General features: G+C 44.3%; 1 protein-coding gene across 1 annotated transcript; it reads left to right on the top strand.

Moving 5' to 3' along the window:
- Positions 1 to 232673: 232673 nt before the first annotated feature.
- Positions 232674 to 848774, top strand: LOC147707516 (vomeronasal type-2 receptor 26-like). The gene is made up of 4 exons (XM_086925224.1): positions 232674 to 232943; positions 336345 to 337157; positions 690424 to 690547; positions 847879 to 848774. Exons 1-4 carry the CDS (start codon positions 232674 to 232676, stop codon positions 848772 to 848774), a joined length of 2103 nt encoding a protein of 700 aa, XP_086781350.1.
- Positions 848775 to 1153433: the final 304659 nt, after the last annotated feature.

The raw sequence follows: 1153433 nt of genomic DNA, 5'->3' as shown, positions 1-1153433 counted from the left end.
CTTATTTCACCTTGGTTAGAGTTCTGGTTCGGTCTAGGTGTATTTTTCCTCCTGCTTTGGCTCATCATGGTACTTTGTTTGGGAAAATTCATTGAGGGAAAATACAGTACAATGGACACAGCAAGTCAGAACATCAACTTAGTCCTCAAACCACACATATCATCCCACGTGAAGAAAAGAGAACTGTCAACAGTAAATGTCACAGCAATTCCAGTACCTGGTGGGGTAGTATGGGAGAAAACAGACTATGAGATCTATGGCCCGGTCGAAATCCTGAAGTATCCTCATCAACTGAAGGTCTCCTTACGTGACTTTGTAAAACCTAGTACATTCTCTGATGATTGGGACTTTAACAGTATTAATGACATGATGTCTGATTTAGTAATGTCAGCTAGATTCACAGATCATGATTATTTACAAGGTTCATCTAGTTATGAGCAAACATTCTGCTACACACATTATGGTGATCATTACTTGCATAAATCTGCACAGCCTAGAAATATTTTTAAGTATAATCAATGGGAACATTGTGCTACACCACCTAAAAGCAGTTCTAAAGCATTCTTTGAGAAATTCAAATACTTCTCAGGGTTTAACACCAGTGATGCAGAAACGTTTTATTACAAACTGTTAGATAAAACAGGAATGAAAACAATGCTGACAAATTCTAAATTGATATATTCAGAAGCATTTTATGACAAAATTATGACATTTGGTTTTGATTATTGGAAAAATAACATTGAAACGAAAACCATTTGGGGTACAAAAGATTGGCAGGTACAAGGCCTTGAAGCACTATTCAGAACCTGCATGATACCAGAACCAATGATGTTTTTAAATGACACAATACACCAAACATCCTGTCTTGGCCTAGCTAAGATCAAAGACCTTAAAACACCGTCTATTCCGAAGCCAATACCTGAAAATACAACTACAGATATTGAGTTAGACGTTTCACATATTTTACATTTTAACAGAACACATCCTGATTGGAAAAAGTGGTTAATCTGGCCTACTGACACAAACAGCTGTCAAGATAGACACAGGGGTTAAAAATGACCAGACAAGACCCTAGATACTCCCAGAGACAACATCCAGGGATAGTAACAACATACAGTGTAGGGAAACTCTGCCTCGAATGGCTAGGATCATCCACACTGGCTGAAATTAAGCAACACTTGTCTTTGCTAAAAGATGGTGCTGATTTGCGCGATTTCATTCTTGGACCACGCAAACAGCGTCAAAAGCGTTTCATAGCAACCAGTATCTATGCTGCGTACAACGAGGCTTGGAAAGTCACACAAATTGAAACAGCAGAAAAAATACGAGAAATTGATCGTATTAATTTGGAAAAAATCACTTTCTGTAGTGGACAATGGGTTAATGACTCTGTCCTCCAGAATATATTTGTTGGACAATATTGTATCATCTGCCTTTGATGTGATAGACAGAGACTTGCTAATGTTACAACATGGCCAATCTCAATTACGTTCTATTATACAATTAGGCTGGACGCTGCAAAATCTTCGTTCAGGCTATGTGCCTTGGCGTTTAATCAACACAACGTCATTATTTTCCATTTTTAACCTTACTGATAAACAAATCAGTTTGGCACAGAAAGGAGCAGACTATACAATCCTGAGCATCGAAAAACTTGAGAGATTACCATTGACAATGTCAGAAAGTCCTGTCATTGAATGGATAATACACGGAATTATCACCATTCCGATAAAAACTTTCCGATTTAAAAAGTGCCTTGAATACATACCTACTGTCCAGTATGAACGATTGGGTAAAGGTTATGTAAAATCTGAATGGAAATTACCATACACACATTCATGCTACAGTGACAGCGACAAAAATGTATTTCTTAGTGGTGAAAATTGTAAACATTCACTAAGCGGTATACTTTTGTGCCAGGGTATTAATTTACACGGAGCTTTTGATGGAAATTCTAACAACCTTTCATGCCATCAGCTTGTCACACCTGCAACTCAGATAGAGCCCTTCTTTATGCAACTTGCAAACGGGAGTTACATTCTTAGAACGGATCACAGATGTTGTGGCCTAGTGCCAGGGAAAAGTTATCTAGTAAGAGTGACATCCATGGTCAAATGCTGTATGCAGGCATTGTTTCCGAGCGGGCCTGCAGACACAGTGACTCCCATCTGGCCTCGTCTGAATCTCTATTCTATACAAATTGATACTTTAAGCAAAATGAAGTCTGTGCTTTTACAGACAACAGTGCCCATAACGTCATCAAAAGAGACGTATGATCTTCTAGTTGCAAGGACAGCTACTGAAGTTCATGAACTTTTATCAACAAATTACCCCGTGCATTTCGTAGAAATGCTTAGCCAACTCCTTAACATGTCTAGTGCCACAGGCATCCCAGGCATATTTAAGACGATTTTTACGGGACTGCTAACACCTTTTCAAGCAATTTTGGGAATCGTTCCTAATTTTGTCCACTCTGTTTTTGGCGGCATACCCTTATTTTTGGGACTTGTAGCAGGGATTTTATTTTTGACCGTCCTGCTTTGTTATGGCAAGCCAAAGCTCAGACATAGCTCCCATGGGAATGGAAGAGACAATCCTAGCAATGCGCTACCGGGACAGGATAACTAACGTCCTTGGATTGGCCAGGCTGAGAGATCTAAACATGACCTGGTTCCTTTCATTCAGACCTATATGGCAGAACTGTATCTTACCGGTACTTCGATGTATGCTATGCGGAGATGAGTGCGTGTTGGACATCTGTCTTTCACTTCCATCAGCAGTACCAATGGACGTCGATACTTTGCTCAGTCCGATAACGGCTCATGCATTGTGTTGTCCCCAGCGGCTACCAATCCTGATGACGGCATTCGTTGAGACTCCTGTGCTACGACTAGGTGGTAACAGTGGAGCAAGTGACAAAAGCAGCATCACCCAGGTACGACCTTCTGTGAGCATTGCTGATCCCGACTATGATGACAGCAATCATTCTCACACCTGCCAAGTTACAGCACTATCGAATTTGGTTGAACTGTCACCTGATTTTGTAGACCAATTCTTTGAGAGCCTGTCTGATATGATGTTCCCACCCGAACAGAAACAATAACTTTGGAGAAGCTTTCCGACACACAGCGTTCCCATGAACTCTGAATTCGGCCTTCAATTTTGATCAACAAAAACTGCTAAAAGCGTTGGAACTCTATTTCCCCGTTCAAGCATTAATTCTTTTGAATTGAACACTTTTTAATATTCACCCTTTTTGGCACGAAAAATTATTTGCTGAAGGTAAAAACTATTCTTAGAGAACAGAAGCTTCAAACTTCTATTTCTACACACATCTAGAGACATAATAACTTTACACCAGCCTCTAGCACATTGATTGCAATGCATTTATATGTGATGATTTATCTCGCCCTTCTTCTGTTTCAGAGATATTTCATGTGTAATTCTTTTTGCATAATCATTCATTGATTTCATATGCAATAATTTTTGAATGATTTCTATGCTTCAAAAACGTACAGTACCTAAATTTCACGGATTACATTATACGCCTATTTCGAATGCATTTATGTATTTTGGGGTGGGCAATGTTACACACGCATCTTATTGCTCTAGTTTTAGTAATTTGATGGACATGAACCCGTGGAGTGGGTGTTGCGTGCTTATCTAGGATCCTGATCGATACTGTGACCTTATGCCCCTATTCGGCTATAAATCCATTTATTCCCTATATTGACATAACTGTTCAAGTACAATATTCAGAAAGTCATCTCTGGCCTCACACGAACAGAGCCCCATTCCAGAATAATTTTCTCTGCTACTTCCTTTGCAACCAATTAGTGCAATGACAGAGCAGAAGTCACTATCTGAGATTCCTAGATTAACACTCCGAGTTCTTCAACAAGATAAAAACTCAGCAAACCTGGAAATCCCCGCTTGCTGTGTTTTGATTAGTAATGGAACTCTAATGAGCAACTGATAGCTATCACTTCCTAGTGACATCTTTAATTGACGTCTTATGTCCAGCAAACTTACGTCAAACCAGGCACCTGTCAGGTATAAATATTACCAACGTTGCCTTAAGCAATGGTCCTGTTGCTAGCTGTCTGCAGTACGCTGATGCTGCTGCTGTCCCGAAGCTGCTGATACCATTATCGCTGCTAAAGCGCGAACGATGGTGTGGTGAAACTAGGAGTTGAACAGCCGTCCCTCTGCGAAGAGCCCAGCAGATGCCAGCTGCCCACGGACGCTGTCCCCCCTCCTCCTCCTCGACGCGCTGAAGAGAGGCTCTGCCTTTCTCCTGCAGAGAAATCCAGCTCCAGCGTTTCTGGTCTACCCTTGCGGGTGACTGGGATACCGAGTTTCCCTGAAGGAGATACCAGACCTCCATCATTCTATTCAGAGGTATGGTGTTGACTAAACCCTTAGTGAGAATTCTTGAAGCAAACCTTGGCAAAACCAACTTAACTTAGAGCTACTTACTTACTCCCCTCCCAAGTATTAGGCTTAGGTCAGGTACACTGGGGTAGGCGTAGTTAGAAGCACCAGTTGAGTATTTTAGCCTAATGTATATATGAATGTATATATGTTTTATTACTTTTAAACCATTGTATGGTTAAGAAACCATATCAATGCTTTTACAGTATTATCTTGCAATACTTATCTTACTGTACGTACTTTTTATAATAACAAGTCTTGCAATTGTGGCAATACATTTCTCTTGTACGAGAAGAAAGGCTGTTCAATAAATGTTAACCCTTTATTGACAAACGCCCGTCTCTCTATTCTCTACATATCGTGAAAGTAAACTGCACTAACCTGACTGAGTAAAATAAATGTCTATTGTTTCACACGACCCTAGAGATTGACTCTTGATCTGAGGAGCAAAGTTGTCATGTTGCACGGTTGTTGGAAAACTGAATCCCTTCTTGTCTGTGCCAGGGAAGCTGATCACTTCCTATTTCAGTCAAGAAAGTTTCCAGTGACCTCTGAGCTAGTTGGTAACAAACCCAATTAAGTTTAGCATAGTCAGTAGAGGCCTGGAAGATCCGCACTTCTACGTCGATACTACTGTTTATGTTATTCCAATGCGCAGGGCCTAGTGGGAAACTAGGAACTACACTACAAGATCGTCGCATCTGGTTTTATTCACCATTTTATACAACATGGAGATAGTTGATTCACCTCCCTGGATCTCATCAACCAGTGGAATATGGACCCAGCTAACCCTTTTACGGCTTAAAAAATCAGGTATCTGCAAAAATTTAAAGAAATACTGGTTGCTTATGCCAAATTTCTGTCTAATACACTCAAAGGACATAACCCCTGTTTCCATAGTAATGTCCCTTATTGCCAAGACTCCTTGCAAGTTCCATTCTCTAAAATAACCATCCCTGAAAATTTCCGGTAAAAGAGTATTACCAATGACAGGAGTATATATATGTAATCTTCCGATTTTAAATAATTTTCTCACGGGTGTCCAAACCTTGAAGGTTGCCAACAGGGTCTTGAACCTTACCCGTTTAAAATACGCAAAATCAATAGGTCTGAAAGCAGCCCTTTAGCTTCTTCGCCGTAAATCAAACGATAAATAGAAATGTCAGTACCGGCAGGTTCCTCACCATCTAATAATAAACCTAAATGCCTCAACGTAATTGCCCAATAGTAGCATTGAAAGTTCGGTAACGCCCATCCTCCCCTCTCCCTAGGTAGCGTCATATATTTCATAGCCCGTCTGGGTCTTTTACCGGCCCATACAAACCAGGAAATAATACACTCAATTTTCCTAAACCATATCAAGTCAACTAACAAAGGAATAGCTCTAAAAAAATACAAAATCTTTGGTAAAAAATCATTTTAACCACATTACATCTCCCCATCAGGGTTAAATGTAAATTATTAATCCGACGCGCCTCAGAATCAATTTTACTTAATAGAGGGGCAAAATTGATCTCTACAATCTCCTCAGGTTTGGGGCTTAGCTCAATCCCCAAGTATTTTGCATTGCCAATCAACGTGAGTCTATCAAGCTGATTTTCTCGTTACAGATTATTTGTGTTTTGGGGTCATTAAGATGGTATCCTGAGATTTTACCAAACTTAGTTGTCAAACTCTGAATTTCTGCCAAAGCAATCTGTGGGGAGTCGGTCAATATGGCAAGGTCATCCGCGTACCCAAGGATTTTATAATCTCCTCCTTTGGCTCAAACCGGTTGAATCAAAATATTAGATAGCGTTTTTTTAATTAAAGGATCGATATAAATGGCACATAATAAGGGGGAACAGGGGTAACCCTGCCGAGTACCTCTTAGAATGGTAATTGTGATGGACTGATTTACCATGACCAAGATTTGAGCGGTAGGCTGTTGATACATGCTCCGAATAGCACAAATATACCTATCACCTAGACCATAATGTCGCAAAACGGCCCATAAAAAAGACCAGGAGACCCTGTCAAAAGCTTTATCCACATCCAGCAGAATTAAAGCCATAGGGTCTCCTGAAACCTTGGTGAAATCAAAAAGAGCAATAGTGCGGCGTATATGGTCAATCGTTTCTCTTCCGGGGACAAATCCGTGTTGTTGTGGAGATACTAGCTTCTTAATCACCCCGGAGAGCCGATTAGCGAGAATCTTGGCATACATTTTAATATCACTGTTTATGAGCGTGATAGGCCGATAAGATCCCGTATCAGTAGGGTTCTCGCCCTTCTTTAAAAAGGCAACAATTCTGGCTCTTCACCATGATTCCGGAGGCATCTCCCCCCTTTGGACCCTGCGAAACAGCTCCAACATAACAGGAGTAAGCTGTTGCCGAAAAGTTTTGTACAATTCGCCTGGTATAAAATCCGGGCCTACCGCATTGCCCGCCGGAAGAGTCTATTGCATGCCAAAACTCATAGATTCTAATTTCGGCATCCAAAATTCCCAACTCCTCAGTGGACAGGGCATCAACCTCTACTTCTTTTAAATATTCCTGTATCTCAGCATGCAGAATCTCATTATCAAGAATATCCTCATAATATAATTTTTGATAGTATTTTTGAAAAGCTAGAGTGAGGGCCCCCTCCTCTGTCACCAGACCTGCATCCGGATCCAGGATAGCATTAATCTGAGTGGCAGACTCTCATTCTGGAACGCCATGCCATAAATTTCCCTGCCGCTTTAGCCTGTGACACTTCTGTAATAGCTGACTTGGCTATAATGGTCTGAGTTTGAGCCATATCGCTATCTCCACCCCGTAATATTGCTTGGGCCAATGATATCTCAGCTTCTTCTATGTCTTTATACAATCTCTGCATTTTCACCTTCTCTTCTCTCTGGCTTTCCCACCCATACCGAGTTGTCTCCCCCCTAATTCCAGCCTTAAGCGTATCCCATACATTTTGGATCCCAGTGCTATTTAAAATTTCATCTAAAAATGTCGAGATCCAAGGAGCCATAACTTCAGTGTATTTAATGTCTGTAAAGAAACCTCGATTAAAGGTCCAAGCATCCGGTTTATTTCTACAGATTTGCACCATGACCTCGAGCACAAGCGGATTATGATCCAACATGACCCTTGGGAACCTGATGATACTCGAGCCAGCCATAAGAGCAGGGGAAATAAAAAAATAATCGAGCCTGGAACAAGTCTTATGTGGTGCCGAAAAAAAAGTAAACCCCGGGTCCTTCTGCTTCAATGCTGCCCATACATCAATCAGCCCATGTAGCTCCATAAAATATCTCAGGGCCTGATAAACTTTGGGTTTTCTCCCTACGTAAGATACCCTAGATTTATTCAGCCAATCACAACCCAAATTTATATTAAAATCCCCACAGATAATGAATGGTGATGGACAGCCGACCAGCTCCAAACTCAACCACTTGTATAATTCTAGGTCATTAAGTATAGGGCCATAGATAGAACATAAAGTAAAATTTTTATCTAAAAATCTACCATGTACTATAACCCAAGGGCCAAGGCTATCCACCGAAGATCGAATAACACTCATCTTCCCCCTCTGTGCCAAAATTGCCACTCCTTTGGTTTTAGCCTCCAATCTAGTCCAAGAAACTAATTGATACCCCTCAAAGTCCGGAACTTTTTGCCGGCTAGCCTCGATGTGCGTTTCCTGAAGGCAGATGATATCTGCCCGCAGGAAACGCAGATCTTCTCTAACCCGTCACCGTTTAACAGGGTCATTTAGTCCACATATGTTAATGGTGGCTATTCGGATATTAGCCATACTTCCTAACACATGTACCTACGAAAAAAGACAAATAGAAAAAGGAAGGGAAAGCAAAAAAAAAACAGCCAGTCCCCTACATCAATCTAACTTCATTTTGGTTGTTTCCAAAGAAAACCTCAAACCCTGTACATGCCTCCTCCCGCAGCTCCTCCCCCACCCTAGATCGCCCTCCCCCAGCCCACCCTGAACCCATCCCCAACCCCAAAAGTAGGCAAAATAGGTCAGGAGACCCATATGATGCCTCCCACTTCCCGAGTGCCCCAAGGTCACTCCCTGTCTATATGTCCTTCCTAGAAAAAAAGGAGCGAAAAGGAGAGCCCAAAGGAGAAAATGAGCAATTAAACATCAGCATATAGTGTATAAGCCATACCAAATACTCAAAACCCAATCCTAGAACACACTTGCAACCCTAACCCAAGTCCGAAAACCCCAGGCCATCAAATATCAGCCATCAGGAAGTTCCTTAAGGTACTCCTCGGCCTGTATTTCTGAAGTGAACACTCGGATCTTGCCCTTAAAGTTGACCTTTAGCCGTGCAGGATTCATTAGGAACACCTCGCAGCCCTTCTTTTGGAATGGAGTTATCAGGAGGCGCAATCGCCACCTGTGTTCCACAGTTGCGTGGCAAAAATCCAGGCAGACGAAAAATACGTGTCCCTCTGCCGATCGCTTAGCCTCAGGACGGGCTTTCTCGAAGATGGCTTGCCGTAGCAAAAAATTGCCCAAAAAAATCAGAATGGCCCTTGGTTTGGCTCCGGGGTCCGGGTTTTTTTTCAACATAAGAGGAAAGCGATGGACTCTTTGGATCTCGCTTTCCCAAAACCAATGAGAGAGCTCAGGGAATGCGGCTTGAAACAGCTTAATAACAAAACCTCTAATATCCTGGCCCTCTACTTTTTCCTCGATCCCAAGGAGGCGAAGGTTATTCCGATGTAGCCTATTTTTGGAGTCCTCGAGCTTCCACATTATATCAGCTAACTTATCATCATTACTCATTAGCTGTTGTTTTGTTGACAGTACTCTGAAGCCCAGACTCAAGCTCGACAATCCTCTCTTCAAAGGCCGCAGTTCTGGCAATGACTTCTGAGCAAGCCTTCGTGTTCTTCCTTATGGCCCCCTGTATCTTCATAGTCGCCAGTTGTGCCCTCTTGTGCTCTTGTCTTGCCTCGCTTTGGATAGATTTGAGTATATCGTATATCAGGATATTAGATGGGGTGAATGAGATTCGCCCCTAGATCCCTTCCGTTTGTGTCCTCGCGGCCTTGAGCCTCCTGAGCCAGTTAGACTTATCGCAGCCTGTGTGTAGTCCCACTGCAGGTTATTGCTGGTCTCAGACCCATCACTGTGCGAGGGAGTTAGCCTAGCCTTACTGCGGCTATGTCGAGGTGTTTTTTTTTAAAGTGTCAGCTGTTTTAGGGGGGCTACCATCCTCCTCATCTGAAGTGAGGCTACCTCTCTAGGAATTTGCCGTAAAGTCGATATCTGACTCCTCAGCCAGAGAAAAAAAACTATCCCCATCTAGGGGGTCCGCTGAGCTGGAAGCTCCTTTACCATTAATCTCCTCCACTAGCGTGATGCGGGAGGGAGTAGTGCTCTGGTGTGGTTGCCCACCGAGCAGGTTTATAGACACAGCCCCATTACTGGACCCCTCCCTCTCTTCCGCATTCACGATCTCTTTTCCCTCACCTCCGAAATTCAAGTTACCCCCGGCCTCTGTTTTCTGCTGCCCGGATGCACGCTGGTCCCTGGCGAAATCCTTAGAGCTCCCTCTGCCCGAGGAATTTAGCGCCAGCGCTGATGTAGGGTGTTTACCAACAACGATCTTCCCCTCGATCTTTCCAGAAAACATAGCAGGGACAGTAACTACTTTCACCAGTCCTGCCCCCTCCGGTGCAACTGTAATAGCCCCTGGTTCTACTGCAATAATCCCCGGTTTCCCATGGTCTTTTATGCCTGCAATGTCATTCTCCTTGGAGCCTGAGGTGAGAGGAGGTTTCCCTTTAGTTAGCCCTGCTTTCTTTGCACTCACCGCCATAGCTCGGGAACCAGTCTTTTCCAATTTGTCCAATTTGTCCTGTTTCCCCAGCCTCTCCGTTTTCTCTCCCGCGGGCTGCTGTTTCTTCGATCTGATGGCTGGTGCTTTCCCCTCAGGTTTTACCACAGTTGCGGGGCCGTTCCCATTTCCATTTTTCCTCGGTGGCATTGGACCGTGCTGGATGCCGGCCAACTCGATACAACTCCTTTGAGCTTTCACCGCTAACCACGCCAACCAGGCTCCCAGGTGTGCGCGGCTCCGAAGGATGGTGAAAGCGAGCCGCGCGTACCGCAACCACAGCCTCTGGATCTCCCACTCCCTCAGCATTCATTTAATTTAGCCTCCTTTTGCAGACCGTCTCTTTGTAAGTCCTGGGTCTCGTTTTCCAACTACCGCTACTACCGCAGCAGCCTCTTTCCACCAGTGGCTCCTTCGGCGGCTCCTTAACAGTTCCAAACTATCTGCACTCACAGGTGAGACAGGGAGTGACACTCACTCGATTCAAGCGGCCGCCATCTAAACCCTCAGTTTCTTTAGAGGAGCCTCTGTGGGTGAAGATCCTCTAATGGCATCAAGAAGGTCCTCCTGCCATGGAAGCGGAGTACATCCCTCCACTGCCCTGGAGTTTCTAATTTCCTTTATTCATGGCTGTTTTTGGGCCAGGTTTACATAGGTATTTACACATGCAAAGAATATATATCTGTAGACATTATGGTTAAGACCTATGATAATTGGACAGCCAGGGCTTTAAACAGGGTCACTGTCAATGAAGCTAGCAAACCCATGGATTTATCCGTTTGCATCCTGGTATAATGAGGACTTAAGATAAGGTAAGATTGAATGTGAGAAAGTAGTTAAGCGCTGGAGATTTAACTACACTTTTCATGTGAAGGTGTAACTAAATAGAGCATTACATTATATGCATTTGTAAAGATTTTAGTAACAATCGTGCCAAAACGCACAAATGCCAACTATATATATCTTGTCGCACTGGACCAGGTCAAAGTCACTAGTTCAGGCAAACCATAATGGTGCGCAGGCTGTGAGGAACAGAGAGAACATTGCAGGAGGCTGCCAGCATTGCGCGAAGAGCAGGCCATGCTTTGTGGCATGATGTTGGCCAGCCTTTTATGTCCCGGGGATAAGATCAGGAGGCTAGCAGACTAGTCCTTAGAGTTACTCTGGTTTCCTGGTAAAGTGGCAGATCTAGTTCTCTTCTCACCTAGGGCACGAGGACAGCAGGTCAGAACAGCAGGGCAGCAGTTCCCTAAGAGCAGCAATCCAGCAGACTGGCCGTTCTTCTTCTTGCCATAGTATCCACAGGTCCAGAAGTTTACTCAAGAGTTTGTGTCTGAGGTCCCCTTTTTTGATACCCTAGTGCCCTATTTATGAGATTTGGGAGAAGCTTCTAGACAGTGGATTTGAAGTGCATGACATTTTTGTGCTTCCCCTGTCCTGGCACCAACCTGGCCACCGTGACAATGTGAGGACCTCAGGCCCTTTGTGTGAAGGCAGAAAATAGGCTATTGACGGGTAAATGGGGCTGTGTTCAGCTCCACCCTCCATCCTGTCAGCAGATGGCCCATTCAGATACACCTAATCTCACTATTGTGTAAATGTCTTGGAGAAATTCACAAAGTCTAACTGTCAGTTACACCCAGTCATGTGTCCCAGGCCAGGCTACAGGCACAAAAGGGCTAAGGGCAGAAAAATTGCAATTTCTTTAAATTGTGATGAAGACCTGACTACAGTTCCAAAGACACCAAACATGACATTGCTGACACTTCCCAATCAGAAATGACAGTCTATTAAATGTAATAGGGATTATCCAATGTTATCTTAAGGGGGTGTAGTACTATCAGTAGTGAAAAATGAATTTGGGAGTTTTTCAGTACCAGGGAATGTAAAACTGTAATATTCTGCAGTTCCTAAGAATCTGAACAATTTCTTTTTGTTAGAAGGGCTCTGCATTTCCTTTATCACCTGCACAAGTTTGCCCTTGGGTTTGATACCTTCCCCAATAACCTTGTGACCTAGAAATTCTATCCCTAAGACACAAAATTAGCATTTTTCACGTTTCAATCGTAATCCACATGCCCAATGTTTCTCTTAATCTTATGCCATGATCCTCTTCTGATTTACCAAAGACAAGAACATCATCCTGGTATATTTATATGCCTTTGACCAAATACATCTCCACTTCCTTTTGGTTCCTTCAGCTGATATCTCCCAAGCAGGATACATATAACTTTCCAGATGTTATTCTTTGTTTGAGCTCAATGATACTTACAAAACATCCATTGCAATTTTATTGGCCTCCCATCACACCCTTCAGAATGGATGTCAGTTTTTTTAGTTTCAAACTCGTTTTGAGATTCCCTAAAAAGTAAATCCTAGGTATTAATGTAACTGGCGCTCCTGAGTCAAGGAGCATTTTAACAGAATGACCATCAATTAAAACCATGTTGAAAGGGCCTTTATCAGATGTTCCTTAAACCTGTAACACAAACTCATCACTATCTTGACAAAGTCTAGAAACACTGCCCTGACTTTCTTGCTTCCCCTTGTGGTCAAGCAACATGAAGAGAAATGCCCCTTTCTTCCACACATTTTACAGGTAGCTTTCCAGCAGGGGCGGCTCATCTACTGAGGCAGAGGAGCGTCAGCCCACTGCTTTTCAGTACTGCAAAAAAAGAAAAAGAAAATGAAATTAACACAATGTTATCATTTTATTTTTCCGTGCTGAGGCAGTTTTGTGGGGCTGGGAGAGATCGGGCTGCTCACACAGCAGGCGGGGGAGTGGTTGTTTGACTTTCTAAGTGTGCATGATGGTTTGGCAAACCATCTTGGGCTGGCCAAACAGTCATGCCATTTAGTATGTTCTCCCCCAGGCTGTAATGCACAGCCTGGTTGGAGAAAATGCCCAGGCTCCCAGTCCCTGTCTGAGCACCGAACCACAGCACTCCGACCAATCACAATGCTGCTGTCATGGTGACAGCAGCAACGTGATTGGCTTAGGAGAGCCTGGGGATTCTTGCTTCCGGTTTACACAGAAGGAAGAGGACGGAGGAGAGGCGGCGCAGTTAAGTGATCTTTTTTTTCAAACCCACACCTCTCCCCACCTCACTACTACTTCCCAGGATCAGCCGCTAGTGCTTTCCAGTCCGGACACTCTTTGCAGTTAGCCATATGACCCACACTATCACCAGGGCCAGACTAGGAACCGAAACCGGCCCTGGCAAACTGCTTAGCCGGCCCCCCTGAGGGGGAAGAGAGGAGTGTGACCGAGCTGTTTGTTAGGGCCAATTTCGGATGATTTTGTTACAGGGGGCCGATATTGCCGGCCCGGTAATAAAAATGGACCCCCAGATGCCTCAAACCACCACCCACCATGGCAGCCCACTACAGAAATGCCCAGTGCCCACTAGGGTCAGTCAAGCCCTGACTACCACACCTGAATCACTTTCCCACAAATTGTTTCTTACTCTTTATGACTTTCACATCACTCTTTCCACATAAGCCCTAATCATTTTACAGCCTTTTCCACTACTTTTTGCTATGTGTACATTATCCTTTATTCTTCAACAGGATTAGTCTTCCCAATCACAGCCATGTAAGCTAGTTCATGTTCAGTAGTTTTTGCAATAGTCACCACTGTCGTCAACAAAGGATTAGCTTTCCATCTCATTGTTTCCCTAGCTTTATCCTGCTTGCAGCCCAACAGGAACTGGTCAAGCGACCTCTTTTTAAGTGTTGCTGCAAAATTTCAGGTCGAGCCAAGTTTACTCATAACAGAAATATACTCCTCAATTCAATTTCAATTTATTTATGATTTGGGACTCCAATGAGTCCCACATAAAGATATACAAAAATGAAAAACAATTCTAATATATCATATCATACTGTTTTTAATAACAGAATAAAATACATTCGGTAACAGCAATAGAAAGTTCACTATACAATTAAAGTTAAAAAACATGATTTAAGAAAAGGCAAACATGCCTCAATTTATTCAGACTACCTGGGGTCAGATTTACAAGGAAGTGCTGCAGCGAGGCAACACAAGCCCTTTGGCTGCGCCACGCTGCATCACTTCCAAAGCAGAAGAATGTGACATATTTACAATAATATGTTGCATTCCTGTGCTCTCTCCTGCACAAAAACAATCACTTCAGGCATTTTCCTCTTTCAATGCGTGCTGTAGAATGCAGCATGCATTGAAAGAGGAAAAAAGAGGAGAAATGAAAAAACTTCTCCTTGTTGCACCTCGCTATGCCACCCCTAGGGTGGCGTAGCCTTCAGACGCATTTCCAGATTGTACGATTCCTCTCAAATCTGGAAATGTGTCTTGTTCCATGGGTGTTGTGTGTGAACACCCACAGCAACACCAAAGGAACGCACCTTTCACGCAAAGTGCTGCGTGTAAAGGGGCCATATTTACAAGGACAGGAATAGCCACACGGGGTTGCTTTTCCTCTCCTTGTAAATATAGAGCAGTAATATGCGCCACCAGTATGTCACATAAAGTGACGTACTGGTGGTGCAGGGGGACTTGTAAATCTGCCCCCTAGTGTATAAAGTGCAAGTGCGCCTAAATAGAAACCTTTACACAACCAATTATGAAATGGTGCAGAACTGCATAATACTTTGTCCCAGTTAATATTCTGACATACTCCTTTATTCAAATCAATCTCCCAAGTATCAATTTATAATGCAAAAATTATGCTACACAGCTGGGACCAAGTTTGGCTTATCAGAACTAAACATGTAGTGAGGGGGCACAACAAATAGCACTTGTTTATACATCTTGCACATTATAATGTGCAAAATATGCTACCCATCAGGGACAGTGTTTGATATACTGCAGCTAAGCACTCTCTAATAAATGTTTAAGAATTGTTTAAAAACGCAAAAAACTTGAGAACATACTAATTCGGAGAGGGGGGAAGCCTAAAAGACAATTCAGGGCCTCCTCTGCAGTAGTGATGTTATACTTTAGCAATACAGGTCTTAATAAATGATGCCATAGTGGTTGTAATTGGGGACAATCACATAACAGATTATTTTAATCTTGCACCCAATCTCCTCATAGATCACAAAGTCTATTCTCCCTAGGTAAACCCTCCCAGGCCCCTGTTATAATTCGCAAAGGGAGCAGATTAATTCTTAACAACAAAATGGTTCTGCGCACTCCATGGGGGAGATTCCATACAACATTTGGTTAGGGTTTTTTATACATATAACTCCACACTATTATGTCATTTCTAGAGTGCCTTGAACACAAAGATATATCTCTCTAGCGACTGACTTTGTATATTATTTATTTGATTAGGGTTTTCAATACAGAACTTGGGTGAGGGCATATACCACTCACCCAATTCCAAATAAATCTAAGGATTTCTCACTAATTCTAAAAACAACGCTTTTTCCCTTTAAGCTGAAAAGATTTTTGTGCCTTAGCTCAATACAACTTACATAATCTTCCAGTAAAGCATTATCCCACCTTAAACATGCTGCCATGGTGAATACATAAGTTGAGAGAAGCCCAAATTCCAGCCGAAGGGCCGCTGTACTGGCTTCACAGTTCCACTAATTTGCATCCACCGATTCACACGCACAACACAATAATTGTGGGATTTAGATTTTATAGACAGATAAAACATGTGCAAAGTGTCTTTGCCCACAACATTTGTATAGCCTACCAAGTGCAGAGGCCTGGGATATTGCTTTATTTCTGCAATGGTCAATGTTATAACTGCTTGAGCACTTGCTCAAGAAACTTTTTCCCAGATATGGGTACTGCTTAATGACCTCAAGTTTACTTTTCCTTAAAAAACAATGACTATTTTCTCTAACCCTGCATCCCCAAGATCTACAAAACATGATTTTACTTTTAAAAATATTTATTTTTAAAAGTGATCACTAGAGTAATGACCTAGCTTATTAAGTCGCCTTTGCAAACCTATTGGAGTTAGATCCAATAGGATAGCGTTATCGGCATCAAGTAGACAACACAATTCCAAAGGACCTAATTTAGGCAAATCTCCTTTACAATGCCCCACCCAGTGTGGCAGATCATTGAGGAATAAAGAAATCAGGAGAGGGGCTAATAGGCACCTTTGCTACAGGCCCTCACTGCCTCCCATCAGCACCTGTGTCCATGTAGAGGAATGTAATACATTGATCGATATTAACAGATGCCCCGGAATCCCCATTTTGACAAGTTTCCTCCACAGCGTCCTCCCGTCGAAGGCCATAGAGAAATTTATAAAGGCGGCACATAAGGCCATTCCCGTACCTATTGGATATTTTTCAATTAAAGTTTGTAAAACAGGAGATGTTATCCAAAGTGCCACTATGCTTTTGGAATGCCGCTTGTTCTACGAGTACAAGATCATTACCAAAAGCCCACAACAGTTTTCCGGTTGCATTCAATACAGAATTCTGCCTAAAACTGGCAAGAGAAGTCTTAGGGCCCTTTGTATATAGTGGAACCACTCTGCGTCCTCACCAAGAGGGTAGAATAATCCCGTAAACATAGCAGTAGGAAATTAGCCAATGCCAGGCTATCTTGTTAAATGATGGCTATCGGGAGATCATCAAGGCCCATCGTACCACAGTATTTGCCCCTGTAATGAAACTCTGTATTTATTTACAGGAAGGATGGCCATAAATATTCATCAGAGAGGGCTCAGGAATTGACTCCAAATTGAAACTGTTCCTAGTGTTTAGTACATATAGCAGTGAAATAAATTGGGTCCATTCTGCATCAGATATTAGAATGGCTTCTGCCTTAGTTCTACCATCACAGAATTCAGGAATTGGGGCCCAATATTTGCGACAAGTCACTAGAATGTGCAACCTCTCTCAGTTTGATCCATTTGGAATCCTCCACTTCCCTACGTTCGGCAGCCTTAAGCCTAGTTCTTGCTTTAATCTATTATTTCCCTTTGCCTAAAGAATGATACCTGCTTAATTGGTCTCTTACTAAAGCATTCAATTCCCGATTTAGCTTTTATACCTTTCCCAAAGTAACAACCAGGTGGTCAATACCATTGCCTAGTTTTTTATTTCCACATAAACTAAATAGAGCCAAATACTTCTCAAGCCAACTTATGGGATTTTCGTGACCAGGACCAGAGCTCACATTTTTAACATATCTCCCTAAGCATGTCGGATTTTTATTAGCCCAAAAGGTAAGTTAATTTGCTCTATTGCACATAATAGTATAATTTCTCAAGTTCCAACGATCAATCAACTTGAACTCCAAATTAACATCCACTACTAAAATACTGTGGTCATTCAAATCAGTCCCTAATATCTCAAACTGAGTGCATGGTCAAAAGAGTTGATATGATACCACCATATAGTCAATAAATGACTTCCCCGGGCCACATGTAAAGTATGGGATGCAGGGGAGCCCTATGGAACTCTCCCATTTAATATAACCTAGTAATTGGTACTCAAACAACACAGGAGACTCAACCCTCTCCTTTCTGATCTGGTATAGGCTGGCAACAAAATTTCAGGGATAGACCATACATCTTCCAAATCTCGGTTGCTAAAGGCCAGCGAAGAACAGTTTGAGATTTTAGCATTAAATCACCTACCACAATTATCAATGTGCAATCTTCAGAGATACTGATTCTTTGCAAAAAAGACTAAAAGGAATCAATGACAAAATTGGATGCACTAGACACTGGAGTCTGAATTGACCATTGCAGATATGCAACACACTAGAGACCCAACCCCTGACATAGCACAGAACTTACACCTTACACAGCGACATAAAGAACACCTGAAAGAACTGACCAAGCAGCAGCTAACGAACACGCAACACAAAATATACGAGATTAGCGACAAGGCAGGGAAACTGCTGGCGTGGCTAGATAAACGAGAGAGGAGTGACAGGTGGATAGCGCAGCTCAGCACAGGGAGGGACCGTCCCTCAACAGACCAGCACAAAATAGTACAAATACTGGCAAGGCAAGGCACTTTCAGACATTATATTCCTCAAACTCCGACATTTCAGCGGATGAGGCGCTGACTTACATAAAAGACCTTGACATGCCCAAATTGACCCCAGAAGAAGCGCAGGAACTAGAGGCTGATCTAACAGCAGAGGAGATACAAGCAGCTATCCGGACACTGCAATCGGGCAAGGCCGTAGGGCCAAATAGTATACAGATCGAATGATATAAAAGGATGACAGATTCCGTTACGCCCCATTTGCTGAATATGTTCAATGACAGTCTGCAGGCGGGAGAGTTGCCGCCGGACCAACGCACGGCCACCATAATGGCTATCTTAAAACCCAGGAAACCGACGGATGTCTGTGCCTCGTATTGGCCTATTTCCCTCATAAATGCTGAGGCTAAAATCCTCGCAAAACTGCTGGCGCTCCAACTGACGCCACACCTGACGAAACTCATACATCAAGACCAGTCGGGCTTTATGCCTGGCAGGAACACGGCGCTTAACCTATGAAGGTTACATGGGGTGCTTGCACGCTCAGTGTATTTGCAAGAGCCGGCGGTGGTGCTGTCATTGGACGCACATATGGCATTCGACATGGTCCACTGACCCTTTCTCTTTGCAACACTACGCCATTTAGGATTCGGTCCAAAGTTCTGTTCGTGGGTTCAGTTGCTCTATACCAAGCCAATGGCACATGTAGCCGCAAACGGCCACATCTCTGCTGACTTCCCCTTGGCAAGAGGCACACGCCAGGGCTGCCCTTTGTCACCACTCCTGTTCGCACTAGTACTAGAATCACTGGTCGCATGGATACGCTGGGAATCAACAATACGAGGTCTCAAATGGACAGACGGATAGGAGGATCGAATCTCCCTATATGCCGACGACATCCTGTTGTATCTGACCTCCCCTAGGCGCTCCATTATCACCATTCTAGATGTTTGCACAGCTTATGGTCGGGCATCAGGATACACCATAAACTGGTCTAAGTCCATTATGTATGTGTTACACGGCCCACCACCGCATCTTCCTGAAAATTGCCCGTTAGCGGAGCAAACGTTCAAATACTTAGGGGTATACATCACAACTGACCCAGGAGATTTTTACAATAAAAATTAGCAGCCACCACTAGACCGTCTCAAAAGAGATATACGTCACTGGGAAACACCACCGATGACCTTGCTGGGGAGAGCAGCACTTTTTAAAATGATGGCCTTGCCAGGATTTCTATACATTTTGGAAAACACGCCACATCCGGTAACAACCTCTTACTTTACTTTTTAAGTTATTGCAGCGCAGGTCTCTAATCTGCTGTTGGGTAGTAAACCGGCGCGTATTGCGCAGGCCAAGCTAGTGCGCGGGTGGTATGATGGCGGAATAGCGCTTCCTGATATACAAATTTATTATTGGGCAGCACAACTGAAGGTGATTAACCAATGGGTTCATCTCCCACGATCAGAACCGGCATATAAGGCAGATAGTGCGCAATTGGGAGTGGGGGATATGTTGGCTCCACTTTATGAGAAACAACTGGCAATGGAGCGGTTTGGGCCACTGCGACATACCCTTGGACTATGGCATACGGCTCAGGCGAGACTAGGGTGGCGGGGGGTACTAACCCAGCTCACTCCATTGTGGGATACGAAGCAACTGGGGAAACTCAGACAAAGTAAGGGATTTGATCGGTGGAACAACATCAGAATATCAACTATTGGAGATATGTGGCAGAAGGGAGAAGTAGTTTCCTTCAAGACTTTAAGACAACAATATGAATTGGCCCCCTCGGGACGGTTCAGATACACGCAGATACGACATGCCCTGATGGCAGCACTGCCGGTAGAGTCAGAAGTCCCAGAGGCATCCCCTATGCAGGATAGATTATTAACTGACTACATGCTAAAGAAGGCAACCTCTCTCACCTACTGCAAACTTGTAAATAACTTGCCTGACCCAATGGGACCCCTGAGGGATAAATGGGCCCATGATATTGGCGAAATGGATGATACAGATTGGCAGGATGCACTGGCATCCCCAAGGGAGGTGGGTATACCCTCACGACTCAGGTTGGTGCAATTACGCATTTTACATCGCTCTTATTACACTAGGCACACCTTACATAAGATAGGGAGTGTGAGAAGTTGGCCTGGTATATAATGCTCACTAATTCTAGTGATCACTTTGTACCATGCCAAGCAACCCTTATGATGATGGTTGTAATTCAACCTTGTAGACCAGTTATCCTAGTGGTAACGTGGACAAAGCAGTCTTAGGCTAAACTCTGAAAGGCATGTGAAGCCAGCTGTTATACCATACACAACCCCCTTGAATACCAAATGAAAGGGACACCACACAGATATATATTGAAAATATATATTGATTTATTAACTATTAAAATCCTCTGGACTCTTTATGAGCACAGAAGCACAAGCGTTAAATCACAAGACAGTTTAAAATACACAAAAGTTGCACAATGTGGATGAGCCCTAGGGGCCACCTAAACCATATACTAAATAAGTGGTATAAGGGATACCAGGAGGAAAGTGAAGAGGCCTAGGGCCTTGGGAATCGCTGGAGCTATTCGAGACTGGAGTTAGCTAAGTCGGGAAAGGCCCACGGGACTCGGGTGCAGTGTCCAAAGTGCACGCACTTCTCAATACAAAGTCTATGGTGCGTAAAAAGCACAAAGTTAGAAAGTTAGGAACCTTCCGAGTGACCTACGGAGCTGAAACTTAAAACACAGGCCCTTGGGATGTGTACCAGTGCAGGAGCACCGGCGGAGCTGAGTTACCTCACCCACAGGAAGCGGGTGCACAGGGTCGAAGATGTGTCGGGTTTCGTCACGCTGGTCGATGGTGCTTGGAGCTGAAGATGCTGCAGGCGGCTCGATGAGAAGAGTTCCGGTGGATCCAAGGGTGGATCTGAAGAGTTGAAGACCTGAAAGCAGAGGGGACAGTGTTCAAAGTCACTAGCCAGTGACTGCCGTGGAACCAGAGTGGAACCAGGTGATGTCGGGTGCAAACAGGCGTTGTCGGGTAGCTTCTTTCAGCAGCCACGTGGATACCCGGGGTCGAGGACGTCCAGGAGTCGGTCACGAGCTGTCCCACGTAGGCTTCTCGCTGTTGGCGGTGTCGGCGACCTGATCGGAGCAAACAGGCCTTGGCAAATGCAAGCCACGCAGAAGTCGAAAGATGCTGTTCACTCGGACCAGCAAGGTCAGAGCGGGTGCTCCTTTTCACAGGAGCTTGGGTAGGTCTGGAGCAACCAGACCTGCTGTTTAAATCTTCGGGTTCGTCGCCAAGATGGCCGCTGGCCGCGTGGCTAGTGGCCGGGATGGCGCGTCGAGTGGCACAATGCAAAAGGGCCCCACGCAGATCGTGGAGATGCTGGAGGGCTGATCTTCGGTGCAAGGGCTGCTCGGTGGTGGGGGTTCTCAGTCCCCAAAGCACAACGTCGAGGATGCCTCAGAAGCTGCGCAGTCAGCTTTACGAGTGTCTTCCAAGAGGTCCGGTCCCACGTCACTCGATGCCTCCACGGGTCCCTTCTTTGCAGGGACTGTGGATCGGGCTCTGAGAGGTCTGGGAATCTGGTTCTTGTCGGGCTCTGGGCTCGGGCTCCGGCGGGAGGCGGCGGCAAAGCAGACGTCGAGTTGCTGGTTGGTGCCTGTGTTCACAGGGTGGTCACTCCTTGGCCACAAGGGAGATTCTTCTTCAGTCTTCTGTGCAGCAGAATGTCGAAGTCCAGTCTTCTTCTTAGTTTAAGTTGATTTCGGGATGATCTGCTGTGCAATGGCACTGCTCCCCCTCTTATTCCAATCTAGGGGGTGGATCACCTACTAGGTCCCTCCTCTGGGAGGAACCAGGAAGGGGGGCGGTTACACCCCCTTTCCTTTGTCCAGCTCCGCGCCAGGACTGGGGCTGGAAGGCCCCAGAACCGGTTTGGGCTGGCCTATGCACGGGGACACCTTGTGTGCCCCGGGCATGTCTGATTCTATTCAGCCCTGTCCTACCCAATACACAAAATCCTGTCTGGGGTGGTGCTCGCACCTCCCAAGGCAGGAAACCCTTTGTCCAGGCCACCATCTGCCGAGTTTCGGTCAGCAGCAGGAGGCCAGACTTGTGTCTGTGGTGGCAGCATCCATTTTGTGATGCTGAGGCTCTGTTTAACTTTAACCGGGGTTAAGGCTACACACATGTCGTGTCCCTCTAGAAGGGTGGAATGCTATCCCCGTCGCCAGAACTGGCGAGGGGATAGTATTCCAATTCGTATGACACCTTACTCGACATGTTTTGATAAAGCCAAACCAAAGATAGCATTTAACCGCGAGGATTATAATGCACTTAAGAGTATATGGTATGGCAATATCCCGGAACAGCTTAGGGAGTGGTTCCCGACAGCTGCAGACAGGCTCAGCTCATGCTAGAGCACCATCTCACATATTTCCAAGCACTCTGCCTCCAGGATTGATGAGGCCTTCCATAGGAGTGGCTGATAGGAACATATGTGTCCAGTTTAGGGTTAGGCACAGACATACTGTACCTAAGTAAGAGGTGGTTACACCGACTTACCCCAGCTGAGTGATCAGCCAGTTGTGTCACAGATGGAGGCCAGGCCAGGGGTGGCACAATACGTGCTGCAGCCCCTGGTAGGCCTTGGATACACCTATGCCCTGGGCACCTAGGGTGCACTATTACAGGGGCTCATAAGGTGAACCAGTTCCAATTCGTAATGCACCTAGAGTGCATGGGCATCAATTTAGAGAGAGAACAGCAGGCTGTGGGTCTGATTAGCAGGCCCACAGCCACATTAAGTCAGAAACCAGTGAAGCAAAAAGCAAAAATTTGGGGTGACCATAGGATAGCAGACCCTACTCTCCTACATAACCCCCCCCCAAACGCAGGGACATTAGACTAACCTTGACCAGTTGTGTCTTCATGTTCTAAGTGGAAGTACCTGGAGAGACCATCTGCGTTGCCATGGTCAGTCCCTGGGCGGTGTTCCACTGTAAAGTCCATCCCCTGTAGGGAAATGGACCACCTGAGTAGTTTGGGGTTTTCACCCTTCATCTGATTAAGCCATAGGAGGGGCTTATGGTCGGTCTGAATCTTGAAGTGAGTGCCAAATAAGTATGGTCTCAACTTCTTCAGGGCCCACACCACAGCAAAGGCCTCCCTCTCTATAGCTGACCAACGTTTCTCTCTGGGGGTCAGCCTTCTGCTAATGAAAGCAATGGGCTGGTCCTGGCCATCTACATTAAGCTGTGAAAGCACTGCTCCCACTCCCAACTCAGAAGCATCTGTTTGGACAATGAACTCTCTTGAGTAGTCAGGACTCTTCAGGATAGGTGCAGAGCACATGGCCTTCTTCAGGTCATCAAATGCCTTTTGACAGATTTCTGTCCACTGAACCTTTTTGGGCATCTTCTTGGATGTCAGATCATTAAGAGGAGTCACAATGGACCCATAGTTCTTAACAAACTTCCTGTAGTACCCAGTCAGGCCCAAGAAAGCTCTGACCTGAGTCTGGGTAGTTGGAGGGGACCAGTCCTTGATGGTCTGGATCTTACTCTCCAGTGGTTGAACTTGGCCTCCACCTACAAGGTGGCCCAGGTATACAACCTTGCTCTGCCCTATCTGGCACTTTGTTGCCTTGATAGTGAGGCCTGCTTTCTGCAGAGCCTCAAGCACTTCCTTCAGGTGGATCAGGTGATCCTCCCAGGTGGAGCTAAAGACAGCAATATCGTCCAGATAAGCTGCACAAAAGTCATCCAACCCAGTGAGGACTTGGTTCACCAACCTTTGGAAGGTGGCAGGTGCATTTTTCAAACCAAAGGGCATCACCACAAACTGATAATGCCCACTAGGGGTAGAAAATGCTGTCTTGGCTTTAGACTCCTCAGCTAACCTGATTTGCCAGTAGCCAGCTGTCAAGTCAAATGTGCTCAAATATTTGGCAGAAGCCAACTTGTCAATGAGCTCATCTGCCCTTGGAATAGGGTGTGCATCTGTCCTGGTGACAGCATTGAGTCCTCTGTAATCCACACAGAACCTCATCTCTCTCTTGCCATCTTTGGTGTGAGGTTTGGGGACCAGAACCACTGGGCTAGCCCAGGGGCTCTCTGAAGGCTCAATGACACCTAATTCCAGCATCTTTTGCACCTCAGTCTTTATACAGTCCCTGACGTGGTCAGGTTGCCTGTAAATTTTGCTCTTTACAGGAAGACTGTCACCAGTGTCCACCACATGTGTACACCAGTTAGTCTGACTGGGTGTCAAGGAGAACATATGCCCATATGCCTGTAGAACTTGTCTGCAGTCATGTTGCTGATGCTCAGTGAGGTTGTCACCTAAGGCCACACCATCAACTGAACCATCCTCAGGGTTCTGAGTGAGCAGGTCTGGGAGAGGGTCACTCTCTTCCTCCTGTCCCTCATCTGTAGCCATGAGCAAGCCCATGTCTGCCCTGCTGACATATGCCTTCAATCTGTTCACATGGAGCACCCTGTGGGGGCTCCTGGGAGTTCCTAGGTCCACCAAGTAGGTAACCTCTCCCTTCTTTTCCAGAACTGTATGGGGTCCAGACCATTTGTCTTGGAGTGCTGCTGGGGCCACTGGCTCCAACACCCATACCTTCTGTCCAGGCTGAAACTCAACAAGGACAGCCTTTTGGTCATGCCAAGCTTTTTGTAATTCTTGGCTAGCCTCAAGGTTTTTGGATGCCTTTTCCATGTACTCTGCCATCCTGGAGCGGAGACCAAGTACATAGTCCACTATGTCCTGTTTAGGCTTTTTGAGAGGTAACTCCCATCCTTCCTTCACAAGACACAGGGGTCCTCTTACAGGGTGCCCAAACAACAATTCAAAGGGGCTGAATCCAACCCCCTTTTGAGGGACCTCTCTGTAAGCGAACAAAAGGCAGGGCAGAAGGATGTCCCATCTTCGCCTGAGCTTTTCAGGTAATCCTTTAATCATGCCCTTTAGGGTCTTGTTAAATCTCTCAACAAGCCCATTGCATTGTGGGTGATAAGGAGTGGTGAACTTGTAGTTTACACCACATTCCTTCCACATAGCTGTCAAATATCCAGACATGAAGTTGGTACCTCTATCTGATATTACCTCCTTAGGAAACCCCACTCTGGAGAAAACTCCAAGTAAGGCCCTGGCCACAACAGGAGCTGTTGTGGTCCTAAGGGGAATTGCCTCTGGGTACCTGGTGGCATGATCCACTACCACCAGTATGAATCTGTGCCCAGATGCTGTAGGGGGATCCATTGGTCCAACAATATCAATCCCCACTCTTTCAAAGGGAACCCCCACCACAGGTAGTGGTATCAGGGGGGCCTTTGTTGTTCCACCTGCTTTACCACTGGCTTGGCAGGTTTCACAGGAGCGACAAAACTCCTTGGTGTCTTCAGACATGTGAGGCCAGTGAAAGTGAGGGACAAGCCTGTCCCAAGTCTTGTTCTGGCCTAGGTGTCCTGCTAAAGGAATATCATGGGCCAAGGTGAGTAGGAAGCCCCTAAATTGCAGAGGTATAACCAACCTCCTGGTAGCACCAGGCTTGGGGTCTCTAGCCTCTGAATAAAGGAGTCCATCGTCCCAATATACTTTATGGGCACCTTGAGCATTCCCAGCAGCCTCAGCAGCAGCCTGCTGTCTGAGGGGTTCAAGAGAAGGACAGGTTAACTGAGCCTGCCCCAAGTCGGCCCTAGAAGGTCCCCCTGTCCCCAGAAACTCAACCTGATCAGGTTCAAGTTCTTCAGGGACAGTTCCTTCAGGGGTCTCTAGATCAGTTTCCTGTGAAGCCTGATCCTCACTTGTAGGCAGTTGGGAAGGCACAGCCTTAACCCTCCTGTTCTTCTTCTTGGGAGGTACTTGGTCCATTGTTCCAGGATCCAAGACCTGAGGTTCAGAGAGGCACTTTTTGGCCTGTGACCTGGTCACAGCAAGGACATGTGATGATATCCCTAACATCTCTGCATGAGTCCTGTACTCAACTTCTGACCATAGAGAGTTCTCCAGGTCATTGCCCAACAAACATTCTACTGGGAGATCAGCACTAACCACAACTTTCTTTAGGCCAGTTACCCCTCCCCAGGAAAAGTTAACAAGTGCCACACTATGTGTAGTAGTGACATTGCTGGCATTGGTCACCAGGTAATCATCGCCTGGCATGTATTGTCCAGGGTCCACAAAGTTAGGTGTCACCATAGTGACACTGGCACATGTGTCCCTGTAAGCTTGAGCCACTTTGTTGTTAATCAAAGGTGTCTGTCTGTATTTGCCCAGGTTACTGGGACTTATGTCAGGGGTCAAATCTATGTCCCCTTCACAAACCAGAACAGCCTGTGTAAGGGTTCTGACTAGGTCAGAATCTCCTTCAGTTCCCAAAGTGATTCCCACTAAACCCTTGGCTTGAGGACCAACACTGCTAACTGTACTAGTGGGTGCAGGTGCCTTAGGGGCTGCAGTGCTGGGGGCTCCACCCTTTTTACACTCACTTGTCCAGTGAGAGGTGTTCTTACAAGTTTTACACCAGGGTTTCTTCTGACCTTCTTTCTTCTTCTTCTTGGAAGTTTGGGACCCACCCTCTGTCTCAGTTTGGGGCCCTGTTGAAGACTTCTGGTCTTTAGCTTTCTGCTCCCCACCCTTCTGGTCTGTTTTCTTCTGGTCACCACCCTGGTTCTGGTTCTGGTTCTTTTGCTTAACTCTGGTTCTTACCCATTTATCTGCCCTCTTTCCCAATTCTTGGGGAGAGGTCAAATCTGAGTCAACCAAATGTTGATGCAACTGCTGGTTCTGACAATTATTTAAAATTTGTTCTCTCATCAGCAAATTGTACAATCCTTCATAGTCTGTAACCTTGCTTCCCAGCAACCATCCCTCCAGAGCCTTAGTGGCACACTCAACAAATTCAGACCAGTCCTGAGTCTGTGTCTTCTGGGTATCTCTGAACATTAACCTGTACTGTTCAGTGGTTAAGCCTAACCCATCAATCAGAGCACTCTTCAGGACCAGGTAGTTTCTAGAATCCCCATCACTAACTGTGAGGAGTCTGTCTCGGCCTCTACCTTCAAAGGAGAGCCACAAGATTGCTGCCCACTGCTCCTGAGGGATCTGCTGTACTCTGCAGGCTCTCTCCATTGCAGTAATCCATTTATGGATGTCATCCCCAGCTTTGTAGGGGGGCACAATCTTACTCAGGTTTCTATTATCAAAAGACCTGTCTTTATCCTTGTGGATATTGCTGCCACCAGTGGGTTCTATTACCCCACTCTCTCTAGGCTGTCTTGCTCTAGCAAGTTTCTCCTTAGCCAGGGCAACCTCTAATTCTTGCCTCTGGATCCTAAGCTCAGCCTCTCTCATCTTGGCCTCATGTTCCCTTCTCTGAGGGCTAGTCATCTCCTTTCTGGAGTGACCATGAGAGCCTCTAGAGACATGGGAGGTATTGGATTCACCTGAGTGATGCCTCCTCCTCCTATGGCTCTGGTTAAGTCCACCTGAGGGTCTGAATGGGTTGTTACCTGATTCATTCCCAAGTTGACTTAAGTTAGCCTGGTTCAGTCTACTGACCAGTACCTGACTATCTCTGTCATCATCTGACTCACTGCTTTCCACCTCCTCCTCCTCTTCTTCTTCCTCTTCCTCTACATCTACTTGAGGAGCTCCAGTGGTGGAGGCTTCCTCATCTACTAGGATGATAGGGGTAGGGGTGTCTACAGTGTCATCCTCTGAAGGATGGCCTCCTTCAGCATTCCCTGTGGGGTTTGCTTTAGAGGTCTTTAGAGCCTCAGACTGATCCAAGAGCTCTCTTAGGTGGTCTGTAGTAGGGGTAGGCCCTGTCTTCAGACCCCTTAAGACACAAAGCTGTCTTAGTTCCTTAAAAGGAAAAATAGCAAACTGGGATGGTGCCCTTGGAGGGTCACTCTCAACAGGAGTAAGTCCACTGGACCCCTCTGTTCCAGACATTGCTCTAGTGTGGGTGGATGTGTTGCAATCTACCTACACTGGTGTTTACCTACTAAACCTATCTAGTAGTTGTAGCTAGGGTGTGCTACTCCCTTTGCTCTACAACAACTAAGTTCAGTAGAACTTAAGTATACTAGTCTTGTTTTATATGTACCTAGCAGGTACCTGTATGATCTTTCAAATGATAATCTCAAAGATTGTAATGGTAAAACAACAGCAAGCTCAGATCCCAATCCGCTGCTCACCAATGTGAGAAGTTGGCCTGGTATATAATGCTCACTAATTCTAGTGATCACTTTGTACCATGCCAAGCAACCCTTATGATGATGGTTGTAATTCAACCTTGTAGACCAGTTATCCTAGTGGTAACGTGGACAAAGCAGTCTTAGGCTAAACTCTGAAAGGCATGTGAAGCCAGCTGTTATACCATACACAACCCCCTTGAATACCAAATGAAAGGGACACCACACAGATATATATTGAAAATATATATTGATTTATTAACTATTAAAATCCTCTGGACTCTTTATGAGCACAGAAGCACAAGCGTTAAATCACAAGACAGTTTAAAATACACAAAAGTTGCACAATGTGGATGAGCCCTAGGGGCCACCTAAACCATATACTAAATAAGTGGTATAAGGGATACCAGGAGGAAAGTGAAGAGGCCTAGGGCCTTGGGAATCGCTGGAGCTATTCGAGACTGGAGTTAGCTAAGTCGGGAAAGGCCCACGGGACTCGGGTGCAGTGTCCAAAGTGCACGCACTTCTCAATACAAAGTCTATGGTGCGTAAAAAGCACAAAGTTAGAAAGTTAGGAACCTTCCGAGTGACCTACGGAGCTGAAACTTAAAACACAGGCCCTTGGGATGTGTACCAGTGCAGGAGCACCGGCGGAGCTGAGTTACCTCACCCACAGGAAGCGGGTGCACAGGGTCGAAGATGTGTCGGGTTTCGTCACGCTGGTCGATGGTGCTTGGAGCTGAAGATGCTGCAGGCGGCTCGATGAGAAGAGTTCCGGTGGATCCAAGGGTGGATCTGAAGAGTTGAAGACCTGAAAGCAGAGGGGACAGTGTTCAAAGTCACTAGCCAGTGACTGCCGTGGAACCAGAGTGGAACCAGGTGATGTCGGGTGCAAACAGGCGTTGTCGGGTAGCTTCTTTCAGCAGCCACGTGGATACCCGGGGTCGAGGACGTCCAGGAGTCGGTCACGAGCTGTCCCACGTAGGCTTCTCGCTGTTGGCGGTGTCGGCGACCTGATCGGAGCAAACAGGCCTTGGCAAATGCAAGCCACGCAGAAGTCGAAAGATGCTGTTCACTCGGACCAGCAAGGTCAGAGCGGGTGCTCCTTTTCACAGGAGCTTGGGTAGGTCTGGAGCAACCAGACCTGCTGTTTAAATCTTCGGGTTCGTCGCCAAGATGGCCGCTGGCCGCGTGGCTAGTGGCCGGGATGGCGCGTCGAGTGGCACAATGCAAAAGGGCCCCACGCAGATCGTGGAGATGCTGGAGGGCTGATCTTCGGTGCAAGGGCTGCTCGGTGGTGGGGGTTCTCAGTCCCCAAAGCACAACGTCGAGGATGCCTCAGAAGCTGCGCAGTCAGCTTTACGAGTGTCTTCCAAGAGGTCCGGTCCCACGTCACTCGATGCCTCCACGGGTCCCTTCTTTGCAGGGACTGTGGATCGGGCTCTGAGAGGTCTGGGAATCTGGTTCTTGTCGGGCTCTGGGCTCGGGCTCCGGCGGGAGGCGGCGGCAAAGCAGACGTCGAGTTGCTGGTTGGTGCCTGTGTTCACAGGGTGGTCACTCCTTGGCCACAAGGGAGATTCTTCTTCAGTCTTCTGTGCAGCAGAATGTCGAAGTCCAGTCTTCTTCTTAGTTTAAGTTGATTTCGGGATGATCTGCTGTGCAATGGCACTGCTCCCCCTCTTATTCCAATCTAGGGGGTGGATCACCTACTAGGTCCCTCCTCTGGGAGGAACCAGGAAGGGGGGCGGTTACACCCCCTTTCCTTTGTCCAGCTCCGCGCCAGGACTGGGGCTGGAAGGCCCCAGAACCGGTTTGGGCTGGCCTATGCACGGGGACACCTTGTGTGCCCCGGGCATGTCTGATTCTATTCAGCCCTGTCCTACCCAATACACAAAATCCTGTCTGGGGTGGTGCTCGCACCTCCCAAGGCAGGAAACCCTTTGTCCAGGCCACCATCTGCCGAGTTTCGGTCAGCAGCAGGAGGCCAGACTTGTGTCTGTGGTGGCAGCATCCATTTTGTGATGCTGAGGCTCTGTTTAACTTTAACCGGGGTTAAGGCTACACACATGTCGTGTCCCTCTAGAAGGGTGGAATGCTATCCCCGTCGCCAGAACTGGCGAGGGGATAGTATTCCAATTCGTATGACACCTTACTCGACATGTTTTGATAAAGCCAAACCAAAGATAGCATTTAACCGCGAGGATTATAATGCACTTAAGAGTATATGGTATGGCAATATCCCGGAACAGCTTAGGGAGTGGTTCCCGACAGCTGCAGACAGGCTCAGCTCATGCTAGAGCACCATCTCACATATTTCCAAGCACTCTGCCTCCAGGATTGATGAGGCCTTCCATAGGAGTGGCTGATAGGAACATATGTGTCCAGTTTAGGGTTAGGCACAGACATACTGTACCTAAGTAAGAGGTGGTTACACCGACTTACCCCAGCTGAGTGATCAGCCAGTTGTGTCACAGATGGAGGCCAGGCCAGGGGTGGCACAATACGTGCTGCAGCCCCTGGTAGGCCTTGGATACACCTATGCCCTGGGCACCTAGGGTGCACTATTACAGGGGCTCATAAGGTGAACCAGTTCCAATTCGTAATGCACCTAGAGTGCATGGGCATCAATTTAGAGAGAGAACAGCAGGCTGTGGGTCTGATTAGCAGGCCCACAGCCACATTAAGTCAGAAACCAGTGAAGCAAAAAGCAAAAATTTGGGGTGACCATAGGATAGCAGACCCTACTCTCCTACAGGGAGGGTGGAACATCCCTACTGCCTGAGAGGCTGCGGAGAGGAAGGAACCTTATACCACACCATATGGGATTGTCCCAGAATAGCGGAATATTGGGCACAAGTGCTAAGAATTATTTCACAGGCGGAGAGGGTCTCGCCACTACCTGAGCCCAGACGCTGTTTACTAAATATATGGGAGCCAAGCAACCTCATACGCACCGGACAAAGCTGGGTTATGTTGGGCATGATGGATGCCAGGAGAAATATAGCGCAGAAGTGGGGAGGGGCGGAGGTGCCGACCCTAGTGACATGGAGTAAAGATATGGATGCAGCCATTTTAGCTGAGAGGGCGGTGTATCGTAATGGGGCTGCCCTAAAAAATGGAATAAAATGTGGGGGGCGTGGAATACATACAGGGGCGAGCTTTGTGATCCACTAACGGACCAAGATGAAAGTACTCATACTCAGAGGAGATCTGATGGCCCAGGAATGAATAAAGGGCGTGGATTCTCCGGTGTTATAAGACTGCATGCTTATGACTTTGGAAAAATTACAAATGTGTATAATAATGCTGTGATGTGCTGTACTGCATGTTTATGCCTCAGTTTCTTTAATTGTGGTACCAACATGAAAATGAATAAAAAGATGATTTTTTTTTTTTTTAAATTGGATGCACTACCAGGAGGAATGTATACGTTTACCAATAAAAGATATGAATGCTGATCTTGTGGTACATTACCCAGGTCAATTTTAAACACATACAGAGGTTTGATGTGTGAATAAAAATCATAGGGTTCCAAATAATACTGTTATTAAGTAGGATAGCTAAATCCCCACTTGCGTGACCTTTTGCTGAAGCTTTTGCCGCACAACAAAAGACAAAAAAATCTCAAAACTAAAATCTACACAACTCCATCTTTCCTGAAGGCAGGTTATCTTTTGATCATAAATCATTAGAGGACTTAATTTAAAAGTTGGGTTTACCACACCTGCAACATTCTCGGACTGGATCTTTACCAGAGGGCTACCTCTGCAACTTCGTTTTTTTAACCTCTTGCATGCTCATGACGAGCTCAGTCAAGAAACAAAAGAGGGTCCCTGAAGACTGAATACTAGGAGGGGAGGCAGGGAAATACAATCCAAAAAACACAAAAGAGAACCTCTCCTAGAACATTATATAACAATAGGTAATATATCCATCCATTTTTAATAACATCATTGTCCCACACACAAGGAATTATAAGAAAAACATGTAAATTTATTATTTCGAATCCATCAGAAAACACAAATTCATAAAAGACATAAATATATATAAATATACAATGCAAATTAATCAAATAAACACAGCATATAGCCCCCAATCAAGTTCACATATTCGGACATCCTCTCAGCCATGCACAATCACAACGTCATACACTATAAGACAAAAGACAATATAATCATAAGACCAAAGACCTAAAGAAAAAGGTACAAACAAAAACAATGCGCCGACGCGCGTTTCAGAAAGGACAATATTTCCAAACGTTCCTTCGTCAGGGTGCAAGGAAGGCCAAAATATGTAAATAAGTTCTTCCAGGTTAAGGATTACTTTACTTTTTTCAAAAACATAATTCCTTTAGAACAACTTTTCAAGGGCTATATCTTGATGATGATGAGCAATATATAATACAATGTCCAAATTTTAGGTAGATCACGCCAGTTCAAAAATAGCCCATCGCTATACGAAGTCCAGAGATCATATTTTCCAAAGAACGGTTTAAATGAATATACGCAAAAAAGGGTGCTGCAGATCATGATCAACCAAATGTTTTACTTGTGCACACTTAAGAAAACACCAAAACTCTACCGATAATCCTAGGGGCCTCTCGGATGTATCGGGCACACTATACGCGGTTCCCCCACCACTTTACATCATCCTAGGTAGTGGGGCGCCCAGGAGTGAGTTGCCGTCAGATACATGGGCTGAACAAAGTACATAAACACCTGTCTCTCAATCTTCCGCCGACGTGTGCTGAAGCTTTTGCTGCAAAACAAAAAAAAAAAAAATCTCAAAACTAAAATCTACACAACTCCATCTTTCCTGAAGGCAGGTTATCTTTTGATCATAAAACATTAGAAGACTTCATTTAAAAGTTGGGTTACCACACCTGCAACATTCTCGGACTGGATCTTTACCAGAAGGCTACCTCTGCAACTTCGTTTTTTTTAACCTCTTGCATGCTCATGACGAGCCCAGCTCCTCATGAGCTACAGTGCTCCTGACGAGCTGAGCTCGTCATGGCCTTTAGAACGCTCGCACGCTGGGCTATTTCCCCTGCTGTGCGAATGTTCTAAAGAAATGGGTGTGGCCGTGACGAGCTGAGCTCATCATGAGCACAGGAGCACTGTACTGCATGACGAGCTGAGCTCGTCATGAGCATGGGGACGCTGTGCGCCCCCCGCCCCCCAGCACAGCAGGGGAATGTGCGCAGTAGGGAAGGGGTTAAATTTCCTTCAGGAGCATTCAATGAACCCGCTACCCAACTCCATTTTGCCAATTCAGCTTCCTTGCTAGATTTGGTAGCCCTTTGCTAGTTGGCAATGCTTCCAAAGTGTTGGACTCTTGTGCCATTGACAAAAGACATGCAACCTTAGAATGTTGGCCACCGCTAAATGCCAACATGGTTGTCAATTTACTAAATACGATCAAATCCGGCTCACCAAAGGACCCCTTACCCTGCTCCGTCCTAAAACAATTGAATAGAAATGTATTGACGTCCATTACAGATCTACTTAATGCCTCTCTTCAGGAAGCATACGTTCCAGCAGAATGGAAGCATGCTATGGTCCACCGATTGTTGAAGAAGGCTGGAGCAGATCCAAATATGCCCTCCAACTTTAGACCAATATCTCTTCTGCCTATCTTTTCAAAAATCTTGGAAAAGCACGTGCATCAGGTGCTGTCGGAATTCATAAAAACACACGATCTCCTTCCTTTACAACAATCTGGATTCCGTGTAGGTTTTTCTACGGAAACTGTGGCACTCATATTATTAGACCTGAGTGCCGCGTTCGACACTGTTTCACATGTGGTGCTGTTACGAACACTCTCCTCCATAGGTATTCATGGCGCAGCCATAAATTGGATTGAGTCACTGTTAAGCAATCGTACGTTTCAAGTTTCTTCTCAGTCTGCCTGCTCTGAGACTTTCAGCCTGATTCATGAAGTAAAATTGCGCCCGCAATTGCTGCGAAAATGCAAATGCGGGCGCAATTTCCGTAATCGGCATTCAACACCAAAATAGCGAATTCGCAAACACATATTTGCGAATTCGCTAATATATTCGTAGAATCCCGGCAGGTGAGCATTAGCGAATCGGAAATAGCGACACACCACGGATTCTGCGAAAATAATTGCGAAATCGCAATATAATCGCAATCGGTATTCAAGAAAAATCGCTATTAGCGGAAAACCCAAAAATCGCTATTTGCACCGCGCAAAATAAGGACAACTCAAAGCAGGTGGTAACCATGAAAGCCATGGAAAAAAAAACATTCAAAAAACCGTTGTCCTATCACCAACAGGTACTGGCCTGACCAATCACACATAAGGACCATCATCAGCAGCAGCATTAGGAGTCCCACAATGCCAGGAATGTACATGGTGGTGAGGCGTCGCAGGCTAGAGCGATTAGCACGGAGGAGACGCAGGATCCAGGACAGGATATTACGCCAGCGGGTCACCTTGCTGGGCCAAACCAGAGAGCAGATATATGCTAAATACAGGCTGAATGGGGAAATGATAATGCAGCTAATACAGGACCTTGACCCCCTGATGCAGCACCCAACAAGCCGTACCAATGCTGTGCCTACACATGTGCAGGTATTGTGTAGCCTGCACCTCCTGGCCTCCGGGAGTTTCCAGGGGATAGTAGCGGCTGCTGGGGGGATATCCCAGCCCACCATGTCACGCTGCCTCCACACTTTTGTTGACGCCATGCTCACCCAGCTACACCGTCACATCAAATTCCCCGCCAGCCAACAGGAATTGGACATGACCAAGCTACAATTCTACAATGTAGCCCATTTTCCACATGTGCTCGGATGTATAGACTGTACCCACGTCGCCATCTGCCCACCAGCTGGCATGGAGTATATGTTCCGCAATAGAAAGTCCTACCACTCCCTCAACATCCAGATGGTCTGCAATGCTAAGACATACATCACTGACATTGTCGCACAGTACCCAGGGAGTACCCATGACTCCTTCATTTTCCGGCACAGCGGACTCCACACACGACTGGTCAGGGGAGAGTTTGGGGAAGGACACCTACTTGGTAAGTACACTTTGATTGAAATGTCACATTGCAAAGATGTAACAGCGCAGCACAGGCAATCACCATCTGCTCCTCTCATTCAGGTGACAGTGGCTACCCCCCCTGTGAATACCTCCTGACCCCATACCTCAACCCTGCTACACCCCAGCAACGGCGCTACAATATTGCACACATACGGACAAGGAATTGCATAGAAAGGACATTTGGCCTGCTCAAGAGCAGGTTCCGCATACTGCACAAGACAGGTGGGGCCATGTATTACAGTCCTGAGAAGTGCTGCCGCATTGTGGCTGTCTGCGCAATACTACATAACATTGCAACCAAGCGCCGGATACCTGTTGACATCTCTGGCAGTGAATCTGAGGGGGACAACCGGCCACCTGCACATGCGCGCCATGCACATGGGGAGAACCCAGCAGAAGGGCACAGACGTCGCAACCACATCACAGTGAACAGTTTCTAGTACAACCACTTCCATCACCCCACAAATCAACAATGCATGCAAAATGTAATGATGACACAACGCTAATGTGTGTAGCAAAATAAATGTATTTGTTAAATTCACAAAAATAAAAATAAGGTTCCTGTCCAAATAAGTCCAACAAACAGTATTACGCCATACTGCTGTGCATCACTACATGGCAGGCTTAACCTCAGCCTGTGCCATTGATTGACTGCAGTTCTCAGGAGCGCCTAGTGCGCGTTCCGCCATAGCGCCTCTGAGGGGCATCCTCCTCCGGGGCTTCAGGCAATGGGGGGGGCCTGGTGCTGCGGGTGTGTGGTGGGGCCTGTGAGGCAGATTGAGAGCTGACGCTGGACGCCCCCTCACTCGCATCATCACCCCCCACAACAGATGGAATAGCTGGAGGGTGAAGAGCAATGACGGCCGTGGTGAGGGTCTCCAGCACCCTTGTCATGTCCTCGCTGCACTGTATGATTTGGTGCTGCTGGGTCAGGGAGCGCCGCGCCAACAGAGATGTAGCATTCGCTGACACGTAACTTGCCCTGCTGTAAGTGGCAAGCCGGGTCATTAGTTGGCGGTGGCGCCGGCGTGCTCCACTGCGCTCTCTCGACATGGCCGCGGTGTTGGCCTCCATGGCTGCAGCCATGCGGGCCATTCCATCTCCCACACCTGCCATGGCTGCAGTCATGTTCTCCAATTGTTCTCCCACACCTGCCATGTCTGCCCTCATGCCTTCCATGTGGCCTGCAACAGAGGCCACATTGCGCCCTATCATGTGCAGTTGCAGCTGTATAGCTCCCTGCTGCTGAGCCTGGCGCTGGTGAATGCGGAGCATGCGTCTCTCCACGCTGAGCCGCGCCAGTCCATGAGCATTGGCCTGCCTGCTAGCTGCTGTGGAGTGCTGGCGTGACCTGCCACGCCTGCCCTGCTGGCCTGAGTGTGAGGCTGGCCGCTGTGTGGACACTGGCGCAGCCCCGGATGTAGAGGCGACAGCTGCTGGGGGTATGACCGCCGGTGTTGCACGTGCGCCAGACGCAGGGGGTGTGACTGCTGGTGTGGCTGTTGTAGTAGATGCAGGGGGCACAGGAGTGACTGCCCTGGCTGCGGCTCTGGGAGGAGCAGCGGTGGCAGGAGGCACAATAGGGCTGGCCTGCCAGCGGATGTGGGTGCTGCACCAGTCGCAGGGGGGACGCTGCAGGTGGTTCTTGCTGCTGGTGTTGATGCAGTGGCAGGGGCTGGTGCCTGGGTTGGTGTTGGCACCTCCACCTCCGGGACGCCCTCATCGATCTCCAGCCTATCGCTGTCGCTGGTATCGCCACCTGTGGGGGTAAGTGGTGGATCATTAGTTGCATGTATCTGGCAGACGTGCAGTTGCTACATGCATGCTGGGTGACATTCCCTGAATGGCAGTGGCTTTGTGTGCTTTGGGACCTGTCTGGCTGCATTGTGGTACTACAACATTGTGGCCAGACTTCATCTCCCACAATGCTTCAGGACATTCCTTGATGTGCAACTATGGCATGCCTATGGGACATTGGGGGAACCTATTTGGTCATGGACATCCATAGGGGGCAGGGTCGCAGTCGCATGCCACTTACCTTGGGTGTCTTGGGTGGTGCGGGATGAGTCCAGTGTTGTAAATCTGACACAGGCCTCCTTCTCCAGGGTGTTCTCGACCTGGTCCTCCATGGGAGTGTTGGGTGGTACAGTTGGTCCTCCTCCTCCAGTGCCCGAGGACTCCCCAAGGCGCGCCGCCACCTTCTCCTTGGCACGGCCTCGGAGGTCGTACCACCGCTTTTTTAATTCCTCCAGGGACCTGTCCGCCACTCCCACGGAGTTCACAGCCGAGGCTATCCCCTGCCATATGCGCCGCTTCTCCTGTTCAGGGACCCTCCGAGAATTTGCCCCAAACAGTCTGTCATGGTTGGCCACAACCCCCTCAATGAGGTGTTCCAGCTCCTGCTCTGAGAATTTCAATTTTCTCTTGCGCCCAGACGAGCTGCTGGTGCCAGGTGCAGGTTCCTCAGCCATGGTACCAGGGTTGTGGATCAGTGTTATTTTTCCAGATTAGCTGCAGCTCTCCAAAATGCTCCCTCTCTCTCTGCCTCAATGTGGAAAATGGTGGTGGGAACCAGCAGCTTCCTGGTTGTGATGTCATCACTGGGCTCGAAATGCGACTTACCGTTTTCCCGATCTCGCGAGTTTGCGATCTCGCAAATAGCGATATCGCAAATAGCGATATCGCTATTTGCGAGCTCGCAGTCCAGGCGTGGGTAGCCAGAAATAGCGATTATTCTGCGATTATCGGTCATCGCTAACGGAATTTGCGATCGCGTGCGAATGGCTTTTTTTTATCGCAATTCTTCATGAATTCGGATTTGCGATTTCTGAATTCGCTATTACAAAATCGCAAATGCCGATTTTCATGAATATGGCGGTTTACTTCTTAAACATGGAGTACCACAGGGCTCAATTTTAAGTCCACTGCTTTTTAATTTGTATATGAGTCCTCTTGCGAGATTAGTTGAGGAGACAGGTTTGAATATGTTTTCATATGCTGACGACTCACAGCTCCTTTTCTCTCTTTCTTCAGCCGAAAGTAACCATCCTTCCATGCTAAAATTAGGGTTAGGTAAGATCGCTGGATGGATGCAGGATAATTTTCTTAAGCTTAACGGCGAGCAAATGGAGCTAATTATTCTTGGAAAAAATAGAGAGGCCTGGGGACCACAACACTGGCCATCTGAAATGGGCCCTCTTCCTATACCTGTCATCATTTTTTTTTTTTAAAACCTTTATTTGGAGACAAGCAGGGAAAAGGGAAGTGCATACACAATACATACAGTCACATATGGCCATTACAGTAGTACGTCAGAACCAAAAAATGAGATACAAGCAAGGGCAGGACCGCAGACCAGCCAATACACGGAGCAAAAACGGAATGTACAGTGCAAATTAGAGAGCAATGATCCAGCATGTACAGGCAAGCTAATTAGACAATACAGTATGGACACATTCTGTTAGCGTACAGCATATAAAACAAAGGAGACTCAGACAAAAGGGACACATAGAATAAAGATACCTTACAGGGATACGATCTCATTTCCTGGCCACACATTTGTCGTAAAGGGAACCACAGCCCCCAAGAGCTCGCATGTAGAGGAGACAACCCAGCCTCTCCCCCGATACTAGGAGATCAGCAGGTGTAACATAAAATCCCAGCCCACAATGTTGCCATTAACCAATCCCTTCACGGTCCCCAAGTTCAGAATCAGAGTCCTGCACAGCTCTGGTCAGGAGGTACACCTGGAGCGGACTCCAAAAGTCCTTCGGTCTGCATCGGACAGGCATCAAGTCAGCGTAGACATTGTATTGATCCTGACAGTATATGAGGTCAGCCACCCAATCCTGAAAGCGCGGCACTCTGCCACGACCCCAGCAACAAGCAACCCTACGCTTAGCCAGCAGCAAGGCCACATCAACAAATCTACGGTGAGAGGCAGGCACGTCCTTAGAGTAGCCCAGCAACATCACTAAGGGGCCAAATGCCACCCCATCCTCCGCCATAATCTGCAGGGCTTCATGAACCTGAGTCCAATATTCCAGCACCCCCGCGCAGCTCCAAGCCAAGTGCAGGAAGTCAGCGCCTTCCGCACGACACCTAGCACACCTGTCATCCTCCGCTAAATGAAACCGTAGTTTCCTCGCCGGGGTATAATAGTACCTCTGAACAAACTTGTAATGGATAATTTTAAGGCGACAACTAGAGGAAACATTGGCCGTGAGCCCACAGCAGTACTTCCATTGCTCATCGGTAATAGGGGCTCCCAACTCAGCAACCCATTGCTCGCGCGCCCGATTGGCTGGGACCGAACGCTGTCTGCGAATAGCCCCGTATAATTTCGACACCAGGTGTCGCCCATCTGAAACCAAAAGCACGTGGAGGGGGAGGGTAACCCCAGGCTCCGAAGGGAAATCCGGTAGCAGAGCACGCATGCCCTGCCGTAAGCGGATAAAGTAGAACAGCTCCAGAGGGGAGCAAGCAGCCACTCCGAAGAAATGAGCCTGCGTGCGGAAGGCACCTTCATGAAACAAGTCGCCCCACGTGAGGATACCGAGCTGTCGACACATTCGTTGAAACCCCGTTTCCAACAACAGCGACAAATCAGGATGATAAGACAGAGGCAAGGTCGGCGAATAGAGAAAAGAAACGCCCAGTAATTGAGCCATCCGTTTCCAAGCATCCACCGTGCACGTCACCGTCGTGCGAGGCGTTTCCACATCTGACACCTTGCCCAAAACCATCCCCTCCAGAGGGAGCGGGTGGGCAACCCAATGTTCAGCAGCAATTTGGGGCATAAACGGCGTGGGGCGCATCCAGTGATAAGCGTAATGCGCCTGAGCGCTAAGATAATAAAGCTCAAAGTCAGGGACGTCGAAACCGCCATCAGCATAGGGCAACGTAAGGGTAGCCCAAGCCACCCGCGGCTGCTTGCCCCCCCCAGAACAATCGTATGAGCTCGGAGCGAAGTCTGCGAAAAAAATAAGCACCAGGATGATACGGAAGGTTTTGAAAGAGGTAAAGAAAGCGGGGCAAAACTACCATCTTGATAAGGGACGCCCTACCGGCCATGGAGAGAGGCAAGGACATCCACCTAGTGACGTCATCTGCAAGCTTGGTAATAGCCACTCCATAATTAAGCCGAACCGATTCTTCTCTATCCAAGGACACGACAATGTCGAGATATCGCAACTCTGAATCACACCATTCCAGAGGATAGTCAAGGGGAAACCTAGCTACAGCAGCAGTGAGGGGGAAAAGCTGAGACTTCCGCCAGTTGATATGGACACCGGAGACACCTCCAAAAGCGACCAGCTCCCGTAAGAGCGAATTAAGGTTGTTCTCAGGGTCTTTAACATAGAGCGTTACATCGTCGGCGTATAAAGAAATGCCGACCTGCCGCTGAAGACAATTAAAGGCGCTCTGCTGGTGAAATTGACGAATCCTGCAGGCCAGCGGCTCAATGGCTATCGCAAACAAGAGGGGCGAGAGGGGGCATCCCTGTTGGGTCCCTCTCGTGAGAGGGAACGAGGGGGACAACACCCCATTCACCACTACCCTCGCCATTGGATCAGTATATAAGAGCCTAACCCAGGAGATGAAGATCCTGGGGAAGCCCATCCGACAGAGAACGTCAATAAGATAGCCCCACTCAACAGAGTCAAATGCCTTAGTGGCATCAAGAAAGATAGCGGCAACCGGGACAGTAGGAGCAATGGTCGACACAAGCGAAAACAAGGTGCGAAGATTGTGGGAGGTAGCACGGCCGGGCACAAATCCCGACTGATCGGGCAAGACAATAACGGGCATGAGCTCGGCTAGTCTGACTGCCAAGACCTTCGCGAGAATTTTAACATCACAATTGAGCAAGGAGAGGGGCCTATAGGAGCCCACATCCAGCGGATCCTTACCCGGCTTGAGCAGCGACGTAATGGCGACCTCACGCATGGAGCCCGGCAGACGCCCCCCCTCCAGGGACTCCTCAAAAACCTCACGGAGAACAGGGGCCATGGTGTCCACGTAACACTTGTAAAATTCAGCAGGAAGGCCATCCAGACCGGCGGCCTTCCCATTAGACAGAGACATGATGGCATTCCTGACCTCCTCCACCTCCAGGGGCCTGCCTAAGAACTCTCGATGGCCATCCGATAACCAACAAAGTGCCAGCTCGTCAAGAAATCCACCATACCGAGTCTCACCCGTCTGCTGTGTCATGTAAAGGTGCGCATAATGGTCAATAAAAGTACGCTGAATCTCCGAAGTGTCCCGACAGCGAGTGCCATCCGGTGACACCAATTCCAACACGTCCGACCCATGCCTTGGATGTCTAGTAAGGGCAGCGAGGACCTTACCGGGCCTCTCCCCTTCACAGTATCGCCTCGCCGTCCAGTATTTCCCCCTATGCTTAGCCTCTCTAGCAGCCTCCTCCTCGTACTCGGAGAGTTTAGTACGGAACTGCACCAGAAGATCGGGATCAGAGTCAACCTGCATCCTGCGTTCTAAATCCCGCAAGTCAGCTTCCAAGTTCTCGAGGGTCCGAACAATCAGTCGAAGTACTCCACAGCTTTTAGAAACAGTGACACCCCGGATCGTAACCTTGAACGCCTCCCATATAACCTCGACGCTGTCCACAGAGCCCTTGTTTCTAGGGAAGAACGCCTCTACCTCCACACCAAGCTCCTCCTTGAACACCGGATCAAGCAAAGCAGTTGGAAATAGACGCCAAGGTGGGCGCGGCCTATGCAGCCCGGGGACGGATAGAACAACCTTCACCGGACAGTGATCAGAATACGTCCTAGCCAGATGTGTAGCCTCCCGTAGGCCAGCTACCAACCCTCTAGAGAGAAACACATAGTCCAGTCTCGCCCATGAACGAGCATGTGTGGTATAATGAGTGCCCTCCTTAGTGGCAGGGTGGGTGTACCTCCAGCTGTCGACCAACCCAGCCTCCTCCACAATTCCACGCAACACTTCTCTAGCCTGTACATTATACTGAGGACTCCCCTCCGATCTGTCCGACTGGGCATGGAATGCAAAATTGAAATCCCCCCCCCCCACACAATGTAAGTGCCATCCACAGCAAGAACATGACCCCACAAAGTGACAAAAAAGATTGGCGTATCGACATTAGGAGCATAGCAATTAACAAACAATACAGTGTTCTGCCCAAGCCGCCCCCACAATAGCACATAGCGCCCCTCAGGGTCCCCCACAAATCCCAGTTCCTGAAATGCGAGCGATCTTTTAACAAGGATGACAACCCCTCGAGCATAAGAAGAATAGGAAGCAAACCTCCTGGCCGCAGCCCACCGCCCGCCAAAGTTGGGGGAAGGAGCGGGACGCAGATGCGTCTCCTGGAGGAGAGCAACATGAATAGCATGCCTGTCCAGATATTGGATCACACTGCAACATTTCCTGGCATCATTAAGTCCCCGTACATTCCAGGACAGAATCGATATCTGATCTATAACAGCAGTCGACATTACCCAGTGTCAGGGCCCCACGGGACCCGCTAAGCAAATACAGGACATCCAACTACCAGCAACAGCCAGCGACAGGTCCACACCCCAGGGCGCGGACACCCCCCCACATACACTCCACACATTCCCCAGCCATCTCCGAACCGATCAACCAAAACCTCAACAACCCCCCCCCAGCCAAACCATCCATGCAACAAGCACTCAGAACATACTGCGCGCCGCACGCTGCCAATCCAGCTTACGCGACCCTGAGCTCGCATACGCGCTACTCTTGCAAAGCGCTCTACGTCACGTGGCAGCCTAAGATGGCGGCCGGTGCACTCGGGCCCACAGCGGACGGGAGCACAGGCCCCAGGATCAGTTCCGCCAGATAAAGAAGTGGAGCATCCTAAACAGCGGGCACGATACCACACCTGTGCACACAGACAACAACAGCACCTCTCATACCGACCCACGAGTCCCGGGCAAGCAAACATGGACAGCTTCATTCCCGCCCCACCCACCCACCTGATACCACCCCAACTATCAGGCCATACGCACCCCCGCCCCCCCCCGTTCCCCAACACACATCCAGTCAAACAACAAAGGACCAGAATCCAAACCAAAGGTACAAATGGGGCACACCCTCCGGGGAACCTTCCAGAGGTGCACAATACCACTCCCTCACGCCACGCCAGTGTCCGAGCCAACGAGCGTCAAACGGCCCCAGGCGCAGCGCGGGGGGGTGGGTGCCCAGAGCGCGACACCAGATAGCACCAACCTGCAGTGCCATACCGACCCCAAGAAACAAAAAACGCACTCACTCATCTCAATAAGGACATGACCTCAGCCCCAACAAAAGTAAAAGCGGGCAATAGGTAGGCCGCAAATGCGGAGAAGAAGGCAGTAGAAGTCAATATAAAAGGTAACCGTCCAGAATACTCCAAAAATAATAAAAGGAGAGACAAAGACCAAAGTCACCACAATCAGGCGACCTCCTCCTCAGCCGCCGAATGCTCATCCTCAGGATCTTGATCGCCTCCACGATCCGCAGCTGCTCGCTCGCGCTGGAGGCGCTTCGCAAAGTCCTCAGCATGCTGTGGGTTGGTGAAAAAATGTTGTTTAGCCTGGTGCGTCACCCTAAGTTTGGCAGGATACAGCAAGGCGTAGTCCACTTGTAGATCCCGAAGTTTCTTTTTCACCCCCAGGAACTTACGACGCTGGTCCTGTACCATCGGCGTGAAGTCGGGGTACATGGTGAAAGACACCCCTTCGAAGGAAAGGGCCCTATTAGTGCGGGCAGCCTGCAGGGCGGCGTCGCGGTCACGATAGTTCAAAAGGCGCGCAATGATGGGGCGCGGTGCAGCCCCAGAGGCCGGCCGAGGTCCCAGTGTCCGATGCGCTCTCTCAACGATGAACTGAGATGAGAACGCTGCCGCCCCAATGGCGCCCACCAGTAGCCTCTCCACATAAGTCTCCATTTTGCCCACATTTGTGGACTCCGGCACACCTACGATGTGGACGTTGTTGCGCCTACTCCTCGCCTCCAACTCCTCATTCTTAGCGGCAATGACGCGCAAGATATTGTCCATTCTCGCCAGTCGGGTGGTATGGGTGGCCGCCGTGTCGTCGTGGTCCGAAATGCGCTGTTCCGCCGCAGTCAATCGCTCCTCATGCACGTCCAGCTTCTGGACGACCGCATCCATGCGCGACGATATTTTTTCCACCTTGTCCACTATCGTGGCAAACCCCTGCCTCATCTCCTGCATCATTTGGGTAAAGTCCGGTGGTGGTGGTTGCGGGACACTATCAGCGGCATTCGGGGGAGGGGGACCGCGAAGTCCCGGCTTCCTGGAGCAAACGCGTCCCCCGCCTAGCCCCTCCAGAATCAAAGGATAATTTGGATTGTTTAGTGTCCCGCTTCCCCATAATGGTGCGCTAGCGATGCAATGGGGGACCAAAGCAAATAGGAGTCAGGATATAGTTCGGACAAAGGGTACGGCCAAAAAAGCCCAAATCGTGGGGGCACGAGCAGGCCAGCGCGCCCCGCCACTCCCAACGACGAGAAAATGGCCGTCTCCGCTTCCAGATCAAGGGGGCGAGCCCCCAGAAGGCAAGAAGAGGATCCGCTGCGGCTCCGTGAGCAATGGTACCCGGGCAGGCAGATGTAGGATCCAAGGGAGCAGTTCGACAGCAAGGGAAAACCAAAAGGTCTGCCCGGCTAGCGAGCAGGCCCGGTGGAGAGGGGCGGAGCAAGGCCTACACCCCACGTGCAGAGCCCCGGACTGGCATGAACGATGATACCGGGCCAAGGGGCATCAGACCTCCAGAGCGCAAGTCGGGGAAACTTGGGATCCTCGTAGCTCCGGCCAGCAACCTCCGAATGGCCCAGGAGTTGGACCGTGGGTGGTCAGTCGATATCCCAGTAGATCTGTGGGGTCAGATCAGGGCGCAGCGATGGTAATCAGGATCCCTAGGCGGATAATAGCTCCGGGCAGCGGGAGCCTCACGACAGTGCGGCCATTCCGCAGTGCGCCCTCTAGCGCCCCCCCCCTATACCTGTCATCATTGACGAATCTTTAGATATGCACCAGCAAGCCGTTAAGACTTCTGCTACATGTTTTGCAGTCTTAAAATGGCTAAAGAAGATCTGCTGGATGCTCCCTGATGGCACCAAGCAAACTGTCATCAATGCCTTGATTACTTCAAGGCTAGATTATAGTAATGTGCTGTACCTAGGGGCAAAGAAAGCTACAATCAGAAGGCTGCAATTAGTACAACTTGCAGCGGCGAGACTTCTTTTCAAAATCCCTATGTCCTGCCCCACTATAAATACATCCGTGACCTCCATTGGTTGAAAATTGAAAATAGGATTAGGTTCAAATCCTTATGCTTTATGCACAAAATTTCAACTGGAACTGCTCCTAAATATCTGCGGAACCTTGTGCATCCTTACTTACCTTCGAGAGTCCTTAGATCAGCAACCGCTAACAATTTCATTATTCCCAAAATCAAATTATCACGGATGGGGGGAAGATCCTTTGCCTTTTTAGGCCCATCCCTCTGGAACAAGATGCCTCATTCCTTACGTTCGGAAGTCAGCCATGTGAAGTTTAGGAAAGCATTAAAAACGTGGCTTTTTAACATCTGATATTGACTGGCAAAATACGCATTTCTGAACTACTAGCGCCGGGAAACCCCTTGGTGGGTAGCTGTAGCGCTATACAAATTAAATAAATAAAAATAAATAAATAAATTTGCTCCTCATGTCCCGCAATATTAAGCACTCTCTACCCTGCATTGCTACCAACCGAGATTGTGATAATATCTTTCATGTTTACGAACCACATGCTAATTGTTGTTGTTTTACATAAGGCCTGGTGATCTCTTCTGAAAGAATCGACCTGAGCAGCTACTAGCTCCTCATGCAAAAATACACAAATCCCATTATTCCTAAAAGGATCAACATTCGCCGTACTCCTCAATGGACTCCCCCTCCTGCTGCATACTTCTACCAAAGTGAGACCTCTCTATCACAGTACATGACTTAGGTAAATAATGTTTATCTAACTTTTTTAAACATATTTCATCCTCTTTCAAATTGTTTATATATTCATGAGACTATTCCAGTAAATACTCAAAAATCTCCTGCCCCTCAGACCTTAAACAATGCATGAGGAAAGGAGTTATTCTTTCGGCACCTAATGAAGTGCCACACACCCTGGCATAATGGGTGAAAACCTTTTTCCATTTTTAGTTGGACAATGCAGGTTCACCAAGAGAGGATAAAAAGAATGGTGGTAGCTGAATATTCAGAATTTTGAATGAATATAAATACACACATAGAGCCTTGAACACACCACTTCAACGCAAAATACACACCAACACACTAATATCCGACCTGATACCCAGAAGTCCGTAGGATCTAGAAAAAAATATCCACTTGCCAAAGTCAAAGTCAGGAAAAGTTACTGCCAGCTGCATTCTGCGTCACATTGCGTGAGTCTCCCTTGCACTGCTGCTTCTGTGACTGAAAAACATCTTTACGCAAATGCAAGCAGGAAACAATATGCAAAAACTAAAAATAGGGACCCTCTCCTCTAGTCAGGACAATGAATGAATGAATGAAATTAGTTTTATATAGCGCAGAACTTTGCCCAGAGGCATCAAGGCGCATAGGATGGAAAAGCTGGGAGCAGTGCATGGATTAGAAGGGGGAAAACTACTGGTAAGCTTTGGTAAAAAGCCAGGTCTTTAAGGCTTTGCGAAATTGATCAGGTGGTGCAAGGCCCTTGAGCTTATCAGGGAAAAGGTTCCAGAGCTTCAGGGCAAGAGCAGAGAAAGCCTTCCCTCCCTGTAGTGTAGTTCCTAGTTTCCCACTAGGCCCTGCGCATTGGAATAACATAAACAGTAGTATCGACGTAGAAGTGCGGATCTTCCAGACCTCTACTGACTATTCTAAACTTAATTGGGTTTGTTACCAACTAGCTCAGAGGTCACTGGAAACTTTCTTGACTGAATAGGAAGTGATCAGCTTCCCTGGCACAGACAAGAAGGGATTCAGCTTTCCAACAACCGTGCAACATGACAACTTTGCTCCTTAGATCAAGAGTCAATCTCTAGGGTCGTGTGAAACAATAGACATGTATTTCACTCAGTCAGGTTAGTGCAGTTTACTTTCACGAGATGTAGAGAATAGAGAGACGGGCGTTTGTCAATAAAGGGTTAATATTTATTGAACAGTCTTTCTTCTCGTACAAGAGAAATGTATTGCCACAATTGCAAGACTTGTTATTATAAAAAGTACGTACAGTAAGATAAGTATTGCAAGATAATACTGTAAAAGCATTGATATGGTTTCTTAGCCATACAATGATTTAAAAGTAATAAAACATATATACATTCATATATACATTAGGCTAAATTACTCAACTGGTGCTTCTAACTACGCCTACCACAGTGTACCTGACCTAAGCCTAATACGTGGGAGGGGAGTAAGTAAGTAGCTTCAGTTTAAGTTGGTTTTGCCAAGGTTTGCTTCAAGAATTCTCAATAAGGGTTTAGTCAACACCATACCTCTGAATAGAATGATGGAGGTCTGGTATCTCCTTCAGGGGGAACTAGGTATCCCAGTCACCCGCGAGGGCAGACTAGAAACGCTGGAGCTGGATTTCTCTGCACGAGAAAGGCAGCGTCTCTCTTCAGCGCGTCGAGGAGGAGGAGGGGGGACAGGGTCCGCGGGCAGCTTGGCATCTGCTGGGCTCTTCGCAGAGGGACGACTGTTCAGCTCCTAGTTACACCACACCATCGTTCGCGCTTTAGCAGCGATAATGGTATCAGCAGCTTCAGGCGACGGGCAGCAGGCTGCAGCAACAGGAACGCGCTTTGCTTAAGGCAACGTTGGTAATATTTATACCTGACAGGTGCCTGGTTTGACGTAAGTTTGCTGGACATAAGACGTCAATTAAAGATGTCACTAGGAAGTGATAGCTATCAGTTGCTCGTTAGAGTTCCATTACTAATCAAAACACAGCAAGCGGGGATTTCCAGGTTTGCTGAGTTTTTATCTTGTTGAAGAACTCGGAGTGTTAATCTAGGAATCTTCAGATAGTGACTTCTGCTCTGTCATTGCACTAATTGGTTGCAAAGGAAGTGGCAGAGAACTATTCTGGAATGTGGCTCTGTTCGTGTGAGGCCAGAGATGACTTTCTGAATATCGCACTTGAACGGTTATGCCAATATAGGGAATAAATGGATTTATAGCCGAATAGGGGCATAAGGTCACAGTATCGATCAGGATCCTAGATAAGCACGCAACACCCACTCCACGGGTTCATGTCCATCAAATTACTAAAACTAGAGCAATAAGATGCATGTGTAACATTGCCCACCCCAAAATACATAAATGCATTCGAAATAGGCGTATATTGTAATACGTGAAATTTAGGTACTGTACGTTTTTGAAGCATAGAAATCATTCAAAAATTATTGCATATGAAATCAATGAACGATTATGCAAAAAGAATTACACATGAAATATCTCTGAAACAGAAGAAGGGCGAGATAAATCATCGCATAAAATGCATTGCAAATAAATGTGCTAGAGGCTGGTGTAAGCTTGTTTTGTCTCTAAATGTGTTTAGAAATAGAAGTTGAAGCTTCTGTTCTCTAAGAATAGTCTTTACGTTAAGCAAAGAATTGTTCGTGCCAAAAAAGGTCAATATTAAAAAATGTCCAATTCAAAAGAATTAATGCTTGAACGGGGAAATAGAGTTCCAACGCTTTTAGCAGTTTTTGTTGATCAAAACTGAAGGCCGAATTCAGAGTTCATGGGAACGCTGTGTGTCGGAAAGCTTCTCCAAAAGTTATTGTTTCTGTTCGGGTGAGAACATCATATCAGACAGGCTCTCAAAGAATTGGTCTACAAAATCAGGTGACAGTTCAACCAAATTCGATAGTGCTGCAACTTGGCAGGTGTGAGAATGATTGCTGTCATCATAGGCAGGATCAGCAATGCTCACAGAAGGTCGTACCTGGGTGATGTTGCTTTTGTCACTTGCTCCACTGTTACCACCTAGTCGTAGCACAGGAGTCTCAACGAATGCCGTCATCAGGATTGGTAGTCGCTGGGGACAACACAATGCGTGAGCCGTTATTGGACTGAGCAAAGTATCGACGTCCATTGGTACTGCTGATGGAAGTGAAAGACAGATGTCCAACACGCACTCATCTCCGCATAGCATACATCGAAGTACCGGTAAGATACAGTTCTGCCATATAGGTCTGAATGAAAGGAACCAGGTCATGTTTAGATCTCTCAGCCTGGCCAATCCAAGGACGTTAGTTATCCTGTCCCGGTAGCGCACTGCTAGGATTGTCTCTTCCATTCCCATGGGAGCTATGTCCGAGCTTTGGCTTGCCATAACAAAGCAGGATGGTCAAAAATAAAATACCTGCTACAAGTCCCAAAAATAAGGGTATGCCGCCAAAAACAGAGTGGACAAAATTAGGAACGATTCCCAAAATTGCTTGAAAGGGTGTTAGCAGTCCCGTAAAAATCGTCTTAAATATGCCTGGGATGCCTGTGGCACTAGACATGTTAAGGAGTTGGCTAAGCATTTCTACGAAATGCACCGGGCAATTTGTTGATAAAAGTTCAGGAACTTCAGTAGCTGTCCTTGCAACTAGAAGATCATACGTCTCTTTTGATGACGTTATGGGCACTGTTGTCTGCAAAAGCACAGACTTAATTTTGCTTAAAGTATCAATTTGTATAGAATAGAGATTCAGACGAGGCCAGATGGGAGTCTCTGTGTCTACAGGCCCGCTCGGGAACAATGCCTGCATACAGCATTTGACCATGGATGTTACACTTACTAGATAAATTTTCCCTGGCACTAGGCCACAACATCTGTGATCCGTTCTAAGAATGTAACTCCCGTTAGCAAGTTGCATAAAGAAGGGCTCTATCTGAGTTGCAGGTGTGACTAGCTGGTGGCATGAAAGGTTGTTAGAATTTCCATCATATGCTCTGTGTAAATTAATACCCTGACACAAAAGTATACCGCTTAGTGAATGTTTACAATTTTCACCACTGAGAAATACATTTTTGTCGCTGTCACTATAGCAAGAATGTGTGTATGGTAATTTCCATTCAGATTTTACATATCCTTTACCCAATTGTTCATACTGGCCAGTAGGTATGTATTCAAGGCACTTTTTAAATCGGAAAGTTGTTATCGGAATAGTGATAATTCCGTGTATTATCCATTCAATGACAGGACTCTCTGACATTGTCAATGGTAATCTCTCAAGTTTTTCGATGCTCAGGATTGTATAGTCTGCTCCTTTCTGTGCCAAACTGATCTGTTTATCAGTAAGGTTAAAAATGGAAAATAGTGACGTTGTGTTGATTAAACGCCAAGGCACATAGCCTGAACGAAGATTTTGCAGCGTCCAGCCTAACTGTATAATAGAACGTAATTGAGATTGGCCATGTTGTAACATTAGCAAGTCTCTGTCTATCACATCAAAGGCAGAGGATACAATATTGTCCAACGAATATATTCTGGAAGACAGAGTCATTAACCCATTGTCCACTACAGAAAGTGATTTTTCCAAATTGATACGATCAATTTCTCGTATTTTTTCAGCTGTTTCAATTTGTTTGACTTTCCAAGCCTCGTTGTAAGCAGCATAGATACTGGTCGCTATGAAACGCTTTTGACGCTGTTTGCGTGGTCCAAGAATGAAATCGCGGAAATCAGCACCATCTTTTAGTAAAGACAAGTGTTGCTTAATTTCAGCAAGTGTGGATGATGTTAGCCATTCAAGGCAGAGTTTCCCTACACTGTATGTTGTTATTATCCCTGGATGTTGTCTCTGGGAGTATCTCGGGTCTAGTCTGGTCATTTTTAACCCCTGTGTTTTATTCAGGAATCTATCTTGACAGCTGTTTGTGCCAGTAGGCCAGATTAACCACTTTTTCCAATCAGGATGTGTTCTGTTAAAATGCAAAATTTGTGACACGTGTAACTCAATATCTGTTGTTGCATTCTCATGTATTGGCTTTGGAATAGACGGTGTTTTAAGGTCTTTGATCTTAGCTAGGCCAAGACAGGATGTTTGGTGTATTGTGTCATTTAAAAACATCATTTGTTCTGGTATCATCCAGGTTCTGAATAGTGCTTCAATGCCTTGTACCTGCCAATCTTTTGTACCCCAAATGGTTTTCGTTTCAATGTTATTTTTCCAATAATCAAAACCAAATGTCATCATTTTGTCATAAAATGCTTCTGAATATATCAATTTAGAATTTGTCAGCATTGTTTTCATCCCTGTTTTATCTAACAGTTTGTAATAAAACGTTTCTGCATCACTGGTGTTAAACCCTGAGTAGTATTTGAATTTCTCAAAAAATGCTTTAGAACTGCTTTTAGGTGGTGTAGCACAATGTTCCCATTGATTATACATAAAAACATTTCTAGGCTGTGCGAATTTATGCAAGTAATGATCGCCATAACGTGTGTAGCAGAATAATTGCTCATAACTAGATGAACCTTGTAAATAATCATGATCTGTGAATCTAGCTGACATTACTAAATCAGACATCATGTCATTAATACTGTTAAAGTCCCAATCATCAGAGAATGTACTAGGTTTTACGAAGTCACTTAAGGAAACCTTCAGTTGATGAGGATACTTCAGGATTTCGACCGGACCATAGATCTCATAGTCTGTTTTCTCCCATACTACCCCACCAGGTATTGGAATTGCTGTGACATTTACTGTTGACAGTTCTCTTTTCTTCACGTGGGATGATCTGTGTGGTTTCAGGACTAGGTTGATGTTCTGACTTGCTGTGTCCATTGTACTATATTTTCCCTCAATGAATTTTCCCAAACAAAGTACCATGATGAGCCAAAGCAGGAGGAAAAATACACCTAGACCGAACCAGAACTCTAACCAGGGGGAAATAAGGTAGATTTCCTTCAGTTGATGAAAGAGTTCCGTTGCTTTTTCTTTGAAAGTCTTTTTTGTTTCTGGCATCACTTCGGGGTCGTTTTGATCTTCAGAGAAGTTGTCGAAGTTGATGAAATAACCAGAGGAAGTTCTGTCAATTGTTGGGATTGTTCTTTCAATCTGTCTCTCGGTAGCATTTTCTGATGCCACATTATTGTAGACTGGTGTTGTTTCTTGACGAACTGTTTCAATCTGCGTCTCAAGAGGCACGAGTTCCATGGCATTATTGCATAGTCCTTCACTGTGCACTGCAGGCTGATCGAATGTGATTAGTCTTTCAGTTTGAACCTCTTGGATTGTTGCAAGTTTGGGTATTCTGTTGTTTCTTGGGAGTCCACTGGGCCTACTGTTGATTATAGGCCACATGCTTGTGGTTTTACCAGGTCGATGGACACGACTCTGTTCTCCTTTTTACCAGCAAGGGGCGGTAGTACAACTGATCTTGTTCCGGTGACTGCCAAGACAGGTACTGCTTTTCTGTAAGAAGGCCCAAATTCTTTCTTCACCGCAATCTTTTCTCTGACTAGATCCCCAATCTTTGGAATCCAGACAGGCCTTGCTGGGGCTGTTGCTTGTGGTGCCTCGTCAGTGGTATCTGGCTGTTGCTTTAACTTTATGTTGCTTAAGGATTTTCTTGTTTCATTCAGTTCCTGTAAAACAGCCAAACGATCTTTGATGTCAAAGTCTGTTGTTTTTTCTTGTACCACTGACATCTGACTATCGAGGTCCTGAATGTTCATTCTAATTCCGAACAATAGTTTGTATGGTCTGAAACCTTTTAGAGAATTTCTTGGCAAGTTATTAAGACTAGTTTGGACACTTATTAAATGTTTGACCCACCCAGCGCCTGAACCTAATACCTTCGCTGTTATAGATCGCTTTATGTCCCGGTTTTTTCTTTCAACCACACTATTCCCTTCGGGGTGCGACGGACAAGAATACCGCAACCCAATTCCCATGCTGGCCATGGCCTCCTTATAAGCTCGAGAGCTGAAAGCAGGACCCTGGTCAGAATGGAACGTGGTAATTGCGTATGTGCCGATAAAGACTCGCAAATCTTTTATAACCGTTCTAGCGTCAGCCGAGCGCTGGAGGCCACATCATTTAAGTGTGTTTAGCCTTAACTGTGTACAATGGGACGCGCTTCTCTTCTTTGATTGCGCAGATAGACCACCTTATGCTGTCTAGCAGGGATCCTGAAACTACACTGGCCTGTTCATTACTGCGATCTCTGTTGCAGTCTTCACAATTTTCAGCAAAACATTGAATATCTATGCTCATTCCTGGCCACCGGTACTCTGATTGTAATTCTTTCAGAGAATCCTTGATTGTTTGATGTCTCAGACCCAACCCCATGTGTGCTTCCAGTAAGAGGAAGCCCCTCCTGCTCCAGTTTGGAATTACTCTGTCCCCCACTCCAGGGATTCGAGCAAAAGGAAAGGAGTTTGCATCGATTACGTATGCATAATTGAGTGGATAGTTCACGGGTAGTGCTGCACAGTCGCCTTTTACGGTCGTTTTTACTGCCAGCATGGTTTCCCCGTCTATGTATTTTTCTGTACGCTTTTTTGTGGCTACGGAAGCCGTTTTAGTTGCTTCCGCTGTGGCTGTATTAGCCAATGAATTCCCTGCTACCTGTTTCTAGAGCAATTTATGCTTTATTGTGGCACCTGTGTCATCTTTGTAGTCGTTTTCAATCCACCTCTGCAGTTTATTGTTGTAAGAGTTGACGCAAAAATGAGAATCGCACACGATAAGTGTTGGGAATTCACGTTCTGCATTTTCGAGCGCCATCTTCAAACATCTGATTTCAGTTCTCTGAACCGAACAGTTTCTTACAGATTCAGTTTTTGTTACTTTCGGTCTGAATTTACCGCACAGCCAATGACCTTTAATGATCGCACATGCTGCATCGTAGGATTTTCTCTCTACACTGAAATGCTGTACAAATCCATCTGTATAGATTATTCAGGCGTATTGTGGGAGAGGCAGAATTTCGATTGGCAGAGGATATTCTTCTTCATATTCTAAATCATTCAGTTCTTCGAATTGCGGGGCGAAATAGTATTTCACATCTTCCGCACCTAGAGAATCTATACACTGTATCCATTTCGGATCCAGTGACACTGTAGGCAGGTTTACTGGGCTGACTAGCGCCTCGAAGGCGGATTCCGCTGTGAGGATATTAATCCTTTTGCCGTGTGCTAGTTCTCTTTCATTTGCTAATGCGATTTGCACTGCTTTCACAGTTCTTTCTGTGTGACTGAATGTTTTTTCTACTTGTGTGTACAAGTGAGATTTAATTGAAATTGGTACCTTTTCTCCCTCATTAGAGGTTAGGTACGTGAATCCGCATTTTCCTGGGTTGACTCGGATTACAAGATCTCGTGTGTTGTCACGTGTATCTAATTTAGTTTTAGCTAACATGTCTGTTTGCAGTGATCTCAAAATTTCTGTGTGTTTTTGAGTCCAATTGATTTGTTTAAAATCAGGTTTAATTAGTTCGTAGAGAGGTTTAACCCTCTCTGCGTAATTTAGAATGTAAGTTCTTCCGAAATTCAGAAAACCTAGTATGGATTGTAGATTCTTCAGCGTTTTTGGAGCTTGGAGTACAGCGCACTTCTCTAAGAAGTTGTCCGCTAGGCTTTTCCCTTCACTTGATAATTCGTACCCTAAAAATAGTACTGTCAGATGGGCAATTCGGACTTTTTAAAGTTGAATTTGTAACCCTCTGCTGCGAACCCAAGTATAATGGTGTTCACTCTTTTCAAGTGAGTATCCAAGTCGTCGTCTATGAGATAGATATCATCTACGTAAGATAATGCCTCATCATCATAGATTTGTAGTAACTCTGTTACCCTAGCTGAGAATAGTCCTGGGCTGTTCTTGAACCCCTGTGGGAGTCGACAGAATTTTTTCTGCGACCCAAATGCTGAGAAAGCGGTCAAATATCTGCTTTCCGGTGCAATGTTTTGACAAAAGAAACCATTAGATATGTCCAATGTCGTTTTATATTTTTTCCTAACTATGTTATTCATTAGGGCTGCACTATGCGAGTTTTGTACTGCAAATGTTTTACAACATGTATTAAGGTGTCTGTAGTCCAAAACTAGACGATATGAATTGTCTGGCTTGGAGACAGGAAACAAAGGATTGTTCATTTGAGAGGTGCATGTTTCAATCACCCCCTGGTATTCAAGTTGATCTAAGATCTCCCTGACTTGTTTTTTAGCTTCTTTCTTAATGGGATACTGCCGTTGGGCAGCTGGTTCACTTTTTAATTGGATTTTGTGAGGAGGAGAGTCCTCATCCCATCCTACATGATTTTTATATAATGCCGGTGCCTGGGCTACTGCCCATTTCCTTGCATATGTATATTTTTGGTGAATCGGAATGTGATTCGAGAAGGCAGGCATAATCACTTCTTCGCCACGAGGGCACTCCCTGACAAACTCTGGGGGCCAATCTTTTTCAGCTAACAGAATATCGTAGGCTTTTGAGAGTTTATCCCAAAATAGACCTCTTATTTTCCTAGTCTTATCACCCTCTATACGCAATGTTATTTCGTATATTTTATGGGGCTCGCTAAGTCTGGTGTCGGCAGTTTCAACCTGAATGTATTAATTCGTGTCCACTGTCTCCAGATGACTCATCAAGATCTTGCGCGCTATACTGATTTCTGCTGCACTGTTCAACATTGTCAATGCCCACTCCCCGTTTTTCAACTGTGTCCTCAGTATTCTCAGCATGGTTGATTACTCTAATACTGGCTACCTTCTTTTTTGAAAATTTAGATTTTTTACTCTGAGCAGGTTCTTTGTCTTTGGACTTGGTGTGCTCTCCTGGGTCTGACCGTCCTCTTCTTTCCGATTTCTGTGGAAAAGATCGAGAGGGACGTGTATCAATACTTTGATATCTATCACGTTTTTTCAAATTATCCCTATTTCTAAGGTTATATCTTTTCTCAGAGGGCTCCCTCTGGGGAGACTGGTGTTCTCGAGTCGGAGTTCTTTCCCTCCGTCGAGGAGACCTTCCTCTGGACTGGAAAACTTTTTCCTTGGGACTGGATTGTTTATTTCCATCCCAGCTCTTTTTAGGAGTGTTTGAATTATTTTTAATAAATAATTTTACTAACTCTCTATATGCGTTTGTTAATTCTCCTATGTTAACTAAGAGTTCTTCTTTTGACATTTTTTCAATGTCTGGATGTGGTGTGTAGCTGGCTAGAACCGGCCACGTTGCTCCTGGTCTACCTAGTGGACCGAGCCTGGTAATATGATCATTATGTTTTAGGGCGCCATTAAACCAGAGCAGGTGCTCTTGGAATTTTAGTGGGATTTCAGTCTCCTCGAAAGGAGCGTACTCTTCTGGAGGTTTCTCTATTTTTTAATAGTGAAACTTTTTTGTTCTAGCGTTTGCTGCTGGAAAGTTTATCCATGAATAGAATACCTCTGTCTGCCGATATTCGTGAGCCTCTATCACGAAAATTACTGTACCACCTTGTGGTGTCAGTCCGTTCTCTATAAGTTTTAAAGTTATAGACTTTCTTAAGTGGACCGGGATGATAATTGCATCCGGGTCTGTGTATTCGGGACCTTGCTGAGTCGCATCTGCTGCGGCCCCAGTGGTTCCGTTTTCTCCTGGCATTGTATAAATGCAAGGTTTGCAGAGTAGGTCTCCAAGGAGACAAAGATTAGGTGCACAATATTTTGGAACACTGTATCCTTCAAAGTTGAATAAACCAGAGCTTTACATAGGAATCTCTTCCTACTGAGTTCGGGCAGATTTTAACCTTTCACCCACTCCAGACGTCTATTGGAGTATTTACGGGAGAAAGGGGTCTGTGTGAAATATGCACGACTGAGTTACTCTAACGTCTTGCGTTAGTTTATCGCCTTACCAAACGTTGGGCGCCATGTAGTGTAGTTCCTAGTTTCCCACTAGGCCCTGCGCATTGGAATAACATAAACAGTAGTATCAACGTAGAAGTGCGGATCTTCCAGGCCTCTACTGACTATGCTAAACTTAATTGGGTTTGTTACCAACTAGCTCAGAGGTCACTGGAAACTTTCTTGACTGAATAGGAAGTGATCAGCTTCCCTGGCACAGACAAGAAGGGATTCAGCTTTCCAACAACCGTGCAACATGACAACTTTGCTCCTCAGATCAAGAGTCAATCTCTAGGGTCGTGTGAAACAATAGACATGTATTTCACTCAGTCAGGTTAGTGCAGTTTACTTTCACGAGATGTAGAGAATAGAGAGACGGGCGTTTGTCAATAAAGGGTTAACATTTATTGAACAGTCTTTCTTCTCGTACAAGAGAAATGTATTGCCACAATTGCAAGACTTGTTATTATAAAAAGTACGTACAGTAAGATAAGTATTGCAAGATAATACTGTAAAAGCATTGATATGGTTTCTTAGCCATACAATGATTTAAAAGTAATAAAACATATATACATTCATATATACATTAGGCTAAATTACTCAACTGGTGCTTCTAACTACGCCTACCCCAGTGTACCTGACCTAAGCCTAATACGTGGGAGGGGAGTAAGTAAGTAGCTTCAGTTTAAGTTGGTTTCGCCAAGGTTTGCTTCAAGAATTCTCAATAAGGGTTTAGTCAACACCATACCTCTGAATAGAATGATGGAGGTCTGGTATCTCCTTCAGGGGGAACTCGGTATCCCAGTCACCCGCGAGGGCAGACTAGAAACGCTGGAGCTGGATTTCTCTGCACCAGAAAGGCAGCGTCTCTCTTCAGCGCGTCGAGGAGGAGGAGGTGGGACAGCGTCCGCGGGCAGCTTGGCATCTGCTGGGCTCTTCGCAGAGGGACGACTGTTCAGCTCCTAGTTACACCACACCATCGTTCGCGCTTTAGCAGCGATAATGGTATCAGCAGCTTCAGGCGACGGGCAGCAGGCTGCAGCAACAGGAACGCGCTTTGCTTAAGGCAACGTTGGTAATATTTATACCTGACAGGTGCCTGGTTTGACGTAAGTTTGCTGGACATAAGACGTCAATTAAAGATGTCACTAGGAAGTGATAGCTATCAGTTGCTCGTTAGAGTTCCATTACTAATCAAAACACAGCAAGCGGGGATTTCCAGGTTTGCTGAGTTTTTATCTTGTTGAAGAACTCGGAGTGTTAATCTAGGAGTCTTCAGATAGTGACTTCTGCTCTGTCATTGCACTAATTGGTTGCAAAGGAAGTGGCAGAGAACTATTCTGGAATGTGGCTCTGTTCGTGTGAGGCCAGAGATGACTTTCTGAATATCGCACTTGAACGGTTATGCCAATATAGGGAATAAATGGATTTATAGCCGAATAGGGGCATAAGGTCACAGTATCGATCAGGATCCTAGATAAGCACGCAACATCCCCATCTGGTCTTCTTCGTCCGCGGAGTGGACAGAAGGTTCTTGTTGGCAGAGCGCAAGACCCTGCCAGGGGTATAGAAGGATACCAGGGACCTGATGTCCTCTGCGCCGGATTCATGAAGGGCACCGTGGGTTAGATATTAAACCTTAAAATCTATCCTGGACAGCATCAGAAGCCAGTGGAGATGTTTTCTTATGGCCGAGCCAGAGGACCGTCTAGGGGCGTTGACAACAAACCTGGCTGCAGCGTTCTGCACAACCTGCAGGTGTTGAACCAGACTCTTATTTATGCCCAGATAAAGTGCATTGCAATAATCTAGGCCTGAAGAGATAAGGGCCACCGCAAGTTGTTTTCTGGAATCCAAGGAAAGATAGTTGAAGAGTTTGCGGAGGATCCTTAGAACCCCACAGCAGGTAGAAACGGTTCTATTCACTTGTCTATCGAGGGAAAGTGTGGTGTCAAGAATAACTCCTAGATTACGAGCTGCAAGGGTGGGTGTGGGGCATACTCCAAGGGCCGATGGCCATCAGTCAGCCGACCAGATCTCATGTTTGCCTCCGAAGACCAAGACCTCCGTCTTTTCCCCATTAAGTTTTAGGAAATTTTTGGTCATCCATCCTGCTACTGCTTCCATACAGTTCCTGAAGTTGGATGCCTCGGTCTCCACAGATTGATTGAGGGAGACCATAATCTGGGTGTCGTCGGCATATGATAATACTTCCAAACCAAATGATCTTACAAGCCTGGCAAGGGGGGCCACATAAAGGTTGAAAAGGGTGGGGCTCAAGGATGAGCCATGTGGGACCCCACATTGCACAGGCTTGGCAGGAGAGAGGAAGTCACCCAGTTTAACCTTCTGCATGCGTTGGTTGAGGAACGAGGCCAGGAGACTCAAGGCAGGCCCATCCATTCCCATCTCACTGAGACGAGCAATCAGAATAGCGGGGGACAGGGTGTCGAATGCAGCTGTAAGGTCGAGCAGGTTCAGAAGGGTAGTCTGACCACTGTCGACCTTAGTGCGGATGTTGTTTACCACCACTGTGAGAGCTGACTCTGTGCTGTGCGCCTTCCGGAAGCCATGCTGAGCAGAATCTAGCAGGCAGAATTTATCCAGGAAGGCGCTGAGATGAGAGTTAAGGTGGGCCTCTAATAGCTTGGCAGGAGCAGGTAGCAGGGATATCGGGCGGAGGTTTTTTAGGATGGTGGGGTCTAGGGAGGGTTTTTTGAGGAGTGGCTTGACTATGGCCATTTTCCAAGATGCTGGGAAGGCGCCCTTGGAGATAGCTTGGTTCATGATGTAAAGGAGTGGGGGCAGCTGAACCTCTTTGCACTCCTTCAGGATTTTTAGGGGACAGGGATCAAGGGGGGAACCAGACTTAAGTTTATCAAGGAGTTGGTGGAGGAGCACCAAAGTTAGAGGGGGAAATTTTTCATCTTGCCACGAGGTAGAGACATTGAGTCTTGCGGGGGGAGAGTTGTCGGAAGGTGGGCGATATTGGTGTTAAGGTTGCAATCTTCTAGAGCTGTATATATTACACTCCTAAAACAACCCCTACTCACCCTCTAGGTTGCGTGGTGCGAGCAGTCAAGGCTTATTTTCAGAGGCATTGTAAGTTAAGCAGTTGTGACCACATACAGTAACCCAGTGACAACACTACAAATGGACACCACACAGGTTTTATATAAAAAATAAGTAGACTTTATTTAGAGTTACCACAAGACCATAAATGACAAAAATACACACTATGATTACTTTAAGATGGTAGATATAAGCTTAGTTCAGTTCAGTTCTTAGATGCAACACTCTGCATCAATGTACCTTAAGTTGCATTGCGCTTCCACGACAAGCAATGTCTCAGCGATGGGAAATGCGGCCAAGTTCAGATACAAAGAAATAAAGACGGGAAGATCTTCCAGATGCGGCACACTTCTCGGGGAAGGGAGAAGTCCTCGGTTTGATGCGTGGACTGCAGCGGCGACACCCTTACGATGCGACGGCAACAGCTCCAGCGGCGATGCTCTTCTCCACGATGCATGAAGCTTCCGCTCAATGCGACAACTACAGCGGCAACATCCAAGATGCGACGGCAGCAGCTCTGACGGTGGCACGCTTCTCGGGGATGCGAGGTACTCTTGATCGATGCGTTGCAGTGCTACAGTTCCAGTGGTGACACCCTCCTTCGGAGTTGTAACGGCAGGCACAGAGACGGTGACAAGCTCCGACCTCATTGTGAGATTCTCCTCCTGATGCGGTGCAGTGCGACAACTACAGCGGCGACACTTTCCTTCGGAGTTGCAACGGCAGCAGCAGCAACGGTGACACGCTTCCTCTTCGTTGCGGCACGCTTCTTTCCGATGCGGTGTAGTGCGACAGTTCCAGCGGCGACACCCTCCTTCGGGGTTGCGACGGCAGGCACAGCGACCGCGATACGCTTCTTCTCGTTGAGTCGCGCTTCCAGCTCCTTGCAACACGCAGTTCCTCAGAAGGCCCAAAACAGGAGCAGGCTCTTCCACAAGAACTCTGGGGAGCTGGGGAGTGAAGTCTGTTGTCCCTAAGACTTCAGCAGGAGGCAAGCTCTTTTCCAAGCCCTTGGAGATCCTTCACAAGTTGAAAGCAAAGTACACAAAGTTCCTTTCTCCTTCCGTTGGCAGTAAGGCAACCACTGCAGGCCAATCCCCCAAGCAGCACTTGAGCTTTGGAATAGTCTCTCCTCAGTTTCTTCAGGTTCCTTTCCTCAGTAAAGGTTTCTTCTTGTAGTCCAAAAATGATCTAATTTCATGGGATCAGGGTCCCAATATTTTTTTTGCCCAGTCAAAACCAGTTCTGAAGCACTCTGTTTATCAGACTTCTCCTTTCCTTTCACAGTGCAGGGCAGGCACATCAGCCACCCCACAGGAGGTGGAGACAGCATTGTGGAAGGCAAGTACTGTCCTGGAGCACTTTGTTTACAGGACTCCTGCTCTTCGTTCAGTGTGCAGGGCAGAGACATCAGCCACTCCACAGATGGTGGAGCCAGCATTGTGGAAGGCAGGCACAGCCCTATTCAAGGTTCAAGTTCAACTCCTCTCTCCCATCTAAATGCATATCTCTATTAATCACTGGGTGACTCAGACTGTCTCCTGGAATTCCCCAGCCCTGTCACTTCCAAAACCAGACAAAGGAATACACAACCTAGCAGAGGCGGGTTTGAATGGTTAGACAAACAAATACCTACTTTCTAAAAGTGGTATTTGCAAACACAGAATATTAAAATAATCTTTACTAAAAGATGTATTTTATTATTCTGAGTTCAGGCATACTAAACTCGAGTTTCTACCATGTTCTCTGAGACCGTTAGGATTATAAAATGTAATATCTCTAACAGCACATTCTGGCCTATGGAGAACTGGTAGCCTTGCAATAGTGAAAACCGAAAATGGCTGTAATTCACTATTAGGACATGCCACACACATCAGGGCTTGTCCTACCTTATACTTACAATGCACCCTGCCCTTGGGTCTACCATAGGGGCGACTGATATGAAGTAAAGGGAAGGTTTAGGGACTGGGAAGTGGGTGCACTTGCCCAGTCAGCATGACAGTACCAGACTGCAAGCAGGCTCTGCAATGGCAGACCTTAGACACATTTTACAAGGCTGCTTCTGTGGGTGGCACAACCAGTGCTGCAGCCCACCAGCAGCATTTGGATTTACACGCCCTGGGAACACTCAGTGCACTAGACGAGGGTCTGACAAGTAAACCAAATAGCCAAACATGGAACCACTGATTAATACATCAATGTACAATAGGGAGCACTTGCACTGTGGCACTGGATAGCAGTGGCTCAGTGCCCAAAGCATCTAACACCAGCAAAAATACATGAGGCAACAGCAAAAATGGAAGGCAGACCCATGCCAATGGTGCCAGGTCTAACAATTATTTATATGGCTGCTACATGGGGCCACACAACATGACCGTACACTCCGTCCCGGCAGCACTGCAGTTTCAACGTAGCTGAGAACGTGAGGATGAGAATCTCGCTGCCGGTATACTCACCACTTGATACTCGTACCTCAGGACTTCCACTTTATGCATGCAAGTGGCTGAGACTGTAAAGCGTGCTGAGAATCCGTCGTAGGTATGCGCACCACCTGATCCTCAAGGCTGTCTCTCAGCAGCTGTTTATGTTCAAATGAACCTTTGATACCAATGTATAACCAACTTGATCCACATGATGTGCATGCACTGTACACATCCAACTGAAAGTTGCTGGATAATGGCTTTACCGAGACCAATATTGCGCCAATGTAATAATAATGCAAAAACAACAGAACAGTGATGGATTAAAACCAGATCTTTTGACTCAGTGTGAGTGTTTGATTGGTTCAGATGCTCCGTCCATTACCACCCCCTTTTGTACAGAATGTAATAATAATGGCAGCACATCAGGCACAACACTACAACAAGGAACTTTAGCCAGCTCAAAGCTGTTACCTGTAGTATCGCCTGTTGCGATTACATCACCCCCAGCATCATTCACTCGTTCATCTGAGCCGAGTATGTTTTCAATGATATACCTCATGCAAGTAGTCTGTCCACATGATGTGGGACGGAATGAATAAATGCCGTGGCTGCTGGGTGTGGCCTCAGAGTGGGATCCCGCGCAGTTAGCGGGAACCATAATTGCCTGTGCCTGAGTTGTCTTTACTTAACAATTTAGACCTCACCTTGGATCTCCTAGGCGTTGATCTTGCACACATTTCAAACAATATCCAGCGTATCGCTCACCTTATCTGGCGATACCAGACTGGCAACAAGGGTGCTCCGTGCTCTCTGCTTCCTGTGGTGGCCGCATACCTAGTGTGAGGGTGCATGGTGCTCATGCTGCAGAGTCAGCCACACCCCGGCTGCTCTGAGCATCTGCCTGACGGCCACCGGCATCCCAACTGCGGCACACTGCCAAGTCAACATGCGCAGCAGGGAGATCCAGCACGTGTTAGTCATCCAGGGGGGAGCCCCACCCAATGGCTGCCACGCTCGATCTGAAGAGGAGCACTGATAAGACCTGGCTCGCGGTGGTGACACGTGCAGGGAGCGCAAAGGGACGGACACACCCTGCAGGCGTTTTATTGACATGTAAGTGGAGGAAAGTTGCTGCAAATGGCTGAAAAAAGTAATAATAAACACAGAAAGAAATCATAAAAAGCACAGCATATTAACCGCATCGCTGCGGCAGCTTTTCCCGCTGTGTGCAGCAAATTACGAAAAGCAACTTTACATGACGAGCTCAGCTCGTCATCCGCACATGACCACAGTGGCTGATGACGAGCTCAGCTCGTCATCAGCAGCGAAGGGGTTAATAAAAGTACAGTGGCTATTCATAGCAAGTAACAGACATTGCTGTATGAGGGGGCAATATCACAAGAAAGCCCGGTCAGGAAGGAAACCATTGACACTCACCCCTGCCATGAAAATTGCAATCAGCAATTGATCACAGCACAGAAATATAACAAAAAATAGGAAAAATGACACAGCCAATATTCTGGCAGTGGAACCTTTTATCGTGGAAGGTGCCCCATCACCACAAGCCCCTAAGTGGAAGGAAGGGTTGAGAGAGTCATGCTGTTTTTTGAAGCCACTAAAATAAACAATGACCAAAAATGTGCCATGCTACTACATTTGAGTAGGAGAGACATTTATCAAATATCCAAATCAGTCAATTAAGCTGCGCCAAAGACACACCTCAGCCTCATAGCAGCCTTGACAGCCCATTTTGAACCCATGGCCAACCAATACTACAAATGATTCGTATTAAGACATGTGAGATAACAGCCCGAAGAATCCATTGATGTATTCCATGCCCACCTCAAGGAATTAGCAAGTATGTGTGAATTCAATATTGAGACTCAAGCAATAGGGGGGCAAATTATTCAGGGGTGTGCCTCTGCAAAATTGCCTAAGTAGATTCTGGAGGCATCTGGCAAATCCTTGACATTAGGCCAGACCAAAGAATTGTGCAGAGCTCTGGTGGCACACATGGAAGCCGTGTTACAAAAGCCAATCAAAACAGAGACAGTTAACGTTATAACACCAGGCACCCCCACCCAACAAGACAGAAGGATGAACCTGAGAACTCAGTCCTGTGGCTACTGTGGTGGGCCCACTCACCGGCCCTCAGAGTGTCCAGCAAGAGGGAAAAGTGCTCTGGGTGAGGTAAGCTCCACGACTTTGTGAGAGTCTGCCGCTAAAGCAAAGGAGGAGCTGTGCACAACGATGTCAATGCTATCCCGGAGGGGCAGGAAAAGAGCAGTGACATGGATGATGATGACAGTGAAGAACATATGATCTACTCAGTATTCACAATTGACACTGCATCCCAAACCATGAGGCTGTTACCAATGTCAAATATTGGTAAGCGAACATCCCTCCACAGCGGTGGTTGACACAGGCGCGTCGATCAACATTATGTTGACAGAAGCATATGGGACCATGCGCTCAGTCCCACGACTAAGTCCTTCCAAGATTAAAGACTTTGCAGATGGGCAGGAAAGACTGCTGTTAATGCGAGGCAAGGTCCAGGCCACCCTGACCTTGGGACCTCACTCCATAGACTCTCAAGTATATGTGACTGAACAGGGTCATGGCATGCTCCTGGGCTGCCGGGCCGCCAAAGATCTGGGATTGTAACCTTTGCCTTTGAGGTACATCAAAAGACCATTAACCACATCTTGGATGATTTTCCCCAGGTGTTTGAAGGCAGCGGGAGCCTCAAAGACAAAGAAAATCACCTACACATAGACTTCTCAGCGCAGCCAGTGGCTCTTTGACACAGGCGCATTGTGTTCCACTTGAGGGCTCTTGTGAAGAAAGAATTGAACAAGCTGGAAGCTGCAGGAATAATCAAGATGGTGAAAGGGACCACCCCATGCGTGTCACCCATAGTTGTCGCAAGAAAACCCAAGGATCAGGGGGAAGGGAGGATATGTGTAGATATGTGCCTCCCAAATTCTGCAATAAAAAGAGAAAGGCATCTCACTCCAACAATTGATGAGCTAATTGGCTAACTCAGCGGAGCGGGCTGGTTCTCTATGTTGGACTTATGCTCAGGATACCACAAGTTAGTTCTTGCTGAGGAGTCAGTTACATGATGACTTTTTTGACACAGGTGGGACGTAGGCGATATAGGCCGTTGAGTTTCAAGTGCCGCTGAAGAATTTGAGAGCATTATCCAAGAACTACGCACAGACCTTCGAGGGGTGGTCAATGTCAGGGATGACATTTGGATTCATGTGAGATCTATACCTGAGCGCAATGTCAGACTACACAAAGTGCTACAAAGAATTCAGGACGCGGGGCTCACCCTACACCGCAACAAATAGGGGTCTCTTCAGAGAAGGCACCATTTCATGGGGTAAATAATCGCATCTGAGGGGTTTGCACCGGATACAAGAAAGTGAAAGCTATCAAGGTTGCACCTGCACCCACCACCGTGACCGAGATGTGCAGTTTGCTGGTCAATTACTGTGGTCACTTCATAAGAGACTTCCCCTTGCTAACACTCCCCCTAAGATAGTTAACCAAAGGATCAGTGCCCTGGTCATGGGGGCCAGAACAAGAAGTGGCTTTTCAAGCTACCAAGGATGCACTATCGTCCTCCACTACATTGAGGTACTTTCACCCACAACAAAATAACTTGATTGTAGTTGATGCAGGCCCACAAGGATTAGGCGCGGTTCTGATGCAGAGGTCGAATGCTGAGGATGACTGGGCACCTGCAGCATTTGCGAGCAGGTCCCTGACCAACACAGAAAAACGATATTCACAAATAAAGAAAGAGGCTATTGCTGTACACTATGGCAGTCACCATTTCCACCTCTAAGTATATGGGAAATCATTCCTGATCACCATGGACCACGAGCTGCTAATTCCCCTGTTCATGGGACCTGCATTGAAGCCAGCACCCAGAATCGAAAAATTGATGCTTCAGTACAACTGCAGGGTAGAATATTGCCCTGGGACAAACAACCCAACAGACTACTTATCCCAGCATCCTTGGGCTGCCACAGCTAGGGAAGAAGAGGAGGTGGAAGAAACGAAGGAGCATGTGCTATACGTCGTGGACAGATCTAGCAGCATATCTCTATCCCTTGAAGATCTGAGACAAGCAACCTCCGTGGATGAGTGTTTACATAGGACTCTGGAAACGATGAAAATGAACCAGTGTCACAACTTCAAAAACCAGTAGGTTCTCCTCACCCCTGAAGCATGGCAGGTGCTGGAAAGTCTGTACCATGTGCGCAAAGAGTTGAGAACTGATCCCAATGGTTGTTTTCTACGAGGTCATTGTTTAGTCATCCCGGCGTTGCACGCTGACAGGGTGATTCAACTGGCTCATGCTGGTCATCAGGGAAACAGGGCATGGTGAAAACCATGGGTCGCCTCTGGACCAAGGTATTTTTTCCCCTGATGGATGAGACCGTGGAAGAAGCAGTCAGAAAAGCTAATCCTTTAGCACCCATCCTGACTGAGAAAGGTCTGAGTGGGCTGTGGATATGTACCAGCCTGGATTATGGAAGTCTCCCCAATAGAAAGCACCCACTGGTGATGATCAATTACTATTTTAAGTATCTAGAGGTAGAAATCCTGTCTTTTCTGAGTGCTTCCGAAGTCATCCCCAAATTAGAGAAGATAATGGTGACACATGGATTGATCAAGGAAATCTGAACTGGCAATGGTCCTCCTTTTCAGGGGCAGGAAATTGCCTTGTACCTCAGCTCACTGGGGATTGTCCACAAGAAGATAACTTCAAGGTGGCCACAAGCCAATGGAGAGGCTGAGCGATTTATGAGGACATTGAATAAAGTAATTTGGGTTGCCTCGGCTAGTCAAGAATCCCCTGAACAAGCCATAAATACATTCTTGTGAGATAACAGATAGACCCCACACTCTACCACATGTCGAGCACCTGGACACCTCTCAAAGGGACGAGTTATTGTGTATTCCATCCCCCACCATTCAAAATGGGTTCCAGATCCACTGAATGCTCAGGTGGTATATAAGAGGAGGAAGAAGTTCAACAAGAAGACCAGCCATCAACGAAGAGCCAAGACCCCTAGTCTAAACGTTAAGGAATTAATTCTTGTGCAAGATCAGCATCCAGACAGCAAGTTTCATTTGCCGTTTGAGAGTGAACCCTGGCACATTACATCTCTGTGTGGCACTCAGGTTAAGGCAAGTCATGGGCAAGAAACCGTTACTCAAAATGTCTAGGTTTTTAAAAAGTGCCATCTCTGCCAAGGGCGAGGCTCCGCCTGTCGACAATCCTGAGAGTGGTGCCACGGATCTCAACGATTGGTCAGAAAAGGAACCAGTTGAAGCCAGACACAGTGAGGAGGGAGATCCGAAAATCCCAAGTCCTGATGCAGGTCGGATAACTCCGCAACTCCTGTGAGACCCAAGACAGTTTTACTACCGGGTTGTGAGTCTAGGCCAAGGTATGGCCTAAGAAACAGTCCTCAGCCTTCGATCAGACTTAAGGAAGACGTGTCTTAATGGAGCGTGTTTGCGAATGGATTGAAGGGACTTACTCCTTAGGGGCATGTCTGAGGAAAGCTGAAGTGGATATGTGGGTGGTGTGAAATTGGAGACTGAGTTCCATAAAAAAGTTGTATCCAGTTATTGTGTAGTTTGATTATAGGTGTTCAAACGCTGGGACATGATTTTTGTTTTAGGGGAGGATAGTAGTATCTCCTGTTGCGATGACGTCACCCGGCATCGATAACGAGTTGATCGGAACCGGGGGTGTTTCCAATTATATATCCTATATTGAAGCACACAAGCGGTCTGTCCCACACCACGTGGGATGGAATGCATAAATGCAGTGGCTGCCGGGTGTGGCCTCAGAGAGGGACACACACAGTTAGCTGTAACCACAATTGCCTATGTTCAAGTTGTCTTTACTTAATAATATAGGCCTCACCTTGGTTACCCTAGGCGTTAATCTGGCAAACACTTCAGAGAATATCCAATGTATCTCTCCCCTTATCCGGTGATATGACATTACCCAAAAAGAGTTACATGTGTCTAAGAGTCACAAGCTTCACAATGTATCTTACAGCAAGAGATTGTTTCAGTCTGCTACACGATGTACCTTCCAGCAAAAAACCGTCTATAGTTTAGATGTTGAGGCTTATAGCACTTAAGACGTGAAGTTCAATTCTGTATCGTCACCAACATAAAAGTCACTCCATAAGACAGAAGAAAGTCCAAAGTAGTTTATTACTATCCTTTATACAAGCCTCATCCATCAGTGGTCCCTCACAATGCCTTCTCAGGATCAAATCTTCTTCTCCACTTATTCAAGTGCCATCATCCCCCACACACACAAGGCACCACTGGGTATACTAGAACAAGGGGCCCTCCTGTTGTCAATTTATAAGCTATTATGAATACCACAGTTTCCCCATGTCAGACACTATTTTCCCTTTTGAGGAAAAAAGTTAGTAAGTGCATCTACTGTGCTGATTTTCTCGTAAAATAATTAACAAGTATACTTCTACATGAGAAAATGGAAGTCACATTTTTCTAGGCTGTCACAAGTTTCCACATGTTAAGTAGAAATCATTTGTGAACTATAAAAGTTGAAAATCCAGACCTGTGTGAAGTCAGATACCTGTGGATTTCTGACTTTTTTATGCATCATACCCTCTGTGTTGCTTTGTTCATGCAGTAGCACTGTAAATATATAATTTCTCAGCTATTCAGAATCAAAGATCAAATTCTATGACATGGAGGTGAGAATTAGGCATCATCTTTGAACTCCGGAACTATTCCTGGGATAATAATAGCCATGTTTGACATGTGTAGGGAATTAGCACAAGGTTAAAAGGCAATCACAATCTTTCACAACACGGATGGAATCTCAGAGGAAAACATCCCCTTCTTTTGCTTGAAGTCATCCTGCATGAACGTCTATCCTTAAATAATCAAATTGCTATTCTTTTTGTTTAAAATCTAGGAAAAATATAAATAATAAAACTACTACACCAACATCTAACGAAATCAAACATGTATATAGAAGTCATTAAATCGTAACAAATGCCATATCATTAGGCCAGCATAAACATGAATAATGCAATACATTCACCTCAACATCAAAGATGATGGTTCATATTAAAAAATATTCTACTTACACACTAGCGTATGGCAATCAAATCAGGTGGAAATATATTGGTATCATTCATATTGAAGGGTAGATAATCCTCTTCTATGTTTTGTTAAAGGGCTCCTTCTTGAATAATGTCTTGCATGTCTCAAAACCCAGTTAACAACAAAAGAACATTCTAGAATGCCGTTTTTGAGTGATTATTCGAGATGCAGGAATGGGATACGAGGGGGGCGTAGCTTGAACGCCGCTCAGGATGGCAGCCTAGCAGCGGAGCTCTGCTGCCGGATTTCTGAGAGGGGCAGTTTCACGCGGTTTTCCTTGGCGGAGAACTCTTCCTGACATAGTACTGCCAGTCGAAACATGAGGTGAGCAGAATGTGACGCTCTACAACCTTGAAATATACTGCAACACCCGGAATTACTCCGAAATTCGGCCCATTTTGTCGCGGCCGCCATTTTGTTTTTTGTTCCCTCAAGTAACACTCGTTTTTCGGCACACAATGCCTCTGAATTGCCCAAATACCTGCTTTTTTGCAAATATTTTCTCTTGCTACATATGAGTCTCTTCAGCAGTTGCTGCTTGCTGTCTTTTCTCAATTTTTCTTGCACTCTTCTCTCTTTTTGATTTGAGGTGCTGCCATTTTCTCCCAGGAGCAAGGTAGAACTCCCCTTTCTCACAAATATTTTGGGACTTTCTAACAAATGGCGCTTTTAGCCTTTGCTTGTCATGCATCTCTGTATACACTATGGTGCCACCTTTTTGTCTCAGGAATTGCCTAGAGCATTTTTCTCCTCATAACTGTTCTCCTGAAGACTTTTGACATACTTTTGCTTCATTATTGTGGATACAAATGCTTGGTGTGTACACTGGCCATCAGATTTTTCGGTTGTGTTGTGCTTTTTATGGATGAACTGCTATTTTTCAAATAATCTACGTTCTCTTTATGGGGAAACTGCACAACCTTAAGCTTTCCTCCTCCACCCAACGTCGCAACTGTTCAAGCTCTGATTCTACTCCTCCTGACATGGAGGACCCTGCTTCACAAACGACAGATGCAATCTCTGGGGCTATTCCAAAATCACAACCTTTAAGCAAGCTCCCGCAATCGTCGTCCACCAAAAGGCTCAAGAAGGACCCGCCTTCTCCAGGAAACTCCTCAAATTCTGCTGCCATGGATCTCATCCTGGAAGAAATCCGTGCACTAAAACCATTTATGGCCGAAACTACCAAAACTTTGCAATTTTTACACGACAAATTGTCTTCATTGGAATACCGTGTTCTTCTCGTGGAACAATCTACGGAATCTCTTCAGACTTCCTGCTCTCGTATTTCAACCCTGGAAAAGGATATATCCCTCCTCAAGAGGCAGGCAGAGGATTTGGAAAACCGAAATCGCAGGAACAACCTCCGCTTTTATGGTTTGCCGGAACATACAGAGGGCTCGAATCCAACAGTGTTTTTCCAATCATTTCTACCAAAGATTTTGGGCCTTCTAACTTCCTCTATTTTCAATATCCAGCGAGCTCATAGACTGGGTCCGAAAATCTCCACTAAACCTCGAGGTATCATTATGCTGTTCCCTCAATATACTGACCTTCTTCAAGTTTTATCTGCTGCCAAGTCTAAGAAGCAGATTATTTTGGAAGGTAATCGTTTATATCTTTACCAAGATGTGGCTAAAGTAACGGCTAACCGATGCAAGCAATTCTCGGAGATGCATCCACAACTGCGTGCCCTCAATGCCAGATATGACCTACTCGATCCATGCCTCTTCAAGGTTACCTACAAAGAAAAAAACACGACTTTTGAAGATCCTCTTGCTCTGCTGGAATTTCTCCGTCGACATGGAGCTGATGTTATGGACACCTCCAGAGTTGTTTCATTGTTTTTTCATTTATTATGTAATCTATTTTGTCCACTTCTCCATTGTTGTGTCACATCCTTCTTGTGTTCTCCCTTAATTTACACATGTAGTAATGTGTTCTTATCCCTTTCTCTTTGTATTGTTACTTATTGAGTCTCTCTTTCCTCCCGTCAACTTATCGCCGTCTTTCTCTATCTTTGCAGATTTCCTACACTTTATCATCATCCCAATCTTCCTTTTAGTCAGATATCCTGTTGCCCTTTCCCGGATGTCCGTTGGTGTTTTTGCTCTTGTTGTTGTAGTCGTCATCCTGGCGTTGTCACTCCCGCTCTTCAATTTGTATTTGTAAGTATGTTTTTCATTATTTCTCTTTGTCATTTATTGTCTACTATTCTTCTCTCTCTCCTTCTTTTCTTCTCTCTCTTTCCTTTTCTTTCCTTTCCTCTACCGCTGCACTTGTATATTTCTATATTTGGTCTTTTTTCCCATTTTTTGCTCTTCTATTCTTCACTTTTACTTAAACTCATTCTTCCTCTCTCTTCTAATTCAATGATTTTTCCACACATATGTTACTTGCTTTCAATTCCGAGTTGTTACATGGAACGTTAAAGGGTTAAATAACCCTATTAAGAGGCAATGGGTTCTCTCCCATCTGGCTAGACTCAAGGCCGATATAGCTCTTTTACAAGAGTCCCACCTCTCTGATGCCGAAGCCTCGAAGCTTAAACGTTGCTGGGTGGGTCATGTTTTTCATTCACCAGCTTTGGGTAAGAAAAATGGAGTTGTATTGCTTTGTCACAAAAAGTTAGATGTTTCTCTTGTTTTTCAAGAATGTGATGTCAAGTTATCTATAGATAAGATTCCTGTAGTTATATATAATGTTTATGCACCTACTGGTATCGATAAATTGTTTTGGCCTGCTATATCAGACAAACTTGCTACAATTAATGATGATTATATTATTTTTGGTGGGGACTGCAATCAAGTCTTAGATCCAATTTTAGACAGAAATTCTAAAGTAAAATTTTCTGCTTCCAAAATGCATTCTCAATTCACTGCTTCTATTCGCAATAATGCTCTTGTTGATATTTGGCGTTTATGTAACCCTGACCTGAGAATACAGTTTCTATTCCCCTTCCCACCAGTCCCAATCCCGCATCGATTATTTATTTTTGAGTAAATCCCTAGCCCAACTTACCCTTCATTCAGACATTGGATCCATTTTGATTTCAGACCACGCTCCTGTTTTTGTAGATATTGTTCTCCTTCCCTTTTCCCCCCATACCGGATGGTGGAGATTTAATAATTCTCTTCTCCTTGATCCCTCTTTTTGTAACAAATTTAGAACTTTTGCTGAAGAGTTTTTTGTTCTTAACCAAATCCCTGACTCCCCTTTTGTGATGATTTGGGACTCCTTTAAGGCGGCTGCTAGAGGTTTTATTATCAATTTTGTATCTCACAAAAAGAAACAAGCCCAAACTAAGTCGGCTCAACTTTTAGATAATATTAAAAAACTTGAATATACCTATTATCAGTCCTCAACTGAATTGTCCCTCAAAGAACTTATCGATGCTAAATTCGCTTTTTATAAATTTACTACTAATGCTGCTTCTAATTCTTTGTTGAAATGCAATTCACGTTATTATGGTGGTCAAAACAAAATGGGGAAACTGCTAGCCAATTATCTTAAAATACGAAAGAACAGACAAAAGGTTGAATCTATTCAAAGCCCCACCGGTTTGTCTTTGTTTAAAGACAAAGATATTTTAAACAAAATTGTTTCTTTTTGTAGAACTCTTTATACCCCTGAACATTCTCCCGATTCGGCTGATCTTCTTTCTTATTTCCAAGATATTCCCTCCCCTCCTTCTTTACACATTGATTTTCATTCCCTGGATTCTGATATCACTCTCACAGAACTCTCTCACGCAGTCTCGTCATTGGGACTTAGTAAAGCATCTGGCCCTGACGGTTTTACTATTGAATTCTATAATTCTTTTGCCTCCCTTCTTCTTCCAAAATTACTCACGCTGTTTCATTCTTTTACTGCTTTCGGTTCCTCTCGTGGTTCTTTCCAAGAAGCTCTGATTTGTTTGATACCGAAGGACGATAAGGACCATACTTTATGCAAAAATTATCATCCCATTTCATTGGTGAACACTGATTATAAAATATTCGCTAAAATCTTGGCCCTCAGAATGGACCCTCTTCTCCCTGACTTAATTGGCCCGAAACAATCAGGCTTTGTAAAGGGTCGCCTCTCGTCTGATAACTCCAGTGTATTTTTTAACATTTTGAGTAAGGCTTCCTCACTCTCTCTTCGATTGGCAGCCATCTCCTTAGATGCTGAGAAGGCATTCGACAGGATAGGGTGGGATTTTATGTTCCAGGCACTCAACTGGGCGGGCTTTCCTCCCAAATGTATCTCCCTTATCTCATTACTTTATTCAAGTCCTCATGCTTCGATATTTGTAAATGGTATGGTCTCAGATTATTTTCCGCTTCAGCGAGGTGTGAGGCAAGGCTGTCTTTTATCTCCCTTATTGTTTGTTTTAGCTCTGGAACCCTTTCTCACAAAAATTAGGACTGATACTAATATTTCTGGTTTTAACTTTGGCTCTCAGCAAGTTAAACTCTCGGTTTACGCTGATGATATTCTTCTATATTGCTCGCATCCTCAATCTTCTCTTCCATTTTTTCTACGGCAAGTTTCCTCCTTTTCTGCAGTTTCTGGGTACTGACTAAATGTCGATAAGTGTGAAATTTTGCCCCTGAACCCTCTTTGCCAAAAACATCTTTTTGAACATTCCGGTTTTTCTTGGCAACCTCTAAAAATTAAATACCTAGGCGTTTGGTTTGCTCCTCGCCTTTCTGATACTCTTAAAAATAATTTTGATTGTATTTCCAAAAAACTAACCACTACTATTACTAGATGGAATCCCATTTTTTTCTTTCCTGGTGGGGTTGTCTCGATTCTATTAAAATTATGCTAGCGCCAATTATTTTATACACTATTTCTATGATACCCATTCACATTCACTTTTATTATTTTAAGACGATCGATTCCATTCTTCTTAAATTTTTATGGAAGGGTAGGCGCTCGTGCATTGCCATTGCTGCCTTGAAGAAAGAGAAATCTATTGGCGGTCTTAAATTTCCTGACTTTAAGTCTTACCACAACGCCTTCTCTTTGAAACAGGCTATTAGGTGGCTTTCCTCTGATTTTCCTTTTTTATCCCCCTCTCTGGCTTTAAATAGAATCCTCCTTTCTTTTTCCTTTTGATTTTCACGAAATCCTAGTCTTTACTTCTAATGTAACCTCTTTACGCAATCTCATCATCTCTCATTCACGTAAACTTCTTACTCCGTATTTACCCTCTTCCTACTACTTCTACTCATTTACAACCTATTTGGCATAATAAATTCCTTAGAATTCGAAACCGCTCAATTTTTTTGAAATCCTGGCACTTTTGTGGTCTCAAGTGGATATCCCAACTCACTTCTTCTAACTTGCCCCTTTCTTTCCCTGATCTACAATCACGTTTTTCTCTTCCCTCCTCCTCTCGCTCTTAATACCTTTCGCTTTGCCCTGTTCTCAGCCCCAATATCTTCATCCACTTCCTCCTACCAATGACGTTCCTAATTCTTTTCCTTCCATTTCCTCTGCGTTAGTCACGGTTCCATCTGCCTCCTTCTTGTATAAATCCTTCCAGTGTGTGCTGGATAGAGCAAAATCCAAGGTTGAATTGGCTTGGAAAAAGACTTGTTACAAGATTGGTCCATTCCCTTATGGGATAAAATTTGGTCAAAAATACATAGAACCTCTAGAGCTGCAAACACTACCCAAACTCTATACTTTATCTATAATCGCACTTTGTTTACACGACTAACTTTATCGACTTTTACCTCTGGTACTCCTGCCACTTGTTGGTCCTGCTCTTGCCCATCTGCAGATTTGAAACACATGCTATTCGACTGCCCGCCCATTTTCCGTTTTTGGACTCTGGTATGGAATCAGATTCAGAAGATTTTTAAATTCCACTTCCCTTTCTCCATTATCAATATTTTTCTAGGTTCCTTGTCCCCTATTTATCCTCAATCCCCACAACATTATGCCTTATTGGACCTCTTGATAGCTATTGCTTTTCACCTCATTACCTCTAATTGGAAACAGGCTGCTGATGTCACCTTTCGTGCTTGGTGGAAAGCGGTTTGTTTCCATCACAGACTTGACACCAATTTTGTTACTGCCATCTCCCTTGCAGTCAAACGAGATCTTCTATGGCTCCCTCTGACCACTTATTTATCCTCAGTTGCTTCCTCATCACATCCTTCCCCTTTGACTATGTTGAAGTTCGTAAACCACCTTGATTTTCTTCCAATGCCTTTTAACATTACCTTTAATATTGATCTTGTTATTGCCTTTATATTTTTCCATGCTTTCAATCATTCTGTTTTTCTACTGTTTCTCTATTTACTGTATGATTTTTTATCTCCGATTTAATCCTAATGCTTCATAATGTTTTATTTAATTTTTCATTCCGTAAGATGCTTATTAATTGATTGTAAATTTTGATTGTTTTTTCACTTTCGGTCTTTGCTTCTTTAATTTTTCAATAAACTCAAACTTAAAAAAAGGAATGGGATACGAGAATTGCTTTTTTTTGGCTTTATAATAGACGGCCCCTTTGATTGCGTAACACTTGAGCAGCCATTGACCTGTTTCCTTTTGCTTGTGCGATCTTGTAGGAGCGAGATGTGCACCAAGAAGCAAATTACCGGTGCCACCCTAACACTGTCTCAACCTGAACATTGTTATCGGAGTCGAGCCAGTCTTTGGAGAAAGGGGAAGTGGACTGAGAAAAGAAAATAACTCCCTCTGGTCGGCTGGTCCTTTTCTGTGTAAGCCCATCTTTGTGTTGATTCGCTCCCTAGGCACTAATGGAAATGTATACACATGGACATACCAAGTCAAACCAGATATGGTTGATGGGTACTAACATGGGCGTTCAATTATCCGTAACAAACAAGGATAGAAGTATTGTGACCATGTGAGTCTTTTCTAACACAGTATTTGGTTTCAAATATTGTCTTTAGGAGTTCCCTCAATTACTTGATGTACCAGGGAGTTGCATACCATAATCCGTTTGAGAATTGCAAATGAATCCCAGTAAGATGTCCAACTTATCTGATGATGAATAGCAGTAAGCAGGCCAGAATCACAGGCACCAATCTCCAGTAACACAGGAAGAGGAAATTTGAGTAACAAACATACGTTAATTGAGGATTTTACTTGAACTCTATTAGCAGGCGTCATGGCTTTTTCAAAATGTACTATTGCAATCTGCCTCGTCCGAGAAACATGACCATGATGTTCTCAAAGTTCTGGGTGTGGCGCACTGATTCACAGGTAATGGCCAGAAAAAATCTAGATCACATCCCCTGCACTGGAGCCAATTCCCTGAGATATGGCTGCATCTGCATTGCTCTTTTGTGAGGCAGCAAGTGCATTTTATGTTCTATGTACAGAGTGAAAGCGAGGATTATGCATCTACAAAGCTTACTAGATATTGAAGCAGCTACACCTTGCTCTGGCTTAATGTAAAATGATCGACCAATCTCCTACATTCCCAAAATCCTCCAAGTGGCCTTCCAGGAAAAAAGACTTGAATGCCCTGGCACCTCCAGTTGAATGGGCCCTTGAAGATGGCAGTACCAGTGCAAGCCATCGAACGAATAACCCATTCAGCCATGAACAGAGACAAAAGCACTTCAATAGTTTTCCAGACCGAAATATGCAGGTCATTCATGATTTTAAAAGTCTTAATACTACACTCAACCTTGGAAGATTAGGAAAAGCACAATATGAGGTTCAACAAGTGTTGTATTTCACCTGCTGGCAAAGCAACAACGTAACCCATCAGGCATAAAGATTCTACCAAGACATGCAGTGCCTGCACATCCTACATCATTTTACTCTATAGAAGGCAAAATACCATTGCCAGTTTTGGTGGAAGGTTTTTCCAGGAAGGAGATTCGTTTTAAGACTTAAGACCTTCTTCATGTCCTCTAGCTGGACATATCTTTGTTCTGGGTTATTAGTAAGTCACACAAACCTGAAAAGGCTGTTTATTATAAGGTGTTCTCAAATCAAGATATATTTGATAGCCTTGTGCAGCTCAAAAATCACAGAAAACAGCCTGTAGGGGGCGCTTGAATTTGATAGAGCTGAAGGAAAATTCGGAACCTTGTGGTGCTGAGGCAAGATGGCTGCTATGCTACTGTAGAGAGCAGTCGCACCTACTCCTTCTCCTGACCCATGGAATATGAGGCTGGAAGTTCGTGTAAGATATGCTGATTTTCCAAGGAGCATTCAGCAATGAAGGAGGTATTGGGGTGTTACAGAAGGCGCTGACAGCCCTGCGACTTTACTTTGGAGAACATTTAAGGAAAGCGCTCATTCAAGGCATCACTACAATCATAGGGATGTCACAGCGCGCTGGAGCAATCCCGAAAACTACAGCCATGAACAAACGAGCTACTGCAGCGAATACCGCCGCCCAAAAGACTCAGCCTAAAAAAGGAGAGAAGCCAGACAAAGTCATTAAAGAAAAAGAAAAGGCTGAACCCAAGGTAATGGCGCAAGCGGGAACCCCTGGAACGAAAGGACAGCAGCAACAACAGAGGCGCCTTCAATCTGACAGCGGAGCGCCGAAGCACGCGATCACCATACCTGCCCCTGGTAAAGATTTAAGGCAATCTACCGTCACGGAGGCTTTTGCGGGGAAAATCCAGCCGGTGATCTTGGTCTCCAAAAGCATTGCAGTCACAAACATGGAGGCAAACACGGAAGCTGCTTTCGCCGATCGCGAGGACGCAAGCACAGCGGTTGCTAGGCAACTGGGGTTCCAGGCATGCACGCCTCACGCGGGAGCCGCGCTGAGAGAGAAGAACGCCGAGAAGGCAGGCGAAGATACAGATGCAGATGCAGACACAACTACGGAGAGCAGAACTGGCAAGCTAAGTAATGGACAGCTGAAGAAGACAGAAGAGCCGGTGAACGTTAATAATGCCCAAATGCTTGAAGCTTTGATGGAGGTAAACCTCGCTCCCACACCTGGGGACAGTAATACCCTAGCTCAATCTAATTGGGGGAGCATGAAAAGTCTAGAAAGTTGTACATCAAGGGGGGTTAAAGGAAGGAGAGTACGTTCCCCCGAGGTGGAAAAATTCTATTCTGTGACTGAGGGTTCTGATTCCTCTTTACTGGGCTCAGAGGAGGAGGACACTACCACAGATCTCTCGTTAGGGACAGAGTCAGAAGGGTCCCACTCTAGTGAGCACAGAAGTAAAGAAACACAGAGGAAGAAAAGAAGAACTATGATAAGACGAGACAGAGATATAGATAGAGCAGCATCAAGTACAAATAGGAAATTGCTCTGGGACTATGGTAGTACTTCTAAAATGTACCAGGAACATGACTTAGGCGATGCACCTGATAATCACCCTACAAATGCCTCTCAAGATACAGCCGAAACACCACCTCAAGCGACTCTGGATGGAATGTTTACTATGTTGAAACAAATGCATATAGAGGCCCAATTAGAGAGTAGGAGAGCTAGACAAGACACTAAAAAAGATACAAGCAAGTATTAGGAAAATGAATAAAAAATATGAAGAGGTGGAAGAAAGAGTGGTACAGGTTGAAGAGAGAACTGGCAGATTGGAGGATGAAGTCACAGACTGGCAGACTTCTAGAATGGAGCAAGGAAAGGTGATCGAGGACTTACAGTGGAAGCTGGAGGATTTTGAGAATCGCCAGCGGCGGAACAACCTGAGATTTCTGGGTCTGGAGGAAGGAGTGAAAGGGAAGGACCCAAGGGGCTTTATGATCAAACTATTGAAAGGCGCATATCCAGAGGCACAGTGGCAATGGGAATTAGAAATCCAGAGAGCGCACATTTGAAAGGGTTACATTTTTTACTAGGCCAGATTTCTGCCACACGACCGTAGAAAGGAGATGGAAACTCAGGCAGTTAATTACTCCATTTCAGCGCCAGGGTTCTGAAGCATACCTGATGTATCCATCGAAGCTGAAAGTTGTTACAGGGGGTCGCATCAGAATGTTTTTCTCAGAAATAAAGGCAGGCGAGTACCTTGCAGAAATCACAGAGAATCAAAAAGGCAAGAAGAGTAGGGATTTTGATCCAGCATAAGTTCCATATTACAATACTAAGGAAGTATTGAATATGGCAATATTCGGGTAGGATGGGTAGGAAAAGGAGGCAACACTACAGCAGTGAGCAGCCACACATAGGTCAAGATTGACCTATTTGCCTGTAACAGGGGGGGGTCAGTAAGGGGAGGGGGGGTGACGGGGGGATGGGGGAGGGAGGCGGGTGGGAAGGGGGTGGTGAAGAATTAAGGTTATGTACAACACAAGTTAAGAAGATGTGTAGGTATAAACAGGTGACAGTAAATATTTTGAGGAGGATGACTCTTGGCTCAACTTTAAAGATTAGATGGCGTTAAGATTTGCTACCATTAATATTTGCGGTTTGAATGACGGCGGGAAAAGACAGAAAGTCGCGGCTATGTGTAGACTATTAAAATTGGATGTTATATGCCTTCAGGAGACACATGTGAGAGGAAAGGATAAATATCTTATGGATCAGCTAGGGTATGAAGTCTTAGCACACACACAGCAAGATTTAAAAACAAAAGGAGTGGCTATTTTTGCAAAAAAAGGAATTATGGTGGTAAAGAGAAAGAAGGAAGACGATGGAGGGAGATGGGTGATGGTAGAAGGGGAGACAGCTGGAGGTCGATACACAATTGTGTCTGTATACGGCTCTAATGAAGACGAACCTGAACTATTTGACTTTTTAGATGTCGAGTTGGCATTATGGTCAGAACCAGTAATCTTCTGTGGGGACTTCAATATTAATGGGTTATCAGGGTTGGGTATGTTGGGAGGGGGGATGAAGGGCGACCGCAAGAAGAAAACACGAAGGGCTATTGCTAATTTAATGGGTAATAATGCACTGGTTGATGTTTGGTCAGCACACAATCCCACTGGAACAGGTAGCACCTTTTACTCTGCTCCCCACAAAGTTATTGCTAGATTGGATTACTTTTTAGTCTCTAGCTCCTTAGTACCAGACTTAAAAATAGAAAGGCTACCTCGGGTTTTCTCAGACCACAATCCACTAGTTTTGACTATCCCTCAGAATTTTAATGCTATTTATAAAGAATATAATTGGACATTTGAAAGAGGGTTACTTAAAGAAGAAGATTATGTAAATAGAATGAAGGTGTGGATCAGACAATTCTGGGAGGTAAATAGAGGTACGGCATCTGCAGGAGTGGTCTGGGATACCTTCAAAGCAGGGATAAGAGGGGAAACATTGGCTTATACTCTTCATAGGAGCAAAAAAGAAAAACTTGAATTAACTAATAGGCTACAGGATCTAACGGAGCTAGAACAACAGCTTATTCAGGCGGTCATTAAACAAGAACCTCTTGAGGAGATCCTATTAGAGATAGAGCTGAAAAGGGCAGAGACCAGCGAAAAATTGGCAAATAAAGCGGCAAGTAACTATTTAACAAAAAAGGAAAAATGTTATGAATTGAGAGAGTAGGTCATTTGTTAGCAGTCTGCATTAGACAAGATTTGGCAGCAGGAGAAATTAAAGAAATTAAGGATAAAGGGGGAAATGTTGTGACTAAGGTAGAAGATGTGAGGGAGGTGTTTAGGGAGTTCTACTCTGATCTATATGACCAAGATTTGGGAATTGTTGAAGATGAGATAGAGGACTACTTAACAGGCATTTCTCATAAGGAACTGAGTGAGGAGAACAAGGAGACACTGGAATTACCATTAACATTGGGAGAAATCGATAAGGCAGTAACTAAACTCCCCTCAGGGAAGGCAGCAGGGCCCGACCAAATTCCGGCGGAACTCTATAGAACCTTTTGGGACACTCTGGGGATTGATATGCTGGAAATCTTAAGTCACGCACAGAGGGGGGAAAATGTACCACAATCATGGGCCGAAGCAAATATTACTGCTATTTTGAAAAAAAACAAATCACATTTGGATCCCGGTTCATATAGGCCAATAACACTCATGAATGCTGACGCAAAAATCTACTCCAAAGCTCTCTCACAAAGACTAAGTAGGGTAATTGAGGGGTTGGTATACACAACACAGCACAGATTCATACCTGATAAAGGGACTACTCAGCACACAAGGCAGATGGTTACCATATTGGATGCTGCAGGCGCCACAGGAGACCCTGCCTCGGCCATCTTCTTGGATGCAGAGAAGGCCTTTGACAGGGTCTCCTGGGGGTATTTGTGGAAGGCCTTGGAGTGGTTTGGGATAGGAGCAGGCTATATAAAGGCTATACAGGCATTATATTAAGAACCCACAGCCAAGGTGAGGATAAACAGAGGGTATACTGAGGGTATACGTATAAGGAGCGGTACACGACAGGGCTGCCCGGCTTCACCACTGTTATTTGCCTTATACCTTGACCCTCTTTTGCGAAGATTGGAAGGGAACCCCAACATTCTCCCAATCAAATTGCATTCTCATGAATATAAAACACTTGCTTACGCGGATGACGTGGCGGTGGTTACCCCAGAACCAGGGTCGGCTATTCTAGAAATTGAACAAGAGGCTGTACTTTTTGGTACAATCTCAGGCTACTCACTGAATAAAGGAAAAACACAAATTATACAAAACAACTGGGTGAACTTTCAGGGCATAAGAGTAGCTCCTGAAGTGACGTATTTAGGTGTGAAGATCACAGCTGACTTAGATAGGTTAGTTGAAATTAATATGAGCCCGCTATTGGCAAAAATAAAAACAAATATGGAAGGAATTAATAATTTACACTTGACCTTAATGGGTCGAATCAATGTAATTAAAATGGTAACATTCCCAAAAGTTTTGTATTTGTTTAGGTCTATTCCATTATTTTTTGACAACATATGGTTTAATAAGCTGGAAGCGATCTTGAATAAATTCATTTGGGCCAAAGGGAAGACAAGGAGAGCCTATAGACACCTAACAGTAGATAGAGAAAAAGGTGGCTGGGGGGCACCGGATTTCAGGCTCTATTATTGGGCCGCTGTAATGCAGTATTGTCGGGGGTTAATAGGTGGGGTTAATAGGTGGGGGAGGTACAGAACATACAACGGAAACCGAGGCAGGATTTACTAATGTCTATACTACACTACTGGGTGAGGAGGCTGAGAATGGGTTTTTAAACACAACCGACTTCACTTATTTTAAACATACACGGTTAAAGACTCTGAAGGCAGCCTATAGGGTGTGGAAAGGAGTGGCAAAAACATTTGGACTAGGCAGGTTTAATAACTATACGCGACTGTACACAAATTGCTCACTACCGAGGGAGATTTTCAGGGATGCCACTATGAGAGACTGGTATAACAAGGGCATAGTGAAAATAGGGAATCTGCTGGACAGCCAGGGGAACATGCTACAGTTTGAGGCGTTAAAAACGAAATTTGGGTTAGAGCATAATAGTTTTTATAAATATCTCCAAACTAGAAGTTTCTTAATGCAAAAACAAGGCGGCCCGGCAGGGCTGGGACAATGTAAAGTTATGGAATATATAGAAATAGCCAATAAGTGTACAATAAGACAACTATATGCGGAACTGAAAGACAATAAAACAGATGAAAGGGCGAAATACTCACACAAATGGTTAGAAAAACTGGGGTCAGGGTTAGAAACCTTTCAGTTATCTTTGGATCGGGGCAGAACGGTGTTATGCTCTGCAACCCTCCAATCACAGCACTTTAAGACAGTGTTCTCACTTTATCATACCCCGGCCAGAATAGCCCAGTGGGGCAGCACGTCTGGAATAACATGCCCCCGTTGCAACTCAAATGAAGCAGATATTGTACATATGTTTTCGCAGTGCCCACAATTGTTTACCCTGAAAATGGCCGTCGAAGAGTTTTTTGATAAATCACCTAGGATTAAGATTAAACTTACAGATGAATTAATTATATTGGTGGTGGTTGATACGGCAGAGGCTATGCCAGTAGAGTTTATTTTTGTTTCACTTGCAGTTTATCGTATATGCATAGCAAGAAATTGGTTGAACAAGGCTCCCCCCCCATTTCAAGATTGGATTGCAAGCCTTCTCTCTATATACAATCTAGAAAAAGCAATTTATGAGAGGAAAGGTAGGAGAGCTAAGGTACTAGGCAATAGAATATGGCAACCTATTATGAGGTGGAAAAATAGTAGGTTAAACCCAGGATAGTGAAAGAAAGACCGTCATAATTTTTACAGTTGCTTTTCTTTTGCTTTTTCTTAGTTGTTGTATTAGAATGGGTAGTACATATCACACATATGTTTGTTTGGTGAATCTTCTACGTCATAATGTAGCAGAATAATATTGTAATGTATATAATCACCTGTGAAACTGGTATGTGCTGTAAACATATACAGGAATATGTGGAAAAATGTCTTGGAAATGCTTAATAAAAATACTTTAAAAAAAAAAAAGGAAAATTCGGAACCTGGACATCTCCTCCCTCCACAGGTTCCAAATCCCATTTCAAATACCAACATGTCTGATGTCAACAAAGTGATCTGTATTTTTTTACCATTCCATCTGCCAGGCTTGTTAGACGAGCAATGCAGCCTGGATTGAATACCTAGGAACCGTACAATGTCCCCTGTGATCCTCCATTATATTAATAGTTCAAATGATCCATGAGGTTTTGGAAACTAAGGAAGAAGAATTGTACCAAAGGCAAGAAACTTGTAGACCAGCTGGAAACCAAACCTCCACTTTAAATGGCCAACATCAGGCTTGTTGATTGCACCAATGGTCATAGTGAAAGGGGGAAGAAGTATATTTATTTTTCATCCCCCACTCATGCAAAAAGATACTAATGCAAGCAGGTGTTACAGGCTCCCTTTGAAAGGAGCAAAGGAGCCTTGGGTGGGCGGAGGTGTGCCCTCCTCCCTAACAGGATGGCCTGGGGTAGGTGCCCACAACTGATCACACTTCAAAGGGGCATACTCTATCACTAGCAGATGTTACTTACACATAGATCTGAGCTTTCTAAGATCTAGGTAGTCATGCTGATACCAATACTAGTGGGGGGTGAGAGGCGTTTCAGAACTGGCTTGCAAGGAAGTTTTGTCACTTCCCTAAACAAACACAGTGTGCCCAAAGTTCTGCAGAGGGGAAAAAAGTCTTCCCTGTTTGAATTTTGGCACAACAGTGCATTATGGAATTGTTAAGAATATTCCCCCACCCCCAGGATATGATGTCAAATTGATCAGGGTTGCCCAAGGGAACTTTTTTCATAATGGTCAGGGAGTTTCCCCCCACACACAAGCATCAGGCAAGGGCCCAAAACCTATTGAGACATCAAAATTACCTATCACAAAACAACCTGGGCACCAAGGGGAGTCTCCTGGGTTTTTGGTCCTGGGCTTGGTGGCCATCTTGGAAAACTTACAAAACCCATGCATTCCTGAAAACTAGACACCCTGGGGAATCCAGCTAGGTATGGCATGCGTGGGTCCCCTAACGTTTTAATACCCACAATCCCTTGCAAACCTCAAATGTTGATGAAAAAATCACTTTTTTTAACATTTCTGTGTAGGAAAGTTCTGCAATCTACGTGGATCCACAACTTTCCTTCCACCCAGCGTTCCCTCAGGTCTCCCAATAAAAATGGTACCTCACTCGCGAGGGTGGGTCAAGTACCTACTACAGGCAAGGGCCCAAAACGTATTGAGGAGACATAAAAATTACCTATCACAAAACAACCTGGTCTTGCAAGGGGAGTTACCTGGATTTTTGGCCCTGGGCTCGGTGGCCATCTTCTGAAACCTACCAAACCCACACATTTCTGAAAACTATACACCCGCGGGAGTCCAGCGAGGTAATGGCACGCATGGGTCCCCCTACGTTTTCTTACCCAGGAATATGCCCATAGGAAAAGCCCATAGGAATGAATGGGCATTACCGATTCAGTATTTACTGAATCGGTAAATACCGAATTTCACAAGGGTGCAGGGGGTGTCACTTTGATACCCTCTGGCACCCCCAAAACAGGCTCGGGTGTCATGTGGCAGGCATATATGCCCTAAGGGCAGGTCTTCCTGTCACATGGTATAGGTGTGCATGCACACATGTGCATGCACACCGGAATCAGTATTTTACCATCAAATTGGATTTAGACGTAGGACTTAGGTCGACTAGGTCTCTATTGAATATGTTAGACTTAATTATGAATGCCAGCTAGCTCTGAGGTCACTAAAAACTTTCTCGAATTCACAAGAAGGGACTAGTTTCTGACAACCGCATAAACATGACAACTTTGCTCCCCCAAGAATAAGGAGTATATCTCCAGAGTCGTGGAAACAATAGATAGCTATTTTACTCAGTCACTTGTGCATGCTTAGTTTCACAAGAAGCGCAGAGAAACAGAGAGACAGGCTTTTTCAATAAAAGAGGTTATTTATTGAGGAGTCTTCTTTCTCATGCAAGAGAAGTGAATTGCTACAATCGCAATACTTGTCATAAAGTAAAGTGCGTACAGTAAAAAGAGTATTATGAAATAATACTGTAACATCATGGTATGGTTTCTAAGCCATACGGTACTTAAAAATGGATAAAAAGCATACAATGATAAAATAATGACTAAACGTACTAAACTGGTGCTTCTAAGATACGCCTACCCCGGTGTACCTAACCTAAGCCTAGTACATGGGAAGAAGTACGGGAGAAGCAGTTTAAAGTTAAATAGTTTCGGCCAAGAATCTAAACCAATAATTCTCTAAGGGTCCAATCAGCTCCGTACCTGGTTTAGAATGTGGGAAGTCTCTCAGGACTCGATCTCCCGGCAACCCACAAGGGTAGCAGGGAAACACTGGAGCTGGATTTCTCAGCAAGAGAAAAGACAGCGTCTCTCTCAGTGCGTCAGCAGGAGGGTCGGCTACCTTTGGCACGTGCTACTACAGCAGGGCATCGGGCAAGTAGATAGTCGATCTGCTCCAAACCACTGTGTGTTTTGCTAGGGCAGATGCTGGTATATTTATACCTGGAAGGTGCCAAGTTTGACGTAAAGGTTGGACATAGACGTCACTAAGAACTCGCAGTTCTTTCAGGACTCCAGGAGTTCTAGGACAAATCAATACAGAAGCAGGGGGAAGTCCCGTACTGCTGGAGGCTTGGTTTCTCTAAGAACACGTTGTGCTTTCTAGGAGTCTATGGGAGTAGCCTTGCCGTATTTGGACTGCATTGGCTATGTCTTAATATGGGTATGATTCTTATGCCTACATAAGGACATGATCTGATATAACCACCTGAGGGCATAAATCAGGAATATTAAACTAGAGCCTTAGATTCGTCCACAACAGGGGAGGATGTTCCAGGTCTTTGTGGCGAGGTAGGAGAACGATCTGCCGCTGATGGCCGCTCTTCGGATGCGGGGGACGGTAGCGAGGGCAAGGTCGGCTAATCGGAGTTGGCGGTTTGGGTTGTAGAAGGTTAGTCGTCTGTTGAGGTATGCCCGTCCCGTGTTGTGGAGTGCCTTGTGTGCGTGTGTGAGGAGCTTGTAGGTGATCCTTTTGTTGATGGGGAGCCAGGGCATGTTTCTTAGATGGGGTGTGATTTGGCTGTGGCGAGGGATGTTGAGGATCAGGTGTGCAGAGGCGTTCTGTATGCATTGTAGTCATTTCAGGAGTTTGGCTGAAGTTCCTGAGTAGTGGGTTTTTCCGTAGTCCAGTCTACTTATGACGAGGACTTGTGAACCTCAGGTTGCATGCGTGGTCGGTGGGTGTCAGTGCTGCCCCCAGAGAGGTTAGCCACCAGGAGTCGTCGCAGACTGAGGGGGTGGAGCCGAGGATGTGGACCTCTGTCTTGTCAGAGTTCAGCTTTAAACGGCTGCTCTTCATCCATTCGGCGTCGGCCTTCATTTCTTTGTGGAGGTTGGTTTTGGCGGTGACGGGGTCCTTGGTGAGGGAGAGGATCAGCTTGGTGCCGTCAGCGTAGGAGATGATGTTGAAGTTGTGGAGTCGGGCTACATGGGCCAGGGGTGCCATGTAGACGTTGAACAGTGTTGGGCTGGGGGAGGATCCTTGCGGTACACCGCAGCTGATCTCAGAGGCTTTGGATCGGAAAGGCGGGAGGTGGACACTCTGGGTTCTGTCAGAGAGGAAGAAGGTGGTCCATTCCAGAGCCTTGTTTCGGATCCCTGTGTTGTGGAGGCGGGTGCGGTGGCAAACTGTGTCGAAGGTGGCTGAGAGGTCCAGGAGGATGAGGGCCGCAGTTTCTTCGTTGTCCAGCAGAGCCCTGATGTTGTCAGTGGCGGCGATGAGGGCGGTTTCGGTACTGTGGTGCCTGCGGAACCTGGTCTGGGATAGGTCCAGGATGTTATTCTCCTCGAGGTGGGGGATCAGTTGTCCATTGACGATCTTCTCGATGACCTTCGCCGGGAATGGGAGCAGGGAGATGGGCCGCAAGTTCTTGAGGTGTCTCGGATCACCCTAGGGTTTCTTGAGTAGGGCGTTGATCTCGGCGTGCTTTCAGTTTTCTGGGAAGGTTGCAGTCTTGAAGGAGGTGTTAATAACCTTGCAGAGATGAGGTGAGATGGTGGTGCTGACTTTGTTGAAGATATGGTGCGGGCAAGGATCTGATGGGGGAGCCGGAGTGGATGGTGCTCATGATTTTGATGGTGTCGTCGTCATTCACGTCAGTCCAGGTGAGCATGGGGTTGATGTGGATGTTGGCTGGAGGGTCTTAGGTGTCGATGGCTGTCAGGGAAGTCTCGTTGTTGAAGCTGCTGTGGATGTCCAAGCAGATTCCAGAACTTTCCACCACTGAAATTTGAGGAAAATGTGTTTCTTTGGAAACATTTTGAGGTTTGCAAGGGATTCTGAGTAGCAGAACCTGATGAGAGCTAGACAAGTCACCCTATCCTGGATTGCCCTGGGTGTCTAATTTCAAAAAATTTATAGGTTTTTTAGGTTTCCTTAGGTCCCAGCAGAGCTAAGGTTCAAATTCTACAGCCAGGCACTTTGCAAAAAAAGCGTACGTTTTCACTGTGAACATGTGGTGTGTTCACGTTGGGTTTTTGGCCGTTTCCTGTCACTGGCACTAAGCCTAACCACACAAGTGAGGCACCATTTTTCTTGGAAGACTTTGGGAAATGTGGGGTGGATGAAATGTTGAGGATCTACGCAGATTCCAGAACTTTCCACCACAGAAATGTGAGGAAAATGTTTTTTGGACACATTTTGAGGTTTGCAAGGGATTCTGGATAACAGCACCTGGTGAGAGCCAGACAAGTCACCCCATCCTAGATTTCCCTGGGTGTTTAGTTTTCAAAAATGTATAGGTTTGCTAGGTTTTCCCTAGGTGCCGGCAGAGCTAGGGTTAAAAATATACAGCCAGGCACTTTGCAAAAAAAGGTTCTGTTTTCACTGTGAAAATGTGATGTGGTGTGTCTACATTGCTTTTTGGGCCATTTCCTGTCATGGGCACTAGCCCAACCACACAAGTGAGATACTATTTTTATCAGAAGACTTTGGAGAATGTGCGGTGGGTGGAATTTTGTGGATCCACGCAGATTCCAGAACTTTCCATAACAGAAATGTGAGGAAAATTGTTTTTTTGGGACAAATGTTGAGGTTTGCAAGGGATTCTGGGTAACATAACCTGGTGTGAGGCACGCAAGTCACCCCAACATGGATTCCACTTGGTGTCCAGGTTTAAAAAATGTACAGGTTTGCTAGGTTTCCCTATGTGTCGGCTGCGCTAGGGCCCAAAATCCACAGGTAGGCACATTGCTAAAAACAAGGCTGTGCTTAGTGGGCTTTCTGCTGCCCTGGAGGGAAAAATTGGGGGGGAAGGGTTTGCTCCAATATGCCCCGAAGGGGAGCAGAAAGACTGTGGCTATTAGTTTGGGGGGTGGGCGCATTTGTATGCCCATTCTGGGGAGACCCAACACCCACGCATAAAAAAAGCCAGTGTAATTGCTGGCGCCTAGTGTGCTCTGATAAGGGACTACTGCCTCAATCTACTCCTGGGGGGGGCAGAAACACTGTGCCATTTTTGGGGGCATGGTGGGGGCATTGGCATGCCCATTCTGGGCAGCCCACACCCCTGAATTAAAAAAAAAAATATTCCCTGATGCCTATTGGTCTTTATGCCCCCCCTGGGAGGCAGATAAGGGGCTTTTGCTGCTATCTGCCTCGGGCGGCAAAAAGACTGTGGCAATTTTCTGTTTTCTTGTATAGTTTAAAGCGTGCTGCACAAGGAACCCCAGTGGAAAACTATATAAAGATTGGATCAGATTGCCAGAATGAGTATCAGGCGAGATAGGGATAAGATAGCGGAAGACCTGTTTAAAGACTTGAGTGCAGGCGTGGCAATCAATAAAACTGTCACACAAGGTAATATTAAGGTTAAGGAAGGGTTGAAGCAGTCGTTTATACGGTTAGAAAGGCTTAAGAAGAATGAGGCATCAAAGTGGTGGGACGGGCCACTCTGAGGCAATACCAAAGACTGGAGAGGGTGCCTCGTGGTCTCAACGTTCACAACTATTTCCAACATACGATGATCTTGAACCTGATCTTCTAATACAGTGGGAAAAAGAATTGAACAGCAGTTCTATTAACGTAATGAACATCCTCATAGAGAATGCCAGTAGGAAGGTTGGTAAAATAGCAGAAGAAATTGACAAATAAGAGAAAGAAATAATTGATCTTAAACTTGATGAAGCAACCAAAAAGAACTATGAGATTTTAGAGGTAATCCTCAACAAACATGAGGAGGACACAAAACAACGTAAAGCTCGCAAACTAAAGAGAGATGAGGCGGATTATTTGGGAGGAAGAGTTTTTACATCCGCTAAACGTTTTGATTATTTGGTGAATCAAGATAATATGTCAAGTGCCAGTAGAGCTTCTACCATTAGTGGTAAAAGTGCAACATATACCAGCAGTATCTCACTTAGTGAGAATGAGGATTTTGGGGAGGGAACTTCCAATCAATCTAGTGCTTTTTTAAAAGAAGTTTGGCGTAGAAGAATGGGAAACAAAGAACAAAACTTAAGGCCAAAAGGTGGAGAGGTTACAAAACCAGGAGAGGGTGCAGAGGGGGGCAGCGCACCAGGGGAGAAAAGAGGTATGCAAACCAGATCCTGGAGCAAACAGAAGTAGATAGAGTGACAGGTTTTGAGATGAAGGTTATTAATCTTTCTGATAAGGAGATGTCAGAAGAAATGGAGAAAGTATTATGTAAAGGTATGAGATTTTGCCCAGTAAAATTGTATGATTTTGTTGATACTAAGATTGACTTGTATTGGTTTGTTAGGCAGTAAAACATTTAAAAAAATACTTTGCAAACACTGAACACTCTAGTCTGAGTCATGTGCATGAGAACCCAGAAGTTTCTTGCAGTATATCAGATGTAAAGAATACAGTTATGCTATTATCGATCACTGAAAATTAGGAAGATCCTATGACAATACACAAACTATTGCAGGAATTAGATTTACAATATGATTACAGTGAAAATAGTGGCCTTAAGACAAAATCACGGTGGACCCCCCAACTGTCAAATGATAATAATGTAGATATCTTCTATAAGGCTGTTTTGGCAGATATGGATCAATGGAAAACAAATAGAAGGGATCATAGAAGTTATCGTTTTAAAGACAACCTAACCAAGCATGAGAGGGAGGCTCTGGATGATTTAGCACATGATCGAAGTATTATTGTCCGGGAAGTGGATATAGGGGGATGTATGATTGTAATGAATCGAAAGGATTATGATAATGAAATCTTGGAGCAACTAAGTGATAGGAAGTGTTACATGGAACTGTCTAGTTACCCGATATTTGAGATTACACGAAATATAAATGACCATTTGAAGCAATAGCGTGAGCAGGAATTGATCAATGAGAATGAATTTAAGTTTTTATTAGTGGACAGACCTAGGTTTCCATGTCTGTACACATTGCCAAAGGTGCATAAGCAATTGCCCTTTACTCCTGGAAGACCAATAATATCGGGTATAGGGGGGCCCCACAGAGAAGCTCTCACAATTTGTTGATGTCTTTTTGCGTCCATATGTCTCTAATTTACCATCATATATTTGTGATACGAAACACCTTTTGAATATGTTATCTGATGTGAAGTGGGAACAGGGTATGATCCTGGTATCTTTTGATGTAGTAGTGCTCTATACTAATATCGAACACGAGAAGGGACTGCGTGCTATTGAATATTTTCTAGATAGACGATCATTAGAATACATGTTTCACACTGCCATGCTCATAGAGATGTCCAGAATAATACTGAAGAACAATGTTTATCCATTCAATAACAACTGGTATAAACAGCTGTGTTGTACCGCGATGGGTTCCAGATTTGCACCGTCTTTTGCCAACCTATTTATGGGTTGGTTTGAGGCGGTGCATATCTGGGTCCCACGTGGCCAGCAGTGGGTGGGAGACATCCACTACTGGGGTCATTTTATTGATGACTGTGTGATGATCTGGACTGGCTCTGCAGTAAGATCAGATGCCTTTTTCAAATATTTGAATGATAGTTCAGATAATATGAGTTTTACAATACTAAGAGTGAGCATGAGTTGGTTTTCTTAGATGTTTAACTGTACATAGAAGGCGAGAGAATCCACAGCGGAATGCACTGTAAATCAACCTCATGCAACTCAGTGTTGCATGCAGGAGTGCACACCCCAGGAGCCAGATCAACGCAATTCCGTATGGTAAAATGCTACGGGCACGTAGAAACTGTAGTCAGGAAGATACATTTAATCACAACATATGTGACATCAAAGCACGTTTTTTTTCACGGGGATATGATGAGGTTGTGGTGAATAAAGCTGAGAACAGAGTACGTAACCTTAGACACTCTGATACACTGAGGGAAAAGGCTGCGACCAACAAGAAGGATGATACTGTGCGGCTGATTGCCAATTATCATCCAGAATCACACAAACTATACAGTACACTTAAGAAACACTGGTCGCTGTTGAGAAATGACAAGGATCTTAACAAATTTGTGAAGGAATATCCTAGTATCACGTACAAGAAAGGCACATCATTACGAGGGATTGTGAGTCCCAGCTCTCCACCAACAGAGAGAACAGAAACATGGCTCCATAACTTGAGTAATGGTTCATACAAGTGTGGTAGATGTAGTATGTGTAAAATGGCTTTGGACAGTATCAAAGAGTTTGAATACAATGGGTCAAGAAGGTTTGAAATTCGGAATCACATAGATTGTATGACCAAAAATGTGGTGTACATTCTGATTTGCAATTGTAAAATGATCTATGTAGGAAGCACCATCCGACCCATGAGAGAGAGGATAATAGAACACTTCAGAGCCATAAAACAGAATGATTTGAGATACCCGTTGGCCCAACATATGAACATCTGCAGTTAAGATTTCATGGAGTACAGACAACCCCTATTGATAGGAGAGGTGGCAATAGGGAGCTACTGTTGCGCCAGAATGAGGCACGTTGGATCATGATTCTAGATGCAGTCAAACAGGGCCTCAATTTGGACCATGAGATGCAGTATTTTCTAGCAATATGAATTGTCTCGATTAACTGTTAAATCTTATTAGAAATTATGAGCTGCACTTTAGTGTTTGAAATACTCTTATTTTGAAATACGTATGAGTCTTGGGTGAGCCATAAAGAATACACTTGTTCTGTTTATTTACCTGACCCGTTTTTTTGAGAAATACCATGTTACATTGGGTTGCTTGAATGCTGGAACTACATGCTGCCTTATGATGTTAAGAATGTAATCGTTAACTAGGGTGTAAAAACAGACATACATTACTATATTTACAATCTCAATCTGGTTGGGACTGTAATGATTAATTCCATGTATAAACCTCAAATGTGGAGGTAATGATGTAAGATTTGAGGTGAATGTATGGACGTTGGGACTAGCAGCACTTATGTGATGTTGACGTTGCTAACTATTTCTTATTCCATGTACATAGGAATTTTGTTATTAATTTCTTCTTTGGATAACTCCGGCCGATGTTCCATTTTAGCAGTTAACGTATTACTTATAGGGAAGCACTTTGGAATATGGATCTGAATTAAGTACGTTTGAAATAACACAATACATTTTTATGGCAGATGATACCTTTGAAATAGGTGTAAAAACCTACTTTAGCATAGTAAGCAGGTGTTTTTAAAATATTTGCGGCATTTGATTGCACCTATATACGGGTTGAATAAAGCTTTACGTTTTACGAAAAACGAGTGAAGTGATTTCACTCCGATCATGTAGTGAAGTTTGCGCCGGCCATATTGGATAAGGCTTGTTCGGTCAGTACGTTTTAGTCATGCACGTATTGATGTTTAATATGTTGAATTAATTGGTGGAATTAGACTATATATGTTAAGTTTTAAGTTTATATGTGGTAATACGGTGCGGTTGGTGATTACCATCATGGGCATCATTTCTGTGGCTTCGAGAATATAAAAAGTGTCTCGAGATCCAAGATGGCGCTTACTCTGAGCGCCAGTCGGATGTTGAGAGGAGTACTCTCCGTGTCTCGGAAAGTGACTATATTGGCGAGGGGGCCTAATCTTTAGTTGCGAGTCAAAAATGGTGCAATATCATATCATTATTACTAGAGGGCTAATATGAGGCTTGTATACAGGGGGTGTGATTCACTATACTTTTTCACGTTGAGTGTTTATTTGGGTAGACGCACTGCGAACGATTTGACCTGTGAGGTTAAATATGCGAGATTGAGATCCATTGGATAACACGGATGGATGGTTCTCATGATATTTAGATATGATGGAGCTTGTGAAACGGCGTGGCTAACTTTATGAAGATTGGTGGTCTTAAAAATATATGAAGGAACGAAGCCTTACGCTCTATATTTATAATTCACAGGGCTTTTGACAACAGATCGTGTGAATGTCAAATTTTTTTGACTTGAACGGTAAATGGAATATTGAGCGGTAAGAATCGTATTAACTGCTATATATCATGATTTATGAAATGGGCATCCTATATGGCTGGTGACACCAGTTTACTATTTTTGGCAGAGCTGAATACAATTTGGAAAAAGCGTGATTTCTACCTGTACTGTGGAGTGGCTGGTATTATTGGATTTGGATAAATATCCTGATAGGTGAGCAGACTTTGGAACATCGGCATGGGGTCTTGACTAGAGGAATTTTTATCTTGACTTTCTTGTATCTCTTAGATAAAGGTGTTGCACTGTGTACTTGTAAATTCTAGTTGAATTTAGCTTAAGCAATCTAGACCCTTCACTACATAATTTAACTCCAGTAGCTGAATGTAATGTGATCCCTTACGAGAACTGATTACCTTATCCATGAGTCACTGTGTGATTATCTGTTTTTCACATGGGTGATGTGGTGGTGGTTTTCTGATATATATACATGTTTGACATAGCATGATTTTTAAAATAATTTAATTGTAGCCCTGAAGAAGTCAGAAATGCAGAGGCATCGTTACTGACGAAACACGTGTTGGCTTTGGATGATTTGGCTTAGGATGATTTGAAGATCTCCATATGTGACTGACAAGAAGATTTTATCTGATTTGAAGAATAAAATCATCATAAGAGAAGATTGACTGGACTTCTTTATACTCGTGGTGAAGTTGTGCTCAGGACATTTTTGTTCTAGCAATTCTTTGGGGGATGGGGGCATTGGCATACCCATTCTGGGCTGCCCTCACCACTATGTACATTAAATAAAAAATCCCTAGTGCCTTGTGGGCTTTCTGCCTGCCTCCTGGGCGGGCACAAAGACTGTGGTATTTTTTGGGGGGAGTGAGGGCATTGGCATGCCCATTGTGGGCAGCCTTCACCCCAAAGTATATATAAAATAAAAAATCCCTGGTGCCTAGAGGGCTTTCTACCCCCCGGGGGGGCAGATCAGGGGCTATTGCCCCCATCTGCCTCCTTGGGGGCACCTAAAGTCTTATGCCTTTTTAGGAGGTAGGGTGGGGGCATTGGTATGCCCATTCTGGACAGCCCCCACCCCTGGCATTGCAAAAAAATCCCAGGAGCCTAGATTGCTTTTTGCCCCCCAGGGGGATCAGAAAGGCTAACTGGCATAATTTTATAAGGGGAGCAAAGGCCGTTGCCCAAGGGGCCACTAGTGGGGGGATCCTTGCTTGGGGATCGCCCTTGTGGGCCGATCCTCTTGAAGGGATCCACTAGGGAAAAGCACCATTGAAAAAGGGAGATTATCCCCTTTCCAACGATACCTCTCCCATGTTTTTCAGTGCTCGGGCGGAGATAGCCCCAAAAGCATGGAAGCTGTAAAACTGGAGCTAAGTTTGTGCGCGATCGTCATTACAATGAAAACAGCCAGTATGCTTTGGGAGGTTGGGGAAGCTCTTTACCACCTCCCAAAGCAAAAAGAATGTGGAATCCCTCTGCTGTTTACAGCAGAGGGATTTTTTTAATGTGTGCTCATGACAGAATGGTCCAGTCATGAGCACACTGGCACTCATGCTCATGAGAGAACCATTCCGTCATGAGCATAGAAGGGGTTAGCTGCACCTGGAAGGACTGCTTTGCTGCCTGGAGCCTGCATAGAACAATCGAAGGCGCTCCCTGCTCCTTGAGCTGCTTCTTATACTGAACCCTGGACTACCAGAGTGACTCCGATGGCTAGTCTTCTTGCCTCGAGGTCCTGGCCCCAAAGTGGTGCCGCTCAGGTGCTGGACCCTTGGTATGACCTCTGTAGTGATCTCATTAAGTTTTTGAGCTTCTCTGGAACTTGAACGGGTGGGCCCGTATGCACCAAGACCTTGCTACCCACTTCACGTGAAAATGCGAATGTCCGGCAAACCAACTCTTCGTGCTACAGCATTGACCACTCAATGTGACTGCAAATGGGACTGGGAAGATAACTCTTTCAGCTAGACTAACTTGGTCCCTGTATCCATTCCCTCTCTATTGAAGTCTGCCTGAACTTGTGAATTTCACCCGGTCTTTCAGGACCAGATAATTGTGAGCTGCTGTTTGTGCTCTTTGGCTCTATTTTCATTTAAATCTCTAAGAATTAATAACTCTGGTTCTACTGATTGGATTGTTGTCATTTTGGTATCAATTTTTTTAATAAAATGTATTCTTGTCTAAATTAGTGTGAGATTTTTCTTGTGTTGTGTTTTTACTTTATTACTGTTTATGTGATGCATAAATACTTAAGCGTTGCCTCTAATCCCAAGGTTGCCTGCCTTTTGTGCCAAGCTACCCACGATTAAGCAAAAAATTAATTTTAGTGACTTTTGTGACTCAATCTGCTACTTATTGTGGCTATCAGGCCCGGACAGGCCGTTGCGGGCACTGGGCATTCTCCCGGCGCCGCAAGGGTGGGGGCCGGTTTTGGGCCAGGGGGCCGTTTTTGTTACAGGGCCGTTTTTTGCAGCATAGCTGCAAAAGCGGCCCTGTAACAAAATCGTCCGAAAACCGGCCCGACAAAGAGCTTGGTCACACCACTAGGCACTTTGCCAGGGCCGGTTTTGGTTCTCAGTCCGGCCCTGGCGGCTATTTCTTGACCAGGGCTCACCCCCAGCCCAGGCCACGAACAGCCCATTTCTCACAATAGATCACCTTGAGAGCCAAATGGATTCTTGTGCTCGACGTTACACCCTTAGGACATTATAATGGCTGATGTAAAAAAGGCAATTGTCCTGTATTCTCAAACTAATTATTCCACAGATGTGAAACCTCCGTATGCTGCTGGTGCAGAACGCTGGCCTGGCCATTCCCATATGTCTAAAGGCCCCTAATTGTTGGTAAGGCTATTGTCTTAAAATACATCGCACAGTGAGGTCATTGATCACAAACATGTTTGTTCCATTTTCTTTATCATGAGAATAACTAAATTTTTTATATTCCCTACAGCTGACATGATGACAGTCCTGCGTTGTTTCCAAGGAGCTCGTCAGTGAAAACATGCACCTGTGGTCTTCCATGTGCGGGTTTGACTCTCTAAAGACTTGCAGTTGCACGTGATTCCCGCCCACGCAGGTGCTCGGCCCCTAGACAATCTCCTCAATTAGAGGGCAGAACCCTCGATTTTCAATAAAAAGCCTAATTTACGAATGCCCCCCAAATCTACCATTTGTCTCACCATGGAGGTTTGTAAGGTAGCACGTCTCTGAAGGGGCCTGCTCGTGCTGCCCTTTTGCTGAGACACTAGAAGTGAGAACAGAGTTGTTTCTTTTCTATCTGGGTACACAGCTTGACCTTCTCTTCAGAAGAATCTCACCCACAGATACACATTTCAAGACTATGGGATCGTTCAAGAAACATAAAAGCCCACTGTTCAGTTTTCCGGTTCTAGTGTTGACTTTGTTGTTGTTGTTACCCAGCAGCACCGCGGAAGCCGCCAGCTCCAGAAAGGGCTGCGCCATTAGTTTGAAAAAAGGATATTTTTCTCAGTACCGAAGGGAAGGGGACCTGATCCTCGGAGGCATTTTACAGGTCGATATTGTCTTTGGACAAGACCTGCCGACATTCAGGAATTTTCCACTCTCATGGAGCTGCAGAGTGTGAGTACTGATATCGTTTGGTAGATGCCATCTTTGTACATGTCACATGACACTCAAAGAATGAGCAGCATCATAGTTTGTGTGTATAGAGAATTAGGGGCACATATACAAGCCGCTATTGCCACCACAACATAACTTTTAGTGAGGTAGTTGTGGCGATAGGAGCTTCACCTTATTTACATGGCACCGTTCAGCCACTTAACATGGCTTAACGCTGCCTTGTAAATAAGGCCCCCTTTCATGCTACACAGCGTGAAAGGGGCGGGCAATGGGTGTTGCGTTGGACGTTCCACTGCAACACCCATTGATTTTGATGCTGCCCCCTATTTACAAGGGCAGCGTGAATAGGATGCAGCGGCAAAATTAAGACCAGGCAAAACCTGGTTTTAAACAGGCAAAACGAGGAGAAATGCTTTATTTCTCCTTGTTTTTTGCTGTTTCAATGTGTGCTACATTCTGCAGTCAACATAGAAACAGCAAAACGCCAATTATTGTTTATGTGCAGGAAGGTCCCCCTTCCTGCACATAAGCAATCATTTAAAAAAAATGCTGCTTTGCAATTTCTATGTGTGCAGCGTTAAGCAGCACACATAGAAGTTACAAAATGGCATTTAAAGATTGTTTCTGTGCAGAAAGGGGGACCTTCCATCCATCTGTCTGTCTTTCTGTCTGTCTGTCTGTCTGTCTGTCTGTCTGCCTGTCTGTCTGTCTATCTTGTCCTAGGGACAACTGCCTGCTCTTAAAAAATAAAAAGTCAACATTTCATTATTGTCTTTTTAAACACACCCATTTTTCTTTAAGGAAAACAGCTTGCATTTAAAAAAAAAAAGATTGTTTTAGTTAAAAGCAATAACGGACCTGGTGATCTGCTGACCCCAGAAGGTCCCCATTCCTGTTATGTCCGCGAATCCCAGTGGGTCACAGATGACAACCTACCTCATTAATATTCATAAGGTAGGTTTATTTGCGACCCACTATGAGTCTCCAATGAAACTCAAAACCGTTTCATACATTAGGAATAGTGATTCCCTAATTCCAATTTGTAAAAAAACATAATTCGGTAATCACTGTTCCTATTTTATACATCTGGTCAATTGTGTTTAAGATGAAACAAGTGATTTCAGAGTATATATTTTAATAATTCGTAATCAGATTTTACCTCATGCATACTTTTTTATACTCGTTTATTATTAGGATTTACTCAAGAACTCAGGAGATAATACCCTTGCATTGCCTCTCACAAAAAATAAATCAAAGTCAATCAATCAATAAGTTGATTATTAGAACACAGCTCGTCACCCATGAGGGTATACAGTTGCTGGCAGGGTACACTGGCACATTTCAAGTGGTGGTACGGGGATGTAGGGGGAGTTTGTTCCAAATCTTTACTGCTAGGTAGGAGAATGAGCATCCTATGCTCTCGCTGCGTCAGATTCGGGGGTGGGTGAGCGATATGGAGGCAGAATGAAGGTGTCTGCTGGGCTTCTGAGAGTTCAGGCGGTGGTTCACGTAGTTGAGTCTGCAGTTGTGTGTAGGGCATTGTATGGATGGGTGAGTTGTTTGAACTGGGATCGCTTCTGAACTGGGAGCTAGTGGAGATCTCTGAGGTGAGGGATGATGTGGGTTTGTTGCAGTAGATCAAGGACGAATCCGGCCATGGCAATATATATAGTGGTAGCTTTCCGAGGGGGCGAGCTGCAATCCCTGCATAGAGAGCGTTGCCGAAGTCTAGTTGGCTGGAGATGAGGGCTTGAGTTATGGTGCGTCTTGAGCTCTGGAATAACCATTTGAAGACCTTGTGCAGCATTCATAAGAGGAAGAAGCAGGATGATGAGACAGAGTTGACCTAGGCCATCATGGGTAGTTTGTTGTCCAAGATGATGTCTAGAATTCTAGCATGGTCGGTCCGGGTTGGTGTTGGTCGGAAATCTGTGGGCCACCAGGAAGCATCCTAGGGGGAGTAATTGTTACCACAGATCAGAACCTCTGTCTTGTCTGTGTTGAGCCCCAGGCAGTTGTACTTCATCCAGCTGGTGATGCTGGCCATGCAGTTGTGGAAGTTGGTTTTGCTGTTGCTTGAGTTTTCGGAGAGGGAGAGAACGAGTTGTGTGTCGTTGGCATTGGATATGAATGCAAGTCTTTGGGCCCTGGTGGTGATAGCCAGAGGTGATATGAACATGTTTAAGAGGGTGGGACTGAGTGATGATCCATGAGGTTCTCCACAGATTATTTTTTTGGGTTCGGAGGATAATGGTGGTAGGCAAACTTATGTTTTCTTCCGATGAAGAAGGAGGTGTTCCATCTGAGAGTGGCTCCTTGGATGCCGATATACAGTCTTGCGATGAGTGTGTGTTGAAAGACTCGGTTGAACACTGCTATGAGGTCTAGGAGGATCAGTGCCGTTGTCTCTCTTCGGTCAAGGAGGGTATGGATGTCATTGGTGGCTGCAATTACTGCAGGTTAGGTTCTGTGGTTGCTCTGGAATACAGATTTTTTTTATTTTTACTGTGTTTTATATAGCGCAAACGTGACCCTTAGGTATCGGGTATCAGAGCACTTTACATAACACCAGTTGCATTAAATGAGAACACATTCATTTTTGTTAGGCACGGGGAGATAAAGTGATTTGCCCAGAATCACAGGATGTTCAGCGTCATTGCCGGAACACGAACCCAGTTCCCCAGATTCGAGGTTAACCGCACTAGCCGGTAGGGCAACTCCTCTCCCGATTGGGAAGAGATGAGTTGATGGTTCCATTCCAGATGCAAGATGAGTTGTTAGGTTGATGGCTTTTTCTATGAGTGTGGCTAGGAATGGGATCAGAGAAATAGGTCAGTAGTTGCTGAGTTCGCTGGTGTTGACTGATGGTTTCTTTAGTAGGGCGTTGACCTCTGCATGCTTCCATTCCTCAGGGAAATTGGCTGTGGCTAACAGTTCATGATGGAGGTGGTGTCCCTTGGGGGGGGGGGGGGGGGATCTGGTTCCACGTGGTAAGTCAGTCATGTGCAGTGGTTGCAGGGCAGAAGGGTTGGGTGAAGAAGTCATTGGGCTTGGGCTGGGGTTCGAAGTTTCTGTCGATTTTGGTGATCTTGTTGTGGAAGACGTATGCAAGGTTGTCGCTAAGTTCCTGTGAGGGTGTGATGTTGTTTGTTGCTAATGATGGGTTTGAGAATTCCTTGATGATGTTGAAGAGTTCTTTGCAGTTGTCGGAGTTTGATTTGAGGTGTAAAGATAGGGCTTTTTTGGGACTCTTTCAGCTGTCAGTGGCTGGCTTTAGGGCTGTCTTGAGGGAGGGTCATGCAAGTGGTGTACTTCCTAGTGTGCCATCACTTTTTAGGTTGTTTACAGTGATGTTTAGCAGTTCTGAGGTCTTCAATATACTAGCTTCCCCACTTGATGGACCTTTTGTGTGTGTTGCCAACAGGGGAGATGCTGGCAGCACAGTTAGTGATCCAGATGGTGAAAGATCTAACAATTTTGACCAGATTGCCGGAGGAGTCGAAGTGGCTGATCCGTTTAGCCCCTGATCCTTTGCTCTCGCTGTGATGGGGCACTGCACTGGTCATAATGGTGAGGAGGTCCATGGGCATCAGAAGGGGCAGAAGCAAATTACTCTGCTTTAGTATACATATATTATGTTCCAAATCTCCATTGTGCGGACGTTTGAGCATTTCCTAATTCCGAATGTTTCACAATCATTGTACTTGCACGTAGCACGTCATTGATATAGACAGAACCGATGAGGAAATTAACCTAGCCCTTTCTTTATAAAAAATACTTTCAGTCCACATATCCTCCACCTGCATTTTCAAAAATAGCAGGCATGCAAATTTACACACAGTACACTTTAAAGTCTTCACATTTTCGTAACGTAGAAAGAAAACAAGCGATGTGCATGCATAACGTGTACTTCTCCCCAATGCATGTCAGCCATGACTGAAAGTATAGCTCTTCCTTTGTGTCTTACTTTGAGGGGAAACGGTCCTACTTCTGTTTCTGCTTTATCTCGAATTGAGCCAGTGCAGGTAATGAGCATAGGAAACACTCCCTAATTCCCTTACAGCACAAACAAGAAGACTGGGACAGACTGCGTGAGGCTTTCAGTGCGACCTGTCAATGTGTTTGTGCCCTGAATTTACTGAATATGCTGATAAATGTCTGTCATTCCAGTATGATCCTCAAAGTATAGCGCATTTGCAGGTAATATGTTTGCCGTATTCCTTTGTCAAAAACAAAGCAACTGTGATTAATTTTAGATACTGTTTCATAACTTAGGAGACCACTTCTTTGTTTACCTTATAAAATATTTACTTTGTAAGAAGTACGACAAATCCCTGGCATGCTAAAGTTGAGACATATGTCTGCAGTTTGTACCAAAATAAAGGCAGCAAGAGGTTGGTAAGCCTTTAAATATATCTGGCAGATTTATTAAACTTTCACAATGCGCAGCTCAGCAAGCCACCTTACTGCACTATGTAGCATAAAAGGGCAGGAAAGCGTTGTATTTAGTATTATAATTCGCATTCCTGTCCTTTCCTTGTGCTGGCGCCCACTGGCTGCCTAGTGCCAACACAGGCAGTCTTGCACCGGGGTGCAAGGATGCCTGCATTGTAGGCAGGTATTTTTTGGTGCAGGAAGGGGCACCTTCCTGCACAAAAAAACATTCCTAAGAGGCATTTCCCCGTTCTAAGTGTGCTGCATTCTGCAAATGCTAGGCCTCCGTAGCATTTTGACACATTCCCAGGTTTACCATTATTGGTAAATCTGGCACTGCACCAACACCCATGGGTGCATGCTTGGGAACACTATGGTCCACCCATGGAACGCCTCCCTGCGTCAGAGTAATTCAAGGCAGCGATTTGCGCTGCATTGTGTTACTCCAGAATTATCAAGTCATGCAGGGCCATGGAAGGCGGCCTTGCATGGCTTGATAAAGCATGCTTTAGCGTTGCATCACCATCCACCTCCCTTGTGTGGCGCAAGGCTGACACAACCCATTGATAAATATGCCCCATATATCTTTCTGGTTGTGTTTTTTCAAAGATGTTTTTCAGGGATTCCTTTCCTTACTAAAAGCTTCAAACACGTGTGTGGGAGAGGAAACGTCATCTTTTTCTCTTTATCCCGTGTTTCATGTGATCTTATCTATCTTTCTTCTGCACACTGAAATGTTAAATTGAAGACACAACAAAGTTAAAATTAAATGATATTAATGCCAATATTGGCAGCGGAGTAATTAAAGTATTTTTACAGTCATCGCTCTAATGCTTTGAACATGGGTTTCTGGCAACTAGTGGATTTGGTGCTAAATCTCGTAATACCAGTATGTTGACAACTAATGACGTATCATCTTTTAGTAATGTATTATTCGCCCTCTCAGAGTTTGTACGTTTTTTTACTGAAGCATGCTGACGTTTTCCTAAGTTGTACCTAGGCAACGTATTCTTGTTACACTGCTGCTGTCCAGTGTTACTGCCGTTATCTCTTTATAATGTGTTTACACCAACTCTTTCCGGATTTACTGCTAAGAAGTGCACAGCTCTCTTATACAGGGTCAGCTATATTAGACCTTGAAACCTGAGCATTTCATCGTGAACAGATTCGTGTCTAAGATAAACAAGGCAAAAGGGTGTGACAGAGACATGCTAATTCCAAACGGAATATGAGCTCCTCACAAGGCCAATGTTTAGTAGTATGTGAGGATTCATGCCATAATGCCGTCTTGATATGACACTGGAGGAAAATAGGCTCAAGAGAAACATTTGGAAATATTTCTTTTATTTGAAGGAAATGAAAGAATGCGCAACATTTTCTCTCTCAGCAGCTGTTTCCAGTTAGTGAGAGGGCATCTCCATTAATTGTCTAATGTGCCCTTGTGTGAGGGTTAATGGGTGAAATCTAGAATGAATGCTTTGAAGAACGGATGGACCAGTCAGTTCATGGATGAGAGTATGAACAGGAGGCTGCATTAAAGGATGAACACACGCATTGAAGACAATATTATTTCCATTAACGACCACAACCATCCACTGAATCTTTCTTCTATCCATCCACTCAGCTATCCACACAAACTCATCAGTTACTCAAGAAACATTTCCCCTTATTAACCTTCAACATGTAGTACTTGAACGTTTTGTCAAGATTTGACACAGAGTTTGCCGCAAGAAACCTTAGTTCTGGTCTGAGTCAGATGTGGGATACTATGGGACTTTGTCTTCATGGATTAAGGTGGCGAATTTGCCCATCAAATTCATATTGTATTCCACATTTTGTGTGTTAACACACCTAGGTCACCAGCATAGATGTAAACCACTTGTCAAAGGATATTTATTAGATATTTCATCGGCCTTAAAAATGTGCTCCTTCATTGGACCAGCTACCGAAAATAAATGCTCTAATATGTAGTGGCCTTACATGAACCCTGCCATCTTAACCACTCTCTCTTCATCCGTATTTAACATATGTTGAACTTTTCATTGTAGAACTCTCATATTTAAATTCGAACCCATCTATGCACATTCTCAACATTTCTGGTACACGTGTTTGACATGGCTCACACAAAAGATTTAGGGGCATATAAAACAAATATTCACGCAACACAGCTAACCCCCTTGATTTGCTGCTTCAACGGGATAGGGCAGGAATGCGAAGAATTAAATATTTTAAGGCACATTTTTGCTGTCTGCCTGTGCTGGTGTACAAACTGCTGCCTAGCACCAACAGACACCCTTGCACCAATGCCTGCTTTGAAGGCAGGATTGTTTTTTGTGCAGGAATGGGGACGTATATGGTTGGCAAATATCTTTTTAGGTTTTGCATCACACTGCGACCCTTGTTGTGGCACAGGGTGACAAAAAACCTTTCATTCATTTGGCCCTTAATGTGTTTGTCAGGTGGGCTTGATGTACCTGCTTTTGACCTTGACCTCCTGACTGCCTGTAACCAGTATGTGCTTGCAGGTTGCCATCTATGGTCCTTGGTAAACTCCATAGAGCATTCACAATGGCAGCATTTCATCTGTGTGAAACTGTAGAATATGCTCCTGAACAAACTGTTTAGTGATTTACAATGGTTGCCTTTATGTATTGTGTGCTGTGGGCCTCAGCTGCTGCTGGATAGACTCTATTGAGCATTTATGCTGACTCCTCAGGGTATGCCAGGGAATTGTTTATTTCCCTCTCCCAAGGAAACCCTATAAAGCTATGCTTGGGCTACCTGCTCCTAAAAGAACCCCCCTTTAGTTGCTTCTCAGTTACTCATGGTTAAAGAGCTTTTACCTTTGGGCTTGCCTGGGAATTATTTATCATCACTTTTGCATCAACGTATCAGATCATTTATCATGATGGCTGTATGTAGTCTAAGTCTGGGACTCTCTCCTCTTTCTCTAGGTGTATTATATAGAGCATCTGTTGTGGCTGCCAGTATCCAGTGCACATAATTGACTGCTTTTCTGTCTTTTTAGGACTGATTCCACATACGAACGTGGTCAAGGACGTACATACATGTCTGAGGTTGCAAGCGTAGCACATGTTGATAATCCCATGTACACCCTCTCCCATGTACACTTGAGCTGGAAATTGTAATACATTTCCCTCTATTCGAGCAGCATTCGTGCCTGCTATGAGCAGTCATTTGTTCCTGATGTCCCTCCAACATTAAGCTGTGTGGCTGTATTGGACGGGATCATGTCCCAAAGAGAGCCCTGCATGGGAAATATTTTCATAACTAAACACATTACTTTTCTTTGTATTTGTTCATCACTATCCTCGACCACCCTCGTGGAATCAAGTTTGTGTTGACATTCTACATTTCCCTTTCTGACATTGAAGTCCTTGAATCGTTTCCCTCCAGTATCATTAGTATCACATTTTTAAACATTGATCACTCCTACGTACATGCTACTATTCCATTGGAGCTCGGTGTCTCAATTGCTTCATGATGCACCCTTTTAAATGTCAATCCTTTATGGACAGTTATCATGATCATCTTGATCTAGTATTTCACTCTAATTCAAATTATCTTCGTTCCTGAGACTTGGTTTACTCCAGGATAATTTTGCCACAAAAAATTCACGTTGATTCTTCCTTGATAATCTTAAATAACGCAACAGGATGGCCATTGTTTTCACAAACCCCTTCTGTTTCTAAATGCAGTTTGATACCCAATGTGCAAGAACCACTTGGTATAAACCTCCTCACCTGTTCCATAGTCTCATCATTACATAATTGTACAGTCTATCGCGTGCAATAAAGATGCATGTTTTTGGCTTTATCTATTTTTTTATCCTTTCTTTAAATACTTGAAAGGTAAAATGGGTTATTACATGCAGGGCAACATGAAGTTTCTTTACTGATGTGCATATCACTTTGATCTTTACACTGAGTGTTGTCAATCGTCTCCCTTTTGTCCACTTTGAGTCTATTGGAGTAGAGCAGAGGAGGTGTCAAGTTCCAGCTGTTCATCACTACCTCTTGAGACAGCCATTTATTTTTTAGGTCTGACCTAGAGACAGCTTTAGCTTTCTCATCATCTCATATTTAAAATAAAATAGACAGATAAAAATGTACATGGAGGGGTGTTCAGTCAGCCTTCTACATCCATTGTTCTGTTCAAGTGTCATCCATATTTGCCTTCCCCCACTATGGAACATGGGTAAGCCCACTTTAGTTAGTCACCACTGTGAGTGATGAAATGTTTACCTTCCTATGCGCGCCTCTGCCTAGAAAGGAGTCCACGTCCATGAAAGTGCTGGTAGGCAATTCTGAACTTTCATTGCTACTATAATTTCAAGTTTCTTCAGTTTGTTATTGCGATGGGCTAGTTGTACTTATGCTTTTGTGCAACTATGCATACCACTTTTAAAAGACATGACCTTTAATTTTTATTTATTCTTTTATTGTATATTGCACATGTTCACAAAAAAGTATGAAAAAATCCCGAGATGCCAAGTCCAGACCTATTGGCTTTGCCAGTGCTTATTAAAATTGCTGTGATTAAGTGTTTATGTAGCATTGTGAATTCCTGCAATTTGAGCGCTTGGTTGGCTAATGATTTCTTCTTGTTCCCTTCACAAAAAAATAAAGTCCAATGAATGCTTCAACTGAAAGGCTTTCTTTAAATTTCACTAGTAAAGCAGCCACTTAAGTAAATAGTTAGCTCGTGCTCATTCTCCCATTGTCTTTAAATTGCTTTTTATTGCCCCTCCTTCTTCTTTTGAACTTTCTTTATCTCCTTTCTCTTTATTTATTTGCTCCCTTCTTTTCAGTTATTGCCTGCAGACAACTTTTAACTAGCTTCTTGTGAAAAACCACAGCTGGCTTTGTACCAGCCCATCGCTCGTCATTGGTTACTCTGCTGTCACTCTCATTTGTTTGCTTCATATTCAGTGGCTTTTCTACCTCTTCTTGTGCTTGTCCCGTCCCTAGAGCATAGCTTCTTTACCATCTTTTTGGTTACATGTTTTTAATGTTTTATTGATTTCTCAATGAAGCATCTTAAAGGCATGTTTTGCATATTAGAGATAAGTGGTTGTGTCTCGTTCCTGTTTGGTCACTACAACTGCAACTGAGCGCCCTGGTGGGACTCGCTGCCCCAGGGTCAATCTGCTTGATTGCCTACAGCTGCTGACAGGGGGAGGCACTCAACATTGCGCTATTAGTGCTGCCTCTCCCCCTGCAGCGTGGGCCATGTCTCTTTCGTCTTTGGCCACTAGAATTGCAACTGAGCACCCTCGTGGGACTTTTTGTCCGAGGGTCCATCTGCCTGATTGGCCACAGCTGCTGACAGGGGTAGGTGCTAAACATCACGCTTATAGTGCTGCCTCTCCTCCTGCAGCGCAGGACGCACAGCACCTGGGCAAAACCCGAGCCAAGAGCAGGCCCATTTTGTGCCTATCAGCACCAGGATTAGGAAGGGCAGAGCTACCCTCCTTGGTGTTCCGCGCTGTGGTCAAATCTTCTTCCTAACAAAGGTACTTTTCTTTACTGCAGCCTCCTTCAGGGTCTACTTTGTTAGATTTGTTTGACATTTCATTAGAGAGTAGCCTGGCTGACCGTCTTCCCATGCGGGGTATTGCTGCTTGACACTGGTGGAAACCCCGTCATGGACTGCCCGAATCCCCTCCATTTTGTGCATCCCAGGGTGGCGATGTTTGGGGGGGAGTGGCTTTTTGTGAGTCCTACCTATACTGGTGCAGTCCATGAATTGAGGGAAGACCAGTCTTCGTTGAGTGCATGTATTGGCCCCATGCTTACATGAAGCTACCCTTTACAGGGGGTAGAAAAGTCTGATGTAGCTGCTGTCTACCATTCCTGTATTATTGTTTGTGTGATACTGTTGGCCTCCACTCCTCAGTTATAAAATGGTCAAAAGGAAGGCAGCGGAAGGGATCCCGGTGTCCGGAAAAGCAAAAAAGACCTTTTCCTCTGCAGCTGGTAGCTGCGTAATGGAAACAATTGATAATGTACATATATAAAGCGAGAGGGGTCAGTGCCGCCTTATATGGGGCAGAGTTGTGGGGTACCTGCAACTTGGATCCAATAGTCAAATCAGAGAACAAGTTTTTGAAAGATCTCATGGCTTTGCGACAAAGCATTCCAACTGTGCCAGTGCTATTGGATCTAGGCTGTAGACCTATTGGGGACCAAGCCAAACTTCGCCCACTGCTTCTTTGGACAAGGTTGTGGAGGGTGCCAGAATTGGCCTCCTACGCGGGAGCTTTGTCTGAGGTTATGGATACCGCAGGGTGGTCTAGGATCAAATGGTTGAGGGATGTCAAAAGATTATTAACGGAGATAGGGTTACCTGGTGCTTGGCTTACAAAATCTGCCCCACCTAAGGCCACCATTAAAAAGTTGCATTGGAATTGGGTTACTGCGAAATTACACCAAGACTCACGCCATCCAAACACAACAGTAGCCTTTGTGAGAATTAAGGACGTGGTGGCATACGAACCCTATTTAGACATTATTACCATCCCGTTTGATCGCACTCTGTATTTTAAGTTTCGTGTGGGGACCTTACCAGTAGGGGAGGTAGTAGCCTGTTGGAAGGGGCCTCAGCAACTTTCACCTTTTTGTGCATCATGCCCAACGTGCGTAGAATCAGTTGTTCATATTTTCTTTGAATGCCCGGATTATCGTGCTCCGCGAATCCGTTGGCTTAAACCACTTTGTAGAGTGCTGGGCATACGCCAATGTATAGTATCAATGCGTATTTTAATGACTGACACATCCCCTGTGATTGTATGTGCTGTGTCAAAAATTTTGAATTGGGCTTGGTTGATTCGTAATAGAAGGCTTTCTGTCTCAATTTAATCCTTGTTTTAACTTGTTAAACTAACTATTGTGTTTCAATTTAATCCTTGTTTTAACCTTTAAATTAACTATCGTATCTGTTTTATGCCACTATGTATTAATAGATTGTATGATATTATTTTTTATAAACTGTATGTTTTTACTGCTTTTATGGTATTTGTATACCGAAATAAAGCCTATCAATCAATCAATCACTATTTGAATGTGAGGATATCATCAATCCAATTCCTTCCTCTAGCAACAATATTGCTGGACCCACTATAGAGGCGTCTAGAAAACGTATTGCCCAAATGTATAGGCAACCTCAGGTGTGTGCTGGAATGCTGTCTGGGGAGAAAACATTGCACCTATCTGTATGTAACAAATAAGTAACAGACGGGCATATTAACTAGAGAAGTGGAGGAGTGTGGAGTTAGTCTCTCTGGCTTAACGCCACGCTCCGCCACTTCTGAAACGCATATTTATTGCCCTTGTAAATATGGGGCTGTGTCAAAATCAATGGGTGTTGTGGTGGAACGCCCAGCGTAACACCCATTGCCCACCCCTTTCACCCTAGGAATAGGGTGAAAGGGGACCTTATTTACAAGGTAGTGTTAAGCCACGTTAAGTGGCTTAATGCTGACTTGTAAATGAGGCGAAGCACATATCTCCACAGGATTTTCACTAAAAGTAACGTTCCGGTGGTGATAGGGGCTCGTAAATATGTCCCAGAGTGTCAAAACCACTTTTCAATCCACTGCCCTGACATTGACCTAAATGAGGGTCCTTGTGTTGGTGTGACTAGGCCTATAGTCTGGAGTGTTACTCAATCCTTTGTTGTTTGATGGGTGTAATTTGGTATTTGAGGGACATGGTCGCAGCTTTAAAGAAGGTCGTGGAGAGCTTTGGGGAGAGGGATTGTAGGAAGAAAATATTTAAATATATCGCAATGGAGGGTGGTGAAAATGTGGGAAACCAAATGAATACCAGTAATGGGGATCACAGCTTTAAGCTGCATAATGCCACTACTCACCAGCCCCCAATGTGAAATACTGCCCAATCTTCCCAGATTCTCCCAATCCCACTTCCCTACCTAAGTACCAGCCATAGGCATGTGGGATACCAGTCTGGCTTTCCTGGTTTGGGACCTCCAGGGAGGGATTTGAGAGAGGGTCATAAGTGGAGACCAAAGGCCCTGAGTTTGTGTTGACCCCCCCGGAGAGTTCCCATACCATACAACCTAGAAGGGTGGTGCAAAGTGGGTTTTATATACCTAGACAGGTAGGGCACCACCAGGCCACAATCTACCTTACCCAAATACCCAAGTTGAGAGTGGGAGTCAGGAGAGATTGTGAATCCCTCACCAACAAAATCATAGATTGGCTTCAGGATTTTTGCCACCGCTATTTCATTATTAGAAGTGATATAGTAGGTGTTCAAAGGTTCTCTAGCCCAAACGAACAACTCAATAAAGTGAAGGATTGCTTCTCCAATAAGAACATAGTTGATGGTATTATGGCCATTGATTCACAAACTATTCCCCAAGTTGATACCTTCATCTTGATCAAATATCGTGCCCCGGCAGGTGAAGTCAGTTTGGACATAGGTAGCTCTGTTCACGCAGCAGGGGATGCAATTTGTGGCATCCCTATAGCTTTTCCTTGACTGAATTCTGAAGCCCAGGAACATTGGGTAAGGGTAGAGAGACATTTTGATGATGGCTGGTCCAACCAAACTATCGACCCCCAGTTGTTAGATAATTTTCACTCTAAAGCAGGAGCTGGACCCACAAACTCAAATGTTAATTGTATAAGGCCTCCTGGGTGGCCCAGTGTGAGTAGTGGGCAGAGTATGTCCATGATTAATAACCCAGGTGGTGATCCTCTTACAGCAACTTTGTTCTAGCAGCATCATTTAAAATGTTGTTGCGGAGTGTAGCAGGGATTTCTAATTTGCTCTTTGAGATGGAATTGGGCAAATTTGTCAACTCCTGCAATATCTGCCTCTTCCAAGATACATGGTGCCTGTCCACAATTTATAGGAGTGGGTTCACTTCCAACAGTGTTAATGCAGTACAGAGTGGAAAAGGCAGATTCTGGGAGGCTGGGTGGCTAGGTCAAAACATCCCTACAGTGGAAGATCAGGGAAGTTTTCATTGATTCTCTTGATGTTATAGCAGTTTGGCTTGAGCACCCATCAGGTCTGATCTTACATTTTTTTATTGTTTATAACAGAGTAGCAACAATCACTGTGGACAACAGGGTTTTAAACGTTGTTGGGGTAATCTCAAACTGAGCTCACAGGGAATGGTCTCCTGCTGGTGGCTGGAGATTTTACCACCACACTTTAACCCTTGACAGGCACCCCTTGTGACTTAACAGCAGACTAGGAAAACAAATGGTGCATAATGCAACTAGACTTTCCAAGTGTGAGATGGACCCCAAAAGAAGCCCAGGTATTAGCACTGACGCTTAACTTTGACCTTAAAGCCACACATGATAGGGATCCCTCGGACCGACAAGTTAAAATGACATTTGGTAGTGATGGACTGATCAGACAGTGACCAGGAAGCATTAACTCTGACACTTTCAGATAATTCAGATACAAAATCAATATTCCAGGGTCTCACAGATTTGGGTGGCCTTTCTCCAACCAGCAGTAGGAAGACCATCAGGTGGAAATGGGTAGGAAAAAATCCTTTAGCCTTAGATGCATCCAAAGTCAGAGCGGAGAAAAATGTTGATTACCTACCCCATCTCTCAGTGGAGCAAAGGAGGGTGGTGTGAGCTCCAGTCACTTTTCCCTGTTTTTTCAACTCATGGATTTGCTAGGCTAAACCATACGAGTGGGAAAGAAGGACCCAAAGACCACTTCTTGGTACACCTGTGAATGCAGATGAGCCAAAAGCGAGCTACTAACTGCAGTCAAGACTAACTCCCGTTCAGAAACAATGAGATGTTGGGCCAGGTATAGGCAGGTTTTGGCAGTAGCTAAACAGAAGTGGGAAAATTCCTTGTGATCTTCTCTAAATAAAGCCCTGATTGTTGAAGTTAATAAATCTTTCTGGAGGACTGCAGCAGTCCGCCTAAATGGCCCCAAAACTCACTCAGATGTTTGTGTACTACCAGACAAATGGGTGGCCCATTGTAGTAAGTTGTACACAAATGGGAGTGTTATCAAGGAGGGTGTTAGAGTGTCCCTAAACTAGGATGCCATAGATGATTCATGTACCCTTGACTTCTCATTAAATGAGACTTTGGCTTCAATTAATTCCTGAATTCCTACCTGGCCGCTGGGACCAGACAGGATATCAAATGACCTATACAAGACGAACCCAGAAGTGTGGGGCCCATATATAAACATCTTATCCAATGCCATACTTTCTGTACTGGAAATTTCCACTTCATGGAGACTAGTGGAAATCCTGCCAATTTATAAGAAGGGTGACTGGGCAAACCCAGGGAACTACAGACCAATAAGTCTGATTGATTCCATACTAAAAACGTTTTGCAAGCAAGTGTTGGTACATCTGCGCAGGATTGGATTTCAGAAGAACGGGTTCTGTTTGATTTGCAGGTAGGCTTTAGAGCAAATGTTAACACTGTGGATCAGGTCTTCTGGTTCTCTCGCATTTTTTAGAGAGAGGTGCTAATCAACAATAGCAAGCTTTTGGTTGCCTTTGTTGATTTACACATGACTTTTGACCTGGTCTTGAGGGGGAAGGTCTGGAAGGTGTTGGAGAATATGGGCATTCTGGATCCCCTATTGAACATCTTGGTAAGGCTGCATACTGATAATATGGCCCAGATCATATGGGGAGAAGATGGAGGGGTGACCAAACCTTTTAAGGTAGACTTGGGTTGTGTCCTTGCTCCAACCCTGTTGTCCCTGTATATCAACGAGGTGAAAGAGTACTTAAGCAGGGATGGGTGTGATGTGCCAAAACATGGGGGGAGGAGGGTCCCGGCTTTCCTTTTCACAGGCAATACCCTTCTTATTTTTAAGCCTCTGAAGGGGCCTCAGTTATTGCTCGACTTCTTTCATTCCTTTTGTGTTGAGCAGGGTTTCAACACAAAAGCGCCAAGACCAAAATATATGTTCTTCTCCAATCACAATGTAAGCCGTTGCTATAAACTGTGGCTAGTAGGTAACACCCTTTTAGATTGGGTAGCTGCTTTTGATTATCTAGGCATCAGATTCACACCCAACCTAAGCTGGCCACCTGAATTGGAGAAGGCCCACATGTCCCTTATCCAGCAGACCGCAAATATAGACAAGATCCTGCGTAGGACTACATCTAGAATGGTTGCCCCTGTCCTCGAAATTTATAATGTACTGAAATTGGTTCCATTCTGTATGGTGCCACAACTATGGGGCAGTTCAAATACTAACAGTTTAGATATTGTGGAACACAGGTTTTTGAGGTCTATATTAACCCTTCCCCCAAGTACCCCACTTATGCCATTATTGCTAGATCTAGCACAGAGAAAGATGTTGCACAAAATATAATGCAGACTTCTTACATTCTGGCACCACGTGTGAACTTCCCAGCCCTGGGACCCTTTTGAGAAGGTATAAGGGACCTTGGGCCATATGTATCATCAAACTATTTTGCATTTCCTAAGTAGCGAATTTTAAGGAATCGCTATTTAGGGAATGCAAAATGGTATGTATGAACAAAATCGCTTTTTATTTGCAATTCCTTAAGCTTCCTTATTTGCGAATTCGCATTTTGCGAATTCGCAATTAAGGAATAATTTCCAATGCATTCCTATGGGCCATGAGGCCCATAGGAATGAATGCAAAATAATTCTCAAATTGCGAATTCGTAATTTGCTAATAGCACTTTGAGAATTATTGCAAGGGTGCAGGGGTGTCTCAAAGACACCCTGCTGCACCCCTGAAAAGAACATGTGTGTGCATATGGCGCACATACATGCCCTATGGGCATGTGTGTGCATCATATGCCACCTTTAAAAATGCCAATTTGTGCATTTCTGAAAGTTGGTGGTAATTTGCGAATTCTTAAACAAAATTTGCAAGCTAAAATTGCTACATACATAGCATTTAAGGAATCGCAAATGTGCGACTCCCTAAATGCTATGGAAAAATAAGGAATCGCACAAGTTTGCAATTCCTTATTTTGGGAATGTTTCATACATTCCAAAACGTGCAAAACGGCCGTTTGCGAGTTGCAAAGGCCGAAATTCTGCGAATTTTGGCCTTTGCGATTCAAAAACGGCTTCATACATATGACCCCTTATGGCTACATAGTGCTGATTTCAAACTTTAAAGTCACTCTTGAAGAAACTGGGGCTTGACAGCTATTGGTCCTCCCCAGAGTTATTGAGCCTGTTCCCACAAGATAGGATCAAAAACCATTATTAGGAGTCTGCAGCTGTTGAAATTGTGACACAGATCAAAGGTAGATTAAAATTAGATTTCATTGATGCAAAACCTTGTGCGCACTACTAACCTACGATATATGAAATGATTCCACCTAGAGCACTCAAGTCGTATCTCCAATTTAGATACAGCACTCTACCTATTAAAGTGTTTAGCTCTAAATGGTAGGAAAAGAGTGAGGTGGGTGACCAGTGCCCAGCATGCCACGGGAAAATGGAATCATTGGAAAATATATTATTCTTTTGTCCTTGCTACTACAACCTCTGGGTGAAGTGGTTTGTGTCCCTTTCTAAGAACCTGGTCACTAGGAGGTATTTAGACTCCTTTAAAATCTTGAGATCCAGCACAAGCAGCGTTTGGTTTGGCAAAATATTTAATGCCACTATGGTTAAGGTGTAGCTTGGACCATATAGTCAAGTCAAGTCAAGTCAAGAAATTTATATAGCGCGCTACATACCCATAGGGTCTCAAGGCGCTTAGGAAGGGTGGGGAATTACTTGTTGAATATCCAAGTTCTAAGTTGTTTTCTGAATGCTAGGTGGTTCTGGGTAAGGCGAAGGTGAGTGGGAAGTGAGTTCCAGGTTTTAGCTGCCAGGTAGGAGAAGGATCTACCTCCCATGGTGGTTTTGTTGATGCGAGGTACAGTTGCAAGGGCTTGGTTGGAGGATCGTAGTTGACGGGAGGGGGTGTAGAAGGACAGTCGTGTGTTGAGGCATTCGGGTCCAAGTTCGTAAAGTGCTTTGTGTGCGTGGGTTAGGAGGCGGAAGGTAATCCTCTTATTTACGGGGAGCCAGTGGAGGTTTTTCAGGTGACCAGAGATGTGTTCTTTACGCGGGATGTCTAGTATGAGTCTGGCTGAAGCGTTCTGGATGCGTTGGAGTTTTTTCTGGAGTTTTGCGGTGGTACCGGCGTATAGTGTGTTTCCGTAGTCCAGGCGGCTCGTAACCAGTGCGTGGGTGACCGTTTTTCTAGTTTCGGTGGGGATCCAGCGAAATGTTTTTTTGAGCATGCGAAGAATGTTGAAGCAAGATGATGAAACGGCGTTGACTTGTCTGGTCATCGAGAGTGAGGAGTCCAAGATGACGCCCAGGTTCCGTGCGTGGTCCGTCGGGATGGGTGCTTTTCCAAGGGCTTCTGGCCACCAAGAGTCATCCCAGGCGGAGGGGGAGGTGCCTAAGATGAGGACTTCTGTTTTGTCTGAGTTCAGTTTCAGATGGCTGTGCTTCATCCACTCGGCTACTTCTTTCATTCCTTCGTGTAAGTTGGTTTTGGCGGTGTTAGGGTCTTTGGTGAGTGATAGGATCAGTTGAGTGTCATCCGCGTAGGAGATGATGTTGAGATTGTGTTGGCGAGCGATGGCCGCAAGGGGGCTCATGTATACGTTGAAGAGGGTGGGGCTGAGTGACGATCCTTGTGGTACGCCGCAGATGACTTCAGAGGCCCCTGACTTGAATGGTGGGAGGCGGACTCTCTGGGTTCTTCCGGTGAGGAACGAGGTGATCCATTCCAGTGCTTTTCCTTGGATACCTATGTTTCTGAGGCGCTGTAGAAGGGTGCTATGGCAGACTGTGTCGAAGGCAGCGGAGAGGTCGAGGAGGATGAGGGCGACTGTGTCTCCATTGTCCAGTAGAGTTCGAATGTCGTCTGTTGCTGCTATAAGTGCGGTCTCAGTGCTGTGTTTGGCTCGGAAGCCGGACTGTGAGGGTTCGAGGGATTTGTTGGCTTCGAGGAAGGAGGCGAGTTGGTTATTGACAGCTTTCTCGATGACTTTGGCCGGGAATGGAAGAAGCGAGATGGGGCGGTAGTTTTTGAGTTCGGTGGGGTCAGCTGTGGGTTTTTTCAGAAGGGCGCTGAGTTCTGCGTGTTTCCAGCTTTCCGGGAAGTTGGCGGAGTTGAGGGAGCAGTTGATGACATCTCGGAGGTGTGGTGCTATGATGTAGTCTGCTTTGTTGAAGATGTGGTGAGGGCATGGGTCAGTTGGGGATCCTGAGTGGATGGAGTTCATCAGGCGGATGGTGTCTTCAGTGGAGATTGGGTTCCAGTCATTAAGGATGTTCAAGGGGGATGAAGGTCCTGCAGAAGGTTGGGTGGGTTGGTCTTCGGGTCGATTGTCGAAGCTGTTGTGGATGTCTGCGATTTTGTTGTGGAAGAAGGAGGCTAGGGAGTCGCAGAGGGCTTGAGAGGGAGTGATGTTGTTGGAGTTGGCTGATGGGTTGGTAAATTCTTTGACGATGTTGAATAATTCCTTGCTGTTGTGGGCGTTGTTATCTAGACGGTCTTTGAATGCGGCTTTCTTGGCAGACCGGATTAGTTGGTGGTGTATGCGGGTGGCGTTTTTGAAGGCGTCCCTTGTGCTGGTGTTTGGGTCTTTTTTCCAGGCCTTCTCGAGGGAGCGGCAGTGTTTCTTCGATTTCATCGTTGAACCAGGAGGTTTTTGCTGCCTGGTTTACTTTGACGTTTTTTCAACGGTGCTAGGATGTCGGCGCTGTTGGATATCCATTGGGTGAGGTTGATGGCTGCTTGGTCGGGGTCTGAGGAGTGGACAGGGAGGTTTTGAAGAAGCGATGAGGAGATCTGGTCGATGGTGATTTTGTTCCAGTTTCTTCGCATGGTGGGTTGAGGATGGTTGTGGATTATGGTCTTATTGTATGTGAAGGGAACGCAGCTGTGGTCCGTCCAGTGAAGAGCTGTGGTGTGACTGAAGGAGACATGTTTGCTGGAATTGAAGATAGGGTCGAGTGTGTGTCCTGCAATGTGGGTGGGGGTAGTGACCAGTTGTTTGAGTCCGAGGTTGGCAAGATTGTCCAGAAGGGTGGTGGTGCTGCGGTCGTTGTTCTTTTCCAGGTGAAAGTTGAGGTCTCCCAATAGAATGTAGTCCTCGGATGGGAGGGCGTGTGGGGTGATAAAGTCAGTGATGTCGTCACAGAATTGTGCACGGGGTCCTGGAGGCCGGTAGAGTGTGGTCTTGGGGTCGGTGTGGATCTGGAAGTGGAGGTGTTCGGTGCTGGCAAGGTTGACGTCAGAGCTGGTTGAGATGCGGATGGAGTTCTTATGGACGATAGCGATGCCTCCTCCTGTTTGCTCGATGCGGTCCTTACAGATGATCTTGTATCCTTCCGGGATGGCAATGGTGATGTCTGGAGCTGATGAGGCGTTCATCCATGTTTCTGTTAGGAAGGCGACGTCCGGTGAGATGGTGACGAGTAGATTCCAGAGGTCGATGACGTGTCTGTGGACCGAGCGGGTGTTGAGCAGGATGCATTTAAGGTGGTTGGTGTCAGGTCTCTGATTGGTGTTGGTGGCTGAGGAGCTGAGGAGTCCCCCGGGGGCGAAATAGGAGTTTTTCGCATGCTTTGCGGACGGGGCAATTTGCTATTACAGAAGGGGGTGCAGACGCTTGTGCATCCCCTTCATTAATACCGATAGCGCTAGCGCACTTAAGGGGCCAGTGTTAACTTCTGGGGGCGTTTCCTCATTTGTATTGGGCATGCCAATGCAAATGAGGGAATTCCTTTGCCTCTGCGCCCGGGCCATATTACAAACACTGGCGCAGAGGCAAAAAAGCTGAGAGTGCCCCCTGAAACCATCCCTCTGGAGGGGCAAAAGGGGTCCCTATGGATACCCCAGACATCCCCTTGCAGGCAGGTGCAGTCACTGACAGCACCCGCCTGCAAGGGGATCTCCAATCGCCTTCTAAAGTGAATGTGGTTTGCTGCCTGAACTGTGAAAACATGGAGTGACTGCAAGCAGCTGCTCCATGTTTTCACATGAACTCACTGCCCCCAGGGCAGCGTGAGTTAGCGGGACGCATTAATGGTAATAGAGTGCATTTTCCTTGTTTGCGCCGGCTCACCTTTTAAAAGGTGCGGCCCGCACAAACAATGAAAATAGATAATTCGGCCCCAGGTGTCTAGAAAGTGAGGGTCAAATGATGGTAGGAAGTTGAGTACCTACTTTGTGTCCATGTGCTACACCCTAATGATAACCCAGAGCGGCTAGAGGGGTGTGATGCTCCTATATAGCCAGGGCTTTAAGTGGGATGAAAAAACTGGAGGGTCTCTCAAGGGGGTGTGGCCAATGTCCTTAAGGGCGTGGCTTAAAAACACATAAGCTAAAAATCTGTGCTTAGCTTAGTGTGCTGCCCAACTTGTATTTTGTTGTTTCTGTCATTGCATCTAGCTATATGATACAACAAGTAACATCATACCTAGTTGCGTAAGAAAAATAATCAAATAAGCAGCAACTATGGCTTGTATATAATATTGAAAAAGCTTCCACTTAAAGCCCTGGTGACACCATAACAATGTTGCTGCTCCTGAGTTTCAAAAAGAGAAGGGAAATCCGGAGAGAAAATGACTCTCTTTAAAGGATTTCCATTCCCTTACAACGCTCACTAGGCATGATGTCATGCAGTAACTTCTCCACTAGTGAGAAGTGAGCAGTGTGAGCATGTGCACATCGATGTGCCTTCTGTCACTGCAGTCAAGAAGAAACGGACGGTCTGTGCCAGGGCACAAAACAGAGCCCGATGGAGATCCGTTTCGAGCCCCCTTTAGAAAACTGCTGGTGCTCAGACTCGGTGAGACCCGGCCCACTTAAAGCCCTTTATAAAGCTGCAATTGAATGTATGTATCGGCCGAAAAGTAATGCAATATGTATGACTGTGCTTTACATGTCTTTAGTTTTTTTCCGTGTTATGGAATAATCACAGAGTTGGAATTTGCTACTAGTAATCTCAACATTTTGGGACACCAGAAGCTTTGTTCCAACATGGTCCTTGATGTTAGGTTTAATGGCACTGCTCTGGTCACTTTGGGCCATATGTATGAACACATTTCCCCATAGACACAGAATGGGTAAATCCCTTTGATACATCTGGCCCTAAATTTCAAACAAAAATTGCGATCTTTTGTTTATGTATGGTAAGCAAGGTATAAAAAATGGTCAAGAAGCCTAAGATTTTGTATGTTGCTGATTTGAGTTGCTGGATGCCCTGATCATTTATGATTTTATAATTGTGTGTTTATAATATTTATTTTTACCCGTTTGATTGTCCGACTTTTATAAATATGTGCTATTTATGTTTGAAGCATGCATTTTTATGATCTTAGTAATCAAAATAAGATTGATCGATAATCCACATGTATGATTCTTTAATTTTAATAATTGAAGTTGTCTGTTAAAAAGTAGAATATACAAGATGCAGCATAGGTTATTATACTAATAAAAGAAGAAAGTAGCTGTAAAGCAGGCCTGGTGATGCCATATAAATGAGTAGGTATGGTTGCAAGAGAGAAAGAACTGATGTGCAGGGAGGGAACAATGGCAGCGAGCTAAAGATCTATGGGACATGTGTGATGATCATATTGGACGCAATAGTTATCAATAACTTAGCTAGCGGAAGTGAGAGAGTAACGCATGCACTCATGGAGGTGTGGGATGTTTCCATAAGGCCCCAGCCTCTTCTTGTCATGTTTGGATTAATTGGATCCTACCAGAACTAGGATCGTTTTCTTTTCCTTTTCTACACCTGTGCATTTGTATTCTTGCTCTCTTACCATGTGCCGCTGCCCCTCAAATCTTCATCCTCTCACTTTTCAATGTTGCCCCTCCACATACCCATTACTCCTCCTGCCACCTACCACTCTAATCCACTTATTTGTGATGCAGTTCGAGGTCAGGAAGGTCAGGGTTGTATTGTGATGTCATTTTCTGCCCTGCACCAACACAGAAGAGGGCAGCTTGCTTGCTTATGGTGTCTTCTCTACATACATTAACTTGAAAAATCACAATAATATGCACTCCACTTTAGGGGTGTAACCGACACCACCGAAGCTCCAGCAGTGAGGGGGGGGGGGGGAGCAGGCTTCTCCACATGAATTAGGCCCCATCAGTATACCTGCGTAGCATGTCTCTCCAAAGTAGCTGCATCGTGCAGTTTGCTCTGAGCTGACACCACACCGACCCAAAACTGAAAGAAACAAAATAGCTTATGTGTTTCTCATCCAGCAGAGCCTGCCTGGCACATAACGTGAGTGAATTGAGCTCCCTGGAGGGGACCATCCTCACATCCTCAACAGAGCACTGCTCCGCTTAGAGGGGAAGAGGCAGCACAGAAATGACTGGAGCAGAGGTGGGGTTGCCACCTTTCAAAAAGGTCAGATCTTCTCTTCATGTTTTAAGATTCTGCAAATTCTTAAGTAGAACTTTATAAGAAGCGTGGCTCAATGGTTAGAGCGGCAGACCCTGATGCAGAGGTCTGGCCTGGGACCAGGGTTCAATTTCCACCTCGGCAGCTCTTGGACTCAATCTCCCCGGACCTGATAATTCTCGCCTCGGTGCCTATTCTAATCATGGGTCCCACTCTGTGACTCTGGGCAATAGCTTGCTTAATCTCCACAACGGCCCCAGCAGCGCTTGGATGCCTGGCTTCACCTTGGGGGTGCCCAGGAGTTGACATCTCACAGGAAAGCCAGGAAGGGTTCCACAGCGGTATGAATACAGCGCTACGAGACCTCTGGGTAGAAGGCGCTATATAAATACAAACACATTTACAACACATTTAAGTAATAATCTGTATTCATTTTAACACTGCTTTTCCGTCTTCATTATCTTAAGTTACGTGAGTTATCAGTCAGGGGCCATTAGAGCAACTGACCACATTTTAAAGCGTTTTGATCTTACATTAACTGCTAAAGGTATGTATTGCCAGTCTAGTAATTTCACAGTGTTTCTATTAAAGGATCTATATGTAATCCGAGAGTTCTTGTTTTATATCAGGCAAGCTTTGAATTAGGTGTCAGTAAAGAGTTAGAAGCAACATGCAATGCATATAGTTTTAAAATAATTGGCAAATATATACCAATCAAAGAACAACATTAAAAAAAGAAAATGACTAGCTTTTCTTAAATATTTCCTGCTGTGTTTTTTTTAAAGCAGAGTAGTCTAGAAAGCAAATTACCTTTGTGTTAGATGCAAAGAAACAGTGACTTCAATATTTAAATAGCCATTTTAAGTTGCAGTACTGTAAAGCAGAGGTCTCAACGAGGGCTGGACTGGCTACCGGGTGTTTTGGTGTGCTGCCGTGCTGGGGGCTAATTTCACTGCAGTGGGGTCTGATTTCGTTGATGGGGACCTGCGTGTGGTGTGAAAATAAACAATGATTCAGAAAAGGGGGTGGTGATGAACAGAGTGTCTGAATTAAGCAGACCACTCTTACCCAGTCCAAAGATCAGGGCTTGATCCATCACCGTTTTTTAGCTCACTGCACCATCCCAGCTCAGAACTTGGCTATATGCAAATTAGTCTGACCCTGGCCCAGTGCATCATGGGAACAGGGCAGACCAAACTACCAAGCCAATTCTTATACTGGGAAGGAAACAAGCTACTGGGGACCGGTTTCTGGCATTTCAGCCGTCTTCGGCCCGGCTTGCTTGAATCCTGATGGTGCAATGAGCTAGGGACTCACATCTGAGTATACCCTTCCACGCTTATGGTGGACAAAAATGATTCAGAAAAGGGGATGGTGATGAACAGAGTGTCTGAATTAAGCAGACCACTCTTACCCAGTCCAAAGATCAGGGCTTGATCCATCACCGCTTTTTAGCTCACTGCACCATCCCAGCTCAGAACTTGGCTGTATGCAAATTAGTCTGACCCTGGCCCAGTGCATCATGGGAACAGGGCAGACCAAACTACCAAGCCAATTCTTATACTGGGAAGGAAACAAGCTACCGGGGACCGGTTTCTGGCATTTCAGCCGTCTTCGGCCAGGCTTGCTTGAATCCTGATGGTGCAATGAGCTAGGGACTCACATCTGAGTATACCCTTTCATGCTTATGGTGGACAAAAATGATTCAGAAAAGGGGGTGGTGATGAACAGAGTGTCTGAATTAAGCAGACCACTCTTACCCAGTCCAAAGATCAGGGCTTGATCCATCACCGTTTTTTAGCTCACTGCACCATCCCAGCTCAGAACTTGGCTATATGCAAATTAGTCTGACCCTGGCCCAGTGCATCATGGGAACAGGGCAGACCAAACTACCAAGCCAATTCTTATACTGGGAAGGAAACAAGCTACCGGGGACCGGTTTCTGGCATTTCAGCCGTCTTCGGCCCGGCTTGCTTGAATCCTGATGGTGCAATGAGCTAGGGACTCACATCTGAGTATACCCTTCCACGCTTATGGTGGACAAAAATGATTCAGAAAAGGGGATGGTGATGAACAGAGTGTCTGAATTAAGCAGACCACTCTTACCCAGTCCAAAGATCAGGGCTTGATCCATCACCGCTTTTTAGCTCACTGCACCATCCCAGCTCAGAACTTGGCTGTATGCAAATTAGTCTGACCCTGGCCCAGTGCATCATGGGAACAGGGCAGACCAAACTACCAAGCCAATTCTTATACTGGGAAGGAAACAAGCTACCGGGGACCGGTTTCTGGCATTTCAGCCGTCTTCGGCCCGGCTTGCTTGAATCCTGATGGTGCAATGAGCTAGGGACTCACATCTGAGTATACCCTTTCATGCTTATGGTGGACAAAAATGATTCAGAAAAGGGGGTGGTGATGAACAGAGTGTCTGAATTAAGCAGACCACTCTTACCCAGTCCAAAGATCAGGGCTTGATCCATCACCGTTTTTTAGCTCACTGCACCATCCCAGCTCAGAACTTGGCTATATGCAAATTAGTCTGACCCTGGCCCAGTGCATCATGGGAACAGGGCAGACCAAACTACCAAGCCAATTCTTATACTGGGAAGGAAACAAGCTACCGGGGACCGGTTTCTGGCATTTCAGCCGTCTTCGGCCCGGCTTGCTTGAATCCTGATGGTGCAATGAGCTAGGGACTCACATCTGAGTATACCCTTCCACGCTTATGGTGGACAAAAATGATTCAGAAAAGGGGGTGGTGATGAACAGAGTGTCTGAATTAAGCAGACCACTCTTACCCAGTCCAAAGATCAGGGCTTGATCCATCACCGTTTTTTAGCTCACTGCTCAGAACTTGGCTATATGCAAATTAGTCTGACCCTGGCCCAGTGCATCATGGGAACAGGGCAGACCAAACTACCAAGCCAATTCTTATACTGGGAAGGAAACAAGCTACCGGGGACCGGTTTCTGGCATTTCAGCCATCTTCGGCCGGGCTTGCTTGAATCCTGATGGTGCAATGAGCTAGGGACTCACATCTGAGTATACCCTTTCACGCTTACGGTGGACAAAAATGATTCAGAAAAGGGGGTGGTGATGAACAGAGTGTCTGAATTAAGCAGACCACTCTTACCCAGTCCAAAGATCAGGGCTTGATCCATCACCGTTTTTTAGCTCACTGCACCATCCCAGCTCAGAACTTGGCTATATGCAAATTAGTCTGACCCTGGCCCAGTGCATCATGGGAACAGGGCAGACCAAACTACCAAGCCAATTCTTATACTGGGAAGGAAACAAGCTACCGGGGACCGGTTTCTGGCATTTCAGCCGTCTTCGGCCCGGCTTGCTTGAATCCTGATGGTGCAATGAGCTAGGGACTCACATCTGAGTATACCCTTCCACGCTTATGGTGGACAAAAATGATTCAGAAAAGGGGGTGGTGATGAACAGAGTGTCTGAATTAAGCAGACCACTCTTACCCAGTCTAAAGATCAGGGCTTGATCCATCACCGTTTTTTAGCTCACTGCACCATCCCAGCTGTGTGGAGTTCCTTTTGTGTGCCTAGGATGTTGTTGCTGTTGTGTGAGTGCGAAAATGCTTTACACATTGCCTCCGGGATAAGCCTGTCTGCTCGTGCCAAGCTACTAATGGGGTGAGAAGGGGTTATCTTGGCGTGTGACTCCCTTGCCCTGACAAGAATGGTGGTTTCTGCCTGGCTTTGGCGTAAGCCTTAGCCAACCAGAAAATCCCAGTTCTAACAGTCCCCATCAACAAAATCAGCCCCCAGCTCGGCATCACACCAATATGCCCGATAGCCAGTCTGGCCCTGGTCTCAACCTCTCTCAGCAGATGTATCTTGTTATTTTGCTTTTCCCATTCTAAAAAGGACTACAAGTACCAGAATGCAATGCATCAGCTACTCACACATGAAATGGAAAAATACAAGGTCACTGTTTAGAGTCTACTGGATGACTTCTGGTACACAGCCATCTATTAAGAGTTTCTTCTTCAAGTATCATCAAAAACAGTCTCAAAAACAAAAAATAAATAAAAATAAAAATAATGAGTCTGCTAGTGACTGTGTAACATCTTCATTATCAACATCACCATTATGTGGAAAAAGTGTTTACCCCTGTGCACTAATAGAGTCTAAGGTGTCTTCAGAAATAGAACATTCGAATGATGTAGCTGGTTCTCATGATAGGATTGAAAATTTTGTAAAGGTTGAAAAGGATGAAGTGACGCTAACGTCTAAATCTTTATTATCATCTCCCAGTCAGTTACAGACAAAAGCTCAAATTCATTTTCATGACTCTGTTGTACATCCTACAGAGTTAATTTTGGCTGATGATTCTCATGATAAAAGACAGGAGGAGCTCTGTAAAATGACAGCTGATAGCCGAAAAGAGTCTGGATCAGTAATTGATGTCTCCTCATGTTTGGTTCAGAATGTAAGTGAGGAGGTTTTTGGGTCAGATTTAATTGCTGAAGAGTCAAATCTCAAGAGGGGGGTTGTAATACCAATACCAGCTTCAGTTGAATTAGTATCCAGCCCAAACGGCCAATTTGACAAATTTGGTAATGCAAGACCTTTTAATTTGGACCAGTCGAGCATAATCCTGCAGAATAGTTTCACCATTAATAAATCAGTATTGGTTCCAGGTGTGGTTAGCGGTGATAACGTTCCCAACTCAAATGAGCAAAGTTAATCCACTAATATAGTTTTCAATAATCAGTTTAATTCAGTTGATTTATCTTTATTAACTAAATTTGATCTGGACTTTCAGGCCAGATCTGGTGATTTAGAAAATAAAGTTTCTAGACCTGAGCGTGGTATATGGGATTGCCTACTACATACTATGAACTCAATCACTAATGCTGTTAATTTTCATTCGGACAAGTTAGATATTCAGGTAGACATCCTAAAAACATTGGCATCACATGTAGTAGGAATCGATGCAAAGCTTCTTCAATTAACCAAACTGATTACTAAGGTGCAAGCAGACAAAGAGAGTCAGTTGATAACCTGAACTTGTGCACAACTGATAGATAAAATCGCTGATCTACCGTCAATTGTTAGCTCTATGGTGGAGGAAGTAAAACTGTTGTCAGGTAGAAAAGTTCAAGGTAATGAAGAATCTAGTAATCTATTTGGTATAAAAAATTATTTAAATGGTCCTGTTATATTTGGGTCGTTGACTAAAGATAAACCTACTATATTACAAGAAGATGCGAATAGCAGAAATAGTACAGATATCGATAGGAATGACCAAGCTGTAAATGATGCCAATAAATTGAAAACACCGAAGGTATCCCATGTTAGCTTTAAAAGTATTAAAAACAAGGACCATTTGGCAGTTGAGGAAATAATTAGCGATTTCCTGAACCAATTTAATCTTTAAGTGTTAATAAAAACTCTGAGACGAAAATGATTTGTACTGACGCAAGCCATGTAATAGGCGTTACTACAAACCCTGAGATTCTGTCCAAACAGGCAAGAAAAAGGTTAAGGAAAACCCATAATAAAATATCACAAGATTAAAAACTCCCCAGTGAGGAAGTAAGCAATAATCTTAATGAGCTTGAAATGAAAGCCTTCTTCCTGATTTTTAGATCAATGAAAGATACTCTAGTTAACATAAAGGATAAACAAATCAGTCAATATGTTAATAATTCTAAACAGGAGGAGGCTAAACCCAGAATAGGGCCCAAATTCCCTCCTCCAGTAAAGTCAGGGGCTACTGTGCCTGATCAGACTAGTAATGAATCGGCCGCCCAACATGGAGAACAAAACACTTTTAATCAGAAAATTCTTAAATCCTATTAATCACCAATGTAGCAGGAACGATCAGGCAGATCAACCCTGTATTCAGGACCAAAAGCCCTTAGAGCCTAATGAATCAAATCATTTGACAGTTTCTGTCTTGGCTCCTTTTATTGGGAAGAGGGCATCAGTTGACTCTAGAGATAAGGATGAAATAGAGGCTTCTGATTTTCGGTCTGAAAAGAGGAAAGTAGTCTTTTGTCCCCAATATACTACAAGAGGCACTTATGATATTTCGAAATTATTAAATGCAATTTCAGATCTGTAGGATGTAATATCAGATGATTTGGAATTTGTAGAGTTTAAGAAAGATTGTGATACCACCTACAGGGAAATAACTATTACAACTTGGCTAAGTGATGAAATTGTTAGTAAAATATCTGCAGATTCTAAGTCGCTAGCACACAGCACTTTCATTTTTCTGATGGTGTTTCGTATATTACGTGCCCTCAATAATTTAAAAAGTTGATGTGTAATTTTTGCTGCTCGCACAAGTCACTTTAATTTATGATGGAGTTTACCCCCTGTAATGCTCTGCTCTAAATGTAATTTTATAATGGCGGATGGCACTTTATGTATACTTTTCTCAAGTTTAAAGCTTACTTGACAACTTTAAATTGTTAGCACAAGGCACTTTAATTACTGTTGGTGTGTTGTTTATCATGTAGCATTACCAACTCAAAGAGTCTACCTGTAAATTTTGCTGCTACCATAAGGCACTTTAGTTCTGTTGCTGTAAGCACAATGCACTTTATCTTCTGCTGCTAACTTTTTATTGGCAAATTGTTAAATTACTGTTTATCAATTCATGTTAGGGCTTGGCTGTGGATCTCACCTTGGTTATAAAAAGTTACTGTATCTGTATATTTTCAATCAGATTCTGCTCTGGATATGTACTTTTTCGTTTGTAATGATTTTAATTAATCAACAAATAAACTTTTTAAACTCTTAGACTTCTGGCACACATAGACAGCATGCAAGCTATTTTCTTCATTGTACCCACAAAGTACGTTTGTGTTTTTATATTGGAATAACAGCAATGTTCATCAGCATTGCAATTTTGGTTTCCAAACTAAAATCCTTCCCTTATACATAACAAGGGAGTCTGTGATACCAAAACATTGTCCATAGGCCTGCATGGAAGGGGACCAAGCACATGATTTTATTGGGCAGATGGTGAGATGGGCGGAGGCCGGGCGGCTGTAAAGGAATTATTGCTGAAAGGGGTGTCTGAAAGGTTTTACTGAATTGCAAAATGGGTTTAGTACCATATTTAAAATTCAATTTGTGGTTGCAAACCATAGGACTTTGTGAATCGGAGGAACTGGGAATCCAAAATTGTTTGGTTTCTATGTTAGGTAAAGAATCAATTTATATTCAAGTGGTATGTTGCGTTCAAGTATTTAATGTGTTTTAAATCGGACTTTTTTTATCGTTCTTCAATAAAATATTTACTTTTCTGTTTTGTGTCCTTGAAAATAAAATACAAATATGATAAATAGAAGTCAGGTCTGTTGCTTTCACCATGAGCAAGCCCATATCTAGACTAAAATTCATCCCATAAATATATGAATTTACTGGATTTCTTGGAGTGGGGAGGCATTTGGTGGGGGCCCCATCAGCATATCTTGCAGGGGGGGGGCCTCAAGTTTTGTTAAGTCACTGCTCCACTTCACCCACAAAGAATACTCTGTGGCATCTGGTCAATGTGTTTAGCTACCAGGGTAGTTAAATCTTATCGAAAATGATGCCAGACCTTCTGAAAGTTCCAATGTTCCCCTTTCTCTAACGTTTTTGGTCTTTTTAATCATTCTTTTATATTGTACCCTATCCTTATCTTTATTCTTACTCACATTCCTTTATAATTACCTACTACCTCTAATTTATGGCCTGTAATATTTTTCCATATGATATTATTATACTAAGAAAAGCACTTTGCCAGTTTAATCATATCTATCGGTTTGCTATTCTCATACAAGGCAGAACCCCCCCTACGTGTATACCCGTGGGGAAATATGGCTGCATTTAGGGGTCCAAACCCTCTTTCCTCATTAAGGAAATTTGGTTTTGCACATGTAAATGGATTTACTCATACATAGATGTTTGTGTAACGATAGCAATGTGCAGGATCGTAAAGTGGGTGTTAGAGAGGAATCTGCGAGTCTGTGAACACCCACAAGCATGAATGTTTATGGGTATTAACAAAGGTTGTAGATTTACTCTTGACAAGGAAAGCAGTCATTTCCAGGTTTCGGCTGGGGAAGGGAGCACACCAAGACTGGTGGGGGTGCAAATAAATGTTCTTTCACTCGGAGAAAACATTTTCCATCTAGAAAGCTAACACACAAGTTAGGAATTGCATTTGTATTTGTGCTGCTGATTCTGTCCTTTGAAAATATATACTTCTCAGTGTGCACTGCAAAATCACTTCATTAAAAGTGCATGCAATAACCTTTGCATTAAGTCAGCATTTCACGCCTTGTTTAAGCTACAAACTCAAAGCTGTTAGGTAAAAATCTTTTTGTGAGTTTAAGAGGTCTGCATAACTGATGCATTGCCCCTTGACGAATTCTACTGTGTGGAAAATGTATTAATCAATGAATATTGTATTTATTTTTGTTTTTATAAGGTGCCTCCGCTTAATTAATTTATCCCAGGGATGAAGTCCTTCAGCCATTCACTCATTCTTACAACATAATATTGCTTAAGACACTTTAAGTTGGGTCTAGGCATCCCAGAAAGTTGTCATATTTATAAATATTAAATACTGCAGTAAGTAAGTAAATTAAACATCATTAAGAGTATCTCTCCCCCAAATTCATGTCATATATGAATGTACATAGGCACACAAAAGTTTCATATAAAGTCCTTAGTTTGCTTTAAAACTTAACATCGTCAAACTCAGAGGGTAAGACTGGATCAGAAAATAGGCCCAGGCACCAAAATAAAAGTGGACACCATAACTGAATCAGAAAACGGGTGCAGTTTTGAGATTTTAAAGACATGCGTAAATTTTGGGATATTAGCTGTGAATTAATCACAAGTAATGCGTCTGCAATTGTCTTTTTATTGGGAACCAAGTACCCTTTGTAGCACTTTACACTCTCAGCGTAGCGAGGCAGAACAGTCCAAGGCCTCCTCAGGGGAGAAAATACCTTTGGTGACACTCTTATATCATGTTACACCATTGTGGGTCCTGAACCCTAACCACAATACCCCCACCAGTACCAGATGCAACATCACAATGTAAGGGCATCTCATTCTTAATAGGACAAGCTTACTGGCTTTGTCAGGGTGTCACCACATCAGTAGAAGCACCCACATGTTATAATGTACCAAGTTGCTAGTTTTTATTACAGTTGCTATACTCCGTATCTTGATTTCTGCAGGGTGGAAGGACGTTGTTGCCCCGTCCTTCCAGATGTGGCTCTCCAGATTGCTGGGGATTCATAATATTGAATCATGTCTTTATGAATTCAAAGGAATTAGGAAACGTGAGATGGGTGAACGTCTCTGGGTCCCGGTAACAAACTGGAGGTTGGCTAGAGTATGATGTGTATGATTTGTTTTGAATTTAATTATAGTACTTCTGGCCACCCAGTTCGTTGTGACCTAATGCTGGTTTTTATTCTCCCCCCGATCAGAACTTTTATTGTTGAATATTTATCGCAGATTATTTGTAATTATATGAACTTGTTGTGTGAGCTATTAACATTCTGTAATTTTGTATGAATTCTATATGTCCTTTTATTGTACCTCAATCCCAATAAAAACATATTTAAAAAAACAGATGTTATAATGTACCAATGTCATCCACTGAAATCAGTCTACAGGTGGAACCTCACTTAAATTCAGAAAAGGAGTGTTTCATTTTGCATATTCCAGCAATTTCCAAATGCATGTTAGATGAAGTGAAAATTGCTGCCACAATGTACCAAAGGTTACCAAAACAATGACAACTTTACTAAAGGTGATTATGTTTTTTCAAAAGTTGGCATAGAGAAAAAACTATTAGATCTAGTGGCTGGACAATGGAGGGTGAGCAGACTATTAGGGGTAAACTTGGTGCCGGATCACTGACAGAATATCGACCTCCAAAATATCGACCTACAGGAATATCGAGTCAAAAATATCGAGGGCAAGAATATCGACATCCTATCTACAACATGGTAAGTACAAAAATATCGAAAAAATAATATAGATGTTAAAAATATCGATGTTAAAAATATCGTTTTTTTTTCTTTTAAAATTTAAATGTAAAATAAAGTATATTACACTAATAAATAAAATCTACATAGTTAAAAGTATCTAATAATGTTTAAAATTAATAAATAATACATATATAATAATAATACATTAATTAAATATATACAGTAAATATATAATATATATGTACTTAACAATAAGTTCTAATAATTATTTTTCTAATTTATAAATTAATAAAGTATATTCTAAATTACAAATACATTTACAAACATAAAACAATAACATAAATAAAATGTAAAAAATATAAAAATTAAATATACTTTTAATATTTTTACAATTAATTATATAAAACGTTGGATAGCGTAAGGGTAAAAATTACTATTTCCACTCCAGAGAGTGCAACAGTAGGGAAAGCGTTGGATAGCGTAGGAGTAAAGATTACTATTCCCACTCCAGAGAGTGCAACGGTAGGGAAAGCGTTGGATAGCGTTGGGGTAAAAATTAATATTCCCACTCCAGCGAGTGCAACAGTAGGGAAAGCGTTAGATAGCGTAGGAGTATAAATTACTATTCCCACTCCAGAGAGTGCAACAGTAGGGAAAGCGTTGGATAGCGTTGGAGTATAAATTACTATTCCCACTCCAGAGAGTGCAACAGTAGGGAAAGCGTTGGATAGCGTAGGAGTATAAATTACTATTCCCACTCCAGAGACTGCAACAGTAGGAAAAGCTTTGAATAGCGTACGGGTAAAAATTACTATTTCCACTCCAGAGAGTGCAACAGTAGGGAAAGCGTTGGATAGCGTAGGAGTAAAGATTACTATTCCCACTCCAGAGAGTGCAACAGTAGGGAAAGCGTTGGATAGCGTTGGGGTAAAAATTAATATTCCCACTCCAGCGAGTGCAACAGTAGGGAAAGCGTTAGATAGCGTAGGAGTATAAATTACTATTCCCACTCCAGAGAGTGCAACAGTAGGGAAAGCGTTGGATAGCGTAGGAGTATAAATTACTATTCCCACTCCAGAGAGTGCAACAGTAGGGAAAGCATTGGATAGCGTAGGAGTATAAATTACTATTCCCACTCCAGAGACTGCAACAGTAGGGAAAGCGTTGGATAGCGTAGGAGTAAAAATTACTATTCCCACTCCAGAGAGTGCAACAGTAGGGAAAGCGTTGGATAGCGTAGGGGTAAAAATTACTATTCCCACTCCAGAGAGTGCAACAGTAGGGAAAGCGTTGGATAGCATAGGGGTAAAAATTACTATTCCCACTCCAGAGAGTGCAACAGTAGGGAAAGCGTTGGATAGCATAGGGGTTAAAAATTACTATTCCCACTCCAGAGAGTGCAACAGTAGGGAAAGCGTTGGATAGCGTAGGGGTAAAAATTACTATTCCCACTCCAGAGAGTGCAACAGTAGGGAAAACGTTGGATAGCGTAGGAGTAAAAATTACTATACCCACTCCAGAGAGTGCAACAATAGAGAAATCGTTGGATAGCGTAGGGGTAAAAATTACTATTCCCACTCCTGAGAGTGCAACAGTAGGGAAAGTGTTGGATAGCGTAGGAGTAAAAATTACTATTCCCACTCCAGAGAGTGCAACAGTAGGGAAAGCGTTGGATAGCGTAGGAGTAAAAATTACTATTCCCACTCCAGAGAGTGCAACAGTAGGGAAAGCGTTGGATAGCGTAGGAGTAAAAATTACTATTCCCACTCCGGAGAGTGCAACAGTAGGAAAAGCGTTGGATAGCGTAGGGGTAAAAATTACTATTCCCACTCCTGCGAGTGCAACAGTAGGGAAAGTGTTGGATAGCGTAGGGGTAACAATTACTATTCCAACTCCAGAGAGTGCAACAGTAGGGAAAGCGTTGGATAGCGTAGGGGTAAAAATTACTATTCCCACTCCAGAGAGTGTAACAGTAGGGAAAGCTTTGGATAGCGTAGGGGTAAAAATTACTATTCCCACTCCAGAGAGTGCAACAGTAGGGAAAGCGTTGGATAGCGTAGGAGTAAAAATTACTATTCCCACTCCAGAGAGTGCAACAGTAGGGAAAGCGTTGGATAGAGTAGGGGTAAAAATTACTATTCCCACTCCTGAGAGTGCAACAGTAGGGAAAGTGTTGGATAGCGTAGGGGTAACAATTACTATTCCCACTCCTGAGAGTGCAACGGTAGGGAAAATGTTGGATAGCGTAGGGGTAACAATTACTATTCTAACTCCAGAGAGTGCAACAGTAGGGAAAGTGTTGGATAGCGTAGGGGTAACAATTACTATTCCAACTCCAGAGAGTGCAACAGTAGGGAAAGTGTTGGATAGCGTAGGGGCTAAAATAACATACTTATAAATAAAAGCTTTTTTTAATTATAAAAATATAAACTATTAAATAAATATAAACCATATACAATACCTATACATAATTATAAAAAACATGATTAGCTAAATATATTTAACCAAAAATAAATATAAAAATTTACCATTTTATAATATTTAATTACCAATTAATAATTTATTAACAATTATATTATTAACAAAAAAAATTAATTTAAAAACATTATTACTTAATTAAATTAAAATTACTTCCCACCCTATTCCCCTATAAACCCACTACCCACAGCAGAACACATTTATCTATTTATGAATTAATTAAAATTATTTACCAATCAATTAAAATTAATTACCAATTAATTAAAATGAATTACCAATTAATTAAAATTAATTTATAATTCCTACTAATTAATAATTAATTAAACATAATTATGTAACTTCCCACCCTATTCCCCTATAAACCCACAACCCGCTACAGAACATATATATCAATTAATCAATTTATGAAAATGAAATACCAATTAATTAAATTTATTGACCAATTATTTAAAATTATTTAATAATAACTACTAATTAATTTTTAATTTAACATAATTAAATTACTTCCCACCCTATTCCCCTATAAACCCACAACCTGCTACAGAACATATTTATCAATTAATCAATTAATTAAAATGAATTACCAATTAATTAAATGTAATTACCAATTATTTAAAATTAATTAATATTAACTACTAATTATTAATTAATTTAACCTAATTATATTACTTCCCACCCTATTTCCCTATAAACCCATAACCCGCTACAGAACATATTTATCAATTAATCAATTAATTAAAATACATTTCCATTTAATTAAAAACAATTACCAATTAATTACAATTTATTAATAAATCCTACTAATTAATAATCAATTTAACATAATTAAATTACTTCCCACCCTATTCCCCTATAAACCCACAACCCGCTCCGGTACTAAAACATATAATTTGCTTATAAATAAATGTATTAATATATAAAATGAATACACATATAATAATATTTATTTTAAATACTTACCTAAAACATATAACACATACATAATAAAAAACAAAAAAATAATACAAATATCGATATTAGTGTCATCGAAATTAGTAACATCGATATATATGCTATCGATATTACTAACTTCAATATTACTTACATCGATATAAAGAATTTCGATATTACTTACCTTAGGGTCGATATTCTGTCCAACGATATTCTTGACATCGATATTCTGCACCTTCGAAATTTCTAACACGATATTTTGGTAGGTCGATATTTAATACTCGATATTTTGACTGTGTACCCTGGTACATAGTGTCCCAAGCAGTCTTTCACCAAAAACTGCAGACAATACTACTTGTACAGTAAATAATAGGTCCTGCAAATCTCTGTTGCATGAGCTCATTTGGGGCTGTGTGAGGCGTTCCTCTGTGATGGATAAGGTTTTGAATAAAATGATACTCCAGTTCAAGATGGATGCTTAAGGTGCCCCACACAAGCATTGTGGGCCACTGGTGAATCATGTCCAAAGTAAAATGGCTGCTTCAACCATATCCTAATGTCATGCACACAAAGGCAGACAGAAGTGTAATGGAGAACATTTGTAGGCAATGGACGTTCATGAGATCGCATAAGCTATAGAAAATAAGGGCTGTTGAATGTGAAGAGAATTACAGTAGGTCACCACAGAGCTGTGCCTACAACTTGAGCTCGTGCCCAGAAAAGCAGTTCAAAGGAGGAAGAACTGGGGGCTCAGGAATGCAGGGTCAAGAGTTCTAAACACACAAAGCTATTGAGGCTTTCATCAAGTTACAGGAACCCCCATCCATACACCACTGCCAAGCACAGAAAAGCAGCTAATAGAAGGTAGAACTGGTGGCAGATGGATTATGGGTCAAGAGCTCGGACAGGGCTTTCAGTGAGGCAATTCTGGTGCATTCATATCCCATCAAGCATAGGAAAGCAGCTGAGCGCAGGTGAAGCCCGGCGACAGGTGACGAAACCCTTTGCAAACTTGGAAGAACAGGGCTTACAGCAGATCTCCACAGCTTTCTTGACGCCCACACACAGAAGAGTTGTTAAAAGCACATGGGCCTCAAGAGCTTATGACACCTCTGGTTATAAGCTTTTCAACAGATCACAGGCGTTCCAATTCAAACAGGTGGATTTCATGGTAAAGAGATATACACTCCAGCGCTCTTGACAGATTAAAAGGGCGAGGCCTACTGTGTACGGACTGGCCAACTATTCACCAGAGGGCTGCATATGTGTTCTGATGAAATGCTGCAAGCATGTATAGCCCAGGCTGGCTGAAGGATGCCATCTCAGGAGCTGCAGATACCTAGGAAGGCTGAGTTTAGAGTGCATACGCACCTAAAAAGAGCCTAAAAACTGGCAAGTCAGTCCCAAAGCTTTAATCACCTAGAACAAATAAGAATCCATCTTGTCACTCAACAGATTTTCCCATGCTCTCCCTACCTACACAGAGTGCCACTATAGCACAGAACCGGTGGCTCAGACTGAGGGGCGATCAACACCTAGAGGGTGGGACTTACAACTGGTCACTAGACTGTTTTTACAAAGTCACGCACAGAAGAGTAAACAGAAACACTGGCGCATATAATCAGTTTCTGGGACTACTTGTCTTCCAGTCAACACAGCATGAGACCCAGTAATTAAGGCTTTGCTCTTCCCATCATAGCACGACCAAATCCGATTTGCAAATAGTTGTTTTCAGTCTGGAGTGGCATAGTAAACAATAAATGATTAACTGGGATGTGGACACAGTAAATGACCAGTAGCTGAGATCAAAGCATTCGACCCATCACTTTTTTCGATTTACTATATGAGACACCATAAGTGTGACTGGTCTGACCAGGAGAGGGGCGCATGCTCCATGTGCCACAGGACTCAAACTAAACACCATTGAAGAGAGCCAGTGCTGCAGCAGTCTGGGATTGCTGGTGACCACGTATTTGGGGGTGGGTGGGACTTGGCCTGGCAGTTCAGGTCGGACTGTTTTTACTAGAATAAGACCACGTTAGACCTGTGCATGGCCAGCCTCTGTTTGGAGCAATAGATGGTAAAAACACAATTAATTAGAAATGGTAATTGCCAGTGGCTAGTTTTAATTCTAGTGTGCCAGCAACCGGTTTTTTGTTTTTCTGTGGCATGTTAGCTCCTCTCCAGTGATTACCTTTCTTGGAGCTAGCACATTCTGTTTATTTTATTCGCACTGTAACCCAAAACCGAAAAGCCACTACCCCGAGATCCAGCCGACCAATCTGCGCCATGCAGGAGTTTTACTCCAGGAAATATTATACTTTTCTCAGATAAATACGAACGTAACCCACATCACCAACAATCTCACACCTCGGATGCCAGACTCCCGCTCCTACTTTAGTGCAGCCGATAACTATGTAACGACTTTTTTATGAGAAGTGCTCGATGGAGGTTTGGGTGAGAGGCATTTCAAAATTGTTTAATATAGCCGAGCGATGCTTTCTGAGCCTGGCTATTAGCGCTGCGCTCTGCTGACTCTTCTATTTAAAGGCAGCCTTGCGTGAGCGGTCTCCTTACGATTCTGCATTCCTCACTCAGAAAGGATTGCAACAGTGAAACAATGGCATTTAAAACAGCTTACAGCAATATTTTGATGCACAAAACGCAAATATCACAAAGTTGATTTTGGGAAACGTAAGAGCCTACACATTTAACCATATTGCATAGAAAATGCACGCCTTACATAGCATCAGTTTGGGGGGCAGAGGGAGGGGGGGGAGTCGAAAGACAATTAGATACTATTGTACTAGATAAAGCAGTATTTCTAAGCTTCCCTTCCTTTTGAGCAGAAATGTGGGCACCGGTACTCATTGCATCACAAATTGAACTCTGTTTGGGGTATTAATGCAGGATTCTGCATGGGGCTCTAAGTAAACCAGCCACTATTTATCATTACTATTACATATTTTAAAGTTAAACATTTTATCGTCGTCGGGCGGATGAATGTACGAGTAGGGTCTGCACAAAGAGGTAGCAGTAGAAAACTGAAACAGAGTGCTTTTGCCACTTTTTCTTTAATCCCAACGGAGCGGCAAGGGTAAATTAAAACTTTGCTCGGCTTGGTTGCTTAAAACAAAGTAAAGTGGGAGTGAGGAAGAAAGGCGAGGATCGGTTGAAAATAGAAGCTGGAAGTGCTTGTGTTTTAAGCTGATCCTTGTTAGCTTGCAAGTACTTAGCCGCTGAAAACACAAACACAATTTAAAATAAATAAACACATACCTTTTCCCCTGCGAGACTGAAAGTGGTGACGGCAGGTCTGGGGCAGTTGCAGGAGCAATGAGTATCAGCGCAACCGGAGGAGAAGCAGCGCCATGTGTGCTGCAGAGGCGGGGACGGGCTAAGTAATAATTTGGCCAACACAGGAAATAGAAGGGCGGGGCTAAAACAGCACAGAAAAAGACACTCTCAAGCCTAAAACTACTGCGGCCACATTAATAAATGCAAATAAAAGGCACGCCATGAGAAGTGAAGGGCGGGGCCAAAGCAAAAGGGACACAGAAACCGTTGATCCCAAAATCACTGCGGTGAATTTAAGAAATGCAAATAAAAGGCACGGCAAGGGGCGGGAAGGGCAGCAAAGCAGCTTCAGAAAGTAGAAGGGGAGTTATGGTAAGAGAGTGCGCGAGGGCTGGTGCACACTTATGATGATGGCCGCCATTGTCCCTGCTTTGAAAGTGAAAGCGGGCATGGCATGTTGAGCGCGTGAATGGGAGAAGCTACTCATAAAGCAAAGCGGTTTCACAAGGAACAAGCATTTACAAGTGGGGCCGGAACGTAATGTGTAGGAAAATTTAAAAACTTGCCTATGGGAGTCGGCTCGGAGTAGGGAGCGGGTCGGGTCTGCGTCCTCACAGGGAGAGCCGTCCGGCTGGTGTAACGAAGGATGCCGAAGAAAAAAAAACAAAAAACCCCGCCCACCGCCGCATGACGTGGGCAAAAAGAGAAAAATTCAACGGAACGCCCACCAATCGCCACGAACAATGACGGACGCCTCTCTGTTCCAATGGCTAACCTCCATTTATGGAGCTAGCCAATGGAACAGAGAGGCCGGACAAAGCCCCATACTAATAAGCAAAAGTTTTCGCCTGCGCGAAACGCTGCTGCGCAGCTGTTCGCCAGGCGAAACCTAAAAAAGTCAGGCACACTCCAAGCGGGTTGACGGTTTGGGCTTGCTCGTTTTAACTAGAGTAAGAGTTTAAAGCCAACATGTGCATATCAATGGAGGCACCTGCGGCTTGCTGATTGAGTATGTAGATTAAGTTGGCACGCGCTTTATGATGTAGGCCAGTGCAGTTTGGCTAAAATAGTTTGATTACTCACAGTTTGGCAGTGTCTCGTGCTTGGAGGACACAAGACCTTTTTGTAACAGACAGCCAGAGAACAGTTTGGCCTTGAGTCAAACTGTAGTGGTCTTTTGATGTAATCGCTGCTTACATCAAAACAGCACTACTTCAACAGGGGTTGAAGTAGTGGTCTTTTGATGTAAGCAGCGATTTTGAATTGGGCACAGTGTAGGAGGTGTTGTTAATTATTCGGTGCCCATATTTTGGGAAGAAAAAGATTGTTTTTCTTGTCAGTTTCATCGCAACGTTGACTGAGGATGGTGCAGGTGGTGAATTCTGGTTACTGAGTTTTAAATGAGAGCTGATTTAGAAATTTTATTAGAGGGGCGCCGGAATTTTATTAGAGGGCCGCCGGAACGTGAGGCGGCACACTTCACATCTTAGCTGGGAACACCCTTGTGACAGATATGGCATTCTACAGCAATGCTTTCACATGTGGCAGAATTTCCAGAATCAAACAACCCTTTTTAGGGTTAATTCTGAGTAGAATTATTTTTGGTCCGGCAAGTGTGCCCTGAGCCTCACACCACGACAAAGCCTCGGCTCTTGCGTAAGCAGAGCTCTTCTCTCTCTGCATTCCTGAGAGGGCTTTATTACCGTGCATAGCGGAAATAGGCTTACTTCATTCAGTGCTTCAGTCATTTTAAGCCGGTAAGAAGTACCTTTGCCTTATTCATCTGTGATTGCTTTCTGCGACTAAATGACCCTTTTCAAGGTCAATTCTGACTGAAACAAATATAATTTTGCCAAGTATTATTTATTTTTTTGAAAACCTTTATTATGTAAAGAAAGAGACAATTACAGACCTACAACCACGGAGGCTGATCAGTCGCACACAACAATATCCACATCAAAGTACACAGCTCTTCAGCCGACAACCCGAGGGTCCGGCAGCGATATCTTGTTTACTTATAAAAGCATGTGGTATAGGATTAGTGAAAGGTTTCGCATTTTATATTTTATACAAATAAACAACAAACAAAGAAGATCGAGGCATTACTGTATGATAAATTGGCTGTCCCTCATGGCAGTGGGAGACGGGTGGAAGACATGCTGCAGTAAAAAAAGGAGGAAAAATCCTGGGGAGGGTAGGGGGGGGGACTCAGGGGCAAAACAATGCAGTATAGTCAACGAAGGCTAAGTAGTGGGAACGCACAGTCAAGGGAGAAGAAGCGGATCTGGAGTGTCGGTGAATGGGGGGGTGCAGATCTCTCCTCCATACTTGTTCCATTGACCCCAGATCCTACCTCATTTCTTAGGTCTGCCACGGGAGACATATACAGTTTTTTCCCTGAACATGGACCAATCCATGTGGTCTTTCCACGCTAGGAGTGATGGCGGCCTCTGAGAACCCCTCAACTGGGCTATGTCTCGTTTAGCAACCATATTACCCAATGTGACCCATTGAGTTTGAGCAACAGTACAGTCATTCGGCTCCCAAACATTCAACAGACAGCGTCTAGCCTCAGGCAATAACACAACACCCGCCACCTCACCCCTAACTGCATGCACACAGCGCCAAAACGTCGCCACCTCCGGACATTCCCAGAGATATGCAAAAATGTACCCAACATACCACATCCACGCCTACACAACCCATCCACAGAAAAACCCATATGTACCAATCGTGGGCCTGTGACATACACCCGATGTAAAATTTTAAGTTGCACCAGCCTAAGACGTGCCGGAATCGCGACCTCTTTGGGGGAAGATATCGCAGCCTGCCTGTCTTCATCATCCAGTTCTAACCCGTCACTGGTCCAAGCATTCCGCAATTGTAGAAGGAAATCCGAGCGATCGTTGATCAGCTTCTTGTAGATAAGAGATATAGTGCTGTCGGGGACATATCCATCAAGCACTCTATCCTCAAGAGGAGAGGACTCCGGGACCGTAGTACCAGCCGGGAAAACCTAATTAAGCGCATGGTTGACTTGAAGGTACCGGTAGTATTCCCTGTCACTCAGTTTATATTCCCGCTGGAGTACCTCAAAGGTCTTAACTTTGCCCTTGGCCCAAAGGTCGCCCACCCTGCTGATACCGATGAGATCCCATCTGTCAAAACCCTTCGACGTCCATAGGCCACCCAGCGCTTCCGCGGCGTACAATGGGGTCGATTTCGTCAGTTTATCTGTCCATCCCGTGGCGGTCGCACTTCCCCAGACTTGCACCGCGACTGCAGTAGGGCCCGTGAGATACTTCCGGTCGGCTCTAGAATAGAGCGCTCGATTGTAATCCCCCCCAGGCAGTTGCCATCTGTCCATCTCAAACGCGAAGTTCGGGACAGGGCCATACATGGCGTGGTTCACAGCACTCAACTGGGAGGCCCAGTAATAGCGCTTGATGTCGGGCAACGCGATACCTCCATCATACCATGGCAAATTCAATTTTGCCAATGCGATATGCGGTCGCCCACCCCACATCAACTTCCTCTGCAAGCCCTCGATCTCTTGAAAATAGCTAGCAGGTGCCAAATCAAGTGTGTTTTGAATAGCGTGCAGGAAGCGGGGGAGAGACATCATTTGAAAAGGGGAAAGTGGCAAGCCACACCACGCTGCAACATCCGACCGAAGCCGGGAAAGCGGAGGCAAGAAATTCCGCTCGTAGTGGGCTTTGGGGTCCAGTGAAATGTAGATCCCCAAGTATTTAAAGCCAACTCTAGAAACCGGTATCGGACAAATGCGCGGAAGAAGAGGCACACCGTCCGTGAGCGAATAAATACAGGACTTGGCCCAATTAATGATCAAACCAGAATTCCTCCCAAATGAGCGTAACACATCAAACAGGACACCCAACGACTTACGAGGAGAGGTAAGATACAACAAGATATCATCAGCATAGAGCGATATCCGATCCTTGAAGTCAGGCGACCATCGGATGCCCTTAAGCAATGGTTCCCAACGTAGCCATGCAGCCAGGGGCTCAAGGGCAAGCGCAAAGAGGAGCGGTGACAAAGGGCACCCTTGTCTCGTTCCGCGTCCGAGGGTGAAGGGCTCTGAAGCCCTGCCATTAACCACCACCTGTGCCAGCGGCTGCTCATACAATAGCTTAATCCACCCAATGAATTTAGGGCCAAAACCAAACTTAGCAAGGGCAGCCCACAAATATGGCCACTCCACCGTGTCAAAGGCCATCGAGGCATCCAGGGAAACCAAGATGGCCGGCTCACCAAGAGACCCCGCCCTTGCTAAGACGCCATGGAGGCGACGTAGATTGTGCGCGGTATTATGGTGGGGTATAAATCCAGACTGGTCCGGATGGATCAAGTCAGCAATTACCGTAATCAGCCAACTTGGCAAAAGTTTGGCGAGAATTTTGGGCTCAACATTTAAGAGCGAAATCGGCCGATACGACGAGCAATGATCACGGGGCTTGCCATCTTTATAGATGACCACAATAGATGCTAATCTCTGATCTCGAGGAAGAGATACGAGATCTCGCGAGGACAGGAACATCCAACGAAGATGCGGCGCCATTTTGTCAGGGCATAGTTTGTACAATTCCACCGGTATCCCATTCGGGCCCGAGGCCTTCCCGGAACGAAGTGAACGGATAGCGAGCGCTACTTCATCGGTGGAAAAATCCGCCCCCATAAGCTCTTTGTCCGAATCCGACAGGCTAGGCAGGGCAATATCCTGAAGCAATAAATGCGAGTCCTCTTCCGGCCTGTCAGAGACTGGCGCATACACCGCCTGGAAGTGCTGGACAAAACCTCGGACTATATCAATCGGGTCCACGACACGCGTACCATCCATCCGTTCAACAACAGGCACCACCCGGTTCAATCTATCTTTTTTGTCTAACCATGCAATCAGTTTTCCCGCCTTATCACCCACATCATAAAAACGCCCCTGCTGCTCACGGTGCATCGCCTTGGCCGCATCAGTGACCAGCGCCTTGTAGTCAGATTGTTTCAGGGCCAGAGAATGCACCACCTCCGGAGTGACCACGGACTCCATCTGCCTTTCCAAGTCAGTGATTTCATTTTCCAGATCCACCACCGCAGCATTCTTACGTCTCCTTTCGCTGGCAATGAGGGACAGCACTTGACCACGAATCACTGGTTTATAGGCCTCCCACAATGTAACAGGGGAGGATACTGATCCCTCATTCTCAGCGAAGTAGCAGTCCATACACTTCACCACCTCCGACCTGATCTTAGGATTACGAAGGTGCCAGGGGTTGATCGGAGCGATCCGGCCCTCGGCACCCAACTTTATGTCGACTGTAAGCCAAAGCGGAGAGTGATCAGAGATCCCCCTGGCCAAATGCCTAATTTCCCGTACCGAGACCATCTGTGCTGCTGGTACAAGAATATAATCCAATCTCGATAGACTCCCATGGGCTCCCGAATAGAAAGTATATTGGAGCTGTCCAGGGTGCAGTTGCCTCCAACAATCGACTAGACCAAGCGTGTCCAGGAGCTTCCCGAGCCAAAGCTGTGCCGCAGGCAGAGCTCTTGGGGGGCTACGGTCGTCATCCCCACTAACTACAGAATTAAAATCGCCACCCACTACCAATATGCCATCAGGAAGCCCCAGGATCACATCACCCAAGTCAGCAAATGTGGTGGCCTGCAAGCCAGGGGGGACATACACAGACAAAATGGAAATCGTTTTCCCTTCCCACCGACCCGTAATAGCCGCATAGCGGCCCCTGTCATCTAACACTATATCATCTATCTCCAGGGGGAGAGAAGTTCTTACCAGGACCCCCACCCCTCTTGACCCGGAGGTAAACCCTGAATCGGCCACCAGACGGAAGCCCCGTCTATTCAGTGTGTGGCATGTATTGCCAACCAAGTGCGTCTCCTGGAGTAAAATCACATCTGGGGCACAGCGTTTCAAATATTGCAATACAATTCCCCGCTTTATTCTATCACCAAGACCGTTAACGTTCCAACTCAGCACCCTAAGCTCCCCCCCCATCCCGGCACTGGGCACCCAGCCCCCCCCCCCGCCCGGGAACAAGCACACAGGATAAAAGACAGAACATAGCGCAGCCTCGAACAAAACAAAAAGGAAAAGACCCCCCCGCCACCCCCAAGGAACCCTGAAAAACACCCCCCCACCCTGCACCCCTGAGTTAGATAAAAAAAAACACCCCAACTTGCAGTGTGCCTGTCGCCCCATTAAACTAACCTACAAGAAGAGAGAAAAAGTCCCCAGAGGAGGAAGAAGAGGCCCGATTCCCCCCACCCCCGGGCATCTACAGTATAAAGCATGTCTATTATACAGCCACTGCTAGAAGTCCATAGTAACCGGCTCGTCGATGCAGACTCACTACTCCTGTTCAGCCAGGCCCCCCTCGGCACCTCTCGAGCTCTCGCTGCTGGTGCGGTTTGATGGCAATGTGTCCAGCCAGTCACTGACCACCTCGGGGCGATCGAAGAAAAACGCCTGCTCCTCATACTCGATCCTCAGTCGGGCTGGAAAAAGCATGGCATATTTAAGTCCCATATCCCTAAGCCGTCTCTTCACACCGGTGAAACCCATGCATTGTTTCTGCACCGTCTGGGTGAAGTCTGGGTAGAAACTGACTGAGGCATTGTCATAATTAGTGAGACCCATGGTACGTGAGGCCTGCAGGATAGCGTCCCGGACTCGAAAATTAAAAATCCTGGCGATGATAGGCCTTGGTGCGACCCCCAGCTTGGGCTTCCCACCGGGAACTCTATGTGCTCGCTCCACAGTAAAAAAGTTGCTAAGGCCCTTAGGTACAAGATCACAAAACATGAAACAATAAGTGCAAATGGTGTTTAAGCACAATGAGGAGATATTTCTCAAAGATGTTGAAGTTCTTCTTTTAATCTTTATTTTCAATAAGCAGTAAAACACACGACGTCGCTGCGGGTGTTTCGTCGGGACGAGGGCTGTGGATGGGCGCCGGCCGCTTTACCTTGAACGGCCTACTGGAACACAGTGCCTACACCCTCCTCCCTTGGACTAATAGGACCTTCAGTCCACCACAAGCTCTATATTTGACTCAGTATACGGTCGGAGACAGTCATACTATTAAGGTGGGAAGATCTTCTACACCACCGAGGAACTCCGAGAAATCATTACCTTCGTTGCCCATTAGCATGCTTATAGTCCATGCTTGCAAATTCAACATTTGAATGAACCAATACATAACAGGATTACAGTAGCCGGGAAGGTGACCTTTGGACCCCGGTTCCTTTCACACTCTTCCCCATAAGCGACGTCCCATAAATTGAAAGCCCTGAAGAAGTCCCAGCTTGGGACGAAACGCGTCGGCTGTATGTGTTTTACTGCTTATTGAAAATAAAGATTAAAAGAAGAACTTCAACATCTTTGAGAAATATCTCCTCATTGTGCTTAAACACCATTTGCACTTATTGTTTCATGTTTTGTGGTGCACCTTTGCGGTTGTTTAATTTGCATTAAAATTCCCTAGGGAATAGGCACGGTTATGATGGGTGCCATTCAGTGTGCACACAACCCCCTTGATTAATGTAAGGGTTAAGGAACTTTACGGGGGGAAAACTAGTCAGGTGCTGACTCTAGGAAGGGTCCATCATTTATTCTGTCCTTCCCTTAGGTACAAGATGTTTTAGGACCAAATCCTCCACCAGAAGTTCCGTGGATACATCCGCAGAGTTCTCCGGAACCCCCACGATGCGGACGTTATTGCGCCTGGCCCGGCTCTCGAAATCCTCCAGCCGGCGAGCAAACTGGTCATTGGAGGCACGGAGAGTGCCAACCTCAGCCTGGAGGTCCGAGACATCAGTGGCCGAGCTTGCAGTTTTAATGTCAAGGGACTTGACCCGTTCATTCGTCTTACCCAGGTCAGCCTTCGCGGCGAGAGTCTCATATTGTTGGCCCATATCCGTCCGAACACTGGTGATGGCGCCCATGATGTCCTTCAATGTCGGCTCCTCTGTCGAAGGAGTACCATCTCCTGTCCCCTCGAGAGTCTTGCTCGCTCTACCTGGGGACCCTTTTGGGCGAGTGTAGCGCTCTATGGTCTGAGTTTGAATAACAGCACTGCTTCTCGGCATCCGCTTTGCCCAGCATAGTGGGCGTCGAACTCCCACGGAACCGGTGGGATCTGGTCAAAATGATCCCGCTCTCGATGGTCCTCAAGGGCAAAAAGGGCTAAGATCTGACGTAAATAATTAATTTACTCTCTTAATTTCTATGCAGGTAAGTACTTAATCAATAATAACTCAGATCGGAAAGAAAAAACCAGAGTCCGTGGTGTTAGAGTTCTTAGGGGTTTTATTCCTTTAAGGAATGGTCATGACCAAGATATCTGATTCTGACCACCACAGGGGTGTCAGAAGGGATAGAGCGCGCTACATTTTATTGACAATACATAGCTTATATACTTAATTCATATCATAAGCAACAGTGCAGGAGGCGTAACAGTTGAGAGAAGACAAGATAACAGTATACACGTGGTACTAGTACGTAATCAAGAGGCGTGAACTGGAGGTGTGTGCTAGAAACGTCACTGAAAGGTGTCACAAGGGGGTGGCACCAAGCAGAAATGTGGCAATGTCAGCAGAAATCGGAAGCTTGGATGCGCGCGCAGCTGCATGACGTGTGATTGACGGGGTGCAGGGGATTTGACATTTACACTGACGGAAAGAGACAGAAGTCTGGCATGTCAGATCAACTTGTGCTTCTATCATATCTGATATCTGATGTTTAGGAACCATATTATCTGGGCGGAAAGGTCTCTAGGGCAGAAGCTATTCTATGCTAACTGTGGATGCGTGTATAAGCGCCTAAGTGTCTGCATTAGAAGCGTGGGGCACGGGGCCTTCCATGGAAGCATGGTAACAGAGGCTATGAATTACTTGCACTGAGACAGGTCGGCCCTTTGGCTCTGCAGCTGGAGAGGATGTTTACTGAAGCTAGTAGGCAGGAATGCATTTTCGAGGAGTGGAACAGATAACTCGAAGGTTATAGTCAGTCTTGGCAGAAAGCAGGCTGAGCTGAGCGCGAGGGGCCGCGCTGGAAGTAAGTCAGAGTTCACGGGTACAGAGGCAGCCTGGGCAGAGGCTGTCAGAGTCAGAAGCCAGAAAAGAGGCTCGATAGCAGAAATTCAGGGCCTACTCCGCCAGAGCAGGAAAACATGTAAAGTACACTACAAAAAGACGGTGGCATAACATACTTAGGAACGGACCATTTAATCCATTCAGGGTGGATCTGAAAGAGGACAAGTTAACGTTGGACGCAAATGTATTTGCGTCTTCATGACTGACACAGGAGGGAAATTACATGCACTTTAAGCTGGTACATGGAGTCGGTGGGGTACGCGCTAGGGAACATAACATGACCAAAAATTTATATTTCCTCATTCCCTCCTTGTTCCCTACGGACCCTTCATGAAATCTCGATCCTCATGAATCGATCAGTTTGTTCTTGTAACATCATTTGTTCTTCTTTCTTTTGTTTACGTTTTGAGAGAAAACTGGAATGTTCAATACAAGAGGTGGCACATAGTCCACAAATCGCTGGCCCACACTGCAGGCACAGGCAGCAACTGAATACTAGGACTAGGCCAATGCCTAGGAAGGATAGGATCTTCCATCCCCAAGCGGTTAACGTTGTCCAGAACCAACCGGACCAAGTCCAGGTGCCTGGATCCTGATGTATCTGATTTGCAATTTTATGGAGACGTGTAATAGCTTGATATACAGATGGTGCGTTTTGTGGTATGAAAACACAGCAACTTGACCCGATGACCTTACAAGCTCCACCTCTATCTGCCAAGATGACGTCAATAACAAGACGATTCTGAAGGACAACAACCCGCATGGCGGACTGTTCTTCTGTTAAGTTACCTAAGGCGGAGGCAGTTTCATTCACTACTGCTTCAAGCGTTCTAGTTAATCTACGTATTAATTTACTATTCTGAACAGGTCCTAAAAAGAAAAAGAATCCTTTATTAAAATCGGTATACTGTTCCCATGCCGTTTCTGTGTAGTCGACAAGTGGGATATCTCTTCTGGGTCTATTCTTTACTAGATTGGTATTTCTATGGTAATCAGGGGGAGCTAGGAAAACAGGTGGCAGAAGGAATGCTATATAACAGGTACCATCCCAATCTGGAGGTAGACGTATGTATGCGGTATGACCACAAACAAAGTAAGAATGACTAATAGCTTTAAAGGACGATTTTCCATGATCGCTGAATTCGACCACAGTAGTGCATTTACTACGACCTAAGTGTACTGAACCTTTCTTCCTGATACATAATTCGCCAGTAACTGGCAATACTGACATAGTAGGTATAACAGGTGCGGCTTCGGATTCAACAGTAAGAATCATAAGGCTAATTGTATAGTTACCTAATCCATACACTTCATTTTCTAGATCAGTTCCTATTCTAGTGGGGAGTCCCTCCTTATCAGGGTAACAGACGTCGAGCAGGACTAAGTTCAGGTTTCCCCAAACCCAGCCCCCATCGAAAACAGCAATATCAGGATCTAAGGAATTAATTATTTTAAACCATGCTCCGCAAGAGCCATTGTGAGTGAACGGGTATGGAAAGAGGGGCAGAGCTCCCTTGTAATTCTGATAGGGAGGGAGTCGGCCACATATCCAGCAATCTGTAGCATTGTTAGTTTGATGAGAATGGTGTAGCATACTAATAAAAGTGTTGTTGCGCAGCGCAAGTCTGTAGGAAAGTTCGTGTGGAGGTAACTCACTAAAAGTGTGTTCAGCAGATACATTGTAAGCAGATTGTTCACGCTTGAAAATAGGGTAATATATAGGTAGTAAGATGCTAGCAACAATAGTTAAAATACTCAGAATAAACATGATTAATAGTGTCACTATACAGTGACTACGAAGTGATTTACAATATGTACGTTTCTTATATTCTCTCTCTCTATCTCGATCTAGGGGATACATGTCAGAAACTATTTAACCGATTCACCTAGGGGAGGACTTAAACAATTAAACTGTCTGACTTGCTAGATCGGAGTTTCATACGGTACTCTTCTTGGGGAGTTTTTTCTCGTTCAGATTCTGTAAAGTCTTTTGGCTCAACACAGTCTTTGGTGGGGGTGGACGAGTCTCGATCAGGTTTCAGTTCAAAAAATTTTTTCACATGACTCGTGTGAACCCACCCCTTTCTCCCTTCGATCTTCACGGCGGTCCTCGTGGTGAGAAGGACGGTCTTCGGCGATTTCCAGCGGGGCTCCAACGGACTCTTTCTATCAAAGTTGCGCACTAATACGAGGTCCCCAGGACGGACATCATGTGGCTTTACATCAGTGTTGTCAGGGAAGGCTGCGGCAACCTGTGAACGACATGATTGGAGTGCAGACATCAAGGAGGCAAGGTAATCTGTCAACATGTTACAATCAACATCAGTAATCTTTTTCGGAATGGGCGTCCCCCACATATTCGGTGGTCTGCCAAAGACCACCTCGTACGGGGATAGCCCTGATCTCGAATGGGCAACCATTCTCATGTAGAATAGTGCCACTGGCAGGGCGACTATCCAGTCGACCCCTTTCTCCTGACATATTTTTGCAAGGCGTATCTTTAGTGTCTGATTATGTCTTTCTACAAGGCCTGCGGCTTCAGGATGTCGGACACAATGGAATTTCCACTGGTATCCCAGTAATAAAGAAACTTCTTTCATTAATGCAGATGAGAATGGCTGACCGTTATCTGAATACACGACACGAGGCAAGCCGTATCGTGGGAAGAATTCACGAACCAGCTGCTTGGCAGTGGTCGGAGCAGTGTAATCTGGGACTGGGTATGCTTCGGTCCAGCGGGACAGAGCACAGACAACTACGAGAACATATTTAAATCCTCGACAACGGTCCATCTGGATATAATCCATCTGGAGGACTTCAAAAGGGTGATCGGGAGGATGAAATCCACCTTGCTCTACAGGGACGCTTTTACCTGGATTGAACTGACAACAGATCATGCAAGTACGCACTTTCTGTTTCGCTGCTGCTCGTAAGTGTTTATTGTTCCAAAGATTTTGTAAACTGTCTAACATCGCTTTCTCTCCTAGGTGTGCTGGGCTATGTGCTGTATTTATCATGACTTGAACCATAGAGTCAGGGAGAAACCATGTAGATTTTCCCTTCGTCACCCAACCTTGATCTGTTTGGATCCCTCCTAGTTCAATCCATTTCTTTATTTCTTCTGGAGTAGCATGTGTCTGAATGTCGATAACATCTAGTGTGGGATCCCTGACTGTCATGCAGTGTGTCGGTCCTGTTGTCTTTGTCGTATCAATTGTCTGAGTGTGAGTCGATGCTGTATGTTTTGCTGTCTGGTCTGCCAGGTCGTTACCCTGGGACACAGAATCTGTGACTTTAGTATGTGCTTTACACTTCATGACGGATATGCCCGAAGGCAGATGTATTGCTTCTAACAGTGCTTGAATGAGGGGACCATGTTGGATCTTGGCACTGTGAGAGGTCAGGAAACCTCGTTCTTGCCATAACATGCCGAAGTCGTGTACAACTCCGAACGCATAACGGGAATCAGTGTATATGTTGACATTTCTGTTCTTGGCTAGTATACAGGCTCGGGTCAGAGCAATGAGCTCTGCCGCTTGAGCAGACAGTGTATCAATACGATGTGTTTCTTTAACTTCAGTTTCAGTGGTCACTGCATACGCGGCCACTAATTCTCCTGTGCTTGTTCTCATACATGAACCATCCACATAAAGTGTCAGGTCAGGATTTGTCAATGGAACATCTGTTAAGTCTCGTCGGGGCTTTGTTACTGCATTAATGATCTCTATGCAATCATGCGGAGCTGGATCTGTCATAATGGTAGGTAACAGTGTTGCTGGGTTCAGGATGCTGCAGCGTCTGATTTCTATGTGTGGCTGGAATAGTGTTAATTCGTAACCTGTCAGTCGTGCTATAGTCAGGTGCTGAGTCTGGGTTCTATTTAAAAGAACCTCTACAGAGTGCGGTACTTGTACTGTTAACTGATGTCCTAAAACAATTGAATCACTTTGTCTTATTGCTAACGCTGTTGCAGCTACTGACTTTAAGCATGCAGGGAGTGCCTGCGCTACGGAATCCAATGTACTTGAAAAATAAGCGCAAGGCTTATGTGAACCTGCCTGATCTTGAGTGAGGACAGACAATGCTGTACCGTCACATTCTGTAACAAAAAGTGTAAACGGTTTGTTGTAACATGGTGTCGCTAAAACTGGTGCTTGGCATAATGCTTTCTTTAATTCCTCAAAGGCTTGTGTGTGTTCCTGAGTCCAAGGGAGGGCAGTCGAAGATGCTGCCTCCTGCGTCGTTAACTGGATGAGTGGTTTAGCTAGAAATGCATATTGAGGAATCCATTGTCTGCAGTACGAGGTGAGGCCTATGAAGGCCCGCACTTCCTTTTGTGTCTGGGGTCGTGGCATGTTTACAATTAACTGAATGCGATCGGGAGTGAGCTGTCTCCCCACTTTGGACAGCAAGTGACCCAAGTATACAACTTGCTGAACACAGAATTGTAGCTTCGAAGGAGACACCTTGTGTCCCTTGTCTGCCAGGAAATGTAAAACTGTCAGTGATGCTTGTTCACATTCGGGCTCACTTCGTGCAGTGATCAGTAGATCATCGACGTATTGCAGTAAAGCGGTGTTAACTGGCATTTGAATACAATCTAGTTGTCTTTTCAGTGCTTGACTATAGATGCTGGGGCTTTCTGTGAATCCTTGAGGTGCGCGGGAAAATTTGAAACTTCGTCCATTTAAACTGAACCCGAAGAGATATTGGCTCTCCGGATCAATGGGTACACTGAAGAAAGCGTTCTTGAGATCAATTACAGTAAAGAACGTTGCTTCTGAATCAATAGCAGTCAATAGGGAAGAGATATCGGGGACCACAGGGTACTGTGGTACAATGCATTTGTTCAGTCCTCGAAGATCAATCACCAGCCGATATACTGGCGGTGCATTGGGGTCAGTACGTTTAAGAATTGGGATGATAGGTGAATTACAGATATTGGAGTCGGTCTCTACGACCACTCCCTGGGCAATAAGCTCTTCAACAATTTTCAGTAAAGCCACTACAGCATCAGGCGGTAACTTGTATTGTCTGATTCGGGGTAGGACAACTCCTGTCTTGAGTGTAACACGGTATGGTGTGATATGCATACAACCTACGTCAGCTGGGCCTTTTGCCCATAGGTGATCTGGTACATTTTTCAATCTGACATCAAATTCTCGTAAAACATAATGACCCTTGAAATCCCGTAGAAAGAGTCTAACTCCCTCCGGGGAACAGCATATTATAGCTCCTAGAGCCTTCAGTGTTTTGATTCCTAACAGATTTTCTGGGCATGAGTTCGTAAGTAACAAATCTGTAACTCGTGATAATGGACCCACAGCCAAGGGTACTGGTTCCGATACTTCATTTACAATAGGCTGTCCTGAAAATCCAAGGGAAACATTCTGTGAGCCTGAGAGGGGTGCCCCTGGGACTTCATTATGACTGATTGTGGTGCGGCTTGCCCCTGTGTCAATTAAAAACTTTCTGTCTTTTCCCAATACGTGACTGTGTACATAAGGACCTTCTTGATCTACAGGAATTTCAATAAGAGGCAAGCCAAATTCCCTCTCTAGGCTATTTCATGTATATCGGGGGTAATCTGGATATGCAGATTGGGCATACTGGTACATTTGTTGTGAAACTTGCTGAGTCGCGGCAATGGGCTGTGGTCCTGCTACTGTCTGTGCTATATGAGATGGAGCATGCATAGGCTGTGTATTCTGCATTGGCTGTACATTTTGTGAGGTCTGTTGCTGGACCTGGTCTTGTCTAGGCGGATGTGGTCTTTCTTTAGTTTTACCTGTTGCTATGTTATGTTTCAGGACTGGGCATTCATGTACGTAATGACCTGGCTGTTTACAGTAATTACATGTCCCCTTAACGGGAGCTGTAGTGTGACTTGTCTGGGTCCCACCTTTTCTCTGACCGTCGGCTGGGACCGTCTGAGCTACTAACATTTTCATCTTGGTGTCTTTCATACGTTTCTGTTCCTGATCTTGTTCTTCTCTAATTCTGTTCTGATGATATTGTAACATTTGTAACATCTGGGATGGCGTATTTGCCTGCCAAGTACTTTCAACTTTGTACACTCTATTTTTAACTAATGGTAGGGAGTTCTCGACTAGTTTTGATACAAAAAGGTGTGGATATGATTCGCTGCTTGGTTGCAGGCCACTATTTATAATGAAACATTTCTCGAATCTTGAATAGAAGTCACTAGTATCTTCATCATGTTTCTGTTTACAGGACGAGATGGCGTCCCAATCTTCCTTTCTAGTTGTCAATAATCTTGGCAGAACCTGTACTATTAATCCGGGTAATGCTTTAGTCTTGTCCCCAAGGCCTACCCCTGGGACCCGTTTGCTTTCTTCGTCTTCTATTTCTGCCCATGCAATCTTTGTGTCCCCCACCTCCCATTCTTTTTCCTTTAATTTCTCGTAAATGCCCGTGGGCAACAGCACCTTTAACATTTTCATAATATCATCATACGTGTAATCCCCCATTAGTAACATGTCTTTAAGCTCTCTGTGAAAACCTGCAGGGTCTTTATCATGACACGGAACTAGTTTCTTCATTTCTAACAGTTCTAACTTAGTCAGTGGCGTGTGTACATATACACGTTTCAAGGCGTGATCCGCACCCATAACTGGGTGTACTTCTCGTAAGGGGTTCTGACTTTCAATGCCACCCCCGCATTGCATGTGGTACGTTTTCCTTTCTGGAGGTGGGGCGGGAACATATTCAGAGCTTATGAAAGTGTTATATCTGTGTCGTTGTTCTAGAATTATTTGTATTAACTTGGTACTGAAACCTCTCCATCTATCCATGAGTAGTGCTTCTAATGTTTCGTGTAAGGGACCTGGATCGGAATGTTTATTTCTGTATTTCGTGAGGAGGTGCTGAATCATGTATACACCTGCTAATTTCTGTTCGTCTGGGGAAAGGTTCAGAAACGTCTGTGCTAAGGTATCATCATTATATATGTCTGGATTTTCGGCCCATAAGATGGCTGACCGGGCTAGTTCTTGTTCATCCATCGAATTGAGTACATGGTACCCCATTCTTTCTCGTAGTCTTTTATCAGTCTCCTGGAACTGGTGTTCAGAAGAATTCGGGTTTGTTAAAGCAGAGAGAAAAACTCTCTTGTTTTCCGGACGGATGCCCTTCCTAAGGTAAGTTCCCTTACCTACATACGCTATAGTATCTGTAGCTTGTTCTGATTCTTCAAGTTCTTCTTCCTCCTCGGAGGAAGCTTTTTCTTTCTGGTGTACTGTTATCACTGCTTTTCTAATTTTCTTGTACATACTGGCTATGCAAGTCCCCTTGTCATGTTTTCCATCGGCTATATTTTGACCCCACTTGTTTAGTGCATCTAATTCACTCTGATCTGTCCCAGGCCTGTCTCGTTCTCTTATTAGACAATTTATGAAAAATCGTAGTATCTGTGCTTGAATGTCAACCTTCTGTTTCTCCATGGCATCCTTGATACTGTCAGGGTCTTTCCCTGTCTGGACAAATTCATATATTCTATCTAGGCGGTCCTTCATTCCTACATAGCATAGCAAGATATCAGTGGCAGATCTCAACCGTAGTGATGCCAATATCATAAGATCGTTTTTACCGGGTACTGGATCATATCTACAAACGGAAATGTTTTCTCTGAGTGCGTCAAGACGAGGTGACCTGAACGTGAGAGGACTCTGCATGTCCCTGAGATTGAATCTGGGTGTTAATGGCGGGGTCCGAAGACCCGCGGTCGCACCTCCTGAAGCGGATGCTTGGGCATTATCTCCCTGCGGAGTCTGTATCTGAACTTGAATTTGTCGTTTAGTAGGATCAGATAGGCCTTGCTTCGGTAGGTCAATTTTGGGTGCGGGGAGTGGCGGAGCTGGCGGAGCGGGGGAGGTCTGTCGCGGTACCGGCGGAACATGATCTGGGGGCGGAGTGCCACCCCCGTCCCTGTCAGGAGGCAGGGCACGAACAGGCAAATTGGTGTAAGCTGGTGCTACATCCTCTAGATAAGAGTTTAGGAATATGTCTTTAGTAGTCTTATGCATTACTTTAGTTGGAACTAATGGTGGTGGTAAGTTTTTCGGTATTTCTGATAGGGCCTCAGATGTGCCTTCGGCCGCGAGATACATACCGTTTACGAGATTGTTTCGGGCACGGTCTATTTGTTCTGTTTTTACTCGGATCCCTTCAATAACTAATTCGTTTTCTTGGGCTTTTTCTGATTCTTTAAGTCTGTCTTCTCTACGGAGTGCTTTCTCAGCACGCTTATGTGATTCCTTACGCCAAAATTCTATGGCGTCTTTCTGAGATTGTCTAGCTTTCTTTTTCCATAATGCTTCTTCTACCTTCATGATGCACTCGGCATCCCATGTTCCGGTAACAGGCCATCTGTGTCTTTCGTCTAGGTGTTTAGTATAGTCGGCCCATAAGTCTAGATACAATATGGCATCTATGCCATGTTTATGATACATAAAGTTACCTGGAGTGTCCCTAGGGGGAATAGGAATTTCTTCCTCCAGTATCCCTTTCCTAGTTCCTATCTGCTTTAACTTGTTGAAAAACGGCATCTTGTTTACTTATTACTGAATACTCAATCCTTACTACCTTAATACTGGTTATAGCTAGTTTATACAAGAAACACAATAATGCACATTGAACGGTCACATTCATACCACGACATTAATCACATAAGAAAACATTTGAGACATAGATGACTACCCCCTATACTGGATGTACTGCTCAACAGTACAGATACACTGGTGTAACAGTGCAGAAATTCAGAATACTAGATATACTGCTAAACAGTACAGATACACTGCCTAAAAACAGTGCAGACCGGACTTGTGTACCCAAACCCGTCTAGATACATCCCAGCAATGGTACTCACCGGGAAGCACGGAAACAGAAGGCCTCGGAAAACTCGACTGGACTCGACTCGGTACTTCGGAAAACTTCGGAAAACTTCGGAAAACCTCGGAAACCTGGTGGGCCTCTTGACACCTCGGACCTTGATTCTTTCGGCTAGGCTCTGGTCGGGATCCTCCGCACTCCTCACCGCCTCGTATGGGCACTGATCGCAGTCTTCGTCACCTCCGTGGGTCAGAGGGAGATGCAGGAAATCCTGCCAGTACGCGTAGGTTCCATCTAACTGATGGCAGGGGACAGAGCTTGCAATGCGCCAACCGGCGCGTGAGGTGGGGGAGGGGTCCCTGTTCGGGCGCCAAAATGACGTAAATAATTAATTTACTCTCTTAATTTCTATGCAGGTAAGTACTTAATCAATAATAACTCAGATCGGAAAGAAAAAACCAGAGTCCGTGGTGTTAGAGTTCTTAGGGGTTTTATTCCTTTAAGGAATGGTCATGACCAAGATATCTGATTCTGACCACCACAGGGGTGTCAGAAGGGATAGAGCGCGCTACATTTTATTGACAATACATAGCTTATATACTTAATTCATATCATAAGCAACAGTGCAGGAGGCGTAACAGTTGAGAGAAGACAAGATAACAGTATACACGTGGTACTAGTACGTAATCAAGAGGCGTGAACTGGAGGTGTGTGCTAGAAACGTCACTGAAAGGTGTCACAAGGGGGTGGCACCAAGCAGAAATGTGGCAATGTCAGCAGAAATCGGAAGCTTGGATGCGCGCGCAGCTGCATGACGTGTGATTGACGGGGTGCAGGGGATTTGACATTTACACTGACGGAAAGAGACAGAAGTCTGGCATGTCAGATCAACTTGTGCTTCTATCATATCTGATATCTGATGTTTAGGAACCATATTATCTGGGCGGAAAGGTCTCTAGGGCAGAAGCTATTCTATGCTAACTGTGGATGCGTGTATAAGCGCCTAAGTGTCTGCATTAGAAGCGTGGGGCACGGGGCCTTCCATGGAAGCATAGTAACAGAGGCTATGAATTACTTGCACTGAGACAGGTCGGCCCTTTGGCTCTGCAGCTGGAGAGGATGTTTACTGAAGCTAGTAGGCAGGAATGCATTTTCGAGGAGTGGAACAGATAACTCGAAGGTTATAGTCAGTCTTGGCAGAAAGCAGGCTGAGCTGAGCGCGAGGGGCCGCGCTGGAAGTAAGTCAGAGTTCACGGGTACAGAGGCAGCCTGGGCAGAGGCTGTCAGAGTCAGAAGCCAGAAAAGAGGCTCGATAGCAGAAATTCAGGGCCTACTCCGCCAGAGCAGGAAAACATGTAAAGTACACTACAAAAAGACGGTGGCATAACATACTTAGGAACGGACCATTTAATCCATTCAGGGTGGATCTGAAAGAGGACAAGTTAACGTTGGACGCAAATGTATTTGCGTCTTCATGACTGACACAGGAGGGAAATTACATGCACTTTAAGCTGGTACATGGAGTCGGTGGGGTACGCGCTAGGGAACATAACATGACCAAAAATTTATATTTCCTCAGATCCAAAATTAGCGTAGGATCTGTCGCAAGAACGAGAAGTCGGATGGGGCGACTGTAGAGCGCCATCAACAATGACCCAAAGCGAAACCGAAAGTACCACAGGGGCTGTGGGCGTGGCACACTGGCCGTTGTTGTTGAGTTGCCACCTGGGTACCTCGTGGACTCAAGTCCGGGGATGGTCTACGATGTAGGCCGCAAACTTCAGGATGCAGCAAGTCCGGTTCTCGGCATCCGATTTGATTCCGGAAAAAAGTTTTCAGAATCAGCAGGGCATAAACAAGAAATACCCGTCGTTCAAATCAGGATTTGTGGCAGGATAGATGCGGGAGGCGAAGATGGTCTCAGGAGCTCTTTGCTCACGCGGCCATCTTGGAACCGCGCGAAGCTCCTCCCTCGCCAAGTATTTTTTAAATATGAGAGCTCAGCTGTTCAACGGAAGCACCTCACGCGCTGCCTTTCTGGGCTCCAATTAACATGTGAATTGTCAGAGCTCTTAACTGTAATTTTCTAAACTCTCCAGCTCCTATCTGATAACATTTATAGAGAGAAAATTAGGGAATAGAGTTTTCAGGTCAGCCAATACTTCCTATACTTCTGTGGCATATTTATTCCCAGAATGCCTCCAGATAGCTTGATATTATTCATTAAAGGCACCCTTTCATGATGGCACAGCATTATGACTTCAGCAACTGCCACTACGTGGTCTAGTGAAAATGTTTTTCCGCCTTTGAAATATGGTGTGTGAGGAAATGTCGTGACTCATTACGCGCTTTCCGCCCAATGCCTTGAACATCCTGTCAGCCTCATACTGTATTTTCGGTATTTACGGTTCAATGATTTTATGCACAATGTAGTAAAACATTGATCTTTTTCTTCTCATAATTTATAAATTACTAGTTGCTTATACTGATATTGTTTTAAGTGACAAACGCTAAATATTTTGTGTTATGAGATACTGTACATCGTCATCTGTGATAGATTATTCTTGTAATTCTTATTGTTAAGAGACTAAAATACTTATTTTGCAAGAGCCTTCTGGATTAAGTGTGGTAAATAAAATTTCCCATTCTCATACTAAACACTAGGTACTCTGATTATTGACATCTGATTGACAATCGCTCCATATGTGCCTGGTTTTCGCAACACTTTGAAGAAAACATTTTACAGATGTCTAATCACAAAGAAACTGCAACAAAAATTCCTAATTGGCTCCTTTTGCAGACGTGCATAAGCAGTCGTGTATTATGCCTACTAAAGGTTCACCTCCATCACCAACTAATCCATCTTTGGTCATCTCATCCGCAGAGTCAGGAGCAACTATGAACCATATTTTACAGGAAATTTCAACTATCAGTTGCCGTCTGACGGAGATGGATAATAACATTTCTTCCCTCACAACAGAAGCAAAATCCATTAGAGCGGATATTGTGCAATTTCATCAAAAAACAGAAGGGTTGGACCGACGATTAACAGTAATAGAAAATAGACTTGTCTCAGTACATAGCAGGGACCAAGATCTTCTACTTCTTCGCAGTAAGCTTGTTGACTTGGGAGATCGCAATAGAAGAGATAATGCTCGGTTCCTTGGATTTCCAGAGCAAATTAAAGGCCAGAATGTCCAGTTATTTCTATGTAACATCCTTCCCAAGTTACTCGGTACCACTTTTGACCCACCATTGGAAATCCAACGTGCTCATCGTATTGGACACCCGCGAAAAAACCTGGGCTCTCGACCAAGGCCCCTAATTGCTTGTTTCTTCAGACTCGAGCAAGTCAGACAGACACTAATGTTAGCTCGCATGCAAAGATCCTACATTTATAATGGACATCAAATACAAATGGCAGCTGACTTCTCGAGAGAAACCAACGAAAGAAGAAAGTTATTCTTAGCTAGGAGGCCACAACTACACAAGTAGGATATTAAGTATGGTTTTTTGATCCAGCTCGTTTCCGTATCACGAAAAATGGTGCATCAAAAGATTACTACAATCCTGAAGGCTTACAGCATTTCCCAGACAGTTTATCAATTCAGGACATGGATGTACAACATATTTCTCATTACCAGGCTGGTCAAAGCTCTACACAACCTCAAGTTGACAGATAGCAGACGTCGCAACCTTGGTGAAGCTCGCCATCAAGGTAAAGACATGGAACAATCTTTTCGTGCACACGAGGATCAAACATCTGCCTTGCAGTCTGTAGTTACTTTCACGCAAGATCAATGTAGAGATAAGTCCAGATCTCCCTTAAAGTCTGCCTCAGATGGAGAATAAGTATAGTTGCTATATACTATCCTCTTAGTTACGGCCTCAGTTAATATCCTTTTATCAACGTACTTGGCTTCTTAAGTTAAGCTAATACATAACTCTTATGCTTTACTTGTACCTTGCTTTTCAGTCAGGGGAAACATTAGTATTACTTATATTTATTATACATGATTATAATATATTACTGAGTGTTTAGCTTTATAAATGTATTTAATATGCATCTTATTTGAAACCTTTTAATAGAAGAACTCCATTCTATATTATGTCTACAATTATGTACTACACCGGTCATCTGTTCCATATTGTGATGTGTGCTTTGAATATTTTGCTGTTTTCACTTTTTATGAATAGGTTCTTTATCCATCACTACCTTGCTGATATTCTCTCTTAGACAATACTAATGTTTATGTTTATAGGTATTTATAAATGTATCTTATCAAATGTTGTTTTCTATATGAACATTATGAAAATTTTATTTATGAATGATAACTTTAATAGTTCACTTTAATTTCTGGAATTAATTTTCATTCACTCATTGCTTTTAGGTATGTTTTAATGTTTATTTATGCTTCTTAATGCAATGAACTTTTCCTCCTAACGCATGCTACTATATGTACTCGGGCCTCAGAGGTTTTTTACTCTCTTTTTAGCTGTTCTAATTTACTGTCCTGGCTAATATTCATATTAATATTCTGCCCTCTTGAGGGTGCTAGTACTCGTGGTGGTGCTCTAGTGAGCCCAGACCCGGGGTTAAAAGTTGTAGGCAACGAACATATCAATTTTGATTCTCCTTTTATATTTTTGACAGTTAGGGGTATTCTGATTGCATAGTATAGTTTGATCTTCTTAATATATTTCTACAGGAACTTTCTTTTACTTTTTCTTATATCATCTCCTATACGATATTTTGTAGATGTTATATTGTTTCTTTTCTTCTACTTCTCTATCACGTTTCTCATCCACAAGTCTATAATCTTTGTTTTAGATGCTAAACTTTTTTCAACTTATAAAATTCTTATTCTCTTACACTTTTCGATTACTTATCAGCCAGAGTACCCTCCCTTCCCATCCTGCCCTATTCCCTCTCATTGTATTCCCACTAATTTATCATTTCTCTCACTTTGAACAATACAATGAATCCTAATTCCTTCTGACTATCCCATCATGGCTAATACTCATCCTCTATCTACCGTTATGTGGAATGTCCATGGCCTCACCCATTACATTAAAAGGAAGAAGGTACATTCTTATTTACATTCCAAACATGTAGAAGTAGCTTTTCTACAGGAAACACACCTTGATGAGATTGAATCTGACCAACTCTGCAGAGATTGAATGGGGAATGTCATTCACAGCAGCATTCACAAAAATGACCCTACAGATGTTAGCCCTGTCTGCAAATGTGCAGTTGCAATCCTTATTCAGAGATCACTTCCAGTCACGATCCCAAGTACCTGGTTGGATCCTGATGGTCGATATGTATTTGCCAAATTACATATTGGGGATTCTTACTTTTGTCTGGGATCAATCTATGCTCCGATTGGCACTTAAAAGTCTTTTTTCCTTCAATTGAATCATCTTCTCACAGAGATTAAATCCTCGCAATACCTCATTGGTGGGGATTGGAATCTGGTACAAGATCCTATTCTAGACCAAACTGGTCCGTTTGATCAAGCCAATGCAGCGGATACAGCTATTTTAAATGATATTCTCTCGGATAATCGTTTGGTTGACCATTGGCGTCTTAGTCATCCACAAGATAAAGAGTATTAGTTCTTTTCATCCTCGCATGGCACATTTTCCCGCTTAGACTACTTTCTGGTATCACACAAAGCGGTCTAATTGGTCACAGATTCTCATATCCTAGAAGTGGCCTTGTCTGATCACTCCCCTTTCCTTTTATCTCTAGATTTAAGTATATCCCGACCAGGGCGTAAACCGTGGCGCATGAGCATTCAGAAACACAGGACCCCCAAGGGTAAACTTCAATTACAATCCCATCTACAAGATTATCTCTGTATTAATCAGGGTTCTGTCACTTCCAGAAGGACACTAAGACCACTATTAGGGGGCAGGTAATGCGTAATGCAGCACTCGCCAATAAGAATAATATTGCAAAGCAAGCAGAATTAGAATGAGACATTCATTCTTACTCTCTTCAATATACTTCAGATCTTACCTTGCAAATTCGCAAATTATTGGAGCAAGCACGCATGTCCGTTAATAGTCTCTTCACATCCAAAGCTCAATATGATTTACAAAGAATGAAGGGGAGACATTACGAGGAAGGGGAGAAGGCCTGGCGGTTGTTAGCGGCACAATTACGTCAAAGAGAAACTGCAATGGCTATTCCAGCTATCCGATCGACTCAAGGTGACATACTTACAAGGCCCCAAGAGATAGTTAATGAATTTGCCTCCTTTTATCAATCCCTGTAAACTCCCGGCAATCAAATAAACCTAGATAAGATGTCCTCTTTTCTAGTGAAGGTGAATCTTCCGCATCTTTCTGATGATGGTAGAGCTCTACTTGATGGTGAAATCACAGGAGATGAGATCACTAAAGCTATTGCTGCTCTACCTTATCATAAAGCTCCTGGGGAAGACGGTTTCCCTGCTGAATTTTATAGATGGGCAGGTCATAATATGACTGATACTTTGCATGCTGCATTTCTTGAGGCTGATAAAGTATCATCATTGGGACCTCTTTCTAAGAAGGCAGTTATAGCCGTACTACCTAAACCTGGCAAAGACCCTCTTTTATGCAGTAACTATCGTCCCATTTCTTTATTGAAATGTGATATTAAAATCCTGGACAGCATATTGGCATCTCGACTCCACAAAGTACTGCCCTCCTTAATACATTATACTCAAGTGGGTTTTGTCCAGGGGCGTTCCTTTTTGAATCGGCTCCATACACTGGTCCATACGTTGTGGTCTGCTAAACATCTTTCAGAAGATGCCTTGGCCCGATTGCTTGATGCAGAAAAAGCGGTTGACCGCATTGAGTGGGAATACCTTTTTACTATAATGCACAGATTTGGGTTGGGTGATCAATTCATCACTAACGTGCATTTATTGTATGATAACCCACCAGCTCAGGTAAATTGTGGTGGTTTTTTGTTTAGTGCATTCCAATTCGGAGAGGAATGCACCAGGAATGTCCGTTATCCTTCCCTTCTTTTTCTTTTAACAATGGAACCACTTGCTGCAGCAATCCGTCAATCTGATGATATTACTCTTACTAATCTTCCCCGATCTCCCCTGTCCCTCCTTAAAATTAATAAGGATTTCTCCTCCTTTTCGGGTTATAAAATAAATTGGGACAAAAGTGAAGCATTACCCATCTCTGATGGCACTACAAAGGCAGCGATTCACGGATTTCCTTTTCATTGGCAGTCTTCACATCTTAAATACCTAGGAATTTTAGTCAATAAAGGTTTGGAAAATATGGCTGCTGACAACTTAGCTCCTCTATTTTCTCAAATGCAGAGGGATTTTGATAAGTGGAAAGCTCTAGGACTATCTCTTTGGCGTAGAGTTCAAGCTATCAAAATGGCCACCCTTCCGGGTTTCATTTCTATTTTAGGTATGCTTCCCCTCCAGATTCCTTTAGCTACCCTTAGATCAATCGATTCCAAGACTGAGATCTTCATATGGGGCTCAGCTAAACCACGTCTTGCTTTGGCAAAATGAAAGGCCCACCAATTATATGGAGGTATGGGTCTGACATCCATCGAACACTATTCCCTTGCTCTACACATTTCCCAAATCTCTTATTTTTGCCAGAAACTAAAGATATTCCGCAATGGGTTTCCATTGAACGTCATTTTTTATCCAAGGATTCAGGTCTTTCTCTTTTATATGGTAGTGGAACTAGTTCTTCTGACCCCAAAAATCCGATCTTATCAGTCATGCACAACTTGGCAGAGGGGACATCGTATACTAGGCTCAAACGCGCGTATTCATGTTAAGGCTCCCCTGTGGAATAATTCGGCTATCCGTATCAATGGTCGCACTTTATTTTGGCCTTTATGGCAAGCCACTGGCATTTACTCCCCAGATCAACTTCTTCATAATGGAAATTTCAAAACCTTCTCTCAACTATGGGGGGAATGTAATCTTCCTATACAACACTCCTCTAAATATTCTCTACTTCAACAAAGTTTGAAAGTACACTTGGGATCTCCCCCTTGGTTGCCAATACTATCTTACCTAAATTTGTGGGGGAAGCTTAAAGGAGTGACTTCTGACCTTTTAAAAACCTTTATGCTTCCTATATTTTCACAGTCTCTCTCCCATACTCTTCAAAATAAATGGCAATCCCGTTTATCTATTTCATATACGGCTTTTGAATGGGACCAGATATTGGAGCGATTACATAAAGGAGTTTGTGAAGCAAGGCTCACATTTTGTATATTTAAAATCCTCCATGACTGGCACTGGTCACCGATTAAATTACATGAAGCTGGACTACTCTCACACGCTAAGTGCTGGAGATGTTCCAACTCTGGTTGGAACATCTCCAACTCCAACTCCAGCACTCCTATCATTTACGAATGCCCAGAAACCAGGTCTTTTTGGACCTTCGTTAGCAAAACTTTGCATTCCACAATGTCATTATCTTTACCATTTCCATCTGCCACCATCCTTTTGCATGATTTTTGCCATTTTCCAAATCTTTTCACACCACAAATTTGTCTCCTACATACTGCGCTAGCTCCAGCTAAAATGTTTATTTTGCGCCATTGGAAGTCTCCATCTCCAGCCTCTCAGGAAGAATGGCTTTGTTGCAATGATACAGACGGCCTTGCATGAGCGCACAGTCTATAACCTCCAGGACCAAGTTGATATTTTTCTCCAAACTTGGGCCCCCATTAGGATGGCGGGCGGATTGCCCCCGCCAGGCCGGCAGTAGCCACCGCCGGCCTGGCAGGGGCGATCCGCCCGCCATCCTACCCGGAACAACCCCCTGCCATATTAGGTCGGCCCCGACGGATGGAAAGACCGTCCGCCGCTTTTCCGCCCCTGTCGCCTTGCGACCAGGGCGGAAAAGGGTTCATATGGCAGGCGGTGTGGCAATGCCGCCACAGAAAGGCATGCAGAGTCTGCTGTGGGGGCCCGATGCCGGCCCCCATGGACTCTGAGGGGTGCACATGGGGGGTACCTATGGTACCCCGCAGCAGTTCTATGCACAGCATGGCAGGCACCGTGCGGTGCCTGCCATGCTGTGCATGGAAGTGCACAGCATGCCTTCCTGCCATTGTGGTGGGCGATGCTGATTGCACCGCCCGCCACAATGGTAGGACTGCTGGATGCGCCCACCACTGTGGCGGGTGCATCCTAATCCCACCAACGGAACCCCCGCCCTTATGGCGGGTGGTCCCTTTCACCGGTAGGATGTCCGCCCGTCATCCTAATGGACCCCCTGGTCTCCTTTTTTAGAAGCTAAAATTGACGATGTTACAAACTCTACTCTCTCGCCTAATGCAAAAAATCAAATCAATCAATTCATTATCTTACATCCTCTCTTTTTTCCTTCTCACTTTACCATTTAATTTTCCTAACTCCTGTCTTCCTTCCGTCTCCTCCCTTACTCTGGCTCTATTCTTTCTTATTCTTTCTCACTGTTCTTTCGTTCTATTGTTCAACGTTTATCTCCTTTCTCTTATTTTCTTCTTCCTTCCACTTTCCATATCAACTTTCTACTCTTCTTTAAACTTTTTTGCTCTGATCTTATTAATATAATTATCTCGTACAAAGGTATTGTTTCTTATTTACATTTGGATTTATTCATATTTTATATATTTTAATATATATAGAATATCAATTTCTTATTCATGTTACTTCTGCTATTTATCTATTCACTTATTTATTTAAATACTCGAACTTAATATGATTCCTTATTTACTCTATTTATTCGTCCATATTTATCATCAAAATATGTATTTAATATTTATCAATAATCCATTGTTTTACTAACCCTGTGCTACTATGTATTTTATTGTAAAATTCAATAAAAAATGTCAACAAAGACATTATATTAGGGCACTGTTAGTTTTGAGTAACATTGTTTTAGGTCTGTGTTGGAAGTAATAGAGGCCATTATCGAATGAATTGCCCCAGTTGAACAGACTTTGGATGACAAGATACAAGAATGTGTTAAAAAGAGAATTTCTTCTTTGGCTAGTCGTTTGGGGAAAATATTGGATGATTGTTTGGAGAATTTAAGAAGGGAGATTTATTAAGAATGAAGATGAACAGTTTTGGTCTTTGGATGGGATGAATGACAGAATATCAACCACCACAATATCGACCTACACAAATATCGGGACATAAATAGCGTTGTCAAAAATATCGACCTCCTAGCTTCATAATGGTAAGAATAAAAATAGCGGAAAAAATATTGTTGTAAAAAATATCGATGTACAAAATATTGTTTCTGTTATATGTATAAAAAATAATGTTAAATACATTGAATAATAAATATAACTTAAAACAATTATTTAGATTTATTAGTAAATTATAACAAATATAAGTAATAAATTAATTGTCCAAAAATTAAACAAACATACATAAAATATAATATATATTTACTTAATACCAATGAATAAATAATAATTAAAATTATTTATAAAATGTTATAAATATATAAAACAATATAGATAAATATATATACATACACCTGTAACATAAAAAGTAATACAAAATTGTATTTTATAAAATAAAATATAACAATATCTAATATTTTTTAAACCTACATTTTGCACTACATTAAGTGCAACAGTAGGGAAAGTGTTGGATAGCGGAGGGGAATAATTTACTATTCCCACTCTAGTGAATGCAACAGTGAGTAAAAAAGTAGGGAAAGTGTTGGATTGCAAAGGGTTACAAATTACTATTCCAACTCCAGTGAGTGGAACAGTAGGGAAAGTTTAGGATAGCAGAGAGGTAAAAATTGGAGGTAGAGTATATATATTGAAAGAGGTATACACTAAGACATAGGGGCCGATTACGATGGCGGGCGAACATCGCTGCTGCAAAAGGGACCGCCCGCCATAGGTGTGGTGGTCCCGCAAAACGAAGTAGGATGCGCCGGCAACACTGGTGGGCGCATCCTGTATGTTTACATTGTGGCTGGTGTCAGCACCCGCCACAATGTAAAAATACAAGTTTTGCATGTGTATGTACAACGTATGTAGTTTTGCATGTGTATGTACAACGTGGCAGGATCCGTGCTGTGCCTGCCACCTTGTACATGCACATGCAGGGGGGTACCATAGTGCAGCACCCAACCCCGGGGGCCCGCAACGGACCCCCGAAGGAATTCTCCGCCTGTCATAATGCCCACGGCAGTGCCTGCACAGCACCACCTCCATTACCCCATGGTACCTGGACCCACTAGGCGGGCAGAAAAGGCCCGCCTTGCGGGACCATGGCGGACGGTCTTTCCGTCCACCGCGGTACCTTTCCCATTCCCACCGCCATCCTAATTTGGCGGTGGGAATATTCAGGGTGATGGCAGGAAGTCTGCCACCGCTGGGCCGGCAGTCCTCACTGCTGCCCAGCGGTGGTGGACTTCCCGCCATCATGATGACCTCCATAGAGTCGTGAATTGGAGAGAGTTGATATAAAAAGTGTATCTACAGTGGGAGTAAAGTAATAAACATATAGATAAATAACTACATAAAAGGCTGGAAGTGGCTACCGCCAGCTTGGCGGGGGCAATCCGTCCCGCCATCCTAATGGGCCCCTAGGGCTACAACCTACCCTGAAACTTAAAAATCCTTACTATTCTTTTACCTTACTCATCAGTAAAACCTCAAAAAAAACTTTTAAAAAAACCTTACTACCCATTTCTCCCATGCATCCCTGAAACCTAAAATCTCCTTACTACCTTCTTAATGCACCCATCTCTGGAAGCAAAAACCTCTTATTACTCATTACCCCTATAGTGCATCCATCCCTGAAACCTGAAAAAAAACTTACTGCCTCTGTAGCCACCCACACACCTTTAAATGTTTGTGACTGTAATGCATTGTTTCTCACCATATTATTATGATAAATGTGTTTTTGTAAATGTATTATAGTGGTCCCTTGTAGTAGATGTGTGGTAATGCTGCAAAACAACTCGAAGGCCTGGTGCTGAGGCTGCATAACTGTATATACTTCATTCTTTGACATTTAGCATCATCAGCATCAGCTGCTACACCTGATCCATTAGTCCTGGGACACTATGCAATACCTCTTTTTAATTACATCTTCAAAACCGGGAGAATACCAAAGTCCTGGCAGGGGAGTATCATAATTCCCATCTACAAAAAGGGGAGCAAAACTATTCCTGGCAACTACCGCCAAATAGCGTTGATGGACGCCACAGGGAAAATCTTCGCTGCAGAGGTCCTGGACAGACTAAAAGAATGGGCCTTTTCGCAGAGATTAATACCAATGTACCAATCAGGATTCTGACCAAACCATTCAGTTACTGATAACATCTCACTTCTGCAGACTATCTTAGACAAATACACCTCACAAAATTCACAGACAGTGTACGCGGCGTTCATTGACTATTCTACTGCTTTCGATCATGTAGATAGACCTACACTGTGGAAAAAGCTAAGGAGATTGGGAATTCCGGAATACTTGCTGCATATCATAATCAATCTCCATACTAATACTTGGTCACAGGTGAAAATGGGGAGTAAAAAAGGACTAACCAAATCAATCGGAACGGCTAACGGGCTTAAACAGGGGTGCCTTTTAGCACCGATATTATTTTCACTATACCTTAGTGATCTACCAAATCATCTGCAACAATGCTCTAGTCTGCCTCCTAAGGTTGCCTCGCATAGAGTACACGCTCTGCTCTATACAGACGACATTGTTATGTTGGACCTAACCCCCTTTGGTTTACAAATGCTCCTGGATTCTCTAAACGATTATTCAAAAGACCACTACTTAATTCCAAACCTAACAAAAACCAAAGTGGTGGCATTTACTGGTAGGAAAAAAAGTGTCAAATATTGTTGGAACCTTGGCGGGATAAAAGTTGAAGAACGTGACGAATATACCTACCTTGGCAAAATTTTTACAAAGAACTTGAAAAATACAAAACAGATAAATAATTTAACGAGAAAATCAGAAATACATGCCGGGGCTCTTTCTAGACTGTACTCTGCCACAGGAAATAGACACTTCTCTTCATTGTTAAAAGTGTACAGAGCAAAAATTCCTCCTGTTCTATCTTACGCTACCGAGCATATACCAATAAAGCAATGGTCTTATATGGATTTAAACAAAGGGAACATTTTGAAAAAAATCTTAAAAGTCTAAATCAACACCGGTCCAAGCCCTAAGATTAGAGTTTTCAATAACAAGTTCTTACGCTACAGCTGTCGCCAATGTCATCAGATGGGCTCATAACATCTTGCACGGGAAGGAAGGAACATTGCGCTCCCTATTAAAAATTGAGACTTTTTCATCAGACGCATCAAAACTCAACTTCTACAGGAATATGACAGTGGCATTTGAAATCGCTAAACTTACGAAAGATATTTTGTTATCCTGGTCAAATTCCAAACTGAAACTCTTTCTAAAAAACTTTACACCTAGATTGAGCTTCAACCTTGACTTTGCACATTGTAATAAGTTACCATCATACAAACTTTTTGCTGAGACACTGGAATACAAACAAGTACAGCCATATATAGGGTTCTCCCTTACGCACGGCGCAAGAAGGGCAATAACAATGTTACATTTAGGAATTTTACCTGTGTCAACCTTCACCTCTAGATGGACACTAGATGGATCTCCTACATGTAAATTGTGTCAAGGAGGCGATCAGAATATTGAGCACATTTTATTTGTATGCCCCTATCCAAATATAGTTACAGCACGGTTAAGATATTTAGTTCCGATATATAATAAATGTAGAATAACCACAGTAAAAAATCTGATATTAGTGTGTAAACACCCTCCCAATGAATGGGTCTGTTACAACTTTTACAAATTTCTAAAGTCTTTTCTAACATTATATTAGTTTTTGTGATCTAATAGTGGATGTGTCTGTCAAAATCTTTATGATTTTTTAAAAGTCTTTTCAAATATTATATTAATTTTCCTGATTTATCGATGTAAAATGTTTTTAAATATTTGTGGTCCTCAGTAGAGTACCAAAACAAATAAAAAACTTTTTGACTTTGACTATGCAATACCTCTAAAGTTGCTTATTAATCTTTTGTTCAGCTGCTGCATCAAAGCAGACACGTTCACAGCCAATTTTAACACATATGTTTCGTAATCTTCTTATCGCTTCCTCAGGGCACAAATTATTAGTTTTATTTGATTAGATCACTACAGTTAACTCCTTCTATGCTGGTGACGAACCCCAGCCGTCATGCACTACGGTGCTCGTGTGCTGATGACGGCTGGGGTTCGTCATGGCCCGCCCCTGTTCGTTTGTTTACCGCACTGGGGCGGAATCGGGCCAGCAGGGAAGGGGTTAAAATGAAATTTATATAACCAATTAAGCACTGGACAAATAACACAATTTTATCTTTTCTGACCAATGTGGTGGATACACTCTTAGAGGAAATTTGGAGTGTGGAGGAACAACTCGTTCAACTCAACAGGTTTCGAGCACCTCCCCATTACTGGCAAATCATATTCCTAATGCCCCAGAAGTTGTTATGCCGACTCAGTTGCTCACCCCTGTTATATGTCACCCACATCTCGACCCGATGATTCAGGCCAAACTCCCCACTGTCGACCAATTAGTCTGTCAATGCCCCCAGAAAAATAGTGAGAGCCACTGTGGTGGGAGGGATGCGAGGCTAAACAACTACTAGGGGGATATCCCCATCAGATCATGGTCCAATCAAACAAAGGAGGACAGGGGGGAAAAGGGGTAGCCCACCAGTAGTATTAGAAACATGTATCTGTCTGGAATCTTTTTTTAAAAATGGAAGGTAATATCATAGAGCTACTATATGCCCTTGTATTAAGAGTTTCTAAAGTAGAAGGAATTGTGGATATCCTTGATAAAGAGGTTGGGTCAATGCACGCCCAGTTGGCACCTGCCATTTCAAATGGACCCCCTTAGTAACCCCATCCTCAGTCCCTACCTCGCTCTCCAGTGCATCTAGCCAGACTGTAGCTAGCCCTCAGCCTGTACTACCCCCGGGGGAGGGGTTAGTTCAGGGGTTAATAGTAATATTGATCCCAAGCACCTGGAGCCAACTGACACTCCTTATCAGGTTCTTGGTTCAGGGTGTTCTCTCGGGAAGAAAGGGGCAATCCCTGTTCGAATGTCCATGTAAGACATCAGTATTTTGGCAGGCAGGTGATTATCCAACTTCCTCTAGCATGTACACCTTGCTTATCAATTCTGGCCAATGTACTATCATTGAAACAGGCTGAAAGAGAATCTTACATCAAGCTAAAAACAAAGTGGTCCATTGGCTAGTAGGGAGATTTTCAAATCTGTTCAGCCAGCAGCTGTTTGAAGGAATAATCATGATTAGGAGGAAACATTGGATTGGGAAAAGTCCTAAGGCTATAGGTGGTGATGGGAAACATCCTTTACAACAAAATTTTTTCCACGCAGTACCTTTACAATGCAGGATTTACAACGCAAATCGTTACAACGACTTGCGCTGGAGGATGCTGTAGGATAGGGAATAGTTTAATTTACTATCCAAAACCTTAACTACTATCCACGGGGACTGGGGTTGGAATAGTAAATTAAACTATTCACTATCTAGCGCCCCCCAACACAAGTCGTTGTAACGACTTGCGTTGTAAAACCAGCGTTGTAAAGGCATGCGTGGACAAAGCATGCGTTGTAACGACATACATCCGATGGTGACTGTATTGTGGTGAATGTTGTCAATTCTTTTAGGGTGGGCTCCATTCTGAGGGAATTTCAGTCCCACCCTTACTCCACCAGTTCAATCACTTTGCTTCCCCCTTGGCTTTCTTTTATAAAAATCCTAGGGGTGAGGGAGGGGTTAGCCATAAGGAAAGAGTTCTTGCTTCCAGAAGCATGGTAAGATCTAATACCGCTGAAATGCATCCTCCAGCATAATTGTTCTGAAGCTCTGAGTGGATTGAATGAGCCAGTTTGACTAGGACCTGAACTGATTAACCCCACTCCGCCTAACGTGAATGCTAGCAGTACCTCTAGTATGATAAGGGTCCTGAGCTGGAAAATAGGGTACACAGTCAAAATATCGGGTAGGAAATATCGACCTACCATAATATCGAGTCTGAAATATCGAAGGTGCATAATATCGAAGGCAAGAATATCGTTGGACAGAATATCGACCCAAGGTAAGTAATATCGAAATACTTAATATCGATGTAAGTAATATCGAAGTTAGTAATATCGATAGCATATATATCGATGTTACTAATATCGATATTTGTATTATTGTATAGTTTTTTATTATGTATGTGCTATATGTCTAATTTAAGTATTTAAAATAATTACTATTATATGTGTATAAATGTTATATAATAATAAATACATTTATAAGTAAATTTTATGTTTTTGTACTGGAGCGGGTTGTGGGTTTATAGGGGAATGGGTGGGAAGTAATTTAATTATGGTAAATTGATTAGTAATTAGTAGGATTTATTAATAAATTATAATTAATTGGTAATTATGTGAAAATAATAGGAAAATAATTTTAATTTATTTATTAATTGATATATATGTTCTGTATCGGGTTGTGGGTTTATAGGGGAATAGGGTGGGAAGTAATTTAATTCGTTGATTAATAATTAGTATGATTAATTAATTATAATTAATTGCTAATTAATATTGATTAATTGGGAAAAAAATAATTGATTAATTGATATATATTTTCTGTAGCGGGATGTGGGTTTATAGGGGAATGGGGTGGGGAGTAATTTAATAATAATTAATTAATTAATATATGTTTTTAAAAATTTATATTTAATTTATTGGGAAATAATTAATATTAATTAGTTAATTAATTATTATAATTTTGTACATATTTAAAATTATTAATTAATTGGTAATTAAATAATATTAATTAGTTACATTAATTAGAGTAATTTATTTATATATAATTTTTAGTTACTGTTAATTAATTAATTGGGGAAAAATAATATTAATTATTAAATTATATTAATTACAGCTAATGTGCTAATATATTTACTTTATTTGTTATTGTTCATTAATAATTAATTGCTAATTAAATAATATTAATTAAGTTTGGGTAAAGGAGTATTTTTAGTGTTCAGGGTCAGTTTTCAGTTTTTGGGTAAAGGGGTATTTTTAGTGTTCAGGGTCAGTTTTCAGTTCTTGGGTAAAGGGGTATTTTTAGGGTTCAGGGTCAGTTTTCAGTTCTTGGGTAAAGGGGTATTTTTAGGGTTCTGGGTCAGTTTTCAGTTTTTGGGTAAAGGGGTATTTTGAGGGTTTAGGGTCAGTTTTCAGTTTTTGGGTAAAGGGTTATTTTTAGGGTTCAGGGTCAGTTTTCAGTTTTTGGGTAAAGGGGTATTTTTAGGGTTCAGGGTCAGTTTTCAGTTCTTGGGTAAAGGGGTATTTTTTGGGTTCAGGGTCAGTTTCCAGTTTTTGGGTAAAGGGGTATTTTTTGGGTTCAGGGTCAGTTTTCAGTTTTTGGGTAAAGGGGTATTTTTAGGGTTCAGGGTCAGTTTTCAGTTCTTGGGTAAAGGGGTATTTTTAGGGTTCAGGGTCAGTTTTCAGTTCTTGGGTAAAGGGGTATTTTTAGGGTTCAGGGTCAGTTTTCAGTTTTTGGGTAAAGGGGTATTTTTAGGGTTCTGGGTCAGTTTTCAGTTTTTGGGTAAAGGGGTATTTTTAGGGTTCAGGGTCAGTTTTCAGTTCTTGGGTAAAGGGGTATTTTTAGGGTTCAGGGTCAGTTTTCAGTTCTTGGGTAAAGGGGTATTTTTTGGGTTCAGGGTCAGTTTTTCAGTTTTTGGGTAAAGGGGTATTTTTTGGGTTCAGGGTCAGTTTTCAGTTTTTGGGTAAAGGGGTATTTTTAGGGTTCAGGGTCAGTTTCAGTTCTTGGGTAAAGGGGTGTTTTTTGAGTTCAGGGTCAGTTTTCCCTACTGTTGCACTCTCTGGAGTAGGAATAGAAATTTTTACCCTTACGCTATCCAACGTTTTATTTAATTAATTGTTAAAATATCAAATGTTTATTTTATTTTTTATATTACTTACATTTTATTTATGTTACTCTTTTATGTTTGTAAATGTGTTCGTAAATTAAAATATATTTCATTAATTTATACATTCGTACAATAATTATTAATACTTATTGTTCAGTGCATATATATTACATATTTACTGTATATATTTAATTAATGTATTCTTAATATATATGTATTATTTATTACTTTGAAACATTATTAGATACTTTTAAATATGTTTATTTTATTTATTAGTCTTATAGACTTAATTTTACATTTATATATAAAAAAAAAAAACGATATTTTTAACATCGATATTTTTGACATCGATATTTTTTTCTCGATATTTTTGTACTTACCATGTTGTAGATAGGATGTCGATATTTTTGCCCTCGATATTGTTGACTCGATATTCTTGTAGGTCGATATTTCTGTAGTTGAAATTCCGTCAGTGATTCGGAAAATAGCACAGGTTCAGGGTAATTCAGAGAACCCAGAACTAATGCGTTTTTTAAAATCACACTGCATTATTAATCTACTGGAGACGTGGGACGTTAAAGGGGAACTTGTTTTAGAAGGCTATGTGTCCTTTACTATTTAGGATATTCCAACCCGAGTGGCCGAGCTAGAGGGGGCCTGATTACACTCTTGAAATTGGGTTTGGTGTTTAATCGCAAGATGACTCCCACCAATTCCCCTCATATTCTATGTGTTTTATTGAATTATGAACATCAGCTAACCAGTCTTAGTAACACATCTACAATCCTCTTCATGGGGAAGAACATTTAGAGGTTTTGGAGGAAGTGTGTAGGTTTTTAAAAGTTTTGTTCCTTACTTTCCTCAACCAACAGATTAAATTGATCTTAACTGGGACTCTAATTTACACCTGTGTAGGGATTCTGTTTTATATGATCCCAAGGACTTTCCTATGAAACAGGTCCATGTTAAGCATTCCATCCAAGGAAACGTCTTAATTGGTCTGGCTGCTAATTTTAACCTATTTAACCTGCTTTCTATACGAGAACTCAAGCGGGGCGGAGGATGCCCCCACTTTTAAGGGCCCTGGAGTGGGCTCTTCTAGTTACTATATTTTTGCATCCAGGGGTCATTTTTCTTCTGTGTTAATTTTCTCTCAAGATGGAAAACGGAGAGTGATCATAATCCCCTGATCACAATTTTGACTGGGAGAACAAGTCCTGGGACGCAAGCAAACTCTATAAACCCTAGCCAACTCCAAAGACAGAGGATGTAGGATTAAATGGGGTAATGTCATTTATGGGGAATTTAGTGCTAATATGTTGGTATCATACCAGGGGGAATTTAGAATCTGTCTTAATGATGAGGGCTTAGATGTTCACATTCTTTTTTTTTAATTTCTTTTTTTACTTTCCTCATTTTATTGTCCAAATAAGAAATCCAAGTTACAATCCAGTTACAGCAATATATGTCAACATTATAGCATTTGCTCAATAGTCACAGTGTTTTCCTATTCGAAACACTTATTGCATCAGAGACATACTGAGGAAACTGTTCATAATAGCGAAAGTGGGTCACAACTTTCATGAATGACAAAAAGAAAAAGAAAAGAAAACAAACCAAAGCTAGAACAAGAAGCAGTGTGAAACCAAATGCTGTGCAGGATTATACATCAAGTGCATCGTTATTGTCAGAAATGCAAAATCACAATCGAGATACACTTTATACACTCCAGCGTCATACAAATGGAAACTAGGATTCTATGGCATATTTGGATTTTCTAGCAGATAACGTGTGAACGGTGTCCAAAAGTCTTTCGGCCTAAAGGCCTCGGGTAGTTCTTCAGCATAGGTGGCTAATTGCTCTTTACAGTAAAACAAGATCTTTCAACCATTGATTCATTTTTGGTGTCATCTTCCCACCCCAACTAAATGTTTTGCCAAGAGCATTGTGATGGCAACTATCCACCTATTACAGGGCTTTAATTTTTTCACTAATCCATACAGACAAATCTCAGGGGAGCATGCCACAGTTTCACCCACCATCTTCGTAAGGGCACGAGTAACATATACCCAAATTGTTGATTGGGCCACAGGTCCAGGCAAGGTGCACGAAATCTGCCTCACCCCACATCTTGCACACTTAGGATCTTCACGCAACCCAAATCTCTTCAATCATATCGGAGTCTAATACATTTGATGCAAAAACTTGAAATGAATTATACGCAAATTGCAGTTTGCTGTGAGGCCACCAGTCAGCGTTCAACATTCTACCCAGTCATCCCAGGTTAATGGCCTGTCCAGCCGCTCGTTCCAATTAGAGAACGAGATGGGGCTCTGTGCCTGCCTTGCCCTTTGAGATGCATTATACAGCTGAGTAATAAGACCAGTTGAATCGTGTAATATTGCATTAAAACACTGGGCACTAGGACCTCCTTGGCTGAGGAGGCGGGATGAGGGTGGGATAAGAGAAGAGGAGGAGCCATGCCCTGGGAAGGGCAGTTGTAGGGAGACATCGATTAAAGAAGGAAGCAATAAAGAAAGCTGAGTAAATCCTGACCCTGAGTCTGTGTCCTCTGTGGCCCAGGACACTACAAATCGCTCACAGATATCGCTATTTATAAGGCTTTAAGCATTTGTGGCTCGTCTGGGAATCCCGAGTCAAGCGCTCTCACAGCCATGCGCAGCCTAGTGTAGATAAAACCCTGCATGGTTGTTCACTGAGTTCCAGCGGTGAATGCATTAATGATAGAATTTTACCATCAGGTTATATATCCCCCATTTTGGTAGTATATCGGTTCAGCCAGTATTCTTAATGCCACCTTCTCGCACGTCACTGAGATGGTCTGGGTGTGCAGCAATCTGTAAGGCTGGCGCGTATAAGTTCTCAACTCCAGCACGAGTCCAACAGAGCTTTCCACACCTTAACAGTGCATGCAACAGTGTTAAACTCATTCTTGTGTCTCACTATTTTATGATGCAACACCATGGCGGTTAGTGGGGTTGGGTGAGCATTATCAGCTTCAATTGCAAGATGTGGAAGTACCAACAATTCACAAATTGAGTTTGTGCGCAAAGGTAGTATAGGCGCATGGCTGGAGCTTCAAAACCCCTATGTTCAAATGTCAGCACTAGGGTCTCCCAGCTGCATCTAGGTTTCTTTCCTGCCCACATCAACTATAGTACACAAGATTGTATTGCCTGAAAGGTATCCTTGTTAAGCAACAAAGGAATGTTCACAAATAAATATAGCAATTTGGGAAGATCTTGGTGATAGCTGGTATACATTCAAAATATTGAGTTTGTAATATTGATTTGCATTAATATCGATACAAAAATATAGAATGGACACAATATGGACTGTACAGAATATAGACTACAAAAATATCGAATAGGATAGCATTAATATTGAATCAAAAATATAGAATGGGCATAATATAGAATGGACAGAATATAGACAGCAAAAATATAGAATGGACAGAATATAGACAACAAAAATATAGAATGGACAGAATATAGACTACAAAAATATAGTGTAGTATAGTATAGTATAGTGTTTTTTATGTTAGTATATGTTTGAAAAGTGTATATTTATTTTATTATTTATATTAATTATTTTTTTAATGGTATTTAATTTTTGCGTAATATAATTCTGTAGCGGGTTGTGGGTTTATAGGGGAATAGGTTGGAAAGTAATTTAATTATAATTAATTAAATATGTCAATTTATTTATTGGTATTTATTTTGAATTAATTGTTAATTAATTATTAATTGTTAAATAATTAAAATATAATTGGTAATTAATTTTAATTAATTGATTATTATATTAATTTTAGTAATTTATTTTCTGTAGCGGGATGTGGGTTTATAGGGGAAAAGGATGGGAAGTAATTTAATTGTAAGTAATTCAATTTTTAAATTCATTTTTTAAATCTAATTTTTAATTAATTTTGTATTGTTAATTCATTTATTGTTAATTGGTGAATAATTTGTATTAGTAGGTAATTATTTTTAATAATTAATTTGTATTTGTATTTTTAATTGATTAATTAATATATTATATAAAAGTGTTAATTATTTTAATTAATTTGTAATTGGTATTAATATTTAGTTTATTTTTATTTATATATGAAGTATTTACTTTCCCTACTGTTGCACTCACTGGAGTGGGAATAGTAGTTTTTACCCTCCTGCTATCCAACGCTTTCCCTACAGTTGCACTCACTGGAGTGGGAATAGTAATTTTTACCCCTACGCTATCCAACGCTTTCCCTACTGTTGCACTTTCTGGAGTGGGAATAGTAATTTTTACCCTCCCGCTATCCAATGCTTTCCTTACTGTTGCACTCTCTGGCGTGGGAATAGTAATTTTTACCCCTACGCTATCCAACGCTTTCCTTACTGTTGCACTCACTGGAGTGGGAATAGTAATTTTTACCCCTACGCTATCCAACGCTTTCCCTACTGTTGCCCTCTCCGGAGTGGGAATAGTAATTTTTACCCTCCCGCTATCCAACACTTTCCCTACTGTTGCACTCACTGGAGTGGGAATAGTAATTTTTAACCCTACGCTATCCAACGCTTTCCCTACTGTTGCACTCACTGGAGTGGGAATAGTAGTTTTTACCCTCCTGCTATCCAACGCTTTCCTTACTGTTGCACTCACTGGAGTGGGAATAGTAATTTTTACCCCTACGCTATCCAACGCTTTCCCTACTGTTGCCCTCTCCGGAGTGGGAATAGTAATTTTTACCCTCCCGCTATCCAACACTTTCCTTACTGTTGCACTCTCTGGCGTGGGAATAGTAATTTTTACCCCTACGCTATCCAACGCTTTCCTTACTGTTGCACTCACTGGAGTGGGAATAGTAATTTTTACCCCTACGCTATCCAACGCTTTCCCTACTGTTGCCCTCTCCGGAGTGGGAATAGTAATTTTTACCCTCCCGCTATCCAACACTTTCCCTACTGTTGCACTCACTGGAGTGGGAATAGTAATTTTTAACCCTACGCTATCCAACGCTTTCCCTACTGTTGCACTCACTGGAGTGGGAATAGTTATTTTTACCCCTACGCTATCCAACGCTTTCCCTACTGTTGCACTCTCTGGAGTGGTAATAGTAATTTTTACCTCTACGCTATCCAACGCATTCCTTACTGTTGCACTCACTGGAGTGGTAATAGTAATTTTTAGCCCTACGCTATCTAACGCTTTCCCTACTGTTGCACTCTCTGGAGTGGGAATAGTAATTTTTACCCTCCCGCTATCCACCACTTTCCCTATTGTTGCACTCTCTGGAGTGGGAATAGTAATTTTTATTGCTACAATCCAATGTTTTCTCTACTGTTGCAGTCACTGGAGTGGTAATAGTAAATGTAACCCTCTTGCTATCCTATGGTAAATATATTGTATATTTTTTATCAATACTATGTATATATATGTATATATATATATATATATATATATATATATATATATATATATATATATATATATATATATATATATATATATATATATATATATATATATATATATATATATATATATATATATATATATATATATATATCTATATATATATATTCACAGAAAAAACCATAGGTTATAGTCCATATATAGTTAGGAATTTGCATTTACAAAACCTTGAAAATTCAATGAAAAAACCATTGGTTATAGAACATATATAGTTAGGAATTTGCATTTACAAAACCTTATTTTACTCGCATAAAACCATTGAAATTCCATATATAGTTAGATGCGCTAACTATATATCGCGCACCCGCAATCCACTGCTGATGATGTCACATATTACATCATTCATGACATGGTCAGTGACATCACTGATGACATCAATGATGACATCTCAAATGACATCACTGATGACATCACTGATGACAACACCCAGTGACTGTATGTTTCTGTAAAGTTAAAATATGTCTCACATATTGAAGAATGAGTGGATGTATAAATGTCTGGATGAAGGATTTAGTAGGTGCATGACTGATTGTATGAGGGAGTGATTAAATGTGTCTCACTGCGTGCATGGGTTAGTGATTAAACTGTATTAATTTGTGCATCATTATATCTGTTGTTCTGTAAACTGCTGCATGTGTTGATCAGTAGCTATATGAGTAACTATATGGGTTATTGATTGGTTGCCCGAGTATTTGTATGGGAGACTGAGTATGTGTGTGAGTGGCTGGGAGGTGTGTGACTCTGTGCATAGATGTGTGAACAGCTGATTCACTAGATGTATGGGTTCAAAACTGCATGTGGAAACAACTGTATGGGTGGTTGACTGTGTGCATGAGTGTATTGGTGAGTGAATGGATATCTCAGTGCTACATGTCAAAGTAAGTACATATGTAAAAGACAGTACATGTGAGAGTTGACATATATAAATAACTGTGCATAAGAGCCAGTGAATGTGTGAGTGGCTGTATGGATCATTGTGAACTTGTATCAGGGATTGTATAAGAGAGAAAATATGTGTTAGTATATATTTGAATAAGTAAAGTTTGTATAACTGTATAGTTGAGGAAATGGAGGTGTGATTGATTGTTTGCATGACTGACTAGTTGTGTGAGTAACTCCATGGATGAGTGACAGTCTGTGAGTGTCTGTTTACACTGATTGTATCTAAGGTTATATTAGAGTCTGAAGAGGTTCATTGTATTATCACATGAATGATATCATGAGTGATGTCACCAGTGATGTCATTTGAGATGTCATCAGTGATGTCATCAGTGATGTCATTTGATATGTCATCAGTGATGTCATTTGAGATGTCATCATTGATGTCATCAGTGATGTCACTGACCATGTCATGAATGATGTAATATGTGACATCATCAGCAGTGGATTGCGGGTGCGCGATATATAGTTAGCGCATCTAACTATATATGGAATTTCAATGGTTTTATGCGAGTAAAATAAGGTTTTGTAAATGCAAATTCCTAACTATATATGTTCTATAACCAATGGTTTTTTCATTGAATTTTCAAGGTTTTGTAAATGCAAATTCCTAACTATATATGGACTATAACCTATGGTTTTTTCTGTGAATTTCAATGGTTTTTTAATAGCAAATATCAAAAGCTGTCAAATGTGAAGTACGTGATAGGTAAAAACGTTTTCGTGTTTATGCACGCTGATGTGCTTTGAACGCTGCCCCCCCCCTTCTTTTCTCTTAGTAGTACTCTCTCTTTGCAGATAGTGAACGGTAGTTAACGCAGACCTTTACCCCCGTTGTAATCCGTCGTACCTGCTTGTCTCTCTATTTGATTGATTGTTATCCAAGCATTTACTGTTTTAGAATTGGTTCTCTTTGGATCATTCTCTATTTACAAACAAGCACAAAGTCGCAATACTCTGTTTAGTCTTTGCAGATAGTGAAAAATCGTGTAAAAAAATAAAAGTAATCGAGCAAAATCAGTAGACCACTAATTCGATCTCTTTTTGACCTCGGTAAAATACAAACATTAGGAACAACCCTTCATGAGAAATACGAAAATAGTGAAATGAACTGAGCTCCACACCATGAGGGCTGCAAGACAGCTCGACTCCGCCACCCACCCCGCCCAAAATAACGACAAACCCTATGCAAATATTATAATTATAGACAACACACCAGCAAAGAAACAGGGTAAAACATTTGATTAAATAACTATTTACATAACTATTTTATACTTTTTATTGCCCGATCCGGCTAGCTCAATCGATCGAGCATGAAACTCATGCACTGATAGCAAGCGTTGAGAGTTTGTAGAACGATGGCTTCAGATTTTCCACATACGGTGTAGTGGCGCGAACTGGGAGGGGGCGTTTGGATCCTGCCCCTTCCCCAAATAAGATTTTCATACGTGAATGTTCGTTCATGCTTTTTGTCCCTGAGTTGCTTCGATGTCACTGCCTTACACAAATGGCATAAGTCCTGGATGTTGAGTGCCATACTTCAGAGTTCTAAGCAGCGCTTGTAACACTGTTTAAACCTTATTTGCACCTGCTGCAGCTTCACTATTCAAAGTAAGTGGGGTCCGTTTGTGGACCTGACTGCATTGGAAAACAATGTGATACGGTGCCTCCCTAAACCGCTTGACGGAGGCCCCCGAGGGGCGGTGAGATGGCGCGGACTGAGAGGGGGTGCTTGGCTCCTGCCCCCTCCCCAAGTCGTGTTGCCCTGGTGTGGCCTGAGATCGCCCCCGACATAGGCGGCCGGCTCCCGGGGTCCGGCGGAATTTTTTCCCTTTTGATGACTCTTCCATTCTGGACCTTGTCCCACAATCCGTTTGACCTGAAGACACGCTGTAGTGGGGCGCCCCTTTACCGTTTTAGTTGCCATTCCGCCCGCTTTTGGTACTCTGTGCCTCTTCCGCCATTCAGCTGTTTACCGCCCGCTCTTGCGACTACAGCGTCTCGCTCACCATGTAGTTGAGTTGCTCCCGCTCTTAAGATTTAACCGAACTTTTTGGACTGCTGAAGCGGTTGTATTCCGACCGCTGGTTGGTGGAGACATTTTGACTATATTCTGGACCTGCGTTGTCGCGTAATGCGTCATATGACGCGCCGCGTTAGCGCACCCGGAAGTGCTCCGGTGCGCAAGGCGCAGCTTCCCGGAAACGATCCAGAGCGCGCCGCGCAGCGCGTAACGTAAGCATAACAGGTCATGTGACTTGTTAATAAAACTTTTCATTGGTTCATTTTACTTTTGTTTTACTAATGATGTAAGACTAGGTCATGTGACCTAAAAATAACACTTTTCATTGGATTAAAACATTTTTTTTCCCAAACGATGAAAGCCCCACCTTGTTTCTGGATGTTTCAGACTGAAGCTGGCGTCACCATGAGAGCACCACCATCTCGTAGCTCCGTCGTGGCCATTCCGCAAGCAATCATGGCAGCCGCTCCCCACCGGAAGCCTGCGGGAGTCGAGGGCCCCCAAGACTTTTGTACAATCTTCAAGGCTGAGGGGACGCTTTCGAGAATGGAACCCAAGCCCTGGCAGACAAGCGTCCGAGTTCCAAGGTGTCCCAGGGCCATTTTACTGGACCAGGCCCAAATCCGAAGAGCCGGCCGCCATTTTAAGAGTCCTGTGGCAGCCGCCTATTGCTGCACCGCAAGAGTGGGAGCAACTCAACTACATGGTGAGCGAGACGCTGTAGCCGTAAGAGCGGGCGGTAAACAGCTGAATGGCGGAAAAGGCACAGTGTAGCAAAAGCGGGCGGAATGGCGACTGAAACGATAAAGGGGCGCCCCACTACAGCAGACGAGCCTCCGCCATGTGCTTCAAAACTGCATACGTATCTCGTGATATCAAGGTTGGGCAATCAGTACACAGCAAGCAGTTACGAGTCCCATTTACACCGGCGCCATTTTGGGCGCGGCCGGGCAGGTCCAGGATCTAGTCAAACATAACAAATGAGGCTGACGTCTCTGAAGCAGTTGACGCACAGCAGGACATAGCAAATAAACATGAAGTCTCTAAAGCTGTTAACTCACTGCAGGACAAAACAAGTGAACCTGAAACCTCTGGAATAATTGTCGCTCAAAAGAACAACACACAAAACTCTATAGAGCCTGAAGAAAGAAAAACAAAAGGGCACTGTAGTTTCAGACACACTTAACACTAATGACTAAACAAAGATATTGTCTGTTTATGAAGCAGTTATCATGTTCACAATTGACAAAGAAGTGTGCAGACACAAATGCTATTAAGAAACACAAGGAAATCCCTAACGCATCAGCATTCTCGGAAGAGGTTGACACAGATAACATCTTAAGGAACAAAGAAAGACAAAATAAGGATGAGGAAGTTATCACTTTAGTTTTTTCATCAGCTAGCGACAGAAAGAAACATATTGTAATGGAGATTAGAGAGGCTACGGATGGATAAATAAATTATCAAAAGAAATGGCTACTCCCCCCTTTAGCAGATTAGCTAAATCTTTGCGTAATTTGGGCATAAAAGTTATATTTTTGTTGTTGTTGTTGTTATCGTTATAGTTTCCGGAGAAGTATAATTCACCAATAGTTTTCTTTGTAGATGTTTTTCCATTAACAATCCCAGTTCCATCACCCGCCCAGGATATCACCACTGTTCCCCATGTCATAAAACCTTAGGATGTTCAATAACTGAAACAGCTAATATGGGTTTACTTACAGGGGACATCTTTTGTTCTGTTTTGTAAAGTAAAACTATTGTGAACGCAAGTATTATACATAGTAAGTGTTTAATATAGCATTTGTCAGTCATTGGTTAAGCAGCTAGGACCTGTTCACTCTTGACACCCCAGGTGCTGTGTATGTTGCACTATACTGCTGCATCGGGAATACGGACAACCCTATTGATGTTGATTTTTCATTATTGATTATTGTAAAGAAATGGCGACTCCCCCCTTTAGCAGATTAGCTAAATGTTTGCGTAATTTAGGCATAAAAGTTATATTATTGTTGTTGTTGTTGTTATCGTTATAGTTCTAGTTAATTTCCATTCAGAGTGTCCTACACAGCACCACTCTAGGTAAACACTACTTTATGTAAAACCTGGGACATAGCACTCATTGAAACTATAGTTGGTCACCATGGGGTTTAAAGAAGGGATGGTTCTTCACCTGGGTGCCTTCCACAACTCAGCACGTTGTGCTGCCTTGGGACTATTCGCACAAAAGACAGCTTCTGACCATTGTTTTTTTTTTTTATCAAAAAATGTTTAAATATATTTACAGTTTTTGTTCCGTTCGTTATATTTAAAAGTTAATAAAGTTTTATAATCCAACTTTCTTGGAGTACTATATTTTTTAAAAAAATCGGGTGAATGGGGCCTTGAATCGGGTTATTGTCATGTGTGGGCTTTGCAAGTGTACTGCTACAGGATCGGACATTTCAAACTCAAATGCACGTTCTTTTTCTTACCTTTCCGAAGCATGGAGCGCAATAGCAGGCAGAGAAAGGGTGATGCACGTGTTGAACACTGCCTGGCCTGGCAAGTTGCTGGCAGTGCCCCCCCGCCCGCTCCTGAAAGAGGGCACACACACACCGCCGCCCCGAGTACTTCACAAATCTTTAAAAGACCATGCGCTTGTTCATGAGGCTTAAATGGTTGATCACCCCTTCTAGAACCCCTGCATCGACCCTCTGACGTTTCCTGGAAGAATTAGCACGTAACACAATACCAAGCCCTGTCAGCTGAAACCCCCGAGGAATCGTGGGGCATATTATCAAGGGGGTTTATTTCCGCTTTTTTGGCTTTAAAAGCCAAAAAAAGGAGATAAAATGATCTCCCTATTACCAAGCTGTCGCTAACACCAGTTAGTGACAGCTAAAAGGAGATAGCGACCATCTTGGGCCCCGCTTTGCATGTCAGTGATATTTATCACTAATGACATGCAAAGTGGGCGTGCCAAGATGTTAGCGACTGGAAACAGTCCCTAACCATCGCTATCTCCTATTACCAACTTTTGGAGATATTCGCGCTAAGCGCGAATATCTCCAAAAGCTAACACCTACCCTGAGCAGTTTTTAGCCATGTTATCCAATGGAAGGTGGATAACATGGCTAAGAGCATTTGCTGGATAATGCATGAATATCGCTGACTTTTCAGCGATATTCATGCATTGCGGCCGTTTTTTATCGCATTTGCGATAAACCTTGCTAATAGCAAGGTTTATCTGCGATAAAATTCGCCGATGTGCGGCGATAATTTTTGTCTCTAAGCAAGTTAGAGACAAAAATTATCTCTAGTTGTTGGTAATATGCCCCCGGATTTTTCCTTGCAGGAATCGGGAGGCGGAAGACTAGCACTGAAATCAGTAGTCTCACGCCTGAATACTTCCCCACGAGACCCTTTAATAACCCCAACATCATTCCTAGGGGGTCAAGAGAGGTATACCTTGCCCCCTTTCATTAAATTCCCCCTTCGTTTTTCACCTCTTCTTCTCTCTCGATCCTACCGAGAGATAAGATGGCGGCCGCTCCGGACTGTTTAGAATGTTGACAGACACCGGAGAGCCAATCAGCTTTCTGCGCGCAAAGTTCCGTTTCGCGAAAAGTAAGCGGACCGGAGCGCAGCCCGGAGCGCTGTTACAGATATATATCTTGTTTTGAACGTTAATTTCTCAAAAACTACTGGAGCACATATATTGAGACCTAGCAAAGTCCCTACAATTTTGCCAAGTTTCGTGCAAATCCATTCAGCCGTTCGAGCTAAAAGTGAGGCCAACCGCCCTATGGAAATTAACATGGGAAAAATGCGTTTTGGGACCCCCCTTTTTTCTCGGCCCCCCCTTCACAAAACCCCCCCAAATTTTCAAGGGCTGCTCAGAAACAAAATGTGCCATTTTCCTGAAAATTTCAGCCGATTCCGTCCACAAACGCCAAAGTTATTAGACATAGAATTTTCAAAAGTTCCATAGAGAATTAATCCTAACTATATATACCTACTGGCGATAGCCAGTAGGTAATATATATATATATATATATATATATATATATATATATATATATATATATATATATATATATATATATATATATATATAGTTAGGATTTTTTCTCCATGGGACTTTTGAAAATTCTATGTCTAATAACTTAGGCGTTTGTGGACGGAATCGGCTGAAATTTTCAGGAAAATGGCACATTTTGTTTCTGAGCAGCCCCTGAAAATTTGGGGGGGTTTCGTCAAGGGGGGCCGAGAAAAAAGGGGGGACCCAAAACGCGTTTTTCCCATTCATTTTTCCATAGGGCGTTTGGCCTCACTTTTAGCTCGAACGGCTAAATGGATTTGCACGAAACTTGGCAAAATTGTAGGGACTGTTAGCCCGATGTGCCTTTGCTAGGTCTCAATATATGTGCTCCAGTGGATTTTGAGAAATTAACGTTTTAAAAAACAGATATATCTGTGACAGCGTCCCTGGTAGCGCTCCGGTTCGCGAACTTTTCGCGTAACGGAACTTTGCGAAGCGAAGCTGATTGGCTCTCCGGTGTCTGTCAAAATTCTAAACAGTCCGGAACGGCCGCCATCTTGTCTCTCGGTAGGATCGAGAGACAAGAGGAGGAGAAAAACAAAGGGGGAATTTAATGAAAGGGGACAAGGTAGACCCCTCTTGACCCCCTAGGAATGATGTTGGGGTTATTAAAGGGTCCCATGGGACAAATAAAAAAAAATTGATTTTTTGCGGTAGAAGCGCTTTCCGGTTCGCGAACCGGGTAGCGAACCGGGACGCGAAACGGGATTTCGCCATTTTGTGTTTCGTTTTAATTAAATTACAAGATGGAGGAAAAACAATGTGAGAAATGGGTATAAGGGGGTACGGGAGACGTATCCTGACCCCCTATGTTTTCTGAGGGTGGCTGAGGATGCTCATATATGTTGATACTTGTCTTCCAGCGGCTGCGCGTGAGCGTTTTTTTTTGCTGCGTGACGTCTGTTAACGTTCGATTCGAAGGAAATCAGGAAGTGTTGACCGCCATTTTGACACTGCGAGTAAATATATTGTTAAAAATAATTGTTATACATTAATCCGTATTGATAAACATTGTCTGCGCCATCTTGCTTTTTTTCCAATGCCACACTTTTGTCGTGCACAGCAGCCATTTTAGATGCCTTGACCAGACCCACTCTCTGCACGCCGCCGATCCTCAGCATGGCTCCCCACCCTCGCAAGCATCTCCCCCACGCACTGGTCACCGCCGCTCTCTCTCTCATGCATGGGCCAATAACCTCCCCCCCCATCTGTGCTGCTCTTCCCTGAGAATCACACCCTGTGCCCGCCCGACACCTCCGTTTCACCCTATTCACTACCGCACCCTCTGACACTCCTCTTCCTCTGTGTCTGATTGTCCAGGCCGGTCCCAGGCTATCACCTAGCCTTGCGGATGTAGTTTATGGCTTCAACTGTAAAGAATCACCCCTCTTCAAAGGAGTTACAGTAGATCAAGGCCCCCACCCCATGAGATCCGTCACACCACACGCGTTCCTACTATCTGATAACGATCCTGTATTGTGATTGGGGAGGGGATTCTCACTGTGAGGGTGTGTGGGACCAAGCCTGAAGCGGAAGATTCCAGGGATGCCTTTTTGTACATCAAAGTCTTCACAATTATGTGTCACATTAAAAATATATAGCACTCCAACAAAGTAGTAGGATTATAACACTTTAATAACTTATAAATATATACAACGCACCAAAAACAGTAAACACGTTAAAAATTTTTTTTTTTAAACAAACAATAATGGGCTGCTGTGAGGTGGCGTCAGTAGCGGTCTGTTGTGTGAATAGTCCGAAGGCAGCACAACACGCTGAGATCTGGACGGCACCCAGGTGATGTAATTTACTTGCCGCACTGGTCTTGGCATCCTACAATGCTGCACCGAAAAACGGCGTGGGGCGCCCCGGGTGGGGGAGGCGGCGTGAACGGGCCTCCCTAGGTGGAGGCTCGTCTGCTGTAGTGGGGCGCCCCTTTACCGTTTCAGTTGCCATTCAGCGGTTTTCCGCCCGCTTTTGCTGCACTGTGCCTCATCCGCCATTCAGCTGTTTACCACCCGCTCCTGCGGCTACAGCGTCTCGTCCACCATCCAGTTGAGTTGCGCCCGCTCTTGCGGCTACAGCGTCTCGCCCACCATCCAGTTGAATTGCGCCCACTCTTGCGGTGCAGCGATAGGCGGCTGCCACAGGACTCTTAAAATGGCGGCCGGCTCTTCGGATTTGGGCCTGGTCCACTAAAATGGCCCTGGGACACATTTGAACTCGGACATTTGCCTGCTAGGGCTTGGGCCCCATTCTCGAAAGCGTCCCCTCAGCCTTGAAGATTCTACAAAAGTCATCGGGCCCCCGACTCCCGCAGGCTTCCGGTGGGGAACAGCTGCCATGATTGCTTGCGGAATGGCCACGACGGAGCTACGAGATGGTGGTGCTCTCATGCTGACGCCACCTTCAATCTGAAACATCCAGAAACACTGTAGACTATCAACTCGATGACTTCCGGTGGAGCCCCAACGTGACCCGGTAGGGAAGAACTTGCCCTCCCCTTATTTGACTGATGGTTCTTGTTGCCTGTCCCCTCTGTTGTCATCTAACGGAACCTTTTTGGATTGCCGAGTGAGAAAAAAAAGGTGGGGCTTTCATCGTTTGGGAAAAAAAAATGTTTCAATCCAATGAAAAGTGTTATTTTTAGGTCATATGACCAAGCCTTTCATCATTAGAATAACAAAAGTAAAATGAACCAATGAAAAGTTTTATTAACAAGTCACATGACCTGTTATGCTTACGTTACGCGCTGCTCGCCGCGCTCTGGATCGTTTCCGGGAAGCTGCGCCTCGCGCACCGGAGCACTTCCGGGTGCACCAACGCGGCACGTCATATGACGCATTACGCGACAAAGCAGGTCCAGAATATAGTCAAAATGTCTCCACCAACCAACGGTCGGAACACAACCCTTTTCAGCAGTCCAAAAAGTTCTGTTAAATGACAAGAGAAGGGACAGGCAACAAGAACTATCAATCAAAGAGGGGAGGGCAAGTTCTTCTCTACCGGGTCACGTTGGGGCTCCACCGGAACTGATCGAATTGGTAGTCTACAGTGTTTCTGGATGTTTCAGACTGAAGCTGGCGTTAGCATGAGAGCACCACCATCTCGTGGCTACGTTGTGGCCATTCCGCGAGCAATCATGGCAGTCGCTCCCCACCGGTAGTCTACGGGAGTCGGGGGTCCCGTTGACTGTTGTAGAATCTTCAAGGCTGAGAGGACTCTTTTGGGAATGGGGCCCATGCCCTAGCAGTCAAGCGTCCGAGTTCCACGGTTGCCCAGAGCCATCTTTGCAGGCCAGGCCCAAGTCTGTGGAGCCGACCGCCATTTCGTGAGCTCCGTAGCAGCCGCCTGTCGCTGTACCGCAAGATTGGGTGCAATTCCGTTGGATGGCGGGTGAGACGTTGTAATAGCAAGAGCAGGCGCAATTCAGCTGGCCGAGCGAGGCACTGTGTCGCAAGAGCGGGCGCAAGTCAGCTGGTCGAGTGAAGCGCTGGGGTGTAGCTGAGAAAGCTCCACCTGGGGAGGTGGGGGAGGCTCGTTCGCGCCGCCTCTCCCTTCTACTGCACCCCACGCCGTCTCCTGGCGCCGGTATATGTGATGGTCGGACCAGGGCACCGCAGGACGTGTCTTCAGGTCAAACGGATTGTGGGACAAGGTGTGGAGCAGGCGCAATTATCTCGGGGGCCTCTGTCAAGCGGTTCAGGGAAGCGGTTCGGGGGCCCCTGAAAGCGGTCAAGCGGTTCAGGGAGTCAGGTCCACAAACAGCCCCCACTTACTTTGAGAATAGTGAAGCTGCAGCAGGTGCAAATAAGCTTCAGACAGTGTTACAAGCGCTGCTCTGAACCCTCAACTATGGCACCCAACATCCAGGACTTATGCCATTTGTGCAAGGCAGTGACATCGAAGCATCTCAGGGACCAAGCAACATACCATATCAAGAGTCCTTCCCACAACCTCTGCCTTCCTTCTTACCTAGTTATTGTTCTTTCACTCCCACTCCAGGCTTTTAGTCTGTGGATGGAAAACCATGAACCTACACTCACCTATGAAAATCTTACTAATGATGGTTTATTTTGAGCCCAAAATACAAAGGCTTGTTTGGATCGATGTTGCAGCAGGCTGCTATGTAAATAGTTATTTAATAAAACTTTTTACCCTGTTACTTTGCTGGTGTGTTGTATATATTTATAATATTTGCATAGTGTTTGTAGTTATTTTGGGTGGCGTGGGCGGCGGAGCCGAGCTGTCTTGCAGCCATCAGGGTGTCGAGCTCAGTTCCTCTCACTAGTTTCGTATTTGTCATGAGGGGTTGTTCATAATGTTTCTATTTTAGCGAGGTCAAAAAGAGATCCCATTAGTGGCCTACTGATTTTGCTTGATTCCTTTTGTTTTTTAACAATTTTTCACTATCTGCAAAGACTAAACAGAGTATTGCGACTCTGTGCTTGTTTGTAAATAGAGAATAAACCAAAGAGAACCAATTCCAAAACAATAAATGCTAGGATAACAATCAATCAAATGGAGAGGGAAGCAGGCACGACGGATTTCAACGGGGGCAAAGGCCTGTGTTACCTACCCTTCACTATCTGCAAAGAGAGAATATTCCTAAAAGAAAAGAGGAGGGGGGGGACAGCGTTCAAAGCACATCAGCGTGCATAAATACGAAAATGTTTTTACCTACCACGTACTTGACATTTTACAGCTTTTGATATTTGCTATTAAAAAACCATTGAAATTCACTGAAAAAACCATAGGTTATAGACCATATATAGTTAGGAATTAGCATTTACAAAACCTTGAAAATTTACTGAAAAAACCATAGGTTATAGACCATATATAGTTAGGGATTAGTATTTACAAAACCTTAATTTACTCGCACAAAACCATTGAAATTCGCATATATAGTTAGTTGCACTAACTATATATCGCGCACCCGCAATCCACTGCTGATGATGTCACATATTACATCATTCATGACATGGTCAGTGACATCACTGATGACATCACTGATGACATCTCAAATGACATCACTGATGACATCACTGATGACATCTCAAATGATATCACTGATGACATCACTGATGACATCTCATTTGACATTACTGATCACATCACTGATGATATCATTTATGTGATAATACAATGAACATCTTCAGACTCTAATATAACCTTAGATACATTCAGTATAAACAGACACTCACAGACTGTCACTTATCCATGGAGTTACTCACACACCTAGTCAGTCATGCAAAGAATCAATCACACCTCCATTTTCTCAACTATACAGTTATACACACCTTACTTATTCAAACATATACTAACACATATTTACTCTCTTATACAATCCCTGATACATGTTCACAATGATCCTTACAGCCACTCACACATTCACTGGCTCTTATGCACAGTTATTTATATATGTCAACTCTCACATGTACTGTGTTTTACAAATCCATTCACTCACCAATACACTCATGCAGACAGTCAACCGCCCATACAGCAGTTTCCACATGCACTTTTGAACCCATACATATAGTGAATCAACTACTCACACATCTATGCACAGAGTCACACACCTCCCAGCCACCCACACACACACTCAGTCTCCCATACAAATACTTGGGCAACCAATCAAAAACCCATATGGTTACTCATATAGCTACTGATCAGCACATGCAGCAGTTTACAGAACAACAGACATAATGATGCACAAATTAAGACAGTTTAGTAACTAACCAATGCACTCAGTGAGACACATTAAATCACTCACTCATACAGTCAGTCATGCACCTACTAAATCCTTCATCCAGACACTTATACGTCCACTCATTCTTCAATATGTAAGACATATTTTAACTTTACAGAAACATACAGTCACTGGGTGTTGTCATCAGTGATGTCATCAGTGATGTCATTTGAGATGTCATCAGTGATGTCATCAGTGATGTCACTGACCATGTCATGAATGATGTAATATGTGACATCATCAGCAGTGGATTGCGGGTGCGCGATATATAGTTAGTGCAACTAACTATATATGCGAATTTCAATGGTTTTGTGCGAATAAATTAAGGTTTTGTAAATGCTAATCCCTAACTATATATGGTCTATAACCTATGGTTTTTTCAGTGAATATATATATATATATATATATTCACTGAAAAAAAACATAGGTTTTAGCCCATATATAGTTAGGGATTAGCATTTACAAAACCTTAATTTACTCGCACAAAACCATAGATATTCGCATATATAGTTAGATGCAATAACTATATATTGCGCACCCGCAACCCACTGCTGATGATGTCACATATTACATCATTCATGACATGGTCAGTGACATCACTGATGACATCACTGATGACATCTCAAATGACATCACTGATGACATCTCAAATGACAACATCCAGTGACTGTATGTTTCTGTAAAGTTAAAATATGTCTTACATATTGAAGAATGAGTGGATGTATAAGTGTTTGGATGAAGGATTTAGTAGGTGCATGACTGACTGTATGAGAGAATGATTAAATGTGTCTCACTGAGTGCATGGGTTAGTGACTAAACTGTCTTAATTTGTGCATCATTATTACTGTAGTTCTGTAAACTGCTGCATGTGTTGATCAGTAGCTATATGAGTAACTATATGTGTTATTGATTGGTTGCCCAAATATTTGTATGGGAGACTGAGTGTGTGTGTGGGGGTGGCTGGGAGGTGTGTGACTCTGTGCATAGATGTGTGAGCAGTTGATTCAGTAGATGTATGGGTTCAAAAGTGCATGTGAAAACAGCTGTATGGGCGGTTGACTATCAGCATGAGTGCATTGGTGAGTAATTGGATTTCTCAGTGCTACATGTCAAAGTAAGTACATATGTAAAACACAGTACATGTAAGAGTTGACATATATAAATAACTGTGCATAAGAGCCAGTGAATGTGTGAGTGGCTGTATGGATCATTGTGAACTTGTATCAGGATTGTATAAGAGAGTAAATATGTGTTAGTATATGTTTGATTAAGTAAGGTGTGTATAACTGTATAGTTGAGGAAATGGAGGTGTGATTGATTCTTTGCATGACTGACTAGGTGTGTGAGTAACTCCATGGATGAGTGACAGTCTGTGAGAGTCTGTTTACACTGATTGTATCTAAGGTTATATTAGAGTCTGAAGAGCTTGATCGTATTATCACATGAATGATATCATCAGTGATGTGATCAGTAATGACAAATGAGATGTTATCAGTGATTTTACAAGTGATGTCATTTGAGATGTCATCAGTGATGTCATCAGTGATGTCACTGACCAGGTCATGAATGATGTCATTTGAGATGTCATCAGTGATGTCATCAGTGATGTCACTGACCATGTCATGAATGATGTAATATGTGACATCATCAGCAGTGGGTTGCGGGTGTGCGATATATAGTTATTGCATCTAACTATATATGCGAATTTCTATGGTTTTGTGCGAGTAAATTAAGGTTTTGTAAATGCTAATCCCTAACTATATATGGGCTAAAACCTATGGTTTTTTCAGTGAATTTCAATGGTTTTTTAATAGCAAATATCAAAAGCTGTCAAATGTCAAGTACGTGATAGGTAAAAACTTTTTCGTGTTTATGCACGCTGATTTGCTTTGAACGCTGCCCCCCCTCTTTTCTCTTAGTAGTACTCTCTCTTTGCAGATAGTGAAGGGTAGTTAACGCAGGCCTTTGCCCCCGTTGTAATCCGTCGTGCCTGCTTGTCTCTCCATTTGATTGATTGTTATCCAAGCATTTACTGTTTTAGAATTGATTCTCTTTGGTTCATTCTCTATTTACAAACAAGAACAAAGTCGCAATACTCTGTTTAGTCTTTGCAGATAGTGAAAAATCATGTAAAAAAACAAAAGTAATCGAGCAAAATCAGTAGGCCACTAATGGGATCTCTTTTTGACCTCGCTAAAATAGAAACATTAGGAACAACCCTTCATGAGAAATACGAAAATAGTGAGATGAACTGAGCTCCACACCATGATGGCTGCAAGACAGCTCGGCTCCGCCACCCACCCCGCCCAAAATAACGATAAACTCTATGCAAATATTATAAATATATACAACACACCAGCAAAGTAACAGGGTAAAACATTTTATTAAATAACTATTTACATAACTATTTTATACTTTTTGTTGCCTGATCCGGCTAGCTCAATCGATCGAGCATGAAACTCATGCACTCTGATAGCAAGCGTTGCTGCTGATGCTATGCAGACAAAAACTGGTTTTCAGTTTGTACATTCTTCAAGATTTTTCCATCCAAGGCTGGTTGAGAGTTTGTAGAACGATGGCTTCAGATTTTCAACATACGGTGTGGTGGCGCGGACTGGGAGGGGGCGCTTGGCTCCTGCCCCCGCCCCAAGTCGTGTTGCCTTGGTGTGGCCTAAGATCGCCCCCGATATAGGCGGCCGGCTCCCGGGGTCCGGCGGAACTTTTTGCCTTTTGATGACTCTTCCATTCTGGACCTTGTCCCACAATCCGTTTGACCTGAAGACACGCTGTAGTGGGGCGCCCCTTTACCGTTTCAGTTGCCATTCCGCCCGCTTTTGCTACACTTTGCCTCTTCCGCCATTCAGCTGTTTACCGCCCGCTCTTGCGACTACAGCGTCTCGCTCACCATGTAGTTGAGTTGCTCCCGCTCTTGCGATGCAGCGATAGGCGGCTGCCACATGACTCTCAAAATGGCGGCCGGCTCTTCAGATTTGGGCGTGGTCCACTAAAATGGCCCTGGGACACCTTGGAACTCGGACGCTTGTCTGCTAGGGCTTGGGCCCCATTCTCGAAAGCGTCCCCTGAGCCTTGAAGATTCTACAAAAGTCTTGGGGGCCCCCGACTTCCGTAGGCTTCTGGTGGGGAGCGGCTGCCATGATTGCTCGTGGAATGGCCACGACTGAGCTACGAGATGGTGGTGCTCTCATGCTGACGCCAGCTTCAGTCTGAAACATCCAGAAACACTGTAGACTACCAATTCGATCAGTTCCGGTAGCGCCCCAACGTGACCCGGTAGGGAAGAACTTGCCCTCCCCTCTTTGACTGATGGTTCTTGTTGCCTGTCCCATCTGTTGTCATTTAACAGAACTTTTTAGACTGCTGAAAGGGGTTGTGTTCCGACCGCTGGTTGGTGGAGACATTTTGACTATATTCTGGACCTACGTTGTCGCGTAATGCGTTATATGACACGCCGCGTTAGCGCACCCGGAAGTGCTCCGGTGCGCGAAGCGCAGCTTCCCGGAAGCGATCCGGGGCGCGGCCCGTAACGTAAGCATAACAGTTCATGTGACTTGTTTATAAAACTTTTCATTGGTTCATTTTACTTTTGTTATTCTAATGATGAAAGGCTTGGTCATATGACCTAAAAATAACGCTTTTTATTGCTTTCGAACATTATTTTTTCTTAAACATATACGTTATAATGTTCCAGGCTAATGTACTTTCCCGGAAAATTTACAACTGTCCTGCAAGTAAAATATATTCCTTTTTCTAGAAAAAGGGCGTTTCTTTGTCCCATGACGGAGCCGTTGAGCAAAAGATGCTCGGCCTGCTGTCTTAGTCGCCGATACGCCTGAATATCAGATTCTTATCGATCACTTTATGTTGCAGGAGTAGAAAACACAACAGCCCTTGACCATTTATCTTTACTGCGTTCCTGCGTATTATACCTTTTATCCGTCATGTAATTGGACTGCTTTATTTCACTTGCCTTTTACTGATTCGAAAACAGTGACTAAAATTAAAAACTTTACCAATGTAAATACTACTACCATGTTTTGTTTTAAAAACCTTTATTGTGAAAATGTCAGTATACAAATACGGGCCTATAACCACGTGGGCCGGCCACGGAGCAAACTGGAATCGTATATGATGAGGAGACATTTACACTGTAGAGGAACGTAACGAGCGGGCCATTAGGTTGCAAGAACTAAGGTGTCTAACAGTTGCGGAATCGGTGGACGTACATTTTGTAATTAAAATACGACAGGGCCACTTACAATAAAATTATCTAGATTTACATTTGCGGGCAAGTACCATGGGTGACGTTAATTCGAACTTTCAATAGTACAGTAATCAATAACACATCAGAACTTAATATCAATAGGGATGTCGAAATATTCAATCAATTCTCGTCCCCGCCCGCTATGTGCTTCAAAACTGCATACGTATCTCGTGATATCAAGGTTGTGCAACCAGTACACAACAAGGAGTTACGAGTCCCATTTATACCGGCGCCATTTTGGGCGAGGCCGGGCAGGTCCAGGATATAGTCAAAATGTCTCCACCAACCAGCGGTCGCACCAGAACCCCTTTCGGCAGTCAAAAAAGGTTCAGTTAAATGATAACAGAAGAGATAGGCAACAAGAACCAACAGTCAAAAGAGGGGAGGGCAAGATCTAAAGCCATTGTTCTACAAACTCTCAACCAGCCTTGGATGGAAAAATCCTGAAGAATGTACAAACTGAAAACCAGTTTTTGTCTGTATAGCATCAGCAGCAACGCTTGAGTCAGCTTTGTGTGAAGCCGCCATTTTGATTCAATCAATAGTGTCCCCCTGCACACATTCAGGGACCTGGTCGTGTCTTCAGGTCAAACGGATTGTGGGACAAGATGCAGAAAGGAAAAGGAAAAAAGTTCCGCCGGACCTCGGGAGCCGGCCGCCTATGTCATGGGCGATCTTTGGCCACACCAGGGCAATAGTGAAGCTGCAGCAGGTGCAAATAAGCTTCAGACAGTGTTACAAGCACTGCTCAGAACTCTCAACTATGACACCACCTCCGTGCCATCCGGATCTTGGCGCCTTGTGCTGGTTCCGACCTATTCACACATCGGTCCGCTACTGACACCACCTCATAAGCCAACGGGGCACCCCACGCCGACTTTCGGCGCAGCATTGTAGGATGGCCACACCAGTGCGGCAACTTGCTAGACACCACCTAGGTGCCATCCAGATCTCGGCGCGTTGTGCTGCCTTCGGCCTACTGTAGCCGCAAGTGCGGACGCAACTCAGATGGATAGCGAGTGAAACACCAAGGGGCGCCCCACTGCAGCCGAGGAGCCTCCATCTTGGGGGAGACGCACAGCATCCCATTGCTTTCCAATGCAGTCAGATCCTCAAACAGCCCCCACTGACTGACGCGACCTCACAGGCCAACGGGGCACCCCACGCCGACTTTCGGCGCAGCATTGTAGGATGGCCACACCAGTGCGGCAACTTGCTGGACACCACCTCGGTGCCATCCGGATCTTGGCGCGTTGTGCTGCCTTCGGCCTATTCGCACATCGGTCCGCTACTGACGCCGCCTCACGTGCCAACGGATTTTCTACGCTTTTTATAGCAGCGCGTAACGTAAGCATAACAGGTCATGTGACTTCTTTATAAAACTTTTCATTGGTTCATTTTACTTTTGGTTTCCTAATGATAGAAGGCTTGATCATATGACCTAAAAATAACACTTTTCATTGGATTAAAACATTTTTTTTTCCCAAACGATGAAAGCCCCACCTTGTTTCTGGATGTTTCAGACTGAAGCTGGCGTCAGCATGAGAGCACCACCATCTCCTGGCTCCGTCGTGATCATTCCGCGAACAATCATGGCAGCCGCTCCCCACCGGAAGCCTGCAGGAGTCGGGGGCCCCCAAGACTTTTGTAAAATCTTCAAGGCTCAGGGGACGTCCGAGTTCCAAGGTGTCCCAGGGCCATTTTAGTGGACCAGGCCCAAATCCGAAGAGCCGTCCGCCATTTTAAGAGTCCTGTGGCAGCCGCCTATCGCTGCACCGCAAGAGTGGGCGCAACTCAACTACATGGTGAGCGAGACGCTGTAGCCGCAAGAGCGGGCGATAAACAGCTGAATGGAGGATGAGGCACAGTGTAGCAAAAGCGGGCGGAATGGCAACTTAAACGGTAAAGGGGCGCCCCAGTACAGCAGACGAGCCTCCACCTAGGGAGGCCTGTTCACGCCGCCTCCCCCACCCGGGGCGCCCCACGCCGTTTTTCGGTGCAGCATTGTAGGATGCCAAGACCAGTGCGGCAAGTAAATTACATCACCTGGGTGCCGTCCAGATCTCAGCGTGTTGTGCTGCCTTCGGACTATTCACACAACAGACCGCTACTGACGCCACCTCACAGCAGCCCATTATTGCTTTGTTTAAAAAAATTTTTTTTTAACGTGTTTACTGTTTTTGGTGCGTTGTATATATTTATAAGTTATTAAAGTGTTATAATCCTACTACTTTGTTGGAGTGCTATATATTTATAATGTGACACATAATTGTAAAAACTTTGATGTACAAAGAGGCATCCGTGGAATCTTCCGCTTCAGGCTCGGACCCACACACCCTCACAGTGAGAATCCCCTCCCCAAGCACAATACAGGATGGTTATCAGATAGTAGGAACGCGTGTGGTGTGACGGATCTCATCGGGTGGGGGCCTTGATCTACTGTAACTCCTTTGAAGAGGGGTGATTCTCTACAGCTGGGGCCATAAACTACATCTGCAGGGCTAGGTGATAGCCTGGGACCGGCCTGGACAATCGGACACAGAGGAAGAGGAGTGTCAGAGGATGGGGTAGTGAATAGGGTGAAAGGGAGATGTCGGGCGGGCACAGGGTGTGATTCTCAGAGAAGAACAGCGCAGATGGGAGGAGGTTTCTTGCCCATGCATGAGAGAGAGAGCGGGGGTGACCAGTGAGTGGGGGAGATGCTTGCGAGGGTGGGGAGCCATGCTGAGAATCGGCGGCGTGCAGAGAGTGGGTCTGGTCAAGGCATCTAAAATGGCTGCCGTGCTCAACAAAAGTGTGGCATTGCAAAAAAGGCAAGATGGCGCAGACAATGTTTATCAATAAGGATTAATTTTTAACAATTATTTTTAACAAAATATTTACTCGCAGTGACAAAATGGCGGTCAACAGTTCCTGATTTCCATCGAATCGAACGTTAACAGGCGTCACGCAGCAAAAAAAAAAAAACGCTCACGCACAGCCGCTGGAAGACATGTATCAACATATATGAGCCTCCTCAGCCACCCTCAGAAAACATAAGGGGTCAGGATACGTCTCCCGTACCCCCTTCTACCTAGTAATTTAATTAAATCGAAACACAAAATGGCGAATTCACGTTTCGCTAACAGTTTGCGACCCGGTTCGCGAACCGAGAAGCGCTTCTGCCGCGAAAATCAAATTTTTATTATTTGCCCCACGGGACCCTTTAATAACCCCAACATCATTCCTAGGGGGTCAAGAGGGGTCTACCTTGCCCCCTTTCATTAAATTCCCCCTTCGTTTTTCTCCTCCTCTTGTCTCTCCATCCTACCGATAGACAAGATGGCGGCCGCACCGGACTGTTTAGAATGTTGACAGACACCGGAGAGCCAATCAGCTTCGCTACGCAAAGCTCCGTTACGCGAAAAGTACGCGATCTGGAGCGCTATCTGGGACGCTGTCACAGATATATCTGTTTTTTTAAACGTTCATTTCTCAAAATCCACTGGAGCACATATATTGAGACCCAGCAAAGGCACATCGGGCTAACAGTCCCTATAATTTTGTCAAGTTTCGTGTAAATCCATTCAGCCGTTCGAGCTAAAAGTGAGGCCAAAGGCCCTATGGAAAAATGAATGGGAAAAACGTGTTTTGGGACCCCCCTTTTTTCTCGGCCCCCCCTTGACGGAACCCTCCCAAATTTTCAGGGGCTGCTCAGAAACATAATGTGCCATTTTCCTGAAAAGTTCAGCCGATTCCGTCCACAAACGCCAAAGTTATTAGACATAGAATTTTCAAAAGTTCCATAGAGAAAAAATCCTAACTATATATACCTACTGGCGACCGCCAGTAGGTAATATATATATATGTATATATATATATATATTACCTACTGGCGGTCGCCAGTAGGTATATATAGTTAGGACCTAGCTTTCATAGGAAATCTGCAACATTCTATTGGGAATAACTTTGACGCTGGTTGATGAATCTTTGCGAATTTCTCAAAGAAGATGGCCCGCTCCGCTCCGCTCCTTCTCTGAAGGTTTTGGGGGGATTCGTCAAGTGGGGGCTGAGAAAAAAGGGGGGTCCCAAAACATGCTTTCCGCATGTTATTTTCCATAGGACGATTAGACACGGCTACAGCCCGAACGGCTGAATGGAATTACACCAAATTTGGCAGAGAGGTAGAGTTCGGTTCGCAGATCACGCTTTTGCTTAAATGGTGTAAATCCCTCCAGTAGTTCCTGAGAAAATCAAAAGGAAAAAATATATATATCTGGGCGGAGCCTAACCACACATCTCATCGTGAGATCTGATTGGCTGTCAGCACTTCATCCAAGAAGTGTTGTCAGCCATCTTGGGATCAATATACATGATAGCACCTCATTAAAAAGCAGTGCAGTTAATAGAAGGTTTTAGGACTTTAGTTACATTATAAATCATTTGTTGATGGTACCATACTCATTTTAGGAATTGTGGTGTTTTCTAAGGTGATTTTACCATGTGAAAAAGCCTTCTGCTGGGATATCATGAATCATGTTTGAAAGAAAACTATTATCTCATGCTTCTCCCACAGAGGTTTGGAAGGGGATCTATAAGCTAAGCTGAAAGCATATTTTCTGTAAATTCACATTATCTTTCTCAGTTATGTGAGAATGAAGTCTGACATTCTCAGTAAAACATGTACATCCAACAAGGACAGAGACTGTCAGTTGATTCCTTTGTGTTCTACTGCAGCCTCCTATAGTGTTCTAAAGAACAACTAGAGCGCTAACAGTCCTACTTATTACAAAGGTATGGCACACCTGAAGCCATCTTGATTGGAATAAAGTGGTAACTCTTAAAACATTTAATTTAAAAAGGAACAAAATGAGGGGGTATATTTTGTCCTAGAAAGTATGATTAGTGCAACAGAAAGAAAACTTAGGGCGCATTTTGAGTGACTTCTCAAATCCTCTTCTATTTCATTAAAAAATTCTGACATGCAGTCTCCCAAGATGGCCACCAGAGACAAAAGAGCCCAAATGTAGCCCAAATATCACCCAGATGTAGCCCAAGTATAGCCCAATGACAGAATGTCCCAGAGTGTTCTAAAGATCAATTAGAGCGCTAACAGTCTTACTTATGACAAAAGTATGGCACACCAGAAGCCATCTTGATTGGAATGAAGTGGTAAGTCTGAAAACATTTAATTTAAAAAGGAACAAAATGAGGGGGTTCATTTTGCTATAGAAAGTATGATTAGTGCTTCAGAAAGAAAAATTAGGGACAATTTTGAGTGACTTCTCAAATCCACTTCTATTTCATGAAAAAGATTCTGACATGCAGACTGAAACATGCACTTTGAATACCAGCAGCAGACTTCCCTGGTGAGTAGTAGCTTTACTACAGTTATCTAATGAGCAACTAGAGAGCTAACATTCAGAATTCATGGCAAATGTGGGACACATCTGAATGCCTTCTTGATGGAGCCAAAGTAAACAAGCATTGAAAATGCAATAGATCTCGCCCTCGTTTAAGTTAAAGCCATTCTGTTTGTAATGAGGTAGCTTTTTAGCTTTGCTTTTATTAGTGTTTTACATATGTATGCATATATGTATATGTATGCATGCATTTATATTTGTATTTATATAGATATGCAGATTATATATGTTTATATATGTATGTATGTATATATATATATATATAAATATATATACACATACATATATATAAATGCATGTGATCAAGGGCCATTTGGCTTGAAATGCGTCATGGCGGAGGTGCGGGGGAAAGCACAATAAAAATATAGCACTTTCAAACTTCTCGGTCCGCTGTTGTCCTTTGGTTTCTTCGTTTGACGACTTTTGTTGCATATATAAATGCATATGCATATATATGCATATATATATATGTGTATATATGTGCGTGTAGAGAGAGGTAGAGAGGTAGAGACTAGTAGAGAGAGGTAGAGAGGTAGAGAGTAGAGTGTGAGTAATAGAGAGTAGAGAGTGAGTAGTAGAGAGTAGTAGAGAGCAGTAGAGAGAGAAGCAGAGAGTGAGTAGTAGAGAGTAGTAGAGTGAGTAGTAGAGAGTAGTAGAGAGTGAGTAGTAGAGAGTGAGTAGTAGAGAGTGAGTAGTAGAGAGTAGTAGAGAGTAAGTAGTAGAGTGAGTAGTAGAGAGCAGTAGAGAGTGAGTAGTAGAGAGTAGTAAAGAGTGAATAGTAGAGAGTAGTAGAGAGTGAGTAGTAGAGAGTAGTAGAGAGTGAGTAATAGAGAGTAGTAGAGAGTGAGTAGTAGAGAGTGAGTAGCAGAGAGAGAGAATAGTAGAGAGTAGCAGAGAGTGAGTAGTAGAGAGAGTAGTAGAGAGTGAGTAGTAGAGAGTAGTAGAGACTGAGTAGTAGAGTGAGTAGTAGAGAGCAAGTAGTAGAGAGTAGTAGAGAGAGAGTAGTAGAGAGTGCGTAGAAGAGAGTAGTAGAGAGTGAGAAGTAGAGAGTGAGTAGTAGAGAGTAGTAGAGAGTGAGTAGTAAAGAGTGAGTAGTAGAGAGAGAGTAGTAGAGAGTTAGTAGCAGAGAGTAGAGAGTAGTAGAGAGTGAGTAGTAGAGAGTAGTAGACAGTGAGTAGTAGGGAGTGAGTAGTAGAGAGAGAGTAGTAGAGAGTAGTGGAGAATATTCCAAAGTTTGGCACAGCACCACTTGCACAACAAGTCCAATCAAATCATATCACTTAGAGTCCTTATTGAAGCACTGAATCTTGGTGTATATTCAAATGCTTTTATTTTCCTTAAGTTTAAGTACCACAGCCAGCTGACGCGTTTCGTTCTGTACAACAGAACTTCTTCAGGGCATTCTTATTTCCTTCAAGTTATGTCGGTATCCTGTTGTCTTATAACTAGATATTTCTTCCAAATGTTAGACGTGACATAAGTACATTATTCAAAGTGACTAGGTATCAATTTTACCCACACAATTCGGGCAGACTTGAGTAATTTATAGCATCCTCAAAGTCAGTCTTTCAAAAATTCTAAAGTATAGGACATGATAATCCAAATCCAAATCTTTCTCAAGAAAAGTCATTTTCAATCGTTCGGAATATCGGCGTTTGGGCAGATATGACCCATGGACACGGTTTATGACTTTTCTTGAGAAACATTTGGATTTGGATTATCTTGTCCTATACTTTGAAATTTTTGAAAGACTGACTTTGAGGATGCTATAAATTACTCAAGTCCATGGATGCCGCTGGGAACGCCCCCAGCAACACCCATTGCACACCGCTTTAATGCAGGACACTGCGCTAAAGGGACTGATATTTATCAGGCAGGATTACACCACAAAAAGTGGCTTAGTCCTGCCTGATAAATATCACTCAGTCTTCTGCGCCACTGGAATTTCACAAAAAGTGCATCATTAATGACATGGTCAGTGACATCACTGATGACATCACTGATGACATCACTGATGACATCATCCATGTGACAATCAAATACACCTCATCACACACTAGTATAATCTTTCATCACTCACTGTAAAATAGAAAGTGCCATATATGAAACCATTGACACACCAATAGAAATTTCTATACACCCACTCAGTTATTTATAGAACTATACACACATCTAATCACTTACATATGGATTCAGTGTTATATGCAGTGAATAATCAACAGAACACTATCAAATATACTTACACTCCTATTTCAACATTACACACCAGCACACAGTGTATTCACTTATATCTGACTTATGCAAGCAATTGATTATACTTACATTTACCTACCTACACACTTATACAAACACCACTTCATCTATTTATATAGATAGTAACTCACACTTAGTGTGTTATAAAATCACTATTACAAGTATACAGTTATCCAAATAGTGACTCGTACAATCACTAGGTCTTAGGCACACTTAATTAGATATAACTGTCACATACACTGCCTTTTTTTCAAGTTTAATGGAGATGTACCATTGAGAGAAATAATTCATCACCACCACACCCATAAACATATACTCTCACTGAAACAACTGTTATAACATGTAGTCTTAACCTCATATTCCTACTGAATGAACTATTCACACATTTTTGCCAATCACACACTCCCCATCAAACCACATAGACATTCATTTACCCATACAAATGCTCAGTTAAGAAACCAATAACAAATATAGTCTTTAACGTAGCAATTAAGACAAAGCAATAAAGACTTTAACACAGTTTAGTAACTACACATTATATATAGTGAGACTATACAAATTAGTCCAGGAAACAATCAATGACATTGTTACTAAATCCACCATCCACACATTTATATTCATATATCCACTCATTCTTCAATGCAAAGTAGTGTATTTATAATACATATTTAAATATCAAAGCAAACCACATTCACTGGATGATGTCATCCGTGATGTCACTGACCATGCCATGAATGATGTAATATGTGACATCATCAGCAGTGGATTGCTGGCGCGCGAGTTATAGTGAGTACAACTAACTATAACGGGGGAAGCTCAATGGTTTTGTATGAGTAAAATGTCCAGCTAACTATAATATATATATATATTTATATATACGTGCGCGATCGTGCGCGGACTTTCGCGTGCACAAGCTGCATGCTGATTGGCTGCCAATGTCTGTCAACACTCCAAAACAGAAATTGTTGGCAGCCATCTTGTGCCTCGGTAGACTGAGGCACAAGAAAGCAGAAAAACAAACGTGTAGAACTCAAAAAGGGGGCAGGGTAGAAGCACCCTGACCCCCTTGGCCTGCTCAGGGTGGTCCCACTAGAACCCCCCCAAGGTAAAAAAAAAAAACCCGAAAAATCGCAGGGTCCCCGTACGTATGCGTACGGTACGCGGACGGTGCACGTACCTTTCAGAGAAAGCTGCATGCTTATTGGCTGTCAACACTCCAAACCAGGAAGTGTTGGCAGCCATCTTGTGCTCATTAGACTGAGGCACAAGAAAGCAGAAAAACAAAAGGGGGGCAGGGTAGAAACACCCTGCCCCCTAGGCCTGTTAAGGTGGTCCCACAAGGACCCCCAAGGCCAAAATTAGTGTTTTTTTTAAAACCCAGTATGTTTTTGTCAAAATTACCCCCCAGGGGGACCAAATCGCGGGGGCATAGTGATAAAGAAGTGTGGGGGATGCCCAATCCCCCCCACACTGTCCGGGGGACCGCCGCCCTACTGGGCAAAGCAACACAGCTCCCTGGCGCATAGTGGAGGCTCCTGGTGGGCTAGTTGGCCCTAAGGGACCCCCAGAATGCAAGGTGACGTAGTTCCCCCTCTTCAAACATGCACGGGGGCTGCATTGCAGAGAGGTGTAAAAAAGGGTGTGGCCTCATTACACCTCTCTGCAATGCAGCCCCCTGGCACATACTGCAGGTTCAAGGTGGGCTAGTTGGCCCCCAGGGACCCCCAGTATGCAAGGTGAATTAGTTCCCCCTCTGCAAACACGCCCGGGGTCTGCGTTGCAGAGAGGTGTAAAAAGGGGCGTGGCTTCATTACACCTCTCTGCAATGCAGTCCCCTGGTGGACTTTCAGGTCTTATAAAGTTAGGAATTAGCATTAAAAAACCTTTGAAATTCACTGAAAAAACCATAGGTTTCAGGCCTTATATAGTTAGGAATTAGCATTTAAAAAACCTTGCAAATTCACTGAAAAAAACATAAGTTTCACGTCTTATATAGTTAGGAATTAGCATTTAAAAAACCTTTGAAATTCACTGAAAAAACCATTGGTTTCAGGCCTTATATAGTTAGGAATTAGCATTTCAAAAACCTTTAAAATTCACTAAAAAAACTATAAGTTTTAGGGGTGTTATAGTTAGCTGGACATTTCACTCATACAAAACCATTGAAATTGCTCCTATTTCGCGCACCCGCAATCCACTGCTGATGATGTCACATATTACATCATTCATGACATGGTCAGTGACATCACTGATGACATCTCTAATGATATCACTGATGACATCATCCATGTGACAATCACATACACCTTTTCATACACTAGTAAAATCTTTCATCACTCTTTGTAAAATACAGAGTATCATATTTGAATCCATTGTCACAGCAAGTATCTAAAAAACCACTCAGTGATTCATAGATGTATACACACATCTAATCACTTACCTGTAGATTCACTCATACATGCTGTCAATGAACAATAGAACACTATCAAAAATACTTATACACCTATATCGACATTACACACCAGCACACATCCTATTCACATATCAAGTCATCCTACTCACTTTTGCAAACAATGGATCATACTTACATATTTACTCAGCTACACACTTATACAAACACAACTTGATCTATTCATTTAGATAGTAAGTCATACTTAGTGAATTATAAAATCATTATTACAAGTATACAGTTATCCATACAGTCACTCACGTAATCATTGAGTCTTATGTATACTTATTTATATACAACAACTGACGCATACTCTGCCTTTTATTTTGCCAGTTTGTTGGACATGTACCATTGAGAAATATATTTGCTCATCACCACACCCATAAAGATATTTACTCACCCAAACAACTGTTAGAACATGTAGTTTTAACTTAATATATCTAATGAATCAAGTATTTACACATCTTTGGGCAGTCGCACACCCCCCACCGAACCACACACACATTCACTCTCCCATACAAATACTCAGTTAACTAATCAATAACTAATATAGATTTTCACATAGCTAGTAACCAACTGGAGAACCAGTTTACACAACAACTGACAAAGTGATACAGATATTCACACAGTTTAGTCACTATGCACTATATTTAGTGAGACACTATAAATTGGTCAAGTAAACAGTCAATTACACTGCTACTAAATCCTCCATCCAAATATTTATTTTTATATATCCACTCATTCTTCAATGCAAATTGCTATATATATATAATGCATATTTAAAAACCGAAGCAAACCACATTCACTGGATGATGTCATCAGTGATGTCAGCAGTGATGTCATTTGAGATGTCATCAGTGATGTCACTGACCATCTCATGAATGATGTAATATGTGAAATCATCAGCAGTGGATTGCGGGTGCGCAAAATATAGTTAGTACAACTAACTATATAGGAGCAATTTCAATGGTTTTATATGAGTGAAATGTCCAGCTAACTATACCACCCCTAAAACCTATAGTTTTTTTAGTGAATTTTAAAGGTTTTTGAAATGCTAATTCCTAACTATATAAGGCCTGAAACCTATGGTTTTTTCAGTGAATATATATATATGTAAAAAAAAAAAATATTTTTATTTATATTAGTTATTTATTAATTTTAATGTTATTTAAGTATTTTAAGTATGGTTAAGTTAGTTATAGTGACCTTATCACCAGTTTAGCGATCGCACGGTCATAGTTCATGCTGATTACGGTGTTGTGATTCTTATGCACCCATACTCCAAGGTAGCACACAGGTTCATGGGAACAGGTTAGCGGAAACTCAAGCTCTACCTGTCTTGTATGCTCTGTGAGGGGGAATACTATGGATTTACTCCAATTTATGCCTAGCCCAGAAAGTCTCTGAAAACACACGTATTCCATTAGTAGAGATACCAGATGCAGCGTGGGTTTCCTGACATATAACAACAATTTATCTGCATATAAAGAAATTACTAGCGGGCGCTGCCTAAACCGAAGCGCTGCATTGGCATGTTTTTGACTTATCTTACAAGTCAAGGGCTCCAACGCCAAAGAAAACAGCCTCAGAAATAAAGCACATCCCTGCCTAGTACCTCTGTAAAGATTTATTGGGTCAGAGACCACTCCATTAACAAGTCCATTAACAAGTATCTTGGAGCTGGGCTATTATACAGCAGATACACCCATTTAACAAAGAACAGTGACATCCCCAAACGCTTCAGCACCACAAACATAAAATCCCAGCGCAAAGAGTCAAAGGCCTTGGCCACATCTAACAGTATAGTCGCAGCCGGGAACTCAGGGTCCAGATAGTTAAGTACTGCAAATAACGTGAGTAGGTTATGTGTTTTTGGTCTCTTGGTTATGAACCCAGATTGATCTGGTAATACCAGATTAGGGAGCAGAGGCTGCAGTCTGTTAGCAATAATTTTGACAAGCATTTTGGTGTTTATATTTATCATTGAGAGGGGCTGATATGACACACACCTGTTAGCTGCTTTATCTGGTTTTAGTAATGTGACTATTAAAGCTTCTCAGAGAGAGGGAGGGAGAATACCTGCCTCGTAGGCTTCAGCATAGATGTCCACATTTTTAAAGCTTTTGACTTGATCTGTGAGTATATAAACCTAACACGTACTAATTCAGGATCAAAAGCCCCACCCAAACCTTGTGGGCAATTTGATAAAAACTGTACAAGGGCCAAGAAGGAGCTCTTGATATCACTCATATGTACCCGTCGAGATAGGGATGAGGTCAAAAGATGTAGATCAGTTTTTAAAGCAGCGGTTGCTAGCAGGAAGGTGCAGGGTGAGAATGATTTGTGGCCTGGTAACGGCCAGCATATTGAAGGTTAGTGCCAAGTTTTGGGGGTTTGTGAACCATTCTTTTTTTAAAGAAAAGCTGCTGTAATAGGCGGTCCACTTCTAAGCTCTCTATTAGTGTGAAGGATCGGATCCTCTGCCTCATTCTAAGGGCAATAATTTCATGTTTATAGTTCATCGGACAATGATAGGAGGCAATTCTATCTTTACCCCATGGTAAGGCCCCTGGTGGCAATGGGTTCCAGATCTATTAAAATAATTAGTGGACCTCTGAATGAATGAATGAAATAGAATTTATATAGCGTGATGGCTACCCTGAAGCCTCCCAGCACTGCCGACGAACACAGAGAGACAGAGAAGCAGAGGATTAAGTACAGTCGTTGAAAAGACAGGTTTTTAGGAGCTTTCGAAATATCAGCAGGTTAGGCTCCTTCCGCGGATGCAATGGGAGGGTGTTCCAAGAGTTGGCGGCGTTATAAGAAAAGGAGCACCTGCTTCAACTCGCTTTCCATATTCTCTGTGGGGCGGCTAGGAAGGAAGACATAGAGCGAAGATCTCTGGAAGGTTCGTAAAAGGGTGATCAGGGATTGGATCACCGCTGGGCTATTATTACAGAAGGCCCTGTGAGTCAGACACATGGCCTTAAACTGGATCCTTGCCTTGATTGGCAGTCAATGGAGACTCCTTAGTGCTGGTCTTGCAGATTGCCATCGGGGGATCTGAAAGAGCATACAAGCGGCACACTTCTGAATGATCTGGAGCTCATGAATGGTAGATTGAGGGTCTCCCAGATAAAGGGCATTCCCTTAGTCCAAGCGAGAAAGGATAAGAGCTTGAACCAAGATCCTTCTCACTTGGAAAGGGAGAAGGGGAAGGATCTTGCGAAGCATCCTCAAAAGGCCGTAGCATGTCGCTGAGATTTTAGCAGCCTGGTGATTGAAGCTGAGAGAGCGGTTGAGCCACATTTAATCTGGACCTCCGGATCTGCTGCAGGACCGAGACAGTTAGGCCAGAGCAGAGCAGGATTGAAGGAAGGGAAGTTGCCAAGGAGTATAAGTTTGGTCTTATTCCAGTTGAGTTTAAGGCATGAGAGTTCCATCCACTTGGCAACCTACTCTAGGCAGGGGCCTAGGGTGCTAGATGACCTCTCGGGTCGTTTAATGCCACCACAAGCTGTGTGTCATCTGCATAGGTGATTATTTTTATGCCAAATGGATGTACAATGTCTGCCAGGGGTCCCATATAGATGTTAAACAGCGTGGGGCTCAGGAAGACGCCTTGAGGCACCCCACAGCTGAGAGGCAACTGGTTGGAGACAACATCTCCTTCAAAAACCTTAAAGAACCGGTTACTGAGGAAGGACTATAGCCATGTCATAGCAGTGCCAGTCACTCCCAAACTCTTTAGATGGTGGATCAGAGTGTTATGATTTACAGTGTCAAAAGCGGCACTGAGATTGAGGAAGATGATCGCTGCTGTGCCTCCTTGATCCAGTATCCTCCTCGCCTCCTCATTTACTGCAAGAAGGGCAGTATCGGTCCCTAGTTGAGGGCGAAAGCCAGTTTGGGAATGACAGAGGAGATCGTTAGATTCTAGAAAATCTACCAGTGTAGTATTTAAATGTTTTTCTAGAATCTTACTGATCCAGGGAAGGAGAGAAATGGGACAGTAATTGGATAAATTAGACTGGTCGAGGTTAGGTTTCTTTAAAAGGGCCTTTACCACTGAGCATTTCCATGCAGGCGGAAACGTTCCAGATGAAATGGAGGAGTTGACAAGGTCAAGGTTACAGTGCAAAGGGTGTCCGCAGCTAAAACGAGGGGCAGAGGGGCAGGGTCAGTAGGGGAGCCCGATTTTATTCTTGCCATGATCAAGTCCAGTGAGACAGGACCCAAAAGGGAAAATTGCCCTAATGAACTTTGAGTTCCAGCGAGTGGCCCCGGGTAGAGGTCACAGATTGTTGATTCTGGAAGGCAGGAAAGGACACGCAGATGTTTTGAATTTTCTGTTGGAAAAACTACCAATTTAATACAACTTGCGAGTGCCCTCTCAAATGTTGGTTGCTTCTAAGGCAGATTGGAGAGAGTCTTGGTGATTCAAAATATTTATTTGGGGGAGTTTGCAGCTGAAATAATTTTCTCCTCCTAAAAGGCAGCTTGGGAAGCCTTCATTTCAGATTTATATGATCTGAGTGTCTCTTTATATTTAAGTTTCCTAGATTCTGAATATTTTTGTCTCCAGGATCAGTCGAGCATCATTATTGCCATTCATACATCCTAAATATAGGATAGCACTTATGGTACCTGACATATCGCTACGCTATCTAGTAGCCTTCCACTAGTCTTAACATCCATCCAACAGCCCTCTGTCGACACACAACCTTGCTTTTCGTAGGCCATCTAGTACCCCTGCTTTGGCGTTTTTACTTCCCACACTTTACTCTTTTAACCCATGAGTACAAGTTTAAGTTTATTGCCAAGTTTCCTCGTATTCTTCTTTATGGTATTTATATAATTTATTATCACCCGCGAGTCCTTTCATAATTTACTAGTCTTATACCATCTGCTGCGTTCTCCCGCATGTCAATAGAAACTTTATTTAACACGCGAAACACAACCTTGATACTAACCAGAAAGCGTATTTTACAACCCACCCTGTGTTCCTCCATATTGGGCAGGTTGACACACCAGCTTACCACACAAGTGATACATGTCACCTGACATTGACACACCCCTTCCAGGAACTAGATGTAACACACATCCAACATCGGTACAGTTACCGGCGTGATGCTGACCAGCGTACTAGAGTTTTGAATGGTGGGAATGCATCCTTGACCAAGTAAGTCATTGTGCACTACAATGATTCCATGGCAAGAGTGGGCGCTTGGCCCAGTTTTGCCTTCCCGCATACTTACTGCCTTTCATTTTACCGCCCGCAGTGTGTGACTACAGGAGGTTCCCCCTTGCAGGATTAATTTGCCCATTTTTCTCCCATATTGGTTAGCACTTCGATCATCAAGCTCATCATCCATGCTGGATTAAATAAAATCAATATATTTGTCTCACTCGAATAGAAGTTAAGGGAGTGAGGGTTTATGGCAACCAGCATCAGTGCGACAGTTACCGCGCTTATAGTAGCAGACACAATAGTCTCACGTTCGTAGCTGAACATAGACAAACCTTATAGAATGGCCTAAAGGTCTCTGGTGCATTCTTGTGACCACGCATGGTACCCAACAGCATTTTGATCATGCATGCCATTGCCTGTCTCCATGCATGATTTTTCGATTTTGACTGAAGTTCAGCGCATGTACCTACAGAGCACAGCATATAACGTGCAGCATGCAAGTAAAGAAAGTCACATGCTTTATGCAATTATATTTTGTATGTCCTGTGTGTTTTTTTATGTTGTGTGTTTTCTATTACAGATCTCAACCTCTTACAGGGTCCGTAAATACAGTTTGCCCACCATATTCACAGCACACTTGAGTAAGTGTGCTGATATCACACTCACATGGCTGCTTCCATTTTTCAGCCATCTCACTATTACCACCATGGTCCTGATGAAAGCTTCACAACTGTGGTAGGAGGCTGAAACATGTCGAGCTGTACCTAAGGGATATCGAAGCACAATTTTAACTTCACTATATCCCGCTTGTGTCCTAAGACCCTTCTAATAACAGGAAAAAAAATCATAAGGGCTTTTCTTAGAGACATTTTCAATATTTTTCACCTCACGCTGAGTATCTTACTCACAGAGCAGTCACTCCACTCATCAAAAACCCACTCCGCTGTAATCAGCCATTGTAGCACAGCTGGGTTGCACTCGGCAGCCCAGCTGAGACCCCAATGATGAAGCATGCAACCAACTAGGTTGGAGGGTGAGGGGTCTTTTTACACATCCACTTTTACAGGTTATTGAGTCACCTGAAGTGGTAACATTTTTGGTGAGCTTGTCCACGTTGTTTATTTTATTATCTAGGCGAAGAGGTCATAGCCCAATTACTTTCTTTCCTCACTCTCTCGTTGTATACTATATATCAGACAGCACACAGCTGTGAGAGTTTTCTCAAATAAATTTAAACATATGTTCTACTGTGCTACAAATAATGGTGGAAAATCCAGCATTTATTGAGGAAGACGTCAACAATATCCTCTCAGCCCCACCACTCATGTCTGACCTCAATGTGGCACAGACAATCGCACAAAGTGCTGACTGGGAAAATCTCACTGAAAAAAAAAATTGCATCAGAACCAATCTTCATGGAGTAATTCTGACTGAATACCTTCATACCAACACGGCCCGAAGGGACTGATCGTCGCCAATGCTCCAAGCATCTTTCTGGATGACGCAGCATTTCACAAGGACTGGGCTCAAATAGGCTGACATTGCACCAGAAAATGGATCATCTTAATTATGCAGACAGCCAAAAGACCATGCTATCCTAATAAATATCCAAGCAACATAGTCATTTTAAAACCACTTTCACTTCATTCAAAAAAAGACTCAACAAAGTCCACAAAGAGATGGCAGAATGTACGGTTGACTTGACCCAATCTAAAATCCAAAAATTTCTAAAAGATCTTAAGAAAAGTTTCTATGTAAAAACGTATCCATATGCACATGCGGATTACAAACCTTTTACAAGCACTGCACAGTCAGGGTCTTCTGATGATGACTCGTCTATAAGTAGTGGTTCAAGCAACGGAAGTTATCACAACAAACAGAGAGACAGAGGTCAAAATACCAACTGGCATCAACCATGGCCACATACTACACAAGGTTGCAAAATGAATTATGCCAGTCCTTACCCCTGAAAAAGTGGATCCACACATGGTGCACAATTGGAACCATCCATTTGCTCAACCTCCAATGCAATATATGAACTCCAACCCCAGGTTTCCTTTTTTAGGGAACAGCCAAAGAGGATGAGGAAGGAGACAGAGACAGAATCAAGTCCACTGGGAAGAGAACCTCAATCCGGGGGCCAACACATGCAGCAAATCCAGAGAAGAACAAGCGGGACCCAGTACACAAAGGTCCTAGTCACCAAACTATCATCATACGTCTTGACTGAGGTGAAGGAGACAGTCCTTAACAAAGGACTAAGTTTTGCCCCCAATGCAAGACTTGACAAATTCAAACTGCACTGTGAGTTGGCCGAGTTCTTCCGCAAACTCAAATTAAAAATGTTTTTTTGAAAACCAACCACCATCATAGGAACCAAGTGACCAAAAAGGTGACACGAATCTCAAGCTAAAATCTTCTTTCAACCCTCCACCACACACTATACCAGTGGAGCTCATTGCTTTCGAGCAGGCCATCTACAAAGAAATTGAAGACACTAAGGAAGAACCCCAATTCAAAAATATCAGTGGTACTCAATTTGCGTCCATTAGGAGTCTCAAAGCGAATGATCAGATCATAATAAAACCGCTGGATAAGGGTGGAGGGATTGTGCTTCAGGACAAATACGCATACTGCACCGAATGCAGAAGATTGCTTGATGACGCTAAAAACTACAGTCGACTGGAACATGATCCCAGCGATGACCTTAGAACCAGAATACAAACACTGGTTGATGACGCAGAATCCAATGGAGAAACCAGCAAGCATGAAACCCAATTTCTGACCTGTGGCGGCATCAAAATTCCATATTTTTATACCATTTCCAATATTCATAAGAACGGATCACCTCCACCGGGACGCCCCATAGTTTCAGGCATTGGCTCATTACTGGAACCCATTTCCCGCTTTTGTGATTACTATCTACTACCAATAGTACAAGCAACACCAACTTACGTTAAAGATACCAAGGACTTACTGGGTTACCTTAACACCTTAAGGTTCAGCCCTGACATCTCACTCCTGGTCAGCTTAGACATAGAAAGCTTGTACACTAGCCATCCAGAAGATGACACGTTACAAGTTCTATGCTCCTCACTTGACTTCATCACCTGGGAATACAAGACCCGAAAGTCATTTGTCTTGCAATGTGCTGAACTAGCTTTGAAAGACAATTATTTTGAATTTGAACGGGACCTATTCTTACAGATATACAGCACTTCAATGGGCAGTACAGTTGCCCTAAGTGTGGCTGGCCTCTACGTGTATAATTTTGAAAAAAACTGCCTTCTGAACCCCACCTCCCCATTTTTTACCAACATTAAATTCTCAATCTGGATAAATGAACAAGGTCCTAACTCAAAGTTCACTCACAATGTGAGTAGAGATTGCATCACTTTCCTGGTCCTTGACATGAGGGCAGAAAGAGGAGGCCTCTCAACCAAAACACACTGCAAGCCCACAGCCAAAAACACCCTCTTACGCTTTGAAAGCTTCTACCCCAGACCCTTGCGTGAAAGTTTGCCATATGGACAATACTAAGATTGCTCCGAAATTGTAGCAATATCAATGACTATAAGAATCAGGCGAACTCCTTGACCACCAAACTAAAAGTTTGTGGATTTCCAGAGAGAATAATCAAAAAAGCACAAAAAAGAGCCAGGAACCAGAATCGCGAAGGCCTATTAGAACAAACTCAAAAGCCAACATCTACCATTCCACTCACATGTGTCACGACTTTTCAACACAATTTCAAATAAGGTAACAAAAGTCATCCAAAATAATTGGAGAATACTCACAAGTGGGAAATTACAATGGGAAAAACTGTTGTTTTCATACAGAAGAGCAAAAAGCTTAGGCAACAGTCTGGTGTCTACACGTCCCAAACAGCTAACCATCAGACCAAACACTGTACTTAATGCTGGGGACTCCCCAATGTAGTGGGCCACTTTCCCTGCGGCAACTGCACCGTGTGCCACCTCACCAGACCTACGAAAACTCTGAACCTAGAAGCTATGAAAACATGGCTTATCAGAAAACACACGGTCTGTAACTCTGCCAACGTGATCTATCTCATCATATGTCCATGCGGACTCTGATATGTAGGGATGTTGAGCCACTAAATTAAGATCCAAATTTGCGAGCATAGAAGCAATATTCGCTGCAAGCGCAACATCACTAAGATGACAAAATATTTCTTAGAATTCGGACAAACCACCAATGACATTAATTGGGTGGTAATTGAACAACTGGACAAAGATACCACCCACCTACAAAATCAGTTCTTATAAAAAGAGCAACATTGGGTTTACTGCCTGTCAACCCATCTCATTGGACTTAATGACAACATCCCATGGAACTTACTTCATAGAGCATGCTGTGACACTTTGAAGCTATACTCACATGGGCATGCTATTTTGCACTGACAAAGGGATAAGACTGAGGCTATCTTAACTAGCAGATCACGCACGCATGGGCATTGTTGTATCCTAGAAAAAGGTGCATTGGTATCCTTGTGATGCTGAACCTTCCAATTGCATTGGAAGGTAAGCAGAACTGGAACTGCTGTTGCCTGTGGAGGAGTCTTCAGGGGTTGCTCTCTGTACTTAATAAACCTACTTTCAATTCAATCCTGCGTGTTCCACTACTTAAAAATGGCGGCGAGGATGGGATACAGAGGCCTGTGAAGAGGAGAGGAGTAAAGAAAGAACTTGGAAAGAAGAAACCAGAACCTGGAAAGAAGAAACAAGAAGTGACCACTTTAACTTTACTCCAAGTCAACCCCTGAATTAAAAATGTCTGCTTGAAATCGCTCTATCTAGCAGTGCTGCTTGACTGCCTGCTGCACCAGTTGGCCTTGTTGTTTCTGTCCCAGAAACGTTAAGGTACAGTGAATTGAAGTTACAAATTTGACTTAATTTGGATGGCAGTGACTTAAAAGCATAATAGCAGTGTATGCACTAGAATTCAGAGTGTGCAAGTTCTGCATTTGTAGGGATTTGTGATCCCAAGCTGTGTAGGGCAAAGGTTTAAGCAATTTTTAATGCAACAGAAATCAACGTTAATGTTTTCGTTCAACTCACCGTGAAGTGCAACGGCTGATACATGGGGCTGCGCGCGTCCCTAGAAAAGTACAGAAGTTGTTGCCACTTTGTTCCCAGTCAAGAAATAAAAGTTGGGTGTTGGTGTTCACACCACAACTTCTAAAAGAACTTGTACTGTTTCCACAAGCACTAAGTGAAGTATTCAAAGTTGTTCATGCCAAAAACTGCAAGTATTAACAGAATTTGCTACTTTTTTTTTTTTGAGTGAAGGATTCAAGTCAAAATTGTCAATGCTTAGTTCATTTAAGCCTTACATCAGTATGGACAATATTTAATACATCTTGTGCCTTTTGAACTAATACCATTTTTTTTAACAAGTGACTCATTTTGTGACTAAAGCAGCTCTACTGCAAGGAGGTATCTCGTTCATTCCCGTGTCAACGGAGACTACTTCATTTATTTTTTTTCATTATTTTCTACATGTGTACTCCATGTATTTTTAACCTGCTGTTGTTGTGATCTGCTCTGTATTATTTATTGCATTTCTGTATTGATAAAGTCAACTGGGTTCTACGTATATCACTAGTCAAAGCATAACATGGATTTGTCAACCATTTTAGCTCCACCTAAGTTTTTACATAATCCTGGCGAACCTACATTGCCTTGGGAAGATTGGCTGGAGACTTTTGAAACTTATCTTGAGGCAATAGGTGGAGAGGGTTTTGTAGCTTCTCGCAAGATTGTTTTATTGAAGCATAATTTCGAATTGAAGGTAGGAAGGTACTTAGGGCTAGGTGTAGGTAATTGTAAATTACCGATTCGAAAATACCTAATTTTATCGATTCGGTATTTTCGAATCGGTAATTGCCATGCAGATAAAAAATCGGTAAAAATTACCGAATCGGTAAGATTCGGTAATTACCGAATCGGTATTTACCGATTCTGTAATTGCCATTCATTCCTATGGGCCTGGAGGCCCAAAGGAATGAATGTCAATTACCGAATCTGTACATACTGATTCAGTAAAATTGTGAAAAAGTCAAGGGTGGCAGGGTGTCACTTTGACACCCTGTTGCACCCCTGATTAGTGCTTGTTTGCACATGTGGCACACATACATGCCCTAAGGGCATGTATGTCTGTCAAATGGCACAGGTGCATCGACTTGTTTGAACAACTGGTCAAACAAGAATTATCACAAATCAATTACAAGCAAGTGACACACAAAAACATTACTCAAAAAGACCGAGATACACTAAAATCCATTGCCAGCAACAAAGGAATTAAATATACCAAAGCTGAAAAGGGAGGCGCCCTAGTCGTCATGAACTCAGTTGTGTACAACCAGAAACTCAAAGAACATATATCAGATGAGAACACCTATATGAAACTCATTGGGAATCCTACACAACAATTTACTACCATCTTGAAGGATATTGTGGATAAAGCATTTTCACAAGGCACCATAAACCAAAAAACAAAAACTTTTTTGATCAAACAAAATCCCAAAAGTCGGTCAATATATGCAGTACCGAAAATTCATAAACACCCTACTGATCCCCCGATACGTTCCATAGTATCCACACGAGGAAGTATCCATGAACCAGTTGGACAATATCTTGATAGGTATCTGCAACCTTCAGTACAATCCTTGACTAGCTACATTAGGGATACTATCAATTTTCTATGTAAACTGCAAAACATAAAGATTGATGCCAATGAACAGTTATGGTTGTGCACAGCAGACGTCAGTTCCCTATACACCTCAATCCCACACCAGGAGGGGATAGAAGCCATGGAACAAGCCATCCTTAGACTGGTTTTGGATGAAGCAATGCAATTATTCTTGATGGAACTGGTAATGTTTACCTTATATCAGAGCTATTTTAAACACAACAGCGATTGGTACTTGCAATTGGTGGGCACCAGTATGGGAAATTGCGCAGCCCCGGTTTACGCTAACGTGTATATGGGTGAATATGAAAACACAAATATTTTGTCCAATGCAGACTGGAGCAGACACATAAAAATGTACGCACACTACATCGATGATTTATTTATTTTGTGAAAAGATTACAGAGAAAGCCTTAAAAACGCTATGACTACTCTCAATTCTGTCAACCAAAGCATCCAATTTACCTGGACAATTGATTCCAAATCCATAACCTTTTTGGATGTTCTCATCCAAATACAGGATAACCACATCTCCACAGACACACATCGGAAGCCCACTGACCGTAACGTCTTGCATTATTCCAGTTTCCATCAGGGATCACTGAAAAAACATCTTCCTAAATCTCAAATGTTGAGAGTGAAATGTATCACCTCTGATCTAATGAAAGCTATTGAACGGATTGATGAAATGGCTGATAGATTTCGTGAAAGGGGATATCCAGAACACTTGATAAACTCTACAAAAATTCAGATAAATGCTCTGAATCGTTTGGATCTATTACAACCTACAATTAAACACAAAAGTGACAGGATGGTCATTGTGTCTAAGTTTTCTAATGTGAGTCCAATGTTCAAAAACATTGTATTAAAATGTTGGCCAATGCTAAAACTAGAACCGGATTTCAAAGGCATGTTTGATCACCAACCCTTATTTGCCTACACGCAAGGAAAAAACTTAGGCGAAATTCTACAACAAACAGACACAATATATACCAGTTTGCGTGGTACCAGACCATGCACTAATTGCAACAATTGCAATAACATAATCCCAGGAAACAAGGTGATGCACCCTATGAGGGGTCAAGAGATCGCTCTAAATGTCACAGCTACCTGTGACACGAACAATGTCGTCTACCTACTGAATTGCCCTTGTGGCAAAGTCTATATAGGCAAGACCGAGCGCAAATTAAAAACCTGTCTCAATGAACATAAGTCCAATATAAGGGCTAAAAATCTTAAATCATCAGTGGCAAACCACTTCATTGAAACGAATCATAACATTTCCCAACTCAAGTGTATGGTGTTAGAAGTGGTTCAAAAAGTTGAAGGAAGAGACAATAGCAAACATCTACTCCGCCGAGAGAATTATTGGATTTATAAACTCAATGCTACTAAGCCTAATAGACTCTATGATCGCATTTCATGTTACCTATAATGTAGTGTCATTTTTGTGCCCACATTTACTATGACCCTTTATAGCCCAGGTCTGGGAATCAACAGTTCTCTACATCATCCTGATCGTATTTATGCTTATGTTTACTTTTAAACATTTGATTATGTTCATACCCATATTCCCATTATCTCATTACACTTTTCACACCAACATGCAACCCACTAACAGATCTGTTTTCTTGCTATCACTTCCCACCGTCTTTCGCTTTTGCAAATTCAGCCCGCCATCTTCGATCGGTATTCTCACAGTCCACTTTTCATACCTCTGATTTACCTTGATCACGTGATGTGTTCATGTGACCTTGTTTTATGTTAAAGACTCACCGGAGTTGAGTTTCACCGCTAGTAACTTTGTGACCCAGCTGTGCCGAGACCACGGAACCCTGAACTTTAACGGAGACTGTGTTACCGCTTCTAACTTCTATTGTGAGTATCCCTTTCAGCCTTTGATCATTCTGGTCCGTCTTAGACTTTGTCAGTCTTTTCTATCTAGCGGCTTACCATTACGCTCACTACCCCATTTTCGGTTTCAGCTCCGGCACCTTCGGACCTAAAAACCTGCCGATCCCAGTAAGTCCTGTTCTCTTATTGGAGAACTACACATTTCGCCGTATTGCATGTCCTTCAAACTCTGCTCACGTTTTCCCTCACCACACACTTCTTCACTTGGGATTTATTGGTTAAACATCATTGTATTGTATAGTTTGTATTTGTATATGACATGAGGTGCTTAAACAGTAAACCTAAGTTATGTCGTTCCTTGTAGATATGCTCCCAGATGAAGGGCAGTTGCCCGAAATGCATTGGAGCTGGAATGAACCATTGTATGAAAATGAATACAATTACTAATATACCATCGTGAATATGAAGAAATAAATTTGGACTTTAAAATCTTCAACTCAGTGTCACTAATATTTTTCGAGAATTAATTGAGGAATTTTTCCCGCAAAGAGTGCCCCCAGGGATGCTATCAATTTTCAGTTGTGGCAGTGCCAGACATTCAGCCGATTATGACAAATGTTTTGCACTTAAAGAAAAGTGTTACAACTGCAAGAACATAGGTCATTATGCATGCAAGTGTAAGGCCAGTACTCCCAACATTTGGAAATCATCTGTTCATACTGTCACTGAACACTATGATGACAGCTCATCTGATGAAGAAGAAATGTTAGTCATTGGTGTTGATTCTATCAATGAGATTCAGGATTGTTATAATCCTCCTAAATGCACATTAGGGTTACTGCACATTGGGCTGATTCATGTTCACCCTATACTATAATCAACAAAGATATCTGGGAAAGAATTGGCAAATATGATTTGTGGTGTTAAGTTACCACTGTTTGTCACATAAGGCCAAAGAAGTCACATGCAAGGTCTATGTAGTAGAAAATGGAAGATCATTACTTGGCTGGTGTGAGCAAAAAACATTGGTAATAGTTTTAGACCCCACCACCCACAACAGGCTTTAGTGACTGAAAATGATGAAAAAACCAAGTGGAGTGTCAAGTTTCATCAGCTTTTCAGACAAGAACTTGGTTGTTTGAACAAATTCGAACATCGAATCGTATTGAAGACTAATGTACCTTTTTCTCTTAAGGAACAGTTAAAAAAAGAACTTCAAAGACTTTGTGAAGCACAGGTAATTGAACCAATCAAATCTTCAGAATGGCTAAGTCCCATCGATTTGGCACGCAAATCGGATGAGAATTTTTGCATGTGCAATTGTGCATACACTTGAGAGGCCTCAACCGAAACAACGTAGTTGACCGTTTTCTACTTCCTCACATCAATGAAATGTTTTCCTCAGTGATGTATGCTAAATTGTTCTCCTTCATTGAATATCCAGTGCTTAGCATCACATTTGTTTATATCCTTCCTCAAAGCATCTTACCTCTTTTATCACTCCAGAAGGTGCTTTTCATTTTGTAAGAATGCCTTTTGGACTGGCATCCACTTCCGCAGTATTCCAAGGAGTAATTTACAAAATTCTCAAGGGGTTATCCAAAGTCATGTTTTTTCAGGATGATGTTCTCGTGTGGGGCTCAAACCGTGAGGAAGATGATAAGTTCTTAGATGTTACTTTGAGCAAGTTGGAACAAGCTGGTCTGACAGTAGGTATGCACAAATGCAAGTTTGGCGTTAAACAAATAGATTATCTAGGGCACACTTTATCTAAAGAGGGTGTCAAACTAAAAACAAAATTGTTGAATGCCATCTCTGATGCACCTACTCCCAAAGACAAGGAGCAACTACGGTCTTTCCTGGGATTAGCAGAATTTTATTCAAAATTTGTTCAGCTTTTTCTGGATAAAGTGCATTGTTTAAGGGTATTAATGAAGATGGGCAATAAGTTTGTGTGGTGTGGAGGATGTCAAAATGCATTTGATGACATAAAGAAACAGATTGCAAAGGCTGTTGCACTCAAACCATTTAACCCAAGTGATCAAACCATAATAACAGTTGATGCTAGTGCCTATGGTTTAGGCGCTGTTCTTATGCAGAGGCATTTAGGGCATGAACAAGTTGTTGCTTTTGCCTCACGAACTTTAAAGGGGTATGAACCTACGTATTCGGTAATAGAGAAGGAGGCGTTAGGCTGCTGGTGGGGAGTTGACCATTTCAAAACGTATGTATGGGCCACGCACTTTAAAGTCAGGTCAGACCACAGACCCTTAATAGATCTATTCACCACCAAGGGTGCAGGTACAGCTCCCCCTAGAATTGCAAAGTGGTTGTTCAGAATTGAAGGTTACGACTTTACACTAAATTATGTTCCTGGCATTTCCAATATCAATTCAGATTGTCTATCTAGGTTACCGTTACAATGTATGGATGATGAGAATGAAGTGCACGGCGAATTTGTAGTTGCAGATATTTCTGTAGCGTGCAATGGTGCCATATCTGAGGAAGAGTGGAAATCTGCTGTGGTTGAGGACAAGTTTCTTATGGAGGTTTTGAGTGAACTATCGTCCCCATCATTGTCTAATGCCATGTTAAAAATGAAATTTGGCGAATTTGGGACCGTTTGGTATGAACTTTCAGTATATGATGGGGTGTTACAGAGAGGTGATCGGTTAGTGGTACCCAAGGAGTTACAGACCAGATTGTTGAAATTGTTACATGAAGGGCATAATGGAATGTCAGCAATGAAAAGAAGGGCTAGAATGACCTTTTGGTGGCCTGGTATGGACAAGCGTTTGTGGATGCATTGACTGTATGTGTAGCGACAAGTCCCATCGGGTTGAGGAAACCACCATTGCTCCCACTGAATTTCCCTGCAGACCGTGGGAGAGAATAGCTATGGATATTTGTGGTCCTTTTTCTGCCAATGGTTTTTCCAACAAGTTTGCTATTGTCATGATCGACTATTATTCTAAATGGCCTGAAGAAGTGTTTTCCAAAAAAATTAAAGCTGCTAATGTGATTGAATTCTGTGACAAGGTTTTCCGCAGAGAAGGTTGCCCAAGTTCCTTAGTGCCCGACAATGGTCCCCAATTTGTGGCTGAAGAGTTTAAAGATTATTTATCTAAAATGGGAGTGATACATCACAAAACTGCTGTTTATAATACCAAGTAGAATGGTCTCGTTGAGAGATTTAAAAGAGTTTTAAAGGAGTGTGTGAAGTTAAATGAGAGCAGTGGTTGTGACTGTAAGGAAGCTGTCAAAGAAATGCTGTAGAGTTACGGCACTACTCCACATTGTGTCACATTAGAAACTCCACTCATTCTTTTGAAGGGCAGGCAGGCAGGCAAGTACCAAGGTATCTCCTGCTTGGATGCTCAAGGGACATACTTGTGTACTGGACAAAGTAAAGTTACAGGAAAAAGTCCATGAACATCAAAGTAAGTATATGAACAGGGGTAATGATAAAATACGGAAAGGTAAAATAACTTTTAAAGTGGGTGATTGAGTCAGAACTAACAGTCGGGGCACTCATAAAATATCAACATGGTCTATACCCAAAAGAATCACCAAGGTGGTTTACAATAATGTGTGGTTGTCTGATGAAAAGAAATGGAATGTGCGCAGAGTTACTTTATGTAATGCTCTGGAGCAAGAATTATAGGATAGGAACATTTGTAGTGATCCCAGGAAGGCTAACGTTGATGATGAGTCAACTATCAAAAATAATCTAATCAAAAGGGAAGGATCACTTGTCCTGCATAACATCGGGTATGCGGGAATGGTTCTTACTAGTCCCAATAAAAAACCCTCATGCACGTGTTGGTGAGTTGCGATGTTAAGCGGTATATCTTGGTTCTCCGCTGTGCCTCACACATGTCTGCATAATCATAGGGTTTAGTGGTTTATGCAACCTCCAACCAGGAGGCAATACCCTCAGTTAAAAACAGTAGTGATCAGTGATAGTGACTGTGAGGTGATGAAGTAAAAATTAGTAAAAAGTCTCTCTCTTCCAGACAAATATTTTAATAGTTCTGGTTTCTGGAGGCAAAATTTTAAAATTGATGTAGGTGAATAAGAGTGGTTATGACTCTTTCACACTAGGATTGTGGTATAGGTCGACATGTTTCAGCCCTTGGATCGCCAGAAGGTCGAAATGGGCTATCATCAGGACCATGGTGCAAAGTTTATAGAGACCTCTCACGTCTCTATATGTGAAATTTCAAATAAATTTGGTTTTAAAGGAACATGTCGTTATGCTGTTCCTAAAAAGGTCAAATAGTACCTGTAAAGAAAAAAGACACACTAGACAATGGGAAAGGGTATGGGAAAACACTTATGACTAGTCAACTGGTTTTAAATACCAGGAACACATATAACGCACACTGGCGTCGCAACTAAAAAATGGCAATGCTTCGAACTGACTACCCTAAATCTAGATTAGGGTCAACTCTCTCATTGTTAGTGCTTCAACGTATAGAAATTTTATGGTAAGTAAGTTAAAAGGTCAACTGTTTGTCTTATGGTTTAGCCAGATGTCATAGATGGTAATCATGGCTTTCAAGTTAGTATAGGCTTTTGTAAAAAATATATATATATTGAGGGTTGTCCATCCCTCATAATCGTAGAACAATTTCATTAAGAAGCGGCTGGGATTAAGTTAGGTGCAAGACTTATTGCTTTTCACTCCTGACTTGCTTTATATTAAATGTTAACTTTGCTCGAGAAGTGGCGTATTTCTTACTCAAGATGGTGCTCATTTCACAAGTCAATATCATTCAGTAACGTACCTTTGTTAATGGTTATATTAAACCTCATCGGGATCCAGGTGGGTCAGGGAGTCACACTATAACAATAAATAGTAGTTCAGTAAGTGTTTAAGTCGTAAGGATACATTACGGTTTGCTCGATTCTGCTTCTCCCGCTACCTCGGTCACTTCGTCATACTGCTTGTTCTGACACTGCCAACGCTGGTCCCGGAAACAGGTTGTGGCTCCGGGGTCGCGTATTTGTTGTTGTAAACAAAGAAAAACGGTAGACAGACTAGTGGATGCAAACAGCGGTCTGTCTTCTAGTTGGTCCGTTATTCCAAAACAATCGAGAGAGTTTTTAAAGGATCACAGATTTTGCGCTCGATATTCCAAAAAACAAAACTGGGTTTGCAAAGAAAAATATTACACAGATATCAATGATGGTTAGGACCTACTGGGTCACAAATAATGTTATCGTTTTTAACTCCAGTTAAATTGTCCAAAGAATTATCAAAATGAATTATAATTAAATTTATTAGTTCAACAAGCAAAAAGATTTGTATTGGTCAAGAGCATTACTAGAAGTTGTTTTTCGAGTTTGACTCAGTGCTTTTTGTTCCCTATTTGAGATTCTTTTAGCAAAATCTAATAGTATCCATTGTGGTTACTGTTCATCTATAGATGTTACCCCATGGTATATTGTCATTCAATCCATCCTGATCCGTGCCAAGTCTATGTACCCACCGTTGCCCTTTTTCAAAGAGGATCCTTTCAGCATTGTGGTCTTTATTTTGCAAAGTTTCCAAAATTATCCCCTTCAGATCATTGACTGTGTGCCCTGCTTCTAAACAGGGGTTGGACATCTTTGTTGTCATCTTTTGAGACTCTTGAGTTGCAATGGCAACAGGATAGGAGGTTTTCATTTTTCAATATAAAATAGAAAGGATCAGGTATCATACAGTGTCTCGGACCACAGAAACGGGGGCGAACAGAAAAACGATGTGTCCATACCAAGTCCACTACCATGGATCAACGGCGTTTAGACATGCAACATCAAGATAAACAGCACATTATTAATATCCACACCGACATTATTGTCCGCCCCCCAGCACCAAGGCCCCGGAGAGGTCAAGGCACAAGTGTAGAGATGAGGATGGAAAGAAAGCCGAACCCACCATACTAACCCGGAAAAGAAAGGAAAGAAATGCTAGAGAAAGGAAGAAGAAAAAGAGGCCATAGAACAAAGATAAAAAACGAAATACCCACCCCCACGCCCCCCCACCCTGCACCCCTGCAAATGACTACGGCCACCCCCCACGCAGCGTGCCTGTCGCCCAGCAACCAGAGCCCGAAATATAGAAGAAAGGGAAAGAAAAGAAAGAAAAGGAAACCCCACACGAGAGGGAAATCGGAGGAGGGCATAATACTACGGACTCCCTGTCTCCTTCCCCCAACATAGCCAACCCTGCCCCGGAATCCGTTAGAGCAGTAAATCAATCCCGCCAACAATAGTACCACAATGAGAAACCCCAACAAAAATCTCAACCGTGGCCCCTTCGATTAAATGTACTGAGATCGGTAATTAAGGGAAGTCCTTTACACACAATGTCACATATGTCGGCAGAACAGGAACGCATAGATGCAGGTTGCTGGCACCACTGTCGCCCCTCCCCATCTCTGAGGCCGAGCTTCATCCCATCCGCCATCTTAAGAAACCAGTGGAGGAGGGGAATCGACACAGTCCAATACAGCATACAGTACAAAGTAGAAGATTCCGTAGTGGGGACATGTAATTGTTCCGAAGGTTGCAGAATCAAAGGTTTCAGCATTTCAATTGGGTGCCCAGGCACATTCCGGTCCGGTAAATCCATAACAATAGGGGCAAACACTGTTTCCACCGTCGGGTCTAAATACACCTCCGAAGCAACCAATGCAAAGTGAGCTGGCCGCCGGGTCACAAGCGTCGAGTCAGGGTCCGGTCTCGAGCCTGTGACTTCATCCATCTCAGACAACAAGTCGTGAGTTCGGGATTCGATAGTGCCCCGAAGCGCCATAAGTGCCTCCAGCACCGCCAACAAAGACGGGTCAGGTCGAGTCTGCTCCGTTGAACTTATTCTGTCCTCAGGCATGGTGGTCCCCACGGAGAGGCGCCCTCTCCGGGGCAAGGTTAGGCGCAGCAGAAATAAGCTGGGAGGGAACGGCGGACAGTGAGCAGTGGTTCGCGACAAGGCACAGACCCAGGGGGATCGGCGATGTGAATGCCGGATCCCCGGTCAGGGACCCTCACAATACAGAACAGTGCTTCACTCGTCGCCTCACACGCTGTAGGGCACCAGGCAGCTGATGGTAGCAAAACAGTCGAGAAAAAAGTTCGAGTGAACCAGAGACCGGGCCCAATCGCATTCAGCAGCCCGTTGTTGTTCAGCTCGGACCCGGCAGGGCCAGCACTGGGGATCCCAGCTTCCCAGGTGGGTTAGTCCTCAGAACGTTCTTCGACGTATCTTCGCTCCACGACGGCGGAAAAACTCCGGGATCACACCACTGTAGTGTGGGACGGATCACCCACACGGATCCGGTTCAGGTGAGCAGGATTATCGACAGGATAGTGAAGCGTAGGACGGAGGTCAGCGGAGCCGGGAGACTATGCGGCCATCTTGGTTGACGTCGTAGCTCCTCCTTTTTTATGTACCTTTTTGTTATTTCCTGTTTTCTCCCATATTGGTTAGCACTTCGATCATCACGCTCATCATAAATGCTGGCTTGAACACGAACAATAGATTTTGCACACTCGAATAGAAGTTAAGGGAGTGAGGTTTTAAGGCAAACCAGCATTAGCGAGAGAGTTTCTGAGCTTATAGTAGCAGACACAATAGTCTCACGTTTGTAGCTGAACATAGACGAACCTTACAGAATGGCCTAAAGGTCTCTGGCGCATTCTTGTGACCACGCATGGTACCCGACAGCATTTTGATCATGCATGCCATTACCTGTCACCATGCATGATTTTCCAACTGTGCCTTTGAGGAATTTGCACCACGGCTACTATTGACTCAAGAATACCAACAGAGCACATCATATAACGCGCAGCATGCAAGTATGGAAACGCACATGCTTTATGCAATTATATTTTGTATGTCCTGTGTGTTTTTTTACATTGTGTGTTTTCTATTAGAGATATCAACAGGGTCCGTAAGTACGGTTTGCCCACCATACTCACAGGGTACTTTAGTATGTGTGCTGATATCACACTCATGTGGCTGCTTTCACTTTTCAGCCATCTCACTATTTACACCATGGTCCTGATGAAAGCCTCACGATTGACGTAGGAGGCTGAAACATGTCGACTTGTACCTAAGGGATATCGAAGCCCAATTTTAACTTAATGATATCCCGCTTTTTTTTTTAATCATATCCTAAGTCCCTTCTAATACATTTTATTTTCATGGGGTATTTCTTAGAGACATTTTTATTATTTTTCACCTCACACTGAGTATCTTATTCACAGAGCACTCACTCCACTCATTAAAAACCCGCTCCGCTGTAATCAGGCATTGTAGCACAGGTGGGTTGCACTCGGCAGCCCAGCTGGGACCCCAATGATGAAGCATGCCACCAACTAGGTAGGTGGGTAAGGAGTTTTACAAAGGGCCATCTCGGGGCTATACGATTTTGCCAGATGCATTGGGCATAAGACCCCAAAACATTTATTAGACATATATAAGGCTAAATGTGTCTCAATGGTCACCTTCGGCTGTGAAATCTGAGGGTATGCAAATACCGATTATGTTCAAGTGATTGAAAACAGGTTTCTGAGAAACCTACTGGCAGTGGGCCAGGAAATGTCCACTGAATTAATTCAGGAAGAACTAGGCATGTTTTTTCAAATAGATTTTATTTGTGTTTGCCAGCTTTTATTGTGGTGTTCTGTTTGATGTAAGGAAGAATTTAATTGTAAAAGGTATATTCACCAGGATTGTTTGCTTTTAGACAACATATCCCTGATCCCATGTTTATAATATATTCAGAAATATTTTTAGTATCTAGGGTGACCCTGACTATTTACTAACCCCTGGGAAATTTTGAAAAGTGATCTTGTGTGGGTCAAGCAGGCCTACTCTCAGAGGGTGGCAGCCAATCGGGAGAGCTCTGCTTTAACAAAGTAGACCATGTGCAAGTGTGTCCTGGTTAAATCTTTTAACAGGTTCAAGTCCTAACTCCTCTTGGACATGCCTAATCAGCAACGTTGTTTCTTGACATTCCTGAGGTTGGATATATTTCATCAGCTCTTGTTCCCAAAGAGAGTTTGGTAGGAACCATCTAATCTGCATGTTTTAACTGTGACAGGAGTTTGATTTGTGATACTATGCATGCATTACTCATTTGCCCAAATGCATCCAATCACAACATAAATATATAAGGCCTCTTCTGATTTCTCAACAATCCAGACAGATTAGGCCTGCATATCTTTATTTAGAGCTTTTTCTGACACCCAGAATGTGTTTGTTTGCTTCCAGTTTATTGTCTGGTGTTCTATCGTCAAGTTATTAAGTATCAGAACTAAAGGCTCTTGATTTGCCAGGACAATTATGGTGTTTTTGGAAATGATTTTATCATTGTTTGCTTGTTTTCATGTATTTCTGTAATGTTCTCAAATTGCCAGCTGGTATATATTTTTAATTGATGTTTGATTACTGTGATATGTTGCTGCTATTTAATGAAATGTACATTTTTATGGTTTGATCAAAAATCAAATAAAGTTTAATGAACTGAATAAAGCACTGTTTGCAGAACATGAGTACAATTACATCATACTTGCATATGTAATTTTCATTGATCAACCATTTTTTGTCATCTGTATCCAGACAGAAAACAAAAGGATGCAATAAATTCTCCTATGTTATAAAATTCTTTTCATTTTTGGACCGCAAACAATATACCTAACTCTCTGTGAAGAAATAATTTTTACTTACAGTGTATAGTTTTGCTACCAACATCAATCAATTCATAGGCAATGTTAAACAATCCTTGATTGATTTTTAAGAATCACATAGCCAGTTAAATTATATGTTAATATATTGGTTTACTCACCCGTGATGAATCACAGTATCTGGCACAAACATCTGAATTGGCTTGCCCATGCATGTGATGCCCACCATGTGCCCAGTGGACCTGTGGAATTATTCAGTTGTCGGGAAGTACCGTGCAGGCATGGCATAGGATTAAGCTGGCGGTACAGCAGTCTCCTGCTTCAAGTCTGTAAACATGTCTTGCCAGTACTGTTTCTCTAGACATTTAGAAGATAGCAGTTCTCTGCCTATAGATACTTTCTTCTCCTGAGCAGCAAGGCAGCAAACACATTCACTGACATAGAGACACATTGGTTTGGTTGTGGCTTGCCTTCTTAAATGGACTATCTGTGTTTGATCTGTTGAAAGTTATGCTGCATTTCAAGTGATGATGGGTGAGGAGTCATCTTTGTTGATTGTCCCACCCCATTGCATTGACAGTTGTGTTGAATGGGCATGTACCCTTGTAGCTATATATGTAGTCCATTTTGTCTCAAGGGAATATTTTCTATGATATATACTGTGCTTCTGAGTGTGTCTGTTGTGATTTCAAATATTTTGCTACCTTTGTAGGTGAGCTCATGTAGGGGATGCAATATGTTTTGGTTCCTGTTCTTAGTGTTTGCTAATTGTGTTAAACCTTGCCTCCTTTGCTTTCTAAGTGAGTTCCTTTGAGTACATGAGAGGGGCATCTATTATTTCAGTTTGTATGGATTGTACTACTTCTGAAGTTGGTGTGGGTGAAACGTTGGTGAATTCCTAGCTACTTACCCTTTGTAGTTGTGTCTTTGTATGTGCATGTGCTTCCCGGAGTGCTCCTTAATTTTCCCTTCACCACTCTCATTTTTAGTAGAGTGCCTCAATTTTCTACATATATGGAGTTCACTGCACTCGCGGTGAAAAACTCTTTACATAATAACCCACATTTGTAAAGCGCAAACAATTACCCGTAAGGGTCTCCAGGCCCTGGGGGCCGTCAGGAAGATTAAGCAAGCTATTGCCCAGAGTCACATGGTGCTGGGTTAATCTGCCGCCAGCTCCGGGTATCGAACTGTGATCCCCAGATTCCAGCGTCAGTCGCCCTGGTCGCAGCGCCACACCTCTCCACATAAGAGAAAGGCATAGGCAGAGACTTCTGCCTGTATGTTTGCGAATTGCATCTGTAAGTATGTGAAATGGTACCATAGGAGTATTATTGTACTCAAAATGGCTTTTATTATTAGGCCCAAAGGGTGAATTATCAGCAGTGTGTCTCAAACTCATCATTAGGAAGCAATATTTTGATTACATTGGGAAATCTCCATTGCTTCCGCTCACTTCTTTGTACCATTAATTAAGAAATAAATTTTTCTCTTTTCCATCCGGATGACATTCCATCAGCTACTACCCTCATGAGGGAGCCCACAAAGGGGGAGAGAGCTATGAAGGCTTCCTGAACATAATAATTTGCAAAGCTTCCTTTGAACCAAACTGTGTGGGAAGTCATTATGCAATACAATGTAAGAAGAAGAACATAGAGAGAGTAATGGAGGTTATTTGGTTTTTATACAATACCTCAGGATTTTAAAAGGCTGGTGGGAGGAACATGCCTTTGTCTTAGAGTGAGAGGTAATATTATGTTTCATGTGATACTCCAATTTACTTGAAAGACAGTCAGGGTTTATGGGGCATAATATCAAGGGCAAGTATCACCGTGTTTTTCAGCGAATTGTGCAGAGAAAGCGGCGATACTGCTAGATCCCTATTAACAAGGGCATTTTAAAGCCTGGCCCAAGCTCACTTTGCATGTCGGCGATAAACATCGCTAATGACATGCAAAATGGGCGTTCCCACTTCCAACCACATGAAAAATGTGGTTGGAGGTGGGAACACCCTATTAGCAAGGCAGGCGTTGGGAGGAAAAGACCTGCGATAAACTTGTTTATCGCAGGTCTCCCAACGCCTGCTCTGACTAGACGTTAGGCATTGATAACATGGGGGTGTGGATCATAAAGCTGAATCCACCCCCCATATTATCAAGGCCCACATTAGCGCGTGAAAACAACGTTTGTTTTCATGCGCTAATGTGCCATATCACCAAGTATCGCCGTATTTCAATTCGCCTACCTGATGCGCATTGATAATTGCGCGCTAAAACGGCGGTGAAATTCGGCGATAGCCGGCGATACAGGAATGTATGTTGTACGTTTTCCAACACACTCCTTGGTAATATGCCCCTATATTCTTTAGGCAATTGGGTTAGCTACTGGCCTATCTAGGAAGAAGGAGCCACATATTAGAAATGAATATAGAAAGAATATGTATAAACGCATAGTGAATTACTCTGCATATATCTTATCTGTAGAATGATAAATATGTGTATCATAAACAACATCTGTGATTTTGCAGACCATCCTTACGGTACTTTCGGCATCTAATGGCTTTCATTTTTGCCATTGAAGAAATCAACAACAATAAAGCAATTTTACCCAATATCACTCTTGGATTTCATATCTATGACCCTTGCGTTATTGTCGGTGCTGCGTGGGAGAGTCTTCTTAGAATAATGACTGGACATGTGAATGATACTATGGTGCCTAATTACAGCTGTCGCAAGAGAGGAGAGGTTCAGGCTATTGTTGGACATCTGTTATCATCATCCACATACACCATATCAGGTCTGACAAGCGTCTACAGACTTCCACAGGTAGGAGCAAGAACATATCAGTTTTTTGTCTAACATGTATAACATTTTGCAAAATATGATATGCAGACTGGCAATATTGATTGGTTTATAGTATGCTTTCACTACAGAAAAAAGAAAACAATGTGAATGGTGAAGATCTGAAACACCTTTCATCACACGACAAGTTTCACCTACATATCACATTTGAAAATACACAAGGGGATCACAGAACAGAATATGCAACACCTTTCATAGCCTTTAATTAATTGTATCTTTCACTCCACAGACCAAGTTAATCACAGGTCATGGACCAGTACCTGTTCTGTATTTGTTCAGAATGGGCCCCACGCTCAAGGATTGTAGAATAATAGTGATGAAAAGGGATATATCACCAAATAGAAAATATGCTTTTGCCCTCAAATCAAATCAACTCACAACTAAAGAAATATCGAACATCTCTTCCAACATTAGATCCATGCAAATAATACTTAGTGACTGACTCTTCTGTTATAATGTAGTCCTACCCCCTCTCTTTCTAGTTCTTCCTCACCAAACCCCTTTTCCAAAATCCCCTCCCTATTTGAATGTTAGAATGTCAAGATCCTAACATTCTGACTCAACATCTGGAGCTGGAAAGGGTGTTGATGGCAGACTGAGATTCTGCAATGCCAAATAAACCATTCCTTAAAGGTATCCTACAGCGTATCTTGACATCATAACACTAGTGATACAAGAATTTGAGGACCCTAAACTGAGAAGAGGCAACTAGCAAAACTATAACCCTTCATCTGCACCGCTGGTAGGGATGCATGGTCAACGCGCTGTTTGAGCCACCACGCAAGTGTTCTGTCTAAGCAAATGTAGCTTTTCAACTCTGAATTTGAATTTGAATTTAAAAGAATTTATAAAGCGCACGTATACCATGCGGTTTCTTGGCGCTGGAGGATGCTAATACAAAGGGCATGAAGGCGGGTGCCTAGGCCGAAAAGGCTTGCTGGAAAAGGAAAGTTTTTAAGGGCTCTACGAAACTCCATGAAGGCGGTAGCCGATCTCAAGGCGAGCGGGAGTGTGTTCCAGAATGATGGGGCAAGGACGGAAAATTTCAAGCCTCCCATTCTGCGTTTCTTAAAGCGAGGAACTGAGAGAAGGCATTTGGAAGAGGAGCGCAGCTCTCTAGTAGGGTGATAGGCCTGGATTGCAGAGGAGATGAAAGCAGGGGCCGTCCCTGCACGGGCTTGAAAAGTCATACAGCCCATCTTAAAGAGAGCCCGCTCTTTAGTAGGCAGCCAGTGTAGTGCTTTGAGTAAAGGGGTAGCATGGTGAAATTTAGGTAAACCATGGATCAGGCGGGCTGCCTGATTCTGCACTAACTGAAGGCATTGAAGGGCATAAGAGGGAACACCGTTATACACGATGTTCCCGTAGTCCAACCACGATAGAACCATCGCCATAAGGATCAGCTTAAGGGCCGGGAGAGAAAAAAACCTGGAAATCTTCCGGATAGTGCGAAGAATGAAGAAACAAGAGGAAACAACAGAACTGATCTGGGAGTGAAGTGTGAGATGTTGGTTCAATGTGATACCTAGTGTTTTAACTGAGACTGAGGGAGAAGGAGCGGGACCAAGAGAGGAGGGCCAAAAAATGGGGGACCAGGGGCTGCCGCTGCCACCGGTCAGGACTAACTCAGTCTTATCCGGGTTGAGTTTGAGTTGGTTACAATTCATACAATCCCGGATAAACAGCATGACCGATTGGAAACTGTGGATACCGGCTGATGAGGAGGAAATATTAAAAATAAGCTGGAGGTCATCGGCGTAGTTATACACCGTGACCTCCATCTGTTGTAATGCAAAAACAAGAGGAAAGATATACAAATTAAACAATAAAGGGGAAAGGGAGGACCCTTGGGGGACACCGCACTGCACTTTGCAAGGAAGAGTGGAAAAATCAGCCAGGTGGACGGCCTGGGTCCGGTCGCTCAGGAAGGAGCTAAGCCAGGCCAGTATCGAGCCCCCCAAGCCCGCCCCCTTGACACGGGACAAAATAATTGAATGGTCAACTGTGTCGAAGGCGGCGGACAGATCTAAAAGGACGAGGGCCTGAGGGGTGTTTGTATCCAACCCCTCCCTGAGCTGGTCCAGAACAGAGATGACGACCTTCTCGGTCGAATGTCGAGGGCGAAAGCCTGACTGGCAAGAGGCAAGATACCCACTGTCTTCCACAAAAGAGCTGAGTACCTGGGTGACGTAGGACTCAAGGACCTTGCCCAGAAAAGGGAGGAGGAAAATTGGCCGATAATTTGCGGGGAGGGAGGGGTCGGCCCCAGGCTTTCTTTAAGATGGGAATGATGGTGGCCGCTTTGTGAGGGGTAGGGCTATACCTTGTCTGAGGGAATCATTCATAGAGGTGAGGGGGGCAAAAACGAATCAGATTTTTTTTTACTCAGGACATGAGCTGGACAGGTATCAGCAGGGGATCCTGACTTAACACGAGCCAGGAGAGGAAGAAGAGTTTCTTTGGTCAACGGCTGTATATCGGTAAGGGCATACCTATTGGGGGGAGGCTGGGGATCACAGAAGCAAGGGGAAGGTGGGGGTATGTTGGCCGAGATCAATGCGACTTTCTCAACGAAAAATTTGTTGAGGGAGTTGCACAGAAACTGAGAGGGGGGGTTTTGAGGGATATCCTATCAGAGGAGGCCAGCTCACACACAGTGGCAAAGATTTCTCTTGGCTGGTTCTCTGCGGCAAGGATCCTCCCCGAAAAGTATTTGGTCTTAGCGTGGAGGATGCCCCTTTTATATTCGTTAAGGACAGCCGTGTAACGTGCTTTAAGAGTGGGGCAATAGGCAAGCCTCCAAGCGTGCTCTGCTTGGCGCACCTCCAATTTTTTTGCTTTAAGGCCAGGGGAGAACCACTTATTGGCATCATGGGCACGTCTAACCGTGACGCGCTTCATGGGGGCCACTTGGTCGCAAGCAATCGAAAGCCAACTGTTGAGCGTGGCTACTTGAGGCAGAGGGGCAAGGCCAACTAGATCCGGGCATGAGGTTGAAAAAGAGGCACAGAGGGAAGGGATATCCACTCTACTCCAATTCCTAGCCCAGGTATTTATGGGGAAGGAAGTTTTTTTTGCTAGGCTGAGGTCTAAGAAAAAAGAGATCAGAAAATGGTCAGACCTTGCACACGGAGTAACGGAGGGGGAGGTGATCGGGACATTAATAGTCCAGATTTGGTCCAGAGTGTGGCCATGAGAATGGGTGGGGGTGTGGACCTGTGAGACAAAGTTAAGGCTAAATAGAAGCTGAGAGAAGTCTCTAGACAAGGCGTCCTCCGCCGGGTCGTTGGGCCAGAAATTGAAATCCCCTAAAACTAGGACCGATGCATTGTTAACTACCAATGTGGCCAATAAGTCCTGAAAGGCGGCAATAAAACCGGGGATAGGCTGGGGTGGGCGATAGACCAACACACACGTGATAGGAACCTGAAAGGAAGCGGAGTGCGCTACTAAGCAGTCAACTGCTAATATGGGAGGGGAGGAGAGTACCTGAAAATGAAGTCCAGCTCGAGCAATCAAGGCCACCCCCCCTCCCATCTTCCCCTCCGGCCGATCGTCACGGAGGACAAAGTAGGGGGGGGGGGGGAGCTGCCAGCACGTTCGGTAAGGAGTCCGACCGAAACCAGGTTTCTGTTAAAAACAGAAGATCCGGCTTGTAGGAGTCCAAGAAGTTACATAACTCCAATTGATGTTTTACCGCTGACCTAGTGTTCAGAAGGAAGGCCGAGATGGTAGAGGTGAGAGTAGAGCTGGGAAGGGAAAGGGGTTGGGAGGGGGTAGAGGAGGAGGAAAACAAGGAAGGCAGGGTTGCAGGGAGGGAGGAAGAGGGTGTAGCATGGGCCACACCAAGTTCCTTAACCCATGTGAGAGTGGCGGGGTGGAGTGGCCAAGAATCCTGATACGAACAGAGTTGTGTAGCAGAGTAGGAGAGGAGACGGGCATAGTGGGGTGCCCCTTGCCCCAGCCGGCCGTGGACGGGCGCAGACGGGCTTAACTTAGGCGCAACTTCGGCGCGGTTTTGTCGCGCCCGCTGCGCGTGCGCATGGGGCTGGGCTTAAGTGGGGTCTCGAGTGCGATGTCAGGAGCGCTGACCCAGCCTAGACTGCCCTCCCAAGATGGCGGCCTGCTGACCCCGTCAGCCCTCCAAGTAACGGCACACTGCCGATCCGGACCGGGGCTAGGGGTGCAGGCAGATGGAATAGGAAGAAGGCAGCAGGTAAGCCAAGTAAAGAGTGCACACATTTAAAAAAACACAACACTCTGCAAGCTTGATAAAAAAAATCTGCTCAGAGGTCGTTTCCCAGTAACCTCTTTTAAATGAACTATCCCCCACTCATCTTGAGTGGACTACTTTAGGCCACAATTGTATCAGCTTCACATTCTCCTACCTTACTGTAGCTTTCCTGTACAGGAACCTCTTTTCACATAAGGAAGCAACACAGTGGTCAGAATTCTCTATGCTGAGTTGTATGGCGATTTGTTGATTCATGGCGAATCAGCTTTGACTCCACTATTTTCCTTCAGCCCTATGTGACAGACCGCCATGTACAGAACTCTGAGGATGCACTTCTTAACGCTTTATTATTCAGGCAAGTGGTGATGTTTATTTAAGCAGCGTGAATGTGTAAATCCTCCAGGAGCAGAGTTCACTTATGAACATTGTGCTGTGGTGTTGGGCATGACCCTTTTTGCAGGGTTACCCCAAATGTTTTGCCTTTCTCCTCCTCTTTTTCTGTCCATCTTTTTGATTTGCCTTAGGACTTTGTCCACGTTACCATTGCTATCCCCTTTCAACATCTGTATGGGCATCCTGTGTCAGGACCTCTCAGTTTAGTGAAGGAGGGCTCAGAGCAAGCTCCCAGGAAGGCCCTCCGGAATATGGTTAGCTACATGCTGGCACTCCGTATCCAGATGGGGCACTTGTGGAAGAAAGTCCAGGAAAATCTACAAGCCGGGCAGGAGGTTATGAAATGATGAATGAAGGGAGCCTGGATCAACCTGTAGCCTTCTTCAGCAGGAGAAAGACCACTAAGTTTTAGCTGTGCCAAAAAGTATAGGTAATGGAGCCTGTGGAGCCCACATCTCTGCAAGACCACTGGTCTGGGCTCTATGAGGCGAAAGGGCATAAGAGTGAGGTTACCTACCTGGTGGACCTCAAGACTCCCAGGAACCCTTTAAGGGTTTTGCACGCCAACTTCAAGGGGTCAGAGGTAACCATGCTTTTGGTCATGAATGCTGGAGTGGAGGAGGAAAGCAAACCTCTCCTCGATGTCCTCTCTTCTAAGGAGCAAGATGGGTCAGTGGAGTGTGTCAGGCTCTCCCTTGCCCCGACCCTAGAACAACGGAGAGAATTTGTTGGGTCAGTTGGCCTCACTCGTCTCCCTTACTCCAGGAATCATTACATTATATTGATACTGGTTACAGCACGCATGTAAAGAGTATGATCTACAGGCGGACTGACAGGGTGAGAGCCAGCATTAAGGAGGAAGTCTCCAAAATGCTGGAGGTAAGGGCTGTTGTGTCCACAAACAACCCTTGGTCTAGCCCAGTTGTTTTGGTCCCCAAGGTTGCTCCTCCAGGTGCCACCCCAGAACGTAGGTATTCTGTGAATTACTGGGGTTCAGTTTGGTCACCAAGACTGATGCCCCTCGTTCCTGGAGCTGATGAGCTCATAGATCGAATGGAAGCTGCCAAATTCCTCAGCACGTTCGATTCAATGTCTGGGTACTGGCAGATTGCCCTGACCGAGGAGGCCAAAGAGATGTCCACGTTTTCTACCAGGAAAGGGCACTTTCAGTCCTGGGGAATGTCCTTTGGATGGATTGAAGAACGCCCCTGACACCTTCCAGAGGTCCTGGCTGGATTGGAGAATTTCAGTGTCGCCTATCTAGCTGACATTGTGGTCTTCACCAAAGAATTAATTGTCAGGATGCACGCCTCAGAACATGGCATATGGCCATGCTCTCATAGCTGAATGAAGGGAGCCTGGATCAACATGTAGCCTTCATCAGCAGGAGGTTGCTTCCCCAGGAACAGAGGTGGAGTGCAATGGTGTTCAGCTGTGGTGTTCATTGATGGGATTGAGAACTTGTGTTTGTTATGTTATGTTAACATGTTTTGTATAGCACACAGCTGCCTCAGCAAAGAGGCGTTCCAGCGCTGAAGCAGAACATAGAGGCTCGAAATCAGAAAAGGCACTAAGCTTTGGGGAAGAGATAAGTTTTAATAGCTCTGCAAAACACCATGCAAGACTCCATAGCACGAACGGAGTATGGCAGAGCATTCAAGAGCTTGGCAGCCAAGAGACAGAAAGAGCGTCCGCCCGTCCGTACCCTCCTCATACGAGGCACAGTCGCCAGGTGTTGTCCAGTTGAGCGAAGTTGGGGCATAGGGGCGAAGGTGACAGCAGATTGGACAAAACAGCCAGAGAGAAAAGTTTCAGGATTTTGAATGCAGTTCAGGAAGCCAGTGCAGCCGACGGATTGCCATTGCTGTGGGGCAGGTCTTGGGGAGACCCAGCAGGGTTCTAGCCGCCACATTTTGAACTCACTGTAAGCTTATGGTTTCAGTCTTATTAACCCCTAAGTACAGTGCATTGGCAAAGTCCAGTCTTGATAGGTGGAGGCCTGGATGATCATTTGCCTGACTGATGGGTCAAAAAACCCAAGCAACGGTTTAAGCCCACTAAGTATGCCAAAGCAGGTTCCAGCGACTTTCTTGGTTTCGAACTGAAAGCTAAGACCCGAGTCTACCCAGACTCTAAGATCTTTCAACACCTGCTTAGGAGTAGGTGCGCAGCCCAGTGTGGCCGGCCACCACCAGTCCCCCCACAGCTCTTGTTGATTTTCCACTCTGACTTGCTGGAGTTTAGTTGGACACAGTTTTCAGTCATCCACTCGGCAACAGCTGTGAGATCTTCCTGAAACTTCGATGCTGCACTCCCAGTGTTGTCCAAAAGGGCCACCACCAGCTGTGTATCATCAGCATATGATACAATGGGGACCCCTCTGCTCCTTGCCGATACTGCCAGGGGTTGGACATAAAGATTGAAAAGCAAGAGGCTCAATGCGGAGCCCTGCGGGACCCATTGTTTGTTGGCACGTGGAGGCGAACGGAGGGGCTATGACCTGGAAGGTACTGTTAGAGAGAAAGGAAGCAAGCCAGGCCAAGGCAAGGCCCCAACACCTGCTTCCTTTAGCCTGCATAACAGGATCCGCTGAGAGACCGTATCGAATGTGGAGCTGAGGTCTAAAAGAATCAGAGCCGACATACATCCCACATCTAAAGCGAGCCTAAGATGCTCGATGACAGCCAGGAGAGCAGACTCCGTACTGTGACCTGAGCGGAAGCCTTTCTGAGAGATGTCCAGGCAGTTGTTTTCCTCCAAGAATGGAACGGACTTAAGTCTCAGTGATCTTAGCCATCCACGAGAGGAGGGAGATCGGGCAATAGTTTTCCAATTTGGCAGTGTAGGTTTCTTAAGCAGAGGAACCACCCTTGCTTGCTTCCAAGTGTTAGGAACAATAACACTAGATAGAGATTTATTAATCACCTGTCTCAGAGGTGACAGGAGCAAAGGTAACGATCTCATAAACTGGTCGGGTTTGAGGGGATTGGAAGGGGAGCCAGATTTGATCTTAGAGCACACTAATCATAGCTTTTCCGAGGAGACCAGCGGGAATGAATACAGTGCATGAGCAGGTGGGACCCAGCACAGAGTCGGAACTCGTAAAGGTGTGAGCAAAGGATAAATAAATGTTCTCCACTTTTTCAACATAAAATGTGGCCAGAGCCTCACACTGCTTGTTAGAGGAAATAGGGGGCACTACCAGACCCCCAGGCTGTTTTGAACTTTTCAGTATGGAAAAGATAGTTTTAGAGGGGTTGCCACTGCTCCTAATTTCCCCAGTGAAATTGGCTGCACGCACAGTGTGAATGGCCCTGTGGTAACTTTCATTGTTGCTTGATAACACTTTGTCTGTCATACTCCCGTCTTCTGGACCATTCCAGCCTTTTGCGGGTTTTACTCAAAATGGCTAGATCCTCGGTATACCATGGGTTAGTTTTGGAGGTACGGCTGACTGACCACTTCACCGTGATGAGTGCATCAAGAGGGCTGTAGATCCAATCTGAGAGCATCAGGGTCGTCTGACAAGCTGAAAGCATTCCAAGAGAGAAGGTCATGAAATTGGACGTGATCAAGTTTATACCAGGGGCATTTAAAAACAACTTTCTGACATTGATTCCGCGGAGGGAAGACCCCTGAGAGAGGCATGGAAATCAAATAGTGATCTGACCAGCTGACCGGAGTAGGAGTGTGGACTAATGTAGTGCCATACAGTGATTGGTGTAACACTAAAATACCAGATAAATAATCTTACACCAGAGTTGACCTCTTGTTAAATTATTTTTAGTTTCTGATTGGCTATTTATTTTCTTCAAAATTTAAGTTTTCCCCAACTCCTTTTTGTCTGCCATGGAGATGGAGCTGCTCAATGTTGATAACCTCAGCAGGGCTGAGCTGCAGAGGCAATACTAGGAGAGAGGGCTGAAGGCAGGTAAGAGGGCCACACAGAAGGACCTGCAGATAGCACTTTGTGCCTTTGAGGAGATAAAGAGGGTGTAGTCTTCACCACAGAGCAAGAGGATGACAGTTCTGAGGAGGATGGTATGGTCTAGGATGAGGAGGAGGGCCCAGCCATGGAACTTCAACTACAGGAAGAAGACAACTTGCCCACAGAGGCTATTTGTACTGAGGCAAAGAGGTGTGTGCTGTCCACAACATGTCCCCTGTAGAGTTGACAGACAGGAAGGATGCAAGGGAGTTCAGCTTGCAGCTGGCCACGTTTTTTTTTTTTTTCAAAATTCTTTATTGTCAGGAGGTCAAAAGAAATATTCATAATAACACGTGTAGGTTGCTTTTGCATCTCACTAGCATGTGGAAGCAGGAGAAATGAACACAACAAATCGTGAATCAATAATTATCAATTTCTATCACGGTCATTGCACGGAGTATTTAGGAGTGACCAGCATATACAGATTATGGCACCTTTTCGCTTCATGTCCATATATCATTCCATGACATTACCATCCTGATACATCTATACGAGTCTAACAATGGTAACTTTGTATAACAGTAAAAACTATAAAACCCAACTATGGTCATCACATAGCAATTGAGTGTGGTCAGCCACAGACATTCCCCAGCCGTTACACCTGCACAGCACTGCGTCCAAGGTGATGTTGCATTCCCGCACCCTCCCGGCCCCCCCCAGCATTCTGCCAGTAAACCCATTTCGGCTAGTCCTCATCCTCCTCTGAGTCCGAGTCCTCGTCCTCCGGCAGGGCCTCGCATGGTTCTCCCCTGTACTTGTTCCATGGCGTCCATACCTTATTCCACTTGCGGGGGCACGCTCGTAGTACATAGACTGCCCTCTCTTTTACCATTAGGAGGTCCATATTCCTTATCCACCCCGCTACCGTTGGCAACTCCGGAACACCCCACCTCTGCGCAATGTCTCGTTTGGCCACCGTCACCGCCAGCGTGATCCATAGTTGTCCATACCTGTCTAGGTCTGTAGGGTCCCAAATGTTCAACAGGCATTTACGGGGTTCAGGCAGGACAGATACTTTGACGGCCTGGGAGATCGTGCGCATAATCTGCCTCCAGATTTCCCGGATCTGAGGGCATTCCCATAGCGTGTGGAGGAGCGTTCCCTCTTCCCCGCATCCCCTGAGGCAGTACGGGTGTGGTGCCCTCTGTATTCTGTGAAGCAGAGTACGGGTGTAGTATGTTCGATGTAAAATCTTGAGTTGCACTAAGCGGAATCTGGCCGATATGCCTACCTCTCGCGGTGAGGCAAGCGCCTCGTTCCATTCTGTATCATCCATTTCACCTATTTCCCCCACCCATTTCTCCTTAAGTTTCTGTGTGGGGTCTGGCAGGTTGTTAATCAGTTTTTTATATGTGAGAGAGGTTGCCTTCTGTTCCATAAAGTCGGTCAGTAACCTGTCTTCCAGTGGCGATGAGTCTGGGAGTGTGGTGTCAGGTGGCATCGCCTGCAGCAGGGCGTGTCGGATCTGCACATATCGGAATGTTTCAGTGGGGCCCAAACCGTACTGCTGTTGGAGCTGCGGGAAGGCAATAACCGTGCCCTTGTCCCAAAGGTCTCCTACCACTGAGATCCCTATGGCATCCCATTGTGCGAATCCCTTACATGCCCGCAAGTTTCCTAGTGTTTTAGCGTCCCATACTGGTGTTAACCTGGTGATTTTTCCCTTCCACCCCAGACGTGATTGTGCTATATGCCATAGCGCCGCCGTATGAAGCGTTGGGCCCAGTAGGGTCTTCACTTGCGAGTAATTGTATAGCACTGAAAGCATGCCGTCAGTCCCCAGTTGTGACCAGTCCGCCTTATAAGCGGGGTCCTCCCGTGAGACGCGGATCCAGTGATTAATTATCTTAAGTTGGGACGCCCAATAATATAATTGGAGATTGGGCAGTGCAATCCCTCCCTCATACCAGCCCTTCACCAATTTACCATGCGCTATTCGCGCCGGGCCATTGCTCCACAGCAAACTGGATATTAATGCAGCTACCTGTCTGAAGTATCGCGGGTTCCCCATATAGGGGGAGTTTTCAAGCACATATAGAAACCTTGGGAGAGCCATCATTTTATAGAGCGCCGCCCGCCCTAGGAGGGTCAGCGGCAATGTAGCCCAGTACTTGACGTCCGCACGCAAGCGTGCCAGAGGCGGCAGCAAGTTTTTGGTATAAAACTGCGCCGCATCGGCAGTAATAAAGATACCTAGGTACTTAAAGGAGGTGGTCGTTATCTGTAGGGGACATTCAGCTGGTAGCACTGGGCCCGGGCCCTTGAGTACATAAAGTATAGACTTAGACCAGTTCAGGGTGTAACCCGATGCCTTGCCGTGGTCATCGCATAAGGCCAACAGGGCAGGGACCCCCTCATTGGGATCGATCATATAGATCAGCATGTCGTCTGCATATAAGGAGACTTTGTCCTCCCACCCTTCCTCCCAAGTGATGCCCCGGAACAGTGGCGTTGCTCTGAGCAGGATTGCCAACGGTTCCAACACTAATGCAAATAGAAGGGGTGATAGCGGGCATCCTTGCCTAGTACCTCGTCCCAGTGGGAAGGGTGGCGATATATGACCATTCGCAACCACCTGCGCAACCGGCGATGTGTAGAGCAACCGCACCCATGCAAGATACTTTGGGCCGAATCCCATCCGGGTCAGGACAGCAAACAAGTACTCCCATTCCACTAGGTCGAACGCCATTTTGGCGTCTAGAGATAATATCACAGCCTGGTCCGAAAGAAGATGTGCCCGCGCCAACACCCCATGCACCCTCCGTAGGTTCAGCGCTGTGCTCCTGTGAGGCATGAAGCCCGATTGATCGGGGTGTATCAGGGTGCGCAGGTGCTGAGTCAGTCGGCTTGCCAGGAGTTTCGCCAAGATCTTCGCCTCGGTGTTGAGCAAAGAAATGGGCCGGTACGAGGCGCAGTCAGTTGGTGGTTTGGCTGGTTTGGGAATGGCCACGATCGTGGCCGTGCGCTGGTCGAGTGGGAGCAGCGCCTTCTCTACACTGTCATTGTACATGTCCAAGAGGGGCTTGGCCAGCACCGAGGCTGTCGCCTTATACCATTCTACAGGTATCCCGTTTGGGCCTAGTGCCTTGCCGGATTGCAATGCTTGTATCGCTACTTGGATCTCGCCCTCTGTCAGGTCTGCGTCTAGTTCCTGCTGTGCATCAGGAGAGAGCACAGGGATGGTGATGTTCTCGAGAGACGCCAGTGCCTCCTGTTCGGTGACGGATCGTGTCGGCGTGTATATCCCCTGAAAGTGGCGTGCTAGGGTGCGCACTATTTGTTCCGGGTGAGTCTGGAGCTGTCCCTCAGAATCATATAGGCGTTGTATCCCCCTACTACTTCCACCCCGTTTGTCTAGCCACGCCAGCATCTTCCCTGCCTTATCTCCCACATCGTATATTCGGTGTGCGGTGTTTGCTAGGTGTCCCTTAGTGATCGTGGTGAGGTGCGCTTGGTGCTGTTGCTGCCGGAGGTGTAACGCATGCGCAGTGTCAGGGGTGGGATCCGACATGTGGGTAGTGTTCGATGTGTGGAGTGCCAATTCTAAATTCGCAAGTTCAGCTCTGGATTCCCTTTTGTGCCCAGTGATTGCCGATATGGATGCGCCGCGTAGGACCGTTTTGTACGCCTCCCAGAGCACCGAGGGTGAGGTGACTGTGCCCACATTTTCATTAAAGTAGTGTGTCATAGTCAGTTTAAGTTTTTTCCTGACTCCCGGGACCCGTAAATAATTGGGATATATCGGGTACACCCTGGCGCGTTTCTGTTCTTTGGTAGTAAGGTGAAGGGACATTGGGGAGTGGTCAGAAATGCCTCTCGGTAGAATTTCCAACTTGTCTATGGAACCCAGTCCCACCCCCTGAAAGAAGAAGAAATCAATACGTGAAAGGCTGTTGTGGGTGGCGGAGTAGTGCGTGTATTGCGTCGTCGTGGGGTTCAGCTGACGCCACACATCGGTGAGGCCCAGGGCGTCTAGGAATCCAGGAAGCGTGGCAGCCCCTCTCAGGCGGTCTCGTATGGGAAAGGTGTCTAGCAAGGGGTCTGTTATAGCATTGAAGTCCCCCCCAATGATCATATCGCCCTCCGGGAGGTCAATAAGAAACTGCCCGAGTGCCGGCAGTGGCGTAGAGTGCAGCGCCGGGGGGATGTATACAGACACTACATTGAGGGTCCTCCCCTCCCACTGGCCAGAGAGCGCCGCAAAATGTCCCTGGTCGTCCGTCCTGTGGCTACTGACCAAAAAGGATGAATTTTTCTTAAGGAGTATCCCAGTGCCCCTGGAGCCTGTGGTGAATTCCGCGTGTACTGCCATGGTGTAACCTCGTCTATCTAGCGCTTTGCATGTAGTCCCTGCCAGGTGCGTTTCCTGAAGTAATACCAGTTCAGGCCTATGGCGTTTAATGGTTTGCAGTACCAAACCTCGCTTAATTTTATCCCCCAACCCTCTGACGTTCCATGTGAGCAGTTTCAGTGGGGGAACCATTGTCATCACAGGGGAGCCCTCAGTGGGTGCTACCTGCTCTCGTTGTGCCATTTGGATTTACGACCCATGACTCCAGTATGCTGTAGTGTGGTGTATCCTGTATGCTGAGATGTGCTTCGGGATATCGGGCTCTGACTGCCAGCAACGCGGTTGTGCCTTTTACGAACATTGTGATGACCCGTAACCATAACCATAACAGTACAACTCTCCCCCCCACCCCCTCCCTGCTCCCCTGCTCCACGGACGAATTCCCGCCCGCATCCCCAACTTGGCAGAGTGCTTAGTTCCCTCCCCGTTCAGTCTTACTTGCTCGTGGGGTTGGTGAGTCCCCTACAGGCACCGGCCAGTGCCCGCCCTACTCAGTTCCATCACCTCGAAGTCCCAAGGGCTGTATTCGTGTCGTCTCTCCTACAGCTCAGCCGGTCAACCCCTGATAGGTTGGCCGGAATCAAATGGGTCCCTTTCAAGATCGGAGTCTAGTCCCGCGGCGGCGCCCTGTTCAGTTGCCGGACTGGTGGACCGGCGTTCCGTCGCTCTCTCGTTGCGGTGATCCTGGCGGTCCCTGTGTGGGCGTTGAGGTTTGCCCACCTGCCTCCATCCATCCAGCCACTCTCGTGCCACCTCAGGCGTGTCGAAGAACCACGTCTTTCCCTCAGCCACAATCCGCAGTTTGGCGGGGAAAAGCATCAAATAAGGCAGGCCCCTGTCACGTAGCGTCTTCTTCACTTCAGTGAAGGACTTCCGGCGTCTGGCTACCTCAGCCGTATAGTCCGGGAAGAAGGCCAGAGTCGAGTTCTGAACTTTTACTGGTGGGGCGACCCTTGCCGCCTGCAGAATGGCGTCTCTGTCCCTAAAGTTGAATAGTCTAGCCAGCACTGGCCGTGGCGTGGCTCCCGGTTTGGCCTGACCTCCAGGGACCCGGTGCGCCCTCTCTACGGAGAAGAAGTTGGACAGGCCTTTAGGCTGTAGTTTGGTTTTGATAAGGTCCTCGATGTACAGGTCCATGGCGCCCTTCCCTTCTGATTCCGGAAGGCCTAGGATGCGGACGTTGTTTCTTCGGGAACGCCCCTCTTGATCATCCAGCTTGTCCTGTAGTTGCTTAGTAACCTTTTCCATCCGCTCCATCGCTACCTGTAGATCAGAGGTGTCCTCGATGAGCGATTTCGTAACCACCTCCACTTGAGACACCCTTTCTGACATCTTCTTAAAGTCTGCTCTCAGCAGGTTGACTTCTGAGGAAATGGTGCCCACTGTCGCCTGGACCTCAGTGAGGGTTTTCATAATGTCTTCTAGGGTAACTTTCCCTGCCCCATTCGTCTCTGTGGTGGCACCGGTGGAGTGGCGCCCAGTCCCTTGTGAGTGGCCATGCTGAGTGTACGCAAATTTATCAAGCCTCGCTTGCGTCGTCGCACTCCTCGTGCCTTTGCCTGCCATAGCGTTGTGTTTGGCACTGTAGTGCCCTGTCTCCGCAGTGGTTCTTGGGTCGGCTGCCCACTAGCCTCACTGTTATCCAGGTACCAGGCTGTATGTGTCCAGGCGCAGCTCTTGTAGATAGCAGGAGCTCGAGCTGCAGTGTACTGTGGCCCTGCGAGTCTTGATTTGGGTCTTGCACTGCCCTGCGGGCCAGTCTCAGCGGCTCACCACGTGTGTGGTCTGTCTTACCGTGGCCGTTATATTACGTCTTGCTGTGGCGCCGTGTTGCACCGACATCGGTTTCTGGGCATGTAGGTCCTCGCAGGTAGCGTTCGGATTTGGTTTGTTCCCTCTCCAGTTGGCTATGTGGTCCGAGTGTCAGAGACTCCAGGCCAGGCTGGCCCACGCATGCACGATCTCCCCCTGCGTCGCTATGGACGTCGCCGCTGGCTCACATGCAGGTGCCACCAGACGGGGAGCACCTTCCGCTCCTCACGTAATTTCGGGCGAAAGTCCGATTTGTAGAACTGCGGGTGGGCAGTATGGTCTTCGGTGCAGGTCACCTTATTTCGCCGTGTAAGCGGGCCACCCGGCCGTCCCAAAATGGCGCCGCCGAGGGACAGGGATGTCCCCGCCCGCGAGGGCGCTCACCCCGTGCGCGGGAGAAGCCCTCCCTCGGTCCCTGGCGCTGCGGCCGTGTCTGTGTCTGTTGGCTGCTGCGCTGGGCACAAGAAGCGCCGATGCCTTACTTTTCCCCAGAGGGTCGTGGGCGCCGGTCCGAGTCTATGTCCTCTAGCCGATCAGGGCGAACTTCCGGTCGGGTCCGCCAAGCACGCCAGGCCGGTGCTGCTGGGCAGGTGGAGGCCCCCGTGCGCCGCCGCCGAATGGAACACTTCCAGGTGTCCGATTCTTGCCGGGAGCGGAGCAATGTGTGCCGCTTGCTCCCCCGAGCCGATGTCACTCCTTCGGGCGGGCTAAGATACGGATGATTGCACGGATTTTTGAGCGGGCCGGTCAGCCTTCAGGAGCTCCCGATTCAAGCTGCCACCATGCTCGGCAGTCGGCCACGCCCCCAGCTGGCCACGTTTTGGATGGAGAAAATGTAACTGGCCATGGAGGAAAAGCTGGCCTTAGAGTGACTGGCTCATGAATGGAGCCTCAGAGAGCTCGATCTCAGAGCCAGACAGGCAGAGTCCAGCAGTAATGGGGGCAGCCACACCTATATCCCCTGGAGACAAAAGAGTCCAAATTCCAAAGGATCTGGTACCTATTGTTGTTGTGGAGGATGACTTAGATTGAAGGTTTGAGACCCATGAGGTTGCCCTAGAGATGTACAGGGTCCCTGAGGAGGATTGGGAGGATGTCTCTGGAGGCAAATTTCCAAAGGAAGGAGGTATGCCCTGTTAGCCACAGGAAAAGGGGACAGGATGAAGTATCCCCTCATGAAGGACATGCTCACCAGAAAGTTGGGCTTACCCCAGAGAAGTGCAGGCTGTAGTGCAGTGACAGTCAGACATTGCCCCAGCAGTCCTAGGTAGATGTTGTGGACCTCTTTTGCAAGACACTGCATGGTTGGATGAAGGAAAGTGATGTCAGTAATTACCAGGGGCTATACAATTTTCTTACCTGGGAACACATGTTCAACCTTTGTTTTACAGAGCTGCACCAAAACCTAGTTAATAGTAGGCTCTCTGGCTCCAGGGAGCTAGCTAAATAGGTGGACTGCTTGCTCTGCACCAGGGTCCACAAGAAGGAAAGTGGGCAGGAGCTCCCAAAAGGGTGATCGGGGTTCCCACCAAAGAGGGGGAGAAAAAATGAGAAGGAGCTCTCTCAAGGCCCCCAAACAGTTGCCAGATGAAGGGGTCCCAATCCCAACTTGGCCACAAGCAGAATACATTTGTAGACAACAACACTGGAAGGTTTCTGCCTAAGTGTTGTAAGTGCTAAAGGTTTGGCCACTCAAAGGATGATCTTAAGTGCCCCAACAGGGAACATCCCCCCACTGGTGGGCAGACCCAGGGGTTGGCCAATGTAGCATTTGATGAGGAGGTGGACCCAGTTAGAGTAGGGGAGAAAGCTGAGGTTACCCTAGTGTCCCTGGATGACAGAGGTCACAGATAGATGGTGCCCTAAGCCCAAATGCCTTCCAATACTTCAGGGTAAAGGCAGACGGTCGCCATCAATGGGCAGAGGGTAGATGCTCTGAGGGACACAGAGCAAAGACTGGTGCTAGCAGTCCCTTAGTTGGTCCATACCGACCAAAATGGATTTGAGCCTGCACGGAGCACGTCACTGAACCTGCGGAGGTTATTCAGGGTGGCGCCATATGCTGTACAGGAGTGGCCTAGAGTGGGATGTCTCATGTTAGACCTGGAAAAAGCATTTGATTGCTTAGAGTGAGGCTAACTGTCAGCAGTGTTGCTGCAATACGAATTAGGCCCAGGGTTCCTTCAGATGGTCGACTTATTATACAAAACCCCCACAGTCAGGATACAGTTAGGGCCATACATCTCTGATGCTAGACCGGTGAGATGAGGTACCAGACAGGGGTGCTCCCTGTTTCACCTCCTGTTTGCACTGGCGATAAAACACCTCACGGCGGCGATACGTGCAACACTGGGAGATTAAATACCATTGGGAATGCGGTGCACTATGTGTCGGTATATGCAGAGATTTAAAAACTGTCCTGTGGTCCCAAGAGATTAGTTTTAATGATTGGGCCTCTGGCAGTATTGAAATGCAACCCTTTCATGCAAAAGACACCTACATACATCAAGGACACCAAACATCTACTTAATAACATTCATAACATGAGTTTTGACCCCGCCACCCAACTCTTGGTGGGCCTAGACATTGAGAGCCTTTACACAAGTCTCCCCTAAGATGCCACCCTGGAGGTCCTTAAAGACATAGGCTATTGCAGGAAGGTTTTTAGTGTCAGCGAAGCTATGGGCGCACTGCCAATAATAGAGGCACAGGAGAACAGTAAGGTGGTGCAACTGGGTGAGAGGAAAAACCTAATAACCACTCATAGGTTAAACCAGCAACCTGGTGTAACACAAAGATTCAGGGAAAAGGCAAACCCTGTGCACACACATGCAATAAGAAATAAAAGTACAGCAGCAGTTATTTACACGTCGTCCGAAAACCTCCTAATTTCTGGGCATTGGTAGAAAATATGAACATCCGCTGCTTTTTCAAGCCCACATTTGGTGCAAATGGTAGGTCTTCCTTTCCCCCTCTTTGACAGCTTTTCAGGTGTAATATATGCCCTATGGAGTGAGAAAAGGTGGTATAGTCTTAAAAAAGCAGGCTTGACAATGGGATATAATGTTTGCAGTGATACTTGCCACATATTTTGTAACTGCTCCCTCAGCAAGAATCTTCCCCGCAGTACTTCTGCCAAAGTGAAATCTCCCTCCATAGAGCCTCATACTTCCCAATACCAGAATAAGACTTCCTTGTTTCCAGGTGATTTTACGACCAGTTGCTCTTCCAAAACGTTTGCCACACCCAACGGCTTTGTTCCCAACTTTTCAGTTGGATTTATTTAAACTTTGAAAGATTACCCTCCATCATCACATTTAGTACTCGCTATGGAATAAGACTACCGTCTTGTGTTAGATCTCCCCAGACCCTTACGCCTGTATTTATTATTGGTAATGCCAGTTTTTTATTAAGACACTACAGGGACTCTGGTGATTCCCAAATTGGTGCACAATGAGAATAGTAATCTAATTTTGAATGTCATTTGATGTGGTAACATATTCTCGCCATTGCTTGTAGTACCTTTAGTTATATTTTTTTTAAGTTCTTTGGATCTCCGAATTTAAAAAGGAAGCTGTCTACATCCGCCTTACTTTCTTTTAGCATTGCTGAGAACATAATTCCTATTTCTAATTCCGCCAGGTGTTTTCGCATGCATTCTAGAGTTTGTCAATTAGAAGGCCCAGGCATATTATTTTATATCTGGTAGGGTTAATCCTCCTTTCTCTACACAGCTTTTTCCAGGAGATCCTGATCCCCTTATATGTCCAAATAAAGGCATTCTTTGCCTGTTGTATTTTATCTATAGAAAATTTCACAAAGTGCAGGGGTATATTGTTAAATAGGAAAGTTAGTTTGGGCAATATTGTCATCTTGACCAAATTAACCCTCCCCAGAACTGTTAGGGGAAGATGTGCCCATCCCTTCATTAATTTCACACTCTCTCTTAATATTTTGTTCAGGCTTACAACCGAGCTTTCTTTTATACCTTGTACAATATTTAACCCCAGGTATCAAATTTCTTTCTAAATCAACCGATTATCTATTCTCTGGTTCCATACCATAACCTCTGTTTTGTCCTCGTTTAGTAAGAAACCCGACACCTCACCAAATTCTAAAACCAACCGAAAAATAGCCAGCAGAGCCACCTCAAGATCTGAGGAGAAAACCATGAGATCATCTGCATATAATGCTACCTTCCTCACCCATTCCCCTTGAAAAAAGGGAGGGATGTCAGTTGTCATTCTGAGTTTAAGTGCAAATGGCTCTATATAGAAATTAAACAAGAGGGGGAAAAGGGACAGTCCTGTCTTGTACCTCAGAGTATTAAAAAAACCTTTGCTGAGGGGTCTTGATATATTAGTTGGATTGCTCTACAAACTTACCTCCAAGCTCATATCACGTAAGACCACCTCACCCGATCGAAGTCTTTGGAGGTATCTAAGGTTGTTATTGCTAAAGGGTTTGCATAGGTTTTTGCATAACCAATGGCTCATATTTAGGCGTGGGCGGAAAATCCGTTCCGCTCGCGGATTTTGCGGATTTTCGGGAAATCCGCAATCCGCGAGATTTGCGAATTTCCCGCAAAATCCGCAAATCCGCGAGCAGCGGATTTTGCTCGCACTGCTCGCACTGTTCGCGTGAGTTCGCGCCCCGCGAATAAGTGCAAAATTGCAGAAATACGATCTTAGCAAAACTGAAAGTAACTACTTACCAGGTTCAAAAGTTCAGGCTCATCATTAGTAGCCATTTCCTGGAGTGCTTCCTGAGGGGCCCCTCCAGAGTTCAGTTGCCAGTTGAAACTAGTATGTGACCCTGCTCTGAACCTCAGAATAGTTACACATATGCCACAAAGGTCCTGAATTACAGCTAAGGGAGACAAGCAGGAGCCAGGCTGGAAGTTAAAATCCATTAATCAGCCCCTAATTCATTATTGTCAGTTGGGGCAGGGCAGGTGTTGTAACTAATTTTGCAACAATGAAAGCACTTAGCAAGTGCAAAAGATCACTAATCAGGGCGCACTAAGGAAGCAGGTGCCAGCTAAAAAAATATTCTGTGACACATGAATCAGCCCCAAATTAATTCAGGTCACTTGAGGCAGGGAAGGTGTGCTTTGCTTTGCCGAAAATAATGTACACTGGACAACCAGAGGGTGTGGTGATGAAACAGAGGGTGGCATGGGTGGGCCAGAGGGTGGCATGAGTAGTCAGAGAGTGGCAGTGGTGACAGAGAGTGGCAGTGATGAAGAAGAGTGTCCCAAACAGGCTGGACACGTAGAAACAACAAGTTCGCGAAACTTGCGACCCGACAGGTAAGTTCGCAATTTGCGAAAGTGTACAAAACCCTCGCGAACTGGCAGAAACACGGGCGAACACAAAAAAAAAAAAATCCGCAAATTCGCGGGAATTCGCGGATTTTGCGGATTGCGAATCCGCAAATCCGCAAAATTCGCGAACGCGAGATCCGCAAAATTCGCTCATGCTTACTCATATTAACCCATATGTTAGCTTATGTAGCTATCTTCCTTGACAAACGATTTCTGATCTTTAAGTATCACATCTCCAAGTACCTTACTTAATCTTTCTGCCAAGATTTTTGTAAAAAGTTTATAATCTGATTTCAGGAGAGATATCGGTCTATATGATTCGCACCTAGCAGGATCTTTTCTTGTTTTAAAATGAGAGTAATTATAGCCTCATTCCAAGAGTTTGGTAATTAAACCCCTTGATCTAACATCTCTCCTATCATAAATGGGTTTTAGACATCCCCTAAGAGTTTACACAGCTCCACTGGTATACCATTGCGCCAAGCAGCTTAACCCAACTTGCTTGACTGAATGTCCAAACTGACTTCTTCCTGTGTAATATCCTGATTTCGGATTTTTTGCTGAATAGCATCTAAGGGCTTGATAGAATCTGCTAACCATCCCTCAATCTCCACTTCTGAAGTTATCTCCTCCTCAGTGTGCAAAGCCTGGAAGTATTCCTTAAATGCCTCTTCTGTCTCAGTCTCACTCCTGACTCCTGAGAATATCCCCAAACTGTTCCTCCTTGATCTCCTTAATCCGGTTCCTATTCTGATTCATCTTGATTTTCCAATCAAAAGCTTCTCTGCCCCCTTCCCATACTCGAAGTGTGCTAACTTACTAGCATCCCATCTTTTTTAATCCTAGTTTGGAGGATTTCCTTCATTTGGTTCTTCAAAAGGAGCAATTGTCCTTCTAACAGAATCCTAGCATCATCTATTAAGGTTCTTTGTATTTCAATTTCTATTTTTTCCATGATGTTTTATAACCGAGAACCTTCATTCCTGTAACATTTATTTCTGTAACAGACTGCATTTGTGATCTTACCTTTAATAAATGCCTTTAGCGTGTCCCAAACTATACCAGTGGGAACAGAACCACTATTAATCTTAATAAAATCACTAACTTCTGCCTTTAAACTTTCCATTATTTCCATATCTGCCATTATGGTACGATCTAATGTCCATTTCTTTTCTATAAACTTACTAGTGTCTTTAATTGCCATTATTACTGCCAAATGATCTGATAGATGGGCAGCCTTTTACCCAAATATCTAGGACAGCCTCTCAAGACTCCAATCTACTAGAAAATAGTCTATCCTTGATCTGTGCCCATTTTTCTTACTGTGGAATGAGGTGCTCTGCAGATTTTTAACTCTCTCTCCAAAGGTCACACAGAACGTGTTGGTTCGTCATATCTTTCAAACAGGGTTGTGATTTGGTCGTAGATACAGCTCTACTTTTATTTGACTAATCTAACTGTAGTTCCGTTACTACGTTAAAGTCTCCTGCCACAATTACCGGGCCTGAAAACGCTAGCAAATTTGAGAACATGCTTTTAAGGGGCTCAAAGTCATCATGGGTTGAACCAATATATCCTACTAATGTTAGTATCATATCTCTAATTCTTAGGTCTCGCCTGCCAATGCGCTTGCGCATTGCTGGCGAGAGATATAGAGGCTAAACCAAGTTCTGAAACCATCGCGGATTTCATCGAGTGCATGAGCTTGTGCACGCGCTTGCCCGAGCCTCCTGCCTCCGAGAGCTTAGCTTCACTTCAAAGGGATCCGCTCCCCTGCTTCACACTTTTCACGTCCGCCAGGCCATGTCTCGCATTTCTCCTCCCCTCCTCCCCACAGCAATGCCAAGAGCTTGTTGCAGCTTTGGCTAAAGTCGGCTCTCTGAATCCCATCACACAGAAGTTTTCCTTTCATCTGGTTCACCGCACATTCTATTTCGTTTAATGCACATGATCTTGTACCTGGAAATATTTCAAACCACTGCACATTTTATTTATTATATCACAGTTTATTTTACCCCGTCTTTTAGCTAATAGTTTGCTTGTTTAAGTTACTGGTCGCGGCGAGCAGGGTTCCGCAACAACAATCCCCAGCATTCCCACGCTCATGTGAACACTCACGGTTGTGGCATTAGCTCTTCTGCTTTAGAAATCATTTTCCAATTTGGATATTCCAATGCCCACTACCTTGACCTTACAGGATATGGCTCTCCCCTCCTCGTTTGACCCCCCTCCCCTCATGGTTGGAGCCGTTGTTCAATCCTTAACCTTACTACTCAAAACCTCAACCCGGTATGCAAGGGCTGCAACTACATTTCCCAGCACCATTACATGCACATGTCGTTTGTTACAGTTATGGTTCACACGGCCTCCAGACCGTGTCTCGCATTTCTCCTCCCCCCTCCCCACAGCAATGCCAAGAGCTTGTCTCCGTGTGCCGTGGTTGCATTTTCCACTGACTTGTTTAATTAGCTTTTGTTGCAACTTTGGCTAAAGTCGGCTCTCTGAATCCCATCACACCGAAGTTTTACGAGTGCGACTGTTTACTAATTTTATTCTTTTGTATGTTGACAGGCTGTTGTACTCAGTGGGAGCTACTTCTTCTGGGTTTTTATGTGTCTGTTTTACATTGAGGAGTCGGGATTACCATACCTTTCATCTGGTTCACACGGCCGCCAGGCCGTGTCTAGCATTTCTCCTCCCCCCCTCCCCACAGCAATGCCAAGAACGTGTCTCCGTTTGCCGTGGTTGCATTTTCCACTGACTTGTTTAATTAGCTTTTGTTGCAACTTTGGCTAAAGTCGGCTCTCTGAAGCTCATCACACCGAAGTTTTACGAGTGCAACTGTTTACTCATTTTATTCTTTTGTATTTTGACAGGCTGTTGTACTCGGTGGGAGCAACTTCTTCTGGGGTTTTATGTGTCTGTTCTACATTGAGGAGTCGGGATTACCGTACCTTTCATCTGGTTCACCGCACATTCTATTTCGTTTAATGCACATGATCTTGTACCTGGAAATATTTCAAATCACTGCACATGTTATTTATTATATCACACAGTTTATTTTACCCCGTTTTTTTAGCTAATAGTTTGCTTGTTTAAGTTACTGGCTGCGGTGAGCAGGGTTCCGCAACAACAATCCCCAGCATTCCCACGCTCATGTGAACACTCACGGTTGTGGCATTAGCTCTTCTGCTTTAGAAATCATTTTCCAGGACTAGTTTGGATATTCCAATGCCCACTACCTTGACCTTACAGGATATGGCTCTCCCCCCCTCGTGTGACCCCCCTCCCCTCATGGTTGGAGCCGCTTGTTCAATCCTTAGCATTACCACTCTAAACCTCAACCCAGTATGCAAGGGCTGCAACCACATTTCCCAGCACCATTACATGCACATGTCGTTTGTTACAGTTATGGCTCCAGCCGCACCACATTAAGCAGCAATTTCTCTCTATTTAATGAGCACGTATGGCATCGCGACCTGTTCCCTCTCCCTTGGCCTGGTGAACAGCTGTGCTCATCAGGATCTCCAGGTAATGTCACCAAAGGTGTGTGTTCTCTTATTTCAGGGGGCAGAAATGTGTTTTGCTGTACACAATTTGGTTTTTATACACTGTTGAATCATTAGGCACCCCCGTTTTCAGTTTATTTGGGCTGGATGATTTTGTAATTAATCCCTTCTTTCTTATTATTTCATTCTTGTTTTGCACTATAAAAGAATGCATAGTGCTTTTAAGTTACCCCTTGCAAAATCTACAGTCAGGATGTGGAACTTTAAATTGACTGAAGATTCGAAACATGATATATATTTAAGGTGACTGTACTGTTTGACTCACTAAGGTCAACAGATCTAGCTCACTTATATTCTTGCATTTTCCATCATAGCTTTCAAGTTTTCTTATTTTGACACTGCTGTTGACAGTCCCACTTTCTAACATGTCAAGTGAGTTTGTTCTGGAACTGTGGCTTATGACTTGTTATTATTTCTTTATTTCTTGAGCATCCCTTACTGCACCCAACCCCTCTCCAGTACCCTGCACAGGTACCTAGGTGCAGTCCAAGCAAGATGTGCACTGCACAACGCCATCCAAAATGAGTTCTTTTTTACTCCTCACATGTAGTCAGGGTTTCAGTATCATCCGTCAGAAGGTAAAATGTATTAAACAATTTAGGAACAGTACATTTTGTACCACCCAGGATAATGTGCTGTGTGTGTACTTATGAGGTCATATCGCCGTCACTCTATCTATCTGTCACCGTCACTCTATCTATCTATCTATTGCCCTCACTCTATCTATCTATCTATCTATCTATCTATCTATCTATCTATCTATCTATCTATCTATCTATCTATCTATCTATCTATCTATCTATCTATCTATCTATCTATCTATCTATCGCCCTCAATCTATCTATCTATCTATCTATCTATCTATCTATCTATCTATCTATCTATCTATCTATCTATCTATCTATCTATCTATCTATCTATCTATCTATCTATCTATCTATCTATCTATCTATCTATCTATCTATTGCCCTCTATCTATCTATCGCCCTCACTCTTTCTATCTATCTATCGATCGCCCTCATTCTATCTATCTATTGCCCTCACTCTATCTATCGCCCTCACTCTTTCTATCTATCTATCGATCGCCCTCATTCTATCTATCTATTGCCCTCACTCTATCTATCTGTCTATCGATCGCCCTCACTCTATCTATCGTCCTCACTCTATCTGTCTATCTATCGCCCTCACTCTATCTATCGCCATCACTCTATCTATCTATCTATCGATCGCCCTCACTCACTCTATCTATCTATCTATCTATCTATCTATCTATCTATCTATCTATCTATCTATCTATCTATCTATCTATCTATCTATCTATCTATCTATCTATCTATCTATCTATCTATCTATCTATCTATCTATCTATCTATCTATCTATCTATCTATCTATCTATCTATCTATGTATCTATCTATCTATCTATCTATCTATCTATCTATCTTCCTCACTCTATCTATCTATCGCCCTCACTCTATCTATCTATCACCCTCCCTCTATAGATCGCACAATCTCTATCTATCTATCGCACTCACTCTATGTATTTATCGCCACAGCATCACTCAGCACCACCACAGCATTACTATAGGGCACCACAACATCACTATGCGCTACCACAGCATCACTGAACACCACAGCATCACTTGTTATATTTATTATGATCCACCTAACCCTCTTGGCAGCTCTCATATCTGATGTCCATATTTATGCGTGTTTTTCACCACTATTGCAACGCTCTCATGTTTGCACTCTGATCTGTACATATTATCTGTTGTACCCATCTTTGTTTTCTAAATAACTCCACACATTTCTTAGTACCAAATGTGTCTCTTGTAATAACAGAATCTGCGCAGGAGAGTCTCTAAGGTATCGTAATAGGGACAGCCTCTGGGCTTTTGAACAGTAGGGCATTTGATGGGTCACTGATGTATTTGTATTTGTATTTGTCTGCCCTGTGAAATGTATTAGGGTCATTGACAGAATGTCACATTGATGTGCAGTAATTGGTGCTGTTAAAGGGGGCTACTGGTCTGTTGTGCAATAAGTACTGACTTACTTATGTCCTCTCTCCAACTGCGTTATTCATATAAACGTATTTTTATCGCAATTGATCTGCTTTACTTTGCCATTAATCTTTACAGGAAAGCTAATTTTGGCTGAATTTGAAAGTACTTTTTATTGCTACCTATTTATGCAAGAAAGGCTTAATTTTATTCACAGTGCAACACATCAATTGGTGAGCCTATTTTAATCTCTTTCTGGAAGCTTCATTAATAAAAGAAAGCGGTTATTTAAGTTAAACGTTACAGCACTCTTTTTATTATTCATGTTCTTTCATCACAATACACTTGACAAGGAGGCAGGGGGTATTTTGAGCTCAAAACAATAGGGTACATTTACATATATACTGACAGTATGCGTAGGTTCGAGCTCCTAGTCTGAATAAAATAGAGCAAGAAATACCTGAGTCTGGAGTACCGTGCCCTTTGTTTGAAAATTGTCGTAATTGGACCAGGGTACAGCCCCAGCACAGAGCACCAGTAGTGGAGCGCATAGAGGGTTGAGGGTCCCTTTGGTAATGATATATATATATATATATATATATATATATATATATATATATGTATATATGTTTTTGAAATATCCTGCCCTTCTTTCAGCGCTCCCAGCCGGGTTCGTCACGAAAAAGAACGGGAAACGGACTCCGTAGTAATTTGTGGTTCAGCAGGTCTTTATTTCAATATCTACCACCGTCAGACGCGTTTCGGGTAACAAGTACCCTTGTTCACTCCATATATATATATATATATATTCACTGAAAAAAACATAGGTTTCAGGTCATATATAGTTATGAATTAGCATTTAAAAAACCATTGAAATTGCTTCTATATAGTTAGTTGTACTAACTATATAGGCGCACCCGCAATCCACTGCTGATGATGTCACATATTACATCATTCATGACATGGTCAGTGACATCACTGATGACATCACTGATGACATCTCAAATGACCCTTTTGCCAAGTTTGGTGTAATTCCATTCAGCCGTTCGGGCTGTAGCTGTGTCTAAAGGTCCCATGGAAAATTGCATTGGGCTACATTTCACATTCAATTTTTTCAAAAACTACTGGAGGGATTTACACCAAACATACAAAAGGCACTGCTGCATACCAGTCCCTACCATTTTTCCAAATCTGGTGTAATTCCGTTCAGCCGTTCGAGCTGTAGCCTTGTCAGAATGTCCCTATTGAAATTAACATGGGGAAAACACGTTTTGGGACCCCCCTTTTTTCTTGGCCCCCGCTTGACGAATCCCCCCGAAACTTTCAGGGAAGGAGCGGAGCGCAGCGAGGCAAATTTAAGGGAGATTACAGGCAGATCCCTCAATCAGCGCCAAAGAATGCAACACTGAGTCATTGCACAAGAAGGAAACACAACAGAGTCACTGGAAACAGAAGACCATGAGTTACCCACGGAAAACACAACATAGATATGAATATTTTCGTTTTCTTTTAGACTGAGAAAGCAGAAAGCTGAAAAGGGGTACTCGTTTTGAAAGTACTACCTCCTATTTTGCTACACAGTTAGAAACATTTATTTTGTTAATTTAAGTTAGTGTATGAGAAGCTATCATGGTGCCTTTTCACAAGGAAATGTATTTTGTCTATAAGCCGTTAACATTATTGCCTCTTTATAACTATAGAAGCTGGAGATTTGTCATACTTTCAGCACTAAACCTCTCTTACCTGTCACCGTACAAGGACTGTTGAAAACGTTAGTGGATCGAACCGTGAAAACCTGCAAAAGATGAGAGCTGCCAGATGCATTCTACTCTACCTTTCACAATCCCAGTCTTTTTAGACAGGCGATATAAAGCAAATATATAATATTAAAACGTGCACAGGGAACCAAAAAACCACAGTGTCAAATTGTCAAATTTCTACAATACATCCTGGCTCAGTGCCTGCTTATATGTTTTATTTTAAAAGAGATTCTTTTTTCGTCACAATACACCAGTCTGCAAAGAACTGTGGCCTAAGCCGCACTACACCTGCTAGCCCTCAACCAACCTTAGCCAGACACAACACCGAGGCAAGGCAACGAGAAAAAGCAAAACAACTTTGTGTGTCTGATGGCTCAGTCAGGAAGGGGCCAGTGAGGGGCAAACTCAGGCTGCAGCCACAGGGGAAATTTCCCTCTCTTTACAATCTGGAAATTCTTGTGCATGTCCCTTCGTGCTCGCCAAATGTTGGAGAGTGGTCTTTACCACAGAATTTAGCACATAAATGTGCTATCTGAAATAACAAGTCACAAGTCCGAAAATACAGGATTTGAGCCAGGAGTGACACTATTTAATCAAACAACTAAACAATGAAGGTCAGTGACAACATGCAATCTAGCAATTAACAAGTGTTAAAGACACATTACAGATAATGAGCAAAAACATGCAATCTAGTAAGTTCAAAATCACGACAATGCAAAGAAAAAGAGAGAGAGAGAGAAAACGAATATCTAAGTACAATGAAGTATTACAACCTCATTCAAGAGCTAAATCAATCAGGTAATCGGGAGCACCATCATCGTGAAAAAAAATACACTGCACGAGGTAGTTCATGAATGGGCAGCCCTTTTACACTATTTTAATGAGGAACCGTTGACCACACGATCTAACTTAGGCAGGTGCTTGACTGCAGAACATAACAACATTTTTTATATTTTTTTAAAAGCAATTTGTGTTACCTCTTGGAAGCTTTAAGGTGGAAGCTCCTTATAAGGCTATTGTTTTTTTAAGCCCTGTCATTATCTTAGTTTCCTTTTTTAATTCTTTTTATTGAAGTTGTGTTCAGGTTTTATGCAGCATAGATCGAGGAATACTGAAAATCGCAGCAAAATAAATATTTACATTTGATTTCAACTTAACAAAACGTCACACCAATTTACTCAAAATAACATCCCCAGATTTGATCGAATTTTCTAATGCCCCCAACTCTTTGAGCATATAACAGTTCGCTTTTCCTAACCCTTTTCATTTTTTCCAGCCATTCCTGTAGCGTCGGGATATAGGTTGAAAGCCAATTCTGCAATAATAAAGATCTAGCCACAGCCATTATAATATATATCAATTTTGCCAGGTGACTTGAAAATGTACAATCAGGATCATAACCAAATAATAACATTGTTGCATTGCATGGGACTGATAACATACAACAAGTTTTTAAAAAACCAATAATTTCTTCCCAGAAATGCTTAATTTTGGGACAAAATACTATAATGTGTGACCAATTGGCTTGTTCGCAATTACATTGTCTGAAACAGAAAGCAGATGCATTATTATACATTTTAGCAATTATTACTGGTGTACGATATAATAGCCACTTGCTAAAATACAACATCCGGCGCCAATTGGCACCACGTAATACACAGAAATTAAACTGATTAATAGTTTTCCATATTTCCGGTGACAAAATTAAATTTTCCTGAGTGTACCATTTACGGATTGCTTTAGCAGTCAACTCTACCTCCCGACTTTGAATTAGACACTGTTTCCATGCTCCGGGTTTCTTCTCCCAATTATTAACAAACAGATCTAAAACAAGAGTAGAAGTATAATTCGAAATGATACCGGGATCTAATTGTGCCAACATAGGATAAATTAAATTGGAATAGGAGCCCATTAGCAAAAAATTGCCAACAATTTGACCTGACATCTCGTTAACAGAGAGCCAAGTCCCGCTGACCAAAAACTCTGCTAATGTTCTGAACCCGGCCCGGTCCCAATTTTCTATAACAATGGGATCGATTTTGATCTTTAAAAAGGAAAACACTCTAATTAAAGGAGTTAGTAAATGAAAGGGTGGAAGTGAATATCTCTTAATCATTGCATTACGTCGTTTAAAAAACCAATTTAGGATTTTATACCGCACAAATTTGGGAGATTTCAGAAAGAAAAAAAGGGGATGGAATTTGAATTTCTGAACATATCAGATCAACGAAAAAATGTATAAAACAACTAGTAGCTGCATTCCTGTTTTTAAATCTCTCTAGATACTGTGCAAAATAAGCAAAGTAATAATCTTTCAAATTTGGAAAGGAAAGACCTCCATAATCAGTTTCTGCAGTTAATGTCCGTATATCTAGTCTGGGTGTTTTTTTTGCCCAAATAAATTTGGAAAACATAGATTCTATTTTGGAGAAAAAAGTACCTGGCAAATAGACTGGAATTGAAGCGAACAAAAAATTAAAAAGAGGAAGGATTGACATTTTAATTAAATTGATGTGGCCAAGAATAGTCAAAGGCAAAGGGTCCCATCGAGCAAACATAGATTGAACTTTTTTTATTAATGGTATGAAATTGAGTGTATATAAATCCAAGATATTGGAAGAGAACCAAATTCCCAGATATCTTTTCGGTTTTGAATTAATACAACCTTGTAAATCTTTGTGAAGAACTGGGTCTGCACCCCCACAAACCAATATTTCTGTCTTTTTTTTATTAATCCGATAACCTCCTAAAGATTCGAACTCTTCAAAAATTTGAAAAATATGGGTCTGTGATTCCAAATCCGGTTTAATAAGTAACATGATATCATCTGCGTAGAGTTTGATTTTGGCCATGGAGGTAACTGGAGATTTAATCTGAAAACAATTCCTGATAGCAATAGTTAATGGTTCGATAAAGAAAGCAAAAAGAATAGGTGATAAAGGGCAGCCTTGCCTAGTGCCACGTAATACTGAAATTAGGCCTGCTAATGATTTATTAATAATTATGTTTGCTCTAGCACCAACATATACATTCTTTATCAAATTGATGATGCGTTGAGAGATGGCAAACTTTGATAAAATAAGGAAAAGAGTGTCCCATACCACCAAATCAAAAGCTTTTTCTGCATCTAAAAGTAATACCAAGGCCTGCATCCCACGTGCTTCAAAATAATCTAATGCTTCAACTAAAAAGTGTGTGTTAGTAAATAATTGTCTATCTATTATAAAACCGTTTTGATCTGGATGAATCAAGTCCGCCGCATGATCATTAAGGCGGAGTGAAAGCATCTTAGTAGTTATTTTATAATCGGAATTTAATAAAGTAATTGACCTGTATGAGTTCGGGTCTTTGGATTCTTTCCCTTTTTTTAAGAAACTAATGACTGTACCTTCATGGAAGGATTCCGGGACTTGCCCTCCTTCCAGCATTGAGTTCAACAATAACAAAAATAAATCGCTGAAGGAGGTAAAAAAAGCTTTAAAGAATTCTGAGGGGAAGCCGTCGGGACCACAAGCCTTGCCTAGTGGAAGGTTTTTAACAACTTCTTCCAATTCTGTTTTAGAAAAAGGTCTTTGCATATGCCTCTGATCTTCGAAGGGTAGACTTGGAATTTCATGTCGGTCTAAAAAGTCCGATAATTTTTGAGGATCGAAAATATGTTTTACAGAGTAAATACTCTCGTAATGTTTAAGCATGATATTATTTATTTCAGCCTGATCAAATATATCGGAATGAGTGAGAGGGTCTTTTAAGGAATGAATCAAATTTGAAGCCGCCTGTTCTTTTACTTGCCAGGCTAGAAATTTCCCTGTAAAGTTACTCTCTTCGTACACTTTTTGTGATTGTTTCTGAAACACCAATTCACTTTGCTCATAATAATGAGCGCTAAGCGCTTGTTTAGCTTCCCTCAATTGAAATGAAACTGCATAATTTGGTTGATGTTGATAGCTTAATGTTAAATCCTGAACTTTTTGAAGCAAGGAGTTCCTTTTCTTTTTCACAACACACCACTCAGCCGCATCTTTGCTAATGAAAACCCCCCGTAAAAAAGCCTTTAACGAGTCCCAAATAATATGAAGAGGGGCTGTGCCTATATTTCGGTTAATGTACTCTGCTATCTCCACCTTTACTGCTGATATCCAGTTCAAATCCTGTAAATACATTTTATTAAACATCCATCTTTTCGAAACCTTAGTAGTCTCCGCATAGTCAAAATTAATCACTATCATAGCATGGTCTGAAAAGCCATTGTGGTAAAATCTCTGTGAACTGAATTTAAGCTGTCTAGATGTTAAAAAAAAGTCTATACGAGATGAGGATTTATACCTTCCTGACCAGCAGGTATACTCCATTTTCAGAGGGTTTCTCACACGCCACGGGTCACATAGACCAAATAAAGATATATAATTTAGAATAGTCTTAAGAGATCTAGGCTTAGACTGCCTCTTAAGAGATGATGTGGAGTCTAAATTAGGTTTCAATCTCTTCTATTGGTTGGTGGAGATATCATTATAGGTGGCGATTTTAATTATCTTAGTTTCCAAAGCTGCGAAAAAGTCCCAGTTGCCCCCCAATCCTACTCTTAGCCCATCTTTCTCTTCTAGATGACAGATGCATCCTGGTATTGCTACATCTTCTTGATGTTCAGAAAGATGTACACGCAGAGGATAGGGGCTTGGACACTTGTTCATCACAACAACAGTGACCTGAGGTTATTGGACTTCATAGGAGAGTTACTGCAGAGGCTACAGAAGGGTGTGAAGCCTACTGCCTCTGTAGACACTCAATGCAGTGTGGACAATTGTAGCACAACCCTGTCTATGCACTGGCAGGGACATTTGAGACTCTCATGCTTCAGGTGTGGACAGAATGGGCCTGGAGCACTACATGGTAAAACTAACCCTGCTTCAGCACCAACTTCGTAGTCACACATTTGTCAGGAGGTTGGTGCTTCCTATGTACCTACAGGTACACTCTCCACTGCCGCATACCGGGAGCTAGTTCAGTTTGTATATTTAAAGAAAGTTGGGAGAATACTTTGTGCCAAAAATCCCATATCGGACTGCCTGTCCATGTCAGGTGTGAAAAATGGGACCCATCGTTAAGGTATTTAGGGGAGTTAGATGGTCACAAAGGGGTCATTTTTGAACAGAGCATATGCTCTACATAAAACCCTATAGTGTATGAGTTTATGTCTATGATTAGGAGGGATGAGATGTGTTTGATTGAAACATTAATACCAGATTATGTCGGTCCAAGGATGTCCCATTTTACTCTTCTAGATCTTCCTAAGTCTCCCATCTTGGTCTGTAACAAAGCTGCACAAGTGTTAGAAATCAACTGATCCACCTTCAGTGTCTGTTATCACTGATGCCAAGGGGGTGAGCTCGTCTGGGGCTAGGGGATGTGAGGGAACCTGTGCGTGCAGAGCGCTATGTATGCCCTGTAGAACAAAGTGGTCCATGGGGCTGGCATTTGTAAACCGAGCATTGTTGGCATGTGAGCGCATATGGCCATCTAGGAATAGATCTGTGAAAGTGTGCAGATTGTGTTGCAACAGAGTACTCTGGACTATTTCCTTCTGTGTGATAGGTAGCCATTGGTTGTCAACTAGTAGCAGTGCAGGGGAATGAAGGAGACCATAACCAACTAATCGGGTGAGTCTCTACCATGCCCAACTGGTAGTTGCATGTCAGTGGTGTCTAGTGGAATGCCCTTCGAGAGGATGGAGTGTAGTGCTAAAGATCCCACCTGGTCCCTCTCGGGTTTTACATAGGGGAAGTGTGCTTCCATGTGATACCAATGTTTAACAAAGTGACATTGTGCAGCTACGTAATAAAGGTGAAAATGTGGCATACGTGAGTGGGAAAAGCTCAGGTTTGTTCCAATTTATGTTAAGGCATGATAATCTACCAAATATAATTATTTCCTGAACAATGGGATCCAAATTATCTACTGGGTAATAGAAAAAACAACAAAATATCATTGACATATAGAGAGAGCAGCAGGGGGCTTGGCTAGAAGTGCAATCTACGATAGAGCTGTTTCTCCTGTGCTGTGGGATCAGAGGGTCAATGGCAATGATGAAAAGGAGCGTTGGCAGGGTACAGCCCTGTCTTGTCCCTCTAGTCATGTTAAAGGATGATGTAAGGGAGCTATTAGCCCATATACAAGCCACTGGCTGGTGCTCTGATAACATGACAAGTGTAATGAACCTGTGCGGTAATCTTAACTTTTGTAGCATTGTGTGCAAGAAAGCAAGCCTAAGGAATGCCTTCTCCGAGTCCAATAGGGTGACGGCAGCAAGCATGTTAGGGAACATTTTATTCAGCAAGGAGAAAACAGTCCACAAGTTGAAGAAGGTGGATTGAGGAGAGACAAAGTCGGTTATATGGGTGTGATCATCTGTTCCAATAAAAGCGACAACTGTATTGCAAGGACCTTTGTCAGTATTTTATTATTATTCTATTCTCAAAGTTGAGTAACGACAATGGACTATATGAAGTGCAACACTATGGGTCCTTACCAGGCTTCAATAATAAAGTGATCGCTGCTTCACATGAAGATGGAGGGAGAACCTCAGCATCTAGCGATTCTGCGTACAAGTGGAGTGGCGCAAAAAGTTGTTTATAGGTCTTCTAAAAATACACCAGTAAGTCAATCCAGACCAGGGGCCTTAGACCCATCTAGGGAGTCAATAGTATGTCGAATTTCCTCACTGGAAATCTGTCTGCTAAGGAATTGCCTCTGAGTATCAATAATCCAGACCTTTACAATTTTTGATTGGTAGTCTCCCTTGGCTGTGTCATCACTCATGGTGCGTGATGTATATAAGTGTGCATAATATCGAAGGAACTCTTCAAGAATGCTAGTGTTCTCAGTCATTCATGTCCCAGCAGGTATTTACAGCTCAGGAATATAGCCACCAGGTAGGCTACTTCACACCCAACCAACACCTGATATTTGTCCAGCAGGGTCGCAGTGCAATGTTGCTAGAGCCCGTAACATTGCTGAGAGTATGCCAGATCTCTATCTCCCACATCAGTTTCAATATGAGCCAAAGTATTGAGTATACTGCACAGTTCCCCTGCATGCTTGGATATGCATATTCTGTGAATGTAGGCCTTAAAGGATTTCCAGATGGTAGCCTGGGTAGAAACAGAGTCCACATTTAGGTTAAAGTACTCCCAAAATAGAGGTGTGGAGCTCCAAGTGGAACACTTTGTCGTGGAGGGCAGTACATGGAAAGCGCTAATGGCATTCCACGCCCGCCAAATGGTATCTGCAGCAACATCTGAACTGGGGAGTGTTCGGAGAGTGTGTCCAGGAAATGGGTCACACAGTCCAACCATGGAGTGCGAGAAGAACAGATGATGGATAGAATGCTGAACAAATCAAACCTTCACACCAGTCACATATCCAGGTTAAATCCAGCGTTTTGGTGCTCACCATGCAATTCCAGTTTGAACCCAGCCAAATGCATATCAGTCTTGACCCTGCTCCCCATGGGGATAGTGCAGCCCAAACAGCCAGGCCAGGTCTTTCCTGGACCGGAGAAAAGCTTTCTGATATTGCTACAATCATGGATTGGCAGCAGCTGAGATGATCCAGTAATCCATGCAGGACCACGTATTATGGAGCGCGCAGTAGAATGTGTAGCCAGGAGTAGCAGCATGGGCTAAGTGGCAGGTGTCTCTAAGGATATAAGCATCACAAAGATGGTAGAAGATTTGTAGTGAATGTAGTTTGCTCCTCAGGACTGCAGCAGTGGTGTCAAGTAGGGGTCAAGGATCATGTTATGGTCACCCCGATTACATTATGGTTAGCATCGACGTGCTCCAACAGGGATGAGAGGTAGTGAAGCAAATCTGGGGAGTCGTCATTTGGGGTATAAATGTGGAATAACATTAGCCTTTGATCTGCTAAGGATCCTGCAACCCAAACATACCTGCTGCTGTCTTTCAGAAAGCTGGCTGTGGGGAGATAGGGACAACATTTGTGTATTAAGATGCAGACATCCCGGTAATATGTGCTGTAACTTGGGAAATATTGATGGTGGCCCCAGAAGGCTGCAAAGGTGTGGGAGTACCCAGGGGGATGTCGGTTTCCTGTAAGAATGCAATTTTTGTGGCATGTAGAACAAGGTAGTGAAGTACCTGCATGCCTTTAGGTGAATTGGTAATACCTCTAATGTTCAACAAAATGAATGTGAGTTCAGCCACAGTGCCCCGGCCTTCACATATTGCTGTAATCTAAGAATGTGCATGGAAGTTTATTGGTACAAAACCAGTGTGGTGGGACCTTCCTGTTAAGCAAATAAACAAACATAACATATCCCATAACAATCGCCACCTTCTCAACACCCACCCACGCTAGACCCGCAGCTGCCCAGCGAATCCCGGAACCTGCAGCCAGCAAAAGAAAAATAAAGCCAAAACCAATCTCCAGAACGGTATACACCTCAGTGGGTGAACAATGCTATAGGAGCTCAGGTCCTTATCAGTGACACAATATCGATCCTACAAATATCCAAAAACACAAATACTGGGAATTTAGTACCTCATTATGATGCAGGTTGGACTTACGTCAGTGGTCCAGCTGTCTACATTACAATGAGACCAAATTTAAAGCAGTTGCAATGTGTATTCTTTGTATTGTGGCATGCGCTTCAGGCTGCAGCACATGCCGCAGTACAAAACATACACATCTACCATAAACCGGCACCATGAGGCAGGCACCATGTACATATTGGAGGGCCATATTGGAGGGTACATATTGGAGGGCCAGGGGGGAAGAGCGGTCTGCTATGGGCCCCTAAGTCACTTTCTACATGTCATTCATGGTGGATTAACTTTCATCAAACGGCGGGTGGAAAGGGACATTGTAATCCCTACGGCAGTGCCTGAGAAGGCACTGCCACTGTTGTAGGGATTGCAGTCCCTCTGATGGTCCGATGGGCTCCTTGAGCTCATCAGGTGTGTAGCAGTCGGTCACTCCACCCGCCCTTGATCTGCCCGCCATTGTAATGAGGGTGGCGGTTCGGCAGGGTCCTATGGCGGTGGGACCGCCACTGAGGACCTGATGGTGGCAGTCCCACCACCATCATAATGGGGCCCTATATCACAAAAATATCGATTTCATATAAAAAAAACTATGAAAATCAGTATTATGGAGCACACAAATATTGTTAACATAAATATTGTTTTTTTTACATATATCAATAACAAAAATATTGGAATCACAAATATCGTTAACTATAAATAAACATCTACCATGTAAAAAATCTCGATAACCACAATATCAACTACAACATTATTGTCAACATAACTAATACATTCATTACAAAACCATCAAAAAGCCAATTTTCACATCAAACAATCATTTCAAATAAACCAGGAAAATATTATAACATCTATAGTTAATATAAACTACATTATATCACCCAAAAATTAAACGGTCACCCCAGAAAATAGGACACCTATAAAATATCCAATAAATGTATCTAACATTATTATTTACTATAAACATTTTTTTTTTAATTGAAATTTGTACAGGCATATGGATAACAACAATGCACAATCAAGAAGCACTACATAGCATATCTCTGGTAATAGTACTACAGTAATGGGAGGTATCATTATTAAACAATATCTGGTTTACAGCTCTAACCTGTCTCGTGCTTTGCAAAGCAAATCCGGTACATTTATACAGCCCAGTTGTACACACGGTCGTGTTGACTGTGCCACAGCGGAATCAGCAATATACACTATAAACATATATGATGTAAGTCTAGCAGGTTAGGGAGAAGGGAAAGGCACTAAACGTCTCATTAGGATGGGGGAGGGACCACCACAGCTGGCGGTGGGGGTCCCTCCACCATCTGGCTCACATTCCCCCCACCACATTGGGATGGTGGGAGAATCGCTCACTGACCGCCATGGACCACCCTCTACACTTCTGCCACAGCAATCATCATGATTGCCTGGTGGAGCAGTCCAGCGTGCGTGAAATGGCGATAATACGTAGCAGGCACCGCCCACCAGATTGCAATGCTGGCGTCAGCCAGCTTTTCCATCGAAAGGCTGGCGAAGCTGGGTTCTGGGACCTGTTGCGGGCCCCCTCTGTGTGGTTGGAAGGTCAATAAGAACTGGGGGTTTCTGTGGTACCTCCCTACATTTCCATGCACAAGGTGGCGGCCGGTCCCAGCTCTGCAGCCCCATGAGGGGCTCTAGGGGCACCCCAAGGTATAGCCAGCCTGCGCTTAGCCAGTAGCAGTATCATGGACACCAAGCAGCGCCTCTCGGGTGGGACTTCTCCCACATAACCCAGCAGTGCAACTACCAGGGTAGATTCCAGTGCAATTCCAGTGACTGCCTGAATAGTGCCATATACCTCCTTCCAATATTTAGCAATGGGGATGGCAACTCCATTAACATGTAAAAAGGCAGCCTAATCACGTCCACATTTCCAGCAGCCTGAATCAGGGTGTAACCCCAGTTTGTGTAACTGCAAGTGGGTGCGGTAAATTCTATGTATACATTTGAAGTGGATCAAACTCAGTTTGTAATTCGGGGAAAAATATCTCAGCTGTGAGCAACAGAAATCCGATTGTTCATCCGGGGGCAACCCCTCCAAGTCAACCATCCACAGTAATCACGGCTGCTACTGGCTTGCGGTGTGCCCGCCGTCTCGTAATCAGCCCCTTAGTCCCCTAATGGACTATTTTGAAGATACATGGGTTGGTAGACTATATCGGTCAGGACAAAGATGACAAGCCAAATTCCAGATACCATGGGGGAATGTCTATGACAGCCCCCTTGCACAGGAATCTCAAACAAACTATGCAGTGGAAGGCTAGCATAATGGCTTACATTCTACAGTAGGCAGAACTCAACCTACATTATACAAATGTGTTGAAGCATCACAAAAAGAAAAAAGCAACCAAGAACTTAGAATAGAACAGTCTGTTACCAAAATTGGCCCTAAACGTAACCAACAAACTAAAAAAATTACAAGATGCTACAAAGCAAAGTCAAAATATTTATAAACTTACATAGGACTAGACCATTTCAAGTAGTAGCCAAATCTATCCTTGAAAATACATAACCCATCATAACCGCTTAACTGCGGCAGCAATTCCGCGGCAGTGTTGTGGTTTAGTGGAGTGGGTGGGGCCGTGTCGGCCAATATACATGCGCAGCACTAAGGAGGTAGTGCGAGTGACGGCCGTTGGCCGACAGAAGCATTGAAGGGGATAAACCTCAAAAACAACAACATACAAAATATTGTGTTAATAATAATATAAATATTTTATTACATCAGTGACAAAATTATATATATTAGAAAAGTAAGATTCACTGATATAAAATAATAATAATAAAAATAATTATTATATATATATAAATAGATAAAATTAACCAACAAACCAACTTAAAAACAAACTCAATCAATGACAGCAAATAAATACAACACAAACTTTAAACAATGTAACATAATAATACCATAAACGTAAGATAAACAAAACAATATCACATTTACCACCCACATTAAAAAAATAGATAAAACTTACTGTTTTGTAGCTGCGGATCTCTTGCCAAATCCAACAAAAACAATACAAAAAAGCCAAAAACTAAATGCAAACTAAATGCAAAAATAATACACATCCAATTGAAATCACTCAAAGCAATCCAGAGTTTGTAGGTTCAATACACATACCTGAAAATAAATTTACAAAAAATAATCACTCCAGAAAAAACCAAAAATAAGGAAATCTAAATTGAAAACACTTGGTTTATAATAAACCAAAATAGACTTCCTCTAACAAGAATCATGATTTCTAACGTCCCATTGAAATCTTTCAGAAACACAAACCTGCAATAGAAAAGTTGAGCACCCTCCCGTACAAATTAATACAATCCCAAACGAATATGTACATAACATTTAACCAACAAAACAAAAGTTACTCCAAATATTTTAGAAGTAACATAATCATACATTAAAATTACATTAAAAAAATTCAATGAATGTCATGTTTAGATAAGCATAGAAGATATATATTGATCTTAGCAATGTTCACATTTAATTTTATGTGTCTTATCTTATTTCAATGTATGTCATCTTCAATTCAGCATATACCATACTAATCTCAAGGTGTGCCATTTTACTCTTAATGCATTCCATATTGATTCCAATGATGTCACATATAGTTTACAATAATTTTAACTGTGCTACTCATCAAATCTCCGATTCATTTGAATATGTGTCATATTCATTTCAAAGCAGTTTATATTTAGTTCGACATGTCTTGTGTTGTGTGTCATATTCATTTCAATATGAGGCAAATTCAATTCAATGTGGGTTATATTAATTTCAGTAGCAGTCCAATTCATTGCAATAAGCAGAATGTTTTTTGAAAGTCTGTCATATTCTTTTGAACTTGTATTATATCCTTTTCAAAATGAAATATATTTTTAACAGGTCATATTATTTCAGGGCATCCTATCAATTTCAATATACTTCATATTTATCTTAACACATTGCTATCACTTCAGCGAATGAAGTATTCTTTTTATTGCAACTCATATTCAATTTAGTACTTGCTATAGTGATTACAGCAAGGGCACAATTTTTTCCAGTATGGTTCACACATGTTTTAGTATATGTTTCATTAAATTTAGCTTATCTGTTATTCATATACTTTACTAAGTAAACTATTCATGCTGCTGTGTATTCTATCTGTTTTGCTGTATGTGTAATGATTCTGCCATGTGTCATATTGGTTTTGAAATATTTTATATTTATTTTTATGTATATTTTATTTTTCTGCTACGTGCTATGCATTTCCGAAGGTGCCATATTTGTAGAACTGTAATTTTGGCACACATGATTCCCCATACTGTACACATCATTGATATTGCTTTTATATTTCTCACATCACCCTATTTTAGGCCACTAGCACAAAGAAGGCATTTTTAAATTAAAATGTATTTCTGTTTTGAAATTATAACAGTTAGTGTGATACCCTTTAAAATATTCACTATACTAGCCAGGTCCATCATGACCTAATGCCTCAGAGTGAGGGAAAAACCAATGACTGATGAAGTGTAAGAAATGTCACTCAATGAAGCTAGTTTCAGCAGTCAAAAATGTTGAAATTAATTTCAGTGTGTCAGTGGTACACTTTCAGGATTAATAAATCAGGACTTTGTCACATGATTAATGGACAAGGTATTTTGAACTGATATAAATGTGAATCTAACCAAGCAGTACTTCTGCTTTCCATCTCCATACATCCCATTCTCTATGCGTTGTCTAATGTCGGAATGCTTGTAAATATGAGACTTGTGACTGCTGTTGGGGTACATTGCGCAGCAAACATAAAGCACCAATCATCAGTACAGATAGTCTGGGCATTGATGAAATAAGTATGCTTCTGGTCCACATATAAGTGGGTGGTGGCCATTGGTTGGGTCAGGTTCATCTGGGTGCAATATATAGCACCAACAATGTGTGGGAACAGAAAAATCGGTTAGAATCTTTTCTTCATTTATTGCTGTCCTGCTCCTTGTTTGAGGAACCAGAGGTGTTGTGGCAAGATTTTTAAATGAGCCTCAAAACATGTCAGGAATGTTCACAGACCAGTTTGTTGCATGACTGCCAGTGGAGTACTGTACTCAGGAATAAATAAGATACTAGGAGACTGAGTAATGTCATCTGTTTAACATTCACTGGTATGGAATATGGCCTACCATTGTTGGGCTAAGTGACAGTCCTCTTTGGTCAATCTGAGTAATGATCATGTCCCTGCTCAGGAAATACTTTTTGAATTTGTCCTCTTCACACTGGTCTAAAAAGTGACTGTCCCCCTAAAAATATTATCTTTCCTCTATCTTTTAGCATGTAGAAATAGGTTCTGCTTGTGTCACAGAAAGACAATCTCCCAGTTTGTTTCCCAGCGCTGATAGTTTGTGCCTTTTTTAAATTACTAGTATTGTAAATCACAATGTAAGATTTAAATCTCTAATAAAAACCTTGAACCTAGTGCTAGTCTGATTGGACATACATATATCACTTATGTTGACCTTTTTGTGATGCATTTTACTTTTGATACATTTAAATGATTTCAGTGGAAGCCGATACAAAGCATTTTTTGGGTCATGAATGTTTGGGAATTTCTTGTTTCTGAAATGTAGATTTGCTTGTTCATTTGCAACTCTATAAGTTGTGCTAACATATCGAATAGAATGCCATGTTTTACCAACTATTAGCCATGTAGGGAGTAAATGTAATTTATATCCACGCAACCTTTTGTATTTCTGTATGTACCTCCCCTGAAAAAGCTGAACTTGTGACTTGTATCCTTGATCATAGAGAATATGGTTCAGTAGTTCAGGCTGGACTGTTTCTTTTGGGTGGTCTAAGACTGATTTGCACTAGGTTTGTCCCTGTATATAGTGGCTTAATGAGAAAAAAGCATACTGGAGAGAATAAGAAATGTCAAATTTCATTGATAGCGTGTGAACGAAAACATACCCCACCCTACTCAAGCCTTATACCAAACAAAGTTTTAGGCAATTTAAAGAATGGTGGATCCTGATCCTCTATGTTCCTTCACCTATTGCGTGGCCTTTGTCACTTTCCCAACTCCATAATTGGTAACATGTGCAAAAAAGCACACAGTGTGCTTCAAGTCATACAGATGTATTATTCTGATTGTTGTGGAAGACAAGATCTTCACAAAAATCATCCTGGGTCAACAAGAAGGCGAGTGCTTTCACCCAGCCCTATTCACCATCCACTGGATCTTTTCCGAGCCAACTGATTGTCAAATTCACAACCTATGATAAATCATACATCTTCATATTTCACCTAATTGCTAGAGAATTACAATTAATAAAACTAAGGGCAAGAGGAATACATAGGTATTTAACCAACCTCATTAAACAACTGTAAGTGAACACCATAACACCAGTACAGTACTTACATGCAACAACTGGCAAATCATGGAACAGAGCTAAACAAAGGTGCTTGTCTGCTCAATAAATATATCGGTAAGTTATCAACACTCCACTAAATAATCTCTGCCCTCTCTAAATTAAGACAAGAAAATATACCCACAGTTTACAGTTTATTTACTATGATTTGGGACTCCGAAGAGTTCCACATAAAAGAAAAAGATACATTAAAAACAAATCAACATTACACTCCCTAAAAAGAGAGACAGTGAAGTGCTAAATTCATCATATCATATCATACAAAAACAGGGAAAAATGTATACATGGGAACCATTCAATAAACTTTTCAAGTGCCAAGAGAATTGATCTTTAATAAATCAGATTGCCATCGATGGGTATTTAAGAGACTTTTACGAAGAATACAATCTAATGCTATCATAAAAACTTTCAAAATTAAAACCATATCAGATTGTGCAGGGATTTGTCAATTCACAATACAGTACAAGATAACCAGCAGCATAACTATTTAGTGAGAAGCGTGAGTTTGTCAATTCAAAATACAGTTCAAGAATATTTCAAACTTCACAGAAAGTTTTCAGTATACAGTACTCGATAGATAGCAGCATAAAAGGTTGGAAAAGTGCAAGTGCTCAGAAACATATGTAGTATTCAATCAATACTGTTCTAATATATATTTTAAACAAACAAGTTCAGATGGAGGTGCCAGCTGACAGTAACAGGCCTCTTCTGCAGTGGTGATTCCTTAGGTATCTGCAACGCACTGGTTCTATTGTGGGGCAAACAAATAGGACATGATTTAAGTCTTGTATACAGGAATTACATAAGCGACAAAGTCTAGCAATGCCCTCCCAAGCTCCTGTTACGATTCTTAGAGGGAGCAATTTCAGTCTAAGCTACAGAATAACTCTACGTACTCCATGATCAAGATTCCATAAAACGTATGGTTAGAGTTTTTTGTTAATACTACCACCCACATTACAATCACTTTTACAATTCTCTGCGCACAATTTAGTATCTCTTTCGCGAGTAACCCCATAGATCGTTTTTTTTATTCTGATTTCCAAAGCGCGTTTACAGAGTACCGCCACACTATCCATATCTAAGCCGAACATTGTCATTGCTTTTAAATAATTCCTAAAAAGAGGACTGTTTTCTTTCATGCTGACAAAGATTTCCTCACATATTGCTACCTGTAACCAGGGGCGTAGCTAGAGCTTGTGGCACCTGGGGCTATCCCTCAGATTGCCGCCCCTTGGCGGGGGTGTCTTTTATTAAACTCAAATCAACAGTTTAAATAAACAGACTCTTATTGGACACACCTAAATATTGAAAAACGTGTTCACAACACTGAATCTATAAATAAATAAATACTACAGTGTGCAGTACCTACCAGAAGCAAAGAGTTGTCCGGGAATTCAGAGTCTGTAGTATAGTACTCGGTAAGAGTCTTCTCAGCATCAAAATATTTCTGGTAGACAGATGTCCATGTTAACACCTTAGCAGCGTCGAACGTTCAGCGCCCAGTGCTGAACGTTCGAATAACGGGTGCAGCCCTGTCAGCCAACGGTCGTGCGCAGCACTGGCAAGGTAGTGCTTGCGACGACCGTTGGCCGACGGCAGCACTTATAGGGTTAAGCCCGGCTCTATGTTTATGTCTATAGACTTGTTGGTGGGTCGTAACAGTGAATGTAATGCCGCCAGTGCTAAGTATTGAGATCATTTTTGCCTGGTTATATTCCACAGGTGCAGTTTGCTTACGTGATGATGCTCTGCTTTCTTGCTTGCTTTGTAGTCAAGGTGCATGCCTGGCTGCCTGCAAGACAGACAGTAAGGCAGGTAGCAAGAAGAATGGTCTCCCTCAGAGACTCCGACTCCTCGACACGACGAGGGGCGAATGTAGGGGACGGTGAGCGCGTAACGCGTCACTGCTACTGCGAGGGCTGGCCAAAAATGTCCTTCAGGGCCGTCATTGGCTGCACCGTGCACGCTACCATCGATTGACGGCCCTGGAGGACTAGTGTGAGCGAGGGGGAGGCAGTTACGGTAACGGACTGTAACTACTGCAGGCAGCAGGCACAGACGCACAGTGCAAACGCGAGACAGACTTTAAATTGCCAAAACTAAGTCCCGCAGCTCCTTTACATAAATGTTGAATGCTAATTTGGAAAACATCTCCCATTATGTTTTTCCATGCATACATCTCACACATTGCCGTTTGATATCAAGGCGTGGTGAGTGAGATGCAAAAACTCAAGGATTAGGAGGACTTTGGAACTTCAGCAGGAGACGATAATTAAACTACAAGCATTGCTGGCACCCCAGGCATCTCATGATAATTAAACAGATTTATCCTCAAGAAAGCTGTGTAATCTACAGATTAACCTGGGTGATCAGGTCTTTGCGAAATGAAATCATTTTCTCAAATGTTGTTTTTTCAATTTAAGGGAAAATAAAAAACGAACACCTCCTTCCCTTATCCTCCATGGAATAAGGCACTTACTATTGTAGTTGGTGGATCGAATTATATAACCTGTGTACTGGGTTTATAAATATAATTGCAGCAAGCTCAGACAAATGACGCGAACGATATATAATTTCCATTTGTTCTAACGAAGCTTGCATTCGCACGATAATATTTCGGAAACTGAGTCATGTGTTTAATTAGTAATCGTTAATTCTGGTATTCTTCCAAGTCCCAGTACTCGCTAGTACAGTGCTAGCACCAGGCACCGCGTTTGTGTGCACTGCATGCAGCGGTAGCCTGCAGTGCAGTTACTGTTACCGGCCAGTGAAGCTAGTGTGAAGCTGGTCAGGTCACTGTCCTCACGTCACAGAGGCCGCCGCAACGGGCCTCGGCCTCCAGTCCAGTGCCGGCCCGCGCGGCCGCCTCAAAAAAGGTGCTGCCTGGGGCAGACCGCCCCCTCCGCCCCCCATAGCTACGCCACTGCCTGTAACATATTCTCAAAGTTGTTTGCCAGTGCGTTGCTCCATCTTAAGCATGCAGCCATAGATAGCACATAAGTGGGGAGTGAACCGAATTCAAGCCTAATGAATGCAATAGGATCAGCGCAATTCAAATTACATATTTGGCGCTAGATCTGTCCCTCCACTTTCTCAAATGTATCCCAATCTTGTGCATCTATTGTTTCACGGGCATAGCTCAAAGCTGGGGGTATCTTTATTTGATAGACTGATAAAATGTGTGTGAAGTACCTTTTTCCAAAAGGCACCCTTGCTTCAGCCCGTTATTAGTTTCTATTTTTCTCAAAAGGCCCTGTGTTCCCCCCAATAAAACCTGCATTCAAGTAGAGGAGTGCAGTGTAATAACCATCGTAATAAATTCCCTGGTATCCCCATGGTGACCAGTTTTCTTCACAGCGTCCCCCGATCTACCCGGTCAAATGCCATAGAGAAATCTAAAAAAACTCCCATATAACGGCTTTCTCCGGCTCACTGGATATTTTTCGGTTAAGGTTTGAAAGGCGGTGATGTTGTCCAAGGTACCACTGTTTTTGAGAAATCCTGTTTGTTCTATGGGAATGAGATTGTTTCCAAATGCCCAATCTTGCAGATGGGTAAGGATGCTCTTCGCAAATATTTAGCCAGTCGCAAAGAGAGATATGTCTACAACTGGCAGGGGAATTTTTTTGGACCGTTTTTGTATAGTGGAACAATTACACTTCCCTTCCAGGATTATGGAATGTCGCCATGGGTATAACAATGGACAATTAAACACACACAAGGGAAGAGGGCCAAATTGTTTATACTCCAATACCCCAGACCCCCTAAAAGGACTATGTTTACAACAACAGTGGGTATAAAGAGTTCATCAATATAAACAAGGGGAAATTCCCAATTTGGAATAAACTGCCCTCACTCACATAACGAAGTATGTGACATGCTTCATCATTATGGTACCCTTATCAGGATTAAAAGAAAAGAAACTACGCGGTGGTTCGGAGCCCGAGAGTGTGTGTTTGCGGGAACTGCCATACTGAACGATGTGTTCATGGGCAGGAACCCCCCGGGCGGCCATCAGTTCGAGTTTCTGACTTTTATAAACTCGTGAATGTTTTCCCATGATTCATATGGGGACACTTCCTCCACTGAGTTAGAGATATACCCAGCAGAGTACGGATCCTAGTGACCTACACCTAGCTGGGCTACCCAAGGTTCTAATTAAGACACGGGTGACTGGTGGATCCTACTGCGACAGTCCTGAAGAAGACCAGGGTGACCTTTCGGGGCACAAATCTATGGTCGAAACATGTTGACTCGAGCAGTGGTAGGAGGGAAGTCTTGAGAAACCTCATTTTCTCAATAAGGCATTTTTCCATCCTTTCTTTTCTTTTAATCCTGATAAGGGTACCATAATTGGTTCTAATAAAGCAATTCTTTCTTTTGGCACCCCTAATCAGTTTTAACACACGTCCTTACTGCACTTATTTATGTCGCACATTTGATCCACGAGGTGTTCCTCTACACACAGTATCACTTATATATGTTACTCGTTGTACGTACTTACGTATTGTGTTGTACGTCTTGTAACGTGGAAATTTATTATTTTTTTCCCCTCCCTAATGCTCCGCCCTGGATGTGGCTACACCAGGGATTCTGTAGCAGGCCCTATGATGAAGCATGTCACATACTTCGGTATGTGAGTGAGGGCAGTTTATAAGAATGGACAAACAGTGGATGTAAAAATGTTGCCCATGCTTCACCATCCTGTTTTATCATGGCTATTGGTACGTCATTTGGGCCATCGCTCTAGAGTATCTTGACCCTTTAATATATCCCTCTATTTCAAGGCACAAAGGTGCTCCATATTTGCTCCCCATGGACGGGGCAGAGACAACATCTTGATTCTATCCAACTGCAGAATTTAAAGCATACAGCTGGCAGATATACACAGACCATTCTGCATCTGGAATTAAAATGGGGTTTGACTTCTCTCTCCCATTGCAAAATGTTGCTATCAGCGCCCAATATTTCCTAGTGTGACCGGTTTGAGCAACCTCTCGAAGTTTAACCCAATTTGAGTCTTCGACCCTTCTATGTTCCGATACCATTTTCCTATTCTGTACCTGTTTTAGTCTGTTAATTTCCCTTTGCCTTGGTATTGTAGACACCCTATATTGTTCTCTAATTAAAGCATTAATTTCCTGATTGCATTTTTTTGATTTCCCATGGTATAATCCTTGGTGGTGCAGAACTATGAACTTGCTTTTTTCTTCCAAAAGAACTAATTGCAGCCAGGATTCTCTCAAACCCGTCAATAGGGGTTTATTTAGTACAAGTAAAGGCAATATTTACGAAGACTCTCTTAAAATTTGGGAGCAAATTATCTGACCAACAAGTGCACCCATTACTGCGATTATATCAATCCTTTTCATCCCTATGATACCAGAGTTCAGGCTTCTCGATTTCTATATCAACATTAACAGCCAGAATTCTGTGATCACTCATGCTTGTTGGAAATACCTTAAATTGTGTACATGCACCAAACAGTTGGTAAGACACCACCATGTAATCAATGAATGAGTGACCATATGGGCCCCATTAAGTATAGGAGGCTGGAGAATCCTCTGGAAATCTACCATTTAACATTACTCAATCAAACATTCTCAAATTATGCAAAAGTAACAGGCCTCGTTTATCAGCTCTTAAATGATTGGGCAGTAAAGAATCTGGAATGAACCATGCTTCCTCCAATATAAGGTTTGAAAAAGATATGACTGCCCCATTGTATAATTTGGCATTAAAATCACCCACCATCATAATCCACAAGCATTCTTCAGTGCTACTTATCCTTTGAACATAAGTACAGATTGAATCAACCAGTGTGTTGGATGTTCTCCCTGGGGCAATCTACACGTTTACCAGGAAAAGAAAAACAGCTTGTCCTGATTTATCTTAACCCATCCTCAACTTCACTCCCATGCAACACTTTGAGAGATGAATGAAAATCATAGGATACCATCTAATAGCTAAACCAACTCTAGCATGCCTTTTTACAGATGGTTTTGCTGCACAACAATATACATAAAAATTCTCAAAATGAAAATCCTCATCTTTCCAGGTTTCCTGGAGGCAAATTATTTTAGGGTCGTGTTCTAATAATGATTTAAGCTTACAACAATTGTTTTTTCCCACCCCGCTAAATTCCAGGATAAGATTCTTCCCAATTGCCTACCCCTGCAACAAGGGCATTTTTGTTTTTTCTTTTGAGCCGTTCAGGGTACTGGCCACCCAGCTCCTCTGGGCCACCTCATCCTCCACAATGGGACTACTGGGCATTTGAACTTGAGGACCTATAATGTTAATTTCTCTATTTCCTCAATTTCTCCCTACTGTTATTTCAATATATTCAAGATTCATAGGGATTATAATGACCATGGGAGAGGAGAATGCGCTACCTCGCACCTGGTGGGTCTTTAGTGAACTTTCAGATGGTACTGGGCGAGGGTTCACATAACCGCTGACGTGAATGTGATTCTAGTGCAAGGACGGGTACTTCTCATGTCTAAATAGACCAAGTCTAGGTCTATTCTTGTTACAAATCGCTAGTCCTCTACTTCTGATAGCAACTGAAGGATACTTCTATTTTTTGACCCTGCTTGCAGGTAAGGCCGATCCCCGTGCCGCACAGCAGCCCCTGTGCATCCGCGTCTCACCCACCCCAGCTGCTGCCGCTCCGTAAGGTCGCCGCTCCCCCCTGACTGTTGTGTTAGTGCCTACTGAATTCTGTTATATTTTGCCTTGTTGACTGCACAACACCCGATTCCACTACGATGCCAGCACCCTCCATGCACTCAACACCGGACAAGACCACACCTGCCTCCAAGCCGCCCCCATGCACACCAAAGGACCCTTCTCCTGCCGGAACTGCAGCTTCCCCAGCATCAGAGCCACCAACTTGCCAACCAGGACCAAACTCAACTACCTCCGCTCTATACTCCTGAACATCCGCTCTGCACGCTAACATGCCATCAAACTCTGGGACCTGCTCAACACGTCCTCCCTGGACGTCGTTTCCTGACCTAGACCTGGCTGAATGACTCCTTAGCACCCGACATCGCCATAGCAATCCCGGATGGCTACAAGATCTCCCGCAGAGACCGCACCAATGGAATCGGAGGAGAAATCACCATCGTCTACAAGTCCACCCTCAAAGTCTCAACCAAATCCAGCAACACCCTCAACACCGCTGAACACCTGCACTTCCAGATCCACACTGACCCCAACACAGCCCACAGAGAAACCCTGATCTACAGACCCCTGGACCACAACCACAGTTAAGCGACTCCATCGCCGGCTTCCTTAGCATGCACGCCCTTGCATCCATGGACTACATCCTCCTAGGAGACCTCAACTTCCACCTCGAGAACAACAACAACACCAAGTCCTCCACCTTGATCAACAACCTCACCAACCTCGGACTCAAACATCTAATGACAACACCCACCCACTCCGTCGGTCACACCCTGGACCCCATCTTCTCCGCAAGCACCCACGTCTCCTTTAGCCACACTTCCGAACTCTACTGGACCAACCATCGCTGCATCCACTTCACCTTCCGGAAACCCGCCACGCACCACCGCACCCAACAGATCCCTCGTCACTGCTGGAGCAGAGTCACAGAAGACCAGCTCACCACCACCCTCGCCCGGAGCCTTCCAGCCAACCCGACCGACCCTGACGCTGCCGCCAGCAGCCTCAGATGCTGGATCAATAAATGCAGCAACACCCTCGCACCGGTCAAGAACCCATCCAACAGACGCACCAACATCAACACCATCTGGTTCACTGCAGACCTCCAGACCTCCAAGCAACACTGCCGAAATCTGGATAAGAAGTGGCACCACGAGCAGACACCAGAGAACCTAGCAGCCCACAAGGACGCCCTGCGCAAACATCATTACCTCATCAGAACTGCCAAAACGACCTCAATCAAGGACCACCTCGACAACAATGCACACAACAGCAAAGAGCTCTTCAACATTGTGAAGGAACTCTCCAACCCCATCTCCAACACCAATGACATCCCACCATCAGAAGACCTGTGCAACACCTTCGCCTCCTTCTTCCACCACAAGATTGCAGACATCCACGACAGCTTCAATAACCAGACCCCACAGCAGCCAACACCCCCCCCCCCCGGACCTCATGGACACCTCCCACAGCGACCCAATGCTCACATGGACTAACATTGATGACGATGACATCATCATAATCATCAGCACCATCCACTCCGGCTCTCCGTCTGACCCCTGCCCCCACCACATCTTCAACAAAGCCAGCACCTCCATCGCACCCCACCTCCGCAAGGCCAACAACATCTCCTTCGAAATCTGGACCTTCCGGGAGAGCAGGAAGCACACCGAAATCAACGGCCTGCTCAAGAATCCCAAGACAGACCCGAGGGACCTCAAGAACTTCCGGCCCATCTCTCTGCTCCCGTTCCCGGCGTAGGTCATCAGGTAGACCGTCAACAAACAGTTGACACACTACCTCAAGGAGAACAGCATCCTGGACTCGTCCCAATCCGGCTTCCCCAGCAACTACAGCACCGAAACGGCCCTCGTCGCCACCACTGATGACATCGGGGCCCTGCTGGACAATGGCGAGACCGCGGCTCTCATCCTCCTGCTGCTTTTGACACGGTCTACCACCAAACCCTCAAACCCGCCTCCACGACGCAGGAATCCCCGGCAAAGCACTGGAATGGACCTCCTCCTTCCTTTCCGACAGAATGCAGAACGTCTGACTACCTCCCTTCCTATCGACGCCTCCAAGATCATCTGCAGCATACCCAGGGATCATCCCTCAGCCCGGCCCTATTCAACGTTTACATGGCCCCTCTCGCACGCGCCGCCAGACTGCACAACCTCAACATCATCTCCTATGCGGACAACACACAGCTAATCCTCTCCCTCACCAAAGACCCTTGTACCGCCAAACCCAACCTCTACGAAATAATGAAACCCGTTAATGAATGGATGAAGAACAGCCACCTGAAACTGAACTCAGACAAGACGGAGGTCCTCATCCTTGGCTCCACCCCCTCCGCATGGGACGTCTCCTGGTGGCCAACTGCCCTGAGGCAGCCTCAACACCCACCGAACACGCATGCAACCTGGGAGTTATCCTCGACTCAACTCTCTCCATGAACAAGCAAGTCAACGCTCTCTCATCCTCCTGCTTCAACAGCCTCCGCATGCTCCGAAAGATCTTCTGGCGGATCCCCCCACTGACCCAAGAAGAACGGTCACCCAGGCCCTCGTGATCCGCAGGTTGGACTACGGAAACGCCCTCTATGCGGGAGACCCATCCAAACTGCTGAAAAGACTGCAAAGCATACAGATTACCTCTTCACGCCTGATCCTCAACATCCCCCACCACAGCCACATCACACCCCACCTGAGAGACCTGCACTGGCTTCCCGTCTACAAGAGGATCACCTTCAAATTCCTCACCCACGCACACAAGGGACTCCACAATACCGTTACAACATACCTCAACAAACGACTCACCTTCTACACCCTGAAACAACAGCTCGCATCTGCTGACCTTGCCCTCGCCACCATCCCCGCATCCGAACAACGACCAACGGCGGAAGATCGTTCTCCTACCTCTCCGCCAACTACTGGAACAACCTCCCCATCCTCCTACGGTAGACCTTCTGACCTTTAGGAGGCTACTCAAGACCTGGCTGTTCGAGCAGTAGCAGCTACACCCTCCCCTCAGCGCCTTGAGACCCGCACAGGTAAGTAGCACGCTCTATAAATGCCTTGATTGATTGATTGATATTCAGTAACATTGAGTCAGTGTCGAACCGGGAAACAAAAAGCAAAGTCCAGTTCACCTGCCCGAAACCCGACCCTATATGCCCTATGGGCCTTTTACCAATCTGCCCTAAGACTGATCCCCTCTGTGACCTAACCCTCTTACTGCTACAAACTGTATTTAAGTCCTCCTCCCCAACTCTCTCTTGGCCGGGATCAAACCGTACTGGGAAAGTATCCCGTCCAAAAGGAGGAAGAGGTGTACCTCCGCTAACTAAACCCTATTCTAATACAGAGACATGTGAATGTATCAATACATTTCTTGGTACAGGGTCTCTACTTGTTTCATAAGTAGCTGAAGTAGTGTTGCGGGGAAAACTCTGATTCTCAATGTCACCCATGTTGACTTTAGCAGTCCCTCTTTCTTCCTGACCCTCTTGGCTCCGCAGCGTAATCAGCTCCAAGTTCGAACAGGTTGGCTGATTACCGTTATCTATCCCTGCATTATTACCAACATTCAATATAGATTGCCCCAAGGGCCCAGGAACCTTCCTACTTAATGGTGATTTTGTACTATTTACCTCCTCAATTACGGAAGAGAACCAACGTTTTTTCTGTTTCCGTTTAGGGATGCGTTGATTTCTATTCTTCTTCTTTCCCCTCTGACTACGTTGGGTATTACTTTCTCTCGGTGTGGTGAGCTCCCCCAAGTGTACAATGAATAAAGTATTAACAGTCTCTTCGGTAAACTGTGATTTAATCTGGGGAACTGTCGTGCGTGAGTTATTGAGATACTTTTTTTAAAAATAGGGAATACCCGTAATGGGGATGCAACCGAGGTTACTTTTTAAAAATTTAAACTTCCCCCTTGACTAGTAGGCTGGGAACTCTCTCTAAGTTCTTTAAGAGGGAATGAACTTACCAGGGGACCACCTCTGGGCGGTGCACCTACAGAATCCTCCTTAACTTCTTGCTCCTCTATCTTAGTTCCCCTTTTAAACACCCCCTTACATATCTGGCATGAGCGGCTATCTATATCAGGCACCTTTGCTAACTTATTTGTTGGATGATTAACTTGATTAAGTTCTTGGATCCCCATTAAAATAGGAGAGAGGGGGGCGTGGTCTCGCTGCGAATGGCTTGAGACGCGCGCCATGGGAGCTCCTGCAGACCGCCAGTTTTAGCCACCTTTATAGTGGAGCTGGGACCCTGTTGGTGCTGCAAAGCGGTCTGCAAGAGAAGCGTAACGGCTCCTGGAAAGCGGGCAGCAGCTTTGGTCAATCCATCACGGTCCGCGGATCTCTTGCCCTCATCGGCCGGACCTGCCGGCGGCAGCCGCCATCTTGCCTACTGCAGCCCGAACCTCCTCCAGCACTGCACACCACCACTCGCTGGCCTAGCTGGAGATCCCGTTGGCCTGAGGGGAGCACCTTGGCCCGTGTGGGGCTCCACTGTGCCTGGGGTGCAGCTGCATCGACGGGAGCTCCGGTGCCCCTGCTTGCGGCAGCCGCCATCTTTGGCCTATTCATCACTTGGGGCAGGCCTGCACGAGGAGCAGTTGTTGCGGCCTTCTGGAATAGCAGCCTCATCCTGAACCGGCTGCTGAGCCGCTGCTGAGCCTTGGCGACCTGCGGCGATCCGAGGGCCTAAAGAGTCCTGACCCTTGGAAGGGCTGACAGCATCCCCGCTGTGCTCCAGCCTGTGCACTGTAGTCTCCCTGGCGGGCCTGAGGCTGGGCGGGAACCTGCATCCTTTCCTACCCACTCCACGCCGCCTCTCTACTGGTCTCCCGAGATGCTGCGATCTGTGCAGGTGAGGTGTAGGGATGGGGCTCCCTGCGCACTGTGGCCCGATTGGCTGACCATCCTGGACCGGGCATCACAAACCATTCTCGGGGTACTGCTCCTCGTCGGCTTCCCTCGTCACCTGCACATTAGAATTAATGGAGGCCTGGCCCAGCGATGAACTAGGGACCCACCTGTGGACCGCTGTATGTGCTCTTGGGGGAATGGCTGGCTCTGAGAGCGAGAGGCTCTCAGTACCTGCGTCTCCTGTTGCTGGTGGGCCCTTTGCGCGCCTCAGTCTCCCGGGCCTAACTTATCTGGGCTGGCACGCTGCCATCTTTCTGCTGGGCCGCTTTTTTTACTGTGCTTTCGGCTCTGGTGGGCGAGACTTGGGCTTAGGGGACTTTCCGTTGGCAACCTGCACGCAGGAGACAATCTCCTCTGCACCTTCTTGTTTCCTTGAGGCCAGAGCTGCCCGGAGGGGGGTTGATCTTCTGCCCCTCACTGCCTGGGGGCTCCAACAATGCTACCTGTCCTGTTGCCTTGAGCGCTGTGGCCCAAAATTGGTTTCTGACCTCTTTCTCCCATTCGACCTCCTGCATTACACTGGGCGTGTGGCTCACAATAGCTCCGACCTTCATGACTCGGCCAAACGGAGATTGGCCGCTCCGGCAATAAGGCATTTGCTGCAATATCGACTCCTGCAACGTTGCTTGTCCCCCCTACTACCTCATAGACTGCGGGTCACTGCCCATAGTGCCTTTTTGTGGGATCCTGTGCCCTACCACCCGCAGCTGTGGGTGCCCTTGGTTCACCTTCAACACCTCCTCGTCCGTCTCTACCACCTTATCCGGTGCTAGTCCTCGAGGGGAGAGGACGCGCACTAAGTCAGGGTAGGACTCTGCGGCACACCAGAAGGACAACCCGGTTGCTGCACTCTGGAACAAGCCGGGCCCTGCTGCCTCCAGAGCAATGGCATCGTCGACTGGAGAAGATTCAGTGCCAGTCACGCAGTCCTTCATGGCCAACTTCATGCTGGAGCTCAAGTCTGAAATTAGCTCCTTACACTCAGAGGTCCATTCTTGTGTACGGGAGCTCAGAAAAGAGGTAGCTGACCTTGGAGAGAGAGTGGATGGCCTAGAGAAGACTGGACGCGTGAACGGAGGACCAGGAGCATCCCTGGCAGCGTCTGGCCACCCTGGAAGAGCAGCATATTGACTTACAATTAAAACAGGAGGATTTGGAAACCGGAGCCGCGTAACAATCTCCGCTTTAGGGGGATTCCGGTTGGGGCCGATGGGTCAGACATCATGACATTTGTTGTGAGACTACTACATTAAATCTGGGGCGATGACAATGCCTCCCCACCGGCTCTGGACCGGGTGCAAAGAGTGTCAGGCCCTCCCAGTCGAGCAGGCCTATCCCTGACATCCTAACCAGGGTCCACTTTTTTATTGAGAAGGAGGCAATTCTCAAAGCGGTGCTCTCCAAGCCGGAGCTCACTTATAAAAGTGCCAACAAACATATCTTCCAAGACCTTGTGCTCACTACGCTACGTAGGCGCCAGAATTTTAAACCAGTGACAGATAATTTGAGAAGTATGAACATCCAGTATCAGTGGGGCCACCCCTTTGCGCTTATCTTTTAATGGGAGTTTAAATGCCGGATGGTGAAATCCTTACAGGAAGTGGCACAACTCCTACATCTCTCCTTCACGCCACCATCAAGCCCAACATGCCTACCCTTCATCACTCAGGAGCCTGCAAAGCCGTCCTGGTACAAAGTACTCCACTCTAAATGAACACCACACCCTGGGGATCAGTTCTCTTCTCAAGCCAATTAAGACAATATCAAGCACATCCACTCCATGGAGGAGAACCACTCACCAGCTAGCTCTCAACCTTCTACACCCTGAAAGATCAGATGCACGCTTTCTCCTGAATCGATCTGATGCCACATCTTCCAAACTGGTGCCCTCCCAGATCCACATAGATTGAGCTGGTGGCACAGGGTCGTCTCCCTAGATGTCAGGCTCTAAGCTTGAAGACCCAACCCCTCCCCTGCTCCTGGGAGAGTGACTTCTCCCGGATGACCTGTGCCCCTGGACCGCGATTTTCCCTGGACTAAACAGGACACTGTGGCCCTGTTGGCCAATGTTGTATTTTTTCTTGACCTCTGACTCTATCCTTTTTTCCTTCCCCCCTCCTTGTTCTCTCTCTTTCCCTGCGGCGGGTGGGGGTGTCCCCCACGACAACCCCTCTCTCTCAAAGGGAGTGACATCCCTCTGCCCTTTCTTCTTATTGCAGCGTCCCGCTCCTTACTATGATGTAACAGGTTGCCCAAGACCCTAACTCAACCATGGCTACTGTCCCCTGCCTGAAAATCCTATCCCTTAACGTTAAGGGACCAAATACCCCTAACAAACGACACCAGATATGGCGCTACCTCCTGCAACAAACCCGGACATCATCCTCCACCAGGAGACCTGTCTGATGAAGGTTGATGTTCCTTGCATGGCCCACCCTCACTATCCTCTTCAGTTCTGGGCTACAGCCCCCTCTAAAACAGCTGGAGTGGCGATATTTTGTAGACCTGGCATCCGACAGGGGGAATCCAAAGTAGTTTGCAGCCAAGATGGTCACTTTGTAAAGGTGGGGTTCAATATCAGACACCTACCCAGGTGCAGGACCCCTACCTCCGGCCACTCCTAAGGGATCATGTACCACAGGCAGACCCTTCACTGATCATAGGCGGTGATTTCAACATGGTGTGGGATGCTGCAATGGATCGCAGTGATGCCTCATTTCACGGCGTTTTGATCCCCACCTACCCGGCCTTATTGAACCTGACAAGGTTGGCTTCATCTGACATCGCCAGGGCGCGGACAATGTGCGTCATATTGCACACCTCATAGGGAAGGCCCATCATTGGAACATACCTGGATCTTTACTATCGCTCGACGTGCGTTTGACCGAGTGGACTGGACCTTCCTCCAGGCTGTCCTCCACAAAATCGGGCTGGGCCCGTTAATGATTGCCCGGATGATGGCCCCCCATCTCTCCCCACAGGCTTGGGTGTGGGTTAATGGTCAACTCAAGAATCCCATTGCCATACATAGAGGCATACGGCAGGGATGCCCTCTTTCTTCCCTGTTATTCGCCCTTGTTGTGGAACCTCTGGCCTTAATGATCCGACAAGCCCTCGACATCCATGGCCTCCCCCTCGGAGTCCAACAACACAAAGTAGCTCTCTTCACGGACGGCCTGATTCTCACGCTTTCCAGCCCACACACCTCTCTCCCGACACTCCTCTCTTTGCTACGGCACTTTGAATTGGCATCTGCCATCAAAATTAACCACAAGAAGTCTTGTGCACTGAACCTTACGATCCTAAGGGATCCCTACACTTCAGTCCCTCGTTCCTTACCAGAGGGCTACTAGCTTCATTCGATACCTGGGACTCCACTTGAATCCCTCACTCACCACATGGTCCCAAATAAACTGGCAGGACTGCAGGAGGGTGGTTTTGGAGGATCTATGAGTTTGGAAGCCTCTCACCCTCTCCTGGCTGGGCCACCTGAATGCAATCAAAATGTCGGTGCTTCCCAAAATTGTATACCTATTTCAATGTCTCCCCACTCCTATCCCGCAACACCAGATCCAAAGTCTCCAATGCAAAATCACTAAGTTCATCTGGGGCAGACGTAGACCGCGATTCTCCAACAAAATTCATATGCTTCCATGGGACAGGAGTGGGCTTGCATGTCCCAACTTGCTGGAGTACTACTGGGCCTCCCACCTTCGCTTCATCTCTGAGTGAACGGCGTGGGAGAGCGAAAAGGTCTGGATACATATGGACAGGGCGATGACTGGAAGATTTATTTGGGACCTCCCCTGGCTATCCCGAACCTCATGTTCCCGTAGTGCCTACATTGCCCTTCCCACCAGGACAACATTGGACATTTGGGACAAAGTGGCCGTCTCCAAGGGACTCAGTACTTTTCTGTCCCCCCACACCCCTATTGCTGGAAACTCGCACTTCCCGCCGGCTGTTAACCCCCAGGTGTTCTCTGGCTGGAGGCTGAGTCCAGAGTGATTTGGGATCTGTTCCTAGGCGATACATTCAAAACCTTTGATCACTTCAAGGAAGAGTTCCAACTCTCGGAGGGAGCCAGACTACAATACATACATCTCCGTCACTGGGTATACACGTCTTCCTTAACGCAGGCCGCCATTCGAGAACTCACCCCTTTTGAATGCTTAGTACCCTCCTTTGACGACTCTAAGGGGCTTATGTACCTGACTTATCATGTTTTACAACATGCTTGTGGACCTTCATCCATATCAGCGCCAATGGCACTGGACTGCCTCTTTTGAAATCGCCTCACGCTCAATGGAACCGCCTGTGGCGGGATAGCCCGAAAGTCTACCGCAGCATCTCTCAATGGGAAACTGCATATAAAATTATGATGCACTGGTACTACATCCCCCTCAGGCTACACTGGATGTTCTCCGCCTCCTCTCCTTTGTGCTGGAGATGCTCAAGTTCTCCAGGTGATTTTCCTATACTGGAAAGAGGTTCTCAGTCATATCAAAATGGTGTTTGGCTTCCCCCTTCCTGGAACTCCACTCACAGTACTCCTAGGCCTTAAACCTGATAATCTGTGCACACTGACCCGCAGCGATTGGCATATCGCCCTCCACATGCTAGGTGCTGCTAAACAACTCATTGTCTTGTACTGGAAAAAAGCAGGGACGTCTTCAATTAATATATGGTTCACACATTTGTGGCATACTGTGACTATGGAATTGCCTACCACGCTCTTGCAGTCAGAGACTCCCACTTCACCAAATTATGGCAGCCACTGGTCACCTACCTTTGTAAAGTGGATCGCGCATGTCTTCAACACCCAAAGCTCCAGGCCCTACGCCTCTTTGAAGACGCTGTATACCCTCCTGACAAGGACAGATTATCTGCATAACCCGTCTGGCCCCATCCTTCAACAATCACTGAGTGCTCCGAAGGGTGACCTGGATAATCTACACCTTTAATCATCCCCCCACTTTGCCACCCCATCCCTCTTCGCTATTGTTCCTGATCACAACTCCTGGACCTGATAATCACTTCGGCTTCTTTTCCCTGCATCTCTATACTTGCCCTCAACCCCTCTGTATCAGCCCCGTTTCCTTCTCTTCCTTCTCTCCTCTTTAAGCTTTCCTGTCGTCTAACCTTTCCATATCTATTTCTTCATGTTCACCTCTTCTTTCCTATTCACATTGATTTTGGGTTTTCTTGTTTTTCTTGATTAAAGGCTCCTCATAATTGAGTTTCTAAGCAGTGCTTCTCATACCACGCGGCCGGCCCATCATGGGTTGTAGGCGACATGCTGTGTAACATCTGAACTAATACCAAATACCTACACTCTGCATATTCATTTAAATCTACGCGGCCGTCCCTTCACAGGGTTGTAGGCGACAATCTGTGTACAAGAGGACATCTCCTCTGATTCTCCATTAAAAAAATAAAAATTATTTAAACAAAAAAATAGAAGAAAGAACTTCCGGTATATGATCAGAAATTACCATACTTTTTTCTAACAAAGATAAAATTAATGATAAAATTCTCTACAATGCATAAAAAATCTCTAAGGTACCCCACGTGTATTATCGACTGAGTTCAAGATGATATCTGCTCCCTTATCAAAAAATGCTACAGATGTCCCCATATGCACAATTAAATTCATTTTATTTATGTATTTGTATACTTACCTCCGTTAGGCCATAATCCGGAGTTTACTACCCCACACCCTGCCCCTTCCCCGCCCTGCATCACCGCCCGGCAGCACTCCCTCTAGGAGCTGGTACTGCCCAGCACAGTCCTTAAGACTCGAACGCTGCTTCCTAGACTACCTTTCCAAGATAGAGGCTCTATTACTTGGAGAGAGGGGATTCATACCATCCTTTCCTGTGGGGACTGGTCTCGCTGTGAGCGAAGAAGGTTTGTTTATTGTAGTTAATGACCACAGGCACTGCGCCGTGAAGCTACCTCAGAGCACTGAAAGAAATGAGCAGCGCAGAGGAGAAGGGCAGAGTAGGGGCTTATGAACATAGGTTCATAAGTATGTAGGGGTTGGTATGAACTGGGGCTGGCAGAGCAAAGGGTGCATTGCAAAAATAGCCCAAATGCAAATGTGTGCAGACTATAGCTCACTGTAAGACACAGATCACCAGCCTCTGGCGGTGCTCGGTTGAATCATTTCAAAACAGTCTTCGACATTATCAAATAGTTTCCTAGTCGGCCCATTCAGAGCTATTAACACACCAATCTTAGAACGAGCGGCTGCCATTGTCCTGGCTGCGCACGCCGTCCTGCCTGCTGTAGTAATAAAAAAATGAAAAGACTATTTCACTTACGTGACGTGACAGGCAAAAAGCTAATTGGTTGCCACTGAACTCATGATGCTCCGGGAACAGGAAAAAGAGTACTCCGGAACAAGAGAGGAAGATTTAAAGTGGAAGGTAACTGTAGTCGGTCAGTGCTGCTCTTAGTAAAACAAAAGTGAGATATCACTGCTTTAACCATTTAGCAAGCAGCAAAGAAGAGCGACTGATGGATTGAACAAATGGGAAGGCAGCAGGCGGGACATAAGTCATTTTCAAGTCCTTTTCCCCTACTATAGGTCATCCTGACAGCACATGCACTTTCTAGGCTCAACCTAAAAATGGGAAAGCTTTTAGACATAGACAGAATCATATAATCAACAGACACAACATTCATTATCTGTCTGTACATTTACATGCCTATACATTTCAAAAGGGGCTTAAGGGGGGAAAATGGTTTAAACAGAATGCAACACCCTCACAACATATCTCCAGCCTGACGCACATCGCAAAACATAATTAATCCTGTGTGTAGTTTGCGTAGTAGTGCACTTCGCACTACGCACGCTATGCATAGCGACATGTAGCTACGCGAACTGCGTAGTGTAGTAGGGAAAATGCTGTTCAAACTGATTGCACAGTGCCGGATGCTTATTCGCACTGTGCAATTATGGCAAACAGGATCTTGCACAGTGCAAGCGGTCATTTTCTGCAGCTCGAGTAGATTTGTACTAGAGCAGCAGCTTTCTCAACGCGGAACAGTAGTTTCTCATCGCGAGGGGTCGCGAGCATACGTGACCACTCACAATGAGAAACCTGACCTCCCCGCTTTGAGAATGTTGCCGGGAGGTTTCTTTTCCACACTCACGATTGGCAACTTGATGTTGTTGATCGCGAATAGGAAAAAGTCTTGCCAGGATGTTGATTTTGCTCCCTCGCGGTCACCAACTTGAGGTTGAGGACCAAGAGCAAGCAAAAAATGCCTGCTACGCTACGCGTTTTTGCACTGTGCTACGTGCAATTCGCGCAGTGCGTAGTACTACGCCCAGGGTTAAACATAATGCTTTAGGGAGGAGCTTCGCGCGGTTCCAAGATGGACGCGTGAGCAAAGGGCTCCCGAGACCCTCTTCGCCTCCCGCATCTATCCTGCCACAAATCCTGATTTGAACGACGGGTACTTCTTGCTTATGCCCTGCTGATCCTGAGAAATTTTTTCCAAAATCAAATCGGACGCCGAGAACCGGACTTGCTGCATCCTGCGATTTGCGGCCTACATCGTAGACCATCCCCGGACTTGGGTCCCCGAGGTACCCAGGTGGCAACTCAACAACAACGGCCAGTGTGACACGCCCACAGCCCCTGTGGTACTTTCGGTTTCGCTTTGGGTCATTGTTGACGGCGCTCTACTGCCGCCCCATTCGACATCTTGTCCCCACGACAGATCCTATGCTTGCTTTGGATCGTAGCACTTCTGCCCTGGAGGACCATCGAAAGCGGGATCATTTTGATCAGATCACACCGGCTCTGTGGGAGTTCATCGCCCACTATGGCGGGCAAAGCAGATGCCGAGAAGCGGAACACCAAGGGCACGCATCGTGGTGGCATTATTCAAACTCAGACCATAAAGCGCTACACTCGCCCAAAAGGGTCCCCGGTTGGAGCGAGCAAGGCTCTCGAGGGGACCGGAGATGGTACTCCTTCATCGGAGGAGTCGACACTGAAGGACATCATGGGGGCCATCACCAGTGTTCGGACGGCTATGGGCCAACAATATGAAACTCTCGCTGCGAAAATCGACACAGTGGCGATCGAGGTTAACCTCATTAGGGCGGACCTGGGTAAGACGAATGAACGGGTCAAGTCCCTGGACATTAAAACTGCAAGCTTGATTACTGATGTCTCGGACCTCCAGGCTGAGTTTCGCACTCTCCGTACCTCCAACGACCAGTTTGCCCGCCGGCTGGATGATTTCGAGAGCCGGGCCAGGTGCAATAACGTCCGCATCGTGGGCGTTCCGGAAAACTCTGCGGGTGTATCCACGGACCTTCTGGTGGAGGATCTGGTCCTGAAACATCTTGTGCCTAAGGGCCTCAGCAACTTTTTTACCGTGGAGAGAGCACATAGAGTTCCCGGTGGGAAGCCCAAGCTGGGGGCCGCACCTAGGCCTATCATCGCCAGGATTTTTTATTTTCAGGACCGGGACGCTATCCTGCAAGCCTCACGTACTACAGGTCCCACTAAATTTGACCACGCCTCAGTCAGCTTCGATCCAGACTTCACCCAGGCGGTGCAGAAACAACGTATGGGCTTCACCGGGGTGAAGAGACGGCTCAGGGATATGGGACTGAAGTATGCCATGCTTTTTCCAGCCCGACTGAGGATCGATTATGAGGAGCGGGCGTTTTTCTTTGATCGCCCCGAAGTGGTCAGTGACTGGTTGGACACATTGCCATCAAACCGCACCAGCAGCGAGAGCTCGAGAGGTGCAGAGGGTGGCCTGGCTGAACAGGAGTAGCGAGTCTGCATCGGCGAGCCGGTTACTATGGACTTATAGCAGTGGCTTTATAATAGACTTGCTTTATAATGTAGATACCCGGGGGTGGGGGCAATCGGGCCTCTTTCTTCCTCCTCTGGGGACTTTTTCTCTCTTCTTGTAGGTTAGTTTAATGGGGCGACAGGCACACTGCAAGTTGGGGTGGCTTTTTGGTCTAACCCAGGGGTGCAGGGTGGGGGTGTGTGTTTTTCAGGGTTCCTTGGGGGCGGTGGGGGGGTCTTTTCCTTTTTGGTTTGTCCGAGGCTGCGCTATGTTCTGTCTTTTATTCGGTGTGCTTGTTCCCGGGCGGAGGGGGCTGGATGCCCACTGCAGGGATGGGGTGGAGCTTAGGGTGCTGAGTTGGAACGTTAACGGTCTTGGTGATAGGATAAAGCGGGGAATTGTATTGCAATACTTGAAACGCTGTGCCCCAGATGTGATTCTACTCTAGGAGACACACTTGGTTGGAAATACATGCCAAGCAATGAGCAGACGGGGCTACCGTTTGGTGGCCCACACAGGGTTTACCTCCGGGTCGAGAGGGGTGGGGGTCCTGGTACGAACTTCCCTTCCCCTGGAGATAGATGACGTAGTGCTGGACGACAGGGGCTGCTATGCGGCTATTATGGGTCGGTGGGAAGGGAAGACGATTTCCATTTTGTCTGTATATGTCCCCCCTGGCCTGCAGGCCACCACATTTGCTGATTTGGGAGATGTGATCCTGGGGTTTCCTGATGGAATATTGGTAGTGGGTGGCGATTTTAATTCTGTAGTTAGTGGGGATGAAGACCGTAGCCCCCCGAGAGCCCTGCCTGCGGCACAGCTTTGGCTCGGGAAGCTCCTGGACACGTTTGGACTAGTCGATTGTTGGAGGCAACTGCACCCTGGACAGCTCCAATTTACCTTTTATTCGGGAGCCCATGGGAGTCTATCGAGATTGGATTACATTCTTGTACCAGCTGTGCACAAATGGAGGTATGGGGTCCTACTTCTAATCAGCCTGGACCTCAATAATCGGAAAACAGAACAAAATGGCTGATCAGGTTTGTATAAAGCAAATTAGTAGACCACACAGCCAGACCGTACTGCGTAGCCAATGGTTGTATATTTCCAAACAAATTTATTGTATTTTAGGAATGAATTTGCATTATTTCATCAGAACACATGACATCGAAGAAACATTCTATCAAAACAGTTAGTGCAAAAACATGAAAGGATATGTACAATATATACAAGAATACTAACAATTAAGGAGAACACTCAGAATTTCGGTGACACCAACTACAATGCTTCAAACAAATTACATAACAAAATAGTTGCGATATATACAGCTTTTACAATTTATGAGTGAAGAAAGCCAGTCCTTTAACTAGAAAACCAGTAAACAGGCGGATCTGGAATGGATTTGCCTGCCTGTCTCACAACACCTGTGGGTAGAGATTTTTAGAATTGACAGAAAGGGCCCACATGAGTGGTCTGAATTAGTCCCTAACTGCACCCTTTGTTCTTGACACAGGCTGGGAGTCAACGCGTTTCGAACCTTGATAAGTCTAGGTTCTCCTCAGGACGGGGACTGGGTGAAAGTTTGCCTGAAAGGAAAATTAGGAGTGGTGTCAGAAACTGTATATATAGTGCTTTTGAAAGAGTACTCTCTGTCTCTCTACCCATAAGTAAAAAGAGATTTACCTTCTCAGCCAACACATAGGCTGCGTGGGGAGAAGTGGATATAGCCTCAGGTAAGTGTTCTGAAAAAGCAAGGGTGAAGGCAATCAGTACTGAGGGTGTATACAGTAGAGGCCGGCACAGGAAAGGGATAGCGGAGGGTAAGCCAAATACCTGACCTGTATACGGTATCAAAGATGCCAGGATCTGAAGCGCCCAGGGCGAAGTGTGTAGTTCATGGGAAGACTCACATAGTCGTTTTCTATAGTTGACGAAGGCTGGGAGGCAAAGCAAACAAAAGATGTATACCGCTTTGCACGAAAGTGGCAGTGTGACGAATGAGTATGATAGTACATCATAGACAGGACGTCTCCTACCTACACCGAAACTGTGCTCGTGTGGAGACGGCCAAGCCGCGGAGAATTCCGGGCGGCGGGGCGGGAATCAAGCTGCCGCAAACACCTGTGAAGAAGCGCAGACCGACAAGTAATGGTTAAGACGCATTTGCCACATTGCGCCGGGAAATTGAAACAGCCTGAGAGCTACTTACTTAAAGCCTTCGATGAACGGAGTCTGGAGTTGTTCGTAACTGGGAATCAAGTCGCCGAGTGAACATCACCCTCATAAAGAAGGGAGTTACTACACAGAGGGCGTAGCGATGGACAACGGACTGGGAATCAGTCCCGAGGATCTTGGTATTCATAGTTCCAAGGGGCTGATTAGTGCCGGCAGAAGGGGGGAGGAGCGCAGGAGTGCGACCCTTTCAATATCGAGGTGTCACTTCTTAATCGGTACATCGATGATCAACAGTTGCCCACGACATCACAGTACATAAACATATTTGCAGAGCTTGGACATTTATAATGTGAAATCAAAATTACTCGCAAGGCATGGACGCGAGGCATAAATTGCGGTGTTACTTCTTAATCAGAATGAGTACATCGATGATCAACAGTTGCCCACAGCATCACAGTACATAAACATATTTGCAGAGCTAGGACAGTTATAACATGAAACCCCAATTACTCGCAAAGCATGGACGTCAATTTAACACCTGAAACATTGTACGGCATAATGTCCTTATCATGGATCGCTCATTTTGTAATGGTCCCAGCCAAAATTATTAATGAGAGCTGAGATTAAGCCCTTCATAAGCGTCCTGTGTTGAACGCTGTATCCCTACTTCAGCAGCACTGTGTCGCCAATACCCATTATTGGGATTGCTCAAAGCAATGCACACGTCTGATGCCATCATTAGTTACGGAATAAAAGTGACAGTGATGAAAGCAAGAAAGATATAACATGGAGTTTGCAACAACATAGGAAGGATTAGTATTTAGAGCAAGCCAAATTTGCCCTCAAAAAGAACCGGAGCATAGGCCAGATGATCACTTCCACTAGGCCGCCTGCTAAAAGAGACACCCAAAGCACTATCTTCGGGTCCAATCCCGTGAAGGGACACCGTAAATGCGGGACTTGCACTGTTTGTCACATCACGATGGAAGGTTCACTTTTCACCGACGGCAATACATTTTGGCGCCATGAGGAACATACCAACTGCAAGACCAAATACACTGTGTATGCGATCCAGTGTCCTTGCAAAAAGCTCTACATTGGCAAGACCACGCAGGAGGTTCTTCAGAGAATCATACAACACAGGTCCTGAATAAACAACGGCACCCTTGGTTTCCCATTTCTTACAATATAAACATTCTGTGAATGACATGCGATGGACAGTGTTGGCAGTGATTCGAGGTGGCAGTGGCGATCCGGACGTACGCCTTTCCCAAAAGGAAGTGTATCTTATCTTAAAATTTGATACATCAAACACTGGCCTGAACGAAATGTCTGAACTTTCGAACTTGGGATTCTAGTCCTCCCCTGTAAGCTTTTTCTCCAGTATGTCCTGGTGTTTCCTGGTTTAAGCTGTGATGCTGTTGCTGTTGCTCTCGGTGCAATTTTGGCTTGCTCTAAATACTAATCCTTCCTATGTTGTTGCAAACTCCATGTTATATCTTTCTTGCTTTCATCACTGTCACTTTTATTCCGTAACTAATGATGGCATCAGACGTGTGCATTGCTTTGAGCAATCCCAATAATGGGTATTGGCGACACAGTGCTGCTGAAGTAGGGATACAGCGTTCAACACAGGACGCTTATGAAGGGCTTAATCTCAGCTCTCATTAATAATTTTGGCTGGGACCATTACAAAATGAGCGATCCATGATAAGGACATTATGCCGTACAATGTTTCAGGTGTTAAATTGACGTCCATGCTTTGCGAGTAATTGGGGTTTCATGTTATAACTGTCCTAGCTCTGCAAATATGTTTATGTACTGTGATGCTGTGGGCAACTGTTGATCATCGATGTACTCATTCTGATTAAGAAGTAACACCGCGATTTATGCCTCGCGTCCATGCCTTGCGAGTAATTTTGATTTCACATTATAAATGTCCAAGCTCTGCAAATATGTTTATGTACTGTGATGTCGTGGGCAACTGTTGATCATCGATGTACCGATTAAGAAGTGACACCTCGATATTGAAAGGGTCGCACTCCTGCGCTCCTCCCCCCTTCTGCCGGCACTAATCAGCCCCTTGGAACTATGAATACCAAGATCCTCGGGACTGATTCCCAGTCCGTTGTCCATCGCTACGCCCTCTGTGTAGTAACTCCCTTCTTTACGAGGGTGATGTTCACTCGGCGACTTGATTCCCAGTTACGAACAACTCCAGACTCCGTTCATCGAAGGCTTTAAGTAAGTAGCTCTCAGGCTGTTTCAATTTCCCGGCGCAATGTGGCAAATGCGTCTTAACCATTACTTGTCGGTCTCCGCTTCTTCACAGGTGTTTGCGGCAGCTTGATTCCCGCCCCGCCGCCCGGAATTCTCCGCGGCTTGGCCGTCTCCACACGAGCACAGTTTCGGTGTAGGTAGGAGACGTCCTGTCTATGATGTACTATCATACTCATTCGTCACACTGCCACTTTCGTGCAAAGCGGTATACATCTTTTGTTTGCTTTGCCTCCCAGCCTTCGTCAACTATAGAAAACGACTATGTGAGTCTTCCCATGAACTACACACTTCGCCCTGGGCGCTTCAGATCCTGGCATCTTTGATACCGTATACAGGTCAGGTATTTGGCTTACCCTCCGCTATCCCTTTCCTGTGCCGGCCTCTACTGTATACACCATCAGTACTGATTGCCTTCACCCTTGCTTTTTCAGAACACTTACCTGAGGCTATATCCACTTCTCCCCACGCAGCCTATGTTTTGGCTGAGAAGGTAAATCTCTTTTTACTTATGGGTAGAGAGACAGAGAGTACTCTTTCAAAAGCACTATATATACAGTTTCTGACACCACTCCTAATTTTCCTTTCAGGCAAACTTTCACCCAGTCCCCGTCCTGAGGAGAACCTAGACTTATCAAGGTTCGAAACGCGTTGACTCCCAGCCTGTGTCAAGAACAAAGGGTGCAGTTAGGGACTAATTCAGACCACTCATGTGGGCCCTTTCTGTCAATTCTAAAAATCTCTACCCACAGGTGTTGTGAGACAGGCAGGCAAATCCATTCCAGATCCGCCTGTTTACTGGTTTTCTAGTTAAAGGACTGGCTTTCTTCACTCATAAATTGTAAAAGCTGTATATATCGCAATTATTTTGTTATGTAATTTGTTTGAAGCATTGTAGTTGGTGTCACCGAAATTCTGAGTGTTCTCCTTAATTGTTAGTATTCTTGTATATATTGTACATATCCTTTCATGTTTTTGCACTAACTGTTTTGATAGAATGTTTCTTCGATGTCATGTGTTCTGATGAAATAATGCAAATTCATTCCTAAAATACAATAAATTTGTTTGGAAATATACAACCATTGGCTACGCAGTACGGTCTGGCTGTGTGGTCTACTAATTTGCTTTAAACAATCCTGATCAGCCATTTTGTTCTGTTTTCCGATTCTTGTACCAGCGGCACAAATGGTCTCTGTACGGGAAATCAGGCATTTGGCCAGGGGGATCTCTGACCACTCTCCGCTTTGGCTTACAGTTGACATACAGTTGGGTGCCGAGGGCCGGGTCGCTCCGATCAACCCCTGGCACCTTCGTAATCCTAAGATCAGGTCGGTGGTGGTGAAGTGTATGGACTACTACTTTGCTGAGAATGAGGGATCGGTTTCCTCCCCTGTTACATTATGGGAGGCATATAAACCAGTGATTCGTGGTCAAGTCTTGTCCCTCATTGCCAGCGAAAGGAGGCGTAAGAATGCTGCTGTTGTGGACTAGGAAAACGAAATCACTGACTTAGAGAGGCAGATGGAGTCCGGGGTCACTCCAGAGGTGGTGCATGCTCTGGCCTTGAAACAATCTGACTACAAGGCGCTGGTCACTGATGCGGCCAAGGCGATGCACCGTGAGCAACAGGGGCGTTTGTACGATGTGGGTGACAAGGCGGGAATGTTGATTGCATGGTTGGATAAGAAGGATAGTCTGAACCGGGTGGTGCCTGTTCTTGAACGGATGGATGGTATGCGTGTCGTGGACCCGATTGATATAGTCCAAGTTTTTGCTCAACACTTTCAGGCGGTGTATGCGCCGGTCTCTGATAGGCCGGAAGAGGACTCGCATTTATTGCTTCAGGATATCGGCTTGACTAGCTTGTCGGATTCGGACAAGGAGCTTATGGAGGTGGATTTTTCCACCGATGAAGTAGCGCTCGCTATCCGTTCACTTCGTTCCGGGAAGGCCTCGGGCCCGAATGGGATACCGGTGGAATTATACAAACTATGCCCCGACAAAATGGCGCCGTATCTTCCTCGAATGTTTCTGTTATCGCGAGATCTCGGGTCTCTTCCTCGGGATCAGAGATTGGCATCCATCGTGGTCATCCATAAAGATGGCAAGCCCCGCGATCATTGCTCATCGTATCGCCCGATTTCGCTCCTGATTGTTGAGCCCAAAATTCTCGCTAAACTCTTGGCAAATCGGCTGATTACGTTGATCGCTTACTTGATCCATCCGGACCAATCTGGATTTATACCCCACCGTAATACCGCTCTCCATCTACGTCGCCTCCATGGCGTCTTAGCAAGGGCGGGGTCTCTTGGAGAGCCGGCCGTCTTGGTTTCCCTTGATGCCTCGATGGCCTTCGATACGGTAGAGTGGCCATATTTGTGGGCTGCCCTTGCTAAGTTTGGATTCGGCCCTAACTTCATTGGGTGGATTAAGCTTTTGTATGAGCAGCCGCTGGCACAGGTGGTGGTTAATGGCAGGGCCTCGGAGCCCTTCACCCTCGGTCGCGGAATGAGACAGGGATGCCCCTTGTCACCGCTCCTCTTTGCGCTTGCCCTTGAGCCCCATACTGCATGGCTACGTTGGGAACCATCGCTTAAGGGCATCCGATGGTCACCTGACTTCGAGGACCGGATATCGCTTTATGCCGATGATATATTGTTGTATCTTACCTCTCCTCGTAAGTCGTTGGGTGTCCTGTTTGATGTGTTACGCTCCTTTGGGAGGAATTCCGGTTTGGTCATTAACTGGGCCAAGTCCTGTATTTATCCACTCACGGACGATGTGCCTCTTCTTCCCCGCATTTGTCCGATACCGGTTTCTAGAGTTGGCTTTAAATACTTGGGGATCTACATCTCGCTGGACTCCAAAGCCCGCTACGAGCGGAATTTGTTGCCTCCGCTTTCCCGGCTTCGGTCGGATGTTGCGGCGTGGTGTGGCTTGCCACTCTCCCCTTTGGGAAGGGTGGCCCTGTTCAAAATGATGTCTCTTCCCCGCTTCCTGTATGCCATTCAAAACACACTTGATTTGGTACCTGCTAGCTATTTTCGTGAGATTGAGGGCTTGCAGAGGAAGCTGATGTGGGGTGGGCGACCGCGTATCGCATTGGCGAAATTGACTTTGCCATGGTATGATGGAGGTATCGCGTTGCCCGACATCAAGCGCTATTACTGGGCCTCCCAGTTGAGTGCCGTGAACCACGCTATGTACGGCCCTGTCCCGAACCCCGCATTTGAGATGGACAGATGGCAACTGCCCGGGGGGGATTATAATCGAGCGCTCTATTCTAGAGCTGACCGGAAGCACCTCACGGGCCCTACTGCAGTTGCGGTGCGAATCTGGGGAAGTGCGACCGCCGCCACGGGATGGACAGATAAACAGACAAAATCGACCCCATTGTACGCCGCGGAAGCGCTAGGTGGCCTGTGGACGTTGAAGGGTTTTGACAGGTGGGATCTCATCGGTATCAGCAGGGTGGGCGACCTTTGGGCCAAGGGCAAAGTTAAGACCTTCGAGGTACTCCAGCGGGAATATAAACTAAGCGACATGGAATATTACCGGTACCTTCAAGTCAGCCATGCACTTAACTCGGTTTTCCCGGCTGGCACTACGATCCCGGAGTCCTCTCCTCTCGAGGATAGAGTGCTTGACTGATATGTTCCCGACAGCACCATATCTCTAATCTATAAGAAACTGATAAATGATCGCTCGGATCTCCTTCTACAATTGCGGAATGCTTGGACCAGTGACGGGCTAGAACTGGACGATGAAGACTGGCAGGCGGCGATATCTTCCCCCAAGTAGGTCGTGATTCTGGCACGTCTTAGGCTGGTGCAACTTAAAATACTGCATCGGGTGTATGTCACGGGCCCACGACTGGTACATATGGGTTTCTCTGTGGATGGGTTGTGTAGGCGTGGATGTGGTATATTAGCTACGTTTTTGCATATCCTCTGGGAATGTCCGAAGGTGGCGACGTTTTGGCGCCGAGTACATGCTGTTATGGGTGAGGTGACGGGTGTTGTATTATCGCCTGAGGCCAGACGCTGCCTGCTGAATGTTTGGGAGCCGAATGACTGCACTGTTGCTCAAACTCAATGGGTCACATTGGGTAATATGGTTGCTAAATGGGATATTGCCCAGTTGTGGGTTTCTCAGAGGCCGCCATCACTCCAAACATGGAAAGAAAACATGGACTGGTCCATGTTCAGGGAAAAAACTGTATATGTCTCCCGTGGCAGACCTAAGAAATGGGGTAGGGTCTGGGGTCAATGGAATGCGTACCGTGGAGAGATTTGCACCACCCCCCGTTCACTGACATTCAGATCCGCTTCTCCTCCCTTTACTGTGCGTTCCCAATACTTAGCTTTTGTAGACTACATTGTATTGTTTTTGCCCCTGGGTTCCCCCAAAGCTCCCCAGTATTTCTCCTCCTTTATATTGTAGCTTATCTTCCACCCGTCTCCCACTGCCATATGGGACAGCCAATCTATCGCACAGTAATGCCTCGATCTTCTTTGTGTTTTGTTTGTTGTTTCATTTATATAAAATATAAAATGTGAAACCTTTCACTAATCCTATTTATACCACATGCTTTTCCAAGATCACGAGATATCGCTGCCGGACCCCCGGGTTGTCGGCTGAAGAGCTGTGTACTTTGATGTTAATATTGCTGTGTGCGACTGACCAGCCTCTGTGGTTGTAGGTCTGTAACTGTCTCTTTCTTTACATAATAAAGGTTTAAAAAAAAAAACATAATGCTTTATTGAAACAATAAGTTTGGTCTGGGGTGACCTCACAATTCCTCTCCCATATATAAAACAGCTGAGGGTTGGTCACTTCAAAACAATGCTAAGCAATGGTCAGTAATCATACCTGAACAACCTCATATAAAAGGCATGAGTAGGTATAACATATATGATTCACACAATTAACACCTGCCCAACCACCCTCATAATGCATCTCCCGCATGCACGCATCACGTACCTTGATACGTATCTTTTCGCCCGTAGCACATTACAGAAAATAAAAGCTAACCCCAGCGTCATCGCTCATTGTAAAGCCGAAATACGTCTGTGGATTCAAAGCAGATGCATGGTGGCATCCACATGCCAGGAAACTGCCTGACTGAGTCAACAGTAGTAAAGGTGGCGGCCATTTTGGAATAGTAAATGTCATGTACAGAGCTGAGTACCTGAGTATCAACTACCAATTACTTATAACATTGTCACATTGACAAAACTATAACACCCCTTAAGCAAAATATGTATAAACACCATGTGACACAATAACACTGCCAAGTCATAATGAAAAAGTATTTGTGACTTGACCACACTGCAGAATCATTCTGGATATAACAATAACAACTATAAACCAATCCGGATGAAAGCGCGCTTAGTACCAATATTGAAAGAATTCGAATGTGCTTACTTAAAATCAGATGAAGGGGATCAGAAATGTTAGAATAAAGCAAGATATTAGATAATTAACATCTTTGGGAGTAATGTTATAGAAAATCGCCTACTAAACGGTTCATTATCGTGAACCAAAAGGAGCAAATAAACAAACTCCTATGAATTGATTTAAAATTCCTGTAATGTACTGAACATTTGTTCAAGTGCCATATCCTATATATACTCAAAGGAGGTTCCTTCCAGTGCAGATAAAACTAGAGAATATAAATCCAGCTAAAATAAAATACAATACACTACCGGGACATGTAAACTTAATAGTAAATGTCCAACCTTTAATTGCAATGCACCCAGCCCTCTGAGCTACCTAGGACCTACCTTAGGGGTGGCATATGCAATAAAAATCTTGGCAAGGGGATTATATTGCAAAGTCGAATTGACAATTTAAATATGCATTCAGGCTGCAATAGTAGACTTGGGACATGTTTTAGGTGACTACTTACTAATATTTGATGTAGTCATTCGAAAAGGGACTTATAATGTTGGCTTTAGGACTCTGGACACTTTACCAATGCTGACCAGTGCTAACATGGATGTACTCTCTCCTTTAAACATGGTAACATTGGCTCATTCCTAACTGGCATATTCAATTTACTTATAAGTCCATAGTAAAGTACACTACATGTGCACAGGGCCTTTAATGCTACTAGTGGGCCTGCATCACTGCTTGTTCCACCCAGTATTTAGGAGCAGGAACATGTTTTTCTTTTTCTGTTTAATCTGTTTTTCTGTGTCAAATTGATGGATTTCGTTCTAGAAGAATGCTCTAGAATCTACATTAATTTTCTACTTCTGCTAAATTGTGTCTTTCTGCTATTTTAGTTTTAAAAGGAGACTGCAAATACTTCCTTTTTTCTGTTCCTACTTTTCTGTGCAAAATTGCTGGACAGTATATTAGGAAAAAGCTTTTGAATTTAAATTCATTTTCTTATGTAGATGTTAAAGATTGCGGCTCTGCTGCTGGACTACCGTCCCTGGGGATACCTGCACTTTCTTACACAAAATTGGCCACAGCTGTTTAGCTAAAGGAGTTTGAAGTCACCTCTATTTGGGCTCAGTATGCCGTATTCTAAGATGGCTCTTCCTTACAGCTCTGTGATTGGCTAGTTTATCCCATCTGAATATCTCATGCGATAATGTTGTAGTCTCTTTCTTCACATTCCCCAGGTTGTACCTGTCAGGACATGATGCACAAAGCACGTACTATTGCATACTTGTCCTGTTCAGGACACCACTCTAAGACTCATGAGCTTGAATGCTTGCAGGAGCAAAGGGTGGTCGGCTGGGTGAAGCCTTGAGTCTCATAAGGATGCATTCCATGAAACAACTGAGAAAGACAAAGAGCACTTCACTTCCCATAATCCCACAGGACTCCAATGAAACTTTCAGGAAGGTGGCGGCTGTCTTGAAGCCTAGAGCATGTGTTTCTCATCGCCCATCCCAACTTTGTGATGCATTGCTGCTGTAGCCAGACTCCTCACTGGAAGCCTGTTATCTGTCCTTCACGGAAGTAGACAGATAACAGCTTGGCCCCAGAGAGGTGTCTAGAAAGGAATAGACTTGCAGTTGTTTTCATAATGAGTCCTCATTTAGAATTGGGGATTATGATCTTTACATCACAAGAGTTAACTATTAGGAGCACGAATTTCAGCACTTGTTTTCAGCAAGAATCATCCTGCAGATGATGACTCTACTGCACTGTTTACTTCACTGGACGAACCTCTCTGGGGTATCAACTGTGTCAAAACGTCAGTGGCAGTACTTCATGGAAATATATCAGCACATAAGTATTGTTGTATTGCACACTGCCGGGAGCTCCAGACCGGGAGGTGGTTTCCCCGAAGAGAAGGCTGCGATAAAGGCTCTAAAACGGTGAGGACAGAGCGGATGATTTAATAGTTCGTTGTGAGGCAGTTTTTTGATGAGGCGTTCGTTTTATTTTTGTTTCTACCTTTCACAAACAGAGAAACGAGCAAGAGGCGGCATCCGCACCCCTTCTGAGCACACCAGGCACTAGGACCTAGGAGAGACGGAGAGACGAAGACGGAGTCAGGACGCGAAGGGAGTCGGCGGGTGAGGTAGTCACAAAACGCTCTCGGCGGTGTGATATGAGCGTGTTTAGGCTCCTTCCCATACCCGAGCTCGGACTTACGGAGGAAAAGGAAGCCCGAAAGGCAGCTGGTGAAGCGACAGGAGCAGGTATCGCCCCGTCGAAGGAGAGGAGGTATTCCGGCGGCACAGTGCGGAGTCCGGGTGACTGGGCTTGTGCTTGGGGGCATGCTAGGCGGCTGCTGGCAAGAGTAAGCCTCAGCTCGCCATTAATTAACAATTTTTTCTACCGCGCATCGTCTAAGGAGGGGGAGAAGAAGGGGGATCAAGTGTTTAAGCACCCGGGTGGTATTGTTGTGCTAAAACTGAGCAGTGGAGGGGTATTATGTGAGTTGCAGAGTTTGTCACGGGACAAGGGCATGGACTTAGGAGCAAGCCCTGCCTCAGTGAATTCACACACATATCCTCTGCAAGAAGAAGAGACAGTTGTTCTCTCGGAGAGACTGGTTGGGGAGGAGCATAAGAATAGGATAGGGGAAGGAATAAGGAGCCTTTTAATGCACCCCCCGTCCCACCAGCCAGGAATAGGTATCAGCTGAGGTCGAGACTCGCGCTACAGAAGACAGGAGTTGAGGTCCCTTGCACTGCTAGGGCAGGGGCCATCCCAATCTCCCCAATAGGAAGAAGGAGGGGCAGGAGGAGTAATATTGCGGGGGAAGTGAACAAGCAAAAGCAGAAGCCCCTGAAGGTGCGCGGGACAGTGCCAAAACCCACCCCTTCCTTAAAGGCCTATTTTAGAATTATGGAGAAGGTGGTTGATACTACAACTGTGGGGGGTGAGTGTTCCTTTCCCCAGCCCCTCCGGCTCCCCTGGCCCACCCAGTCACCCTCCGTCAGATGACCCGAAAGGAACAGTCACACCGAGTGTCTGCAGTCTACCTAATCATACTTCTCCCAATATACCAGGTGTTTCCTTCGCAGTTCCTCTCAAAAACAGTTATACGGTGTTGGCAGAGTTAGAAGATGCCGTAAGTCAGGAGAGGTTGGAGGAAGAGCTAGCGCAAGTAGAAGAAGATAGAATAGAGGGAATACCCACAGGACAGAAGCCATCGCAAGTAGCTCAAGCTAGCCCCTTGCCTCCTGTTAGAACGCTGTCAACAACCCCCGATGCAGGCTTGTCACAGGTTGGGGCTCTCCTTTTAAGTCTCAGAGAGGACCTTTTGACAAAACTTGATCAGAAATTTGATACATCCGAGGCTAACCAAAAAATCCTTCACGACCAGTGTGCCAGTTTAGAACAAAAATTGGTGGATGTTAGTAAACGCACAGAGGTGCTTGAGGAAGAAGTTAGTCTGTTAACAGGGGCTTCAAAATGACATGACGGTGACATTGAGACACTAAGAGTGCGAAATAGGGATCTACAGATGGACGTGGAAAGACTTGAAATTCACTCAAGAAGGAATAATTTGAAATTCTTGAAAATACCGGAAGGGATGGAAAACGGGGATGTCAAGGCCCTCATTTGCAAAATTCTTAGAGAGGGTGTCCTTAAGGATAGTCCAGAAATAGACCTTGAGGGCGAGATACAAAGACCCCACAGAGATCCTTTTAGGCAGCGTTCAGGGAGGTCAGGTCCAAGAAAGATCTTGGTGAATTTTCTTTCCTTTTCGGTCAAGGAATTAATCCTGAGTAGAGCTCTGAAGGAAAAATCCCTACAATTCGGTTCAGCTAACTATTTGATCCGATCTGATGTGGGGAAGGTAACAGCACAGAGGCAGTGGGAGTTGGGGAGCCGAATGCCTGAGCTGAGGAGTTTAGGGGCGCAGGTGCAGATGAAGTTCCCTGCTTTTTTGAGAGTGGTTTGGAAAAACAAGACACACAACTTTACCTCAGCCCAAGATGTTGACTCCTTTCTCACTTTGATGCGAGAGAATACGCCTTAGTAAGAGATACTAAATTGGTAAAATGTAGAAAGACCTAGGAAACCCCGGGGGGTAGAGATTATAATCAGCTAGAAATATAGTTCAGAATTTAAGTAACACATGTATCAAGGTGAACAATGGTGTGTGTGGGGGGTTAATGGGTGTAAGTAATTTATCGAGAGTGAGGAAAGGAGAAAAAAAAAGAAAGGGGAAAAAAAAATATATATATATACATAAAGGGAAAATATAATTTGAAAAAGAAGGGAAAAGGGGAAGAAGGAAAGAGAGAAGAAAAAAAAAAAAGAATGACCTCTTTCTATTTTTCGGGAAGGGGAAGGAAAGAAAAGAGAAAGGAAAAAGGAGGAAAAAGGGTCAAACAGCCGAATCTGAATATAACCTGTCGGTTAGACGGTTAGACGGTTAGACGGTTGGGTGATTATAGTAGGGTAGGAAGATTAGCAAGATTATCCTTTTTTTTTTTTTTACTTTTTCATTGGTCAACTAATACATTAATTTATTCAGCTTTTGTCGTATTCACAAAGTCAAATAAACCACAAGGATCACCATCCAGGAGTCTGGTGAGCTCCCGACTGGCGACAGGATTGCCGTAGGAGTAAAGGGGGGGGGTTCCTCAGGGGAGGGGGGGAGGAGGGTGGGGAGCAGGGGGAAAAAGAAAAAAATGAATGCTCATATATGTTTGGAATTAAATCACACACAGGTAGGGAACCGGCTTAGAATGCATAGAGTGATCATAGAGAATTATGGCCAAGACGATATGTAGTATAAAACTAATAAGCTGGAATGTTAATGGGTTAAGGGATAGGAAGAAAGCAAGAGGGATTATTGATTTTTTGTTTAGATCAGGGGCATATATCTGTCTACTCGAGGAGACGCATGTGGAAAGGGAAGAATGTAATCAAATCTTTGGGAGATGTAGATGGGTCCAGGATGTTGTCTCCTCGGGGCAAAGCGGCAGTACACGGGGGGTGGCCATAATTATTAGAGCAGGCATGGGGATCAGGCTGCTTAAACATGAAACAGATAACTCAGGCAGATGGTTGATAGCTTCCCTGATTGCAGGAAGTACCCCTTTTGTTTGTGCAGTCTACTATGGCCCGAATTTAGATGCTCCGGGGGCTCTGCTGAAACTTAAAACCAACTTAATAGAGACAGCAGGCCCCATAATTTTAGGGGGAGATTTCAACCTAATATTCGATAGAGAACTAGATAGAACATCAAGAGTGAGATTTCCCCCCCCCCAAAAAAACAAGTCAGGAACTGAAGAACATTATGAGGGATTTTAACCTGATAGATATTTGGAGACTTAAAAACCCGGGGGGAAGAGATTATTCTTTCTACAGCAGAAGGTATGGGCATCATTCTCGGATAGATTTTTTCCTGCTAGATAATAATCTCTCATCGGCAGTCGACTCCATATCATATGTTCCGGCAATTCTGTCAGACCATTCAATGGTGAAAATGGTGGTCAATCTGAAACAGGAAAAAGATCAAAGGAGATGGACATTGGACTGGACGTTGTTACTAGAAGAAGGGGTCAGACAGGACCTAGTGACCCAGTCTGAAGAGTTCTTTAGGGTCAATACCGGGTCAGCAAGTAAACAAATCGTGTGGGAAACGTATAAAGCCTTTTCCCGAGGTTTGTTAACAACCCTGATGATCAGGAGGAACAGACTGAGGAAAGAGAAAAGGGAAGCATGGATTCTAAGAATCAAGCTCAAGGAGCTGGAGTTGCAGAAGGCATCGGCCGAGGAGTCGGATAATAGGCCAATCCTCCAGAGGGAACTGGATGGTCTGCGAGCAGAATTTCAAGCGGGGATGGATAAGGCTCTGAAGGAAAAGTGGGACATAAGTAATCTACAACACTTTGCCTGTGGTGAGAAGTGTGGTCGTCTCCTAGCCTGGAAGGTCCGAGCGGACAGAACTAGAAACCAGATAGACAGTTTGGTATTAACAAGCACAGGGGAAAAACCAACGAGGATGACCGCATCAGGGAAGAAGCAAAGAGATACATGCAGTCTTTATACGGAACTAACCCATCTCTGGGTAGGCAACAAGCAGAATCGTGGTTTGCAAATGTACAGCTCCCTGAGTTGTCGGATTCAGACAGGTCTTATCTCAGTTCAGAAATCAAGGAAGGGGAAGTCAGGGCTCAGTTGGTGAAAATGGCTAAGGGCAAAGCCGCAGGTCCAGATGGGCTTCCAGTGGAACTGTTCAAGATCGGTTTAGAGCAGATTATAGGGGTTCTGACTCTATTGTTTAACGAAATCTTACTCAGGCGGGGGCAGGTCCCTAGGTCATGGGCTGAGGCGACGGTCACATTACTGTTGAAGCCAAATAAGGACCCGAGTAGGATAGAGTCCTATAGGTCTATTTCATTATTAAACGTGGACAATAAGATATTTTCGGGGGTACTGGCAACGAGATTAGCAAAGGTAGTAAAATCGGTGGTACATTGTTACCAAAGGGGCTTTATTCCGGATAGGCAGCTCAACGAGTTGACCTTTCAAGTTGTGGCAGCGATAGATGTTGCTCAAGAAAAGAAGCAGCCCCTGACCATAGTAGCAGTCGACGCCGCAAAGGCATTTTCCCAGGTAGACTGGGACTACCTTTGGATGGCGATGGAAAAATTTGGCTTTCCGATGAGCTACATAACGGCCATTAAGCTCCTATACTCAGCCCGACAGCGAAGGTTCTAGTAAATGGTTCCCTGACTGAGCAGTTTTTTATTTCCCGAGGCACGCGACAGGGATGTCCCTTATCCCCCCTTTTGTTTGATTTGTATATAGAGCCTTTTGTTTGTCTGTTAAGAGCGGATCCAATAATTAAACCCTTTAAGATCGCGGATATGGAGTTGAAGCTTGCATTGTATGCTGATGATTGCTAATGTATACAACAAATCCGGATGTAGCGATACCCAGACTATTAGATCTTGCTAAGGGGTTTGGTAATATTTCAGGGTATTCTATCAATGCTGAAAAAACTGAAATAATGGAATGGAATCAGCTGACTAGCTCGATGGGGAAAAAGAATAAAATGAGGTATTTGGGAATCCATCTGGTCAACAAGATTGAAGAAATTCCCAAAACGAATCTAGAAAGGGTCATGAAAGACACAATCGCTCTATTACAACGCTGGTCCTCTCTACCTTTAAATATCTACGGGAGAGTGAACCTCTTGAAGATGATAGTCCTTCCTAAAATTACTTTTTTATTTAATGCTATCCCATTATCTTTTCCAGTACCTTTAATCAAAAAAACTCCAAGGAAAATTGGGTTCATTTATTTGGAAGGCCAAAGGCCCTCGAATAGCGTGGACAAAATTAAGAAGAGGTCTCAAGACAGGAGGGCTAGCCTTCCTTGACCTACTGTTGTATTGCCACGCTTTTCATTTTAACCGCTTAAGTGCTGCGTCGGGGCATTGGCCGACGGCAGCACTACCTCCCCAGTGCTGCGCACGTCCATTGGACGTCCATTCAGCACTAGTTCCAATGGACAGCGCAGCACTGGGGAGGGATATTTGCGCCACATCTAAGGTGTTAAGCATTTTAGAACCATGGCGGGCTGTTTGGACCAATCATCGATGGGTTTGCTATTCTCTGCCTTGTTTAAAGATGTTCCTCAGGGATTAAGTTTCTTCCTTTATAAGTTCGGGGACCCAAAATTCTTTAAAAAAGTGAGGTTGAAGATCTTGAGGTCAGCTTTGAAAAATTGGGTATTTGTAAGGAACAAACTAAATATTTCTTATTATGCGCTGCAGGCACCCATATGGGACTCACCAGGCCTTCCAGCCTGTCTAAATGATCAATTATCTTTACCATTGAAGCAGGCAGGGTTGGAGAGTTGGGGAGACTTGCAGGGAGATGGCCAACTTTTAAGTTGGGATATATTGTCGAATCTAACTAGGGGATCTCTGACGCGGTTTAAATATTATCAACTATCAGGTTGGTGGGCAACGAGACCTGTGACACCGGGCGATAACAACCCCCCTAACCCCAAATTTGATGCAGTAACTAGAAGGGGTAAGTGGAAGAGTCAAATATCTTTTTGGTATTCGGCAATGTTAGAGGGTGAGGATGTTACGGAGGCTGAAATTAGCAAATTGTGGTGCAACGCTTTTACCCCGGCCAGCGGGTCCTTCATGGATTTCTGGCATGACTCTTTCAGGGTGTTAAACGCTGTAATTAAGCCGGCAGCGCTGAAAAGAAATCATATATACACTATGTACAGGGTTTATATAACTCCTAAAAAACTGGCCAAATTTTCAAATATAGACTACAACTGCCCAAGGTGTGGCCTTTTGAAGGCAGATGATGTACATATGTTCGTAGATTGCCCTGAATTGGTGGATTATTGGAGCAAGATAAGGGAATTCCTGGAAGAAGTCCTCTTAATGTCTATATCAGTCCCAAGGTTTACAGTAATGTCTGGGCTTGTCACGAACAATCAGGTGAATGATCTTCCCACGAAATTTGTATTCTACATTATCCTGTTAGCAAGGCATGAGATCTGCAGGGCGTGGAAAGATCCAACTCCCCCCACTTTTGCTAAATGCCTGAGGCAGATTATGATAACTAGTAAATCAGATGTGGCATGTGATCCCAGAAGTGAGACGAATGTTTGGGCGGCCTTGGCGGCATGGCAATCTCGATGATTGGTATTCCAATGATTTGTCTGGAGCCCTGCTGGTTCCCCGATCTCCTAAGCAGCATGGGGCGCCCAAAGATCGGCGAAAAAAGGAGTATGGAGGGGAAGGTAGTGGCTACTTGAGGGTACGGGCAAACCAACTTGCATCAGGCCGAAATCAACAAGGGCCGGTACAGAATGACCATTGGTGCATGGAGGAGCCAGTTTCCCATTAAGAGTTCCATCTGTGATATATGAGGATTACCCAAAAAATTAAAAAAAAAAAAAAAGTATTGCACACTGCCATCAGAGAGAGTGAACACATGCCTGACCTGGGGAAGGAGCTCAAGTGCAATACCAATGGATGCTTTTCATGCTACCGTTATCCACTCATCACCTTGAACGCAAACCAAAAATGAAAAGTTATTTTCTAATAATAAAGCTATTACTTGTGAGCAAAAAAACTATAGGTAATCCTCAGCGTTCTTCAGTTACTTCATCGACTCTTCGTTGTATTTCAGTTTAGAAGGGTGGTGGAGTTTGAAATTACAATCGAGAGTGGAGTTACAGGGACTGTAGGCAGGTGTACCATGGCTATAGTTTCAATTGGAGCTCCAGTTTTTAAAGTATAGTGATACTGCAGCTCTGCTTTATCTTTCAGACGTCAACGCTCAGGAAATTAACGAGGCAAGTAATGAAAATTACGTAAGAATTGATATTTAAGAAAGTTATGTAAGAGTTGTAAGACTTGATTTCCTTATACATAAATAAACAAATGCCATTTCTGTTAATTTTACTCCTGCAACTTGCGTTGTGTCGTGTACTGCCTTTGAGAATACAGTGTGCCTATGAAGCCAGTGCAGAGGTACGCGGGTATAAACAGTGTCCCCGAAGGCAGTTATTTTTGTCAGGGTCTCTCAAGAGCCGACCTCTTGTGAAGAAAGTAGTCTGTGCGGTGAAGGGGCCAGTAGCCATGGAAGGACACAAATGACGACATTGCCATCATGAAGATGGAATAAAAAGCCTACAACCAATCGGAAGGCAGCATTTAACACACAAGCCTAAAAAAAGATGGTGGAGAGTGGGTGGAGCTTCCATGCTATACTGAATACTGAATGCCATGCAAAGCGAGCAGCGCATGTACTCCAACACTAGGCTTGACCTAAAAACAAGGTATCGGGAGAGCTCAATAAAAAACAAACATCCATAAAATTTAACTTAGAAGAAAATAAGTTGAACAAAGTTGCCACATTTTCTTGTCAGTCAAAGTACTTTATTGGGTTAATTAAAACCATAAAATCATTCTATACAAAAATATTAAATTAATGTGACATTTATTAACAACATAGATATTGCACAAGTTACATACACAAGATAAAAAACACTTTCAAATGCAATGTTAAAATCTGATTATTAAAAAATTAAATAATGTAAACTAGATCATGGAGATCACTCTCACATTTTTTCTCCTTATCCAAATTGCTGCAGTGAGGAAACTCGCTATATTAAAAATGTCTCATATATTGGACAACTTCTGTAAATATATAAGCGCTGGTTTCACTTGTAAAAATCCTTTATCCTTTAGAATTGAGAGAATAAAATGTCTCCGACTATATAAAAAATGCTCGCAGAATAAAAAAAAGTGCAATGTATCCTGGGTGGAGAAGTTGCCACAAGAACAAACTCCCAGATTTTCCACCCTTCTCCATCCCGGGGGATCTGTGAGGAGAAAATGTAACTGATTTTCTTACTTTGGCAGACAGTTTGTTTCTTTAGTGAATCTGAAGATATTTTTTAGTAGTCAAGTAGCCAGATCAGTTACAAAAACAGATTGTAGGTTTATCGTAGAAGCAAGGTTATTGGCGACTTAGCAGAATACCCCACCAGGAGCCTCTCTAGGCAGCTCACGCTACTTGGCAATCAACTCAATGATCCAATACGCTAGGCTGCTCATATTAGGGAAGGCATTACAGATGCTGCATATTATAAATGTAAACCCTTAGTCTCTACTTCTGACCAAAATCCAAAGAGTAGAGCTCGAGAAGAAGGAATCCTTTTGGTGCCTTTCCTGCAGTTTATCCACAGTATTTTCGAAACCAGGTTTAAATGAATAACGCATATGTGTTAGAAATGGTATTTCTGGTTGGCTAAGGCTTGTGCCAAAACCAGACAGAAACCACCTCTCTAGTCAGGGCAAGGGAGTTACACGCTGAAGATAACCTCCACGCACCCACTTGGTAGCTTGGCACGAGCAGTCAGGCTCATCCCAGAGGCAATTTGTAAAGCGTTTGCGCAACACACACCCAGCAACAACATACTAGGTATAGCAAAAAAGGAACTCCACGCAAGGTTATATATACAAATAGCCTTTGTATTATCATAAACACATTAGAATAGTAACCACACAATATACACTGTACCAAGTGGCACTGGGCAATATTTACAGGGGATTATATACACATGACAGGGACAATTGGGCCACTGTCAGACACTGTACTCAGCATTATCCTGCAACATAAATCATATTATGCACAGTATAACATGAGTCATGAAATATATTCTGCGCCAACCTCATAAGCCTAAACATAATCAATCAATCAATCAATCAATCAATCAATCAATCAATCAGTCAAACATATTAGACCATAATCTCATAAGTCTAAATTACATAAGAAGCATAAATCACAGTAAAGAATAACCTCACAATCATAAACCACTGTATGTAAATAACCTCATACATAAACCAAATTAGAGGCAAAAATCATGGTGCAAAGATACCAGTACATGAATAACATTTCCTGCACAACAAATAAATCACATTAGGGCCTGGTGCCCTACCAACTTAACAGGCCCCCTGGCCAACTGACCTTCTCAGAGGGCTCAACTGCCCTATGTCCAGAGTGACAGGGCGGCTGCCAACGTAGCTGAATTCTCAAGTGCGCAATTACGCTGGGGCAGAGGAGTGCATCTCACTCCTATCTCACTAAAAATGCCCCCCTAAGAAATGTCAGCCTAAACGTTGCAGCTGCCGCTAATTGCTGTGCAGCTGTGAAACAGAACGTGGGCCCGGGCACTCACTGTGTCCTTGGAACCAATATGCAAACATTTTGCAGCTGCCGGCGCTGGTGCGGGCAGCTGAGGACAAAGTCAATGGCCCTGGCACGACTCTCCCCTCGGGCCTCAGTGGGGCTCTCTAAATACCATTGCCTCCATCATTGCAGTTGCCCACTGTCAAGCGGGGCAACTGTGAACACATAGCTAATTTGGGGGAGAACATGAGCCCATCTGGCCCCTCAGACAACAAACAGGCCCCATCATTGGTGCAGCCTGCTCTCTGGCGGGACCGCTCAAGAACTCAAAACTGGGTGGGCGTGGCTAAGATGGCGGCCTGTGAGGACGCGTTTCTGCGGAGCTCCTCGTCCCGATCCCCCCGTTGCATAGCCACGCTACAGCACCTACCCCAAATTTGGTGGTCACGACACCCCACGATCAGAGAGTCTAGGGTGACGCCGTCTGTCCGCTGATTCATCCCCGGAAGCCCCGGGCGGACCCCTTCGCCGTTGGCGCGCAGCAGACCCGGGCCCGACAGTGCCGGCGAGGATGGAGAAGCCGGGACAGAGGCGCGGGGCCGGGCCCGCCGGAGCAGTGTCAGGCGCCGGACGGTGACGAGGTCCGATCGGAGGGGCAGCGTTGGCAGCGGTGACCCGCGTCGGTGGCCCCGAGCTGGCCCCGTGGGGCGCCTGGCGGAGGAGAGTACGGCAGCGGCCTGACGATCTACGCGAGGCCCCGGCTTGGGCCTTCCCCCCATCACTTGGCAAGGAGGTAAGGAGCAGGGCGCCGCCGGCGTGGGACGGCGATAATCGGGGGCAGACGATCGAGCCCCCGATGCCCCCGCTCACTGCTCCGACGGCGGGGGGCAACGGTGAGCCAGCCCCGCGCTCGCCACAACTTGGGCCCTAAGACTGAGGACGCCAATCGTCGGCCGTTGAGCGGCCATTTTCCACGTGGCCCGGAGGAAGGCGGCGAGCTCCGGTGGCTGACAAAGGCGGGGGCATGTCCTCTAACAATCGCAGAGGGGGCCGCACTATCCCCGATATGCTGGCGAAAGGGGCTTCCAAGGGGGACAAGAGCCCTGATAAGCCAGTGACGGTCCCTCCGCCTAAAGTCAAGGAGCGAGACAAGGGGGACGACCCGGCCACCAAAGCTTTCATGGAGGAGCTGTTCTCCTCCCTCAAGGCGGACATCTTGACCCTCCGGCAAGACATGGCGGGGGAATACAAGGAACTCCGCCGTGATGTTGACGATATTGGTGAACGGGTGGCGGCTGTCGAGACCTCAGACAGGCCAGGAGCGCGGTGGTGGAACAGTTGCAGCAAGAAATCCTCCGGCTTCACGACCAACAGACACAGCTCCAGGCCCATGCTGAAGACCTGGAGAACAGGTCCAGGAGAAATAACATCAGGGTACGGAACGTGCCGCTTAAGGCTGAAGGGGGAGGCATTGCCGCATATCTACGGGACTTGTTCCGAGAGGTCCTGGGTGAGGGGGATGACTTTGATATCCGAATTGACAGGGCCCACAGGGTGGGCCTAGCACGCAGGGCGCCGGCCCCCCCCCAGACATCTTGGCCTTCTTGCCGGACTACCCTCTCAAAGAACGCATTCTGAAGGCGGCGCGCCAGAAACAGCCTCTCAACTTCAGGGAGCACGCCATCGAGCTTTTCCAAGATTTGTCCGCGATCACTCTGCAAAAGCGGCGGGCATTCAAGGTGGCGACCACTTTCCTTCGAGACAAGGGTGTCCCGTACTCCTGGGGTCACCCCTTTAGGCTGATCTTTAAGTGGAATGGGACACTTCATCAGCTGCGGTCCCTGCGAGACACTTGTGCAGTGCTGGGCCTCGCCACAGAGGAGGAGGGCCAGGGAGACGCCGTGGACCTCGAGCCTTCCCAAACACGGTCTCCCCGCTCCCAAGCAGACGGCTGGCAGACTGTGAGGAGTCGTCGCACACCTAAGAAGGGGTTCAGGCCGGACCCCACGGAGGTCGCGAATGAACACGCGGCAGCAATTCAGAAGGTCTCCACGGACACTGCGGCTGGGCTCTGAAGAGCCACGAGCACAGAGGTAGACTAACGTCCAGCATGTTGTGTGGGGGGCGGGACGGGGGGCTCTGGGCCCGCCATTGCCACGTTTTCCCGCTTTCAGAGACTTCACCAGGGGCCTGGACAGTTGCCGGATAGGCCCCGGACTATGTTTTCTTGTTGGGGATTGTTGGTTGGGTCTCAGGGTGGGGGGGGGGGTGGTGTTCGGGGTCGGGGTTGGGTACTCGGTGTGTTCAGTATGGGTTGACAACAAACAGATGTGGGGGGGCGGGACGGGGCCAGGCCCCCAGCAGACTGCATTCACACTCTCCCATGGCCGCTGATGGCATCCGTGTCTTGTCCCGTAACGTGAAGGGACTTAATAATCCGATCAAGCAGAGGGCAGTTCTTTCACTTCTGGAACATTCTGGGGCTGAGCTCTGCTTACTGCAGGAAACACATTTGTTGGCAAAGGACTGGCACCGCATGAAAGCTAGGGCCTTCCCACAGCAATTTTTCTCGGCGACCTCTGAGAAGAAAGCGGGGGTGGCCCTGCTGGTGGCTAGGCATTTTAAGGGGCGGGTGGGAAGCAAGGTTGCCGAAATCAAGGGTAGACTCTTAGCACACACTGTCCACATAGGCACACTCTCCTTCACGCTTGGCTCGATTTACGGGCCTAATGCCCGCGAGGAGGCCTTCCTTCGGGGGGCCTTGTCAGAGGCACTATCGGGCGACCTGAGGCATGTCTTGATAGGGGGGGACCTGAATCTTGTCATGGACAATGAAATGGATAGATCCAGAAAGAGATTTGGGGACTCGGGGGCGCTTTCGGCAGCGGGGAAACAATGGCTGACAGACAGGGGGTTGGTTGATGCCTGGCGGGAACTACATCACACTGCCCCAGAGTACACTTTTTATTCCGCAGTACACCGCACCTACGCCAGAATAGATCACTTCCTGAGCTCCACTGACCTTGTCCCCATGCTTAGAGACATTGACCCTGCACCGGCGGCACTGTCGGACCACAAGGCGGTGATCCTTCAGATGACCGTCCCACGCACACCCCCACACAAGGGTAGATGGCGGCTTAGGGAGAGCTTACTGTCTTGGCAGGGGGCGGTGCAGCGGCTATCCCAAACCATCACTGATTATCTAGGGGCGAACGACACAGGGGAGGTGGCCCACGCGACGCTATGGGGGGCACTCAAGGTTGTGGTCAGGGGCGATATTATAGCAATTGCAGCGGCAGACAACAGGGTGCGCAAGGAACGTCGGAAGGACTTGGAGGAGCAGGTAATGGAGCTAGAGAAGGTCCACTGCCGCACGGGCGCCCCTCGCATCTGGCGCAAACTGAAAGCGGCCAGAGCCCAGCTGGCTAGCTTAGATCTAGACAGGGCAGAATACGCGGCACTTCGCCTCCGCCACACATATTATGTGGGTGGCGACAAAACGGGTCGCCTTCTGGCTAGCAAACTCAAAGCTAAAACGGTCCGCTCTAGGGTTCCAGTTATACACGGGGATGGCGGCGAGGAACTCCGAGACGATACCAGCATAGCAGACGCTTTCCGGGCCTTCTATGCCCAACTCTACGCTGCAGTCCCGGCCATCGAAGAGGAGGCTGGGAAGGCCTACCTCGAGACTATGGACGTCACTGCTCTAAATGAGACCAACGCCAGCGCTCTGGACAGCCCCATCCATCTGGAGGAGGTTGTGTCGGCCATTGCCAAACTTAAGCCCCTGAAGGCCCCCGGCCCCGACGGTTTCTCCGCAGGTTTCTATAAGACCTTCTGCCACCTCCTGGCACCGGTTCTTACAAGGCTATTTAACTCCTTTGGGGGCCCGGGTCCGATCCCGGTGGAGCTGCTGGAGGCAGACGTCGTGGTCCTGCCGAAGCCGGGTAAAGACCCCAAGAGGTGTGCAGCATACAGGCCGATATCGCTGCTCAATATCGACCTGAAGCTCTTCACGGGCATCTTGGCTTCGCGCCTTGGCCCGTGCCTTCCGGGCATCATTGAACCCGACCAGGCAGGCTTTGTCCCCACCCGACAATGTGCGGATAACACCAAACGCATAATGCATGTCATCGACAAAGCCCACTTCAACGCCTCGGATGCCGCACTGCTCTCAGTGGACGCCGAGAAGGCGTTTGACAGGGTGGATTGGCGATTTCTAGACCACACACTGGCGAAATTCGGGGTTGGCCCTCGTTTCCGCTCCTGGATAGCAGGATGCTACGCGACACCCAGGGCGACAATCAAGGTGAATGGGATTAGCTCAAAGCCGTTCGATATCCAGCGCGGCACGTGGCAGGGCTGCCCGCTCTCGCCGCTCTTGTTCGCCCTCTATATCGAGCCATTTGCTCAACGTGTCCGTGACAACAGGACTATCACCGGAGTCAAGTTCGGCGGGGTGGAACAGACGATGAGCCTGTACGCGGACGACATTTTGGTCGCGGTGGACAACCCTACGGTTTCCTTACCGGCCTTCCTGTCCGAAATGGAGGCATTTGCCGCAGTGTCGGGTTTCAAAATGAATGTACAGAAATCGGTGGTTCTCCCTCTGGGCTGCAACACCAAGCTGGCTAAAAGGGACTCGCTTCGCATAGGTGGGTTAGAGGTCAGCATTGCCTTACCGTACCTGGGGATAGATTTGACCCCCGCAACGGCTCAGACGATCGACCTCAACTACACTAAACTCCTCTCGCGGGTTCAGGGGGATATCGCAAGGTGGAAGCAACAGCCACTCTCCTGGTTGGGTCGTGTGGCGGCCGTTAAAATGACACTCCTCCCCAAGATCCTCTACCTCTTTCAAACTCTCCCGGTCACCCCCCCACTGGGGATGATCAAGAAACTTCAGGACACCCTGAACCACTATGTGTGGGCGGGCAAGCGTCCCAGGCTGCGGCGTGACCTCGCTATGCGGGTGACAGCTGAAGGGGGCCTGGGGGTTCCGGACTTGCGGTGCTATTTCCAAGCGGCGCAACTTCGATATCTGCTGGAGTGGTCCAGGCCCACCTCCGAAAAACACTGGTTGTTCCAGGATAGGGCCATGGCAGGCATGTCACTGTGGAAGGTCCCTTTCCTGGCGCGCCCGGACAGGCCGGCATATCTGAAGAAATCCCCTATCACCAGGACTCTCATGCACGTCTGGAATGCCGTCGCTGTCCCGAGGGGCCTCACAACTTTCCCCTCACCCATGACGCCTCTGCTGGACAACCCGGCCTTTCCCCCGGGCTTACCGCCAGGCTCGTTTCCCCAATGGCGGCCATCCGAGTGCCGCTCTGCGGGCTATTTGTTTGACACAGAGGGCTTCCTTCCATGGGACGTGGTGGTGGCTGACTATGCTCTCGACAAGCCACACCGCTTCCAATATTTCCAACTCCGCCACTGGCTGACACACCCTGAGGTAGCTCCGCTGGTCAGCCGCCCACTGACCCCGTATGAGAGGTGGCTCATGACTAAAAAGTCTGACTCCGGGTCCATTACCGAACTGTACCTCTTACTGTCCCCATCCCCTCCTGAGGGGAGATCTGCAGGCCAGAAACGCTGGGAGAGGGAGTTGGGGCGCACACTGTCGGATAAAGAATGGCGGGATATATTTTACAGGGCCCACCACACTGCGAGAAACACGGCCAGCAGGGAGGCGGCGGTGAAAATCGCCTACTACTGGCACCTGACCCCCGAGCGCCTACACCAGGGGAACCCAAGCAAAGACCCCACTTGCTGGAGGGGGTGCGGACACACTGGGACCATGCTACACATACTGTGGGAGTGCACTGCAGTTAAGGAGTACTGGGAGGTGGTGCTGAGGGACATTGACACTTACTTTGAAACTGACATCCCACGCTTCCTGGCGTACGCGATCCTGGGGCTACCCAATAAACTCATGTTCCCTCGCAAATCACTGCGGGGACGGCAGATGGGGCTGGCGATGGGGGCGGCGACTCACCACATCTTATCATTACGGGGCACACCGAGAAAGCCCACACATACAGGGTGGCTACACAGGTTATGGTATATCATGGGGATGGAAAGGATCCAGGCCTCGCTCACACAGGCCTCAGAGGCTTTCCGTGAAACATGGCAACCACTTCTCTCCTTACTGTCGCAGGAATTCACGGAGCTCACCTGCCCGAAGTATCTCAGGGTCCTGAAGCTGGCAGAGGACTTCCGCAGTGAGACATCCAAAGCGGAACGTAAGGTCTAATCTGGCCCTCGCTCGGCCTCCACCGGACTTGCTCAGGAACACACCGAGGGTGGGGGGGGGAGGGGGGAGGGTCTGTTGAGGGACGGGAGTTGATTTGGGGTCCGGGTGGGGGGGGGGGGCACAGTTTTGGGAGGGTGGGTAGAAAAGAGTTCTTGCACTAGGCGTTGGGCTTGTTTCTTGCCGTACGATTCCACGTGGACGAACAGTTTATTCACTAGCTGGACTTTACAGGAACATGCCCATTTTCGTAGCACTTGCATTGTAGTCTTACTCGCACTGCCTTTTTTGTTTTCTCCTGCTGTATGTTGTTGCTCTGTGGAACTCAATAAAAATAAAAAATAAAGAACTCAAAACTGGCACTGTGCCTCAACCGGCACCCACAATGGAGAAAGCCCCACTCACCGAGGTCACGGGGGAACTCCTCCTCCGTTGCTCCCCTTCTCCGTGTGGCATGCTCAGGAGAGCCCCCACTCCTTGGGTAATCTCTCTCCTGTGTTGCATGCAAGACCTCATGGTGCTTCCTCGTAGACTTTGGTTGGACAATTGGGCGGCGAAACAGGACTTCCTGGGTAGTACATATACCCTCCCTGAGGGTGACACATTACTAATGTGTTGTGTGACAGTCTGCCTGGCGCAGAGCTCACAACCTCCTGTCCCTTTAACAGTGCATAAAGATGCCCCAGGACAGAAGTAGCGTCACCATGGCCAATCATTGGTGACTCAGCCCTTCTGGCTGGCCCCTGACCTACTGGTTCTTCTACTGGGGACTCTTCCCCCCTCTCACCCCTCAATCTGGATTCCTGCACCTTCCACGTAGGAGTGGCACTGCCAGACACCAGAACTGATGGAGGCCTGATTACAGACACTCCCAGCTCACCTAACAAGGGGAGATCCCCCTCAAAGAACGGTCAAACAGGACAGACTAGGCTCCCTGCCTGGTGTTCCCACTAAGAACCATCCAGTACTGGAGACTGAGGTGAGGGCACTTTGGGACACAGCCCAATCTCATTCTTTCTCCTGTGAGTCACTATGTGAGTCCCTACAACCTCCTCACTATAAGGGTACCTAGCTGGGCTACTCTGAACCATCTCCGCCGCCCTGGGTTGGAAGATACCTGCACCATTCATCTGAGAACACTCCCCAATGCAAGCTCCCTAGAATCAAAGAACTTACACACTCCAACGGGTGTTAGCGCGACTCCGAAAAACAATTACGGGGCAGGTTCTCTCTGACAAAAAGAATTGAAGAGCCCATTAACACCATTTACCGTTCTAACCAATCACCCAAACGTACAGTGCATCACAAGATTCATCCACACTCCCTCCAAGACTGGTGAGACAACATCTTACTACCCCTGAATCTCAACCTTTACCCCTCTTAACTGGGAAGCAGGTACCATACTCTGGGAACTGGGAATGGGACTTCCTGCACTGGACTCCATATTGCTGCCACCATTGACTCCCACCCTTAATGGGGAATCCAGAAAACTAAAACTGCACTTAGGGGATAATCTACCCTCCCAAGCTAGTTACTCCATGCCAATTAAGTTACCACTGTAGGCCAACCCTAGAAATAGCAGACCACACAGGGGCAATAAACAATCCTTTAGCTTGCGCTGCAGGCCAACCCCAGAAATAGCAGTCTGCACAAGGGCAGTACAAACCTCCAACAGGTTCTCTGGTTTCTATCCTTGGCAGGACCCCCAACTCATAGTGCAACAAGAAAACACATTTCAAAGAAATGATACTTAATAGAAAATCTGAAAAATAATCCCCAAGCATGTGACTATCTAAATGCAGAGCTTGTAGTGCAACCAGTTGTTGCTGTAGTACTGCGCAAACGCAAGTCCTATCCTCACCGCTGACAACCAATGTTAGAATGGGATGTCTGGTTGGCTAAGGCTTGCGCCAAAGCCAGACAGAAACCACCACTCTAGTCAGGGCAAGGAAGTTACACCCTGAAGATGACCCCTGCTCACCCCCTTGGTAGCTTGGCATGAGCAGTCCGGCTTATCCCAGAGGAAATGTGGAAAGCGTTTGAGCAACACACACCCAGCAACAGGATACTAGGCACACCACAAAAGGAACTCCATACAAGGTTATATATAAAAATAGCAGGCAGACACTTAGCACACAGAAATGCCAATTTCTAAAAGTGGCATTTCTCAAATAGTCATAATAAATCTGCTTCCATCATTGCGCAGCATTTATTATTACAATTCTGTACAACTAAACTTGACCATGCTGCTCCTCCTCTAACGGGAATTACCACTGACACACTGATCAGGGAATCCCCAATGCATTTAATTGGGAGGGCAGGCCAATCTTCCCGATGTAACTCAGAGAGTGCACGCTCTTTGCACTGGACAGTAGTGCTAAAGTGCCCAGAGGCCTAAAACCACCAACAACAGGTCACAGAAAAGGCTAGGAGACGGCGAAACGTTTAGGGATGACCAAACAATATGGAGCTGAGATCTGGGCTGAGGAAGAAGCATCTTATGCCATTGGATCAACTTAAACAGAGCTATGGAAAAAGGTACAACATCTTCCCCAGGCTTTTTCACCTGCACATGAGACAAAATAAAGCTCAGTAAAGCCCAAACATGTGTTCAATTCATGTGAAGAGGAATTCCTTCAGGCACACTGTACAGTTGCCAACTGAACCTATTTATCTATGAAGCTGTCTTCCAAATATTTTTTTCATCTCAAAGCGGTTCATAAAGACCACCCTGAAGTATGGAAATAAATTAAAATCTAGGGATGTCTTGCATGAACAAATGTTGAGTCTCAGCCACAATTCCTGACAAGTAACCTTCAACTCACAAGAGAAGGTCATCTGTGCACATCCATTCTGGTACATAAGGAGATGAGATGCTAGTTTATCTGACTCAGTCAGACATCTTACTGAAAAGCTGTTTTAAAAACGGGGCACCTCCAGCATGGACTTATGCACGTGCTTCAATAAGGCAAAAGAAGACCTCTTCCACTTGCCGTTATGAAGCGACTGCACTAGGTCGCAAAACTTACATTTTTCAATGGGAATTTCTGCGGTAGGCTGAAACCGCCAGCAGTACAAGCACCCAATGAAAAATGGAATTTTGTAAACATCCCTGCACTCACAGTGCAGGGCTGTTTAAACCCCGGGCCCAAATGCGGGGCGCCAGCCCCCCAAAGTCAGTTTTAGACATCCAATCTATGTCGGAAATGCCAACATAGATTGGCTGTCAGAAACCAACATCATAATCCTTGACAGCGGAAATGCTGTCCTTAAGGGATTTTCCCGTTGGTTTAAACTCTGTCCACCGTCACTGTAATAAGCCGGTCAGATTTTGAACCTACCACGTCAGTCAAAAAGTCTCTGACCAGCAATTGGAGGGTTTCCAACCGACATTGTAATCATGTTCTAAATATGGAATGAAGTATTTTGCTGGGCTAAATCTATTATGTCCTCTTAAAAGTGTAGACCTACTGAAAAGATGGTATTCTCTGATTGGTGTAAGCCAGACAAATAAAAAAAAGCTTTATTGAAAGGGCCCTATCATTCTAAGTTGACAAGCAGTGCACCATATCTGAGCTATTAATAAACCTACCACTTATGTCGTGTTTCTGTATTAATCCCTCCTTTGTCATCATCTATTCAGCCCGGCCCCTCCCACTAGGCCATGTAAAGGCCATTTCTAGGATCAATTGCAATACAAAAAAGAAAATTTGCATTTGAGGTGCTGGAATGGGCATAGTAATTACAGAGGCTGACATATTTGTTTTACTCTGTTATTTTTCTTTGGCAACCATGTACTTTGGCAGTCTTTACAGCCATCTACCCAGACCCAAACTGACACAATCTCCCGTAGACATCTCAGAAGTATCCTATTTCCTAGAGAGTAATGTAGTTTCAAGTTCCACCCCATCATCCTCTAATCCCCCACCATTATCTCAGACCACTGGCAGTCTAACACACAACGTCCCAGTGTAAATTCTCCCCCTCTTAACCTGACACAAATCCTAAACTCCCTCCCTGAACAGCCTAGCCAGAAAGACAACAGCCTCTCCATGAACTGCTTGCACACAATTCTCAGTCTGCAATCAAACACTGTTTAGAGATATCAGCCTTGATCCTGGACCATAATCTTGATATCCTGATGCCCACAGAAACGTGGCTCAGCAAACTCATCTAACCACTCTCTAGACCTTCTACTTTCTCTCAATTACTCCATATTACCTAGAGAAGATAGACCAGGTGGAGGTCTTGCATGCATTCACCTAAACTCACTGAGATTCAGGATCCTCTAAACAACTCAGTTTCAGTTTTTCAAATTCATGTCGGTGAAAATGCCTACATCCACTACCTCCAATATCACACTGAATGTGATTTACCATCCACCGGGTCATACAATTCCTTCATTGAGGAATGTATGGATCTGTTCACCTCTCAACTGATCAACTCAGACAAAACAATCTTCCATTGGAGACTTCAACTTAAACCACTATGTGAGATTCTGAGAAACGCTGGGATTCTCTTCCATCTCTACGCTGATGACACTCAAATATAATTGAACATTTCATCCCTTGAAGACCTTGCCCTTCTTTCAATCACACTCCTAAAGATTCAAAACTGGATGTCTAAGCATCATCTAAAACTCAACCCAACTAAAACTGAATTTGCTTTGTTCTTACCTTTAACTGCAAGAACCCAGTAGAGGAATTGATGCCAACTTTCCTGTCCTGTATGACTGCCCTGCTATTGTCCAGAGTGCTAGATCCCTTGGTATCATCCTTGATAACCATCTAAATATCCACAGCCACATTACTGTCATGGCCAAAAGCTCACAACACCAACTTAGGCAGCAGTGGGGCATCAGACAACTTATTCTGGAACAAGACCTCAAAACAGTGGTGCAGTCTCTCGTCCTCTCCGGACTAGATTGCGGAATTGCCCTTCTCTCAGGCATTCCCAAAGTTCATAGAGGCCCACTGAGAGCAATTCTATGTGCAGCGTGCTTAGCTTTAGGTCTCAAGAAATGTGACCACATCTACCTGGTCCTGTGAACCCTCCAATGGCTTTCCATTGAATCTCTGGCCCAATTCAAAACTGTCTGCATTACCCACAGAACACAGCACTCCTCTTAACCCTCCTCTCTAAATGAGAGACTGGAAATCTCTGATGCACATAGGGGTTTCAGAAATGCCATGCTCCTGGAAACCCCCGCCTTCAGTCAATCAATCAATAAAAGACTTTATTTCGGTTTTTGTACAAACCATAAAAGTACATGAACAGTAATAGAACAATTTAAAACACATTAATTGTAAACACATGTCAGATAAAGTGCCACAGGTGCAGAAATATGCTATCTTACGTACAATGGAATCAGGAAAGAAAATGATTCATCACAGGGGACCATTACCGGTCCATAAATTCCTCAGCTTCACAGTCAATTTTAAAAATTCAGTAATTTGGAGAATACTGTCACTATGCAAAAGTTGGAAATACATTAATGCCGGTCTGATCTGAATAAAATAAAGTTTTTTTAAAAGGGTAACCAAGTAGCACTTGCGTGGGTATTCATAAAACCTACAGAAAAATATAAAATGCAGCATATCCTGCGGAGACTTTCCATCGCAGCCGCAGGGTGCTGCAAATGTATTAAAAATATCAGTTTTTGGCCTAATCAGCAGATGATGAAAGAGATTTAACCTAAACCTTGTTAGCAGGAACTTTTCATGAGAGGTCAGTGAGCCCAACAAATACGGCTCTGTAGGCTCACACGTTTTCAGCATGACAAATTTTCTCACACTTTCTTTCTGGAGCTCCACACCTTCCCTCTGGGTCTTCCTGTCCATAAGGAAGGCCTGTTTAGTTAACTCCAGATCCCCCTTTACAATCTGACTTGGGTGTTCAAACAGATCCAGATGGCCAAGCCTAGCAAAGCTGGATTTCAGGTATTTTATCCATGGGGTGACCATTGCCTTGTCCTGGATCAAATAATCCCTCACAATCAGATGTGTCAGTGGTATATCCTGATTCAACCACAGTTTTAACCAACAGGTCAACGGGCGTAAGGAAAAAGTGTCACTTAGATATGGCGTCCCTAGCTCTTCGTGTACTGCAAGATTTGACGTACCTGCAGGGACACACAGGAGGCGCTTCATGAAAATATTTTCAGCAATCTGCAGCTGCTCACCAGCAACATACCCCCAAATTTCACTACCATATATTGCAGTTGCCACTGATTTTGCATTATAAAGTTTCAACATGGCACTGGTAGTTTTTTTTCCCAGTTTTGATGCAAAATTAAAAATGGAAGCATTAACCCTGACCAGTTCCCCTTTCTTTTTTGCAAGATGAGGACACCAGTTAAGTTTAGTATCAAAAAGAACCCCAAGATATGAGAACGTTTTTGATATGGGGATTACTACTTCATCAATTTTAAATGAAAACGTTCCTTCTTGGTTGTTGGCCAACTTGCATAACAAATGATTTCGAATTGTTGACCAAAAGGTCTCTTTCCGTCATAAACAGTTTAAAAGCATTTAAGAGAGCCTGAAGACCCCTGTCAGTTCTGGAAATTAAAACCGCATCATCTGCGTATTAAAGCACAGGAATTCCCCGCCTGCCGACTCTGGGGCAGTCAGCCGGTACATTCTGCAACACGCTATCTAGCTCATTAATATAAAAATTAAAAAGGAAGGTGGCCAAGATATATCCTTGGCGGACACCCTTTCTGATATCAAAATTATTTATTGTACTCAGATCTTGAGAATATCTCACATTTGCTCTAGTATTGCTATGCAGATCAACAAGAAAATTAACAATTCCACTATCTACACCCTTCACCCTCATGGACTGCCACAACTTTCCTCTGTTTACACAGTCGAAAGCTGAGGACAAGTCCATGAAGGCGAGGTGGATGGTACCCCTTTGAGCAACAGTGTACTTACTTAATATTAAAAAGAGGTTAAGGCACTGAGTTACTGTTGAACGGCCACTGCAGAAACCATACTGGGAGATGGACATGATGTTGTTTTCCAGCGCCCAGTCTGAAAGTCTCTGCAGTAGGATTCTTCCTACTATTTCAACCATAGAGTCTATTAGTGAAATAGGTCTATAACAATGCGGGCTACCCTTGTCCCCCTTCTTGAAAACCAGGACAATCGTAGAAACCCCCCATGATTGTGGAGAACCATTTTTCACAGCAGCATTAAAGACAGACTCTAATATGGGTGCCCAAAAATTTGGCTCAGACTTAAATAAGACTGGAGGAATCCCATCGGGACCGGGAGCTTTCCCGGCTGTGAGTCCTACAATACCCTCAGAAACCTCAATTCTATCAAAACTAATTATTTCACCATTATTGTAAGGGGCAGGGTTGGAAATGCCATCCATTGAGCAGCAATATAGTTGCTAACGGCCACATGCATCATCCCAGGTGTTTGCGAATTCTTAATTGCAAAAAATAGCGATTCGCAATTTAGAATTCGCAAAACGGGATGCATGAATATTTTCGGTAAATTTATGCGATTCGGTAAAAATCGCAATTTTTACCGAATCGCATAAAGTACCGAAATACAATTTGCGAATTCGCTATTCCCATTGGTTCCTATGGGCCAAAAGGCCCATAGGAAGCAATGGGAAGGCATTAGCAAATTGCGATTTTCACTTTGAAAATCGCAATTTGTTAATGCATTTCATGGGTGCAGGGGGGGTCCAAAGGACCCCCCCCATGCACCCCTGAAATGTATTTTTCGCATCATGTTTCACACACACATGTCCTAAGGACATGTGTGTCCGTAACATGAATATTGAAAAAAATGCATTTTCAGCGTTTTAAACACTTTTTGCAAATTTACCGAGTGGTTCAACCACTCGGTAAATTTGACCCCCTAATTGCGATTTCGCAATTTTAAAAGTAATCATGCATTGCTTTTAAGAAATCGCAAATTTGCGATTTCTTAAAAGCAATCACAATTTTAGAAATCGCAAAAATGTTGCGATTTCTAAAATTGCTTCATGCATCCCAAAAAGCACTATTGGAATCGCAAACGGCCGATTTTAAGGAATCGCACCGTTTGCGACTCCAAAAATGCTTGATGCATGTGAGGGTTAAAGTGTGCTTCCCACTCCTTCTTTGGTATGTAGCATTCCAAACCGTCACCCGGCTCCTGGACCAGAAAAGGTTTCTTCATTACCGCCCAGAATCTGGAGCTACACCGCAAGGTAGTGGGATCAAGGATCTCACTCCATGCCTCTTCTCTTAGGGATTCCGATAGACTTTGGAAGGCACTGAGGACCTTACTCGGCTGTGACCCTTCTTGAGTGCAAACCATAATTTCATCTGCACAAATGGCTTTAATGTCTTTGTACAGCAGATCTGGACTGATCTTAGACCATCTTAGTCGGCGTCTCCCATCAGTTGTGCTCAACCTACCAGTGATATGATTCGGTCCTTCTTTAGCTATCCATGGACCCCTCAGGTGAACAGTGAGCGGGTTATGATCACTAAATTCACTTTCTTCTATAGTGAAAGAATCCACAAAGGGCTGCATTGGAGATGTAAGTAATACATAATCAATGAAAGTTCCCCTCCCATGCCCCTTAAAAGTCGGGGTCTCAAAACACTTGGTAGGATGCATCAATGCCATGGTCAGCTTCAAATCCAGATCATTCAATAGATCATTAAAGAGTTCCCCCTCTGTCGTGTGTTCCAAATGCAAACCCTCGGATCGTGCACAATGCAAATCCGAAATACTTTTCAAAAGAAGGTCACCACAAGGGTGAACATTAAAATCACCCATGTTCATGAGATTGTGGAGGCAAACCTTCATTGAGATACTAATAAAGACATTCAGTGCTAATATTTGACTCGAAACTGAGCATGGGTTGACAGCGTTAAAAAAATTTACCAAACCGGCCGTACAGTTTTCTCCAGTTAAAATTAAACCAATGATTCCAGAATTGCTTATTAAGACTCTACGTACTTTACAAGATAGTGCAACAGAAATGAACATGACCATTCCCCCTTAGATCTTCCCCTAGTTGTTGCTATTGCAGGGACATACAATGCCTTATACCCTTCAAGGAAATGGTCACATTCAACTGACCAAGTCTCCTGCAAACAGATAATCTGAAACTGCTTAATATACCTCATCCAATTGCAGTCCTCCATTTTAGCACCCAATCCCGCAATGTTCCAAGAGATTACATTGTTTTTACTAATTTTTAACCATGTGATCTCCCTGCATCCCACTTCAGCCAATCTCTCCTTTCCCTGTCTCTCGGATTCCTCACGTCAATCGCACGCTTCCAGACCCCAGAGTAAATCAAATCCATTCTGCGTTGCAACATTGAACCCATTCATACAGTGGTTATCAACATTATACAGATATGTTACTTCAGGGGCTGGAGGCTGAATAGGAATAAATGGTCTAATTTTCCTAGGATTAGGAGGAGCTTTAATTAGATGAGTGTAGAAATAACCAAGTAGGCGTACACATACACTGTTCACATTGTAAACTAAGGAGGCCGCTCTTAATAAGACTGTCGCAACGTCTTGGGGATGCTTGAAATTAACAATAATACAGTCCCCACTAACTGTCTTTCTGGACGGGCCAATCCAGTTCACCCTTCTCGTTGACAATATTTGATCAGAGTATGTGATTGGAAAGCCACATCTTTTATTCAACCATGATACTGTTTTATTTTTTAGTGAATCATGGGATTCCTCAAAGGGCTGAGCAGAATAAATCAATAGGCGGGACATTTGTTAGAACAGCCACATAAGGTGGACAGTCAGGAGGAAGATTAATATAGCGACATTTCTTTACTTGTCTAGTATCTGGGTTACCCTCTGGATCTACTGTAGCCTGTTTATTCTGGCCGATTGGTGGTGTACGATCAGGTGAGGCAGTTTTGATTACAGTTGTTTGCTGACTAGTTTGCTGTGAGTTCACTCTAACAGTTCCCTGCCCCTCTCCAGCAGAGCCCTTGTCCACAGCCTTAGATCTTTTGGCCGAGGCTGAGGCCAAGTGTGTTGCTATCAATCCACCTAATCTGTTAACTTCTAGGGCCACAGTATCCAATTTAGATGTCAAGGGTTTCAACAACTCTTCTATCTTTGCCTCTATCTTAGCTTCTATAGTGCGGATCAATAGGGCAAATTGCTCCGGGTTTACATTTGTACGAGCTACACTTTTACCTTCATGTACATCAGTTCCAATAGCAGTTCCAATAGCAGAGCCATTTGGAACTAATTGGACTGTTTCTACTCTTTTTTTACTATACTTCCCCCGCGTCTGATTTGTAACTTTCTACAAGTTCTCACTGGTCTGGGGGCAGGTGGTGGCTGCTCTATTGCCTCAATAGGTATATCAGGTATAACAGATAAATCTTCATTCAACTCGGCATGAACCTGCACTTCAGCCGTTATGACAGCCCTATCACTCACATCAAGAATATCAACCACAGCTGAAACCACCAGTGGGGTAGGCATGTCTTCATGTAAAACAGGATTGGTCCCTCGGCCTAGCGAGGCCCTTCGATCGTTATTAATTTGATTCACCATTTTTACCAAATAATTGTCCATGGTGCCCAACTCAGATGCAGTTTTATCAGTTTTGGATTTAGACATCGTCCAAACTTGCTTTTGCACTTAGGTACCAGATGGGAAAACAAAACAAACTTCAAAAGCACTTTACCCTGATAGCAGAATTAAAGGTCTCACTTGGGTATATAGGTCCTTTGATGCAGGGCCAAAGTCCGTGGCCCAGCCCAGCCTCTTCCGCGGGGGCTACATTCCCTTTTGTGCGCCTCCTGGCGCGAAGATGAGGAGCTACTGGTTCTGTCGCTGGAGCGTCTGGGGCTTGTAGTGCGGAGCAGGTCCCCCCTCCACGCTGCGGCCGCTGCTAGCCGTGAACTGCGGCAGCGGGAGTTTGGGACACAGAGAGATCCTGCAGCAGTCTCAAGAGGCAGCAGGTGAAGAAGCTTGCCCCCAAAGAGTGCCTCAGTTCCCCGCTCCACCGGGGCTACGTTCCCTTTTGTGCGCCTCTTGGCGCGAAGATGACGAGTGGCGGCTGGTTCCGCTGCTGGGGCGTCTGGGGCTTGTAGTGCGGGGCAGGTCCCCCCTCCACGCTGCGGCCGCTGCTAGCCGTGAACTGCGGCGGCGGGAGTGCGGGACACAGAGAGATCCAGCAGCGGTCTCAAGAGGCAGCAGGTGAAGAAGCTTGCCCCCAAAGAGTGCCTCAGTTCCCCGCTCCACCGGGGCTACATTCTGTTTTGTGCACCTCCTGGCGCGAAGATGACGAGTGGCGGCTGGTTCTACTGCTGGGGCGTCTGGGGCTTGTAGTGCGGAGCAGGTCCCCCCTTTGCCCGGGCTTCATTCGGCATCCCGCTCGCGTCCCACGACGCGGGGGCTACGTTCCCTTTTGTGCGCCTCCAGGCGCGAAGATGATTAGTGGTGGCTGGTTCCGCGGCTGCGGCATCTAGGGCGTGTAGTGCGGAGCAGGTCCTCCCTCCATGCTGCGGCCGCTGCTAGCCGTGAACTGCGGCGGCGGGAGTGCGGGACACAGAGAGATCCTGCAGCGGTCTCAAGAGACAGCAGGTGAAGAAGCTTGCCCCCAAAGAGTGCCTCAGTCCCCACCTTCAGACAAGAATGGTACCTGAGCCAGTCATTCTCCGATAGTGCCACAAGAATCTGAAACTCCGTGCACCCTCCCTTTGCCTAACAACCTGCATAGCCACCTTCAAAAAAGGATCTCAAGCTTCTCTTATATGACTGACACCTGGGTTAATCACTCTGAACCATAGTGAAGTACTCTATCCAGGAGACGAACTACCTTTAGTGTGTGTCTCCACCATTTTAATCAATGCTTGAACCGTGTACATCACTGCCCACCAGCTGCTATTGTCCTAGTCACAGCTACCGATGAAATGTGTGTGAATGTAATTATTGTAACTGTAACTTGCTGTACCCTTGTATCATGCTACTGTTGTAAAGCGCTCTGATGCCTTTAGGCCATGTCTTTGCTATATAAAAATGCACACACAAAAAAAATACCCTTTGGTTTCATGTATTTCTTCTTGTGGCAGACCTTGAGTACCCGGGCAACATACTTTGTGGTTTAAAGTTCACTGTAGGTATGCACTTCAGAAATGCCAAATCTGGATAAATAGAGATAGTTGCAGGAATACATGGATTTGTTTGCTATCCGTATTCTGGGGTTTACACCCAAGATATAGACCCATGTCTGAAGGAAATTAATAAGACTGTGAGAAGGGAGGCCTTGAATGGTCTGTCTCCTACACGCACAAGATGTAAACAGATAAGAGAGTACATAGATGCATGGAAATTAATGTAAAGAAAACAGCATTGAAAAATGAATGTGACAAAGCTGAATCTCCCAGATGAGTTCATTTTACATGGTGTTTATTTACACGGACATGAGTTTTCACGTATCTTTAATCATGAAACTTATATTTCCACATTGATAGTATTTTTCATGTGAATTGCTAAGTTTAAAATATGTTCGAAGTACTTCCAAAGGGACTCGAGCAATAAAGATTCATTAAGGTCTTATGAAAATGTGCCGGTCTTTCTGTTCTGGATGAGAATGTAATATAACAGTTATTACAATAGCCTTGTATTGTGTTTTATTCTTGCAGATCAGCTATGGCGCCCTGGATTCTATCTTCAGTGATAGGGTCCAGTTTCCATCTCTGTACCGCACAGTTCCAGATGAACACTCCCAGGCAGAAGCCATTGTTGAACTTCTGCAGCACTTTGGCTGGAACTGGGTTGGAATGATCGTATCTGAAGATGACAGCAGCCAGAGGGCGAGTGAAGACCTGAGAGTTCTTTTTAGCAGGAGAAGTATTTGCATTGAGTACACTTCTGTTATCACTCAACCCAACATTGATGTGGACGCCAGGAAGGCCATTGAGGACATCAATAGTCACTCAGCAAATGTCATCATCTTGTACAGCACAATTACCTACTTTCTAATGCTCGTGGGAAAAGAAGAGTGGAAGAACGTGTCTGGTAAAATTTGGATTACTGGAGCCTCCACGACAATTCTCACCAACAAAGGTCTTATAAATCTGCTGCTTCCACTGAATGGCTCCATAGTTCTGTCCGTTCGTAAAGGAGAGATTCCTGGGTTGAAAGAGTATCTCCAAAGTGCCATCCCCTCAAAACAGCCAGATAATATCTTCATTAAAAAAATCTGGTTTTATGAAATGGATTGTAGAGATAACAGCATTTATGAAGTGGTGCACAATGAATCTAGCTGCGTTCAAATAGAAAAACTTAAAAACCTAGAAATGTCACTTTATGATGTAGATCATTTCAGACTCACCTACAGCATTTACACTGCTGTGTACGCTGCAGCATATGCTTTACATCAAATGCTCAATATTTCTGACCAAGGAAGGATCATTGAGGGATCAGGAACGAAACGTACAGTTTATCCATGGAAGGTACATTATTTTCTTGAGTTAATTATTGTTTTACTTTTTCTTTTGCAACATGTTTCTGCAGTTTACTTACTACACCACATTGTATTTGTATTTTTAACTTCGGCTTAGTGCAAGCAAATTATAACAACACAGGTCCCTACATCTTCTGGTCTAAGATGACTAGACATACCATATTAGCCATAGTCAAGATCCCCCCAACCAACTGCTGCTGGCAATGACCAACTGCTGAATTTACGGACTGCACCACTCGTAAAAAGCAACACTTCAGCCCCCAGGGTGTGCTCAAGAATTTGACAATGTTTTCATCAGCTATAAAACATTTGACAGTTAGCACTCCATCTCCCCCAGAGTAGAACAGCTGTGTTTACTTTAAAATTCCTTTTTTAGAGCTGGCCTAGAGACATCATTAGCTGTCTTGACAGTCTTATCTATTCAAAATGCCTTAAAAATATATGTCTATAAATAGAGGAGCTGTAAATCACCCTATTCATCCTTTGGTCTATTATATTGTCATAACATTTTGTTTCTGACACTACAGCATACACCATTGGGCAATCGGTCAGCCCTCTTTAGGAGTTGGCTGCCTTGAACTAAGAGTGTTGGAATTTGCACATATACCCAAAGTTCCTGAAGTTCCTGGACTAGTGTGTAGGAAGGTGGATATCTGATTATATGGTTACCCCAACTTTTTGCCTAGTGTTTAACTGGTTTTCGACTTAGTTGGCCTGGGATCCTGCTATTCAGGGCCCCAGGCTATCTGCCCTCTCTGTAAAATGGACTCCATGTACTTTAGATACATACCTAATTGGGAATTGGGTAACCTTTGTGAGCCCGTGTATAGTGTACCATAAGTACCCAGGGCATAGGTGCATCCAAGAGCTACCAGGGGCTGCAGCATGTATTATGCCACCCCTGGCTGGCCATCCAAACTGACACCACAGGCTGATCACTCAGCTTGGGCAAGGTGTAATCACTCCTTGCTTAGATATAGTATACCTATACCTACCCTTATATATAGACACATATATATCTATAAGTCACTCCTATGGCAGGCCTTGACAATCCTGAAGGCAGAGTGCTTGTGAGAGTTTTATGTGAGGGGGTGCTCTAGCATGAGCTGAGCCCTTCTGCAGCTTTTGGAACCATGTCCTTATAGCTGTTCTAGGATTTAGCCATACCATATACTCTTAAGTGCATTATAATCCTCGCGGTTAATGCTAACTTTGGTTTGGCTTTATCAAAACATGTTGTGTAAGGTGTCAAACACTTTGGAATACTACACCCCGTCAGTTCTGGCGGCGGGGGTAGCATTCCACCCTTCTAGAAGGAGAAGACATGTAGGTACTGCTTTACCCAGTTAAAGTTAAACAGAGCCTCAGCATCACAAAATGGATGCTGCTGCCACAGACACGAGTCTGACCTCCTGCAGCTGGACGAAACTACAGCAAGGGAGGCCTGGACAATAGGTTTTCTGTCGAGGGAGGTGCTAGCACTTCCCCAGACAGCCTGTAGTGTATTGGGGCAGGGTGGCTTCAATGGAAAGATGCTTTTCCAGACACTGCCTGGGGCACACAAGGTGCTCCATGCATAGCCCAAACCTGTTGCTGGGGCACCCCAGCCACAGCTCTGGCACGAAACTGGACAAAGGGAATGGGATGTAACCACCCCCTTCTCAGGGTCCACCCATAGGATGGACCTAGCAGGTAATCCAGCCCCTAAAATCAGTATAAAGATAGGAGCTGTGTCTAGAGACATTAGATTATCCTGGACTGAAACTCTGAAATGAAACTCTTGGACCTTTGATGTTCTATACCGACTAGAAGACTGAAGACATCTCCCTTGTGGTCAAGGAGTGACCACCCTGTGCAAACAGGCACCACCAGTAACTTGCTGGTTTGCTTTGTCGATGCTCCTGCCGGAACCTGAAGACTCAGCGACTCAGGAACCAAAATTCCAGATTTCTCTGACTCCGATCCATATCCACAGCAAAGCTGAGACCCGTGGCAGACACCAGAGATGTGAGACTGGACACCCTGGACTACCTACACTTTGCTAAATAGTGCAATGACCGAGGTACCCTCAAAGTTTTGCATTGGGGTTTAAGAAGCCCCAGACCCGAGCGCCCTTTGCACCAAAGCTCAGCCCTCCACATTCCACGAGTGCTGTGTGGGGCCTGCTCTTGTATTTCAGCTTGATGCATCTTCCTGGTTGCTAGCCTGTTGGCTATTTAGCCCTCTGAAGGCTTTCTTTTAAAACTACACTGCTTGCCTGGTTGCCCTGGGCTTGCTCCAGCTTTCCTACAAAGGAGAAGCTCTCCAGATCTTGCTGGTCAGACCTGAAGCCAATTTTCCCTTCCTGTGTGGATTACGTTTGCCAAGGCTTGTTGGATCCAATCCAGATACCAACACCGCAGTCAACTAGATTTTGTATGGAACAGCTCGAATCCAGCTCCTGGTTGTTGTTGACACCCCCTGGTCCTCGTGGCTGCAGAGACAAGCTTCACCTTCTTCACCTGAAGCACTCAACATCGCCTGGTTCCTTTCTGGTTCCTTCCTGGTCACAGGCTAGTGACCCAGACTCTGTCCCCTCTGCTTTCAGGTTCTTCACATCTCGGATCCACCCTTGGATCCACCCGGACACTTTTCTCCTGGTCGCCTGCAGCACTTCTTTGCAGCTCTCCATAGGAAACAGCTACAAAACCTGACACGAAAGAACACCTATGCACCCGGCTTCACTGGGCGAGGTAACTCGAGTACTCTGGTGCTCCCGTGGGTGTTGACTCTCGAAATGTCCTAGTTTAAAAGGGTTTTACCGTAGTCCATCTGGAAGTGTCCTTAAACAACTACTTTGTAACTTTTACGTTCCCATTATAACTCTATGGTAACTCGTGACTGTGTTTAGACACTGCACACGTCTCCCGTGGGCCTCCTACTTCCAATCCTTTGGTTGTCCAGTGTAGCCTCAGCGATTCCCTAGGCTCTAGGCCTATTCACCATTCCTGAAGTGGTTCTTATACCACTTACTTAGTATATGGTTTGTGAGGCCCCTAGGGCAGAATTGTATTTGTGCAACTTAAAGTATGCTTAATGAGTAACTTGTAATGTATCTCGATCTCTGACCTCATAAAGAGTTCAGAGGGGTTGTGTTAGTAATAAATACATATATATTTTGTATATACCTTGTGTGGTGTCCTTTCATTTGGTATTCAAGGGATTATAATTGGTAAAACAGCTTGCTTCACATGCTCTCTGAAGTTTTAGCCTAAGACTGCAGGTCCATGCTACCACTAGGATAGCTGATCTATAAGGTTGACTTTACAACCACCATCATTAGGGTCGTTTAGACTGGTGCAAGGTGCCCACTAGAATAGTGGACATTATACGCCCGGCTAACTTCTCACATTGGTGTGCAGCAGTTGGAATAAGAGCTTGCTGTTGTTTTACCATATAATCTTAAGATATCATTTAAAAGATCACATTAAGGTACCTAGAGGTACATATAAATCAAGTCTTATAATACTTAAGTTCTACTGAACTTAGTTGTTGTAGAGCAAAGGGCCTAGCATGCCCTGACTACAACTCCTAGAGAGGTTCTAGTAGATAACACTTAGTGTAGGTAGGTGCACACACCAAAGCTCACTAGAACATGTCCTTAAGAAGAGAACCTAGTGGGTCTCTCCCAGCAGAAGTTGACCCTCCCAGGGCACCTTCTAACTATGATACATTTACTTTTAATGAACTTAGACGTTTATGTTCACTCAGGAAACTGAGAGAAGGACAGAGTTCAACCCTGAGGCACCTGATAGATCTATTAGTGGAATATGATACCGAACAGGCAGCAACCCCAGATCAGACAGGTAGTGGAGGGGGGGGGGGGCAGCCCTCAACAGAAGATTCCGAGGATGATAATCTAGGGGGTGCTGATGATGAAGAGGATGCTGATCAGGTCCAAGTGGGAGAACTTAACCAGATCAACCTAAGCCTACATGAGGCTGGAGGGGACAGAATCCCATCCAGACCCCCAAGCAGGCTTACCTCTGAGCACAGGAGGAGATAACTCTCCAGTGAATCCAACCACTCTGATGACTCAATAGGGTCAGATGCCTCAGCTCTTAGGAGAATGACTTCCCCTGAGAGAAGAGAACATAAGTCTAGGATGAGGTAATCCAAGCTTAGAATCAGGAGGCAAGAAATTGCCCTTGAGAAAGAGACCCTGGCTCTTGAGAGAGCTAGAAAATTGTGTGGACTAGAGTCCACTGGTGGCAGCAACATCCCTAGAGATAGGGAAAGGTCAAATGACCATAGAAACCTAAGTAAGATTGTCTCTCCCTACAAAAGTGGGGATGACATCCACAAGTGGATAACTGCTTTGGAGAGGGCCTGTAAAGTGCAACAGGTATCCCAGGGTCAGTGGGCAGCTATACTATGGCTCTCCTTTTCAGATAAAGGCAGAGATAAGCTCCTTACAGTTAGTGATAAGGATGCTGATAGCTACAATGTCCCGAAGAGTGATCCAATAGATGGGTTTGGTTTAACCACTGAGCAGTATAGGTTGCTGTTCAGAGACACCCAGAAGACACAGACTCAGGACTGGACTGATTTTGTAGATTGTGCTACTAAAGCTCTGAGGGCTGGTTACTGGGCAGCAAAGTACATGACTATACAGCAGGGGTCTCCAAACCGGTCCTGGAGGGCTGGATCCATGCCAGATTTTTAAAATTACTACATGTATCCCAATGGGGATATCCAGCAAATCTGGCATGGATCCGACCCTCCAGGACCGGTTTGGAGACCCCTGCTATACAGGATTGTATAATTTGATTATGAGGGAGCAGATCCTTAGTAATTGTCAAAACCAGCTTCTACACCAGCACCTGGTGGACTCTGATCTCACCTCTCCCCAAGAATTGGTTAAGAAGGCAGACAAATGGGTCAGAACCAGGATTAGGCCTAAAAATCAGGGTGGTGCCCAGGCAAAAGATTCTACCAAACCTCAAGAGAGTGCATTCTCTGTTCCTCTCGCATCACACATTTCAGAGGGCTCCTGTTCACAGTTTCCTATTGCGCGATCCAATCCGTAGCTTGCAGATTACCGGCCGGCAACCAGAGAGAGCAAAGTCGCTGAGATGCGGATCTCCATGCAACGCTGCCGAATACGGATCCTCGTGCAGCGCTGGCGAAAACGCTTGACGCCAGCCTCCGCCGGTTGATTCCACACCAAAGGGAAGGGGGCCTGACTCGCCCGCTCAACGAGTTAGGTGCAGAGCGGGAGCAGAAGCGGCTTATCGTGCGGTGCGGTCGAGTCTGGACGCACTGCGACGTCTCTTCAAGCTCCCATTGCAGTTGCGGTTGCAGTTGCGGGGAGCTGAGCAAGTGGCAGCGGCAGGCGGAGAAAAGCGGAGAAAAGTCAGTGAAGAAGGACGGGCAGAGACGCTGAGTCCCGGGAGCTGACCGGGAGCCATAACCCCCATTTTCTACCGTCAGTCTCGCTCCCTTTTCTTTCTTGCGAGGGCGCTCCTGAGTTGAGCTCCGGAGTTGAGCAGAGCACTCACACGGTTACTCCGGCTGTTTATTCCCGCTGCGGCCTCCATTGCCACCACTGCCACTGCCGCAGCTGCTCACGGTTTGGAAGGTACGGCTGGACTGTTGGTTGGTTTGTTGGCTGCTGGGTTGTTGGCTGCAGCTGCCAGCAACTCACGGATCACCCGCGGCAGACCGAGGCAGCCAGCAACTGAGGAACCCGTTGCTCTCAGTAGCTCACAGTCGGGCAGCAGTAACATTAAGAGGAAGAAGCGAAGGTGTCCACGAGGAGAACAGAGGTGAGCAGTGAGAGTGGGGGGGGTTGCCTGAATTCGGACTTGGTTTCATCGTCAGCCCTTCGCTCTAGCTCTTGCTCCTGCTCTGGGAAAAAAATAACAAAAATAATAAAAGTACTATCATTATCTTATCTCATCACGAAACCCAAAATCCACCTCCCTTGCTACACAGTGACATAAGTGTTAGCCAACCAACCAACTGTAGGCGATAGTGTCTGGTGAGACTGGAGTGTCTGACGTGGCTATTCGTTTCCAAATAAGTCAAACCTAGCTTAAATCGTATTACATTGGATACCGACTGCTGGGTACCAGATAGTTGGAGCAAGCAAGGGATAGCATGAGGTCAGGTCGTGTTCGCGGCAGTACAGTGGCCAAAGGAGCGACAAAAAAGCGGAAGCGAACCACTAAGATGCTGGAGGGCGCCAGGGATGAACAGCCATTAAAAACCAGACCGGCATCCCAGAAGGACTGCTCCCTTATTGAAATAACCGCAGATGCAAATGCTTCAGGGCCACAAAAGAGTAAAAAAAACACCACTTTTCATACCAACCAAAAATCTTTACAAAATTTTGCTTTTTAAAAAATGCAGGGGATACTCTACTTTCAAACGCAAGAGCCTTCAATCAGGCCTTCAATCACCTCTACAGCCAGAACAACCAGAACAACCAACACAATCGGTACAATTTACAGGCATAGAGAGGATAACATACAAAAAGAGTAGCCCTAATACAACTAGTAATGCAATCATGACAGCCAACAGCCCCTTACAAGCTGCATCAACTCCAAAACATGATAAAACTTGGATGACCTATGAAACTATAGGTGAAACTATAGGTAAAGGGCCGACAGTTGATGCTGAATTAATCCAAGTACACAGATCGAAAAAAGCAAATGAAATGTTTAAAGACGAAAAGGGGGAAAATCAAGTGAACAGTGATAGAGCTGGTGAAAGTGGACCAGCGTACAATAAAAACACAATTGGCAACTGAGCTATAATTGATGCACCAATTATCTACGAACAGACAAGTCCAGATGCTTATATGCGGTCTAGGAATACCGATCGCAATCAAATGAGGACAAGGGAGGTACGGAAAGGGATAGAATTCACTCTGGCTACCCCGTAACTACAATCAAACGAACAAACATTAGATTACGAAACAAAGTTAAATGTTAAAGGGGAGAGAGATAAAGAGGAGTTGTCAGCAACAAATTCTGCAGAAGTGACGGGAGACAGAGGTCTCCTCATATCTGGGGAAAGAAGAGTGGGAAGATCTGATGGCCGCCTACACGCAAGACAAGTGCAGGAGCGGGCTCATTGCAAACACTTTGGAAAAAACAAGTGAATACAACCAGGATCCACATGCATGGGGAGAAACAAAAGAAGATCAAAATCAGACAACAAATCGAGCACTTGAGGATGGATCACCCAAAATCTTGACTCAGGGATCTGCTTGGCCCAGCCTGTTAAAAACAATGCAACATTTGGTAGAGGCCCTCCATTACCAATCAGATAAGATGGATACCCAACTGACGCTGTTAGACACCTTGGCGGTCTTTGTGGTTGCTATCGATGGGAAGCTGGGCACATTAAACACACTTTTACAAAACAAGTATGATCAATCTCAAAGTATGATTTCGAGTTGTGGATGTGGTCCAATTATTGACAAACTGGCCTCACTTTCGGAAATGCTAAGAGAACTCTGAACACAAATTAAAAAGTCCACAGACTCATACGTTCGAGAAAGAAGTGGCTAAAGTAACCGAAACAACAGACGATGAGCCGCCGGCAGTCTTAGGGGAAGTAAAGGTAGACAAACAAATTAATGCAAAACAACGGCGAGCGAAAAAACGGAAAGGCAGGAAGCAAAAAATGAATCTAAATCAAGAAGGTTTTAAGCATCTTTTTGGGTCACCACTGCCATTAGAACAAGGCAAACTCAAGACCGGAAAATACGTCAATAAGAATGAAGAAGCGGAAGCCCTAAATCAGGAAGGGGCCAGCTTATTTTCATTATCAACTAGAAAAGAAAACACATTAATTGAGCCAGTCCAGAAACAAAGGCAAAAATGCAACACCATGACTCATTCTATCTTGAACAATACAACAAACACTGCACATTCTATGACAGTAAAACTTGAGAGTGAAAGCGACCAGGGCATACTACCTAAACTAGGAAATACAACACGATGCGACTATAATGAGACAAATGACAGCAAACATCCTCCCATCATCCAATTGACTCCATCTACACACAGGGTAAACAAGAGAAATGAAACAAAAGCACACGTATTGGACCAGGGAACCACGTTATTTGCCCCCGGCATGAAGAGGAGGGCCAAAAGTCGAATACAAGAGGACAACAACAAATATTTTGTCGCAAAGTGGGCAACGAAGCAGCTTGCTCCTCACATCAAGCAACACTGACAGCAACACAAGGTCATGAACTGATACGAGGAAGAAATGTCAATAAAGAGATCATGAACCCTGAAGACTTAAGTAATGTAACAAATACCATATGGCTTAATCCTGACTATATTTCAAAAGGTAGGCACGATATACTGAATAGAGGCAATATTTTATGACTGCTGTCTCATATTCCCTCCCAGGCAGGTGTAACCACCTCGGACCTGGCCTCAATCGAATTCATACCTAACGATGGAACAAGGGGTAAAAAAACAAAAGCAACTTGGACAACATCTCTAGTTGCACATAAAATACTGGCAGAGGCTCAAACCTTCAAAAATTGGGGTATACCAATAGCTCCTTTTATAAAAGCGAGATACCAGGAACTACTAATTCCAGTAGGAACGGACTGAGAACAGAACACTGCCAACAGACTCAGACCATCAGAACTTAGAGTAGCAATAGGGAGAGACGGCGCAAGAAATGTGGAACATCTTCTAGCCACTGGAAGCACTCACGACCGCGCATCATCCCCAACAGGACTAACCAATCTAAGATGGATTGCGTATACCATAAACAATCATGCAAATTGACAAACAAGTACACTGTCAAGATTGAGTGGGGGGTAACCATTTTAGTATATGCTCATGGAACATCAATGGCCTGGCCTCCAAAATCTCTGATTTAGACTTTTTCAGTTACATAAAATCTTTTGATATTGTGGCACTACAAGAAACATAGCAAGCAGAGTCTCCGCACCTTCACGGATTTTTGCGTTTCTTTACTAGTTCAACAAGGACATCAAAATATGGACAACCTCAAGGCGGTCTAGTGACCTACGTCTCAGCCACAAGTGCCTATGTGGTCAAAGAAGTTGGACCAATTTCTTCGGAGTCAATGGCAGTAAACCTCTCCATAATGCAACTAGGCACGGTAGGAACACATTTTTCATTCATCAATGTCTATATTCACCCAAAGAGAAAATCAAAAGCCGCAAAAGAATTATGTAAGTTCCTGGATAAGTGTATAAGGGAAACACCATCAACAGACCTTATGATCACTGGGGACTTTAATCTTAATCTCATGGGAAGCTCGACAGACGATGAGAATCTATTTCAAAATTTAGCCTGGGATATACCACTCCAAGAGAAGCCGCAAATATCTAAACATTCTAAGTTAGATATACAGATATTAGAGAATCTCGAAACTTTCAACATCAGTGCATTAAACGGGATATTTATTGGAGACAACCCCAGCAACTACATTCCATTCAACAAGAACCAACAATATTCTGGATTACACCTTTATTTCATTATCCTTATTCCATCAAATGTCCTCATTTCAGATATGGGAGAAAGCTGACAGAGATCACTGCCCACAAGAAATCGCTCTTAGTATTAGCAAATCAAAATTTGAGCAAACTTCAGTACCCAAAGACTCAGTTTATACCATCAACTATAAAAGGTTCAAGTACTCGGCAGCAAACAATGAAAGCATGCTAGTAAAGGCTAAGCAGCATTTTGAGGATAGAACTGGTCCTAGCGATGTAGAGAAATGGGAGAATGTTTTAACAACTATGGCAGCTTACCTTACAAGTCCTAAATTCCAAAGGGGACAGCTCCGTCGCAACATGATACAAATTACATGGGAACATAAAGTGAAGATCAGGCATACAAAAAAATTAATCTATCAGACAATGCGACAACTTAGGCGCAACCCAATGGATACAGCGAAAAACGCTCTTCTACAGGAATTAAAGGTGTCACTGAAAAAAACAAAATGGGAAGCGAACAGATCTGTGGAGGATAACATGTGGGCAAAACTACACGCAGATATAAAACAGAATGATGGGGCGAAATTTTGGAGAACCATAAATTCCTTCATAAAACCAAGGCATGATGGGGTCTCCTCAAATATCACAGAAGACGTATGGGCAAACCATCTCAAAAATCACTTTAATCACAACGGAGATTTCCACTGGGAGACAGGAATCAACAACAACAATTCAAAGTTACCTTACAGGAGCCATTGCAGACAAGAAGGCCGCCACATACCACCCACAATTGAAGGAGTAACAAATTTACAAAAAATAATTAAGCGTCAAATTAAAAAAGGAAGAAAAGAGGGGGCGCCTATTCTTTACAAACAGGAGGAAAATGAATAGGCTGCAGCACAAGAGCCACTTTTTTGGGAAATTAAGCTCTTCAATAGATTGTCCAGCTCCTGGAAGGGCGCTATCATCTCTCCGATTTTTAAATCTGGGGACAAATCTCTACCACAAAACTATAGATTGGTTGCCCTTATGGACAATGAGGCAAAGTATTTTGCTGGGATACTCTTGGAGGAATTGCAGGCCTGGGCCTCAGAGAAATTCCTAATTACGGTTAACCAGACTGGCTTTGCTAAATCGGTTGGGACAACTACTAATATATTAACCATGGGCTTGCTAAATGACTAGGCCACAACATTTAAAGTGCCTATCCACTTTTGCGTTATAGAATATAAGACTGCTTTCGACCACATTAATCGGAACCTATTATGGTCCAAATTGAAGAGGTGGGGGATATCAATGCCACTGTTAGATCTGTTGATCAACTTGCATACAGAGACATGGATCCAGGTAAAGCTGGGTGATTGTTCCCACCTGTCAAAACGCATTCCAACTAATAAAGGTCTCAAACAGGGTTGCGTTTTGGCTCCCACACTTTTTAATTTGTTTTTAGAAGATCATATTCTGATCCTCAATAGTTGCAACTCTCATGCACCCAAATTAGGAGGGCTAACATTGCCAAGTCTTCTTTATGCGGACGACATAGTCCTAATCAGCCATACAAAGGTAGAGCTGCAACACCTTGTGGATGCTACACAGAGATACTTGGTTGCAAACCAACTGACAATAAATCTGGAGAAAACTCAGCCAATGTCAATTAACAAGAAAAGGAAAAATTCCTACACTTGGTTTTGGAACCATACCCGTATTGAGGATACAACAGTGTACAAATACTTCGGAGTCAAAATTGATAATGGCAGCCATTTTACAATTCAGAAAGCTAGCATTAGAGGTAAAGGCATTGCTGTAGCAATCTCTTTAAAAGCACTAAATCGTAAACTCTCCAGTCCTTCTCTCTTGCCCCTGTCACAAGTAATATGAGCCAAGCTCCTGCCAGCAATTACTTATGGGAGTGAAGTACAGAGAGGCAAAGATGCAATGATTTTGGAGAATACAGTTACAGCTGCATATAGGATTATTTTCAGCCTGCCCAAATACACCTCCCGGCTCAAATTAGGCTTGAGTATGATGGCAAGAAACAGCTTCTGGCAAGACAAGGGGCGTACATAACCATTTGGGACAAAATCCGGAAAGCCAAAAAGGGTACCTTAAATGATTATTTATGGTCGGAATTAGAGCGAAACCCAGCCTCACCATCCTCTAGGTACCTGAAAGACAGCCTGGCGAATCTCGGCTTGCAACAGCTTTGGAATACCCCTACCAACCATACAACGGTTAAAAAACTGGTAAAGAAAACAATTAAACATTTCTCATGGACTGAAGACAAGGCATTGCTTGCGAAAAGGTCTCACGGATGGATGACCTTAAATTCTTATTCCGCACAAGCACAACAGAGCTATATTGGTTTGGGGTACTCAAAAACGACTAAGTCGAAATTTTTTAAGTACAGATTGGGCCTGTTACCCTGTATCTGCCATTTTCCACACTGGCTTAACGATAAGGCAGGATCCCTCTGTCGCCTATGTGGTATGGCGCCTGAGGATATGTTGCATCTGTTTTGTTCCTGCGACGAATTGCTGGAGGAACGAAAATGCTTGCTAAAATTTCAATTTAACCAGCGAGGAATCCTTGCCTGCTTTTCACCCAATGACCCGCAGTTGAATGGCAGCTTTGTGAAGTTTATGAAGGTGGTGGAGAAGAAAATGGCAAAATTTGACTCTTAATTGTCCCTTAAATAACATTATAAATCATATTTCATTTTAATAATGATCGTCAAAAATTGCTGTTTTATCGATTTTAAAAGGGATAATTTCAACAGAATATATATCAATTTTATGTATACAGAATGAAATTTTAATGTTTGCAGTGATACATGTTTTGCTTGTAGTCGAAATTTTAAAGGTTGTATTGCAATGGTTTTAATTAACTATGCAAATAAAATTACTTACTTACTTACTCAAGAGAAAGGTGGGGATAAATCTAAGGACAAATCCACTACAGGGCCCCAAAACTCCTCTGAGGGGGATGGTCTCAAACTCCTTCCTCTACTATCAAGAAACCTTATTGTTATATATGTAAGCAACCTGGCCATTGGAAAACTGACAGCAGTTGCCCAAAATCCAACAATAAGGAAAATAGTCCTCCAAGTAATACTTCAAAACCTCCTGTGACTACTAGTAGTAATCCCCCAGGTGGTGGGAGTACCCCTAAAACTATGGCTGGGTATACTTGGGGAACTCAGGTGGACTCTGGCCTAACAAGGTCCCCTACTACAGAAACTCTAGTTTGTGAGAATGGCATGGAGTTTGCCAACTTCACTGCTTGTCCCAATACCTTGGGCAAGTACAGACAGGAGCCCCTCATCAATGGTCAGAAAGTTGAGGCCTATAGGGACACAGGGGCTAGCATTACTATGGTGACTGAGAGACTAGTCCCCTCAGGACAACATTTACCTGGGTTTACATACCAGGTGATCAATATTGATGGAGTGTAGAAAGATCATGCCATGGCAGTAGTACATCTCAGCTGGGGAGGTGTCACTGGCCCAAAGAGAGTGGTACAGTCTACAAACTTGCCTGTGGATTGTCTACTGGGAAATGATCTAGAGATTTCAGCCTGGGCTGAGACAGAAAAAGAAATCCATTCCAAAATGGTAGGCCTTCCTGAAAAGGTTGGTAGGCTGTGATGGTCACAGCCCAAACTCAAACAGATGTTTGTGTTGTGAAGCCTGAAACTATGGATCACTCCACTCAGACAGAGAGTATTGGGGAGGAAGAAAAGTCTCCCTCCCACCAGACATTAGGTGAGGGTCAGCCTCCTCAGGGAACTGACCCTACACCTTGTGAAGGAACTGCCCCAGAGGAAGTCAGGCCTAGCCTGGCAGAGCCCCTGATGTCAGTGGACCCTTCCAAGGTGGGACCCAGTCTGGAGCAGGTAACCTGCCCCTCTCTACCCTGCCTCGGTCAGCCCAGGGCTGTAGAGGTCAGAGAGGCCAGTGGGCCCCAAAGGGCCCCCTGTCCAAAGGACCTCCCCCATCAGCAGATATGGGGCACCCAGTCTAGCAGCTCTAGCCAGGTGAAAAATCCCCAAACTTCTGAGGGATCCCCCTTACCCTTAGGTAGGAACCTCCCCCAGATGGACCCTGTTGGGCATAGGCAAACCTGGGACCTAGTGGCCCCAAAACTGACTTGTCTCTCCAGTGGTCCAACAAAAGGGACCCAGCCTCCAGCTGTAGGTAGCCAAAGGTTGACCCTGAGAGCACAGTGCAACTCAGTCATGGAAAGAAAGGCATACATGGTGGATAGTGATTGGAGGAAGCTTAGCCCTACATTAGTGGAGCCTCACTTCAGCACTCCATCTCAACACCAGCATTTTACTTTGCCAAAACACACCACAGATAGAGATCCCCTATGGTGGAGACCCTCTGATACCCTTAGGGTGAGGGATTGCTTAGTGGACCATGAGACAGGGGGTAACCATGCTAGTGCAAGTACTTCCTTATATGGCCAGTTAGGCTATATAGTCTTACCTGGTCATGGGTAGCCTTATCTCCTTTCATTTGAGGGAAGTTCCTGGACTAGTGGACCAGTGTTTCCTTTCAAATCTTTTTTTTTTTTTTTTTTTACTTTTCCAATATTTGTATTTCTCGAGGACCTGAGGCTGCTTGTGCGCTGCCCCAATTTACTATTTGGTTTGGCTTTGCCTCTGTTTTTTGTGAGGTTCTCAAGTGTTTCTCATACTCATTGCTTCTGGGTCACTCGCCTGTTTCTTGTACTGCACTGCATCCCATGCTGGCAGGCAGTAAAAGTTGAATGGTATTGCCATAGTTAATCATTATTTCATTGTTCGGTCATAGCTCCTAGTTTTAGAAGCAGCGTGCCGGCCAACCATACAACAAAGATATAGTTTCTATTTAACCTCGCATCGGACGCATACCTGATGATCCATTGTATTTACATATTTTGAAGGGGATCTTTGGACCCCTAAACAATTGTAATTCCAGTAGTGAGTATGGAAAACAATCATGACTATTACTGCTCACATTTCTGCCTTTTGGGGTATTGGGTAATGTATTCCAGTTCAAGAGTGTTTGTTTTTCAGAAGAGATCTATTTTGCTACATTTGCCATCATACTCAGTGGTATTTTGTCCATTAGCTGGAGGTGAGGAAATGTTCCTTAGTTGCCGGCAATATACTATTTCCCCAAAACTATAGGCTTAATTTAATTTGCTTGTACTTCTCTTCAAGGATGTAGCACATAACATCTGTCCTGATGATGGCCCTTCTACTAAAATAATTATTTATACGGATGGAAACATTGACGCATGGAGTATATATGCTATGCTGTGTCTAACCACATATGGTCTCTATGTGTGTAGGAAATCGACAAATTGTAAAAAAGTTTGGATTCTCCATTGAAAATAATTTTCAAAGATACCGCCAAGCATTGAAATGGATAAACTCACAAGCACTGCGCCTCAATATTTTTTTTACTATTGATGTCAAACACCTGTTTGTATATATGTAATTGGTATATATTTGTTAATTACATATGCTAAAATTAACTAAAATAACTGGATGTTCTTTGATGATTGATTTATGTCATGACACATTTGCAGCCTTTTCCAAGGAAAGCAACTTGTTTTGAAACTGGTTCAAAAGACCCATCATTACTTATAAAGTATAACTGATTCAGGTTCTGAGGAATACTATGTGACCCCATTACTTATTACATGTATTGATAATGACAACACCTTATTTTATGTTATTGTCTAGTTTAGGTAAGGGCTATTGTGATTATGAGTTCCAGGATCCACTAGGAGTGTATCATGATATGAGCGTGTCACTAAAGCTATTTACATCTACCTGATATATATAGTTGCTATTTATTCCATAGTATGTAGTAATTTGTGTGCAATATAAACACTTTTCATTTTCATACGAAAAAGCACTGATGTGACAATGATTTGTTGAGTGATGACGCTTACCAGCGATCTGAGGTTACTGGACAATACCACCTCCCCTGAGTAGTCCTTGGACTGGTCTTCTTCGTCATCCTGATAGTGTCAAGTGCTACAGTTGGGTACCTGGTTCCCAGTAAAAAGACAATTGCGTATTGTTGGAAAGTGGTTTATTAGTAGGTGCAGGTAGGTACCCACAGCTAATTGTAACACCACAATCACAAATAAGGTCCAGTCAAGTCGTAATAAATGATTCCTTGCTCAACCGTAGGTAGCTTGATGTGGGTGGCAGATTTTAATATCACCAAAACAGTAAATAGGTAAGACAAAATACACAATAAAAATCCAACACCAATTCATCAAAATAGGAAATATTTGTATAATTAAAATGTCACCAAAATGACAAAAATCTAATGTAGGGCAACAGATATATGAATGTTTAAAGATTGAATGTAAAAATGTGCTTTACAGTGCTTGAAAGCATAAGAGATAACCAGTGACATCTGGTTGCACTTGACGAGAGGATGTAGTTTAACAGCTAGGGCGGCCGATCTCAAATCTGGGGAACTGGGTTTGCGTTTTGGCAATGCCGCTCATCAGCCTGTGATTCTGGGCAAATACTTAATCTCCCCCTGCCTAACAAAAATGAATATGTCCTTGTGTAAAGCAACTGGTGCTCATGTAAAGTGCTCTGATACTGGATACCTTTGGGTCAAGTCCAAGCTATACAAAACTATGGAAAAAAAGTCAAAGTTTTAGCCCGACACAATGGAGCGTGGGTCGAATATAATGTGTGGTTAGGGCTGGTCAAAACTTTACCTTTGCACTAAGTGGCTATTTACGATGCCCCTCAGACAGGGCATCTGACTGCTGTGTCCACAGGACTATTCCAGCCGCCAAAGCTGCAAACTAATCTCCGCCCTATTTCAATGCATTCAATGCAAATCTCTGACAGCTGAGGTCGGAAAGCTCTGCACATGGTCCGCAGTGTTTTGAAACATTTTCAATAGGGATTCTAACGCTGACAGCACTGCAGTTCAACTCGTGATTAGAATACAATGAGACCAATATACTAACGGTCAGAATCTGCGGTCACACCACAGAGATGGACAGCTGGGCTACTGCTACTGCCAAACATCTCAACTTTGTTTATAGGAAGTAGCAAAAAAAAGGACACAACTGATGGTTATTGCCCAGATAGACACGCCTACATGTCAAAGTATAAAACACACCCCATCCCTACCCAGGATCCTTTACCACTATACTGCAGTGCAGCCTCACCCATTACTTCCTTGGAGAGAGAGAGAGAGGGACAGAGAAAGAGAGACAGAGAGACACACGTTTGTTCACACACTGTTCCTTTCTCTGCTAGTCAATATCCATTTTGAATCACCCTTCCCAGCACACTCACATTTCACCCGTTTTATTTTCTAATGGCACAAATAAAAGACAACATTTTTGTGAAAACAAGTTTTCAATGATGGTGGATCAAATCATTAGAGTAGAGCCACATTTGTTTGAAGCCCAAGTCCACAAACCTCTGTTCAAAGGAAGAATGAAATATGGGACAGGATCATCAACAAGGTCAGTAGTGTTGGTACCATCTTGCGCACAAAGGAGGACATCAGGAAGTAGTGGCGTGACATGAAGATCAGGGTCAAGCCCCTCGTCAACAGGCACCACATGGCGGCTCATAAGACTGACGGTGGGCCTCCCGGGCCACCATTAGCCGTCACAGTCTGGGAGGAAGAGGTGCTTGCCATCTGGACCAATGAGGGCTTGATTAGATTACCGGGGGGACTGAATACTGGTAAGTAATACTTCACCAACTGGCACAACATATCATTGTACAGTTTGCACATAACTCATCTTTGCTATCGCCCACCACATCCAATTGTCACGTACACATTAGTTAAAGTATCAGAAATGTGTCATTGGCCGTTTCAAACCCTAGTCATGCACACAATTCCCAATGTACCCGCCTCCATCATGTCCCACCCATGGGAATGTTGTCTGCAAGGGTATTCCCATCAAATCTTCATCACAGGGCCCATATATTGTCAAAATGTACAACAGTATGTGCCAACACAAATGCAACTTGTCAACCGGTCTGTTATACAATGCAGTTTTGCCAGAGTTTCCAAATTGTAACTCACAAGACTATAACTACCACCAGGGCCTATTGCCTGACCACCGAACAAAATGTACTCTCCTCCTTTACCCATAGCTACTTGGCAGCCATGTCACTACTCAGCTTCACCTCAGAAGTAGGTAGCCATTCCTCAACTGTGAGCTGAGAGAGGGAGTCAGGACTGCAATTACCATCAGGCCCTGTTCTCTGAGCACCCCACAAGATGTACTCCTCTCATTTCCCCATAGCCACTTGGCAGCCATACAAAAACTGATCCCCATGTCCAATTTTCCACACATTGCACACAAAGCTCTGCCCAGTCACATGTCCTCCTACTCAGCCTGAAATGCACCAGGTACTCAACAATTAAAATAATAACAACAAGACAGACTTCACCTAATGATAATGCCCCACACCCTTCATGTAATGGAAATTAAACACATTTAATCTGTCAAGGACAATAGCTGTAGTCCATATTGTCTACCTCCAGCCCTTATGTCCCTTACCTGCCTCTACTTATTGTGTAACAAAGGATGTTGAATGTACATACTAGACTTACAACTATGACAATCTACTCTATTGCACCAGGTAGATAATGCACAACATCTTCTGAGACACAAGATGATGACCAGAGTCCAGCTCTACCCCAGGGTCAAGACTCCAGTGTTGCTAAAGCTCCTGCAGAGACAGATGTGGAGGACCCAACTGGCCCTTCTGGACAGCCTGGGCAGACAGAAACAGAGAGTCTCACTGTGTCGACAACCACACTTCCCACCTCAGCAATAACACCTCAGCGACCACTGCCCCAACAACCTGTGGACCTATCTCCACCATCAACATCATCTATACTCCAATCCCAGCTCTGGAGGTGAGCACTAACAGCACTCTTACTGAGGATGGAGGGGTCAGTGGGAGAATGCAGCCCGAGCCAAGGCCACAGGGCTGTGGAGTCAGGGGTGGTGGGAGGGTCACTGTGGGACAGCAAAGTGAGGCCACTGCTCCCACCGAAGCCCAGGCCAATATTGCCTGCATCATAGGGGCACATGAGGGCAACCAAGGATAGATGGGCCAGATACTCGAGGCCCCAGGTAAATGAAACAGCTGCTGTGGTCCATAGACCAGCATTTAGATACACATAATGACTTCATGGCTGAAACCTTGCCCAAATTAGCTTTGATTGATTGACAATATGCGCCAGCTCATTGGGGTGGTAAAGGACATCAACATCATCCTTTGTAGGGCTTTTCCCCAACATCTACCCATTCCTGTGGACAACCTACAACTGGGTAATCAACATCAGCGGCTGCCATAGGAATGGAGGCCCCATCAGAGGATGAGTTCTCAGACTTCTCAGAGCATGCACCAGTGTGTATCCCCTGCAAACGTAAGACGGGACATCTAAAAGAATGCAGGACATTTGGGTGGCAATGCACCAACCTAATCCAGGAAGAAGAGTTGCCCCTGATGTTTTCTTTGTGTGCAACATATTGATTTTGTTGACTATTCTCGCCCACATTTCAGTTCTGATGGCAAACGTTTGTAGGACTTTGGACTTCAGACAATGAGGCTACAACTACAATGATTGAATCCACTACCACTCACAACTTTACCCCTGTGTTTTCACCATTGCAGTGTAAATGCTTTGTAAATAATTCACAAAACGCACCTCAATAAATGTACTTTTCACAAATCGAGTTGCTCTTGTTGTATCATTCATATTCGTCAAACAATGAAGTCAACACCTTGTGTACCACCAAATGTGAGTTGAGCCAAATTTTGTATGCATGGACTTGTCAAATTCGTGAAATGTCCACATGAGTATACCAAACATGTCAACCAACACACACATAGAAGTGCACAGTCTAAACACATCTTTATTACAGTGCTCAAACCTTAGGTGGCCATTATGTTGTCCACAGAGTAAATTGACACATCTGTGAAACGTCACTGTCAGTAACCATCTCTGTCATGGTGAGACCTCAAAAGCAGGTTAGGAAAGAATACGCCAAAATCCCTAATGTGTCAGGGAATCAGCTAGTGCCACATTGACTAACCCATAATGAGAATCCTACATCATAAATAACTATGTACTACAACAGGGGCTCAATACAGTAACTGAGCATGGGTACAGTCCAAACAAGTCTAGCAGTGGTGTCCAACAAGTTCTGTGGCACACGATCATGACACATACATCAGCTCACAGACAGTGAGTACATGGCCAATGTGAAGATAGACAAATATGTTTTGGACAAACAACCACATTGTGTAGTTGAGCATAATGCCACACCTATTGCCAATTGATCACCACACGACAGGGCAGAAATTCTATGGTGTAATAGCAACTTACCATCCTAAGGCTGTGCAAGCTGCCTTGCTACCAGAGTTGTACACCAAATGTCTGTGCCAGGCATTCCCAGGTATATCCCATGTCCAATTTGCACTTTCATAACTGCATCTCACACCTGCTGATGTCACTACCCTGGAATGTTTAAATGACGATGAAAGGGCGAAACTACCTACAACAGGCAAAAAGTCAGATAACAGGTAGGCAAATCATGCAAAGGACAACAATCTCAAAATAAAACTAAACAAATCAGCATTGTGTGCATTTGTGAAAGCTCTTCCACTGACAGACCAGCACTGAGTCACCCACAACTGTACACACCAGTCCAACATCAACTACACTCCCACAGCTGCACAACCACAGTAACTTTCACAGTCATGACATCTGACAGCATACTTACACTCAAGAAAAGAAGTTGTTGATGAGCTGTCGAGGCATGTCAACTCCTTTCTCTATGCCACTATAATCATCACAGCTCATTTCAAGGTCATCATCCTGGGGGTCCAGCTGGTCTCTGTCACCTGCGATCAGAGGGATGTTCCTGCGTAATACAGGGCTGTGGAGCATGCAGCAGGCACCTGTGATCTGACACAACTTCCAGGGTCAGTAGCAGAGGGCTCCTCCAGACTTTTCCAGACATCGTGATCTGGCCTTCAGGTGCCAAAAAACCCACTCCAATGGGTGTTGTGTTCTACCATAGGCCTCACTGAAGTGGACTTCTCCTGGCGTTGTTGGAATCCTCAGTGGGGCCAACAGCCATGGTTGGTGGGATATGTTGAGTCACCTAGATTGGAGACACACAGAGGTGCATTTAGGACACGTACCAAAGATGTCATAATACATCACACACACACAAAGGTTGGAAACATCTCACTCACCAACAAGTCAGGCCATCTCCGTTTGCAGTCGAAACATCAACTGTATTATGGTGCTGTTCCGCATTACGTAATAGTCATGGCAAGATCCTGGAAATTTGGCACAGACGTGAAATGTACAAATCCACTAGACATGTCACTTCCACATTGATGGAAGAGAAGTTCTTCCTGTTCCTGTACACTTTTCATGGGTTTGCAGTGGGACTATGCCATTATGTGTACCACAATAGTTCCAACCATATGTGGGGTACCAACTATGTGATAACATTCTCCCTTCACTGTGGCCAACATCTTCAAGTCTGTGGCTCTGAATATAGCTATCCATGTGTTACATCAGTGTTGACAGCACATCTCGTAGCACCATATTAAACATCAGTTGGGGCATTCCACAAGATATAGCCACATGTACTGAAATTAACCAGTGACCAAGAAGTGCAGTGTGCCCATCAAGTTGACTGTTGGTGTCAGAGCTGTGGGACTGGTCCAATAAGGATGCAAATGAGGCTCCAACTGTGCACATAGATCCTCTATAGCCTGCCTGTTGAAACAAAACTTCCTGATTACATCCCTGTCTTTCAATGTCATTAGGTCTTGAAAAGGCCGGAATACTGAAGCACTTTTTTTTCTCCCTCTGCCAGGGTTCCTAAGTGTGGAATGGAAACAATTATTGATGGTGGTCACAGAGCTACACTCACACAGACCAGGATACAGCCAACAGTCATGTGACTTAACAGAAGTGCTTTTTGTGAGCAGTATGCAGCATGTATGTATGACAGGGGACATACATACCAAGTTCTAGTATGAGGAACATGGAAGAGACATCTGCTATTGTGAGGATGACCATATAGCCACAGTGAGCACTGTTGTGTAAGAGCCTGTCCCAGCTGTCAGACAGCATTAGGTATTCCATACACAGACCAGATATATATGTGTGACATACTGATGGATAGGATGCACTGCCATTATCACAATTTCCACCTATCTTCCCCAATCTGGACAACATATGATACTGTAACAGCACAGGGAACATAATATTTACTCACCTCATTTGCAGGGCACCATCATTTTATGGAGTCTGCATTGCACACAATACCACCTTCACCTCCAGGGTACCTAGCGCCAAAGTAACCGTGTGCTGAGGCACACTCATGTACAAAACTGACGTGTGATCAGTGGAATAGGACTGGGAATAGTGTCATACATCAGGTGACATGTATTATTTGAAATGCTGTTTGGAAGACTCACTGTCAGGTATACATTGAATGTGGTAAAGAGGACCGACATGGTGGGGTCCTTATCTGACCAATATGACTTACAGGATCTTCGACCGATGGTATTTCTAAACCACTTGGCAGGTGGCTACATCTGCGGCAGTCCCAGCCATTGGCTGTCTTTGTAAAATGAGGTCACTGTAGTTAAAGGGATGTGTATGCCGACACAGGTGGCCGCTTTTGTGGATACCGGACATCACAAATGGAACAGCCTTCTTCAGGGACCGCCAGATGATTTGAACTGTGCATTAGGTGTGGTCAGTCCCGCTAGAGGCTGCAGTAAAATATACTAACGCCACTGTTCAATGTCTATGGTTGTGTACACTGAAGTCCGCCTATGTGGCCTATATATACCTTGCGTTATTGAAAAGTTTTCACTTGCCACCAGACACTGCTTATTGCTTCACCTTCCCATCACCTGCTGCTGTTTGTGATCTCTGCAAACAGTTATGACACATGTTGTAGGGGAGAGGGCCCATCTCCTTACTCCAGAGAAGCTGGTGGACGAGGTCGTTTCCCTCTATGGCAGGCTCTATAGCTTACCAGAGGCAACGGTAAATGTCTTGAATACTCATTGCACTCTGCTTGACTGCTTACCTTCAGTACCCATTGGCAACATTGTGTCTCTGAGTGTAAGCATTACACTACTTACATAGATTATATCACCCTTACATGGGGCACACATGTGAATGCCTACGGGCCCCAGGACTATGTGGAGCGGATGCCCCCACTGGAATGTGTGAAGTGGGTTAATTCCACATCTGTCACATGCATATCTAGCTAATGGTGGCTACATTTCCTCGGATACACACATCTTAGTATATGTGCATTGGTATGTATAGGCATCTCACCATACAGCAGGTCTGTATGTTGTAATAGGCAATCTAGGATGATGTTTGCCAATTACTCAGTTCCACTGTACACTCAACCCATATCAGACTTGTTCACTGGAATATATAAACAACTCACACACACCTTCAGAATGCAACTTATCTGTATGTGCACATATGGAATGGGCAGAGGATCAAGTATTGGTTAGGAGTGGTGGAATTAGGAGGTACACTTGGGATAGTCAGCCTCAGCCTACGGGGAATAAGGCCTGACTGTGGTAGGAAACGTGCTGTAAATAGTCATGTTCCTGTTGCCCAGCTAATCCTTCGATGTTCCCAGACACATTATTTGGTTACTCTACCAACTTTATTAGCTGTTAATTGGCTAAAATGAGGGATGTTGGGAGGTAGGTAAATGTCCATACCTGATATTTTTTTACATTGACCAACAGTGCCAAAGTGTGTCTGTCACTAATGACTGTCTCTCGACTCATAAAAGTCTGTTGACCGGTAATTTTTGTATAGCTTTCACTACACCTCCTGATTGCACATCTAAGACATGTACAGTGAGGCTACAGGTACACTATTGGTGAGAGATAGTCATCCATGTTACAATGCCACGTGCCTAAATGGGTGTCCTGTGACACCAGTATAAACAAGACAAAGGTTAGTCTACTCACTAGGTAGTTTTATTTGATTGGTTCACATTCCCCCCCAATAAGATGTAGTCCTAAGTGTCACACGTCCCAGCCCATACCTTTTGATCCTGGTCCTTGTATGTTGTGTAAACCATGTGTTAGAAATGGGGGTCTCTAGCTGGCAAGGGCTTGCACCCTTGTCCAAATAGGGACCCTTCTTCCTAGTCAGGATAAAGGACTTACCCTCCTAAAATAACCCCTGTTCACCCCCTTGGTAGCTTGGCACGACCAGTCAGGCTTATCTTAGAGGCAGTGTGTAAAGCATTCGCACATATCCAACAGTAATACAGTGTAAGCACTACAAAAGGAAACCACACCAGTTTAGAAAAATATCCAAAATTTTTATATACTTAAAACAAGACCAAAATGATAAAAATCCACAATAAATGACTTCGAAATCTTCAGTTATCAAAATAACCTTGAAACACAGTTCCTTTATGTCGATAGGTCTGTCTAGGGCTATCACAGCATTGCAATCAAACAAATCCAACCAGTTCTGCCTGAAGGCAGCGTTGTGGGCCAGGTACGGTGTTGGGAAGACCCGCAAACAGTAACTTTTAGAAATGCAGGGCGTTAGCGACCTCTCGTTGAGCTTCTGAAATTACGGCGTCTGCAGGCGTTTGGTTCCGGAGGTCGGTGCAGGAGTCGTCGAGGCCCTCGAAGTCACACGCATTGCAGGTCGAACTCCTCTCTGGTGAAGTCAGGAGCACTGGCGTTGGCAGGTGTTGGGTGCTGTGGTGCGAAGTGCAGCGGTGCCCTCAGGTCGCGGTGCGAGCTGCGGCTCGGTTGCGGCATCAGATGGAGTCATTGGTGAGACCAGGGTCACGGTGGGTGATGAAGGCGGTGCTCGTCACTGTGCTGGCATGTCACGGTGCAAGCAGCGTCGTCGTTGTTGCTGAAGCGCTGTCGTTGGCTGACAAACTGGAGTAAATGGCACCAGTGTCGGTAGGCCAAGACTGCTGTGCGGGATGAGGGGGGTGCTTCATGTAACTTTACGAGTGGTGCCAACGAAAGATAGTGCAAGCAGCGGCATCGATCCAGGCGTGGAGCTTCGTCATCAGGGATACCAAGGTGTCGTCATGAAGCAAGGCGGTGTGGAGTGCGGTGCCCACAGGTAGCAGTGTGAGCAGCGGCTCTATGGCGGCATCAGCAGGCATCGTCGGTGAGATCAGGGTCGTGGTGAGCCGTTACGGTAGTGTCCTCTGCGGTGCCTTTAGGAATGAAGTCGGCAGCGGCACCGTCAACGTCGTTGAGTTACTTTTCTTCTGTTGAAGCACAAAAACACACAGTTCTCAGTGCTGAGGGCAGAAGAGCTTGATGTCTTTGCTGTTCCTGAGACTTCTTGAACAGGGGGCAAGCTCTAGCTCAAGCCCTTGGAGAAACTCACAAAGTATATTGCAGAATGTTCAGTCCAGTCATTTCACTGCCCAAGACAGAAGCAGCTACTGCAGGGCAACACAGCAGAGCACACAGCTAAGTAGTAGTTACTCCTCACAGCTTCTCCAGCTCTTCTTCTTGGCAGTCTTCTTGATCCAAAAGAGTTCTAAAGTTCCGGGGCTTGGGCCCCAATATTTATACCACTAAATACATTGCCTCTGAAGGCAGAGGGTCCTGTACCTAGTCCAAACCAGTTCTGGTAAGTCTTGGAGCACTTTGTTTATAAGACTCCTGCTTTTCCTTTGGCAGTGTAGGCCAGGGACATCAGACAACACCACAGGAGGTGGAGCCAGCATTGTGGAAAGCAGGCACAGCTCTATTCAGGTCCCAGGTGCTCCCCCTCCCACCACTCTACATGTAGATCACTCACAAACCAGACATGCAATACACAACCTAGCAGAGGGAGGCTGGATGGTTAGGCAAGAAAATACCTACTTTGTAAAAGTGATATTTTCAAACACAGGATGTTAAAACCATCTTCCCTAAAAGATGTATTTTATCATTCTGAGTTCAGGCATAATAAATTCGTTTTTCTACCATGTTAGCTGGGTCAGTTAGGATTATAAGATGCCATTATCAAACTGCCCATTCTGGCCTATGGGAACAGGTAGGCTTGCAATAGTGAAAAACGAAGTTGGCTGTAATTCACTATCAGGACATGCTACACACACCAAGGCATGTCCTACCTTTCACATACAATGCACTCTGCCCTCAGGGGTACCTTGGGCCTACCTTTAGGGTGACTAACATGTAGAAAAGGGAAGGTTTAGGGACTGGCAAGTGGGTGCACTTGCCAAGTCGACATGGCAGTCCCAGACTGCACACAGGCTCTGCAATGGCAGGCCAGAGTCACACTTTAAGGGCTGTTTGCGTGGGTGGCACAATCCAGTGCTGCAGCCCATCAACAGCATTTGATTTATGGGCCCTGGCATGGCAGTTCACTTTACTAGGGACTGACACATAAATCAAATAGGCCAATCATGGAAAAACCAATCCATACACATTTTACACGCATAGCATATGCACTTAAGCACTGATTGGCAGTGGTAAAGTGCCCAGAGTCTTAAAACCAACACAAACAGGTCAGATAAAAATAGGAGGAAGAAGCACACCAACGTTTAGAAATAACCCTGCAAAAAGGGCAATCTCCAACACTATGTTACTCTCCCCTATGTGAACTAACAAGGAACTATCACCATGCCTAGTGTATAATCTAAGGTCACCCCTACATCAAACCCACAGAGTGGTCAGGTAAGGATGCCCATCAGTCACCACACGAAACCGCCCTTCATCATTTGGGTTTCCTTTAAGACCACCATTGAAGGTGCCACTTGTCTTTCACGGGGAGTGCCCAGATCATAAGATGGCTCTCACCCGATCAGACAGATCTACCGTGGTCTTACTTCTCACTTAAGAGGATGTTAAAGTATTAAGGGGGGGGACTGATGTTGCAGTGCACAAAATAAATTGTAAAAAATAAGAAAAAGTGTGTATTAAAATTGGATGAGGGGGTACTGGAAATGAAATTTATTCTGGTGCTATCCACTCTACCAATATTAAAAAGTAGTCAGTGACAATCACAAAATGTTCGGATTGTCTAGATGTTCTGTGAGGTCAACATGTTTCAGCAATTAGCGACACATTATGTCATTGCTTTCATCAGGACCAATTATACTGATAGCTACTGCAAACCAAGTGATAATGAAACAAAAACTGTGCTCAAAACCATATCTAGTAAAACAGATACAGAGATCACCTGAATCCACTAGGTGTCCGCATCGTTTTCTCCACCTTTCCAAGTCATAAGAAGTTTCTAGGAATAGTGAAAACATGGGAATTAGAATAGATATTCTGCCAGTAAATAAGGCGTTCACACACTTATGATGGTATACCAGGTCCGAACTCGATAATCCTGGTAGTTAGTGTTAAAAACAAATACACCTACAGCAACCTATTATTGCATGCTGGTATCTCATCAATGGATTGATTTGATTGAAAAGGCCAATGGAGAAAAAACATCTTACCCGACTTGGAAGATACACAGACCTCACCCCACCTGGCCACGGCTCAGGGAGAAAGGGGGAAGCACCGCTCTATAGAAGAAGGAGGCAAAGACATGGCAAGCTGAAAATGCAAATTCTTCGTAATTGTTTAAACAAAAGTTAATCCATGCCTCTCATTAACAAATACTGCTTTGTTTAACTTAAAAAAAGTGACTGACAATTAAAATGCTCTGGCTTTCGTTTGTTCGAGTCAGAATGTCCGCCACGCCAAAGGCGCAGAGCCCAGCAAGAATATACCCACAGCGCCAGACAAGCGCGGCCTTTCTTTTACCGCCTAGCGATTAAAATCCCTAAGTAACCATGCGCTCTCGGTAAGCGCCCTACCTTTCCGTTGGCACTTCAGTAATCGGCGTCCAAGCCGATCGGGGAGGTGCAGAGACTGGCATCGGCTGTGGTATATGACGCTGCGCGTCATTCGCCGATTACCGGTCACGTGATCCCCGAGCTGTTCAGCCATAGTATCTGATTGGCCGAGAGAACAGCCAATCAGAACACTAGAAATACGATGTTGGAAAAGTCACCAGCTGGAGGATTTTTTTAAATGTACGGAGCACAAGTAATGCTCGATCGTGAGAAATTCAAAAAGGGTTTTTTTTTATATTGAAAAAAGAAAACTTTAGCACATAGTTTTAAAAGACCAGCATGCTTTCTTCATTCGCTGTTACTATTAGTAGGCGCATATTGTGAACCAAGGAACACTGAGCCCACACAAACAAAGAGAGAGAAGACAGGAGGAAGCATCCTCCCAAAACAGAAGTAGTCCACTCTTCCTTCCACTGCACATTCAAGACGGAACCAGGGGCCAACACACAGATTTCGCTCACATACCAGAGCAGTGTGAGTATCACATATAGAGACAAAATCCTATATAATGACAAACCCTCACCAATTCTCAATAATTATTGTTATACTAAGGGTGACATTCTACTACAGTAGTAGCAGAAATGTAATGTTTCAAAGTAGAATTTATAGGGTAGCCCAGGGTATGTCATCATTTAGACCCACACAATTTGTGCCCATTTTGAAAACCCACTTTTGTTCTCTGAGTAGGAGAAACTTGGACACGTCAGTGATATGTGCGGGGATGTCAGGTTGTTCAATAACTGTCCATTGAAACGCCGTGGATGGATGGCGTGCCTCCAGAAAGTGATTAGTTAATTTTGTTATTATTCCTATCCCGTTTGAGGGAACTTTGTACTGGTCTGGCCGGATACTTCCGTCAAATTAGTTGTTCCTTGAGAGCCATAGAATGATTTTTAAAGGCCCCAGTATTAGAACAATTTCTCTGAACTCTGAGAAATTGCCCAAAAGGCAAGTTTTCCCGTAGGGATTTGGGATGGTGGCTATCGAAAAATAGGAGGGAATTTTTAGCTAAAGGTTTCCTGTAAAGTTCAGATTGTAACCCTCCTGGAGTCGATGTAATGAGTAAGTCCAGGAAAGCTAATTTGTCTCTTCCCATTTCTCACGATCGAGCACTACTTGTGCTCCGTATATTGAAAAAAATCCTCCAGCTGGTGATTTTTCCAACATCGTATTTCTAGTGTTCTGATTGGCTGTCCTCTCGGCCAATCAGATACTATGGCTGAACAGCTCGGGGATCACGTGACAGGTAATCGGCGAATGACGCGCAGCGTCATATACCACAGCCGATGCTGATCTCTGCACCTCCCCGATCGGCTTGGACGCCGATTACAGAAGTTCCGACGGAAAGGTAGGATGCTTACCGAGAGCGCATGGTTACTTAGGGATTTTAATCGCTAGGCGGTAAAAGAAAGGCCGCGCTTGTCTGGCGCTGTGGGTATATTCTTGCTGGGCTTTGCGCCTTTGGCGTGGCGGACATTCTGACTCGAACAAACGAAAGCCCGAGCATTTTAATTGTCAGTCACATTTTTTAAGTCAAACGAAGCAGTATTTGTTAATGAGAGGCACGGATTAACTTTTGTTTATACAATTACGAAGAAGTTGCATTTTCAGCTAGCCATGTCTTTGCCTCCTTCTTCTATAGAGCGGTGCTTCCCCCTTTCTCCCTGAGCCGTGGCCAGGTGGGGTGAGGTCTGTGCATCTTCCAAGTCGGGTAAGATGTTTTTTCTCCATTGGCCTTTTCAATCAAATCAATCCATTGATGAGATAGCAGCATGCAATATTAGGTTGCTGTAGGTGTATCTGTTTTTAACACTAACTACCAGGATTATCGAGTTCGGACCTGGTATACCATCATAAGTGTGTGAACGCCTTATTTACTGGCAGAATATCTATTCTAATTCCCATGTTTTCACTATTCCTAGAAACTTCTTATGACTTGGAAAGGTGGAGAAAACAATGCGGACACCTAGTGGATTCAGGTGATCTCTGTATCAGTTTTACTAGATATGGTTTTGAGCACAGTTTTTGTTTCATTATCACTTGGTTTGCAGTAGCTATCAGTATAATTGGTCCTGATGAAAGCAATGACATAATGTGTTGCTAATTGCTGAAACATGTTGACCTCACAGTACATCTAGACAATCTGAAAATGTTGTGATTGTCACTGACTACTTTTTAATATTGGTAGAGTGGATAGCACCAGAATAAATTTCATTTCCAGTACCCCCTCATCCAATTTTAATACACACTTGTTCTTATTTTTTACAATTTATTTTGTGCACTGCAACATCAGTCCCCCCCTTAATACTTTAATATCCTCTTAAGTGAGAAGTAAGACCACGGTAGATCTGTCAGATCGGGTGAAAGCCATCTTATGATCTGGACACTCCCCATGAAAGACAAGTGGCACCTTCAATGGTGGTCTTAAAGGAAACACATATGATGAAGGGCTGTTTCGTGTGGTGACTGACGGGCATCCTTAACTGAGCACTCTGTGGGTTTGATGTAGGGGTGACCTTAGATTATTCACTAGGCATGGTGATGTATTTCCTTGTTAGTTCATATTTGGCGTTCACTTCTTCCTCTTCAGACCCTCTGATATTTTTTGTAGTTTATTGTATGTATGGGGCATATTGGAGCTTGGTCTTTAAAATCCCTCTTGACCCTAATAAAGTTATTGTTGTTGTTTACTCTCCCCTATGTACCATGTGCATAAATGCATTGGGACAGGCAGTAATGTGTCTGGGCAGTTATGCTCAGGTCCTGTACCCCTCAGAATTCCAAAACGGTGTACTGTGTGTCATGATCCCTCACATAACATTTCATTTACTATTGCCTTGATCAATATGATGTTAGTGAGCTGCCTCAATCTGTGCATGTCATGACCAGTCTCAGGGTTCACCATCACATTGCCAGAAGAGGGCCTTCCCATGCATTTATATGGCTTAGCATGTGACATGGACATGTCACGTATACGGTGTCCTACATGGAGTTATATGTGTGCTAGATGGCACGCCATGTCATAGCTGCCATAAAGAGGTCAAAAAATGTGCTGTTACTAAACCATTTCTACATCTCTTGCCAACCAAAAGAAGATCATCTTGAAAGCCCTTGCTCAGAAGGTGCAGACTCTGAGGTCTCAAACTGGTGTCATGCCCACTGCTGCAAGAGTTGGGAACATCTCCAGGACTGGGCGTGCAAGATTTCAGAGTTCAAGCTGGGGCTAGTCTCCAAGAAGGGTAGGGACGTGCGCCAGAGTATGGCCCCCCTGATGGACCTCATACTAGCAGTGGCCCATCCAGACCTTCATGGGCAGTTGAGAACCCAACAGCAGCAAGTTGGGAGTGAGTATTGGCCTGAGTGTGAAATTGTGCATGAACAACTATCCTTGTTACAGGCAGTTTCACCCTGCAAACTTGGAGCTGACTCCTACACAACTGGACCATTGTTGCATGTGTAGGCATGGGAGTTAGTGCATTGTGTTCACCATTGACTATAGGTCATGTTGCCAGGAACTAAGCAGGGGGCAATAAAACATGTCTCACCACTGTGGCAGATCCACATGGCAGCTTAATGTGTCTACTTATCTTACATTGTAGCATGATGTAATGTGTGTAAGTGGTCTAACACAGGCCACTTGCCAGCCTTATGTCTGCCATATAGCTGCCTCACTGCTGTGTCTCATGTGATGGCACACCACATACTTGTGGCATGGTGTTCAATGTACTCGGGGTGCAATGACTGTTTACCACATACCCCTGGTATTTGGTAGTAAGCAGAAGTAGGAATTGACTAACATCACTTAAGCCAACTTTGTGGATGCCTACATGCAGCCATGTGTAAGTTTACGTGTTGTTCTGTGACAAGTAACCCTGTGGCATAAATGAACTGAGGGTTTAGGCGGGTCACTATCTGTTTGTATCAGACATTTCTGTTTGCCAACATATGCATCACTATATGATTGAGTGATGAGCATACAGAGTCTGTGAAAGCCAAAATTGTTTTATGTTAGGATATAGGTAGATGAGTTGCACATACCCGATGACATTGATCGTTGACATCTTGCAGTTAAATGTGTTGATGAAATGACGTGATGTTACAGTCGTATCAGCCATTGCTTTTAAGCATGCCAACGAAAAGGATCTTTGGAGCATGCTGGGATGGGGGATGTGCATCAGTGAGCCATCAGTCTATGGATTGTGACATGCATCTGGGAGTGATATGCTGACGTGGTGTGACGTGAGTGTCAGAAGTCATTGCTACGTGGCTACATGTATCACAAATACAAGGAATGTACGGTGAGTCCACTGCCCATGTGGAGGCCAATATGACCTCTTCATAGACAGCCTCATTACAATATATCATGTGCTTTCAATTTTCAATTGGCATTAACAATTTAAATGTGGAAAAGGTCTGCTCACAAGAAATGATCTTTAATGTGGATGTACCTATGCAGAGTCCGGTACACTGGTAATTTATGCTGCTATCTCACACAACTTAGTGACCATATGTCTCTATACTACTGTTCTGTACTACATGTGACACATAGCTAGCCTATTCATGTGCATCTATCAACAGAATAATCTGGCATTGGACAGAAGTGAGACAGTAACTTGGAACTGTTAGCTGTGTGGAATGGGCACTTCCATGTCAATTATTAATTCAAAACTTGATGTCACTTATCCCTAGTAGTTGCCTTGCAGTACTACCTATAGTAGGTTTGGGACTCCTGACCATTTGCTTGTTGCAGTGGTATATTCATGTAGACATTGCATTAGATAACTATACTAACAATTCCATGGTACAAGGGCCTAGGTTGATAGGGTGAAATTAGGATAGTCTTACAGAAGCAATTGGAGTTGGCAGTTATTCTGCCACCCTGATGATTGGCTGTGCTCAGTTTATGTGGCATTAATGCGGGTTCTCAGACCAATGATATAGATGATATACTGACCCTTGTATAAGTACTCATCTGTGACAATGTATAATGTGTGGTGTAATGATATGCTTGCATATTGGTCTTAAGCAATTGCTTAAAACCTATTTCTACTTTTATTACAGCATCTACAGAGGGCAGCAAAGGAGACAGGCCTGGAATCGTCTGAGTTGCCGCTGGCCACAGTTATTCTCACTAACACAGTGACTCTGAGGTGACCACTGACCTAGGGATGAGGGGAGTGCCATGGAGGAGCAAGACGACAACACCTCTATTTCATCTTCTTCGTCAGCCTCTGGTGGCTTCTCCCTGGTGATGCAGACCGAGCAGAAACACCATCTGCTACATCTATGTCCACCACCCCCTCTTCTATCTCTATCCTCCCTGCTGCATCCCAAACTGCTGTCTGGGCAGGCTTCTCTAAGCAGAGGAGGGTCTCCTTCATACCAGGCACCTCAGCCCCCGCCCCTGTCTCCCCAACTGCCCTGAGTGTGGAGGCAACACATTTCTTGAGGCAGATCTCTGTGGGTCAAACTGCAGTGCTGAATGCCCTCCAGGAGAATGGCAATAAGTTGACCCAGGCTGTTGCATACCTGGAGGACCTTCACTTTGCCATGGCAGACCAACAGAGTTCTGTTTAGGCTCTTTCATCCACACTAATGGCAGTCTTCCAATTCTTCAGACCTCCAATCACAACTCCTGCCCCTTCTCCATCCATCATCCCTAGCCCAAAACCTGTCCAACGCATATGCACACCGGAGCATGCATCAATATCATGATCCATACGTAGCACCCTCCAACACAAAGATAAGATGCCTAAACTCAGCACACACACAGATCCGCCACTCACCCCACCACAACACCATCTGCAAACATCCAGAGAGACACCAAACACCCAGAGCATTCCACATCCACTCCTAAAGTCATACAACAACACACTACAGACACAACACCACCAACACAGACAACTGACATTACAGAGCTAGACACAACACATACAGCACCGTCCTCTACCAGAAGTGACACCACACACACATACACTACACCCACAACAGCAGAAACATTACACTAGTCCAAGGCCAAGAAACATTCAACATCAAAACACACATCAGACACTCAGACATGGCCGTACAGCATACGTAATCATGACTCATACCTCACATCTGTCTACTTCCAACATCCAACCCCTCACCTTCTCACAAATCTCCCAGGACCCTCACCATGACTGCCCTTGACCTCTTCCCTGCCACAGCTGCCCCCCTTCCCAGGCGCAAAAGGGATTGGTTCCCACCACTACCCCTAATCTATCACTTCTGTTACCACACTAAAAAAAACTACACCCCCACTACTGCAGTCCTCACCCTCAAGGAAGTAAGATGTGGTGAGCCACCTAGCCTGATCCCAAACCACCCCCTCTTAAAACGCAAAGGATATCTTCCAAACCCCACTCCAGGTCTTCCACACAGAAGACTAAAAGGTGAAACTATCCCCCTCGATACCACCCAGAACCCTTAGTGGTACAATATCCCAAGTATGTTCCAACCCAGCCCTCCCAATCTTAAGCTCAGCCCTCCCATAGCCCAAACTAGCCTTCCTAATCCCTGGCCCTGCCCTCCCACAGCCCAAACCAGCCTTTCCAATCCAGAGCCCACCACTCTCACTGCCCAAAACAGCCCTCCAAATCCTGAGCCCAGTCTTCCTGAGTTATCCAGTACCCCAACCCAAACCCATTCCACCCATTTTTGCCCTGAGAGGTGCCTAGACTGCCCATTAGATGCACCTATCCGGGGAAGGTTTCCTTGGCAGTGATCTGATTGGCAGGTTTCATAGCACAGCAGTTTGCTTGACCATCTGTCTTCTTCCTGGACTGGCCTTTGTGTTTTTACATTGATGTTTTTGTTGCAATAAAATCTCATATTTCTTGTCCATGTCCTGCCCTTGCAAATTATGCAGACTGTTGTTAGTGGCTATGTGGGCCTGTGAGAGTTTAGTTGTGTATGTTTCACCATGATAGATAATTAATTTGTAGTGGTAAGTCTGTACAGTCCTTGGGATAGGTGATAAAGTTACAGAGGGCGCAGCTCAATGTTAAGTGGGTGCATATCTGGAATGAGTTACTGTTGGGTCACACATTGCTTTGGCTGGTCTCTGCTATGGTAAGTATGGCCTCTTGGTTTCAGCCAATGTTCATGTCTGCTAGCTTGCATTACTAGCCAAGATGTAGGGTAGAAGGGTGTGTGATATTTGCACAATAGATCTTTTGTTACAGCCCATATGAGAATTGTGGTCTTGTCAATGCAATGCGTAACTTATGAGGCCCATGTGAGCATTTCTAAGTGTGTTCTTTCAACCAAAATTACTTTGAAGTCAGGGCAACTGCTGTTGCTGTGATGTTTTTTTTACGACTTGGCACTAACACATTAGTCACATGTGCCTGGCAGTAAAAAGATAGGCTGTCCCTATTGTACACCATGCCACTAATCCTATGCACATGGAGACATTGATGCAGCCGCGATGTGCATTGTGCCTTCCAGGAGTCCACCAGAGTAGGCTGACCCTAATCATCAGGGAGTAGTGGCAGTGTGGCTGTCAAAGGACTGTGACAGTGGTTTGTAACTAACCCATTTAGCTGCCTTTCCATTTCTATATCTGTGGTGTGTGCAAGCCCAGGACAGTGCATCAGCAGTGGAGGAAATTAGTATTTCCCTGAGACAAGCTTACTGAATTTTTATCGGGGTAACATCATGGCAAAGCTAATGAAGTATTTGAGGCTGTCACAGATAATGTTTGCTTTTGATATCATGAGGATGTGTCGTATGTTGACAATGTTTATGGCATAAAGTATAGATCAGCTTCTAAGTTTCGCACACATAAAGGATTGGCAAGTGTGTGCCTATACATAGTAGTTGATCTGGACTTAGGAGTAACGAATAGGATGTAATGGGAACAGACCCCATGTGATATTGCATATAGAGACACTCAAGATAGGTTTAGACCAGGGACCCATCTGCCTTAATCTTGTCCACTGTAGTGTGGCTCCAGGGGGGGTGGTCTGTAGTGTCTCCCCACTTTTATTGATGTTTACTGGGTGGTAGAGTTGGTTAGGAGTGCTTTTAATCAGGTAACGCACAGTGTCTGTCGATGTTTAACTGGGATGTTTGTGCTACCCACACTGACACATACACAGGCTGTCTGTCTTCTATGTTGTGGTGGACATGTACATTGTTGTTTATCTGTTGGTTTGAATTCTGTTACTCTTGTGATTGGCATATTTTACCACACAGTGACATATATTCCTCCTTGTCACATAGCACTACATCTTGGTATCTGAGACAACAAAGGTAATGTAGTGCGGGAGTGTCTGTTGTAGCACTTCTATTCTACTTTATCTAAAAGTAACTGATGCCCTCTTACATCAACAAGAATGTGGGGCAACACTTTTACAAACTGTAGCACAAAAAAGAAGTATATAGCCACACTTAACTAATATTTTATGAAATTCCATTTTTAATTGTCGCCCCTTTCATATATACTGCAACAGTTTCTGAAGGAAGTTTATTTGTATTTGCTTAATAAAAACTGATTCAAGCCTAGACTGAATTTATGGCTGCGCAACCACACCTCCCCATCAGGAAAGTAAACACAGCATTATAAATAAATAGTACTACTAAGAAGTATGTCACCTACAAACTTGATAAAAGAAAACACCGCAAGACACTGTCATTTTTCCTCCGTGATTAATACACCACACGGCAATTATATAAATCACCCTTGAAACATATTAAAAAATAGTTTCCCTCATAATTCCTCTCCACCACCTTAGGGGCACTGTACACAGTTAATAGTGTTCCTAACCTGTCCTCTAATACTTTCTTTCCCCATGCTCCTTTGGAAAATGCATCACAATATCACTGACAACAGTGAACCGTTCCAACCCAATAAGGAGCAAACTTGTATTCGGAACACTTTAGCCAATAAAATGTCCATGTTGTTCCACAGACGAGCAAGGAATGACTGCTAAGCCTCCTACTTTTAATACTTTACAGCCAATGAACATTAAAGTTTGTAAAGTCCCGCTTGGAGCACGTTACCCCAATACTCCCCGAACAGGGAGGAATCCCTAACAAAACTCTTTCACGGGCTTCTTCTACGACTAACGGTTCCTATGAAAAAAATAAATATAAATCTCCAGCACAGTAACTATTTCAAATAGCAACATATTGTGATGAACTTCTAACCTCTGTACTCACACAAGTGATCCATGAACTGTTACTATGGTAACAGCCAAAAAGGTAGTGGCTGTACAACAAAACGTTATATTTACCCTGGATCCTCTACAAGACAGAAACTAAACCAAAATACCACATTTACGACCCCTTTGCACAGTTTTTTTTTATAAAAAGAGGCCCGGGGGGGGGGGCTCGAGTGGGGGAGAAGGTGGTCCTCGGATCTCTGGGGGGTCATGAACCCCCCGCATACATATAGTTAAAGATCCGGGGGGTAGCGATCCCCGCGCGGTGGAGACCCTCTAGGCCCCCCATTATGAAAAACAAATTGCCCCAGGGTTTTGGCCCCCCCGGAGGCTAATTAACAATAAAGCGGGCTTCGCGTTTTTTTTCTTTTTCGCCCAAAACGCGTACCCTGCGTTTAAAAAAATATATATATATATCCCGCGTGACGTCATATACGGCGCCCCGTACACGTACCACACGAAAGATTCTAATTGTTCAAAAACATATATTTATGTATTTAATGTACATATTAAGGGAAGACATTATCTAGGATAATCATGAAAATAGTTTTTTAAAACTTTAAAAAAGCGTATATTATTTTTAAAATCAATTACAGAAATATCGTCCGTACGTCGTAAGAGTAAAGATAGTTTGAAAACTTATACATTTTATAAAACAATATAGTACTGCACACTAAAGAAGAAAAGTCAACACAATTATTGACCCCTCTCCCAACATTTAAAAGCCCCTGGGGGAGGTGGTAAATTAATTGATACTGAATATGTTCGTGCCTACTGTGCTTACGCTACCAGGAAAACACAACAACAGTACAAAGCCCAGATTTCCATTATAGTGATTTCTTAGTTGCAGGTCTAGTTGTCCGATCGACACACACACTCTCTCATGGCTGGTTTACACCCACACCACACCTATCCAGCACATCCATCACTACACACGTGACCCTATGTATAAAAAAGACGGGGCGCACATGTTCTACGCCATTTTAGAGTTCTTCTCAAAGTACCGAACAAGGGGCCCACTACTACATGCATGGCCTCTTTGGTCACTGAGTTAGTGGTGCCCGAAGCACTGAGCGGGTGAACAACCTGCGATGATAATGATGGGAGCACGAGTATGTCGTTAGCCATATACATTTACCATCCATGATAAAGGCAAAGCATGATAATGGCTATCTGGTGATGGACACGCGTTGTAATGGCTGTGCCTTACGTGCTTCGAATTAGTTTTTAGGTATACGTGTAACCAAGTCTGATAACATCCGAGACCAAGGACAAACACAGGAAATCTCATCGATCACAGACAAGATAGGCAGAGGGTAAAATGAAAGTAACAGGTATAAATAAAATAAGGGAGGAAAACTACTAAAATGGCAGAGGACGGAGTATGTTATTAACGTTTGGTGCCTCAGCAATATGATTATTAATATATTACAAAAGTATAGCAGTGGATGACACACACGGCCCGGGAAAAGAAAGCAGCAAATTTAATACCTGAAATGAAGACAGCTTTGCTTGGGGAACTTAAAGAAAAAGAAAGAAACATGGGCTTGGAAACGAGGCTGCTCATGCATAGAGAGTACAACTGGTGCACAAAAAAAACTCGGAAAGTTTCACATACTATCATAGAAATATAGCTCTTTTATTCACCAGTAAAGTTAGTTCTCAAAAAGAACTGCTTTTTTTAACCCCAATGCCCCCACGATCCTCCCCGTGTCCTTCGAGAGCCGGCATTGCTTTGCCAGAGAGAGCAGCTTACATGCTGCTCTCTCAGTCGAAAAACTAATCTGCTTTCCTACTTAAAAGAGAGAGCAGATTAACTTGCTCTCTCTTTCAAATAGGAAAGCGGTTTGCTGTGTTAAAGTTGGAACAGCGACGCTCCCGCCCTACTATAGCAAACAGCAGTGTCCCGGGGGTAGGCACCCCGAGACACGGAAGGAGCCAGCCCTGGGAGGTGCTGGTCCCCATGGCCATCAAGGGCTCCAGGAGGGGGGCCGTGCGACCCCCTCCCAACATTAAAAAGCCCCGGGGGTGCAGGTCCCCAGGGCTGAAAGGTCATTTTATATATTGCTATTGAGAAACGAACACTTAACTTCGGTATGCAGGTTGCAGAAGAATATTTATTTCATTTTTAAGTGAAACAAGAGTGCCACGATCCGACGCGTATCGGCAAACTCAGTCGCCTTGCTCACCAGATGAAAGTGATTAGAGCCAAACACATTTTTAAAATGCTAACCACCAATGAAAACCAATAACAGATTGTCACGAGACCACTAGTGTCCATAGATAAAAAGACTTTTACCCAGGGTCAAGCTAGAAAAAACAGACTAGCGTTTTAACAAGTGTAAACTCAGAATTAAGACTACACATGTCTGTTGAGCTATATACGATACATTTTTTTTTATGTCCTCATTCACGTTCATGGTTTCTAGCTGCCAGGCAACATAGAGGGTAGTGTGGTGTGGAGAGAGCAGTCATGCTGCCTCAGTTAAAACTGGCAGGGAACACGAGCGGAAGATGGTAATAAGTTCCCAACAGCAACGACTGGCTCACACCAATCAAAACAACTTGTTACCCAAATGGCAGATGACACCATTGCGCCAGTTACTATCATAGCTGATGCCAAACGAGAATCGGGCATTGCAGAGAGAATAAACCATGGCTACGTAATCATCGGACCTGGGGGAAAAGAAAAACAACAAAAAAATACCCAGATTCAATGTCACCAGTCCAACAAATGACAAAAAGCTCTTAAAGACATGGCTGTTTGATCAGTGAACTATATTATTGCGGTCCTGCTAGTTCACACATGCGCCGAGACACCCCAGGGTAATTGTTTGCGCAATAAAAATCTAAAAAATAAATAAATAAATAAATAAATAAATTTGTCTTGTTTCCCAGCCCTGGCGAGATCTAGTTTTGAGATCTGAAGGATTGAATTGCTCCAGTCGTGAAGTGTTGGGGTGTATGCATCCTTCCAATGCTTGCAGATTTCTCTGCGGGCCGCCAGAATAGAATAGAACAGTAGGTTTGTGGCTGAACTTCGGGTCTGGTCCCCGACTCCAAAGATGACAATGCGAAGGTCGATCACTACTTTGAAGCCCAGAGAAGAAGAAAGTTTGCTGCTGATTGAGTCCCAAAAAGGCGCCAGGTGAGGGCAATCGAAAAACATGTGTGTATCCGGGGCCTCTTTTAAACCACACCTTGCAAAAACCACAGGACCCCCCAAAGAAAACTTGGACAACCTCTGTGGGGAATAGTATTCCCTATGTAGGGTAAAAAGATGGTTTCTACGAAGCCAGGCTGGTTTAACTATGTCCCAAAGTACTTTACAGGACATTAACCATAGATCTTTCACATTCAAGCCTGGCATCGATTCTCCCCACAGTAGCTCTGGAAGATGGAAATTGCTGTTGATCTCCTCCAATATTGAATTGTAATAATAATAATAATAATAGGAAAGCTTATAGAGTGCCTGGTTACGCACACTGGCGTGTCCCTGCGCTATAATGAGTGGAAGACAGCACTGCCGCAGCAGCTCATATAGCCAGTCTACTGCACAAATAGGTGGGTTTTAAGTCTCCCCTAAACCTCGACTCTAGCGATTCCCGGCCCAGTTCCATCAGGAGCTTATTCCAGCTTCTGGCTGCCAGAAATCGAAAAGTCCTGCCCCCCATGCGCGGCTTTTTTACTTTGGGAACCACCAGAAGACCGGAGCCAGAGTATCTTAGGGCACCAGTGGGCTTATAAAGAGTAATAAGGCACTGTAACGTCTCCGGTGCTTTGCCAGCAATAATCTGGTGGCATGTGCACAGAGCCTTGAACTCAATTCTACTCCTCACCGGAAGCCAGTGAAGTGCCTGCAACGTGGCCTTTGAGGCCGATCTTCTAAGCAACCTCAGGACTAGATGGGCAGCAGCATTTTGTATCACCTGTAGGCGGTCAAGGCTCCTCACCGCAGTACCCAGATAAAGGAGATTACTATAATCCAGTCGAGCGGTGACAAGGGCATGCACCAGTGTCCGTCTAGCCTCCGTTGGAAGGAGTTCATAACCTTCCGTAGGCCTTTCAGGACACCAAAGCACACCCCCACCACCCACATAGAGATCTCTTTTTTTGCTGGCGGTTTATCTAACAGGAGAGATTCGAGTTCACAATCTCCACCTAATGGCAAGTTAGCTCTGCGTGTAGTTTGGGAGGTAACACCTTGAGCCCAACTTGATATTTGCAAGTATTTATATCTAGACAAGTTGGGCCCCACCTTGTTTAATAGATATTCCCAGGAAAGTAGGGTCCCATCAAGGAACAAGTCTCCCCAGACTGATATTCCAGCCTCTCTTAACGGGAGTACTAGTGAGTCACAGGCCCAGCCTGGGGCCATGGGTAACTCCCATATTGGAGATCTGCTAGAATAGTACCCCAAATTAATTGTAGATCTCATCTTTGCCCAGGTTCTTGCCAGGCCATGCAGCACCTTCAATTTTACCTTTTTAAAAAATTTGTGATCACTAAACTTAAATAAGTAGCCAGATTGACCGACACCTTCACAACTCAGTAGAGCCAAAAACATGCTGCCTATACCCTCATCTGTTGGCATTTTAAGAAGCATTCGTGAGTGTGATATTTGAAACGCCCACGCGTAGATCTGTAAATCTGGGCCCGCCAACCCCCCCCCTTCTCCCTGCGGCGCCTGATTTTTTTCCAGGCTATCCTTGGGCTTTTATTTTTCCAAAGAAATGAAGAGATTTCGCCCTGTAACTTAGCCAACAAGGAAGGGTCAAAGAAAAGTGGAATTGTATTGAATAAAAAAGAAACTTTCGGCAGAATAGACATTTTTACCAGATTCACTGTACCCAGAAAAGTCAGGGGGAGGTGTTGCCAAGATCTCATTAGCTTTCGGCATTCTTTTGCGATTTCTGCAAAATTCAAGGGGGCAATCTGAGTAATGTCTTTAACAATGTTTAGCCCTAGGTAGCGCAAACTTGTACTTAATTGTTCACTGAGACCACACGCATCGTTGTTCCAAACCATAATCTCAGTTTTTGAGGCATTTACCTCATATCCTGACACTTCCCCGAATTCCAGGGCTAACTTAATGGCTGCAGGGAACGCAGTGCTGATTTCTGATGTCATTATCATGACATCGTCCGCATAGAGGGCCTCCCTCTTTTCCCACTGACCATAAATAAAGGGCTTGATGGTAACATCCTCTCTTAATTACTGTGCAAAGGGCTTGATGTAGAGGTCGAATAGCAGAGGAGATAGAGGGCAGCCCTGTCGTGTTCCTCTTGTAACTGCAAAGGGTTCAGTCAGGGCCCCATTAACCAATACAGAGGCAGTTGGACTATGGTACAACAACGCCACTGCTCTACGGAAGCCCTCACCCACGCCAAATTTGGTCAAGGCCCCCGACAGGAATGTCCAGTTGACCCTGTCGAAGGCCTTGGTGGCGTCCAATGTAAGGATAGCCAATGGAATGGAGTCCTTAATCTCTATATCTATGGCGCCTATAAGATCGTAAGTGAGTTCGACCCCTAACAAAACCCTTCTGGTTGGAATGCAGGATATCAGGGGCAACCTGGCCCAGCCTGCTTGCTAAAAGGGATGCAAAGATTTTGTAATCTGAGTTTAAGATTGATATGGGGCGATACGAACCACAGTTAGTAGCAGGTTTACCAGGTTTCAGAATAAGCGTGATAGATGCGCCATTCCAAGATGACGGTGGGAGGGTGCCCTTCAGCAGTATTTGATTAAACAGGACAGCAAGGAAGGGAGATATTTCTACCACCAGATTTTTATAGATCTCGGCTGGCAAGCCATCTGGGCCTGCAGCCTTACCTCCCTTGCTGCCCTGAATAGCCAACGCCACCTCATCCTCGGTAATCTCCCTATCCAAGAAAGCACCTTGATCAGAAGATAATGATGGTAGGGAGACACCTTCTATCCAGCTGTCTACACTGTCAATAGTGATGTTCTTATCCTCCTGTTATATGTTTTTAAAGAAATCCTCAAAAGCTGTTCTAATTTCTGCGTCTGAAGAGAGGGTGCCTTTGTTCGTTATTACGGAGTCTATGATGTTGCTTGCCTGGTCGATTTTGGACTTCCAGGCCAGTAACTTGCCAGCCCCCTCCCCATATTCGAAATGGGATAACTTGCTTACCTCCCATTTCTGGAGGATACGTTGATTCAGGACTGAAGTCAATTTCTCTTTAAGTGCGAGCAAGTTTTTATGTAACAATGGAAGATCTAGATTAGATTAGGAGCATTCTGGCTTGTATCTAATTCAGCTTGTGCTGCAAGTAAGTCAGTTTCAATGGATACTATTTCTTGGGTGTATTGCGTCCTTCGGAACACAATCTTGTTCTTAATTACACCTCGAAGAAAGCACTTGTAAGCATCCCATACTATACGAGGTTCCGCAGAGCCAAAGTTGATTTTCATAAACTCGCGGGTTTCAGATTTAATAGATGAAATATTATCAGGAGACCGAAAGACCAGGATTTAGAACAAGCTGTATTTAGAGATGCAAAGATACTGAGGAGTGGTCGGACAGATGCAAGGGCAAGTAACTGACGTTCTTTACCGAGTCTACCAGATTACGACTAATTAAAATAAAGTCGATTCTGGATTGGTGTCGGTATTTAAAAATTTAAAAATCCAGATTTTTGCCCTCCTCTTACTCTCCAAATATCTGTTAGTCCATACTGACTCATGCAGTTAAGAAGAAAAGCTCTAGATTTTGACAATGCTTGCTGCCTACTACTTGGCGATTTGTCAAGCAAAGGGTCCTGCACAATGTTAAAATCCCCAGCTATAATGATGTGCTCTGGGAAGTGCAAAAGGTGAGAAAATAATAGTTCAAGAGCTGATGGGTCATCCCGATTGGGCCCATAGTACCCCACTAAGGTCAGGCAGGCTCCCCCTAAATCTACAGTAGTAATTACCCATCTCCCTCCGGGGTCCACCTTCTACGAAATAACTCTTGTATTTATAGATTTTTTAAAAAAGAATAGTAACACCCCTTATGTTCAGTGTTTGAGAGGAAGATACAGAAATGTCAATCCACATATTTCTCTTGACCAATTCAAGCATCTCAGCCTCAATTAAATGTGTCTCCTGGAGTATAATGACCGGCGCATCCGAGTCTCGCAGGTATTGTATGATCTTACTTGCTCTTGACTTGGTGCGCAGGCCATTTACGTTCCAGGAGAGGATTCTAAGATTACTAATAGGTCAAAAATCCTGCCTTACCCATAAATCTGCTAAATCTGGCTAAGAGAAAAGAATGAACACTAACTTCTGCCATATTTAAGTTAACTACCCATGTTTTCTCCAAAAAAAAGACCAGACACCAAACCCTTAATGAGGAAATGTTGTGTTTATTTACCCAACCACTTACACCCCAGTGCCCCAACCTACCCCCCCCTCCCATGCGGAACCCTTGCACTATCTAACCGGATCAGGTCCGGCTGATGGTACCACTTCCCCTACCCAAGCCCCTGCAGAGTAAGTTCTGAAAGGTTTTTTTTTCTTTTTAAATCCTATATAATTTTTTTTTTTGGTCATTATGCGGTTTACATTTAGTTAGATAGCCCTAACTTGTGAAGTTCCTTATTATTATTTTTTGTTTTTGTTATATCAATTGCCCCTTTTCCTTTAGGCTCTTATAATAACCTGAAATATTCATTCTCAATTGAGAATTAGGGAACTAGAGAGCCAAAGGAGACCAGGAACTATGGGACCTAGGACTGAAACAGAAAGGCTAAGAAGGGGGAGGAAGAAACAGAACAATTACCTGGCCAATGGTGGGGGACCTGTGTAATTAGATTCAAATTCAGGTTACATCTCTTTTCTAACCAAGAGGCCCCCTTTTTCCCCCCTAAAGACAACAACAACTCATCAGCCGCCTGAACTAAGCGAACATTGAACATCTTGTTGTTAAACATGATTTTCAGGGCAGCGGGAAAACCCATTTAAACTGTTGCGCCCAGACCCCGAAATGCTTCCATCCTCCTCCCCAGTTCCCACTGCTTTTCCAAGGTGGTCCTACATAGGTTAGATTGTATCTGGAAAGGGAACCCTTTGCCTGTTAAAGATTTTTGTCTTAGAGCTAGGTTAAGGATCTGCTCTTTTAGAGCGTAAGTATGGAAGTTCACCAAAATCTTCCTTGGTTTAATCCTTTGGGGATTACGCCTAAAGGGGTCTCTATGTATCCTTTGGATGTCTTTAGCTAGGTCCTCTTCAGACAGGTCAAAGTTGAGGGACTGCTTTAAAAGCGGAATGATGAAGCCTTTAACATCCGAGCCTTCGCTGCCCTCTGGTACATTCAGGATTCTAATGTTACTGCGCCTTGCATTATTTTCCAGTGTTTCTGTTCTTTCCGCTATTGCCAAATCCTCCTTCTTGAGCTTCGATATATCCTCTATAGCATTATCTAGATGCAGGGATAACCCACCAACAGTCTCTTCCAGAGCCTCAGTTCTCGCAGTGAGGCCATCAATTTTGCTGTCAAGCGACTCACAGTAGCTTCTGATCTCTCTCTGATCTGATGTGGACTCTTCAAACCCTCTTTTAATGTCGGCTGACAGGGTGGAAAACATAAGCTGCAGTGAAGCCATTGAGACACTAGAAGAGGGGTCAGAGGTAGGGAGAGTATGACCACTAGCTACTGATGTATCTCCTGTAGTGGGCGGGGTATCGGAGATTGTTTGTAGAGAGCTATCGAGATTTAACTGCATCTCAGAGGTTTCCCCCCATGACCTGTTTGGTGTTGTTCTATTCCACTGCTGGAACACGGGTCAGTGGTGAAATCAACTACTAATATGTTAGAAGGGCCCTGTTTACTACCGGAGGGTGTACAACCACTCTCTTTAGCCTCATTAGGTGGAGAAACCAATGTCGCCTCTTCCTTAGAGGCACTTTGCCCAGTCAGAGTTGTTGGTAACATAACATGGCTATCTTGTTCACTACGGCAAGATGTTACACTCACCACCTTGGCTGGGGGGCTCGACAAGGCCTCCTCCATGTTTGAAGTTGATAGAATAGCTGGTACTGAGACAGGTATGGTGTCTAAGATGGCCAATACTAGTGGTGGGTACGATTCAGAAGCTGACATAGAACCTAGTGGAGGTAAAGCACTGAAAACTTATGGAAGATCTAACTGTACAGGGGTACTGAATGGATTGGGAGTGACCGAAATTGAGGAGAAGCCGCAAATGCAGGGGGGTTGATCCAGTACCTGTGGGACCACTTTAAAAAATGAGCGTAGTGAAGGGGTAATCCTAGAACTAGAAGGGGGCGCAGGCTTAATAGCCTTAACCCCTCTGGGTGAGTGCTTAGCCTTAACCTCAGTTAAAAGATATGAAGAAGTCTTACTCGATGTGTGGCCTCCTAGTGTTGTTGTGGTGTCTTGGGAATGAACCCTTAGCTTCTGCTCAGAGAGTGTTTGAGGGATCTGGACCGCTGATAGTCCCTCCTCCCCTCTTCTGTTTACGGGTAAATTTAGCTTTATTGGTACCTTTACTCTGCGCTCCTTTACATGTAGATAATACTGCAGTAAAGGGGATCAAGGGAGCTACAACTGAAGCTTGGACCCCAAGTGACTGCCCCCTTCCTCTTTCCCCTTCACCTCCTCTTCGAGTGTTAACACGGCGGCTCCAGACAGCCTCCCCGGCGCCGCATTCACTGCTTTAGCTTCTTCTACTTCTCCCAATTCTGCTGATTCCAGCGCTGCCGTCGGTGGTATAGTGTTGCTGAAAGTAACAGTCCTAACAGCGCAGGCATGAGAGTCTCTCCAGAGACTCCGCAGCAGCCTACCTCGGCGGAGCTCCGGGGCGGCCTGAATCCACGGCTGCAAGCCTGTTGGTGTCTCGCTCTGTGAAACCGCGAGGCCGAGGCACCGACTCGAAGGACTACCGGGTCAGCTTGCACCACTCCCCCAAAAGCAAAACACATTGGAACGAGAATGCCGCCGCCCCAAAGCTGCCGGCACATGGACGGATGAGGGTAGCGGGTCAGAGGAAAAAGTCATTCAAGACGCTCCTGCATCAGGAAACACCGTGGATAAAAAGCTAAAAATTGACCATTTTTTTCTGTTAGAATCGTGCCCTATATATACATAGGGCCGTCGGAGGAACATGGCGGCAGCAGGCTAGCTGCCGCGGTACCCCTCTCCAAGCCCCGACAGAATGTGGGAGAGACTCGCCGGTTACGGACAAGATGCTATTGAAAAAGGGCGCGATTCTATCTACATACGATACATTATAATTTGTCAATTTGAGGGTTCATATTAATATACAGATACAAATGCAAAATAAATCAGCAGATGAGCAATTGCAATTTCGTTTCCAACAAGTCACAATATAAATTAATCATGATTCTCAAATTTAATATAGTATGTTTAAACAAGAGCAGAAAAAGAATAATTAACTTAGTTTCTCCCTGCATAATACAGAATACTTTTAATGCTCTTGACATACAAATTGCTCAACTAAATCCATTGACCTTTGATCATAAAACCCCTAACACAATCATTAAATTTTAATTCATCTGTCGTATAAACCTTATCCATGAAGTTCGACAATCTTTTAAGTGCTCAAGTGTAAAGTGCTAAGAATTAAAGTGCTAAGAAAAAAAGAAATTCCCAGCCGGGAATCCCTCAGTTTAATTACTAAGAACTGTCTTTGAATCCGGGAGAAGGCAGCATTTAGAGCATTACCTAACTAGCATATAAGAAATTTAGTCTCAAACACAAGCATAGTTGAAAACTCACCCAAAATGTGTGTACATGTTTAGGACCATAGACAAAATCCAGGGCTAAAGTGGCTAGTACAATGTAAACTATTATACAGTTGGATAATACAGTAATCATATCTGTGCAAATGGCGCCAATAAATAGCATAAACCATAAATTCATAAAAATAAATTCATGATAAAACACACACCTACTGGACACCAGATGGAGATATAAAATTATATCCAGAATAAATAGCTAAAACCACTGAATGCAAAACTATACATAAATACTCTAGATCTTAAAAAGCAAATTAAACCAGAAATAGCGACCCCATCCTACCAAATTGTTTGTGTCTCTATCTCATGCAATATTAGAGGGTGATGACGAGGGTTTATAGTTAATAGTGTAAATCCTCACACATATTCAGACCTCTCGGACTTTTTGTGTCGAGCTCTAAAATATATCTTGTCTCTAGTTGTCTAAGAGCTTTTTCCCTGTTGCCACCTCTTTTACTATCAGAAAAACATGAAAAGGGGAGTTCCCAATCATAAAGGAGGAATAATTCCAAAATAAGCAGGAAGAGCCCAGAGGAAAGCTGAATATGAAAATATTTATTTTTATTAGCATAGAAAAATATATTAGTTCTGGAAAATTAATACATAGTTAACTTCTTTTTCATAATTTTATTCCCTTATTTTGGATTTGTTTTTTAAAAAAGGACATACATAGAGATAAATAATAACAGCCTAAGGACACAAAGGGGCATTAAAAAATTGACACAAGTTTCATTCACTCTTCCAGTCAAACCCAAACCTATCCACACGATCACAGTCACACAACACCCAAGAACAGCGCCGACGCGCGTTTCGGAAAAATGCCAGTACAGATTTCCTTCATCAGGGCGCACAAATAAAGATTATATGGATTTGCGAGGTCTTTCAAGATCCAGTAACCCAATCCTTGAAGGGTGTCCTAATAACAATCATGGCTGGAGAAAATCATCTGTGGGCAAAGGAAAACAGAAATGAGAAAATATATACTACAATGAAACAGGGCAAGCAGCGAGTTAAAGCAGAGTCCAATTACACAATCAGCCAAAAAAAAAAAAAAATATATATATATAAGCACCTAGCGTGTTTATATAAGTGTGCAGAGAGGAGGAACACCTTATATACCAAACATAAAACAGATGTCTATCCAACACCACAGTAGAAACAGAGGAGATGTATGGGTGTGAGTCGGAGGGTGTCACTATAGACCAAAGGTGAGTCAAAAAAGAGGGGATAGGTAAACAAACAGAATAATAATAATAGCATCATAATAGGATGCGTACCATGAGGCCTGTCTACAGGAGGATCCCTTAAGAATGAACCAAAGGAGAGACGACAGGTCGAATTAGTCCTTAATAGTGATGAAGGGGATCGTCACTATCTGGGTACAGGTCTAAAAAGGCAAACACGAGACAAACTAATAAAAAGGTACACAGAAAACGGAAAATAGGTACAAGCTGAAAATCAGACAATCTACAAATAGACAAACGTCTCCTCTATAGTGTGGGCTGGGCAAGTTTCTAAAAAGTATTCCCAGAAGTTGGAAAAGCGAGGAGTTTAAAAAGAAAAAATAGTGAAGCAGACATTACTTTACCCAAGCTATTTCGTCCAAGAATAACTGGGTGAAAGGTATCGCAGAAAACTGCTTTCAAAAAGTCGGGGACAGTACACCACCTCTGCAGAAGAGCAGACCTGAATAGAAATCAATAACGAGTTGCGTCAGACAGATGCATCACAGGAGACCCTATAAGACAAAGCTGGCCTAAACACATAAACTACACTGTACACAAACAATGAGGGGCACAACTAAAGGTGAACCAAAAGGCTTGAACGAGGGGTGTTAAAAAGTAAACTAATGGCCTTCGCTGATCGACACCAATTGACAGAGAAAAATGTGTATATTCACCTGAAATAAATCAGCGTGATAGCAGAGTCAGAGGGCAGCTCAAGGGCTAGAATACACGACAATTAGCAAACGGAGGCAGCCTAGAGTGGAAAGAACAAAGTGAGACAAAGGGGGAAGTTTATAAAAGTAGAGTAGAGACGTCCCTACCCCCTGGGCCAGTGCTCACCTCCGGGCGTAAAGTAGACTGCTAATACGGAAGAAAATGAGGAGCTCCACTTCAAGGCGGCATGCAGAGTCAGCAGCCTAGAGAGGAGTCGAGAAATAGCTGGAGCGGGGAATGATACGAAATAGAACAACCACATGTCCCATCTCTATGACTGGATGCTTACCTGGAAACAGACGGTCGTCCTCCTAAATAAATAAACGGGCAGCAATGTCCCTCGGCTGCGCGAGCCGGATACCGAATATGCAAAGGCGGGGGAGGGGTATAAATACCGGAAATGATCAGCAGAAGTTAAAACACATGAGGGTGGAATCCGACCGCGAGTCTAGAGCGAGAACCTCAATGCTCTACAGTAAGAAAAATGGCGGCTCGAGTTCACATTCCCGAATCGATGTACCAAAGGGACAGAAAAAAGGGGGATGCTCTGCTGTAGAGCCTAATATTATACATAAAAAGTCAATAGAGGACGTATGTATCCAGAAAGTATATTAAAAAAGAGGCAGAATGGAAACCAATATAAAAGGAGGGAAAGATAGAAATAAACGAAATACTCAAAGGTGAAAAAATGCTATTTTCTGATGAGATCTGCACAAAAATAGGGAACTAGAAAGAAAAGAAGAATCCGAGGCTGCAGGTAACAGAGAGGCTACACGAGTTCTGAATGGGAGAACGCAATGCAGAAATTCACATAGTATTTTAGAAAATTGCATTCTCCCAAGGGATATGTTCATTCAATCCCGAGACCGCCGTCTCCAGATAAAAAATCCAGAAAACTTCCCTTTTTCCTCTGAGGGCATCAGCATTACCATCTTTAGGGCAATGGATACGTTCAAGTATAAGCCATTTCAGATCATCCAGGGAATGGTGAAAGGTTTTCCAATGGGCAACTAGGGGGGCACCTATGCGTAGGTTCCTGATACAAGATTTATGTTCGGAGAACCTAGTCCTGAACTCCCTGCCTGTCTCTCCTACATAGCCCTTTGAGCATGGGCAGAGGAGAAGGTAAATGACATTACTCGTACGGCAGTTCGTCATCTCTTTGAATAGAATTCTTTTTTTACCCCATTTGAGTTCCGAGGTGGAGTGGACACTCTCACAGGCATGGCATCCGCCACATCTGTGGCTACCAGTGATGGGGTTGTTGCCAGTGATACTTCTCTGACTAACAAGGGAACTGTCCGTCAGAGAGGCCCTGACTAGTGCATTTCTCAGATTTTTATTGCGGCGAAACGCAAAAATAGGTTTGTCTAGTTTTTCAACTGTCTTATCCATGTTCAATAGATACCATTGCGAGTTGATGATGTGTCGCAATTTTTCGTTAAAATTAGAATGGGTAGTAACAATAACGAGCTTCTGATCATCATTTTTTTCTTTAGGATTCAGGAGAGCCTCTCGATCAAAATACTTAGCTCTTTTGTAAGAGTCCCTAATAAGCCTATTAGGGTAACCCCTATTCAGGAATTTCGTTTTCATTTGTGTGGCATGGAGTTCAAAGTCTCGCATATCAGTACAGTTACGGCGGAGCCGAAGGAATTGGCTAAAGGGTATGCCATTTCTCTGACTACGCGGATGAAAGCTGTCGTAGAGAAGGAGAGTGTTCCGGGCCGTAGGCTTAATGTAGAGAGAAACCTCAATGTGGTCATCTACCACTTTGATCCATACATCAAGAAATTCAATCTTAACTAAACTGATGTTGGCACTAAATTTGAGATGAGGGTCACATAGATTTATCCAAAGGATAAATTCATTAAGTTGTTCCTGGGGGCCTCGCCAGATGAAAAAAATGTCGTCAATATAACGATAATAGTTGGTGACGTTCTCAAAGAACGGGGCCACCTCGTTATAGATAAACATTTCCTCAAAGACCCCCATGTAAGCATTAGCTACATTGGGGGCACAGGCCGCACCCATGCTGATTCCAAGCACTTGTTTATATGTGGTTTTGTCAAACTCAAAATAATTCTCTTTAAGTACGATGGCTAAACATTCCAGTACAAACAATTTTTCCGATGGACAATCTGAGTCATGAAGTATCTTTCTGACCGCCTCTAGAGCACCTTCCTGCGGGATGTTAGAATATAATGCCTCAATATCCATTGAGACAAGTATATCCGAATTAGTATTAAAATCCAGACCCTCAATCTTACTGATCAGGTGGCCTGTATCTCGGACAAAAGCAGGAAGGCGACAAACGATGGGTGCGAGGCATGCATCCACAAATTTGGACAGCGGTTCCGTGAGAGACCCAATCGTAGACACAATGGGTCTATATGGGGGCGAGGACAGGCTCTTGTGCATTTTGGGCAGTCCATAAAGGACCGGAACTTTAAAAAAGGTTTTGTTGAAAAAATCATATTCCTGGTCACAAATGGAGCCACGTTGTAAGGCACTGAGGGTAACATTAGTAATTTCAGTCATGATTCTCCTTGCTGGGTATACAGGGACCTTAAGATAGTGTTCAGGATTGTTGAGCATAGAGAGAATTTGTTCCTTGTAGTCAGCACTGTCCAAGACAGTGATACCTCCACCCTTATCACTAGGTTTCACAGTAAGGGTGCGGTCAGTCGAAAGCTGTTTCAGAGCTTGATATTCGTCATAACTCATATTATAGGAAGGTTTCGGAACAAATTTGGTCATGTTAGCAATTTTGGTACAAACACTCTTCTCAAAAATACCCACTTCGGGGCCAACCTGTTCAAGGGAGGGAGTGAAAATAGAAGGTGGACGAAAGCCAGAGATGTTGTTGGTGGCTTCTATTTCTTTGCCCGAGAAAAACTTCTTGAGCCTTATCTTCCTAAAGAAGGCCTGTACATCTTTGTTAAGTTCGAATGCATTGAAGGGGGTACTGGGGACAAAAGAAAGTCCACGAGATAAAAGGTCAGTAGTACTTTTTTGCAGAGGTTTTTTTGACAAGTTGAAGATGGGAATAAGAGAAAGATCATTCATAGTGTCTACTCTCTCCAATATCGGTTCTGTCTTGTTTCCAGAAAACGTGGCTGTGTCTGTTGATGGCCAGTCTGTTGATACCGTCCCCTCTCCTGGGTTCTGAACCGGACACGGTTCGTCCCCCGGCGGTTCCCTAAAAAACGATTTGATCTTTGGGGGCCATCAAAGTTGGTACGTCTGTTAGGGGGATAGTCATTAGAGACAGTGCCCCCTTCGTTTTCTGATTCAGAAGTATCAGAGAAGGTCCGAATTTGTCTATTAGACCAATATTGTTGGTCACCTTGTTGGTTGGTGTCCCTAGCAGTATAATATTGGGCATGAAGATATGGATATACTCTCTCCTCCGAGAAGTACCGGATATCTTTTTTGAGTTTCTCAGTTTTCCTTTTAATAATGTATTCACTGAAGGAGTCAAGCTCTAAATTCACCTCCTCCAGTTTCCGTTTTGCATCTCCAACTACATCATTCTTAAGGAGAGATTCTTCCATTTCAGTTATTTCTTTAAGAAGCTCAAGCACCACCTCCCTAGCTGTCTCAATGATCAATAACATCAAGTCCCTAGAACATCGATTCGCGATGAGGGACCATCTCTCAAGGAAGCGGCGGATCTCTACAAAGAGTCCTGGGATATTTCGAATGCGAAGGCCATTCGGTATCACTCCTGCTTTTAAATACTGAATCATAAAGTCCGCATGGGACTCAGTCCTTCTGGATTTCTTTTTTAAGTTAAGGAGTTTAAGCCATTCATCATTTGAACCTTTGTTTAGAGAGAACGGTTGCTCTGATGACGTAGATGGTCCTAGAAGACGATTAAAGTCATCTTCGCTGAAACCAAAAGTTTTAATAGCATCCATATTGAGGTTGGAAAAAGAAAAAATATAAAGATAATGAACAGACACAACTAAATAGCGAAGAAGGCAGGAAAAGAAATGAAGAGTGCACAATAATAAAAAAACACACCAACGAATGCACACACCTTCTCTCAAGCGACTCTGCTTCACTCAAAAAGCCCAGAACGGAAGGACCAGAAACTATACCCTCACGGCACAGTGCCGGGTAATAATGCAAAAAACATGAGAGGGGCCCTGAAATCTAAGAGTCACTCAGTGGGGAACAACCCGCCAGGGCGAGATAATTATCAGAAAAACATGAAAAGGGGAGTTCCCAATCATAAAGGAGGAATAATTCCAAAATAAGCAGGAAGAGCCCAGAGGAAAGCTGAATATGAAAATATTTATTTTTATTAGCATAGAAAAATATATTAGTTCTGGAAAATTAATACATAGTTAACTTCTTTTTCATAATTTTATTCCCTTATTTTGGATTTGTTTTTTAAAAAAGGACATACATAGAGATAAATAATAACAGCCTAAGGACACAAAGGGGCATTAAAAAATTGACACAAGTTTCATTCACTCTTCCAGTCAAACCCAAACCTATCCACACGATCACAGTCACACAACACCCAAGAACAGCGCCGACGCGCGTTTCGGAAAAATGCCAGTACAGATTTCCTTCATCAGGGCGCACAAATAAAGATTATATGGATTTGCGAGGTCTTTCAAGATCCAGTAACCCAATCCTTGAAGGGTGTCCTAATAACAATCATGGCTGGAGAAAATCATCTGTGGGCAAAGGAAAACAGAAATGAGAAAATATATACTACAATGAAACAGGGCAAGCAGCGAGTTAAAGCAGAGTCCAATTACACAATCAGCCAAAAAAAAAAAAAAAAAAAAAAAAAAAAAAAAAAAATATATATATATATAAGCACCTAGCGTGTTTATATAAGTGTGCAGAGAGGAGGAACACCTTATATACCAAACATAAAACAGATGTCTATCCAACACCACAGTAGAAACAGAGGAGATGTATGGGTGTGAGTCGGAGGGTGTCACTATAGACCAAAGGTGAGTCAAAAAAGAGGGGATAGGTAAACAAACAGAATAATAATAATAGCATCATAATAGGATGCGTACCATGAGGCCTGTCTACAGGAGGATCCCTTAAGAATGAACCAAAGGAGAGACGACAGGTCGAATTAGTCCTTAATAGTGATGAAGGGGATCGTCACTATCTGGGTACAGGTCTAAAAAGGCAAACACGAGACAAACTAATAAAAAGGTACACAGAAAACGGAAAATAGGTACAAGCTGAAAATCAGACAATCTACAAATAGACAAACGTCTCCTCTATAGTCTCTACTCTACTTTTATAAACTTCCCCCTTTGTCTCACTTTGTTCTTTCCACTCTAGGCTGCCTCCGTTTGCTAATTGTCGTGTATTCTAGCCCTTGAGCTGCCCTCTGACTCTGCTATCACGCTGATTTATTTCAGGTGAATATACACATTTTTCTCTGTCAATTGGTGTCGATCAGCAAGGCCATTAGTTTACTTTTTAACACCCCTCGTTCAAGCCTTTTGGTTCACCTTTAGTTGTGCCCCTCATTGTTTGTGTACAGTGTAGTTTATGTGTTTAGGCCAGCTTTGTCTTATAGGGTCTCCTGTGATGCATCTGTCTGACGCAACTCGTTATTGATTTCTATTCAGGTCTGCTCTTCTGCAGAGGTGGTGTACTGTCCCCGACTTTTTGAAAGCAGTTTTCTGCGATACCTTTCACCCAGTTATTCTTGGACGAAATAGCTTGGGTAAAGTAATGTCTGCTTCACTATTTTTTCTTTTTAAACTCCTCGCTTTTCCAACTTCTGGGAATACTTTTTAGAAACTTGCCCAGCCCACACTATAGAGGAGACGTTTGTCTATTTGTAGATTGTCTGATTTTCAGCTTGTACCTATTTTCCGTTTTCTGTGTACCTTTTTATTAGTTTGTCTCGTGTTTGCCTTTTTAGACCTGTACCCAGATAGTGACGATCCCCTTCATCACTATTAAGGACTAATTCGACCTGTCGTCTCTCCTTTGGTTCATTCTTAAGGGATCCTCCTGTAGACAGGCCTCATGGTACGCATCCTATTATGATGCTATTATTATTATTCTGTTTGTTTACCTATCCCCTCTTTTTTGACTCACCTTTGGTCTATAGTGACACCCTCCGACTCACACCCATACATCTCCTCTGTTTCTACTGTGGTGTTGGATAGACATCTGTTTTATGTTTGGTATATAAGGTGTTCCTCCTCTCTGCACACTTATATAAACACGCTAGGTGCTTATATATATATATATTTTTTTTTTTTTTTTTTGGCTGATTGTGTAATTGGACTCTGCTTTAACTCGCTGCTTGCCCTGTTTCATTGTAGTATATATTTTCTCATTTCTGTTTTCCTTTGCCCACAGATGATTTTCTCCAGCCATGATTGTTATTAGGACACCCTTCAAGGATTGGGTTACTGGATCTTGAAAGACCTCGCAAATCCATATAATCTTTATTTGTGCGCCCTGATGAAGGAAATCTGTACTGGCATTTTTCCGAAACGCGCGTCGGCGCTGTTCTTGGGTGTTGTGTGACTGTGATCGTGTGGATAGGTTTGGGTTTGACTGGAAGAGTGAATGAAACTTGTGTCAATTTTTTAATGCCCCTTTGTGTCCTTAGGCTGTTATTATTTATCTCTATGTATGTCCTTTTTTAAAAAACAAATCCAAAATAAGGGAATAAAATTATGAAAAAGAAGTTAACTATGTATTAATTTTCCAGAACTAATATATTTTTCTATGCTAATAAAAATAAATATTTTCATATTCAGCTTTCCTCTGGGCTCTTCCTGCTTATTTTGGAATTATTCCTCCTTTATGATTGGGAACTCCCCTTTTCATGTTTTTCTGATAATTATCTCGCCCTGGCGGGTTGTTCCCCACTGAGTGACTCTTAGATTTCAGGGCCCCTCTCATGTTTTTTGCATTATTACCCGGCACTGTGCCGTGAGGGTATAGTTTCTGGTCCTTCCGTTCTGGGCTTTTTGAGTGAAGCAGAGTCGCTTGAGAGAAGGTGTGTGCATTCGTTGGTGTGTTTTTTTATTATTGTGCACTCTTCATTTCTTTTCCTGCCTTCTTCGCTATTTAGTTGTGTCTGTTCATTATCTTTATATTTTTTCTTTTTCCAACCTCAATATGGATGCTATTAAAACTTTTGGTTTCAGCGAAGATGACTTTAATCGTCTTCTAGGACCATCTACGTCATCAGAGCAACCGTTCTCTCTAAACAAAGGTTCAAATGATGAATGGCTTAAACTCCTTAACTTAAAAAAGAAATCCAGAAGGACTGAGTCCCATGCGGACTTTATGATTCAGTATTTAAAAGCAGGAGTGATACCGAATGGCCTTCGCATTCGAAATATCCCAGGACTCTTTGTAGAGATCCGCCGCTTCCTTGAGAGATGGTCCCTCATCGCGAATCGATGTTCTAGGGACTTGATGTTATTGATCATTGAGACAGCTAGGGAGGTGGTGCTTGAGCTTCTTAAAGAAATAACTGAAATGGAAGAATCTCTCCTTAAGAATGATGTAGTTGGAGATGCAAAACGGAAACTGGAGGAGGTGAATTTAGAGCTTGACTCCTTCAGTGAATACATTAGTAAAAGGAAAACTGAGAAACTCAAAAAAGATATCCGGTACTTCTCGGAGGAGAGAGTATATCCATATCTTCATGCCCAATATTATACTGCTAGGGACACCAACCAACAAGGTGACCAACAATATTGGTCTAATAGACAAATTCGGACCTTCTCTGATACTTCTGAATCAGAAAACGAAGGGGGCACTGTCTCTAATGACTATCCCCCTAACAGACGTACCAACTTTGATGGCCCCCAAAGATCAAATCGTTTTTTAGGGAACCGCCGGGGGACGAACCGTGTCCGGTTCAGAACCCAGGAGAGGGGACGGTATCAACAGACTGGCCATCAACAGACACAGCCACGTTTTCTGGAAACAAGACAGAACCGATATTGGAGAGAGTAGACACTATGAATGATCTTTCTCTTATTCCCATCTTCAACTTGTCAAAAAAACCTCTGCAAAAAAGTACTACTGACCTTTTATCTCGTGGACTTTCTTTTGTCCCCAGTACCCCCTTCAATGCATTCGAACTTAACAAAGATGTACAGGCCTTCTTTAGGAAGATAAGGCTCAAGAAGTTTTTCTCGGGCAAAGAAATAGAAGCCACCAACAACATCTCTGGCTTTCGTCCACCTTCTATTTTCACTCCCTCCCTTGAACAGGTTGGCCCCGAAGTGGGTATTTTTGAGAAGAGTGTTTGTACCAAAATTGCTAACATGACCAAATTTGTTCCGAAACCTTCCTATAATATGAGTTATGACGAATATCAAGCTCTGAAACAGCTTTCGACTGACCGCACCCTTACTGTGAAACCTAGTGATAAGGGTGGAGGTATCACTGTCTTGGACAGTGCTGACTACAAGGAACAAATTCTCTCTATGCTCAACAATCCTGAACACTATCTTAAGGTCCCTGTATACCCAGCAAGGAGAATCATGACTGAAATTACTAATGTTACCCTCAGTGCCTTACAACGTGGCTCCATTTGTGACCAGGAATATGATTTTTTCAACAAAACCTTTTTTAAAGTTCCGGTCCTTTATGGACTGCCCAAAATGCACAAGAGCCTGTCCTCGCCCCCATATAGACCCATTGTATCTACGATTGGGTCTCTCACGGAACCGCTGTCCAAATTTGTGGATGCATGCCTCGCACCCATCGTTTGTCGCCTTCCTGCTTTTGTCCGAGATACAGGCCACCTGATCAGTAAGATTGAGGGTCTGGATTTTAATACTAATTCGGATATACTTGTCTCAATGGATATTGAGGCATTATATTCTAACATCCCGCAGGAAGGTGCTCTAGAGGCGGTCAGAAAGATACTTCATGACTCAGATTGTCCATCGGAAAAATTGTTTGTACTGGAATGTTTAGCCATCGTACTTAAAGAGAATTATTTTGAGTTTGACAAAACCACATATAAACAAGTGCTTGGAATCAGCATGGGTGCGGCCTGTGCCCCCAATGTAGCTAATGCTTACATGGGGGTCTTTGAGGAAAAGTTTATCTATAACGAGGTGGCCCCGTTCTTTGAGAACGTCACCAACTATTATCGTTATATTGACGACATTTTTTTCATCTGGCGAGGCCCCCAGGAACAACTTAATGAATTTATCCTTTGGATAAATCTATGTGACCCTCATCTCAAATTTAGTGCCAACATCAGTTTAGTTAAGATTGAATTTCTTGATGTATGGATCAAAGTGGTAGATGACCACATTGAGGTTTCTCTCTACATTAAGCCTACGGCCCGGAACACTCTCCTTCTCTACGACAGCTTTCATCCGCGTAGTCAGAGAAATGGCATACCCTTTAGCCAATTCCTTCGGCTCCACCGTAACTGTACTGATATGCGAGACTTTGAACTCCATGCCACACAAATGAAAACGAAATTCCTGAATAGGGGTTACCCTAATAGGCTTATTAGGGACTCTTACAAAAGAGCTAAGTATTTTGATTGAGAGGCTCTCCTGAATCCTAAAGAAAAAAATGATGATCAGAAGCTCGTTATTGTTACTACCCATTCTAATTTTAACGAAAAATTGCGACACATCATCAACTCGCAATGGTATCTATTGAACATGGATAAGACAGTTGAAAAACTAGACAAACCTATTTTTGCGTTTCGCCGCAATAAAAATCTGAGAAATGCACTAGTCAGGGCCTCTCTGACGGACAGTTCCCTTGTTAGTCAGAGAAGTATCACTGGCAACAACCCCATCACTGGTAGCCACAGATGTGGCGGATGCCATGCCTGTGAGAGTGTCCACTCCACCTCGGAACTCAAATGGGGTAAAAAAAGAATTCTATTCAAAGAGATGACGAACTGCCGTACGAGTAATGTCATTTACCTTCTCCTCTGCCCATGCTCAAAGGGCTATGTAGGAGAGACAGGCAGGGAGTTCAGGACTAGGTTCTCCGAACATAAATCTTGTATCAGGAACCTACGCATAGGTGCCCCCCTAGTTGCCCATTGGAAAACCTTTCACCATTCCCTGGATGATCTGAAATGGCTTATACTTGAACGTATCCATTGCCCTAAAGATGGTAATGCTGATGCCCTCAGAGGAAAAAGGGAAGTTTTCTGGATTTTTTATCTGGAGACGGCGGTCTCGGGATTGAATGAACATATCCCTTGGGAGAATGCAATTTTCTAAAATACTATGTGAATTTCTGCATTGCGTTCTCCCATTCAGAACTCGTGTAGCCTCTCTGTTACCTGCAGCCTCGGATTCTTCTTTTCTTTCTAGTTCCCTATTTTTGTGCAGATCTCATCAGAAAATAGCATTTTTTCACCTTTGAGTATTTCGTTTATTTCTATCTTTCCCTCCTTTTATATTGGTTTCCATTCTGCCTCTTTTTTAATATACTTTCTGGATACATACGTCCTCTATTGACTTTTTATGTATAATATTAGGCTCTACAGCAGAGCATCCCCCTTTTTTCTGTCCCTTTGGTACATCGATTCGGGAATGTGAACTCGAGCCGCCATTTTTCTTACTGTAGAGCATTGAGGTTCTCGCTCTAGACTCGCGGTCGGATTCCACCCTCATGTGTTTTAACTTCTGCTGATCATTTCCGGTATTTATACCCCTCCCCCGCCTTTGCATATTCGGTATCCGGCTCGCGCAGCCGAGGGACATTGCTGCCCGTTTATTTATTTAGGAGGACGACCGTCTGTTTCCAGGTAAGCATCCAGTCATAGAGATGGGACATGTGGTTGTTCTATTTCGTATCATTCCCCGCTCCAGCTACTTCTCGACTCCTCTCTAGGCTGCTGACTCTGCATGCCGCCTTGAAGTGGAGCTCCTCATTTTCTTCCGTATTAGCAGTCTACTTTACGCCCGGAGGTGAGCACTGGCCCAGGGGGTAGGGACGTCTCTACTCTACTTTTATAAACTTCCCCCTTTGTCTCACTTTGTTCTTTCCACTCTAGGCTGCCTCCGTTTGCTAATTGTCGTGTATTCTAGCCCTTGAGCTGCCCTCTGACTCTGCTATCACGCTGATTTATTTCAGGTGAATATACACATTTTTCTCTGTCAATTGGTGTCGATCAGCGAAGGCCATTAGTTTACTTTTTAACACCCCTCGTTCAAGCCTTTTGGTTCACCTTTAGTTGTGCCCCTCATTGTTTGTGTACAGTGTAGTTTATGTGTTTAGGCCAGCTTTGTCTTATAGGGTCTCCTGTGATGCATCTGTCTGACGCAACTCGTTATTGATTTCTATTCAGGTCTGCTCTTCTGCAGAGGTGGTGTACTGTCCCCGACTTTTTGAAAGCAGTTTTCTGCGATACCTTTCACCCAGTTATTCTTGGACGAAATAGCTTGGGTAAAGTAATGTCTGCTTCACTATTTTTTCTTTTTAAACTCCTCGCTTTTCCAACTTCTGGGAATACTTTTTAGAAACTTGCCCAGCCCACACTATAGAGGAGACGTTTGTCTATTTGTAGATTGTCTGATTTTCAGCTTGTACCTATTTTCCGTTTTCTGTGTACCTTTTTATTAGTTTGTCTCGTGTTTGCCTTTTTAGACCTGTACCCAGATAGTGACGATCCCCTTCATCACTATTAAGGACTAATTCGACCTGTCGTCTCTCCTTTGGTTCATTCTTAAGGGATCCTCCTGTAGACAGGCCTCATGGTACGCATCCTATTATGATGCTATTATTATTATTCTGTTTGTTTACCTATCCCCTCTTTTTTGACTCACCTTTGGTCTATAGTGACACCCTCCGACTCACACCCATACATCTCCTCTGTTTCTACTGTGGTGTTGGATAGACATCTGTTTTATGTTTGGTATATAAGGTGTTCCTCCTCTCTGCACACTTATATAAACACGCTAGGTGCTTATATATATATATATATATATATTTTTTTTTTTTTTTTTTTTTTTTTTTTTTTTGGCTGATTGTGTAATTGGACTCTGCTTTAACTCGCTGCTTGCCCTGTTTCATTGTAGTATATATTTTCTCATTTCTGTTTTCCTTTGCCCACAGATGATTTTCTCCAGCCATGATTGTTATTAGGACACCCTTCAAGGATTGGGTTACTGGATCTTGAAAGACCTCGCAAATCCATATAATCTTTATTTGTGCGCCCTGATGAAGGAAATCTGTACTGGCATTTTTCCGAAACGCGCGTCGGCGCTGTTCTTGGGTGTTGTGTGACTGTGATCGTGTGGATAGGTTTGGGTTTGACTGGAAGAGTGAATGAAACTTGTGTCAATTTTTTAATGCCCCTTTGTGTCCTTAGGCTGTTATTATTTATCTCTATGTATGTCCTTTTTTAAAAAACAAATCCAAAATAAGGGAATAAAATTATGAAAAAGAAGTTAACTATGTATTAATTTTCCAGAACTAATATATTTTTCTATGCTAATAAAAATAAATATTTTCATATTCAGCTTTCCTCTGGGCTCTTCCTGCTTATTTTGGAATTATTCCTCCTTTATGATTGGGAACTCCCCTTTTCATGTTTTTCTGATAATTATCTCGCCCTGGCGGGTTGTTCCCCACTGAGTGACTCTTAGATTTCAGGGCCCCTCTCATGTTTTTTGCATTGCCACCTCTTTTACTTACAGGGACACTGTCTATCACAAAATAAGTTAGAACATTCAGATTATTATTGTGTTCTAGTTTGACGTGTCGGGCAACTGGGTATGAAGAGTCCGAATTAAAGGTTGCTCTTAAGTGCTGTAGAATACGTGCATGTACCTGGAGTTTTGTGCTCCCAACGTATTGGAGACCACATATACAAGATAAGATATACACCGCATGGTCTGTTTTACAATTATAATTGCCTCCTATCTTGATCAACTCATCTGTAAAAGCATTTTTATAGGAGTTGGTGTTGACCCCAAATCTGCACGCTCTACATGTACTGCACTTAAAAAAACCTTTTTTAGAAGAGAGCCAAGTATCTTTATTAAAGAGCTCAGGAATGTTTATAACTAAGTCACTCCTCATGGAATGAGCTTTCCGGTAGGTAAAATTGGGCTTTGATGGTGAAACTTATTTAAGAACTCCATCTGTTAAGACTATAGGCCATTGTGAATTGATAATCCTTCTTATGGTCTGTGACTGTTTATTATAAGTAGAAATAAATCTACATTGAGAATTGGAAGTGTCACTTTCCAAATCATTGGCATCAGAACTTACTTGTGTGCTTGCAGCTATTGATGGTTTGGGGACTATATTTAGTAATGCCGATCTGTCCTTTTCATTGGCTTTTTTCATTGCCAGATACAATTTGTGTGCATTATATCCCCGAGCCAAAAGCCTGCATTTGGCATTCTCTTGGGACTCTTTCAATGCTCTTTCAGAGCAGCAAGCCCTCCGAATTCTCAAAAATTCCCCATAGGGAAGACTGGCTATGGTATGATGCTGGTGGAAGCTAGAGGCGTGTAATAGAGTGTTACCCACCATAGGTTTTTGGTACAGGCTTGTTTCTATGATCCCGTCCTGGACAGAAATCTTAATGTCCAAGAAGTTGGTGGAATCTGAATGAATATGAGAAGTGAAAGTGAGGTTGAGCTCGTTGACATTGATAAGCTCAACAAACCTATTAGTTTCCTCAATACTTCCCTTCCCCACAATAAACACGTCATCTATATAACACCACATATGCATTACATGCAAGTCATAAAGTGCCCTGTGCTGAGTCCTGAGGACATGCTCCTCCCACCAGCCAACATGTAAACATGCATAGCTGGGGGAGCATGTCCCCATTGCCACGCCTTGTTTTTGTTTGAATACTTTGCCATCAAACATGAACACATTATTCAGTAAACATCTCCTGATCATCTCCAAAAGCATTTTGTTGTGTTGGTACATACCAACCTCCCTTTGTTTGAAGAAATATTCCACTGCGCGGAGACCATCATCATGCTTGATACAGGTATACAATGAGGCAATGTCTAAAGTTAAAAACACCAAATCATGAGTCCATTGCACAGTATTCAACTTAGACAGAAAGTCTATAGAGTCCTTTAAAAAAGTGGGTAAAGTGGTAGCAAATTCCTGCAGGTAATAATCAACATATTTTGATGTACTTTCAAAGATACTGTTGATGGCCGAAATGATGGGTCTTCCTTGGAATGGGTTTAGACCCTTGTGAACTTTAGGGATAAGATAAAAAATGGGTAAGACCAGATATTCAGAAATTTAAATTCTTCTTTGGTAATCAAACCCTCCCTCTGCCATTTCAAAAGTTCATTTTTATAGTCACTGTTGATTTTACGGTTAGATACTCCATCACTACGCTCATAACAGTCAAGATCGCTCAATCGTTTAAAAGCTTCCGATCTGTATAGTTGCCTGTCCCATAGAACAATGTTACCACCTTTATCCGCATTATTGATAACCACTGAGTCATTTTCCCTTGAAAGTATTCTCTTTTATTGCCACTGGCCTTAGTCTTGGATTTACATGTGTTTTTGTACAATGATTTAAGTTCGTCTGTCACTCTTTCGTGAAAAATATCAAGGGCATCCCTCGGCATTATGGGTACAAAGGTTGACGTTGCTCTAAAGTGGCTATTACCCGGTGAGGATATATTGATCCCCTCCAATTGCGCCACTCTTTGAGAATCTAAAACTTCCGTAGTGTCCTCCAATAGTGTGTGAAGGGTGGTTTGCAATGGAATTGCCCCTGCGGAAAGAACCGCCGATGACGTTTGTTCTGAAGTTGTGTTTTTTGCCTTGTTCTGTCCATGATTTTTGATCAAGAAAAACTTTTTGAATTTATATAAAACCCACTTGGGTAATACCTTTTTAATTTTCACTGCCTTGCAGGACAGACCCACTGGGGAACACCCTCTGTACTACAGGAACCAGAATGCCGTGTAGGTTTCAGATATGATATAGTTTGGAATTAGCATTTAAAAAACCTTAGAAATTCACTTAAAAAACCATATGTTTTAGGGGTGTTATAGTTAGCTAGACATTTCACTCATGCAAAACCATTGAAATTCCCCCGGTATAGTTAGTTGTGCTAGCTATAACTCGCACACCCGCAATCCACTGCTGATGATGTCATATATTACATCATTCATGACATGGTCAGTGACATCAATGATGACATCACTGATGCCATCTCAAATGACATCACTGATGACATCATCCAGTGAATATGGTTTGGTTTGGTTTTTAAATATGTATTATATATATACCAATCTGCATTGAAGAATCTGTGGATGTAAAAGTATCTGAATAGAGGATTTAGTAGCACTGTGATTGACTGTCTAAATGACTAATTTAAAGTGTCTCACTGAATATATGGGATAGTGATTAAACTGTGTGAATACCTGTATCACTCTATCTGTTGTTGTGTAAACTACTACATAAGTAGGTTACTAGCTATGTGAAAGTCTATATTAGTTATGAATTAGTTAAGTGATTATTTGTATGGGATAGTGAATGAATGTGTGTGGTTGGATGGAACGTGTGTGATTGTCCAATTATGTGTAAATAGTTGATTTAGTCAGTATATGAGGTTACGACTGTATGTGGAAACAGTTGTTTGGGTGAGTGAATGTCTGTATGGCTGTGGTGATGAGTAAATATATTTCTCAATGATATATGTCCTACAAACTAGAAATATAAAAGGCAGTTTATGTGACAGTTGTATATAAATAAGTATATCTAAGACTCAGTGATTCAATGAGTGACTGTATGGATAATTGTATAATTTTAATATTGATTTTAAAACACACTAAGTATGACTTAGTGTTTGTGTAAGTGTATATCTTAGTATATGTAAGTATGATCAATTATTTGCAAAAGTGATTAGAATGTCTGCATAAGTGAATAGGATGTGTGCAGGTGTGTAATGTTGATGTTGGTGTATAAGTATATTTAATAGTATTCTATTGATCTTTGCTAGCATGAATGACTGAATCTATATGTGTTTAGATGAGTGTGTAAATGTAGGAATTACTAAGTGAGTCTTTAGAAACTTGTATTACTGTGTCAATGGTTTCAAACATGATACTCCATACTTTATAATGAGTGTTGAAAGGTTATATTACTGTATGATGAGGTATATCAGTTTGTCACATGGATGATGTCATCAGTGATGTCATTTGAGATGGCATCAGTGATGTCATCAGTGATGTAATATGTGACATCATCAGCAGTGGATTGCATGCGCGCAAGTTATAGTTAGTACAAATAACTATAATGAGGGAATTTCAATGGTTTTGTATGAGTGAAATGTCTAGCTAACTATAACACCCCTAAAAGCTATGGTTTTTTCAGTGAATTTATAAGGTTTTTTAAATGCTAATTCTTAACTATAATATGTCTGAAACCTATGTTTTTTTCAGTGAATTTCAGAGGTTTTCAAAATCCTAATTACTAACTATATCATATAAAATCCTATGGGTTTTTTTGTGAGTTTCAAAAGGTTTTTTAAATGATAATTTTAAAATATATTTATTGTTTTTTTAAATATTTTGTAACTACATTTTTTAATCTTTGTATTTTTTGATATATTATTTTTTAAATTGCATTACACATATTTTTAATTAAATTCTTTTTACATAAAAATATAATATTTTTATTATTTTATATTGTTTACCATATACTTAAAAAAAATCTCTTTTTCTTGGAGCCGCGCACCCAAAGCGCACCCTACTCGATTACTGCACAAAATGTGTCCGCCATTTTAGGGTTGCTGTCTAGGATCAGCGTAGGGTGCACGATGGATACGACTTTTCCAACGCGGTTGCTATGCGACTTGTGCACAACTTCTGGCGCATATGCGAGATGTACGTATTACGCAATGTGACAGACACGCGGTAGTGCATGATGTCATATACATTTTGGACACGGTGGGTGCGCGACTCCTGTGATTTTTTTAATGTTGAAAAACGTATTTATATATTTAATATAAATATTAAGACAAGAGATTATCTGAATATTCTTTAACTTTCTTAAAAACACTGTAAACTGTTTAACTACAGCATGCTGTGTTACTTCCGAAGCACATGGATGCAACATATGTATATAAATATGTTGCAGCTCTGTGCTTCACTTTGCACAGCTGCTTAAAACCGCAGCCTTGTGGTGAGACAGGTACCCTTCCACCATGGTGAAAAGCTGTCCATGTTATGTGGAGATTGTTTTTAGCCAGGAAGGGACACCTTCCTGCACAAAAACAATCAGTAATGGCATTATTCTCCTTCAATATATGCTGTGCATTGCAGCATATATTGAAAGTGAAAAAATGAGAAGTGAAAACTATTTTCTTGTTGTGTTTTGCTATACCAATAGGAGGATGGTGTAGCATTAACAAACATGTCCAGATTTATGATTTCTTATAAATCTGGTCCTATGAGTGTTCTGTGCAAACACACATAGCAAAACCTATAGAACACCTTTTCAACGCAAAGTACTGTGTATGCTGAGAATATATTTACACATAAAAGAAAAGGTATGCAGAATGCCTTTTCCTCACCTCATAAATAGGAAACAAACTTAATGGCTAGGCCAATTGTTATTGTAGGAGTACATTTCTTTACTGATAACAGAGAACAAGATACATTTGCAAATACTTACGTTTTAGGGAACTGATAGGAAATGTTTATATATTACTGAAGGGAAGGGATACGACCTAATACGACATTTGCAAAAACACTAACTGATGGGGTTTAAGTTAAAGTGCTTCATTTATTTTAATTCTGAAATTATCAATACCTGCAAAATAACCATATCAGTTGATTCTGTACTATACCATATATCTTGCAGACAGGTGTTCAGAAGCTGTCCCCTATTTTATACCTGTCTGCATTGGAATATTCTGGCAGCAATCTAGTCCATCCATGTTCCTTTTCTTCAACTGTGTGGAAACACAGTCCATTGTGCATTTTAAGACTTACTAGAAATTACCTCAACAGTAATACACGGAAAAAACGGTACACATTTTATTTACTTGTTTTTTATAATCTAAATGGTGGTAAATTTGATATCTTAAAATTAGGATCTGTAGAAAAAAAAATTGTTATAACATGTAATAATACATTTTTAATAGCATATCATAATTTTTAACATTTTAGAAAGTACTTCCTTTGCCGTTTTTGCTGTTCTCACAATACATTGAATTTCACTAGTGATTTCAATCGTATTCATCACATAACAGCGGGGAAAAAAACCCAATCAATTAGATTGTTTAAAAAAACAATAATCCATCTATAGTAATATACTAGATAATAAAAATCACACATATCACATATATACAATGATTACTGCTAAGAAAATGTTATAACTTAAATTTATAAACACTATAAATGATGTCAGTTAAAATTATACACCAAGACAATGTGCAACAAAAAGTCCATAATTCAAAGAAATACCTTTCCTTGAGGCCAAATTGTATTTTTGCAGTCATTGTTATGTAAATTGTCCAATGGTAATCCTATTAAATCATAATAATAAATTCCTCAGAGGCTGAATTATCTTCCTAAAACTTTGGTTTAAAAATATTAGGTAGGAATTTGGTAAACATTGTTTGAAAACCAATCATTACAAAGGCTCTAGCCTTTCTCACTTTTTAAATAGGCAGTATAATGTCCAGATGTTGTTGAAGGACCATCATGGAAAATAATTGCTACTGCTACAAAAGTCCTTCCTGATATTGATAGTTGTGTAGCTACAAAATGTTTTATTAAAATGTCCAATTTTCTTCCGTCAGCTGTACAACATTGCATCATTAAAATGATATATTGTCTATATCTTTGTATAAATAATGTTGATAAGATTTCTGATTTGCATTGGCTAGACTCCATGTTTTGATTTGCAGCTTTAACTAATTTATTAAAAGACACTGATTTACAGTCCGGTAATGTCAAATATAAAAATATTTCACTGTCTACATTAGTGCTACATGTATACATACAATTCTCACAATAATGATCCCATTTATAACAAAAGCCAAAAATACTCTCTATGTCTACACCTTCATTTTCCAAAACAGTAAGCATATACATTAAAAATTCCTGAGCATCTTGTTGGATATTTTGGCCCGATTCCGATCCGGTAAAATTACCGTCCGTACGACTCACATCTGGAGCCATCTCCGTATGACTCGTACACACGCCGTACGACCCGACGAGTACAATCCAGACCGGGGTATCAGGACGCGAGTCGTACGGTCCACGTCAGGTAAGGGCAATTCGTAGGGAAAAGCGCACAAACACATACACACCGTATGGCGCATACCCCCCATGATCGCAGGGGTATGGCGCGTACCCCTGCGATCATGAGGGGTACGTGCCGTACACCCAGCGTACATGGGGTATGTGCCGTACACCCAGCGTACATGGGGTACGGTGCGTACCCCATGTACGCTGGGTGTATGGCGCGTACCTCCCATGATCACAGGGGTACGCACCGTACCCCTGAGATCATGGGGGATATGCACCGTACCCGGGAGGCCATTCCGTACCTGTTTCGGGGCGAGCTCTGCTTTTACAGCTGTTTTCAGCTCCCGTAGAAAAAGGGTTGTACGGTGCGTACCCGACACGAATCTTACTTGCCGGGTCGGAAAAAGCAGCCGCGAACCGTTCAGGTGTCGCGTACAGCGGGTTCCGAGTGAGACTCGTACGGAGATTAGAGTTGTACGGTCTCTGTACGATTCGTACGGAGTCTAGCTCATGGTACGAATTGTACTTTGTTGTACGTACTGGGGACATTGCAGGGTACGATTCGCACAGGAAAAACGCTCCCAAGGGCTATTCGGAGCGCTTTTTACCGGATCGGAATCGCCCCCTTTGTGTAAATTGTGTAGACCAGAAAATACATACGAAAAATTACGAACATCAGAAATGCTTTGTATTTTACTTTTATCAGTTCTCAATTTTCCATAAACAGAACGCAACAAGGAACAAAATCTTTTTTCCCGATTCTCCATAATTTACTGTTGCAAACCTTCAAGAAAAATAATAACATTGACCACTATATTAGCATAGCAGTTGACACCAGAACTATTTTCAAACTGATAACCAACAATCTCTTCAACAGTGTCCTTTTTCTTTTTGCTTGCAATTGCAACAATATCTTTTTTTCCCCTACTCTGCATCTTCAGTACAGATATTCTCATACCTTCTTTTTCAACCAACCAAATACAAGATATTGACCTAAATTAGGAGCATATGTTCTTCTTAACCTATTATACTCTTTGACACAGTTGGCATCTGCAGTAACTTTTGTATCATCGAAATCAATCAAAAACAAACCAGATAATGTTCTAACTCGGGATAAAGCAACATATGCCATATCCTCTTTAAACACAGTATTTCCAATGTTCACCAAAGCACTGTCAACACTTAAACCTTGAGATTTATGTCACTGCATATGCCAGAGAGACTGGAAACTGTTTCTACGGACATAAAAATCTTTAACAAGCAAAAAACAAACTGAACAACGACCATGTAGTTTAACTTCTTCAATCTGTTCAAATTTTATTTTTAAGAATTCAATACCATCTTTATTTTGATAATTAACAAAATCCACAACTTTGCCCATTGCTCCATTAACTAAACCTTTTTCTACATCCAAATTACGCCTTAAAAATATCCGACAGTTTCTACATGCATATAGATTTTTTTATAAACCAGCAGTTTTAGATATTGATTTTTCTAAATAATCCAATTTTGTCTTCAATTTTTCGGTCAAAATAATAGTGATTCCTTCATGCTCTATTTTATCAATGTCTTCCATTTTTATTATTTCTTCATTTTCCAGTTTCAAAAGTTGTTCACTGAATATAGAACACTCACGCAGTTTTGGGATTAAGCAGATTACAGATTTCTTTTCTGCAATTTCCATGTATATTTTCTCAGGATTTATATCTTTATTTGGAAACAAATTTGAAAGTAATCGACGCTGCAAAGCTTGTTTGTCATAATCAGTCAGTAGTCCAATTCTTATATCTTGGAGAATAGTTCCATAATCAACATCATTTGCCTGTCACATATTTGTAATGAGTTCCTTGTATTCAAAAACACTACCCAGAGACTTTCTGGTGTCTTCATGCGCAAGTGTTTTAAATACTAGTTGTCCTTTTACGGGAGTCAGTTGCAGTAGATCTCCAAAAACTATTTTCCTCCAAATAACACATCATACTCTGTTTTAATAATTTGCTGCATTCTTAAATGCACAAAGGCAAGCATTACGTTTAATACCATGCTTACCTCATCAATAATGAGAAGTTTAATTTTCTTCAAGACTCTTGAAACTTCACAACAAGCTTCTCCAGATAGCTTGTGGTATTCCAATTTGTTTTCATGCTCTACTGGTAGCATTAGTAAAGGATGTAATGTAATTCCTTTAATGTTGTGTGCTGCCAACCCAGGTGGAGCAGTGACAACACAAGACAAATGCGACTCAGTTGTTTTCTGTAGATAAATTGTAAGTACTTTAATTAAAAAACGTTTTCCTGTTCCAGCTTGTCCACTTACACACATTCGGATAGCTTGAAATGACGTGCATGAGCACTCTTTCTTTTCATGAAGTAATCCATGGTCAATCTGTTGTCTCACTTGCTCATATATTTGTTTTTGCTCAACATTTAGTTGTTCTTCCAAGTTTGCTAAGTTTGTTACATCGTCTTGAGCTTGATGCATTGCTGTTTCCACCTCATTCATGGCGATTCTGCTTCATTTTCAACAATTGGTTGTCCTAGTAGATCTTGACTAAGCGCAGGAGAACTTTGACTGTCTTGAGAACTGTCTCTAGCAATTTCAGCTGCAATTGTAGCTTCTTGATCAATTTCATTGTTCAACATTTTCACATAATTTGCAAAAGCACTGCATTGTATGCTATCTTTACAAGCAATAAAGGAATCTTCATAGCTCTGGAAATCTCCAAGTAATTCCAGTTCTGAACGCCATGATTTGAATAGTTGTAATAGGGCTAAATAGTAAAATTCTCTTTTATCAGCAGTGTCGCAACTCAGCTTCCTGTGATTAATCAAATTTCATTTCGTTTGTTTCACCAAACATCCTTCAGAACCAATGACTCCATACTTTCTATCATTGATGTTCTCTGTAGTATTCCGTTTAAAAGTGAAGTTTTGCAGCACTTCATAGACACACATGTTCTCAAGATGATCACTTCTGTTTGGGTAATATGTGTCCAACATATTCGTTTTCAAAATATCTGTACTTTCTGGATCTTTTGCTGCTAAATATTCAATTTCTTGTACAGATTTCAGTACTCGATTTCGCATTGCTGCAAGACCGAGACTCACATAAAGGATTCTTCTAGATTTGGAGTATAGACTTGAAGATGATAACCGATCTGAGCATTCATATGCTCCGATTTCTCGATGCAATACCATCTTCAAACTGAAACTGTATAATTTCTTACTTAGAGTCTTTTCGTGAAAAATCTCTTCCCACATTTCTTTCAATTCCATCTTTTCTGATTTTGTAATGTAGGATGTTACATATCAAGCAACAGCAATGGAATTATCCGCAACATTTTGAATATCCATGTTAGCATTCCACATGGACAAAATAACTGGATTGTAATCATTTATCTATTTTGACTCTTCATTTCTTCTTAAGTTGTAGGTATTTTTTGGAGACTTTCTTGTGGTAGTATATCGCAAAGATGACATAACACTGTTCACTCTTCAATCGATATTACAGGACGTGGAAATCCGAAATGACATTTGGTGTAGAACTTGTCCTTAGATTGGTACTTTCGTCTACAGTATTTTCCACATCGATGGCTTTGGAATCGTAACACTTGTGCTCTTCAGTTGTTTTCTTCTGTGCTTTTGGGTTCAGCACATGTTGCATATTGTTCAATAAAACTCTAAACGGTTATCATCTGCATCTGTTCCAAATTTGGGAGCTTCCTTAATCCGTAACAGCATATGTATATGAGGAGCGCCTCTTGCTTGATACTCCTTTCTCCAAAAGAAATCCACAACTTCTCCAAGAGGAGGATTTTTTAATTGCAGATAAAATACATAGCCTCAAATCTATGATTGAAATACCTGCAGACATTAACAGGATCCAAAGAGCATAATTCTCCAGGTGTCTTATATTCAATATATTTTTTATATTAGAATTTGCCTCTCGAAGAAATTCTAGTAAATCATCCCAAGTGTACACAGCACAGTTTAGGTTAAGGAACCATGTTGGAGTTCTTAAGTTCCGTAGCATACATTTCAGTTCTCCATGACTACGGTACCAATATTCATTAGTGCCAAGCTGACATGCCATCAAATAATGAGCTGAGATTCTAGATGATCATCTCTCTGGTGCACTTTATCCATAAACTTGTTTGCAGATACATTTTGCAGATGTATTCCAGTTTTTAGAATATGATTGACTGCATATGAAAGTCCAGACAGGTCACTTTCAAACAAAAGATGAAATATATAAGGGATATATTGTCAAAATCTTGGATCTTCTGCATATAATCTTGTTGTCCAATATTCAAATGCAGATTCCTGCACAGGACTCTCATCATATCATCCTCCTTTTCCAGTTGGAACAACTGTGGAAAACAACGAGCTTCCAAGCTCTCTTCCCATACAATCATAGGAGTTCCTTTTGCTTTTTTCATTTGGAACAAATCAATAGTGTTCCTCATCACTTCTTTTGAATGAAGTGGATGCACACTGTAATGTTCATAGATTTTTACACATCTTAACATATCCACTTTTTCAGTTTGTTCACTTGACGTTTCAGTATCTTCTGCTAAAACTATTTCTTCTTCTCCTATATAAACATTCTTATAGTATGTATTGTTTTTATCATATACAATGTTGCCTTTTGCACTTTCCTAACATCCACTAACTCCTGCCAGATTTTGTCATTCTTAGTCGGCACACCATTAACAAGAATAACTAGTGGTTCACTTTCTACACTCTCTACACCAATAGTTTCAATATTTTTCTTTAAATCTAACGGTAAATACACAACTCTTCCTTTTAATCCTCTTTGTAAATCTGAAGGAGGCAATTTACCTGTTTTAGGCTCCATACGAACAATAGCCTGAAACAGGTGCACACATTGAATAAGAATAGACTTATAGGTGTTTAATTCTATCAGTTCTGGAGGAATAGCAACCAATTCTAGATTATTATGCACAGCTCTAGCGGGCATTTTATTCTCATTTAATTTGTTATAACAAAATTTACAAATACGCTGATCAGAGCTCAAATCAAAACAATTCTCTACCAACAAATAAGTTGAAATTTCTTTCCATTTATCTTTATTTTCTTTTTCACGTTTTAAATACAGATCAACACTCCTAGTTGGATTTTTGTAGTGAGTTCGGCGACAACAAATACAAGAAAAATGTGGCCTCTCACCATAAAAATTTTTTTTTACAACTATGTTCAACATTCTCTACAAAATTTTCTTCAGTGTCTTCTTCTGGACCAAAGTATCAAAACTCAATATCATCACAAACCTTTTGCATATCTGATACATGTAAAAGAGCACTGTTCAACTTATTTAACTTTAGTGCTGGACTTTGTCCATAATACAATCTTCTCACTAACTTCTGCATTTGAGTATGATGTACTGTCAACATCCTGAAATTATGAAAACACTTTGACACACTTTCCTAGAAAGAGAAGCCAGAGAATGACCATGCAAACCAGTGCGTTTTCTCACTCTGCAAGGGTCTAGTCCTTGCAACACCTTTTTTGTTTAACACTTTTTTTCCGATATGCTAGTAAGACATTGCGTAATTTATCAATAGATTCATGTTGTACACTACAAATACTACTACTATCCCAAGTGTTCACTGGGGCTTTAGGAAGTCTGCCTAGAACTTCATCAGCTATCACTTCTTCTACATTTCTAGGAACCATTTGCTCTTTCTCAATTGGACAACCATTTTTAAGCTCATAAGCTCAACCACTGGTGTCAACTGCATGCAACAAATGATTGCTCTCTTCATTCAAAAAAGGCCCAGAACTTGAAGAGTGTTTCCATTCCCCTAAAAAAATCACAAAAATTACTTTTGTTAATTACTGTTTTCCTCTTACTTTTGGCCTTCATTTAATGGATTGGTTTATCTAGTGATCGAATTTTGTTTATTACTATAAGAAAGAGTTTTCTCTTTACTTCATAAGCCTTTTCAACAATGGATTCGATATGCTTTTTATTTTTATACAATACTGTTCTCTTTCTATATTTATTTGTATCTTTCATCAAATTATGGACTACTCTGTTGTAAAAAACATTTTGCGCAATTCTTTATATTGATTTTCTCTTCTTATACTATAAGCTGTATCCTTTGTTTTTACATTGCCTTTTTTTCCTTTCCTATTCTTTGCACTTTTCTATGCTTGGAACATTTTCCCTGCTTTGCATCTTTACATTTTTTAGTAATATTTTTTATGTAGTCCTTTTTGGTCTTATCAGAAATTTTTCTCTTTTTAGCTACATTATGCTGGTCTTCCAATACTTGTGGTTGAGCTTTTTTCAAGTAAGTAACCTTTTTCTGACCTTTTTTTCGTCTTTGTTTCTCTGGCATGATAACTTTATTTTAAGGATGATAAATAGTATCTGTAAAAAATAAACATAAATAAGTATTTATTAACAACTTAACAAAATTATACATTTTTATTACTATACAAACACGTTTCATATAAATTCTCACTAAAAAATTGTAGACCTGAAGCACAACTGTGAAGCTGATAAGAGCACTACATACATAATGCATAGCAGTTTGAAGCACTCCATAACAGTAGAACCTGAAGCACTGTATGACTAAATGCATATTTACTAAATGATCACAATGACAGGGTGGGAGCCGGAAGGCTCCCGCCCTGCCATTGCAAACAGCAGTGTCCCCCCACCATTTTTTAACAAGCCCCGGGGGGTGGTGAACCCTGGGGCTATGGGGGGCCATGTCAGCCCCCATATAATAAGTTACAGCCCCAGGGGGTGGTGGTCCCTGGGGCAGTGTGTGGTGAATGGTACCCCCCACACTATTTTTTTTAAAATGCCCCTGGGATTTGGCCCCTCCAAAGCTAATAACCTTTAAAGCCCGCATTTCGTTTCTTTTTTCAACAGAGAAATGCTCGGATTTTACGCGCATCCTGCGATTTAAAAAAATAAAATTAATAATGTTCTTTTGCCATGGGGGTCCTTCTGGAACCCCCTGAGCAGACCTTGAGGTCAGGGTGTGTCTACCCTGCCCCCTTTTCACGTTTTGCACACATATTTCACATACTTCTTCAGCCTCGCTTCTACCGAGGCATAAAATGGCTGCCAACAGTTTCTAGATTTGAATGTTGTCAACCACTTGACAGCCATTTAGCATTCAGCTCGTGATCGGGTGGGTGCACTTATGGTGCGCTCACAGTACGCGTAGGGTGCGCAGGTCCACAGCGCCCATACATATATATGTACTTTTTAATGTCATTTTCTCAGAAACAACTGAACAGATTTACACCAAATAAGTAAAAGGCACGAGTCTGAACTGAGGACTACCTCTTTGCCAAATTTTGTGTAATTCCGTTCAGCTGTTCGGGCTGTAGCCGTGGCTAAAGGTCCTACGGGAAATTGCATGGGGAAAACACGTTTTGGGACCCCCTTTTTTCTCAGCCCCACTTGATTAATCACCCCCAAACTTTCAGGGAAGGAGCGGAACTGAGTTAGCCAAAAGTTTGGAAAATTTCGAGAAGATTCATCAATTGGCGCCAACGTTATTGGCAATAGAATGTTGTGGATTTCCTATGCATAATAGGTCCTAACTATAACTACCTATATATATATCTATATATATATATATATATATATATATATATATATATATATATATATATATATATATATATATATATATATATATATATATATATATATATATATATATATATATATATATATACCAGTTATAGTTATCTGGAAAATTTACTGACATAAAACCATTGAAATTCCCACGTTATAGTTAGTTGGACTCACTATAACTTGGGCGCCTGCAATGCACTGCTGATGACGTCACATATTACATCCCTCATGACATGGTCAGTGACATCAGTCATGACATCACTGATGACACCATCCAGTGAATGTGTGTCTTTCTGTAAAATAAATATGTTTTATATATGTATTTGTAAAGGTCGATGGAAGAATACATTTTTAAATAAGTGTCTAAATGGATGTTTTTTTAAAAACAAAATTATTGGTTAACTGGCTTATTAAGTGTATCTTAGTGAATACATATATTAGCAAGTAATGTTTAAATATTTAAATATATGTATCAGTGTTTCACTTTGTGTATAAGTGGCTGCATGGGTTGGTGAGTAGCTACATGTGTGTGTGTATGGGTTATTAGATGATTTTTTTAGTATCAGTATGAGTGTCTGTATGATTTGGTGGGGGTATTACTTAGCACATAGATGCATCAATGACTGACTCACTGTTTGTATGTGTTTTGAAGACAGCATATGTGCAGGACTGTATGGGTGGATGAGTGTGTATATGTGTGTGTTAGTGAGTGAATGACTGTCTCACTAGTGTCTTTTTCAGTAAGTACATATGTTTTATTCTAGTATATGTGAGTATTGATGTATATAAGTGAGTATATGTGAGAGTGAGAGATTGTAAGAGTTCCTGTTTCAATAAGTATGTGCTTCTATAAGTGATTGTTTAAGAGAGTAAGTATGTGTAAGTCTCCTTAGAAGTAATGTGCTAGTGTGTGTATAGCTGTATATGCAAATAAATGGATGTTCAATAGTTTATTTGCATGTGTGAGTATGTGTGTGAGTAACTTTTGGATGACTGTCAGTGTGTAACAGGATGTATATGTGTATCACTACATATGATGAGTGAGTATATGTATGAGTGACTATATAGAACTGTTGCTGAATGAGTGGATGTGTATATAGATGGTGGAATTACTGAATTGGTTGTTGTAACTGGTATGGGTATCTCCATTTTTTTGAAAATGTTAGTTTTTATTTTTGAATATGTGTTTCAAGGGTTACATTACACTGAAAGGAGGTCTGTCAGTCTGTCACAAGGATGGTGTCATCAGTGATGTCATGAGTGATGTCACTGACCATGTCATGAGTGATGTAATATGTGACGTCATCAGCAGTGCATTGCAGGCGCGCAAGTTATAGTGAGTCCAACTAACTATAACGTGGGAATTTCAATGGTTTTATGTCAGTAACATTTCCAGCTAACTATAACTGGTGTCAAACCTATGTGTTTTTCAGTGAATTTAATAGGTTTTTTAAATGCAAATTCCTAACTATAACTGGTGTGAAACCTATGGTTTTTTCAGCGCCGAGACACCGGAAGGTATTTGTGCGCTATAGAAATCTTATAAATAAATAAAATTTCATAGGTTTTTCAAATGCTAATTCCTAACTATATATAGGGCCTCAAATCTATGTTTTTTTCAGTGAATTTCAAAGTTTTTTTAATAGCAAATTTCTATTGCTATCAAATATAATATTTTTTATAATGAATCCTATATTGAATATTTATGTAATACTATTTTTTATATGTATATATATATATTTTTTTTTTGCCCTTGAGCGCTCCCGGTGCGGGTACCTGTGAGCGCACCGGTAAGCGCAGTCTTGCGGCACGTCCCTGTGCGCGTACCGGTGAGCGTCCCGTTAGCGCTATTGCCGCGAACAAAAACATCACTGTGACGTATCGCGTTGCCGCGACCGCGTGATACGCACGGCGTAAGCGCACCCGGAAGCACTCGAGCGCATACGATCGCACTACGTAAGCATCCGACGCTCTTACGCTATGTGCCCCGGGGCGCGTAGCGTAAGCGCGTCAAGTCATGTGACCTAAAAATAACACTTTTTATTGGTTCAGGACAGTTTTGGTTTCCTAATGATGAAAGCCCTGGTCATGTGACCTGAAAATAACACTTTTCATTGGTTCAGGACAGTTTTGTTTTCCTAATGATGAAAGCCCCCACCTTTTCTCCTCATTATCACTTTGTACTTTGAGTGAGGAAGACCTGTTTCCAGAGCTATTAGTACCTATTTGAACTCAGAAATGGCTACAGTAGCAGCAGCAGCAGGAGCATCTCAGCCACCACCACCAAGAGGACCACCACAACACCACAGTGGTGGAGATGAAGAAGAAGAGGAGGAGGAGGAGGAGGAGGAGAGGGGGCGCTACCTGCCAGAAGATACTACCCTATACAAGCCAAAGGAGCACATTGTGTGGGAATTTTTTTAAATCCCAAGGGGCCAAAAGAAAGTAAACGCGCCAACAGTGACTTGTCTGATCTGTGGCACTGTAATTTCCAGGGGGAACCCTGCAAAAAAATATTCTTTTGCCAATAACACCATGATTCGCCACATGCAACGCCGGCACCCTAACAACTATAGTGCGGCAGAGGTCAGAGAACTGACCAGAAACCCTCCCCAATCTTCTCCCAGCACCTCCCAAAGTACCCAACCAACTCCATCGGGACCAGAGACAAGGGAGATGGTCCCAAACATCCAAACCCAGTTTGGAAATTTCAAAATAGTGTGCGTATTTTGTGGGCGTACAATTTGCTATGGTGAGCAAAGTGTTAAACTTATCAACTGTGCTGGTGACAACCACAAGTGCCCAAAGAAACCTTAATTTTTTCCTGATTTTTTTGCTCCAGTTGAGCAGTTTACAATTCCCTGTTTTTTGTTTGTCCCCATAAAAATTCCCCAAAAAATATAAAATTGTTCATAAAAGCCAAAAAAGTACAAAATGTTAAAAAAAAAATATATATATAAAACAACAAAAAGAATAAAAAAACAGTTCTTTTTAGAACTACGTCCAATTTATAAAAAAATGCTACATTATTTAAAAACTCTGTCATTCTTTTTTCCCCATGGTACGCTCCCCGGTGCCCGTACCGGGTGCTCCCCCCGCGCAAATCGAAAACAAAAAAATATTTTTTTTTGCCCCGCGGGGCCCTTTTATGGCCCCTACATCAAACCTAGGGGGTCAGGGGGGTCTACCCTGCCCCCTTTTGGTCATTTCCCCCTTTGTTTTTGCCACCTCTTGTGTCTCGATCCGACCGAGACACAAGATGGCGGCCGCTCCGGACTGTTTGGAATGTTGACAGACACCAGAGAGCCAATCAGCTTTCCACGCGCGAACTCGCATAGCGTGCTGGTACGCGCCACGGTGCGCGTACCGGGGCGCGCTTATAGATATATATATTTTTTTGAACCTAAATTACTCAAAATCCACTGGAGCACATATCTTAAGACATAGCAAAGGCACATCGGGCTACCAGTCCCTACAATTTTGCCAAGTTTTGTGGAAATCCATTCAGCCGTTCGGGCTAAAAGTGAGTCCAACCGCCCTATGGAAATTAACATGGGGAAAACACGTTTTGGGACCCCCTTTTATCTCGGCCCCCGCTTGACGAATCTCCCTCAAACTTTCAGGGAAAGAGCGGAGCGAAGCGAGGCAAATTTCAGGAAATTTTGAGGCAGGTTCCTCAACCGGCGCCAAAGTTATTCCCAACAGAATGTTGCGGATTCCCTGTGGAAAACAATCCTAACTATAACTACCTACTGGCGACCACCAGTAGGTAATATATATACATACATACATATATATATATATATATATATATATGAAGAGCAAAGAGCGCAAGCGCTTCAGGAGGGCTCGACCGCAGCAACCCGACCCTCCGGTCTTTGTGTGGCTCCCATGCGATGTCTGGAAATTGCCTCTTGGTTAAAAGTAAGTCTGACGCGTTTCGGGGCCAGAAAACGCCCCTTCTTCATGGACTAGGTTGACAAACCACCAAGCTCACCTTGTAATGAACAAACACGTTTTGTTTGCACATTGGGCATCGTCCGCACTGAGTGGGTGGGGTCACAAGACCGGGACTTGTGGGATTTGAAGTCCGTGCAAGGTGAGTAGTTATGATGCCCTTAAGTAGGGTGGTGTTTCTCAGCATGATTCTAGTCCGTTAACTCCTTAAGTAAGAAGGGCGTCTTGCCACTCGTCCCAGTCTTCAAAGATAGAGGTGCTTGTTCTGCCTCTGAAGTGGAGCCCCTCCCACGGTCATGGCGGACCGTCAAAATATCAAGAGCAAAGAGCGCTAGCGCTTCAGGAGGGCTCGACCGCAGCAACCCAACCCTCCGGGTCGGACTTACTTTTAACCAAGAGGCAATTTCCAGACTTTGCATGGGAGCCACACAAAGACCGGAGCCCCTCCCACGGTCCGCCATGACCGTGGGAGGGGCTCCACTTCAGAGGCAGAACAAGCACCTCTATCTTTGAAGACTGGGACGAGTGGCAAGACGCTCGCCTAACTGTGCAACAACTCCATGTAAATGCAGCGATGTCTAAAGATTTCCTCCCTTCCTACTTAAGGAGTTAACGGACAAGAATCATGCTGAGAAACACCACCCTACTTCAGGGCATCATAACTACTCACCTTGCACGGACTTCAAATCCCACAAGTCCTGGTGTTGTGACCCCACCCACTCAGGGCAGACGCTGCCCAATGTGCAAATAAAACATGTTTGTTCATTACAAGGTGAGCTTGATGGTTTGTCAACCTAGTCCATGAAGAAGGGGCGTTTTCTGGCCCCGAAACGCGTTGGACTTACTTTTAACCAAGAGGCAATTTCCAGACATCGCATGGGAGCTACACAAAGACCGGAGGGTCGGGTTGCTGCGGTCGAGCCCTCCTGAAGCGCTTGCGCTCTTTGCTCTTGATATATATATATAAATATATATATATATATATTCACTGAAAAAACCATAGGTTTCACACCAGTTATAGTTAGGAATTAGCATTTAAAAAACCTATTAAATTCACTGAAAAAACCATAGGTTTCACACCAGTTATAGTTAGCTGGAAATTTTACTGACATAAAACCATTGAAATTCCACGTTATAGTTAGTTGGACTCACTATAACTTGCGCGCCTGAAATGCACTGCTAATGATGTCACATATTACATCACTCATGACATGGTCAGTGACATCACTCATGACATCACTGATGACACCATCCAGTGAATGTGTGTCTTTCTGAAAAATAAATATGTTTATCTTAGTGAATACATATATTAGTGAGTAATGTTTAAATATTTAAATATATGTATCAGTGTTTCACTTTGTGTATAAGTGGCTGCATGGGTTGGTGAGTAGCTACATATGTGTGTATATGGGTTATTAGATGTTTTTTTAGTATCAGTATGAGTGTCTGCATGGTTTGGTGGGGGTATTACTTAGCACATAGATGTATCAATGACTGACTCACTGTTTGTATGTGTTTTGAAGACAGCATATCTGCAGGACTGTATAGGTGGATGAGTGTGTATATGTGTGTGTTAGTGAGTGAATGACTGTCTCACTAGTGTCTTTTTCAGTAACTACATATGTTTTATTCTAGTATATGTGAGTATTGATGTATATAAGTGAGTATATGTGAGAGTGAGAGATTGTAAGAGTTCCTGTTTAAATAAGTTTGTGTTTCTATAAGTGATTGTTTAAGAGAGTAAGTATGTGTAAGTTTCCTTAGAAGTAAGGTGGTTGTGTGTGTATAGCTGTATATGCAAATAAATGGATGTTCAATAGTTTATTTGCATGTGTGAGTATGTGTGGGAGTAACTTTTGGAAGACTGTCGGTGTGTAACAGGATGTATATGTGTATCACTACATATGATGAGTGAGTAGATGTATGAGTGACTATATAGAACTGTTGGTGAATGAGTGGATGTGTATATAGTTGGTGGTATTACTGGATTGGTTGTTGTAACTGGTATGGGTATCTCTATTTATATGAAAATCTTAGTTTCTATTTTTGAATATGTGTTTCAAGGGTTACATTACACTGAAAGGAGGTCTGCTACTCTGTCACAAGGATGGTGTCATCAGTGATGTCATGAGTGATGTCACTGACCATGTCATGAGTGATGTAATATGTGACGTCATCAGCAGTGCATTGCAGGCGCGCAAGTTATAGTGCGTCCAACTAACTATAACGTGGAATTTCAATGGTTTTATGTCAGTAAAATTTCCAGCTAACTATACCTGGTGTGAAACCTATGGTTTTTTCAGTGAATTTAATAGGTTTTTTAAATGCTCATTCCTAACTATAACTGGAGTGAAACCTATGTTTTTTTCAGTGAATTTCAAAGGTTTTTTATAAGCTAATTCCTTTCTATATCGAGTTTCTAACCTACAATTTTTTTATAAATTTGCTGTTTTGTTTAAGTATTCATTATTATTTTTTATTTTTTTTAATAATATTTTACATTTTTTTTATCATTTGTTCCTGGGGCGCTCTGGGTGTGCGCACCGGTAAGCTCTCCGGAAAGCGCACCCAGAGCGCTACTTGCGTTCGTGAAAAAAATATGAATGAAAAGTAAATAATAACGCAAGACATTTAGTACCATACATATAAAAGCAGTTTTTTGAATAAGGAAATGAAAATGATTTTGCATTTCCGTGAAACTATCAAAACGTCACTTAGGCACGCCGCTTAAGCGGCCCCGGAAGCGCCTTCGTTCGCGCGGCGTATGCGCCCCCGGAAGCGCATACGTTCGCGCCGCGTTAGTGCCCCGGAAGTGCTTTGGTGCGCGCAGCGTAAGCGCATTAAGTCATGTGACCTTAAAATAACACTTTTCATTGGTTGCTAACAGTTTTTTTTTACAAAGAATGAAATCCCCACCCATTTCCTTCACTTCTTCTTTCTCTTTTGTGACTGAAAGACCTGCCTTTTTGCTCTCGGTTCTTTGTTGGATATCTTGGATTATCATGGCTGCCAGACCATCCAGCAGTGAAGATGACTCCAATGATTTCATTGATGAAGAGCCTCCTCAGCCGAAGGTCAAAGAACATTTCATCTGGAATTTTTTTTCCATACCTGATGACCAGAAGAAGGTAAATGCTCCAAAAGTGGAGTGCAGGATCTGTCTTACAGTCCTGTCACGGGGTGACCCCACTAAAAAATATTCTTTTGGGAACTCCACAATGATTCACCATGTGGAGAGGAGGCACCCCCAGAATTTTGCCCGGGAAAGTGTCAGGGCTCTGGCACAAGAGGTTCCCAGTGATGGGGCCTCTACATCAACCGGAGGACCAACAACATCGGTGAGGGGGAGATCACAAGAGCTGGTTCCGAACATTTAGCCTGCATTTAACAAAGGCGTCCTTAAATGCAGATACTGTGATCAGCTACTTTGCTTTGGGTGTGAGAAGTTGGCCTGATATATGATGCTCACTAGTTCTAGGGGTCACCTTGTATCAGTCCAAACAACTCTTATGGTGATTGGTTGTAAGTCAACCTTATAGACCAGCTATCCTAGTAACGTGGACAAGAGCAGTCTTTAGGCTAAACTCTGAATGGCATGTGAAGCCAGCTGTTTTACCACATATAACCCCTTGAATACCAAATGAAAGGACACCACACAGGTTGTTATGAAAATAAACAGATATTTATTAACTAACATACACCTCTGAACTCTTTATGAGGTCAGAGGGCTAAGCACATGACAATACAAAAAAGGAAATATGAGTTCGCACAATATTTACACGTGCGCCCTAGGAGCACGACAAACCATATACTCAAAACAATGAAATGCGAGGAAAGGAAATACTGTAAGGAGATCCAGAGGCTGGAGGATCGCTGGGACTACGCTACAAACAAGCTAAGTAAGGAGCAGGAGGCCCACGGGACTCACATGCAGAGTGGAAACTCTCACGCGGGATGCGTACCAACGTCTATGGATACTTCAGTTTTAGAAAGTTACGGATTCCGGACGAACCCGGCTGGATGGAGGAAAAACAACAGTGGACCTGGACACTAGGAGAGTGAACACAGACTTCCGCACCTAGAAGCTTTAGTTACCTAACCCACAGGCTGCAGGTGCATAGGGCTGAAGTGGTGTCGGGTTTGCTGCGTTGATCCCGGTGATGCCTGAAACAAGGAATTGCTGGCAGGCAGCCAGATGGAGGAGTCCAGTGGTTCCAAGGATGGAACTGGGAAGAAGAAGTCCTGAAAGGGAAGGGGACAGAGTCTCGGTCACTAGCAAGTGACGGTGCTGGAACCAGGAGGGAACCAGATGCTGTCGCCGCAGTCAGGTGGAGGACGGGACACTGCTCTCTGTAGCTGCGCGGACCAGGAGCTGTTCTCTACGACCAGTCTGGAGGCACGAGCTGTCTCACGTGGTCTGCTGCTGTTGGCGGTGTTGGATAATCGATCTGGTCAACAGGCCTTGGCAAGTGCAAGCCACACGGTGGAACAAAGATGGCGTCTGGTGCGGACCAGGAGGGTCCGGGGTGCTTCTCGTTTACAAGGAAGCAAGGGCCAGTCTGGGGGACAAGACCAGCAGTGTTGAATTCTTCGGGTCGTCGTCTCAGAGGTCACTAGCCAGCCGGCAAGTGACCAGACAACAGGAAAAGCAGCAACCAGGCAAAAGGGCCTCACGCAGATCTCGTGGATGCTGGGGGGCTGGTCTTTGGTGCAGGAGCTGTGTCGGTGTGGGGCTTCTCAGACCCCAATGCACTCACTCGAGGATCCCTCGGCGGTCGTGCTGGAAGCGCTGTGCAGGTTTCTCAAGATGGCCGTCTCCACGTTGCTCGTTGCACCCACGGGTCCCAGCTGTGCTGTGGATGTGGGGAGAGGTCAGAGGAGTCTGGAGGTCCGGGTCTTGTTGAGCTGGGTCGTCGGATTCCGGGAAGGAAGGACTTGCAGCAAACCGCACAGGAGCTTGATGGTGCCTGCGAAGCAGGATGGCCACTCCCTGACCATAGGGGAGATTCTTCAGTCTTCTGGTAATCAGGAGGTCGAAGGTCAAGAGTTTCTTCGTGGAAGTTGTCAAGATTAATCTAACTGGGAATGGGACCAGCTCCTACCTTTATTCAGCTAAAGGGGGCTGCACTACGACTACTTCCCTCCTCTGGGTGGGACCAGGAACGGGGGTGGCTACACCCCCTTTCCTTTGTCCGGTCTTGCGCCAGCTCTGGGGCTGGAGTGCACCAGGAACTGGTTCAGACCGGTGTATGCACAGGGACACCTTGTGTGCCCCAGGCATGTCTCATTCCTTTCAGCCCTGGCCTACCTAATACACAAAATCCTGTCTGGGGTGGTGCTAGCACCTCCCAAGGCAGGAAACCCTTTGTCTGAGCCTCCCTCGCTGGAAGGACTCCCAGCAGCAGGAGGTCAGACTTGTGTCTGTGGTGGCAGCATCCATTTTGTGATGCTGAGGCTCGAGTTAACTTTAACCGGGGTTCACAGTTACATACATGTCGTGTCCCTCTAGAAGGGTGGAATGCTACCCCCGTCGCCAGAATTGGCGAGGGGTTAGTATTCCAATTCGTATGACACCTTACTCAACATATTTTGATAATGTTATATCAAAGTTAGCATTTGACCGCGAGGTTCATAATGCACTTAAGAGTATATGGTATAGCGCTATCATGGAACAGCTATTAGGACTTGATTCCGCAAGCTGCAAACGGACTCAGCTCATGCCAGAGCACCATCTCACATAATTCCAAGCACTCTGCCTTCAGGATTGATAAGGCCTGCCATAGGAGTGACTGATAGGAATATATGTGTCCATTTTAGGGTTATATATAGGGATACTATATCTAAAGCAAAGGGTGATTACACCACCTTGCCCCAGCTGTTGTGCAGCCAGTTGTGTCAGATTTGGATGGCCAGCCAGGGGTGGCATAATACATGCTGCAGCCCCTGGTAGGCCCTGGGTGCACCTATGCCCTGGGTACCTAAGGTACACTGTACAGGGACTCATAAGGTGACTCAGTATCCAATTAGATATGTACCTAGAGTAGATGGAATCCATTTTACAGGGAGAGCAGTGGACCTGGGGTCCTGAATAGCAGGGCCCCAGGTCAACTAAGTCGAAAAACCAGCAAAACACCAGGCAAAAAGTTGGAGGCAACCATAGTCAGATATCCACCTTCCTACATTGGGGAGCAAAGTGTTGTGCTCATGGTTCGATCATTGGAGAACCATCGCTGCCGTTCCCAGCCCTAATTTTAATTGTATTTTTATTTCTTGCTCCAGTTGAGCAGTTTCCATTCCCTGTTTTTGTTTTTGTTCTAAAAAAAGAAAAAAGAAGAAAAAAAAAGTTCTTTTCAGAACTACCTCCAATTCTCATCAAAGAGCTATATTCTTAAAAAAATGAAAAAGAGTAAGTGAAGTGGAGTGCATTGATAAAGGAAAGGAAAATGAGTAAGAAAGAACAGAAAGGTATGAGAGGAGAAAGGAAGTGAAGTAGGGGGACTGAAAGAAGGTGAGTGTTGGGAAGGAAAGTAAGGAGAAGGAGAGTGAACATGGGGAATGTAGATATTCAAAGAAAATGTAGAAAAGGAACAGGGGTGTGGAAGGGTAAGAAAAGATGCATTGCTGGAGTTGCATCATTTTTGTGACGCACTCCAGCAATGCATCACTTTTGCGCTTACAGATACATCTGAAATACTGACGTATCTGTAAGTACTTGCGACATAATACGTCATATATTTAATAAGACGCATGAGTAGAAGACTGAAGTCCTCATTTATGATGTCATGCGTCACTTTTACGCCACCGGTACGTCACTTTTTGTGACGCACCAGTGCTGTTAAAAATGCACCTTATTGAGTCATATTTACAAAGTGACGCATCTAGGTAGATGCGTCACTTTGTAAACCCCTGCGCCACATTATACCTACGTCAGGTGTAATGTATGCAAAAGGGATGTATTGACGCAAGAAAGCGTCGAAGAGGTGACACAGTGAAATCTATGAGATATCTCTGCGTCACTTTTATGACGCTGTTGCGTCCAAATCTTGCGCCTGTTTCACATCAGGCGTAAGACTGATGCAGGCCCTTTCACATGGGCCTGGCCCCATGTGAAAGGATGCATTGCTGGAATTGCATAATTTTTATAACGCACTCCAGCAATGCATCACTTTTGCGCTTACAGATGAGGAGAGTGAACATGGGGAATGTAGATATTCAAAGAAAATGTAGAAAAGGAACAGGGGTGTGGAAGGGTAAGAAAAGATGCATTGCTGGAGTTGCATCATTTTTGTGACGCACTCCAGCAATGCATCGCTTTTGCGCTTACAGATACATCTGAAATACTGACGTATCTGTAAGTACTTGCGACATAATACGTCATATATTTAATATGACGCATGAGTAGAAGACTGAAGGCCTCATTTATGAGGCCATGCGTCACTTTTACGCCACCGGTACGTCACTTTTTGTGACGCACCAGTGCTGTTAAAAATGCACTTTATTGAGTCATATTTACAAAGTGACGCATCTAGGTAGATGCGTCACTTTGTAAACCCCTGCGCCACATTATACCTACGTCAGGTGTAATGTATGCAAAAGGGATGTATTGACGCAAGAAAGGGTTGTAGAGGTGACGCAGTGAAATCTATGAGATATCTCTGCGTCACCTTTATGATGCTGTTGCATCCAAATCTTGCGCCTGTTTCACATCAGGCGTAAGACTGATGCAGGCCCTTTCACTTGGGCCTGGCCCCATGTGAAAGGATGCATTGCTGGAATTGCATCATTTTTGTAACACACTCCAGCAATGCATCACTTTTGCGCTTACAGATACATCTGAAATACTGACGTATATGTAAGTACTTGCGACATAATACGTCATATATTTAATATGACGCATGAGTAGAAGACTGAAGGCCTCATTTATAAGGCCATGCATCACTTTTACGCCACCGGTACGTCACTTTTTGTGACGCACCAGTGCTGTTAAAAATGCACCTTATTGAGTCATATTTACAAAGTGACGCATCTAGGTAGATGCGTCACTTTGTACTTTTACGCCACCGGTACGTCACTTTTTGTGACGCATCAGCAGCGTAAAACATGCACCTTATTGAGTTATATTTACAAAGTGATGCATCTATGTAGATGCATCACTTTGTAAACCCCTGCGCCACATTATACCTACGTCAGGTGTAATGTATGCAAAAGGGGCGTATTGATGCAAGAAAGGGTCGTAGAGGTGACGCAGTGAATAAACTGGGTTTTCCCCATGCTACGCTCCCCCCCCCCCGTGAAAAATCGGGGGGGGGGGGAGCGTAGCATGGGGAAAACCCAGTTTATAGCCCCCTAATGGTCATTTCTCCCTTTGTTTTTGCCACCTCTTGTGTCTCGATCTTACCGAGACACAAGATGGCGGCCGCTCCGGACTGTTTTGAATGTTTACAGACACCCAAGAGCCAATCAGCTTTCACATTTTTTTTAACCTAAATTACTCAAAAACCACTGGAGCACATATCTTGAGACATAGCAAAGGCACATCGGGCTACCAGTCCCTACAATTTTGCCAACTTTGGTGGAAATCCATTCAGCCGTTCGGGCTAAAAGTGAGGTTGACCGCCCTATGGAAATTAACATGGGGAAAACACGTTTGGGACCCCCTTTTATCTCGGCCCCTGCTTGACGAATCCCCCCCCAAACTTTAAGGGAAGGACCGGAGCACCGCGAGGCAAATTTGAGGAAAATTTCAGGCAGATTCCTCAACCGGCGCCAAAGTTATTCCCAATAGAATGTTGAGATTTTGCATTGAAAATAATCCTAACTATAACTACCTACTGGCGATATATATATATATCTCAAACAAGATACTGGCTCTCCCCACTTCCAGCCGGCGAAGAGAGAGTCACGGACTCAGTATTGCGTGGCAAAATCAGGTCTTTATTTTTTCTCACATAGCCATATGACGCGTTCCGGACATCAGAAACTATGCCATGTAACGTTCTGAAAAGAAAGGATTGAATATCAAATTTTTATGCAAGTTGTTTACAATGTTTTTGTTTCCATTTGTATTCTTGCCTAGCCTGGCTTACATATGTAGATTAATTAAGATAGTACTGTGTAATATTGTATCGTCTATTAAAAAATGTCTTGGTAAAAATTGTGGCTACGGGTTCAGAAAGTGACCTTTTTTATTGTAAATGGTGTAAATTTGTTCAGTAGTTCCTAAGAAATTAAAAAAATAGCGGTTAAAAAATAATTTTCCCATAGGAAACTTTAGACACTGTTATAGCAAAAACTGAATTACACCAAATTTGGCAAAAAGCCACTGCTTGGCTCAGAAAGCGACCTTTAAAAAATGGTGGAAATCCTTTCAGTACTTTTTGAGAAATTAAGAAATAAAGATAGTGATACCTATGGCCGCGGTGGATCCACTCACCCTGTGTGCACCCTTCCGATTACGAGCTTCATGTTGATTGGCTGTCAACACTCCAAACCAGGAAGTGTTGGCAGCCATTTTGTACCTCGCAGAACAGAGGCAGAAGAAAACCAAAAAACAAATGTAGAAACAGGAAAAGGGGGAAGGGTAGAAGCACCCTGACCCCCTAGGTGTGCATAGGGGTCCCACAATTACCCCCAGGGTAAAAAAAAGCATTTTTTTTTAACACTCATCCGAATACGCGCTGGGTGCGTGGATTCAGCTGCAAAAATGAAAAACACGGAGCACGAACCGTTTTGTTATTAATAAGCCCCCAGGTGGGTCAAGTACCGGGGGCATTTTTTAAATAATATTTGCAGGGGCCCAGGGTACCCCGCAAGCCCTGGAGACCGCCACCACCCGAGGCTTCTTATTTGTTAAAATAAATAACAAAAAGTGTGAGGGAGCTAGAGCCTCCTACACGCCCCAGCCACCGCCACCTTCCCGGGGCACTAATATGTAAACATGAGGGTCCTTTAAGGACCCCCGAGACCCAGGGACCACCAACTCCCCAGGGCTTTGTTCAGATTTGGAGGGGGGCCTCATGGCCCCCCTCCTGGAGCCTGTGTTGGCCCTGGGGACAGCCAGCCCCCAGGGCTGGCTCCTTCAGTGTCCCGGGGTCCCCACCATCCGACACTGTTGTTTGCAATGACAGGTCGGGAGCTAAGCAGATTGCTTTTCCTCACGGGGAGCTGCATGTTAGCAGGTCCCCATGTTGAAAAGCAATGCTGGCTCCCGTAGGACACGGGGAGCCGGCGGGACCATGGGGGCTTCGGAGGCTCCCCTCACGGTCCCCAACGTTATTGGTAAAACCAATTTTTTTAGGGGAAAATATGGAGTCGCGACCTAGCCCGGCGCTCAGCGCAGCCGCTAGTGTGCACAAGGAGGAGTACGTGACTCCTAGCGTCAAAAGCTATGCCGGCCCCCGGAGGTCCCGGGGATCTGGCGGGACTGTGGGGGCATTGGGGCTCCCCTCATGTTCCCCAACATGTTATATGGGCCCTGGGGATGGGGTCTCCGGGGCGAATACAAATTAATGGTAAGAGCCATGGGTTTTTTTTACGGGAAAATATGGAGTTGCGTGCCGAGCGCGGTGCTCAGCGTGGCCACTAGTGTGCACGCGAGGGGTACCCGACTCTTAGTGCAAAAAGCTATGCCGGTTCCCGAAGATTGCGGTGTGCCGGTGGGACCGTGGGGGCATATAGGCTCCCCCCATGGTCCCCAACGTGTTATATGTCCCCAGGGGATGGCGTCCCCAGGGCGAATACAAATTAATGGTAAAAGCCATGTTTTTTATTACAGGAAAATATGGAGTAGCGTATCCAGCGCGGCGCTCAGCGCAGCCGCTAGAGTGCACGTGAGGTGCGCGACTCCATGCAAAAATATTTTTAACAAATTCAATAAAAACCTAGGTTATATGTTAGGATATTGGGTGGCACTAAAAAGAGCCCTTGTGTTGATTGGGAGATGTTTGTATCTACATGTAAGTGCCAATGCAGAGTCTTAAGTTGTTGATGAAGACTCTGTTTCCCTCATCTGTGAAATGTACACCATCTCTTCTGTATATCCATTCCATATTAAAACGCAGATTGTTGTTTTTTATGGACCCCATACTATGGTTCCTGAGATAAGCAGAAACAGCTTTATTGATATTTTTTCTAGCTTTCTCAATTTGTGGACAAAATTGACTGGACCACTTCCATTTCTGTCTTTGGCATATGTTAGAGTACACAAAGGCAGTTTAGGGGAAAGCAATATCAATTTTGCAAAGGTGTTACCACAGTGCACAATCATGAGTTTAGGGGGTTGGAAGTGCATAAAGCATTTAACCAATGGCATCAATTGCTGCCACTTCCATCCTCTCTGTCCAATCCATTTAATTTCTACATTTCGTAAAGCTAGGTCTTTGTCAATACCTCTGCTTTCAGCATACCCCCAGCACCAGAAAACATAGTTGTGTCCAACAATCCACACTGAAAACATCTTGAAGGGATCTCTGGAGGCAATCAGAAGATGTCTGTATCTGAGGTAGGCAGGTGGTAGAATGAAATCTATCTAAAATAGTGGACAAGATGCTGCTTTTAAGAAAGAAGAGATTTTATTGGCTGTTTCAAATATAGGCTGCATTTTACTTTGCTTAGAAAGCATGTTTCTTATTGGTTCCTAACATATGCTGGAAAGGTACAGCAGAAAGGATAAGGTCAAGCAATGCAAAGCTAACCACCCCTGCTGTTTGTCATTTGCAAAATTGTGTGGTGAACTTGTGACCTGACAGCTAAGTTGAATGTTGCATAGCCTGTTGCTATGAAAACTGACATTAAGGACAAGGAGTGCATATGGCAGTTGAAAAGTATTATTCTCCATGACCAATGGAAATTCGTTTTTTAATTTGAAAAAACACTGGGAAGCAATTCCATTTGTTGTTTATGTCTATATGTATGGAAAATAGAGGGAAAGTTTGCCAATACTGGTTCACCCTTGCAGAGTGTACTGATATACATTCTCTATGTTAGTGTGTGAGATGTTTCATTCAACAGATTTATTTTAAGGTGAGTTACATATTTTTGAGGTTAAATTAAATAAGATTTGGCATTTTTATTAAACTGTGTTGTTTAAAATATATTATAGAATGCAGAGATGTATATTGGGATTATTTTTATTGTACTTGAAGTTTGCTTACAAAACAGTATGTAAAGTAAAATATATATTTAAGTGTGTTGGAAGATATAGTTCGAATGAAGGCTCTTATTTACTATTAATTGGTTAAATATGTACTATGAAGGTGTATTTTCTAAACTATTCATACAAGGTGTAGTTTATTAGGCATGATTATTTCTTCTGTGTAAAAAGTTATATTTTAAAAATATTGCATTATTATAGATAGTGTGGTAAAATGAGGTAAAATTGTGCTGTTTGCAAGATGATCATATAAGGTGTTAATAATTTTGAATCTATTATTAGTTGGCACAATTTATACAGTTTTTAAAATCCTCAAAAAAAATGTTGTTTAATTGTGTTATTCATTAAGGCATAGATGCATCAAGGTAAAATCCGCTCGCAAAGGGGCAGATTCTCACAATCTGCCCCTTTGCGACCGGTATTTTTGCATTTGGGTGCATCATCCCAAAAGTAAAAAATCGCAAATTAAGAAATCGCTAAATTGCGATTACTTGCATTTAAGGAATCTCAAATTGAGATTCCTTAAATGTAATGCATTAAAGTTTAAAAAAATAGCGATTTCGCTAATAGGGCTCGCAAATTACCATGAAGTTGAACTTCATGGTAATTTGCAAAAACTTTGAAAAGTGCACTTTTTTTCATGTTGCGCACACACATGTCCTAAGGGCATGTGTGTGCGCAACATATGTGCACAGATCAATTTCAGGGGTGCAACAGGGTGTCCTTTGGACACCCCTGCACCCTTGAAATCGCATTCTCAATTTGCGATTCGCTAATTGCGATTCGCAAATTGAGAATGTCTTCCCATTCATTCCTATGGGCCTCTAGGCCCATAGGAATGAATGAGGAGGTATTCTTTAATTGCGACTCACAATTTGTGAGACGCAATTAAGGGATTTTAAGAAATCGGTATTTTTTTGTGATTTCTTCATGCATAGCATTTTGCTATTCCTTATTAGCGAATCGTTATTTTTCGCTATTAAGGAATACCAAAATGCGTTCTTGATGCATCTGGGGGTAAGTATGTTGAGAGGTACAGTTTGATGAAGTTGCATATTTGTAGATTTAATGGACAATATGTAGCTGCAAAGAAAGAGAGTACATTTTATTCTTTCTGGTATGTAGTAGTTAGTATGTCATGAGTCAGGTATTTCTTTACATTATATTTAAATTTGCATGACTTATTGAGAGGTATCTGTTACATTAGAGGGCTGTAGAGGTGGAGAAAATGTGATTTTATAAGTGTATGAGAACTGATTTGGTGGTTCTATAATGTCTACATTGGTAGTTAGTATATAAGTAAATGTGCACAATGTATGTGGAACCTTAACCAACTGCAAACTACTGATTCACCCTTGGTATAAACCATGTAGTGTTACTCTCTGCCTAATCCTGCAATCATGCTGACAGAACCATGTGCTTATCTAATCTTTGTGCCAACACACATACACTTAAAAGCTCTCCCTGCTGTCAACTACCAGCGCTCTCACTATCTAGTCAGTGTCCACACACCTGTACAATGCCTTAGGCATTAAGACACATAGTGCTAAAGTGAAATGTGTGCAATGTATGCAGGTCCCTAATCCCCAGCAGAGTAGTGATTCACCCTTGCTATAAGCCGGGTAGTATACAAGTAGTGCCCAATTTAGACTGTCACTCTCTATCCAGTCCTGCATTCCTCCTGAAAGAACCATGTCCTTATTTACTGTCTGTGCCAACACACACGCACCTAAAAGCTCACTCACTCTTCTGTTAACTCACAGCAGTCTCACTATCTAGTCAGTGTCTATACACCAATAGAATGACTCAGGCATTAATAGAGTGCTACAATGAAATGTGTGTAATGTATGCAGGAATGTAACCTCCAGCAGACTTCTGATTCACCCTTGCAATAACTAGGTAGTATTCATACAGTGCCCCAATCAGTCTCTGCCCATTTCCTTATCTAATCGCTATGCCAACACAGAAGCACTTAAAAACCCACTCTTCTGTCAACTACCAGTACTCTCACTATCTAGTCACTGTCCATACACCAATAGAATGACTCAGGCATTAAGACAAATTGTGCTACAGTTAAATGTGCACAATGTATGCAGGCCCCTAACCCCCAGCAGAGTACTGATTCGCCCTTGCTATAAGCCGGGTAGTATTCAAGTAGTGCCCCATTTAGACTGTCACTCTCTATCCAGTCCTGCAATCATCCTGAAAGAACCATGTCCTTATTTACCGTCTGTGCCACAGTGAAATGTGTGCAGTGTATGCAGGCCTGTAATCCCCAACAGACTACTGATTCACCCTTGCAATAAGTTACGTAGTATTCATGCAGTGCTGCAATCAGCCTATCAGTCTCTGTCCAGTCCTGCAATTATCCTGACAGAACCATGTCCTTATCTAATCGCTGTGCCAACACAGAAGCATCTAAAAACGGACTCTTATGTTAACTACCACCACTCTCACTATCTAGTCACTGTCCATACACCTGTAGAATGCCTCAGGCATTAAGATACATAGTGCTACAGTGAAATGTGTGCAATGAATAGAGGCCCCTAACCTCCAGAAGAGTACTGACTCACTCTTGAAATAAGCCATGTAGTATTCATGCAGTGCCCCAATCACACTGTCACTCTCTGTCCACTCCTGCAATCATACTAATAGAACCATGTCCTAATGTAATCTCTGTGCCATCACACTTGCACCTAAATACTCACCTTCCTATCTTCGTTCAGCACTGTCACTATCTAGTCACTGTCCATACACTTGTAGAATGCCTCAGGCATTAAGACGCATAGTGCTACAGTGAAATGTGAGCAATGTATACAGATCCCTAACCCCCAGCAGATTACTGATTCACCCTTGCTATAAGCCAGGTAGTATTCAAGCAGTGCCACAATTAGACTGTCACTCTCTATCCAGTCCTGCAATCAACCATGTTCTTATTTACTGTCTGTGCCAACACACAAGCACTTAAAAACTTACTCTTCTGTCAACTGACAGCACTCTCACCATCTTGTCAGTGTCCATACACCTGTAGAATACCTCAGGCATTAAAACACCTAGTGCTACAGTGAAATGTGTGCAATGTATACAGGCCTGTAACCTCCAGCAGACTTCTGATTCACCATTGCAATAACTACGTAGTATTCATGCAGTGCCCCAATAAGGCTATCAGTCTATGTCCACTCCTGCAATTATCCTGACAGAAGCATGTTCTTATCTAATCGCTGTGCCAACACAGAAACACTTAGAAACGCACTCTTCTGTCAACTCATAGCACTCTCACTATGTAGTCAGTGTCCATACACCTTTTTGAATGCCTCGTGCATTAACACACATGGTGCTACAGTGGAATGTGTGTGGAATGTGTGCAATGTATGCAGGCCTGTAATCGACAGCAGACTACTGATTCACTCTTGCAATAAGCCACGTAGTATTCATGCTGTGTCTAATCAGAGTATCAGTCTCTGTCCACTCCTGCAATAATCCTAACAGAAGCATGTCCTTATCAAAATTCTGTGCCAACTCAGAAGAAGGTAAAAACCCACCCTCCTGTCAACTACGAGCATTTTCAGTATCTCGTCACTGTGCAAACAGAGGTAGAATGTCTCAGGCATTTTATATTATTTTTGTACTTTTTAAACAATTTTGGATTTTTTGGGGTGTTTTCTAAAAAATGAACAAAAAAAGGAACAAAGTAAACAGCTACAATTTGGAATTAAACGTCATTCCAAACACAAAAAAAAATAATAACATTTGTGTTTGCGCTGTGCTGCACACACAGCATTCACCAATTGTTCTCCATAGCAAATGATGGATTTGCACTTTGTGCAGTGCTGTTGCAAAAAAGCAAATTCTTGACGAATGTCCATTGGAGGTGTAGATGTAGATGCTCCAGATGTGCTAGCAATTGCTGGTGGTGGATTCTTTGCTGCACGCCTCATCTCTTCTCTTGCCAGATTCTTTGGATGAATGGTCCTTAGATGTTTTAGCATACTCGCTGTTCCACAAGAGTATTTTTTTTGAGCGCCTCGAGACAGCACCTTGTCACACAGTGAGCATGTGACTTTGGTTGCGTTCACCTTTTTTTCTCCGGCCGTAAAGGTGAAAATTTTCCACATCACTGATGTAGGCCTTTCCTTGCATGGATCTTCCTCCAAGATATCCTCATCTGAAGAATGATGAGAAGCTTGAGAAGCAGATGCCATTCCTTCAATGCAATTTCTGGAAAACACCAAAAAAAGTGCAAAATCAGCTCTGGAAGATGTCTCTCTTGAACTTCTCCAAACAGAATGATGGAAATGGGTGGGGTCCTCCAATACTTACAGTGGGAAATGTTATGAACTAATCAAATCTTTATTTTTGAGGACACATAGGATCCGCGCACCGTGCGCTTACGGAGCACGCACCCTAGGCGACTTCGCAAAAATAGATTTAAAAGTAATATAACTTTATTACAAGTAGAAATATATAATTTTTATAAATACCTTAGATAATGTCTAGCCCTAATATCTGTATAAAAGACACGTGCATATCATTTTAGAACAGAAAAAAATTTGTGGGAGTCGCGCACCCAGGGCGTCCAGTACGCCTATGATGTTACATCCGGCGCGGCACCAAGCAAGTGTCACGTACTGTAATGTGCATGTGACAGGAATGCGCGGGAGCAGGAGTTGCGGAACAGTCGCATACAGGATGCGCGCACCACATATATAACGTATCCGCACAACGCAAACCCGTCGCACTCCGTACACGGATCCTTCACGACTTTTCTAAAATGGCGGCTTGGATTCGTGTATCCACCATGCTCGGTGCGCGACTGCAAAATGTTTTCATTAAAAAAAATTATATATTAAAATAAAACAAAATAATTACACTATGTTTTACTTTTACATTTTTTTTTAAAAAGATGCAAATTCCAACAGAAAACATTTATTATTTAATAAATAATATATTTTTTTAAATTTTTTTTAAAGTGTCCAGAAATTCAGTACACAAAATATATGTAAAACTACTATTACACTTAAAAAATACCATTTGAAAAACCTTAGAAATTCACTAAGAAAACCATAGGTTTCCGACACGTTATAGTTAGGAATTAGCATTTAAAAAACCTTTGAAATTCACTGAAAAAACCATAGGTTTCAGACACGTTATAGTGTATTTCACTCGTACCGAACAATAGAAATTCCCCTATTATAATTAGTTCAGCTAACTATAACTTGCGCACCCGCAATGCACTGCTGATGACGTCACATATTAGATCACTCATGACATGGTCAGTGACATCACTCATGACATCACTGATGACATCTCTAATGACATCACTGATGACATCATCCTTGTGTTAGAGTGGGAGACCTCCTCTCACCCTAATATAATCTTTGATACACACACTCAAAAATACAAACTAATATTTTCAAAACAATGGACATACCACTACCACTTACAACACATCTATTCAGTAATTCCAAAATCTACACACATCCACTCATTCACCAACAGTCCTATACAGTCACTCATACATGTACTCACTCATCATATGAACTCATACACCTATACATCCTGTTACACACTGCCACTCATCCATAGAGTTAGTCACACACATAGTCACACATGCAAACAAAGTATCAAACATCCATTTATTTGCATATACAGTTATACACACACTACCACACTTACATCTACAGAAACTTACACATACTTACTCTCTTAAACAATCACTTATAGAAACACCTACTTATTTGTAGAGGAACTCTTCCAATCTCTCAATCTCATTTATACTCACATATATACACCAATACTCACAATCACTAGTTTAAAACATATGTAGTTACTTATAAAGACACTATTGAGACAGTCTTTTATTTACTAACACACCCATACATACACTCATCCACCTATACAGTCCTGCACACAAGATATGTTCAACACATACAAACAGTGACTCACTCTTTCATGCATCTATGCACCAAGTAATACCCCCCACTGAACCATACAGACGCTTAGACACACTGATACTCAAAAAACAACTAATTACACATGGACACTCATGTAGCTACTTACCAACCCATTGCGCCACTTATACACAAAGTGAGAGACTGATACAGATATTTACATATTTAAACATTACTCACGAACCCATGTATTCACTAAGATACACTTAATCAGTCCGTTATACAATACATTTTACACAAAAAATATCCATTTAGACACTTATATACCCATTTATTCTTCCATCAACCTTGAGATATACATATATAAAACATATTTAAATTTCAGAAAAAAAACACATTCACTGGATGATGTCATCAGTGATGTCATCAGGGATGCCATTTGAGATGTCATCAGTGATGTCATGAGTGATGTCACTGACCATGTCATGAGTGATGTAATATGTGACGTCATCAGCAGTGCATGGTAGGCGCGCGAGTTATAGTTAGCTGAACTAACAATAACGGGGGAATTTCTATGGTTTTGTACGAAATGTCCAGCTAACTATAACGCCCCTGAAACCTATGCCGGGTCTGCTGGGAGGTTTCTTCAGCGGTGCAAGGTCATTGGCACAGTTGGTGAGCATCTGTGTGAGGTTGCGGGCTGCTTCGTGGGGTCTGTCGTGTTGGTGGGAGGGTTCTGGATGAGGGAGATGGTGAGCTGGTCGGCGGTGATTTTGCACCAGCTTCTTCAGGGAGCCTGTTGCGGGTGGTGGTGGGTCGTGGTTCTCCTGAAGTTGAAATGGACGCAGCTGTGATCTGTCCAGTGTAGTCCGGTGGCGTGGCTGAAGGAGATGTGGTTGCTGGAGGAGAAGACGGGGTCAAGCGTGTGGCCGGAGTATTGGGTGGGGGTGTTCACCAGTTGCTTGAGTCCGAGGTTGGCGAGATTGTCCAGCAGGGTGGTGGTGTTATTGTCGTTGTTGTTTTCCAGGTGGAAGTTGAGGTCCCCTAGGAGGATAGAGTCTGAGGAGGTGAGGGCGTGCGGGCTGATGAAGTCTGCAATGGCTTCGTTAAATTGTGTGCGTGGTCCCGGGGGTCTGTAGATGAGGGTGCCTCTGAGGGTGGTCTTGGGGTCGGTGTGTATCTGGAAATTAAGGTGCTCGGCGGTGGTAAGGGTGTCGTCGGAGTTGGTCGTGATGCGGATGGTGTTTCTGTGGACGATGGCGATGCCTCCTCCGGTTTGGTTGATGCGGTCCTTCCGGGTGATCTTTTAGCCATCCGGGATGGCTATGGCGATGTCGGGACTGAGGTGGCATTCACCTAGGTTTCTGTGAGGAAGGCGACGTCTGGTGATGTTGTGTTGAGGAGGTTCCAGAGTTCGACGGCGTGCCTGTGGATGGAGCGGGTGTTGAGCAGGATGCACTTGAGTTGATTGTTGCTGGTGTCTGGCCTGGCCGGTGCGGTGCAGGTTTTGAGGCAGGTGAATTTGCAGGCTTGGCAGGTTAAGGGTCCGTGGGTGCATTTTGGTGTGTCTTAGTGGCAGGCGGGGGATCGGCTGGTGTTGAGTGCGTGGAGGGTGGCAGCGTCGTAGTTCATTCGGGTAGGCTGGCATCGTCCAGGGCCAGTGGTTCTGGCACTGGGCGCGGACTGGCGTAGACGGGATTGCATTCGGCGTACTCACTGCGCCTACGCGTGGATTCCGCCATAAATGGCGAAGTGGAAGGGAGGAGCTGGTGGGAGGCGGGAGCGGGGCGGCGAATGGGAAGGAGGCACAGAGGAGAAAGGGGCGGGGCCGCAGGGGAGCAGCGGCGGGGAGCGGGGGGAGAAGAGCGGGAAAAATGGAGGCGATGGGGCAAAAACAAGATACAAAGCAACAAGTCACAGGCGGCAAATATAGGCAAAAACAGGCACAAAAACACAAAGCAAGACCAGAATCCTCAGCTGCAGGAGCATTGGCGATTCACGGGCAGAAAACGCACAGACTACTAGACCCAGAATCCTCAGCTGCGGGGCAGTGGCGAACTTGCGGCAGTAGTGGCAGTAGCGGGGGGAACTTGGGCACACTCACAGGGAGTCGTGCAGTGTGTGGAGCGACCGACCCTGAAGCAGGGTCAAGGGTCACAGCTCACCACTGCGTGGACTCCGCCATAAATGGCCAAGTGGGAGGGAGGAGCAGCTGGGAGGCGGGAGCGGGGCGGCGAATGGGAAGGGGGCACAGAGGAGAAAGGGGCGGGACGCAGCAGCTGGGAGCGGGGGGAGAAGAGCAGGAAAAACAAAGGCGATGGGGCAAAAACAAGAAACAAAGCAACAAGTCACGGGCGGCAAATATAGGCAAATACAGGCACAACAACACAAAGCAAGCCCAGAATCTTCAGCTGCAGGAGCAGCGGCGATTCACGGGCAGAAAACGAACAGACAACTAGACCCAGAATCCTCAGCTGCGGGGCAGCTGCGAACTTGCGGCAGTAGCGGCAGTAGCGGCATTAGCGGGGGGAGCTTGGGCACACTCACGGGGAGTCGCGCAGTGTGTGAAGTGACTGCTCCAGAAGCAGGGTCAAGGGTCACTATACAGAAAACTGGCTACTTCCACAACTTGGGAAGAGTGCAGGTTAGTGGGTGTGAATCCCGCTCACAAATCCAAGGAAGGCAAATCTTGTATAATATCAAGATAAGCATGTCTGTTGCAACAAGTTTCTTTAATGGCAATGCATTTCAACCCAACCGGGTCTTCCTCGCAGCCTCATTACAGTTCATTGTGCTCAACCTCCCATAAAAAGTAAACAAGTGATAAACATAAAAGAAATACTACATTTAGAAGAAATTTTCAGCATGCTCCAGAATTGGTTTGTTATGGTTCACAAGTTTTAAAGAATTACAACATGATTAAGTGATGCATAAAATGGTGGGCAACTTCAAGAGTTTGTAAAAGGCTTAGTATAATCACCCAACGACACGGTATTATGCATAAATAAAAGATAATATACAGTCTTTAAAATCAAATCAGCTTCATGGATGTTTATACATAGCAAAGTAATAACATGGTTAACGTGCAAAAAAAAAAAAATATATATATATATATATATTCCTTGTGTGGATGGCTATTTGGACATATATATATATATATATTCAATTCAATATGACTTTATTTCGGATATATTTCAATCCATAAAAGCACAAAATCAATAAACATTTCATATTTAAAATCACCATTACATCTGGACAAATAATGCATATTTCATAAATCATACAATTTTCTTGAATGAGTTAGTAGGCAAAATCAAGGTCACAGTTTAAGTGCAGGTAGTACCGAAGTACAACAAAGTGCATTAGTGCATCATCCTTCAGGGATATATAGTCACTCATCTAAACATTTTCTTATTCTCATAGTTAATTTTAAAAATTCTATCACCTGGAGGACACTGTCACTGTGCAAAAGCTGTAAATACATGAGTGCAGGTCTTATTTGATTAAAATGTAGTTTCTTTAAAAGGGTGACAAGATAGCGTCTGCGGGGGTATTCATAAAATCTACATAAAAATATAAAATGCAGCATATCCTGTGGAGACTTCCCGTCGCAGCCATAGGGAGCTACAGTTTTCTTAAAAATTTCCAACTTTGGTCTGATTAAAAGGTGATGAAAGATGTTAAACCTGAACCGTGTCAGCAGAAATTTTTCATGGGAAGTAAAGGAGCATGTTAGGTATAATTCCATAGTATCACAAGTTCTTAACATGACATATTTCCTAACATTAGGTTTCAAGAGCTCAACTTCTTCTCTTTGGGCCCTTCTGTCCATATAAAAAGCCCTCTTAATTGCTGCCACATCACCCTTTACTATCTCAATCGGGTTTTCAAACAGGTTCAAGCGTCCAAGCTTCAGAAATTGAGACTTCAGGTATTTAAGCCAGGGCACACACATTGCATTATCATGCGAAACAAGATCTTTCACTATCTAGTGGGTTAACGGAATGTCATGGTTTAACCATAATTTTACCCAACATGTCAGTGGTCTTAATCCAACAATGTCGGATAAGTACTGACTTCCCAGCTCTTCATGTACCGCTAAGTTCGATGTACTGGCTGGGACACAGAGCAGACGCTTTAGGAAATTGTTTTCAGTGATCTGTAGCTGATTGCCACTGGCATAGCCCCATATCTCACTGCCATAAACTGCAGTAGCTATCGATTTGGCGTTGTATAGTTTCATCATGGCAGCGTTTGGCTTTTTCCCCAATTTAGTAGCAAAGTTAAAAATGGAGGCATTTACTCTAGTCATTTCCCCCTTCTTTCTTGCTACATGTGGGGCCCAACTGAGCTTTGTGTCAAATAAAACACCGAGATATGAAAATGTATGAGTGACAGGGATCAGGACATCATCTAGTTTAAAAATGAACTTCTTTTTTGATTGACGGCCAACATGCATTATGGAGGATTTAGAATTGTTGACCTTAAGGTCCCTATCAGTCATAAAGATGTTAAAAGCATTCAAGAGTGCCTGGAGACCCTTTTCTGTTCTTGAAATTAAAACCGCATATATATATATTATATATATTACCTACTGGCGGTCGCCAGTAGGTAGTTATAGTTAGGATTTTTTTCAATGCAAAATCTCAAAATTCTATTTGGAATAACTTTGGCGCCGGTTGACGAATCTGCCTGAAAATGTCCTCAAATTTGCCTCGCGGAGCTCCGGTCCTTCCTTGAAAGTTTTGGGGGGATTCGTCAAGCGGGGGCCAAGATAAGAGGGGGGTCCCAAAACCTGTTTTCCCCATGTTAATTTCCATAGGGCGGTCGAACTCACTTTTAGCCCGAATGGCTGAATGGTTTTCCACCAAACTTGGCAAAATTGTAGGGACTGGTAGCCCGATGTGCCTTTGCTATGTCTCAAGATATGAGTAATTTAGGTTAAAAAAATATATATATCTATAGGCGCGCCCCAGTGCGCGCAACGGGGAGCGCACCGGGCGTGACACGCGACTTGCGCGCGGAAAGCTGATTGGCTCTCAGGTGTCTGTAAACATTCTAAACAGTCCGGAGCGGCCGCCATCTTGTCTCTCGGTAAAATCGAGACACAAGAGGTGGCAAAAATAAAGGGGGGAATTGACCGTAAGGGGGCAGGGTAGACCCCCCTGACCCCCTAGGTTTGATGTGGGGGCCATAAAAGGGTCCCGCGGGCAATGAGTGATGTCACTGACCATGTCATGAGTGATGTAATATGTGACGTCATCAGCAGTGCATTGCAGGCGCGCAAGTTATAGTGAGTCCAACTAACTATAACGTGGGAATTTCAATGGTTTTATGTCAGTAAAATTTCCAGCTAACTATAACTGGTGTGAAACCTCTGGTTTTTTCAGTGAATTTAATAGGTTTTTTAAATGCTAATTCCAACTATAACTGGTGTGAAACCTATGGTTTTTTCAGTGAATATATATATATATATACATATAAATGTATACTAACTTACTGCAAACCAAAAGGGCTGCTATAAGAACAAAGGGGGTTCTACAAATGTGGTAGGCGCAAAGCCTGCAAGAAGAGTAAGAATGCCAAATTAAAAACAAACAAAATATCATCGACAAACTAAAAATATTTGAAAAAAAGAAATACAAATGTATATATATATATATAAATGTATATATTAGAAATTAAAATGCAAATATATGTAATATTAAAACAAAAACATATTATAATGTTAAATACATATAAAAATATCTATAAATATGGTATTAAATAAACTAAATAAATAATTGTCAAACAAATAAATATTTTTATTTAGAAATTATTTATTAACATAAGCATTAATTATTACATAAATGTTGTTGATTTACTTCCTAACTATAACACCACACAACTCACAACCTGCATACATTTTTTTCCATAATTAACATGATTAATTATCCATTAAACAAACATATTTAATTAAAAGACAAATTAAAACACATCAAATGTAATTACATCCCCACCTTTTACACCTTCAATCTCTACAACCCACACTTAAAATTAAATTGTAAAAAATGTATTACACAATGAAAAAAAACAAATTAAATAACTAATAGTTTTTAACAAAAAATAATTTACTCCCCATCCTTCACCCTATAAAACCAACACCCACACACCCAAAAAACATTTCCATGTTTAATAGTCAATTATTTGGCATTAATTATCAGCTAATGATTAATTATTTAAAAATAAATTACTTTTTACCCGTTTCTCCTATAAACCCCACATCCCACACCTAAAATTAATTACACAATTACCATAATTATTTGTCAATTAATATTAATGACCAACTAATCATTATTATTGAAAATAAATCACTTCCCACCCTTTACCCCTAAAAATTCCACAACCGCACCTAAGATTTACAAATAAAATGACAAATACAATTAACATTATAAAATCTCAATTAAATAAATATGAATAAATATAAAATAATAATTAATGTTTTATAATTAATTTACTTTCCTCCCCTATATACCCCCAACCTGCTATGTAAATAACAAATGTAATATTGAATTAAAATAAAATTATTAACTACTAAAAATATAAAATGTTTTAAAAAACATAAATACATATACAAAAAAAATACATCACATACGTTTAAATATATGCTAAAAACCAGAACACTAATTAAAAAATAGATATTTTAAACAACTATATTTTTGCAAATGATATTAATGACTTCAATATTTTTAGAATCAATATTTCTTACCTTAAAGTCGATATTCTTGTCTTCGATATTCTTGCTGTTGATATTTCTGTGTCACGATATTTCAAACTTGATATTAGTGTCAAACAACCTTTTACGAATTGATATTTGGACTGAATACCCATAGGAAGCTAATTATTGAGCTACAGCTTTCCTGATTGGTGGGAGTTGATACCTCAGTCTCATAATTCTCTAGTTCAGAGGTTTCTTAACACCTTTAGTATTTAGACGGAATGTGGGAGGTGCAACTAGCTTGTACCTTGGGCATTTAACAGTGTGGAATTTGGACTCAGGGAAAAAAATGAGACCCCAGAAACTGGGCTTAAGTTGTGTTTGGCCAAGAGGGGTCAGTGATTCCTGAGTTATTACCATATGGTTTCTATGAATACCACCTTTGTTTAGGAGTGGATATTAGCAGGCTATCCAGCTCACTTAGGAATATGTTCTACGCAAGTCTTCTATTTTTTAAGAGGCTAACCTGATTTTATTGACAATGTAATTTTTTCTGTCATCTATTATTGAAATGTGTTATGTATGTGATGATGTTGTAATGATTGTTCATTGCTAATTGTATTGTGTGAAAAAAACTGAGATTGTGCAGATGCTATTCTAACATATCGAATATTTGCCATATGTTGTAATACTCAAACTATGAGTGAGGATAGCATTGCCAGAGTACACTGTCACTTCTCATACCTGGTCACTTCTCCTGCCCGGTCACTGCTCATGCCTGGTTAATTCTCCTGCCCATTCATTGCTCCTGCCAAGTCACGCTTCTACCCGTTCACTGCTCCTGCCAGTTCATGGCTCCTGCCCATTCACTGCTCCTGTCCCATTACTGCTCCTGGCCCGTCACTGCTCCTGTCCCGTCACTGTTCCTGTTCTGTCACTGGTCCTGTTCTTTCACTGCTCCTGCACGTCACTGCTCCTACCCGGTCACCGCTCCTGCCTATCACCGCTCCTGCCACATCACTTCTCCTGCCACATCACTTCTCCTACCCCATCACTGCTCCTGTCCTGTCACTGCTCTTTTCCTGTCACTGCTCCTACCCGGTCATCGCTCCTGCTCATGCCCAGTCACTGCTCCTGCCATATCACTTCTCCTAACCCATCACTGCTCCTGCCCCCTCACTGCTCCTGTCTCGTCACTAATCCTGCCCTTTCACTGCTCCTGCTCATGCCTGGCCACTGATCCTGCCGGTCCTGCTCCTGCCAGTCATTGATCCTTCCCAGTCATTGCTCCTGCCCAGTAATTGCTGCCGCCCTGTCACTGCTCCTGCCACATCACTTCTCCTGCCCCATCACTTCTTGTGCCAGGTCACTGCCACTACCAGGTCATTTCTCCTGCCCTATCACTGCTCTTCCCCGATCACTGCTTCTGCCTGGTCACCGCTACTGCTCAGGCCCAGGCAATGCTCCTGCCATAATCACTTCTCCTGCCCCATCACTTCTCGCGCCCGGTCACTGCTCCTACCCTATCATTGCTCCTGCTCATTCACTGCTCCTGCCCAGTAACTGCTCCTACCCAGTAACTGCTCCTACCCAGTAACTGCTCCTACCCAGAAACTGCTCCTGCCTGGTCACTGCTCTTACCCAGACACTGCTCATGCCCAGACACTGCTCCTGCCCAGTCACTGCTCCTGCCACATCAATGCTTGTTACCCTCCCCAGCTCATGGCACCTGCACCCTCATCGTGCCATTATTTTTTTATTAATATCTTTTATATAGTGAAACATTTGGCAGTTAAATAAGTTTCAATGCGCTGTTTGGAAAACATAATTAATCACATAGGCAAAACCAATGATTTACCAATGCTTGTTTAATTTTGCAATCACCATTTTGGGTACAGAACAATAAAAACATAATTCTCAACATTTTGCGCAACACTTTAGCCAATTTTTGTTGTTGTGATGGGTGAAAAAAAACATGCGCTGGTCGCTGGCCTTTTGGCTTTGTCAATGCTTATGTTGTTTTGTTAGGATTTCTTTGAGATTATATTATTTGTGAAGTTACCAGGCCCTTGAAAATATATATTAAAAAATATTGGCTAAAGCAAAAACTTTTTAGGGTCTCAGAAAGCATGCATTTCATAGCCTAGGTTTTACACTTGGTTGCAGGGTGTGAAGATCTAATTTCTCTGCGGCGAAATGTAAAGTTCTCAAATATTGTATTGCAGTCTAGTTGTGCAGCTGTGCAAGACTGCATTATGCTGGGGAACTCAGTACAGTAGAAATGTTTAAAACGTTATAAAAAAATAAATATGAACTGAAAAAGCAAAGTGATCCAATGGTAACATACAGAAGTATTTTGTCAGCACTGGGGCAAACAAGATTTGCTTTACCCAGGTGTGGGTGGTATATAGTTAGGATGCTGTGATTCATTAATGTTGGGCTATCAGTGAACAACATTGGCCACCAGTTGCCCACAGTACTCTGAATAGCGAAAGCTTCTCAGTAATCAGTAATTGCAATCTACGGGCTCCAAGTGAGTCACTTGCCTCCAAGTCACTCACTTGCCACATGTTATGTTAAAGGCAGACGGCCCATTGTCATTCTAAAAGTGATAATCAGCCTCAATTAGAATGACAATGGGCTTGTCCACAGTCTGTGCGAGGTCGGGGAGGGGCTGCTGCATCCTGTGGAGTTCAACAGAGAAGTGCCAGCTGGTCCCAAGAACTTTTAAACTCTTTGGGCTTCTCGCAGGGGAACAGCACAGTTTGCTCTAATTAATCCCCTAAATTACAGGCAAAAGGCATCCCTAAAAGGAATAATGACAGACAACGGACAGGACACCAAAATTACGGACGGTCCGTGAAATTTACAGATGGTTGGTCACCCTAGGTGGGGTTCACTGGCCACGCCCCAAGGGTTGGCAGTCTGGCAGGGGTGCCAGACAGCATCCAGTAAGCTGTTTAGAAAGCAGATACCCAGGTCCCGCAGCCAAAGTCTAATGGGAATCATTCAAATCACCAAGCTGGGCATCCCCATTTCTGGGCATCCTGTCCACGCTCAACGGTTCCTTCATGATATGCAGTCCCGATATTGCCCCCAAATACTTTAGAAGCCTCTGAATTAATGAAGGCCTGACTTTCAGTTCAAATGAAACCATCCTCTGTGACAGGGATAATATTCTTTTTGCTCCTGGGAAGGAAAGACACTAAAACTCCATAGCCCCCACACGCAAGAGTCAATAAGCCAAGAGGCCTCAGCGTGGTGACACATTCGAGACTTCAGTTGGAGGGTCACTCAACCCTTCACCCTTCTTGAGAGCAACAAGGTGAACACCAATTTAATTAAGCAATCTATGACTGTATCTAATTTGAGGAGCTCAAGAGACCCCAGCCAAAATCTATGGGCAGCAGGACCACCAGAAATGCTGATAGAAAGCAGGGTGTGGTTTGAGGGAGAGGGGATGCCAGGAAGAAAGGCTTCCAATCCTTGACCCCTGCTCACTGGGTGTACCCCTTCCAGGGTCACCCTTATTCTAAGTATAGTCCACTCACGTTGCTCCAACCTTGCAGGCACAATCTAGGGAAAGCTTGGCCCTGACTTTCAACCACACGGGGTAGTATAGGGGGAAAGCGGGCCACAGAACAGCATATGACCCTCTGCCCACGGGGCAAGGAAAACAGGAAATTATGAGACTCAAGGAAATGCCCAAACAAAACAAAAATGCCTAAACTAACCCCCATAAAAATTCACTGGCCACCCAAAAAAACATACCCAACATAAGCCAGAAAAGTACCTTACCACCCAAAAATAAACATCCACTCTAATGCCTAAAAATTCCCTTATCATCCAAAACCCCATACCCACACAAAACCTTGAATTTACCTTGCCCCCAAAAAAATCCACAAACACTCTAAACATTAAAAATGTCTTTGCCACTTAAAACACGCATCCAAACTCACACCCTTCCTAGATGCTGAAGATTGCTAAACCCTAAAAATTCCCTTGCACGTAAATACACATACCCACCCTAAACCCTAAAATTTCCCTTGCCACCCAAGAATCCATACCTACCCTAAACCTTAAAATATCCCTTACCACCCAAAACACCCACACCCACCCTGAACCCTAAATATTCACTTGCTAGCCCAAAAAAAACATATCCACCCTAAATCCCATAAAGCCCTTATCAGATAAAAACCTATACTCACCCTAAACCCTAAAAATTGGCTTGACGCACAGAAACCAACACCAACCCTAAACCCTTAAAATCCCCTTGTGACTCGAAAACCCATACACACCATAAGCCCTACAAATTCCCTTGCCACCAAAAATTAAATACTAAAAATACCAGTGAAACCCATAACACCCATTTCCCCCTATACCCTAAAAATCCCTTACCACTCAAAAACCTACACCCACCCAAACCCCAAAAATTCACTTGCCACCCAAAAACCCACACCCACCAAATCTCTTGTGACCCAAATACCCATACACACAGTGAACCTTAAATGCGTCATTACCTCCTAAAAAACCCATACCAGCCCTAACCCCTGATTGTTCCGTTGTCACCCAAAACCCATGCCCACCCTAAATCCTAGAAAACCCCTTCCCACCATAATACCCACACCTACCCTAAACCTGAACAATTACCTTGCGACCCAAAAACCCATAAACACTGTAAAATCTACAATATACATTGCCACCAAAAATCTCACACCCACCCTAAACACTAAGGGGTCTATTCGGATGGCGGGCAGACTTTTGTCTGCCCGCCACCCTAGCAGTGCTGGGACGGCCGCCAGTGTTGCGGCGGTCCTGTACTGGCAATTAGAGTGCCACCACCACGGTTGTGGTGGCATACCCCATCAATAACATTGTGGCAGGTGGTGCTCACAGCACCGCCTGTCACAATGCTGTGGAATCACCATGTCCATTTGCACCATGTCCATGACCGTGCGGTGCCTGCCATGTTGTGCATGCAAATGCAGGGGGGTACCATAGGTATCCCCCAGGTGCACCCCCCCACAACATCCTGGGGGCCCGCAACGGGCCCCCACATTCAGGCACCGCATGCCTTTCCATGGCGGCAACTCCGTCTTGGAAAGGCACTACGCCGCCTGCATGGTAATATGGATGGCGGTGTTTTGCAGACACTGCCACCATATCCAGCCCCATTTCCACCCAGTTGACTTGTCTGTCTTTCCGGTCTTTCCGTCTGTCGGGGTCTGCCTGCCATCGTAATATGGGGTGGGGAAAAGGGGAGGCGGGTGGTTGATAATGGTGGGTGGATCGCCACCCCCATACGGCCAATGGCAATCTGCCCGCTATTCTAATAGACTCCTAAGCATTCCCTTGCCACCCATAATACCACAATCTGTGTAACTTACTTACCCTGACTAGGATTGCAGGACCCAGCTTGGACAGGGTTAATACTTTGCCAACATGAGACTGCCTTTTCTAACAACCACCAAGTATCTTTCAGAGCTTGCATTTAACATAATTTTATTTTGCCAATTTAGATAAACTGACATTTTGTTGTCCTCCAATCATGAAAAATTAAAGACTGTGCCATTAGAGAGGATTTTGCTATAAATGCTTCCTCTCCTTTAGTAATTGGGAAATCTTGCCCTCTGTCTTAGAAAGAGCCATTTTCGGCCTCTGGTTCTAGTTTTCTTTGTTGGCCATAACTAAGGGCGGAGAAAACTTTTGCTCAATCCTGGGCTAACTCCGTGCAGGTAAGAAAGATATGAAGCCAGAGACCCTGTCCCAATTGATGGCAGTGCAAGCATCTATTCTCTATTCCTGGATTCCTTTTATGTAATGCTTTGGGAGAACAAAATGCCATCCAGCATGATAAAAATGTCATTCTATTAAATGTTCTGCTCTTAATGCCTTACTACCATACTGCAAAATCATCTGCCACTCACACTCTGCGAAAGTGCATTGCTTTTCTTGAGTAATCTTATCCCGAATTCTTGTTACTATAGAGCACTCCCCTTGACTCCGTAAAAGTCTGTAGCAATTTCCCACGCCCCTTAGCTTTGTTCTGAAAAGAGGAGCCAGTACAGATGTTCAGGTAATACTCGAGGGCTGACAATTTTTCAGCAGCAGCATAATCTGGAGATACCCTAAAAAGAAGAGCTTGCACGCACTCCAAACCTAGCCTAAATCTCCTGCCAATTGCTATACCTCTCTCGTCTTCCTCGGTCAGCACGGCTCTTCAGCTCTTCTTCTTTCTTCCTCGAATCTGAGGAGGCAAGGCTCAGGGGGGCCTTGTCTTCAAGATGGCAGGCACTAAAGAGTGGGTTTCACCTCATCTCCCTCCCTGAGGGGTGGAGTTCGCAAAGGTAGGCATACCTCTCTACCTAGCTTGATGCTGGGGGCAGCAAAAGGTTGGGACTGCTTACAAAGGCAACAGGCCTTGGGAGCTTCCCCTTCGTTAACCCAACCCATACTGGGGGATGAGGCTTGACACCTCTGCCCAGGATCGGCTTTTGTTTCTGGACTCAGAGAGTGAAGGCTCTCAACCCAGGGGTCCAGAAACCTGTATGGTGGTTGCAAATGATGAATATCCATTTAGGAATCACACCAGGGCTGGTAATTTTTCAGGGGGCATATCTATGATGCCTTCTGAGTGCTTCTTACATTAAATCCCACACAGGCATCAGAGTGGGTTTAGTTTGCTGAGAGGTTTGCTACCAAATGTCCCAGGTTTTAGTAAAGCCGTGATGGAGCTGTGGAGTTTGTGATGACCAACTCCTAGACCATATATTATTTATGGCTTTACTACCTTTACAATGTCTAAGAATGGACTTAGACATTGTAGGGGTGTGGGGCCACTATAATCTCATCTGCTAGAGGGGTGACTTACCTAGGCCTCAGGCAGTGGATTGTAGGCATGGCACACAGGGATGTGTAACAACAACAAGAAAATCTGGTGGTCTAAAGAACAAATCTAAGATAGAGACAGAATGTATAAATGTGATTCTTTCCAGACGTATTACATCCAAAAACAAAGAAACCCTAGAGACTGGACTATCCCTGAAACGGGAAGATGATTATTGGATTTCCATCAACTGCCCTTCGTAGCCAGTGTCATCATTTGGAATTCCAGCTTCTCTGTCAAAGCAACTCATTTGCTCAGGAGGTGACACTGTGATCTAGGAGTGTGAACCAGATAGCCATAAAACCATAAAAGCCACCGTAATAGGACAGCCTATAGTCTTATATACACAGGCTGAGTATAGTGCAGTGCAAAAGCTAGTGAGGGATTTAAAAAGGATATGGCGGCAAACCAAACCACTTTATTAAAGTTTGCTTCCACACCTATTGAAAAGGATGCAGGTACGGCTTTCAACAAATACGCCGCAGATTTTGGTCAACTAGTTTCAGCCAAATTGGGCAGTTTGCCCTGGCTTTCTTCAGGACCTTCTCAAAATTATAGCTACTGCAATAAGTGAAAATAAAAACACAATCACAATGTGCACACTTGTGAACATTCGAAATACCTCTATACAGGAAGGGTGAATTCCACACCTAAAGAGGAAAAAAGGGCAATGTTATGCCACAATTTTATGCCACAAAACACAACGAATCACAGTACAATACAAGACTCTGTCTTATTCTGTAAATTACAGGAACAGTTGCACTCACCTATCCCGTGTGAGGTCATAGCCTCACCTCACCTGGTGCAGACTCAGGTTTTAGGAGGCCCACCTATGAAAAAAACAATTGGAAACTCTTACACAAATAGTCTCTACATCCAAACCATATGGAGATCAGAAAGCCAGCGAGAGTAATATTACTCATTTGTCCATGGTCTACGTCCTATCCATAACTCCTTACTAGATTACCTCCAAATCCTTATAGTGGTGTACCAAGGTATTTTTTTAAAAATATTCTGAGCTAAGATGTTCTAATGTCCTACCGGTCTCGAAAGGGCTGCAGAAGTATATGTATAAAAATGCATTGTCTCATACGCTAGAACCAGACAATTGAGAATAAATATTCCCTATAATCCTGAGAATAATTTATATATACGACATCTCTGCCCAAGAGTGGTATAGATCTTGCTCACAGATAGCTTATTTCACGACCTTTCGTAAATGACCCTTAGTTAATAGTAAACTTCATATTAGCTTAACCTGAGTAGTTTAAAAGGGCTTGTCTCAAAAACTGAATAATACAGAAAAGCAATGCCCAAAAATTGCTTGTATCTACTCCATTTCGGAGCAAACTCTTTGCGTGAAAACGAGCAGCAGAATTGGATTCTTAGGCCAAAACTAGTAGTAGCCCCCAAACTCGCTTACAAAGGACTGACTACGAGCGTTAGTAGCCCGTGAGTATCCCGAGGTCGACTATGCCAAAAGCAATACACTCAATAAGTGTGATGCCTTATTTCTATATCCTTCCAAAAGTGCACAAAGCACAAAGGCCACCACCAGGAAGACCCATTATATCGGGCATTGGTTCTTGCTTGGAACCATTATCTACTTTTGTAGATTTTTTCTTAAGACCCATAGTACAAAATATGCCCACCTACTTACAAGACACTAAGGATGTGTTGAGACTTTTACCAACTGTGGATTTTGACCCTGAATGTGACCTGTTGGTATCATTCAACGTTGAATCCCTCTATACCTCGATACCTCAAGATGAAACCCTGGAAACTATTTCAGATATTTTGAACAACACTGAGCTGGATTCCATCACTTCAGTGAGTTTCATCATGACCTTAGCACACCTGGCTATGAAAGAGAATTTCTTTCAGTTTGAAGAAATGTACTATCTCCAGGTGTCCGGCACCAGTATGGGCAGTGTATATGCGCCAAGTTTGGCGAACCTGTACGTGCACAATTTTGAGCAGAACCATTTACTGATTAACACCCACCCCTTCCATAAGTCGATTAGACTATGGAAGCGTTACATTGACGATATCCCGATGGTGTGGCGAGGCAATGAAGAGTCTGTCAAATCATTTCATACTTGGTTGAACACACAGAATGACTACCTTAGATTCACCCTTGAAATGGATAAGTCGAGGATTTCTTTTTTGGATCTATCGATCTATGTAACCCCTACTGGTCTAGCAAGTGAACTATTTCGAAAACCAATGGCATACAACTCGTTACTACGATATGACAGCCTACATCCCAAGTCTTTAAGGGACAATTTACAATTTGGTCAATTTCTACGCCTGAGACGCAACTGCTCTACCATGGACAGTTACAAACATCATGCCAACAATTTATCGAAACAACTCAATGACAAAATGTACCCCCGTAGATTGATCAAAGAGGCTTGTAAGCGGGCCTCGAACAATCATAGGGAGGCTTTCCTCGAACCTAAAGTGGAAAAACCTCCTTTGGGACAAATGACCTTTGTGAACACCTTCAGTACCCTGAGTAATGGGATACAGAAATGTATCCGTAGAAATTGGTGTTTTTTTAATACTAGAACAGAAAAAATTCCTATGCCACATTTTGTTTTTAAACGTGGACACAATTTGCGTGATGCCCTTTTGCATACACAGGGCTGCAGAAAGAAGCAAGAGAAGTGCTGAAAGAAGAAAAGAGGTACAGAAAGAGAGAAGGGGGTAACAGAAAGGCGTAAGAGCAGTGCAGAAATAAGTAACAGAGAGGCAAAGAGAGGGAAGTGGGGTGGAGAAAGAGGCAAGAGGGAAGCAGAGTGACACAAGAGAGGTGCAGAAAGAAACTAAAGAAGAACAGAAACAATGAACAGATGTGCAGAAAGAAGCAAGAGGAGTGCAGAAAGAGGCATAAGGGATACAGAAATAAGTAAGAAAAGTACAGAAAGTAGCAACAGAGGTACAGAACGAGGGAGGAGGGATGGGTAAAGAGGCAATAGAAGTGTAGAAAGAAGCAAAAGAGATTCAGAAAGGGGGAAGCAGGGTGAAGAAAGAGGGATGCAGAAAGAAGCAATAGAGTTGCAGAAAGAAACAAAAAAGTGAATAAAGAAGAAACAGAGGGGCAGGAAGGGGCTAAAGAGGTGCAAAAAGAGGGAAGAAGGGTGTAGAAAGAGGTGCAGGGGTTGCAGAAAGAAAGGACAGAGGTGCAAAAAGAACCAAGAGAACTGTAGAAAGAAGGAACAGAGCTGCAGAAAGAGGGATGAGGAGTGGAGAAAGAGGCAAGTACATTACAGAAAAAGCAAAAAGATGCAAAAAAGAGGGGGAACAGTGGTGGAGACAGGGGCAAGAGGGACCCAGAAAGAAGCAAGGGCTGTGCAGAAATTAAAGAAGAGCAGAAATAAGGAACAGAGGTGCAGAAAGAAGGAAAAGAAGAGTGCATGAAGAGACAAGAGAGGTGTAGAAAGAAGCAACAGAAGTACAGAAAGAAGCAAGAGAAGTACAGAAAGAAGCAACAGAGGTACAGAAAGAGGCAAGAGGTGTGCAGAAAGAGGAAAAGAAGTGTAAAAAAAGAAGCAACAGAGGTGCAGAAAGAAGCAAGAGCAGTGCAGAAAGAACAAAAAGAGGTGACGAAGGAGGCAAGAGGGGTACAGAAAGTGGCAAGAGGGGTGCAGAAATTTTAAGAGAGGTGCAGCAAGAAGTGAGAGCAGTGCAGTAAGAAATAACAGAGGTACAGAAGGAGGCAAGACGGTTGCGGAAAGAGGCGAGAGCAGTGCAGTGCAGACAGAACCAAGAGACGTGCAGGAAAAGAGGAGAAAGGGTGCAGAAAGAGGCATGAGTGGTGCAGAAAGAAACAAAGGAAGTGCAGAAAGAAGCAACAGAGTATGCGAAAGATCCAAGAGAGGTACAGAAAGAGGAGAGAGAAGTGCAAAAAGAACCAAGAGGTGTGCAGAAAGAGGCAAGAGAGGTGCAGAAAGATGGAAGAGATGTGCAGAAAAAGGAACAAATGGTGCAGAAAGAAGCAAGTGAGGTGCAGAAGGAGGCAAAAGAACTGCAGAAAGAGACATGAGAGGTGCTGAAACAGGCAAAGGGGGGCAGAAAGTGGCATGCGGGGTACAGAAAGAAGCAAGAGAAGTGCATAAAGATGCAACAGAGGTACAGTAAGAGGGAAGTGGGGTACAGAGAGGGACAAGAGAAGTGCAGAAAGAAGTAACAGGGATGTGAAAAGAGGGAATAAGGGTGGAGAAAAGGCAAGCGAAGCAGAGTGAAGCAAGAGTGGTGCCAATAGAAAGAAACAAGGAACAGATGTGCAGAAAGAGACAGGAGGAGTACAGAAAGAGGGAAGATGGGTGCCGAAAGAGGCATGAGGCGTACAGAAATAAGTTTTAAAAAGTGTAAAAAGAAGCAACTGTGATGCAGAAAGGGGAAAGCGGGGTGGAGAAAGAGGCAAGAGGAGTGCAGAAAGAAGCAATAGAGGTGCAGAAAGAAAAAAAAGAAGTGAAGAAAGGAGTAACAGAGTGACAGAAAGAGGCAAGAGAGGTGCAGAAAGAGGGAAGAGGGGTGCAGAAAGAGGCACAATGTTTGCAGAAAGAAGGGACAGGCGTGCAGAAAGAAGCAAGAGACTGCAAAAATAAGCAAGAGAGGTGCAAAAAGAGGCAAGGAGGTGCAGAAAGAAGAAAGCTGAAAAAAAGCAAGTGAGATGCAGAAAGAGGCAACAGAGGTGCAGAAAGACGCAAAAGAGTTGCAGAAAATGAGACGAGAACTGCAGAAAGAGGCAAATGGATATAAAAGAGGTAAGAAGGGTGCAGAAAGAAACAAAAGAAGTGTGGAAAGAAGGAACAGAGGTGCAAACAGAGGGAAGAACAGTTCTGAAAGAGAGCAAGGGGATGCAGAAAGAGGCACAAGTGCTGCAGAAAGAAGCAAGAGAAGTGCAGAAAGAAGCAACAGAGGTATAGAAAACGAGGAGAGTGGGACAGAAAGGGGCAAGAGAAGTGCAGAAAGAAGTAACAGAGATGCAAAAAGAAGGAATAGGGATGGAGAAAGAGGCAAGAGGGAAGCAGAGTAACGCAAGAGAGGTGTAGAAAGAAACAAAAGAAGTACAGAAACAAGGAAAAGATGTGCAAAAAGAGGCAGGAGGAGTGCAGAAAGAGGCATGAAGGGTACAGAAATAAGTAAGAAAAGTGCAGAAAGAAGCAACAGAGGTAGAGAATGAGGGAAGATGGAAGAGAAAAGAGAAAAGAGGCAACAGAAGTGTAGAAAGAAATAACAGAGGTGCAGAAAGGGGGAAAAGGGGTAGAGAAAGAGGCAAGAGGGGTGCAGAAAGAAGCAATAGAGGTGCAGAAAGAAACAAAAGAAGTGAAGGAAGAAGGAACAGGGCACAGGAAGAGGCAAGAGAGGTACAGAAAATGTAATGTAAATGTAAATGTATGTAAATGTATAGGCATTTATATAGCGCACTACTTACCCGTAGGGTCCCAAGGCGCTTCGACCGCTGCGAAACCCTTCCTGGCTTCCCTGAGAGATGGTCCCTTAATGGGTATCTCCAGGGTGAGACCAGGCATCCCCGGCGGTCTGGTGGGGCCGTTAGTGAAGATGAGGCAAGCTAATGCCCAGAGTTGCCGAGTGTGATCGCTGATCAGAGTGGGCACCGAGGCGAGAGAATTATCGAGTCCGCTGACCCTGGTCCAGAAACCTGCCGCGCCGGGAATCGAACCCTGGTCCCGGGCCGTCCTCTGCTCTCGGGTCTGCCGCCTCTAACCAGTGAGCCACACTACTCAGGCAAGAAGGGTGCAGAAAGAGGCACAAGGGTACTAGAAAGAAAGGACAGAGGTGCAGAAAGAACCAAGAGAACTGTAAAAAGAGGCAACAGAGGCAACAGAGGCAGAGAAAGAGGGATGAGTGGTGGAGAAAGAGACAAGTGAATTGCAGAAAAAAGCAAAAAGATGCAAAAGGGGGAACAGTGGTGGAGAAAGTGGCAAGAGGGGTCCAGAAAGAAGCAAGGGCTGTGCAGAAAGAAATTAAAGAACAGCAGAAAGAAGGAACAGAGGTGCAGAAAGAGGGAAGAAGAGTGCAGAGAGAGGCAAGAGGGGTACAGAATGAAGTAACAGAAGTGCAGAAAGAAGCAAGAGAAGTGCAGAAAGAAGCAACAGAGGTGCAGAAAGATGACAAGAGGTGTGCAGAAAGAGGCACAAGAGTTACAGAAACATGCAAAAGAGGTGCAGAAAGAAGCAAGAGCAGTGCTGAAAGAACCAAAAGAGGTACAGAAGAAGGCAAGAGTGGTGTAGAAAGAGGCAGGTGGGGTGCAGTAATTTGCAAGAGAGGTGCAGCAAGAAGCTAAAGCAGTGCAGTAAGAAACAACAGAGGTACAGAAGGAGGCAAGAGGGTTGCAGAAAGAGGCAAGAGTAGTGCAGAAAGAACCAAGAGACATGCAGGAAAAGAGAAAAGGGGTGCAGAAAGAGGCATGAGTGGTGCAGAAAGAAACAAATGAAGTGCAGAAAGAAGCAACAGAGGGTCCAAAAGAGGCAAGAGGGGTACAGAAGAAGGCAAGAGCAGTACAGAAGAAACCAAGGGACGTGCAGAAAGAGGCAAGAGAGGTGCATAAAGATGGAAGAGATGTGCAGAAAAAGGAAAGAATGGTGCAGAAAGAGGCAAGCAAGGTGGAGAAGGAGGCAAAAGAACTGCAGAAAGAGACAAGAGAGTTGCAGAAACTGGCAAAAGGGGGGGCAGAAAGAGCCAGGAGGGGTACAGAAAGAAGCAAGAAAAATGCAGAAAGAGGCAACAGTGGTACCGCAAGAGGGAAGTAGGGTACAGAAAGGGACAAAAAAGGGTGGAAAGAAGTAACAGAGATGCAAAAAGAGGGAAGAGGGGTAGAGAAGAAACAAGAAGCAAACAGAGTGAAGCAAAGAGAGGTGTCGAAAGAAATAAAAGATGTACAGAAACAAGGAACAGATGTACAGAAAGAGGCAAGAGAGGTGCAGAAAGAGGGAAGAGGGGTGCAGAAAGAGGGAAGAGGGTGCAGAAAGAGGCGCAAAGTTTGCAGAAAGAATGGAAAGGCGTGTAGAAAGAAACAAGAGAACTGCAGAAATAAGCAAGAGAGGTGCAGAAAGAGGCAAGGAGGTACAGAAAGAAGCAAGAAAGCTGAATAAAGAAGCAAGTGAGGTGCAGAAAGAGGCAACAAAGGTGCGTTAGGATTCAACAGAGTTGCAGAAACAAGCAAGAGGAGTGCAGAAAGAAGTAACAGTGATGCAAATAGAGGGAAGAGGGGTAGAGAAGAGGCAAGAGGGAAGCAGAGGGAAGCCAGAGAGGTGCTGAAAGAAATAAAAGAAGTACAGAAGCAAGGAACAGATGTACAGAAAGAGGCAGGAGGAGAGCAGAAAGAGAGAAGAGGGGTGCAGAAAGAGGCATGAGGGATACAGAAATATGTAAGAAAAGTGCAGAAAGAAGCAACAGAGTTGCAGAACGAGGCAAGAGGGGCAGAGAAAGAGGCAAGAGGGTATAGAAAGAAGCAATTGGGGTACAGAAAGAAGCAAAAGAGGTGCAGAAGAAACAAAAGAAGTGAAGAAAGATGGAACGGAGTGGCAGAAAGAGGCAAGAGAGGTGCAGAGAGAGGGAAGAGGCATTTAGAAAGAGGCACAAAGCTTGCAGAAAGAAGGGACAGGCGTGCAGAAAGAAGCAAGAGAACTGCAGAAATAAGCAAGAGAGGTGCAGAAAGAGGAAACAGAGGTGCAGAAAGATGCAAAAGAGTTGCAGAACAAAGCAAGAGAAGTGCAGATAGAGGCAAGAGAATTGCTAAAAGAAGCAACAGAGGGGTAGAAAGAAGCAACTGAGATGCAGAAAGGGCAAAGCAGGGTAGAGAAAGAGGCAGGAGGGGTGCAGAAAGAAGCAAGAGAGATGCAGAAAGAAACAAAAGAAGTGAAGAAAGACGGAACAGAGTGGCAGAAAGAGGCAAGAGAGGTGCAGAAAGAGGGAAGAGGCGTGCAGAAAGAGGCACAAAATTTGCAGAAAGAAAGGACAGGTGTTCAGAAAGAAACAAGAGAACTACAGAAATAAGCAAGAGAGGTGCAAAAAGAGGCAAAGAGTTGCAGCAAGAAGAAAGCTGAATAAAGAAGCAAGTGAGGTGCAGAAAGAGGCAACAGAGGTGCAGAAAGATGCAAAAGAGTTGCAGAAACAAGCAAGAGAAGTGCAGAAAGAGGCAGGAGAATTGCTGAAAGAAGCAACAGAGGTGTAGAAAGAAGCAAGAGAAGAGCTAAAGAGGCTAGTGAGGTGGAGAAAGAGGCACGAGAGGTGCAGAAAATGACAAGAAAACTGCAGAAAAAGATAAGCGGAATGCAAAAAAGTAACAAGGGTGCAGAAAGAAACAAAGGAAAGAAAGAGGCAATAGGGGGTGCAGAAAGAGGCAAGAGAAGTGCATAAGGAAGCAACAGAGGTGCAGAAAGAGGCAGGAAAAGTACAGAAAGAGGCAAGAGAGTTGGAGAAACAGGCAAAATAGGTGCACAAAGAGGGAACAGGGGTGCACACAGAGGCAATAAAGGTACAGAAAGAACAGAGGTGCAGAAAGAGGCAAGAGGGGTACAGAAAGAGGCAGGTGGGGTACAGAAATATGGAAGAGTAGTGCATAAAGAAGCAATAGAGGTTCTGAAAGAGGCATGTACAGTGCAGAAAGAGGCAAGATAAGTGCAGAAAGAAGCAACAGAGGTACATAAAGAGGCAAGAGAGGTACATAAACAGACAGGAAAGGTAAAGAAAAAGGGAACAGTGGTGCAGAAAGAGGCAAGAGAGGTGCAGAAAGAGCAGAAAGAGGAAAGAGGGGTGCAGAAGAGGCAAGAAGGGTAAAGAAAGAAGCAAGTGAGGAATAGAAAGAGGCAACAGTGGTGAAGAATGACGCAAGAGAGGTGCGGAAACAAGCAAGAAAAGTACAGAAAGTGGCAAGAGAATTGCTAAAAGAAGCAACAGAGGTGTAGAAAGAAGCAAGAGAAGTGCTGGAAGAGGCAAGTGGGGTGGAGAACGAGGCACGAGAGGTGCAGAAAATGACAAGAGAATTTCAGAAAGAGACAAGAGGGATGCAAAATAGGGAAGAATGGAGCAGAAACAAGCAAGTGTGGTACAGAAAGAGGAAAGAGTGGTGCGGAAAGAGGCAGGAGTGATGCAGAAAGAAGCACCAGAGGTGCAGAAAGAGGCAACAGAGGTGCAGAAAGATGCACGAGAGGTGGAAAAAACAGCAAGAGAAGTGCAGGAAGAGGCAAGAGAATTGCTGACAGATGCAACGGAGGTGTAGAAAGAAGCAATAGAAGTGCTGAAAGACGCTAGTGAGGTGGAGATAGAGGCACGAGAGGTGCAAAAAATGAGGAGAAACTGCAGAAAGAGATAAGCGGAATGCAAAAAAGGTAAGAAGGGTGCAGAAAGAAACAAAGTAAGTGCAAAAATAAGGAACAGAGGTGCAAAAAGAGGGAGTAGCAGTGAAGAAAAAGGCACAAGGGGTACAGAAAGAAGCAAGAGATGTACAGAAAGAAACAAAAGAAGTACAGAAAGACGGAACAGAGGTGCAGAAAGAGGCAACAGGGGGTGCAGAAAGAGGCAACATGGGTACAGAAAGAGGGGTGGAAAAAGAAGCAAGGGGTGTAGAAAGAAGGAAGAGAGCTGTAAAAAGAAAAAAAAGAAGTGCTAAAGAAGGAACAGAGGTGCAGAGAGAGGCAAGATATGAAAAGATGGAAAAGGGGTGCAGAAAGAGGCACAAGGGGTGCAGAATGAAGCAAGAATAGTGCAGAAAGAAGTAACAGAGGTACAGAAATAGGGAAGATTGGTGCAGAAAAGGGCAAGAGAAGTGCTGAAAGAAGTAACAGAGATGAAAAAGAGGGAAGAGGGGTGGAGAAAGAGACAAGAGGGAAGCATAGTGAGGCAATAGAGGTGCAGAAAGAAACAAAAAAAGTACAGAAACAAGGAATAGATGTGTAGAACGAGGCAAGAAGAGTGCAGAAAGAGAGAAGAGGGGTGTGGCAAGAGGCAAAAGAGGTGCAGAACGAGGGAAGAGGGTAGGTTAAAAAGGCAACAGAAGTGCCAAAAGAAGCAACAGAGATGCAGAAAGGGGGAAGAGGGGTAGAGAAAGAGGCATGAGGGGTGCAGAAAGAGGTAAGAGAGGTGCAAAAAGAAAGAAAAGATGTGAAGAAAGAAGGAACAGAGGGGCAGGAAGAGTCAAGAGAGGTGCAGAAAGAGTGAAGAGGGGTACAAAAAGAGGCACAAAGGTTGCAGAAAGAAGGGACAGAGGTACAAAAAGAAGCAAGTGGACAGAGGTGTAGAAAGAGGCAGAAGGGGGGCAAAAAGAGAGAAGGGGATGCAGAAAGAGGCATGAGGGGTACAGAAAGAAGCAAGAGATGTACAGAAAAAAACAAAAGAATTGCAGAGAGAAGGAATAGAGGTGCAGAAAGAGGTAACAGGGGTGAATAAAGAAGGAAAGGGTATGGAGAAAGAGGCAATGGGGTGCAGAAAGAAGCAAGAGAGCTGCAGAAAAAAATCAAAAGAAGTGCAGAAAGATGCAAGAAATGTGCAGAAAGAGGCAAAAGGTGTGCAGAAAGAAGCGAGAGGTGCAGAAAGAAACAAAATAAGTGTAGAAAGAAGGAACAGAGGTGCAGAAATAGGCATGAGGGATGCAGATGGAAACAAAAGAAGTACAGAAAGAAGCAACAGATATACGGAAAGAGGAGAGAGGAGTGTAGAAAGAGGGGTGAGGGATACAGAAAGAGGTATGACATGTGCAAACAGAAGTAAGGGAGATGCAGAAAGAAGCAAGAAAAATTCATAAAAAAGCAACAGAAATGCATAAAAGGGGAAAGTGGGGTGCAGAAAGAAGCAAAAGGCATGCAGAATAAAGCAAGAGAGTTGCAGAAAGAAACAGAAGTGCAGAAACAAGGAAAAGAGGTGCAGAAAGAGGCAAAAGGGGTGCAGAAAGAGGGAAGATAGGTGCAGAAAGAGGCACAAGGGTTGCAGAGAGAAGGGACAGAGGTGCAGAAAGAAGCAAGAAAAGTGCAGAAAAAAACAAGAGGTGCAGAAAGAGGGATGAAGGATGGAGAAAGAGGCAAGAGAAGTGCAGAAAGAAGCAGCAGAGATGCAAAAAGGGGGAACAGGGGTAAAGGAAGTGACAAGAGCGGTGCAGAAAGAAGCACAAGAGGTGGAGAAAGAAACAAAAGAAATGCAGAAAGAAGGAAGAGGTGCAGAAAGAGGCAAGAGGCAACAGAGGGTGTAGAAAGAAGCACACGTGCAGAAAGAAGCAAGAGTAGTGCAAAAAGAAGCAACAGAGGTATAGAATGAAGCAAGAGTGGTACAAAAAGAGGGAAGAGGGATGCTTAAAGGGACACGAGAGGTGCAGAAAGAAGCAAGAGATGTACAGGAAGAGGTAACGGGTTGAAGAAATAGGGTAGAGGGGTGGAGAAAGAGGCAAGAGGGTGCAGAAAGAAGCAAAAGAGCTGCGGAAATAAACTGTCACAGGTCTGATCTCCCTCACTCAAGCCCGCCCTACTTAATGTCATTTGGTCCCTCTCACTCATGCCCGTTTGTCCTTCCAGTATTCCAAGGTTGTATTATGTTTACTGAAAAAGGACATTGTCTGTTTGTATTTTGTGGGTAACTTACATATTGTTAAAACTTGCATATTGTTAAAATGGTACTGTAGATACAACATTAAGAATGATTCATGTTTCATGTATACCATAAGGAGAAACAGAAGTTTCTTCCCGAAGGTCTCACACATGAAAATTACCATAAGTGTGTGGCAACCGCTAAACAGACAATTATGTAAGCATGTGTTTACCGGCAAGCAATACAACGTGTAAACAGCGTGTATTCAAATTATTGAGGCAGGTGAGAGTTTCTAAATCGCTCCCGCTAATACTCAGAGCTTGGCCTTGTTGGTGTCCTGTAATCACCTGTCTCCAGTATCCTCAATCGTCCAGCTCTTCATTCTTGTTCCCGTGGAGTCATCTCTTATCTTCCTGTCTTTCTGGAACAGCCTTTTTGTCAGCGCTCAGCCGGCCAGGACGAATCCTTCTCCTTCCCGTTCCCTGATACCACATTTCCTGTAAAAGACAAACAAGTAGAGTCGGTTTGCTAAGGTAACCTGAACCAGTTTCGTCAACCACAGTGAGTGAACTTCAATTTTCTTACGGATGAAAGCATTTGGGAGAAAGACACTATTGATCAAGATTTTTGGACTCTGCATATTTATTTACTTTTGTGTACTCTAAAGACAATTACGGTACAATTTATGGTGCATTTCCACCCGTGATATTGAGAAAAGAGAGACACTCAGAAATCAACAACTCTTGAATAATTACACACATTGTGATAATGTTATAAACAGGTGTGCTTTTCTTTATCTTTTATTTTTGATATTATTAGCATCCATTATTTGCTGGAGAGCGCATGAATGCAGATTTACATTTACTGCCTCAACATGAGAAAACAGGTATCAGACTTCGCAAAAGTGTATTTATACAGATATATCTTATGAAGATTTCATAATTATGGTCATAAGCATATGTGTGTTGAATTGTTTATTTAGATACCAATTGAAACAAGCAGAGAAATAACAGAAGTCTCAAGTGAATAACTGCTGATCATTCATGTTTAACCCCTATGTGCATTAGGTATGAAGTATCAATGTTCCCATTAATAGGTGATGATTATATGTGATATTTGTTAGCTCACTAGACAGCTCACACTACATTATTTTTCTCATTAGTGTGTCAAGAAGTTGAACTCAAGAACTACAGAACTAAAACTCACATCAGACGGATGAAAACTTAGCGCTCCATCAAACATTCCCAGAAGAATTCCTGTTCTGAGCAAAGATGCCTGGATGTTTGTTTCTTCTCTCTCTTTCATGTCACCCCAAACCCTTCTTTCCTGGAGACTCCCAAACTGACAGTGTATGCTCATTCAGTACTGTCACGCTGTTAGTTTCCAGAGGAATTGGGGAATAATTGTCGCCAAGGTTGAACAATCTGGAGAGCAGGCGAATGACTTCTAACTTGTTTACCTTGCCAACAATTTTAGCTGTGGATTCCACAGACGAAACTTCACGTTTATCAGAAATAATTTGAGGTTTCCAGGTTGAAATTCAGCAATTAAGACAGGATGATCATTTGTTAAGAGAAGAACTCTTTAAAAGTAGAAGTGACTTCACTCAATGGAGATTGCCTAAGACTCCTGACTCTCGTCCGATTTTATCAGCGCCTAAGTTTGGATAGAGTCTTTTTGCCCCTCTTACAATGAATACTCAACAGCCTGATTAAAATCTACAACTCACGGTTGTTACTCCAACCCCAGTTCCCTTGGCCAATCCTGAATGATTTCTGGGAGATAGTTTTCATTTTGCCTCATTCATGAGCCAATGTCAATTGCATTTTTTGTGCAAGCCCCAGGTATTTGCTACTGATGCAGATAAGATTGCATTCATTATTTTTTATCTTGGAGGAGTAGCGGCAAATTGAACAATACCGTTAATAGAAAACAATGATCCCCTGTTGCAAACTTTTGTTCCATTTAAAGATGCCATGTGACGCCTATTTGCAGGTCAGGCTTTCATCCAGGCCAGCGACAACGAACATTTAAATTTGAGTCAAGGTTCCAAAGATCTCATTACGTATATAACTATCTTAATTGTGTATTATCTGAAACACGCTGGCCTGAAGAAAAACATATTTCCCTCTTTTATAGGGGTTTAAGAGATGATTTAAAAGATTGATTGGCTCATACTGTGAACTTACTCAAAGATTATGCAGAATTTTTAGATTTAGTTGTTAAATTAGATCACAGACTAGGGGAGAGAAAACATGAAACATCCAGAACAGATTCTAGAACTATTGTGATTAAATCAGAAAGAAAAGAAGTAGAGGGAATACGAAATGGGTTTGACCCATGCAGATAGGTGGAATAAAAGGTCCATTATCTCAAGAAGAAAGAGACAGATGTTGCAAGGAAAATGTATGTTTATATTGCGGTAAGAATGGGCATTTTGCTCAAGATTGTCCAGTGAAACCAAAAAAATTAAAAAGGTATTGCAAGCAATAATGTCAATCACTCAGAGTCAGAAAACTAAAAGGCTTGAAGAGAGTTGAGATCCTCCCTTCGAGAACAACTGAAACAAAGATCTTACAATATGTAGCAAACACAATTAATCATGTTCCACAACATAGGACTATTTGAGTAACCTGTATCATTTCAGATCAACAAAGATATTGTTTATCAGTATTAATAGATTCGGGCAATATTGGTAATTGTTTTTATGTAAATGTAACTAAAAAATGTGGAATAACACAGGTCCCTGAAGAAGAACCAGAACCAGTAAGAACAGTAGACGGTTCAGCATTAGCATCAGGCCTTATTTGGTTTCATACTGCCACCCTGACATTTGTTAGGAATCATCATGCATGTCTCATTTGTCATCACCCTTTTGGTTTGCATATTAATCATGTTCCAGCCCTTTACTAATCATGTAGACATGGATAGGGCGTATCTCTTTATGTTGTGTAATGTATTTACCAAGGTCTGAGTCCTTTTCCTATTTTTCGCTCATTGCCAATGCTTGTTTTTTGCATTGCCAATGCTTGTTGGTTTGCTTGAATAGCATTTAGAAATTACAGAGGAAAATATTTCAGAACAATCATGTACACAACGCAAGAGCCAACACCATCATATCAGGTATAAATACCTGCACCCAAGGCATAATTTTTTCTTGGCTTTTTCATTTCTCTGCTAAAGAAGAACAGGGCCCCATCTCTTCTTTCCTGATTCCTAGAAGGCCTTTCTGAGTCCTAGAAAGCCGGTCCGGACAACTGAGCCCACCTTGAAGAGGCACACAACAGATACATCAAGGACACAAAGCTAAGCACTGAATTAGATTTCCTTTCACTGTGTGGGAGTTGGAAGTACTGAGTGTGCTTTTAAAGAAGACTTTCCTTTTTAACTTTTTTCTTTAACTGCGCATGTGCTGGAAATCACTGCTTGTGCTTTTAAGAAGACTTTCCTTAGATATACATTCTTTTGAATATTTTGAGACTCACGTTCTGCATTTGTGCTTTGATATTTTGTTTTATAGACAGCAGCGCTTATATTTATAAAGGAAACCTTTCATTTGGAACATTGTTTTGAGCTATTTGAGGCTGAACTATTTGAGAAACAAGCTCTGTGTGTGTGCATTGACACATGTTGCTGTTTTAAGGAGCTTAATTAGAGTCAAGAATTCTTCTCTCTCTCTTTGTCTTCCCAATCCCCTCCCCTCCTGGAACATCTGTCGGAGCTCCTGTTATAATTCAGTGGAGCTGAGAGTTGTTCGGAGAGGAATGAAGATCTAGCATCGCCCCTGCAAACGTTCCTGGAATTAAGGTGAGTGGCTGGAGCTCATCTAACAACTTTAGTAAGTGAAAATAGTCACAGAGAACAGATTATATTTGATCTCATAGATACTCCTACCTTTGGGGTTACTCTGGTAGTTCCTTGGCTTGAAGTCCACAATCCCAAAATTGACTGGCTACAAAGTAACATTAGATTCTTTATTCAGTAGAACTCATTGTTACCAAGAAACACTATGTCCTAATCATCCACTATATTGCACTGCCACACAAACTGAATAACCAACCTAACTTCCTAAAGAGTATCAAGATTTTGCAGAAGTCTTTGACCCAGTGCAAGCCACACAATTACCACCCCACAGGGTATATGATTGCAGGGTAGATCTCATTCCTGGAGCTGTCTTGCCATATAGCAGAATCTGCGTTCTTACTGACCCTGAAATACAGCATCTCAAAGAATATTTATACAAACTCTTGGAAATTGGGTTTATCAAACATTCTAAGACACCTGTCTCATCCCCCCTTTTCTTCGTAGCCAAAAAATCTGTAGACCTTTGGGCTTGCATAGAGTACCACACAATCAATAAAGTAACTATTAAAAATCAATACCCACTACCACGTATTCCAGTCCTATTGGATCAAGTCAAGGGATCCACAATATACACTAAATTAGATCTGCACAGCACTTACCATCTTATTCATGTTAAGGAAGGTGAGGAATGTAAGACTGCCTTCTGCACCAAGTTTGGTCTATTTGAATATACAGTAATGCTTTTCAGATAGTGTAATGCTCCAGCTACATTTCAATATTTTATCAATGAAGTCCTTCACAAATTCTTAGACGTTTGTGACATCGTCTACAAAGACAATATATATTGATTTTCTCACAAAATGAGCAAGTTCATGTTAACCATGTTTGCTCAATTCTTCAAAAATTAAAAGAGCATTCTCTATATGCTAAACTGGAGAAGAGTATTTTTCATACAAGATCCATGGAGTTTTTGGGATACTTTTTATCTCTCATCTATAAAGAAGGTTCAGCTGGTTTTAGGATTCGCCAACTTCTATAGGAGATTTATTGCTATCTTTTCTGGAATTGTTTCACCCATCACTCATTTGCTAAAATAGGGTCAATCTTTCAATTGGACAAATGATGCAGAGGAAACCTTTCAGAAATTAAAGACCGCTTTTACTATTGCTCCTATTCTATGTCACCCTGATCCTGGTAAACCATTTTTGTGGAAGGTGATGCTTTTCTAACAGCATTAGGAGGAGTATTATTACAAAGAAAATCCCAAGACTGGACATTTACACCCTCAAGCATATTATTCCAGGAAACTATTGCAAGTCAAACAAAATTATACAGTAGCAGAGCGGGAATTGCTTGCTATAAAGGCAGTTTTCAGCTAATTAAAACATCATCTCTTGGGCGCAAAACATACAATAAGACCTTTACAGATAATAAAAACTTGTAGTTTTTTACTTCTGTAAAAGCCCTCACTCCAAGACAAATGAGGTGTCAACTGTTTTTTAGTGAATTCGATTTTTTGATTACATATCGATCCGGACAAAAACAACTACTAGCTGATGCCTTGTCTAGACTAGATGAAAAGGAAAACAAAGAAAGCAACACCCTTGCACCTAGTATTATACCTCAAATTAAAATAATAGTAGTAACACAGGCTGATTCCTTTTTTCAGGATAAAGTCGGCTTCTAAAGCCATGAATGCTAAGAGGTGGCTGCAGAATTCAAGAAACTCAATTAAAGATGGATTTCTTTTCCATAACAACAAATTATTTATCCCAAAAGTTGATTTAGGACAACAAGTTATAGCTTGGCATCATGATTCAGGAATAGGTGGTCATCCAGGTACGAGCAAACCTCTTGAGTTGTGTTTACGGAACTTCTGGTGGGAAAAAATTCAAACAAAAGTTCAAGACTACGTAAAAACTGGGGTGCTCTTGGAATGGGGATTAAAGTCCACTTCGCTGCTAGAGGTCCTTAGGCGCCAACTAGCCTACCCAATACCTCCAGTATTCCCCAGATAGTGGGATTGCTGATAGGTGGACAAAGCCCATGCACTCTTTGTCCACAACTCTGCAAATGCACCTCCTGGCACACGCTTGGTTGGGAGATAAAGTTCCCCTGCCTCCTGAGGGTCCCTGGGGACCCACTAGCTCATGAGGTATCTCCAGTAAGCCCACACAGTTGGATTGCTGAGAGTGGTCTGAAGCCACGCCCCCTTTTTATACCACTCTGCAAACTCGCTGCCTGGTGCACTGCTGCTCAGGGGATGAAGTCCACTTGTGTCACTTAGCCCCGGGTAGGTTGCAGTACCCGGGGTTTGGGGGGCCCAAGAGGCCCCACTCCCTAATACATTAAATGCCCTGGGAAGGTGGTGTCTCCAGGGCTTGGGGGGCCCACAAGGCCCCAGCATATAATTGGTGGTTCCAGAGGCTACAGGGGCCCCTGCGGTCCCTTGCTACAAGTTATAGCTTGGCATCATGATTCAGGAATAGCTGGTCATCCTGGTACAAGCAGAACTCTTGAGTTGTGTTTACGGAACTTCTGGTGGGAAAAACTTCAAACAAATGTTTAAGACTACGTAAAAACGTGTCAAACTTGTGCTCGTAATAAGGCTTTACACATAGCACCAACTGGTTGATTACACCCCTTACAACCCTTACCAGTCCCTTTCTCATCTTGGCACATTATTAATGTAGATTTCATTAATGATTTGCCAAAGTCAAATAATGTCACCACTATATTAGTAGTCGTAGATTTATTCTCCAAAATGAGTCATTTCATTCCGTTAACAAAAATTCCTACTGCTGCTGCGATTGCCCCCTGGACCTGGACCAGCTGGGGGCTTATAGAAAACAAAGCACGGAGCCTGTGTTTAATTTTTTTTTCTTTCGCCGGCTTTCCGCAATCTTGCCTAATATATATTTTAAAAAAATGCTTTTCTTGGCCTGGGGTAATTGTGGGACCCCCTCAGCAGGCCTGGGGGGTCAGGGTGTTTCTACCCTGCCAACTTTTCTTGTTTTTTTATCTTTTTTCTACTGGTTTCTTGTGACTCGGTTACCGAGTCACAAGATGGCTGCCAACACATTCTGGTTTGGAGTGTTGACAGCCAATCAGAATGAAGCTCGTGCGTGGAAGGGTTCGCGAATCCTCCTCAGTGCTCAGATATATAAAAAATGCTTTATTTCTCAGCAACTACTGAACGGATATACACCATTAAAAAAAAGCACTCTTTCTGTACCAAAACCTACCTTTTTGCAAAATTTTGTTTAATTCCGTTCGCAGTTCGGGCTGTAGCTTTGTCTAAAGTTCCTATGGAAATGAACATGCGGAAAACATGTTTTGGTAACCCTCTTTTTTCTCGTCTCACTCTTGACCGCAAAATTTTCAAAACAGGAGCTGACCTGAGTGAACCATTAGATTGGAAAATTTCGCAAAGATTCGTCAAACGGCGCCAAAGATATTAGCAAAAGAAAAATCGCTTTTTGAATATAAACAAGGTCCTAACTATAACTACCTACTGGCGACCGCCAGTGTAAATATATATAAATATCAAGGTGATCAAGATAGCTGTGGCAATCCAAATGCATCTGGGGCGGACACTTCTCCTTGAAATACGTTAGTGGTCCTTACCTCTGTTGTTTCCCTCTGGGCTGCAATCAGAGTGACAGGATTTTGGTTATACATACATATATATATAATTCACTGAAAAAACCATAGGTTTCACACCAGTTATAGTTAGGAATTAGCATTTAAAAAACCTATTAAATTCACTGAAAAAACCATAGGTTTCACACCAGTTATAGTTAGCTGGAAATTTTACTGATATAAAACCATTGAAATTCCCACGTTATAGTTAGTCGGACTCACTATAACTTGCGCGTGCAATGCACTGCTGATGACATCACATATTACATCACTCATGACATGGTGAGTGACATCACTCATGACATCACTGATGACACCATCCAGTGAATATGTGTCTTTCTGAAAAATAAATATTAGTGAGTTATGTTTAAATATTTAAATACATATATTAGTGTTTCACTTTGTGTATAAGTGGCTACATGTGTTGATAAGTAGCTACATGCGTATGTATATGGGTTATTTGATATTTTTATTAGTATCAGTTTGAGTGTCTATATGGTTTGGTGGGGGTATTACTTAGCACATAGATGCATGAGTGACTGACTCTTTGTTTGTATGTGTTTTGAAGACAGCATATGTACAGGACTGTATGGGTGGATGAGTGTCTATATGTGTTCGTTAGTGAGTGAATGACTGTCTCACTAGTGTCTTTATCAGTAACTACATATGTTTTAATCTAGTATATATGAATATTGATGTATATAAGTGAGTATATGTGAGAGTAAGAGATTGTAAGAGTTCCTGTTTAAATAAGTATGTGTTTCTATGAGTGATTGTTTAAGAGAATAAATATGTGTCATTTTCAATAGAAGTAAGGTGGAAGTGTGTGTATAACTCTATATTCAAATAAATGGTTGTTCAATAGTTTATTTGCACGTGTGAATATGTGTGTGAGTAACTTTTGGATGAATGTCGGTGTGTAACAGGATGTATAGGTGTATCTCTTCATATGATGAGTGAGTATATGTATGAGTGACTATATAGAACTGTTGGTGAATGAGTGGATGTGTATATAGATAGTGGAAGTACAGAATTGCTTGTTGTAACTGATATAGGTATGTCCATTTTTTAAAAATTTCAGTTTCTATTTTTGAATATGTGTCTCAAGGGTTACTTTACACTGAGAGGAGGTCTGTCACTGTGTCACAAGGATGGTGTCATCAGTGATGTCATGAGTGATGTCACTCACCATGTCATGAGTGATGTAATATGTGATGTCATCAGCAGTGCATTGCACGCGCAAGTTATAGTGAGTCCGACTAACTATAACGTGGGAATTTCAATGGTTTTATATCAGTAAAATTTCCAGCTAACTATAACTGGTGTGAAACCTATGGTTTTTTCAGTGAATTTAATAGGTTTTTTAAATGCTAATTCCTAACTATAACCGGTGTGAAACCTATGGTTTTTTCAGTGAATTTCATAGGTTTTTTAAATGCTAATTCCTAACTATAACTGGTGTGAAACCTATGGTTTTTCAGTGAATTTCATAGGTTTTGTTAATGCTAATTCCTAACTATAAGTTTCACTTTATAAATAAGACTGTTAGCACTCTAGTTGTTCTTTTTAACACTCTGGTACATTCTGTCATTGTGCTACAGTTGGGCTACATCTAGTTGAAATTTGGGCTACATTTACAATTTTTGGTCTCTGGTGGCCATCTTTGGGCTACATTGGGCTACTTTGGGCTACATTTGGGCTACATTTTGGCTCTAACATATATTAAGCCCAATGTAGCACAATACATATTTTTATAAAGTTAATTTTTTTACAAACCACTTCAGAATAGGGCTACCTGTCCCTACAATTATCCCATTTTTTTTTTTTTAATTTTTGGGGGGAGCGCTCCCAGAGCGCGCCCCGGAGTGCGTCCCGAAAAGCGTATTTCCGAAAAGCGCCCCCGGGCGCGCTCCGGGGAGCGTCCCGTGAGCGCCAATATCGCAAACGAAAACATGATCGTGACGTATCGCGTAGCCGCGTAGGCGTGAAACGCACGACGTAAGCGCACCGACGCGCTTACGCTACGTGACCCGGGGCACGCCCCCGGGCACGCCCCTGGGCGCGTAGCGTAAGCGCGTCGGGTCATGTGCCCTAAAAATAACACTTTTGATTGGTTCATAACAGTTTTGGTTTCATAATGATAAAACCCCTAGTCATGTGACCTAAAATTAACACTTCTCATTGGTTCAGGATATTTTTTTTTCAAAATGAGGAAAGCCCCCACCTTTTTTCCTTATTCTACCTTTTTGCTTTGAGAGAGGAAGACCTTTACTTTTATCTATAGAAAATGGCTACATTAGCTGCAGCTGCTGGATCTTCTGGACCACCACCACCACCACCACCACAAGGACCTCCTCAACTTCACAGTGGTGCAGATCCAGAACAGGAGGAAGATGAGGACGAAGAGGACAGTAGATTCGTCCCAGAGGACAACATAACATACAAACCAAAAGAGCACATCATTTGGCAATTTTTTTCTATCCCGAGTGACAAAAAAAAAGTGAATGCACCTAAAGCAACCTGCCTTATCTGTCATCAGGAGATGTCAAGGGGGAATCCCAACAAGAAGTACTCCTTCGGCAACCACACAATGATTAGGCATATGCTAAGAAAACATCCCAACAACTATTCTAGGGCAGAGGTCAGGGAACTGGCCAAAAACCCTGTACAATCTTCTGCCAGCACCTCCAAAACTACTGTTCCCACCCCATCAGGACTGGAAGTTAGGGAGACATGCTCCATCATACAAACCAACTTTTCAAATTTTAAAATGGTTTGTAAATTTTGTGGTCAAATGATTTGCTATGGTGAGCAATGCATCACTCTTATTAATCGTGCTTGGGAAAACCACAAGTGCCAAAGGAAATATTAATTTGTTGCCCTTTTTTTTTTCTCCTGTTTAGCCCGTTTGAAATGCTTGGTTTTTGTTTCTCTCCTTAAAAAATACAAAAAAAACAAAAAATGTTCAGAAAAACCAAAAAAAGCTAAAAAAGTTTAAAAACTCCCAAAAAAAATATAAAACAACAAAAAGAATAAAAAAACAGTTCTTTTCAGAACTACCTCCCATTTATATAAAATGACTTAAATTTTAAAATTCTGCCATTCTCTTTTCTCCCAGGAGCGCTTTCCGGTGCGCGTACCATGCGCGCCCCCCGCGATAATCAAAAAAAAAATATTTTTTTTTTGACCCCGTGGGGCCCTTTTATGGCCCCCACATTAAACCTAGGGGGTCAGGGGGGTCTACCCTGCCCCCTTATGGTCAATTCCCCCCTTTGTTTTTGACACCTCTTGTGTCTCGATTTTACCGAGACACAAGATGGCGGCCGCTCCGGTCTGTTTCGAATGTTTTCAGACACCCGACAGCCAATCAGCTTTCAGTGCGCACCTCACGTGACGCGACCGGAGCGCTCGCCGGCACGCGCACCGGTGCGCGCTTACAGATATATATATTTTTTAAAACTTAAATTACTCAAATTCTACTGGAGCACATATCTTGAGACATAGCAAAGGCACATCGGGCTACCAGTCCCTACAATTTTGCCAAGTTTGGTGGAAATCCATTCATCCGTTCGGGCTAAAAGTGAAATCGACCGCCCTATGGAAATTAACATGGAGAAAACGCGTTTTGGGACCCCCCTTTTATCTCGGCCCCCGCTTGACGAATCCCCCCCAAACTTTCTGGGAAGGACCGGAGCTCGACGAGGCCATTTTGTGGAAATTTTCAGGCAGATTCGTCAACCGGCTCCAAAGTTATTCCAAATAGAATTTTGAGATTTAACATTGAAAAAAATCCTAACTATAACTACCTACTGGCGACCACCAGTAGGTAATATATATATATATATATATATATATATATATATATATATATATATATATATATATATATATATATATATATATATATATATATATTCACTAAAAAAAACATAGGTTTTACACACGTTATAGTTAGGAAGTAGCATTTACAAAACCTATGAAATTCACTGATAAAACCATAGGTTTGACACATGTTATAGTTAGCTGGACATTTCACTCATATAAAACCAATGAAATTCCCCCGTTATAGTTACTTCAGCTAACTATAACTCGCGCGCCCGCATTGCACTGCTGATGATGTCACATATTACATCACTCATCACATGGTCAGTGACATCACTCTTGACATCACTGATAACATCTAATATGTCACATATGTTGTCTCCAACATATGTTTTGTAAATGCTACTTCCTAACTATAACGTGTGTAAAACCTATGGTTTTTTTAGTGAATTTCATAGGTTTTGTAAATGCTACTTCCTAACTATAACGTGTGTAAAACCTATGGTTTTTTCAGTGAATTTCATAGGTTTTTTAAATGCTACTTCCTAACTATAACGTGTGTAAAACCTATGGTTTTTTCAGTGAATTTCATAGGTTTTTAAAATGCTAATTCAGAACTATATCGTGAATGCAACCTATACTTTTGTCAATAAAGTTCTGGGAATATTTTTTTTGGAAACAAGCCGTTTTCTTGACTGTTCAGGTTGCATAGAGACTCCTTGTAAAGCGGTACTGAATTAGAAAGTCTATACCTTGCCTTATTTTGAACGTATTGAAATTTGTCTGTAAATAAAAATAGCCTTTCTAAACTTTCGTGCGCGATCCGGTGCGCGCACTCTCGGCACCAGTTGTCAATAAAATGGACATCGCCTTTCCAGGCTTTCGTGCGCGACCGAGTGCGCGCACCCGCCGATATATTTCGTGAAAACTTTGCAATTTGAACTCATTGAATTTCTTCATAGACCCATCAAAGAACTTATAGTACGTCAAAGAGACTGAACCTAGGCTTCTTTTTAATTGTTATGAAACTTTTCATTAAATAGAGCCGAATGTCTTTTTAAACTTTCGTGCGTGACCGGATGTACACACCTTGGTATTTTTTTTAGAAATATAAAAGGTTTTATAGTTTAACAATTGTATGCTTGAATCGAGCTCAGAAGATATACAAAATCCGGATGTGTTTGGATTTACTTTTCACGTTTTGAAACTTCGCTGAATTAGACCGCTACTTCAAAATAACGTACGTGACTAGATACTGTCACCGCGTACACGTCCTGAGACGCGCATGTGAAGTCATGTGACTTGAAAACAACACTTCCAATTGGTTCTTAGTAGTTTCTATTCTGGAATTTACACAGAGCACTCCACCCACTTCCCTCACTATCTTTTGTACTCTCAAGAGAGAACAACGTCCAACATCTTTCGGAAGACTTTGCTGAAATGGCTGCCGTTCCGCATTCATCTTCCGAATCTGAAGAAAATGATCGACTACCTTTAAAAAGAAAAAAGGAATCTTTTATCTGGCAATTTTTCATTTTTCCTGAAGATCAAAAGAAAGTGAATGCGCCAAAAGTAACCTGCAGGGTATGTAACTCGGTTCTCTCAAGAGGAAATCCGACAAAAAAATATTCCTTTTCCATACATACCATAGTGCGGCATGTCAAACAAGTGCACCCTGTGCATTTTGCAAAGGCATCGACAAGAGCCCTGGCCACGCTATTACCATCAGAGGTGGCCAGCACATCTTCTGATCGACGACCTGTATCTCCATCGAGTGCAGAGATGGACTTGAGACCATATTTAGCGAAGGTGCACATGAAATGCAACGACTGTGGAAAAATTCTTCTGTACGGAGAGCAGAGCCTCAATCTTATTCAACTAAAAATTGAGAGTCATAAATGCTCCGAGAAAAGATAAATTTTTTCATTTCATTTTGATCCTGTGTCATAGTTGAAAATGTCGGTGCAAGTTTAAAAAATCAAAAACAACATAACACTTGTTTAAAAAAAAAAAAAAAAAAAAAAATCTTTTCAGAACTAACTCATTGTACCAAAAAGAGCTCTATTCACAAGCTGAAGTATCAACGCTTTTTTTCAGGCCAATTATGCAAAAAAGCGATGATACTTCGGAATATTATGAAGGAGACGTAATACATTATCGTCGATTTCATCCACAGGACACTGCCGATAAAACGACGATAATAGCCTTCATAATATGATGTATGAATTGCAACCGAAACCTACGTTACTTGTCTTTACATCTAACATTAGATTCGATTGCAATTTATAAAGCATATTATCAACGCCGTTATTGCCACTATATCTGCAGTTTTCTGCTGATAAAAGCGGCGTTAATGTTTTACCTATCCCTGAAAATATTCTGCTGCACCTTCTTGAAAACGGCATTACATCGCCTGCCGTAAGACCACTTTGCATATGTTACGTATACTAAGAAAGTAACATGCAAAGTGGGCGTAGGTCAAAGCACATTCAAAATGTGGTTGGAGGGCAAAACACCCTATCACAAAAAGAGGCGTTGCGAGAAAAAGTTTATCGCAAAACTGTTAAAGCCTCCTCTAATCAAACATTCGCCATCGTTAACATAACAGTGTAGTAAATAAAACTAAATCCACCCCATCCCCTAATTACAAGGCACACATTACTGTGTGAAAACAACTTTTGTTTTCACGCGATAATGTGAAATACTGAGGCTGTTACAGGATTTACTATCACATATGTGTTCCCATTGATGTTAAAGCACTAACACCGTGGAAAATACCACCGATAGCGGCGATATTTTTAACACTGAGCACCGGCGATTTTTATCGCTTAGAGGCCTTGCTATTATGAAGGTTTATCTCCCAAGTCTCTGATTCTCAAACTGTGCAACGCGGCTCCCCTGTGTGCCGTAATGAGGTGCCAGGGGCGCCGCGCACACTCTAGAGTGACTAACCATCCATAAATTCCACGGACATCTCTACCCTGTTATCTGCAATTGTGGGCATCAAAAGGAGCTGCGCTGCTCCCCTCTGAGAGGCCTCACTCCCACTGCTGCAGCGGCCTCGCAGTCCTCCAGGAGCACAGGAACAGCCCCTCCCATCCATTGAAGTTCTGTGTCGGTCTCATTACCACTTACTAAATGAAAATAAGCACTGAAGAATATTCAAGTATGTAGTACTCCTCCTGTTACAGCAGACAGAATGCATTCCGTTAGGTATAAAAAAGTGAAACACCCACGCTACAATCATATAGAACACTTCCTCTAAAGAAGCCTGTGAATAACTTTAAAACATCAGGTTAACCTTATTTTACTCTCTCATCATTCTTAAAGATAAGTATTTACAATACTATATTAAACAATGCCATGGTTGTTGCTTTTTAATTTTAAGAATCTTGCAATCATACACAAAGCCAATACTCATGGCTTCTTTTTTGTGACAAAAATCTTGCAATATTACATATCTACATAGAATAACAGAAAAAACATAACACTACAAAGGCCGAACACTCTACTAAACGCAGATTTGTAACCTATGGGGCAGATTTATGTTAACTACTTCATACAAAGATATGCACCAGTTAATGTGCACCACAGTATGCTACTGCTCTGTCACCCATGGTGTGCCACATTTATAATGTGGCGCACCATGGTACAAAAACAGCATACATGCGTAACACATCTGTGCCGAAAAAGTAATACATTGCTAGAGTTGCATCGCAAGTGTGATGCAGCTCCAGCAAGGCTCACCAGTGCACTATATTCACAATGCTGCGTCAATACCTACGCCTGCTTCAAGCACATGCACAGTTTTCAAACAGCATGGGCCTGAAAGTCACTGAGTGAAATCTCATGGATTACAGTCAGCCACTTTCAAGATGCATTCCTTCAGAAGAACACTTCCTTATGGTGCAGGGCTTTAGGATGTGACATATCTCCTAGATCCATAACGTTGTAAATATGGTACATTATTTGCACTGTCATTGTATTAAATAAAGTAACGAAATTGTGGCGCAAAGAGACGCAAGGTCAACATAAAGCTGCCACAATGTGTTTTAAAGTGCCCTTTAAATTACAACCAACACTCTCTTTGAAGAGACCCCTCAGTTTTTTTTAACACCTGTTAAGTCTTTCCATGCTCATCACAGAGCCGCTCCGTCACGAGCATTGCCTGAGCTGTCCTCATGACGGACCAGTTTTGTCATGGCCTAGCCGCTGTGCTTGCGCAGCACTGATATTGCGCCTCCATGACACGTTCTATTGACTAAGCGGAGCCATGACAGAACCACTCTATCATGAACACATCTCAACCGTGGCTCGAGAAGGAGTGGCTCTATCATGAGCATACAAGTACCACTCAGCCCCCGCCCCCCTAATGCTGAGGCAGAATTGCCACTGCAGCAAAGGACTTAAAGTCCTGGAAAGAACACCATGTAACATTTAATATAATTTCCCACCAATGTTTTCATATATCAGTGTTGCTGAACTCACTCAGTGAAATGTCGCTCATTTCATTAAATCACTTTTAAAGCATGCCTTATAACAATGCACCCAATCCTATGTGGAAGTGCTTATATTAAACATGACATTGCTATAACCAGGATAGACAAAGAAATGACACAGTGATGTCAAAGTTTCTTTATTTTTTATACTTACCTAAAAAATAGTAAAAAACTAAAGTAAATTTCTTTTAAAAACGTAGTACCTGTGGAAGAAAAGTAAAAATAAGATTATAATGTCCATTTCATAAAAGAAAAAAAAGTAGGAGTCAATAAGGGAGAGGCAGAGAAAACTCTCGGATGTTATTAGTTGTACTTACCTTATAAATATAATATCTGTGGAAGACAGCAAAAAAACCTGTTATAATACATATTTCTAAATTCAATGTAACAAAATAACTTAAACAACATATTAAATGGTTTATTTTTGTTGTCCTCAGAATACATTGATTTTCACTATAAACAGTGATTTCAAAATTTATCATCATATAACAGCGGGGGAAAAAAAAACACAATCAAAATGATTGTGTTTAAAAAACCCATACAAAATCTCCATACATATATAAATACCTGAAAAAAACATGTCTTAAATGTTTTTCTCAAATTCGCAATTTCTTGAGTAAGCACACTACATCTTCCACAGTTACAAACTAATTAAACTATACGACCTATTTTTAAATATATCTCAACAAAGCCCGTGCAAGTATCTTCTATAAAAATCTATCTTAAGTACACATTTTCTTCTCTCATACCTTTCCGCGTGGCCAAATTGTATAAGTTAACTCATTATCTTTTAAATACCTCTCCCAAAAACTTGCGTCCATATATGTTCTAAAATAATTATCTAAAGTACTCATTTTCTTCTCTCATATTTTTCCACGTGGCCAAATACTATGAGTTAAGTAGTTTTTTTCTGAAATTTCTTAATCTTAGTCTTATCTGTTCTTTTCTGAACCTTTACAGTTCAAATTTGTAACATGTTTTATACCATCAAACATTAAGTAAACTTGTACCTGATGTTATCACTATGCCAAATACAAATTTAATTTATAGATTTGTACACCCTCAGTCACATGATATTTGTAAACAAGAAAGTTTCATATCTTTACAGTATTAACCCGTTAAGCGCGCCGAAAATTCCGCCCCAGTGCGGACGTTTGATTGCGCTAACAGGAATGGAACGTTCAGCGGACGTGCGCAGCACTAGCGAGGTAGTGCACGCGACGACTGCTGAACGTTCCCCGCACTTAAGGGGTTAATCTTCCTACAGCAAGTCATTCTACTGAAATTTGGGTTCCAAAAATAGCAGATAGGAGTTAGTTAAGGCAAAAGGCAAACGTTTCTTAAAAGTCAATTGACTATCATTGCAAAGCGTCCAGCCGCTTGCACACTTCAAATAAGCTGTATAATGTCCTGATGATGTTGAAGGCCCTTCATGAAAAATAATGGCTACAGTTACAAATGTTCTTCTAGAAATAGATACTTGAGAAGCCACAATTTTTTTTATTAAAGTTGACAATTTACTCCCATCAGCTCTGCATCGTTGAAACATTAAAATTACATATTGTCCATATCTATGGATAAATAAAGTTGATAACATTTTAGACTTACATTGAGAACAGACCATGTTCTGATGCGCATCTTTAACTAGTTTATTAAAAGACAATTCTTTACAGTCTGGTAATGTTAAATATATAAATCTTTCACTGTGTATATCAGTAATACTTGAAAATGAGCAATTATCACACTTATGTTCCCATTTATAAGAAAGGCCAAAAAGACTATCAATATCTACACCTTCAACTTCCAAAACTGTAAACATATACATAATAAATTCCTGACAATCTTGCTGAATATTCTGAGAAAATTGATTTACTCCTGCACATATGTCTAAAACATTCCTTAGTTCTGAAACACTTGCTACTTCACTATCACCACTACTACATTTTTCTAATATAGAATTTAATGAATAGCAAAATGTTTGCTCCTGATTTTCTACAATCTGTTCCTTAAATTTTTTTAGAAAAAAAACAACATTAACTACTACATTTGCATAGCAGTTGACACCAGACCTGTTTTCAAACTTAAATCCAACAATCTCTTCAATACTAACCATTTTCTTACGCCTACCAACAACAGCTACATCTTTTTTTCGTCGTTTCTCGACTACTTCAGCACATTTCTCCTCATTTCCCCTTTTCTGACCAACCATACGCCTTTCAATTAAAGGATATTGAGGTAAACTTGGAGCATATTCTCTTCTTAACCTATTATACTCCTTCACACAATTTAAATCTGCACTAATCTTTGTCTCATCATAATCAATTAGATAAAGTCCACATAAAGTTCTAACTCGCGATAAAGCAACATACGCCATACCCTCTTTGAATACAGTGCTTCCAATATTTACCAAAGCACAATCTACACTTAAACCTTGAGATTTGTGAATAGTCACTGCATATGCCAAACAAATTGGAAATTGCTTCCGACAGACATATAAGTCTTTCACAAGCAAAAAACGAGTTGAACAGCGACTAATTTGTTGAACTTCCTCAATTCCATCAAATTTTATTCTTAAAAATTCAATCTCATCTCTATTTGTGTAATTGACAAAACCAACAACATTACCCATTGCTCCATTTACCAATCCTCTTTCTACATGTAAATTTCTCCTTAAAATTTTCCGACAATTTAAACATACTTACAGATTTTTCTCTAAACCAGCAGTTTTAGATGTAGTTTTTTGAAGAGAATCCAATTTTAACTTCAACTTTTCAGACAAAACAATAGTACTACCTTCATGCTCTATTCTATCTTTAGCTTCCAGTTTCTTAATTTCTTGATTTTCTAAATTCAACATTTTCTCATTAAAAACTGAACATTCTTTGAGAGTTGGCATCAAGAATATCACTGACTTACCTGCTACCTCTTTACTATATATTTTCTCAGGTACATTATCTTCATTAGGAAACAGCTTGGAAAGTAATCGTGTTCGTAGAGTGTCTTTCCCATCTTCAGTTAGTTTTCCAATCCTTATATCTTGAAGAATATTTCCATATTTAGTATCCTTTTCCTGTCGCATATTTTGAATCAGTTCAGTATATTTGAAATGTGACCATATATTAACATTTCCAATACTGCCCAGGCACTTTCTGGTCTCCTCATGCATAACAGTTTCAAATACAGGTTCTCCTTTCACAGGAGTTAGCTGCAGTAGATCTCCAAAAACTATGACATGTTTACCTCCAAATAACACATCATACTCTGTCTTAAGTATCTGTTGCAAGCTTCTTTGCCATGCTCACTTACTTTTCCAATTCTTACATCTTGTAGAATATTTTTATAATCTTCATCCTTTGCCTGTCGCATATTTTGAAGCAGTTCTGCATTTTTGAAATTTAACCATATGTTAACATTTCCAATGCTTCCTAGGCACTTCCTTGTATCTTCATGCGTAAGCATTTTAAACACTGGTTGTCCTTTCACTGGAGTTAACTGCAGTAGATCTCCAAAAACAATGCTGTTTTTGCCTACAAATAACACATCATACTCTGTTTTAAGAATTTCTTGCATTCTTAAATGCACAAAAGCAAGCATTAAATTGGATACCATGCTTACTTCATCAATAATAAGAAGTTTCATTTTTTTAAGGACTCTCGAAACTTCAAAACAAGCTTCTCCAGATAGCTTGTGATATTGTAATTTATTTTTATGTTCAACTGGCAGTAAACGATGTAAAGTAATACCTTTAATATTATGTGCTGCCAATCCAGTTGGAGCAGTAACAACACACAACAGTGTTGACTGAGTTCTTTGCTGTAAATATGTAGTAATTCCTTTAATTAGGAAACTTTTACCAGTTCCAGCTTCTCCACTTACATTTAGTCGAATAGGTTCAAATGACATACATGAGCAATATTTTCTCTCATGACGAAAGCCATGCTCAATGTGCTCTGTCACTTCATCATATATCTGTCTTTGCTCAAGATTAAATTGCTTCTTTAATTCTTTTAAGTTGATTACTTCCTCTTGACCTTGCTGCATTGCTCTTTCCACCTCATCCATGGCGGTGGCTGCTTCATTTTGGATAATTGGTTGTCCCAGTGGATCTTGACTTAATGAAGCCGAACTTTGACTACCTTGTGAACTATCTCTAGCAATCTCCACTGCAATTGTCGCTTCTTGCTCTATTTCATCATTCAACATTTGGAGATAATTACTAAAAACAGGACATTCGATACTACTTTTAGATGCGTTGAATGAATCTTCATAACTATTAAACTCCCCAAGTAGTTCCTCTTCTCTACGCCATGGTTTAAAGAGTTGCAAAAGAGCAAAATAGTAAAATTCTCTTTTGTCAGGTGTATCACAACTCAGTTTCCGATGATTAATTAAGTGTCCTTTTCTTTGTTTCACCAGACATCCTTCATGTCCAATTACAGCGTGTACACCTTTATCAATATTCTCTGTAACATTCCTTTTAAAAGTGTAGTTTTGAAGTATTTCATACAGACAAATGTTTTCAAGCAGAGTACTTCTATTTGGATAGTATGTATCCAACATATTTGTTTTCAGAATGTCTGTACTGTTTGGTTCTTTCTGGGCTAAATATTCAATTTCTTGCACAGGTTTCAGAACACGGTTTCGTGTTTCTGCAAGACCCAAACTCCCCCAGAGAATAGTCCTTGATTTTGCATAAAGACTTGCTGATGATAACCGGTCACAACATTCATATGCTCCAATTTTTCGATGAGACAACATCTTCAAACTGTACGTATACAATTTCTTGCTTAGGCTCTTTTCATGAGAAATGTCTTCCCACATCTACTTCAGTTCCGTCTTTTCAGATTTCGTGATGTAAGACGTTACATATCGAGCCACAGCAATAGAGTTGTCTGCAACATATTGTATGTCCATGTTAGCATTCCACATGGACAAAATGACTGGGTTATAGTCATTTATATATTTGGATTCTTCACCTCTTCTTAAATTGTACGTATTTTTAGGTGACCTTCTTCTGATATTATGTCGCAAACATGACATCAAATTGTTGACTCTTCCTTTTGAAAGTACCGGTCGTGCAAATCCAAAACGACATTTGGTGTAGAATTTACTCTTTAATTTGAATTTTCGCCGACAATATTTTCCACAACGATGACTTTGAAAACGTAACACTTTTCCTCTTAAGTCCTTATCAGTTGTACTATTAGGTATGTCACAAGTGTCACACTGTTCAATAAAAGACAGTACAGTCTTATCCGAGTCTGTTCCAAATTTAGGAGCATCCTTGATCCATGACAGCATATGAATATGAGGAGCACCTCTTGCTTGATATTCTTTTCTCCAAAAGAAATCCAGTACTTCACCAAGAGGCGGATTTTTCTTGTTTGTAATAAAAGACATCATAGCTTCAAATCTATGATTTAATATCTGCAAACATTAACTGGATCTAACGAACACAGTTCTCCAGGTGTCTTGTAGTTTATATTTTCTATGTTTGCATTCGCCTCCCGAAGAAATTCAAGTAAATCTTCCCAAGCATACTCTGCACAGCTTAGAGTTAAAAACCATGTTGGTGTACTATGTTTCTAAGCATGCACTTCAAATCACCATGACGACGGTACCAATACTCATTAGTACCACGCTGACAAGCCATTAAATTAATTAGGTGTGAATCCAAAACACTATCTTTCTGTTGCACTTTATCCATAAATTCCTTTGCTGAAATATTTTGCAGATGAACTCCACTTTTTAAGATATGGTTTACTGCATAAGACAGACCAGATAAGTCACTCTCAAACAGAAGATGAAATAAATATGGAATACATTGGCGAAACCTTGGATCTTCTGTATATAATCTTGTTGTCCGGTATTCAGATGCAGGAATCTGCATAGGTCGATCATCATATCGTGTACCTTCACCTGTAGGGAATAACTGTGGAAAAGAACGACCTTCCAAACTTTCTTCCAACACACTAATAGGATTTCCTTTCGCCTTTTTTATCTGAAATAATTCAATAGAATTCCCTATTGCTTCTTTAGAATGCAGTGGATGAACACTGTAATGTTCATAAATTTCTTCACTTCTGGATACGTCAACTTTTTCAATTTGTCCAATAGACAAATCATTGTCCTCTTCTTCACTTACATCTTCTTCTTCTACGTATACATCTTTATAGTACTTATTGTTTTGGACTAAATACAACGTTGCCTTTTTGACTTTTCTAACATTTACTAAATCTTGCCAGATTTTCTTACTCTTTGTAGGTACACCATTAACTAGAATAACTAGAGGTTCCTCTTCTACATTTTCAACACCAATAGTTTCCATATTTGTTTTTAAATCAAGTGGCAAATATAGAACTCTACCCTTTAATCCTCTTTGTAAATATGAAGGATTTAATTTGCCAGTCTTAGGCTCCATACGAACAATAGCCTGAAAAGGATGTACACATTGAATCAGAATAGTCTCATAAGTATTTAAATCAATCAATCAATCAATCAGTGACACTTATATAGCGCGCTACATACCCGTAGGGTCTCAAGGCGCTGGGGGGGGGGGGGGGGGGGTGCCGCTACTGCTCGAACAGCCAGGTCTTCAGCTTCTTCCTGAAGGATGGAATATTTATCAACTCTAGATTATTATGAACACCTCTAGCAGGCATTTTATTTTCATTTAATTTATTATAACAATATTTACAAATACGTTGCTCAAAACCCAAATCAAAATAGTTTTCCACCAACAAATAAGTTGCAAAATCTTTCCATTGACTATTACTTTCATCTTCACTTTTTAAATATAAATCAACTAACCTAGTTTGACTTTTGTAATGAATGCGTCGACAACAGACACAAGAAAAATTTGGTTTCTCACCTGCAATTACCTTAAACTTTATTATTTCCTGTTCAAATTTTTCAATATTAACATTTCCAACATTTTCTAACACATTTCCTTCTATAATTATATCAGTTTCTGCATTATCTTCCTCTGGACCAAAATAACTTACCTCAATTTCTGCACAAATCTTCTTAACATCTAATTCACTTCCATGCAAAGGAGCACTATTTAACTGTTTAAGTTTAAGTGCTGGACATTTTGCATAATACAACTTTCTCACTAATTTTCTTATTTTAGTATGATGCACTGCTAACATCCTGAAGTGATGAAACACACTCTGGCATATTTTTTTAGAAAGACAAGCCAGAGAATGACCTTGCAGACCTATTTTTTCTCGCACTCTGCAATTATCTAATTCTTGCAACATTACAATTTTTTTTTAAGACTTTCTTTAGTGTACTTACGTAAGAAATTGCGAAAGAAATCAATTGAATCCTGTCGTACACTACAAATGCTATTACAATTCCAACTGTAAACAGGAACATTAGGACGTCCCTCTAAAGCTTCTCCAGCCATCACCTCTTCTGCATTTCTAACCACAATTTTCTCTTTCTCAATTACACAACCATCCTTCACCTCATATGCTCGACCACTGGTGTCAACTGCATGCAACAAATCGTTACTTTGAAAGTAACTCTCTTCATTAAAAAATGGTTCAGAAGTTGAAGTATGCATCCACTTCCCAGAAAACACTTTACAAAAATTACTCCTATTTATGTGTCTCTTCCATTTACTTTTAGCTTTTAAAACTCGTATTGCCTTATTTAGTGTATTTATTCTATTAAGTACTAAAATAAATAATTTTCTTTTTGTCTCAAACGCGCGCTCAACAATACCCTCTATATGTTGTTTCTTCTTAAAAAAAGCAGATCTTCTTTTACAAACTTTCTCCTTTTTTAATAAATTCGAAACTACTCTGTTGTAAAACATACGCTTCCTGATTTGGCTAAATTGATTCGTTCGAGTTTTACTGTATAGATTTTCCTCTCTGCTGATTCCAGAAAGATTTTTATCTTTGGTTCCATGTCTCCTTCTCGATACTGGTATTTTTTTTTCCTTTTGGTCTTTAATACTAACATTTTTCCTTTCACATATTGCTTTCAAAAACGTTTTGGTTTTCTTACCAGGACCACTCTTCTTTTTATCCGTCCTTTGTTCTTTTGATAATTCTTGAATTCCTTTCTTCTTCAAATTGTAAGTCCGTTTATAGAGCTTTCTTTTTTCACTTTTGGTCGGCATCTTAATTTAAGATTTTGATGAAAATGTCAATCTGTAAAACATAAACATAACAAATATTATAGTTGACTACTAGCATATAACGTACAAATTAAAACCACAGATTCATTTTCTAAGTAGAATAAAGAGAATAACAGAAAGTCTCTGACCAGAGTAGGAAATCCTGTAGTGAATGTTGGTTCTAAATTTATCACACTCCATAGCTGTTTTAACATTATAGACGTATTTTTTAATTCTAATTTTTAAAGCATACAAACAGTACACTTTTTTCAAGAACTATCGGTCATCGTAGATGTTTTAATCTTTTTTACTACAATCTCTTTTACACTTCATGAGAACATGTCTTATCACTCTCATAAAGCAGATCAACGACGAATAGGACAAGAAAACTGTCTTCAAGAATGCTTTACTATCAATTTTTTATTTATTTATTCAAAAGTTCATAATTTAGTAGAACTTCCAGCATTACATCATCAGGGACTTCTTCAAGTCCAAAGTCCTCATCCCCTTCTACCATCTCTAAGTAAGCAGAGTCTAAAGAAATGTCCATAAAATCATCATTTTGATTGTCTATCTCCTCTTCAAAGACCGCTTCTAAAATTTCCTCCATCACTTCTTTAATAATTTCGAAATTAATTTGTTTCTGTTCTGAGCAATTCTCCATAACTAGATTCAGTTTATTCTTCTGTATCCTTTAAAAAAAATATAGAGACTAAATGATATCTTTTTTCATAAATATATAACTTAAAAGTACCTTTACTAATTTTTAAACTACATATATTTTTATAATTTCTAACTTATTAACTCTATATATTTTAAGATAGCACGTTCCTCTTGTTTTGAAAAGAAATTGGCAGTATAACCCTAAAAATTAACACTGATCCTTTTTTTTGCATTAAATATTTACTGTTGTTAAAAGACATTTTACTGTAAAATTTCTTTTTAGATTTTCTAGATATCAGAAATATTGATTAACTTTAGAATTAATTTTTAGAGACCCATTTTCTGAGTTCACCAGTACAAAGTGCTATGCTAACTATATACACTCTAAAGAGAAGGCTCACATAATACAAACCATAACATTCACCTAACAGATTACTACTTCCCACAGAGACAGTTGCTTTTATGTTTCAACAGCATACTCACCATGTAAATGTCATAGCATATACAAAATGTCATGCTAACCATGAAGAACCACATCATAATAAAGCTCTGCATATATATGTAAAACAGTGCCTATACATAGTATAATCACAGATATGCAGGAAAGATGCCCATCACACCAAGAACCATATCATAATACCTCTCTGTAAATAAAGGAGAAAGACTGCCAAATATAATACAACAAGATTTAAAAAATAATGAGCACTTCACAAGAATTAATTAATGGAAACCTGAAAGAATTATACTCAAATGATCCGTAAATCTGAACTCCATCAAAAAGAACACATGCACCAAGCCCATTAAAAGATAATTTCAACTGTCAGTGGAGAAATATCTCAAAATACATATCTAGTATAAGCAGATACAACCCATGGGAAAAATTCAAGATAAAATCATGTTCCAAAATGAAATCTTACAAACATTTTAAAAAATCTTCTTTATTATTTTAATGTGCACCCAAAAAAATTGCCTATGTAAAAATACCAACTCACCTGAAAAAAAGAATATAATTCCTCAAATTGAGTAATTCAGAAGGCAGGTTGTTGCTTTTCAGCACCAAACACTATAAAAAAGAAAATAATAAAATTTTATTAACATATTACAGACTTATTTCTTACACAACATAGAGCCATTGTAGCAAAGAACAAGCATAACAGGTAAATTCCCCAAGATTCTCTATCATTAGAATAAGATACAAAATGTCTCATTTATGAAAGCGTTGTGTCACAGATACGTCACTTTTTCCCATGTTAAAAGTGATGCACCAGCGACACAAGGCCTTCATAACTAAAAGCCCATGTGATGGAGAACAAGTGCATAGACAGAAAATGCAGGGCCGGCCTTAGGCATATGCAAGCTGTGCACCTGCACAGGGCCATCAAACCCCAGGGGCCACCATGCCAATATATATCCTTAATATAATAATCCTCTGAGGATGGATACATATTTGCGTGGCGGCCCATGCCAGGAATTTGGCGTCCTCTGGCTCTGTTCCACTTCCAAACACCCTGACCCCCCCCCCCCCCCCTCTTCACTGGGCTCCGCGCTCTGCCCCGCCCAGACCCCCTCTTACGGGGCCCCCTACCTACGCTCCCTGCCCAGGGCCGCCATGAGCCTAGAGCCGCCCCTGGAAAATGTATAAGACACAGCAACAGTAAAAATCAAAGAATAGGCAACATGCAGAAAAACTGCACAGTAGATAAAGAAACATATTTTTTAGATAACCCCATTGAAAAACATGCAGTCATTTTTTTAATCTGCCATGCATCTGGCCCTCCAGGACCGCTTTGGAAACTCCTGCTTTAAACCTTTACATTTCATTTTCAAACCATACACGTTTTTTTTCAAAGCTGCATATTAAACGCCTAAACACTTTTCCCTTTTTAGAATCCGAAGCCACAACTGCAACATGACTAATGCACAAATTAATTAGTGTACCTTTTCCGTTTTTTTACTCTTTAAATTCTATAAATTTCTTCACATAAATGGATACCAGCGGCTCAGTACCTCCTACAGTCATAAAACGAAGTCGCTCCCTTTCACTTACAAATGCCTTTGACACAGCAAAAAAATGTCAGGCAGATTTACAATCCCTTTACGCCACTTTAGCATCACTTTTAACATGTGACAAGTGAAGCAAAACTGCCGCACGGAGCATGTTAATCTGCCCCTAAATGTTTATACAAATGACTGTACTCAAACATGTAATTAGTCATCCACATGCAGGCACTTTCAATTACATGACTTATTTAAGTAGAATCCCTGTAATGTTGAATATCTTTTCAAAAATACACCAGTGCCTGCTATTATGACGATTTTTTTTCATTCTTCATCAGTGATATTTTTTTTTACATATAATGGAAATTACTATGACTTTTTAAACGACAAAGCTTACGCGGTAAAAATCACTCTGCATTTGCTTCCCTTTAAGAATTTAGTTTATCTACCCCCCGCATGTGAACCTTGATGTTTCCATCTGGCAGCGAATTCCGGCCTTGAATCACAAGACATGAACAACAGCCTTATTGTCACAAAAACAAGTTACCGTAGCATCTGTTCGCACACATATCTTTCACTTAGCTAATATTTACAGAGAAGAGCATTCATTATAAAATAGTGACCTTCCTTTACAATTTGCTGAGGTGACTCCCTTAATTTTGAACGCATCCTCCACTTCAGGACAGGCTATTTTTTTTATAACTACTAAGCAATGGTTTAGTGACTACTCTGCCAGAAATTATATCAAGTCATTCTGCTACTCTTCACTCCATAGTCGGCGACCTATTTCTCTGGACTACCTATTGAACTGCCAGTGCTGCGACGTTTGTGTTCCCATCTTGTTTATTTCGAAATGGATGTCCCTCCTGTCTTCGCAAACGAGCCGGAACACTTAGAACTATTTCGCCAGAGGATGCTTGACTACTACGGCATCTTAGCACTCTCGACTTTAAATGCATCATATCGATTATCATTTCGATATTCCTATTTCACCTGTGTGCAGCCTGTATTTCATTGCCTGAGCTGTGATTTCATGTGGGCCCTGGACTTATGTCTCTGCAACTTGGTACCTCCTGAAGTGAATTACAATCATCTCATGAATCAGTTAATGGATCATGAACAGCTTTGTTGCAACAGAGGGATTATGGCCTTTGCAGCGATACAAGGAGTTCTGGGTCATTGGAATATATTCGCAGCGGCGCAAGATTTCCTGACAGACAGCTACATTGAAAACCCACTGAGCTGTCCTCTGATGGTAATAGAGGCTCCGGTAATAGAAGACTATGAATGCTGCTTTCCTCTTTTCAATTGGATGGCTGACATGTTTTCGGATGATAACAGTGACTTCCTTTTAGAAGCAGTTGCTGCCTACTTCGCCTACACAATTGTAGGATGACTCTTATACAAGCCATTGACGTCCACATTTCGTTTTGCCTCCCTATCTTTTTCACGTTTTCTTGGATTTTTTTTAACATGAACAGACCTATTGGCTTTACTAACAGTGGACATTATGATTTCCTGCTGGTTAAATTTTTGTCTTTTATGTGGACTACATTTTTTTTCTTCAGCTACTCGATTTCGAACTTTATTTTTTATTAAACTCTAATCTCAACAATTCTATTGCATATCTTATCTTATGTTATTTCAAACGTACTCGAAGCAAATCTCGCTAATATATGCTACATGTGCCCTGATTAATGTGTAAATATAGCATGAGTTTTTTATAACTGTAAACGCCATTTCGCCTTTGAACTGCTTATTTCCGCCTCACACACCTCTGCTCCTTTAATTTTCCATAAACTAAAATATTTTTTAATACATAAGAGAAAACTATGTTCTTTCAATAATATTTCCATTGTTTTTCGTGCTGTATTTCAAATGCAATACTGCAACCTTCAAAAGATATCTCAATACAGTAGTTCTTCTCAACACTGATTTGCGAACGATCCAACAGATTACATACATGCACCTCTCGCCAACTTGTCGCTTTTGGCGCCTTTTTTTTCCTTACACAACAGCATAACACAAACTTGATAATGCTTCGCATGCAGAGGGCTGATTGTTAATGAGATGATGTCTAATCACTAGCATTTTCATGTATCGTTCTTAAACTGAAAGGCCAGAGACCTTCTTACATTTATTAAAATATAATGTACTTCCTCATAACAGTGTACAATTAATTTTGCTAAACCATATTAAGCATTACCACTTTTTGAAGACGGTATCACATGTAATATACCAACTTTTCATTTTATTTCACTCAACCACCTGCCCCTCTCACCCTACATAAAACCAATGCAGGCCGCGGCCAGAAACTGCACTGTAATTTTGTCGTCTGACAGAAAGTTTATGAATACCTTAATTATTACCACTTTGGCCCCCTTCCGCCCCCCTCTCACCCCACCCCCACCAGTGCAGGCCACGGCCACAAACCACACTGTAATTTTGTCGTCTGACAGAAACTTTAGGAATTCATTAAGCATTACCACTTTTTCAAGACGGTATCACATGTAATATACCAACTTTTCATTTTATTTCACTCAACCACCTGCCCCTCTCACCCTACGCCCACCAATGCAGGCCGCGGCCAGAAACCGCACTGTAATTTTGTCGTCTGACAGAAAGTTTATGAATACCTTAATCATTACCACCTTGGCCCCCTCCCCTCCTCTCACCCCACCCCCACCAGTGCAGGCCACGGCCACAAACCGCACTATAATTTTGTCGCCTGACAGAAAGTTTACGAATTCATTAACCATTTGCATTTTTGAACGACGGTACCACATGTAATTTACCCTTTCTCTCTCTATCTCCATTATCTGTCTCTCTGCTAATACCATTTTTTCACTTCATAAACAACTTCTCTCATTATATATAAAGGCTTCAAAATCACACAAATAATTACTCTCTATATTAAACATATTTTATACTCCATATTTCACTGTTCACCAAAAATATATACAAAACTATAATTTACACTTGAAAAAATTTGAAGAAAAGGCGCGCAACCCCCATTAAATTCACAGGACTTTAGGCCCACACGCCCCTCCCGTCTGCTGTACCAGCCCAAGATAACATATATATTCTAGATACACACACCGACGCACCTCAACGTTTCACATCTCTATAAACATCCATTTGAATGTTAAGTAGGCCTTGCAATTATTTTACCCCTCCTAAAAGCCCCTGCACCTTTACTCTGTCAACTAATTAAACCTTCAAGTTCGCCTATCAAATTTTTTTTAATTTGTCCCCCCTCCAAAAAATTTTGTTCCAGTTTCGTCTGACTCAGTGATTTTAAAAAACTAACAGTAAAACATTACATAACAATATGACTGAACACCATTTACCTTATTGAAATTTATTATCCAAAATGTAAAACTAATAATTTTTAAACAAATAATGTCGATAAAGTGTGATGAAACGAAATGGAAAAATAGTTTTAGAAATACAGCACATTATGACAGCCATAAATGAGTTTAGTTTCAGACTGTGAGGAAAATCAATCAATGTTTGTGACTAAACCACATTTTACGGTACATGACAAAACAAACAGTTACAGACTTACCTTTACCAATGCTTTGTACGATGTACAACAGTGACAGTCACAAAACAGATATTCGTTTGACGGAACTCTCAATTATGCTTCTATCACTGCAACCAAAATTCAATGGCACAGATATCCTGTCAATACAGACTCATATATGTCTCTTCAACCAATCATATTTCTTCCCGCAAAATTTTGAAATCAAATTTACATTTCAGTTGGTTGTTCCTCACAATATTTTTAATGTCACATAAAAGTCACCCATCACCCACTGCCATCTCTGGCTGTTTCCATGGTAACACCTCATTCTGCACCTGGCTGAAGGCAAGGGTCAAAAGTTCATATCTCAACGTTCTACAGCAAACTAAGAAGACTGTTTTCCCTCCAGAAACACCTGCCTATCCACAGCTCTGTTACATGTCATTTTTTTCACACCCAATAGTACTTTTCGTTTTACATAAACATTAACATGCAACGTAGTCTTCAATCTTGAGGTATTACAATCAACCAATCATTTTTATTTTTTCAACCACACCAAGCCTCATCCATTTTTTTATCCTGACTTTCAGCTTCTAACTACCATTCCACTTCCTGAACCCATCGGAGTACGAGTGCATGTCCCTTGAAAATGAAGGTTTGGCTTTTAGGACACAGTTATATTCACTGGAGTGGAAAATATGCAGCAAACAGACAAATTTCCAACCTTGATTTACCAAATGTGCAGATAACGTGGATTGGCCAAAGAGGATTGAGATGTCACCAATTGATACCATTGGTGAAAACTTTTATGCATCTCCCAGAACCAGACCTTATAATTGTGCACTGTGGTGGGAACGATCTAGGCACATTGACTGGGGTAGGTCTGGAAATGCTTCTAAAAGACACCTTTCGACAATTGATGACACTTTTTCCTCGAACTGCCTTGGTATATTCCAATATATGCCAAAGACAGAAATGGAATTGGTCCAATCAACATTGTGCACAAATTGAGAAAGCAAGGAGACATGTAAATGAATCTGTTTCTGCTTTCCTCAGAGATTATAGCATGGGTTGTATTTACCACAACAACTTGCGTTACCACATGCAAGACATCTATAGGAGAGATGGTGTTCATTTCACGGATGAGGGAAACAGAATCTTCCTCTGCAACATAAGGCTCTGCATCGGTACTTACTTATAAATGCAGAAAAAACTCAATTAACACAAGGGCTCTTTTCAGAGCCACCTTATATCTAAGCACTCAAACTTCTGATTTATCTCCATTTTCACACTCTTGTAAATAGGTGTGCGCGACCTGGTGCGCGCACCCCGCAACTTAAAAAAAAAAATATATATATATTTTCGTGTTTAAGGGCCTTACTGCACACCCTGAGAAAACCTACGCGGCAAGACAATCTCTACCTTTTCCCCTTTCCATGTTCCAACGCTTTGAAATGAACAATATATCAACTCGCAGTGACAAAATGGCGGTCAACACTTCCCGATTTCCTTCGAATCGAACGTTAACAGACGTCACGCAGCAAAAAAAAATTCCGCTCACGCGCAGCCGCTTGAGTGCGCGCACCCGAGCGCGCGTATAGATATATAATTGACTTTAACTTTAATTTTCTCAGCAACTACTGAACGGATTTACACCATTCCAAAAAAAGCATAATCTGCGAGCCGGACTCTACCGTTTTGCCAAATTTCTTATAAATCCATTCAGCCGTTCGAGCTGTAGCCGTGTCTAAACGTCCTATGGAAAATAACATGGAGAAAACAAATTTTGGGATCCCCTTTTATCTCAGCCCCCACTTGACGAATCCCCCCCAAACTTTCAGGGAAGGAGTGCAGTGGACCGAGCCATCTTCTTTCAGAAATTCGCAAAGATTCATCCACCAGGGCCAAAGTTAATCCAAATAGAATGTTGAGGATTTCCTATGGAAACTAGGTCCTAACTATAACTACCTACTGGCAACCGCCAGTAGGTAATATATATATCTATCTATATATATATATATATATATATATATATATATATATATATATATATATATATATATATATATATATATAAAACTATGTAGCTCCTCCTCGAATCTCTCGGCGTCTCAGGCACAGCCTCGCACACCAGCAAACAAGGGAGACGGACCACAACGAATCAGCATAAGTGAGTTTATTAGTTCACAGAGATCAGCTACGCGTTTCTGGCAAGTTATGCCCTTGATCACGCTGCAACATATATATATATATATATATAAGGTAGTTATAGTTAGGATCTAGTTTCCATAGGAATTCCGCAACATTCTATTGGGAATAACTTTTGCGCCGGTGGATGAATCTTTGTGAATTTCTCAAAGAAGATGGCCCGTTACGCTCCGCTCCTTCCCTGAAAGTGTCGGGGGATTCGTGAAGCGGGGGCCGAGAAAAAAGGGGGGTCACAAAACGTGTTTTCCCCATGTTAATTTCCATAGGACGATTAGACACGGCTACAGCCCGAACCGCTGAACGGAATTACGCCAAACTTGGCAAAATGGTAGGGACTGGTACGCAGTAGGGCCTTTTCCATATTTGGTGAAAATCGCTCCAGTGGTTTTCATGAAAATTAACTTCAAAAAAATGTATATATCTATATGCGCGCTGCGAGCGCTTTGGGTATGCGTACCGGTAAGCGCACCCGGCGTGCCACAGAAGTGCGTGAGCGGAAAGCTGATTGGCTCTCGGGTGTCTGTGAACATTCCAAATGGTCTGGAGAGTCCGCCATCTTGTGTCTCAGAAGAACCGAGACACAAGAGGTGAAAAACAAAAGGGGAAAACATTAAAAGGGGGCAGGGTAGAGACCCCCTGACCTCCTAGGTTTTCACAGGGGGGCCTAGAAGGACCCCGAAGAGCAAAAAAACTTATTTTTTTGGGGAAAATTTCGCGGAGTAAGCTCAGGGCGCGTTTACATGTACGCTTACATGTGCGTTTACCTGTACGCGTACCCTGAGCATACCACGGGGAAACACCGTGAAAAAAATAGAGTAAGATAAGAATTTAGAGTGCTTAGAGGTAGGGTAGCTCTAAAAAGAGCTGTTGTGTTATGTGGGTGATTTAAGTACCTCCAAGTAGGTACCAATGCAGAGTCTCAAATTCAAGAGGAAGATTCTGTTCCCCTCATCTGTGAAATGTACACCGTCTCCTCTATAAATGCCTTGCATGTTGTAATGCAAGTTGTTGTGGTATATACAACCCATACCATAGTCTCTGAGGAAAGCAGAAACAGACTTATTCACATGTTTCCTTGCTTTCTCAATCTGTGGACAATATTGGTTGGACCACTTCCATTTTTGCCTTTGGCATATATTAGAATATACAAAGGCAGTTTGAAGAAAAAGTGACATCAATTTCCCAAAGGTGTCCTTTAAAAGCATTTCCAGACCTACTCCAGTCAATGTGCCTAGGTCATTTCCACCACAATGCACAATTATGAGGTCAGGGGTGGGAGATGCAAAAAGGATTTTACCAAAGGTACCAATTGGTGACATCTCAATCCTCTCTGGCCAATCCACATAATATCCACATTTGGTAAATCAAGGTTGGGAATACCTCTGTTTGCTGCATACCTTTCACTCCAGTAAATATAGCTGTGTCCCACAATCCAAACTTTAGCCATCTTGAAGGGAGATTTTGTTGTACTCAGATGGGCTCTGGAAATGAAATGGCAGTTTGAAAAGTAGAAGTTTAGAAAAAACTGTGGATGAGATTCAGTGCACTTGAAGAATAAAAAATGATTGGTGGTTTCTGAAATTTCAACACTGAAAATTAGGAGGCATGCTTCTGTTTTTTGAAAGAAGTAATTCTAATGGTTGGGAAAAAGTAATTGAAAGAAACATTGCACAGGATAAGCTCGTATATTGAGAAGTCAAACACCCTTGCTGGGTTCATTTGCAACATAGTATGATGAACTTTTCACCTGAGTGCTCAGTTAGGTGATGTGTGGAGTGTTGCCATGGTAACAGGCAGAAAGAGCAGTGGGGGGATGGGTGAATATTATGTGAGTGTGAAAGTGTTGAAATGTAGAACCAATTAGAATGTTAGTTTGGTTTTGAATTTGTGTGGGAAGAAATTTGATTGGTTATACACAGGCATATGTGTGAAAAGTAAGAGGGAATCAGGGCCATTTTGTGGTTGCAGTGTCTGAGGTGCATTTCAGAGATTCTGCTTAAGATCATACTGGGGCGCTTACGCGGTGCGTATGAATGACGTTTTGCTCGATTTTCGGAAATGCGTTTAAAGTTAAAATACGTTTCTTAAAAATCTAAAATACTACTTTTATGAGTATGCCACTAAATGTCTTGCATTATTATTTACTTTAAATACATAAATATTTTTTTTTTTCGCGCAGGAATTGTGCTTACGCTACGTGTACGGGTGAGCGCACCAGAGTTTAAATATTAAAAAAATATATACAGGAAAAAACATTCAAAAATTATTATTAGAAAAATATAGAATATTGGAAATATTATAAAAATTAATGGCTATAAAAATTAGCTATTAAATAAACGTAATAATTCACTTAAAAACCGTAGGTTTCAAACTCGTTATGGTTAGGAATTAGCATTTAAAAAACCTTTGAAATTCACTGAAATAACCATAGGTTTAACAATTGTTATAGTTAGGAATTAGCATTTAAAAAACCTTTGAAATTTACTGAAAAAACCATAGGTTTCACACCAGTTATAGTTAGCTGAACATTTTACTCATAAAAAACCATTGAAATTCCCACGTTATAGTTAGTTGGACTCACTATAACTCGCGTGCCCGCAATCCACTGCTGATGATGTCACATATTACATCATTCATGACATGGTCAGTGACATCACTGATGACCTCACTGATGACATCACTGATGACATCATCCATGTGACAATCAAATACACCTTATCACACACTAGTATAATCTTTCATCACTCACTATAAAATAGAAAGTGCCATATTTGAAACCATTGACACACCAATAGAAATTACTAAACACCCACTCAGTAATTCATACAACTATACACACATCTAATCACTTACCTATAGATTGAGTGTTATATGCAGTGAATGTTCAAAAGAACACTATCAAATATACTTATACACCTATTTCAACATTACACACCAGCACACGTTGTAATCACTTATAAAGACATCCTTCTGACTTATGCAAACATTTGATTATACTAACATTTACTCACCTACACACTTATACAAACACCACTTCATCTATTTATATAGATAGTAACGCACACTTAGTGTGTTATAAAATCACTATTACAAGTATACAGTTATCCATACAGTAACTCATACAATCACTAATTCTTAGGCACACCTAATTAGATATTACTGTCATATACACTGCCATTTTTCAAAGTTTAATGGAGATGTACCATTCAGAGAAATATTTCATCACCACCACACCCATAAACATATACACTCACTGAAACAACTGTTATAACATGTAGTCTTAACCTCATAGACCTACTGAATGAACTATTCACACATTTTATGGCAATCAAACACCCCCCTACTAAACCACATAGATAGTCATTAACCCATACAAATACTCAGTTAAGAAACCAATAACAAATATAGTCTTTAACCCGTTAACCGCAGCAGTAATTCCGCCGCGGTGCGGGCGTTTACGTGCGCGGGTGGGGCCGCGTCGGCCATTCGCCGACGGCAGCACTGGGGAGGTAGTGCTGCCGTCGCCCAATGGCCGAGGGCAGCAAGGAAAGGGTTAACATAGCAATTAAGACAAAGCAACAAAGACTTTCACACAGTTAAGTAACTACACATGATATATTGTGAGACTCCACAAATTAGTCAAGGAAACAATCAATGACACTGTTACTAAACCCACCATCCACACATTTATATTTATATATCCACTCATTCTTCAATGCAAAGTACTGTATTTATAATACATATTTAAATATCAAAGCAAACCACATTCATTGGATGATGTCATCAGTGATGTCATCAGTGATGTCATTTGAGATGTCATCAGTGATACATACATACATATACATATATATATATTCGCTGAAAAAAACATGGGTTTCACACCAGTTATAGTTAGCTGAACACTTTACTCATAAAAAACCATTGAAATTCCCACGTTATAGTTAGTTGGACTCACTATAACTCACGCGCCTGCAATCCACTGCTGATGATGTCACATATTACATCATTTATGACATGGTCAGTGACAACACTGATGACATCTCAAATGACATCATTGATGACATCACTGGTGACATCATCCAGTGTCTGTGTGTTTCTGTAAAGTTTAAATATGTTTTACATATTGAAGAATGAGTGGATGTATAAGTGTCTGGATGACGGATTTAGAAGGTGCGTGAGTGATTAAATGTGTCTTACTGAATGCATGGGTTAGTGACTAAACTGTCTCAATGTGTGCATCATTATGTCTGTTGTTGTGTAAGCTGCTGCATGTGTTGATCAGTAGCTATATGAGTGGCTATATGGGTTATTGATTGGTTGCCCAAGTATTTGTATGTGAGGCTGAGTGTGTGTGTGGGTGGCTGGGAGGTGTGTGACTCTGTGCAAAGATGAGTGAGCAGTTGTTTCACTAGGTGTATGGGTTCAAGAGTGTATGTGGAAACAGCTGTATGGGTGGTTGACTGTGTGCATGGGTGTGTTGGTGAGTGAATGGATATCTCAGTGCTACATGTCCAAGTAAGTACATATGTAAAACACAGTGCATGTGAGAGTTGGCATATATAAATGACTATACATTAGAGCCTGTGATTGCCTAAGTGGCTGTATGGATCAATGTGTACTTGTATCAGTGAATGTAAAAGAGAGTAGGTATGTGTTAGTATATGTTTGAATAAGTAAGGTTTTGTGTGTATAACTGTATAGATGAGGAAATGGGAGTGTGATTGATTCTTTGCATGACTGACTAGGTGTGTGAGTAACTCCATGGATGAGTGGCAGTGTGTGAGTGTCTGTATAGGTGTATGAGTGGATATGATAGTGTTGTATTGATGAGTGACTGTATGTATGAGTGATTGTATTTGTGAATGAGTGAATGAGTGGATGTGTGTGTTGTCTTAGGAATCAGTGAGTGCGTATGTAGTAACTGATATTGGTGTGTCAATGGTTTCAAGAATGGTAGTCTGTATTTAACACTGGATGTATCAAAGGTTAGATTAGAGTGTGAGGAGGTGCATCGTATTATCACATGAATGATGTCATCAGTGATGCCATTTGAGATGTCATCATTGATGTCATCAGTGATGTCATTTGAGATGTCATCAGTGATGTCATCAGTGATGTCACTGACCATGTCATGAATGATGTAATATGTGACATCATCAGCAGTGGATTGCGGGCGCGCAAGTTATAGTGAGTCCAACTAACTATAACGTGGGAATTTCAATGGTTTTGTATGAGTAAAATGTTCAGCTAACTATAACTGGTGTGAAACCTATGGTTTTTTCAGTGAATTTCAAAGGTTTTTTAAATGCTAATTCCTAACATAACGAGTGTTTAACCTATGGTTTTTTCAGTGAATTTCAATGTTTTTTTAAAAGCTAATTCCTTACTATAACGAGTTTGTGACCTACGGTTTTTAAAGTGAATTATTAAGTTTTTTTAATAGCTAATTTTTATAGCTATTAATTATTATAATTTTTATAAAAGTATTTAACTAATGTCTATTTTTCTGAAATTAATTTTTCAATGTATTTTTCCTTTGTTTTTTTTTCATCATTTTACCCCGGAGCGCTCAGGGTACGCGCACTCATAAACGCACCCGTAAACATAGCAAGAGCGCTATTCCTGTGTGCGAAAAAATATATAATTATGTATTTAAAGTAAATAATAATGCAAGACATTCAGTGGCATACTCATAAAAGTACTAATTTTCATTTTTAATATCCGTATTTCACCTTTAAACGACATTCTGACGTGCCGCGTAAGTGTCCCCGGAAGCGCACCCGGAAGCGCCTACATACGTGCCGCGTAAGCCCCCCGGGGCGCGTAGCGTAAGTGCCCGTCAAGCCATGTGACCTCAAAACAACACTTTTGATTGGTTAATACCAGTTTTTTTTCACAAGTAGGGAAACACCCCGCCCATTTCTCTCACAACCTCTTTGCTTTTGCTGAGACAACACCTCTTGACTGTTCCTGCAAAAACAAAACTTCTACCATCATTTCCGGTTTCCAGAACCCTTCCCAGGACCAGTCCTCAGACTCTTCCAATGGATTCCTGCTTGAGAACCCCCACAGAGAAAAGTGAAGGACCACTTCATTTGGAAGTTTTTCTCTTTTCCAGAGGGGGAGAAAAAATGCAATGCAGCAAAAGTCATGTGTAAAATTTGTGACACTGTACTCTCACGTGGAGATCCCACCCGGAAATATAGTTTTGGAAATGCAACATTAATCAGGCATGTTGAGAGGAGGCACCCAATTAATTATGCACGGGAGAGCACCAGAGCCCTGGCTCGCAATCTACCACAAGAAGGCCCCTCCACTTCCACCGGAGCTTCCAAATCATCAGTGAGAGGAAGAGCACAAATGATGATTCCAAATATTCAACCTGTTTTGGTGACATTACAATTCGTTGTAAGCAGTGTGACCAACTGCTATGTTATGGGGAGCAGAGCATTCAAATAATTGTGAGAACCAGGGTAGAACACCGTTGCGCCCCTCGGGCCTAATTATTCCCCCTTTTTTTGCTCCTGTTGAGCAGTTTGCATTCCCTAGTTTTGTTTTTGTTCTCAAAAAATACAATTTTTTTTTAAAACGTTCGCAAAAAAAAAAAAAAACCTAACAAAGAAGAAAAAAAAACCCAGTTCTTTTTAGAACTACCTCCAATTCTCCAAAAAGAGCTATATTCTTTACATATTCTCAAGGAGTGAGTGAAGTGGAGTACGGTGAGAGAGGAAAGGAAAATGAGTGAGGGAGCAAAGGAAGGGAAGAGAGGGGAAGGGAAGTGAAGCAGGGGGACTGAAAGAAGGTGAGTGTGGGAGGTGAGTGAGGGGAAGGGGAGTGAACATGGAGAATGAGGATAAGTGAGGAAAGCGGAGTAAGGGAACGGGGGTGAGGAAGGGTAAGAGAAGAACAGTGAGGTTGAGGAAAGAGTGGTGATAGAGGGTGGATAAAGGCAAGTGAGCGTGAGACAAGGGGAGTGAGGGACTGAGGAGACAGAGGGAGTGAAGGAAAGAGTGAGAGAAGGGGACTGAGTGAGGAACATAGAAAGCAGGGTTTCCGTTCTCCCACAGAACTGTGCACAGAGATCTAAAACCTGGATGAGTTAGGGTGACCCAAAACTCACCTTTGTTTCAGAAATCCCCTTACCAAGCTAGCTACAGTGTCTCATCGGTAGTAATTACTTCCCAATAACTTAGACAATCCAGAACATGAACTTAGGGTACCTCAGGTATCGTGGAACACATGAACACTCTTTCGTTATATAATCATTACAAACCGAAACTGGGAGGCAAAGAACACACGTGCAAGTTTGAAATGTTTATTTTTCAATGCAAAGTTCTCAAACGCAGTATCTTGTATAATATCAACATACATATTATAAAAATCAGAGTTAGCAGCATAGTCACTAATCCATAATAAGCAAAAGGTGATAGCATGTTATGATGCAAAAATCTATGGAATTCTGTATCACCTATATTTCGCGCACCCTAATTAGCATATTATATTATATCTAAGAAGGTCTCATTTGGGTTCTAGCAGGGCGGGCCCATACCTCTAATTCTCAGTAGGAGTAGATCACATCAACAGCTACCAGCTCTCTGCATGCGAAGCATCAAGTGTGTTGATTCATTCCCTGTAACTCTATCTTAAACCCGCGTAGAGCCCAATGTTGGCAGCAACATTATTTGTGTTATGTCTAATGTAGTGCGAGGATCAGGCTTTCAGCAACCTTGTGTTAGGTTATTCTTAGAGGGTGCAGTTCTCAGTGTGCAGACAGTTGTACCAAGCACGACTGATATCAGAGCAATAACATATTATTCTCAAATAAATCACATCTTTCGTCTAGGTTGAAAGCTACAATAACAATTAGGTGTCGTGTGCAAACTGAAGCCGAAGGAAAATATGTTGTTTAAACATTTAATAAACTCATGCTAACTTAACACAATATATAGAAACGCAGTAACCATATGACACCCCCCCAATGATCCGAGGATGGTTAAAAAAGGAAGAAAATATAAGCCAATACTATAAGAGAGGCAAAACATGAAAGCAGAGTTCAACAGTATTGAGCCAAGCTAAATGTATGTAAATGTATATATGTTTTCAATAACAAAAAAAATATGTATGAATGCCTATAGTGGCCACACAAAAATATAAAAATTCGAACCTAAGGCCAACTACAAGTCCACAGGCCTAGAACAAATGAAAGTCGAATGTTCGTAATAAAAAAGGCACCATTCAGAATTACTAAAAAGTCACGTGCCATAATAATGAAAGTCTTCAAAGTCACTCATGGGTGGAATGAATATGCAAAATAGGTAGCGACAGCTTCCAACATGAAATCACTGTCATCATCCGAAAACAGTTCAGCCATCCAATTAAGCAATGGGAAAGAACATACGTGCTCCTCCAGCACTGAATCCTCTAGCAACATCAGAGGACAACTCAGTGGGTTCTTGAGAATGCTATGTGCCAGAAAGTCATGCGCTGCTGCGGATATGTCCCACTGACCCATTAGTCCATGCATCGCTGCCAAGGCCATAACCCTGTCGCCAGAACAAACCAACTCGTGAGCAACTACGGGGCTCATTAGCTGATCAAAATCGACGTCAGGAGAAGTCAGTAAGCAGAGACACAAATCAATGGCCCAGTCGAAATCACAGCTCAGGCAATGAAACACAGGATGGACACATGTGAAATAGGAAAATCGGAACGATAATCCAAAAGCCATGCTTAAAGTCGCAAGCGGCAAGGAGCCATAGTAATCAAGCATCCGGTTGCGAAACTGCATCAGTAGGGGCTGAGCGTTTCCTTGCGCAGGATGGGCATCCATGTTTTAGAAAGCAAAATATCACCAGAACGCCTGCAGTCAAAGCCAGCAAAACAGGAAATCCGCCAAACAGGCTTGCGAATATCGAATGAAAGAACGCAGGGATAATACCAAATACTTTTTCAAACGTAGTCACGAGACCACTGCTAACCAATTTAAAAAAATGTGCTAGACCGGTTGTGGAGGAGGCATTGAAGATTTGATGAACCAGCTTGGAGAAATGAAACGGCAAATCAGTATTTAAAAGTGCTTGCACCTCTGTGCGTGTGTTAGCTATGTGAAGGACATAAGTTTCGCGGGCAGAGCTCAGGGCCACTTCTTTTTGAGACAAAAGGGCTCTTATTCGGCTCAAACCATTGAACTCCGTTCTCAAGGTTGGTATTCTTGGCCAAATGGAAACATCTGAATTCCCATGCGTGGGTGGATATAACACGTTCTTGCAACACACCACACGTTCTGATACAGTAACCACATATGCGATACCGACCATTAACCCACAACACAGTTCGTTATTCAAAAGTAAATAACTACCGTTGGACAATAAAGTGAAGGTGGGAACTATTGCAGGAACCGGTGTCCCCTTCAAAACACAGGCCAAATTAGGCTTGTCCTGATTACAAGAACCATGCAACTGGATGTGTCTGCATATTAGTGAGCGGTCAGGCGACTGTGTACATTCTTCACCATTCAGATTCACTTCATTCCCCTCCTTTAGGCATCTGTATGTGTATGGTAAAGACCATGTCTCATGGAGGAAAGCACTGCCTAATGGTTCATATCGCCCTATAGCTATATATTTCATACAGTTTGTAAATTTATACAGAGCAAAAGGTAACGTAATAATACCATGGATAAGCCATGTAGCAGCAGTCACCTCAGCCACAAAAAAGGGCAAGGATTCTAATTTTTCAATGTGTAACATAGAAAATGATGCATCTCTCATTGAAAGCATGCGCTGTTTTTCAGTCAAATTAAATGGGGCAAATAGTGATGAGACGTTCATATAACTCCAAGGCACTCGACCAGACTTCAGAGTCTGTAGTGTCCAAGCAAACTGCATCACAGAACGCAATTGATTTTGACCATGATATAACACGGACACTTCATCATGTACAATGTCAACAACAGAAGACACAATTTTGTTCAACGTGTAAATTCGGGAAGAAAGCGTGTTAATACTGTTATCGACAACTGCAAGCACTTTTTCTAAATTTGCTTGATCAATAGCTCTCAGGCGCTTAGCAGCCTCAATTTGAGAAACTTTCCAAATTTCATTGTAAATCGCAGAAAGCCACCGTTTAGATCTACCTTTAGCTGGGCCTTTTATAAAATCGTTCAAATCCACATTATCAGTTAATTGAGACAGATGTAGTTTAACTGCAGCTAATGTGGAATGTTGCAACCAATTCTGACACAGCTTCCCCACAGAATAAGTTGTGACAGTATAATCTTCTTCAAAACGGGGATCAGGTCTGACTTCTGTGAACCCTTCAGCCAAACCCAGAAAATGACGTTGGCAAGAATCAGCACTCCTATGCCACATCAGCCAACCCTTGGAATCCAAACTGGAAACGTTAAAGGATGAATTGTGCAATAGAGCTTGCAACTCATGAATGGACAATTCAGTAAAATTACCCCAACCTGAATATTCCTCTAAATCTGGGATGGTCGGTGTATTTAATTTTTTAGAAGTAGCCAATCCAAAGCATGTTGTTTGGAAAATGGATGAATTTAAAAACAACATGTGATTCGGGATGAGACATGCACGGTGCAAAGCCTCAGTGCCTTGTACCTGCCAATCTTTGGTACCCCAAACCGATTTAAGGTCAATTGTTCCTTTCCAAAACTCGTAGCCATCTACAGCCAACCTGTCTAGAAAGGACTTCGAATACAGCAATTTTGTATCGGTAAGTCTAACTTTGGACATGGACTTTTGTGTCATTTTGAAATAAAATGACTCAGGATTCGATTGATTAAAGTCTGTGAAATAAGTGTATTTTTTCAGAAACGTATTGGAGCTGCCACCTAATGGAGCAGGGCAATGTTCCCATTGTGTATAATTTACAGCAACCCTCCTTGAATTTGTCTTATGCAAAAAATGATTACCATAGTGTTGAAAACAAAACAAATCACCATAATTAATAGAATCTAAATACAGATCCTCAGCATCGAAGGCAGCATAGTATTTCAAATCAGAGAACAATGCTTCTACGGCCTGAATATCCAATCATCAGAACGTATATTTTGTTTAATCACATCTCCCATGTTTACTCTAAGCACATTTGGAACATTAATCACTTCAGTGGGCCCATGTATCCGAAACCTAACCGCATCCCACACAATCCCATCAAGGACAGGCCAAGCAGTAATGTTAACTGTATTTAAGTTTCGTTTCAGTCTGTGTGCTGAATGTGAAGAGGAAAGAGGGGCCAATGTTCCATTAAGGTACCGAATTCCTGTTCTTTCTTTAACGTAGTGACCATCGATCAGGCGGAAAAAATAAAACACAAAACCAATTGACATAAAAAGGTAAAATGAAAATAGAATCAACCAAATGTATGTCCAAGGGGGAATTAAAAAATGTTTTTTAAACAACGTGGCATATTTTGCAATAGTTGAGGGTTTCTTTGAAGGTTCCGAAACAGAGTCAAAAAAGAATCTGGACTGGTCGGCCAAACGAGTCTGCAAATCAGGCATCGATAAATCAGCAGGATAGGTGTAGTTCAACTCATCAATGTTAGTTACAGGAATAGTATTTAATAAAGGACTGGATATGGCAGGCATCTCGAGGGACACCTCCTGTTCTGCACCAGATGTAATAGCCATCACAGAGTGCCTCACCATGGAAGGACAGGATACAGCCGGTGTCATGCTATGAAGAATCGGCCACCCTGTGTGTCTTGACATTGTCAATAGAAATAAATCTGTTTTCCTTACGACCTGGAAGTGGTGGTAAAATGACTGTTCTTGTGCCCTTCACTCCAAGAACTCGAACTGGTGCACGATATGAGGGACCAAACTCTTTCTTGTTATCGATCTTCTCTCGAACCAGTTCTCCAACTTGGGGTAGCCAGCCAACTACCGGGATCTGCAGCGCATCATCCGATGTGGAGGGCAAATGTTCCTTTGCAAGACTGTCTCTGGTCTTTTGTAGATTCTGTAAAACATTGCAATGTTCATCTACGTCAAAGGCCGTGGCCTGGGCCTTGCAGTCTAGCCCATCGAGGTCAGGGACATACATCTTGATACCAAAGAGCATTTCGTACGGGGTCCGCCCACCCAGAGACCTTCTAGGGAGATTATTAAGCGCACGCTGCACGCCCATGAGGTGGGCTAACCAGTTTCTGCCAGTGCCTATAACTCGAGCTGTCAAAGATTTCTTTAAGTCGCGGTTCATTCGTTCAACTACACTATTGCCCTCGGGCCTGTAGGGACTCGAAAACTTGACTTGGACCCCCAACGAAACCAAAGCATCCTTATACGCCTTAGAGGCGAAAGCCGGACCCTGATCCGAATGGAAGGTACCACAGGCAAAAATTCCCACAAAGACTCGCAAATCCTTAATGACAGTTCGTGAATCAGCGCTCCGATGTGGCCATACCCACACAAAGCGTGTGCATGAATCAACTGCTACTAAGATGTACTTGTATGCAGTATCAGAAGAAAATGGACCGCAGTGATCCAAATAAACGCATCCAAGCGGTTTATTCGAGATGTACAACTGTGTCTGAGGCGGACGCGCAGCAGTAGAAGGCTTAATCTGCTGGCAAATGTCGCATTGAAGGACATAATCGCGCGTCTGTTTGTACAGTCCCTGCCACCAGAACCTTTGTTGTAGCTGAGTAACAGTGGCTGAGACGCCCGCATGCGCAAACGCCACACCTTCATGGGCCGCTGCAATCAAAGCAGCCCTGCGATCCGAGTTGGGAACTAGACGTTCGCCAACATCAAGAATTTTCACATAAGGAACCTTATCGGGACTTAAGTGGTATGTGTATTTAGAAGGGAACCCCGCAGGATATTTACTTCCCTTCTCTGTTGCAGCAACTGCTGCCAAGATGTCATCATCTATTTTGCTTTTGGACCTCGTGACTGCTGCAACTAAGTATTTTGATACCGCTGACTTCGCTGCTTCATCAGCAAGCGAATTGCCAACAGCGTGGACCCCCACGCGCTGATGACCGAGAGTATGAATCACAAACACGAGTGTCAACTTCTCTTTAAGTTCCGCCACTCGGACCCAGATCATTTTATGTTTTATTGTGCTACCTTTGGAATCACGAAAGTCATTCTGAATCCAAAAGAACAAGTTTTCATTGTAAGACTGGACACAGTAGTAAGAATCACTTACGATCAAAGTTGTCACACCTGGATCTGCGTATTCCAATGCTAGTATCAGAGCACGAAGCTCAGCTAATTGTGCGGTGCAGTCCCCAAGCGTCTACGTGTGCACGACACTGGACTTGAACTCGTCGTTCACCATGGCACCGACCACAATGGTGCATGCGGAAACGTAGGCATGTTTAGAGCCATGCGCAACCTGCGCCGAACCATCAGTGTAAATGATGCAATGGAAATCCTCCAACGGCCGCATTGCTAAAGGAGCAGGATGAACAAATTCATACTGTAAATACTCCTGCAACAGTAAAGTAGCGTCAAAAATAAACGTGACATCTTGTGACGTCAAGGATGCAGCCCATTGAATCCACCGAGGGTGCAAAGCTTTGGAATTAGGCACACTGGCTTTCGTAACCGCCTCTAAGGCTGGACACGGGGTAACAACCAACATGCGTTTTCCTTGTGACAGGGCACGTTCCTTAAGAATTGCCATCTGTACTGCAGTTAAAACTTTCTCCACAGTGGAAAAACGCAATTCAGCCGATGTGTACAAGTGCGACTTGTAAGCAATAGGCACTGTATCTCCTTCATTAAAAGTCAGGTACCTGAAACCCATCGCCCCAGGGATAATTCTTATCACCAGGTTGGTCTGGTTATCATGAGTCTGTAAGTATTCAGAAGCGAGCAAATCAGCCTGCAAGGTTAGCAGTATAGCTGAATGCTCAGGCAGCCAGCATGATTTGGAAAAAGATGGTTGTATCAAAGCATACAAAGGCTTGATACGCTGGGCATATTCCGGAATGTAAGTCCTCCCGAAATTAAAAAAACCCAGCAAAGATTGTAATTTTTTCAGTGTTGTCGGAGAGCGCAATTGTGCGCATTTCTCCAGGAAGTGAGGAGCTAATCCTTTTCCCTCGTTGTTAAGCTCGTAACCGAGAAACAACACTGTGTACTCTGCAATGTGCGACTTTGCAAAGTTAAACTTGTAACCAATGTCAGCAAAGTTACAAATTATGCTATTTACTCGACACAGATGCTCCCAAAGGTCGTCGTCTGTGAGATAAATGTCATCCACATACGAACAAGCAACCGGGTCGATGCCCTCCAGAAGAGAGACAATGCGGGCGGAGAATACTCCAGGACTGTTCTTATAGCCCATTGGGAGACGCCGAAACATTTTTTGCACACCGCCGCATGTAAAACTGGTCCATTGGGAACTTAGACCGTCTAATCTATGTGCATAAAAACCATTGGAAATGTCGAGCGTGGTTTTGAACCGTTTACGCTCAAGACTATTCACTAAAGCAGAGCCATGAGTATTCTGTACTGCGCAGTTACGGCAATGCGAGTTTAAATGCCTATAATCCAAAACCAAACGATATGAGCCGTCCGGCTTGTTTACAGTAAAAAGGGGGTTATTCATCGGTGACACACATGTTTCAATTACACCTTGATATTCCAATTGTTCAAGGGTAGCCGCGACTGAAGCTTTGGCTTCACGCCGTATGGGATATTGAGGTTGAGGCTGCGGCTGCGACCGTAAAGGAATCTCGTGGCTTGGAGACAATTTATCCCAGCCACACTGATTGCAGTACACAGCCGGCGCAAGCGCCAGAGCCCACTCTTCTGCAAAATGCAGCGCTTCCACTCTCGGTACAGTGTGCGCGAAACTGGGTAGGATTACCTCCTCCCCTCACGGAGCTGCGAGAACAAAAGGTGGGGGCCAGTCAGCCTCCGAAAGCAAAATGTCATACGTAGACGAGAGATTTTCCCAAAATACCCCCTTTACAGTTCGCTGCATGTCACCTTCAATTAACAGGACAATTTCAAAAAGACGTTCAGGGTTAGCAACATGCGTATCAGCAGTTTCAATCACAACATATGTGTCAGTCGCTGTCACCTTCAACAGTGGACGGAGGGCCTCTCTCACTATGGTAATCTCTGCCGCGCTGTCCAGCAAGGTCAGAGCCCACGTCAGATTCCGAAGCCGCATTCTCACTATCTGGGGCATAACGATGCGCTGTCAGGGCGGCGACTTTCTTCGTGGCAAACTGTGGTCTCTTGGGCGTAGCGCCTTCCTGCTGCTCTCCACCGTTACGCGGGCGGGGCTGACCACGTCCTTGCTGGCCATCCCGGCCCCTGCCGCCCCCTCCACCACCGGTTGACGGAGCCGATGAGTCCTGAAAGGAACGAGGAGAGCGTTGGTCAGAAGCCTGAAACCTCTCAGGCGATTTAATCATCGCGCGGTCGCGCAAATCATAAACTCGATCCGACTGCGCAGGCAACGGAGACGCAGGAGCAGAAACCTGTGTTTGTTGTTGTTGTTGCTTACCCTGATTCTGCTTTTTAGGCCAATTCTGTTTTTTGGACTTAGGTTGACCACTAGTTTCCGAAGACTGACCCTGGGGCTGCTTTTTCTCTTTATCAGGAAAAGCCTTAAGCCCCTTTGCATTGCGGCCAACCGTTTTATAAGCAGCCACAATAATCCTTGCCAACTGACGGGGTCTCTCGGCCTCGGGAATCAACGCCAACGCGTTAGCAACCTGAAAGTTCACTGCATCTCCCTTGACATTTGCAAGGATCAGATCGCAAACTACATCAAAGGAGCCACACAGGCGCATACCCAATTCGACCGCCGACTCCGGTCCGTGTTCATCCTGAACACGTTTAAGGACCGCACCCAGATTGGTCACAGACGGGGTGCCGTAGCACCTCGAATAGACCGCTGCAAAAGTCTTACCCCAGGTCTCACAGTCAACAAGCTCAGGTGCCAAATCTTTCGGTAAACTCAGTGTAAGAATCCGGTGCTTATCACCGGGATTCGTATTAGGAAACACAGCTTCTAGCTGGCCGAATTTCTCTGCAAGCCAGAATGGAAAATCATCCTTGTCCTGCGGCTTTTTGCTCATCACGGAATTCACCATGACAGGATTGATTTTCAAACCAGCCTGTTCTGCACGAAGCTGTGCGCCCCTAGGGGCTACGTCTTGAACATTACGGCTAGTGTAATGAACAAGCACTCTAATCACTTCCACTGCGACTTCATGAAGTTGCCGCAGATCAGCTATGCCACAAGTGGCTCGATTAGGGTGAGGAGTGAATCCAGCCAAAGCGGGCCAAGGTGTGCCCGGTATGGACAAAGGACCCAACCTCGGAGCGGTTAAAGCGTGTGGTAGGGCACCACCAAACCAAACTCCATGCTGCCAAGCGTCCATAGGAACCTCCAGTGCTCTGTACGGAGCATACGCAGCTGGTACAGCCGTAGCAGTGTAGGTGTGGAAAACACCAGAATTAGCGTTCACCGCCGGAAATGTTACCCACGAATAAAACAGTTCGTACGGGTAAGCATGTTCCGCACTCACCACTAGAACAACAGCCAAGCCTTCCATAGGGACATTATAAGCCCGCAAATGGTCACGCACCGCAATGCGACTATGCGGCGGGATGTCCACGGCTTGTGCCATGTCAGCACAGGAGAGTGAAAAAACAAAGATTACTTTGTAGCACAACTGGGTAGTAATTCAATGAAACCGTTTTTAGATAGATTCAAGCTTGAAAAAGACCTATTTCAAAAATAGGTAGGTTTTTCCGACACTGCCGTTTTCCGGAAACGGGAATGAAGGGGTTAAGGTTTGAATGATATACTACTCGAGTGTCATGATATAAGGCCAACAACGTATGGGCGCCATGTATCAGGGTTTCCGTTCTCCCACAGAACTGTGCACAGAGATCTAGAACCTGGGTGAGTTAGGGTGACCCAAAACTCACCTTTGTTTCAGAAATCCCCTTACCAAGCTAGCTACAGTGTCTCATCGGTAGTAATTACTTCCCAATGACTTAGACAATCCAGAACATGAACTTAGGGTACCTCAGGTATCGTGGAACACATGAACACTCTTTCGTTATATAATCATTACAAACCGAAACTGGGAGGCAAAGAACACACGTGCAAGTTTGAAATGTTTATTTTTCAATGCAAAGTTCTCAAACGCAGTATCTTGTATAATATCAACATACATATTATAAAAATCAGAGTTAGCAGCATAGTCACTAATCCATAATAAGCAAAAGGTGATAGCATGTTATGATGCAAAAATCTATAGAATTCTGTATCACCTATATTTTGCGCACCCTAATTAGCATATTATATTATATCTAAGAAGGTCTCATTTGGGTTCTAGCAGGGCGGGCCCATACCTCTAATTCTCAGTAGGAGTAGATCACATCAACAGCTACCAGCTCTCTGCATGCGAAGCATCAAGTGTGTTGATTCATTCCCTGTAACTCTATCTTAAACCCGCGTAGAGCCCAATGTTGGCAGCAACATTATTTGTGTTATGTCTAATGTAGTGCGAGGATCAGGCTTTCAGCAACCTTGTGTTAGGTTATTCTTAGAGGGTGCAGTTCTCAGTGTGCAGACAGTTGTACCAAGCACGACTGATATCAGAGCAATAACATATTATTCTCAAATAAATCACATCTTTCGTCTAGGTTGAAAGCTACAATAACAATTAGGTGTCGTGTGCAAACTGAAGCCGAAAGGAAAATATGTCGTTTAAACATTTAATAAACTCTTGCTAACTTAACACAATATATAGAAACGCAGTAACCATATGACAGTAAGTGAGGGAGTCTGGGAGAGTTAAAGGGAGTAAGCATGAGGGAAGGGGACTGAGAGAGTGAGGGACAGAGGTAGTGAGGCTAAGAGAGAGGGAGTGAGGGAAGGACAATGAGGATGTGACAGGACAGTGGCAGTGAGAGAAGGAGTTAGTGAAGCGGAGTAAGGTGAGTGAGGGAAGGGGAATGAGTGAGGGAGTGAAGGAAGAGAAGAGAGGGGAAGGGAAGTGAAGCAGGGGGACTGAAAGAAAGTGAGTGTGGGAGGGGAGTGAGGGAAATGGGAGTAAACATGGGGAATGAGAATAAATGAGGGAAGTGGACTAAGGGAACGGGGTGAGGGAGGGTGAGAGAAGAGTAGTGAGGTTAAGGAAAAGAGTGATGAGAAACTAAATTTTGTTTGTCAAACTTACCTTATAAGTAATGTAAACCTAATTACATATTTTTACTAAATGTAATATCTGTGGAAGATGAAAAAATAATTACTTATAATTTTTATAATATAGGAGTGAAGGGAGAGGGGGAAGAGGAGTGAAGAAGTGAGAGGACAGAGGGAGTGAGAGAAGGAGTGAGTGAAGCGGAGTAAGGTGAGTGAGGCAAGGGGAATGAGTGAGTGAGCAAAGGAAAGAAATAGAGGGAAAGAGGACTGAAGCATAGGTACAGAGAGAAGGTAAGTGGGGGATGAAAGTAAAGGGAAGGGGAGAAAAGGATGGGGAATAAGGGGTAGTGAGGGAACTGGAGTAAGGGAACGGGGGGGAGGGAGGGTGAGAGAAGGGCAGAGAGTGTGAGTAAAGAGGGGTGAAAGAGGGTGCATAAAAGTAAGTGAGGGTAAGACAAGGGGAGTGAGGGAGTGAAGGGATAGAGGGAGTGAAGGAAGTAGTGACAGAAAGGGACTGAGTGAGGAAGCAAAGAAAGGTAAGTAAGGGAGTGTGGGTGAGTTATAGGGAGTGAGCGTGATGGAAGAGGAGTGTGAGAGTGAGAGGACGAAGAGTATGAGGCTAAGAGAGAGAGAGTCAAGGAAGGGGAGTGAGGAAGTGAGAGGACAGAGGGAGTGACAGAAGGAGTGAGTGAAGTGGAGTAAGGTGAGTAATTGAAGGGGAATTACTGAGGGAGCAAAGGAAGGAAAGAAGGGGAAGGGGAGTGAAGTAGAGTCACTGACAGCTGGAAAGTGGTGGATGGGAGAGAGGAAAAGGGCAGTGAAGGAATGGGGAATGAGGGGTAGTGAGGGAAGGGGAGAAAGGGAACGGGGGTGAGGGAGGGTGAGAGAAGGGCAGTGACGGTGAGTTAAGAGGGGAAATAACGGATGGAAAAAGGTGAGTGAGCGTGAGACAACATGTTATATAGTTTATTTTTGCTGTTCTCAGATAATATTGAATTTCACTTAAAACAGGGAGTTCAATACTACTCATCATATGACAGCGGGCAAAAGAAAACACAATCAAAAAGATTGTGTTTAAAAAACCCATACAACGTTTCAATAAATAATGTAAAACTTAGAAAAAACATATCTTAACTCATTTCTGATCCACTTACTTTTCCACAAGGCCAAATAGTATATGGAAAGTCCTTTTCTTTGGAAATTACTCAATAGTACTCTTAAGCTTCCATTTACCCGAGTTTCCTAAAGAAAAGCTCAAACATCTTTTACATCATGTAACAATAGTTATATTTCCAGCTGTGGCTCACTCATGATCAAGATTTCCTATAATACTGATATCCCTCACTATGTGATACACTTACACTACCTCTATGACATCTACAAGTTTTTTATTATCTTGATCACTCTCACTCACATAGTAATTTTGAACAGCAAACTAAGCTTTATTAACTGCTCCAACCTTATAGGCCAATTACCTTTCCTAAAATTTTGATTGTAAGAATACTAGGTAAGAATTATGTAAGTCAGAAGGCAAACGTTGTTTGAAAGTCAATTGAGTATCATTACAATTATTCCAGCCTTTTTGACATTTTAAATGAGCTGTGTAATGTCCTGATGTTGTTGAAGGACCATCATGGTAAATAATTGCTGCAGTTGCAAATGTTCTTCCTGAAATTGATAATTGAGAAGTCACAACATTTTTGATTAAAGTTGTCAATTTAGTTCCATCAGGTCTTCATCGTTGGAACATTAAAATTACATTACATTACATTGATAAATAATGTTGATAGCATTGCAGATTTACATTGAGTACAGACCATGTTTTGATTTGCTTCTCTAACTAGATTATTAAAAGACACTGATTTGCAGTCTGGTAAAGTCAAATACATAAATCTTTCAGTGTCTATTGTAGTAGTACTTGAAAAGGAACAATTGTCGCAGTTATGCTGCCATTTATAAGAAAGGTCAAAAAGATTTTCTACATCTAAATCTTCATCTTGCAATACAACAAGCATATACATTAGAAATTCCTGCCAATCTTGCTCAATATTCTGTGAAAATTGATTTAGACCAGAACATATGTCTAAAAGATTTCGAATTTCAGAAACACTTTCTATTTTTGTTCTATCACTGCTACATTTCTCAAACACAGAATTCAGCAAACAATAAAATCTTTGATCCCGATTTTCAACAATCTGTTCTTGTAAAGTTTGAAGAAAAAAAACAACATTAACCACTACATTAGCATAGCAGTTGACACCAGAACTGTTTTCAAACTGAAATCCAACAATATCTTTAACTGAATCCTTTTCCTTTCTGCTTACAATTACTGGTTCATCTACTTTTTTTCTTTTTGCTACAACTTCACTACAATTTGTCTCATTTCTTCTTTTTCGGCCTACCACACGCTTTTCAAATAGAGGATATTGAGGTAAATTTGGAGCATACTCTCTTCTTAACTTATAATATTCTTTTACACAATTTAGATCTGCATTAATCTTTGTCTCATCCAAATCAATCAAGTACAATCCAGATAAAGTTCTGACTCGAGATAAAGCAACATATGCCATACCCTCCTTGAACACAGAACTTCCAATATTCACCAAAGCACTATCTACACTTAAACCTTGAGATTTATGAATAGTCACCGCATATGCCAAAGAAACAGGAAACTGTTTTCGGCGGACATATAAATCTTTCACAAGCAAAAATCGAGCAGAACAACAACTGATTTGTTGTACTTCGTCAATTCCATCAAATTTAATTTTTAAAAATTCAATTCCATCTCTATTTCGGTAATTCACAAAATCAACAACATGACCCATTGCTCCATTTACTAAACCTCTTTCCAAATGTAAATTCCGTCGTAAAATTATACGACAATTTAAACATGCATACAGAGTCTTTTCCAAACCAGCAGTTTTAGATATTGTCTTCTCTAAAGAATCCAATTTTGATTTCAACTTTTCTGACAAAATAATAGTTGCTCCTTCATGTTCTATTTTATCAATAGCTTCCAGTTTCACAATCTCCTGATTTTCTAACTGTAACATTTTGTTGTTGAAGATTGAACATTCTTACAGAGTTGGCAACAAGCTTATCACAGATTTGTTTTCAGGAATTTTCTTAAAAATATTCTCTGGGAGAATATTTTCGTTTGGAAACAAATTTGAAATTAATCGTGCATGTAAAGCTTCTTTGCCATGCTCACTTACTTTTCCAATTCTTACATCTTGTAGAATATTTTTATAATCTTCATCCTTTGCCTGTCGCATATTTTGAAGCAGTTCTGCATTTTTGAAATTTAACCATATGTTAACATTTCCAATGCTTCCTAGGCACTTCCTTGTATCTTCATGCGTAAGCATTTTAAACACTGGTTGTCCTTTCACTGGAGTTAACTGCAGTAGATCACCAAAAACAATGCTGTTTTTGCCTACAAATAACACATCATACTCTGTTTTAAGAATGTCTTGCATTCTTAAATGCACAAAAGCAAGCATTACATTTGATACCATGCTTACCTCATCAATGAAAAGAAGTTTAATTTTCTTCAGGACTCTGGAAACTTCACAACAAGCTTCTCCAGATAGCTTGTAGTATTGTAATTTATTATCATGCTCTACTGGCAGCATCAATAAACGATGTAAAGTAATTCCTTTAACCCCTTAAGTGCTGCTGACGGCCAATGGTCGTCAGCAGCGCTACCTCCCCAGTGCTGCGCACGACCATTGAACGTCCATTCAGCACTAGTTCTAATGGACAGCGCAGCACTGGGGAGAAATGTTTACACGCAGCTAAGGTGTTAATGTTATGTGCTGCCAACCCAGTTGGAGCAGTAACAACACAAGACAGCGATGACTCCGTTCTTTTCTGCAGATGAGTTGCAATTGCTTTAATCAGAAAACTTTTTCCAGTTCCTGCTTCTCCACCCACGTACAGTCGGACAGGCATAAATGACGTACATGAGCACTCCTTTTTCTCATGACATAAACCATGCTCAATCTGTTCTGTGACTTCGTCATATATTTGTTTCTGCTCAACGTTCAGTTCTTTTTCCAAATCTTTTAAGTTAACTTCATCCTCCTGAGCTTGTTCCATGGCTCTTTCCACTTCATCCAACAGTGGCAGCTTCATTTTGGATAATTGGTCCTCCTAGTGGATCCAGACTCAAAGAAGCAGAACTCTGACTGTCTTGAGAACTGTCTCTAGCAATCTCTGCTGCAATTGTAGCTTCTTGCTGTATTTCCTCGTTCAAAATTTGCAGATAATTTGAAAAAACAGGACATTCTATGGTATCCTTGGTTGCATTGAAGGAATCTTCATAACTGAGTAAATCTCCAAGTAGTTCCTCTTCGGTACGCCATGGCTTAAAGAGTTGCAAAAGAGCTAAATAGTAAAATTCCCTTTTGTCAGGAGATTCGCAACTAAATTTTCGATGATTAATCAAATGGCCTTTTCTTTGTTTCACCAGACATCCTTCACATCCATTTACAGCATATACTCCTTTATTGATATCTTCTGTGATGTTTCTCTTAAAAGTATAGGTTTGCAGAACTTCATAGAGACAAACGTTCTCAAGTTGACTACTTATATTTGGATAGTATGTATCCAACATGTTTGTCTTCAAAATATCTGTACTGTTTGGTTCTTTCTCCGCCAAATACTCAATTTCTTGTACAGATTTCAAAACTCGGTTTTGTGTTGCAGCAAGACCTAGACTCACCCAAATGATTGTTCTAGATTTGGCATATAGACTTGCTGATGATAACTGATCAGAACATTCATATGCTCCAATTTCTCGATGCGACAACATCTTCAGACTGTAACTGTACAATTTGTTACTTAGACTCTTTTCATGTGAAATTTCCTCCCACATTTTCTTCAGTTCCGTCTTTTCTGATTTTGTGATGTAAGACGTCACATATCGAGCCACAGCAATTGAGTTGTCAGCAACATATTGAATATCCATGTTAGCATTCCACATGGACAAAATGACTGGGTTGTAGTCATTTATATATTTGGACTCTTCATTTCTTCTTAAGTTGTATGCATTTTTCAGTGATTTTTTTGTCACAGTATGTCGCAGAGAAGACATAAAATTGTTCACTCTTCCTTTAGATATTACTGGTCGTGGTAATGCAAAATGACATTTTGTGTAGAACTTGTCCTTGGATTTGAACTTTCGACTACAGTATTTTCCACAATGATGGCTTTGAAAGCGTAAGACTTGATGTCTTAAATTGTTTTCTTCTGTACTTTTCGGAACAGCACATGTAGAATACTGTTCAATGAAACTCATTACTGAGTCATCTGAATCTGTTCCAAATTTGGGTGCATCTTTTATCCATAGCAGCATATGTATGTGAGGAGCACCTCTTGCTTGATACTCCTTTCTCCAAAAGAAATCCAAAACCTCTCCAAGAGGAGGATGTTTTTTGTTGGTGATAAAACACATCTTAGCTTCAAACCTATGATTGAAATACCTGCATACATTAACTGAATCCAAAGAGCACAGTTCTCCAGGTGTCTTGTATTCAATATTTTCAATGTTTGCATTTGCCTCTCGTAGAAATTGAAATAAGTCTTCCCAAGCATACTCAGCACAGCTAAGAGTGAGGAACCATGTAGGAGTTCCTAGGTTTCTTAGCATACATTTCAATTCCCCATGACGACTGTACCAATACTCGTTAGTACCACGCTGACATGCCATGAGATTAATTAGGTGAGATTCCAAAATACTGTCTTGCAGTTTGACTTTATCCATAAAGTCCCTTGCCGAAACATTTTGCAGATGTACTCCACTTTTTAGTATATGGTTCACTGCATAAGAAAGTCCAGACAAGTCACTCTCAAACAGAAGATGAAACAAATATTGAATACATTGGCGAAACCTTGGATCTTTTGCATATAATCTCGATGTCCGGTATTCGGATGCAGGAATCTGCACTGGTCGTTCATCATATCGTCCACCTTTGCCTGTTGGAAATAACTGAGGAAACAACGAGCTTCCAAGCTTTCTTCCCATACACTAATTGGACTTCCTTTCTCTTCTTTCATTTGAAATAATTCAATAGTATTCCCCATCACTTCTTTCGAGTGAAGTGGATGCACACTATAATGTTAATACATTTCTTCAGTTCTGGACACATCCACTTTTTCAATTTGTCCAGTTGACAAATCACTGTCCTCTTCTACAGTTGTTTCCTCTTCTCCTACATATACATTTTTATAGTATTGATAATTTTTTACCAAAGATAACGTTGCCTTTTTCACTTTCCTAACATCCACTAATTCTTGCAAGATTTTCTTACTCTTCGTAGGAACGCCATTAACTAGAATAACTACAGGTTCATCTTCCACAATTTCTACACCAATTGTTTCAATATCTTTCTTTAAATCTAGAGGCAAATAAATAACTCTTCCCTTTAATCCTCTCTGTAAATCTGAAGGAGGTAATTTCCCTGTCTTAGGCACCATACAAACAATAGCCTGAAATGGATGCACACATTGAATAAGAATAGACTCATAAGCATTTAAATCCATCAGTTCAGAAGGAATATTTACCAACTCAAGATTATTACATACAGCTCTAGCAGGCATTTTGTTTTCATTTAATTTATTATAACAATATTTACAAATACGTTGGTCAGAACCCAAATCAAAACAATTCTCAACCAACAAATAAGTTGCAAATTCCTTCCACTCATTGTTATTCTCCTTTTCACTTTTTAAATAAAGATCAACTAACCTGGTCTGATTTTTATAATGAATTCATCTACAACAAATACAAGAAAAGTTTGGCTTTTCACCCGAAATGACCTTAAACCTTGTAATTTCTTGCTCAAAATTTTCTGTACTAAAATTCTGTACATTTTCTTCCACATTGCCTTCTATTAATGTATCTGTTTCTGCACTGTCTTCTTCAGGACCAAAGTAACTAACCTCAATTTCTTCACAAATGTTGATTACATCTAATACAGATCAATGCAAAAGAGCACTGTTTAACCGTTTTAGCTTAAGTGCTGGTCTTTTTGCATAATACCACCTTCTCACTAATGTCCTCACTTGAGTATGATGCACTGCTAACATCCTGAAATGGTGAAAAACACTCTGACATACTTTTTTAGAAAGACAAGCCAGAGAGTGACCTTGCAAACCCATTTTTTCTCTCACTCTGCAAGGGTCTAATTCTTGCAACATCTTAATCTTTTGTTTAACACTTTTTTTTACTATACTTACGTAAGAAATTGCGAAAAAAAATCAATTGAATCCTGTTGTACACCACAAATATTACTAAAATTCCAAGAGTACACTGGAGCCTTAGGACGTCTCACTAAAACTTTATCAGCTAACACCTCTTCTGCATTTCTAGGGACAATTTTATCTTTTTCATCGGACAACCAATCTTAATCTAAGAAGCTCGACCACTGGTGTCAACTGCATGCAACAAATCATTACTCCGAAGCTAACTCTCTTCATTAAAAAACGGCTCACAACTTGAACTATGTTTCCATTCTCCAGAAAAAACATTACAAAAATTAGTTCTATTAATTAGTCTTTTCCACTTACTTTTGGCCTTCATAACAATGATTGGCTTATCTAGTGTTCGAATCCTATTGATTACTAAAATGACCATTTTTTTAATTTAAAAGCCTTCTCAACAATTGTTTCAATATGTTTCTTTTTCTTATAAAAAGCAGTTTTTCGTTTACAATTCTTTATATTTTTAAATAAATTTAAAACAACTCTGTTATAAAACATTTGCTTCCGAATTTCAACAAACTGATTTTTTCGTCTATTACTATACACAAAATCTTTACCACATAGTTTTCCATCATTTTTCTTTTTTGTCTGATTTTTCTTTGTAGTTACATTTATATATTTTTTTTACCTGATTCTCCACACTTTTTTTAGTTTGTGTTATTTTCCTTAAAAAATCCTTTATTGTCTTACCGGAAGCTTTCTTCTTTTTTTCCACACATTGTTGTTTAGATAAATATTGTACTTGTTTTTTCTTGGAAAAGTAAGCCTGTTTATATCTTTTTGTTTTCTCACTCTTCAAAGGCATAATAGTTTTTCTTTCTGTAGATAATTAAAATCTGTTGTGAAGAAAAAAAAATGTAAATTTTTTTTTACAATTATAGACCACTACTAGCATGCTACATAGCAATTAGAAGCACTATATGTTGAAAGTGTGGTTCACTCCATAAATAAGTTTAAAGCACAGGAGCAGTGTACGGGCAGTGTAGGAGATCATGCAGGGAGTGCTTTTTCAGGGTTTAGGGCAGAGCAGTGGTGTTTCAACATTATAGGAACATTCACTGAGGATGGTGATTCTAGGTTTAGAGCAGTGCAGTAGTGTTGAAAGAGTTAAGCAGTTTTTCCTAGGGATGGTATTTCAGGGATTAGGATAGTGCAGTGGTGTTCAGGCAGTGTAGGAGGTCAAGGTGAGACTGATATTTCTGAGTTTAGAGCAATGTAGTTGTGTTTGGGCAGTGTATGGTATCATGCAAGTGCTAGGACTATAAAGCACTTTATGTCCTAAAGCCTAACTCACTTCATGAGTACATGTATTCCCAAAATTTAAAACACATCAACTAAGCAAATTATTCTGCCACATTTTTCTGAAATGAATACTAACTCACAGTGTGATCTTAGACACATGACAGTATCCCTTGCAATTCAGTAAAATAATTACTACAGCGAAAGAGAGTCTTGCTGGGAGTGCTGTTTCAGGGTTTAGAACAGTGCAGTGGTGTTCAGGCAGTGTAGGGGGTCAAGGTGGGACCGGGAATGTAGAAATGAAAATTTACTGAAATGATTACTAGATTCTACAGAGAGATTTGCTATGGCATTTCTACAGCATACCCATGATCTTTATTACACAGCATGTAGACTATTTGGGAATTAGAGGCCTGACACACATGCTGCATAGGACTTTCTAGCACTACATGTCCTAAAGCCTGACTCACTTCAAGAGTACATGTATTCCCAAATTTTAAAACACATCAACTAAGCAAATTATTCTGCCACAATTTTCTGAAATGAATAGTGACTCACACTGTGATCTTAGACACCTGACAGTATCCCTTGCAATTCAGTAAAATGATTACTACAGTGAAAGAGAGTCTTGCTGGGAGTGCTGTTTCAGGGTTTAGAGCAGTGCAGTAGTGTTGAAAGAGTTTAGCAGGTTTTGCTAGGGATGGTGTTTCAGGGTTTAGGACAGTGCAGTGGTGTTCAGGCAGTGTGGGGGGTCAAAGTAGGACTGAGAATGTAGAAATAAAAATTCACTGAAATGATTACTACATGCTACAGAAAGAGTTGCTATTGCATGTCTACAGCACACCCAGGATCTTAATTACACAGCATGGAGACTATTTGGGAATTAAGAGGCCTGACACAAATCCTGCATAGGACTTTCTAGCACTACATGTCCTAAAGCCTGATTCACTTCAAGAGTACATGTATTCCCAAATTTTAAAACACATCAACTAAGCAAATTATTCTGCCACAATTCTCTGAAATGAATACTGGCACACACTGTGATCTTAGACACATGACAGTATCCCTTGCAATTCAGTAAAATGATTACTACAGTGAAAGAGAGTCTTGCTAGGAGTGCTGTTTCAGGGTTTAGAGCAGTGCAGCAGTGTTCAAACCGTGTAGGGGGTCATGGTGGGACTGGGAATTTAGAAATGAAAATTCACTGAAATGATTACTACTAAGCATGGGCTGAAAATTTGTTCCGCTCACAGAATTTGCGGATTTTCCGCGATTTCGCTGAGTGATAATGTGGTGGTGCTGAGTGATAATGTGGTGGTGCTGAGATGCTGGGGTAGCGCTGAGTGATGATGTGGTGATGCAGAGGGCAGAAAGGCACAAAAAGCAGTCTAACAAAGGGCAGAAGGGCAGAAAAACCAGTCTAACAGAGGACAGAAGGGCAGAAAAACAAGGGAAAAACGAGTCTAACAGAGGGCAGAAGGGCACAAAAAACGAGTCTAACAGGGGGCAGAAAGGCACAAAAACGAGTCTAACAGAGGGCAGAAGGCACAAAAAACGAGTCTAACAGAGGGCAGAAGGGCAGAAAAACAAGGGAATAACAGAGGGCAAGGGGCACAAAAGCGAGTCTGACAGGGGGCAGAATGGCAGAAAAACAAGGGAAAAATGAGTCTAACAGAGGGCAGAAGGGCAGAAAAACAAGGGAAGAACAAGTCTAACAGAGGGCAGAAGGCACAAAAAACGTGTCTAACAGGGGGCAGAATGAATCCCGCCCTGCGTGTTTGTCCACGAAGACGCCACCGTTTTGTGCAATACCTCTACTCAACTGGAGTACTTTCTACTGTCTAATCAGTAAGTGCTCCCTCGTTGGCTAAATGTATAGGGGCAGATTTACAAGAACTGGCGCATCCCCAGGGATGCGCCAGTTATTGTGCGCCGCAGGTCCGCCACCCATGGTCCGCCGCATTTACAATGCAGCGCACCATGTGGCAAAAACGGCACATATGCGACATGCATCTGTGCAGTAAATGCAGCGCATTGCTGGAGCTGCATCGCAAGCGCGACGCAGCTCCAGCAATGCTCTTGGGGGCCCTACCTCCCCAATGCTGCGTCAAGCCTTGCGCCTGCTTCAAGCAGGCGCAGGGTTTTGACCCAGCATTGGCCTAAAAGTGACTGAGTGAAATCTTGTAGATTTCACTCAGCCACTTTTAGGAGGCGATCCTGCGCAGGAACGCCCTACCCTGCGCCGGAACGTCTCCTGATGGCGCAGGGCTTTACAACGTGACGCATCTCTCAGCATTGCTGGACGCAGCTCCAGCAATGCTCTGGGGGGCCCTATCTCCCCAATGCTGCGTCAAGCCTTGCGCCTGCTTCAAGCAGGCGCAGAGCTTTGACATAGCATTGTCCTAAAAGTGATAGACACTTTTAGGAGGCGTTCCTGCGCAGGAATGCCCTCCCCTGCGCCGGAACGCCTCCTGATGGTGCAGGGCTTTACAACGTGACGCATCTCTCAGATGTGTCACGTTGTTAATACCCAGCACCATGGCGCATCTTTTGTGCTGCCGCTGCATCACAAAAGTGACGCAACTGCGGTGCAAAAGAGGCGCAAGCGGCTTGTAAATCTGCCCCATAGTGCTTTTACTACACTGTAGCTGCATAAAGTGCCAGAAGATGTGTCTCCAGTGACCATGTGGGCCTGTGCCTGTGTTACAGGCACACGTGGTCACTGGAGACACGTCTTCTGGCCCTTTACGCAGCTGCAGTGTAGTAAAAGCACTATACATTTACCCAATGAGGGAGCACTTACTGGATTAGCCAGGAGAAATTTCGCCCATGCTTAATTACTACATGCTACAGAGAGAGTTGCTATGGCATTTCTACAGGACACCCAGGATCTTTATTACACAGCATGGAGACTATTTGGGAATTAAGAGGCCTGACACACATGCTACATAGGACTTTCTAGCACTACATGTCCTAAAGCCTGATTCACTTCAAGAGTACATGTATTCCCAAATTTTATAACACATCAACTAAGCAAATTCTTCTGCCACAATTTCTGAAATGAATACTGACACACACTGTGATCTTAGACACATGACAGTATCCCTTGCAATTCAGTAAATGATTACTACAGTGAAAGAGAGTCTTGCTAGGAGTGCTGTTTCAGGGGTTAGAGCAGTGCAGTAGTGTTCAAACAGTGTAGGGGGTCATGGTGGGACTGAGAATGTAGAAATGAAAATTCACTGAAATGATTACACATTTCTGGGTAGGACGCTAGAGGGAGCTTGAGAGCGGTGAACCGCCAGAACGCCATTGCCTCGAGGCGGACGCAGTCTCTACCGCTGCCGCAGCGAAAAAAGAAAGCGGGTTGCCGGCCGCCCGGTCGCTGGCTTTCATCTGCTGCCTGTCGGCTTGGCTGTCGGCTTGCTGTCTGTGCTGACGGGGCAGTTGGGTCCCTTTATGTGGCGGCGGCGCAGCTGACTGACCACGAACGTGAGGAGCAGCCACTACAGGGGGGTGTGAGCGCTGAGTCAAGCGCTGTAATAACAACACCGCCGTAGCCTTGTCTCGCCACGTTTCGTCCCTCCACCAGACCTACCAGATCGTCGGAGCAGCTGAATCTGCCTCTGCAGTAGTACAGCCGATTGGCCATGCGCGAGAGGAGCAGCAGCTGCAGGCGGGTGTGAGCGCTGAGTTAAGCGCTGCGATAACAACACCGCTGTAGCCTTGCATCGTCGCGCTTGGCCCCTCACCAGCTCCACCGCTGATGAACCGCGAAAGCCCTGGGACATGAGTACTCGAGAGCCAGTGAGTCAGCGCCAAGGCGGCAAGGCGCAGAGCTCGATGCTGGCCGGCACTGGGGGAGTGTAACCTGCTGACCAGGTTGTTGGCTGAGGTATTGTTTTGGTCACTTTGGGGAGTGACGTCTGATGGGGAGCAAGCTGCCAGCTTCTGAGGCTGAGGCTGCTCACAGACCTTTCAGTCTTCTGCCCCTAGCCCCCAGCCCTCCACCGGTCTGATCGTTTGTACCACTCTTGACCCAGTGAGGTGACTGCTCCTGGGCTGTAGCTGTCTTTGCAGCTCCGCAGCTCCTTTCCATTACCTTGGGCATTTAACACTCACGAGAGGGGACAGGAGGTGTGTAAGTCACGACCCCGTCCAGCCCGCAAACATTACCTTGTGGACTCACCATGGAAAACATCAAGCAGCTTATAAAATTACCACCGAGAAAGGGCACTACTCTCTGCTCCGCCTCTCCTGGGGAGGCTAAACAGAGTCACCACCACCCCAAGACACAACGTTACACTCAGGTGGCCCACCATCGCAATCTCGCATCAGCGATTTTTTTGGGAAAAATTCCTCTCCAAAAGGGCTCTCCTTCTACCCATTCACTAAGGCTCGATGTGGATTTAAAAGCTGATACTCAGGTTGAAAACCATTGCTCTCCTAGCCCCGCTCGCACTAAAAACCCAACTCCGGAGAAACCTTCTCTACCCTCGCCCAAATACTCTGCCTTACATGAGATGTACCAGCTGCATACGCTCTCCCAGGAGGTCGCCATTACGACATAGGACAGTTTTTTCATTTCATTAAGCGCCTCCCCTGCAGCCCTGGGAAATTTATCCTCACCAGTCCTCAGCTCAGACTCCTTAAATATTATTGTATTAAACACCGCGACTAAGCTGCAAGTTCAAGCCCAGGTCCACGGCAGAGTCCAGTCAACATCGCCAGATCATTCTGATAACTGCAACGCGGCTGATCCAACTCTGACGCCCCAACCACAACACAGCCTTAAGTTCAGGGGCTCCCTTAATCGACCACAATGTCCATTCATCTTTAAACAAGAGTTTTAAGTATGATGGATCTTCATTACCCAATAAACTATCCAACCGATTCTTGGCCTCCTTGGAAGCCCAAATCGAAGAATCACTTGCCCACTCACCGGAGTTTAGCCCACTCTCAAACTCTTTTAGAACTTTATTAGAGGACCGGGAATCTCCAGTGTTTACCTCTTCGGACACTACAAACTCTATCTCGGTCTCACTGACATCTCTTCATGCAAAGCAAGACGCAATCGCTAAAGCCACGTTATGGCAGTCGAAGAAAATGGAACTGCGGATCGATTTAATGCAAACTCTTGCCTCAGCACTATCGGATCTGGGTTCCAGGATAAGCTCTCTTAAAGGCATGGCGGCGCCAATGGACAACTCGAATTCCTGCTGTGCTCTCCAATAATCAACAAACTTTCGTCTCTTCCCGATATCCTGGGTGCAATTTTGAAAAGCGTGAAGCACCACAGCAATGGAGAAGGGCCACTGGAGCCAATGCATGAGTCCCGAATTTTATTCTCCATTGAAGAGCCTTCATGCTCTGCCACAGTACCCAGTTCATCCCCAGAGAGAAAAAATACTTCCCTTTATGTTGGCCCAGTTACTAAAAATTCAGCCTGCCTCTCACCAGGGCTTAGCCCCTGCCCCCCCATAGCCGGCTTTGAATTTATTGAAAGTACCAGTCGATCACCAACGCAATTATTAACCACACGATCTGTCTGCACCGACACTGCCCATACGGACATGGCCCACAGCTTTCCTAATCCTCCAATGAAATCTTCATTGTCAAGGAGGGAGAAAAAGAAACTAAAAAAACAATCTAAAAAACAACGCTTAGCGAAAAGGAGAGCGGGGCTTGAAGGGTCAGCGGCACCCAGTTTGCCAGCCAGTAAATCAAGGGGTCTCCCTTATTTCTCCATGTTCAACCTGCCCTCAAAATCCAAAACAAAAACAAATCAAGATAAGTACGACCCCCGTGGGTTCAAAGAACACCAGTGAACAGCCCAGTCTATCAACTCAGGGAGGTCCTGGGGCAACAACAGCCATTGACTTAAATTTCCCAACGACAGTGAATAAACCACAGCCTAACAAAATCACAGGATCAATTATCCATGACCAAAGACTTGGGAGTCAGAACATCACCGTACAGTCCGTCGCAGGAATGCCAGAAACACGGAAGAGTCCACTAAAATGTCAGGTAATGGCAAAAACGTTGAACGCAGACCCGCAAAGTACAATAGAGGGTGAAGTAATAGGACGCTGTATGTACCATCTACCAGAGGACCCACTTAAAGTAGGTTGGGGTTCCTCCGCGGACATGCAGAGGCCGTTTCCGCCCCATTTGCTACAAGTCAAATGACAAACCACCCGGTGGGGAACAATCACCCAACTGAAGCATGCCTCCAACCTTTGACGGCGCTAGCACTTTTAAATGCACCAGCTAGGAGTCAGAATCACCAGTCCCAGGAAAAGGAGCGGAACTAGTCCTTTTTCCTCATTGTGATCATAAGGGCCCATATGACATCCTTAATAGAGGTAATCTCATCCGTTTATTCAACTGTGTTCCAGCTCTGTCTGGGGTCACCTCCTCAGACCTTATATCGGTCAAGTTCTCCACAATACCAGGGAAAGGGGGCTCAGAGGCCACCACTACATCGTGGTCCCAGGAATCCATCAGGAATGCAATTCTCAGGGAAGCCAATGTATTTGAAAATTGGGGCATCGAAATGTGGGTTCCTACTCATCAAAAATATCCCCACGTTCTTCTCCCCCAGGCCCCAGTGAAGCAGTTTACTAGCGTAGTTAAGGGGTCCCGGGGCGCAACCCATGCTTGGCTCCCGGAAGCGTCGAAAGTGGATACTCTCTTAAACATCGCATGCCACAACAATCAACGTCTGATAAGCTGCAAACTTAATTGCCCTGTCATCCACGCAAATGACACCCGCCATGGTTATCCTGCCCTTGAGCCTCCAACCAACTCTGTCCAGCAGCGCCCTTCCTAACATGGGCGCCAGCTGGTTCAATTCTAAATTAACTATCACATCCTGGAATGTGGCCGGGCTAAAGTCAATTCTTGCCTCAAAATCAGCCATGGATTTCCTGATCAAAAGTGACATCATATGTCTCCAGGAGACCTGGTCTCTATCCCCATCGCCTCTGTTTGGCTATTACAAACATTTTCAACCAGCCGCCCAGGCCGGTTCCCACGGAAGACCCTCAGGGGGCCTCTCGATTTTCATTAAGCACAGCTGTAAGATAACGGTCACACCCATTCCTCGGAACCTGACAACAGGGCAGACTGTACTTATTACCGGCCTCTCATTGTCAGGTAAGGCCCTTTCTATTCTCCTAATTAACTGTTACCACAACACAGCGAAAACCACAAAATTAGCTGCAATTGAGCTACTTATAAAACATCTGGAAGATCTTCTACTGGAATTTGCATTTACAGAGGTAATGCTATTAGGAGATTTTAACATCAAAGACCTTGCAATTAACGGCCTCTTAGCAAGGAAAACCAAAGAGCAGGAAGTGATGACCACTTTTCTAACAACTTATAACCTCCGCTCAGCTCAGCAAATTATACTGGAACAGCACCCGGGTGTTCATTTTTTGCCAACGTTCAGAAACATCTCAACTATTGATTATATTTTTCTTTCACCGCTTCTGGGCAATAAACTGGCCAGGATGGAAATTCTCAATCGTTTGGAGAGCGACCACAACCCCTTAATGGTAACAATGCATTTGAAAATGCCAGTGGGGCAATCATAGCGGGCCTAACTCCACACCTTGGCTCGAAGAATTAAAAGGGACTCACTAGGTTCTGTCAAGGTGGGAATTTGGCTTAAGGACGTAATACCTAACTTCAAACTTGATGCTCCCACAGAGTTGCACCACCTGTGGGATAACGCCATCGATAAATTACAGGATCTCCTGGCAGGCCGAGTGGCTCAGCCTAGATCATCTGGGCCACGTCCGAAGCAAACCTATGACCCAGCACTAGCCTCCCAAAGAATGACCCTCAGGAGGGCCGTGCTCCGGCACAAACTGATCGGAACTGCACATACTGCCAATAATGTAGCATTGTTGCGAAAGACCTTCAAGAAATCTTTATGGGAGACCAAGAGACTAAAAGAACACTCTGAGTGGCTAAAAATATTCGCCCTGCTCAAGGACAACAGCCAGTCCCAGTTTTGGAGTTATATGAACAAACTCCGTTCCACAAACAAGATGAGAGGAAACGCGGTTCGTGAAGAAGATTAGGCCTTGCGCATGTCCCAACTATATCGCAGTGACACCCCGGACCCCGTGGTGATCGAATTACGAGATCGTGTTGAATCCATCCAAACAGAAACTCACGAGTTGACCACTGCAGTCGAGGTCTCCATGCATCTGCGAAATATGAAAAATGACGGTGCCCCAGGGCCCAACGGTCTTCCGGCTGGGGTATTTAAATGTGCCCTGAAAGAGTGGGCGGACCTCTTGACTCCCCTATATAACAACATGTTCATGACATACCAGCTACCAGACTCATGGTTAGGTTCGAGTCTATGCCCCATATTCAAGAAAGGAGACCCCACGCTCCCGGCAAATTACCGACTTTTTGCACTACTAGATCTTGAGGCAAAGGCATATGCCCGGTGTCTTCTTAGGGTGCTTGAAAATGGGTTGCGGACAATAATATAATACCATACTACCAAACTGGGTTTCGGGCATCGGCCTCCACAATAGACAATATCACCACTCTAGCCATCCTAAGTCAACAAGCAGCCCAAAAAAACCATCTCCCACTTTATTGCTGTTTTATTGACTACAGTGCGTCTTTCGATAAAGTGTCTCGGAATATCTTGTGGAGGAAACTGAACAAGTGGGGGATTCCGCAGAGCCTCCTAGGAGCACTCATCTCCCTGCACAAGAACACATGGGTGCAAATCAAAACCGGACCAAAGACAGTTTCCTCAAGAATTACTGTCGAAGACAGGCTAAAGCAAGGTTGTGTTCTTGCCCCTCTCTTGTTCAATCTTTATACAGACGATCTCGGAACATTCCTAGAGAACAGCAATCTTCTCCCGCCAAAACTGGGCCCTGCTAAAAAGTCTTTGCACATTTTACAATACGCGGATGACATTGTAATAATGGACCAAGCAAAATCGGGTCTCCAACGAGCTTTAAGTACGCTCCATACATATACCATCGCTAATGCTCTGAAAATCAATCAGGCAAAGACCAAGGTATTGATATTTGGCAGATGTAAGAATAGGAAAAGTTTAAGGTGGAACATTGGGCCTGCCAGGATCAATACAACCATAAAATTAATTATCTGGGTGTTTGGTTCAACGAGACGTCTAGACCTGCAGCTCACCTAGCTGCCTTGCAAATGAGAGCAGGAGCAATTACATACTCCCTGACCCGGTTGAACCAGTCCCTGAGCAGTCCCTCTGCAGAAGCCATTCTGAAGATGATCAAAGCTACTCTTCTCCCTGCCTTAGCCTACGGGCATCAGGCCTTTCCCGGCGCATGCTCTGCTAGTCTTGATCTCGCCCAAATCACTATCTATAAAAAAAATTCCATCTTCCAAGTTTCATTCAGCGGGCAAGACTACGTTTGGAGCTGGGCCTACAAAGACAATCAATTTATTGCGAGGCCGATACCTTGAAATATTTTATAAGGACACTAAAAGCTGGTGACAATACTTTAAAATCCCAGCTAAAAGAAACTTTTTCCAGTCCTGGCAACACTTGGGACACCCAAATTGCAAAGACCATAAGAGTCCTAGAGATGGACAAGGCATCGCTTTTTTTAGACACCATTCCATACTCAGCCTGGAAAAATGCCATCAACAGGCAGGTCAAATTAATCTCCCATCGTACGGATCTGCACTCCGTAAAAACATCTACCATTTTGCTCCCCTTGAACTCTTCGTATCTTCCCGGGAAACTGCAAGCTTATTTCCAGGAAAATTTAAACGCAGTGGCACGGAAGAATATAGGCCCACATGCATCAAGCACTTTTGCATTCGCAAACGGTGCGATTCCTTAAAATCGGCCGTTTGCGAATGCAAAAGTGCTTATTCAGATGCATCATTATTTTTGAATGAAATTCGCTGATTTTGCGACTTTCCAGAATGCGATTGCATTTAAGGAATCGCAAATTTGCGATTCCTTACATGCAATGCATCATTCTGAAATCAAATTGCGAGAACAAGGTTTGGAAGTGCAAATTACCACGAGGTTGAACCTCGTGGTAAATTGCGAAAAATGTTTAAAATGTACTAATTTACATTTTAAACAATGTCATGTTACAGACACACATGTCCTTAGGACATGTGTGTGTGAAACATCCATTTAAAAATACATTTCAGGGGTGCAGGGGGGGGTCCTTTGGACCCCCCCTGCACCCATGAAATTTTCTAAGTGCCACTCGCAATTTCCATTGATTCCTATGGGCCTTTTGGCCCATAGGAATCAATGGGAATAGCGAATTCGCAATTTTGAAGTCACATAATATTTGCGATTCGGTAAAAATTGCGATTTTTACCGAATCGGAAATATTTTGCACTTTCTATGATGCATCCCGTTTTGCGAATCCATATTTGCGATTCGGTAAAATTCGCAAATTTGGAAACGCAAAACGGGAGTTTGATGCATGAGCCCCATAATGTTCATGCGCCATCTTGGCCTGCGTTCGACGGCCTTTAACAGATGGGCTCCAACAAGTGAGGGGGGCCTGCAGACTGTGCAAATACCACTCTGAATCATGGCTGCATCTCATGTGTTGTTGCCCGGCCCTAGCTGCCCCAAGAAAGTCTCTCTTAAAACCCTTTTATTTAAGATGGGGCATTACGACACGCTGGGAGGCTTCGGCCCTCTGTTTCACGTCTACTGACACTCAAGTGCTTGCAAGGTCTGGAAAATTTGTGAGACTCCTGGACAATCTTCTGTTACCTTCTTCGGCTCCCGCTCTCCTACCCCTTCCCTCTCAAAAACTCCTTACAGATTATTTCGCCCCCGTGGTTTAGCACCTTTTATTTTAATCATCTTTCATTTTGGTCCAGTTTAGCAAAATGTTTACCTTGGCAACTATAAGACTGTTCTCCTTATAAGCATAATGGTCACTAAGCCTGGAGAGCTGTTTCTCAGGTTTGTTTTTTAATATGACAAATGAGCTATTTTTGGAAATGTGCTAATGCTGTCTTTTATAGCAATGGTTCAACTTCAAACTGCTACAGAGAGAGTTGCTATGGCATTTCTATGAAAACCACAGTTGATGGACAGAATGCAGAACAATATCATACATTCACCCCAGTACAGAGATCTGGGCCTAAATCCATCGTTTTTTTGCACTCCACACCACCCCAGTTCTGACATGGCAATATGCAAATCAGTCTGACCCTGTGCCTCATGGGAACAGTCCAGCCCGAACTGCCAAGCCATGCCTTCCCTGGACCGGAAACAAGCTTCCGAGGACCGGTTTCTGGCATTCCAGCCGTCTTCAGCCCAGCTTGCTTGAATCCAGTGGTGTGGAGTGCATGGGACTCATGTCTGAGCATACACATCCCACTCGGGGTGACAAATGCAAAAACCACAGTTGATGGACAGAATGCAGAACAATGTCATACATTCACCCCAGTACAGAGATCTGGGCCTAAATCCATTGTTTTTTTGCACTCCACACCACCTCAGTTCTGACATGGCCATTTCTACAGCACACCCAGGATCTTTATTACACAGCAGGGAGACTATTTGGGAATTAAGAGGCCTGACACACATGCTGGATAGGACTTTCTAGCACTACATGTCCTAAAGCCTGACTCACTTCAAGAGTACATGTATTCCCAAATTTTAAAACACATCAACTAAGCAAATTATTCTGCCACATGCTACTGAAAGATTTTCTATGACATTTGTGCAGCAAACCCAGAATGTTTACTAGACTGCAAGGAGACTATCTGAGAATTCTAACCCTGATATACAAGTGTGTAAGTGGTAAGACCACTTCATGTACACACTCTACATTTTTAACAACAGCACTGTACTGCAAAAATATCTCCTCAAACACATTAACAAACCAAATGCTCCTATCACAATGTTTTTCCCAAAGCAGACACATTCAGAATCAGACTCTATACAAATAAACTCCTGCTTCTACATTAGAACACATTTTTCTTAATAACTTAAAGTGCACAACATAGATCCCCTTACAAAATAACAACTCACCTTTAATAATGCTTTTTTAGATTTAGAACAGTGTCAATCACACACCAGATATTCTTAAGCAGAATCTCTGAATTGAACACCAGTCACTTGAACCATAAAATGGCATTGCTTCCCTCTCATTTTACAACCATATTCGTGTAGATAACCAATGAAATTTCTTCCCACACGAATTCAAAACCAAACTAACATTTTAATTGGTTCTACATTGCAACACTTTCAAACTCACATAATATTCAACCTTCCCCCACTACTCTCTCTGCCTGTTACCATGGTAAAACTCCATAGAACACCTAACTGAACACACAGGTGTGAAGTTCATCTGCAAACCAAACCAGCAAGGGTGTTTGAATTCGCAATACACCAGCTTATCCTGTGCAATGTTCCTTTCAATGACTTTTTGTCAACCATTAGCATTTCTTCTTTTAAAAAACAGTACCATGCACCCTAGTTTTCAATGTTGAATTTTCAGAAACCACCAATCATTTCTTTTTTTTCAAGTGCACTGAATCTCATCTACATTTTTTTCTAAAATCCTACTTTTCAAACTGCCATTTCATTTCCAGAGCCCATCTGAGTACAACCAGATCTCCCTTCAAAAAGCTTAGAGTGTGGATTGTAGGACACAGCTATATTTTCTGGACTGGAAGGTATGCAGCAAATAGATGCTTTCTCAACCTTGATTTACCAAATGTGGATATTATGTGGATTGGCCAGAGAGGATTGAGATGTCACCAATTGATGCCATTGGTAAAATCCTTTTTGCATCTCCCACACCCTGACCTCATAATTGTGCACTGTGGTGGCAACGACCTAGGCACTTTGACTGGGGTAGGTCTGGAAATGCTTTTAAAGGACACCTTTTGGCAATTGATGTCACTTTTTCCACAAACTGCCTTTGAATATTCTAATATATGCCAAAGGCAAAAATGGAACTGGTCCAACCAATATTGTCCACAGATTGAGAAAGCAAGAAACATGTGAATAAGTCTGTTTCTGCTTTCCTTAGAGACTATGGTATGGGTTCTATATACCACAACAACTTGCGTTACAACATGCAAGGCATTTGTAAGAGACGGTGTACATTTCACAGATGAGGGGAACAGAGTCTTCCTCTTGAACTTTAGACTCTGCATCAGTACTTACTTGTAGGTACAAAAAAATTATAGTTTCTATTTTTGAATGTGTGTATCAAAGGTTATATTAGGGTGAGAGGAAGTCTGCCACTCTTTCACAAGGATGATGTCATCAGTGATGTCATCAGTGATGTCATTTGAGATGTCATGAGTGATGTAATATGTGAAGTCATCAGCACTGCATTGCGGGCGCACGATTTATAGTTAGCTGAAGTAACTATAACAGGGGAATTTCACAGGCATTGTATGAGTGAAATGCCCAGCTAACCATAACCTGTGTGAAACCTATGGTTGTTTCAGTGAATTTTTAAAGTTTTTTCAATGCTAATCCCTAACTATAACGTGCCTGAAACCTATGTTTTTTTCAGTGAATATACATATATATATATATATATATATGACGAAAAAAGCACTCCCAAATTTGAAGAACTCAGAGGCCAGAGGGATTGCAGGGCAAACAGCTCGTATTTATTAACAGGTAAGCAGTGGCGGCGAATGCATTTCGGCTCTGACGGCCTTCCTCAGCGCCCAATCACTGTGGCTTGTCCTCCCTCAATGTTCATCTTCCTGTTTGAAATATCCTCCAGCATGTGAGTCCCCTCCCCCTTAAAGCAGTCGGCTCAGCCTAGTTCACGAAAGTCTTGAACCACAACATCCAGAATGCACTGTAGCGGCAGGTCCGGGTGGGTGGCGTGGGGGAGTAGGATGCGCGGTAGGCTTATGCTGGATGCAGGAAGGTGGTGGTAGGCGCACATCCATGACCTGAAAATATCCACGGCTGCCCGTTCCTGGTCCCTCGTACCGTTGCAACCAAAGACCGCTCCCGGCGTATCCAATGAGCAGGGGCAGTCAATACGGACTGTGATCCCACCTCGGTGAAATACCGAATACTCCCCACTGGTGCCGCGTGTGTCTCTGGCAGTCCCATCAGCTATCGATCCCTCGATGAACAAAGTACTGCAAGCAGCGTGTTGCCAGACTTGCTGATGGGACACTTAGGTGCATCGGGGCCAACTGTGCTGCGTCGTCCGGCAGGCGCAGAAAATATGACGAAAAAAGCACTCCTAAATTTGAAGAACTCAGAGGCCAGAGGGATTGCAGGGCAAACAGCTCGTATTTATTAACAGGTAAGCAGTGGCCGCGAATGCATTTCTGCTCTGACGGCCTTCCTCAGTGCCCAATCACTGTGGCTTGTCCTCCCCCAATGTTCATCTTCCTGTTTGAAATATCCTCCAGCATGTGAGTCCCCTCCCCCTTAAAGCAGTCGGCTCACCCTAGTTCACGAAAGTCTTGAACCACAACATCCAGAATGCACTGTAGCGGCAGGTCCGGGTGGGTGGCGTGGGGGAGTAGGATGCGCGGTAGGCTTATGCTGGATGCAGGAAGGTGGTGGTAGGCGCACATCCATGACCTGAAAATAACCATAACCTGTGTGAAACCTATGGTTGTTTCAGTGAATTTTTAAAGTTTTTTCAATGCTAACCCCTAACTATAACGTGCCTGAAACCTATGTTTTTTTCAGTGAATATACATATATATATATATATATATATATATATATATATATATATATATATATATATATATATATATATATATATATATATATATATATATATATAGGAAGCACTCTCGCATTGGAATGATCAACAATGCTACAGGCGTGGCGATTGGAAGATGGTAAAACTAGACTGATGTGACTTCAATACGGAATTGTTATCTTGGAAAAGTGCTGGGTTACTAAGTAGCAATGAATTTAATTTCCTCAATGTAAACCATCCGGTAATTCCAGTAATTTATATAATTCCTAAGATACACAAAGACCCCAATAAACCTCCTGGGAGACCTATAATTTTCGCGAAGAACAGTATCATTTGGGTGCTAGGGGTTCGCCCTTGTCTGCACAAGTCCTCAGACCAATAGGATAGAAGTTGGCACGAAATGTAATACAAAGTTTTATTAACCTCATGAGGTGGAACTACATTCACACAACACCCTTCGGTAGTGTATGAAGTAGCATACTGAACAGAAGGAGCATGGCCCTTTTATACCCACACAGGGGCTCAAAAGAAGGCGGTACAAGTACAGAAGAGAAGGGCTACATACAAAAAAGTTCATACAGAAATGCACAGTGAACAGTAGAGTGGGGCAAGCAGCTTGCTGACTTTGGTTAAAATAACCTGACAGTTACACACTAAGGACAGGTGCATCGACAGTCACAGTCTCTTCTGCACATGTGCAGAGTAGCAGAGCCTACATATAGTCTGTCTATAAGCAGAGTGCAAGAGTAAACAACAGCAAGGTAGGACAGAGCACTTGGTGAGCACATGGCAGACAAGATGACTGCCGAATACAAGATGGCTTTAGCTAAATGCTAACCCCGATCGCTGCCAAATTACAATAGACAACCCTTTTAGCATTAGCTGAAGAGATTTGTTCATTTGGAGTAATCTAAATATGCATCCTGTATATTAATTTGCATAATATCAGTAATTTCTTTATTCAGCAATTGTTGGGCTTTAATCTCTGCAACATTTCTCTTAGCAGGTGTAGAAGCAGTAATGCACATTTAGCAAAGCATGGGACCACATTCTATACATACACAGCATGTAAATAATATCACCAGCAATATACATAGAATGGCCAGTAGCTTCCAGCCCCAATTGAAAAATAGTGTCCAAAACCAGCTCGAAAAAGTCCAGTTACCAGTCTCTGGGTGAATCTCTGCAGCAATTTTATGCACTTTTGATATTGTATCATATACTGAAGGTTAGTGATCCGGAATGTAAACACAACAGCTGCTGCCGATGAGGCGACATGCACCACCTCAATCAGCTAGAACCACGTCAAGAACCATACGATTTTGGAGTGCTACAATCCTTGCAATTTGCAGCTCTTCTGTAATGTTCCCAAGTGCTATTGCTGTCTGATTAGTAACAGCTTCCACAACAGGAGTCAATCGCCTTATCTTTCTACTGTTCAATGCAGCACCCACAAAGAAAAACAAGCCCAAATTAAAGTCAACATATTGTTGCAGAGTGGTGTCAGTCTGATCAACCTCGTCTGTACTTATTGTTCTTTTGTATCTGTTCCTAGAGATATCATTATATAGCTTAAAGTCTCCGTGATACGGTGCAGGTGCCAGAAACACAGGGGGCAACAAAAAGGACACATACCATACTCCTGACCATCCAACAGGTAGTTGGTAATATCCCTTGTTACTGCAGACAAAGTTTTTATTATGTGAGGATATGAAGCTGCTGTTATTGGCACCTTCAACAGTCAAAACCACAGTACACTCACTTCTCCCCACTGTAATTCTCCCAACACTTGCTATACATAAGTCTGCTTTAGCTCTGGTCACAGAAATCACAAAAGGTCCATTGTTCTTAATAGTTCTCATATTTGGGAAAACATATGGCGTAGAAATATTCTCAGGTCGATACTCCTCCCATTCCCATTTAGTTCCTTCAACTCGCAGATTATCATCTTCATCTGGATAACACACTTTATTGAGATGATAATTAATCCTTCCAACTGCCGTCTTTCCAGAAGCAGTTAAAAGCGCAAACCAAGCTTGGCAAGGACCATTATGAGAGAAAGGAAGAGGAATATAAGGCGTTCCCCTTTTTTCTGGTGAGCAGGTATCATCCCACACACCCAACAGTCACTGGTATTTGTGGCATTATGCGTATGATGCAACATCTGAATAAATGTGTTATTTAGGTAGGATTGTCGATGCTTCAGCTCATGGGAGGGAAGCGTAAAGTAATAATGCTCAACTGGTTCTGGAGTAGTGGCCATCAAAAGCTGTCGAACAGGAGCTACTTTCTCAACAAACCAGGTTGTCACTGCTATAGCCACCATAGCAACAACAAATCCTACAGCACAAATGGTCTTCTTATTACAGATCTTAGCAACAGTTGATCTCCCTGCAGACATGATCACTTCATCGTTGAAACAATCGTTTGAGCTCTTTGCCCTGGGCAGCCGTTAATTTCTTCACCTAGGGTCAAGATGGGTGTCACTACGCAGAACTGATCCCCTCCCTTGCCACATCAGCACTCCGTTTCACCAACCCAGGACGGTAGTTCAACCAGTTTTTTTCAACACTGCAGATTCTTTCCGTGGTCTCAGTTGGTATTGGGATACTCCAGGGATCGTGTGGTCCGGGAACACTTCCTCAGATTCGTCAGGTGAGATAGCGTGGCCTTTCTCCGTTTCCAGAATCTCTTGATGGTCGGTCGGCACAGCAGGTCCCACCAAGGTAGGCGACACTCACTTACATTGAGGAATGTCTGACATATTATCGACAGACAGAATATCTACATACAAAAATATCGACACAAAAATATCGACAGCAAAAATATCGGAGTTATATCTTCATAAAGGTAAGTACAAAAACATCGGAAAATAAATATCGTAGTACAAAAATACCGAAATTAAAAATATTGTTTTTTTTAAATGTATTATTAATAATGTAAAAATCATTTAAAAATACATATCATTTTACAATTATTACATAAAAACATTAAAACATATTTAATAAATAATAACTAATACATATACATTTAAAATAAATTAAAAAGTGTACATCTAAATTAATATATATACTTACTACACATATTGCAACAGTAGGGAAAGCGTTGGATAGCGTAGGGTTAAAAATTACTATTCCTACTCCAGAGGGTGCAACAGTAGGGAAAAGGTTGGATAGCGTAGGGGTAAAAACTACTATTCCCACTCCAGAGGCTGCAACAGTAGGGAAAGCGTTGGATAGCGTAGGGGTAAAAATTACTATTCCCACTCCAGAGGGTGCAACAGTAGGGAAAGCGTTGGATAGCGTAGGGGTAAAAATTACTATTCCCACTCCAGAGGGTGCAACTGTAGGGAAAGCATTGGATAGCGTAGGGGTAAAAATTACTATTCCCACACCAGAGGGTGCAACAGTAGGGAAAAGGTTGGATAGCGTAGGGGTAAAAATTACTATTCCCACTCCAGAGGGTGCAACAGTAGGGAAAGCGTTGGATAGCGTAGGGGTAAAAATTACTATTCCCACTCTAGAGGGTGCAACAGTAGGGAAAGCATTGGATAGCGTAGGGGTTTAAATTACTATTCCCACTCCAGAAGGTGCAACAGTAGGGAAAGCGTTGGATAGCGTAGGGGTAAAAATTACTATTCCCACACCAGAGGGTGCAACAGTAGGGAAAGCGTTGAATAGCGTAGGGGTAAAAATTACTATTCCCACTCCAGAGGGTGCAACAGTAGGGAAAAGGTTGGATAGCGTAGGGGTAAAAATTACTATTCCTACTCCAGAGGGTGCAACAGTAGGGAAAAGGTTGGATAGCGTAGGGGTAAAAATTACTATTCCCACTCCAGAGGGTGCAACAGTAGGGAAAGCGTTGGATAGCGTAGGGGTAAAAATTACTATTCCTACTCCAGAGGGTGCAACAGTAGTGAAAAGGTTGAATAGCGTAGGGGTAAAAATGACTATTCCCACTCCAGAGGATACAACAGTAGGGAAAGCGTTGGATAGCGTAGGGGTAAAAATTACTATTCCCACTCCAGAGGGTGCAACTGTAGGAAAAGCGTTGGATAGCGTAGGGGTAAAAATTACTATTCCCACACCAGAGGGTGCAACAGTAGGGAAAGCGTTGGATAGCTTAGGGGTAAAAATTACTATTCCTACTCCAGCGAGTGCAACAGTAGGGAAAAGGTTGGATAGCGTAGGGGTAAAAATTACTATTCCCACTCCAGAGGGTGCAACAGTATGGAAAGCGTTGGATAGAGTAGGGGTAAAAATTACTATTCCCACACCAGAGGGTGCAACAGTAGGGAAAGCGTTGGATAGCGTAGGGGTAAAAATTACTATTCCTACTCCAGAGGGTGCAACAGTAGGGAAAGCGTTGGATAGAGTAGGGGTAAAAATTACTATTCCCACTCCATAGAGTGCAACAATAGGGAAAGCGTTGGATAGCGTAGGGGTAAAAATTACTATTCCCACTCCAGAGGGTGCAACAGTAGGGAAAGCATTGGATAGCATGGGAGTAAAAATTAATTCACACACTACTCCCCCTTTAACACACAACACAGTACACATACAAAAAAACACAATTAATATAAATATCAAATAATCAATTAATAACAATTATTTATATTTAATTGATCTAATTTACATTGAACTAATTAACACATATTAATTACCAATTAATTAACAATAACTACCAATAAATAAATACAATCTCTTTAATTAATTACATTTTATTATATGACACCATATTACCCTATAAACACACAACCCACTACACGTAAATAAATCATATCATTTAATCACTTAATAATTATGATTTACCAATTAATTATTATTTAACAATAACAAAAAATTTAATATATTAGCACATCAACTCTAATTAATTTAATTAAATAATTAATATTATTTAATTACTAATTAATTATTAATTAACTATAAACAATTACATATATTAGCACATTAACTCTAATTATTGTAATTAACTAAGTAATATTAATTAATTACCAATTAATTATTAATTACCAATAACAAATACATCTATTTATTTGCACATTAACTCTAATTAATGTAATTAACTAATTAATATTAATTAATTACCAATTAATTATTAATTAACAATAACAATAAAAAAATATATTAGCACATTGACTCTAATTAATTTAATTAACTATTTAATATTAATTAATTACCAATTAATTATTTTTTTAAAATATTTTAAATTATTTATTAATTAATTAATTATTATTAAATTACTTCCCACCCTATTCCCCTATAAACCCACAACCCGCTCTGATACTAAAACACAAAATGTAAAAAAAATTACTAATTTTCAAACATACATTTAATAACATATTTAACAAACATATAAACAACATAATAAAATACAAAACACTAAACATAATTTCGATATTAGTAAATTTCGCTATTAGTAACATACATACCATAAAAATGATATTCTGTCTGTCGATATTCTGGACATCGATATTCTATACCATCGAAATTAAAACATCGATATTATTGTATATCGATATTTAAATTTCGATATTTTGTCTCCCTACCTACAGTGAGTGCTATGGACCCAGTTCTTCCTGTTCGTCACTCGAACTGCTGTCCTCGTTGCTAGGAGCACTTGCTCTGGTCCTCGCCACCTCGGCTCCAAGCTGTTCGACCTCTCAAAAACCTTGACCATTACATGGTTGCCAGGGCCGAGTTCATGGGCCTCACCAACTGATCTGTCAGGAAGAGCTTCTCGAACCTGTTGATGGATAGAGATCAAACTGTCAGTTAACTGTCCAAAGTAATCATTCATCAGAACCCAAGGTACATCATGTATGGGGCGTGGTTTAGGAACTCCCCAAATGTTCATCGGTCTCCCAAATAACACTTCATAGGGTCTAAGCCCAGATCGTGAATGTGGCACCGATCTCATGGACAACAATGCCAAAGGTAGTGCATCAGGCCATTTCATAGATGTGGAAGCCAGTATTTTTGCTAATTTTAACTTCAAAATAACATTATACCTCTCCACTAATCCTGCTGATTGTGGGTGGCAGACTGCATGGAATTTCTGTTTGATCCCTAATCCTTTCAGGACATGCTCAACAACTTGCCCAATAAATAAGGTCCGTTGTCACTCCGCAAAAGTTTACAAACACCATATCTAGGAAAAAACTCCTTTAAACGCGCTTTTTCTGTGGTGAGAGCTGTATTATCCTTTGTAGAGTATGCCTCTATCCATTTACAGAAGGCACATACCACCACTAGAACAAACTTTAAGTTGTTACAACGTTCAAGTTGGATGTAATCCATTTGCAAAATTTCAAAATGTGTAGTTGGTGTAGCAAACCCTCCTGTAGGAGTCTGTGTCCCTTTTCCAGGATTGTACTACCAACAGAACATGACTGCATTATCCTTTTAGCTGTACCAGCAATCTCTGGATGCTCCCAAACTTGCGTAAGCAATTTCGTTATCGCTTGAGCTCCAACATGTGCCGGTCCATGTGCCATTTGAACCATAGGCTGTAAATAAGCAGCAGGCAATTTCCACTTATTCATCTCTTTGTTACGCCAACAGCCCTCATCGTCTAACTTCTTTAGACCATTGCTCAAGTTCTTCCACAGAGGGAGATCTCTGTATATCTAATACTTCTTCTCTAGCATCATGCCAACGCTCAGCTTGTGATTTCACTACGTACATGGATGTAGTGCTTCGTTGTATTGCAGTCTCACGAGCTACGCAATCTGCAAAGACATTGCCTTGTCCTGTCTTATCAATCACTTTCTTGTGCGCGCTACACTTAACAATAGCTATTTTCTTTAGATATGTCAGTGCAGTCAGAAGATTATGCACTAGTTTTCCATGCATTATCTGCATCCCATGGGACGTAAGAAAGCCTCTTTCCTTCCAAAGTAGGCCAAAATCATGGGCCACTCCAAAAGCATAGCGGCTGTCTGTATAGATGTTCACACTCAAGTCAGTGCTAAGTTCACACGCTCGTGTCAAAGCTATTAGCTCAGCTGCTTGGGCCGACTTCTGTGGTATACGAGCTGTCTCCACTACTGTCTGAAGTTTCGTAATTGCATATGCAGCTGAAGTCGTGCCATCTGGTAACTTCAAACAAGACCCATCAACCCACAGTTCCCCATCTACATGTAAAATGGGCGTATCTTGTAAGTCAACGCAACCCTTTGTCTGTTCCTCAGTAAGGAAGATACAATCATGAGGCTCCTGTGACTGATTCTGAGTCGCTGAATATAGTAACAAAGTAGCTGGCTTCAGTGTCGCACATCTCTTCAGTGTAATGTGAGGGGCTAACAGTGTCAATTCATATCCTGTCAAACAAGCACTAGTTAAGTGTTGCGTTTTAGTCTGATTTAAAAGGGCATCAACCGCATGGGGTACTAGCCCCAACAATTTATGTGACAAAACTATTCCTTCACTCTGACATATGGACACAGCTGCTGCTGCAACTGAACGGAAGCACCAAGGTAATGCACGAGCAACAGGATCAAGAACCGCTGAAAAATATGCACAGGGATGCTGCTTGGCACCGTGAGGCTGCACTAAAACTGACAATGCACACCCATCTTTCTCATGTACATAGAGTGTAAAAGCCTTCGTGTAATCTGGAGTGCCTAACACTGGTGCAGAACAAAGAGCTTGCCGTAACTGACGAAAAGCATCCTGGGCAAAGTAAAAGAATCAAGTTTCAGTGCTTGACTGTAAATGCTCGGACTCTCAGTGTACCCTTGAGGAATTCTATAAAATCTGTACAATCTATTATTCAAAGTGAAACCGAACAAATATCAGCTAGCAGGATGAATAGGAATCGAGAAGAAATCATTCTTCAGATCGATCATAGAAAATGTAGTTGCTGTTGGAGGAACTAAGGTTAGCAGTGTTGTTATGTCAGAAACCACAGGGTATTGTGATACTACAATCTTGTTAACTTCTCATAGATCAATGATAAATCTGTAAATCCTAGTGTCAGTGTCTTTTTTCAAAATGGGAAGAATAGGACTGTTGCAAACATTATAAGGAACTTCTTCCACAACCCCCACCTTAATCAAATCCTGGACAATGTGTATAAGTGCTTCTTCACCTTCTTGAGAAATTTTGTATTGAGGCAATCGTGGCAATGAACCGCCCTTCTTGACACTAATATGTACTGGTGGAATAACCATTTACCCTACATTGGTATCTGAAGTAGCCCACAAAGTACTAGGGAGTGAATCTATTGCAATGTCCTCTTTAACAATACATGATCTTTCAATCACGGGGTAGTTGTCATTTAATATGACACGTACTCCTTCCGGAGAACATTGTATCGTAGCCCTGAAATATTTGAGCATATCAAGACCCACAATATTGTCTGGTGTGTTTGGAGAAAGCAAAAATGGACATGGAGCAGTAAACCTATCAACATGAAATGCAAGTGGTTGTGACAGTGGGCTAAGGGAAGGTGTTCCATCGATGTAATAGTTAAGCCAGACAGGGGAGCCCTTGGAACCAAGTGTTTAGATAAGGTGCTACGATAAGGTGCTACGACTAGCTCCTGTATCAACCAGAAACTGATCAGTAGAGCCCAAAACATGTGCTGTAAAATAGGGACCCTTCTGATCTACTGGAACTTCAACTGATTCTCTACCCCATCCTAGGCAATCCTATGCATAAACAGAATCTTTCAAATCAGACGGCACATAATCGGACATTTGATATTGATTTTGTCTGTCAAAAGTGTTAAACCCATGCTGTCCACGTACATTAGCATCAAACCTAGCATGATCATCCGTGCTTCCTCTAGGCCCCTGAATATCCTAAATGATTTCGCATACCTCAGAAGGCCTGTTGAAATGCCTAGAGGATGTCAAGGAGTGGATGACAGACTCCTCCTTAAAGCTCAACGGAGACAAAACTGAGCTCATGCTCCTGGGCCCAGCATCACCAGCGTCCTTCTCCTCCCTATGGCCTCCATGCCTGGGCACCCCCCCACTCCCAAGGAAAGCGTAAAGAGCCTGGGAGTCTGGCTCGACAAAAGTCTCTCTTTCTACACCCAGGCCACCAAACTATCCGCCACATGTTTTGGCCTACTCAGGACATTAAGAAAAGTCCTCCCGCTCCTACCTATGGAAGCCAAACAAGTGGCAGTACAGGGCCTGATTCAGTCCCGGCTGGATTCGAACAATGCCCTGTATGTTGGAGCCCCCGAGTTTACCCTACGCAAGCTACAGGTGGTGCAGAACTGCGCAGCCCGCACCCTGCTTCAAATTCCACGGACCCAGTTAGCAAAACCTGCACCGAATAGCCTACACTGGCTTCCAGTCCGACAGAGAGTGGCATTCAAGGCGTTATGTATTGCCCACCGGGCCTTCTGGAAGTCTGGTCCAGCTATCATCGCACAGCTAGTCACCCAATACCACCCAAAGAGAAACCTTCGATCCACGGAGGCCTTCCTGGCCGCGGTACCCAGAGTGAAAAGAGATAGGTCCGGAGGAAGGATGTTCTCCCTAAACGCCTCTAAGATGTGGAACTCACTTCCTTTGCATCTCCGAACTAATCCAAACCTACTCTCCTTCCGCAAACAATTGAAAACCTACCTGTTTGCCAAATCCATCGAATCATAAACCTTCCGTCACTCCCAGTTCTGTCTTCACACTTCAGCGCTTGGACGCCCATTGGGCAGCAACCGCGCTATATAAATTACAATACAATACAATACAATACAATCTGTCCCTGTCCATGTGGATACTGCTGAGCACGCAGCGCTGGACACTCAGAAGCCCAATGTCCAAATTTCCTGCAGTACACACACTGGTCAACAGACAAATTCGAACGAGTATAAGAAGGAAAAGACGAACCATAAGATCCACGTCCACTTCTATCATTACCTCTAGAAGGCGGACCACTGCATATATGTATATTATCTACTGGCGGTTGCCAGTAGGTAGTTATAGTTAGGACCTAGTTACCATAGGAAAATCACAACATTCTATTCCCAATAACTTTGGCGTTGAATGACGAAATTTTCAAAACTTATGGCCCGCTCCGGTCCGCTCCTATCTTGAAAGTTTCGGGACGATTCGGCAAGTGGGGGCAGGGAAAGAAGGAGCTCCCAAAATGTATTTCCCCATGCAATTTCCCATAGGAAAATTTAACCCCCGGCTACAGCCTGAACTGCTGAACGGAATTACACCAAATTTTGCAAAAAGGTAGCCCTTGGTTCAGAAAGAACTCATTTTGTTAAATGGTGTAAATCCGTTCAGAAGTACCTGAGATTTTTGAAAAAAGAAATAATATCGATATCTGGGCGGAGCCTAGCCACACATGTCATATGAGATCTGATTGACTGTCAGCACTTCATCCTGGAATTGTTGGCAGCCATCTTGGGACCAATATACATGATAGTGCCCCATTGAAATGCATTGTACTGAATCGAAGATTTTGAGGTTTACCAAAAGGAGAACTATGAAGGGTGATAACAGAATTTAGTTACATTAGAATTCATTTGTTGATGGTACCATACTATTTTCTGGAGTTGTGGTGTGTTCTAAGGTGACTTTACCTTGTGAAAAACCTTCTGCTGGGATATCATGAATCATGTTTGAGAGAAAACTATTTTCACATGCTTGTACCATAGAGTTTTGGAAGGTGCTCCCGAAGCTAAAATGAGAGCATATTTTCTGTAAATTCACATTATCTTTCTCAGTCATGTGGGAATGAAGTCTGACATTCTCAATAAAACATGTACATCCAACAAGGGCAGAGACTGTCAGTTGACTCCTTTGTGTTCTACTGCAGCTTCCCAACTAGAGCGCTAACAGCCTTACTTATGACAAAAGTATGGCACACCTGAAGCCATCTTGATTGGAATAAACTGGTACCACTTAAAACATTTAATTTAAAAAGGAACAAAATAATGGGGTTTATTTTGTCATAGAAATTATGGTTAGTGCTGTAGAAAGAAAAATTAGGAAATGTTTCAAGTGTGATCTCAAATATCTTCCTGTTATATTTCAACAGGAGCAGCCTGTCAGTTAATGCCTTTGTGTTCTTTTTTTAACTTTATTTATTTTGGTTCCACAATTGGATCAAGTTGACAACACCAAGCATTCAAACAGCTGATATCAGTTACAAATCTCTTCACACTTGTGAGAAGTTGGCCTGATATGTAGTGCTCACTATTCTAGTGATCACTGTGTATCATTCCAAACAACCCTTATTGATGATTGGTTGTAAGTCAACCTTATAGACCAGCTATCCTAGTAGCATGGACAAGAGCAGTCTTTAAGCTAAACTCTAGAGGGCGTGTTAAGCCAGCTGTTATACCATCACATATACCCCTTGAACACCAAGTGAAAGGACACCACACAAGTTGTTATGAAAATAAAAGGATATTTATTTATAACAAGTCTACCCTGATCTCTTTATGAGTCAGGGAGCTAAGCACACAACAAAACTCTTAAGAAAATACTTTAAGTTGCACAATTTACACAAATGCCCGAGGGGCAAGAAAAACCATATACTACAAAAGTGGAATGCGAAATACTAGCAGGTAAGTAACAAGATCCAGAGGCTTCAGGATCGCTAGGACTACACTACTGAACCCTAAGGTTAGGAGCAGGAGGCCTAGGGAGATCGGGTGCAGAGTGTGCACTCTCACGCGGGATGCGGGACAAAGTCTATGGATACTAGTATTTCGTAAAGTTACAGTTATCGGACGAATCCGACTAGATAGGCTGAAAACAAAAAAGGATCTGGACACTTAGATAGTGAACCTACGTTGGAGCACCGAAATGCTCAGGTTACCTAGCCCAGGGGCTGCGGCTGCATAGGGTTCAAAAGACGTCGGGAATCCTCGTTACAGTCTATGGAGCCTGAAAGAAGAAGTTACTGGCAGGCGACCAGTGATGATGTTCGATGTGATCCAAGCCTGGATCGATGATGAAGACGACCTGAAAGCAGAGGGGACTCAGTTCTTAATCACTAGCCAGTGATTAGGTGGGCACCAGGATGGCACCGGATGAAGTCACCTCGACCAGGTGAGTGGGCGACGCTGGACTCTGTTGTCCCTCGGACCAGGAGGCGTTGTCGGCGACCAGGCTGGAGGTGCGAGCTGTCCCACGAAGGTGTCTGCTGTCGGCGATGCTGGACCCAGGATTGGGGCAACAAACCTTGGCAAAGTCAAGCCCACGTGGTGGAGTCAAGATGGCGTCTGGAGTGGACCAGGAGGGTCCGGGGTGCTCCTATTTTGGAAGGGAGCAAGGGCCAGTCTGGAGCAAAGAGACCAGTGGTGTAATCGTTGTGGTACGTCGTCAGGAGGGCCACTAGCCAACGGGCAAGTGACCGGACAACGCGGTGAGCAGCAAAGAGCAGAAGGGCCCCATGCAGATCTCGTGGATGCTGGGGGGCTGGACTTCGGTGCTGGAGCTGCTCAGGGTTAGGGCTTCTCAAACCCCAAAGCACTCACTCGAGGATCCCTCGGCAGTCGTGCTGGTTAAGCGTCGTGCAGTTTTGAAGATGGCCGGTCCCTTCAGGTCTCGTCACACCCACGAATCTCAGCTGGGCTGATGATGCAGGTAGAGGTCAGGGATGCCAGGGAATCTGGGTCTCGTCGAGCTGGGCAGTCTTGATCCTGAGGAGGGACGTGCAGCAAACCACATGCGCTTAGATGGTGCCCGCTGGTGCAGGGTGGCTACTCCTTAGCCACAAGGGAGAGTCTTCAGAAATGTTCAAGAGTTCTTTCGTGGAAAGTAGTCAAGATTCAGAATTATCTAATTTTGGAAGGGGGCCCACTCCTACCTTTATACTAAAGAAATGGGCTGGCACGCGACTAGGTCCTGCCCATGGGTGGTACCAGGAAGGGGGGTGGTTACACCCCTCTCCCTTGTCTGGACTTTCCCCAGCTCAGGGGCTGGTGTGCCCCTGGAACTGATACAAGCCGGCATATGCACAGTGAGCACCGGGGTGCCACTTGCAGTCACCTTCCTCTCAGCCCTGCCTACCTGGGATACACAAAACCCTGTCTGGGATGGTGCTAGCACCGCCCCTGACAGGAAACTCTTTGTCCAAGCTCTCCTCGCTGGAAGGACTCCCAGCAGCAGGAGGTCAGACTTGTGTCTGTGGTGGCAGCATCCATTTTGTGATGCTGAGGCTCGAGTTAACTTTAACCGGGGTTCACAGTTACATACATGTCGTGTCCCTCTAGAAGGGTGGAATGCTAACCCCGTCACCAGAATTGGCGAGGGGTTAGTATTCCAATTCATATGACACCTTACTCGACATGTTTTGATAAAGCGATACCAAAGTTGGCAAATAACCGCGAGGATTATAATGCACTTAAGAGTATATATTACGCGTTATCATGGAACAGCTATTAGGACTTGGTTCCGCAAGCTGCAGACGGGCTCAGCTCATGCCAGAGCACCATCTCACATAACTCCAAGCACTCTGCCTTCTGGATTGATAAGGCCTGCCATAGGAGTGACTGATAGGAATACATGTGTCCATTTTAGGGTTAGATATAGGTATACTATATCTAAAGCAAAGGGTGATTACACCACCTTGCCCCAGCTGTCGTGCAGCCAGTTGTGTCAGATTTGGATGGCCAGCCAGGGGTGGCATAATACATGCTACAGCCCCTGGTAGGCCCTGGGTACACCTATGCCCTGGGTACCTAAGGTACACTGTACATGGACTGATAAGGTGCCTCAGTATCCAATTAGATATGTACCTAAGGTACATGGAATCCATTTTACAGAGAGAGCAGTGGGCCTGGGGCCCTGAATAGCAGGGTCCCAGGTCAACTAAGTCAGAAAACCAGCAAAACACCAGGCAAAAAGTTGGGGGCAACCATAGTCAGATATCCACCTTCCTACAACACTTCACATCATATAACAGCAAAATTATTACATCTCTAAATGTTCATTAATTGCCCCCCAAATTAACTTTCCTATACATCGTTTTTTTGCCCCCTTTAAAGCGTAAAGATTCCATTCTAATTCATATAAATTATATAATTTGGCTCTCCAAAATTCAAATGCCGGGGCTTCTGGTTGTAACCAATCTGTTGCGATACACAATTGTGCTACAGTCATTGCTACAAATAAAAAGTGCTTATATTTACATAAAGCCGTGTCATTTCCTACAATCTGTCCCCCACCTAGTAGCATAAGTGCAGGAGAAATCTTTACAGGAGTTTGAATAATCATTGTAAGAAAAATTTCTATACTAGTCAAAAATTGCGTCAACTTACTACAACTAAAAAATATATGTATACTATCAGCACTCTCGCTACCGCAGCGAAAACATTTACCATCATATTGAGAGCCCCATTTTGCCATCCGTTCCGGCGTAAATATATAATCTGAACAAAGTTTTATAAACCTGCGCTTTTAAGATAGCTGAAAGAAGCAAGTCTTTCGACATCAAAATTGTATCTTCTATTGCCAAATCCAGTTCCCCTAGCTGATTCTGCCAATAAATATTATATTTCTGTAAATCATCCGGTCTATAATCCATCATAATCTGATATAACGTGCCAATTTTTCCCTGGGTACTAATTGCCTCTACTAACATATTGGAGACTGGTCGAATTTGCTTTCTAATACAAAAATCTCGTATTTTGAGATATTTAAAAAAAGAAGAGTGCGATAACTTATATTTTAAGACCAAATTTTCGTAAGTAGATATAGTCCCATTAGGTTCAAACAAGTCCCCAATATGCGAAATACCCTTATATGACCAATCTTTAGCAACTCTGTCCCAGAATACAGAAGGAAGCAGTTTGGCCGCACTAAAGGGTGTATAATATGCGATTTTCTCTAATTGAATCAATCTGGATACCTTTCTCCAAACTTTAAAGGCCGATTCCAATACTTTAAAATGAGTATGTTTATAATAATTTCCTTCCAGTTCCTTCATCAAACATCCCCTTCCTTGATCCCCCAGCAATAGGAAAAATGTAGATGGTGCTTCCGCTAGTTCTTCCACCGACTCCCCAGTTAAGAGGAGTCTCACTGTTTGCAAAAAGCAGACATAATAATAAAACAGAAAATCAGGGATCCCTCCACCTCCTCTTTCAACCGGCAATGTCATCCATTTCATTGCACGTCTAGTTTTCCCCGGGGCCCACAAAAATTTAGTAGTTATAGACTGAAGCTGTTGTATGTAGTTTGTATGAATCTCCAGGGGAATATTCCTAAATAAATATAATACTTTGGCAAGAATACTCATTTTAATGATATTTCCTCTTCCAATTATAGATAGCCGAAGCCGTCCCCATCTACCTAATGATTGCTTTATTTGCAGAATGGTAATATCCCAGTTAGTATCGACTATCTCTTTCATTTGAATCTTGATTTTAATACCAAGATATGTAACTTCAGACGTTACCCTGGGATCATTAAATTGGATATTATCTGTGTATAAAACCTGAGTTTTCGAAGAGTTTAATTTGTATCCAGAGGCTACACCAAAATTGTGGGCCAATCGCTCAATCTCCACTATGGCTTCCGCTGGATTCACTGTTGTAACAGCAATATCATCCGCACATGCGAACAATGAATATGCTGTATTTTGTACAATAAATAGTTTGATTTGCAGAGTATTGGACAAACTATTTAAAAAAGGATTAATAAATAAAGCAAAAAGAAGTGGGGAACAGGGGCATCCTTGCCGGGTCCCCCTTGTAATTTTAATCACTTCCGATTTGATACCCATAGCTACTATTCTTGCATTTGGGGCTGTGTATAACACCTGAATTAGAGTTAAGAATTTTTTTCCAAAACCCCCTCTCCTCATAACCTTCCATAAATATTGCCACTCCACACGATCAAATGCTTTCTCAGCGTCTAAAAGTATTAATGCTAATTCCCTTTTTTCTGCTTGAGCTATATCAAATAAAGTGATAACCTTATTTATATGTGTCACGGTACCTCTCTTTGGGATAAACCCATGCTGATTTAGGGATACTAATGGAGTGATAACTTTAGATATACGGTTCGCAAGCATTTTAGAGTAGATCTTACTATCACAATTAAGTAAAGAGATTGGACGATATGAGCCGGGCAGTTCACGGGGCTTACCCTTTTCAATAAAAACTACAATAGAAGCATCATCCCACGACTTCGGTGCCCTCCCAGTTTGTGCAGTTCTAAAAGTATCAAGCATAATATGCTTCAGCAGTTCAAAAACAATTTATATACTTCTCCTGGAATGTAGTCTGGTCTTGCCGCCTTCCCATTTGCTAAACTTTATATTGCCACTTCCAATTCCTCCATGGAAAATGGGCTGTCCAGAAATTCCTTATCACTATCAGTTAATTTTGAAATATTTCCCCCCTCCAATAAAGCATCTATACCCATGGTAGCCTGATGAGTATATAGTTCCAACAAGGGCAGAGACTGTCAGTTGACTCCTTTGTGTTCTACTGCAGCTTCCCAGAGTGTTCTAAAGAACAACTAGAGAGCTAACAGTCTCACTTATGACAGAATTATGGCACACCTGAAGCCATCTTGATTGGAATAAACTGGTAAAACTTAAAACATTTAATTTAAAAAGAAACAAAATGAGGGGGTTCATTTTGCCATAGAAATTATGGTTAGTGATGCAGAAAGAAAATGTAGGGCATGTTTTAAGTGAGATCTCAAATCCTCTTCTATTTCATTTGAAAATTCTGACATGCAGACTGAAACAATCACTTTCAATACCAGCAGTAGACTTCTAGTTAACTCCCTGGTGAGCAGTAGCTTTAATACAGTGATCTAATGAACAACTAGAGTGCTAACATTCTGAATTTATGGCAAATGTGTGACACATCTGAATGCCTTCTTGATGGAATCAAAGTAAAAAACTGAAAGCATTTCCTACTGAGGAGACTGCAGTAAATGAGGAAATAAGTCCCCCTAGATGGCCACCAGAGAAAAAAGAGCCCAAATGTAGCACAACTGTCACCCAGATGTAGCCCATATGTAGCCCAATGACGGAAGTGTGCAAAACACTTTTTATTTTTCGTTTTTCTGCAGTTTTATATAATGCAGACTGGTCAGGTATTGGAGTGTTACACCTTACTTGGACCCCTTATTGCGTATTTTGCACGAAGTACATGAGATTGATCTTGTGAAACATTGAACTTTGCGATACTGTTAACCTGAAGTTGCTCTGAACCGGGCTTTGTAACAGCCGTTTTTACCTACTGGTTTTATTTAATTCTCACTGTATTGCATTAGGAAAGAGGATTTACTGTTTTTATGTGCACTTTTATGATCTATGTTTCTAAATCAGATCGAATAACGTTTAAGGAATTCTATGGCAGGACGGAGGCGAGGATTATGCATATCTTTCCTCACTTTCTTTACGTAACAGTGTAAAGAAAACGTAACACAACAATTATTAAACGAAAGACTACACAACCCATGAACCATTAGGGGGGTAGTCTCCAAGGCAACTACAGTTCAATCATACCACTGTCCATCGTATATAATCACGGGACGACCCTTCCGTTTCCTCTTTCTTCACTGCTCATCAGTTAAGTGCATTCCTTACATTCTTGGCTTAATCTGATGTCTTTGCGGTTTGTATAGTGGTTTCTTGTCCACGTTATTAGCATTATTGCCTTGGTATTGTTTCATATTCCCTGCGCAGCAGGCTCTTGCCCAAGCGCATTCTCCCCCTCACAGTTTCTCCCGCTGTGCATGCAGTGAGATCCTGTCAGGCGTGTCTGGTCCGAGCGAGGCAGCTCCGTCGAGCGCTCCCACTGGTCTTTACCCGCATTTGGGAATCCGGTCACTCCTTTAATGTCGACTTGATTCCCGACCAACCCTCGCCTAATTTTGACACCGCTACGTAGTGATTTCCCCACACAGCCACCAATTACCACCTCGTGGTGGTAATTGGTATTGCACCTCTGTCTATTCTTATGACGGCTTTGGGGAAAGCCCAGCTGTTGGAGCATCGGCGAAGGGGCTGCCTTAAGGATGTGAGTGTTTGATTTGCTCAAACGCTCTGTCCATCACCCCCTTTTGTATCGCTTTGTTCGTCCTAATTTGGCAGGGTATGCTCAGACGTGAGTCCCTTGCTATTGGATTCAAGATAGCCTGGCTGATGAGGAATATGAATCCGAAACCGGTCCCAGGATGCTTGTTTCCGGTCCAGGGAAGACATGGCTTGGCAGTTCGGGCTGGACTGTTCCCATGAGGCACAGGGTCAGACTGATTTGCATATGGCCATGTCTGAACTGGGGTGGCTGAGTGAGCTAAATAATGGTGATGGATTAAACCCAGATCAGTTGACTGGGGGTGAGAGTTTGATTTGCTCAAACGCTCCGTCCATCATCCCCTTTTGTATTGCTTTGTTCACCCTAAGTTGGCAGGGTATGCTCAGACGTGAGTCTCTTGCTCACTTGGCCACTGGATTCAAGATAGCCTGGCTGATGAGGATTATGAATCCGAAACCGGTCCCAGGATGCTTGTTTCCGGTCCAGGGAAGACATGGCTTGGCAGTTCGGGCTGGACTGTTCCCATGAGGCACAGGGTCAGACTGATTTGCATATGGCCATGTCTGAACTGGGGTGGCTGAGTGAGCTAAAGAATAGTGATGGATTAAACCCAGATCAGTTGACTGGGGGTGAGTGTTTGATTTGCTCGAACGCTCCGTCCATCATCCCCTTTTGTATCGCTTTATTCGCCCTAAGTTGGCAGGGTATGCTCAGACGTGAGTCCCTTGCTTACTTGGCCACTGGATTCAAGATAGCCTGGCTGATGAGGATTATGAATCCGAAGCCGGTCCCAGGATGCTTGTTTCCGGTCTAGGGAAGACATGGCTTGGCAGTTCGGGTTGGACTGTTCCCATGAGGCACAGGGTCAGACTGATTTGCATATGACCATGTCTGAACTGGGGTGGCTGAGTGAGCTAAAGAATGGTGATGGATTAAACCCAGATCAGTTGACTGGGGGTGAGTGTTTGATATGCTCAAACGCTCCGTCCGTCATCCCCTTTTGTATCGCTTTGTTCGCCCTAAGTTGGCAGGGTATGCTCAGACGTGAGTCCCTTGCTCACTTGGCCACTGGATTCAAGATAGCCTGGCTGATGAGGATTATGAATCCGAAACCGGTCACAGGATGCTTGTTTCCGGTCCAGGGAAGACATGGCTCGGCAGTTCGGGCTGGACTGTTCCCATGATGCACAGGGTCAGACTGATTTGCATATGGCCATGTCTGAACTGGGGTGGCTGAGTGAGCTAAAGAATGGTGATGGATTAAACCCAGATCAGTTGACTGGGGTGAGTGTTTGATTTGCTCAAACGCTCCGTCCATCATCCCCTTTTGTATCGCTTTGTTCGCCCTAAGTTGGCAGGGTATGCTCAGACGTGAGTCCCTTGCTCACTTGGCCACTGGATTCAAGATAGCCTGGTTGATGAGGATATGAATCCGAAACCGGTCCCAGGATGCTTGTTTCCGGTCTTGGGAAGACATGGCTTGGCAGTTAGGGCTGGACTGTTCCCATGAGGCACAGGGTCAGCCTGATTTGCATATGGCCATGTCTGAACTGGGGTGGCTGAGTGAGCTAAAGAATGGTGATGGATTAAACCCAGATCAGTTGACTGGGGGTGAGTGTTTGATTTGCTCAAACGCTCCGTCCATCATCCCCTTTTGTATGGTTAAGGATTTTAAGGGCATTTGTTCTGTGCTCACACCCTCTGCTATTATGTCTTCTCCAGAAGACTATTTTTACTCCTCCTACCAGGAAGTGGAGGAGGAATGGCCCCCCAACTTCTCCCTCCAGTAGTGGACAAAGCCCTCTCTCTGGCTATTTCTAGGGAGCTGGCTCCCCTTAGGGATCAGGTTGATAAGCTGGCAAAAAGCTTCCCTTAGTTGTTCAGTGACCCAGATCTGGTGGTGGCGGGTCCCAGTAGCTCCCAGATGGGGAATAAAAGGGCTGTTAAGTATAATGCGGGGTACTTGGAAGAATTTGATACATTTACGGAGACCTTCCTCAAGATTGCGCAAACGCTAAAACATGCACCCTGCTGGGAGGAGGAGGAGCCCAAAGAAAATTGTCACGACTATCACCACTATTGTAGACCCCGATGGTGGGTTTCCCTTAGAGGGAGAGGGTGTATCGGAGAACAATTTCTCCTCCGATGAGGATAAGGACTCGGGGCGTCCCTGGTATCCAGAGTCCCACTCCTCTGAGTCCCCGGTTGAGGAATATTAATCAACCCCTTGAAAAGGAGGTCAGGAATAGGATGAGGGGAGAATGCCCCAGGCCCTCACTGAAGGGGAAGGTGGCACACACGCCTGAAATTTATGAGAAACTATATACCTTTTTCTCCAAGTATATGAGGGATCCCAAGAAAGGAAATGATAGGTCTTGGATGTGGTAGGGCCCTTGACCCAAATTATTCAATTGGTGGAGCGTTTAAAAGAGTCAGGATCCCCTTTGTCCGCGGATATTGTGGCTGGTTGGGCGCACTACCCTAAACCCTAAAACACTAGCCCCAACACGACGCCCTACACTACCCAAACATAACTGCACTACCCTAAAACCTTAAATACTACCACCAGCTTGACTCCCTACACTACCCAAACACCACTGCACTACCCTAAACCCTAAAACACTACCGCAGCACGGCCCCCTTCACTACACAAACACCACTGCACTGCCTTAAACCCTAAAACACTACCCCCAGGACGACCCCCTATACTACACAAACATCACTGCACTACCATAAACCCTAAATCTACCCCAGCACAACCCCCTACAATACACAAACACCACTGCACTACCCTAAAACACTCCCCCCAGCATGACCCCCTTCCCTACCTAAACACAACTGCACTATCCTAAACTCTAAAACACTACCCCCAGCACGACCCCTTTCACTACCCAAAAACAACTGCACTAACCTAAACCTAAAAACACTACCCCCAGCAGAACCCTTACACTACCCAAATACCACTGCACGACCCTAAACCATAAAACATGACCACCTACAGTACACAAACACTACTGCACTACCCTAAACCCAAAAACACTACACACTACACTACATAAACACCACTGCACTACCCTAAACCCTAAAACACTACCCCCAGCTTGACCCCCCACACTACAAAAACACCACTGCACTACCGTAAACCCAAATCACTACCCCAAACACTACCCCCTACACTACCCAAACACCACTGCACTACTCTAAACCCTAAAACACTACCCCCAGCATGACCCCCTACACTACACAAACACCACTGCACTACCCTAAACCCTAAACACTACCCCCAGCACGACTCCCTACACTACCCAAACACCACTGCACTACCCTAAAGCCTAAAACACTACCCCCAGCACAACTCCCTAGACTACACAAACACCACTAGACTACCCTAAACCTGAACACATTACCCCCAGCATGACTCCCTACACTACACAAACACCACTGCACTACGCTAAACCCTAAATCTACCCCAGCATGACCTCCCACACTACACAAACACCACAGCACTACCCTAAACCCTAGAATACTACCCCCAGCATGACCCCCTATACTACCCAAACACCACTGCACTACCCTAAACCCTACAACATTAACCCCAGCATGACCCCCTATACTACACAAACACCACTGCACTACCCTATACCCTAAAACACAAACCCCTACAGTACACAAACATGACTGCCCGGCCCTAAACCGTAAATACTACACGCAGCATGACCCCCTACACTACACAAACACCACTGCATTACCCTAAACCCTAAAACACTACCCCCTACACTACACAAACAACACTGCACTACCCTAAACCCTAAAACACAAACCCCTACACTACACAAACACCACTGCACTACCCTAAACCGTAAATACTACACCCAGCACAACCCCCTATACTACCCAAACACCACTGCACTGCCCTAAACCCTAAAGCACTAACCCCAGCATAACCCCTACACTACCCAAACACCACTGCACTACCCTATACCCTAAAACAAGAACCCCTACACTACACAAACACGACTGCACTACCCTAAACCGTAAATACTACACACAGCATGACCCCCTACACTACACAAACACCACTGCACTACTCAAACCCTAAAACACTACCCTACACTACACCAACACCACTGCACTACCCTAAACCCTATAACACTACCCCCAGCATGACCTTCTCCTTGTGGTTCCTGCTTCACGTTATCTCTGAGGGGCGGTGCACGTCGTTGTGAGGAAACAGAACAGCCTCTGTTTCCTTACAACTATGTGGATCGTCTATACTAAAGGAGACGGATGGCTGAGTGATAATTGCGCTGGGTTGTGAAAAATCTGAATTCACAATGAATAAAGCTCCAAGGATAAGGTGACGGCCATCCACCGTCAACCAAATGGGTAGTGCAAAAACAAAACCACATATAATTCAAAGAACAAGGTATATCCTGAGCTAATGCAAGAGTCAATAAAGTTATCAAAATGAGTCACAAAAAAGAAGAGGGTCTTCTAGTCTTAATTTTATTGCGATGATGTTCTTCTTAGTACAATCTAGCCGCCAACACGTGTTTCGTCTTTGGTAGTATAGACCATAGACTTCTTCAGGGCTAGAACATCATAATATATATAATCAAGAACAGACACAATGCACAAATTAATTACATCAACATTGCTTCCGAAAAATATCCCTATTGTGGTGAAGCAAGCCAAGAAAGAAGTGTGTCCAACACTCAAGTGGCTGAGAAAGAACAATAAAAAGTGTAAATAACGTAAAATTAAAGTAAGGGTGAAATACCGAGAAGAAAACTTAAACGTCCTATAAAATTAAAATGTCAAATATGTAATAATAACGTAATAAGAAAAAGTGATTTGAAACCAGTATGGCAAATCCAGTATTGCCAGAACCAAACGCCAATTAGAAGCGTGCTACCCAAGAAGAAGATAGAGACTCCAGGAAACCAGAAATAATCAGCCTCATATTCACAGAACCAGAGTGCAAGTGTTATGATGTTCAATACGCCTTATAGCAAGCATAGGAAAGGAAAAGAAATAAATAAAACAGGAGAAAAATTATAACAAGGCCAACAGCTCCCCTATAGCTAGACCAACAGTTAGCTGTTCATAGGGGAGTGATATCGACGAGTAATGGAATAAGTATTCAGGATCTATAAAAAAAGTCAGCCAATGTAGAATGTATCAAATTAACATCCAGAAATTAAAGCTGAGTAATCACAAGTAAAATCAAATACGCTCACTAGGGGTCTAGAGACTCTTAATTCACTATTTCATAGAAGAGCCCCAACTGATCCGTGGAGTGGGAAAAGAAAAAATATAAAAAATATATATAAACACACCCTCAATATCGATCTAGCAAATCGGGCCATATTAAGCATCATTAGTGTAGCGCAAAAAGTTCTTCCTAACACCCATCAGGTCAAGGTTATACTAACGGTCGAAGACTGCCAGTGTCGACATTTGATATGTCCTGAGACTGAACATTATCTCTGATTTAAACCATCAAGTGTTGTACCATGTGTACATTCATATAGTCACCGATAATGATGTTAATCATTGGTAACAGATGCTCAGATACCGTCATATTCCAATTATATACAAATAAACAAAACGCTCTCTCAAAATAATCCAACACGGTAATTTATTTATTTTTATTTTTTATTGCACAGAAAAGGCAGTCACAATTGACACAGCTTCTGGCCTACAACCCCTCCGGGCCAGCCGCATAACAGTAAATCACATCAAATCGACATCAAACGTTACACAGCCTGGGAGCCGACAACCCGGGGGTCCGGCGGCGTAGAGTGGATCCTGTGTACTCCTCATCTAGTTTAGTTCCTACTTGTAGTCAGCGTCCAATGTTCCTGTGCGTTTTGTATTTTTCTCCCTCTAGAACAACCCTGAACTCCCCTATAGCACTACCCGCCCCCCACCCTTACCTTAAGCCTCACAACAGTTCCCTGCGCTGTTTCACGGTTCCCGCTGTCGTAATAGCCCTACCCCCGCCCGCCCCAACATCTGACAGTGTGCGTAACGTCAGTGGTAAGAGGGTCCTGAAGGTATTATTACCCGACTCCTGGGTGTTAGTGCAGCATTTAGAGGTGCTTTCGTGTAGTGTGTGGATCTTCCAGTGAATTCCCTCCAATATGGCTCCCACCCTGTCCTGCCTCTCCACCCTCACTTCTCTTGTCCCTGCCATTCCCTTCCGATCCGTTCTCGTGTGCGCCAGTGCTCCGCTGTATGTCGTGTGCGGGTTCTGTCCCCAACCCGTGGGAAACGCTGTCTGTGGGGCTCGCATCTACGGGTTGCTGTTCCTGCAAATAGGACGTATATAAAGCCCAGAAGTTTTTTGTGCGGCTGTTTGGGGGTAGTAGTTCACTGTACGTCTCCATCTGTGTGCTACAGTACAGCATGTCACAAGCCCATCTGGCCTTAGTTGGTAGAGGGCCTCGCATCCAGCATTGTGCTACTACTCTCCTGGCCATGAGCATTACCATGTCTGTAAGTCTGCGTATTGCCCTCGGGAGTCCCCTCGTGTTGCCTATGAGTGCAATCCCCGGGTCTATGTCCAAGTCGACTTCAAGAATCCTGCTCATCTCGGAAAATACGTCGCGCCAGAACGTCATTATACCCGGGCATCCCCATGACAGATGCAAGAAGTCGGCTTCCGCCGCTCGGCAGCGCTCGCAGTGGGCCTCCGGTCGCAGCCCATGTCTGTGCAACCGCGCTGGCGTGTAATATACCCTTTGGAGGAACTTAAAATGTATGAGCCGGTGTTTACCATTTAGGGAGATACTTTTCGTGCTTTCACAGCAGTAACGCCACGTCACATCATCTAGTGTGGCCCCCAGATCTCTCTGCCACTCCAGCCGAGCTTTCATGAGCTGGTGCTCCCCATGTGATCTGGCTATGCTGTAGAGGTTTGACAAGAGCTTCTTGGGATCTTTATGCGTAATCACGTACGAACATTCTGGGACATCTCGGGGTTCCGCCATATCCGGACCCAGGAGGTCAGAAAGCGCACTCCGAGTTCTATGGAAGTGGAATCTTTGGAGTAACGGGGGTTCAGCCCTGTCTCCCCGAGTTTGTTCTCAGGTTTTGGCAGTGCCGTCTTGGAATAGGTCTCCTGCCTTGTTCAGACCCAATTTTGAGAGTTCCTGCATGACCGCTTTGTCCGCCATGGGCGGAAGCCAGCGCATCCACTCAAGTGGCATCTCTGGCGAGTACAACATTGCCGCTCCCTGGCGATACAGGAGTGAGTGCCAGGCGTGATTGGTGGAGGAGATGGAATCTAGTATTCCCGTCCGGCGATCCTGCGGTTGGCAGACCGTTGCCGGGAGCGGTAGTGGATGGGCGAATAATTGTTCCATCCGGACATGTGGGATTTGCTTGTCGCCATGTACCCAAGTATGTAAATGAGACTCCTGGGCAGCCCTGTAATATAATTCTAGATCTGGCGCCGCTAGGCCCCCCAAATTGTACGGGAGGGTGAGCGTTGTCCACTTGACTCTCGGCTGTTTCCCTGCCCATGCTAGTCTAATCATCAGGCTGGTCAGGCGGTGAAAGAAGGCCTTAGAAAGCACGATCGGCAATGAGTTAAATAGGAACAGAAATCTCGGCAGCACTATCATCTTCATTATAGCTATGCGGCCTAGCAGCGTAAGGGGCAGTTTGCACCAGATCTCGATGTCGTCCTCTAACTTACTGACCGCTCTCCCGTAGTTCCGCCCGATAAGCAGGTCCGGATCCTTGTGGATTTGGCTCCCCAAGTATCTGATCGGGTCTTCCGTCCACTGTACAGGGTACTCCGTCTCCACCCGGGTTGTCACTGGAGTGAGGGGCAGCGCCACCGATTTTGCCCAATTAACTTTGAGCCCTGACAGTGCACCAAACCGAACGACCTCCCTCAGAAGTGGGGGGAGTGAGTTAGCAGGGTCATGGGCGTACAGCAACGTATTGTCCGCATACATAGACACAAATATTTTTTACATTGGGAACCGAACTCCCTCGTGGCTGCGATACTCTCGTAGTGCACAGGCCCACACGAACCCTCGCCGAGGGGCCGTCATATAATGCGCCTATCATTTGAATAAAGGGTTCGCCAAGACCCATACGGCGCAATACCTGAAGGAGGAATTGCCATTCGACCGAGTCGAATGCCTTCTCCATGTCTAAAAAGAGCGCCACCGCTGTTGTGTCCTGCTTTACATGCTGGATGGTACCCAATACTGTTCTTATATTGTAGGTCAGGTTTCTGGAGGGGATGAATCCCGCCTGTTCCAGGGCCACTAGGTCAGGGGCCAGAAGTGCAAGTCTATTTGCCAGAACCTTGGCGTAGAATTTAGTGTCAACGTTCAAGAGCGAAATTGGGAGGTATGAGCTACAGTCGTCATGTGGCTTTCCCGGCTTCAGAATGGTAACTATCATCGCCTCTCTCATGGAGCTTGGCATGGTGCCTTGCACACTTATGTCCTCTAGGAGTGTGAGGATGTATGGCAATAGTTGTTCCTGAAATGCTTTATAGAAGTCGACTGAGAGTCCGTCTGTGCCCGGTGCACTGCCCAAGCCCATGGAGGCTAGTGCTTCTCTGATTTCGTCCAGCTGTATACGGCACATCAGGAACTCCCTGTCGGAATGTGGGAGGAACGGGAGTTGTATGTGTTCTAGATAGTCCATTATTTCAGCCGACATGCCCCCGCTTTTGGAAGAGTATAGCTCCGCATAATAGTCTCTGAAGACTGCTGCGATTTCGGCCTCATCAGACACTCTGTCTCCGCTCGGGTTCCTTAATTCTGCGATTAGTGCCTTTCTCCTCCGACCTTTAATGACGTTAGCTAGGACTGCACCTGGCCTCTCTCCCTCTCCGTATATGCGGGCCGTAGCGTACTTGCCCAAGTGTTGTACCTCTCTGTCCGCAGCCTCGTGGTATTCTACCAGTAGGCGCTTAGTGTCAGCTTCTACAGAGACCCCTAGGTTAGATTGACTTCTAGCCTTGAGCGCCTGCAACTGTAGCTCAAGGTCAGCTAAGGTGGCCCTGGTAGCGTTCAGGACGCTGGAGTGCTTAGCCATCGCAATGCTCCTAATGTAATCTTTGAATGCCTCCCATATCGTTTGAAAGTCCTCCACCGACCCCACATTTTTCTCAAAAAACACATCAATCGCCTTCGCCAGCTCACCGCGGAAGATCGGGTCTAACAAGGAGTATGGCGGGAAGTGCCAAGTGAACAGTGCGTATCCCTTTACTGGGGTATCCAATGTTATCAGAATGGGGGAGTGGTCCGAGAGAGTGCGCGGGAGCACCTTACATTGTCTGATCGAACGGTCTGTTCCCGCTGTGGCAAACTAGTAATCTATCCTCATGTGTATGTCATGAAATGCGGAGTAGTGTGTGAAGCCGCCCCTCCCAACATTTCTATTCCGCCACACGTCAATCATATCTAGCATCATCAGCTTCGCCGAAAGCGACGGCGCAGCTGCAGAGGGCCGACGGGGGGGTCCCGATGATCTGTCTATATCAGGGTTTAACGTCAAATTGAAGTCCCCACCCCACAATATGTGTGGATTGTCATGTCCAGCTATCTCATTGGCTAGGGAATCAAAGAAATCAGGAGAATCATAATTGGGGCCATATGTGTTAACTACCAACAGTTCCAACCCCCGCCCCTTACAAGACGCTATGACATACCGTCCCTCCGAGTCGACACCCAGGGTTTGGATCAGAAGTCCCAATTTCGGGTTTACCCAGGTGAGGACCCCCCGCGCGTGTGTGGTGAACCCAGCAACCGCTATCTGCCCCACTAAGCTTCTATTGTGCAGCATGTTACTCGAGAGTGGGAGGTGCATTTCTTGTAAAAGTGCAATATTGATATTGTGGCGCCTCAGATAGCATAGCACCTTCCTGAGTTTCCTGTGGTCATTGAGCCCCCTGACATTCCACGTGAGGGCGTGTATCGATCCGGGTCTATCTTCAGCCCGCCCACCAACTACCTCAGCCATGAGGATGATGTCCGGGTTCTAGAGTCGTGGTAAGGCGTATAGGGCAGGCCAAATTACGGGCAAGCAGACATTTACCGGAAGCACATCGTGGTCTTTGAGGCAAGGTACAATGAAACAAAACATAACAACCGCAACTTTCCCTCTGTCTCCTAATGGCAACTGTGCCTTCACCCCCCTCCACCCACAGCAGACCAACCCCAACATGGCCTAGCATGGCGATAAGATCCCCCCTCCTCCCCTCCCCCCCCAAACCTGTACTATAGGGCCAGCCGGAACCCATTGTGCTGTCAGCGCTAGGGCAGAGGTTACCAAGAGTAATGCAGGTAGCATTTGACTTCAAACAACGTCAGCCATCCAGCACCCCGCCCCATCACCCCTCAGTTATCCTCCAAAGGCAATCCATGTCCAAATACCTATCAATGATAAACATCATTCTCTGCCATGTCCCAGAGCCCCGTTTACCCTCCGCCCCGCCAGCCCCCGGTCCGAAGATCCTAAGGGAAGTAGGAGGAAATAACCAGTGCACACAATCCCCTATAGCACACAAATCTAAGGGAAAGAAGAAGAAGTCAAAAAGTCTACGGGATCAAGTGTGCCAGAGTAATTTGGAACAGTCTCACCATGTTTCGAAGTCCGTGCTCGTCTCAGAAGCACCAACAGCTCTCAGGGTCAGCGCAGTCAATCGTACCGAAGAAGACTCCGGTCAGCACTGTGCACCAACCTCCTCTTTGCTGTGTGACTCTGGCCGGTAACTATCCGGACTAAACCCAGGACGCAGAGTATTTATTCTTGGTCTTCAAGCCCACTTGATGGTTCCTGCTCTTCCGTACGTCCCCCAGGGCTGCTCCGCCGTTCCTTTGCCCAGGTTTTTAGCGCTTTCTGAAGGTCTTTCGGGTCCGTAAAAAAATGGGAGTGACCACCTTGATTTATTCGCAGTTTCGCTGGGTACAGCATCGCGTAGTCCAATCCAAGATCTCGCATCTGTTGTTTGTATGGGGCAAAGCGTCTCCGTTCTTCCTGTACCCTTGCGGTGAAGTCTGGATACAGTGATATGTTAGATCCCTCGAACTGCAGCTGTCCTTTCTCCCTGGCCACTCTCAGTGCCGTATCTCTGTCACGATAATTCAGGAGTTTAGCTATTATAGGCCTGGGGGAGGCCCCCGGGTGCGGTCTGGGGCCCAACGAGCGGTGAGCCCTCTCCACTATGAACATGTTGGAGAATGCGTCCTCCCCCAGCAGAGTGGTTAGCAGCCTCTCAACAAACAGCTCCATCTTGCCCATTTGGGTCGTCTCCGGTACCCTCGTAATTCGAATGTTGGACCTCCTGGAGCGAGCTTCCAAATCCTCCGACTTGTCCTGGATCACCTGTAATAGCTTTGCCATGTGTTTGCGGTCCTTATCGAGTTCCATCTGCCCCTCTTCCACTTCAGTAATCCCCCTTCCGGACATGTCGAGGCGCTCCGCATGTTTATCAACCCTTTCCGACATCCTGTCCATCCGGTAGGTGAGGGCGTCAATCTTCGTCCCAATCAACGCCATGCTGTCTTGCAGACCCTTTTCCATGGTGACCAGCAGTTCCTTTATACCGTAGTAGATCGAGCCATCCTGTGTAGTAGAAGGCTGCCCGTTGTCTGGTTCTCCTGCATCCAGAGTTTTAGTGCGCCGTTGTTCAAATGGCAGTTTAGACTGCTTTGCATCCCCTTTCCCCATCTTGCAGCGCCGCTGTTCTGTCGGGCCTCTCCGCGAACCGCAGTCTCTGGGGGGAGTCAGTCTGGTAGTAGATTGTGACACCGTTCTTGTGAGGTCCCCTGGGCTCCCCAGCTTGTCCCACTGCGGATCTGGCACTTCCGTGCGACTGGGGAGGTAGTCGCGAATCGGTCTCAGCAGAGAGGGCACCCCAGGGCAGTCCCGAACAGCACCCCCAGCAAGTCCTCAACAGTGGGGGGCCTGCGGCGTTTGGTCGGGCTGTTTCTGCACCGATCTCGGCAGGACACCCACCGCGTCTCGGCTAATCACCCCGTCAGAAGGGAGATTGTACCGGGTCAAGTATGCACCTTCACAGGGGCCTCCCCACGACACAGGGTTGCCTCGGCCTAAATATGGCAGCCGCTACACGCGCCCCCCCAGGGCCATGCACTCTCCTCGGTTTCGTGGCAGGCGGATGTTGTCCAGCGGGGGAGGGGGGGGAAGATGTCCCGTGGCAGATGGAGACCGTGCACCAGGTGGAGAGATGGACAGGGCCCAGTGAGTCACCGGCCCTCGCTCCGTATCCTCAGCACTCTGCGCTGGTGAAATCGGGCCCCCAGGCCTCCGTGCAGCTCCCTGTTCACCGGGGTCGCTAGGGCTCCACTGCCGTGTCGCTTCCCCCCGGGCCTCCGCCTCTGAAGCCGCGGCCCGGCAGTTGCAAGAGTCAGGTGATTTGCTCTCCTCACCCCAATGGCTCGTGGGTCCAAAAGATCCTGTAAGCGCTGTCCCGCAGTGGGCACCGCACTCCGCTGCTCTCCCGTGCCCCTCCGATGCCCCCCCGAAGTCTCGAGCTAAGGAACAGGAGCAAGGCAGCCAACCTCTGACGTCACTCGGGCTCGAGGCGCAGCCCGTGCCACACGTCTCAGCACGCACTCCGGGGGCAGGTCCACGCAGGGTCGTGGTTCATAGGTCCTACAACCCGGCACTCTAGCCCGCCGTTTCCTCCCCTCACCAGTGTCACACGGCTCCCGTTGACGGCTCCGGAGGTGCCGGGGGCATTCAGGGGTCGGGCGACGTCCTCGCCTTATCAATAGCGCCGAAGCCATGGATGCCGGTAAGCTCCGCCCCCCCAACACGGTAATTTATGAGCAGGAATAAAAGATGTATACTCAATTCTCATATCGCATTTAAGACATATAACGTCATTAACGTCAAACGACAAATCAATACCAAACCTCTCAAACTCAGAACACCATCAATCATTTTTTATATATAGCGCCCTGATTGTAATATCAACATTACGAAAAAATGATTAGTCTCGGACTCACCTCCGGACACGGTGTGATCCGACACAACAACGTGGAAAGCGGCGGATAGCACAGGCGCCATATTGAAACTCCCATATGTAGAGCCCGTTTACCAGTAGTCATGGAAATAGGACTGACGAGAAAAGAGAGACATAACAGCTCAACAAAACCGGTCAGAGCAACATCAAGGAAATATGCGCCATGTTATAATGGGACGGTAATCTCTGTCCATCTTTAAGGATTGTAGTTAAAATAATGAAATAGCGTCATGTCACAAATTGTTTTGTCGTAAAATCGGCATTTAAAATACCACTAATGCCTGAAAGAATATATATATATATATATCGGATCATCTAGTCGCAAAAATTAACTACTATAGATCTCGACAAGTATATGTTTAAGTCGTTCCTATGGTCAAAAGTAAACCGCCAAAACCTTGTCCATTGTCACGCACATATGTAACGCGCATACCAGTGCAACCAAGAAAAAGTGGCAGAAAATGGAAGGAGATGTCTTCAACAAATGAGGCTGTACCACTAGAGACGTACTAATCACCACCTGAATAAAACACATGAGGAAAAAAGGAACCGTATGAAGGATAGTGAAAAAAGGTAAATAAAATAGAAACAAGTCAGACTCCCAAGTGACAGTGACTTGTTATTACACACATAATTTGTACATTTCGAGGACACTAAATCCGTTATTAGCAACCTCATGTTCTAAAGTATAAGAACATATTACGTATTCTCTCATTAAAATCCAATAATACTTAGTCACACGATAAATTAACAAAGCAATAATCTTCAAGTCTCCATAACAGAGTCATCAGGAACTCATAGTCTTCATATATAATCAATCCATATTTTAATATTTACACAATATTCAGTAAAATAAGTTATATACTAGAAAGTTGGTCAGAGTAGTTATCAAAAAGAGCAAAGAAATACAAACATTCAACCAATATTAGGAGTCATATGAGGAGTGTGTAGCATTGTTAAGATATTTAAAAGAATTATTTTAACTGGGTTTTCATCCCAGAACCACTATGTAAGAAACCAACAACACAGGTTACATTTATACAAGATAATTCTAAATCATCAAACATAATAGGTACATTGGAACATGCTCATATCAAGGTGTCATCACATAAATCTCATGTCAGGTAAAAATTATATAATGACAACCTCCATATGGTTAATACATGAAACAGAGCACTTATTTTAACAACCAAGAAAGTATTGCAGTTCGTCATCAAAATTGAGACCCCTTTCAACCGCACGCACTTGCATGATCGAACGTGCTTCCTTTTGTCTTAATTTAAGTCCGTGGTTGCCCCCCTGACATCTAAGGGCTTGGTCTATACACAACACAAACACCACTGCACTACCTTAAACCCCCCTACATTATACAAACACCACTGCACTACTCCAAACCCTAAAACACTACCCCAGCACGACCCCTTCACAACACAAACACCAATGCACTACCCTAAACCCTAAATCTACCCCCAGCACGACCCCCTACACTACCCAAACACCACTTCCATACTCTAAACCCTAAAACACTACCCCCAGCACTACCCCCTACACTACACAAACACCACTGAACTACCCTAAACCCTAAAACACTACCCTAGCACTACCTCTACACTACCCAAACACCACTGTACTACCATAAACCCTAAAACACTACCCCCAGCACAACCCCCTACACTGCACAAACACCACTGCACTACCCTAAACCCTAGGACACTACCACCAGAATGACCCTCTACACTACTCAAACACCACTGCACTACCTAAACACAACTGCAGTATCCTAAACTCTAAAACACTACCCCCAGCATGACCCCCTTCACTACCCAAAAACAACTGCACTAACATAAACCTAAAAACACTACACCAGCACGACGACCTACACTACCCTTACACCACTGCACTACCCTAAACCCTAAAAACTACCCCCTGCATGAACCCCTACACTACTGCACTACCCTGAACCCTAAAACACTATTGCCAGCACGACCCCCGCACTACCCAAGTACCACTGCAATATCCTAAACCCTAAATCACTACCCCAGCACAACCCCCTACACTACCCAAACACCACTGCACTACCCTAAACCCTAGAAAAGAAACCCCCACCCCATGCCCAATCCCCCTAACCTCTCACTCCTCATGATTCCTCTCTCCTTGTGGTTCTTGCTTCACGTCGTCTCAGAGGGGCGGTGCACGAGGAAACAGAACAGCCTCTGTTTCCTTACAACTACGTTTATCGTCTACATGTTTTTTAGAATGCATGGTCATTTACCATACATATCTTTACAACAAAATTTGTTGTAAAGGCATGCGTGGTACATGACCATGCGTTCTAAAAAAATGTAAAAAAATTTGTAATGACTTTGCGATGTACAACGTGCGTGTGGTAATGCATGCGTTGTAATGGTATCACAAAGTAAAAAGTCGTTGTAACTGCTGTTTACCAATAGAAGCTGGCCCCTGTTCTTCAGTGAGACGTTTATTTGATTATTAGAAGGAAGGAATGTGTTTTTTTTACTTAAAAGTGCATTCCTGGATGTTGCATTGTCAAAGCGTCTGAGTGACCTGGTTTCACTTCCGGTGAGAGAGTGGAAGAGTCTGTTTGAATCTAAAGGAGTTCTGTTGTTGGACGGGGCCGGCGCGACACTTCATCAGAAAACATAGCTAAAGGAAAGCTTCCTCCCTTAAGTGTGGAGCAGTGCCATGAGAGGTCAACGAGTGTGCATCACACCGCAGTATGACCGTACTGCGTGACCCATGTGCCGCCTCCAGGGTGCGGGAAGTAGAAGTGGCATCGCAGGTCCTCTTGAAGACCGTTGTAGCACTAATTCTACATTTTGGTACTAGGGCATTTTAACTTCGTTGTTCCTGCCAGATACAAAGAGAAGATCCTGTGTTATTCAGTGCCCTTGTTACCTTATTTGTGGGTTGTGGTGCGTGTCACTTCACTGCCCCACCGGTGCACACGACTGGGCACCCCACCTCGTGTGACATCTGCAGGGCTTCTGCCCTCGGATCACTGGTTCCGGTTTCTGGAGTGGCAACATAAACAGTAGCTCCCAAAGTACTATCCCCTGCACCAGCATTCCACGGAAATTCTTTCCTAGCTCTCCCACGTCGACGAGGACGTCAAAATAGCACAGCTCCACTCGCCACACCGTATGACATCATCGGAGCCATAAGAGGACCTCGCCAGCATGCTGACCTCAGTTCCACCAATTTTTTCCGTGCCACAGAGGCAAGCAGGCGGACGAAACATTTTGACATGTATACATAGTATAATAATTATATAAATATTCACTGACAAAACCATAGGTTTCAGGCACATTATAGTTAGAAATTAGCATTTAAAAAACCTTGGAAATTCACTGAAAAAAACATAGGTTTCAGGCACGTTATAGTTAGAAATTAGCATTTAAAAAACCTTAGAAATTCAATGAAAAAACCATAGGTTTCAGGGGCGTTATAGTTAGTTGGACATTTCACTCGTACAAAACCATAGAAATTCACCTGTTATAGTTATTTCAACTGACAATAACTCGCGCTCCCGCAATGCACTGCTGATGACGTCGCATATTACATCACTCATGACATGGTCAGTGACATCACTCATAAAATCACTCATGACATCTCAAAAGACATCACTGATGACATCACTGATTACATCATCCAGTGAATGTGTGTTTTTCTGAAAATTAGATATGTTTTATATATGTATATACCAAGGTCGATGGAAGAATAAATGGGTATATAAGTGTCTAAATGGATGATTTGTTTTTGTAAAATTGATTGTATAACTGACTAAGTGTATCTTTGTGAATACATTGGGTTAGTGAATAATGTTTAAATATGGAAATATCTGTATCAGTCCCTCACTTTGTGCATAAGTGGCTGCATGGGTTGGTGAGTAGCTACATGAGTGTCTATATGGGTTATTAGTTGTTTTTTTGAGTATCAGTATGAGTGTCTGAGTGTCTGTATGGTTCGATGGGGGGTATTACTTAGTGCATAGATGCGTGAATGAGTGGCTCCCTGTTTGTATGTGTCGAAGACAGCATGTGTGCAGGATTGTATACTTGGATGAGTGGTGTATGGGTGTGTTAGTGAGTGAATGACTGTCTCAATAGTGTCTTTATGAGTAACTACCTATGATTTAAACTAGTATATGTAAGTATTGGTGTATATAAGTGAGTATATGTTAGAGTGAGATATTGGAAGAGTTCCTGTACAAATAAGTAGGTGTTTCTATAAGTGATTGTTTAAGAGAGTATGTGTAAGTTTCTGTAGAAGTAAGTGTGGTAGTGTGCGTATAACCTATATGCAAGTAAGTGGATGTTTGATACTTTGTTTGCATGTGTGACTATGTGTGTGAGTAACTCTATGGATGAGTGGTGGTGTGTAACAGGATGTATAGGTGTATGAGTACATATGATGAGTAAGTACATGTATGAGTGACTGTATAGGGACTGTTGGTGAATGAGTGGAGGTGTGTGTAGATCTTGGATTTACTGAAAAGGTGTGTTGTAACTGGTATTGGTATGTACATTGTTTTGAAAATGTTAATTTGTATTTTTGAGTGTGTGTATATCAAAGGTTATATTAGGGTGACAGGAGGTCTGCCACTCCATCACAAGGGTGATGTCATCAGTAATGTCATTTGAGATGTCATCAGTGATGTCATGAGTGATGTCACTGACCGTGTCATGAGTGATGTAATATGTGACGTCATCAGCAGTGCATTGGGGGCGAGCGAGTTATAGTTAGCTGAACTAAGTATAACAGGGAATTTCTATAGTTTTTTTGGAGTGAAATGTCCAACTAACTATAACGCCCCTGAAACCTATGTTTTTCAGTGCAAATATATATATATATATATATATATAAATATATATACATATAAATATATATATATACATATTGCATGTGAACAAGGGCTTTTCAAGCCCGAAACGCGTAGTGCCCTCTTGCCTACCGACACTTTTGCAATAAAGAAAGAACCTGTGAAGCACATTTGGTGGTCCGTCTCCTCTGTTGCCTTGCCGATCTGACTCCCGTCTGACTCGGAAGTGGTGTTGTTTGGAGTTTTCGCATATATATATATATATATATATATGACAACCAAGTCCTTGTGAAGCACAACAGCAGGGCAAAAACTCCACCCAGCGCCTCGAAATCAGGAACGGACCGCAACAAAAGGTAGTTTCTTAAAGTGCAGTTTTATTTTCCTCCAACATGACGCGTTTCAACCAGGTTGCCCCGGCCTTGATCACATGACATATGCTTAGATAGCCCACGCCCTTAAATACCTCATGGCTACAATGCAGACACTCCCAATAATTTATAGAAATAGAGAGCAGACTATATAATTAAAGTGCTAAATAAATAACACACAATATATTACATATTATAATAACAGCATTTCTTATTTACAGTTTTGAATCCGGAGCTAGTGCCCAAATTAACCATAAATAGCAGCAAGTATCTATCTCTCATTTAAAAAATTACTTCGAGGGAGAAAAAAAGAGCCAACAATAAGGTACACCCAAAGTGTGATGACTGAGTACAGAAATGATCCTAATACTAGTCAAAAAATTCCAAGTTAAAATCAAATGAGCGGATACGAATATACAGCAAAAATGGCAAAACATGATGTCATAAACTATAAAATATTTGTTTGAAAGTAATGATAATGCAGACCTAAGCAATGTCTCCAATATCTGAAGTACAACAATCGTATGTAGAGAATACAGGTCACAATAAATATTTATATAATTGGCAAATTCATTACACCCCTGCCAGAGAAAATTACTAGTAAAACTAAGAACCTAGTTAAACCAATACAACTCTTCAATATTGGATGAAATTCATAAAACCAATAAATACAATAAATATTTCATTATATTACCTAAAACTCAACAATGATAAATATACATACAGATATTATAAAACTCCAAATTTGAGTATATAAGTAATTTCATTAAATAAACAGCAGAATCACAGAGAATAGTTGGATTTCATCATAGATAATAAAAACATATCCCAATTGATTATAAAACAGCAGACTATAGTTTACAGTTTAAAGGAAATTAACTAAATCCTCTCCAGCATTCAGCCCATTCGGCATTTTGGTATTTAGACGTACAATGTATTGCCTTTCTAGTTGACGAAATTTCTTTTCCCGATTCCCTCCTCTTATGGATTTTGGAACCGAGTCAATAACATAGTATTTCAAATCCTGAAGATTGTTTTGATGCACTAATTTAAAATGTCGGGCAACCGGGTAGGAAGGATCCAAATTAACGATTGCCCGTAAGTGCTGCAAAATACGATTAAACACAGGACGTTTAGTACTGCCGACATAGGAGAGTTGACAATTGCATTCTGGGATATAGACTGCAAAATCTGTTTTACATGTAAAATAGCCTGCAATTTGGTTGGGCATATTAGAAAAAGGATCTACAAAGGTCTGTTTATTTATCCCAAACTTGCATGCACAGTATGAACTGCATTTAAAAAAACCTTTCTTGTTTGTTAGCCAGTTAACAGAACTGACTGTCTCAGGGCTTGTTCTAACCAATGCATCCCTCATAGAGGGTGCTCTCCTGAAAGTAATTGTTGGTTATGCTGCAAGTTCGGGTGCTAATGTCAAATCCGTTTTTAAAATAGGCCAATGTTTACTGACAGGCACAGGCATTTTCTTGAGGCTGCGCAATGTTGCTTGATAGACTCACTTCCAGCGTGTGATTTGTTAAAATTAGTGGGCTTCACAGGTGAGTACAACATTTTTTGCATGCAGGGAGATGTAGTCTAAGTGTGTTTCCCTTCAGTGAGTTTTGTCGTGCCTTTCAATGAAATTATTCCTTTTAGTAGGTTCTGTGCATTCCCAAACTGTTCACTTAGTTTTTTTGCTCTTCGATGGACATCTGAAGAAAGAAATGTTCGGTAATTATGTATTTCTGTTTCTCCACCAAAAGGCTCCGATTAGTTCCGTGTCCTGGTTGCCCCCTTTAACCTTGCAGGGTGGTGCAGTCTTCACGGCTGATCTGCCGTAGTTTAGATACTTGCAATTTTTCCTCGGTTTAAAGACACACTCTGAAGCAGATTAGTTTAGGCAAACCGGCTTTCTTTATTTCAGAAAAATTTTCAAAAGCGTTTCGGGGCAGCAGTCCCTTAGTCATAGGTATTTTCTTGAGGCCGCGCAGTGTTGCTTGAAAGGCTCACTCCCAGCATGTGATTTATTCCAATTAGTGGGATTCACAGGTGAGTACAATATGTGTTGCATGCTGGGAGGTGTAGTCTAAGTTGGTCTTTCTGCGATGTACCACAACAACATAACTTATGCTGAGATGGAGCTGAGATGATTGGTAGATGCAGAACCAGCTGGCCAGCCAGAAGCACTGCATGAAGAATGGGCATTTTGGAATATACCATAGGCACTGTAACAAAGTAGAGGTCTGTGGTGAAGTTACAGTACATATTCAAGGACCATGGAAGACCGTCTCAAGGAGTAGTGCAAATAAATAAAAGAAACAATACAATATGTTAAAACATGTCTTTTGATATGTCTTCAGTGATGTAATCAATTATGTCAAATGAGTGTCAAATTAGTCATGAATGATATATTATGCAAGGCCCTTTAGCAGTACATGGCAGGGTCACATGTTAAAATTAGTTCGCTGAAATATAACTGGCAAATTTCAGTATTTTTGGTTTATAAACATTAGTTTTTAACCTATTACACCATCTATGGAGAATGTCACCTAAAGCTTTGTTTTCCAGTGAATTTCTGAGGTTTCTTGATCATATTGAGCCAACACCCCACTGCCCCTACCACTCCTTCTACCATTTATATGTGCTCCTTTATGTGATTTTCAAAATATGCCATTCACTACATTGCATTTTAATGGGGACCATGCCACATGTCCTGTAAAGACTGCCACAGTATGTTGTCTATGTTGTGACCAGCCAGTCAAGGGGGCTCCTTAGGGACCTCCTCTCATTTTCAGGAGACTGGGACCATGTCCAACGAGCCCTGTAATGTCTGACACACCATATTGTAAAGGTTGTGACCAGCCAATCACGATTGTCTAGTACCCTTTAAAGTGGTGAATCAGAGCATATCTGGAAACCAGCACTCCATTGATACCTATTTCTAACCCCTTCATGTTCATCCCAAAATCTCTTTAAACCCAGATTTCTCAAAATGGATGAACAAATTTACACCAGATAGCAAACAGCATGCATTCTGACTAAAGATCCAACTTTCTACCAAATTTGGTGTAATTCTCTTCAACCATTTTTTTTGCACAATTTCCCCAAATTTCCAATTGGAATTAACGTTGGAAACCAATGTCTTGATACCCCCATACCCCCACTTGATGGAAGAAAACATAACTTTCAAGGAAGGAGCCGAAAAGGATGACTTTTTTTGTAAAGTTTTGTGAAGGTTTGTCAATTAGCACTAAAGTTCTTAATAAAAGAAAAACCCTCTTTCTATAGAAACTGTGACCTAATGATAACAGCATTCACTGTGAAAGCAAAAGGTTAAAGTGAATTTATAGTTAGATAATATAATACCTTACATTTCACTTAAACAAAATGAGATATTTACTGAAAAAAAATCAAATGGCATGGAGGTGTGGTTGTAAATAGGCAAAAATCAGACCGCTATGGCAGATGGGTTTTGGTGGAGTGCCAGGTACAGAGCTTTAACTTCACACTATGCTCATTGTATGCTCCCACTGTAGACGACCCAGAAGTTATGGACTCTGTTAACTTAGAAATAGCCAACTGGCCTCTGCCATTAATAGTTTGCGGAGAGTTAAATGTTAATGGCCTGAATGGCTTGTGGAAGAACGATCCGGGATAATTCTCCGGTCGGAAGAAGAGAAGCCACAGAGCACTGATTCAATTGATGTGTGATAACGGTCTAGTAGATATATGGGAGCTGCAAAATAACTTAGGGAGCGGCAGTACATATTATTCTGCCCCTCATAAGGTCTTAGCAAGGCTAGACTATTTTCTGGTATCACCAGCAGTAGCATCCACTGCAAAGATTAGCATACTACCCCGGGTAATGTCCGACCATAACCCGCTTATCTTAGATATAACAACTGCTGCCCAACAAAAGAAGGTGACAAATTGGACATTTGAGAGAGCCCTGTTACAGGATTCAGAGTATACCGCCCTAATGAAAGAATGGATGAGAAATGTTCTGGTACTAAACAAAGGCTCTGCTCCCCCTGCAGTAGTGTGGGATACCCTGAAAGCAGGTATAAGGGGGGAGACAATCAGGTACTCAATTAGGCGGAGTAAGGCAGAGAGGGAGGAAGTAGAAACGAGAATAAGGGCAGTTGCTAGACTAGAACACGAACTTAGTAGCGCAATCAGGGTGAATCAGGATATTGTTAGTATAACATATGAGCTTGCTATGGCTAAGGCAGCGGTTGGGGAGTTATTTGCGTCTAAGGCAACAGGGAAGTATTTGGCATGGAGAAAGGATCAATATGAGTATAGTGAGCAGATAGGCCGCATGCTAGCTGTTCGAACAAGGCAGGCTGCTACTAAGGGGGATATTTCTGAGATCAGGACTGAGAATGAAAGTGTCGCAACAACACCAGAGAGTATATGTGCTAGCTTTCGGGACTACTATCAGAAGCTATATGAAGCTAACTATATGGCACCTAGCGAGGATATAGAGAGGTATCTTGGGAGTGTCAGACTAGAGAAACTAACGACAGAGGACAGGGGGACCTTGGAGATGGCATTTAATAAAGCAGAAATACCGAGGGCAATCTATGACTTACCATCTGGTAAAGCGGTAGGCCCAGACTCTATACCCTTGGAGTTTTATAAAACATTTTTAGCCGAGATAGAAGAAGAACTATATGAGATGGTTGTAAATATACAAGAGGGTGCGATACCTCCAGAGTCATGGGGAGAGGCAACTATGATAGTCTTTCTGAAAAAAGATAAGCCCGCAACCAATCCTGGGTCTTATAGGCCGATAAGCCTAATGAACAGCAATGTGAAAATCTACTCAAAGATGCTGGCAAATAGGCTAGGAGCAGTAATTGGTAAGATCGTCTCTCCATGGCAGCACAGGTTTATCCCCGGGAGAGGAACAGCGGAGCATGTCAGAAGAGTGCTTACATTATTTGATGGCACAGCATCCTCACGAGTCCCTATGGCGCTGATCCTTTTAGATGCTGAGAAGGCATTTGATAGGGTCTCGTGGGGATTTCTCTGGGCTGCGCTGAAGAAGCTGAATCTGGGGGAGGGATATGTGGGGGCTCTGAAAGCTTTATACCACAATCCGAGAATAAGGGTTAGAACCATGGGGGAGCTGAGTGGTATAATAGATATTGGACGAGGAACTAGGCAAGGGTGTCCCTGCTCCCCTCTACTTTTCGCTTTATATATAGATACATTCATTAGGAGGATAGAGCAGAACAGAAACATCTTGCCCATAGCTTTGAACAGGCATGAAACTAAAATACTAGGATATGCGGATGACCTGGCCATAACATCAAGTGAACCAGTGTCAGCCCTAAGAGAAATAGAACAGGAAGCGGCTGCATTTGGAAGACTGTCTGGGTACAAATTAAATGCAAACAAGACCCAAGTAGTAATAAATCAGGAAATATCTTTAGTCGATCCAAGAGTGGTAGAGACAGCAGTATATCTGTGGGTTCGTATAACCTCAGACCTTTCTAAAGTGGTGTCGAAGAACTTAAGCCCCATTATAGATAAGGCCAAAATTGAATTTGACAAACTGGACAACCTAAACCTAACAACAATTGGTCGCTGCAATGTTATTAAAATGGTGTTTATGCCAAAGGTGCTTTACTTATTTAGGACCATACCGCTAATCTTTAACAATAGCTGGTTCAGGGAGCTAGAGAAGGTGACAAATAGATTTATTTGGGCTAAGGGCAAAACACGCCGCAGTCAAAAATAATTGTCACTCCCAAGAGAGAGAGGTGGGCTGGCGCTACCAGACTTTAAGGCATATTATTGGGCAACGGTCCTGCAATACATCAGAGGTATGCTGGGGGGGAGTGTTATAGACAGATGGAGAGGTAGAGATGGTGTCCCAGACGTATGTGAACTCGTAGTGAAAAACTCTAATCAATGGTTACTTACATATGAGGAGAGGAGTTATCACAAAAAAGTAAGGTTTAAGACCTTGGTGGCCGCAAGGTCAGTCTGGTCTGGGATAAGGAGAAAATTAAAACTAGGGAGAATGAACTATTATACTCCTCTGTATGGGAACCCATCACTGCCGGGGGTATTTCACGACCCAGTTATGAGGGGTTGGGATGCATTAGGGGTCAAAACTATCGGGGACCATATAGGGGTAAGTGGAGAGTCAAACTAGGTCTAACAGGAAATGAGGCAGAGAAGTCATTAAAACTGTCAAATTCGGTCCTAAGAGTGGCAAATTTACAATGTCAACAATATAAGACTATGTTTGAACTTTATTACACTCCTCATAAAATAGCGCAGTGGGGGGGAAATAGCAGGGGCATCTGTCCGAGATGCCAATCCACGCAAGCAGATACAATTCATATGTTTGCATCATCCCCCTCTCTGGATATATATAAAAAATCTTTGGAACAATTTTTCGCCGATTCTCTGGGGATACATTTAACTTTGACAGATGAAGTTATCATTTTGGGTGTAGTGAGGGAGGGTGTAGATGTTCTTCACCATGAGTTTCTGTATTTAGCTATGACCCTCAGCAGACTATGCATAGCCACACTCTGGAAGGATCCTACCCCCCGACATTACAGCAATGGATCTCTTGTGTACTGGCCATATACATCTTAGAAATGGCCCTATATGAAAAAAGAGGGAGGGAAAAAAAAGAGGCCGGACGGAGGATATGGGCCCCAATAATTGAATGGAAAAGGAGGCTGGGAGAGATTTAAGATGAAATGGGGGAAAGTTTGACGCACCTAAGATTATATGATATTTCTTAATGATGGTTTTCTATTGTTTCTAAGATGAATTTTTCCCATTTTTTAACTCACTCTTCCCAGTCTAAAGCTCTTTGTGTTTTTGAAAAATGCTTTATTTGTTTTAAACCTGATGATAATGCTTTCTGAATTGTAAGATTATTTTTTGTTTCTGTTTCTCTGGCAATGTATTATGAATTTGTAATTCTGATGTTGATGAAAAATAAAAATATTTTAAAAAAAAAGCAAAAAAATCAAATGTTTAAGTGATATAGTTAGGTGAAAATGTCCATTAATAAATGCCATTTTAGACTCAAAAACCACTGAAGTTTACTAGTTATAGTTAATATCACTTTAACCATTATTTTTTTCCTAAGGTTTTAAAAAAATCTATAGTAAGGTATTGCCATGCCTAACTTCAAAACCATTTTGATCTGTATTTTTTGCAGTGGATTACATTTTTTTTTAAATGTGAAGTAAGAGTTTATTACCATTCCTAGCTATCCCAACCGCATAGACTGTGCCTGTTCACAACAACGGTGTCCAATGCCTCACCAGTACCACACACTATCTTTAGCAAAGATCCAAGTAGGGCTCTGTGCCCAACCTCCTGTGGATGCCAAATCCTCCACTGGTGACCAACCTTCATTGCGCATGGCCTTTAGCCATGTGCTGCATAGGCTTGGGCTTAGGGCCTGGCCCACAGCCTGGCCCTGTACCATAGCCACCAGTGGTGGCTAACTCCCCATTGCTGGCCAACCCCCCCCGCCCCCCTCCCCCACGATCATACATCACACCACAGACAATCACCATCCCAGGTCCTTTTATAATAATTTCATGATCATTTTGCTGTATTCCCCCAAATTTTCACAGGGGACCACAGTGAGTAAAGTGAGAATATTGTGAATCCATAGGGACACGACAAAAAATAACCCTGCCCCCTTATATGTTGTTTTATTTTAATATTCAGAATAGAGAGACAGACTCGCCAAATCCTAAAATGACAGATGCAACATATTTCTTCATATTGTGGCAAGCCAATCAAGGAATTTAGTCTTGTGGACTCCTCCCAGTCCTGGAGACAAGCCAAAAAGGGTGCCACATTTGTTGTTTTGTCTCACTGTAATTCCTTGGTACTCGCTCTGTAGTACAGCCCCACCAAATATCTATTATTTAGAAGTTTCATTTCTCTCCAATGGCTAAATTGATTCTCACAAAATCACAAACAATGTACTTTCTGTGCAAAAATTACATTTTTAGCCACATTTGGTGTTATTCTTTTTAGCCATTTTGTCTGTAGCAATACTTAATGTGTTTTGGAACCCCTTGTCTTTTCACCCCCACTTGATGAATCAACTGGAAACTTTCCAGTAAGGAGCTGAAGGGAAGTTACCTTGTTTTGAAACGTTTTGTAAAGATTTGCTATATACATACACACAAGGACACACATGCATTTTTTAAATGGTGAGAACTATTGAGTTTGCTAATGCTTGTTATTATTTGTACTACAGTTTTACTAAATATAGAAATACAGAAGGAATATTTGAGAAGCATCCATCAATAATTTATATTTTCTTCACTCACAGCTTAATAGTTATCTGAAGGACATTAATTTTACAACACCTGGTGGTGACCAAATGTTCTTTAATAATAAGGGCAGCGCCCCTGCTCGGTTTGACATTCTCAATGTGATAATCTTTCTGAATGGATCCCTCTCTAACACCATAATAGGAAGCTTTGATAATACAGACCAAGATGGACTAAAGCTATTCATCAATGACAGTGCCATCATGTGGGCCCCCCAGTTTACAGAGGTATGTGCACAACATTTACTGCCATTACTTATCACAAAGTGTTATCCCATTATTGTTTAAAGGACTAAACACTCTCTCCCTGCTGTAGATTTACGTACGTCATACATGCTCCTCAAATCAGATCACACACATTTTGTATGCCTTGCTTCTAATGTAACATCCTCTTTAGGGGCTATTCATTCATGACTATTGATAAATACTGCCTTACATCACAACAGCATTAACAAATATAAATGTCAGTTTTAACTCCAATTTTAGATCTGTGTCTTCTGATTTCAAAGATGGCAACATTTATTTTGTGTAGTATCGCAACATGGATGAAGGAAGAGAGTAAAGCTGTGTGGTCAAAGAGATAGGAATCGTCACATCAAACAGTGAGGATCCTGAACAACCTTAATTGTTTCACAGGTCCACCCTTAAACCTATCATCAATATAGCAGGATTTATTTATATATTTGAATGATATCGCTATGTGCAGACAAGAGTGACCTAATCTTTGGTCCAGCATTTTCTAGGTTTACATTTCATAAGCCTACTATAGAAAGACCACACTTACACACTCTAGTGAGGTCTTACCTTTGGTCTAGCATGTCCTCATTTTTTTATTAAATAATGTGTAGTATGATATTATGTGTTACTACTAGTCACAGTACAACAACATTAATTAACCACCTACAGGCATTTTCTTGAAATTGTCTCAAGAAAGAACTTCTAAATGCAAATACACCATTTCAATACAATATGAACCCAACAAGGTAAAATATTGATATTCAATATCATATATTAAACATTTTTTAAACAACAGTAACTGAAAATGTGTACTTGTTACAGTTTTGAAAACTTTATAGACACTAGTATTGGGTCAAGGTTATCCACAATTGAATGAAAACTGATGGTTTTGGAGATTCTTAGGTTAATTATTATGGAATATATTTTACGGAAACCTCGAAACATGAGGAAACCTGATGAGGAGAAAGCTTGCAGAAACTGTGTATTATCTTGAAGGGGGGATTGTGCTATTGTTCCCACAATTTCTAGAGCAATTCTAGCAATCAGTAACAACATTGAGAAAAGTTCTCCTTGAATGTGAGCAAAGATTGGTCTACAGACTGAAAGCCTATCACAATGGCCTACATATTGATATTCCATGGACTCTGCTAAATTCTATAGGATGACTGTAGGAAGGTAAGATCCTTCTAGCATAGTTACCCCCATTTTTTCCTGGTGTGGGTGTGTTTTTGACTATTCCAACTGGGATCCTACAAATCAGGACCCCAGTCACTGTGCTTTCTCCCTAAATTGACAATGATAAGTACCAATGTACATCCACAACTGGCTAATGGTGTACCACTGCAAGTTCCCACTAAATGGTACTCATGTACCCAGGGCACAGGTACACCAGGGGTCTCCCATGGGCTGCAGCATGTATTGTGCCACAACTGAGAGACCAATCAAACTGTGACTACAGGCCTGCCATTGCAATATGGATAAGCTGTTGCTATCACCACTTACGGCAGATATAGGTTTTCTTATATCTGCGGTCACTACATTAAAACCTATAAGTCACCCCTAAGGCAGACCTTTCAGTCTGGAAGGCAGAGTACTGGGTTATAAGTGTGAGGGTGCCCCTGAATAAGCAGGACACACCTACACACCCTTTAGTCCATTCCTTAGGCTATGTAAGTGCAACCAGCCATTTTTATTCATATAGTGGCCATCCGTCATTAGGCAATGGCTAACTATGTAGTGGTTGTGCCGAACCTGGGTGTGTTTGGTATCAAACATGTTGGAATCATACACCAACACCATTACCAGTGTTGGAGGTATGATTCCATGCACTGGGGACTTCTCTGGGAAGCCCCCAGTACTCCCGGCAACAGCCTTTCAGGGTCTGCCAGCAAGCTAGCGCAGCTCCCTACCCCAGACCTGATACTGACCTCCTGCTGCTGAGCTGAGCTTGAGCAGGCGAAGGTGGAACAATAGGTTTCCTGTCACAGGGAGGTGTGACCATCACCCAAACAGGACTCAGTGTATTGGGCTGGGGTGGGGGTGCTTGCCAGTGACACCAGACTGCTTTGAAGAGAACATTTGGTACCATCCTTGCATACTCTGGTTTGAGCCAGTTCAAAGAGCCCTTGGCTCCCGCTCTGGTGCGATACTGGATAAAGGACATGGGAGTATCCTCTTCTCTGTCCATCCCCTTCTGGGAGGGATCCTTGAGTCGTCTAACTCCTTTCCTAGGGCACTTAAGGGCTTACCTTTGGGTGAGCCCTCAGATTCATTATGGGACTACACTCAAGCCTAAAACCACAACACCCTTGGACATTTGGGCTTTACTGGACTGTGCCTGGAACTGATACTGCATCACGGAAGACTCCTGCTGCTCTCGCTGGTTTGCAAGCCTTCTTTGTTGTCTGTGTCTGTGCTTCTTCCAGGATCTTCAAAAGACCTGTGGGCATCAAGGACACACAAAGTAATCTCCCTTGGAGTGAAGGAGTCACTCCACAGCACCTGCTGACACCGCAACAAAGCTGACTGATCTGCTGCTCCAGATGTCCCACAGACTTCGAAAGGCTTTGCAATACAGGTGGTGGTTCTGCAACTCCCTCCAGGCCTGACCTGTCCTCTCAGCAACTTTTTGGCTGGGGTAACGGGACCCAGAACAAAAATGAACAGATTAGTATTATTATCAGCCCTGACAAAAACCAAGAGGCCAGTTACAGGGGGCTGAAACATGTTGACATAATATAGAGTGCTAGGACATTTTATCCCTTTAAGAACACCGCATGACAACATTTTAAGCAATACTAGTGTCACCCAATATTAGAGGGTCAATGGGTTGCCTTTTAGGAACTTTTATTAAATCCCTTTTGAGATAATATCAAAAGTGTTCCATTGAATATGTCTGAGCCCATCCTGTTAATAGGGACTTAATGAAGCATGCCTGGTAGCCACCTGTCCCCACATTCGGCTATTGTGTTGCTGAGGTGCCATGCTGTTGATTGGTCATGTTCACGGCTTGCCCAGGTTACCATTGTAAGTTGTTCTATAGTGTCCGGTGGGTAGGCATGGTGTTGTGCATGTTGGTTGTGATTTTGTGACATGTGCATTGCCAGAGTTGTGGATTGCATGGTTGGAGAGTTGAGATGATTGGGGTGTCAATTTGGCACTTGCTAAGGGGCTGTGCATTTCCCTTGGTGCCATCCTGGCAACGCTGTTTGCTGACTGACTGCCGGAGGGTGAAGGTATCATGCACACTTTCTGTGTATTTGGAGGCGACATTGGTGAAGGTCCCATGGTGTTCTGATGTTGCCTGCACATTGATGTGTGACATGTGCTTCCTGTTGCCCTGCTTGTGTGCTGTGTCACCAGAGGTCACAGGTGGGACATGTGTGCAGTGGATTTCCCCCAACACGTGCGTGCATCCCGCTATGGCGTATGGTCCTTGCTTGGTCTCCAGAGGTTACTGCGCATTGTGTTGGATGTATGGAGACTGGGGTGCCAGGGTGATGGTGTGGTCCATGTCCGGTTTGTGGGGAACTTGGATGTAGCTGGCTGTGAGACTCGGCTGACTCTGGCGGATGTTGGTTGGGGTGTGCCAGGGGCCAACATGTGCAACACAGCTAGCAGCTTGGTGTGGGGTGGGAGGCTGGTTGTCCGCTGTGTAGGTGCTGTAGGCCTGTTAGGCAATGATGGGCAGGATGCGTAGTATGGTTGTCCCTTTCAGCCTGTAGTGGACAGTGACATTGTCAGGTGTTGGGCCTGTGAGGCATGTGCGTTTCCTGGGGGCCGATGTCTATGTATGCGCTGCCTCTGTGGTGGTCCAGGGGGTGGGGTGCCGGGTGGGTGTTGTGGCCCTCTTGGGTATCTGGGCTGCATGATGAGTGGCACCATGGCATCTGTTGCCCTTCCGATGACGCACTGGCTGGGCTCCCTTTTGTGGGGTCAGACTGCCGTCCGACTTTATTATAGCCTGTTTTGTGTTCTTATTGCTGTTTTGGCCGGTCGTTGTGAATGTTGAGGGGTCGTGTTTTTGCAGGTTTTTGCACGGAACGCCTACTCTGCATCTCATTAGAGATAGTTGCAGTGGTCCTCTGTGGCGATGTTTTTTGCAGCTGCTATCACGGGTAAACTGGTGCTATGGGCTGTTAGCACCAGCTTATAAATGGGGTGGTAAATTTACCACGACTTTGGCTACGATAAAGTGCTGTTAATTTGGTGATAGCTCCTTGTGAATATGCCCCTCAGTTAAAACCAGAGACCAAATGTGGAACAAATTCTTTTTCACAAAAGTGGAGATCATTTTGTCAGAGGCAAAAAAGAGCCAAGTATCTAAAATGTGAAAACTGACTGACTTGAAATGATGCAACCACAGGTTAAACATATGGCGTTTGGGTGAGTATATCAGCACCCAAGTTCCCCAAGAGAGCCTTTATTAATAAAAACTGATGATTAAAACTCTACTGGAGTCTAGAGGAAACACACATTTTGTCAGTGTATTGCGAGACAGGTGCTTGAGAGGTGTTTACTCCTATGTGCTTGTCCTACGCAATGCACTACTCTAAAGCTCATGAACGTGCATGTCTTGTGGAGCAGAAGGTTGGGTATTTGTACATGAAGGGGCCCATCTTGAATGCCCAGATTATAAGTTCCTCAAGGTCCATAGTGTACTTGCTCTGCAATAAAGATACATTGTTGCTGCAGCTAGGAATACTATTGGAATCCTTAACAACTGTTTCTCAGTGAAATCGTCTAATGACATCTTTAAAATCCAAAAAGTTCCTTGCTACAGGTTAAGATTTGCACCTTATTTTCATGTAATCATCCATTAAGATTACAGTTTCTATTGCACTTGCTCATCTTCACAGAGAGACAGATTTACTAAAGTCACAAGTTTTTGCTTTACACTTGAAAGCATTTCATCATAGCGCAATGCGGCGTAATACAGCCACATAAGGGGTTACAAAATGTGCCCCCCCACATGCACCTCATGGCCCAGAGGCCTTTGTTTCCTCTCTGACAAAGTTTTCATGGAGTAGGAATAGCCACGAAAAGTGTGGCAGAGAGGAAACTCTTAATATGCTTGGCAAGGCCGCAGCGGTCCCGTCAAGCATATTGTGGCCTCAAGATCCCCGAGCAACTGCCTGGGGGTAGTGGTAGTACAATGGCGGTACCACCCAATAATAGGGGGATAGGAAGGGGGGTTGGAAGACTGGTGCAGCAGTGGCTGGTCTGCCACTGCCACGCCTGCGAGTCTGGCAATCCTTGAATCGTCAGGTTCGTAATCAGATACTATATGTTTCACCTTTAGTGCGAGCACCTTACTTGAAATGATTTACATTGGAGTTGAAAAGCAAATGATACCTCTTTAGAGAATACTCGACAAAAGGTAAAATGGACATGCTGAACCGGGGGAATATAGTAAGGCTATTCAAAGAGATTCCGAAACTAAGGAAAATAACAACCAACGACCTCATAGCAGTAGAGTTTGTTCAAACAAATAAGGACCCTGACTGTGAAATAAGTAGTACCACATGGGCATCAAAGGAGACAATGGACCTTATTTTTTCCACAAGATCTGACTTTGAGGCATGGGGCATAATACTCGAATATTCCACTCCAATAAAGTATCCATACCCACCATTAAACAGCACGGCCCACCTAGCAACAAATATAAAAGTAAAAACATCTTCCATTTTAAGAGGAGCAAGAAATGAGACAATCACCCAACATATAAGGAGAGAACCTGTGTCTACCAGTACAAAACCAGGACTACTAAACCATCGACCAGATGAAGACCAGGACTGGTCCTGGGTCCCACAAGTATTGAACTCGCATCGATCCTGATGGAAGCAGTTCAGAAGTATAAAAGCGAGCAAGAAACATCGTGGATCGAAAGAAAGTGGAAAGGAAAATAAGAATCTGCTCTTGGAATGTCCATGGTTTTAAATACATGGAACAAGATCGTGAGACAATTGCCTTCCTGGGTTCTTTCGACATAATTCTTTTGCAAGAAACATGGAATGTTACCCCCAGACAAATCGCCGGATATGAGGAACACCATGTGATGGCGGAGAAAATAGCAAAATATGGTCATCCAAGGGGGGGTTTGTCCACATTTATAACAAACAAGTTCAGTTGGAAGTCAGAGATAATGGACTCAGGGGTAAATTGGATACAAATCACAAAGTTAGCAAACAATCAATCAACAATAGAAGATGGGTGAAAGTTACTGATTTTAAATGTCTACATTCACCCTGAGAAAACCACAAAAATCAATAAACTGTTAGAACTTCTAAATTTAATAAAAACATTACAAATAACTCATCAATTCTACGGGATGCTGATTACAGGTGATTTCAACAGTAACTTGACAAGAGTAAAGAATAACAAATGCAAAATCCAAACAATAAGGAACAAACTGGAATCATTGGGCCTAATGACGCTAAACGGAAATATAAAGGGTGACCAACCTGCAAAAATTACTTACATGTGCGGAAATAAAAAATCCATAATAGATTACACATTAATTAGTAAAGAGTTCATACAACTGGTTAATCATTTTGGCATCATAATATGACCTGAAAGCGACCACTTCCCGCAAGAAACTATGTTGAACTTAAACTCCCTACAAAAAGCAAGTATTGCGTCAATAGCTATAATCCCGGACGTTTATAATTTAAGGAAACTCAAATGGAGAGGCGCCATAACAAACACGATAATGGAAACAGTGTTAATTCAAGTAGAAAATACACCGACACCAGAACTTCACTTGCTTGCAAAAAATTGGGAAAATCTACATACACTTTTGCTAGAAAAATTTCCGGCAAAGCCAACAGCGAAACATGCATATGACGCCCACAAACTGCCATGGTATACCACAAAGCTAAGAGACAAAAAAAAGGAAATTGCAAAAAAATTAAGACATAAGGCCGCAATAAACAGACAGGGAGTGGTTATAGACAATAGCGAGTTACAGAAAATGCGGAAAGAATATAAAAAGATTGTGGAAATACAAAAAGGCTTTGCACGGGGAAAATATGGGTAGACCTGCTAAGGACAAGTAAACTCCCAAATAGCAGTGAATTCTGGGGCCTAATCAACAAATTATCAAAAGGACCTGGTGTGCAGCAAAACATAGGAATAAGTGAAACCTCATGGCTGAAACACATAGACACCCTATACAACAACCATACGTTGCATCCTCCGTGCACAGAATCAAGGAAGGAAACAAACAAGGGAAAGGACGTGGGAAATGAAGTAGCAACATACGGAAAAGACAAATGGGAAAAAGAAACAAAAAGCGGGACACCTATGGAGCCATCCCCATTGACAACAGTGAAACAAACGAATCTATTGATAAAAAAATTGAAAGCCGAAGGCGCAGCTGGCCCCAATGGGCTACCAAACGCCCTATTTAAACAAGACCCTGACTTCTGGGCAAATTATCTTACCCCACTCTTCAACCAACTCTTCACTGATAAAAAGATACCACGGTCTTGGTATGGTAACATCTTCCACTCAACGGGAGCAGATTGGAACCCGGGAACTACAGGCTGATAGCCCTCATCGACGTAGAGGCAAAACTTTTTTCTTCATGTATATTACGCCATCTACAGGAATGGATAAATAAAAACAAAATAGTCCTGAAGTTCCAAACGGGTTTTAGAGAAGGCATGGGATGCACTACAAACCTCACCGTCCTATCTGTGTTAATAGAAAGAGCAGAAAAAAAGAAGGCAGGTCTTCTGGCATGCTATATCGATCTAAAATTTGCGTTCGACAGAGTGCCAAGAGACCAGCTGTGGAAAAAGCTAGAATCTTGGGGGCTCCCTCAGAAACTAGGATATCACAACAAACAAATATAAGAAATGGACTTAAACAGGGCTGTGTGCTCTCTCAAAGTTTATTTAAGGTGTATCTAGCAGACCTAAACAGTTACCTGCTACAGGCAAATGGTCACCCCCCGAAACTGGCAAATGAATCAATTCAGTTTCTGCAATATGCAGATGATATTGTGGTTTTAAGTCACACACCGATAGGGCTACAAAGGGTCATAAACAAATTAACAGAGTACTTCGACCTAGTAGGTTTGGAACTCAACAATAAAAAAACAAAGGACGTGAGACTGGCGGGCCGAGCAAAGGATCTTTTAGATGGTATGCAAAGAACATTCAAATTGAGGAGACAACCACATATACATATTTGGGTATCAAACTGTGCAGAAACATGTCCATGGTGGAGCAAAAACGAGATATCACAGCTAAAGCACAATCTGGACCTTCGCCTACAAACTACTCCAAAAGAAAATTCAATGTCCCTCATACAGTCATCTTCTAAAGGTCATGGCAGCCCAACTGTTACCTACCTTGTCTTATGGGTTGGAAATATGGCACGGGAAAGAAATCGACATCCTAAATAAATTACAGATTAGTGTATTTAAATCTGTATTTAATCTTTTTAAAGGATCGTCCCCAGCACAAATACGCCTGGAATTTGGATTACAAAATCAAGTCTACCAGGGGAAAGCAATCTTTGCAAAATGGTGTTGGAAACTTAGAGCATCAGAAACAGGATCACTAAACAACCTATGCTGGCTGGAAATTAAGAAACAATATGAAGAAAAAGAACCAAACACTTGGGCCACTTATTTGGGAACCGCCCTGGAGTCACTAAAAATAGAGGAGGTTTGGAACAGCCATTTGGGACGAACATCGTTCAACAAAGTTTGCAAACTAAATGCAAAGTCACTATCCTTGATAGAAGACAAAAGAATTTTAGCCAAATGCCATCATGCTTGGCCCGTAATCAACTCATACAAAAGATTAAAACCACTACTTTACCTTGAAGCGCACTTTCGGCTATCGCTAAAAATAAAATTCATGGCATATAGCACAGCTTTCCAAACTTTTCATGTTGGGGACACACTTTTTGGAGATGCATCATTGTGGGACACAGTAAGGCAGTGTAGCGAGCCCGAAACACCTAAGGGGAGTTCGGAGGGTTCTCTCTCTCCCTCTCCCTCTCCCTCCCTCCCTCTGCCTCTCTCCCTCCCTCTGCCTCTCTCCCTCCCTCCCTCTGCCTGTCTCCCTCCCTCTGCCTGCTCCCTCCCTCTCTCTGTCTCTCTCTCTTTCCCTCCCTCTGCCTGTCTCCCTCCTTCCCTCTACCTGTCTCCCTCCACCTCTCTCCCTCCACCTCTCTCCCACGTTCTGCCTGTCACCCTCCCTCTGCCTGTCTCCCTCCCTCTGCCTCTCTCCCTCTCTCTGCCTGTCTCTCTCTCTCTCTCCCTGCCTGTCTCTCTCCCTCTGACTGTCTCTCTCCCTCTCTCCCTCCCTCTGCCTGTCTACCTCCGTCCCTCTGCCTGTCTCCCTCTGCCTCTCTCCCACCCTCTGCCTGTCTCCCTCCCTCTGCCTGTATCCCTCTCTCTGCCTGTCTCTCTCCCTCTGCCTCTCTCTCTCCTTCTCTCCCTCCCTGTCTCTCTCCCTCTGCCTGTCTGTCTCCCTCTCTCCCTCCCTTTGCCTGTCTCCCTCCGCCTTTCTCCCTCTCTCCCTTTGCCAGTCTCTCTCCCACTCTCCCTCCCTCTGCCTGTCTCCCTCCCTCTCTTCCTCCCTCTGCCTGTCTCTCTCTCTCCCTCTGCCTGTCTCCCTCCCTCTGCCTGTATCCCTCTTTCTGCCTGTCTCTCTCCCTCTGCCTGTCTCTCTCCTTCTCTCCCTCCCTGTCTCTCTCCCTCTCTCCCTCCCTCTGCCTGTCTCCCTCCCTTTGCCTGTCTCCCTCCGCCTGTCTCCCTCTCTCCCTCTGCCGGTCTCTCTCCCACTCTCCCTCCCTCTGCCTGTCTCCCTCCCTCTCTCCCTCCCTCTGCCTGTCTCTCTCTCTCCCTCTGCCTGTCTCCCTCTCTCCCTCTACCTGTCTCTCTCCCTCTGCCTGTCTCTCCCTCTGCCTGTGTCTCTCCCCCTGCCTGTCTCTCTCTCTCCCTCTGCCTGTCTCTCTCCCTCTGCCTGTGTCCCTCTCTCCCTCCCTCTGCCTGTCTCTCTCCCTCTGCCTGTCTCTACCTCTGCCTGTCTTCCTCCCTCCCTCCCTGTCTCCCTCCCTCCCTCTCTCCCTCTGCCTGTCTCTCTCCCTCTCTCCCTCCCTCTGCCTGTCTCTCTGCCTGTCTCCCTCCCAATGCCTGTCTGCCTCCCACTGCCTGTCTCCCTCCCTCTGCCTGTCTTCCTCCCTCTGCCCGTCTCCCACTCTCCCTCCCTCTGCCTGTCTCCCTCCCTCTGCCTGTCTCCCAGTCTCCCTCCCTCTGCCTGTCTCCCTGGCTCCCACCCTCGGCGTGCCTCCCTCTGCGTGCCTCCCTCTGTCCCCTCAACCTAGCTTACAGCTACACCCGAGTACTTAGCAGGTCTTTAGAAGACCATAACTTCTTAATGGGGCTTTGTTGTGAATCACCCCCCCCCCCCCCCCCATAGAGCAGAGTGTCTCGGAGTCCATGTTGCGGCAGACTCCGAGACACTCTTTCAAAGGAATGTCTCTTAATTAGCAGTAAGTGCCCTTAATACCTGTGGTGTCATACCGCGACACACCCACCACTTGCAGGTGACACAGAACTGTGTCAGGACACACAGTTTGGAAAGCTCTGGCATATAGACTGGGTGATCATTGCTCAAAAGATTTAATTCCAACATTGAAAAGCAAACAGAAAGTTTGTACCATCTAATGTGCACGTGCAAGACAGTAAAAAACGAAAGAAGACATTTATTGAAATCAATCCTAAACGTTTTAAGAATTCGCACCTGCAGGCAGGCGGTCACTAGCTGGTTGGGCGCGTCATCGAACATCCTCATATGCCGTGGAGTAAAATTCATGACTCTGGTAGAGACTTTACTCTCGAAATGTGAAACAGAATAAACTTGGGCGATCTTCTTTTTAGGATTTGTAAATTAAAAAAAAAAAATACAAATGTTACCTTGTTTTTATAACGATGGTCATTTTTATACATGTATACTTCAAGGTTGTGACAAACCAAATAAAGTTAATTTTTGAATTGAATTGAATTGATACCTCTTTAGGAAGAGCAAGTGTAAACCTGATAGTGTCCAACACTTCCCCTAAAATAATCTATATAGGAGCTAGTATTGTAGTTACACATGTAATTGCTATTTATATTTTTTATAATAATACATGTACATAAAGGGGCTCATTACGATGTTGGGCGGAAAGTCTTCTCCCGACACCGGCTCAGAATCGGGACTGGCCGACTATTGGTCGGCGGATCTTACCACCGGATTATAATGCAACCGAACACTCTTTGGTCGGGGTCCTATTGTTCTCTATGGGTGCTCATATTCTGCCCGACAACCGGCCATAACACAGGCTCCTATGGGGAAATGGGGTGTGTGCGGAAAACCCTGCATCCTGTCGCAGGCACCCCACGGTGCCTGCCACACAGTGCAGGGTTTTACAGGGGGGTCCCTTAGGTACCTCATCAACCATCAACCATAGCCCACAGCGGTTAGGGGGCCCTGCCAAGGGCCCCCAAAGTCACTTTCCGACAGCCTTTCTGTGTCGGACAGGCTGGCGCAGAAAGGCTGTTGGAAATCGACATTGAAATCTCGAATGAGGAAATGCAGTCCATAGGAGTGTACGATCCGGTTTCGACCAACACGAGTACTCCGCGAGTCGGTTGGAACCGAGTCATAACGACCATCCAGTTTATGTTCCGACCGCTAACATCTTAATTGAGAGGTCAGAATGTAAACCTACCGAGTGGGTCGGAAGGGCTTCAACTCGGTCGTGGAGATTCCGATTGTTGGGAGGAGGCTTCTTTATATGTTTGTAAAATGTATTTAATGTACATATATACATGTTTTATTACATATATATTTTCACATTAAAGAAAAAAAGTAAATGGTTATATTTAAACAATATTTCAAAACACTTTTAATATTAAATAAAACATGTAAATACTATTTGAACAGTGTTGCACATTTTTATCTTTGTCTTTAGTTTTATGAAACAGTATTTTTTGTTTATTATTACAATTGTTTTACATACATTTCTATATTTTTTAATATATTTTGAAGTATATTTTAAATTATAATCCATTTTTATATTATTTTTTGCACACATATATATTTTGCATAACTTTCTATTGACATGTTTGAAATTATTCATATGTTTTACATACATTTATCAGTATTTAAACATTTAGTAAACTTTTTAAAATGTAATTCCAATTGTTTTCTTCTTTTAATTTCATTTAGTGGTCATTTTTTTTATAACTAATTTAACTTGTTTAGTCTATTTGTGTCATTCTTGGTTCATATTCTGGGAAGTGATTCATGGGAAGATGCTGTTATTCATCGGAGCAGGCAATACCTTTTTCAAGGTTTTTATAGGGTTTTGAGGGTAGGGGATGTAGGTATTAGTAGTAAATGGTAGGTATTGTGTTGTTTCTAGTTTTGGATGGCTTAGTTGTAGTTTTTATTATTTTGTTCATTAGTGTTGTGTGTTAGGCTTAGTTGGAATTTGTTAGTAATGTGTTGTTATTTTTAGGTCTCGGTAATATCCGGTCTGCCGAAGGCAGACCGGAAGTCCGAGAATTAATGATTCTTAGTGGGACTATTTATCCCGCCTCTATTTTTGCCTCTCCCACATTGGCTGGCTTCCTAAACGGAGGCCAGCCATTGGAGGAGAGAGCTGTCCCTCCGAATAGGCTCCGTCTTTTTTGTATTCGGGGACATGATTTTTTGCGTTCTTTAGCCCTGTGACGTCATCTATCACTCAGAGCGCAAAAACCATGCCCCGAATCGGAAAATGTCGGCGCTTTGCTGAAGCTATTTCAGCCCGACCGCAAAGCCAGCATCCACATTGCAACAGTCTCTAAGTACACTGTCAGCACATTTATCACATTTCTGCAGTATGTTGCATACCATAAATCAATCTAGGACCCACATTGCCCTATATGTAAAGCTCCACCCTGCCCCAGTATGGCGCATACCATAACCAAACTACTATCCTGATAGTGTCCGTGTAAGGTGCAGATACAAGGAGAGGCAACCCCGCTCTGCCATCATTGCATCATTATGCAACAGCTCAGTGGGCAGTCGTAGAAATACGCACATGCGCGATTACTTGCACACTACCTTTAAATGGGGCAGCACCAAGGCGCACTACCTCTCGTCATAGGCGTAAGCAGATTGCGACGCGATTTCTGCCGACGGCGCATGCCATGCTCTTCAGCATTAATTAAGTAGGCGGTGATACACTTTAGCCCACTAGGAAACTCTACAGAGAGTAGGGATTTTACTCCCCTGCATATCCCATAACGGAGGCGACATGCTGGTCGGATGACCTGCGCGGGGATCAAAGCAGCATATCAATGTAGCTCTTATTAAGGTAAGAGGCCTCTGTACTGCTGCAGATTTGGCTATTCTGTATCGGATATTTAAAATTCTAGTTACTTACACAAGCCAGGCATTCTAATTTCACAAGCTCACTTGATAGCCGAGTGGTATTTCTGTGAACTAGCCTCACAGAAAACATTGCCGGCCGGGAATGGTTGTCACCATCGGTTAATACCGATAATTTCTAATTATTTCGCTTTCCATGGGGGGGGGGGGGGGCATATATCATTCTGAGTAGTGAGACACGCCTCCATCTACCGAGGGAACCACATAGAGGCTTTGGCCCAGCAGTTAGGCTGACGTCATTTGTGTAAACTATAGATCGAGGCAGTATGTTTGATCAAGCGGTCACATCGCACTATGGTAGGCAGTCATATAATTTGTATCCGTCAAGTACTTTGATAAAATGTAAAGCCTAGCACATACTCTACGGACACAAGCACGCAAGTACTTTGATAAAATGTAATGCCTAGCACATACTCTACGGACACAAGCACGTAAGTACTTTGATAAAATGTAGCGCCTAGCACATACTCTACGGACACAAGCACGCAAGTACTTTGATAAAATGTAATACCTAGCACATACGCTATGGACGTGCTTTGTCTGCTTTGATAAAATGTGATAAAAACTAACGGCGCGATGCCCGGACACAAGCACGTACGATTGCATATGCCAAGAGGTTGGATTATGCAAAGTAAATAAATGCCACCTAATTGTGCATTGGAATAACTCGCTTGCAGCTGGAAAGGGCTGCGGGGCTGGTGGTGTGTGGGTGGTGGATGTATGGGGGGATGGATGCATGATGTGTGGGTGGATGGATGGGTGGATGAATGGATGCATGATGGATGGGTGCATGGATTGCTGGCTGGGTGATGGATGCCTGATGGATGGGAGGCTGGGTGGTGGATGCATGATGGATGGGTGGATGGATGGATGGATGGATGAGTGGCTGGGTGGGTGGATGGATGGATGGGTGGCTGTGTGGGTGGATGAATGGATGCATGATGGATGGGTGCATGGATTGCTGGCTGGGTGGTGGATGCCTGATGGATGGGAGGCTGGGTGGTAGATGCGTGATGGATAGGTGGATGGATGGATGAGTGGCTGGGTGGGTGGATGGATGGATGGATGAGTGGCTGGGTGGGTGGATGGATGGATGGATGGATGAGTGGCTGGGTGGGTGGATGGATGGATGGATGGGTGGCTGCATGATGAATGGGTGGCTGGTAGTGGATGCAGGATGGATGGGTGGATGGATGAGTGACTGGGTGGTGGATACACGATGAATGGGTGGGTGGATGGGTGGCCATTGAGTTGGATAACAACAAACATCTGTTACTCATCTCCAAGATACGTTATGCTGATGATTAGAGCAAGCAGTGTTTTTCCTGCTCCGGTGTGTATGCTGCACCTGACATGGTGATTCAGAAAAGGGGGTGGTGATGAACAGAGTGTCTGAATTAGGCAGACCACTCTTACCCAGTCCAAAGATCAGGGCTTGATCCATCACCGTTTTTTAGCTCACTGCACCATCCCAGCTCAGAAATTGGCTATATGCAAATTAGTCTGACCCTGGCCCAGTGCATCATGGGAACAGGGCAGACCAAACTACCAAGCCAATTCTTATACAGGGACAGACTAATTTGCATATAGCCAGGTTCTGAGCTGGGATGGTGCAGTGAGCTAAAAAACGATGATGGATCAAGCCCTGATTTTTGGACTGGGTAAGAGTGGTCTGCTTAATTCAGACACTCTGTTCATCACCACCCCCTTTTCTGAATCGTTTTTGGCCACTATAGGTGTGGCAGGGTATACTCAGACATGAGTCCCTAGCTCACTGCACCATCAGGACTCAAGCAAGCCGGGCCGACGACGGCTGAAATGCCAGAAACCGGTCCCCGGAAGCTTGTCTCCTTTCTGGTGAAGAATTGGCTTGGTAGTTTGGTCTGCCCTGTTCCCATGATGCACTGGGCCAGGGACAGACTAATTTGCATATAGCCAGGTTCTGAGCTGGGATGGTGCAGTGAGCTAAATAACGATGATGGATCAAGCCCTGATCTTTGGACTGGGTAAGAGTGGTCTGCTTAATTCAGACACTCTGTTCATCACCACCCCCTTTTCTGAATCGTTTTTGGCCACTATAGGTGTGGCAGGGTATACTCAGACATGAGTTCCTAGCTCACTGCACCATCAGGACTCAAGCAAGCCGGGCCGACGACGGCTGAAATGCCAGAAACCGGTCCCCGGAAGCTTGTCTCCTTTCTGGTGAAGAATTGGCTTGGTAGTTTGGTCTGCCCTGTTCCCATGATGCACTGGGCCAGGGACAGACTAATTTGCATATAGCCAGGTTCTGAGCTGGGATGGTGCAGTGAGCTAAATAACGATGATGGATCAAGCCCTGATCTTTGGACTGGGTAAGAGTGGTCTGCTTAATTCAGACACACTCTTCATCACCACCCCCTTTTCTGAATCGCACCTGACATGGTGGCACTGTATGACCCTGTGCTTTGTGTGGCACTGGCCTGCTGGTGGTTGTGGGATGGGCAGAGAGTGCAGGATGCTTTTCCTTATATAGCCAGACATGAAAAACGTCTAGTCTAGCAGAGGAGCACCGAACTGAATGCAGGGTGGGCAGTGCCAGAGCAGGCCTCCTGGCAGGCGCCCCAGCCTGCAGTCCGTCTGCACCCCCAGGGTCCAGCTCTCTGCTCAGTCGGTATTGTCTTTGATGGAGTAAACGCTGAGTCAGTGCTGTTAATCCTGAGTTGGAGCAGGGACTTAGCAGGTAAAGATTCTGTCAGCTCGAAGCACTGCACAATACAAGCCCGCAGCACTACTGGAAGGACCGTGAATCCAACAGCAAAATCAGTGTTTTTTTAATTTACACAGATTAGTTCCCTTGGACCCCCGACCTGAGCCAAAGACATCTGCATATGGTCTCCCTACTCAATTATGCATCCTTTAATATTTTTTTCAGGATGCAGTGACTAAGTCCACGCATCCTGTAAAAGAAACCATAACATTTTTACTGAAGTTGTGTGTGTGTCTCTGTAGCCGTGTCTGTGTATGCTCACATAATACCTTTGAAAGCCTGCAGTATTTTATCAAAGTGTGCCCATGAACATTTGCATGCCTGTGTTTGTAAATGTGTTTGCCCGTCCTTCCCACTTAACTTTTATTTCATATTTGTTCAGTGAGGGAAGGAGCAATGGGTCGCACTGTACTGATAACATTATCACTATGACGTCATCTGTTCAGCATCTGAGAAATGGGGAGTGAATGTACTCACAGAATTAAGATACCTGCAGACAAGAGCAGATACTCTCTGTACCACTGATTTGCGAGCAGTCCATATTTCCAAATATAGGCGGCCCATGGCGAGCTTTGCATTTGATGTTAATAATTTTAAATTATAGTGACTTTTTGGATATTATTTTTGTGACAGGGAGAGGTCTTATATTTTCACATCCTAACACGTGTCAGAGTTTATAAGCATTGTCTCTCTGCTATTGAAAATATATTTTTTATACCCGTCAGAGCTGTGTTTTATAAAAAGTAGAAATTCCTGTAAAAGTGAGTGACTGCCTATTGGCTTTGCCAAATCTTGTTCGCCTTTGTTTTTTTTTTAATTGTGCCATTGCAGGATGGCAAACGAGCAACTTGGCCCTGGCACGTTGAAGTAGAAGTAGCCAAAATGGTTTCAAAGGCGGCACGATGCACATATGCACTTGCATTGTGACACACGTGCACTTATGTCTGCACACAACGCACATGCGTGCGTGCAAGACTGGCCAACAGACATATTTTACTGAACCATTTCAACATTTCCGCCTGCCATATCCAAAGGATTTGCTACAGATAACAAGATAATGCGCGGGGGGGGGGGAGGGGGGGATTAATAGTGAAGAACGTGGCTGGTATAATTTTCCGTCTGACGGGCCCTGCAGAAAAACAAAATGTGACAAGAAAATGCAGGATGGGGACTGGTGCGCGTGGGAGATGGAGAGATTAGAGCAGGACGGGTGGAGGCAGTGGAGGGAGAAACGCGTTGTTACGGCGTGCGATTTCAGGGTCTGCGATGTGATGTTCTGCCCAATAGAAAGCAACGCATTGGCGCTGCTACAGCTCTCGGCAGGGCCGGCGCTAGGCATGGGCAGCGTGGGCGGCTGCACAGGGCCTCGCACTCAGCCCACCAGCATGGGGCCACGCACCAGTGATGTGTCCTGTTGTTTCCCTGGCGATCTATTACAAAGAAAGGTGTCGCCTGAATTAAGGTCCATTGGAGGGGGCCCCCTCCCTGGGCCTCTCATGGATGGTGTCTGGAGGCACAGGGGAGGGAGACGGAGACGCTCCCTCAATTTCAAGGAGACCATTCACAGACACTCTGGGGGGCCCATTGTCCAGCATTTTGGTGCCCCCACAGTTTTAACTTTTAGACCACACTCAATTCTCACACCGATCGGATTGAAGGTGTGAGAAATGCTTGTGGAGTAAAAGTTAAAACTGTGGGGGCGCCAAAATGCTGGACAATGGGCCCCCCCCAGTGTCTGTGAATGGTCTCCTTGCAGGGGGCCACTTATCTAAATTAGAGGGGGCCTCGCGGGTTTCCTTTTAGCCCAGGGCCTCGCAGATCCTAGAACCGGCCCTGGCTCTCGGTGTAACAGATGACAAGGTAATGTACCAGGCGGGGTAAAAGACGCATGGTAAACGCACGCGATGGAAAGGTGCGCGATGTATTGTCATACATCCGTGGCGGGTCCGTGCAGTGTCGTGCATGCAGTGCAGTCTCAGGTAAGCCCTCTTTATTTTCTTTCTTATGTAATGCGTTTTTTTTAATTATAACTTTACCCCATTTCGTCTCTTAACATTTTTTTTATAGATAACCACTGTTTTTGCCTGTGTCGAATATACTGTTAACTGTTTTTTGTTTTTGTTTTTTTGAATCAGCGACAATGCTATCTTTGCGGACATTGGCAAAGCTATTAGTGTGCTAATCGTATTGTGAATCAAACAGACTTTTAAACTGGGTTCACTAAAGATTAAACCTCGGTTCTTCGAATCAGATTGGAATTTTACATTGGCAATTTTGAATTCTTAGTTTATAAAATGAACATGTAAACAATTAATGAAACAATCATTAGAACTATTTCTAAATAACTCATCCGATACAACGAACCACAGAATCGCCACTATTTTTTGGCTTGGATTTTGAACATTTGTTTTGCCGGTGAGTTTAACATTTCTGTGCTAGACAATGTATCCGTTTTTGCGTAGTCCGTATACAAATATGGTAGGAGCACTTTCCTTGACATGGTCCTCGCGCCAAGAACCGAATTACACATTGTATAGTCATGGTGGATACAGGACTGCCAAGCTGTTAAGTTTCTTGTGTCAGCATCTGCATGTCTCTTTTAGCCGCCTTCAAGCAGTTTTGGACCACAGTGGCTGGTACAAGTTCTTTAGGTCTGTCGACCTGGTGGCCTTGAGCTTTTCATTTCATTGAAAGTTTCCCTTTTGAGCTTTAACTGCTTCTACTTATGCAATTCATAGAATCCATTGTAGCAGCGTGTTGCCACTGTTTCCTCCCCGACGAGTACGCAGATATTTATCAGGCCTAAGTGTGGGTAGAGTTCCACACGTGTAGTCTTTTCTAATTTTCAAAACCTATTGCCTCCAGCTAGTATCAAAGCTGTTCCTGAAGTTCATAATCCCATTAACTGTTTTCAAACAAGAACAAACTGCCTTGGTGCCACATGCCAATTCATGAAACTCTTCTGGCCCACACTAATATTATTGCCTTAACACTCTGTGATCGCCAGCAAGCTGTAGCTTAATCTTCTTATAATAGCACAAAAATTCTGCTATGCGTCTTGCCCATTATCCTGTACCGTATTAGCTATCGCTACTTGAACTGGAATGAATTAACTGAAAGATAGGCCTCATACTGTTGGGCAGATTGTGGTGTTTAATCATAAGAAAAACCATATACAGACATGCAGAGCTCCCCTGCCCCCTGGTTCTGCTTGCTCTCCTGCCCCCCTGGCTGTGCTTGCTCTCCTGCCCCACTGGTTGTGCTTTCTCTCCTGCCCCTGGCTGTGCTTGCTCTCCTGTCCCCTGGCTGTGCTTGCTCTCCTGCCCCTGGTTGGGCTTGCTCTCCTGCCCCCTGGTTGTGCTTGCTCCCCTGCCACCTCGCTGTGCTTGCTCCCCTGCCCCCTCGCTGTGCTTGCTCCCCTGCCCCCGGGTTGTGCTTGTTCCCCTGCCCCCTGGCTGTGCTTGCTCTCCTGCCCCCTGCCCCCTCGTTGCTTGTGCTTGCTCCCCTGCCCCCTCGTTGCTTGTGCTTGCTCTCCTGCCCCTGCCCCCTCGTTGCTTGTGCTTGCTCTCCTGCCCCTGCCCCCTCGTTGCTTGTGCTTGCTGTCCTGCCCCCTGGCTGTGCTTGCTCTCCTGCCCCCGCCCCCTCGTTGCTTGTGCTTGCTCCCCTGCCCCCTCGTTGCTTGTGCTTGCTCTCCTGCCCCTGCCCCCTCGTTGCTTGTGCTTGCTCTCCTGCCCCTGCCCCCTCGTTGCTTGTGCTTGCTCTCCTGCCCCTGCCCCCTCGTTCGTTGTGCTTGCTGTCTTGCCCCCTCGTTGCTTGTGCTTGCTCCCCTGCCCCCTCGTTGCTTGTGCTTGCTCTCCTGCCCCTGCCCCCTCATTGCTTGTGCTTACTCTCCTGCCCCTGCCCCCTCGTTGTTTGTGCTTGTTCTCCTGCCCCTGCCCCCTCGTTCGTTGTGCTTGCTCTCATGCCCCTGCCCCCTGTATGTGGGTGCTAATGCAATAGGTCTCGCATATGCAAACGATTAAGCTATTGGCAATGTAAATGACAATGCCATTTATTCATGATTTAAAAGAAAAAAAATGTCATGAGCAGTGCCAATAGCTCTACCTTTAATAATGCCGAGACCATTGCATTGTAAATCTTGTTAAATAATGTTATGTTATGTGTTTTGTACAGATTAATTGTGATGTTTATGGCATGTTTTTGTGGGTGAGTATTGTATCTTATTTTACCGGTTTATGGATTTGAACATATTGTATAGATGTTTGGATTCTGCAGGGGAAAGTTTAGTAGTAGAGAGGAGGGTTCCCCTTTTTCTGCAACCTAAAACCCTTGCCAACCACTTCAACATGCAAAAATAGGGAGCGCAACACTTTCATTATGCAGTGGCCCGAGGGTCGAGCCATGGCGGTCAATTCTCAGTGCTTCTCTCCTGATGCCACGCTCTGGTATGTGCACCAACTTCCCCCCCTTGATTGTTTAAGTCTTCCGTTGGTTCTACTCCCACCGGTCAGGGTTTCTCTTTACTAACCGCCTCCACTTGCTGATATCATGCTTTTGTTTGCCGCGTCTCCTGCTCCATCTGATCTCTGACACTCTCTGCATCACACAGCTGTTCTACTGCCTCATCAAGTTGTAAACTCCACCCTTCGCCTGCTGATTTATAAAGTGGATGGGCGTCACCACTGACATCTAGTGGCACTGTCTGCTTGACTCATTGGTTCTTCCTTGTCAGCCATACTAGGATTCTCGGCGGCCACATCTAGTACCCTATCATAGAGCCTCCACTCCATGATGGGCCAATCGGACCAATTGAAAGTTACATCCCGGAATAAGTAGTCCACATAAGGTGGAGAGAGTCCAGCCTGATGTTGCACCTGAAAGGAGAAAGTTTGGAGGGCTAAAAACCATCTCAGCATGTGAGGGTTGGTATCTTTATGACTGGCAAAGCATACCAAAGGAGCATGATCAGTATATAAAACAACGTTTTGGAAAGTGCCTCGTTTGACCTGGTTAGCCCCCAAATTGTGCCTGATGTCTGATGTAATTTCAAACTGTACGCACACTAAGTCCCTGCTAACCAGGTTCCCAGTTCCAGATCTCCTTCCCTATAAACTGTACCATTGGCCCAACTTCTGTCCCCTATAAGCCCCAGTAAATGGTACCAACTTCTGTTTCCCCTAAAAGCCCCAGTAAATTGTACCTATGGTACCCAGGGCATGGGGACAGAAGGCGGTCACCTAGGGACCCCTCGCCTGGATCCTGTGGTGCTGCTATTGCAGGCTGCATGTCCAAATGCAGAACAAACCAAAGAGTCAACAAGGCACACAGCCCTGTGATCCCATGCCAACCCTGGACTGTATAAGTTATAGGTAAGCCAGCCCTACTGCAGGCCTTTAGACCTAAAGCAGGGTGCACTATATCCTATGTGAGGGCCCATCAGCATGAAAAGATGGGTCCCTACGATATCCAGTCCACTCTGGGTATTGCAAGTTGACATGGAAGCCATAAAGAGTACATGGGCTGGATACTTATAAAACAGAGTTTCCTAGCTCCATGATGGCTTCCCTGATTTCTAAGATATTTGGTACCAAAAATCTTCCCTTAATAAATCCTTGCTGATGCCTGTATTGGATTTATAAATAAATTCAGACAGGAGACCTTGCTAGAGGGTCCCATGAAACCTACCAAATACTGGTGTTGTCCTTGTCTAGTTGTAGCCAGCCTGCCATCAGCAGACATGTTTCTGGACTCCTGGGTGGAGAGCCAGAGCTCTCGGGATCCAGAGACAATGCCTGGTATGGGCAGAGGTGGTCACACCTTCCCCCTGCAGGATCTGCCTCAGCAGACGCGGAAACTTCATAGGACGTGCCACCTTTAAACCAGGTCCCGAGCCATCTGCTGTTAGAAGCAGATGGTGACCCCCCAGTCCTGCAGCACTTTGGAAAGGGGGACTGGCGGGAAAATTAGGTAAAGTATGAATTTACAATTTAATTATGAAGGAGCATCTTTTAAGTAATCGTTACAATAGGGAGTCATCTGGTAGATATTGGTCCACTTCCACCTTTGACCCTCCCACAGCATCAGGGAACAGATATATTCTGCTGGTAGTGGATCATGCCACCAGATGCCTGAGGCTATTCCCTTTAGGACTACCGCTGGCCCTACAGTGTCTAGGGCCCTCAGGGTGGGTTTCCCTAAGAAGGTGGTGTCAGACAGAGGGACCAACGTCATATCAGCTACCTAAAATACCTGTGGAAGGAGTGTTCAGTGACTTATAAGTTTACTACCTCTTACCACCCCCAGTGTAATGGTCTTGTTGAAAGATTCAACAAGACCATGAAATGTATGATTGGTGGACTCCCTGAAAAGCTCCGAAGGAGATGGGATGCTTTGCTGCTGTGCCTGCTTTTTACCTACAGGGAAGTGCCACAAAAGGAAGTGGGGTTCCCCTCATTCAAACTTCTGTTTGGTCATCCTGTCAGAGGACCATTTTGCCTTATGAAGGAGGGATGGGAGATGCAGCTCGTCAAACCTTAGCAGGACATAGTGGACTATGTGCTTGGCCTCAGCCATCCTGTACATGGACAAAACAAACCAAAACCTTGAGGCCAGCCAGGAGCTCCAGAAGCAATGGTATGAGCAAAAGGCTGCTACAGTGGAGTTCCAAGCCAACCAGGGTAGAAGGTGTGGGTAATAGAGCCTGTGGCCCTTAAGGCCCTCCAAGATAAGTGAAGAGAAAAGGGGAGGTCACCTACCTGGTTGACCTTGGTGCTTCCAGGAACCCCAAGTGGGTCATCCATGTGAACCCCCTTAAACCCTACTACAACAGGGCAGATGTGACCATACTCATGGTTACAGATGAGGATCAGGAAGCAGAGAGTTAACCTCTCCCTGACATCTTGTCCTACAAATCAAATCAAATATAACTATATTCGATTGTTAAAAAGCAATCATAAAAGTGTAAATAAAAAACATTCCATTTAAAAAAGAATCATTAATTCATTATATATTCACAATGGCGTACAGGGACAGTAATGTGCAAAAAATAAGGTGCTTCAACATCCATGATATCAGAATTTGCACAGTGCATCATAAGAGCATACTCTTTCTAGTGCGCATCACATTTCTCAGATGCAGAGTCATTGTCGCAACACATAGATTGTTGTCCAAGTATTGGAGGCTAAGCATAGCCGAATGACATTGCCGATGGCCCATCTCTCTCAATAAAGGCAATAAAATATTATGTCTAATTAAGTCGTAAAATTTACAGAAAAGGACTACATGTAATGTACTCTGGGGGGATACATTATCACATGGACAGGGAGGTAATTCATGCAACCAGTTATTTACTGTCGGATAACTAACAAGTCTGTGGAAAATTCCAAATCTAAAGCGGGACAAAAGAAATCTATCATAATTATTTGGGACATACATCAAATTGGGCTGAATATTAAAAGTTGATAAAATTATTTGGTGATGCAGGACAGTGGCTTTTAAAACCTCAGATGTAATTCTTAAAGAATCCAAAAAAGCCAGTCCCTCCCTCTTAAGTTCCTTACGTGAGATGGCTGAAAAGGTAGGCGGATTTTGGAAATACTCTAACTTTCACATATCTGTTAAAAAAATTCGTACATTGCTCAGCCATGATATCCTCATAGCTCCCTCTAGTTTTAAGATATCTGTAAAAATATCCCTGTTAAGCTTAGTTTCGTCTTTTGTCCATAGCCTGTGCCATAATAGCACAGGCTCCAGCTTGATTAGGTCAGATATAAAAGCAAGACCCAATTCTGCATGGCAGTTATAGTTCAGGGTGCTCTTGGGAACTGCAAGGATAAACTTTAGGAAGGAGTTTTCCACCACCTGGATAGGTGTAGGGTCAGCAAAGCCCCACACTCCACTACCATAGGTTGCACCAGACACACATTTAGCTTGGTAGATCTTAATTAGCTCCACTGGGGGTCTGGTGCCCAGTTTCTTCGAGAAACTCTTGAGGGCCGCAGTCGAGCGAACCAACGCAAGTTTTTTCGCCATCACTGCCTGCGCCCAAGAGTCACTCTGAATGAACAGTATGCACAGGTATGAGAATTGCTTAGTTGATTCCAGCTTCTGGCCTGCAATAAAAATGGCTTTCTTAGGTTTATAGCACTTGCCGCAGTGCATTGTAAAAGTTTTAGATGTATTAACTCTCAAACCCAACTCCTTCATGAAGAGGAAAAAACTATCCACCACACGTTGGAGTCCCACGTGAGTACGTGGCATTAGAACAGCGTCGTCAGCGTACAAAAGTGCAGGGATTGGGTGGCCGGCAACATATGGGAGATCTAAACTATTATCACAAAAATCTCTTTCCAATCCATTAATGTATAAATTAAAAAGGAAGGGGGCCAGGACACAGCCCTGCCTGACACCGCTCCTGATCAGAATTTTATCAGTACGTTCCCCCTTCAAGCCATAGCGAATGCGGGCTGATTCATCGCTGTAAAAACGTTTAAGATAATAAATATTGTCGTCAACCCCAAGTTGTCCCAATATTATCCACAGTTTGGAGTGAATCACACAATCAAATGCGGCTGAGAGGTCAACAAAGGCCAGGAAAAAATTCCCTTTTTTGGCCCTTGTATACTTCCCGACCAGCATTAAAAGGTTTATACCCTGTTCAACTTTACCCAGCCCAGAGCGAAAACCATACTGTAAGTCAGATAAGATAGAGTTTTCACTGGCCCAATCCAGGAGCCGATCCAAAACTATCCGACCCACTATTTTTGTAAAAGAATCTAAAAGAGAGATGGGTCTATAACAGCCCGGGTCGTGCCTATCCCCTTTTTTATAAATGGGCACTATTACAGACTCTACCCAGGTAGGCAAAAATTCCGAAATACAGCTAGAATTAAGCACCTGAACGAGGAGGGGGCCCCACAGGCCAGGGGTAGCCCTAAAAATGTCTATAGGAACACCGTCTGGAACAGGGGCCTTTCCACCCTGGCTTGCATGCAGTGCTTTTTCTACTTCCTCCAGAGTGAACGACAAGATCCTTGGTGCGGAGGAACTTTGCCCTCCCTCGCCCTCGTATACTTTAGAGAAGTGGCTAAACCAGTCTGATTCAGGAATGGCTATTTCCAACCTCGGGCCAACCTCTTCCCTAAGAAAGGGAGTTCTAATTACCTTCCAGAAACCTGCACTATCATTCCTGAGTCTGCTAACTTCCTCGACACATCTAGGTTTATTATGTAATTCCTTTTTTAGAAGTGAATAAGCTGTAGTGCAACTAGAGTCAAACCAACCTCCTTTTTTTTTTTTTTTTTTGGTGTAAGACATTTATTGTACAAAAAGAGAGGTTACACTGCGTCACGCCAACAACCCGGAGGCAGGCCGCTATATCGATGAATGCCACACAGAAATCAATTAAATCAGGAGGAATCTTACAACAAATCGAGTAATGTGACACTAGGAGAGACATGTAATACAGTTGAGGGCATGTACATAATCAGTGCAACAATAGCAAGGTAAATGGTCTCACATTTTTGGGTGCCGTAGATCCTCAAATTGACCCCAAACTCACGGTGCTGTCTCGCCACCCTGTGGAGTGTAACAGACCGTAGCCTGGTGAAACGGTAGCCTGAATAAACATGTCTACGGGCACCTTTTTCTCCCACCCCTCCACAACAACCAAAGAAAAAGGAAAAAAAAAAACGATGAACTGTGGTGCAGAGCTGAAGATTCAAACATACATCACACCACGCATACACAGGGTCGTGCGCACTCGGGCTGGGCAACTGTACAATGATGGCAACCGGCGACAGGGGCAGTGGCGGGACGGCTCCCAGGCATCTCCTGTGGAGAAAAGGGGGGGGAGGGGGAGTCGAGCAAAACCTTGGGTCGCATGGTCAGGGAGGGGGACATAGTGCTAAGTCGGACGAACCCATAGATTCTCAAAGGAAGGCAGTCGTAGACCGTTGCGCAGCTACCAAGCAGAGCCGCCAAGCAGGAACCACCTGGCCAGAGGGGCCAAGTACACAGTCTCAGGACTTTACCCCATATCGTCAGAAACTCCCACGTCAGGTGAGTCCTCGGAAGCGTCAGTATCCGCACGTTCTCAAGTCCACTGTAGGAAGGGCTCCCAAATGTCGTTGGGTCTGGAAGCAGTGGGCATCGTTTCCCAGTAGTGTGTGAGATGTGCATTACCATATGTCACATCTGAAACCCACGCTTTAAGCGTAGGCAAGGCCTTGCGACCCCAGTGCATCGCCACTTGTCGTTTGGCCTAGAGGAGTAGCAACGCATGTAGTTTCCTATCACAAGGTTCCGTGTCACGGACATATCCCAACAAGCCACATGGTGGAAGGACGCATCCACCCCGCCACACTTCCAACATGATGTATCGGTCCGGATGCCCATGCGATGTAGCAGTATTGGCGTGCGGTAGTACCGGTGCAAGAACTTAAAATGTACTAACCGTAGCCGATAATTCGGGGACAACGCTGTGAGTTGTTTACAGCAGTATTCCCACATCTCATCAGACAGGGGGTCGTCCAGGTCAGCATTCCAAGCCTGCTTGGCCGTAGGCACAATTATTGGAGTCTGCTCTTGCATGCAGTTGTATAATCTAGACACCAGTTTCTTGGGGGAGGGTCTTGAGAGTAAATTTTGGAGAGCAGCAAGTTGCGGCGGCTCCTCGGGGAACTGGGGCCATATCTTCTTACATGATTCCCTGAGGGAGTGATACAGAAGCGCGTCCGAGAAGGATTCAGATTGGCCTTCGTCGCAAGCGCCCAGCTCACCGAAGGACCCATTGGGATATATGTCCGCAAAGGTAGTCAAACGTCGCCCACGGATGCTGAGGGCGTCGCCCCTAGCACTTAAGCAAGGTAGCATCGGGTTGTCTCGTAGTGGGATTGCCGGCGCATAAAGCAGAGGAAGTTTCGCTCTATTACGTAATTCGCGCCAGGACCAGCGGATCATTTCCACTGTGTCTACATCTTTCGAAGGGCGCAAGACTGTGCCGTACAGTGCCACGCGTAGCGGCGACGGGGCCACAGCGGCCAGCTCCACCGCAACATGCGGTTGGTAAGGAGTGGGGAAGACCCAGAAATGCAAAAATTGCGCCTGCGCGCAGAGCGAGTACAATTTCAGATCGGGTGCCCCAAGGCCACCTTGTCGTAATGGGAGCGTCAGCAGGGCCCAAGAAGTTCTCGCCTGTCCTCCGGCCCACACCAGATTCAGAAGTAGGGACCGGACGCGTGTGTGAAAGTGCGCTGTCATGGGCAGTGGGATATTGACGAACAGGTACAAAAATTTAGGGAGAACCACCATTTTTGCCAGTGCTATCCTCGCCACCAGGGAGAGAGGAAGCTTGTTCCAGGCCTCTACTCTCCCCTCCAGCCAGTCAACCGCCCTGCCAAAGTTAAGGGACCACAATTCCTGTACGTCACGACTGATCCATATACCCAGGTATTTAACAGCGTCAGTTTCCCAACGCAGGGGATAGTCCGAGGGTGGCTGACTGGTTGTGTCGGTCAGGGGAAATGCAACGGATTTGGACCAATTTATGGATACTCCCGCCAGACCCTCAAAACGCACGAATTCGCGGAGCAGTGGGTTCATATTATCCGTGGGGTTAATGACGTACAGCGTGACGTCGTCCGCATATAAGGATATCAGCAGACTACGCGAGCTGAATCCAATCCCCCTCGCCGTGTGGTGCTGGCGAACCCTGGCCGCTAGCGGCTCCATCGCAATAGCAAAAAGGAGAGGAGACAGCGGGCATCCCTGTCTGGTTCCTCTAGTGATGGCGAAGGGCTGAGATATGCGACCATTCACACTCACCCGAGCCCTGGGCGTATCATACAGTAGTCTGATGAGAGTTATAAAGTTACGACTAAATCCCATCCTGCCCAGAATCCTGAACAAGTAAGGCCACTCCAAGGAGTCGAATGCTTTGGTGGCGTCAAGGAACACCACTGCAGCCTGAACAGAGGGGTGTAGATAATGCAGAATAGAGAAGATGGTTCTAAGGTTGTGTGAGGTGGCGCGGCCAGGAATAAACCCCGACTGGTCAGGGAGTGCGATAATCGGTAATAACGGCTGTAGTTTGTCCGCGATGACCTTAGCATAAATTTTAGCATCCACATTTATGAGGGATAGGGGACGATAGGAGTCAGGGAACAGGCCGTCTTTGTCAGGCTTCAACAGGGTGATAATTAAGGCCTCACGCATCGAGTCCGGGAGTGAGTTTAGTTCAAGTGCCTCAACAAACACAGAGTGTAGTTTCGGCGCTAATTCTTCCGCGTACGTCTTATAAAATGTCGTTGTTAGGCCATCAGGTCCAGGGGCTTTGTTAGCTGGCATGCTTTTAATTACTTGAATTATATCTTGAACTGTAACGGGGAGGTCCATATACTGTCTGTGGTGATCGTTGAACCAGACAAGGGCAATGGAGTCTAGGAAACTGTCCAGGGAAGCAGGGACTGTGGGTTGTCTAGAAGTGTAGAGGGACGTGTAAAAGTCAGTGAAGGCGTGCAGCACCGCCTCCTGGCCTACAACCAGGGACCCCTCACTGTTGTGAATAGTGTGTATTTAGTGTGTTTGCGTCCGAGGGGCAATCAACCTAGCTAGAGTCCTACTCGGTCTGTCCCCTTCACCGTATCTACGGGCCTCGGCCTGTTTCCCCAGGAATTTCACCTCCCGCTGTGCCTCCTCGTGAAAGACTAGCAGCTTTGCCTTGAGGCGACCAGCAATCTCTAAAGTGGGGTCCTGGCAGAACGCCTGATCTAGGTCTTTCAGCTCGCGCTCCAGCTGGGTCAGTGTTTGACGGATGGTACGCAGCACCCCGGCCTGTCTCGCTATGCATTGGCCCCGGATCACCGCTTTGAAAGCGTCCCATACTATGGCCTCTGAGGAGGCTGAACCCTCATTTTCTTCAAAATATTTAACAATATCAGCTCTGATTTCTTCAGTGAACACTAAATCTGTAAGGGCGTGAGGGGGCAGGCCCATGTAAACGCCCTATTTATGGCATTTGGTACGCACAACTCCAACATGCATGGGGCGTGATCTGAGAGTGACCTAGCCTGGATGTCAACCTCCGCCACCCACGTCGCCACTTCCGGCGACACCAGCCAGAAGTCCAGGCGGGACCAAGCAGCATGATGGCACGTGATACAAGTCCCCGTTCTCACGCCGGGGTGTAGAACTCTCCACACATCAGACAGTAACCCCTCCTCCATCACATCAATTACAGCCTGACGCGCTCTAGCATGCGTGGGTCTACTCACACCCCTCTGGTCCAAATCGTCATCCAGCACAACATTAAAGTCTCCCCCCACAACAATCAGCTGGCAATCGAGCAATGTTATTTGTGCCCAGACGTTCCTAAAGAAGTCCGGATCATCAACGTTCGGACCATAAATGGCAGCCAGTACCAGCGGCTTCCCTTGCAATGATCCATGCACTATAACGTACCGTCCATCTTTATCCAGTATACAAGTGTGTTCTCGCCAATCCAACCCTCCCCGAACAAGAATGGCCACCCCTCTAGCATAGTTAGAGTAAATTGCGGAGTAGACATGTGATCACCTAGAATGCTTCAATCTGGGCGACGGGGCAGTGTTAATGTGAGTTTCTTGAAGAAAACAAATGTCCACATTATTCCTGGCTAGCATACCATGCATCAATTTAGCTTTCTTGTAATCCCCAAGGCCTTGAATATTCCAGGTCCATAGTTTAACCCCCCCCATATCGGAATCTTGTCAGAAGTACCAGGGCTCCCACCCCGCCCACCCCCACAGTCCCCCTGGGTCCCGCACACAGTACACACCGTAACCCCCTGCGCAAAGAAGAAGGCATCTGACAGTTCGCAATGCACCATTTCAGAACCAGAAACAACAAACTTGGTAACACCCCCCACCTCCCCCCACCCTCACCAACCCCCCAATCAGGTTGTGACAAACCCCACCCAGAGATACGCATAGCGTGTTGAAAAACAATGAACACAAACAGCGGGAGACACCCCATGGGGGCGTGGTGCACCCGGCCTACACCCCTGTATTCGCAGGGTGGCTGCATACAAGTGGGGAACTCCTGAACGTCTAGGGCAGCCCCTCCAATGGGTCGACTACCGACACACCAGCAATACCCATGGAATGTGTAGGACATAAGCAGCTTCAGCCACGCAACAGGGTGTACATTCGGAAAACATCTCTCTTATGAACTGAACCAAGCACAGCAGCAAACCCTGCAGGGGGGGACAGACCACCCACGCAAAGTGTGAAATAGGTAATCAAATTGTGGCACAGCTTATACATCAACAGTCCGCTCAGTCATTATCACTGAGTTGTTCAGAGGCATCCCCCAGTCTCGGCGATTTCCGTCTCGCCCCTGGACCGCAAATGTGTTTTGCAAACTTTAGCGCAGACTGCGCATCTGTGAAGAAGTGCGTGGTGCTGTCGTGGATCACCTTTAGCTTCGCCGGATACAAAAGGGAGTATTGTACACTAGCCTGCATCAGTAGTCTCTTGGCTGGTATGAATTCTTTTCGTGCCGCTTGTACCAGGGGGGTAAAGTCAGGGTAGAAGGAGATGTTGTTCCCTTTGTGCGTGATCTTACCTTTCTCTCTGGCAAGGCGCAGGATGACGTCCCTATCTTGAAAATTCAGTAATTTAGCAAGAATAGGACGAGGCGGTGCTCCCACCGGCGGCTTCTTCCCAAGGGATCTATGCACTCTCTCAACCGTGAAGACCGTCGAGAGGTCCGGGTCGAACAATTCGTGCAATAGTTCCGCCACAAATACCTCCATTCTGCCAGTGTTCTCCGTCTCCGGAATTCCCGTGATGCGGATGTTAGACCTTCGAGAGCGTGCTTCCAAATCGTCCGAATTAGCTCGCAAGGCCTCCAATTCCTTCTCAAGGCCCGTGATGTGTTGCTTGGCCTGTAGTTGGAATTCGCAGCATTTAGTTTGTCTGTTCTCCAGGCAGTCTAGCCTAGTTTCATGAGCGTCCACTTTGGTCTTCACTGATTCCAGCTGCAAGGACATGGCATCCAGTTTGGTGTCAATACTCTTCAGGCTTGACCTGACTTCCATTATCAGTGCCCCAAAGTCAATATCTGCATTAGCCCCTTGCGATGATGACTCATCCCCCTCCTTCTCAGCCACATTTTGTTTAGTTTGGCGTCTGTTCTCAAAATTGAGCTTGGGCTGCTTTGCGTCATTCTTCCCCATCTTGGTGTCGATGGTGCGACACCCGGCTGGCACACGATCAGAGAGGCTCCGTGGGCTGTATCTGGGATGACGAGCAGGGCAATATAGCAGCAGCAGCAGAGTTTGGGGGGTCAGAGGTGGACAGGATAGCCAGGTCTCCCAGTCCCCTCACGTGTGGCTCCGCAGGGCTTCCCACCTCCAGCGATGTGTAGTGCAGTGAGCAGCCCGGTCACAAAATTGCGGAGGCACCAAAATCCTCAGCGCGCCAATTCAGTCCCAAGTGTGGCAGTCGCCAGTGTTTTGGCAAGGAGCAGGAGCACTCAGCTAGGTGGCAGGTTGTCGTGAGCGGTAGGAAAATGCCGCAAGTGGAGGCTGTGAAAGCGTCCTGTTTCGAAGAACTGGAGCACCCGCCTCAGCTACAGGGTGCGCACGTGGGGGGCACTGGTGGATCGTCTCCCCCCCCCAGATCCGCCCCGTACCTCTTCAATCGCAAGCGGCCGAAATAATCTCAGGCCTCGGCTCCCGAGCAGAATTCCAGGAGCTCCTCTCCCCAGACACCAGCCTCGGCAATATGGCGGATCTGCCTCGGGAGCTCCGCCGGAGTCCACCTCCCAGGAGGGAGCCGCCGGGCTGCCCGCGCTCGCAGGATCTATCGAGCCTCAGGACACTGCTCCAGAGCGGTGACTCACCGTAGTGTCTCGGGTCAGCGGCGCTCCCGGTGTTAGGTCTGCGCACCTCCTCTCCCAGAGCACCCAGAGGCCTCTCAGTCCGCGGCCTCTAGTTGGCTCTGTCTCCCGGGGAAGGTCACCTCGGCAGAGGGTCGCGGGGATGGTGCAGCCCGGTTGAATGTTCAACGGCCTCCGCTCCGCGGTCCGGCGTCTGATGTGCCCCAAAACTTGGTCGCAGGATCAGCTGGGTGTCCGCCGCCGACCCACGTTCAGATCAGGGGCCCACGAGTCCTCGGAGCAGGATAAAGTCAGGATAAGATGATGCAGCCGGCGGAGCTCACTCACAGAGCGGCCATTTCGCTGCCTGGCTAGCCACGCCCCCCAACCTCCTTTTTGTTTACTGTTTTTAATCTGTCTTGTAAGGGAGGTCCTGATTTCATTAGAGATAGTCAGGAACGAGGCAAGAAGCATCTCAGGAGTAGAATCTTCCCTTAGGCAAGTTGCTAACTCAGATCTACATTTTGCCAACCACTAATTCAAGTATTACCGGCTGGTCCACCATAGCCATTTCAATGAGTAACCGTTTTTACTACCAATAGTAAGTTCTTCATCTACACCATCCATAGTGTTCTTTAAGATGGACGATTTTGGGAGCAAGATGGCCACACAGAGCGGGAAATGGTCACTTAATGCAACATCGGAAACCTTGTAGGAATAAATTATTTTATCATACTTATTTGATACTATAGCGTAGTCGATAGTAGATGCACAACCCCTTCCGTGGAAGGTAAGATGCGGAGAAGATGGGATAGTGCAGACTTCATTAGCAAATCCCAAATCAAACTTAGCGAGTAAGTTATGAAACTGATCCCCCTGAGAAGAGTGATTGAAGTGCATATGGGACAAATTATCATCCCGAGACATTCCACATCTATAGTCCTCTGACATGCTACACAAAGTACAATTAAAATCCCCAAAAAAGAGGATCATCAGATCATGTCTAAACATTTTATCATGCAAAGACAGTGTTTTGGCCAATTTACTTAAAACACTAAAGGCTAAATGTAGGAGCCCTAATACCGGTCGGTAACGGCCGAATTCGGCCGTTACCGACCGATATTAGGGTTTTCTAATTTAGGGGGCCTAATTTTTACCGAATCGGTATATTTACCGAATCGGGAAATCCAGATGTAGCTGGCACTCCAAAGAGTGCTACAGGCCCTTTAGGAGTAGGTATTTACCACCCAATCCTATTGGGTGGTAAAATACTGAATTCCAGTGTACATGCACATCTGTGCATGTACACCTATGCCATGTGACACACAGACATGCCCTTAGGGCATGTATGGGTGCCACATGGCACACAAGCCTGCAATTGGGGTGCTACAGGGTGTCAAAGTGACACCCCGTTCCCCCTGCCAGGATTCGGTATTTACTGATTCGGTAAATACCCAATCGGTATTTCCCTTTGATTCCTATAGGCTTCAAGGCCCATAGGAATCAATGGGAAATACCGATTCGGTATTTACCGAATCGGTAAATACCGAATCTTACAGAATCGGTAATTGTAAATGAAACATTACCTACATCTGCCTACTTCCAATTTACCTACTCTTAAATACCGAATCGGTATGATTCGGTATTTAAGAGTAGGTAAATCGGAATTACCTACATCGGGCCCTAGATACTTCACTAATGGGGATATTATTGTAAAAGTTCAGAAGAGCTAACGGGGTATCCGGAGCAAGAACCAATATCAGAAGCTGGAAATAAATATCTGCAACCGGCTCTATAACTCTCGTTATTTTCAATTTATTTGACAGATGTATACTCAGTCCATCCTTAGCTCTTTCATGGAGAACGTTGACAGCTGGAGTATGGAAGGTCTGGAAACCGTTTAGATGGACCGGTTCCCGACTCCATGCTTCTTGGAGACAGAATACATCTTGGGTCTCGACAAAATCCCCCACACTGGGTTCAAAAGTTTAGATCTAATGCCAGCAACATTCCACGAGGAAAATGTACATGACAACGGGACTACCGAAGAGGTAACTGGGGCAACTATTGAAGGAGTAATCCTGATCTCCCCTTCAGCCTCTAATCCTGCGTCTATGACCTCTTGACTTCCTATATGATCCACACACTCTACCATATTGATGTTTTTATTGTGGTCTTTCCCCCCATCTATCATTGCCCTTTCCTCATTGCTAACAGGATAGATAGTGTCAGTTTTAGCAGCTAAGACTTGGCGTTGGGGTATCTGGCTGTAGTAAATCATTACTTTCTAGTTCGCTTAAGATGTCAAAAGGATTAGAAGTTGGGATGCTATATCTTCCAGCCCGTAATCCATCCTGTATTAGGGATGGGCAGGGGGGAAGTAGGCACCCACTTGATCGGGGTGGACAGTAGAAAAAGCCAAGAGTGAGAATGTCAACAAAGTTGGGGTCAATTGACCCAGTCCAACCCCTCTCAATTATTTTACGAAGCAATACTGGTGACCGGAATGTAAGAATTATACAGTCCCCACTTACAGATTTATTTGATGTACCCAGCCAGCTCACCCTTCTAACCATTTTGAATTCCGAGAAGAGGGAGTTGTTAAACCCAGTTTTAGCTGATAGATAGAGGAGAGATTTGTTCCTTAAAGTAGACCAATGTTCAAAGACATTGGAAGTTAGAGAAGGGACATTAGCTAGGACCACTGTGTAAGGCGTCGCTTCAGGAGGCAAGTTTAAAATAGGGAGGTTTGAGGTTATGTTGGCCTCTCTTTTGTCCTCAGCTCCTCTATGTAGGATTGGAATTTCTTTGACAACCGGTGGGATTGAGCTAGACGAGCCAGGTACATTATTTCCGGATTCCCCCCTATGTTTATTGGATTCCAATCGTCCCTTAACCACTGATTTTTTAGTTTGACTCTGATTTACTAGGACCCTTGAAGTATTATTTGTTTTTCCATTAGAGACAGTGAGAATAGTTTGGCATACTATAAGAGTTATTTTGTCCTGATTAGGCTGATGGTTCCTAATGTTTTTTTCCTCCAGATTGGTCATCCTTATCTCAATATTCGTAACCTTTATGCTAATGGGTTCTAGGAATGTCATTAAGAGAGTCTCCATTCTTTCCCAAAAGCATGCATCAGCCTGTGGGCCTCTATCACTAGTTGAAGTGGATACAATCTCTGATTGATTATTGTTAACTTTCTTCCCTTTTGTTGCATTGGATTTAACAGCAGCTTTCTTTTGTTTATTGCCACCTGCATTCCCTTTAGCACTTTTTGCAGTTAGGCCTTCCTTATTAATATGTTTAGATTTGCACCTAGCCTTCTGCCCTCTGGTTGTTACACGTGGACTGTCACTGTTTACACTCAACGGTGAAGCAGAGACAGAGATTGAACTTAATGGCGTGTCACAACCCACATTTCTTATAAGATCCTCTACCTGAAGTGGAGGGTCAGGAATAACCTCGTTTAGGAAAATAATGGGGGTCAATTATAACCTTGTTAAGAAGGGCAAGGGTTCAGGAGATACATTGCCTACCGTGGGAGCAATATCCTGAATTGTTGAAATATGATGAACCCCTGGGAGAGCAGCAAAGGATGGGGCCAATATAGAGTCCTGGGAGTTAATAGTAAACATCGATGTATTGGTAGGAGGCAGGGGGGGAAGGGAACCAGCAGACAGCGAAAGGCGCCGTTCTGTATTTTCTATGGCACAAGCCACCACCCCAATGGTTTTCTGCAGTATACGGTCGATTGCTGTCAGACTGGGTAGCGGAGGATTTAAAGCTTCTCTTTGTTTTGGGACAGGAGCAGATATCGCAGGATTATTCTTTCCCATTATTTACCACTATGGTTACAGGAGTAAGTATTATAATTGTTATGGATACCTGTACTATAATGTCACCAGACGCCAAAGAATACAATACTTTAAAATAAACAAAAAAGAAGTACTAATAAAAGGCACTCTATATCCTAAGTACAAAGATTGCTATAAATTTGAATTACAGTGATAACTATTTAAAACCTATATTGCATTACGGACTTGAAAAGCACAAGTTCACAAACCAAGAGGGGTGGCTCGGCCCGGCCTCTCCCGGCCACTAACGGTCACAAACGGTCTCGCCCTTGTCCCGGGCTTCTCCCGCAGTGCTCCCGCGATGCGGGTGGTGACGCTGAAATTTATGGGCTTCTGGCGCGGTTTAACCATAGGCGGCTTCCGGCCGCTAAGGCCGCTGGTAATGGTAGTCCTCGCCCTCCTCGCCCACGCCCTCCTCCCACAGCAGCCGCGCTCAGCTGGAAAGGAGCTGCAGCGGCAGGGGGAAACCGGGCGCTATAACACAGGGCAGCGGGGCCAGCAAGAATAAGCAGAAAGCGGCCTCAAACAAACAATGTCCCCCAGCAGGACCGAGCAGGCTTCAAATATGGCAGGCAGCAAGGCTCCGGTAGGTTCCCCATATATTGTCTAACAATATACAAGATGGGTCTGTAGAAGGAGCGGTCTTTTCAGACACCCTCACTGCCCAACAGCAGACTGATTGCAGGCAAGTGCATAGTCAGTTTGGTGAGCCCTATTCTTTGACCCCTGGTCAGACTAGCTGGTGTGCTATGGCGTGGACACTAATGAAAGCCTACCTTTCAAAAACCAGATTTACAGGCAGACTGATCACTAGAAAGAGCATCAAAGCTGAAGTAAGCAAGATGCTGGATTTTGGAGTCATAGAGCCTTCTGAGAGGACCTTGGCCAGCCAAGTAGTCTTAGTCGGCAAACCTCATACCGAGAGTGGTAAGAAAGAAATTAGGTTCTGTGTTTACTATAGGGGCCTCAATGCTGTGACCAAGACCAATGTGCCTCCAATACCTAGAGCAGACACATTAATTGACATGTTAAAAAATAGCCTAATATCTGAGTACCTTTGATCTCACATTAGAGTACTGGCAGATAGTTCTGACTCCAGGAGCCGAAAGGAAATCTTCATTTTCAACCCAATATGGGCATTATCAGTTTACTGTAATGCTGGGGGGCCTGGCTAACTGGCCGGATGGCGGACGCACTCTAGCGAGGCTCCCTCCCTTAGCCTGCAAGCTAGTAATTTATCCTGTGCTTCCTGCAGCCATCGGACCGTCCAATATCACTTTCTGGGCTGTAAACGCTGCTGCGGCTCCGCACACTGAGTTTGGGCGAACTGAGTGCTGTAGAAGACACAGAATTGCCGCCTGTGCGGAGCAACGTCTCAAGGCCATGCTGGGATCCTGAACGGCGCCGCGAGGCTTGCATTTGTTGGTGCTGTGATCCGACCGGCTGCCTTACATGAGAGGGCGAGGCCTTCCCAGTTCTGCGGAGCCCCTGAGGGGTGGTGGGGATACCGAGGTCCAGCCCTGTATGCTGCATCGCAGATCGCCTTCGGAGTTACTGCGAACGCCTGGCCTGCCGCGGGATGCGCACAGACTGTGTGGGCACATCAGTTGGGATCCCTCACCGCGTCTGGAGCGGGTGCGAGGCACATCCTGCCCAGCACTTTGCAGCGGTGGATACAAGAGGTACATTGGGGAAGCTCCTGTGACTGGGGGCCATGCCAGGCAACGACCTGTGAATTAACAAGGAGCTGGGGATTGACTTTGACCCCCGAGGGCTGGGCAGCTGCTGCTACCTTGAGCAAGTGTGAGTGGAGGTGATCTGTCCAGTGTGCAGAGGTGTACACACCATTGAGGCCTGCGCGTTTGCTACGCTGCAGACACAGGGGACCAGGAGCAGAGACTGGAGGCTTGGCCCGAAACAAAGTGAAAGTGAGCGAACCTGCAATGCTAGGGAGTTAATGTGCGTGGCTGTGGAGCTTTCCCCGTGGGTGTATGTAGACCTTAAATGACTGCACCGGGTGCTCTCTCCCAGGCCGAAGACAGCACCCTTTGAGGCTGCAGGGAAGTCGCAATGTCCATATATGAAAGAGGAAGGTGGTGGAGCTCACCAACTAGGCACCCCGCACTGTGGCCAGTGATATTCCTTAAGGACACAGGCACATGGTATGACTATTTCGCTAGCTCCAGGCCCTCCCATACAGCTGAACCGTACACTGGCATTGGTTGCCCATGGGAGCCACCTGAGCACATGCAATGAAGCACAATAGAGACGTGCACTGCTGGGAGCCGCAAGATCACTGTCGGGGCACACTGAGGGGCCCGCATAACAGGTGTGTGAGTCCATCATGTGGTCAAAGTTGGGGCAGTTACATAGACAGCTGCCCTGATCAGCGTCCAACTACCTCACCATGGAAGACGGACTCCCGAGGAGCATAAGGATGCACGGAGACATCTGAGGACAACATGGGTCGATAATGCGCAGGTACAGGCACAGTACCGGTGCACTTGAGAGCTGGCCCAACACAGTCCGATCAGGATTTTGAAGCGTCGGCCACATCTAAGACCCTGGAGTCCAAAATCTAATCTGTGCAAAGCAGTAGTCAGAGGGTGCTGCATGGGATTGAGCTGGAGCGCAAGGTAACAATTGGATGACAAGGTCAAACAGATCGAAGATGCCCTAACTCGATTAGAGGCCGAGCTGGCATGGGGCACTGATGTGCAGCAAAGCATGGAAACAAAGCTGCAAAAGTAGGCGGAAGTGACAGAGCAATTGCGTTATCTCAATTATGCTGCGCATTCTGCACACACACATACAGCAGCTGACAAAGCAAGCAGATTGCTGGTGCGTATGATCGTCAGAAGCAGGCTAGTCTGCCCGTTCTGTAGGTGCGCTCCGCGCCGGGACTGCTGCACACTATGCAATATGATATACATAACGAGTTTGTTGCGCACTATACCAGAGTGTATAAGTCCCTGCATTATGTTACAGCATCAGCTATTGAGGCATTTCTTGCCCTCCTGAATCTCCACCAAATCGCGGATGAAATAAAGGACGAACTCAATGAGCCGATCGTGCTAGAGGAAGTGCAAGGCGCTATACAATCATTGGCCACTGGCAAGGCGCCGGGCCCAGATGACTATCTGGCTGAATATTAGAAAGTCTTTCAACAAGCCCTGGCACCACGCCTTCTTGCAATATATCGAAACGCACAAGAAGAGGCAACACTCCCAGCTACACTCCGTGAGTCCCTGCTGGTGTCACCACCCAAACCTAACAGAGACACAGAACTAATGGGCTCGTATCGCCCGTTAGCGCTCCTTAATATGGACTATAACGTCCTAGCCAAGATATTAGCGAACAGGCTGGCCCCTTTGGTGCTGCAGTTAATACATGTAGATCAAAATGGATTTGTCCCAGCACGCAAAACATCGCTCAACCTATGACGCTTCTTCCGGGTGGCACGTTATTCCAGGGACAGATGGGCACAGGCTAGTTGCCTAGTGCTAGACCTGGAGAAAGTGTTCGACACGCTAGAATGGGAATTTCTATTTATTACACTACGTAAATATGGACTGGGTGAGGAGTACTTGGGGCTCGTTAAGCTACTTTACACAAACCCAACCGGTAGAATCAGGACAGGCCCATAGGTGTCACAGCAAATCCCCATTGAGCGTGCCATGTGGCCGGGCTGCCCACTTTCCCCTTTATAGTTTGTGCTCAATATAGAGCCTCTAGCTGAGATGCTGCCCAGTACACAAGAAGAGTTAGGGATCCCCGTAGGAGATGGCATCCATGCGGTTTCCCTATATGCAGATGATCTGCTCACATATCTGAGGGATTTGGGGCAATTGTATGCAGTAATTGAGGATGCGCTATCCCGATTTTCCTCTTTGTCAGGCCTCAAGGTCAACTGGGATAAATCGTGCTTGTACCCCTTCACTGCATCAACTCCTGATCCACGTTTAGTTATTAGTGGTGGTGTGGTGCGCAGGCAATTGGAAGCGTTTCGATACCTGGGGCTTCTCATATACAGAGATGAGACAGACCTCCTTGAGGGCAATCTGGTGCATGCTGCCACGTCGATACGAGCACAGATGGCCTTTTGGGATGCCTTGACGATTGCTGTCATGGGCAGAGTGTCACTACTGAAGATGGTGGTCCTGCCGCGTCTCCTTTACTATTTCACTAACTTACCATTGTTGCTTGGTCGCCATTTTATAAAACTCTGGAATCTGATCATCTGGTGTGGATCGCGAAGCAGAGTATCATTAGCCAAGATGTACCTGCCGACCAACTGGGGAGGACTTTCCTTCCCGAACATGGAGCAATACTATCTAGCATCGCAACTCCTTTGGGTGGCACGATGGTTCAGCGTGTGCCACCTCGAAGATACTGCATTATAGGTGCCTGGACTTACTCAATCGCAGGTAGTCTCATTATTCCATCCGGGTAGGAAGGGCAGAGTACCCACTTAGTTGCTGGTATGGGCAGCATATCAATGCTACTGACGTAGTCTTCATATTACGAATCGGGTATTGCCCTACACGCCTTCATTACCCATTCTAGGCACACCTAGGAGGTATGGGGCAGTAGCTAGTACAGAACTCGCACATTGTGAGGAGGTAGACATGCAGACGTTAAGTGACTTATACAGAGGTGGGCAATTGATGCCGTTCACAGATCTGGCTGAGGGCTCGGGATTGCCGCAAGATCAGTTCCTTTTACATGCCGCAGTGGTCGGCACGCTGAGCCTGTTGTGGGCAATATGATGCAGGAGCCTGCCACATACTTAACAATACAATATCTACATGAGCTAGGCACTGGCAGCCACCTCACCAGGTGGTTTGCGGAGTCGCTTAGAATACACACGGCACCACAACTGACATCTCTCCATGCCTATTGGGACACCGACCTGCAGCGCCCCATCACGGATTGGGAGTGGGACAGCATACTTGGGAGCCCCACATGGATTCCTCGTAATGCTAGGTTCTGGCTGATTCAGTATTACATAATACATAGAGCCTATCTGACGCCAGAGCGCATAAATAAATATTTTGACTGTAATGACACCTGCTGCACAAGATGCAGCGCAATTGGGGCAGACCTACTCCACATGCTGTGGTCATGCATGGTTATTCAGACATATTGGGACTAGATCACCACATGCTTGGCCCAGTGCACGGGACGCGCCCTCGACTGAACATGGGAAGCATATTTTTTTGGATTGTACCAATGATCCAAAAAGAACAAGGTGACGTCTAGGTATATAGACCTGGGCCTCATAACAGCCAAGCACCTGCTCAAGCATTATTGGAAATCCCCAAACCCTCCGGCCGCCAAAGACTGGTATCAATCCATACTATGTTGGGTGCAGGAAGAAAGTGTGGCGCTTCATAGGGAAGATGCCATGGGGTTGCGGAAACAACCAGTGGCGGAAGCATAGGATACAATAATGTTAGATTACAGAGCACACTGGTGCGATTGACTAGAGGCATCAGACGTAGAGCCCAAAGGGCCTGAAGGGCACATGATTGAGATCGACATACAGCACACATATGGCGGGGACCATATTGAATAATGTGTATATAATTCAAACAATCCTAACAAAAGTGAGGGTAGTTGCAAAAAGAAACCTACAAATTTATTTCGATATAAAACTATATTCTATTTAATGAATTTTCATATTAAAACCAATATTTCTAGACATCCACATTACATAAAAATAAACACAAAACACAAATTATAGAATTCTTTTAAAATATAATCACACAGTGTTAAAAGGAACGAAAGTGGCAATCAATACTTTCGACGCGCGTTTTGGCGATCTGAAAAAACGCCTTCTTCAGGAGCCACAAATTAGATCTGAAATACACAATTAGTAAACATAAAAATACAATAACTTACATTCATTTAATAAAGATTCACTTCATTTAACATTAAAATATCACTTAAAACATGATTAACTCAATACGTTTAAAACAATTCTCTATGCAACACAACCTCCCTGCTTGCTATAGCAATATAATATTTGCTAGACAAGTAACAAAACTAATTTTATTATATTCCAGCAGTTGTTATGTAACCAAACCATGATGGGTAGGGACCTAATGAGAGTACCATCCCAAGAGTAGATAGTGAATAGATATAATAACCAATTAATGGGTCCTAAACTGTACCAGTAGAGATGGTGTAGCGCAGTGAAAACAATACTTACTAATACAATTTCATCCCATTGGCTAGAACCAACTTCTATTTCTTTAATAATTCTCAATCCAATGATGTAATGGATATGACAGTTAATAACTGTGGGTGGAAGAGGACATATATTAGGTACCATATTATATGGCGATACATAGGTGTTGTTCAAATTCAATCAAATTGTTGATAAACACAACATACACTGACAGAATGATAAAACTTAAGATTCGTGTCCTACATCTAGCATGGGTATATACCATCCAATTAAATTGTTTGATTATTATACGTGGAAGCAAATGCCCACACTCTTTGGTATTATTATCTAAACTAATAAAAATGATTGACTAATTTTTAGCTGGTTTCTTAGATACACAATTCGTCGCTCTTTTAATTAAGCACGTTGTTCAATACCTGTGCTTACCTATTAATAAAACCAAGAAATCCGCAGTATAGCATTTAGTTAAGTTTGAAATGTTCTCCTTATTAATTTGCCTCACGTCAGATCTTTTTGATGTAAACACGGAAGGACCGTGAAAAAAGGGAAGAGATAAAGAATAGATATAAATAACAATATTATTAATGGCACTTGTAATAATGCCATACGTCTAAAAGGTTGTCATAAACTCCTCATTCTAGAGTAGACATACTTACATGTAAATATAATTTCTTTAAATCAGATCTGACAGCCGAACAGGACCGAAAATAATCGTGCCAGTTTAGGTTGGATTCTTAGAGGCCCGGAGACACTTCTACCCGTGCTCTCTCCTGCTTAACGTGATTCTAGGTCATAAAACAGAACCACAAACTTTAGTTTAAAGAGAATAATACTCGCCGAAGTACAAATAACACCAACATTAATCTCAATGTTATTTGCAGTTCTCCTTACCGTCAGAGATTGCAAAAGAAAAGAGCACGCCGCTGCAGTAGATGACTGTCGGCGTATCAGGACCGAAAATAATTGTGTCAGTTTTAGATTGGAATTCTTAGAGGCCCGGAGACACTTCAACTCGTGCTCTCTCTTGCTTAACAGGATTCTACGTCATAAAACAGAACCACGGACTTTAGTTCAAAGAGTGTATTACCCGCCTAAATACAGATAACACCAACATTAATTACATTGTCATATGAGAAAACACACCCGTGCACCTCAAAGAAAGTCTCTTGGATCCCTTAGCTTAATTTCATTGTCACTTGTAATTCTCCTTACCGTTAGGGACTGCAAAAGGAAGGAGAACGCCGCTGCAGAAGGAAGGAGCACGCCCCTGCAGTAAATGACTGGCGGCGTATCGTGGCCCGGAAAATGTTCTAACCGTACTCCCTCTTATCCAACGTGATCCTAAATAGTAAAATAAACCCACGTTGTTAATTTTAATGAGTAAATTGTTCGCCGAAGTTAAGGCGACACACATAATGATCAAAGGAGCATTTGTAATTCTCCTTACCGTCAGGAGTTGTTTGTGGAAGGAGCACGACGCTGCAAAGGATAACTGCTGGCATTTCGTGGCCGTTAGGGAGAGTATCACCTGGCGTGTTTCTAAACCGCCTATAAATGCATAGTGAAGGAAGTCACGTGACCTAAGGTTACCCTTAGTAACATATAAAAGGAGATCACGTGGTTACTATCGTTTTTTAAAAAAAACTTTAAAGCGCCAGTCGAGTCATTTCAGCAATTGATGTATGGTGAAAAGCGCATTCATTTCTACAACACAAAATATATTGGAAAAGTAAACACGTCAGTCCACTAATGTGTACCAAACCTTCATATAGAAGGGAACGTGCACCACTATTACAAACGCAATCTTTTTCTATTCCACCGCAACAAAAATGCTAGTCAGTCAGAAACGTATGTGTGTTTTCTTTTCCCTTATTTTCCCCCCTATCGACATTTGGGAAGGCTACCAATGATACAAAGAGTCATTAATAGATTTGCAGAATGTCTCTTATCCCTAACTTAATGTCTATTAAACAAAGTCGACATTATTGAAGAAGTATTTAATATAATTAAGGATTTCCATACATTAAACAGTCAATATAAGGTATTACCCACAGATTATTGGGGAAAAAAGTCACAGATGCTGAATTCTTTTTTTTTTACAAAAAATAGCCTAAAATATCGCATTTTCCCATGGGATTTCGCTATTTAATCCTTGTTTAAACGTGTTAAGGACAACTATCCAATAAACTTCCTTTTTCTTTCTGATGGCGCAACCACCTTTACTGTCAGGTATCCGTATTTTCTCCAAAATACGCCATTGGAAGTCATCTGGTCTATGACTCTTCTCCAGAAAATGTTTCACTAGTGGTGCTGTCAACTTGCCTGTCTTGATAGCTGATCTATGTTCAGTCAGGCGCACTTGAATGGACCTACAAGTTTCGCCTACATAGCCTAGGCCACAAGTACATTGAATAAAGTAGACCACATTTGTGGTTTTGCAATTCCACATGTCATTCGCTTTGGCTAAAAAACCATTGTGGGTAAACTCTTCACCACCAATGATGTTACTGCAAGATTTACATGAGGAACACTTAACTGTTCTGCGAATTGGAAGGTTATTTAATACAGATCTTTGAATAGAGCCTACTGCAGTCTGGGTCGATCTAAATCTTGAATGGACAATTTTGTCTTTTAGATTTCTATTCCTTTTGTGTGCAAAAAGGGGTTTCACCAGCACATTTTTTGAAGTAGGGTTGCAATTAAGAATATGCCAATTGGCATTAATGATCTGTCTCACACGCTCATTTAATGTGGAATGTGAGGTCACACAGACAAGTTGGTCCTTGACAGGCAGTTCTTTCGGTTTTAATAAGGAGTCGCGGTCATAAAAGTGCGCTCTTTCGTAAGAACTTCTTACAAGCCTATGCGGGTATCCACGATCTAAAAACTTCTTCTGCATGATGGCTGCCTGTCTATCATAATCAATGAGGTTGGTGCAATTTCTGCGAACCCTTAAAAATTGGGAAAAAGGGATACTTTCACGTTGGCTCTTAGGGTGAAAACTGGTAAAGTGTAGCAATGTATTGCGTGCCGTGGGCTTCACAAACAAGTCAACTTATAACTTGACCATATTGGAGGCACCTGAGCTGCGTGAAGAGTACAGTGCTGCTTCCCCCTCCTGCTCCCCCCACTTTCTCACCCCCTCATATCCAAGATCTACTATGGCTGTTTCCCCTCCCACCCCCCCTTCCCCGCTTGGTGGAACTTCTCCATTTGTTTCACCCCACCAGCTATTCCCTGGCAGTTAATTAAACAAACGTGGAGCACCCTTGGCCGTTGCCACAAATCATCCGATTTAAATGTGCTGGGCGCTGGAGAGTGCATGGAGATGCATACGAACGGTATATTGTTGGGTTGGGTGGTTGAGTTATTCTATAGAACATAGCAGAAGTACTATACCTGGCGATCTAAGACAATGAGGGGTCTCAGTGTGGAGAGCAACCTGTGTTATTGAAGTTGAGTTGGTTATTGTTAAATCTGTATATTGAGGCATTATACCGATTAATGTCATGCTTGTGCTCAATAATGCTCGAATCGTCTACTGTATTGCCTGCATTGATATTGTCAAACTATAGTGTTATTTGAATGGGCTTCCGGAAAATGTCAAGTATATTGCAATTCAAAAACCTGAAACTAATAAGAAAAACAGATTTAAACAAATCAGTTTACTATCATGCCTTTTGGTCTGAGCAATGCACCTGCTACTCTTCAGAGGTTGGTTAATAAAGTCTTGGCTGGCTTGGAATCCCATAGTGCAGCTTATATTGATGAAATTGCTTTCTTTAGCCCAACCTGGTCAGGTCACCTGTCCACAACAGGGAAGTATTGAAGGCTCTGCACAAGGCAGGCCTCACTATCAAGGTGAGCAAGTGCCAGATAGGAGAGGGAAAGATAGCATATGTGGGTCACCTTGTGGGAGGAGGCCAGGTTCAACTATTGCAACCCAAGATCCAAACTATTCTAGCCTGTTTGGCTCCAGCAACCCAGACTCAAGTCAGGGCTTTCCTTGGCTTGACTTGATATTATTAGAGGTTCAGGAAGGATTGCGGCACCATGGTGTCACCTCTCACAGAACTGACCTCCAAACGAATGCCCAAAAATAGGACTGGATGGTGAGCTATCAAAAGGCTTTTGACGCTCTGAAGGAAGCAATGTGCCCTACACCTGTTTTGAAAGCTCTATATTTTGCCAAGCAATTTCTTGAGCAGACTGATGCCTCTGAACATGGGATAGGAGCGGTCCTATACCAAATAAATGGTGAAGGTCAAGATTAGCCTGTGGCTTTCATCAGTAGAAGGCAACTCCCTTGGAACAGTGATGGTGTGCCATTGAGAGGGAAGCGTTTGCTGTGGTCTGGTCACTAACGAATCAGAGACCATACCCGTTTATCTCTACCTTCCTTGTTCAAACCAACCACAGGCCTCTCAGATTGTTAATGCAGATGAAAGGCAAGAACTCCAAACTGCTCAGGTGGTCCATGGACTTTCCAGGTTCTTCCACTTAGATGATGTAGACTCACTATGTGAAGTGCAGTCTCATGCTCTTTCATTGGGGGTGTGATGTAGGAAAGTGCCTCTTTTGACATGGTTAACCCCTCACTTTTTGCCTGATGTATTTTTGAACTGTATGTTCACTGAGCCCCTGCTAACCAGGTTCCCAGTGCCAGATCTCCTTTACCAAAAAGTGTACCATGATTGACACAAGTTCTGTTTCCCCAATATGCCCCTGTAAATGGCACCCCTGTGATTCTGAGCATAGCAACAGAAGGCGGTCCCCTAGGGACCCCTCACCCAGATTCGGCGAGGTGCTATAACAAGCTGTGTGTCTAGGTGCAGGACAAACTGAAGAGTCAACATGGCACACAGCCCTGTGGGCCATGCCAACCTTGCACTGCATAAGATATTGGTAAGTCACCCCTTTCTGAAGACCTTTAGCCCTAAGGCAGGGTAAACTATATCCTATATGAGGGCCCATTAACATGAGCAGATGATTCCCTATGATATCCAGTCCATTCTGGGTACTGGCAGAAGCAGAAGCTTCCAAGGACATGCCGCCTTGGAGCACAGCCCTCTGCCGTTAGAAGCAGATGGTGACCCCCCAGTCCTGCTCCCCTTTTGGTGGGAGGACTGGTGGGAAATTAGATAAAGTAGGAGCTGGGTCTACCTTCACCCTGCACCACCCCTCAGGTGGGGCAGATGAGGTGAACTCCACTTTTCACTATATGCCATGTTGAGGATGAGGATAGTAGACTTTTGGGAGTCAAAGTTTGCCCTCTCCCCATGTGGGGTGAGTATAAAGAGGGTATAGGCGCCTTACAGGTAGGCAGCCCATTGGGTACTGCATGACATCCCCATAAAACACCCCTAAATTCAGTATTTAGGTGGCTCCCAAAGAACCTGACTTCAGATTTAATGGACCTAAAGAAGACGATGGAAAAATACCACTGGTGGACCAGGAACGGAGACCTGCTGCAGAAGAATCAGGTGCAAACCCTGTCAACTGCAACAAGACTCAACAATTGGGACCTAGTGTCCTTCCTGCAACCTGCAAGGCTGCCATAAAACTCTGGAGCCACCGCAGACTGTGAAAATTGCTAAGAACCTCCCTTTGGGCTACAGGCTGTAGTCCCTGCCATCCACAGGTAAAGAAACCTCCATGGCTGAGGACTGGCACACTCCGTGTCGGCACGACACACGACTGGAAAAGAAATGTTGCACCTTCCCAGGTCTGTTGGTTTACTAGTTCAGTGGAATCAACCCATGCATGCCCCCATCACCTTGGGCAATCCTCTTAGCGTAACGGCCGGTACTTAAAACAGTCTGTTCCTGAGAGCCCGTACCTTCTTGCCAGTGACTTTGATGGGGTATGCCAGCAGCGTTGGCACCCCCCCATACTTCATGACCGTCTGCTCTGCATCTTACCTCTGGCCTGCCCACTGCTGATGATCTTCTAAACTCCTTGGTGGAGTCCTCCTACCAGTGACCCCAAGGGTATCTGAGTCGGCAGTCCCCCGCTTTCCAAATCTTCACCAGATGTCCGGCAGCCGCTCTGCTGGTTGTGTTCTGCATCCATTGATCTACAGTGATCTGCTGTCGGGGACCGAGATTGTAACTAAGTTGGCAATCTACTGAACTCTATTCAAGCTATACGCTTCCATTGCTTTCTCCGACGACTGTGATGCTAAATATTTGATGGTATGGACCGTCGAGTGCCAAGATACTTAAAGTGCTGCATACTTTGAACTGCACTACATTTCTCTCCGTAATTAAGAGTCTATGAAGTATTTATTCAAGTATGGAAACTGTATAAAGTATATCTCCAATTTGAAGTCTTGCTTCTCAAATATATAAAGAATTTTGTTATTTTATTACAAATTGGTCTCAGATTGATTTTTTTGCGTGTTTCTCATTTATTACTTCTATGAGTACAGCAAATGCTTTACACTGTCCTTTGATAAGCCTAACTGCTTGCCAACACTATCACAAAAAGAAAGTTAGTATTATCTACCTGTTGCCTCTACCTTCCTCTGGGGATTTCCTGCACTTCTACATAGTACATTAGTACACTGTACAGATAGGCAGTTTCTTACACAAAGTGACAAACTAATAGGTATTATTGTAAGGCTTCCATGGCTTATTTAATGGCCAGGCATTTCAATTGTAGTGTTACAAAGTTCTCTTGGAAATAGATCTCTGCTTATGAATACCATGGGTGTAATTGATCTTGGTCATCCATTTGCGTTAGGATAGCACACAAACCTCTACCAGAGACATCTGTTTGTAACACAAAGGGTTTATAAAGTCAGGGTATTTCAACACCGGACCCTCACACAGCATCTTTTTAAGTTTCTCAAAAAAGGTTTGCTGTATTGTACTCCAGCCATCAGTAGAAGGGGGCTGTGATTTCTTTGGCAGGGATGAAAGAGGAATGGTTAACTGAGACAAGTGGGGAAAAAAGCATCTGTAATCCCCACAAGTCCCAGACAAGATTGTACTGCTTTTTTTGTAGGTGGACGGGAATGTCTTTTATGGCTGAACTTTGTCCATCAGGCACTGGAAGGTTGCAGGATTGCTGTGCAACCCGAAGGGTAGGACTTTGAAATGGTAAAGATCTGAGGGGGTGGTGAATACGTACTTCTCTTTGACATTTTCAGATAGGGGTATGTGCCAATACCCTTAAGTGAGATCTAACATGGTCATGAAATTTGCTTTTCCTAATGGTTCTCTTAGTTCATCAACTTGGGGCATGGGGTAGGTGTTGAACTTGGCGTTGGGTTGTAAAAGTCTACACAGAACCTAAGGTTCCATTGTGTTTTGGAACCAGGACTACTGGGGAACTCCAGTGAAGGTTCTATGATGTTATCTTCTAACATTTTCATTATTTTGGCCTCTACTGTTGTTCACATGGCTTCTGGGATACTATATGGGCATAGCTGTATCATTTGTTTGCCTTCAGTGATACAATTGTGATAGGCTACAGGGGGTTTTCTTGGTTTACCAAAAAAAACAGAAGACTTTCTTTAACTAGGCCTTTTGTCCTGTGGATATGTGTCTCTCAGTAGGTACCTCCTTTATAGACCCTGTCCCCCTAGTAATGGCAATGGGGATTTTAAGGGGTTGAGTAGTATTAACTAGAAAAGCAGATTTCTCTTGGTGTATGTTTTCTCCTGGTGCCGCCCATTGTTTTATTTAAGAGATGAATGTGGTTTGGCCCTTATGTGGGACAGCAATCTTATATGTGACAGGGCTCACTTGATGTAAAATCTCTAACAGTCCCTGCCAATGGGATGGTAGTTTACTCTCAAAAGATGGGAGTAATACCAACAACTTGTCCCCTATGGACAATTGATGTAATCTGTTGCATTTTTCGTACTCTTCTTACATTTTTCTTGGGCTGTCTCCATGTTTACACTTACCTCCTCCCACAGGGCTTGGATACTATCTTTCAGATTGGATGCATACTGTTACAGATCATGTCCTTCATCCTCTTCTTCTTCCCATTTTTCCTCTTCCATATCCAAAAGTGTCCGTGGTTGTCTATCGAACATGTTTACAAAGGGTGAAAACCCATAGAACTTTGCACATGACTGCATATAGCAATTAGGGGCAGAGGTAACTTCTTGTCCCAGTCTCTTCCTGAATCTGCAACAAGCTTTTTCAAAATAGTTTGTATGGTTCTGTTGTACCTTTCCACTAAAACCATTGGTTTGTGAATGGTATACCAAAGTAAGCAGATGGTGTTTGCTCAACACTTTACAGATTTTAGACATTAAATGTGACATGAACGGGGTTGCTTAGTCAGTTAGAATTTCTTCCAGAAACCCAACACTAGAAAATACCTCAATTATAGCTTGGCCTACAAGTGGGTCGTCATGCTTGTTAGGGGTACTGCCTCTGGATAGCTGGAGGTTTTTTCTTAACCTTAACCCCGATAACCTCTATGCTTAAGAAAGAGGCCTTCTGTAATGTCTCGACAATCTGCTTTGTTTCCTGGCAACAAGATACCCTTACAAACAACTAAATTATATAATAAAATGTGTCAGTGTGGACATTTGTACCTTAGAAACAAAGCCTGTGAATAGGCAAAAATTCATTAAATGGATCATGAGAAGTATGGTGTTTTCTAATTTTCCTGAGAGAAATCCAGCTGACACGTGTTTCGTCGCAGGTGCTATTATCCTCCAGCGACTCCTCAGGGCTGGGGGAGATACAAGGGACAGTAGTGGAATACATGGCAATGTACATCAAAATACAGTTCATTATGACATGTCTTTGTTTCCTGCCTCTAACAGCATTTGATGGAAATGGCCATGGTCTCTTTTGATAATTTCTCCTCCAAGTGTGAAACAATCCAACTTCCATACAAACCATGCTTTCTCTCCACTGTAACACCACCGAGTCACAGGATATAGCTTACTGTACCAGTGAAAAGAAGTAATAGAGACCAATCTTGGGGAAGTACCTTTTTGTGATTGGACTAGGCCTGCCGTACTATAAAGTAATGACACCCCAAGTTCAGCAGAGCAGCAACAGGACCATTATGGTTAGCCTGTATTCCATAGGTTTGGTGAGCTCCTCCCTTCAGATAAAGGACTTGTCCCTTCGTATACTCAAATTACTATGTTGGCATAGTCTTGGTATATGACCCCATTCCCTGCATTGAAAACACGGAGGTCCCTGTCCTGCATCAGCCTACCCTGTTTTTGGTTGGAGTTTACTCTTAGAGAAGGGTCGAGACGTGGCTTTGAAAGGGACCTCTGTTGTTGGTAGAGAAGGAATGGGGTTTTGGGGTGGCACACATGAATTCGAAGGAACGGTGGTATTCACAGGCTAGATCTATGGCTATAGGAATTGTGACATTGGGGTTTTATCTAATCCATGTTCATGTAGAGGGTGTAAGGCCTTAACGAATTGTTATAAATACACCTTCTTTACTACCTCTTCCATAGTGGAAGAACCAGGCCTCAGGTTATAATTATTAGTCCACTTTTCCTTCCTAAAACAAGCAATTTAATACTCTGCATCACAACCAATGCATTACAGTATGGCCTATTTCACTTCATCATAAGATGTTGTACCAGCAGGGTTTGCAGCTTGATATACAGATTTTAAATGTCCCAATAATAGGGGGGTGATATATTGCCTCAAGCGTTCCTGCGGCCATGCTGCTGTAGTGGCAGCCTCTTCAAAGTTAGAGAAGAAGAAGTTCTTCTAATTGGTGTTTTTGAAGAACTGAGCTATATTAGGATGCATTTTGGCATGTATGAGGGCATCAGTGATTTTCAGAATGGCCGTGTCTTGGTCTTGTTGCTTCTTCGTTATGCATGTGACCTGTTCTTTCATTGCATTCTGTATACTCTCGCTATCTTGCTGTGCCATTTTGGTTTGTTTCTCCATCATGAGCTGTAAATGTCTTTGACTTTCAACAAGTTGTTTTACCATGTGATTGATTGTTATTTGTTGGGACAAAGTCATGGCTGTCTATACCACTTCTGACACAACTGTAATTTCGGGGATAAGGGCACAAGATACCAAAGTATTGAATAGAGAAATCTTCTTATTTTGTTTCCTTTTTTTGGTATTAGGTTTACTTGCTCTCCGGATCTTTAGTTCTATAGTCACAGTTGTCCATAATAAACTAATGTCCCATGGAGATATGTCTGTGGTCTCTTCACCACGGATGTATGACATTATAACGCATGCTTTTACAACGCATGCTGTTACAATGCAGGTTTTACTACGCATACCTTTACAACGCATTACACTTTGGGGTGCTGGATAGTGAATAGTTTAATTTACTATTCCAACTCCAGTCCCCGTGGACACTAGGGAAGGTGTTGGATAGTAAATTAAACTTATTCCCTATCCTAGAGCGCCCCCCAGTGTAATGCGTTGTAAAGGTATGCGTAGTAAAACCTGCATTGTAATAGCTTGGCGTCATAAAAGTTTTGTTGTAAAGGATGTTTCCCCTTCACCACAGCTCCAGATGCTGTTTCTATTTTCCTCTCTCTTCACAATTAATACCAATGACCGTCAGAAAGATAACGAGAACCTGAGTTGACTATTCTATACCAGGGAAAAATAGACCCCTCACCATTGTGATTCAAACTCTTGCCTTCGTTTTGTGACTTTAGCCACTATAAGGGGTTCATTATAATGCCAGTCCGACCAACATCGCAGGGGGAGTGGAACCACTGGACTAGCAGTTGGCGGTTCCATCCTCCATATTTCAATGCGACTGCCAGAACAGCGGTTGGAAATATGCCCTTTTCTATTGCAGCTTGTGCTGTGGCCCAGAAAAGGGCCAGGATACAAGCTGCAATTGAAAAATGCATATTTTGAAACATCCATGCATGTGGTGCCTGGCACGCGGTGAATGGATGTTTGGTAGGTAACACATGTGCCCTCAGGCCTCATAGTGGAGGCTCAGGGGGGACAGAGGTCCCGCTAGGCCCCCCAAGTTCCTGTCAGTCTGCCATTTCACGGCTGATGGAAATGGGCATTGTAATCCCTATGGCGATGTCTGGGCAGGTACTGCCCCTATTGTAGAGATTGCATTCTCATTGCTCCCCCAATTGCCTCCTTCAGTTGGATTAACAGTGGCTGGTCCCTTCACCCAATGCCTCTGACCGCTGCATCAGAATCCGCCTGTCCAAATGTGTCTGTAGATGTCAATGGGCCCAGCAACATCAGAATAAGTCCCTAGGTGTTCATTAGGAGAAAGTTTAGTTGCAGAGAGAAGAGCAACCCTTTTTAGGTCTTGCCTAACGATGCAAATCGAATGCGCTACCATCGCTTTGCGAGGCATGCAGTATACACTATAGCTGGAAGCTTTGTGGAAGCTCCGCCCACTCTCCACCCCCATCTTTTTCATTGGCTTGTCTCTTAAATGCTGCCTTCCAATTGGTTGTAGGCATGTTAGTCCCTCCTTAATGACGAGCATGTTATCATTTGTCTACTTCCATGGCTACTGGCCCTTTTACTGACAGCGCTCTTTTCATCCCGTGCCTCCTCCCCCTACTGCTGCCCGTGCCTACTCAGCCCCCCTGCCCTCGCATTTGTGCCTTCTCGTTCCCTGCAATCCCGTTTTCAATGCAATGGGTCTCGCATAAATACGAGTTCTATTGCATTCCAAATGCTTGTTTAAAGAGCTTCCTTTTTCTTGATTGAGTGCTTGTCATTCCTCAGACTCTATGGTCTGTGTTATTAATGCCTGCAGCCTTTCCTGGTTTCTGACAGGGAGAAGTAGGTGCTGAGCAGGAGAGAAGAGGCTGGCAGGCGAGAGGCTATGGTGCGAGGCCGAATGGAGGCGGCCGCTGTCTACTGTAGTCTGTCAGGCTTACTGTCGTCCGGGGTCGCCACAGGAGCAGCTGCCTTGGAGGCGATCGCCACTGCAGGGGAGGCAGCTCTGCCTTCAAGATCAAACATAACCCTGCAGCAAGACCCAGCGCACCCTTCCACACGCTCACTGGTGGACCAAGTAACCCCTGCCCATCGCCCCTCTCGGCACGATGGGAGGCACCATTTGTCCGATGACGATGGGGGAGTTAGGGAGTCTAGAGGGTGCGGGGTTGACAGCACTTACCCCCAGATGCTGGGCTGGGGGCTTGGGGCTGTAACAGCAGGGAGCTGGCTCCCACCTCTTTGAAGCCGGACCGGGCTGGAGGAAGTGATGGGCCTGCCCTTAATGGAAATAGAAAGAGCTGTGGGGAGGGCAGAGCAGCACCATTCCGGGATCTCAGGGCAGAGCCAGCCCCCGGGACAGAACAGCAGCCAGTCCTGGGACAAGAGAATCCCCATCCCTTGGAGTGCTGCCCTCCCCCGCCAGTCTCTGGGAGAAACTTTCTGCAAACTTTAGAAAGCTTCAGAACTCGGAGAGCAGGCGGGGAGATGTGTGTGTTTTTGGCTTCACTCCCCCGCATCGTTCAGGTCTGCATCTCTTGCTTAGCACTGAACTCTCCTCCATCTTCTATGACTGTCTGTACTCCCTCTCGAAGACTCCTCTCTGTAACGTGTTTGCTCATCCTTCAATGCTCAACTTCACAACAATACTGTAGAATGCTGAGGTAAGGCCTAGCACGTGGCAATACTATACAAATATACTGGACACAGACTCGCATTACCAGTTAGCCGGAAAGACCCCGAGCGGTCTTCCGCATCTTTATTTATACCCCGGCGCGAGCCCGCCCCGGGGTTGTGCGTGCGTGCGTGGGGGAAAAGATACAATGTAGGAGAGAGCCCGGGTGGCTCTCTACATCCCTCCTTTGTTTTAGTTCTTTCTGCTCCCACACGCTAGGACCACAGTTCAGGGTGATGTCCATGCAAAGTCTCTTAACCGTTGGCTGGGCTTCGGATTGGGCCTCAGGCTGTTGCGATGATTCCGAGTCCCTGATGGTTCGACAACCCCAGCCGGGGTCATCCTTGGATCTGCGCTCGCCTCTACTGCCCTCGGTTGACTCGGCTCGATGCCGAGGCCGGGTGACATTGGCCTCGGTTGGACATCCCCTCGTGACGGTCCTGGCAAAGAACTCGGAAGACTGTAGAAGTCCAAGTCTTCCAGCACCAGCTCCTCTGGTTCCGTCCCTTCTACTCGCTGGTGTCCAGCAGCTGTTTCAGTTGCCTTCCTGAAGCATGAGATGTTTCGTGTCACAGTCTGTCCGTTTCTCCTTGCGGTGACCATTGTCCCTTGAACCTTGTCCACTCTCCACACTTCGGGCTCAAATGGCGTTCGAAACTTCCACCCGGGATGGCGATCCTTAACGACCACGGCATCCCCTTCTTTGATGTCTGGTTCTTTAGCGCGGCGATGCATGCTTGCTTTGGCGTTGGTGGCCTGCCTCCGGGCTTGGGTAGCCTGAGCGTCCCTCTCTTCAGGCACTCACGTGCTCGTGGTGGGTATGCCGTCCCTGGGAGCCCGCTTGAACAGCACATGGGCCGGGGCGCACTTGGTCGTCGAGTGCGGTGTCTGTCGGTATGCTCCTAGAAATTGGTCCAGGGCCATCTCCAGGTCTTCCCCATTGTCCACCACTATCCGAAGGGCTCTATTTATGGTTCGCATCAGTCTCTCAACTTCTTCGTTGGCTTGAGGCCACAGCGGGGTGATCTTTCTGTGTTTGATTCGGAGGGCCTCCAGGTACGACTGGAACTCTCTCCCTTGAAGGGGGGTCCGTTGTCGGACTTAATTTCCTCGGGGAGCCCCATCGTGGCGAACACGCGGTTTAACACCTTCTTGACTTGTGGGAATGCTGTGGATGCTATGACCTCCACGATTGGGAATTTTGAGAACGAATCTACCAGCACCAGCATGTGCCTTCCGTCCGGGAAGCTGACGAAGTCGATACTGAGTTGAGTCCAGGGAGCCCGAGGTGCTTCTTCCGTGATTACGGGTGCTGGGATGGGTTCACCCCCGGTGATCGTGCAGGCGTGGCAGGACCGTATCATCGCTTCCACTTGGCTGTCCATCGCCGGAAACCACACCTTACTCCTTAGGCGTGCCTTCGTTTTAGCTATGCCTTGGTGTCCCACGTGGGCCAAGCTCAGAGCTCGTTGTTGGAGGCTTTCTGGCATGACAATGAGGTGCCCTCGCAGGATCACTCCTTCATCTCCCACACTGAGTTCGCTGCGTATTTGCCATAACTGCTGTCTGGCATGGCTCACCTCTGGTCGGAGGCTAGAGGCGCCGTCGAGGAAGTGGGCCCAGCGGTTTTCCGCGAGGGCTCGGCGGACTTTCGTCAGAGTCTCATCCTCTGCAGTGGCGTCTCCGATCTCTCTGAGCGACATGTTCTCCGGACACGCGGCCTGTGTGATCATGTGTACAATCTCTTCCACCTCCTCCCCTTCCTCGGTGGGTAGCTGCTGTGAGGTGACATCCGGGTGCCGTGACAGGTAGTCGGCGGGGTTGTGAGCCCCAGGCCGGAACACGACCTTGAATCGGTAGCCCTGCAGCTGGACAGCCCACCGTTCGATACGTGGGGGAGCTAACCGTGAGGTCCCGGCAAAGAGGGGCAGGAGAGGCTTGTGGTCCGTGACCACCGTGAATTCCTGCCCGCAGAGGTAGAGATGGAAATGCTGGCATGCCCACTTGATGGCCAGGGCCTCCCTCTCTATCTGTGCATACCTGGTCTCCGTGTCCGTCAGCGCCTTGCAGGCATAGGCGACTGGTCTCCACTCCTCCGGCCCATACTCTTGCAAGAGAACGGCTCCTAGTCCCACGGGACTGGCGTCAACGATCAGTTCGGTCCTTCGCCGTGGCTGGAAGTAGGCCATTGTGGTATTGTCCAGGAGACCGGTCTTGATGTTCTGGAACGCCTTATTTGCGGCTGCGGTCCAGTCCCATTTCTGATCAGCTCGGGTAAGGGTCCGGAGGGGTTCCGCGATGGCAGCTAGGTTTGGAATGAACCGGCCACAATACGTGGCCATGCCCAAGAAACTGCGCACTTCAGTTGGGTTTCGAGGTGTGCTGGCAGCCTTGATCGCCTCCGCTTTCTTGGGGTCCACTTTCAGGCCCTCCCTCGTGAATGTGTATCCAAAGAAGTCCACCGACTCTTGGTAGAAGGCACACTTGGCTCGGTGCAAAGTCAGACCGCTGTCAGCAAGCCTCTGTAGGGTCGCCCTCAGGTTAACGTGGTGTTCTTCGAGGGTTGTGGAATATACGAGAATATCATCGCTGAGGTTAATTACTCCTCTCAGACCTGATAGCACCTCGCGAATGGCGTTTTGAAAAACCTCGGCCGCAGATGAGACGCCGAAGCTGAGCCGGGTGTAGCGACGCAGCCCTACGTGCGTCGAAAAGGTGGTGATGTACCTGCTGGCCGGCTCCAACTCCAGCTGGTGGTAGCCTGAGTTGAGGTCCAGTTTCGAAAACCATTTTGCCCCGTTGAGGTCCGCTATGATATCATCCATGGTGGGGGTGATATGCCTCTTGCGCTTGACAGCTGTGTTTGGAAGCCTCATGTCCACGCATAAACGAATGGCTCCTGGCTGCTTTGGTTTGGGGTCGACGACCAATGGGGAGACCCAGGGTGTCGGGCCCGACACTTTCTCGATTACTCCCAGGTCTTCGAGCTTCCACAGCTCCTCTTCAACTTGCGGCCGGAGATTGAACGGTACCCGCCGGTGCCTGAGTGCTACGGGTTTGATCGTCGTGTCTATGTGTAGTTTGAATCTCCGTCCCTTTAGTTTGCCTAGGCCCTTGAACAGCTCGGGGAAGTCCTTTAACATGAAGTCCGCGTGTGCCTGGTGCACCTGGTTGGCGAAGAATACCAGGCCGAGATCTTCCGCCGTGTGGCAGCTCAGGAGGGTGCCCTTCTTACCCTCAGTGATGTGGAACTTGGTCTCCGTAGAGTATTCCCCATTGACTACGGTGGTTTGGATCACTCCTCGAAGAGGTAGCGGTTCAGTCCCTCCATAGGTGTAGATTCTCGCCACAGATGGTGTCAGAGTCGGTTTCGGGGACATCCTTTCATATTGATCCGAGTCCATGACGTTGACGGACGCTCCAGTATCTATCAACGCATTGACACTCGTCCCGTCAACCGTTATGGAGCACATGGGTGGCGGCCTCCTTTTCGTAGATGCTCGGCTGACATAGGAGACGACGTATACCTCGTCGTCTTCGTCGTCCTCGTACCTGGGCCGTCGGTCTTGTGCTTCGGTGTCAGGAGGAGGTCGCTCCTGATCGAGTGATAGCTGTTGGATTCGCTGTGTCACCGCTCGGGCACGTGAGCATGCTGATCTGAACTTTCCTCCCCGGCAGACGGCGGCAAAATGATTTAGACGCCCGCACTTGAGGCATGTCTTGCCTTTGGCGCCGCACGTGGCGGTGGCAGGGTGATCTTCGCCGCAGTATCCACATCGGTTGCCTCGTGGCGGGCCCTGTCTCTGCCTTACTGGCGGGAATCGTCTGTGAATTGCGTCTACTCGCTCTTCTTTGATGGTTGGGATTCTAGCCGTTGTCGGGGCGATTACCGGGGTGCGCAGCGCCACCTCCATCTCCTCAGCCCTGGCATCGGACAGTTCATGTGATCTGGCCAGGATGAGTATCTCGTCGAGCGATATCCCTGGTTGCCTGAGGATCAGTTTTCTCAGCAGCTTCGACTTGCATCCGACTATGATTTGATCCCTGATTTCCTCCCGTGGGTCGGTGAATGGGCACGTGCTCGCAAGGCGACGGAGTCGAGCATAGTACATGTCGACAGATTCGGACTCAGTTTGCCAGGCGCGCTTGAACTTGAACTTTTCAAAGTCATTGTTGAGCTGTGGGTCGAAATGTGCGTTGAGAGCCGCGACAGCGGCATCGTAATCATGTTCGGGTCCGGTATTGGGGAGCGACTCAAACAGATCGTAGATCTCTTGACCTCCATATAAGATGAGGAGTGACCTCTTCACTGTCCCATCCGTCTCTCTGGTGCCTTTGAAGTATAGATTGAGGCGTCCGACCCACGCTCTCCATCGGAGCCCAGCTGTTGCTGGGTCTGACGTTTCGCTGAAAGGCGGGATGGGCGCTGCGCCGGCATGCAGGTGGGCAGGAGGTGCAGGTGCAGGAGGTCCCGCTAGGGCTTGGGCTCCCGCTTGGGCTTGGGCCTGTGGGAGGACTGCAGGCGCCGGTGGTGGTGGCTGGACTGCTGGTGGTGGTGGCTGAACAGCCCCGTCTTGGGCCGCTCCTGTCGCGTCTTGGTTCATGGTGGGGCTCTATGCGAGGTGTTCTGGTGCTTTCCGGGGTCGTGACTGTGCGCAAGGCAGGGCACCTGGGGCCCCAGGGAATGGCAGGTCTTCGGATGGTGTGCCAATGCAGGTTACCCCTGTGTGTGATGGGTTTATTGTCCACTGCCACTAATCCCCTCTGTGTTATGTTCCTTTTCTTTCGTTTTTTCTCTTTTTTTTTCTTTGTGATAAGACTGCGTCACAGGTGGTCGACGTCGTGTAGATGCTCAGACGAGGAGCCCAGATTGCCTTTGGCAATGCTTGATGAAGGCGCGCGGGCCAGTTGAGCGCAAGCGGGGCCGGCGCGGAGCCTCGCGAGCACACGCGGCAGAGGCGCCGCTCAATCGTCATCTTCAGAGGGGCGGGTCCGCTGTAGGCCGCGGTCACGTGGTGCAGCAGCCGGGCCACGGAGGCCGCAGGCACACCTCCTCCTCGCCGGCTGGCGAATCGAGGAGAGCGCGGTGTTCGCGCAGGCGGGGCAGAGGGTACACTCACCCGCAGGATGATGAGGCTGCACCGTGGTTCCGCGAGTCCCGCCAGCTGAAGGCGCTCCCTCACGGGAGACACGTGGGTGGGTCTCGGGCAACGGAGGAATCGGCACAATGAAGCGGGCGGGCACCGCAGCAGGATACCGGCAACACGGCGTGCAGGAGGCAGCAGGCACGCGTGAGGAACAACCGGCCTCGTCGCCAGTGTAGAATGCTGAGGTAAGGCCTAGCACGTGGCAATACTATACAAATATACTGGACACAGACTCGCATTACCAGTTAGCCGGAAAGACCCCGAGCGGTCTTCCGCATCTTTATTTATACCCCGGCGCGAGCCCGCCCCGGGGTTGTGCGTGCGTGCGTGGGGGAAAAGATACAATGTAGGAGAGAGCCCGGGTGGCTCTCTACAAATACCTCTACTTGCTTCTTCTATCACTTGACTCTCTTCTGGCCATCATTTCTCTCAGCCCATTATGTCCTGTTTCTGTCTGGGTTCCCCTGTTTACTTTCCTCAATTTTTTCTCCACCCTCCTCCACTCCCTGCTTCACTCTCCCCGTAACTTAAATCTGCCCCTCCATTCTGTGGTCTCTCCCCACCCCCTGTCTCTGGATGTGCCGGGGGATGTGCTCTCTGCTCTGCGCCTCTAACCTCTCTTCTTTGGGGGTCATGTGCCTCCTGCTGGCACTCTTGCTGAGGTCCATGATGGGGCTGGCCGAGCTCCGCGTCAGGGTCTGGCTGGAGGATGGAGCTGGACAGCGAGCAGGACTGTATTAGCCTGGAGTACAAGAAAGCTGATGGGACATTTATCACCCTCCTGGCAGACTTTAAGCAGGTGTGAGGCGTGAGTGACACAAGGTATTTATTTATTAGAGTGAGGTACAGACCCCTGGCCAGGGAACATAGTAAGCGAACCTAGGACAAATTAGGGACGAGTCACTGACTCCTGTGTAGGTTGTAGAGTACACAAAAAATTAATTTAATTTGGCCCCTCATGCACATGTTGCACAGTTGATAGCTATGTCCCTGCCTAAGCATTTTTTCGTCTATCTCTTGGCAGATTGTGGGCAGGTGAGAGGCTGTGGGCTGCATGCAATGGGGTCTCACCGGTGGCACCCCTTTATATTCTCTGGATAAGGTTGCCTTCCAGCCTGCCACAGTAAGGGAAACCTAGAAAGAGGCCTTCTGCCAAACTAATGTGCAGCTCAGTACAAGGAAACACACTATTTCTGACACCTCTGAACAACGTGCCACATAGTTTCTTGCTTCTATTTAACCAGCCGTTTTTGCATTTGTAGGAAATGCACTTACTGCCGATCACCGATCAGATAGTGAACCGTATATTTCCTAAATACTTGATGGGTCTGCGCATATAAAATAGAGAGAAGCCCAACAGTAATCCCCCTGCACCTCTGCAAATAATACCATTATGGTGTTCTTGTGGCTTCTTCTACAATAATATTTGCCAGTGTACATGATTAGAGTCGGCAAGGGGCCAAGCATCAGTGGCCGGCATGCTCACGGGAGGGAGGGGGGCATGGGTGGGAAATAAAAAAATAAAAATAGAACGTACCTTACTGACGATTACCTAACAGCCTCTACTCCTAGCCGGTCATGGTGCAGCCGGTCCCGCATGTGTCCCGGCTGCAGAAACAGGAAAAAGGAGGCAGCCAGCAGGAATTCTCCCTCCCCTACCCAAGCCAATCACAGCTCTGCAATGGCAGCGTTGTGATTTGTGATGCGCAGCGGAGAGCGCCCTAGCCAGTCTATTTTCTCTGTGTAGGCTGCATGCATCAGCATACAAAGAGAAAAAGGGTAGTGCGCATGACTGCTTTGTTCGGCCCTGGGGCCGAACAAACATTCAGTACCCACAACAGCTTCCTCAGGGCCAGCACGCTAGGAGGTAAATAAATAGCCCAGGCTCTGGGCGTGGTTCAGTTGGTTGCTTGCCACTAACGCAGTACACGTGTGCCTGTGTCTCCTTCTAGCAGCCCTGCTACCCACGACACTACACTGGCGACGAGGTGGTCTCGGCACCCCGCCGACCCTCACCGCTGTTGCTGTGCCCGCTGCCTGCTCGTCCCTCGGAGAGCGCCCCAGTCGCGTCTCTCGTCCGGCTTACCTTGTCCTCTGCACCTGGCCTCAGCGCTCACAGCCTCGTGGTGGTCAAAAGGAAGCCTACGGCCGTACATGTGCCTTGCACCACACCTCTGTTCCTGTCGGCTCCTGCGGCTGAGGCCCCTCACGTCTGCCCGTTGCGGCGCTGAGCCTCGTGCATCCCGCTCCTGCTGCTGAGCCGTTTCGAGACGGCTGCGCATTTGCGGGCGTGCCTGAAGGCACCCGGCTAGACTCTGATGTTCGCCGTGCATCCGTGCTACATGCCGGTGAGTCCTCCCCCATGCGCCCACCAAGGACACCTCGAACCTGTGAGGCGCACGCCCAGCGCTGCTAATCTTGCCCCCCCTTCTGGAGCCAGTGCTGCTGCAGTGTTACAATCAGGGGTGCAGGTACATGGTATTTTGCCTCCCCAGGTTCCTGTGAAGTCTCGCCCAGCCTACCATTTACATGCTAGGTGTGGCCACGCGGTGCCCCACGCTCCTCCCTGCACGCTCCCTGCGGCCACGCCCAATACAGCTCGGGTGACTTCACCACCGGTTTGGCTGCTGCTTGGCGTCCTGTCCGCCCTGTGCCTGATCTTGAAGATCTCCGCTATCGGTCCTGCCTCCTCTGGCCTGGTCCTGCCTGGTTGCACGTCACCATGAGCCTTTCGCGATCACCGGACCCCCGCCATCCCAAGCGGCGCGCTGGAAAGAGTGGGTGGAGTGATTGGAGAACTTCTTCGAGGCCGCTGAGATCGCGGCTCCACAGCGACAGTCCATGCTGCTCCATCTGGGCGGGGCAGACATTCACAAGATCTCGAAGCGGATTAGAGAGGCTGGCCCACCCAGAAATTACGCCACAATGCGCGACGCCATCGCCGCCTACTTTGAGCCTTTCGCCAGCCCCGACTACGAGCGATTCCTACCCCGCCAAGCTCAACAACTCCCGGAGGAGTTGGTAGATGTGTTCTACGTCAGGTTGAAGGAGCTAGCAAGCATGTGCACCCTCCCAGATGAAGACGACGAGGTCCGTGCCCAATTCATTCAAGGCTGCACATCCTCAAAACTACGGGAGCGAGTCCTGCAGGAAAACAATATGCCAATGAGGGACATCCTAATGCTCAGCCGCTCCAAAGAGCTGTCGAAGGCCAGAGCTGAACATATGGACCCTAAACCTGCCACCTCTGTCAAGATGGAACCGGTGTGTGCCGTTCAGACTGAATCCACAGTACCGCATCCCAGAACTACCCGGCAAGCGACCTCCAGGCCCACACAATCGTCTCACAACCGCCCAAGTGGATGGTGCGGCGGCCCTACCCCTCATGAGGTAGCCTGCCCGGCGCAAGGCAAAACCTGCAGTGCTTGTGGGAAAGTGAACCACTTCTCAAAGGTGTGTTGATCAATGCCGAGAAAGAGGCAGAACAACCCGTCCCGGAGAGTGCAAGCGATAGAACCGTCCCTCGACAGCCCATCTAGAAGTGACATGGACGACGACGAAGCTGACGCCGCTACCGTCCATGTAGTCAGGATGCTGAACTCTCTCTCAGCTGCCCAGCCTACGGCACCCATGTGCACCGTTAATGTGCAAGATCAAGCGGTCGCACCCCCCATCGACACGGGAGCCACCATTAACCTTATGGCTGCCAGCGTGTACAGAACCCTGCCGAATCCTCCGACACTTCACCCACCAGAGTGCAAGTCTACGCCTACGGCACCAGACTCCCCCTCCGACTGTGTGGGGTATTCCAGGCGGACCTCTCCCATGATGCAGCCCACCAGCGAGCCAAGGTGTATGTCTCACAAGAAGGCTCAGGATTCCTGCTAGGGTGCCGGATGGAGCAGGACCTCAGCCTGATCCACTTTGCTCTCTCAGTCCAGGCCAACGACCTTGATCACCTGTTACAAAGATTCACAAACCTCTTTGATGGGATCGGAGGCCTAAGAGGCCCTCCCATTTGGCTTCATATCAACAAATCAGTTGCCCTATGCCACAGGAGGATCGCCTTCCATCTCCGGCCCAAGGTAGAAGCGGAACTGCACCTCCTGGAGCAAGCAGGAATCATTGAGAAAGTGAGCGGCCCCACCCCATGGGTGTAGCCCATCTTCGTCACAAAGAAGCCCAAGCAACCCAATGCTGCCCGCATCTGTGTGAACATGAGAATCCCCAACCTCGGCATCAAACGCGAGCGCCACCTGACTCCGATGGTGGACGACATTATCGGGGAGCTGTCTGGCCCAAGATGGTTCTCAAAAATGGACCTTCGTTCAGGGTACCACTAAGTTCCGCACCACCCGGATTCGCGCCCCATCACAACATTCTCCACACACGCCAGGCTCTGGCGCTACACTCGCCTCAATCTTGGAATATTGAGCGCTGCAGAAGTGTTCCAAAACATCATCAAGAACGTTCTTCAAGGACTAGAAGACAGTGATGACATTCTCGTACATGCGCCCACCCTCGAAGAGCTCGTCCAACGCCTCCACGCTGTGTTCTCTCGGCTCCAAGACACCGGCCTCACCCTCCACCGTGAGAAGTGCGAGTTCCTGCGCAGGGACATCAGCTTCTTTGGGTACCGCTTCTCGGACCAAGGGATAGGCCCAGACCCGGACAAGGTTAAAGACATCCAGGATGCCCCCGCACAAACATCAGTGACCGGAGTCTGCAGCTTGCGGGGCATGGTCACGTACTGCGGGCGTTTCATCAAAAACCTGTTGGATCTGACTGGCCCCCTGCGTGACCTCACCAAGTCCACCAGCCACTTGGTGTGGGAAGCGGAGCCGGAGGAGGCGTTCCAGAGAATCAAGGCCGCCCTCTTGGCCGACACTAACCTAGCGTACTTTGACCCTTGGCACGAGTCGCAGCTGGTGGTAGATGCCAGCCCAACGGGCCTAGGGGCCGTTCTGGCTCAACAGCAAGCCAGTGGTGATTGGTCCTCAGTTGCCTACGTGAGCAAAACCCTCACACCCACAGAGCAACGCTACTCACAAATTGAGAAAGAAGCCATTGCGATCCTGTGGGGGTGCTGCCACTTCCACATCTACCTGTATGGACTCCCATTCGTAGTAATAACGGATCACAGACCCCTCATACTGCTATTCCAAGGATCTTCATCACGCCCTCCTCCTAGGATAGAAAAGTGGGTGTTACAGCTCCAAGAATTCCAGTTCACAGTGGAATACAGACCAGGCACCCGCAACCCAGCCGACTTCCTATCGCTGCATGCCCTCCCAGTTACAGAGCCAGAAGCAGCGGAAGCCACAGCCATAGAAGAGTAAGTTGGGATGATTATCGTGATATCCAGACCCCTTCCCATCTCCCTGGACGAAGTAGTACAAGCTACAAAAGACGACTATTGCCTCCAGAGTGCCATCCAAGCACTCTCCTCAGGAGATTGGAGGCCCCTCCAAAGTCTGACACCATTTCACACCATGGAAGCAAAAGCGACACTGAAAGCCCTGTACCAAGTGCGCAACGCACTGTCCGTCTCCACAGAAGGTTGCCTCCAAAGAGGCCCTTGCCTGGTCTTACCTGAACGTCTGACTCATCAAGCAGCTCTCCTAGCACACGGTGCGCATCAAGGGATAGTAAAGTCAAAGAATCGCCTTTGGAGTAAAGTCTGGTTCCCCGGATTAGACCGACAGGTTGAATCTATTGTCCAGCAGTGCCCTGTGTGTCTGGCCACCAGCCTCCCAAACCGCCCTGCGCCAGTGATCACTGAATATGGCCCCACCTCCCCGTGGGAAAGAGCCAGCGCAAACTTAGGTAGTCTCCCAGGCGGACGGTACATGCTGGTAGTCATAGATGACTTCTCACGGTATCGGAAGTGGAGATTCTAGCTTCCACAGCAGGGGTGGACGTCATACCCAAACTGGAAATAGTGATAGCCACCCATGGCCTCATTGGAGAACTCCGCACGGACAATGGCCCTCCCTTTACCAGCACCAAGCTCACCGAGTACCTGTTGTCCCACAGCATCAAGCACCGCCGGGTGACTCCCATGTGGCCCCAAGCGAACAGAGAGGTGGAACGACTGATGCGAACGCTAAACAAGACAATCCAAATAGCCATCGCCGATGGCCAAACCCGGGAGCTGGCATTATATCAATTTCTCCGGGAGTATCGTCTCACACCAAACTGCACCACCTGCATCCCCCCAAGCCACCTCTGCTTCGGCAGAGTCGTGACGGATACCATTCCACACCTCCCAGCGTGGGCAACGTCTCCAACCCCTCCAAATCAGAAATCAGTCAATGTACCGGTGAACAAAGACCAACCAAGACGCATCCAGGAGGAGGAGGGTGGAGGATAGCCTGATTGTGGTTGGCGACCAAGTGCTAGTGCGGGACCGCCACCCTGGCGGGAAGTTCCGGATGCCCTTTGAGTTAGACCCGTGGACAGTGATTGGAATCAAAGGCACTATGGTCACAGCATCCCGAGGAGCAGAAAGAGTGACCAGTAATGTGTCGTTCTTCAAGAAGGTGCCCCCGGACGACGTCGAAGAGTTCCCAGCACCCAGCGAGCATAACCCCGAGGAGCCAAGCTGCCCGCAGGAGTCCGGAAGAGACCGCAACCATCGCCTGGCCGCGAGCGGAGAAGACGGACGAACCACCCTGAGTCCGGGAAGACTGCCGTACCAGGAAGCGCAAGCCAGCCAGGAAATACCCGAGGCGGATTGCTCGGCGGACATGTATCAGACCCCTCCAGCTAGAGACAGTCAGCACCAATACAATCTGCGGCCCCATCCACGGCCGTCCCAGAGGTAACAAGACTTTGTTGCCCGCTGCCGGACGCTGTGAACTGGCGAGTGAAGAACCCTGGCGAGCTAAGTAAGACTGTTCCACAAATGTTTTAATTGTCAGAGACTGGTAATTGTTGTTTTCGCAGTTTTGAAATGTTTACCTTGTTGGTGATGTTTTGCTCTTTTGGGTAAAGGAGGAATGTAATGTTGTACGTGAAACGGACTAGCCCACCAGACACACATTGTGAGGGGGGTGGCAGCTGACAACCCTGAGGGCGTGCAGATGATGGGCTGGCCCAGCGTCCGCTCGGCCAGCACGCTAGTAGTTAAATAAATAGCCCAGGGCTTTGGGCGTGTTTCAGTTGGTTGGTGGCCACTAATGCAGTACACGTGTGCCTGTGTCTCCTTCTAGCAGCCCTGCTACCCACGACACTACACCGCCCTCCCACAACCAGGCACTCCAGGCATTCTGCTTTCTCGCAGTGCGAGAAGTAGAAACATAAAATGATAATTTTACCATTTTATGTTTCTGCCTTCTCGCGCTGCAAGAAAGCCATGGTGCAACGCCCCCACACCCCTATGGGGGAGCCGCCACTTTTTGTATACACAGGACTGGTGCACTGCGTTGCATTCTCACACATCGGATGGGCATTTCTGCATAAGTTCTCCAGCAGTAGGCATGAGCTTTATACACTTTTTAATGTATGGCTCAAGAAGTTCTGCTGTGCCACAATTGGTGTAATTCGTTTCCCAGCAATTATAAGGCGTGATTTATAGACAATACTTGAAATGCTCAAAGACGACTGGAGCGCGGTTCCCAAAACTCCACTATAAAAGTTAGCATTAGAATTGACACAAACATTTAGCACTGTTGCTTTATTTGTAGGTTGAGGTGTGTACAGGTGCTGTATGCCAGTAGGCCTTCGGGTTCAGTGTTGGTTAATGTATGGGGTGCAGCAATATTATGGGGTACGGTGAATTCTTGTTTACCTGAGCACCAAACTTACAGAGCCTCGTATCCGGAGTCTCTCTTCTGGGGCCCCTCCCTGCCAGCCCTCACAACATCCGCACGCCGGGCATAGCTCAACTCCCTCATCGGGCCATAAATCTTCTCCAGCTGCTCATTTGCTTTACTCTGATTTTCCTCTCTCTCTTTGTCCGTGTGTTACAAACGCTTCTAGGGGGGACCCAGGGAGAGCCAGGCGCGAGCCGGTCTCTTCCTGGGTAGGTTCGCGCGAGAATCAGGAAATCAGGTGGGGACTGATTAGCGATGGGGATATAAGGGAGGCAGGCTGGCGGTTGGGAACTGCGGGGCGGGAGGCTAGAAGGGAGGTTTGTTTTGCGGCGCGCGTGGTGTACTTTTTATCTGGCCCCATGGAGGAAGCGGCGGAGGTGCGGAGGGCCGTGCAGATACTCTGCGAGGCCGGGCGCGAAGACCTGCTGCGGCCGGGTGTCGCGGCGGAGGCGTGGGTCGGAATGGCCCGCCCCCCTCGCAAGGCTTCGGAGGGAGTTTCCAGGGCAGTGACGGCGTGCATGTCCCCAGGCCCGGCAGAGGAGGACGACGGCGAGGCGGCCATGCCGGCGGACGGGCCCATGCTTGTTTTGCCCGCCGCAGCTGTGGAGCCCCCGCCGGGTGACCCGGGCGCCCTCCAGCAGGTATGTGCCTTACCGTTCTTTAGTGCTGGTTCACGTGGGGCGCCCGGGGGGAGGCGGGGGCGTTCCGCGGGCCGGCAGACTCCGCGCTCCGGCGGACAGGCCCCGGGAAAGTCGGGGAAGCCACAGGCGGGCCCCAAACCGAAGCGGGGGCGGAGCCTGGACTTACACGGGCACTCGCAGACCCCCCCCCCTGCTGTGGTGCCAGTAGACACCTTACCTACAGTGCTCCCTTTGCCGGAGGGGGTTTCCCCATACCTATGGCTGAACGGGCAATGTTTCCTGCTCTCCCCCGCCACGCCGGGGCCTGGCCATGCTCCCCTCCACTCTTTTTGCCCCCCTCCGCTGGGTGGTGCTGATGCTGGGCCACTCACTGCCGCGCTGTTGGCACACCCCCCCCTGAGGCTCCTACCCCTGTTTCTGTTGTAGATTCTGCGGGTGCTGTACCTAGCATGCTGCCCCCCAAGGCCACCAAGTCTGCGGTCACCGGTGTGCCTGGCCACCAGTTTGCCCCCGCCACGTCCTTGGCCCCCGGTGGGAAGGGTTTGTCACACAGGGGGGCGCCCCCGGTTTCAGGGCAAGCTTTGTTCCCGGTCCCTAGGGGTCGGCCAGGTGGCCTCTAGGGTGTCACTGCGACTGGGTCAGGTGGTGTCCATGGTCTAGCGTCGGTGGGTCGTCCGTTGGGGGGTGACTACAGTTCCGCCTTAGGAGAGAATGTTTTTGGGAACTCTTCATTGTCTGGCTCGAGCGGCCGCAGTTTTCATTCTGCGCCTTCGGCTGGGCGGCTGTTGGCTGTTTCTACGGGCCCGGGAACTGTCCACACGGCTGTTTCCAGTGGTGGGCTTCCAGGGGAGTTATCTGGAGCGGATAGCTCTTCTACAGCTTTCAGTGCACACAGCTTTCAGAACATTGACTGGCAGTTTTATGATGGGGGTATTGGTGATGGGGCTATGCCCAGTGGCAGTGCGCAAGTTGCATTTTCTGACGAAGCTTTCTGTGGGAATTTTCATGATGATGATTTGGAAGAAGGGGAATTGAGAGACAAGGATGTTGGGCTTTTGGCAGCACGGGCCCAAGGGGGTGGGTTGGGGCAACCCACTGTTTCTCGTGTTTTGCAGGAGTCTCGTGCGGACCATGCAGCTGTACGAGGGGCAGTGAGGTCTGGACCTTCTCAAAAGGATCGCGGGGCTGTTCAACCACAGTCGGAGCAGTTGCCGAGAGGTAAGGATGGGTGGTGGTCTGTGTGGCAACCTAGGGAGAGTCTCCCTGTTAAGAGTACAAGATCTATTGGTACAGGTGATGGGGTTGTGGTTGAGCGAGTCGCTCTGGCACCGAGGCTTGAGCGGCCGGTGATTTCGAATGTTTCCACTGTGCAAGTTGCAACGGCTGTTTCTGCAGTAGGGTCTGGGGGGGTGACTGCCACACGGGTCACGGAGGATAGTATCCTACCAAAGAAATTGCCGTATTCTGGGGTGGGGATGCCGTTGGGGTCCCATTTGTCTGAGAAAACGAAGAATCTCATATGGTCTGGTGCATTTGTGGATGTTTTTCGGCTGCTACATAGGGATGTCCAAGCTAAAGAAGGGTCGAAGGAGGAGGAATTAGAATTGGCTCGGAGGCCTCGTGTTCCGAAGTCGATAGAAAATTGGACTTCGGCCTTTCTTATTTATGCCAGCGTTTATTGCCAACGTCATCCAGAGAAGGCAATAGACATGTTTAAATATGCAGATGTCATACGCAAGGCTCACAGTTATTTTGGAGGCTTTGCCTGGTTGTCCTATGATGACGAATTCAGGGCGCGCATGAGCGTTTTTCCTGAGCGTTCATGGGGTGAAGTTGATTCTGAATTATGGCTGCAATGGATGGCATCGGCGAATCCGCCTGCTATGACCCACACGGCTAGCGGGCAGCCGGTGTATTATCGGCCCTTTTCCGCTCGCCCCGCTCAGTCTGGGGCGGGGGTTTGGGGCAGAGGTCACTCATCCGCCTCTGGCACATGCTGGCATTTTAACAGGGGTTCCTGTAACAGACCAGCTTGCAGGTTTAAGCATGAGTGTTCGCAGTGTGGGGGGAAGCATGCGCTCACCCAGTGTTTTCCCGGCCAGCGATTTGGTGATCAAGGACGGGGTTCAGGGGGTAGAGGACAGCCGCAACAAGCTGTTTACAAGGGCTCCTACTCCTATTAGGCAAGATGTTCTTGATCTCTGGCTGGTGGAATATCCTGATTTTGAGGCTGCTAAGATTTTGTCTTGGGGTTTCAAAATTGGGTTTCGGATTGGGTATCAGGGACCCAGGGTGGGCAGGTGGTCGGACAATTTGAAATCTGCGACGGAGAGTCCCCATGTTGTGCGGAAAAAGCTGGATGCTGAGCTTGCAGCGGGTCGGATTGCTGGTCCTTTTTTGAATTGTCCTCTGCCTGATTTGATTGTATCGCCTCTGGGTGTGGTACCCAAGAAGGTGGAAGGGGAGTTTCGTCTTATCCATCACCTGTCATGGCCCGAGGGTACATCCATTAACGATTTTATTGATCCAGCTGACTCAACTGTCACTTATGCTTCAGTGGACGATGCCTTACGGCTCGTGCGCACGGCTGGGGTCGGGGCTTTGCTGGCAAAGAGCGACATTCAGTCGGCTTTCAGGCTACTGCCCATCCATCCTTGGGATTTCAGTCTGTTGGGAATGCAGTTTGATGGTAGTTTCTACGTGGATAGGGTGTTGCCCATGGGCTGTTCAGTGTCATGCTCCCTTTTTGAGACATTCAGCACATTTCTTCAGTGGCGCTTCACTTTTGTTAGCGGCCACGTCCTGGTCTGTCATTACCTGGATGATTTTCTTTTCATTGGAGAGGGTCACTCTGGGCAGTGTCAGTCGGCTTTGACCATCTTTCAGGCTCTGGCGGAGGAATTGGGCGTTCCATTGGCGCCGGATAAGACAGAAGGTCCCTGTACATCCCTGACTTTCTTGGGGATTGAAATTGACACCTTGTCTATGGTGGCGAGATTACCTGAGGCCAAAGTGAAGGAAATGTCTGCATTCATACATCTGGTGTTGGGGGAGCGGAAAGTGGTTTTGAGGACCGTCCAGAAGCTTTTGGGGTACCTCAATTTTGCTTGCCGGGTTGTTCGGGCGGGCAGGACGTTCTGTAGACGTCTGGGTCTTTCCATGTCCGGAGCAAGCCTTCCCCATCATCGGGTGCGCATTACCACCGCTGTGCGTGCTGATTTGACTGTCTGGCTTCGTTTCCTACAGGAGTTCAATGGCGTGTCCTTGTTTTTTGCGGATGAGGACATGGTGTGGCAAGTCCAGTTGTTCACGGATGCGTCGGGAGCTCACGGCTTCGGCGTATTTTGGGAAGGTCGATGGTGCGCGGCCGGCTGGCCGGCGCACTGGAAGGAACAGGGTCGCAGCATAGCGTTTCTGGAGCTCTTCCCGCTGCTGGTTGCTTTGTATCTCTGGGGGGAGGAGTTTCAGAATCGCTCCGTTTTGTTCCATGTGGACAATTTGGCAGTTGTTCACCTTGTCAATCACCAGAAGGCTCGCGACTTGAGGGTCTTGCGGCTCCTGCGCGCATTCATGCTGCGGTGTCTGCAATTAAATATTGTCTTTAAAGCACGGCATGTCCCTGGTACTTCTAATTGCATCGCTGACTCTTTGTCTCGCTTTCAGTGGTCCGAATTCCGCAAATTGGCTCCTGGGGCGGACCTGGAACCCACGGCGATCCCACAGTACGTATGGGACCTGGGGGATTGAGGGTACAACACTTGGTCGAAAATTCAGTGGCTGACTCCACAAGGCGGGGTTATGTGAAGGCCTGGCATGAGTTTCTGCAGTTTGGTAAGGATTTGGCGGGGCCATTCCGGGTCGGGTTGTCAGATGAACAACACATCTTACAATTTGTTTTACATTTGGCGGACAAGGGCCTATCGCCCACAACCATTTCTGGCAAGTTGGCTGGTGTTTCTTTTTATGGGCAGCTTTGGTGGGGGAGGGATCCTGTTGGGGGGTGTTGGTTCGTAAAGTACTGAAAGGTTTGGCCAGGCTTCAGGCTGGTGGTCAGCAGCTCCGGCAGCCGGTGACGTTTGAGTTGCTCCAGTTGCTGTTGCCGGAATTGGAGGTGTGTTGCCATGACGATTTTGAGTGTGCCAAATTTCGTTTGTGTTTTGTTTGGTTGTTCTTTGGGGCATTTAGGGCATCAGAGTTGCTGGGGTTGAGGGGTAGGGTAGGTATGACCAGCGGTGAGGTGGTGTTGGAAGGTGACAGAGTGCGGCTGTGGCTGCGGGCGTCCAAAACTGACCAGTTGGGGAGGGGTAAGTGGGTGTTCCTTGGCAGGAGTGGTGTCTTTACATGTTGCCCGGTTGGAGAGTGGGAAGTGTTTGTGGCCTCTCGACATTTTATACAGGGGCCCATCTTTTGTCATGCTAATGGTAGTCCCATAGTTGCATCTCAATTGTTGGCTGTATTACGCAAGGTTTTGTTGCGCCTGGGGAGGGATCCTGTTCAATTTGGTACCCATTCCTTCAGAATTGGGGCGGCGACAGAAGCCGCTAGGTTGGGGTGGGACTGGGCACAAATTCGTCGCATTGGACATTGGCGTTCCAAGTGCTGTGGAAAGTATGTGAGAAAATAGTACAATTTTGCTTGTCTAACAATTCTTTTTCTCCTAGGTCCTTGGCCCTCAGTCGCCGGCTCCAAAAGGAGGGTGTGGATACTGGGGCACTCTTTTGTAAAACGGGCAGCTTTCGCCGCTGCCAGTCAGCTTTGTGGGAGATCACTTGGTTTAAACAGCATGACGCACGAAGTCTCCTGGCATGGAACCGGGGGCATGCGCTGGGGCGGGCTTTTTCCCGCCTTGGCGGCTTTGGTTTCACAATGTTTGGGGGGCCCGCCGGATCTCCTGGTCCTGCATTTGGGCGAAAATGACTTGGTTACACTCTCTGGTTTGACTTTGTTAAAATTGATGAAGCAAGACCTGGAAATCATCAAGACCACATGGGTGAGCACCATGCTGGTATGGACTGAGTTTGTGCCTAGGCTGCAATGGCGTGGGGCAAGGAATCATTCCGCTCTCGAAAAGGCTCGAAGGAAAGTTAATAGGACAATGCGACTTTTTTGTCACCACCTGGGTATATACAGTTTGGATCATTACCATTTGAAAGTCTCTGAACATCATTTATTCTGTGAGGATGGTGTGCATCTGTCTTCTTTGGGCATCTCTTTTTACCTTCTGGAACTCAGGGATTTGATTAGCAAAGTTCTTCAGGTGCAGTTGTGGTGTGCTCCTTCTTTTCCAATTTTAGGTGGGGCAGGAAAACGCTAAAGGTTTTCCTGGGTGGCGGGTTTATGCTAGTGGGGTGGGCAGCCTGGAGCGGGTTGGCCATCCTGAAGGGTAGCTCGTTGGGTAGTACTAGGGGTAGTAGGCAGGAGTTTGTTCGGGGTTTTGGGATTTAGGTTTCGTAGGATCACTGTAGAGTTGATTTATGCAAATAAATAAATAATGAATGTGTTCATGAAATTTATGATGCACCTGTCTTAAAATAAAGTGGCCTTTCTTGCTCCTAAAGAGGTGTGGACAGTGATTTATTGCGCGAGGGGGGACCCAGGGAGAGCCAGGCGCGAGCCGGTCTCTTCCTGGGTAGGTTCGCGCGAGAATCAGGAAATCAGGTGGGGACTGATTAGCGGAGGGGATATAAGGGAGGCAGGCTGGCGGTTGGGAACTGCGGGGCGGGAGGCTAGAAGGGAGGTTTGTTTTGCCCCACCCACCCTCCCTCTTTTTTATTTTATTTCTTGAGGGTTTTTTATTTTGCGGTGCTCTAGGTGCTGCTTTGTTTTTGTAGGTTTGCCACTGTTAGGACAGGTGCCTTTGTTCTGTTAGGAGGCGGGTTTATGCTAGTGGGGTGGGCAGCCTGGAGCGGGTTGGCCATCCTGAAGGGTAGCTCGTTGGGTAGTACTAGGGGAGGGGTAGTAGGCAGGAGTTTGTTCGGGGTTTTGGGATTTAGGTTTCGTAGGATCACTGTAGAGTTGATTTATGCAAATAAATAAATAATGAATGTGTTCATGAAATTTATGATGCACCTGTCTTAAAATAAAGTGGCCTTTCTTGCTCCTAAAGAGGTGTGGACAGTGATTTCTTGCGCGATTTCTTATTTTCAGCAACTATATTTTAGGTCTGCCAAAAAAGCAGTGTGTAACAGATCAGGTTAAGAGCCAGTTGAATCCCGTTATGCACCCAGGGACAGGGATTTCTTCTCTAAGTATTTTCCATTTGAATTGCAAAAGGTAAAGCAATCTGTTTTTTTATGTCACTTCATCTCATTTGCAGTAACTTACATGTTTAACTGTTATTTTTTTTCCCTTTATTTGTTTGATTAGTTGGAAGGTTTCAAACCACATCCACCACGAGTCGGTGTTCGGAAGTGCAGTCATTATAAACTATCACTCTGGTAACCGTATTAAATGGGTTTAAGTTGTCCAATGCGGTTAGAGACCTCTTGCATGATTAGACGAACCAAAACAGTTAAAAGGACGTTATTGCCTTTGTCTATTCATGTAGTTCTACACAGGAAGGTTCTGTGAGTTTTCACATTTTCATAATCAGCTTTCAGGTTTCAGCAGTTAGTCAAAAACAAAAACGTAAGCTAAGCACGCTCTCATACACTACATTTACATGCATAACACTGAATATGATATACTGGAAATACGACAGAGGCTTCGGGTCCGAACTCCCACAACGAATTGAATGAATAAAACCTGCGCAGCCTTCTTAATTTAAGAAGTTGGGGCCAAATTATGCAGAAATGTGTTCATCTCCGTTACATTTCCTTAAAGCTGTTGAAAATGGATGATCTAAACTGCACTTTAATTGCCACTTTCACATCTATTCCCTTTGCTATTAACAGAGCTGCAGACTTACAGATTTGCCGGCCTAACTACCTCCTACATATTTAAGATTTTAACCCAAATCTTTCTAGCTCAAAAGGTATTAAAGTTGCAGCTACACTTGTTGCTGCCAAACACCTTATGTAAAGGTTGACTGGTCATCGTTAAGTTGCACACTAAAGTATTTGGATGTTAAACTGGTACCAACGAGGTTATGCGTGTGTCCAAACAATGTTAATGTGTGAATATGCCAAAGTTATGTAAGTCGTATATTTTGCTTTTACTTGCCATAACGTATTTTCAGCCCTGCCACATATGTTGTTCGTCCCCGAAATGCATAATTTGAGTGTTTTTGGCTATTAATCGATTGACCACAGTGCCAGTGTTAATACAATATTAAAGCTGCAGTGTTTCCCACAACTTAGCCTGTAGTTGATAGTTTTCCAGTCCTATCCAGTTAAACGTACAGTTAATTGAGCTTTCATTCTAATAGGAAGATACTTAGACCAACGCTTACTGAAACTCAAGTGATAGTTTCCATGTCAGGCCCAGAAGAAGTCCGTAAAATACCAGCATTGCTTTCTGCTGACGGAGTTTCCTTTTAAAAAAAATATTTTTGGCAACTGCATCCATTTAACTTTCTTGAGACAAAGCGAACAGCAGAGGTCAGTAAAATACCATAGTCACTTTAGCATTCTCTATATTCAAGTGCATAGAAATTGTTTTCCACGAGCACCCGTAGACAATAATATTTTTTTCAAATCTTTTATTTTCAGTAATATGAGCACTGAGGGCCCTAATTTTATATAGAAAAACACAGAACTTTGGACTATACCATTTCCCGCTTAAAGTCAATATTTCTCTCCATGTGCTCCTATACCAGGCATGTCATGCGGTTTGGTGCTGTTTTTTCATCCATTTTAAAGAACAGTAGATGTTTCTGCACCCAGGCTAATGTGCTGCATGGCTAAATACAAATAAGGTCCCAAAAGCGAGACCGATTGCATTGCAAATGCTTGTTCTTCAACTCACCACCCTCACTAACCCCTTGAACATGCAAAAATAGGGAAGCACAACAATTGCCTTAAGCCATGGCCCAAGAGTTGAGCCACGGCGGTAAGGCCCTCAGGGCTTCTCTCCCAATGTCACGCTCAGGTAACTAAGTCGTCTTCTCCCTCTTGGATGTTTAGGTCTTCTGTTGGTACTGCTCCCACAGGTTGGGGGTTCTCTTTACTAATGGTCTCTGCTTGCTGCTTTCCTCTTTCTGTCTTCCACATGTCCTGCTCTGTCTGATCTCTGACTCTCTCCGCATCGCATAGCTTTTCCACTGCCTCATCAAGATGCAAAGTCAGAACTTCATCTGCTGATTCATGAAGTAGGTTCACGCCACTACTAACATCGAGTGCACTGTCTGCTTAACTCACTGGTTCTTCATTGTTGACCATACTAGGATTATCGACGGCCAAATCTTGTTGTCTGTTACAGGTACATTTTAATATTATTAACACCAATGTCACCGAAGCACACACAATCCAGTTTCTTTTACCCCAATCTATCATTAACATTGTCCAATTTAGTCACGAATGATGATAGATTATTTCTTTTAACCCATGGAAGTTTCTGTATAAATTGTATTCCATCAGAAAGCATAGTGGGGAAGTTGGAATTTATATAGATAAAATGCTGCTGTCCTTATTGATTTTTGTGCCCAAACACATTTTCACTTTAACTTTAAGTGGCTTTAGCAGTATGTTTCCAAAATAAATAGGTAATTAAGGAATTTGGAAAAGATAATTACATTGTTTTCTGAGTATCCACCATTCCTCCTACAAAATGTTGTAAAAAGGGAGGCCATGTAATCTATTGAATTCACTCATGAAATGGAGAGATTAACAATTGGCAAACTCCCTTCATTTTGCTTTGATTATTTACTGCTACTTTTATGGCTCACAAGATAGACTGATTAAATATCTGTTACATAACGTCTACTTGTCTCCCTTTTATAATTTTGAAGCATCTTTATTGGAAGTCCGGGACACTATAAAAGGGCCTCAAAGCTTATTTCCCAAGGCAGTCTTAATGGTGGTATTTTAATACGAAAATCATGACCGACATATAAGAAAGGGGCTTTAGAGACTTAGAAATGGTATGGGACCTTTCAATTCCTGTCTTACCAAACATAAAAAATAATAACAGCATGAACTTTCTATTATCCTGGGCTTTAGAGTTAAGTCTGGATATAGTTATTGGCTTATTTAATTATATAGTGTAGGAAATGCCTGGCAAAGAGGCTCACTAATTTAATTGATAGACTTTATGTTCATTTGTTGCTCAGATACAAAGTTCATATTAAAGTTTGAAATAAGGTCAAGTACATGGTTTGATAATTGTCAGCTAGCTGCCTCTCTATACAAGTTGTGCTATTAAAGTAAAGGATTAGGCAATCATGGGATTCACCAAAATCAATCAATCATCATATGTAAAACAAAGCACTGTGACCCCTAGGGGTATCTGGGTGCTGAGGATGCCATGTCTCCATAGAAAAGCCTGTTCTTGACTCTCTTTCTGATGTTTGCCAGGGAGGGTGCTATTTGGAGGTTGAGGGGAAATATAGGCAAAGAAGCGTCTCCCGCTACGGCTGTGGCAGATGTGGGGGTGTGGGCGAGGGCAAGTGAAGAGGAACACAAGTGTCTGGAGGGTTGATGCCATTTCTGTAGATGGTAGATGTAGGCTGGTACTAGGTCATCAAGGGCTTTGTGGGCGTGCATGAGGATCTTGAACTGGCATCTCTTCTGGATGGGGAGTCAGTGGAGGTTTTGTCAGGTGGGGGGTGATGTGCGAGCGACTGGGAAAGTTCAGGATGAGTTTGACTGCCATGTTCTGCATGGTCTGGATTCTTCTGAGGAGGTGGGCGGAGATGCCAGCATAGAGACTGTTGCTGCAGTCAAGGCGACTGGTAATGAGGGCCTGAGGGATATACTTTCTGGTGTTGATTGGGACCCTTCTGAAGATTCGGCAAAGCATGCAGATGGTGTGGAAGTAGGCGGAGGAGACTGCTTTGACTTGTCTTTTCATGGTCAGTTGGTTGTTGAGGTTGATCCCCAGGTTGCGTGTATGGTCTGTTAGTTAGGGGGTTGGTTTACGCTCAACAGGCCACCAGTTGCGATCCCAAGGCAGAGGTGTTTTTCCTGAAGATCAGTATTTCTGTTTTGTCAGCTACGTTGGTCATGGCGCAGGATAAATCGGTTTTGGCATTGGTGGGGTCCTCCATGAGCGAGTGGAAAAGTTGAGTGTCATCAGCATAGGAGATTATGTTGAGGCCGTGGGATCTGACGATGCCTGCAAGGGGGGCCTTGCAGGTGTTGAATAAGGTGGGGCTGATTGATGATCCTTGGGTTATGTCGCATATGATGTCTTTGGGTGAAGTGAGACAGTAGTATACTACGTGTGTATCCTGTGAGGAAGCAGGCAGTCCATTTGTGGGTGTAATGCTGTATTACCACATTGTAGGGTTTGTTGATGAGGGTTTTGTGGGAGACAGTGTAGAACACCACAGGGAGAACGAGGAAGATCAGAGCCACAGTTCCTTCAAATTGAGGAGGGCTCTTATGTTGACTGGGGCAGCAATCAGAGAAGGCTCCGTGATGTGGTTGGCACAGAATCCTGATTGTGAGGTGTCCAGTAGGTTGTTATGTTCCAGGAATTCATTAAGTTGATGGCTGATGGCTTCTTGAGTACTTTGTCTAGGTAGGGGACAGGCATATTGGTTGATAATTTTTGGGGTTGCTGGGGTGGGTAGAGGGTTCCTTTAGGAAGGGTCTGACCTCTGCCTGTTTCCAATTGTCCGGTAAGTTTGCTGTGTTGATGGAGGTATTGAGAATTCTGATGAGCTCCGTGCTGATAGTTTTCATTATGAGGTTGAGGAGGTGGTTGGGGAAGGGATCGGAGGGAGCTCCATCCAGAGTGAATGGAGGACCTGGGGGTTGCGGTGGTCAGGTTGGTGAGTGGAGACCAGGTGATGAGCATTTGGCTGGTGTTGCTGGTTGGTTGCATTTGGTGAGGTTGAGGGTGGTGGGTTTGGGGTAAAAATTGTTGCAAATGGAGGCAATCCTGCGGTGGAAGTAGTCTGAGAGGCTTTTGCAGAGTTCTGAGGGAGTAGAAGGTGTTCTCTGTGGCTGTTGGGTTGGAGAATTCCTTGACTATTTTGAAGAGTTCCTTAGTGTGGTTGGATGCAATGTTGATACGGGTGGTGATGCTGGGTTTCTAGGCTTCCTTGATGTGCTGGTGATAGTGAAGACTGGTTTGTGGGTGGCTCTGACTGCGGAGTTGGTATTTGTTGGTTTCAGTGGGTTGACTATGTTGGTGCATTTGGGGAACTAGGTAAGTGCATGTGCCCACTGGGTTTCTGTGACCTTGTTCCAACTACGATGGGATGAGATGCTTAGTGATGGTGGCTGGAGATGTTGAAGTGTACAAGTGCATGGTCAGTCCAGGATGGCTCTGTGGTGCAGATGAATTAGATTCTGTCACTGGAGGTGAAGATGGGGTTGAGTGTGTGTCTGACTTTGTGCATGGGTTCAATGAACAAGTGGGTCAGGCCAATTTTGTTCAGTTCTTCATTGGGGTAATCGAAGTGGAAATTGAGGTTGCTGAGTAGGATGTAGTGGTAGCATTGATGCCCAAGGGGCCGATGAGGCTGGAGATGGTGTCGCAGAAAGTTGGTCTGTAGGCGAGGCTGCCTCTTATAATGATTGTTGCATCTGTCTCTAGTTGGAAGTTGATGTGCTCCATGAGAGGCATGGGATCCTTGTTAGTGGTGGTGCATCTGAGGATTTCCTTGAAGATAATGGTGATCCCCCCGTGTTTGTTGGTGCAGTCTTGATGTATCATATTTTAGCCGTCTGGAATGGGGATTGGGATGTTGAGGTCCGAGGAGGGGTTGAGCCACGTTTCAGTGATAAAGGAGACATTAGTAGAGAAGGTGGTGATGGTGTCCCAGATTTCCGTGGCATGCTTGCAGAGGGACAGGGTATTGAGCAGGGTACATTGGTGCAGTTCTGGAGTATTTGTAGTCTTCTTGGTGGGTGTGGTGTGGGATGGAAGGGTTCATGTGTTGTGCTGCAGGAGGAGTGGAATTTTCCGGCAGGTGGGTATATGTAGCACTATTACAAGAGACTCACTTGAATACCAGAGAAGGGGGAGATTGTTTAAGAGATGGAGGGGACATACTATCCATACCATGTACTCTGCTTTTGCTAGGGGCCACTCATATGGGTAAAGCCGGGGATGCCTTTCAAGGTCACTTGTGAACAAGTGCATGCATAACAGAGGAACACTGTCATAAGGGGCAGCTTAGCAGGTAGGGACATTTAGATAGCCAATATCTACGCACCTAACCTTGATCAAATTACATTTGTTGATGCCTTGTCCTGCACACTGGCCCCCCTAATGCTGCAGGCCATTGTTATTGATGGAGACTTTATATGCATGGCCAATGTCAACCCAGATCACTCCCACCCCAACTCAAGGACTCAGATGCTACTTACCTGACTGGGAGGCTAGCCGCTTGGCAACAACATTGGGGGATCTTTGATGTATAGAGCAATTTACACACTAATAATCAAGATTACTCTTATTTTTCATTGCATATCAGACTGGATACTTTCTCATGCGCATATGTTGTGCTGGGCATGATAACAGATGTAGAGCATTTGTCAAGGAAGATGTACTACCATAACCCCTTCTCTTATTGTTGGCGTGGGGAAGCTCGAATCCCTGTATCCTGAGCTGAAAGCCTGGAAGACCCAGCATTTCAGGAGACCATTGGGGAGGGTATTAGAAATTATTTCACCGCGACCTCGGTACTCAGCATTTGGGAGGCATTTAAAGTCGCAATCAGGAGTCAGTGTATATCTGAATTGGCTGGAGTCTGGCGGACCCTGCTGGCCGAGATTGCTATGCATGAACAATCTCTCCAGGAACTCAAACGCATTTGGCCTAGTAGTACTGACCTTTAGCAGCAGTTACTGGAAGCAAGGGGGAGGATGGCAGAATACATAGAGAGCCTCCGATGTATCGATTACAGGGAGTAGATGATACATGCCCATGTGGAGAGGGACAACCCTGGCTCCTTATTAGCCTGGTTAGCCAACCCCACCAAGGGTAGTGCTCAGATCCTGGGACAAGTCACATTTAAGGGAGATAAGAGTCTATGCATAAGATGATATAAACTGGACCTTTGCTGGATGTTATACCACATTATAAGCTAGTAATAGAGGTGATGGGAGGCCTGTATTCAGCATTTCCTGACAGATCTATCACTTAAAAGGCTCTCATCTGAATAGGTGGAGGGACTAGGGAGAGATATTTCAGTTAGATATCAACACTGAAGTGCAGTGAATGGCCTGGGAAACGTCCCAGGAACAGATGTATCCCGGTGGAGTTTTATAGAGCATATTTTGAACTGCTCTCTCCTCAGCTGGCCATCTTATATCAGGAAGCCCTGGGGGCCACAACCTTCCACACTCATTGGTCAAGACCCTAATGACATCCCTGCTCAAACCAGAGAAGTTAGCTACAGACGTGACAGCGTATAGACTGCTATTGATGCTGAATGCGGACTACAAAATCAATCTGGGTTTATACGCAGATATAACATGCCTCTAACCATAGAGATTACTGGCTCTTTTGAGGTATGATCCATCCATACCAGAGTGTTGCGGCTTCATGTTTGTAGACATTGAGAATGCTTTTGGTAGTTAGGAATGGGATCTCTGGGCTGTGATGACCCAAATTGGATGGGGTGGAGGTTTGTGGAGTGGACATGGGCCTGTTGTGTACATCTCCCACCCCAAGGTTCGAACAGGGTTGGTAATTTCAGAGCAGTGCAAGGTGGAGAGGGGAACTAGGCTGAGGTACCAGCTGTCTCCATTGCTGTTTACTATCTCTGTAGAACCGCTAGCGGGCATAGCCCGCTCAGGCATAACCTATGAAGCAATACTGTCTCTAGGGATAACCCACTATATCTCCCTATATGCAGATGATATTGGTTTCTTCCTTGGAGGCATGCGGATGGAACCAGAGAGGGCAGTTAACTTCCTCAATGAATTTGGGGGTTCTCTGGATTGTTAGTTGACTGTCTCAAAACCAGTTTGTTCCCTGCCAGAGTGACTCCCTACAACTGACCAGACACATACAATGCAATGAGAGCAAATGTCAATAAAGTACATGGGAGACTGCACATATTGGATAAGCCCCAATATCCCGGAGAGGAATATTGGAGCATCTGTGGCAGCCTTTCGGGTTAGTGTGGCTTTTTGGAAATCACTCCTGATTTTTGTGGCCAGATGGATAGCAATAGCAAAAATGGTGCTGCTGCCCAGGCTATTTCATCATATTTCCAGCAATTGTAATTCAGGATATCTTTTGAGAACTAAACACAATCCTGCTTGGCCTGATCTGGGGCAAGGGCAGATGACAGGTGGCACTGACTAACGGCAGCATATTTTCATGGATGGGGGAATGGGTGACCCTGACTGTGATACCTATTACTTGGTAGCCGAGATACATTGGCACATGCCATGGTTTCGGGTACTATGGGACGCAGAGGACGTTCTCTGTCCTGATGCACCCATGCTGGCTTTGCTATAGATCCTCATGCTTGATCCTAAAAGGGTTATCACTGTGGATTGAAAGGACCTAGCTGTGATCCAACACTATGGGCTGAGAGACCTGCTGAAAACCCAAACACATATGTTATCTTCCCCAAGGCTGCCACTTCAGCCTTGCTTGCCCATAGGCAGGGGATTGAAGGTGGTCAGCTGCAGGACAGGATAGCAGCAGACTTAGACACAATGGGTGTATTATATGACAATTTAGAGATACACTTTTTTAGTATCTGAGGTTGTAGTATGAAATTCCAGTGGGTAGTTCCTACTGTATGGTTCCATAAGCTCGGTAGGGAGGAAATACTGAGGGAATCGGAACACTGAACCACCAGCTCACTGGAGTTGCCAATTCCTTTGCAACACAGCAAACACTCAGAAGCTGGTGTCAGGGCTTTATGATGTGTTCTGGTTGGATATGATATTGCCGCTTACTCTGCTAAAAGAAAAGTGGGGGGCAAACTTGGGAACACCCATAACTGACAGGAACAGGGGCCAAAATGTTCGAGGTACCCACAAAAATATCCAGCAATGCTCTCTTTAAACTCATACACTACTACCCCTTACATAGATACCTCACACCTCAAGGACTCAACACCTTCCCACACACTTCCCATGAATGCCTTAAATGCCCTTAGAAGGTGGAGGTATGCTCCACATGATATGGAGTTTTGTACATTTAATCTCCTATTGCACAGAGATACTATGCGCACTGACAGATACCGGACAGATCTTTATGCACCCTCCCCTAAAATGGACATATTGGGGATTTATCGCCGTCCAGCTAAGCAGAAGGTGAGGTCCAGATTTATTGACTAGGCATTGATTCTAGCCAAGCTGCGTATAACGATGCAGTGGAAGGGTTCCACCTGTCCCCATAAACTGTAAAGAATTGTTTTTTTAACAAAATGATACCATTTTATATTTGGATTGAAAGGGTAATGGTTGATGTGATTATGTAAGTAAATTATAAAAAGTATTTAATATTGCACCACTTTACTATGAAATGTAAAGGGATTTCTATTATATTGTGTTTCTGTGGAATCACTATGAAATAAAGAAATAAATAAAATGAGTCTTTTTTGAAAAGACTACTTTGTTGAATAGCACTAATAGCAAGAACATTTTAGCAATAGAATTCATGCAATATTGCCAGTTTTCAATCTTTGTTAAAAGGTAAGTTAGAAGTCCATGGGGAGTGGCTGAACCACCTCTGAGGTGGACGTGCAGAACTAGAGTGCAAGACCTAGCCCACCAAATCCTGCACAGAGGTAAGTCATGGAGCCTGAGGGACATTTATGATTTGCGGGCACTGGCAGAGTATGCTGTTTTCATCACAAATGTTTTGCCACCATTACTGCTCTATGATGCCTGGTGCTGCCAGGATTGATGCTCAAATGGTACAGAAGATTGGAGTCCAGGTGAACCAATCTTGTGGCGAAGGCCAATGACTTCACTTGAGAGTCTGCCCCATGGCATTCCTGGGAGCCAGGCACATCGCCAATGCACCTGTTGCGCGGGTTCGAATTCCTTAGAAAAAAACAGAAGACAAGAGGCATGTGGAAAAACAGGAACAGTTTTTTTAATTTAAACAGTTCAGCCAGGAGAACAGTTAAAGGTCTGACGAAGTCTTGATTTACATTGGGCTTGTGCTCTTCTTATATACAAAATTATAACAAACAATACAAGTTTCCAGCACATCATATATGGTGAGGAATGTTGGTTGCTACCTTAGTGTCATAAATTAATGGTTAAATAGCTACTACAGGTGGGTCTCGACCTCGCGTGGGCACAGTGTGGCCAGTGGTGAAAGTGTTGAGATGTCCGGTATGGGGAGCGTGTGATCACTGCATGTGCTAGGTCCTGATTGGCTATGTGTTCCTAAGTCATGTGGGTTCTGACTTTATGGTGTTTTCAGAAGTACGCCTACCCCCCTCCAGCCATGTGTGCTTTACTGGGGCAATCTCACCTGACCACTGTATTGTCACTGCACCTATCTGTGGGATTGATCAAGTTTCCTGCCTGAATGTTTGCCTGCCAGCTATGCACCCTCCCAGCTGTGACCCATCAATCAGTAATCCCGGGCCTAGGTCACAGGGCCTGTCTGACTACATACTTGAGTGTTGATGTAGATGTGGAAATATTAAGGATGATAGTTCATTTTTACAGATAATTGTATTGTTATTGATATTAACATTCATCCCTCTAGTTGATTCACCAACTATAATATCTAACTCATGCATTTGTACTATTACTAGACCTGGGTCCTGTTGTTCCATTTGCTTGCTTTTGACTATGACGACCTTCGTAATTACTTGCATTCTACCTAGTTTGAGGTCTGCGTTTTTACAGCAGGTGATTCCCAATTGAGTAACCTTGCAAACTAATAGAAACAAAATGATAACTGGCAACAGTGATTTACATAAACTGGATATCCATCGTGGGAGCCAGGAGAACCAATTCAAAAACCACTTGTGCTCAGCGGCACCTCCCTCTTCAAGCATGCTTCTCTGCATGTTATGCAGTGATGGGATGGCAAGCGTCAGTGTTCCACTGTCTATGTTGTTGCCTGGAATGAATGTACAGCAGGTGGCATCAATCCTGGCGCACACCCTGCCCTCTATTGCGATCATTAAGTCCAGTACATGTAGATACTGCATTACGGTGAGGTGGATGGCGCACATTTTTTTCTTGATCTACTTGAGGCCAAGCTTAGTGCTGTTCATCATCTTGAGCATTTCCCACCAGGTTATCTGAAGCTAGCGGGCACCCGCTTTTGTCTGTAGGGTGAAGAAGGGTATCGACCACCCTACCCCCAGCTGTGCCACTATGAACAGCCCAAATTGTTCTGGATGTCCTTGAACTGAGCCCAGCCAAACAAAGTCTGCTGCTCTCTTTTCACAAGCTTGGTGCAGCAATGTGGTCTTTTTTTATTAATGGGTGCTAGTGCAAATCTGTTAGCTCTTCTCCAGGAATGACCAGGTTTGGGGTGTGCAGTGTTACCAAAGAAGACAAACCTTTCCAGGCAGCCAGCTGAGTTTAGGCATGCTCCCCGGACTGCCAATAAAAATCCATAAGCATGGAGGTGCCCCATTGCAAATTCGGAACAGCTCCACCGTTAGCATTTGTGCCCATCAGAAGAAGTCCTTTTCCTTTGAAACATAAGGAATACAGTGTAAGTCTAAATACAATCAGGGCTTAACCTTTCCCTTCTAACCTAGTGTATCTAGCCACCTCGGTGTCCCAGATTTTCTGACATGGTTTAGCTATACTTTCATTCAACCCTCCCCATGCGACCCATACGACATTTTATCCCAGAGCTGTATGGCCCTACACAGGAATTCTATAAGGGAGACCACTTGTTGTTTAGGTAGCCCATCCTGAACACACTAATAGCCACTCTTGGTCCAGAGGTGGGTACTCGAGCGGATGTATTTGTGTCCTTTGTTGGGGTAGGCTACCTCCAAAAATCTCTTCTCTGGGAAGTCTCAGGCCCAAATAGTATCTTCCCCTATGGCGCTCCCCAGTAGGCTCAGCGAAAAGGTATAAAGCTGTGGGTTGGTGTCATATTGGGTTAGGTTTACCACCACATGGTGTGGTTCTGTCTTGTTGGGTTGGATCTTGGCCTGTATCATACATAGGCAAAGGTGAATGAGGCAATTTGCTTTCTCAAGGGCTACCTCTTGGGCTAGAGAAATCCTATCTGCACCTAAGGCATGTGGGATCAACAAGCAGACATAACATGTCCTGGCTGATGCTTGGGACCTGACTGAAGTCATGTGTTGATACCAGGGATTATGTAGAAGGGTGCTGTGCAGTGCATGTGGGATGCTAGTGTTCTGTTTGTTGTAATTATAGGTGCCATATGAGAGGTACCTGCCCAGATGCTGTAGTTCTCCATTAGTGATTTTCTTTTGACCCATCAGTTCCTCAGTGATACTCAAAAGTGGGACTATCCATCCATACAAGTATACATAACTTTTGTCATGATATCGTAGTTCGTATTGCAAGTCCCTTCAGAACCATCTGCGTCCCTCCAGTGGTTGTGTTTCTTCCGACGATTTTGAAAATGTTAGCAGTATTTAGTTCATGGGTGTCATTGCCATGGAAGGTCTCGACTACATGAAGAAACAGTTCACCCACTTGGGTGTTAAGCAGACGCACAATTGACAGCCCATGGGTTTTTCCTACTTCTATTGGTGTTAGTTTGGCATTTCCTTTTTTTCCCTTCTTCTTGGGAGTTGAGGACAAGTTGCATTGGTGCCTGTATTTTACCCAAAGGATGTTTATCCCCCCCACTCCACTAGTCATGATCTAGTTAGGGACCGGAAGGTGAAAGTTTCTGTTTGTTGTAATTATAGGTGACATACGAGAGGTCCCTGTGCAGATGCTGTAGTTCTCCATCAGTGATTTTCTTTTGACCCAGCAGTTCCTCAGTGTGAGAAGTTGACTTGGTATTTGCTGTCAACTAGTTACAGTGGGCACCTTGTACCAGTCCAAACAACCCTTATTGATGATTAGGTTAAAGATAACCTTTATTGAAAGCTATCCTAGTGGTAGCTATGGAGAGCAGCCTTCAGGCTAAGTCTTGACGGAATGTAAAGCAGCTTGGTTTACCAGACTATAACCTCCTGAATGACTAAATGAAAGGAGAACCATGCAAGGTATATATAAAATATATGTATTTATTACTAAACACCCTCTACTAACCTCTATTTTGTGGTGCACTTTCAGTGCGTCTCCTAACAGCTTGTTTACCTTTGTGTCCTGTCCATAGTTTGGCGCTGGAACAGGGGTTGACATTGCAATGAGGAAATGCCCTCTTGAGATTGCGCTGGTGCAGAATGTCCGCCAGTGCTATCTGTCTTACATGAGTCTTTATGAGATTAGAGAGCAAGATACACAATATCAAAACACTAGCAAGACATTCAATAGCACAATACACAGTGTGCCCCAGGGGGAGACCAAACCATATATTAAGAAACTGGTATAACAACCCTGACTTGACTAGACACAGTGCCTAGAGCATGTAGAATCGCTGGGACCTCAAGGAACCACACAAGGTAGGGAAACAAGGCACCCACGGGGGATGTGTGCAGTGTGCGAACAAAGCCGCGAGCTCCGTACAATCCTATGGGAAAGTCAGGTTTGAAATTTTTGAGTTTAAGGACACTTAGAAGAGGACTTTGAGCAAACCCTTTTAGACTTTGAAAAATTCTAAGGCCAGCACCCACGTGAGCACTGGAGTACTCGTGTTACCTCACCCAGGTAAGCCGGGTGCATAGGTGTCAAATGGTGTCGGGAATCTTAGTTGTTTCAATGGCGAGATGCTGGAAAGTGCTGCTGCCATGAAGGAGGAAAGTGTCCGGTGTGATCCAAGCCTGGATCGGAGATAAAAAAGAACCTGAAAGCAGAGGGGACAGAGTCTGGGTCACTTGCCAGTGACCAGGGGCTCGGTAGACGAATGTCCAACGATGTCGGCTGCCTCAGGTGCAAAGAGGTGAAGCTTGACTCTGCAGCCACAGGAGACGTCGACGACAAACAAACTCCGCAGGTGAGTTTTCCCATAAAGGATATCGAGTGCTGGGGATTCGTGTCTGGATTGGAGACCAACAAGTCTTGGCAACTGCAAACCACGAGGTCAGAGAAAAGATGCTTTGGTGAGGACCAGCAAGGTCCTTGGGACTCCTCAAGCTAGGCAGAGTCAGGGCACACCTGGAGCAACCAGGGAAGCCCACGTAAAGTTAAGGTTACCTTCTCAGGGACCCACAGGTTGACGGACCAGGGATCGCAAGTGGGCCTCGAGAGGAATCACAAAACACCAGCCCACTGAACACTCTGCTCGATGCTTGGACTACAAGTAGCCCAAAGCACAGCCGCAGGGATTGCTAAAAAGCATATTCTGCTGCAAATGTTCTCGTTGTCTAGGGGTTTAGGTTGCACGGTCCCCACAAGGGCATGCGGGTCTCAGTTTTGCTGAGAGCACGGGTCACCTCGGAGAAGCTCGGGAACCCACCTCCTGTGTTGCAAAATCTTCGGAGTCTGTCGGGAGCTGCGTAGATGCAAACTGGTCGCAAACATTTAGGTGCCTGCCTTGCAGGGGAGTACCTCCTTTACTTCAAGGGAGATTCTTCAGTCATCTAGCATTGTGCAGATCGCCGAAGTACTTGGTTTCTGTAGCAGAGTTTAGTCCAGGTAAAATCTAAAGTCCTGTAGTCAGGGGTTCCTACTTTATACCCAAGGAAGGGGTGGGACAAAATCTGGGGACCCACCAATGGGAGGGTCAGGAAAGAGGGGTGGACACACCCGTGTCCTTTGTCCAGTTTCACACCAGAGCAGGGGCTGGTAGCCCCTGCAACCAGTTTGAGCTGGACTATGCACAGGGACATCAAATGTGCCCCCAGTGCTGACATCAAAGCACTTTTGGAGTGTACCAACCCAGCTCCAATACACTAAAGCCTGTCTGGGAGATGGTCACACCTCCCTGTGACAGGAAACCTATTGTCCATCCTCCCCTGCCGGAGTTTCGTCCAGCAGCAGGAGGGCAGCATCTATCTGTGGCTGGCAGCATCCATCTTGTGATGCCAGGGTTGAGAAAGCTGTTACCGGGTGTGCCAGTGCTGTCATATTTCTCCCTCTAGGAGGGTGAAATCATACCTTTCCCAACAGTTACTGGCGGGGAGGTATGATTCCAAGGTGTTTGACACCAAACACAATATATTTCCTTGCAGCCGTTTTAAAGTTAGAATTTACAGTGAGGTTATAATACACTTAAGAGTATATGGTTGGCTGCATCACAAAAACCCCAGAATAGATATTCCGAAGGCTGCAGAGGGGTTCTGCTCATGCAGGAGCACCCTCATACATAAAACCCAGCACCCTGCCTTCAGGGTTGATAAGGCCTGCCATAGGGGTGACTGATAGGTTTGTATGTGCAGTGATAAGGATAGATATAGTGAACCTACATCCAAGTAAGGGGTGCATGCACCACCTTACACAGGCTGCAGTAGCAGACCTGTTGTGTCATTTTGAATGGTCTCTCATGGGTGGTATAATACATGCTGCAGCCCCTGAGAGGCCCCTGGGGTACCTATGCCCTGGGTACATAGTATACTATATACTAGGGACATATAAGGGTACCCCAGAATCCAATCTGAAGTATACCTAAAGTACATGCAATCAATCAATTTCGAGGAGAAATCAGCTAGGCTGGGGTCCTGAATAGCAGGATCCCAGCCAGACTAAGTTGAAAACAGTGAAATATCTGCACAAAGTGGGGGTAACTTTAAGAAGCAGATCCTACTCTCCTACACACAATGATACTCAAAAGTGGGACTATCCACCCATACAAGTATACATAACTTTTTTCATGATATCGTAGTTCGAAGTGCAAGTCCCTTCGAACCATCTCGTCCCTCCAGTGGCTGTGTTTCTTCTGACCATTTTGAAAATGTTAGCAGTATTTAATTCATGGGTGTCATCACCATGAAAGGGCTCGACTACACAAAGAAACGGTGCACCCTGTCAGGTGTTACAGACCCCTAATTGACAGCCCATAGGTTTTTCCTACTTCCGTTGGTGTTAGTTTTGGAAATTACATTTTTTCCCTTCTTCGTGGGGGTTGACGACAAGTTGCGTTGGTGCACTATAAAGGGAGACCACTTGTTGTTTAAGAAGCTCGTCCTGAACACACTAAGAGCCACTCTTGGTCCAGAGGTGGGTGTTGGAGTGGACATATTTGTGCACTTTGTTGGGGGTAGGGTACCTCCAAAAATCTCTTCACTGGGAAGTCTCAGGCCCAAATTGGATCTTCCCCTATGTTGCTCCCTTGGCCTGTATCCTACATAGGAAAAGGTGAATGAGGCATTTTGCTTTCTAAGGGGCTACCTTTTGGATAGGGAAAGACTATCTGTGCCTACCGCATGTGGGATCAACAAGCATACATAACATGTCCTGGCTGATAATTGGGAACTGACTGAGGTCATGTGTTGATACCAGGGATTATGTAGAAGGGTGCTGTGCAGTGCATGTGGGATGCTAGTGTTCTGTTTGGTGTATTTATAGGCATCATACGAGATGAGGTTGACTCGAAAGGACATAAGTGGTCCAGTACCATGGGATGGCGATTGTTTGAGAGCCTTCCACGAGCTGAGAGAGAGCCTATGTTGCGCTCCAGCTCTGGGAATGCCAAATTACAACAAAGCGTTTTCGCTTTTCTGCTGTGAGAAGGAGGGATGTGTGTTAGCAGTCCTTGTACAGGCACATGGAGGTGCCCATAGACCAGTGGCTTACTTTTCAGCTACATTAGATCCGGTAGCTTCTGTGTTAAATCTGTTGCTGCAACAGGTGTTAGCATTGAGAGATGTCAAAGCATAGTGATGAGTCATCCACTTACCGTTTATGTGCCACATTCAGTAGAGCTATTAATGACAAGAACCAAGAAACAGTATTTAACGAATAACAGACTTACAAAGTATGAGCAAGTTATATTGGCTTCTGAAAATGTCACTTTGAAATGCTGTACCGCCTGTCACATTGTTACCTCTTCCGCAAGAGGAAGGAGAGGATTGTGAAGAGCATGACTGCCTAAATGTTACTGAGCTATCTACCAAACCCAGACCTGACATAGTTCATGAACCAATGCCTGAATCTGATTTGGTCTTTTTCTTCATGCTTAAGAGACAATAAAGGGTGTTTGAGAGCAGCGTTTGCTGTATGCACCATCTTGGGGGCGGTGGGAACTGCCTGTTTAAAAAGAGTATACTCCCTCAGGTGGCTGATATTATTGCCCTGATACGTGCTTTTACCATCTTGAATGTAGTCCGAGTGACTATCTATACGGACAGCCAATATGGGTTTGGAGTGGTTCATAATTTTGGGCAGTTATGGTCACAGAGGGGATTTTTAACGTCCTGAGGATCCCCAATCCGTAATGGAGAATATGTGTGCCTCTTATTGGACGCCTTGCAGAAATCTACAGAGATTGCAGTAGTAAAATGTGCAGCTCATGGAAAGGGAGAGGAATTTGTCACAAAAGGAAATTGCTACGCTGATGAAGTAGCACGTTAGTGTACCATACATGCTTGTGTTTTCCATGGAGAATATGTAGGAGAGAGCTAAGAAGAGACTGAGCTCAGCATGATGTTAGCTGTAGCCGATACTTGGGATGAGGTGAAGCGGCTGCAGATATGGTCTCAGAGGAGGAAGCTGCATCATGGGTTAGAGCGGGCTGTGAAAAGAGGGAAGATGGCACTTGGGTGTCAACAGATAGAAGGGCAGTGTTACCTCATTGTTTACTGAGCCCAATGGCAAGGCAGATTCATGGAGCAGTTCATCTTGGGAGAGATGCCATGGTGAGAGTGTTTAGGCAAACTTGGTTTAACCCACGATTTTTTGTGTGTGCTGAAGTAGTATGTCACAGGTATGTTACGTGCCAACAAATGAATGTGGGAAAGATGCCTGTAGTTGCCATGAGTCACATTGGAAAATCAGAAGGTGCTTTTCATAGGATACAGTTGGACTTTATTGAAATGTCAATATGCGATAGGCTGAGATACGTTTTGGTGGTGGTGTGTATCTTTTCACGCTGCGTTGAGGCCTATCCGACTAAATGTTGTGACAGTCTCACAGTGGCAAAACTGCTGTAAAAGGAGCGGATTCTGCGGTTTTGGATTTCCGACCTCAGTGGAAACAAATCGAGGAATGCATTTCCATAGTGAAATCATGAAGTTGTTCTATTCTGCTTCGAAAATTGATCAGATATTTCACTGTAGCTATAGGCCTGAGGCTTCAGGTCTAGTGGAACAGATTAATGGCACAATCAAGATGAGGGTTTCAAAGGTTTGTTCGTCAAATTCTTTAAAATGGCCAGATGCACTGCCATTGGTATTGATGGGTCTGCATAGCACTCCTGATAGAAGGATAGGGCTTTCTTCCCATGAGATATTGATGGTAAGAGCTATGCAATTGCCTACGGTGCCAGCTACAGCATTGATAAACTTCACAGATGATTTGGTTTTGGATTATTGTAGGGGACTGGCTGACATGGTTAGTTCTGTGTCCCATCAGGTCGAGGCTGCGACTGCACCTACCTCAAGAGACCTGCTGCATGACCTTAAGATTGAGTGCTTGTCTGAAAGCATGTGAGGAAGAACTGCCTTGATGCTCCTGGTGAGGACCATACCAGGTGATTTTGGTCACAAATACAGCTGTGTAGTGTGGAGGATTGCCAAACTGGATTCAGGCTTTGCATTCACAACGAGTTTCAGAACCTGTGGAGGAAACGACTCCCCTTGTTCAGAGAAGTGCAACAGAAAGTGCAACAGAGCAAGGAAGAAGACAACCAGCTGTTCCAGAGTTGAGTTCAGATTCTGAAATAGATGAGATTGCAGAAGTGAACTTTGAACCAGATCAGAGTAAACAACCTAGTAAAGAAGGATCAGAACAAGAGGTAGAGAGGAGAGCAGGTGCTGACGCAGAAAAGTGGCCAGCAAGAAAAAAGAGGCTGAACATAAGGCTTGCATCTGAGAAGACTATAAGATGGCCGCCGGAGCAGGAGCCTGCTAAGAGCTCCTGGTGCTTGGGATCCCTCCTCTGGACTTATCCCTGTCAGCACCCCCCCGCTCTGTGGAACCGTATGCATAAAAGTAACAGGATTGTAACCAGCATCTTTTTCATCTATTCCTACCTTGTCCGGCGGATGGTTGGAACCGGCTAGTCATCGCCTCAGGCCGGATCGCCTGGAGACATCACCACCCTCGACGGACGATTGTTGACCATCGGTGCGGATGTCTCGAGCCTACGGAGGGTCGGTGGACGATCTGTAGCTTCCCCCCTCCCCTCCCTGCACCGGATTGTGGATGCACCGAAGGATTCCCGCTCCCGACGATTCTCGTGCCTGCGGAGGGTCGGCGGAAGATCTGAAGTTTCGCCCCCTCCCCCCATCTCACCGGAGTGTGGGCACCTTGAAGGACTCGTGCTCCCGGCGACCCTCGAGTCACGGAGGGTCGGAGGACGATCTGAAGCTCACCTCCTCCCCCTTGCACCAGTTAGTGGACCATCGAGAGCGAGATGGCTGCCGCAGTGGAACGCAAACCATCGGAGCTCGGTAATAACCTCTATTGACCCCGCGAGGAGCTCGTTCACCTTGTGTCCCGCGGCGTTGCGAACCCTCTGCTGAAGGCGACTATTCGGTGCACTGATGTATAGACTGCCTGCATGGTCTTCGCCTCACAGCCCCGCACAACCCCCCACTGCCCCCCAGCTGACCGCTCTTACACTGCTGAGTTTGGCATGATCGGGCAACTACAGTGCAGCCCTGCTGGTGAAGTTCCGTTGCAGCTCTGCCTCGAAGTGCCTGTACTGTGGCGGGGGAGGTGCTCGCCTGCTCGCCTGCTGCTCAGACCTACAGGCTGGCTCTTCACCTGGTACTGTTTGCATCGTGTTTGTGAACGACTCCGACGTCAGAAACCATTAAGAGCATAAGGTATTTACGTTCTAACTGTATTCTGTAAGACTTTCTTTTCATTTCATTTTGGGTCTCTCCACGGCCCAAAATGGCGGGGGCCATAAACTTGGAGCAATAAATCGCCCCCAGATGTCCATGTGGCTGCACATCTTCCCGGCCAGGATTTACCAATCACAGATAAGACTTTCTCCTCCCCTCCTAGCATCTGGACTAACTCGACCTGCCTCAGATTAGAAAGGGAAACGAAACTGTAACTACAACAGACAGAGGACTTCCTTGCCTGTCTCCCCTCCCCTTGCTGGAGGCCATGTTACACTAGTCTTCCACACTGGTTTTATATTATTATCCTATCTTAGACTAGTCTTCCCCCTGGTTATATTATTATCTTATCTTACTCAGCGTTTCCCCAATACCTGTATTGTTCCCCTTTGCAACTTGCACTTTCCTTTTCTCGTGTAACACAGTGTCTACTACCTCACACATTTTACCTGCTATAGATATTTGCACAAGTGCCACCATTGCCTACGCGCGTTTCCCCAATACCTGTATTGTTCCCCTTTGCAACTTGCACTCATCACTTTCCTTTTCTCGTGTAACACAGTGTCTACTACCTCACACATTTTACCTGCTATAGATATTTGCACAAGTGCCACCATTGCCTACGTAACGCTCGCTCCTGTGCTGGAGTGTCTGCCGACCTTTACAGTATTTTACCTCTTCTTGTACTCTATACGCTTTCTCTCGGTAACCCGCACATGTATCACTTTTCTGCTGTAATGCACCGACTGCTACCTCATGTATTTTGGTCGCGCACTATTATCACTTTTATCTCTGTAACTTAATGTTTGTCTTCTAATGTGTTCCTTTTGGTAAACGCTCTGACACCTTCGGGTTTAGTACGCACCACATAAAATTCACAAATAACTACACCACCTCTCCCAACATGGAACCGACGGGCAAACACACATATAAAATTACCTACCCACCAGAGCTCACCAAAAAAACAGCCAAACGCTTCAAACACGACTTCCTGAAGGCCCACCCGGAAATCCCCTTCGTGGACACCTACTACTCACTGATCAATGGAGCCACGAGCACCAACATCATCTTCTACACCACACGTAGAGCACAATGGAGAAAAGCGTTCCTCGCCTCTCTCACTGTCTCCACCACTAGAAAATCCACCCATGGTCTAACACTCTCTTTCACACATCTCACCTCTTCCCAGGCAAAGCTACCATCACTATCTACAACAACAGGATCATCCTTTGTCAATCCACAGATAGGAACCTTGAACTACTCACCAATTTGTTCCCCACCCTCAAAGATCATATCTCCAACCGCCGGATCCCCTATCCTAGCCCCTCAGACTACACAACACCCTCCACCTCTATTCACCTATCTAACTCTCCTAACCCAGCACAGCATCAGAATGACACCCACCTCTCACCCCCCCCAACGCTCGTGTCACTCACCCACCCACTGTAACTACTACACACCCTTCAACCACAGGCAGCGAGCACTCCTCTTCCTCCCCAAGCACTCCCAACACCCACACCCCCCCCACCCCCTACCTCACACCTCCTACCAGTCCCGCAAAACCCCTCACCGCCCTTAACTCATCCCCCCTTCCCCGCAGCAGTAACATCTCCCACTCTATCTCACCCCCCACGCTCAGTCCCCACCTCCCCACCCTCCCATCCAATCTCTCAGAACACACCACCTCCTTTACCCTATCCCCTCCTCCTCTCTACCCCCCATTCTCAGCCCCCACCTCCCGCTATGCTCCTCCACCATCTCAAGCCTATTCTCATCCCCTAGCTCGCCTTCACCGCCTCCCGCCAATGCCATCACTTATACCAACAACCTCCCCCCTACCTCACCCACACCTCTCACCCTGAACTCCCCCACCTAACAAATTTCATACCTCTTTCTGATTCCGAAGAACCCTGCACTAACACTAGCGCAACCCTCCCCCCATACTCATCCCCTATTCACTCTTCCACCCTCAGCTCTCCTCCCCAACACCATCCCTAACCCCACACTGGACATGATTATCTCCACCCTCATACAAGTCAAAGAAGATCTTCACACCATCAAAGAACTCCTCTGCATACACCCCAGACATCCCCGACCCACCACCACATACGCGCTCAACAAGCACCCCTTCCACCCGTGCACAACAAGCACCTCGCCCGCCCCGCGCTCAACAAGCCCCCCACCCGCCCCACTGACCCTCTCACTCAACACGCCCGGCATTGGCTATCCATCCCCGCTCGTACTAACACCAACCGCCCCCATCGGGCCCTCAATCCCTTCTCAGACCACGACATACACACCCTCCTCCGTTCATATGTCCAAGCTCCACTGAACAACACAACCTCCACACACCTTTCAATACCCACGATTCTCTCAAATCCCCTTAGGCCCCCCACACATAACAACAGAAGCTCCGTCCCCAAGAACATTAGGAAAGTCCCCTGCTCGCTAGAACCCTCTACCACCCTCTTCACCCCCAGACTCAAATGCATCCTACTCAACTGCAGATCTGCCCCTAGACACTCCTCCGCCATCGCGGATCTCATCATGTCAATGGACCTCGACCTAGCCATTCTGACCGAAACCTGGCTATCCGAATCTTCTACACCTATATTGGATATTCTAGTTCCCCCCAACTACCACATCATTAGACTCGACAGGAACAGCAAGACGGGTGGGGGAATCGCATGCATCTTTAGGAACAACCTCTCTGTGACTAAAGTCACTGGCCCCTCACTCACCTCCTGTGAACTCTTCTGCCTCAAGATCACCAGCGGGGATAAACCCGTATGCTCCTTACATGTCATATACCACCCACCCGGGGACAACCTCACCTTCGCCCAACAACTCATGGACACGATTTCAACCAACTCCGGACGGCAGAACACTCAAATCTACCTGGGTGACTTCAACCTCCACTGGAACGATCAGAAAGATGCAGTGGTGAATAGTCTTAAATATTTCCTTAATGCGCTTGATCTCACTCAAATCTGCAACAGCCCGACACATGACAAAGGCTCCATCCTCGACCTTATCATCGCGAAAGAGGACTCTACCCAACTGGGGGCAATCCAACCCTGTGACTGGTCAGACCACCACATTATCACATTCTACATAAAGGAAAAGGTTAAACTTAACCCGGTTCAACGCTCCAAACCCAAGATCTGGAAAAGGGACTTGAAGAAGCTTCACCCCAACTCCCTGCCTCCCCACAGCAGCAGCCTCCTCCTTCCCCCTACCGACGCCTCTGACGTGCAATCTCTGACCGACCTATACCTCAACTCTATGGCCTCAATAATCAATGAAGCCGCCCCATTGCAACTGAAGAGAGCCTCCACCAAGATCTCGAACCCATGGTATGACGGCAGACTCAATGAAGATAGGCGTGCCATGCGAATGGCAGAGCGCACCTGGAGATCAGATCCATCGGCACTGCACCTTAGAACGCTCAAGGAGAAGAGGAACGCCTACTTCAGGAAAATCAAGCGAGCGAAAACAGACTTCTTCAGCCTCCAGCTCGACCAAGCAAAAAATCGACCAAGAAAGCTGTTTGAACTAGTCAAAACTCAAACCAAGGAACAACCTCTACAATCTAACAGCACAACAAGCAATATACCATCCTGTGAAGACTTTTCGGCTTTCTTTAAGCAAAAAAACGATAATATAAAAAGCGAACTCCTCAAGGATGTAAACCAATACTCCAGCCCCATCAGCAGAACTACCACTCAACCTAAAAATAACGCGGCATGGTCATCCTTCGACACCTATTCAGAAGAATCAATTAACAAACTGCTCGGGACCTTGAAACCCTCTAATCACCTCACAGACCCCTTACCTGCTAATGCTGTAAAAGACTTCACCCCCCTGCTCCTTCCACTCTGGACTAAAATCATTAACAGTTCCCTACAACAAGGCCCATCCCCAACTCCCTCAAGGTAGGACAAGTCACGCCTATACTCAAGAAACCTACAGCTGATCCGGGCGACCTAAACAGTTACCGCCCTATCACCAATATCCCCACCTTGGCCAAACTGCTGGAAAAATGCGTTCAACTCCAACTGACAAAACACATTGACCAGTTTGACCTCCTCAATCCTCATCAATCAGGCTTCCGAGCAAGACACAGCATGGAAACGGCTATGACACACATAATTGATGACGCCCTCCAAATCCTTGATCACAATGACTCCTGCCTCCTCATCCTACTTGATCTCTCCTCAGCATTTGACACCATCAAACATGAGAATCTACTTGAACTGTTAAACACTAGAATGGGTCTATCTGGGACTGTTCTCAAATGGTTTACTTCCTTCTTACATAACCGTTCTCAGAAGTTCAAGATCAACAACGTGTTGTCCTCATCTGTACCTGTAACATTGGGCGTTCCACAAGGATCTTCCCTATCCCCCACTTTGTTCAATCTGGTCATGGAACCACTCACCACATTGCTTCAAGCATCAAATGTGCACTTCCACATGTACGCTGATGACACTCAACTCTACCTCAAACTAGAATCCCCGGAAAACATCAAACTTCTGAACTCCACGCTCAGAAACACCCAATCATGGCTGGCTGATAATCACCTCAAACTTAATGCACAGAAAACTGAGTTCCTTCTGATCTCACCGCCTGCGAAAATCTCCACCACCCAATCCTGGCTCAAGCATCTAACCGCACTCAATATCCAACCCACCATCGTAGACTCAGCGAAATCCTTAGGCATCACACTTGACGCCAATCTCAACATGCAGCAGCATATCAGCAAAGCAACTAAGGGAGCTAATTTCCAAATCAACACTTTGAGGAAACTTAAACCCTTCCTCCCAGCTAAGGACTTCCAAACCGCAGTACAAGCCCTAGTCATCCCACGCATAGACTACGGAATTGTGGCTCTCAGCGGACTCCCCCGTTCTACAATCGCACCACTAAGAGCCTCCCTGAACGCTGCAGCGAGACTGATCACTGGATCAAGAAAACACTCGCGTATTTCCCCTGACTTAAGATCCTTGAACTGGTTGCCATTTGAAGCCAGAATTCAGTTGAAAATTGCCTGCATGACACACATGGCTGTACACCACAAGTCCCCCAACTACCTCACCCAAAATCTGACTGTATCAGGAGGCTCGAGAACCAATAGAAGCTCTAAAAATCTCCTCCTGAAACCTCGAAGATTCCGGAAGGAGAAAACATACAAACGCTCCTTCTCAGGAATGGCACCCAGGATCTGGAATGCACTCCCTCCCGAAACGAGGCTGATCTCCTCCACTGCATTTTTTAAGAAAGAAGTGAAAGCCATCCTAATGGCTAAATACACCTGAATTCTATTTTGGCCCGAGCTAAGACTTTACACCGACTCTGTATTAGCAGTCTATTTGATTATCTACATGTATTATGTATTATGTATTATGCATGATGTATTTTGTATTATGCCTGTATCTGACTGCGATCTTATTATGTCACTCACGTACTACTTACTACCCGTACTGCAGCAAAATGTCTGCTCCCTTACCCCTTCTTTCTGTAAAGCGCTCTGATATCGGCAAAGATCTTGTTCGCGCTATATAAAACTTTGAAAATAAATAAAAAAATAAAAATAAAATAAAACCTCGCTCCTATTCCTAAAACATCTGAATCTGATCAAAGTGAGACCGAAGAGAGACTGGATGGTCTAATACGATCCAGGAGAGAGAGAGTACCGTCTCAAAAATACGCATCTCCCAAGTGGATGTATCTGGTCATAGATGCAGAGACCGGAGAGATCTGGGAGGCTAGGGACCGGTACCATGAGTCCTAGAGGGAACACCTTGACGATTGATATCCAGTTACTGGTCCCTGGAGTTGATGGCTTTGGAATCCTGCCTCTGACAGTCCCCTATCCACCAAGGCTGAGGGTTTGCGATTTTTGATCCTTAACCAAGTTGCTTTTCCTACCAGCCAACCGCACGGGAAATAAGAGAGATTCGCGCAGAGATTCTTCAGCTTGTTCTTACTATGCTTGGATCAAATATCATTAACAATGGAGCTTGAACTATGAAAGAAGAACTTCTTAGCATTTAGAAAGAAGATAACCTAGGCCAAAGTGGAAGAAGATGTAAATTAGGGACTTTCAATAGAAGAAGCATTAAGGGCTAGGACTGACTACATCTCTACAATAGGTTAGTGTTGTTGAACTGACAATTACAATAATCAAATGGAAAACAGAAAATAAAAGGACATTGTAAATAACAGGATAATGCAAAGAAAGAAGAAAAGAGACTTTATTAATTTCGTTTGCGCCTCAAGAAATCCAACAGTGGTTCGAGATGGAGCCTGGAAGTTCAGGTCGCAGACAAAAGTGCATAATCAGTACCCTTATTGTTGTGGTGCTTATTGTCATAACTGTGGTGATTGTTACATCTTTGGTTGGGTCTCATGATGCCGGAATAGGCAACATCTACCCCACCTGCCTTAGATGTAGAGGAGGGTGCATCCGCAAAAGATAGAGAAACTAATCGAATATTACATGTAGACTTGTTAAAAGATGATTTCACGTTGAATGCATCTGCTCGATTGTTGTATGAATATGCTGATACAATGGAAGTGAAAGATTGCTATGTGTCTATGCAACGGCCAGCATCAGTAGAAGAATGCATTCAATACCATCATTTACCTTTGACATGTGGTATCACGTGTAGTGTGTTGTTGAGCATGTTTTATAGTAAGGCACATGTTGAGTACTATTTCTCTAATGATGATGTGGTACTCTCAGAAGTTCCAGTTCTCAAATACATGAATAAGTATGATTACTATAAGGAAGTAGAGAAGATGTCTACGTATTTTGTGCCTACTATTACTTTAGATACATCTTATGCCCATAGACACAATCTGACCTGTATGTTTCTGACATCAAGAAGGAGTTTGTAGATCAGATAAAAGATCAGCATAGGCAGACTTTATTTAGACCAGATTCAAAGCATAAGGTTATTCCATGAACCCAAGAAGAATTAGATCATAAAGCAAAGGGGAGTTCTGGTCCAATAGCTTTAGATTTCCAGCAAAAATGGAAACTATGCATTAGACACCCTTCAACATATTATGACAAAATATTTGTGGGTGAGAGTGATTGTGAACAGATTGAGGAAAGGAAGGCGGTCTTGGATAAATTAACCATAGTGCCAAATGTGTATTTTGTGTGTGGAAAAAGTGCTTATGTGAAATTGCCCAAGAATTGGTATGGTGTGTGTTATTTGGCTATGGTATTAAATTCTTCCATGTAGATGATTTATGGCCTTTGGAGGGGAAAGATCTCAGAGAGGAAAACGTTGTGCAAATGCGTGAGAAATTGTTGGGGGTGTGTTTGACGCCATGATACCTAGCTTGGGTGTGATTTTGAAATATGTGAAAATTAGAAAATTAACGATGCTGGTAGATAAACTTTCGGTGAGTGCTGTTGAAATTCTATTACTTGTTGATGGAGAAATGGTTTTGATAAGGGCTATGGTTCTTCAAAATCGTCTTGCATTAGATGTGTTATTAGCAAAAGCAGGAGGAGTCTGTAAATTAATGAAAGTCCAACAGTGCTGCACTTATATTCCTGATAATAGTCGGGATATAAGGAAGTACATTAGTAACATTTCAGAGATTCATCAAGATTTACGTGATCTGGCTGCTGAGGGACTTTGGGAGCAAATTGGTAAGGGATTTGAAAGGTTGGGAGCTGGTCTGGGACAAGGAATAATGGGATACATTTTGAAACCTATCATAATAATAATAATTGTATAATTGTACTATTAGGAGTCATCAAGGCTTACAAATGGCAAAGGGCACGTCATAATGAGAATTCTTTGAAAAAACGAGAGCAGCAATTGGAACGACTGCAGGACAGTCATTACCAGCACCTAAAAGGATTAGAAAGATTTAGACAGGGATGGCAAGCTTCAACTTCTGTTTAGGTCGGTCTTTTCTACAAGGAGAAGAACTATAAGAGAGTAAAGTATTGGTGTTATGACACTAGTCATAAGATGGGGGAACTGATAGAGCTCTTCCAGCCCTCTAAATTGTATGGGTGCCCTATACTCATGGTTTAAACACACTCACATATATTTTTATCATTTGCAGTGTTTCATGATTATTAAAATGCATTTATTCAAAGTAATATTAGTATTGAAATGTAGTGTACAGGTTTAAGTAGGAATTTGTATGTATTGAAGAAACTTATAATTCCTGTATGTTTAATGTGCAGGATGAAATATTACCCTTGCAACGTAACTTTTGCTTCGTTGAAGTTGCCTGCATTGTAGTCCCAAACTGCACGTTGTTGTGAGTTTTGTTTCTCCTTGATTGCTCAAGAATTGTAATTAAATGAATCCTTTTTGTGCTTGAAGATAGTGTGTTCTAATCCTACTGCAGGTGCAAAAATTCAACCTCGTTATTCATAGTTTTAAGGAGATACCTGGAAGGTCTTTGAAGAAGTCTGAAAGGCGAGAAGGGAGGATGCCTGCCGTGCCTGGCCTATCCGAGAACCAAGGCCAGTGGAAGAAAAAGTTGCCTTAATTAAAGCTTCTGTGGAAACTTACTGTAAAATGTTGCAAATGAAAAAGTTCACCTCGAGAAGTATTATGGGATGAACATTGTCTTTTTGTATGATGCGCAGGGACAAATTCGAGAGACTTCTGCTTATTTTGGAGAAGGAGCATTTTAGAGCTAGCTCCGTAGCTTTAAGCTATCTGACCCATTTGATGTGAGTACTTCTTAGGGAGTCAACAGGTACTGACACCTAGGATGATGGAAAAAGGTAGGGATCTCATCTAGAGTAGAGCAGGGAAAAATACTTCTGTTTTCTTCTCTCAAATGAAAAGAGAATTGGACTCAGCTTAAATTATTTCTTGCGTACTGATTTTGGAGTTCATCATATTATGCCTTTTGTGCCGAATAAATTATATCGCTAAATTCGGCTTTGCATTGATTTTCTTGTATTTGTATACTCTGATATTGAGGTATGTTTATATTCAAATTTTTTTGGCCTTATAATAAAATCACAAAACTGAAAGTCGGAGTATGTGGTCCTTTAGAAGCATGAACAAATTGAAAGTATAACTTTGATATGTTTTATTCCCCTCAAATACTTTAACAGGCTATAAAAAGACCATCTGATTGAATTTAGTAGGGAAGGCAAGGAGTACAATTTAGCGTAATCAGAGCTCTGACAGACTTCCCCCTCCTAACTCTCAATTGGTTTCCCCCCAACCAGTCACAGAGGCACACAACATGTCCCTGGGCGGTTCAGAGCAAATGGTGAAATGTCGTTTATGACTGGAAGAAGATTCTCAAATCTCACAGTTTAGGCAAAGTTAAAAGCAAGTGCGCAAAATTTTAAAACAGAAAAATACATCCACAAATTGCTAAGTGCATATAAAACAGTATACAGGCTACCTTTTGATTATGTGTGCGTTCGCGCTACCGGCAAAAACTTAAAGGTAGGAGCTCCGACAGACTCCCCCCTCCTAACTCTCTATTGGTCTCCCCCAACAAATCATGGAGGGACAGGGTGCATCCCCAGCCAGTGCAGAATAAATGGTGAAATGTAGATTATGGTAGGAAAACGATTGCCAAGGCTGCTAGATTATGCACAGCTAAAATCAAGTGAGCAACATTTTAAACTGAAAAATACAAATGCAAATTGCTAAGTGCATGTAAAACAGTACACAGGCTGCCTTTAGGTGCCTATGTTTTGGTAATTTGGGAGAGTAAGGGTGATTATTTCTTATCTATATAGGTCCTAATGACTTTATATGCTTTTGAGCCCCAGCCTAACCGTAACTGGGACCTTAGATAGATGGTAAGTATGTTTTGTGAGGTGGTCTCATGAGCCCAGGGAGTGACTGAATTGTGCCTTTTAGCAGGAGTCCTACGGACACAGCTAGCTTTGTCATACGCGCATCGCCTGGTGCCATAGAGCCCGGTTTCTGTCCGGCCCCTTCTCGTGGCTATTTCCCTGCTTGGGACTACTTCTTTTAGACATTACCCCCAGTTGCACTTGTTATGCACTGTGTAGCTTAGTATTGCCATAGGTGAGTAGAAAATGGGGTGTATTGCCATTTGGTGTAACTGATGTATGCCACATGCCCTGTGAGCACTTTTTGCTGTTTGTGCACCTACCTGTCCCCGGCATGTGATGTGTGTGTGGCATGGCCCTCACTCATGGCCTCAGATACCTGGTTTGCTGATCTTGACCCCACCGTTGTATAGCAAACCTTCTTTTGGGCTAAATTTAGATATCTTTCTTTAGTTTGAAGCATTTCCCTGAGTCTTGTGTAAGCTATTGCTGCACTTGCTATGCAGGGAGAGGGCCAGAGACTGCTCTGTGACCCCCTTTTTCTATACCTATGTGTGGCAGGGTTGATGTAATAGGTCGGAGGCCAGGTCTGCTAAGATAAGGTTTTATTTTTCCGAATTGTGCCTGCTTGTCAGTACGGTACGTTGATTCTGTTGCCCGTCCATGGTGATGATGCGTGAAAGAGATGAAAATAATGGTATCAGGACACTGTCCCCTGATAACAGCAAAAAGGGCCCAGGGAGTGAAGGGGCACCACACACTCTTGTGCACTTCAAAACAAAACTAAAGAGGAAGGCGTGACTAGTGCTCGGTTATGAAGGAAAACAGGTAGGGATGCTTGAGAGGGTCCTAGGCCTCCCATTTAACTATTCGGCCTGTCCCTCATCCCAACCCACCCTGAGAACCTTTTCCGTACCTGGGCAAGCCACGCTCATCCTGGAGCGTGGCTCGGCAAAACGTAGGGACGTTGGCCTCCTGGCACAGCCCGGGATCCTGATGGTCTCGTACTTCGGTCTGCTCTGCTGTCTTCGCTTTCTCCTCGGCTCACCACAAATGCTCCTTCTCTCGAGTCTTCCTCCTCTCCTCGGGTGTCAACGCACACCCACTTCCTGGATTCCCCCGTCCTTATGGTCGTGAACGCGCTGTCAGGTGGGGGCGGGGTCTCGTCTTCCTGGAAGCCCCGGTTAAAAGAGCCAATGTCGTCTTCCTCTGTCAGTTTCAATAAAGTTGAATTCTGTGTCTTCCAATCGTCCTGCTGGGAGGAGATAAGAGGGCGAGAGAGAGGCACTGCAGTCCATCAGTCTAGATCGGATTCATGTCTCTCGCTCACCGATCCCACCCCGTCACACTATGCTGCCTCGTGGGGTCCTACGTCAGGGCCAACTGCTTTCCCTGGATGTTACCTGCAAGGTTGCAGCACCGTGAGACACTATGCTTGGTCTGGAGATGAGTGCACCGGGTGCCTTGCGTTCATCTGGAGCCGGAGTGGAGATTTGGACACCTTCCCCCGGGGCACCCCTGTCTCCCTCAGACCACATCCCACTTCCTATCAGCATAATTGGCGTGCCTGCTGCCCCTAGCTTGTGGATGGGGTCTCTACAGTGGTGCGTTGCCTAACAAACTGGTGCATCTCTTTTCAATTTTTGGAAGGGTGGGGCAGGGTGACCGGATATTGAAAACCAAAAAAGCAGGACAGTTCACAAAAACATAGAAGAAGGCTAGCTAAGCTAGTATTTGCCATGTAACACCAAAAACGTCTCTACAGTGATTGTAGTCAACCCACACTGAAGACCTGAGACTTTGACCAAAAAATTGCAAATGTCTACCCGGTGGCACTGAAAAACTGGAACTGCCTCAGCAAGTCTGGGACACTTGGTCACCCTGGTGTACTCCGCAAGTGGAGGCCCAGACTTGACATCATGCTGAGGCCTCGCAGCTTATTGATTCTTTGTGTGTGTGCTGTGGAGTTTTAGTGTTTTACCATCCCACACGAAAGGGGAACCTGGTTCCTTCCACTGGGGATAGCTTCATTTGAGAACTGAAAGGGGGCCTCCATTGGTGCGGAAACTACCGGAGCATTTGGGGGCGCAGTTGGAACTACACACCATAAGTAATTGCTGTGAGTGGGCATGATGCCCAGAAATGAGGACCTGTACTTGTAATAGGAATGCGTCTCACTAGACTTGGCTGCAGGGCCTGGGTGTAGGCCTTTTAAAACAGTCTTTTCTCGTCCCCCTTGTCAGACTGCACTGCCTCTGGGGTGTGTCCAGCATTCCCCGCCCTGGGGGATCAGCAGCAGAGTGGGGCCTTGTTTCTTTGGGTGTTTTAGGCAATTTGATTATTCTGTGCTTTCAAGGGCTCACCCGTCGATGCTGAACTTTGCGTTGACACCTAATCGGCATGGCCCACAGCAGCTGTGAATTCCTGGAAGCAAGTAAACCCGTTTTGGACCCCCATGCCGTCTAAAGTGCTTTCTGTTCTGAAGAAGGGGGAAGAAGGATGCTATTTGTCTATCTCTATGGGAAATGAACTACTGGGGGTTAGGTCTTTGGTGTTATTATTATTATCATATCTTTATTTACTGAGGGGGTCTATTTTACTGCATATTTTGGCTCTGTGATTGTATGAAGGTGCTACCTGCCCACACTGTCACCCCTCCCTGTGGGGTTTGTGGCTGCCGTCCCTATTGTGCTAAGTTCCCTGTCTGTGGCTGCTGCTGCTACGTGCTCACCCAATTGCTGGATCCTTGTAGTGGTAGTTTGGCGACCGATGGGCCTCCCTGTGATTGGATGTAGGGTACATTCTGATTAGCCTGTGCTTGGCAGTGAGGAGGGACTTTCCTGGAGTTTCATGATGGCTGGCCCTGTCTCATTAACTTCTGCAGTTTTTTCAGCTCATGGTATGACTTTAGCCACTATCTCTCTGAGAGGTCATCCTGCCTTTGACAATAGTGGCATTCCATAGGGTCTGGCTGCTGCTAGCCTCCCTAGTCTCTACCACTATATCCTGTTTGGAACCATATCCTGTTTGTGCTGGAGCCCCTATTGAGACTGGTGCAATCTGGTCTATTGCGGCCCTTGATGCTCACTTGAGGGCAGTCTTTTTCAACTTCTGTTGGACTAGTTTCACTGTTTCTCTTTGGGCCTGCCCCTGTTTCTCTCTATCCTTTTCGTGCTTCTTCTTGTGGTAGTGGAATATATGAGTTTGGATCTCCCGCCAGGGTTTGGTATCTAAACCAACTTTGCTGTCTAGCCCACTCTGTATCTCAGTGAGTAACCCTTTCTCAAGAATATTATAGAAAAATGTGACATGTGGGCCCATATCAGTCCACGCTGTCCAGTCGTTTGTTCCCATCTTTCCCTCATTTTGTTCAGGAAGTCGCTTATGCTTTCCTCTGGCTTTATGGTCTGTGCCATTAGCCCTTCTACATCTGGGCGGACAGGGAAAATGTCCCTGAAGATGGTCAAGATCTGGTGACTGTGCGTATTATTTGTGGCCCTGTCACCCTGGGTGTCTGTTTGCGTGATTGCTGGAATGAGAGCTTCGGCGAACAGCGTGTCAGTCTGCTCCCCATTTAAACTGCTTAGCAATCTCTTAATGTCTCCTATTGCTAGATTGATACATGCAGTGTTTTTCTTTAAATATTTTATTCATATCCCTGCCCCATCGAGTAAGGCACATATATACTCCCTAACACGTCCTTCCTTAGTAACCGGCTCCTCAACATAGCCTTCCCATCTTATGAGGCATCTCTGCATATGGAGGAAGTCCCACTTTGGGTTTCCTCATTCATGCCTGATGTAGTCCTCTGCTACTGCCATGTCCTTGCTCAAACAATCCTTCCCTCATCTAAGATATGTCATATTGGTCCAAACTGTTAGTAGGTTGCAACGCAGGTACACAAAGGCCTTGCCTTCCCTTTCAGCTTTTATTTCCCTCAGGGTTTGTCTATCCTTACCATGCACTCCTGAGGAGCAACGCATATCCTCGACTCTGCATCCCTCGTGTGCACACAGTGGTTCACCTTGTTTCTCCTGCATCACCGGTGGGCGAGTATCAGGCTGCCTTGCTCCTTTATCTCCTGGTCAGCCCCTCTCCGATGCCTGAGCAATGTGGCTCTGAGCTCTGCTCATAGCCTTTCATCGACCTCCTACTCTTCCCAGCATGGCATCCTATTCCTGGCTTCAATTCCCTCATGAGGTGAGTACATAGCTAGGCACCCTCTCTCTTACTCCCTGTTGTGTGCTCTTTATCTCTCTCGAGACTCCATTCATGCCTCTCTTACTCGCACCGTCTGGCCTGTTACCTTTGCTCAGAGCTACATGCTGCTTTAGTTAACTTGGCTTCAACCTCAAATTTGCTCTCTGTTCCCTCCTTGACTGACCGGGTAAACCATGTAGCCCCACCTTTGTTGTCGGTTCCCGGAAGACTAGGCTCCCTTTATCTTACAAACTCACTAAGTCACTATAGAGAACGACCACAAACTTCCCTGACACACGTTTACACTCACCTGACCCAGTGGGAATGCGTATCTTACCTGACTTTGAGGGGTTTCATTTTGAGTGTGGTGGATGAGGAGTCCATTTTTTGGAGACCTTCCTAGCAAAGTGGGCTGTGTTGGAGATGTCTGGGCCCACTTGCTTCTATATTTGTGGGGCTTAGACCTGTCTGACCTTCTTCTTCTAGTGAGGGGCTTGTCGGCTTCTACTATTATTGGGTTTAAATATCCTAATGCAGAGTGAGCGGGTGTGAGCACGTCCATCCCTACATATGGTGGGGGGGGGGGGTGCTGATGCCTTGCTTACTATCGGCATTGTGGAGTTATCAGATTTAATTTCTTCAAAGATGGCCCATAATTTTAGCACTGTTTCTCTTTTGTCTCTTTTCTGTCCTGTATACTTAATTTTTATATGTGTTTTAGTGTGCTCAATTATATTTATGTCAAATGTTCCCTCCTTAGGCCAGGGAAATGTGTGTTTCTTCATGTGTATATGTCCTTCTTGTATAAACGCGCGTTACTTGAACCCAAGCTCCACTATCACATGGCACTCAAAATTATCTTTTCGTATATGTAAAATGATTGTCTTCACATATTGTTCATGTTCACTTCTTATTTAATTTCCATTATCATGTTAATTATTTCATCATTAACTTTTCAATAAATCACATGTTTTTTTTTCACATTTCTTAAATGCCCGATGCATTTCAAGCAATAATGCTCTTCCTCAGGGGACTTTGTTCTGAGAGAGTAAAGCAATATGTCGGTACATTTTCATATCAGTATGCAAACATGTACTAACTCATCATTTTATAAACATCATCAAAATTATCCATAAAACATTTCGCGTTCTCACTTTGTTGTGGAACATGTTACACCTTATAACCCTTGTGTGAAAATAAACGTATTGCCAGGTCTCACCATGCATTGTCTGCCACTATCCTCTCCTAGACAAAGTTGGCAATCATAGACACAGTTTAGTAATAACTATGGAATCACCAGCTCCTCTTTGCCACACATAAGTTACACCCAGTTTCCTGGGTCCAAGTTTTTCCTACACAAATTTCACCTTGTAATACCAAGAGTCAAGCTAAATGCACCTCTGACACTCCTTTCAGATGCTACGGGTGTCAAGAAAGCACTTTAGCACTGGGAAACAGTTGAACAAAAAAACTATGAGACTGAGATCTCAACTCCATCTAATCAGGATAGTTGTATCACAAAAATAGTGTCCTGGGAGTTATTAAGGGCTATTCCCAGTATTACACTATATTATACACTACATTCACCTTAGCTAGCAGTCAGGTATCAAGCAAAGGTGACTTCCGCAGGAATGCCACTGAGGTCGCCTTACGACTGATATAGTTGTAACACATAAATAGGCAATATGCCAGACCCTGTCAGTGGCAGGGCGTTCAGGTATTCTTTTAACGCTTCTTCCTAATTTGCCATATGTCAAATACTTTAGACTATGTTTCATGTTGGGATGTTGCCTCTCATCATCTGTAACAGCTGCTTCAGGACAGACCTCCACCCCACGTATTCAGCAGAGCTTCACTCAATTGCAGTGTCAGCACCCCTTTCTCACTGCACAGAGTGAATCCGTTCGGGCACGAGGTCCGAGTCCTCCTGACTGGCTCATCAAAATATTGCTTGGGTTAGAATTGCTTAGAAAAAACAGAGGACAAGACGCGTTTGGCAAAACAGGGACAATTTGTTTAATTAAACCGTTTGGCCAGGAGAACAGTTACAGTTACGGGGACTGTCTTGATTTACATTGGGTTTGTTCTCTTCTTATATACAAAATTACAAGCAATAAGCATTTCCGGCAGGCCATATATGGTGAGGAAGGCTGGTTGCTGCCTTAGAGTCATAAATTAATAATCAAATGGGTACTACAGTTGGGTCTCTAAATTGCGTGGACAGAATGAGGCCAGAGGTGAATGTGTCCAGATGTCCGGCATGGGGAGCATGTGATCACTACAGGTGTCATGTCTTGATTTGCTATGTGCTCTTTACGCTTGTGGCATCTGAATTTATGGTGTTTTCAGAAACACGCATACCCCCTCTGTCCATGTGCGCTTTGTTGGGGAAATCTCCCCAGACCATTGTAATGTCGCTACACATATCTGTGGGATTGATCAAGAGTTTACTGCCCAAGTGTTTGCCAGCCAGCTATTCACCCTTCCCCCTGTGACCCATCAATCAGTAATCCCGGGCCTAGGTCGCAGGGCCTGCCTGACTAGATACTTGCATGTCGAGAAAGATGTGGAGTTCAGAACTTGCATTCTGTTAATAGGGACTATATTTCATTTTTATCGATAAACGTATCATTATCCATATTAACACACCTATTATGACTCATAAATTGGAGCAGCCCCTTGTTCGCCGGAGTGGTGGGTCTCGAAACTCAGGGATTATATTGGCCCCCTCGTAAACGTCACTCACGGTTCACCCCTGCTCCTCTTGATAGATGTCAACATTGCTTTACACATGGCCTCCGGGATAAGCCTGACTGCTTGTGCCAAGCTACCAAGGGGGTGAGCAGGGGTTATCTTTGGCGTGTAACTCCCTCACCCTGACTAGAGTGGTGGTTTCTGCCTGGTTTTGGCGCAAGCCTTAGCCAACCAGAAATCCCATTTCTAACACTTATTTTGTGAGTGGTTTTCTTTCTCATACATTGCACACAGCTAAATTGCGTTCGCAAATGCTGAAATCCTGCGAACTTTAGCGTTTTCAATCGCAATCAAGCTCGATACATATGTCCCTAAGTCTGCTGTTATCTGCTATTGAAGTGAAATAAGGTTTAATTTAACACTCACTACTTCTCTCAATCTTGTTTCTCCAGACTCCACGCTCTGTTTGTTCTGACAGCTGTCAACCTGGATATTGGAAAGCTTCTCAGGAGGGAAAACAAGTCTGCTGCCATATATGTGTCCCATGTTCAGATGGAGAAATTACCACCAATTATGGTGGGTACATGCTTTTCACACTACATGAGTCAGAGCTTGATTAAGAAAATAAATCTCAACATGCAATTGTTATTTTAGAAAAAGTAACATCTGTGAAAACATAAGTAGCAGTGCACAGTGCAACAATATTGTGGCATTTCACTGGTCTTCAGCGTTTTCCTGGGAGCACTTTACGTAAAATATGAGCGCACTGCTTGCTAGGTGTTCAAATATTCTAAAAGGAACAATTTAAACCTGCCTGAGAATAAGGTTTTTCTTTCAGAGTCAGGTTGTGAAGCGTTAGACGTAAGCATGCTATTTAGAATGTAAGGGTGTCTTTCCAGCCTTCTGGCAACAAGAACTTTATTCTTAAAGTGTGAATGTGGCACACTGGCGCCTGAAGCCTATAGAGGCAACCCCAAAGTCTGCTTCCTTATGGCTGACTGCTGTCATATGGTTCGGGTATGGGATTGATTGATTTCCCTTCCCCCTCAGCAGTCATGGCTCTTCTGCCTGGGTGTTTGGGCTCCAAACTGCCACATTTATTCTTTAAACAGACCATTCTTGGTTAGTAAAGAATGCATTGGGCTGTGGTCGCTGTATGCATCATACCTTTAGCCTTTTTGTGACCCCGGAGTGGAGAGTTCTATTGCTTATGTGTGGCGGCATTGCTTGGACAGTTCTTGGTTTCTGTAGAGGACAGGAAGCGCTTGAAGGGCCATGGCCAAACATTTCAGTCCTGCTTCAATGTAGGGGTGTACAGCCCAGCCTTAAGCCGGAAGTGATGCTATGCTCTCAGTCCTGCCTCCCACTGCATATTTCCCCACGTTGTCGCAGGCTAAGGTTGGGATTAACAAGTTTTCTTACTCCAACGCAGTCTGTGATAATCTGGAAAATTATCGTGGCAGGTACTGTAGAAAGAACATAGGCCGGGCGGAGCTCCTAGGGGAAGGGCCAGGGCTTCAGTATCATGCTGATGCTGAGGAGCGAGGGAGCTGTCTTGATACATTGGGGAAGTTCGATGAAGGAGAAGGAGCATCGCACTGACGTTCTCTCGCGGCTGGGGGGATGGGTGGGGGGGGTGAAAGTGAAAGAGGTGGAGCGTAGCTACCTGGCTGGATGGACGATAGAGTTGAAGTTTATAGTTGAGGATGCTGGTTTAATGTTGTGGAGGGCTTTGCAGGCATGGACGAGCAGTCTGAATTGTCATCCTTTCGGGATGGGCAGCCAGTGTGGTTCAGTGACGTAGAAGGTGCTGTGAGCACTCCTGGGAACATATGGGATTATTCTGGTGGAAGCGTTTGGATGATTTGGAGTCTGTGCAAGAGTTTTATTTTATTTACTTATTTATTTTAGATTTTTATATAACGCGAACAAGACCCTTTTGGGTGACAGAGCGCAAACAAGAAAAACAAAGAAAAGTAGGTGATACAAACAGTAGACATGTTATAGGTAAATATAGGCAATAGTTACATAAGCTGGTAATGGTAAGCAGAAAGATAAGAACACATAATCAATCATAAATACTGGCATGGGCAAAGTCTGACAGGTGTCAGGACGGTGTCAGGATGGTTGGCAAACAGAGGAAACAGTACAGAGGCATGGACGAAAGTGTGAAACAAAATGGAATGACAAACAGGCAGGAAAGCACTGTGATGAGGCGAGGTAGGTATGGCTTCCATGTGAGAGGAATGTGTTGAATACTTGAATTTGTACTTCTTTCCAGAAGATGGATCTGGATGGGCTGCATATGTACGCTGGAGGGAGAGAGTTCCAGATTTTGGGGGCAATTCTGGAAAAGGATTGTGTGTAGGTTTTCTTTTTGTTGAATTTATGTGACTTAAGTTGTATGGAACTAGTGCTTCTGAAAGATCTGTTTCTTCTGATAGGGATTATTTCTGGGTCAGATAAAGATAAAGAAGGCATTATGATGCAGCGCCTTATGGGCCATAAGGGCAACTTTGAGATGGATCCTAGCCACATAGGGAAGCCATTTCAGCAATTAAAGTCAGGGGTGATATGATCACCTTTTTTTTGAGCCAGTGATGAGCCTAGCTGCCACGTGCACGGTGACTTCAGTGGTGGAAGTGTGATTTTCGGGAGGCCCACAAGGGTAGCCCGGTAGGAGTTTGATAGAGTTCTGGATATCTGTGAGGATTATTATGGTTTTCTCAGCAAAGAAGTAGGCAAAAGTTTCACAGTTAGGTAGGGTTTTGTTGTCTGTGGATGGGGCATTGCTTTTCCGGATAGTCAATTTTTTAACAATTTCGAGCAGTTTTTTTTGTTGATTAATTGCTGTGTTAAGTTGATTTTGAAAGATTGCTGCTTTAGAGTTTATGATGTGCATATTGTAAGCACTCCATCTTTGTTGTAGAAGCTTGAGGTTAGACACAGAGGGCGTATGTTCCCATGCTCTTTCAGCATGAATAAGGCATCTGCATTCCAGCTTAAGATTACAGTTGAACAAGGGGTTGGATCCTTTGTACGGGACTCTCATTAGTTGCTTGGGGCAATTGTGTCTAGGAGTTTTTTACATGGAATTGATGAAGTGATCAGTGAGGTCAAGAGCATCATACATGGAGGACGGTGGAAGCAGGATGCAGATACTAAAAGTGGCCATCATGAATGGGTTAATGTTACGGGTGTCTCTGGCACAATATTTAGCTTTCACAGGTTGGCCCCTGGAGATAATTACCCTTTCATAAATGAGGAAGGTGATGAAATTGTGGTCAGTCCAGTCGCAAGGTAGGATAGATTCAATTAGTATGGTGTTTACTTTTGCAGTGATTAAATCTAAGGTGGCCCCTTCATTATGGGTTGAGCTTTTGCAGGCTTCCATAAGGTTGAGGTCCTGGAGGAGGATTTAAAACTATATATGAGAAGGTCGCTGGAGTTATTAAAGTGAATGTCGAAGTCGCCAAGAAAAATCTGGTTGTTAGGCTCCTCATCATTAGAGGAGATAATATCCACGATCTGGTCGATGACTGTGTGATTATCTTTGGGAGGATGGTAAAACGTGTGAAGAGAGCTTGTTGAGTTGTCATTGGTGATGATGTGAGCGGGGTTTAGTCTGATGATGTCATGACTGGGGGGCTAGTATGACAAGAATTTGGAATGATGATTCATTCAACCAAGTATAAGTGAGTATAAAGATGTCAAGATCAAAGTTAAGCATAAGATTGACTATGTCAGGCATGTATTTTTCAGCTGAACGACAGTTGAGTAACAAGCATTTAAGGAATGGTTTGGTGGTATTCATAGACATATGAGAGATGGGTACTTGTTTGAGGTTCACTTTATTAATGTAGATAGTGCTGGGTATGGATTTTCTGAGATGGAAAGTGATAATAGCCTATATATTTCTAGCAGGTATAGGCTGGTCGGCCAGGGCACAGTGGCTATGAAGGAGAGTATATAATCATTCTATAACTATCTGACTAGTCTATTGGGTCAGGAGGAGTGATTTTGATTAAGTTTATAACTCCAGCTAGGATGTGTGACCCAGGTATAGGCAGAGATAGTAACAGAGTGGCATTTGGGAGATAGAGTGGTGTTAGTCTGGAAGTGAGTTTTATCCAAAGACCACTTGTGTTCAAGGTTGGAGGTGATATGTACTAGTTTAATGATGTCAGCCCTAATCAGCTGCAGTTCAGATTTTCCTCCATTGAGCATGCTAATTGGTAGAAACAGAAGAGGTCATTCAGTAAAGTACCCTTACAGTAGCAGAAGTAAGGTCAGTATTAAAAGTTTATTTATTTAGACTGAGAATTTTGAGTTTGAGATTTGTAATGGAGCTTTTGGTTAGGCTAGGAGGGTAGTTTATTATGTATGGCTAGTTTTCTGCAGGGGATAGTAGGGAGTTCAGCTTGCTAGCATTGGAAGGATACATGCTCTGAGATGTAGGCACGGGAGAGCAAGAGAGAGCAGTTGGGGCCTCTTCCAGGATGGCTGCCCTTTTGGGAGCAGTAGTGGAGGCTACTGCATAGAGAGGCACGTAAGTTCCTTTTCCATATTTATTTATTTATTTCTCAGTAGGTATTGCAAGTGCTATGTCTGTTTCAGTGCTGTTTATAAACAAGGATAGAGGTGCAGAGCAGCAATCTTGGATAGCAAAAGAAGAATAAAATAGGGTAGAAAATGCATACACAGGCAAAACTATTTTTAATAACAAATGTTAAAAGGAATCACAAAAGACTGGGGGAGTCAGACAAGGAGTCAGAGACATGGGATACCAGCAAGAAGGCTTATTGATTTGGGGCCTAGTTTGAGAACCTTGAGGTGGAGAGTGTGGGGCATTTAGTACATTTGAGAAGGAGGACACCTCATTAGGAAGCTGCTTACCACTATCCAAGTGCAGGCACAGGACCGCTTGTCAATAAATTTCAAGAAGCCAACTAATTCAATGATCGAGATGATTGGAGATGCCAACATAGAGTCTGCTGGTTATGAGGGCTTGGGTGAACATGCATCTTATGTGCATAGGGAGTCATTTGAAAATCTTGCAGCGGCTAACCTGTGTGCCAGTTTGTTGCATCAGCATTTTTTAGCGCTGAAGAGCCAGATTGATTTTAATATTGATTGTTTCTACACATTTATGTATTTTTAATTGTACTCTTTAAAACGCGTTGTTTTACTTATATTTTCTCTTTCTCATCTTGAAATCTCCCATTCCCCGGTCCACCGCAGCTTGTGCTGATTGAGTGGAGGGAGGGGCGGAGTGTCAATCCTTCTTCAGTTCCTGGCAGGGTCGGCGTTCTAGCTGCCTCCAGCCAACGGCCTAGGGCCGGTCTCTACACTTCCTCTTACACCCTATTTAATGTCAGATGCCAAAACCACGCAGCGGACGCGCGCAGCGGGCTCACCGCTGGCGCGCCGCTAGAGCGCCAAAGGCAAGCCCGTCTGCGCCCGTCTGCGCCCGTCTGCGCCCGTCTGCGCCCGTCCGCGCCGGGACCGGGCCTAGGGCCCAAACCTCTGCCCTTTTCTTACAGACCCCAGCTGTCCCGGTGTCTACCTATTCTTCTAATCAGTTACATGACCTCTGTGCTCCCAAAGAAGCTACATCATACTGCTCCCTTCTTAACCTGCTTTCAAAAGATAATACAACCACAGAATCCTGTCCATACTGTCATTTTAAATTTAACACGTTATTTTCACCCCCTACCAACCCCACCCCTCCTTTTCAAAAATCTGATAACATGCTTGCGGCATTGATAAATGTCCGGTCACTTCCCAAACATAAAGATGAAATCCGGGATCTTATAGAAGATCACAATATAGATCTACTATTTATCACTGAGTCATGGGGTAACCCATCCTCAACACCAGACTTTTGTTCAGCCACGCCTGAGGGCTTTTCCTTCCTTAGACAGGACAGACCAATAAAAAGAGGCGGTGGGCTGGCACTCATTTTCCGTAACAACATCACGATTAAGATAGAAAACCATATCTCCGAAACCTGCAAAGCTTTATTCTTCTCCGTAAAACTCGCTCATTCTACTTGTTTTAAGGGGATTCTTCTCTACCGCCCCCCGGAGTCCAGAACTAGCTTCCTTGCATCGCTGAACCCACTACTCGAACCAGTCGCCGCTGCACCATATTTTACTATCCTAGGAGATTTTAACTTTCATTTGGAAGCCAAAGAAGATGGGGACACCATCTCCCTCATATCAGAATTAGAGGCAGCGGGTCTCTCACAAAAAGTCGAAAATGCTACCCACTCTGCAGGTCATACGCTGGATGGAATCTTTACCAATAATGAGGCTATCACCATAAAATCCATCCTCCCTTTCACTTGGTCAGTTCACTGTCTAATCATGTTTAACATTCAGATCATCATGGCCCCTCCACACCCTTCTGAGTCACTGCCTAAGTCCTTTAAAGCGTGGAAAAGCATTAAGACCAATCACCTCAGAACACAATTACATATTAATGAACCACCTACCGTCCAAGATCCGGAACAAGCAGCCATTAACTATAATGACTGGCTAACTAACACGTTTTCTACTTTAGTTCCTATAAAATCTGTATCCAAAAATAGGACCACTCCATCGGCCCCTTGGTTTTCCGAAACACTTCGGATAGAAAAACAAAAATGTAGTAACCTAGAAAGACGTTGGCAACGAGATTATGACAATCTCATCAAATCTCATCAAAGAACGTTACAAAGAAGCCTTGGCTAAATACAAACTTCTCATTTGCACTGAGAAGAAAACCTACTTTAGCAACCAAATAAACTCAGCCAAAAGTTCTGTAAAACAACTCTTCCAGACAGTAGCCAACCTATTGGGAATAGCAACCAAACCAAATATACCTCCTTCCCAAACCCTCTGTAATCAATTAGCAACTCACTTCGAGGAAAAAGTAACTCAGATCTATCACAACTTTGCCTCCCTTCACAGTACGTCAGTTATCACTGTTGCCAACATGATTGCCCTTGTCTGAATTCGCCCAAGTCTCCCAAAACCAAGTTGCAAAACTAATTCTCACGACCAAATCGGGCTCCCCTGAAGATCCCTGCCCTCCATCAGTCCTCAAACTCATTCCAGACATCATAGCCCCTACACTAACACATATCTGTAATACTATGTTCGAGTCAGGTATATACCCTTCTGTCTGGAAAAAGGTAACCATCAAACCATTACTAAAAAAAACACCCTGGACTTATCAGAGGTGAAAAACTATAGACCCATAGCTGCCCTTCCTTTTCGAGCAAAAATAATAGAAAAACCTATTAACGTACAATTGACTCAATATATCGATGATACCAAACTTTTAGACGAATCACAATTTGGGTTTCGAAAGGGTCTTGGGACTGAAACCGCACTCATAAAAACAACTGATGAGATCAGAATCACTCTGGATCAAGGCGGTGCAGCAGTCCTGATGTTGTTGGACCTCTCTGCCGCTTTTGACACGGTCGATCACTCCACCTTGATCGACCGTGTCTCGTCCCTAGGCATTAAAAACACTGCAAAAACTCTGCTAGCCTCATTTCTCACTAACCGAACTCAATCAGTTGCCCTCGGCGATTTCTCTTCCCCCGCCTTCATGCTCCCTTGTGGGGTCCCACAAGGCTCATCCTTAAGTACAACACTATTTAATATATACGTATCGGACCTAGCACGGATTATCAGAGCATTCGGAATGGGGTTAACCTCCTACGCCGACGACACCCAACTTGTGCTGTCGGTCCATAGGAATGGTGGAGTAGTGGCAGCAAGCTTCCAAGAGGGAATGCTAGACATCAGCTCTTGGATGGCACATAACTGCCTAGGACTAAACTCAGAAAAAACAGAAGTCATGACCTTTGGAAATCTCTCTCCTATTTGGTCATCTATTTGGTGGCCTGAGGAATTAGAATCTCCTCCCTGCCCAGTCGCCAAGGTTAGAAATTTAGGAGTGATCTTTGACGATAAACTCTCCTTTCTCCCTCATGTTAACTCTATTGTTTCTTCATCATTCCACACTTTAAGGATAATAATAACTAAAATCATACCGTGGCTCCCCGACAATGCCAGTAAGACACTAATAAGCACTTTAGTAATGTCAAAAACGGATTATTGTAATACCCTCCTCTTAAACGCCCAGGAAAAAGTAATAAGAAAGCTCCAACTGGTGCAGAATGCTGCCGCAAGAATGATATCAGGCACACCTAAATTCAGTTCAGTAATAAAAGTCCTTACTCAGTTACATAGGTTGCCCATAAGACCAAGAACCACATTTAAGGCACTATGCATTGCCTTTAAGGCTACACGAGATTTAGGACGTGATATCTAAAAAAAGCTTTCTCTTTCTATAACCCTACTCGATCCCACCGTTCTGCTTCAGCTTTTCTTTTGCCTGTTCCCCATACTAACAAGGCTTCATGGGCTGACAGAAGATTTCTGGTCGCAACGGCTACACTGTGGAACTCTCTACCTCTTCATATTAAAACCAGCCCCTCACTGCTTAGCTTCAGAAAAAATGTTAAAACCTGGCTCTTTACCCAATAAACTAACATGACCCTGTTGACCTCAGCGCTGAGACACCCAAGGGTATTTGCGCGCACTATAAGTTCTAAAAAATAAAATAAAATAAATCAATAAGGCAGCAGGAAGCGTTAACCTATTTATTCATTGCGTCTTTGTCATCTCAAATGATGAAAAGGTTTCTGGCATGGTCAGTGGAGGTGGTGGTGGTACCTAGTTAGAATAACCACCAGGGGAGCATTTGGTTCCAAAGATAAGGATCTTTGTTTTATCTGAGTTGAGTCTGAGGCATTTCTCCGTCATCCACTTGGCAACATTGGTCATGCAGGAGGTGAATTTAATCCTGGTATATGTTGTTCACATTGGTGAAGGAGAGAATGAGCTGTTTGTCATTGGCATAGGAGACAATGTTGATGCTGCGGGGTGCCATGTACACTTTGAAAAGAGTTGGGCTGAGAAAGGATCCTAGGGGACTCCGCAGATGAGCTTTTTGGGTTCGCAGCTTTATGGGAGGTAGTCTGACTCATTGAGTACTGTTGGAGAGGAAGATGGCATCCAACTCAGGACAGGTCCTTGAATTTCTGAGTCCCGGAGTCTAGTATTAAGGGTGCTATGGGTAATGGTGTCAAAGGCCACAGAGAGGTTGAGGAGGATGAGAGTGGCGGTGTCACCTTGATCCATGACAGACCGGATGTCATCTGTTGATGTCAGGAGGGTGGTTTGTGTGCTGTGGTTGCTGAGGAACCCTCATTGGGTGGTGTCCAGGAGGTGGTGCTGTTCTAGATGGGAGGAGAGTTGCTTATTAATCTCTTTTGCCAAGACTTGGGACAGGAATTGAAGCTATCCGGAAAAGGTTCTGCTAAGGATGGCATCGTTGATGATGGGGATGGAGTAGGTACTGATCAGTGTTTTTCCTATGTTGTACATGGGGTGAGGGCATGGATCTGTGGGGGATTATAAATGGATGCTCTTCATAACTCTGGCAGTGTCTACTGTGGAAGGGGCTCTAGTTTGTTAGATGGCTGGCATTCCTAGTTATGATGGGTGATTGCACCCATCATATGTCAGATGTCGTCTGCGGTGGGTTGGGGTGAGAAGTTAGTGTAGGTTTTGAATATTTTGTTGTGGAAGTAGTTGGGGAGGTTGTCACAGATGTCTTTTGAGTGGTTAATGGGAAGGTGGGTCCTGTTGGAATAGTGAACTCTCTGACAATGTTGAAAATGTCTTTGCCGAAATCAGAGAAGGATTCTGTACTCAGTACGAGTGCTGCTTTCCAGGCTTCTTTCATCTGGGCATGGTGCCTTCTGAGAGCGGATTTGCCGGCATCTCTAGAGATGGTATCTCGGCTGGTACCCCATCTTCATTCTAGTTGTTTACAGTAGGCCTTGGATTCTCTTAGGTCTTGCGTGTATCAGCATGCTTGGGCATGAGTTCTTGCTTGCCTGATTTTCTCAAAGGAGCCAAAGTGTTGTCGCTGCTTGACATTGAGTTGTTACATGTGGTTAGATCATTCTGATGGTTGCCGTTGAGGATAGGCTGGCTAGATCTGAGGTTGTGGGCTCAGTCTGCCTCCGCTATGTTGTTCCAGTTACATCTGATGTTGATGGCTGACTTCTGTTTGCTTGAGTGTGGTGCATTGATGTAAAAGTGTACAATGGAGTAGTTCATTCATGTGAGTGGGGTGAGGTGGCTGAAGGTGATCTTATTTCTGGCTGTTAAGACGGGGCCATGGGTGCACCTTGAGATGTGAGTCAGTCCTCGGACAAGCTGTCTAGGTCCTATGTTGGCAGGTGATGAAAAGAGATGACAATACCCACAACAAAATGACAGTGAAAGATCCATGTGCTTACATGTCAAAATCTCCTTCCTTGGTAGAACCAATTGGAGTTTATCTAGAAAAAAGAATTTTCCAAGGGATAACTTTCACCCCAAAGAACATTTCAACTCGGGGGCCACTTTATTGAATTCAGAGGATCAGAAATAAGTAATTGAAAGGGAAACATAAGGTCTATTTGATTTTGAATTAAGGTTCTCTGTGACTTTAATTTTCATAATTAATACCTGAAAGAGAATTAGTGTATTAAAAATTGAACTGAAGCTATAACTCTGGTTATCGTGAAAAAGATTAAAACAGTGATGCAAGAATTAGTGGCCATCTTCAAAGAACGATTGGACACTTGTCTACATTGGGGAAAAAAATCCCTGAAATAAAGAAATACTGCAGGGCGATGAAACAAGTTTTGAAGCAGCTGATCAAAGGACTATTAAAAACCAAAGCAATGTATGCCTCCTACAACAGAAAATCCAAATTATAGATCCACAGAAAAACACAAAAGCAGGACATGGCACAATAATATCTGCATATCTTGCAGTGCAGAAAAGAAAGAAATGCTCATACCCAAAGAACAATTCATGGAAACCACCCTACACAATGCCCTTTTGCAAGCTAAGATTCCAGGTTCCATGTCACTAGAGCACACAGGACGTTTGGTCCCTGGTTGCCAACATTTGGTAACCAAAAAGACTGAAGATTCTTGACGATTTAAAACCACAGTGCTACAATGCCACAACAATTACCTTAACTAAGCCAAAAGTAAGGGGACAAAATGGTGTCTGACATGTTTAAAGCTCTGTTTGAATTCAATAAAGTGACCTTTTCAACATAGCACAAACATGTAACAGAGGGGTTCATCTCCCAAGAACATCCCATGCACAGGGTAGAGGGTACTGCCCTCTCTGCGAGTAGAGTTTCGGAGGCATCAGGAAGTGACACACAACTTGTGAGTGATGGCAGCGGCTGTGTGACTGTGTGAGATCCAGTGCAGGGAAAATGCTAAATCGCCCTACCAAGTGCAATGCTATTGACCGGGAGTACAGTTGTTAGCAGGCACAGAATAAGTTGACTGAGAGTAAATTCTGGTACTTGGAAGGGATCATTGTAAAATATAGTGTGTACGAAAAAGATGCTTAGAGACCAAGGGCTTGATTACTCTAGATCAAAAGATATGGACTATCTAAGGCTAAATAAATCAGTGAATTGGGCAAAAAATGAGTGGGAAAAGAAGGTTCGGTACCCATACCTGGATTTATTGCCTAGTAGATGGCTAAGATATGAAATTTTGAAGATTCGGGTGGGACTAAATCCATGGAAGATTGAAAGAAAAATAAGTGTGGCCCTGATCCATCCGGATGGAATTTGCAAATGTGGTCTAGGTGTAAGGAATAATATTTTACATATATTGTGTGATTGTACATGTATTTTAGCAATTCGGAAAAAAAATTTACGTCCAATTTTTTAAAAAAATCAGGTGTCCTCACGGGCTGAGGCTATTGACCTCCTTACAGAAATGTCTTCTTTGGATACTACAATTGCGTTGGGGAAATTTCTGAAAGTAATACGAGATATGTAATGGAGACAACAAAGGAGAATGGGAGAGTTTGAAATTATACAGTATCCCAATTTTATGTATATGGCTCTCATAAGTGTTGTAATTGTATAAAATGAACTGTGGTTTTAAATAATGTATGCTTATGGTTTTACAAGTGCTGTAAATATGTAAAATGAATTGTGGTTTTAAATGTCTTATCACGATACGCGATCCATTGTTCTATGTATGGTTTATAGACTATGGTCTAAATAAACTTATGTGTTAACAGTAACAGTAACAGAAGGGATCATTGCTGGAAGCCTGTGAAAAGAATAGAATTCAGGATAAGGCAGTGGAGAGTATCATGGACTAACCTGGTCCCAATCACAGATGTGACACTGGGGCATATGCTGGAGTGCCTATCTCTCCAGAAGACAGAAAATGCCTAGGAATCAAAACAAACACTATCCCCAAGGGGAAAGGGGTTGAGATAAAATAAGAAAAGAGAAACTTGCAGTATTGAATCAGCTCTGTGGCTATGCAACACTGAATAACTGGATCTGTCACTCCTGAGACCTTCTACATTAGTGAGACAGATGTGCCCTTGTCCAGAACCTCTGTTTGTGTGACAACACAATCAGAGGAAATAACAAGAGGACCCAGTTACCATCAGTACACTAACAAGTCTCTACATACAATGAACATGCATGAAATTCAGTGACACAAATTTGCAGGTTTCATCAGCAGCTTGGCATGAGAGCAGATTGGCCAGAATCACAAATTGGAGTGTGTCACTCCTAGGAACAAAATTGAAATGCGGGTTTTGGTACAAGGTGAATACAATATCAAAGACGCGTAAGTGCTTTTTCTAGGCACTACTGTTTGTTAGAGAAACACAGAGCTCAAGTCTTTAATCCTTGCATGATACCATTCTATCGCCAAGGTTGTGGCAAGGGACTGGAGTATAAGCATACGAGAAGCGCTGGAGTGGAGCGAAGAATAAGACTATAACTACCATAGATGAAATAACTGTAAATAGAGCAAGCGCAGAAATGGCCGCAGATTTGGTTAATCAAGCTCTGGAACAGGATCCGGATTATATGTCCGCTATTGGACAAACCATAGCTGGAGATAAAAAGCTACAAACTGGGAGTGAAGAATCGTCAGAGGAATCTAACTCTGAAATATATGAAACTGGCTTATCGATTTCTAGTGAAATGGGAGACACAAGTGCGATTAGCGAGGACGAAAATGTATCAACTGCCAATCTGGAAGTATTCGATCAGACATATCAGAGAGATACAAAGAGTAATAAAGAATCTGGTCGGGATTCGATATTTAAAAAGAAGGCGGAGAAAAAAAAATCAAAACATAGAAAACTTCACAAACCACTGGATGATGAAACAACGGATCAGGGGAGCAATCAGGACCAAACAAAGAAAACGTCTAGACACTTCCGGAAAAACCTGACCCCCATAGGTATAGGAGACACAGAACTTAAAAATCCGAACAGTGGGACAGTTGAAAAGGGTACGGAAAGATATCATCGCGATACTGGCAAACTAGGATTTTCTGTAGAACCATCGTTGAGTGAGATCCTGAAGACCATAAAGGATTTTCACTCAGATGTTAAAACGGATAGCCAAAGGAATCACGATGCTATCCAACAACTCCAAGGTGCTACCCAAAAGGTGGATAATACTTGTACTGAGATAGTGGACAGAATGGCTTCGGTGGAAAGTCGCACAGAAAATCTGGAAGCAGATGGTATTAAACTTCAAAGTAGAGAAAAGTCCCAAGCTGGTATTATTGAAGATTTAATGACAAAGGTGGAGGATCTTGAAAACCGGGGGAGAAGAAATAACCTCCGCTTCTTGGGAATTGCAGAAGGTATAGAGGGAAATGATCCGAAGGGATATATTATCAACCTCTTAAAGTCTACTATGCCTGAACTTCAAACCTGGGAATTGGAACGTGAAGTTCAACGTGTTCATCATTTTCCACTTACACTCCCCAAGCGACCTCTAAAAGAAAACCAGTATCCAAGAGCTATCTTGGTTTGCTTCGGAAATTTTCTTTTACGCGAAGCGATCTACGACCTGGCCAGACCAACGAGTAAAAAAAGAATATCAAGGAAACAAGTTCTTCGTTCGTCCGGATTTTGCTCACGCAACGGTTGAACGCCGTTGGAGGTTGAGGCAACTTTTTGCCCCATTTGAAAAGATTGGAGCAACTGTTTATCTGATAAATCCAGCACGCTTAAGAGTACTTTACAAAGGAACAACAAGGAACTTTACAAGCGAGATCCAAGCGGAGGCATACCTGCATGAACTCTCTGAATCAAGAAAATAGGAGGGAAAAAGCTAGCCATCTGAGATGTTATATGTTTAAAGCTTTTTTATAATTCAGGCGATCGAGCAGACGGTGATACTTGGATCACTCGGACGCCCACACCTGGGGACCTTCTGTCCTAGGATGCCTCTAGAAATGGTGGGGGGAGGGAGGGGTGAGAGGGTGGGGGGGTGGGATGCTCTGTTACAAGGGGGGGGGAAAGGGGAAAAATTCATCATCAGGAAAGGAGGAAACATTTGTATAGTGGTGGTGGGAGAGAATTTCAGACACCGAAGGGAAAATGTAGATGGTTTACTAAACAGAATAGGGACAAAAAAGAAATAGAGAAAAATATGGTTAAAAAATCTAAAGTGTATGCGCATAGTCACAATTAATGTATGTGGTTTAAATGATGCGAAGAAAAGAAGAGAGCTGAAAGAATACTTTAAAACATTGCAAGCGGATTTAATATGCCTGCAAGAAACGCATGTCGAGTTTTCGCAGAAATATTTACTGGAGCAGTTGGGTTATTTGGTACTGGCATGCACTACCCAGGGTACGAGGACACGTGGGGTAGCGATATTGGCTCGAGGAAATAGCGTTTCGTTGAAAAAACAGCAGGTAGATAAATATGGTCGATGGGTCCTGGCTGAACAACAAGTACAAAATTTGAATTTTACTTTATGTTCAATTTATGCACCTACGGTGGATGATCCTGATACTTTCATACAAATTAAGGAACGGCTACCCAGCTGGCCTCTTCCGATCATATTGTGTGGTGATCTAAATATAAATGGTCTTGAAGGGCTGTGGAAGGATGATGCGGGTAGGTTTAAAGGGCGGAAAAAAAAAAGTCATAGAGCCTTAGTCAATCTTATGAGAGATAATGGCTTAATCGACACCTGGGAGCAGCTTATGGGAGGGGGAGGTAGCACATTTTACTCTGCCCCTCATAAAATAGTAGCAAGGCTTGACTATTTTTTGATTTCACCTGCACTGTTACCGATGGTTACAATTAAAAAACTACCAAGACTAATGTCGGATCACAACCCTTTAGCCCTGGAGGTTGCTCTGGCAAACGCAAAGATAAATCTAACTTCTTGGTCATTTGAGAGAGCTTTATTACATGATGCTGAGTATGTTGCCCTTATGAAAAATTGGTTAAAAGAATTTCTGGGACATAACAGGGGCACGGCACGACCTTCAGTTGTTTGGGACGCGATGAAGGCTGGTATAAGGGGAGAAACATTAAGCTACTCTCTCAAACGTAATAAATTGCAAAAAGAACTAATAGAGAAGAAGATAATGGCAGTGGTGAAGTTGGAGGAAGACCTGATAAAGATTGTAGTAGCTAAAGGGGACGTGACAGAGGTGACTCAAAAGTTAGCAATGGCTAAAGTAGCAGTAGGGGAAGTATACAGTGCAAGAGCAGCCGAGAAATTCTTAGCAAGGAAAGAAGAGCAATATGAATATAATGAGCAAGTTGGACGTACCCTGGCAATAAGAACTCGACAGGCAGCTACTAAGGGACAGATAACAGAAATGATCACAGAAAGAGGGGTGGTAGCTAAAAACCCAAAGGAAATCTGTGCAGTGTTTCAGAACTTTTATAAGAAACTTTATGTGCAAGAGGGAGAAGACCCAAGTATGAGGGATATAGAGAGATATTTGGAAGAGGCTTTACTAGATAAAATTACAGAGGAAGATAGAGCTAGCTTGGAGACAAATTTACCCGAGAAGAAATTCAAACGGCCTTTAGTGATCGGCCATCAGAAAAAGCTGTAGGACCCGATCTTATACCCATAGAATTTTATAAGAAATTCTTTGTAATATTAGAGGGGGACATCAATACACTTATGGTTTCGATCCAGGAAGGAGTTGAACCACCTGGAACCTGGAGCGAAGCGACAATGGTGGTTTTCTTAAAAAAGAATAAAATCTCTACTGATCCCGGGTCATATAGACCGATCAGCCTGATGAATAGCGATACCAAGGCTTATTCGAAAATATTTGCTAATAGGCTTAGTTTGATAATCGGAAAAGTGGTCTCACCCCGCCAACACGGGTTCATTCCAGGCAGGGGGACAGCCGATCATATCAGAAGGGTAATAACCCTGTTTGATGGAACGACAGCCTCACGAGACCCTATGTCTTTAATACTTTTGGACGCAGAAAAAGCTTTCGATAGGGTCTTTTGGCGCTTTCTTTGGACAACAATGTATAAACTTAACTTCGGGCAAAAGTGTATAGGGGGATTGAAAGCGCTATATAGAAACCCGGTTATAAAGGTCAGAGTAGCAGGGGAACAGAGTGAAAACATTAACATCAAGCGAGGAACTAGGCAGGGTTGCCCCTGCTCACCACTGCTCTTCGCCTGCTATATAGATTCGTTTATAAGACATATAGAAAGAAACAGGCTCATTTGTCCTATCGTATTAAATGGCTATGAGACGAAAATTCTGGGCTATGCAGATGACCTAGCAATTACGTCACCTACCCCAGCAACAGCAATAGTGGAAATAGAAAAAGAGGCAAAAGAATATGGGCTTTGGTCTGGGTATAAACTGAACCACACTAAAACACAGATAGTTATTAACCAATTTGCCGCAATAATTGATGAAAGAGTCACAGACTCAGCTGTTTACTTGGGCATAACTATAACATCTAATTTATCTAAGCTGGTCGAGGAAAACCTGACTCCGGTGATCAGAAAGGCCAAACAAGATCTAGATAGGATGGATAACCTACATCTTACAATAATTGGACGCTGCAATATAATCAAGATGTTACTTCTTCCAAAAATTTTATATTTCTTTCGAACTATTCCTTTAATATTTCACAATAATTGGTTTAAGGATATTGAAAGTGTCTGCAATCGATTTATATGGGCAAAAGGTAAAACGCGGAGGTCCATAAAAATGTTGGCACTTTCTAAGGAAAAGGGAGGTTTAGCGGTTCCAGATTTTAAAGGATATTATTTAGCAGCATCTTTGCAGTATCTTAGAGGACTTCTCGGGGGAAACATTAATGATAGATGGGGGGATGGTCTTGGTATACCAGATACATATGACTTACTAGTAAAAGATTCCAATAAAGGACTACTTACATTCAAGGAATTTAACTATTACAAAAGAACAAAGTTCAAGGTTTTTGCAGCAGCTATTTCAGTATGGTCTATGGTCCGGAAAAAAATTAAGTTAGGACGGATGAGCTTCTATACACCTCTATATAAGAACGAGCTTTTCCCCGAAGTGTTTCATGATCAAGTTATGAAAAGATGGGATAGCTCTGGGGTGCGCACTATAGGAGACATTATAGATGATTCTGGTATAATTTCATTTGAAAGGGCATGCCAATTATATAAGTTAGAACGTATAGACTTTTTTAAATTCCTGCAGATTAGGTCAGTAATACAAAGGAAATTGCCTGGGGGAGCTAACTTTAAAAGAGAGGATCTGATGGAATATATTCAAAATGAGAAGGGATGTTCAATCTCACAATTATATGGGGTGCTGAGTGATTACAAAGAAGACGATAGGATTAAAATTTTCGATAAATGGAGGAGGAAGTTAAATCTAGTGGGAAATGAGGGGGAAAAATCATTGAAGTTTACTAATTCTATTGTCAAGGTTGCTAATTTGCAAGCACAATGTTATAAAACCTTTCATGAATTATACTACACACCATATAAAATAGCACAATGGGGGGGAATCAGTGGAATATCCTGCCCCAGATGTCAAAGTATACAGGCGGATACTATTCATATGTTCTCAGCATGTCCAAAATTAAACCCTTTTATACAGGCGATCAAAACTTTTTTTAGGCATGAACTAAGAATATCAATTAGCTTAACAAATGAGATTATGGTTTTGGGTGTTGGGAGAGAAGGGCAGGATATCCCCCATCAAGAATTTATATTTATTGCAATGGCCATAACCCGACTCTGTATAGCAACCCTGTGGAAGGATCCTAACCCCCCGTCATTTAACCAATGGCTGATAAGAATGTTATCAATGTATACACTGGAGAAATCTCTGTATGAAAAAAAAGGTCGTAAAGCGATGCAGATAGGTAAACGGATCTGGGCACCGGTAGAGCATTGGAAACTAAGAATAGAGGGGTAATCTATTCTAAAATATTATAATAATTCTTTCTTTTGGTTTCTCGCTCTCACTAATCTTAACTTGTTTGTGTAAACATTTATATGACTTGAGAACATTTTTCAATGATGTATATCTGTTAAATGGAATTTGTATATGGAACAAAATAATTGGTTGGAACCGTGTGGATTTGTATTTTCTGATGATGAATAATAAAAAAAAAAAAAAAAGAGAAGCGCTGGAGTAAATTCAGTGAGGAAATGGAGTAAAAGTTTCAGTCTTGTTAACTATTTTAGGAGGTATAGTGCACACTAATCTAATATTAAGTACTTAGCCTAATCCTTCAACTTGTTTGAAGTTTGAAGAAGATCTCGAAGCCTTGACTCAGGGTGATGTGGGGGTTCCAGAGTAGCTGTGCTTGAGGGAGCAAGGAGGAAGATGTTGAGGGAGCTGGCGCCACAGGAACCACTGGTTTGAATGGACTTGAAGTAGATTGGACCGCTTCTTTGTTCCTATGGGATTCTTAAGGTGAGTGGGAAGGGTGAAGCTTGTTCCACAGAGAGGGAGGCCAAGCCACAATTCTGGTTTGGATGGGGTTTTTATACCCTCTTGAAGGCTCAATGGTTGTCGCTAGATCACATGCAGCATGTGGCCATCTGGAGGGCTCTGGATACTTGGAGAAAAGTAAGAAAACAGGTGTTTGTACACTCTCTATGACCTTACAGAATGGGCAGGTGCAACTTGTTGATCCAATCAAATTACGGGAAACAAATGTATCGCTTTTGCACAAACTTGCATAGTGTAAAACAACACCAAGACCCCAGTAACAGTGAGCGCAAGGCTTGTCATTGGCTCACAATATTCAGGGGGAAACTTGCAGGGATTTAATGGAAAACACGTCAAGGCCCTAGTAACAGCAAGAGCAGGTAATCCATCGGTTAACAGGATTTGAGGAATGCTTGCAGGGTTTCAAGCATGATTATAATTATGGGTGCTTGGGGCACATCTGTCATGAGGGTGCACAGGTACATTACTTATGAGGGATGCTGGAGGCTTAGCAGTCATGAGGGAGCAGGGGAAACATCAGTTATGACATCAATGCATGCCATAAAGTGCCATGGGGTAGAAGAACCTGAGCCCTGTGTGCTAGGCCCACTATACAGAGGGTGCTTAATGGGGCTGTGACAGAGATAAGGCATGTTTAAGTGGAAAGGACTGAAAAAATATAACTAAAATCGAAGACTATGCTGTCTGGGCCTAGGCAGGCCGGCACAAGAAGAGGACAGTGGTATAAAGTGAAACACAATTTCCTAGTTAAATGCATTTTATGGCAACAATGACATGTAAAGGGGTGGGAAAGTCTGAAGGGAGATAATGATTAGGGTTTGAAATGTACGGAGAAGACAGAGGGGTAAATAAAGTTTCCAATTAAGCAGCCTTTCTCACACAGCACAAGCATGTCACTGAGTCCTTCCTCACCCATGGTCCTGGTGAAGGACATGGTACTCTAGGCAGAAGCAGGGATATAAAGGGAGACGGTGAGAGATGCTGTCTCCTTGTAAAGATGGAGAGCAGTACCTGAAGACAGGGACAGAAAGAGTTGTGGTGATGATGATTAAGGCAGTCGCCATGTGGATTTTCAGCAACCTCACAGTAAACCCTCTGAATATGAGGTATGAGGGGTTTATCATTAATATTAGTGCAAATTCTGGCACAGGCACACACACCGACATGCTGTCGTGCATGGAGGATCTGATGTGTATCCAGATGTTCTGCAGCATACAGCCATCGGGAACCCTGCCCCATGCACATCTAATAGCATTAAGAAGCTGGCTGTTAGCTGATAGAGTTATATATCAATGGGGTAACCCAAAAGACCACTGGACTCGGGTAAATAATGGTGCAAAAAAGGATAGTCACAGTGGAAATTATTTACAATTTATCAACAACCACATGTATGGTCAATAAAAAAAGAGATATGACAACACCAAAAGATTCATGCAATAAATGACTGTGATTTAATAACTTAAACAAGAATTTTCAATGGATCAACGGTTCACATGAAAAAACAATATATCACATTCTGCATTTTTGCTAAAAAAGTTGCATATAATATGAAATGACAAGTGTGAAAATTGGGATCAGTGCAGGTGGTGTGCAAAGGGGAAGGTAGTGCATGTATATACATCAACATTCAATGTTGGAGAACTATCCTACCAGATTTCTGGTAAATACGATTAATGAGAAAACATAAAAAGTAGATGCAGTTATAAATTCACTGTCATCCAGGTTTGATGTAGAAGGAAAAGAAAAAGTCGACGTTTCGACCCCTATGGGGACCAGCAAACTGAGTGTCTTGGAGGTGGGTTCTTCTTCAGGACCAAGAGATGAAGGGGGGGCACCCGCGTCAGCAAGATTACTTTGTGCTGGAAAATGAGGAAGTGGGCCTGCAGGGCTCGATTGAAATGCATGTGGGGTACCATAGGACTTGAAGTTGTCTATGGTGGACTGATAGATCAGTGACGGAGGCACAAGGTTCAAGCGTAATCAGGGAAGCGTCAAGACATCTGACAGCTAATATTAGCTAATATGGTGGTATTGAGAATAGCTTCCCAACTGAAGTTCTGATATTGTGAACAGTCACTGCTTACAATAAAAAGAGGATGGGTGCACATTGCCTCACATCAATCAATCAGAGTTTTGTAGAGTGTGACTACTCCTTTGCAAGGGTATCAAGAAGCTGTGGGGGGGGGTCTGCTGTTTATTTGAAGAGCCAAGTCTTCCAGAATAGAGGCAGAGATGGTGAGATTTCCTGAGAGGCAAAGGAAAGGAGTTCCAGGTCTTTGCTGTGAGGTAGGAGAAGGATCTTCCTCCAGCAGTGGTCTTATGGATCAGTGGGATGGTGATGGTGATCAGTGGGTGGAGCAGAGACGTCTAGTGGGGGTGTGGAAGGAGAGACAGTGGTTGAGGTATGTGGGTCCGGCGTTGTGGAGGGCTTTGTAGGTAAGCTTGTAGGTGATCCTTTTGTTGACCGGGAGCAAGTGGAGGTCTCTCAGGTGGTCGGTAAAGTGGCTGCAGCTATCGATGTTCAGGGTGAGTCTGGCGGAAGTGTTTTGGATGTTTTTCAGCATTCTGTGTAGTTTTTCCGTGGTGCTGGCATAGAGTGCATTGGCGTAGTTAAGTCTGCTGCTGACAAGTGCATGGTCTGGTGCTGCTGAGGAGTAATATGCCAAGCCATGTCTTCCCTGGACTGGAAACAAGATCCTGGGACCGGTTTCATATTCATAATCCTCACCAGCCAGGCTATCTTGAATCCAGTGGTAGAGTGAGCAAGGGACCCACATCTGGGCATACCCTGCCAACTTAGGGCGAACAAAGCGATACCAAAGGGGATGATGGACGGAGCGTTTGAGCAAATCAAACACTCACCCCCAGTCAACTGATCCTGGGACCGGTTTCAGATTCATAATCCTCATCAGCAAGGCTATCTTGAATCTTGACTGGCTGATGAGGATCAGACTGATTTGCATATGGCCATGTCTGAACTGGGGTGGTGGAGTGAGCTAAAGAATGGTGATGCATTAAACCCAGATCAGTTGACTTTTGGGAGCTTAAATGGAAAATGATTTTATACATACCCCTTTACCTTTTCTCCCATAGCTGGTTCTTCATGAAACTTACCATGACAAATCTCAGCTGACTGAGTGGATATGTAGCGAAGTTTCGTGCAAATCAATCCTCATGGTCAAAAGTTATAAGCAAATCAAAACAGATAGATTGCATGTTTCATATTCATTCACTTTCAGGGTCAAAAGTTATAAGCAAATCAAAAACACCTTTAAAGAGTGAACTTTGATTGAACCATACCTACACAATGGCGCGCGGTGCTTTGGTCCGAGACCATTGACTTGCATGGCAGGATTTGACCACCCACAGAGAGGGAATGGACACAGAGACTTGCAATAGGCCAAGGAGTATGGGCAACCTCTGTGGCGCTGATACAAAGACAGTTAGCAGGAGTTGGTCGACAGTGGATGGTATGTAGCAGAGCCTGTGTCCCACTTCACAGGACATGGCCGAAGGTGGGTGCGGTGCAGAGACTGGCCGTAGAACAAGCCCTGTAGCCTCCAACTGCTGTGTAAAGCCAAAGGTCATTAGCACTTATAGGAAGAATGTAATTATATAGGGCTAGATGTAGGCAATCCAGAAATACTGAGTCCTTAATAGCGAAGTTTACCGATTCGTTATTAAGGACTCAGTATTTCCGATGTACGAAAGGAATCGGTAAAAATTACTGATTCGGTATCAATCGGTAAAAAATAGTGATTCAGAATCGTAAACACCGAATCCCCAATACCGAATTGGTAAATACCAAATCGGTAATTAAAAAAATCGGTAATTGTGGAATCAGCCAATCCTGTACATCCCCATTACCTCCCAAACAGGAAGTGGCCATGTTAGAACCGGCTGTCTCTAGTTGGCAGAGGTATACACTTCTGGCAAATAGGGACACACCTCTTCTAGTCAGGGCAAGGGGATCACACCCTTTGATAACCCCTGCTCACCCCCTCGGTAGCTTGGCAGAGCAGATAGGCTTATCTCGGAGGCTGTGCGTTAAGCATTTATGACCACATACAGTAATAAAGTGAATACACTACAAATGGACACGACACAGTAGTATTATAAAAATAAGTATTTTTATATAAGGTTTAGCACAAGACCAAATAACGACAAAACTGTACACAATCGGAATAAATATTCGGGGAAGGGAAAAATAGTTCAAGGTAGTTTCTTCTTTAGCACAAAGTCTTTAGTATCAAAGCAAATCTTCTTCCTGGAAACACAGTTCTTTGGCAACAGGGTAACCCACACGGGGGATACACGACGTCGAGGCAAAGTTAATCCACAGGTTCGGCAGCGACCGCGAGGAGCGCTAAGTCGAGCCCGGAGTCACACGGACCCCCAACAACACAGTACCTTGGAAAATGCAGCACACGATGATCAGCGCGTCGAGCAATCCGGCGTCGCGTCTTCGGTGTCGATCAGGCCTCAGCAGGCGTCGTCATCGATGATGCTGTTGCAAAGAGTGAGCAGCGCTCACGGTGTCGAGAGGGCACGAGGGCGATGCAATCAGCAGCGGTGCAGACACGAGGTCCCTTGGAGCTGGAGCGGAACTCACTACTCACTGGAGTTGCTGCTGGCGTCGATCGGGCCCGGCGGCCGGCGTCGAGGAAGCGGGACACTTAAGCCGTCACTCATGGTGTCGAGCTGGATTCGGCGACGTCCGTCGGCGTCGAGCTTGCTGGCTCTTTCAGAGGTGCTGGATTCGCAGGTTCCAGCAATAGCACTTTAAGCAGATGAAGTCCTTTAGCCCTGTGACTTCAGCAGGAGACTGGCACTCTTCCAGTCCTTGGAGATTTTCTTAGCAAGCGTGAGAGTACACACACAGTTCCTCTCTCCTGGTTCCTTGGCAAAAATAAAGAAGCACTGCAGGATTCCCCCCAGCAAACAGCACTCTGGCAGAAGGGGTAGGCAAGTCCTTAGATCAGCGGCCTCTTGTCCTTGGTTACAGGGTTCCTTGTCAGAAGTGATCTAAATTCTTGGTTCAGGGGTCCTTCTCTTATACCCCCTTTCGGCTTTGATCCCTTTGTCCATGCAGGGGAATTCCCCAACATCCTGGGTCTGTTGTGGGTGGAGCCAGGCAGAAGCACCTGGCCTATTCATTGCGCAGGGCTGGGTCCTCAGACGCCCAGCAGGAGGTGGAGACAGGATTGACACTGGCAGGAGCAGAGCTATCGGCCTCCTGGCAGGAGGTGGGTCTAGGATCGTCCATGGCAGGCACAGAGCCATCAGCAGCTTGGCAGGAGGTGGAGCCAGCATTGTATCAGGCAGGGCAGGCTATCAGCAACTACTCTCCCCCTACTCTCAACGCAAATGTCCCACTCATCCCACACTGACTCATCCAGACCTGTGGAGCCACCCAGCTCCTGTCACATACACGCAAGACCAGCAGAAACCAGATATGGTTAGACAAGAAAATAGACACTTTCTAAAAGTGCTATTTTCAAACCCAGAGTCCAAAAACCATCCACACCAACGGATGCGTAATTAAACCCCGAGTTCAGGGATACCAAACTCGACATTGCACCATGCTCCCCGAGCCAGCTAGGATCATAGCATTAATAATCCCGGCGGCCCATTCTAACTAATGGAGAGCAGGCTACCTCGCAATAGTGAAGAACGAAGATGGCGGTAATTCACTATTAGGACATGCCAACTTGGTCAGGCGTGTCCTACCTTATACTTACAATGCACCCTGCCCGCGGGCCTACCATAGGGGTGACTAACATGAAGTCAAGGGAAGGTTTGAGGGGCTGGCAAGTAGGTATACTTGCGCAGCCTGCGTGACAGCACTAGGCTGCACGTGGGTCTCGCAATGACCGACCCGTAGACATTCTTTTACGAGGCCGCTCCTGTGGGTGGCACAACACGTGCTGCAAGCTAACGAGCGGCATTTGTATTTACAAGCCCCGGCACTTCTGGTGCACTAGACTAGGGACTGACAGTAAACCAAATAGGCCAAACATGGATACAATAGATACATCAATTTAACATAGGGAGCACTTGCGCTGTGGCACTGATCAGCAGTTGCACAGCGCCCAAAGCATATACCAGCAAAACATCGTAAAACAGTGGAGGCAAACAGAAAAAATGGAGGAGAGACTCAAGCCAATGATGTCAGGTCTAACACGCCACACCCAAGCAGCTGCACTGAACCTGGAGCTGACTATGAGGCAGGGAGCAGAGCAGAGAAGCCAGGTGAAACTCAGCTTCATTTTGCAACAGAAACCTAGCAAAATGGCAACGCAGGAGAGTTAGAAGGAGACAGATGAAAGGAAAAGAAAACAGAAATTCAGGGAGAGGGAGCAGGAGGTTCTCATCCAAGATGTTACCAAGGACCATGATAGGTTATTTGGAAAGCAGTCCCTTCACGTGCTAGAGTCTCAAAAAAGACAGATCTGGCTTGCAATACAGGAGAAAGTCAATGCCATCGGAGTCACCCAGCGCTCCATCGAGGACCTGAAGAAAAGATGGTATGATTTGAGGAAGAATGCTAAGGCAAGGATGGGAGGGACGCAGAAGCAGGCCAACAAAACTGGTGGAGGGAGGAACACAGCACCTGAACCAACTGCTCTGGATCTCCTGGTTGAGTCCACCCTCCAGCCGGAGAGTGTGAGTGGGGTTGGCGATACAGACAGCTCAGCCATAGCTGCCAACAAACAAGGTAAGATGCATTCACAGCATGCTGTGCAACCCTCTCCCTACCCCCAATCCCCAGAGAGGCATAAGGACTCCCACTCCAGGACATGTTTTACTCATAACCTGCAATGCATTATGGGAGATGTAGTCAGAAGTAACACATGTCAGAACAGTCAGTCCACCAAACCCAAAGGCATGTGACACCAATTAGCAATTAGCAAGCAGAGGACAGTCAGTGTGATTGGAAGGCGTTACATTTATTATAATGCAACTGCTGCCAGATAAGTGAGCATATGTACATTCTGTCTTCACAGGTGAGCCACCTCGCAGGGCTGCTGAGGGGAGCAGTGGAAAGGCACTCAGGACAGAGAGGAGACAAGAGGAGGAGGACCAGTTGCCTGCAGGGCACACCACCCCACCACCACCACCGCCACCATCACCACCACCATCACCACCACCATCACCACCGCCACCATCACACCACTTCCACCGACAGGCATGAGGCATGCTGTGGCCACCCTCTAGCAGATGGAGGTGTCCGAGGAGGAAAGCACAGGGGGACAACAGTCCACAGTGGCTGAGGATGCCAAAAGGGCAGGATCACAGTCCCCCACAGAGCGCATCCACACATCTTACAGACGCCGGAGGGCAGTCCTCACTTCCAGGGCGAAGATGACAGTGTGTTTGCTGGGCTTGAAGGTAACATGCTAAAGGTCCAGTGCCTGCAAGGAAGAGCAATCGGGAGATAGCACACATGAATGCCCACATGCACCGCATAGAGAAGGGCATCAGTGCCATGAACACCACCATGGCTGACGGCATGAGTGACGTGGCTGAGGCTGTGAGGCTGCTGTGCAGCAAGGCAGATGAGGACCATCTGTCAAGGTGCAGGGAGAGGCAGAAACTTGATCATTTCACCTAGGCGGTAACCCACCTATCCAATCCAACCTTTCTCATGTGCAGACGCTCGGTGGCCATGCAGGAGTAGATGGCAAACTGCAGTCGTGATATGGCTAGGGGTGCTGGTCACAGTGACAACTGCAGTTGAAGTGCTCCAAACAGACAAGGTGGCCACTACAGGTGGCGGGGGAAAGTGAAGAGGCTACTAGCCATTGTAGCATCACGCCCCCTCCCACAGAGTCCAGGAGGTGCAGCGAACTCCACAGCGCTGGCTCTGGACAGACTGGCAGTGGGGCAAAGCAACGTGGCAGTGCCGCGCGTGGGCGCAAGTAGAGCAAGCCATGATTTGGTTGTACTGAAATGGGTGACGTAACCTATGTTTGTATGGACACTGCTTTTGATCTTGGTGGTGTGCTATGATCATTAAACACCATCACTCAAATACAGTAACTGACTATGTTTCCTTACTTACTCAGAAATAGTTGCGTGTTATCTCAGCCCGTCTGTGTCTCCCATCGGTGCTGCTGCCACACCTGCTGTGCTGTGCTCTGGCTGTGGACATTCCTCACCCTCGTCCTCAGAGTCAGTTAGTTAAACTGCTGTTCCTTTCTTTGTGGCAAGGTTATGCATGATTGCACATGTTGCTATTATTTTGAAGCAGATGATGGGGTGGTACTGACGTGCACCTTCACTTTTGTGGAGGCAACAAAACCTTCTTTTGAGTAGCCCAAAGGTGAGCTCCACAACATTGCGCCTGCTTTTATGTGCCACATTGTATCTCCTCTCACTTGGTTTGGATGGGTTTGATGTATGGTGTTAGGTTGAAAGACAGCACAGCATATGCGCTGTCACCTAAATGGGAAAGAAAGTGCCATTAATTTGAGTAACCAATACATTCATCCAAGGTATACATCAGGGTGTGTCACATTGATTTACCAAGCAGGTATCCCTCTCCGAATTCACCAGCAGCCAGACGTGTGTAGATCCCACTGTTCCTGAATATGTAGGAGTCATAGGTACTCCCTGGAAATTTGGCCACAATGTCGGTAATGATGTACTCTGCATCACATATCACCTTCACCTTGATGGAATGCGTGGATTTGCGGTCGCGGTATATGCATTCTGTAGCTGCAGGTGGGCAGATTGGAATGGGGGTCCCATCAATGCACCCTATAACATGAGGGAACTGTGCCTTTTGGTAGAAATCCAGCTTTGTCTTCTGCAGTTCCGCCTGTGTGCTGAGGTAGCATATGTGGTGATGCATTCTCCTTTTTGGATGCCTCATGGCATCCAAAAAGGAGTTGAAGAAACGGGACAGGCAACTCCATGACACACCACCTGCCGCAGCTATCACACCCTGGTAACTGCCAGATGTCAGTAGGTGAAGGATACAGAGCACCTGTACATGAGTGGGTATTGCATACAGGTCCCATATCAGGTCCAGGATGGTGTTTGGGTGTAGCCTGTACCTCTCATGGATTTCACCCTCAGTCAGTTGAAACAGTGTAACACGCAGTCTGTACACGCGCTCCTCCCTACTCCAGATCCTCACTCCTGCTGCTCGCAAACGTAGACAACTTGCTATCACGTAGAGGGCCGCCATTGCGTTCATACTGTTGCATTTTGGGGCTGTTTATATGCAGTGCACCTGATTACCACCTGCTTTGAGTCAGTGCTAATTACCGGTTCATAAATACCGATTTTTTGCAAATTCGATATCACCGGCTTTTACCAATTCCTTATTTACCGATTCGGTATTTTTGTCTACCAATCGGTAAATAAGGAATCGGTAACTGGTTTCCCTTATTTTACCGATTCTTTATTATCGATTCCGTTTGGTAACACCTACATCGCACATGGCTAAATACCGGCCGGTGGCGCTGAAATGTACCGAATTTCGGCGTTACCGACCGGTATTTAGCCACCTACATCTGGCCCATAGTGTGTTAAAATTGAAGACCTATTTGAATGGGGATGACTACATGCCCAAGAACAATTTAAAGCTCTGAAATAGTCTCTAAGACTCTGCAGATCATCCACAAACCCAGCAAGGGAAGAGATTAAAAAATCATGTAGGAAAACCAAGTTTTATCTTGGATTTCCTCATGTTTAAAGTAAAGGTGGGTGTGAGAAGACATGTTTCATTCATGATGTGTTTTGTGAAAACTTGGAGACAATATCAGATATATCTCTCAAGTCTTGAGGTCTTTGCTGATTTGGACCATTGACGGGGATTGCCTGAGGTGGAGGGGCAGGGTGTTTCATGTCTTGGGGGCAGGATAGGAGAAGGATCTTCCTCCGGTTCTGGTCTTGTGGATCCGTGGGAGGGAGGCCAGGGCAAGTTGGGTGGAGCAAAGTTACATGGCGGGTACGTTGAATGCGAGGCGGTGGTTCAGATATGCTGGTCCTGCGTTGCAGAGAGCTTTGTAGGCTTGTGGGAGGAGCTTAAAAGTGATTCTTTTATTGATTGGGAGCTAGTGGGGTTGGCGGATGTTTTTTTGTTGTGTTGTGTGACTGTGGCGGGGATGCAGAGTACCAGTCTGGCTGCCTCGTTTTGGACATTCTGTAGTTTCCTGAGCTGTTTCTTGGTGATGTTGGTGTAGAGTGCATTGCCATAGTGAAGTTTGCTGGTGATGAGTGCGTGGGTGACTGTCTTTCTCGATTCTGTGGGGATCCATTTGAATTTTTTTCGAAGCAGTTTATTTGGTGATTCATTATGAGCGAGGAGTCCAGTATGACGCAGAGGTTGCATGCGTGGTCCTTAGGGGTGGGAGGGGTTCCAAGTACGGCCGGCCACCAGGAGTCATCCCAGGCTGAGAGGGCAGGTCCCGGGAGGGGTACTTTGGTCTTCTCCGAGTTGAGCTTGAAGCAGCTGTCCTTCATCCAGGTAGCAACAGCCTTCATTCCACTGTGAAGGTTGATTTTGGCTGTTGTGGGTTCAATGGGGATCAAGAGGTGTCGTTGGCATAGGAGATAACGTTGAGCCAGTGGTTTCTGACGATGGCCACGAGGGGGGCCATGTAGATGTTGAAGAGGGTGGGGCTCAGGGAGGAGCCCTGAGGCACTATGCAGCTGATCTCTGTAGGTTCAGGGAGAACAGGGGTAATCTGACTTACTGTGTTTGGCCAGTGAGGAAGGAGTGGATCTGTCCCAGTGCCTTGTCGTAGATGCTGGGATCATGGAGTCTTGTGATTAGGGTGTGGTGGGAGACGGTGTTGAAGGCAGCTGAGAGGTCCATCTGGATGAGGGCTGTGATTTTGTCCCGGGTGACTAGGGAACAGCTGTCATTAGTGGCAGCGAAGAGTGTGGTCTCAGTCCTGTGGTTAGTTTGGAAATCGGATAGGGAGGTGTCCAGGATGTGGTTCTTTTTGATGAACTCAGAGAGTTGGGCATTGATGATCTCTTTGATGACCTTGGCTGGGAAGGGGAGGAGGGAGACAGGTCTGAAGTTCTTGTGGTCTGTTGGGTCTGCGGACGGGTTCTTAAGTGGGTGGTTGATCTCTGTGTATTTCAATCGTCGGTGAAGGTGGCAGTTTCAATGGGGCAATTGATGGTGTGGCAAAGCTCGAGGGCGATGGGGGTGATTGCTCTTTGAAGATGGGATTTGATGGGGCTCCTCAGTGGATGATCTTTATGGTCTTCAATGTGTCATCTCTGGTGAGCGGAGTCCAGTTGAGCATGATCTGTTGGGGTGCGGTGTGGTTGCGTGCGGTGGTTGCGGGCGTTGTGGCAGCTTCTTGGGTGTTGAAGCTGTCGTAGATCTGCCTGATTTTGTGGTGGAAAAAGGTGACAAATTTGTTGTAGAGGTCTTGGGAGGGTGTGAGGTCTGTGGTCTCGCTGTTGGACCTGGCAAACTCCTGGACGATGGCGAAGATTTATTTGCTATTGTGTGCATTAGCATTGATTCTGTCTTGGAGGGCCTTTTTCTTTGTGGGTTTGAGGAGAAGACGGTGTACATTGATGATAGTTAAGAAGATTGCATGGGTTTCTGGGGAATAGTTGTTCCTCCATCTTTTCTCAAGTTGTCTGCAGGTGGGCCTGGACTTGTGGAGGGTGGATTTGAACCAACTGGCTTTCTTGGAGTGTTGGTTGTCTGGTGTGTTCTTGAGGGATGCCAAAGTTTTGGCACAGTTGGAGATCCATTTGTGAAGGTTGTGTGCTGCAGTGTTGGTGTCTGTTGGTGTTGGCAGAGTGGTTGTGCTGAGGAAGTCGACGAGAAGTTCTTTGATGGCATTGTTACAGCTATGACAGGGGCAGTGGTGGACGGTGAGTGTGGCGAAGGCAAAATGCATACAGTGGTGTTCTGTCCATATGAGTTTGGTGTTGTGGCTGTAGGTGATGTTCCCACTGGCGAGAAGACAGGGTCAAGCATGTGTCCGGCTGTGTGGGTCGGTGCGGCGACTAGCTGCTTGAGTCTGATGTTGACGAGGTTTTCCAGTTGGTGTTTTGGCCACTGGGGTTCTCCAGGTTGAAGTTGATGTCTCCGAGTTGGATATAATCGGTGGATGCGAGAGACTGGGGAGCGATACTGTTGTTCGGCTGGGCGGCGTGAGGAGCTGGCGTCTTGGCGTGGGTAAAGGTGTGACTGCAGTTCCTGCAGGAGAAGAGTCCTTGGGTCTCCTTTAGTGACGCAAGCTGGCAGGCGGAGTGCCGGCCTGAGTTGAAGGCGTGGAGGGGGCTGGCATCATAGCAGTGGAAGGTCCAAGGACCAGGGTCCCTGGCGGTAGGCACAGTCCCGTTGTGGATGGGCATAGACGGGCTTGCCTTTAGTACGCCTTTTAAGCGCCCTCTGTGTGGCTGCAGAGCAGCCATGATTAATTAGTGCTGCGGGGAGATGGAGAGCTAGGAGGCAGGAAACGCAGGGAGTGGGAAGGGTCACTCGAGGGGGCAGGGCTGCAGTTGATTGCAGCGCAAGGGTGACAAAAAAACAGAAAAAGGAAAGCAAAGTGAAAAAGCAGAAGCAGAAGAAAAAAGAAAAAGATGCAGAGAAAAGCTGAAAAAGAGAGACAGAGGGGTAGTCAAGCAGCAGAGCAGTGACATTCTGCCTTGCCTCTAGACCACCAGGGATGAGACGCAGACAAGAGCCTGATGGTGGAGGAGGACCTCAAATTCCTGACCAGAGAGTCAGCAGCAGGATCAGTGGCAGCAGCATCTACCAGGTAGAGCTGAGCAGTGAAGGGAGCAGTCGACTAGAATGTCAGTGGATTGCATTTTAAATGTGCAGGGACCTCCCTTAAGTAGTGCTGTGGGGGCTGGAAAGCTGGGAGGCAGGAAACACAGGGAGCGGCAAGAGGCAGCGAAAATCAGAAAAGGAGAGACAGAAGGGCAGTCAATCAGCAGAGCAATAATTCTCTGCCACTAACCCACCAGGATGAGGTGCAGGAAGTTGCCTGTGGGTGGAGGAGGGGCTCGAACCCCTGTCCAGAGGGTCACCAGCAGCGTTGGGGACAGCAGCAGTTACCAGGTGGAGCTGCATAGTGAATGGGGCAGTCCACTAGAGGGCCATTTTGGCATTCGAGCTAAAATGAGTCCTTTTGTAGTCTGACGGCTGAAACAGCTGACATGGAAGTGTGATGGAGAGCGAGCGAAAGCGTGGCAAGGAGAGGTGTTAGTGCAAGGGGGTGCACACGGTTCGGAGGCAGCTGTCGATGTTCTCTACTCCCTGGGTGGCCCTATCTACCTGAGGTCTCGAGGTCCTGTTGAAGCTCTGTTGACCCTAAAAGTGTGTGCATAGGAGCACTCATGGGTCTGGGTGCTGCAGGTCGAGGTCTCGACATGGGACTTGGGCTGCGGGACTGTTGCCAGTGGGAGACTCTAGAGGGTGACGAGGGAGATGTTGCAATGGTCAAATACATGAGATAGAAAGTTGGGGTTCAGAAGCGGGGTCCCGCTGGAAAATCCCCCTCCTGCCTTGCTATGCCCTGGTCCACTTTGCGCACTATGATGTGCTGAGCGGGGAGGGCTGCCGCTAACTATCAACTAACAACCATCAAGATCAAGGCTCAAGGATCTAATGATCATTTGAGGCCCACAGCAGGTCCAACCTACTGACCAGCTCAAATTAGTGGCTCCGATACTCCTGGAGAGCTGGAGGCTCGGAGGCCTTGGGACCGGAACCAAGTGGTGGAGTGGAGGGTGGCTGTTTAGTGATGCCACACTGGATCGAGCTCAGCTGCACAGAGATGGACCCACAAGGTTGGCGTGCAGTTTGTGAGACTGGTGTATACGCCCCCTACCATTCACTGTAATTTGGTACTTCTTTAACAAAACAAAAACAGTTAACCCCCTGAACCACTGAAGCATGAGAAGTGGGCCAATGGAGTACCACTGTGCAAACAAAGATCTCTGAGACACTGAGATAAAAGAAGTGGGCTATTGGGGTCGCCAATAGGTCAAAAGGACAGGTGAACAAACAAAAATCTTGAACAATCCTGGCAAAAATTAGATCAGGAAAAATCAGGCAACAGCTTGTCCAGAAATGTTTCAACCAAAAGAGGAATGCCAGAAGCTTAAAAACATTCAATACAACTAAACTAATTGAAGGCCAGTGTAGTCCTCTGATATCACCAATACAGAATGTTTTTGGAAAAGCGACTCTTAACCATAAATTCACCCTTCTTAAAGACCCAGCAGCTGCAATCTATTCAATGCCAGAAAACCTTACAGTCCTTCCAAGTCCACTAACCCCTCAAAAAAGGAACTAATAACGAAAGAAGGCCAATTGGACTGTATTGAACAAGCAGTAGGCGTAAAAGTAATTGCCCCAAAAAATAATAATTATATCAATGTGCCAGCTTCAAATGTTATCACAATACAGCCCCAGGTTCATGCTTCAAATCATTCCCATTCAACCCTTAACCCAGTTCAACTCAGGATATCCCACAGATAGTTAACTTTACCTCCACGGATCTCCTTGAGGAGGTAGACAAATCCTGACTATGATCATTCTCAGTGTAAAAAAATAGAGACCTTGTACAGGCTATGGAATTAAAAACGATCAATCAGGTCAATGACTCCAAAGGATAGGGGTAACTGATGACTAATGTAACAAGTATATTCCCACAATCCACACAAAAAGAATTCTCTGAAGAACAATAACCTTTCCCAAGGACCCAGGGAATTTTTCAATAGAAGCAACTGGAAGATAAAGTATCTAATACCCCATGCTGCACCCGAACAAATGTAAGCAGAACTGCAAGAACCCAGCAGAAAAAGGCAAAGAACCATCTGTACAGGACCCTAGGCTCAAAAGTGGAGATGACGTCAGGCTTTTATGTTTCATTGTTAAATACTCTACAAACCTCAAATGAGGCTCTCAAATGCCGTCGGACAAATTGGAAATTCAGATAGATCTCATGAATTTGAAGGATTTACATATCTCTGGCATAAATGCTAAGCTCGAAAGACTATCAGACTTAATAATCAAAGTTAAAGAAATTCATCCACAATTACAAACAAATTGTGCTTGTGGCTTTATCATTGTTAAACTAACCACCCTACCTGCTGCCCTAGCAGGTGCTGGCAGTTGATCTACACAGAATCTTAGGGGCAAACACACCACCTGGCGATGCCTCAAATAACTCTAAAAAAAAGGGCAGACAGAAGATGCATCCCAGCCTACGAAACAATTACCATCAAGTGTTGCAGGCCTGGATGAGTCCAGCGTTTGTATTCAAACTAAGAGACAGAAAAAACATGCCAGTAAGGCTAGGAATAATCACCAGCACATGGCAAAAGAATAATTCACTAGAGGATATCAAATGTTTGTGAAAAACAGGACAAAAGCGACGCTTTTAATGAAAACATGTCAATTGACTCACATATGAGCAATGCATTGGAGGAGGAACTCTCAGACCAAGATTCACTGGTCATGTCAATAACAACTAAAGACATGATTTTCAACATAGCCAAATGAGCCCAAAACAATCCAACAATGGACTCTAGCAGTTGTGGAATACTACTATTAAACAAATCACTGAGTGGCCATTAGAAAACCCCAAGAACCGGAGTAGGTAGGGCCAAGCCCGTACAGACACTGGGAAAAGGAGCATGCTTGCAAAAGAGAATCTATCACCACTCATGGCCTTTCTGCATAAACGGGGCGAATAATGTCAGATGGTGCACACATGCTCAAATGAACACATTGGCGCCGTAAACCAGATGGCCACAATCCATACCATTAGTAAGCACAGCATGTGGCTGGGACGTTATCATAGTTAATAATGATCAGGAAACAAAATCCGTATTTGCCCCACTACGGCGAATGTGGGATGCCCGTTCAAACGATAATATGGAGGTTGAAAGAATATTAGTTAACATCAACAAACAGAGCACGACCCCCCAATAGGGAAGAGTGGACCAAAACTCAAAATAAGAAAAAACAGGCTAGAGAATCATTCAAACCCTTCTCTAGGCAAGAAGTTCTCCCCTTTGAAGGATTTAACAAGCCAGCAAATTCCTCTAAAACCAGAATATGATTTGACGCAAGGCCTAAATGACACCCTCAACAGAGGAAACATAATGAGACTAATCGCAGAAATTCCTGGTTTGAAGCACCTCAGATTATCAGATCAGCTGAATTAATTTGTAATGAAGATCATAAACAAACAGAGTAAATTATTCCTTTATGGATATCTGGATAAATAGCACTTTCACTTGTGAACTTTTAACACAAATTTGAAACATGGGCATTACACTGTCAATATATACAAAGCCTTGCTACCCTCTCCCTTTGTTGTGGATGACCTGGGTAAAAACGGTCTTGGAAACAATCCCTGAGTCCTGAAGAGTGATCAGGGAATAATGTAAGTACGACCTTAACAGGCTAGTATTAGAGCCTCGATGAGTGGAATTGGCTATTACCTGCTCTAAATGCCCTAAGAACAGAGTGACCCCCCTTAAACAGCCAAGGCAGCCATCGCAAGACGCATTACATCTCCTATTTTGGAATATAGCAGGGGCAAAAACTTTGCTTCAAGACAGAAATCTGCTATGGAATTGGGAGAATTATGAAATTATCGCATTGCAAAATACCTGGCCAATCTAAACTCAGCCACTGGAAGGCTATATAGATATATATCTTCATGTTAAGGCCATAAAAACGGAGCGCCATGGGAGACCTAAAGGGGGACTTGCCGTTTACATAGCAATAGCAATAAACATCAACGTCGAATAACTCCCATCTCTGGATCCTGGCATACAAATAAGTACGTTTAGCAAATGGAGCAGCATTTAATACATTCAGTCCTGCATTTTAATGTCTGCGCATCCCAACTCAAAGAAAAAGCAAGCATTTTATGCAATGGAAATTACCAAGGTAACGGTAACAAGGTGTGCAAACCCATTATGAGAGATAATTCTGGCAGCGAACTTTAACACCAACTTAATTTAAACTACTGACAAAGACAAATAATTTGCCGCAGAAAATGAATTCTAGAATGTTCAACTTCAGTTTTGCCCCCTCACCAAGTGTTGTCATGTCACAGGGGAAAGGGTAGTAACAGCCTTGGAATGCTAAAGAAGGAGAGTCGTAAATGAAACATCAAGTGAGGACAGATGCAAAGTCACGATAAACAATAGACCATACAATTCTATCCCTCAACTTAATTCTGCATTTAGTACAGTATTTAGTTATATACATCACACTTAGTGATCACTCTTACCAGCTGCTAATATTCAATATAAGTCCTCCAATGCACATTGGTGCCCCAGTGGATGGTGGCCTATTAAAATCAAATAATTTAAGGCGCTTGAGGTGGACAAATAATTCATTAACCTGTCTGCCCCGATTAGCAAAAGAGCTATTAGAGGCAAGTGCTGTGTCAGCAAGCAATTAAATGAATGCATGGATGGAATTTACAGTTATCATGATATTGCCACAGTTACTTACCGGTAATCTTCATTACTCCAAGTATAGTCTTCCTCGCCAGCTTCAGCTCCACACCGGAACCCTCCAAAGCAAAAAGTCAGCCTCCCATGCCTCCCATCCCTTCCCAAGATGGCCGACCCATTACCACCTGACCTCTATAAGAGGCGGGCCGGCCCAACCCATAAGCTTGAAACCACCAAGCACAAACATGAAGCCGATAGCCTGACAGGGAGGGAGGGATGGGAACTCATGTGGCGAGGAAGACTATACTCGGAGTAATGAAGATTACCGGTAAGTAACCAGGGCATTACCTCCTTGTTAGTCTTTCTCGCCACATGACTAACAAAGTGAGCACATACCAAGCCAAGCGGCTTCATGGAAACTCACCAGAAACCAACGGACCAGAATGGGACCCCCACGGAAGAGGAGAAACCAAACAGGCCAGACAAGCAGAAGAACCACCCAAGAGAGGCAACCACGAGCCAGAAGAACCAGCCCGGGACGGAAAAAACACCTGGATGGCCGAAAACTCGGACCCCCGAGAAACGAAGCGCCGTCAGAAAAAAAACGCCCCCAGAAAAGACCGAAGGAGGACAGAGAAATCACGGCACCAGACTGCACAGAGCCAAAAGCAACAGCAACAGCCCCCAGAAGAGAAGCAGCAACCAAACAAGACAGCCCAACGGACAGTCAAAAGGAAGAGGGGGCAAGAGCCCACGAAACAGAGGGCAACCCCACCACAGCGACCAACAAAAAAGCCACCGCAGTAAGAGAGACGCAGTCCGACAAATACAGCAACACTGCAAGGGAGGCCAACACAAGGGGACCCCCGGAAAGAATGCGACCACAAACGAAAAAAAGAGACAGGCACAAGGCAAAAAAAGGACCCAGGAAGGAGCCGGAAACAACAACGAAGAGAACCCGCCACCAAGGGAACCCAACCAGCCAACTGAGAAGGGCGGAAGGCCTAGAGGCCCGCCAACAGAAGCCGAAAAGTGGAAGGGACCAGGCCAAGCAATCAGAAAGGAAGTGAATGGCTATCAACTGAAATCAGAGGAGCCCACCTCCGAACAGGAGGAAAAAGACAGAATGAAACACCTGGAAATGAAAACTCAACATTTGAAGGGAAGAGTATAAGACCTCAACCATCAAGCCACAGGGACTCACCCAGAGGACCCCAAGCAGAAGAGAAAAACACAGAGCCCGAAGGAAAAGACACGCAGCGCAGCAGGCCGAGACGGCGGCCTCAGGAACGCCCCACAGACGGAAGCGAGCCGCCAAAGCGAGCACCCAGAAGAAACAGGGCGAAACAAGCCCAAGCCAAGTCAACACGCCCAAGGAGAGCGCAGGACCCCGCCAGGGAGAAGAGAACAGGGAGGAACACCCCCCGGGCAACCTACCGCACCGCTGGAAACAAAAACCAGCAAGGGAAAACCAGAAAGCAGGGGCAGGACACAAAACCTGCGCCCACATAGGCCCAACCGGGGCCAAAGATAACATTGCCCAAGCCAACCAAAGCAGCAGCGGATGCCAACGGAGACGCACTCAGGCGAGCACCAAACCCTGGCCAGCCCACAAAGTCTGTAGGCCCAGACCCCTGGAAGGAAAAAAGGACTCCAGGAAAGAGCAAAGCTGGAGGGCCGAGGAGAACCCAACCCAGGCACCAAGAGGCGCGACCCACAGTACCGAAGGAGAGCAGATGAAACCAAGGGCTGACAGGGCGGTACAGGCAGAAGAAAAGAGACCCAGGCAAGGACGGCACCAACGCGCCAAAAGGTCAACAGGGGCGAACCCTGCAAACACCCCAGGGCACGAAGCAGGGGAAAAAAACGCCCAGGAGAGAAACCAGAGGACCCCACAGGGGCAAATCCCAAAGAAGCCAAGGAATGGGTGACAGAAAACAGACCAACCGACCCGGCACCGACCGGAAACCCCCGCACATCCCAAAGGGAGGCAAAAGGCCCCCGCACCCGGGAAGGACACGGACCCTACAGGAGAGGCCGCGCAAACCCAGTAAGACCCAGGCTGCAACACACCAAGGTGCAAACCAGTCCAGAATCGGCCAAAAACCCAGAGCAGAGGAGGTCAGATGCACACAGAGTAAGAATGCCATGGGACCCAGGAAGACCAAAGACGGGAAGCACGGCCAAACGGCAAGGAGTAGTACCAAAAAGGCCGCAGCAGCCAGCCACAGAGCAGCACAGAAGACACCCGAGAGGGTAACACAGAGAGGAAGCAACGCCCGGCAGCACCCAGGAAGGGGAAACCAGAACCGAAAGACCACCCGACCCACTGGCAGACAGGGCGGGAAGGGAGCCAACGGGGCAAGAAAAAAAGGAACACCCACGGGAAAAGGCCGGAGACGAGAAGGCCCACAGGGCACAGAGACCAACCGAAAGGGGAGGAGCCCGTCCAGACAGACGGCAAAAGCACAGCAAAACCCAAAGGCACCCAAAGCACTCCCAGAAGAGAGACCACACCAAGGGGAACAATCTGGACGGGAATAGCCGGGGCCCCAAGAAAACAGATTAAGGGGGACAGCCACCCAAGGGAGGAGACCCACCACACAGCCACAGCACGACGGATCGACCCCGAGAGCCCAACAACCGACAACCGGCGGCGACCAAGCAGAGACGAAACACAAAGTGGAAGCGCAAGAGCACATACCATCCAACGGCCTCAAGGGGCCGAATCACAGGAGGGAAGGCCACCCAGTGGAAGGGAACTCACAACATCACCCCCAGAAGGGGGAAAAGACAGGCCCCGCCACGGAAAAAAAGGGCTCCAAGCAGAGACCCCAACCCTCAGGACGCTAGGGAAACACGACTGGGAGGGCAATGCAAGGCCGCCAATCGTGACAGGCACAAGGAGAAGCAACTGCCACGGGCTGGAAAAGCCAGACCTCAAGAGCAGCAACAGAAGAACACCCCCCCCCCCCGAGACCACAGAAGCAGCCCAGGGAAGGACGGGCAGGGCTAGACAGATGCCCGGCCCCATAAGACAAACCGTAGCCCACGGAAACCCCAAACCCAGAAAGGGTACCCAACTGAAAAGAACAAGGGCTCAAGAAGTAAACCACAGAGGGGAACCCATGAACAGCAGCCAAACGTTCCCCCACTGAGCCACATCCCTCCCTAGTGCCACAGCACACAGGACGGAGGAACTGTAGGACAATACCTGGAACCCACCCGGCCAGGAACACACACCCCACCGGGCAAGCGGAAGCCGCAAGAGTGACCAATAGCCCAGCGATGGCAAAACAACAGGTTGAAAACAAAAACCCGAAGGTGACAAGGCGCTGGGGGCTTCAGGGAGGAGGAAGTGAGCCAGTGCCCAGAGGCACATGGAGCCGGGCAGATCTGCCGCCAGCGGGGAACGAACCACGAGCCCCCGGGACCCAGCGCCAGCCGCGCTGGCCGGAGTACCACACAACCTCCCCAAAAGGAAGAGCGGATGACCACTCAAAAGCACCCCTCACGGCAATAGCAGAAAAACCCACACCAGAAGGGACCCAAAACACAACAAGCCGTGCCTGCATAGCAGGGAAAGCCAAGAGCCCGTGAGCGCGGTGAGAGCAGGAGAGACGGACAGCACAAGAGAGACAGATCGAGCCCAAGGTTGCACCCCCACCCCCTAATCAACCATTGAAAACATGGGGGAAAAACCGGGACCCACAACCGGGGAGGAAATGCAAGAAAACACACACAGACCCTGGGCGAAATCACCCACTCAACACTCTCCTTTTGGCCAAAATACAACATATACATTACATGTACTATTCATTATTCATTTCAAAAGAACAAACAAATGTACCCAACAGAAACCACAACAGTGACAGCATGTCCAGTACAGCGTGCAAGCATTCACAAACGAACACCGAAATAGCACACAAGTAAATAAAAGCACACCAAATGTCGAAAACTCGCCATGGCAATGGCCGTCCCCACAATTGCAGACACAAATGAACCCCCGAAGTAAAACCGGATGCGCACGGCCCGCCCCCCGCACCCCCGGCCTGAGGTGCCGAAACATGGAGGCTCACATGAGTAAACAGCCCGGTCCCGTCCGACAGAGGCCTGGAAAGAAACATGGGAAGAAGATGCACCCGGCCGCGTAGTCGAACCCCGCCAAACTCCCGCAGGACAGACCGAAGCCGGAGGCCGCAAGGCACAACCCGCCGAGCGGAATCCCCAGGCAGCGCCGAGGACTGTAACGCCCCGGCCGCAGGTGAGCCAGCGAAAAGTGCCAAACTAGTTGAGCTGCTGGGGGAGAGTACGGATGCCAGCCCCACCGCGCTGACAGCGCAGGCCGTACAAAGGCTGGGTGCACATGGGGGCGCGGCCGTGAAAACAGCCGCACAATGCAGACCCACCCCCGCAACAGGGAAGGAGAACATGCACCCGGTACACAGAGGCAGAAAGCAGAGGCAGGGACAAGGGGGCGCGCCATGCAAGGCAGAACTCCCCAGGAGATGCCTAGGTTGAAAGCGAGCGCCTCACCACAGGAGGGGGTAAAAGCCGACACCGGGAGAGACGGGTCGATGGACCTGAAGCTTAGGGAAGCCTCAGATGTGACACAAAAAAACGCCCACCCAGAGAAGAAGCGGACCCTAAAAGGAAGCCAGCAGCCTCACGAGATATGAAAGCACACCCCACAAGAGCCTGCCAGCCGTCACACACGGTGACCGCAGGGCCCAAACAACAAAGCCCGCTAAAGCAGGGCAGAAAGCAGAAATGGAGGGGGCGCAGGGCATAAGTCCCAAGAGGCCACCAGCACCAGGAGCACGCTAGAGCAGAGCAGTGAAGCCAAAAGGGTTAGTGCGAGGGCCAGAAGGCGGGGGAACCAGAGAGCGAGCCCGCTGGAGCAGGGCCTCCCCCCCAGGGCACGGGACCTGCTGGAGCAGGACCTCAGCCCAACTTACCTGATCAGACACTCTAGAGAATCTGCAGCGCAGAACTAAAAAAACAGGCTTATGGGTTGGGCCGGCCCGCCTCTTATAGAGGTCAGGTGATAATGGGTCGGCCATCTTGGGAAGGGATGGGAGGCATGGGAGGCTGACTTTTTGCTTTGGAGGGTTCTGGTGTGGAGCTGAAGCTCACTTTGTTAGTCATGTGGCAAGGAAGACTAACGAGGAGGTAATGCATGCACGCCCAGTCAAAAACAGTAAGTGGCAAACAGGTAAGGGCTTTTCAGGCCTCTCTCTTAAATGCCAAACCTTAAAGAGGGAACTAAGAAAGTTAATCAGAAACCTGAAGAAAATGTACACCCAATCAGCACATGGAAAAAAGTAAGAAGATTGAGAAAACAATACAAAAAGCAGCTCTGGGAAGACTGGGAATCAAAGAAAGGCATGTTCTAGGTAAAGATAATTTTCAATGCAAAGCAGGCTAGTTCCAGGTCATTCTGGGAAGTTGTTAATGGACTTGGCAGACCAGGCAATGCCGTAAATAACTCAAATGTGCGGGAGGAAGCATTGGATGTGTACCTTGCATAGTTGTATGATGGTGGATCCATTCTTGAAGCGTCAGAGGCCTGTGAACACATACGACTTCCAAGCAATGAAAGTGGTCATACCATTGTAATGCTTGGAACTGAAACACACAAGAACAGTATGGAGGGATCTTTAATCTGATGACCATATCATAGAATAACTGTTTGCTGCAGTATATCCAATACGTCCTGTAAATATGACCTCAATAAGATTAGAAGAGATAACTACTGACCTTGTAAAATCTGCAAATGCAGAGGCCCCTGGCTCTGTTAGGATACCTATAGATACTTTTAAGTCATTCATTACTTTATGAGCCCCAATACTTAAACAAGTATGTAATGCTGTGGTGTGTGGCTGTTTGCCAGCCACATGAACTGAGTGTATTATTGCCCCAATCTTTTAAAAGGGGAATATGGGTGACCTCAGATACTACTGTCCAATATTCTTTCTAGATTCCACTGCCAAATAAATGGGCATAATTCTCTTGGAGAGATTAGAAACATGGGTGTCTGAAAATCATATCCTTATGGACTCACAATATGGATTCAGGAGGGATGTTAGTACTATGGAACAATGTGTCAATTTACATCTTCTTATTAGCAAATTCACAGTAGGAAAAGAGGGACATATCCATCTATGCTTTACAGACTTAAGTCGCTCATTTGAATTAGTGAATCGCAGCAAGTTGTAGAATACATTGGAAATGTTGGGTGCCCCAATTGGGATCATTACATTTTTGCCACAATTGTATCACCGCCTGACTGCCCAAGTACGATATCGGCGAAGGAGGGAATGTACTCCCATTTTAAGGTTTCATGTAGAATACAGCAGGGTTGTGTCCTTGCTCCCCTTCTGTTCTGGTTATTTATTAATGGAGTGGATGACACATTGCAAAAAGTTAAGTATGTTGACCCGAGGGATAACAAGCGCCAATGGGCTTCAGCCTCTGATTGACACTTTTTTCTCATACATGGAGGATAAAGACATGAAAATTAACTTAAAGAAAACATTCACCATGGTGTGTGATAAAGGCTGGGCAACACAAGGGTCCATCATATTAAGGGTAAGGGCTTGGCTGAAAACCAATACTTCTCATACCTTGGTATACAATTCTCTAGTTGTGGTAATTGGGGGCCACTGTTGAAAGCAGGGAAATTTACATTTTTAGGATCTACAGAAGTCATCTACAGATTCTCTGCTAAAATAGGAAACACATCAATTAGATAACTATTGACTTTATATGAAGGGAAATGTCTCTCCAGCTTTAGCTATGGGGCTCCATTGTGGGGCTGGGTAAATTACACTCCCTTACAGACACAAGAGAACATTTTTCTTAGACGGACCTTTGGCAGAACCAAAGTCAACCTCATCTTACATCGTACATAAGGAATTGTCAGTCCCTTTTATAGAAGATGCTATCAAGATAAGTCCTGTTTTATTTTGGCATAGCTTATGGAGAAAAATTGGCAAACCGTTTGCGAATGAGCTGATTGAGTATAGAGAGAGGATCACATGGTTGTCCTACATCAAAAGCCTCCTAAAAGTGGTAGATAAAAATAGCAATGAGGACTAAAAATTGCCCTAATAGCGTAGAGAGAGGCAGACAGGGACAAATGTGAGAGAAATTTGTCCTTTGAATGAAGTTATTGCTCAGGCCCCATAAAAGAAGGAATTCAAAATTATTTGTTAACTGTACAAAATATGCAACATAAATTTTATCTTACAAGATTACGGATAGGCAGATTGTACTTTATGGTTCCTTTCACCACAATGGGGGCGGGGTTACGGACACTTCCTAAATGCCAATGTGATAGCAAATCATATAATTTAACTGCACACTTTATTTAGTTTTGCACATTTTTATAGGACTTAAAAAAGCAAATTGTATTACCTTTGTTTGTTACTGGAAAATAAATATATTATCAAGAAGTTTTCAAATATTTTTGTACACTAGATAATGGGGATTGATGTTATTCTGTTTCCGTTTTTTATTACAACTGACATTACCAGAAGGAAACGTCTTTTATATTTGAAACCACTTTCATATGATCTGGAGAAATAACAATGGTTTTGAAGTATAAAACTGTTTCTTATTGACATTGCGTTGAACAAAATGTCAGAACATTCTGTACTTTTTACAATTTAGGATATTGTAGGGAGACTATCATAAATATTTATATTGATGAAGTGAAATGCTCCCTCTCTAGCCATATATTTGACTTTTGCAACTCCGTTTTAACCAATGGTGCCTTCTAAGAGATTTGTGTACAGTTGCTCTTCTTTTTAAGCCCGTATTGTATTTTATTATTGTATTTCATTTTATTTTATTCTTGTGATTCTTTTAGGGATATCATTTTATCCAAATAAAGATTTGTGAAAGAAAGTGTACTCTTATATTTACACAGGAGTAGATTTTACTCCAGTGACAGTCAGTCAGTGGAAGGGTCAGTGGAAGAGGAGGAGTCACGTACTGCTGTTGCCTCCATTGTTGATTCTGCTGCTGCTGCCCCGCGGCCTGGTCTGCGGGCTGCGGGCTGCGGGCTGCGGGCTGTCTGGCGGGTCATTCAGGCCATTCAGGACCCCCGGAGCAGTGACGGCTGGTCCATTAGGGGCACCGGGGCAGCGCCCCACTACGCATCCGACAACACAAAAAGAGACTGCTCACTGCAGTTCTGGCAGGAAGAATGTAAGCAGACGAATTGACAGCTTTGACAATTTGTCTGTTTACATTTCCGGCCTGTACTTCACTCAGGTGAAGTTCGCATGTCAACGCACAGCGCACGCAGGCAGGCGTGAGCAGGAGTCCAGAAGATGGACTACGCATATACGAGTGGAGCATTTTTTATTTCAGCTCCCCACTCCATTCACAATCCATTAGGCATGCTGCGCATGCCTAGTGTAGTGCAGGTGGCTCAAGATAGGACCCTGCTGGGGCAGTGACGTGTTTTTCACACAACCACCCCATGCCTATCAAATGCAGGCCGCCCGACACGTCACCGCAGGTGACCCTCATAAGAGGGCGGTCACCGTAGTGCCACAAGATTGCAGGCGCACCAGCCTTCTGGTGTCCAGCGGCCGGTGGCCGCTGCCATGACGTCAGCGCGCTTTCGTGGGGGTGACAAGGTATTTATGTCTCCCGCCTCCTCTGAGCAGTCTCTTTTGTTCCTTGCTGCCCTCGAGGTTGTTGGTGCCCAGGACTTAAGGTGAGTGACCTCCCCCCCCCCCCTCTTGCTCGCTCCCTTCCCGGGTTGTTGTGTCTGCTGTTGGACTAGGCTTGTTTTTGTGATACTGTGTTTCCCCTTTAATTCTCTTTCTGTTCTCGGGGTCGGGGCTGGGCTCAGGGTTGGGGGGGTAGTATTTATTTTAGTTTTCGACTGTCCTTGGTGTTCGGAGGGGCCTTGTTTTGTATAGTTTTCCGGGGGGCGTACTGTACAATTTTTAAAGAATCATGTGGTTGTTGTTAATTTTGTTTTCTGTTTCTCTGGGTCATCACTATTGCAGGGCGGCTTAAAAGGGTTTCGCAGCGTACCTGGGCAACTTCTCCGGGAGTAGCATTGTGGACTATTTTCATGTGGTGTATTTTCTGGCATTGCGGGGTGGGTTGTTTTGGGGAGAGTCATGTTTGGTGTATGTTATAGGGGGATATTATTGGTTGTTATGTTTTTGTTATCTTTATTCTTCCCTATTGCGGGGCGGGTTCCATGGGGAATCCTAGTAATGTTCTTTCGGTGGTGCTGTCCATGCACGTTTGCCTCGGGCCGGGGTGCCTGGGGCTTTCTGGAGCTTCTTAGCTGTAGTTCCTCTTATCCGGCCTTTAGCGGTGGCCACCCGGGGACTTGACTTCATTTCTGTGTGTTCTCCATGTTCGCGCCCGGGCCCATAGACTGCCCGCACAGCTGCAGCTCCCCTTGGCCTGCGCAATCCCCTCACTGAGGGTACTCGGCCGCCCGCTCCTTTACCCCTCTTCCAGTTAGGTTCCAGGCCTGCTCCCTCGCAGGGCAGGCGGCCCACTCGATCCAGGGGTGTCATGCTTCCCTGTTTTCGATCTCCTGGGTCTTTTTGTAGCCTAGGTGTCGACTGCCTTCTCTTCCTCGGGGACCTGGCGCCTCTCCGGTGTCTTGCAAGGGAGGTTGTGCTGGGGGTGCGCCAGGTGCTCCGACGTCGGACATTGGCCATTTGTGGAGCCGCCATTGCTGGCCGCGTGGGGTCACTTGACCGTGCGGCCATTTTTTAGGGTCTCGCCCGCCCGGCATAGGGTGAGGGGCAGGGGGGGCTGTCGGACAGTGGTCATTTGTGGAGCCGCCATTGCTGGCCACGTGGGGTCATTGACCGTGCGGCCATTTTGTAGGGTCTCTGCCCGCCCGGCATAGGGGGAGGGGCGGGGGGGCGGCCATCTTGGGCACCTCTGCCTCAGGCCTTCCCTGTAGGGCAGGGGCCGGCTGGTTTGGGGAGTTTTTGTCCTGCTCCCCGGGCTTGGCACTCGTGGCCTCCTCTAGAGTGTCTTTTAAGGCGGCATATTATTATCGATTTCATAAGACATTGCAAGTCTGTATAGGCTTTCGACATATATTATGCAGGGATTCGATCCCATCGCCTGCTATTTTTCATCGGCAGTGATAACAAAGCACCACGCATCTTCTGCGTTGCCGCGACGATCCACTATACGATTGCCGAGGTCCTTCCTCCCGTTGTGGTTCAGTTACTCCTACTGTATCAACAACACCCCGGCATCTGCTGCGCATCTATAAGCTTTATTTGTGCACGGACATGCGAGTATTTTAACCATATGTTCATCCCTCCCCAGGGGGGAGCACCTCCGCATGTCCTTTAAGTAAGTATTTCCGTTCCCTGACCTGTTGCGCCAGCCTCGGCAGGCCCTTGCACGCGAGCCGCGCTGTCTCCTGCTCCTGCATTCCCCTGCCTGACTGTTTCTCGTCTTGGCCCCTCGGGTCGGGGGGCCCCAAGTTCATGTGGCAGCAGTTTCGGCCTGCCGGCTTCGGGACCCGCGGGACAAATCCGGCTCTGGTCCTCGTGGTTCCAGGGCAGTTCTCCCCCTTTTTTGTTTTTGCTGCGGGCATTGGTTTTCAATCTTGATCGTCCTGGGTCGGCTGTGTTGATTTAGTGGGATCGCGCATGTGATCTTCCTCTGTATTCAGCCCGGGCATTTAGTGACACAGTCTTTTACCCCTTTTTGCTCCATCCCTCCAGCATTAAGTATCTGCGCGGGGGATACATCGGTCCGAGAGGGGGTCTCTCTCGCCAGCTTCAGCTTCTGTACCTATCATGAACTGTGAACAGGTTTCCTCTGTGTCACTTAGCCTTGGAGTATCTATGTTTGTTGTATAGCTTCTTTAAAGTATACAGGGGCACTTACAAGGGCTGATATTTTGTTCATATAAGGTGGCACTAATATCCATATCTTGCAGGATTGAATGTATACGGATTGAATGTATACGGCTAGTGAAATCCGGAGGGGAAGGAGCAGAAATACAGTGGCAAGGCGCCTAGAAGCGGAACAAGCACAACAGACGAAGGAGAGCATGTCAATGAATGGGAAGCAACGTTTTGACACTGTGCTTTATTTTTCAGATTGCAAAGTAAATCATCAGCGGAAGGTCAACGAAGCGGACAGGTGGATTCTAGTGGTCCAGAGACAGGTATACGGGTAGAAACAGCCTCTGGGGGTGGAGATGGAGGGAGAACTTATGCACGCAGTAGGGGAGAGGGAACAAGTCGGTTTGTGGTCTTTAGAAATTGTCACCGCAAGTACGCCTACTAACGTCCGCCTTTTCCCTCCATAGCTCCTTCTCACTCTCAGAGTTCCTCCGTATCGCTCGAAACTTTCGTTCCGCTTGTCGCATCACTGGGATGTAAGTATGGAAGGGTGTGGGGCATGCACCTGTTGATTCTCATGAAGGCCAGGTTATTTCTCCATTTGTGTACTGTGGCTGATCCTCATTTTTATCCCCAGATTCCGTGCGAGCAATGTGAAGCCAGAATGGACAGCCAAAGCTCCCCTCCCCTCTTCCAAGAAAACACCCAGGTGGAGGACTCGTTGCCGGGCACCTCCCAAGACGCAGTGTGGGCTGACTTTTTGGAGCTGGCAAAGCTGAAGGGCCTGGCTTGGGCACAGAACTTGTTGAACACGCCAGAGACAGAGGATTCTGGTTGCCCGGCTGAATCTCCTTCGTCCGACACCTTGAACAATACCGATGCCGCTCCATCCAGGCCGAAGCGGATCAGAAAGCCCACTGTTAGGGATTTCCCCTTGGAATCTTTGCCGCTGACTCGTAGCAAGTCGGTGGCGACCCCCCGTGAGGTCCCGTCACTGGGGGCAAGTGCTACGCCACCGCCTCCTGCTCCCCCTAAGGACAATCAGGCGACACAAGGTAATTTTGCTACCAAAGACGATCTGTCAAAAGTTTTGGACTCGTTGAACAATTTCTTTGAGCGCTTTCAAGGGGGGTTACCTGTTTCTAGCTCCTCGACAGCTGGGGGTAGTGGCTTGGTTAGTGGGAGTTCTGTACTTGTTGCTTCACCACCTGTGGCTCCCACGACCTCTAACGGGGCGTTTAGTGGGGCGCCGCCGGTGAGCTCCCCTGCAGCTCCTCCTGCAGCCAACGCTATGGTTTCTATCTCTCCCTCTGTTTCCTCTAGCGCTCCCTCGGGGATGCCTCCAGCCAGCAGCCCTTTGCCTGTTCCCGTGCCTACTCCTGTCCCTGCGATCTCCACTGCTCCGCTCCTCTCGGGGCGATGCTCTATGGCTTGGAAGGTACCCCAGGCCGCCAAAGAGGCCATCTGGAGACGGGAGTTCATCGACATTTTCACCCTTCTCATGTTAGGGCAGGAAGGCATGGATGCTAGAAAGTTTGGGTTTAAGGAAGAAGATAAAAAGGTCAAGTACTAGCCCTGGCCTGAGAAGAACATTGCTAACTGGCTAGAGGCTTTCTGGCCTGGCCTTGTTCAATATTCCAGGATCATCCACAATGAAGCCTTGAAATGGACTGGAAACGGGTGGATCAGCTATGATGGGGAGTTCCGTAGAAAAATGTCTCAGTGCCCAGAGATGAACTGGGATCAGAAGGAGGTGCAGCTCTGGATGGAGCACTTGGGAGCACGGGGTCAGCTTCCAGGGGGTCCCGTTAGCAACACTTCCAGTGGGCAGGCTTCCACGGGGGGATCTTCCTTTTTTCGGGGCAAGGGTAAGCATTCCTTTCGAGGGGGCCGCAGAGGAGGTGGTGCCAGAGGTGGGTTGAAGCGTTCTCCGCCCGGGACCTGTCGCCTGTTTAACAATGGGTCTTGCTCCTGGGGGAAAACATGCAAATTTGTCCACGCATGTAACACATGTGGGGGGCCCCACCCCGCAACCTCAGCCTCTTGCCAATCCAAGCAGAGCTCCCAGCCAGCTACCAAGGGTGGACAGTAAGTTGGAGTCATGCGTCAGCTCCCCAGGTTTGGTTTCTCCTCTCACACCCTCTTTTCTCATCCTTTGCATGTCAGCGAGCTTTCTGGGCGCCCTCTTCCCCCAGTCGCTTCCTCTCCCTCACCAAGTCCACACCAGCCGGTGCCTCTGGGAGGGTCCCCTGTGATCCTTGACAACATTACTCCTTTACTAAGGCGTTACCCCTTAGAGGCGGACAGCCGCTTGCTTCTAGCGGGTTTCCACTAAGGTTTTCGGATCCCTTACTCGGGTTCTCTGGGAAGCAGGGATGCTGATAACCTAAAATCTGTCAAGGAACAACCAGATGTAGTGAAGGCAAAGGTTGAGAAAGAGAGAGCGCTGGACAGAGTAGGAGGTCCTTTCCTACACCCACCTTTAGAGAACTTTGTTGTATCTCCCTTGGGGGTCGTGCCCAAAAAGGAACCAGGTGCCTTTAGGCTGATACACCACCTTTCCTACCATAAAGGGACTTCGGTCAACGACGGGCTAGATGTGGAAGCATGCTCGGTGTCTTATGCCACGCTGGATGTAGCATTGGATCTGGTCAGGAGAGCGGGCAGAGGGGCCTGGTTAGCCAAAGCTGACATTGAATCAGCTTTCAGGTTACTACCAGTCCACCCGAGCAGCTATCACCTGCTAGGTTTCAAGCTCGACGGCATGTTTTACTTTGACAAATGCATGCCCATGGGTTGCGCGGTGTCCTGTGCATTCTTCGAAGCTTTCAGTTGTTTCTTGCAATGGGCACTCCAAGACACATACGGTGTAGAAGGGGTGACTCATTACTTGGATGACTTTCTGTTCATCGGGAGTGACGGGACACAGCTGTGCTCACAGGCCCTGGCAGATTTTGTCCGCCTTACAGACCCCTTGGGGATACCCCTGGCCCCCGGTAAGACAGTCGGGCCAGCTCAAATCCTGACCTTTCTGGGCATAGAGATTGACACTATTGCAGGGGAATCCAGATTACCTGAGGAGAAGGTGCGCGACCTGTCTAGCAAGATTCATGCGCTGGTAGGGCTGGACAAAGCTTCCCTGGGCTGTATCCAGGGCATTCTAGGCCTGCTCAACTTTGCTGCTAGAATAATTCCAGCAGGTAGGGTCTTTGCCAGGAGACTTGCTAGGGCCACTGCTAACATCTCCAAAAAACACCACATGGTCAAGCTAAGCAAAGGTAATCAGCATGATTTGGCCATGTGGGCAGAGTTCCTGCGCAATTTCAATGGGGCAGTGATATGGAGGGCTCCCTGGGCGGGCATCCCTGACCTTGCTCTGTTCACGGACGCTTCTGGCAGGCACGGATTTGGGGCCATTCTAGACAGGGATTGGTGCGCAGAGAAGTGGCCCAATGCATGGATCAAGAAAAAGGTGACTGCTAAGATCACAGTTTTCGAGCTCTTCCCCATCGTGGTGGCCTTCCACCTTTGGCCCACCATCCTGTCCGCCAAAAGGATTCTGCTGTGGTCGTATAATCTAGCTGTGGTTCAGGCCATCAACTCCCACTCTGCCTCTTGCCCCTTGGTGCTTGGTTTGCTGCGCGAGCTGGTGCGTACTTGCTTGTATAACAATGTTGAATGCAGGGCGCGTCACATTCAGGGCATCAAGAACATCGCTGCTGACGCTCTCTCTCGTTTTCAATGGCAACGGTTCTGAGAAGCCTGGCCGAGAGCGAGAGAGGAAGCCACCCCTTTCCCTGCGCACCTCTGGTACCTGCTGAAGTGGTGAACAGGATGAGGGCGCTGGGGGAGATGTCCTTGGCACAGAACATTATTAACAGATACAAGGCTTGTGTTAAAAAAATTTGTGCCACTGTCGGACCTTGTGAAGTTGGAGGGGATGCGGCAGAATTGAAAGTTCAGGCCTTCATCCTGTGGGCTAAAGACAACAATAAGAGCCATTCGTGGATCTCTGGGCACATAGCAGCCATCAGTCACAAGGCCAAGTTGTTAGGACAGGCGGACCCTACCACGGCATTTGTTACCAGGGCAGCATTGAAGGGATGGGCTAGGGGAGAACATAAAGTGCCTGATAACAGATCGCCCATTGACTTTGCTACTCTACAGAGTATGATCCTGTGCTTGCCTCAGATCACTTCGTCCGCTCACGAATCTGCCTTGTTTGCATCTGCTTTTAGCCTAGCCTTCTTTGGCGCGTTCAGGATCTCTGAGCTGGTTGCTAAGTCCAAACATGACATGTCAGGGGTAGCGTTGTCTCTGCAGGACGTACTGGTTTTGGGAGACACGCTCAAGATTACTCTGCGCCAATCCAAGACTGATCAGAGGGGCAGGGGGACTGAACTGTGGCTACAAAGCCTTGGCGCGCCCAAATTTTGCCCCGTGAGCCTCCTGTCGGCTTACCTTGCCATCCATCCTCCCGGTATGGGTTAACTCCTCTTGCATGCAGATGGCACGCCTTTGACCAAATTCCAAGTAGAACATGTCATGCACGCATGCTTGTTTGCAGCAGGTGTCTCAACGGTGGGCAAAAAGTACAGTTCCCACTCCTTCCGCATAGGCGCAGCCACAACTGCATCCTCAGAAGGGGTACAGGTAGAAGGCATCAAACAGTTGGGGAGATGGTCTTCTGACTGTTACAAGAGATACATAAGACCAGACAGTAACAGGTAGTGCTCTGGAGCACAAGAGATGTTAGAGATGTTGTCATGGGTCTTGACACAGAATCTGTGTATATTAGGCACCCGGGGCTATGTCCCTTGTACAATGTTTTGCCGTGTTTTGTTTGCAGTGTGGTATTTTTACCAGTGTGATTTTGTGTGTGTTTAATAAATAGTTACATACAAAACTTCTCTTTATTTACCAGGAACAACGGTCTGGGTGCTGGGACACGAGGGGGTTTCCAGGTTGGCCCAGTGGGCAGAAAGGAGAAAGTGGAAGCATGGGTTTAGCAAAACTCAGTTTGTTTGGCGTGGAGTCACTGGCTTACGATGGAGCGGGGTGCTTGGTTTGCTAACACGAGAATTACAAGGGAACGCTCAGCCCCCAGACGTGCTCATCCTGCACGTGGGAGGGAACGACCTGCCTTGCCTGGGGAAAAGATTTCTCTTAAGGGACATGAAAGGGAACATCACCAAAATCAGCAATTTATTGGGTCCTTGCGATCTTTGGTGGTCTGAGATCACACCACGCCGGTTTTGGCTAGGTGCTCGCTCTGGGCAAGCAGTAGAGGGGGCGCGAAGGAAAGTAAACTGCGCTATGCGTAAGTTCGCGGAGCTGATGGGCTTCGGTTTTATTCGACACGGGGAACTCCATGCCAAAGCCCCCGGTTGCCTTGACGAAGAAGGCGTCCACCTGTCCAACTTAGGCATGGATTTATTTCTACTGGACATTCAGGAGGCGCTAATCTCTGCAGGCTGCGTATAGGAGGTAGCTCTGGTGGGGGGCCCTGCCTGTGAGGGTCGCCACATCCAGGGCTGTGGAGGAGTTACATGATGATCCAGAGGCGAAAGGTACTTAGGAGTACCCTATGCAGAAGCACAAAGGGTGCTGAGGCCTATTATCCCAGGGAGATCCGTGCGGTGGACCCTGGGGGTGCGACGGCCGCCCGACACGTCACCGCAGGTGACCCTCATAAGAGGGCGGTCACCGTAGTGCCACAAGATGGCAGGCGCACCAGCCTTCTGGTGTCCAGCGGCCGGTGGCCGCTGCCATGACGTCAGCGCGCTTTCGTGGGGGGTGACAAGGTATTTATGTCTCCCCCCTCCTCCGAGCAGTCTCTTTTGTTCCTTGCTGCCCTCGATGTTGCCCTCCCTACCGCTTACCCTACATCTCAGGGGCGGGGGGGCTATGCTTTTAATATGTGTTATTTGTGTTGCAGGAGGAGTTACATGATGATCCAGAGGCGAAAGGTACTTAGGAGTACCCTATGCAGAAGCACAAAGGGTGCTGAGGCCTATTATCCCTGGGAGATCCGTGCAGTGGACCCTGGGGGTGCGATGGCACCTCGTTATCCTACGGGCGGTTGGTTACCTGGACAACCGGGGGTTGCTTGAACGCTCCGCCCCTCGTAGGGGGGGGGTGTGAGCTGGAGGGTGGACCAATGGTTCACCGGACAGGTGAGGGGTTACCCTCTCACCACAACCGCTAAGCACCGTATGGCAAAGGCCGCGGGCTACGTGGCACATCAGGTGGCAAGCTGCGAGGGGCGGCTTGCCTTTGGATCATCTGTAAGTTAACCCACCATGTTTTAGCAATGATATGCTAATAAACCTGCGACTACTTTTTCCCAACAACAAGTTGTCTTGTCTACTTATTTATGATGGGGATCATGTCGTTTGGGGGATGGTGTGCGGGCCGATATTGGCACTATGCCAGTATGCAGCCAAATAGCTGCCCCAGTCGCATCCAGCATTCTAATTTGCATTTACTGGCGGCAGTTTGACCAAGAGTGCGAGAGATCGGAGCAAAGTTTGTTTTCAGCCTGGCTACTTCTACCTCTGTGCCTGCAATCCCTGTGACTTTTTGGCACACACACAGCGTTTCTTCACCAGCTCAGGTGAGCCCCTTGCTTGCTGTTGTATTTGGGTTCATGTGGATAATGTTCAGCGGCGCCCGCAGCATTGCCCTGTGGTTTACAGAGAGGGCTGGCAACCAGTAAGTCACTGTTATGCTTTCTGGAGGTTTTAGCGGTATTGATGTCAAACACCTAAGGTCCTGACACTCACATAGTCAATAGACCCCCAAGAGAGACACTACCCCATTCCCACAGTAAATGAAATATAATTTGGAGCTCAAACAGGAAGTGCGTGTTTGCTCCGATATGCCAAGGCCGCTGCAGGCCATGCCACAACATGAATAGGGCTTATCTCTACTGCGACGACCAAAAGACACAGACTAGGCTAGGCTGACCAGAGGGGAGTCCTCCATTTCGGATGCCGTGTTAGGAGAATCTCTAGCAGCTATGAAACCCTCTTCGTCCTATGTGTCCTGTCATCGCTTGCACTGAGAGTCCTTGCGCGCCCTTTGCCACAGTCCCGCAGATCAAGCACCAGCAGGAGGGTGAGAAGTAATAATACTGACTAGCTTTGTGGCTGTAAGTAACGGGAAATAGCATTACTCAGCTCACGAGTACTTGTCTTATCATCCTTAGAAAGATGATAGGCTGAGTCAGCCCCTCGAGGATTTCGGGGCTGAGACATGTAGTGATGTCTGTGCTGTTATATGGCAGAGGAGAGTGATGAACCTGTGTCTCTGTTGTACTATAGCAGAGGAGATGCAGGCATGCTTGTGCTGTAATTGAGATGATGCAGTCATGCCTGTGCTGAGGTAATGCAGTCACGTGACACCTTGTGCTGTGATTGAGGTAATGCAGACATGCCTGTGCTGAGGTGATGCAGGCATGCCTGTGCTGTGATAGCAGGGGTGATGCGGCCACAACAGTTATAAATACAGAAATAGAGCTGCACTGTTGCCTCAGCACTGTAATGAAGCAGTCGAGTCCTAGTTTTTGCTGTAATGTAGCAAAGGTGATGCGTTCCTTTCTGCCGTGTAATTTAACAGATGTGTTGCAGTCGTGTCTAAGCTGTTATGTGATAGGTGATGGCGTTGTCTCACTGAGTTGCAATACAGTAGGGGTGATGTAGTCTCCTCTCTGTGCTGTAATAGAGCATATGCAAGGCGTGCCTCTGGGCTAAGACATAGGGGAGGTGTTGTAGTCTTGTGTCTGTCCTGTAATACATAGGGGCAATGGGTTAGTGTCTTGCAAGCAAAGCTGTCCTCATGCCAATCACCGTCACCTTGTACTCGGTCTTTGCATGGTAAAGTGTGATACGGGCTCATGATCTACGCGAGGTGTGACTCAATGCTTCTAATCTCTAGTCATCTATCTAGTCAGAGAAAAGATAGGGGCGCGAGTTTCCAGAATTCCGAAAGTGGCGCCTCTATCTAGTTGAACTTGGTTGTAAAATGTAATTCGTTTCCTTTAAGTTCTATCCTACAGGCAACGTGAGAAGTATGAAGACTACTGACCCTCAGGAGAGGAGAGGCTTTCTAATCAGAAAGCTGGCAAACAGAACCGAAAGATAACTGTCAAGGGGCCCACAGTAACAATCACAAGGTGTCATTTTTATAGGCCTGATCTATTTCTGAAGCACAGAGAGTTTGACTTAGGAAAGAATAAGCAATATGAATGAAACATTATAAGACAATCCTGGCGCGATCAGGTTTCAGTGCACTGCTGCTTTTGCATTGTTTCAGTTTGCAACTGTAAATAAATGATCTAACGCAGTACGGTATTATAATTCATTATTACGTCTATGCCAACTGAGGAGGTTTTGAGTGGGTGGATTTAAGGCCTGTTAATTAGTAATGGGGGCACATTAGACTTGTGAAAGAATATCACACAGTGGCACAGATGGACTGAGCACATGGTAGGCCGGAGTCTGATATGCATCCGATCATACTGACGGTTGTACGAGTCATTGTCTTTGTTACAAATTATTCAAAATTGCTTTATTAACATTCCTGGTTACTCAAATTTGCTTAAAAATGCACCATTTGCCCCGGGACCCTCTGTAGGTGGTTCGGACTCCCTCGTTCACCACAGTGCAGTACAATTATTGTTTTACGCCTACCACTTTCAAACGTCACCAGCCGCCACAGAAGAGCGGCATATTATGAGGCAGCGCGCCCCTGGGGGCTGAGTCTGGCCGAGAGGCAGGCGGTGGACGAGTGCCCTGCATCCCCAGACAGGCAAGGGGGCGGCGCGTGGCCGGAGCTCCGGTCGGCACTCCAGTCTCCAGTCTCTGGTTTGCCAGCTCCCGGCTCCAACTCCTGCGTTTCCAGCGACGCTCCTCGGACGCGCCTCCTGGCTGAAGTCTGCAGAAGTCTGCTGCAGTCCGGCCGTGGATGCAGCAGGAGTAAGTAGCCGAGCCCTGCCCCTTTGATCTACACAGCCATTTCCCTTTCGCTGCCTCGCAGCATCTGCCCGGAGGCCCGTTCACACTCCTGTCGCTCTCCTCCCGGCCTCGACTCCTGTGCTGTGCACCGCTCCCCCCCCCCCCCCTCCAGGGGGAAGATTGAGGAGGCAGCGGAGAGTTGGGCGTGTGGTAGCGTGGAAAGCAAGGGTCGCGAACCACGAACCACGGATCAGGACACCTGGACAACCCTAGCAGTCCGGCAACCTGGGCAGAACCTGGGCGGACCTTGAACTGTGGCCCATAAAGGAGAAAGCAAGGCCTTGCACGGCTCAACCAACCGACCTGCATTGAGCAAATCGAGGCGGGGGAGGGGGTCATCAATCAAACAAATCCACACTGCCGCATTGCCTTCAAAGCCGAAACACGGCAAATCCACAAAACAGTAACGTCAATCAAAATTAAAATCTAGTCCTCGCTGCTCCAAAGGGAAGCAGTCCATCAAAGTCCATCAAAGTTGTGCCAATTGTGAGTAAGACCTGCTATCAACTACCAACAATCAACTCAAACCGACAGCATCGTCATCATCATTGCTGTCAAGCTGCCAACCTACTGCCAATTAGGAGCCAATTAGGAGCCGAACCGGTCCAGAGTTGCAAAACATCCTCTACGATTAGGAAACTATTAGGAAAAAAGCAGCCAAGGACGAAACATTCCGATCATTGCTGATCACCCCAGCCTAATCCACCGTAGAAGGTGCCAAGCCGACAATGAGGTCTGGCAAGGATAGGCGAGCCAGAAAATCCACCACTAATACCAGGAAAAAGAAAAGTAAAAACACCAAGGTCCCAATCAAGCCGACCAACAGCGATTTCCAAATACCAACCACCCCGACGGGAAGCGAAAAGACCACCCGCAAGGCCCTCGCAACACCGGAAACGCTAGGAAATATGCTAGTAGACCTTGATCTAGACTTAAGAGAGGTAGGAACAATAACTACTCAGAAGCAATCTGCGCCCCAGGGGAAAAAACAACTCCAACCCAAAATTTACTCTAAATTCTCCTTCATCAAAGATGCAGGAGCATTACTACATCTCAACTCCAACAACCAACTGAATCTTCCGTCTCCGCTAAACCCTCAGTACCTAGAAAACGTATCAGTTCTGCCAGCCTCACCAGTTCCTGGTCTGTCTATTCATTCAACAAAATCGGGGGAGAGAAGACACAGCTCCATAAATACGCTGAACACTCTAACTACAGGGACTCTAAAAGAAGAAACTGGACCACTGGCAGCCACCGCACCCCCCCATCCAATCCTGAAAAAGCAACAGGGAGCGCCTTCGAACAAAGCCCGCCATGTCACAAAATTTTGCTCTTACCAGCCTCCCTGTCTCTCCTAGAAGAACTGACGGAATCATCGACGGAACCATCTAGGATCCCCCTCTCTGGTTTGTCTCACTTTCCTGCCCTTCTCTGCCCCTCCCTTGGTGCTGTGACTGTATATCCAGTCTTATCCCCTCCCTATGTATATAGAGATAACTCTAATCACTAGTATATGCAGTAGATGTGACTTTTAGAGTATATCCATGTGTATCCCCTCCCTATGTATATAGAGATAACTCTAATCACTAGTATATGCAGTAGATGTGACTTTTAGAGTATATCCATGTGTATCCCCTCCCTATGTATATAGAGATAACTCTAATCACTAGTATATGCAGTAGATGTGACTTTTAGAGTATATCCATGTGTATCCCCTCCCTATGTATATAGAGATAACTCTAATCACTAGTATATACAGTAGACTGTTGTGCTCTCTTCCATTGCTATGTGACTCTTAGAGTATATCCAGGTGTATCCCCTCCCTATGTATATAGAGATAACTCTAATCACTAGTATATGCAGTAGACCGTTGTGCTCTCTTCCATTCCTATGTGACTCTTAGAGTATATCCAGTCTTACCCCTCCCCTATGTATATAGAGATAACTCTAATCACTAGTTTATGCAGGAGTCCGCTCTGCTCTCTACCATTCCTATGTGACTCTTAGAGTATATCCATGTGTATCCCCTTCCTAAGTAGATAGAGATTTCACTAGTATATGCCTAGAGTATATCCATCTGTATCTCCTCCTTGTGTGACTTTATCTCTTGTACATTTGCAATTTTTTTCTGTTTGTACCTTTTTATAACCCATGTAATCCTAAGTCCGTATGTTTTCAACTGGTTCTTATGTAAGTCAAAAATTTGCAAATTCTTTTTGTACCGTCAGTCCTTATGTTTGAAACTGGGTCCTATGTAAAGCGCTCTGACACCTTCGGGTAAAGTTCGCGCTATATAAAATCGCATAAACAAATAAATAAATAAATAAATAAATAAATAAATAAATAAATATTGGCTTGCCAGTCATTAAGCCTCCCTCCAGTTACAGTACCTCCCGCCTTTTCTGCCCCAACGTCAAAGGTATTCCATTTTACAGGCCTCATGACCACTCCATTTGAAGATAAAACCGACACAAAACCATCCAGAGCGACATTTCTTCTACTACAACCGAAATCCAACTTCACCAACTTCACCGACTGTAACCACAAGCTCAATAATTACAATCCCAATCAGAAACGTAAAGATAAAAAGAAGGGAATAGCAGCCTCTCAGATGATACCGGATGACACACCCATCAGAAACAGCACAAATTATAAGCTCCTGAAACGAACTTCGGCAGAATCCCATTCTGAAGTACTCTCACCCAAGCCAATCCATATAACGGCCAAGATTGAGGGCGAACCTGCTGATACAACCCTAGGAAGTAATAATATCTCCGCCCTTACAAAGGAAGAATGGGAAAACTTGGTCACCATATATACATCTGAGGACAAAAAAGAAACGGTCCTCCAAGGATCGGGAATCACTCCCAAAAAGGCCGACGTCAACATCCAGCCAAGCGAAACAGGAATATGGGCCTCCCTTTTAAACACCATGCAACTCTCCACCAAAGCCCTGGAATACCATTCGGACAAAATAGACATCCAGCTCACCCTTTTTAACTGTCTGGCACTACATGTTACCAGCATCGACAGTAAACTCTCAGACATAAACAACTTCATAGAAAGAGCCTAACGCGAAGCAGCCATACTCCCACCAAGCTGTACCTGCCACCTAATAGTGGAAAAAATTGCAATACTACCGACAGTGATGAGTGATCGCCTCACCGATTAGAAAGATATCCGAATCAGACAGAGACACTGCAAATTCCAGCACTAGAGGACCAGCAACCGACTGCCTAATCGGCCCTAAGAAGTGGGTACATAAGGAGGTGCATGAACTGGCCACCCAAGACCTCAACCCACATCACTTGTAACTCACTCTGTAACTCGCCATCCCAAAGAACAAAGGAAGAAGCAACTTACCCGACGACTCAAAACCCCCAAGGGGCTGGTCAAGACACGGAAACCGGAATCAAAAGTTCTCCTGAAGCAGTCAACCCGCCTCTTTCCAAATCTGCAGGGTGTGTGGAGGTCACGACTCCCGAACCAACGGCAATGACCACCAGCAGCCCAAAAACCCACAAAGAAAGCAAGGCTGAGCAGAACAATGGGCAATCCTCCAAGCAGCGAAGGAAACAAAGGAGGAAAGGGAGGCATAAGAACTCACCTATAAAATCATACTTCCAAATAGTACCAAACCTCCATAATGACTCTCAGCAGGAGCCCAAAGGACCCAGCACATTAAAAATCCAACAGCTGGACCAGGACTTAACCAACACCCAGATTCCAAGAAGCCCAGCAGGAGTAGTAGAGGACTACTCTAAGGATCACAATCAACACCCAATAAACCATAAAAAAAGCGACCTGAAGCCACAAGCCTAACACACATGGAAACGAGGACCCCCATAATGAGCAGACACCCAGTGGTATGTGACATTAATCAGCCCCAACCCTCGGCTGTCAAATCGAACTTAGAAGCAAAAATCGAAACGAACACTCCTCCACTACCCAATATCGGTTAACAATCCAACTTCAAAGAGCGAAGCCCCGGCAAGGGCACCAAAACAGAAAAATTACAAACGAAATTTTTCAGCGAGGGCAAGGCCGCAAGTGCCTAGGCAGCCAAAATCCAGTGAACAAATGTCAGCCAGCGTCTTCACAAATAAGCCTGTTCGTCCAAGAGTACAAGTCAAAAGGAAGAAGGGACACCCTAAACCGTGGTAACATTCTTCAAATTCTAAACGCAATCAGGAGTCTGGCCGGGATCAGAACCCAAGACCTGCTGTCAGTAGAATTTGAAACCTTCAAACATCTCTCGGACCAAGAGGCAACTAAGACAGAATGGGCAAAATCAGAACTAGCAGAGAGAATCCTCAGAACCACAACTAGAAGCTTGGGGGATCCGAGTGTATCAGCACCGACCAGTTGGCTACCCGGTCCCGCTGCTCCAACAACATCCCGCCCCCAACAAGAGGCTATCCAGCAGCCCGAGAGGGCATGAGCAAGTTAACTCAGTCCTCAAGGGAGCTCGCAGTACCTCGGTAACAGGTCCAGTCGCACTCAGCCCCACAACAGGGGGTCGACGGAGGCAAGAAGGAAACCATCTCCCAACTGACTGGTCTTGGATGTCCAAAACTATAAATCTAAGAACAGACACTCCATGACCCAACATCGGACAGGGAAACAATGACGGTAATTTAAAACTCTGCTCATGGAACATCAACGGCCTCGGGACTAAAATTAGCGACCCCTCACTACTGTCATATTTTCAAAAGTTTGACTTAGTACTCCTACAGGAAACTTGGCTAGAGGATCCCCTTCACCTCCAACGCTATAAGACCTACCACCTGCCTGCAGTCCGAAATTCAAACTTCGGCCACTGTAAAGGAGGACTAACTGTTTACGCTTTTATCGAAGCCATAACTGCAGGAAAAGAACTAATGAGCAAAAACACTACATCCCTTGAGATAATGGCAATCCAATTCAAAACGCAGGGCCAAAGTAATCTACAGCATTTAATTCTGGCAAACATCTACATTCAAGCTCAGAGCAAGAGGAACGGTGCAAAGCAGCTGATACGCAAACTTACAAAGATAATAACGGAGGATGAAGGTTCGGGCTACATCATAACAGGTGACTTTAACATGTTCCTTGCCGAGGGCATAGATCAAGGCAATCCAGAAGACGATAAACACAGAGCCTGGGGGATCTTCTCTCAGGACAACTACAAATGGGGCAAACCAACTAAGACCTCGAAGGTTTCGCTGAGAGAGCGGGAAAGTTTATCGTTGGTAGCGCTAAATGGTTGCATGCTAGGGGATAGACCCCAAGCCCCAACCTTCCACAGAAATACAGTTACACTGCAATTGATTACACCTACCTCGCTCTACCACTTTTTGGTTTAACAAAGGACTTCAGGATTGGGGTGTGCGACCACAGCGATCACCAACCGCAAGAACTCACTCTTGGTATCCAGGGCACTGCCTTAACATATGCAAATCTAGACCCCCATCTAACGACGAGATACCAACACAAGAAAATTCAATGCAAAATACGTGAACCACAAAAGCTATCAGCCGCTGCAAAAACACTGTGGGAGGAAATTAAACCCACCCAAGGAAACACCGTCCACGCCTCGGAAATCTCCACCAAAAATCTAGGTCAACCCGCCCCCCCGGCAGCTAAACAACAAGCAAAAAGAGAGTATTAGCAAAAACTAAGCATCAGGGTGGAAACAAGCCAGCGCATCCATCTCTCATCGAGTCAGCATGCCGAATTAAGACAACTAAGGGGAGATATAAATAGGGCAATCCGCTCCCTCCGCCAAAACAACTCGATTGTCGGAACTGTAGACGCACTAAGACAGCTTTGGACTAGGAAAAAGAAAATCACTTTGTGCGCAAAAAAGGACACCACGGAATCACTTTGGGCTAAATTATTGTACAACACCAAAAGGAACAACGGCGCAAGATTCTTGCAAACGATCAAGAGCATTGAGAACCCATTGGCACCTGAGATTAACTCACACATAACGGAGGACGTTTGGACAAAACATTTGCAAACCTACTTCAATGTAGACTCTCATAGCAATCTGCAAAAAACTGTAGAGCATCACCTTGCACAACCCCGCCCCCCTTCCAAGCAAATGGATTACAACTCAGCTTCTCTCCAAAAATGATCGAGAGCAGAATTCAGCAAAGCCATCGAGAAGGAGCGCCTGGGCCCAACGGCTTGCACCAATGTTATACAAACGAGACCCAAAATATTGGTCCAGCGCATTACTACCACTCTTTGAAAACATCGCCGATACAGGAACAATCCCAGAATCGTGGAAAGGCTCTATTATTTCCCCTGTTTATAAAAAAGACTGCAAGAGCGACCCAAAATACTATAGACTTATTGCTCTCATTGACATTGAGGCCAAGTATTACGCCGGCCTTATACTGGCCGATCTCCAGGAATGAGCCAGGGAAAAATCATTATTCCCAATGAATCAAACAGGGTTCCAGGAAAACCTGGGAACCACCACAAATATTCTGTCTCTCTCGCTCCTAGCTGACTTCACAAAAGCAACAAGAAAACCACTATTTGTCTGCTTCATCGACTACAAAGCCGCTATTGACAGCATAGATAGAGGAAAATTATGGTCAAAGCTAGCTCGATGGGAAATCCCTTCCGCTCTCCTGAATCAACTTATCCTATTACACACTGAGACATGGTTTCAAATAAAACTTAGGATTGGTACGATCATGTCCAGGCGGATTCCAACGACCAGAGGTTTAAAGCAGGGTTGTGTCCTTGCTCCAACCCTTTTTAACCTCTTTGTGGCTGACCTCTCAACCAACCTAGACATCTGCAACCATCACGCACCAAATCTGGGGGTCTTCCCTCTTTCAAATTTACTGTATGCTGATGACCTGATATTAATCAGGCAAACTCCAGTCAGCTTACAACACTTACTCCATACAACAAATAAGTTTGCTACAAACAACGGGTTAGAAATAAACATAGAAAAGTCAAAAATAATGGTGCTAAACCAGCGCAGCGCAAAAAAATTATTGAAATGGCAGCTGGGCGAGAGTGAACTCGAAGTGGTCAAAGAGTATAAATACCTAGGAATAATCTTTGACAAAACGGGGTCGTACGACCAGCAAAAAGAGGCAATTCAAAGGCGAGGGACCCTCCTAGCAATCACTTAAAAAAAACTTAAAAATAAAATAACCGGACCAAACATGCTGCCGCTGCTCGAAGTGCTTCGAGCAAAGCTACTACTAACGATAACCTACAGCAGTGAGGCCATGCGAGGGATGGACAAAACAACCCTGGACAAAATGGTCGCCAAAGCGCTAAGAATAATATTCAAGCTTCCAAAACGGGAATACTTCTCCAGCGCAACTAAGGCTCGAATTCGGATTACCAAACCAGGCAATAAGCCGGAAGGGCGCGTATGTAAAAAGCTGGTACAAAATATAGAGCGCTGTGGCCGGACCGCTGAACTCTTTCCTATGGAAGGAAATATCAAGGAAAAGCAACTCCCCAGCTAAGGCATATCTTCAATCAGGGATCAGCGTGTTAGCCCTGGAGAACATCTAGGAGTCAGGACTTCCGTTTAACAACGTCAAAGACCTGGTCAACAAGTCGATAAAGCTCGTCTCTATCGAAAAAGATCAAGCATGCTTAAATAAGAGGGCTCACAGCTGGTTCGTGATTCAAAGTTACTCCAAATGCTCCCCACAATCGTACCTCGGCACCAGATTTTCCGGATCACTAAAGGAAAGCTTCCTGGCATTGAGGATGGGGATTTCACCTGTTAAATCCCACATGCCTTAATGGAAAAGCACATTCTCAACCACCCTCTGCAGATTATGTGGCGAAACCAAAGAAGACATTTTGCATCTTCTGTGTATATGCAAGTCTCTAGACCGGGAGAGAAGAGAGTTGTTAAAACCGCATATAAATGAAATGCAGATCCGGTCTTGCAGACAGGCAGTGAAGGCGTGCTTTGATGGGGCCAACGTTAGACTAATTTGCAGTTTTGTCCGTTTTATGAAAGAAGCACAAACAAAAATATGAGCAGTATAATCTCCGTGCCCAAGCCCTTCTGTCCAGTGACTGCTCATGACCCCCATCGCGCATTGACACCAAGACCAGTGGGTCACGATCCAACAATTGACCATTAGATCTATCGTCACTGGCGATGCCCTAAGCCTGGGACTCACACATAGTCTTTGCCTGAACTATGAAGTTTTACTATAATTTTTTCGTATGTATTTTAAACCAGTTCTTGATTTTAGAACATAGTAACTCTGTTTTTAAGGAAATATGAAATTGTGTTCATATGTGTTTTTTAAAGCTGTATGGACTGCTAAGATTTTAATTAATCATGCAATAAAGATTTACTTACTTACTCTTATATTATCTAGAGTACTGCGAGTGCTAAATACTATCAAACTACAATTAAGGAAATACCTTTAGAAATTATTCTATAGATCATAATATGAATTTATAAATTTTATGGGCCTGATTCACAAAGGTAAACTTGGAGCTGAAGTCTGAGTTTACAACTTTCACTATGAATAGTACCTGTACGTCCACACTCAAGGTGGAATCTTCACACTCTGGTGCAATCTCCACCCTTAGTGGGGAAATTCAGAGAAGATTCTGCTCCACTGTGGACGTATAGACACTACTAATAACTTACCTTTCTGAATAATGAAAAGCAGTAAAGTTAGACTTTTGGTCTAAACTTAGACCAAAAGTCTAACTTTAACTTTGAGAATCAGGCACTATATGCTTATGTTATTGTTATCATTACTGTTTTTACGGCATTTCTATTTTCTCTCTGTACCTTTTTTTGTCACTGTAGATGTAATGCATGGGTACTCACAAACTTTCTCTCGGGGGCCAAATTTACAGTGTGGTTTGTGTCCGAGGGCCTAACCGGTGGGGGCGGGGTCAGTGGGGGAGGGTGCGGGCTAGATCCAAAAAAAAACTATGACCATGAGGTTGATCACAGGTCCCTGCAGCGGATGCCTTCGTCCACTGAGCCACCAGACCCGGCATACACACATCTCTCTCCCTCCCTCACTTACTCCCTCTCTCGCTCCCTCTCTCCCTCCATATCTCCCTCCCTCCCTCCCTCCATATTTCCCTCCCTCTCCCCCTCCCTCTCTCCCTCCATATCTCCCTCCCTCCCTCTCCCTCCCTCTCCCTCCATATCTCCCTCCCTCTCCCTCTTCCTCCCTCTCCCTCCCTCTCCCTCCCTCTCCCTCCCTCCCTCCCTCCCTCTCCCTCACTCACTCACTCACTCACTCACTCACTCACTCACTCACTCACTCCCTCACTCCCTCACTCTCTCCCTCCCTCTCTCCATCTCCCGCCCTCTCCCTCCCTCTCTCCCTCCCTCTCTCCCTCCCTCCCTCTCTCCTTCCCTCTCTCCCTCCTTTTCTCCCTCCCTCTCTCCCTCCCTCTCTCGCTCCCTCTCTTGCTCCCTGTTTCGCTCCCCCTCTCCCTCTCTCTACCTCCCTCGCTCCCTCTCTCTCTCCCTCGCTCCCACCCTCCCTCCCTCTGTCTGTCTCTCTCATTCCCGCTCTCTCTCACTCCCTCTGTCTCTCACTCCCTCTGTCTCACTCTCTCTGTCTCTCACTCCTCTCTCTCCCTCTCTCCCTCACTCCCTCTCTCCCTCACTCCCTCTCTCTCTCCCTCACTCCCTTTCTCTCACTCCCTCCCTTGTTCCCTCTCTCCCTCCCTCTCTACGCCACTCCCTCCCTCTCTCCCTCCCTCGCTCCTTCCCTCTCCCTCCCTCTGTCTGTCTCTCTCACTCCCTCTCTCTCTCTCTCTCTCTCACTCCCTCTCTCTCATTCTCACTCTCTCTCACTCCTCTATCTCTCTCACTCTCTCATTCCCTCTCTCTCTCCCTCACTCCCTCTCTCTCTCTCCCTCCCTCCCTCCCTCCCCCTCTCCCTCTCTCTACCTCCATCTGTCACCCTCTGTCTTCTCACCCTGCCTGTGTGTCAGCCTGGGCTGAGACAGCTTCCAGGCGCGCACACTCACAGCCGCACCCAAGCACTTCACAGGTCATTAAAGGCCATTTGCATGCTAATGAGGCTTTGTTGTATTTCACCTCATCTTAGGCCCCTGCAGCTCCACTCTGGCTATGCGAGAATCGCCCGGCCCCAACAGAGCACCAGAGACTCTCAGAGTCACGCTGCAGCAGACACTCTTTAAAAAAAATGATTATACATGGGTACGATGTTTGCAAGGTCCGCGGGCCGCCAAGGAAGGTTTGCCGGGCCGCCACCGGCCCGCGGGCCGTACTATGATTACCCCTGATGTAATGTATCTTCAACCAAAGTGAAATGTATGCGTTCAGACAGCAGTTCTCAGTGTCAGCCATCTTGGTAGTACACATTAACTCACTGTCAGGTATACATAGACCCTGATGAAGTGGTTGTGCAGTGTGTCTGGAGGAGTGTTTGCTATTACTTTGACTCCCATCAGGCCCAGTCCTACATACACCTTCCCACCCAGCCCAACCATCCAACCTGGAAATATGCTTCACTAATAGTGAGTGTCAATATACTTGCAAGATGTCTGACCCTAGTGACCAACCCCCCATTAATGCCTTGCGCTCCTCACATTACTTCCCAGTGGCAGTCATCTTGCCAGTACATTTCCACTCACTCTCAGGAAAGTGGAGAAGAGGTGGGCTGCTTGTGATGGTGGGAGAGTGTGTATGGGCCCAGTCATGGTGGTTGTTTTAGTGACAGCAAATAATCCTCCCACACAGCACCACTAAATCCTCTGTGCCTAGCCCGGCCTCACAGTGAAGGCAAGTGGACTAAAAAGTTAAATGACTGCATGGTGTTGAAGTTGAAAGCAAATCCCATCAGTACCTTGTGCTCCAAACACCATTAACCAGTGTCATACATCTTGCAGGTACATTTCCCCTCACTCACATTCAAACAGGATCCCATGAGTCCTGTTTGGGATTGGTGGGAGAAGTATGTGTTTGGCATTGCCTGATGGGCTTTGGATTAATGGCAACCGCTCCTCCCCACTCATGGCACATCAACTTCATCTGTGCCTATGGCTAACTGGCAGTGAGTGGAGAATGGACAAGCAAGGTGGCTGATACTTAGGCCTGGTCTTTTGGAGCACAAAGCCATGATGGTAGTTGTGCTCAATTCAGACACCAGGGATGACTGTGAGCCATCTTGCTAGTGCATATCCCCTCACTGTCAGGTAGCCATATGCCCAGATGAGCTGTTTGATTTGGGTGGGAGTAGGAGTGTTTGCACTGACACCAGATTCCATCAGGCCCTGCCCTACATACACCTTCCTACCCAGGGCAAACAGCCCAAAAGGACTTAAGCTTACCTCACAGTGTGTCAGAATGTACCTGCAGGATGCATGAAGCTAGGCACCCTGTGTCAGACTTTACAATAACAATTCCCTTCAAGGCCCTTTGCTCCAAACACCAGGCCTCAGTCTCAGGCATTTTGTCAATACATTTTCACTGACTGTCAGGAAAGCATGGTTCATGGGGGACCTGTAGGGCTGGCTGGGAGGAGGAGTGTTTGATCCCGTGGATACAGTTATGAGGTTGCCCTTGCTCTGAGAACATCCTGTCATTTGAGGACACAGTCTCAACAACATAGAGTTAACTACTTAGGACACATACAAGTCAAGAATTTTGCACCGTCTCACTATAGATGCAACCACTATGTGTATTCATACTGCTTGCGGTTGCAACGTCTGGGTAGTTTCTCACACACACTGAAGCCTTGAGATAGTACAAAGGCAGTGTATCCGCATCGTTTAGACACAAGCACTGTCTCCTTATGTATCACGATGCCTCCTTTTATTTGGCTATGAGTTAAATTTAGCTTCTCTATACTCGTAGTCTTTTACACAGGTGAGCTTGGCTAAGGTGTAAACACATTTGATGGACCATCATATATTGGAGCAACGTCATTTATCAATTACCTTAACAACAGGTCATTACCTACATAAAGTTCGAATATACAATGCCTATATGACCTAGTATGTTACAAGGCACTGGCTACATCCGCTGTGTCCTGACAAAGAGTGCAATCACCATATACATCTCATACTTTCTCTTCGGCTATGAGTCAAGTGTTGTTTCTCAAATCTAGAGTCCATACCATAGTTGAGCATGGCTGCTGTGCTAGCACCAATGATAGATCAAACACATCAAATGAGGTGCCGTACTGTCTTTACCTCATTAATAGACCCTATTATACATGGCTATTGTGTAAGCACTTACGTTGTATCATATATATCAAATAATGTTCATTACTGAAGTATTTCCAAACACGCAACGCACAAATTGCCAAGCAGCCAGTGAGAAGGCATTCACTATATTCAACGATGTTCATTATTGTTTTAATTTCAACAATAAATACAAACACGCTACGCACAAATTGCTAAGCAACTCGTGACAAGGCATTCAATACATCTGAATAACATATAATTCTATGTGCTTTGGATCACTATTTCAATTGAGACACACTAGTGTCGGAGAATCGGTACCGCGCTTAATCGCGCATTACTATTTTCAGTAAACACTCCGCAGGGGTACGGGAAACTATTGGCAGTCTCATAGCCCTCTTGACCAATGAAAAGCAGACCGATTTCTGTTTACAAAAGCAGACCACTACCGTGAGATACTTCTCTACATCCGGCTCCAGAGAGGAAGGGACGCCGGGCTCCGCGTTACCATGCGACGCCTTTTTTTTTTTTTTTTTGATTAGTGATTGGTCCTCGCTGAACCTACAAACAGTGCTCTCTCTATCCGGATTGGTCCGCGCTGAACTTCGTAGTAAAGCCAATCAACAAAGTAATACAGCCGGCTTCCAAACTGGTCCGCATACAGGTCTCTTATACTTCCGCTCCGCGTCGAGTCACCACCTCCCCCTCGGCTCAGCATAGCCCGAGGTAACGACGGAGAGGTAGGTGTGCTCGACGCAGCGGTAGAGACATCATTTTTGAGCGTTTCTCTTTGTCTTTGAATTAGAAAGCTAAAAAAGCGCACCATTACCATTCTTGGCAGCGCTTTGATTTACAGGTCCTTTTGCCCATTGTCCAAAAGGTTTAATGAGTGGGTTTCCTCTCTCCATTGTAGAGGAAGAAACAGCGCTGTAACTAACAGGTCTTACTGCCTGTTTACTCCAAGATGTAATAACTATTTTTCTTCGGTTTTTTAAAGAGGAAATGACTGCTGACATTTTTAATTAACAAAGGGTGAATACCTTACACCATCGAAATCCTAGAGAATTGTCATTCTTCACAAAGCTACCCTGCCTATATGTATCTTATCTGGAAACGATTTTGGATGTGCATATCCAATTCTAAAGATGAACTAAAACACATTATTTTAAATTCCCTTAGTGCGTGGCCTCCTTTGCCCTGAGCTGTCGCCAGGTGAGGTCAGGTTTCTCATCCCAAAGACTGGGGTAAGTTATATTAAAGAAATACATGACATGCCTATATGTTTATGGATTATTATAACAACCATAACTCGTTGCTGTATGGTTTCCTGTGTTATTTTTAATTTTCTTACAGGAGAGGACACATCAGTTTGAAATTTCTGTAGTCTATCTCACAGAGCACAAAAAGTAAGTGTTGCAGTAGTGATTTAAAGGTCCTGACGAAAGCCTATACAGGCTGAAACATGTTGACCACAAAACATCTATGGTAAATAGCAAAACATTCTTTCTTTGCTATTATCACTCTGCTTTTAACTATACCATCTTGATGGGCAGACCTAATAAAGTTTCCTTATTGACATCAAGATAGGTATTTTTAATCATCACACGGATCAATTTCTTTTCTGTTTCATATATTCTTTAACACTTTTTTCGAGCACTGCAACTAAGCCCTATCACCCTATAACTCTGTCATCTCATCTGGTTGGTGGTTCAACCAGTGGTTCCGTAGCTAGCCTCGAGTACTCCTTGAGGAAGGGCTGTTCTGGACACCACTCTTCAACACTTGAAATCCCAGATGACGAAGTTCCACTACTGAGTGGGCTGATGGGTACTTTTTTAATGGGTTCCTACTCTGGACTGTACCTCAATACTCACCACTCTGTGTTTCTCTCTTGTATTTCAAGAATCTTTTCAATTTTCATTTCTAAAGCCATCTTTGTAGAACACTTTACAGGCTCTGCATTGCAATAGGATGTATAAGAGACCTTCGGTATCTTTCGTGTTTTGTAGTATGTAGTTGGGGGACAAGATACCCACAGGTCTATAAATATTCTTCTTCCCCTTGGGCCCTTCTCCACCCTTCTTGTTCTTTGCGAGTGTTTGCACTGGCCAGATCTCCCATCAGGCCCTGTACTACCCACACTCTTTCTACTGTACAGAAACAGCACACCTGGAACTATGATTTCCTGAGAGTGAGTGGATATGTGCTGACATAGATGGCTGACACTGGTTCCTGGTGTTTGGAGCACAAGGCCCTGTTGGTAGTTGTGGTAAAGTCAGACACCAGTGCCCAGCTTCATGCATCTTTCATTTGGAAACACTGTGGGTAAGCTTAGTTTCTGTTGAGCTGTTTGTGTTGGGTGGGAAGGTATATGTTCGACAGGGTCTGATGTGAGTTGTAGCCTTTCCAAATACTTCTCCTCCCCCCCAGCACAGCTAACTCTTCTGAGACAATGGCCACCTGGAAGTGAGGGGAAGTGCACTGGCAAGGAGGCTGACACTGCTGCATGATGCTGAACTTGAATCCGAATTCCAACAAGGACTTGTGCACCAAACGCCATGCAACAGTGTCAGCCGTCTTGGGGGCGTGGCCAACCGCCAAACATGGTGGATGCACTTTAGCGGACTTCCCGGCCGGGACCCTCATTATCCTGCCTCTACTGCCTGTTCCTGGGGGGTAAAATCATCCTACCTCCCTCTCCGAGTGTGGTGGATACCTTCGGGAACATCGGTACCTGAGCAGGGTTTTTGTGGGCTCTCTGATGATGAGGCTTTGCCGCCTGAGCCTGCCGCCGGCTGCTGTGACCCTGCCCCACGGGAGGCCTACATTCTTCTGTGGCGTGATTCTGCGGTATACTTTGGGCGTGGCTGCGAGCTGGTCGCCCCTTGCGAGGTACTGGTGCTGAGGGCCGGCTCATTGTGCCGGATGCTTGCCTTCAGTTTTTGCCTGCCCTGACACCGAGCGGAGATTGATGACGGTGTGCTGATTCAGCCAAAGGTTCGGCGCTTTCTGTGCAGGTGGCCTGGAGGACTAAGTACGCCCCTGTCTGCACAGGCTGGGGTCCCTGGTGCGCTGTAAGGAAATCGCCTCCTGGTTGTTTGCGGGGCTCTTCTCCGGTCCTGGGTGCCCAAGACTGAGATATGGTGGTGCCCTGGGCTGGCGCACAGGGACGAGGCGGGCGGGATCTGCAGCATCGATCCCGCACCCTTGACTGGTCGGAGGGGTGTTGGTGCCACTCGTGGGGCCCCCTGTGCTTACATCCTTGCCAATTTGAACCTGGGGCTCCTCTGGTATGGCATGCGGTGAACTGCTCAGCTGATTTGTGGGACTGGCTCATGGAGTGATGTGTGGCACACTTGCTTACCTGTGCATGACACTCTCATTGTCACTGCTACCCCTGCTCCTGGACACTCTGTTATAGCCTTCCTAATCCGGATTTCGTTGTCAATTGTCCTGTCTCTGTCTATGGTGGTTCATTGCCCCTAGCTTCTGCCTGATTTAGCAGTGTGGCTTTGGTGGATACATTGCCTGTGGCCATCTTCCTGAAGTTGTTGGGACTGTTGCATAGTCTCATGTTGCCTAGACGGTGGTGGTCTACCAGAACCTGTTTGGGCCAGCATTTGCTCTGGCCACTGGGGTCTTGAAATGAAATGAAATGAAATGAAATGAAATAGGGTTTTGTAGAGCGCATTACTACCCACAGGACTCGTAGCGCTGCGGACGGGTGGGAAACAGTAACCACCTGCTACGGATTAGTGAAAGAGAAGTGTTTTCAAGTTTTTGCGGAATTTAAGGAGATCAGATTCACTGCGCAAGGTGAGCGGCAGGGAGTTCCAGTCAGAGGCCGCATTCCACGAAAAAGAGCGGCCTCCCAACCTAGCTCGTTTGATTTTCTTCGTAGTGGCTAGAAAGGTTGTACTAGAGCGCAACGATCTCCGTGGATGGTAGGGGCTGACTAAGGAACAGATCATTGCGGGACCTTCTTGCCACATAGCTTTGTGCGTTATACACATCGCCTTGAATTTTACCCTGGCCTGTATGGGCAGACAGTGAAGTTTCCTTAGGGCGGCCGCACCTCAGTGTCGTAGAGAGAGTCCGAGGAGAAGGCGTGCCACCGCGTTCTGAGTGACTTGGAGCTTTTTGATGGTACTGGCAGGGGCCCCCAGATAGAGGGCGTTCCCGTAGTCAAGACGAGACAGGATAATAGCCAGGACCATTATCCTTCGTGCTTGAAAGGGGAGAAGAGGCAAGATTTTCCTCAGCATTCTCATCAGACCAAAGCATGTGGCAGAGAGTTTGGTGGCTTGCTGATTAAAGCCTAAGTTGTTATCTAACCATACTCCCAGACTTTTGATCTGATCTTTTGGTTCTGGGGGAGCACCCATGCAAGTCGGCCAATCGATGGTGGTTCTTGGAACCGCGGATTTTCCCAGAAACATAAGCTCTGTTTTCTCCCCATTTAATTTCAGGTGGGACAGGGCCATCCACTCTGTTATAGCTTCTAGACAACTACCCAGATTGTTGGACGTGCCCCCTAACTGGTTCAGAGCCACCACTAATTGGGTATCGTCTCCATAGGTTACAATTTCAAAGCCATGGGGACGCACCACCTCTACCAGAGGCTCCATATATATATTAAAAAGCGTAGGGCTTAAGGAGGAGCCCTGGGGCACTCCACAATTGAGGGGCCAAACTTTGGATTGAGTGGCGCCCTCTAACACCTGAAACATCCGGTCCTCTAAGAAGGATCGCAACCAAATAAGGGCTTGACCTGCCACTCCAAGATGTTTTAGTCACGAGATTAAGATGTTATGGTTCACGGTGTCAGGGAATCCTATGAACTGCTGCCTATGCATGCCATCATACCACCTGCAGGCTCTTGAGGTTGGGGACGAGGAATGCAATTTGGATGCTGTGCACCTTTATGACCAGTGTTCCCGCGGCCTGGGGCCCCAGGCCTGAGCATCACGAGACACCCTCATGTGCCTCCTTCCTTGGCACGCTCACATTCCTCTGGAATTGCATAAATACCGACCGCCCTGTTTGCACTACACATCCTCTGCCCACTGAGGTCCCCCACGGTTGTGCCTGCTGGGCCCTTCTTTGACGCTGCTATTCCCTATTCTCGCTATGGGCGGTACATAGGGCAAACAGCTGGAGATGTCCATGGATGACACTTCACCCCATGGAGAACATGGCTCTGCTTCCCAGGCTTCCTTGGTCAGCTGTGTCCCACCGACGCCCCTAACGCCCTCTCCGGACAAGCTAGACCAAATCCTTGCTGAGATAAAGGCGTTGCGCCAGGCTATGGAACAACAGATGGGCACCATTACTACCAGCCTCAATATCCTACCGGCAGACCATGCCAAGCTTTCGGACACTGTAAAAGACCATACTCAGACCCTTGCTGAATTGGTCCAACAAAAAAAAGCACACTCCAAACAAATGACACAAATGCAACACCAGCTTGCTACCCTTCTGGATAAGGCAGAGGATGCAGAAGGAAGGGCTCGACGCAGCAACATTCGCATCATAGGTATGCGGAGCGGCCGGAGGGGTCAGATGCAACCCGCTTTGCTGAGCAGTGGCTTCGAGATCATGTGGCTCCAGAGGGTCTCTCCAATTTATTTTGTATAGAACGTGCACATCATATTCCCACTGGCAGGCCGACGGCGGGACTTCCCCCCAGACCTCTTATTGTCCGCGTTCTCAACTATAGGGATCGTGACCATCTGTTGCAAAAAGCCAGCAAAAATACACATATCCAGTATGAAAATTCTCAAATTTCACTTTATCTAGACTACACTGTTCAGGTGCAGTGGCAGAGAACCTCCTATCAGCCCCTCAAGAAACAGCTTTAGGCTCTCAAATTGTCCTATGCTTTGTTGTTTCCCTCCCGTTTGAAAATTATTTATCAACAGAAGGCTAATTTTTTTGAACATCCTGAAGCAGCTAACGCATGGTTAGAGTCTACTCTGTCCCTCCAGTCCTTGCCCAGCATCGATCAGTGGATACAACAATTTCCATCACAGCTGGTTTAAGTTGAGACCCCGCTGCATCAGAGCGGACTAACGGACCTCAGCTTGGAGGCCTACTTCGACCCAGGCTGCTTCGGAATGGGAGTCTGCGCTATTAGCTGTTGCTTCTTTCCGGGATACTACACAGGTCACATCTCGGAACAATCCGACAAAAACCCATCGCCTCTGACTCTGAAAGCAATGAGGTTTTGTTTCCTTCCATAACTCCTCAGATTGTGAAGGACTTATATGGGTAACATGCTTGTGTCGCCAGTATGATCCGATCTGTTTAATGTGTATGCTCATTCTTAATGCAATTTCCACTTTTTTCTGTGATTCGTGGAGATCTGACCAGGATATGGATTTTCATGTATAAGTTCATTTACTTTGCCTTCCCAGGCTCTACTATTATTTGTGTGTGCCACCAGACATGATTTACATGCGAGGAGAAGTACACTACTCAAATGTGACTTTAATTTGTTCTCTCCCGCCCAGGTTTGGCTTTTTTTTATTTGTCTTCAACATAGGGTACGGCCTAGGGTGTAGCCTCAACATCACAGGCTTGATCATGTTCTCTTTGGTGCCTACCCCCCTGCAGTTTCGGCGGTATATAGCAGTTTGAAAGTGCTGTATTGCAATGTCAGTTTGGACCAACCTAGTTTGATTGTTGGCCCTAGTATTTTTGGGTTTTGTTTAATAATGGGATGTTTGTTCCTGGTTCGGGCCGCATTGTCTCTCCTATTTTGCTCCACAGCTTCTGACGGGGTGCACTGGTATGATATCACCCTCTATTATGACTGTTTTGGGTAAATATAAATTGTTGACATGGAATGTTCGGGATATGGGGTCTGTGACCAAAGAACATCGTATATATGCTCACCTGAATAGACGCAAGGTTCTTATCACTTTTATTCAAGAAACTCATCTGACTAATTCGGAAATTTCAAAAATGCGTAAAAAAATCGAGGGGGCAGTTTTTAATACCTCTTATTCCGCTTTTGCTAGGGGGTCCTTAAGTTGGATCAGAAATGGGGTGCCCTTTACCTTAATAGAGCAACGGGTGGATCCTGAAAGGCGTTATGTCTTCTTATCTGGGAGGTTGGATGGTTCCCCGGTGATTCTTGGTTGTGTGTATGCCCCAAATTCTGAACAGAATGCTTACCTGACCAAGCTTAACACTCTTTTATTAGACTGGGCGCATATGGCTTGGATTATTGGGGGTGACTTTAACTCGGTCCTAGATGTCCACCTAGATTGTTCACATCCCCCACTACGAGGTGCTCTACCCACTAAACATGCAGAGTTTTTACACGCCTGGGCAAAAAGTTGGTCTTTACAAGATATGTGGTGGGCTCATTACCCTGGCTCTAGAGAATATTCATTTTATTTCCCTCCACACCAATTGCACACTAGAATTGATCGCATATTCTGTACTTCATTGTTGATGTCCCAAATGACGGTATCCACATATCTGGGGAATATATTGTCCGATAATAACCATTTGGAGGTGACACTGGCCTGGGGTAGAATCCCCACACCGGTCCCCACTTGGCAACTTTGGCCACAAATGCTAGTGGATGCGTTTTTTGTAGACAGTCTGGGCACCACTATCACAAATTACTTCATCGAAAACGCTGGGACTGCTTCATCTGCTCTTGTGGAGAGGGAGGCCTTTCAAGACCGTTATCCGGGGCTCGGCTATTGGGGCTGTGGTGGGAGCCCTGCAGGAAGTTCATAAAAATCTTGCCACGGTGGAGCCCTCTCTTAATAGGCTCGAGACTGTGGCCCTTACTGACCCTTCAAAACTTTCGTCCCTTCAGGGGGCCAGGATCAAGTATGCTGAACTATTGGAGCATCTCCGGCTAATGGCTTATGCGTCTTATACACAACACAGTCACAAAGACGCTGACAAGTCGGGGACACTTTTGGCTTGACTGACTAGAGATTCTCCACCTCCAGTGCCCATTACTGCAGTTTCTCTTTGACGGAACAATCGTGTCAACTCAAGCGACCATTAATCTAGCATTTTATACTTATTATTGCAGTTTTTACACTGCCCCTATTACTGTTTCATCTGTTGATATTGAGGCCTTTCTCCACAGCTTGCCCTTACCCCAGTTGTTGGCTGACAATCAATCTGAATTGGAAGGCCCTATATCTACCACTGAAATTAGGGAAGCCGTTAAGGCTTTGCCCAGAAAGACCCCCTTGATGGCCTGCCCATGGAATTTTATGCACTGTATGTCAATGCACTAGTCCCCCACCTCAAGACACTTTACAATACAGCCTTGGCCAAAACTGCCTTACCCCTAATGACCATGCAAGCACTGGTGACTTCTCTCCCTAAACCCAACAGAGACCCCAGTGACATTTCTGGCTATCGCCCACTTCCCTTATTGAACACTGAATTTAAAATACTCAGTAAATTGTTGGCCAACCGACTAGTGCTTTATCTTTCTAAACTGGTTCATATAGATCAATGCGGCTTTGTTTCAGGCAGCAACACCTCACTTAATATACGGCGGTTCTATTATATTATGGAAGCAGTGGCGATCACATCCCGCACTGCGGGATGTATATCCCTTGATATGCGACAAGCCTTTGATACCCTCTCTTGGAAGTACATGTGGGTCGCCTTGGAACAATATGGTATTCATAAAGGTTATCTACAATGGGTGCAGCTCCTATACAATGGCACGTGCCCGTACTGCCGCATATATCTCAACAGCCTATTCAATAACCAGAGGTACCCGCCAGGACTGCCCCCTATCGCCTTTGCTATTTGTGTTGGTGATAGAACCTCTCCTTCTCCGGAGCGAGGTCATAAATCTTAGGATTCTGCTTAACAATACCTCACACATAGTCTCTGCCTATGCTGACGACTTGATCCTCTTCTTCAAAGACCTTAACCTTGATTCGGTACCCATCCCATCTATTTTTAAACGCTTTGAATTGGTTTCCGGTTTGGCAATTAATGCTACTAAGTCTTACGCATTTTTTATGCCTTATCAGGACAATCCAGAACCTGTTTTGTTTGGTGAATTAACACTTCAGACAGTGCCCAACATGTTCAAATATTTAGGTATTCAAATTTATAGATCCCCACAAGATTTATTTGATGGCAACATACTGAAGGCTATAACTTCCCTTCGGAAGAAGATCTGCTTTTTTGTTTCTTTGCCACTGTCAGTGATGGAAAGAATTGCACTCTCCAAAACGGTGATTCCGTCTTCCATTTTTAAAACTCTGAATGCATTATTGATTGAACTTATCTTATTTGGGGCAGTGGCTGCAGATGAATAGCGCTGTCACCATTACAATTGAGACCTGAGGAGGGCGGTCTGGGAGCGCCTGATTTTAAAGCGTATTGCTTGTCCAGCCAACTACAATGGCGTTCCTACTGGTTAGCGGGTCGTCAACTGCAGGAAATATAATACACTCTTTGACACTTATGTCAGCATGGCGTGCCTCTATTGGAAACAAACACTCAAATATACTAAAGAAACCATTCGATACTCTAGTAATATACCATTAATGGGAATCCCTATTGCTGCCGGGGGTGGTCACTGCTAAACAGTTATCCCCATGGACAACCGGAGGGGTCTCGACGTGCGTGCGATGTTTTTTGAGGGCACCCTGACTGATCATGATAATTTTCAACGTGCTCATGGAGTTCCTCCGACTTTATTCCTCTTACATGCAGCATTTGTTTGTTATATTAAACAACACTGGGCCCCTGATGGGTCCGAACCTCCTACACATGCTTTAGTTCACACGATACACTTAATGGGGAAGGGTCGTCATCTTGTCCGTTGGCTGTATAGGGGTATTAGGACTCAATCCAGCACATCCTTACTCTTACTCCACACTCGGTGGTCAGTAGATCAGGGAAGTCACAGAATAAAGAATGAGCAGCAAACTTGGAATTCCTTAATAAATGTTTCCCGTAATGCTTGTTTTAAATATATTCAATCAATGATCTTACATAGAGTGTACCTTACACCACACCGCCTTAATATTATATATTCGGGTGCCCAACTCTTCTGCCCTAGATGTCAGGAAGCAGATGCAAATCTCCTCCACATGCTCTGGGCCTGTCCTAGACTTCGTCTTTTTTGTCATGCCGTCACTCATACCATTCGACAAGTTACTAACACCCTTGACTGGCTATCTCCAGAAGCTTGTCTTTGGGCCTCCATGGGCGCTCTAAGAAGCAGAAGGTACAGTTGAGGTTTGCTGACTTGGCACTACTAATTGCTAAGCGGGTGATTACGATGAGGTGGAAATCTGCCTCTTCTCCTAAGCCACTGCATTGGCACACTGAACTTATATGATGGGGAATAGCCGAAAGTACTATACTCCGACAGGAGGAACTTCGGGGCTTGCGTAAGACTTCTATCTCATTAGAATGGAGTCAAATGCTAGAAGCTTTTAGAGCTATAGATTCTTCTACACCTCAGCCGTCACCAATAGTTGCAACCCACTCCATCACTTCCGTACTTCCCTGAAAGACTTGCTTGCACTTTTGTGACCACTGTCAGTTTTATAATTATAGTGTACGGATGCACGACTGTCCTTTGAGTATCTGTCATGGTTGTCATTACATGTCCTTGTACACTATTATTTATCATACGTTTTATGTGCACAAGGGATCGTCCCATATGAGTCTAGGATACCATTCAGTATTTACAAACCAGAGAACAGGGGGCCTGGGGGGAGTTGGTTATTTTACTATAATTTTTCTTTTGTGTGTGTGTTATAGATTAGGCTGATGAAACAATGTACAGTTCACCCTTGCTTATGCTACGAACGTTACCTATATTATAGGCTAATATTATGTATTTTGTCCCTATCCTGCATTGCCTAGGTTCTGTATGGGTCCCATGCATTATTAAAATACAAACAGTAATCAATATAGACACAATGGATACTATATTGGTTTTGGACATGTCCAGCCGGACAGAGGTCTCAATCTTTTTACTTATTCACATTGAATACACAAGGATTTCCTTCAACAATTCTTCATAGCGGGGCACAAGCCTGTACCCTACCAATTACAAATAGGCATGGTGAAGAGTGTCACAAACAGAAAACACAAGGCTTTTAGGCAAAAGAACTTCCGATTCCTGTGGATGAAAATGCAACAGAAATTCCAGTCACACCATTACACACATATAACACATGGTATACATTATAGGTATATGGTGTACATAGAGGTCAACAGCGTTTTGATCCCACTATCTAATCATGGGGATCATCATCAGGACATTAATAATGCCTAAACAATATATACCTTTGTAGCCAATAACAGCCGCCCTAAGGATGTCGGGCAAGACAATAACGGATAATCAGAGAGTCGAATAGACTCAGCATTCAAGAATCGGACCGTCAGATTAAACTGCGTCCATTGTGTCTATATTGATTACTGTTTGTATTTTAATAATGCATGGGACCACAGTTGTTTTCGAAAATATGTTCCCCGAGGTCCTTTGCTGACTCGTAAGGGTGCCCTTGTTGATTTCTAAATATAGGTTCTGTATTGATCAGTTCTCTGTTTATCTTTAACTTCTGTGCAGCTATACAGTTTTCTTTTATGTGAATGTACTGTTTGGCTTTTTATTATTGGCATCTGTAAGGTCCAGCTACTATTACCATTGTTAATTATTTCTGTATGCGTTGTCCCATATTACAAAATTAATAAAATTAAAACAGTGTCAGCCATCTTGCTAGTGCGCTTCCATTCACCGTCAGATAGACATAGGCCCAGCTGAATTGATTTTGCTAAGTGGGGGTGGAAGTGTTTGTCATTACTCCAATTTCCATCAGGCCCTGTACTCCACACACCTTCCCAGCCAGCACAAACAGACCACCTGTAACTATGTTTTCCTGAAAGTGAGTATGAAGTGTACTTGCAAGATGTCTGACACTGGTGCATGTTGTCTGAGTTGACCACAAATCCTATCATGTTCTTGTGCTCCAAATGCCAGTCGACAGTGTCAGCCATGTTGTCAGTATATTTCCCCTCACTGTCAGAGTTCCAGAGTTACAGGGCCTGCTGGGAGATGTAGTCAGGGTAAATACTCCTCCTCTTAGCCAGCCCAAACAGCCCACTATGAACCATTATTACCTGACAGTGGGTAGAAAGGTACTAACAAATGGTTGATACTTGTGCCTGTTGTTTGGCTTTACAGCAACGCCCATCAAGATCTTCTACGCCAGACACGATGCAGCAGTGTCAGCCATCTTGGCAGCACATTGCCACTCACTGTCAGGAAAGCAGAGTCCCAGGTAAGCTATGTGGGCTGGCTGGGAAGGTGTGTGGAGGACAGAGCCTGATGGGAGATGTAGTCAGGGGAAACACTCCTCCTCCCAACCAGCACAACCAGGTCATCTGAGCCTAGGGGTACCTGACAGTGAATGGAAGAGTACTAGCAAGAAGGCTGACACTGTTTCATGGTGTGTGGTGTACAGGGCCTTGATGGGAGTTGGCTTCAAGTTCAACACCATGCAGCAGTGTCAGCTACCTTGCCAGTAGACTTACCCTCACTGTGAGTTAATCATAGCCACAGAAGAGTAAGCAGGGCTGAGTGGGAGGAGGAGCATCTGCAATGGCTACAACTCACATCAGGCCTTGTCCCACACACACCTTCCCACCAGCAGCAAAAGTCTTCCTGTAACTCAGCTTCCCTGACAGTGAGTGGCAATGTACGTGCACGATGTCTGACACTGATGATGGTGCATATTTGCCCGCAACTCCCAGCAGGGCGTAGTTGTCCAGACACCAGTCGCCAGTGTCAGCCATTTTGTCGCTGCATTTCCACTCACTACCAGGTAAGCATTTTTCCTGATGGGCTGTTTGCGCTGGTTAGGAGGAGGAGTGTTTGGCCTGACTCCATCTCCCATCAGGCTCTGTCCTCCACAGACCTTCCTACCCACCCCAACTATCTTACCTGGGACTCTGCTTTCCTGACAATGAGTGTCAATGTGCTGGCAAGATGGCTGACACTGGGGACTGGTATCTGATTTGTCCACAGCTCCCAACAGTGCCTTGAGCCTCAAACAGCAGTCCGCAGTGCCAGTCATCTTGCCAGTACATTGTTATTGACTGCCACTGAAACTCATTTCTAGGTGGGCTTGTTGGGCTGGGTGGGAGGCGGAGTATTTGCGCTGACTACATCTCCCATTAGGCTCTGTCCTCTACACACCTTCCCAGCCAGCCCAAACAGCCAACCTGGAACTATGCAGGTCCCTAGCAGTGAATGGAAATATACTGGCAAGATGCAGACACCGGGGCCTGGTGTTTGTACAGATGGCCATGGTGGGATTTGTCTTCAAGTTCAACACAATGTAGCAGTAACAGTCATCTTGCCAGTACATTTCCACACGCTGTCAGGTAGCCATAGGCCCAGGTGAGCTATTTGGGATGGAAGTGAGCAGGAGTGTTTGCTGTTTCTGCAACTCCCAAAAACAAAGAAGATGCCCAAACCCTCTTATCTTAATATGGAGCTTAATCGATAGAAACCAAGTACAACTTTATGATACCTGGTAAGGTACTTTTATTTATACCTATTACTCTTGTTTTTAATTGTTTTTTATAAGAATTTTAGTTTTTTGGCAAAAATAGATACACATTTACACACTATTTTACAATTATACAGTTTTAACAAGAAAAAACAAATTGAAACGATGTCAGACACGTTTCAGGTTCGAATAGCACGTTTTCGAACCCTCATCAGGGCTTTGTTATTTGTCTGTGTGGGACACAAAAATAATAAATTTTTGTTGGAAATCTGATTGCCTCAATTAATACCATCTCTTATTCGAGAAAATGATAGAGAAAGTACCTGTGTCTTTCAGGCAGAGCGTATTTTAGTACATGAACCTGGGGGACGATGCTTCAAGCTTCAAATCTACAATGGATGAAGCATGGGATTTGTCAAAGATTTTAACTCAGTTTACTGAAAGAATGTAAAGTGCTTTAGAAAGCATCCCTTAGTTCCACCTACCTCACTGTGCACCGTCCGGCGCCTCGTGAAGGGAGGAGGTTGTGATCATTAAGTGAATGGACCTAATCAAAAAGAAAATACAATTGTTGCGCGGCCGTTTAGGTGTTAGACCAGCATTATCTATCATCATTACATGAGCCCCGTACCTTGTGTCTGTATCCAGAGTCAATTACGATCTTTTGGTGGCACTACGTTTTAGTGGGAAGACCTGTTTGAAAGAATGAAACCTAATCAAAACTCGGAAGACCTAGTAAGACCAGCGCGTGTCTGTTGGTATAAAAACCAAGTTGTGTACTGGGCTGGAACGTACCTGTAATCCCAACTGGATTCAGGTATAAGTTTCATGCAGCCCACGGGGTGTCCGTATATTCCTTTTGGTTCGCAGCAAACTAAATATTAAAATAGAGGCCAGTGAGTTGCGAAGAATTGTGTGTGCAATCACTGTTGTGTCGCTAGCCGTTTGACACGAACAATCAAGCGTACTAACCTGAATGTGCACGCGTTCAAGGATCACTTGCTGTCTTCACTGGGAGGCTCTCACTCACGCGATTAGCAGAAAGCGGTCGCCATCTTAGTCATTGTAAAGGTCACAACTTTCTTGTCTATGGGCATTGTGGGACATGTAGTCCCTAGTCGTTATTACCTTAGGAACAAAAAGGATTAATTCAAAAAACAGGAGTGTTCCTCTCACTATATCACCTCTAATAAATGAATTACCGAGCACCTTTATTAATATCGGAAACAGACACATATACCTAGTCAATCAACCACTCACACAACTATGCACAGAGTTACACATCCCTCACCCAACCACACACACACTCAGTCTCCCATACAAATACTAAGCCAACTAATCAATAACTAATAAAGACACTCTTGTAGTTAGTGACCAACTGCTGCAGCAGGTTGCACAACAACAGAGACAGTGATGCACACATTCACTTAGTTTATTTACTAACCCATGTATTTAGTGAGACACTTTTAATTCCTTACTTAAACAGACAGTCAGACAGCTAGAAAATCCTTCATCCAGACAGTTATATATCCACTCATTCTTCAATATAGATTGGTAAATATATAATACATATTTAAATACCAAACAAAACCACACTCACTGGATGATGTCAACCTATATAAAGGGGCAAAAACATGATCATGATCCTTTGCTCTAAGAGACCTGTTGCTTGTTCACATGATTTACTACATAGTCCCTGCTCTGTGCCTCATACACTCACACTTCACCCAGCACACAAATTGCACATATTTTCTATTTTTAAACAATTCTTACAAACACACACTCTTTTTCATATCCATACTCACCCTCACCTTCACACTCACCTTTACCCTGACCCCCACCATGGCCCCAAGGAAGCAGCCATGGTTCAAAGAGAAGGAGTTGGACGTGCCTGTAGATGAAAAAGTTCAGGATGGAGCCACAGGTATTTCGGAACCTAGTCTAACAGACCCCCGTGCCAAGAGAAATAGGATGTGGGACAGGATAGTCAACAAGGTGAACCCTGATGCACATGTCCTGCACACAATGGATGATATCAGGAGTAGGTACTATGATGTGTGAAGGAGGGTATAAAAACTGCTGACCAGAGAACACGTTCAAAGCCAACAGGCTGGTGGTTGCCCTCCTGAACCACCTGTGCACTTTACTTCCTGGGAGGAGAATATGTGGGCCATCCTTCCACCAGCGAACATCTTTGGACTATCAGAAGCACCAGAGTCTGGTAAGTTCATACTACATATTCAAATTAAGTTACAAATGACACCTCCATAGACATCACTCAGGATTCAATAATACAAATGACTGTTTTCATATAATAACAAGCATTTGCAATGCAATAGGTCTCGCAGCATTAAAGTTTGAGTTACTGGCATTGTAAATGACAATGCTTTGCATTAAGTTTTTTTTTTTAATTTGCAATTGGTATATAAACATTGTTTGTGAATGGTTAGCTGGTGCTTATGCTAAGCAAAGTTGGCAGTAATATAGAGTGCTAGTCTTGCTTGTTATAAGCATGCTGATTTAAAGCACTCTGATACTTGCGGGTAAAGTTTGCGCCATATAAAAGTAAAAACTAATAAATAAATAAAACAAGCATATCAAACTCTTACAGGAAAAATGTATATTTACGCTGTGCAAGGCTCTAGGCCCGACTGTGATCTTGTGTTGTCACAGTTCATAAAATAATTCACTAAAGGTGTCCAAGTAGACGGGGCAGGTCAAATTAAGTGCCCTAATGTAGATGTGCCAGGGAAGGGGTCTTCTGATGGGCAAGCACTGGTGTAACTGCTTTAATAAAATGTGATCCAATTCCTTATTGGTATCAAAGATTAACATATTTCTAAAGTAATAATTTGAATTACACCTTCCACGCTTGAACCTCTACCGTCCAAACTCGAGAGAGAAAAAATTATGCTTCCCATGCACACACATCTATCTACACAGCTCATAAAGTGTTTGTACAGGATGTCGCAAGCATCATGAACTCATTACATGGGCATATCTGATACTGCAGCGTGTTTAACCCCTCACTTATACACAGAAAATAAGGCACCTCAACTGTAGTTTCGACTACTGTATCTAGCCCAGACCTTAGAAAAGGCAAAAAAATATATTAAAAAAATAGAATTGACAGGAGAGGATGTTACCAAGATGGTATACATAAGAAATGGGTGGACCCAAGAAAGCTTTGTGGGACACCAAAAGGTAGTGCAGTGGGTACAGTTAGCTTTGTGTCCCAGGCATGTGTGTCAAAAGAAAACGATGGATTTAGGCCCAGATCTCTGTACTGGGGTGAATGTATGCCATTGTTCTGCATTCTGTCCATCAATTGTTCTTTTTCAATAAAAATCAAAGGCAGTTTCTAAGTCAGTAAGAAATTTGAAACCAGTCTTTTACTACGTTGACCCTTAATGAAATACAAATATTTTCTAAGAGTTGACAGAAGCAATTTTGTGCTTGGTTTATATAAAATACATATACAGAAACAATACTCAACCTCATTAACAAATGTTTCTTCCAAGTAGCAAAAATGCCGTAAATTATAGATTTTAAGCTCAACTGCCCTTTGCTATGTGATTAATATTAATAAAGTATAAAACAAAAACCTTTTTTACATCCCTTGACTTATCTTTGTCATTGTTTTTAGGGCTCTTGCAGTCAGGAAGCCACTTCCATCTCTATCAGCGTTCGGCTTTAGAAAGTGTGACATTTAGTGACTTTATACAAACATGATGATCATACTTAAAGTAATATTTTCAATGCAACATAAAAATGATTCCTCTCAACAAGAGGCTGAAAGAGAAATATTAACAGCTTAATTGCGTATAGCTACCCAAAGCAATCTCTGCCTTCCTTAATTGCGTACAGAAACCAAGCTGCTATGGTTCAAAAGCAAATAGATTTGTTTGGCATAGTGTTCTATGCACTGTATACAAAACCTCATAACAAACATGTATTTTTATTCATTTATTTAATGGGTTTTATATAGCGCTGGCTAGACCCGTGGGTATCTGAGCGCTTTACATTAGGAAGACCTCGATTTTTTGGGAGGTGAACATGTCTTTCTGGGGAAGGGATGTGCATTAATATATATATCTTGGCCTGGGGGCATTGGGCTGCTTTACACGAGCAGCAGTTACATGGCACAAGGTCAGATTCACTGTTTTCACATCCATTTTTCCACATACTAGTACACATGTATGTACATCCTTAAAATATACACATCTAAGTTAGTATCTCAGGTCTCTGACAGTACAAGCACATTGTTAAGGCGGGAGGTATGATTGCGCCGCCCCGCCCCCGACTATCAAATGTTCCCGACACCATGTTAATGGCAGTACATGTGCTATAGAACTGCCAACTAAGGCTGTGAAATCGCTTGCCGTGGCTACACTCTAGGCGGTGGTCCGAGCACTTCTATTTTAATTTGTCCCGCCACTATGTAAGGGCTCGCGCACCGGGTGGCAGTATTCTAACCGTTGAATCCCCGCCCCCCGTCTGTCCTTGCCTCATACAGGTGACCTATCAGGCAGAATTCGATCAGGACTAGACCCTGTGAATGTGGTATCTGTGTTACGCTATACGCATCAGTGTAACAGTGGTTCTGTTACATTCAAAGCTGCGTTGCTTAAAACTGTGAGTGAACCCAACAGAGGTCGGTGCAAAGTATAAATACTCAGATTGTGGTGGTGGGAAGGAAGCAGTTGCTAATGCAGCGCACAGCGGGTCCATGCACCAGCGGCGCGAGCCGTGGTTAGCTTGCAGAGTGGCTGGGAAACAAAGCAGCGCTATGGGGAACATTCTCGATTGTGTACCTCTCTGACCAGAGCATATATAGCACCATGTAATGCTAAGTGGAGGAGCCTGCAGCACATCTTGAAGTGAGGTAAGCGCTGTAAAAGGAGGGCAGAGGTCAGTAGCGTCAGCACGGGGTGACTTGATCCCACTTTGGAATCCCTTTAGCACTTAGGCAGTTAGCAGGGGTTCATGAACTAGAAGAAGCGCTTGAAATAGCCTTCTTAAAGTGCCAGTAAAATCCTGAGCTCTTACTGTGGTCACGGAGGTTTTGCTGTGAGGAATCAAGCCGGCCATGGTCATTTTCACCCGATTACGTTTTTTGTCTGCGAGTGGAGCAGGAGGTGTCTGTGGACGACGGTAATGAGCGCCCTTGTGTCACAGCAAGGCACCAAGCTCCGAGGGGCCACAAGCTGTTCTGAGTTTGCTTCTGAGCTCCTATCTGGACAGAGAGGACGGCGGAACGAGACGGGAAAAGCCCTGAGTTGCTGACACGGAGGAGGACGCTACAGCGCGCGCCAGTCCTGAAAACGAAAGCTATGGTGGGGGCGGGACTTCCGCTTTGTGCGCGAAGCCCGCACCCACGAGTGCCTTGCCCGAGGAGAGCCCCGCGGAGGCTGCAGATCTCCGGAGTGGCGGTAAGTGCCCTTACTTGTAGGGGGCGGCAGGGGGGGTGCGCTTGTGTGTGTGTGTGTGTGTGTATGTATGTGTGCGATGGGGGGGGCCTTGGTGAACGTGTGTGTGTGTGTGCGCGCGTGTGTGTGTTTGTGTATGTGCGTGCGTGCATGGGCGCTTGGGGGAATTGTCAGGGGAAGAGGTGTGGCGTAGACAGAGTGTGAGGCGAGGTGAGGGAGGGGTGGGTGCAGTATAGTGGGCAAAGGAGAGAGCGGGCGAGGCACTGGGCGGCATGCGAAGGGGGGCGAGAGGTGCCGGGATAGTGGGCAATTGAAGATCAGCGAGGTGAAGAGCATTTCCCACAAGATTAGCTGAGTAGCAACGGCATAAGGGGCCCGTTTGCTGGAGAGTTTTTAGAGGTGCGCATCTGTTGGGGGGGGCGGGCGGCTCTCGTATTGGTGGGGCTCTGTTTTAGGAGGAAGGACTCGGGTGGAGACAAAAGGTGGATGTGTGTGTGTATGCGCATGCGTGTGTGTGTGTGTGTCTGCGTGTATGCGCATGCGTGTTTGAAGCTTCCCAGGAGACAGCAGCTGAGCGCGCTCGCGAGCGCGTGGCCCGCGGAAATCGCCTCCTTGAAGAGGCAATGCGCGCGGCCAGGTGCTGTCTCCTGGGAAGCAGAGTCAGTGACAAAAGATCTCCTGGCGGACACAGCGCTAACGCGCTGTTACGCCACGAGACCTAAAAAACTAGAGGAAAAGAGCATGTGATATATTTGTCATATTGATAAACAACAGACCTGCAAGGAAAATAAAAATTCATTAAATTTCAACCATGTAAATACTTCTTATAAACTCAAGGCAAGGCGTTGTGCTCCAAACACCAATCACCAGTGTCAGCTATCTTTGCAGCACATTTGCACACATTCTCAGGAAAGCTGAGTTACAGGAAGGCTAGTTGGGATGGCTGGGAAGGTGGGTGTGGGTACAGGCCCCATGGAAGTTGTAGTCACAGCAAACATTTCTCCTCCCACATAGCCCAACAAGCACACATGAAACTATGCATTTCTCCCAGTGAGTGGAAATGTACTAGAAAGATGGCTGACACTGCTGCATGGTGTCTAGATTAAAAGGCCTTGATGGGAGTTGTAGTCAACTTAAACAACAGGCGCCAGTGTGAGATATCTTGATAGTAGACTTCCATTCACTGTAAGGTAGCCATAGGCCCAGATGAGCTGATTGGGCTGTGTGGGAGTGTTTGCACTGACTACATCTCCCATTAGCCTCTGTCCTACACACCCTTCCCATCCAACTCAAACAGCACACCTCGAACTATGCTGTCCATGATGGTGAGTGGAAATTTACTGGCAAGATGGCTGACACTGGATACTGGTGTTTGGACCACAAGGCCATGCTGGGATTTGTGGTCAACTCTGACACCAAGCACCACTGTCAGACATCTTAATAGTACACTATCCCTCATTGTCTAAATAACACTCTACTGTGCTGTTTGAGCTGTGTGGTAAGGTGTGTGTGGGCCCAGCCATGTTGGGAGTTGCAGAAACTGTGGAAGTAAAGGAGTTAGGTCCTTGGCGGGACTGAGGGAGGGGGCTGGACCATATAAACTGTCAAAAACAAAGAAGATGCCTAAACCCTCTTATCTTAATATGGAGCTTAATCGATAGAAACCAAGTACAACTTTATGATACCTGGTAAGGTACTTTTATTTATACCTATTACTCTTTTAATTGTTTTTTATAAGAATTTTTGTTTTTTGGCAAAAATAGATACACATTTACACACCATTTTACAATTATACAGTTTTCACAAGAAAAAACAAATTGAAACGATGTCAGACGCGTTTCAGGTTCGAATAGCAAGTTTTCTAACCCTCATCAGGGCTTTGTTATTTGTCTGTGTGGGACACAAAAATAATAAAGTTATGTTGGAAATCTGATTGCCTCAATTAATACCATCTCTTATTCGAGAAAATGATAGAGAAAGTACCTGTGTACAGGCTGAGCGTATTTTAGTACATGAACCTGGGGGACGATGCATTCCGAGCACGAGTTCAAATGGACAGTACTTTTTACAATAAGTACAGCGCAGCGCCCAGCGGAGGTCGACAGGGTGTTACTTCAAAAAGAAGCTTACTTAATCTTGAAATTTAACAGCACATTAACAGGTATAAACAGTATGTCTGAACTATCAAGGCTTTGATGGTCTAATCATTTGCAATGGCAATAGGAAATGCGATATGTAAGATGCCCCCTTACTCCTTGTGTCTGTTTCCGATATTAATAAAGGTGCTCGGTAATTCATTTATTAGAGGTGATATAGTGAGATGAACACTCCTCTTTTTTGAATTAATCCTTTTTGTTCCTCGGGTAATAACGACTTGGGACTACATGTCCCACAATGCTCATAGACAAGAAAGTCGTGACCTTTATAATGACTAAGATGGCGACCGCTTTCTGCTAATCGCGTGAGTGAGAGCCTCCCAGTGAAGACAGCAAGTGATCCTTGAACGCGTGCACATTCAGGTTAGTACGCTTGATTGTTCATGTCAACCGGCTCGCGACACAACAGTGATTGCACACACAATTCTTCGCAACTCACTGGCCTCTATTTTAATTTTTAGTGTGCTGCGAACCAAAAGGAATATACGGACAGCCCGTGGGCTGCATGGAACTTATACCTGAATCCAGTTGGGATTACAGGTACTTTCCACCCCAGTACACAACTTGGTTTTTATACCATCAGACACGCGCTGGTCTTACTCGGTCTTCCGAGTTTTGATTAGGTTTCATTCTTTCAAAAAGGTCTTCCCACTAAAAAGTAGTGCCAGCAAAATATCGTAATTGACTCTGGATACAGACACAAGGTACGGGGCTCATGTAATGATGATAGATAATGCTGGTCTAACACCTAAATGGCCGCGCAATAATTGTATTTTCTTTTTGATTAGGTCCATTCACTTAATGATCACAACCTCCTCCCTTCACGAGGCGCCGGACGGTGCACAGTGAGGTAGGTGGAACTAAGGGATGCTTTCTAAAGCACTTTGCATTCTTTCAGTAAACTGAGTTAAAATCTTTGACAAAACCCATGCTTCATCCATTGTAGATTTGAAGCTTGAAGCATCGTCCCCAAGGTTCATGTACTAAAATACGCTCTGCCTGAAAGACACAGGTACTTTCTCTATCATTTTCTCGAATAAGAGATGGTATTAATTGAGGCAATCAGATTTCCAACAAAACTTTATTATTTTTGTGTCCCACACAGACAAATAACAAAGCCCTGATGAGGGTTCGAAAACTTGCTATTCGAACCTGAAACGCGTCTGAAATCGTTTCAATTTGTTTTTTCTTGTTAAAACTGTATAATTGTAAAATAGTGTGTAAATGTGTATCTATTTTTGACAAAAAACAAAAATTCTTATAAAAAACAATTAAAAACAAGAGTAATAGGTATAAATAAAAGTACCTTACCAGGTATCATAAAGTTGTACTTGGTTTCTATCGATTAAGCTCCATATTAAGATAAGAGGGTTTGGGCATCTTCTTTGTTTTTGACAGTTTATATGGTCCAGCCCCCTCCCTCAGTCCCGCCAAGGACCTAACTCCTTTGCTTCCACAGTTTCTGCAACTCCCATCATGGCTGGGCCCACACACACCTTACCCCACAGCTCAAACAGCACAGTAGAGTGTTATACAGACAATGAGGGATAGTGTACTATTAAGATGTCTGACAGTGGTGCTTGGTGTCAGAGTTGACCACAAATCCCAGCATGGCCTTTTGGTCCAGACACCAGTCCCTAGTGTCAGCCATCTTGCCAGTAAATTTCCACTCACCATCATGGACAGCATAGTCTGAGGTGTGCTGTTTGGGTTGGATGGGAAGGGTGTGTAGGACAGAGGCTAATGGGAGATGTAGTCAGTGCAAACACTCCCACACAGCCCAATCAGCTCATCTGGGCCTATGGCTACCTTACAGTGAATGGAAGTCTACTATCAAGATCTCTCACACTGGTGCCTGTTGTTTAAGTTGACTACAACTCCCATCAAGGCCTTTTAATCTAGACACCATGCAGCAGTGTCAGCCATCTTTCTAGAACATTTCCACTCACTGGGAGAAAAGCATAGTTTCATGTGCGCTTGTCGGGCTATGTGGAGGAGAAATGTTTGCTGTGACTACAACTTCCATGGGGCCTGTACCCACACCCAAATTCCCAGCCATCCCAACTAGCCTACCTGTAACTCAGCTTTCCTGAGAATGTGTGCAAATGTGCTGCAAAGATAGCTGACACTGGTGATTGGTGTTTGGGGCACAACGCCTTGCCTTGAGTTTGTAAGAAGTATGTACATGGTTGAAATTTAATGAATTTATATTTTCCTTGCAGGTCTGTTGTTTATCAATATGACAAATACATCACATGCTCTTTTCCTCTAGTTTTTTATTTTTTGAAAACAGTCATTTGTATTATTGAATCCTGAGTAATGTCTATGGAGGTGTCATTTGTAACTTAATTTGAATATGTGGTATGAACTTACCAGACTCTGGTGCTTCTGATAGTCCAAAGATGTTCGCTGGTGGAAGGATGGCCCACATATTCTCCTCCCAGGAAGTGAAGTGCACAGGTGGTTCAGGAGGGCCACCACCAGCCTGTTGGCTTTGAACGTGTTCTCTGGTCAGCAGTTTTTATACCCTCCTTCACACATCATAGTACCTACTCCTGATATCATCCATTGTGTGCAGGACATGTGCATCAGGGTTCACCTTGTTGACTATCCTGTCCCACATCCTATTTCTCTTGGCACGGGGGTCTGTTAGACTAGGTTCCGAAATACCTGTGGCTCCACTCTGAACTTTTTCATCTACAGGCACGTCCAGCTCCTTCTCTTTGAACCATGGCTGCTTCCTTGGGGCCATGATGGGGGTCAGGGTAAAGGTGAGTGTGAAGGTGAGGGTGAGTATGGATATGAAAAAGAGTGTGTGTTTGTAAGAATTGTTTAAAAATAGAAAATATGTGCAATTTGTGTGCTAGGTGAAGTGTGAGTGTATGAGGCACAGAGCAGGGACTATGTGGTGAATCATGTGAACAAGCAACAGGTCTCTTAGGGCAAAGTATCATGGTTATTTATTTGGCCTTTTATATAGGTTGACATCATCCAGTGAGTGTGGTTTTGTTTGGTATTTAAATATGTATTATATATTTACCAATCTATATTGAAGAATGAGTGGATATATAACTGGATGAAGGATTTTGTAGCTGTCTGACTGTCTGTTTAAGTGAGTAATTAAAAGTGTCTCACTAAATACATGGGTTAGTAATTAAACTAAGTGAATGTGTGCATCACTGTCTCTGTTGTTGTGCAACCTGCTGCAGCAGTTGGTCACTAACTACAAGAGTGTCTTTATTAGTTATTGATTAGTTGGCTTAGTATTTGTATGGGAGACTGAGTGTGTGTGTGGTTGGGTGAGGGATGTGTAACTCTGTGCATAGTTGTGTGAGTGGTTGATTGACTAGGTATATGAGTTTAAGAGTGCATGTGGAAACAGTTGTTTGGGTGATTAAGTGTGTTTATGCATGTGTTGGTGAGCGAATATATGTCTCAGTGGTACATCTCTGATGAAGTACAAAAATAAAAGGCAGTGTATGTGAGAGTTGGTGTATATATATATATAAGTAAGAGTCAGGGATTGTGAGAGTGACTGTATGGATGAGTGTATACTTGTAATAGTGATTTTATAACACAGTAAGTATGAGTTACTATGTGTATGGATAAATGAGGTGTTGTGTGTATATCTGTGTATGTGAGTAAATGTAAGTGGGATTGATTCTTTGCATGAGTGAGTAGGATGACTGCATAACTGACTAGGATGAGTGCTGGTGTGTTAATGTCTATATAGGTGTATGAGTACATTTGATAGTGTTCTATTGATCAGTGACTACATGTATGAGTGATTGTTTGGGTGAATGAGTAGTTTTGTGTGTAGACCTAGGAATCATTGAGTGGGTATGTAGTAACTGGTATTTGTATGTCAATCGTTTAAAAAACTTGTACTCTGTATTTTACAGTGAGTGATCAAAGGTTATACTAGTGTGTGATGAGGTGTAGCAGATTGTCACGTGAATTATGTCATCAGTGAAGTCATCAGTGATGTCATTTGAGATGTCATCAGTGATGTCACTGACCATGTCATGAATGATGTAATATGTGGCATCATCAGTAGTGCATTGCGGGCACAAGAGTTATAGTTAGCAGAACTAACTATAACGGAGGAATTTCTATGGTTTTGTACGAGTGAAATGTCCAGTTAATTATAGCACCCCTGAAACCTATGGTTTTTTCAGTGAATTTCTAAGGTTTTTTAAATGAAAATTCCTAACTATAAAATTTCTGAAACCTATGTTTTTTTCAGTGAATTTTTAAGGTTTTTTAAATGCACATTTTTAAGTGTAATAGTAGCTATATCTTTTTTGTATACTAATTTTCTACAGCTTTTTAACTGTTTAATTTTTAAATATTTTATTCATTAAATAACATTACATATTTTTTATGAAAATTGCAAAAAAAAAAATGTTTTAAAAAAAATTCATACTGACATATTGTTTAATTTTTTTGTTTTATTTTTTAATTTCATTTATTTATTTTCTTTTCTTTATTATTATTTTTTCAAGTTTTTTTTGAGTCGCACACCCAAAGCATGCCCATCATGAAGGGTGCATGGATTCAAGCCGCCATTTTAGAAAAGTCGTGAAGGATCCGCGTATGGTGTGCGACGGCTGCGTGTTTTTTCAGTTACGTCATATACATTTAACATTACGCGATGTGCACGATTGGTATGCGACCAGTCTGTGACTCCTGCTTCCGCGCATTCATGACACATGCGCATGTGCATTACAGTACGCGACGCTTGCGCGGTGGCGGGCCCCGCATGATGTCATATATGTGCTGTTGCGCGCTGGGTGAGCGACTCCCACGAAATTTTTTGTATGACTAAAATGTTACATATGTATCTTTAATATACATATTAGGGCAAGAGTTTATCTAAGATACTTATAAAAATAATATATTTGCACTCATAATAAACTTACATTACTTTTAAATAAATTTTCGCAAAGTCGCGTTGGGTGCGTGCTTCGTGAGCGCACGGTGCGCGGATCCCATGTGACCTCAAAAAAAAGATTTGATTGGTTCATAACATTTCCCACTGTAACTATTGAAGGACCCCACCCATTTCAATCATTCTTGGTAGAGTATCTTTAGAGAGACATCTCTTTTCATTCAAGAACCCTTTTTTGCTTATTTTTTTGGGTGTTTATCAAAAAAGATTAAAAAAATGGCTTATGGACAGCAGGAGGAAAGATCTTCTGAAGAGGAATTTTTGCAGGAGGTGCCACGTCTAAATAGGCCGGAGTCTATTGTGTGGAAATTCTTCACTTTTCCACCTGGGCAGAAAAAAGTCAACGCAAGGAAGGTGACATGCAGAATTTTTGAACGTGTGCTGTCAAGAGGCAGTGAAAAGAAGTATTCTTGTGGCACTGCCTCAATGTATAAACATCTGAAAACCCTACATCCTTTGAATCTGGCTCGGGAGGAATGTAGGTGAGCTTCTATGAACCCCTCACCTGCTGTGCCACATATATCTGGAGCGTCGTCAGCCACACCTGCACCAGACATTAGGCCAGAATTCACCTTCTTTGAACAGCACTATGTGAAGTACAAAAAACGAATATGCTTCGGTGAGCAGTCAGTGGATGCAGTTTGTGCTGCGCAACGCAACCATCGTTGTTAGTTTTTTTGTTTTTTTTGTTTATTTAATGATAAATAATTCCAGAAGTTTCCTGTTTTATTCGTTCTTTTTTTTGTTCATTTTTTGAAAAAACACCCCAAAAAAAATACAAACATGAACTACCATATCTGGTTAAAGAAAGAACTATAATTGCATGGTAATGTGTGAGAGTTTGGTTGAATATATGTGTAGAGAATGATTGACTGAAAGAATGCATTAGTAGTGTATGGTGAATTTATAGGTGAAGATTTATGAGGAAGTACTGCAGCGTGACACTGCAAGCTCTTTAGCTGCATTTCACTGTGGCACTTCTGAAGCACAGGGATGTGACATATGTACATAAATATGTTGCAGCTCTATGCTTCCCTCTGCATTGCTACACAAAGTGCAGCCATGTGGTGACACAGGCATCCTTGCACCATGGTGCAAGGATGCCTGTGTTGCAGGGAGATTGTTTTTTGTGCAGTAAGGGACACTCTCCTACACAAAAATATTCAGTAAAGGCATTTTCCTCTTTCAATGTATGCTGTGGAATGCAGCATGCATTGAAAGAGAAACAAGTGAGGAGAAATGAAAACAATTCACCTCGTTGTGCCTTGCTACACTAACTCTAGGATGCCACAGCATTCACACACATCTCCAGATTTATGATTTCTCATAAATATGGAGATGTGTCTTGTTCTATGAGTGTTGCATGGGAACATCCACAACAACACATATGGAACACCCCTTCAATGCAAAGTGCTGTTTATGAAGGGGATGTGTTTACAAGGAGAAGAAAAGTTACGCAAGGTGGCTTTTCCTCTGCGTATAAATATGAAGGAGTGTCTGGCGCCATCACTATGTTACAAAAAGTGATGTACTAGTGGTGCAGGGGGCTTGTAAATCTGCCCCATAAGTGCTTAGGTATTGGCAGACTGTTACAATAAGAACATAGTACTGGTTGGGTGATTGAAGAATTGCATGAGAGTGACAGGATGTGTCCTACGTTGCTTCGGTACTATTTCAGTATTTAATGCAGTGGCCCAATAGTATGTATCTACTTAGAGATTTGAAGGGATTATACACATTATATTGCATATGTACTTGCGTTGGTGCCTAAGTCATTTTATAAGAATACCACTAGTAACTGGAATGTTGACAGTGTTGCAAACAGAGTGAACACTTAATTCATATTGCTGGAGTGATAGGATAAGTAGATACTGGTAGATAAGTGATTAAAGAAGTGCATGGGACAGACTGGACGATTCCTACACTGTATAAGTACTAACTGGGTATTTAGAAGAGTGTATAAATAACATTTAGCTAATTAGAGGTCTGCTTGGATAGTGCACAAAATATTATAACTGTACTTGTGTTACTAGCTAGGCCATTCTATAAGTTTATAACTAGTAACTACAATAATTACAGTATTACAAACAGAGTGTACAGTGAATTTATAAGTGCTTAAGGATTGGTGGAGTAATAGAATAAGTAGATAGAGCTGGATAAGTGAATAAAGAAGTGCATGAGACAGACAGAAAGATTCCTAGACTTATAGGTAGTAACTGAACATTTAAAAGACTGTATCAATGCTATGTAGCTGATTAGAGGTCTGCATGCGTAGTGCACAGAATATTGTAGCTGTACTAGTTATTCTGATTAGGCTATTTGTTAGATACTTGACTAGTAACTAGAATAATTTCAGTGCATGTTAAATGTATACCTGCTTAGGTATTGGTAAAGTGATAGGATATGTAGATAGTGCTGGGTGGATGAGTGGGAAAATACATGGCACAGACAGAAGGATTCCAGCATTGCATATGTATGAACTGGGTATTTAGAAGAGTGTATTAATAGTATATAGCTTGTTATAGGTCTGCAAGTATAGTATACAAAATAAATGCACCTGTACTTGGGTTAGTGGCTAGGCCATTCCTTAAGTATATGACTAATAACTAGAATATTTCAGTACTGCATAGAGAGTGCAAGCTAAATTTATAAGTGCTTAGTTATTGGCAGAGTGATAGGATACATACATAGTGCTGGATGGGTGAATGGACAAGTGCATGGGACAGACAGAACGTTTCCTAGACTGCATAGGTACTAACTGAGTATTTAAAAGACTGTTTCAAGGCTATGTAGCTGATTAGAGGTCTGCATGCATAGTGCACAGACTATTGTAGCTGTACTAGTTTTTCTGATTAGGCCATTCCTTAGGTACTTGACTAGTAACTAGAATAATTTCACTGTGGTAAGGAAAATACATGCTTACTTTATAAGTGCTTAGGTTTTGGCGGAGTGATAGGATACATATATTGTGCTGGATGGGTAATTGAAGAAATGCATGGGACAGACAGGAGGATTCCTACACTGCATAGGTACTAACTGAGCATTTAGAAGAGCGTAATAATAATATGTAGCTGCTTAAAGGTCTGCCTGCATAGTGCACACAATATTGTAGCTCTACTAGTTTTACTGGTAGGCCGTTCCTTACCTACAGAACTAGTAACAAGAATTATTCAGTGCTGCAAATAAAATACATGTTGAATCTATAAGTGATTAGGTATTGCCGAGTGATAGCGTACGTAGATAGTGCTGAATGGGCGATTTGAGAAATACATGGGACTGATAGAAGGACTACTACATTGAATAAGTGTTAACTGGGAATCTAGAAGAGTGTATCAATAGTATGTAGCTGTTTAGAGGTTTACATGCATAGTGTACAAAATATTGTACCTGCACTTGTGTTAGTGGCTAGGTCATTTCTTAAGTATATGACTTGTAACTGGAGTAATTTCAGTGCTGCAAAGACAGTGTATGCTGAAATTATAAGTACTTAGGTATTCGTGAAGTGATAGAATATGTAGATAGTGTTGGATGGATGATTGGAGAAGTGCATGGGACAGACAGGAGGATTCCTAGATTGCATAGGTAGTACTTTACTTAGTAACTGGTTAGAGGTTTATATATATATATAGTACACAGCTGAATTTAGTAGTGCACTGATATTTTTTGCATTACTTAATCTTACCTTGACAGTAGTACAAATCAAAAAATGCTAAACATTTTTTTCAGTTGTTTTTAATAATTTAAATTTCTCAAAATTTCGTACTTTAGAATTAAGATCTGTGAAAGAGAAGAAAAAATAGTTATAATATATAATATTTTATTTTTTACAACACAACATAATTTTAACATTATATGAATTATTTTGTTTGCCTTTTTTGCTGTTCTCAGAATATATTGAATTTCAGTACAAACAGTGATTTCAATGTTACTCATCACATAACAGCGGGCCAAAAAAAACCAATCAACTAGCTTTGCACATTTCATAAAAACAATATCCTTAATAACATACCATATACTACAAATCACACATATATAAAATGCTTCTAACAGAATTATGTTACTGCAATATGAAAGAACTGAAACAATAATTCAATCAACAATTCTTTCTAATTTCCATATACTCTGAATGATGTTCTTTAAAAATATATGCTGTGACAATGTCGAAGAAAAAGTGCTTAATTGATATTAATACATTTCCTCTAGGCCAAATGGTATTCCTGAAATCCTTTATACTGAAATTGTCCAATTGTAATCATAATAATGCAATTTAACATATTCCCAATAGTACGAATTATGTTCTTAGAACCTTTGCTTTAAAAATATTAGGTAGGAATTTGGTAATTCATAAGGCAAACGATGTTTAAAAACCAAATGTGCATCATTACAATATGTCCATCCTTTATTGCTTTCAAAATAGACAGTGTAATGTCCAGCTGTTGTAGAAGGACCATCATGGAAAATAATTGCTACTGCTACAAACGTTCTTCCTGATATTGATAGTTGACTTGCTACAAAATGTTTAATTAAAGTTTCCAAATTTCTTCCAATAGCTGTACAATGTTGTATCATTAAAATTATATATTGTCCAAATCTTTGTATAAATAATGTTGATAACATTTCTGATTTGCATTGGCTACACTCCATTTGTTGAAAGGTACTGTTTTACAGTCTGGTATTGTCAAATATTTGAATCTTTCAGTGTCTATGTTAGTGTTAGAAGTAAACATACAATTTTCACATTCATGTTTCCATTCATAATGAAGGCCAAAAAGATTTTCAATTTCTATTCCTTCATTTTCCAATACTGCAAACATATACATTAGAAATTCCTGAGCATCTTGTTGAACATTCTGCGTAAATTGTGTAGAACCAGAACATATTTCCAAAAGATTACAAATATCAGATACACTTTGTATTTTCCTTTTATCAGTTCTCAATTTTTCATAAATAAAATGCAACAAGGAACAACATCTTTTTTCACGTTTCTCCATAATTTGCTGTTGCAACCTTTCTAGAAAAAAACACGATTGACCACTACATTAGCAATGCAGTTGATACCTGAACTATTTTCTAACTGATACCCGACAATCTCTTTAATAGTGTCCTTTTTCTTTTTGCTTGCAATCTCAACATTATATTGATTTTTTCCCTTCTCTATAACTTCACTACATATATTCTCATATCTTCTTTTTCAACATATTATACGCTTTGCATATACAGGATATTCACCTAAATTGGGAGCATACACTATTCTTAACTGATTCTACTCTTTTACACAGTTGCATCTGCACTAATCTTTCCATCATCAAAATCAATCAAATACAATCCAGATAAAGTTCTGACTCGGGACAAAGCAACATATGCCCTCTTTAAACACGGTATTTCCAATGTTTACCAAAGCATAATCTACACTTAAACCTTGAGATTTATGAATAGTCACTGCAATGCCAGAGAAAGAGTGAACTGTTTTCTACGAACATACAAATCAATTCCATCTCTATTTTGATAATTAACAAGATCAACAACTTTACCCTTTGCTTCATTTACTAAACCTTTTTCCACATCCACATTATATCTTAAAATTACCCGACAGTTTACACATACATATAAATTCTTTTCTAAACCAGCAGTTTTAGATATATATTTTTTTAAAGAATCCAATTTTGTTTTTAATTTTTCCGTGAAAATAATAGTGATTCCTTCATGCTCTATTTTATCAATGGCTTCCATTTTTATTTTTTGTTCATTTTCTAACTTTAAAAATTCTTCATTGAATATAGAACACTTGCGCAGTGTTGGCATTAGGCAGATTATAGATTTATTTTCTGCAATTTTTTTATATATTTTTTCAGGAACTATATTTTCATTTGGAAACAAGTTTGTAAGTAGTCGACTTTGCAAAGCTTGTTTGCCATGTTCTGTCAATACTCCAATTCTTATATCTTAAAGAATAGTTTCATAATCAACATAATTTGCCAGTCACATATATTTAATGAGTTCTTTGTATTCAAAATATGACCAAATATTAACATTTCCAACACTTCCCAAAGACTTTTTGGTGTCTTCATGTATTAGTGTTTTAAATACTGGCTGCCCTTTTACAGGAGTGAGTTGCCCATATCTCCAAAAACTATCACAAGTTTTCCTCCAAATAAGACATCGTATTCTGTTTTAAGAATTTGCTGCATTTGTAAATGCACAAAGGCAAGCATTAAGTTTGAGACCATGCTCACCTCATCAATAATTAGAAGTTTCATTTTTTAGCACTCTTGAAACTTTAGCATAAGTAAACGATGTAATGTAATTACTTTAATGTTGTGTGCTGCCAACCCAGTTGGAGCAGTTACAGCACAAGACAAATGTGAGTCAGTTGTTTTCTGGAGATTACTGGTCAATACTTTAATTAAGAAACTTTTTCCTGTTCCAGCTTGACCACTGACATACATTCGGATAGGTTGAAATGATGTGCATTCTTTCTTTTCATGAAGAAATCCATAATCAATCTGTTGTCTCACTTGCTGATATATTTCTTTCTGTTCAGCATTTAATTGTTCTTCCAAGTTTCCTTAGTCCATAATATCTTCTTGAGCTTGATGCATTGTTGTTCCCACTTCATTCATGGCAATTGCCGCTTCATTTGGAAGAATTGGTTGTCCTAGTGGATCTTGACTCAGTGGAGCAGAACTTTGACTGTCTTGAGAACTGTCTCTAGCAATCTCAGCTGCAATAGTAGCTTCTTGATCAATTTCATCATTCAACTTTTTTTTAGATAATTTGCAAAAAGTTTACATTCTGTGCTATCTTTACAAGCATTGAAGGAATTTTCATAACACTGAAAATCTCCAAGTAATTCCAATTCTGTATGCCACGGTTTGAAGAGTTGCAAAAGAGCTAAATAGTAAAATTGTCTTTTATCAGGAGTATCACAACTCAGTTTTCTGTGATTAATCAAATTTCCTTTAGTTTGTTTCACCAAACATCCTTCAGAACCAATCACTGCATATTTTCTTTCATTTATGTTTTCTGTAGAGACATATGTTCTCATGATGTTGACTTCTATTTGGATAATATAAGTCCAACCTGTTTTTTTGACAATATCTGTACTTTCCGGTTCTTTTTCTGCTAAATATTCGATTTTCTTGTATAGATTTAAGTACTCGATTTCACGTTGCAGCAAGACCTAGACTCACCCAAATGATTCTTTTAGACTTTGAGTATAAACTTGCAGATGATAACCGATCTGAGCATTCATACGCTCCAATTTCTCGATGGGATAACATCTTCAAACTGAAACTGTACAATGTCTTACTAAGACTCTTCTTGTGAGAAATTTCTTCCCATATTTCTTTCCACTCCATCTTTTCTGATTTTGTTATGTAAGATCTCACATACCGGGCAACAGCAATGGAATTATCCGCAACATGCTGGATATCCATATTAGCATTCAACATTGAGAGAACAACTGGATTATAATCATTGATATACTTTGATTCTTTACTTCTTTTCAAATTGGATGTATTTTTGGGAGATTTTCTAGTATGTCTCACAGCTGACATGAAACTGTTTACTCTTCCTTTGGATATTACTGGATGTGGAAATCCAAAACGACATTTGGTATAAAACTTTTCCTTGTACTTGTGTTTTCGTCGACAGTATTCGCCACATCGAGGACTTTGGAATCATAAAACTTGTTGCCTTCAGAAGTTTCCTTCTGTTGTTTTTGGTATAGCACATGTGACTCAATCTTCAATAAAAGACAAAAACGTGTCATCCGAATCAGTTCCAAATTTTGGTGCATCCTTTATCCATAAAAGCATGTGTATATGAGGAGCCCCTCCAGCTTGATATTCCTTTCTCCAAAAGAAATCCACAACGTCTCCAAGAGAAGGATTTTTTTTATTGCAGATAAAAGACATCATAGCTTCAAACCTATGATTGAAATATCTGCATACATTAACAGGATCCAAAGAGCACAATTCTCCAGGTGTCTTGTATGTAATATTTTTTATATTTGAATTTGCTTCTCGAATAAATTCAAGTAAATCATCCCAAGCGTATTCAGCACAGCTTAGGGTAACAAACCATGTAGGAGTTCCTAATTTCCTTAGCATACATTCAAGTTCTCCATGACGACGGTACCAATACTCATTAGTACCACGCTGACATGCCATCAAATTAATCAGCTGTGATTCTAAATGATCATCTCTCTGATGTACTTTATCCATAAATTCCTTTGCAGAAACCTTTTTTAGATGTACTCCTGTTTTTAATATACGGTTGACTGCATATGAAAGTCCAGACAAAGTCACTCTCAAACAAAAGATGTAATATATATGGGATACATTGTCGAAATCTTGGATCTTCTGCATACAAACTTTTTGTCCGATATTCTGATGCAGGAACCTGCACTGATCGTTCGCCATATCGTCCACATTTTCCAGGTATGAACAGCTGCGGAAAACAACGAGCTTCTAAACTTTTTTCCCATACACTCATGGGAGTCCCCTTCACTTTCTTCATTTGGAATAATTCAGTAGTATTCCCCATCACTTCTTTCGTATGAAGTGGATTTACACTATAATGTTCATAGATTTCCTCACTTTTGGACATGTCCACTTTTTCAATTTGACCACTTGACGTTTCACTATCATCTCCTAAAAGTATTTCTTCTTCTTCCACATCCGCATTTTGTTGTAATCATTGTTTTTTATAAGATATAATGATGCCTTTTGGACTTTCCTGACATTCACTAATTCCTGCCAGATTTTCTTACTCTGAGTAGGAACACCATTAACTAGACTAGCTAGTGGTTCACTTTCTACATTCTCTACACCAATAGTTTCAAAAAAATTTTTAAATCTAGAGGTAAATATATAACTCTTCCTTTAATCCTCTCTGTAAATCTTTAGGAGGCAACTTACCTGTTTTAGGCTCCATACAAACAATAGCCTGAAATGGGTGTACACATTGAATCAGAATAGACTCATACGTATTCAAATCTGTCAGTTCTGGAGGAATAGTTACCAACTCTAGATTATTATGGACAGCTCTAGCGGGCATTTTATTCTTGTCTAGTTTGTTAAAACAATATTTACATATACGCTGATCAGAACCCAAATCACAACAATTCTCTACCAACAAATACGTTGCAAATTCCTTCCACTTATCATTATTTTCTCTTTCAATTTTTAAATATAGATCAACAGTCCTAGTCTGATTTTGTAGTGAGTACGTTGGCAACAAATACAATAATAATTTGGCCTTTCAGATGAAATCACCTTAAGCTTTGTAATTTGTTCTTCAAAGTTTTTTGTAGTAGTATGTTCCACATTGTCTTCAACATCTAATTCTATTAATGTCTCTGTAGTAATCTCACATTGCTATCTATCTCTTATGTTAACTTGTCCCTATTTGCTCAGCCTGTGTGAATGTTCTGAGTGGATGTTCGTGTGAGGGCTGAGTGTGGAATGCTTGGATGTCTGGAGCAGAGTGACAGTTGGATGGATGGGGCTGATCAGCTAGCAGGCTGCTCACCTGTGGGACTGTTGATGGATAAATAGGACTGCTGATTTACCTGTTGGTGAGAATTTGTACATGTTTATCCACTACTGGAATAAACCTATATTGGCTACATCATCACCTATGTTGTCCAGATTACTACAGTCTCACTTTCTGCACTCTCTTGTTCAGGATAAAGTAACAAAACTCTATTTCATCACGAACCTTTTTTACATCTGAAACTGACCCACGCAAAAGAGCACTGTTCAACTCATTTTAAAGTATTGCTGGACTTTTTGCGTAATACAATCTTCTGAATAACTTCCGCATTTGAGAAGGATGTACTGCTAACATTCTGAAATGATGAAAAACACTTTGACATATTTTTCTAGAAAGGCCAGAGAATGACCATGCAAACCTGTATTTTTTCTCACTCTGCAAGGATCTATTCTTTGCAACATCTTAATCTTTTGTTTAACACTTTTTTTTACTATACTCTCGTAAGAAATTACGTAAAATATCAATAGTTTCCTGTCGTATACTACAAACACTACTGCAATCCCAAGTATGCCCTGGAGCTTTAGGACGTCTCCCTAGAACTTCATCAGCTATTAGTTATTCTACATTTCTAGAAACCATCTTCTCTTTCTCAATAGGGCAACCATTTTTAACCTCATAAGCTCGACCACTGATAGCAACTATAAGCAACAAAGTATTGGTCTGAAAATAACTCTCTTCATTAAAGAAAGGCTCTGAACTTGAACTGTGTTTCCATTCACCCAAAAGGAAATCACAAAAATTAGTTCTGTTAATTACTCTTTACTTCTTACTTTTGGCCTTCATAAAATGAATTGGTTTATCTAGTGATCAAACTCTGTTTAAAACTAAAATGAATAATTTCCTTTTTAATTCAAAAGCCTTTTCAACAATAATTTCAATTTCTTTTTTCTTTTTATACATTTTTTTTCTTATTATTCTTTTTTGTTGTTGAGGCATTCTTTATACTTTCCACAATCTGCACACTGTTTCTAGGCTTTGAAAGTGTTTTAATGAATTATTTTGTTCTCTTACCGCAAGACATTTTATTTTTCCCCACATGTTGTTGTTCATCTAATTCTTGCTGTTGAGTTTTCTTCAAATAATAGTCCTTTTTCTGTTGTTTCCTCTTTTCTGTTTTTATAGCCATGATGAGTTTCTTTAAATGATAATGAACAATATCTACTATTCTCTTACTAAACAAAACATTCTACATAAAAACCATAGACAGTGAATGAGTACCTAGAGTGCTAGTAGTTCACAGCAAGGTGACTTTATAAGTACTTATGTTCAAGCAGAGTGATTAGATAAGGACATGCTTCTGTCAAGATGATTGTAGTTGTGGACACAGACTCACAGTGTGATTGCAGAAAACCATCACTATTACCTGGATTTTTGCAGGACTGACTCAGTAGTCTCCAGGGGATTAGGGAACTGCATACATTGTGCACATTTGACTGTACCACTGATTGTCTGAATGCCTGACTCCTTCTCCTAGTGCATAGACAGTGACTGGGTTCTTAGACTGCTAGTAGTTGACAGTAGGATAAGTTTATGAGCACTTAAGTTTCAGCAGAGTGATTAAATAAGGACATGCGTCAGTTAGGATGATTGTAGGAGTGGACACAGACTCACAGTGTGATTCCAGACAAGCATGACCATTCCCTGGACTTTTGCAGGACTGACTCAGTAGTTGGCATGGGGTTAGGGGACCACATACATTGTGCACATTTGACTGTACCACTGCTTGTGTGAATGCCTGACTCATTCTCCAAGTGCATAGACAGTGACAGGGTTCTCATACTGCTAGTAGATGACAGCAGGATAACTTTATAAGCGCTAACGTTTCAGCAGAGTGGTTAAATAAGGACATGCTTCTGTCAGGATGATTGTAGGAGTGGACACAGACTCACAGTATGAATTCAGACAAGCATGACTATTCCCTAGACTTTTGCAGGACTGTCTCACTAGTCTGCAAGGGATTAGGGGACAGCATACATTGTGCACATTTGTCTGTACCACGGCTTGTCTGAATGCCTGACTCATTCTCCAAGTGTATAGGCAGTGACTGGGTTCTCAGACTGTTAGTAATTGACAGCAGGATAACTTTGTAACCACTTAAGTTTCAGCAGAGCGATTAAATAAGCACATGCTGCTGTCAGGATGATTGTAAGAGTGGACACAGACTCACAGTGTGACTCCAGACAAGCATAACTATTCCCTAGACTTTTGCAGGGCTGTCTCAGTAGTCTGCAAGTGGTTAGGGAACCGCATACATTGCACACATTTCACTGTACCATTGCTTGTCTGAATGCCTGATTCTTTCTCCAAGTGCATATACAGTGACTGGGTTCTCAGACTGCTAGTAGTTGACAGCAAGATAACTTTATAAGCGCTTAGGTCTCAGCAGAGTGATTAAATAAGGTCATGCTTCAGTCAGAATGATTGTAGGAGCGGACACAGACTCACAGTGTGATTCCAGACACGCATTACTATTCTCTCGACTTTTGCAGGACTGACTCAGTAGTCTGCAAGAGGTTAGGGGGCCGCATGCATTGTGCCCATTTGATTGTACCACTGCTTGCCTGAATGCCTGACTCATTCTCCAAGTGCATAAACAGTGACTGAGTTCTCAGACTGCTAGTAGTTAACAAGAGTATAAGTTTATAAGCGCTAATGTGTCAGCAGAGAGATTAAATAAGGACATGTTTCTGTCAAGATAATTTAAGGAGTGGAGACAGACTCACACTATGATTCCAAACAAGCACGACTATTCCCTGAAATTTGCATGACTGACTCAGTAGTCTGCAAGGGGTTAGGGGACTGCATACATTGTGCACATTTGACTGTACCACTGCTTTTCTGAATGCCTGACTCAATCTCCGAGTGTATAGACAGTGACTGGGTTCTCAGACTACTAGGAGTTGACAGCAGGATATCTTTATATGCACTTACGTTTCAGCAGAGTGATTAAATAAGGACATGCTTCTGTGAGGATGATTGTAGGAGTAAACACAGACTCACACTGTGATTCTAGACACACATGACTATTCCCTGGACTTTTGCAGGACTGTCTCAATTGTCTGCAAGGGATTAAGAAACAGCATGCATTGTGCACATTTGACTGCACCACTGTTTATCCGAATGCCTGACTCATTCTCCAAGTGCATAGATAGTGACTAGGTTCTAAGACTGCTAGTGGCTGACAGCAGTATAACTTTATAAGCACTTATGCGTCGAACTGAGAGAATAAATAATGTCATGATTCTGTCAGGATGATTGTAGGAGTGTAGACAGACTTACAGTGTGATTCTAGACAGGCATGACCTTTCCCTGGACTTTTGCAGGAGAGACTCAGTAGTCTGGAAGGGGCTAGGGGACTGCATACATTGTGCACATTTGACTGTACCACTGCTAGTCTGAATGCTGGACTCAATCTCCAAGTGTATAGACAGCGACTGGGTTCTCAGACTGCTAGTAGTTGACAGCAGGATATCTTTATAAGCGCTTATGTTTCAGCAAAGTGATTAAATAAGGACATGCTTCTGTCAGGATGATTGTAGGAGTGGACACAGACTCACAGTGTGATTCCAGACAAGCATGACTATTCCCTGGACTTTTGCAGGACTGTCTCAGTAGTCTGCAAGGGGTTAGGGGACCACATACATTGTGCACATTTGACTGTACCACACCTTGTCTGAATGCCAGACTCATTCTCCAAGTGCATACACAGTGACTGGGTTCTCAGACTGCTAGTAGTTGACAACAGGATAACTTTATAAGTGCTTAAGTTTACGTAGAGTGATTAAATAAGGACATGCTTCTGTCAGGATGATTTTAGGAGTGGGCACATACTCACAGTGTGATTCCAGACAAGCATGACTATTCCCTAGACTTTTGCAGGATTGTCTCACTAGTCTGCAAGGTGGAGGAGCGTGAATACGGCTGAGAAAAGTGAAAAGCTGGCGGTGTATGGCTCATACTTTGACATTATTTCGAGTTGATTTAGGCAGTTTGGTGTCTATCGGCATTATCCCAGCAGGGGGCTGAGAAGCTGCAGAGCCCTTCAGCGGTTTCAGCTCTGCGTTCCCCACTCGAGCGGGGAGGGTTCTCAGCTGCAACCAAGTGTACCGAAGGGATTTTTTTTTTCTCACCGTAGTAAGCATCACGCTGCCTGAGGGGATAGATCATTTGTTGGGCGGTTTGTTTTCTCCATATTTTCACCACTTCTGCATTATCTATGGATACAGCTTTTTAAACAGCACGTCCAAAACCGAACAGTGAGTCGACATCCATTCATTTCACTGTATTGAACTTGATTCCTCGTTCGGTTAATGTGATAGGAATGGCAAGTGTTATAGTGTGCCGTTATTTTATATCACTTTCAACCTCCCTAATTCTTTGAGCTCTTTACGAGAGGCTGTCGATGTTGTGACTTTTATGAGGTAGAGTGGGGCAATTGGATTTTGTAGTCTATTCATTCGGGGACTGAAGCCTACCCCATGCCGGGAGAGCCCTGAGGTTGGGGCCAAGTCTGTTGTGAGCCGGGTGAATCTGACAGGGAGCGGGAGAGTGCTGGACTACACTCCCCAAGCTCCCTTGCTGCCATCGTCACCGTCGCAGCGCCAGGAGGTGCCTACAAAGGCAGACTGAGACCCATGCAGCGCGGTCCGTGCGCGGGCGGCGCACGTACGAAGCCCGGACCTGTCTGAGCCCGTCCGAGACTGTGCAAGGCTGGGCAGGGCCCCATCTCCTGGCCCTGTGACTTGGACAGTAGAGACTGTTGGAGAAGCTGTAAGTAGCCCGGCTATGTTCATAACCGAGTAAGACCACAAGACTTTCTGGCAGTAATCTAAGAGCTGCCTGATACGAAGTGCTGCCGCGTAGAGGGAGGAGGGTCCTGATCTATAATCCCGCTCCCGTTCCTCTAGAGTCCTGGTTATTGTGACACCAACTAATTATAACTCTTAGCGATTAATAAGCTGGATAGCAGAAAGTTTTAGCTAGGGTCTGTGAAGCATATTAGCTATTAATGTACCAGTTACAACTATAGTCATGTGTATAATAGTGATTGTCATTGTTAGTGTTTTATATATTTTTGTGGGATAATTAGCATGCATTAATTGATTTTAAATTTCTCATTGGACCTTATAGGCTCTTACTGGTACCTGGCCATTCCATTACTCATATTACCCTCTGCCTCGGGGTAGTTATGCATATACTTTGCATTTCTGCCCTCTTTTTCTAACACTACTCGCAATTTATATACTTGGCATTTAGCATATTGTAATCTTGCACACCATAAGCATCGTGCCAGGTTTTCTTCGGATCCCGCCATGTATCTTCCTATTAATGATATAGTATCTTTTCCCAGTATGTTGAATCGTAAATTACAAAAAGTACAGAATGCTGTCCATATGTGGCAGTCTTGGTGAATGCTCCTCAACTTGACCCTGGCCAAAGGGAAACACACTCTTCCCTAAAAGACAAAGTGGTGCATTGGTTAAATCGAAATTGTGGTTGTCCTGCGAACCATCCAGATCAGATATTCATGACCAGAAGAGTAAACTGGATTGGACCCCTAAGAAAAACCTTGCAAGGTGACTGTGTAATTGTTAATTTCAGGAACCCCAACTGGGTAGGACCTCCCTGGACAGAGCAGCTGCTTTACCACATAATGATTCTAAAACATCACTTCTTCCCTTAGGCTTCTTTTATAGACATCTAAGGCCCTTACCCAATATGGGAGCAGACCGGGAGCAACGCAGAGCCTATTTGGGAATGATACCCCAGCCGCATTATGCATTACCTATATTTAATAGGTTCCAACCACTCAGTACACTCGAGAAAAATGACTGACAAAGCATTGCCCGCCCGCTCGGCGGGAAGGCGGGCCTCAATGGTATTGGGCAGCTGTTTGTAAGGCTGTTAGTAGGTGGGGTGCCAAATGCGGAGGTGAACATAAACTTGTCTGCTGCAAACATATTAAGTTGGGAGCAAGGGGTTAATACAGATGGAAATACAGGGCAACTAATGGAAAAAGCTATTACCTCTCCCGCTTTGGACCCCCTAATTAGTGAGACTGAGGGCAGCTTATGTGTAATTGCCAACCTGTTGTTAATGCAGGTAGCCCCCCCAGCTAATGGGTTTACCATAGTTTCTTGGAATATAGCCAGATTGGCAAGCAAAAGGGATATGTTTAGTTGGTTGGATTTCATCAATAAACACAATATAATATGCCTCCAGGAAACCTGGAGTACTGATTGTGTTTACTTTGAAGGGTTCACATCATATGATCTACCAGCATCGCATTCCTTGGTTGGCAGAGTGAAGAGAGGGCTGCTAATACTTATGTCAAATAAATTGCCCCTGGAAGTTAAAAGGGTTATGAACGTAGGGCGTCACTCTCAGATATTATGGTTGTACCATAAAGACAGTCGGGATGTTCTATTGATAAACTTCTACAATAATTTATTTAATTCTACCCATCATAAAGTAGGTATTGAAATAGAGACAGAAATAGGTAATCTGGGCAAAGAAATAAATACCAACTTCGACGTTGTATGGGTTGGAGATTTCAATACGCCAATTTGTACTTTGTCTATGACCAAGGTATGTGGGTTCAGGAATGATGTAGGTGATGACTGTTTACATTTTCCACATAATTCATATGAGGATACATTAAATACTGTTTTGGCCAAATACGATTTGGATATATGCAATGTGCCCGGGATGGGCTTTGGAGGATGATTCCAACTTTCACGGGAAGAAATGCAAACAGCATAATCGATCATGTATTGGTATCTGCAAATATTGTACAAGTCTGTTCTACCCCGCTGATTGAAGAACTGGTACTTAGTGACCATAATTGTATTATTATGACAATAGCTGTGTGGGGCAACAGACCTACAGTACAATAAACATCCGTAGGTAATATTGTCCCGTGTAGACCGAACGGTACCAGAATTAGATGGAAAGGTATTAACCCAGACAAAGTATTAAAAAATATTGTTCTAGAATGCAGTAATGAGATATTTGAAAGTTTAGATATTGGAGCCGAATCAGCATTGATATTAACCAACTTCTGTAAAATAAGTGCTTCCATTGACAAGATATTAACTACTTCATTGAGCAGGAAACACATTCCGAAAAGGGGATGGTTCAATCATGCCTGCACCCTTTCACTGAATCAGCTGAAACAAGCACTTTCTAGCAGCCCTAGATATATAGTGCTAGTTAAAAAACTGGGATTAGGATATAAACTAACCCAAAAACAGAGGAAAAGAGAACTCCAACAGGAGGCTTGGGATAAACTAACTTTGGCTGCAGATACATCTAATAATCAGTTGTTCTGGGTAACGGTTAACTCGACATTTCTAAAAAATTATTTTGTTACCGAATTGTTGTGCCATGTTAGCAGTGAGGCGTGGGTGGCATATTTTTCCAGTATCTTTAACCCATGTGATATTAATACTGAGGACTTTATAAACCTAAGTATATGGCCCATTATCCCCTTAAACATTACCCTTGCCGAGGTCGAGCAAGGAATCAGAAGCAGCAAGGGAGGGAAAGCACCAGGCCTGGACGGTGTACCCATAGATGTTTATAAAAGCGTGCCTGCCCTCTGGGGCCTGATACTTACCAGAGTTTTTAATGACACAGTGATGGAGGGAGCCCCCCTTCTTGGTGATTCATCAACAAAAGTGATGAGTAGGGTTTTATTAGTTAGATTGGAGGAGTGTGTTGAGGACAATGAGATACTGACACAGGCTCAATATGGTTTTAGGAAGGGGCTGGGCACCTTAGAACAGTGTATTAATTTAAAACTTTTAATTGGAAAATATAGCTGTGCCAAGCAAGGGTGCCTCTTTTTATGTTTTGCTGACCTTAGCAGCGCCTTTGATCTAGTGGACCACGCTACACTCTGGCCAATCCTACTTAATCTTGGAAACCCAGAGCCTATTATTTATTTTTTAGCCAGGCTTTATGACAAACTCTCGACATCAGTACGGTACGGCCAAAGGGGCGAATGTACCCCCAAATTTAAAGTTAAACATGACCTCCGTCAAGGCTGCGTCCTAGCACCATTGCTTTTTACTCTATTTATTAATGAAGTAGACGCAGTACTTAAATTGGTACAGTCGGATGCTCCCCAAGCTGAGGACCAGGACGTACCGGTTCTGCTTTACGCAGATGACAATGTACTTTTATTCCGAACGCCGGTAGGCCTACAACGGCTAATAGACAGGTTCGCTGATTTTATTAACGGGAGGAAGTTGCGGATCAACAAGACAAAAACTTATACCATGATCTGTGGTCTGAAACCCAGGAAAACAAAATCCTTTTTTATAGATGGGAAAAAAGTGCAAACCGTGGACAATTTCTGCTACCTGGGGATATCTTTCTCTGGTGAAGATAAATGGTCACAGGAGATGTCTAATGTCTGGGCTAAGATGTCAAAAAGTGTGAATTGGGTCTTCAGGTTCGCATCCAAATTAGGGAATTGCCAAATTAAAGATATGACACATATCTAAAAAGCTAGATGTACCTCTATTGCATTATATGGAGCAGGTGTATGGGGTCACCATTCTAGTGAAGAATTGCAAATTGAGAAAAATTATTTTCTTAAACTGATACTTTGTCTGCCTACTTCAGCGTACTCTGAATTAATCCATTGCGAAGTGGGGCTTAATTACCTGTTAGACCTGATTGCGCTTAGACCCCTACTGCTTTGAAGATCAACATGGTTGAAAGAAGAGATACTATTTAATAAAGTGATCATCAAAGATTGCCTTCAATTAGACAACTGTTTTGAGATCCCCTGGCTTAAATATATAGCACACCGTACTAAGACCTATTTAAACTTACAACCCTGGATAACCCAAACGAAGTAACAGAGTTGACCAAACAATTTCTAATTTCTAATTTAAAATACTTCTAGAGCGCAGCATACACCTTGCGGTTTCTTGGCGCTGGGGGGATCGGCAACTGAGGGGGAAAGACCAGGGAGAGGTGAAGGGAATTTTGAGGGAATTTAAGTGAGGAAAGCCTGGCTGAAGAGGAACGTTTTCAGATCTCTGCGAAAGGGGAGATACTGAGTAGCAGAGCGGAGATGGTCAGGGAGTGAATTCCAGAAGGTTGGAGCCAGGGTGGAGAAATTAGCCCCGCCCCACTTTTTGCGAGTGAAGCGAGGGATCTGGAGGAGGGACTTGGAGGAAGACCGAAGTTCTCTTACGGGTACATAAGACTTGATTAGTGAGGAAATGAAGGCGGGGGCAGTGCCCTGGCGGGCCTGGAAGACCATGCAGCCGATCTTGAATAGGGCCCGTTCCTTTATAGGGAGCCAGTGAAGCTCCCTGAGAAGAGGGGTGGAGTGGTGATACCGAGGGAGACCGTACACCAGCCGGGCTGCTTGGTTCTGGACGGTCTGGCGTCTACGCAGGCTGTATGCGGGGATACCGTGGTAAAGAGCGTTAGCGTAGTCGAGTTTCGATATCACAAGTGCGGCCATAATGATCTTAAGTGCTTGGGGGGGAAACAAGAGATAAAGAATATGTTCTTGTTACAAAGGAAAGAGCGCATAAGGAGATCTGTAGGGTAGCAAATAGCATATCAGTTTTATCATTCCTATTTAGATTATGATGGTTTTCAAACCTATCTAACACTGGTAACAAGACCTTCACATCGTTTTGTTCTAACAAGAATGAGACTGGGCCTTGTCCATCATTTAGTAGCGTTTCCTAGTGTAAAACAGCGTCCAGTCTCCCCTTGCCCATGTAATGGGCATACAAAACAAAGCACCTTGCACTTTCTTCTCCTATGCGATCTGTACTCGAACTTCCGCATTGTTTATTTAAAACCTGTTTAAAAAATATCACACCATAACTACTAATGCTGCTATGAGTCTACTGTTTACAATTAGAGAGCCTAAGATTTGTTTTTATGCTGCAACATTTATTTTAAGATCAATCCATGCAAGGAAAAGCATGATTTTTTAACGGTACAAGAATTGTGATTGTATTTTATCTGTTTAATGAATCTATAACTGTATTTTAATATTCGTGTCTGTACATCTGCTTTTATGGTTGCCATATTTTAACCGAATAAAGCTTATTGAATCAAATCAAATCGACTATTCCCTGGAGTTTTCAAGACTGACTTAGTAGTTTGCAAGGGGATAAGGGAGTGCATACATTGTGCACATTTGACTGTACACAAACAGTGCATAGAGAACATTTAGGTACATATGTATTACTACACTGAATGAATTAGTATATGGTGCTCAATGGGTGATTGGAGGTGTGTTTCACTACTAACAAGGCAATACCTGCTCAGCAAACAAACTCTTTATAGAATAAAACTACTGCATAAATCTCTACTGCTACATTACTTTTCTATAACTAACTTTTTTATGTAACATGTACCCAAATACAAATCAGAATCCTTTCACATTTCTCTACTATAACTCTCACCATATCACTGAAAAGCATAAATGAGTATGTCTAAACAGAACTCTATCTACACCAAATAAATTCACAATACACGCTTCAAACCAAACACCAAAAATGATTTTGCATATTTTAAATATACCCCTGTAGACACTTATAAAAACTACTCTCATTACTAATACCTTAACTCAACATATACATTTCCATTTTGAAATCAACACCTAAAATTATGCACTATAATACCAATGTACATATGCACACATTAAAACAATCAATCATAATCAGAAATCCCTTTTGCAAAACACACTTAATAGTATACAAACTATATATTAAACAACATTTAAATACATTACCAAAAACTGTAATAAATATTTCTTCATTAGAAAATATATCACTAACTCCAAATTTTATGAATTATATTTTATGATTAAAAACAAAGGCAGCACAGAGAACACCACACAAATTAATAACTCACCTTTCAAACTGATTTGTAGATTATGAAGTATCTGAATCACACACCAGATTTTCTTATGCACACAATGAATGTACAGCACTGCTCTTAGCAAAACCTAAAAATGGCAAGCTTTCCCTCTCATTCTGCACACATGTACATGTAAATACCAAATCACATTGCTTCCCAGATTAATTCAAATTCTAAGACACATTTCTATTGGTTACACATGTGAACCCTTGCCAACTGACCTCTAACTAAACCAAAATTGCTTCTGGAATTTTTTGCAGTCTGGTCCTTGCACCGTAAGCGATGGAACCGTTGATCCAGACGAGACTTCAAAAGCCTATGACAAATATTTTTATGGTTTTTTTTCATAACACACTACTTTTAACTATACCAGTGACTTGGGAAATGTCACTGCAATTACATTTTTTTTTTTGCAAATTCAAATTCAAACAGCAAGTGTGCTTGACTTTCCAAAGTACAAGCTTATATTATCTAATGTACCTTTCAAACAGTTTTTACTAACCAATAAGAAACATGCTTTTTAAAAACAGAAACATGCACCCTGTTTTTCAGTCTATAATGTTCTCAATCAACCAATCATTTCTCTTCTTTATTTTAAACTGCATCTCATCCACCATTTAAGAAAGATCTTATTTTACAAACTGCCTATTCAGCTACAGACATTTTCTGAGTGTATCCAGACTTTCCTTCAAGATGCTTAGAGTGTGGATTGTGGGGCACAGCTATATTTTCTGGTGCAAAAGGTATGTGGAAAGCAGAGGTTTCGACAAAGACCTAGTTTTGCAAAATGTAGACACTAAATGAATTGGACAGAGAGGATAAAGCGGCACCAATTTATGCCATTGGTTACATCCTTTTTGCATCTCCAACACCCTGACTTCATAATTGTGCACTGTGGTGGCAATGACCTAGGTACTGTGACTGGGGTAGGTCTGGAAATGATAATAAAGGACATCTTTGCAGAATTGATGTTACTTTTCCCCCAAACTGCCTTTGTCTACTGTAATATATGCCGGAGACTGAAACTGAACTGGTCCAATCAATTTTGTCCACAGATGGAAAAAACGCTAGGAAACATGTCAGTAAAGCTGTTTCTGCTTATCTCAGAGATTATAGGATGAGCTCCATTTACAACAACAATCTGCGTTTTAATATGGATGGCATCTACAGGAGAGATGGTGTACATTTTACAGATGAGGATAACAGTGTCTTTCTCAACAACTTTAGACTTTGCATGGGCACTTACTTGTAGTTACCAAAATCACTCAATTAACACAAGGGCTCTTTTTAGAGCCACCCAAGATCCAAACATATTACCTAGATTTATATTACAAAACAATTACGTTTTTTTGCTTGGAGTCGCGCACCAAGCGTTTTGAAGTTGCACACCCAGTGTGTTCACACCTGGGGCCACGCTGGGAGTCGCGCATCCAACCTACTACTAATTTCTATTTGCCCCAGGGACCCCATCCCCCGGGGCCTAGGCACTTAGATGGGGACTGTGGGGGGAACCCCAATGCCCCCACGGTCCCTGACCGCTCTCCGCATCCTCCGGGAGACGGCATTGCTTTTCCACATGGGGAGATGCTGACATGCAGCTCCCCATGTGGAAAAGCAATTCTGCTTTGGATTTTGGAAGAGAGAGCAGGTTTCCCTGCTCTCTCTTCCAAAATCCAAAGCAGAGTTTGCTAGGGTAGGGCGGGAGACGTGCTCCCGCCCTACAGTAGCAAACAGCAGTGTCCCGGGGTGGGCACCCCTTGGACACTGCTTGAGCCGGCCCTGTGGGGTGGCTGTCCCCATGGCCATCAAAGGCTCCAGGAGGGGGGCTCCTTGGCACCCTCACAATATTTCAAAAGCCCTAGGGAGGTGGTGGTTCCCTGGGCTGCTGGTGGGCCTTGAGCACTGCAAAACCTGGCCCACCGGGCGCACATCAGCATTTTTAAAATGAAAAAAATGCTTTTTTCGCCCTGGGGGTCCTTGTGGGACCCCCTAAGCAGGCCTACAGAGTCAGGGTGTTTCAACCCTTCCCCCCTTTATTGTTTTGCACCTTTATTTTAATGTTTTTTGTGCCTCGGTTCTTCTGAGACACAAGATGGCTGCCAACAGTGCCTGGTTTGGAGTGTTGACAGCCAATAAGAATGCAACTCGTGATTGGCAGGGTGCGCGGATCCTAATCTGCAGGGTTCGCGGATTCTGTGTGCCTCTATATATCAGTATTTTTATTAATTTTCTCAGCACCTACTGAATGGATTTATACCATTTAACAAAAAGAGTTCTTTCTGAACCAAGGGCTACCTTTTTACCAAATTTGGTGTAATTCCGTTCAGCTGTTGGGGCTGTAGCCGTGTCTAAATTTTCCTATGGAAAATAACAGTACGAAAACACGTTTTGGGACCCCCCTTTTTTCTCAGGCCCCGCATGGTGAATCACCCCGAAACTTTCAAGATAGGAGTGGACCGGCGCACCCCACAAGTTTTGAAAATTTTGCGAAGATTCATCAACCACTGTCATGAATGATGTAATATGTGACGTCATCAGCAGTACATGGCGAGGGCGCGAGTTATAGTTAGTTCAACTAACTATAACGGGGGAATTTCTATGGTTTTGTACGAGTGACATGTCCAACTAACTATAACGTCCCTGAAACCTATGGTTTTTCCACTGAATGAATATATATATATATATATATATATATATATATATTGTACAGCAAATGCGCACCTGCGCTTTTCAACAGGCACGAAACATTGGCTAACAATATTTCAAACATTTCAGGCCACCGAACCAAGGTGTTGTATGTGGACTCTCATTCAGGACTACAACAACCATCATTCTTGATGGTGACAAGACGACGTAGCCACGCCCACTGAGGGCGTTCCAGTACTAGTGAAATAAAGCTGGTGCCAAAAAAGTTTGGGAGCATTGCCTGTTTGTTTGAAATACGCCCCATGAAGAAGAGGCGGCCAGCCTCGAAACGCGTCGGGCACATGTGTATTTAACAAGGAGAAAAGGTGAGCTGCGAGGCGTGAGAGGCATACAGGCTGGATAGCCAAGGAGCGCTGCGTGTGCCTGTTGAAAAGCGCAGGTGCGCATTTGCTGTACAAAATTCCTACACGGCTGCCCCTGGCCGTGCAACAGAGCACCATCACCGGCTGCAGTTCTACTGTCACACAGCGCGGAGAGGCCGATCCTCGCACGTAGCAAGGTTCCTGGTGCAGCGGTCCTATGGACAATTTTGCCTTGCAGTTTGCCAGCTCTCCCCCTACTCAAGGGTTTACAAACATTGGCTAACAATATTTCAAACATTTCAGGCCACCGAACCAAGGTGTTGTATGTGGACTCTCATTCAGGACTACAACAACCATCATTCTTGATGGTGACAAGACGACGTAGCCACGCCCACTGAGGGCGTTCCAGTACTAGTGAAATAAAGCTGGTGCCAAAAAAGTTTGGGAGCATTGCCTGTTTGTTTGAAATACGCCCCATGAAGAAGAGGCGGCCAGCCTCGAAACGCGTCGGGCACATGTGTATTTAACAAGGAGAAAAGGTGAGCTGCGAGGCGTGAGAGGCATACAGGCTGGATAGCCAAGGAGCGCTGCGTGTGCCTGTTGAAAAGCGCAGGTGCGCATTTGCTGTACAAAAATATATATATATATATATATATATATATATATATATATATATATATATATATATATATATATATATATCCGTCCTGTTTGACCCACATGGACGCCGGCGCATTCCCGGGAGCAATCCTCAGGTTGAGGTGAAACGCGTTGGGCTAAGATGATGGAGGAGATCGGACAGATCAATGATATGTTGGCAAAAGAAGCGAATCAAGAACCAATTCTTCAGTACAAAAAGGATATGGCAGAACGAGTGAAGAAGTTGGGAATCTCAATTAAAGAGCGAAAAGCCCAGAAATTCAGAAGGGATAAAAAGGACTATGATCGTGGACAGATTTATACTTTTGCTAAAAAATTCGAAAATGTTAGAAGAATAAAGATGAGTGGTGCCATGCAAAGACAACAAGTGGCCCAGTCAGGCGCAAGTAGCGTCCCAAGCACTGATGTGGTAACCTCAGCTGAAGAGGGGCCCAGTGGAGAAAGTGGAGAACGAATCCCTACAGTCATTGATGAATTCGTTTTTTTCAGGAGGACCGACGATTCAACCTACGCCCCAGAACAAAGGTAAACTACGCCATACCGCCAAGACGAAAAGGCAAAGGAGCAAAAGGCGCAAAGGCGCAAAACAACGGGCAATAAATAGCACACAAGTACAATCTGACCCTATCCTGGATGTGACACAACCCATGACATCGGTGGTTAATTTGACCAACATGGAATTGCCGACAAAAGAAGAGGAAATCCTAAATTTAGGGTTATCATTTTGTCCGACAGCGGAATTTAATTATGTCCAGACTAGAATAGACATTTTCAAATTTACAAGACTTTTGAAACTAAAAAAACATTTCACTGTGAACCAACGTTCGGCGAACGAGGCTTCTAATCAAGGAACCAGTGAGGCTTCACTGGGTGAATTGAATGTACAGGACATGGACCTAATGCTTGATATCCAGCCATCTGGCGTGATGTTTGAAAATAATGAAAACAGTGAGAACATTGAGAGACTTATAAGTGGTGATCCACCGGAACTGATGAACCAAGGAGATGAAGTGGCAAGGACTGAGGGTCTTGTCATCAATGCGAGTGATCCTACAGGATTTAGACCTAGGTCCCGGTACATTCCCTGTACTGCTCGAGATACTATTGATGTATTTAATGACCTAGGGCCCGATTCACAGACCTAATTTAAGACAAAATCCTAAACTTACTACTTTTGGTATTCACAGAAGTTAGGATTTTGTCTTAAGTTTGTCTTAAGACAGACTTAAGACAGACTTAAGACAAAATCCTAACTTAAGTCTGTCTTAAGTCTGTCTTAAGACAAACTTAAGACGAAATCCTAACTTCTGTGAATACCAAAAGTAGTAAGTTTAGGATTTTGTCTTAAGTTAGTTCTGTGAATCGGGCCCCTAGTTGTCAACGATTTGAAAAACTTAGAGAAATGTACTAGTGTGTGCAATAAAAGATTTAATCAGCAGGAAAAAGACCAGGTTGCCCTCATTAACAAAATCAAACAGAATGATATGTGTATTGTGCGCAATGCAGATAAAGGTGGGAACGTGGTTCTTTGGGATAGGCAAAAATATCTTTTTGAAGCCTATAAACAGCTGAATAATAGTAATAATAATGTTATATGAGGATTAAATCAGAAATCATGACAAATAGCCACACACAATACAACTCTGAGCTTGAGAATTGGTTTGGCCAGCAATTGATCACGCATGATGAATATAGATTTCTTAAAATAGTCAATCCGGTAACTCCGGTTTCTATTTACTACCTAAGGTCCACAAGGATCTCTGTGACCCCCCCGGGCAGACCTATTATCTCTGCGATAGGTAGTGGGCTTGAAAACACTTTGAAGTTCATTGACTCCTTTCTCAATCCACTAGTTACACTGCTTCCTTCATGCATATTGGGTACTGGGGCGTTTCTGAAGTCCATTTATGACATCCCTTGGGAAGATGACATGGTCTTGGTGACAATCGATGTCACCACTCTTTATACCAGCATTAAACACAGTGATGGTCTTAATGCTGTAAGACATTTCTTGGGAAATAGACCAATCAAACTTTGGGCCCATATTCAAATGCTCCTTTCGATGGTTTCAAACTGTTTGAAAAATAATTACTTCATCTTCAATGATGAATTATTTCATCAGACGTGTGGCACTGCGATGCGCACCTGCTTCGCCCCCAGCTATGCTAATTTGCATATGGGCTGGTGGGAGGAGCAGGTGATCCGGAAGCAGTGTCATGAGGAGTGGGACAACAACATCCTCCATTGGAGTCACTTTATTGACGACCTATTTGTTGTTTGGAGGGGAACAACTCCTGACTTAAATGTATTTTTGGCTAAATTACAGAAGAACAGCTTGAACTTAAAATTCACAAGTACTGTGAGCACTGAGTCTGTAAACTTTCTTGATTTGACAGTCTATATAAAAGACAACAAGTTGCAAACCAAACTCTACAGGAAAGAAACATCTGGGAACACCGTGCTTCACGCAAGTAGTTTCCACCCCACAAATCTGGTAAACAGCATCCCCTACGGGGAGGGTTTGAGAGTCTTAAGAAACTGTAGTGACCCTACAGAAAGAGAATGTGAACTGAGTACTCCTAAATCAAGATTTAAACAACGTGGGTATAGTGAAAACTGTTTGAATAGCTCATTTGTTAAAGTCAGGCAAAAAACTAGAGACGATGTCCTCTTCAAGCATAGGGAGAAGATGAAAAGTATGACTGAGAATGAATGCAGTTTTATTACCAACTACAATAGGCTGCATGGCTCTATAAGGAAGATACTGGCACGACATTGGCATGTCATCAAAAATGATCCAATTTTAGGCCCTTCGTTAGCTAGTAGACCCCTTATTACATTTCGTAAAGCAAAATCATTCAAACAAATGTTAGTGAAAACCATGGTGACAAAGATCAAGAAAAGGAGTAAAAAGAGTAATTGGATGGCAAGAAAAGATGGATTTTTGAAATGCAGTAAATGCAAAGCTTGTAAACATGGGAAAAATGTCACTACATACAAACCAGGCCTCTCCAATAGGATCAAAAAGATAAAGGGACAATATGACTGTAAAACAGAATATGCTATCTATGTTTTGAAATGTGAATGTAACCTGCAATATGTGGGGAGCACGATCAAACCCGTCCATCAACGGGTGTTACAACATCTAAGGGCGATCAAAAATGCAGATCGATCCTATCCGGTCGCCCGGCATTTTGAAAGATTTCATGACAAGGATGTTAGCGGTCTGACTTACTTTGTTATCGATTCGATACCTGTAAATGAGAGAGGGGGTGACAGGATTAAGAGGCTACGTAAGCTCGAATCATGGTACATTGTGGAACTAAACTCTAAAAGCCCTTATGGGTTGAATATTGAAGAAGATCTGTATACGCACTTATGATTATGAATTGACATTACATTGTTGATTGAAAAATATTACTCATATTATTGCTTCCTAGACAGTGGCATCCATTCCCTTTTTTTAAAGTTTTTTGTTTTGTTATAAAAATGTATTTTTTCACTTTATGTTGAACTGAACGTCTGGCCCACTGGGGCTGCACTGTTAAGCTGTAAGAGCTTTTGTTGCTGTTTTCTAAGTCACTACTGTGGGTATAATTTGTTATTGAATGTGAGGGTCTGGACTATTTTCTAATGTCCCGAGGTGTCAGGGAAACAACACCCAAAGACCCCTGAGTTCCTTCCTGTCTCAGTGCACAAATAAACAGAGACACGGGCTTCTCGATGGTGGTGTCAGAGACCAAGGTTTATTTACTGCAGGGATACAGAAGTCACAGGAACCACACAAAGGCAGATTCTAGGAGACTGTTTAAATTGTACAACGTGGGCCGCTCCTTATATACATGGAAAATGACTTTAGGCAACGTGGTTAAAATATCTTTCATGCCTAGCCCGGTATCCCAAACAAACAATATACTTATACCAAACGACAATTATTTGCAAGTTTCCAGTATTCGATCAAGTCTTCATGTCAGTTTCCTATTCATAGATCGATCCGCCTCATCGTAAAAAATGTTTCCTCCCCATAGTAAAAGCCCAGAAGGAAAGGAGCAGAGCCAGGTGTAGAAGATAGAGAAGCAGGATAAGAAAAGGATGAGGGTCATAAAACGGGCACGGCTACTGTCTTCGGCCTCCTGATCGTGATCAGGCCAACGAACACGAGAACCAGTATAGCAGGACTGGCCTCAGGCAAGGGAGGCAGCTTCTGCCAAGTCACGCAGCATCAGCTTTCTTGCACTAAAGCCTACGTGTCCCTAACAAGGTGATTCAGCCGGGGTCAACGTTCGTCCATTGACTATGTGAGGGCAAGAGACAAGATGGACGCCGTGTTTATAATGGATGTCGTGTGCTTTCAACAGAAAACCCTGTTTCTCAGTGAATCCGTGCTTGTAGCACAGCGAAAACATGGCCACATACTAAATGGATCATTTACGGTTCACTGGTACCAAAATCGTGTCAATACTACGATACCGAAAACACGGGTTCGGATCGCTACAGAACCTCAGCCCGTCCTTTTGCCCTTACATAGGCAATAACTCACTCTATGTCAGAGTCTATCTCTATATTCATCAAATCACTGATATGGTGTCCCAAAACAGGCAGCCTTCTTACGCATGTTGCAGCACAGAGGCCACATAAGGCAGGACCACACTGAACAATGATACAGCATGAGAATAGGAACACCAACACAACACCAATGACCATCAGAACCTTCCATCCCCATGCGGATAACAGATTCCAAAGCCATCCCATCAGCGACCAATCACCTTTATCTACGTGAATGGAGTCAGCGATCTTGTGTAACTTAGAAATGGCCTCTTACACTGTTGGAGCATTATTAGGAATAAAAACACAGCAACTCGATTGGATCATCTTACATACTCCACCTCGGTCTGCAAGTATTACGTCAAGAACCATACGGTTCTGCAACGTCATGAGGCTATCCGCCTAGAGCTCAGCTGTCAAGTTACTAAGGGCACCAGCAGTTTCAGCAACAGTGGATTCAACTACCCGTGTTAGTTGACGCAAGTTCCTACTATTGGCCATGGGCCCCCAGAACGGAAGGAAACCCTTGAAAAAGTCTCCTGCTTCTTGGCCAGCAGTATCTTCTTTGTCGAAGACACCTCTCACAACTCTAGTCTTGTGATAATCCGGTGCAGCAGTGTATGTCGGAGGTAACAGTCGGGCAATATAACATGAGCCTGAAAAGTCAGCAGGCAGCCATGTATATGCTCTGTCTTGGCAGACAAAATAGGTACCCTTAGCAGCTAAGAATGCAGGGGAAGATTGTGATGGAAAAACGTATGTTTCAGTACAGTCGCTCTTCCCTAGCCGGGCTCTCAGATTCCTCCCATTCCCTTGCAAACAGACTTGACCTTGGTGGGGTACTACCCAAAACGGAGTCGAGCTCTTGCGCTTGTTTTCTCACAAACTAATGCCATACTCCGTAGCATTCCAACCCATATAAACTCGCAACTCATCCTTGGGAATAAACGGAGTGTTATTGACATCTCTAACCATGTCAGTAATTCCCTTTATCAAGGCTCTATTGGCGGAGTTATACCTAGTGGAACGTGGAGGTCGCAGGGGATAGGTCTCAAGAGCATAAACGAACATGGTCTGAAATGCCCAAAATGATTCATTATAACTAAAGGGCAGAACCAGAAAGGGGATACCCTTGTCCATGGTATGTGGTATCAGACCGCACACCCAGCAGTTCGTTGTATTTACTACCAGTTGGTGTTGGTGCAACAGCTGAATGAAAGTGTTATTTATAAACTCAGAGCGTCGAGCTTGCTCATGTGCAGGAAAAGGGTGGAAAGAATGAAGGGAAACAATAGTCGGAGAAACAGAAACATGGGGAGGTACTGTAGATGAAACAGTGAAAACTAACTGGATACCGAAAACAATTCCGCCCACCAAAGTTATTAAAACAGTTAAAAATGTCAGAGCACATTGCATTATGAAACATTTGCTATGCAGAATTTTGTATAGTTTTGTCATGCGAGTATTGATAACGTTAACTCGTCGCAGTTCAGGAAGCTCCATCTTCTACAATCGTTCGCAATCGGATGATTTGTACCTGTTAAAAAATGCCTCTGTCTACCCTGGGAGTTCCCAAAATAAACAGAAGAAACCGACCTTGTGTCTGGCCCCCCTGCATGTTAAAACTAGGCACACGTTGCGACCCTACGGTAACCCAGATGGCAAGGTTAAAAGAAATAAAACAAAAATTAATGAGCAAAACTTCCTGACTGAAAAGAAAATGGTAAGATCGATCAGTTTTCAAATAGAAAAGTACTTATGCAATGTTATTGGTTCATAAAATGAGAATGCAAGTTGTAACGGAATTTTTCAGGTTGTGTCTGATCTCGAAACAACGGATCTGAAGATGCGGCAATGTTCAAGTCCACAGGTGGCAAATGTTCATTTTGTACAACGCTCTGTTCAGGGTTCAAAGAGACAGTTCCTGGTGCAATGTCAGAGTTCTGTGTTTCAGTTTGTCTGTCCGTTATATACTCTGCATCGCTGAAAGGGACACGCCTAGCAACAGGTTCTGTCTCGGAATCACCAATTCCCTGTCAAACCCAACTGTCATAGGGGAGTGGGAGAGGCACACGCTTTGTATGGGTAGCGTGCACCCAATTTTTCCTGCCGGCTAGACGCACAGCAGTCCTTGTTGCCAGGAGCACTTGAAAAGGACCAACAAATCTCGGCTGAAGGTTTCGGGTTCGTCCAAAATTCCTTACGAGGACAAAATCCCCGGGTTTCAATGCGTGTCCTGGACCCTCTGGCGGCTTAGGCAAGGATTCAAATACCTGTTGATGAATAAGACTCAATTTAGCAGTCAGGTCAAAAAGGTAATCAATCAACATTGGATATTCGATCTGTTTGAATTCCTTGGGCCTAGGGACTCCCCAAACGTTAGCAGGGTGACCAAACACAATCTCATATGTTCTAAGCCCTACTCGAGAGTGTACAGTCGCTCGGGTGGACAGTAAGGCCAAAGGCAGTGCGTCTGGCCAAGATAAACCAGTGGAAGCCTGGATTTTAGCAAGTTTCAGCTTCAAGGTACCATTGTACCCCTCAAACAAACCTGCTGACTGTGGATGATTCGCACTGTGGAATTTTTGCTTAATTCCCAAACCTGCACACACACTTTGCATAACTTTCCCTACGAACTCACTTCCATTGTCCGACCATACAATCCCTGGCATGCCATACCTAGGGAAATACTCTTTGAGGAGGATTTTGGCAGTGGACAGGGCAGTGATATCCTTTAACGGATAAGCTTCAATCCATCTCGAAAATGCACAGACTACCACTAGGACATATTTGAGGTTGTTACACCTGTCCATGTGGATAAAATCTAACTGAATCACTTCAAAGGGACAAGAAGGGGGAGCAAAGTGACCAGCTGGGGTTGGGGTTCCCTTACCAGGATTATGCATCAGGCATACCATGCAGTTTTTCACCACCCTCTCCGCACACTTAGCAATTCCATCATTCTTCCATACAGGAGCTAACATCTTACTGATGCCTTTCGTACTGATGTGCGCTATTCCATGAGCCATCGTAACCACCGCAAGTACGTACGCATCAGGCAACATCCATCGCTGATGCTCTGACAAATCAACCCAGCATCCATTTGAATCCAATTTACCCATTTTCTCCTTCCATGCATTCTTCTCACTTTCAGTGGCTTCATTCTGGATTGCCTTTACACTTTCAATCGTATTCTCGCACATCCCTGATTCAGCAATACATCTTGCAGACATTGCAACATACATTCGACTCATCATATTCTTGGCCGTCTCCTTAGCGACCTCATCTGCGAACGCATTCCCACGACCAACGTCATCCGTAACCTTTCGATGAGCACTGCATTTCACAATCGCAACTTCCTTCGGTAAGGTCAGAGATTCCAACAGGTCATTGACTAATTGTCCATGTTGGATCTTAGTCCCATGCGACGTAAAGAAACCTCTTTCCTTCCACAAACGACCAAAACTGTGTGCTACGCCAAAGGCATATTGACTATCAGTAAACACATTCACTCTCTTTCCCTCAGCTAAAACACACGCTCTCGTCAATGCAATTAATTCTGCAGCTTGGGCAGAATTCTGACTCACTCTTGCAGTCTCGACAATCGTGCTCAAAGTCGTAACTGCGTACGCACTAGTCACATCACCATTTTGGAGTTTAAAACAAGATCCGTCCACATACAAAATACCATCTGGGTCTAGTAATGGAGTATCTTTTAAATCAATCCGTCCTTTTGTCTCTTCCTCAGTTCTGAAACAACAATCATGGGGTTCCAAATCACTCGACTCCTGAGTAGTCGGCAATAGTGTTGCTGGATACAATATGCTGCATCTCTTAATCTGAATGTGACTTGCCAAAAGCGTCAGCTCATAGCCTGATAGTCTAGCACTGGTGAGGTGCTGAGTTTTCGTTCGATTCATGAGTGTATCCACGGCATGTGGAACCATGACTACTAACATGTTGTTCATGACCAATCCAGCAGACTGTCGAATAGACACTGCAGCTGCTGCTGTAGCTCTCAAACAACTTGGCAACGCTCTGGCTACCGGATCTAATGTTGATGAGAAAAACGCACAAGGTCGTTGCTTGTCACCGAATTGTTGCGTCAAGACACTCAACGCGCAACCCTCTCTTTCGTGGACATATAGCGTAAACGGCTTACTGTAGTCAGGAGTACCCAACACAGGAGCTGAACACAACGCATCACGCAAATCAGAGAAACTCTGCTGGCATTCATCAGACCATGGCAAAGGACTCGGAACACCTTTTCCAGTCAGAGCCACCAATGGTTTTGCCATAAGAGAAAAATTTGGGATCCATTGTCTGCAATATGACGTAATACCCCAAAACGCATGCACTTCTCTTTGTGTGCTTGGTACCGTCATCTGCGAAATTGCTTTAATTCTCTCTGGGGTCAACCTTCTTCCCTCCTTTGACAAAAGATGACCTAAATAGGTCACTTCTTGGCAACAATATTGCAGTTTAGAAGGTGACACCTTGTGATGTAAGTCTGATAAATGATGCAGCAAAGAAATTGTGGCTGTTTTGCAAATTTCCTCGTCATCAGCAGCCACTAAGAGATCGTCTACATATTGGATGAGAGCAGCACCAGGAGGAAGCACGAAAGTATCTAAATGACTTTTTAATGCTTGGCTGTAAATCGAAGGGCTCTCACAATAGCCTTGTGGAGCGCGTTTGAATCTAAAACTACGACCACCTAAGGAGAAACCAAAAATATCCCTACTTTCTTCGGCTATCGGAATGCTGAAGAAAGCATTCTTCAAGTCAATCACTGAAAACCATGTAGCTGAGGCAGGAATCAATGTCAGTAATGCAGTGATATCTGGGACCACAGGAAATTGCGGAACCACAATTTTATTTACCTCTCTAAGGTCAATCACAAATCTGTAGACTGGAGGTTTGGAAGGATCAGTGCGTTTCAAAATCGGCAAAACAGGACTGTTGCATATATTTCCTCTAGTTTCTTCTATCACATCTTTCTGTATCAAATCCTGTACGATCAGTAAAAGCGCACGTTCACCTTCATTTGAAATCCGATACTGTGGGATTCGTGGAAATCTAGCATTCGCCTTCAAACTCACCACATAAGGAGGAATTTCCAAAAGACCTACATCATTAGGACCAGTTGCCCAAAGAGTATCAGGGAGAGAACAGAGCTCCGGTGGGAGCTTATCCATTGACAAATACATTGGAGAGATCACTCTCTTACCCAACGTGAGCTGTACTCCTGAAGGAGAGCAGTACAATGTCGCATGCAGGCGTTTTAACAGATCTAGACCAAGCAGATTCTCATTACAACCAGTCATTAGAATAAGGGGTGCTTCTAGATGACATGGTCCAACAGAAATGGACAAGGGACCAGAAACAGGGTTGTGAACAGGGGCGCCTGAGAATCCTACCGAAACGTTTGTTAAGCAAGACAAAGGTGCGCCAGGGAGTTTCGCATGCATAATTGAACTTTTAGCCGCACCAGTATCCAACAGAAACGGTTCAATCACACCTGATGTAGCTACTTTGACATAAGGTCCACTCTGGTCGACTGGAACTGATACTACTCCCTCTCTTTGCCTATGGCTGTCCTAGTACTCACTTTGCTGAACTTCTCCATTACCCTCATAATAATCTTCAACATGGTATTGTTGAGATCTACCCGATGGCACATTCTGCTGATCAAAATAATTAGAGGAACGATCAGTCTGTGAAGGCACAGCACCGCGTCCTCTGCCTCTAGAAGCTTGCCTAATATCACCACGGCCTCTCGGAGCTGGGACACCACTAGTTTGTGGATGCAGAACTGGACACTCATTCTTATAATGACCCTCCTTTTTACAATAGGCACACTGATTCCATGCTACCTGTTGCCGTGGAATACCATAATCAAACCTTTGGGACATTCCTTGCTGGAACTGCGGCTGTTGCTGAAACTGGGGTCGCTGCTGTGAATCTGACTGATTCGAGCGAGGCAGATACGCCTGTTGCAAAAGAACTTTAGTTTTCAAGTCTTTCGTCTTCTTCTCTGACTTTTCCTTCTCTTCTTTTTCTCTATTTTCGTAATACTGAGCAGTTGCAAGTATCTGTGCTGTCGTCAATACCGCCCATGCACTCTCAGAGTCCTTCAACTTATTACTTAATTCAGGCAATAGATTAAACACAAACTTGTCGACAAACAATCTCTGGCCTCCCTCAGTACTCATATCTTGACCACTATGGTCTATGAAAGTCTCTTCAAATCTGGTGAAGAAATCAGAGACACTTTCATCCTTCTTTTGCTTGCATGCTGATAATTTATCCCAGTTGACACGTAACGCTGGCATCAAAGTTTTCATCAAATCGATTATTCTGCCAGGCAAAGCAGCAATCAGAGGCTCAGGTTTAGCACCACCAATTTGTTGTGCATCTGCCGCTACAATAGCTGGCCAATCACCTCCTAAGGCAACTTGATGATCCTCATGGCGAATTTTTGCCCAAATAGGCTGTGGTACTACATTGCCAAATAGCATCTCAATGTCTGCCAAATTCATGACACAAGCTTGAACTGTCTGGGTCAACTCTTTATAATAGCCAGCAGGATTTTTACGCGGGTCTGGCAATGCCTGTTTTACTGCTAACACTTCAGCCCGTTTCCACGGAATGCGTATCCACACTCTCTGAAACTGTGCTGGGGCAGCTTGAATACCCAGATTCGCATTAGCTTGAACTGCTTCGTGCCATATCGGCGGAACTTCCCTCATCGGATACTGACCTCGCTTCTTCCTAGCAATCGGAGAACCATCTGAGTCCCTTGATGATCGAAGAGGAGAATCAGACCTGTATGCTAAAATCAGTTCTATCGCTTCCTTTACGTCCGGACCTACTATCATTCCTGCAGCGAACCTTCGCTGAGTATGTATCAAATCAGTGGGAACTGAATCCAAGTCATCATCATCCCATTCCTCACGCAAAAGGGAACACATCACATCAAATACGTATCGCTGAGTTGGTTCATTCCATTGCATAAACGTCTCCAACACTCTTTGTGCATCATATTTCACAGTTTTCGAAACCCACCTAAGAGCTGTTGAGTCTAGCATTTCTCGTTCCTGGGGACCAGGAAGCTGACTACGTCTCTGTGTAGAGTCAGAAACGGGGGTCTTAATTAAAGACCTGTAAAAAGGAGTTAAAATATTAGTTACAGAGTCAGTTATTTTCCGACGAACAGAAAGCGGTGTCAGAATGTTTACAGAGGTCAGGGACAAGGAAGCTGGAGCAGATGAAGTTGTCATAGTAGGAGTAGTAGGCAAAGCAGTTTGCGAAACGACAGGCACAGGTGGAATAGGCAACCCAGGAAGAGGGGGTGCCGGAGGAACATTAACCACAGGAAGGACAGGAGCGTGGATCAAAAGAGGAGGAACAACTATTCCAGGCTGACCCACAGCCGGTTGTACAACAGGTGGCAACTGAGGTGCTGTAACACCCTGTGCATACGGTGGAGGTGATCTCAAAAGATAAGACAACAGGGGATCCTTTTCAGGGTCCTCTACTGGCTTAGCAGGACACGATGGCAAGGCAGGGTAGCACTTGTCAATCGCCAGATTATGCTCTCTATTCGCTACCTCTATCGCTTTTTCAGTTTCGTTGACATGCAACTGCCTAGCAGACTGCATTAGAGTCAACTCTTTCTCTTTCTGTTCCTTTTTTATTTTTCTTATTTCTCTCTGTCTGGCTTCCTTACGCCAAAAACGGAAAGAATCAAACATTGCCGGCCGGGCTTTCTTCTTAAATAATTTCACTTCTAGATTATCTAAAATTTCAGTTTCGAAGCTACCATGTGGTGGCCAACTAAGGACACCATCTTTCCTGGTGTATCGGACCCACACTTCATTATAAGTGATAGGACCCACACCATGTTTACAGTAGAGCTCATACGTTGGAGTTCCAATCGGAGGAAGTGGACACGAGTCCTCCAACCGGGAATCCCTGTTGCAACTTAACCAAGACAGGAAACAATTACTACGGCTAGCCATTGCAAACTAAGGACAAAATTCTAACCAAATGCGCAAAGAACTTAGGCCTACCACGAGTATCCAAATGAACCAATACCAAAAACCAAAGATTATCTTAACAAGAGCAACCAGTGATAATCTACAAATCCAAAACAAGCGTATCCAGAAAACAAAAGGATTATCCATACAAGAGCAACCAATGATAGATCCTTACAAGAGCGACCAAGAGCAACTAAGAGCAACCAAACTGGGTGTAACCCACTTACTACTTAACTGAAATGTCGAAGACGTCACCAAGGAGAACCCGTCTACGTCTCGCCACACTAAGGTCTGCACCTCAGGTCCAAGACAGGGCAACAGTCAGGGCAGCGGTCCTGTGTAGCCGTCTGGGAACGGGAACCCTCGTGGAAGAGATCGTCGGGCCACTTTTACGACATGCAGGGATCGATGAAGCGGGGTACCTCCCTCCGGAATCTCACACGAAGCTCCTCGAAATCTTCAGGCTTTGGACCGGTACCAGTTGACGTCGCCCCAGGTTGGGCGCCAAATGAGGTTCTGGACTATTTTCTAATGTCCAGAGGTGTCAGGGAAACAACACCCAAAGACCCCTGAGTTCCTTCCTGTCTCAGTGCACAAATAAACAGAGACACGGGCTTCTCGATGGTGGCGTCAGAGACCAAGGTTTATTTACTGCAGGGATACAGAAGTCACAGGAACCACACAAAGGCAGATTCTAGGAGACTGTTCAAATTGTACAACGTGGGTCGCTCCTTATATACATGGAAAATGACTTCAGGCAACGTGGTTAAAATATCTTTCATGCCTAGCCCAGTATCCCAAACAAACAATAAACTTATACCAAACGACAATTATTTGCAAGTTTCCAGTATTCGATCAAGTCTTCATGTCAGTTTCCTATTCATAGATCGATCCGCCTCATCGAAAAAATTTTTCCTCCCCATAGTAAAAGCCCAGAAGGAAAGGAGCAGAGCTAGGTGTAGAAGATAGAGAAGCAGGATAAGAAAAGGATGAGGGTCATAAAACGGGCACGGCTACTGTCTTTGGCCTCCTGATCGTGATCAGGCCAACGAACACGAGAACCAGTATAGCAGGACTGGCCTCAGGCAAGGGAGGCAGCTTCTGCCAAGTCACGCAGCATCAGCTTTCTTGCACTAAAGCCTACGTGTCCCTAACAAGGTGATTCAGCCGGGGTCAACGTTCGTCCATTGACTATGTGAGGGCAAGAGACAAGATGGACGCCATGTTTATAATGGATGCCATGTGCTTTCAACAGAAAACCCTGTTTCTCAGTGAATCCGTGCTTGTAGCACAGCGAAAACACGGCCACATACTAAATGGATCATTTACGGTTCACTGGTACCAAAATCGTGTCAATACTACGATACCGAAAACACGGGTTCGGATCGCTACAGAACCTCAAATGGAGTGTGGAAAGCAACATTTATTCCCTAAAATGGGAGTTCTTTAGCTACCAAGGTATCAATTTTGCATGTGAATGTAGAAACAAAAGAGGTACGTAAAAGGGGTGATATGCCATTATGCCTTCGTAATTTTAAGAAGGGGTTGGCATATAATGAAGGGCCTGGCTAGGTCCTGTGATGTTTATTGTGTTTATGCCCACTTGGGCCCAATTGACCACATAATTGGTTATAAATGCTTTATTTACGCAACATCTAATGACAACCACCAATGCGACCATTTGTTTTTGAAATTGAATAGTTTTCCCTGGAGGTTATCTGCTTTCTAAAACTAAAAAACAATTTTGTAATTATTCATTTAATTTATCCAATTTAACATGAATGAATTATGTGTGTAAGATAGAAATCAGCAACATATACATCGTAAAGAAAGTCTTTTGTTCAGTTCTATGGATTTTATGGGTCATGTGATGAGTCACATGGTACCAGTGCACTTTAAATGTTGTTTGTATCTGTAAAACTTTATTCGTGATCAAGCCTGCTGGGTCAGGCGAAACGCGTTGAAAAGCGGCAATAAAGGAAAATATACCTTACACCACATTTGGCGTTGTCTCCTCTACATATCCTGTGTTGAGGTTGAGTTTGGAATATATATATATATATATATATATATATATATATATATATATATATATATATATATATATATATATATATATATATATATATATATATATATATATTCACTGAAAAAACCATAGGTTTCACACCAGGTATAGTTAGGTGGAAATTTTACTGACATAAAACCAATGAAATTCCCACGTTATAGTTAGTTGGACTCACTATAACTTGCGCGTGTAATGCACTGCTGATGACATCACATATTACATCACTCATGACATGGTCAGTGACATCACTCATGACATCACTGATGACACCATCCAGTGAATGTGTGTCTTTCTGAAAAATAAACATGTTTTATATATGTATATGTAAAGGTCGATGGAAGAATAAATGTATATGTATATGTAAAGGTCGATGGAAGAATAAATGTTTAAATAAGTGTCTAAATGGATGTTTTTAAAAAAAAAATGATTGGTTAACTAGCTTATTAAGTGTATCTTAGTGAATACACATATTAGCGAGTAATGTTTAAATATTTAAATATATGTATCAGTGTTTCACTTTGTGTATAAGTGGCTGCATGGGTTGGTGAGTAGCTACATGTGTGTTTATATGGGTTATTAGATGTTTTTTTTAGCATCTTTATAATTGTCTGTTTGATTTGGTGGGGGTGTTACTTAGCACATAGATGCATCAATGACTGACTCACTGTTTGTATGTGTTTTGAAGACAGCATATGTGTCGGACTGTATGGGTGAATGAGAGTGTATATGTATGTGTTAGTAAGTGAATGACTGTCTCACTAGTGTCTTTATCAGTAACTACATATGTTTTAATCTAGTATATGTGAGTATTGATGTATATAAGTGAGTATATGTGAGAGTGAGAGATTGAAAGAGTTCTTGTTTTAATAAGTATGTGTTTCTATAAGTGATTGTTTAAGAGAGTAAGTATGTGTAAGTTTCCTTAGAAGTAAGGTGGTAGTGTGTGTATAGCTGTATATGCAAAAAAATGGATGTTCAATAGTTTATTTGCATGTGTGAGTATGTGTGTGAGCAAGTTTTGGAAGACTGTCGGTGTGTTAACAGATGTAAAGGTGTCTCACTACATATGATAATTGAGTATATGTATGAATGACTATATAGAACTGTTGGTGAATGAGTGGATGTGTATATAGATGGTGGAATTACTGAATTGGTTTGTAACTGGTATAGGTATCTCCACTTTTTTGTAAATGTTAGTTTCTATTTTTGAATATATGTTTCAAGGGTTACTTTACAGTGAAAGGAGGTCAGTCACTCTGTCACAAGGATGGTGTCATCAGTGATGTCATGAGTGATGTCACTGACCATGTCATGAGTGATGTAATATGTGATGTCATCAGCAGTGCATTACACGCGCAAGTTATAGTGAGTCCAACTAACTATAACGTGGGAATTTCATTGGCTTTATGTCAGTAAAATTTCCACCTAACTATAACTGGTGTGAAACCTATGGTTTTTTCAGTGAATTTAATAGGTTTTTTAAATGCTAATTCCTAATTATAACTGGTATGAAACCTATGGTTTTTTCAGTGATTTTCATAGGTTTTTTAAATGCTAATTCCTAACTATAACTGGTGTGAAACCTATGGTTTTTTCAGTGAATTTCATAGGTTTTTTAACTGCTAATTCCTAACTTTTTATATGGACTCATACCTATGTGTTTTTTAGTGAATTTCTAAGGTTATTTTTTCGCAAATATCTATAGCTTAGAAAGGTATGTTTTTCTAAAAATGAATCCTATATTGTATATTAATATAATATATATATATTTTTTAAAGTATATTCTTTTTTTTTATATTTCACTCAGGAACGCTCCCGGTGCGCATACCGGTCAGCGCCCTGGTGCGCGTACCGGGACGCGTCCCGTCAGCGCACCAACAAAAAAAAAGAAAAAAAAAAGGAGTGAGCATGAGGAATGGGTAAAAAAAGAGAGTGGTGTAAAGAGAAAGAGAGCTAGAGGGAGAAACACATAGGGACTGTGTAAGAGATAGTAAAACAGAGAAAAGGTATAAGAGGAAGTAACTGAGAAAAGGAAAATGAATAAGGGAGCAAAAGAAGAGAAGAAAGAGGAAGAAAACTAAAGCAGATGTTCTAGGAGAATGTGAATGGGTGATGACAGTAAAAGGAAGGAGAGTAAAGGATGAGGGATGAAAGGTAGTGACGGAACCAGAGAAAAGGAACAATGGTGACGGAGGGAAAGAAAATAGTAGTGAGTGTAAGTAAAGAGGAGTGAAAGAGGGTGGATAAAAGTGAATAAGGGTAAGACATGGGGAGTGACAGAAAGAAAGAACAGAGAGAGTAAAGGAAGTACTGTCAGAAAGGGACTAAGTGAAGCAGAAAAAAAAGGAAAGAGAGGGAGTGTGGGTGAGCAGGGGCACTGAAAGAAGTTGAATGTGGTAGGAAAGTAAGGAAAAGAGAAGTAAATATGGAGGATAAGAATAAGTGAGGGAAGCAGAGTAAGAAAACAGGGGTGAGGTAGGGTGACAGAAAAGTAGTGAGGTTAAAACAAAGGGTGATGATAAATTACATTTTGTAGTCACACTTACCATATAATTAATGAAAATGTACTTGCATCTTTAAACTACACTTTGTATCTGTGAAAGACAAAAGAAAAAACAAGTTATAATTAGTAACATATATATTTTAAAATAGAAGAAACAGAACAAGAGGTAAAAAATCTAAAAAGTTTACTAAGAAATAAAGCAATAATGAAGGATACAAAAACAGAAATAAAGTAATGTAGAAAGAGAAAAAAGAGGGAAAAAGAAATAGAAAGAGAACAAATTACTGAAGATAAGTAAGATACTAAAAGAATGCGAGATACCAAAACGAAATCAGGAAAGATAAGAAAGTAAAAAGAAAATGAGTGAAAAGGAGAGGAGTCTAAATGAGGAACTATTAATAAGAAAGAGGAATAGAAGATGACTGAGAGTGAGTGAAGGGGAGTCACAGAGTTAAGGGATGAAGGGAATGAGGTTAATATAGAACGATGGAGGAAAAAGGAGTGAGAGAGTAAGTACACAGAAAGACAAAGGGAAGGACTGAGTGAACTGCAGTACAATGAGTGAGAAAGGAAAAAGAGTAAAGGAGCAAAAGAAGGAAAGAGAGGGGAAGAGAACTAAAGCAGTGGTACTGAGAGAATGTGAGAAAGATGAAAAGTGGTGGAAGGGAGAGGGGAAATGCAGACAGTTGAAATTGGATTGAGGAGTTGTGAATGAAGTGGAGTAAAGGAACAGCAATGAAACAAAGTTAAAAAAAAGCAGTGTAAGTGAGTAAAGAGAGCTAAATAAGGGTGGAAAAAGGAAAATGAGTGTGAGACAATGGGAATACAATATAAATTACACAATGCAAACTATAGAATAACTTATACAATATGTTACATTGTTTATTTTTGCTGTTCTCAGAATATATTGAATTTCACTTAAATTAGTGAGTTCAAACTCTTCATCATATAACAGCGGGGAAAAAAACACAATCTAAAAGATTGTGTTTACAAAAAACCATAAAAACTCATATATGTACACTAATCTTTGATTCACTTACTTTTCCGTGAGGCCAAATAGAAGATAGTGAAGGTCCTTTTGGTGGAAAAAAGTCTGCTGTTCTCTATAACTTCCATTTCATCGACTTCCTATGAAAAAAGATCTAAGAGCATCATACCTTACACTTTCCTTACGGCCAAATCGTGTCAGATATATGAGTATTTTTTACTATGAGATCCACTTACAGTACCTATATGAGATAAATAATTTTAAACATTAGATTAACTAACTAACTAACTTTTATTAACTATTCCCGTCTTCAAAGGCCAATTACCTTTACTAAAACTTTGGTTTTAAAAACACTAGGTAAGAATTTTTAAAGTCATAAGGCAAACGTTGTTTATAAGTCAAATGAGAATCATTGCAGTAACTCCAACCTTTTTGACATTTTAAGTAGCATCACAGGCACTTTTTATATTTCTACTTCCAGTCTGATACCATACACGTCCCAAAGATAAAATCACTGTTAAAAAAACCAAAGTACCTGTCTGAACTTAAACCCAACAGTGCCCTATCTCTACTGATATATTTTTTTTAAATGCAAATTACAGCACAAAAATGGAAGGAGAGTAAAAAATTTCCATCGAAATTGCTCTGGAGAGCAACAATGAAAAAGTTATTGAACCCAATGATAACTCAGAATTCATGGATGAATCACGGGACTATGAACTACTTCAATGTGTACAATCAGTAGATTTCCTGATTCAAAATGAGGACATTTCCGACAATCAAATATTAGAAGTTCTGTTAAATTTGGAAAAGGAATCTGAAAAATAAATTTATATTTAATAATTCAAAAATTGTTTGAGACATTATTCATTTGTATGTGTATTTCTTAAACTAGTACCAAATTGATTATAATGTAAAGTCAGACTTAAAATATACTGTGCAACTTTTTTGTGTTACATAGTAAGTTTGCTCATAGTTACTTCCTTTCTCCCACTATATTATCTCCAATGTGTATTTAACATCTCTTTATCATCTCCTGCCTCCATATTGTTTCTGCTTTCCTGACAGACTATGGTATGAATTCCATATACCACAATAACTTCTGTAACAACATGCAAGATATCTACAAAGGAGACAGTGTATATTAAATTTTAGACTCTGCATTGGTACCTACATGTTGGTACTTAAATAAAAAAAAACAACAAAAAGAACAATTAATAAACATACAATATTTAAAAAGTCTATCATTCTTTTTTCCCCATAGTACGCTCCCCGGTCCGCTTCCCGGTGCACGTACCGGGCGCTCCTCCCGCAAAAAATCGAAAAAAAAATTGCTTTTTTTTTGGCCCCGCGGGGCCCTTTTAAAGCCCCCACATCAAACTTAGGGGGTCAGGGAGGGTCTACTCTGCCCCCTTATGGTCATTTCCCCCTTTGTTTTGGCTACCTCTCATGTCTGGATCCTACCAAGACACAAGATGGCGGCCGCTCCGGACTGTTTAGAATGTTTACAGACACCCGAGAGCCAATCAGCTTTCCGTGCGCAAGTCGCGTGGTGCGCCCGGTGCGCTCCCCGGTGCGCGTACCGGGGCGCGCTTAGAGATATATATATTTTTTTGAACCTAAATTACTCAAAATCCACTGGAGCACATATCTTGAGACATAGCAAAGGCACATCGGGCTACCAGTCCCTACAATTTTGCCAAGTTTGGTGTAAATCCATTCAGCCGTTCGGGCTAAAAGTGAGGTCGACCGCCCTATGGAAATTGGGGAAATATGGGGAAAACGCGTTTTGGGACCCCCCTTTTATCTCGGCCCCCGCTTGACGCATCCCCCCCAAACTTTCAGGGAAGGACCGGAGCTCGACGAGACCATTGTGAGTAAATTTTCAGGCAGATTCGTCAACCGGCGCCAAAGTTATTCCAAATAGAATTTTGAGATTTAACATTGAAAAAAATCCTAACTATAACTACCTACTGGCGACCGCCAGTAGGTAATATATATATATATATATATATATATCCGTCCTGTTTGACCCACATGGACGCCCGCGCATTCCCGTGAGCAAGCCTCAGGTTGAGGTGAAACGCGTTGGGCTTCTTGGTTGCAATAAAGCCGCTGTAATTTAAAACTATGCTCGAGTGAGTGCATTCTTACTTTGCTAATGCGAATTAGTCACTGGAAGAAATATATATATATATATATATATATATATATATATATATGATTAAACAAAGTTCCCAGCGCTGCGAGGGAGCACTCGACAGGTCTCCGCCATCCGGCAGTGTAATGCAGCTTGCATCTCTGCTCCAAAATTCATTCAATGAGCCAACGCGTTTCACAGCATCAAGCCGCTTCTTCATGGGCTGCTCCTAGGAAACGATGAGGCACACAATTTCACTCCCATTTTCTTGCTCTTTTTATTATCATGCACGCCCCCAAGGGGCGGGTGCTTGAGAGCACGCTTTTGTTTAGTGCATGACGGACTTTGTGGTTCCTGAAAACGAGCAAAATATAGCGTCTCAAAGTCTCTTAATTATAAAAGCATGTTTTTTGACCTGTAGTAGGTATCAGAGCGTTGTTGCAGGCTTAATTCGCATATTGAGTCCTGTGCTGTTTTCGTCACGAAGGGTTCGGATTCTCAGCCTCATTCAGATGGACTTGCAGGTTCTTGTCCAGCTGAAGATGGTGCTCGCTCCACGGCAGGGATGCCGTGAGAAATGTGATTAAACAAAGTTCCCAGCGCTGCGAGGGAGCACTCGACAGGTCTCCGCCATCCGGCAGTGTAATGCAGCTTGCATCTCTGCTCCAAAATTCATTCAATGAGCCAACGCGTTTCACAGCATCAAGCCGCTTCTTCATGGGCTGCTCCTAGGAAACGATGAGGCACACAATTTCACTCCCATTTTCTTGCTCTTTTTATTATCATGCACGCCCCCAAGGGGCGGGTGCTTGAGAGCACGCTTTTGTTTAGTGCATGACGGACTTTGTGGTTCCTGAAAACGAGCAAAATATAGCGTCTCAAAGTCTCTTAATTATAAAAGCATGTTTTTTGACCTGTAGTAGGTATCAGAGCGTTGTTGCAGGCTTAATTCGCATATTGAGTCCTGTGCTGTTTTCGTCACGAAGGGTTCGGATTCTCAGCCTCATTCAGATGGACTTGCAGGTTCTTGTCCAGCTGAAGATGGTGCTCGCTCCACGGCAGGGATGCCGTGAGAAATGTGATTAAACAAAGTTCCCAGCGCTGCGAGGGAGCACTCGACAGGTCTCCGCCATCCGGCAGTGTAATGCAGCTTGCATCTCTGCTCCAAAATTCATTCAATGAGCCAACGCGTTTCACAGCATCAAGCCGCTTCTTCATGGGCTGCTCCTAGGAAACGATGAGGCACACAATTTCACTCCCATTTTCTTGCTCTTTTTATTATCATGCACGCCCCCAAGGGGCGGGTGCTTGAGAGCACGCTTTTGTTTAGTGCATGACGGACTTTGTGGTTCCTGAAAACGAGCAAAATATAGCGTCTCAAAGTCTCTTAATTATAAAAGCATGTTTTTTGACCTGTAGTAGGTATCAGAGCGTTGTTGCAGACTTAATTCGCATATTGAGTCCTGTGCTGTTTTCGTCACGAAGGGTTCGGATTCTCAGCCTCATTCAGATGGACTTGCAGGTTCTTGTCCAGCTGAAGATGGTGCTCGCTCCACGGCAGGGATGCCGTGAGAAATGTGATTAAACAAAGTTCCCAGCGCTGCGAGGGAGCACTCGACAGGTCTCCGCCATCCGGCAGTGTAATGCAGCTTGCATCTCTGCTCCAAAATTCATTCAATGAGCCAACGCGTTTCACAGCATCAAGCCGCTTCTTCATGGGCTGCTCCTAGGAAACGATGAGGCACACAATTTCACTCCCATTTTCTTGCTCTTTTTATTATCATGCACGCCCCCAAGGGGCGGGTGCTTGAGAGCACGCTTTTGTTTAGTGCATGACGGACTTTGTGGTTCCTGAAAACGAGCAAAATATAGCGTCTCAAAGTCTCTTAATTATAAAAGCATGTTTTTTGACCTGTAGTAGGTATCAGAGCGTTGTTGCAGGCTTAATTCGCATATTGAGTCCTGTGCTGTTTTCGTCACGAAGGGTTCGGATTCTCAGCCTCATTCAGATGGACTTGCAGGTTCTTGTCCAGCTGAAGATGGTGCTCGCTCCACGGCAGGGATGCCGTGAGAAATGTGATTAAACAAAGTTCCCAGCGCTGCGAGGGAGCACTCGACAGGTCTCCGCCATCCGGCAGTGTAATGCAGCTTGCATCTCTGCTCCAAAATTCATTCAATGAGCCAACGCGTTTCACAGCATCAAGCCGCTTCTTCATGGGCTGCTCCTAGGAAACGATGAGGCACACAATTTCACTCCCATTTTCTTGCTCTTTTTATTATCATGCACGCCCCCAAGGGGCGGGTGCTTGAGAGCACGCTTTTGTTTAGTGCATGACGGACTTTGTGGTTCCTGAAAACGAGCAAAATATAGCGTCTCAAAGTCTCTTAATTATAAAAGCATGTTTTTTGACCTGTAGTAGGTATCAGAGCGTTGTTGCAGGCTTAATTCGCATATTGAGTCCTGTGCTGTTTTCGTCACGAAGGGTTCGGATTCTCAGCCTCATTCAGATGGACTTGCAGGTTCTTGTCCAGCTGAAGATGGTGCTCGCTCCACGGCAGGGATGCCGTGAGAAATGTGATTAAACAAAGTTCCCAGCGCTGCGAGGGAGCACTCGACAGGTCTCCGCCATCCGGCAGTGTAATGCAGCTTGCATCTCTGCTCCAAAATTCATTCAATGAGCCAACGCGTTTCACAGCATCAAGCCGCTTCTTCATGGGCTGCTCCTAGGAAACGATGAGGCACACAATTTCACTCCCATTTTCTTGCTCTTTTTATTATCATGCACGCCCCCAAGGGGCGGGTGCTTGAGAGCACGCTTTTGTTTAGTGCATGACGGACTTTATGGTTCCTGAAAACGAGCAAAATATAGCGTCTCAAAGTCTCTTAATTATAAAAGCATGTTTTTTGACCTGTAGTAGGTATCAGAGCGTTGTTGCAGGCTTAATTCGCATATTGAGTCCTGTGCTGTTTTCGTCACGAAGGGTTCGGATTCTCAGCCTCATTCAGATGGACTTGCAGGTTCTTGTCCAGCTGAAGATGGTGCTCGCTCCACGGCATTAAGAGACTTTGAGACGCTATATTTTGCTCGTTTTCAGGAACCACAAAGTCCGTCATGCACTAAACAAAAGCGTGCTCTCAAGCACCCGCCCCTTGGGGGCGTGCATGATAATAAAAAGAGCAAGAAAATGGGAGTGAAATTGTGTGCCTCATCGTTTCCTAGGAGCAGCCCATGAAGAAGCGGCTTGATGCTGTGAAACGCGTTGGCTCATTGAATGAATTTTGGAGCAGAGATGCAAGCTGCATTACACTGCCGGATGGCGGAGACCTGTTGAGTGCTCCCTCGCAGCGCTGGGAACTTTGTTTAATCATATATATATATATATATATATATATATATATATATATATATATATATATATATATATATATATATATATATATATATATATATACATATATATATATATATATATACTTATCAGAGATAGCACTTACAACTACTGAAACATCCTTATTGAAGAGGGGGATACATTTTTGCCCCAAAAGCCATATGAACCTGGCGCAGGTGAGAATTGACTTATACCTATACATAAGAAAAATAAAACTAGCCAAAGCATTCAGAGACAAAACATTGAAAGAAAGAGACACCACCCCATCAACATCAAATGAGGAAAATTTACAACTAACTGATGCAGATGGATTCTTAACTTTAATGAATTTAACGCAAGACCCGATGCAAGAGGTGACAATGTCACAGGCCATAACTCAATGTGGTGCTGGATTGAGTGGAAAAAAACCGAAGTCAAAGTTTTACCCACAACTAAGTCCCGGAAACAAGGTGGACCTGTTTCAAGAAGCAGTTATACAGGACTTATATAAATTGAAATTAAATTATGGTCCAGACAATTTAACCAAAGAAGAACGACTGGCACTAAAGAATCTATCTGAAGATGATAAAATAGAAATAAAAGTGGCCGACAAAGGCGGAAATGTTATAATCCAAGATCGCAGTGCATATGAAAAGGAAGCAAATCGTCAATTGAGGGATCAAATGCACTACGAAAAACTGAAATTCAATCCAACCATGGAACTAAAAAAGACAATTGATGAAAAGTTGAACTGTTGGAAAGAGAAAGGATTGATAGATGACATGGAACACAAATTCCTGACTGTGACTCACCCGATACTGGCAACTATTTATTTTTTGCCTAAGATCCATAAGGATCAAAAAAATCCACCAGGAAGACCAATAATCTCCGCCAAGGGGTCATTACTGGAGCCGATGGCGGAATATGTTGATCACTTCCTAAAACCTTTTGTATCAAAATTGAACTCCTACATACAGGACACCAGTGACTTACTACGCAGTCTTGTAGATACACCATGGCAGGAATCCTACTGGCTGATATCTATGGATGTAATTGGTTTGTACACCAATATTGATAACGAATTAGGTGTGAAAGCATGTAACTTCTTCTTAAAGGAGAGAACTTTGGAATTCAATAACCATAACAAATTACTACAAGAAATGCTGACAATTTGTCTAGAACAAAACATTTTCACCTTCGGGGGAGAAATCTTCAAACAACGGAGTGGGACGGCTATGGGTTTTTCCTTTAGTCCATCTTATGCGTGTCTCACCATGGGATGGTGGGAGCAGGAAATTGCGTGGAATTCAACAAATGAATCATTTGTGAACAAAGTAGTGAGTTGGAAAAGATTCATCGATGATTTATTGATTATCTGGGATGGAACAGAATCAGAATTCCAGGAATACTTTCAGATAATGAATAATAGTGTGAAAAATCTGAAATTCACCTACAATATGAGCAAAGAGAGAATCATATTCCTGGACACAGAGATCTATGTTAAAAATCAACAAATACACACGACCCTCCACCGCAAATTAACATCGACGAATGCCACACTAGAAGCCACCAGCTTCCACCAAAAAACATTACTTAACAGCATTCCGTACGGTGAATTTTTGAGAATCCGGAGGATATGCAGTGAAGAAGAAGAGTGGAAGAAAAACAGCAAAAAGACAATGGAAAGATTCATCAAAAGGAAATACCCACTACAAACAGTGAGAAATAGTCTCATAAAAAGCAATACAAAAACAAGAGAGGAATGTTTGAAGAGAAAAAACAAAGAGGATGATCCAGAGATGCAGAAAATCCGTCTAATCACAGACTACTCACAAGAGAGTGAAAAGATAGGTAAAATTCTCCGTAAGAATTGGAAACTATTACAGTTGGATAATACTGTCAAGGAGCTCATGGGAACACACCCAACGATAACTTACAGACGTGCCAAAAACTTAAAAGATCATTTAATACACAGCCACTTCCAGAGAAAAAGACAGGATGATTGGCTGAAAACCAAAGGATTCATGAAATGCCATGGATGCAAAATGTGCCAGATAGCCAAACAAACAAAGGAAATCACTTTGGCTAATAAAAAGAAATGGCAAATAAGACAATGCATAACGTGCAAGACACCTTTCACTGTATATGTAGTGGAGTGCCCTTGTCCCATGCAATATGTGGGCAGCACGACTGTGGAACTGAAGAATCGCATTCTACAACATATGAGGGCTACAACTCATAAGGACCTCTCAAATGCCATAGCCAAGCATATGGAACTCTCACATCAGGGTGATTGGCAAAAACTGAGATTTTATGGCATTCAAACCATAGCAAAAGGTGAGCGGGGAGGTGATCGTGCAAGAAAACTGAGACAAGCAGAATCAAAATTTATAATTAACCTGAGGACCCTGCATCCTAATGGGTTGAACCAATCGGAAGAACTTTATGTGCACCTGTAACCAGACAATTGAATCAGAATTATATGTATAATGACCCTTTAATACCATTAGTACGAGTCAGCCTATTGGAAGGCAGTATAAAGTTTGCAATACATAGCCTAATGTAAGACGCATGAATTAATGGATCAAACTGAGTAACACTTAAATCTATTTGTTGAAAGGGGTGCATTCTAAATCAATTTTACTTTGTGTCAAACTTTTGGTTAAAACTACAAGGACCAGAATCCTTAGCACACCAGGTGACAGGAAATACTTTTGTGTTTGAAAAAAATGTGTTTAAATGTTTGTGGGTGGAGAATACCCAGTGATCGTGAGCAAGGTGGAGTGACACTGAAACGCGTAGATCTCTGCGCCTGTTGCCCTTTGAATGAAAGAAATAAAAAGGATTACTGTTTGAATCCAGGTTGGCTGTGCGACCCGTTGTTTTCCCTGCTGGGAGAAGTTGTGGCAATATATATATATATATATATATATATATATATATATATATACCCCCATGCCAGTCGCAGGTACTTGGCCTACCCACGCGAGTGAGGTACTATTTTTATCAGGAGACCTGGAGGAACCTGGGTGGTAGGAAATTTGTGCCAGCTTGGTTATCCCGAAACTTTCCCATACAGAAATTTGAGAACATTTTTATTTTTCCAGCTAAATTTGAGTTTTGCAGGGGATTCAGGGTAGAAGAACGTTGTGGGGTCCACACAAGCTATACCTCAAGGGACTACCCGGGTGTCTAGTTTTCAGAAATGTGTGGGTTCGGTAGTTTCCCAAGATGGCTGCCGAGCCCGTGGCCCTAATCCCAAGTGACCCCCCCATGCAAAACCAGGTTCTTTTGTGATAGGTAATTTTGATGTCTCCTCAATATGTTTTGGAACGCTGCCTGTCGCAGGTACTTAGCCCACCCACACGAGTGAGGTACCATTTTTATCGGGAGACCTAGGGAATGCAGGAAAATTGTGTTTTTTATACTTGAATAATATGGCACAGTAATGTGAGGAAAATGTGTGACTTTAGTCACCTTTTGAGGTTTGCATGGCATTGTGGGTAACACAAAACATTTTGGAATCCATGGGAGGCACACCACCCAGCACTCCCCATTTTTGGGGGTTTACAGAACTAGCTAAAGTTGGAAAACTTCCCATAGAGACATACTACACCTTAGCACAGAAAGACAGATGACACAAATATATGACTGCCTATCCATCGTTCCTCAAGTACACACACATACTGGTTGGAATTGGCAAAAGGGTGATTGAAAGGTTCAAATTGTATATTTTATTAACAAAACATTTCACGAAAAGGAAATGCACAGTTAATAATTAAAAGATTAAAAACCTGAACCAATGATTCACAGCTCGTGAGCTGTAAAGCCACGACAAGGCACCAACCTCTTTACGGGCCATTCACACACCTTTCATACTTGACACCCACGTTCACACCACTGCATTAGAACAAGTCCACCCTACCCATATAGAAAAATGGCCCATAAAGAGTCCACGGATTTAGATACGCAACATTGAACTCACCAACAGGCGACGAACAGGCCACAGGGTAAATTCAACTCCAAGTAATAAATGTACAAAATCTTTATTTTCTTTTTTATATTTTCTTTGCACACATTTTATCCAAAGTGATTGATAAAGTGATCCATAAATTCATCAGTTCATTTAGGTAATACATAAATCAATAAATACATATTATATAAAAACCCCACATCAACCTCTCATCATGCACCTTCCATTTTCTCATCCAATCACACACAGACATCCACTTCAACATAAGACACTATATACAAATTCCTCAACGTAATCCCCAGAGTGACACATGAATAGGATCCTGCGGAGTCTTCTCAGCAAAATGCGGGAGAGTCCAGATCGATGTGGCAGGACCCCAGAAACGTAACGCCAACGTGCGTTTCGGTGCTAGGCCCAGATCTACGGCCGCACCTTCATCAGGGCTCTCACGCCGAGGGAGTGGGGAAAACACAGCACGTTTGCAACACACCTGTGCCCAATCTGTTGTAAACAAAAACCATTTTTAGAATCAAAAACCGCCTAGAATATTCAATAACTTGCTAATTTCAATTGATACATAGAAGGTACGTATTCCAAACATACTAATTTTCATAAAGTTCAAACGATCAAACACATTTTGTGCAGATGTCATCAAGGTAGATAGACATATACAGTTCACTGTTAAGTTCTTTATCAATGACATCTTCTCTTCGATCATCACCCCACATGTAGTGAGCTCAACTGTTGCTAAGAAAATACTTTCATAGTATATTCAAGGTAGAGGCGCAAACAAGGCACACATTGGAATCCCTGGATAGACAGAATACAAAACATTCCATTCACAAGGGTCCATTTAGACACCATTCTCTCCATTCGTATTCGAGCGGTCAAGTAGAAGTGGCAGTCCCCATAAGAGAACATTTCTACCTTCACTACGAGATAATAAATTTCAATTACTTTTAGAGAAATCAAACCCATTCCTCTAACGGACACTCAGTCCTTTAAATATTTTACTCAGAGTTTTTACCTATGTCACAAGTTTCTGAGTCCAAATCGATCACAGGTTTCTCAGGAATCGTAGTCACGAGCCCAAAAGGAGTGACGCAGATGCACGCACTCCTCCAGTTCGAATCTGTTTCAAATTCAAGAAAAATACATCTCTAGTCTAGACATAGTTCATATAAGGAATATAAACTCAGCCAAGGGGTAGCCCTGCTGATCGGAGTTGCAGCCAGCAGAAAATGTCACTAAGCGAACTTACCCGCTGCAAATATTCTTTTACGATGGATAGCTTATTTGTCTCGAGTGAGTCACAACTTCCTGCGCCAGACGGAAAGGAACCTGTTTGCCTGAATAGTATACAAACAAATAAATCAAACATAATCACCCTCGAATTGCAGGATGGTAAAACAATTCAAAAACCGTAGCACTAAAACGGCTTCATTTCACATGCCAAGTAAGAACCCGATTATTTCAACTTAGGGCAATTCCGTCGGTCGAGGGCAACTCGACTCTGATATTGCGATTTATTAAAGTTCCTCAAGGGGAGGCTCGATAAATATCCACGACTCAACATACCGTAAGGTCAAAAAAATGGTGTGTTGTCACAATTCCAGGTACTCGGTCAGGGGAGTCAGCTGGGATTTCCGCACAAAGCTGCAGATCCTCAGAATTCTGCGGAAGATCGAAAAAACAATAAAAACAATAAACGCCAAGAAGCGGGATAGCATTTCCTACGGCTAATAAGCAATCGTCCTTTAAACAATCCGCATGTAGGTGGCTCCTTAATCTGCACCGCCTTTTTATAGCAGAAAGTCGCGTATTACAAAAATAGCCGTCACTCCATAACATGAAGGCGGATAGAAAATAAAATCAATCGGTAACAGAGAGAAGGTGCGACCTCAAATGCCCAACACCCCCTGCCATAGTGTCCTCCTTACCTAATGTTGAGTAATGTAGATAAGACTCTCCTCTCATACCGAGCCCTCACAGGAGGCCAGTGAGTTTCAACCGACCCCGGCGTAAACTTTCTCGCCGTTTAAATAGGCCAGGGACCCGCCTCTCACGCACAAGTGAGAACACTTGAAGACACCATATTCGGCATCCCAGGGCTGGCTGTAAGACCTGGGGCGGATCCGAGCACAGTTGCTCGCAAACGAGCACAAAATGCAGATCAGTTCGGTGGTAATACGAAAACCAGGAAAATTGCGTCAGAATCGTCATGCTGTGACTGGCCGCAACAAATAAGGCAGATCCAAGCACATAGTTTCAAAACAACCCAAAGTATTGTGATCTTTCCATAGGCAGCAGCGGCAAGTCATACGTCTAGGAGGTGCGAAGGATCCTTCACTGATCGAGTCGCTAGAAGCTCAGGCACATCGGGCTCAAGTTAAGCGAGCTCCATTTCCTAACACCGAGAGAAGGTAAAATAATAGGCCTGCCTTAAAACAAACAGAGCTAAACTTCAACAGGTATCGAATAGAAAATGAAAAATAGAGAGAATAAACAAGGCACGTCCTGAATCAGAGGGTCAATGTGTAGGTTTTAACCTAGCTCAATTCAATATGTGGAAGGTAAAGAATGCCAATGATCTTCGCGGAATTATTCTCGAGCGGGGGGGGGGGGAGAAGGGGGTTTTTTCTCAAATGTTTCTAACAAATCCTCACTACGATTAGCAGGGTCGCAAGCCTACCACTAGGGGAGAAAAGGTTATAAGTACAGGTTTCACAGAAAGGTCCCTCAAGAAAAATAATACAGGGTATGATTTCACCCCAATTCACAGAATTGCGTTCTCCCATGGGCACCAATCGTTCAAGCCAGTTTTTGAAGAATCCAGAAGGAAGATCCAGAAAACTACCCTTTTCTTCCTTATAGCAGTGACATCTTTTCCTGTGATGCTGCAAATTTTTTCAAGGACAGACAATTGAAGGTCAGTATCACAATGCTTCGCTGTGCTCCAATGGGCTACGAGTGGAGCCCCAGTCTTGAGATTTCGAATATTGGATTTGTGCTCACCAATCCTGGTTCTGCACTCACGTCCAGTCTCCCCCACATAGGGGAGCCCACAGGGGCATACGATGACATAAATAATATTCGAAGTCCGGCAATTACTCATACTGCTCAGTTTGATAGTCCGGCTGCCAATTTGCAAAGTGCTGCCAATCAGGGCTTGCGGACAGGCATGGCAATTCCAACAACGGTGGTTGCCAACCACGGGGGGAAGGCCAAACACTCCCACTTGTTTGGGTTCCCTCGTGGTTTCCACTGTCCCTTTCACCAAATGGTTGCGCAGATTTTTATTGCGACGAAAGGCGAAGATCGGTCTAGGTATCTGTTCTTCAGAGTCATTCGCATATAGGATATGCCAAAGAGAGTTGACCACTTGTCAGAGTTTATTATTCACCACAGAGTGTTTGGTGATGCATACTAGGCATTCAGAGTTGGTGCGATCTCGCTCACGGAACATGCTGTCCCTGTTGAAATATCTCGCTCTCTTAAAAGAGTCCCTGATTAAGCGCCAAGGATATCCCCTCCGGTACAGCTTCTCCTTCAAGATATCAGACTGAAGGAGACAATCACTCAAAAGGGAGCAATTTCTCCTTCATCTGAGAAATTGACTAAAGGGAATAGAGTCGCGTTGACTGCACGGATGGAAACTTCCATACTCCAGAAGCGTGTTTTTAGCAGTAGGTTTCGTGTATAGAGAAAAGTAGAGTATTCTATCCGCATGTCTCACCCACACGTCAAGAAACTCCACCTGCACACAGCTGGCATTAGCAGTAAAATGGAGATTAGGATCAGCAGCATTGACCCACGCGACAAATTCATCCAAGGAAGACTGGTCGCCACTCCAGATGAAAAAAATATCATCAATGAAGCGCGACCAGGCTCATATGTTCTCGAAAAATGGTGCCATCTCGTTGTAGGTGTTAATTTCTTCGAAGTGGCCCATATACAAACAAGCCACGCTGGGGGCACAAGAGGCCCCCATGCTAACTCCCTTGACTTGATGAAAATACTGAGCATGGGCGGAAAATCCGTTCCGCTCGCTGATTTTGTGGATTTTCGGTAAATTTGCAATCCGCGAGATTCGCAAATTTACTGCAAAATCCGCGAGCGAAACGGATTGGGTCAAAAGTTCAAGCTGACTTTTGTAACTCTTTTAGAATGGCGCCGGCAAGCTGCCAGAGCCATTCTAAAATAGTTACAAAAGTCAGCTTCAACAGGAAGCTCTAATAGATAAAGTAAAGCAGGTGCTCGAGTTGAAGCTCAAATTCAGTTACACAATCATTAATCACCCCAAACCTGGGGTGATTAATGATTGTGTAACTTAATTTGACCTTCAACTCGAGCACCTGCTTTACTTTATCTATTAGAGCTTCCTGTTGAAGCTCTTTGTAGCTATTTTAGAATGGCGCTGGCAGCTTGCCGGCGCCATTCTAAGTGGGGCTCAGGGCAGAAGGGCACAAAAGTAGGACAGAGGGCAGAAAGGGATAAAAAATGATTAGGGCAGAAGGGCACAGAAACAAGAGGGTGGCAGTGATTAACCAGGCAAAAAAAAACAAAACCCTCGAACACGCAAAGCGCCCTGCGAACACCAGCGAACACGCAAAGTCCCCCGCGAAACACGCGTGAACACGCAAAAATAAAAAAATCCGCAAATTCGCACGAATTCGCGAATTTTGCGGATTGCGAATTCGCAAATCCGCAAATTCACGGATCGCGAATTCGCAAAATTCGCCCATGATTAGAAAATACTGTCCATTGAACTCAAAGTAATTTTCTCCAAGAACGATCCTAAGGAAGCTAATTATGGTGGCCGCATTAGAGAGATTAGCTTGTCTAGTTACGATCTCCTCCACAACAGCAAGAGCTCCTTCCTGGGGTATGTTGGAATATAATGACTCTAGGTCCATAGTTACTAGCAACTCCGTGTTGGGATCAAAGGGAAGACTCTCAACTTTTGAAATAAAATGACCTGTGTCCCTCACAAAGGACCCCAATTCGCTTACCAGAGGCTTCAAGAATTTATCGATGTATTTCGACAAAGGCTCCGTAGCAGCTCCAATTGTGGAAACAATGGGGCACATAGGTGGGTCCTTGCTGTCCTTGTGGACTTTTGGCAGCCCATAAATGATGGGCATTCTCGTGCAGGATGAAGTTAGGTATTCAGCTTCTTTGGTACAGATGTAACCCCCGTCAACGGCCTCCGTCACTAGATGGAGGATATGTTGTTTAAGCTTCCTCAGGATTTCTCAAGATTCGTCTGCAGTGGGCATCTGAGGATAAGAGGGAATTCATTTTATCAATGTATGTAGAGGTCTTAAATACTACAATTCCCCCGCCTTTGTCACAAGGCTTAATGGTGAGTTCGGGGCAGTCACCTAGTTCCCTCAGAGCCGAGTTCTCATCCCCAGAAAGATTGCTGGCGGGATACCAGATAGGTTAAATACTGGGATATTGCTCACCTTCTCCAGTATTGGGTATTCCTGGTCTGGATGTATCTCTGAGGACGGGCCTGGCCTTGGTTGAATTGTGGCACTTGAGGTGTCTGATTCCTCGGTCTGTGGTTGCCCCCTCGATTGGATAAAAAATGGTCCTGGCCATTAGGTCTTTCAAAATGATCTGGACGTTGTTGGAAGCCACCATTGTAGTGGGGGTCCTGGTTGGGACCACTCTCCCCATCCGAGTCTGTGGTATCGGAAAAGGTCTCTACTCTCCTGTTGTTACCTCTGGGGTTCGTCTGATATCTGCCTCCATTCTCTGAGTTAGTGTAAAATTGGGGAGTTAGATAGGGGTAGGCCTTCTCCTGGGAGAATAATCGTACAACCTTCCTGAATTTCTCCATTTTCCTTTTAAGAAGATATTCAGCAAAGGAGTCGATTTCTAGACCGATTTCTTCTAGTTTCTTCTTACCCAAATCCACAGAATTCTCTTTCTTGAGTTTCTCCTCAAGCTCATCTATTTCTTTAGCTAGAGCAGCCAATACCTCACGTGCCGTCTCTACAATGAGCATCATGTAATCGCGCGAGCACCTATTGGAGATTAGCGCCCATTTCTCAAGGAAGTGGCGTAGCTCAACAAATAGTCCTGGGATGTTCCTAACCCTGAGGCCAATGGGGATAGTTCCGGCCTTCAGATAATCCAGCATAAATTTAGCATGTGCCTCAGTGTGGAGGGATTTCTTTATGAGATTGAGCAGCTATCCCACTCGCCCTCTATCCCTTTCGAAAGGGTGAAATGACTACCCGTTCCCTCAGTTGCGCCAATCATCCGCGCAAAATCCTCATCCGAGAATCCGAAGGTTTTGATGCTTTTCATGCTCAAACCGTTTCAGACTGGGCACTAGAGAATAGGTCAAGGATTAGCTCTCCGTTTCAGGTTGCCACAATGACCATTCAAACCAACAAGACAACACGACAAGTCATTCCATGCATACCAATCCAGTTAGACATCCAGGGTTCCAAACTAGCACACACATACACACCCCACAGCACAGGGCTGGGAAAATAGACCAATGTATTGGTCTACACACGTTCACACCACCAGCTGCGGTCCCAGCACATTACAACACTCACATCAACAGACAATGTGGAGACAAGGTACACCCTGGCAAATAGAGTCAGAAAAGACAAATGTTACTTCAAAATTAACGATTCCGTAAGCAATCACACATACTGTTTGGAATTGGCACTAAGGTGATTGAAGGTTCAGAGCATAAAATTCTATCAACAAGATATTTCACAAAAAGGAAATGCATTGTTAATATTAAAAAGGTTAAAAACCTGAACCAATGACTCACAGCTCGCAAGCTGGAAAGACACAGCAAGGCACCAACTTCTTTACAGGCCATTCACACAGCTTTCAGACGTGGCACACAAGACCACACACACCGCCAGCCGTGGGCCCAGCACATTACACCATTCACATCAACAGACAGCGCAATTCAAGGGCCCATCACTTTCACATACCCACATTATTGACACAACAATGGCACCGGCTGGTGGTTGACATAGTGTATGCGGTGGCATTTGACTAGCAGAGGGTGTAATGACCAGCAGCAAGTCACTACTCACACACTGCCAACCAAATTTCAGCCCATGCACACTACCAGCCAAGCACCAGCCCACCCACACTGCCAGCTAATGTACACCACTAGCCGAGCGCCATCCCACACACACCACCAGCCAAGCACCCGCCCACCCACAACCGCCAGCCTACCTACACCGCAAGTCAAGTGCTAGTTCATGCACACCGGCAGCCAAGTACCAGCCCACACACACCCTCATCAATTTGTTTTTTAACAAGAGAGAAAACACAAACCAGTTGGAACTAGATACAAAACCATAACTACAAACACAACAGTGGTAACTAAAGACATAATTCTCCACCACTCCACCTCTAGGAACCCTTGCTTGTTCATTACAACAAGGCTGCCTATCACAGACTCCTGAAACTGAACAAAAGGTATCTTTGACACAGGAGAACACTGCTTGAACACAACAAAATCATGAAAAGTTGCTAAATTGAAGAGTTGGATGGCCAAATTCTTATACTAAATGTAAGCTTACGAACAGCAGTGTAAGGTTCCAAACTGTGATCTACTGTTTCGACACCACCTATGTGCTTATTGTATTCTACAATGCACACAGGTTTGTGCACTTCAGAAACCCGACCCCAAACAGACACAGGTGAAGTACTTTCATCATAGATGGTAGGCCGCTTGTACACATCCCTCCTGTCCACAAATCTCACAGCTAGTAGTTCCTCACTACGCAAGGCATGGCCCTGTCCCCTTTGCAGCTTTTAGCAAACATGCTCTTTTGGGTAACCTTTAAGTTAGAGTAGACTGTGCCACAAGCATAAGTGTCCTCCTTAAACAATTGAAGTGCAGAAGTTATCAAGGTACAAAGGGCGACCTTTGTTAAACAGTACACTAGCAAGTTCTCACACAATTTTCTCTGAAACTCCAAAAGTGGACAGACAACTAGGGGGGTCAATAGTGGAATCCTTACCAGTGTACACCTGGAAATTATAGACATATCCTGGCCTACTCTTGCTATGAATGTACTGCCTAAAAACCAAACGGCCTTTGAACAGGACCAAAGGCTCATCAACAGCTATATCTTTCCCTGAGTATAGATCTCTGAAAACCGATCTACAAAGTGATCAAGAACAGGCCAAAACTTAAAAAGACGGTCACAGTCAGGGTGATCTTGTGGCAATGCCAGAGTATTATCAACAAAATGAAGCATGTGAAGCAAAAGTAAGTACCGATCACGACTCATTACAGGAAATATAGCCGTTGCCATCAAGAGTCTGGTAGACCAATATGAAGCCAGGGATGGCTTCCTCATCATACCCCTCAAAAAAGTCAAACCCCAAAATGTCTTCATCTCATCCAGATTTGTGGGAGTCCACCGGGTAGCTCTAGAGCAGGGCCTGAGTCTGGCACTATTGTCCATCAAAAACGGACCAGCATACAAATCAGTCTGCTCAACAATCTCACCCAAAAATACATCATCCATAAACATCTGAAAAAACTAAATAGGCACAAAAAATCACAATCCACTCTTCACCCTGCATCTCCACTAAAGGAAGGCAACACCGGATGCACCATGTTTGGATCAACCCAGAGTCTAGCACTTCCAGTAGGAGGCCTTGCAGCCCCAGGCTGCAATACCGATGTCTCTTGCTGCACCATTGACACATCAATGTCCTCCCTAAAACAGGCCCTTCATCCGCACTGAGAGTAGCTTCATCCGCATTGAATGTAGCTTCATAATCAGATAATTCCTCGTGGACAGAGACCTCACTGCCAAAATCTTGCACTCCCTCCTCTCCCTCAGATGCACTGTCAGTCTCATAATCCTGCTCAGAGGAAAATTCAATCAATCAATCAATCAGGGGAATTGTAAGTCCGCTACTCACCCGTGAGGGTGTCAAGGCACTGGGAGGGGGAGGGGGGATCAGTAGTTCTGTTCGGTCGAAGAGCTAGGTCTTTAGAGCCTTCCTGAAGGTGCTCAGTTAAGGGGTGTGTCTGATGTCAGTCGGGAGCTCGTTCAAGCTCTTTGCCGCGATGTAGGAGAAGGATGTTCTGGCTCTGTGGATGAGTGTAGTTTCGGCGAGGAAGAGGTTGGCATAACAGAGGTTTCTTTTGGGTACGTGGAGGGTGAGTCGATTTTTGAGGTTTTGGGGTCCAGTGTCTTGAAGGCATTTGTAGGTGTGGGTGAGTATCTTGAAAGTGACCCTTTTCTCGACAGGAAGCCAATGGAGCTTGCACAGGTATTGACTGATGTGTTCGTGTTGAGGGATACAGAGGACGAGTCTGGAGGCAGTTTTCTGTATCGTCTGGAGCTTGCAGAGTAGAGACTTGTTGATACCGGAGTAGAGGGTGTTTCCGTAGTCCAACCTGCTGGTGATGAGTGCGTGAGTGGCTATCTTCCTTGTCTCAGGGGGATCCATTTGAAGGTCTTGCGGAGAATGCAGAGGGTGTTGAAGCAGCTGGAGGTAACGGCGTTAACCTGTCGGTTCATGGAGAGGGAGGAGTCGAGTACAATGCTGAGGTTTTTGTGGCATGGTCGGTGGGGGACGGGGGGCTGCCAATGGCGGTGGGTTACCAAGCATTGTTTGATGCCGATAGGGTGTTCCTGAGGATGAGAAGATTCAAAAAGCATACCTAACCACCTGCTGAGCAGTAATCAAATGGCTAGCCAGAATCCTTACTAATAAAGGTAACTTGTCAAACAAGTCAACAACAGCAAACACTTTGCAAAATAAGTAATAAAGAAAATGTGGCTTCATCATGAAGATCTATATACTCCAAAACTATATCACTCACTTGCCAGAAGCAGCTAGACTCACTACCACCAACTCTGCACAGACACAATAAGGACCAACAATATCCCACTAAAAAAAGAAAAGAAAATTATACATAAGACAATGCAAAACACATCGCAAAGAATTTCATGCTCAGAACACTAACTAAATATGCGGCTATTATAACACCACTTACAGAAAACTCATTCATGCATGACAATAATACTCATTTGGAGTAAACAAAACAAAAAGGTTTTTCTTACCAAAAAAATGCAACTACACAAAACCGCAGGTCAACCACTGCCTAAACTGCAAACAAGAATCAAAAGCTTTGCACTAGAATACAAAGGAGAAATAAAACATTCCAATCACATATTCAAATGATGCACTAGTTCAAACACAATCCACCAGCCAAGCAGGCGGGGGTAGGTGGGACTAAAAACATACGGCTGATCATACTTTTTTTTAAAGAAAAATCCCTGGTGGCCTAGTGGGCACACAATAAAATAATCATTTATCTGGGACGATCTTCCCTCCCTCCTAGTGAGCACACAGCTAATTCTTTTATTATTTTTTCATCGATCTGCGAAACAAATTTCTTCCTCAAGGGGAGTGACCCTTGCCAAAGGGGCAGCTCCTGGACAAAAAGGGCATTAAAAAAATCCCCAAAAAAATCCCTGGTATCTAGTTGGCATTCCTGCTGCACGATTGCACCCCATGCGTGATCGTGCAGCAGGATTGCTTAAAAGAGGCACCGGAAGAAAGGAAAACCCTCTCCTTTCCCCTGATGCCTTTTTTTATAACCCCCACCCTCCCCAAGGAGAATCTTACCTCCTCTATCCTGGACCTGCTGGAAGCAAATGTCTTCCAGCTCATCTGGTTTTGCCTCATAACGTTGGTGCGCTGTGTGCACTGACATCATTAGATAACATGGAGGGAGGTGCGGGTGGGGCAGCGGAAGGTCCTCTGCTGCTTACCCTGGTGGGAGCAGCATGCATGAAGGGTAGTCCACGGGGAGCGACAGTGCTTCCCCCGTGGGTGGGTGCTTGGACGGCCAGGAGCCTTCCGATGCACACTTCCACCATGACATCGGATGGCTCCCGTCCGTCCGATGCATGCAAAGGGTTAACATTGCTGATGACATCTGAAATAGCATAATTGATGACAACCCTGTTCTTAGTGTGGGTGTGAGTTATAGTTAGTTCAGGTATTCAAGTGTTTTTTGAGTATAACATATAATGTTTTGGGTTTTTGCTGACATTTTCTCCAGACCATCATGCTATGGTTCTGGTCTAAGTACATAATAATACATGTATGTAAACACAGAGACAAATAAGCAACCTGTAAGTTTATCAACATCTGCTTCATTATTGTAGCATGGATTCTTATCAAATTATGAGGGACATATGGATTAAGGTTAAACTTTCAAGAGAGTTGGCAGTTTTTGCAAACCACATGTCATTCCAGCAGGTGGAGAAATACTTGAAGTGGAGAGGAGTGTTTTTCCTCCTTTGAATAAGTCTGTAATCACTTATTTTTAGCAAATGTACATCAAAACAAACATGTTCTACAACTCATACTGATGAGTTTGTAAATCAATGTGATATGTTTGAGTACAATCCCTCTGAGTACATTCTATGAAAATCTGATGGAGCAGATGGAATTTTAGAATAATTTCGTACGCAGTAACAGTATCATTTCACCTTATGGCTGGTAACTGCCTTCTAGGAATGCATTTCTGCCAACCTCTAGCTTATTTTATATAAGATTCTTTTAAAATTGATCATCATTGTGCTGAACTCTAATGAAGGCATGATAATTTGTAAAGGTCAAAACGTGCTAATTATTGCTTTTAATGTGTTTTTTTTTACCCACGGATTCTTTTTTTAGATATGAAAGCATGTGTGAGGTGCCCGGAAGACCACTGGTCTAACGAGAAGCGAAACCTCTGTGTTCCGAGGGTAATAGAGTTCCTCTCCTATGAGGACCCCCTGTGTCTGTCATTGGCTTTAATGGCTGTCCTACTTGCCTCCTTTGCTGCTGGAGTTCTGGGTATCTTCATCAAGCACAAAGACACAGCAATAGTAAAGGCAAACAATCAGGATCTCAGTTATATTCTCCTCATCTCCATCTTGCTGGCCTTTCTCTGTACATTTTTGTTTCTTGGTCGTCCAATAAATTTGACATGTCTCCTCCGACAAATTGCCTTTGGAATAATTTTTGTACTTTCACTGTCCTCAATCCTGGCAAAAACCATTACAGTTGTCATTGCTTTCAATGCTACAAAGCCCAACAGCAGGTTAAGAAAGTGGGTAGATCCCAGAGTCTCTCTCTGCCTAATCTTTGTCTGTACGCTAGGAGAAGTTCTGATCTGCACCATATGGCTTCTTCAATTCCCACCTTTTCCAGATTATGATACAAAGACTGAATCAGGGAAGATGATACTGCTCTGTAATGAAGGGTCTGATGCACTGTTTTACTGTGTGATTGGATACATGGGAACCTTGGCTCTAATGAGCTTCTTTGTGGCATTTTTGTCTCGAAAGCTACCAGACTCTTTCAATGAAGCTCAGCACATCTCATTCAGCATGCTCGTCTTCTGTAGTGTCTGGGTGTCATTCATCCCAGCATACATTAGCACCAAAGGCAGATATATGGTGGCTGTGGAGATCTTTGCCATTCTGGCTTCTAGTACTGGACTGCTAGGCTGTATATTTATTCCTAAATGTTATATAATTATTATGAGGCCAGAACTGAATACAAAGGGACACATAATTAATAAATAATGTACTCCTCTGCATGGTGGAGGTAATGTATCACCAAAAATATTTAAAAAAGACAGAAACAGAGTTAGTCATTGACAAATAATGGGATAGTGAGAGACAAAATGCAATTGTGATTTTTAGACAATCCCTGTAACCTTTGCTACCTGCAAGTCTGGTTTAGAGGACACGTGACTAATCAAGAGGGGTAATACTAAGGTCTTAGGGGCATATTTAGCATAAAGTTGTATCACTTTTGCACCATGCAATGGTGTCCAAAATCGATGGAACTCTTAAATTGGAGTATACAAGCCACATTGCTTGGCCCTGAGTGGCTTGATACATCCAAAGTAATAAACACTGCACAAATCTCTGTGTTATGTAACTCCACCCTGGAAAGGCATTCCATTGGTGGAATGTGAGTGTTCCCACACATTCACCCATGGATTCTGAGGCATTCCCAGATTAACCAATACTTGCAGACCTTTGTCAGAATGCTACACCTTCCGAGGGGGAGGCATACCAAAGAGAAATATCTTTATTTCTCCTTGTTACTTCCTTTATTTGTGCTGCATTCTGCACAACACATAGAAAGAAGAAAACGCCCAATGGCATTGTTTCTGTGGGATTGTTTTATTGCAGGAAGGGAAACAATGCTGCTTCCAACGCAGTTACCCTTGCACCATGCTGCAAGGGTGCTTGCATTGGCACTAGGCAGCACATTGTGCACCATATTATGTTACATTTTATATATTCCTGCCCTTATCCCTGTCATGCAGCAAAAAGGGATTTGCTGTGCTGAGTGACCTTTTGTTAAAGAGCCCCAGTGGTCTGTGATCATAGCAGATTAAGGTCTTCATGGTGGATGAGGTATGGGTAATGCTAGAAGTGGTACACTTTTCACAATCTGGAAATAATGAGGCATATTTATTTTTGCTGCATTGTGTTACTCTGTATGTATCAGGCCACTCAGAATCCCTCAAGGGGGCCATGCGTGAATTGATAAATTACCATGTAAGGTTTGCATTGTTTTTGCACCCTGTTGCTTGGTGCAAAAGTGACACAACCCTCTCATAACTATGACCATATGTTTTTTGCAGTCATTGACCTTGAAGACTGCAATGGCTAAAGTGTTTAGATCACTTGTGATCTTGATAAAATTTCATATCTTGAAAGCACCCAAAGTAAAAGTTGAACTATTGATTGGGATGGGTCCCTCTTTTGATTTTGAATGGGTATATAAACGTTCCAACCCCAGAGGGAAAATGGTATGAGAGGATGTCAGCCGGCCTAGCTAATCCATGCCGCATGACACCAAGGCTGAGTTAAATACAAAGAGCTAGGAGTCATTGCCCATTGCCTTTTCGAAAATTTTACTCTAGAGTTGTCAGGCCAAAATTCATTACTTGGATAGGAAGTATTTTGTTACAAACATATTTAATTATTCCTAGGACTTTTCTTCTTTTAATTTCTTGAAATAAATTAAAATTCCTGATTGTACACTGTTGTGCACTTTAACAGGGCCCTTGCACAAAAGCTTCCATTTTACAGCTTCACATTTAAACTTGACATCTTTTTTGGGCACTGACTTTCTACATACTTTGTCCGTATATGATAACATACTCAGAAAGTGTTCTTCTTGCAAGCACATTTCTTTAAAAGCATTTTATCACAACACTGTACATTTTGGTCAAGAATAAAGTACACTGAGCATGCTGCAGTTGTACTTTGTTGTCCGTTAGGAGACAACTCTGAATCAGAAAGACAAACAATAACACGAGCAATGGACCTCAGACACAGTGCAAATGGAAACAGTTTTTTTTATATGAACTTCTTCTGAGCCTAGCTCGTCAGAGGAGCACTTCCATGGATTATACTGGACGTTTGTCTGTGCCTGATTGCAAACCCTGCTGGCTCCCATCACTATAAGGATGTTGGCCTGTTCTACACCAGACTGGCCTCCTGATAAATCACACACAGGTAAATGGGCAGCTAGGCTGCTCAAGCGATCTGGCAGAATGTATTCTCACTATGCTCTCCAGATTGTAGATAGTGTTAGGTAGGAGTATTATGATATATATTCATATACTCACTGCAATAATTATCATGGTATAACTATTCATCCTTTTCACCATTCTTGTAATGCTGGTGATAATGCTTTGTTCCTTTCTACTAATAATTGCAGGTCATGTCTTTTACACACAAATCCAATTGCTTTAATAAACGTTTGAAATTTCAATTTGTTTATTTCTTGTGTCTCCCTTTGGGCATCCCTGAGGTAACAACAAAAGGGTAGATCTGTTTCCACAACTTACTTGGGGGGATTAGAGTGGCCATGTTCTGGGGTTGCAGACACCATTCAGCACCCTGTCATGTTTAGGGGTTCAGATGGCGCAGTGTGAGATAGCTAGTAATTGAGCCAACATATTCTGATTATAGGCATGTACTCAGTAACCATATGTTGATGCATATGTTGTCCAGACACACAGTACCATATGACACTGTCTGAGGAAATCCTCAAATAGAGTTCGAGAGACTCCAGGTTGAAAAGTGAAGAGTCTAATGAAGTCTGTAGTGGGCACAATGGTTTATCTATTTGCTCAGTGGTCTTAAATGCTCATCACAATGTCATTATATATTTATTTAGTTAATAATTTAACCACAAAAAGAACAAAATACATTAAAAGTTACATGGCATTTAGCATTTCAAGATTCATCCTGAGATGAATACACACAATACATAAAAGATATCTACAAATTACAAGATCTCATAAAATTCTAGATAAAGCAAAAACAAACGTAACCTCTCTGAAATGGGAAAAAAGTGGGTATGTGCAAACATGGAGCAAATATCAAGCAAACACAGGAGGCATTAAAGTCTACAGCAGTCTTCCGCAATCTGATGGCAAGCTGGATAAACTTGGCTGCCACCCAGTAAATATGGGTCAATGTTAGTGATTGCATAAGAAACATAGCTTTTCTGCACTGGTTGAAATTAACATGCCTCAAAATTGGAATACAAAAGCGCTTTTAAATTGGCAAATACAATTTGCAAAAACACATAAAGTGAATTGTGGCCAGAGAGGATCTCAAATTATAAGGGCATGGTGGTAATTTAACATGATTAACACAAGTTTCATTGAAGGCAAATATATAGTGTACAGTGTTTAGCCTCAATCTTGTCAGTAAATATCTATGGTTAGTATCCTGGACCAATACAAGATAAGGTTCCATGCCAAAAGTTGTATTGACTGACATGTCATTTATCACGATGTGTCTTGAGAGCTCAGTGTGTTCTTTTTGAAAATAGCACAAATGCAAGCATTTAGTGCATTTTTACAAGAGGAGATCACAGCCACCAGATTGGAAAGAAATCTGACATGTCAAGCTTTGGCAGCCATTTGTAATGTAGGCCAACCATAGCATCTCTAGGGCATTGATGATTTAATACAATTAGACAATACCAATTGATTTAGAACAGTCTGCTGTGTGATCCAAATAGGAAGCAACATTTAAAGGGGGCAAAGCTTAATCTGACCAGCGATATAATGTAATCTCAGTTCTGTATGACAAGGATAAGTAGAAGTGCTCTGAGTGACTGCCAACAGCTTTGTCAAGAACCCATTATCTACCTTCTAAATAGCCATAAAACCTCATACACCGGAAAACCCTGCACCAAAGGTGGCAATCGAAAGGCAAAATTAAAAATAGCCTCTGCACTGCTCACTAAGTCAGCTGACCTCATGCATCTCTGCATGCTCCAATTAAAGGTGTCATCAAATAATACTCTCAAGTAGGGAAAGGTGGAGACAGGGCTAAACTACCACAGAGGACCTAGATTTGAAATGACACCATTATTTCTAAGTCTGCTTTATTTAGGTTTACAATAAGAAAGCAAAATTAGTCAAAAATTCTCTGTAACCCATTTGGGGTCTGGGCTATGAGTACCACATCATCAGCATAGAGAAGGCAAGGCATGGGGTAAGTGCCTACTTGAGAGACAAAGTAAACCATTTATCCAAGTGTTTTTAAACCCATTGACATATCAAGTAAAATAAGATGCATAAAAATATGCAAGCAAACATCATGCCATACACCCCCAGCAGGTTTAAAACGTTTTGTAGTGTCACCGCTTGGGCCGTATTTTACACTAGTAGGCAACTTATTGTGCACTTGACACTGTTAACGTTTACCCCCAAATCAAGCATTATATCCCAAAGTTTGGAGCAATTTGCATGATCAAAAGCTGAGCTTAAATCCATAATCTAGCTAAAGACTCCATTCTTTGGCGATGGAGTATTAGCTTACGAGGAGGTACAGGTTAAGGCACTGGTGAACTGTGCCAATGCCTACTTAAATGAACTGTAGGTCGGAATACATATGATTCTCATGGAACGAAGTCGTAAAAATGGTCTGCCCATTAATTAGCAGTTTAATCAATAAGTGTAATTGGGTTGTAACATTTAAGATCACCTATGCTGCCCATTTTAAAGTTAGAAAGAATGGTTGCATTAGACTGAGTAAGAGGCTGGCCAGATCTGGCAATGGCCTTCAATGCATTTGTCAACAATCGGATATATACGGTATGGTCTCCCTAAATAAATCAACAGGAACTCTATCCTCCATCAGAGCCCACTGCCTTGGCATTGGGGCAATAATTTAATGTCATTAGCACATCCTGCACCTCAAACACAAAGCCTTCGGACTACCCCTTTTCATTGTCTCAATATATTCGCAAAAGGGTCATCAGTCACAAGTGAACCACCACAAACCAGAGTAAATGGCTTATGCATTATAGGCAGGAATTGCAGCAGTATGGCCAACCTCCAAGGAATCCCTAAAGAAAGATGGATTAACCACCGGCCAAAAAGCATGGATATCTTTTTGGGCACCAGCGGCTGATAGTGAATAACAGGCATCTGCTTACAACTTTCCTTCTCGCAGCAGTGGCCCTTTTGTAGACTGACTGCATTGGCACACATAATCAATTGATTACACTATTATGGTCCCTTCCAATAAATGTAGGCCTTAATATCTAAAGAGGAGCAGGCGAAGGGCATCTCTGTAGCCTCATTGATGGAAGTGGGTCAAAACCTCACCTGTTGGATCAATTATTCCAAAGGCTGTGGTAACAGAAAGATAGCAGTGACAATTATTAAAATCCCCCATCAAAACTATAGACACAAGCATATAAATAAACCTCTCAATTTCCTTAAAAGAGTCAATGATGTCAATGTTGTTTGATTGAAGCTATTTTTATGAAAAAGTATTAACCAAACTTGATGGGACTACATTGAAGCCATAATAGTTGGAAATTTGGCGAGCCCAGATATGACCAGATACATCTGCCTTTTGAAGAGAAGAGAAATCAAGGTAAGGTGCCCACCCTTTGCTCTGCCAGAACTTGCACGGACTGCAGGAGACAAATATGCATCCATTACTTACTTATTTATTTTTATTTTGAAAGTCTTTAAAGTGTTATATAAAGCAAACATGACCTGTGTTGGTATCAGAGCACTTTACAGGTGGAAACATAGAGCAAAGTACAATGTATACCCTTATTGTCCCCTGCTATAGATAGTTACAAAGTTGTATGCACAGAGACATAACATACAAAGACATTGAAAACAGTGGAGGACATCATCTGTATGCAAGTCAGTGCGCTGTTCATGTAAATTTACTCATGAGTAGAGACTTTACTACTTTCTTGAAAGAATCAGTAGAGGGATTGAGTCTGGTTTCTGCTGTCCGGAACCTTGGGGCGATTCCAGAGTAGGTTTGGTTGTATGTTTTCTTTTTGGCAAAGAAGAAGAGTGCTGGAACACCTGGAGGATGTATCGCCACAAGAGAGCACCAAAGGTCAGATATCTTGGGGTCTTGTGGTGAAGGGTTTTGTGATCATGCAAGCGATTTTTAGTTGAATTCTTGCTTTAAATGGGAGCCAATTGAGAGCTCCAAGGTCAGGGGAAATGTGGCAGTTTCTTTTAGAATCCATGATGAGGTGGAAGCTGAATTGAGGGAGGCTCTTAGAGGGGCTGTTGTAGACCTGGGAAGTCTGCAGAGAGCTGCACTCCCATAATGTAGTCGGGGAATTACTAGAGCTTGTACTGTCAATTTGAAGTCATTAGTGGGAAGGAAGGGTTTTTAGATTTCTCTTACTGAAAATGGCAATACTCTTAGTCCTACTGCCTTGCCTACCTCCTTAATAAGTGAGGCCCCTTGCCTCCAATAGCCCCACCCTTAACATATAAAAACATCCCCCACCACCTCCTGTACTTAAACAAGCTGAGCCGTAACTCAGTTTGACCGCACAAGGATGGTGGGAGGGATCCTGAAGGAAGGCGAGGGAGTAGGATTAGGAGCAGTGGCATTATAAGTAAGTAACAGACACATTACCTACCGTACCTCCTTTGCCTTCCTTCTTAATCAATGAGGAAATAGCAAGCAAGATAGAGATGGACAACTGAGTGAAGAAGTACACACTTAAATACAGTGCACATATGACAACACAACCCCCTATTCCCACATGTAGGATAAAACTCTGTGACCTAGGACATTATCCAGACGTTTCAACTCAGAAATCCGATAGTGGCGGGCAACAGTGGAAGAGGAAAACCAACAGAAGAGCCCTGCAAATCAGACAACCGTTGCTGACATACAGTGCAGAGAGATCTCTTTCACCTCAACAAGCAGAACGAACCCTATTGCTCTGCAAGCCAAAAGGACCAGGGACCAAAACCACAGACTCTAATTAGTCGTGAATGGCATCATCCCTTTCAAGCAGGAGAAAGATGGACAAACAAAGCGTTCCCCTTCCTGAATGACTTCCCCATCTACAAATACCTCAATGAAGTCCACTGCACATTTAAACAGAGCAACAAGCATTCCTCCTCTGAGTAAGGCTCAGGACAAAACACAGGAAAAATCACCTCTTGACTGAGATGAAAAGCTGAATTCACTTTAGGGACAAAGGACAGAACCAGCACCAACACCACAGGGTCCGTAAAAACCTATTAGAAACAGTACTAATAGGACAAAGCCCCAGCTCACCCAATTGTCTTACCAACATGAAAGCCATGCAGAAACAAGCCTTAAAAGTCAAGAGCTTCAATTCCAGCTCCTCTAGGGATTCAGACAGAGGGCCTGTCAACATATCCAAGACCAACTTCAGGTTCCAACATGGAAAAACACTGGCCAAGTTAAAAGGTCCTAAAGACCCAGAAAAAAAACTGCAGCATCAGACTAGCGACATCCTGCATATTGCGGCAGGTACCCCTAAAAACCTGAATGGCTGCCCACTGCACCTTCAGCGTAGCAACAGACAAACCTAACGAGGCACCATCTTGCAGAAACAGCAAAACTAAAAAGAGAAGAGACATAGTAGGATCCTCTTGCTTCCCATCACGTGAGACTGAAACATGCTCTAATGAGTGGTAAAGTAAAGCAGTGGTGAAGACCCAAGAGAAGCCTGCAAGTTCACTGCTAAGTGCTCGGGGACCACAAACCCGCTAAGCCCAAGACACACAACCTCCACACCATCAAGTGCAACTTCCTGAAGGTGCACAGGGATAAAGCTGGAAGAACCTACGGAGACTGAAGCACAGTAGGTACCCACTCCCCAATCCGCATGAAGACAATGGGGCGTAATCAACACCACCAGAGCCTTAACTCTCCGAACCCAACCAAAAACACTCTGACCAGCCGGAGCTTGAGGATAGGCACATAACAGTCCTGAGGCCAATGATACATCAAGCCGTCTATTACCCAAGACTGGGGACCCTGACCCTGAGCAGAAAATTGCTGCATATTGGCATTCAATGGACAAGCAAACAGGTCTACCACTGGAAGGCACCATCAAACAACCTGAAATGGAGCAGAGCGAGCAACACCGCCCTCAACTGCCTTCAAACCGATGACCATCTAGAGACAGGGTCTCCCAGATGCTGGGGTTCTTGGCTTCAGCCGGCTTATTCGCATACTCAGATACTATCGAGGGTCACACTACCCCGAACTTGAGCTGGAGCTCCCTTCGACCCGCTGCCCGAACCTCAGGCACTGCACGTCCTTACTTAGCTTGTAGCACACTCGCAGTTATCTAAAGTTCTCACCTTGGGCTCTTTCTCACGGACTACACCCTGTTCAGTTCGCATCATCAAGAACCACACATTTCCTCTGTGCAGCCAGTACGGAAGTATAACCGGTTCAGAGTGAAGCTCACACTATGGCTCCACCTGTACAGTTCTTATCCCGGACCCTACATAGTGTTGAGAAATATTCACTCACACCAGCCTGCCAGACGGAAATACAACCGGCGGAGAGATCCATTGATCCTTGTCCTATTGCCACATGCCCTGAATAAGTCTTGGGGTACTGCCCCAGACGAAACACATGTTGACTGGGCAACCTTTCAGGATTAAAGAAGAACAAACAATACTCGCATTGTTCATCTTGATTTTTTTTCTACATTTCTGTAAACATTTGTATGTTTTCTGTAGAAATCTTATGACACAGAGCATTTGCTCCACAGATGATGTTGATGTGTGCACAGGCTTGCAGTGACCATCAAGAGGTCAAAAGAGACCAGAACCACTGAACCTGCTCCAACCCCAGTCAAATGCAAAAACAACAGTTAATGGACAGAATGCAGAATAATGTCATACATTCACCCCAGTACAGAGATCTGGGCCTAAATCCATCGTTTTCTTGCACTCCACACCACCCCATTTCAGACATGGCCATATGCAAATCAGCCTTGACCCTGTGCCTCATGGGAACAGTCCAGCCCGAACTGCCAAGTCATGTCTTTCCTGGACCGGAATCAAGAATCATAGGACCAGTTTCTGGCTATCAGCCGTCTTCAGCCAGGATAGCTTGACTCCAATGGTGTGGAGGGCATGGGACTCACGTCTGAGAATACCCATCCCACTCGGGGTGACAAATGCAAAAACAACAGTTGATGGACAGAATGCAGAACAATGTCATACATTCACCCCAGTACAGAGATCTGGGCCTAAATCCATCGTTTTTTTTGCACTCCACACCACCCCAGTTCAGACATGGCCATATGCAAATCAGCCTTGACCCTGTGCCTCATGGGAACAGTCCAGCCCGAACTGCCAAGCCATGTCTTTCCTGGACCGGAATCAAGAATCCTAGGACCGGTTTCTGGCTATCAGCTGTCTTCAGCCAGGATAGCTTGACTCCAGTGGTGTGGAGAGCATGGGACTCACGTCTGAGCATACCCATCCCACTCGGGGGGACAAATGCAAAAACAACAGTTCATGGACAGAATGCAGAAAAATGTCATACATTCACCCCAGTACAGAGATCTGGGCCTAAATCCATCGTTTTTTTGCACTCCACACCACCCCAGTTCAGACATGGCCATATGCAAATCAGCCTTGACCCTGTGCCTCATGGGAACAGTCCAGCCCGAACTGCCAAGCCATGTCTTTCCTGGACCGGAATCAAGAATCATAGGACCGGTTTCTGGCTATCAGCCGTCTTCAGCCAGGATAGCTTGACTACAGTGGTGTGGAGAGCATGGGACTCACGTCTGAGCATACCCATCCCACTCGGGCTGACAAATGCAAAAATAATAGTCAAGCCACCCCCAGTAGAGGTTGGCAACCATCACCATCAGCACAGCAGGGGGAGACAATGAGACCCTCTCTCAGGGGAATCTCGAGTCACAGCCACCAGGAAAAATTGTTCGGGACCAGTTCTGTCATCGAAAGGGGTCCGCAGATCCTGCGCGCCCTGAGACCACAAACCCAGAATCTAGTTGGACAGTTAAAGAAGGTGAAACCGGGCCCAGGGAACAAGAAACAGCAGAAGCCAAATGCCCCTGCACCCTCAACCGTTCCACAGCCAGAGGAGCCAACTGAGACACCAAGGCCTGATCCTGAGCCCGCAACAAGGCCAGTCTCCTTTCTAAATGAGTAACTCACCCCTTGAGAGTCAGAAAATGAGATCCAATGAAGACCATGCCCAGAGAGGGAGCCAAAGATTTCCCCCAATGGACAACAAATCTGTGCCCCAGTAGACCATCCAAGACCCTGCTGAATTGAGCAACTGACAGTGACCCTACTACTGCACAAATAAATAGATCACCCAAATATGGATGAATGAAGAACCCCTCAGCATGAAGGAGTGCCACCAGTGGTGCCAGATCTCTGGAAACACCTGGGAGAGGACTTGAGGCTGAAAGGGAGAACCCAGAACTGAGAAAGGGCGTCCCCTACAGCAAACCTCAGGAATCGCTGAGAGGAAACCACAACAGGGACATGCAGATAAGCGCTCTTGAGATCCAATGATGCCCAAAAATCTCTTGGCCTTACTAGAGGAATATTGCCTGGAAAGTCAACATCCTAAAGGGAACAGCCCGGACTCAGGAGTGCACCCACTGCAGAATCAGAAGGGGACCTTTTGACCCAGGAATAAAATGGAATAAGCCTCTGTACCTATTTCAGAATCTGGCACCCTGCTAATGGCCCTAATGCCAGCAACTCCAAGACCCTTCTCCACCAGTGCCAACCTCTTCTCCCCGGCTGCCAGGACAGGAGTTAATTGCACACCAGTATCTGGGAGAACCTGCCAAAAGTCGATCACATAACCATCTGCCACAGCATCCCGGACCCAACTATTCAAGGCTCCCACAAGACACACCCGAAGAAAATGCCTGAACTTGCCACCCACAGGCACGACCCCCCCCAAACTGTGAATGTCAGAGACCCATCATGGCAGCCCTCTTTGGATGTGGAGCATGACGCTAAGGTAAAAAACGCAGCAGGAATCTCCAGTTCCTGAATGACATTGAAGACCTACTCCAATGATGATGATGCCCCACCCATATATGGCAGGGCATGCTTCCTTTCCTTGAAATCCTTTGAAATCATGGCAGGCAATAAACCCCTAAAGAGAGCTCAGCCCTCAAAAGGCAGCTTCAGCAACGCAGTCTTCTCGCCTTTATCAGCCTTCCACTGCCGGAGCCACGATGACCCCCAGGCTGCCAGCAATGCCCCAGTGGACATTGCTGGAGCCAGAATAATGTCAGAAGAAAGGTCAGCCAGTAGATTGGCCTATTGTTCCATGGCAGTCAACAGCCCTGAAAACACAGAACCTTCCTGCACAGCAAGGGCCAAATTGCCAAATATTGCACCAGAGACTGTGCCGAAAATGCTGAAAAAAAACTTGCCCTCAAAGCCAAACTCTCCACAGAAAGAGGCACTTAAGGCCAGAATCCACCTTCTTTGACTGTGGTATCAACTGGGGAACAGTCCTTCCCAACCAAGGTAGCCAAAATGGAATCCAAACGCACAAAGTGGGGCAAAGGGTCATCCCCCTTCAACATGTACAGTAACTATAGAAAGTGAGGGACCTGGATCATGTCCACCTCCTTCTACACCCTCAGAACCTTCTCCCGTACTGGACCCTGAAAGGGCATGCCACACCAGAGGGCTCTACATACTGGGGAAAACACCCTTGCTTCTTACAAAGGCTGGAAGCAGGCAACCCTAAGTTTACACGGACATGGGCCAAAACCTCCCACATCTTCCCCCAGAGACACAATTCCCTCCATAGGAAGCGGACAGGACCTTCATATCCAATGCTGAAGAGACAGCACCAGGATCCATAGTCCTAGGATGTGAAGGACCACTAGGTGACCTAGATTGTGCCTGCAGTGCATTGGCTAACTCTGTCTCAATCGTGCCCTGCACTGAATCCCTGGACATGAGAGGCCTTCTACCCCCAGCAGGGGCCCTTACACAAAGACATCATACAGGGAACAGTGGTATCAAACCACAATATTCTTCTGAAACAACCTTTACCGATCCATCACGAACAGCAAGTGCCACAAATCCAGAAAAGGGGCAAAAAGCTGTTTCTTACCGCACATTGTACCCAATCCATCCGCTGTAGGTATCCCTTGTGTTGCACAGCAGGTCCAGCCAATTCACAACCATGACCCTGAAACACAGGCCCAGCAACCAGAGGACCATCATCCATACACCAGCGCTCCACACCCTTTCACCGAAGAGCTGCAGGAGACAGCCGCACCGCAAAGGCAGTGATCAAGTACTGTAGACCCCCAGCCTGCCCCAGAGGGGAAATTAAAATTTAAGACTTACTCAGGGTACAAAAAAGAAAAGGAGGGGGTGGGGACAGGGGATGTTTTTATAGGTTAATTGTGGATCTATGGGAGGCAGGGGTCTCATTGGTTAAAAAAGAAGACAAGGGAAGTACAGGAGGTTATAAAAGAGACCTGTCTGTATGGAAATGCATGGCCCATGTTTCCTCACAAAAAACAATGGCATATTTGTTAATTAAATCTCACCAGTCTTGAATATTTAACTTGGATCCCAAGCCTTCTATATTATATGAAGCAAACCGATAAGAAGTCTTGGTTGTCATATGATCACGGCCATTGGGTGTTAAAATAGATTGAAAGATGAGGGTAGAATCCAGAACCAAACAATTACGTTTTTCAGAATAAAGAGGGCTCTCTTGTTCAACAGGAAATGTACAATTTGTATCACTTTTAAATAAGGGTGATGTTTCTGAAGTGCTTATTTGTCAGTTTCAGTCAAATAATCTGCTTTTAGACTATCCTTTAGCTTTAAAGTAAATAATAATAATAATAATAAGTCCATTTGTAAAGCGCAATGGTTACACTAATGCCAGTGTGTCCCAGCGCTGCGGTAAAGTCAGCCAGAAATCAGAAGCCCAGAGCCCTCACCCAACTATACTTGGGGAAAGACAAACTTTTTAAATTTTTGCCAGAAACATCTCTCCTGAATCTCCATCCGGAGCTCTGTCGGGAGGGCATTCCATTGTTTAGCCACCAGTAGTCGGAAAGACCGACCACCCATCCTGGCCTTTTTGATAGTAGGAAGGCACACCAAGCCTACCCCACCTGACCTCAGCTGACGTGTGGGAACATACGGGGACTGGAGTTCAGACAAATACAGAGGGGACTTTCCCTGCAAGATCCAGTGGCAGATGCAGAGTGACTTGAAAGTGACTCTTTCTTTTATTGGGAGCCAGTGTACCGCAGACCGAGCTGCCCTAGCCGATGACCTTCTTGGGCGCCTCAAGATAAGGTGGGCTGCTACATTCTGCACTCCCTGCAGACGGAGCAAGCATTTGGCTGGTGCGCCTAAATAAAGAATGTTACCATAATCTAGGCGCAACATCACCAGTGCATGGACCAGAATCTTCCTAGCCACCACGGGTAGTAGGTCCAAGGTTTTTCGCAGGACCTTCAGAATCCCGAAGCAGGCACCTGCCACCCGCCTAGTTTGATAGTCGAAAGAAAGGCTGGGGTCCAACCAAACTCCCAGGTTTTTTGCCTGCACACAGGGCGTAGGTGTCACCCCCAAGTCCTGGGGCCACCATGCCGATGACCACACAGTCGGGGCCCGACTCACCACCAGCACCTCCGTCTTGTCGCCATTCAGCTTCAGGCAGTTCTTAGCCATCCGTGCAGCCAATTCTTGCATGCATGCCCTGAAGCTGGAGGCAGCCGACTCCGGTGCCTTTGTCAGGGAGACCACCAACTGCGTGTCGTCGGCATGGGGGCGTGGCTTAGCAAGCCAAGATGGCGGCTGTGTCCTGCTGAGGCTCCACGATCGGGCTAGCATCTTGCCCAGTTCCTGAGATCGCCGGGAGCCTCAACCTACAGCAACAACACCGGTAATGCTCACCTGCACTGGGGCGTCTTCGGGGTGAGCTGCGAAGGCTGCTGGCGAGCAGCACGCACCGGAACATCTCTTGCCGGTGCCGAGCACCGGGCCCTAAAATGGCGGACGCGGCTCCGTCTCATTGATATATACGCCACTGAGAGCCTGTTCCTAGGGCGGCAACCCTGGGCGACGCGGACAGCCGGCGGCTACGGAGGTCCCGGGAGAGTGAAGTGACCGGCCCACGGGGATGTACTCCGGACCAAGCTTTCTTCCTCAGCGGCACTTCGGCACGCAAGATGGCGGCCGCCAGACCGGAGCTCCACTGCACCGGCGCCCAGGCACAAATGGGAGCCTGACCTGACCCCAGCACCGGCCAGCCTGCCGCCGCGGATCACGAGGCACCAGTGGATGAGCCGCCTGCACAGAGCTGCGCCCTCCAGACATCCGCGGTCTTCACCTGGGGGTGGTGAGTGCCAATCCTTCTCCCCCCCTCCGTGGATCCCGGCGCCGGCGTCCCAACGGCCTCCTGCCTCCTCTGGGGCCCATAAGGGGGTCGCGGATCACATCGTCCCTTGGTCAGGGAGGCTGGAACGCTCCTGCCGCCACGAGCAGCTCGGCGGACCCGAGTGCCTGACTTCAAGATGGCGCCCGCGGGGACCTGGACGCCGTGACCGGCGCGAGCCCCAATCTGGGAGCAGGGGTGCTCCCCCGAACCGGAGGCGGTAGCATGCCATATCGAAGACGTCCGCTGCCCCGGACCCCCCCCAGGCCCCTATCACCTGACCCTCGACCCCCACGATCGGCAAAGAAACTGCGCCACACGCCGAAGGGGGAGAGGGCAAGAGCTGGCCGCACTCGAGATACCTTATCTCCTGGGGAACCTGGACAGTGGAGTAAGAGCCCCCTGATGACATGCGCCCGTGGGCACCCGCACGACCTTATGACACCAGAGCTGCTATCCCTAGCAGCCGCAAGCTGCCACTAACACCCCGAACCAGTGGGGGTTCCCCGGGGTGAACCAGTGCCTACCCCAGGACCTCGAAAGACTGGGAGACCAGCCTGCACTGAGCTACCGCCTACCCGGATACACTGAGAGACGGCGGTCTGCCGATCACGGGGTCCACGGGGGGCCGGGGCCCCTTTTGACAGCACTCATGGGGAAACTGAAGGCCTTGCAGGTGACGGCTGTCCCTGAAACGGCCATCGAGAAGATGCCACATACGAGGACGTGGACGCAAGCCAACGCATCGCAAACCGACCCCACGCTATCGGCGAAATTGGATCAGGTGTTGGCGGCAATTGAACTATCCCGCCTCTCGATGGAGGAGAGATTGGGCGCCCTGACGACGGACATCAGCTTAATCCGCGACGACCACCGCAAGTTGGCGGACAGGGTGAAGGAAGGAGAACGGATTGTGACCGAGCTACAGCCCGCGGTGAAAACGCAGGAGGCAGCCATGAAGGAGGTCCTGCGTCGCGTGGCGGTCCTCGAGGAACGCACGGTGGATTTGGAGGGACGCTCGAGACGATGTAACATCCGCGTCCTGGGCCTGCCGGAGGGAATCGAAAATTCGGACCCTCTGACCTACATGGAGTCATGGACCAGATCATTCACCCCGGAAGCGGAACGGTCGGCATACTTCTCCATTGAAAGAGCCCATAGGGTCCCGGCCCGGGCACCCAAGCCAGGCCTTCCTCCGCGACCCATGTTGGCTAAATTCCTGCACTTCCGAGACCGCCATGCGGTGCTCCGTGCGGCACGGACGGCGGGCCCTCTACAGGTGGAAGACCAACAAGTCATGGTGTTCCCGGACTATGCTCGAGAAGTCCAGCAGCAGCGATCCACCTTTCTGGAAGTCAAAAGGCGCCTCCGCGCAAATGATCTTCAATACTCCTTGCTATTCCCGGCCCGTCTTAAAGTGCTTCACAAAGGGAAGGCTCTCTTCTTCAACACAGCGGAGGAAGCGCAGGACTGGACTGAGTTTCACTGCCCACTAATCCCTAAACCCGGACCCCAGAGGACATGCAACAACGGCTTACAACGATCCAGAAGACGGGGCGCGAGCCATGCCCGATCAGGCCGCCCCAAAAGCCAGGCATCCTCCCCCACGGGCTCACCCGACCTCACGCAAATCATGCAGGAGCGACGAGACGCCTTACGGGCGGTGACCGAACTGCACACATCACCCCCGGCATCAGATCTGGAAGGTCAACCGCACCTGTTCACCCCTGAGAAAGACCGGGACAGTGATGGAACAATGTCGGGGTTCGGCCCAATCTCTTCCCCCCTTGTTGCGGCACACACATTGGACGCTACCCTGGCCAGCCAACCTAACACCTCTTCGTGATGGATGGACTGTCAACTGCTATATCCTTCTCATGGTTGCCTACTGTATTGCGCGACATCTAGGAGCCTAGACTGCTTAACCAGATAACTGTATGCGCTAGCGAGCGATAGACATCCCTCCTGCAAGAGCCCGACCCGCGCACAAGCCCAGCAGCGACACACGCTGCCACCCCCGCAGATTCCTCTTGTATTTCTCCCCTAGTGGGACACTAGTTTGGATATGCCACCCGGTGATATATCCTCAGTATTGGGACTGTTACCCACCCAAGGTTATACCTGTTGTTAATCCCATTAGTTCCTCCCCCACGATTGTGGAAGCTTGGCGCGCAGGAGCACACGCGACACATAAGCACTGGCGGCCCTCGGGGACTGTAGGAGGGTCCCTTTCCCAACCACGACACCCTAAGGATGGCGATCCCACAATCAGACATTAATGTCCTTACACTGAACGTACGAGGCCTACACACGGCCAGCAAACGCTACTCTGTTTACTCCTACATTAAGCGCATGTCAGCTAGTATTGCATTTCTGCAGGAGACGCACATTAACGCTACTGAACTCACTCGTTTGCAGGCCAAATGGTGAGGGATCTTTTGTGCCACACAATACTCAGCATTTGCGCGCGGCGCATTAATCTGGGTCAGACCGGGCACTCCATTCCGGGTGCTCCGGCGGGTAGTGGATAGAGAGGGCAGATATGCACTTCTGGAGGGAATACTAGACGGACAGGGAATCCTCCTTGGCAGCATTTATGCCCCTAATACGGACGAGGATAAATTCTGGGACCACCTCACAGGAATTTTGGCCCAATTCACCACAGTTCCGTGGGTGTTGGGAGGTGACTATAACTGCACGCTAGACCCCACTCTAGACCGCTCGCACCCTCCCCCCGCACACTCCCCAGTCCCCCGGCAAGCAGAGCTCTTCAGGGCATGGACCACACACTGGGCGCTCACTGACGCATGGCGACACCAACACCCACTGGCTCGCATTTACTCATTCCACTCGATTCCACACAACCTCCGGGTCCGCCTAGACCGATTCTTATGCTCTGCACCAATCCTCCCTAAAATAACATCTACAGATTACCTAGGTCGGATCCTCTCAGATCATGACGCCCACATCCTTCGCTTGACCTGGCGCCCCCCACACCCACCAGTCCCCACCTGGCGCCTCCCTAGAGATTGCCTATCAGACCCAGTCTTTAGAGACGCACACAAAACCAGCATACAAGATTACTTCACACACAACACGAACACGGCATCGTCGGTACTGGTGGAGTGGGACGCGTTTAAAGTAGTGGCAAGGGGAGAATCATCAAACAGGTAGTCGGGGTTCGCCGCACATTGGAACGGACACTCCTATCCTCAGAGCAGAATTTAGCCGCACTCACTAAACGGCCTGACGACTCGGAGGAACACGCCGTGCTCACGGCCGAGGCTAAGACAATATATCAGACGGCCTGCGCTGATCTCCGAAAATACAACTTTAGGGCTTACGCCACTAGGGTGCATAAAGACAGAGACAAAACGGGGGCACTACTGGCCTGGATGGCAAGGCAGGACACCGAAATCAAGCCAATCACGGATATTATCAATCCGGAAGGTGTGCTGGTGCGTTCACAGGCCGAGATCCTTCTGGCGTTCCAGCGCCATTATGCACAGGTGTACGGGACCCCGGCCCAGTGCTCCCCGTCATCTGTGGATCGTTTTTTAGACCCGCTGACGTTACCCGCGATATCGGATGATGACAAGCGCACACTCAACGCCAAGATAGCGCCCTCAGACATCACCCAAGCGATACGTGCCATGTCTCGGAATAAAGCGCCGGGACTGGATGGCTTCCCACTAGAATACTACTCGACATTCTCTCCCCTAGTGGTCCCCCGACTATCTCGGATGTTCGGGGCATCCCTTCATCTAAGGAGGCTACCCCAGTCACTGCGGGAGTCCGTGATTGTCACCTTCCCCAAACCCCACAGGGACCCACTTCACATGGGGTCGTATCGTCCCATCACGCTCCTGTCGGCTGACTGTAAGATCCTAGGGAAAATCCTGGCTGATCAGTATGCACAGGTCATACGCCCACTAATCCACCCCGACCAATGCGGCTTCGTTCTGGGGAGGAACACCTCCCAGAACCTCAGCCGAGTCTTCCATGTCCAGGATCAGGTACGTGACAGATTTCCCCGCGCCGCCTGCCTCATTATGGACCTGGAGAAGGCGTTCAACACCCTCACCTGGCACTATCTATTCTCAGTCCTGCGGCGCCTCAACATCGGCCCGACACTCACGGCATACACACGCCTTCTGTACACCGATCTGACCACGCGTGTTCGTATCGGGAAACGCATATCACCGGCGTTTGGAGTTCGGCGAGGCACGAGACAAGGGTGCCCCCTGTCGCCTCTCTTATTCGCGCTGGCAGTCGAGCCGCTGGCGGTTCGGCTGCGCCTGGAGGGTGTGAACTGGGGCATTCCGCTTGCGGACGGCACACATTGCGTCTCCATGTACGCGGACGACCTTCTCATATACGTCCGAGACATCGAGACAGACCTGGCCCCCATAGGGGTAACGCTGGCGGAATTTGCAGACGCCTCGGGACTCCAGGTGAACTGGGACAAGTCCACAGTCTACCCCTTTCACTCGAGCATACCCCCCGGGAAGTCGAGCTCGGACCGCATAAACTCTCCTGGTCCGCAGAAGCTCCCCGGTACCTCGGTGTCCGCCTGTACCATTCTCCAGCAGACATCTTTGAGGGTAACCACCGCAAAGCACTCGCTAGCCTGCGCCCGACTGTTGCCTTCTGGAATAAACTCCCGTTAGCCCCAATAGGACGGATAGCCCTGGCTAAAATGGTGATGCTTCCCCGACTCCTTTACCACTTCACAAATTTACCGGTAGTGCCACCCAGGTCCTTCTTCCGCGACGTCGACTCCCTCCTAGAAACCCTTATCTGGGGCGCGGGCCGACACAGGGTTGCCCTGAAAACCCTCCAACTTCCCACAACGCAAGGTGGGCTTGGAGCTCCGTCCTTCGAGTCTTATTTCCTCGCGGCGCAGCTCCAATGGCTGTCATACTGGACGGCGGACCGTTACCCCCAAGAGACTTTTACCCCGACCGGCAGAGTCACAACCCCGGAACTCACCCGTCTTCTCCTCCCGGGCACCAAGCCACGGCGAACATACCCCCTCCAGGTAGCGATAGCGCGCCTGTGCATGATGCGGATCCACCGGATATCCCCCAGTAGGCCTCCATACTCCCCGCTGCTACCGTTGATAGGCAACCCCAGGCAGGACTCCTACTTCACGGCTCCACTGTTCACCGAATGATCGCACTGTGGCATCACAGATATGGAGTCGCTCTTTGAGGAAGGCCAGCTGAAATCACTCGACCGACTGGTCGCTGAATACGGGCTCCCCCCAGGGTCAATTCCTCAGATACAGACAGTTGCTCGATGGGTACCGGCCCCATTATAATCTCCGAACTGGCGAGCCAGACACGCATCCAGTAATACATACTATCCTACATATGGGAGTGGGACGCCACTTGGTCACCTGGCTATATAAATCTATCCGGGAACTCTCGCACGCTCCCCTGACGACCTTACGTGCTACATGGGAGGAGGACATAGGTCGCGCACTACACGACTCGGAATGGACTAAAGCACTCAAGGCCCCAAAACGCGTCTCTAGGAACGCCCGCTTCAAAAAATCCAATACTATATTTTACACAGGGCATACCTCACCCCAGCGCGCTTGCAGAAGTTCTATCCCTCCACACCATTCCTATGCCCCAGATGTTGCTCCCCTGCTGCAGATTTTCGTCACATGTTTTGGAGTTGTCCCAACCTTCATCCCTTATGGCGGGCGGTGCACGGAACACTGTCGGAACTCACAGGTCTCACCACACTAGCCACCTGGGAGTCCAGCGCACTAGGCATTTTTCATGTCCCTAAGCGAGAACCGGTGCATAGACGCTTTGTGTCCTTAGTGCTCCTGTTGGCGAACAGATGCATAGCCATGCACTGGCGATCCCCGGAGGGTCCCCCTATAGCAGCATGGACAGGGGCGGTCTGTAAGTGGGCGGCGGCGGAAGACGATGCTCTTAGGGAGGAAGAAGCCTGGGGCGCGCGTAAAATTCCCATTTCCATGGAATGGGCCATGCTCCTTCATAGCTTCCGGCAGTCCTTGCGTGCAGGAGACCCACCTACTCCTCCCCCCCGCCCGAGAGGGCCAGTAGTCTCAACCTGGTGTCAACCATCCCAGGGCCGAATCCCGGTACCCCAAGCATCCTGGTCAATTCTCATCTATCATACCACCCATCCCACCACTCAGATACACGGGATGTATCCACCCCCTGTCCGTCCCTCTCCCCCCCTTGGAGTGCAAACTGGAAAGCCCGGTGCCCCCCCCCCGACGCCCGTCACCAGTATCCCCCCACCTGGACCCTGCTAGCGCCCACATGCTTCCTTCCCACAGTTTTGTCCCCCCCGTTCTCTGGTAGCACCACTATACGAACTGTACAGACCCCGATCCTACGCCCCTTGAGGCGGGAACTTACATGCCTGCTATTATTCTCCGTCGCCTTGGCGGTGCACGTTCACTATCTCCCAGCCTGCAGACATATTTGCTCGATCTGTACTGTTTAATGGAGGAAATGCCTACTTGTACCAGTTGTATAAAACAAGAAAACGTTGCGCGCCTAGCTGATCGTGGCTGAATGTTGACGCCACGTCAGCAGATGATTTACACTGTACTCATATACTTTGATGCAACAATAAAAAAACAATTTAAAAAAAAAAAAAACTGCGTGTCGTCGGCATAGGATACGACCCTGATCCCAAACCCCTCTGCAATCTCCGCCACTGATCTAGTGATCTTAAAAGTTGGTATATGTTCATGTACACAGATGTTAAAGTCATTGGGAGCAAACAATGCCTTGTGGTGACATTGGTATTGTGTACATTTTAATTTGTAATAAGAATATGTAGGGTTATATTTAATGTTTTATGCTATTTTGTGTTTGTGAAAATATTGTATATTGTGTTTAGGCACTCTTGTGAATAATGTACTTTTTAGCTCTTATTTAGAGTGCCAAGGTGTGCTTATTTCGGCAGACGATGTGAAGTGTGTTAAAAAAAAACAAGACAAAGACATTTAATTGCAATTGAAATTGTTAATATCAGTTAAGGGTGAATATGTTTATCATACCATTCAATGTGCAATTAAAATAGTACTTTGAAGAAAAAGACATAACATTGGTAAACATTATTTCGATCACAATGTTCTATAGAACACTGATTTTCAAATGTTTGATTGATGACAGTGTATTCTTAATTGCCCTTTTTAAAAAAATATTTTTATTGAGTAGGGCATTAGGTACATAAATTATATAGTATACTTAAGATCGTTATTAGAAACCATTTGTACAAAAAAGATACAATAGCTTCTTATTTCGTGATAAAATTTTAGACAAAATATAGCTGTAGCAGCTGATAGCATCATCGACCAAAAGTAGCAATGTGCAAATCATCTAATAAGTACAGCAACATGAAAGGTTGCTAATGCTTCTAAAGGGCAATACCAAATAAAGTGCTGGGGACACTCACCAGGACCGGAGGGGGGAGGCGAGGAAGCCCCCCATTGTAGCCGCCACCGCCAGGAGTCATTTACTGCCGTGGATAGCGCCGCCGCCCCGGGACTACATCTCCCGGCTGCCTCAGCGGCGGCGCTGCTGTCTCACGTCACGAGAGCGCCAGGAGGCGCCTTTAAACTGCGCTCTGCCCGGCGGAGCGGGGGGACACTCACCAGGACCGGAGGGGGGAGGTGAGGAAGCCCCCCATTGTAGCCGCCACCGCCAGGAGTCATTTACTGCCGTGGATAGCGCCGCCACCCCGGGACTACGTCTCCCGGCTGCCTCAGCGGCGGCGCTGTTGTCTCACGTTACGAGAGCGCCAGGAGGCGCCTTTAAACTGCGCTCTGCCTGGCGGAGCGGGGGGACACTCACCAGGACCGGAGGGGGGAGGCGTGGAAGCCCCCCATTGTAGCCGCCACCGCCAGGAGTCATCTACTGCCGTGGATAGCGCCGCCGCCCCGGGACTACATCTCCCGGCTGCCTCAGCGGCGGCGCTGCTGTCTCATGTCACGAGAGCGCCAGGAGGCGCCTTTAAACTGCGCTCTGCCCCGCATCGCGGGACGCCGGGCGAAGCCCGGGCAAAGGGCGGGCCCTCTGTGGCCCTCAGAGGCACGAGGAGGACGGGACGGTGCCACCCCCCTTGACTCCATCACACTGCTAAGGTAACAACTTTTTGACCTTCCTGACATTCTGGCAAGGGATCACCCCACTGGACTTTAGTTGAAAATTCTCTAATACCCTCTGATTTCCTTGAGGCCTTGTTATACTCTAACAGCACACTCCACGATGACTTGCAAGGGGGTGACCAATATATCTATCAGCAAGAGAGGCTTGCGTTCTGGGTCACAAGTTCTTTGTAGGCCATCTCCGCCCACCGCCATCACGAATGAACCTGCCAAGACTATAGATAGCATATCCACCAACCAATCTCCCGACCCAACGAATGGTATAGCGCAACACCTCTCACTGTTGGATGAGCTAAATTCCTTTTGGAAAACAAGGTATACCACTGTGGAAGTCAGAAATTAAATCAAAAGTTCCTCCCCTTGCCCCGCTAAACGAACGAGTATTTCAACCCCAATCGCCAGCCCCCTGGAACACCCTTCACTACCCAAAAATGTCAATACACTAAAAACAGTTCTTCCCCAGTCCTTATCTAGCAAAAGGAAGTGGGATGGGGTCAAGCCCACAGGGAATAAACCAAAACAACAAAAATTGTGTTCTAGCTCCCCACTGACTGCAACTAACCCCCCTCTAAATTTGGAAGAAAAAATAGACCAACTGGTAACCTCCTTCAATTCGAATTTTTTGTCCCAGATCGAACAAATGGTTAATCCACTCATTTCTCCACTGATTGTCAAAATTACCACCCTAGAGGATAGGCTGCTGGGAATAGAGAAATGTATTAAGGCCAACCAAACTCCCATTGAAAAATCTGTAACACCAATCTGTTCCAACCCATCTGGTGCAAATAGTAACAATCAAACTCATCCCCTAGTCCCTATCTTACCACCCCTCAATGCCCCTAAAGCTAACTCCAACCCCGGCCCTTTACAATATACTGCTACAAGAGTAGAGCCTAATAATACAACTCATATACAGCTACCCCCGGAGGCTGCACCCTTCCTGTGTGTTCTTGCGGGAGTCCCAGCACTCAAACATGGAAAAACTGAGCGGGAACAAGACTTACTAAATAAAGTCACATATTGGTTAACTAAAAACAGGCACCTGCCCCTAGATTTTGACGGTACAATCATGTCTGTTAGAAGGGTGGGCTGGCTAGGCCCCCTACAAAAAGATATTGACGGTGACCTTGTTCTAATAAAATTTAGAAGCAGTCTAGTCGTTCCCTACCTGCAAACCTTGTACCCCCGTGAAGGTGTTGGCCCTATATCCATCTGGGATCTACGCAATTTTTATCCAAGCATGGTATATACCCCTCGACTAAAACCAAAGGCAGAGTCAGCTCACTCGAGGGGCAGAAGCACCCGTGCACTGTGTGGCCATGGCTTTTCTGCCTTCAATCACCCCGTAACAATGCACATTGGCCATAGGTATGGAAAACCATGAATTCTACTATGAAACCAAGGAACTTATTCATGCAGCATGGACAAATGTTTTATCTTTTTGCCATTTTGTGCTTTTGTATGTAACTTTTGTCATGAGTGTTTTTAAATGTACGCTTTTATGATTTTAAAAAAAAATCGAATAAAGCTAAAGAACGAAATAAAGTGCTGGTGTCTTTTTATCACAAATAGCAGCTACAACTACAACATCCTAATCAAATTTTAGACAAAAAATGGCTGTAGCAACTAGTAACATCATCGACCAAAAATAGCAATGTGCAAATCGTCTAATAAAGTGCATCAACACGAAAAATGCTAATGTTTTTAAAGTGCTATAAAAAAGAAAGTGCTTGTGCTTTTTTATTACAAATAGCAGCTACAACTACCACATCAATATTGAAAACAAGTGTTAAAGTCCCTCTTTTAACTTTCCTAAATCATTAAAAAACTTCCAATTTTTTTCAAATTTCCTAGTAGCCCCACCCGTCTAGCGTAAGCCTCTTTAAAATTTCGAGCCCTTTTCATTTCATTAAACTATTTCAAATGAGAAGGAACTTCACTAGATTTCTAATTCTGAAGAATTAAAGAACGGGCTACAGTACAAGAATGAATAGGGATACTTTCTTGGCCTCTGTTAACTTCAATTTATCTCTGCAAAGTCCAAACAGAGCAGCCCCGGCGTTAAGCAAAACTCTCTTCCCAATTACTAGCTCAATATCTATAAAAATTGCCTCCCAGATGGGCCTCAACCATGGACATGCAAAGACAATATGGTGCCGTCCACCTTCCACCATCCACCTGACAGCGAAAGCACTTACTTTCAACTTCTGGAAATCTTTTTTTTAGGGCGACCGGAGTTAAATAGGAAAGCCAACGTGATAAGAAGGCCATCCTTTTCAAATTTGCAGCGCGCAGGGATTTGCTTCCTAGGTGGCATAAGGCCTCCCAATCATTCCGGGAACGAATACATTGTGTCTCACTATATCTTAGCCAAATGGCTCTCTATCACGGGAGCTTGGCCCTGTTGATGTAATAACTGGTACCAGTTCCCTAGACCACTAACTTTGGGCCCATAGAGAGCTACCACAAGTTGATTTGGAGCATCAAAAATGCAGCTGATATTTTTTTTTTAAATGACCAACTTGTAAATATTCAAAAAAGGTGGGTTTCCTATGGCTCTCCGCCCTTGCCGTTACCTCTTGCCAGGAAATCGCTCTATTTTAAATTATAAAGTGTCTTAGCTCGAGTAGTCCACAACCTTCCCAATTATTAATATGTCTTGATTGCAACTGGAGGCCGAGACTAGTACACTCTCTCTTTTTAAATATTGCAGACCTGAGGAGCCCGTCTTTTTAAAAAAGGAATGAAGTCTAAAAGAGTAATCCTTTAAAGTCTTGTATCTTGTTCTCTTGAGGAGTTTGGAAGTTTTTAAAAACACTCCAGTTTTATAACCAATTTCTTGCGTCATTTTATCCATGAAGAAGCTTTCTCTAGTACGTTAAGATCCCATCAAGCCCGACACTAAGTCTAAATAGGCTGCCTCATAATAGGTTCTTAAATGAGGCACAGCTAAGCCCCCTTGTGCAATAGGTAGTTGCACCACGGTCAATTTGACCCTTGATACTTTCTTTCCCCAGACAAGTTCTCTAAATAAGGTTTCTATTTCTCTAAAAAAGGACAGATTTATCTTCACTGGGACCTCTTGTATAGAGAGCCAAGTTGTGCTTATTTCCGCAGATGTTGTGAAGTGTGTTAAAAAAAATCAAGACAAAGACATTTAATTGCAATTCAAATTGTTAATATTAGTTAAAGGTGAGTATGTTTATCATACCATTCCTAGTGCAATTAAAATAGTACTTTGAAAAGAAGACATAACAATGGTAAACATTACTTCGATCACAATGTTCTATAGAACACTGATTTTCAAATGTTTGTTTGATGACAGTTTATTCTTGTACCTAGTGTTCTATTTGCCCTTGAAAAGATATTTTTTTTGCAAATCGATAAATTTCAGCAGAATATATCTGAATGTATTTAATGCCATCAAAATTGTATCAGTTTGCATTGCCTATTCTTTCATGTTTTTAAAAGTCTGAACTGGTTGTGTGTTGCAGATTCTATAATATTTGGTGGCAATGACACAAAATAACAGTTTTAAACAGTGTTTGGACTTAGCCCTCTCTACAGAGTCAACCCCAAACCTTTCGTTTCACTCCTTGTATTGTTGCCGAATTTGTTTTCGTTGGCCTTAGGACTCTTACCCACTTCTAACCAGAGCTAAAGTGCTTGTGATCTCGCCTTAGAGCATGGTAGAATTGGCTTATATCCTATTAGCATACTTACTTTACTTATATCCTTTGTAGAGTTGTATACCATGTACCCAGGGCCTGAAATTTAAATGGTACTAGTGGGCCTGCAGCACTTATTGTGACACTCACATAGGTAGCCCCTTAAAGCATAACTCAGGGTCTGCCATTGCAGCCTGAATGTAGTTTTAAACGGCCAATTCGATTTAGGAATATAATTCCATTGCTAAGCCTTTAACTCCCATTTTGTTGCATACAACTAAGCATGGGCTGAAAATTCGTTCCGCTCGCGGAATTTGCAGATTTTCCGCGATTTCACGATCCGCGAATCTCGCGAAATCGCGGTAAAGTCCGTGAATCAGCGGGGACGAATTTTCAGCCAAGCATTTACAGGGTTACAGCAGCAGGTGCAAAAGTTGCAGCTAATTTTTTGTAACCTTTTACAAAAGGGTTACAAAGAAATTAACTTCAACTTGGGCACCTGCTTCTGTAAGCCTGTAAGTGCTTCCTGGCGCCTCGTTGCCTACTTGCAAATATTCTCTGACCCTGCTCTGACCCTTGAAGCAGGGTCAGAGAATAGTTACAAGTAGCCAATGAGGCGCCTGTCACGAAAATTAAACCTCAACAGGAAGCACTGACAGATATAAAAACAAGCATTTGCAATGCAATAGGTCTCGCATTAGGAAAGTTTGAGCTATTGGTCTTGTAAATGACAATTTTTTTTATTTATGTGTTGGTTTTGAAAATAGCTAAATTAATAGCTTTGTCATTTACAATGCCAATAGTTATAACTTTTGCAAATATGACACCTATAGCATTTGCAATGCAACATGTTTTGTATTTACGTGACTTAGCTGTATTGATATTACAAATTACAATGGCTTTTAATTTTTTTAAATAATTAATACTTAAATAAAAGTGAATTTAATTTATAATGGCAATAGCTTAAACTTTTGTAAATAACTTTTGTGAAGATTATGTTCAGTGTATTTTACTGTGACGAAAATCCAAGAACAGAAGTGAAATATTAACATCTTTTTGTGACATTTGTAATACAGTTTGAAACATTGAGAGAACATATTTGAACCAGTTGTTGTTGAATGGTTGTGCAGATTGATGCAGGGGTGGCGCTGAGTGGTGCTGTAGTGGTGCTGAGTGGTGCTTAGTGGTGCTGTGGTGGTGCTCAGTGATACTGGGATGGTGCTGATTGATGCTGGGGTGGGGCTGAGTGGTGCTGTGGTGGTGCTAAGTGATAATGTGGTGGTGCTGAGTGATGCTGTGGTGGTGCTGAGTGGTGCTGTGGTGATGATGATTGGTGCTGTGGTGGTGCTGAGTGATGCTGTACTGGTGCTAAGTGATGCTGTGGTGGTGCTGAGTGGTGCTGTGGTGGTGCTGAGTGATAATGTGGTGGCGCTGAGTGATGCTGTGGTGGCGCTGAGTGGTGCTGTGGTGGTGCTGAGTGATGCTGTGGAAGTGGTGAGTGGTGCTGTGGTGGTGCTGAGTGATGCTGTGGTGGTGCTGAGTGATGCTGTGTTGGTGCTGAGTGGTGCTGTGGTGGTGCTGAGTGATAATGTGGCAGTGCTGAGTGATGATGTGGTGGTGCTGAAGTGCTGTGGTGGTGCTGAGTGGTGATGTGGTGGTGCTGAGTGGTGATGTGGTGGTGCTGAGTGATGCTGTGGTGGTGCTGAGTGATGCTGTGGTGGTGCTGAGTGGTGCTGTGGTGGTGCTGAGTGATAATGTGGTGGTGCTGAGTGATAATGTGGTGGTGCTGAGTGATGCTGGGGTAGCGCAGAGTGATGATGTGGTGATGCAGAGGGCAGAAAGTCACAAAAAGCAGTCTAACAAAGGGCAGAATGGCAGAAAAACTAGTGAAAAACAAGTCTAACAAAGGGCAGAAGGGCACAAAAAAACAGTCTAACAGAGGACAGAAGGGCAGAAAAACAAGGGAAAAACGAATCTAACAGAGGGCAGAAGGGCACAAAAAACGAGTCTAACGGGGCAGAAAGGCACAAAAGCGAGTCTAACTGTCTAATCAGTAAGTGCTCCCTCGTTGGCTAAATGTATAGGGGCAGATTTACAATAACTGGTGCATCCCCAGGGATGCGCCAGTTATTGTGCACCGCCGCTCCGCCACCCATGGTGCGCCGCATTTACAATGCGGCGCACCATGTGGCAAAAACGGCACAGATGCGTCACGCATCTGTGCCGTAAAAGCAGCGCATTGCTGGAGCTGCGTTGCGCTTGAGATGCAGCTCCAGCAATGCTCTGGGGGGGCCCTATCTCCCCAATGCAGCATCAAGCTTTGCGCCTGCTTCAAGCAGGCGCAGGGTTTTGACGCAGCATTGGCCTAAAAGTGACTGAGTGAAATCTTGTAGATTTCACTCAGCCACTTTTAGGAGGCGTTCCTGCGCAGGAACGCCCTCCCCTGCGCCGGAACGCCTCCTGATGGCGCAAGGCTTTACAACGTGACGCATCTCTCAGAATCATCACGTTGTTAATACCCAGCACCATGGCGCATCTTTTGTGCTGCCGCTGCGTCACAAAAGGTCTCGGTAAAGGGTGGCAGTGGTGAACCAGAGGGTGGCAGTGATGAACCAGAGGGTGACAGTGATGAACCAGAGGGTGGCAGGGGTGAAGCAGAGGGTGACAGGGCTGAACCAGAGGGTGGCAGTGCTGAACCAGAAGGTGGCAGGGGTGAACCAGAGGGTGGCATGGGTGAACCAGAGGGTGGCAGTGATGAACCAGATGGTGGCAGGGGTGAACCAGAGGGTGGCAGTGGTGAACCAGAGGGTCTCATGGGTGAACCAGAGGGTGGCAGTGGTGAACCAGAGAGTGGCAGTGGTGAACCAGAGGGTGGCAGTGCTGAACCAGAGGGTGACAGTGGTTAACCAGAAGGTGGCAGTGGTGAACCAGAGGTGCTGTGATGAACCAGAGGGTGGCAGTCGTGAACCAGAGGGTGGCAGTGGTGAACCAGAGGGTGACAGTGCTGAACCAGAGGGTGGCAGTGGTGAACAAGAGGGTGCTGTGATGAACCAGAGGGGGGCAGTGGTGAACCAGAGGGTGGCAGGGGTGAACCAGAGGGTGGCAGTGGTGAACCAGAGGGTGGCAGTGGTGAACCAGAGGGTGCTGTGCCCATACACGACTGCATGGGTAACTTCGCAATGCAAGCGGCCTGCGAACATGCAAAAAACCCCACGAACACGCAAACAAACAAAAATCCAAAAATTCACACGAATTTGTGGATTTTGCAAATTGCGAATTCAATTTCGGAACGCGAATTCGCAAATTTCGCCCATACTTACATGCAACTAACCCCTAAGCTGAGCCCTGGTAGACCATAGGGCAGGGTGCATTGTAAATAGGTGGATGGAAATAGATTCCTTTAGGTTATGCATGACCTGGTAGTGAAAAACTCCTAAATTCGCTTTTTGCTACTGATAGGCTTACCTGTCCAATAGGATAATACTGGGTTGCCTTATTAAATGTAGTAAGTGCTATACTTTTAATTAGGACCAGCATTTCATGTTTGACATCTATGAAGTTCTAATGAAAAATCCCCTGTAATGGTAAAGTCGGATTTTAAATTACAATTTTGAAAATGTCATCTTTCGAAAGTTGATGATTATGCACAACAGGAGAAACCCATAGACCGAGTTGAGACCCGAGTGAATTATTGAACCAAGCCACAACGTCTCAACTGGTAATAGTTACAACAATAAATTCAAGAAAAAAGGAATTGATGAAAAAGGAATGGAAGCACCATAAGCTTTATGCAAGGAACACTGCATTTATTTATTTATGTTGAATCACCATCACACATGTTGCACTTATATATTGTTCACCCTTCTCACAGGGTTAGTGACATATGTGTTTCTCCCTATTTATTTCTTCTATTTCTTTCCTACAAAGTCTATTTTGCAGTATTTATATAAGTATTACGTCTTCAGTACTACCGGCGAAACTCGCATCCCCATAGATGCTCTTTTAGGGTTGTGGTCTACTCTTTGAAAATGAGAGATGCCTCGCTTTCTCATTTTATCCCTCATGGTTCAGCATTGCTGCGAATGCTAGCCTGGTTGAGGCTCCTAAATTTTACACTACTGAATTACACATATAGTAAGATTTTTGCCCATCTTAGCGCATTTGTTTTACTCACGCTTTTCTAGTTGGAGTTCTCTGTTATAAAGGGAGTATGCCCTATTACTCTACCCGCATCTGGGCAGAGAAACACTGGAAAAACAACAATGATATGGCAGAATGGATCAAAAAAGGGGGATTATTTCTAGAGGGAAAATTAAATTACTCCCTCTCAAGGACTTAAATTAATGTCCAATTACTTATTTTACTATGGAAACCAACTCCCAGGTGTAGTCACAAAACAAGGTTTTATATATATATATATACTTTTTTGAATAGGACGATGCAAACAATTATATACACACAAATTAAATATGCAAAAAAACACCAAAAACAATACATATATCTGGAAATAGACATCAATCCTTATTAACCTCATTTGATATTACGGATGCAAAAAAATCTCAAACAATGATTATTAACGTTAATCCGTAAAAAAGAAGATAGCTCTAAGAGATAACACACAACGGAGTGAAACATTTTTCGACCCTCTGTATGAATTGGGATGTGCAATAGATTTTTTCAATTCATTGAAACTTTTGCAGGGCTTCTCCAAATTGTAAATTTTACACTACTGAATTACACATATAGTAAGATTTTTGCCCATCTTAGCGCATTTGTTTTACTCACGCTTTTCTAGTTGGAGTTCTCTGTTATAAAGGGAGTATGCCCTATTACTCTACCCGCATCTGGGCAGAGAAACACTGGAAAAACAACAATGATACGGCGGAATGAATCAAAAAAGGGGGATTATTTCTAGAGGGAAAATTAAATTACTCCCTCTCAAGGACTTAAATTAATGTCCAATTACTTATTTTACTATGGAAACCAACTCCCGGGTGTAGTCACAAAACAAGGTTTTATATATATATATACTTTTTTGAATAGGACGATGCAAACAATTATATACACACAAATTAAATATGCAAAAAAACACCAAAAACAATACATATATCTGGACATAGACATCAATCCTTATTAACCTCATTTGATACTACGGATGCAAAAAAATCTCAAACAATGATTATTAACGGTAATCCGTAAAAAAGAAGATAGCCCTAAGAGATAACACACAACGGAGTGAAACATTTTTCGACCCTCTGTCTGAATAGGGATGTGCAATAGATTTTTTCAATTCATTGAAACTTTTGCAGGGCTTCTCCAAATTGTGGAGTTGACGCATTTCAGCCCACATGTTTTGGGCCTCATCAGGACTCGGGCAAAAAGAAACCTACAATAAACAAATTAACACTCTTAAATTGACCTATATTTATATTCACTAAAAAAAAACATAGGTTTTAGGCCTTATATAGTTAGGAATTAACATATAAAAAACCATTGAAATTCCTCCTATATAGTTAGCTGGACATGTTATTGATATAAAACCAATGAAATTCGACATATAGTTAGTTGCAGTAACTATATATTTCGCACATCCGCAATCCAATGCTGATGATGTCACATATTACATCATTCATGACATGGTCAGTGACATCACTGATGACATCATCCAGTGTCTGTGTGTTTTTGTAAAGTTTAAATATGTTTTGCATATTGAAGAATGAGAGGATGTATAAGAGTATGGATGAAGGATTTGATTGTATAAGTGAGTAAATATGTGTTAGTATATTTGTGAAAATGTAAGCTGTTCTGTGTTTAACTGTATAGATGAAGAAATCAAAGTGTGATTAATTCTTTACAGGACTGAGTAGGTGTGTGAGTAACTCCATGGATGAGTGGTAGTGTGTGAGTGTCTGCATATGTGTATGAGTGCATATGATAGTGTTGCAATGATGTGTGACAGTATGTACGAATGACCTTATGGGTGAATGAATGAATGTGCATGTAGACGTAGGAATCAGTGAGTGGGTATGTAGTAAATGGTATTGGTGTGTCAATAGTTTCAAAAATGATACTCTATATTTTACACTAGGTGTATTAGAGTGTAAGGAGGTGCATTGTATTACCACATGAAGTATATCATCAGTGGTGTGATTATTGATGTTAGATGAGCTGTCATCAGTGATGTCATCAGTGATGTCACTGACCATGTCATGAATGATGTAATATGTGATATCATCAGCATTGGATTGCGGATGCGCGAAATATATAGTTACTGCAACTAACTATATGTCGAATTTCATTGGTTTTATATCAATAACATGTCCAGCTAACTATATAGGAGGAATTTCAATGGTTTTTCATATGTTAATTCCTAACTATATAAGGCCTAAAACCTATGTTTTTTTTTAGTGAATTTCATTGGTTTTTTAAAGGCTAATTCCTAACTATATATAGTGTATAACCTATGGTTTTTTCAGTGAATTTCATTGGTTTTTTAAAAGCTAATATATATATATATATATATATATATATATATATATATATATATATATATATATATATATATATATATATATATATATATATATATATATATATATATATATATATATATATATATATATATGGCCAGAAACCTATGGTTTTTTCAGTGAATTTGCAAGGTTGTGAAAATGCGCATTATGGACCATATTCAAGATATATACTTGGCACCACTATTTACCATGTTTACTGCTGACAAATGCGGTCTTGCCTGATGCTTATACAAGCTGGGTGGTCTATAACTGTCTTTCTGGCATGTGGTCCCTCTCATTAATACCTCTGCATGTTTATTACTAGCACGTTTTACCACCTCCTTGTTGCTCGTGGTTTGTGGTTTGTAGACGTTGTCACAGAGTGCGCTTGACTATCTGATTCGATTCTATAAAGTGCTTACTCAGTAACCCTAACTCTACCGATAGGGTTTGTGTCTCTCTAAGTTCTACCTGTGCTGATAACAGAAACTTAGAGCAGATCCCCTGGCTGATTGATTTATAATGAAAAAATGCTCTAGGGTTGAAGTCATTTGCCATACAGCATAGCGCTGTTTCTACTACTGATATTCTTTCCTAAGACATTCTCACCGCCCCTATTAACTCACGCCCAACTCCTGGGTCCTTACCTTAAAACCGGCCTCTCGGCGAACCTGCTTGTGACGGACTCCTGCTTTCACCGCTACTGATGGAAGCACTGAAACACAAAGGCCTTATATACCATTTCCATTTATTAATTGGGTACTAATTGCCCCCATAATTGGCGTGATACAGTTAATTAAGGCACCCGTGTGTTCGCGCCATTTTGGTAGTTTTTCGATGTGAGTCCTATAGGGACTACATAATCACGGGTTCGATTCCCGGGATCCCTTTATTGTCTTTGGGTCCTTAGTTTATGCCCCTGCCAACTTATTAATTGGTTTGTTAGCGGTGTGCTCGTAGTTATTATTTACCGCTCGTCACTTGCATGCGCCGGCGTTCCGTTGGTATTTTCGAGCAATACCACTTAGTTACACGGTTCGCTATTTTAAGCGCCATATTTGTAGTTCTTCTCTACTGTTTTTTCAGAATCTAAAGAACTACAAAAATACGGGATTGGTCCTCGTTCTCCTATAAATGCGTATTTTGTAGTCGCTATATTCATGGGACTACTATTTGATAAAATGTAAGCTTCCATCGCAATTATTGGTACTTATGTTGTGCCTGCGGAAAATTGCCCCCATAATTGGCGTGATACAGTTAATTAAGGCACCCGTGTGTTCGCGCCATTTTGGTAGTTTTTCGATGTGAGTCCTATAGGGACTACATAATCACGGGTTCGATTCCCGGGATCCCTTTATTGTCTTTGGGTCCTTAGTTTATGCCCCAGCCAACTTATTAATTGGTTTGTTAGCGGTGTGCTCGTAGTTATTATTTACCGCTTGTCACTTGCATGCGCCGGCGTTCCGTTGGTATTTTCGAGCAATACCACTTAGTTACACGGTTCGCTAGTTTAAGCGCCATATTTGTAGTTCTTCTCTACTGTTTTTCAGAATCTAAAGAACTACAAAAATACGGGATTGGTCCTCGTTCTCCTATAAATGCGTATTTTGTAGTCGCTATATTCATGGGACTACTATTTGATAAAATGTAAGCTTCCATCGCAATTATTGGTACTTATGTTGTGCCTGCGGAAAATTGCCCCCATAATTGGCGTGATACAGTTAATTAAGGCACCCGTGTGTTCGCGCCATTTTGGTAGTTTTTCGATATGAGTCCTATAGGGACTACATAATCACGGGTTCGATTCCCGGGATCCCTTTATTGTCTTTGGGTCCTTAGTTTATGCCCCTGCCAACTTATTTATTGGTTTGTTAGCGGTGTGCTCGTAGTTATTATTTACCGCTCGTCACTTGCATGCGCCGGCGTTGTTGTGCCTGCGGAAACCACGTCCTCCCGGCCCGGCCCACAACCAGGCGGCGGCCATCTTAAGGCAGCTCGGGCGGCGGCGGTGATCTCGGGGGGCAAAACGAGGCGTGGGCACCCTCGAAATCTAAATAAAACAGATAAAAATAAAAGAGAGAAGCCCCCCAAGCCCCCCCCAAGCCCCGCCCAAAAAAAGAAAATCGCGAAAAATCGCGGGGTGCGCGCACCCGTGCGCGCTTATAGATATATAATTGATTTCTCTTCTAATTTTCTCAGGAACCACTGGAGGGATTTACACTATTTTACCAAAAGCGTGATCTGCATACCAAACACTACCATATTGACAAGTTTGGTGTCATTCCCTTCAGCGGTTCAAGCTGTAGCTGAGTCTAAAGGTCCTATGGAAATTAACATGGGGAAAACACGTTTTGGGACCCCCCTTTTTTCTCAGCCCCCACTTGACGAATCCCCCCCAAATTTTCAGGGAAGGAGCGGAGCGGAGCGAGCCATCTTCTTTGAGAAATTTGCGAAGATTCATCAACCAGGGCCAAAGTTATTCCCAATAGAATGTTGGGGATTTCCTATGGAAAACAATCCTAACTATATATACCTACTGGCTATCGCCAGTAGGTAATATATGTACACATTTACACAAGTGCAAAGGGTATTTACACAGAAAATGATCTTTTTACGCATGAAGAAAATCATCTCTTGCATATAGAGATGAGCCCTCTCTTGGAAAAGCAGGGAGTAATTTGAAAAAGCATCAGAATAAAATTAAATAAATCAGAATAAAGTAAAAGCCAAAGTGTCACACTGTCCATGCAGAGACAGTGCAGGATCAAAGGCAATAAAAGTGCTTTCAATGGAAAAAGGATGCCAATTAACTCCTTACTGTCAGGCATCATGGTTGTGCATGATCAAAAGATTCAACAGAGTGCTCATACATAAGGCACAAACCGCCACCAAATAGTAACAATCAAATCGTGTCAAGACCATGCCTTTTACGTAGGGGACGTGTGTCATGCATCAGAACAAAACTGAATATTTATATCCGGCACCATCCTCTTATAATTCCAACTGTCTCAAGGACAGGATGAAGGAAAGGCACTAGAAAAGCCGATATCTGTATATAAATTCTTCTATGGGGACACAAAATGGAAACATCCGTTATGTCACAATATATGGGAAATTACAACACCCCACATATATGAATAAACCCAGTGGAATCGGGAAATACCTACTGTGCGGCTCGAATAAATGTTGTGGCAGTACCTCCAACAACATATATGTGTTTGACTTCATAGCGGCATACAATTAAATCCCAGAAATTTTATGTCTCTTCACATAAAACACAACAAGTAATTAGCTTCTTGTAAAACTGTTACCAAACATAAAGCGGGCGGTGGCAAAAACACACTGAACGTCCCATCAACTTACCAGTAGTTCCTAGCTAGTCGCAGTACTGGCACACAGCGCAGGAAAAATTGGCCGTCTGCACTGGTATGGCTCAATTTTGTGTGTCACGTGACATGAGCAAGCACGGCGATAGGTATAAATACGTCTAGCGTATGGACACAAAGAAAAGACTTGAGATGGTTCGAGAGCCATCACTTACAACCATAAATGCTGTTCTCCTCTTGCAAAAGAAAGAAAAACTAAGGACGAAAAAATTATGACCATAAATATAGTAAAAGGTGATAAATGAAAATGAAATTAAAATTTTAATTATAAATCATGAATTATGATGACTCAATACTCACTGCTCTTCCTCACACACTATATATTAATGTCAAGATGGCAGTTATAAGAAACAATTAATAATCAATGAGATTCCACTTACAGTATTTCGACAAGCAAAGCATCGTATGGAGAGCAACCATCAACATAACATGAAAAATTCAGCATTGCAAGCAGGGAAAAACACATCAATGTCGCATGAAAATAGATCTTGCATAGCAAATTCTTTCATGTTACATAAACAAGTTCACTAAATTCTGTTCTCTATGTCAGGCGTGATTATTAATAGGAACGCTGTCTAAGCAACATGGTGCCACTCCAATTCCAATGGTGTACACAAAATATAGCTGATATACAATTCCAAGGCTGTTCACAAAATATGACTAAATTACCAAAAGAGATAATACATAAAAACATATCTACGTAGCTATAGGGAAAGAGGGACCAACAATCACCTATGTATATCTCAATCAGCCTCACTTCTTCCAAGTATCTATTGGCCAAATCAGATTTATGCATGGAAATAGTTTGTTCCTCATGAGAGGATGCCTGATGTTATAGCAAAAGTGCCCATATTTTGTCTCAATCGTTCACGCCAGTGGTGGTAGTATGGTATTTTTCAATTAACCTTGCTTCCAGTCTAGTCAATCTTGTTTGTATATTGTCTTGACATTTTGTAATACAATCAAAACGGACCATTGGATTTCGTTTTCAGTATGCCTCAAATTTGGGAAATGGTGGACAAGTGAAGCACCCTGGATGTTACATTCTACTCTTGAATTATGTTGCAAAATGCGATTTTTTCATGGGCTGGATTGTCTGCCTTATATAAAACATATTGCATGGGCGCTTCAAGCAGTAAATTACATTTTTTGTATTGTAAATAGAAAAAGATTTTTGCACATGTTGTTGGCCGTTAATTGTGACCTGTTTTGAATCAACTGTCATTTAACATGCCGTGCAATTTTGACATCTAAAATGACTCACCACTGGGGATAGACCCAACATTCCTCTAGGTCTTTTTTTGGTTGTTGAGTTGGTCGGACTGTTTTCACAATTTGTCGACTAAGGTTTTTTCCTTTGCGGGAAGCAAATAGGGGTTTAGGAATCCCTAGATGACTCACCATTCTCCAATTATTCACAATAATCTTTTTTTATTTTGTTCGTCTTTGGGATGTAGGTAAGGCACAAGTGAGAGGTGAAACCTCAGGTCGTTGTTTTGGAGTGAGTAACTCTTCCCTCAGTGTGTATCAGGTTCTTTTGAATGCATTCTTTACCAATTTCCATGGGTACCCAAGATTCGATAGTTTATTTTTAAGTGTGTCAGCATTTGTAAAATAATCCTCTTTATTGGTGCAGTTTCTCCTAATTCTAAGAAACTGCCCGTAAGGCAAATTTTCTTTCAAACTTCTCGGGTGTCCGCTGGAAAAGTGTATCAAGGTGTTCTTGTCTGTCGGTTTAGTATACAGATTACCTTCCAATACACCATTTTTATGTTGTATCCAGATGTCCAGGAAATTGATATTTTCGCTATCACTGGACGCCGTCAATTTTAAATCTACTGCCCTCATATTTTTAGCCAATTATGGAAGGCCATCAAGGTGGAATTGTCACCTTTCCAAATCATGAAGATGTCGTCTATATAGCAACACCAATACCCAATGTGCAACTTAAAAGGGTTGGTGACGCCATACAAACAATGTTTTTCAAATTCATTCGTGACAAGTTTGGCTATATCTGGGGCGAAGCTACACCCCATAGCGACTCCTTTTACTTGTAAATAGAGGGAGTCTTTGAAGTTGAAAAAATTGTTTTTGAGGCATATCGTATTAAAAGACACTATAAATTCTGTCGGTACCTGATGAGGTTGTTCTCGCTGGTCTAATGTATTTCTCAGGACCAATAATGCTTCATCCTGCAGTATATTTGTATAAAGTGATTCAATATCAAAAGATACTAAAAGTTGTTTATCTATTTTGTATGATAGCTTCTCTATCTTTGATATCAAATCCATAGTGTCCCTTACGTATGATTTCATTATTTTAACTAATGGAATAAAAAAGGTGTCTATATATTTTGGCAGTGGCTCTAATAAGGAACCACGGGCCCGATGTAGGTCACCACTTACCGGTCGGTAATGGCCGATTTCGGCCGTTACCGACCGGTATTTGAGATTTGACATGTAGGTAGGCTTAATTTACAGAATCGGTATATTTACCGAATCGGTAAATCCAGATGTAGGTGGCACTGAAAACAGTGCCACAGGCCATTACTGATTCGTTATTTACCATGTAAAACTATTACATGGTAAATAACGAATTCCAGTGTACATGCACATTTGTGCATGTACACATGTGCCATGTGACACACAGACATGCCCTAAGGGCATGCATGTGTGTCACATGGCACACAAGGCAAAATCAGGGGTGCAACAGAGTGTCAAAGTGACACCCTGTCACCCTTGCAAAATCGGTAATTTTACCGAATCGGTATTTACCGATTCAGTAATTGAGATTGATTCCTATGGGCCTGTAGGCCCATAGGAATCAATTGCAATTACCGAATCGGTAAATACCAATTCGGTAATTACTGAATCATACAGATTCGGTAAAAATTACAGAATTTTTACCTACATCTGATTTACCGAATCCAGAATACCGAATCTGTAAAATTCGGTATTCTAGAGTCTGTAAATCAGATTTACCTACATCTGGGCCCACATGCTGAAATATTCAGCCTCCCAGGGGGATTATCAATGTTCTTATGAATTTTAGGCATTACATATATATATATTTGGTATTTTGTATGTGTAAGCATTAAAAAATGTAATTCATTTTTACATATCCAACCTTCCTCTAAGGCCTCGGTTGTAGGGTGACCAACCGTCCGTAAATTTCACGGACAGTCCGTAATTTTGGCTGTCTGTCCGTTGTCCGTGAAGGATTCTTTAACGGACGCCATTTGTCCGTAATTTTAACCGGGCACAGCTTGCCCCCACCTCCCTACTTGACTCCGATGCTGTATGAAAGCTCAGACCCCCACAGCAGCACTGTAGAGGCACAGCGGGATGGCAACCCTCACACCTCCAGCCATTGATGAGCTGTTAAGAGGTGCTTGAAGGTGACAGAGGGAGGGGCTGCAGGTTCAGGAGCAGGGGGCATCCATTCACATGCAAACAGCCCTGAATGCGTCTTGTATCTGCTATTTAGAGGGGGGCTCACACATTCCATTTCTACCCAGGGCCCCAAACATCCTAGACTCGGCCAGATTACACCCCTGATTACACCGAGGCAGCACCTGCTTCTCTTCACCGAGCTTAATTACTGTCACTAATTTGTAAGCAAACCTCGGTTCTTCAAACATGTATAATGTAATACAATAAAGAAATGGCACAATCGCACCCCCACTGATTAACAAAGTATGGAGGACAATCAGTTCAATCAGTTCTCTTAGAGTATCTCCTGTAAGTACTGTACATCACAGTGGGGGATGGCATTTTGGACAGAGAGCCTGTCTTCTCGTTGTCTTGTGCAGGAGGGGGCAAGAAGCCCAAGATGATACTAGAATACTGCATGCCCACCCCTGTGCCCACCCTGGTGGATCACGTTCCCTCTCCTGTGATGACTCCTGCTCCTGTCCCCCCATGTGGTGGCTCCAGTCCACCCCCCCGCCTGTGATGGCTCCTGTCCCCCATGTTGTGGCTCCAGTCCACCCCCTGCTAGTGACGGCTCCTGTCCCCCCATGTGGTGGCTCCAGTCCAACCCGCCTGTGACGGCTCTTGTCCCCCCCTGTGGTGGATCCTGTCTCCGTCCTGGGTGGCTTCTGCCCCAGTCCTGGAATGGCTCCTGCAGCGAGGGTGAAGTTCTTGATGGGCCTCATCTCAAAAAAGGCTCAGCTCAAAATTAATATGAAAAGGTGGGCGAGTAAGCAAGTGAAGGGATGTGTGAATGGCTGAATGAATTAGTGAAAGGGTGAATGGATGAATGAAAGATTGAATAAATGGATAATGAGAGAGGATAGATGGATTGATGAGTGAGGGGAAGGATGGAGAGAAAATGTAAATAGCTGGATGTATGGGTGGAAGGGTAGCAGGATGATTGATGAGGGGAAAGATGGATGAAGGGAAGGATGATGGATGGAGGGGAAGGATGGATGGATGAGGGGAAGGATAAATGGATGAGGGGAAGGATGGATGGATGGATGGAGGGGAAGGATGGATGGATGGAGGGGAAGGATGGACGGATGGGGGGCAGGATAAATGGATGGGATGGATGGATGGGTGAGGGGAAGGATGATGGATGATGGATGAGGAGAAGGATGGATGGATGGATGGATGGAGGGGAAGGATGGATGGATGAGGGGCAGGATAAATGAATGGGATGGATGGAAGAGTGAGGGGAAGGATGGATGAGGGGAAGGATGGATGGATGGCGGGAAAGGATGGATGATGAGGGGAAGGATGGATGGATGGATGATGAGGGGAAGGATGGATGGATGGATGATGAGGGGGTGGGTGAAAGGATGGATGATGAGGGGAAGGGTGGATGGATGGATGATGAGGGGGTGGGTGAAAGGATGGATGGATGGATGATGAGGGGGTGGGTGAAAGGATGGATGGATGATGAGGGGAAGGATGGATGGATGATGAGGGGAAGGATGGATGGATGGATGATGAGGGAAAAGGATGGATGGATGATGAGGGGAAGGATGGATGGATGATGAGGGGAAGGACAGATGGATGGATGATGAGGGAAAAGGATGGATGGATGATGAGGGGAAGGATGGATGGATGATGAGGGGAAGGACAGATGGATGGATGGATGATGAGGGAAAAGGATGGATGGATGATGAGGGGAAGGATGGATGGATGATGAGGGAAAAGGATGGATGGATGATGAGGGGAAGGATGGATGGATGATGAGGGGATGGATGATGAGGGGAAGGACAGATGGATGGATGGATGGATGGATGGATGATGGGTGGGTGAAAGGATGGATGGATGGAGAGTGGGTGAAAGGATGGATGGATGGATAAGTGGGTGGGTGAAAGGATGGATGAATGGATGATGAGTGGGTGGGTGAAAGGATGGATGGATGGATGATGAGTGGGTGGGTGGATGGATGGATGGATGGATGGATGAGTGGGTGGGTGGATGGTGGGTGGGTGAAAGGATGGATCAGTGGATTGGATGGTGGGTGGGTGAAAGGACGGATGAGTGGGTGGGTGGATGGTGGGTGGGTGGATGATGGGGGGTAGATGGATGAGTGAAATGATGGATGGATTGATGGATTGATAAGTGCAAGGGTGTATGAATGGACATATGAGTGAAAGGGTGGGTGTAAGGATGGATGAGTGAGTGAAAGGGAGGGTAGATGGACAAAAGGATGAATAGATGTGTGAAGGAGTGAAATGATAGATGGATGAGTGATAGGGGCAATGGATGGATTCATGAGTGGATGAGTAGATGGATGGATGGGTGGGTGGGTGGGTGGGTGGATGGATGGATGGAAGGAAGGCTAAGTGAAAGGGTCGCTGGAGAGAGAAAGGGAGGATGGATGGATGACTAAAAGAGTGGATGGGTGGAAGGATTAGTAAGTGAAAGGATGTCTGGATTGGTGAAAGGGTAAATGGCTGAATGGATGAGTGAATGGATGGATGGGATGAAGAGTGGATGGATAAGTGTACAGATGGATAGGGTGAAAGGGTGGATGGATGGATGGATAATGGAGGATGAGTGAAAGGATGGATGAGGGGATGGATGAAGGGATGGATGAGTGAAATGATAGATGGAAGGATACATGATGGATAGGTTTGCAAATGGTTGAATATGTTTGGGAATGGCTGGGCTTACTTATATACTATTGCGCGACCTCTGATGTGTCTGTAAAACGTACCTATTGTCCTGAAGTTTTGTCCTGAATTTTGACCTCCTGTCCTGAATTTGTGTCCTGAATTTTGCCCCTTTGTCCTGAATTTTTACACTCACTGTCCTGAATTTGCACCAATGCCAGTTGGTCACCCTACTCGGTTGTAAGATGTAATATTTGGGCACTTAACTCAGTGATGGGGTTGGTGTCCAATGGTCTAAAATGGAAAGTGTTGTATAGTTGTTTAATAACTTCTTTATCATAGTTGTCCTTATCCCACAGGACAATCCCACTTTGTCCACTGGCTTGATAATTATGGCCGGATTGTCAGACAAATTCTTAAGGGCCGCAGTTCCCTTTTAGTGCAATTAGCATTGTAAAAAAACTTTTTCTCATTAAGAGAGTCTATTTTCCGCTAAATTTGGTCTTCAAATGCCAGAATTTCTATTGACATTAAAGAACTTTCCGGACAAAAAAGTGATTTATTTCTTAATCCACTTATATTGTTTTGTTCTTCAAAATTATTTTCTAAAAGGAATGTTTTTTGTCTAATTTTCTGCAAAGAATGTAATACTTCTGTTATTGGATCCACTGGATCTTGCTTTGTTATAGGAACAAAGGAAATCCCTTTGTAAAGAAGATTAATTTCGACCTTGGATGGTGTATATATGGACGGATTAGACATCGGAATAGGCTCAACTCTGTTGATCGTCTCTTTATTTGGTCTCAGCGTCTGTATACCCTCCTCTGTGTTCTGAAAAAACCTGGGTCTTGATTTTGATATTGATTTGGGTTCTGGTTCTGACCTCTCCATACTCCTCTGTCCCCTCTACCTCTGTTCCTGCCTTTGCCTAAAACAAGGTTGAGGGTATGGGAAATATGGGAAATATAGTTGGTAGGTATTATATGCTGAATCAGAAGAGGAATCAGAGACAGTTATAAACTTTCAGCTGGAGCGCCCTCTGTATTGTAAGTTCAGTGAACTAGTATTGTTGTTTAAATACAAATCTTCCTTAAGAAAGGGGTATACTTGCTCTGTATTAAAGTTTTTAAAATCTCTCGAGACCTTTGTTGTTTTTTGGTTTGTGGTGTGGATTTTGAAATCTGCAATGGTTTTTTCAACTGCCTCTAATAGGGCCTTTGCGTCTGTAATAGTTGAGTCACCTATGATTTCTTCTTTAAGCTCCTTGATCTCTTTTAATTCTTCTTCGTTAACTCTTAAAGCAGTTTCCACTGGTGCACGGGGCAATCCAGTCTCTAGAGCATTTTGTACCTACACTGCTAAACTTTAATAGACATTATTCTTTATCCTCAGACACAGCAGTATCTGCTGCTCCTTCACCTTCTGTCCAGGCCCCTGCCTCCTGCCTCAAGGATCTCACTGGTCCACTTCGAAGCCTGAGCCAGCGCTGCCATCAGCCACAAAGAAGTTCAGTTCTTAGCAACCTCTGGCAGGCAGGCCTCGCCTGTTTTTGCACCTCCTGGAGCCAATGTATTTCTTCTGTGGCTCCTGTATTTTGGGACGTATGCAGGTGGCGTTTTTGTTGAAGCCTGGGTCAGTGGCGGGCCCGTTTGCACCCATCAGAGATCGGAGGAGGCTGGGCTGGCCTACCTCTCTTACACACACAGTTTCAGGTACAGTGCTCTGAGGCCTTGTCTGCCCTGACACCGAGCCCAGAACTCCCCCCTTGGCCCAACCTGCACCTGACTCCCAGTAGTTGCTGCCCGCTGTGCTCCCTTGACCCTTATAGCCTGGACCAGCTGCACCTGTCCTTACAGTCTGATTTCTTCCCCTTCCCTCTCTCCCTGCCAGCCTGTACCCTCCGTCTCCCCCGGGACCACTGTTGTGCTATCTGCAGGCCTGTTACTCCCTACGCCTCACCTCCCGTATCATTCGGTGTTGCTCCTGCTGTCTTTTCCTACGGAGTCCACCACAACCTCCCCTCCTAGTGACCATGCCCTCCGGCATGAAGACCACAGAGCACCCACGCATTGGATGTACACTCACCTCACTCTTCACTAGGACTCCAACAACCAAGGATCACCCACGCTTCACCTCAGACGAACTTAGAGACCTGAACCCTGGACGCCAGAAAAACTGCTGTGCCCAGGCCTTCCCTAGGACTACAAAAGACCCTATTTCCTGCTGTAACTGCCACTTTACCTGCAATACAAGGGAAACAATTGACACCACGTTTATCAGCCATACCATGTCACTCACAGCCAACAGCAGGGCCGGCCCTAACACCTCTGGAAAGATCAACTGCCTGCTGCTCAACGCACGCTCTCTTGGAATCCATGCCACATAAATGTAGGACACCATCACCTCCTGTGCCCCAGATGCCGTCTTCATAACAGAGACCTAAATGAATACCGCATCAGCCCCCTACATTGACACAGCCATCCTGGCTGGATACAAGATCAAGTACAGAGACCAGACCAAAATAAACAGCAGCGGCATAGCCATAATCCACAAATAAATCCTCAAATGTGCAACCAACACAGACAACAGCACACCCTTCATGGAGCACATCAACTTACAACTCCAAACGAACAGTAAAACCACAATCCGGGTCCCCCTTGTCTAAAAACATCCAGGACCATGCCCTCCCTTCTGCGATGCCATCTTGGACTTCATCGCTCCTATTGCCTTTGACCCAAATTTGTACATATTCCTAGGACACCTCAACTTTCACCTTGAAAACATCGATGACACCAACACAGCTGTCCTCCTAGATGGTATGGCCAACCTCGGACTCAAGCAACTGGTCATCAACCCCAGTCACATTGGAGGACACACGCTGTACCCTATCTTCACAGGCAGCAATACAGTAAAATACACCCACACTAAAGAGCTCACCTGGACCGACCATCACTGCATCCACTTCATCATCTCTGAGGCCCTCAACACTGCCACCTCCACTGCCAGTGAAACATGCTGCTGGTCCAAGGTATCAGAACAGCGCTGGTCCAATACCCTTAACTTCCACCTACCCATCACCTCGGAAGACACGGAACAAGCAGTGGACAACTTCACTAACTGGACCACAGCAAGTGCTGAAGAAGTCTCCCAGAGGAAACCGGCAAACTCGAGAAACAAGCATGACACCCCTACTGGTTCACAGAAGAACTAAAAACCCAGAAAAGCAACTGCAGACAGATGTAAAAAAGATGGGATGGCTATAAAACCCTCGTGGACTGAATACGCTTCAAAGCTGCCCTCAGCCTTTACCACCACCTCCTGAAAAACACCAAGAAGACCACCCAAGACAGCCGCATCATCGACAGCTCCAACAACTGTAAGGAACTATTCAACATAGTCAAGGAATTCACCACCCCTCAACAACAGAAACCATAATCACACCCTCATAGGATCTCTGCCATTCACAGGTGCACTGTTTCCACAAAAAATGTAACACTATCTACCAAAACGTTGCACCCCAACCCCCTGCCCCAGGCAGCATCAACTTTTTCCTGCCGACTGATGCTCATCTACACCAGCTTACATCGTGAAACCCCCTCACTGAGAAGAATACAACAATCATTATGCGATCCATCCACTACGCAGCCCGGCGGACCCCTGCCACAACCACGCTGTCAACCTTGGCAATCAACTCATCAGAAAAGAACTTACCAAGATTCCCAACTCCTCAATCACCACAGCACACATGCAGACATGAAGCCTTTGCTGTAGAAGCCATCCACGGGCCCAGGAGAACTGAAGAATTACTGTCCTATCTCTTTGCTTCCGTTCCCAGCCTAGGTCATCGAAAAGGCAAGCAACATCCAGCTCACCATAAATCTGGAGAACCACAACCTCCTGGACTGCTCCCAATCCAGATTCAGAACAAACCACAGAACAGAGGCAGCTCTAAATGCAGCCACAGATGACATCAAAAAGGTGCTAGACAAGGCAGAGACAGTGGCCCTCATCTTCCTTGAGCTCTCAGCAGCTTTCAACACAGTATCCCAGCACACACTGATCAACAGAATCCAAAGAGCAGCCCCCAAGTGGATTGCATCATACCTCACTGGAAGGATGCAGAAAATCATCCTTCCTCCCTACTTCCTAAGAACATCACCTGCGAGGTACCTCAAGGCTCATCCCTCAGCTCACCCCTCTTCAACACTGACATGACCCCCTCCTAGGCCAAATCGTCACAAGCCACAGACTCAGCATCATCTCCTACGCCGATGACACCCAACTCATCCTCTCTCTGACTAACAATCCAATGACTATCAAAGACAAGTTCCAAAGATGCATGAAAGATGTTGTCAACTGGATGAACAACAACTGTCTCAAACTCAACACCGGCAAGACAGAAGTACTCATCTTTGGGAAAGGCAAGGTCACACACTGGAACAATGAATGGAGGCCTCCATGAAGAAGCAAGTTGGTGCTGTCTCCATCGCCTGCTTCCTCAAGCTCGTATTCTCAGAACTGTTTTCAGATAGCTCCCAGCCAACACCAGACAAACTGTCACGCAGGCTCTTTTCACCAGCCGACTTGACTATGGCAACTCCCTCTACAAAGGAACAACAGCCTAACTCATGAGGAAACTCTAGACAATCCAGAACATAGCAGCCAGACTCATCCTCGACCTCCCCAGACTGACGCACATAACTCCTCACCTCCACTGGCTACCATCTCATGAAGAGATGCCAGTACAAGCTACTCACCCACGCATACAAGGTATTGCACAAGGAAGGACCTGCTTACCTCAACCAACGTGTGACATTCACCTGTCCACCAGGAAATTCAGATCCGGATACGTCACCCTAGCTGCCACCTGTTGCATCCGGCAGCATTTGGCGGCCAAGACCTCAAACAACCTCCCCCTGCACCTCAAATCCTCACCATTGCTATAGCAGTTCAGGAAGACCTCAAAGAATGGATGGTCAACCAATAGTAGAACTGGCAGCATCATCCGAAAGCACCTCGAGACCCTCATGGGTGATGCAGCAGCGCTCTACAAATCCCAATTGATTGATTGATTAATCCTCTATTTGTTTCCAATAGTGGTTCTCTGACCCATATACCCCTTTATTGACTTGCCTGCTCCTGAGCTACACACACAATTTCTGAGAGTCTTTGACTTCATTTCTAGCTAGCCGGGCCACTTGCATATCCAGACACCTGGCCTTGACATGATGAGTACTGCCGTTGCTTTAAATTTAGACTCTTGCCCACTTATCATGCCTTTCCCAACTTGCAGTCTTCCCTGATTTCTATTGCAGATATCGCCATTATCACAGTGTGACCATCTGGTACGCTCTTAAATCCAATAAGGAACTTACCTCTTTTTCCTGGACTCCAATTACTGCAATAGTGGCGTCATTAAACCCCCTGACAGGGTTGACCGAATTATTATTTATGTAAGTGGAATATCCATGTGACCTGTGGCACTTTTTTCCTCCAAATTGATTCATATAAGTCGCAGGCAAACATTAGCCTTCTCCTTTGCTTCCTTTCCTAGGATCTAGGACACCCTCCAGGTATTTACCGGCAGCCTGTATCCATTAACTGTGAAAAATACCCTTTTAGATCAGGTTTCTAAATTCTATCATTTTCTCCTTCTTATTCTTGTAGACAGCAATTGATTTATGTGCATTCTTGTCCTAATGATGACCTGAACTAACGAAGGCTGAAAGGCTGTCGACTAGGGGTGGGCAGTGAACTCTGCTCTGCTGGCGGAGTTCGCAAAGATTTGGCCCTCTGTGATTTAAGCAGAGCGCGGAATTTAGTCAAAAAATCCACCAGCCACTGGCAGAGCGGAGCTTACTGGCTTGCATCACTCACCCCTAGTTAAATTGTGGTGTGACAGCAGTGACAGCATCCGTGGATGGGGGGCAAAGGTTGTAAGAGGGACTGCAACAGTACGCATTGATGGGGTGGCATTTATTGGAGCTAGCAGAGTAGCGGTTGGCAGTGGCAGACACCTGCACTGGTGATGCAGAAGCAAGAAATGCAACATGATGAACGCTAGAGTCAGATGTGATTGGTTGAGACTTGAGAGGGACTGTATCAGAGACAGTAGCAGTGCAAAGGGACTTGAGAGAGACTTGATCAAAGACAGTGGTGCTGGAAGGGCGGTACTGAGAGAGACCTGTATCAGCTTCAAAAATAAGATAAAGCTGCACTGGGGAGAAGGAGACTGCTTGGAATGGTATTAGGGGGCTGAACGAGACATCAAATGGGTGTCAGGCACAATTTAGCCTGTGTTACCTAGTAATCATGCAAACATGTGGCAGCCATGTTAGAGTCAGGCTCAAGTCACAACTCACATTGTGTCCGCCTTGGTTCCTTCTTGCAGACATTCACCCCGTTGGCTGTCTCTGTTTGTACACTCACAGAGATAGATGCTGATGGAGCAAGGATTCACACGAGAAGCGACTTGCTTGAATTCATGAACCTCGAAATAACCCTAACTATGTAATCAACATGTTTGTCTTACTAATTTGCCCCTTTTTCATCATTATTGGGTATCAGAGTGAAGCTTGCTTATGTGTTTTGTAATTCTAATACTCTTGTCTTTTAACTTTAGAGGAGCCCATGGGAGGTAAAAGGACTGAGAAAACCAAACATTTAATGACTAGTGGTGATTCAGACAATGATTATATGGAGGATTTATCAATGAAAAATCCACCCACTTATAATGAGGAACCAAGTACAGTAAATCCGAATGCCCCGTTCTTGAAACCGCCTTTAATTCCGCAAGTGGTACATGAGACCTCCATCGAAAGGGTATTACAAGATAGAGAAAGAGAAGATTTAAATAAACAGAGTAGTGAATTAATTCAGAAAATCTCTCAATTAAACACAAATCCCGAAGCTCTGACAATTCCAGTAACTATTGGCCCAGTTGTTCCTTTGTACGGAGATAAGCAAGCTAGTCCAAAAGCTCCAGTTATAACTACATCAGTAGTACAGCCAATAAAAGAACCCCTGATAATAGATGATCAGGCAAGTGAATGTGAGTCAGTAATTTCCTTAATAGATTTACCAATAAGGGAACCAGAAGGTAGCTCAATGAGAAAGACCACTCCTTTAAATTCAAGAGAAGTTAAGATAGAAACATCCTCAGGTACGTGAAGTGCCACTGTAGTAACTCCTGAAGAAATAGACAGATGGACACGAGAAATAGAGAAACAAAAACACTGCCAACGCCATTAGATATATATAAATTGAGAATTGAATTGGAGGAATTGATGGCTGGAAATGTGGGATTGGACAGGTTAAATACCCGTAGTGAAAATTAATTACTATTCATCTGTAAAAGTATTACTAGAAATAGAAGGGTGTTTCATGAGAAATTAATGGACACTGCAGCTAGCATGGGAATTGACATTGGTAAATCTAAAGTATTGCAGAGACCATATCGAGTAGAATTTTCTGACAAAGATTTAGAAAACATGAACGTGTCCGGAAGAAAAGTACAGATAAGAGAGCTGTTGACACTCTTGCAAAAATGGGGAGAATTAGACAAATGGAAAGCCAGATGGGCAAAGAAAAAGGAAGAGGTTCGATCAAAGAAAATTACATCAGAGTATATTTTAAAAGAAGCAGAAAAGGTGGAAAAATTGTGTCCCATGCGGGAGGTACCGGGTGGAGGCTATGTGCATGTTCCATGGTCCCGACAGGATATTTTGTCATTTACAAATGATTTCCCAAAACTTCGTGAAAAACCTGTAGAATGGTACAGACAAGTTGAGAGGTTTGTAAAAGTTTCAAAGTATCTTTTGAAAGACTGAGATGGATTATTTCACATTGTAGTCCCGTAGATTTGTGGACGGAATGCAAAATTGCTGTAGATTGGCCTAGTGATGAGTACCCTAGAGACCCAAAGACAGGGGCACCTTCTGAGGATGTAATGAAAAAATATAATCAGGTAATACTTTACCTTGAAGGAAAGGTACCTGCAAAGGAAACAGATTGGATGAAAATAGATACAACCACTCAGAATAAAGACGAGTCAGAGCATTCATATTATGAACGTTTATTACAGACGTTTAAACAATACAGTGGATTAGACAACATTGATATGAAAGATATGACACATTTTATTTATTGATTTGTGCTAGGATTGAGACCAGAAATTTCAAAATTGGTTAAAGACAATAACATTTGTTGGCATGCTATGCCCATATATGAGGTCCCTAAATATGTGAAATATTATGAAGATGAGCTAGAAAATAAGCGGAAAGAATTAAAAGAAAAAGTCATGTGGGCACAAGTAAAATTAGCAGAGCAACAAGAACAACAGTTAAACCAGGTGACTTGCAATCAGAATAAGAGTGATGGAAGTGGAGGAAGACCAAGGGGAAAATGCAATAGGGAGGATGCTAAAAAGAAATTCCCCTGTCATGGATGTGGCAAGTTGGGGCACTGGAAGGATGAGTGTAAGGCTGTGCAGAATGGTAATGTGCCAAATAATGATTTAAATCCACCGGCGCAGAATGAGGTGCCACGGAAGACCCAGCAGCAGGTAATACAGAATCAATTACCCTAAGCAACTATGCCAAATTACAGGAGCAAAGCACAACAGGGTGTAGATACCTCGAATTGGGAAGGAAGTGGAAAAAGTGATGCAGCAACTTCACAATTTCTATTGAATGACACATTCTTTTGTGAAGAACCTTACTGACTGTGCCTGAGGGGGGAGGACGAGGAGTGCGTGCTTGGTGCCTCCTTGCCGGTAGACCAGTCAGGTCCATACATTGCAGGAAAGGTTGAAGGAAATGATGTCACCTTTCTGTTGGACACTGGTGCTACCCGTTCTACTGTAAGAACAGCAGACGTTCCAAACCTACCCCTCTCGGGAGAAGCAATCCAAGTAGTGGGCGTTTCTAATAAGCAAATTAGTACCCCAGTTACAGAACTAATGGAAGTTAGACTAGGGACCTTTAAAATAATGCATAGATTCGTAGTCTGTGATTCAAGCCCTGTTAACCTGTTAGGCTGAGATTTATTGTGCAAAATGAATTGCACCATCTTTTGCACTCCAAATGGTGTTGAAATTGAAACCCCAGACGAAGACGGAATTTACAAATTGATGTTAGTAAGACTGTAGAAAAAGGTAGGGCTAGGACCTTTCTCAAGATTTGCCCGGCGCTAACCGCCCTTGTACCATTCAAGTTTACCAAGCAATGAGGCAGGCGCCAGAGACCAGAAGGCAGGAAACAGGAGTTTATTCCGACGGAGCAGAACACATCAGATCAGACAACAAGGTATCGTCTCGAGGTGCTCTAACAGCCTCTCAGAGGCCTGGCCTCTTATACACTGGTTTATGGAATGTGACCTTCCTTTATTACAATCACAACTTTGTAAGGCAAGGAAAAGACATCCCCGCAATCCTCGTGTTAATCCCACCCCCATATACCTTCACAATAGAGGTCCTCAACCTGCTGATAAGAGGAGGGGGTCATCACGCAACTGAGTGTTCCGTCGAGTCTTAGGATGTGTGCGCCTGATCATATCACAGGGGGTGGGGAGGCCTGGATCAATAGAGGGTCCTTTGAAGGAGGGCGACCTCATACAATAAGGGGCAGTGAATGATATCTCCCGGCTTAGGCAGTGGCCTCGGACCTGTGTGGACAGTCGGACACGGGGTGAGGGGCCATCAATGGAGTGGTATTCATGCCGCATGAACAATCCAGCGCAGAGGGGAGGTTTATCGACAGAGGGGCATTCATGGGAGGGGAGGAGGTGTTGGTCAGGCGCTGGCGTGACTCCCAGGGACAGGGTCATGCAGAAGGGTCATGCTCATAAGGAGGAGGGAGGGGGAGCCAGGGTGCGCGGAGGATGCTTGCTGGGTCACAGGGGCGCGCTGGCGATCGATCGTGGACAGGGAGACCATGATATCTAAAATGGCTGCCGTGCACGTAGTACATAGGTGACAAGCTGGCTGCCGTGCACGTAGTGCATAGGTGACAAGCTGGCGCAGATGATGTTCAGATCGTAAACTAAAATTCCACAGTCCTCCCTTTTAACATGTCTCGCCAACTTGTCAGTTCGGATTTATCCCCATAAGGCCACGTATTTCTACTTCATAGAGGGGGCTCATGTGCTCATTTCGGAAGTCCAAAGTCTTTGGGCACATACAGTTAGAAACAAGGCCGAACAAAGGTGGCAGACATTGGATACCTAGGCAACACCCACATAATATCACAACAGGTACCAGCACGAAGGAAAACAACTTCCAACCCCAATTTTTCAAAGTGTCCCAAAACCAGCTCCCAAGCGACCATCCTTCCTGTTCTTGGTGAACCTCTGAGGACAGTCTGTGGAGGTGTTCAATGGCTTTGTAGACTGAAGGCGAGTTGTCAGGCACGTAGGTGCAGCAGCTGGATCCGATGATGCGGCATGCTCCTCCTCGGTCGGCCAGGACCACGTCTAAGACAAGACGATTTTGGAGGGTCACGAGGCGGACCGCCTGAAGCTCCGCAGTGTTGTTGGCGAGGATGCCAGCCGTGATGTTGATCGTTGTTTCTACTGCCTGGGTCAGGTGTCGGATAGCACGGCTGTTTGCCATCGGGCCCCACAGAGGAACAAGTCCCTTTGCTGCATCCAGGAACTGTGCTCCGGTGGAGTCGGCTTGTCCAAGGTCGTCTGCACGCCTCTGCCGGTGGTAGTTGGCAGGGGCTACATATGTGGGTGGAAGAACGAAGGCAATATAACAGGTGCCCTTCCAACCTCTCGGGAGCCAGGTGTAAGCCTTGGTGCCACACACAAAGTACATATTCGGAGAAGCAACAAAAGAAGGGGGTTCAGCTGAGTCCAATGTTCTGGTGATTCGGCAGGCGCTGTAACCCACCAGCTGCGTTCCCTGGCCTTCGAGACACACGAGACCTGTGACATTGATAACAGACAGGGCCACAGTTAGAGTGGCGGTAGTTTGTTTTTGCAGATGAGTGAAGGTGGTTCTGGCCGGATTGTGGAGCACCTGTACTTCGACTCGTTCTTTGGCTGGAATGTCTTTGATGAAGGTGGCGCCTGCGAGCGCAGGACACAGGGCAGCTGGGGTCTTTCCTGTTCTGTTCAGCCAGAACCCAGAGTAGAAGTGTGACACTGTCCGGCTGGAGGTGGCGTTGTCCCTGTGGCTCTCTTGCATGAGGATCAACCAGGCGAGGCAAGAGCCGTGAACTGAGAAGGGTGAAGGGATGAAGGGGATGGAGTGTCCAGTGGCATGTGGGAGCAACCCGCAGATCCAACAGTTCGTAGCATTTGCAGCAAGGTTGTGTTGGTGCAACAGTTGCACGAAGGAATTGTTCCAGAATTCCCTGCGCCTTTCTCGGAGCTGAGGCGACAGAGAGATCAGGTGATGCTCTTTCAGGGGTGTTGGCTGTGCAGTAGGTAGCAATGTCTCATGAGCCGGAGTGCTTTCCTCCAGAATCCAGAAGGAGGTCATGAGGAGGAGGCAGAAGAGGAAGACAATGAAGAGTGCAATTGTCTTTGATTTGTGCAGGTTGTCAGTCTTTGGATTTCTATACTGGGTATTTCCTGTTGCTTCCATCATCTTCTTATCTGGCGCTTCCATCATCTTCTTATTTGGCGCTTCCATCACCTTCAAGGGGCTCGGTAGTGGGCAGAACCACAGACTTCGTTTAGCTTCTCTCCCGGCAACCCTTGATTGTGCGTAGGTCACCGTTCTGAGATTTTAACTTAGTCCGTGGCCTACTTAGCCGAGACTCCCTCCTTTCGACGCAGGAAATACCCTTCTCTGGATGGCACAGTAGGATCAGAGAATTTTGCAAGTTCGAGTGCCTCAGTATCTGGATAACAGTCCAATATCGGTCGGTCTTTACTCAGGAGCTCTTCTTGGGCGCTGACGTTTTCTGTCGTGGCCAGGTTTGCAGAGACCTTCCGGCAATGATGGGCGTGCAGCCAGTGCTTCTTCCCCTCCACTCGAAGCGCCGTTCGGGTGGTAATCAGCACTTGCCAGGGGCCCGTCCACCGCGGTTCCAGGCTCTTGGTCCGCTGGAAATTTCGTATCAACACGAAATCTCCCGGTTGGATGTCATGGCCGGGGCCCCTGGAAGCATCGGGGATGGCCTGCTGCACCTGTTGATGAATGACAGACAACGTTTTAGTTAACTTGCACAAATAATCAGATAGTAGGACGTCCGGGACGTCATGAATGGAGGTCGGTTTGGGAGCAGTCCAGAGGTTCATTGGTCGCCCAAATACAACCTCGTAGGGGGTCAAATGGTGCTTGGTGGGAGTGGAGCGCATCGATAACAATGCCAGTGGGAGGGCATCCGGCCAGTTAAGTCCAGTGGTGGCCACTATTTTTGCCAGTTTCAGCTTCAGTGTGGCATTATGGCGTTCCACTAAACCGGCGGATTGGGGGTGGAAGACCGCATGAAATCGTTGCTTCACCCCCAACCCCTTTAGGATTAATTGGATAACCTCAGCTATGAAGTGGGGGCCATTGTCGCTCCATAGAATTCGACAAAGGCCATAGCGAGGGAAGAATTCCTTCAGTAGTACTTTGGCAGTAGTCATGGCAGTGTTGTCGCGGGTTGGATAGGCCTCTACCCACTTGCTGAAGGCACACACGATGACTAGTACATACTTCAGGCTTTGGCATCTCTCTAGTTGGATGTAGTCCATCTGAAGGACCTCGAAGGGGTGATTGGGGGTCCCGAACCCTCCCCGGGGTACTACAGTTCCTTTCCCGGGGTTGTGATGCAGACAGATAAGGCACTGCTGAACTAGGCGTCTGGCTGAGTCAGGGATTTTGTCGTTATGCCAGACTTTGGAAATGAGTTCGATCATGGGTGCAGATCCTATGTGTGCGGGGGAGTGAGCCATTGTCAGTATGGGAATCAGATATGAGTCGGGCAGCAACCATTTGTTTGCATCCTTCGTTCGCCAGCAGCCCTCCTCATCCTTCAAACCCACCCTTGCCCACTTAGTCAGCTCGTGAGGGGTGCTGGCCGACTGTATGTCCCTGATCATTACCCTCGTGTCACTCCATGTTTCTGCTTGTGACCTGGTCACATACATGCGTGTCACTGTCCTATTCTCAGCTGTGGTTCGTGCAGTGATGTCGGCCAATGCATTCCCTTGTCCGACTAAGTCTGTGACCCTTTTGTGTGCCTGACATTTGATCACCGCTAATCATTTGGGGAGGAGAACTGCTTCAATCAGAGCGGAAACTAGATCTCCGTGGAGGATTGGGGTGCCGTGGGACATCAGGAATCCCCTCTCCCTCCACAGGAGTCCAAAATGGTGGACCACTCCGAAGGCATACTGGCTGTCCGTATATACGTTTGTGGTGGTCCCTGCGGCTATGATGCATGCTCGGGTGAGGGCTATCAGCTCTGCTGCCTGGGCAGATCGTTGTGTGATGCAGGCTGTCTCAACTACTGTTCGGGCTGTCGTTACTGCATAGGCAGCTGAAGTGGTGCCATCTGGGAGTTTGATGCATGAGCCGTCTACCCATAGCTCTCCATCGGGGTCAGGAAAAGCAGTGTCTCGGAGGTCAACCCTACTCCTAGTTTGTTCGTCCGTGAGGGTCACACAGTCGTGGATGGGAGGAATGTCGGGGTCATTTTCAGGCAGGGGTAACAATGTGGCAGGGTTCAAAGTCGTGCATCTCTTTAGTGTGATGTGGGGTGCAAGCAGAGTCAACTCATACCCTGTCAGTCGTGCGCTAGTCAGGTGTTGGGTCTTGGTCTGGTTCAAGAGGGTGTCGACTGCATGGGGTACTAGCACTGTGAGGGAGTTGGAAAGTACAATTCCCTCGCTCTGACGGATAGAGACAGCAGCGGCGGCTACTGCTCGAAGGCAGGCAGGCAAAGCTCTGGCTACAGGATCAAGAGTGGCGGAGAAGTAGGCACAAGGGCGCTGCTTAGGACCAATCGATTGAGTTAGGACAGACAATGCGCATCCCTCCCTTTCGTGGGTGAAGAGGGAGAAGGGTTTGGAGTAATCCGGGGTTCCTAGGACAGGCGCTGAGCAGAGTGCATCCCGTAATTCCTTAAAGGAGTCTTGACACTCAGCGGTCCAAGGAAGCGGGGAGGGGACATCTTTGGTCAGTAGGGCAAGCAATGGTTTCACAATGAGGCTGTAATTAGGCAACCACTGTCTGCAGAAAGAGGTTAGGCCGACCAAAGAGCGGACCTGCTTTTGTGTTTTTGGGATGGGGGTGTCTAGGATGGTTTGGATTCGGTCGGGTGTAAGTTTCCTCCCTTCTTTGGACAGAAGATGGCCTAGGTAAGTCACCTGTGGCTGACAGAACTGTAACTTCTTTTTGGAGACTTTATGGCCATTCTTTGCAAGAAAGTGTAGGAGTTGGACGGTGGCTGTTGTTGCAAGCGGGGTGGTGTCGGCCGCCAAAAGGATATCATCAACATATTGGATCAACACCACTCCGTCTGGTAGCTGGAAGGCATCCAGCTGTCTCTTAAGGGCCTGGCTGTAAATGCTGGGACTTTCAGTGTACCCCTGGGGAGCTCTACAAAATCGGTACGAACGGGATTTTAAAGTGAAGCCGAAGAGATAACGGCTGTCTGGATGAATGGGGATAGAGAAAAACGCGTTTTTAAGGTCGATAACAGTGAAGGTGGTGGCAGTGGACGGGATGAGGGTCAGAATGGTGGTGATATCGGAGACTACAGGATATTGGGGTACAACCACTTTGTTAATCTCTCGCAAGTCGATGATGAAGCGGTACGCTTTCTCATCTCCTTCACCTTGCTTCTTAACAATAGGTAGGATTGGGCTGTTGCAGACGTTGCTAACCACCTCTTCAACCACTCCTGCATCTACCAGAGACTGAATGATCGCTACCAGTGCCTTCTCACCCTCTGGCGATATCCGATATTGCGGGAGTTTCGGGAGCATAGCGTCCTGTCGTACAGTTATGTGAATAGGATCAATCATCATTCGCCCCACATCAGAGTCATTTTTGGCCCACAGATACGGAGGTAGGGTGTCAAGCAAGGACATGTCAGCATCAGTTATGGAGCACATGTGTCGTGGGGGACGGGATCTAGGCATGTCTGGGTTGTCGTACAGGATGACTCGTATTCCATCTGGGGAACACCTAATGGTAGCTCGAAAATGTTTCAGTAGGTCAATACCCATAATGGCGTCAGGGGAGTTGGAGGAGAGTAAAAATGTCGCGTCAGTGGTGTTGTGTTCTAGGTCAAAGGTAATAGGTACGGACAGGGGGTTAGTGGAGGGCGTTCCATCGAAACCTATCGACGTTATGTGTGAGCCAGACAAGGGTGCCCTTGGAATCAGTCGTTTTGATAACACACTACGTGTCGCCCCAGTGTCTACCAAGAATGGAGACTCTGTACCCAGGACCTTAGCGGTGACATAAGGACCTTGCTGGTCAACACAGAGCTCGACTGGATCCCTCCCTTGCCCCTGGCAGTCCTATGCAAAGTCGGGGGCATGTTCACCTTCGGACAGCTGATATTGGTTCTGTCGGGGACGGTCAAACGTGTTCAGTCTCCCTGATCTGTCATTGCTGGTGTCGTTGGTGTGCCCTCGTCCCTGTACTCTATTCCTCGGACCACCTGCCACATCCCTGGAATCCCTATTTCTATTCATTTCCAGCAGAACCGGACACTGGAATTTCCAATGGCCGAGCCCTTTGCAGAAGGCGCATTGGTCATTGCTAACGTCTCTACGTCCAGTGTGGGGTGCTGGGGTGTGATCTTTAGGAGGTAGATCTCTGGGGGTGGTTGATTGGTAGTTCCCCCTTTGATGTTCCCGTCCTATCGCTATACCTTGTATCTGGGCTATCATTACCCTTTCCTTTAAATCTTTCTTCTTTTTCTCGGACGCCCTATCGTTCTCATTCTTTTGGTGCTCGTAATACTGAGCCATCTGAAGGATAGCTGCGGGTTTGGAGGCCCCCCAACTGCTCTCACTCGTCTGCAGTTTTTGGGAGACTTCTTGTGTTAATCCCTTTACATAATTTTGCACAAACAGGTGCTGTCCGGTTGCGGTGGTCATGTCTTGGCCACTGTAGTCGGAGAACACGGTCTCGAATCGGGAGAAGTATTCTGACACATCCTCCTGGGGTTTCTGTCGACAGGCCGTGACTATCGACCAGTCTACTTTTCTTTCCGGGACCAGGGTCTTTAACTTCTGGACCAGTTTGTCTGGGAGTTCCAGTATGTCCTTCACTGGTTTACTCCCCGGCTCTCGCTGTTTATCTAGTTTACCGAGTTGGTCCCAGGTATGTCCAAACAGATCCGTGTGGTCAGCCTTCCGGATTTGCTTCCACACGTCAGCTGGCAGGCATAACCCGAAGAACAAGTCAATATCTGCTAAAGTCATTATTGTCGAACCCAGGGCTGTGCCTAATTCGGTATAAAATGCCGTCGGGTTCTTTCTTAAATCGGGCAGGGTTTGTTTGAAGGTTAGGATATCCTGTCGGTCCCATGGTTGATAAACCCAATTGTACACAACCCTCCCCTTTGCATTTTCATTATTAATATCATCGTTCGTTCCCTGGCCCCGTGGCGGGATCCAGTAAGGAGCCGCTTCTCTGATAGGCATCATAGTATTGGCTACTTCTGCCGAGGTTGTTTCAGGGACCGTAACCTTGGCTTCTGGTTTCTGTTCCGTGAGGTGGCGGAAGACCTCAAGCATTTGCATGAAGAGCTCCGTCGCCTCACGTTCAGTCCCATCTCCAACATCAATCTTCCTATACAGAGTTGTTAGTTTAGCGGGACCCTTACTCTGATACCTATCTTCATACACGTTCAGGGTGTGGTAGCTGAATCGCAAAATGAAATGCCGTCTGTGGCTGTCGGCATGTGAATTATATACGCTCATTGTGTATTCTTCGCTCTCCCTTCGTTCTACCAGTGTCTTTGCTATTTCGTTGATCCCATCCCGCTCATCTTTGCTTAACCTACTTAACCTGGCTGATGATTGTTTGCTAGCCTCGGGGTCGTCTGACGAAGTTGTTAATATGGTTGGTGCGGAGGCCGTGAGGGCCGGTGCACTAGCACTAGGGTCACTTTCACTCACACTCGGGGCTTGCAGGTTTTGTTGGCTGGGAGCATATGGAGGGGGCATGTAGATGATTGGGGGACCTAGCAGTAACTCATCGTTTGCCCGTTGTTTGGAGGGTAATTCAGGGTAGAGTGCAGAGGGGGTCCTAACAGGGCATTGGCCTGTTGACCCTGATTCTTGGTTTTGTGTAGCTTCTTTTCTTTCTTTTATTTCCTCTTCTAGTTGCTTTGCGGCTAGGTGGGCTGCCTTTCGTAATTCTTTCCCTATCTTTGCTTCTTCTCTTTTCTTTCGTTGTTCCGTTTCCTTGCGCCACATGCCGATACTGTCGAGCATAGTGGGCGTGGTCTTATTTTTCTGGAGCGCTATTTCTAATGTTCTTATTTTATTTTCATTAAAGGAACCTATCAGTGGCCACTGACTTTCAGGGTTCTTTTTCGTGTATTTATGCCATAGTCTAGTGTAAGCTATAGCGACTAGTCCATACTTAGTGAACATGTCCTTATTAGGGGTGCCCTCCAGTGGAGCTGGATGGTTCATCTCTAATAAGCGGTCCGGGCTAAACAGGCTACCAACCAGTGGGGAGAAGATAGGCATGACGGTTTACACCGGGGACAAAAATCTGCACTACCTATCTTATCACGGCGGGCAAAGACTAGACAGAATATTTCTATTCTCCGTTGTTTGCCGGCGGTGAAAACCTCAAACGAACCAATACCGAACAATCGGCCAATCAAACAATTCAGTGGGGAGAATAAGTGGGCACGAAAAGTTATCGCTACCCACTCTTTCTCTACCTGCAAAGAGAGACCTTGTTCTTCCCTGTTTGCAGACAAAGAATCTCCAGACAATAATCCACGAACGACAGTTCGGGAAACAGTGGGGGAGGAAGATAGGCACGACGGATTACAATGGGGACAAAAGTCTGCGTTACCTATCCTTCACTGTTTGCAAAGAGAGAGCCTGTTTGTTTTTCCCCGTTTGCAGACAGCGAATCTCCAGAGGTTTCAACAAAGCGTAATACTAGTATTATCCAAACAAACAATTTTCCTCAATTCGTCGTGTTTACACGACCTTACCCGGACCGCATGGACGGTTTCCTGTCCTCTGGATCCAGCGCCTGATCGTCCTCTCTCCTTCGTGATGTTCGCGGCACTCCTGATGGTTCCCAGTCAGGACCGTAGATCACTCGAGAGAGGTCTGTTCAGAACTAGTGAAGGTCGGATGATCGGCTGTCAGACGAGGGTCTATCGGACACGAGCTCTTCCCGATCGTTGCAGTCGTTCACTCTGTCATCGGGACCTCTCCCACTGGATCCACGTGTCGCTGATGGGCCCGACGTTGGGCGCCAATTGTAGAAAAAGGTAGGGCTAGGACCTTTCTCAAGATTTGCCCGGCGCTAACCGCCCTTGTACCATTCAAGTTTACCAAGCAATGAGGCAGGCGCCGGAGACCAGAAGGCAGGAAACAGGAGTTTATTCCGACGGAGCAGAACACATCAGATCAGACAACAAGGTATCGTCTCGAGGTGCTCTAACAGCCTCTCAGAGGCCTGGCCTCTTATACACTGGTTTATGGCATGTGACCTTCCTTTATTACAATCACAACTTTGTAAGGCAAGGAAAAGACATCCCCGCAATCCTCGTGTTAATCCCACCCCCATATACCTTCACAATAGAGGTCCTCAACCTGCTGATAAGAGGAGGGGGTCATCACGCAACTGAGTGTTCCGTCGAGTCTTAGGATGTGTGCGCCTGATCATATCACAGGGGGTGGGGAGGCCTGGATCAATAGAGGGTCCTTTGAAGGAGGGCGACCTCATACAATAAGGGGCAGTGAATGATATCTCCCGGCTTAGGCAGTGGCCTCGGACCTGTGTGGACAGTCGGACACGGGGTGAGGGGCCATCAATGGAGTGGTATTCATGCCGCATGAACAATCCAGCGCAGAGGGGAGGTTTATCGACAGAGGGGCATTCATGGGAGGGGAGGAGGTGTTGGTCAGGCGCTGGCGTGACTCCCAGGGACAGGGTCATGCAGAAGGGTCATGCTCATAAGGAGGAGGGAGGGGGAGCCAGGGTGCGCGGAGGATGCTTGCTGGGTCACAGGGGCGCGCTGGCGATCGATCGTGGACAGGGAGACCATGATATCTAAAATGGCTGCCGTGCACGTAGTACATAGGTGACAAGCTGGCTGCCGTGCACGTAGTGCATAGGTGACAAGCTGGCGCAGATGATGTTCAGATCGTAAACTAAAATTCCACAAGACCAGAGACAGAAATTAAAAGACTGACAATACAAGACTTACCAGAAGCACTGCAACAGACGGTAAAACCAGAGGTATGGGACTTTACTGGAAAGGATGTAGGACTAATGGCAAATGTTGACCCAATAAAAGTGACTATAAAAGAAGATGCAGTTTACCCAAATACTCGTCAGTACTAAATGAGTGCAGAAATAAAAGCAGGTGTTGCAGTAGAAATAAAGCGTCTGGTTGAAACAGGCATTTTACAAGAAGTAATGAGCAGTCCATGTAACTCTCCCATAATTGGTATAAAGAAACCGAGTGGTAAGTACCGGGTTGTACAAGACCTTCGAAAGGTTAATAAGATTGTTGTTCCTTGCTGTCCAGTCGTGCCAAATCCTGCAGTGATTCTGTATCAGATATCGTGGTAGGCTGGATGGTTCACTGTCATAGACCTGTGTCACACATTTTTGTCAATTCCATTGCACCCAGATAGCAAATTTCTTTTCTCATTTGAATTCGACAGTCATGTTTACATCTGAAATCGTGTCCCTCAGGGGTACACGGAAAGCCCTTCGATTTGTAATCAAATTTTGAAAAAGTGCCTTGAGTCATTAGTACTACCTGGACAGTCAGTCTTGGTTCAGTATATAGACGACCTCTTGGTGGCGTCTAAAACACGAAAAGACTGTGTTGTTGATACCATTGCTTTACTGAATCATCTAGGTGAAGGAGGACATAAAGTGTCACCAGAAAAATTGCAATTCTGTGCTATATCAGTGAAATATCTGGGGCATCAGATAGAGAGATGTGTCAGAAAAGTAACCTCAGAAAGAATCAGGATAATTAAAAACATAAATTTGCCACAAACACAAAAAGAGATCAGAATGTTTCTTGGAGTAGTAGGATATTGCATGCAGTGGATTGTGGGATTTGCAGTCCTTGCAAAGCCCCTGATACGAATGACAAAGAAAAGAGCAAAGGACCCAGTAGAGTGGGATGACGAAAGCATGACTGCCTTTGTAAAATTATGAGACTGTCTATGTACAGCTCCAGCATTAGGAATGCCTGACTATTCGAAAGATTTTGCACTTTTTTTTGATACACAAGATAATTGTGTACTTTCAGTCTTGACCCAGATTCATGGACTAGTGCGACGTCCTGTGGCCTATTTTTCTACCACGTTAGACCCAGTGGCAGCTGCATTGCCTGGATGTCTGAAAGCAGTAGCTGCAACATGCATGAGCCTTGACCTTCAAACCGGGGTCAGGCTTTCCTGCACTCGGCGGCCATCTTGAGTGGGGACTAGAGTGGTGGGAGCGCTCTAGTGTACCAGATATAAGGAAACAGCGGTGTACCGCGCTAGCGGTCGCGTTTGCGGAGGCGCCGTCCCTGCGCCGGAGTCTTGCCTGAGTCAGCCCGTCTGTGCCCGTCAGCGCTGAGGAAGCGCTAGGGCAGGGCTCTGTCTCTTGGCCGGTAATTTGTCATTTCCTGTTCTTCCTCACTGGCCTTTCATTCCCATGTATTCTAAAACTGACCTTCTTCGCCTTCGCTCTCCGTTAGGGCCTTGCCCAGCTCACTCTCTCCATCCTTTGTGTGTCCCTTTTAGATGCCCTGACTGCGCCTTTGCGCTTCCTACCCCTATCCCGATCTCTATTCATTGCCCCGCTCTTCGTTTGTCTCCAGAACCTACAATATTCAAGATATACCATCTCAATGTTCGCTCTTTGGTAAAACACCATCTTGAGGTCCACGATCTACTTGATGAAGCCCCTGACATTCTTTTTATGTCGGAAACCTGGCTTCACAATGATGCCTCTGCTGCTATCAACTTGGCTCTTCCCCCTGAGTATACCATATATACTCTTAACCGTGACTCTAGAGGGGGCGGCATTGCTGCCGCTATTAAAACTAGGTATCCCTGTACATGGAAACCTATGGATATTGTGGGTTGCGAAAGTGCCTACTTCTCTGTCTCCGCTAACCCGCATTTTTCCTTTTCTGGCTTACTTATCTACCGACCCCCGGGCCCTGATGCTGCTTTCAGGGCTGCTCTTCCTGAGGCAGTCAGTTCCCTGGCCCTAAAGACGGCCAATTTCAACATAATTGGGGATCTCAATCTCCATTTTGATTCCCCCTGTCCCTCTGCGGCCAGTAGCACTTGTGCTGATCTGGAGGCTCTCCAACTTTCTCAACTAGTTCTTCATGACACACATATTGGTGGTCATACCCTTGACCCTTTTTTTACTTCTCTTACATCGGTCAAAGTCCTGCCTCCTAGACCTATGGCTTGGACTGACCACCACCTAATTGAATGTCATCTCTCACTTGAAGATCCTCCTGCAGCTGCCCCTACTCCTATTATTTCTAGGCGCCCGTGGAAAAAGTTGAAACTCAATGATTTCCATCTGCTTTTAGCTGAAGCCCCTCTGGCTCCTTTCACGGATGTGGAGTCCGGCTATAATCTATACTGCCGCTGGCTCACTAATGCGTTGGACAAGCTCATTCCTCATGCCTTGACTAAACAACAGCGCAGCCATCCCAGTCCTTGGTATGATGATGCTCTTCGACTTTTAAAAAAATCTTGCAAACAAGCCGAAAGAGCCTGGCGCAAGTCTTATGACCCGGCTAGGAAAGCTCTGTACCTCGCCACCATCAAGACCTATCATAGAGCCATCTGCAGGGCCAGGGCCGCCTACTTCTCACGTGAATTCAGTGCTAGTTCCAACCCTAGCAAACTTATCTTTAAAGCACTGAAAGATCTTACTGCCTGTAGAGCCTCTACCGCTGAGATCTGCTCTGCCTCCCACTGTGAGGATTTGGCCGCTTTTTTTATCAATAAAGTGGAAGGAATTTATCGAGCCTTTCCCAGCTCTACAGGTTCCAGGCAGCGTATCACAGCCACTTCTAAAACTACTCTCTCGCTATCTTATCTTCCGGAGCTTTCTACGGAGGAGTTTGACAAACTCGCGATTAGGGTGAAATCGGGTTCCCCGAAAGATCCCTTGCGGCCCTCACAATTTAGAGAATCCTCTGTCTGCCTTCCTCCGCTCTGTAAACTTATTAATCTATCACTGTCCTCTGGCTCTGTACCAGTTGCCTGGAAACAGGCGCAGGTAATTCCTATCCTGAAAAAACCTGCTTTGGACCCTAAAAAAGCTGAACACTATCGCCCCATATCTCTCCTCCCGTGGGCTGCTAAGCTGACTGAGGCCCATGTTAATACTAGTCTAGCAAAACATCTCCATTCTGCGAATATTTTAGATCCCTCGCAGAATGGGTTCAGGCCCGGCCATAGCACCGAGACGGCGCTCCTGTATATGGCTGAACATCTTCGCATGTTAGAGGATTCAGGTCACACGGCGGCACTTGTGCTCCTCGATCTAAGTGCCGCCTTCGACACTGTCTCCCATGACATTCTACTCCAACGTCTGGTTGAGGCAGGGGTGGATAAGCTGGCCCTTGAATGGTTCAGATCTTTTCTATCTGATCGCTCCTTCAGGGTCATCACTCCCCCCTTTGAATCCAAACCTCATGCGATTGCCCAGGGCGTCCCCCAGGGATCGGCCTTAAGCCCCACTCTTTTTAATCTTTATGTCCAGCCGCTGGCTGATGTCGCCATGCGTGGGAACCTCTCCATCGTGTCCTACGCAGACGACACGCAGCTTGCGGTTGCGATTAGTGGGGCTTCCGATCTCGAGGCAGCCAAGTTCCGTGAGGGACTCATATCTGTGGCCCACTGGATGAATGATAATTTCCTACAATTGAATGCTAAAAAAACCGAGGTGCTCATTGTGGGGAAACAAATTCATCTGTGGGGTGACAGCTGGTGGCCACGCGAGCTCGGTCCTACCCCTACCCCTGTCACTGAAGTCAAAAACCTCGGGGTATGGTTTGACTCCCAACTGAGCTTTTCCACTCACACTAAAAAGACCGCGGCATCTTGCTTTGGAATCTTGCGTCAGCTTCGGTCCACCTTCAAATACTTTGACGCTCCTACACGTCAACTCATTGTGCAAGCTTTGATTCTGTCTAAATTAGACTATGCCAGCTCTCTTTTTCTTGGAGTCAATCAGGCTGAGCTCTCCCGTCTCCAACGCGTCCAGAACGCTGCCGCCAGGGCTCTGGTTGGTTTGCCTAAATTTTGTTCAACTAGGAGAACCATCTTTAATCTCCATTGGCTCCCGGTGGCACAGAGAATAAAGTTTAAATCTTTGATTTTGACATTCAAAATCCTTAAGCTTTCCTCTCCTCAGATTCTGCAGCAACTCATTTCTCCTTATGTTCCAGCTCGTTCTCTGCGGTCTTCTGTTCTCCACCTTGCCACTGTTCCCCGTTTCAAGAGATCCAGGATTGGCGGCCGCTCCTTCCGAGTCCTTGCCGCCAAACTGTGGAATTCCTTGCCCGTCCACATCCGTGCCATCGATGAGCTCCTGGCTTTTAGGAAGGCGGTTAAAACTTTTCTTTTTCCCTTAGCCCCTTAGTTCTTGCTGCCGTTGTGTTGTGTTTCCCACCTCCTGTCCGGTTTTGTTCTGCACTAGCGCCAGGACGCCCCTTTGCTGGGGCAGCTGTGCGCTCAATAAATCAGGATAACATAACATAACATAACAACATAACATAGTGAATCCATTGTTATGGGACATTCTGTAACGGTGTATGTTCCCCATTCAGTTGTAATTTTGCTTACAAGAACTAAGACTCAATATCTCACACCTAGTCGGCTGACTAAGTACGAGAGAATTCTTGTAGGTGCAGGAAATGTAACCATTGCTAGGTGTATAATTCTGAACCCAGCAACCCTGTTGCCTAATTCACATATTGCAGAATAGAAGGAAGAAGTTGAACATGACTGCATAGACCTGACTGAATACAGCACAAAACCACGACCAGATATAAGAGAAGAGCCCTTAATTGATTCAGATTATGAGCTGTTTGTAGATGGCTCATGCATGAGACATGAGGAAGGAGGTCTAAGCGCTGCTTATGCAGTATGTACATTGAGAGGTCCAGTGGAAGGATCCCATTTACCTGGAGTCAAGTCTGCACAAGTGGCTGAATTGGTTGCCCTGGCAAAGGCATGTAAATTTGGGAAAAATTGGAAAGTAACCATATACACTGACAGCCAATATGGTTACAGGGTTGTGCATGACTATGGCCAATTATGGGTGCAAAGGGAGTTTCTGACTTCTTCAGGCACTCCAATCAGAAATGGTCAATATGTGAAAGATGTACTGGAAGCAATCCAGTTGCCAAAAGAAGTGGCTGTGGTCAAGTGTGCTGCTCACAAATCTGGCAATGACAAAGTGACAGCTGGTAATCGATATGCTGACCACTTAGCCCAACATTGTGCAAAATATCAAATGGCTGAAATAAAAAAGGTTTAGGTGGGCGGAAACAGCTGCCAACCTATGTTGCTGGAAGGTGTGAATACGTGAGAAGAAGTGAGAGATTTGCAGAATGCAGCAGAACCCAAGGAAAAGGAACAATGGAGGAGGTTAGGGTGTCAGAGAAGGGCTGACGATGGTGTCATTATTTATCTTGATGAAACGGTAGTGTTACCCAACTGTCTGATTGCTCCTATGGCTAGGTTGATTCATGGAGATTCACATTTGGGAAGAGATGCTATGATACGTCTGTTCAGACAAACATGGTTTAATGTAAAATTCAGGAACATAGCAGAGGCACTCTGCCAGAGGTGTTTTTTTTGTCAACAAATGAATCCAGGGAAGAAAACAGTGGTGTTACCAGGAAAGATTGGAAAGGCAGAAGGTCCTTTTATTCGACTGCAGATTGATTTCATTCAGTTACCCCATTGTCGAGGACTAAAATATGTACTTGTCATTGTCTGCCTGTTTTCAAAATGGGTGGAAGCTTACCCCGCACGCAGGAACGATAGCATCACTGTAGCTAAGCTTCTACTTAGAGAGCTTATCCCACATTTCGGTTTTCCAGTAACAATTAAATCAGACACAGAAAAACATTTTAACAGTGAAATAATGGGTCTGATTTGTGAAGCATTCAAAATTAAGCAAAAACTGCACTGTGCATATCGCCTAGAGGCTTCTGGAGTGGTAGAACAATTAAATGGCACTATCAAGTCAAGATTGGGAAAGATGTATGAGTCTACTCGATTGGAGTGGCCAGATGCTTTGCTACTTGTTCTGATGAGACTTAGAAGTATTCCAGACTGGAACACAGGCTTATGTCCCCATGAAATACTGATGGGAAGAGCAATGCGGCAAGCATGGGTGCCAGGACACAAACTGCTAACCATATCTGATGATTTAGTACTGGAATACTGCATAGAACTGGCTGACCAAGTGTGTTCTATCTCTCGCCAGGTTGGGGAAGATGCTGTCCCCAGACCAGCAACTCCAGCACATGACCTGAACCCAGGGGATTGGGTAGTGATAAAAAAACATACTCGAAAATCTTGTCTTGCGCCAAGGTGGGGTAAACCACGTCAAGTGATTCTGGTTACCACCACAGCTGTAAAATGTGCAGGAGTTCCACACTGGATTCATGCCAGTCATACGAAGAAGGTGACGGAATCTGATGAAACTGAGGCTGAAGGTTGTGCACCTGAAGGGTCCCAAGAGATCGATCCTGAAGTAGCTGAAGAAGAACAGCCGAGCACCAGTCAAGATGATTGGATTCCAGTAATCAACATACCTGCAGAATATGTGCGGACAAGAAGTCAAATCTATCTAGACAAACAGTGATAGTGAGGATGAGACAGGTGTAGAAAAAGATACTCAGATCATAGAAATCCAAGTCAAAAGAGATTCTGAGATGGACCAGATAGGGAAAGATCAAGTAATCGACACTCCACCAAGAACTCCTGAGCCTGAAAAGGGACAGATAGAAGTTAGGGCGAAAGCTCAAGCAGAAGAAAATCAAAGGTTCGCAGAGCTTGAGCAGGACCAGGCAGGAATAGACAATTGTGTTCAGGACGAAGAAAGTGAAGCAAACAAAAGTCAAATCCAACAGATTCCTGAACAAGGCCAGCTTAGTGACCAGGCAGAAGAAACCAAAATAAGACCTGGATCTAGTCAGATAGAGAGGAAAACAGAATACAGCATTGAAATTAATGTGCCACAACTGAATGAAAATAAAAGAGCATTCGAAGAAAACCCGAGTACTGTGCCAGTTAAAAGACTCAGAAAAGGAGACAAATGGCCTAGGTATGTCAAAAGACTGAGACTGCGTTTAAAGGGAATTAATGAAGAACCTGAACAAGTAGATGAAATAACAGGTCAAACTGATCAACCTGTAATACAACCAAGAAGAAGAAGTCCACGACTGAAGAGACTGAATAATAAATACAAAGGCCCTGAGTGGACCTACATTGTTTTGGAAGATTTTGAAAATCTAGACATAAGTGACGAAAGTGATGAAGAATTGATTAATGATCAAACTGACGAGGAAGTGAGACCCACCTGAGATTCACACAGGGTAAAGACTGTGTAAAAGTTGCAAAGAGGGGTTGAGTCTCCTTTAGTCAGAAATGGCTGATCATACTGTTAATGGAAGGCCGAAAAGAAGTTGTTTAAAAACATGCTGCAAAGTATGTTTATGTGGTGTAGCAATAGTACTTATACTTTGGATAGGACTAACAATAGCTATTCCTTACATGATGAGTAAAGACACAAACCTGTACCCTACTAAGCAATTGCCAAAGGACACAGAGGAACTACAAACCAGAGATACACCACAAAGAGTAGATACACAAGAGAGAGCACTTAGCCTTAGACAAACTAAAGTAGACTTAAAAGCACCAGATGAGGAAGGACTGCATTATAATAGAATCAAAAACAGAACTCATTTAAATGTATTTGCAAACCTGTTAGTACACTATGTAGAAGCAATGGAAATAGAAGACTGCTATGTCTGTATGAAGCTGCCTACTTCCGTAGTTGAGGGTGTGACGTATCACCATTTACCACTAACATATGGAATTTCTTGTAGTGTTTTAGCTAGCTTATTTTACAAGAAAGGACCTTTACAGTATTATTATTCCAACTTAGACGTGATATTTTCTGAACTTCCTGTACGTAGAAACCTAAACCCTGTTCATACTACTAGAGATGTAGCATGCTATATGAGTGAATATTTTCTAACCATAGGTAAAATAGATATAGATGACACACACAAGAATAACTTAACATGTTTATTACAAGAAAAAGAGAAAATATTTTTGAATATGGTAGAGAAAAGAAGAGAGAGTTTCCGAAGAAAGGCAAATGACAAGAATCAGAAAAGTCCTAAATGGGCTGAAAGTATAGGGAGCAACTCAAATGGTGGAGCTAATGCTGCTATGTTGCTGGGTTTCGAAAAGAAGGGAAAGCTCTGTCTTCACAGAGAAAAGACTAGTTATTATAACAATATATTCATTGGTTCCAGTGAATGCGAACACAATTACAAGGTAATTGGAGGTTGGGGTTTGAAAGATGGGTCCGAACCTGTGTTCTCCAGAATTTATTATATATGTGGGAACACAGCTTATTTCAAATTGCCAGATCATTGGTATGGGAGCTGTACCATGTGGGTAAAATCACTGGAAGCAATGAAGAAACTAATGGATTAGTACGTAGCAAAAGAGCTAGTGTTGGTGAAATAGTAGGTGATATATTTAGTGCATTGATACCTACAGTGGGAGTGGCTCTGAATACACACAGAATCTGCAAATTGTCCACAGTAGTAGATCAGTTATCAACTGACACTGCTGGAGGTTTCTTGATGGTCAATACCAAATTGGTTGCGATCAGATCTATGGTTTTACAAAATCGACTTTCTCTTGACACGTTATTGGCAAAAGAGATATAAAGAGACAGGTAACAGGGTAAAGAAGGCGCACTGCAAGAAGTTTGGCTTAAGTAAAAATGCACAAATCACAGCAGATGCTCAAGGCAAGACAAGGAAGGTCACCTCACTCCCTCAATATTCCCTGAACAGAGGTTCAGGGTGTAGAAATTGACAAGATGTCTTGCCGAGCATTCAAATAACAATTATACTTGTTTCAGAGTTCATTCAAATATAGTTGAAGATACAGGTCCGTTTATAATCCAATTCCAAATCAGACACCAAAGTTCTTAAGTACGTTGATCCTTATTTTATTTTAGGGATCCAAATTTCTTAGTTCAAAACACACTCTGCAGCCAACACGTGTTTCGTTGGGCATCAGTCATATGCCTAATCAACTTCCTCAGGGCTGCAAGCCAAAAAAAAACCAATAGGAACAAAGTATAACACACCTTCTACGATAAACTATTTGCAGTTTATCAGAAAATTAATTATACATTTAAGTAAGTCACCACCAAAGTGAAAGAAAAGACATAGATCCCTTAATTAGTGACAAGTGGATCAAGAATTATCAGTGATGTGACTCCCGGTGTCTGTATTTAAAGTTTTACAAAACGTTCGGGAATTTAGCCAAATTAACAATTCATAAATGTTCAAATATAAGTTACCTAAGTTCAGTAATTCTTCTTTTCTATTTATTTCCTTTTGTCATAGAAATTCATAAAGTTGAGACTGTATCTGGAATGATATAAGGCAGCTCTTAGCCCTGACCCAACAACTCGCGCCCAACAGAAAGATGGGGGGAAACTAAGGTTCTATTTACTGTTGTTATTGTTTAGCCGTCCATATTTGTCAATATCAAAATTGTAATCTTTAGAATTTCAGTAACCTCTCTCGAGTCTGTCAATAATATAAATATATATTTTACTAATCATCTACTATTATCAAATAATATTATCCTAACTGTAAGATTCAGTTGTGATTTCACAGAACCTCTGGTCCCTGCGTATGCCCACTCGGCATAGTTGTAAACTGCTAAAGTTGACAACCTAACTTCGTCACACATAGACTTTCGTCTTATCTCTAGTTTATACGTAATTAGCTCAACTATCAGTTTGCACAAAGTCATCAACGTAATATAATAGTCAAGAGCAAACCATCCAAGTAGTCCAACCAAATATAATATATAAGACTAAATAATGTTCTTTCCTTCAACAGAAACTCTCATTTTAGTTAAACGATTATATACTGAAGAACGTTTTACCTGCTCGAGTTTTCAACACCCGGTTATCAATTTCCCATCCTTAATATTCGTCCTTCAATATCACAGGTACCAGCATCTATCAAAAAACAACCCAATATATCGATATCTTATGTGTTAATTTGCCCAATCCTAACCTCTATCTGGTTTTAACTTACCAAATTTCTCAATACAATCCTGTGTATATTCGTATTCCTTGGCACAGTCCTTCCGTGTTAGGGTAGCTGGCGTTTGTAATCGCCGCCATCTTACTTAAGTATCCTTAGTTAGAGACGGATTCACGTAAGGTAATTATAACTTCAATTACTCTAAAAACGAGTGCGGTTTTGTGTGTATTAAAGTAAAACCATTGTACAGATATTTACAGCAACTCTAAAATATTTACCAACACATTTTAAGTGCGGGCAATATTCCATAATGTTTTCAAATCCCTAATATTTATGTGTCTAAATAATTACATACTATTCAGGGTAATATTTCGTAAATGAGAATAAAGTTGATAGACATTTAATTATCAGTAAATCCGCTTCGGATCATAAGAGGTCTATGCAGACTTCGACGTATTTTGTCACCGCCATCTTGGAACGGGCAAAGAATACACAAAAGTCTATCAAATCTACATACTATTGTGTTTCATTCATCCATACCTACTGCTAAATATAGAGGCAGTGGGCACAGTTGTTCACTATATTTATCCCTTTCAAGTAGGGGCGCGCAAAAGTTACAAATGGGGTCTATCTACTCCCTTTCTTGCTTATATTGTTTTTCATTAGTCCCCTCTCACCTTAAGGGGCACGAGCAGCAGCGCCAGATCAGCGAGCGCCCCACATCATTCCATAACATAATAGCTGACAAACATATTTTGGTGGCGTGAGCGTAAGCGTTTGAAGCACCCATATTCCTATTATCAGTGATTTTAAACAGGTATTCTGAAACACATTCTTAATCAGTAGAATTAAAACAGGGGATACTGGTTTTACATTCAACAACTATTCAGAATAACAACATAGTCCAAGATATTACTGTTCACCCAAAAAGTACTGTAGTTCTGTATCCACATTAAGTCCTTCTTCTACAGCTCGAAGGACCATAATCCATTTCGCCTCTCTCCGTCTTAATTTTAACAGCCTGTTGCCTCCCCGTCTATCCAAAGACACATGTTCAATACCATGATAAAAGAATTTATGATTCTTAGAGTCATTCCTGTTCTGGACAGAGTGTGAGGCAATAGGGTACCTTGTGTCTCCACTTTTTAATGCCCGGTAATGTTCCACCATTCGATCTTTAAGCCTTCTCACTGTACTTCCTACATAGATTTTACCACAAAGGCAGGCAATTACATAAATTACAAATGTTGTTTCACAATTGATAAAAGTATCTATGTAAAATGTACCTGTATTGTTGTATTCGAACTTATGTACTTTTTTCTATGCCCACCAACAAGAGCTGCAATTCCCACAATTATAAAAGCCCTTTTGGCGTGCTCGCAACCAATCACTTTGACTTGTTGGTATCATAGGTTTAGGATAGCGTGGACTAACATGTTAGCAATAGTCATCCCTTTCCTATATGTGACACTTGGTTTGTCTGTTAAGAAAGGTTTCAAATCTTTATCAGAACATAACATATACCAGTATTTCCGCATAATGTTAAAGAGTTTATGACTACCTTTACCAAAGTTAGTAATCATTCTGATTTTCTGGTTATTCTTAGATGCATCATTCCTAATATTGGGTCTCAATGTAACGTCTCTTTGTGATTTCTTAACTCTGTTAACAGCCTTATTGATCACATCATTCAAGTATCCTCTGTTTTTAAATCTATTAACCATATCTTGTATGTTTACATGAAAATCCACTTCCTTGGAGCAGTTCCTTCTTGCTTTAATCATTTCCCCAAAGGGGATAGAATTAATTTGACTTTTAGGGTGGCAGCTGTCTGCTCGAAGTAAGGCATTACAACTAGTCTCTTTGCGAAACATCTGACTACATAGTCTGTTATCTTCCACAAAAAGTTGAATATCCAAAAAAGTCAATTTTTCCTTATCATAATGAGTAGTAAACGACATATTCAGATTGTTAGTGTTAAGATACATGAAAAAAGACTCCAACTCCTCTGAGGTACCTCTCCAAAATAGCAGGCAGTCATCAATGAATCTACCCCAGTAATATATGTGATCTATCCACTGTCGTCCTTTGGGGCCCCAAATCCACTTCGCCTCCAATCTCCCCATAAAGAGGTTCGCAAAGGACGGAGCAAATTTGGACCCCATCGCAGTACCAAGTTTTTGTTTATGCCAGGTAGATTCAAATAAAAAATAGTTGTTTTCCAGTACCATCCTTGTCATTTTAAGTAACATAGATGTATGATCCAAATACTCAGCTGGTCTATTGTTTAAAAAACTTTCAATAGCTTGAATTCCCAACTCATGGTCAATATTAGAATATAAGGATACTACATCTAAAGTGGCCATTATCATGTCGCTATCCCAGACTACATCGTTCATGATGTTAAGCACATGTTTAGTGTCCTCAATATGAGAGGGTAAGTTTTGAACAAATGGTCTTAGATATCAACAAATTGCGACAATCTCTCAGTGGGCCCTCCAATGCCCGATATTATCGGTCTACCAGGTGGATTTTGTCGATTCTTGTGTACTTTTGGTAGACAGTACATACACGGAGCTCTCGGTGATTGTATTTTAAGGGATAGGTACTCATCATAATCTAGTAAGCACCTGTCATACCAGTCCTTAAGTCTCATGTTAATTTTGTTCTTAACCATTTCCAAAGGATTAACACTTATTTTCTCATAGTATCTACTATCTCCCAATTGAGATAATATTTCATCATTATAATCTTTACGATTCATAACAACAATGTTGCCACCCTTATCTGCATTACGTATAATAAGGTCTGGGTGATCAGTCAATTTTCGTAGTGCCTCCCTTTCATCTGTCTTTAAATTGTCTGATAGTATTTTCTTTTGATGTTTTTCTCTTTTGATCATATTATCAATCTCCATGGTCACAGATTTATAAAAAGCATCTACAACATTACCAGCTGACAGCTGTAGTGTCCATTTAGATTTCTCTTTAAATCCACTTTGTGATGTCAATCCTGGATTAATCTCTAAGTCTCTTAGAAGTGTACTCATTGTTATCGGGTTTTCTTCAGATTCAGTTAGTGACAATAATAGTTTGGTATCATAAAGTTCTTGAATAGTAATGTCACTCAGTACAGGTTTATTAGTAGATCCCACCATAACATTATCTTGTTTTGCAAAAAACTTTTTAAGTTTCAACAGTCGAACAAATTTATACAAATCAATTTTAGTAAGATACCAATCTATACTCTTAGTAGGACAATATCCAAGGCCCTTCTTTAGTACACTGTTCATGCTCTCAGACAATTCGATAGATGAAAGGTTAATCACTTCAATTTCATTAGTACCCGTATTCACTTCCTCCAAGACCTCAATCTCTCTCTCATCCATGGGGCTGCTTCTCCTGCGTCTGCCACGGCTCCCTTTCCTTGTCTTCCTGTTTGGATGTTCCCATATCTCCCTCCTGTAGCAGAGCAGAACTCAATAATTGGTGGGATGCATTAACACTTAAACAATATCTAACTTTGAATCGTATCCCCAGAGGTTTAAGATCTACGATTATTCCAACCTATGAGGATCTGGAACCAGATTTGTTGGACAAGTGGGAGCATGAGTTAACTACTAGTTCATGTAACTTGATGAGAATACTAATTGATATTGCAGAGCGCAAGATAGCCAAACTACTGATAGAAATACAAGCTTGCGAGGATGAAATTAAACAACTGAATTTACGAGAAGCTACTATAAAAAATTACAATATGTTGGATGAGATACTGACAAACCTACAAGCTGATATAAAAAGGAGAAAGGCACGTAAACTTAAGAGGGACGAACAGGATTACACAGCAGGTAGGGTATTTACCTTTGCTCGTAAATTTGATTATCTATTTACAAAGGGGCAAGGTAATAAGAAAACTATGACACCCTTAAGTTCAGTTGTAAATACATCGTCCAGTAGTTTATCTACTGATGGAGATAATACTGAGGCTTCCAATGTCCCCAGTGGTGATAACACTAATAATAATTTTTTAGTAGAAGTCCAAAGAATCAGGAAAGGAAATCGAGATACAGGAGGGAGATATGGGAACATCCAAACAGGAAGACAAGGAGAGGGAGCCGTGGCAGACGCAGGAGAAGCAGTTCCAGGGATGAGAGAGAGATTGAGGTCTTGGAGGAAGTGAATACGGGTACTAATGAAATTGAAGTGATTAACCTTTCCTCTATCGAATTGTCTGAGAACATGAACAGTGTACTAAAGAAGGGCCTTGGATATTGTCGTACTAAGAGTATAGATTGGTATCTTACTAAAATTGATTTGTATAAATTTGTTCGACTTTTGAAACTTAAAAAGTTTTTTGCAAAACAAGATAATGTTATGGTGAGATCTACTAATAAACCTGTACTGAGTGGCATTACTATTCAAGAACTTTATGATACCAAACTATTATTATCACTAACTGAATCTGAAGAAGACCCGATAACAATGAGTACACTTCTAAGAGACTTAGAGATTAATCCAGGATTGACATCACAAAGTGGATTTAAAGAGAAATCTAAATGGACACCACAGCTGTCAGCTGGTAATGTTGTAGATGCTTTTTATAAATTTGTGACCATGGAGATTGATAATATGATCAAAAGAGAAAAACATCAAAAGAAAATACTATCAGACAATTTAATGACAGATGAAAGGGAGGCACTACGAAAATTGACTGATCACCCAGACCTTATTATACGTAATGCAGATAAGGGTGGCAACATTGTTGTTATGAATCGTAAAGATTATAATGATGAAATATTATCTCAATTGGGAGATAGTAGATACTATGAGAAAGTAAGTGTTAATCCTTTGGAAATGGTTAAGAACAAAATTAACATGAGACTTAAGGACTGGTATGACAGTTGCTTACTAGATTATGATGAGTACCTATACCTTAAAATACAATCACCGAGAGCTCCGTGTATGTACTGTCTACCAAAAGTACACAAGAATCGACAAAATCCACCTGGTAGACCGATAATATCGGGCATTGGAGGGCCCACTGAGAGATTGTCGCAATTTGTTGATTCAGATCTAAGACCATTTGTTCAAAACTTACCCTCTCATATTGAGGACACTAAACATGTGCTTAACATCATGAACGACGTAGTCTGGGATAGCGACATGATAATGGCCACTTTAGATGTAGTATCCTTATATTCTAATATTGACCATGAGTTGGGAATTCAAGCTATTGAAAGTTTTTTAAACAATAGACCAGCTGAGTATTTGGATCATACATCTATGTTACTTGAAATGACAGGGATGGTACTGGAAAACAACTATTTTTTATTTGAATCTACCTGGTATAAACAAAAACTTGGTACTGCGATGGGGTCCAAATTTGCTCCGTCCTTCGCGAACCTCTTTATGGGGAGATTGGAGGTGGAGTGGATTTGGGGCCCTAAAGGACGACAGTGGATAGATCACATATATTATTGGGGTAGATTCATTGATGACTGCCTGCTATTTTGGAGAGGTACCTCAGAGGAGTTGGAGTCTTTTTTCATGTATCTTAACACTAACAATCTGAATATGTTGTTTACTACTCATTATGATAAGGAAAAATTGACTTTTTTGGATATTCAACTTTTTGTGGAAGATAACAGACTATGTAGTCAGATGTTTCGCAAAGAGACTAGCTGTAATGCCTTACTTCGAGCAGACAGCTGCCACCCTAAAAGTCAAATTAATTCTATCCCCTATGGGGAAATGATTAGAGCAAGAAGGAACTGCTCCAAGGAAGTGGATTTTCATGTAAACATACAAGATATGGTTAATAGATTGAAAAACAGAGGATACTCGAATGATGTGATCAATAAGGCTGTTAACAGAGTTAAGAAATTACAAAGAGACGTTACATTGAGACCCAATATTAGGAATGATGCATCTAAGAAAAACCAGAAAATCAGAATGATTACTAAATTTGGTAAAGGGAGTCATAAACTCTTTAACATTATGCGGAAATACTGGTATACGTTATGTTCTGATAAAGATTTGAAACCTTTCTTAACAGACAAACCAAGTGTCACATATAGGAAAGGGATGACTATTGCTAATATTGTTAGTTCAAGCTATCCTAAACCTACGATACCAACAAGTCAAAGTGATTGGTTGCGAGCACGCCAAAAGGGCTTTTATCATTGTGGGAATTGCAGCTCTTGTTGGTGGGCAATGAAAAAAGTACATAAGTTCAAATACAACAATACAGGTACATTTTACATAGATACTTTTATTAATTGTGAAACAACATGTGTAATTTATGTAATTGCCTGCCTATGTGGTAAAATCTATGTAGGAAGTACAGTGAGAAGACTTAAAGATCGAATGGTGGAACATTACCGGGCATTGAAAAGTGGAGACACAAGGTACCCTATTGCCTCACACTCTATCCAGAACAGGAATGACTCTAACAATCATAAATTCTTTTATCATGGTATTGAACATGTGTCTTTGGATAGACGGGGAGGCAACAGGCTGTTAAAATTAAGACGGAGAGAGGCGAAATGGATTATGGTCCTTCGAGCTGTAGAAGAAGGACTTAATGTGGATACAGAACTACAGTACTTTTTGGGTGAACAGTAATATCTTGGACTATGTTGTTATTCTGAATAGTTGTTGAATGTAAAACCAGTATCCCCTGTTTTAAATATACTGATTAAGAATGTGTTTCAGAATACCTGTTTAAAATCACTGATAATAGGAATATGGATGCTTCAAACGCTTACGCTCACGCCACCAAAACATGTTTGTCAGCTATTATGTTATGGAATGATGTGGGGCGCTCGCTGATCTGGCGCTGCTGCTCGTGCCCCTTAAGGTGAGAGGGGACTAATGAAAAACAATATAAGCAAGAAAGGGAGTAGATAGACCCCGTTTGTAACTTTTGCGCGCCCCTACTTGAAAGGGATAAATATAGTGAAAAACCGTGCCCACTGCCTCTATATTTAGCAGTAGGTATGGATGAATGAAACACAATAGTATGTAGATTTGATAGACTTTTGTGTATTCTTTGCCCGTTCCAAGATGGCGGTGACAAAATACGTCGAACTCTGCATAGACCTCTTATGATCCGAAGCAGATATACTGATAATTAAATGTCTGTCAACTTTATTCTCATTTACGAAATATTACCCTGAATAGTATGTAATTATTTAGACACATAAATATTAGGGATTTGAAAACATTATGGAATATTGCCCGCACTTAAAATGTGTTGGTAAATATTTTAGAGTTGCTGTAAATGTCTGTACAACGGTTTTACTTTAATACACACAATACCGCACTCGTTTTTTGAGTAATTGAATTTATAATTACCTTACGTGAATCTGTCTCTAACTAAGGATACTTAAGTAAGATGGCGGCGATTACAAACGCCAGCTACCCAAACACGGAAGGACAGTGCCGAGGAATACGAATATACACAGGATTGTATTGAGAAATTTGGTAAGTTAAAACCAGATAGAGGTTAGGATTGGGCAAATTAACACATAAGATATCGATATATTGGGTTGTTTTTTGATAGATGCTGGTACCTGTGATATTGAAGGACGAATATTAAGGATGGGATATTGATAACCGGGTGTTGAAAACTCGAGCAGGTAAAACGTTCTTCAGTACATAATCGTTTAACTAAAATGAGAGTTTCTGTTGAAGGAAAGAACATGAGATATTTAGTCTTATATATTATATTTGGTTGGATTACTTGGATGGTTTGCTCTTGACTATTATATTACGTTGATGACTTTGTGCAAACTGATAGTTGAGCTAATTACGTATAAACTAGAGATAAGACGAAAGTCTATGTATGACGAAGTTAGGTTGTCAACTTTAGCAGTTTACAACTATGCCGAGTGGGCATACGCAGGGACCAGAGGTTCTGTGAAATCACAAATGAATCTTACAGTTAGGATAATATTATTTGATAATAGTAGATGATTAGTAAAATATATATTTATAATATTGACAGACTCGAGAGAGGTTACTGAAATTCTAAAGATTACAATTTTGATATTGACAAATATGGACGGCTAAAGAATAACAACAGTAAGTAGAATACTTAGTTTCCCCCATCTTTCTGTTGGGCGCGAGTTGTTGGGTCAGGGCTAAGAGCTGCCTTATATCATTCCAGATACAGTCTCAACTTTATGAATTTCTACTACAAAAGGAAATAAATAGAAAAGAAGAATTACTGAACTTAGGTAACTTATATTTGAACATTTATGAATTGTTAATTTGGCTAAATACCCGAACGTTTTGTAAATCTTTAAATACAGACACCGGGAGTCACATCACTGATAATTCTTGATCCACTTGTCCCTAATTAAGGGATCTATGTCTTTTCTTTCACTTTGGTGGTGACTTACTTAAATGTATAATTAATTTTCTGATAAACTGCAAATAGTTTATCGTAGAAGGTGTGTTATACTTTGTTCCTATTGTTTTTTTTTTTGGCTTGCAGCCATGAGGAAGTTGATTAGGCATGTGATTGATGCCCAACGAAACACGTGTTAGCTGCAGAGTGTGTTTTGAACTAAGAAATTTGGATCCCTGAAATAAAATAAGGATAAACGTACTTAAGAACTTTGGTGTCTGGTTTGGAATTGGATTATAAACAGACTTGTATCTTCAACTATATTTGAATGAACTCTGAAACAAGTATAATTGTTATTTGAATGCTCGGCAAGAAATCTTGTCAATTTCTACACCCTGAACCTCTGTTCAGGGAATATTGAGGGAGTGAGGTGACCTTCCTTGTCTTGCCTTGAGTATCTGCTGTGATTTGTGCATTTTTACTTAAGCCAAACTTCTTGCAGTGCACCCTCTTTACCCTGTTACCTGTCTCTTTATATTGAATTTTGGGTTGGGCTGCCGCACTAGGCTATTGGATAATGATGAATCGAGAACAATAAGCTTTAGATTTGTTCAAGAACCTTAGTACTGGCTCCTCTATTAATGTAGCAGTGGCCTCCACTACACAAACAAAACAGGAGCGTCTTATAGCCAATTTTGTTAGACTAGAGAAACTCAAAAAAGCAGAACTCAATAAGTGGTGGGATGCAGTAATGCTTAAACAATATCTAACTTTGAATCGTATCCCCAGAGGTTTAAGATCTATGATTATTCCAACCTATGAGGATCTAGAACCAGATTTGTTGGACAAGTGGGAGCATGAGTTAACTACTAGTTCATGTAACTTGATGAGAATACTAATTGATAATGCAGAGCGCAAGATAGCCAAACTACTGATAGAAATACAAGCTTGCGAGGATGAAATTAAACAACTGAATTTACCAGAAGCTACTATAAAAAATTACAATATGTTGGATGAGATACTGACAAACCTACAAGCTGATATAAAAAGGAGAAAGGCACGTAAACTTAAGAGGGACGAACAGGATTACACAGCAGGTAGGGTATTTACCTTTGCTCGTAAATTTGATTATCTATTTACAAAGGGGCAAGGTAATAAGAAAACTATGACACCCTTAACTTCAGTTGTAAATACATCGTCCAGTAGTTTATCTACTGATGGAGATAATACTGAGGCTTCCAATGTCCCCAGTGGTGATAACACTAATAATAATTTTTTAGTAGAAGTCCAAAGAATCAGGAAAGGAAATCGAGATACAGGAGGGAGATATGGGAACATCCAAACAGGAAGACAAGGAGAAGGAGCCGTGGCAGACGCAGGAAAAGCAGTCCCAGGGATGAGAGAGAGATTGAGGTCTTGGAGGAAGTGAATACGGGTACTAATGAAATTGAAGTGTTTAACCTTTCATCTATTGAATTGTCTGAGAGCATGAACAGTGTACTAAAGAAGGGCCTTGGATATTGTCCTACTAAGAGTATAGGTTGGTATCTTACTAAAATTGATTTGTATAAATTTGTTCGACTGTTGAAACTTAAAAAGTTTTTTGCAAAACAAGATAATGTTATGGTGAGATCTACTAATAAACCTGTACTGAGTGACATTACTATTCAAGAACTTTATGATATCAAACTATTATTATCACTAACTGAATCTGAAGAAGACCCGATAACAATCAGTACACTTCTAAGAGACTTAGAGATTAATCCAGGATTGACATCACAAAGTGGATTTAAAGAGAAATCTAAATGGACACCACAGCTGTCAGCTGGTAATGTTGTAGATGCTTTTTATAAATCTGTGACCATGGAGATTGATAATATGATCAAAAGAGAAAAACATCAAAAGAAAATACTATCAGACAATTTAAAGACAGATGAAAGGGAGGCACTACGAAAATTGACTGATCACCCAGACCTTATTATACGTAATGCAGATAAGGGTGGCAACATTGTTGTTATGAATCGTAAAGATTATAATGATGAAATATTATCTCAATTGGGAGATAGTAGATACTATGAGAAAATAAGTGTTAATCCTTTGGAAATGGTTAAGAACAAAATTAACATGAGACTTAAGGACTGGTATGACAGTTGCTTACTAGATTATGAGGAGTACCTATACCTTAAAATACAATCACCGAGAGCTCCGTGTATGTACTGTCTACCAAAAGTACACAAGAATCGACAAAATCCACCTGGTAGACCGATAATATCGGGCATTAGAGGGCCCACTGAGAGATTGTCGCAATTTGTTGATTCATATCTAAGACCATTTGTTCAAAACTTACCCTCTCATATTGAGGACAATAAACATGTGCTTAACATCATGAACGACGTAGTCTGGGATAGCGACATGATAATGGCCACTTTAGATGTAGTATCATTATATTCTAATATTGACCATGAGTTGGGAATTCAAGCTATTGAAAGTTTTTTAAACAATAGACCAGCTGAGTATTTGGATCATACATCTATGTTACTTGAAATGACAAGGATGGTACTGGAAAACAACTATTTTTTATTTGAATCTACCTGGTATAAACAAAAACTTGGTACTGCGATGGGGTCCAAATTTGCTCCGTCCTTCGCGAACCTCTTTATGGGGAGATTGGAGGCGGAGTGGATTTGGGGCCCCAAAGGACGACAGTGGATAGATCACATATATTACTGGGGTAGATTCATTGATGACTGCCTGCTATTTTGGAGAGGTACCTCAGAGGAGTTGGAGTCTTTTTTCATGTATCTTAACACTAACAATCTGAATATGTCGTTTACTACTCATTATGATAAGGAAAATTTGACTTTTTTGGATATTCAACTTTTTGTGGAAGATAACAGACTATGTAGTCGTATGTTTCGCAAAGAGACTAGTTGTAATGCCTTACTTCGAGCAGACAGTTGCCACCCTAAAAGTCAAATTAATTCTATCCCCTATGGGGAAATGATTAGAGCAAGAAGGAACTGCTCCAAGGAAGTGGATTTTCATGTAAACATACAAGATATGGTTAATAGATTTAAAAACAGAGGATACTCGAATGATGTGATCAATAAGGCTGTTAACAGAGTTAAGAAATTACAAAGAGACGTTACATTGAGACCCAATATTAGGAATGATGCATCTAAGAAAAACCAGAAAATCAGAATGATTACTAACTTTGGTAAAGGGAGTCATAAACTCTTTAACATTATGCGGAAATACTGGTATATGTTATGTTCTGATAAAGATTTGAAACCTTTCTTAACAGACAAACCAAGTGTCACATATAGGAAAGGGATGACTATTGCTAATATTGTTAGTCCAAGCTATCCTAAACCTACGATACCAACAAGTCAAAGTGATTGGTTGCGAGCACGCCAAAAGGGCTTTTATCATTGTGGGAATTGCAGCTCTTGTTGATGGGCATTGAAAAAAGTACATAAGTTCGAATACAACAATACAGGTACATTTTACATAGATACTTTTATCACTTGTGAAACAACATTTGTAATTTATGTAATTGCCTGCCTATGTGGTAAAATATATGTAGGAAGTACAGTGAGAAGACTTAAAGATCGAATGGTGGAACATTACCGGGCATTGAAAAGTGGGGACACAAGGTCCCATATTGCCTCACACTCTATCCAGAACAGGAATGACTCTAAGAATCATAAATTCTTTTATCATGGTATTGAACATGTGCCTTTGGATAGACGGGGAGGCAACAGGCTGTTAAAATTAAGACGGAGAGAGGCGAAATGGATTATGGTCCTTCGAGCTGTAGAAGAAGGACTTAATGTGGATACAGAACTACAGTACTTTTTGGGTGAACAGTAATATCTTGGACTATGTTGTTATTCTGAATAGTTGTTGAATGTAAAACCAGTATCCCCTGTTTTAATTCTACTGATTAAGAATGTGTTTCAGAATACCTGTTTAAAATCACTGATAATAGGAATATGGGTGCTTCAAACGCTTACGCTCACGCCACCAAAATATGTTTGTCAGCTATTATGTTATGGAATGATGTGGGGCGCTCGCTGATCTGGCGCTGCTGCTCGTGCCCCTTAAGGTGAGAGGGGACTAATGAAAAACAATATAAGCAAGAAAGGGAGTAGCTAGACCCCGTTTGTAACTTTTGCACGCCCCTACTTGAAAGGGATAAATATAGTGAACAACTGTGCCCACTGCCTCTATATTTAGCAGTCGGTATGGATGAATGAAACACAATAGTATGTAGATTTGATAGACTTTTGTGTATTCTTTGCCCGTTCCAAGATGGCGGTGACAAAATACGTCGAACTCTGCATAGACCCCTTATGATCCGAAGCGTATTTACTGATAATTAAATGTCTATCAACTTTATTCTCATTTATGAAATATTACCCTGAATAGTATGTAATTATTTAGACACATAAATATTAGGGATTTGAAAACATTATAGAATATTGCCCGCACTTAAAATGTGTTGGTAAATATTTTAGAGTTGCTGTAAATGTCTGTACAACGGTTTTACTTTAATACACACAAAACCGCACTCGTTTTTAGAGTAATTGAAGTTATAATTACCTTACGTGAATCCGTCTCTAACTAAGGATACTTAAGTAAGATGGCGGCGATTACAAATGCCAGCTACCCGAACACGGAAGGACTGTGCCGAGGAATATGGATATACACAGGATTGTATTGAGAAATTTGGTAAGTTAAAACCAGATAGAGGTTAGGATTGGGCAAATTAACACATAAGATATCGATATATTGGGTTGTTTTTTGATAGATGCTGGTACCTGTGATATTGAAGGACGAATATTAAGGATGGGATATTGATAACCGGGTGTTGAAAACTCGAGCAGGTAAAACGTTCTTCAGTACATAATCGTTTAACTAAAATGAGAGTTTCTGTTGAAGGAAAGAACATTAGATATTTAGTCTTATATATTATATTTGGTTGGACTACTTGGATGGTTTGCTCTTGACTATTATATTACGTTGATGACTTTGTGCAAACTGATAGTTGAGCTAATTACGTGTAAACTAGAGATAAGACGAAAGTCTATATATGACGAAGTTAGGTTGTCAACTTTAGCAGTTTACAACTATGCCGAGTGGGCATACGCAGGGACCAGAGGTTCTGTGAAATCACAACTGAATCTTACAGTTAGGATAATATTATTTGATAATAGTAGATGATTAGTAAAATATATATTTATATTATTGACAGACTCGAGAGAGGTTACTGAAATTCTAAAGATTACAATTTTGATATTGACAAATATGGACGGCTAAACAATAACAACAGTAAGTAGAATACTTAGTTTCCCCCATCTTTCTGTTGGGCACGAGTTGTTGGGTCAGGGCTAAGAGCTGCCTTATATCATTCCAGATACAGTCTCAACTTTATGAATTTCTACTACAAAAGGAAATAAATAGAAAAGAAGAATTACTGAACTTAGGTAACTTATATGCGAACATTTATGAATTGTTAATTTGGCTAAATACCCGAACGTTTTGTAAAACTTTAAATACAGACACCTCTGAGTCACATCACTGATAATTCTTGATCCACTTGTCACTAATTAAGGGATCTATGTCTTTTCTTTCACTTTGGTGGTGACTTACTTAAATGTATAATTAATTTTCTGATAAACTGCAAATAGTTTATCGTAGAAGGTGTGTTATACTTTGTTCCTTTTGGGGTTTTTTTGGCTTGCAGCCCTGAGGAAGTTGATTAGGCATATGATTGATGCCCAACGAAACACGTGTTAGCTGCAGAGTGTGTTTTGAACTAAGAAATTTGGATCCCTGAAATAAAATAAGGATCAACGTACTTAAGAACTTTGGTGTCTGATTTGGAATTGGATTATAAACGGACTTGTATCTTCAACTATATTTGAATGAACTCTGAAACAAGTATAATTGTTATTTGAATGCTCGGCAAGAAATCTTGTCAATTATTGGCAAAAGAGGGCGGAGTCTGTAGAATGTTGAAAGTGCAACATTGTTGCACTTACATACCAGACAAAAGTGTTGAAATTAAGAGGTATGTGAGAAACATTACTAATTTGTAAAAGGAGCTTAAACCACTGGAGGTTGATAGTGCATGGAAGAGGCTTACTGATGGTCTCTCCTCTGTAGGTAGTTGGTTTCCTAATCTAGGTAAAAGAAGTCTTGTGAGTAAAATACTGATGCCAATGGCGGGAATAGGTTTATTAGTTTTAGGATAATAATTTGTTTCAAATGTCGAAAACATAAAAAGAAATATTCCATGAATAGGCGAGGAATAAAAAGAAATATTGAAGAACTCAAATTAGTATAATTAAATAGCCAGATTTATAAGAAAATGAAAAGCTCTCATAATAATAATGAGAAAAAGCAGAATAGAAAGTTTGAAGAGATTGAAATGGGTGAAATGTGAGAAGTTGGCATCTGTTTCATTAATTAGTGATGATATAAAATATCATCAAAGAGGGGATTGATGGAGCAAGGATTCGCACGAGAAGCGACTTGCTTGAATTCATGAACCTCGAATAACCCTAACTATGTAATCAACATGTTTGTCCTACTAATTTGCCCCTTTTTCATCATTATTGCGTATCCGAGTGAAGCTTGCTTATGTGTTTTCTAATCCTAATATGCTTGCAATTAAAATGGCTGCTGCAACGCGGGAATTCTACTGCGCATGCTTCTGTCATACCCACGTGACATGACGTACTCCAGCTTTGGAGGGAAATCTGTCACATCTGCGCACTGGTGCTAATATGGCTGCTCTGTGTTCTCACGTGCGAGAGGCTTGCACTGCTGCTCTTGCTAAGCTGTTCGTTCTGCCTAATCCTAATGTGTATTATAAAGTAATGGGTATAGTGTAGAAATTTATGGTATACAGTGTATTCATTTATTCTGCATTCAAAAACTGTTTCTTTTCCATTTCTTGTTACACTTTGAAACTTGGCCTGTCTGGTAATGCTGTACTCCATCCTTGTTGAAACTGAGGCTGCGTGAGATTCTCCAGTCTCAGGAACAAGTGACCTTTGGACTGTAGCCAAGGAGCTGACTCACTGAGAAGATGCTCCTGGGAATCTGCCCCGATGAACTCAAAAGTTTACAATGTATTTGTCAATAGAACATCCATTGTTATATGAAATGAAGACATCATGAGAACCTGAAATTGATGGGCGTGAACATAAATTTGAATAGGAGACGGCAAAATTCAAAATATTAGGTGGTGTGATGACCCGTCCTCCTACTTTGTCCAATCGAAATTGGGGATCCTTACACTTGCAACATTTGGGGGGTGGTACACTGACCTGGAAAACAGTATAAATAGCGTAGGTTTTGCTAGAGAAATTGTCTGACTTGTCCAAATAGCTGACCTGCCACTGACCCAACACACTCAATAGGTGATAAAGAGCAGAGGGCTGCGGAGCACTCTGTTGGGAGGTTCGTTGACCCATTCGGGGTTCTGGAAAGTGGAAGTGCTGGCGAAGCACTTTGCTGGTGAAAGCTGTAACCCAATTGGGGTTTTGGCTGATTCCTTGCAGAGAGGGAGTAGCGCAGGCGTTGCAACCAAAACTGCGGGTGCTGGTCTTAACCTTTGGTGGTCCGGTTCTGATTCAAATTCTGGGGTTATCCTGTCCTGATTTTCTGATCTGCACCTGCTGGCCTACTGGCACTGAAATATTTGGGGTTCTTCTGTCCCTTTCAACTGACTCGTGGCCAGAGTTGGTCTTCACACCATTCTAGGTAAATATAAATATGTGTCGGTAATTGTCAATATAATTTGCGTCCTTTTCTTTACCTTCCCTAATTGGTAATGCTTTGATTGCATATGTTCCTTTTCTTACCCTTCCCTTAGTAAATGATAAATTCATGTTTTGATGTTTATTAGCGTGTTCCATTTTCTTACCCACCTTTTAGTCAAAAGCTAAAATGTTTTTTCCATTATTGCATAATGTGTTCCTTTTCTTTACCCTCCCTTTAAGGAGTTAAGTTTGAGTATCTGAATTTATAATGTGTTCCAATTTTTACCTTCCCTATAGTTATGTGCTAAAATTGAGTTTCGATATTGCATATTGCGTTCTTTTCCAAACCACTGATTATTGCAAAACTGTTGGTTTAGTATGTTCCATTTCTTCACTCTCCTTTAGTCAAGTTGCGAAAGTCTGCTTTTGAAAATAGCATGTTCCCTGTTTTTACCTTTCCTTTATTTCAAGCTTGCTAAATGGTTGGCATACTATATCTTTTGCATAGTTACACACTATTTCTAATCTTGGTTATTGATAGTTTAATTACTTTTAATTTGTGGATCATGACTTTTGAAGATGATTAGATAAAGAGTTTAAACCTACCCTGAGACTGTGGTTATTATATGAGTGAAAATATTGTTGTATTTTTTTACTACCTTCTTCAAAACTAACTCCCTGATCCGTGTGGGCATAGGTACCAGTGACAAGGATTGGTAAGTCAATGGTATAGGAATTGGTGGAAATAAAATAAACTGGTAGTAGAGTGTGGGTTACCTGATTAAGTATATGTGTGGAATTGAATTATGGGCCCAGGTGAGTATTGGTAAAATTATAGTCGGGTGACCTGCGTGCTCTATCAATGCCCTGCTCCTTGCCCCTCGCCGACAGACATAATGATTGATGACCTCAGCTTTTTTGCTCCTTGACGTTCACCCCCAACCTATCCCTCACAGAAGTGACCCCCTTAGCTTTTTTTGACCCCTATGATTAAAGATTAGATTCCTGTGGCATGCAATATGGCACAACTTTTAGCCTCCAAGGTATGACGTTGCTGTTGCTGTGCAGACGTGGCCCAGGATTGCGCTTGGTGCTGCCAGCCAGAAGGGAAAGAGGTGGTGTAGAAAGAGGAAGAAGGATGGAGCCAGAGACCGTCGGCGATCTCTGAGAGGTGAGCGCCCAGCAGACAGCCACTACGGTCCTGCAAAGGGGCCAGCAGGAGAGGAAACTAGAGATAAGAGTGCCCAATGCAGGTTCCATCACACCACAAGTACGTAATTATGTGTGCATTGCCATTTTTAGCAGTACTTAGAGCGCTAGGTCCGAGTGGTGCCAACATTGCGGTGCATGTGGAATTATATAGAGTATTTAGATAACTCCACCGAATTCAGCGAACCTTAACGCCGCAAGTTCCGCCTACCCCTACTGTCAAGACCAATCAGCAGACTTATGGCTTCTGACCAATATAATGATTTGAAACATTCTTTTTACCACCTTTTTCATGTTCTACTTTAGTCTAAATGAATGGCCTCTCTGTGTTAATTTCATTTGTTTTACATGCTTTCACATGCGCCATTCATGGTTCTATCCATGAGCACTCTGTGTCCACCATCTTTTCACTGAACATTACCTAAGTCATTTCAATGCTGTCTGCTAGTATTTCCTTATTTATGCTTTGAAAATACAAACCACAGTAATCATTTGTTTTTGATGCTTACATTCCGTTTTCAAAAAATGTATTTTATCTTGAATCTTTCACTGTAACTGATACTTGTTAGGACATTGTCGCATGGGTACTATGGTGCAAATTATGATGGCGGTTTTCCCGCATCCTCCGGGCCGGCGAAAGCCACCGCCGGCCCGGAGGATGCGGGAAAACAGCAGCGGACTGAAAAGGACCCCCCGCCAGATAGGATGGCTGGGGGATCGTTTTTCAGTCCGCAGCTTTTCCGCCGCGATCGCCTCCTGTCCGCGGCGGAAAAGCACTAACATGGCTGGCGGTGTCTATCAGACACCGCCTGCCATATTAGGATGTCTGGAGGAACATGCCTTTACACTGCGGCATTTCCGCCGTGCAAAGGCATACATATTTTTGTTTGGGGGCCCTTTGCGGGCCCCCAGGGGTGAAGGGGGAGTGGGGGGTGCACATGGGGGTACCAATGGTACCCCCCTGCATTTGCCTGCACAAAGCGGCAGGCATCGCGCGGTGCCTGCCGCTTTGTGCATGCAAATGCACAACTTACATTTTTATCATTGCAGCGGGTGCTTCTTCAGGCAGCACCCGCCGCAATGATAAAAATAGAGGATGTGACCGCCAGGGTGGCGGTCACATCCTAATTTGCACGGAGGGACCGCCGCTGCCCCTGCGGACGGTTCCTCCTACTCTATGGTGGCGGACGGACTCAGCTCCGTCCGCCATCATAATCGGCCCCAAAATCTTTAGAAAGTTGGCATTTTCCTGCCCATAACCTTTTGGTGACTGCAGCCTGTCTTGGGTAACATAACTCGGTGTAACTGGTAGTTACATTTTGTGAATTCCTACCAGACAGTCACACAATAGAGGGAATAGTGAGCCATCTGCTGACAGGGTGGGACAGAGCTGGGCACAGCCCCACTTGCGATTGAATGGGTTGTGCTCTGCCTTCACACAAAGGGCTAGTCATCACTGCATTAATCACGCACCCAGGTCGGTGCCAGGGCAGGTGAATCAGGCAATTCAAAGCACTTCAAATAGAAACCTCCAGAAACTTCTCCCACCTTCAAAGAAGGCACCAGGAATAGAAATAGGGCCTTTAGACCCACTCTTCAGGTCCTTTCTGGACATGTGGAAGGACTCACAGACTGCCTGCTCCTGTGGCCTGATGTGTCCTCCACAAGACTGGTTTGCTGCACCTGGAAGGACAGCTTCGCTGTCTGGAGCCTGTCTTGAACCCTGTCCTGCTAATTGAGTATTGCTTCTTTACCTGAATCCAGGACTACCAAAGTAACTTCAAGAACTAGTTTACTTGCCTCCTGTTCAGAGCAAAGGTACATAACAGGATCCCATTATGTTGAACTCGCACCTGTACCCAACTTGAGTGAGTCCTAACCCCCCCCAAGTCATGCTCCTCAAGTCTTGAACCCTTGATGGTGGTGCTAAAAGTGCCCAGATAGCCAAACTCCAAAATTTGGGTTAAAACTTATCTGGGAACCAAGAGAAGACCGGGACTAACCTGCTCATTTTTCCACCCAAGGTGCATTGCCGGTCAGGCAGACTTTGTGGCTGCTCCTGCTATATTGTTTTCTGCAGCAGCAAATTCTGTTCAGAGGTCTGCCACAAAAGGGGTATCTGGCTCCCAGGAACTCTTGTTGGCTACCTGCCTCATCCCATTGGGCATTTTCAACTTGCAAAAAAGGTACTAAGTTCAAACATAGAAATATTCTCTGTGACTTCATCCAATGGCTCCCCAACGACGACACTGCTTCTTTGGAAAGCATCTGCAGCTATGCCCCAATGAACTTTTGACTTCTCAGAACTTTTTCCTCAATAATCTTTCTAAGTCTGAAGGTAAACGCTGACCAGACCCAATCCACTTCTTGTGTCAGCCCCACGCTCCAGTGCGGTTGGCCACATTTTTCAATTTTGACTGGTCTCTCACGTTTCAATACCTGCAGTTAGTGCTTTGAATAATTAGCCGCTAGATTTCATGTAAAACATAACCCTTGTTCAACTGATTGGATTTTTGTTGTTTTAGTGTCAAATAATTTATTAACATTTACTCTATTTCTTTTAAATTTTTGTAGGATCTTTATTGTTTTGTGTTTTCACTTTATTACTGTTTGTGTGTTGCCATAATACTTTACATAATGTTTCTAAGTTCAGGATCATTACATTTTGTGCCAAGTTACCCAGGGTTAAGTGGTGTTTAGATGAAATATCTAAACCAAAAATATTGTCTGACAAAATATTGTGTCAAGAATATTGAGGAAAACATATTGTGAAGGTAAGTTTCTATAGCTAGCTTGACAATATATATATTTATTATTATTTTTCCATCAAAGAAAGGTATGCCATGCTCCAGGAGTTTTTTTCACCAGGTGGTTTTTATTGCACCACTAACACCAGCACCAACTGTGAGCGTGTTGTGACAAGGAATAATTTTGATGGATTATATATATATATATATATATATATATATATATATATATATATATATATATATATATTCACTGAAAAAAACATAGGTTTTAGGCCTTATATAGTTAGGAATTATCATTTAAAAAACCTTGAAAATTCACTGAAAAAACCATAGGTTTTAGGCCTTATATAGTTAGGAATTAGCATTTAAAAAACCTTGAAAATTCACTGAAAAAACCATAGGTTTCAGGCCTTATATAGTTAGGAATTAACATATAAAAAACCATTGAAATTGCTCCTATATAGTTAGTTGGACTAACTATATTTGGCGCACCCGCAATCCACTGCTGATGATGTCACATATTACATCATTCATGACATGGTCAGTGACATCACTGATGACATCACTGATGACATCTCAAATGACATCACTGATGACATCACTGATGACATCTCATTTGACATCACTGATGACATCACTGATGACATCATCCAGTGACTGTGTTTTTCTGTAAAGTTTAAATATGTTTTACATATTGAAGAATGAGTGGATGTATAAGTGTCTGGATGAGGGATTTAGTAGGTGCGTGACTGACTGTATGAGTGAGTGATTAAATGTGTCTTACTGAATGCATAGGTTAGTGACTAAACTGTGTGAATGTGTGCATCAGTATGTCTAATGTTGTTGTGTAAGCTGCTGCATGTGTTGATCAGTAGCTATATGAGTGGCTATATGGGTTATTGATTGGTTGCCCAAGTATTAGTATGGGAGACTGAGTGTGTGTGTGGCTGGCTGGGAGATGTGTGACTCTGTGCAGATCAATGTGTACTTGTATCAGTGATTGTATGAGAATAAGTATGTGTTAGTATATGTTTGAATAAGTAAGGTGTTGGGTGTATAACTATATAGATGAGGAAATGAAAGTGTGATTGATTCTTTACATGACTGACTAGGTGTGTGAGTAACTCCATGGATGAGTGGCAGTGTGTGAGTGTCTGCATAGGTGTATGAGTGCATATGATAGTGTTGCATTGATGAGTGACTGTATGTATGAGTGATTGTATGGGTGAATGAGTGGATGTGTGTGTAGACCTAGGAATCAGTGAGTGCCTATGAAGTAACTGGTATTGGTGTGTCAATGATTTCAAGAATGGTAGTCTGTATTTAACACTGGGTGTATCAAAGGTTATATTAGAGTGTGAAGAGGTGCATCGTATTATCACATGAATGATGTAATCAGTGATGTCATCAGTGATGTCAAATGAGATGTCATCAGTGATGTCATCAGTGATGTCATTTGAGATGTCATCAGTGATGTCATCAGTGATGTCACTGACCATGTCATGAATGATGTAATATGTGACATCATCAGCAGTGGATTGCGGGTGCGCCAAATATAGTTAGTCCAACTAACTATATAGGAGCAATTTCAATGGTTTTTTATATGTTAATTCCTAACTATATAAGGCCTGAAACCTATGTTTTTTTAGTGAATTTTCAAGGTTTTTTAAATGCTAATTCCTAACTATATAAGGCCTAAAACCTATGGTTTTTTCAGTGAATTTGCAAGGTTTTTTAAATGCTAATTCCTAACTATATAAAGCCTAAAACCTATGGTTTTTTCAGTGAATTTCAAAGGTTTTTTAAATGCTAATTCCTAACTATATAAGGCCTGAAACCTATGTTTTTTTCAGTGAATTTAGCAAGGTTTTTTAAATGCTAATTCCTAACTAAATGAGGCCTGAAACCTATGGTTTTTTCAGCGAATTTGCAAGGTTTTTAAAATGCTAATGCTATTAGCGGATAACGTTTAAATATGTTAATATCCTTGTGGGACCACCTGATCAGCCCTAGGGATCCGATTTTTGGACCGGAGCAAGATGCTTTCTGATTGTGCCGTATTTCTTGCCTTCTGCCCCTCCGATTGTGCCGTATTTCTTGCTTCTGCCCTGGGTGTAATGGGTGTATATATGTATATGTGTATTTATATACATGATTTGGTGTAAATCAGAGTATTTCTTGAGATATTATATAAAAATAAAAAATAAATTATAACTATTCCTTACTTTGTTTCATAAACAATTATAGTATGGCAAACTGTAGTTCTAGTAGCTATAGACCTACTGTATTTCTTTGGCTCCATGGACTCCACCAATTTATAAAGCCCTGTCAACAGTTTGTTCTATATAGAGCTATTCTCCTGTGACCCATAGACATTTTAGAATGTTCTATCTCCTTAGACTCTAGATTCTGTGTGCCAATGTAGTACTATAGACTAAGAGCTCTTTACATTTCTGTAGCTCAGAAGGAGCACACTCCTATATTACCATAGTTCCATGGCTGATGGACTCATTATAATCCAGTAGGTGTATAAATTATGAGCTCTCTATATGTGTATAGTTCCATAGATTGTAGAATCTCAGACATATTTACCTACATTGATTCTAGCCTCTTTATACTCAGATTAAAGACAATTGCCAGGGGGAAAGGAGGGAGCAACTGGATTATTGAGCAGAGTATAAAATAGGAAACAAATTATGCGTTTTCTTATTTTCTTACCACTTTGGTGTTTGCAGCATGTGCTGTTGTAGATCACATGCTGCGCACAGCCATTGCATACCGTGTTAGTTTAGGAATATTGAAAGTTGTTTCACCCCTTGAAGAGGCCCTTTCGGTTTTGATGTGACTCGGGATATCTTCTGTCACAACACAGTAAAACACAGACTGCTACTCTGATAGTTTAATGCACCATTAGGTTTAGGTTTGTTTCAAGTGCTCTGTTAAAGCTGGGTCTTAAGAGCGTTTCCGACACACTGGAGGGCTGCATAACAGACGTTAAGACATCGACTACAACAACGAACAGTTACAGAGGTCAAACTAGACAGAATAGCCTGGGGTCAGGTCATATGACAGTGACTCATTTCAGAGATTATAGGAAACACTTTTAAAGTTTGCCCTTGTTGCAAGTAACCCAGAATCTGCATCCTCTGTCTACTGAGGGATCCTCACTAAAGCACCTGTTCAGCATGAAACACCTTGAATTGCAAAAATATCAGGAGACGAAGGGAGCACTGTGCCATTTCACAGTTTCGAGGTAACTCATGATACCTTTTGTGAAACTGGCAATGCAGCAGGACACACATATCACCTTCGTTTTTTGCCACCATTTGGTTTGTACGCGCTTCAAGTGTCCTGGTAAAAATGTTTCTTAGGAGAACTGTTGACTCTAGAGAGCCGAGTGGGCCACACAGTACTTTCCCGCACTCACCGGTACGGAGGAGGTACTCTTCAGGTGCGGCAGGGCTCTTCTCCTTTGCAGCGTGCCTGGAAACTCTGCTAGACCGGCTGGGCCACACAGTACTTTCCCGCACTCACCGGTACGGAGGAGGCACTCCTCGGGTGCGGCGGGGCTCTTCTCCTGTGGCTCGCCTTCTCCTCTCTGCCGGCAGCTGCGGGGCTCTCCCAACACCACGGGGGCCCCGCTGCGGTACGGGCGGCGTCTCCTCTTTTCCCGGGGCTCCCTCAGCACACGGGAGCCCCGCACCAGCCCACACTTCTTCCTCGGGCCGGCAGCATCACCCGGTCTCCCCCTCAGCACGGGAGACCATACGGGCACATCAAGGCTTCCCCCAGGCAGGGGGAAGCGGAAACCATGTCCTCCCGGCCCCGCCCACAACCAGGCGGCGGCCATCTTGAGGTGGCTCGGGCCGCGGCGGTGATCTTGGGGGCGAAATGAGGGGTGGGCACCCTCGAGATTAAAATAAAATAGAGAAGCCCCCCAAGGCCCCCCCCCAATTTTTTTTTTCGGAAAAATCGCGGGGTGTGCGCATGGTGCGCGCTTACAGATATATAATTTTTTTCTCTTTTAATTTTCTCAGGAACTACTGGAGGAATTTACACTATTTAACCAAAAGCGTGATCTGCGTACCAGACTCTACCATTTTGACAAGTTTCGTGTAATTCCGTTCAGCGGTTCAAGCTGTAGCCGTGTCTAAAAGTCCTATGGAAATTAACATGGGGAAAACACGTTTTGGGACCCCCCTTTTTTCTCAGCCCCCACTTGACTAATCCCCCCAAAACTTTCAGGGAAGGAGAAGAGCGGAGCGGGCCATCTTCTTTGAGAAATTTGCGAAGATTCATCAACCAGCGCCAAAGTTATTCCCAATAGAATGTTGCGGATTTCCTATGGAAACTAGGTCCTAACTATATATACCTACTGGCGACCGCCAGTAGGTAATATATATATGTATATGTATATATATATATATATATATATATATATATATATATATATATATATATATATATATATATATATATATATATATATATATATATATATGTATATATTACCTACTGGCGGTCGCCAGTAGGTATATATAGTTAGGATTTTTTCTCTATGGGATTTTTGAAAATTCTATGTCTAATAAGTTTGGCGTTTGTGGACAGAATTGGCTGAAATTTTCAGGAAAATGAAACATTTTGTTTCTGAGCAGCCCCTGACAATTTGGGGGGGTTTCATCAAGGGGGGGCCGAGAAAAAAGGGGGGTCCCAAAACGCGTTTTTCCCATGTTAATTTCCATAGGGCGGTTGGCCTCACTTTTAGCTCGAACGGCTGAATGGATTTGCACGAAACTTGGCAAAATTGTAGGGACTGTTAGCCCGATGTGCCTTTGCAAGGTCTCAATATATGTGCTCCAGTGAATTTTGAGTAATTTAGGTTCAAAAAAAGATATATATCTGGGCGGAGCCTAACCACACATCTGATCTGATTGGCTGTCAGCACTTCATCCAAGAAGTGTTGGCAGCCATCTTGGGACCAATATACATGATAGCACCTCATTAAAAAGCATTGTAGTTAATAGAGGGTTTTAGGACTTTAGTTACATTATAAATCATTTGTTGATTGTACCATACTCGTTTTAGGAATTGTGGTGGGTTCTAAGGTGATTTTACCATGTGAAAAAACCTTCTGCTGTGATATCATGAATATTGTTTGAAAGAAAACTAATATCTCATGATTTTCCCACAGTGGTTTGGAAGGGGATCTATAAGCTAAACTGAAAGCATATTTTCTGTAAATTCACATTATCGTTCTCAGTCATGTGAAAATGAAGTCTGACATTCTCAGTAAAACATGTACATCCAACAAGGACAGAGACTGTCAGTTGATTCCTTTGTGCTCTACTGCAGCCTCCTAAAGTGTTCTAAAGAACAACTAGAGCGCTAACAATCCTACGTATTACAAAGGTATAGCACACCTGGAGCCATCGTGATGGGAATAAAGTGGTAACTCTTAAAACATTTAATTTAAAAAGGAACAAAATGAGGGGGTATATTATGCAATAGAAGGTATTATTAGTGCTGCAGAAAGAAAATTAGGGCACATTTTGAGTGACTTTTCAAATCCTCTTCTATTTCATTAAAAAATTCTGACATGCAGTCTCCCAAAATGGCCACCAGAGACAAAAGAGCCCAAATGTAGCCCAAATATCACCCAGATGTAGCCCAAGTATAGCCCAATGACAGAATGTCCCAGAGTGTTCTAAAGAACAACTAGAGCGCTAACAGTCCTACTTATTATAAAGGTATGGCACACCTGAAGCCATCTTGATTGGAATAAAGTGATAACTCTTAAAACATTTAATTTAAAAAGGAACAAAATGAGGGGGTATATTTTGCCATATGAATTATGATTAGTGCTGTAGAAAGAAAAATGAGGGCACATTTTGAGTGACTTCTCAAACCCTCTTCAATTTCAATAAAAAATTCTGACATACAGTCTCCCAAGATGGCCACCAGAGACAAAAGAGCCTAAATGTAGCCCAAATATCACCCAGATGTACCCCAAGTATAGCCCAATGACAGAATGTCCCAGAGTGTTCTAAAGAACAACTAGAGCGCTAACAGTCTTACTTATGACAAAAGTATGGCACACCAGAAGCCATCTTGATTGGAATGAAGTGGTAAGTCTGAAAACACTCAATTTAAAAAGGAACAACATGAGGGGGTTAATTTTGCCATAGAAAGTATGATTAGTGCTTCAGAAAAAAAAATTAGGGATCATTTTGAGTGACTTCTCAAATCCTCTTCTATTTCATTAAAAAAATTCTGACATGCAGACTGAAACATGCACTTTGAATACCAGCAGCAGACGTCCCTGGTGAGCAGTAGCTTTACTACAGTGATCTAATGTGCAACTAGAGTGCTAACATTCAGAATTTATAGCAAATGTGTGACACATCTGAATGCCTTCTTGATGGAACCAAAGTAAACAAGCATTGAAAATGCAATAGATCTCGCCCTCGTTTAAGTTAAAGCCATTCTGTTTGTAATGAGGTGGCTTTTTAGCTTTGCTTTTATTAGTGTTTTTTCAACTTTCATGTAAATAACATGCATCTGTATGCATATAAGTATATGTATGCATGCATTTATGTTTGTATTTATATAGATATACAGATGATATATGTTTATATATGTATGTATATATATATATATTCACTGAAAAAACCATAGGTTATAGACCATATATAGTTAGGAATTAGCATTTACAAAACCTTGAAAATTCACTGAAAAAACCATAGGTTATAGACCATATATAGTTAGGAATTAGCATTTACAAAACCTTGAAAATTCACTGAAAAAACCATAGGTTATAGACCATATATAGTTAGGAATTCGCATTTACAAAACCTTATTTTACTCACACAAAACCATTGAAATTCCATATATAGTTAGTTGCACTAACTATATATCGCGCACCCGCAATCCACTGCTGATGATGTCACATATTACATCATTCATGACATGGTCAGTGACATCACTGATGACATCACTGATGACATCTCAAATGACATCACTGATGACATCACTGATGACAACATCCAGTGACTGTATGTTTCTGTAAAGTTAAAATATGTCTTACATATTGAAGAATGAGTGGATGTATAAGTGTCTGGATGAAGGATTTAGTAGGTGCATGACTGACTGTATGAGTGAGTGATTAAATGTGTCTCACTGAGTGCATGGGTTAGTGACTAAACTGTCTTAATTTGTGCATCATTATGTCTGTTGTTCTGTAAACTGTTGCATGTGTTGATAAGTAGCTATATGAGTAACTATATGGGTTATTGATTGGTTGCCCAAGTATTTGTATGGGAGACTGAGTGTGTGTGTGGGTGGCTGGGAGGTGTATGACTCTGTGCATAGATGTGTGAGCAGTTGATTCACTAGATGTATGGTTTCAAAAGTGCATGTGGAAACAGCTGTATGGGCGGTTGACTGTGTGCATGAGTGTATTGGTGAGTGAATGGATATCTCAGTGCTACATGTCAAAGTAAGTACATATGTAAAACACAGTACATGTGAGAGTTGACATATATAAATAAATGTGCATAAGAGCCAGTGAATGTGTGAGTGGCTGTATGGATCATTGTGAACTTGTATCAGGGATTGTATAAGAGAGTAAATATGTGTTAGTATATGTTTGAATAAGTAAAGTTTGTATAACTGTATAGTTGAGGAAATGGAGGTGTGATTGATTCTTTGCATGACTGTGCATGTGTGAGTGACTGTGCATGTGTGAGTAACTCCATTGATGAGTGACAGTCTGTGAGTGTCTGTTTACACTGATTGTATCTAAGGTTATATTAGAGTCTGAAGAGGTTCATCGTATTATCACATGAATGATATCATCAGTGATGTGATCAGTAATGTCAAATGAGATGTCATCAGTGATGTCATCAGTGATGTCATTTGAGATGTCATCAGTGATGTCATTTGAGATGTCATCAGTGATGTCATCAGTGATGTCACTGACCATGTCATGAATGATGTAATATGTGACATCATCAGCAGTGGATTGCGGGTGCGCGATATATAGTTAGTGCAACTAACTATATATGGAATTTCAATGGTTTTGTGTGAGTAAAATAAGGTTTTGTAAATGCGAATTCCTAACTATATATGGTCTATAACCTATGGTTTTTTCAGTGAATATATATATATGTATATATATATATTCACTGAAAAAACCATAGGTTTCACACCAGTTATAGTTAGCTGGAAATTGTATTGACATAAAACCATTGAAATTCCCACGTTATAGTTAGTTGGACTCACTATAACTTGCGCGCCTGCAATGCACTGCTGATGACGTCACATATTACATCACTCATGACATGGTCAGTGACATCACTCATGACATCACTGATGACACCATTCAGTGAATGTGTGTCTTTCTGAAAAATAAATATGTTTTATATATGTATATGAAAAAGGACGATGGAAGAATAAATGTTTAAATAAGGGTGTTAATGGATGTTTTATTTAAAAAAATGATTGGTTAACTGGCTTATTGTTAGAGAGTATTGTTCAAATATTGAAATGTTTGTATCAGTGTTTCACTTTGTGTATAAGTGGCTGCATGGGTTGGTGAGTAGCTACATGTGTGTGTATATGGGTTATTAGATGTTTTTTTAGTATCAGTATGAGTGTCTGTATGGTTTTGTGGGGGTGTTACTTAACACATAGATGCATCAATGATTGACTAACTGTTTCTATGTCTTTTGAAGACAGCATATGTGCAGGACTGTATGGGTGGATGTGTGTGTATATATGTGTGTTAGTGAGTGAATGACTGTCTCACTAGTGTCTTTATCAGTAACTACATATGTTTTAATCTAGTATATGTGAGTATTAATGTATATAAGTGAGTATATTAGAGGCCTCTGTTAGAGTCACTCAAAATGGAAGATGCACTGGACTTTTTAAATCGCAGAGAGGGGTGAGGCAAGGGTGCATCCTTGCCCCGTTCCTTTTCACTTTATACATAAATGCACTTGAGCCAGCGCTCTCCACCATGGGAGTCGATGGCCCGCGTGCAGGAGAGATTAACATCCCGGTCCTCCTGTACGCGGATGATGCAGTCCTACTGGCCCGAATGGGCGTGGCCTTAAATAAGTTACTGGCCTCTTTTGGGGATTTTATGACATCGTTAGATCTCAAAATAAACACACAAAAATCCCAGGTCATGATTGTGGGACTTAAGGGCAGGAAAAAGAAACCCATAACTTTTAGCTGCACAGGAAAGGAAGTACTTAGGGTCTCCTCCTTTACCTACTTGGGCGTAATTTTCGACGATAAAGGAACATGGGGCGTCCAACACAAGTCTAAATCAAATGCAGTTACTAGATCTGCCGCAGCTCTTTTGAACTTTGCTAAAAGAATGGGGTCACGCCCAATGGAGGCCATTCTTAAGGTCTATAAAGCCAAATGCCTAGCAATCGCTACCTATGGAGCGTCAATATGGGGATATACAAATTCAGATAATATCCAGAAGGCGGAACATAGATTTCTTAGAGCACTACTTTCCGTCCCCCAGTCCACTCCTATTTTTACCACTCACTCAGAGTTAGGCATTGGGTTTGTTACAGACCAAATACAATCTGCCCCTGTCATCTCTTGGTTAAAAACCTGGCTAAATGAGGAAATCTCCCTAAATCACCAGATCCTCAAAGATTGCCTCGCCATGGATGGAGCCCTAAAAATCCCATGGCTGGCTATGTAAAATCTATGTTATCACTCGTGGGACGTGTAGATCTTATCCACTCCCCTGATACCATTCAAATAGAGGATGTCATGATGATAAAAACCATATTGATAAACTCTTTTATAGTGGAGCGGGAGGAAAGAGAGTTTAAAAAACCTACTATTAGAAGAAATTATGCCCTCGTTACGGCCCCAGGTTTCTTTTAACTAGATTTCGTCTAAATTTGATACACTTTCTGTTAGGTACTTAGGCTAGATGGGAAACTCCTGATAATGCAAGTCCATGTGACTGTGATCATTTCTCATCTCAGGACACTCTACATTTTATTATGTTTTGCGATCAGTATGCACAAATCAGGAAAAAATACCTCCTACCAATTCTTAGAGAGGCTGGCTTTTTACAGGTCAGGCCAGCACTCTTATTTTTGCAACTATTGCATAATGTTCAAATAACTTTTCATGTAGCAAATTTTTTAGTAGCAGGAGTTCGCATAAACAAAAAGCGTAACAAAGGAAGACAAGGACAAATCCTAAATGAAATATTTTAGTAAACTCCGGTGTTTTAATTTTTTTTTAAGATTAGGTGAAATAATTATTCTGTTTGATTAGTTTATATCGTTGTATTATTTTGTGTACATATATTATCTTTTTTGTATTCATGAAATATGCCGATTTGATATATGACATATCTTGTACAGATTTTATCATTGTCACACTTTATTGTCTTTTTTATATATCTGTATCCTGTGTCTTTTTGTGATTTTTAAAAAATCGAATAAAAGTGATTGACTGACTGACTGACTGAAGTGAGTATATGTGAGAGTGAGACATTGAAAGAGTTCCTGTTTAAATAAGTATGTGTTTCTATAAGTCATTGTTTAAGAGAGTAAGTATGTGTAAGTTTCCTTAGAAGTAATGTGCTAGTGTGTGTATAGCTGTATATTCAAATTAATGGATGTTCAATAGTTTATTTGCATGTGTGAGTATGTGTGTGAGTAACTTTTGGATGACTGTCGGTGTGTAACAGGATGTATATGTGTATCACTACATATGATGAGTGAGTATATGTATGAGTGAGTATATAGAACTGTTGCAGAATGAGACGACGTGTATATAGATGGTGGAATTACTGAATTGGTTGTTGTAACTGGTATGGGTATCTCCATTTTTAAAAAAATGTTCGTTTCTATTTTTGAATATGTGTTTCAAGGGTTACATTACACTGAAAGGAGTTCTGTCACTCTGTCACAAGGATGGTGTCATCAGTGATGTCATGAGTGATGTCACTGACCATGTCATGAGTGATGTAATATGTGACGTCATCAGCAGTGCATTGCAGGCGCGCAAGTTATAGTGAGTCCAACTAACTATAACGTGGGAATTTCAATGGTTTTATGTCAGTAAAATTTCCAGCTAACTATAACTGGTGTGAAACCTATGATTTTTTTCAGTGAATTTAATAGGTTTTTTAAATGCTAATTCCTAACTATAACGGATGTGAAACCTATGGTTTTTTTCAGTGAATTTCATAGGTTTTTTAAATGCTAATTCCTAACTATAACTGGTGTGAAACCTATGTTTTTTTCAGTGAATTTCATAGGTTTTTTAAATGCTAATTCCTAACTATATATAAGGCCCCAAACCTATGTTTTTTCTTTGAATTTCAAAATTTTGTTAATAGCAAATGTCTATAGCTATGAAATGTAATATTTTTTAAAATGAATGAATCCTATATTTTATTTGTATTTAAAACAATGTTTTTAATGTGTTTTTTTTTTTTTTACCCTGGAGCGCTCCCGGGGCGCGCCCCGGTGAGCACCCTGGAGAACGTAGTCTTTTGAAGCGTCCCGGTGCGCGAACCGGGAAGCGTCCCGTTAGCGCCAATGTCGCGAACAAAAACATGATCGTGACGTATCGCGTAGCCGCGTCCTCGTGATACGCACGGCGTAAGCGCACCCGGAAGCACTCAAGCGAATACGATCGCGCAACGTAAACATCCGACGCGCTTATGCGACGCGACCCGGGGCGCACCCCCGGGCACGCCCGAGGGCGCGTCGCGTAAGCGCGTCGGTCATGTGACCTGAAAATAACACTTTTTATTGGTGCAGAACAGTTTTGGTTTCATAATGATGAAATCCCTGGTCTTGTGACCTGAAAATAACACTTCTCATTGGTTCAGGCCTTTTTTTTTCTCCAAATGATGAAAGAACCCACCTTTTTTCCTTATTCTGACTTTGTCCTTTGACTTAGGAAGACCTGTTTTGCAATCTTTGAGGTATATTTTGTACTTTGAAATGGCTACAGTAGCAGCAGTAGCTGGAGCATCTGCACCACCACCACCACCACCACAACCACCAAGAGGACCACCACAAGATTTCATTGGTGGTCAACAATAGGAGGAGGAGGAGGAGGGGAGGAGAAGATGGCTTGAAGAACACAATACCTCATACCAGCCGAGACCACACATTGTATGGGAGTTTTTTTCAATCCCAGAGGGGAAGAAAAAAGTCAATGCGGCCAAGGTGACTTGCCTAATCTGTGGCATAGAACTTTCTAGGGGGAACCCGAATAAAAAATATTCATTCGGAAACAACACCATGATTAGACACATGCAGCGCAGGCATCCGATGAACTATTCTGCTGCAGAGATGAGGGAACTGGCCAGTAACCCTCCCCAATCTACAAGCACCACCTCCAAAAGAAAGCAAAGCACTCCGTCGGGACCAGAGGCAAGGGAGACGATCCCTTGCATTCAGCCACGGTTTGCGGATTTCCAAATAACATGTATTCATTGTGGGAAGACCATCTCCTATGGTGAACTGAGCATAAAGCTCATCGTCCTTGCTGGGGACAACCACAAATACCCCAAAAAAAACTAATTTTTTCTTTTTTTTTTTTTGCTCCAGTTGAGCCATTTTCTATTCCCTGTTTTTTTGTTTCTCCCCATGAAAAATACAAAAAAAATATAAAACTGTTCAGAAAACCCAACAAAAGTAAAAAATGTTCAAAAAAACAATAAAAAAAATGTAAAACAACAAAAAGAAGAAAAAAAACAGTTCTTTTTAGAACTACCTCCAATTTATAAAAAAGGCTACATTTTATAAAAACTCTGTCATTCTTCTTTTCCCATGGGCCGCTCCCCGGTCCGCTCCCCGGTGCGCGTACCGGCGCTCCCCCGCGCAAATCAAAAAAAAATATATATATATATTTTGCTCCGCGGGGCCCTTTTATAGCCCCCACATCAAACCTAGGGGGTCAGGGGGGGGTCTACCCTGCCCCCTTATGGTCATTTTCCCCTTTTCTTTTTCCACCTCTTGTGTCTCTATCCTACCAAAACACAAGATGGCGGCCGGTCCGGACTGTTTCGAATGTTTACAGACACCCGAGAGCCAATCAGCTTTCCGTGCGCACCTCGCGTGTCGCGCCCGCTGCGCTCCCCGGTGCGCGTACCGGGGCGCGGCCATAGATATATATATATTTTTTTACCTAAATTACTCAAAATCCACTGGAGCACATATCTTGAGAGATAGCAAAGGCACATCGGGCTACCAGTCCCTACAATTTTGCCAAGTTTGGTGCAAATCCATTCAGCCGTTCGGGCTAAAAGTGAGTTTGACCGCCCTATGGAAATTAACATGGAGAAAACACGTTTTGGGACCCCCCTTTTATCTCGGCCCCCACTTGACAAATCCTCCCCAAACTTTCAAGGAAGGAACGGAGCAGAGCGGGCCACCTACTTTGAGAAATTCGCGAAGATTCGTCCACCAGCGCCAAAGTTATTCCCAATAGAATGTTGCGGATTTCCGATGGAAAGTAGATCCTAACTATAACTACCTACTGGCGACCGCCAGTAGGTAATAAATATATATATATATATATACGCTCCACGGCACCTTTAACAATGAAGTGCACTCCCAGGCAGGTGCGAGTTTATGCAGGGGTGCTCCCGCATCGAATTATAAAGCTCCACTCTCTTCATCAGGAAAGACACGCACTCGCGGGGACTTGTCACCATTAATTCATTGCAGCAACTAAGTACAAACTAAACGGTGTAAACCTAGAGAAAGGTTCACACCGAAACGCGTCTGTTTAGTTTGTGCTTAGTTGCTGCAATAAATGAATGGTGAAGAGCCCCCGCGAGTGCGTGTCTTTCCTGGCGGAAGCCTTGGTGGAGAGCGAGTGGAGCTTTATATATATATATATATATATATATATATATATATATATATATATATATATATATATATATATATATATATATATATATATATATATATATATATATATATATATATATATATATATATTCACTGAAAAAACCATAGGTTATAGACCATATATAGTTAGGGATTAGCATTTACAAAACCTTATTTTACTCGCATAAAACCATTGAAATTCGCATATATAGTTAGTTGCGCTAACTATATATCGCGCACCCGCAATCCACTGCTGATGATGTCACATATTACATCATTCATGACATGGTCAGTGACATCACTGATGACATCATCCAGTGGCTGTCTGTTTCTGTAAAGTTAAAATATGTCTTACATATTGAAGAATGAGTGGATGTATAAGTGTCTGGATGAAGGATTTAGTAGGTGCATGACTGACTGTATGAGAGAGTGATTAAATGTGTCTCACTGAGTGCATGGGTTAGTGACTAAACTATCTTAATTTGTGCATCATTATATCTGTTGTTCTATGAACTGCTGCATGTGTTGATCAGTAGCTATATGAGTAACTGTATGGGTTATTGATTGGTTGTCCAAGTATTTGTATGGGAGAGTGAGTGTGTGTGTGGGGGTGGCTGGGAGGTGTGTGACTCTGTGCATACATGTGTGAACAGTTGATTCACTAGATCTATGGGTTCAAAACTGCATGTGGAAACAGCTGTATGGGTGGTTGACTGTGTACGAGTGTATTGGTGAGTGAACGGATATCTCAGTGCTACATGTCAAAGTAAGTACATATGTAAAACACAGTACATGTGAGAGTTCACATATATAAATTACTGTGCATAAGAGCCAGTGAATGTGTGAGTGGCTGTATGGATCATTGTGAACTTGTATCAGGGATTGTATAAAAGAGTAAATATGTGTTAGTATATGTTCGAATAAGTAAGGTGTGTATAACTGTATAGTTGAGGAAATGGAGGTGTGATTGATTCTTTGCATGACTGACTAGGTGTGTGAGTAACTCCATGGATGAGTGACAGTCTGTGAGTGTCTGTTTACACTGAGTGTATCTAAGGTTATATCAGAGTCTGAAGAGGTTCATCGTATAATCACATGAATGATGTCATCAGTGATGTGATCAGTAATGTCAAATGAGATGTCATCAGTGATGTCATCAGTGATGTCATTTGAGATGTCATCATTGATGTCATCAGTGATGTCACTGACCATGTCATGAATGATGTAATATGTCACATCATCAGCAGTGGATTGCGGGTGCGCGATATATAGTTAGCGCAACTAACTATATATGCGAATTTCAATGGTTTTATGCGAGTAAAATAAGGTTTTGTAAATGCTAATCCCTAACTATATATGGTCTATATCCTATGGTTTTTTCAGTGAATTTCAATGGTTTTGTAAATGCGAATCCCTAACTATATATGGGCTAAAACCTATGGTTTTTTCATTGAATTTCAATGGTTTTTTAATAGCAAATATCAAAAGCTGTCAAATGTCAAGTACGTGATAGGTAAAAACATTTTCGTGTTTATGCACGCTGATGTGCTTTGAACGCTGCCCCCCCCTCTTTTCTCTTAGAAGTACTCTCTCTTTGCAGATAGTGAAGGGTAGTTAACGCAGGCCTTTGCCCCCGTTGTAATCCGTCGTGCCTGCTTGTCTCTCCATTTGATTGATTGTTATCCAAGCATTTACTATTTTAGAATTTATTCTCTTTGGTTCATTCTCTATTTACTAACAAGCACAAAGCCGCAATACTCTGTTTAGTCTTTGCAGATAGTGAAAAATCGTGTAAAAAAAAAAAAATAATCGAGCAAAATCAGTAGGCCACTAATGGGATCTCTTTTTGACCTCGCTAAAATAGAAACATTAGGAACAACCCTTCATGAGAAATACGAAACTAGTGAGATGAACTGAGCTCCACACCATGATGGCTGCAAGACAGCTCGGCTCGCCACCCACCCCGCCCAAAATAACAATAAACTCTATGCAAATATTATAAATATATATAACACACCAGCAAAGTAACAGGGTAAAACATTTTATTAAATACCTATTTACATAACTATTTTATACTTTTTGTTGCCTGATCCGGCTAGCTCAATCGATCGAGCATGAAACTCATGCACTCTGATAGCAAGCGTTGCTGCTGATGCTATGCAAACAAAAACTGGTTTTCAGTTTGTACATTCTTCAAGATTTTTCATCCAAGGCTGGTTGAGAGTTTGTAGAACGATGTCTTCAGATTTTCAACATACGGTGTGGTGGCGCGGACTGGGAGGGTGCGCTTGACTTCTGCCCCCTCTCCAAGTCGTGTTGCCCTGGCGTGGCCTAAGATCGCCCCCGACATAGGCGGCCGGCTCCCGGGGTCCGTCGGAACTTTTTGCCTTTTGATGACTCTTCCATTCTGGACCTTATCCCACAATCCGTTTGACCTGAAGACACGCTGTAGTGGGGCGCCCCTTTACCGTTTCAGTTGCCATTCCGCCCGCTTTTGCTACACTGTGCCTCTTCCGCCATTCAGCTGTTTACCGCCCGCTCTTGCGACTACAGCGTCTCGCTCACCATGTAGTTGAGTTGCTCCCGCTCTTGCGATGCAGCTATAGGCGGCTGCCACAGGACTCTCAAAATGGCGGCCGCCTCTTCAGATTTGGGCGTGGTCCACTAAAATGGCTATGGGACACCTTGGAACTCGGACGCTTGTCTGCTAGGGCTTGGGCCCCATTCTCGAAAGCGTCCACTGAGCCTTGAAGATTCTACAAAAGTCTTGGGGGCCCCCGACTCCCGCAGGCTTCTGGTGGGGAGCGGCTGCCATGATTGCTCGTGGAATGGCCACGACTGAGATACGAGATGGTGGTCCTCTCATGCTAACGCCAGCTTCAGTCTGAAACATCCAGAAACACTGTAGACTACCAATTCGATCAGTTCTGGTAGCGCCCCAACGTGACCCGGTAGGGAAGAACTTGCCCTCCCCTCTTTGACTGATGGTTCTTGTTGCCTGTCCCTTCTGTTGTCATTTAACAGAACTTTTTAGACTGCTGAAAGGGGTTGTGTTCCGACCGCTGGTTGGTGGAGACATTTTGACTATATTCTGGACCTACGTTGTCGCGTAATGCGTTATATGACACGCCGCGTTAGCGCACCCGGAAGTACTCCAGTGCGCGAAGCGCAGCTTCCCGGAAGGGATCCGGGGTGCGGCGCGCAGCGCGTAACGTAAGCATAACAGGTCATGTGACTTGTTAATAAAACTTTTCATTGGTTCATTTTACTTTTGTTATTCTAATGATGAAAGGCTTGGTCATATGACCTAAAAATTACGCTTTTTATTGCTTTCGAACATTATTTTTTCTTAAACATATATGTTATAATGTTCCAGGCTAATGTATTTTCCCGGAAAATTTACAACTGTCCTGCAAGTAAAATATATTCCTTTTTCTAGAAAAAGGGCGTTTCTTCGTCCCATGACGGAGCCGTTGAGCAAAAGATGCTCGGCCTGCTGTCTTAGTCACCGATACGCCTGAATATCAGATTCTTATCGATCACTTTATGTTGCAGGAGTAAAAAACACAACAGCCCTTGACCATTTATCTTTACTGCGTTCCTGCGTATTATACCTTTTATCCGTCATGTAATTGGACTGCTTTATTTCACTTGCCTTTTACTGTTTTGAAAACAGTGACTAAAATTAAAAACTTTACCAATGTAAATACTACTACCATGTTTTGTTTTAAAAACCTTTATTGTGAAAATGTCAGTATACAAATACGGGCCTATAACCACGTGGGCCGGCCACGGAGCAAACTGGAATCGTATATGATGAGGAGACATTTACACTGTAGAGGAATGCAACGAGCGGGCTATTAGGTTGCAAGAACTAAGGTGTCTAACAGTTGCGGAATCGGTGGGCGTACATTTTGTAATTAAAATACGACAGGGCCACTTACAATAAAATTATCTAGATATACATTTGCGGGCAAGTACCATGGGTGACGTTAATTCGAACTTTCAATAGTACAGTAATCAATAACACATCAGAACTTAATATCAATAGGGATGTCGAAATATTCAATCAATTCTCGTTCCCGCCCGCCATGTGCTTCAAAACTGCATACGTATCTCGTGATATCAAGGTTGTGCAACCAGTACACAACAAGGAGTTACGAGTCCCATTTATACCGGCGCCATTTTGGGCGAGGCCGGGCAGGTCCAGGATATAGTCAAAATGTCTCCACCAACCAGCGGTCGGACCAGAACCCCTTTCGGCAGTCAAAAAAGGTTCAGTTAAATGACAACAGAAGAGATAGGCAACAAGAACCAACAGTCAAAAGAGGAGAGGGCAAGATCTAAAGCCATTGTTCTACAAACTCTCAAGCAGATTTGCATTGGAAAAATCCTGAAGAATGTACAAACTGAAAACCATTTTTTGTCTGTATAGCATCACCAGCAACGTTTGAGTCAGCTTTGTGTGAAGCCGCCATTTTGATTCAATCAATAGCGTCCCCCTGCACACATTCAGGGACCTGGTCGTGTCTAAAGGTCAAACGGATTGTGGGACAAGATGCAGAAAGGAAAAGGAAAAAAGTTCCGCCGGACCATGGGAGCCAGCCGCCCATGTCATGGGCGATCTTTGGCCACACCAGGGCAATAGTGAAGCTGCAGCAGGTGCAAATAAGCTTCAGACAGTGTTACAAGCGCTGCTCAGAACTCTCAACTATGACACCACCTCCGTGCCATCCGGATCTTGGCGCCTTGTGCTGGTTCCGACCTATTCACACATCGGTCCGCTACTGACACCACCTCATAGGCCAACGGGACACCCCACGCCGACTTTCGGCGCAGCATTGTAGAATGGCCACACCAGTGCGGCAACTTGCTAGACACCACCTCGGTGCCATCCATATCTCGGCGCGTTGTGCTTCCTTCGGCTTACTGTAGCCGCAAGTGCGGACGCAACTCAGCTGGATAGCGAGTGAAACACCAAGGGGCGCCCCACTGCAGCCGAGGAGCCTCCATCTTGGGGGCGACGCACAGCATCACATTGCTTTCTCAAACAGCCCCCACTGACTGACGCGACCTCACAGGCCAACGGGGCGCCCCACGCCGACTTTCGGCGCAGCATTGTAGGATGGCCACACCAGTGCGGCAACTTGCTGGACACCACCTCGGTGCCATCCGGATCTTGGCGCGTTGTGCTGCCTTCGGCCTACTGTAGCAGCAAGTGCAGGCGCAACTCTGCTGGACGGCGAGTGAAACGGTAAGGGGCGCCGCACTGCACATCAGGTGCCTCCACCTGGGGAGGCAAGAGAGGCCAGTTTGCGCCACCTCCCCCCCCCAAGCACCCCACGCCGACTTTCGGCGCAGCATTGTAGGATGGCCACACCAGTGCAACTTGCTGGACACCACCTCGGTGCCATCCGGATCTCGGCGCGTTGTGCTGCCTTCGGCCTATTCGCACATCGGTCCGCTACTGACGCCGCCTCACGTGCCAACGGATTTTCTACGCTTTTTATAGCAGCGCGTAACGTAAGCATAACAGGTCATGTGACTTCTTTATAAAACTTTTCATTGGTTCATTTTACTTTTGGTTTCCTAATGATGGAAGGCTTGATCATATGACCTAAAAATAACACTTTTCATTGGATTAAAACATTTTTTTTCCCAAACGATGAAAGCCCCACCTTGTTTCTAGATGTTTCAGACTGAAGCTGGCGTCAGCCTGAGAGCACCACCATCTCGTGGCTCCGTCGTGGTCATTCCGCGAGCAATCATGGCAGCCGCTCCCCACCGGAAGCCTGCAGGAGTCGGGAGCCCCCAAGACTTTTGTAAAATCTTCAAGGCTCAGGGGACGTCCGAGTTCCAAGTGTCCCAGGGCCATTTTAGTGGACCAGGCCCAAATCCGAAGAGCCGTCCGCCATTTTAAGAGTCCTGTGGCAGCCACCTATCGCTGCACCGCAAGAGTGGGCGCAACTCAACTACATGGTGAGCGAGACGCTGTAGCCCCCAGAGCGGGCGATAAACAGCTGAATGGAGGATGAGGCACAGTGTAGCAAAAGCGGGCGGAATGGCAACTGAAACGGTAAAGGGGCGCCCCAGTACAGCAGACGAGCCTCCACCTGGGGAGACCCGTTCACGCCGCCTCCCCCCCCCCCCCCCCCCGGGGCGCCCCACGCCGTTTTTCGGAGCAGCATTGTAGGATGCCAAAACCAGTGCGACAACTTACTGGACATCACCTGGGTGCCATCCACATCTCAGCGCGTTCTGCTGCCTTGGGACTATTCGCACAACAGACCGCTACTGACGAGCCTCCCCGCGCACCCCCCGGGACGCCCCACGCCGTTTTTCGGAGCTGCATTGTAGGATACCAAAAACCAGTGCGGCACCCAGGTAACATCACCTGGGTGCCGTCCAGAACTCAGCACGTTGTGCTGCCTTGGGACTATTCGCACAAAACACAGCTACTGACCATTGTTGCTTCTTTTTTCAAAAAAATGTTTAAATGTATTTACTGTTTTTGTTGCGTTCTATATATTTATAAGTTATTAAAGTGTTATAATCCTACTTTGTTGGAGAGCTATATATTTTTAATGTGACACATAATTGTAAAAACTTTGATGTACAAAGAGGCATCCCTGGAATCTTCCGCTTCAGGCTCGGTCCCACACACCCTCACAGTGAGAATCCCCTCCCCAAGCACAATACAGGATGGTTATCAGATAGTAGGAACGCGTGTGGTGTGACGGATCTCATCGGGTGGGGGCCTTGATCTACTGTAAATCCTTTGAAGAGGGGTGATTCTCTACAGCTGGGGCCATAAACTACATCTGCAGGGCTAGGTGATAGCCTGGGACCGTCCTGGACAATCGGACTCAGAGGAAGAGGAGTGTCAGAGGGTGCGGTAGTGAATAGGGTGAAAGGGTGGTGTCGGGCGGGCACAGGGTGTGATTCTCAGGGATTAGCAGCGCACTTGGGAGGAGGTTTCTGGCCCATGCATGAGAGAGAGAGCGGGGGTGACCAGTGCGTGGGGGAGATGCTTGCGAGGGTGGGGAGCCATGCTGAGGATCGGCGGCGTGCAGAGAGTGGGTCTGGTCAAGGCATCTAAAATGGCTGCTGTGCTCAACAAAAGTGTGGCATTGCAAAAAAGACAAGATGGCGCAGACAATGTTTATCAATAAGGATTAATTTATAACAATTATTTTTAACAAAATATTTACTCGCAGTGACAAAATGGCGGTCAACAGTTCCTGATTTCCATCGAATCGAACGTTGACAGACGTCACGCAGCAAAAAAAAAAAACGCTCACGCACAGCCGCTGGAAGACATGTATCAACATATATGAGCCTCCTCAGCCACCCTCAGAAAACAAAAGGGGTCAGGATACGTCTCCCGTACCCCCTTATACCTAGTAATTTAATGAAATCGAAACACAAAATGGCGAATTGACGTTTCGCTACCAGTTTGCGACCCGGTTCGCGAACCGAGAAGCGCTTCTACCGCGAAAAATCAAATTTTTATTATTTGCCCCACGGGACCCTTTAATACCCCAACATCATTCCTAGGGGGTCAAGAGGGGTCTACCTAGCCCCCTTTCATTAAATTCCCCCTTCGTTTTTCTCCTCCTCTTGTCTCTCGATCCTACCGACAGACAAGATGGCGGCCGCACCCGACTGTTTAGAATGTTGACAGACACCAGAGAGCCAATCAGCTTCGCTACGCAAAGCTCCGTTACGCGAAAAGTACGCGATCTGGAGCGCTATCTGGGATGCTGTCACAGATATATCTGTTTTTTAAACGTTAATTTCTCAAAATCCACTGGAGCACATATATTGAGACCCAGCAAAGGCACATCGGGCTAACAGTCCCTATAATTTTGCCAAGTTTCGTGCAAATCCATTCAGCCGTTAGTTTGCGACCCGGTTCGCGAACCGAGAAGCGCTTCTACCGTGAAAAATCTAATTTTTTTTATTTTCCCCACGGGACCCTTTAATAACCCCAACATCATTCCTAGGGGGTCAAGAGGGGTCTACCTTGCCCCCTTTCATTAAATTCCCCCTTCGTTTTTCACCTCTTCTTGTCTCTCGATCCTACCGAGAGACAAGATGGCGGCCGCACCGGACTGTTTAGAATGTTGACAGACACCGGAGAGCCAATCAGCATCGCTTCGCAAAGCTCCGTGACGCGAAAAGTACGCGATCTGGAGCGCTATCTGGGACGCTGTCACAGATATATAAATTTTTTAAAACGTTAATTCATCAAAATCCACTGGAGCACATATATTGAGACCCAGCAAAGGCACATCGGGCTAACAGTCCCTACAATTTTGCCAAGTTTCGTGCAAATCCATTCAGCCGTTCGAGCTAAAAGTGAGGCCAAACGCCCTATGGAAATTAACATGGGAAAAACGCGTTTTGGGACCCCCCTTTTTTCTCGGCCCCCCCTTGACGAACCCCCCCAAATTTTCAGGGGCTGCTCAGAAACAAAATGTGCCATTTTCCTGAAAATTTCAGCCGATTCCGTCCACAAACGCCAAAGTTATTAGACATAGAATTTTCAAAAGTTCCATAGAGAAATAATCCTAACTATATATACCTACTGGCTATCGCCAGTAGGTAATATATATATATATATATATATATATATATATATATATTCAATGAAAAAACCATAGGTTATAGGCCATATATAGTTAGGAATTAGCATTTACAAAACCTTATTTTACTCGCATAAAACCATTGAAATTCCATATATAGTTAGCTAACTATAAGCGCTAACTATATATCGCGCACCCGCAATCCACTGCTGATGATGTCACATATTACATCATTCATGACATGGTCAGTGACATCACTGATGACATCACTGATGACATCTCAAATGACATCACTGATGACATCACTGATCACAACATCCAGTGATTGTATGTGTCTGTAAAGTTTAAATATGTTTCACATATTGAAGAATGAGTGGATGTATAAGTGTCTGGATGAAGAATTTAGTAGGTGCATGACTGACTGTATGAGTGAGTGATTAAATGTGTCTCACTGAGTACATGGGTTAGTGACTAAACTGTCTTAATTCGTGCATCAGTATGTTTGTTGTTGTGTAAGCTGCTGCATGTGTTGATCAGTAGCTATAAGAGTGGCCATATGGGTTATTGATTGGTTGCCCAAGTATTTGAATGGGAGGCTGAGTGTGTGTGTGGGTGGCTGGGAGGTGCGTGACTCTGTGCATAGATGTGTAAGCAGTTGATTCACTAGGAGTATGAGTTCAAGAGTGCATGTGGAAACAGCTATATGGGCGGTTGACTGTGCATGGGTGTGTTGGTGAGTGAATGGATTTCTCATTGCTACATGTGCAAGTAAGTACGTATGTAAAACACAATACATGTGAGAGTTGAGATATATAAATAACTGAACATAAGAGCCAGTGAATGTGTGAGTGGCTGTATCGATCACTGTGAGCTTGTATCAGGGATTATATAAGAGAGTAAATATGTGTTATTATATGTTTGAATAAGTAAGATGTGTATAACTGTATAGTTGAGGAAATGGAGGTGTGATTGATTCTTTGCATGACTGACTAGGTGTGTGAGTAACTCCATGGATGACTGACAGTCTGTGAGTGTCTGTTTATACTGAGTGTATGTAAGGTTATATTAGAGTCTGAAGAGGTTCATTGTATTATCACATGAGTGATGTGATCAGTGATGACAAATGAGATGTCATCAGTGATGTCATTTGAGTTGTCATCAGTGATGTCATCAGTGATGTCATTTGAGATGTCATCAGTGATGTCATCAGTGATGTCACTGACCATGTCATGAATGATGTAATATGTGACATCATCAGCAGTGGATTGCGGGTGCGCGATATATAGTTAGCGCTTATAGTTAGCTAACTATATATGGAATTTCAATGGTTTTATGCGAGTAAAATAAGGTTTTGTAAATGCTAATTCCTAACTATATATGGCCTATAACCTATGGTTTTTTCATAGAATTTTCAAGGTTTTGTAAATGCAAATTCCTAACTATATATCCACTATAACCTATGGTTTTTTCTGTGAATTTCATTGGTTTTTTAATAGCAAATATGAAAAGCTTTAAAATGTCAAGTACGTGATAGATAAAAACATTTTCGTATTTATGCACGCTGATGTGCTTTGAACGCTGCCCCCCCCCCCCCTCCCCTCTTTTGCCTTAGTAGTACTCTCTCTTTGCAGATACTGAAGGGTAGTTAACGCAGGCCTTTACCCCCGTTGTAATCCGTCGTGCCTCCTTGTCTCTCCATTTGATTGATTGTTGTCCAAGCATTTACTGTTTTAGAATTGGTTCTCTTTGGATCATTCTCTATTTACAAACAAGCACAAAGTCGCAATACTCTGTTTAGTCTTTGCAGATAGTGAAAAATCGTGTAAAAAAATAAAAGTAATCGAGCAAAATCAGTAGGCCACTAATTGGATCTCTTTTTGACCTCGCTAAAATAGAAATATTAGGAACAACCCTTCTTGAGAAATACGAAAATAGTGAGATGAACTGAGCTCCACACCATGAGGGCTGCAAGACAGCTCGGCTCCATCACCCATCCCGCACAAAATAACGACAAACCCTATGCAAATATTAAAAATATAGACAACACACCAGCAAAGAAACAGGGTAAAACATTTTATTAAAAAACTATTTACATAACGTTGGTTTATAAGATGATGTCAGTAGTGGACCGATGTGTGAATAGATCGAAAACAGCACAAGCCTCCAAGATCCGGATAGCAAGCTCCTGGATGTTGGGTGAATTTCAGCCTTTTTCAATGCCTGTGCTTTGTTGAATCAAAATGGCGGCTTGACACAAAGCTGACTCAAGCGTTGTTACTGATGCTATGCAGACCAAAACTGGTTTTCAGTTTGTACATTTTTCTAGATTTTTCAATCCAAGTTTGGTTGACTTTGTAGAACGATGGCTTCAGATTTTCAACATACGGTGTGGTGGCGCTGACTGGGAGGGGGCGCTTCGCTCCTGCCCCCTCCCCAAGTAAGATTTTCATACGTGAAAGTACGTTAATGGTTTTGGTCCCTGAGATGCTTCGATGTCACTACCATTCTCAAATAGCATAAGTTCTGGATGTTGGGTGCCATAGTTAAGAGTTCTGAGCAGTGCTTGTAACACTGTCTGAAGCTTATTTCCACCTACTGCAGCTTCACTATTCTCAAAGTAAGTGAGTGTCGTTTGTGGACCTGACTGCATTAGAAAACAATGTGATATGTTACCTTCCTAAACAGCTTGACGGAGGCCCCTGAGGGGCGGTGTGATGGCCATGGACTCGGAGAAGACGCTTGGCTCCGACACCCTCCCCAAGTCTTATAGCACTGGTGTAGCCTGAGATCGCCCCCGACATAGGCGGCCGGCTCCCGGGGTCCGGCGGAACTTTTTGCCTTTTGATGACTCTTCAATTCTGGACCTTGTCCCACAATCCGTTTGACCTGAAGACAAGCTGTAGTGGGGCGCCCCTTTATCGTTTTAGTTGCCATTCCGCCCGCTTTTGCTACACTGTGCCTCTTCCGCCATTCAGCTGTTTTCCGCCCGCTCTTGCGACTACAGCGTCTCGCTCACCATGTAGTTGAGATGCGCCCGCTCTTGCGGTGCAGCGATAGGCGGCTGCCACAGGACTCTCAAAATGGCGGCCGGCTCTTCGGTTTTGGGCCTGGTCCACTAAAATGGCCCTGGGACACCTTGGAACTCGGACGCTTGTCTGCTAGGGCTTGGGTCCCATTCTCGAAAAGCGTCCCCTCAGCCGTGAAGATTCTACAAAAGTCTTGGGGGCCTCCGACTCCCGCAGGCTTCTGGTTGGGAGCGGCTGCCATGATTGCTCGTGGAATGGCCACGACGGAGCTACGAGATGGTAGTGGTCTCATGCTGACGCCAGCTTTAGTCTGAAACATCCAGAAACACTGTAGACTACCAATTCGATCAGTTCCGGTAGCGCCCCAACATGACCCGGAAGAGAAGAACTTGCCCTCCCCTCTTTGACTGATGGTTCTTGTTGCCTGTCCCCTCTGTTGTCATTTAACAGAACTTTTTGGACTGCTGAAAGGGGTTGTGTTCTGAACGCTGGTTGGTGGAGACATTTAGACTATATTCTTGACCTACGTTGTCGCGTAATGCGTTTTATGACACGCCGCGTTAGCGCACCCGGAAGTGATCCGAGGCGCGGCGCGCAGCGCGTAACGTAAGCATAACAGGTCATGTGACTTGTTAATAAAACTTTTCATTGGTTCATTTTACTTTTGTTAATTTAATGATGAAAAGCTTGGTCATATGACCTAAAAATTACGCTTTTTATTATTTTCGAACAATATTTTTTTTTCAAACATATGTTATAATATTCCAGGCTAATGTACTTTCCCGGAAAATTTACAACTGTCTTGCAAGTAAAATATATTCCTTTTTCGAGAAAAAGGGCGTTTCTTCCTTCCATGACGGAGCCGTTGAGTAAAAGAGATTCGGCCTGCTGTCTTAGTCGCCGATACGCCTGATTATCAGATTCTTATCGATCACTTTATGTTGCAGACATGAAAAACACAACTGCCCTTGACCATTTATCTTTACTGCGTTCCTACATATTATACCTTTTATCCGTCATGTAATTGGACTGCTTTATTTCACTTGCCTTTTACTGATTCGAAAACAGTCACTAAAAGTAAAAACTTTACAAATGAAAATACTACTACCGTGTTTTGTTTTAAAAACCTTTATTGTGAAAATGTCAGTATACAAATACGGGCCTATAACCACGTGGGCCGGCCACGGAGCAAACTGAAATCGTATATGATGAGGAGACATTTACACTGTAGAAGAACGTAACGAGCGGGCCATTAGGTGACAAGAACAAAGGTGTCTAACAGTTGCGGAATCGGGGGACGTACATTTTGTAATTAAAATACGACAGGGCCACTTACAATAACATTTTCTAGATATACATTTGCGGGCAAAGAGTTACGAGTCCCATTTATACCGGCGCCATTTTGGGCGAGGCCGGGCAGGTCCAAGATATAGTCAAAATGTCTCCACCAACCATCGGCCAGACCAGAACCCCTTTCGGCCCTTTATGCTACAAGATGGTGTCTTCCATTCAGAAAATATTGGTGGCAGCATTTTGAAAGGAAACAGAAACAGCCGTTCTCCTAGTGAGTTTCACATTGTTACATTTAGGAAGAATGTTGAAGAGTAGTATGTGGAAAATCTGAAGCCATTTTTCTACAAACTCTCAATCAGACTTGGATGGAAAAAAAAAACCTGAAGAATGTACAAACTGAAAACCAGTTTTTGTCTGTATAGCACCAACAGTAACGCTTGAGTCAGCTTTGTGTCAAGCCGCCATTTTCATTCAATCAATAGCGTCCCCCTGCACACATTCAGGGACCTGGTCGTGTCTTCAGATGAAACGCATTGTAGGAAAAGAAGCAGAAAGGAAAAGGAAAAAAGTTCCGCCGGACCTAGTGAAGCTGCAGCAGGTGCAAATAAGCTTCAGACAGTCTTACAAGCACTGCTCAGAACTCTCAACTGAGGCACTCAACATCCAGGACTTGCCATTCGGATCTTGGCGCCTTGTATTTTTGTTTTGTTTTTGATGGAGGGGAAACAACAAAAAACAGACATTGAAAAAGGCTCAACAGTGCAGGGCGCCTTGTGCTGGTTCCGACCTATTCACACATCGGTCCGCTACTGACATCACCTCATAAACCAACGGGGCACCCCACGCCGACTTTCGGCGCAGCATTGTAGGATAGCCACACCAGTGCGGCAATTTGCTGGACACCACCTCGGTGCCATCCAGATCTCGGCGCGTTCATTCAATCAATAGCGTCCCCTTGCACACATTCAGGGACCTGGTCGTGTCTTCAGATGAAACGCATTGTAGGAAAAGAAGCAGAAAGGAAAAGGCAAAAAGTTCCGCCGGACCTAGTGAAGCTGCAGCAGGTGCAAATAAGCTTCAGACAGTCCTACAAGCACTGCTCAGAAATCTCAACTGAGGCACTCAACATCCAGGACTTGCCATTCGGATCTTGGCGCCTTGTGCTGGTTCCGACCTATTCACACATCAGTCCACTACTGACATCACCTCATAAGCCAACGGGGCACCCCACGCCGACTTTCGGCGCAGCATTGTAGGATGGCCACACCAGTGCAGCCACTTGCTGGACACCACCTCGGTGCCATCCGGATCTCAGCGCGTTCGAGTCACTGTGCCGGAAGAGTGACCGGAACTCAGCTGAACACGCCGTCTTTCGGCGCAGCATTGTAGGATGGCCACACCAGTGCGGCAATTTGCTGGACACCACCTCGGTGCCATCCGGATCTCGGCGCGTTCGAGTCACTGTACCGCAACAGTGACCGCAATTCAGCTGGACACGCCGTCTTTCGGCGCAGCATTGTAGGATGGCCACACCAGTGCGGCAATTTGCTGGACACCACCTCGGTGCCATCCGGATCTCGGCGCGTTGTGCTGCCTTCGGCCTATTCGCACATCGGTCCGCTACTGACGCCGCCTCACGTGCCAACGGATTTTCTACGCTTTTTGTAGCCCTATGTCGCATAACAGGTCATGTGACTTGTTTATAAAACTTTTCATTGGTTCATTTTACTTTTGGTTTCCTAAAGATGGAAGGCTTGGTCATATGACCTAAAAATAACACTTTTCATTGGTTTAGAACATTTTTTTTTCCCAAACGATGAAAGCCCCACCTTGTTTCTGGATCATTCAGACTGAAGCTGGCGTCAGCATGAGAGCACCACCATCTCGTGGCTCCGTCGTGGTCATTCCGCGAGCAATCATGGCAGCCGCTCCCCACCGGAAGCCTGCGGGAGTCGGGGGCCCCCAAGACTTTTATACAATCTTCACGGCTGAGAGGACGCTTTTCGAGAATGGAGCCCAAGCCCTAGCAGGCAAGCGTCCGAGTTCCAAAGTGTCCCAGGGCCATTTCAGTGGACCAGGCCCAAAACCGAGGAGCCGTCCGCCATTTTAAGAGCCATGTGGCAGCCGCCTATCGCTGCACTGCAAGAGTGGGAGCAACTCAACAACATGGTGAGCGAGACGCTGTGGCCGCAAGAGCGAGCGCAACTCAGCTAGATGGCCGCCACCTGGGGAGGCCCGTTCACGCCGGCTCCCCCACGCCCCCCCCCGGGCCGCCGCACGCCAATTTTCGGAGCAGCATTGTAGGATACCAAAACCAGTGCGGCAGTTTACTGGACATCACCTGGGTGCCTGTCGTACATGTTGTGTCAGCCATGTGACACTGGACACAGACCGCTACTGACGAGGCCTCCCCCCGCACCACCCGGGACGCCCCACGCTGTTTTTCTGTGCTGCATTGTAGGATCCCTAAACCAGTGCGGCACCCAGGCGACATCACCTGGGTGCCGTCCAGAACTCTGCACGTTGTGCTGCCTTGGGACTATTCGCACAACAGACCGCTACTGACGAGGCCTCCCCCCGCCCCACCCGGGACGCCCCACGCCAATTTTCGGAGCAGCATTGTAGGATCCCTAAACCAGTGCGGCACCCAGGCGACATCACCTGGGTGCCGTCCAGAACTCTGCACGTTGTGCTGCCTTGGGACTATTCGCACAAAAGACAGCTTCTAACCATTGTTGCTTTTTGTGTTGAGAAATGTTTAAATGTTTTTAGTTTTTGTTCCGTTTGTTAAAGTTAGTAGTTAATAAAGTTTTATAACCTTACTTTGTTGGAGTGTTATCTATTTTTTTAAAAACGGGTGAATGGGGCCTTGAATCGGGTTATTGTCATGTGTGGGCTTTGGAAGTGTGCTGCTGCAGGATCGGACATTTCAAACTCAAATGCACGTTCTTTTTCTTACCTTTCCGAAGCATGGAGCGCAATAGCAGGCAGAGAAAGGGTGATGCACGTGTTGAACACTACCTGACCTGGCAAGTTGCTGGCAGTGCCCCCCCGCCCGCTCCTGAAAGAGGGCACACACACACCGCCGCCCCGAGTACTTCACAAATCTTTAAAAGACCATGCGCTTGTTCATGAGGCTTAAATGGTTTATCACCTCTTCTAGAACCCCTGCATCGACCCTCTGACGTTTCATGGAAAAATTACCATGTAACACAATACCAAGCCCTGTCAGCTGAAACCCCCAAGGAATCGTGGGGCATATTATCAAGGGGGTTTATCTCCGCTTTTTTGGCTTTAAAAACCATGAAAGCGGAGATAAAATTATTTCCCTATTATCAAGCTGTCGCTAACACCAGTTAGTGACAGCTAAAAGGAGATAGCGACCATCTTGGGCCCCGCTTTGCATGTCAGTGATACTTATCACTAATGACATGCAAAGTGGCGTGCCAAGATGTTAGCGACTGGAAACAGTCCCTAACATCGCTACCTTCTATTACCAACTTTTGGAGATATTCGCGCTAAGCGCGAATATCTCCAAAATCTAACACCTGCCCTGAGCAGTTCTTAGCCATGTTATCCAATGGGAGGTGGATAACATGGCTAAGAGCATTAGGTCGATAATACATCAATATCGCTGACTTTTCTGCGATAATAGCAAGGTTTATCTGCGATAAAAATCGCCGATGTGCGGCGATAATTTTTGTCTCTAAACAAGTTAGAGACAAAAATTATTGCTAGTTGTTCGTAATATGCCCCCGGGTTTTTGCTTGCAGAAATCGGGAGGCGGGAGACTAGCACTGAAATCAGTACTCACACGCCTGAATCAGGAGGATTGGCATGTCTGAATTCTCTACAGCTGGGGCCATAAACTACATCCGCAGGGTTAGGTGATAGCCTGGGACCAGCCTGGCATCTAAAATGGCTGCCGTGCACGACAAAATTGTGGCATTCGAAAAAAGGCAAGATGGCGCAGCCGCTGGAAGAGATATATCAACATATATCAGCCTCCTCAGCCACCCTCAGGAAACATAGGGGATTAGGATATGTCTCCCGCACCCCCTTATACCTAGTACTTTAATTAACGAAGCACAAAATGGCGAATTCCGGTTTCGCTACCAGTTTGCGGCCCAGTTCGCGGCCCGTGAAGCGCTTCTACCGTGAAAAATCATTTTTTTTTTATTTTCCCCACGGGACCCTTTAATAACCCCAACAACATTCCTAGGGGGTCAAGAGGGGGATACCTTGCCCCCTTTCATTAAATTCCCCCTTAGTTTTTCACCTTTTCTTCTCTCTCGATCCTACCGAGAGACAAGATGGCGGCCGCTCCGGACTGTCACGCAGCAAAAAAAAAAAAAAGCTCACGCACAGCCGCTGGAAGAGATGTATCAACATATATCAGCCTCCTCACCCACCCTCAGGAAACATAGGGGATTAGGATACGTCTCCCGCGCCCACTTATAACTAGTAATTTAATTTACGAAGCACAAAATGGCGAATTCCCGTTTCGCTACCAGTTCGCGGCCGCGCTTCTACCGTGAAAAATCATTTTTTTTTTATTTTCCCCACGGGACCCTTTAATAACCCCAACAACATTCCTAGGGGGTCAAGAGGGGGATACCTTGCCCCCTTTCATTAAATTCCCCCTTCGTTTTCCACCTCTTCTTCTCTCTCGATCCTACCGAGAGACAAGATGGCGTCCGCTCCGGACTGTTTAGAATGTTGACAGACACCGGAGAGCCAATCAGCTTTCTGCGCGCAAAGTTCCGATAAGCGAAAAGTAAGCGGACCGGATCGCTGCCCAGAGCGCTGTTACAGATATATATCTTGGTTTGAACGTTAATTTCTCAAAAACTACTGGAGCACATATATTGAGACCTAGCAAAGGCACATCGGGCTAACAGTCCCTACAATTTTGCCAAGTTTCGTGCAAATCCATTCAGCCGTTCGAGCTAAAAGTGAGTCCAACCGCCCTATGGAAAACTCAATGCAAAAAACGCGTTTTGGGACCCCCCTTTTTTCTCAGCCCCCCCTTGACGAAACCCCACCAAATTTTCAGGGGCTGCTCAGAAACAAAATGTGCCATTTTCCTGAAAATTTCAGCCGATTCCGTCCACAAACGCCAAAGTTATTAGACATAGAATTTTCAAAAGTCCCATAGGGAAAAAATTCTAACTATATATACCTACTGGCGATAGCCAGTAGGTAATATATATATATATATATATATATATATATATATATATTTGCTCCAAACTTCTGCGGCATTCGCCTTTGTCGATGGTACTACCATCGACAAAGGCGAATGCCGAAACGCTTCTGGACACCGTGAGCTCAGAAATAAAACTTTAGAGCTCGCCACCCTGAGTGCTTGTCTTCTTTGCGGGGGCATACCGCGAAAGTTTGGTGCGAATATATTGCGGAGGGCACCATCCGCTGGAAAGCACCCGCCCGTGAGTGCAAGGACTCGGTGCAATTTTGGAGCAAACATATGTTTGCTCCAAAATATATATATATATATATATATTGAACCACAAAGATCGCCGCCCGCTTGCCCTGGGTGCTGTTGTCGCGGTGGTGAGCCACAATATATTTTTCCACAGCTGCACAATATCAGCAACACAGGACGTACTTGCGAGTCAGTCTCTTGTACAGTTCTTTAACGTGCGGACCTAACCCGCACTGACAGCGCACAACTACTTTCTGGTGCTTTTTTGTTATATTACTTCTCTTCACTTCTCCTTTGTAATTACATGTCTATCTGGTTCTTTTCAATGATTGGCGTATTTTGTTGGAACTTCATTATGCTTGTGTCTGTGGTTATTCCATAAGACTGCACAACTATTGACTGTTTCTTATCTGCAATTAAACATCTCTTCATTTTTTACTCTAGTTTATTACACTCGCTCGATCTTCTCTTACAAAATGTCATGCAAGATCCTTGCTCATTTTAGCTTTGGTATTCAGAATGTGTTCTGATCATGAACCATTGCACACAAATAGGATACCCAAACAACTAAACAAATGAACTAAAACGGCTGGGGTCATCAATAAAAAGGTTTTACATGGTTTATGCTTTGACCTGCAAACCATGGTGAAGGTTTTGGATGTATTAATTACCATTTTCTTAGAGGTCATAAAGTCTCTAAAGGCACTCATCAATCTCTGGAGGGCCACCTGTGTTCTCGCCAGTAGTACAGCATTGTCAGCGCATAACAATACTGGTATTGGACTGCCAGCCACCTGAGGAACATCGACCTCTACGGACTCTAGGTGGTAATCAACCCATTAACAAAAAGAGGAAATAATAGTGGGGCTAACACACAGCCTTGTTGAATCCCTCTCCCCACTTTAAATGTTGTTGAACATTTCCCCTGGGGACCAACCGAACTTGGCTAGTTAAATTCTCATAAAGGTGGGAAAGAAACCCAATGATTGGCCTGGGTGCACCTGGGAAAGTCACAGTTGACCAAAGTAAATTTTGGTCAACCAAATCGAAGGCGCTACTTAAATCAGCAAAGAATAAATTAGGAGCACGTGCCTTGGCCATAGTGTATTTCACAATTAATAACTCCAAATTGACACATTGTTCGACGGTGCCCAATTGTTTCCTAAAGCCAAACTGTACTGGGAATAGAATCAATTGCTCTTGTGCCCAATCCTACAGTCTTGTTAATAGGACTCTACTCATTCCTTTTACCGAGGAGTCCAGGAGAGAGATTGGGCGATAGTTTTCAGATCTGCTTCATCCCCCTCACACATTGACCTCCAGCCTCCCCTTGTCACATCCCAGCTATTTTCAGAGAAGAGGGTCACCCATCTGTCACAGGGAACAAAAGAGCAAAATTCAGGAATATCATCATTTTTAAACAATAGGTGCACACACTGTATCCAAAAACAGCTTGGTGTTCTTAATTTCTGAGACAATGGCCAAGTTATCCCATGCTTCAGCTGGAGTGATTTTTTCCATGTAGTCCGGTCTTGTTTATATTGATTGCGCAGGAACTTATAGGCCAGTGTATCCTGAGGAGAACTACACAGATCATATTTAAGTGACTGGAAAGCTTTAGTACAAGGACTATAAAACCATACCCTTCTCTCATTCCCTGGTGTGGTTGGCTAAAACATTATTTTATAGAGCTAATAATGTGGTTAAAATGTTTGACTAATGTATTTGGTATGATAACTCTCTAAAGGCAATCATTTATTTACTTAAAATTAGTCACTACTATTTTCCGTAGCACTCTACTGGGATGAATACCCATCCACTTGATTCTTAGTTGGCCCTAGTTGGATTAATACTATTTACCTCTACGAAACGAAACATACTTCTGGCCCCAAAACAAGAATGGTAATGTAATTAAATTATGGGCACTAAAAACTGAGGATACTCGGGATGCCACACATAGGATTAGGTGAAACTGAAACCTATACATGATCGATAATTGTAGACGGGTATCTCCAAGTAATTGATGGCGCTAACTCCCCTTTTGTTTCACGGCCACACCTCAGTAGTTGTAGATCATATTTAGAAATAATAAAGTTCAATGCTTCACCATACTCATTATTTCAAAAGTGGTAATTTCCCACCACATCCTGATAAATGTGGCTGCATGCATAGGTAGCAGATAGTGCACAAGTGTGAATATTAAAATCACCTTGTAATACAAAATTTGTGTGAATAGAACCTAAAAAGACTTCGAGGCCATGGTCAAGTGCCATAGCCACAGTGCGTGGTATCAAAAACATTGTTAAAAAGTTCACAATTACCAGATCTCTCTCTCCCTTTTTTATTCAACCACAATAATTGAAAAATTGACCCACTGACGATATCTTTTTAACATTCACAGATAGTTTGTCAGAGATGAGAATCTGAAGCCCCCTTTTGCCCACCCAGCTTGAGACTCTATAGCTTCTAGAAATTGTGAAGAAAACCCTTCCTCGTATAATGGCAGCCGCTGCAAGTAAGAGCGGTGGGGCCAGGTGAGGGGGGATTTCGAGAGATGACTACGAGGGAAAATTAATTCTTTATTTAATTTTCTAATGGGCTTGTATTCCAGATTTCTTGCATACATACAATATCCAATTCAGATATTTCTTGCATATATACAATATGCAATTCAGATATAGTGTTAAACCATTCGTCATTTCCTATCTTATTTGTTAAGCCATTCACATTCCATGTCACTAACTTGAAACTTCCCTCAGCATACTGACTTGTAGGATCCATATTTGAAGGTCAGGTGTATGTGCTACTGGCGCTAAATTTATTTTTATGACTAGCCTTATCGACCTTAAGTACAACCAGCCTATGGTCTGTTACCATCCCAGAGATAAGTACAGTAGCTTTAGAGGGCAAATGATTTACCTGGCCCGTAATGCCATCCTCTCTACAATGATTCCCAGAACCTCTAACATAATATCTGATACAGCTAAATCATTCATTGTCTTCTAGGATGCTCAGTACCTGGTATCTATTAGACTATTAGATTCAGGCTCAGGGCAATGCTGTAGGAGGGGCCTCATAAAACAACAGAATAAATGCCAGTACAGTGAATGCTACTAAACAAAACTAAATTGTCTCACACAGAGAATTAAACTGAGTGCTGAAAAAAACTATTTTTTAGAATTGATCACAGTTTATTTAACATATAATTTTTTTTTTTAAACTTTTGTTGGTTATTATTCACCAAAAATACACAGAGAAAATTACGAAGCAAACAATACATACAACAGTTTTGATAAAAAAGACATTAGCCTAAAAATTGTGCATAAATGACAAAACAATCAATCAGACATAGTTGATCAACATCAGCATTCCATTCTCGCACTCACACACAACACAAACATACAATTCAATATTTACAATTCTGATATCACAAATTAGGAATATAAATGTACACCAAAGAAACTTGTTTGTTTCACTCGAAAGTTATTAAAGAATAACATAAACACAATTTAGTGGATAGAGATCTTATGGTGTAAACACACGGTCTACGCGTTTCGAACCCCTGACGGGTTGGGGGGTTCTCATCAGGACCTCATAACTTTGCAACAAGTGATGTGCAATGATTACTTAGTAACAGGACGTTGACAATTTACAGTTGCACAACGGAACTGTGTGTTATTTGTTATTGCTCTGCGTGGGGTGGATTGCCAAAATTAGATCGAGGACTTGTAAGTTGTTTTCAATCCGCCGCGTAAAATTTGAAGGTCCAGGGCAAAGTCGGGGACCTTCAAGGAGGTGGCAATCTCCAGTCTCCTTGTCCGCGTGTAACTAGCAGACAATCCGCCTCAGCACCTCCTCACAATGCCCGTAAATTCCATACACCATGAGAAAAATGGACAGTTCCTGGCTCCTCTGTGGGTATATTTGTGTTAAGGGGGTGTTTATTGGTTTGACTCTGATACAATTGGCCCACAGCAGGTGTCATTGTGGTGGGCTACCATTAACCCCTTGCACATTACCATCCATGTTACCCACCAGAGCCTGACTAGGTTGAGCTAGAGTCTCCGCAAGACGAGGGGGTTTTCCTAAAACCTTTGTCTGCCTCAGTTTTGATAGCTGAGGCGCCTCCACCCTTGCTGTATCCACATTAGATAGTTTCTCCCAAAAGGAAATACCATCTTCCCTTTTACCCTCAAGCCTCCCCAGTCTCTCTTTGAGGGGCAATAGTAAATCATTTATAACAACTGTTAATTTGTTCCAAAACGGCGCCCACAGGGGGTTAGTCATAGTATTATAATAATCAGCTGTCCCCTCTAAAACAGATAAATCAGTGAAATTCAAATTAACAGTTATATTGTTCTGTGTCTTTCTCTTGTGTTTAGCTACAGGTGAACGGGCTGAAGCCATGGAAGCCTGGCATACGGATGCTGGAAGTACCACTGTCTCATGCACAATGGGTGGTTTATGGAGAGTGATATTCTCCGGACCCTTGGTAGGTCCAGGGATCTGGCTCTACTTCTCTTTGGCCAGCTCAAACACCTGCTCCTCAGTAGGTACCACACATTTCTCCGGCCCAATTGGCCCAGTCACACACTAAGGAACAGGCCTCACTTTGCTAGGTTGATTTAGATATAACTCCAACGGAATGAGCTAAGAAGGAGTCTATAGCTTAGGAATGGCACTTGGCTCTACTGATGGCTTTGTATCGCCAACCTTTTGTTTACCCATATTGTGATTAACTGCTGGATTAACAAATCGCCAAGAAGATATGGGAGGCTCTTAAAACACTGTAACACAACTTACTTCTCACTGACTCCCTTGATATCCAGCAGCAAAGATTTCTTTCTTGCAGTAATGTCCCCAAAATGCTTTTTAGGGGCCAATAATCGAGACCAAGAGGGTGTGCCCAGCCCAACCTTGGTCGACCACTCATTTCCTCCACCTCTTATAAGGTAAACAAACCACTTGAACTGCATGCACCTGAAAGGCTGATACTCAAATACACACTATTCAGAAATACACAACCTCATAAATGACTTTAAAGATGGATTACTTTGCATAACAGAAACGTGTATTAGTAAACGGTGCAAAGAATACGAAGGGAGGAGGGCACAAGAGCAGGAGACACACCCGAGCAATCCTCAAAGGACATTTTGGTGGTAATACAAAACATGTGCATTGTAGTGACCTGACAGATAGGGCGACCTGACAGGAGGGCACTAGGACCCTGTGGGTCATGAGGGCAGTGACCAGGTCACCGGACACCACATCCGGTTTAGGGACAGGAAGAGGACAGAATGACCAAGGCGAAAAGTAGGACGGACATACATGTGACCAGCTGCAAGAGAAGTAAATAAAGAAGCATTGCCAACTGACCTGCGTCCCGTGTTTGATGTACCGCCTGGCTACCAGTATAAACACTACAACTGGCGACGAAGGGAAACGAACCGACGCGTAAATCGACGTGTGTCCGTCAAGCGTGCCATCAGGAGTAACCAGGTGCCCACCCTGGATGTGCTGGCAATGAAGAAACAAAGAAGAAACAAGCGACATCAGAGCCCACCCGACCACCTCTGAAGAAATATCAAGACAAGTGCGCTAAGCGCGAACTTTTGCAAATAGGAGCGCGAGCTCTCGCGAGAGTCTGAGTGTCTCGGCGGCCATCTTAAGATCAGGCGGCTGGGCCAATCAGAGGCGAGATCTGGGGAAGCGGCCATTTTAAAGTCAGGCGAAAGCGATATTTCGATCGCAAAATCTCGCGAGAAGAGCGGCGGCCATTTTAGAAAGAGGACATTGACAAAAAGTGCATTAGAAACAACAGAGCTGCCATATCAAGGCCAGGCAAAGGAATAAAAGAAGAGAAAAAAGAGGAAAAAGACTAGGAAAGCCCAGAAGAGGCTAAATAAAGTTAAAAAGAGGAGGAAAAAGAAGAAATAAAAGGGACAAAGATAAAAAAAAGGAAAAAGAAAGGAATAAACAAAAGAGGAAAGAAAACAAGAAAACAAAGAAATAAAACACACAAAACAAGGAAAGGAGTAAGGAAAAGGGCACAGCAAAGAGTCAAAGAGAATAAATAAAGGAAAGAAACATGACAGAGACCAAACAAAGCGCACAATATCGCTGGCCACTGCCATTTAGCGTATCAGAGCCACAAGTAGGAATAAGAATGGGAGAAGTGGATCACTAAGTTTGAAAGGTACATGGACGGCACCGATGTGGTAGAAGTGAAAAAACTAGGACTGTTCCTAAACCTGGTAGGAGACGAGGTAGATGACCTGCTAGTAACTCTACCAACAAGCGAGACACACACGTACATAGGACTGATCAAGTGTCTAACGAACAAATTTGACCACCAGAGAAATATTGATTTTGAAAGATACAGTTTTATCATAGCATTTCAACAACCCGACGAGTCACTAGATGATTTCGCAATCAGGCTAAGAAAACTCGTAACTCACTGTGAGTTCAAGAAATATGACAATGAGCAAGGCATCCGCTTAAGAATATTAGAAGGATGCCGAGACACTGATTTCAGCACGAGAATATTAAAGGAGTCGACCACCCTAGAAAAGATTTTGGAACTAGCAAGAGCAGAAGCAAGAGCGATGGCACATTCGAGACAAATGGAAAGAAGGGTTGAACAGGCCCACAGAATGACAGACAATAGTCGATCAAGCTACTGGAAAAAAGGGTCAAGTGAACAACTGACGAAGAAACAACAAGGCTCACAGTGCTACAGATGTGGGCTGGAGTTTCCACACCGAGGTGCATGCCCAGCATTTGGTCAGACATGCCGAAAGTGCAATAGAAGTAATCATTTTGCCACCATGTGCCAAGGCATGCAATTCAAAAATGAAAGAGGTAGACCAGGGAGAACACGAATGACGACAAACTGGCATGTGCGACACATGGAAATGACAACAAGGAGCTCTTCGCTAGAGTCAGGAGGAGAAGAAGTGGAAGAAAAAGTAGAACGCCTATACCTCATGTCCACAGATGAAGGACACAGTAAAGAAAGAATCAGGCTGGTAGACAAGCAGTCAATACAGACAACAGAATCAGTGACCATCGATGTAGGGCCTCACCAAGCAGAATTTGTACTAGACAGTGGCGCCACGTGCAGGCCTGTCGCTCAGCATCACAGACGGGTACCGATACACCTACAACCGCAAGTGGAAGAAGAAATAAAGTCACTGCTGGATAAGGACATCATCGAGCCAGCTGAAGGACCAACGCCATGGGTGTCTCCAATAGTAGCAGTACCAAAGAAGGACACTGCACAGATCAGAATATGTGTGGATATGAGAATCCCAAACACCGCCATCGAAAGAGAACGACATCCAGGGCCGCATCTGGACGACATGATTAGCTGTCTGACGGGAACGCGACGATTTTCAAAACTGGACTTGTGTAAAGGATACCATCAACTAGAACTGGACCAACAATCAAGGTGCATAACGACGTTCTCGACACATCTAGGTCTGTTTCGCTACAAGCGGTTGAGCCTCGGGATCTCATCAGCTGCTGAGATCTTCCAAGAGAAAATCAGACAAATAATAAGACCAATAAAGAACAGTCTCAACTATAGTGACGACATTCTAGTATTCGGCAAGTCAGATGAGGAACATGACAGAGCACTGAGAGAAGTATGCTCACAACTAGAAGAAGTGGGACTAACAGTAAATGAAAAGAAATGTGAATTAGGAAGAGAAGAACTGGTGTTTTTCGGGCACATCTTCTCAAAAAAGGAATGAGGCCGGATCGCAACAAGGTAGACACCTTAGAAAAGGCAAAACAACCAAGTGACATAGCTGAAGTACAATCATTCCTCGGTCTTGCCAGCTATTGTGCACGCTATATCAAGGTCTTTGCGACAGTGAGTACACCACTGTGAGAACGCACGAAGCAGGGACAAACGTTCGAATGGACCACAAAATGCAACAAGGCGTTTGAAGAGATAAGGGCATCAGTGACGGCAGTAGACCACCTGGCATACTTCGGCCCGAACTTATGCACCGAACTAACGGTGGATGCCAGCCCAGTGGGCCTGGGCGCGATACTGGCACAACACAAGCATGGAAAAGACTCGCCACGACGAGTCGTGGCAAATGGGAGCAAAAGTCTGTCAGATGTTGAAAGAGCATACTCTCAACCAGAAAAAGAGTTTGGCTGTAGTGTGGGCATGTGGGCATGTGAGCACTACCACATGTTCATCTACGGGAAGCCTTTCACGATTGTAAATGACCACCAGGCATCAGTAACCATCTATGGCAACCCAAGCGCCAAGATACCACCAAGGATAGAGCGGTGGGGAATAAGGTTGATGGACTACAACTTTAAAATAGTTCATAAACCTGGAAAAGAACAAAATCCTGCTGACTACATGTCACAACACCCGCTGCCCCACAGAGAAGAGGGCACTACCATGGCAGAAGAATACCTAAACTTCATCCTCAAGCAAAACACTAAGACTAAGACGTCAATAACGATTGCCGAGCTAGAGCAAGAAACAAGGAGAGATCCCACCATGCAGGCAATCGGAAAAGTAGTACGACAACAAAGATGGAGACATATCAATAATAACAGCCCCACAGAAGAAGGGGTAGTAAAAGAAGAAATGCTGGCCTTCAAGAAAATAAATGAAGAATTGTCAGAAACTGAGAATGGCATTCTAATGAGAGGGTCACGAATAGTAATACCATACAGGCTGAGGAAGAGAACAATTGAACTGGCCCATGAGTCTCATCGAGGCATTGTAGCGACAAAGAAGATGCTGAGGGAAAAGGTGTGGTTCCCAGGACTGGATGGCATGGTGGAAGAAGCAATAACATGCTGCCATGTCTGTCAAGTGACGGGACCGCCATCAAAACCAGCACCGCTACAAATGTCGGAACTGCCAAAAGAAGTATGGACAGAGCTAGCGGCAGATTTTTATGGACCATTGGAGACTGGAAATTACCTGTTGGTCGTCATTGACGAGTTCTCAAGGTTCCCGATTGTAAGGCAGATATCGTCGACATCAGCAAGTGCCACTCTACCTGTGCTAGATGACATCTTCGCTGCCTGGGGATCTCCACAAACATTAAAGACGGACAACGGCCCTCCATTCTCAGGAGAAGAACTCCGCCGGTTCATGGAGTATCTGGGGATAAATATCGGCTGGGCAGGCACTGTGCCAGGTGTTGAGGGACTACAGAAACACCCCTCACAGCTCCACAGGTCGATGCCCAGCAGAGCTGGTGCTGGGACGATCGAGCAAGATGAGACTACCACAAATGGAAGCAAAAATGAGCATGGATCGGAACGACATTGCGGAAAGGGATCACGAAGCCAAAAGGAAAATGAAAGAATATGCGGATCAGCGGAGACACGCATCAGAGTCGAATCTAAATGAAGGAGACCTGGTGGTGGTGAGACAGAGACAACAACGGAAATCCGACAGCCCGTTCTCCAAAGATCCACTGATAGTGACAAAAGTGAAAGGATCGATGGTAAAGGCAGTTTCCGACCAACAAAGAATAGCGAGAAACAGTTCTCACTTCAAGGGGCTAAAGACGGAAGAAGAAGAATCAGCAACAGCAGCACCACGGAAGGCTGAAGACAGAGAACTTGGAATTGACGGAGACGCAAGACCAAGAAGAACATGCAGAAAACAACAAAGACTAATTGAAGAAATGTAAAGCGACAAAGTCTCTCTCTCTCTCTCTCTTTCTCTCTCTCTCTCTCTCTCTCTCTCTCTCTCTCTCTCTCTCTCTCTCTCTCTCTCTCTCTCACTATGACTATCAGTAGGTATTGTCAATAAGGGGGGGCGACAATGACTAGTGAAAATGTACCATGAACATTTGTTTGTGACAAGGGGGGAGATGTAGTGACCTGACAGATAGGGCGACCTGACAGGAGGGCACTAGGACCCTGTGGGTCATGAGGGCAGTGACCAGGTAACCGGACACCACATCCGGTTTAGGGACAGGAAGAGGACAGAATGACCAGGACGAGAAGTAGGACGGACATACATGTGACCAGCTGCAAGAGAAGTAAATAAAGAAGCATTGCCAACTGACCTGCGTCCCGTGTTTGATGTACCGCCTGGCTACCAGTGTAAACACTACATGCATAGCGCTAGAAAATAAAAATGATGGAGTAACTCTCGAAATAAACCTACTACTTACAGACATGCGCAAAGTTACAGGCAGTGTAACAGAAAAGGAAATTCATGGGGCTACACTTCAAAAAAGCGTTAAAGGATATGCTACACATGATAAAAACATAAGCTCAAAATATGAAGGACAGGGTGGATGCTGAATGACAGCCTCTTTAAAACAGTCAGCAATTTTGGGGCTTCTCAGAAAAAGCGGAAAGACCTTCGGCTGAACTCTTCCTCGAAGATTGGATAACATGGACTTTTTCAGTTTGTCTTTATAGAGAGAGCACATAAGATGCTAGGAGCCCTCTCCCACCAGGATAAAAGCCAAGAGCAGTGATAGCACATATGAACATAAGTTACTTACCTGTAAACTGTGGTTCTCCAGTATTGGTGTCTTTCATAGATTCACATGCTTGAATATTCCCCGTCGTCGAAGTGGGAGTCCCACGGTACATAAAATAGCAGTAATATATGCATGTATATATATGAGAAATATTATAAATAAAATATACATACATATAATGCAATAAAAATGTAAACTTAAAAAAGTACCATAGAACAGAATAGGCCCATTGAAAAGCCCAAGGGAGAATTCACTTTAGTAACTTATAGGAGTCATTATGTGTTGGTCCACATTCCAGCCAATCAGGCTGTAGCCTCCTCTAGAACCTTCTCCTCAGAAGCCCAAGTCCTCAGATTTTTGTAGCACAAGTAAGTATAAATGCTTGAGGAGAAGAGAGCCTCTGAGGGGAGGATGGGAGGGTCGCATGTGAATCTATGAAAGACACCAATACTGGAGAACCACAGTTTACAGGTAAGTAACTTATGTTCTTCTCCAGTATTAGGGGTGTCTTTCATAGATTCACATGCTTGAATAAGAATAGAAAGCAGTAAAACATACATTAGTCATAAAGGAAGATACAAATTAAGTTTAGGCATACCTTATCACTTAATAAGCAATAAAAAACCAAAACATGACAATACCTTTATGACTGGAGGCGGGTAGCAACAGAGGCTCACCTTTAATGGAAAAGATTCCGCAGCACCGCCTGACCCACTGCCGTATCCGCGGCATCTGTTGATTGCAGGCAGTAGTGCTTCGTGAAAGTATGGCTGCTGGACCAAGTAGCAGCTCTGCAGATTTGTCTTAGAGGTACCCCCGCAAAGAGGGCAGCAGAAGTCGACACAGCTCTCGTGGAATGAGCTCGTGCAGGAACAGGAAGGGGCTTGCCAGCCCGTTGATGACAATAGGATATGGCAGACGATATCCATCTGGTGATAGTCTGTTTAGTTACTGGTTGTCCTTTGCATACTGGACCATATGCAACAAACAATTGATCAGACTTTCTGAAGGCAGCTGTGCGTTGAATGTAAAATTTAAGACAGCGCTTCACATCCAGAGTGTGTAAGGAACGCTCCGCTGCAGATTGAGGTGCAGGGAAGAAGGTCTTAAGAACAATAGGTTCATTGAGATGAAAATCACTGGGAACCTTAGGAATAAAACTGGGATTTGTTCTCAAGGTGACAGCCTCGTTGGAAAATTGCAAAAACGGTGGCTGTATAGTAAAGGCTTGAATGTCGCTGACGCGTCTAGAAGAGGTCAGAGCAAGTAACAGAGCCACTTTCCAAGTGAGGAACTTCAGATTGGAAGAATGGATGGGCTCGAAAGGAGGCAAAAGCAGCTGAGACAGAACTAGGTTGAGTCGCCATGAAGGTGGAGGCCGACGGATTGGAGGAAACATCCTAAAAAGGCCTTTGAAGAACTGTCTTATGATCCTGGAAGAGTACAAAGATGTTATGCCATCATGACGGAAACGAGAGATAGCAGCCAGAAAAACCTTAAGGGTAGAGTGAGATAGTCCTGATTTTGCTAGCGACAAAAAGAATGGCAAGATTTGTTCTGGCTGAGCACGCATGGGATCTAGTGATTTAGTGGAACACCAAGCGCAGAAACGCTTCCATTTCAGTTGGTAAGTTTTGACAGTAGATTGTGCTCGAGCATTTGATAGCACTGTCCTACAATCCTTGTCGATATTCATGTGTGCAAATTCATAGTACTCAGGTTCCAAGCATGAAGTTGAAGGTATGCTGGATCCGGATGGCATATTTGACCTTGATGCATTGTGAGAAGATGTGGCAGAGGATGCAACCGTATCGGCTGTGTCAGAGAGAACAGGAGGAGATCTGAGAACCAAGGACGTCTCGGCCATTTGGGTGCGATCAGGATCATCCGACATGGTTGGAATCTCAGTCTGTGTAACAGACGTGGAATGAGCGGCAGAGGAGGGAATGCATAGCTGAAGGTGTTCGACCAATTTATTGAAAAGGCATTCCCACTCGACTCCTTGTGTGGATGCCGGCTCGCAAACGTTAGACATTTGCTGTTGAGAAACGTTGCAAAGAGATCCAACTGCGGTCGGCCCCACTGTCGGAAGATGTAATCCAACGTTGGTTGGTGTAGTTCCCATTCGTGGTTGTCCGAGAGGGCTCTGCTGAGCGCGTCCGCCAGCACATTGGCCACACCTGGTACATGAATAGCTTGGAGATGTATTTGACGTTGTAGAGCCCAGTCCCAAATTTCCTGTGCCAGCTGTGATAGCACGAGAGATCTTGTGCCGCCCTGTTTGTTGATGTAGTGCATGCTGGTGGTATTGTCTGTCTTCACCAACAATGTCTGTCCCTGCACTACTCTTTGAAAGGACTTCAAGGCTAAGAAAATCGCCAGTAGTTCTAAGCGATTTATGTGCCAAGTGCGCTGAGACGCTGTCCATTTGCCCCTCACTGACATTCCGTCGAGATGAGCACCCCAATCTTCCAGGGAGGCGTCTGTCGTCAGTGTCAGTGTTGGTTGTTCGTCCTTGAATGAACGACCTGTTGCTATATTTGGAGGATGAGCCCACCACTCCAAAGCTCTTTGCATGCGGGACGTTAGATGGATCTTGTCCTCGAATGACCCTGATACCTGCTTCCACTGGCTGTCGAGTTCTTCCTGAAGGACTCTCATGTGCAGCCTGCAGTTGGGAATCAGTTGAATGCACGAGGAAGCCATGCCGAGGAATGACTTGTACATTCGAACAGAAACGTACTTTCTTGACTGCAGGAATTGAACTTTCTGCAACATTCTGTTCTGACGTTCCTGTGACACGAACACTTGCCCTAGCCGAGAATCGAGCGAGGCTCCTAGAAAATCTCGCTGTTGAGAAGGGTGAAAGTGTGACTTCAGGCAATTGATGGAGAAACCTAAAGTTTCGAACAGGGATATGCAGACCTGTGTGTGTTCTTGTGTCAGTTGGAAAGTCCTGGCTTTTATGAGGCAATCGTCCAGATATGGATAAAACTGGATGTTCTGTAAACGCAGGTAAGCGGCCACCGGGGCTAGCATTTTGGTAAACACCCTCGGTGCCGATCGAAGGCCGAATGGAAGGACCTTGAATTGGTAATGAAATTGGCCGACTGCAAAACGAAGGTATTTCCTGTGCCTGGTGTGAATAGGCACATGGAAATATGCATCTTGAAGGTCTATTGTCGAAAAGAACTCTCCTGGAATGAGGAAATTCAAGATTTGAAGCAGGGTTAGCATCTGAAAAGTCTTGGACGCAATGAACTTGTTTAGAGCCCTTAGATCCAAGATGGGGCGCCACTCTCCTGATTTTTTCTTCACTAGAAAGAAACGGGAGTAGAATCCCTTGCCGCGTTGATCTTGCGGTACCAATTCTATGGCTCCTTTCCTGATCAGAAGCTGCACCTGGGCCAACAGTTCCCTGAAATGGGGAGAAGGTGGGCCCGAAGGCGGGCGAGCGGGGGGAAATTTCGTAAATTCCAGGGTGTGTCCTTTTGAAACTACATCCAAGACCCATCGGTCGTTGGTGATGTTCGACCAATTGCAGAAGAATTTTGAGATTCGACCTCCAAGATGCACAATCCTCTCACTGTTTTTTGCTGGTGTTCGCACCACCTCTGTAGTTGGACTTCCGCTGGTAAGGTCTGGAGGTGGATGAACGATTTTGGGACTGATAGGATCCTTTTTGCCTGTTGTCGTAAGTGTATCCTCTATATTGGCCCGTGCCTCGAAAAGTAGAGGTTCCTCCTCCTCTACCCCGAGCCCCACGAAATGGCCTCTTTCTGTATTGCAGAGTTGTTAAGGACTTCGCTGTGTCCGTGTCCTTCTTGATGAGTTCCAAGGCATCATCAACGTGCTTACCAAACAGAGACTCGCCATCGTAGGGCAAATCGAGCACTCTGGATTGAACTTCCGGCCGGAAGGTTGTTGACTTCAGCCAGCCTTGGCGACGCAAAACTGCAGCACCCGCCAATTGTCGGAATCCAGTAGAGGCTATATCGACGGCACAGTCGATAATTTCCGTCGAAATCTTCTCTCCCTCGAGAATGATGGATTGTGCTTCCTCCCGGATGGAGTCAGGCATTTGGGGAAGTAGACCAGCGATCTCGGACCACATTTGCCGGTCGTATCGACCCAGAATGGCTAAGGCGTTGGAAGCTCTTACCGTTGTCGCTGCCATTGTGGTAAATTTTTTACCAATGGAATCCAATTTGCGGCCATCCTGATCCGGAGGGGAAGTTAGGGGTATGGAAGGATTTCGAGACCTTTTTTGTGCCGCCTGAGTGATCACTGAGTCTGCTTTAGGCTGAGAAACTAAGCAGGCCGGGGAAGTAGGCGGTGCTTTATATTTTTTGTCCAGTCTAGGTAGAACGGCTGGAATGGAGTTAAGACGTTCCATTAACTTAAGACCCTCTTCCCATATGTGGTCAATAATGGGAATGGTATGAGTTTGACGTTGAGGCAAGTCTTTAAAGTCATACAGAAAACATTCTGCTTGCTGCGTTTCTAACGTTAGGTGGAACCTTTTTGCTGCACGAACCATAAGGCTGTGGAAACTTGCGATATCCACTGGTGGCGAAGTTCTCGGTGATGTTGGTGGAGTAGAGGGTGTCTGTGCCCTATAATTGTCCCAATCCTGCATTTCCTCATCATCAGTGTCATTATCTCCAGTGTGTGGAGTTTGACCCTCATTATCTGTATCAGGAGCAGCACCTAAAGGAGACGTAGGTGCAACAGTCGCTTGAGCTCGAGGCCTAGGTGCTGGAGACTGTGGTTGAAGCACTGGAGACTGAGGGCGTGGAGCTGGAGCCTGGGACCGCTGCACTTGGGGTGCTGGGGAAGGCGGTAGTGATGGTGGAAATCTACGATTGTAGTCATCCAGCATATGTTGTAGGTTTTTCACCATAGACATAGGAATTTGTGTAAAGCGTTCGTAATTAGGTTGTTGTGTGCTATCCAATGGAAAAAGGACGTTCCCATCTTCGACGGTATTATCCGCATACTCATCCTCATCGCTGTAGTCCTGACACTTTATGTGTAAATCCGATGGACTGGTTGCTGGTTGGTAAAGTTGATCCACTTCTGAATCATTTCCAGATTCCTCTGCTCCAGATTGAAATAATTTCTCCGGAGGTTGTGATCCACTCCTAATAGGACTTAACTGTATTAGTGGCACAGACTTGAGGGACGAAGTAGAAACCACTTTGAAGGTGGCAGCAGATTGTAGGGGTTGCTGTGTCGTCGACGAGCCCGTCGACGAGAGTGGCATAGCCTTAACACCCTCTAGTTGTTTTTTCGTTGGCGCCGCTGCATCCGGCGTAGGAAATTTAATTTTGGTAGACGATGATTTTTTGGTCGTCGACGAGGCCGTTGACGAGGCCGTCGACGAGGCCGTCGACGAGGCCGTCGATGGAATCGCTGTCTTTGCTGTCGACGAGGAAGTCGTCGGCGGAGCAGCCGTCGACGGGGGGTTCATCATCTGCGTCGATGGTATCGTCGACGGGGCTGTCGTCGACGAGGATCCGGTCGTCGACGATGAAGCCTTGGTCTTCGTCGACGGGAGAGCCGTCGACGATGGATGCGTCGACGGTGGTTTCTTCGTCGACGGTTTGAGTGACGAGATCATAATAATGGAAGAGATGGGTCTCACCTCCTGGCTGCTCGTCGACGAGATGATCATCGTCGTGGCAGAACTAGTCGACATGGAAGAAGTAGTCGTCGACGTGGAAAAAGTCAAAACAGACTTCGTAGACGCTGAAGACGTCGACGGACGCGTCGACGAGCCCGTCGACGAGCCAATGCCCATTTTAGAAACGGAGGGCATGGTCTTGGGACGAGACGCCAGAGAACTAGGTCCCGTAGGCGCGCCCTGAAGCAAATCTTGTGAGGAGACATCCTTGGAAGATCCCAGCTTTTTACTCTTCTTAAGAAAAGGAGAGGGGATTTCAGTCTCAGACCCACGCTTCTGAGAGGATTTAGAAAGGCCAGATGACATACTCTCAGCATCGGACACGACGTTGTCAGATGATTTCAACTTCTGTAGCCACAGAAGGAGACGAGCCTCTCTGTCCCTCAAGGTCTTGGGAGGAAATTTGCGACAGAGTCTGCAGGTAGAGACAACATGGTCCGGATATAAACAGTAAATACACTTACTGTGTGGATCCTCATGAAAAAGGCGAAGTTTCCCACAGGAAGGACAAGCCTTGAACAGAGTTTTCTTTGAAGAAGACATTTTGAAGAAAAAATATGAAGAAACTTGAAGAAACTGAGCAGAGCTCAGGGAGACTCCCTTCACACGACGTGCGGTAGAAAATCTGAGGACTTGGGCTTCTGAGGAGAAGGTTCTAGAGGAGGCTACAGCCTGATTGGCTGGAATGTGGACCAACACATAATGACTCCTATAAGTTACTAAAGTGAATTCTCCCTTGGGCTTTTCAATGGGCCTATTCTGTTCTATGGTACTTTTTTAAGTTTACATTTTTATTGCATTATATGTATGTATATTTTATTTATAATATTTCTCATATATATACATGCATATATTACTGCTATTTTATGTACCGTGGGACTCCCACTTCGACGACGGGGAATATTCAAGCATGTGAATCTATGAAAGACACCCCTAATACTGGAGAAGTTCAATCACTGTGATTAAGATTTCATACTTTAGCACATAGGCAAATAAAAGGCACCCCATTACTAAGATCATCACATACAAGTATTCCCGGATTACACCAAAAAAGTGCAGAACCAACGTGGATTTTATGCAGGAGCCAGACAGAAGGCTCATGAATTCCAGACAAAATATATTTTGACATTCCTGGCTCGGCTACAGATTAACGGAAGGCCTGCTTCTTCATGACCCCGGAGGAAGCCTAGGAATTCAAAGCATCAATACTCACTCTGGAAGATGTAGCAGGAAACTGAGGACACTTGGGTAGAATCTGCCTGGAACAACAAAGGTTGATACCACACCGATTCAGTAAAAAAGGTGAAAAATAATGGCCCAGGAAGTTGCGGAAATAACCGAGACTTAGAAGGGTAGCCAGGAAATCCCTAATCATACTTTGATATTGCCACCAGAACCAACATTGTCAAGAACCATGGACTGCAAATGACTATAGCTACTGCAAAATGAGACGAATGAGTAAGACAGTCAAAAGAACATATGGAATAGTGATCTGACAGTAGTGCCTTGCCTGTCTGTGATCAGTAGAGACATACCGTCTAGCCAGATGCTGAGGCTGGACATCTATAAAACCACAACAGCAGTGAGTAAGCTGAAATAACACTGGATGGGAGACAGGAGCAGCTGAGAGGCTTAACACCCTGGGACGGGGTTACTGAATCTGTGATCCAGTGGTGTAGGATACCTTTTAAAGTGCAACCATCCGCTAATAAGACCTTGCTCCAGTCGAATAGAGAGGCGAAATACAGGTTAGGTTGTAGCAGTTATCAAGTTACTTGTGTGGTAGTACGGAAATGCCCCTAAGTCACTACCTGAGGGTGAGGGTTTACTCCTTGTTTTCTGTTGGATTATTAAAGCCGGTCAGTGAAGCCCAATGCCCAATGTCCAGTAAGGTTAACGCTAAAACTGTCAAAATAGAAAAGTACGAGAATCTGATTGAAAAGTAGTGATTGGTAGTACAGTTATGTATTATATTGAAACATGATGAGTTGGAATTAAAATAATAATAATATTGAAAGTATAAGGCCTCATTAATCATGCAAAAAAGGTATAGGATCCACTCCTACTTGAGGCGTTTTAAAATAAAACATTTCTGATAGGGGTGGGTAATCCAATAAACCCTTGCGGGCTTGGGCAGTCAAAGTATTTAAAGGAGAAGTTGCCGGCAAGGGATTTGTTTGGTGCTTTGAGTTTCACAGTGTCATGAAATCTATATTCATTTCACTCTTGACCCGGCACAGATGAGACGTTCGCTGCCTTTCCCGAACTTTCGTTGTTCCTGACACCGATGTCACGTTCTCACCTTATCATAAAGGATTTAATCTTGACTTAGCCTGGACGTATGGATACAACCAAAGGGTATAAATCATATTTCCCTTAAGGTTATGAACCTTGATTTTTCACCTGAGTTCATCAATATTTGGGTCTTTAATACATTATAAGGGTCATCTTCATTGCATTTACTTCTTGTCCTGATGATGGTCTCTGGATTTCACCACTGAGACCGAAACGTCGACACATCAATCCAAGTCCTTCGTTTGTTTTTGACTTTCTATTTATGATCTGTTAAAAGAAGTCAATTTTATCTACTCTGTTACAGACTGGATTGCTTTCTTTTGTACTAATGGATTGTTTTTTCAGTTCCATTTACTTAAGATACATATGCAATTGCTACTAATTTTGTACCCTTTATTTGTTGACAATTTATTTCTATACAAATATAAACAAAAATATTTTTCAAGAACAAACCTTCCCGTGTTGTTTTACTTTTGTTTTTTCATCTAACACATCCTATATTGTATATAACTACAAAAGTGATCATTAATCAATTTAAGTCCTTATACTGTTTATAGAGCTAGTGTGGTAGTTTATATTGGTCTCTCTAAGAATTGACAAAACGTTGCACAGTTGCTGTTTTATTCAGCTGATTGATCTAATGAATATAGATTTCATGACACTGTGAAACTCAAAGCACCAAACAAATCCCTTGCCGGCAACTTCTCCTTTAAATACTTAAAATAAAACATGCACTGTTTCAGGAAACACACCTACTACAGGAAGGGATAGCTTCTCAATTCAAAAAGTGGCAAGGACAGCCTCACTTTGCAAGCTAATCCAAATACACAAGGGGCCTGCTTATGTAGGTGGCTCCAGGACCTCCATTCCAGGTGGGTGACACAAATATAGACCAGAGGGGAGATAATGCTTACTCTATTGTACAAGAGAGTCAAGAGAATTGCCTGGTAAATATATACTGTTCTTTTTCGAATGAAGGCGGGTCCATTAGAGGTCTCCTGGACATCACTATACCACATGTCGAGGCTGAAATAAAAGGCTAGTCAATAGTTGTTACCACATGTCGATGCTGTGAATAATTGTTACTGTGTACTACATGAGAGACTGGATACACTAAACCTTCAATGGCAAAAGCTTTGACAGAGGTAATGGAGGAAGCAGATGTAAGCAACATTTGGGGGATACACCATCCAGTAGATTAAATGTATTTATGTTACACACCCAGGACTGGCACTAATAGTAGGCAGGACTTAGTTGTTAGACATAAAGACTGCCATCACAGGTACAAGTAGCAAAAAAAACGGCAATATTTTACCAGATCACTCACTACGATTGATAACATGCGACACAAATAGTTACTGAGCCAAAATACAAACACTGTGTTTGAGAATAGAATAGCTCACAGATAGAAAATCAAAAGTTGGATGCGGGACAACAACTCACGGTATTTTTATTGGGGCAATACTGATAGTAATGCCACAGAATAGTAAATATTAACACACTTCAACAACAACCATACAGAGAACGAGATCAAACAGGCAGACAACTAGCCAGTCTTCTGAAAATGGAGTGACCTAATACACCCATAATGCATATAATAGATATTGAGGAACACAATATAATGATGCAGGAGAATATTAATGCAGCCTGTCACTCTAAGATGAAAGGCACTGCAACAAGTTGTAGTTTAAAAACAGACCGTGTATTTTTGAGCCGACATTGGTGGCTTCCAGGTCCACCTGCCCTCAGGCTATGTTGGTTGGAACCAGTGGTCGAAGTGGGCGGGATCGGCAGGGCACTGGGTGCCCCTACTTCCTAAATTCCAAAGATTCTGTTCCCGTACTTATTTATTTTGAAAATGCGTCCCAGGATGCAAATAATTGCCATTGCCTATAACTAAAGCTCGGCGTTCGTGATGGGCTGGGCGGCAGAAAAGTAGCAGGACTCTGACTTTTCCTTCTTGCCCAGAGAAGACAAAGACCGTGTGTCCACTTGTGCTCTGCCGCTCCAGCTGCCCCCTCACTCTTTCCCTCTTCCCTTCTTCCCTCTCTTTTTGTCAAGCAGTTCCTCGCTTATTAAAAACTGGGGCTCGCACTCGCTTTCCTCTCCTTTCTTTTATTTGCTCCCCTGTGAAATGGATCCCAAAAAGAAAACCACTTTTGCTGGAAGTGTATTATTTTGACAATTTAATTCCGAAGTAAGCATCAGCAATAAAAGGTTAAAGCTATGAAAAATAAATAAAGTAATACAGAGTGGTAGCAAACTGGCGAAATTGATTTTATTCACACCCAAACACATTAGTGCCACTTATACTGAGTTTGTCTAGTGAAGCGCTATTTTTGTTTTCTTGTCATTGTTTTCCCTGGGCTTGGAACTAGTGCACCAATCCTAGAGGTACTGCAATGCATGGATTAGAAAACAAAATGTGTACTGTTGCTCTGCGTTCAGGGATGTGGTCTTTTTACCATACTTCTTACGTTTTGTAAGGATCTAAGAAATGGACAGGGCCCTGTAGTCATGTCCTTAACTTTTCAGGCAAAAGCGCTCACTGACCTCAGAATAGTGAGTGTAAAAGCGTTAAGGTAACCATGTTGTTCCTGCTTACATTTCACATTGTTTGCTAAATTTAGCATTCCCTATGAGTGTTTTCTTTTTCTAAGATGGTTAATTTTTTTGGAGGCCGCATATTGCTCTTGCCTAGTGCTAATTTAAATTGTGCCGCATCCAGGTGTTTATAGCCAGCAACAACTGAATTGTAGTTGAAGGCATTGTGAGTCTTTCTCAGTGGGCCAGTATGGTGTTCAGTGGGGGAGAGGATGTGGCACTATGGTCAGAGCTGCCGAATTTGGAACTGGGAACCAGGTTGAACCTTAATGACCAGTCCACCAGACTCTCCTGAGAGAGCACAATCCCATGCTAGACCTTCGAATGCTTCGCAAGACTTTAGAAGCACTGGTGTCTTAGCACCAGCAGGTGAACCCTAGTGGTGGCAAGTGTGGGTTAACCTTGAAGGCCTATCCAACACATCCCATATTGAAGTTCAGCTCCAGTCTTGCGGGCAGGCCTATGAAGCAGCACAGCCTAGAACCACAGTGACTCTGTCACTGTGGTCACAGGACTATTGAGAAGGGCCAGCTCAAGCGAGACTGATTAGAAGAGTGCCTTTTAAACAACACATCTCTCCTCATGTCAAACAGCTCAATTGGTTGCCAGTTGCACAGCGTATAGAATTCAAGGCCTTGACAATTGCTTTCAAAGCCCAGAATGGGAGCGGTCCCAATTACATCAACAAACGGATCCGCCCTTATCAGCAAAGGCGAATGTTATGCTCTAATTCTCAGAATCTGCTGTGCGTTCTCCAATTTGTAAAGGCTCGCATTGGAGGAAAAGCTTTCTCAGTTAGAGCAATCAGACTATGGAACTCACTTCCAGTAAGACTTCGGCAGATACCTGATGAAGGGGAGTTCAGGAAAGCCCTAAAAACATGGCTCTTTAGCCCAGGGTGCTGACTTTGGGTGGAGGCATCATTTCTGCAAGTATATTATGGTTTTAAAAGCGCTTGCTGCCTCCTTCGTAGCCCCCAGCAATGTTTGGCAACAATAAAAATGTCAGGATGACTCTGGTGATTAATGTTCTTCCTAGAGAGAGATCGGGTAGCTCAGAGGGTTAATGTGCCTGCTGCAAAGAACATGTACCATGCAGCTCACAAAGTGCACATAATATAAATAGGTCAGTGGGCTACTGCTTTTGTCAGAAAGATCCTTTTGTTTCTTCCATTTATAAGTTAAACATCGTAACATAGAACAGTGAGCTATTAGCTGTCATCTAAGAGCTGCATACAAACTGCAAGGTATAAATTAGAGTGTTTCCCCTGGTCTTTGATTATATTAATGTTGCAAAGAGTGTTCTTTTGGATAGAAATCAATTCTGATTATTAAAGAGAACCTCCAACCATGGTATTACTTTTTAAATTATGAGTTTGTGTTTCTCCAGACCAATCACTATTATGGTTGTCATGTGACTCCTCCACCTTGTAGTCCTTAGTCTTATGTAACATTTTCTATACAGTGATTCAAACACATATTGATTGTGTAATGTGTGTGATGTAAAGTGCTCTGACACCATTCAATGGTATGAGTGGCACTGTAAATCAAATTAAATGCAACTGAGAGAGTGTGGTTATGGAGACTTGAGGAAATCCGTGGTGGAGGTGGTCAGTGGGGGCACCAAACAAACATTAATGCACAGGGCGCCACCACTGCAAACGCCGGCCCTGCCCTTGAGGCCAGTCTGCCTCACCCATAGGTAACTCCATTGGCCTTGTTTCAGCAGTAGTAGTTGCAACTCACCAAGGATTGGCAATGCAGGAGTTGCACTCAATCCAAACTAAGTTCGCAAACTTTACAATCTCTCTGCTTCATTAACAAGCACTTTTAACATGTGCTGCCTGCTGTGTGGCCACTGGAATTAATTATGCAGCAAAGGAGGACAAAAGGATGCCGCAGTGTTGACTAAATTATGCATAATGCAGTATATTTTCTGATATTTTATTATTTTGACGTGTACCCACGCTAACTGTCTCGGGAAAGATTTTGCCTTATTAGTACCAATGTAACATACAAATGTAGCAGTGAGAAAGGTGATCAGTCAATGTTTGCAATAGGCCATCCACTCCGCAGCAACACAAGTCAAATTTTTTATTAACTTTCAAAACGTTTGAGCTATAAACAATTTGTTCGTTTAAATGGTCAGATCATGCAGCAGATCTTGCATTGTGAAGCAAATATGGCAGAGCCATAACTATATAGAAAACATTTGCAAACTAGGATATTTTACCATTCATGTTTGAACTGCTATTGTGCAAAAAGGGAGAAGTGCTGATAACAGAAACATCCATGTCTTGGAGACAAATGGCTTGTGTTTCCACATTTTATTCGTATTTAGGACATTCTGTGATTAGAAGCATATCCCACTTTTTGAATGCATTGTAATGTAGTTAACTCATTATAACCTTAAATAATCATGTGTATCCATTGGTTGATTAAACTAGGCAGTGAAATGGCAAACAAATACAAAAAATTGGGATGGTTGCGCATTCTTGCCACACCTCTGGCTCCGTCCACTGATCCGATCCTTGGGTTATTGCCGTCCTCTGAGTCTCCGCCCACAGTTCCCCTACTTTTTTCCCCCCACTTCTACCACTAGTTGGAACCCAGGAAGTAGAACTGGAACGAGGAGCACTAATTGAAAATCAAACCAGCATATACAGGTAAGTAAATGAACAAAAGTTGTATAACATAATATACAAAACGCCACACACTCTTATATAACCAAGCTATATCGAGTAGCCTAATACCAAGATGTACAATGGGTACAAGTTTGCCTGTGCAATGAACTACTAGAACACGTCACTAAGAAACAAAGTGAGACGCTAGATACTTCAATCAAAAAAGGTGAATGCAGGGGGGCATGGCTTAACACACAGGGAAGATGGCTGTTTTTCCTTGAGCTCCACAGCTGCTCCGGTGCGGACGCTCTAATTAGAATGTGTGTTGAGTGATTTTCGCTCACCCAGGAATGGTGGAACATGGTGGGACGTCTCGAGAACAGTGAATAGTGTTTGTGGAGCCAAGAGCGTCCCCTGGCAGACGATACTCCAGCTGTGATATTCCGGCGGCTTTGAAATGGTGGCCGTCATATGAACTGTGTGACGGCAATCGGAACTTGAGGTCAGGTCGTCAGTGCCTCTCAGACAAACAAGTTCAGCGCCGGAGAGATTTTTTATAATTACAAAGGTACTGTTTATTACATTTTTTGAAAATAAGACCCAGTTCTTGGAGTATTCATATACAATTACTGCAACGTGATATTTAGCCTAACAGACTTTAAGTCTGTCTTTGAGTGACAAACCTAACACTTATTGCTGATTAAGCACTGCTCAGAATTTACTTGTTTTCCTGAGACTTTTTTGGCAATAGCCTCTTTCCCTACAACCATTGGCATTTTAATGAATTTCTCACTTGGAACGCTGATATTTGCAGCTCTCTGCTCATGAGTAATCAAAGCGCGGCATTGGGAAGGTGCTGCCATTTCTTTCTTACTGCCATTGATATTCTGGTGCTTGCACGCTGATTAACTCCCTTTGCATACTTTTCTTCTTACTACGCATTTGATACTTTAGCAAGTGTTTTGCGATATGTAAACAGATTTTTCTAACTTTTTCCGCATAACAGCTAGATTGCTGATTTTGGTTTTGGTCGTGCAGTGGTCCCCTCATATTGATTCTTCTGCTTTTCTGCAAATACACAAACTCTTTTTAGCCTTAGTCATTACGAGTACTCAATGGCAGAAGGTACAGGTGGTACCATTAAAGACAGAGATTCCAAAGGAAATCTAAAACGCTCTAAACATTCTCCACCTGTTTCGGAGTCTCCAACTAAAGGAAGTCCTGACATTGCTTCAATTTTGGAGGCTATTCTACTTAAACTTAACACAGTACATGACATAGCTCAAAGCACCAAAACCTATATGGATCTACTACAAGTGGAGGCGACAGGTATCCGTAATGACTTTAAAGAACTTTCAATATGAGTGTCTAATGCTGCAATACGAATAAGTAATGTGGAGGACTACATGAATAAACAGGCTAAGCATATTCAAAATTTGGAGTGCTCTATCTCATCTTTAAGGAGAGATCTAACTGGACAGGAAGATCGTAACCGGAGAAGTAATATCCGTATCTTTGGTGTGTTGGAGGGTGTAGGAGAATTCTGCTCCTTCACTGATTGACTTCTTGATTTCTTGGATCCCAAGTGTTATGCATCTCTCTTTCAAACAAGACTTTGAAATTGAACGAGCTTACAGAGTTCCAACTTTCAAACCTAAAAATATGTCATTCCCTACACCACTGATCTTCAAGTCATTGAGATACCAACACACATATCACATTTTAGAAAAAATGAGGATGATTAAGTCTATTCAATGGGAGGGCCACAAAATTTCAATTTCACCGGATTTTGCCACAGATACTGTAATCCGTCGAAAAGGCTTTCTTAATTTGCGTAGGAGGCTTACTGACATGGGAATTCTGTATTCTTTTGCTGGACCCTCAAGATTCCAGATGACTATCAAGGAGAACTCACAGATCTTTTATGAAACTGTAGATCTCTCAACTTTTTTGGACAATCACTCTGAATCTCAGATGGATTTGGACTGTCAACCAGGTTCTTCGCGTTCTTAGACAAACATGTGATCCTGTTATGCTCTTTATGCTTCCATGATAACCCATACCCTTTTTGTTGCACTATAATATGAGATTCTATCCTGGCATATTCTATTATTTGCCGGAGTTCCTGCAACATGCTTTAATTGTTCTAGGTTGCTCTCACTGTACCACATACAGATCTTTCTGTCATGATTGTACTTGGTATTACTATTCTGATGCAGTTTATATTCTGCACAGGTCCATTTTTGATACTTTATACATTATTATGTACCACATACGTGATATTCAAGGATATTTTATGGGCATATTTCCTTAGGCATTTCCTTTATGAAATCAAGAGTTGGGATATTCATTTGAATTTCACTGATACTATTTTAAGCTTTCAGTCTGTGATGATGTTTCTTGTAACACTGCCTAGTACTATATCTTCCTTTGCTAGTTTTCCCAATATAGGTAAGTATGCAACCCTTATTTTATTTTTCTATGTAAGTTAATCTTTATATATATATATATATATATATATATATATATATACATATCTATTACCTACTGGCAATCGCCAGTAGGTAGTTATAGTTAGGATTTTTTTCAATGTTAAATCTCAAAATTCTATTTGGAATAACTTTGGCACCGGTTGACGAATCTGCTTGAAAATTTCCTCAAAATGGCCTCGTCGAGTTCCAGTCCTTCCCTGAAAGTTTGGGGGGGATTCGTAAAGCGGGGGCTGAGATAAAAGGGGGGTCCCAAAACGCGTTTTCCCCATGTTAATTTCCATAGGGCGGTCGATTTCACTTTTAGCTCGAAAGGCTGAATGGATTTACACCAAACTTGGCAAAATTGTAGGGACTAGTAGCCCGATGTGCCTTTGCTATGTCTCAAGATATGTGCTCCAGTGGATTTTGAGTAATTTAGGTTCAAAAAAATATATATATCTATAGGCGCGCCCCGGTACGCGCACCGGGGAGCGCGTCTGTGATCAGTCTGTCTGTGATCAGTAGAGACATACCGTCCAGCCAGATGCTGAGGCTGGACATCTATAAAACCACAACAGCAGTGAGTAAGCTGAAATAACACTGGATGGGAGACAGGAGCAGCTGAGAGGCTTAACACCCTGGGACGGGGTTACTGAATCTGTGATCCAGTGGTGTAGGATACCTTTTAAAGTGCAACCATCCGCTAATGAGACCTTGCTCCAGTCGAATAGAGAGGCGAAATACAGGTTAGGTTGTAGCAGTTATCAAGTTACTTGTGTGGTAGTACGGAAATGCCCCTAAGTCACTACCTGAGGGTGAGGGTTTACTCCTTGTTTTCTGTTGGATTATTAAAGCCGGTCAGTGAAGCCCAATGCCCAATGTCCAGTAAGGTTAACGCTAAAACTGTCAAAATAGAAAAGTACGAGAATCTGATTGAAAAGTAGTGATTGGTAGTACAGTTATGTATTATATTGAAACATGATGAGTTGGAATTAAAATAATAATAATATTGAAAGTATAAGGCCTCATTAATCATGCAAAAAAGGTATAGGATCCACTCCTACTTGAGGCGTTTTAAAATAAAACATGCACTGTTTCAGGAAACACACCTACTACAGGAAGGGATAGCTTCTCAATTCAAAAAGTGGCAAGGACAGCCTCACTTTGCAAGCTAATCCAAATACACAAGGGGCCTGCTTATGTAGGTGGCTCCAGGACCTCCATTCCAGGTGGGTGACACAAATATAGACCAGAGGGGAGATAATGCTTACTCTATTGTACAAGAGAGTCAAGAGAATTGCCTGGTAAATATATACTGTTCTTTTTCGAATGAAGGCGGATCCATTAGAGGTCTCCTGGACATCACTATACCACATGTCGAGGCTGAAATAAAAGGCTAGTCAATAGTTGTTACCACATGTCGATGCTGTGAATAATTGTTACTGTGTACTACATGAGAGACTTGATACACTAAACCTTCAATGGAAAAAGCTTTGACAGAGGTAATGGAGGAAGCAGATGTAAGCAACATTTGGGGGATACACCATCCAGTAGATTAAATGTATTTATGTTACACACCCAGGACTGGCACTAATAGTAGGCAGGACTTAGTTGTTAGACATAAAGACTGCCATCACAGGTACAAGTAGCAAAAAAAACGGCAATATTTTACCAGATCACTCACTACGATTGATAACATGCGACACAAATAGTTACTGAGCCAAAATACAAACACTGTGTTTGAGAATAGAATAGCTCACAGATAGAAAATCAAAAGCTGGATGCGGGACAACAACTCACGGTATTTTTATTGGGGCAATACTGATAGTAATGCCACAGAATAGTAAATATTAACACACTTCAACAACAACCATACAGAGAACGAGATCAAACAGGCAGACAACTAGCCTGTCTTCTGAAAATGGAGTGACCTAATACACCCATAATGCATATAATAGATATTGAGGAACACAATATAATGATGCAGGAGAATATTAATGCAGCCTGTCACTCTAAGATGAAAGGCACTGCAACAAGTTGTAGTTTAAAAACAGACCGTGTATTTTTGAGCCGACATTGGTGGCTTCCAGGTCCACCTGCCCTCAGGCTATGTTGGTTGGAACCAGTGGTCGAAGTGGGCGGGATCGGCAGGGCACTGGGTGCCCCTACTTCCTAAATTCCAAAGATTCTGTTCCCGTACTTATTTATTTTGAAAATGCGTCCCAGGATGCAAATAATTGCCATTGCCTATAACTAAAGCTCGGTGTTCGTGATGGGCTGGGCGGCAGAAAAGTAGCAGGACTCTGACTTTTCCTTCTTGCCCAGAGAAGACAAAGACCGTGTGTCCACTTGTGCTCTGCCGCTCCAGCTGCCCCCTCACTCTTTCCCTCTTCCCTTCTTCCCTCTCTTTTTGTCAAGCAGTTCCTCGCTTATTAAAAACTGGGGCTCGCACTCGCTTTCCTCTCCTTTCTTTTATTTGCTCCCCTGTGAAATGGATCCCAAAAAGAAAACCACTTTTGCTGGAAGTGTATTATTTTGACAATTTAATTCCGAAGTAAGCATCAGCAATAAAAGGTTAAAGCTATGAAAAATAAATAAAGTAATACAGAGTGGTAGCAAACTGGCGAAATTGATTTTATTCACACCCAAACACATTAGTGCCACTTATACTGAGTTTGTCTAGTGAAGCGCTATTTTTGTTTTCTTGTCATTGTTTTCCCTGGGCTTGGAACTAGTGCACCAATCCTAGAGGTACTGCAATGCATGGATTAGAAAACAAAATGTGTACTGTTGCTCTGCGTTCAGGGATGTGGTCTTTTTACCATACTTCTTACGTTTTGTAAGGATCTAAGAAATGGACAGGGCCCTGTAGTCATGTCCTTAACTTTTCAGGCAAAAGCGCTCACTGACCTCAGAATAGTGAGTGTAAAAGCGTTAAGGTAACCATGTTGTTCCTGCTTACATTTCACATTGTTTGCGAAATTTAGCATTCCCTATGAGTGTTTTCTTTTTCTAAGATGGTTACTTTTTTTTGTAGGCCGCATATTGCGCTTGCCTAGTGCTAATTTAAATTGTGCCGCATCCAGGTGTTTATAGCCAGCAACAACTGAATTGTAGTTGAAGGCATTGTGAGTCTTTCTCAGTGGGCCAGTATGGTGTTCAGTGGGGGAGAGGATGTGGCACTATGGTCAGAGCTGCCGAATTTGGAACTGGGAACCAGGTTGAACCTTAATGACCAGTCCACCAGACTCTCCTGAGAGAGCACAATCCCATGCTAGACCTTCGAATGCTTCGCAAGACTTTAGAAGCACTGGTGTCTTAGCACCAGCAGGTGAACCCTAGTGGTGGCAAGTGTGGGTTAACCTTGAAGGCCTATCCAACACATCCCATATTGAAGTTCAGCTCCAGTCTTGCGGGCAGGCCTATGAAGCAGCACAGCCTAGAACCACAGTGACTCTGTCACTGTGGTCACAGGACTATTGGGAAGGGCCAGCTCAAGCGAGACTGATTAGAAGAGTGCCTTTTAAACAACACATCTCTCCTCATGTCAAACAGCTCAATTGGTTGCCAGTTGCACAGCGTATAGAATTCAAGGCCTTGACAATTGCTTTCAAAGCCCAGAATGGGAGCGGTCCCAATTACATCAACAAACGGATCCGCCCTTATCAGCAAAGGCGAATGTTATGCTCTAATTCTCAGAATCTGCTGTGCGTTCTCCAATTTGTAAAGGCTCGCATTGGAGGAAGGGCTTTCTCAGTTAGAGCAATCAGACTATGGAACTCACTTCCAGTAAGACTCCGGCAGATACCTGATGAAGGGGAGTTCAGGAAAGCCCTAAAAACATGGCTCTTTAGCCCAGGGTGCTGACTTTGGGTGGAGGCATCATTTCTGCAAGTATATTATGGTTTTAAAAGCGCTTGCTGCCTCCTTCGTGGCCCCCAGCAATGTTTGGCAACAATAAAAATGTCAGGATGACTCTGGTGATTAATGTTCTTCCTAGAGAGAGATCGGGTAGCTCAGAGGGTTAATGTGCCTGCTGCAAAGAACATGTACCATGCAGCTCACAAAGTGCACATAATATAAATAGGTCAGTGGGCTACTGCTTTTGTCAGAAAGATCCTTTTGTTTCTTCCATTTATAAGTTAAACATCGTAACATAGAACAGTGAGCTATTAGCTGTCATCTAAGAGCTGCATACAAACTGCAAGGTATAAATTAGAGTGTTTCCCCTGGTCTTTGATTATATTAATGTTGCAAAGAGTGTTCTTTTGGATAGAAATCAATTCTGATTATTAAAGAGAACCTCCAACCATGGTATTACTTTTTAAATTATGAGTTTGTGTTTCTCCAGACCAATCACTATTATGGTTGTCATGTGACTCCTCCACCTTGTAGTCCTTAGTCTTATGTAACATTTTCTATACAGTGATTCAAACACATATTGATTGTGTAATGTGTGTGATGTAAAGTGCTCTGACACCATTCAATGGTATGAGTGGCACTGTAAATCAAATTAAATGCAACTGAGAGAGTGTGGTTATGGAGACTTGAGGGAATCCGTGGTGGAGGTGGTCAGTGGGGGCACCAAACAAACATTAATGCACAGGGCGCCACCACTGCAAACGCCGGCCCTGCCCTTGAGGCCAGTCTGCCTCACCCATAGGTAACTCCATTGGCCTTGTTTCAGCAGTAGTAGTTGCAACTCACCAAGGATTGGCAATGCAGGAGTTGCACTCAAACCAAACTAAGTTCGCAAACTTTACAATCTCTCTGCTTCATTCACAAGCACTTTTAACATGTGCTGCCTGCTGTGTGGCCACTGGAATTAATTATGCAGCAAAGGAGGACAAAAGGATGCCGCAGTGTTGACTAAATTATGCATAATGCAGTATATTTTCTGATATTTTATTATTTTGACGTGTACCCACGCTAACTGTCTCGGGAAAGATTTTGCCTTATTAGTACCAATGTAACATACAAATGTAGCAGTGAGAAAGGTGATCAGTCAATGTTTGCAATAGGCCATCCACTCCGCAGCAACACAAGTCAAATTTTTTATTAACTTTCAAAACGTTTGAGCTATAAACAATTTGTTCGTTTAAATGGTCAGATCATGCAGCAGATCTTGCATTGTGAAGCAAATATGGCAGAGCCATAACTATATAGAAAACATTTGCAAACTAGGATATTTTACCATTCATGTTTGAACTGCTATTGTGCAAAAAGGGAGAAGTGCTGATAACAGAAACATCCATGTCTTGGAGACAAATGGCTTGTGTTTCCACATTTTATTCGTATTTAGGACATTCTGTGATTAGAAGCATATCCCACTTTTTGAATGCATTGTAATGTAGTTAACTCATTATAACCTTAAATAATCATGTGTATCCATTGGTTGATTAAACTAGGCAGTGAAATGGCAAACAAATACAAAAAATTGGGATGGTTGCGCATTCTTGCCACACCTCTGGCTCCGTCCACTGATCCGACCCTTGGGTTATTGCCGTCCTCTGAGTCTCCGCCCACAGTTCCCCTACTTTTTTCCCCCCACTTCTACCACTAGTTGGAACCCAGGAAGTAGAACTGGAACGAGGAGCACTAATTGAAAATCAAACCAGCATATACAGGTAAGTAAATGAACAAAAGTTGTATAACATAATATACAAAACGCCACACACTCTTATATAACCAAGCTATATCGAGTAGCCTAATACCAAGATGTACAATGGGTACAAGTTTGCCTGTGCAATGAACTACTAGAACACGTCACTAAGAAACAAAGTGAGACGCTAGATACTTCAATCAAAATGCAGGGGGGCATGGCTTAACACACAGGGAAGATGGCTGTTTTTCCTTGAGCTCCACAGCTGCTCCGGTGCGGACGCTCTAATTAGAATGTGTGTTGAGTGATTTTCGCTCACCCAGGAATGGTGGAACATGGTGGGACGTCTCGAGAACAGTGAATAGTGTTTGTGGAGCCAAGAGCGTCCCCTGGCAGACGATACTCCAGCTGTGATATTCCGGCGGCTTTGAAATGGCGGCCGTCATATGAACTGTGTGACGGCAATCGGAACTTGAGGTCAGGTCGTCAGTGCCTCTCAGACAAACAAGTTCAGCGCCGGAGAGATTTTTTATAATTACAAAGGTACTGTTTATTACATTTTTTGAAAATAAGACCCAGTTCTTGGAGTATTCATATACAATTACTGCAACGTGATATTTAGCCTAACAGACTTTAAGTCTGTCTTTGAGTGACAAACCTAACACTTATTGCTGATTAAGCACTGCTCAGAATTTACTTGTTTTCCTGAGACTTTTTTGGCAATAGCCTCTTTCCCTACAACCATTGGCATTTTAATGAATTTCTCACTTGGAACGCTGATATTTGCAGCTCTCTGCTCATGAGTAATCAAAGCGCGGCATTGGGAAGGTGCTGCCATTTCTTTCTTACTGCCATTGATATTCTGGTGCTTGCACGCTGATTAACTCCCTTTGCATACTTTTCTTCTTACTACGCATTTGATACTTTAGCAAGTGTTTTGCGATATGTAAACAGATTTTTCTAACTTTTTCCGCATAACAGCTAGATTGCTGATTTTGGTTTTGGTCGTGCAGTGGTCCCCTCATATTGATTCTTCTGCTTTTCTGCAAATACACAAATTCTTTTTAGCCTTAGTCATTACGAGTACTCAATGGCAGAAGGTACAGGTGGTACCATTAAAGACAGAGATTCCAAAGGAAATCTAAAACGCTCTAAACATTCTCCACCTGTTTCGGAGTCTCCAACTAAAGGAAGTCCTGACATTGCTTCAATTTTGGAGGCTATTCTACTTAAACTTAACACAGTACATGACATAGCTCAAAGCACCAAAACCTATATGGATCTACTACAAGTGGAGGCGACAGGTATCCGTAATGACTTTAAAGAACTTTCAATATGAGTGTCTAATGCTGCAATACGAATAAGTAATGTGGAGGACTACATGAATAAACAGGCTAAGCATATTCAAAATTTGGAGTGCTCTATCTCATCTTTAAGGAGAGATCTAACTGGACAGGAAGATCGTAACCGGAGAAGTAATATCCGTATCTTTGGTGTGTTGGAGGGTGTAGGAGAATTCTGCTCCTTCACTGATTGACTTCTTGATTTCTTGGATCCCAAGTGTTATGCATCTCTCTTTCAAACAAGACTTTGAAATTGAACGAGCTTACAGAGTTCCAACTTTCAAACCTAAAAATATGTCATTCCCTACACCACTGATCTTCAAGTCATTGAGATACCAACACACATATCACATTTTAGAACAAATGAGGATGATTAAGTCTATTCAATGGGAGGGCCACAAAATTTCAATTTCACCGGATTTTGCCACAGATACTGTAATCCGTCGAAAAGGCTTTCTTAATTTGCGTAGGAGGCTTACTCACATGGGAATTCTGTATTCTTTTGCTGGACCCTCAAGATTCCAGATGACTATCAAGGAGAACTCACAGATCTTTTATGAAACTGTAGATCTCTCAACTTTTTTGGACAATCACTCTGAATCTCAGATGGATTTGGACTGTCAACCAGGTTCTTCGCGTTCTTAGACAAACATATGATCCTGTTATGCTCTTTATGCTTCCATGATAACCCATACCCTTTTTGTTGCACTATAATATAAGATTCTATCCTGGCATATTCTATTATTTGCCGGAGTTCCTGCAACATGCTTTAATTGTTCTAGGTTGCTCTCACTGTACCACATACAGATCTTTCTGTCATGATTGTACTTGGTATTACTATTCTGATGCAGTTTATATTCTGCACAGGTCCATTTTTGATACTTTATACATTATTATGTACCACATACGTGATATTCAAGGATATTTTATGGGCATATTTCCTTAGGCATTTCCTTTATGAAATCAAGAGTTGGGATATTCATTTGAATTTCACTGATACTATTTTAAGCTTTCAGTCTGTGATGATGTTTCTTGTAACACTGCCTAGTACTATATCTTCCTTTGCTAGTTTTCCCAATATAGGTAAGTATGCAACCCTTATTTTATTTTTCTATGTAAGTTAATCTTTATATATATATATATACATATCTATTACCTACTGGCAATCGCCAGTAGGTAGTTATAGTTAGGATTTTTTTCAATGTTAAATCTCAAAATTCTATTTGGAATAACTTTGGCACCGGTTGACGAATCTGCTTGAAAATTTCCTCAAAATGGCCTCGTCGAGTTCCGGTCCTTCCCTGAAAGTTTGGGGGGGATTCATAAAGCGGGGGCCGAGATAAAAGGGGGGTCCCAAAACGCGTTTTCCCCATGTTAATTTCCATAGGGTGGTCGATTTCACTTTTAGCTCGAAAGGCTGAATGGATTTACACCAAACTTGGCAAAATTGTAGGGACTAGTAGCCCGATGTGCCTTTGCTATGTCTCAAGATATGTGCTCCAGTGGATTTTGAGTAATTTAGGTTCAAAAAAATATATATATCTATAGGCGCGCCAAGGTACGCGCGCAGTGAAATCTATGAGATTTCACTGCGTCACTTTTAGGATGCTGTTGCGTCAAAATCTTGCGCCTGCCTCACGGCAGGTGTAAGACTGACGCAAGACCTTTCACATGGTGCTTTCCCCATGTGAATGGACGCATTACTGGAGTTGCGTCACTTTTGTGAAGCACTCCAGTAATGCGTCACTTTTGTGTTTACAGATACGTCAGAAATACTCCAGCTCGACCAAGCAAAAAAACGCCCGAGAAAACTGTTTGAGCTAATCAGATCACAATCCAAGGATCAGCCCCAACCAGTCCACACTGTGCGTGAGTCGCCCTCCTGTGAAGACTTCGCTGCTTTCTTTATCCAAAAAACTGACAACATAAAGAGCGATCTCCTCATTGACGCAAGCCTCTACTCCAAACCCCAGTGCCTAGCACCCACTGAACCAAAAAACAATGCTACATGGTCAACCTTTGGCACATACTCGGAAAAAGAAATTGGCAAACTGCTCAGCACCCTGAAACCATCCAATCACCTCACGGACCCCCTTCCTGCTGCCGCAGTAAAAGACTTTACCCCTCTGCTTCTCCCTCTCTGGACTAAAATCATCAACAGCTCTCTCCAACAAGGAAGCATACCTGACTCCCTCAAAGTTGGTCAAGTCACACCTCTACTAAAGAAACCGACAGCTGACCCCTCGGACCTCAACAATTACCGTCCCATTACCAATATCCCCACTCTCGCCAAACTGCTGGAAAAATGCGCACAAATACAACTGACTAAACACATTGAACAATTTGATCTCCTCAACCCACACCAGTCAGGTTTCCGAGCAGGGCACAGCACAGAAAGTGCTATGACTCACATAATTGACGACGCACTTCAAATGCTAGACCAAAACGACACCTGCCTCCTCATCCTTCTTGATCTCTCTTCAGCATTCGACACCGTTAAACATGAGAGCTTACTAGAACTACTAAACACAAGAATGGGCCTATCTGGAACTGTTCTCAAGTGGTTCACTTCCTTTCTTCACAACAGGTCGCAGAAATTCAAGAGCAATAACTTGATGTCATCGCCAATACCTGTAACGCTAGGCGTCCCCCAAGGATCCTCTCTATCCCCAACTCTGTTCAACCTAGTCATGGAACCTCTCACTACCTTGCTACAAACATCTAACGTACACTTTCACATGTACGCGGATGACACCCAACTTTATCTCAAACTACAGTCCCCCAAAGACATCTTGCTCTTGAACACAACGATCAGAAGCACCCAATCCTGGCTTGCCGATAATCATCTCAAACTCAATGCCCTGAAAACAGAGTTCCTTCTGATCTCACCTCCAGCGAAGATCTCCACCACTCAAATTTGGCTTAAACACCTAACCGCACTCAATGTCCAACCCACCATCGTGGACTCAGCAAAATCTTTAGGTATAACACTTGACACCAATCTCAACATGCAGCAACATATCAGCAAGGCAACAAAGGGAACGAACTTCCAGATCAATACTCTGAGGAAACTCAAACCCTTCCTCCCAGCCAAAGACTTCCAAACCGCAGTACAAGCACTAGTCATCCCCCGAATTGAATACGGCAGCATCGCCCTCTGCGGACTCCCCCTAACTACAACGGCACCCCTAAGAGCTTCTCTAAACACTGCAGCGAGACTCATCACTGGATCAAAAAAACATTCCCATATTACCCCTGACTTGAAATCCCTAAACTGGCTGCCTTTTGAAGCCAGAATACATCTGAAAATCGCCTGCATGACACACAAGGCGATACACCTAAACTCACCCGGCTACCTCGCTCAGAAATTGACAATCTCTGGCGGAACTAGAAACACTAGAGGCACAAACAATCTTCTGCTGAAACCTCGAAGATTCCGGAAGGAAAAAACATATAAGCGCTCCTTCTCAGGAATGGCGCCTAGGATCTGGAACTCACTCCCTCCCGAAACCAGGCTTATCTCTTCCACTACACTCTTTAAAAATGAAGTAAAAGCTATCCTCATGGCTAAATACACTTGAACTATTTTCTCGAACTCTGTTAATACTCTGCACCGATTTGTACTACATGTTTGACCACTTTGCTTATTTGTATTAGTTGTCTTATTACTCACATGATTGGCTTTGCAGCCACCTATCTCTATTGATATATGTGTCTGACTATGCTCTCTCATGTACCCCTCTCTGTAAAGCGCTCTGATATCTGAAAAGATCTTGTCCGCGCTATATAAAACTTTCAAAATAAATAAATCTGTAACTCCTTGCGACATGATTCGTCATACATTAAATATGACACATCTGGAATGTCGTAAGGAGTGCGCACAGAAAAGTGACGCATCGCACCAGCGGTGTAAAAAAATGCGCCTCATTGCGCTATTTTAAAAAGTGACCCATCTAGGTAGATGGGTTACTTTTTAAAACCCTGTGCCACATTATACCTGCGTCAGGTATAATGTATGCAGAGGGGGCATTCCCCCGCAAAAAGCTTGGTAATAGCGACGCAGTGAAATCTATGAGATTTCACTGCGTCACTTTTAGGATGCTGTTGCGTCAAAATCTTGCGCCTGCCTCACAGCAGGTGTAAGACTGACGCAAGACCTTTTACATGGTGCTTTCCCCATGTGAAAGGACGCATTACTGGAGTTGCGTCACTTTTGTGACGCACTCCAGCAATGCGTCACTTTTGTGTTTACAGATACGTCAGAAATACTGACGTATCTGTAACTCCTTGCGACATGATTTGGCATACATTAAATATAACACATCTGGAATGTCGTAAGGAGTGCGCACAGAAAAGTGACGCATCGCACCAGCGGTGTAAAAAAATGCGCCTCATTGCGCTATATTTAAAAAGTGACCCATCTAGGTAGATGGGTTACTTTTTAAAACCCTGTGCCACATTATACCTGCGTCAGGTATAATGTATGCAGAGGGGGCGTTCCCCTGCAAAAAGCTTGGTAATAGCTACGCAGTGAAATCTATGAGATTTCACTGCGTCACTTTTAGGATGCTGTTGCGTCAAAATCTTGCGCCTGCCTCACAGCAGGTGTAAGACTGACGCAAGATCTTTCACATGGTGCTTTCCCCATGTGAAAGGACGCATTACTGGAGTTGCGTCACTTTTGTGACGCACTCCAGCAATGCGTCACTTTTGTGTTTACAGATACGTCAGAAATACTGACGTATCTGTAACTCCTTGCGACATGATTCGTCACATATTAAATATGACACATCTGGAATGTCGTAAGGAGTGCGCACAGAAAAGTGACGCATCGCACCAGCGGTGTAAAAAAATGCGCCTCGTTGCGCTATATTTAAAAAGTGACGCATCTAGGTAGATGGGTCACTTTTTAAAACCCTGCACCACATTATATCTGCGTCAGGTATAATGTATGCAGAGGGGGCGTTCCCCCGCAAAAAGCTTGGTAATAGCGACGCAGTGAAATCTATGAGATTTCACTGCGTCACTTTTAGGATGCTGTTGCGTCAAAATCTTGCGCCTGCCTCACAGCAGATGTAAGACTGACGCAAGACCTTTCACATGGTGCTTTCCCCATGTGAAAGGACGCATTACTGGAGTTGCGTCACTTTTGTGACGCACTCCAGCAATGCGTCACTTTTGTGTTTACAGATACGTCAGAAATACTGACGTATCTGTAACTCCTTGCGACATGATTCGTCATACATTAAATATGACACATCTGGAATGTCGTAAGGAGTGCGCACAGAAAAGTGACGCATCGCACCAGCGGTGTAAAAAATGCGCCTCGTTGCGCTATATTTAAAAAGTGACGCATCTAGGTAGATGGGTCATATATTTAAAAAGTGACGCATCTAGGTAGATGGGTCACTTTTTAAAACCCTGCGCCACATTATACCTGTGTCAGGTATAATGTATGCAGAGGGGGTGTTCCCCCGCAAAAAGCTTTGTAATAGTGACGCAGTGAAATCTATGAGATTTCACTGCGTCACTTTTAGGATGCTGTTGGTCAAAATCTTGTGCCTGCCTCACAGCAGGTGTAAGACTGACGCAAGACCTTTCACATGGTGCTTTCCCCATGTGAAAGGACGCATTACTGGAGTTGCGTCACTTTTGTGACGCACTCCAGTAATGTGTCAATTTTGTGTTTACAGATACGTCAGAAATACTGACGTATCTGTAACTCCTTGTGAATTGATTAGTCATAAATTAAATATGACATATCTGGAATGTCATAAGGAGTGCGCCCAGAAAAGTGACGCATCGCTGTTTTCACGTATCGATGCGTCACTTTTCAGAAATGAGGCCTCCAGTTTATTCACTGTGTCACCTCTACGACCCTTTCTTGCGTCAATACGTCCCTTTTGCATACATTACACCTGACGTAGAAATAATGTGGCACAGGGGTTTACAAAGTGATGTATTTACCTAGAAACGCCACTTTGTAAATATGAATAAATAAGGTGCATTTTTTATTGGACTGTTGTGTCACAAAAAGTGATGCTTTGGTGGCGTTAAAGTGATGCATGGCTTCATAAATGAGGCCTTCTACCTTCAACTCCAGCAATGCATCTTTTCTTATCCTTCAACACTCCTGTTCCTTTTCAACATTTTCATTGAATATCAACATTCCCCATATTCACTCTTCTTCTCATAACTTTCTTTCCTAACACTCACCTTCTTTCAGTCCTCCTACTTCACTTCCATTTTCCTCTCATACCTTTCTGTTCTTTCTTACTCATTCTCCTTTCCATTATCAATGCACTCTATTTCACTTACTCTTTTTCATTTTTTTAAGAATATAGCTCTTTGATGAGAATTGGAGGTAGTTCTGAAAAGAACTTTTGGTTTTCTTCTTTTTTCTAAACAGGAACAAAAACAGGGAATGGAAACTGCTCAACAGGAGCAAAAAAAACCAAAAAAAATTAGGGGTGGGAAGGGCAGCGATGGTTCTCCAATGCTCGAACCATGAACTGGACACTTTGCTCCACATAGGTGAGGAGTTGATTGCAGTATCTGCATCTGAGGACACCATGGTTAAATGCAGGTTGAATGTTTGGCACCTGCTCCTGTGATTGCCCCCTCCCAGAAGAAGTTGCTCCTCCGGTGGATGTAGAGGCCCCATCACTGGGAACCTCTTGTGCCAGAGCCCTGACACTTTCCCGGGCAAAATTTTGGGGGTGCTTCCTCTCCACATGCCGGATCATTGTGAAGTTCCCAAAAGAGTACTTTTTCAAAGGGTTACCTCGTGACAGCTCTTCTTTGCAGATATTGCACTGCACTTTTGGAGCATTTACCTTTTTTTGTCCAGGTGGGATTTCAAAAAATTTCCAAATGAAATGTTCCTTAACTTTTCGTTGAGGAGGCTCTTCATTGATTAATTCTGGGTCATCCTCTCTGCTGGATTGTCTGGCAGCCATTGTAAAACCAAGAAATACCCAGGAGCAAAAAGGCAGGTCTTGCAGTCACAAAAGTGAAAGAAGAAGTGAAGGAAATGGGTGGGGATTTCATTCTTTGGAAAAAAACTGTTAGCAACCAATGAAAAATGTTATTTTAAGGTCACATGACCCGACGCGCTTACGCTAAGCGCTCCAGGGCGCTTCCGGCTGCGCACACGCGGCGCGAACGTAGGCGCTTCCGGGGCGCATACGTGGCGCGAACGTAGGCGCTTCCGGGGGCGTATACGCAGGGCGAACGTAGGCGCTTCCGAAGGCGCTTACGTTGCGCGCCGAAGTGACGTCATCAAACTTTTACGGAAATGCATAATCATTTTCCTTATAAAAAAAACCTGATTTTATTTGTATGGTACGAAATGTTTTGCATTATTATTAACTTTTCATTCATATTTTTTTTCACGAACGAAAGTAGCGCTCTGGGTGCGCTTTCCGGTGAGCTTACCGGTGAGCTTACCGGAAAGCTTCCCGGAGAGCTTATCGGAGAGCTTACCGGAGCGCGCACCCAGAGCGCAAAAGAAAAAAATTATATAAAAAAAAATCAAAAATGAATACTTACACAAAACAGCAAATTGTAAAAAAAAAAAGGTTAGAAACTCGATATAGAAAGGAATTAGCATTTAAAAAACCTTTGAAATTCACTGAAAAAACCATAGGTTTCACACCAGTTGTACTTAGGAATTAGCATTTAAAAAACCTATTAAATTCACTGAAAAAACACCAGTTAGTTACCTGGAAATTTTACTGGCATAAAACCATTGAAATTCCCACGTTATAGTTAGTTGGACTCACTATAACTTGCGCGCCTGCAATGCACTGCTGATGACATCACATATTACATCACTCATGACATGGTCAGTGACATCACTCATGACATCACTGATGACACCATCCTTGTGACAGAGTGACAGACCTCCTTTCAGTGTAATATAAGCCTTGAAACACATATTCAAAAATAGTATTTAATATTTTCAAAAAAGTGGAGATACCCATTCCAGTTACAACAAACAATTCAGTAATTCCACCATCTATATACACATCCACTCATTCACAAACAGTTCTATATAGTCACTCATACATATACTCACTCATCATATGTAGTGATACACCTATACATCCTGTTACACACCGACAGTCATCCAAAAGTTACTCACACACATACTCACACATGCAAATAAACTATTGAACATCCATTTATTTGCATATACAACTATACACACACTACCACCTTACTTCTAAGGGAACTTACACATACTTACTCTCTTAAACAATCACTTATAGAAACACATACTTAATTAAACAGGAACTCTTACAATCTCTCACTCTCACATATACTAACTTATATACATCAATACTCACATATACTAGATTAAAACATATGTCGTTACTGATAAAGACACTAGTGACACAGTCATTCACTCACTAACACACACATATACACACTCATCCACCCATACAGTCCTGCACATATGCTGTCTTCAAAACACATACTAACAGTGAGTCAGTCATTGATGCATCTATGTGCTAAGTAATACCCCCACCAAACCATACAGACACTCATACTGATACTAAAAAAAACATCTATTAACCCCTATACACACACATGTAGCTACTCACCAACCCATGCAGCCACTTATACACAAAGTGAAACACTGATACATATATTTAAATATTTAAAAATTATTCGCTAATATATGTATCCACTAAGATACATTTAATAAGCCAGTTAACCAATCAACTTTTTTTTAAAAACATCCATTTACACACTTATTAAAACATTTATTCTTCCATCGACCTTTACATATACATATATAAAACATATTTATTTTTCAGAAAGACACACATTCACCGGATGGTGTCATCAGTGATGTCATGAGTGATGTCACTGACCATGTCATGAGTGATGTAATATTTCCAGGTAACTATAACTGGTGTAAAACCTATGGTTTTTTCAGTGAATTTAATAGGTTTTTTAAATGCTAATTCCTAACTATAACTGGTGTGAAACCTATGGTTTTTTCAGTGAATATATATATATATATATATATATATATATATATATATATATATATATATATATATATATATATATATATATATATATATATATATATACACATATATATATATATATACAAATGTACCTCCTCCTCGACTCTCTTAGCGTCTCAAGCCACAGCTGTGCACGCCAGCAAACGAGGGAGACGGACTACCAAGAATCAGCATAAGTTGTTTTATTTCATTCTTACAGAGACCAGCTACGCGTTTCAGGCAAGTTTGCCCTTGATATATTATCTATTTACCACCTATGTTCCGATAAATATATATAGGGGGCCTTAGGATAATATGTTTCTACTGTGCTCTACTTCAAATGTTGGGGTTGGTATTGACCAATTTCTAATAATATTTAATATATACTGGGGCATATGCATCAAAAGTCTGTATTCCATGACGTAAATAGCAAAAAATAAGGAATTTCTATTAAAGACATGCAAACCGCGATGCATCAATGAAATCGGTATTAATTACCGATTCGGTAAAATTCGGTATTATATAGCGAAAGTACGTTAGCGAGACTAGCAAATACCGAATTAGAAAATACCGATTCGGTATTAGTGAATCCGGTATTTGCGAATTCAGTAATAGCGAAATCGGGAAAAATACGCGATGCATCGGAAGCAGGCTGATGACATTACAACCAGGAAGTAGGACAGCCCATGCTCCATTCAGTGCCCGAGGAGCTCAGAGGAGGAGGCAGAGCACAGGAGCTGAGGAGCCAGACTGAACCAGCAGCAACCAGGACTAGGCAAGCAGGTCAAGATGGAGAAGGATGCCCCCCAGCAGGGAAAGGTCACACACAGGAAGAGAAAGCGCAAGTTTTCAGATAAGGAACTCAAAATCCTGATTGAGTGTTTAACCAGCAGTAATGACAAACTTTTTGGGAAGTTGTCACTGAAGGTGCCTGAGGCAGAAAAAAGAAAGATGTGGCTGCGCATCAAGGACAAGGTCCATGCCTGCGGAGTCACCCACCGCAGCATTGACAATTTAAAAAAACGCTGATATGACCTGCGTAAAAGGGCTAAGGAGAGGATCGCTCAGAGGGCCAAGGATGCTGCAGGCACAGGTGGGGGCACATCCAATGTGACACCGAACACAGCCCTGGAGGACCTAGTGGAGTCTACTATAGAACCGGAAGCTGTTGTGGGGGTCACACACCTGAACACCTCTGGTGCTGCGGAAGGAGGACAAGGTACGATGCATAGCAGCGTAGCAATGCAGCGTGTAGTCAATCCCTGCCCACTCCCCCATGCCAGACCCAGTGCACATGTAGCCGTGCCTAAAACACATACCCTCACCACAGTGTTGCACCATGGGAGTTGTAGTCAACACATGAATGAGTGCATGTCTGACCCCAGAGGTGAATGAAATGAATACAGCAGCAAAGGGCCAAATGTCTGTCCAAAAAAGAGCTTTATATAGAGACAATAATGCAATATCCACATACAATAACTAAATATTAACTATGCACTGTTTCACGCACAGATGCATCCCCCATGGATTCAGACGACAGTGGCAGCCTCGTCATCTCCGAGACACCAGTGTTGACCGATGCGGGGTGCTCACAGGGACATGAAGCCATGTCCTCCCCTTCACCACCACCGCGGACAACACCTCCACCATCCATGCGGACAAAGACACCACCACCGCCATTCATGTGGGCAAAGACACCACCACCGCCATCCTTGCGGGCAAAGACACCACCACCACCACCAGTGCGGACAACTCCGCAAAGCCGCAGGGCAGATGTTCTCTCCCTGCACGAGATGGAGTCGGAGCAGAGTACAGCACCCCAAAATGTACCATGCTAGGCTGTCGTCACTCCAACCACCCAAACAGCAGCACGTCAGCGTGTCAGACAGAGGGCTGTGCCCCTGGGTAGGGCAGCAGCAAGACCAATGGATCCGTCCTAAGGGTACGGAGTTGTTGAGACCCGGATGCTGCGTGTCCAGCGCCTGCATGGGAGACACATGGGTGCAATGAAACTCACCATGACAAAACTGTGCAACAAATTAGGAAACATGACTGACGCTGTGCGTGAGCACACTACAGCTGTAGCTGCGGGCAACAATGAGATCAAGCTTTGCCTGCAGGAACTGACACGTGCCCGGTCACAGGCCAACAAAGTGAGCGCCGGAGGCACAGGCAGATCATGCTCGCTGTAAATTCCACCAATAAGGCCATCACTAAGCTGTGCAACAGCACAGCTGTGCTTTACCGCAGGTCCGTGTCCCTGCAAGTGGACCTAGGGCATTATTGTGGGGATGTGGCAAGGGCCCTTGAGAGAGTGACCACTGCAGTGGAGCAACTGCAGTCTGGGTCAGCCAGTGTCAGCAGTGTGGGAGTGGATGAGGGGAGTGAGGCAGACTCCAGTGTGAGCAGCGTCTCTCTGCCGGAGACCAGCGGGAGGAGGCGCAGTGTGCGCAGCGCAACAGCCACTGACACCCATTGTGGAGATGCCGAGGAGTCACGAGACAGGAGACTGGGGGTACGTGGCAAACGCAAGTAGACATGTGGCAAAGTCTCACTATCCGTAACCATGGGCCAACTATAGTGCCACAAGCATCACCCGTGTTGACAAGGGACAATTTAAGTTTAACTTCTACTGCAGCTGCATCATGTTTGAGTTACATATTTCTGCACCAGTCAGGTGTTCATGACCATTAAACCCTTCCAAACCAGATCATGTTGTCAAGGCACTCTCTTACCTGTCTCAGAAATGATGCCGTGTGATGTATGTCCGCCTCCGTTGCCCTTCTGCTGTGTTGGGCACATGCGCCTGTTGGTGTTGGGGGGGGGTTAATGTGCACGTAGTTCATCCTCTCCGTCCAGCTCTATGGGTATCCCCCTGCGGGTGGCGATGTTGTGCAGGATGGCACAGACAGCTATGATCTGGCAGCAGGTCACTGGGTCGTACTGCAAGGCACCTCCAGTCATGTGCAGTATTCGGAAGCGACTCTTGAGGATGCCGAATGTATGCTCCACCACATTTCTTGTGCTCTTGTGTGCTCTGTTGCAGCGCTGCTCTTGCGGTGTTGCTGGGTTGAGGTAGGGAGTGAGTAGATACTCACGCAATGCGTAAGCGCTGTCACCTGCAGGATGGGGGGAGAATGGTCATCAGCATGAATGCAATGATACATGTGGGGATGGAGTGAACGATGATGCATCAATATCTACCTAGTAGGTGTCCCTCTCCAAATTCACCGTTGATCAGGTGTCTGTGGATGCCACAGTGACAGAATATGTAAGTGTTGTGTGTGCTCCCGGGGAATTGGGCTACAAGGTCCGTAATGATGTACTTAGCATTGCACACGACCTGCACATTAATAGAATTATATGACTTCCAGTTGCGGAATATGTATTCGGTGGCTGATGGAGGACAGATGGGGACATGCGTGCAGTCAACACACCCTATCACATGGGGGAATTGTGCCACCTGGTAGAATTCCCGTTTGGTGCGGGTCAGCTGCTGGGGGGTTGTGGGGAAGTGATGTGGTGATTTATGAATGTCAGCATGGCCTCTAGGAACCGGTTGAAGAAGCGTGATAATGCGCTTTGCGACACGCCTCCAGTCTCAGCTATTACCCCCTGGAAGCTTCCAGACGCCAGCAGGTGCAGGCAGCATAGGACCTGGACATGGGCTGGTATGGCATTGGTCCTACGGGTCTTGTGCTGCAGTAATGGTTCCAAATCTGCTATTAGGCGCATGATCATGGCACGGTTGAGTCTGTACTTTTCGTACACCTGTTCCTTGGTCTGCCCCAGCAAAGTGATGCGCACCCTGAAGACCCTGTCCTGGATCATCCTCCTGCCCTGAGCCTGGGCGTTGATCCTTCTCCTCCTAGCAAGCACGTAGAGGGCAGCCATTTTGGAAGACTTGTGGGGTTTCCCAGGGCATTTGTGAAGGGTTACTGATTGTCAGCACCTGCTGCGAATTAGAATTTATTTTATTCCTATCCTTCAAATAACTTTACCTCCTGTTTGAGATTCCCCTTATTTTGCTCATGCTAAATAGCGATTTTTGCGTTTTACGGTATTAGCGATTTTTCATGCATTCCATTGCGATTCTTTATTAGCGATTCAGTATTTCCGAGGTCAGCTTTGGTGTTCGTTATTTCCGATTGTCTGATTTGCGATTCGGTAATTTACCGAGGGGATATTTTTAGCGATTCTTTATTTTTTAACGATTTGAGGTTGATGCATTGCATTTACTGGTTTTGCGTTCGGTATCTGCCTGTTTTACCGATTCGGTATTTTAACGGGAGGTATTTTGCTTGATGCATCTGCCAGTTACTTCTTTATTCTAACACATTGAAATGTTACATCATTATGTCAGCACTACTTTAGGACTTATGATACTCGGATATGTATTTTGTTTACGCCATATAGCTAGTTTGCGATGACCCTGAAATATAGCACTAGATCTTATGTTTATAGATGTATGGGGGTACATATAAATTGAGATATATATGTTACATTAATTATGAATGATCTATCTATGTAAGGTCATCTTTATATATATGGTCCAATATGAGCACAGCATTAAATTGCACCCCTATCCTAGTTGGCTCAGCGAAATCTCTAGGAATCACGCTAGCTGAGAAACTAAACATGAAAGCCCATATCAACGCAATGGCAAAAAGCGCCCGCTACCATATGAACTACATCAGAAAAGTGAAACCTTTCATATCCAAAGCAGACCTCAAACTGGTAGTTCAGTCTCTAGTTATCGCGAGGATTGAATATGGATGCACAATGCTAGCAGGTCTACCAAAGATTTCAACAGCTCCTCTGAAAGCATGTCTCAATGCAGCCGCACGACTGATCACTGGATCAAGGAAATTTGACCATATATCGCCACATTTGAAGGCATTAAACTGGCTACCGTACAAAGCCCGAATCCAGCTAAAAATGGCATGCATAACCCACAAGGCGCTCCACCACAATACACCAAAATACCTTGCTCAGAAAATTAAGCTATCTGGAGGTAACAGACCAGCCAGGAGCACAAATGCGCTAATACGGAGACCTGCCATCTTCCGGAAGAAGAAAACTTACGACAGGGCTTTTTCAGGAGCAGCACCTAGAATCTGGAATTCACTTCTTCAAACATTAGAAAGATTGAAGATACAACATCCTTTAAGAGGGAAACTAAGATCTTCCTAATGAGTAAATTCCTTCCATAGACGAGGCACGGGAAATCAGAATTCATGTTTAAGGACTGGAGCTGAAACATACACAGGAAATAGACCATTAGGATTGATTGATTCTTTTACACATTATATCTTACTATATACTAAAACCTGTGTCATAATATATGCTATTACTCTTTGTAGAAATTTTATTGATGTTGTCGCTCTATGTATCATATATGTACCTACCTCATAATACTGTGAAAGTTACGATAACAATGCAGGACTATAACTATCTCATGTAATGTGAAGCGCTCTGATACCCAAGGGTCTTGTTCGCACTATACAAAACTCTTAATAAATAAATAAATAAATATATATGAAGCCCGAAACGCGTCGTTGCAGGCTGAAGAAACGCAAATAAAATCTACATCTTGCCTGATTTGTTGTGGTGGTCTGAGTTCCTTCCTCGCCGCACGCCGGAAGTGGTGGGAATTGTTTGGTGCATATATATAAACTTATAAACTTGGGGATTTGTAGAGCGCAATTGTTGCCCGTGGGCGTCCAAGCGCTAGGGAAATCGTAAACCTACAGTGCACAGGGAAGGGAGAAAAAGATAGCGGATTTAGCAAACAGAAGTGAAGGGATGAGTCTTCAGTTGTTTGCGGAATATATTAAGGTTCTGGGCGGCTCTAAGATGAAGTGGTAGAGCATTCCAGGCCTTCGCGGCGTTGTACATGAACGTTTTTCCGCCGGTTGTTGATCTCTTTATTCTTGGGACGACTGCCAAAAGGGTCTGGCTAGAACGGAGATTCCGCTTCGGGATGTACTGACTGATGAGGTTACGGGTGATGATAGGGCCCATGTTCCAGAAGGCTTGGTGGGCTATACATAGCGCCTTGAACAGAACCCTCTGCCGGACCGGTAACCAGTGGAGGCTTATTAGGCCGGTCCTAACTGAATGTCTGTGAGGGATTTTAAGTAAAAGGCGAGCAGCGCTGTTCTGAACAGTTTGCAGCCTACGAAGGGTATATTCAGGTGCACCCAGGTAGAGTGCGTTGTTAAAATCGAGCCGGGAGTGGATGAGTCCTTGGATGGCTGCCTGTTTTGCTTCCAGGGGGAGGATGGGGAAGATTTTGTTTAGTACCCTCAGAATGGAAAAACATGTAGCTGAAAGTTTAGTGGCTTGGGTATTGAAGGAGAGTGAGCTGTCCAGCCATATCCCAAGGCTTTTGATTGCGTTTTTTGGGGTTGGCGGCGACCCTAGGCTGGGGGGCCAAAGGGAGGGGGGGAGTACCGGTTCTGAGGGTCCTAGGAGCATTAGCTCAGTTTTGTCTCCGTTCAGTTTCAGGGCTGATGACGTCATCCAGCTCCTCACTTCCTCTAGGCATTCTTTGAGCCCACCTGGCGCTGTTCGGGATGACTCCTGCGCCAGTGAGACCACCAGCTGTGTGTCGTCTATATATATATACATATATATATATATATTCACTGAAAAAATCATAGGTGTCACACATGTTATAGTTAGCTGGACATTTAACTCATACAAAACCATTGAAACGCCCCTGTTTTAGTTAGTTCCGCTAACTACAAGTCGCACACCTGCAATCCACTGCTGATGACGTCAAATATTACATCACTCATTACATGGTCAGTGATATCACTCATGACATCACTTATGACATCTCAAATGACATCACTGATGACATCATCGAGTGAATGTGTGTCCTTCTGAAAAATAAATATTTTTAAATATGTATATCTAAAGGTCGATGGAAGAATAAATGGGTAAATAAGTGTCTAAATCGATGTTTTTTTGTAAAATTGATTGTAAAACTGACTTATTAAGTGTATCTTAGTGAATACATGTATTAGCGAGTAATGTTTAAATATTTAAATATCTATATCAGTGTATCACTTTGTGTATAAGTGGCTGCATGGGTTGGTGAGTAGCTACATGAGTGTGTATATGGGTTATTAGTTGTTTTTTTGAGTATCAGTATGAGTGTCTACATGGTTTGGTGGGGGATATTACTTAGCGCATAGATGCATGAAAGAGTGACTCACTGTATGTGTTTTGAAGACAGCATGTGCGCAGTACTGTATGGGTGGATGAGTGTGTGTATGGGTGTGTTAGTGAGTGAATGACTGTCTCAATAGTGTCTTTATGAGTAAGTACATATGTTTTAAACTAGTATATGTGAGTATTGATGTATATAAGTGAGAACATATGAGAATGAGAGATTGGAAGAGTTCCTGTATAAATAAGTATGTGTTTCTATAAGTGATTGTTTAAGAGAGTATGTATGTGTATGTTTCTGTAAAAGTAAGAGTAGTGGTGTGTGTATAGCTGTATATGCAAGTATATTGATGTTTGTTTGTTTATTTGCATGTGTTAGTATGTGTGTGAGTAAATCTATGTATGAGTGTAGGTGTGCAACAGGATGTATAGGTGTATGAGTACATATGATGAGTGAGTACATGTATGAGTGACTATATAGAACTGTTGGAGAATGAGTGGATGTGTATGTAGATTTTGAAATTACTGAATAGGTTTTTCTAACTGGTATTGATATCTGCATTATTTTGAAAATCTTAGTTTCTATTTTTCAATGTGTGTATCAAAGGTTATATTAGGGTGAGAGGAGGTCTGCCACTCTATCACAAGGATGATGTCATCAGTGATGTAATTTGAGATGTCATCAGTGATGTCATGAGTGATGTCACAGACCATGTCATGAGTGATGTAATATGTGACATCATCAGCAGTGGATTGCGGGCGCGCAAGTTATAGTTAGTTGAACTAACTATAACGGGGGAATTTCAATGGTTTCGCATGAGTGAAATGTCCAGCTAACTATAACATGTGTGAAACCTATGTTTTTTCCAGTGAATTTCTAGGGTTTTTTAAATGCTAATTCCTAACTATAACGTGGCTGAAACCTATGGTTTTTTCACTGAATTTGCAAGGTTTTTTAAATGCTAATTCCTAACTATAACATGCCTAAAACCTATGGATTTTTCAGTGAATTTCATAGGTTATGTAAATGCCAATTTTTAAATGTATTAATTGTTATATTTATTTTTTTGATACTGATTTACATTTTTCATAATAATTATTTTTAGCTATGTTATTTTTTAAATTACATTACATATTTTAAATGTAAAATAATAAAAATATTCAAAAAAGATTTATTTTATTTGAAATAAAAAATTCAATATATTATAATTAATTTCTATATATATAACTGCAACATCCACAATGCAGTGCTTCTGGGCGGTGCAGCGCAATTAAGTTACTCACCTGTGGGAGGAGGAGTCGAGAGACTGCTGTTAAGGGAGTGGTCTCTGTAGTCCACAAATGTATACTTTAAAGAAGTGAGGTTCTAAGAGTATCATCTATCAATAATATGGAGATGTAGCAAGGGCGAGAATAGATGTAGATTCATGCAGTCAAAATCCTCGATTATTGGAGAGATCCCATAAAGTAAGAATCCAATGTTTCAAAAGTATGCGAGTAAATTGAACGAACTCCCTGCAGAATTTAAGAAGTCCGCGTTCGCAACCATAATAAGTTGCAGTCCGCCAAGTGGCAGCAGCACTCGTAACACGCTTCGTCGCCCGCAGTACTGATGATACTCTTGTTGAGACAACCATACCGACCCATATTTTGAAGTGAACGTAGCCTTGTATTTTACCCAATTTTCAATCTCTGGGGTATCCCACTATTAATACCTAACGTTGTGTCCTCACTTTATGAGCAGATTACTAAACATCTTCCTACTACTTTATATGCCTTGATGAAGTCTCTGTGGGAGACGAAACACGTGTTGGCGATGTTTATGCTGGGAGAACCTGTTTTTTATGAAATTTGAATAAAGGAGAAAACACAAATAACGCTATCTGAAGAGGACCTTTTTTTTACTCTACATTGGATCACTAATTTGCCCTTATGCTGTTCAAATGTTGTGTCGTCTTGTAAACTCTACTGGTGACAACAGTGTAAATGTTCATTTGTGCAATAGGCATATAAAGACTAAAGGAATTTAAATTATTTGGTGTGCTGTAATTAGAACCTCACTTCTTTAAAGCATTATTTCCGGTTGTACATCCCTGTGCACCGATATAGCACCTCGAGGTAGTAGGTGCTTTGAGTTTCTGGAGCACCCATTATACACATATATATAATCTGACTGTGTCTATTTATATACGCGTTTCCACTTATTTGTACGACAAAATAATACCTCCTAATGAATGTTGCGGACTTTTCCATTTTGGATACTACTACCTTCTCTTGTTGAATTTCACGAATTTATACTTGCCTGTGGGACCGGCACTGATGACGGCCATTCCGGCCAGAAACGCGTCTGCCACAGCGTTTCACAGACTACAGAAGTGCGTGTACATTTAGCCAAATACATCCTTCATTTGAGCCCGGAGCATGTGTCCCGCTGATTTCTTCCTGAGGTCAGCATTGGTGGTTTGTGTGTAGCCGGTTTATCGCTGATACCGGCAAGGGGCACGCCCTCTCGGTCTGGAGCTCCGCGAGATCAGCAAACGAATGGTGGAGTACGAGGAGTACATCGCGGCGCCCCCCCAAGCAGAGGTATTCTCCAATTGGTGTGTATCTGTGCAAGGGGAGAGAGGAGGCGGCATCAAGCTGCCTGATAAGGGCTCTGATGAAGGTTTTGGCCAGACCATTATACCCAGGACCCCTGAGGTGGAATGCAGAAAGCGCCAAGAAATTGGGGGCATTAATTTGAGTCTGTGTCCCATACATCTGTATGCGGGACCTCGTGAACTGCAACATCCACAATGCAGTGCTCCTGGGCGGTGCAGCGCAATTAAGACACTCACCTGTGGGAGGAGGAGTCGAGAGACTGCTGTTAAGGGAGTGGTCTCTGGAGCCCACAAATTTTCACTTGCCTGTGGGACCGGCACTGATGATGGCCATTCCAGCCAGAAACGCGTCTGCCACAGCATTTCACAGACTACAGGAGTGCGTGTACATTTAGCCAAATAAATCCTTCATTTGAGCCCGGAGCATGTGTCCCGCTTATTTCTTCCTGAGGTCAGCATTGGTGGTTTGTGTGTAGCCGGTTTTTCGCTGATACCGGCAAGGAGCACGCCCTCTCGGTCTGGAGCTCCGCAAGATCAGCAAACAAATGGTGGAGTACGAGGAGTACATCGCGGCGCCCCCCCCAAGTAGAGGTATTCTCCAATCGGTGTGTCTCTGTGCGAGGGGAGAGAGGAGGCGGCATCAAGCTGCCTGATAAGGGCTCTAAGGAAGGTTTTGGCCGGACCATTATACCCAGGACCCCTGAGGTGGAATGCAGAAAGTGACAAGAAATTGGGGGCATTAATTTGAGTCTGTGTCCCATACATCTGTATGCGGGACCTCGTGAACTGCAACATCCACAATGCAGTGCTCCTGGGCTGTGCAGCGTAATTAAGACACTCACCTGTGGGAGGAGGAGTCGAGAGACTGCGGTTAAGGGATTGGTCTCTGGAGCCCATGAATTTTCACTTGCCTGTGGGACCGGCACTGATGACGGCCATTCCGGCTAGAAACGCGTCTGCCACAGCGTTTCACAGACTACAGGAGTGCGTGTACATTTAGCCAAATAAATCCTTCATTTGAGCCCGGAGCATGTGTCTCGCTGATTTCTTCCTGAGGTCAGCATTGGTGGTTTATATATATATATATATATATATATATATATTCCGCTCCAGTGTTCCACCGTCAACGAGTCACTCTGCGAGACGGGTGCTGCAGCGCGGCGGTGTTCCGCGCAAATATGAAAGCTCCACACCATGTCCCCTCGATTAGATTAAAAGGACATGCAGCACTCACGGGATCAGTGGGGCTTAGAACGCCAAACTTTTTATTCAGACAAATGGGTTTCAGGAAAGACTCCCTTCGTCAGTGTCATGAACAATGCATTTCGCTGCACCATTTTAAAAGCGCATGGGTATGTGGTATTAACATTGACAAGGGACTAAACCTCATAATTTCATACGGGCGCCATCTTGGAACATGCAATTTTCACATAGTAACAAGCTTTACAGTTATTGCAAAAGACAAACATCATTGTTAAATACATGTCTTATGTATAGATCTTACCAAAAGTGCATAAAAATCGAGACAATCCCCCTGGTAGACCAATCATCTCCTCGATAGGTAGCTTGACGGAAAATTTGTCAAAGTTCTTGGATCATTATCTGTTTGAATTTGTACTTTCTCTTAAATCCTACATTAGAGACACTTCGGACTTCATCGAAAAGATCGAACAGATTAAATGGGATTCTGCCTATTGTCTCATAACCTTAGACATAACAAGCTTATATACGTGCATAGAGCATACACAGGGTATTGAGGCAGTAGAATATTTTTTGAAGAAACGTTCACTAAATCTGGCATTACATAGCCAAATGTTATTGGAGTTGTTGGAATTCTGTTTACGAAATAACATTTTCCTATTTCAGGATGATATCTACAGACAAGTATCTGGTACGGCAATGGGCTCCTGCTTCGCCCCCAGTTATGCAAATCTTTTCGTGGGCTGGTGGGAGGAGCAGGTAGCCTGGGCCATAAAAAACAAATCTTGGACAGAAAAGGTTATTGTCCGGTACAGATACATAGACGATCTGTTTTTAGTCTGCAATGGACCAATATCTGAGGCAGATGTGGAACATGAGCCCATATTACTATCGATGCCCAGGCCGCTGGCGCAAACCGCCTCTTAGTTCCCATGTTGAATAGTTACCAAATAAAGAGACGGGCGCTGGAAGCAGGAATCAAGAACAGAGTTTAATTCTCATGAGGAGAGCCAGTCATTTCGGACACGAAACACAGTGTCTTTCGGGAGGTGCTCTAACAAGTGAGCTGAGACTCTTGCTTTTATACCTTACAAAACATTTGGCATTACAGTCACAGCATTGTGAAACGAAGGAAAGATAACCCTATAATCCTCGTGTCAATCCTACCCCACATGTGTTCACAATAGGGACCCTTTGACCTGCTGATAAGAGGGGAGGGCAATCACGCAGCTGAGTGTTCCGTCAACTGTTTAGGATGTGTACGCCTGATCATAGCCCAGGGGGTGGGGTGGCTAGGATCAATAGTGGGTCCTTTGAAGAGGAGTGACTTCATACAATAAGGGCAGTAAACGGTATCTCCTGGCTTAGGCGATGGCCTCGGACACGTGTGGTCAGCCGGACTCGGGGGGGGGGGGAAGGGGTCATCAAAGGAGTGGTATTCATGCTGCGTGGACAATCGAGCGCGGAGGGAAGGCTCGTCAACAGAGGGGTATTCATGGAAGAAAAGGAGGTGTTGGTCAGGCGCGGCCGTGACTCTCAAGGACAGGGCCTTGCAGAAGAAGAAGGTTTATGACTTGCCCATGTGAGGAGAAGGAGGGGGTCAGGGTGCGCGCAGGGTCAGAGTCGCACAGAGAGAGAGAGAGAGGTCTTATGACCCGTACAAGAGAGAGAGCGGGGGCAGTCAGGTGCAGCTGGGGAGGGCTACGTCAGCTAAGGCGAAGGATGCCTGTTCAAGAAGGAATGGGGGGGGGGGTTTTGTGCGAGTCAAGTAGGAGAGTTGCCTTTCACAGTAGGGTCGCGCAGAGGGAGAGGGTTTCATGGTCTATGCATGAGAGAGGGTTTAAGATACGCGCAGGAGAGAAGCCGGGGATTCCAATGGGTGAAAGGCCATGGTGCCTGGAATAGCCGTACATATGCATATGGGTACGGGCTCTTACTGGCAGGGTGATACGGTCAATAATTTACAGTAGTCATGGCGCTCACAGGGAGAGGAGTGGGAGAAGAAGGGGAATGAATGCTGTCTATGTACATCAATTTCTTCAACTTTCACAGTCGCCCCTTTTTACATAACAGCAGTCATTTTTGCAATTGATGGGTTTACAGGTAGTCAGGCATCGTCGATGAATTAGCATTTTGTCGATACTAACAGTTGGCGTACAATCATAGACAGTCGAGGTGATGGGCAGAATGCAGCACATAGGAAATTGCATTTTCGTTATGTTCCTCACAATTAAACACACTACATAGCATAAATCTTTTCTAACTTAAAAATGTGACCAATGAACAGTTTTAACCAGGTAGTTGAGAGCGGAATTCAGTTCAATATGCAAGATCTCTTCGTCACAGTGTCTTTTTATCAGTGAGCCATCACTGGTAGGCTCTAGTCCGTGTACTTTCGTTGGCGCTGTTGAGCACCGGCGGTGGAGCTATAGGTCCAGCTCGGTTCTATCCTTACGCGTTGCAGGGTGCGGTCAGTCCTCTGCTGTTAGACCACAGTCCTGTTCCCTAAGCAATCCGTTTGGTGGCGCCTTATGCTCGGCACCTACATTTTCCGTGGCAACACCCTATTCCCACTGGAATGCCGTTCTTTCCTTTGGCAAAAAGTCACGTGGAAAAGAGGGTGAGTGTGGTTCAAATAGTCGATAGGAGAGAGAGCGGAGTTGGGTCAGAGTTCCTGGGACACACAAAAGGGACCAAGGGAGCAAAGGATAACAAGCAGGTAGGCCCATCAATCGGGCCCAAAGAAGGGGGACGGAGACTCCAGGCACACGTGGGTTAGCAGACGGAGGGCTTCAAGGGGGCCCATCATTTTTCAATTTCCACGTTGAAATTGCGGTCTCGTCCCGTATCCTGTTGCTCTGCGGCTCCACCTTTGGTCGAGGTCACACGTGTCCCAAGATCCGCAGTCGGGCTGTACATCACATCTGACCCATCTCCTTCGGTGATCGTGAATCTTTGAATAGGTACAAGACAAGGTTTTAGAGAAATGGCAAAAGAAGATATCTACGCATGTGAATTCCTCCCTCAATTCTACGCATTTGGGAGATACGCTCATTGGTCACAGTCAGAGATCCGTTACCAAGCAGTGCATGTGTCAGCATTCCTACTGAGTTCATGGCAGGTTTATTCATCGTCCTATTTATACCTCAAGTGAGGATAAATAATATTCCCATCAATTGTGCATTACATCATATTCAACATTACGGGGCATTTCCCTTCAGGACTGGCTAACCTTTTCAAACAGGGCGGGGGTGCCATTATCGAGAGTCAGGCAAAACAAGGTTTTCTCGAGGGTCAACAGTTACTCATGGTCATCATGTTTATATTCGGGACAGCAACTGGGGTCTATCAAAAATGGGGCGGGGATGCTTCGGGCGCTCGCGCTTGGGTGCAAAAAAAGGGGGGGGGGTGGGGCAATCTGGGCATTGGGGGTCAATCCAGACGTTGGCGTTCGTCTCTGAAGAACAGACACAAGGCGCCATTGACATACAGTTCCCCTATATAACTGGCCAGATTTGGGGGACTTTAGTCGTCTTACCTGTCCTTTCCTTCTCAGCCAATTCAAGTTCATTCATTTTGCAGAAAGGAGAGGCAGTAATATGGCGAGATTCAATCATTTTAGTTTCGGTCAATTTCGCTGAACGCCTTCGCGTTCAATATGTATCAAATCAGACTGGTGCCGGTGGGGCACAATTTTACCAAAAAGAAGGAGAGAAAATAGGGAGACTCTCATAGAGAGCGAGAGTCGTCCGCAATCTAAACGAGCCATTCGGTACACGTATGACATGTAGAGAGAGATAGAGGGGGAGAGAGACGTGTACGTGAATAGGTCATTTAGTGCGCTCACAACACAGAACAGCAAAGGTCAGGTAACATGCAAATACAGACAGAGGGAAGACATAAATCCGTACATTACACACACACAGACTCAGACAGGGAAGACGGCACATGTATTACACATATATGAGACATTCACGACAAGACAGGAAACAATTGTTAGCCAACAAGATCTGTTTTATATGTCCTACGTATCTTTACTATCCTATTTATCTACGTGCTTAGCTCTTTCTACCCTTCCCTCCTTTTTCTTCTCGCTTGTCATGTCTGCGAGCGTTCCCAATTGCCAATACTCACACCTCGGTTGGTCGATCAGAAATTAACCTGGTCGTGCTAGTTACCCATGGTTGGATCTTAAACCATTTTCAGTCCCTTCCTTTGGTGGGAAGTTCTCCAGGCTGAGGCAACGGCAAGTATTGATCGGGAGAACAGTCGGGCAGCTTGGCTATATCTATAAGAGTGTGAGAAAGGGGGGCAGTGCATTTTGAACATCAGCAACATTTCTAACTTCCTAGACGGGTGGTGCCGTGGCAACCCTTACCCGTATATTTTGCTTTGTCCTTTCCCTACCTAGTCAAACGTCCAGTTACATTATTTAACACGTCATTTCTAGTCAATTTTTCGTCATTCAGTACCTGTCCAGTTTCTATGTCAGTCCATCCTCTCAGTCGCTATGTTCTAAGGAGGAACAGTCATGTTTAAGTCTACGTCTTTTTAAAACTTATCGTTATGAGGACTATACACTTATTCCCTCTTTCCCTTTTCGTCGGTGGTTCGACCGTCGCTCTCCCACACTTCAGCCGACGTTCTGACGTGACCTGCAGAAGGGAGGAAGAAGAAGGGGTGGGGGACAGCATTCAAAGTACATCAGCATGCAGTAGTCCGAAAATGCCTTTACTTACCACTTACTCGACCTATCTCCACGTACCGCCTTTCTTTACCATCTCGGCGTTTAAGCCCAGAGGGACCAGTAATGTCAGATAGATAATCATTGACGATCTGCGTATCTACATGAGTTACTTGGTCGCAACCCTCTTCGTCGGGTGCAAAGGTGACGGTCAGGTGGCATTTCCGTGGTGTCGTTTTAAGGGTGTCCAAAACGCTTTTCTGGCTGCCTGTGACACACAATGTAGCTGCTAAATATCTGATCCCTTTTGATCTACATCTTTCATCATACTTATTCTTCGCTCATAGTAGTAAGACATCCAAAACTCATTAATGCAACTGCTACAACCATGCTTTCTTTTTCAAAATACTTTTAATAAAAAGTGTTGATGTACAAATACAGGCCTGCAACTCGGTGGGCCGGCTACACAGCAGATTGAAACTGTACATAAGAAGAACGAAATTGGTGGCAGTTCATTGCATAAAGTGCAGCAGTGCAATAAAATCGCATTAAACTTCCCTACAGAGCAAGCATGATGCATGTCAGTAATTCATCTTTAATAAATTCATAAATTCATTATCCAAGTTCATTCGTTACCTAAATTACACCAATTAATTTTCCAAATTATAATCAGTACCCACCCTAAGTCAGTTCATTGTCCAAGCACATACTCAATATCCTTCATATCTACTTTCATTATCCAAAAACTGCATATATATCTCGGGACGAAAAGCTGCGCAATCAGGGTGCAACAAAGTTTATTCAAAACGTCTCATTTTGTGTCGGCGCCATTTTTGGGTGGGGTCAGGCGAGTTCCAGCACAGTCAGAATGTCTCCAATGATTCGTGGTTGGACCGGAGCCTTCCGTTGGAAGTTCAAAAAGTTTTGAATCATGTGGTAACAGTCTAACGACAGTCAAAGAGTGGGGAGGGCGGCAACAATTTTCCTACCGGGTCATTCTGGTGTTCCTCCGGAACTGAACAAGTCTGTGCCGTGGCTGCACCTTAGCCATTTCCAAACTGAAGCTGGCGCTGGCAGGAGTGCGTCGATGTCGCGGTTCCCAGTGAGGGGGACGGGGGCGCCCATGCGGAGGGATCGGGGTGCCCCCCGGCTCTTATAGAATCTTCAAGGTTGAGGAGAAGAACAGACATGGGGCGTGTGCCCGTCCAGGGCAGAAGACCGCTTTTTGATGTTGACCCTCTTTAAGTAAGAGCATTGGGGTGTCGCTGGAAGCCTCCACCTGGAGGGAGGTGGGGGAGGCTCGTTCGCGCCGCCTCCCCCTTCCAGCGACCCCGCGCCGTTCCTCGGCTCCGTCGCTTCGATATTGGCCGTGCCAGCCATTGAAGTTGGGGGGGGGGGGGGTCGGTGGCTGCGGCAAGACATCCCCCCCTTTTCTCTTGACATGTGGCGGGACTACCTGGAACTGTCCAGGCGAGGGCATGTGACGGGACCACCTGGAACTGTCAGGCGTGGTCATGTGGCGGGACTATCTGCAACTTCCAGGGTTGTCCGACCTCGCCTTGGCTCCGGTCCTCGTTGATGGCCAGATCAGGCAAGAGAGGGGGTGGGGAGTGGTCGGCGGCTGAGGCAAGACAGCTCCCTCCCCCCGTGGCCTGCAGGGCAGCAGAAGAGAAGAGATGGAGAGGTCCTGGCCATTCTCTAGACCGCCTGCCCAGCATCATCTCCTCCTGACCGTGGCCAGGCGAGCCCCTCGTGCCTCGAGGCCTCGCCTTCCGGATGGGCGTAACCGCGGACCTGTTGCACTTCGGGAGCTTCCGGGATGGGGGTAGGTACCTATTGAATTGTTTCTATTTCACGTGACCGTTATTTTGGGCGTGGCAGGCAGTGAGGCAGACATGTTGGGAGCAGGAATAGGCAGTGAAGCCTAGCTACCTCGTGGCTATTTTTGTTGTCAAACTTTTCACCATTTTACATTTCTTATTACGAACTATTTCTAATGTTTCTTATTTTTAGTGAAGTCAAAAAGCTCATCAGGGGGTTACTGACTTAGCCTGATTTCTTTTTATTTTTATTTTTCTTCCTTAGCGTGTTTCGAGCTAAAGCTTTCTGTTAGTAAGGAACGGTGATCACTTCATATTTTTATGTGTCCTTTTCACTAGGGGGTACTTCTGGACGGACCAGACGAGTTCCCTCCAATAAATGGTCCGGGGTGGAACGAGATTATCGATCAAAAGGGGAACATATATTCCTTCATTAGGGTATCATCCTGGACAGACCGAGCGATGTACTTCCACTTACTAGGGTAGCCTCCTGGACGGACCAGATGGTCTACTTCCATTAAATGGCCCATGAGCGGGGAGCATATGTCCTCCATAAGGGTAGTCTCCTGGGCGGACCATGCGAGCTACCCCCCAAACAGTGGGGAGTGGGTAGGACTGACAAATTCACAAAGGGGCATAACCTACCCTTTACTGCTTGCAAAGACTAGATAGAATATTTCTACTCCACGTTGTTTGCAGGCAGAAAATACCTCAAACGAAACAATTCCTGGAACAACAATGTCCAGGCAACCAACCAATCAGTGGGGAGAAAAACAGGCATGACGGATTACAACGGGGACAAACGTCTGCATTACCTGCCCTTCGCTATCCAGAAAGGAAGACAGAATATTTCTACTCGTCTCAGTTTGTAGACAGGGAAGATCTCAAAGAGCAACAATCGATTATTAATCGATTTCAAACAATCCAGTGGGGAGAAAAGTAGGCATGACGGATTACAACGGGGACAAAAGTCTGCATTACCTACCCTTCTCTATCTGCAAAGAGGGACGACGTTCCTATTCGCCGCTGTTTGCAAACAGAGAATGTCTCGTTCTCAAAAGAGAACCAATATGTCAAGTAGCATTCAAAGCTAAATGAACCAATACCAACAATATCAGTATACAAATACCAATTTCAATACAAACAATCAATCAATCAGGTGGATAGAACCACCCTACCAATCAGGCGTAAAAACACCCTACTTAATCTTACCTGGACCGGACCATACGGACAGTTCTTCATCTCCCTCCTCCAGCGCCCGATCGTTCTCTTACTCCATGTAGCATTCCTGTGGGATTCCAGTCAGGACAATAGGTCACTCAAGGGAGGTCCGTTCAGAATTGGTGAAGTTCTTTCGATCGGCAGCCAGGCGAGGGCCCTCTCAAGGCAGGCATACCCCGATCATTTAGATGTTCACTTCTTCGTCTGGATCTCTCTTACCGAACCTTATGTCACTGATGGACCCCGCGTTGGGACGCCAATTGTGGAACATGAGCCCATATTACTATCGATGCCCAGGCCGCTGGCGCAAACCGCCTCTTAGTTCCCATGTTGAATAGTTACCAAATAAAGAGACGGGCGCTGGAAGCAGGAATCAAGAACAGAGTTTAATTCTCATGAGGAGAGCCAGTCATTTCGGACACGAAACACAGTGTCTTTCGGGAGGTGCTCTAACAAGTGAGCTGAGACTCTTGCTTTTATACCTTACAAAACATTTGGCATTACAGTCACAGCATTGTGAAACGAAGGAAAGATAACCCTATAATCCTCGTGTCAATCCTACCCCACATGTGTTCACAATAGGGACCCTTTGACCTGCTGATAAGAGGGGAGGGCAATCACGCAGCTGAGTGTTCCGTCAACTGTTTAGGATGTGTACGCCTGATCATAGCCCAGGGGGTGGGGTGGCTAGGATCAATAGTGGGTCCTTTGAAGAGGAGTGACTTCATACAATAAGGGCAGTAAACGGTATCTCCTGGCTTAGGCGATGGCCTCGGACACGTGTGGTCAGCCGGACTCGGGGGGGGGGGGAGGGGTCATCAAAGGAGTGGTATTCATGCTGCGTGGACAATCGAGCGCGGAGGGAAGGCTCGTCAACAGAGGGGTATTCATGGAAGAAAAGGAGGTGTTGGTCAGGCGCGGCCGTGACTCTCAAGGACAGGGCCTTGCAGAAGAAGAAGGTTTATGACTTGCCCATGTGAGGAGAAGGAGGGGGTCAGGGTGCGCGCAGGGTCAGGGTCGCACAGAGAGAGAGAGAGAGGTCTTATGACCCGTACAAGAGAGAGAGCGGGGGCAGTCAGGTGCAGCTGGGGAGGGCTACGTCAGCTAAGGCGAAGGATGCCTCTTCAAGAAGGAATGGGGGGGGGGGTTTTGTGCGAGTCAAGTAGGAGAGTTGCCTTTCACAGTAGGGTCGCGCAGAGGGAGAGGGTTTCATGGTCTATGCATGAGAGAGGGTTTAAGATACGCGCAGGAGAGAAGCCGGGGATTCCAATGGGTGAAAGGCCATGGTGCCTGGAATAGCCGTACATATGCATATGGGTACGGGCTCTTACTGGCAGGGTGATACGGTCAATAATTTACAGTAGTCATGGTGCTCACAGGGAGAGGAGTGGGAGAAGAAGGGGAACGAATGCTGTCTATGTACATCAATTTCTTCAACTTTCACACAGAAAAATATATAGCATTGCTCAACGTCAATACCTTAAATCTTAGATTTAGTGGTGAAATAAGCAAAGAAACGGTGAATTACTTGGATTTGAAAGTAGAGATCAGAGAGGAAGTGAACGTTTCTTCAAAAAATATTCTACTGCCTCAATACCCTGTGTATGCTCTATGCACGTATATAAGCTTGTTATGTCTAAGGTTATGAGACAATAGGCAGAATCCCATTTAATCTGTTCGATCTTTTCGATGAAGTGCGAAGTGTCTCTAATGTAGGATTTAAGAGAAAGTACAAATTCAAACAGATAATGATCCAAGAACTTTCACAAATTTTCCGTCAAGCTACCTATCGAGGAGATGATTGGTCTACCAGGGGGATTGTCTCGATTTTTATGCACTTTTGGTAAGATCTATACATAAGACATATATTTAACAATGATGTTTGTCTTTTGCAATAACTGTAAAGCTTGTTACTATGTGAAAATTGCATGTTCCAAGATGGTGCCCGTATGAAAATACGAGGTTTAGTCCCTTGTCAATGTTAATACCACATACCCATGCGCTTTTAAAATGGTGCCGCGAAATGCATTGTCCATGACACTGACGAAGGGAGTCAGGGAGTCTTTCCTGAAACGCGTTTGTCTGAATAAAAAGTTTGGCGTTCTAAGCCCTACTGATCCCGTGAGTGCTGCATGTCCTTTTGGATCTAATCGAGGAGACACGGTGTGGAGCTTTCATATATATATATATTTTTTTTGTAAACGTACGCGTACTTTCCTCGTACACTCCGCAAAACATACCCACCATTTTAGAATTAATATTTGGCTACGCGTAGGATAAGCACTCAGCGCGGGGTGTCCGGCGCATCTCTATTCGTACTATATGCGTACCCGCACATACGTCACAAATATGTTTTGACGTTACGCGTCGCATCGGCGCTTCCGCGTGACGTCATATACGTTAGTACGGCGCACTGTACGTGTACCCCACAATAAGCGTATATTACTTTTAAAAGCAATTACGCAAATCGCGGGGTACGTCGTACGTACGTGCATCATAAGAGCAGCCTACGCATACCCCATGTGACTTTAAAACAAGAGATTTGATTGGTTCATAATACTTCCTATTCAAACTGTTGAAGGACCCCACCCATTTTAATCATTCTTCTTTGACCTTCACTGGAGAAACATCTTTTTATGAGGCAGATCTTCAATATGGTGCACAGCAAGATGTAGATCTTTCAGAACACTCTTCTGATGAATTTCTTGCAGTAGATCAAGTCCCCAAAAGAAAAGAGGCACTCATTTGGAAGTTTTTTTTCCTTTCCCGATGGGGAGACAGAAGTGAATGCATGAAGGTGACATGCAAGGTGTGTTTGGCAGTGCTGTCCAGAGGCAATCCAAACAAGCACTACTCTTTTGGGACTGCCAGCATGGTTAAGCATGTTAAAACCCAACATCCCCGCAACTATGCTCATGCTGCATGAAACAGACTTCGGGATGAGACTCCACCAGCTGTACCCAGAACATCTGCAGGAGCATCAAGTCCTCATCCAGACATCCGTCCAGATTTTGGAGATTTGATTATTTTGTGCAAATGTTGCTAAGAGACTATTTGCTATGGAGAACAATCCATAGACTTAATTTGCAGGCGCAAACAAGAGCACCGTTGCTCCCACTCTTAATTGTTTTTGTTTATTTGTTCCAGACTGTTTGGTTTCTGTAGTTCCCTTTTTTTCCTCTTAAAAAAAAAAAAGAAATTGTTCAGAAAACCCCCAAAAAATACAAAACAACAAAAAACACCCTAAAAAGTTATTTTTAGAACTAACTGCATTGGTCAAAAAAAGAACTATATTAGTATGATAATGTGTAAAAGTTTTTTTGAATGAATTTGTAGTGCATAATTGAATTAAAGAATAAAGTGGTAGTGTATGGTGAATGTATAAGTGCAGAACTATAAGGAGGTGCTACAGCATAACTCTAAAAGGTGTTTACTTGTCCTAAGGCCTACTTCTCTGTATGAGTACTGACTGAATGAATGATTACAGTTCTGCCAGGAGAGTGCCTGATTGAATTTATAAGTGCTTCAATTCTGGCGCAGTGAATGGATTAGTACATACTGCTGAATGGGTCACTACTAAGTATGGGCGAAATTTGTGAATTCGCAGTCTGCGAATTCGTGCGAAAGCAAATTCGCGATCCGCAAAATTCACAAATTTGTGGATTTTTTTGCGTGTTCGGGGGGTTTTCTGCGTATTAGCGGGCCGCTTGCAGTGCACCGACCGCGAAGTTACCCATGCGGTCATACATGGGCGCGGCCATCTTGTGCGTGTTGCGTATTTCCGTTTCCGGGCGCTATTGGCAATCTCGCGTTGTGTGCGGCGTGGCATTACGAGTTCGCGTGTGTTTTTGCGTACTCACGGGGAAAATATCGCACAAACTTACCCACGCGGTCCTCAATGGGCGCGGCCATCTTGTTTTTCATTCATTGCTATGGTTCTGGGCATGCTTTTCCTATCCATCTTCAATCTTTGCCATCCTTTGTTTGTTTGAAGTTTTTTAAATCTTTTTTACTTATTATCTATCCCTCTATTTTTCTAAATCTATATTTTGTGTTTTCTTCTACTTTTGGTTACTTTAAAACTACTTTTCTTACCTCTTCTTTTATTTACTTTTTCCCTATTCTCTTTTTTATTTATTATTTCCATTCCTGTCCAGGACCATTGCAAAGGGAGCTGGGAAGGAGAAGGGGAAGGGTCCCGCACCCCGTACCCGGCTCCCATGCGGGCGATTGCGGGGGGAGCAAGTCACAGGCCGGGAAATCTTCAACGCGGAGGAGTTGGCCGCACTGGTTTATTATGTGCAGCGCCGCCTCCCCAAGACCATTGCGGCAGGCAGCAGGATCGCTAGCGGGTACGGGCCCTGGGAGCATTAGAAGCTGTGGGAGAAGGTGTGCCGAGCCATTTTTAAACACTCTCGGGTCCGGCACACCTACAACCAGGCCACACACCGGTGGTCCGACCTCCTGGACCGTGAACACGACCTGCTCGACCTGCTAGGCGTCGAGATCCCCGGGCTTGGTGAGTAGTAGTAGCTCTTTAATCACTACTCTGTTTTCTCCTGCTCTATGTGTTATCATATTGCAAATTTTGGTTTTTTCCGAAGAGCAATAATGCTGCGATTAGATTGTAGGTAAATTATGTTTCAAAATGTTTGGTGATTGCATTTCAGGTGCACTGCTCTCCTGCTCAGTGGCGGTGCTACTATGCCTTTTTGTTTTCATTGGCCTGAGTAGTTATGTATGAGTGTACTTTACAGAACTGCGTAATGCTAGACACTAAGGGGTGGCCCATCCCTGCAAATTAGCAGGGATGCGCCAGTAATTGTGTGCCACGCCTCCACCACCCATGGTGCGCCGCATTTACAATGCGGCACACCATGGGGCAAAAATGACACAGAAGCAACACTCATCTGTGCCCTAAAGGCAGCGCATTGCTAGAGTTGCGTCGCAACCACGACGCAGCTCCAGCAATGCTCTGGGGTGCCCTATCTCCCCAATGCTGCGTAAAGCCGTACGTCTGCTTCAAGCAGGAGCAGGGTTTTGAGTGACGCAGCATTGGTCTAAAAGTGACTGAGTGAAATCTTGTAGATTTCACTCAGCCACTTTTAGGATGCGTTCCTGCACAGGAACGCCCTCCCTTGCACTGGAACGCCCCCTGATGGAGCTGGGCTTTACAACGTGATGCATCTCCCAGATGCGTCACGTTGTTAATATACCCCGCACCATGGCGCCTCTTTTGCGCTGTCGCTGCGTCACAAGTCACGCAATGACGGAGCAAAAGAGCCGCAAAGGATTTGTAAATCTGCCCCTAGAAACTCAAGACCAGTCCTTCCTTTTTGCACATGCCACTAAGAAGAGATAGTGGTGGTGGATTGATAGTTTGAGTATTTTAATGACTGGTTATGTAGTAGGAAACTTACTTTTTGTGAAGTAGTGTGGCTCACTGGTTAGAGGCGGCAGACCCGAGAGCAGAGGACGGCCCGGGACCAGGGTTCGATTCCCGGCGCGGCAGGTTTCTGGACCAGGGTCAGCGGACTCGATAATTCTCTCGCCTCGGTGCCCACTCTGATCAGCGATCACACTCGGCAACTCTGGGCATTAGCTTGCCTCATCTTCACTAACGGCCCCACCAGACCGCCGGGGATGCCTGGTCTCACCCTGGAGATACCCATTAAGGGACCATCTCTCAGGGAAGCCAGGAAGCGTTTCGCAGCGGTCGAAGCGCCTTGGGACCCTCCGGGTAAGTAGTGCGCTATATAAATGCCTATACATACATACATACATACTTTTTAGTGTTCTCACTGATCTGCAATCACGATGGACTTTGTCTGTCGCTTCGCGTGCTGCGGAAGCCTCCTAGTCGAACCTTTTTGCAGTTGGTTTAGTGAGTTACATAACTTTCCAAGTCGACGGTCCGCAAATCCAGCAATACTAATATCCTAGTAGACCACATCAGATAGGTCAATAAATAAATAAATGTAGTGCAATTGTTGTCTATTTGCTATTCCCCCGAAATAATTTGGTATTGTTTTTTTGAAATGTTCGATTTGGTTGACAACAATCATCCATGTTTGGGTCTTTCTTTCATTTTGTACATCAGCTCCCCCCAGGGGCAAGAGGACAGAGGAGGAGGTAGCGGTGCCGGCAGAGAAGGATCAGGAAGGCCAGGATCGGTCTGGCGAGGGCTCCTCTGCTGGCCCCAGTAAGTTTTCATGTTAATATTAATAAATATACTTCCCTATCTTTTAGAGTACCTATTTTTTACTAACGTTCCTCATTCGATTTTTTCTAAATCGTCTTTGATCTTCTTGTAGACTGTTTCTAAATTCTTATCCTGCCTCTACTATGACTCCCTGTGGTACTACTAGATTATTATTATTAGTCTGTCTGTGTAGCTAACTAAGCTTGCACAGTTGGCAAAAGGTGTTAAACGAAACTCCCATTCTATTCAACAATAGCTCTATGCACTGAGTGCAGTCCTCTGGGTTGTCCATAATGTCTTTTTAAGTCTTCTAAATGTTGATGCTTTGACAATTCCCAACAATAAAATGTCAATGACCATCAAGAAAGAATAAGATACTAGTTTACTTTTTGATTGGATAGGAGGACAATTCATACTACTATTGTTTCAGGGACAATTCTGCACAAACAGAACTATGGACACTAAATAGTGCATTGTTTATTAATGATAATAGGCGCAGTTAGACTTTCCACATACCTCAGTCATAACAGAATTTGAACCCCCAATCTCCTTACTGACTAGCTAGTGTGGCAGAGTCATTTAGCTCCCTAATTCATTGATGATTGATCCCCAATGATGATTATCCAAACCAGGACATAAGACTACGGAGTCAGAGTCCAGAACTGTCAGAGCCACTGACTCATGCTTGCAAATTGCAAACCCTTTCGCTCACTCACTCATGACTAAAAACCACAGAGTCTATGTAAGTTTTAAAGCTTTATTAAAAGTAAAAACACTTATTAAAATCAAGTTCATCATACAACATAAACAGTGGATTGAAAATGGAAAAGTGCTTAGTGTTTTCACACATTAATTGTGGGGGAGCCCTCACCTGGTTGGAACTTCAAATCTTCTTTGTGGTGCTGAATCGTTGCTGACTTCATCCTAGTGATGATGATCTGATCTTGCTCTTGTTCTTAGAAGGGAAGTTTGTCTGTTATGAGAAAAATGGTGCGTGTTAAAAAGCAAGCATTCATCAGTTGTGTCAAAAAGTGTAGCAAGACAACACCCTTCCCTGAAAAAGGGCAATTTTTAGTTTTGACTAGACAGTCACAAATTATTAAATTTGTTTGTGTAGTCGTAGTGACATTTTTTCATTCCTAGACAAAATACTAGGGAGTGGTGTATATGGCATCTATGAATCTGAAATGTATTTTCTAGGCGGAACATCGGCACAACCATCCACCGGTGCCGGGGCCAGCGAGGAGGTGGGCACTCCTGGGGCGGAGGCGGTGCAACAGCCAGCGGAAACTGCTGTGGGGATGCCACGGTAGTGGCGGACAGTGGTAAGCTATTATGGGCCAGATGTAGGTGTCCATTTACCGACCGGTAACGGCCGATTTTGGCCGTTACCGACCGGTAAATGGTCATTCCTGATGTAGGGGCCCTATTTTACCGATTCGGTAAATTTACCAAATCGGTAAATTTACCGAATCGGTAAAATACCGAATCGGTATTTTTACCGATTCGGTAACCTTGAGATGTAGGTGGGCCTCTTCTGAGTCCCACAGGCCTTACCGAATCGGTATTTCACCACCCAATCATATTGGGTGGTAAAATACCAAATACAGGTGTGCATGCACATCTGTGCATGCACACCTGTGCAATGTGACACACAGACATGCCCTTAGGGCATGTCTGTGTGCCACATGGCACACAAGTCCGGAATTGGGGTACCAGAGGGTGTCAAAGTGACACCCCCTGCACCCTTGCAACAATCGGAATTTACCGAATCAGTAAATACTGATTCGGTATTCCACATTGATTCCTATGGGCTTCAAGGCCCATAGGAATCAATGGGGGATACCGATTCGGTATTTACAGAATCGGTAAATACCGAATCTTACCAATTCGGTATTTACCGATTCTGATTTACCTACATTTCCCCCCCCTCTAATTTACCACTTCTTAAATACCGAATCGGTATGATTCGGTATTTAAGAAGTAGTAAATTAGAATTACCTACATCGGGCCCTATATTCCTTACTTATTGAGATTGCAGACTGCAGAGTGTGCTCTCTGCACGGGTGTATATGTTGTACAGTACAAGTATACTATACTGTTAAGAAGACTTACAAATTTAGAACTAAGTTTTTATCAACCAGGTAGTAGCCTCCTCTAAATTGACTTCAACTCAGCTGTGAAAGTTTTTCGAGAATCCAAGTCAGATAAGAGATGAACTTGATGGATGGGATGAACGAAAAGGGAAAGAAGGGTGTAAGTAAGTGTGGAAGGACGAGCAAGTTAAAAGTAATGATGACTGGCAAAGAATGATACGTGTTTTTGAATGCTGCCCGAGGTGGCTGGGAATATGATGCATGGCCGGTTGAAGGATGAAGCAAGGATGGGTGGAAGGTGAAAGGGAAGAAGACTGCCTGGGTGGGTGAAACAGAAACTGTATGTGTGCGCAATATATCCTTTGGTTGAACTTCAAATGCAAGTCAAGCACAGAGGCATGGCTTGCGGTTTCCAAAATAAAATGAAAATGTTGTTTTCCGGTGAGAAAAAGTAAGGTTTGTCCAGCTGAGACATTAAGAAGAATGATTGGCATTTACTTTGAATGGATAGATGCCTGGATCATGGTACTATCTGACTCATAGATAGCATATGTGTATGTAGAGAGAGTAGACGGTCACTGGATGAACTGCGCTGACATTATGCCGGCTTCCAGAAGTTTACGTACCAATTTCGCTAAACAAAAGAGAAGAATAAGAATAAGACTGGTGTACTGTCATAGTCGCCTCTAATGTAGTGAGTCCATAGTGCTCGTAGAATTGATTCCTGAAACTACCACTAATGTTAGAGCAAGGCTGAAGAAGTGGGAGGTTAGATAGATACAGGCCACAAATGTTATGTACTGTGCTTGCAAGTTGCTAGTTCTACTGTGACACAACTTTCTGCTGAATTATTTTGTGTTAATCTTAAAGAGCATTGCTTACAGACTATGTTTTTCTTTCTTCATATAGATGCTCCTTCAAAACTGTCACGGAAGGAGCTGGCTAGAAAGGCCCGGCAACTGTGGCTGAATATTGACGGCTGGTGGCCCAGGAGGAGGAGGACACGCTGTTGACCTCTACAACATCCACAGTGCCAGCTGCATCCTCCTCCCCGCTCCCTGGGTCAGCCAGTCAGCGCAGGCCTCCAGCGGTACGGAGACGTGGTACCGCAGCCACCCGCCACCGCCAAACAGCCAAAAAATCAGCTGCCCCCACAGCAGGTGCAAGGCACACATGCACCGCCTAACCCTCAAGGTGTCCTACCTTGAGCAGGAGCAGAAGAAAATGAAAATCCTGCTCAAGAACCTCCGCAAGGAGCATGACCACCTGGCCCAAAAAGTACACCACCAGCGGCATTAGAGGAGGAGAGACTGTCCCTTGCCCCTTTTTTAAATACTTTTGGGCGGAGGGAGTTGGTTTTTTTGGACTTTGGGAACTTTTTATTTCTTGGACATTCTTTGGGGTTTGGTGGGGGGGTGGGTCAGGTCTTGCGGGATAGTTTATTTTTGTTAGGGATATAAATAATTGTTACTTTCAACTTAAACATAGCATACGTGTTTTTACTGCGGTTGAGGCTGGAGGGGGGTTTAACTGTAAGTTTGTTTTCTTGAACTTTAAGTGGCTTCTTGATTCAAATTGTGTAAGTAATTGCCCAAATGTTTACAAAAGTAAGTGCCTCTCACAAAGTTAGTGAATTCAATTGTCCTAGGACTTTACTAGTACTACCGTCAGTCTCTCGTCTCTCCTACTACTCCATTATTCTTCCTCCCCCCAAACGCTTATCTTACCTGTAATTCGGTTTGAAAATAGGGCTAGGGACAGGGCTGGCTGCATGCCAAATGGCGATTAAGGTTGGCAATCCTGGGCAGATGAAATGGCATCATTGCGGTGGTACTAGTGGTGGTACACAGTGGCAGTTGCAGCATATGAAAAAAAAAAAATGAAACCTTGATTGGCCTGAGCGGAGCATTAGAACGGTACGATAGGTACTATAGCACGTGACAGTACACTAGAACAGTAGCCTTACAAATGCTAAAGTATTGAAATTATAACTACTACTTGCATGGAATTTGACATTGGCTACTACTACAAGAAATAGTACTGAAGGTAAAGGACACAGCAGCGTAATCATTTGCCACGTGTAGGAGGAGGATGTTCTTCATGATCAATCCAGTTGATGGCGCCCATGAAAATCTGCTTTGATTTGCCAATAGTCATGGGTCTGTGTCAAGCTGAGCAGGAATATATCCTCAGATTCCTTCACCAGTCTTGAAATGTAATTTATTTTCATTTGCTATGACCTTATCCTCCCCAGCAAGTGTGTGGAATTATTTCTGTCATTTACTTACACTTCAATGAAAACCACACAGCCTGGGGGAAGGGTTTGGAAATTGGATGGGAATGGGGATTTTTGGGAAAGTTTTGTTGAGAGAGGAAAAAAAACCACAGCATGGACAAACAACAAATGAAGATAAACAAATCTTTGGATACGAAGATATACATAAATCTTTTAAGGGACATAAAGGAAGTGCATGCACTACTGCAGGAATGAAGTTGATTGCTAAATGGATGGTTAGGTTACTTAAACTAAGTAGTACTTTCTAATGAATGAAAGAATGCGACAGTACAGGGCTGCAGTAATTATGCGTTTTCACTTGCCTATCTCTGCACTCGGAGAAACACTTTGTTCATTACATTATTTTGAAAAATAGCAAAGTAAAACTATACAATGGCCGGAGGGATGAATTTAAAAGCAGAGAGCAAAGAAATGCAGAGTCACACTTATAGAAGTTCACAGCAATAACATTACTTAAAAGATAAGTAGAAATGAATGGATACTGTTACTGTATCTTGTTGTACTTGTCCTGTTGAATTTGGGAATTTACATGCATCCAGCCATTCCTCTTATTTGCGGTACTCCTCCATTCCATCTGACCCTCCGTCAATCAATGTTGGTGACCAGAAGACACCCTGTCCACTGCCTGCTGGCGGATGCTGAATTGCGGCTCGCTAATGTGAACCCTGACTTCATCCTTTTTTCCAAAAAACGTGCGATACTGCTACCTGTCTGAGGCCTAGTGGAAAATGGCAACAAAACGTACTTTGAAAGTAAAGTAGGTCCAAATCCCCCCTTTGCCACCATGGATTTTCTTCAAACCACTTGCAACCAAAATTAGACATTTCTCGACAAGTGCTCAAAGAGTAGACCCCAGAACCCAGTTGCCAAAATCTCAAACACCCCTAAACACATGCAATACTGCTAACCCTAATGAGCCCTAAGTTACAAATAGTGTCAAACGCTTTCTTCAACTAGGCCCTAACTCCCCTTTACCACCATGGATTTTCTCCAAACCACTTGCAATCAAAACTATCCATACCCAGCGTTGCTCCAAGACCCCCCAACCCCCCAAACACCAGGGACCCCCCCAAGCAGGCCCCCGAAAACACAAAAGTGAGCGAAAACTCTGGAAAGTGAAAAACTTTTCCACCATGGATTTTCTCCAAAACACTTTTATCCGGTATTAGACCTTCCCAGCAATGCCCCCATAAATTCTTGTCCTCTTTTATTCTTCCCAACTCCAATCCCCACAAGCCAACGCGTTTCGCCGAGGATAACAAAAACCAAACAGCTTCATCAAGGCTGGAAAATGGTACAAAACTGTTTTTTACAAAAATGCTCCCATACAGTATGTCATTTTGTCATTACACAAAGAGCCCCTGTGCGATCCACACCCCTGTGCTACCAAATCCCATCGATATTCAGTGCAACCTTCCAGTAAATGCATGGTAATCATAATTTGTGACCTTTGTTTAGCAAATCACTCTCATATTACTTTTAAAAACAATATAATATTTACATTTTCTAAGGACATACTTCATTTACATTTGTTCCATGGACATAGTCCCACATTCCGAATGTGCCTAAAGTGCTAGTGCGTTGTCTGACCGAATTTCAACTGAGATCAATGTGTTCTTAACGTTTATTCTTCCCGGTGAAGAATAAACGTTAAGAACACATTGAACAGCCAAAAAGCAAAACCGGAAAAAGAGAGACTTAGAATAATTTAGGCCTCATTCCCAAATCACTCCATGCGCGCTCTGCAGCTAGGCCCTAACTCCCCTTTGCCACCATGGATTTTATCCAAACCACTTGCAATCAAAACTATCCATACCCAGCATTGCTCCAAGACCCCCCAACTTCCCCCCCCCCACCGAACACCAGGAAGCCCCCAAGCAGGCCCCCGAAAACACAAAAGTGAGCGAAAATTCTGGAAAGTGAAAAACCTTTCAACCATGGATTTTCTCCAAAACACTTTTATCCGGTATTAGACCTTCCAGTTCCGAGCAATGCCCCCAGACCCGTCAACCCAGGCAGAAACAAGTTTAACACCCCCAAACAGCCAAAAAGCAAACCGGAAAAAGTTGGACTTAGAATACCGTATTTTCAGGCGTATAAGATGACTGGGCGTATAAGACGACCCCCTACTTTTCTTGATAAAAGGTAGGTTTCGTGCTATACTCGCCATATAAGACTATCCCCTCTTCCAACGCAGTACTGCATAGCCATAGCCATAGCCATTTTGAGAATTTATTTTAGGCTTATTAGTGATTCTAGTTCTCCTCCGTGACATGAAGTGTAAGTGTAAAGAACTGTCCTGTTCCTATATATTTTGAATATGGGCATAGTCCTGTTGGTGCTCCATCTTGCTTTCTATATCAGTAGCTACCATTACCATATATTCTGTAGAATGGTAGCAAAGTAGAATGGAACAGTGAACAGTGAAAGTGGAAGTACTGTCGGTAGTGGGGTTGCTCTCATACGGGACAATGGAAGTTTCTGATTTTGGCACTTACGGTACTATTTTTGAACCTTCATGAGGGAATTCCTACCCATGATCACGCTAGCATTAAGAGATTTGGAAAGCGGGTGAAGGAGGTCTCTGGAGTTATCGTAGTTTTAGTACCATGTGTCATTGGATCTTGTCTTTCAATCCTGTCTTGTTGAGGGACATGCAATTGCAGGAAGCTGGCTCTGTATATACTATACCAAAGTGAGATATAGTGTGCACAGTCTCCAGTGGAACCCCAAGGGTAGGCAGAAGTAAAAGTAGAGAGCACCTTATTCTCAGTTAGTGGTAGTGTGGTAGTTTGGGTGAGCAGTACGGTAAGTGTTAAGCATTTACTGTACACACTCAAAGTGTGAACTCAAACCAATTGTTCGTATAAACAATATTGCTTTAGTCACAATTTTTTTTTAACAACCATATGAAAAACAGTCACTTATAAACATAAGGCTTTTTGTCATCAAACATATACGGTAAACATAAAACAGTTCAAGTGAATTAAACTTTTCATAACTCCAAGCTATTTTTACAGGATTTGCTGGCGTGACAGTTTCCCTTTAAAAGCCTTCAAAATCCTCCTCTTCGTCATCTGATATCATAAGTAAATCAATGAGATCTTGTGGTACATCTGTAAAGCAGTCATCGTATGGATCTAATTCTGTATCAGATGGTGTGGTCTCGGCTTCGGCTTCCTCTTCATCTTCCCACAAGTAGTCGTCTTCCATACCATCTAATGAATTTGATATGCCACACTTCTTGAAAGACTTGATGACTGTTTCTGCAGCAATATCATTCCAGGCTTTTATGACAAACTTGCACAAAAAATCCAACTGTGGAGCACGCATGTTTCCTCCGTTTGTGAATGACTTTTCGCCGCTAACCATCCACTCATCCTACTGTTCTCGAATGCGATCTTTAAATGGCTTGTTTAGGCACACATCCAGTGGCTGTGCCAACCATGTCAATCCTCCAGGAATAACTGCAGCATCTGTTTTTATTCTTTCCAGCCTTTGCTTGGTGCTGGGAGTTAAATGAGCCCTGAACATATCCTACACTAGTAGACTACGTTTTTGAATAAGGCCACCTGGTCGCCTGCTCCACACATTTTCAAGCCATAGCTTTACCCCATCCATCCAGGCTTTTTCATTCACATGTACAAAACAACCAACAGGAAACTTGAGTTTCGGAATTGTTTTTCTTTTAAAAATAACCATTGGTCTCAGTTTGCCGCCATCAGCTGTGCATGCAAGTACCACTGTAAAACTGGACTTCTCATGTCCTGTTGTTTTTATTAAAATAGTTTTTTCACCTTTTGGATGGACAGTTCTATTTTCAACCATATCAAAATTCATTGGAATTTTATCCATATTTCCGATACTACTTAACGCATAGCCATGTTTATTGCGCAGCTGTATTACGTAGTGATTGAAACTATGTACCTTAGTGTCAAGATCTGCAGGTAATTTTTGTGCAATTTGCGTCTTTTGCCTCAATACCAGATTATGCCTTCCCAATAATCTAGTACACCAGGATACAGTGGCCTTAAATCTGTTGCTGAGGTCTGGGTTAGATTTGGCCCACTGAAGTGCAAACAAACGTATTTTATTTTGTGTCACTACATAACCACTTTGGCGATGCTCATTCACACTGTCTGCTACATGTTTTTCGAGTTCTGGCCAATGTGGGGTTCCTCTTCTTAATGCACACTTACCCCTTGGCATACTCCTTAATGCTTTTTCATTTGCTTTCCAGTCACGAACCATCTTTTCTGTTACTCCATATTGTCTTGCAGCAGCACAGTTATTTTGTTCCATGGCAAAGTGTAGATGGGGCTACTGGAGTGAGAGGAATGGAGTCAGAGACCTTTATGAGTGATTTTAAAGAGGGCTTTATTTTTATATACGCTCTCCTCCTCCTGCTTGTAAGTCTTTCTCTTGCAAACTCTGCCTGGTCCGTCTTCCGACTGCTACTGGGCTCTAGAGTGAGGCAGGTGGTAGGTATGCTCTGGAAGAGAAGAACACAAAAAATAGAGTGGTTTTAGTTCCTTATCTGGGGCTTGTACTCAGGAGTGAGAGAAACCACGTGCTCTTGTGATTACAGCAACCTAGGAGTGCTCTAGTGCTCGTGCTGGCTTGGGAAAACGGGACTATACAAGTCTCTACTTCTTGGGTGTTACACGCCGACCCACCCAACCCGCTAGCTTGCCCCGTACCTCTGATAGCCAAGCTCCTCCCGCGGGAGCGTGGCGGGGCGATGAGTAGTGTCGGTGGCATCCTGGCTTACTGCTTTCGCCTGGGTACGTCTCCTCGTCTTCTTCTCCTTCGTCCGGCTCCCGCTGCAAACACCTTCTCTCCTCGCCTGTACCTCCGTCGACCAGGGAAACGCTGTTCGCCCTGTTCTGGGATCCTCCTTCTTTTGGCTGGGCTGCTTCGCTGACGTAGAGGGGAGGAGTCTCGTCGCCTCGGGAGGACGAGTTAAAGGAGCCGCGTACTCCTTGACTACAATCCCTGTGGTGTTTGTCTGCCTCGTAGTTCCACTCAGAGGAGTCAAGCTGCTGAGAGGAGAGACAAAGTGGTGACAAGGGGGCAGGAGACCACCAGTCCCGAGCAGCGTCCATACTAGCCCCGTCACACAAAGTTTACAACTTTAAGTTTGTAGTTTGTAACTGGCTTCATATTTCTTCCTTCTGTTTGCTGCTGCTGGAGCCATGATGGGTTCTTGACTGTTAGCCATTTGCATACCTACTCTACTGTATGTACTGGTGCTGTACTGTATGAACCAGTACAGATACTGGTGCTGTGCTGTACTGTCTTCACCACCACATGTATCTGCTCACCAGATTGACTGGCTTTCCTGTCTACACCAACCAGCCAATCACAGCAAGCGATGCACTGGTACTGGTACCGGTATTTCCTGTGCACACTGCATACAAACTCTGCTTGGATTTAGAGGTTTGTAGTTACTCTCGTGTCCTAAAATGTGTTGTTGGTGTCATCTTTACTATGTGCTCACACAACAGGCCCTATCCAAGCAGCTACTTTCATTAAACAGCCATGCAGAACAGTGCATTTCAGGTACGGTATTATGCATGTGTATCAAAAGAAGGTGTGTAAGGATTCTTAAAAAGAAATGCAGTGTGTTTGTGATTCATCAGTAATGTACGGTACAATAAACACCCTATAGAAATATCATAAATGCAACAAAACATTATGTACTGGCACTGTATTGCCAGCGGGAACTTTCTACAGTCCCCTTTCAATGCCCATGAACTGAGGAGATGACGTACGGTACTGACGCTCCTCTCCTTCTGATGAACGTGAGATTTATGGCCACATCGGAAGGAGAGAGAGACGCCAGATCAGCGCATGTGCCCGCTGTGTCTCTAGACTGAACAAGCAGTTAGAAAATACCGAAATGGCCCGTGAAAGCCTGCTCTCATCGGCACTACGGCACTACGGGACTGTAAGAGACTGCGCACTATTGTCATTTTTGATTCATCTACCGTAACTTAACTTAACGTTTGCTTTTGTAATTTGTGCTGTTGTACCGATAATTTTCTCCTCATGTATCATTACTGGTCCTATTGTGAAGTGCTCTGACACCTTCGGGTAAAGTCCGCGCTACGGTACCGTATATAAAATCACATAAATAAAGTACAACTAGAGCTAGAGGGGATTGTTGGATACTTTTGGCGAACCCTTGTGACCCTTACCTGCTATCTTGGGGGCGTTTATTGTTGAGGCCGCTTCCTTTGCCGGTCCCGCTGCTCTGTGTCACTTTGCCCGCTCACCCCCCACTGCCGCATTCTCGCAACATCAGAGCGGCCGCTGTGAGGGGGAGAGCGTGTGTCACAGCGGACTACTATCCCCAGCAGCCTTTGTGGCCGGAAGCCTCCCACGGGGGAAGGGCACCAGGAGGCCCATAAATCATTGCGTCAGTATCGGTCGAGCGGGGACATTGCTGGATACTTTTGGCGAACCCTTGTGACCCTTACCTGCTATCTTGGGGGCGTTTGTTGTCGAGGCCGCTTCCTTTGCCGGTCCCGCTGCCCCGTGTCACTCTGCCTGCTCACCCCCAGCCGCCGCATTCTCGCAACATCAGAGCGGCAGCTGTGAGGGGGAGAGCGCGTGTCACAGCGGACTACAATCCCCAGCAGCCTTAGCGGCCGGAAGTCGCCCACGGGGGAAGGGCGCCAGGAGGCCCATAAATCATTGCGTCAGTATCGGTGGAGCGGGGACATTGCTGGATACTTTTGGCGAACCCTTGTGACCCTTACCTGCTATCTTGGGGGCGTTTGTTGTTGAGGCTGCTTCCTTTGCCGGTCCCGCTGCCCTGTGTCACTCTGCCCGCTCACCCCCCGCCGCCGCATTCTCGCAACATCAGAGCGGCCACTGTGAGGGGAAGAGCACGTGTCACAGCGGACTACTATCCCCAGCAGCCTTAGCGGCCGGAAGCCGCCCACGGGGGAAGGGCGCCAGGAGGCGCATAAATCATCGCGTCAGTATCTGTGGAGCGGGGACATTGCTGGATACTTTTGGCGAACCCTTGTGACCCTTACCTACTATCTTGGGGGCGTTTGTTGTTAAGGCCGCTTCCTTTGCCGGTCCCGCTGCCCTGTGTCACTCTGCCCGCTCACCCCCCGCTGCCGCATTCTCGCAACATCAGAGCGGCCGCTGTGAGGGGGAGAGCGCGTGTCACAGCGGACTACTATCCCCAGCAGCCTTAGCGGCCGGAAGCCGCCCACGGGGGAAGGGCACCAGGAGGCGCATAAATCACTGCGTCAGTATCCGCGTCGCGGAAGCGCGCCGGGAGAAGCCTGGGACAAGGGCGGACATCTGTGGCCTTCCGGGGCAGGACGAGGAAGGGCTGGGCCACCTCTCATGGTTCCGCTGCACCGACCCCACTGGACCATCATTATTGCGAACTTAAGGTACTTTATATTATTGACCTCGAGGTTTCTTTTTTCGTCATCTGAACCATGGGTAAAAATACTCCCGTTACAATACGATCTAGTACCAGACAGAAAAAGTGGACTACTCCCCCATTGCCAAGTTTGACTGCAATAGATAGGATGCTGCAGAAAACAATAGTGGTAGTTGTAACAGCTATAGAGAGTACTGAGAGACGCCTATCGCTCCCCCCAAATATGTGACTTTCTTCATTACATACTAACACCATTGCAACACAGGCAAAATCCTCTGATTCTATACTTTCGGATTCCTTTGCAGAGCTCCCAAGGATAGAGGGTAATTACATCACCTCACCACCACAAAACCCACCCCTTGCACCGTTTCCTACTGCTAGCAGACTTTCACAAACCCCAATTCTGCTGACCCGAGATTTCTTTGTGGAGTCCCCCCTTTCAAAAAACGATTTAACTGACTTAGAGGGTTTGGACGCATTTCCTTGGGGCCCCTAATGCAGGTTAATTCCCTTAACGCATTAGATGGGCCACCAATTCCGTTAATTAATGAGGAAACAAACCATCTAAACCATAATGACTTGATATTAGTTCAGGAGGCTTCTTTAACTAATGATGCTTCTTCTTCTAAAACGGTTAATCGATACCCCCAAACTCGAGCAAACACTGGAGGTACTATAAAAGAAAAAGGACAGAAACCGTACAAAAAGGCAGGAAGCCAAAAACATCGAAAATTGTGAATCCCGCAAACCGAACCAGGGTTACTTGCAGGTAGGGTTTTAGTAAGGTCTGATGATGACCAAGGGAGACCAATTCAAACCACTATAGGTAACTGTGCAGAAACTATCCCACCACCCCCACCGAGGAAGTTGGAGGGTCAATGGCACAAATAGAGCATGTTGTTAGATCATTGATCCTCCCCCTCTTTGAAAGAATAACATTGGTAAATGAAAAGCTAGAGAGATTTGAATAGTTAACTTTAGACAATTTTACCTCCTTAAAAAACCTGATGAAACTTGAAGTTAGAGGGAGAATGGAGAACACAGCGCCACCTCTTGGGGATTCCGTAACTTCTACAGGAACTGCAATCGGTGTAGCCACTATTCAACTGACAGAGGCAGGGATTCAAAATGGTCCCATTAGTAACAAACAGACTAAAAAAGCCCCTGGTAAAAGTATACAAGGCATAACAACTAGCGTAGGTAAAAGTGCGATGGAGAGGACAGCTTGTTCTGAAGGTGCACAAAAGACAATTATGACAGTAATCCGAAAGTCCCATTGGTAACGGTTGACCTACCGCCAGAGTCATTACCATATGTAATTGTGCTCACTGGCGTCCCAGAACTAAAGAGTGGGAAACCAGAACCTTATCAAGAACTAAAAAATAAAGTGATATTCTGGTTGAACAAGAACAGGCTGATCCCTAGATACTTGAAAGGAGAAGTATTGTTTGTTATAAGGGTTAATTGGGTAGGAAGAAGACCAAAAGATATACAGGAAGACACAATCATTGTTAACTTTAGGGATAGCAACGTAGTAGGACTAATTTGTAATGAACAGCACTACATGGACAGGGGCCTTATTCGAACAAAAAACCTCACTTATTTCTATAGCTCGAAGGCTATGCGAATACTTGGGCGTGAGCAAATCACGACTCATGAAGAGATGTCGGGAGGTTTTAATACCTTTCTTCCAATAGCTACAAAAAATCGTTTTACAGAATTATATGGGCTAGATGAGGCTGATTGACTGAGAGAAATTAATGGAAAGGAAACAAGCGACACAACAGTTAACTGCACCCAGGGGAGTGAGGACACGTGTAATATAAGGGAAGTAGCCAAACAGGGTTCTAACCCCGTTGTGTTGGATCAGTTGGGAAATATTAACCCACCAATATCGATAACCCAAGGAGGTATAAATATGGACCATAACCAATTTGATGGCAAGGTCAATACTGAGGTTAACTTAATTTCTTGGAACGTTGCCGAAATAAGGAAAAATATGTCTGACCATGCATGGCACGACTATATTAATAGTGGGGACCTTATCTTATTTCAAGAAACATGGGGAGTAGAAAACCACTTTAAAGTAGGCTACAGGTCATTTTATATACCGGCCACAAACTTAAATGAAGGTAGACCCTCTGGTGGTTTGATAATCTGATTCAGAAAAGGGGGTGGTGGTGATGAACAGAGTGTTTGAATTAAGCAGACCACTCTTACCCAGTCCAAAGATCAGAGCTTGATCTATCACCGTTTTTTAGCTCACTGCACCATCCCAGCTCAGAACTTGGCTATATGCAAATTAGTCTGTCCCTGGCCCAGTGCATCATGGGAACAGGGCAGACCAAACTACCAAGCCAATTCTTATACTGGGAAGGAAACAAGCTACCGGGGACCGGTTTCTGGCATTTCAGCCGTCTTCGGCCCGGCTTGCTAATCTGGGCAAAAATTACACTGGGCATTGTTTTTAAACAGATATATTTTAATAGACCCGACATTTTGGTTATAAAATCCCAAGATGTTAAAGGACGGGCAATCTGTATTATTAACATTTATAACAGAGCCCAATCGCCAAATAAAGAATCAGAGACAATAGCCCAGTTAGGTAGCATTATTTCCAACCTAGACCATTTATATTTTTATATTATTTATATAAGATATTTATGGGGAAGAAGACAATGCTAATAATATTCCCCGTATGGACGCAAGCCATACAATAGCTTGTACAAAAGGCGCCCTGCAACTGTTAAAAATGACAATGGAACATGGTTCACGCTCCTGTAACGGGCGATTTCCATCAGATTGCCCAAGTAAACCTACCTTCAAAAGAGGTTGTAGTGCCAGCCATTTAGATTATATATTGGTTTCTTTAAGCCTATGGCCAATGCTTCTGGACCTGAAGGTGGATAACCGCATAGAAAGTAACCACTTCCCTCTCTCTTTGACCATTCTTAGTTCATTATTTGTGCTTCCTACGAAGATGGTCTCTTGAGATTACAACTCATCACATGACCCTCTAGAGTCTAATAATCGTAGGTCTTAAAATGGCCCTCTGTGATGGGTAATGTAGGCATTAATAAGAAAATCTATGAACTTTATGTAACACTTATGTCACCGCTAGTTGACATAAGGGCTACCACTTATATCACCGCTGGGCAATAGCTTGCTTAATCTCCACTACGGCGGCCCACCCGCTGCGGGATGCCTGGCTTTCACCTTGGGGATGCCCAGTAAGGGTTATCTCACAGGGAAAAAGCCGGGACGGGTTCCCAAGGCAAGCGCCTTGATGCCTTCGGGTGATACGTGCGCTATATAAGTCGCAATACATACATACATACATACATACTAACACTGAGGGTTCCTCCCTAACAGAAGTGCATGGGAATCTGATACTGCAACTTAGCGAGATTCTTTCAAAAGGGACTAAAAAAGCACAATTTGGCCAAAATAACTGCCCGAAGGAAGGACTCTGGTATAATAAAGCTTGCCGCCAGGCCAAATCAGAATTAATAAAAGCTGTAAAAGGGAACCAAACAAATATTGTTAGAGACAAAAGAATGCATTACAAAAAAACTATCTTATTAGCGAAAAAGGGATGGGACGAAAAAGTTTGGACGGACTTGCTTCAAGCATGCAAACTGAATGACCAATCTTCGTTTTGGAATCTTTTTGCCAGAGGCACTAAAGAAGAGATTCCATCTAGGGATAGTTTTCTTGAAGAAAATATCTGGGTCAAACACTTTTTTACATTGTATTCGTGTGGAGGGGATGAGGAAAAGTGGATACACGAATACACAGAATTAAATTCATGTGAAACATCCTTAACATTCAGTTTGACAGATACTATATAAGCTATTAATGCAGTCAAACAGTGCAAAGCTCCAGGCCCAAATAAAATACCCAGGGACCTTTTGAAACATGAGAATCTCTTGTGGACTACGTACATTAATTTGCTCAGTAATGATATTGCAAGAGGAGCTCCAATTCCGGAGACTTGGCGGGGCGCAGATTTTGTGACTATTTTTAAGAAGAGAGACAAACTTAATCCATCACACTATAGACCTATCAGTTTGATAGATGTCCTTCAAAATATTTTTCCGCCAACTTTTAAGTAAGTTAAATACGTGGATCGAGGATAATTCTATTTTAACAAAATACCAGGCAGGTTTTAGAGCTAGAATTAGTACGGTAGACCAAGTTTTCAGATTTCTATGCCTAATCTGGAAATATATTAATATAAGGAACTCTCACTTATATGTAGCGTTTGTGGACCTCAGAGCAGCCTTTGATCTGGTCCCCAGGGGGAAGCTATCAAAATCGCTAAGGGACATGGGTGTCCCCGGGGACATTCTCCAACAACTAATCAGGCTGCATGAGGGAAACTATGCAAGAGTGAGGTGGGGACCTAATGGAGAGTTAACAGCGAGAATAGATATAAAAAGAGGCGTCAGGCAAGGCTGTGTCATGGCGCCTACCCTCTTCTCCCTTTATGTAAATGACATTCCAGACACCCTCTTGGGCTGCGAGCATGACTCTCCCAAGTTGTGTGGTCAAGCCGTTCCGGCCCTATTATTTGCAAATGACACGATTTTAATCTCCCAGACCCCTAAAGGATTACAGAACCTGCTGAACAAATTCCGGTCTTATTGTCTGGATAAAAACCTTGAAATTAATTCTTCTAAAACTAAGGTCATGACGATCAGTCCTCATAAGGGTTTTAACAAAGTTTTTATTGTAAATAATGAAAAGATTGAACATTTGCAAAATTTTAAATATTTGGGTATTACCCTCGATTCTAAAATGAACTGGAAGCCACAAATAGAAAAATCGAGGTTAATATTAACACAAAACCAAGCCCCCATAATCAGGAAGCATAAGAATAGTTTTGTTAGAGCTGTATCACCTGCAATTGAGCTATTTAAATATAAAGCTCAATCAGCTACTCTATTCGGGGCAGAACTGTGGGGCCACGTAGTGAGAGATGCCTTTTCAGTACAAGAAAACAGCTTCTTTAGGCGACTTTTAGCTGTTCCAGGTTGCACCCCTTTAATTCCTTTATTATGGGATCTGAATATACGCCGTTCTGATGATTATGCCTCCCTACGTCCACTACTATACTGGGTTCGCCTGTGGTCTACCGATGAGCTAGTGGACTATAGAGAAGCACTAAAGGAAATAATGCAAATAAAGAACACTACTCGGTTGGCATGGTTAGTGCACATCGAAAATTGGTTCTTAAAGCTGGGCCTATGTAGTTTTTGGACAGATTCTGACTCCCTTACTCATTCTTCTACAAAATTGTGAAGGCAATGGACTGGGAATATACCCACAGCTGTTTATTACAATATTCTAAAGTAGGAACATTGACCCTTACATTTTTTGATGTTAAAATTGAAAGTAAATTTGAATGCTTTATGGATGAAATTCTGCCCCCTGTGGCTAAATCATTGCATCTAAAGTACTGTTATGTCATTCTACAAATCAAATCAAGAACATCAACGTGGGCGTGTAATAAAGGACCTAGGGGCAGTATCAAATCTGACTTGTATGAACTGTGTGACATGGGTGCTAGGGAGGATGAGGCCCATGTTTTATTCGTATGTCCTGGATACTTGCAGGCAAGGAAAAAGTAGATTAAACTCATTTGCCCCCTCCAAGGCTTTTGGCATATTAAAGATGGGGAAAGAGTGTTCAAGGGCGACACGTCACAGACTATAGTATTCAGTCTGAGCCATTTTTTTCTTGCTGTGGCGATAGCTAGAAAAAGAAATGGCCTAAAAATGTAACAGTATTATCGGGACAACTACTGATATGACATGTATTGGCCTTAAAGCTCAATCCATTGAATCAAAATATGCTAAGCAAGGTGGATTTTTACTAAAGTCCCCTCTATATATTTTCATCCTAACTGTAATATGTGTAATGTCTTACAGATTGCCATGATTCAAATATTCATTAGTCTTAACATTTCTTAACATAATAGTTCCTAGTATTTTAAAGTTTTTTTTAAGTTAAAAAAAAAAAGGTTATCTATTATATTTATTCTTTTATATATGTATTACCTCGCCCACGGATGCTTGCACTTGTTGCAAAGGATTGATGAATGTATATTGTGTCTGGAAGAATTTTTAATGTCTCCACAAACTGTGTGCCCTTCAAAGTCTACCTCATGTACATACGTATGTATCAACTCCACTTCCTTTAATTAACACATCCTGTTTATGATGAATGTTTTTAAATATTGTATTGTATTCATTTATGGTTTGTTTTAACAGAAATAAAGATATTGATGATGAGTATGACTCACATAAGCACGAATATAAGGGGATCAGTAGCTGGGAGAGAGAGACGCCAGATCAGCGCATGTGCCCGCTGTGTCTCTAGACTGAGCACGCAGTTAGAAAATACCGAAATGCCCCGTGAGAGCCTGCTCCCATCGGCACTACGGCACTACGGGACTGTAAGAGACTGCGCACTATTGTCATTTTTGTCATTTTTTATGTACCGTAACTTAACTTAACGTTTGCTTTTGTAATTTGTTCTGTTGTAATTTTCTCCTCATGTATCATTACTGGTCCTATTGTGAAGCGCTCTGACACCTTCAGGTAAAGTCAGCGCTATATGGAATTGCATACGGTAAATAAAGTACAGCTAGAGGGGATTGTAGTATGACTCACATACCGTAAGCACAAATATAAGGGGGATCAGTAGCTGGGAGAGAAGCCACCAGACCGCATGAGGTGGGCCCCGAACAGAGTGCCACAATATGCTACGGCACAAGGAGTGTGAATGCACGCAGAGTGAAGCAAGAGCCCAGAGGCCATATTGGAGGGCTCGTGGTTGGTGACTTGGTTCTACTTGACTTTTGCTCCAAATTCAAAGTCGGTGGAGCATTGCTTCCACTCCTAAAAATTTGGTTCCCGGCGTACAAGACGACCCCCGACTTTCGAGAACATTTTAAGGGGTTAAAAAGTTGTCTTATACGCCGGAAAATACGGTAATTTAGGCATCATTCCCAAATCACTCCATGCGCGCTCTGCAGCTAGGCCCTAACTCCCCTTTGCCACCATGGATTTTCTCCAAATCACTTGCAATCAAAACTATCCATACCCAGTGTTGCTCCAAGACCCCCCAACTCCCCCCCCAAACACCAGGAACCCCCCAAGCAGGCCCCCGAAAACACAAAAGTGAGCAAAAACTCCGGAAAGTGAAAAACTTTTCCACAATGGATTTTCTCCAAAACACTTTTATCCGGTATTAGGCCTTCCCAGCAATGCCCCCAGACCCGTCAACCCAGGCGGAAACAAGTGTAATACCCCCAAACAGCCAAAAAGCTAAAATGCAAAAATGGGGACTTAGACAAATGTAGGCCTAGTTCCCAGATCACTCTGTGCGCGCTCTGCAGCTAGGCCCTAATTCCCCTTTGCCACCATGGATTTTTTCCAAACCACTTGCAATCAAAACTATCCATACCCAGCGTTGCTCCAAGACCCCCAACCCCCCAAACACCAGGAACCCCCCTAAGCAGGCCCCTGAAAACACAAAAGTGAGCAAAAACTCTGGAAAGTAAAAACTTTTCCACCATGGATTTTCTCCAAAACACTTTTATCCGGTATTAGACCTTCCCAGCAATGCCCCCAGACCCGTCAACCCAGGCGGAAACAAGTGTAATACCCCCAAACAGCCAAAAAGCTAAAATGTAAAAATGGGGACTTAGACAAATGTAGGCCTCATTCCCAAATCACTCCATGCGCGCTCTGCAGCTAGGCCCTAACTCCCCTTTGCCACCATGGATTTTCTCCAAACCACTTGCAATCAAAACTATCCCTACCCAGCATTGCTCCAAGAACCCCCAACCCCCCCTCCAAACACCAGGAACCCCCCAAGCAGGCCCCCGAAAACACGAAAGTGAGCAAAAACTCTGGAAAGTGAAAATCATTTCCACCATGGATTTTCTCCAAAACCCTTTTATCCGGTATTAGACCTTCCCAGCAATGCCCCCAGACCTGTCAACCCAGGCGGAAACAAGTTTAACACCCCCAAACAGCCAAAAAGCAAAACCAGAAAAAGTGAGACAGAATAATTTAGGCCTCATTCCCAAATCACTCCATGCGCCCTATGCAGCTAGGCCCTAACTCCCCTTTGCCACCATAGATTTTCTCCAAACCACTTGCAATCAAAACTATCCATGCCCAGCGTTGCTCCAAGACCCCCCAACCCACCCCCCCCAAACACCAGGAACCCCATCAAGCAGGCCCCCGAAAACACGAAAGTGAGCAAAAATCTCTAGAAAGTGAAAAACTTTTCCACCATGGATTTTCTCCAAAACACTTTTATCCGGTATTAGACCTTCCCAGCATTGCCCCCAGACCCGTCAACCCAGGCGGAAACAAGTTTAACACCCCAAAAAGCCAAAAAGCAAAACTGGAAAAAGTGAGACAGAATAATTTAGGCCTCATTCCCAAATCACTCCATGCGCGCTCTGCAGCTAGGCCCTAACTCCCCTTTGCCACCATGGATTTTCTCCAAACCAGTTGCAATCAAAACTATCCATACCCAGCATTGCTCCAAGAACCCCCAATCCCCCCCTCAAACACCAGGAACCCCCCAAGCAGGCCCCCGAATACAAGAAAGTGAGCAAAAACTCTGGAAAGTGAAAATCATTTCCACCATGGATTTTCTCCAAAACACTTTTATCCGGTATTAGACCTTCCCAGCAATGCCCCCAGACCTGTCAACCCAGGCGGAAACAAGTTTAATACCCCCAAACAGCCAAAAAGCAAAACCAGAAAAAGTGAGACAGAATAATTTAGGCCTCATTCCCAAATCACTCCGTGCGCGCTCTGCAGCTAGGCCCTAACTCCCCTATGCCACCATAGATTTTCTCCAAACCACTTGCAATCAAAACTATCCCTACCCAGCATTGCTCCAAGAACCCCCAACCCCCCCTCCAAACACCAGGAACCCCCAAGCAGGCCCCCGAAAACACGAAAGTGAGCAAAAACTCTGGAAAGTGAAAATCATTTCCACCATGGATTTTCTCCAAAACACTTTTATCCGGTATTAGACCTTCCCAGCAATGCCCCCAGACCTGTCAACCCAGGCGGAAACAAGTTTAACACCCCCAAACAGCCAAAAAGCAAAACCAGAAAAAGTGAGACAGAATAATTTAGGCCTCATTCCCAAATCACTCCATGCGCCCTATGCAGCTAGGCCCTAACTCCCCTTTGCCACCATAGATTTTCTCCAAACCACTTGCAATCAAAACTATCCATGCCCAGCGTTGCTCCAAGACCCCCCAACCCCTCCCAAACACCAGGAACCCCATCAAGCAGGCCCCCGAAAACACGAAAGTGAGCAAAAATCTCTAGAAAGCGAAAAACTTTTCCACCATGGATTTTCTCCAAAACACTTTTATCCGGTATTAGACCTTCCCAGCATTGCCCCCAGACCCGTCAACCCAGGTGGAAACAAGTTTAACACCCCCAAAAAGCCAAAAAGCAAAACTGGAAAAAGTGAGACAGAATAATTTAGGCCTCATTCCCAAATCACTCCATGCGCGCTCTGCAGCTAGGCCCTAACTCCCCTTTGCCACCATGGATTTTCTCCAAACCAGTTGCAATCAAAACTATCCATGCCCAGCATTGCTCCAAGAACCCCCAATACCCCCCTCAAACACCAGGAACCCCCCAAGCAGGCCCCCGAATACAAGAAAGTGAGCAAAAACTCTGGAACGTGAAAAACTTTTCCACCATGGATTTTCTCTAAAACACTTTGATCCGGTATTAGACCTTCCCAGCAATGCCCCCAGACCCGTCAACCCAGGCGGAAACAAGTTTAACACCCCAAAACAGGCAAAAAGCAAAAATGGGGACTTAGACAAATTTAGGCCTAGTTCCCAGATCACTCCGTGCGCGCTCTGCAGCTAGGCCCTAACTCCCCTTTGCCACCATAGATTTTCTACAAACCACTTGCAATCTAATTTATCCATACCCAGGGTTGCTCCAAGACCCCCCAAACAGCAGGAACCCCCCAAGCAGGCCCCCGAAAACACGAAAGTGAGCGAAAACTCTGGAAAGTGAAAAACATTTCCACCATGGATTTTCTCCAAAACACTTTTATCCAGTATTAGACCTTCCCAGCAATGACCCCAGACCTGTCAACCCAGGGGGAAACAAGTTTAACACCCCCAAACAGCCAAAAAGCAAAACCAGAAAAAGTGAGACGGAATATTTTAGGCCTCATTCCCAAATCACTCCATGCGCGCTATGCAGCTAGGCCCTAACTCCCCTTTGCCACCATAGATTTTCTCCAAACCACTTGCAATCAAAACTATCCATGCCTAGCATTGCTCCAAGACCCCCCAACCCCCCACCCCCGAACACCAGGAACCCCATCAAGCAGGCCCCCGAAAACACGAAAGTGAGCAAAAATCTCTGGAAAGTGAAAAACTTTTCCACCATGGATTTTCTCCAAAACACTTTTATCCGGTATTAGACCTTCCCAGCATTGCCCCCAGACCCGTCAACCCAGGCGGAAACAAGTTTAACACCCCCTAAAAGCCAAAAAGCAAAACCGGAAAAAGTGAGACAGAATAATTTAGGCCTTATTCCCAAATCACTCCATGCGCGCTCTGCAGCTAGGCCCTAACTCCCCTTTGCCACCATGGATTTTCTCCAAACCACTTGCAATCAAAACTATCCATACCCAGTGTTGCTCCAAGAGCCCCCAACCCCCCCCCAAACACCAGGAACCCCCCCAAGCAGGCCCCCGAAAACATGAAAGTGAGCAAAAACTCTGGAAAGTGAAAAACTTTTCCACCATGGATTTTTTCCATAACACTTTTATCCGGTATTAGACCTTCCCAGCAATGCCCCCAGACCCATCAACCCAGGCGGAAACAAGTTTAACACCCCCAAACAGGCAAAAAGCAAAAATGAAAAAATGGGGACTTAGACAAATTTAGGCCTAGTTCCCAGGTCACTCTGTGCGCACTCTGCAGCTAGGCCCTAACTCCCCTTTGCCACCATGGATTTTCTACAAACCACTTGCAATCTAAACTATCCATACCCAGCGTTCCTCCAAGACCCCCCAACCCCCCCCCAAACACCAGGAACCCCCCAAGCAGGCTCCCGAAAACACAAAAGTGAGCAAAAACTCTGGAAAGTGAAAAACATTTCCACCACGGATTTTCTCCAAAAAACTTTTATCCGGTATTAGACCTTCCCAGCAATGCCCCCGGACCTGTCAACCCAGGTGGAAACAAGTTTAACACCCCCAAACAGCCTAAAAGCAAAACCAGAAAAAGTGAGACAGAATAATTTAGGCCTCATTCCAAAATCACTCCATGCGCGCTATGCAGCTGGGCCCTAACTCCCCTTTCCCACCATAGATTTTCTCCAAACCACTTGCAATCAAAACTATCCATGCCCAGCGTTGCTCCAAGACCCCCCAATGCCCCCCCAAAACACCAGGAACCCCATCAAGCAGGCCCCTGAAAACACGAAAGTGAGCAAAAATCTCTGGAAAGTGAAAAACTTTTCCACCATGGATTTTCTCCAAAACACTTTTATCCGGTATTAGACCTTCCCAGCATTACCCCCAGACCCGTCAACCCAGGCGGAAACAAGTTTAACACCCCCAAAAAGCCAAAAAGCAAAACCGGAAAAAGTGAGACAGAATAATTTAGGCCTCATTCCCAAATCACTCCATGCACGCTCTGTAGCTAGGCCCTAACTCCCCTTTGCCACAATGGATTTTCTCCAAACCACTTGCAATCAAAACTATCCATACCCAACGTTGCTCCAAGAGCCCCCAACGCCCCCTAAACACCAGGAACCCCCCCAAGCAGGCTCCCGAAAACATGAAAGTGAGCAAAAACTCTGGAAAGTGAAAAACTTTTCCACCATGGATTTTCTCCATAACACTTTTATCCGGTATTAGACCTTCCCAGCAATGCCCCCAGACCCGTCAACCCAGGCGGAAACAAGTTTAACACCCCCAAACAGGCAAAAAGCAAAAATGAAAAAATGGGGACTTCTACAAACCACTTGCAATCTAAACTATCCATACCCAGCGTTGCTCCAAGACCCCCCAATCCCCCCCTGAAACACCAGGAACCTCCCAAGCAGGCTCCCAAAAACACGAAAGTGAGCGAAAACTCTGGAAAGTGAAAAACATTTCCACCATGGATTTTCTCCAAAACACTTTTATCCGGTATTAGACCTTCCCAGCAATGCCCCCGACCCCTGCAGTACAAAAGGGGGTGGTGATGGACGGAGCATCTGAATCAATCAAACACTCACACCCAGTCGAAAGATCTGGGTTTAATCCATCACCGTTCTTTAGCCCACTCTGCCACCCCAGTTCAGACATGGCTATATGCAAATCAGTCTGACCCTGTGCCTCATGGGAACAGTACAGCCCGAACTGCCAAGCCATGTCTTCCCTGGACCGGAAACAAGCTTCCGAGGACCGGTTTCTGGCATTCCAGCCGTCTTCAGCTCGGCTTGCTTGAATCCAGTGGCAAAGTGAGCAAGGGACTCACGTCTGAGTATACCCTGCCACACTTATGGCGGCCAAAAGCAGTACAAAAGGGGGTGGTGATGGACGGAGCATCTGAATCAATCAAACACTCACACCCAGTCAAAATATCTAGGTTTAATCCATCACCGTTCTTTAGCCCACTCTGCCACCCCAGTTCAGACATGGCTATATGCAAATCAGTCTGACCCTGTGCCTCATGGGAACAGTACAGCCCGAACTGCCAAGCCATGTCTTCCCTGGACCGGAAACAAGCTTCCGAGGACCGGTTTCTGGCATTCCAGCCGTCTTCAACCCGGCTTGCTTGAATCCAGTGGCAAAGTGAGCAAGGGACTCACGTCTGAGTATACCCTGCCACACTTATGGCGGCCAAAAGCGGTACAAAAGGGGGTGGTGATGGACGGAGCATCTGAATCAATCAAACACTCACACCCAGTCAAAAGATCTGGGTTTAATCAATCACCGTTCTTTAGCCCACTCTGCCACCCCAGTTCAGACATGGCTATATGCAAATCAGTCTGACCCTGTGCCTCATGGGAACAGTACACCCCGAACTGCCAAGTCATGACTTCCCTGGACCGGAAACAAGCTTCCGAGGACCGGTTTCTGGCATTCCAGCCGTCTTCAGCCCGGCTTGCTTGAATCCAGTGGCAAAGTGAGCAAGGGACTCACGTCTGAGTATACCCTGCCACACTTATGGCGGCCAAAAGCGGTACAAAAGGGGGTGGTGATGGACGGAGCATCTGAATGAATCAAACACTCACACCCAGTCAAAAGATCTGGGTATAATCCAGACCCCTGCAGCCACCCGCAAAAAAGCAGAACACCCTCAAACAGGCAAAAAGCAAAAATGGGCCTACCTTCAATTCAGTCCAAATGCGCTCTGCAGCTAGGCCCTAACTCCCCTTTTCCACCATGGATTTCTGAAAAACAAATGCTATCAAAATTAGACTGTGCCAGCAGTGCTCCCAGACCCCAAAACCCACCCCCAATAACCTAGAAGCCCCCCAAACAGCATCCCAAAAACAGGCAAGTGACCATGGATTTGGTCCAAAACACTTGATTCCGATATTAGACCTTCCGAGCTATGCCCCCAGACCCCTGCAGCCACCCGCAAAAAAGCAGAACACCCCTAAACAGGCAAAAAGCAACAATGCAAAAACTCATACTTAGAAAATTTTCAGCCAACCAGTCAACATCGGTCCAAACGCGCTCTGCAGCTAGGCCCCAACTCCTCTTTCCCACCATGGATTTTCTTCAAATCACTTGCAATCATAATTATGCTATGCCAGCAGTGCTCCCAGACCCTCCTCCACAAATCTAGAACACCCCCAAACAGCCCCCCAAAAACATGCAATGTTGGTATATTCAAAACATGGCAAATTGCGCTGTTCACAAAACATTGCTGTTTTCAGCACTTCCACTACTTCGATCGTCTTGAAACTTACCTGGACAGTCACAAGTTCCCGCGATTCACAAGAATCTCAGCAAGGCAGAACAAAATCGAATCACTGCTCTCTTTGAAGAAGAAGAAGAAGAAGAAGAAGAAGAAGAAGAAGAAAGTCTACAACTAGTTTTCACTTAGTTTTCACCCAAACACACGCACCCGCAAAACACCCAAAAAGTCCAAAATTCTGCCAATTCTGGACCAAAGAACACCAAACCCCCTAACACCTTGCCAACATCATTAAGAAACGAGCCTGCATCGGGGCCCGAACCCTAGAATCAGCATGAACCATACCAACTTAAACCCAAAAACCCTAGTACCTCGCACTGAACCCTAAACCCTAGATATGCTTTGTCTGTCTGTGTCAAAGAGCCTAGGTATGCTACATCAGGAGGATGCTTCACTCAGTGGGGCCTGCCTTGACCATCTGCATTGCCCTGCCGCAAGCATGGGCCAAAAATCCGTTCCGCTCAAGAATTTGCGGTTTTTCAGTAATTTCGCGAGATTTGCGAAATACCGAAAAACAGCAAATTTTGCAAACATAACGGATGTTTGGCCCAAGCTTGAGGCAGTGCCATGCAGAGGGTCAAGGCAGGCACCACTGAGTGAAGCAACCTGATGTAGCATACCTAGGCTCTTTGTCAGACAGACAAAGCATATCTAATTGTATGCAGCAAGCCACATAGCCCCAATTTTACATGAACTGCTGTCTGGAGTAGACTCTGCCTGGCATAACAACAACAGTACACTGCCTCGCCCTCGACCACTACATACCACGAATAGAGAGACATGTATTTCTACTGTAGTAGTTGTTGTAGACTGGTTTACCTGTTGGCCACTCACTAATTGGCCATAGTTCTTCCGTAAACCGACGCAGATGATCCATCCATCCCAGTGAGTGACTGTAAAGAAAAAAGATATATTATTTAATCAATCATCATGGTATATTGGCAAGTGAGTCAGCTCCAAGGACATTTTGCATATTGTGAAATGCAATATAGTGGCCCCTGAATTTGAAGTACAATTTGAATTAAACGAGGTAAAAAAAAACAGAGTTGTTGACATGAGTTACAATTACTGTGTAAAAGATTAAATAATAACTAAGACAAGACATATGAATCATCATTTCATGCACAAAAAACAAACAGCAATTGGTTTCATCAGAGCCAGACAGCCATTGCTGTCCACTGCATGCCATCTTCTCAATTATTCATTACCTGTTCTACTTTTTGTCCGCATCTTCTTCGGAAAGTGAGGGCCCACAGGGCAGCCTCTCCTGTCAATATCAGAAGTAACTCTGTCAGCAATCAGCAAGCATGTAGTCAGTCAGTAATTTCAGTCCCACTTGAGGGGACTCGTCGTAATCCATCCATCTGCCTTGAGGGAAATGGATAGGGGGAGACTGAAGGAGGAGTATAACGGAGCATGATTGAGTTGTGAACTTGTGAACCTCAGGAATGCAGACTGCGTCACCTTCAAATCAATAAGGAATATAAGATGAAGACAGTGCTGCTGATGGACTTGTTGTGATTAGGTGATTAGAGTTTTGTTGCGGTAAAAGTTGCAAAACAAAGAAAGACACACAGGAATAAAAGTGAATAAGGATGAAAAAAAGGAAGTCATTTTCAGGGCTCGGTGTCAGGGAAGTAGAGCTCGTCCTCAAACTCCATGAATTGAGACAGGAGTAGGTCAGGTAACAAAGAAGAACTTCCATCACCTAAGTCGGTGTCCTCTTCTTCCTGCATGCATTCACGTACTTTGTAATCTGGTGGTATGAAGTGCTGATTCATCTTGATCAGTGTTAACCTCTCCATATTTTTGGCAGAGAGGCGGGTCCTTTTTGAAGTTACAATGGCACCAGCAGCACTGAAAACACGTTCATAAGACATGCTTGCGAGTGGGCAAGACAAATAATTTACAGCCAGGTTGGTGATCAGTGGCCATAGAGCCATTTTCCTGTACCAATACAGCAATGGGTTCTTATTAAGAAAGACCTCTGTTGGGTCATCCAGATAGACCTGCACCATCGACTCAAGGTTCTCCAAGGTTGCTTCACTTTGCGTTCCATCTGTGGCCTTTGCAGCACTGGAACGAGCAAACCCTTGATGAGTTAGCCAATCCGCTTCCGACAATATTATGGCTGGGCCTGGTGCAGGTGAGGATGATGATACGGTTGCTGCTGGTGTCGTTAACGGCTGTGAGGGAAAGTGGCTCCCTTCGCCCACAGATTCAGAAGTGGAACTTGACGCCGGATGGCCTGCTGATTCAGTTGGACTTCTGCCGGCTTCTTGAATTTTCTGCCGATCTTTTTCGAACCGAGTGGCTGACACAGCTAGCCAATGTTTGTACTTTGAAACATCTGCTTCATCAAAAGGAATGAATGCTCTGCTGGCCACTGCCTTTTTGTACTGTGGATCCAGAATAGTGGCACAAATGTAATGTTGTTCTGTATGTATGTTTTTAAGCCTTTCATTGGCAACTAGGCGGCTTAATAAGTTCTCCGCCAACTGATATGCGTCTTGCTTTTTTTCACCAGCATCTCTGAATGTTAAAGACACCGCCTTCAGTTGGTGCTCTAGCATGACCAACAATGGGATAGCTTTGCCCAAAGAACAGTCCTCCCTGCTGACTTCACGCGTGAAGACCTCAAAGGACGAAGCATGTCTGTCAGGCTTTTAACTAGCTTCCATTCCTCCAACTCTAGCCTCACGTCTTTCATAGTAGAACCTAGTTGAAAGACATACTCATTGATTACCATGCACTGCTCAGACAGACGCTCAAGCATGTAAAAGGTTGAGTTCCAACGTGTTGCCACCTCCTGGATGAGTCCTTTGACTGGCACTTTACGTTCATGTTGAATGCTCCTCAGCTCCTTCCGGGCCTTAAAAGAATGGCTGAAATGTGTGCAGATTCTTCGGCAGGTGGTCAGTAGCTTCCTGACTGTGTTTTCCTTTTTCAAGAAATCTTGCACAACCAGGTTTATACAGTGCGCCAAACACGGCACTCTGAAATAGTCACCTTGCTGCATGGCCTTAACTATATTACTGCCAATATCCGTGGAAACATAACCAACTATGCAATTTCTTGGTTGCAGCCATTCAGAGACCTTACTGTTAAACTCCTCCAAAATGTTTTTTGCAGTATGAGATTTCTCCATGGCAAACATGGCTAATGTTGCATGTTTCCGAGTAGCTTGAAAAAGTGTTTCCAGGTCAACAACTGCACTTGACTTGTCTCTAACCCCTGCAAAAGAGACCCAGTGTGCAGTGATACACATGTAATCAAGGGCTTGGCAACTGGTCCACATGTCTGTTGTCAAGTGGATAGTGTGAACAGCACTCTTCTGCAAAGCTGCCCCAATCACCTCCAGCACATCTTGCTGCTGCCAGGGGTACTGGGTGTACCAGAAAAAATGTCGCTCGATTCTTCACTTCCCCCCTGCACAATCGGCCCCTCGTCAGCATCAGATGCAATGTGAATGGATACATTTGGATCAGTTCTACTTTGTTGGGCTTCCTCGATCTTACTTAGGTGCGTATACCACTGGATAGGGTGGTGTTGTTTGAGATGACCTCTCTGGTCTCCGGTACCATAGTTGGTACCAAGCTTACCCCGACTAACGGATACTTTACAAATCGAACAAACTACCATGTTTTCCGCCTTTGTGGTAACAGTAAAGAAGTCCCAAACTGGGGACTGGTGATGTCTGCTGCTGGTGGAGGTTCTACTTTGACTTTCAATGCCAGATGAAGTGGAGGATAGGCGTGGCTGAATTCGTTTCTGTTGTTCACTTACAGCATCACTACTTGAGGTCGAGCTGGATGGAGGTCCATGCGGGCCTTCTGACTAAAAAAGATGGAAGCTGTAGGTCGTGTTGGTGTTGCAGTTAACGGTGGTGGTACCAGTGCCACGCCGCCCATATCCCGCTCAGCAGACATTCGGTATAGGGTCAAAATGTTTGTCTGCTGCATGCCCACTGGGGCTGGAGTGACGACTGTGATGATTGGGTCATCGTCAGACTGTTCATCAGCAGCAGAAGACACCACTTCTTGTTCGTCGTCATCACCCATAAGTCGAAGCCTTGCGGGAGCCTTCCTTTTAGGCTTAGCTACCTTTGTCGGCTCATGGCGTGACTCACTCTCAGACTGCATTGCTGGGTTCCAATCACAATCAAGGTCATCAGAATGAAGGGGGCTTGAAGAAGAACTTGTAGTAGTAGTAGTAGCCCTCCTTGACCTTTTTCTTGCTGTGGATCTGGAAGACAATGGATCATCATCAGGAGGAGTGGCTTCCTCAGATGATACCTCCTCTTGAATATCAATTTCCTGATGTGCCCCTAATTCTGGAGGAACAAGCGTTGTAGGCAGATGTCCCACTCCATGAACCTCTAGTTGCACCTCTCCATGCACCTCTCCTTGCGCCTCTACTTGCGCCTCTCCTTGCGCCTCTCCTTGCCCATGCACTTGCGCTTGTACTAGTTGCACCTGTGTTTGTGGTTGCGGCTGTGGTTGTTGAACACTTGTCAGCTGAGTTACACCCGGCGTTGATTGGATGGTACTTTCTTGTGATGAGCCAAGATCACTGGTCGATGGTGATTGAACAACCAAAGTGGCTGCCGCAGCAGCACTCATGTTCTTGGACCTAACTTGGCGTGGTGGCACTGAGCCCAATGAAGCGGAGGTGCTGCTTCCAGCTTGGTCCCTGGAGGACACCGCTGCTGCTGCAGGCGTACTTTTTTCCCAAAAAAGGTGTCGGTGGTGACACCAGTCTCCTTGGTAGGTGGTGCCACTTGCTTCTTCTGCTCCTTCTTACTGGCAGTGGCACTGGAAACTTTTTTCGCTGCGGCTCTACGGCCAACTTCTTTGGGGCCATCTTCTTGAGATGTCAGAACAGCATGCCGCAGTTGCACGAGTTACAGAGTTGTCTTATCTGTGGCCACACGTGACGTCACGTGACGTTGTGCTGCACACACCGCTGCAGGACTTCTTCCTGGCACTGGTGGTTCTCTTGTGCTCCTAAAAGCTATGGAAGCCAGAGGAACATCAGTTATACACCCCAAAAAGTCGAAAAACACACAAAAATTACCACAATCCAATGCCATCCATGCCCTCAATGATGTTTAAATTCAAGACACCCCACAGAAAGACTAGGCCCATGCACCACTGAGTACCCCTGGGCATAATGGTTGAAAGCAAGGCAAACTGGGTGCAGGCCTGAGCACACTGCCTGGCTTCAAAATGGCCCCTTGACCCCAACCACATGGCCAGGCCCTGCCTGTCCCAGGCCTCAAAATGGCCCCCACCCACATGGCCAGGCCCCAGCAACGCACCAAAAAGTAAAAACACACTCAAAATCACCACAATCCAATGCCATCCATGCCCTCAATAATGTTTAAATTCAAGACTCCCCACAGAAAGACTAGGTCCATGCACCACTGAGTACCCCTGGGCATAATGGTTGAAAGCAAGGCAAACTGGGTGCAGGCCTGAGCACACTGCCTGGCTTCAAAATGGAATGGACCCTTGACACCCACCACATGGCCAGGCCCTGCCTGACCCAGGCCTCAAAATGGCCCCCACCCACATGGCCAGGCCCCAACAACACCCCAAAAAGTCGAAAAACACACAAAAATCACCACAATCCAATGCCATCCATTCCCTCAATGATGTTTAAATTCAAGGCACCCCACAGAAAGACTAGGCCCATGCACCACTGAGTACCCCTGGGCATAATGGTTAAAAGCAAGGCAAACTGAGTGCAGGCCTGAGCACACTGCCTGGCTTCAAAATGGCCCCTTGACCCCCACCACATGGCCAGGCCCTGCCTGTCCCAGGCCTCAAAATGGCCCCCACCCACATGACCAGGCCCCAACAACGCCCCAAAAAGTCGAAAAACACTCAAAAATCACCACAATTAAATGCCATCCATGCCCTCAATGATGTTTAAATTCAAGACACCCCACAGAAAGACTAGGCCCATGCACCACTGAGTACCCCTGGGCATAATGGTTGAAAGCAAGGCAAACTGGGTGCAGGCCGGAGCACACTGCCTGGCTTCAAAATGGCCCCTTGACCCCCACCACTTGGCCAGGCCCTGCCTGGACCAGGCCTCAAAATGGCTTCTACCCACATGGCCAGGCCCCAACAACACCCCAAAAAGTCGAAAAAAACACAAAAATCACCACAATCCAATGCCATCCATGCCCTCAATGATGTTTAAATTCAAGACACCCCACAGAAAGACTAGGCCCATGCACCACTCACTACACCTGGGCCTACTGGCTAGTGAGGCTTTACAGGCACCCCAAAATTAAGACAAAATTCAACATATAACAGTGAGCTAAAATTCCATGACATAAATGAGAATTAAGTTAAAATAAATCACAGAAACATTTGTATCATGCACCCATGACTAACCCTGGGCCTACTGGATACTGTGGCTACCCACAATATATATTTTGTTGAAGTTGTGAAAAAAGTTTTAGAACTGTAGTTGCCTCAACTGCAATGCCCCAAACAAACAACACCAACTTACTTGAAAAATCTCAAGTCCAAAAGTGATCCAAAGTCCAAAAAGTCCTCAAATACAAATATCCAGCAGCAGCCACAAAAAGTAATCCTTCCAGCTCCAGATCCAAATCAAAAGTGACCAGGACATGGACAAAGCACTGGGGGGAGCCTGCTGGACAGTAACAGGAAGTTGGAGACTCTGGGGCACTTCCTTCCTCCCACTCCACCCCAAAAAATGGACTCCTGCACCAAAAAGTGCAGCCAAATGTCAATCTGAGGAGTTATTCTGATCAAAATCATCATTTTCACAAGGTTTATGCTTCCTGCGGTGGATTTCTTGTGCAGAATTGCAATTTTTGCAATTTCGGGAACGCGAGCTGTTCAAATCTCCCGCCGGAAGTCAGCTGCGCGCCGCATCTACGTGTTCGGCATTGTTTACTCCCGCAATGCGTGATCGCGTTGTCAAACTCTCGCTGTGAAAATGGCAAGCCGCGATAACGTAATTGCGTTCGAAAAACTCTTGCGCGATCACGCAGCAAGATCGAAAATTGCGCAGCACACGCACACCGGGAGAAAAACAACTCAGCGAACTCAGAATCGCGGTAAGTCAACGCCGCGCGCGCAATATTGTTTTTTTTAAGCTCAACCAAGCAAAATAATTTATAGCTTTCGAATTTGAGGATTTTTGGGCAAATTTGCGCGATTCACGGATCGCGAAATTGCCAAAAATTCACAAATTCGCGATCCGCAAAATGGATTTTACGCCCATACTTAGTCACTACAACAGTGCAACAGCAGTGACAGAGTGCTTAGTGAAAGTGTAAGGATACAGACTGGGAAATTGAAGATGTGAAAGACAAGTGTGCAGGTGGATAGAAGACTACATGCATAATGCATAGGAGTTTGAAGCAGTCCATGTCCTAAGGCCTACTTCGCTGCATGAGTACTTGAGTACTGACTGAATGAATACAGTTCTGCAAGGAGCCTGCCTGACTGAATTTATAAGTGCTTGAGTTTTAACACAGTGAATGGATTAGTACATACAGCTGAATTGATCACTAGAACAGTGCAAGTGCAATGACAGAGTGTTTGGTGGAAGTGTAAGGGTACAGACTGGGAAATTGAAGATGTGAAAGACAAGTGTGCAGGCGGATAGAACACTGCATGCATAGTGCATAGAGGTTTGAAGCAGTTCATGTCCGAAGGCCTACTTCGCTGTATGAGTACTTGGGTACTGACTGAATGATTACAGTTCTACAAAGAGACTGCCTGACTGAATTTATAAGTGCTTGAGTTTTAACGCAGTGAATGGATTAGTGCATACTGCGGAATGGATCACAACAGTGCAAGGGCAGTGACAGAGTGTTTGGTGGAAGTGTAAGAATACAGACTGGGGAATTGAAGGTGTGAAAGACAAGTGTGCAGGTGGATAAAATACTGCATGCATGGTGCATAGAGGTTTGAAGCAGTCCATGTCCTAAGCGCCACTTCACTGCATGAGTATTTGGGTACAGACTGAATGATTACAGCTCTGCAAGGAGTCTGCCTGACTGAATTTATAAGTGCTTGAGTTTTAACGCAGTGAATGGATTAGTACATACTGCGGAATGGATCACTGCAACCGTGCAACAGCAGTAACAGAGTGTTTTGTGGGAGTGCAAAGATACAGACTGGGGAATTGAAAATGTGAAAGACAAGTTTTCAGGTGGATAGAAGACTGCATGCATAATACATAGAGGTTTGAAGCAATCCATGTCCTAAAGCCTACTTCTCTGGCTGAGTACTTGGGTACAGGCGGAATGATTACAGTTCTGCAAGGAGACTGCCTGACTGAATTTATAAGTGCTTGAGTTTTAATACAGTGAATGGATTAGTACATACTGCTGAATGGGTCACTACAACAGTGCAACAGAAGTGACAGAGTGTTTGGTGGAAGTTTTAAGATGCAGACTGGGGAATTGAAAATGTGAAAGACAACTGTGCAGGTGAATAGAAGACTGCATGCATCGTGCATAGGAGTTTGAAGTAGTCCACCTGCTAAGGACTACATCGCTGCATCAGTACTTAGGTACTGACTGAATGATTACAGTTCTGCAAGAATAGTGCCTGATTGAATTCATAAATGCTTGAGTTTTAGCACAGTGAATGGATTAGTACATACTGATGTATCTGCATGCATAATACCTAGAGGTTTGAAGTAGTCCATGTCCTAAGGCCTACTTCGCTGCATGAGTACTTGGGCACAGACTGAATGATTACCGTTCTGCAAGGAGACTGCCTGACTGAATGTATAACTGCTTGAGTTTTAACGCAGTGAATGGATTCGTACATACTGCAGAATGGATCACTACAACAGTGCAACAGCAGTGACATAGTATTTGGTGGAAGTGTAAAGATAGAGACTGGGGAATTGAAGGTGTGAAAGACAAGTGTGCAGGTGGATATAAGACTGCATGCATACTGCATAGGGGTTTGAAGCAGTCCATGCCCTAAGGCCTACTTCGCTACATGAGTACTGGATACTGACTGAATAATTAGAGTACTGTAAGGAGAGTGTCTGAGGGAATCTATAAGTGCTTAAGTTTTAGCACAGTGAATGGATTAGTACATACTGCTGAATGGGTCCCTACAACAGTGCAAAGGCTGTGACAGAGTGTTTGGTGAAAGTGTAAGGATACAGACTGGGGAATTGAAGGAGTGAAAGACAAGTGTGCAGGTGAATAGAAGACTGCGTACATAGTGCAAAAGGGTTTGAAGCAGTCCATGCCCTAAGGCCTACATCTCTACATGAGTACTGGGTACTGACTGAATGATTAGAGTACTGTAAGGAGAGTGTCTGAGTAAATCATTAAGTGCTTGAGTTTTCGCACAGTGAATGGATTAGTACATACTGCTGAATGGGTCACTACAACAGTGCAACAGCAGTGACAGAGTGTTTGGTGGAAGTGTAAAGATGCAGACTGGGGAATTGAAAATGTGAAAGACAAATGTGCAGGTGAATAGAAGACTGCATGCATAGTGCTTAGGAGTTTGAAGCAGTCCATCTGCTAAGGCCTACTTCGCTGCATCAGTACTTAGGTACTGACTGAATGATTACAGTTCTGCAAGAAAAGTGCCTGACTGAATTCAATAATGCTTGAGTTTTAGCACAGTGAATGGATTAGTACATACTGATGTATCTGCATGCATAATACCTAGAGGTTTGAAGTAGTCCATGTCCTAAGGCCTACTTCGCTGCATGAGTACTTGGGCACAGACTGAATGATTACAGTTCTGCAAGGAGACTGCCTGACTGAATTTATAAGTGCTTGAGTTTTAACGCAGTGAATGGATTAGTTCATACTGCTGAATGGGTCACTACAACAGTGCAACAGAAGTGACAGAGCATTTGGTGGAAGTGTAAAGATAGAGACTGGGGAATTGAAGGTGTGAAAGACAAGTGTGCAGGTGGATATAAGACTGCATGCATACTGCATAGGGGTTTGAAGCAGTCCATGCACTAAGGCCTACTTCGCTACATGAGTACTGGATACTGACTGAATGATTAGAGTACTGTAAGGAGAATGTCTGAGTGAATCTATAAGTGCTTGAGTTTTAGCACAGTGAATGGATTCGTACATACTGCTGAATGGGTCACTATAACAGTGCAAAGGCAGTGACAGAGTGTTTGGTGGAAGTGTAAGGATACAGACTGGGGAACCGAAGGTGTGAAAGACAAGTGTGCAGGTGGATATAAGACTGCATGCATACTGCATAGGGGTTTGAAGCAGTCCATGCACTAAGGCCTACTTCGCTACATGAGTACTGGATACTGACTGAATGATTAGAGTACTGTAAGGAGAGTGTCTGAGGGAATCTATAAGTGCTTAAGTTTTAGCACAGTGAATGGATTAGTACATACTGCTGAATGGGTCCCTACAACAGTGCAAAGGCTGTGACAGAGTGTTTGGTGAAAGTGTAAGAATACAGACTGGGGAATTGAAGGAGTGAAAGACAAGTGTGCAGGTGGATAGAAGACTGCATGCATAGTGCAAAAGGGTTTGAAGCAGTCCATGCCCTAAGGCCTACTTCTCTGCATGAGTACTGGGTACTGACTGAATGATTAGAGTACTGTAAGGAGAGTGTCTGAGTAAATCATTAAGGGCTTGAGTTTTCGCACAGTGAATGGATTAGTACATACTGCTGAATGGGTCCCTACAACAGTGCAAAGGCTGTGACAGAGTGTTTGGTGGAAGTGTAAAGATGCAGACTGGGGAATTGAAAATGTGAAAGACAAATGTGCAGGTGAATAGAAGAATGCATGCATAGTGCATAGGAGTTTGAAGCAGTCCATCTGCTAAGGCCTACTTCGCTGCATCAGTACTTAGGTACTGACTGAATGATTACAGTTCTGCAAGAAAAGTGCCTGACTGAATTCAATAATGCTTGAGTTTTAGCACAGTGAATGGATTAGTAGGTACTGATGTATCTGCATGCATAATATATAGAGGTTTGAAGCAGTCCATGTCCTAAGGCCCACTTCACTGCATGATTACTTGGGTACAGACTGAATGATTACAGTTCTGCAAGGAGACTGCCTGACTGAATTTATTAGTCCTTGAGTTTTAACGCAGTGAATGGATTAGTACATACTGCCGAATGGATCACTGCATCCGTGCAACAGCAGTGACAGAGTGTTTGGTGGAAGAGTAAAGATACAGACTGGGGAATTGAAAATGTGAAAGACAAGTTTGCAGGTGGATAGAAGACTGCATGCATAATGCATAGAGGTTTGACGCCGTCCATGTCCTAAGGCCTACTTCTCTGGCTGAGTACTTGGGGACAGGCGGAATGATTACAGTTCTGCAAGGAGACTGCCTGACTGAATTTATAAGTGCTTGAGTTTTAACGCAGTGAATAGATTAATACATACTCCTGAATGGGTCACTACAACAGTGCAACAGTAGTGACCGAGTGTTTGGTGGAAGTGTAAAGATACAGCCTGGGGAATTGAAAATGTGAAAGACAAGTTTGCAGGTGGATAGAAGACTGCATGTATACTGCATAGGGGTTTGAAGCAATACATGCCCTAAGGACTACTTCGCTTCATCAGTACTTGGGTACTGACTGAATGATTACAGTTCTGCAAGAAGAGTGCCTGACTGAATTCATAAATGCTTGAGTTTTAGCACAGTGAATGGATTAGTACATACTGATGTATCTGCATGCATAATACATAGAGGTTTGAAGCAGTCCATGTCCTAAGGCCTACTTCGCTGCATGAGTGCTCCCCGGGTCACATCTATGGACTTTATGACTTTTTGTCTTTCGCCCTGCCCGCCATTTTGTCGCTGATCTCCGCTGATTCCAACGGACTCGGCCCACTATCTTGTTGATCCTTTGTCCTCTCCCTTGTCCCCACATTCCCCCCCCTCTTTCTGGTCTGTCATTCCCTCCTCCCCTCTTATCCCCGCTCCCTCTCTTTTAATACTACTTTTGTCCCCCTCTACCCCTCTTTTTTTGGTTTTCACATTACACTTGTTAATTTCTGTGCAACTGTCTTTAATTTACTGCACCTTGACTGTACTTTTATCATTATTATGTAATCAGTATGTAACCTATTTAATACTCGTAACTTACAACTCGCCATGCCTTATGTAAAGCGAATGAGAGTGAAGCGTCATGTCTTGGCGCTCCTTTTAGGGCACACAGCTGAATGCCTTAAAGAAGGTTACTTCAATTTTTTCTTTTACTTATTCCTTTATTGCCAAAACAATATAGTTATGTGGTGACAATCACATGTGAGACAGTTCAATGTATTCTCAATATTTCAAATAATGCAGTTTGCCCTTACAGGCCTTTTCTTCCTGCAACATGACGAGTACAAGTTAACATCCTTAATCCAATACATTTCTGGCAATTTATCTGCCCTTCGTCAGGGATTTCACTGTAAATGTTTAAAAAAACAGCTTTACAACATGTAGCCTATTACATCAATTCTGTTCAAATGTTATCACTGCCTAGTTAATATAAGTTCCTAAAACACGTATTCCATCTAGTATACACAGCACTCCATCAGAAAATCTACTTCAGCAGACTTTTTCCTCCCACCAGTACACTTATCAATCTCAGTGCAATCCCAGATTGTTCCCCTCTTTCTATGTCACTACACAGTCCCTCAGTCAAAAACTTCCTCGTACTTACAGATAAAAATCTCTGCAGCCTTTTTCCTTTCTTTCTTTCTACCAATCAGTAAACCACCTGTTCACAACGTCTCGTTCTTTATATTACATGAACCTCCTCTCCACCCCTTAATCCTCCAATCATTTAACTGCCCTTGTTTTACAAACTACTTTTCCCAGCACCCCCCCTGAATACTTCTCTGATGTGATAAAACATGCTGCCAATGATAATTGAACATATCTATTACCCCCGCCCGCTCTCGGATGTTAAACCACGTGAATAGGACCCTCTGCAATTCCTGTGTCAACATAACAAAAGTCAACCAATGCTTATTATCATGATGTTAAATAAGAACACAATTTAGAAGCGTACGTGTTAATTTAAAATCATGCCGATCTTTAAAACGGATGTCATTGCTATCTCACATGCGGTTATTCTGAATTTTCTTTAGTCCATATCTGGGTGCGACATGTCTGGCAGGCAAATATAAACAAATACATAATTTTACAAGATTCATTGGTATAGGTTAATAGGATCAAGGCGCTACTAGGTAATTCCACTAAATGTTTTCTGCCCCCTCTTTTCCCTCTCCTTGCATTGGACTTATCATAGGGCATCTGTTTTGTTCCCTGTTGCCTCTTTTGATTCTTAAAACCTCTTTTAAAAAACGGTTTTCATTCTTTGTCAAGTCTACCATGTCTTCCGCCTGTTCTGATTCGCTGGTTACTGGTGTGTCTAGTGATGTAGTACTAGAGCTGATGGAAGTTGTTGTCTTTATTGTGGTGGAATCATCTTTAGTTACTAAGTAATCATATTTTTTTGTGAAGGTTAAGATTCTACCGTTAAGGTAGTCCACCTCATCTCTTTTTAGTTTCTTTGTTTTACGATTTTTAATTTCAGAGATATGGTGTTTCATGACATCATTCAAGATGTTGTAGTTTTTCTCAGTTGGTTCTGGAAGATTAAGTGATTTGATTTCAACTTCTAGAATCTCTATCTCTACCTGTAATTTAGCTGTTTTCCTATCGCAGTTTTCTATTAATATTCCCATCAGTCTATTTGAATTCCCTGTGAGTTCATGTTCCCAGGCTGTCAACAGGTCTGCATCTAAATCATCATAGGTGGGTAGGATTTGGGAGCGGAGCCCCCTGGGTATTCTTTGGACTTTAATGTACTGCTGCAGAGTAGCTCCGTCCCACCATTTGGATGCTTCATTCCTGCGTAGTCTTTCTAAGTGCAGGGATTTGTCCTTGAGGCCCTCATTTTTGGTAACTCATGTGACCAGTAAGTGAAGTCTATCTTTCTTTTAATCATTGTCTTCCATGGATATATTCAAATAACCCAGAACCCAAGGATGCCAAGCGTTCATAATCGTAAACATATCCTCATGCCTGTAGGCATCCACTATCTGGATGTTATTATATAATTCTGAATCCAAACCATGGGTTCCTAACGTGTGTATGTTCCTCTAGTTTCTATGAAAGGTTGGCATTGTTGGCTATCTTGTATAAGTGACAATACTGTTCAGTGAGTAGTATTTTGATTCAAATCAAAAAAAAAATCTTAGTATAGCACCATTGTGTACATTATTTACAAATAAGTACATCAGAGCACATCATCATTCGAAGGGGTTGAGCTGATCTCTGTAATAAATTGTTACCACAGTAGTTATTCACTCCCTGAAAGTGAGTACATCATTTGTAATTGCCTGTCTCAGATAATATCAACATGTGCAGGATTCCATTTGTCTCTGTAAAGGCACTCTTTTTATATTTCTTATTTCCCTAAAAAGTAGTGCATCTCATTATCAACATTCATCCCACATTCTTTTGTCCGTAATTTGAGAATCCAGGATGCCTCATTCCGGCGTAACATTATTTCCCTGTTACCTCCTCTTGGGTGTCTACGGGTCTGTTATATCCTGTAAAAAGAGAAATCTTTGTGATGTCCTTGTGTCTGGAACTCTGTAATATGTGTCAAGATGGGGTATCTAAGGTCAACCTGCTTGACCGCCCTCATATGTTCCTCAATCCTCTCACGCAATGGTCTTATGGTACTTTCCACATATTTCTTGTTGCATCTGCATTCAATTATGTAGACCACAAAATTAGTACAACAGTTAATGTTTGTGGTGATCTTGTAGTGTTTGTTGTTGGGCCTGTGAAATCTAACTTTTTTCTGTGAGCCCATTTACAGGCTGAGCAATTACCACACCCATAAAATCCAATTGTACGTGTCGTTAGCCAGTTGGTGTTAATTTTTGGTGTGGGATAGCTAGGGCTAAGCAGGTTCCTGAGACTCATTCCTTTTCCTGTACGTCATTTCTGGTCTACTATTAATAGAACCTGTCAGTGTTGTGTCTTCCCTCAAAATGCGCCAATGTCTAATAAGACTTTTGGTAAGTACACTTGAGAGGTTGTTGTAATTTGTAACAAACCTGATTTTGTTCTCCTTATTCTTTCTGTTGGCTGTGTCTCTCAGAGTTTCTTCTCTCCCCACCTTCCTAATCCTTGTCTTAGCTTTCTCTAGGGTGAGTGTGTTGTATCCCCTTTGTTTAAAGCGTTGAGTCATTGACTCTGTTCATGTTATAAAATCGGTGTCTGCGTTACAGTTAAGTCTGGCTCTCACAAATTCTCCATATGGTATAGCGTTGATCTGGTGAGAGGGGTGTGCGCTTGATGCGTGCAGGATTGCGTTACTGGCTGTGCTTTTACGATATAGCCTACTGTGGATGTGATTATCCTTCACATACAACTCTGTAGCAAGAAATTTTATTTTCTCCCTGTTGTGCTCAAATGTGAATTTGATGCTCCAGGTGTTACTTTTGAGATGTCCCACCAATTCTACCAGTTTGCCAGTGTCTCCTGTTCAAACCTTAAGACAGTCGTCGATATATCTGCCCCGGAATAAAATGGAGTCAGTCCAATTAGCACCCTCTGGACCCCAGATCCAACTATCCTCCAGCCAACTCATGAAAAGGTTGGCATACGAGGGAGAGAATCTGGAACCCATGGCTACTCCTTGTTTTTGTCTACACCAATTGTCTTTAAATAAAAAGACATTATTGCCAAGAATCAATTCGATCATTGTAACCAGCATTTCAGTGTGTTCCCATGTGCTCGCTGACTTTGTACTAAGAATCTTTCTAATGGCCTTTAGTCTACACTCTCTCCTGATACTCGTGTAGAAAGCAGTAACGTCTAGTGTTACTAGTGTCATGTGATCTTCACATGTTATGTCTGATAGGAGACCCAAAACATGTTTAGTGTCGCATATAAAAGATGGTAGGTTGCTCACCATTAGTTTGAGAAAAATGTCCACGTATTCTGATATTTTCTCCATGGGGCCCTCAATCCCCAAGATTATGGGCCTCCCCGGTGGAAAGGGTAGGTCCTTGTGGATTTTCAGGAGCATGTATATGCACGGGTACCTAGACCTATCCACCCGTAGATAGATGAATTCTTCTTGGTCTAAAATACCAATCCCATGCCACTGTTTTAAATGTTTGTTTATATGTTCTGTCAGCTTCCAGATTGGATTAGTAGTAAGGGGTTCATAGTAGTCCGGGTCTCCTAGCTGGGATAAAATCTGATTTTCATAATCTACACTGGACATGATGACAATATTTCCCCCCTTGCCTGCCTCCTAGATGGTAATACTTTTGTCATTTCTTATCTCTCTTAATGCCAGCCTCTCCCCATATGTCAGGTTGTCTCTAGTTACATATGATTGATGTTTCTTTAAGTCAAATTTGTCCAAATCATTCAGAACCAGTTTAAGAAAATGTCAATATTGTTACCTGTGTTGAGGGTGGGTGTCCATTTCGATTTCTCTTTCAAACCACTCTCAATCCGAACATCATTTATGACATTTAAATCCCTCATGACAATTTCAGCAGTAGTTATTTCATCCTCACAATCTGTTAGTGACATTAACAACCTAGTGTCAATTATCTCTTGGATAGTGATTTCACTCAGACGATGCTTCGGCTGCTCAACATTAGGTCTTTTATTTACTTCATTGTACATCATGAAATGTTTTTTGATCTTCACTTTACTTATGAATTTAAACAGATCAATTTTCAAATCAACCATATTCCCATTACTCTTTGGACAGAAACTCATGTCTTTGTTCAGGAGAGTCTTAACATCAATTGGAAGACTTTTTGTGGATAAGTTAATTATACTGACATCGTCTATTTCTTCCTGTTCCAGGATCTTTGTCTCATGCCTTGTTTATCCTCTTTTTCTGATCCCTCTTTTCCCTATCCTTGTTTTGGGATTATCATAGGGCGTCTGTTTTGTTCTTTGTTGCCTCTTTTGATTCTTAAAACCTCTTTTAAAAAACGGTTTTCATTGTCTGTCAAGTCTACCACGTCTTCCCCCTGTTCTGATTCGCTGGTAACTGGTGTGTCTACTGATGTAGTACTAGAGCTGTTGGAAGTTGTAGTCTTTATTGTGGTGGAATCATCTTTAGTTACTAAGTAATCATATTTTTTTCCGAACGTAAAGATTCTACAGTTAAGGTAGTCCACCTCGTCTCTTTTTAGTTTCTTTGTTTTATGATTTTTAATTTCAGAGACATGGTGTTTCATGACATCATTCAAGATGTTGTAGTTTTTCTCAGTTGGTTCTGGAAGATTAAGTAATTTGATTTCAACTTCTAGAATCTGTATCTCTGCCTGTAATTTAGCTGTTTTCCTATCGCAGTTTTCTATTAATATTCCCATCAGTCTATTTGAATTCCCTGTGAGTTCCTGTTCCCTGGCTGTCAACAGGTGTGTGTCTAAATCATTATAGGTGGGTAGGATTTGGGAGCAGAGCCACCTGTGTATTCTTCTGACTTTAATGTACTGTCGCAGAGTAGCTCTGTCCCACCGTTTGGATGCTTCATTCCTGAGTAGTCTTTCTAAGCACAGGAATTTGTCCTTGAGACCCTCAGTTTTTCTAGTGTTTATCCCTAGGGTTGCTATGTCGATGGCATATTACCTGCCCTATTGTTAAAAAGGTCATCTGCTTCTTTGTCCCTTTTATTCCTCATATCGTCAAAAGTAGTCATTGTTTACCCAAGCTGCCCTCTATTTCGAAAAGCGTAATTTTACAAGATTCGGTGGTATAAGTTAATAGGATTAAGGCGCTACTAGGTAATTCCACTAAATATTTTCTAGAAAAGTCCTAAGTAATAACGGTGCTCAAAGGGGTAGAGAGAATCACATGCCTCTGTCGGTTCTGTGTCAAAAGCAACAAGTCATTACACAATATATCCCCCAGCACACGCAAAATCAAATTGATATATTCAAATGTGAATCACACATGAAGCACACAAAAAAGGGATGAATCTGTTCAATTTTCTCTGTAGTCCTTTCTTTTTCTTTTTTTATTTGATCTTCAAGTTCTCACTAAGTGAAAAATTCCCAAGCCAACACGTGTTTCGTCGTCTCAGTAAAGTTGAAAACATACGACTTGTTCACGCCTAGGTAGAAAACAATACCACATTTCACATTATTCAGTAATTGCATCCATTTGTCAAACATAACAAATATGCTTCTTGGGGTATAACAAGTGAAAATGTGACAACCAAATAACTAAGACCTCAAAATCTGGTGCTCATTGGTGCGTCCTGTGCTTGAAAAACATTTCTAATCAGATTGTGAAGCATCATATTATACAGAAGGACAATAATCCACATACATTTGATACTCTGTTATGAAAAAAGCAACCACAAAACGTGCGTGTGATCGTGAAAGGCTATGTGATGGAAATAGTTTCTATATGTCAAATTGCCTGTATTATTATCAGCTAAATCTCATTGTGTCACCCAAAGACCAAAAGACCAGAAACACCATCTCAAAAAATCTCCTGAGTCCTTACCAAGGAACCCAGTTGTAACTAATAACAATAATTTAAGACCAGCAACCTGAGCAAAATTACTGTATTGCAGTCTGTAAAAATATAAAACACACAGGAGAAGAAAACACAAATATGTGTATTAGTCTCTCGACTCTTCTTCGTAAGGTTCAAAATATATAGTGACAGCCATAAATCACAGATCCCAAATCTACCAGATTAATATATACTTCTAGTGCAGTTATAATCCTGTGGCGTGAGGTAAATTCCTGATAAGGATTGATGGCAGGTTTCCAATACGTATCCAAATACTTAGTCTGATTTCCCAAAACTGAGGAAAAAAACACACCAAAACGGCCTTGGTTAAAAATACAGGAGGCTTAAGCAGAGGCAAACATACCCTCCCTTCTTGAGTGTTTAAACCTCACGAAAACCTGATCTACAGCTGTTATTTTAATTAAATTATCCGGCGTCTTTACCTGCATGACTAGGAAAATTGAAAGAGCCGCCGATCCGCTGACTTGTCCCCTCACGCCGGACTCCAAAATGCGAGTGCCGACATAGCTACAAAGTTCCGGCTATATTTTCGCAAGAACCATATATCCCGTCAATGAGCGTGATCGCAGTTGTAGCTCTAACTGAGACACCATCTTATAGTGGGCATTCTTGATATGAAAGCATACTGTGAGTAACTTTGCCCAATCACCTCTGTTGCGACCGAAAGTATTTTACAGAACTTACATTTTTAAGGAAATTAAAATTCCGACATAATCACTTAGATCGCGCAGGTTTTCATGCATAAGTCTAAGGGCCCCATTAAGACAGCGGGCTGAAAACCACCCGACCGCCACGGAGGGGGGAAACAACCGCCCGCCGGACCGCGGATAAACCGGCGGTCAAATTAGGATCAACTGCCAAAAAAGACTGACGCGGGCGGTGACGTCCAAAATCCGCCCGCGGCGGTCGGAAACGCAGTGGAAAAGCTACACCCTGCCGCAAACAAAGCGGAAACAGCGCACGGGAAATTAGGATTTCCCCGATGGTCCCGCGGTACGATCCGCTGTTTCCGACCGCCGCGGTCGCACACAGGAGTGAATGGGAGAGACAGCAAAAGAGCAGCTGCATAGCCACGGCAGCGGACAGAACATGAAAAACATGGCGGACGATGCAAAACACCGCAACAATGCCAAACTTAGCAAAAATCAAAGTAGCCATGCCCTTCAAATACACAAAACACATTCCAATGAAACAACAAATGGCCCAAAAAAATATACAATTCCCAGGACAACACTCACAACACACCTGACAGCAAATCCCATTTGGACACACCCACACAGCTGAGTATAAAACCAGCCACTTTCCTGACCACAATCCTTTGCAACACTCCAGAAGAGAAGGCCATACACCACATCTGACGGGAGAGGAAAAACAACACAGCACACACACCACCACCACCACCACCACTACCACCATCACTACCACCATCACACCAGCACCGACAATCCCCCAGCACACAACACACCTCACACATCAACACCACACACACCCGTGCACCCACAAACAATTCAAACACCACGCACCACGGCAGCACATAAAATGCCCAAATTCACAGAGAGCGAGTTGACCGTCATGGTCAATGAGATAGTGAGAGTGGAACCACAACTGTTTGGTAGCCGGGTCCAACAGACACCATGAGTCACAAGGACACAAATGTGGGAAAGGATAGTTCAAAGGGTCAATGCAGTAGGGACCACCGCGCGATCCAAGAAGGAGATCATGAAGCGGTGGCATAATCTCAAGAGGGTTTTCAAAGAGAGCAGAAGCAAGAACCGAGAGCTGGCTGACAAGACTGGCGGTGGCCCTCTCATTCCACCAAAACTATTCACACCATGGGAGGAGAAGGTGCTTGCCATACTGCATCCTGAGAGTCTCACAGGAGTATCCAGGGGAGTGGAGGCTGGAAAGTACAAACAAATGTTAACCAACCTGATATGTACGTTCTTGTACAACCCATACACCATTGCATTTTCCACCCTCAACTAACAGGTAGCTAGCCATATTGCTTGTGAGGCCCTGTTTGGGGGTAGGAGGGCTGTACCACGACTCCCACCATGCCCCCTGTCCCACACCTGAGCAGGATAGAGGCCTCCCCCACCCAGGAGCATGTGTCAGCCATTGCATTGTTCACCAAACAAACTTACAGGTAGGTAGCCATCTTGCTTAGGGGGCTTGTTTGGGGGCGGAAGGCCGGCACTACCACTCCCACCATGCCCCTTTTCCCACACCTGTGCAGGATAGAGGCCTCCCCCACCCAGGAGCATGTGTCAGCCATTGCACTGTTCAGCTTCACCTAACTGGTAGGTAGCCATCTTGCTTGGGAGGCTGGCTTGGGGGTGGGTGGCCTGCACTACCACTCCCACCATGCCTCCTGTCCAACGCCTGAGCAGGATAGAGGCCTCTCACACCCAGGAGCATGTGTCAGCCATTGCACTGTTCATCCTTACCTAACTGGTAGGTAGCCATCTTGCTTGGTAGTCTTTTTTGGGGGTGAGTAGCCTGCACTACCACTCCCACCATGCCCCCTGTCCCACACCTGAGCAGGATAGAGGCCTCCCCCACCCAGGACCATGTGTCAGCCATTGCACTGTTCAGCCTCACCTAACTGGTAGGTAGCCATCTTCCTTGTACTAGCTGTTTGGGGGTAGGAGACCTGCACTACCACTCCCACCATGCCCCCTGTCCCACAGCCCACCAGGATGGAGCCCTCCCCAAACACTAGCCAGAAGCTTGTGTCAGCCATTGCACTGTTTAGCCTCACCTAACAGGTAGGTAATGGTATCCATCTTCCCTGTACTGGCTGTTTGGGGGTGGGAGGGCTGTACCACAACTCCCACCATGCCCCCTGTCCCTCAGCCTTCCAAGATGGAGCCCTCCCCCAACACTACCCAGAAGCATGTGTCAGCCATTGCACTGTTCATCCTCACCTAACTGGTAGGTAGCCATCTTCCCTGTACTGGCTGTTTGGGGGTGGGAGAGCTGTACCATGACTCCCACCATGTCCCCTGTCCCACAGCCTATAAAGATGGAGCCCTCTCCCAACACCACCCAGAAGAATGTTTCAGCCATTGCACTGTTCAGCCTCACCTAACTGGTCGGTAGCCATCTTCCCCGTACTGGCTGTTTGGGGGTGGGAGACCTGCACTACCACTCCCACCATGTCCCCTGTCCCACAGCCTACCAAGATGGAGACCTCCCCCAACACCACCCATAAGCATGTGTCAGCCATTGCACTGTTGAGCCTCACCTAACTGGTAGGTAGCCATCTTCCCTGTACTGGCTGTTTGGGGGTGGGAGGGCTGTACCACGACTCCCACCATGCCCCCTGTCCCACAGCCTATCAAGATGGAGCCCTCCCCAACACCACCCAGAAGAATGTGTCAGGCATTGCACTGTTCAGCCTCACCTAACTGGTAGGTAGCCATCTTCCCTGTACTGGCTGTTTGGGGGTGGGGGGGCTGTACCACGACTCCTACCATGCCCCCTGTCCCACAGCCTACCAAGATGGAGCCCTCCCCCAACACCACCTAAAAGCATGTGTCAGCCATTACACTGTTCAGCCTCACCTAACTGGTAGGTAGCCATCTTCCCTGTACTGGCTGTTTGGGGGTGGGAGACCTGCATCACCACTTCCACCATGCCCCCCATCCCACACCCCAGCAGGATAGAGGCCTCCCCCACCCAGGAGCACCTGGAAGCCATTGCATTGTTCACCAAACAAACTTACAGGTAGGTCTAGCTGTTTGGGGGTGGGAGACCTGCCTCACTACACACAGCACCAATTGCATACAATGCATCGATTCCTGACATGTACGAGTAGTTGATGTACCTCTGCACCATGTAATAACGCCCAGTATTGCACTTAATAATATTAGTGAAGTTGTCTCAATTGTGTATTGTACATACAGTGGATGACACGCAGAATACTTGCACAGTGCCCAACACTGACCATTCCCCATCTAATCCACAGGTGATGAAGAACTCGCTGCTGAGGACAACAATGACCAGCATAGCCAGTCTCCACCCCCAGCACATGGACTCTCGGATGTTGACTCCCAGGATAGTTTGGACGATGAGCTCCAGGCCGGTCCATCTGGTGTACGTGGGACCAACAGGTCCCAGTCCCCCATCCTCCCCACCACCACATCTGCTGCAACAACAACAGCGGAGCAGACCTCTGCAGTCATGGCCTGTGCCTCCACCGCTGCCACCTCCACCACCACCACCACTACCACCACCACCAGTACCACCTGCAGCACCCTCCCTGTCCCAGGGGATGACCAGGACACACCAACAACTGTGGAGGGCAGGGAGAGTGTGCGTGGACCCACTGTGGTGAGGCAAGAGGTCCGTGGAAGCAAGGCAGGTGGGAGGGTCAGGGTCACCCCCAGACCTCAGGAGTTTGGCACACCATCCCTGGACCACTTCACCAGAGTCATCGGGGTATATGAACAGGTCCAGGGACAAAGTGGCCGGTCTGACGAACTATTATGTGAGCTCATCCTGCTGATGAGGTCCATCGACACACGCATTGGACAAATGGTGGACCTCATGGCCCAGCAAGTGGCGTTACTGAGGGACAGGCCTGCGTCCCAAACAACACCTCCACCCCCCTCTGTTGTGTAGCAGGATGACAGTGCACCATCCTCCCCTGCGCCCACAAAGAGGGGTGAGTCCTCTGATGCCGCTGCCAATGCAGCAGTCTCCCCCACCAAAGCAATCAAGGGGCCGCCCAAAGAAGAGCCTGGGAGTCTCTGGAGGCAAGGCACCAGCCACACGTCAGTCACAGAGCCAGCCCTGATGGCAACTCTCATCCCCACTGCATTGACTGTTTGGACTGTCCTTCCACACACTGCCTTGTGAATGGCACGTGTCTGTTGGACTGGGTCACCACATCTATGTGGTGTCTACTCTTGCATCTCATCTACTATGACTGTCAACTCACTGCTCCATCACCACCTTCATGTAAATGTGCCTGCACCCCGCACATGTCACCTTTGTAAATAAAATACCTTACGCACTTGAATTTGTTCAGTTTTGTTTTTAGTGCAATATTTACAGTGTTGCAAATGTCCATGATGTATCCAAAAGATGTACAGTATGTAGGGCTGGATTAGTTTAAAGCACCTAGGGAGACACAACAGAACAGCAGTCACTGGCGTTAGTGTGCCATCACAGACATAACACTACACAAAACATCCACATAAGTCTACAGGCAGATAACACAATGTTCTGTATACGTTAACATGTGAAATGTCACTACTACATTTCCACACACAGGTGACTCAACATGTGCCTGCCTGTACCATCCGCGCATAGCCCTTCACAACAACAGAAATCACAGCAGACAATGTACAAGTTGTACCACGTCACCCACCTTCAAGTGAAGTAGCGGGTGATGAGCTGTTGAGGCATGTCAACTCCTTCCTCCTCTCCACTGTCCTCATCACTGGACTCAAGTCCTTGGGCAGGCGGGGGCCTTGGGTCCTCACCATCATCCAGGAGCAGTGGAATCCCCTTGTGAATGGCCATGTTGTGCAGCATACAGCATGCCACAATGATCTAGCAGACCTTCCCAGGCGAGTATGACAGTGCACCTCCAGTCCTGTCAAGGCAGCAGAATCTTGACTTGAACAGGCCAAAAGTCCGCTCAATGACACATCGGGTCGTGCCATGGGCCTCATTGTACCTGACATCAGCCGGGGTCCTGGGATTCCGTTGTGGGCTCAGCAGCCATGGCCGGCTGGGATATGCAGAGTCACCTCTGAATGACAAACACACATTGCAATGTTGCAGAGGGCAGCAGGTCACACACACACAGCACGCCACATCACTAGGCATACTCACCCACAATCCAAGCACATTCGGGAAGCAGATTTGCCATCATCCGGGGCACCATGCTGTTCCTCAGGATGTACGAATCATGGGCTGAGCCGGGGAATCTTGCACACACATGTCATGTCCTCAAGGCACACCGCCTACACAGTCATTGAATGATAATGTTTACGATTTCTAAAAATGTGCTCAGTCGCCTGTGGTGGCACCAGACCTACATGGGTTCAATAGATGGCACCAATAGCATGGGGGTGTGCCCAAGGGGATAGAAGTCACCCTTCACAGCGGCCAATTCTGCTCCCCTGGGGAAATGTATGTATCGATCCTTATGTATCATCATGGCTGCAAGAACATCCCTGAGCACCAGGCTGATCATGGGTTGCGACATCCCTGCAGCGCTGGCAACAGTCTCCTGGAAGGAACCAGTTGCAAAAAAGTGGAGGGCTGCCATCACTTTGTATGTTGGTATGAATGCTGTTGTGTAGTGGCGACGAGGCTGCAGGTGGGGCTCCAACAGATCACAAAGGTTCTTCAGTGTCGGTCTGTCGAGGCAGAATTTGCGAATGATTGCTATATCCTCCATGTCCTCCAGCACTGTCAGGTGACGTATGAGATTAGGCCTCCTCCTAGTTGAGATGTAAATGGCAAATGTCAATGACAACCATCATGAGATTGCCACAGCACATACCGTTAAGGATGTCACTGAAAACCAAAGACTGCCATGAGAAATGCGTGGCACACCAGGTTACATGGGTGGACATTTGAGACACACAGAGGGCACACCTCTCCATTTACAATACACAAGTGCCGCTAACAACACATAGGTAAATGGGAATGCACACATACAGAACCCCACATTTCACATGTGCACGCCTCGTACCGTACCATCCACAAAAGTGTGGAAAAATGACCATGACTGTCTCATACCCATCTGCTGTACCTGTCACACCTCAATGCATCATGTGAACTTGGTACACATCAACAGCCCAATAATCACAGTACCTGGAAAACTTGTGTGCATGAGCTGATATGGTAGCACAAGTATGTAACAACACCATACAGTGAGACAAGCCTTGCCAAGGTCAGCACTGACCCACAACACATTGATTTGTCACACATTATTGACATCAGCTTAACACTGTGAAGCATCATCAAACATCAAATGCATAAGTGACATGGCAGGGACTACAGACCAATGTGGGTCACACATAACGTGTGACCACCTGTGAATTATATTGTATAATGGCTTGTGTGCACAATGATGTGCCCTTAACCATGTTGCTACTGTGTACTGAGGCAGTGTTCACAATGGACATTGCCATTGCATTTGCCCAAAATCAAGGTAGCCACCACCTGGCAACGACGGTGTGACACCAGCACCACCCCCTTCACAAGTGCGGTAGCCTTTGGCATGGAGACATGGGTAGATGGCGGTGGGCATGTTCCGCCACCCAAATCGTGGTAGCTACCGCCTGGCAACGGCGGTGTGACACCACCATGGAGCATTGCCTACAGCCAATGGGAGCGATGATTGCGGTGGCATGATGCAGTTTTGAAATTCGCGGAAGGTGCGCTCCGCCACCGCAGAGGCGGTCATTGGATGCTTTTGAACGATGAACCATCGCGGAAGTGCACCCAGGGCCCCTGCGGTGCATCACCGCCATGGAGTATTGCCTACAGCCAATGGGAGCGATGATTGCGGTGGCATTATGCAGTTTTGAAAATCGTGGAAGGCGTGCTCCGCCACCGCGGAGGCGGTCATTGGATGCTTTTGAATGAGGCAGACCTGGACAACCAATTGTTGCAGCTTTGCACCTTACAAACGACCCCAGGGGGCTATAAATCTCTGGGAGTGAGCCTCACATTTTCACTGCTCACAGAGCCTGCTGCCTGAGACCCTCTCCTGCTGCTGCCTCAAGGGCCTGCTGCCTGGGACCCTCTCCTGCTGCTGCCTCAAGTGCCTGCTGCCTGGGTCCCCTCACCACTCACTTCCATCACAGGTGTTCCATGTCCACAGGGATGGCAAGGACAGAGAAGATCCGTGCCAGTCCATTCACAAGCACGGAGCTGGAGGTCCTAGTGGACGAGGTGCTGGCACAGTACAAGGCTGTATGATGGCCCCAATGTAGTGGTAAGTCATCATGAAGGGAGCTGTAGGGCAGGAGGGGTGTCAGACTTGTAGTTGTGCTGCTGCAGTATATGCCTGAGGGTGTGGGGTTGTGTCATGCACTGACAAACAAGCTGTCTCCAGGGCGAGGGAGTGTGTGTGTCCAAATGTCACTGTTTTCCCTGCTTGCAGTTGTATGTGTGAGTGGAGTGTGTTACATTGTCAGCCATACAGAGCCACAGGATGTTGGACATGTTGGTGCCAGAACAGTAATTGTTCGGGGGAATGTTTCTGTGTGCCCCTGTTGTCCGACTCGGTGTGAATCCAGAGACTAGGCCCAGTGCCTGCCCACCCAAACGAGAACACATCACCAAAGTTACATGGTCCTTGCTCCTGTTCATTCATACTGAATAGTAAATATGCACCATCTCAGCCCTGTATAATTGCACATGAACACACTTCTGTAGATGGCTATTTTGTTGGTGAGTCCATGTGCCCAGAGGCCATACACATTACAAACACATAAGTTCACAGGACATGCTCATTGAATGCTTCCCAGTCATGCACACAGTGTTTGTAGACACAGACACAGATAGATATGTGATGTATGTAGTGGCCAGACATGCATGGGACTGGTGTTGTCTTCAAGCCACTGAGAGGGTTCAGTGCAGTCATCCTGCATCTGTGTGAGATTGTCAGGGTCCCTCTGCTCCCTCATGTATGTATGCAATCACATCTGTTTAGCCCATGCAGAGTGCCCTTGTGAGGTGTCCCCCAGTTTGGGATGGAGGGAGATTGCAATAGGTCATGAGTCTGTGTCATGCTACTGTACTGATAGATGTTGGTACATGACACTGTGTAACTTGTCATTTACCCTTCTTTTCTCTCATACCTGCAGCTCAAGGTACACCAGTGTAAGGCAGTGTGGAGTGCCATTGCGGCAAAGGTCTGAGCCCTGGGGATATCCAACCGACAATGCACCCACTGCCACAAGAGGTGGGACGACATCAGCCGGCTGGCAAAGAATGTGGCAGAGATGACATTGGGGCTGCAACCGCGCACTGGGCGTATGGCACGGCGCAACTTAACACCACTGATGGTCCGCATATTGGCAGTGACTAATCCGGAGCTGGATGCACATCTGAAGGAGCATCACCAGTAAGGCAGGGGTGAATATTTGGGGAGGGTGACTTTGGCTGGGAGCGGATGCATGTCTGTGGGCGCAGTGGCCCATGTGATGTTTGTGTGGTGGTGCTGTGCTGTGTCATGTGAGTGACTGTTGGGATGTGTGCTAGTGTCAGGCATTGGGCCAATCTGCCCTTACAAAGCTGATACTCCCTGCTGTGCTTTCTCATATCCAGATGTGTAAGGATACACATGGTCATTCAGCATTGGGATAGTGTGGGGAATCTATTAGGGGCTGAACAGCAGGGTCCACTATCTGAGTGTGACTTCATGTATGCCTACTTTGCATGCACCATGATCTGTGAGGCCCACACATCTGACAACAAGGTGCCTCAGAGTACCACATGGTGCTTGGTATGGCCTACTTGGCATTGTGGACTGTCATGTCCTAATAGGTGTGTGTTGTCCCCTCCTGTGCCCTGAAGGTCTGTCAGTAGCAATGAGTGTTGGGACATGATAGGTGTGGGCAGGGCAAGTTGTGTGTCTGGTACACTTCATCCACAGGCAGGGTGTTGTGCTGTGTGGCCTCAACATGGCAGATATTCAGTGTTACAGGCACTGTTGTGGTCTATGTAGTGTGTTGCTGCAATGCGATTGCAGGGTACAGTGGTCACCATGTTGATTTGGGCATCCCCTGTACTACATTGATTGGATTGCTTTGTCCTGATGACGACAGTAACACAACCCTGCATCTTTCTCTCATGCAGAATCACCATGGACACTGAGGAAGGGGAGCCGGAAACCATTGGTGGCGAGAGTAGCCCCACAGCTGCACCGGAGGCCAGTGACACAGAGCTGAACAGCACATCTGAGGGGGACCCTAGTATGCAGGAGGAATCCGTGGATGAGACACAGAGTACTACATCATCTGATGCCAGCGGTGATGCATCCATGTTGGCAGGCACAGGGGATGGGGAGTCTGCAACATCATCTCCCACACAGCGGCCAGTGCCCAGCCTCCCATCCACTTCCTCTGGTGCTGCCTGTGTCCGTGTCAGTAAGAGGGGACGAGTTATATTCACAACTGGCACCGCTGAACCTGCACCTGTCCCTCCTACTGCCCTCAGTGCAGAGTCTGTGGAGCTCCTGCACCAGCTTTGTGTGGGCCTGACCGCCCTGCTCAATGCCTTCAGTGACCATGAAACTAGGCCAGGTGGTTGCCTACATGGAGGGCATACACTCTGAGGTGGGTGGGCTGCACCGTACAGTCCAGGCTTTGTCATCCACAGTGACGTCTGCCCTTCAACAGGCACATGCTCCCATTCCTGCTCAGGTGCCTTTGTCCATCCCCAGTCATTGGCCACATCAGATGACAGTGACAACGGTTGGCATGTGTTTCAGACACGATACAGCACAAGGAGCACACAGCAGACACAACCCAAGCGGTCCCACCCACAGACACCATCCCCACAGAACAGCAGAGCCACCCCAGAATGCAAGGACAAGAGCCCGTCAGGGAAGAGCAAGGCAGAAAAAGCAATGAGTCTGACATCAGGCTCACATGCCTCAGAGGCACCACCAGCAAAGGACTCTCCTGTCCCGAAAACTTCACACAGAGCTAGGCGTGCAGTGTCTGTGCCCACTGAGGAGGTGTTCTATAGCAAGGGTACACCTAGAAATGGCGCAGGGCCACATCCCTCACCACATCAACTCCAATTCCAAGCCCAGTGAAGCAGGTGGAGGAGGGCACTGAAAGGGGCCACCCCTGGCAAAGAGGCAAAGGAGGGCACTGTAGGGACCACCCCTGGCAAAGAGGCAAAGGAGGGTACTGTAGGTGGGACACCTGGCAAACAGGGGAAGGTGGTCCAGACAAAGTGTTTCGCAGCATCGAGCATGTCACAAGAGGTAGTGCCAGTGTCTGCACCTGATGCAGGACAGTTGGTGTGTGTGTCTGTTGTGTCATCACCAGTTCCCATTAACCCAGGGAAGCCATTTCGTATTCCTAAAAAGTGGAAGGGCACCCCTCCAACCTCTCCCACCCACACTGTGTCACAGGTCTGCATGACTCCACCTCCACGTGCCACTATACCACCTGGTCCAAACAGCCCTCCATCTTGCCAAACCACTGATAGACCTACATCGCCGGACCCTCTGTCTCTCCAGTCAAGTGTTCCTGCTGTCCCCGACACACAGCCAGCTCCAAGTCCGCCTGACAGCCAAATGTGAGGGCAATCTCGGAACTTTGCAGTTACCTGCATTTGGAATCCTTTCTGTGCCTGGACCCACGACGCTGCCCCTAATATCACCGCCGAGCGCTGCCTGTCAGTGGTTGCTGTCCCCCCGCTACTGCTACCAGCCATCAGCGGCCGCAGAGTGGGGGGACTACAACCCCCAGAATCCTTGGCGGGATTCTCCTCCCACAGACGCCCACTTCCGCGCCCGGAGGCGCCAAAAGATCTCGGCTCCCTCGGCAGAGCGGGGAAATCTCGGACCTTTGCAGTTACCTGCATTTGGAATCCTTTCTGTGCCTGGACCCACGACGCTACCACTAATTTTGCTGCCGAGCGCTGCCTGTCAGTGTTTGCTGTCCCCCCCCCGCCGCCGCTACCAGCCATCAGCGGCTGCAGAGCGGGGGGACCACTTCCGCGCCCGGAGGCGCCAAAAGATCGCGGCTTCCTCCGCGTAGCGGGACGCGCGCGGGCGATGCCGGGCTAAGCCCGGGCAAAGGGCGGGCCGTCTGTGGCCGTCAGGGGCTGCAGGAGGCTGGGCTGGGCCCCCCCACTGACTTATTGACCCGGACTCTATTTCCCAGTTGGGAACACATGACAGTAAGCTGTGCTCCGCACGTATTTCATATTTTGTTTAGCTAACAACTAAGTTAATGGGTTTCCCTCATACCTGTACAAGACTGGTTCATATTAGAATACTGTCTATATTGTATTCGTATTGCAGACCCAGGATGTCTACAGGTGTTCCGAACTCCTTACCGTCCATTGTAGGGGTGTCTATACTTGGGCTGTTAGATAACTACTTTGCCAGGGCCACTAGAGAAATAGACAAGGAGATCACATTGGCAGAGAAACGGGCGGAGCGCCGTTTCTCCATCGAACTTTTAAAAAATAAGCCAATAATCATGCCACAGAAGGTAGCACCTATTACACAATTACATAATATCACTCCTGTTGATGCAGACGCAGAGCTGTTTAGTACAAAAAATATCCCGCTAACATTTCAAGACAGTTCACCATTGTCACATGCTACGGAAAACACTAATGATCCTATTACTAATGAGCCGCCTGTCACATCAAATTCCCTAATAGACCTAAACTCCCCTATACTGATAGACGCAGTCTCTCAGTCCAACAAAAACGCATCTTCTCCTGTTTCTAATCCTCCAGTAGAGGCTGTTGTATCGTTGGAGACACAACCGCCTATAGCGGTCAGTGTAACCAAAGATAAATTACAAACTAAGAAGTACACAGAGTACATCGTTCCCCACCAAAAAAAAGAAGGAAAAAGGGTGGGGTCAGAAAAGGGGATAAAACCTCATGTATATCATCACCCCCTATGGACCCAATACACAAGTCACCTAAGGTAATAGGGAAGGATGTATCAATAGGGCCTCCAACTGTACTAACTTCTCTTTCTGAAGCCTTACCAACTAAAGGGCTAATGGAGGCTATTGAATGCCTTCTAAAATCCCTTATACTCCCACTCACAGAGAGAGTTAAAAGGTTGGGGGGAAAAAATGGATCGCATTTTGGCAGCCTCCAATCTAACTGAAGACCCTAAAATAACCAATCTAAGTGAAGCCTGCTCTAAAACTAAACATTCTATACAGAAATCATCCAGGCAACAAACGGACACTTCCGTACCCAATAACACGCTTGCAGACACAAATTCTACTAAATCGGCAGCCACGACAGACATACGCAAAGAGAAGGTTAAACCAGGTGCCCCGAAAGTCCTTCCTACCAGAAACGACCCTCCAACGAAGATAAGTAAAACGACTAGAGTAAAAACTAATTTGAGAAATATAGCAGACTTACCCCCAGAATCGTCCAACTATGTCATTATTTTAACAGGAGTTCCGGTCGTGCCAGTAGGAAACATAGAACCTAATACTAGTCTTAAAAATAAAGTTATCCACTGGCTGCGTAACAACAGACCTCTCCCATTACATCTAAATGGAGATATAGTATCGGTGAGACGGTGTAATTGGGTGGGCTTACGCCCTAAAGACATTGAAGGGGATGTTGTGATAGTAAATTTTAGGGATCATAGGGTGGTCACGTACATCAGTGATTGGTTCCCAGGGAGAAGTGAGGGTGGAGTATCATCGCGTAACTTGAGCTATTTTTATCCTGAAGCTCTGATGATGCCTCCAAAAAACCCTCCAACCTTGCGCAGTTTTGATGCTCCTCATTTTCCATATCAAATCCCACACTCTATCGCCCCTAGACAGTACAATAACAATTATATCCCTTTTCTTCCACCCCAACACCCAAATAGGTACTCCATTCCGTTTGGCAATAACTATAACCCCATAAATCCAAATGAGTACTGGAACATCCCACTACACAACTTATTTGAACCTCTCTCTGGCTTAGACGCAAACAAATGAGTTATTCCATCTACTTCTTATGAGGGATTCACCCGTGAGTACATGATTAATTGTAATGATTTAGTAGAAAATGATAATCTTGTACCAGGGATGGTCCATCCTGAAAATCTGGATGGTGCATTGACAAGGGAAGAAATTCCAAGTGGGGGCAATATTAGTAATAATTCTGACCACGGGAGAGTAGAATCTAGCAGGTCCTTTATTGATCCTGGATCCCCTGAAAAGCCCAATGTAACCACTGTGAGGAAGGGAAATGCGGGGGGAGGGGGGCCCGCTGAATTCCCTAAAGAAAGTGCGGTGTGCCACAATTCAGGTTTAAATGGAGGGCCTGGAGAAAAATGGTCCATTATATTTTGGAACATAGCTGGCCTTAAGACAAAATTAGATAACCCAAACTGGCAAAAATTAATTAACAACTGCGATGTTATATGCTTGCAAGAAACATGGGCTAAGAAAGAATATCATATGAGTGGTTTTAAAACTGTATTCATCCCAGCCATAGGATCTGTACATGGCCGAGCAAAGGGGGGATTATGCATGTACATTTCCAATTGTTTTCTATGTAAAAAAATTGAGCTGTATTTTCATAACTGTTTTTACCATATTGTCGGGCTACATATTAATACCACTGTTTGTATATTGTTAGTAAATTTCTACAATAATATCCCTGTATTAGATATACCATCGGTGCTTAAAACCCTGAACTCGAAACTTTATAGCATAAACAACAGTTCTCATAAACAGTTTATTGTCATATGGGGCGGCGATTTTATTTGTGCCCTATGTGATAGAGCAGGAACAGGAAATTGTGGGTTAACGGTGGATAGGGATACCACCTTGTCACATTTTGAGCACTCAGTAACGGGGACTGCTTTAAATGAGATCATGTTTAATAACGATTTAGGGTTCTCGAACGAGCTATGTAGCACTGAGACCTCCTTCTCTCCTACTTTTAACGGTAGAGGTTTCTTTTCTACAATTGACTTTATCCTTATTTCCTCATGTTATAGGGATTGCATTGCAAGTTATAATGTCTTAAAATCTCCCCTAAGCGACCATTTCCCCATCAGGATAGAATTATCTGACCCACAATTGATAGTGCATAAAAGAGCAGAGGTTTCTTCTGAGAACTTAGAAATTGCCAGGCAGAACGAACGCTTTAAAATGGACTTAGGTGGTCCCGAGGAGTTTCTTAGCAATTTAAATAATGTGTGCAACACTGGTTTTTCTGTTTGTTTGGATTTGGCATCTGATGATGCAGACATTATAAGTAATTTCAGAGAAATAACTGCTTGTATAAAGAGGGGTCTGTGGGTAAACACCAAGGAAAACAGGACTCAAAGGAAAACAAGAGGCTGGTTTAATTCAGCATGCAGTAAGGCCCACAAGCAATTAAAATTGGCTTTGCATAGGCATGACAGAAACCAGACACTGATAAGGGCCCTACGTAAAAAATATAAAACTGCGCTTAAAGTTCCAAGAGATCTGATGAGGAGGGAAGCATGGACAGCTTTAATGGAGGCCTCTGAATTAAAGGATATGACGGCCTTTTGGAAAGCAGTGAATGCCCCATTTTTTAAAGACAGTACAAAGGCTCGAATTGAGATAGCTGTTACCAAGGACGAATGGGTCAAGCATTTTGAACACTTTATAGCCCAGTATCAATCACCACTGATACACTGAGAGAACCCACGTTTAAGGGGAAGGGCACTGAAGGGTTGCAACTCAACTTTTCCTTGGATGAGGTAATTAAGGGTATTAACTCTAGCCTAGGGGGAAAGGCACCTGGCCCCGATGGTGTCCCAGTGGACATTTCTAAAAAAAATGTATCCCTCTGGGCACCATTGCTTACCAGAACTTTTAATGCTGCTTGCACAATAGGATTGATTGGTACTTGGTATAAGTCGATCATTATTCCTATTTTCAAAAAGGGAGACAGAGCAAGCTGTGTGTGCTATCAGCCCATATCCTTGCTTGACTCCACCATCAAAATCATTGGCAGAGTCATTTTAGATAGATTGCACTACTTGGCAGATGAACATAACATTATTAGCGACCTCCAATATGGTTTCCGCGAAGGAGTTGGTACCATTGAACAAGCACTTAATTTATCAATATTAATAGAGAAATATACTAAGGCTAAGGGAGGAAGATTGTTTTTAACATTTTTAGATTTGACATCTGCCTTTGATTATGTAAATCATGGCAAACTATGGATAATTTTAACCCGGTTGGAGGTGGAGGAAAATATCATTAAATTTCTCAGAGAACTGTATAACGGGGCTAGTGCAATGGTTAGATACGGTAAAAATGGGGAGTGCACAAGAGAGTTCAGCGTAGCGAGGGGCATGAGGCAAGGGTGCGTCCTCGCACCGTTTTTATTTTCTATTTATATAAACAACTTGGAAGAAACTCTATTACAGGATTGCACTGATATGCCAATAGTTTCAGCCCGTCGTATACCTGCTCTTATTTATGCAGACGACGCTGTTCTCATGGCAAGAACGCCTATAGCCATGCAGACTCTGATTACCTCTTTTAGCTCCTTTATGACCAAATTAGAACTACAGGTAAATTGCACCAAAACTTTCTCTATGAGTTGTGGCGGTAACGCGAAACAAAAGAAAAAAACCATGTACATAGGATCGATTCCTTTAGACCATACCCCAACATTCCCATATTTGGGGATTCTCTTTGATTGCACTGGTAAGTGGAGCTGTGCGATCAAAGCTAGGGATTTACTATTTTCTAAATCTATAATGGCCCTTAAGTCGTTCAACAAAAAGAGGGGAAAAAAGCCAGTTAAAGAGCTCCTATATATATATAAAGCTAGTTATGTTACGGTGGCATTATATGGGGCAGGAATCTGGGGAGATTGAAATGTCAGTAGCTTACAAGTCACTGAAATTGTTTTTTTGCAATATCTTCTAGCTGTCCCAGAGAGTATGTCCAGTTATACTTGCCACACCGAATTGGGTATTACTTATCTGGAAGACTTAATTAAGGTGCAACCGATCCTTCTATGGCAACCGGTATGGACTACTGAAAAATGCCACCTAAATCGCCTCATTCTGGGGGATGCACTGAAATTAGATGGTGGGAATAGGATAACATGGCTGTGCTATATTAAGGCATTCTGTGATAATATCAACCATCCGGAATTTTATATAGACCCTATGTCGATGTTTAATATCACTAGGAAAGCACTGAAACAGCTAAGTCTAAACTTCCTAGAGTATCGAAGAGAACAAACAGAACTGCTAAAAAAGACAGTAATCGCCCATCAAATGATAATAAAACCAAGGGTTATTCAGCCTTATCTAAACCTCCAAATGAAAGACCAAGAAAGGTTCTTGCTGACCAGATTTAGATTTGGGATACTGTTTAGACTGCTGAGCTTTCCTGTTATAAACGATTGGTCAAAGGAAATTTGTAAATGTCCGTGTGATAACGTCTCCACTCAATCGGATATCCATATTTTATTTTTTTGTAGATTTTATGTTATATCTAGGAAAAGATGGATTATGCCTATTTTAAAATATATGAACATGAGACAGTGCCGCCCAGCTTTTTTAGCTATACAATTCTTGGATGATATTTTCTCAGTGGCATCTGTCTTGGCATTTCTTAAAAGTATTTTTTATCTACGTAAGACATTGATTATATGAAATCCATTATTTTAAATTCTGGCCCATGTTAAATACTGTGTTTACTGATTTTATAATATTAATTATGACAATGTAATATTTGATGTGATTTGATATACTTTTATGGTTATTTATGAAATATAACCGAATAAAGTCTTTTGAAATGAATTGAGTAGCAGTCCCCCTCATATAGTAGTAGTACAAAGCTTTATTTCGATATGAAATATCTTAAAAAGCACATGGCAGTTAAAATACAATTCATTTTTAAAAAACATTACATAAGCACTTAAACGAGCATATAAGAATAAAAAAAAAGTAAATCAGATGCAGCTTTGGACATGATTAAAAAGCAGTCGCCTTATAAAATTATCTTAGAACTTTCAATCTGATCACCCATGCCCAACTAAGAAATTTAGCCACCCCACGGGCTAGGGTGGTGTTAGGATCAGTCTGCAAGATTCTAAGAGCAAAGGTGTGATTCTTGGTCTCAAGCAGATGGCAAACAGGTTTTAACCATTTCGACCTAGGTTTGTTATAGGTGCAACATACGAAGAAGAAGTGTGGGATTGTTTCGGGTACATCGCTACAAAACGGGCAATTGGCAGGTGTTTGGTTAGGGGGTTTCCACTTGCAGGTACGTTCACAAACCGGAAGAGTTCCCAGTCTGAACTGAATATATAAGGCCCTATCTTTGAGTTTCCTAATGAAATCCAGATAGGGTTCAAGACGATGTACTGTCTTGTGTAGACGGAACTCATCTGTCAACCTGCCCAGGTTGGTATCTCTGGAATCTTGGACATCAACCCATAGCCAATAAGCTCTCTTGATCTCCAGTTTAGACACCGATACACCTGTCTCCCATGCAATGTTAAAACCAATAGCCAATAAAAACTTCTTTACCCTAGTAAGCCAAACAATTTTATGGGACCCCTGCATGTTCATGACTTCTCTAAGGCCATCTGCGTAGCTAGATAGCTCAGGTGTACGCCACAGACGAGCCCAATAGAGAAGCGGGCGCAAGGTAATAAGATCTTTAATTGATCGGCGTCCAAGATCATATTGGAGTGGTTTATTTGGAGTACCCCTAGGTAGTGAAACGAGCTCCCTAAAAAACTAATTTTCAGCCGTAACAAGGGGATCAACATTGTTGAAACCCCAGAGCTCCGCTGCATACAATGCACTACCTATAGCTTTTGCAGAATAAATCTCCAGTACAGGTGCTATGGGTCTCGATATTGAGGCTCTATGTTCCCTCCCAATAACTCCCAGGACACGTTTGTGATTCAGGGCCATTTTCTCAATATGTGGGTGCCACTTCAATTGATCAGATATCCTTATCCCTAGGTAGTCAAATGTTTTAACACGCTCTAAAGGCACCCCATCAAGTGTAAGCGTGCAATTGGCTTTCTTACTAGGGTTGAAATAAAGGAGCTTGGTTTTGGTTGTATTAATGACCAAGGGCCCGATGTAGGTAGCCCTTTACCGATCGGAATCGGCCGAAAATACCGATTTTCAGCCGTTTCCGATCGGTAAAGGGCTATCGAGATGTAGGGGCACATTTTCGGTAATTTTACCGAATCGTTATCATTACCGAATCGGTAAATTTACCGAATCGGTAATATTTACCGATTCGGTAATGATAACGATTCGGTAAAATTACCGAAAATGCAATGTAGGCAGCCAATGTTCCATCAGCACATGGCTTACAGAATCGGTATTTTACCATGGAATACAAATCCATGGTAAAATACCGATTCCTGTGTACATGCACATCTGTGCATGTACACATGTGCCATGTGACAGACAGACGTGCCCTTAGGGCATGTCTGTGTGCCACATTGCACACATGCCCGTTTTGGGGGTGCTAGAGGGTGTCAAAGTGACACCCCCTGCACCCTTGCCAAATTCGGTATTTACCGATTCGATAAATACCGATTCGGTATTTGACTTTAATCCTATGGGCTTCAAAGGCCCATAGGATTCAATAGCAAATACCGATTCGGTATTTACCGAATCGGTAAATACCGAATTTGTAAGGAATCGGTAACGATTCCAGATGTTGGGACCTACATCCCATTTACCGATTTTGAAATACCGAATCGGTAAAATTCGGTATTTAAAATTCGGTAAATGGGATTTACCTACATCGGGCCCCAAGCCCCTTAGGTTACAAAATGTGCAGAACCAATCCAATAGCTTCTGGAGCCCCATAGGTGTTTTGGATACCAATAGCGTATTGTCCGCAAAGAGCATAGCGGGGACTTTAACACCGGCCAGGTTAGGGGCATCGGCATCGATATCAGATAAAATGAAACAACCCCATTTTCAAACAATGAGAAGAGGGTCGGCGCCAGGACGCATCCCAGTCGGACACCTCTATTAACCGGGATTTTGTCAGTTTTCTGCTCCTGAGTGCCCCACCGGATATAAGCGTAATTGCCATCGTGCATACGGGCCAACAAATTCAGAATGGGCAAGGGGAACCCCATCTCCTGCAAAACCTTCCACAGGCGTTCTCCGGGAACCAGGTCGAACGCGGTCTTTAAATCAATAAAGGCCAAGTACAGACCACCCTTGCCAATGCTTACTATCTTCCAGTGCAGTAAAACCAGCCTAAATATCTGGTCAACAGTGCTAGTGCACGCTCTAAAACCTGCCTGGAATGGGGAGATGATGTTATTCTCCTCCGCCCATGAAAGGATCCTCTCCAGAAGAACCCTGCCAACCACCTTCTGACCAGCATCAATGAGGCTGATTGGACGATAGTTGGCAGAGTCTCCCCTTTGTCCCTTCTTATAAATCGGGATCACCTCGGCCCCTTTCCAAGAACTCGGGACTGGAGACCCCTGGAGGACGCATTAATCAAAAGGGAGAAAAACGTAGCCCATTGCTCGATATTGGCACGAAATAGATCGCCAGGGATGCCATCCTGGCCCGGTGCCTTCCCTTGTACAATTTTGTTAATGGCTGTCTCGACCTCTTTTTGCCCTACAGGATCAATGAGGGATGAAGTATCTATCATAGGTGATGTGTCGTATTCAGAGGGCCCACTATTATCTGATACCCCTGCCCCTTCATACAAACTCCTGAAGTGATCGAACCACTCCCCATCAGTAAATGGTTGGGTATTGGTACTGCATCGCCACCATTTGAGCTTCTGGCCAATGCCCAAAACCGCTCACCATTTTTGGACTGGCTAGCCAGCTTCAGCTCCTCCCAGTGGGATTCATCCCAAGCCCTCTTTGCCACCAGTAATGCTCGCCTATACTGGGATCGGGCTAAGCGTACCTCAGCAGCATCGCGGGTTTTAATGGCAGATATCAGTTTAGATTTTGCCCCCCTACAGTCCTGATTATACCACTTGACTGGAGGTTTCGTGCTTTTTATTTGGCTTGTGGGCCAAGTGTCAAGGAAAAGAGTGGCCATCATATCAATTGTATCGGCATAAATCACATCGACCTGGGCGAATCCCGAATCGTTCAATTGCAGAGAGCTTCTTGGTCTGCTTACAATCTCCCCAAGGGCGCTGATTTTTTGTTCATCAAGGATGAGTTTTTGCCATTTAATGAATCTTCTGCAATTTGAAGACATTATTTCCCTAGTCACCATCCTCAGTCTATTACTGGACTGAGGCTTCCCATTGAACAATTGGTCCCGCATACAAAGGGATAAAGGGTTATGGTCGCTATGGATAGATGGGATGACAATCATGTCACTCACATGTTTCCATAGCCCCTTTTTGACCAAAATGTAATCTATTCTGCTAGGGCAGGAGACCCTATTGTAGGTGTGGGCTCCTGTGAAATCTGATGGCGTACGCCCATTAACAGCTACCAGGGCATGTTCCGTTACCAGGGCATTCATTTGAATGACAATCGGTGTCCACTTTTTAATTGGCGCGATCGTCAGTTGCGTTTTTTTTCCATCTCTCATCCTCATCGAAAAAACCTCCAGCTCCATCCACTGCCAGCGGTTCGAAAGTACAATTAAAATCGCCGGCAATTATGGACAGAGAGTCAGTGGGAAAACTTAAAAGTGAGTCGGTCAATGCAGAGATTGTCGGGGATTTGGCCCCCCTTGCAGACCTCTGACATAAATGTTAAAAAGCTCCAGAGTCACTGTAGCCTGGGGATCCCTAATCGTTAGCCTCATCAAATCCCTTGATATACTATGGTGGTGGTTAATTTTGCAATTTAATGCAATTTTAACCGAAATTAGCAAACCGCCCGACGGGCGACCCCGCCCAGAAGAGATGGCTGGTACATGGAAAGAAGAATAGCCAGACTTGTACATTGGTTCGAGACACTAAGTTTCCTGAAAAATACACAGGTCATATTTATCGATAAGGTTATTCCAATCAGGAAGTAGTACTTTTTTCCGCAAGCCCGCTATGTTCCATGAAATAATATTAAAGATACCATTGTGACCATCAACGTGTGGTGAGACTAACCCCTGTTCAGAAACTTTGTCGCTACCCTCAATTGGGATCAGGTGGCAGATCTTGGCAGACACTGTGGGCTCAGTTGGCCCATGTTTGCCATTTCCTACCAGGGTGGTGTGTTCCGGGGCAGTCATCGGGCACAATTGGGCGATATAAGCCTTGGACATTATCCTTATTGCCCTCATATGTCATCGTGACCAAAGTAGGGAGTGGACTATCATGAAATTCTAATGACCGGAGGGGGCTTTTATCAATAGTTCTAAAAGGAACAGAAGAAACAGTAGAAGCCCGAGAAACCTCTGCCTGTACCGGAAGTCAGTCAACAGCCTCCAATCCGCTGTACCGATTTTGGCAAGGAATAAAAAGTGGAACTAACCGGGGGCCTGGCCAATCTCCACAGTTCCGGTTACCTCCAGGGCTAAATCTCCCAGTTCTCCGTTGTATCAAAGTCCAACCATCATCGTCAACCCCTCCCCAATTGCTGGTATTCAAAGGCCTGTACACCTCACACCCCATCCCTCCCCTTTCATGGTTGGTAACCCTGGTCAAACTCCATCCATTGTCTGGTTGTTCCTCTGGAGTATAAAAGTAGGATAGAGGTCTAGCCACAATCACGTTTCCAAAATTTCGTGGAACCCCCGAGCAGATATGGTCCACCGTTCGTGGGTCTTTGAAGTTTACAACCACACAATCCCCCTGTGATCGTTTTCTGTTATATACTACCCAAGGAACCCTCCGTACCATTAAGATTTTACTCGTTGTATTTGGTGGTAGAGGGTAGTTAATATTTAGCCAGTGGGATACCTTGCTTTCAATGCCCAAAGGGGTTCCGTAAGTGAAGGAGCCAATTCCGGAACCCCTGTCAAAACCACCACATAAGGGCAAACTTCTGGGGGTAAATTAATGCTTCTACGCTTTTGGACCCTCTCTGTTGGGGCTTTGGCAGAGTTTTGGATAGGAGTATTGTTACCAACCGGTTTTTGGCTATTAGGTTCTTTGAGTGCAGGGGGTTTTGGACATGCTTCATTACCTTCGATATTAGGAGGGTTCGACATTGGGGTCTTGGGAGTTATTTTTTTTGATACTACAGAACATTTGTTCGATATCTGAGATTTGCTAGCCAATGAGGCTGCTGGAGCGGCCTTCTTCACCTGATTGCTATTCAGGGATCTTATGTCCTTCTGCAATTCATGGAGCTGGTTTTCTAAACTTTGAAGCCTTACTTCCAATGGGAGTCAAGTCAAGTCAAAAAATTTATATAGCGCGCTACATACCCAGAGGGTCTCAAGGCGCTTGAAGAGGGGAGGGGGGTTACTTGTCAAATATCCACGTTTTAAGTTGCTTTCTGAATGTTAGGTGGTTCTGAGTAAGGCGAAGGTAAGTAGGAAGTGAGTTCCAGGTTTTAGCTGCCAGGTAGGAGAAGGATCTACCTCCCATGGTGGTTTTGTTGATGCGAGGTACAGTGGCAAGGGCTTGGTTGGATGATCGTAGCTGGCGGGAGGGGGTGTAGAAGGACAGTCGTGTGTTGAGGCATTCGGGTCCGATTTCGTAGAGTGCTTTGTGTGCGTGGGTTAGGAGCCTGAAGGTGATCCTCTTATTGACGGGGAGCCAGTGGAGGTTTTTCAGGTGATCAGAGATATGTTCTTTACGCGGGATGTCTAATATGAGCCTGGCTGAAGCGTTCTGGATTCGTTGGAGTTTTTTCTGGAGTTTAGCGGTAGTACCGGCATAGAGGGTGTTTCCGTAGTCCAGTCGGCTCGTGACCAGAGCGTGGGTGACCGTTTTCCTAGTTTCGGTGGGGATCCAGCGAAATGTTTTTTTGAGCATGCGAAGAATGTTGAAGCAGGATGAAGAGACGGCGTTGACTTGTCTGTTCATCGAAAGTGAGGAATCCAGGATGACGCCCAGGTTCCGTGCGTGGTCCGTCGGGATGGGTGCTTTTCCAAGGGCTTCTGGCCACCAAGAGTCGTCCCAGGCAGAGGGGGAGGAACCTAAGATAAGGACTTCTGTTTTATCTGAGTTCAGTTTCAGACGACTGTGTTTCATCCATTCGGCTACTTCTTTCATTCCTTCGTGTAGGTTAGTTTTGGCGGTGCTAGGGTCATTGGTGAGTGATAGGATCAGTTGAGTGTCATCCGCGTAGGAGATGATGTTGAGGTTGTGTTGGCGTGCGATGGCCGCGAGGGGGCTCATGTATACGTTGAAAAGGGTGGGACTGAGTGAGGACCCTTGGGGTACGCCGCAGATGACTTCAGTGGCCTCTGAGATGAATGGTGGGAGGCGGACTCTCTGGGTTCTTCCGGTGAGGAACGAGGTGATCCATTCCAGTGCTTTTCCTTGTATTCCGAAGTTTCTGAGGCGCTGTAGAAGGGTGCTATGGCAGACTGTGTCGAAGGCTGCGGAGAGGTCAAGGAGGATGAGGGCGACTGTGTCTCCATTGTCTAGGAGAGTTCGAATGTCGTCTGTTGCTGCGATGAGGGCTGTTTCAGTGCTGTGCTTGGCACGGAAGCCGGATTGTGAAGAGTCGAGGGATTTGTTTGTTTCGAGGAAGGCGGCGAGCTGGTTGTTGACCGCTTTCTCGATGACTTTGGCCGGGAATGGAAGGAGTGAGATGGGGCGGTAGTTTTTGAGTTCGGTGGGGTCAGCTGTGGGTTTCTTCAGGAGGGCGCTGAGTTCGGCATGTTTCCAGCTTTCCGGGAAAGTTGCGGAGTCGAGGGAGCAGTTGATGACGTCTCGGAGGTGCGGTGCTATGATGGAGTTAGCTTTGTTAAAGATGTGGTGAGGGCATGGGTCTGTCGGGGATCCTGAGTGGATAGAGTTCATCAGACGGATGGTGTCCTCAGTGGAGATTGGCTTCCAGTCATTGAAGGTGTTCAAGGGGGGTGGGGGTCCTGCAGGGGGATGGGTGGGATGGTCTTCGGGTTGGTTGTCGAAGCTGTTGTGGATGTCTGCAATTTTGTTGTGAGAGAATGAGGCTAGGGAGTCGCAGAGGGCTTGAGAGGGGGTGATGTCGTTGGAGTTGGCTGAGGGGTTGGTAAATTCCTTGACGATGTTGAATAGTTCCTTGCTGTTGTGGGCGTTGTTATCTAGTCGGTCCTTGAAAGCGGCTTTCTTGGCATTTCGTATCAGTTGGTGGTGTATGCGGGTGGCGTTTTTGAAGGCGTCCTTGGTGCTGGTGGTTGGGTCTTTTTTCCAGGCCTTCTCGAGGGAGCGGCAGAGTTTCTTGGATTTCTTAAGATCATCGTTGAACCAGGAGGCCTTCTTGCTGCCAAGTTTGATTTGTCGTTTTTTCAGTGGTGCTAGGATGTCGGCGCTGTTGGATAACCATAGGGTGAGGTTGGTGGCGGCTTGGTCGGGGTTTGAGGAGTGGGCTGGGGGGTTTAGAAGAAGCGATATGGAGATCTGGTCGATGGTGATTTTGTTCCAGTTTCTTTGCAGAGTTGGTTGGGGGTGGTTGTTGGGTTTGGGCTTGTTGTAGGTAAAGTGAACGCAGCTGTGGTCAGTCCAAAGGAGAGCCGTGGTGTGGCTGAAGGAGACATGATTGCTGGAGGTGAAGATAGGGTCGAGTGTGTGACCTGCGATGTGGGTGGGGGAAGTGACAAGTTGTTTAAGTCCGAGGTTGGCGAGGTTGTCCAAAAGGGTGGTGGAGTTGCGGTTGTTGTTCTTTTCAAGGTGAAAGTTGAGGTCTCCCAGAAGGATGTAATCTCTGGAGGGGAGCGTGTGTGGAGTGATGAAGTCCGTGATGTCCTCACTAAATTGTGCGCGGGGTCCTGGAGGTCTGTAAAGGAGGGTGCCTCTGAGTGTGGTCTTGGGGTCGATGTGGATCTGGAAGTGAAGGTGTTCAGAGTTGGCGAGATTGACGTCTGAGCTGGTTGAGATGCGGATGGATTTCTTATGGACGATAGCGATACCTCCTCCTGTGTGGCCGGTACGGTCCTTGCGTATGATCTTATAATCTTCTGGGATGGCAATGGTGATGTCTGGGGCAGAAGAGGCGTTCATCCATGTTTCTGTTAGGAAGGCGACGTCCGGAGAGATGGTGTCTAGTAGATTCCATAGGTCAATGGCGTGCCTGTGGACCGATCGGGTGTTGAGCAAGATGCATTGTAGGTGGTTGGGGTCGGATATCTGTGGTGTGATCGTAGCGGAGTTGTTGTCGGTGCCGTTGAATTTGCAGGAGTTGCATGAGAAAGGTCCGTGGGTTTGTCCAGGAGCGGCTTGGACGCAGTTGGGGGAGCGGCCGGGGTTAAGGGCTAGGAGGGTGGTGGCATCATAGGTAATGCGGGAGGGATGGGCAGGACAAGGGCCAGGGGGTCTGGCGCTGGGCGCGGTCCAGGCGCGGACGGGCGTAGACGGGCTTACCTTTGGCGCACCTTCGGCGCGAATGGGGCGCGATCGCTGCGCGTAAACGCTGCGCGCGGGAGCAACTGTCATATATGGATAGTGGAGGGGGAGGGGCGAGGGCGGCTCAGCTGGGAGGCGGGGCGGGCTTAATAGGACGACAACAACAAACAAAATGGCAGCGGAGGGGTGAGCACAGCCGAGCGCTTGGAGATAACGCGCAATCACAGTAAAAGTTACAATGGCAATTCAAAAATGCATACAAATCAAAGCGGCAAGCAAGGCAGACTGCAGGCAATAATAATGAGGCAGTTTTGATTGAAAGCGCAGCACAACGATACCAGATGTCGTCAGAGACACTGGGGAGCGACCACTCAGCCCAAAAGCGAAGAGAGAGTCACAGCGCTTCGAGGTAATGGAGCGCTGTATGTAGTCTGTGGGAGGGCGGCTCAGCTGGGAGGCGGGGCGGGCTTAATAGGACGACAACAACAAACAAAATGGCAGCGGAGGGGTGAGCACAGCCGAGCGCTTGGAGATAGCGCGCAATCACAGTAAAAGTTACAATGGCAATTCAAAAATGCATACAAATCAAAGCGGCAAGCAAGGCAGACTGCAGGCAATAATAATGAGGCAGTTTTGATTGAAAGCGCAGCACAACGATACCAGATGTCGTCAGAGACACTGGGGAGCGACCACTCAGCCCAAAAGCGAAGAGAGAGTCACAGCGCTTCGAGGTAATGGAGCGCTGTATGTAGTCTGTGGGAGGGCGGCTCAGCTGGGAGGCGGGGCGGGCTTAATAGGACGACAACAACAAACAAAATGGCAGCGGAGGGGTGAGCACAGCCGAGCGCTTGGAGATAACGCGCAATCACAGTAAAAGTTACAATGGCAATTCAAAAATGCATACAAATCAAAGCGGCAAGCAAGGCAGACTGCAGGCAATAATAATGAGGCAGTTTTGATTGAAAGCGCAGCACAACGATACCAGATGTCGTCAGAGACACTGGGGAGCGACCACTCAGCCCAAAAGCGAAGAGAGAGTCACAGCGCTTCGAGGTAATGGAGCGCTGTATGTAGTCTGTGGGAGGGCGGCTCAGCTGGGAGGCGGGGCGGGCTTAATAGGACGACAACAACAAACAAAATGGCAGCGGAGGGGTGAGCACAGCCGAGCGCTTGGAGATAACGCGCAATCACAGTAAAAGTTACAATGGCAATTCAAAAATGCATACAAATCAAAGCGGCAAGCAAGGCAGACTGCAGGCAATAATAATGAGGCAGTTTTGATTGAAAGCGCAGCACAACGGTACCAGATGTCGTCAGAGACACTGGGGAGCGACCACTCAGCCCAAAAGCGAAGAGAGAGTCACAGCGCTTCGAGGTAATGGAGCGCTGTATGTAGTCTGTGGGAGGGCGGCTCAGCTGGGAGGCGGGGCGGGCTTAATAGGACGACAACAACAAACAAAATGGCAGCGGAGGGGTGAGCACAGCCGAGCGCTTGGAGATAACGCGCAATCACAGTAAAAGTTACAATGGCAATTCAAAAATGCATACAAATCAAAGCGGCAAGCAAGGCAGACTGCAGGCAATAATAATGAGGCAGTTTTGATTGAAAGCGCAGCAAAACCCAAGGAGGGTTTTGAATAACTTCCTCAAGGTGCCTACTGGGGGTCCTCCATTTCTTCTCTAATACCTGAACAGTCAGCTATAGTATTATCAGCCATGATATCAGCTATGGTATCATCTAGGATGGTTTAAGAAGTGAGGCTAGAGGATCTCTAGAATCATCCCTTTACAGGCACACATATAAGTAGTGTGGCTCACTGGTTAGAGGCGGCAGACCCGAGAGCAGAGGACGGCCCGGGACCAGGGTTCGATTCCCGGCGCGGCAGGTTTCTGGACCAGAGTCAGCGGACTCGATAATTCTCTTGCCTCGGTGCCCACTCTGATCAGCGATCACACTCGGCAACTCTGGGCATTAGCTTGCCTCATCTTCACTAACGGCCCCACCAGACCGTCGGGGATGCCTGGTCTCACCCTGGAGATACCCATTAAGGGACCATCTCTCAGGGAAGCCAGGAAGGGTTTCGCAGCGGTCGAAGCGCCTTGGGACCCTCCGGGTAAGTAGTGCGCTATATAAATGCCTATACATTTACATACATTTACATATTATTGTCTTTCCTTGGAAAAAAGACTTCCACTCCATTGATTCTGTTGTTTACATGTTTTTATATTTCATTGAAGTTTAACTTGTAATTTCAAACATAGTTTCCTTTTCATCTGAAATTTTTTTTAAAACACTTTCTGCTTTAGGCAATGTCATTACAACGTATCCAATGCATTTCGGGCATTTTGGTCATGCCCTTCATCAGGGAATCGACACTGTGAACATAATATGATAACCATTATTTTGGTGTAAATCGATATCATGATGAACAATATCATTACATCATCCTAACGTTAATGTGAACATTAGAGTGCAAAAAAAAAAACTTAACATAAGAGAAAGCCATTTGGTCGGGTGCAAAATCCTAAAGGTTATCCAGCGTGTGTGTACAATGAAGGTGTACATGAAAATAATCAAAAGCAGTAAAAACGGGGAGTCACTTACATGCCTTTCTTTAAGGGGTTGCTAAGTTCTGTAAAAAAGAAACGGTGGGGGCTCGGTTAGTATTTAGTTAACGAGTGCTTCAATGAAGCGCTCAGAAAGTAATCCTGTCTGTTATCTCAGACTAACCTGAAATGTGAGTTTGGCGTGCTCAGGTCCGTTACTCGTCTTCAGAAGCAACGGCACAGAGTTTCTGGCCGCGCTTTGCTATTTTGAAGCAGTGCCGGTCATGTGATGTGTCACGTGGCTACTAACATGGTAGATAGACTATGGGATGTCTTAGGTTGACGACGGGATCGGGGTGAGGAAATCACCAATGGGTGAAAGTTTGGAGGGATGGGCGCGTGATGTATCGAGTTAGTATTTTAAAGAGCTGGTGTGTGGGGACGGTAATCTAAAAATAATCAAACGTACTCAAAAAATGATCAAAGGTGATCGAAGGAATGTAAAATGTTGGCGGGCGATGAGTACACATCCGGGTTAGAACACCCGGTGTGTGTGTATTACGGGTGAGCCTTGCTCTGTGGGTAGAGCTAATTCAATGTGCTGAGAATGTGTGTGGAAACGGAAGGATAAGGTGAACATAATGACATATGTGTCTGATGTAATTGTGAACAAACACAGTATTGACAAGGTACAGTCATCGGAGCAATCATTTACAGATAACAAGAAAGTTCGATTCTTTCATTCAAGCCCGTCGGCTTTTGAGTAGAAAGTTTTTGAATACAATAATTCTCTCTTCTTAGGAGATGTTTGGAATTGTCTCTCCCCTCAATTTTCTGGACAGTTTCAAGTATAACGAACTTGATTTGGGAGACATTGTGGTGTTCCTCTACGAAGTGTGATGCTAGGGCTGATTTCATGTTTTTCAATCGGATATTCGATTTGTGTTCTGTTAGTCGCACCTTGATGCGACGTTCGGTCTTGCCCACGTACATCTTTCCACATGGGCATCTTATCCCATAAATCAAATTGCTGGAGTCACATGTTGCATTTACCTTTAATTTGATAGGATTACCATGCGTTGGGTGGTAAATGGTGTTTCCTCTAATTATGCTGTTGCAATTGCCACAGTTGAGGCAAGGTTTAGTTCCAGAGTGCACTGTGGTTTCACAAGGTTTGTTTTGTAAGATTTCGCCCAAGTTCTTTGCTCTAGTGAATGCGAATATTGGTGGTTGGCTGAATGACTGTTTAAAATCTGGTTCAATATTCAGTATTGGCCAATGTTTCAAGATGACTTGTTTGTATTTTTTGCTGACTGTTAAATATTTAGAAACCACCACAGTCCGTGTTTGGTCTAATTTCACTTTGGGAGTTAAAAGCTTTGTTCTGTCGATTTTGTCAATCCTCCCTTTGGATTCTTCCACTAGGGTTTGGGGATAGCCTCTAGAAATGAATTTGTTGGTCATCTCTTTGAGTCTTATGTTGAGGGTAAGTTCATCAGAGGTGATCCTTTTCACTCTGGCCATCTGTGAAAATGGTAAATTTCTTATTAGGTTAGGTTCATGAAAGCTCGAGTATAGTAGCATATTGTTTCTATCTGTCGGTTTAACATATAGATCCGTTGTGAATCCATGTGGGGTTATTGATACTTTGACATCCAGAAAGTTAACCATGGTGTCTGATATGTCCCAGGTTAGTTGAATTCGTTGGTCTATTTCATTGAATTTGATCAGTTCAGTTCGTAGTTTCTCCTCCGAGTTTGTCCAGATGATAAATAGATCATCAATGTATCTGATTGTCATTTTGAGGTTATCCGTCCATTCTCTTTTGGTAAGAATATGTTGGTTTTCGTACCACTGCATGAATATGTTCGCATATACGGGTGCTGCCGAATTGCCCATGGCCATACCAGTGAGCTGTTGGTACCATGACTCATTAACTCTGAAGTAGCTGTGATACAATGTGAAATACATGAGTTCCATGAGAAAAGTCTGAAAGTCTTGATCAATTTCTGTGTTCAGAAGTGCTGATTCCATAGCTTCAATGCCCATGTCATGAGGTATGCTAGTGTACAAGCTTCGTACATCTGCTGTGCATAAGATCACTTTTTCTGCTGGGTTCCAAGGTATCTGTCGTAATTTCCGTAAGAATTGTGAAGTGTCCTTGACGTAGGTTTGCATAGCTTGCACTGTGGGTTGTAAGTATTTGTCAATTAGCTGACCGATTGGTTCGTGTAGGCTCCCTCGTGTGGATACGATTGGCCTCATTGGTGGATCCGTGGTGTTTTTATGTATCTTTGGTACCATCCGTAGTGTTGGGCTTTTCGGATTGGATGTTATGAGAAAGTTCTTTGTCCTCTCAGTGATTGTACCTTGTTTGTGGGCTCCATCGATGATTGTCCGTAGTGTTTTAGAATACTCTGATGTGGGATTATAGTCAAGTTTACTGTAAGTATTAATATCTGTGATGTGTTCCATCACTTTGGTATCATACATGCCAGCATTCATGATGACAATTGCTCCACCTTTGTCAGCTTTGGTGAATATTATTTTATCATCGGTGGCCAGTTTGTTTAGTGTATCAAGATCCTTCTGGATAGTATTCCTTCTTTTGGGTTTGGTATGTCTGATCTTATGGAGATCTTGTTTGACTAAGTTTTCAAATAAATCCAGTGTCTTGTGGCTTATAGGAGCTTGAAAAGTACTCTGAGGACGTAATCCTAACAGTTGATCTTTTTCCTGTTGTGGACGCTCCGAAAGTGTATTATCGAAAAAATGTCTCAATCTAAGTTTGCGCATCAGCTTGAAGAAGCTCACTTCAAGTTCTAAATTATCCGTTGTTGTAGTGGGTACAAAAGATGTACCTTTTTGAAATAATTCCATTTCATAGGAGTTGAAATTTTGGTCACTTATATTGATGACTAATTGTTCTGCGGTTGGTTCTTTTTGACTCTTTTCTCTTTCTCCTTGTCTTTGGTTGTTGCTGACGTACTCCGAGTAGTCGGTGGGTCTCTTTCTTTGTCCTTTTCTTTTCCCTCTCCTGGGTCTCCTTTTTGGGCTTGGCCCTGTTCTAAAAAGGGTTAGTTTCAGTTGTTCTGCTGGTGGTGGGTTCTTCGGTTGGTGTTTTATCTTGTGGTGTTCGAGTAGGTTGAGACTTGCGTGGTTTTTGGCTAATATCGCTATCGGTAGAAGATGTGTCAGTATTAGAATTGTATGGACAGTTTCTTCGTTTTTGGGCATAGATGTCAGCCCATGTGTAGACTTCTCCAAGTCTATAATCGAGGGTATCATCCAGAATTCTTAGAGCTAACGTTTCAGGCAGTACCTCTTCCCGCCCTATCCCTTGCCCATTAATTTCCCTCACCGCCTCTTTGCTACCAATAGCATTAGTGTGCGCTGCCTGTACTAATTTAACTTTACTGGATCCTGGGGCATTGGTGTTAGCTCACTTGCGTTTGGGAATTGCACCCTCCCGTCTCCCTCTCGTGTGACTGCTGCTATTCCCAACTTGCATGTCCACTGATGTGATTTCCGGAATAATTTCCGGGGGAATCAAGGCCTGGGAATCAGAGAGGATCAAATCTTGGGGGTCTATTTGAACATGGGGAGTATTGTGCACCTCAACTTGAGTCTGCAAGAGATTGGGTCTACTTATAGTGTTATCAGGCGTACGTGCGGACGCAATGTGTCCCGTGGACGACCTTTTAGCTAATGCTAGATCTTGGGACACCCTTTGTTCCATCAATACAATTCCTTGATCAATCAGAGAGTTGGTACGTATGATGAAATTATCTAAGGTACCTATCAACTGCGGACCACCTAATGCAGTCTTACTTCTAGTTTCACGGGTTGACATCTCTCTTTGCTACTTTTACAACAATCACCGCACAATCAATAGACTTTACAATATATACATACGGTATGAGGGGGGCCAAAGAGGGGGGCCCGGCCCGGTCTTATTCGGTCTTTAACAGGCTTAAACGGGCCCGCCCTTTGCCCGGGCTTAGCCCGGCGGACGCCCGCGGGCGTTCCGCTTGCGCGGATAAGGGAGGGGCTAAGTAGCAGGAGGCGTGGGCGGGAAGAGGACCAGCTGCGGCAGATGACCAGCCGCACTGCACGACGGTCCTGCAGTCCCGCCGGGGGCCTTGGGGTCAGTTAGTCCCACAGTTGCGCTGTCCAGGTGCGCCTCCTCAAATCCTTTTTCGAGCGGCTCCTGCGGAGCGGAGGCCACAAGGAGTGGGGTCTTTGAAGGCAGAGAAGATCCTTTGGCAAAACGGGAGTCCGTGAGCCCAGTGGAGTATCAGCAACACCAAGTAAGCACTGCCCCGGGGAGTGTTTTTACCAGGCAGGAGGCGGGGGCGGGAAGAGGACCAGCTGCGGCAGATGACCAGCTGCCCTGCACGCTGGTCCTCGCAGTCCCGCCGGTGGCCTCAGGGTCAGTTAGTCCCACAGTTGCGCTGTCCAGGTGCGCCCGCTCGAATCCTTTTTCGAGCGGCTCCCGCGGAGTGGGGGCCGCGAGGAGTGGGGTCTTTGAAGGCAGAGAAGATCCTTTGGCAAAACGGGAGTCCGTGAGCCCAGTGGAGTATCATCAACACCCCCTCATATACCCTTTCTTTCATACAGGTGTGCTAGTCCTGCCCATTGTTTGCCACCTGGGTTTGTTACTGGTCATGGGAGGGTACAGTCAAACACACTACCTGTGCAGCTTTTCATGTCCTGACTCCGCATTTCTCCCTGGCCACTGAAATTGTCATTCACTGCTGTGTTGTACTCTCCCCTGTGCAGCCTCTCATGTACTTGCTGTGCCACCTGCCATGGACACTGGCCCTGCTGCTCTGCTGTGTTGGACTCTCCCCTGTGCAGCCTCTCATGTACATGCTGTGCACCTGCCATGGACACTGGCCCTGTTGCTCTGCTGTGTCGGACTCTCCCCTGAGTAGCCTCTCATGTACTTGCAGTACCACCTGCCCTGGACACTGGCCCTGTTGCTCTGCTGTGTTGGACTCTCCCCTGTGCAGCCTCTCATGTACCTGCTGTGCCACCTGCCATTGACACTGGCCCTGTTGCTCTGCTGTGTTGGACTCTGCCCTGTGCCATGTCCACTGGCGTTCCTGTTTGTAGTTTGCCTGTGCAGATTGTCTTGCAAATGATCAGCATTTTGTGCCTTGCTCTTGTCTACTGTTGTTCTACTCTCACATCTGTGCAATTTGTGAATAAAGACAGTCACTCCCGTTGTGTGTTTTGAAAGGTGTCCGTGCTGATTAAAGTTCTTTTGGTGTGTGCATTTGGTTGCCTGTGCCCCATGCTCTATGTGTCACTTCAACATTGCCAAGCTCTTTGCCCGCATCACATTTTTAAACAGGGGTGATAGGGTCTTCAGTCCATTCAGACACTGATACTTGTGTTATCTGTGCTGGCTCTTTTGTCTGTCATGCATTTCTCTTTTTAGTGGTTTGCTATTGTTGGCTACATTGTTGCCATGTCAGGTTGAGGTACACTGCCAGCACAGGGTGTGATGCGGTGCACAGGTTTGCATGCAGGTTGGGCAATGTCATGAAGTATGTGTGTTATTCCTGTATATGTGCCCAGCTGTGTATGTGTATGGTCATTTTGTGTTGGCCCTTAGTCTAGGTCCCCTGGCCTACATGAGTTGTGTGCTCTTGGGTGGTGAGGAGGTGTGCAGTGTGAAGTGTGTGACTTTGTGTCATGAATCGCAAGTCTTAACACCTTCTGCTCTACAGTGAGCAGTTCTTATCCCATCAAGAAACCCACCCCTGTCCCGTGCACCCAGCACACCAAGTGCAATGTGTAAAGAATGTTGCATAGGTGTTTGTATTGTGCTTCAGTTGTAAATTACGTTTTGGTTTATACTGATTTTTAAAAGACTTTGTCATACTTAACATTTGAGCATTTTGAATCTCTTGGTTACATTGCCGAGTGATGCTGCCAATGATTGTGAACTTGTGCATTTTAAATCTCCTGGTTACATTGCCGAGTGATGCTGCCAATGATTGTGAGCGCTTAAGTAGAAATATGATTCAAAGAGATCACAGACTTAGATACTAGCGATTATCTTCAGAACTGTACTGCCGTTTGAGGAAGCTTCCTGAGACTCACACGCACGCTAGAAAACGGTGCGCAATGCGTCATCATCTCTGGGGTGTGGCTCAACTATAAAAAGCCACACCCAAAGCTTCCCGACGCTTCGCCTCCTGCCGCGCCCTCAAAAGAATCTTACCTAGGAGCGCCCTGGAATCCAGAACGCCAGCCGACGCCCGGAGGTCTTCAGAAGGACTTCTTCTTTCCTCACGTTTTCCAGCGCGCGTCTCTGCAAAGAAAGAAGACAGACACAAGCTAATTGAAATCTTTTTATAGTTTGATTCAAGGCGCCCAATGCAAGCAAGCAGCAACTGATTAGAACTTACCTGGAAAATACTTCAAAGACATTCTGGTGAATTTTGATTGAAGAGACAGTTTGCATTCTGAAAGAAAGAAAAGGCTTTGAGAAAATATCAAAGCGTTAAACATTTTTGGACAATAATTTTGATGATTGAGTTTGGCAATTTGTTTCTTGTTTAGTGTTGTTTCAACCTAGGTTGAGAAGGCAAGGAAAGACATGACACAGTACACTGAGTAAGTGATATGTACAAAAGGAGTTGCAATGTTAAGGTTATGAACAAACTGTAGAAAGGAAGTAACTTATTTACAAATACTTGTCTTTTCTTAGGAGAGAGAACGAGACTTCTCCTTCTTGGCTTCAACTCTTTCACCCCAACAACCTACACAGCTCCAACCCTCCACGACGACAACACGGATGCGGCGCTTAGATTCTTACAGTCGCAGGTAGGCTTTTAGGAGTAAAAGAGAGAGAACTGTAAGAGTAGATGTAGGTTAATTGTGTTGGAATAAAGGGATAAAAGTTACAAAAAGTTTCTTTGTTGCCTCGCAGGTCGACAACCCAGGAACAGGTAGCGTCCATTATCCGGCCTTCCTCCCTATTTTCTATTTGATTACCTAGGTGTTCTAATTAATCACTAGGTGTTGCCTAGAAATTCGGGGAAGTTGGTCCATAACGTCTCTGCGAAATCCATCTACAAGCAACTCACAGGTAAGAGTGCTTGTAACCTTGACAGAAGGCGAAGCCCACGACGATTATTTCGCCCAGACGTTATGGATCCTTCCGTCCCGATTTCTCTGCAAGACATCGCAAACATGCTAACAGCAATACAAGCAGAAAATGCTGCCCTTCATAGAGATGTTACTGTGATTCAAAACAGTATACAATCTGGACCAAGTACTTGGAGCTTTTCCCCAACTCAGAAATCAGTGTTAAAACCAGCAACTTTTCAACCAGGGTTTCAAACCTTGCATTCTAGTTCTAGTTCTTCTACAGCGCCAACTCAAATTCAAGTTGTAACTCCTGTACCTGTTCCTTTAGCACAACCGGAAAGATTTTATGGGGATAGCAATAAGTTTTCAATCTTTTTGAATCAATGTCATCTACATTTTATCGCTAAACCTGCAGTTTTTCCTGATGATTCCTCCAAGATAGCTTTCATTTTGTCTAATTCAGGTGGTGACGCAGCTCTGTGGTCAGTACCAATAGTAGAGCGAGATGACCCTATCCTTTATGATCTTAGATGCTTTAAAAATACTATGAAAAAATTGTTTGCCAAGCATGTTTTTGTTCAGTCTGCTGATCATGAATTACTACATTTGAAACAAGGATCTTCAGATTTATTACATTACATATCCCAGTTTAACAGACTAGTTATTGAAGCCCGCTGGCCCGAAGATAAGCAAGTGTCTCTTTTCTACAAACGTCTTAAGGATGAGCTTAAGGATATGATCACACACATTTTAGATCCACTAGATGATATAGAGGAGTTCATTGATTTAGTGGTGAAACTAAACCATCGTTTGTCTGAACGAAGAGGGGAGAAAGGAAAAGCTAAACCTAAAGTATTTTCTTTCAAAGAAAGAAACAGTAGTGTAAAAGCTGAATCCACACCTAGGGTAGATTTAGGAGAACCTATGCAGATTGGAACCATTAAGGGACCTTTGAGCAAAGAGGAAAAAGACAAGAGGAGGAAATTGAATCAATGTCTTTATTGTGGAAAGTCAGGGCATTTTGTTAAGGAATGTCCAGTTCGCCCAAATAAACCTAAAGGTAAAAACTCAGAGGTAGGGTTAGTGCAGCAGTCGGAAAACTAACAGGCTCGACAAATCAAGAGGTCAGATTGTCGAGTATGTTATCTAGCTTGGCCTCCATAACCCCAGAGGTAACTTCTCATCATCTCAGTATAAAGATTTATTTACAGTCTCTTTTAAGAAGAGAAAAGGTTTGGACAGTTAACGCTCTAATAGACTCAGGGGCCACAGGCAATTTTATTGACACTTGTTTTTTAAAGGAACTGGATTTTAAAACTGAGTCTAAAGAACATCTGGAAGTTGTTAAAGCTGTAGATGGTAAAGAGTTATCATCTGGACTTATTTAATTTCACACTGAAACGCTTCTAATGACTTGTTTAAATAGACATGAAGAAAAAATAACTTTTGACATTATAGATGCCCCTCAATTTCGCTTGATTCTAGGCATACCCTGGCTTGTAAAACATAATCCAAAAATTGACTGGGTGAAGAAGACAGTGTTATTCGATTCAGAATTTTGTCAATCTTCTTGTTTACTATCTACAGGTTTGGAATTACTAATTCAAGGTAGTAATTTCCCTTTAAACTCAAAAAGTGTATTGTTGTTGGAAGGAGTTCCAAAGGAATATTCAGATCTTCATGACGTGTTTGATAAAAAAAAGGCTAACACGTTACCACCTCATCGGGATTTCGATTGTCGAATTGATCTAGTGCCTGGGGCTACCTTATCGTGTAGTCGAATATATGCTCTCACTGAGAAAGAAAACGAACACTTGAGAGAATATTTAGATGAGTATTTGGCCAACGGTTTTATTCGACATTCGAAATCACCAGTTTCCTCCCCTCTCTTTTTCATCCCAAAAAAGGGAGGTGAATTGCGTAATTGTATTGACTACCGAGCTCTGAATAATGTTACCATCAAGAACAGATATCCACTTCCTTTAATTCCAACTCTATTAGATCAGTTAAAAGATGCCACCATTTATACTAAATTGGACTTACGAGGAGCTTACCATTTGGTGAGGGTCCGAAGCGGAGACGAATATAAAACAGCTTTTCGTACTAAATTCGGTTTGTATGAATATCAAGTCATGCCATTCGGACTCTGCAACGCTCCTGCGGCGTTCCAATTTTTTATAAATGAAGTTTTAAGGTAATTTTTGGATATTTGCTGCATTGTGTACATAGACGATATTCTCATTTATTCTAAAAATACCACAGAACATGTAAAACAAGTAAGAGCTATTCTTCGAAAACTTCTTGACAACTCCTTGTACATAAAACTTGAGAAAAGCACGTTTCATACCACAAGAGTAGAATTTCTTGGGTACGTCTTAAGTCCTAAAGGTATCGAGATGGATCCAAAGAAAATTCAAGCAGTACTTGATTGGTCAAGTCCCTCCTCAGTAAAGCAAATTCAAAGTTTTTTGGGGTTCGCTAATTTTTATAGACGGTTTATCTGTAACTTCTCCCACATGATTACCCCAATAACTAGACTGCTAAAAAAGAATGTGAAGTTTGAATGGAATAATGACGCTGAGGAGGCCTTTCAAAATCTTAAGAGACAGTTCACTACTGCACCAGTACTGATGCATCCAGATCCTTCCCATCCCTTCATAGTAGAAGCGGATGCTTCTCAGCTTGCCATTGGTGGTATTATATCTCAAAGACATAAAGAGACTGGTCAGATGCATCCAATTGCATATTATTCAAGAAACCTCACCCCTACCGAACAGAATTATGCAATCGCTGACAAGGAATTGTTAGCCATTAAAGCAGTTTTTGAAGAATGGCGTCATTATTTGTTAGGGGCTAAGCATCCTGTAACAATCTATACAGATCATAGAAATTTACAATTTTTGCGTTCTGTAAAGGCTCTCACTGCTAGGCAATTACGTTGGACGTTATTTTTTAATGAATACAATTTTATAATCACTTATCGTCCTGGAAAAGAGAATTTAAAAGCAGATGCTCTGTCTCACATGGGAATTGCAGAGGAAAAAGATTGTTCTCCTGAAAAGATTCAACCGGTATTGTCAGATCGTTGCTTTAAAGTAGGTGTAATTGTAACTGATGTAATGGAAGACATAAAAAAAAGATACAAGAAAAGACAATGGAAGAATGGCATGACTTGTATCCTTTGTTACAAAGAAAAGATGATTTGTTGTATATGAATGAACAAATTTTAGTACCCACACAAGAACTCCAGAATAAGGTGATACACTTACATCATGACACATTAATGTCTGCACATCCAGGAGTAACTAAGACCAGTCATTTAATAAAAAGAAAATTTTGGTGGCCTTCTTTGTTAAGTGATGTTAAATCTTATATTGAGACTTGCGTGGTTTGCTCTCAAAACAAAACACAACATCAAGCTCCCAGTGGTCTTTTACTTCCTCTCCCAATCCCACCTCAACCTTGGCACACAGTATCCCTTGACTTCATAGTTGAGCTCCCTAAAACTAAGGAAGGTTTTAATACTATTTTAACTGTGGTTGACCATTTTTCTCGAATGGCTCATTTAATTCCGTTAAAGAAAATTCCTTCAGCCAAAGAGTTAACTCATACGTTCTCTAAGGAAATAATTTGTTTGCATGGCATCCCATCAGTAATAATTTCTGATAGAGGCCCTCAGTTCATTTCCCACTTTTGGCAAAATTTAGGAAAAACCTTAGACATGGACATCCGCACCTCTTCTGGTTATCATCCTCAAACGGATGGCTTAACCGAAAGAACTAACTAGACTATTGAACAGTTCTTAAGATGTGCTTTAGCAGAAGAAGAAAAGGAATGGTCAGATATATTATGGGTCTTGGAATTTGCCTATAATAACATGGATAATTCCTCCACTACTCTATCACCCTTCTTCTGTACTTATGGATTTCATCCTAAAAATATTCCATGTTCTGTACAAATTCCATCTGAAATACCGTCTTTGGAAGATCATATTAAAAAACTAGTCCACATTCAAGATCAGGCCCAATACCATTTAGCGCAAGCAAAAGAGAGGCAAAAAGAGACTTCAGATCTACACAGAAAGTCACCACCCAAATACTCCATAGGAGATAAGGTGTGGTTATCCACAAAGAATTTGAAAATAAAAACTTGTAAAAAATTCTGCCCCAAGTTTATCGGACCGTTTCCTATTGAGAAACTAATAAATCCTGTTAGTGTAAAACTAACTTTACCAATCAGATATAAATTTCACCCGGTATTTCATGTATCTTTGGTTAAACCCTGTGATCCTATGACTAGATTTTAAAAAAAAACCTGCAGCCATACAAGTTGATGGAAGTCCAGAATTCGAATTTCAAAATATTCTAGATTCAAAAAGAATTCGAGGAAAATTGTTTTATTTAATTCATTGGAAAGGCTATGGTCCAGAGGAACGGACATGGGAACCTCTTTCAAACTTACAGAATTCTCCTCGACTCCTAAAACGTTTTCATCTTCAAAATCCAAATAAGCCTAGATCTGTTCCCCAGATCTTGGGAGGGCTCTTGAGAGGGGAGTACTGTCATGAATCGCAAGTCTTAACACCTTCTGCTCTACAGTGAGCAGTTCTTATCCCATCAAGAAACCCACCCCTGTCCCGTGCACCCAGCACACCAAGTGTAATGTGTAAAGAATGTTGCATAGGTGTTTGTATTGTGCTTCAGTTGTAAATTACGTTTTGGTTTATACTGATTTTTAAAAGACTTTGTCATACTTAACATTTGAGCATTTTGAATCTCTTGGTTACATTGCCGAGTGATGCTGCCAATGATTGTGAACTTGTGCATTTTAAATCTCCTGGTTACATTGTCGAGTGATGCTGCCAATGATTGTGAGCGATTAAGTAGAAATATGATTCAAAGAGATCACAGACTTAGATACTAGCGATTAGCTTCAGAACTGTACTGCCGTTTGAGGAAGCTTCCTGAGACGCACACGCACGCTAGAAAACGGTGCGCAATGCGTCATCATCTCTGGGGTGTGGCTCAACTATAAAAAGCCACACCCAAAGCTTCCCGACGCTTCGCCTCCTGCCGCGCCCTCGAGAGAATCTCACCTAGGAGCGCCCTGGGATCCAGAACGCCAGCCGACGCCCGGAGGTACTCAGAAGGACTTCTTCTTTCCTCACGTTTTCCAGCGCGTGTCTCTGCAAAGAAAGAAGACAGACACAAGCTAAGTGAAATCTTTTTATAGTTTGATTCAAGGCGCCCAACAGCTCCAACCCTCCACGACGACAACACGGACGCGGCGCTTAGATTCTTACAGTCGCAGGTAGGCTTTTAGGAGTAAAAGAGAGAGAACTGTAAGAGTAGATGTAGGTTAATTGTGTTGGAATAAAGGGATAAAAGTTACAAAAAGTTTCTTTGTTGCCTCGCAGGTCGACAACCCAGGAACAGGTAGCGTCCATTATCCGGCCTTCCTCCCTATTTTCTATTTGATTACCTAGGTGTTCTAATTAATCACTAGGTGTTGCCTAGAAATTCGGGGAAGTTGGTCCATAACGTCTCTGCGAAATCCATCTACAAGCAACTCACAGGTAAGAGTGCTTGTAACCTTGACACTTTGTAGTGGATGTGGATGTGTGTGTGCCCCTGGATTAGGATAGCCACACACGTGTCACCCAGGAGTTGTGTGCCTGTTGTTTGGATTGTCCTCTCGTGTGTAAATGATTATGTGCACTTACATGAGTTGTCTGCTGTGCACTGTGCAGTGTGTTGGTGTGTCCATGCAGTTCCGTGTTGTTTTGGTCACTTATGAGTGAGCAAAGTATGTGACTTGCACATCAATGTTGGGTTTGTTTGATCATCAATGTGTCTTGAGGGTGTTTGTGTAGACTGTTTGGCCCTGCTGCTCCTCACTGGCATTGTGTTTGTGTTTCTCATGCATTGCAGGCACATGGTGCCTTTTCCCCTCCTGTATGGCATGGTGTGTGTGGTGTAATGCCATCACCTATGTGTGACACTTGTGCCTTGCCATTGTGGGTCTGCACTACCTCTATTTGTGTATGGTACACCCCTTACATGTCTACTACTGACATTCAAGTCGGTTGACTTTGAGGTCAGCTGTCCCCTTTGTTTACATGTGTATGTGCATCCCCATCACTTCATTTGTGAGACTGTACCTTGTGGTGCAGCTCTTGGGGAAAGAGTGATGTTCCACTCTGGACATTGCCCCAATGGTTTATGTGTGATGTTCTTGAGCTATTTATCAGTGAGGATTGCCCATGTGCACTTGAGCTGTGTGTGCTGCTCAGTGCTCTGGTGTAGATGTTTCTGCTCTTGTATCCCAGAGTGGTGCATCCTGGTGTTGTTGTGTTGGATGTATGTGTGTAGGCTGTGGTATTGCTTCACTTCCTGGGTGTACCGTAGTATTTGTGCTGTGCTGATGTGTGGTGTGTGTTGAGGTTGTGTCAGTCATGTCTTTGTGTAGCTGTTATGCTTGTTGTGCACAAACTGCTTGTTGTGCATACAGTGATGTGTGTATGTGGGCTTGGCATTGCCTGATGTGCATCCCCTGATGTCCTGTGGTGTTTGTGGATTTGTGCTTTCATGTGCATCTGTGGTTGGTTTGATGTGGCAGTGTAGTTCTGTGCAGGCACACTTCTTGTGTGATTTGTTGTATGTTGTATGTGTGTTTTGTTCTTGAGTGATGATGTTGTGTAGTCATGTTGTGTCTGTGCTCCCATTGCCTTTCCACAGTTTGGCTGACAGGGTATGTCTGTTTCTGTTGGGGTTCTGTGTGTGTTCCTGTGGTGTTTGTGTGTTGTTTTTGGGCAGGCATCTGCTCTGGCTTTCCTGTGTGCGTGTTCTGTTTGTGGATACACCCAGGGTGTGAGTTTGTTTGTGTGTGTATGTGCTGGGAAGTATTGGCAGCCTTCAGTGTGTGAGGCACTGGTGTTGTGTGTTCCTTGTCAGCCACTCCTGCAGTGGCTATCTCCCTAGTTGTTTGTTGTGTGGTGCAGGGTGTGTATTGTGCTTGCTTGTTGCTGTGCTTGTTGCTTGTTGCTGTGCATGGGGGTGCACAGGATGGGCACCTGGCCTGTGCAGGGTGACCTTAGATACCCCATCTTGACACACATTACAGAATGCCAGGCACAAGGACATCACAAAGATTTCTCTTTTTTCAGGATAGAACAGACCTGTAGACACCCAAGAGGAGGTTAACAGGGAACTAATGTTACGCTGGAATGAGGCATCCTGGATTCTCAAATTACAGACAACAGAATGTGGGATGAATGTTGATGAGATGCACTACTTTTTAGGGAAATAAGAAATATAAAAAGAGTGCCTTATTACAGAGACAAATGGAATCCTGCAAATGTTGATATTACCTGAGACAGGCAATTACAAATGATGCACTCACTTTCAGGGAGTGAATAACTACTGTGGGAACAATTTATTACAGAGATCAGCTCAACCACTTCGAATGATGATGTGCTCTGATATACTTATTCGTAAATAATGTACACAATGGTGTTATACTAAGAAAATATTTTTTTATTTCAATCAAAATACTACTCACTGAACAGTATTGTCACTTATACAAGATAGCCACTGACGCCAACCTTTCATAGAAACTAGAGGAACATACACACGTTAGGAACCCATGGTTTGGATTCAGAATTATATAATAACATGAGAATATGTTTACAATTATGAACGCTTGGCATCCGTAGGTTCTGGGTTATTTGAATATATCCATTGAAGACAATGAGCGAAAGAAAGAGAGACTCCACTTACTGGTCACGTGAGTTACTCATTAGATTTTTAAAAAGAAAGATAGATGGAATTACATACAGGGTAACTGCGAGGGGATTTTTATTACTCCGACACAGAGTTTCATATAATTTTGAAATGATGGAAACACGAGATACATTGCAATCCTAATCCAAGATGGCCGCTCACTGTAACACAAATATGACGAGATTGGCTAAATCTTTCCCGCTCGTATACAGGCTGTGGAGACTGAATTAAATTAAAACGTTGTGAGGTGGCGCCCCCGCGGGCCTCCCAGGACGGCTGTTCTACCCCGCACCTACCTCGGTCTCTTCCACCACCGGGACTACAAAAGCGCACATCATATCCTATGTTACGGACAGAACTCGGCAATCCGGCCATAACCCACGAGGCTCCGCCCTTCTCTCTTCCCCAGGGACCAACCAGAACCACGAGCCCGGAGGAAGTATATCCCTCCGACCCCGGAAGTCCCGCCTTAGCGGCAGGGTCAGCACAGGATAAAAGCGGGATCCGAGTGGAACACCCTGTCGGAGTTTTGTGGCAGGAGATTCGGACTGGAGCTGAAGAAGGAGAGCAGACGAGTGACGGAGAGGTGTGGACCGAAGAGTGGTGGAGCCCACAGGAGGTGGCTGAAGAGCGGCCGTGACTCACTTGGAGAGTTACGGCGGACCGGGTGAGTGTCTTAAGCCTTCCTTACCCCTACTCATTAGGAGTCCTTTTAACGCCCTGTAAATAAACCCTTCTCTTTAGCATCACGTACCCCACACTGTAGCATATTTGTACAGCACTTGCACTGTTTGAAGTGACCCCGTGTCCCCGTTCCCACACCCCCTTCCCGACACCCTTTCTAAAAACCCCCTTGTGTTTCGACCTCCCTACACCCTCCTTTCCTCACGATATCCTTTCTCTTCCCGCCCCTCACGACCCGGGTGACGGTGTTCGGTATAACATCTGATCAAGGATAAGACTAACGGTCCTTTGTTTCTTCTCTTACTGCCCTCCGTGGATCTCCCCTACACCGGAGCTGTCGGAGAACCTCAGACCCAGGACTACACCCAAGACCCGGAGCGGACTGCGAACCCGGAACCCTTCTTACCTTCCTTTTTGTTGTGACATTGATTCTGCCTCCTTGTATAAATAAACCTACAGAATAGCACACTACATACGGCCTCCTCGCCTGCTTTTCCAGCCCGCAGATCGCCCAGCATTACATCTGGTGTCAGAAGTGGGATCTGCTGGAGGCATGGAGGCCGTGGTGAAACAGATGGCGGAATCCCAGGAGCTATTCGGGAAGCTTATGGAACAATTTCTTAAGACCGCTGAGACCGACAGGGGACAGCTCCATGACGTCCTTAAGGGTCAGGGGGTGGCCCATGAACAAACAATGGAGAAGCTAACTACCGCCCTGGGACAACCTAGACCGGTCTCCTCTTTCCCGTCAGTCGTTTTACAGAAGTATGTCCCGGGAGAGGATCCGGACTACTTCTTCACCAACTTTGAAAGGCTAGCCCAAGCGGCCAACTGGCCTGCGGATCGTTGGGGTCAATACCTAGGTCCCCTTTTGACCGGCGACTTACAAGCGGCCTACCAGCAGGCCAACATTCAAGGCACCACCCCGTATGCTGATATCAAACGGTGTATATTAGAACGTTTGGGTATCGATGATGACACCTACAGGGTTCAACTGCGACAAGCAAAGGAGAAACCTCAGGAGAATCCGAGAGCTCTCTCCTTTCGGATCAAGGATCTCGCCAACCGATGGCTCCGACCCGAGACATCCACCAAAGACGATATCCTTAAAAAAATATATCTGGAACAATTTCTGAACTCCTTGCACCCGGCCACCCAGCGATGGGTGAGGCAACACTCTAGGCTCACTCTTGAAACCGCCATAGAGATAGCCTCTGCCTATAGCCGGGCTCAAGAGCTCCAACGGGGAAAGGAGGAACATTCACACAAGTATTCCCACAGTATGGTCTCACGTCCCCCTCGTCCCCAAACAGCACGAAGACCGGAACCTCCTCCTCTTCTGCACTCTCCGGTCCTGTTCCGACCCCCCAACCCCGGACCCCAGTGTTACTTATGTGGTGGGTTTGGACACATCGCACGGATGTGCCCGCAGAAGGAGGAGCCAATGGAGATCGGCCTGGTACGGAACTACCTGTGTCACCCTCCCGGGGCCGCTCCCCCGCCGTTTCACTGTCCGGTTTCTGTGGATGGACGACGACTGATGGCTCTGGCTGACACTGGGTGCCGTCAGAGTGTAGTAAGACCCCAAGATCTGGCCCATCCTGTCCAACACCCTACGGGAGTAGTGGCCATCCAATGTGTCCATGGGGACACCAAGCACTACCCTACCACTCAAGTGCGGATCCATCATCAGAAGGATCCAGGAACCAACCTCACTGTAGGCCTCGTACCTGCTCTCCCTGAACAAGCCATTCTGGGGAGTGACTATCCGGGATAACCCACACTACTTCAGGAGACCTCTGATTCTCTGACCCAATGGTGGAAGGATGCTCCTTATCAGGGACAGTCTACCCCGGAGTCTACACCCAAACCGCATAAACCCAAAAGCCAGAGGAGAAAAGAAAAGAAAGAGTATGTCCGAGCATATCCCGTGTTAACTGAAGAACATCCCTGGCAGACCGATAGAGAATTCAGGGCGGCACAACAGGAGGATCCCCTCCTGCAGGAAGCCTGGGGAAGGGCCCTTGACCACGAAGACCCCTTGCAAGTAGGTCCTTACTTTTTCAAGAGAAACGGGTTGCTGTACCGGGGAGGGGGGACACAACAGAACGCACAGTTACTTATCCCAGGCCCCTTTCAGCACAAAGTCCTCTTCCTTGCTCATAGCCACCTTTTAGGGGGTCACTTTGGGGATGAGAAAACCAGCCAAGCAGTTCTGGAGAAATTCTATTGGCCGGGGGTACACCAAATGATCAAAACCTACTGTAGGGAGTGCGTGGTCTGTCAGAAAAACAGCCGTTACCGACCACCCAGAGTCCCTTTACAACCCCTGCCTCTCATAGACGTCCCGTTCAGTAGGATAGGAATGGATATCATAGGCCCCCTCCTACCTTCCCGCAGCGGGTGTCGCTATGCGTTAGTCATAGTCGACTACGCCACCCGCTTCCCGGAAGCCATACCCTTGCGCCAACCCACTACCCAGGCGATAGCAAAAGCCCTGATCACCCTGTTCTCTCGGGTAGGCTTTCCCAGAGAGATCTTGACTGATCAGGGTACCCCTTTCGTGTCAGCCCTTATGAAGCGGGTCTGTGCTGAGCTGGGGATTAAGCAAATCCGTACCTCTGCCTACCATCCACAAACGGATGGTTTGGTTGAACGGTACAACGCCACCCTCAAACAAACTCTCAAGAAGCTTTTGGGTCTGGAAGCAAAAAGGTGGGAGGATATGTTGCCACTGGCCCTGTTCGCCATACGCTGTAAAACGCAGAGCAGCACCGGCTATTCCCCTTATGAGCTGCTGTATGGCCGGCCTCCCCGCACCCTGTTAGACATGGCACAGGAGGCCTGGGAAGCAGAGCCGGATCGCACACGGCCGCTTCCAGAATACTTGGATAACCTTAAAACCCATCTAGCCATGATACGGGACATAGTCCGACAGAACCTCGAAAATGCCCAAACCAGCCAGAAGAAGCAATATGACAAGGGTACTCGTCCCAGGGTATTTGCTGTTAACGATTTGGTCCTTCTTATGATGCCCTCGTCCGACCAGAAACTCCTAGGTCGGTGGCAGGGCCCTTACACCATTCTACAGCAGGTCACGCCGGTTACCTATGAGGTAGAACTGGATGCCACACGCGGTGTCTCCCAGATATTCCATGTGAATCTGCTTAAGAAATGGGAAGGACCCCGGCCGGTGTTAACAGGAACCAGCCCACCCCTGTCCTTTCCTTTTGACCCTTGTGTAGACCCTGAACTACCTCCTGCTCTAGTCCAGGAACTCCGCAAAGCCCTAGGACCGCTTCAGAGAGTCTTCTCCTCTTCTCCAGGAAGAACCAGTATCACTGAGCATGCCATCGAAACCGAGCCAGGAAAGGTGGTCCGGCTACGACCCTATAGAGTACCCGAGGCCCGTCGGGCGGTCATAAGGCAGGAGATAGAAGACATGCAAAGGATGGGAATCATAGAGCCCTCAGTAAGCGACTGGAATTCCCCTATAGTCCTTGTCCCAAAACCAGACGGGTTGGTCTGCTTCTGTATCGACTTTCGGGAGGTCAACAAAATATCCACATTCGATACCTATCCCTTACCCAGGGTGGACGAAATGATAGAGAGGATAGGGAAGGCGAAGTATATTTCCACCCTGGACCTCTGTAAGGGGTATTGGCAAATACCCCTCAGGGAACAAGACAAGAAAAAGACAGCTTTCTCCACCCCTGAGGGGTTATACCAGTTCCTAGTCATGCCCTTTGGTCTTCACGGGGCGCCTGCCACCTTCCAGCGTGCAATGAACCATGTTTTGAGACCCCATGCACAGTACGCAGGCGCCTATCTAGACGACATTGTCATATTCAGCGACAATTGGCCACAACATATGAAACATCTATGTAGCGTTGTCACTTCCCTGGGTTCTTTTGGATTCGCCATAAATCCCGCCAAAACCACTTTGGCGGCAAAGACTGTCAAATACCTGGGGTATCTTCTGGGGGGGGGCTCATAAGACCTCAGGAAAGCAAAACCGTGGCTATCAGTTCCCTATCCTTTCCCCAAACAAAGAAAGACCTTCGAGCCTTTTTAGGGCTTCTCGGGTATTATCGGCGGTTCGTGCCCAACTTCTCCCAGAGAGCCGCCGCCCTGACAGATCTTCTAAAGAAGACTAACCGTTCTGATGAGCTGTTACGAAACCCCTCTCCCGAAGCCTGGCACACGTTTGTTGATCTAAAAGAAGCCTTGACCACAAGCCCTGTTTTGATACCCCCTGACTACTCCTTGCCCTTTATCCTGCAAACAGATGCTTCCGAACATGGGCTGGGGGCGGTGCTATCACAGAAAGATCCCCTAGGTAACGAAAGGCCCATTCTCTATGTTAGTCGTAAACTATATCCCAGGGAAAAACACTACGCAGTGGTGGAAAAAGAAGCCCTGGCCATAAAATGGGCGATTGAGAACCTACGGTACTACTTGGAGGGCAGAGACTTTATCCTCTATACTGACCACGCTCCCTTGGAGTGGATGGCCCGGAACAAAGGTCAGAACGACCGGGTCCTCCGCTGGTTTCCTTCCCTTCAGCCATTTCACTTCAAAACACTGCACAGGAAAGGGTCAGACCAGGGCAATGCCGATTATCTGTCACGCTACCCTCATACTCCATCCAGTACAAGAAGGACAGCTAGGGGAAGGGTATGTGAGGTGGCGCCCCCGCGGGCCTCCCAGGACGGCTGTTCTACCCCGCACCTACCTCGGTCTCTTCCACCACCGGGACTACAAAAGCGCACACCATATCCTATGTTACTGACAGAACTCGGCAATCCGGCCATAACCCACGAGGCTCCGCCCTTCTCTCTTCCCCAGGGACCAACCAGAACCACGAGCCCGGAGGAAGTATATCCCTCCGACCCCGGAAGTCCCGCCTTAGCGGCAGGGTCAGCACAGGATAAAAGCGGGATCCGAGTGGAACACCCTGTCGGAGTTTTGTGGCAGGAGATTCGGACTGGAGCTGAAGAAGGAGAGCAGACGAGTGACGGAGAGGTGTGGACCGAAGAGTGGTGGAGCCCACAGGAGGTGGCTGAAGAGCGGCCGTGACTCACTTGGAGAGTTACGGCGGACCGGGTGAGTGTCTTAAGCCTTCCTTACCCCTACTCATTAGGAGTCCTATTAACGCCCTGTAAATAAACCCTTCTCTTTAGCATCACGTACCCCACACTGTAGCATATTTGTACAGCACTTGCACTGTTTGAAGTGACCCCGTGTCCCCGTTCCCACACCCCCCTTCCCGACACCCTTTCTAAAAACCCCCTTGTGTTCCGACCTCCCTACACCCTCCTTTCCTCACGATATCCTTTCTCTTCCCGCCCCTCACGACCCGGGTGACGGTGTTCGGTATAACATCTGATCAAGGATAAGACTAACGGTCCTTTGTTTCTTCTCTTACTGCCCTCCGTGGATCTCCCCTACACCGGAGCTGTCGGAGAACCTCAGACCCAGGACTACACCCAAGACCCGGAGCGGACTGCGAACCCGGAACCCTTCTTACCTTCCTTTTTGTTGTGACATTGATTCTGCCTCCTTGTATAAATAAACCTACAGAATAGCACACTACATACGGCCTCCTCGCCTGCTTTTCCGGCCCGCAGATCGCCCAGCATTACAAACGTATTTTATATATTCACCCCACCTTACGACTTACAGAATTTCACTTCATCTTTTAGAACGAGATTTGGATACTTAGACTTACACATGAAAACCCGCGCAAGCTAAGTGATTATGTCGGAATTTCAATTTCTTTAAAAATGTACGTTCTGTAAAATACTTACAGTTGCGACAGAGGTCATTGGGCGAAGTTATTCACAGTATGCTTTCATATCAAGAATGCCCACTATAAGATGGTGTCTCAGTTAGAGCTACAACTGCGATCACGGCCATTGACGGGATCATATGGTTCTCTCGATAATATAGCGGGAACTTTGTAGCTATGCCGACACTCGCATTTTCCTAGTCCTGCAGGTAAAGACGCCGGATAATTTGCTTAAAATCACTGTGGTAGAGCGCGGTTTCGTGGGGTTTAAACACTCAAGAAGGGAGGGTATGTTTGCCTTTGCTTAAGCTTCCTGTATTTTGAACCAAGGCCGTTTTGGTGTGTTTGTTTCCTCAGATTTGGGAAATCAGACTAAGTATTTGGATACATATTGGAAACTTGTCATCAATCCTTATCAGGAATTTACCCCACACCACAGGATTAGTGTGGCATGGAAGTATCACCGCACTAGAAGTATGTATTAAACTGGTAGATTTGGGATCTGTGATTTATGGCTGTCACTATATATTTGGAACCTTACGAAGAAGAGTCGAGAGACTCCTACCCATATTTGTGTTTTCTACTCCTGTGTGTTTTATATTTTTACAGACTGCAATACAGTGATTTTTCTCAGGTTGGTGGTCTTAAGTCATTGTCATTAGTTACAACTGGGTTCCTTGGTAAGGACTCAGTAGATTTTTTGAGATGGTGTTTCTGGTCTTTTGCTCTTTGGGTGGCACAATGAGATTTGGCAGACAATAATACAGGCAATTTGACATCAAGAAACTAGCCTTTCACGATCACGCTTACTTTTTGTGGTGGCTTTTTTCATAACAGAATATCAAATGTATGTGGATTATTGTCCTTCTGTATAATATGATGCTTCACAATCTGAATAGAAATGTTTTTCAAGCACCGGACGCACGAAGGAGCACCAGATTTTGAGGTCTTAGTTATTTGGTTGTCACATTTTCACTTGGTATACCCCGGGAAGCACATTTGTTAATGTTTGACAAATGGATGCAATTACTGAATAATGTGAAACGTGGTATTGTTTTCTACCTAGCCGTGAACAAGTCCTATGTACAACTTTACTGAGACGACGAAACGTGTTGGCTTGGGAACCTTTCACTAAATGAGAACTTGAAGATCAAATAAAAAAAGAAGGGAATACAGAGAAATTTGAACAGATTCATCCCTTTTTTTGTGTGCTTCATGTGTGATTCACATTTGAATATACCAATTTGATTTTACGTGTGCTTGGGGATACATTGTATAAACAAATACACACACGAATGACGAAATGCACACCGAGTTTATGTAGAAGGTTAGAGATTCATTGAGTTGGTATGTAAAGCGCTCTGATACCTCCGGGTCTAGTCAGTGCTATATAAAACTCATGATAAATTAATATTAATAAATAAAAGCTAGCAAGGAGAAGTGGCAGTTTAGGGACCTCAGCTATGGAACCTACTACATGGTAATGCAGTTACAGCATGCTCTACACTGCATCAAAGGTGAAGTAAATTGGAAAAAACACTGCTAAGAGGACACATGATGATGTACTCCAAAATGAGTTGCTCATGATGGATTCATCAGTCCTGGGTAATCTTCCATATGTAATTAGACAGGTATGTAAGATTTGGGAGAGAGCAGTCTAAATCATAATGAAATACCCGTTTGTTTGCTTCACATATGTCATCATTGTGTTTTAAACCATTTAAAAAATTACAGATGAAAAGTCGGTGAGGAGACAGAAAATTTGGGATGTATAGTGCTGGGAAACTTGTACCCAAATGGTTGATTTAGCACATAGGTAGAACCACAGGAGTTCTTTGAATAAAGCAGGGATAATTTGTTCAATTTGCATGAATAGACCAGTCAGCCAGAGAGGTGTGGCACATGTTCCTGAAGGCCCCAGTAAGCACACAGCTCTGGAAAAATTGTCAGAGATGGGGTGCTGCCATCAATGCTACAAAGCAAACACAAGGAGATAATGGGCCAAACCCTAAGTAACGGATCTGGGTTGAATCCATCATCATTCTTTAATTCACTTCTCCACCTCAGGTCAGACCCAGCCATATGCAAATCAGTCAAGCCCGAGCTGCCAAGCCAAACCTTCCCTGAACCGGAAACAAGCATCCAGGGACTGGTTTTGGGGTAACACCCCTCATCAGCAAGGCTAACTTGAATCCAGTGACAAAGTGAGCAAGGGACCCAAGTCTGGGCAAACTGTGCCAACTTAGGCTACGTGGGAGGCTGGAGCTCCCCCACGCATCTTTCTAAATTTAGCCCCAGGGAGGTGGCAATCCCCGGGGCTGTGGGGGGCCGTGCATTTAAGATAAATAGCCCCAGGAAAGTGGTGGACCCCGGGGCTGTGGGAGGGGAGCAGAGCCCCCTGCATTCAATTTAAGCCCCAGGGAGGTGGCAGTCCCCCGGGCATGCAGGGGCCCGCATCTCATTTTTAAATTGCCCCGGACCTGGCCCACTCGGGAGCTTCAAGGAAAAGAAGCGTAAAAGCCTGCGCTTCATTTTTAGGTCGCGACTAGGCAGCGCATGCGCTGTCTCTCCAAGACATCTAGAAATATATAGGTGCAGTAAAACTCCGCCTATTGCTGGGTACTGTCTCGCTGCTTGCCATTAGTTACCTTTGGCATTTTTTTTGATAGCGGGCTTATTATTTCCTCTTCATCCAATACAAAACTTCTGTTTATTCCGGAAGCAGCATTGCCTAACTACAGTCTCGTTATGCTTACGCAGCGTAATTGTTTTTTTAGAAATAGTGCGCATTAACATGCGTGCGCTACTTTACATTATACGCATGTGCTAAAAAAATCCCGGCCGCCGAACGCACGTTTGTGGTAAATCACCTCATCTTCCCATGCCATCCCCTGCCAAGTCCTGCGTCTCTCGCTTCCCCAGCTCTCAGCTTGTAACAGCCCTGGGCTCTTTTCCCGAGCAGTCATCTGTTTCCTGGCATGCCCCTTCTCCGGACAGCTTACTAGCTAAGCATCAGCTATGAAGATTGAGGAAGCAAAGAGCACTGCACAGGACTGGTGGACAAGAGACCGCTGGAGAGGTAGGGAGAAGTCTGCAGCTGCAGCAAGGTCCAGGGCACAGTTTACGGAAGGTATTCTTAAAAATGTATTTTTTGCTTGCCCCAATCTTTGCGTCTTTCTTACCCCGAGGAGCCATCCATTCAGTGCAGCACCTTACATTAATGAGGTGAGAGAGGTGCACATGCGGGGGAGTAGCAGTAGCAGAGCTTTGTAATTATTCTATGCAAATGAACTTACACAAGACTATATGTGTGCATGTATTTGTGTACACATACCTGGGTATAATAGGCGTCTGCTTATTCGGTACTGGCAGATTATTGTTCTTCCGAGTTTACCCCCTAACAAAATGGCGTAGTGTTTTGTGTCAGTGTGTTGAGAGCACTTGCAAGAATCACTCTGGCTATCGATGCCAGCAGTGAATCGGGTACATGTTAAGTATATTTTATTATTGGTTACAAAAGTGTGGTGAACTTCAACTGGTTGACAGTCTCCTCCTGTGATTGGTTATGAGAGTTCTTGCAAGGTGTTTATTGTTTTTAAGCTGTTGGACAGTTCCCTGGCTCGGAATTGGCAGGGGGTGGGAGCGCATGCTTGTGATAAATGGTTATTTTGGATTCTGGAGTGTACTATTACTCTATAGGTTTTTAGCTGCAGAAGGTGTCGCCGTTTTCCTTTAGAGGGGTCTGTAGAGACTCTACCGCATTACCCTACTGCTGGTTCAAGCCTGGCGTAGGCCCCCTTCCCGAGCTTGTAGTTGCCGCTGAGTGCCTCTCCAGTACGTAGATTCCAGGCCCGTCTTCGGTGGTCTTCTCCTCAGCAGTCTCTCTTTTGTAAGGCCTACTTTGTTTGTAACCGCTGCTTGTGCTGTGACTGCAAACATTTGTCTTGCATCCTCTATCCAGATATAGTTCAGATATTTGCTGCAGCACTGTGGCTTGAAACTTACATTTTGTGTGCTGTTGCAAAGTTGTATGTGTGTCAGTTCAATTATTTAGAAATGGGACAAATAACAAAGTTTATTTGCGGTGGATCTCCTGTATAGGATTTTTTATTGACTTACTACCTCTAAGATGACTCTGAGCATCTGGTTTCCAGTCCTGGCTTGTATTTAACGAACCATCAGTATTGAAGGCAAAGATCTGTTTCACTTCAGTCGAACTAAATGCATGCCAACATGTTGGAAACAAGCATTTAAAATGCAATAGGTCTCGCATTTGTGAGAGTTTAAGCTATTGGCATTATAAATGACAATGCCTTTTATTTGGGTTTTCAAAAGCAACACACAAATTAAAGGCATTGTCTTTTACAATGCCAATAGCTCAAACTTGTGTAAATGCAAGACCTATTGCATTGAAAACGCTTGTTTAAAAATGTCTGGCTCTATTCACTGATCCTTCCAGACATATGTTTTAAAAAGTGCTTTTTTTGGTCCGCGGGGTCCCTGTGGGACCCCTTGAGGAGGCCTAGGGGGTCAGGGTACTTTTACCCTCCCACTTTACTTAATTTTAAAATGTTTTCCTTTTTCCTTGGGATTCTGTTCAACTGAGTCACAAGATGGCTACAAACACTTCCTTGTTTGAAGTGTTGGCAGCCAATCAGATCTCGGCACAAGATCGGGAGGGTTCACGGATTCTGCGTGGCCAAATTTGTATATCTGTGAAATGTTTAAACTTCTCAGGATCTACTGAACAGATTTACACAATTTAGCGAAAAGAGTGCACTTTGGACCAAGAGCTACTTTTTTCCCACATTTTGTGTAATTCCGTTCAGCAGTTCGAGCTGTAGCTGCATCAACAGTTTTCTATAGGAATTAACAATGAAGAAAAGCATTTTGGGACCCCCCTTTTTCTCGGGCCCGCTTGACGGATCACCCCAAAGCTTTAAAGACAGCAGCTAAAGTGAGTGGGCCATTAGTTTGGAGAATTTCGTGAAGATTCACCAAACAGAGCCAAAGATATTAGTAAAGAAAAAAAACGTTTTGAATAGAGACAAGGTCCTAACTATAACTACCTACCGCCAGTAGGTAATATAGATGTGTCAGCGAACCCCCTCCTCTAAAGCAGGCAGTCGTCTTCAGCCACAAGAGCGAGTAGCAATCTTGGAGGATACTATTGGCGGCAGCCCCCTGTGTAGCTTCAAGTTCCGTTTACCAACTGGGAAAAAGACATGAACGAGTCGAAGGACGCGTCTGGGTTATTCTTTCGTTCCAGCGGCAAGTTTATTGTGAGCATAAATCACAGGTGAGGAGGTGTTTGGCAATTAGACTTTCCCCGACAAATTCAAGTTATACGTGGGGCTTTCTGTATTTACTGCGATGTCAAGGGACGCTTTGCGGGACTGCGTGGCAGCAGCCGATGAGCTGTTTAATAATACACCAAGTGCAGTGTTGCGATATCCAGTTCCACAAGGGAATGAAAAACAAACTGATGCTAAGTCATTACTAAAAAGATTAGAGAAATGCACCAGAAACAAAATCACAAAATGGTGGGTACATAAGACCTTACAGAAATATGAGGGAGTAGGACGTGTGCTCCGAGGATTACGAATTTTATTGGCACCTTCATTTGAAAATCCTAATCCGGAGATGCTTAAAGAATGGGCAAAAAACAATTTGGCAGCTTCAATGAATCTTGTGAAGATCCTGGTTAAGTATGCCCAAAGTGATCGTGGAGAGCTTTTGAAAGAAATAGAGAGCATAAATGAACAATTTGGAACAAACAGAGTTCATTGTTAAATTTAAAAAGGACATTGAAGAAAGAATGAAAAAACATGAGGACAAAATAAAAACCCGAAAGGCATTTAAATATGCATGTGATAAAGCGGATTACGAGTTGGGCCAGGTTTTTACATTTTCTCGCAAATATGATCATGCCAAAATAATCAGATTGGGAAATGTTACTCACAATGCAACAGGTCAAGGAAAGGAAACTGTGGCAAGTGGAGTCAATATAGAAATGTCTAGCTCCGAGACAAGCTCCCTGACAATTGACAACGAATCTGAAGATGGAGCACAAGGAATAAGTAATCCGGATATGGCTAACATATTAAGTCCCTCAGAAGAGTTAACTTTTTTAGTAACGGACCGCCTGCAAACCTTACGACCGCGGGCTCAGAATGCAGCCAAAGCGCCCGACAAAGAAGAAACCGGCGGCGCAGAGAAAGGCGCAGGCGCAGGAAGAGGAAAAGCAAAGAAACAACAATGGCGCAGACGGTAATCGACAACTCCAAAACTGTGATAAATCTATCACCTACAGTCCTGACTAACGCGGAAACTCAGTTGCTGGCCCTCGGGTTATCCCATTGCCCTGAAAGCAATTTCAACTACGGGAAAACAAGCGAAACTCTCAGTGGAGAAGTAGATTAGCATTCTTGAACGCTCCCCCCCCTCTGGACCCCGTAGTAGCCGATACCAACTTCAAAAACTGGCTCTCTAGCTCATTGGACTTAGTCCTACCAAAAAGATATATAGACTCGGAAATGATATGCAACTTAGAGATGGCTTGGTATACTGTAGGGGCAAGTATCTGGAATGTAAATGCAGCAACTAGACCCAATCAATTTACAGACTCCTCCACGATCTGCAAGGACAATGTCTAGAACCATCGGGTTCTGCAAAGTCATAAGGCGATCCACCTGAAGTTTGGTTGTCAGATTACTCAAGGCTCCAGAAGTTACATTTATGGCAGCCTCAACAACACGAACAAGCTGTCTGATGTCTCTGCTGTTGGCCATTGGGCCCCGAAAAGGAAGCAACCCTTTGATGAAGTCACCTCCTTCTTGTCCTGCCGTGTCCTTCGAATCAATAACCCCTCTGCCATATCTTTTCCTATGATAACCTGAAGGAGCACATAGCAAGTGCCTGAAAAATAGGTAGGAAGCCACGTATAGGCTCTATCATGACAGACAAAATATGTGCCTTGTGATGGCACTAACGGTGAAGAAATCTGAGGTGAATAGATGTACGTTAGGGAACAGACACTCTTCTCCCGTGCTTTTTTAAAATTTTGGCCATTAATCTGCAAACGGAAATTACCTGGATGAGGTACAGTCCAAATTGGTAGGGATCTTTTTCGTCTAGCCTTATCTGTAAGGCTAGTGACATAGCGAGTCACGTTCCAGCCATCATATGCTCGTTTCTCATCAACTGGAATCTTACTAATTTCAGCAATTCTAGCCATGGCCACTATTCCCTTTATCAAAGAACTGTGACTAAAATCTGCTCAACCACCATATGGACTACCAGGAGGATACCGTAGTTGGTTCTGATAAACATTAGAAAACATGGCCAAATAGGCCCAAGCGGAGCCTCATAGGAAAACGGAAGGACTAAATATGGCATCCCTCTCTCTGTATTATGGGGCATGAGCCCACAGACCCAACAATCAGTGGTGTTCATTACCAGTTGATGCTGATGCAATAACTGAATAAATGAATTATTGAAGTATTCCGTCCTCCTAATTTGTTCATGTTCTGGGAGTGTATGAAACCGATGTGGGGAGGCAGTAGTAGGAAAAGACAAGGAAACAGAAGTTGGAACAGGTGCTTGCTGCATAGTGTAAACAGCCCAACTTACACAAGCCATTAAGATACATGAACATATTAAAATACATAAGGTTATGCCACACGGACTAACCAATAATTTCTTATATCTACTTTTCATTTTTACATTCTTATCATTGCTTTACACTTTAATATCCATTCTCTAAAGCGATGCTCACTGCAATCTTCCTAGACCACTTAGTTGTGATTATTAGCCGTCCTATGACACTGCAAGCCCTGCAGACCTACTGTCACTACTCAGGTCACAGCTTAAGACTCCTACCGTGACCCTGCAACTTGATGGATAGTGGAAAAAAAATGTCTCTCAAGAACGTAATCAGGAAATGGAAAAAGAAAAATTCAATTGTCTTTTTTTGTCAGTCTGGTTCCTAAATTGTACTGAGTCTTATTAGGGATCATTTGCTCCTGAAACAGAGTCTCTGGATTTACTGTGTTCAATCGCAGATGTGATGGTACAGATTCTTGCAACACGTCGTCGTCTTCTTTCTCAGAGTTTGTTCGATCCAGGAGTGCACTACTAAAAGGTACAAATCGAGGGACCCTTTCGCCTTCACTGTTGCTCAAACCCTTACGAACCCACTGATCAAAATGTAAGGGCAAAGGTACCCTCTTACAATGCACGCCATGCATCCAGTTCTTCTTCCCGACGACCTTTACTGCTGTACGTATTGCCAACAAAACTTGCCAAGGTGGGCCCCAACGAGGTTCCAAATTCTTTTTCCGCTTGAAATTTTTCAGACAGACCCAGTCACCGGGTTGGATGGAGTGTCCTGGATCTGCAGAGGCCTCCGGCAAAGCGTTTTGAACCTGTTGATGAAGAATACGTAATTTTGTGGTGAGGTCATGCAAGTAATCAATCAACATTGGGTATGGGATGTCAGAATACTTTTTAGGTCGAGGGACTCCCCAGACGTTGGCTGGGCGCCCAAAAACGACCTCATATGGGCTGAGTCCTAAACGAGAATTGCACAGTAGTTCTCGTGGATAAAAGTGCCAAAGGCAAAGCGTCAGGCCAAGCAAGACCCGTGCTGGCCTGAATCTTCGCCAATTTAAGCTTGAGAGTGCCATTATAGCACTCTACCAAATCTGCTGACTGAGGTAGGTTTGCCGCATGGAATTTCTGCCAAATACCAAGACCCGCACACACTTTTTGCATAATTTGGCCTACAAATTAACTTCCATTGTCACTCCAGACAATGCGCAGCAATCCAAACCTCGGGAAAAACTCCTTCAAAAAGACTTTAGCAGTAGGCAAAGCAGTATTGTCCTTTAGGGGGTAGGCCTCTATCCATCTGGAAAAGACGCAAACCACCACCAGAACATACTTTAAATTGTTACAGCGGTTCATATGAATGTAATTGATTTGTATTACCTCAAAAGGGTACGTAGGGGGAGCAAAATGACCTGTTGGAGTTGGGGTTCCCTTTCCTGGATTATGCATTAAACAAACAATGCAATGCTTCACCACATTTTCCGCACATTTAGGAATTTCTTCATTCTGCCATACTGGAGCCAGAAGTTTACATATCCTTTTTGCACTAATGTGAGCTGGACCATGCGCCAAAGTAACTAAAGGCAGTACATAGGCGTCTGGTAAAAGCCAACGCTGATGTTCTGACAATTCCGTCCAAAACCCTGTCGCATCCAACATTCCCGTACTTTCTTTCTAGCCTCTTCTTGAATCGTTCTCACACTTTCCTCCCTCTCTGACCCATCTTGCAGGCCCGCAACACACATGCGACTCGTAGCATCTCTCGCCATTTCTTTCGCTACCTCATCTGCGAAAGCATTCCCGCGACCCACATCATCAGTGATCTTCTTATGTGCACTACACTTCATTATCGCTATTTGTGTAGGCAAAGCAAGTGACTCGAGAAGGTCAGTCACCAACTGACAATGCTGTATCTTAGTCCCATGGGAAGTAAAGAATCCTCTTTCCTTCCACAAGCGACCAAAGCTATGAGCCACGCCAAAGGCGTATTGGGTATCAGTGTAAACATTCACTCTCTTTCCCTTAGCCAACACACACGCTCTCGTCAGGGCAATTAATTCAGCTGCTTGGGCTGAATTCTGTGCAATGCGTGCTGTCTCCACTATCGTATACAAGGTGGTAACAGCATAAGCTGCAGTCGTCTCGCCATTTGGAAGTTTGAAACAAGGCCCATCCACCCATAGGATCCCATCTGGGTCCACAAGTGGTGTGTCTTTTAGGTCTATTCTGCCTTTCGTTTCCTCCTCTGTTCGGAGAAAACAATCATGTTGTTCTTGAGTGTCTTTCTCTTCCGGAATGGGCAACAATGTTGCTGGATTCAAAGTATTACACCGCTTGATGTGTATATGGCTAACCAAAAGCGTCAGCTCATATCCAGACAAGCAAGCACTCGTAAGGTGTTGTGCTTTTGTTCTGTTCAAAAGAGTATCCACTGCATGTGGTACCATAACAACAACAACATATCTAGTACCAATCCAGCAGATTGGCGAATGGAGATCGCTGCTGCTGCTGTAGCTCTGAGACAACTAGGCAATGCCTTGGCTACTGGATCCAACATAGCCGAAACATAGGCACATGGCCGTTGTTTGTCTCCAAATTGTTGTGTTAAAACTGACAACGCACAACCTTCCCTTTCGTGAACGTAAAGTGTGAAAGGATAACTGTAATCTGGGGTACCGAACACAGGGGCAGAACACAAGGCAGTACGTAAGTCCAAAAAACTCTTCTGACATTCATCAGTCCAGGGAAGAGGTTGGGGTGTGTCTTTCAGAGTAAGTGCCAGTAGAGGTTTAGCCAACAAAGAAACATTTTGAATCCACTGTCTACAATAAAAGGTAATGCCCAGAAAGGCACACACCTCTCTTTGTGTGGATGGCACAGACATTTGCGCAATTGCTTGAATTCGTTCTGGGGTCAATCGTCTTCCCTCCTTCGACAAGAGAGTACTTGAATAGGTAACCTCTTGACGGCAATATTGCAACTTAGAGGGTGACACCGTGTGATGCAGGTCAGACAAATAACGCAATACTGAAACAGTCACATCCTTACAAACATCCTCTGAATCAGCAGCAACTAACAAATCGTCCACATACTGAATAAGAGTGGCACCTGGGGGCAAAGTTAAAGCATCGAGCTGAGATTTCAAAGCCTGACTGTAAATGGAGGGACTCTCACAATAGCCTTGAGGTACCCGCTTGAATCGGAAACTTCGGTCTCCGAGAGAGAAGCCAAAAATATCCCTACTTTCCTCAGCAATAGGAATAAGAAAGAAAGCATTTTTGAGATCAATAACCGAGAACCATGCCGCCGAAGCTGGTATCATAGTGAGCAAGGCAGTGATATCTGGGACAACAGGAAACTGGGGGACAACAATTTTGTTGACCTCCCGAAGATCGATCACAAAGCGATATACAGGAGGCTGAGAAGGATCAGTGCATTTAAGGACAGGTAGAACAGGACTATTACAAACATTACCTCTCGTTTCTTCGACCACACCCTTCTGAACCAAATCATAGATAATAGCCAACAAAGCACGTTCACCATCATTGGAAATCTTATACTGAGGAATGCGTGGTAGTTTAACATTAGGCTTAATAGTAACCACATAAGGCGGAATCTGGAGCAGACCAACATCATTCGGACCTGTAGCCAAAAGCGTAGCAGGAAGAGAATGCAATTCAGGTGGAAGTTTGTCTTTAGATAAATACATGGGAGTAACCAGTTTCTCATCTAAAGTAAGATGCACACCAGAGGGGGAACAATACAATGTTGCATGAAGGCGTTTCAGCAAGTCCAAACCCAACAAGTTCTCTCCGCAACCAGTCGTTAGAATAAGCGGAGCTTCCAGATTATAAGGACCAATCGAAAGAGGCAAAGGACATAAAACCGGGTTAGTAACTGGGGCGCCAGAAAATCCTACAGAAACATTAGTTAAGCCAGACAAAGGTACCCTAGGGAGTTTAGAGTGAATGATAGAACTTCTCATTGCACCAGTATCCAAAAGAAATGGCTCTGCAACACCCAATGCAACAACCTCCAAATAAGGCCCATTCTGATCCACTGGAACTGATACGACTCCCTTACCTTGTCCATGGCGGTCCTAAGTAGAATGAAAATCCTGAACCTCACCCTCAACACAGTAATCGTCATTGTAATATTGCGCAGACTGAAAATTCTGTTGATCAAAATAATTCAAAGAATTCTGAGGGGGAAAGGAACGCTGTATTTGAGGCAACGCACCTCGCCCTCTACCCCTAGGTGCTGATTGAAAACCACCACGGCCTCGCGGCCCTGGGAATCCACCATTACGCTGCAATAAAACCGGACAGCTATTCTTAAAATGGCCTTCCTCTTTACAATAGGCACATTGATTAGGACCAAGCAAATGTCGCGGAACAAAATGTTCAGGTTTCTGTAACAACCTCTGAGGCTAGGGATGCTGTTGAAACTGACGCTTACCAGAATGAGGGGGATAAGCCTGTTGAAGAAGAACTTTCGTTTTTAATTCCTTAGTCTTCTTCTCAACCTTATCTTTTCCTTCTTTATCCCTATTCTCATAATACTGAGCAGCTGCTAATATCTGTGCAGAGGAAGAAACAGTACACGAACTTTCTGAGTCTTTCAACTTATGCGATAATTCTGGAAGTAAATTAAACACAAATTTATCCACAAACAATCGCTGTCCACCTTCAGTACTCATATCTTGACCACTGTGGTCGATAAATGTCTCCTCAAAACGAGTAAAGAAATTAGAAACACTCATCTTTCTTCTGCTTACATGCAGCCAACTTATACCAGTTAACACGTAAGGCAGGCATCATCGTCTTCATTAAAGTGATTATTCTACCAGGGAATTGTGTAATCAAATCATCTGGTTTAGCATCACCCACTTGCGCTGCATCTGCGGCACTAATAACGGCCCAATTACCACCTAAAGCTTGGTCGTGGTCTTCCCTACGAATCCGAGCCCACAACCCTTGTGGAACTACATTCCCCATCAGCATATCAATATCGGCCAGATTCATGATACACGCATCAACAGTCTGGGACAGCTCTTTATAATATCCAACAGGATTTTTACGAGGGTCCGGTAGAGACTGTTTGAGCGCTAAACCTTCAGATCGTTTCCAAGGAACATGTACCCATATACGCTGGAAATGAGCAGGGACACCCAGAATATTGCCTGCCTGTGGAACTGCTTCCCTCCATACTGGAGGAACTTCCCTCATAGGATAATGTTTCATTTTCTGTCTAACTGCAGGATCAGGTTCAAGAACAGTCTGAGAAGTATATAAAGACCTGAAAGTAACAAGTGTCCTTACAGCGTCCTCAACTTCGGAACCCACAATAAGCCCTTTATCAAACTTATCCTGTATATCTAACAGACCCTGAGGAGTTAAATCCAACTCCATATCCTCCCATCCTTTGACAAGAGTGTCACACATGACATTAAAAACATGTCACACATGACATTAAAAACATATCTCTGCGTGGCCGCATTCCACTGGAGAAAAGTACTCAGAATATCAGGTACACCATACTGTGGACCACTCATGATCCATTTGTGAGCAAGAGAGTCCAATGCAACTCGTTTGGCAGAATCTGGAATTTGACTACGGGATTGCCTTCGAGAAAAAACAGGAGTCCTATTACAAGGTCCAAAGAGGGGGGAGAAAAGACCAGAAACAGTATCAACCAACCGATTGCGAGTTGGGGAAGAAGCAGACAAAAAACTGGAGACGCAGTATTAAGCAAAGGAAGAGAAGGATTAGCCGTGACAAGAGAAACTGAAGATGAAGGAGACTGAGGTACAGAAGTTAATGGCAAAGGAGGTGCAGGTTGTATTGCAGGAAGGGACAATTGCGGGGGAGCCGGACCAGCTGGCTGAACAACAGGTTGCTGGGCAGGTGGCAACAATAAGGGTGCATTAGCACCTGGTACATAAGGCAGAGGCAATCTCAACAAATGGGACATTAAGGAATCTTCGTCAAGATCCTTACTCTGTGGAGAAGTAGGCAACACAGGGTAGCATCTATCTATTGCCATACGATGTTGTCTGTCTGAGACTTCAATCGCTCGATCCGTCTCATTGTCCTCAAATTGCTGGTCAGCCTGTATGATTGTCATATCTTTCACTTTTCTATCTCTTTTTGCCTGCTTAATTTCTCCCTGTTTGGCTTCCTTACGCCAAAGGCGGAAAGAGTCAAACATTGCCGGCTGGGCTTTTCTTTTGAACAAAATTGATTCCAAATTGTCTAATATATCAGGCTTAAAGCTACCATTTTGTGGCCACTGCAAAACACCATCTTTCTTCGTGTATCGGATCCATGCCTCATTAAAGGCAATGGGGCCAACACCATGTTTAGAATAGAGCTCATAAGTGGGAGTTCCAACCCGAGGAATCGGACATGATTCCTCGAGCCAGGAATCCCGATCACAACCAAAACAACAAAACTTCCTAAATTTGCTAAAACCAGGCATCTTAAATTCACTGGTTCGTTTACGAACTTCAAGGGGTTTAAAAGCAAAGAACACAGCACAAACATACTCACCCCTTGGCTTCGGCTATTGCAATGGGCGAATAACAAAACCAAAAAACAAAACAAAGAAGTGAGCGCTACCCACAAATACTTAACTAGGTGGTCTTCTCACGCCAACAGAGGTCCGTCTAACGTCTCGCAATACCAGTCATCACCAGAGGGTCCAAGGCAGGGCGGCAGTCAGGGCAGCAGTCGTCAGCAGCCATCGTAATGGAGTAGCCGTGCTGAAAATGACCTTCGGGCCACTTCGACATACAGGGGTCGCTTGACGTGGTTCGCAAATCCTCCAGAATTTTCTTGCGAGGCTTCTCACGACCCTCGGGCTGAACCGCTACCTCTGAAGCCGCACCACGTTGGGTGGCAGTTGGAGAACCGGGCCTTATGGGCCTGGCAGCGCAGGGCACGCCTTAAATCCCCGAGTTCACCTGCCTTGTCGAACAGAGACACAAGACACTCTGTTGGGCGTAGAAAGCCAGGTTTATTAGCTGCAGCTAAGCACAGTTGTCCTAGAAGTACATACAGGGTGTAAGTTCTAGGGAGACTGCCACTTCAGTCCGTGGCGCACAGTCTCTTATAGTACTCATATTTACAACATATACTCCCAACACACACAAAGCAAGCCAATAGGAAAAGTGGGAAAACAAGCTATCAAGTATTCCAAATACGCCCCTTTCTCAAACCCAGTGAGTTACCCCTCCCAACAAATTAATCAGTGCTAGTACCGACAATCCAATTTGCAGGTGGCAGGACGTGTTTGTGTGCCTAAAAGGATAGTTGTGTAACAAGAGAATACATGGAAAGGATAGCGAAGGCCAGTCAGATAAGATAATGTTAGGAAAGAATAGGAGAAGCCAAATAGTCAGTCCAGACAGGGATCAATCAACCCAGACATGGATTAATGAACTCGGCCAGACCCTGACATCGGTTTCGTAAACAAGGGCAAGGGAGTTACTCTTTAACAGAAGGGACACGTAGCAGCTGAGAAAAGCAAAAACACTCCGTTCACCGTGCTGCCTGAGTGAGGGCAACACAAAATGGCGACGAGACACAAAATGGTGGCTAAATACGGGACGAAGTCAGAAACCAAAGAACCTCAGATTCGGTAATTGCCATTCATTCCTATGGACCTCCAGGCCCATATGAATGAATGTCAATTACCGATTCGGTAAGTACCGAATCTTACTGATTCAGCAATGTTTACCGATTTTTTTGCTACATAGCATTTACCGATTCTAAAATACCGAATCGGTAATATTCGGTATTTTAGAATCGGTAAATGTACTTTACCTACATCTGGCCCTAAGGGCCAGATGTAGGTCACCCAATACCGGTCGGTAACGGCTGAAATTACCGAATTTCGTCCGTTACCGACCGGTACTAGGCTACTGAGATAGGTGGCCAAAATTGTAAAATCAGTAATTTACCGATTCGGTATTTTAAGGAATCAGTAAATTACTGATTCCTTAAAATACCGAATCGGTAAATTACCGAATTTGCAATGTAGGGAGCACTCAAATGAATGCTTTTTCCATTTTAGGATTCGTTATTTACCACCAACTATAAGTTGGTGGTAAATAACGAATACCTTTCAAAATGCAAATCTGTGCATTTTCAACTGTGCCATGTCGTGCCACATCTGCACACAAGCACGATTGAGGGGTGCAACAGGGTGTCAAAGTGACACCCAGGCACCCTTGAATGTGTTCTCAATTTTATCAAATCGGTATTTACCAATTCGGTAATTGCCATTCATTCCTATGGGCCTCCAGGCCCATAGGAATGAATGGCAATTACCGAATCGGGAAATACTGATTCGGTAAATACCGAATCTTACCGATTCTGTAATGTTTACCCATTTTTTTGCTACATAGCATTTACCTATTCTAAAATACCGAATCAGTAAAATTCGGTATTTTAGAATCGGTAAATGTACTTTACCTACATCTGGCCCAAGGTCTGTCTCTAACCAAGAAGGTAAGTTTATGATGAATGACTTTCCTGTTACTCCTACCCTGTACCTAATTCCTAAGATTCATAAAGTAATTAGTCCAACTCCTGGCGGACCTATAATTTCTGCAATAGGTGGAATGAGCAAACAGATAACTCATTATGTTGATTATTTTTTACAAACTCATGTTTAAGCACTTCCTTCTTTTGTGAGAGATACTAGTGACGTTCTAGATAAGATCACAGACATCACATTGGAGGAAAATCTTTTGCTCATTACCATGGACATAGAATCGCTCTATATGAGCATTAATCATCAAATGGGCTTGACTGCTGTCAAACATTATTTAAACAAAAGACCACAGATTTTTCATAATCATAATGTGATGCTCCTTGAAATGATTAGGTGGTGCCTATTCAATAACTTTTTCATGTTTGATAACAAGCTATTCTGTCTAAAATGGGGGGTGGCTATGGGAGCCTGCTTCTCTCCCAGCTATGCGTGTTTGCACGTCGGCTGGTGGGAGTAGCAGGTTCTCAGGGGCACTATGGGAAGGATATATGACAACAATCTGCTGTACTGGCTTAGGTACATTGATGATGTGTTTCTGATATGGAAGGGTGATACAGATAGCGCTATATCTTTCATTAATGAGCTTAACAACAATGATAGCAATCTCAGATTCACATCACACATCAGTCCAACACAGGTGGCATTCCTTGACACTACCATCTATGTGTCAGAAAGCAAATTGGAATCCACACTGTTTAGGAAACCCACAGCGGGAAATTCCACCTTACATGCATCAAGTTCCCACCCCAGCCATCTCATTAGAAGTATCCCATATGGGGAACTTTTAAGACTCAAACGAATCTGAAGCACCAATGATGAACTCACTAAATGTACTCAAAATGCATTGGCCAGATTCAAAGCTAGAGGCTATAGTGAGTCAGTACTCAAGAAAGCCAGGGGTAAAGCAACACTCAGGACTAGAGAATCTCTATTAAGTACAGTTATTAAGTCATCTAAGATAGGACACAATGGAGATGAGGAGAATGCTCTCACCACGTACAACAGGGAACACAAACAGTTGAAGGAGATCATTAATTATAATTGGCCTATCTTGAGAACAGATGCCTTGCTAGCACCCTGTTTACCTGAGAAGCCTTCTATTACTTGTAGACGTGCTGTCTCTATGAGAAGCCAACTAGTGAACAACATCCCTGAGGCTACATCCACTAACACCTGGTTGCAAACAAAGAAGGGCTTCTACAAATGCACTTCATGTAGGGCCTGTAAGTTTGGCATTAATTGGACATCCTACATGACTCCTTTTCGTTCTAAGGAAATACAGATCAAAGAGCATTACACCTGCTGGGCGGAGTATGCTGTCTATGTTCTTATTTGCACCTGTGGCCTAAATTATGTGGGCAGCACAAAACTCCAGGTGCATGCCTGCATTCTCCAACATTTGAGAACAATTGTTAATAACGATGAAACCTACCCGGTGGCTCGTCATTTTAAAGACATGCATAAAAAGGACCTCCAATGTCTTACTTATTTCGTCCCTTTGGTCTGAACACTACTGAAGATATGCATACTTACCTGTAGTGTTAATTTTACTGTGACTTATGTTACCCCTGCCGTTGACAATATTGAGTTTTGGTCTGTACATTTACCTTGCACTTACTCACTTACTATTTCTTACTTATTTTTCTGTACATGATCTAAATTTATTCTGGTTATTTAATCCGATGACACCTCCATTGATGTTCGCAGTTTCTACATATTCTGAGATAGATTACTGACGTTGATACATTTTTTAGATTTTGGCGTATTTGCACATTTATAGCACTTCATAATATGGTTACACTGATATGTACATTTCATTGAATGTTAGATTACATATATGTATTTTTGCACATTCAGAAGGTGGTCAGTTGATGTTTTCACATGGAATTTTTTACAGACTTTTATCTATTTTTTAGATTATCCTCTGTGTTGATTAGATGTGTTAAATTAGTACCACATGAAGTAATATTTACGGGACGCTGGTTACATCAAAGTGGACATATTGCATTTATGCTTTTAGAAAAGGTCTACTTACTTGTTTTATGATTATATGTATACAGGAAAATATTTATACATCATATTTAATGTGTATTTATTCATTCGGTATAATAATAAATGTGTCTTGCCAATTAATTTCACTTGGTCACAATGAATCATCTGTTTCATATTGTATTTTACTACTGTGCCCTATTCACCAGTGTGTCTATCAATCTATTTGGACTACAATAGCATTCAGTCTGTTTTCCATATTCACTGATCATGTGACAAAGGCTTAGCATTGAGTCTTTCCGCAAAGCCTACCATATGCGATCAAGGCAGGCGTTCCGGCCGAAATGCGTCATGGCAGGCAGTTGAGAGCTAATAAAAGTAATTATCTTTTGCCACAGAGAGGAGTTCGCTTCATTCCTTTTTGCCATACCTGGAGGTTCTGGAATGATTGCTTGTATATATATATATATATATATATATATATATATATATATATATATATACATATATATATATATTCACTGAAAAAAATATAGGTTTTACACCAGTTATAGTTACCTGGAAATTTTACTGACATAAAACCAATGAAATTCCCACGTTATAGTTAGTTGGACTCACTATAACTTGCGCGCCTGCAATGCACTGCTGATGACGTCACATATTACATCACTCATGACATGGTCAGTGACATCACTCATGACATCACTGATGACACCATCCAGTGAATGTGTGTCTTTCTGAAAAATAAATATGTTTTATATATGTATATGTAAAGGTCGATGGAAGAATACATGTTTTAATAAGTGTGTAAATTGATGTTTTAAAAAAAAAGTTGCTTGGTTAACTGGCTTATTAAATGTATCTTAGTGAATACATATATTAGCGAATAATTTTTAAATCTTTAAATATATGTATCAGTGTTTCACTTTGTGTATAAGTGGCTGCATGGGTTGGTGAGTAGCTACATGTGTGTGTATAGGGGTTATTAGATGTTTTTTTAGTATCAGTATGAGTGTCTGTATGGTTTGGTGGGGGTATTACTTAGCACATAGATGCATCAATGACTGACTCACTGTTTGTATGTGTTATGAAGACAGCATATGTGCAGGACTGTATGGGTGGATGAGTGTGTATATGTGTGTGTTAGTGAGTGAATGACTGTGTCACTAGTGTCTTTATCAGTAACGACATATGTTTTAATCTAGTATATGTGAGTATTGATGTATATAAATGAGTATATGTGAGAGTGAGAGATTGTAAGAGTTCCTGTTTAATTAAGT

The sequence above is a fragment of the Lissotriton vulgaris genome, chromosome 6, assembly GCF_964263255.1.
Source record: "Lissotriton vulgaris chromosome 6, aLisVul1.2, whole genome shotgun sequence".
Taxonomy (NCBI): domain Eukaryota; kingdom Metazoa; phylum Chordata; class Amphibia; order Caudata; family Salamandridae; genus Lissotriton; species Lissotriton vulgaris.
This window is presented reverse-complemented; position numbering and strand designations above follow the sequence as displayed.

What these genes read in the sequence shown, in the direction of transcription:
- LOC147707516 (XM_086925224.1), top strand. Translation starts at nt 232,674, where the DNA reads ATGGCTTTCATTTTTGCCATTGAAGAAATCAACAACAATAAAGCAATT. An exon ending in GCGTCTACAGACTTCCACAG is followed by an intron (nt 232,944 to 336,344) that starts GTAGGAGCAAGA and finishes TTATTCTTGCAG; the next exon opens with ATCAGCTATGGCGCCCTGGA. An exon ending in GTACAGTTTATCCATGGAAG is followed by an intron (nt 337,158 to 690,423) that starts GTACATTATTTT and finishes TTGTTTCTCCAG; the next exon opens with ACTCCACGCTCTGTTTGTTC.